At 36.7% G+C, this 1,032,820-nt stretch overlaps 3 protein-coding genes and 3 long non-coding RNA genes across 21 annotated transcripts; 5 read left to right on the plus strand and 1 right to left on the minus strand.

Moving 5' to 3' along the window:
* The first annotated feature begins 3,365 nt into the window (after positions 1 to 3,365).
* Positions 3,366 to 145,839, plus strand: RTTN (rotatin). Of its 11 annotated transcripts, none has more exons than XM_025422037.3 (49): positions 3,373 to 3,679; positions 4,013 to 4,200; positions 5,791 to 5,956; positions 6,785 to 6,874; positions 9,128 to 9,218; positions 10,808 to 10,922; positions 11,828 to 11,978; positions 15,923 to 16,088; positions 18,045 to 18,226; positions 20,928 to 21,043; positions 29,696 to 29,866; positions 35,629 to 35,841; positions 37,528 to 37,640; positions 40,003 to 40,129; positions 42,434 to 42,559; positions 43,082 to 43,198; positions 43,976 to 44,115; positions 46,660 to 46,831; positions 48,386 to 48,485; positions 51,190 to 51,278; positions 51,652 to 51,769; positions 57,759 to 57,855; positions 58,467 to 58,535; positions 61,181 to 61,369; positions 62,231 to 62,470; positions 63,870 to 64,014; positions 66,667 to 66,821; positions 70,844 to 71,063; positions 77,563 to 77,691; positions 78,451 to 78,558; positions 80,253 to 80,411; positions 81,603 to 81,674; positions 92,937 to 93,126; positions 95,462 to 95,553; positions 104,083 to 104,176; positions 108,190 to 108,385; positions 110,530 to 110,620; positions 113,334 to 113,487; positions 116,098 to 116,235; positions 118,638 to 118,855; positions 126,089 to 126,194; positions 127,153 to 127,250; positions 128,661 to 128,738; positions 132,390 to 132,516; positions 134,712 to 134,914; positions 138,041 to 138,308; positions 143,209 to 143,312; positions 144,424 to 144,493; positions 145,423 to 145,839. In XM_025422037.3, the coding sequence occupies exons 1-49, from the start codon at positions 3,634 to 3,636 to the stop codon at positions 145,506 to 145,508; spliced, it is 6,693 nt and encodes a 2,230-aa protein (XP_025277822.3). In that variant the 5' UTR covers positions 3,373 to 3,633; the 3' UTR covers positions 145,509 to 145,839. The 11 variants fall into 11 exon arrangements, 7 of the variants coding, with proteins under 7 accessions (XP_048967914.1, XP_048967916.1, XP_025277822.3 ...); XM_049111948.1 differs by having other exon boundaries at positions 3,377 to 3,679; positions 92,937 to 93,111; XM_049111949.1 differs by lacking the exon at positions 58,467 to 58,535 and having other exon boundaries at positions 3,377 to 3,679.
* Positions 145,840 to 173,004: 27,165 nt separating this feature from the next.
* CD226 (CD226 molecule) lies at positions 173,005 to 261,416 on the plus strand. 5 transcript variants are annotated; one of them, XM_035704793.2, is made up of 8 exons: positions 173,006 to 173,714; positions 181,699 to 181,913; positions 188,132 to 188,203; positions 188,511 to 188,849; positions 233,287 to 233,646; positions 250,567 to 250,669; positions 254,747 to 254,798; positions 257,726 to 261,416. In XM_035704793.2, the coding sequence occupies exons 3-8, from the start codon at positions 188,158 to 188,160 to the stop codon at positions 257,837 to 257,839; spliced, it is 1,014 nt and encodes a 337-aa protein (XP_035560686.2). In that variant the 5' UTR covers positions 173,006 to 173,714; positions 181,699 to 181,913; positions 188,132 to 188,157; the 3' UTR covers positions 257,840 to 261,416. The 5 variants fall into 5 exon arrangements, with proteins under 5 accessions (XP_025277831.3, XP_035560686.2, XP_025277832.3 ...); XM_025422046.3 differs by lacking the exon at positions 181,699 to 181,913 and having other exon boundaries at positions 173,005 to 173,714; XM_025422047.3 differs by lacking the exon at positions 181,699 to 181,913 and having other exon boundaries at positions 233,287 to 233,634.
* A 5,481-nt stretch (positions 261,417 to 266,897) lies between these two features.
* On the plus strand, positions 266,898 to 279,421 carry LOC112643995 (uncharacterized). Its single transcript, XR_003126040.3, has 4 exons — positions 266,898 to 267,183; positions 276,526 to 276,868; positions 277,741 to 277,852; positions 279,077 to 279,421. It is a non-coding gene; the product is annotated as an uncharacterized LOC112643995 (long non-coding RNA).
* On the minus strand, positions 269,429 to 639,024 carry DOK6 (docking protein 6). Of its 2 annotated transcripts, none has more exons than XM_035700481.2 (8): positions 638,830 to 639,009; positions 530,295 to 530,402; positions 503,081 to 503,195; positions 434,075 to 434,194; positions 413,708 to 413,897; positions 357,789 to 357,927; positions 344,652 to 344,769; positions 269,429 to 276,740 (listed from the first exon to the last, which is right to left on the minus strand). In XM_035700481.2, the coding sequence occupies exons 1-8, from the start codon at positions 638,893 to 638,895 to the stop codon at positions 276,601 to 276,603; spliced, it is 996 nt and encodes a 331-aa protein (XP_035556374.1). In that variant the 5' UTR covers positions 638,896 to 639,009; the 3' UTR covers positions 269,429 to 276,600. The 2 variants fall into 2 exon arrangements, with proteins under 2 accessions (XP_035556374.1, XP_025277834.3); XM_025422049.3 differs by lacking the exon at positions 269,429 to 276,740 and adding an exon at positions 294,603 to 294,942 and having other exon boundaries at positions 638,830 to 639,024.
* Positions 429,655 to 454,146, plus strand: LOC118351132 (uncharacterized). The gene is made up of 5 exons (XR_004805991.2): positions 429,655 to 429,915; positions 431,607 to 431,701; positions 433,523 to 433,621; positions 434,106 to 434,278; positions 453,878 to 454,146. It is a non-coding gene; the product is annotated as an uncharacterized LOC118351132 (long non-coding RNA).
* Positions 474,262 to 547,338, plus strand: LOC112643996 (uncharacterized). The gene is made up of 4 exons (XR_003126042.3): positions 474,262 to 474,761; positions 481,554 to 481,643; positions 545,130 to 545,311; positions 546,803 to 547,338. It is a non-coding gene; the product is annotated as an uncharacterized LOC112643996 (long non-coding RNA).
* Positions 639,025 to 1,032,820: the final 393,796 nt, after the last annotated feature.

The following is a 1,032,820-nucleotide window of genomic DNA, read 5'->3' on the forward strand; positions in this document are numbered from 1 at the left end:
ATGGCTGAAAGGTTGAGGAGTGGTTGATAATTAAGTTGAGCTCAAAAATTAGAATTTTATCTGTGCCTCTGGGGCCACATGTTTTTTTCTATAATGTTGCATGGTTTGTGATAAGCAGATTCCAACATACTATGTCTCTACTCTTCATTCCTTTCCCAATCCATGCACACACTGCCAGCTGAGTGCCTATCATTTACCATCAGGAAAAATTCAACATTTAAAAAAATTGTATTTATTTATTCATGAGAGACACACACACACACACACACACAGAGAGAGAGAGAGAGAGAGAGACAGACAGAGGCAGAGACATAGGCAGAGGGAGAAGCAGGCTCCATGCAGGGAGCCCGATGTGGGACTCGATCCCGGGACTCCAGGATTACCCTCTGAGCCAAAGGCAGACGCTCAACCGCTGAGCCACCCAGGCGTCCCAAATTCAACATGTTTTTATTATAAATTAGCATTTAAATAAATATTAAAAAAACTATTGTAAGTACAAGTAGAGAATTACAAATACACATAATACAGTTCTCTATACATCCACACAGATATCTATTGACCATTTTTTTCATTTAAAAAACTTAATGTCGAAGTTCAAAATTACAAAAGCCCTAGCTCTAGGCTGACTGGGATATAGTAACAGTAAAAATTAATAACTAAAGGACAGACTTGATGATTAAAAACCTCCTCCTAAGTAGATCTTGGGTGAAATTGAAAGTATCAAAACAGTAGTTTCAGAATAGTTGAGAGTTCTACCCATAGTTAGAAGATTATTAATTTAAATTCATGATATATAATCAAAGCTTTTCTTAGATGTGGATTCACGAAATTCTCTATAGCTAAATAAGAAAGAATGAAGACAAACAACAAAACCTTCAGCTCAAGAAGTGAGAAGTGACTGCAAAACAAACCTAAGAAAAGAATAAGAAAGTTACTGATAATAAATAAAAGTACAGTAAATACATTAGAGTGTGAGTATTCTTTCTTGCAGAATAAATTGAAGATTGATTTTTTGGAGAAAAATTGACAAATCAATACTTGGTCTAATAGAAAAATGAGCCATAATTGCTTTGAATGTAATAGCAGGATGTAGTGATTTTGTCTAATCATTAAAATAATACACACTCAACAACAATAAAAATTAGAAAATAAGGGATCCCTGGGTGGCGCAGCGGTTTGGCGCCTGCATTTGGCCCGGGGGCACGATCCTGGAGACCCGGGATCGAATCCCACGTCGGGCTCCCGGTGCATGAAGCCTGCTTCTCCCTCTGCCTGTGTTTCTGCCTCTCTCTCTCTGTCTGTGACTATCATAAATAAAAAAATAAATAAATAAAAAAAATAAAAAAAATTAGAAAATAAAAGCAACATAAACAAAACCATTTTTGATGGATGGCTGCCTACTAAACATACCATGGTCATGGTTGATCATTTCCAAAGTGTACACAGATGTCAAACCATGTTGTACACCTGAAACTGATATAATGTTAAATGTCCATCACACCTCATTAAAAAAAGAAACCGTTTGTTTCATTTTTGACCTCCTCCCTCTTACTTGTAACATGCCTGTTTTAAATTCTAGTTGATCCCTGAACAACACAGGGTTTTGTTGTTTGACTTTAGTGCCGTCAAAAATCCACATATAACTTTTGATTCTCCAGAAACTTAACTACCAACTACTGTTGACATGAAGCCTTACGGATGAGAAATTGTCGATGAACACATACATTGTATATTCTAGGTAGTATACAATGTTTTCTTATAATATAGGCTGCTACGGAAAAGAAAATGTTAAGAAAATCATAAGGAAGAGAAAATACACCTACAGTACTGTACTATATTTATTGAAAAAAAATTGTGCGTAAGTGGATCCGTGTGGTTCAAACCCATGTTGATCAAGAGTCAACTGTAATTTATTTTTCTCCCACGGTATTATCATCCCTTCCGCACTGACATCCTCAATTTCTCATCATGTCAGACTTTCGTCTTAGAAATATCTTTGAAAAGTTATTTCCATGATTTCTCTGAACTGTCATGTGTATTTTGACCTTGATACTTGAAATCCCCAACCACAGCCTTCATGCTTGGATAACTACAGAAACCTCTCAGCTGGTATAACTGTTTTCACTTCTTGGTCCATTTGGCACAGGATCCATCAAGAGCTCTTACCTGGGAGTTGAAGAATGCAGCCACTGTTAGCATCTTGGCCGTGGAGGCTTAGGTATGGGCCGGTGGGACACTGGTTAAATATCCACATCTCTTTTTCCTTCCACTCTCCAATGTCCTACTGCTGTCTTCCATTCACCAGAGAGGGACAATGGAGCGTAACCAGCCTGCTAGCAGCCCCTTTACTTCCCTATCTTCCTCCCAGAGGTCGTTTGTCCACATAGTGTCGCTCTTTCCTTGACCCTGACTGACCCATTCTGACTCTTGCTTTGCATGTACTGTTTCCTCTGGCAGGAATTCCCTTACCCCAGGTCTTTGCCTGGCAGACAAAGTCCTACTTATCCTTCAAGATCCAGCTCCAATATCCCCACTCTCTAGCCTACACACCTTGCAGAAGCAGCAAAGTCCTAATAATGTTACAAAGAAAATGAAGGTCAGGCCCTCAACCGGCCACTTACTAGTTGATGTGACGGTGGGTGAGGAACTTCTCTGATTTTAAGCTCCTTTTCTTTCTTTTTTTTTTTTTTTTTGCAAAATAGGAATGGATATTATGCCTGCCTTGACATCCCTGCCAAGGGAAATTAAAAACACCCGTCAGAGAAAATGCTCTCCAAAATGCAAATCCTTTTACACACTTAATTCTGTTGTTGTTGCTCTTACCATCGTTCAGAATCCCCCCCCCCATTTGTTCAGTGCAAAAGCCCAGCATGGTGGGGTTCAAATATAAATTCATACCCCTCCCCCATTTTGTTTTTCTACCACCTTTTTTCCTCTCTGTTCTTTTATTTCCTCCTGCCTGCCTTTCCTTTTGTGACTTGCTTGTTTATAATGCCCCTGGGTATCCAAGGACACTGCTTGCTTTTGCAGGGACATTTTACAGGTAAGGGGGGGGGGGAAGCCCCCCCACCCCAACTTTGCGTTGTAAGCTGTAAAGTTCTAGGAGCCGAGAATTCGGGTTTTTGGTCCAGGTGCGGGGGGTGTGCAGGCCCAGGGCGGGTGTGCAGGAGCGTGTGGGTGTGTGCGGGGCAGAGCAGGTGCGCGGGCCAGGGCGGGACGTGCCAGGACCCCGCAGCCCGCGCGTCGCAGCCCGCGCAGGGAGGCCGGAACCCCAGGAAGGGCGGGGTGCCGTGGCGGGCCCGGAATTCCGGGAGGGGAGCACCAATGGGCGAAGACCACAACTCCCGACGTGCACCGCGGCCGGGGCGGGTTCTACTGCCTGCTCGTCGCCCGGTTCTTTCCAGTTCTTACGACAAAGACGGCTGTCTGGGGATGGCGAAGTAGCGATTACAGAGAGACCGTAAGCTTCTGTTGGAGGCGCGGGGCCTCGCAGGCGCTTACGGGATGCGTCCCGTTCGTCTGGTGGTTGTGTGCGGTATTGCGGAACTCACAGCCGGACCGCCCGGGTTTCCATGGGGACAGTCATTGTAGACGGACGCTGTGGCGCGGCGGTTTAATTCTCCGGCGGCGGCGATGGAGCGGGACGACGCGGTCTTGACGGGGCTCATCAGGAAACTCGGTAACAGGCTGAGGTGGCCCTCGCCCCCGCCGCCCTCCTGTCGAGGCCACTCGCTGTGAATGGCCGCGTAACGTTTTGGAGGCCGGGCCGCCGCGAGCAGGCTCCCCCTGGTCCCCACCTGCCCGGGGCGTGCCCCCGCCCCCCCCCCCCCCCCCCGGGACCCCGGTCGGCCTCGGTGTGGAGTCAGCCCCGAGGCCCGGCGCCGGCCTGTGACAAGCGCGCGGCGGTTTGCTCGCCCCCCGCGCGCGGTGCCCGCGTCGGTGCCTGCCTGGGGGCTCGGGTGAGCCGGGCGGTCCCTGCCGCGGGCAATAGCCTTGCGCGGTCCTTCGGCAGGGCATCAGCTGGCGGAGATCCGCGAGCGCGCGCTGCGGAGCATCCTGTGCAAGCTGGAGCTCGGCCTGCTCGGCTGCGAGGACGTGGTGCAGGACCAGCCGCTCTTCCTGCGTCTGCTGGCCTGGTTCAACTTCCCGACCGTTCCCATGAAGGAGGAGGTTCTCAGCCTGTTGAACAGATTGGTGAAGGTGGGGTCGTCTTCAGACAACGTCGGGGGCCGCCTGGGAGGCGCAGGGCCTGATCCGGCCCGGATCGAGCCCCGCCATCGAGCCCCGCCTCGGAGTCCCTCTGCCTGTGTCTCTCTCTGGGTCTCGTGAATCAGTAAATAAAATCTAAAAAAAAAAGAAAAGAAATCGGAAGAGCGGGTGTTTGGTAGTCGTTTAACGGCAGCCTTTTTTGAAAGTTAAATAATTCGAACTTTTTTTTTTTTTTTTTAAAACAACTGGAGCTGTTGGATTTGAGTTCTCCTGAGTCTAATGCTCACCTTCCTCTTCTCTTATTTCTAATGTTGAAGCTCCCACATTGTCTCTACTGAAATAACTCCTGCGTGCTGGCGTGTTCTGATTTTTGGAATCCTTTTTGGAAGTTGGTATTTGTCATTGCGTTTTTCCTTGTGTTTTGTTTTGCATATTAAAAGTTACATGTGTCTGTATGAAAGAGGACGTGTTAACGTTACAGACCATGGTTAATGAATATGCAATTGCATTTTTTTTTCCTTTTCTTATTGTTTTAAAGATTTTATTTGTTTATTTGAGTCGGAGAGAGCGAGAGAGAGCGAGCGCACTAGCAGGGGGAGCAGCAGGCTCCATCCCAGGACTCTGAGATCATGACCTGAGCCCAAGGCAGATGCTTAACCCACTGAGCCTCCCAGGCGCCCCTGAAATTGTGTGTGTGTGTGTGTTTAAGATTTTATTTATTTATTTATTCATGAGAGAGTGAGAGAGAGAAAGAGAGAGAGAGAGAGGCAGAGACACAGGCAGAGGGAGAAGCAGGCCCCATGCAGGGAGCCCGACGTGGGACTTGATCCCAGGACCCTGGGACCACGCCCTGGGCTACAGGCAGGCTCTAAACCACTGAGCCACCCAGGGATCCCCTGAAATTGTATTTTTCCATACCTGTTTTTCAGATTTGTGTACCTCAGCCTGTCTTGAGAGTAGTTGTCAGGGTCAAATGTCAGAAGTGCAAGTGTGATCTTTCAAAACTGTAAGTCACTATGAGTCCTAAGATTTATGTGACTTGGGCATTCTTTGGCTGGAAATAGGAAAGGATAGGGTGAGAGTCCGAGGAGAGAGGTGATCCATTGAATAAGTAACATTTTACAGTGTGCATGTCTCGTGCTCAGCGTCTGGGCTTTTCTCTCCTAAATGTTACCACATGGTTTATGTATGTCTCTGAATCTATGTCTTGTACATGGAAGCTCTTTACTTTTGGGTATAGGAATGCAAGATTTATTTTTTAAATTTAGTTTTATTTTTTTAAAGGTTTTATTTATTAATCATGAGAGACATGGACAAAGGCAGAGACACAGGCAGAGGGAGAAGCAGGCTCCCTATAGGGAGCCTGACGTGGGACTCGATCCCAAGACCCCAGGATCACGCCCTGAGCCAAAGGCAGACAGATGCTCAACCGCTGAGCCACCCAGGTGTCCCAAGATTTATTTTTCATAAAAGGAGCATTTAGTATACTAAAAATAATTTCATGTTTTTCTTGCTGTAGAATAAAGTGTAGAAATTTTGATATATGGAGTTATTCTCAAGACTCTTCTCTTATTCTTTCAGTATCCCCCAGCAGTCCAGCACTTGATTGATCTTGGTGCTGTCGAATTCTTATCTAAACTTCGTTGTAATGTGGAGCCAAATCTACAGGCTGAAATTGATGGCATTCTGGATGGACTTTTTATTCTTCCTTCAGTAGATGCTGCATCTTACCAAACCAAACAAACTGGTAATTCATTGGAATCAATCTGTTGCATTCTGTTAAAATACAAATATATTGGTTCTAGTGGTTAATTCTAAGGAAAGGGATCTTAGGTTAAAATAAAAAAGATCCTCTCACTCAACTTATTTTTCTCTCATTAACTTACTTACTTGAGCTTGACCTTTTCCCCTTTTTCTACAGTTATTCAGGGGACGATACATACGTATTTATTGCTTTTTTTTTTTTTTTTTGGTAAAGGGGCCTAAAAGATGCCAGAGATTTTCTTTTCCTTAGGCTAGTTTGACAGATTATTCCTACGATAGTAACAAATCTTCAACAATAATAGTAATAACAATACTGTGTTCCCATTGTTATTGCAACTGAACTGGTGTTCATCAATCACATGTCACAATCCCATGTGACAGAGAGTCATCAAAGATATTGAAAGATAGTGCCTGACTGCTTTGTGTCTGACAACTTTTTCCTTAAAGGTGTTAATTAAAGTTGAAGTAGTCAGAAACTACCTAATAAGAGTAAGAGGGTGGAGGGGGATGGACTAAGATCCTCTTGAATAAATACTTTGTAGCAGGTTCTTTATGTACATTGTAGATGTTTTCATTCTAACAAATAGTTGTATTTGCTGAACCATAAAAGAGACAGGGAACCCCCTTTCCCCATTAAAAACGGACTCAGCATTTACATTTTTTTTCTCTGTAGGAAGACTCCTCAGAGAAAAAAAACTTATTTTTCTAGTTTTTAAAATGATTGAAAAGTAAGTTTAAAATTTGAAAAGAGTAAATTTCACTTTTAGCAAATAAGGAGCCATTAATATGGTGATATGTATTTTCTTATCAGAAATGCCACAACAACCTGAAATCTTAATAGGATATTTTCCTAAAGACAAAAGTAATCTCCAGCAGATGGAAGTGTCTCCACGACCAATGGGTGTGTATGTATAGAGAAGTAGATCCTGTTAATCTTGTAAATCAGAAATTAATGTACTTTTCCTTATTGTTCCTTATTGTGGTTAGACTGGAATATTTCAGCACTAAACTGAATGTTTGTTTCCTCAAATTAAAGATACAGAGTTTAAAGGGTAGAATTTTATGTTATTCTAACTGCATTTGAGCAACAGTATAGGAGGGTGGGAATGGTGGCAGTACTCAGGGCTTACCGAACACAGACTTGTGAGGAACTGTGCCATGCACTATATATATATCATGTTAATTATTCTCCAGCTCACTAAGTGATGCTCTTCTTCCAGTTACTCAAGCTGAAGTCTCAGGATTGTTTTGGTTTCTTCATTATTCATTCAGTCATTCATTCATTCATTCATTTATCTTTATCCCAGCATCTAGCTAATTGAAGTGTTCTGGTTTAGAGCCTCTCTTGCTCTCCCTGGAATCTCATCTAGGTCTTTTCATGTCTCTGCTCCCATGTCGCCTCCTCAGAGACCTTTTGAGAACTCTATCTAGCCAGGGATCACTTACTGCCTATGTTTAGTTTTCTTCCTGACGTATATCATGATCTGAAATTACATATTTATGTACCTCTTGTTTGTCTCTGTTGTTAAAAGCTTAATGATATGGGCAGCCCAGGTGGCTCAGCGGTTTAGCGCCGCCTTCAGCGCAGGGCCTGATCCTGGAGACCCAGGATCGAGTCCCACGTTAGGCTCCCTGCATGGAGCCTGCAGCTCCCTCTGCCTGTGCCTCTGCCTCTCTCTCTTTGTGTGTCTTCTCATGAATAAATAAATAAAATCTTAAAAAAAAAAAATGCTAAATGGTAGCTATGTACACTGCTTTATCCCCAATGCACAGAACAATGCCAAAAACATATTAGGCATTCAGTATGTATTCTTTGAATGAATGAATGAATCTTCATTGGAGTCCCAGTGAACTTGATAGTTACTATCCCATTTGACTGATGAAGGCACTGAGGCTTAGAAAGGATAAAATCTTCGTTCTGGGTGCTGCACTTAGGGAATGATGAAATAAGCATGTACCGAAACAGTTTATTACCTGCACAGTTGAAAATGTTGTGTCCATATCTGCTCATGTCAAGTATTCACTTTAACTCTGTTTGGAAGCTCTCTTACTAAAAAGTTTCATAGAAATTCTCTGGTTGAATAACTCTTTCTGTAAAAGTTCTGTTAGGCTTGTTAGGCAGCTTTGGTTTGGAAATGGTAGTTTCTTTGTGTTTCTGATTAAGAGGTTTCATTGAGTGACAGTAAGAGACACCGGAAGGGAGAGAGTATGTCCAGGGCTGGGGAGGTGGGCACTTGAGTACAGCTGTTGAAAACATTAGGGATCATTGAGATGGTAATATTTTGTCATGGGAATTGCAGTTTGTGGATTGATGATACACCTTATTTTGGATACATCTTTTTGTGTGCTGTATAAGTCTGTCCTTCCCTCCACCCTGCCCTTACTTTTCTGTTAGAGAGTAAATCCTGCTTGGATGTTAGCACTTTTGAAAGAAACAACTGTGCTATATTTGTGTGTTTAATAATGCTGTTATCTAAATGCAGAGATTTCGTGCTCTTTTCAAAGCATTTGGCAGAAAGAATATTTGCCACTTGGAAGAGATTATGTAGATACTAGATACTGTTTCTCAGCATTGCCACCTTGTACAATATAAGGGCTGTTAAAAAATAATTTGAATCGAGTAGTTTGAAATTGTTGGTTTCTCAGATTTCTTTTAATCTTGAGTGCTGAGATTTGATCTTCAACCTTATGGTCTTCAAGTCATTTTCAAAGAAGTTTTAACATCTAACACCACTTAGGATATTTGATCATGAGTAATTAAATATAGTATATGATTATGTTTATATCATATTTAATTTCTACGATTAACGATCTCCAAATGCCAGTTCCTTTTATGTTAAATTTAAGCTTTGTGTTCTGGTTAGCCACAGGGTAAAACAGAAAATGTAATAGAAACTTTAAATGTCATTCGATATTGTTTTGTGTTTAATGCCCTTCTAATAATACATGGATTCTCTGTAAATTATGAAAATAGAGCTCTCTTATTTATCCTGTTAGGGAACAGATTTGCAGCTGACCTTGTTTGGTATATTTGAGGTTACTGTAAGATGTAACTTTATTTGAGGGATTGTTTTCAGGGTAAAGCCTTACTTTTTGCATTGTGAGTCTGTCAACATTGTCTTTGATCCCATAAATTTTGCTGTTGCATTAACAGTGAATCAGACTGTGAGGTGTTTGAAGTTTTCTACGTTTCCTTGGCTACCCCTGACTACAACAGATAGACATGTTCTCTCCTCTAATGAAAGGTATGGTACCTAATGTGTGTCAGGTTATTTTGGTTCATTTATAGCCATTTTCACCAAGAAAAAAGTATTACTGTACATTTTCACCAAGAAAAAAAAATACTAAGTGGCTATGAAAGGTAGTAATGGGAATATATGAATGATTTTTCACTGTTTCAAAAAGCAGGCCAGAAAAATTCCTGTTTGCCCTTATCAGGCTACACATCCTTTTTTTTTTTTTTTTTTGTGGTTGGAATCTTGTATATTTTTTGGTGGCATGAGTCCTCTCTTATTGACCAGATTCTCTGATTACTTATGTTCTTGGCTAATAAAACTGGGAAAAAATTAAACATAAATGCAGTCTTTTAAAATGCAGTCTTTTTTAGTGGACAGCATATCCAGTGGACAATATAGAGACCAACTTGCTAGAGTTAGGACTAAGTAAACAGCTGGATGCTATTAAATGTATTTTGATGCTAGCACTTCCTTTTGAGTATCGAGTATTTTTTTTTTTTTTTTTAAGATTCTATTTATTTATTCATTAGAGACACAGGCAGAGGGAGGAGAAGCAGGCTCCATGCAAGGAGCGGGATGTGGGACTCTATCCTGGGAATCCGAGATCATGCCCTGAGCCAAAGGCAGATGCTCAACTGCTGAGCCACCCTGGCGTGCCATGGTGCTGGCACTTCCAAGGCATCAGTAAATTCTCTTGGATCAACATATTGAAGAAGTGTACAGTATACTTGGGCAGGGGGCAGAGGTGGTTTTGAGGTCAGCTCTGAATCAGGCCTCATGGAAGAGATTATGACTTCTAGGGCACACTTCTGGATGGTGTGGACTGGAGCTGGTCTGAGAGAGGCAGTGTGGATTCTTCAGGTGGGAGGTAAATGATTGCTGAATCCCTAGGTGGGCACATATTACCTGAGGGCTGTCCTCTGTTTGGGATAAGAGAAGAATCCCAGCTTGATTCACTCCACAAAGGAAGAGTGGTAAGGAATTTAATTTCTAGAATTTAACTATATATTTGCTATAATATTTTTTGTCTTACTTTCTAATTCATTTAGCAGATTTCATTGCATTCTGTGCCCTTTGACTTCCTTGATTTCATTTTGTAGCACTGTTGATAGTCTTTGCATACAATGGTGGATACCATGTAGTGCTTGCTCTTGAGGAAGGTCTAGTAGGGGATAGAAAGGCATCAACATGAAGTTGCCAGAGCACCAGTTATAAGCATGTGGAGGAAGGACCTATCCCAGAGTTCTTGATTAGGAAAAAGATCTAGTAGGAAGGCTTCCCGGGAGAAGTGAAGTCTCAGCTGAGGTCACCTGAAGAACTGTTAATAGAGTCATTATGCCACTAGGTTACTTAGACTCTGGTATAGATAATTCTTTTTAAAAATAAATAATGAGGGGTGCCTGAGTGGCTCAGTCAGTTAAGTGTCTGCCTTTGACTTGGCTTGGGTAGTGATCCCGGGGTCCTGGGATCGAGCCCCGTGTTGAGCTCTCTGCTCAGTGGGGAGCCTGCTTCTCCCTCTGCCTCTGCTTGCCACTCTCCTTATTCTCTGTCAAGTGAATAAATAAAATCTTAAAAAAAAATGGTATTTTTTTTTGTAGCTCTTTAAGAAGTAGTAACCATACTTTAATTTGGAACACCTGTGAGCTACTGAAGGACGTTATCATGCAAGACTTTCCTGCTGAAATTTTCCTTCAAAGGCCAAAAATTGTTCAGGTACGTATGCTCTGTAATTGTTTTAGATTTTGAAATAGAGAACTTTTTACAATGAAACAAATTTTGCAAAAGCAGAAGTCAGTCCTTAGGAAGTAATTTACTGTATTTAAAAAATGAAGTATTCAGTTTCTGAAACTTCTTTGAATGGTGGTAGTTCTTCTGATAGGAGGTAGTCTCATTTGACATATGCAGTTTGAGCACCTTGAATTTACCCTTTATGAGTCACCTAAATGGGAGAATGGACTTTGGAAATTGAGATTGGGCCATAGTAACCCTTCCTAACAGTGAGAATAGCATTGCTTTTTGAGTATCGAGGATAGGTCAGGCAGTGCTAGATGCTGTGGAAATAAGGTCATAGTGAGCAGTTCAGATGAATTCTTTGCAATCTAGTCTATTGTTTGTACAGTAGAGCTGGGGATCCTGCATCTGGGATCCTGGCATATCTATAGCCTCTAGTAATACCTTAGCACCTCACTCACCATCCCAGGGCTGGACTGCATGCTTCTGAATGGCAGCTATTACTACATACTATTGCCATTGTCAAAAGACAGCAGAGGAAAAGCTGTTCATTGCCAAAATGTGGCAAAAATGATTTAGAGTTGCAGAAGGCTTGCTGTGATTTTTAAAAAGTACTGTGTAACTTAATGGGGAATAATTCATGTGTTCTTTCAGAATAGCAACTCAACTAACAGATTTTAGATAAAACACTGACTTGTCTATTTAAATTTTATTTTCTTGCTTTGTCCCATCTTTTGCTTTATGCTAAGTCATTTTTGCCTGTTTCCATTTCTTGGTCTTAAAAATATTTTGCAAGTTACTTTATTTCCTTTGGTGGTTCATTTGACCTTACTTGAATTCCACATCCATCTTCCCTTGATGACTTTCATTGCTCTTCTTTATTTCAGAGCCTTTTATCTCTGTTGAAACTGGCCTTTGGTGGAGATGGAAGACATCGCCTGGCATTACAGTCAGTGTCCTGCTTGCAGCAGCTGTGCACATACTTAAGAAACAGACTTAACTTTCACCGAGATCCAGGTTTTTTCTCCAGTAAAGAAGGTATTTATGTTTGTTTGTTCATTAGTCATTGATGGTATTTGCAGATTTTTTGAGTATTATATTTACTGTATAGATTTTCACAATATAAACTCCTTATTCTTAAATGTAATCAAATGATCATCTTTGAAAACCAATTGTGTGAATGACAGAACCACTCATAATCCCATCCTCTTTTTTGGTAAGAGCCATTTGCAAGATGTTTTTCTTTTCTCTTAGGCATATAGTGCTGTTGGGAACTAAGAACTAGAATTTTGAGTTCAGCTATTCATTTGGGACCTTGAACATTTTGGAAAGTTATTTGTATTAATAGATTGTTTGGTTTGAAGAATAACAATTTGTATTTTGTTAATAGTTTTTAACCTTTGGTATATTTTACTTAATTTATTTTAAAATAATCTCTTCAGGGTAGCCCGGGTGGCTCAGTGGTTTAGCGCTGCCTTTGGCCCAGGGCGTGATTCTGGAGACCTGGGGATCGAGTCCCACGTCGGGCTCCCTGCATGGAGCCTGCTTCTCCCTCTGCTTGTGTCTCTGCCTCTTTCTCTGCATCTCTCTGTGTCTCTCATGAATAAATAAATAAAATCTTAAAAAAAAAAAAATCTCTTCACTCAACATGTGCTTGAGCTCACAACCCCAAGATCAAGAATTACATGCTGTAGTGACTGAGCCAGCCAGATGCCCCGGGTTTGTATTTTATGAAAACTATTTTTATGCAACTTGCGATGTAGTTCATTTATTATATGATAGCAGTGCCAGACTTTTAAGGAAGAAAGCACCACCTAATGGCCAAATAAAGCACTAGACTGGCTTTGTCGAAACAGTATTTATAATTTAGGAATTCTATGCACTTATTCATTGAAAGTTGAATATTAAGTTACAGTGATTTGTCATCATGCTTCACAATTAATCCCTATTCTGTTCAGAGTTTCCCTGATTCTATACCACTTGAATACTTATGCTGTACATTAACTTTATTATAGATCTCAGAGGGCATTGAGTTCTTCATTAACATTCTTGAAATAGAGCGTTTTCTGAATGACTGATAACAGAGAGCTGTAGGTACCCCATATTTCATCAGAATTAAGAGTTATACTGTTGATTAAAATAGTATCTTTGAAGATTTATTCATGTATTAATGTTTATCTATTACTAGCTATATGCCAACTGATGTTCTAGTCTCTAGGGGGGTTAACACTGAACAAAGCAGATAATGTGCCTGCCCTTCTGAGCTTATCCATGAGAAGGTTGGGAATAGGAAATAAATGAGTAAACAAGTTCGTTTCAGATGAGAAGTGCTTAAAGGAAATAGGAAGGGTGGTATGACCGAAGGTGACCAGGGAAACGTGGCTTACCTGGATAGGATGGGCGGAGAGAGTCTCTCAGAGGAGGTGACCTGAAGGGTGAGAAGGAACCATCTATTTGAAGAGCTGCAGGGACAGTATTCCTGGAGGATTGGGGGCCTCAGAAATGAGGTGACCTGCCTGAGGAACAGCAAACCAGGCTGGTGTGGTGAGTGGAGTAGAGTGAGCAGGGAATGGGGCACAGAGAGGGGATGGGGTGAGATCAGAGAGGTAACCAGGGGCCAGAGTGTGTTCAGATTTGTACATCTTAGTAAGCCTTTCTTCTCTTCTCTTCTCTTCTCTTCTCTTCTCTTCTCTTCTCTTCTCTTCTCTTCTCTTCTCTTCTCTTCTCTTCTCTTTCTTTTCTTTCTTTATGATAGACATAGAGAGAGAGGCAGAGACACAGGAGGAGGGAGAAGCAGGCTCCATGCCAGGAGCCCGATGCGGAACTCGATCCCGGGACTCCAGGATCGCGCCCTGGGCCAAAAGCAGGCGCTAAACCGCTGAGCCACCCAGGGATCCCCTTAGTAAGCATTTCATATTTTCTTTGTAGTGCAGTGAGACGCTCTTGGAGAACTTTTTTTCCTCTGCAGATACCTTTATTTTACTTAAGTCTTGAAAAAAATTATGGTAAAATATGTATTGCATAAAGTATGCCATCGTAACCATTTAGAACTATGCAGTTTTATTGGCATTAATTGCATTCATAGTCTTGTGCAACCATCACCATTATCTGTTCTCAAACAGTTTTCATCACCCTAAATAGAAGCTCTGTGACCATTTAGCCATGTTCCCCATGTCCCCTTCCCTCTGCAGCCACTGATAACCTCTCTTCTACAATCGGTCTCTAAATTTGTCTGTTCTTAGTACTTCTTACAAGTGGAATCATGCATTTGTCCTTTTGTGTCTGGCTGATTTCACTGAGCATCATGTTGTCAAGGTTCATCCATGCTTCAGCTGTGTCAGAACTTCATTCCTTTTTACGGATAATGTTCCACTGAATGGATAATGCCACATTTGGCTCATTCATTTACCTGTTGATGGGCATGTGAGTTGTTTTCGCCTTTTGGCTCTCATGAATAATGTTTTGGTGAACATCGGCACATCTGTTTGAGCTCCTGTTTTCAGTTCTGTTGGGTATACCTGAGAGTGGAATTGCTGGGTTATATGTTCATTCTACATATAGCCATCTGAGGAACCACCAACCTGTTGGCCACAGTGGCTGCCTCATTTTACTTCCCAGCTGGCAACCTATGATGCTTCCAGTTTCTTCACATGCCACCAACACTTGTTACTTTCCCTTTTAAAAATCACAGTCATCCTAGTAGGTGTGAGGTGGTATTTCACTATGGTTCTGATTTGTATTTCCCTACAGACTATTCATTAATGACTAGTGGGTGATTTCCTATTGACTTTTTACATGCATATTGGCCATTTGTGTATCTTCTTTGGAGAAATGTCTTTTAAAGTCCTTTGCCCTGGGTGCCTGGGTGCCTTAATGTGTTAAGTGTTTGCCTTTGGCTCAGTTCATGATCACAGGGTCCTGGGATCGAGCCCTGCGTCGGGCTCCCCACTTAGCAGGTGGAGTCTCCTCTCTCTGCCCCTCTTCCTGCTCGTCGTTCAGACTCCACTCAGCTCAGAGCCTGACAAGTGGCTAGATCTCCTGACCCTGAGATCATTACTTGAGCTGAAATCAAGAGTCGAAAGCTCAACTGAGCCACCCAGGCACCCATGGTGGTTTATTTATTTATTTATTGTTGAGTTTAGGAGTTCTTTATATATCCTGATTATAAAGTCTTTTTTAGATCTATGATCTGTAGGTATTTGTTCTCACTCTATAGGTTTTCAGTTTCTTCATAATGTCCTTTGATGCATAAAAGTTTTTTTTTTTTAATTTTTTTTTAAGATTTTATTCATGAGGGACATACAGAGAGGGTCAGAGATATAGAGGAAGAGGCGGGACTTGATCCCAGGAACCTGGGATCATGACCTGAGCCAAAGCAGACCTCAACCACTGAGCCATCCAGGTTCCCAAAGGTTTTTGATTTTGATGAAGTCCAATTTATCTTTGTTTTCTTTGGTTGTGCTTTTGGTTTCATGTTTAAGGATCTATTGCCAAATCCAAGATCGTGAAGATTTACCTCTATATTTTCTACTGAGAGTTTATGGTTTTTATTTAGTTATTTATCTTTAAATTTAAAAAATTTTAAAAATATTTATTTATTTATTTTGAGCTTATGGTTTTAACTCTTATATTTAGGTTGTTGATTCTTTTTGAGTTCATTTTTACATGTGGTTTGAGGTAGGGTTTCTCGTAGAGTTGTGAGCAGCGGAGTGCATGACCTGCTATTTTGCTTTGGCAGTCCTGAATGTTACAAGTCAATAGTGCTGGCTTGAAGGCTAGAGATAATCAGGTCACTTAGATATAAATCTAAATGTGCTAAGTGAATACTTCAAAAAGGTTGATCTTTACTTTTACCCCAATAGAAGTGTTTTTACAAAACATCTTAACTTTGTTAATGTTTTTTTGGAAGAATGACATAAAAATTCCGTAATCATAATTTGTTGCTATTGAGGGATAATTTTATTTTATTTTTTTCCTCTTAGATACAGTTTCCCAGAATTCTTCTTTGTCATACTGTCATGAAGTTAGAGTTATTCATCATTCTCAGAATCCTTCTCTGGGAAGCAGTAGCCCCCGGCCTTCTGTGGTTGGACGCACAGGCCAGCGACCCAGAGGAGATGGCCAGGATTGGGATGCTGTGTCTTCCAGGTGACCGTTGAAATGCCCAGTTAACTTGTGCATGTGTGTTTTGGTTTCAGAGGGAGATTAATATTTTTCTCTATCTTTTCTTTTGGAATATTACCACAGGTATTGGCCTTGTGTTGAACCAGTGGTTTTCATACTTTTTTTGACTGTGAGCCACAGTAAGAAATAATCTTAGTTTTAACTCAATACTCAGTACACAGATGTATGTTCTTATGTGTGTGTATAGGTATGTTTGTGTGTTTGTACGCTGTGTGTGTATTCCTGCCAAAATAAGGTGTTCACAAAATACTCCCTTGATTCCCTGTGCTACATAGTAAACTGTATTTTCTGTTTTTTTCCATTTGATTAAAAAAAAGATTGATGATTTTGACCTATTAAATTATTTTTATCAGCCACAAATGGAATGCAATCTAGTTTAAAAGCATAGGTTTAGATGATAGATAATATTTTGATAGTATTTCAAACCCGCATTTGTAAGTCTAAACATAGTTTAAATGCATCAGTATTTACTATTAAAGGGAATGATTGGAGGCTATAAAACAAAGGTTCATTTAAGATGCACAATTTATGGTCTTTTACTTATTTGTGTAAATATAGATTTTTATATATTAACTTTGTTTAACGGGATTGGCATGGGTGTTTGTGTGTTACCTCATCCCTAGGCTACCAGCATCTTATAAACATATTAGTCTCTTCTTTTGGTGTCATCTTAATAAATGCTCAGTGAGATGAATACTCCTCTGTTGGCTTGATTATTTACTCATGACTCTGCTGTTGCTACAAGCTGACACTGATTCATGCTGGCTGCATGGTTGGTGTTACACCAAGTGCTATACATGCTTTATCTCCTTTACTTGTCATCCTGACAATCCTGTAATAGCATTGGTATTATCATCGTCATCATTTTACAGGCAAACGTGGTTGGGAAAGGCAATGAGCCTTGCCCCAGTTTATATAGTTGGTGAAGAGGAAGGCTGGTGTTGAGACAGTATGAGCTGAGAGCCTGTGCTCCTAGTCCTTCTGTAGGAGTTACTTGGTCAGGCATGGTTTTTCTCTTTATTCTGGGAAAGCCTTTCTGTCTTGTTCTCTAAGTTGTATCTGGTGTGCTGCGTGCATATAAATTCTCACTCCTCTCTCAACACCATCCTCACGGGGCTTGTTAGAGTTTGAGAGAAGCCCACCTCATTTTCGTATTTTGGGATGTTGAAATTGAAGAAATGACAAAAGATATATTAAATTTGGGGAGTTTTACATGTTCAATAGCATTAGTATATCTGGGATTCAGCTTCAATTATGGATAACATTAAAAGTAAAAAATTTGAGGTCCTTTATAAATGTGAGTTTTAGGCCTTTCTATAGCACTTTATCCCCACCCCTTCACTTGACACCTAAGGTAAGAATTTTTTATGAAGAAAGCCATGAAATATGGGATGATCCACTTTTGGTACATTTTCAAAATCATGATGTGATGCTGAATGTACTAAATGAAGTAATCCATTTCTCCTCATGTTTTTCTGGCATTTTCTAGCATTCTTCAGTTGCTAACACTGGCTTATTTAGAACATTTGGTGAAAATCACTGAAAATCTAGGAAACTATAAACGATTTAGTTTTGCCTCTAAGTTGATTACAGAAGAACTTTGCTATGAATTGGCTTGCTTTTCTCTAGAAACAAATGGATTATTAGTGGTAATGTTGATTGCTCTTCTAGGAATTTTGAGAACATCATTTTGAAAAGCGATATATGAGTGCATTTTTGGTTTCATTTACAGTTTTGACCTATCTTTATGGAATTTAATCTTATAATTTGTCAAGGTTTCACAAATCTGACCACATTGTTGCATGAAACAATGTAGTTGTGTCTAACATGAGGCTTCTCATGTGCCAGACAGCAGAGATGCAGTAAACCTTTTTGTGAGCTGTTTCCATATTCAAGGATTATCATTTGTTTATTTTACAGTGGAAGTAGTAGTCATGCTCCTGTGAACTCTAGGATCTCTGTGCATTCGCCTTTGGATGTGGTACACATAGATCTGCCTGAGCTGGAGGCCGAAGACACTCTGGAACTACAATTCCAGCAGCTCAGTCTGCCCCAGTTCTGTGTCTCCGTTCTGCAATCAGCAGTTCCTCTCTTAAGAACAGGTTAGCTGTTTTTGAAGTCATAGTTCTTGTTATGTAATTTATCGCTGTTTTGTCCATTTTGTGGGACTCTTTTCTTCTTTTCACTTACCTGTGTTAGGAACTTGCTTTTTTTTTGTTAGGAGCTTTTTTATAAAGATTTTATTTATGTGAGAGAGGAGAGAGAGAGAGAGTAAGCTCAAGTGAGCACTATTTGGGGGAGGGGCAGAGGGAGAAGCAGACTTCTCTGCTGAGCAGAGCAAGGATCCTGGTGCGGGACTTGATTCTAGGACCCTCGGTTCATGACCTGAGCTGAAGGCAGATACTTCACTGTCTGAGCCACCCAGGCGCCCCTGGGATACAAATTCTTAGAATTTAATAAAGTCTTAATATTGTCCAAGTGAATGTGGATGACATGAGCATTGTTTGGATAGAGTATCCCCTTCCATTTATGGCTTTTTGTATATACTTCCACTTCTGTATGACTATTTTAAACATAAGCACTGAAAAAACAATGTGACCAGAATAATAAATTAAAGAAGGTGGGCCAGCATGAATAGACTGGGATAAGAAAATCTTTGGCTTTTGCTCTTTGGAAACTTTTTGAGTCTCTCACAGTTGTTCAGTTGTCCTACTCAGTTCGTGGTTAAGCTGTGAAACATGTGAAAAACAAACAAACCCCAAACTGGATTCTTACCTTTGCAGTAATTTCTTTTTCTGAAAAAAACCAAACTCAAAAAAACCTCCCAAACATTCTGGAGTTGCCTCTTCTCTCAGTATGCTGGGTAAATTCTCAAAGATGTACTAAAGTAGGGATCCCTGCGTGGTGCAGCGGTTTGGCGCCTGCCTTTGGCCCAGGGCGCGATCCTGGAGACCTGGGATCGAATCCCACGTCAGGCTCCCGGTGCATGGAGCCTGCTTCTCTCTCTGTCTCTGTGTGACTATCATAAATAAATAATAATAATAAAAAAAAAAACAAAAAAGCTACCTTAAAAAAAAAAAAAAAAAAGATGTACTAAAGTATATATGGTCGTGTAGTTGTAATTTTAGTCAAGCGTGATAGGAACAGTAACAATATGACCAATATCTGCCAGGCTCACTAGAACAGCAGTTAGCCTATGTGGAGTTCCCGTCCTGCTCATCTGGCTTTGTGTGCGTGGTTTCATGCATTCCTCACACCAACCCATTTTATCTTTCCATGAGTGGTAGTTAGTACTTTCATCCCCATTTTATAAATGAGAACACTGAGGTTCAGAGTGTTTTGGGAGCTTATCCAGAGTCATGCAGCTAAAACGGAGGCTTGAGCCAAGATTCTTCTGAAGCCAGTGACCATGCTCCTTAAGCACTTAGCAGTTTGTGAGATATAAAAAGGTTTGGGGGGCAGCCCCGGTGGCAGCAGCGGTGTGGCGTGGCCTGCAGCCTGGGGTGTGATCCTGGAGTCCCGGGATCGAGTCCCACGTCGGGCTCCCTGGCAATTATTCCATACCAGTTTATTGTAGGTATTGTGTTTCAAAAAATTTATAGCATAAATAAAAAAAAAAGAATAAAAAAATAAAAAGGTTTGGAAGTGATAACAATATTTTATTCTCTGACTCTCTACATTTTCAGTAGTTGATAAACTTGTCAAGATATAAGATAAATAAGATTTGTTTTTTTGGTTGATACTGGCTCAATAAAATCTATCCCATTTGAGTTGTTTTCTAAGTGTCGTAGTTTATTTTTGCCTGGTTGGAGATGATGGGGAGGGAAGCAGGATGGAGGTCTATGTTTGGGAAGTATTAAAAATGTTTTTATCCTAAGGAAAACCAAATACCCTAACTTATCACTGACTGAATAACTCTGCTGCCAGGAGTTAGACACACGTATTAATTAATTCATGTATTAGTAATGTGAAATAAAGAAAGAGCTGAACTTTGGCATCATGAAGTATATATGTTTGCCTGCATGGTATACTGAGAAGAACAGTTTTAGATTAAATGATTTCGCATTTAACCTTTTCTTAATTTGCTGTAAAAAGTCAGATTGATAATTATAAAGCTATATCTTGGTACATAAATTTTTCTAAATGTTCTCTTGCCCTTTTGTGATAAATTATTGCATAATTTGTAATTGTTCAATATCATAAGAGATTTCTAAGAGAACTTGCTCCAGCTGTTCTAATGGAACAATTAATCTAGGCCCTTATGATCTGGTGGTTTTACTTTTATTCATTGGAAATTGGCCTTTGGTATGTGGGACCAGAAAGTCTTGACTGAATGTTCGCCTTATGGATAGTAGAATTCCTTTGTTGTTCTGTCTCTGGAGAAAAGAGATTGCTTTGGTGGGTATGTAGCCTCCTAGCACTAAATAGGAGATTAATAGAATGCATTTTTAAACCTAACCTGGTGCTTTGTCACATACTACATGTGTAACACGAAAAGGTCTCTGAATTAGAAAAATTTAACCTATCTCATGGCATTGTTAGATTTTGCTACTTTCTTTTTGAATATCTCACTTCTGAGCGCATTGGACTTGTGGCTAAATTAGGATTGTGATTGGAACAAAAATGTTAATGGTGGTTGTAGATTGTGACTTCCCTATATGTCTCTTTCAGTGATTCTAAGGACATAAAAAAATAAAAAGAGAAAATAGGAGTTTGAGGGTATCACTAACTAGAAGATTGAGCAGTATGATATATAGCTGTTCATTTGAAAGTTAATTTTTTTTCTTCTATCTATATTCCTAGGTAGTAGACAAATGATAATAAGAGTTCTGGAATTGCTTGCAGAGGATATGATACTTATTGGTGAAGCAATTTCAGCCGATATCTGGGATGACAACAGCCTTTTTGCTGTAGATATGGTGAGAATCCGTATTTTCCTTGGGATATGGTAAATAATATTTAATTTTGTTTTGATCCTTTTAAGCCTGTTTCATTGTCTCATTAGTCTTTGAAAGCTTTCTTTCATACCAATATGTCTCAGGCTTATTTTGTTCATTCTGAAACAGGCCATTTCTCTAGAAATTCTGGTTACTTATTTTTTTGATTCTGGTTTCTCATAATGGGAGGAGGTATATTGGGATGAAAAACAGGCCAGTGTGGTCCTTATAACTACTGTCCTATCATTTTTCTTCTTTTAGTAATTAGGAAATAATGTATTTTTTAAGATTTTATTTTTTTTCATGAGACACAGAGACAGAGACATAGGCAGAAGGAGAAGCAGGCTCCATTCAGGGAGCCTGATGTGGGACTCGATCTCAACACTTGGAATCACACCCTGGGCCAAAGGCAGATGCTCAGCTGCTGAGCCACTCAGGTGTCCTAGGAAATACGTATTTTTAAAAAATGAGTCCAAATTGCTATTTTTCTGATTTTAAATTTCTTTGCTCATACTTACACTGTTGCTCATAGAAAGTCTTAGTTTTTAGCAATATCAACATAATTGCTTATTAGCTTTAACCTTCAGCACATGCTAAGCTAATTTCAGAATAGTAGTGTTTGTATCACTGTGGTCAATAACTGATAAAATCTAAGATTTCTTTGCAATTCTTTTTGACTTAGATTAAGTCTCACTATGAATATACGGTCAAGAGGTGCCTGTGTGGTTCAGTTGGTTGAGCATGTGACTCTTGATCTCTGTTCAGGTAATGATCCTCAGGTTCTGACATCAAGCCCCACATCAGGCTCTGTGCTGAGTGCAGAGGCTACTTGAGATTCTCTCCCTCTGCCCCTCATCCCACATGAGCTCTCTCTTTCTCTCTCTAAGTAAATACATAAAATCTTTTTAAAAATACAGGAAAAAAAACTGCCTCAGAGTCACTTGAAAGAACTCTTTTTTCTGTTACAATTTATTATACAGTTAGATTTGTTTTAATTTGTTTTTACTTTTGGGAATTGTTTTCTCCTTATAAACATGTAACTCAGAGATGTTCCCTTGTCATCCTGTTCTCTGGTTTGTATTTTCTATTTTTATTTTAGTTTCTGCAAATATAACCAAGTAAGCATGTAGATTCTCATTGCTCTTCTCACATCTCACATAAAAGGTCGTATGTTATATATGATTTTATACCTTGTTTTTTTTTAACTTAAAAATATATCCTGTTTGCACAGGATAATAGGTATGGAGATTTTCCCATGTCCATATGTGGAGGTGTTCATCATTCTGTTGGATAGGGTACAAGTGTTTCAGTGTCTGCTTATTCACCCAGTTTCCTATTATTAGACACAGTTGCTAATATAAATTATGTAATATGAATAATGCACATATATCATTTCATACATGTACAAGTGTGTCTCTAGGGTAGATTTCTTTAGGATTGCTATATCAAAAAAGGTCAGAGGGAGGGTGGATGTGGGGATGGGCAAAATGGATGAAGGGGAATGAGAGGTACAGGCTTCTAGTTATGGGATGTCTAAGTCATGGGAATGAAAGGTACAGCAGTACAGCATAGGGAGTATAATCAATGATATTATGGTAGCATTGCATGGTGACAGGTGGTAGCTACACTTATAAGAACAACATAAAGTACAGAGTTGTGGAATCACTATTGTATGGCTGAAAGTAAATGTAACCTTGTGTGTCAACTATACTTGAAGAAGTAAATGTATTTTAAATCCTCATATTGTCCCATTCTTCTATATGGCTGTACCATTTCACTCACTCACCAGCAGTTTATTAGAATGTGTTTTCTCCTACACACTCAGCAGTAGGGTTTATAGTCCAACTTCAGATTTTTGCCATTTGGATAAATAAGTGAGGATTGAGGTGCTATTTGTTCTTCTCTGAGTAAAGTTGAGGATCTTTTTGTAAGATCATTTTCATTTCTTTTTCTATAAGCAGTCCAGGCATTTATCCATTTATCTCTTGGGTCATTGGTCTTGTGTTCTGATTTCTATGAGCTTTTATATATTAAGGACCTTGACTTCCCAAGACAGGTTGTAATTTTTATTTCCTCAGATTTTTCTTTTCCTTCCTTCCTTCCTTCCTTCCTTCCTTCCTTCCTCCTCCCCCTCCCTCCTCCCTCCCTCCCTTTCTCTCTCCCTCCCTCCCTCTCTTTCTTTCTTTCTTTCTTTCTTTCTTTCTTTCTTTCTTTCTTTCTTTCTTTCTTTCTTTCTCTCTCTCTCTCTCTCTTTCTCTTCTTTCTTTCTTTCTTTCTTTCTTTCTTTCTTTCTTTCTTTCTTTCTTTCTTTCTTTCTTTCTTTCACTTTCCTAATGATGCTTTTGACTCTGCAAAATCTTTTATTCATTTGTTTATTTTTTAAAAAAGATTTGAGAGAGACAGTGCAAGAGCAAAGGTGGGAGGGGTGGAGGAAATGAAAGAGAATCTCCAGCAGACTCCCTGCTGAGTGGGATGTCATCTCATGACTGTGAGGTCACGATCTGAGCCAAAATCAAGAGTCGCCACTTAACCCACTGAGTCACCCAGGTGCTCCTATATTTGTTCATTTTTTTATATAGCTGCCTTAGTCAGTTTTTTAAAAAAGATTGGTTCTGGATTTTGAATTATAGATTTTCTTCACATCTTGGGAAAAACATGCTCTATTTCTTGAAGTCTACATGTTCGTCTTTTAAGAGTATTTTTCTCATATAGATTTTGCACATTTCTCATTGTTTAGTCATATCTGTGTGAATATATATTTATGTGGGTTTTTAACAGCTTTATTGAGGTATAATTGACATATAATAAGCTGCACATGTTTTAAAAAGTTTTTTGATACATTTTGACATGGATACACATGATGTAGATTAGTTTGCATTTTCTAGAATTTTGTATCTATGAACTCATGCTTTTTTGTCTGCTATCTTTGAGTGAGATTATTCTGAGATACAGTCATGTTGTGTGTATCAGAAATTCATTTTATTACTAGATGCTGTGTTCTTTGCTATTTGAATTTCAGTAGGGAAGATAATTTTTGAGAGTTACGGCTTTATTTTTTTGAAAGAAGTGTTTTGATAAGTAATATTTCAGATGAGTGACTAACGTGTATAGGAACCTCAGGAGTGTTAGATACTATTTCCTTAAATATGTATGTCTCCATGTATTTGGAAACCATATTCTTTTTTACATTTCAGTATATCATAAATTGTCATTTTATGTCTTCCGTTTTAAAATTATCATCCGATTTCTTTGAAGAACTGATAATCTGTCTTTTCTATTAATGTAAGCTGGTAACTTAAGTCTTTCTTTTTTTATTTATGCTTTCCTGTCAGAGAAGCAAAAGCAAAATTTATTAGTCACAAAAATATATTTTGATTCCCATCGTTGCCATTTTTTTTCTCTTTTTGTTATGTTGACCTAGGTCTACCTTTGTTTTATTTTATTTTTATTTTATTTTATTTTATTTTTTATTTTATTTTATTTTATTTTATTTTATTTTATTTTATTTTATTTTATTTATTTTATTTTATATTTTATTTTATATATTATATTTTACCTTTGTTTTATTAAACTTTGTTATAGACTGCCTGGTTCTTGTGAATAGACGTTAGAACCTAAAAAACAAAATACTGATGTGTACTTATTTTTTTTTTAAGATTTTATTTATTTACAAGAGACACAGAGAGACAGAGAGGCAGAGACACAGGCAGAGGGAGAAGCAGGCTCCAAGCAGGGAGTCCAACTCCTCGATCCTGGGTCTCCAGGATCAGGCCCTGGGCTAAAGGCGGAGCTAAACTGCTGGGCCACCCAGGCTGCCCCTGATGTTTACTTAATACCAATACCTGTGTGTGGGAAAACTCAAACCTTAAAATACACACACACACACACACACAGCTCTTGAAAATAGAAACACATATTTTATGATAGGTATAATATATTATTTCAAGTCTTTGATTTTTTTATCCATAAATTAGGGATAATAGTTCTTAATCTTAGTTTTTCTTTAGTCCTTAAGGTTATCATACTATTTGGTAGTACTTCTAGAAGATTTTCACATATTGAAGGTTTTCAACAAGTGATTTTTTTCTTAGAAGTGTGAAGAATGTTTTATCGGTTGCTTCTTAAATTAACTTAAATTTTCTTGGCCAGAACATTCATCTGTAAAAGTTAGTCATTCACTTTTAACTTTTGGCTGCTGATCTTTTATGATTCAATGAATTATTTTTACTTTAAAGGTTAAATCTGTTGTAGAAGTGCCAATTGGTATGATAGAAATGTTAAATAAAACCATACTGCTTAAAATTATATTTGATTTACTTGTTTAAAAGAATGAATGCCTACTAAGGAAAAAAAATCATTCCTTTGGGTATATATTAATAGAAGCAAACAATAGAATTTCTTAATGTTCCTACTTTTATTAAGTTTAAAAAGGAAGATAGAAGCAGTATTTTTGTTGAGGCATTAAAGGAACAAAATAATAAATATGTTGCTACCAATTCAGAAAGCAGAAACCTGAGTATATGTAATCAGATCTCTAGATTTTTCCCGATGGTGTTTAAAATAGTCCTGTCTGGAACTCCATACCTTAGTTGTGTAAGCATAGTCGAAAGTATTCTCCACGCCCATTCATTGAATGTTTTTATTTCCCTTGAAGTAAATAAGAGAAAAACATTTTTACTGAATGGTTATATTTTGTTAAGATAAATTTGTTAAGCACTTACAAAAGTTAGGTTGACCTAAAGTATTCCATCCCTTCTTTGCTTCCCTTTGAAATCAAGTCTGTTTTTATCTTCATTCACATCACATGGTAAGTAGTAGGTTCAAGGAATGAGGATCTTCACCTCATGCCTGATAACCCCAAGCTTGTGGGGGAGAGGAGGGACTGTCTTTCTTCATGTTTTACTTTCTCCTCTCTGTGGCTTCTGTCATTGCACTGTAGTGAAAAACAGTCTTTTCTCCTTCTGTGTGACTCCTTGCTTCCACATTCCCATCAGACCTGCTGGCAGTGAGTAACTTAGCTTTTCAGGTATGTCGAAGAATTGCTAGTTGGAGTTCAAGCGGGGCTGAGAGCGTTGTGAACGCTTCTGGAGAGAAAGGCTTTGTACCCAGTAAGGGTAAGTGAAGCCGACTGTGAATTTATAATTGGGTGAGTGGAATCTCTAATTAGCATATGCCTGCCCTGCTGCTGCCATCAGTCCAGAGACCGTTATTTCAGCTCACCAAACATTTCTTGATTGCCCCTTATATGCTAGGCCCTGGGGGCACAAGATAAGTAAGAGGCCATTCTTTTGACTCTTGTGGAAGATAGGTACTTTTGCTGTGTAAAACAGAGGTAAGCAGAGAGGAATGATAGTTTAAAAAGATAGTTTAAGGGTAGCACTTACTCCGTTGTAGTTCCTGTTTAAGCACTGTGTGTTTTTGAAGTCACATAATCATCATGATTATCCCATAAGGCAGATTAACACATGTTATAGATGAGGAAATGGAGGCTCATTTTCTTTTTCAGGGTCACTTAAGAATCACTTAAGAAGGTTTTCAATCATGTTTTATTTGCAAGGATGCCTTGACAACATTCTCAACTTAGAATCTTGGGGGTGGGGGGAGCCTTTTTGGAAATCATGACTGAAATGAATATTAAATTATCAGTATGATTTGGCTAAGCAGTAAAGGAAGGGTTTTTATCTGGCAGAGGGGAAAGGAAGGACAGGGAGGAGTGCGTAATCCTGACTGGTGTGTGAAGGGGATGCTGGTGGGGGCATGCAAGCCATACATGGTGGAAGATGTGGGAGAGACAATGGTGGGTCGTGTAGTTTAGCCTCCATTCTGAAGGCAAGGTGGGCTTGCTCTTCCACAGGATGCATGGCGAGGTTTGCACAGGCTGTAGTGGAAGGGAGTGGAGCGTGAGGCTGGAAGCATGGAAGGTGGAGAGCCTGATCCATTTGCTGTTTTCAGATGCTTCACAGTATCTACTGCCTATCTTGTCATGTGCACATAGTAGAGAAATTGTGTTTGCCCTATAAATTCTGTTTTATTGAGAATATTTGGAATATTCCCTGTAAATTCTGTTTTATTGAGAATATTTGGAATATTTTGCAATTCTTTGCCTTCTTTTGTAAAAGCTATGAATATCCTCTAAAAGGTAGCCTCCCTCACCCTCTCCAGCAACGACTCCACAGCCTTTTGAACATTTCTAGCTCAGTGAATTAAAACTGTGAACCATTTTATATAAAAGTATTTTTATGGAGAAATGTTGCATGTCAACATAGTATAAGACTGTCACTGTGTTTCTGGTTTGTTTTCTTTAGACTGGTAGTTATTAATATAATGGTTTCTGGTTTAAATTTAATTGATTTTTAGTTTTACTTTCTTGGGATTCTACTCTCAAGAAAATAAGTATATTTCATAGTTTTCTTTTTGGTTAAGTACATGTTTAGTTTTTGTCAGTGATTCTTGGATACTTGAGAAGTTGTGTTCTTTGAAATGTTCAGAGTTTATATCTACTTATTTATGAATTATGCTAAAAATGACTAGGTTAAAACTTGTAAAACTATCTTTGTTTCAATAACAGGATTTGCCTGATATTGTATGTTATTTAGACCACACAGACTCAATTCATATTGGGTCTGTACTCTTAATTCTGCATTTTATCAAAAGAAAATTACCCCTTTATCCAGGTTTTTCTTTTTTGCCCTGAATTATTCATTTTTCCTATTTAGTATATTTTTTTGATTCATATTTCATTAGACGTTTAATTTTTAACCTTTTATGCCCAAAGATAAAGGTATCTTTCTTTATATGTGTAAATTATTAATTTTGCTACCTTTTTTGTTTCCTATTTTTTTACTGTATAGAATATTTTGTCTTTTTACATCTTCAGTGATTAGGAAATATCATAGTTTTAATTTTGTGTTTGTTTAAAAACTTGACTTTATCAAGTGATCCATGTAAAATAATAAGAGTTTACTCATTTATGCAATTTGTGTATGTGTGGTAAAACATATATTAACATAAAATTTACCATTTTAGCCCTTTTTGAGTATATAATTCAGTGGTATTAAATGCATTCATACTGTACAATCACACTGTTTATCTCCACAACTTTTCCATCATCTCAAACAGGAACTCTGCGTCCACTAAATAGTAACTCTCCTTCCCCCTTGGGCACAGCCCCTGGCAACTGCTATCCTACGTTTTTATGAATTTGGTTGGTGTAGGTACCTCATAGTGCAATGAATTGAACAATAGCAGTGTTTCTGTATGTGGCTTATTTTATGCAAAATAATGTTTTTAAGACTCATCCATGTTGTGTCATATGTCAGAATTTTGTTCCTTTTTAAGGTTGAATAATATTTCACATTATGTAGGTATAGCATACCACATTTTATCTATCTGTTCATCTGTTGACAGGCACGTTTCTACCTTTTCACTGTTGTGAATAGTGTTTCTGTGAACAGTGATGTACAAGTATGTGTTTGAGTCCCTGTTTTTTTTCAATTCTCGTAGGTATATTACCCAAAAGTGAAATTGCTGGAGCATATAGTAATTTTACGTTTAATTTTTTGAGGAACTGACATACTGTTTCCATTGTGACCTCATCATTTTACAGACTCACCAGCAATGCACAAAGGTTCCATTCCAGTTTCTCTACATCTTTGCCAGCACTTGTTATTTTCCATTATTTTTGACAATAGCCATCCTAATAGATGAAGTAATATCTCATTGTGGTGTTGATCCTTTATATATTTTTTTAAGGCCTCATACCTTTTAGTTTTGATTCTAGTATATTCATCTTTGAATAAAAACATTCTTGGCATACATTTTTATCCTTAGTCTACAGGTTATTTCCTATTTTTATTTTCATATATTCTCAGTGGAAAGGTGAGAGTAAGATCTCCAGTGCTCCTTTGTTCTTCTGTCTTACTGTCTATGTCTACTATGATGCTGTCCTTTTATCAGCTAGTTTACAGGGGCATGTCAGTGTAATGTAAGATGTATTTTGGTCTATATTGTAATGATTTGCACGTTAGCCGACTATGTTGTAGCTTTTTCTTTGTATTTTATGTATGCCTTTCAATTTAAAGGATATAACTTCTATTTAAGTAGTAAATTATCTAGAAATTAGGATGGCAGGACATTTGCCTTGAAACAACCTTATTACATGGAGGATTCACACAATTTGATATTTAACTGTTTTTTTAGTTATCTGACTTTTTCTGTTTCATTTCTTTAGAAATTTTAGGATCAGTTTGAGGGCAAGGATGTCTCTTGTACTAATAATGCATTTTCCGCCATTATACCTGCCACTGTGTTAAGCATTCAGCAAGCCCAATAAATTGCATGCAGATTTTTAAGTTAGAACAATTAAACACTAGAAACTAGGAGGAATGTATGGTTTATTAAGCTTTTGTATTTTATTTTTATTCATTATTAAAAATATTGTTTGGAAAAACTTTAGGTGAGCTGATTATTCCTTTTTGCCTTTTTAAATCATCTCAGCATGTATAGGTTATTCTTGGAGGAATACATTTTTATTTTTGTTATTTAGTCATAATATTTTAAATTATTATTTGTGAAAGTCTCCATATTGGTTCCCTAAAATTGTTTTTTTCCTGTTTCGTGCTTCAATGTCTGCAGAAAGAAAAACTGCTTATGGTGTTGAGGTCCCTGGGAGATACCATATGCTACCATAAAAGTGGAGTGAGCCAGGACCAGCCAGAGTTAGTGCTGGTGCACCACCGAATGGCCTTTGTCAGCGTTTCACTGTTTGCAGTCCGAGTCCTGCAGATGCTTCTCCCTGTTGAAAAGGTAAGGCAGGCACTATTGCTTACAGTTTATGGGATATTATAAGTAAGTGCTCTGTTGTACATTTCTTGTAATCATTTCATGGTGTACAAAGATTATATTGGAAATGTAGTAATTGAGAAAGACTAACATTTCTGAACAGTTTTACAAATCATTTGATAGAAAAAAACATTAATTCTAAAAAAATTTTTTTAGGTAATTTCTTAAAATTATCGTGTAACATGGTTTAGAAAAGTACACAGTTCAAGTACATTTTTACAAAGTGAATATACCTGTGTTTAAAAAGTAACCACCATGCCGGGACATGAAATAGAATATTACCAGCATTTCAAAGGTTGCTTCCCCATCCATTACCTTTTTCTTCTAAGCTAAACTCTTTCCTTTCTGACAAGGTTTTTTTTATTTTTTTATTTTATTTATTTATTTATTATTTATTTATTTATTTATTTATTTATTTATTTATTTTTTTGAGATTCATCACTGTTGTTGCTTGTTGTAGTTAAGTTTTTATTGCAAATTACAATTCTATTATATAACTATGTTAAAGATGATTTTAGTATGTGTAGATATTTCTTTTAAATCGTCTTATGACTGTAGATGTCTCATCTCATAAATAGAGGTTATATTGCTGAATTTGAATGTTAGTGATAAAAACATCTCATTCATGCACAAGTGTCTTGTAATATACTTATTGCAAAAAGAAAGGTGTGGCATGTTTTAATGCAGGTATAGGAGAAATTACTGCAACTAATGAACTATTTCCTATGCCTTTTGTCCTTTGTCCTTTTGTTTTCTAGAATTTTGCAGAGCATATAGCCTAACCTCCCATTTTTTTTAAAAGATTTTATTTATTTATTCATGAGAGACACACACACAGAGAAGTAGAGACATAGGCAGAGGGAGAAGCAGGCTCCATGCAGGGAGGCCAATGTGGGACTCGATCTCAGGACTCCATGATCACTCCCTGAACCGAAGGCAGACGCTCAACTGCTGAGTCACCAGGTGTCCCTAACCTCCATTTTTTCATAACATTTTTATATGTACTATATTAGCTATTAGCACCTGGGAAAACAAGAACAAAATGTTAAATTTTAGAGAGAGCGAGAGGGGGCGGGGGAGGAGCAGAAGCAGAGGGAGAGAGAACCTCAAGCAGACTCCATGCTGAATGCAGAGCCTGATGTAGGGCTCCATCCCAGGACCCTGAGATCATGACCAGAACCCCAGTCAAGAGTTGGATGCTTAACTGACTGAGCCACCCAGGCACCCCCAAAACATTAAATTTTAAACTTAGTGTTTTGCTTTAGGGAAAAGCGTATCACTTCTGTTAATTTTAATTTTTAACTTCCATTCATTAATTACTTTGAAGAAGTGACTAATCTGAAGAAATTTTCTGTTTTGAGGAAATTTTCCAATGTAAAATTAGTATTACATTGGAAGTCTTGGACATTGGAGAATTCCAGTCATATAAGACTAATTGCATTTAAAATATGGATGCCTCACTATATAATAAGATATAACTGAAAAATTAAGAGTGCTTCATTAACTTATTACAAATGATCAGTCTATTTATACGTTGTATTACTGATGGAAGACTTTTCAACTATATAGTTTTATTTATTACCTTTTGATTATAGATTTTTTTTTCATCTATGTGCTTTTGGGGAAGTAATTAAAATAGAAATCAGTAATTTGTTTTATTTTGAGTTACTTCAGTGTTAGACTAAAATAAAGCTTCCATGCCTTTTTACTTTTGGAAGTTAGTTCTTTTTTATTTAATTGTCTTCGTTTTTGAAGGCAAATCAGTATTTGTGAATACCTGGTAGCTTTCCTAAAAATATAACTTGGCACTCCATTAGAACAGTAAATAAGGCTGTGGAGGAGATAGTAATTAAGATATTGGTTAATAGATATTGGTTAATTGGTTAATTGCTTTAAGAACTTTAGAATGAGATATAAACAAATCCTCTGCCATTGCTGTTAAATTTCTTCTTTCAGTTTATATGATTACAAGATTATGCTGCCCTCTGCCTGTTGCTGGCCCACTAAAAATTGAAGTGCAGTTTGTTCTAAAACTTCCAACCTGGAAAGTGGTTTTTAATATTTGGGTTGCCACTTGCCAAATGCATAATTTGGAAGTTGGAAAATGATAACGTGAATCTCTGTAGAGACTTCCTGGATTTGAAAGTTTTGACAAAATGACCTTGCAGGCCTATTTGAAATCAATAATTATTTGTTTGAAAAGATTTTGGGAGAATGTACAGGTTTAAACGATGTATTAGCAATCTTACGAAAAATAATCTGGTTGGATAAATCAAATTGGTATAAAATAAGAGCTACAAATATCTGCCCTGTGCTTAAGCAGGATCCAGAGCATCCTAGGAACCTCTGTGACTGTTTCTTAGCTAGCTGACTGAAGGTAAGGAAGAATTTATACCACAAGGCTTTGACTTTTTCTGTGAGATATATAGTCCAATAATTTGCTAAATCCGATAGAGTCAGAGCAGCACTTCTTAAAGTGTAACGTGCAAATGGATCATTTAGAGATCTTGTTAATCAGATCTTGCATATTCTCCTCCTTTAGTGCCGGAGTAAGACTTGAAAGTCTGCGTTCTCACTAGCCCTTTAGATAATGCCCTGCCTGCTGAGTCTGGAGGGTTTAGAGAAAGCAGTGTTATGCTTCTTTTTCCCTTAAGCACACAAAATGATGTTGTTGATTCTTTTTATCAAAGAGTGATGATAGATGTGCACTGATTAGTTCTGCAGTGATTAGTTTTGACATGTGGCTAATGCTTATGGACGTAGGACAGCTACCAGTCTGTGGACTGTGGTCAGTCTGTTGGACCATGCCACGATTAAACTCAACACTGTAGCATGGTGCTTTGAGTTGCTGAGATAATGAAGTTTCAAATGTAGGTGAAGAAGAGTGAAGATGTCAGGATTCCTTAGTGGGGCTGAAAAGAAGAAAGAAAAGAAGTTAATATTTATTAAGTGAGATATGTTAGACATCTCCTTGGTGCTTAATTCTCACATCAGCTTCTCTTTTTTGACTAGAGCCAGAGAAAGGTCATTGTAAACTAGAGCACGATGCCTTTGGCGTTAGATCCATGGGGATGTAATATCTTAGCATAGTGCCCAACTCACAAAATCGCCTTTGCTGATTCCCCTTTCTCTTCCTAACCTTTGAAAGGAGTAGAACCTCAGGATGGACTGAGGCCCTCATGAGACATCATCCCATTTGTGGTCTTAAACATCATCAGTTTGCTGACACCTCCTGGATTTATATTCGAGACCACATGTGTCACCTGGACTACAAACTCAGATTTATTCACCGTCCTCTTTGACATCTTCACTTGGGTGACAATTGATGTTTCCAGCAAAATGTGACTTAATCCCAGTTCTTCTCTTTTCTTCTGTTCTTTCTACGTCTTCCCTCTCTGGGTAGATAGCACCTTCACCCTTCTTTTTTTTTTTAAGATTTTATTTATTTATTCATGAGAGACAGAGAGAGAGAGAGAGAGAGAGAGAGAGAGAGAGAGACATAGGCAGAGGGAGAAGCAGACTCAGGAAGCCTGATGTGGAACTTGATCCTGGGACCTTAGGATCACGCCCTAGGCAAAGGCAGATGCTCACCGCTGAGCCACCCAGGCGTCCCCACCTTCACTCTTCTTATTGATTGTTGATCAGGAAGAAAGCTTAGAGTCTGATTCCTCTCTTTCATATACGCCTAGATCTAGTCCCTTTGCAGAATTTGTCATTTCTTCCTTGACATCTATCTGGAATCTGAACAGTTCTCGCCATTCCCACCATTGCTATCAGGGTTCAAGTCCCTTTCTTGCCTTGATTGTTCCTGTAACTTCCTCATTGATGACCCTCCTTCCATCCTTGCACTGTTTCATCTCTTCCCTACAGATTGCTCTTGATACTTGCTTGAAATTTTCCAGTGCTTCCTCCAAAGACAAGTCACCAAGCCTTACCTGATGTGGTCACTGCTGCCCCTGACCCATCCCTCAGCATTAGGTGTACTGGCCTCCTTGCTGCTAAATAAATCCTATCTCTGGGACTTTGTTCTTGCAGTTCCGTCTTCTACGGACGCTTTTCCCCCAGATATCCATATGGCTCCTCACTCCTCCATGTCTTTACTTAGCTGTCGCCTTATCAGAGAAGCCTTCCCCTGCTACTCTAGAGCAGTAGCACTTTCCTTGTTCTACTCTGCATTTTAGTTTTGTTCCTCTCCATCTTTCCCATCCGTTGGTGTGTTTTTTGCTTGTTTCTGTTTGTTTTTTTTTCTTAGCACTGCTGGTGACACCTGATGTCTTATGAAATATATTAATTTACTTTGCCTTCTCTGCTGGAATGTTCACCTCATGAGGGCAGAGGCTCAATTTTCTTCCTGCTATGTCCCCAGGATCTGGTCTGTAGTAAGGGAACACTATAGGGGCCCAATAAGTATTTACTGAGTGAGCAAATAATAGTTGATCAGGTAATTCAATTTGCCTCTCTTTTTTCTACTAAGAGACCTCTTCACAGGATCATGAAATTTTTCTTGACTTCCTAATAGCTATTAATAGCTGTTTTTTTCCTCACGTTTAGTAACCTAAAACCTATAGTTTTTTTTTTTTTTTAACATTTTATTTATTTATTTGAGAGAGAGAAAAAGTGCATGCGTAAGTAGAGGGAGGAAGGCAGGGGGAGAATTAAGCTCCCCTTTGAGGAGGATCCTGACATAGGGCTGGGTCCTAGGACCCCGAGATCATGACCTGAGCTGAAGGCAGATGCTTAACAACTGAGCCACCCAGGTTCCCTGATACCTATACTTTCTGATATTTATTTGGTAACTTTGTATCATTCCGAAAGATTGTTTAGCTGATTTAGTCCTTAATCTTAGATTTTCAGGCAGTTACTAGTTATCCTTAAGATAGGTTATCCATGAAATAAATGGTGACCAAACCTCATTTAATAAAGACATCATTTCAGCCAAAGTAGTGAGCTCTGTCAAGTGATTTTCTTTGAACATTGAATTTTTAATCTTTTTCATTTCCTTCACTGATTCATAGAATCCTATCACCAAATTAGAATCATTTCTTTCAATTTTAAATCTGTTGATTTCAGGCTAAAAAATGTGTAATATTTCATTTGGGCCTGTGGTTTTATACTAATTAAGGGTCAGTCTTCTCTGGGTGTTCTAGAACTATTTAAATATTGTTGAATTCCCCTTTAGCACTCTAAAATACAAGCTAAAATAATTTATGTTCAAATCAATCTATAGTTCTATTTAATGTAGTGTTACTTAATTCAGTATGTCATTAATAAGCCCTGGGTTAGGTGTTTGGCTTTGGTAGGAAAGTGCTCTTCTTGTCTTTAGGAGTTTATTGCATTATCCTGGAGATTTATGTGCACAGTACAAAATACTTAGATCAAAAAGCCTCCTGCCTTCAGTTCAGTAGCAGTTATAAACAAGGTAGAAGGCTCAGAGGGAGGGTAGTTCTGGTTTTTGGTTTGGGAAGAAGGAAGTATCCTGTGTCCCAGGCTTTGGGAAAGAGTTGAAATTTGGACTGGACTTAACTCTGGGCAGAAGAAAATTGTATTGAACAAGACACAGGAGTGAGTGGTGTGTTAGGGCATAGAGTTTTCTTTGGAGAAGCATAGAGTTTGTGATAGAGAATGATAAAAATAAAGTTGAGCTAGCTACATTAAGATCATAGTCTACTATGTTTTTCTTAAAAAATTTTTAACTTTTTTTTTTTTTTTTTTTGAATTCATTAAAGGCAAGCCACCTTTTACCGGAGCCTATGTCAGCAGCATTATTTCTAGTTTCTTTGGACATGCCTGTTTCTTTGGAATATCCAAATATTCATGAAGCTGTTGTGGCATATTTGGAACAGTTGAATTCTGAAAACTACAGTATTTATAAACAAACTGCAGAGGCTGTTTATTCAATTGAATGTACCTGTAACTTCCTGTCTGATGTTGGGAAGGAGGTAAACAGTTTCATTAATATCTTTTAACAACTCCTTTGCTAAAATATTTAGAAAATGTAACCTACATTTTCAAATTAGTGGACATACAATAACTAAATTGTTGGAGATGGGATACATTATTACCGAGTGGTCATTTATCAGATTAAAGTGAGGATGTAATTTGTGTAAAGGTACACGTGACTTTAGATGGATGAATGGTGTATATTCGTGAGACCAGTGGTTTTTAAAAAGGCAGTAATTATTATCAATGTCTTAATATTTAATAGTGAGTTCCTTTTTGAAGTGACTTACTGTATATGAACACAGTGACAGTTGACAAACACAACTATAAGGGCCATTTTAGTGCTTATCTATAGTCACATTTTTCCTTTAATATTTTATAGACACTTATTACATACTCACAGGAAGAGCCTGATTTTTTATTAGATAAAACTATGAACTAGATTGTTTGTAAAGTAGGATGACTTTAGGTGCAGTGTTATAGCAATAATTATGTATTGTTATTTATCCTTTTAGAGATATTGTTGGGATGTTTAGTATGTTATCAAAGAAGGGAGGTTAGTAAGTCTTAAAGTAGACAGTGACTATAGTAGTTGTTTACTGTTTGAAAGTACCAAAGCAGGTCCTGAAAATCTTAAGAAATTATGAACTAAATTCTTACTCCTTTTCTTCTTTACAGTGGAAGCTTTCTCAGCCTCTAATTTTCGTTTATTTACCCATTATTTTTTTTCTTTTTCTTTAGCCATATCTCAGTGCCACTGGCTTCTTGTTTCCTCTGTGATAGAAGTTCAAACTGTCTTTAAGTTGAATTATTTCTGTGGTATTCTGCATGGTCAGTTAATCATGCATATATTAGTCATCCTATATGTTTGTAGAAGCAGTCAGCATGTAGAAGAGGGGAGTGGATCATAAAATATGAGTCCTGCCTTTAGTCTGCAGTTAGTGGGGAGATAGGGCTACAAACAAATAGCTGATGAATGAGGCCATTCGATTGTAATCTTAAGCCTACTTAGAGGTGAAAAATAAAGTGTCTTACAGCATTGAGCTAAGAACTTTTCCCACATTTTCCCTCCTAGGCTGACATTTTTATTTTGCTTGTTGGAAAAGTGAATTTAAGGAAATATGAATAGTCTCAAGGTCTCTGAATGATCTAATTTGTTTTCTTTTTTTTTTTTTTAAGATTTTATTTATTTATTCACGAGAGACACAGGCAGAGACATAGGCAGAGGGAGAAGCAGGCTTCCCATGGGGAGCCTGATGCAGAACATGATCCCCGGATCACAACCTGAGCTGAATTGAAGGCAGCCGCTTAACTGCTGAGCCAGCGGGCATCCTTTTTTTTTTTTTTAAATTTAAATTTTACTTAGCTAACATACAGGGCAATGTTGGTTTCAGGAGTAGAATTCAGTGATTCATCCCTTACATACAACACCCAGTGCTCATCACCAGTGCCCTCCATAATGCCCTTCACCCATCTATTCCATTCCCCGCCCACCTGCATCAACCCTGTTTGCTGTCTCTCATTAGAGTATCTTATGGTTTATTTTCTCTCTCCATCCGCTTCAAATGTTCATCTGTTTTCTTTCTTAGCAAATGATCTAATTTCTTGAAGTTGCTTATTTAGCTGTTGAGAATTTTATTGTACATGAACTTGATGTTTACTGTTTCATTCTGCTGTTTTTTTAGGGCGAGAAGAATCTCTTGGAATTAGTAGAGCTGGCAGACCAAGCCTTGAGAAGCTTTTCTTATCATCAGCATTTCCCCCTAATAAAGGAAATGATCTGCATGTGTTCAAAGATGTAATACTCTCTTTCTTGATATGATTATATTATTATAGGATGTATTGTGTATGTGTGCAATTAAATGAAGGAGCAATGAAAATAGAACTAGTTTTAAATCTCGTTTCTGTTTTTTTTTAATTAAAATTATTTTTACATATGTCTAACCTCTAAACTATACATATATAGCTACATTAAGGCAGTCAGCTATTTTATTCAAGGGTAAACTAAAAATGTCATGCCTGTAATCAAGATTAATTATCCCTGGATTTTATACATTTGTTTGGCATCCATCCAAACTAAGTAGTCAAGCATATTTGTTTATTTATTTACCTTTAAGGTTTTATTTATTTATTTTAAAAAAAATATTTTTATTTATTCATGAGACACACACACACACAGAGGGGCAGAGACACAGGCAGAGGGAGAAGCAGGTTTCATGCAGGGAGCCTGATGTGGGACTCAATCCCGGGTCTCCAGGATCACTCCCTGGGCTGAAGGTAGCCTAAACCTCTGAGCCACCCAGGCTCCCTACCTTTAAGGTTTTAGTTAATAACTTAAATTGAGGATTTTTTTTTAATGTTTCATTGCTTCCTACCTTTTTCCCATATAGATTTTTAGAATGCATCATGCATCAGTTAATTTATTTTGAAGACATTGGGGACACCTGGGTTGCTCAGTTTGTTAAGCATCTGCCTTCGGTTAAGCATCTGCCTTCGGTTTAGGACATAATCCTGGGGTACTGGGACTGAACCCCATGTCGGACTCCCTGCTCACCAGGGAAGTCTAATTCCCTCCCTCCCTCCCCCTGCTTATGCTCACTTTCTCTCAAATAAATAAATAAATAAAATCTTTTTTTTAAAGGAAAGGAAATGTGTTCTTTTTTTTTTTTTTTTTTTTAAAGATTTTATTTATTCATGAGAGAGAGAGAGAAAAAGAGAGGCAGAGACACAGTCAAAGGGAAGCAGTCTCCATGCAGGGAGCCTGACGTGGGACTCGATCCCAGGTCTCCAGGATCACACCTGGGGCTGAAGGTGGGGCTAAACCGCTGAGCTACTGGGGCTGCTCATAAATAAAATCTTTAAAAAAATTTTAAAAATATTTTGAAGATATTGGAGCAGATTACCATTTAGAATTTAGTATCTTCATTGCTTTTGGAGAGAGTAGATGCCATGATGACAAATACTGATTAAATATGGGTTTTTATTGTTTATTTATTTATACCTCACATAGTTAATATCTCTGTGTGTGGGGGTGGAGTGGGGTGAGAACGTTTAAGATCTGTTCTCTTAACAAGTATCAAGAATATAATACAGTATTAACTGTAGTCATCCTAGAGTACATTAGATCTCCAGAATTTTTACATTCGGAATAACTGAAACCTGTGCGCTTTGACCAACATCTCCGCATTCCCTGTGTTCCTCACCACCTGGCTACCACCATTCTACTCTCTGCTTCTATGAGTTTGACTTTTTTAGATTTATATTTAGATAATAAATGAGATTATGCAGTATATTTGTCTTTCTGTACCTGGCTTATCTTACTTGGCTTAATGTCCTCCTTGCTTCATCTATGTTGTTACAAATGATAGGATTTTCTTCTTTTTAAGGCTGAATAGTACTCTATTGTATATTCCAAATGTATATACTACATTTTCTTTATTTGTTCATCCATTGATGGACACTTGGTTGTTTCCGTATTGTGTTAACCCTTAAACAATAGAGATTTGAATTGTGAGGATCCATTTATATTGTTTTTTTTTTTCAGTAAATATATATACAGTATTGTAAATGTATTTTCTTATCATTTTTAAAACTTTTTCCCCTCTAGCTTTATTGTACGAATACAATGTATGTGTAATGCATATAATATACAAATTATATGTTAATCGTCTATGTATGTTAGTGGGAGGGCTTCTGGTCAACAGTAGGCTATTAGTAGTTAACTTTTTGGGGCACCAAAAGTTATACATGGATTTTTAACTGTGTGGAGGTCACTGCCCCTAACCCTGTGTTGTTCAAAGGTCAGCTGTATTCACTAGTGTGAATAATACTGGGATGAACACGGGAGGGTACTTTATAACCAGAAGTGGGATTGCTGGATCATATGGTAGTTTTTATTTTGAGGAAACACCATTCTGTTTTCCATAATGGCTGTATCTGTTTGCATTCCAAATAGGGATTTTTAAAGACTTGTTTTGTACTTTTTAGGAGCATATTTTTTCCATTGAGACAAGTGCTTGGGGTAAATATTAATAGTGGATTAGTAAGTAAGATCCCAGTTGGAGGAATTAGAGTAGGAAGAAACCCCTTCCACTATGCTCCTAAGTTTCTTTAGTAACTCACTTAACTTAGATGCCTTGGATGTTTTACCTTCTTACCAGCTGCAAATCTGCGCAGGCCAGTCCATTACTTCAAGGAGAAAGTCAGAAGGTGTTTCTGCGCATGTTATCTCACCCATTACTGCAAGTGAAAATTGAAACTTATAACTGCTGTCTGGAAATTACTAAGGTGGGTTTTTGTTTTCTTTTGTTTGTTTGTTTGGGGGAGAGCTAATAGTGGATGCTCTTATTTAATTAAAGTAAATTAAATTAGTTAATTTATTTAAATAGCATTTTATTTTATTTTTCAAGTAGGTTTCATACCCAGCATGGGGCTTGAACTCCTGACCCTGAGAACAAGGATTCATGCTCTACCAACTGAACCAGCTCTACCAACTGGATTCTCTTATCAAAACTCTAAAATTAGTTGATATTTTACATGAGCTATAAGAATTATTACCATAAAAGTAAATGATAATTATTAGTGAACTTTAAGAAATTTTTGCTGTTAATTCCCTTAAGTAGCAAGTCTAGCTATTAAATTGCCTTACTAGAAGTTTTATTAAGAATTATATTTGTGTTGTGTTATTTAATGATAGAAGCACTATAAGAAAATGTTAGTTTCTGCCATGTATTCAAAAGTCATTTCTGGGGCGCCTGGGTGGCTCAGTTGGTTAAGCGTCTGCCTTCTGCTCAGGTCATGATCTCAGGGTCTTGGGATCGAGCCCCACTTTGGGCTCCCTGATCAACAGGGAGTCAGTCTACTTCCCCCTCTTCCCTCCCCTCCCTGCTCGTGCTTTCTCTCTCCCTCTCTAATAAAATCTTAAAAAAACAGAAGTCATTTCTATGCTCAGGAAAAGTTTTAGATTATTAGCCTTAAATTTTATAGTGTCAGATTTGTTTTCTTAGTAATATTTTTCTTTTGAAGAAAATATGTTTCTCTCTTTTTAAGTTATAAAATATTTCAGTGTAGAATAGTATATAAGATATTAACTTTAAATGTTAAAAAGAACATTGTACATAGGACAGTACTAAAAATATGTTTCTGTGTACTCTTGTATTTAACTTTCTTGTAAATGCTAACCAGATATAACAAATGTTTACATTTTTCCAGTTTTACTTCTGACCCTCTTTTTATCCCCAGAAATAAAAATATTAGTTGTAACTGAAGCTTCTTCCTTTTTCCCACTTCCTCCATCCACCAGGACAACCACTTTTATAAAGTTGATGTTTGTCCTTTCCATCTATGTGCTTTAAATATTTTTATTATATATGTATGTCTTTTTTTATGTATGTCTTTATATATAATATATACATTGTTTTTTCTGCTTAAAAAAGTATATAATTTCATACCATATGTATGTTTTTTCTGCCTTAGGCCTTTCATTTAATAGTTGGACTCCTACTGGTTCATTCATTAATGCTCTTTAGTTTGAAATACTTTATATTGATAGAAATTTAGGTTCAGTCTCCTTTTTGCTGAAATAAGTTCGTCAGTATTTTCATTGACAGTCTGTAACTAATAGTACATGTATCTGAAAGTGCCTTCATTTTACTTTCCTCCTGAATGATAGTTGAGCAGGATGTGGATGTAGAACTTGAGGTCTGCTGCGATTTCCCTTTAGTACTCTGCCAAAGGTGGTTTGTTGTTTTTAGGCTTCTATCATTGTTGGAAAATTCTGCTAGCAGTTAGATTATAATTTCCTTGAATTTTTTTCTCCAGTTGCTTTTAAGACAGGAAAGTCCTTGTCACTGTGTTCTGCAGTTTCACTACAGGGTCTTTGTGTACATTTTTTATTTATCTTGTTTAGTACTCTTCAGCCGAAAGAATCCTGTCTACCTTCATTTTTGGATAATTCTTATTCACTACTGTTTCTCTTATCCTTGCTGTTCCCTCTGAGTAGAGATCTGTTAGGCCTTATTTTATCCTTTGTGTCTTTTAAGTGCTCTTTCACATTTTCTGTATCTTTATTTGTTTGGATGGAATTCCTCAGTGCAGCCATTCAGTACACTAGTTCTTTCCTCATCTATTTCTGATTTGCTTTTAAAAATGTGGTAAAATACAAGTAACACAAAATTTTCAATTTAGTCATTTTTAAGTAAGTGTACAGTTAAGAGTCATTAAGTACGTTGACACTATTGTGCAACCATTATCATTATCTTTCTCAAACCTCAGTAAGCAAAATGTAAACACCCTAGGATAGGTTTATTAAATGTTATTTTTTAATACCTATCATTATGAATAACTTCAAGAGATTATGATTGTCTCAGAATTTTGGTTATTTAATTTATCAAAACTCCACTTGTTGGCAGAAAGAAACATAACACATATGTCATGTAAACTCAGAGGTAAGAGAAATGTTTTTCATCCTCTACCAGGTAAAAGAAAAGTTTCAGTGAAGTGGAAAGTTAAATTGGAATTGAATTGTAAACAGAAGAAAGAGGAATCCTTTGGAAAAATCAGCATCAATAATTTTTAAAAACTGTTTTACAGGAATGTTTAGGTGTCTATAACGTCACTAAACCTGTGTCTTCACTTTGTAACGGAATTCATTTTCTACTTCACCCGAAAGTTCTGTATGAAATCTCTGCATTTGGCATTCAAGAGCCCAAAAATGAGGTATGGCATGCTAAGAGTAAATGCAAAAGACAAGTGTAATTATTAGATACTCAGTTAAATCAAGATACTATTCTAATATAACTAGATCGTATGATGAGAAGCTAAAAAGAAACTTGCTTTGGATTTATGGTTTCAGTTGACATGTTATTTACATAAAAAGGAATGTTAAGGAAAATGTGAGAATCAAGATAAGAGCACATACTTGTTCTCCAAGAATTCAGAGGAAGTTGTTATGTTTTTCATGTAGGACATGAATTCTACAGTATTATAGAAATCAGGTTACTTCATCAAGGAAATTTTTATTTAATGAAAAATTACAGCTTAAAGGTTAGAAAAAAGGAATGATTAGGGAGGAAGACTAGCTGAGAACAGAATGTAAGATGAAGCTATGGAATACGAGCATTTGAAGAAAGAGTTGTTGGTTAGAGCACTTTTCCAGATTTTAGACAATGTTACAGATACATAGGTGACTTTAACAGGAGCCTCACTTTGTTGGATTGTGTGATCCATGTTGTTGAACAGGTGAATGCTGCTGCCAAGGCCATTTTGCTGTATCTGCTGCAGGGACGATTGATGATGACAGCAGTGACCTGGAACAAGTTTATTGAGTCTCTCTGTCCTGTCATTCCTGTGCTGCAGGTATGCTGGGCGAGTCCCCATTTCCCATACCATTTATCTTGGGTGAGTGTGATTGATTGAAACACATGCAGACAGCAGAGCTGTCATGTGAGAGAAATGAGGAGAAGCCGAGAAGTTTCTGTGGATAAGGGGGCAGGGAGTGGGTGGCTGTCTTGTTTCTGGCAGAAGGTTAAACCAGGAGAGCTAATTTGTCTGCACTTTATGGATTTGGGTGGGAGGTTAAGAAGTGGGGTGCAGGCATTTGGCACTGACTATGAAAAATAGAACTCAGCCTTATATAAAGGCATTTAGGAAAAGCTAACAGTGCTTTTTAAGCAGGTGTTATGTAACTAAGCTGCCTTTTGAATTCCATCCATGGATGTATGTGATCAGAGTGCTACTTTGATTAACAAGTTCTGGGAAACAGGCTTTTCCAGCCGTGATTCTTGGTGATAAGGAGGAGTGAGGGGAGTTCAGGGCACTGCCCTGCTTCCCTCTCTGTCATGTGGCCACAGTTCTGAAGATCTGTGAGCACCTCATTTAGGGGAGGTGCCACTACCAGAATTTTGGAAAATGGAAAAAATTAGCAAGGATCAAGAGAGTTGGCATATTTTTCTGAAGTCCAATATTATTTTTTTAATACAACTTTATGTATGTAGGATTCTTACCTCACATAGGATATTTTGACAAGTGACTATTCACCTGAATTGAAAGAAATTTAGGAATTCTTATTTTCAAGTTAAAAAGTTCAGCAATATGTATAAACAAAGTAATTTCTCTTTTTCTGGAATCTTTTAGGGCTATGCTGACACAGAAGATCCTTTGGGTAACTCCATTCTCCTTCTGACGAAAGGGAATCCTGAGGCGGGCGAAGGGGCTCTCCCCTGTACCACCCGACTGAAGTCCATGCTGCGGCTCCTGTTTGTCAGGAAGCCATTGTAAGTACAGCAGGATCTGTTCTTCTCCATGTTCAAGATTAATGGGAGCATTCCAAGTATAGTAATTCTGTCATTCTTAAGTAGGGTAGAACTAAAGAAGGTAAGAGAAAACGACTCTTTATTGTTAGGCAGAGAGGAGACCAGTGTGTGAAGCTGAACAGACATGAGGATGAATCTGAGGGTGCTTTCCTGAAACCTTCATTGGCGGCCAGCCTTCATGCCTTCGGTGGTGTTCGCTGGTGCTGTGGGCAGGTTATAGAGCCATGGGTATGAATTGAGTGGGTCTTCCCTCTTTAGAAATTGTTAGCCTCCTTTTCTAAACATTTATTCTGAAAATTAAATGTTCATAAAAGTGTAATGGACCAGCTGACCATATACCGGAGTAAGTAGGAATTTTAATCTATTTAGTTTGTTCTCTTATTTGGAAAATTAGAAAAGTGTTCTTTTCTTGACCACTAGTGTATCATTTAAACTAAAAGAAAAGAAGAAAAATATATTGCTTTTTTTTTTACCTCTCTATCATTGCGACATGGATCTTCTCTGCTCTCTTTAGGTAACAGTTGTTAGATTTTCCTTCCCTGGGAAGAGGAAAGCTTAGAGTCACGATGAGTAAGCAGTGTTGAAGAACAAGAATCGGTTGCAAAGGCTAGGAGGAACAGATGTCCTTTTGACAATGAATAGCTTTGCTTTACTCAAACCTTACATCAGGATGATACAGTGGCTTATTTATAAATACATGATCAGACTGAAAAATAAGGAAGTAGGTGGAAATAATCTAAAACATTAAGAGAATGGAGAGGAAGAAGACCCAAGAGAAGAGACTATAGCTGTAGTGTAGAGAGTAAAGTTTGATAGAGAGTAAAGTGATGCAGGAAGCAGGGGTAGGTGGAGTTAAAATGTCTGCATCTCAGGAGTGGCCTCCATACGGTGGGGCTGTGTCTATTAATGTGCTAGCGTAGTACTCTTCACCCCCAGATTTGGTGATGTTATATAATAGAAGTGCATTTCCTGTTCACAGTCTCCAGGTAAACAAAGACAAAAAATATGCTCACAACATTTTTTTGAAGGAAATAAATGGTGGGAATAACGGGACTCTGTTGCCTCATGCTAAAGCTAAAGAAGTGCTGAATTTATATAGGAGATGCATAAATGTATGCTTTACATACTCTACTCTGGCCATCTTTCTGGGGGCTACAGCCCCAGAGTTTAGTATAGCCTTGGCTTAGAATGAAAGGAGCAAAGGAAAAGCTTTATGTAGGTGTCTAGCTATTCTAACTAGAATAGGTAGAAGGAGTAAGTTTGTCTGACTTCTCACTCCATCTTGGAGTAAATATCAGTACTCTGAAGAATGATATCTATTACTAAAATCACTGTAAATTTCTGTTAGACTTGGCAAGTACTTACTGGATGTCATCTGTGTGCCTCAGAGCCACAGTAGGCTGTGGGAACATAACAGCACTCAGCGTGGGCATGGCACTGCCCATATAGAATTAGGCATGGAATTGGGAGGAGAAATTTTACCAGTTATCCTTTATTATTAATTATAGTAGAGCAAGATCAGTGTTGTGCTACTGGGACTTCAGGGTGACAGGACCACACAGAGCAAGTGACCCAGTCTTGGCTGTGGTAGGGAGGACTTCCTGAGTACACAGCTTTTAACTGTCATCTTGTAAGTAATACTTAAACCTGGAACTTGTATTATCACTTAAAATATTCCTAGTTTTTTTATAGTTTAAGAACCTGTCAGAGTAGTGATACATACCTAGTTGTCTCACTGTCTCCCAACTCTAAGGCCCTTTGTCCACTTGGTGGTTTTTTGTTTTTCCATTTCATTGTCTAATGGCATGCAATATTTAATCTTTCCTTGTAATCTCCTACTTCTCACTCAACTGACCTTAATCCTAATCCATTCCAGATAAAATAGAATTTTGATGGGAATCACAAGTATTTGCATTTTCTTATTTGAGAAGACTCTGTTTGACCCTTAATATAAGAACGTTCTTATACGTTGTGACATTACATTTTAGTTATTAATGTGATTACACTCCTGGAGGTTTGACCTAATGTTAGTTTGTGCCCTGTTTGTGAGTCCATGATAATTTTTGATTTTGAATTAGATCACTAGACTTTGAGTCAAGAGTTATGGATGTAATTTGCAGATTGTGTTAATTTATTGCCATTGACTGTGATACTGACCACAGACTATGAAGTTCATAGTCTCAGTGAGTCAGTCTCTTCATTTATAACTATTGATTATTCCTTATTTCTGATATTTATTTATAAATATAAAATTGAAAGAATAATTGTAGTTATACACTATTTTAATAGAAAAATAAAGTACCTTTGTTGTCAGTATAAGCATGGCAATTATCATGTTGATTTATGATAATGCTTTGTGATTATAGGCTTTTAAAATGTCTATATTTTAAATATAGTGTTGATATATTGTGTTAATATACAATAATGCTTTGTGATTATAGGCTTTTAAAATATGTCTATATTTGTATATTAAAAAATGTTGACTGAAACACTTTGTTTCTTTAGGGTCCGTTCACTAGCATTAAAGCTTTTAGCATGTCATCTCACAAGGGAAGAAGGGGCTGACACAAAGCGTCCTTTAATAGATGCCAGAATTCTCTCCAGAGTTACTAATTTATTTATTGTGAAAAAACCTATTGAACTCACGTTGGATGACAGAAGAGAACTGATTATTAGGGTGAGTATAACTTTTGGGTTTATCATTTCATGGTAACTTGATGCATTTGTATATCACCTATTTTATGTTACATTCTTCAGTTTGTATATGCATCTGAGAGGAAGAGAAGTTCTAGCTTCTAGTGTGATTATTCATGGCTAATTTGAAATTGTGTTCTGGCTTTGTCTAGCTTCTGGATACATTTATTTATTTAATAAGTATTTCTTGGGTGCCTACTGTATGCCAGGCATTATATCCCTTTCATTTAATGTATACACTGGAAATGCAAATTAATTGAAAAGCATCTTCACAACATAAGGTTAATGTAGTGGAAAGAAATTCTGTGGTGACTCTTAAAAACAAGTATTTGTTACTGGCATAAAAACAATTGGAAATTCACTTGTTCTTATGTTGGAAATAGCCTATGAGGAAAAAGGAGAAAGTTTCTAAGACAGAAGTTATCAGCCTCTGTATTATGAAAGGCAAAAAATAATATAGGTGGCAAAGGTGGTTTCTCTTAAATGTTATGGTGGTTCTGGGATTTTGTTGTTAATCTCTTTTCTATATCTTTGTCTCCTTATATATACCTCCAGAGCTTAGCATCCATTTGCTTATCTTTAGTCAGGGACGGTACCCAAATCATCTTGGGCCAATGCAGGATTAGATAAAGCTATTTATTATCTTTATTGATTTATTCCTATGCTTTATAGCTTCTACTGAGACTTCAAGTCTACAGTCTGTCAGTTTTCACTGAAGTTTAGACCAGACGGCCCCAGGTGATACCACGGATTTTTTAAATGGGGAAGCACATTCAGTGTTCTTCTAACCTAAGTGTTCAGGGCCATGTGATAGCCCTAGCAGCAGGATTGGAGAACCTTCCCCTGACTACACTCAGGTCCTGCTGGGGACTCCCTGAGTGCTGACCACTGCTAGTTGTTCCTGTGCCCATGTGTGATGTGGAGGAAGATGGGGAATATGGGGTCCTAGCACTGTCTTTGGGAGTCCGTGTTAGGGCCAGAAGATAGCAGTAGGCGGGGTAAAGGAGTGTCTGCCCTTTTCTATTTCCCCTTCACTATTAGGTTTGCCATCTCAGACCCTGCCATGGAATGAAGTGACAGGGAGTGGGAGTGGCTGTGTTGGAGTGCTGGGCAGCAAGTCCTAGATAGCCATGGGCTTGAAGGCCTCTAGAAGGGAAGAGAGTCAGAGGTCAGGGAATTCTGACTCGTGTCTTCTGGAGGCCATGGACAAATCTGGAGTCACACTTCTGGTGTCTCTATTCTCAAGTTACTACCTGCAGAGACGTTATACGGCTTAGATGTTTTCCGTTAAGTTCTTAAGGTGCTAATGGGTTATGAATGACTTCCTGGCAGAAATGTACCTTAAAAAGAAAGGCTCTTTGTTTTAGATTCTAAGTTTTCCCTGATATAGCACATTATTGCTGTAAATTTGCATGTATATATATCACTTAAGTAAGTGGGCTTTGGAGCTTTTGTATGGTATGAATCATAAAATTTTATTGGACAATTGGAAGTAGATGAAAACAATTTCTTTTTTTTTTTTCTTTCCGGTTTTCAGTTGGAGACTGTTGAAAAGGTTTATAAAATCTTTACCTCAGATGATATTGATCTTGTTTTGAGAAAGTCAGCCGCAGAACAGTTAGCTGTGATTATGCAAGGTAATGTCTCTTAAGGAAAATGATTGCTGTACTGCTGATAATTGAATTTTAGATAGCTATGTGCAGTGGTATTGAGGGTTGCAAATTGCAGTTTTAGGGGCCAGATACAGGCTATCCCTGGTTTGTTTTGTTTTTTGTGGCCCTTAAGAATGGTTTTAACATTTTTATTTTTTTAAGACTTTTTATTTATTTATTTGAGAGAGGAAGAGTACAAGTGGGGTGGCGGGGCAGAGAGAGAGGGAGAAGCAGACTCCCCACTGAGCATACAGACAGATGCAGGGCTCTATTCCCAGATCCTGGGATCATGACCTGAGCCAAAGGCAGATGCTTAGCCAATTAACTGAGCCACCCAGGTGCCCTGGTTTTAACATTTTTAAATAATTATTTAAAAAAAGAAACATAAAGAATATGTGTCAAAGGCAATTTTTACCAGCCAAATCTGCTGTATTTTCTATCTAGTTCTTTTCAGAAAAAGTTTGCTGACCCCTCTTGGCCAAGATTACCATTATTTAACCTGTAGAATATCATTTGATAGAATTATCTAGAATATTGATAGAATTCTAACAGTGAATTGGATGTTCTTTCTTAATTTACATAATACATGATGTTTTGTTTGTTGTCTTGGGTAGATAAATCAATCAAACACTACTTTGTGGGTAGATAAAATAAAAATAGTGCATTCTAACCATGTATTTTTTTTAAAGGTTTATTTAAAAAGCAACAACAAGTAAAATAGATTGTTAACTTTATTTGTAGTGTTGTTATTCCATAGGCTTCCATTCCTTGGATTAGTTTTTTTATTTTTCCCCATGTGTGCTGTATGTAACTTATCTTTAATGTTTGAGAGAAATGATAATTTTGCACTTACATGAAAAGATTCTAACTTGGAACATGGGATGTACTTAATGTTCCTTTCTGACATTAGTGGAATCTGAAATGAGAAGAGTAATGTGAAAAAGCATATCCAACATATTTGTGGCTTTAATAATGATACAAACTCAGAAAATAAGGCTCTAGAAAATGTGGATAGCTTTGTCTAAGAAGATCATAAAACGCTTTTAGGGAGTATTCTTCTAGTATTGTTAACATTACAAAAATAAAGCTTGTAATTTTGGTGTACACTTGTTGGCAGGTAGTGGAAACTTTTTTTTTTTTTTTTCAAACTGGCAACCAAAGGTAGTTCTAGTCATAGCTACTAATTTAGTATCAGTATGTGTATTGGTATGTTTTTTTCATTGTGTGTGTGTGTGTGTGTATATATATATATACATATATATATATATATATGGAGAGTTATAGGAGAGAATAAGTTAAGAAAATTGTGAGATATTAAATACTTGTGACTGGTCTATAAGCACCTAGAGATGTTATTGCTAGTAATATCTCTAGTGTGTGTGTGTGTGTGTGTGTGTGTGTGTATGTATGCACATATGTCTTACTATATTTGGGTGGCACTACTAGAATACCCCAGACTGTATAGCTTATAAAAACAGAAATTTACTTCTTATGGTTTGGAGGCTAGAAGTCCAAGATCAAGGTGCCCACAGATTCAGTGTCGAGTGAGAGCCTGCTTCCTGCTTCTTGGTTCATAGATAGCCATCTTTTCTGTGTATGTGTATTCTCATAGGGAGAAGAGGCCTCTTTTTTTTTTTTTTTTTTTAAAGATTTTATTTATTCATGAGAGACACACAGAGAGAGAAAGAGAGGCAGAGACACAGGCAGAGGGAGAAGCAGGCTCCATGCAGGGAGCCCGAATACGGGACTTGATCCGGGTCTCCAGGATCAGGCCCTGGACTGAAGGCAGTGCTACACCACTGGGCTACCAGGGCTGCCCGAGGCCTCTTTTATAAGGACACTAATCCCATTCTTCAGGGCTCCACCATCATGACCTAATTGCTTTTTAAAGGCTCCACCTCCTGATCTCACTGGAGATTAGGTTTCCCCATATCAATTTTGGGGGAACATAAACAGTCCATAACAGTGAATAAACACACACACACACAGTCACACATATATGCTTACTTTAAAAGCTCATACTTTTCAGAAAATATAGAGTATGTTATAATCCTTTACTTTCATATTTGCTATTGACAGTTTTGAGGTTAGAAATCTAAACTTTTTTTAATGTATGTATTTATGTATGCATGTATGTATGTGTATAAGCTCAGCGCTCAGTGTGTGGCTCAAACTTACAACCCCAAGATCAAGAGTCACATGCTCTACTACCTGAGCCAGCCAGCTGCCCCTGAGATCTGAGTTTCTGTTAATAGAAAAATGACCACGTTGCAAGCTATTAACATTACTTGTAGAGAATTTTAAACATTTTGAGGTGATGGATTTGGAAAAGAAAAGAATTGTCGATGAAACAATATAAAGAAAATAACTTATGTACAAATAAAAGGATTCATTTATATACTTAAAATTTTAGTAGTTTTCAGGGTCTGAACCAGTTGATTTAATTATTCTTTTTTAAATAGCTTTTGTGTTTTACATTGTAGAAATAATTAAGATGTGCTTGTTTCTTAAAAGTTTTCCGATAGTTTAGATGTGTATAAAGTAAAAGTTTAAAGTTTCTTCTCTAATTTCAACACCGGATGTAACTACTTAAAACTTTTTGAGTTGTGAATATCTGCTCTGAAATTTTAAAACTTCAGAAAATATTCTTTAAGTGACTTCTGTTTTTTGTTTTTTTTTTTGTCAACAGATATTAAAATGCATGCTGTGGTGAAAAAGTTACACTTAGTTGACACGATAATTGAGTATCTAAATGAATGTGTAGGTCAGGATGGTGAGGTAAGATTAATAGTGTACCTAGACATTTTTACATACTGGTATTTTTATTAATCAGATCTGAAACTGAATTCAGCTGAATTTAGGTAAGTGCTTGGAGATTAAAACCTGATTAATACCAAGTACATTGTTTATTTTTTTATTTCTAAGAGTAGGGTCTCTCTAAAGGAAAACTAATCTTAGATTTTTTTAGGATATGTAAGCAGAAGTATATACAAAGCTTATTTTCAGCGGAAAATAATTCTTAATTTGCATTTTTGTTTTACACAATTTTGATAAAAAACCATAACATTTAGAAAAAGTTACTATTATAGTTTATTTTGTTTCCCCTTAGAACTGATGATTGTACAATAACTGTGTTTTCCCTCCTGGCCAGCTCATAGAATGTTTGATTCTGCCAAGCCTCACACTCTTCAGGAAAGTTCTTTGTGCGGACCCGGTCATGCGCTTGGCCCTCTCACAGCAGGCTTCTCTTTTGACCCTGTTATTCAGAGGTGAATAAAATTCTGCTAATAATAATAAGTCAGCTTTAAGGGTTATGCTTTAACTGTAGGTAACATTTACTTTCCATTTGACTAACAGAATAACAAAGTTTTTTAGTGACTATGCTGCTAAAAATATGCATTACAATGGATAATGTTTCTTTTGTGGAAATTACCTTGTAATCCTGTTACTGAGGAGGCCTCAGAGCTGAGAAAGGCTGATCATTCTGTTCTTTGCACAGTTGATGTGGCTTTCATTTGGTGCTCAATTACCTATTATCTATGAAGAGAGCAGGCTGCAGCCGCTGCCATTGCTGCCTACTCTTTCAAATCCATTTCCGCAGTCTTAGTTGGCTTGTGTCTTTGCATCCTGACCTCTGGCATGGTGTGTGAGTATGTCATCAGACTGATAGTAGGAGGGTACACCCTGTTTATGTGGAGTGGGAACTAGACCATCCTGAATGAGCATTAGTTTATTATAAAGTGTGATTTTTTTTTAAACCCATTTCAATTTGGTTGTAGCTTACTAATGTGTTTATGTAGAAAAAATTCCATGTAGTTTTTTTCTCTTTTTCTTCCTTCTGACTGTTCTCAGTAGAGAGTTTGGTAACATTTTGTGCTATTTTCTTTCTTAGAAATTTAGGCCACTACTATTAAATAATCCTACAATATGCATCTTGATCAAATTCTCAATATACTAAACCTTGTTAATTATCTTAAGTGATATTTATGTTCAAAATATTATTAGAATATAAAGTAGAATATAGTAATTTTATTTTAGCATTTTCTTCTGATGTCTTCTGCTTGCTAAGTGAAGAGGACAGTGTATTTAATATAAGCATTGATACAAGTCCAAACCAGGTGAAGTTCTAAACAGACTCAGTGTGTCCAGGCTTGTGCATCTTGAATAGTGTATAACATTTTTACAGTTTTTAATAGATTGATCTAGAAGAGTAGTACCTGTGGATCTTACGTTTTCTTTAGTCCTGTTAATTATCTTCCTAATAACCTCATTCAGAAGTTAGTCCCTAGTTTGCCTTTTTTTTTAAAATTCTTATTTTTATAATTTTTTATTTTTATTATATTTTTTTATTTTTTATTTTTATAATTTTAAGTTATTTCTTGTTTTGATTTAAATTATTCAAGCATTCATGAGCATATTACTAGATTCAAAGGTACTTTCTAAGGCAGCATCATATGTACCCTGTTAGTATTAACAATTTTTCTATTTTGTTGATGTTTGTGAGAACTATTTCAGTGAGTCTGAAAGTAAATTATAACATTTTTTATTAATGGATTTAGTTTCAGGGTAAAGTTAGTGGGTTTTTTTTTTTAAGATTTACTTATTTTAGAGTGCATGCATGTGCAAGAGTGAGGTGGGGGCAGGTCAGAGGGAGAGAGAGACTCTTGAGCAAACTCCCTGCTGAGCACAGAGCCCCACTCAGGGCTCAATCCCACAACCCTGAGATCATGATCTGAGCCGATATCAAGAGTCAGTTACTTAACTGACTGAGTCACCCAGGCACCACAGCAAAATTAGTTTTTTTAAATCAGGTACTCAACTAGGAAATTCCTCAGCAAATGTTTATTTTTTTTAATTTATTTTTTATTCTTTTTAATTTTTTTAAAGATTTTATTTTTTAAATTTTTATTTATTTATGATAGTCACAGAGAGAGAGAGAGAGGCAGAGACACAGGCAGAGGGAGAAGCAGGCTCCATGCACTGGGAGCCCGATGTGGGACTCGATCCCGGGTCTCCAGGATCGCGCCCTGGGCCAAAGGCAGGCGCCAAACCGCTGCGCCACCCAGGGATCCCTCAGCAAATGTTTATTGAGTACATGCTAGGCCCTTGGGATACACCGATCAGTTTGGTAAATGACATCTTGAAGCTGACAGTATAGTTGGAGACTTTGACAAATACACAATACAGCATAAAACTCTCTAGAATAGTGGAATTCCTGGTGCCAGAGGGAAGTGTTCCTGAGCAGATTGGGTGGTGAGAAAACATCAGAGAATGCTTCCAGGACATTTGGATCCAAGCTGGAACTTCAGAAATGAATAGGAGTTCAGTGAGAGAGGGTTGATTTCTGGATGGAGCCGTGGTTATGTTGAGAGAGAATGTATCTTTGAAATGGTGGTTGGTTAGGAATGACTGGATTTTGGGGGCTTCTGGGGTGAGAGGAAGATGATGAGGTGACACATGGAGGGCAGTTCATTCAGGGCCTGGTAGATCCCCGGAAACAGCACTGAGAAGTCGTTTAAGATCCTTAAACTGAGGGGGTATCTGTTTCAGAAAGATTATTCTATCTACAGGAGAGTAGACCACAGGGGAATAATAACTAAATAATCCACCAGATACACTTCTTTTATTTATTTATTTTTAAAGACTTTATTTATTTATTCATGAGAGACACAGAGAGAGAGAGAGAGGCAGAGACACAGGCAGAGGGAGAAGCAGGCTCCATGCAGGGAGCCTGACGTGGGACTCGGTCCCGGGTCTCCGGGATCACGCCCTGGGCTGAAGGCGGCACTAAACCGCTGAGCCACCTGGGCTGCCCGATACACTGCTTTTAATTATAAATCTTATATCATGACAGAATCCAACCCATGACAGAATTGCATGGTGAGAACTTAACTTAAAATTACCTCACACCAGTGAGAATGGGGAAAATTACCAAGGCAGGAAACCACAAATGTTGGAGAGGATGTGGAGAAAGGGGGAACCCTCTTGCACTGTTGATGGGAATGTGAACTGGTGCAGCCACTCTGGAAAACTGTGTGGAGGTTCCTCAAAGAGTTAAAAATAGAGCTGCCCTACGACCCGGCAATTGCACTGCTGGGGATTTACCCCAAAGATACAGATGCAATGAAACGCCGGGACACCTGCACCCCGATGTTTCTAGCAGCAATGTCCACAATAGCCAAACTGGGGAAGGAGCCTCGGTGTCCATCGAAAGGTGACTGGATAAAGAAGATGTGGTTTATGTATACAATGGAATATTCCTCAGCCATTAGAAACGACAAATACCCACCATTTGCTTCGACATGGATGGAACTGGAGGGTATTATGCTGAGTGAAATAAGTCAATCAGAGAAGGACAAACATTATATGGTCTCATTCATTTGGGGAATATAAAAAATAGTGAAAGGGAATAAAGGGGAAAGGAGAAAAAAATGAGTGGAAAATATCAGAAAGGGAGACAACATGAGAGACTCCTAACTCTGGGAAAGGAACTAGGGGTGGTGGTGACTGGGTGATGGTCACTGAGGGGGGCACTTGATGGGATGAGCACTGGGTGTTATTCTATGTTGGCAAATTGAACACCAATAAAAAAATAAATTTAATATAAAAAAACTCACTACGCCATCTTACAGTGAGGAAATTGAGATCTAGAGAGATTTATCGACTTGGCCAAGGTCATAACCAGATAATGGTGGAGGCAAGAAAAGAACCCAAATTTTCTTACCTATGTTGATTTGTTTTTGTCTTAAATAATTACTGAATTTCTACATCCTTATTGTAAAAATTCAAACAGTATGGAATGATATAAAGTAAAACATCAGCAGTTTTTAAAATTTTCTTTCTCAGTTTCCCCAAAGAAGAATGTACTAGGTATATTTTGTCAAAAATCATTTGGAATGATCTTTTCTTTACACCTATGTTGTATTTTTTATGCTGTATATTTGTTGGTGTTGCTTTTTCCAACTGAAAATGTATTTTAAATATCTTTCCACGTTATTACATGTGAATCTGTTTTCTTAAAAAACACAAAACCAAGAAACCAAGAAACTATTACATAGTGTTTCAGAGTTTCAGTTTGTCATATTAATATTTCTTTCAGAATTTTAACTGTAATAGTAATCATGTTTTATGATCATCTTGTGCATGCTCTGTAATTAGAATTGCTGGGTCAAAGAAATTTTATAGGATATGGTTCAGTTCATCTCCGCATCATTCCCAACAGTGATTTTTTAAAATGCTTATTTTCCTCATAACCTTGCTAACACTGAATATGACTCATTCATTCATTCATTCATTCAAGATTTTATTTATTTATTTGAGAGACAGGGAGAGAGACAGAGATACTGAGAGAGTGCATAAGCAGGGGAAGAGAGGAAGAAGCAGACTCCCCACTGAGCAGGGAACCCCACATGAGGCTCCATTCCAGGACTCTAGGTCTGTGACCTGAGCCGAAGGCAGATGTTTAACTGACTGAGCCACCCAGGTGGCCCCGAATAAGTCTCATTTAAACAATTTCTTTAATATTATTGGTAAAAATAATATCTCACTATTATTTTCTATTTTTTAAACATTTTTAGTGGAGGTGATTATCTTTTCATGTATTTATTCAAATTTATAATTGCCTATTTTCTGTTGCATTTAATTTCTTTTTAGTGACTTGTAGAGTTTATATGCTCGATTTTATGTTAAGATTTTCTTCGCCTATCATTAGCCTTAAGTATTTTATGGAAGTATATAAAGCTTTTCTATTATAGCAGCTGAGCTTTTCATCATGCTCTAAAAGGAGGGCCTTCTCCAATTCTGAATTTAAAATTCTAAAAAGGCTTCTGTTCTTTCTCTTAACACATTTATAGTGTTTAAAAAATTTAGATCTTTATGTAGAATTGATTTTGATAGTGTAAGGTAGGTATCTAAATCTATTTTTTTTAATATTGTAGGCAATTATATTACAATAATTATGTATTTGGAAATGCGGTAGTTCATCCTATCCCCACTGATATAAAGTGTCTATAAAAATTAAATTCTTACATGTATTTCTGTTTGTTTTTAGTTCATTACTACTTTCAATCATGTCACTTATCAATTAGGTTGATATTATCCTTTTCTTATAGTTAGGAAAATTAACTTCTTTTGAAATTAATTTCTTGTTGCTGCTTTCCTGGACTTACTGACTCTGTATTATGTTAGTATTCCTGTGTGATTGGTACCACCACAATACCTGTTTGGTTAGAATTTCATAGTTGTCGAGCACTGAGAAGTCATGGCATTGGGAATGCTGCAGAGGTGGAAACTAAGGCTTATTAATGCTGCAGTATTTGATCAGGCCACTTCACTAGTAGTATGTGATGGTGCTAGCTTTAGTCTTGTTAGTTCAGAGCAGTTTCTTTTTCCATTATCTTGTAATAAATAAGATACACGAATTAAAACAGCACCAACAGGGGCGCCTGGGTGGCTCAGCGGTTGAGCACCTGCCTTGGGCCCAGGGCGTGATCCTGGGGTCCTGGGATTGAGTCCCACGTTGGGCTCCCTGCATGGAGCCTGCTTCTCCCTCTGCCTGTGTCTCTGTCTCTGTCTGTGTCTCTTATGAATAAATAAATAAAATCTTAAAAAAAACAAAACAAACAGCACCAACACAAACACAGTGTGTTGAAATCAAACCCGAGTTCTATGACTATATGTTTATAGGAAAGGGCAGATGATAACTAAGGTGATCTCTGAATGAATGAACTTTAGTTGGAGTAAAGGATTTGGCAAACCTACTAGAAGCTGCGTTAGTTTGCTTCTTTGAGAAACTGAAAGTACACAGTATCTAGTGAGTGGATGTGCAGGTGTGTTTCCTGGACCATCAGGCTGTGGGATTCACAGACTCCAGCCCAAACCTGCTAAAACCTCTGTTTTAACCTCTAGATCCACATATATCAGTATATGTGGGTTCATGTTGCAGTTTTCTTTTTTTTTTTTTTTAATTTTTTATTCATTTATGATAGTCACAGAGAGAGAGCGAGAGAGAGAGAGAGGCAGAGAGAGAAGCAGGCTCCATGATGCACCGGGAGCCTGATGTGGGATTCGATCCCGGATCTCCAGGATCGCGCCCTGGGCCAAAGGCAGGCGCCAAACCGCTGCGCCACCCAGGGATCCCATGTTGCAGTTTTCTGAGAATGACATCTCTTCCCTTTGAGTTAAGATACTTTAAATTTGAAGTTCATTTTTCTAGAGGTAAAGATATTTCATGAAGTTCTACTTCTTTTTATTTCTTAGTTTCCTTAATATTTCATGAAAATTGTGCTGTCGTGACTGAAGTCGGAGCATTATTTTGTCTTCTATTATTTGATGAAGTATCAAGAATGGATATGTGGTGAGCTATAAGAATTTTAAAACTTTTTTACTTTTAATTAAGGTTTCTGATGCAATCTTAGAGCAATGCATGGAAATTTCTGAATTATGAAGCCTATGTTTTCCATTTTGATTTAAGTCAAAAAGCCTATTGGCTCAAAAAGTCCCCTGAACTTTTAATTTGAACATTACTAAGCATAAAATTAAAAAGTTATTGCAGCAATTTTTGTCATTAATACTCTTTTTTAGTATATACTCTCAATTTCATGTTTTTTTTCTTTAATAGTTTATTAGAAAATTTGGGGAAGTTGTTTAGGTTGGTAATATGTGATTAGCACTCCACTTGAGCAGGATCGAGTGGGAGGAGGACAGATTCACCTGCCAGTACAGTGCCTACATTCTATGAATCATTATTATATGACTTTCCTAAGTGCTAATTTACTCTTTAGAAGTAAATCTAGGTAGTAGGAAACATGTTGTAACTATACAAATGATAGAGCCGATTGCAACTCTTGTTTGGAGATTCAGTCAAGGAGCAAATTGTATTTGTTAGATAAAACCATGGTTTACTCATTTTTTTCTTTCCTTGTGTGTGTGTGTGTGTTTTTTTTTTTTTTTTTTTTAATGAAATAGGTCTGTTAATCCTTCCAATAAACCTTCTTCACCATCAGTCTTCAGTTTGCCTGTTTCAGTTTTTAGAAGGTAAATGATTTATTGTTTTGATTTTTTTTTTTTTGAAGGGAAAATGTTACAGGAAGGGAAATCAAAATCTATAAGTTTCACAATTTTTATCTGGCATTTAAATCACATGACATGTAGTGCTTCAGTGTTTCCTCACGGTGGTGAGCTCACTAAGCGCATGTCCGCATTACTAACTTTCCATCTGAATGTGGTTCAGATGTACAGAAACTCTCCAGCCTAGATTAGCAGTTGTTAACATGTGGGCTTAATTGCTTTTTCTCTCTTTCTCTCAGTGTATTTATTTATCTGTATGTAATTTTTCTCTGATGCATTTGAAAATAAGTTTCAGACATAATTTTACTTACCTCCTAATTATTGTAGCATGTACCTCCTTAAACTAAGGACATTTTTCTGTATACCACTGTACCATGCATGATCACATCTAAGAAAATTAAAAATAATTCTGTAACATGATCTAATTTCTTCAATTATATCCAAAATAGTAATTACTTCTAGGAGCATCGCTTCTTGGCCCTTTGGCTAAGATCAAGTGTACTTCTAGGAGGAGAGCAAAAAAAATAGACAAGAAAAGGGAACAAAGAAATTTTCTGAAGGGATGGAAATGTTCTGTATTTTATTCTGAGTGATGGTCATACAAATGAATCCAAATGGAAAAATTCATCAGGCTGTATATATAAACTAAAAATCTCTGTATTCTAAAGATAAGTAAATTATGTCTTAATAAAACTATGATTAATTTAAAAATAACATTTCATAATTTGGTAAATCTTATTACATGTACTGTAATCATTTTCCTGGCTATATAATATTCTGTTGTTGAATTTATTTACCACAATTTATTTGTTCTACAGTCAAAAGGTATTGGTTTGATTCTGGGTTTTTGTTCCTGTATCCACCCCTGTAAACAAGCATATGCATGTTTCCTGGTATAGTGTATAAGAGTTCCTTTTAAATATATTGTTCAGAGTGAACTTCCTTGTTTGTAGATATCACCTACTCTTCACAGTCTCTAGATTTGGGTAAGTAAGCAAAGTCGCGCTTGCAGTAGGCCTTGCTTGGAATGAGATTGCACGTGAGGGTGCTGGGAGCTGTCTTGGCTTAGAAGACTCACGTGCTGATAGGAAATATCTTCTTTACTATGCCATAGGCATAGTTTCCAGGACCCCACAAGACATGGCGCTTGCAAGAGCCACAGCACTCAGGGTTGCTCAGAACTGTGGCTTCCTGATGTGCATTTACCATTTATTCCCAGATATGGGAGTCATTTTTACCATAAGCAAAAAAGACAGCTTAGTAATATTGTTGACATTCCATATCTATTGGTTGTCCTGGGGACGGGCCCAGAATTAGCTCAAGATAAAATTTGTCCATAGAGAAGAAGAAAGGTTTTGTTATTCCTTTACTCATAGTAATGTTGTCATTTTAAAAATCATCCATCTGGTGGACATATAGTGGTTTTTCAAACTGGTTGTGATGTATTGCCTTGTGCTTTTTATCCCTTTTTCCTTCTTTTTCTTCAGTCTTAATGTGCAGTTCATTTTCTAACTTACTAAAAAATCCCCATTGATTGCCTTGCCTTTTTTTTGTTGTTGTTCAGTCAAGTCCTTTCAAGTGGGCTCTGTGTCTTTTTGTCAAGGTGCCATGAGTCTATTACTATTTTCTTGTGTTCTAGCACAAAGAAACATCCAAGAATCACCTTTTGTTTCCCTCTCGAGACCTCGTGTTAGCCATTTATCTTGATTCTTGATAACTTTTGTAGAAAATTTCAATTTTAAAAAGTATTTTTTTAAAACTATTCAGCCTGATTTATATGTAGAACTCTCCCTTAGCTTATTGAGACACAAGAAATGAAAAAGCACAGTAAAGTTCCCCTGAGAAATCTTGCCCAGTTGTATTTATCTAATATTAGTCACAATATGTGAATTAGGGTTTTAGGTTTTTTTTTTAGCAAAATTATTTTTTAACATTTGAACATGCTAGACATTACTGTCCTGTTAAACACTATTAAATTAACTTGGAATGGTTTAAGAGCTGTTGCTATTGTATCTCTTCTCAGATCTAAAAATATTTCTGGGTCTTTGTGGTGACACATAGTGGTTGAATTTATTGATGATGCAATAAACTGTGCTCAAGTGACGATATTAAGTTGTGATTTTGACACTTAGTGATTCCTGTGAACCTAAGGCAGTTTATTTAGCCTCCTTAAGGCTCATTTTGATCATCTGTAAAATAGGTATCAGTGCCATGCATGTAACTGAACAAATGGTAGATAATACATGAGTGCCTACTTATGTTTAGCATAAAGTAGGCACTCATGTTCTACCTGAAACCTTTTATGTGTGGCTCACTGTCGCCACAGGCCTTGACTTGAAGGGGGCATTAGCCATCTCTGCTAACAACTCTAATACAACCCAGGTTAAGGAAGTCTTCAGGCAAGACTTTAAAAAGTGTTTTTGGGAGTTCAGAGGATGGCAAAAGAGTAAATGATATACTATATACAGCATGATAACTGTTCAAAATAGAGGCTGTGAGAGTGATCTCTATATTCTTGTGAGGAATAGAACTAGCCCTCATTTGTAGCTCATCCATTTTAGTAGTGTTTAAGAATTTTGAAGTTCATAATTACTTGTATGTATTTTCTTTAGGTATCATCTACCAGTGCGTGTAGTTGGCCACCATGCTGTGAGTCCTTACTCGATAGTTTTGCCATTATCCACTGATTGTTTGGCCTTGAAACCAGTCTCAGACATGCTGAGAATAGCTTGGAACTTGTCCTGGTATCATGGGAGTGAGAATCTGTTGAAGCAAATGAATTCCGAATCTAAAATCCAAGAGTAAGCTGTTATGTTTAATTGAAAAAGAGTTCATATTTAGTGAATTATAAGTAGCTAGCTAGGTTTTATTTTCCCTTTAGGTCAAATGGCTTTTTTACTTTTTATCATCTGATTTTGTTTTTCCATTGAAGATTATAATTTTTACTTTGTTTTAAAGATTACATGTGTTCATTACTTTTTAGGAACCATCACATAAGGAAATTTAAAAAGCATGTGCTCTGTGTTGTTTTAGAGATTGTATGAAGTTTGGTTAGTTATTTTTAAAATTTTTATTTATTTTTCAGAGAGAGGGAGAATGTGTGCACACACATGAGCTGGGGGAAGGGAGGCTGATGAGAGGTGGGGAGGCACAGAGGGAGAGGCAGAGAGAGAATCCACACCCAGCATAGAGCCTGACACTGGGCCTCAGTCTTCCCCACTCTGAGATCATGAACTGAGCTGAAACCAAGAGTCACTCAATCAACTAAGCCATCCAGGTGCCCCAAGTTTGGTTAGTTAATAGATATAAATCTCTAGGAATGTAGTCTGAATTAGAGTCAGAGTTCAGTAAGTATATGTATAAATGTTGTTTTCATTACTGTGGTGATGATGAAGATTACTTTGGAATATCCGAATATTCTGATCTGTCATCACTTTCTTGTTTAAATGAAAATTATATTTTTGTAAGCAGGAAAATGTCAATACAAACACTTAGGATGCTAATGTAAAAAACTCTAACATTGACAGATATATACCAGATTTTCTTTTGGCCCAGATTTAAAATGAGGATAAAATAGAATTTTTTTAGAGTTTATAATAAACATAAATGTGAGCTTTTATTTAAATAACTTTGTTGCTCTTCCTTTGTTTCTTTTTGTTTAGATTTTCAGATACATTGCAGTTAACCACAGAGGACACCCTCACTCTGAAGATGACACATACAGCTAGTGGACTGAAGGATTGTCTCCATTCCATTGTCGAGGCTGCAGCCCACAGGGAAGTGAGGGCTGCTGTCACAAGAATGAGTTTTTATCTTCTGAATGACAGACTGTCTTTAAAGGGTGGCTCTGGCCCATTTGGGGTTACCTTGAAGTCCTTGTCGTGGCATACCACACTAAACAGGTCAGTATATACAGCTCAAGACTGCCAGTTTCAAAGACCAGGATTGAATTGTATTTGGGTTTATCTCCACATCTTTGAAGATAAGAGCATGTATTCTTTATGTTGCTATCATTAGAGAAAGTTTTTTTTCAGTGTGGAAAACTGGAATTTTTTTTAACGTGTAGTAAGTAATAATGGCAAAAGAGAAAAATTTTCTTAATCCCTGCATTTTGGAATTAATAAATTATACAGTTTTTATATTATCATAGAAAATTTTATTTTGCTATCTCACAAAAGTAGATAATTAGGATATGATGTGGCTGAACAAAATGAGTGTTTTTTTCCTATCCACATTTTAAAGGAGCCCAGACATCAGTGGAGTGGCTGATGGGTTTGGTATACCTGCAGTGGGCTGTTTTATTTTGTTTTTACTTTTTTTTTTTTTTTAGATTTTATTTATTTATTCATGAGAGACAGAGAGAGGCGCAGAGACACAGGCAGAAGGAGAAGCAGGCTCCATGCAGGGAGCCCGACATGGGACTCCATCCCGAGTCTCCAGGATCACACCCTGAGCTGCAGGCGGTGCTAAACCACTGAGCCACTGGGGCTGCCTTGTTTTTACTTTTGTTTGTTCTTAAGAAAATTATCTCATTTTTCTTTTTACCCGGAATTCATGAAATTGATTGCCATGTGGAGATCCTTTAGTAGTTATTGAGAAAGCTCTAGTTTGTAAATTTAACATGTTTAACTGGTAGCAGATGGCTACATTTGAAACAAATAAGACTGACATGTAGCCATTGCCAGCAGTTTTACATTTTAATCTTCATGTGAATTTAGTCTAAGATGTATAACTTTCTATTAAACATAAAGTGTGTGGTTTTCAAAATGTAAGGTTAAATGAATTTCCAAGATGTGAACTCAAAATGTATCTTTCACAATTCGGATACCTAATCTGGCTTTTCCCGTGGTGTGCTGGAATCCTCCAGTACTTCCTTGTGAGAGAGCTGGCAGGTGAATATCAGGATTTGTCTAAGTTAGTTATTAAAACATAGCCATTATTAAAAATGAAATTGAATAAACTTAGAGAATTTAAATAAATTATGAGAAAAATGAAGGTAATCATGTAAATATCATCACTTCCAGCGTATTTTACAACATTTTACTAATACCTATATGTTCTTGAGGTTATGTATAGCTATTATATCTGTATTATAAAAATGCCATATAATGGTGTGCTGCTGTGCCATCTCTCCACAACTGTGTTATGTTGGTGGCTTACAGTCAGCCATGGGGATATATTTACACTATGGAAATTGGCAAATGCAAGAAATCATTCTACTGCTTACCTGGTTGTTAAATATTTATCAGCACACCACTTACTGTAAAGAGCTAGAAACCATAATTGTCTTTTTTATTATAGGTTTTTACAGGTACTTCCTGCTTGCACTGAAGATGAGAAACTGCTAATAGATATCATACATTTTTTAAATAAGTTACTGAAGGAACAAAGAAAAAACTCATCAGTGGAACTTCTAAACTGGCTTCTAGAATTACTTCTTAGACATGTAAGTGTTATTAAGGAATTGGATTTTAGGTCTGACAAATGATTTATTGGTAAAAATTAGTGATGCTATAATGAAAAAGTATAATTTTTATATAGCCCATGTTTAGTAAAGTAGTCTTCATGTTGTATGAAAGTGTTTACTTAAAACTTTGGAGTAGAGAAGGTTTTTCCAAGAAGATAAGGTAGGACCTATAAAGAAATCTATAATATGACTACATAAAAATAACATGGCAGTGAATGTACTCTGTGAGGAGTACATTCTGTGGGGTGGAGAGGACAGAGAACAAAGATTTTCTGCAGGTAGGAGCAATAAGTATGATGAGGAAACAAAATAAGAAGGCAGAGTTAGACAGTCATGGTGGGATGCTACTTTAAATACGATGGTCAGAGATAAGGCTCGCTGCTTTGACCAAGATTTGTCCAGCACACTGACTTAAGTGTGGGAGTCAGCCATATAGATAAGGGAAGAATGTTCTAGCCAGGGAAGGAAAAGAGTGCAGAGGCACTTAGCTGTCAGTGCCGTGTTTGGAAAACAACCAGAGGTCCATGTGGCAGCAACAGGATGAATTGAGTATAGTGGTAGGAGATGAGATCAGAAGGATATTCTCTATTCACATATATAGAGAGGCAGAGACACAGGCAGAGGGAGAAGCAGGCTCCATGCAGGGAGCTCGATATGGGACTTGATCCAAGATCATGCCCTGGGCTGAAGGCAGATGCTAAACCGCTGAGCCACCCAGGTGTCCCTCATCCCATATTTTAGAAGTGATGTTGCTGAGGCTCACTGAATCTTAAAATTAACATGGAAGCCTAAGATGTGTTATAAAGGGAAAAAGTCTTAGCAAGTACCACATAAACAAGTTAGTGACAATGAGATTTTTGGGAAGAATCTTAGTTTTAGGTATATACTTATCAGAACATATTAATCTGTCAATCAGGAGTTAATTTTTATGGGTATATCAGGATTAATAACTCATGATAGTAAAATTTTACCAAGGTGTTTACATTAAAAACAGCTTTATAATTTTGTCAGTATTTATGGGAGCTGGAGGGAAGGTGGGTGTAAGTCAGGTTTTCATTATTTGGGACTAAGAATACTATAGAGTATGTATATTTTATGATTTTTATTGTGTGTTTTGATTATTTTATTCCTATATAAAACAGAAGTTGTAGTTATGTTTCATGTAATTTTATTTGATCCAAATGAGGTATAGGATGAAAGGAAGGCTGAAAAAAAAAATGCTACCTAGGTGTGAAACATAGTAAAGTAAGTTAAAAGCAAACCATCTGTCCCCAACTTTCTAAAAGCTCTCAACTGTTTTCTTTATAATTGTATGCACCTGATTGAAGTATTCTGCATGTACTGCATAATTTAAATAACCTAGAATTTTCTTCCCATTTCTTTCATTTCTCCAAAAAGAATGCAGTTATTTTTAAATTGAGTTCTTTAGGGGAAGGATTTCATAACAATAATAATTATATTTTGATTTCATCTCTTTTTGTATGTTATAATATGCACAATTGATCTGACATAATACGGGGGACTGAATATTAACTAGCTTTGAAGAAAGATGATCTTCAGGTTGAATCCTTGCTTTGTTTTTTTGTAGGACTTTGGACAAGTTATTTAACCTCTTTACAAACCCATTTGCCCATCTGTAAAATTTGAAAATGTACATCGTCTAGTTTAGTCAAAAAGTGGAATCTTGTTTTCTTTCTCTTTTTAACACAGCACCTATGACATTATAGGTGATCAGTAACTATTCCATATATCTTCAATGCGGTTGGTTAATATAACATTTTCTACTCTTAGTAGTATTGAAAATAATGACATTATATTTCTTTGGCTATTTTTTTTTGAAGTTAGAAAACAAAAAATTTAAGTAGCACTAGTTTTATCAGACTATCAAATTGGTAAAGATTGAAGCAGTAATAATGCTCAGCATTGGCTTGGATGCTGTGGGTCTTCTCCCACCCTGCTTAGTTGTATGTGTTGGTACACGATTTGCAAAGAAAATTGGAAATATATGTTGAAAGCATTAAAACTATTTGATTTAATAATATCATTGCTTAGAATTCATACATATGGTATAGTCAGAATTGAACACCCTTCCCCACGACTCAGTAAAATTAGAAATCACTGATTCTTTAGTAGTTGGTGTGGTGAATATTATGGTTGAAAAATAATCAGATATTAAAATGAGTTTTTTGAAGAAATAATTATAATATTAAGTTAAAAAAGGGGTACCAATAATGATTTTTTTTCACTTGATCTCAGTTTTGTTAACAATACAGAATTATAATTCTGTTTCTGTTTATACGCACACAAAAAAGAATAGTGGGCACCAATATATTGATAGTGGCTATCTCTGTGAAGTGTGATCTTGGGGTTTTTTGTTTTTCTCATTGTGCTTCTCTATATTTTACTCAGTTTTCTATAATAGATGTACTGTTCTTTTGTTGAGGAAACATAGGAAGCACCTTTTGAGTTTAGAACATAACATCTCTATTAATGCACTAGAGACCCATACCTACTGGCGAGGTAATAGAACTCTTAGATAGTCCAGAGCATGATCTGCAATAAAAATCTTTATAGGAACAACACACAGCTCAACTAAAGAGTAAATGGTTTTTTACAAATACTGTTTTTTAGAGTCCAAACCCACTGTTAGACCTGCTGGTTCTGACGGAGTCACAGGCACGAGAGGAAACAGATGACATCCAGACTGCTGTCAGGCAACAGCTCCAGAAAGAACTGATTGCTCTTTTCAATACCTTGCTGCTTAGTTTCATGGCAGTTACTGACAGGTACCGTTTGTATCATTGAAAATTTGGGGACATTGATAGAGAACCTAGTTCGCTTTGATTTCCAAAGAGTCTTACTTTTTACTTGTTTCCAATCAAGGAGGAAGAATTCAGTAATTATCACTTGTAGTCTGTCTTTTACTTTATTGGAGTCTCTGGTATAGCCTAATTGTAATCTCTGTCTCTGTCTCTCTGTCTCTGTCTCTGTCTCTGTGTGTCTGTCTGTCTCTCTCTCTCTCACACACACACACACACACACACACACACACACACACACAGTAATTTGCTGTCTCTAGGTTTTAGGTCTTGGTCCACTCTTAATTTTCTGAGCAGTAATACCCATTTCTATGACTTTATGACTTTTTATGTAGATGATTTTCAAGTGTGTCTCCATAGTTGACTTAAATTTGTTTTATTTTTTTATTTTTTTATTTTAAATTTGTTTTAATTAGATAAAATTTACTGCTTCAGCCATTTTAAGTATATGATTGAATGGTTTTGATGTGTTCACAATGTCATTCAACTGTCACTATTTAATTCCAGAATATTTTCATTACTCTGAAAAGAAACTTTGTAACTATTAAGTGGTTCCTCCTCATTTACCCCTTACCAAACCTGTGGCAACCACTGTCTTTCTCTATGAATTTGCTTATTCTGGACATTTTATATAAATGGAATCAGACATATGTGATATTTTGTGTCTGATTTCACTTCGTGTTTTCAAGGTCCATCCGTATTGTAGCACATATCAGTACTTGTTTCTTCCTATAACTGATTAACATTTCATGTACAGATATACCACTTTTTGTTTATCCATTTTTCTTTTTTTTTTTTTTTTTCTTTTTTTTTTTTTTCTTTTTTTATTTTTTTTTTATCCATTTTTCTGTTGGTGGATATTTAAGTTGTTTCTACCTTTGATTATTGTGAGTAGTGCAGCTGTGAACACTTGTGTACATGTTTTGTGTGAACATGTTTTTAGTTCTCCAGTATATACTTTACAACTAGAATTGCCGGTTCCTGTGGTAACTCTGAGTACTTTTTTGAAGAAATGCCAAATTGTTTTCCACAGGAGCTATGCCATTTTACATTCGCACCAGCAATGTATGAGCATTCTAGTTTCTCAACATCCTCCCTAACACTTCTTATTATGGCCATCCTAGTAGTATAAACTGGAATCATTTTGGTTTTGATTCCATTTCCCTAATGAGAAATGATGTTGAGCATCTTTTCATGTGCTTAATGATTATTTGTATATTTTCTCTGGAGAAATGTTTATCCAAGTCCTTTGCCTGTTTTTGCATTGTTTGATTTTTTGTTATTGTTTAGTTGTCTTTACATATTCTGGACATCAGTCTTTATTAAATATGATTTACAAAATTTTCTCCCATTCTGTGGGTTGTGTTTTTGCTCTTTAGATAGTGTCCTTTGATGTACAAAAGTTTTTTCATCTGATGAGGTCTTCCTGTGCTCTGCTGGAAGGAAAGACCTGATCCCACATATACTATCTTTGAAAGAAACTAAAGTGTCAGAACAACCCTAATTCAGCTCAACACCTGACTAGATCTCAAAGCTCAGTCCCTAACCGAAATCTTGTGACCAAATTGCAAACCATTTCTATGAGAAACCATTATGTACTTTGCTTTTTTTTTTTTTTTTAAAGGATTTTATTTATTTATTCATGAAAGACACACACACACAGAGAGAGAGGCAGGGACAGAGGCAGAGAGAGAATCAGGCTCCATGCAAGGAACCCGATGCGGGAATTGATCCTGGGACTCTGGGATCATGCCCTTGGCCCAAGGCAGACGCTCAACCGCTGAGCCACTCAGGTGTCCCTGTACTTTGCTTTCAATAGCTCTTGTATACAAATGTTTGGCATATAATCACGAATGAAGAGACTTGTAAAGAAGTAGGAAAATGTCTCCTATAATTGAGAGAAAAAAGTCATTAGAAAAAGACCCAGAAATGTCAACCATTACAGGAACTTTAAAGCTATTATTATATGTAATATTTTCAATATACATACAATAGATATTAGATGAAAAGATGGACAAGATTAGTAAAAATATGTAGAATATCAATAGCAGAGAAATGGAGACTGCAAAAAAGAACTAAATACTAATTTACAAATGAGAAATAGAGTTTATAAGGTAAAGAATTCATAGCGTGGGCTTAACAGCCGACCTGACATGTTATAAAAGAGGATTTGTGAATTTAGAATAGAAGTCAATAAAAATTTCACTAGAGAGAGTCACCTATGAACCTTCTGAGGTGCTGAGAATGTTTTGTTTGTTGTTATGCTTGGTGGTTACATGATTATATTCATATGGAAACCATCCTGCTGGTGTATGTAAAACACTTGTGAATTTTACCGTATGCATTTATGCCTCTTTAAAGTATTGAAGACAAGAACAAAGTGAATCCATTGGTAGTAGACTGAAATGTGTATAGAATCTCCTGGGATGCTTATTAAATATTAAGACCAGTAACTCAGGAATCTACATAGTAAGTAAGTATCATAGGTAGTTCCTTGGGCTAGACTTTGAGAAATAGTGCTATGGACTGTTCTTTGGATGAATGTTCTTTGGATGTTGAGAGGAACTTGCGTAAGGAGGTTGAGACCAATTGGGTGTGGAGCTTGGGGAAGGTTCACAGGAACCAGGAACTGGTGGCAGATGTGCCAGGTTCAACTGGGGTTGGTTAGATATTTGCAGGGATATCATTCCCTTTGATAGTATAGTTTTTCTTTTGGAGTGGTTAAGGTAAAAGGAGCAGAAAATGAGAATTATTTGTATGTTAATTAAAAAAACCAGAAGAACATTTTAAAAACTGATAATTACATTACAGTGATTCTTGTACAACACATTTGAACTATGTGGGTCCACTTATGCACAGATTTTTTTGGGGATAAATACAGTATAGTACTGTATATGTGTTTTCTCTTATGATTTTCTTAATATTTCCTTTCTTGGGTTGCCTGGTTGGCTCAGTTGGTAGAGCATGTAACTTTTGACTTCAGGATTGTGAGTTCAGGCCCCATGTTGGGCATAGAGCTTACTTTAAAGAAAATTTTTTTTTCTTCTCTCTATTTTGCTTTATTGTAAGAATACAGTATTCAATAACATATACAGAATACAAGTTAATTGACTTTATGTTATCAGTAAGGCTTCTAGTCAACAGTAGGATATTTGTTGAATTTTCAGAGAGTCGAAAAGTATACGAGGATTGTATGTTGCACATGGGGGTCAGTACCCCTAACTGCCATGTTGTTCACCAGTTATAGTGGTTTGTTGTTGACTCATGAGAAATATACATTTATACAAATAACTTTCAGGCTTTGTGTTTCTAAAACTTTAAAAACATCCAGATGACAGGTATATAAAAATTATGATCTTTAAAAAACCATACAACTATATACCTATAATACTGTGATTAGATAGGTAAAAATATAGTCAGTAGTTGTCAATTTTGCAGTGTAAAAATCTGTAAAACAAGAAATTTCAGATTTTATTCAATGTTTGTTAAAAAGTGATGTACTTCTTCCAAGAATTTCATCTCATGCCTACGTATTGGTTTCAAGGATTTTGTTTTCTCATAAAGAGTGTTTTCTTGTTTGTTCTGTTCCTGACAGTTTCATTTAAATTATGTGTCGGACTTCAATTTCAGCTAATTAAAAATCAATTTTTAAATGATATCTAATGAATAAAAGTATAGATTTAATATATGTCAATTAAACTCATTTAAAGTACACATTTAATTTTCCATTCCAACTTTTATTTTTGGATGCTAATTACCAATATCTGTTTACATGTTTTCAATGTAATTGTTATTGGTCTTTTACATCATATGCCCTCGATGGTATTTTAATTATGTTTTCCAGTTTTAAGACTGCTACTTCTCCTGCTTCGTAATTTTCTCACATATTAAGTTATTAGTAACCCTCTACCATCAATAAGTTAACTCACTAGGCCCATCACATTTAATGCTCTTATTGATTTCTTTTTTTCCTTTCTTTACATACACAGAAAATGCTTGGAACTTTTTTATGTTTTCCAAACACAGCTGTCTCTGAAACTGCTCCAGTGCCTGAGAGTCACAGATGCTCCTCACTTCTATGGCCTGCCATCCCTTGAGAGGACCTTGCGAGGGATGGCTCATCTCACAGCATCTCCAGGATGGAGCTCACATTCTCCTCTCACAAAGCCATTTGAAATTTGTGTTAAGTACTTGTCAGGTCTACTTGAAGTAAGTAAAAATAACCAGTGACTATAACAACAATAGTAACAACCCCCAAAGAATAGCTATTTACTATTTATTGATCACTCCCTTTGTGTCAGGCATAATGTTAAGTGCATTATATGTATCACTATATTTATTTAGTGATAAATAAATTTAGTGATTATTAATTTTAAAATATTTAAGTTCAGTTTGCCAAATATAGTATAACACCCAGTGCTCATCCTATCAAGTGCCCTCCTTAATGCCCGTCACCCAGTTACCCCATCCTCTCTGCAACCTCCTTGTCCCCCTCCCCTCTGCAACCCTTTGTTTGTTTCCCAGAATTAGGAGTCTCTCATGGTTTGTCTCCTCTCTAATTTGTCCTCATTCAGTTTCCCTCCTTTCCCTTGTAGTCCCTTTCACTATTTCTTATATTCCACATATGAGTGAAGCCTGACGTTTGACTCGATCCCAGGTCTCCAGGATCACAACCTGGGCTGAAGGTGGTTCTAAACCACTGAGCCACCTAGGCTGCCCCTCTTCCAATTTTCTTATGCAGCAAATGCTTTTAGGATTATTGCATGTCTTCTTTCTCATAAAACTTTTGTCAGATTTTAATATCACAGTTAGCCCACCTTTTATGTATTTTTTTTTAATATGTGGAAAAATTTGGAACTTGGGATAGTTGATTTGAATTGGTAGTATTTCTTCCTTAAATGTTTAGTAGAATTTGATGATAAAGCAATCAGACCTGCGGTTTTCTTTTGGAGAAGATTGTAAGTAAATTGAATGAAATGAAATGAATTTAAATCTAGAATTTTGAGATTTAAATTTTTTTGCATAAGTTATGTTTTTCTAGAATTTCATCTAAACATTTGAATTCATAGCTCTAAAATGATCCATCAGTGCAGCTTATTCTTTAAATGTATATCAGCTCTACAGTGAGGTCCTGTTTCATTCCAGGTACTCATTATTCCTTCCCTCTAAGTTTTCTTGAATGGTCTTACTGCTGGTTTGTATGTTTTATTGTTATCATTCTTTTCAAAGAATGAAATTTGGCTTTGTTGATCCTCCCTTTAATGTTTTTTCCCCATTTAATTAATTGCTGCTTATGCTTATTTCTTTCTCCTTTGGCTTTAATATATGGCTCTTTTTCTGATATTTCTGAATTAAAAAAAATTTCTTTATTTACTATAGGGGTGGGGGTAGGGGAGGAGAGAGAGAAGGGAGAGAGAGAGAGTCCCCCAAGCCAGCTCCGCACTGAGGGTGGAGTCCAATGCAAAGCTCAATCCCACAACCCCCTGAGATCACGACCTGAGCTAAAACCAAACTGTGGTTGGTTAACCAACTGTGCCACCCAGGTGCCCTTCTTTTTTCTGAAATTTTTAGATGGAGTCTTATTTCATTTATTTTTTTAAAAGCTTTTTTTCAAGTATTTTTAGCTCTCATTACCTTCTAATGAGCATGGCCTTAACATGATATCACACATTATATGTCCCATTTTTATCATTTAGGTCAGTATAGTTTCTGCATAATGTAGTAAGTATAGCAATTATGTAGCTATACATAGTTCTGTAAGAGAAGAGCTTCATCAGGGTTCCCTGCCAGCCTTGCATTTATACATGTAGTCCACAGAGACAGGGCTTGCTCTGATCTAAGTCTTAAAAAAGTTCCTGTGATCCTTCTGGAACATGAGAACATGGGGGGCTTTCGAGGAACTGCTACAAGACTGTTTCTTACTGCTTTGCTCTCTGTAGGATGTCTGTCACGAGCCTGTCTCTTACTGCCTCCTGGGTTCTGATGAGTGAGGCTTTCTGCCTCAGTTCCCTTGGAGTATAGCTGTGGGCCATAAGCAGCTTAGCTGCAGCAGGGCATGAACTCTTCCACACCAGAGTGCCCTCCTATCCACATTGCTATCATCTGGCCCTCTGTTTCAGTGTCACCCTGCAAAGGACACTGGAAGCTGGCACCTTTGGCTACTATTGCTTTTGCTGTTTACGTAAGTAATGAACTGTCTGGATCTAAAAATGGCTCATTGGATTGACCAAATCCATCAGCATTGCTTGTCTTGAAAGGTTCAGTGATAGCCCAAGTTTGAATGATACTCAGAGGTTGGGATCTTTAACTGTATTAGGATGTTAAGAAAGACTCTTAGAGGAGGCAATGTAGAGGTAGGTTTTGAAACATGAATGAAATATTTGATAGTGATGGGCATTCTAGATATGGGGTGCTTTGACCAACTTGTATCCATGACTTCCTGTTCCTTTTCTTGCTGCATGTTTCTGTTTGTGGTCCAGCAGTCTACCTACCACCAGATTATCCTTTAAAAACAGAAATCCATCTATTTATTTATTTAAGATTTTATTTATTCATGAGAAACAGACACAGAGAGGGAGTAGCAGGCTCCTCTCTAGAGGAGCCTAATGTGGGACTCCATTCCCGGACCCTGGGACCACGCCCTGAGCTGAAGGCAGACGCTCAACCACTGGGCTACCGAGGCATCCCTAAAACAGAAATGTTTCAACCCAAAGCTCTTTTTTAAGTGCATATGGCTCTTTGTAATCTTGCATTTTGAGTCTCATATCTGTTTTAATTTTTCCCACTACCCTGAAGTTTCCATTTAATTTGGCTCTTTTCACTAAATAAAAAAGTTTATTTTAAAAGTCTGTTTCTTCATATAATTTCTTTTCTTTTTCGGATGGCCATCTGTACACAAAGTTTAAGATCTCACTTATTCATTTACCTTCCTTTTAAGGAAGTCTTTCCTTATCTTCCAGATATACACACTCAGTAGAGTGACTGGTTTCCTCTTAGGTTGTACGCCAGCAGCAGTTAGTATATGCCACTATTATGGTGCTTAAGACATTGTATTTCTGTTTTGTTTAATGGGTTGATCTGTTAGACTGTGAGCTTATGAGAATTATCTTTGTATTATTTCAATTTTCCCATAGCTCTCATTATCCTAACAGTAATTTGTACATATTGGAGAAATAGTAATTTAATTTATATATGTCTTATGTGTGATTTTTAAATTTAGAATACAGTTTGAGTAATATTTAAAATGTAACATGAATGTGATGATATGTGTTTAATTTTTGTGCTTTCATTATTAAATCCAGCTTAAGGTGATGTTTGTACATTTAGCTGTAAACCATGCCTCAGATGATGTTACATAGAATTTTTCCCAAAAGTATACTTTGTTTTGTTAAAAAGATTTCAGAATCCTAAATAGTATTAGCTGTACTATAAAATTTAATATGAATTTTAATGTAGCCATTTTAATCAAATAGATTTTTTTCTTGGATAATTATAATTACTAAAAAAGTGTACACTGTCAGTATATTAATTAGTTCTTCTAAGCTTCAGTGTGTCCATGGCCAGAAGTGTATGAAGTTTTAGAATAGTTATGTTAGCTTCAAGAACTTACCATAATATTTTTTAAAAAGTCAGATCCTCTAATGCATTTAAAATATAATTCAATATTTAAGTACCTAATTTACAGCATTATGTGTAATGTGATTTGTATATACTCCCTTTATAAACCTTTTGGAGCCCATCTCCTCTGTAAAGTGACTTCATTTGTTTCAGAGCAGGGATATGTGAGGGTCTGCTACAGTAGTGACTGAAGAACTTAAGTGTTAACATTGTTTATATTTGGAAACTGTCTGGATTGCTTTTATTTTTAAAATTGTGTAAGAAGAGAGATTTCAGATCACACCTTGTGTCTCAAATACCAGAACTTAAAGTGAGCTTTCGTATTGGAGAACAAAAAGGCTTCTTAGTTCTAGGTGAGAAGTCAAGGCAAAGAGGCAGTAATGTAATTCTATGTTCAGTTGTCTTTGAGGTAAGAAGAATCAGCACAATGTATTAGCAAAGGAATAGATAAAAAGTGCAATCCCTGTTTATAATGTTCCATAGTTAAGTAACACTTGATTAACAAATCTTGATTTGGTATAAACAGAAGAGCACCTTTCATGCTTTATATAATGTGTTGGAAAGACAATCTTTTTGTCTTCACATTAAGTGACAGGAAAATAATATGAAGATGTCTGTCACTTTTGTTAGGCATTGTGGCAGAGTCCCATTAGATCTAACTTGAAATCTTTTCATAGTTACATAATTAGTAAACATTTAGATTTATTTCCTACTGGTTAAGTGTACCTTTTTAAAGAATCAAGTAAGGCTTATGTGAGTACACATTGAAACAAAGTCATTGTCGGTCCAAATGACTTACTTTATAGTTTCTCACTAAAGCTGATTCCTTTTCAGAAGGGAGCTGTATTTCTAATACAGATATTTTGTTTTTACCCAGTAAAATTTGAATAGAAATATTTGCTTTTTGTAATTGAGAAATGAGGCTTTTATACTAAGCATGATGGGATGCCTGGGTGGCTCAGCAGTTGAGCGTCTGCCTCTGGCTCAGGACATGATCCTGGTCCGGGGATTGAGTTCCGCATCGGGCTCCCTGCAGGGAGCCTGCTTCTCCTCCCTCTGCATATGTCTCTGCCTTCTTCTCTGTGTCTCATGAATAAATTAATGAAGTCTTTAAAAAAATAATAAACTAAGCATGATATATTGTGACAGGTGAATAGACTGATAATTAAATCCTTAAAGCCAGACATATGGAATATAATTCCATGGATCTGACAAAAAGATCGAAAGGAGCTAGTACTTGGCTAGTACTTAGTTCTTGGCTTGTCCCTTTTCAACTAGTAATGAAACCACAATATAGTTCTCTCCAGTGACTTAGAGGAGAATAATAAGGACTTGGTCATTCAGGTATCTTATTACTAATATAGTCCCTTAAAGTTTCAAACTTTTAATTATGAAAAATTTCAAAAACACACATGAGGAAGGAATAGTAGAGCAGTGCCCATCATCTAGGAGTTTTTAACTCCTAGACAATCTCGTTTTATTTTTTAGACATAATACACACTTACTTGGTTTATGAAAATTCTAATTTGGCTCACAGATCCCAAATCATCTTCAAATAATTGCTTTTGTTAAATAAGCTGTACCTAACATTTGTGATTTATGCTATCTTTTAAAAATAATCTGTATGAGCTGAAAAAATCCAAACTAGAAATATAGTCTCTATCTTAAGACAAAATGGCTTACTTTAAAGGATGCTGTGGTGAATAAAAGTATTCAGAGGCCTTGGGTAAACTGAAATACTTTTTATTGTATTGGTCAGATAACAAGTAGTTTAAAAATTTTTTTAAAATTATTATAATTACTATTTTTTTTAGAGAGCCCATGAGTGGGGGAGGGGGGACAGAGGGAGAGGGAGAAAGGGAATCTTAAGCAGACTCCATGCCTAGCCGAGCTCAATCTCACAACTCTGAGATTATGACCCGAGTTGAAGTCAAGGGTCAGTCACTTAACCAGTTGAGCCACCCAGGCGCCCCAGATAACAAGGAGTTTTGATTGATTGGACTTAAAATGGATTTTTCTTTTATAATGTATGGCCACCTAAATATGGTTAGCATTCCTTTTTTACTAAAATTTTGTGACTTAAGTGATAGTTCATCACTTTGAATATTTTTATTTAAGAGTTGATAAGTGGGGCACTCAGGGTCATGAGATCAAGCTCTGCATTGGGCTCTGAGTCTGGTGTGGAGTCAGCTTGAGATTTTCTCTCCTCTGTCTGCCCCTCCCCTACTGCCAGTGCTTGCTGTCTCTCAGTCTCTCTTGCTATAAAATAAATTAATCTTTTTAAAAAAGAGTTAAAAAGTTATAAAGGTTCTTGTTCAATCTGAACAAGTACTGTCCAATTTGAAGGACAATGTATGTCCTTCAAACACAGAAATGTTTCAAAAGTGTTTGCCACATATTTTAAAAGATTTTCTAAATTAGATGGAAGAACTTTGCCTCAAATTGCTGTCATCTGACTCCCCTTGTCCATTCTGATTCAGTTCCTCAGTTAAGGACATATTTCTTCAGATAAGAAACATTTCTTTTGTTACTGATGGAAATGTATCAAACCCTTCAGATATGTGGGAAAGTTGAGAAAAAGTTGAGAGCCAATAATTTAAATAATGGACATATTCTTAAATATGGAATAGAAGTCTAAGATTGCTCAGAAGTGGAAAAAATGTTCATTTATATTTAAATCATTATTCTGAAAAATCTAGCTAACTCTGATAGTCAAAAGATTTTTGTAAAGGTAGCAATTTCTAAGTATATTTTTCAATAAGATATGTATAAGCTCTTTTAGTTCAAGGATAGTGTAACATTTGAAAAATGTATGAGCATATTCTACATCACAAAAGTCTCCTAGGAGGATACTACACATCTTTGCACAAGTTCCAAAGGTAGAAAATTTTAAACTAAGAATATTGAATTGTGGTAACACATAACCTATAATTTACCATCGTAACCATTTTGAGATGTATAAACTAAAAATGTTACATATACTTCATGTGGTTAGGATTCAGATCAGACAAGTTAGTAGAAAGTTACATATTTATTTTTATATACTGCTCAGAGTAAAGCCCCCATGATATTGTTTATCTTTGTTTTTCAGGTCATTACTTCTTTTTATGTGGAGCGAGGAGGAAATGCTATGTCCTTTATGGGAAAAGGGGTCACTAAGAACACAGTTCTTTGCTTGCTTCATTTATCCCACGAGATGATGGCCCAGGCCCAAAGTTCGGTGAGAGCATAGGCTGCCTTCTGAAGAGTTGCTGGCCAAGGAATGTGCTGTGGCTCACGCATTTCAAGTCTCTATGAAAGTGTATCTCTTGACTTTTCTTCTTACATTTTTTTTTTAAGATTTTATTTATTCATGAGAAACACAGAGAGAGAGAGAGAGAGAGAGGCAGAGACACAGGCAGAAGGAGAAGCAGGCTCCATGCAGGGAGCCTGATGTGGGACTCGATCCTGGATCTCAGGGTCTCAGAGAGAGAGAGAGAGAGAGAGAGAGAGAGAGAGAGAGAGGCATAGACACAGGCAGAGGGAGAAGCAGGCTCCATGCAGGGAGCCTGATGTGGGACTCAATCCCGGGTCTCCAGGATCAGGCCCTGGGCTGAAGGTGGTGCTAAACCGCTGAGCCCCCCGGGCTGCCCGACTTTTCTTCTTAGACAGACATGATTTTTGACTGAGAGATTTCTTAGAAGCTGTGAACCTGAATTTTATTTGAGATTTATTTTTATTGAAGTTTGTGTGCTTTAGAGAACTACATTTTGTCTAAATCATGGGGTGGATAGTTCTGAAGAAAAATTGTTTTATTTAGCTTTTTAAGAAGAAGCTGAGATTTTTATTGCCTTTATTTTGATTAAATACTGAATTTAAGCCAAGTCTTAAGGACATTTTAACACTTTGTTTTGATTTTTAAAAATTCAGTTATTTGAACTTCCTCTATTTTATTCTTTGAAACTTACCTCATGTGTCTCTTCCCTTTTTTTCACTCCAGGAGTGGATGTCACTTTGGTTTTTGCCTTTGGGCAGTCACAGTGAAGGACATGCTACCCCACAAGGATTGGCGTGGCTCATTCCATTATGGGTTGACCGAGACCCAGAGGTCAGTGTGAAGGAAAATTGAGTCCTAATCTATAGATTAGAACAAATGAAACAACAAATATATGTATGTACATAAATTCGTATTTTCCAGTATGAGATTATTTTAGTGACCATACCTTAAACTCTTTACTCCCTCTCTTAGTCAGTTTGGGATCCATAACACATAACATGGGTGACTTGAAAAACAGGAATTTATTTTCTCATTGTTCCAGAGGCTGGATATCTGAGATTAAGGTGTCAACATGATTGGGTTCTGGTGAGGGCTCTCCTTTTTGGCTTTCAGATAGCTGCCTTCTCACTGTATAGTCAGTGACCTTTCCTCTCTTCCTCCTTTTATAAAGCCACCAATCTTATCAGATGAGGACCCTACCCTTCTGACCTCATTTAACCTTAATTATCTCCTAAAATCTCTAACAACAGGGGAGTTAGGGCTTCAGCACAGCAATTTAAAGGAGACACAGTTCAGTTCAGAGCAGATCCTCTCCAGTCAAACTCATTACAGATTAAAAATAGAAAAAAAAATCTTAGGATTTTTCACTTTTAGAAAGAACAAGTGAAAAATTAATGGAGATGCTAGCCATTTTCAAAGATTTTAGAAGGATAGCTGCCTAATGACATTCGTGTGTCATTTAATAGAATAATACCATTGCAGTGCAAAATTTTATATTATTAATAAATTTTCCAGCTTTAGCCATTTGTCCACTTAATCGCTTTTTTAAAAAGCGATATGATTGACATACAAAAAGCTGTACGTATTTAATGTGTACAAATTCATGCATTTGGAGATAAGTGTAACCCCTGAAATCATTCAATGCTGTAAACCCATCTTTCGCCTACAAAGGTTTCCCCTTCTCCGCTGTGTTATTTTTATGATTAGAACACAACATAGGATTTACCCTCTTAGCAAATTTTTAAGTATACAATACTGTCAACTATGGGCACCATCCATTAGTTTTAAGCAAGAAATGATTATTTTCTATTATGCTATAAACCTTGATTTTTAGAAACACTATTTGAACCTAGAGGTTCCATTCTTTGTAATACTGACCTTGGACTTGTTGCATGACCATGTTATGACTACATTATTTTTGGTTACCCTGTAACTATCTATGAAACTATTTTAGAATCAGAATTCAGAAGTAAACCAAAATGCATAGCTTGAGCTGCAGTGGCACTGTGGTAAACACATCATACCACATAAATCTTATTTGAAACATTTTTCTTTTATAGTAATTTTGGAGAAAATACTAGATAATTTATAAAAAGATCGAGTTATTTCTTTTTGAGAAGAGGTTTCAAAAAATTAAAGCCATTTGGAGGAAACACTAGTAACTTAAGGATAGTAGAACAAAATAATAGATAACCTCCTTAAAAAGGAGGAATAAACAGGAATCATGTTCACAAAAGATATGTAAGCACCCAGTGCTTTCCTTAGAACAAGGTTTGTGAGATATAATTTTTATTCTTATTTATACCTGGTTTTGATTTTCTGTGATATTTGCTTATTTGAATTGTAGAATAGGATTTTTATTCATTCATAAATTTATAGGGCACTATTTTCTGTAAGTGCCTTTTATAATTTAGGATCGTCAAGACAATGTCATGAAAGTGTGATATCTCATGTGCCAGAAAAATTAAGAATTCATGTTAGGAAATTGGATTTTTTGGTTTGACAACTTTTTTAAATCTGAACAGGTGAGGTTCACTTCATTGGGATTAGGATCAGCACTGACCACCCTTGAAACTGGCTGTGTCGCGTTGGCAAATAGTTGTCAAAACATTTCTGGTGGGCTCTGGGGGACAGTGGTGAACATTCTGCTGGACCAGTCGGAATGTAGTATGGTGCGCCGGGAGGTATGCCTGTCCATTTAGTACTTTTTCCCTTTCATAAAGATCTAGAAATTCGTTGTGTTGGTCTTTATAAAGACTGGGGACTGATTACCCACCGTGATTTTTTCTGCCTGCAAAAAAAGCCCAAATAAAATGCTACCAGAGAATAAAAAAGATACTAATTCACAGTAAATACTGGATTCCTTTATTTTGGTAAGATCAGGGCAGAATTTGCTATGTTTTATATGAACTCTTCTATATTATTATATATTGGAAAGTAGTTCACAGAAAAAAAAACTACTTTTCTGTTACCTCAGTGTATATGAGAAATATCTGTAAAGCTTTACTTGAGATGAATGGCTGTCAGAGTACTCTAGTAATCATAAAATATGAGGAAAATTAAACCCTATTTTAATTCTTTCTAAATAATTGGTGGTTTTCTTTCATTACTGCTTTTACTGAAATGATGATTGATGCAACTATTTTTAAAAACAGCAATGAAATAGTGATTTGAGGCTTTATGGAGGAAACAGCAGATCCAGGCCCCCTGTTTGCAAGTTCTCAGTTCCACTATCCAAATGCTATAGTTTCTTGTTATTTGTTTTTTAATAGTAATGCTTAAACTTGTAGCTTATTGTTGATTTACGAATTTCAACATATCTGTTGACTTCGAATTAAGATGGTTGAAAATTTCACTCTCTTGGACCCCCTCTGTTACCCCGTTACTCATCTTCATATTGTAATCTTCACTATATATACAGTTATTTAATTTGACTATCTTTAGGACCTAGAAGGTAAAGTTGGACATTTGTGGTTTGTATTTCTAGTTAGAACTTTTTTATTGAAAGGAACTTGTGAGAGAGAGGGGGGTGAGAGAGAAGGGAGAGAGTCTGTGTGTGTGTGTGTGTGTGTGTAATAATAGAAACATGTAAGTATTTCTTAACTGTTACCAGAACAGTTTACATTTTATAGACCATTTTTTGGAAATATAAAATTCTGAAATAGGAAAAAGTATATTTTCTGATGAAATAATTCCACCCACTGTTAGGTCATCATATAATAAGCAATGAGCTTGGCAGTTTTCATAATGATGTTTCAGGATGTTCAGTTATCCAGTGAAATGTTCTTTATTATTAAATTTCAATATATAGGTTATTTCAGAGATGACAACAAGATGGCAGTATTGACATTTTCTTTCTTTCTTTTTTTTTTTAGGCTGCATTTATTCTTCAGAATCTTCTTGTAATTCCAATGCCTTCAGTAATTATAAAGGATTATACTTGGCAGGTGAGTGGCTTTTAAACAGTTATCAATTTAGATATTTGAGATTAATTGATAAAGTTTCAGCGTGTGTATGTATATTATATGTATATATCTCATTACTGATGAAACTATGGCAACAAGATCTCTTAAAAGAAATGTAGAAATTTTCTTACATTCTATCACATTTACGGATTTTTCTCCATGTACAGAAATAGAATAGCTAATACAGTATTCTGTGTACTCTTCTAGGAGCTTAACAATATTTAACTTAATATTTAACTTGTATAATTGTTTGAATTCTGAACCACTAAATTATTTTCATTTTGTAGATTAAGGAACTTTTGCATTAGAAGGTTTAAATAGTTTGCTCTAAATCACATCTTTGCTTTGAGTGTAGCTAGTCTCTCTTACCTACTCATTGTACTGTCTCTATAATTTAATCATAATACATAAATTTGTTTATGATTAAGTATGCATTAATGTTAATGCCCTTTTTCCTTTCCTTAGTACAGTTTAAGGTCATAATTTATCTTTCTTTGGTTTTTATTGGATTAAGTTTTTTTTCATGTTCTGAATATCAAGTCTAGTAGTACCTAACTTTTTTATAGCCTACTACTTTTTAGATGATTTGCAGGATAGAAAAGTGCAGTCACTGGGGACATAAAATATGTTCTTTCTCTGTGTTTATTAATCATACTGTTGCATCTCACTCCCTAGGATCCTCGACAAATCCAAAATTTCTTTTAAATTTTTCATTAGAATATACCTATGGAGGAATTGCTGAATCCACTTGAGCCTGCAGTGAGGGCAGCTTTTCAGACAGTGACTTGAATCCTGAATCCAGGTCAAGACCTACATCTCATTTAACTCTTGGAAGGCTCTATTTTCCACACCTGACACACCCAGCTTAACTGTTAGTTCTGGAAAAACCTAGGCCACTTTCCACCTGTTCCTCTAATTTGTTTAACATTCCTTCTGATAATGGTTGGCTATTCATAGTCTGCATTATAATAAAACTATAGGACACAAAACTGGAAAGAATACACAGGATTAATATTTATGTTAATGGTGGTGTAATTTTGATGCTTGTTATCCAACAACTAGATTTTAAAATGTGTTGTTTTTGGCTGAAATACAAATCATCTCTAGTCCCTTTGTTAAACTAGCAACACTTGTGTTTTATATGCTTGGTAATGTAATGTCAATGATTTTTTTATTATTTAAATTAATATAATATGAAAGCAAGAGTTAATGCTACTTCTGGGTTCTATTAGAGTTCTTGGGACATTTTATTATAGTATAGAAACATGCATAGATGTTCATGTTTTTCTTTTACAAGTTAAATAGTATACAGTTCCTTTTTGTTACTAGTGACATGTTTATTGTAGCTTTTGGTCTTATTCTCCAGTTCTTTATCAAAGAATAATTTTCTATTAAAAAGTTGAAAATAGTGCTTTAAATGAGCTTTTGCAGTCTTTTGCCTTGCTTATTTTGGCCAAAGTCAAAAATTTTGAGAGCTACTCTAATTCCAAATAGTATTTGATGATGAACCTTTTGCTAGTCTTAAGCAAAATTAGAAAAATAAGCTCTAATTGGTTTGTGTATGTGTGTTTAGTAAACTCAGATTTTTTTCCTCTTTTTTGATCTGTTTTTAGTCTTTCTTTTGATTTTTAAGCATCCTTATTTAGCACTATGAATAGTTGGTGGCCTCATATTTGTCCCCCTGTTTAACAGTTTAGTGGTACTTTAAATCCCAAAGTGAAAACAGCTGTTCCAAGAAGGGAGCAAAATAGCCTTCAGATACTTCAATGGAATTTTATAATCTCCAAAGGTTGTGACCTTTGCCAGTTTATTATATCTAGAAAGAAGGTGCTACACATCTATTATTCTACAACTAAAACTGGTAGAATGATAAATGATAATCTTATTCGAAAAAATGTTTCATTTGCTTGTCTATGTATTTCACAATATTTTGAGGATAGGGCAGGAAGTAGCACCAGTACCTAGAAGCACTGTAAATATTTTATTTTGGTTAAGGTAGATATTTCATTAATTACATTTTACAAAGAGAATTGTTTTTACTGCTTTGCACTTTGTTTTAATGCCTGAAGTCTAAGTGGATGTGCTCTGTACTGTCACTCCACTGGGCATTCTGCAGTGTCTTTCTGTGATTACTACCCCCACTCCAGATTCTTTCTCTACACACCCAAAAGAAATTCCTATTTCATGTCACTATCTGGAATTGTACTTCTGAGTGGTAATAATTTGCATCTATAAATTATGTAACTGGTTGGTTTTTCCTTTTATTGCTGAATGCTAGAAAGTTTAGAGCCTTCCTATCAACATGTGGCTTATCTAGTATATATGTTTTTTGGCTTTATTCCTGGGTCTGATATTTTCATACTTTTCTTTGTCTTTCTCTCATCCCTGCTATATTTTCACTATCATGTTATAATTTACCTTTCCTTGTAATAGGCCTTAAATCTTTTCTAGAACAGGTGGGTCATAAATCAGTTAAAACATTTTAATTCAAAAAGTATTAAAAAATGCTTTCAGTAAACCATATAATCCATTTTAACTTCCTTTACTCAGAAAGACAATAGCATTTGATATCAGTTATCTATAATTTAAGTTCTTTTTCATAAATTACCTTTACTGCCTTGCCTTATTTCTTGCCATTTAACTTAATCTTTCTGTGTAGAATATATGTGTTCATATTTTTCATATATTTTTTCAGTGTTTCTTTTAGTTCCCACCACAGACATGATAGCGCTTTATCAGTCTTTGCTAGTGCATTATGATATTGCTAAGTAAATAAAGTTAAAAAATCAGGTCTTAATTTTTGTAGTGTGATTCCCCACTTACTGTTGCATGGATACAGCAGTGTAGTGGACCTGGGCAGTCACTATGAGCAGGGGAGGATAAGGAGCCTGACTTCTGAGCAGCTTCCTTCAGCACCCAACACCTTCAGTAGGGACCTGAAACCATGGCTCCTGCTGCAATGAGAATCCAGTTTTTGGTTCATCAGGCTTGGTGTGCCACAGATCTTTTCTATTCAAAGCATTGTTTTTGGTTCTTTTTTTTTTTTCTTTTTTAAAGATTTATTTATTTTATTTATTTATTTGAAAGAGACAGAGAGAGCATGCACCCACACACAGGTGGGCAGAAGGGCAGAGGGAGAGGAAGAAAGAATCCTCAAGCTGACTCCCAGCTGAGTGCAAACTTGGACATGGGGCTCTATCCCAGGATCCTGTGATCATGAGCCAAGCTGAATTTAAGAGCTGGCCGCTCAGCCAGTTAGCCACGCAGGCATCCCTCAAGGCATTGTTTTTTAAGAGTGATGCTTATAAATATTGGTCTTCTCTTCCTTAAGGTTAATAGTCTTCTCTGGTAGAGAAAACAGAATCATTGTCCATGGGGCTCTAAACTGTCATGCTCCTAGCTCTCCAGTTGGTAAAGCAGTTCTCTGCAGTTTGACTTGAATTTAGTACTCTTGCACGTGGAGGATTATGTTGCTGGGTTTAGTTTGAGAACCTTTGTCACAGATCCATATCCCTGCAACTTTAATTACCAGAGTAGAATTTTAGAATTGATTATAACAAATGTATTGGTTAGATAGGGATTATCTGTGTAGTTTGTTTGAGTTCATTTCTGTAAACATTGGTTGAGTACCTAAATTTTAGGGATTCACAGGTAATCAGATTAAATTCTCTGGGGCTTATGGCCTGTGAGAGAAGAAAAACACGTATCCAGAGAACATTGCTATAATATTTTATGTAGAATTAGGGTAGCTTATGCATAATTTTTGTAATATTAAAGTTGGTCTTCCCACTTGAAAATGTTACACATTTAAGGGTAAATGTAATTTCATGCACTTAAATATAGTGAGTTGTCAGTTTGTGGTATGTTTATGCTTTAGTTCCTTTCCACATTTATGGTAGGACTTTGAATTGTCCACATAATTTATTTTTTTAAACTTTATTTTGAAAAAAATTAATCCTATGTAAAAGTTGCAGGAACAGTACAGTTTTTATATAACTTTTACCCAGATTCCCCATATGTTAACAATTATACCAAGTTTGCTTTAGCTCTGTCTGCAAGTATCTTTTCTCTGAACTGTTGAGAGTTGCAGGCATAATGCTGCTTTTTCCTCTAAACACTTAAGTGTGAATTTCCTAAAAATGAAGACCTTCTCATAAAATCATCATAAAAATTACCAAAATTAGGCAATTATTCAAATTATTCCAGTTGTCCCACTATTGTCCTTCATAGGAAAAGAAAAAAATAACACCACCCGGTCAGGATCTAGGATCAGGAATACATGTTGCAGATAGTTGTATCTTTCTCCTTTCTTTCATCTAAAATAGTTCCTGAATAGCATTAATGACCTTAACATTTTTGAAGAGTACAGGCTATTTAGTTTTTATAATATTCTTTAATTAGATTTATCTGTCCTTATAATTAGATTCAAGTTATACATTTTTTGATAGAAAAGCTGTAGAAGTGTTAGTACATTGTATCAGGAAACAAGATCATCTGTTTGTCCCCTTACTAGGTATACTGACTTTGCTAACTTGGTTAAGGTAGAGCCTGCATGTTTCCTTCATATGGAGTTTCAGTTTTTTCTGTTGCAAGAAGACACTCTGAGACTGCACTGATGCCTACTTCTCATCAACTTTCTTCCACTAGTTTTGACTTCCATTCTTGTCTGAAGCGATTATTATAGAATGGTTGCCAAATGGTGACTTTCTAATTATGTCATTCTTTCTACATTTATTACATTTTACTATAAGAAAGAGCTTTCATTTTTTCTTTCTTCTCTTTCTTTTCTTTTTTTTTTCTACATTTCAGTGTAGACTCAAAGGCTCTTTGTTTTATGAGTTGTAGCCTGTTTCTATCATTATTTTTAGATATTCAAATTGTTCCAGATTTGACTTAGAGGCGCCCCTTCATGAAGAATCTTTTGTCCTTTTAACTTATTTTCTTTAGTCTTTGAGCACTTCTGTATTTTCTGGTATAGCAAGATATTCCAGAATTTCCAGCCCCAGCTTAGAATCAGACATTTACTCAGAGAGCCCTGATTTCTTTTAATGGAGAATGGTATTTAGAAATGAGATCTGGCTTCTAGACGTTTTCATTATTCCTGGACAGAGGGAAAGAGTCATTGCTTCTGTGTACTAATGGTGGACATAAGTGGAAACTGCATATGTGTTTGCGTTTTAGGTAGATAGTCCACTCATTTATTGTTGCAGTATGCATCATTTTCATATTTGATGTGATAATCATCAGTGCATATTTTTCATCTTTAAAGGTGTTCATCATGAATCCTCCTAAGTATTGATTTCACAAAACAATAAATACTTGGTGTCAGAGAAGCAATATCATTTTATCTGTATTCATAATTTATATGTAATTAGGGATTTCTGCTTATGTAATTAGGATCATTTTTTTCCCAATCTCTGTATTATATTACAGCAGTTTTTTAATTTGTTACATATTAAAATAATTCTTTTTTCTTCTTGAAAATACTCTCTAGTCTTTTTTTTTTTTTTTTAAGATTTTAAGTAACATCTATGCCCAATGTGGGGCTTAAACCCACAACCCCGAGATTAAGTCATGTGCTCACTGACTGAGCCAGGTGCCTGTATTGTCTGCTTTTCTTAAATGTGATTTTTACTTTGCTTCTAGTTCCTTTTGAACCACAGGTAAATGAGTATGACACTAGGAGTAAAATATATGTTTTTAAATTAATATTGCAGTTTATTGCATCCTTGAAAACAATGATTTCAAATTAATTGGAGTGTTCTATGACATAATTTGTGATTTTCGTTGCAAACTTATTTGTAATGATACCTGGTGATTTGAAGAGTTTTCTTTCTTTGCATACTGTCCTTCTCAACTCTCCCTGGCAATTTTGTAGATGATCTGACAGCCCCAGCACATTCACCTGAGGGCAAGTCTGGTAAGGATATAGACATCCAAAGACAGAGCACTTAGACCATGCTGATTTCCCCACTATGCCAGAAGACAGCCCCATCAATTACTGATGGATCTGTGGAACGGAACCTTGTGTATGCATGAAAAGCTTCATTGTTTGGGACCTTGTACCATTAGTCATCTATGGAAAGCCTGAGTCAGACCATTTTTTGTGCATATGCTGGGTTTGGCTTTACTGCCCTGAGTAAAGCTCTGTTGCTAACATGCCATTGCCACTAGGAAGCTTTGGCACGTTGAGAATGGGGATTCAGGCTTAATATTAGTTAAAATAAATCGAATAAAAAATAATGGTGTAATATGTACATATGTACATATTCCAGATTTGATCTTCTTTAAGAACTTATACTCTGGATGAATTGTTTGTATTTTTAGAAGCATTTTTTTTAAGTAAAAATGTATGTGGTTAAAACAACCATTAGAGCTTATAATGAAATTTACTGCCTCTTTTCATTCACAGAGATAGCTTTACCTCCTACCGATTTTAATTCTTTAGGTAGTTACCTTCATATCTAAATAGTAGTTTGCTATAATGTTTGTTCCTTTATTGTGTTGATACACAGGATTTAGCTCATTTAAATAATGTCCTGCAAATTTAGTTCTATTACCAGACTTAGTTTCTCTACCTGCTGTTTCTTGTCTTCTTACCTGTGGATAATATCTCTGTCCCCTCATTAAGAAGGTAAGAAAGTTGTAGCTAAGATATTCCTGTTCTTTCACTTCTGCTAATCTTTGTCAGTTTTATCTTTACTTTTACTTTGTGAATGTTGATGACGTTCATATTCTCTTCAGTCTTGCTTTATATGTAAGTTGATTCTAAAAATTGAAAACTAGTGATTTACTATAGAGCCACTTACTGGGCTGTGGTTATATTTCTGTATCTATACTTACAGGGCTCAGAAGAAAAATTGTCTAATATTTATTGTATTAAAAGTTTTTAATATTTATATGTATATTTCTAATATATATGTGTATATACATGCATAAGTTTGTGTCTGTGTGTGTCTAATTAAGTGATTTGGGTGACTTATTTTTTTTTTCCCTTGGAGTTTCTGTCCCTGGCTATCTATCTATATAATTTTTTTTCTTTGAATTGTAAGTCTATATCGTATCACACTTTTTTCTAAACTCTTAGCCATCCTTTCTTTTTGATTGAGATACTTTTTCCTAGAAATCATCTTCAAAATAATCATATTTCTATCTTAAAAACAAGTACATGAGCAACAAACATAATGAGTTCTTACATATTTGAAAATGTATTTAAATTGCACTTGATAGTTTGGGTAGTTACAAGATAGGTTGAAATCATTCCTTATAAGAATTTTGCTCTACTATCTTCTGACATCCTATACTGCTGATGAGAAGTTGGATGCCCATCTGGCTCTTTTACCCCTTTATGGCCAACTTTTTTGTTTATCATTCTCTCTTTATCTTTGATGTCCTAGAATTTTATGGTTATATATCTTTTTCATTGCTCTTGCTTGACACTCATTAAACTCCTTAATTTGAAGACCTAGATGTTCTATTTTTTTTGACTCTGACACATTTTTTCTTATTATTTATTTATTTATTTATTTATTTTTAAGATTTATTTATTTTAGTGGGAAGGAGAGTGTGCATGTGCTTGCACACAAGCTAGGTAAGGGACGGGGGCGGGGAGAGATGGAGAGAGAAGTGGACTCCATGCTCAGCAGGATTCAATCCCAGGACCGTGAGATCATGAACCTGAGCAGAAATCAAAAGTTGGGTGCTTAACCAACTTAGCCACCCATGCATCCACCCATGCATCCCTCATGTTTATTTATTTTAAAAATAACTTTTCTTTGTTCTCTTTCCATATATCATATGAGTCCTATATTAGGTCTCTCGAATTGATTTTCTTTTTATCTCCTTATCTTTTATATTTTTATCTTAGTCTTTATTTTCTGAGATATCCTTTTGTTCATATTAGAATTTAATTTCTTCAATCTTGGTAGGCTGAAGCAATTTTCACTGTGATATATAGGGAAAGAAAAAAAAAGATTCTTTTTAGAGATTTTATTTATTTGTTTATCTGAGAGAGAGCAAGTGAGGATGTGAGTGGGGGAAGGAAAGAACAACCTTAAGCAGCCTCTGCATTGAGTATGAAGCCCAGCAAAGGGTTTGATCTCATCACCCAGAGATTATGACTTGAGCTGAAACCAAGAATCTGATGCTTAACTCTGTGAGCCACCCAGGTACCCTTTTTTTTTTTTTTTTTAAGTTTTTATTCAAGGAATCTCTACACCCAACATGGGGTTCGAACTCACAACCCCACAATCCGTAGTTTCATTTTCTCTCACTGAGCCAGCCAGGCACAAAAAATAAAATGAGTTCTGAAACCTTATTAAGTAGATGGAATTTTAAACTTGCATTTCTTATTATGATTTATATTGTTATCATTTTCTCAATCTTTTCTTTTTATATTCATAAGGACTAGAGAAAAAAATTTTTAAATATGAATCTTCCTTGACTTACAATGGGGTTATGTCCCAGTCAACTCATTATTGAATTCAAAATATCATAAGTTGAAAATACATTTAATACACGTAACCTATCAAACGTCATAGATTATCCATGCCTACCTTAAATGTGCTCAGAACACTTCTACCAACCTACAGTTGGACAAAATCATCTAATACAAAACTTGTTTTATAATTAAACAGTTGAATATCTCCTGTAATTTATTGAATATTGTACTGAAAATAAAAAGCATGTGATTGAATCAGCTATTTACCCTTGTGATCATTGGCTGACTAGGAGCTGCGGCTGGCTGTTGCTGCCCACCAAGCATTGTGAGAATATGTTATTGAATATCACCAGCCCAGGAAGAAATCAAAATTCAAAGTTTGAAGTGTGGATTTTACTGAATATGTATCACTTTGCTCCATTATAATTGAAAAATTATAGGTTGAACCATTGTAAGTCAGAGACTATTTGTATTTAATTGAAGGGTAAATGTGATTATGTTAATGATTATCACTATGATAATTATATATACTTAGGGAATAACTACTACAGTTCTATATATGTGTAATTTCTCATTTACTTTGGAAATACTTAAAACTAAAAAAAATGGTGGATTTTATTTTTATTATCATTTTAAAGATTTTATTTATTTATTTATTTATTTATTTATTTATTTATTTATTTATTTATTTATGAGGAGTATGAGTGAGTCTAGGGAGAGATACAAGCAGACTCCCTGCTGAGTGTAGAGCCCAACATAGGGTCCAATCTTAGGACCCTGAGATCATGACCTGAGCAAGTCAAACTGATTGAGCTACCCAGGCTCCCTGAAAAAGTGGATTTTACAAGACAGTGAGTTTGTATTACCTTTCCTTTTAGCAATTGGTATAACCATCAGCCTCAGGAAACGTTTAGAGAATAAAGAATCAATAGATTTAATGAGAGCTCTTGAAGAGCTTGTTTTTAAGATTTATATAGTTTATATTCCTTCACTTATTTTTGTTAAACATTTATGAATTTTGGACTGTGGTGTAACTTATCCAGGAAATAAGTATATAGGTATAATTTTGGAAAAGTAAAAATTTTATGTAATTTGTGTAATAAAATTTAAAAATTGTTCTGGGCATCATTATGAAATATATTTAGAAAAGGTAGTATCATCCTACTTTGTTTAATCATTTTATTTTATTGGTTTATTGAAGTTTGTTAAGTTGTTGGAGCTAAGCTAGTAAATTTAGCTGAATTATTTATAATTCTCATCTTGGTTGTTAATTCCTTCTCTGAATTATTGTAATGAGAGCTTTAATTCATGATTTTAAGCAATTCTTACAAATCTCCTCTGTATTTCACGTTTTGTACATTTAGAATGTTGTAAATTGCTTAAAAGATAGAGGAGTTTGAAGCTGTGGATATTAGGATTGGCTCTGTGGTTTGGGATGAATTATTTCATCCCAGATAATAAAATAAAGTAGTACATGAAAGGGCCACATTGTCTGAAACATATACCATGGTTAACAGACAGCCACATGACCCTGTTATTGTACTTTACTCTGTTTTGTCTGCTTCTTCCAGACCTCAAAATTTAAAGTTACACAGGGGCCATCATGTGCTGGTTGCTTATTATATATTCTTATTTCTTATTAAATATGTAAATTGCTTTATTATTAGAATACAGCAATAACAGATTTATAACCATAAAATTTATTTAATAATAAAGTAAGATATTTGATTATAATGATAATATCCTGAAAAAAAGATTAATTGAAATGATCATATTGATTTAATTAAATCTTTAACTTGTGAATTATTTTATCTTCCAGATAGTAAGTTTTAACATCCATTTTTCCTTGGTGATGAGGAGGCCTGAGAAAAGGGACCCATACACAAATCTCAGAGTTAATGATACATTTTGGATATATTTTGACCATACCTTTCCTGCTAGAACTTAGATTGCTGTTTTCTGTCTTTTATTTTTCTCTCTCTTATGGTCTTTTTTAAAAATCATAACTTTATTGTCATTTTCCAAAAATAGAATTATAAGCCAGGGACAGGCTTATTTGCAAACTTTAAACCAATCCTGGCTGCTTAACTTTTGCCATTGGATATTCCAGGAAAAGTAATAAGTGGCAGCACAAAAAGATTATTTGGAAAAAAGTACAATGAGATTAAAATCATAGAATGGCAGATTCTTCTCAGCTTCCTGATGGAAAGTGTGTGTGCGTGTGCGCGCCCTCGCACGCGTGTACCCGTGCGCATGCATGCCTGCCTACATGTTTCTGTTGTCACAGTTAATTCAGTGAGAAGTAATGTGGCAAACAGATTTTATCATGTGTAGTGATGAGTCTTTTCATTTTTATCTGGCATATTGATAGGTGCAAAAAATAATTTGGAACATAATTACTGGATCACATTATTTCAGATATTTGAATATTCTGTGTAGGTTGAAAAATACTGCTTTTATTGTATTCGTGGATCAAGAAATGTAATTACTTGGTTAAAACTGTACCATTTTATAGATGCATTGTAAACTAATGTTTATCTCTCAAGAGTAGATCAGCCTTCTGCCTTCAGAGGATTTTTAGGCAGCAAAAACTTAGAGTACTATGAAATATTTGCCCTAGGTCACACTGCTTTGAGTGTGGAAGGACAGAGTCAGGTATAAGTATCCTGGTAGCACCTGGGACCCGTTTGGTCCCTTGGGGGTGGGGGGGGAGGCGGGGGTTGAGAGGCAGACAGCAGGTCTTTTTGAAGAAATTACATTATAATCAGGGTGTCTTTCTTTTTCTCTCCCTCTTTTCCTTACAGGGTCCCTGTGTCCACGATGAGGATTCTGGCCTGTCGCTCATAGGAAAACCTGCCCTTCAGGCTCTTCTATATCATTGCCATTTCTATGAACATTTGAATCAGATGATAAAACACTGTTACCTGGGACGATATACATTTGATTTGAATTTTTCTGCTCTGGATGGAACTTCAGAAGGTAGTGATTTAAATGGTAGTATATTTTTATTTTTATGAAATCTAACTATTTAAAAACTATTGAAAACCTACGTAACCTATGTGTTTGTTACAAAATATTTTTAAAAAATTGAAAGTACCCAGGAGAGCATTTATCTCTGGGCCCCACTACACAGAGATGACCTTTGTTAACGTCAGGGTGAATTTTCTCGTCTTCTCTCATCCTATAGCTTTTGTTTGTTTTACATGATTGTGTTCATATCTATGTATATTTTTGTTCCTTCCTTTCACTAAACATTGCTTAAGCATTTTTCTATGTTATAAATTCTTCATGGAAAACATTTTGACATCTTATTAATTTTTTATAAGTTATTTCATGCCCTTCAGTAAAGTTTTACTGTTTTTTTTTTTTTTTCTCTTTTTGATGTTTTAAACTTTTTGGAAGGTTCTTTCTAGGTAATCAAGAATGAGACCTTTTCATTCTAAATTTTCTTTTTTAATTTTTAAAAAATTTTATCTAAATTCAATTTGCCAGCATGTAGTACAGTACCCAGTGCTCATCTGATCAAGTGCCCTTCTTGATGCCTGTCACCCAGTTACTCCATCCCCCCATCCTCCTCCCCTTCTGCAACCCTTTGTTTGTTTCCCCAGAGTTAGGAGTCTCTCCTGTTCATCTCCTACTACATTTTTTCTTTTTTTTTCCTTTCCTTTTCTTATAAGGTTTTATGTATTCATGAGAGACACACAGAGAGAGGCAGATACATAGGTAGAGGGAGAAGCATGTTCCCTGTGGGAAAGTTGATGTAGGACTCAATCCCAGGACCCAGGAATCACAACCTGAGCCAAAGGTAGACGCTCAATCACTGAGCCATCCAGGTGCCCCTTCTACTAAATTTTCTAATTTGTTTTGCTAATATATCAAAAAGCTATTTGCTTTTGGTATGGTACTCATTTATCAAAATATCTTACTGAGGGACACCTGGGTGGCTCAGTGGTTGAGCGTCTGCCTTCACAGAGCTTGATCCCGTAGTCCCGGGATCGAGTCCCACATTGGGCTCCTGGCATGGAGCCTGCTTCTCCCTCTGCCTCTGTCTCTGTCTCTCAATAAGAAATAAATAAAATCTTAAAAAAACAAAACAAAACAAAACAGAAAACAAAATATCTTGCTGAAACCTTTTTATTTCTATTTCTAGATTCTTTAGATTTCCTATGATCTTAGCACATATTAATATTGTGTCTCATAATAATAAATAATTTAATGATTTAAAAAATATGTTATATTTTAAGATTAGTCTTTGCTAGTATTTTTTGAAAATCTTGACATAATTTCTCACTCACAGAAAAGGTGCAAGAATAGTATAAGCATTCTCAAATGTTAACATTTTATGGTATTTGTTCCCCTACATGTATATGGGTATGTGTTTATAAATTTAAAAAATTTATTTATATGCATTTATTTATATGCAATATACATGTATATATATGTTTTTCTGAGCTATTTAAGAGTGAATTGCAGACATAATTCCTTTACCCTGAAATACTTAAGTGTGAACTTCTAGTTCACTTTTCTGCTCAATTCTTGGAGGAATTAAGAGGAAAATGACATTTGATGAAGTTTTTGAACTTAAAAAAAAAAAAAAACACAGATTGAGAGAGGGAGGGATATGGGGTGGGGGCAGAGGGTGAGGGAGAGAATCTTAAGCAGGTTCCATGCCCAGCTCGGAGCCTGATGTGGGCCTTGATCTCATAATCCTGGGATCATGACCTGAACTGAAATCAGAGTCAGATGCTTAACTGACTGAGCCATCCAGGTGCCCTAGAAGTGTCAAAAAAAAAAAAAAAAAAAAGAGAGAGAGAGAGAGAGGCAGAGACACAGGCAGAGGGAGAAGCAGGCTCCACGCAGGGAGCCCGATGTGGGACTCGATTCTGGATCTCTAGGACCATGCCCTGGGCTGAAGGTGGCGCTAAACTGCTGAGCTACCCGGGCTGCCCTGTCTGAACATTTTAAATAAGTGTTCAACATCATTGAAATCTTTTGTGAGCTTGTTAGACATGCAGAGTTATGGCTCCCATCCTGATTTAGGGGGGTGGAATCTCTGGCAGTAGGACCCAGGAAATAACTTTAACAAGTCCTTTATGATTCTTGTGCGCATTAAAGTTTGGGAGCTGGTGGTCTTGATAAATTAGATTAAGCAAGGTCCACTAATTGTCATTAAAATGTTTAACAAGTTTTATATATAAATTAATTAAGAATAATAAAAATTAAGCAAACTTTTTTCCTTAGTTCTTGATTGGTTTTCTGTAACAAGTGATCTTTCTATTCAATGTTATGGTACCCAGGAGACTATGTTGATGTTTTCCTGTTGTCGCAGGTTTAGATGACTCATTCAAGTTTTGGAGAGCTCCATCTAGGATGTCCAATCAAGATCAAGATCCAAGTTCTCTCTCCACCTTGGAAACAATGGTACTTCTAAAGAATGCATGAGTGCTTCATTTTGAATCTCTGAAAATACTTGAATTTACACAGTGGACAGATTAAGACTGTATACAGAGTATAAGGTTATGATTTAGGTAGCTGTGATTTACTTACTTTTAAAAATTTATTTATTTATTTTTTTAGTAATCTCTGTAGCCAACATAGGCTCAAACCCACAACCCTGAGATCAAGAGTCCCATGCTCCACTGATTGAGCCAGCCAGGTGTCCCAATAGCTGTGATTAATTTAAACTACTGTCTTTGTAGAACTAGGGTCCCATGTACTCATATAGCTATGCTGAATGTCCTTTTAGATGAATTTATAACCTTTTTTATACCTTATTTGATAGACCGAGAAGCATAAAAGTTCAAAAATGTTTATCAGTAGTAATAGAATAGATCCCATGTGATAATAATGCTTGATTACTGTGCGGTTTTGCTTAAGGACAAAGCAATTTGGAGAAAGTGGGCCCATTCAAGTGATTCCAGTTTGGTACTAGAGATTCTGAACATTATTTCTAAATATTTGTGTCAGAAGCTTGTTTTCATTGTTTGAAATACCTGAAATTTATGCCTGCCTGCCTTCCTTTTTCTTTTCATTCATAAGTTGCTTTGTTCTAAAAAGTTTGAGATACACCAAGTATTTCTAAATATGACTGATACTAGGTTTCACTTTTTTTATAAGCATAAGAAATGATTGGAACAGTTACTGTGTCATAGATCTATCAGGAAGGCAGAGGTGCACGGCACTCCTACTTCCAGGAGCAAAAATAATATGAGCATAATAGATAATTATAAGGCAGTAATAAAATTCACCTCCTATAGTTTCTCAACACTGGTACTTTTTTTTTTTTTTTTTTTTAAAGATTTTGTTTATTCATAAGAGACATGGCAGGGGGGTGGGGGCGTGGGGCAGAGACACAGGCAGAGGGAGAAGCAGGCTTCCTGCAAGAAGCCTGATATGGGACTCGATCCCTGATTCCGGGGTCACACCCTAAGCCGAAGGCAAATGCCCAACCGCTGAGCCACCCAGGAATCCCAACACTGGTACTTTTTGCTACAGTTTTAGGTGTCATGATTTTCTGTAGACTCAGAAGAGTTTGTGGTTACTGCTGCATTGAACCTTTATTTGGAAAAGTTGACTAATTACCTCATTTCCACTAGATGTCATGCTTTCCTTTCTGTGCTAGAAATAGTATGTATTTTTGTTTCAACAAGAGAAATCATATGATTAAATGCAAAAAGGAGCTGTATTAGTTATTTAATTCACAGAAGGGCAGCATTAATATATGCTTAAAAGTAATTCTTAGACTTCGCTGTCTATTAAAAGGGCTATCTATAGACTAAGCTTGAAATTTGTACATGCTTCAGTTGTTTGCTTTATAGTAGGAACTCAGTAAGTAGTAATTGCTCTAATTAACTTTGAGTCATCTTAGCTATTTTGTAAATACCAAATTGTATTTATCATACGTAAGAAGATTTGAGTACTTTTGCATTTCTCTGTTTTATAAGAGATAATAATATATAATAATAATAAACATATACAATATACCTAATAATAGATACTTTAGTAATAACAAATCTCAGAGATCAAGATACTAGATTTTCTGAGAAAAATTTTGGAAATATTTATTTTAGTCATTATTAAAATAGAAGTACTTAATAGAGCCTAAGATTCTTATAACTTGGTTGTGTTTGGATGTTACATATTCTTTTAGAAATATATACCAATGAAATCTGTTATTTTTTTTTAAGAATTCTTTTATAGTTCTTTGTGAGATTTTGTATAGTTTCTCAAAAGATAATTATCTATTAGAATTTTTATAGTCAACTCTTTGTTTTCTTCTTTTTTGATTCCAAAAAGAAGAGCTTTGGTATTGGTGACTCTTAGTCACCAGATTGGTGACTTATTCATAGAAGTAGTCTCATTACCCCAATTTTACTAATAATCATGTTTTTTTTTGTCATGTCAGAGATATTATCTGTCCTTGTTCACAGGAAAAAAAATTCGGGGAATTTATTCATCACACCAGTAAATATTTATTTATTTTCAAAGATTTATTTATTTTTTTGAGAGAGAGCATGCATGGGAGGGAGGGTCAGAGGGAGAGGGAGAGGGAGAAACCTCAGCAAACTCACCACTGAGTGCGGACCCAACTCAGGGCTGGATCCCAGGACTCTGAGATCATGATCTGAGCCAAAACCAAGAGTCAGACACTTAACCGACTGAGCGACCCAGGCATCCCATATACCAGTATTACTTTAAACCTAAGCTGTCATACTTACATCAGCTAATACTTTGTTAAGTATATGTTGAAGTTACAAATTGAGGTATCTGTTCAGTGGATTTAAATCTTGCCAATAAGTGTACCTGGTTATTTATATCATTATTTAGTGTATTTCCCAGATATGACAAAAGATACAGTTTATTTATTGATTTGTTTATTTTTCCATTTTGTCTTTCTAAGGAAAGCACTATCTTTTGATTTGGGTCATACCATCTAGTGTGCTGTTGCTAGGTCATTATCCATTCTGGGCAGTTAATGTTATTTTAGGGACTTTGATGGTGTTCCCTAATGAATATATTAGTTCAGTTGTTTGACAATCTTTATAGGGATTGGGACATGTTTGTTCATAAAGTATAGACAGGGTAAGGAGTGTCATTTTCACTTTGGGGCATTGCCCTTGTAAGTAGCTTTTCAGAGATGGCTTCCTTCCAGCTCAGTGTCTCCTTCTCATAGGTAGGAAGGGTCAGGCATTGGTTGTTTTTCCTCCTGAAGTCTCATTTCTACTTCTTAGAAATATCCACATTAGGTGGGTACCTAGGCCTAGTATACACCAGTATGCATCAACAATTTTCTGACCAAAATGTGGTCTTCTTTTTTTACTGCTGTTGAGCAGAATTATGTCTATGTTTTTTTAATCCGTTTTATCAATTGTCAAAATAAAGGAGTTGTGGTTTCTTTCCTTTTGAGCTTTTCTTTGTGAAATATGTGATTCTCTGAAACTTTTGGGAACACCAGTTTAAATAAAAATGATTTTATTTTAGTTTAAGTTTATTTAAACATTTAAAGAGAAATGACTCATGGGTCTTCATAAACTTAAAAGTATTGAAAGTCATTCTTACTTTTGCTATTTTACAAAAGAAGAGATTAAGGCATGCAGTGAATAAGTGTCTTGGTCAAGGTTCCAGTGCTGGCATTATTTGAATCCAGAAGTATGTTTGGTTCAAGTTGTTGGCCATGATGTTCCACTCCTTCACGACAAAGCAGATGTGATAGGTGCTATGATAGATGTTATGGTCAGGGTGCAGTGAGGTTACATTAGAGGGCATGTACGAGAAGTAGCAATTGAAATGAGCTTTAAAGATTAATCTTTCTTAAATATATGCACACATTTACAGGGAGTTGAAAAGATAGTCACATATGTCTGAGGATTCAGTACCGTCTTATAAGAGTTGAAAGTCTTGTCAAGAACTTAAAGCACAATGAGAAAATAACTGCATGCCAAGTTGTGTGGTACTACTGAAAGTATAGAAAACTCAGAAAATGCCTAGTTTGTTTGGAGTGTGGAACAAAGGCTAAAGTTTAATTACCAGATTAGGGGTTAGCTAAGAGAGCTAAGTCTGTTTTTGGATTCGAAGAGGTAAGCCATAATAGCTATAAAGATACAGCTCTAAAGATATTTCAGCAGAGTAAAATACATTAAATATTACAGTTGATGTTACAAAATATATATTGGCATTTGTGTGATGGTCGTTACAAGTTATTTTATAGAATGAAGAGTAGACCAAGGACAGTTAAACCAGGGATGAATCGAAGAGGCTTTAAAAAAAATAGTTTTGACATAGGAATTAGTGATAGAGTAGGTACATCCTTCCAGTGTGGTGACCCCAGGAAAACCTGGAAAGACAGCAATTTGCATGATGGTGGAGAGAAAGAAAATGATATACTTTGTTTAAATAAATTTCAACCAACTGTGGATTACCCAGGATCTAAGAACTTGTATATTATAGTTAGAAAGGAAATATAAGTAAGATTCTAATTCCTAAGTGTTGGGAATATAGGCCACAGGGCTGTAGTACAATGAAAATAAACAGGTGTGTTGGTTTTTTTGGTTTGTTTTGTTTTTTTAAAGATTTTAAATATTTATTTGACAGAGTGAGAGAAAACACAATCAGGGAGCTACAGAAGGAGAGGGAGAAGCAGGCTCCCCAATGAGCAGGGAACCTGATGTGGGGATTAATCCCAAGAACCTAGAGATCATGACCTGAGCCAAAATCAGGGGTCAGATGTTCAATCAGTTTAGCTACCCAGGCACCCTTAATATCAATTCTTTTAACAAAACTTAGATATTGATGGTTAGTAATGCCGCCATATTAGTTTTTTCTAATTTTTTTTTTTTTTGTATGTGACATTAGAATGACTGTAATAGCTAGTGAAAATAGAATATTCATTCCATCCTGTGCATGGTACTATTTTATAAATAATTTTTCTTTTAAAAATCATTAGAAAGAGAAAATAGTATTTATTTTGTGGGTCTTTTCCCCCCTGTATTTTGTATTCACTTTGGTGTGTTTGCAGTTATCCAAACTAAGTTACTATAGAAGGATAGCCATCAGTGTCAAGTGCAAGCATTTAAGGAAATTGGCAAAAGCATTTTGAGATAGATTTCAACAATTTTATTAAGCAGATAACTGTAACTAAAATGGGTATACTAAATATACTTAATTTTGGTAAACTGTATTTTATATAATTAGTTTTAACATATGTAGAGAGTCGACTTTTGGCCTTTACAATTTATATGTTAATAGCCTCTAGTTTGCTGTTTGCTGTAGTGTTACAGATGGGTTAAGGTGTTAAATCTACACCATTTGAATGTGGTACCCTCTTACAAGTGAAGAAGCGGTATATTCAAGAATTCAAGCATTTGGCCTAGGGTCACAAAGCTAATGTAGAGTGGAATAGGACAAGCTCTAGGAAACTTCTTCTCATAAATTATATACAGTAGGGCATTGGGACTGTGACTGTATCCTAGGGTTAAGTCTCTGCATGTGAGTGAGTGATCTTATTGTTAGGCAAGAATCTTATATATCATCCTACACTCACTCCTTTAGAGATATATAGATCTATATATATTTGTATTGTACACAATCTATTTGAATCATGGATCTATATATAGTCAAAGCAATTTAAAGTTCTTGTTATAATTTGGTGAGAATTAATAATTATAAATTGTGAACTGTGCCAGAGCTTTTCTGCTCTTGGGCATAGAACCAGGTATCATCTATAGTAATGAACATGTGAAACCTGGAGTTCCTTAGAAGCCTTCATACTTTTATTAAAAATGTGAGTAGATTTGTACCCTTTTTCATCTCACGGATCCTCATTTTCTTCCTTTGTTCTCTTTTAATTTTTTAAAAACCAAATAACTTATTTGGGAACCAATCTACTTTTGATGAAAGAGGATAGAAAATATTACAAAATTACTTGACAGATAAAATATTCAAGTCCTAAATTGGCTTTCAGAAACTTTGAAGCATCCAGTGAACTCTTCATTTCTGTAGGGCAGAATACAAAGAAAATAGTTTTGAACATTGATGCATTTTGTTTATATGATGGAAATGGCCCAAATTCTACTTTGATATGGTAAATGACTTTGCTATTTTCTGCTACTTCAAAGGGACTCTTAAAATTGTAACTGCCTCTTTTACAATAAGGCATGATTCAGAAAGCTTCTTTAGCTATCAAATCTGTTTATAAACACATTGAAGAAAAGGCTATTATCTTTTTTAGTTTTTATAAGCAAAATTTGATTCTGTTTTAGGACAGTGGCTTTAAGTAACACCAATCTATCTGCACTAACAGGCTTTTATTGCCTTTTATAATACTAGTAAGGTGATAAGGCTAGAAGTATATATACTTCAGTTCAAGGAAAACTCAGTTTTTTTGGTCTTAACAAGGGAATGTAAATTGAAAATCTCAGGCTGTGTTATGTGGCAAACAGGAAAGAGGAAAATGTCTAGATTTTGATTTTGTACTGAAGCCATCTTAATGAATAGAGCAAGTGATAAAAGAATTAGACTCACTGTTATGAGGACAGCCCTGGCTTCGCAGCTGGGGCTTTCTGGTTACTATGGGGTAGAGAGAGGAGATCGCAGGTGAGAATGTGTGTTCTCTGCTCTGGGGCAAGAGGTGACTTAGCCATACTCAGCTTGGCTGGCCAGCATTCTGGAGGTTTGTCTGAGGACTTCCTCTGACCTGAGCGTATTGGTGCTATCATGAATATATGTCATGTCCTCAACCGAGAATCCTAGTTAGAGTGTGACCTTGGACCCTTTCTTGTGGTCCTGATCCCAGGTGAGGACCTAGACTGGATCAGCCCTCTTCTACCTATGGCATAGGCTCATGTGAACCCCCTTCAACTTCCAGAAGCTAATACTTGAATTTCAAAGTGGACTAGTTATTACTTGGATTTTAAGATACACAAGTAACATATTTACATATGGATGTATATATTATTACATATAATAAAAAAATACCATTGGAGATTATTTTCAAACAAGTAAGGATTTGAGCATAGAACCGAAGCCATTCAGTTTAATACTTTTTATCTTTACTTGTTAAAATAATAATGTGGAAATATAGCAAATTTTAAAGGTATAGATAAGTTAGTAGAAATATAAGTCACCCATAATCAAATTTTAAAACACAATGTATATAAAGAAGTCCTTGTGTTTTCTCAACCATATAGAGTAAGTTGTAATACAACTATTAGGTAGGTGCTTTCTAAAATCATACTTTCTAAATTTGTGTATCACTTCCTTGGACTCTACTGAGGAAAATCACAACTTTTATTAATATCTGACCTTTTGGTCACACATTATGACTTTCCTTTCTTCTAATGAGCTCGGTAATCAGTGGGCCCTTAGAAGCCTTCCTGCGCTGAATGCTACCTGTGTTTTTTTTGTTAGTTTTTGTGTAGTGAGGATTGCTTGAGTGTCAGTTGAAAGGATGTTCAATGAAAAGGTAAAGGATTCTGGCATCGTTGTCCTCCTAAATTTTATTATACAAACAAAGGAGCTTGTGGTAGGCTCTGTATTTAATTGGTCAGCTCCTGTGTCTTGTGATAACCGTCTCAGTTATGATTGTCGTCTTCACAGACCATGAAAGCTATTTGGATGTCTGTTGACAGGAATTTTTTTTCACATATCTTAGACCCAGTTGTAGGTAAATGTCATTATCAGAAAAATAAACTTCAGGGTTTTTCCTATTACCTGGATCTAATATTATATAAAATAAGGTATTTAATATATTATTTATAAGTGTTTATTTAGACTGAAATTTATCCAGGTTTACTTTCTTAGATGACTTTATGGGCTTGGCTTATATTTATTGGCTACAACTTTCTGTTATTTATTTGTTATCGTGATGTCATACTTGAAGTGAGAGATGATTAAAGTCTTAAATTGAAAGGCGATTTTAAAAACTGTATATAAATTCCGTCAGCCATTTTCTTCAGATTTGTATTCTCTTTACTAACAGAAAGTGAAAACAAAAATAACCTTGGTTTTTGCTTTATTCTATCATATTAAGTCTAAGGTGCCCTACTTTATATGTTAAGATACATATACAATCAATATACAGGTACTGAGCTGTGTGGTATCTGGGTTCAAGGTAGGGTTGATTCATAAGTTCTAGTGACAACTCATACAGTATGCATGCACTGTATGGAGCTTATCCAGGTATGGGAAGTTCAGGCTATTTCAGAGAAAATAAATTGATGGTAAGAAAAAGAGTGATCTGACCTCTCTAGATATTTTTCATATAGAAGGTGCCAAACACATAAGTGTAAACTTTTCCTGTATTAGGAGACCACACAGTCTGCTCATCTGTAAACCTGTAGATGAAATTGTTTGCCTTCTACAGAATTTATATTATGCTTAATGTTTTAAAAAATACTGTATTCTGAAACACAGTGTCAACATACTGCCTGAAACAGTTCTTTTGTGATATGGGGAAAGGTAGAGAAAAATCTTTTAATATTTCTGTTGATTTTTTTCTTAGGCACTTTTAAAATTTGTGTGTGCTATTTGAAACTTATTTAAAAAAAACCCTCTTATTATGAATCAAATAGAGCAAACTATCTTAGGGAAACAGTGAATTATGCCAAAGTTAAAGGAGCATGTTTTAGGCTTTTAACATTTGGGCAATAAGAGGGGATAGGCCTTATCCAGACCTTAAAATCCTAAATGGGCTTTAAGTCAAAACTTTGCTCCTTTAAGTTACTGATTTATATAAAATCCAGCAGGTCCTATAAGAGGTAGGAAGTGCCATTCAAAAAACTTACAACTCTCAAGATATGGAATGTTTTCCAGTCATATTAACTAGTGTGGTTTTGTTAAAAACCTTCTGGTTTAAGGATATTTTCTGTACATGTTGTTTCTGTTTCACTTACTATGTGGGAACATGAATGAGTGAATGTTAGGAATAAAATAATTTCCTTTGCTCCTTGATAGGTGACACCTTCATCGGGGAGTACTGAATTCCCACCCTTTGGGCCCTCATCGGTGTCTCTCCCTGAGGCTTCACATGACCAGTTTGCGGCTCAAGGTACACTTTCAGGAAGACATTCTGCTTTCAAAAAGAAATGACAAGTTGGTCCAAATATTTTGAAACTAATTGTCTGTATGAGAACAAAATCAAATAAGTCATAAAACATAATGTCTGGATGATAACAAAATGAAGTGACCCAGAACATGATAGAATAAATATATCATAAATTAACAAAACAAATACCCTTAACTAATAAATGGAATTTAGTCATCAGATAAATAGTCTGGCTGCTATCTGGTTTCTCATTAATTATGTGTAAATATTTAGTGTTTGAACTAGGGAACTGATAGATATTAGTTACCTTCATTTTTTTCCCTCTTTAGGGAAAACACTTCAGTTTACTACAGTAGTCCATTTGAAAGTAGAGAGGATCCGGTCATAAGTATTTTTTAAGGGGACGCTTCCATTTTAAAGCCCACAAAATGTGTTGAGTCTTTATTTTATTAGAACTGCTTGATGAGTAGCCTGAGATTTATTTTTAGTAATGGTAATATATAACTTTGTATTAGGGACTGCTTCCAACTCTATTATGCTTCAAACTTTATATATTTGGAAGATTACAACTTAGCTTTTGGTTATTCTAGAGAATGTACAAGCCTTTATTCAGTAGCATTAAATTCATCACCTGTAAGGAATATGCTACCTAAAAAAGAAAGTAATCATAAACACTGAAATATAAGCATCCACAGGGAAAGGCTTTCTAAAACTTCAGAAATAATTGCTTAATTAAGACTTTACTCTGAATTTTTATTATATTTGTTCCCTAACTTCCTAAACAATGTCCCACTTCGTTTTTTTTTAGTAATTTATAGTAACAATATAAAAAAATATTTAATTGTAGGAAGTACTCATTTGATTCTCTTAATAAAAGGAGCAAACTCACATTGTTTAAATAGTTAAGGACACAGAATGAAATGAAATTTGATAATGAATTTCATGAAGATTTATCTCTAGAAGTATGTTGTGTTACTCTTTTTCAATAACTTCACTGAGAATAATTCACATACCATACAGTCACCCATTTAATAAGTGTCAATTCACTGGTTTGTGGTTTATTCACGGAGCTGTACAAGCATCACTACAATTAATTTCAGAACATTTTCATCACCCCAAAAAGAAATCTTGCCATTAGCAATAACTCCTCTTTTTCGATCCTTCCCAGTCCTAGGCCATCATTAATCTACTTTCCTTCTTTATAGATTTGCCTGTTATGGAAATTTCATAAAAACAGTCCTACAGTATGTGGTTTTTTGTGACTTTTATTTCACTTAACATTTTCAAGGTTGATGCATGTTGTATTTGTCAGTACTTAATTTGCTAAAAATATTCCACTGTATGGATATACCACATTTTATTTACCCATTCATCAGTTGATGAACATTTGGATTTTTCCACCTTTTGACTGTTATGAATAATAGTGCTATGAACATTCATGTACAGGTTTTTGTGTGGACATATAGTTGTGCGGGGTTTTTTTTGTTTTGTTTTGTTTGTTGCATTCTTGATTTAGATTTATTTTCAAGGATTGTGCTTAGAATATATGTTCATGTAAAGTTTTACTAGTTGCCAATCACTTAAGTGTATATTTGACAAAAAAGCTTTTTGTTGAATCTGCCAATGAACAGTGCTATAAAGCATTGAATATATATTGTCAATGAGCCATAAGACTAGAACAATTATTTTGTTGTTGTTAGATATCTTCCAGAATTCCATCTCTTTAAAATAGTATTAAGATAAAATGTGAATTTTTTTTATTATTATTGTTTTTTTAGTGGTAATGAGATTTTAGTTCCCTCAAATGGAACATCTAGCAGGATTTCCCAGTGAAGCTGGTTAGTCCTTTTATTTGTTGTTTTGCTGATTCTTAACCAGGGAATTAATATGCTCCAAAGTGATATAGGATAGGGCGAAAATAATTTTCTCTAACATTTACATTAGGGACACTTTTGACATCTAATTTTTGATTTTTAAATTTAGTTTCCAACTTTTGTAAAAGAAAAATTATTTTTTAAAAAATATTCTATTTGAGAGAAAGAGGGCAAGAGCACGAGCAGGGGAGAGGGAGAAGAAGCAGACACTCTGCCAAGCAAGGAGGCCAACGTGGGGCTTGATCTTAGGACCCTGAGATCATAACTTGATCTGAACTTAACCCACTGAGCCACCCAGATGCCCCGAAAAATTATTTTATAAAAAAAAAACTTAGCAGGGTCTCTTGTGATCTGTAAACTTACATTTGATATACAAAGGTAAAAGGAATCATTAAAAAAATAAAAATGTTACTGTATTTGAGTACTATTAACTTAAATAACTGGGATAATTTTCACTAGATAAAATATAAAAGTTTATTTAAATAAATTGGATGAGTTTGAATTTCTTAACTGCTGTGCCCTCCCCTTTTATTGATCCTTTCTGTACTTGGCCTAAAAATGCTGAAAACACGGAATATATATCTTGTGAATATTGAAATTTTTCCCTTAAAATCCATTGAACTGTTTCTGTGGAATTAACCTAAATTTAATTTTCCCAGTTTTGTTTAGTTTAAAATGTCAAATCTTCCTTGATGTTACATAGTCCCAAAGTTATATAGTCCTCTAATTCTTCCCTTAAGGAATTAGTTAATTACAAAGGAAAGTTGGAGAAACCTGGTAGACACTACCTCAATCAAGTGGCTAAAGTTAACACCAACAGTAGTGACATAGAAGGGAATCCTGTTTTTCCTGGGAGGATGCACTAAAAGATCTACTTATGAGGAAATCTCAAACATCAGAGGTTCCACAAAGTAATAGCCTATGCTCTTTACAGAATGTGAGGGCCCTGAAAGACAAAGCAAGTCTGAGGATATCTTCCAGTTTAGAACCCAGGGAGACATGACTGCTAAATCCAAAGTGTGACCCTGAATCGGACCCAAACAGGAACTGTGGCACTATAAAGGACATGAGTGGGACAACATGCAAAATTTGGAAAATGTCCTACCATTACCTCAGTATTAATTTCCTGGTTTTGATCATTGTACTGTGATTATAAAAGACAAAGCCTGTTTAGAAAATTAATTTAGGGGTGAAGGGGTATTTGGAACTTATAGGCAAGCAGTTCATAAGAAGATAGCTATGTAGGTAGATAAAAAGTAGAAATAAAATACTAGTATGTAAAAAAAAAATATACTAGTATATGGGGATTTGGGTGAAGGTATAAGGAAATTCTTTGTACTCTTGTACTTTCTATAAGTCTGAGTTTATTCAAAATAGAGAATGTTTCTTTAGAAAAGAAATAATAAGGGTCATGAGGAGAATCTTGAGGTAGATTAACAAAGGTAGCTTTCTTGTTAATCCCTTGCTGAGTTTTCTAGGAAAGGTCTATAGTCTCATGTCTTCAGTTCTAAAATCCAGAATCTCTGAAACTTTCAAAGATTTCTCAAAACTCACTTGGTGTAAAACTGCCTGGACCTGAATATAGCTGCTGCAGAACCTGAGCAGTCCTGGTTGAGGTGGCATTTCTTCTTTCTGCATCCTGTTTACTGTGATTATACATGTATCATAGTATAGAAATACTTACTTCATTGTGGGGTACTGCCCAATATCCCATTGGAGCTGTGAGTTAATGTACAGTATATGCATCTTTCTATTATTCTAAAATCTAAAAAATTTTGAATTCTAAAGTATTTCTGGCCTCTAGAGTTTTAGAAAAAGGGTTGTTGTAGACTATTTGTTCTTCAGTATCTGAATGTTTGAGGGCACAATATGTGCACTGCCCTTCTGGTCTTGGCTCTTACAAGGCACACACACGCACACACACACACATCTGTGTACAACTATACACACACACAGAGTGGAGGAGTTAGATGTCTGCTTCCTTGGCCTCAGGGTTCAGATGAATTAGGCATTAGGGAAATTCCCCAACCATCTCTCGTTAGCACTTTCAGGAACTTTTCTCTGATGATCAGAACTTATAAATATTGTACAGAAGCACAAAGTAAAGAAAAAAATAGTCATAATTTTAATGTTTATTTTCAGTAATAGGTCCACATGAAACTGCATCAGCACAGCTTCCTCGTGACACATCCCTTCCTGCCCCTCTGCCCAAGCAGTGTGTGGTCACCCCACCTCTCCTTTCAGCAGTGTGCAGCCTTCTGGACGGCCTCTTGGTAATTGCTCCAGGAGACACAGCACGTGCTTTTCGGCAGGCCCGTCTCATAGAGCTTCTCTGTAGGTAAGAGAGGAAGGGTGGTGGAGATGAATCAACACCACTCTATTCGTGACTTGGTGTAAGACTTCATGTGTACTGGGGATATATTTTTACTTTTTTTTTTTTTTTTTTTTTGGCTCATTAGACTGCAGGATTTTGCTTTTGCCAGAATTGTCTTTTGACAATTTTAGTTTGGATCTATGACAGCACTTATATTGGTTTGTTATGTTGGCTGCTACGCACTCCCACCATCCTGATTTTTTTTTTTAATAATTCAGACGTTTTAAGTCTTATTTGTCCTCCACCACACTCAAGAAATATGATGCATTCAACTTTGTAATTCTAACTGGAAGTGAAAGAGGTCAAGGATTCATCTCACTAGGGTTATATCAGAATAGTGGCCATGGGTTGCAAATCATTGTCAAATTCATTTGGGGTTCTTTTCATTATTGGATATTAAACTCTCTATTACAGAGTATTCTGATAAAATTTAGGAAATCATGATTTTATTCTTTCATTTCATTTTAGCTAATATTAATGAGTTTATGGCAGAACCTTTCGATTATCATATTGGCTATATAGTATAGTAAAAATGGCCATAGATCGTGAATTAGCCTGACTGATAGTCTGATTGTAGTTCATTCACTCCTTAGCATTGCAGTCTTGGGGAAGTTATTTTAATCTCTGGAGTGTCATTAGTAACATCTGTTGAATGGCTTTAGTGTCAGGATTAAGTGCTGATGTGTTAGGACACTTTTTATAGTAACTGTTCCTTTTCTATCTTCCCACATCAGATTACTATACCTACCTCCTGTGGACCACTTAGTTGTTTGCGTTCATCTGCCTGTGAACATTCATCATCTGAAATATCTTCTTCCTTTTTGTCAAATCACAGTGCTTTCTTTTTCTTTTTGAGATATTAAGAAAACTTTAAAAAGAAAGAAGTATCCCTTGTTTCAGCTCACTTGCCATTACTCTTTTACCATTTATATTAAGTTGTGGGATGTGGGTTTGTTCACAGTTACTTGTCATCTTTCTACTAGACCTACTAGAGTTGGAAAAGAAACCTGCTAGTTGGGCAGCTCTGGTGGCTCAGCGGGTTTAGCGCCACCTTCAGTCTGGGGCATGATCCCGGGGACCCAGGATCGAGTTCCGTAACAGGCTCCCTGCATGGAGCCTGCTTCTCCCTCTGCCTGTGTCTCTGCATCTCTCTCTCTCCGTGTCTCTATGAATAAATAAATAAAATGTTTAAAAAAAGAAAAAGAAACCTGCTAGTTGTTTGACTTTTTCTCCTGGATGTTTTCCTGCCTCAAGAACCATCAGAATGAGCTTTAGGAATCCTCTGACTTCTCGAGTCAGTTAGGAGTCTGCTGTGAAATTGAGGCAACAGAGCTATTAAAGGATCTTTTATGGCAAAGACTTATCATATTCTGAACATGTTCTTTATTCCTGGCTTAACAAAATTTTCCTATTTGTTTTGCATTATTTTGTCTTTTACTTTCTAAATCAGAACATATTTCCTAGCAAGTATTTTTCCTATTTTAAATAGGAAACTACCACCAAGGTTTTTCTTTTGTTTGCTTTCCTTCTAAAAGAGCTTCATTATATTTTATTCTGCTTTTCATTAGATGTTTTTTCTTCAGAATTCCTTGCTTCCCACATTTATTAGATAAGATCTTTTCCTGCATTCTAAAATATTATAGGATACCTGTTTGTATACATTTATTATATTTATGAAAATCTTTTCTCTTTATTTTTACTTTTTTTTTTATTTGAGTATAGTTGACACACAATGTTATATTATTTTCAGGTGTGCATTTTAATTAGTCCACAGATTTATGTATTATACTGTGTTCACCACAAGTGTAACTGTCATCTGTCCCGTTACATCAATGTTATAGTATCGCTGACTGTATTCCTTATGTGGTGCCTCTTATTCCTGTGACTTACTCCATAAACTAGAGGTCTATATCTCCCACTCCCCTTCATCCATTTTGCCCAACATGCCCACCCACGTTCTTTCTGGCAACCATTGATTTGTTCTCTGTAAAGATCCTTTCTCTTGAATTCTATTTAAGGTTATATTCAGACTTCAAATACTAATTTATTAATTTTTAATAAGCAACATGCTACTCATTTGGAGGGTTTTCTTTTTCTGCTCTTTGCAGTATTATGGATGCCACCCTCCTAGAGAGCTGTGTGCAGGAGCTGAAGGGTCCACTGCCTTTGTCATCTCCAGTTGAACACACTCAGGCTCAGGTAAGTGTCATGTTTCCCTCTCACCTCATGTCTTTTTGTGCATTTATTTGCTTTAAGTGCCGGGAACATAAATTCTGCTAAAAATATACTAAGCATAGAAGAGGGATGGGAATCTTTCAGAATATACATGGTGTGATTAGGTTATTTCAAAAAGGTTACTTAACATTTTAATTTGAGACATCTTTGCATGGTAGAAAACAGCAGCAGGGTATAAAGATCTAGATTCTTTTCCTGATTCCATTATTAACCAGCTTTTAAAAAAATTTAACCAGCTTTTAAAAAAAATTTTTTTTAATTAACCCACTTAAAATGTTTATCCACCGATCTGGATATCTTTTTTTTAATATTTTTTTATTCATGAGCGACAGAGAGAGAGAGAGAGAGGCAGAGACACAGACCGAGGGAGAAGCAGGCTCCATGCAGGGAGCCCGACGCGGACTCGATCTCAGGTCCCCAGGATCTGGGCTGAAGGCGGTGCTAAACCGCTAAACCGCTGAGCCACCCGAGCTGCCCAGATATGGATATCTTTGAGCACCATATTAAAAAAAAGAGGATATTGTATACACCACCTTCCCATTCTATGATTTTAGGCTATCTCTATCATTTTCACCAAATTGAAGTTGTTAAAATACATAGTGACTTCTATGCATTTTCAAAACCCAGTCTAATAAAAATAAATTTATTTTTGTTCCTTTACAGATACTACTTTTAAGTTCTTGCTTATAGCTAGTGTCTGTATCTAAAGTATGCTTCACAATTCCTTATTATTGCTAATAGGAATGTTGCCTCAAATCAGATTTTTAAGAAGGGCTACAAGATTTATGTAGTATGATAATTAAAGGTGGGCAAAACTAGTAGCTCTTGCTTTGTAGTGCTGTCTTTGAGGTTTCTGAATAGGATAGATACCCTTTTATAAGGTTATGCAACACAGTATGCATTTCCTTCAAAACACTTGTCACAGTGTAGTATTTTTACTTTTGAGTGCATTTATTTGCATTCACTGTCTATCCATCCAACAAATTTTCATTGAGGGCCTACCATGTACCAGGATCTTAGCTATGCAAATAAATATTCTTCCCCTCAAGTTGGGAGAGCAGTTCATGAGGAAATCCACATATAGCTGCTGATGATAGATATCTGAGAAGAAAAACTAAAACAGGAGACAGGGAATGATGTCAGAGCTGCAAGCATAGGGCTCTTCCACTTGGGGTGGTCAGGGAGGTTCTTTCAGATAGGGACATGTAAACTGAAGTATGTCCTGTGAGATGCAGGACCCTTGAGATTGGGTTATGTGTGCTCTATCCAAGAAATATCGAGGCCAGAGTGGCTAGAGTGAATCTGTGAGGGGGAGATGAGGTTGGAGGCTACAGTGAGCTCTGTGAAGGCAATGCTTTGCCCGTTCTTCTGTATCAGCTGTATTCTGAATGCTGAGCACAGTGCCTGTCCTGTGGAAGGTACTCATTCAGTGCTTGTGGAATGAATGAATAACAACAGTAGCAAACATTTACGGGGTGCTTGTTTGTCTAATTTATGTACAAACTCATATGAATCCTCCCAATATTCACATGAAGTATCCTTAGTAGCTTCATTTTAAAAGTAAATGACTGGAAATGTCCAAAGTTGCTCACATGGAAAGGAGTAGAGCTAAGATTCCAGTGTACATGGGTTGGTTCCAGAGCTCACACTTTTACCTACTTCCTCACCTGGCCTTGTGTAGGCTAACTGCTTCTTGGCTGTTTGTCCTCACACAAGATTATTCATTCATTCCAGAAAAGTTCTGGAACCTCTTCTCTGCCAGATTGTGCTCTAGATGCCAACTGACAGATGCATGAACAAAGCAAACACACACGCCTGCCCACATGAATTCTGTCTTTGGTGCAGAAGACAGACAGCAGTAAATAAAATGTGAAGTATTTTATCAGCTGGTGACAAATAGAATGGGAAGAAGAGGGTGGGTGAAAGAGTGTGTGGTAGGGGAAAGAGTGCGTTGTTTTGGCAGGGTGGTCAGAAAGAGGCCTCAGGAGGGAAGATGTGACCTGAGAGTGGAGGTGCTGAGGAAGCGGCGAGTGTAACTAGGTGGAGTGTGGGCTTGCGAGAGGCTTCAGTGACTCTGTGGTTCTCTCTCTGATGCTTCTCATTAGCTCTCACCTTCCATGCCTTCTCTGTTTATGGTAACACTTCCTACATCAGAGTCAGACTTGCTGTAACTGCAATCAATGGTATAGTGTACAAAGGCATCAAAAAAGACTTCATAGCAATAAAGAAACTGAATGTTACAAACTTGCATTTTTACCTGAAAGATGTGTTGAAAATATTTTGTAATCTCTCTTTCTTTATAAAATTATAGGATAAATGGCTTTGGAATCCCCCTTTCTACCTCTTTCAGAATATTGATTCCACAGCTTAGCTACTTAAAAACTTGCTTTCTTTCTCCAAATGGAATTTGAAATTTGACTTTGAAAATACTGCTTCATTTGGCATTACTATACTTGACAGTGTTATTGTGGTCATTAATGGCATATTTGTAATATGAGGAAAATAATGCTTTGTGTGCTCCATATTCATTTTAGATCTTTAAGAATTATGATTTTATTTTTATTAACTTACGTTACGAAGAAAGTGGCTTATAATGGCTTATAATGTATAGAAATATCACTGAGCTAGACTTTTCATATGATATGTCTTGTTTTCCTTTATCTCTTTTTTCAAATAGGTGTCCTTTCTCCTAGAATACCTGTCCTCTTTGTCTAGGCTTCTGCAGTCATGTTTACTGGTAGATCCTGACCTTGTGATTGAGGATGAGCTTCTGAAACCTCTGGTCACAAACATCATTGGGGTCCTCACCATATGCACCAAAGATGTGTTAGGTAAGCTTTATTTTGTAAGTTTAGGATGGAAGCAAATAATATTGAGGAAAAGAGTCTTACTCTGCACCAGATACTCCAAGTTTAAATTTTATGTCATGCTTTGCCAATATTTTGAAGGCTTTTATAATGTGTTTTATACTTTGGATGTTTTAAGTGGTTTCAGGAGACCATTCGAGGCAAATACGTAGTATAATGAAGGAGTATCCCCTGTGCTGTCAGTTTAAATGAAGGCAAAGTTCTGTATGTAGTATTAGCAAAATGCAGTGAGTTTAGGTAGTAATTATTCTTATAAGCTATGGGTACAGCCAAATGACCTACTACTAACTTATTTGCAATAACAAGTATACATAAGTGTAACAAATACCAGAATTTTGGGAAGGTCCTAAATTATTGAAAAAAATACTCTGATAAAAAGTTGAACATAGTACTTAGTAGAAGAGAAAAGTGAAACAATATAGGATCTTTAACAGAATTAAAATATGATAATAAAAAAAGATTTTATAATGCAGTAATTGATAATTTGGCTATTGCTAGGTGACTTTTTGCCTATTCATTCTTAGTTTTTTGAATTTCATGGATTTGCCTGGTTTCAGGTAAGTAAAATGTTTTATGATGCCAGCAAATCTAGTTCACAATGTCTCATTCATGTTAAAATATCCTGGTGCTAGAAGAATACTAATTCCTTACTAAGAAAGTTTACAAGTGATAGTGATATCCTAACTAAGCAAATCAGGATAGACCGATTTGTGAGGCCGATATCACCCCCGTGGGGGAAAAGTCTTAGCTAAACCAATTTGTGACCCTTTAGAGCTCAGTTCTACACAATAAAATCTTATTCCTTAGTATTTAATTTCTTGTATTGGGTTGTCTTGGCTGTCACTTGGGAGGCATTGATACTGAGCTCATCAAAGATAAACAGGAAATAAACAGTATCATTGCTAAAAACTGTAGTGCATGGTTTTGACCGGAGGACTTTTGATTCAACACTTAATCCCAAAGTCATTTGACAAGAGGTAGCCAAGTCATATGGCGAGATGTCCCAAAGTCGTATCATGTCTTGGTTGTCATTGGCTGCCCTGTGGATTTTTTTTTAATTGATTCTCTTGTTTTTGTGTGTGACTTAGGCTTTGAGAATTAAATAAAAATAATGTATGTTTTATTTTTATGTAGGTTATTTGTCACATTATGTCAAGTCCTGAAAATAAAAAATGTCCCTGATATCTGAATGTATATCCATTGGCTAGTTAAGTTAGAAATAATTTTCTCATTCTAATAAACGGTAAAAGTTGAGTAAAAAATTTTTAAGAAATGAATTTTTAAATTTTTTTTGGAAAAATAATAGTGAATAGTATAAAATACTGATTATCTTTCTAGTATATATTTATATTATTTGCTAATTCTCATACATAGTTTGATACATTTTATATGAGTAAATTACATTGAAAGTTATTGAGCAAAAGTAGTTACAAAGTTAAATGGTTTTTTTAAAAATTTTTATTTATTTATGATAGTCACACAGAGAGAGAGAGAGAGGCAGAGACATAGGCAGAGGGAGAAGCAGGCTCCAGGAGCCCAATGTGGGATTTGATCCCGGGTCTCCAGGTTGCGCCCTGGGCCAAAGGCAGGTGCCAAACCACTGCGCCACCCAGGGATCCCATAAAGTTAAATGTTAATTGTGTTTTAATTTTAGCTTTAAACTTAAAATTTTATTTGGTTATATTGAATAAAATCAGTAAGCTTTATTCTTAATTCTTTATATGTATAAAATACAGATATACTGATAGTACATAAACAAGATATACAGGATCTATGGAATTAAAGTTTCATGGGGTTGAGGAGGAGGAAACATTATATCTGAAAAGACTCCTTACAGAGCTGATAATGACAAAAACGTTGAGACACATACCAAGGATTGCTTTAATCCAAACTCCCTGGAATATGCCATTTCCAAAAGAACCCTGAGATGGAAATCCTTAGTTTTGCTTGGTAATGGAGTTTGGCAAAAGCTGGCAGATACTACTGGTGGCATGATCAGAGAAGACAGTCATCAGATTGCTACTGCTCTCCAGCCTCCATTTGCCAAGTAGAGAGAAAGGAAAGGCTGTCCTTACAATAGAAGGTTAATTGCTACATTCTCAGCTATAGGCAAAGCTGCAGAATCTTATTTCATGTCATATTTTCTTAGAGGGGCACATTTCTTGGTTGTTCAAAGAAATTCTCCTTTCTTTTCTGTCATAACCTTGGCACATTGTACTTCTTAACTTTTATGAAAGTAGCACAAACAATGCCATGCTTTTATAGTATACACAATATATGTTTCCTAAGTTATGGCTTAATATTCAGTTTGCCATACCTTCTGATTTGTTGTTGAATATGCATTAATAAGAGGAGGATATGTGAGTGTGTATTTGTCTCTATGTAGGGGGGTAGATGAAAGAGCTCTTTAAAAAGCAGTGGAAAAGTTCATTGAAATGAATTTTGGATCATGCTCAATTACGTTTGTCTTCATCTGACAGGTGTATGCCTCTTGTGTGTAATGAAGTATCCTGTGAGCTTTGTATTTTCTATTCTTTGTGTTAATAACTTGAAATGTTTTCATTAATTTTATAGATGTAGAATTGATATCTGCTTTTTATCATACATGGACACATTTATTTAACCTTTTGGCTACGCTCCTGAGGAAAGCTGCTACTGCCTCTCTCTCTTCTATTATGATGGGTCTGGCCAAGCACTGGGCAACAGTGATTGGTAAGAAGATACTTGCACTAGGCTGGGGGTCTTTCTGCTAATAAATGTTAAGATAATAATTGTTTACAATTTTTATATATGTATTGTTTTTCTAAAATTATGTAATTATGGCATGGCATTTGAAATAGAAACCAGGGATTTACTTTGAGAAATTTGCAGTGCTCTTGAGGAGCCTCAAAAATACATTTTTGAAAAATTGAAACCCAGTTCAAAAAACTGTAAAAACAAGTTAAGAAAGTCCTATGGTATTTATGAAGAGACATGTGATATGACATGATTATAAAACAATGAGATAGATTTTCATGTGTTGGCATAGAAGCCAGTCTCTTTCTTGACATATATGCACTATAAGTGGGTAAATCTGCAACTAAAATTCTGTATATATGATAACATGGAAACTTAGAGTAGAAATAGTGTGTCGAGACATAAGGATTTTCTTATAGTACAGAAATGCTAAAGCCATAAACATTATTTTTAAGAATGACTATCGTCTAATTTTTCATAAAGTCTCCTTTAAATTATAGCATAGCAGGAAGACCTTTTTTCAACATAAATGCTTATAAAATGTTACTTTTTAAAAATAACTAGTTTAAATGTATTAAAAATAGAGTTCTTTTAAGTTTCCCAGTTACCACTAATGTAGCTGGCTTGTTTTTTTCACATTTTACTATAAATTTAGATGGATGATACATCCACAACCAGAGTGGTAGTGTTGAAGTGAGTTTTATAGGGAAATACATGTTCAATAAGAAGTGGAATTGTTAATTCTGAGTTTACCCTAAGAAGAATAGCACCATTTAGAAATCATTATTTTGTTAGAAGATAGTAAAACTGAAAGAGATTGACTATATAATTGAGATTTTTTTTTACATCCATGGTGGGGATATTTAGTTTACCACCCAAATCACTACTAACATAAAGCAAGGTACTACTCATGTGGGCCATCCAAGCCAAGTGGTCAAATCTGGCCCATGCTCGTTTTGGTAACTAGGATTGTATTGATGATCGTATTGGAACACGGCCACCCTTACTCATTTACATGTTCCCTAGGGTTGCTTTCCTGCTGCAATGATAGAGTTGAATACTGTGACAAAGGCCGATGACCCGGAAAGTGTAGAATATTCATTTCCTCTCTGACCCTCTGCAGAAAAAGTTTGCTGGTCCCTGCTTTATGCCTGTTTACCTGACACTTTCCCTAGTGATAAAATAAGGACATAGTAAATTCACAATCTTTCTACAAAACATGCACACAGTTTATATAATACATGGTGCTAATCAGAAATAAGTTACTGCATAAACAGCTAGCTTTGATCATAGTAACGTTTATGAAAACATAACTAATAAAAATGATCATTGCTATTTCTTGCCATGGAGTTGCTTTTGTTTGTTTTTAGTTTTCAACCCATGTGTTCATACATATTTAAAACATCTTATCACTTTGTAACATGTTATCTCAGTCTTTTTCTCAGACTTGAGTAATATTTAGACATCATTTAAATGAACAGGATTTTCATGAAACACCACTCTCACTAAATTATTTTTCTTGTGTTACTTAAGAAAATAAGAATTTCTTTTAGTCTAAATCTAGGTAGAAATTCTTAGGGTTATAACTCTTATGCAAGTACAAATTCTAAATAATATAAAAGTAAAATATAACAAAATTATAAACCAGTGCTACTCAATAAAATTAGTATAATGCATCAAATGTTCCTTTGATCAAATCAGTGCTCACAACAGGAAATTAATAATGACTGATTCAGTGTAGTTTCTTTTGAATTGGCTTGCCTATTCTTTCTAATCTGTGTTATGTTTGCAAATCTGTGCAAAACCACTCTTGTTCTCTATTCTGAACTACTGTGAAACATTTGTTTCTGCACCATGCCAACACTGCATACTGACTCGTGCAAGTACCATTTAGCATCAACTTGTCTGAAAACAGAAACACAATTATACATGGGTGATCTAGATAGTTCAGAATACAGTTACATGAAATTTTTTTTAGATTAGCACTGAAATAAAAAATGAAAAGTCAAAAACTCCAGGGGCTTTGTCGATCCCAATGGGACCCCAGAGGGGTCAGTACTCATCTATATATAATCCTTTTATTTGGGGTCTTAGCAAATATAGTGTGTATGTGCATTTGTATACACACATACACTTTCATACAAAAAAGAACCTGTATAAAAAGAATGAAATGAAGATTAAATAGATTCCTTGATTCTGTTGTCTTAATGTTGACTGTTTAAATTACCTTTAAACACCAGAGTTTCTCATACTTATAAGTATTGATAGCTTTACTTCATTAGAAATAAAAAGGCTATTAACTTACTCAAATAGATCTGTTCACTTTTTTAATTTTGAAGAAGTTTTCAAACATTTACATAGAAATTATTCTCTCTTAGATATGTTGTGCACATGTGTGAGTTTGTCTACCACATGCCCTACCTTATCTACTGCCAGCCTGCAGTTCCTTTCTATTCTCTTGACTGAAGAAGCAAAAAGGCATCTCCAGGATAAGAATAAAACAAATTCATGCCACACTCCATCAATGGCTTCACTTCTCGATAAAACTCAAGAAAATCAGAAATCTCTAGAACGACTTAATGAAGTAATTCTTCAGGTATGTGATTTCTTGACCTTTCAGAAACTTTGTTTAGTTTTAAATAAATCAGTCTTGGTCTTATAAAAATTTTTTTTCAATCATTTGAATTAAAAAGTAATTAATGTTCATAATGGTCATTTAAATGGAACAAAAGCATGTAAACTTAAGGTAATCATCTCCTCTCCAGTGCTGATCCTCTGATGTTAGCTACTTTCTTTTAATGAATATGATATAAAAATTCAAAATGAAATATTAGAAAAATAAATCCAACAGCTTACTGAAATAGTGTGCCATGTCATGACCAAAGTTTTATATTTCAGGAATGCAAGTATAATTCATAATGTCCTCCCATTTTATTTTATTTTTTTTTTTTGTCCTCCCATTTTAAAGACATGTTTCTGTCTCTGAAAATATATTCATCTAAATGATATTTCATTTATTATATACATTAATTACATATATTTCAGGCGGTTTGTCTATAGAGGTGGGTGGACTTGGTTGGTACATTTGTGAGAAAATACCCCCTTTCTAAGCCACACTGCCTTAAAACTTACCTTGTAAACTTACTTTTTGCAGTCCTAAAATATGAACCAAGAATTTTGTTCATTGAAAAATATTCTGAAATCACTAAATATGATTTTATAAATAGATTAACAAAAAAAAAACCTTGAAGTGCTTCCTAAGTTATATAGTTATTTTTATATAAATAGGAAATTTGCTAGAGTTTTCTAATCATGGTTCTGTGATTTTTCACAACCTTCTCTTGCTAAAAAGTGGAAAAGAAGTAAACTTGTGCCTTGACAGATTTGCTTCCATTCTCCAGTCAGCCAGCCACATTTTATAAAGACAGAAGGTTTTTTCAGTCTTCCAATTTGTTGCTGTCTCTTTGCTGCTTAGAATTTGGGGATTTTTGCCCCATTCTGCCTAGGGGAGTTATGATCTTGCTGGCATGAGCACTTGGCATTGTATGCAGTGCCTCCGATTATGTTGGAATGCAGACGAGGCTAATAGAGGCCAGGGGCGGCTCCTGGTCCAGTGAAGGTGGGGCTCTGAGTTCTTCGGAGACTTTTGTCTCTGTCTCCTTTGCCCAACAGACTACCGTTATTTTCAGAGCACAGATAGGGAGACTGATAAATGGTCTCCGACATTTTCTTCTGTTTCCAGCAGCATCTTCAGAAGCTGGAACCCTAGGGGGAAAAGGTCCTCACAGCATTGCTGAAAGTCACTTACCTTGAGAGACCATGGCTTCTTCCCTGTAGCTACTGCCTCACTTGCTACACTCAGTTCTTAGTTTAAAACCAAAGCTGGATAGTATGTCAGTTACCTTTTTCCCCATCAGAACACCAGGCTTTATTCGATTAACTGAGTCTCATTTTGCACTTTAAAGAATATTCTAAGAGGAAACTCAAATTCACACCTTTACAGTGATCTTCCCCCAATTCAAAAGCATTATTAATCTGCTAATTTGGGCTTTAGTGGAATACTTTTTGACTAGGGAAGGGGCCTTCTCTCTTAACCAACATGCTTTCCCCTAAAGGGAATATAAATGATTCCTGGAGTCCCTGCATCCTTTTCTCTTCTTCTTCTTCTTTTTTTTTTTTTTTTTTTAAGGTTTTATTTATTCATGAGAGAGACAGAGAGAGAGAGAGAGAGAGAGAGAGAGAAAGGCAGAGACACAGGCAGAGGGAGAAGCAGGCTTTATGCAGGGAGCCTGAAGTGGGACTCCATCCCAGGTCTCCAGGATCACGCCCTGGGCTAAAGGCAGTGCTAAACCGCTGAGCCACCCAGGTTGCCCCTGCGTCCTTTTCTTCCCCTCTCCTTTGCCCAGGCCAGGAATGCCCACTAGCTCTGGGAGCCTTGACTCACATGACTGTGGGTCCTCCTGGACCAGGTGAAATTTAAAGACCTCTATCCAGGCCAAACGAAAGCTATTTTATTTCTTAGCTGTTTTCTTTCACTTTATGGTCATGCTGTTTCAAGGAATCATGATTAGGCTTGTGACAAATAAAAATTCATGTTGGTTGATGCATCAGATTAAAATAAACATATATAGGAAAAGTTCTGTGCTGCAAGAGTTTACTAAATTTACCCTGCTCCTTATTTTTCCTTAATATTTTGTAATATTATTCATTATAAAAGTTATATTATCTTTTGCTGTTACCTTCCTGGCCAAAGAAAATGAGGTATTCTAGAGCCACAGGGTATTTCAATGATTTTCCTAATGACTAGCCAATTTTCCTCTCCATTTCCTCCAAATTATAAAAGATACAAGGTATTGTGTGGATATGGCTATTTTAACCAATTATATAAACTGGTTTTCCTAATAATTCATACTCTTCTCATTCACATAAACAGTAGAATATAAATATATAATATTTGTTAGAAGGGCACAAGCAAGTTTAAGACAAAAATAAATAAATAAATAAATAAATAAATAAATAAATAAATAAATAAATAAATAAGGGAAGTATCCCTGTGACATACTTAGGAGAAAATGTATGCCTCACGTGAGATGGGACATTTATTAATGAGCTTTATTAAACTATAAACACTATGTTTTCTTTACTCTGCCCTATATAAATATGATATGTGAGTTAAAATGTTATTCAAATACATGAAACAGCAATATATAATAATAAATTACATACATTTCTTAATATACATGTGTGTAGGCTGTGCATTGTGCCAGATTTTATACAAAGGAAAGTAAAATATACAGTCTTTAAATGGTCAGAAGAAATAATATACTAAAATTGATGACCTTCAAAGATTTATTTCAATTCTCTGTAAAACCTTACTCAAAAATATTAGACGTGTGGCCTTAATTAAGCATGTCATTTAACCTCTTGTGTTTCAGTTCTTAAAATGCAAATGTAAAATGAGAGGGTTGTATTAAATTTATATAAGCTAGCTCTAAAACTCTCTATCCTCCTAATAGATTGTTATGTTGTAACTTCAATTAAAATGTCTTGACAGAGAATCTTTTAAGTGGCTGCTTTACCAAACTCTCTCCCATAGTGGGTACATGGTGAAAGTGTGCATTTGGTATTTATATCTTAAATTATGTGCAAGTTTATTTTTCATAATTCCATTTTGAGGAGGTTTGAGGGTTTGAATATTCTCTTAGAAACTATTCTGTCTTTTGACATATATGTCTTATGATATTTCTCTTTTGACCATAACATATTGAACACATTTGACTTAATGGAGATTTTGCCTTCCCTAGTGGGAAAATATATTTCATTTGCAAATACATGTAAGTAAGAGTAGTAAAAACTTTCAGTAATAATAAATTTTGCTCATAATTGAGATGTTGATTTAATTTTGCTCTTTATATTTAGTCTGATATTTAAGGATAGTAATGGAAGCAAACAACCTCTTATTTCACATTTTAGGAGATAGGTTTTGTACTAGAGATTAGTGAATGGTGAAGTTCAAGAGTAAATCTTTTGGAGAGAAGGCTTATCTATTTGAGATACTGCTGTGACAGTGAATGTTCACGGTAATTTAAAAAACTTATTCTTTATATCAGTGCCTTTTGGAAAGAAAGCAGAGTCTTGAACTAGAATACCTAGATCACTTAATGTATAGAAGGGAATAGATCTAAAAAGAGCATAAAATTTAAATAAATTACATTAAGTCCTGATTTTCTTTCTTCCTGTAGTTGATGAAAAAACATGATGTTTTTTGCTCTATATCCTCTTGATTTATTTTTCCTCTTTCGTGTATCTGCATCACCCAGTAGTAGCTTGTTGTCTGTCACGTCCAACTATCTGACATGGGATCTTAGCCTCTGCCTTCTTGCTCCCAGGCGTCTCACTCTGAGCCATATGCTCCTACTCTGTGCACAGATAGATGCTCAAAACAACTTCTCAGCCTGTAATAAGCACTATGTGGAAAATGGTAGAAATCAAATCCTCTACTCTGACCTGTGGTTGAAAAGTATGAAGATTTACTAGATGTTAATCCTGTTTATTTCTTTTTTGTTTGTTTTTAGTTTTTGGCTTTCATATCAGTTTTTCTATGTATTCATTTTAGAGCGCCAAACAGGTTTATAAGTTTTGTACCCAACTAGAAGATTTCTGCCTTTTTCCTTTATTTCCGTCTTAGAGACAACTACTCATACCTCTTTTAGCTGATTGTTTTATGCTTCCCTTCCATGTCTCTAAATAGCATGCTTGTATTTCTCTATCTTAAACATTATCTGTTGACTTGCTGCTTTGGAAAATGAGACTTCAGTTCCCTTTCCAGGCTCCACCCACCTACCTGGCCATAGTGGGCTTTCTTCTTGTTTCCTGCTTTCCTGTATCTTCACGGGGACTAGAGATAAGGCATGTATGGTGGTAAGTCTGAAAATACTGCACACTTTTGAACTGTGCTGCAGACAGTGTCCCTCTTTCTCTGCCTGCCCAACTTCCTTTTTCCTTAGAGGTAACTGTTGTATTATTTTTAAATTTGCTGATTTTCTATTATTACTAATAAGTTTCGTGCACTTTGCCAGCAATCAGATGTCCTCTCACTGTATTCAAACATGTCAGAACTTAATAAACTTAAGTTTTCTTCTTCTTACATAATTTCTCTTTTCTTTGTTTTTTCTACTCTTTATTTTGGTTTCTTTTTTCTGGTTAGAGCTTTTCTCACGTATCTGGTAATCTTGGTTGTCTGCTGCATTTGAAACTGGGAGACTTAAGTTAGATGGAAAGCCCTGCACATCTGAGTGGAGCCTGTCCACTACAAGTGGTATGGTGTAAGGGGATTTGGGCACAGCCCTTTGTACCCTGCCTTCTTGATCTTGTCAAAATCTCTAGAGAAGAATATTCTCATCTCCTGCCTGGAATGAAAATCCAACTGCCAAGTGTTTTGCCACAAAGTAGGAGGAAGAGAGCTGGGGTCTTAGAAGTCGATTTGCACATGTCACTTAATCCTTCCTGTTTTCAGTGTAATACCCCCACCACAAATATGCCTCATATTTGCCAATTTAGAACCTTTCTAATTTATCCTCTCCAGAGACTAAATTTCCAGGATCTTGCAAGGGGTAGGGGGAGGAAGAATGACTTGTCTGTGCAGAGATTTGTGGGTGGCAGGGAAAACTTGGTCCTCAAACTGCTTTTCAGAGACTTTTCAAACAATTCTCCTTTGTTCTCACTTCCAGGGGTACCTGGTGCTAAATTTCCTCAGCTCTTTGCAATTCATTGTATGGATAGGGGTGATATTCTGGGTTCTCAAGCCTGCTAATGCATTTGTTGTTCACCCATGTGCTTTCTAGTTTCCCAGACTTGTCATGTGAATCACTGAGTGAGTGTGTTTGTCTGTCTGTCTTGATGTTTAATCCCGTTTCTATCATTTCGGTGAGATTTCATGAGGGAATAAAAGACACATTTGTGTGTACAACTGTTTCCTTAGAACTCTGACCTCTTTTTTCTGCCTCATTGCTGCAGAGAATAGATGAGTAATATATTTTAGTGAGATCATTTTAGTTTTTCTCAAAACATTAATGCATGCAGTTTCAATAAGGGTATGTATATGAGAGTGATTTTCTTGTTAGTGGTGAAGATTAAGTTTATAGGCAAATTAGGATGCTCATAATTAACTATAATTATAGACTATGCTCCAAACATATTCATTATCCTAAATAATTTTCTGCCTTTTCCCCCCACCTTCTTCATGGTCACATTAGCATGATCTTTATCAAGCATCCCTGGGCCCAGACATGTAGTATCTAACTCATTGGCTAAATAGGTTACCTGCCTGGTTAGAGGCAGCAGCCCGAGTGAGATATTTAAGGTGAAATCACACTGCCCCTGGTGATGGGGCTGGAAGGGCCCCCAATTCTGCAGGCTCCTCCAGTGTTACACTGCCAAGTGTAGGCCAGTCAGGAATAGTGAAGTTGCATCTGTGTATGATATACTGTGTTTTATGTAAAATTTTATTATTTTGAACTTAATTTTAATGATGATATTATAAAACTGGATCATTGAGAATTACTAGTAGAAGGAAAAATTATAACTATGAATTATATCTAATATTTATAAGTCATATGAGGTGTTTCTAGTTCTTACACTGGAATTTATGAACCCTTTGAAATTGTAATTAAACTTCATATGTATATACACGTGAGAATCTTATCACAAAAGATTTCACCTGAATGTACTTAAGCCTTTAGAGCTACAGCACCCAGTAAATGAGAAATACAGAGCAGAGAATACACCTTCAAATCATCACAAGGAAGCAACCACACAAACCCAGGATGTGGGACATTCTGTAGGATGACTGATCTGGTTTATTCAACAACTCAACAGCATGAGGGAACAAAATGAAAAACTCTGTTGGGTGGGTTGAGAGGTGTGAGGGATGGCAAGTGCTCTAGATTTAGGAGATATATAGATACAGCTTTATTAAGTGCTGATTCCAATAAACCAACTGTGAGGAGACATTTTTGAGACAAAAGAGAAAATCTGAATTTGGACTGGATATTAGGTTGATACCAAGATAAATTATTAAATACGTTAAGCATGATAATGGCTTTATGGGCATATATATTAGAATATGATATTATATGATATCTAGTATTGAAATAGTTCAACCAAAAATTTTTAAAAAGAGAATGTTATTCTGTTTCCTTCACTCTTGCACATATTTGAAATTTTTGATTATGAAAATTTTTTTAACTTGTAAATATCAAATGTATAAAAGAAACATACCAAAATGTTAGTATTTTCAAAATTACAAGTGATTTTGTTAAAGTTAAGTAAGTCAACAAAATTAATAATATTTTTTTTGAAAAACGTAATATGACAGATATATGTTACTGTAGAAATGCAAGCTAGAAAGAACCACATCCCCTGAGAAATGGGTATATTGGTGGAAGTCAAGGGATGGGGATGTGTCTCAAGAAGAAGATAGAAGGAATTTGATGGCAGTTCTATTCAGTTCTCTGAGGGCCCTTTTTAGTAAGTTACGTAGATATATGTACATTCCCTGGTGAATTTGAGTAAGAGCACAGTTTTTGCTTTACATGATGAGCCTTTGAGAATGATTGTTGCCTTTTCCATACTGTAAATTTCTTCTACAGTCCTTTTCACACAGAGCATTCTCAATCTCAAATCTTAATGATTTATCAAGTTCCAGTGAATTTCAGTGGAGTAGTTGAAACCTAGCAATACCTTTTAAAAAGACTACATCTTTTATTCACAACGGTTTTGCTCCAGATTAAGTTTTTCTTCAAGGCAGTTTGATATATATTCTTTGCAGTGCTATGAAGGAAAATCCTCCAAAGATGTCCTGAAAAGAGTTGCTGCAAATACACTGATGTCACTTCTGGCTGTCAGTAGAAGAGCACAGAGACAGGCTTTGAAAGGTAACCATGTGACACATCAACTTTTATGGCATATTGTCAGGTCATATATTTTACTGCTTATTAATTTTAATTTTCTTTGGAATCAAAATGTAAAGAACTTATAATCTCAGTGATTAAAAAGTTTTTCTCATACAGAAACATAGTAAATATGCATAACTTTTAAAATAAAAAGATAACATATGTAGATTACTTTTTGAGTAATGATTCTTAATCTAGAGACTATATAAATATTAGGGAAGCTTTTTTTTTTTTAAAAAGATTTTACTTATTTATTTGAGAGACAAAGAGGGAGCGCATGACTGAGGGGAGGAGAAGAGGTAGAGGGAGAAGCAGATTTCCATGCTGAGCAGGGAGCCTGTCGCAGGGCTGGATCCTAGGACCCTGAGATCATGACCTGAGCCGAAATCAAGAGTAGAATGCTTAACTGACTGAGCCACCCAGGTACGCCTATTAGGAAAACTTTAAAAAGTATCACATCACTCAGTTTCATAATACTTAAATATTTGTAACCACAAGCACATATTGCATACTTGAAAAAAAAAACCACACAGTCTTGATAGTAGTAACAACGGTGTTAGATGATCCTATATTTTCACATAAATTTCCCTTCCAGAATGTTGTGACTTCTTGTCTGTAACTGGGGGAACACAGGTCTAAGAGTTAAAGAGAATAACATCAACATCAAGTCTGGTAATTTCAATTGTGATTTGCTATTAAAGCATATTATGCATGCCTCAGAACATAAAGTAGATTTGGGGAGTATCATACTAAATTGAAAACATTGAAATTGTTAAACATTTTAGTTCTCTTTTCTCTGATCTGTTAATCTCCCACTGAAAATAGCAAAATGAAGTTGGTCAGAAATACACACATTATTTTTTGGAGACTTTGTTATATATGGTTTCAACTTATTTGGGAATGGAATATCCTTTTGATTATTTTGGATTTTATCTTTCAGCTGATCTAATAGACAGCTGCATGGAGCAGATGAAGCACATTAATGCCCAGCTGAACCTAGATTCTCTTAGGCCTGGGAAAGCAACCCTAAAGAAACAGGTAACTGTGAATTCCAGATATCTGGATGGATGAAGGAGTGACATGGAGACCATCACTCCAGTTTCCTGTGCTTATACATGACATCATATTTGGTAGAAATGTGTATCTGATTTAGAAGGGAGATATAGTTAGATAAATTAATAGGATTTCTACATTAGCAGCTTTGGGCTTGGGCTTGTGTGTGTATATATGACTTAAGTTTCATTTAAAGATCTTAAAATGAGGTTTACGTATTACATGTTTTTGTTACTGTAAACATTTTGGAGTGTGTATATTTCACCAGATAAATTGTTTATACTACAAAAGAAGATATTTTCTCAAAGCAAGCATGGGTGCACTAGGAATGAGATATAACATACTAAGCTTTTCTATGTGCCAAGGAACTGTTCTAAGTATGTCATATTTGTTATCTCATGAACACGCAGGCCAACACAGTCATACAGCTAGGAACTGATAAAGCCAGTAGTTGCTCTGTATCTGGGTGGTTGTAGAGCTGGTATTCCTAATCTCTGTTTATTCCTTCTATGACTTTTGAATGTCTCTTTCTAGCATTGAGTTTACTGGACTCATGTTCAAAATGCATGCTTATGTAAGCTCAAGATAACACCATTTTTATATAGTACTGATGATAATAATGTTTAAAAAAATAGTCTGCCATACAGGCTTATTGAGAAGATGAATGCATATGTATATAAACTTATAAATATACGTAAATATGTATATAGCTAAGGCCATTATAGCAGTGACCTATGTAATAACTTTTGTTGTGTTTTATAAGAAACCAAGAAAACATCTTATTTAATAATTTTCTTGATGCAGGGGGTTACATGTTTGTTAGTTTCTTTTCTTCTTTTTCCTTTTCTTCTCTAGGCAAAGGTTCTTTACTTCATCATTGAGAAAGTCAGCCAACACCTGATATGATTGAAAACCAGTCAGTACCTGCTTCACTTTATTGAGATGAAACATGGAGCCTATTATATATCTCAGTTCCTCCATGCTTGATAGAACAGAAATAGCTTTTTCGTAGCGGATGTGCTTCTTGAGATATGGTCATCTTTTAGAGATCATTAGCTTGTCAGTCCCCTCAGAGTTATGGTGGTCAGGTGCCACGAGAGCATACCTGCATTGTAATGTGACTCAAAGGAGAAGGAATTACTTTATATAAAAAGTTGAATATGGGCAGCCCTGGTGGCTCGGCAATTTAGCACTGCCTTTGGCCCAGGATGTGGTCCTGGAGACCCAGGATCGAGTCCCGCGTCGGGCCCCCTGTGTGGACCCTGCTTCTCCCTCAGCCTGTGTCTCTGCCTCTCTCATTGTGTGTCTCTCATGAATAAATAAATAAAATCTTTTTTTTTTAAAGTTGAATATGCCATTGTGTTCAGATTTTTAAACTGCTTTTTGTTTAAACAGGAGGATGGTTTTATTAAAGAGTTAAGCATTGCCATGCAGCTTCTAAGAAACTGTCTTTATCAAAATGAAGAGTGTAAAGTAAGTAAAACGATGCTTCAAAATTTTGATAGTAATGCTGGCATTAAACTAATTTTTAGGGGATCCCTGGATGGCTCAGCGGTTTGGCAACCTGCCTTTGACCCAGGGCATGATCCTGGAGTCGCTGGATCAAGTCCCACATCGGGCTCTCTGCATGGAGCCTGCTTCTCCCTCTGCCTGTGTCTCTGCCTCTCTCTCTGTGTGTCTCTCATGAATAAATAAATGAAATCTTTAAAAAAAAAACAAAACAGTAATTTTTATATGAGATAATATAGAAGGAAGCATGAAAAACTCTTCAGATTTTTTTTGATGCATAGCTGATTGGTCCGTAAAGTCATTGTTAATTCATAGAAATGGATGCATCTTGTTATTCTTTAACATTGATGGCATTTCTTGTTTATATCAGCATTTTAACTTTATCCCTGAAACTTCAGGCAGCTAAAGCAAACTTGAGCTTCTTTCTCTATGGTTACACATTTTAGTTGTGTTTTTTACTAAGATGGAGTTAAGTGGTACATCTTATAAAGCAGAGTTCTTTCAAAGTCCGTTGTCAAGCAGCGTCTAGGAAATAAGTGTATCCATAAGGAAAAAAGAGTGTCTCCTGTTTGGGTAGAAAATGCTTACTGCTGTCACTGAGCATGGTCCTGTTCACCTTGGGAGGCTTTTCACCTCTTGCTGTGCCGGCTTATTCTGCCCCTTGACTCCGCCCCTTTGCCTGGGAAGTACTGAGGTGTTTTGTTGTGTCTGTGAGCATTGATGCTGTCATTCATTCATTCATTTACTTATAATTTTTAAAAAGATTTATTTATTCATTCTGGGAGAGAGGGAGAACGTACGTACGTGAGCAGGGGGAAGGGCATAGGGAAAGAATCTCAAGCAGACTCCCTGCTGAGCAGGGAGCCCGACATAGGGTGCTATCCCAGAACCCTGAGATCATGACCTGAGCCAAAATCAAGAGCTGGCTGTTCAACTGACTCAGCCACCAGGCGCCCCATTGATGCTGTTATTTAAAATACTGTGTTAGTAACTGTTATATAAGATACAGTGTCTTGAGCTCTTTGATTTGCTTTGTCATGGTGATACAACACTTTTGAAGCACTAGCTTTCACACAGAAATACTGTGGAAAATGAATAAGAGAAAGATAAATTATAGGAGCTTCCTTTTTAAAAAAGTTTTTTTTTGCTTTTACTTGTGATGAAATTGGAAAAAACATTTCTAGAAAATGAACATTTTGAACATACTCCTTAGGCTGTGTTAATTTGTTCATGATGTGTTACTAGCAATTTACATTTCAAAACAATTTGATGGGAATTAAATGTTTATCAATTTTACTAAAATTCCCAATGTATGAAGTTTTTACTCAAAATGGAGGTGTCATTTACTAAATTTGTGATCCCTTATGCTACATAGTGTGCTTGTGACTGGATGCAGTTGATATTAATCCATGACACCTTACACTGGGAATACCCTGGAACACTTTCCAGGTAGGATCTGCTCATAGAGATTTATGAGATGCTAGCTAGTACTGGTTATAAATACAGTGTTCACATTTGTGTCACATTAGCGATCTATGAAAGTGTAATTTCTCACTAAGGCAAAGCATTTTTACATTTCCAAGTTGTTTAATAAGGAATAAATTTGAAGAGTACTTAGATTACTCTTGAGTATAAATACAGTCCTATGGGGTAAAGATTCTTAATTTCTTTTCCTGTTCCAACTTACCTGTGGAGTATCAGATGCTCCCAGTACTAATCATTTGGTACTCTTATGGTAATTCAGCAAGTCATGCATGCCTCCCTTACACCAGCATACACGTGGGACATTAAAGAGTTTCCATACTGGGAAGATGGTGATAGCTGTGAGGTAAATAGAATTGGGCAAGGTTAGAGGTAAAGGATAGGTGGGAGATGATGAGACCGCAGCTGGGGCAGGTGGAGAAGCGAAGGAGGATAGGGAGATACTGAGGAGAAAAGAGAAATGTAGAATGATTTCCAGGCTCTACTTTAATGCAGGTGCACATGATAGAGCAGAGTGTAGGCTTGAGAGAGCGTAATGTTTAGGTTTACACACGTTAATGTGAAGGGTCTTTGGGACATCCCGAGGGGAAGATGGCTGGTAGTCAGTAGATTACAGGGCTCCGGGGTTCTGAGTGGTGATACAGTTTGAGGATATTAGGAATTACCAGTGTAAACTGTTGAAATTCCCCAAAAGGCTGTATATGAAAATATCTGTGGAAACTATAAGAGAAGGCAGATTCTAGCTGGGAAAGGAGTGCCGGAAAGGATTTGAAGATATCCTGGGGTCCAGATGGTATGTGGAAATAAAGAAAAAGCAGACCTTTAACAGGTGCCATGGTGGTCTTGTTAGCACCATTAGGACAGAAAATACATTGAAGTGAGTTGAAGATTCAAGAAGAGATGGGATGTGATGGTAGTAAGAGTACTCTTTCTAGAAGATTGATCATGAAAAGCAGCATTGATAATTTAGGACATATAGCATTATAAGAAGTTAGTCTGTATGTTTGTTTCTCCTCACTTATAAACTGCTTGAACATAAGTAGAAGTGAGCAACTTGGGGATTTGCTGTTAAAGAGACCGGAAGAACAGAACTAATTGATGGATGAAGCTCCCTGAGGAGGGGGTAGGCTGTGTTTCAGAACACAGTTGGACTTCCTGACCTCCAACAAAAGAGGAACACCTATTCCTTTTTCTGGGCAGGAACAATGAGTGGTTGGAGACACAGATAAACTAGGTGAACAGAACTGCAGAGTAGAGAAAGAGCTTAGACCTACTTGTTTCTGTTTTCTCAGTAATCATAGGGCTCTCTTCCAGGCTTATGGAAAGTGGGATGAATAACATTGGGAATGATGTCAAAGATAATGGAGAGGGTTGAACACTAGGAATAACATCTCACTGTCTTCTGCCATTGATGCTGCGTAAAATTGTATAGGATGCGTGTATTTATATAAATACCCATGTGTGTGCATATAGGTCTATAAGTTACCTAGTAATTCCTGTTCACTTAAACAATTGCTTCATTTACTGAAAACAGTTAGTATGTATAAATACATAGTCTTTGTAATAAAGACTATGAATTACTTAAGAATTTATTGGTTTAATATATTATTCTAAATAAATTTTACTATATTCAAATTATTTACAAACCGTAATCTACTTCTGATCTGTCCACACTTACCAGACACACACACACATATACACACAGAGAAGAGAGAAGGTGGAGGGCAAACTTGAAACTGTTCAGTATGTTTACTTAACCAGAAAATCCCATTTCTTAACCATACTGGAGTATTTATAAGAATTTATTCAGTATAGTGAGATATCACTGTCTTGCTTAATTTCCATGTTCAGAAGCTGTTTTTGTAGCATTTCTTACCTAAGTTGTATACTGTGGCCATGTGAGTGTTGAAGGGACTTCCTGAGACTGGCTGGACTCATGGTCCCAGCAGTCCTGGGCAAGGTGCTGAATCTGTCTGCAGAAATTGTAATGCCAGCTTGTACTAATCAGAACAAAGATGAATTCAGTTTCTGTCTCCTTATGTTGGTAACTTGATTTGTTTTTTTTTACTTGATTTTAATTTTATATTTTCATATATTCAGACTAATACTGTCCATATTTCCTTTTCACAACAGGAAGCGGCTCTTGAATCTCATCTTGTTCCTGTCTTGCACTCTCTCTGGCCTTGGCTTTTGATGGATGATTCATTGATGCAAATTGCTCTGCAGCTACTTTGTGTCTATACTGCAAATTTTCCAAATGGTAAATAGATCCCCAGCACTGCCTTTCAGTAATATCACTAAAATACTAATTTTATATAATGTTGTTTAAAGTGGACTGGAAAATCAAATATATATTTTGAATCATTTCTTCTACTTTGGAGTGTATGTTGGTTAGAGCGAAGCTTTCTCAAAGGTATTATAAGATACTTCAGCATGTGTTTGTTGAGATAGGAAGAGTCATTAGCTCAGGGAATAGAGAGGGAGAAACTTGCCTGCTTATATGGCAATAGGAAAATTTAATAGGAAAATTGAGAGAGTAAAAATTATGATATAAGACCTTAAAAACCTTATGATATAAGACCTTAAAGGTTAAAACTTTTATAGATTCTAGAGTAAGAGCTGGCATGATAAAAGGTAGCTCTGGATACAGTCTACCTTGTGATAACTGATGTCATTGGGACACCTCTTTCCATTCCTTTAACAGCGGTTTTATTGAGAAGCCACTAAGGGCCACACACATTGTTAGAGGCCAGCAGCTAAGAGTGAGCAAAGGCGAGGGTGGAGGTGATTTGAGAAGAGAAGAGGAGGTGTGTGAAGTAGCTGTTTGAACTGAGGGAAAGCGTGTCCACCTTGGAGGTAAAATAGAATTGCTGACAGTATTCACTTCCCCTTAAAAACTGAGTTATACATATAAGATCTTGTCAGCAAGTGTGCGTTCTTACTTCTAGCCACCATTCAGCAGCTCAGCAACTGGGTTCTCCAAATTTTGAATGATATGCAGAGAAAGGACTGGAACTCAAAACAATTCAGAGTCCTTCTAGTCATTACCATGATAGGCACCGATCGATTCCGCAATAGACATGGGCCTCCACCCCAGCTCTGGTCTGTCCATTCCTGGAGTCCACCCTGGTTGTCTCACCAGCAGAAACTGATGGTGTAGGCAGACCTTCAGGTTCTGAACTCCTGCACTTTCACTGTGGTGTATGGAGTATACACCACAGCACAGAATTTCCTTGTCTCCATTCTGTCACTAACTGTCTTGTTCTTCTGTTTGGATGGTCTCCTCTGGCTGCATCCTCCGGCTCACCACCTCCTGACGGCATGATCAGTGCAGTAGAGCTGTCTGTCCAGTGCTGCATCTGTGCTCTATGCTTCTGTCCCATCCTTCACTCCTTAGCTTAGGGTTAGGGAAGTCAGGAGGGACAAAATCAGCTGCTAAACATTGAGCAAAAGAAACATATTTTAAATCTCTTGAAGCTGTAGTCTGTGTTACTCTTATACTTCAAATTGATGTAAGTCTGAGATTGTGGTTAGGTAACTAAATCGAGGAAGAAACTTTATTTTCCTACCTGGTTTGTTTTCAAGCAAAACTGCACCATTTAGTAGATTTGATAGAAACCTTGCTATTTGGACACTGTATATAGTATGAATACAGGAAAGATCACTATATTTATTTGTGTTTCCTTGCCTTCTGTGACTTTATTTTACAGAATGTATTTGATTCTGATCTAGTTATACTTAGGCTGGCCTCCTCACATGGACTTTCACAAGTTAATTATATTTTAGATTTATGTTACAATACAGTAAAATGAATTTCTAATTCTTCTATGATTATTTTACTCCCATGATAAATCCCATATGGTTGTTTAATTTACTGAGAAAACACTGAATGCTGGAAAACCAATTTACGCCACTGCTGGTTCTTGCTGCTTATGAGCTGTGTCACTCTGAGCAAGTTGCTGGCTTTTCTGAGTTCTATGCCTTTATTTAGAGTACTTGGCTGGTACCATTTGTTCTGGGCCCACACCCTGGGATCATTTCATCCCTCTTTTTTTTCCCCTTCCATAAAATGAAGGCATTAGATCAAGTTACCTCCCATTTCCAAAATTCTGTTCTTCTACACAAGTCTTTATTTAGATGTCTTTTTAAGGAACTATTTAAAAACTTCTTATGCATATTCTAGTCTTTAAAAAAATAAACTTAGCATTTTAAAATGCCCTATTGAGATCATTAGACCCTTGGTGAAGATGGCAGATCCATGAAACTAAATGAGACTTCAGCACTAGCCTTTAGTGCTGATTTGCAGTTCATAGGTAGTGGATAAGTCATTGATGGACAGATATGCTTCATGGCTTAGATTTTGTTTTTCATTTTTTTTTTTTAACTAAATAATGAAACTAAGAAGACATTGTGAAAGGCTGGTTTTTTGTTTGTTTGCTTGTTTTGTTTTTTAAGGTTGCAGTTCTCTTTGTTGGTCAAGTTACGGACAATATCCAGCTCAAGCTGCGTATAGAGGAGCCCCCAGCACCTCTCTGATGGGGTGTATCCTGAAGTTGGCTTCCCAGATGCCTCTTGAGAACACTGCAGTTCAGCAGATGGTTTTTATGTTTCTTTCAAACCTGGCCTTATCTCATGACTGTAAAGGAGTAATTCAGAAAGTGAGTACTTAATCTCTCCTTCATAACTTTTTTTTTTTAAGATTTATTTATTTATCTTAGACAGTGGGTGTGAGAATTAGAGGAGGGGCAGGAGAGCAAGAGACTCTCAAGCAGACTCCGTGCTGAGTGCAGAGCCTGATGCTGGGCTGCATCTCAGGACCCTGAGATCATGCCATGAGCCAAAATCAAGAGTCAGACTCTTAACCCACTGAGCCACCCAGGAGTCACCTTTATAGCTTGAAAAAAAAAAAAAAAAAAGTAAAATAATACTTCTAATGGAGAACATGTGTAAAAAATCTAGAACTTAATTTCTAAAAATTAAATTATTATGATTTCAAGGCATTGTATTTTAAAAGATTGTAAAAGGATTAAGAAGTTCACTTTGTTTAAAGCCAGTTGATAGATAACACATGAAAAGTGACAAGCTAGAGAATGATCATTCCATTTCCTTTTCGTTTATCTTCTTAGCTTTTGGATTATATTTTATCTTCCTCAAAAATGAGGGATTTAGAAAGACAGCTGTCTTACATTTATTTGAGATCATAAAAGTAATGTATTAGTCTTTATGTAGACCAAATTGAACAGTAACCATTTCCATTCAATTTGCATTGTCAAAACGGTGTGTGAAATCACAGCTGCCTCTCCCCACTTAGGCCTAACTTCTTCTTCTTTTTTGTTTTTTTTTTTTTAAGATTTTATTTATTTATTTGAGACAGTGGGGGGCGGGCAGAGGAAGAAGGAAAAACAGACTCCCTGCTGAGCAGGGAGCCTGACTGGGGCTGGATCCCAGAATCCTGGGATCATGACCTGAGCCAAAGTCAGATGCTTAACCCACTGAGCTGCCCGGGTGCCCTGAGACGTAACTTCTTTATGACGTAAGAGGCAATGTTATCAGTCCTCTGGAACTCCAGTGCCAAAACTTGACTTCCTATCACTGATTTTAATCTAGGGTAGTTTACAAAGGATTGAATGAGTTAAATTCTAATACACATGTTCAGTGAGATTATATTTAGATATGTATGAACATAATCCATAATTTGGAAGATCCTTTAAGATGTAAATATGATCGCATTATCTGTTGTTTACTAGTACCTAGTACTTTGAGTGTTTCTGTTTCTCTTATATGGAGGCCAAGACAAATTATGAAAGTTGACAGTATTCATAAGAATTCAGTCTCCTTTTCCTCTATTGTGTCAGCTTCCCACCCACCCTACAAAACCCCACATCGATTGCAGTCTCTAGGTAAGAAACAGTCTTTTCAGTGGTGTGTTGGAGCTAAGTCAGGCTAGCTATGAGTGTCATTGCTGATTTTTAGGAATTTTGTGACCTAGTTGACATCACGGTGCCACCTTGAAATCAACCATGGTGGGAGTACTCACACTGTATACATTGGCAAAAGGTGCAAATCAGAGGTCCATTACTCCCAGCAGAATTGGCTGTTTATTTACTGGCATAGGATTGGAGTTCTGAAGTTCTACTGAACCGTCCTTGGAGGTGTGTGAGAGCACAGACTGGGGGTAGTGCTTCCTGCCCCTTCCCTGTAGAGCACATGGGTGAAGTAGAATGGGAACTCCCAGATGAGTGCTAATCCCAGGTCTGGCATGTGACTTTGAGCTGGAGGCCTTCTCTCCTTAAGCTTCATTTGTAAATTTCCCAGGTTGAACAACATAATCTTGAAGGTGTCTTCCACTCTCAGTCTGTGGTTCTGGTACTGTGTGTTCATGCATATTTTGATGTATATTTCACTGGACTCTGTTTCAGGTACAGCTAGCTCAGTCAAGTTGTTTTTACTCTGCTCTAATTAGGCAACCCCTGAGCTTCCCCTGCTGCTTTGTCCTAATGAGCCCTGGTCACTACAGTTGGACCTCTCCATTACTCATCCCTGAGCATTAGAAACTGTAGCCAGTACAAAGGTCTTGTTTCTCTCTACCATGTCCAGTATAGGAAATCATCTACAAACATCTTTAGCTCCAGCAAAAAGAAGGAATGCCCATAGCTTATTTATAATTGAAGGCACTGCCATGTATTTTATCACTAGCGTCAGCCCAAATCTCCAGTATCATGGCAGGATCTAGCTGAGTGGGAGAGGCACGGGACAAAGCTAGAAAGCATTAATTTGGACGGAACGATGAGAAGTAGATGTTAGTAATGGCAAGGACAGTGCAAACTGAGCATGTAGTTTTATAGTTTGCTTGTTGCTTGGGTTATATTGCTAATATTTCTATAGCTCATTTCATTCTTGTATTTTATTTTTTAAGTTCTTATTTAAATTCCAGTTAGTTAACATATACAAGTTAATATTAGTTTCAGGTGTATAAGATTGTGAGTTAGCACTTCCATATCATTTCATTTTTAGACTTAGAGTCGTTTCACATAAAAGTGTTAAATTTACCTTACAGATTCAAACCAACATCTTGATTTAGATGCAAGGAACCCAGGAAATAGGCCATAATAGATTACTAAGTAGGAAAGAGAGGAGAGAGAATCTGGACAGTTATGAAAGTTAAGTGATCACATTTCTATCTAACTGAAATGTTTGATATTCGTCTGTAAGTGTACTAGAATGGCATGTAGCCACGAGAAGTCATCTGCGAAGTTAAGCAGCTCGGGTAAAGTGAATATAAGATGTACACATAGATTGTGTTATTTTTAAGAACGCTTGTAGCTATAAAGATTCAGATCTTTTCAGTCGTACTAGCGTTGTTAACTGGTATCCAAGACTGATTTGGGTTTTGTTTCTTTTTCCTCCCCATAGGATAGCTTTTAATGAGGAGCAAAATTGCCAGAAGGCAGACAGAAAGAGAAAACTCAGGAGGCCTGAAATAATCCCCAAACTGAACTATCCACCCAAAAATAATTAAGAGTTGACTATATGTAGTTACTTTATCCATCATCAGGAAAGAATTAGTAAGAATTAAAATTGGAGCATGATTTTGTTCTTCTGAACTTTTTCACTTATACCTGGAAACAATATAGATGGAGTATTTGGAGGGTAGTTGTTAGGAGAAAGGATGAATTAAGGTTGCAGAAAAGAAGAGCAGAATGCTAGTTAATTGGTCTCCAAGGGACAAGGAAAATAATGAAAAGATTCAAGAAGAAAATAATATTCTCTCTATTTTCCCACAGAGTAACTTCTTACAGAACTTTCTATCTCTAACATTGCCAAAAGGAGGAAATAAACATCTCAGTAATCTGACCATTCTTTGGTTGAAGTTACTCCTGAATATATCATTTGGAGAAGACGGGCAACAAATGATCCTGAGGCTGGATGGCTGTCTAGACTTACTTACAGAGATGAGCAAATATAAGCATAAGAGCAGCCCTTATATACCTCTTCTTATCTTTCATAATATTTGCTTCAGTCCTGCCAATAAGCCCAAGATCCTGGCTAATGGTGAGTATACACCACACAGTATACACCACACACGTACACACACATCCACCTGTACATGTGGTCATTCCTAGAGTATTCCATTCAGATAAAAACCTAAAATTGTTTTATAAATAATTTGTCAGGTATTTATTAAATACCACTGTGTTCAAGGCACTGTTGGAAGCAGAGGCTGTTGGAATGAATTAGGTGGATCCTCTCCTCAGAGATGAACCAGATGTGGCTCCAGCCCTCCAGGGACCAGGAACCTTCTCAGGGTTCACAGATCTTGCCCCTGGTGGCTGCACAGGATCCAGGAGGTAGCAGGGAGGAGGAGCATGGCGGCGGTGCTGTGTGGCCTCACCCCGACTTCTCCTGTCTCTCTCCCCTTGCTCCTCTAGGTCTCTGAGCAGCTGCTGTGTCAATGAAGCCTTTCCAGACCAACCTGTCAGCATGAAAGTCCCCACATCCCCTTCCTGCCCCCTCTACTTCCTTCTCACTCACCAATCCATCTGCCTGTTTTATTTTTCTCCATATTGTTACCACCAGTTGAGATACTGTATGTTTTTGGCATGTATCTGTTTATTCCGAGTCTGTGCACACTAGGACATTAGCTCTTACAAGGTCAAGAGGTTTTCATCTCTTTTCTTCATGTTTATCTGTAGCGTCTGGAATTGTGCCTATCACTAGTGAGCATCCCATGAGTATTTGGTGACTGGGAGAGAGCTCCTAAGCAGGCAGGAGAATTCAGAACCCAAGACCACATGGTGAAATTAGCCTTACAGAGACGTCATTCTCTGAGATATAGGACAGATGGAGGTGAGGATTCGGAAAAATTTTGAAGCAGAAGGAGAGAAATGGAAAGCTCTGTTTTTGCAACCATGTGCCGTTTCTGTGAGGAGACTGTGAATTTTATAGGGAGCAAGTTTTATTATAAGGTTACATTGCATTGTTTTTTTTTGGAGGGAAAAAAAAAAGAGGTGGGATCTAGACCTCCATACACCTGGTGTTGGATGCTCACTCCAGTATCACCTGAGACAGCTTCCCCGGGTCCAGTTTCTTCGTCTGTAAAATAATCCCTTCCTTTCTTGGTTTTGGTAGACATCAGTTTATAAACACACATGAAATGCCTAGTACCACTTATGGTATGTGGTAGATGCTGCAGATAGATTAATTCTGTTTTCCTTTCATGTTCTTTACTTAATCTTTTCTTAGAGGTGTTTTTCTATGGCACATGGAGTTTTCTAAGTGAGTGACAATGATTCTGCATATGTCCTGCTATGTATGCAGTGGTGATTCTCTTTTCCTGGTAATTATGGAATTGTTGGAAATACTGGGAAAGATTTTAGAAGCTCAGTCAGCTTTTAACTTAGCAAAATGAACAGTGGATCTGAGCTCTGCTTTTCTATAGCTCCTCTACTGACGCTGTGCCAGCTGCCATGGGGTAGAGTGAGGATAATGATAGGCCCTGCCTTATAGGGCAATGAGATAGCATATGTGAGGTATCTGTTCCCAGACCTGCTATCACCTATTAGTTACTCATCTTTCTCAGAAGAAGTTTTTTCTTTGAGGACTACTCACTGCAACTTTATTATTGAGAGAGTTAGAGAAAGAATGGGCTTTAGGGAATGCAATGAAAAGTCTACGTTTTCCCTCTGGATTTATTTTTAGTGTTTCTTTGTAATAGCAGTGCTCTCTCTTCTTCCTGAGCTTAAAGCAGTTGGACAAATTTTTGGTAAAAAAGAGCTTTCTCAGCCCCAGAGACATGCGATTAGGGGCCATCAAGGCAGGATAAGAGGCAGCAACTGGGCAGTTTTTGTATGAACCTTTGAAGCACGTCATAGGCACTGCCCTCCCATTTTCACTTGGGGTCCAGAGGGAGGGCTTAGCAGAGTCAGCTAGTTTAAAATCTACCAGGTAAGACTGCAAAACTGATCATTAGTGCCCAAACCTCTGGTTTTGATGGTCAGAGATGGGGTGGGTTGTGGGGTTTGACCTTACTGTTAGGAATAGAGCTAGAGTATTCCTGGTAATGTAATGTCAGGCAAGGTCTTCTCTGAGAACAACAAAAATATGCTAAAAAATATAAATTTATTTATATTATTATTTATATTATTTATGCTATAAATATATCAGAAATCACCTTTAAAAAAAAAAAAAACAAAGAACTGAGAAAATAGTGGGAAACTCCCAGGCCCAATTGTGACTGGAAGTTCATGCCTAGAGAAACACAAAATATGTATATGAAATATGTATTTTTTGTTTCAAGGACATTTGCCAACATTGTACACTTGGCTTTTGTTTAGACATGCTGAGGAGTCAGGAAACAACAGTCAGGAGTGTCCAAGATGGGGAGTTTATAGGCCATGTTGTCTGTATTTATAGGGAACTCCAAAGAACTAGCCTTAGGAGAAGGATGAATCAAAATTATATTGGTTCCCCAACCCTTATTCAGGTGATTATAAAGAAAAGAAAAACAAATGTGAGGAATGGGCACCACCTACTGCCCCTCACAGCACTGTAGCCCAGAGATGTATGGCCCAAGTGACTTATGACCTTGGTTTGAGCAGAACCTCGATTGACAGTGCCCCTGGGTGCTTAGCAGAGCCAGGCTGCCCCTGATGGGTAGAGGACAAGTGCATACTAAGCCTCAGAGAACCTTCACGATTTTTCAAAAGTATTAATGTATTGTTAAATGTGACCAAGCTCATCAGGAAGGAAACATGGCAACATGAGTAAGAACCAGCAGGGGGAAATACATCAACTTATCTGCCCAGGCTTAGATATTAGAATTATAAAAAACAGATTTAAAGATAAATTTAATATACCATATTTAGATAAGTAAGTGACAAGCTTGGAAATGTTTGCAGGAGACAGGAAAGTGAAAAATTGAAAGATTTAAAATAACCAAACAAATTCTATAAATATATAGGTACCAAACATGGGAGAACTTTGCTGAACTCTTGTATCTCTAGACAGTCTGTATTTGCAGTTCAATCATGATTTGACAGATGAAATTACATCCCCGTCAGCTCTTTTTCCCAATAAATTTATTGTCATTAAATCTAATTTGTTAAATCTAATACTGTTAAAACTAGTTCTCACCTTTATGCAAAATGTAGTCGTAAAACAAACCTCTTTCAGCTTTACCATTAATTCAGCTCTGGTTTGTAGCATTTGTTGATTTTCATGGTGTAAATTACTCTTAGGATAGCTGATTTCAGGCTAGCAATATGATATTCCTAAATTTGTAACTAAATCAATTCTATTAAGAAGAAAGGTAATAAGTATTTAAAACTCATCATTTCCTACTTACTAGTTACATTTTACTGTTACCCATTCTCTTGAGGTTATATATATGTGGGGGGGGGGTGTGTTTATTTTATACCTATAATTTAAACTTAAAAATGTTTAATGTGCCTTTTTTGTATGCATGTTATATTTCACAATGAAATGTATTTTTTTTAAATTCGTTGCATCATTGGGGACACCACATTAATTGATCTGTATATGTACTTTATTAAATATGCTTAAGAAATAGTAACTGGTAGAAGGAGTTATTATAAACTTACTTAGAATATGGGTTTTATGTTCTCATATATATAAAAACATCACTTGATGATACTCAGGGATACAAAGGAAACTACCCTCTCATTTCATGATGTACCCTAAGAGTACCAGGTGCCACCTATAACTTCACATAGTGAATTTCATCAGATAAGTCTTGGTATGGACTAGTTATGGCACAGGGAAAGCAAGGGAGGCTAGGAAATACAGAGAAGGTGGTAAGGAGTAGGGCCCAGTTGGCAGGGAAGTTCAGAACCCATATGTACCTTCTACACTTGTCCCTCACTATACAGAAGATACTTTGTGGAGCAGCTTTTTTTCTTCTCTATAAAAGATGTAAAATTCCTTAAGATTTCTTTGACAACTAAGTAGAATTACCTAAACAGCATTTTTGTTGCTTTAATTATGGAATCTTTCATAAACTAGTATTAATTGAGCCCCTAAAATAAATTGGCCTGATGGTTGGAATATTCACCAGTGAGTAGACACACACTTTGCCCTCAACTGGGTTACAGTTTATTTAGATGCATCCACAGTAGAGTGGAGAGTGGTTATTCAGAGTTCCCAATAACAACCCTTCAGAATGCTACATGTTTTTAAACATACATTTTAGAGGAAAAATGATTTGATGCAATTTAATGGTATATAAAAATAAGTAATAAGATAGGTTCATATGTTGGTCTGAAATACCCTGACAGTTTCCTTAGGACTGGACTTCTCTGCATCTTCACTTAAAATGAGTAGGCTGCTGCAGGTAATTTATAAGTCTTGATTTCATACTCTGGCTAGCTTTGCAAAAAGGGGACGTACCTTGAGTGTTGAATATGCCTTTAAATCACTTTTTCCTCTGACGTATATACATACACAGAAACATTTCTCTAAAATGTTTACTCCTTTTTTAAAGGGCTTAACTAATTTCATATTTCTTGATTACTGTTTTATATAGTAACCCATGCAGTTGATGTTCTTTTAATAGTCTTTATAATTTATCATAAGAACAAATCTGTTTGCCTGCACACCAAAATGTGAGCTATAATTGAACAGCTCATTTATACAACTCTTTGTATAATTATTTACTTCTGCACTATCGTTGTTTAAATGAATGTGCCTTTGTTGAATTAGGGCCAAAAAAATTATACTGCCACAGCTTTCCTGAGTATTCTATGCTTGTCATGAAAATAATTTGTTTTGAGGTTGTCCTCCCACACATGCTATACAAGATTGTTTTTGCCATAGTCTACTGATACCAACTTTGTATGTATTCTGATAGGGAGAAGGGAGTATCTGATTAGCCCAAGAACAGAATACATTGTAATATCTGGGACTGAACTTTTTTTTCTAATGTGTTTATTATTAGAAAAAGTCATTAGTGTGCTAGCTGCCTGTCTGGAAAGCGAGAATCAAAACGTTCAGAGGATTGGAGCAGCTGCACTTTGGGCTCTGATTCACAATTATCAAAAGGTCAGTTTTTAAAGTTGTTATAGCCGGGGGCAAACACCAAGCCTCTGAGAATGTAGCCAGGGACGACAGAAGAGTATCAGCAAGAGAAAAACAACAACAACAACAAAAAAAACCATGAACTCAAAGACCTTGTTGCCTTATGCATTTATACAATTAGTGAGCCATCAGTAGAAATACTTTTCATTTAATTAACAGGATCTCTCATTTCAGAAGTGTGTCTCTTTTGGGCGAATTTTCCCTGTTGATATAAATTGATTTGACATTGGTTTAATGTTTGTATAGATTGTTTCTGCTAAAAGATGTATTAAGGAAAAATGCATCCTGAAATAAAACCAGATAGTGAGGTTTTATCCAGCTGTGTGATTCCTCTTTCTCTAGTGTGCGCCATTTCTGAGTTTTGAGAAACCTTGGTTCTTGTAAGGCTGCAGCCCAGGGCCAGTCCCAAGGGGACGATTGACAGGTGCGGACGTGCACTTGCTCTCTCTGACCTTTAGGCTTTTCTTTCTTTGCAGACACCTCATTCCTGAGAGAAATGCCCTTGTGTACCTAGCAATTAAATAGTGACCCAAATGTTAGACACTATTAGGATAGACACCATCCCTGAATGCCGAAAAAAATGCCAAATACTCTCGGCATTTTGTCCCTTGTCTGTGCGGCTTATTCTCTCTGCTAGCTGGCGACAGTGCACACGAGGAAAGAGTCAGTGCTGTCACTTTCACCTCGTATCCCTAGGGCTTAGCACAGGATTTGACACTTTGCAGCCACTTAGTGAATATTTATTAACCAATTGTACGTTTGATATAATTCATCTGAAATTGGGGGTTTGAGAGAATATTAAATATTGAAACCAAGACTGAGTCTTCCTTTAAGGCTTGAGTTTGGGGAGAAGGGTTAAAGGGAAGGGCAGAGAAAGAAATGAGTTGGAGAGGGAAGGATGTCGGCGACAGTTCAGTGGGGTGCACTCATAGATAGTTCCCAGGCTCCATTATTGTACTTTATAAATGTTGTGCTTAGTGCTGTGGTCAGCAGTGGCAGCATTAGTATCGTAGTATCCTGAGCCTTAGCATATGGGAATAAATCTAATTAATGGATTGTTTTATGTTACCTGCAGGCAAAAATGACTTTGAAAAACCCATCCATAAAAAGAAGAGTGGATGAAGCATATTCCTTAGCAAAGAAAAGTAAGTTTTATTATGAAAGAGATTATAGTTCAACTTGGAAGCTGTTAAGTGAATTCTCTGATTAATGAATTGTTTGGATAGTTCACAGCAAGATGACAGTTTTCTACGCTGATGTTTGAGGAGCATTTTTATCGAAGCATTATAAAATGTACTGATACCGGTCCATGCTTTTCATTATGTCATCTATTTAATAATAAATTGTTTTGATAGATGAAGGCTTGAGATACAATTTCTTAAAACATGTCTTTGATCTTTCTCCAATTCATTTTCCTTTTCTTTCACTAAACTTCCTTTGCCAGTGGCTATACCACCGTGCTATAATGTGTTCTGAGGTGATAAGAACTGGGCCCAATTAGAATTGACCTTGAACAGAAAACTTTGATCTAACATCAGGGAGTTGAATTATAGTCCTCCGAGAATAGATCCCATTGCCCCTCTATCCTCTCAGCCCTGTGATGTGATTGTGATACAAGGCAGGGTTTTCTTTGACAGTTCGTTTTTCATTTTAAGTGAAACCGGTTTTCAATGAGCATTATTCTTTGAACATTTTTTATGCTAAGGCACTGTATTGTGTCTTTCTTGAACTGTACTAAGTCTGTTGGTTATTAGTTTGTGCTTTCCTGGTCTGATTCTTTATAAGTGGTTTGTGGATTTTTTGGTTTGTTTCTCACTGTGACCATGAGTTTCTAGAGGTTGTGAATAATTGAGTTATGTTAGAATTTATGCATTAGGAGAGATGGTTTAATACATGAAAAGAGCAAGGCATTCTTTTGGGGTTGTAGGTAACAGCTGCCATTATGGAGATGTATTGTTTTTTGTTTATACTTTTTGATTAAATTACAAATAAAAAGTAAGTATGAATTCTGTTCTTAAGTGCAACATGAAATTTAGTAAACTTATTCTTCCATACTCTTATTTTTCTCTCTCAGCTTTCTCAAACTCAGAAGAAACCCCTCTAAATGCCTATTACTTGAAATGTCTTGAAAATCTCGTTCAGCTTCTTAACTCTTACTGAGCAATGTGAGATTCTCCTCCCTGAAACTGATGGCTGCCAGACAGGTGAGCCAAGCTTGAAGCAAACTCTGTGTAGCAACCGTTACCTGGAGACATGCTAAATTTCTGCAAGGTGTTGTGCCCTTCCTGCCTGATGAGACATAAAACTGGTGACATCTCTTCTCTATCCCTTTGTACCAACTCTTTAAAGAGAGAGCAGCTGACAAGAAGATGATGGACAAAAGGCGTAGAAAGTTTTGGGAACACAAACATTTTTACATTTTTCTATGCAATTTGCTTTGTAAAAATAATATTTAACAGTTATTTAATAAAATATTTTTAGATACTGAAAATCGACTAATAATTCCTGCTTACAGACTTTTATCAGTCTCATGAATGTAAATTGTAGTAATTGGAAGAAGACAGGATGTTCTCATTTCCTTCTTTTCCTTAATTTTTTTAGATGGAATTTGGCTCTTGTCTCAGTACAAATCCTATTTCTCAAACCTTCATATTGCCCAAAACATACATATTGGTAAAGACATATTTGTTTGTAAATGTCCCTAATTTTGTCAGTAGCTTCTTTATGCAATTTTTAGTGATATTAAGTCATTTCTATATGATTTATAAACCTGTTACACTTTATTACTTTTGCCTTTTCTTTTTCACCTATATTTTTAGTATTTTCACCTTTTAACTTCTGAAATGTAATAAAGAAGAATTAGAGTTTATGATCAGGTAGGCCTGGGTTCAAATTCTAGCTCAGCCTAAAACATCACCAAGAATAAGACTTATAAACAATCTAGCAGAAAGAAGTTGTGTCAAGTACTCATGATGTAACTCTTAGCAAACATTAGTTTTAAACTGAGAACTTATACCAATATCATTCAAGTACTGATCACCTTCAGCAGTTTTCCCAACACTTTTGAAAGTAAGAAAATTCTATGTAAGAGAAGAAAAATGCATCACTGTACACACTCATTATTTACACACATACACCTGTACACGCTTATTTACACACACACCTGTACATGCTCATTATTTAGGGAAAATTTTTCTAGTCAAATTAATAGGTTAATTAAAAAATGACATTTTTAAAGTGCTTTAGCAAATTGCTATCATCACTAAAACAAGCCAGGTAATTTTATTTACGCTAGAGGCATGAGGACAGAACAAATGTTAAATATTGAAATAGAAGCACATAAATCTGTGGTGTCTGAAAATTATTGATTAGAGGTCTTAACGATGGATCTAGGAAGCTCAGGAGTTTCTGGGCCACCTAAGTTAATTCAAAGAAATGGACATGCCAATACTCTGAAAAATTTACCAATTCTGAGAGCAGGAATCAGGAATTATTTCTACCTTTTTTCTTCGTTTCTTATATTCTGTACCATTTTCTTGGTATTATCATATAAACTCTCACTGATGAGTAATGACATGGATTTCTTTGTAACTTCCACTTAAAAGAGCTCTCTATATATCACAGGCACTATTCTCAGAATGTTTATTATTTAGTCTGTCTTTCTCTAAAATACTGTTATCCCTGTGTTAGAGGTGAATAAATGGAGGCTGAGTGTGGTCTGTGGCTGCTTACCTGTCTGTGCTATGCTGCCTCCTTTTTTTCCTTCATTGGAATTCCTGTCTTTGTATTTAGATCTTATATATAACTACCATTTTTCCTATAAAAATCAAATCTCTCCAGGGAAATGATAATTTCTTTTATGGTTCATTGATTCATTAATTGACGTATCAGGGTTATCTTTGCCTCATATCTTTGAAACCAGAAAGAGTTGTAATTGATTCCTTTCCCTAGAAGTTCCAGGTAATACTATGGGGGGAATTATAATGCAGTATCTTGAGCTACTCCAGGGATGTTACCTGCTGAAGCCCAGAAGGACTACCACTCCTGGAAGAAGAACAGAGGTCATGGCCTCAGGAGCAGCTGCACTGTCATCTGTTGGCGTCCAAGGACCTAGTCCTTTGACGGCAGCCCTTCCTATCTGTGTCTCTTCAGATTATGTCCAGCCAACCAATGAGGAAACTGGTAAGTAGGAGATTTCTGAGGTCACCAGCCCACTATTTCAGCTTTGACACTAACGTAGGACCAGCATCAAAATCCCCTAGGATGTTTGTTGATATACAGATTCCTGGACCCACTGAAAGGGAGTCTTAGGCCTATGTCCAGGAGAATTATTAGTGAGTTCCCCAAGTGATCTCTGCACTCACCACAATTTGAGAACCAATGATTAATCAATCTCTTGATTTTACAGAAAACTGCCTAGAACATGAAAATGATTTAACATCACTCAACTACTTATGAAATCTGACTTAAATCTGGGTGTCTTGAATGTTAGTCAAGTGACTAGTCAATGGTAGCTTACACATTCCTAGTTTAGGCAGAGATTCAGAACATAGTTGTAGGGGACTAGTTCATGCCTAGTGGTCTCCAAATTTCCCATCCCCTGGCCTTTTTGGTTGTTTGGTTAGTATTGCCTGTGTGCTATGAATGTGCACAAAGCCTTACCATTTTAAACAGAATGTGCAGACATTGATAGAGAGGCTTCAGAATTTAAGACCTTGAGCAGTTTACAGGAGGAGGCAGCCTTTGGTTTCAAAAACAGAGGAAAAAGTAGAATACTTAGACCTACCTGGAACCTTTTTCTCCTCTTCCTAAAATCACTTTCTAATATGAATAGCTGGGTGTATTTTTCTTTGGTGCTCTGTAAAGAATGGAGTGAAAATGACAATTTGCCTTTTTAAATGAAGGTCATCAATTTTCCTTTGTAGTATTAAACATACTCAGCATCTGTAGTTACCTTACATCATTAGTCTTTGTGGCTGCATCTTGCCTACCCCCATTTCCTGAGATCCACTTCTTGACTCAAGGTGTTCCACAAATTTGGCAGATTGATGGATAGGAATATGAATGATTAGCATCCCTGCTCTTGCCATAGCCAGGTATGCCTATGGTTCTCTTGGGGAATGAGAGAGCATAACGGAGTGGTTAAAGGGTGTTGGGCTCTGGAGCCATAGGCACCTGCACAGCAGTGGCAACCCAGGGGCAGCCTTGAGGCCATTTCTTGAGCTGTAACTGGGATAAGGATACCTGCCATGTAAAGTTGGGGAGAGATTGGAGTGCCCAGCAAGTACCTAGTACATAGTTGATTATCCCTTGGATGTCATCAGTGATGAATTATTCTTACATAGTTCTCAAAAATGTATCTCTCCCTCATTAAAACATTAAATCCTTTGTGTCCTTGCAGCGCTTCTATGTGGTGAGGAGGATAGGCTGGGAAGTGAGTTATGTTGTCACAGCTAAGGTTTCAACATTCCAAAAGGATTGTATTCACCGTCCTGAGGTCCTGAGCTCACGGACACTCACCAAGTCATCGTGGAGAGCTTAAATCTTGCAAAGCACTGTGTGGGTGTGTGAAATGCAGCTGGGTGAATGTGGTACATTTTATTCTGCTTGTCAGATTTTCTGGATTGACTGTGAGTTGCTGAAATATTGCTCTTCCCCAACCTGACTTGAAAAATACAGGAAATATAAACTTAGCATCCAAAAGAAAACCTTAGCTTAAAGAGTCCATGTGTTTGGGGATAGCCCTTTTCGTCTGTCTGCCTGTTGTTGACTTGTGATTCAGTCAGTCAAAGGGATTAGATAATTAAATGCTATTGTTTCTGTGAATGGGCAACTTAGAGTTTATTCTTCCTAAGTTAAAAAATGTTTCTCTTGGGAAATTACTTATAAAATTCAAATAGTCAGCTGGGACTGACTCAGAGTATGCTGGACCTCAAGGCTCAGGATGAAGACTATGCCAAAACCCCAGGATTCTGAGATTTGGCAGCAAGACATGACGAGCTCAGCGTGATCCTGTTTTAAATCTTCCCAACAATGTTCATCTTTGCATTTCATTTGCTTCTTCTGCATTTGAGAAATCTGCTTCAGAAAAAAAAAAAAAAAAAGGTCTTTTAAAATAATGTCTCACAAAAGATCCACAAGGTAACATTCAATAAATTTATCTTTAATTAATTTGGCATGAAAACCAAGAGAAAAATACATGTTTTAATGTAATCTTCAAGGAATGAATTCTTTCATGCAAGCGATTCTCCTTTTTCAATAATGTCTTTCCCCCTGTGGTTTCACCTCTTCCAATGACTGCCTTTGGAGTGTCTGTGTCCCATTTGGTTCATCTGGGCAGCAATACTCAGCATTCTGGTAGCAAGCAGATTGCTTGCAGTTCTGGACAAGTTCTGAAAACATGATTTCCTCAGATATTCTATTAGAACATTCTTCCCTAGCTTGCCACGGAGAGAGATGATAAAAAGTCAGATTATAAAATGGAGAACTACTTTTAATCATTTCTGATGAAACTCATAAAGATTGGATTGCAAAGAATCAGTTTATGGATATGGTACCTGGTTTACAGTTTATATCTGTTAAGGAAGGCCGGGATTGCACAAAGTAAAAAATCTAAAATAATAATGACTTCAGGGATGCCTGGGGGGTGCAACCAGTTAAGTGGCTGAATCTTGGTTTCAGCTCAGGTCGTGATCTCAGGGTCATGAGATGGGGCCCCTGCATTGGCTATGTGCCCAGTACTGAGTCTGCTTGCTTCTCTCCCCCTCTCTCTGCCCCTCCTCCCCCACATGCAGTCTCTCTCTAAATAAATAAATTAAAAAAAAAAAATAATGGCTTTAGCAAAAGAGGATTTTCTTTCTCTTTTTCCTGTTATGTTGGTTTTTTCCCCACATGTAGGCAGCCCCCCCGGGGGGCCATTCCTTGGCTGACAGTGTCCTCAGCGACTCAAGCACATATCCTTCTGCTCTCCTGACTTGGTAGTATGCTTCCTTCAGCAAGTTACCTCATGAATGTCAGGAAAAGGACAGAAAAAGATGTCTCCAGCTGAGCACTCCAACAACTTGCCCTCACATCATCTTGGACAGAGCACAATCACATTCGTGGTCACTCCCAGCTGCAAGAGTGGTGAAGGAGCGTAGTCCTTGAGCCAGGCTCACTGCCATATCTAGTGACTCAGGCCTCTGCTGGTCAGGACGGAATGAGGGGCTTGGTTAGGCGACCACCACTCCACAGGCCAATGTTCTGGTTAATTTAAGAGAAAAATGTGATAGAATGAGAGGTAAAAATATTAGCATCCCAAATAAAAAATTAGATTAGATGCTGGTTGAATTTATTAAATCTGCATTTAGACTTTGTGATTAATTCTAGTTGCATTTAGAACCAGAAATACTAATGTCAGAGAACAAAGTAAGATAACTTTCCAGTGTGAAGCCAGATGTCCTGTGTAGAGTTTATTCCCCTGACATGGATAGCCTTAGCTATCCAATTTTAGTTTCTAGAAATGCAGCAAGAACTAACACACTTATAAACAGTCTAAACCCCAGCCTCTTCCTGTTTGTTTGTTTGTTTTTACTTTCTTACCCAGGAATTCTAATGGATTTTTACTACTTTATCTAATTATTACTATCGACTTTTCTTTTTTTTCCCTGCAGTTACGTCACCACACCAGATTCAGTAGCCCTTTGTAAGGTACCACTTGTTAGCAATTTTTTGCAAAACATTTTATTTTGTTCTTAAAGAAATAAAAATTTTTCACCTCACTCTGTCATTACTATTTAACCAAGTTCTGTAATTTCATTAATAAGTCTGAGTGGTTCATATTGCTTAGGAACAAGTACAGCTGGATCTAGGTCACCATGAGAGTTGCTTAATGGAAGCCAGAGGCCTGTGCTGGAGGGGTCCACTGGCCCCTGAGCACATGGGCTCCACTGTCGCTGCTGCACTTATCGGGAGAATGGAGGGAATTGTTAAGTCTTAGCAAATCTGTGGGGGCCAATTAAGAGTTTCCGTTACACTATAAGCTTATAAGATTTCTTGGAACTTAGCACTTCCTCTTGTTTCTTTACTGGTTAATTCTTGCCTGGCCCTATGTTCAGAAAAAGAGTGCCGGAGGTTAGAGGTTATGGGTACTTTCTCGACCTCCATCAGGAGCCTCCACCCACCCTCACATTTCCATTTCTGCTTTATTAAAAGGTCAAGATCAAATGTTACCTCTCCCTCTAAGCTGCATCAGATTCCCTACCTGGGAGGAAATTCTTTAGTTTTTGATTTTCCACACCTGTTTTAGTTTAGGTTTTTGGTTTTTTTTTTTTTTTTTTTAAAGCTTTTATATCACTTATTTTTTTTCTCCTTGTATTCTGATTTGCATACAGTCCCCACCATCTGCTTAGATATGGTTTCTAGATTGAGCTTTAATTTTAATTTTCTGCCTCTCACAATATCTTGCACAAAGGAGATGCACAATTTATATTTATTTGAATGAATGAATGAATGAATGTGGAAAATATTAGTAAAAGCTGTAGAATTTCACAGTGTAAATTAAGGTAAAAATTCTGTTGACTGTCAAAATATGCATGTTTCTTTTATGAGAATAGATTAAGTTCTAAATATAAAGAGTGAAAGAAAAAACACTGTTTATGAATATTGTAACCTTAGGATATTTTTTAGTCCAGTAGAGAAAAAAAACTCCAATATTTTATATATACTTAAAAATATAACCAGCACCAACATGAAACAAAGACACCAAACTTTCAAGATCCGTTGGTTCCTAGGAATCTTACTTGGGATATTCTTTTTTGGGCGCTAGATTATAGATTTCAGCTTTTTGAAGATAGAACCGTGAATTCTGAGGATTATATAAGCTGCAGCTCCAGCAGTGTGGAAGAACCAGAAGAAGCCAGTTTGTATCACCCATGCTGTGTGAGAAGCACAAATCAACAGGTAACCTGTCAGCTTCCTTCCACTTCTTGTTTCTTATAGCCCACATTTGGCAGCAGCAGGCACTGAAGACTCCGACTTCAACTGAGATAAACATGACACTGCTTTGCACAGAAAGAGCACAGGGGGCAATGGAAAAGCCTGAAAGGAAACTTTTAATAGTTTGACTTAATGAAAATTGGGGAAAATGGTTATTCTTCTGGCACAATTGCAGTAGGGAGTGAAGCCTATAATTGCATCACTTTCAATCTCTTATGCATATTTCTTAATCTGCAGTTGATAATGGACAGCTCCATCTGCAGGGTGAGGGCACCAGAGCTCCTGTGTGGTGATTTTGAGTTTTGACCCAAATGGGGATGCTTTAAGTGTACAGAGTCTGAATCAAAACTGGTAGATCCCATATGTATAGCATTTGCTCTGTATGATTTAAAGATTTGAAATTGTTAAGAATGTGGGGGCTGAGACTAACCAACATGCTAAACTGTCAGGGCTGCTGATCCTCCTCCCAGATTCACTCCTAGGAGGAAAGAGAGAGTGGTGAGAGAGCCCTGGTTTCATGGGTTGCTGGAACCGTTGTGTGTCATCCTGGGTGTACTTCCAGTCAGTAGCAGGAGGCAGCTCAGCAAGGCTTGTGCAGATCTTGGGGATTTGCTCTCCTTTCTCCCATCTGTTGCCTTGGGAAAAACAGTTCCTTTCCTTGCCTGTTCAGATTTCTGACCCTGGTGTGCTCACTTGCAGACTCCAGGCAGCCACACAGAATCCCTGTATTCATGAGGGGCTGAGAAAATAGGTGGAGTGCACTGATCCCCCAGTCAGGTCCTTCTGCTTGCTGCCACTTCAGACCCCTATGCCAAGGCACTACAGTCTTAAAAGTGTCTCTTCCTAATGCTGTGTCTCACTCATGAGGGCTTGTTTTTGCAGTGAGGAGTATGTGACTACAATCATTTGTTGTCCTGGACTCTCTACCACTCCTTACTACAAAATTTAATAATATAAAAGGAAAAGAAAAAAAAAAAAAAGTACCCAAAAGAAATGGTGACATAGTACCCCAAGCTGGAAACAAACCTGAATGGCCAACATAAGAGAATAGGTTTTAAAAATTGTGGTTTAGGGGCACCTGAGTGGCAAGGGTCTGACTCTTGGTTTTAGCTCAGGCCATGATCTCAGGGTAATGAGACCAGGCCCCACATTGGACCCCACGCTCAGCACAGAATTGGCTTGAGACCCTCTCTCTCCCTTTCCCAGTACCCCTCCCCTCTTTGCGGTCTCTCTAAAATGAATGAATAAATTTTTAAAAATTGTGGTTTATTTAGGAAATGAAATATTGCTAAGCAATAAAAAAATAACAAAATGCCAATAAGCATATCATGAATTAATGTCAAAAATACTAAATTGGGAAAAGAAGCCTGATGCAAAGAGAAAACATACTGGATGATTCTACTTATGTGAAGTTCAATACCAGGCAAAACTCATTTCTCATTGACAAATTCATAATGTTAATCTTTTAGAATGAATGTGTTGACTGGCTAGTATATCTTGATCTAGGTTATGGTGACAGGTGTATGCATATGTAAAAAATCTTAAAAATTATACATGTTACTATATATTATACGTAAATAAGACATGTTAAGTTTAGATAATATCAATATGAGGAAGAACAAAGGATATAAAATGATATATTGTTATTAGAGTGGGGAATATGGATGAATATGGATACTTTTTTTGGGGGTAAGAAAGGATGAAAAAGGAAAAGGCAGACAAACTGAAAGAAGAAATTAAAATGACAGAAATGATCAATAAAAGTAAATGAACTAAACTCAGAAGTGAAGGATAAACTTGAAAGATTGAATTTCAAAAATTTAATATATGTAGTTTAAAAGGTTTAAATGAGAGGATGAAAAAATGAATATAATCAAAATAAAATGGATTAAAGTAGAATAAAATTGACTTTAAGAAAAAAAATTTAGGGCTGAGAAAGGTCACCATAATGACAAAATTAAACTCCTCAAGATGTGGCAATTTTAAACATACATACGTCTTGTAAAATACCTTCAAAATGTATGAAGCCCAAAGTGACGGAAATACAAGGATAAATTGATAAAACTGACATCACAGAAGTAGTTTTCAAGACATGCTCTTGATTTTTGATAGGTTAAACAGTCAACAATTCAAAAAAAGATATAGAAAATCTGAATAACAAGTACCTTAATCTAATGAATATATACAGAATTCTCCAATCAAGAATTAAAGAAAACACATTTCCCCCCTCAATTCACGTGAAGCATTTACAGTTGATCCAAGTATTAGGCAACAAGGAAAGCCTTAAATTTCAAGGATCAGTCCATATATATAGACCAAGAACTCTTACCACTATGTAATTAAGTTAAAATTTAATAACAGAAATGTAAGTATCTTTGCACATTTGGAAGTTAAAAGAGACTTCTAAAAAACCCACAAGTTAAAGTGGGAACCACAATGGAAATTTACTGAATGATAATGAAAACTCTATACCAAAAGACCTGTGGGATGCAGCAAAAGTGAAAGTTCTCTCGCTTTTTTTTATCCTTGAGAGAAATTTTTCACTTTAAATCTGTCCCAAAGAAGAAGGCTTCAAATAATGAGTCAAATGTCTATTTTTTATAAAGTTAAAAATATAATGACAGAATAAACCTAAATCAAGTTGAAGAGAAAATAAAAAACAAGAGAAGTCAATGAAATAGAATCAAACGTATTATAATAACAGAACATCAAAAAAACAAAAAACAAAACAAAACAAACAAACAAAAAAACAAATCTCTGCCAAAACTGACCAACTGAAAAAGCAAAAGGACACAAATGCTATAGTGAATGTAAAGGGGGACATAAATAGAAATGAAGTAGAAATTAAAGATATACTACTAGACTATTAAGAACAATTCTAGACTAGCAAATTTGAAAGCATAAATGAAATGGGCAATTCTTGGACTAATATAATTTATTATAATTGATCTCAAAAGTAATAAACTTCAATAGTCTTGTAGCAATTAAAGAAACTGAAGTGATGATTATAATCTTCCCACAAAGAAAACACAAGGCAGTTGGTTTTATAAGGCAAGTTCTCACAAACATTCCCAGGGCAACCCCAATTTTATTCAAACTCTTGTAATTATGTCAAAAGAGGGAAAAATGCCAACCAGTTCACTCTATGAGACAAGTATAACCATGGTACCAAAAACAAACCAAGACAGTATGAGAATGGAAAAGTATAGATCCATTTCTCTCCTGAATGTAGACAAAAGTTCTAAATGATGTTATAAACAAATCAGTGTATTAAAAAAAATCTATATTAGTAGGTATAGAAAAAGTACTTAAAGTATTCTATTATAATTAGTGATAAAATCTCTTGGTGAATTAGAAGTAGAAGGTAATTCCTTAACCAGTAAGGAACATGTTAAAAAAAAAAAAAGAAAGCAGCGCTATCATTCTAAATGGAAAAACAGTAGAAGTATATATTCCCTTACAATTAAGGAATGCCACAAGGAAGCCTGCTATTACCACTTCTATATCAGTTTTATTAAAGATCATGTGTAGTGCAATAAGATACGAAAAATATCCTAAATCATAGAGATTAGAAAGGAGAAATAAAAGTATCATTATTTGCAGCATTTAGTAAGGTGGCTGGATTCAAAATCAGTTGCATTTCTTTACAAGCAAGTAAAAACATGTAAAGAGAAGATCTAAAAAAAAAAAAAAAGAGAAGATCTAGTTGACAATAGTAATGAAGAATATAGTATACTGAGCAGTAAATTTACCTAAAAACAATCTCCACAGGGAAAATTAAAAATGTTTAAGTCATATATTTTTTTAAAGATTTTATTTATTTATTCATGAGAGACACAGAGGCACAGAGACACAGGCAGAGGGAGAAGCAGACTCCATGCAGGGAGCCTGATGTGGGACTCCATCCCGGGACTCCCGGATCACAACCTGAGCCGAAGGCAGATGCTTAATCACTGAGCCACCGAGGCATTCCATAAGAATGTCTTTAAAAGGAGACAAGGAGACACATGTGGCAAATTATATTTTCCAAAGACAGCCACAGCAGTATTTCCTATTTTTTTTTTTTTTTCTTAAAAAGTGACTTTGATATTTTTCCCCGAGGGATGTTGGTCTCTGATTCTTTGGTAGAAGTAATACATTGTAACTTCCAAGATTAGCATCAATTCTTTTCAAATTGATGGACAAATTTAATAAACAATTCCAGTCAAATTTCAACAAGGTAATTCTGGTAGAATTTGATGAAGTTACTCTGAAGTCTCTATGAAAGAATAAATATCTGTATTAGCCAGGACATTTTTGAAGAGGAATACCAGGAAGAGAGGATTTTTCTTAATGAACTCTATCAGAACTTTAAAATGAAATTATGGTAATTAAAACTGTCTGATAGAGGCTTAGAGATAAAGCAAAGCATATCTATGGAAGTTTGATATATGACTAAGGTGGCACAAGTCATAATAGAGAAGGGTGGGACAGTTTGATTAATAGTGTTAAAAGAAAGTTATCCATATGGGAAAAAATAAAGTTGGATTCCTTCTTCACAACATATGTAGAAATAAGTTCCAAATTATTAGAGACTGATATACCAAAGACAAAATGTTAACACTCTTAGTAGAAGATATTGCTGTGTCTTAAACCTTGGACTAGGAAAGATTTCTTCAACAAGATTTTAAAAAAAGCATTGAATATAATAAGATTAATAAATTTTAGTATATAAAAAATAAGACATTTGTAAACTAAGCACCATAAAGAAATTGAAAAGATAAGTTATAAATTAGGAGGAAATATTTGCATCATATGATATTGATAATGGATTAATATTAGTAGTATATATAGAGAGAGCTTTTACAAATCAATAAGTAAAACAACCCTTTGGAAAAATAGGCAAGATTCATGAGCAGCCATTTCAAAGAAAAGGAAACTCATACTGGCCAATACACATATAAAAATGTTTTCAACATCATTTTCATTTAGGGAAATAGAAATCAAGACTGGAGTCAGAGTTGGCAAAGATTAAAAAGTCTGACAAAAACAAATGTTGGAGAAGATATCCACCCGAGTATCCTATACATTGTTGGGGGAGTGTAAATAGTCACAATCATTTTGCAAAAACAATTTGGCATTGCTCCCTTGAGTCGAATATTAACAAAAACCTAGCAGCTTTACGCCTAAGTATGTCCCCAAGAAATACTCTTGAATATGAACATCAAGGGATACATGAAAATTGTTAATAGCAGTGTTTGCATGAATAAAAACCTGGGAGCCTTCCAGTGCCAATCAATGGGACAGTCGATGAACAAGCAGTTTTTAAAATTCCATTTACACAATGGAATATTCTGCAGCAGTGGAAGTGAATAAACAATAATATCCAGCAATCTGGATGGATCTAAATAGTAGATTTTTTTTTAATTGTAAAAAAGCACATGAGATCAATCCTCCTAACAAATTTTCAAGTATAAAATACTGTTTTGTGGAATATAAGTACAATTTTGTACAGCAGATCCTTGGAGCTATTTCATCTTCAAACTTCATACCCATTAAACAGCGATTCCCCATTTCCCTTTTTCCTGAGCCCCTGGCAGCCACCATTCCACTTTCTGACTCTACGTGTTTAAGTGTTTGTTCTATGACTGGCTTATTTTACTCTCAATAATGCCCTCAAGCTCATCCATGTTGTTTCATGCTGCAGGATTTCTTTTCTTTTTAAGACTGAATAATACTCCATTGTGTGGGGGATTAATATATTTATATATGTTACGATAAACATAACATATGCACACATTGTCTTTATCCATTCATCCATCAATGAACATTTAGTTGGTTTCCATATCTGGGCTATGTATAATAATGCTGCAGTGCAGATATCTCTTCAAGATAGTGGTTTTATTTTTGGATATATATCTGGAAGTGGAATTGTGGGATCATATGGTAGTTCTATTCTTAATTTTTTTGAGAACCTCCGTAGTATTTTCCACTGTGGCTGTACCAGTTTATCACCAGTAATATACCAGGGCCCTCTTTTCTCTCCAACCTCACCAGCACTTGCTATCACTTGTCTTTTTGGTAATAGCCATTCTGTGAGGTATGAGGTGATCTCATTGTGGTTTTCATTTGCATTTTCCTGGTAATGACTGATGTTGAGCACATTTTCATGCGTTGCCTGTCTGTCTTCTTTAGGAAAATATCTACTCATGTCCTTTGCTTAGTTTTTTTTTTTTTTTTTTTTTAAGATTTTATTTATTTATTCAAGAGAGACACAGAGAGAGGCAGAGACACAGACAGAGGGAGAAGCAGGCTTCATGCAGGGAGCCCGATGCGGGGCTTGATCCCAGGACTCCAGGGTCACACCCTGGGCCAAAGGCAGGCGCCAAACCACTGAGCCACCCAAGGATCCCCCTCTGCTTAGTTTTTAATTCGAATTTTTTTTTGCTATTGAGTTGTGTGAGTTCCTTGGATGTCCTGGAAATAGACAGGTATATGTTTGCAAATATTTTCTCCTACTAGGTAAGGTGTGTTTTCATCTTGTTCATTATTTATTTTGCTGCGCAGAAGCTTTTTACTGTGATGTAGTCATGGTCACTTATTGAAATTTGCTTTTGTTACTTGTGCTTGTGGCATCATTTCCAAAAAATTGCCAGGACCAAAGTCAAGGAGTTTTTTCCCTATGTTTTCTTCTAGGAGCTTTATGGTTTCAGGTCTTACATTGAAGTCCTTAATTCATTTTGAGTTAATTTTTGTGAGCAGTATAAAGAAGGAGTGCAACTTAATTCTTTTACATGTGGATATCCAGTTTTTCTGTCACCATTTATTGAAATCATATTGGTTCTAGTGGCTAAAGCAGGCATGACCCAAACTTTGCTCATCATGTACCCTTGTCCACAGGAGCTGACCAGGGTTTTTGGGTGAGATTTGATATATGCACCAAGAGTGGAAGTTTTCTTCTCCTTTTGATTTGTAAACTACAAACGTAGTCACTTGGAGCTTTTTATTTCATTGATTCTGTACAACCAATTCTTTTAGTTTACCTTTCAAGGTGAATAATGTTGTGTGATGGGTCTCAAGTTCACATGTTAACAAACACACAGAATGAACCATATATTCATATGGTTTGCAAGTCTCTGATATACTGTTCAATTTAAGCTCTAGTCTCATATGAATAGCATAGGAGAAAAGCATTATTTAATGCACGAATTGGAAACAAATTGAGAAATAATTTGATAGAATAAGAAAGATGGAAATTGTATGTTTCTGAAAAAAAAAAAGGCTCCCACTGCCAAAATTTTCTTAGTAGAAAAAAAAATAAATTTTTAAGCCTTTAATCTACTGTCATAACTTAGAAGGAACTGCTTAGATTTCATTGTTATTTAAGCATAACTGGAATCTGAGCATCATTGTTTCAAATCTCAGAAAAAAAAAATTGCCACGTGCCAGGCTGCGGTGCTTTTTCCCAGGCTTAGCCATGTATCAGCACAACACACATAACACACATTTGTTGAACACTTACTGTGTTCTGGGCCTGGCCACCAAGCTGTGAGACACTGAGCTCCTGATTAAGCAGCCTACAGCTCAACCCCTCAGAGCAGAGACGAACATGAACACACATTAATTGCTAGTTGGCATGGCAAATATAATAGCTATGTGCTCTTAGGATCCAATGGATGAGGTGGTTCACCTGCCCCTACGTCTCTAATGCTGAAAATGTCACTTACTGTAGAGTTAATATTGACTTCAGTGGGCATTTTAAGACTAGCTCAGCTCACTATTGCATTTGGGTTATTTCTGAATTTAGAAAAGTAGTACTATTTGAACTTATATTTAGACAAAACCACAGGAGGTATAAAAGTGCCTGAATTTCAAAGGAGAAGAATAGATAAGAAAGAGGTTTGGTCTAGATGGACTTGGAATTATGTGGATTTGAAACCCCAGTATCCTCTACAGTAGGAGAAAGTGGACCCCTCCCTCACACAAAATACACACACACACACACATATCATGGGTATATATAGCTATATATATCAGAGTTTAGAGAAGAGACTAGAGACAAAAGGATTGATACCAAGCAACATATACCTTCAGATTGATCACTTACCACTTTTCATGGTCCATCATTGCTTGGGCTCTAATATCTTGAGCTGGGCTGGACCATGCTGTTGTGCAGAAGCTCCTCCACATGACTCAGGCTGCAGAGCTGTATGCAGGGCTGCCCTCACCTGCAAATGCCCTTACGTGGACCCCATCACCTTGCCCTGGGCCATGGCACCCACTCTAGACTAAATGTCCAGTGGCTCTCACAAGTAGGATATTTCTGATTATATAGGGATCTTCAAACTAGTTTTACAGTTGGACGCCAGACATTCAATCACTACCTCACTCTCTGAGAAGTCTGAATTGTGCATTATCGTTCTATGGCCCAATGAAAGTTAAAGATCTGTCTCCCCTCTGCTTAAGAGCTGATAAAAGCACAGATCAAGTTAATGTGGTTATTAAATTGAAAAGAAAATGACTGCTAATCTGTTTCTATTCCATATTCAGAGAGCTGTAGATCTCAAGTACTCAGACAACAGTCACTAATTTCCTTCTTTTTGCCTGATTTATTGGGTGAGACGTTTCATATAGTTGAATTCAGTATGAGTTTGTGTGTGTGTGTGTATGTGTGTGTGTCTCATCATGGAGCCTTAATATTATTATTCTAGCATTTTAGGACTGCTAAATGTTTATTATTTAGTCTCCAGATCTTTTTTTAGCATACTTTGTTAGTACTTTGTAGAAGAGAAGAAATATTTCTCCTCCAGATGCCATTCTAGCATGGTAGCTAAGTTGAAAATACTTGTGACAAGGGTTTCACTTTTACTTCCACTCAATTATGAGCTGGTTCTCATTTCTGAGAATTTGAACCCACCTTAAGATCTGCCTTCTGAACTTTCAAGGACCCTTTAGAATTTGGGGTTTATGTTTTGGTTTGGTGTCACATTTGGTTTAGTGTTGCTATAAACATTTCTTCACCTCTTTTTCTTTTGTGTACTTTCCCCAAGATGTCAAATCACCTCCTACAGACTTACTGCCTGTAATGGGAAGACCTGGGTCTACTTGTAAACCGGGGTCTCATTCCGACTGTTCCTTCCCACTATCCATCAGCCTCTCTCGAGACCTGATTTCTCACATCCTTTTAAAGCTAAGTAGCGGCCTCTTCCAGAGGCATTAATGTTTCCTCCACATCCATCCCATCCCCATAACCTGTGGTTTGCTCAAGCTGACAAGGCAGGAATCCTACAACCTCAGTCACTGACAAGCAGTCACAGCATGATGAGCAGACTGCAGAGAATTGCTAAATGTAATTTGGAGAATTTTGGGGGTCATCCTGTCCATAGATTTTTATGGAGAGTTATGAGAATGGAGAAATAATGAACAGAAAAAGATTGAGTTGGAAAAGGAATAAAATATGCTACTAGAGGTTCATATCTGTCTCCAATTCTAAAATGTTTCCACATCTTCAGGAGGCAAATAATTGTGTGCTCTCCTCTCCGCTGACCTTGTCAAAATTGCAGCATTACTGAGTGTGTTTTGTAATGGCTAGCTCCCAGAACACCCTCAGGAATGGGCCGTTCTTCACTGTCTACCCTCACTTCCTCTTCAAGGACCTCAGAACATTAGATTCAGAAAACTAACCTGACCTCATCCTGTGGGTCATTAAATGGTATCTGAGTATCTGGTTATATAATTAAATATATAATGATGCTAATATATTTTGAGCTCTCCAAAATAAAGATAAAACTGTATCCACATAGCTCACATAAAAATGGTGTAAACCCTTTTCTTTTATCCAGCAATAAAAAGGAGGGAAGAGGGAAGGAATTAATGTTCTGTCCAATGCCAGGTTTACTTTAAACAGTGAGGCTGGATCGTCTAACCCCAGCTCCTCCTCAACTAATCCACTCAACACAGATGAGAGGGTGAGATGAGCATTTCAACCAGACCACGATGGTCCCTGGTCATCAGCAGAGGCTCCTCCCATCCCTGCTTTTGAACTTGACCTCAAAAGCACGTTGGGATATGCTCAGGGGGAGTCAGGAACTTGGTGCTTCATAGAGAAGACACCGTAGCCCAGAAAATGGGGTTTTCCACATTTGAGAGAGGGGTAGGTTGGCACTTGGCAAAAGAAATCATTCATGAAAGCAATGATCAGTATTTGCTAGTCATAATGATGCAGTACTGTGATCAGTTTTTAAAACTCGTAAGTCGGGAAGATAGGAGGTGAAAGTGAATATGGATGTGTGTGAAGGGAAACCTCTTCATCAACTGAATTATTAATCAAATATCTTGTGAACAAAGTAAAGTTACATTTCCCAAGAGTGTCAGATGAGGGTCAAACAGGTTTATGAGAAAATGCTTTAGCATTTCATAAAAATCAAGCAATTATCATTTTGTTTTCCTGTGAATTTGAATAAATTTTTTCTTCACATGTACAAGAGAGATAATATTGCTGCAGTAAGGTAAGAAATAATGCTTCAAACAGGTAAATCAAGACGTAACAGAGAGGCATGTTATTTAGGGATATAGCTTAAGAAGACCAGCCAAAAGATTTGAGAACAATTGTTTCCAGGGACCAGCAAAGCCAGATGAGGCATAGGGTAGAGCAAGTTCCTGAAGTGCCATTCTGGCTGTGTGTCGCAGAATTATGAAAAAAAGGTTCTAGCAATGTGTTCCAGCTCCGTCGTTGGCATATACTTATATGTGCCTTACCTTGTGGGTGGATGGGAGGTGTTGACAGTCCTCATACAAGAGAGAAGCGCAGCCTGTAGTGAACAGGCTCAGCCTTCCTGCTGCGTGCAGCCACAGAGACCACACAGCATGATGACCAGCAGGGTGCTGCAGCAAGAGATGCTAACATGGCCTGGCTGTAGGAACTTAACTCGTGTTATGAGATGGGGAGATATCTGTGTTGGGTGCTGGGGACTTGATGACAGGAGGAGGGAAGTGGAGAGAAGCTGAAGCTCTACTTGGTGTGGAAGCAGCTCTCTTGGGCTGCCTGGAAGAGGGGTTTGGTGATTGTTGTGGTTTGTGCAGGGACTTGGCTCTGTCTGTGCCCAGAGAGGATGAGAGTGTGGCCTTGTGTTTCCCAACCCGGGGCTAATTAGGAGTCCTGGTGTCTTTACAGTGAATGAGATCTAGAAAGCAAGTCCTGGGGGTGGGGAGCTTTGCACAGAGCTGTTGGCCCATCACTGCTTCCAGAACAACATCACTGTTGTCCCCCTCTCAGGGGACAGAGCCAGGACACATGTGTTTTAAGTTCATGAGTTTACGCTGATAACTTTCCTATTGGCTTAGGAACACAGAGTTCTTTCCTGATTCCTTCTCATGTGTTTCTCTTCCCCATAGTGAGAACTCTGGTTCCCTACCACATCGGGTAAATAGATCTCCTTATTTCCTCTGTCCTATAATGTGAACAAAGTTTCAGAATCACTCAAGTGCTACCTCCAACAGCAAGTTGGATCTGCTTTACAACTAAGTTTGATTTTTTTTTGCAATTATTGTGGGGTTTATAATAATAGCCCTAGTACCAAAGTTTACAGTCAGGTTATATATTTACTGTAACTCAGGTCAGTTTTTTCATATCTAGTAGTTTTAGTTTTATTATTTTACCTTTTCATGTAATGATTTCTTTTGAATATGTAAAAATACACATAATTCAAAAGTCAAGATGATATAAGTAGGTAAATTCAGAGAAGTCTCCTTCCTATCCATACACCCCCATCTGCTGCTTACCAACCCTACATATAAATACTGTCATTGGTTTACGATTTATTTTTTCTGTGTTTCTCTCTGCAAAAAAAAGGAAATGTATGTACACGTTTATGTATGTACAGGTTTATGTTTATAAACCTACATATATTTAAATAATCCCTTCTTTCTTAACAGAAAGGACAGCATGTTGTACATACTCTTTTGTACTTTTTTTCATTTAAAATATATCCTGGGTGTGCCTGGGTGGCTCAGTCAGGTAAGCATCTGACTTCAGCTCAGGTCATGATCTCGAGGTCCCGGGATGGAGACTTGTGTCAGGCTCCATCATAATCTGTTATATGGATGTACCATAATTCATTCAGTCAGTTTCTCCTGACCTTATTCAGTGTTTTGCTGTCACAAATAATGCCACAATTATTCAAAACCTGTTCCTGTGTTGATTTGTACTTGCAGAGGTATATATTCAGAGCCGGTTTCTAGAAGTATAGTTAGTGGGTCAAAGACTAAATGCTTATGTAGTTAGCTCCTTCCAAATTCCTTTGTTGGGGCATTGCCTCACCCTTCCCTCTATCCCACCCACCCTGAGAGTATAGGGGAAGCCTGTCTCCTCATAGATGTTGTAGGAGAGGCTGGTAGGCTATGGCCTACCTACCTTCTCCCAGCCTCCCTGAATTCTCCTGCAGCTGTATGACAGTTCCTGCATGGTGGCTGACAGCTGCCCGTCTCCAGCCCCTCTGTCTCTCTTCTCTCAGGGTTATAAGCAGGAGTTCCCCAGGACCAGAGGGACTTTAATGTGAAATCACAGAGGTTAAAAGAGAATGGTTTGAGAACAACTTGAAATTCTCTGCTATGCATATTTCTGGAGTATATACTTTGGGGACTCAGAAGGATCCACTGTGAACAAATTGTGAAGGTCCTCTATGCCATTTGCAAAACACAAACTCAAGTTAGAATGTCTGCTTGGTGTGGGACCTGTGTTCAGAGTCACATGGTCTAAATGAACTGCTTTGAATCACACACATTGTAATCTCTCTGAAATTGACTTTAGCAATGACTATCTTGCTGAGAGTCAAGCACATTCACATACTTTTAATGCTCACCTACCTTCCTTCAGAAACTGATCAGGTCAATCATTACTTAGGGCAGAGTTTGTATTTTCATGGATTGTGCTGCACAGTGGGCTCTACAAGATTTGACCACAACATTTACGAACCCATATAATAAATAATTATTCATTTCCTTTTTAATTTAAAACTTTCTCGTCTGATCATAAAAATAATACTTATTTTTACATGGAATTTGTAAAATAAAGAGATTCATGGATAGAAATATAAAGATTGCCTTTATAAGGCAATTAAGGGCCAACCCCATAGAGTACCATCTTGGTATCATTTTCATTTCTTTAATCCCTCTGAGAAAGTAATTCTCTAGTAGCAGGAAAAATGTCAGACGCATTTTTTTTAATTTCTCTTTTATCAAATGAAAGCATACTTGTTATAGAGAAAAAATACCACTCATGTTCTTCCACCTGAAGACAATGCCATATATTTCTTCCTGGTCTTTCTATGTATATATTTACACTTTTATGTTGTAATCCACTGTTAATATTGTTTTAGTAACTGCATAATATTTCATCAAGTATTTGTAGAATGAATTGATAAGTCACAGTCTCAAAATCTACAACTTTAAATTCTGGACAGATAAAGTATTACAAAGTAATACCTCGTCGCATTGGTTGTGCACAGTACACGTTGTTAACAGAACACCCCCAGCGTAAAGAATGGTGGTGTGAGAGGTGTCAGACTGGAGTAGGAGGACTCCCTGAGCAGAATCAGCAGCAATGCTAACACAGCAGGAGAGGAAAGAATTCTTAGACTACACGTATCGGAAGAAATTCATGCAGGAAATTATTTCTGGGATCCTTTCTGATTAATGGGGCCAACAATGAATCAGAGTAGTTTTATATTTGCATGTCTCCAAAAATTGTTCACAAGAAGAAAAAGCAAACATATACATTTGAGTGTGTTGTCCTCTACCTGAAAAAGCAGAATTTTGCAATGATTGTTAGTTACGTGTGTTTTAAATTTGGTTCAAGAAGCAGGACACCTCCAGTATGTAGCAGGTGTCACTTTGTGAAGATTAGTATATCTGTGGCATGAGATTGAGCAAGACTTAAGTCAAACCTCACACCCTAACCTCCTGGATGCAGCCTGGGCAATTCCCCAGCTTTCCTTAAAGTTGGGGAGAAGAGGGAATGGCAATGTTTCATAAATGCTCTGCTACTTATACCACAGTGTCTTTTCCATGGCAGAATAATGGGCACTGCAGGAAATGCCAAAGCCCAAAGCCCAGTGGCACACCCTTCTTGACGGTGCCCAGAAGGTGAGCGAGTCCCCCATTCTGACACCTGGCAGGCAGGAGATTCCTGGCAAAGCAGCACCTAAGCACTGAGAAAGTTATGATACATTGTTGCCTTCTCTCTCTCTTTTTAAGATTTATTTGTGAGAAAGAGCGCCAGCTTGCAGTAAAAGGGGCAAAGAGAGAGGGAGAGAGAGTATCTCAGACCCATGGAACCTGACATGGGGCTCAATTCCATGACCTTGAGATCATGGCCTGAGCTGAAATCAAGAGTTGGATGCTTAACCAACCGAGCCACCCAGCACCCTTCTCTCTTCTTTTTAATTGATATTTTTATTGAGATAGTTAGATTCACATGCAATCATAAGAAATAACACAGAGATTTCATGTTTCCTTTACTCAGTTTTTTCTAAAGGTAACATCTTACACAGTATAGGACAATATCACAACCAGGATATCAACATTGATATAACCTACTACATTATTCAGCTATTCCTAGTTTTTTTTTTTTTTTAAGATTTTATTTATTTATTCATGAGAGGCACAGAGAGAGAGAGAGAGAGAGAGAGGCAAAGACCTAGGAGGGAGAAGCAGGCTCCATGCAGGGAGCCTGACGTGGGACTTGATCCTGGATCTCCGGGATGAGGCCCTGGGCTGAAGGTGGTGCTAAACCGCTGAGCCGCCGGGCTGCCCAGCTTTTCCTAGTTTTACGTGTACTCACTGGTATGAGGGTGCACATATGTATTATTATATTGTATTAAGCTGCATAGGATGCATAGAATAATACAAAAATATTGCATTAAGTTCTATACACTTTTATCATCTATGTAGGTTTTCATATGTACCATGACAGTCAAGATACTATGCAGTTCGAACATGAGGAGGATCCTTCCTATTGCCCGTTAAAACCTACAGAGACATTTCTCTCCCACATTGCTTTCTATTTTTTAACCCCTGGCAAACTCTAACCTGTTCTAAAGTTTCTGAATTTCTTAAATTTTGTCATTTCAAGAATATTATGTAAATAAATACATTCATTATGTAACTTTTGGGATTGGAATTTATTTATTTATTTATTTATTTATTTATTTATTTATTTATTTATTTATTTTTTAAACTCAGCATGATTCCCTGGAGATCCATCCAGTTATTTTTGTGTATCAATAATTTGATCCTTTTTGTTGCTGAGTAATGTTCCGTGGTATGGATGCACCAGATACCCAGGTCCTTTATTTTATTTAGACTGATTTTAAATGGTATTATGTTTTAAATTTTGGTTTTCCTCTTTTATTGTTTTTTTTTTTTTAAAGATTTTATTTATTCATTCATGAGAGACACACAAAGAGAGAGGCAGAGACACAGGCAGAGGGAGAAGCAGGCTCCATGCACCGGGAGCCCGACGTGGGATTCAATCCCAGGTCTCCAGGATCGTGCCCTGGGCCAAAGGCAGGCGCCAAACCGCTGTGCCACCCAGGGATCCCAGTGCTGTTAGTTTTTAAGTGTTGATTTTGTTTGCTGCAAACTTGTTGAACTCACTTATTCTAGAAAATTTTGTAGATTTCTTGGGTTTGCTATATAGACAATCCTGTCATCTGCAGTTAGTAAGGTTTTATTTCTTCTTTTCTAATCTGTATATCTTTTCTTCTTTATCTTGCCATATATTACAATGGCTAGAACATCTAATATTATGTTGCATAGCAGTGTGGAAAGCAGACTTTCTTTTATTTTCCTAAATTTTAGGGGAAAGCATTCAGTCCTTTGGCTACAGATTTTTAACAGATGTTTATTATTATGTTGAGGTGATTCCCTTTTATCCCCTAACTTGCTAAAGGTTTTTATTGTGGGTGGATGTTGAATTTTGTCAGATGCTTTTTCCATGTAAGTCAATACAATCCCATGATATTTCTTCTTTAACTTGTTGATATATTGAACTGTATTGATTTGGTTTCAAATGAGATGTGACCTTGGACAGGTGAAGAAGGAAGTAGACTGTGACTTACAAATGAAAGCCAAGGTGTTTAGATTTGAGTCTAGTGCATAGCACTTTCCAAAGTACGTTCTATGACATATGGTAATAGAGGAGACATAAAAATGTAATTTCATTGTCCCTCCTAGTTTGAGAAACTGGGTCAAACTAGGTTTTATAGGCTTTTTTACTGTTGGACTTGTCTGAGCTTTTAATATGATGCATTGAATGATTTATATTTCCAAAAGGGGAATAAAGTGTATAACGTTTCCCAATCCAGTTTATCTACAATATCTACATTTTCCATAATGTCTGTAGTAAGGGAAAGATGCACTTTGGGGAACATTGCATAGGAAATAATTTTTCCAATGAAAATTTCTAGTCTGAGGAGTATTATAGAAGAAAGATAGTATGCTATGATGGCTCTTACACATGAAACTTTAGGCAGGTTTCCTAACAGCTAAACGATCATTTCATTGTCTATTGAGTGGAGAATAAATCTGACTCCCATGTGTGGCAGTGAGCTATGAAGATGAAGAGTGTGGGTTTTGTAGTCAAATATCTTGGTTCAAATGGTTTTGTTCACCTAGAAGGTGTGGGGAACATTGGAGAAGTTGCTTAATCACTGTGTGCCTCAGTTTTCTCAACTGTAATGTGAGGATAGTAACAATTCTCATTCTCTAGGATTTTAGAAAGGTTTAATGAATGAAACATGTAAAGTTTTAGAGACATATCAGACATATAGAAACCATCCAATAGCCCTTAACTCATGGTGTTTGTAGTTGGAAGGATGAAGTGAGATAGTAAAGCACCATTATGCAGAAAGTCATTGTTAGGAACATGGACTCACAGGCATTTGTAGGATGAGTTAGGGGCAGGTGAATCTGTGGTCCCACATTGGATGCTTTGAGGACCAACCTAGTGAGAGTTGACAGTGGAGAGGTTGCTTTTAAAAATATTTTCTTGGGATCCCTGGGTGGCGCAGTGGTTTGGCGCCTGCCTTTGGCCCAGGGCGCGATCCTGGAGACCCGGGATCGAATCCCACATCGGGCTTCCGGTGCATGGAGCCTGCTTCTCCCTCTGCCTATGTCTCTGCCTCTCTCTCTTTCTCTCTCTGTGACTATCATAAATAAATAAAAATTAAAAAAAAATAAAAATAAAAATAAAAATATTTTCTTGAACTCTTCAGTATTCGGTGATTGAATATGAGGGGTTAAAAAGAACTCAAAGGTGACATCAAGGTTGAGCCTTGGCATTAGGGAAATGGATTTTGTAGCTGCCAGGAATAAAGTATGTCCTAGATATTAATGGGTAAGCCAGATGATTTTGGCATTCTAGTTAAAAAATAATAGATATTTTAATTTCTGCCTTTAACAAGTATAGGAAAATACAGCGTTGCGATCTGTTTATGCAAAAAACTGAAATCTGATCAGTATTGTTAAAGAAGCAATCTGATTACATAGTTACACTACAAAGGGAATTATGCCCATGATGCAACTTTGAACTTTGAGAACATCTCAGCTTTTTTGGGGGGGGCACTGAAGTAGTAGAATGGCTCCTCAGAGGAAATTAAGAGAAAGGCATGCTGGTGCGCAGAACGAAGGAAACCATACAAGAAGGAAGGTCCTTTGAGAAATCAATGAGCATAACTTAAGGAATGGGAGAAGGGAATATGTGGTTGGAATAGCAGAGAAAATTTAAGCAAGAGGGCAGCTTGGCAAAATGACACAGTAAGCCAAATGTATATGATTTTTTAAAGAGATTTGATTGATTGATTGATTGATTGATTGATTGACTTAGAGAGCCAGCTCATGAGGGTGGGGGAGGGTCAGAAGGTGAGGGAGAAAGAACCTCCAGCGGGCTCCGCACTGAGCACAGGGCCAGATGAGGGGCTCGATCCCACAACCCTGAGGTCATGACCTGAGCCAAAACCTGAATCGGACCCTTAACCAACTCAACACCCAGGACCCCAAGATTTAACATAATGTGCATAATTTTGGACTTCCTTTTGACTTAGAATATAGCCCAGGGCAGCCTTGGTGGCTCAGCAGTTTAGCGCTGTCTTCAGCCCAGGGCATGTTCCTGCAGACCTGGGATCGAGTCCCATGGGGCGGGGCTCCCTGGGGGGCTCCCTGCATGGAGCCTGCTTCTCCCTCTGCCTGTGTCTCTGCCCCTCTCTGTCTCTGTCTCTCTCTCTCTGTCTCTCATGAATAAACAAAATCTTATATATATATATATATATATATATAGCCCAATTTTGTTTTCATCTTATTTCTCATTTTTTTGGCGCAGTGTGTTTGGATCCTAATCTTTGGGAACCCACTAAAGCCCAAAATACCATTACCAGAAGGTAGCAAGTCTAAAAACATTTGAACGGGAAGTATTTTAATGAATAGCATTTTAGTTAATAAATTAAAATGTGTGTGTATGCATTTGTGCATTGCTTAACTTTAGTTTAAAATTTTTCCTCTTTCTATATATCTGCTTTTTTTAAATTATCTTTTCCTAAGAATCATCTTTTCCAGTAGCCCTCAGGTTATTATGGTGCTGAACACCATGAGAGAATTTTCCCAGATAATCCTATTTATTTCTGTACCGAGTATGAAGGCTTTGAATAAACCATAGTCAATGCTTTTGGGAAGGAAAAAAAGGTCAATCTGTATTTGGCTGCCATGGTTAACAGAATAACGGCCCCTCAAAGATGTCCCCATCCCAACCCCTGGAACCTGTGAGCATGTTACCTTTCATGGCAAAACAAACCTGGAAGATATGATTCAAGTCGAAGACTTGAGTTATGGAAATTATCCTGAATTATCCAGGGAGGCTCAGTACAATCACAGGCTCCTTAAAAATGGAAGAGGGGGGTTGGAGAGATGAGTCAGGGGAGGTGAGGGTAGGCAAGAAGGGTCAGGGATGTGACTCTGAGGACAGAGCAAGGTCGTTCATGGCTGCCTCCAGCACAGATGCAGGGGACTTCCAGACAGATCCTGGCCGAGGGGGTGCTTCACACGTCCCCCCTGTTTCTCTTTTGATTTCTAGATCTCACGCAAGTACCTTTCATTGGCAAAATTTAACTTAGAATCCTGCTGGCAGGAGTCTGGTGGATGCAGTGCCTAGAGTTTCAGCCCCAGGAAAACAGGGTGGAAGGAGGGTACCATGGAGAAGAAAGTAGTACTGCTTGGCCAGGAGATGAGCTGGCACATGTGGTCAACCACAGCATCCTGCCTCCTCCCAGGACAGACCGAGAGCCCAGCAGGAGAGAGGCTTCAACTCACCCTGTGAGCTGACACCCATATGTTATCAAGGTCCTGCTGCACATTTTGGCACCTTTTCGCACCTTTTCTCCCTCTTTTAATTCTGAAAACAAACTTGCAAAGTAAGTGTTGATCTGATTATAGTTACACGACTGTTGTTTATTGAACGCCTGCTGCAGGCTCAGTGCTGCTGTTAGACTGGGGATACAGCTGAGGTGACAAATGTCCAGGTTCGCCTGGGACCATTCTAGTTTTGTGTCCTGGGAAACTGCTTGCCTCTGGGCAAACCAGGAGGGCTTTGACACAACAGTGAACAAGGCACTCTGCACTCCAGGAACTCACATTTAAAGTGGGAGCTCCAGAGACAGACACAAAATAGAAAAAAATATAAGGCACAATTTTACATATAGTATGGCATCAGTTTAAATACAATAAAGTATTTATTTATATATTGGTTCATTCATTCATTTTGAAAAAGGAAATGGCTCCTTCTTTACCTAGTGGACAAAAGAGAGGGCCTCCCCAGGACATAATTTTGTATCCAGAAGGATCACTGCTTACCTCCTCACAGTGGGTACACATCAAGTGGGTGGGTTCCCATTGCCCTGAGGTCAGAGAATAGAAAGAATGTTGTCCTGGCTTACCTAGCCTGCCCTTCACAGGGTCTGTAACTTTCACAGAGGCCACATGTGCTGGCAAAAGGAGAGCAGACTCTAGCCCTGCCTCTTTGAGACTCGGCACTGTTGGTAGCCTTCTGATGGATAAGGGTAATCCTGGTTGAGGGCTGGGTGGGAAAGACAGCACACCCTCCCAAGAGAGCTGCTGGGAGCAAAGGTGGCTAGACCTAGCATAAGGACCTAGGGGGCTCTTGCACCCAGGTGGTCTTGGTCACTGCTGTATCACCGGTGACCAACTTGTCCTCATTTTTCCAGAACTGAAGGGTGTCCTGAGACACAGGACTTTAAACCCACAACTCACTAAGGTGGCCTTTAGGGTGAACGTGGAGTCCATCCAAACCATGACACTCCAGAGTGAGATGGGAGGCTTTTGATAAATATACCAGTTCAACCAGGTGTGTGTTGGGGCCATCCCAGGGAGCCTGAGGAGATATAACCCTATTCACATTAAACTACATTTATTTCTGGTGCATTGTGCCCCTGAGGCAGGAGACCTTCTTTTATCCAGGACCCTGCTATAGTGATTGTGGTGTAAATGTTAACTAAACAGCTCAAATATGAGCTAATTACCCAACTACGGACAGAACTGTCCTCAGGGCATCAGCAAAGGAGGAGAACAACCATTCTGGCAACAAGGAAAGTTTAGAAATTTGTAATAAAAATTTCTAGCAGGTATCCATTTTAAAGGAAGCATATATATGTTCTGTGCTATTTCAGAAAGTAAAAAATCCCTTTAAATTACTGGTGATGCAATGGTATTGACAGTACAAGAGTCCAAATCAACTTCTCAGCACTTTATGTCTTCAAGCGGCCTGGCTGGGTCCTCCCAAGGATGGGGCGCACTCGGCCCTGTGACCCAAGGTTGGAGTTTGCCTACCTGGGTCTTCCACCGGAGTTTGGCCATCTGTGCTGCCACCAAAGTGGATGTGACCGGAGGCCACACAGCTCTTCCAAGATAGACTGGAATTTGAAGCAAGTCCTCTGTAAAACCCATACTCTTTTGTTTATGGGAGTAGCTCTTCATGCTGTCTCACTAACCCTAATGTAGAGGGAATGTTATCAACTAGCAGCACAAAGTAATAGCGGATATAGAGGAGAAAGGACTGAGTTCTGTCCGGATGGCTGTGGGGGAAGAGATAGCAAATGTGTACAAGTCCCAGTCCATCCACAGAGTGTGGTTGTCTGCAGCTTCCTGGGGTCACTTAGATTCCCAGAGAGGAACTTAGTTTTTCCCAGGGTCTGATGCTTGGGATTCAGGAGTCCTGAAAATGTTAAAGTGTTTATTTCCTTGAAACCTTCAGACCATCAGGAGAAGAGAGGATATAAACAGAGCAGGAAGATAGAGGACAGGAGTCGTGAGTACAGCCTGCTGAGCCCCCGCCGATGCTAAAGCCAGGTGAGAAGGACGGTGTGACTGACACTGAGGAGGGCATTTGATGGGATGAGCACTACGTGTTATACTATATGTTGGCAAATTGAATATGAATTTTAAAAATGTTTTAAAAAAAAGCATGGTGTGGGCTCTTACTCTAGCTACTGCTTTTTAGAATGCTCTTTCATGGTCTTATTTTTATGGGCATGTGGGTGTTGAAAAAAGTTCTTCACTCAGTGTATTATAGGTATTTCACATGTCTAAATATAGATGTGCATAACCATAACTGCTGAAGAGCAGCAGAGTATCCCGTCCTGCGAGTTTACCACAGCAAATGAACCAAACCTGTCCACCAGATACGGGAGTACAGATAATTCCAAATTTTATTAATGAAAATAATGCTGTGATAAACATTTACACATTTAAAAACCATATCTTTGTGGGGCATCTGGATGGCTCAGTTGGTTGAGCATCCAACTCTTGATCTCAGCTCAGGTCTTGATCTCAGGGTCGTGAGTTCAAGCCCTGTATCAGGCTCTGTGCTGGGCATGGAGCCTGCTTAACACAGGCAAACAAACAAAAAAAACCCAGATTTCTGCTGACTTGGCTAAATTTATTCATCTTAAGATAAATATCTTGAGGTAGCCTGGCTGGGTCAGACAATATAGCAAGTCACATTTTTCATACACCATCACTTAACATATGCTAACCTGTTGACTCTTCCACAGTAGCACTCAGCTGTCCACATTTCCTCCTACTCTTGTTAACAACACTCACTATCATTCTCTTCATTTATATATTATTTACATATTCGATGTGCAAAAGTTAGTATGCCATTGTTTTTTCATTTATCATAACTGGAGAGAGTAAGTACCTTTTCATATTTTTCTGTTTGTACTTATGTGAATTGTTTAATGTCCATTGCCTATTTTTCTGTTGGGATATTGGTGGGAATTTTTTTTTTTTTTTTTTTTTGGTCACCGATATTTAAGCACTTTACACTTAGAAAATATTACACTGTGTCTCATACCTTTCACATATCCCTCTCCTGATTGTCCTACCTTTTTACTTTGTTAGTGTGTAATGTTTGCTATGCCAAAGTTTGAGTTTTGTTTTGTTTTGTTTTGATGATTTATTTATTTATTTTAGAGAAAGAGGAGCATAGGGACATAGGGAGAAGCTTGTTCAGTGCACCTGGGCCTTACCACAGGTCCCCCAGGGTTACCCACTGGGCCTGGCAGACATGTCCCTGCAGCCGTTGCTTGGGCACAGACAGGCACTGTCATCTGCTATTACACATGCCAGGACGCCCTCTCCACTGCTGCTGGCACAGCTTGTGCACTGCAAACCTGCACATCTCGAGCCGGAATGGGCCTGGTAGCCTGCTGCTTCCCTGCCGCACTCCCAAGCCTCAGATTTAAATTCTTAGAGTATAAATATACTCGGCAGGGCCTAGGTCTTACCCCCAGATGCAAGTGGCAAGAATCCTGCAGTGGGTGTGTAGAGGTTGTACTGCCCGGGGAATGGCCAATGTCCACATGGAACTGACTTCAGCTTTTCTCACTGGTAAGTCAGGTTTCGTGATAACCATGTGGTAGACAAGCCATCTTCTCTCTGCTGAACTGTTGCCATTATCATATGCTGAAAATCTGTAATTCTGTTTTTAACCCCAAATTAATTCTGGGTCTATAAAAAAATAGGCTGACAACCTGACTTGCAGAGCAACCACTCACTCTCTATTCATTACTGAGAAATCTTTTTCCATGTGACCTAATTTTTTCCATGTGACCACTGCATTTAATGCAACTTTAATGACGAGAAAACATTTTATACATATGTGAAACATCTTTACAGTCCTTATCAACCAAAACACTGGGTGACACAGAAAATTGGATGTTAATGTTGAAAAGATAAAACACTCACCGTGAGACAAAGCCATTTTAATGAAGAGACTATTTTATTCTGTAACTATTTGAGGCATCCAGAAGAGCTAGGCTTCTTTTTCCTGTGAGTATGTACAAGCCCCTTCCTTGGTGTGGCAATGTTCTTGATATTCTTTCTGAATGAGGCTTACTCTGGCTTCTTGGACAAGATGAGCTTTTGCCATGGATCTAATTACTTCTTTCACTAACTCGTTCTTCAGCAGGAAGGAACTCCTTGCAAAAGTTCTGTATTTGGTATATATGCATGGTTTGGTGTTCATTATTTCAAGCCTGATTATATCAGAATGGCAACATGCTGCCTGCGCAGATATTCTTACTGTTATGTGGCCAAACAAAGGAACATGACAGATTCCCTCCTGTCCTAGTGGAGGTAACTCTGTTTTGAAATCATTGAAGGAAAAAAAAAAAAAAGAAATCATTGAAGGAAAAAAAAAAAAAGAAATCATTGAAGGGATCCTGGTTTCCATTCAGAATGGCCAACTGGCCATATAAGGTCACTAAACCATCTTTATTTTTTAGGTAAGCAGCACCTCTAATGCCTAAGCTTTTATAAATATAAGCACACCATTATTCTAATTGAATAAATAACATTTTTCAGTGGTAGGGCCTTTGGCTAAAGGAGCCCAGTGGGCTGCCTCAAAACGTGTTGTGTTTCTGGGTTTCTGTGGTTGCTATCTGCATAACTAACTCCCTAAGATCCCTGTTGGTGAACACATTTTTCTTATTTTCCGTTTTCTTACGGTTTGCTCTGGCTGCTTACAGTCAGTATACTGTAAATCTGAATGTCTTCTTACTGGAGAAATGAAATGGGTATATTTTTTGAATGTACAGACCACAGTGATGGAACTCTCAGCCCACATGAGATCCACTGGAGAAATACAGGGGCGTTTGATGCAACGTGGAGGAGGGTGTTGGCCTGACAAGGCCCTGAGGGAGTTCTGTCAGACCTTTCTGGTTGCCCAGCCTTTGTCCAGGACCATTCATTCAACCACCGTTTCATGGCGTGAATGCTCTTCTTTCATCTAGCTGCATTTGAATCACTACCCCTGAACATCTGTAATTCTTTCGGTTTGCTTTTGAACTCTCAATTCTTACAGAATAAAACACCTTAATATTGTAAGCTTCATCCCATTTAATATCTGGTACTGCAAGGTGCCTTACTTCATATTCCTTATTATTAAAAATGTAGTTTGCGGTAATGCTTGGGTGGCTCAGTCTGTTAAGCATATGAACTCTTGATCTCGGTTTCGGTATTGATCTCAGAGTCTTGAGTTCAGGTCTTGCCTTGGGCTCCATGCTGAGCAGTTTGCTGTTATGCATTTAAATGAAGCTTCTGTTCATCAAGAACATCTTTATTCTGTGAACATTCATACACACAAACCATGCTAAGTGCTGAGGAAAAGTACCCTGCTGCCTCCCATGGCCTTCACCATCTCTTGTAGACTGTGGTCAATGAGAACCTCATGAAGTCTTTCACAGCCTGACCTATTCGAAGATGTAATAGATTATAAAATTTCAGATAAATTAAAAAATTATTTGGATGTGTTTTCCCCAAATTGGATCTTGTCACAGGGGAAAAAAAAATGTCACCTCTTATTCAAGACTTATGTTGATACAATGTATAGATTCTGTGTAATTGCTATAAATTCTTGAGGTACATTCTTGCATATTCATACGTGTGTGTGTGTGTGTGTGTATACATATATGTGTTCTTTCCACTACTCATTTGGATTTGGCAAAATAAAGCTGTTTAGTCTTATAAAACTATTTGGCTAGGGATCCCTGGGTGGCGCAGCGGTTTGGCGCCTGCCTTTGGCCCAGGGCGCGATCCTGGAGACTCGGGATCAAATCCCACGTCAGGCTCCCAGTGCATGGAGCCTGCTTCTCTCTCTGCCTGTGTCTCTGCCTCTCTCTCTCTCTCTCTCTCTGTGACTATCATAAATTAAAAAAAATAAAAAATTAAAATTAAAAAAAAACTATTTGGCTAGACTGTTATTTGGCTGTTATTTTATCGGATCTTTTTTATTTGATTCTTTGTTCTCTAGGTTGATCATCTACAAATAATAATAAAGTCAAAATAATTCTTCAATATTTAAATTCTTATTTATTTATTTATTTGCCTATAATATCCATTAAAACTTCCAGGGCAAGGCTAAATATTGGCAGTGATAGTGGTCATTCTTATCTTACTTTCAAATTTTTCAAATTTAACCAAGATTGTTCTGGGGTTTTACCATCAAGTGTGCCGTTGGTTTCCAACGAGTTTTCTTTATTATGCTAGTTAAATTCCAAAAATTATTCTGAGTTTTTATCAGGAAAGGATATTTAAAGTTGTCTAGTGCCTTTTGGCATTTACTGGGCTGGTTATATTTTCTTATGTGAATCATAATTGTCATTTACTTATTGAGAACCCAAGACATGTGTTCTGTAGTATCTCTGCTTCCTCATGGGGCTTGTAACTTCTTTCTTTTCCCTGGATCTCCCAGATACTAGCTCCTTCCAGAGGCTGGTCTGCGTTCAGGTTCAGTTACTTTGGTAGGAGATCTTCCTGAGCGGTGCTGTTTTCTTCCTGCTGTATCACCAAATCCCCTGCCATCTGGTTGTGCCATTTTAGTGTGAGATTAGGGTTGATTGGGGGGGCTCACGTATTGTCAATCAGCACTATATTTCATTATAAAGCTCCTGTTAACCTTCCACTGAATGGCTTGAGCATCTAGTAACAAGGGTCTCCATCTATTATTTTAATAGGAGTTACAAAATAGCAATTAAAAATAATATCAATTATTGTTTTTCCACTTAGTAGCTGAGTTTTTCTATAAAAAGAAACTTAAGTCACCCTGAAATGCAATTTGTACAGGGAAGGCAGGATAAATGCTTGTTTTTCCCTTTACTTACTATGTGTTAAAATAACAAGTTGGCACCCTGGTGACCCCAGAGAGGCGGGAGGTAGCTAATGTAACACTCCATCCAGTAATGTGATGACTTTAGCTGCGTTTCCTATTTCTGTCAACAAATGGTAATGTTAAAGACTATTTTTTTACTTTTAAACTGTTGAAAAGGCCCTTAATAAGGGTCACTTAAGAGCAGTGGAGTGAGGAAATCTGTTCATCTCTGTGAGTGGTAGATAATCTTCAATTTGCCCCACTAATTTTCCTTGTCTTCACCTCCATTTGTTCTGGTTGGAACACAGGACGACCGTTCTCTGGATGTGTAAGGCAGTTTCATGTGTCTCAGGATGTTTTTATTGTTTGTTTGGGGATTCATTATTGATCATGTGATCTTTTAACATCTCCCCTAATTGCTAGTAAGATTGTGTAGCTTTATGTTGGGGAGAACAATGTTGCATTCCTGGTGCCAAGATACTGGGTTGCCTGTATTCCTCAGTAACAGATACAAAGCTAATTCTTAGGTTCTTTATATTGCAAGATTTCAAGAGCTCCAAGAAGAGAAAAGAAAGAAGTGATGGGGGTATCCCTGGGTGGCTCAGTGGTTTAGCGCCTGCCTTTGGCCCAGGGTGTGATCCTGGAGTCCCGGGATCGAGTCCCATATCAGGCTCTCAGCATGGAGCCTGCTTCTCCCTCCTCCTGTGTCTCTGCCACTCTCTCTCTCTCTATGTCTATCATAAATAATAAATAAATAAATATTTAAAAAAAAAAGAAAGAAGTGATGGACCCTACAGAGAAACAAAAAAGCTATCTCCATTCTTCTGCTCTTCATAATAGCAATAACTTTATAATGGGATATGGGTGACAGCAAGGATGATGATTGTGATAATGATGTTGATGATGATGACATGTATGTGTTTGCATGTGGATGATGAATTAGGAAATGATGATAAAAGAGAATTTAGGGAAAGTACTTAGCCTATATAAATCTGGATTTATAAGTCAGGGAGTAAGCAAAACCAGTTTTTAAGTCTAGACCTCATAGATGTTAGTAGCATCTACTGTTGAAATATGCTCTGATGTTCATTGGGATGTGAATCATTTGGGTAGACAGTGACTGTTTCAGCCAGTGTTTGAGGTTCAGTTCAGTACCCACTGAATCATTTTGAGTAAGAGTTGGCCCCAATCAGAAACGTTTATCTTCGAGTTTGACCCGCAAAAATTTATGTGCTTTTTGGATCAAGGCTTCTCTTTGTCTTACTCATTGGAGAAATAGAAAGAAGAGGCAAAAGAAAAAAAAAAAAAAAAACGTTGGAAACAGAATGGCCTCTGGGTTGTGATGAGCAAATGGCCATGTACGGCAAACCTTACAGGTAGAAGCCATCCCTTCACCTGCTTTCAACAAGTATTGATCTAACAGACACTCAGCACATGCCAGGCACCAAGCAAGGCTCTGTGGATACAGCAGTCAACAAGACCTTATCCTGAACTTGAAAGGGTTAATTAGGCTATCATAGGAAATACAGCAAATAAAGGATCGGTTACAAAGGCTGCGGTGGGGGTTTCAGTAAGGATTATCTGGGATTCTTTTTTTTTTTTTATGATTATGATAGTCACAGAGAGAGAGAGAGAGAGGCAGAGACACAGGCAGAGGGAGAAGCAGGCTCCATGCACCGGGAGCCCGACGTGGGATTCGATCCCGGGTCTCCAGGATCACGCCCTGGGCCAAAGGCAGGTGCTAAACCACTGCGCCACCCAGAGATCCCTATCTGGGATTCTTAAGGAACTCACAGGAGGAACACCTACCCCAGGTGTGGGGGGCTCAAGGAGGGTACCTGATAAGGGAAGTCTGTGCCAGGGCTTTCCTATGGGAGGGGATAAGAGAAGTCGAAGCAAAGGACCTCTACGTACAAAGCCTGTGCCCCATCAGAAGGTGTTCTCCAAATTGTAAGATACTAGGTGGGTCTGGAGGGGAAGGTGGGGGTGAGCACAGTGTAAGACATGAGGCTGGAAGAATGAGAGATATCAATATTGTCCAGTCTTGTAAGTAAGAGATTTGGATATTCTTTTGAGGATGGTGAAGTATCAAAGAGAGTGACACGAGTCAGGTGTCTTAGAGGGCTTCCTCTGCCGCACAGTAAGTGCTCAAAAATCCTTTGTGCAATAAAAGCTGTGTTTGTTTGTTTGTTTCTTTCTTTCTTTCTTCCCTCCCTCCCTCCCTCCCTCCCTCCCTCCCTCCCTCCCTTCCTTCCTTCCTTCCTTCCTTCCTTCTTTTTTGAGAGTGAGAGTAGGGGAGAGGGGCAAAGGGATAAAGAGAATCTTAAGCAGGCTCCACCCCCAGCATGGGCTCATGACCTATCTCGTGATCCCTGAGATCATGACCTGAGCCCAAATCAAGAGTCAGACACTAAACCAACTGAGCCACCTGGGCACCCCTGTATTTTCCTCTTTTGTGCTTTCAGCCATGATGTGGTCACAGAAGAGGCCAGCCCTGCACACATGATGCTTAGGGAAATGTGTGGGACTGGCTGGCCTCCAGAACTGCCTTCTCCTCTACAGGCCCTGCGAATTGCACAAACTCCACCCCCCCAGCCACAATCCTTCATGGTGGTTTGACCAATGGGAAAATCTTCACTCTCCAGTAGATAAAAAGAACAAGTAAAACGAGCCCTGTTGTCCTCTGGAACAAGGTAGAAACAATTGTGTTTTGAAGACACAGAAGCTGCTAAGTTTGCAGGGACAGTTCTTAGCAAATGTCAACTTTTCGTGTGCTTTCTGTGTCAGAGCAGGTGATTAAAACACAAAACGAAAGAGAGTCTCTAGAAGGTGGGATGGAAACATGCTCAGATATGGGCAGAGATAAGAAGCCTGCACCTCAGAGGCTGCCAAATACCAACTGCTTTGACTGGCAGGGAAACGAATGGGGAAGAAAAGGCAAAATAACCAACTGAAAATTTCAAGTTAGAACAGAGAATGAGAAGTACATCCTTTCCAACAGTAGCATTTTACAGGGGTGGGGAAGAGAGGGGCAGAACTAGATCTGAGTGTGGGATGGGTCTGGGTGGCTGCAGTGGTTAAGAGGCTTCCAGAAGCAGGTACACTCCCTGACTGGTTTTAATTCTTCAAAAAAATAAATAAATAAAAGGCACTGCTTAGTGAAATATTAGTGCTTTACTGCAGCCCTTGTCCGGAGGGACTCTAGAGAGAAGATCCCAACAGCCTGGGGCCCTGGGGCCAAAGGCCCAGCCGTTCCTGAAGTGCCGCCAACCGAGGGAGGACAGCAGCGAGATTGCCAGGGACGGGACGGGCCGAGCTAAGGAGGCCACGCCAAACAGGAAGCCCACACCCAGACACACATCTGGAAAGGAGAGAGAGCGAGCAGAACTAACGTCAAGGTTAGTAACCAGTCTAGAAAAGAGTGGATGTGACTGGTTCACACTTTTAAGGTAAACCAGGGGCCGCTGAGTGGAGGCTGTCGATGAAATGGTGTTGCGCAGATTCAGCAAAGAAGAGCTGTAATTGTCTGCATGGCTGATGAACCTGTAAGTTCAAGGACGGGCCCAGTTACAGCGGCAGGGCATCATTTAGGTCATTTCTCTCATCTGTTTCTAGAGGAAACATACTTGTGGTAGGTCTGGTGGCATGGTTCTTGTGAAGAAAATTGAGCTAATTTTACCAGTGTCTGCCCTTTGAGTCTTAGCCTTCCTTCCTCTGAGCAAGACCAAGCAAGCAGATGCACTTAAATAATAAATGCTGGGTATCTAAGTATTTATTACCCTACGCAGGGGCTGGTGACCTTTTTCTGTCAAGGATCACATAGTTACTATTTTCGGCTTTGTAGGCCACGTGGTCTCTTTGCAGCTATTCATCAGAGCACAAAACAGGCGTGGACAGTGTGTCAGCAAGTAAGCAGCATGGCCGAGTCCAAACAGACCATTTATAAAGGGTCAGACAGTAGGCCGGATTTGGCCCCTGAGCCATAGTTTGCAGAACCCTGTCCTGGAGGATCTCTACTGAAACCAAACTGAGATCTCTACTGAAGCCAAACTGAACTCTCTGCTTTGAATGGAAGTGAGCCTGTTACGGATGGCCCCCCACCAGTATCTAGCTCCCAGGGCAGCTCTGTGACCTGCTAAAGTTATAAGGGCCTGGTGGTCTGAGGGAAACCCCACGTCCCTCATTGGAAACATTCTCTTGAGGAGACACTTGGACGCAGGGAGCTGAACCCCAGAGTCAAACACTCATTGAAGTCTTCTGAAAGTATGAGCCTCAAACTCTCACATCTGGGAAAAAAGGGAGAACACCCCAATTCTTCCCAGCCTCAGTCCCTTGTGCTAAGAGCATATAGCACACGCTTTGTGTTTTGCTGCCCTCAGCATGTCAGTAGTTGTCTGGGCAAGGGCAGAATGGAAGCAGAGTAGGAGCGCCTTCTCCACCCTGCACGTCTGGTGTGCCCACATGACACAGGGAAGGTGACCTACTTGGGTAACTGAGTAGAGACTCGAATCCTCCCAATGTTCAGAAGAAGCAGACATCTGGGAAAGCAGAACACCTTATAGATAGCAGAAGCAACAAAGCTGAGGGCAGAGAGTAGGGCCTGGGCAGGGGGGTGCCTATGAGAAGGAAACCGCAGATCTGAAGGCTGTCACACAGCCCAGATCACCCAGGAGCATGTGGTGTGAGGCAAACCCGTGAGACGAATTTCATACTTACGGGGTTAGCTGAGCTGTGTTTGATAGGGAAGAAGTCCAGTAATATTTTGATTAATGACTTCCTTGAGGATGAAGCTCTTTTATACAGACAGCTCTATTAGAAAAAACCTCAAGCCAAAATTCCTTCATAAATCATGCAAAAAATGGCTCTCTACACAACAGAAATAGCTCAAGTACAGTCTCTATTTGTCTTTGGTTAGATGCTGATAAATAGGGCTCGTCCTCAGCAAAGTTGTAACAGCTGAACTTTATCTTCAGCTGCATGTCTTTCTGCACCTTTTGTTTGGATATGTAGCCTCCAGGGCCCCTGATTTCAGCCCATGTAGAGAGTCTACTGTCTTTATCTCTCCACTCACTTCGCTTTGGACGTCTTGGGGATGAAGGGGGCACTGCACACTATGACCAGTTCATTCCCTTTTTCTCATAATCCTCCCCCAGCCCTGATTCTCTGCTGCCAGGGGTGGAAGCTCACTGAGGGCTGCAGGAGCCCCAGAGAGTGGATGATGCTATGTTGCATCCAATTCTTGTAGGATCCGCCGCCAGGATGCTGTTACAGACGTCTGCTGAGCCCCTTTGTCCCTCTTACCTCTCTCCCTGCACCTCTACCAACCTTACCCAGCCCTGACCACACACACACACCATATATATAAACATTAATATAAATACATATAATGTGTCCACATGTGTTTAATAAGCACTCAGTGATTCTTTACATCATGAGTCATTTATCTGATAACCTGGACTATGTTCTTCTGCATTATCTATTTCCAGCTGACATAAAGTGGCACAGATGTGTGACGGGACTCCATTCTCTGTGGGTACCATGAGGCTCAATGGCCATTGCAGACCACGTGATATCAATAAATGCAAGGCCAATAACAAACTGCGGTGGCTTCTGCAGTTGGAAAGACCTGAGGTGAATTCGGACTCCTGCTATTCACTAGCAGTAATTTTTGTTGTTGAGGTGAAATTCATACAACATAAAATTGAAGTATACAGTTGAGTAGCATTTTGTACATTCATGGTGTTTGCAAGTATCATCTTTATCAAGATCTAAAACATTTTCTTCATCCTAAAACACAACCTCATACTTTAGGCAGTCACTCCTGGTTTCCTCTCTGTTAAGCCCCTGACAGCAAACTATCTGGTTTCCGTCTCTACAGGTTTACCTATTCTGGGTATTTCATGTAAATGGAATCTTAAAAATACATGGCCCTCTGTGTCTGCCTTCTTTCACTTAGCATAATGTTTTCAAGGTTCATTCATGTAGTAGCATGAATTAGTATTTCATTCCTTTTTATGACTATGTAATATGTGGTGTGGACACATCACAGTTTATCTGTTCTTCTGTCGATGGACATTTGGGTTGTTTCCAACTTCTGACTCTTCTAAATAGAGTTGCTATGAACATTGGTATGTTAAGTGTTTGATTATCTGTTTTCAATTTTGAGGAACGTAAACCCATGAGTTGAATCGCTAGGTCATATATAGTTATTCTGTTTAATGTTTGAGGAACAACCAAACTGTTAGTAAACCAAACCATTGTAGCTGCACCCAGTACACACCCAGCAGCTGTGTACAAGGGTTTCAACTTCACTACATCCTTGTCAACACTGCTATTTCCTCATTTTTTATTATAACTATCATAGTGGACATGAAGTAGTATCTCTTTGTGGTTTTGATTTGCATTTTTCTAGTGACTAATGATGCTGAGCAACTTCTCATGTGTTTGTTGGCCATTTGTATATCTTTTTTTGGAGAAACGTCTATTCAAGTTTTTTGCCCATTTTTAAATTGGGTTGTTCATCTTTTTGTTGTTGAGTTGTAAGAGTTTTTTTTTTTTACGTTCTGGATTCTAGATCCTTTTAAGATGTATGATTTGCAGATTTTTCTCCCATTCTTTAGGTTGTCTTTTAATTTTATTGATAGTGAAAAATATTAAGTATTTTGAACTGTGTAGGTCATATGGTATCTGTCACAAGATTGCCCCAGATACAGTGTGTGTTGGGGAGGGGGGGTGACACAGGTCTGAGGCAGAGATCAGTGCAAAGGGGGCTACTTAGGAGAATACTTTCCTGAGGGCTTCAGGAATTCTTGGGACTGGGTCTAACTCTGGTTCTATAGTTTTTTGTTGTTGTTGTTGTTTCTGTCTGTCAGTACCTATCAAGAGGAAGTCCTGTAGTTAAGATTTGATGGATGGAATTAATTTTTCTGATTCAGATATAAATCCTCAATGCCCTTGCCACCTCAGTCCATTCTCCACAGACATACAGGTTATCTTTCAAAAATGCAAAACTGGGGATCCCCAGGTGGATCAGCAGTTTAGCGCCGCCTTCAGCCCAGGATGTGATCCTGGAGTCCCTGGATCGAGTCCCACATCGGGGTCCCTGCATGGAGCCTGCTTCTCCCTCTGCCTGTCTCTGCCTCTCTCTCTCTCTCTCTCTCTCTCTCTGTCTCTCATGAATAAATAAATAAAATCTTTTAAAAAAATGACAAACTTCCACATCACTTGCATCCATAAGATATTTAGTGGCTCTGTATTGCTGTCAGAGTTGTGTTTATTGATGCCACAGACACATGTCCCAGGGACTGTGTTTGATAGTTACAGATGTAAGCAGGATGCTGTGGTTTCTGATGGCCAGGTTTGAACTTCTCTATGGTTGTCATTTAAGATACTTTCCATCCGGACCCAACATCATAGTTGTCTCTCCCATTCCCTGGAGCATAGTCACATCATTTCCCAAAAATGTCCTCTGTTTTCATGCCTTTATCTCCTTCTCTTTCTCTACTGGGAAAGTCTTAGTTAGATTGTAAAGTGCAAAATCTGGTGCATTTTTTTCTATGAAACCTTTCCCAATTAGAATGAATTTTCCCCTTTCTGGGATGTCCCAGTATTTACTCAAATTTGACTTCTATATTTTCATGTTTTATTATAATAAAATGGCTCTGTAATCTGTCTAACCCAATATATTATCACATGGCATGAGGACAGAGACCACGTCTTTCTCATGCTTCCATTTCCAGGGCCTAAGCAGGGTGCCTGGTACAGCTCACTAAAATTTTGGACAGATTGTTTTTTTTAATTACTTGCAAAACAGAGATACCTCATCTGACTATATCGTGTGGCTATTACAAGTACAAATAATACCACTCCTGTGAAAGCATTTGGAAAATAGAATGCTGTGTAAGCATCGGGTGGCACTATACAGCACCATATGTATACATTATAATTTCATACTACTGATTTCTTGCTTCCTGAAAAAGTTCCCAGGTTAGATACTGCATTGAACAGCAGACACCTACCAATAAACTTTGGGATTGAGTCCAGAGGACCTTCAGAGTTGGCCATAGGCAACATTGTCTTTGGTGGCTCATGCTCCCCTACCCTTCCCATTTCTTACCTACCTTTTATTTCAACCCTCAGGGGATAAAGGTATTCATACAATTCCTCTCATTATAGAGGCAATAATGTATTTTTATACTGACATGGTAATATGTTCCTAACAAGTTCTTAAGAAATGGAATGATTTTATTTTATTTAAAGATTTTATTTATTTGAGAGAGAGCGTGTGCATGAGCAGAAGAGGCACAGAGTCCCTCTCTGCTCCTTTGCAGGGAGCAAGACATGGGATTTGATCCCAGGACCTCGGGATCATGACCTGAGCCAAAGGCAGATGCTTAACAAACTGAGCCACAGGTGCCCTTGAACTATTATTTTACATGAAGGAAGGGAACAGTGACAAACCTACAAAATCAGTTATTTTGATTTTGATATTGTACTATAATTACATAAGATGTAACCTTTAGGGGAACTTGGGTTGAAGAGTACACGGGTGCTCTCCTACTATCTTTGCAAATGACTGTGACTCTGTAACTATTTAAAAATAAAAGATTAAAAAAAAAACATCCATGAGGATAGCTTAGTATACATCCTGGGCCACAATAATTTTGTGTTGGGAGGTCCTTCCATGTGTGGTCCCTTCATCACCTCCAAAGCAAATGCCTGAGGTCAATGAAAAGGTAGAAAAGTAAAAGGGGGATCCCTGGGTGGCGCAGCTGTTTGGCGCCTGCCTTTGGCCCCGGGGCGCGATCCTGGAGACCCGGGATCGAATCCCACGTCGGGCTCCCGGTGCATGGAGCCTGCTTCTCCCTCTGCCTGTGTCTCTGCCTCTCTCTCTCTCTCTCTCTCTCTCTCTCTCTCTCTTTCTCTGTGTGACTATCATAAATAAATAAAAATTTAAAAAAAATTAAAAAAAAAAAAGAAAAGAAAAGTAAAAGGAAGGCCATGCCCAACCACGGTCCACACTGGTGGAGCCTCTAAACCCTGGCACCCCAGGCCCCTCCTGCTGCCCTTCCATGTCTGCTCCAATGTCAAGTTCTCAGTGAAGACTTCCTGCACATTCCTGTCTAAAAGGGGAACGCTATCACCCGCCCTGCCCTATCTCCACTTTCCTGTTTTGTGCTTTCCTCATGCACTTACCATAAATAATTTACTATATTGTTTTACTTTTTAATTTCAATGTCTGTCTCCTCCCACTAGAATGTAAATTCCATGATAGCAAAGATTTTTTTCTTTTTCTTTTTTTCTTTTTTTAATTTACTGTTGTATCCTAATGGCCTAGAGTAGAGTCTGGTATAGAGAATGCACTCAGCTCTTCACTGACTTGTTCAATGAATGGCTCTTTGTAGAAAATAAAATCTTGAAAATAAGCTAGTTCCCCGAGAGAGAAGTGATTCAAATCTGTTCATCCTTATGCAAGAGCAAACCTGACTTTGAAGCTCAGACGTTTTTCCTGTTCATACTTTAAGACATTGCTGATAATATCTGAGAGGAAGGAAGTAGTGCATTGTGCTGGGCCTCTGCATGTAACATTATAAAAATTGTCTTTTTTTTTTAATAGATCAGCCTTCCAAACGGTTTCCAGAGATGGATTATCTTACTTTCTTCTTGGCTATTCTTCACGTATACAGAGGTAAAGATAATGTCTTCATTAAAAAAAATTTACTTCTATCTTGGTCTTATAGTGTGACATGTTTAGAATTTATAATGCTCTTTAGTTGAGTCCGATAATTTCTCATTTGTTCAGGACATCAACAAGTTGCAAATGCTCTTATCAGCAGCAGAAACCTTTTTAGACTAAGGGAGAAACTGTTAGCCTTTAGTGTGATCTCCATTTACTATCTTGCTGGGTCTTAGAAAGCTTAGAATAAGCTTAAGGTTTCCATGTGGTGTCTCAATCATCAAACCTAAGTGAATAAATGTGTTGTTGTGTATTTCAGCTCTATGCGAAGAGATGTTTTGGGACACAACTGTTAAACTTGCTGAAAATATGAGTCTACAGTGTATATACTCATCACTGGACACCTTAACCCAGATGGAGTGGTTCAAGATCAATACAACAAGCAGAGAGCTTATAGCCATTTTCAGCCCTATTTATGGTGGGGTTGTAAAACAACCCTATACTTACAGGGTTTACCTTTTAAATTCTACTGCGGCTCCTAATGATATGACCCTGTACTTTCATAATGCCTCTGAGGCTGATATTGGCTTCTATTCTTGCTTTCTTCATACTTTCCCACATGGACATTGGGAAAAAGTAATCCAGGTGGTTGCATCAGGTGAGTGAACATTTTATGTGCCTTATTCCCACCTATGGCATTTGATTCTTCAAGCCCCAGTAGAACCTACAAAATGCTTTATCATGTTTTTGTGGTATTTTCCAACTTCACTTCTAGATCTTATGATATTATTGTTTTAAAGAAATAATTCTATGAATCAGTTTCATTTTTCTTGACGTGTTGTCGCTTCTGAGTAGAATATGCATCTCAGAAATTTGAATGTAGTAGGAGAAAAGCCCAGGTCTTGTATCATCTAAATAATGACTACAGCCTCGACTAAATTCATGTTGGCAGCATTTGGGTTCAGGACCAGATGCCCCCCTTCTGAGCGTCCTCCCAGCGATGGAGTGCTGCTTCCTCCCACCAGGCAGTCATGCTGGCTTCAACCTCTGTGTGTTCAGTCCTTTCAGTAACACCAAATCTAGGCTTATTAGGGAATCTGGACAGAGTTCGAGCACTGGCTCCATTTTTTTGCTTCATCCAAGTTCCTTAAGAGAGGACCCTGCAGAAACTGCAAGGTGTCATTTCAGGCAGGATCGAATGACCTCCTGGATATTTTCTGTGATGCCTACTAGGGCCTATGGTATGGTACTTAGTGAGTTAGTCCTTTGAGTAATAGCCACATGGATTGGGTATACGGCATACTGGAAAAACGCGACTTTTATAGGCTTTGCTTTTTGTAAAACCTTATGTTAGCTGTTCAGTTCCTCTGCATCTCAGGTTTCTGAATAGTAAACTGAGTTAATAATACCATTCTCTGTGTTAGATGGCTTAGGGGTCGTATGGTTAAAGACCTGTAGTCAGGGAGTGATAGATAGTATTATTGTCACTATCATTATTCCCTATGTTTTGATGCAAAATGACTAATGATGAAATTTTCAGATGTCAGCAATAGTCTAGGGAAGGAAATAGTTTGGAACTGTATGTTTCTTGTCTGGAGTCTCTAAAATTATATTCCAAATGGACATTCAGCAGAACACCTTATGTGACATGTGCTAGAGTGCCTTCTTTTCAAAGGATGCATATCATACATAAAAGAACAATTTACTGTAGTACATAAGGAAAGCAAATGGTCAGGAGGTAAGAAAATTTCCCGTGTGTTAGTTTTCTTTTTCTCTGTAGATGCAGCTAAGCTCCAAGATGGTTTTGTGTATATGACTGAGGCTTACAAAGGGTCTATTACCAAAATCTTTTTAGTGAAATATTTATTGTAGAGTCCGTTTTGCCCCTGACCTCCTCATTCGCTGTTGTGTATAGTCACCTATTGAGTGCTGTTTCAAGTTTTTCATGTCTGGATGACTTTTCATTAGCCACGCAGGTGAAGGAGAGAATTGGCAAGGGCCTTGAAGCAGAGTGAGCTATTCGACACCTGGCCTGAGCCACGAAGGCCAGAGCAAGATGGGATCCCTGGCCCCACCACCCTTCATGTGGCAAGCTCTTGCAGTTTGGATCCCAGATCAGGAATTCTGATTTCTGTCAAAGAACAACCTATTGAAAATAGGTAGAACAATGGTCACCAGGCACAAGGAGGTGGGGAAATGGAGAGCTGTTGTCAAATGGTCCAAATTTGCAGTTAGGTAGGATGACTCCCCCTAGAGATCTAATGTACTGCTTGAGGACCACAGTTAATACTGTATTGAATACTGGACCTTTCCTAAGAAAGTAGATTTCAGGTGGTCTCACCACAAAAAAAAAAAAAAAAAAAGTATATGAGAAGATAAGTAAATTAGCTTGATAATAGTAATCATTTCACTATGTACATATATATTTACCAAATTATTCTATTGTATGCATGCCTTAACTACATACAATTTTAGTTGGGAAAAAAAGAAAAAAGCCAACAAGCAGTTTGAACTCTTCTGAAAATTTGACCTCTGTAGAGGGTAGAGCTAAACTGTTGGGAACTAAAGTGTGATTGTCATACTAAGGTAGGATTTTTAGAATCGTATATGAACGATTTTGGCAATATTTCCTACTTTTATCATCCAGATTTATTGCTCCTGTTAAATTCTTGGAGTTGGGCTTTTTCAAACACAACAGTAGGCGTTTCAGTCAGTCACAGTTCAAATACAGGAGCACCCGCCTCTCCACATAGATGAATTCTTCATGGTAGTATTCTCAAGTGTACCTTGTCACTGTTGTTTTTTGTTGTTGTTGTTGTTGTTTTTGATCATTTATATTTTTAAAGAACCGATTGCGGTAATGGGCCAGTGCGAGTATTCCACTCATTTTCCAGATGTGGAGGATTCCCTTTTTGTTTTTTAAATGAAAAATGATAGTGAATTTAAAAAATATAATAGCTGTATTTCAAAGTTAACCTTAAATTACTTAAAGTTTTCTGTGTGTGCTTTATTAGCATCATATCAGGACCTAGAAGTATTGCACTCACATGTAATATAAAGGGAGAGTCGGTGATCTGTTTAACAACACATGACTGGAGTTGGAATCCAGAAATCCTAATTTGCATATTAGGTTGTAAGAACCTCAAAAGGATGAAGAAGTTGAACCACATGCTCTCTAAATATACTTATGTCTCCTCTTTGCTGATAGCTTACTATACATGAGGAACCTGGTCAGTTATCTTCTCATTTAGCCCACTGCCCACTTGGATATGAACATAATCTTGATTTTACAGGCGAGGACCAGAAGTGTGGTGAGGTCTAATTATCTGTCCAAGTTCTCAGCCTTTGTATGTGTCCCATTGGATAAAGCTGCTGTAGCAAAATGACATCTTGGGGGACACGGAGCTGCAGGGGCCCTCAAATGAGGAGACATCAACCTTTGTACATCCTTGACATGCCACCGCCCACCTGGGGCTTTTAGCTGAGAGCTGAAGAGCAAATTGGACATCTTATTCTGGATAAATGGTGCTGTTAATGCAAATTTATGTTAAAATGTGTGTTGACTCCACACAAGCATTTGTCAATTGGTAACTGATTTGGAGAATTTTAAAAATAAGAGGGACTGCATTTATTTTACTGCTTCAGGGTTGAAAAGCCACTGAGGTGGCTTGGGAGGTAACCTTTCAAAGGCAGTCCTCTCATAGCAGAGTTCATGGTGGAAGTGAGATCCTGCCAAATACTATGCAACCTGTGTGCCTCTGTCCTTCCTGGCCAGTTAAAGAGGATGTAGTTACACTGATAGAGAGGTTCCCCCGGATGGGTGGCCCACCCACACTACTCTACTACCCATTTTCCTGAGCACCTCCTGTGTGTGATACAAATGTCATCTTCTCCTCTAATGCTTATGAAACACCATGGCACAGGTAATATTTTCTCATCATGCAGCTGAAGAAAGTGTTCACAGTCATCAACCACCTTGAGGTTCTGAGCTGCCCAGTCTCTGCACTGGGGTGAAACTAGTCGATGCTCATGAAGTGCCAGAAATGAGATGAAGAGGAGCTTGATTTCAGCAGAGTGAACAAGGAGGCTCAAGGATCAAGTTGCACTAGACCTTGACACTTGGAAGGATTTTTTTCTAAGATAGGCAAGTGAGGGAAGGAGAGAGAGTGGGCAGGGAGGCATCTTAGGGGCACCAGCAGCATGGAGAGGGCTCAAGGAAAGTTTAATGTCCACACAGAAATAGAGCATGGAGCTGTTTGCCTTGGGCCAGAGCTCCAGCACCATGTGATTCTTGCCCTAGGCCCTGTGGCCCCTCACTGCCATGAGATGGAGCCTGAGAGGAAGAAACAGGGGTTCCCGCACCAGCAAAGGAGCTCAGCATGTGATGTGCTGGGGTTGCAAGTAAGGTGTTATACAGCAGATTCCATATTGAAAAAGAGAAATTGAAGCCCCCTGGTGCAGCCGAATGTCAGGAAGAGCCTGACAAGTTGGCTCAAATCTTGATGTGCCTCATGGAGTCTGGACTTCACTCTGGGAAGACCATGGGAAGCTCCTGAACATTCTTCAGAGGGAGACACATTAATAAACCAATTTTTTTTCACCACCTACAAGATTAAAGTAGTTGTAGCTTATGGGAGGGGAAGAGTTTAAGGTCGGGGCGAACAAATAAAATTTTATGGATTGGAACACTTGTTCACTGCTGGTAGGAATGCTCATTAGTATATCCATTGTGTTATTGGTATTGGTAATATTCAGGAAAGAACAGAACAAGAAGCAGAACCAATAGGATATATATGTATATAGAAAGAGATTTATTACAGGAATTGGCTCATGTGATTATGGAGACTGGCAAGTGTGGGCCAACAGGCTGGAGTCCCAGGAAAGGCAATGAAGTCAGAAGGCGGTCTGCTGATTTCCCTCTTGTATGGGGAAGCGAGTCTTTTTGCTCTATTCAAAATAATGAGTTTGTACTTTCAACTCATTAGATGAGGCCCACCCCCTCACTGTAGAAGGCAATCTGCTTACTCACAATTTACCAATTTAAATGTTAACGTCACCCAAAACCACCCTACAAATTAACACATGAAATTTACTATTATGTCTATTTCAGAAAATGATATAGCATTAGCCAGTTAAGTAATCTCATATCCTATGACCTAATAATTTCACTCTGTTAAATATCCTAGGGTTTGCCCACATGTAGTAGAAATGCCCTGGAATGTTTATTGCAGCAGTGGTTGTAAGAGCCAAGAATGATGAATGAACGATCACTATTCTCACCAACAGGGACGAATCTTGGGAATATCTTATTGAAAGAAAAAAAGCATGTTATAGAAAAACACGTAAGATATTATTTCCTTACTTTAAAATTCAGAAACTTGCAAAATGAATAAAATGTGACTTATAGATATAAACGTGTATGGTAAAACTATAAGGAAAAGCAGAGTTCTAAAACATGGACAGAAATTAGGAAGGGTCTTCAAAATTCACAGTTACAGGGTTATTCTTTTACAGGTGTTTTACTTGCCACTTCTCTCAAAACTTATGAAATTTCTTTCAAATCTATTGAATTTCTTATAAAAAACAATGGAAAGGGGCACTATTGTAATTTTTGGAGAGTTCAAAGATGATTATCTAAGTTAGAGATGAGATCCTCATTCTGATTTGGCGTGGAGGTCAAGAAAAGGGGAAAATAATGTCTTCCCATTTTTGTGATCCAGGGACTGAAAAATAATAGCTTAATTTTAAAAGATGGGATATGAGGAGACTGGGTTGGCTTGGGGGAGGTGGGGAAAAGTCCAATTTCAGATGCACTGAGTTGTAAAGTAGCTTTGACCCACCTACAGTTGAAATTATGGAATGACCGATGAGAAGAAAGTTCAGCATTGAAAATACCAATTCTGGAGTCACGTGGAGAAAAATGTGAACGAAGCAAGTACTAAAGTGGAACAGGAGCAGAAGGCTAAGGCCGTGGCTTAAAGGACTGGTGGCATGGAAGTAGAGAGGAGCATGAATGCTGAGAACAGAGCAGCTGGAGGGAGAAAATGGGTGGGGGGAGTTGCAGGATGCATGGTGCGAGCACGAGATGTGTGTTACTGCCTCAGTTCACGTGCGTAGTACAGGGCAGTCTCCTGCCTGCACACACTGGGGTGCTCTGTGTTGGCCGTGTTGCAGTTTTCTCACTCGTGATCTTCCACCCTCCAACCCCCTTCTCTCGACCTGGGAACAGAGATGTTCCTTACTGTTTCCGTTTAAGGATCTCATTCTCCCCTGGGTTATGGAGGCTCCTTGGGTGTCACCTCCAAGCTGTCTTCAAAGACTCTGCTTTTATTATTCCCTACAAGGCCGGGCATTCCATGCTCAGGGCCTGGCAGTTGACAGCTCAGCTGCGATCACCTTGCACTTTCACATCAATGTTTCAGTGAATGACACTAGAGAGCAAAAGAGGTTCCTTTAATATTGGGGACCCCAGAATTCATGGCAGTGCCAAGAAATCCCATAATGGGAGAGATGCTACAGACCATGCTGGCCTATGTCCTGCTTGGGGCCGTTGGCCAACCTAGAATCGTCATCAATATGGGCTTTCCTCTGGCTACTTGTTTGTTTTCTAATGTTGGGGTGTTGTCAGGATTTTACCTAAAGCTGGAAAAGGGGAAGTGTCCCAGATCTGGCTTGTGTAAAGGTGTGTGCTGATGTGTGGGAGCTGAACCCACTTGTCCTTACTCACTCATCAAGTCTTTATTGAGAACATACTATATTCAAGATAATGTCTGTGGTTGGAAACTAGAAAGACGTGGATCTCAGCTCTAAGTGGTATGCAGAGTATTAGAGGAGAGAAAAGCTGTGTCCTACAAATTATATTTGAAGAGTAAATGCTGGGACTCCTGGGTGGCTCAGCAGTTGAGCACCTGCCTTCAGCTCAGGGTGTGATCCCAGGGTCCTAGGATGGAGTCCCGCATTGGACTCCCTGCATGGAGCCTGCTTCTCCCTCTTCCTGTGTCTCTGCTTCTCTCTGTGTGTCTCTCTTGAATAAATAAATAAAATCTTTAAAAAAAAGTGATTGCTATTGTAGTTCAGAAAAAGACAGTATTTACTTTTAACCAGGAGATTCAGGGAAGATTCCCTCCCTGAAAAGGGGGAACTTGAAGTTAACTTTGAAGAAGGTAAGTCAGAATATTTAGACATGGAGATGGGTGGAGTGGATGTCAGAAAAATCGCTCTATTTGTTTATTTATTTGCTTTTTTAAAAAAAAAAAAAGATTTATTTATTTCAAAGAAAAAAAGAGAGAAAGTGGGAGGAGAGACAGAGGGAGAGGGAGAGAAAGATCCTCCAGCAGACTTCCCACTGAGCATGGAGCCTAACGCAGGGCTTGATCTAATGACCCTGAGATCATGACCTGAACCCAAAGAAAGAGTTGGAGGCTCAACCAACTGAGCCCCCCAGGTGCCCCAGAATTGCTTTAAATATTATCCAGAAAATTTTCTAAAAATGACTCCAACAACAACACCAGTAACAATAGCAATAACAGGCAGACCTTTCAAACTGAGCCAAAACAATTGGCTCTGATCAAGAATTAATGTGGTTTATTCTGGTTCAGTCCATGGCTTAGTTTATCTCCACATGTTGACTTCATGCTTCAAAAGGCATAGGGCTCTAGATAGATTATGTGATTATATTTTATAGTCTATCCTAAGATATTTGCACATTTTGATTTCAGCATTTCTACCTCCCAAATTCAGAAGGCAGGAAGAAAACGTATGAAAATGGCACTCACTCGCTTGTCTATTAGTGACAGGTGCAAAGTGATGGAGGGAAGGCTTGGTCTGAAGGATGCTTTTGCCTGTCAGGAGATTCCAGACAGGGCTGAGAAGGCCACGGGAGGAGAGGCTTTATTGCTTTCTTGTGACAAGGGTCACCAATGCATCCCAGCATGTTTTGTCCTAGTGTGGACTGTGGGTTCTTTCCGCTTTGTCCATGATACTGCATCTCTATCACTTTGAAGTTGTTTGTTTTTTAAGTGGGGTGGAGAAACAAACAAACAAAAAAGTCTCAAATCTACTCTTTAAAGAATTAAGACATAAACTCTCTCTCAAGGTCCAATCTTACCATCTCAGAAAGAAGTCACCAAGTTTTTCTTGTATACATGTACACACACACACACACACACACACACACCATATATAAGAATAAAAAATGTTTCTGTAAAAATGTTACATTTCAGCAGTTTTTCATTTAAGAAAGAAAAAAAATAGATTAAATAGTCCCTATAGGAAATAGTCAACTGATGAAACAAGTATTTTAGAGGCTTAGAGATCCCCCTCCTTAATAAAATAAAACAGAATATAGAGAAGCAGATGATAAAGAACGTTTTTAAGACTCTCGAAAGCAAGGTTATGGTCACTGAATTTCTCAAGGGTGAAATTAATGGGAATCTCGAAGTGGCATAGTTACCAGAACCCACACCAAGGTTGTTTTTACTGACTTGCTCTCCATTTGCTAAGCCGGGGAACAGCATGCTTGAGGGCACAAATCACCATGAGATTCAACTCTCAGGCTTTGGAGGAAGAGCTCTGTAATCAAAAATTTAAAAAGAGACAAAAAACAGGCCAGGTGGGGGAAACCCAACCTCAAAAACAAGACAACACTGGATTGATATACATAATTAAATTCCACAGGGTAATAGCTGCTAACATTTAACACTCAGGCCCAGGTACATGTTTGGGTTTTGTGAGAGCAGTGTCCTGTTTGTACGTCTCAGTGCACAGAGGGCTGCACGTTAGCTACCCGTGTGCCCAGTACTTGAACACGTGTCCACCGGAGCAACATCCAGAAGAAGACTTTAACTTAGACTTAATCAAAAATGTGCTCAGGCAATCCAGAGCAGCGGATGAAGCTGGTTGTGATCCTGGCAACTTACACAAACTCTACCCAATCTTGAGTAGATGTTTTCATTTCTAAGATGACCCTAGGGTTAGGGGTGGGTATTTGGCTGAATTTCCTGAAGGGAAGGAATGAGCTACAAGCTGAAGTTTATGAACAACTTTGCCCTGTGGCTCTTGAAGATTATTGTTCTTATTATTTTGAGAAAGAGAGAGAGAGGAGAAAGAGCATGCAAGTAGGGGTGAGGGAGGGGAAGGGAAGAGGGAGAGGGAGAGAGATTAAAAGAGAGATAAAATGTCAAGCAGGTGAGCCCTCCCCCCCCCATATGAGGCTTGATTTCATGACCCTGAGATCATGACTGAAGCGGAAATCAAGAGTCTGACACTTAACACCTGAGCCACCAAAAGTGTCCCATGGAGGATTTTATTAGTGTAGGCAGAGGCATCCTGTGCTCAGGTTTTCCTTTCTTTAACTTTCAGTGGTCAGGACAACTCACAACTCTTTCATCACTCTCCACTGCCACTACCGTGTCCCCAGCATGCAAGGCAGTGCTGACCGCAGCATCTGGAACATGTTTCCCCTTTGGGGTGGGTGCTGGCGGTGTGTGGGTGCTAGTGCAGGGTGGGGACTGTGGCTTCATGTGTGAGTTAGAGCTGTCCAAGTGACTGGAACATGCTCAGCCCATGCAGGGCAGTCGAGATTCCTTCCCTGGACCATCTCAGCATCTGTATTTTTTTTTTTTTAATTCATCTTGTCGAAGGTTGAAAGCCTATGAAAGAAATCAAACCTCATTCTCTAGCACTTGCCCTCCGAAACTTCTCTAGGATTAGCAGGTAGGTGTCAGTGAGCCTTCAGAGACTTTAGGGGAATTTGACCATTGATGAATCAGGGTATTTACTGACTGAGAGTACAATGATATTTTTACATCTTCTAAGATAAAAACATTGGGTTTTTAGATGTTTAAAAACAAACACAAACGAAAATCAGTACAGGAAGAGAGGAAGAAAAGTAAAGCTCTGAGCTGGTTGCAGACTTGGGCTCCTGTCTTTCCCTTTGAACTAATGCCGTCCTGTGCCCGTTTATTTAGCGTTGATAAAAGAAGACTTGGTTTCTAAGCTATGCTTTTTGTTGCTGGTTTTGGTTTTGTTTGGTTTTATAGGAACTAGAGGTTGCAAGCAGGATGGCTTTCCCTCTCCTCTAAGAAAATTTGTGAAGACATTTAAGATTTTGAAACCATTAAGAATTTGAAGACTATCAAGTCAATCCGTCAGGGATCAATGGGAAATTATTCCCCCAGGCAACATCTCTTCTACGTATTCCACCATAGTTTTAATTAAATAACTCCGCTGATGGGGCTTCTGGCACTTCCCTTGAGAGATTATTCACAATCCAATAAATCTCAATGTGAGAAAATTTTCCCTGACTTCAGCTATTTAACCACAACTCACATTTAAAAAAGTCTTCGCCACAGTCTGCCCAGAAGGAAAGGCCCCAGTTCCACTGAAGATTCATACAAAAAGCTTTCTGAGAACAGAGCTCCGATATGCAATATTCACATTTAATAGCACTGTAAATAGCTTACAGGCGTCATACCTGCCGATTGTAGTGGGGTGATGATTGTGGCCAATAGGAATGAAGTCTGGGCATGAATTCTGTGAGCATTTATGTGCGCCATTTAACTAGCAGAATACTTAAGAAACGTAACATTCTCATTTCACAGACCAGCTCTTAAGAACATACTTGTCCCCTTTCTTGGCAGGCGACATGAAATGCTATATGCTACCAAAATTGACATTTCCAGAATAGTTTAGCGAAGGAGCGTGTGTGTGTGTGTGTGTGTGTGTGTGCGTATTCTCTGCATATAGGATAGCTTCCTTCCTGACATAGAAAGAACCCAAACCTTCAGAAAGTTTTAGGTCATCCACCTAATTAATTCCACTAATGGATAGAGTACAGTTATTTCTCTTTATAAACTGGATGCTACAATTGGAAGTATACCACTTTTCATCTGAGAAATAATCAAGGAATTCAGCTACTGTCTCTGAGACAGAGCTTGGTAACATTAGAGTATGTCCCCACATAAGACAATTATGTCTGTCCCATTGGCTTATGATGTCATGTCTCAAAATATCTCTTTTTGATCTATAAGAAACACAGTTACTCATTTAAGTAAGTGACTAATTATAAATAAAGAACATTTATTTAACGGTTAAATTATGTCCCTTCTTCCTTCTATTTTTCTCAAATCCTAGAAATGGTTCCTAAAAGAATAAACATCAAATAAGATGGAAAAATTTGTAGTTACTGGCATTGTGTTTGTTTGAGCTAATACGGTTTTTGAATTTTTATTCTTAACACCAGTCTGATTATTATGTTTTCAGTGAAAATAACAGAATTGAACCAAAGGGCATATTATTAAAATGTGTTGCTCAAATGACACTGTGAGGTTTTAAAAAAATGGAAGACTGGGCAGCCCAGGTAGCTCAGTGGTTTAGCGCTGCCTTCAGCCCAGGGCGTGATCCTGGAGACCCAGGATCAAATCCCCCGTCGGGCTCCCAGCACGGAGCTTGCTTCTCCCTCTACCTGTGTCTCTGCCTTTCTTCTCTCCGTGCCTCTCATGAATAAATAAATAATTTTTTTTTTAAATGGAAGGCTAAGAAATAGACAAGTGAAAGGACCCTGCCATTCTGACATCCAGCAGGGACGCCGCAAGTGGTGTGCAATCAACCAATGAAATCTTCCCCAAATCTCTGTTCCTAAGTTACAAATAAATCCCGCCCCCACCTCAAGTTTCTTCCCACTGCCTTTCTTTTTCATTCAATAAATATTTATTGAATGTCTACTGTATGCTAGGGGCTGTGTGCAACTGAGGGTACAGAGGGAAAATGTTCCAGTTCTGATCTCAAGCTCGAGTCTCATTTAGAATGCCATTCAGTGCTTCCTATAATGCAGGTGTATAGGGCAGGTGTTGGTGGTGATGGATGCTGGTGGTGGTGGAATGTGTGTTGGAAAAATGGTAGCTGAGAGGAGAGGGGGGTCATTCAGGGAGCTTCAGAGAGCAAAAGATGCCGGGCTTACTCATGAGGGAAGATTAGAAACTTCTCGGTTGAAGAATGGTTGTGCCGTTGGCAGGATAGCATCCCTGCTTAGGGGAAATCGTGCTAATGGCTCCATGCAAAAGTGAGGCTGGCGTGCTAGGGAACGGCAGGATGCTTAGTAAAGTGGGAGTGTAAATTAGTTGAAATGGGTAGTGGAGCCAGGTGATGCATTAGGAGGGGTAGATCGCAGAGACAGAATTTGATGTGCTATCAGCAGGAGCTCCAGATTGTTGCTCTGAAGGGGTGGGGGCAGTTTTCAGAACACTTGATTTGGAATTACATTTGCCTAACAAGACCACATTGTTACTTAGGTTGCATTTTCTTTGCAGTGGGATGGGGTGGGAGCTCAAGTCCCCTAGTTGCATCTTTGTGGCACTGCCGACACCATTTTCAGGTGTTTTGACTTTATTCTTTAGGTAATGGGGAACCCTTAGGAATTTTGAATAGGTGAATGGTTTGCAATTTAGCAAGAGTACTCAGATGGAGTCCACAAAGGAGCCTGGAAGAAGGTAGAAGAGGGACTAGTAAGGAGGCTGTTAAGGGCTGAGTTGTGTCCCCCCGGATTCTTATGTTGAAGTCTGGACTCCAGAGCCTCAGAATGTGGCTATGTTTGGAAATAAGGTCTTCAAAGAGGTTAAAATGAGTTAAAATGAAGTCATTTGAGTGGGCCCTAATCCAACATGACCAATATCCTTGGAAGAAGAAGAAATTAGGATACAGACACAAACAGGGGCAAGAACACATGAAGACACAGGAAGAAGACAGCCAATGCAGGCCGAGGAGAGGGGCTGCACCGAATCAAGCCTGCTGCCGTCTTGGTGTTGGGCTTCCAGATGTATGCTGCTGAAGCCCCCCAGTCTGTGGTCTGTGGTTATGGCAGCCTGATCAAACTGATGCAGAGGCTGTAGTAATAGGCCAGAGAAAACAGGAAGTAGAGTTAAACTAATGCAGGGTAATTGGGGATGAAGCAGAGGGAGGGTATTCTTCCTATGTTGTCATTATTCTTGTTCCTTCCCTACCAGAGATTCAGAATTTATATTAAAAAACTACTATGGTTGCCAGGACTTGGGCTCAGAAATTGCTGGAGCATTGTTCCCCTTGCTTACTTGGTTTATTAGGATTCTGTTCATTAGCCATTCCTGGTTCTTACTGTCATTCTACATTAATTCGTTCTTTTCGGCACACCCTTCTCATCCCCAGAATTGGTACACATAGTTGTTTTATCATGTGTCTGATACTCTGATGTCTAAGTGGCTCTATGTCTATGATCTGTTTTTTCTCCTGCTGCCTATTATCCATCTCATTTCTTTACATCCTTATGCTCTTGGTTAGTTTTGCAGGTGTGCCTGCTCATTAGCTCTTTATAAAGCATTTCTAGGAGTTCTCTGAGACTAGAATGAAGAGCCTTCATTCATAGAAGAGTAAAGTCCTGGTGTCAGAGTAGCAGTTGGTTAGGTTCTAACAGGGTATGTGCAGGTCAGCAATGAGGAAGTCGTGGCCAGCTATCGGGAGGGTTAGAGGCCTGTCCTGGCAGCAAACTAGACACGCCCAAATGGGGATCACACCAGACAGGCCCAAATGGGGCAGATGTCATGATATGAGCCCTCTGACCAAATTAGAAAGAAAAAGTGAAATACCCTGCTTCAGTAATGAATATACTGCCCTCTAGTTAGCAACTCAATAAAAGATAGAAACCCAGCCCCCAGGGCACACAGCTCCCTCTCTCTCCTACGCTCACCTACTCTCATATCTTGAGAATATACTTTTTGCTTTAGTGAACTTTCCTGCTTGTGATCCTCATCTGCTAGCTGTGTGTCTATCGTTGAATTCTCTTTCATGACAGGACCAAGAACTTCTGGCGATTCCTTTGAGTCTGGCTGGGTTAAGGCTCCAGGGCCCAGGCTCTCCCCAGGTCACCTGACAACACTGGGCTACTTTAAATATAGGTTTTTGGAGCACTCATGCTATAGGAATTAGGACTGTAGATCCACATGAGAACTGACTTGCGTGTACAGCTCTACTCTAGGATTTTTCCTTCTCTCTCTCTCTCTCTCTCTCTCTCTCTCTCTTCTCTCTCGTCTCCTAGAGATTCCGGCAAGGTCAGGTTTACTTTCAGTCCTTTTGTACCATGAAGTTATACCCCTCGCACATCTCAACAGGAGGAGGCTCTTCTCTTTAGTTCCCGACCTCAGGTAGACCCTACACGTCAACATCCATTTAATTGTGTCATGTGAGGCTCAAACAAGAGTTCAGGTTTGCTTAGGTTGGTACAGTATGCCTAGGGCAAAGTGGCTTGCTTCCATGTTCTTATTTCTCACTTAGATTTTCCCTCTTGATTTCTATATTGTCAGGTAACTGATGCTTTTAATTTTTTTTAAGGTTTATTTATTTATTTATTCATGAGACAGAGAGAGAGGGGGTCAGAGACATAGGCAGAGGGAGAAGCAGACTCCTCACAGGGAACCTGATGCAGGACTTGATCTCCAGACCCCAGGATCACGCCTGGAGCTGAAGGCAGATGCTCAATCACTGAGCCACCCAGGCATCCCGATGCTTTTAATATTCTTAAAATAGTTTATCCTACATATTTAGTTGTTTTGAAGAGGAATTTTAGTGCTAATAACAGAACCTGATATTTTACTAGAAATGTTAGTGTCCACATTTCTAAAGTATAAATGCAATCCCTCCCATCACCAAATCTGTTCTACTCTCAGTCTCCCATTTGAGTCAATACTCTCACTTCTCCAAAACGTTAAGAGTCATCCTTTATAGCTTATTTTCTCTCATCTTCACATCTAAGTCGCTAGACTCTCAAAATAAATGTCTCATCTATGTATATCAGCCTGTACTATAAACTACTATCTTTCACCTCTGTGTACTTTTTTTTTTTGAAAAATGATTCATCATCTAGATGCTTTTACCTGAAAGTCTGATCTGAGTAACATAGCCCATCATGTTCCCAGAAATACGGCATCTGATACCCTAGTTTTTGGACTCTCTTCTGGACCTGGTAGGACTATGTTTTCAGTTGTTTGGTGCTCTAAGTATGGATAAGAGATGCCTGACCTCCTTCATTCTTGATTACCTCCAGAAGAGACATGCAGTTCTTCTCAGACTCCACAGGTTTCTGGGAATTAGCTCAGACAATAGATTATAGAGCAGAAGAGTTGAGAAATGATAGGATTTCATGATAGTCTTAGTGTTGGGTATCAAGTAGAAGGAAGATTCAAGAATGGTACCAGGTTTTTACTTGGGATCCTGGGTAGAGAGTGGCATCATTCACTGAATGGGGTAGTATGAGGTGAGAAAATGGTCTGGAGTAGGGTGGAGAGGTTTGGTTCCAGACATCAAGAAGGTAGTAGGCAGGAGGGTTTTTGAGTCAGAACCCAAGAGAGCAATTGGGTTGGAGATGTAAATATGGTGAAGGCATGGGCATGCATGAGCCTATACAGTGACCTCTGGCTAATGATCTTTTACATAAATGACTAGTGATTACTGAATGTTTGTTCCTTGGCAGCTCGGGGCAGAGTTCGAAAGGCTTTACATGAATTATTCCATTTAATCCTCACAATACCCCTAACAAGTACGTAGTGATATTAAGATAGAATTATAAAAATAAGTTAAAACAGAAAGTGAAGGACAAACTCTGGTGAGTGTAAGAAGACAAAGCTCTTAGCACATAAGGGTGACCTGCTAAAACAATGTGACATGTACATAGACAGATGAAAGGGATGATCTTAGACGCAGAGATGCTTCACCATCCACACTCGAGACCCATCCCATTTGACCAGTTTTTCTGGAAATTGAAAATGCTCATTAATGTCTGGAGGGACTGTCAATTTGACCTGAATTCTCTGCTCAGCAGCATTTTCTAGGCTGGGTAGCAGTTGCCTTTTGGGATGAATGCATTCCTGAGTTTCTTGTAGTCCTTGCTATTCCCTATTATTATACCTACTGGGTTCAGAAATTTCTGTTACCTTGCTGGGCCCTGCAAATTTGCAACCCTCATCTACTCAATTACTCCCTAGTTCTGTTAAAATTTGATTCAGAGCCTTCTAAGATTGGTCCTTGCATACATTCTGAACTTGTCAAGATTGCGAATCCGAGAAACCACTGAGGAGCCGACACCCATGCAAACACACAAGGGTTTATTTACAGGCTTGAGCTTGGGTCCAAGTATACCCGACACAGCAGAGCAGGGACTTGGACCCCGAAGTGGGTTCCAGCTTAGTTTTAAGGGCTGCTCTAGGGGACCTCCAGAAGGGGGGAGGGGAGGGATTTCTCAAGTTCTGTTCTCATTCTGATATGAGACTTTCTGCCACGGGCATTGAGCTCTGTTCTTATTCTAATATGGGACTTTCTGCCCCTGGCTTGGGCTCTGTTCTCCTTCTAATGGGGCTTTCTAGGACCTTAAGCTGTAAGCGGTTTTCTTCCTGTAACTGAAGTAATATAAATTTCAGCTCTTATTTACAGGGGCCTGAGATGGCTGTACTTGTGCTGAACTTAAGGTGGGATGGCCTTAATTTTCTTGGCCCCCACATTTCCCCCTCTCAGAGGAGCCTAAGGAAGGACCCCATCATGGGTCCAGGTTGCTCTCAGAGTGAGCCGGGGGGAATGATTAAACCAGGATTCAAACCAACCTTGTTGCTGTTCTCGCTCCCATTTACATTCCAGCGTAGAAGCAACATCCTATGTTTAAGGCAGCACATAACCCCCCCCCCCCTTTGTTGTAAGAAGACTAAGTCTAATTCCCTTCTATTTTGAAGGACAACCTCAGACTAGGGAGTCTTGGAGGTGGGAAATAAGTGAGAACAGCGCAGTCTTAGCTTTAGGGGATTGTCCTTGTCTGGTTGGCTTTTCCATTCTGGAACAAAGTCCTTGAGAACGGCGTATGGGTCAGCTGGCCAGACGTGGGTGTAGTGGATCCAGGGAGTAATCCCGTCGACCTTGAGAGCGGTGGGAGTGGTCAGGATCACAATGTAGGGTCCCTTCCAATGAGGTTGAAGTGTCTGGTGTTGGTATTTCCACACGTACACCCAGTCACCTGGCCGATATTGATGGGGGTCCGGGGGTGGCCCAGTCTCATAGAGGGCCCTCAGCTTAGGCCACACCTGTTCATGGATTCGTTGTAACATTTGAAGGGAGAAAAGAAGTTGGTTATCATCAAATTCAGCAAGCACCTCAGGTTTTAAATTGGGGATAACAGGTGGAGGAAGACTGAACATGATCTCGTAGGGGGTCAGTCCCATCTTATATGCAGAGTTCCTCACTCTATATAGGGCGACAGGGAGGAGAGTCACCCAGGCCCCGCCAGTCTTCAGGGCTAATTTAGTTAAGGTCTCCTTTAATGTTCTGTTCATCCTCTCTACCTGTCCTGAGCTTTGGGGCCTCTATGCACAATGTAATTTCCAATCTGCCCCAAGTACTAGTGCCACTCCCTGTGTTACCTTAGAGACGAATCCTGGGCCTTTGTCTGATCCAATCTTTTTTTTTTTTTTTTTTTTGTTGTTGTTGTTGTTGTTGTTGTTTTTTTTAATTTATTTTTTATTGGTGTTCAATTTACTAACATACAGAATAACCCCCAGTGCCCGTCACCCATTCACTCCCACCCCCTGCCCTCCTCCCCTTCTACCACCCCTAGTTCGTTTCCCAGAGTTAGCAGTCTTTACGTTCTGTCTCCCTTTCTGATATTTCCCACACATTTCTTCTCCCTTCCCTTATATTCCCTTTCACTATTATTTATATTCCCCAAATGAATGAGAACATATAATGTTTGTCCTTCTCCGACTGACTTACTTCACTCAGCATAATACCCTCCAGTTCCATCCACGTTGAAGCAAATGGTGGGTATTTGTCATTTCTAATAGCTGAGTAATATTCCATTGTATACATAAACCAATCTTAACAGGAAAATCATACCTCGGTAAGATGTCTTCCAGCAGTTTCTTGGTCACGGTCTATGCTGTTTCATGTTTTGTGGGAAATGCCTCTGTCCATCCTGAAAAAGTACTACAAACACTCGTAAATACCTGTATCCATATTTTCCAGGTTTTACCTTGATGAAGTCCACGTCCCAGTAGGCTCCTGGGCAGTCCCCTCAGAGCCGGGCACGCAGGTTAGATCCATGGGCGGTGGCATTAGTTAACTGGCATGCATGGCAGCTTGCCACAATCTGCTCGATTTTTGCTTGAGAGTCTTTAATAGCTATCTTTGCATGTCATATGAGGTCTTCCATCTTCCTTGTTCCCATATGAATACTCTGATGCATTTTGGATAGGACTCGCCATCCTAGTTCCTCTGGCAGGATGATGCTGGAGTCTGCGGCCCTCCACCAGCCACACAAGCACTGGGTCATAGGCAAGTGTTTGATCCAGTGCAAATCAGCATCAGTATAGTTGGGGGTGTCCGGCAGGGTCGGTGCCCCCGATCGGGTCTCTGTTTCCATGGTTATGGCTGCCCCCACGTATCTGATTCCTTCTCAGACGAAACTGCTGCTGTCCGTATACCAGGTGGCGTCTGCGTTCTGCAGTGGCTGGTCCTGGAGATCTCTGATTCCATGCACCTGTCCCTGAGGCCAGCTTCTTGAGGTGCCTCCGTCTTTCCTGTGGGTTGTCCATGGTTGTGGCCAGCAGGATCTTGGCCATGTTTCAGGTCTGCTGGTCACTTAGTTTGGTTTGTTGTTCTTCTGGACTTTTTTTTTTTTATTATTATAGACTCTTTGTGCTACTATTAGTAAGTCCTGCAAGCTCTTCTCTCCTAGTCTCTCTACTCTTTGCGATTTCTTTTTAATGTCCAGAGCGGCCTCGTTAACAAAAGCCATGATAATTGTGGCCTTTGTTTCCGGGGCTTCTGGGTTCATAGGGGTGTACTGCCTAAAAGCCTCTATGACTCTAAGAAGGCTGCTGGACTCTCATCCTTACCCTGTCTTACATCATACACCTTGGCCAGATTTGGGAGGCTTGCGTGGCCGCCTGGAGACCTGCCATTAGAGTCTGACGGTGGACCCGGAGTCTCTTCTTACCTTCAGCCGAGTTGTGCGCTTTGGGGGTAAAAAGGGTTTTAGCCAAGGAGGGGAATTCTCGATCATGTCCTGCCAGGCCAGGAGGTTGGGCACCTGGTCAGGGTGGCCGTCCGGTTCATCCCTGAAGATCAGGGCCTTTACCTGTAAGATAGTAGGTAGGTGGAAAGTTCCTTCTTGGGGTCATCCCACATCAAAGGGTGGCCATTCTGATATGCAATAAATTTTTTTTTTTAATTTTTATTTATTCATGATAGGCACACAGTGAGAGAGAGAGAGGCAGAGACACAGGCAGAGAGAGAAGCAGGCTCCATGCACCGGGAGCCTGACGTGGGATTCGATCCCGGATCTCCAGGATCGCGCCCTGGGCCAAAGGCAGGCGCCAAACCGCTGCGCCACCCAGGGATCCCTGATATGCAATAAATTTGAAATCTCCCTCTCCTTATGTAAACAGTTATGACAGTTAACAAAGACACGGTAACACAGACAAATGCACAAACAGTTAACAAGGACATAGTAACACAGACAAACGTTCCAATGCGGCCGCAGAGACAAAACAGAAAGTAACCCGAAGGGCTGGCAGCCGGCCCTCCTTACAGACGAGGACCCCCGTCCTCCTTACAGATGAGGACCCTGTCCTCCAGGTGGGGGCAAGGGACGTCTCCTCAAGACCCCTGGTCGATGGCCCGCCAGCACGTCCACCTAAGCCAACGCCGACCCAATACAGATTGGCATTCTTACAGGTAAAAGTACAGTTTAGAGCTCTCAGAAAATATGCGCGCAAGAGGTGGAAAAAGTTGAGTGCACTCACCACGCGTGGGACCCTCCGGATGGGGTCCTGGGGGTCTCTCGGATCCCGGGCGAGCCCCCAAATGTTGTGCCGAGATTGCGAATCCCAGAAACCACCAAGGAGCGGACGCCAATGCAAACACACGAGGGTTTATTAACAAGCTCGAGCTTGGGTCCAAGTTTACCTGACACAGCGGAGCAGGGACTTGGACCCCGAGGTGGGTTTCAGCTTAGTTTTAAGGGGTCGTCTAGGGGACCTCCAGAAGGGGGAGGGATTTCTCAAGTTCTGTTCTCATTCTGATATGGGGCTTTCAAAGGCATTGAGCTCTGTTCTCACTCTGATATGGGACTTTCTACCCCAGGCTTGGATTCTGTTCTCATTCTAATATGGGGCTTTCTAGGACCTTGAGTGTAAGCTGTTTTCTTCCTGTAACTGAAGTAAGGTAAAGTTCAGCTCTTATTCACAGGGGCCTGGGATGGCTGTACTTGTGCTAACGCTGAACTTAAAGTGGAATGGCCTTAATTTTCTCAGCCTCCACAGTCCCTTTATGTATTCTTCTTCCAGCCAAACTGGGTTAAGTCTTAATTCCTTGAGCATCTGCCATAATCCTGAATTCAGTGTCTTTTCTTGTGCCTTTTCCTCCCTTAAATACTCTTTTCACTCCACATACTACTTAACCTTCATTCAAGGGGAGCTGAAGAAACCTTGCTGGGTTTCTAAAACGAAAAACAATGTCTTTTTTCCTGTCGCCCACATGTTGTTAGTGGCTACTTTTAATTAAACATATGTTGTTTTTCTTACATTTCACCTGGTGGTTACCATTTCAGTTTCTTCCTGACAATCCCTCCCGCCCCGCCTCCAGAGCCTTCACTTGAAGGCAGGTCATATCCCATTACCCTCTCCATGATCTCAACAATACTCTGTATTTAGGAGACTTGGCTCAATAAAACAACCAAAGAAGAGTGGTGAAGAGAGGAAAGTGATATTTTCATAGAAAATCACCAGCATTAACTAATCAGTGCTTAGAAAGCTGCTAATTCCAGATACAATTAAGTGGAACAGAACAACGTCTTATGGAGTACCTTCTAGGACGTGTAAAGTACTTTCCTGAGTGGTAACAGATTTATAGCCCATAATATGTAAAACATTGCTTGAAGCATTATTCAGTGTAGATTTATTTCTCTAGATAGCTTAATTATTTGTACTTAACTTTATTCTAAAAAATAAATGTATTGGGATTTTTTTTTTCTCCTCCTAACTATACTCTTCCATGGGGTATTCATTGAACTATACCTATCACTTTTCCTCTTATTTTGTAGCTTACTGAGATACCTTGGGAATTGATCCTGCTAGTTTGTTATTCTGTCACCCAGAATGGTGTCTAGTCATTTGCACGATTTTGTTGTGAATATCTATTAGCCCATTGCTTGTGAATATATTGAATTTACTGAATCCGTGTTCATGGAAGCATTATTCACAATAGCCCAAAGGTGGATACAACTCAGGCTTGAGGAATAAATGGATAAACAAGATGTATATGCACACACTGGAACAGTATCCAGCCTGCAAAAGTAAGGAAACTCTTACACTTTACAACATGGGTGAACCTTGAGGATAGTATTCTAAAGTGAAATAAGCCAGTCAGAGAAGTACAAACACTGCACAGTTCCTTTTATATGAGGTACTGAGAGTCATCAAGGTCATTTTTCAAAAAAAAAAGTAGGGATCCTCGGGTGGCTCAGCAGTTTGGTGCCCGCCTTCAGCCCAGGGCGTGATCCTGGAGTCTCGGGATCAATTCCTGCATCGAGCTCCCTGCATGGAGCCTGCTTCTCCCTCTGCCTGTGTCTCTGCCTCTCTCTCTCTCTCTCTCTCTCTCTCTCTGTGTGTGTGTATCTCTCATGAATGAATAAATAAAATCTTAAAAAAAAAAAGAGAAAGTAGAATGATAGTTGTTGGGGTGGGGGGAGGAATGGAGAATTACTTGAAGGGGATGGAGTTTTGGTTTTGCAAGATGATAAGAATTTGGAGACTGGTTGCACAATTATACACACGGGCTTAATATTACCAAAGTGCACACTTGAATATGGTGAAGACGGTAAATATAACATTATGTATGTTTTGCCAAATTAAAGATTTTACATTTATATAAATATATATATAACTTATATATATATATATATATATATATATATATATATAACAGTGAGTTTAGTAACAGGATTAATTCAAGAGAGATTTCACTGTAAACAGTTTTCTATTTAGAGAAATTCCTATCAATATATCTCCATGGCAGTAAGTATAGGGATGGATTTGTTGACAGAGAAGTTTGAGTCCTGGTTCTGTCCTTCTAAGCAGTCTTGTGCTGTGTGGAAAGTCTCTTCATCTTTTTGAGTTTCAGTTTACTCATATATGGAGTGGGAATAATAGTAAGCAACTTATGGGATGGCTTGAGACTAAATGAGGTAATGCATACAAGGGCCTACATGGGTTCCTAGCACATGGCAGGTACTCAGGACATAGTGGTTCCACTGAGTCCCCTTTTCACCTTCCCTAAGGGATTGGATATTTTCATTCAGTGTACACCTTTAGGAGTATTTCCATAAACACATATTAAGCAGTTACCACTTGCCTGGCCCCCAATTAGCAACTGATGGGTGAGGTGATGTAGCTCCTGCCCACATCTCTGTAGATGGTATATCACTGTATGAAAAATGCTCTGATGGGCATAACTGCCCAATGGGAGGCTATTGGAGCCCATAGGATGACCATTGTCATTCCTCATTGTTTGCCTTGGGGAGGTGGGGGGTTGGAGGAGGACCGGGAGTTGGTCCCAGGAATAGGGTAGGTGTGTCCTCTGCAGCAGGAACAGCATGTGCAAAGGTCCAGAGTAAAGAGTGCATGGGGATATCCAGAATGGGAGCCCATTTTCCTGACATGTAGGATACAACAGATAAAAGTGGGGAAAAAAAGGCAAGCAGGGGCCAAACTTGAACTAGTTTTTCTTCAGGGACTGAGACGATATTGGCAAGTTTGGTAAGAGGGAAAGATGAGATTGATTGCTCAAGGAGAGGCTGGAGGGAGGGGGCTGGCTTGGAGGCTATTTTGCTAATTAACAGAGGTGAACTGTCACTGGACTAGGAGGGGGCAGTGGGGAGAGGGAGCACGGGTTCGAGAAGGGAGGACTGACAAGATCTGGCAACTGATTGGGTGAGTGGGTAAGGGAGGAAAAATCAAGAATGACACTGGTTTCTGAAGAGTGGGGAGAACGAGGAGCCACTTTGGAGAAGGGAGCATGTCTTTGGGTATCTGACTAGGAAGTGAAGAAAGGAGTATTGAACATCTAAATAAGTTGTGTGCATTTGTTCTCGTTCGCCACAAGATGCATCCACTCAGGAAACTCTAGGGGGTGAGTGAAGTGTTGCTTTTCTTTGCAGAGATGAGGTGGTAAGTGCCCATCCTCCGTTACGCTTGGCTCTGCAGCAGGTGCTATGTCAGCACACGCTCCCAGTTTTCTATCCAGGAGTGAGTCTCAGTGGCTTTAATTGCTTGACCACAACTAGGGGTTGCACAGTGTCGCAGCCTTTTGCAAACACCAGAGGCACATGTTGTTGCAGAGCAGCTTGTGTACAGGTTCCCTGTACTTGATGACGTCACTCTGTCCACCAACCCTGGGTTACGTACTCATCGTTTCTTTACAGTCACATTTTACCTATCTGTTCTAATAGAAATATTTGGAAATTCCCTCACAGTTTCATAAAGATAGAGCCAAATAATTCGTTAAGTGTCCTTGTCATTCCATTTTTATTCTAACGCTTTTGTTGTGTGTGCGGTTGTCAAATGCCATAAGTTTCTCTCTCACTTTCTTCTCTGATGGTGTTAAAAACTTTTCAGTTATTTATTTTGGAGTCTCTTGCAAGGTGTTTTTCAAATACTCTTTTGGCCTAGTTACTTATTTGTACCTCTGGGCTTTCTCATTCTCCCCAGCTGAATGGTCCTTTGTTTTTTGGCAATACCTTCATCCTACTCTGGCCCTTTGACTTTGCCACTGTAGCCATGAGGGCTTTTATTTCAAGCACCTAGCTCCTTAGATCTGCAGCATATATTTTCCCTGGACTTTTCAAAAAGGTGTTTTTCAGGGATCCCTGGGTGGCGCAGCGGTTTGGCGCCTGCCTTTGGCCCAGGGCGCGATCCTGGAGACCCAGGATCGAATCCCACATCAGGCTCCCGGTGCATGGAGCCTGCTTCTCCCTCTGCCTATGTCTCTGCCTCTCTCTCTCTCTCTGTGACTATCATAAATAAATAAAAATTAAAAAAAAAAAAAAGGTGTTTTTCAGATGGGGCTTCTTTTGGGACTTTTACCTTTTCAACTCTATCTTTTATTTTTTTTAACCAGAATATTTGCATTTCATTATCGTTTTCCATTTGTAATTATGCAAGATTTCCAATGATTTTTTTTGACTTTGCCTTTCTAGTTAGAATCGCCTTTAGTCATTTTGATCATGAAAGGTGCCTCAGAGTACATAACATACATATCTGTGCCATTCCATGATCGATAATTTCAATGTATTTTTATTTCTTGTGGATTCAAAGAAACAGTTGCATGTGCAATCCAAATGTAGTAGGTCCACAGCTTTCTCAGAGAGTGAGGCGAGATTGAGTACAGACATATCTAAGGAGTCCACTGGTGTGATTTTTCATTCTGCTCTATTTTGCGTGATGTTTCCCTCTTAGCTTTATAGCATTTGCTAGAAGGTCTGCAGAATAACCCAAAAAGCTTGTGTCCACCTTGTAAAGATTTGAAGTGTCTATATCAGTTGTGTATTTAGACATGATTTCTGTGTATGCCATCCTTCCTAAATGATAACATATCTATCCTCTAGCAACATTGTTTTTTTGGTCTGAAGGCACAATACTCCATTGATTTTTATTGATCAGTCTCTTTCCACCCCGACTCAGATGTGTCACTTATATCAAGCTTGTCACCTTCCTGCAAGTTTTCCATCAGTCTATTTAATTTCTTCGGCCTCCGGGGTTTGTGGAGGTAGCACTTACAGATTTGTATTGGTCAGTTCCCAGATAAGGAGTGTGATGGAGACTTCACTAACAGCACATTTTGAAAAGGGCCATAGCTGATAGGGCAAGGTGGACAAAACAGAGAGGCACTTTGAGCAGCTGCTGCAGAAAGGCTTGAGCCCTCGTGTCGGGCGGGGTTCTAATCAGTCAGAACTGCAGTCCTCCTGGGCTTACCTGTCCTGTTTCCTCCAGCCTCATCTTCTGCAGCCAGACCCCCTCTCTCCACTATGCAGCATCTTGCTCTCTCATTACCATTTCCTCTTCAGGGCCTCTATGTCTAACGCTTGCTCTCATCACTTTAAATCTAGGGGGTGCAGGGAGGGTTCTGGGTGGCTCAGTGGTTGAGCATCTGCCTTTGGCTCAGGTTGTGATCCCGGGGTCCTGGGTCAAGTCCTACATCAGGCTCCCCGCAGGGCCCCTGCTTCTCCCTCTGCTTGTGTCTCTGCCTCTCTCTCTGTGTATCTCATGAATAAAAAATAAAATCTTTAAAAAAAAAAACCTGTGTGGGGATGGATTGGGTGGGCTGTGAGGGACTCTGTTCCCAGGAGTTTGTCTTCAGCACTGCATGTCCTCAAGCACTGCAGACCCCTCCTGGGTCTGTTTCCTGGCTTTCTGAGATTAGTTGGAGAGATGAGCGTCGGATTCTGTTGAAGTCCAGCATTTATAAATCAGATCTTGGGCACTTTAACATGAATTGTTCCTTTTACCCTAGTCTGGGTTTAGTAAGGCCCTTCTTGGCACTGAGATTATTTCTCAGCCCTTGTTACATCTGTACTCTGTGTTGAAAAATAAAATGTATCCTCCTTACTGAGAACAGACTAACCATTTTACAATAATAGCTTTGCTGTATTTCCAGTGCTCTTATAAAAACCTCTGGAAAAAAAAAACTCTGAACATTTATTTTTCCAGCTTTGTATATACCTTAGTGCTCCAGTTGGTAAGTAATAACCGGTCATTTATTATGGGGGAATTTCTTATGTTTGATATAATTGGTAGTAATGGGTAATAAAAACTGAGGATTCTCAGTACTCCCTTAGGTATAGTTATGCAAAGATAGAAATAGGATCTTGTTTTTAATCTCACATGCACACGTACACACTGACACACACGCCACCCAAACCATATTAAAACAAAAAAACCTGGAGAAAAGAAGTCTCCTGGGTAATGAGAGAATAATTGAGAATATCATGGAAGCAAATTATGCCAAATAGCACTGGATAAGGTTTGGAGTGTGTAAGCCATATGACATTTGTGTCTTTAACTTTGATTGACAGTTACTTAAGTTTATTGCTGAGCAGCCAAGTCATGTAAGGTCATAGTCAAAAGATGAGGGAAAGTGAGGAAGGCTTCACAAGTCTCCCCACCAGGCACATGTTATATCTGATGAGCACATGGTGGCTCAGCCTGGAGGAGGGGCTGCTGGCTTATTGATGACATGGGCTTGAGAAGGTAAAAGGATTGGTGTTCTCTTATATGATATAATGAGAAGCCACTCCTGTCCTGGAAATGCTCACAATCTAATGGCACAACAAGATGTGTTGACTCCTCACAGAGATGTCCAGCGAGGAGAATGACAAGGCGAAAACTAGCTTTGCGGCCAAGTTGGAGAAGGCTTCACAGACAGCCTGGCTTCACAGGCTACCATCACCTTCATGGAGGCCTTCAGGGTGCATATGAGTCTAGGGATTCCAGCAGACAGAACAGCCTGCGTGAAGACATGGAGGAGTGGCCTTTAGTGGGGAACGCATGGACCTCAGGTGGCTTGGTGAGGAGGGGGACTACAGGTCATGGACAGACATGATGATGGGGTGATGAGGGCAGAGGGAGAAGTTGCAGCAGTGGTGTTGGCACAGGGCACTCTGGAGTGCCAGCTCTGGAGCTGGAGGGGTTGAAACTGTAGATCTGTGAGCACAGAGGGTCATGACCGGATTTACAACTGGGAAAGATTGCTCTCCCCGAGGAGAGATGGACGTAAATTCCCATAGTCTCAGCCTGAAAAACAAATGCATTTGAAGACGGTGTTGACTGAGTGTATGTAGATGGAGGAAGCACAAGTGCACACGGCTGATTCACACTGTGCAAGCTGGATTACATTTTTATTTAAAGGGTTCCAGAATTAGTAGCTTGGAGTTGTTGACATAGCAGCAGTAAGGTGCTCTCTGGTGCATAGTGGGCCTTTGGTTCTTTGGTTCAAAAACTGAATCAAATTTCTGGGTTCAAATACTGACTCTACTTCCACTAGCTATGACCTTTGTTACCATAGCTTTAAAATGAGAACACTGACAGTATAGGGTAGTTTTGAGATTCAGTGACATGTTCTCTGGAATGTGTTTGTCACATCTCATGTCAAACCCTAAGCAACCCATATGTATTAAATATTATCATTATTGATTGGCCAAAATAACCATATAAAGAAAAATGTACTAAAGTTGTTTTCTTTTGAAGAATGATGAGTGGTTGAGCAGCCCGGGTGGCTCAGCGGTTTAGCACTTGCCTTCAGCCCAGGGTGTGATCCTGGAGACCCGGGATGGAGTCCCACGTCGGGCTCCCTGCATGGAGCCTCCTTCTCCTTTGACCTGTGTCTCTGCCTCTCTCTCTCTCTGTGTCTCTCATGAATATATAAATAAAATCTTAAAAAAAATGATGAGTGGTACTATACATATATGTGTGTATATATATACACACACACACACACACACACAGAGACATATACACAAAGAAATACAGAGGATATATCTTTCAAGAAAGTAAAAAAGGAGAACAGTGAAGATTTCTCAGATATGAAAATGAAAAAAGGAAACATTGGTGGGATGAGAAACGATTCTGTTGTAAACTGCCCACGGCTTTCTTTTATCTTGCATCCGAATGGACAACCAAGAGGTAACCAGAGGTCTATTTTCTATGAAAGAGCTCTGAGTTTCAAAACACATGAAGTGGAAGTTCATAAATGTGAAGAACAAGGAGACCACTAGGTAGGCCACTTTTTATCAGAACCAGGGGAGGGAGACCAATGGGTTCACTTGTAGTGGCTTTCCAAAGGGAAGTAAAACCGTTAGGATCCCCTCTGTCCTGTCCAGTTCCCGTTACTGGCTTGAGTCTATGTGGAAGGACCGAGAACAAAAGTAGATGAAGGCGAGGGAGTGGTTCCTGTTCCTGAAGGAAACAAATTGACTCTTTTTTGAAAGAACTTAATTTTTTAAATCCTCAGGCAGTGTCTAGTACTATTCCGCAGACTACCTCTCCTATCACCAGTACTTCTGTATCAGTCACGGTAAACAATTCTTTTTGTTAGACTTAATAATCCTGCCCCGAATTGTTCAGTAAAATAAGATGAAAATATGCTTTGCTGAGTGCCATTAATTTCACACAGAGATAATAAGTTTTGTCTCTTCAGTGTTTATTCTTAAACCTTAGATAATCTTCTTGCTTTCCCTTCTTTCAAACAGTAGTCATTAGGTTTCCTTTGCTATCAGACATTGTTTGAAGGGTTTTACCAACCTTTCAGATGATCCTTTAAATATTGTGGTAAAAATGAAGTGTTTTGTCTTACATGATAAAATTCCCTGGCTCAAGGCTTCTTTCCCAATATTTTAGATATTCTTTGTAGCCACATAAAAGAGTCTATTTTTTTCTCCTATGTTTGAAAAATACTCCCCGACAGCTTTTCTGGAATGTTCGAACTTCTCAGGTTTCTCTGATACTCTTCCTCACCTTGAGCATAATAGAAGCAGAGGCCACAGCTAGTTTTTGGTTTGGCCTTGAGAAACGAAGCCGCAAATCAGCTGAGATAACATCCAGTACTCATCTGAGGCAGTGGCTGAAGCCTCTACAGCCAGAACAACATTCACCTTTTAAAGTTGTAACCTTTTTCTACGTTTGACACTTCTCTCCCTTTTGCTCTTTTTTTTTAATAGAAAATTTATTTTTCTTTAATTAATTAATTTATTTATTTATGATAGTCAGAGAGAGAGAGAGAGAGAGAGAGGCAGAGACACAGGCAGAGGGAGAAGCAGGCTCCATGCACCGGGAGCCCGATGTGGGATTTGATCCCGAGTCTCCAGGATCGCGCCCTGGGCCAAAGGCAGGCGCTAAACCGCTGTGCCACCCAGGGATCCCCCCTTTCGCTCTTTCTCTCTGGTTTTGGATCCTCCAGCAGCTACGTGATTTCTCAAATGCTCCTTCATTTTCCCATATCCAGGCTTGGGGCAGATGCCCCATGCCCTCTTCCCTCCCCTGATGGCTTCCATGGCCCTGCAGAGCCAGCACCCAGGGCGCCTCACCCTCCTGCCCCCAACGCTCAATCTACAAAATGGAGTATAAGCGTATGGGTCCACCGTCCAGGCCTTCCACTTTCCATCTGTACTTTCAGTGACTTCCCTGCTCCCATCCCATGTACTAGCTGGTTGTCTACCTCTGTGGCTTTGCTCCAAGTCCAGTTGAGACCTTGCTTCTCGCCTCGATGAGGCCCCTCATGCAGCATCCTGTCTCTTGGAGCTCATAGCACAAGTGTGTGTTGTAATGATCTGCTCCCTCACGTGATGCCCTTGCGAGTTCATAAGCTCTGGGAGGAGAGGGTCATGTCTGACTTATTTTCCACTGTGTCCCTAACATCTTTTTCGGTCCTTCTCATAGGATTAGGTTCTGGTTAACTATTTTTATGCTGAATTAGTGATCAGAGCAAGTGACTTCTTTTGTAAGTTCCTTCAGGACCAGGATAGGTCTTGCTCACATTTATATCCCATAAATATTGCTTCATATCTTTTTACAATAGATTCTTGAGGGTTGATTTGCTTGATTCACTCACCTCAGTGTTTAAAACTATCTTGGAAAGTTGTTTAAGCATTATTGCTAATGAAAACAATGTAGTTTGGGAAAGAGATGGATACCACCTTAGTAAGCCACCTTAGTAAGAAAAAGAAAATGCCATTGTGGTATGACTGGGTGGTCAATGTCATATACTTTTCCCTAGGGCTAGAGGATGCTTAAAATCTACTTAAAATTGGTTTTGTTTTATAATCTTATATGATTTTATTTTTCTTTAAATACTTACTTATTAAGAAGACAGAGAGAGAATCCCAAACAGACTCTCTGCTGAACATGGGGCCCAACGTGGGGCTCAATCTCATGACCCTTAACCCAAGTCAAAGATCATGACCTGAGCCAAAACCGAGAATCTGATACTCAACCAACTGAGCCACCCAGGCACTCCTATCTTATATGATTTGCTAAGTAACTATGTACTAAGTTAATCCTTTCCTGAAATACACAGTGAGGTTTTTGGTTTAATTTGTGGTGCATAGTAAAAAACTCATAAATCACCGTTTTGATGGTATCTGTGGTTGCTTAAGCCACCAGTGGTCTATTTACATGCATCACTCAGATGCCTAATTTAAGCCTGTGAGTAAATTATTTTTGCTGTTGAAGACAATTGAATCTATTGGCAGGCAAAAGAAAAAAAAAGCTATATTTTCCTGTTACTCTACACAATATACTTCTGAAATGAAATAGTTTAAGTGTGATAAACCTCACCTGGATTGAAGCACATTAGGGTATATTAGTAATCACCACTACTGGCTCTGACACATCCTGTGATTAGACTCTGATGCCCAAATTTTATGGCTTTTTGTTTTGTTTTGCTTTTAAAAGGCAAACCCATAAATGTGATAAATGTAACTCCAAGATAATGGAGTTAGGAAGCCATTACTGAGGGCAATTTTAGAAGAAAATGGTGAGTGTAAAATGATGACTTTAAAATATTTAAAATTATGGGGGTGGAAATTAAATTGCAGACTTTGGAGAGAAGTGTGTACCGTGCAGGGGAAATGGAAGTCATCCCTAATTTAGAGAAAGAATTTACAGCCAGATAAAAAGCCAGAGAGAATGGCAAATGTGGAGTTTAAATATTTTAAAAGTAACCATTTCAATTAGTTTCTGCATTTAAAACACGGCACGTAGCAAGAGGACATACAAATTCATAAGTGGCATATTTATCTAAGCTCTTTCTGACCTTGCTTCAGTGTATTTGAGAACTAAGTATAATCTGAAAAAGAATTTTCTTTTTTCTATTTCATCTTTGTTTCGGTGTTTACATGCTCAATGCTGTTCTTAGATGAATTCTAGCAAATGGAGATCTACAGCACAATAGAAAGCACCCAGGGGGTCCTTGGTTAGCGACATTACCATTGGATTCATCTATTAGATTAAAATACATAACTTAGGCTCTGTGGCCATTTACTAAGATGTCTGCTCATTTCTGTATATTTACACTTATTCTACTACTAAGAAATGAAAGCAAGTAGCAATGATTCCGAGCCCCATCAGATCCTGTGTTCTCTTTCATTGCAAGTACTTTGTAAATCTTGGACTATTTTGAAATCATATGCATAGATACAGAAAACCACCTACACAGACAATTTCAAAAAATAAATCTAATGCTGTTTCACTTAAAGATAGCAAGTAAGCAGTTTACAATAAGGTACTCTGCGTTTTTCATTCATACGTGTTCACACACTGTTCTGTGACAGGATAAAATGAAGTGTCCACCTCCATTTAGAGTCACCATGAAGCATAAGTGCATGTCCCCTGAAAACTCAGTCACTCAGAGTGGCACTGTCCACAATGATGCTGTATTCAGAATGAACAAGTCCTGAGAAAGTTCTAATACCTCAAAGTGAAAATTTTCCCCCACTTAAAAGGAACAGAAATAGAATTCCTTAAAAAAAAAAAAAAAAAAAGTCAAGGTAAGCTAAAACAGTTCAGAAATATTTTGCGTACGTTTTCTTATACCAGTTTACTTTCGGGTGAGTCAGAAACTTCTTGAATTGTTAATTGTAATTTCTTTGAAGGTAATTAGGTTTTGGCACAGGACTCAGAACATTGTCTTAAATACAGTTGGTTCTCAATGGATGGCTATTTGTGTGTTAGTTTCTTCAGAGCATGAACATTTCTGTTTTATTGAGAGTAACAGAATGACAGCTGAATACATCTGAAATGGTCTGGGTTGTCATTCTCAATTAGAAGAAGGGCCCAAAGTTGGGTCTGTCTCGCCCTTCTTTCCCGTTCCAATTTCTTTCAGTAGAAATGCTTTTCTAAAAGAGCAATATACTTGGACCTGGCACAGATACTGAAATCTGGAGTTGTTCAGTGAGAAAATTGGAGACTAAAAGAGCCATGTACAAGGAATTGCCAACCACAGGTTCAAATCAAAATTAGAGAAGAAATATTTTGCCCTGGGTCCCTGAACCCAAATATATTGATATAGGGTGTACATTATGAGTTTCATTTCGTGCAGGGATAATGAACTTGAAATAAGCTCCTCTGGTCCTTCCTCTTATTGCCAATGGCATTAATATGAGGTAGTTGAGTAGAATCGAAGAAGAGCTCATCACATTCCTCAGGTTGGCCAAGGAATGCAGTTGCTCTCAAGGCTTTTTAGCAGGTTTCACCTGGCACAGCAAGAGCCATAGAGCTGTTTTGCATATGTTGGGTGGAATATTGTTAAAGACAGGTAGACCTTCAGAGCCAGAGGACTCTCACCTCTTGATCTATTTACAAACCAAACTCTTGGACAGCATTATAAATACGGGACACTTTTGATTGTTTTTCTAAAATAATGCCAAGAAAATATAATCATAACTATACTGCTTTTCCAATTTTGAAAGTGTCTGTAATAACAGTGATATATTTCCCCCAACTCACTGTGTTTCCAAAAAACTTCCTTAAGAACAATAGGGATTCCTAGAGAAGGCATGGGGTGCAATTTCTTCTTCCCACACTTTGGTAAGAGGCATCTTCTTTCTTCCTCTTCTATTCCTACGTATAAACCTCCAGTGCTCTGATCCTGTCTGAGATTTTCTCCTCTTTTCCTTGAGCCAGTCCCTAGTTTGGTGACTTATAGGCTGAGCATATGACTAGGACACCTGAGCCCTCACAGCAGCTCCTCCGGCCCATGAGATCTGTGCTGGCAAAGGCGCCAGGATCGTGTCCTTCTCAGCTGCTGTTGGCACTTATCCCATGCTTGGAAGCTCATGGTCAATGACAGAAGTTGTCAATAAAGAGCTAGGTACTGGTTTACCAGTTTTGCTCTAACGTGTTCTTTTTTTTTTTTTTTTAATGTTTACACTATAATGCATAAACATAAATTAATGAAATTTTCTGTTAATTGCTTCAGGCAGTTTTCCATTTTAGAAGAGAAAAGGTTTGTTTTCTAGTTGTGGCCAAGCCAGTCCTTTCCTATTTTTTTTTAAAGATAGATTTATTTATTTATTTATTTATGATAGACAGAAAGAGAGAGGCAGAGACACAGGAGGAGGGAGAAGCAGGCTCCATGCCAGGAGCCTGACGTGGGACTCGATCTCCGGACTCCAGGATCGTGTCCTGGGCCAAAGGCAGGCGCTAAACCGCTGAGCCACCCAGGGATCCCCCCTTTTCCTATTTTGAGAAGTGAGAAATTTAAATAGCCAAATAATCTGAGACCTATGACGATAATAAATCCCTTAAGGATGTTTATCTCCTCAATCAAGGACTGTTGTTTTAAAGCTCTGACGATCTATTCTCTAAAAACATTACAAGTTCCTTTTTATTTCTACAATATCCTTGATATTCTCCAGATCTCTCCTCCCTCCCCCATGGAGGATTTGGGTGGAGGGGCCAGTTCCCCCATCATAGGGTGCCAGCAGTGGGGCTTGGTCCAGAACAGAGAACAATGCCCTGGGGGCTGGTTTCCAGGGAAATTCTCCTGGGTGAGGTCTAGACAATTTGCAGCTGCTGGGAGGAACAACTAAGGATGTGCAGTGGAGCTGTGTGTTCAGGTTGCTGACATCCACTGGGGCCTCAGTTTCCTTGCCAGAAGTGCATATCACTGCCCCAGGGCCCTGAGGTGCCACCATACAGGGACCCTGAGTGGTGGGGTGTTTGAGGCGTCATGAGTAGATTTGTTTAATAGGTAGCTTGTGGCCTGAAGCAGACTGCTTGCTGATGAGTGTGGGACGAGGGACTTCCAGGACTCAGACAGCCAGTTGTTTCTCATCCCAGAGCTCTCCATGCCGCATAGAATTCCCAAGATCAGGGTAGTAGCAGCAGCAGCAGTAGTGCCTGGGGCCTGAATCAGCTGTTGTTCTCTGAGTGGACCTAAGGTACTCATTGGATCCCAGCTCATACTCTCCCTGCCCCTCCATCAGGCTGCACCCATACTCCCCACACACTGGAAGCCACCCAGCGCACCCTGTGGGCACAACTGCACCCTGCCGTTTTCCTGGTAAACCTCACACTCCACACCTACACACACACACACTCACGCACACACATGCATACAAAAGTTGCTTTGGAAAGGTCATGGGGTAGAGGCAGGGAAGACTTAGGGCTAACAGACCCAAGTAAAATGTTGCCGATGACGCTGGACCAGTCAGGATGGCACATCTCCAGTGGCAACATGTGCTACCACCTAGTTACTAGTGCCAGGGTTCTCTGCCCGTCAGAGGGCAGTGTCACTTAGGTCTAGGAAGTCTTTTTTTTTTTTTTTAAGATTTTATTTATGGATTCATGAGAGACAGAGAGGGGCAGAGACTTAGGCAGAGGGAGAAGCAGGCTTCCTGTGGGGAGCCAGATGCAGGACTTGATCCCAGGATCATGACCTGAGCCAAAGATAGACACTCAACCACTGAGCCACTCAGGTGCCCCCAGGTCTCGGATATTTTATTCTAGATATAAGAAACCAGTGAATTTAACTGTTTAAAAATTACAGTTTTCTAGGAGTGGTCTGTAGACATGTTCTCTTAGATGCAGCACGCATTGAATGCTGAATAAATACACTGTTGTCTCCTTCCACTGCCATACCTATTTCATTTACTGATACATCCAAAATATCCTTTTAAATCCCAATGAATGGACACGAGAATACTTGTTTCCCTCATTCTACCGGTTCTTTGTGTCTATTTTCTGGACTACTCGCTGTTCCTGCCGACCCCACGGTTATAGCCAAGCCTGTCAACAGCCACATGCTCGCGCTGGCTTTTCAATACTGTTCTATTTTTCACCCTAACGTCATTATAGTTTGAACTAGATAATTTCAACCTCTCCTACCTTAGAGGGTTGTGAGAAATATTGTTGATCCTGCTATGGTTTGAAAAGCACCTAGAGCTTTTCAGAGAGAAGGTATTAAAGCCATAAATACTGCAGTGCTGGCTGGTGCTTAGGGGATCTGCCAAGAGGTACAGCTCCTGTGGGTGTGTGAAGTTGGCAAACTTGGGAATGAAGACCCAAACTCACTGGACCTGGACTGGAAAATATTACTTTAGGCTCTTGGGATCATCCACTGAATTTATAACACGGTGTCATCTTCAGAGATGGCTTCTCATCCATTTACTCTACAATATTTATGGAGCAACTTAAGGCACCTGGCATTGCGCTGAGATCCGATATATTGAAGACATGCCACCTTGAAGGCATCGAGAGTTTCCCAGGGTGGGGAGAAATGACAACAAATAAGAGACCACACAATAGAAAGTATAGAAGAGGGAGTGATTAGCCCATCTTAGGGTGAGTAAGAAAATACTTCCCCCAAGGAGGTGGTGTCACAGTTGAGTTTTATGGGATACGTAGTGATTTTCCTGGACCGGGATGGATGGAGTATATGAGGCCATCCAGAAGAAGGCATGACCGATGCATGATCATACGTGTGAGTGCTGTTCTTGGGGACAGCAGAGTTTATGGTAGATTCTAGTAGGAGATGAGACTGGAGACAGAGACAGGGGTAAAACCATGAAGGATTTTATAGCAGCAATGAGAAACCTCTGAACCTTTTAAAGCAGAGATGTGATAGGATCAGATTTGAATTGTGGCCACGTAGTTTTGGGTGCAGGGTGAATTGGTGGGAAAAAGAGCTAGAATTAGGGAGTTCACTTATGTATTTCAATGGTCCTGTTGAAGAAACACGGGGAAATTGAAAGGAATAGACTCTTATATCTGCATCCTATCTGGTTTCAAAGTTATTTTGCTGTGCGGCTTTCTCTGCCACCATGCTTAACCCCCTACAGATGAAACAAATGAATTTAGCAAATATTTATTGATCATCAAATATGTGCAAGATATAATACAAGGTATTCCTAGAGATCAAAACAAAGACAATTCACAACGTGCTACAATTACCTTGAGAACTCTTGGAACATGGTAGAGTAACAAGCAACAAATGAATATTTTAAAAATTATTTCTGCCTCCAAGGAGCTTGGCATCATCGAGAGAAGCAAGGTAGAAAGCACAGCGGTTCATATCTTGCGAGTGTAGCGATTTGTTATGCACAATTAGACATATGAAAAGAGTAAGGACTCCGTGGCCTTGGGCTACTATGGACAGATACTGTGGGACGAGGCAGGCAGGCTGGGCCTTGAAAGAACGAGCTAATAAGAGAAAGCCCCTGTTAGCAAAGAATTATTTCTGGAGGCCTCCTGCGGGCGCTCTGGTGTAAGTTCAAATTCTGGGTTCCAAGTAACATTGGTCAGGTTCCAGAACTGGGTCTGCCTTTGGTTGGTGTGTCTCAGGGGTCCCAGAGAGGAGGATAAAGGTGAAAGGGCCGTGTTAGGAAGTGTTCCCTGGGAAATCCATGAGGGTGGCCACGACTGAACAGGAAGGAGGCAGGGCAACGTCCAGGGAGGTTACCTGGAGCTCACCTGGGCTGAGGCACCTGAGGACCCCCGCCCCTGTCAGTCACCAGGCAAGGGTCCCTCTGAGTGTGTGGATCCCAGGAAAAGCAGGTTCCAGGCTCCCCGAGCATAGCAGCAAGTGCTGGCGGTTCGGGAGAAAGCACAGGGTGGGTGTGCCCCCGAAGCAGAGGGACCCCAGGGGGCGCACATGGAGTCCCGAAAGCCTTTGCTCTGCACCCATGCCAAGTGCCATCCTTGGCACTTCACCTTCACAGAGTTCCCTGCATGAGGGGGCTGTTTGCAACTTGGTGCTCAGGGGGAACCCAAGCAGAGGATCTGGTCTTCAGGTCTCCCCACTCATCTCTTGCCTTCATCCCTTGCAGGGAACACAAATGTTGCCTGAAAGTCTCAGCCCTCAAGATATCCTTTCTTAACCATGGTCAGTACAGTGTGAGATATTGTATCAAAATAGGGCTCCTATTCGGATTTCCAAAAGAGAACTGTAGGAGGGAATTTTGAGCTCGCTGTCTTTGAATGCTGTCGTCCTCACCGAGGAGAGATTTCTGCGGTGCTGAGATGCGAGGGCTGCACCTTCCCCTTCCCTCTTCGAGAATGCCTTCCGTTTCTGAGCTCACGTCTTTGCCTGTGGCATAGACAGACATTGCTTTTCAGTTGTGCAGAGTAAATTTAATTGGGAAGGAATCACAGCGGCAAAAACTGCGAGCCCCAACCTCCCGTGCAGTGGGTTTAAGGGCTTGCTTTTGCAGTGCGGTTCATTTTATGACATCTTCTCTTTCTATGGACGTTGAAGTAGGTGTGTCCCTCCTGTGTGTGCTTCTGGAACGTGTGTGTGATGCGTGCTGGGGATTTCCCCCATTTCTAGCATTTTTAGCATTGCATCGAGTTGCTTCTTAGTCATTTTTCATATGTCACGCATCGGAAATTCTACTTACTTGTTCTCCACGAAACTCACTGGAACCGTAAATGAAAACAGGGACACGGGCAGGAAATGTAGAAGGAAGGAGCTTGAACAAGGAAGAGGTGCTGTGAGGGCGTGAAGCTCATTTAGCCAATCGAGTGTCTTGTGTTTGGTGCCCTCAGCAGATTTTCTTCGGGCAAATAGCTGTATTTGGTGGAGACCTTTGACTGACCTTGCAGAGCCAGTCAGCCAACAGCAAGCCAGGGTCACCCCCTTTCCATCCCAGGGTTTCTGTAGGTACAATGTCTCTCCACGAGCTCACACCTGTGCTATCTTTTGTCTTCACATCAATACAGTTTTTATTGAAGGAGTGAACGCATGAGTGAGCGAATGAACGAATGGATGGATGAATGAATAGTGAAAGAGCTAACGTTATGTCATGTCCTGTTTGTGTTCTGTCTTCCTGTCAAGTCTCCCCACTGCCCACCCTGCCCTTGCAGATGCTCCCCAGGATGCGGGGTGGCCTGGGCCGCACCAGGCCGTGGTCTCAGCTTCCTTTTCCCCAGGCCTGTGTGTCCCTGGCCCCTGGCCTATGAGAAACTACTTTCTTCCCTTTCACTTGGAAAGCAATCTAATGGACGATTTCACACTACAGTGTTGGCGTCTGCTGGGGGCTGAGGTGGTTATGTGCATTTTAATGAGGTCGAGTGAAGACATTGATTTCTCATTATAGGATTTAAGGCATCATAAAGTAAAACATTTAGGAACAGGGGGTTCCTGGGACCTGCCAGTTGCAGATGGGAAGGAAAACTATGCTGTGCAGTGCCTGACAGGCTGGGGCTGGGATGGAACCTGGGCCTGGGGCAGCTCCCTGAGCTTCCCCCCTCACGGGGACTCCCTCCTCGGCCACCCTCCAGCCGTGTGACTCGTCTCGGGGTTGTTGGCAGTGGGGACTAAACGACAGAGCACATGTGATGCCTTTAGTGCTGGCACGCGGTAGAGGCCCATTTGACGTGTATTATTACTTTGCCTTTAAATATGTGGAAAATGTTGAAAGTAACTGAAACGAAATGCTTACTGTAGTCTGCAGTGACAAGCCACTGACACCATCTATCCTCTAGCAGGAGGCGATTAGGGTTCATGTTAAGCGTTAGATTCCTTTTCCTTAAAACTCCAGGCAGAAAGTCTGCGTTAAATTTCCACGTCAGTGAGGCCACTGGCTAACCTTTTAGCAGAAAACACGCCAATGCTCTTGGGCTATGTTGTCTCATCTTTCAGTTTTACAAGACCTCAGAACTATACTATTTAAAATTCATATGTCCCATGAGTCATTTACTTTTCTGGTTGGGAGGAACTGTAGAGATGCTCAAAAGTCAGACTTTTTCACATACTTTCAATGAAGCCCATGGTAGCAACTTTAAAAAAAAAACAAAACAAAGCACAAGTCTCATTGTCCTCATTGTATGGTGACAGAGAGATTGAAATGTGCTTTTTACCAATTAAAACCTGTGAGCAAAATTTGTATATGAGGATCCAGGGTGGTCCTTCAGACAGCCTTTCCCAAGCTTTGGGGTCTGGGGGACTCTGGCCACAGTGGTTCCTTGAATCACAAGGTGGGGATCTGAACCACCAGTGTGTTGGGGCCTGAGCTGTGTTTTTCATGTTCTCTGGTGCTCAGATGGGGCATTGCAGCTGCGTCGTGCCACAAACCTTCCCCTTACGTGGATCTTCGGGACTGAGTCTCTGATTTGCCATCCAGGATGTGTTCGCCTGATTCTAGTTACTCCTTTCCCTTTGGTTGAGACAAGTGGCCTTGCTTGGCCTGCAGCCACGACAGGTTTGGCAGGTTGTGTTTTTATCTCTGAACGAAGCTCTCATTCTTCCCACTTTATCTGTGCTTTTCAGTCAAGCAATCTTTGAGCTTATTTTTTTTTTATCTTGTTTGGCTTCTTTACCTTTATCTTCACTTTACATGAAGGACAGGAAATGACAGTCATGGGGAGGGAGCTGGTGAAGACCGCTGATTTCCCTAACTGGGTGGCTGGCCCTGCTGCTTCTGGTAGGTTCTGGTAAGATCCAGACTGTACGAGAAATGAAAGCCCGATGAAGTCTTCACCCCACCTCCTCCCATCCCTGTGGTGGTGTGGTGTGTGAGGCCTGTCTCGACAAGATACCATAGCCTTGGAGGGGAGGTATTGTCTCCTTGTCGTCTCTCCTCTGGAGCTGGACATCTCAGACTGAGTGTCCACTAGGGTCAGCACCAGGCCTCTCTCCTCACTTCTGGTAGTTTCTGGCAACCTTTGGCATTCCTTGGTTTGTGGACACTTTACTGTGGCCTCCGCCTTCACCTTCACAGGACATTCTCCCCGGGTGTATGACTGTGTCCCCTCATCATGGTCATGTTGGATTCAGGATGGCCCCACCCACACTGTGACCTCATCCTCACTAATGACCTCTGCCATGACCCTCCCTCCACATAAGGTCACATGCTGAGGCACTAGGCATTAGGAATTCTGGGGTGGGGGTGGGGGGGATACAATTCAACCCATGACCACCCCCTGCCCCAAGCATCATCTGGGAACATTCCAGCTGTTGGGAGAAATGCCAACCCCACCTCTTAAATTGCCTTCTGCATTTGAAATGATGGCAGCACAGGGTTTTACAGGGTGGCCAGGGGTGTGTGGTATACAGCTTGCAGGACCACTGCCCTGTTCTCAGGCTAATGGCTACTGTTTGCTCCAGTTTCTGTTCTTTTTTTCTTTTTTTTTTTAATTTTAAAATTTATTTGAGAGAGAGAGAGAGCAAGCGCACCAGCAGGGGGAGAGGCAGAGGGAGAAGGAGAAAAAGAAGGAGAAGCAGGCTCCCCACTACTTTTTCTTTATTTTTAAAAATGAAAGTATTCACTATTCAGGTGAAATATACCCTGACATTAGTTTCAGGTGTACCACATAATGACTTGATATGTATATTGGGAAATGATGACCCTCTATAAGTCTAGTTAACAACTGTCTCCATACATCGTCATGAAATTTTATATTTTCTTTGGTGAGCACTTTGAGGGTGTGTAATCTCTTAGCAAGTGCTTATTTTTGAAATCTTTATCTCAGGTGACTTTGAATATTTCCTTAGTCATTACACAGTCAACATTTTATTTTGCATTTAAATGGGATGCTTTATATTTGAGAATTTTTAGAAAAGCTCTCTATCGAGCACGTACATAGTCTAGGCACAGTTGGGAATATGCAAAGCTACTACTATTATGGCTTCTAATTAGCTGGAGTAATAGTAGTGCTCCTGCAGATAGCTTAGGGCAGTGCTGGCTGTTTAATTTTTAGCCTATTTTAAACATAAGAGCAAGTTATTGTCTTGTGCTTTGGAAACCCTGGGGAGAGGCCCAACTACACAGGGCCTGTGCATTTGGACATCACATAAGAGATGGTTGAAAATTGCAAGGAGGGGGGATGACCCAGGGATGGCAAGTGGAGGGGGACGGGCATCGGAACCCTGGCGGAGACAACAACATTTTAAAAGACCAGCAGAGGGAAAAGGGCCACTGAGGAAGACTGGGGAGGAAGGTCAGAAAGGAGGGAGGATGAGCAGAGGCATGCAAGGCCAGGAAGTTCCCAGGAGGGCAGAGCATCCAGGAATCAAGGTCAAGAACGTGCATGACTTGCAATGCTGGAGAATGGGAGGACTGGTTCCTCAGTGCATTGAAGCACACATGAGAAATGAGGCAGCGTCGGGAGCAGTGGGATTCCTTCAAGAATTCTGAATGAATACAGAAGAAGAGAAAGGGAACAGACAGCACCACAGAGTCCAAAACTGGTTTTCAGGGGTGAGAGAGATTCCACGTGGAGCCGAGGAGTTTTGTGTCTTCCATACTCTCAGGGACTGCTCCCAGAGTGTCCCTCGACATGTTTCTCTGCTCTTTGTAGTTCTGTAAATTGGTAGTTAGATTTAGAGGCTTGAGCAGGGTCAGACTGGGTTGGGTTATTTGGGGAAGGCTACTATTTTCAAAGTGGCATCGTAGAAACATGAATTTTTTTTTTTTGTGAATTTGCAGACATTGATGATCATTGCCTGGAATGATGAACTCATCTGGGCATTACGCATAATATTTCAAACACATTTCTCAATATGAGAGGTTTTATGGAGGTGCATATCCCCCTCCCCCAACTCAGTGGGTACACACCACATATTGACTGCAACATGAAACTACAAATCAATTTTTTTATTCAAGAATTATTTCTTGACATCTCTGGTATATGCCAAGCACTATATAGAATGATGTATAAAGGTCTATACAAAGGTCTGGGCCTATGAAGCTTCTAGTAAATGGACTCAGGGTTTTGGAAGTTGCTGAGCGATATTGCAGAGCTGCTCATACTGCATGCAGAGCCACTGTCTGGTGAGGATGGTGAAGGAGGATGGACTAGCAGCTGGAGATGTGATGGTGGCCTGGGGCATATGGCATGATGCACAATGTGGGGTACCTAGGCATTAAGTGGTGCTTGGAAGCACTGAGATAATTTTTAAAAAACATCTCTTATTGTGTCAGAAAACTCCTATACAAAGTATAGAGAATTTCATCGTATTATCCTATAATAAAATCATGTAAAAACGAGCAAATTTATCAGAACAAAATCCTGCATGCAGATAGCACCCAGTGTTGGTGAGGATGTGAAGTAACAGGAAGTCTCTTTCATTGCTGGTGGGCATGTAAAATGCTGTGGCTTGCCAGTTTCTTACACAATTAAATATACTCTTGCCCCACAATGCAGCAATCATACTTCTTGATCTATGCCCAAAGGAACTAAGAACTCTTGTCCACACAAAACCTTGCACGTGGCTTGTTCATAATTGCCAACACTTGGAAGCAACTAGCACATCCTTCAGTAGGTGAATGGGTAAATAAACTGTGGTCTGTTCAGACAATGGAATATTATTCGACACTAAAAAGGTATGAGCTACCAGATGGGGAAAACACATGGGGGAAACTTAAGTGCTCGTTACCGTGTGAAAGAAGCCATTCTGAAAAGGCTGCATACCATATGATTCCAATGGTATGACATTCTGGGAAAGGCGCAAGTATGGAGGCAGTGAGAAGATCAGTGGTTGCCAAGGGTTGAGGGGAGGGAGGGATGAATAGGAGGACCACGGAGGATTTTTAGGGCAGCATGTGACACAACGGTGGATATGTGTCCTTACATATTTGTCCACACTCTTAGAATGTACATGGAAAGTGGACTCTAATGTAAACTATGGGCTTTGGGTGATTGCAACATGACAATATAGGTCCTACTTGGTAAAAAAAATATATTGTGTGATGGAGGATGTTGATAGCGAGGAGGGTCTGTGTAGGAGGAAGGAGGAAATATGTGGGAAATCTCTGTACCTTCCTCTCAATTTTGTTGTCAACCAAGATTGCTCTAAAAAATAGTCTTTTAAACAAAACGCAACACAGTCTACTCTATGTTTATGCTGAGAATTAATATATCACTAAATAGAAACACAAACTTAACTGGTGCTTATTATTTTCATTTCTATTTTTAGGGTTCTCATCGAACTTTTTCTTCCCTATCGACCACAGCACTTTGATCCCTATTTATGAAGATGCACTTTCCAACTCTAAGGACTCCAAGGGTCCTGTCATGTGTGGGGTTTTCAGGTGGATGTTTGCAGGGTCATTTCCTGTCGCCTTACATGTGCCAGGTGACATGAACAAGCAGCAAGCAACGCACGAAGCCAGGCAGGCTCTGTAGAACTCCTCTGGGTCTCGGTTTTTATCTGACGCCAAGCAGCTCTTCTGTTCACCTGGGAAGGTTAACTGGGGACTGCTCTGGGCCTCAGAACCACCTGCCTCTGAGGGGGGGGCGCTGCTTCGTTCAGTCCAGTCCCATGTCTACTGACGGGTGGGTCTGGGTCCTTACCTAGAGGCTGGCTGTGCAAACTCCCCAGCTGGCTCGGGGGCCTCCCCCTGAGGCCCAGAGACCTGGCTGGTCAGCACTGGATACTGCCTTCATTGCTTTGTGGGCTAATGCAGACGTTCCTAAGAGAGGCCCTTCCTGTGCAGTCAAGTCAACATTACACGGGGTCACTTCCTGAGAACAGGTGTTGGTGACATGGGCAGATAAAGCTCCTGAGGTGGGTGGAGGGTTGCATCACAGAGGAAGACAACAAAACAGCAGGTGTGTCAGGCTGAAGACAAACATCGGAACCGTTCAGGGCCAGCCAGCCTCCCTGTGATTTCTGATGGTCCAGCACATCTTACACAAACATTTGTTTTGTTTTTGTTTTTGTCTTTTTCCTTTCTTTTATTTCCTTCTATTTTCCCAGCATGGTGTACTTGTATCTGATTTAGCCTTTCATTTATATTGTCTCTCATTTCTTTCTCTTGTATCTTCCCTTCCCTGTCTTAATTTTAATTTCTTATTTGTTTTTTGTAAACTTTTATTGTCTTATTTTTTCCATTTCTTAAGAATTTTCCCCTTTTTCTTTTCCCCTCCCTCTCCCCGTTCTTCTTTTGGCTTTTTTTTTTTTTTTTAAGATTTTATTTATTTGAGAGAGTGAGCACAGAGCACAGGAGTAGGGGGAGGGACAGAGGGAGAAACATACTCCCTGCTGAGCAGGGAGCCTGATGCGGGGCTCCATCCCAGGACCCCGAGATCATGACCTGAGTTGATGGCAGCTGCTTAATTCACTGAGCCACCCAGGCGCACCGTTGGCTTTTTTTTTAAGAGGTAAAATGCTTCCTGTGTGCTTGTTAAGTGGGTAAAGTGTTAACTTCGATAATAGTAGTATGATTACAAATTGAAAAACCAGAGTGCTGTGGTTTTTTTCTCTTTTCAACAACATTTTGACACATGAAATCACTTGTCAAAGAAAAGAAGCTAGTTTTTGGTGGAGATGAAACTATTATAGACTTAGTTTTCCAGATTAATATAGACAGCAAACCTGTGTTTGTTCTTCTTTCAAGTGTGGTTTCTCCTCTCTTCTCCTGTCCCCTCTACTCTTGTTTTTTCTTTTTTAATTTGAAGTTAGGAAAATGGCCCAGAACGATGTGGTGCTTATTTACAGTGTGCTCTGTGCTGGGTATTTCAGCTATGGTGGTAGGAAGGTGGGAAGATATTGAACGACTTTCTTGGTACCTCGGGATTTAAATCTCATGTGAACCCCTACTCTATGTATGCATCAGACAACCTGTATATCTGGAAAATAAGTTTATGTATGCATTTATTCAAATGAAAATGATTTGATATCTCTTCAATAATCATTAAAATTTTAGCATGATCACAATCTGGATACAATCTTTGAGTCATCAGCCCAACATTACTACAGAATAGTCTTGTGAAAAAAAAAAAAGAATAGTCTTGTGAAATTCAGCCTCTTGATAAGATCATTACCAAGAAGAGTACCAGGAGTTTTGATTACATTTCTTGTTATATGGTTAACCATGTCAAAAAACCTCAAGGAAATATGTGTGAACAAGTATATCGTCTTTTCTATTTATTCATTAGCCTTTTCCAAAGGTCCTTTCCTTACAAAAATGTGTCATAAAGGTGGCATTTACAGTTGATGCAACTATGTTAAATAGGATCACCAATACTTTATGGGTAGCTTCCACCTTTGCACCCCAAAATTTGAGCCCCTACATGTAATCATTTGCTTCTTGTTTTCAGATAGTTTTGAGATAGCTGCACCATCAAATAGGCACATAGTCTCCGAACCTGGAAAAAATGTCACGCTCACCTGTCAGCCTGCCGGGAAGTGGCCAGTACAACAAGTTACATGGGAAAAGATCCAGCCCCATCAGATCGACATCTTGACTATCTGTAACTTGTCCCAAGGGAAGAGTTATGCTTCAAAGTACCAAAGAGAGATATGGAGCAGCTGTAGTCAGGACATGAGGAGCACCTTCATCATCATGCCCCATGTTACGGCCTCTGACTCGGGACTTTACCGCTGTTGTTTCAAGGCCAGCACAGGAGACAGCGAAACATTTGTGATGAGGTTGACTGTTACCAATGGTGAGTACAATGGTGAGTATGAGTATGTTATGGATGTCTTCAAGTGTTCAAAATGGATAAGGCCAACCACATGGGTTGGTTTCTGTTGTCTTTTTCATGACTCTGGTATTCAAAATAGTTTTTAACAATGGAGTTTAGGTAAGTTGTTGGTTATTGACTGTTACTATTTGGTTTTTCTTTATCTTGTTAATCCATCAGTCACAGATTTAACAGTTATAGAACTTTCCAGTTTCTTGATCTGCCACATTCCTGAAATAAAAAAAAAAAAATCCGTAAGTCTAAAAATACATAGTATCAATAGCCTGTAAGTTTCAGTTGCATAACTTCTATTTGTTCTCCACTACTTTGCAGCTTCTTGAGGGTAGTGACTCTGTTTTATGATCCTCAAGTATCCTCAGCAATAATAAAACGGTGCTGGATTGGTATTTGCTGAGTTAGTGTTGAGCAGAGTGGAAGTTTAGAAATATTTGATAATGTTGCTCCTTTGTCACCTCAGAGCTTTGATCCCTTCAATTGTTTTTGGCCCTGGGAGCAGAAACAGATTGGCCTTCCCGACCTCTCAACCTGAGCAGGCTCCCCCCAAAGCCCAGTACTAATTTTGTATTAGTAATTTGTTTCCTGCGTCATAATGAAGCCCTGATTGCGTGAGCTGCAGGACCCACAGAACGTGTGTGAGGATAAGAAAAAGTGACTTTTCACCTCCTGAAATGCAAGTGTGAAGAAGCCTAGATAGTGTGTGCAGGGGTCTCCAGTAGGACCAAGTGAGAGGAAGGCCATCTAAGGCTCTCCCACTTCTGCCTCTGGGCAAGTTTTCTCATAGCAGAATAACATGTCAGAAGAATAATTTTTGCTGGTGACAGAAATTATATTAATTTTTTCCTTCCTTCCTTCCTTCCTTCCATCCACTTCTCTCTCTCACCCTTTCTTTCACCTGCCTCCAGCCAGCAATGGGCCTTGGCCTGTGTGTAGACTTCTAGAACTAAGGTTTCTTGGCATTTGGTTGTCCCTCTATAGACTCTGCTTGTATTGGAGGCTGATGTCTATTCCTGCATTGGAAAGGAAGAAGAACAGGGTTTGTGTCTGGGGCAGCTGTGTGTGCTAAGGAGGACATTTGGCAAAGGGCAGCACTTTCTTATACATCATCTCCTTGGACCACATCGAGCCTTCTTTGCTTCTTGTATGGCAGTGTGGGCTGTGGGGGAGACCAAAATTGTTCTGAGAACTTGATGTGAAGGAGGGGTAATGGAATATGTGGGGGAGAAAAATTCATAAAGTTTCTTCATTTTAAGTGTTGACTCCATTCCTTCAGATGTTTATACAAAATATTTTGTACCTTAAAAACAAAACCTTTGCATTACAGAAATGTTTTTTTAAAACTGGCCAGGAAAAAAAAGTCATTAATCTTCTCTCAGAGACAAAGGCAAAGTAAATTTCTCTTCAGAAAAGAGAGAACCTTTTCAAACACATATGAAATATGTTCTTTTCTATTATATGTTGAAAAATTAATTATAAATGTCTTAAATCATAAAAAGGAGGTAATAGGTTTTTAAGAGGTATAGTTATTTGACTCTTACTAATTAATAAAAATGTCTTTCACTTTAGACATGACTAAATTTCCTGCAAAAAACTATAGCATAAGCTGCAAACAATGTGAAGGTGATTGAATGTAATAGTCAATATTATTAGTGTCCACTTGTTTGAACACTTGCAAAATGGCTTTTTGACATTCAATTGGCAGGTTAAGAGAATATCAACAGAGCTTATTAGTAAAAAGTTATAATTGATGGAAAATGCCCAGCTGTTGGTTCTGTGTTCTGTTCTGGTTCAATTCCTCTTAAAAATAAATGTAAGTAAAGATTGAAAATAAAAAAGTCAGATGGAAAGCAGAAATAGATTACTTGCGTTTGCTCTGATGTGATTTGATTATTTCAAGTCTTGAAGCTGTTTGGTCAAAAATCAATGTAGGGATTAAAGCAGAGAGACAGGTATAAGATGTGGAGCAGATTTAATTTATTTCAACTGTCAAGGGAAAGGTGATTGTGACACAAATTTTATAAACTGCTGTACGTCCTTTTGTTGGCTCTCATCAACTTCTTGTATAGGATCCAAAGGAGAGATTTTCATGACTGTCATATTCTACACACACACAGGGCTCTTCCCTGTGCTTGTGTTCATTTCCAGACAAGTACCAGGTCCTCAGAGGTTACCCAAAAGATGACACAATGCCAACCAGCATGCCGTATATCCAGTTCCTGACATATTTTGAACAGAGTGAGAAAGGTGGCAAAAGCGTGGGTTGAAACCGAATTTCCTATGAACTATCTTGGCTGAGGGAAAGACATTTGTCTCTTATCCTATGCACTCAGGACCTGGGAAATAGTTTGAAATAGCTCCAGACTGACTTCTCTGAATTTGAAATTTGTCTAGACCACAGAGTCAAGAAACAGCGAGGGGGGAAATGTGTGTATATTGACAGTGACCAAGATTATTCTTTGGCCCTTCACATCCTCTAGATTGTCATCAGTCGTGAGGAAAGCATTTTAGTTTCCACCAAAAGACTTTGTGAAGCCTTTTAGTATTAACTAAATTATGTTGAGACTACTATTGTTTCAACTGAGCTTATTGATTATGAAAAGGATGAGGATCAAAGAAATAAAATTAGCTCTCTCAGAAAGTTTCCAGGGGAGACTAGTTGTGAGCAAACTTCTGTCTGCCACCGTGAACAGTATTGGTCCTCATGTCCTATCTCACCTTCTGCCACTGATGAGGCCACTCAGCTGAACCGCCGAATTCTGACTGATGTTTGGAGCAGAGGAAAGAGACAGAGCATGAGAAGTAGTACAAAAAATGCACGGGGTCGGGGGAGGAGAGAGAAGGAAGTTGTGTGTGGGTGACTGCAATCAAATGACTAGGTTGGTACAGAGATTTTTGAGTTATGGCTTAATATAAAGGAAGGGAGGTTCGGTTAGGCAATGACTTGGTAGCAATTCTGGATCTCACGCAAGAGCATGAAAGCCACTATTGATTCTTGACCAAAATGGCAAAATGGTATTTGAGGAAGTGTCAGGGAAATTGTTGGGTGCAGAAGCAAAAAGAGAAATTTGAGACACAGGAAACTAGCCACGAGTCATTTGTAATAGTGCATGAATGCTTGAGCGCTCCTACTAGGCTGTCGCTATCACATACTAGATTTTTGGGCACAAACAGAGCCCACTCCAGACAGACAGATTTCAAATAGTGCCTCCACCAGGCAGGCAAAACAGAAAAAGATGCCCCTTCCTCTGGGATGCTGCAGACTCCAAAGCTTGTGTGCAGGCTTGGTGGGGGGTGGTGCCCAGGCTCCTCACCCACTTTGGCTGGCACCAAGGTGGCCTGGCCAAGGGCGGAGAGAGGTTAATGTGATTGGAACGTCAGCTTGTGCTTGCATTGGCCTCGTCAGTCACTCACACTTTCTTACTTTCTCCTCTTCCCAACCAACCTAATAATTTTCATGCCATTTACCTTCTTTCCTTTAGAGTTTCCATCAGATCTCCTCCATCTTCATGATTTTTCCTTAGCCCAAACTGCTTGCCTGCCATGAAGCTACCAAACATTTTGAATTTCTCAAACTTTTGTAACTTGAAATACATACCCTTGCATCACTGAATAATTGCATCTGTTTGCAATGGTCCAGACACTTATGTTAGAAATTTCTTGGGGTGACTGGGTGGCTCAGTTGGTTAAGTGTCTGCCTTCAGCTCAGGTCATGATCTCAGGGTTCTGGGATAGAGCCTCACATAGGGTTTCCTGCTCAGCAGGGGAGCTTGCTTCTCCCTCTGTTCCTCACCCTGCTTGTGCTTGCTCTCTCTCTCAAATACATACATAAATACATACATACATACATAAATAAATAAATAAATAAAATTTTTAAGAAGTTTCTTGTGATTGGTGATTATGGCATCTTTGCTTAGGGTTGTCAAAATATCTTTCCAGAATGTTCTCAATATGTGTTTCTTGACTGATTCTTTGTATTTTTATATTTTTATATGCTCTGGTATATTTCTATGTTTTACTTATATTCTAGAATGTGTCCATTTTATTTTCATGTTTTCTAGCTAGATTATTTCTAGATTTTCTTCATCAACATTTAACATTTGAGGTTTAAGGATTGCTGATCAAAGAAACCTAAACTCCGAGGAGATCAGTTGGAACGTTTTGGGAGAAAACTTTCATGAATTTTGTTTACATGTATAGCTTTCAAGAAGGCCTATTTCTTTTCTTAACTTTATTTTTCTTGTTTTGCATGTTTTGTATAAATGGTGATAATTGCAAGTCACTGGACCTGGCGGATGGGGTTTGTAAGTGAGAATTACAGAAGTATTCACTAGGAGATCATAGGGCTCCAGTGAAGGGAGTCAGCCCAGATGTTTCTTCTGTGAGGTATAGGGTTAACAAACAAGTAGGAGCATAAAGGAATAGTGTGCTATAGGTTGCAAATCTTGTCTTTACATGGCTTGTTAGAGGTTGACTTTGGGACTCTGTTCCTGAGTTGAACTAGAAGACCATGGAAGTAGAGAAATGAACTTTGTTTATTTCTTTGGTGTTCAGTTTCCACTAAAATGCAACTAGTTTGCTCCCAGGTGATTTGAATCCCCAAACAGTTTTGGATATAGACAAGATAATTTTTTTCTTTTAGGGATCCACTTATCTAGAACCTTCTGTCCCAGCCTTATGAATTTATGATAGATGTGAATATTGAAGGCATGGGGGTTGTCTGAGCTGGTATCTGCTGCAATGTCAGATATGTCTATTTCCACGGTGTAGCACGATGAACTTCTACTTTTTAATATCTTCATCTACAGAGAAAAGTAATGTTCCTGACAGTTTCTTTACATAATTAGAACCAGAGCACCAGAATCCAAGAGCACTGGTGTCACTGCTCACAAGTTAAAATAGCCTCTACTGAAGTGGATCAACTGCAATTTTCAGCTCAGTTAAGTTTTTAAAATTCTGGGTGATAACTGGATATCCAGATGAAACATACCGTTTCCAACATCACAAGTGAGTTGATTACTCAATCATGGCCCATTATGTCTCTGTGTCTTTACAGTTGCCTCTGCCCAAATCAGTTCTTCCAGGAGACATTGCATTTAAAAAAAAATTAAAAAAAAAAAAAGGCAGCTAACTAGTTTGTTTTGTAAGCCCCACGTATTGATTTATTCATCTTTCCTAATGCACAAAATCCTGGAATGTTTGCCTGCAGTCATTTTTGTATACATACCATATTTGTGTAGATAAACAAGGTAGTGAATGGAATAATAATAATGAGAGAAGGAAATGCTGAAAGACCTCGTGCTAAGTTGATTTGATGATGCTGTTTCAAAGGAGCATTGTTGGTGTGTGTTACTACCTTACACATGCAAAGGGAGTACAAGTTGTACTTGTTTTCCACCATTGTACACAATGTAAATTAGTAACCTCCTAAGCCTAGAAACTGCTTTTCTTTAAGCAGATCTTTATCCTCACCTGAATTTCAAACAATTTTCATGAAGTCTTCCTCACCCGAGGATCTTAGAGTACAGCTAGGGATTCAAGTTCAAGTTCAGATAAGTGTACTGAATTTCTTCCCACTTAAAATCCAAAGACCTGCCTAATGACTCCAACTGTAAAACAGCCATTTATACTCTTTGTCATGCATGGGATTTTTTTTTTTTTATGTAAAACATCTGAGAATTGTGAACAGCTTGGGGTTATCTCCAGAGCCTTACTAGGTACTGAGCATAGATGATTGCATGAAGTTTTCCCTAAAAGCAAGTAGAAAATTACTTAAAATTTAAAAAAAAAATAGTCTTCATGTACGATTAATGGCCTTTCATTCTTAATAGCAATTCTAGTTTGAAGTGTTATGATTCAATTAATCAGACAGCTACTATCAACTTCAACTTCAATATTTCAAGCATTGCGGATCTGACTCTGACAAATATTGACAAATGCAGGTGACAAAGTAGGTTTACAGAGGACTATGCTATTTAAAAAGACAGGGAATGGAGAATAAACATAGATCCATCATTTGTAGAGACACATCTTTGAACTTCAATTGGTATTTTAAAGTTCTTTATGCTGAAATGATTCAGAGATTTTTTTAAATTGAAATATAGTTGACATACAATATTATATTAGTTTCAGGCACACAACATAGTGATCCAACAATTATATACATTATGAAATGCTTACCACAGTAAACGTAGGTATCCTCAGTCACTGCACAAAGTTATTGTAATATTATTGGCTATACTCACTATGCTGTACTTTTATCGCATGACTTATTTATTTTATAATTGGAAGTTTGTGCCTCTTAATCCCCTTCACCTATTTCACCCTCCCATCCGAGTCTGTTTTTGTCATTTGTTTTGTTTTCTAGCTTCCACATGTAAGTGAAATCATAGGGTGTTTATCTTTTACTGATTTGGGGATTTTCAAAAGGCATGTATTCAACAGAGATATTTTTGGATATCTTTCTAAAAATAAATATATTGCAGTACTCATTGGCCACTCTCAAATTTATTTCTGGAATTAATTCAAAGTATTTCACTTTCAGTAGAACTCACAAGTAACTGTGATATTCATAATCTTTTAAATGTAAGAGTTGCATTTTACTTGATTAACCCACAAGAAGAGATTCGTTCTTCCACAGATAGAAGATTGAAATGTTAATGCTCTCAATTGGATTGATGGGGACTTGAGAATGGCTAACTAAGGTGAGTAGCAAGTGAACTGAAGATCGTTATTATCACTACGATGAACATGGAAAATACAGAGTAGATACTGAGATGAGGAGACCATATTAACAAAAGATAGGATGATTTCTGTGGCTTCCAACCAAAGAAGCTCAAGGACACAATTGATGTATGTGCAGATGACCCCATGCCAAGTGGGTACCACATAGGAGCCAAGTTCACAAATATAGAAAAATATAGGTTTGCAAAGTATAATTATTGATTATTATCAACAATAACAATGATATTAATGTTCCTTCAGTTTTTCATGCCTTATACAGGGCACTGGATAAATTCTGCACTTTTTAATTTGTGTGTGTATGTTTGCAAATGAAGGTACCTATATGCACATTTGGTAGGAGGAGCAATGAGCAATCTACCATATTTAAACACTCAGTAAGCACATGTGATGTATGGGCAACTTTAAACTCATGAAACACATACACATATGCCAAGTCCCAAATACTTTAGTCCACACAGGTTGTTTTGCTTTTATGTCAGCTACTTTCTTTTCTTCCTGATTCAATAAAGGTGTCAGTTGTGAACTTCAGGCTTTCTTTCAATTCCTACTTTAATCATTGGCTATTTTTAAAAAAGGGGAAATCAGATAGGTAATTAAACTAAGGCACAAAGCTGCAGATTTTGAAATTATTACTGAATCTTTGTTTCTGACACCTAGGCATTAACTGACTTGTAGAGTGTTTTGAGAGTGTTTGTAGAGAACTTAGTAAGCATTTTTATTTTAAATAAAGTGAATTAAAATTAAATAGAATATTTGGAGTTAAATAGTCCAAAGCTTGCTATTTTATATTCTGAAAAGATCTATATGACATTTATAACACATTTATATATAGGCCTTTATAAATGCCATGTGGTTAGAATTTTGAAGATTTCTGAGGACCCAGGGGAAAAGTTATAAGTAGACGTTATAAGAATTAAGTGTCACAAGCCGTCATCTCAGCCACTATATGACAAACTCATTATGATGCTTATATGTGTACCCGTCACTCTAAGAATTTACTGATAATTATTATTCATTGAGTTGTCACAACATTATTATCTACATTTTTTGAATGAGCAAAGTGGGGCATGGCAAGGTTGAGTAAATTATTCAAGCTTCATGGCTAAGAATGAGAGGGACTAACACCCAAAGTAGGGCAGGAGGGCTTCAGAGTTCTTGTTCTGAACTATGGCACCATATTGCTGCTCCAAGTGAAAGATACAAGTCCTTACTATTATCAACAGATGCGTCACAGGAGAAGCTGGCCATGGAGAGCTCCATAGCCTTGCCCCCCCCCTTCCCCCCGCCCCCCCCCCCGCTTTTAGGTTTTAGGTCCAATTAACTTCAAACTGATCCAACGCATAGAACAAGTAGTAGGCAAAGGATTGGGGGATTGGGGGATCTCCCACTTGGTCAGCTTTGCACTCTTAGGCTTGTTCAGATCATCACAGGTGCTGTGGGGGGAGGAGGGGTGTCCTCCATTGACTTTTCTGCTTTTCTGGGGCTTGTGGGTATTCTGAAATGGTGTGAGAGTTTCTATATAGCCATATTAGGGACAAGCAAAGTCAGGTAGCAGGTATTTGGGTCTGGAGGAAAGTGCTGGTGGCTGATGAAGTCAAGTCCACACCAGGAACAGATGACGGGAACTTCTAGAGTAGGCTCTGGACAAAGGGGAGTCAAGTTTCTCGCTGGAGTCAAGGTTCTTATTTGTTCTCCACTCTCCCATGGCTTCTTGGCTTTGCAAACCACCTGCTCACAAGTTCTGTATCAGATCTGCCCACTAGACTCTCCCCTTGTGGGGAAGACCACTCCCTTGAGCAACTCCCTGGGAATTTGCTCTAAGATTTCAAGCACAACTTTCTTCCATCCTATATTCCTCCTTCCTTCTCCTTTCTCAAATCCTGCTCTCACTCTAGTTCTTGTAGATGTAGCTTCTCTTCCTTTTGTTCTTGTAAAGACCAGTGAACCCAGAAATCGAGTTATAAGCCATGAGAATTCTAGTTCTTCCCCCTCAAGGACAGAGAGGGCTTAACCTTTAGAACCTCCTAAGAAGAAGGAAGGTTTATTTTTTATATTAAATATTCTGAATAGTTCTTTTCTCTCATATTTATGGACTTTAATACTGAACAGCCAGATACATAAAATTGTTAAATGGTATGGTATGTGTTGTATTTCACAATAAAAACTGTGTTTTAGTGCATGGCAGAAATGTTTATCTCGCTTTTTGTAGACCCATTTGAAAAATTTCCTGTTCTGTCCTTGTGGATACACATAATAGTGACACTGTAGTGTAGAGTTACACTTGGTTAAACAACAGTAATAACAACAATGTATTGGGGAATTATAATTAGAAACAAAATCGCCTCCCTCCCCAGAAAACTGCTCTGCAAAGGTAAAAGAGAGAAAGAAAACAATTCTATTATTAAATAAGCATTAAACCAGAATTGTGATACGCATCACAGGCAATCTGCCAAGAGAGTGCAAAGACAGAAATCTCACCTTTTATGGGTCCCAGGAGATACGACCCATTATAAACATGTTCTCAAGGTAAACAACAACTAGTCCTCAAATAAGAGGACTTGACAGCACCATTTGTCACACAGAGTTCAACCTACATTCACCTGGTAATTGGGATGACCATCTGCTTTAGCTAATTGGCTTTATCTAAAGGAAAAATGAACTTTTTACACCATTACGCCAGGAGGTACTTTTGCACCTTGGAGCAAGGTGCCTGTGGAGCTTAGGCTCCTACCCTCCCACAAAATTAGGTCTCTTGCTCCACGATTGCATTCCAAAGGGATAGCTTTGACTTATTCCAGCAGAAGAATGCAGAGCAAGATCAGCAAATGTAAAAGACATTGTGGGACAAAGTCATCAGGCCTGACTGATTTCCCAGGAAGAAAACAGGTGTTTAGCATAAGCCACATTGTTTGTATAAACAATTTAGACACAGTAAACCACCCTAGCAGTTAGAGAACGGTGGAAACGCTCCAAAAATCCAAGTCCCCACACACTAGCCAATGGACAACCTTCCATTCAGGCCTTTCTAAGGGTAGTTGTCTCTGGCTCGCTCCATCAACTCTTTTCTGCGTGCTTAATTCACTAAGAAAGTAAGCAAGATTTGTGCAGTTCTTGACATTTTGACTTATGATGTGTAAAAGAGTCTCCTTTAAATGATAGGTGTTCATGAAAATTGAAGTTCATAAAAATACAAGAAATGTAGCATAAGACTAAGAAGTATTTGGGTGAAAAGATGAGACATCTACCACGACAGAGTCAGCCATGAAAGTTTTCTCCACAGATGTTCACCATCTGTATGCCTAATATGCTGACTTAGATACCCTGGCCATACACCAATCATTGTAGACCACCATGGCCCACAGTATGACATGATGCACATAAAGACACCAGAAAGTGCAGCTAACGCAGTCATCCTATATTGAGTAGGTAAACTTTCTGGCCTTAGACTATGTGTATCTCAACTGATACAAAATTTTTAAGTGCTTAAGTCAGTTGGGAAATACCTCCCATCAAATAGAGGCAAAATCAGTATAGCAAAAGTTATACATTGGGTTGGAAACTTGCTTCTCTTATTGGTTTGCTCCAGGAAAATGATTTAGATTCTCTTACCTTTCTGTGTTGTCTTATGTTTCTGTTTCTTACGTTTAGGTTTTAGATACTCTTAGGTGCTCTAGGTTTTTCAGTTAAAATCTGATAATACTTTTATTTTGAGGAAGAGTAGTTATTCTTCACTCAGAAGAAGGATTAGAGGCTGATGTCATGGTCTTTAAGTCTCTGAAAATAATTTATTCGCTAAGATCTTCTTGCTATAAAACAGGGGAAAGTTTCTGAAATACAGAGAGTATAAAATTGATTTGCACAAAGAAAGTTGACCTTTGAAAACTTGGACTAATATCAATATCCACTTGATGTATATTTCAGGCGTATAGGAAAGTTCAATAGACTTTGTGCTACCGTTATATCCAGTGGTCCTATAAAGCTACAATTATCTTACACATGCTTTTCAATGGTACCTCTGCCTTTCCCCAGACGTCTGTATCTAGCTGTGGAAGCAAGCATTCTGCTATACATGACTAGTTCAACATCATGAAAAGAACACAAAGGCTATTACTTTTTTAACTCTAATTTGAATGTGTGTGTACAAAATATAATTATACTATTAATAATTTACACATTACACAGTGCTTAAAATACTAGGCACCTCTGTATATTTTATCTAAGCCCCTTAGCCCCCCTTGGGGCTGATTTTATCATCATTTTGCAGTTGCCAAAAAAGTGTCTGCAAGATCAAGTGTCTCATACGAGGTCTTCCAGGGAAAAGAATTAGAAGGTAGGATGAGGCCCCAAGTTTCCCCCCTCGATCTCTGTTTTTTTTTTTAGCAAATCAATGTCTGATGTGGGATGATGGTTGGATATTTATGTTATATAGTGATCACAAATTAGAATCGACCTGGTAATAGTGTTTCAACTCACATATATCTACCCTGCGGGAACTCACACATTATATGTATTCTGTCTACATAGAATGGAGTCTAATATTTCTGCTTGTCTTTTTAATGAGGTAAGGAAGTGAGAATAATTTTAACTGGTATCTACCATGACCTATCCAGGGCTGGCTAGAGGCTCAGGATCTGTGAGTTTTTCCTAGGGTGTTGTTTGGTCCAGATATTTAGGTTCTGAGTCACTTAGGCCACCTCCAACTGTAATAAAGGATAAACAATAGATGTTAATACCTGCTCTTGCCCACCTGGTTCCAAGGGAAGGACCTGGCATCATTTCTATCATGAGCCTTTCTAAAGGTTTATAACTCAGCCATAAATACTTGTCATTGGCAGGAACGTAGCCTGGAGGGTTGCAGTCCTGCAGTAAATTATTCATTTATATATCTCACTGACATGCTTTAAATTGTTTTAACTGTATTTATCTCTTTTGATGGGAGGGAAAATAATGGCTTTATGGTTCACGACACTTTTGTCCTCCTATGAATCAAGACAGCATTGGGATGAAAATGAAAAAAAAAATCAGCAAAAAAAGTGGCTGCTGAGAATACACAATAATTCTTTCTTTAAGAGAGGGGCCTGAGGGCTAACATTACTCAACCTAACATCTATTAGCAGAATTTAGGCAAAAGTGAGTGTTATGAACTATTGACTGACTCCCTGAAGCATGCACACACCCCCTTTGCTTTTCCTTGTTGTTTTTGGCCGTGCATGGCCTAGCAAGTTGTGTGGCTGCACCAGCCTGGTTCCAAGTACTGACGGTTCATGTGAACGCAGCGGTGGGACAGGGAAGGAATACAGGGCAGCCTTGGCTGTAGGCGGGAGGCTCTAGGTTGCAACGTCTCTGGAGTGTGACTGAATCTCCCCTGACTCCCATGCCTTTTACTCTTAGTTCTTATGGGAAAATGCTCATTCTTCGTGGGGTTTTTAAATGTCCAGGGCCTTCTAAAACATTATAAACTCCATAAATCAAGTACTGTGTGGTATAACAAAAAATGTCATCTCTGCCCCTGGTTCCTTTCACAGAAGTCTTAAACCCTTGTCATTTCCTAAGTGATCATGGTGCTAGGAGCTTCTTTTGCTATTATATTTGGTCTCAGTCCCGAGTCCCTGACACCAGAGCTTTTAGAATCCTTGGAATCTCCAGAGCAAGGAGGGTCTTTTTGCAAGTTAATGAGGCAGCTGGTGGCTGGAAGTACCTAGAGAGCTTCAGGATTCCTAGAGGAATCAGCCCCATGACTGGAGGATTGTTTAAACCCCAACCCCCTGAAAAAGGGAAGAGGGAGTGGGGTTGAATTAATTACCCGTATTCAATGATTGAATTAATCGTGCCTATGTAATGGAACCTCCATAAAACCCCTAAATGTCAGAGAGCTTCTGGCTTGGTGACCACATGGAGATGCTGGGAGGGTGGCCCATCCCTAGACAGCATGGAAGCTGCACCTGTACTCCCTGTCCTCATGAACTTGCTTTATCCATCTCTTCCATTTGTCTCTTCCCGAGATTTATCTTTTCTAATAAACCAGTAATAGCAAGTAAAGCACCTGTCTGAGTTCTGTGAGCTGTTGTAGCAAAGTATTGAACCTGAGGAGGAGGTCATGGGAACCTTGAATTTATAGCTGGTTGGTCCGTCTGGAGTAGGGAGGCCTGGATTTGTGATTGGAGTCTGAAGGGGGAGGCAGGGGACAGTGTGGACTGAGCCCTTATCTGTGGAGTCTGCCAGCTTGGGGGAAGTTAGTGTCAGTAGTATTGTGAGTACAGAAGCAGCTTTCTTCTAGTCGATGTTTTTCCTTTAGGAACCCAAATCATTTTTGCACATCATTTCATCTGTAATGCCGTAGTATGGCTGTGTTAAAAGGTGAATCAATAAGCAGATCTGACTCTAACAGGTCAAACATCACTAGAAGTGGTGAAAAGGAGGTAACCAATTTCGTATTGAAGGCTGCATTTAAAGTTTGGACTTAGAATTGAACAGTGTGAACCAGATGACTAGTACATGTCAATGGTTTCTACTTAATTCTACCTAATTGAGAGTTTAATAAGGAATGCCATCTTAATTCTTAAGGATTCTGAATATACTTCTACAAAAAAAAAGTTCTCTACATCTTGTACTTTAAATATCATGACTAAAATGTGTCAGATTATTCTAAGCATGCAGACCTTTACAGTTTTATTCTGTTTTTTTTTTTTTTCCTGATTAATAAAAGAACAGTACATCCTTTAGAAAGTTTGGAAAATACCAAAAAACCTAAGGAAATAATTGCTTTTAATGCCACTCTCTGGAGATCATCATTTTAAAATTTTGGCCTTTGCCCCCTTGAAGGCTTTTCTTCGTGGAGATATTACAGCATGCACAATTGTCAATGCTGGTTTTGAAGCTTTCCTTAAGTATACAGTCTGCAGTCTGTAGTCTTCCATGTTATTGGAATTCCTTACACACATCATCCAAATGTCTCTAGCCCAGGTTTTCAAAGAATGGGCCTTAGGTCAGCAACATAGACATTGCATGGGACCTGCAAATGCAGACCCACCCAGACACTCCTGGATCAAAGGTTTGGAGGTCGGTGGAGGGTGCCCTGCAACCTGTGGTTTAATAAGCCCCCAGGTGAAGCTGATGCAAAGTAAGTTTGAGAACCACAGCCCTGGAATCCTGCTCTGAGTCTACTCTTGGGAAATACAGACTTTTTTTTTTTTTTTGCAGTTGTGTTTTACAGAATCCTTTGTTCACATTTCTGAGTATTTCTTTAGAATAGAGTCATTAATCAAATGTGCAAGCAGTTAGTGAACGGGTGTGACACACACAGACCGAATCCTTCCCAGATGCAGACTGTAGCAGTTCCTACTCCTTCAAATAAAGCTTGAGAGGCTCCGTCTCACCACTGTGGCCCTTTTACATGGGCTTGTTCTTTACGTGCTTTTTCATAATACGTTATTTATATCTTTCATGTTGTCCTCTAGAGCTTTTTCTTTTCTTTTTTTCTTTTTCTTTTTTTTTTTTTTTTGAGAGAAAGAGTACCTGCGAGTCGGGGACAGGGTGCAGAGGGAGAGAGAGAAAGAGAATCCTAAGTAGGCTCCGTGCTGGAGGGAGGGTGAAGCTGGATCTCACGACCCTGAGATCATGATCTGAGCTGAAATCAAGGGTCGGTGGTGCCACCCATGGAGCCCCAGCCCCGGTCACCCCTATAGCTTTATCTGATAGCAAGGCTGTGTTAAGGATACCATTTTTTGGTCTTTACATATTCTTTGTGATAATTTTAACTACAGATATTTTTCATTTGACCTGGTCAAGCCTATATATTTACTATTTATTTATTTATTTATTTATTTATTCATTTTTACTATAACAGAGGTCTAAATAGCATTTTCAAAAGTGGTTAAACAATTTTCCCAGAATACTGTCAATGAATATTTTAATTGTAACTTTCATTTTCTCACCATGATTGCCTGTTTGATTTAACCGTAGCATCTGTGGTATTCAAATTATTTCAGTATAGCAGGTGTGGTCCTTTTTAGTCCTGTTACAATGCAAAATAATTTCAGGGATTTTGTTCATTTTTTTTTTTATAATGTAACAAGAGCTTAAAAAGCTTAATTTCCTATTTGATGGGGAGAAAATTTCATTGTTCCTTTTGTAGGAGTGGTTCAATATATTTTTGTTCTGAATAAATTTAGCTTTTCCTTTCTCCATCATATTTGGACAAAAGCCTTTCTTAAAGCCTCTAAAGTTCACACACTGTTCTACTTTAATTCACCTTATAGGTTCAACAAGTTTGAAAAATGAAAATAATGTTTATTACTTGACTTAATTTCACTGTATACAAAAGAATGAGTGGATGTAGACTTTGAGTTATCACGGAAAAAAATTGCAGGTTAATAGTAGGTCAGGAAGGAAGAAATAATCCAAGGGAAAGATCATGAAGAACCCAATGAAAAGTATGATTTTTAGGTTGCTGTAGGATTGCAGGCAGCATCATGGGAATCACCAAACAAGCATTGGGCTTTAATTTCAGCATTAGAGGGAAATCATGCTGTTCATCTGCCTTCTCCTGGCCCCTCCCTGCAGGAGAGAAGACCAGCAACCTTGCTGCCCCAGAGAGAGGGGGTGATGAGGACAGCTCCCAGGTTCTAATTTACTCCCGTTCCTGGCAACAGCACATAAATATTTAAAGATATATTTATTTATTTTGGAGAGAAAGAGAGTGGCCTGGAGGGATGGGGAGGAAAAGGAGAAGAGGGAGGGAGAGAACCTCCAGCAAACTCCCTGCTGAGCCTGGGAACTCAAGTCAGGGCTCCATCTCACGACCTTGAGATCATGACCTGAGCCAAGGTTGAGAGTCAGCTGCTTAACCGACTGAGCCACTGGGCTGCCCCTGGGAATACTGATGGGATTTTTTTTTTCCCCTGGGAAGGAGATCTGTGGGAGGCAGTGGGTGATGCATCTCATGGACAGGAGGACATTTTAAAGATAAAATGCTTTCAGAACTCCTTGAGATCTCGCTTCAGAGGTGATGTTGCTCTAGTAGTTTATTGCTTATTTGAATATTACCTCATTGGAATCTCACCAATGTTCTGTGATGTAATTAGAGCTGTCGACATTGTCATCACTTGACAGATGAAGAAAGGCATGGAGAGGAGGGTAAGGAACTGGCTGGAGGTCACACAGCTAAGGGGTGACAGAGCCAGGAAGAGAACTGCATATTCCTGGATCATTGCTCTTCCTGCCTGAGCGCTGAGTCGGAGTAACAGATTTTTTTCTGATCACTTCTTATCATTAACTCAGGTTGAGTAGAAAATATTTCTTAAATTATGCTGTTGTATGAATATACTTAATATACCAGTCTTAAGAAGTAATCTTTATTTATGTACTCTTTTGAGAGTTGCTTTTTTTCTACAAAAGATTTTATGTATGTGATTGGGAGCTCCTTAACGTGAAGGGATATCTGTCTCAAACAAGTAACTCTTTCTATTCTTGTTCTTTTTTTAAATTTTTAACTGAAGTATAGTTGACATATAATATTAAATGAGTTTCAGGTATACAGTATAGTGATTCAACAATTATATCCATTATGAAAGGTCACACAGTAAGTCTAGTTACCATCTGTCACCACAGAAAGTTATTATAATATCGTTGACTATATTCCATATGCTGTACTTTTCATCATTGTGGCTTATTTATTTTATAATTGGAAGCTTGTACCTCTTAATCCCCTTCACCTATTTATTTTTTTTAGAGGAAGGGGGAGGGACCAAGGGAGAAGGAGAATCTTAAGCAGGCTCCATGCTCAGAGCCAAGTGTGACATGTGACATGAGGCTCGATCTCATGACCCTGAGATCAGAACCTGAGCCCAAATCAAGAGTTGGATGCTTAACTGATTGAGCCACCCAGGCACCCTTCCCTTCACCTATTTACTCTTGTTCTTCATAAGGTGTTAAACCTAGCTGAATCAAGAATTAATAAAAATCTATGAGGAGTCACAAATATTTAGAAGACTCTAAAGTAAAAATTATCTTTTTCCCTTAATTTCATCCAGTTTTTTTCATTGGGTTGTTTTGAATTGTTACTGTATTTGATTAATGTTCCCTTTCCTCATTTTCCCACTTTTTTTCTGGCTTTAGCTGAATTCCTAATTCCTACTATATATTTTTTCCTCCTAGGTAAAACTGATAACCAATACATTCTCTTTGTGGCTGGAGGGGCAGTTTTATTGTTGCTGCTTGTTATCCTAATTACCACCATCATTGTCATTTCTTATAAAAGGTGAGTATTGCAATTCATCCTGACTCTTGCATTCTGATATGAGGGGCTCTCTATTAATAACCCAATAGTTGGCCAAGCTGTATTAGCACTCACATACAGCATTTGGAGTGTTTTTCTTACACAAAAGAAGAGAAGTAGTTGTGGTAATATCGAAGGAGAAAGCTAGAGTCATTTGTTTAAGAATTAATAGGAGCTGCTCTCAAGTTAGCACAGCTTTCATATTCTGGGCAGTCAACCGCCTGGTGCCTCTGCTCTGTCTGCAGTGCCATCTATCTTCCTCCTCCTGCATGGAAAAGAGGCGGTTGGGCAAGGGGCAGTGTGTGTGTGTGTGTGTATGTGATGAGAGGCAAGAGGGAGAGAGGGAGGGCTTCTGAAAAGGGGAAAAAAAGCAGTAAGCAGTAATAATGCCTTCATGCATTCCTTCATCAAATATCTCTGGTGACAGTAGTGAATAAGACAGGATATGAGCGCCCATTCTAGTAAACAAATACTGTTAAATGGTTATTGTCTCTGAAACAAGCAGTGTTGGTGCTCTTCCTAAAAAATGATTGAGGAAGAAAGGTGTCGGAAGGGGCCACCTTAGAGAGAGTAGGTGGCCATTGACCTCTGCTAAAGTTTCCTACCTTCTACTGTCTTGTGGCCGACTTGGGAACTTTCTGGGATATTCTTGGTTTACTCTGCCCTTTCTTACTGTCCCATATTCATCAACTCACTTTAATTACTCTTTATTCTTGTGTTCCAACTAACATGTTCTCTTCTCAGGAAAGGGAAGGAGTACATCCATCTCCTCTTCTCTTCTGCCTCAGCAATAGTACCAAACACACATGCACACACACACACTGGCAAGTACATGCATCTTAGTAGGCTATCAGGTAGGTTTCTCTGTCTCATCTCCATATCCTGACCTCTCCTCTTTAGAGGCTTGTATTACCACTCACTTGATACTAGTGAATGCTTCCAACCCACCCCCGGCTCTAGGTGTCTCCTCTTTTCCTAACACATCTGACTTTTCCTGGTTGCTCTTCTAAAAGCTAGACTGACCATGTCCTTCCCCTGTAAAAACCTTTTATTGTCTTCCTATTGCCACCAGAATAATGTTAAAATTCATTAACCTTGTATCAGAGGCACCCATTGTTCTGACTTCCATCTAATTAGTGGGACCCCAATCTAATATTCATTTATATTTTCTACTTTGCCGCCCCCATATCGACAACTTTTGTTAGAATTGCAAGCCTTATTCTGTGAACATACCCAACTCTCTTCCTACTTGGGTAGCCAACAAAGAGTGGTTTCCCCCATGTTTGACTTTCCTCCTGAGGCTCAAAGCGTGGGACACATGTCTCCCCTGGGAAGTGTCCTCCCAGTTCTCCCTCCCTGCAAAGAGACATGATGTCACCATCTGGAACCACATTGTACTTCTGCTCCGCTGCACCTTGCAGTTTGCTTTGTCGCTTAATCATTTCTCTGCTTGTCCTCCCTTCTGTTCAAAATGACAGGGATTGTGTTCTACTCATTTCTTAGTGCTTGATAGCATTTAGCGCTAATCTTTCCAAATAATGGATGGTCAATAAGTATTTGTCTAATTAAATTGAAACACAAAACTCTCGCTTTCCCTTTCTTCCCATCACGGGCTGCCCTAGAAGCCTTTCCCTGGTCAGAAATTGAGCAAATTAGCAAAATGAGGTAAGGAACCCAGGATGTTAGTGACACTGAGGATTTTTTGACTGCTTTGCCCTGGTTGATGAGCAATACACTGAGGGCAGCTGTGACAGCAGGAGTACCTGGGGCCGCAGGCTACATGATAGGAGGGCATGAGTGACAGTACGTATCTCTGGGGGGTCACATGAGCTTGGACATGATGGATTCAGCTTCATGAAAATGCATCACTTTTACATGAATAGCTAAATTGAACTGTAGGATAGATTGTCCCACTTGGTTAGATGTGATAAAAAGATTTGTGGACTTGAATGCATAATCATGGGCAAACATCACAAAGAAAGAAGCCTTGCTCTGTCTACCTGGTTGCCCGTATCAGTTTGTGGTTGTTACTTAGAGTGGAAACATTTTGAAAAGTGACCCAAGGGCTTAAACAATGGCCTTCAGAACTCTGTCTTTTTGTGACCACTTAAAATAATATTGCCGCTTCAGATGTGTGAACTTGGGGAGAAGCCAGAGGAGATGACAGTGGGCCTGAATGAGACTGAGACCTTGCTTCACACCTAGTACTTCATTGTCTGTGTGCACAGGGGCATTTCCTGCACCTTCTCTGCTCTCAGGTTGTGGTGCTTCCAGTGAAAGATCAAGATGGTGGCACTGTTAAGAGAACGTGGCTGGTGGATGTGGCTAGCCCTGGTGAGGCATGGCAGGAGCCAAAAGATAGTCTATACGCTGATGCCTGGGTCTGTAGGGAAAAATGAAATGTTTAGTGTGCAAAATGTTAGATGCTTATTTTTGCCTTTTGTTGTCAACTTTGATGCTCATGACAAATAGGCTGTTTTTCTCTGCCTGGGACTCCCAGGTTCAGCACTGAAAATCCCTCAACTCTGGGGGAAACTCCTTAGAATCCAGCAAACCAGAATGGTCAGTCAACCTAGAACAAACCACAGTGTTTACTCTCTTTATTTAATAGACTAGAGGACTGAACTGTATAGATGCAAATAACTGGTAAATTGCCAAGCATGAGTTAAACACAGATCATCTGACTCTGTTTCTTGTTCTCTTTTCTTCATAATATTGAGTATTTTAGGCTGATGTAAACAGTGTATATATTTGGACCTCTTTGGGAAAGTTAATCTGTATTATGATATAGCCAGCCTTGTGAACCATGATTTAACAAACAATCCAAGGTCATAGGTTTGTTTCTTCATTTGTGAAAAGAGGATGGTAATAACATCTAGGTCACAGATTTCTTTGAAAGAGTAAATAATTTATATGAATGACCTGGAAGCATAACTTTCGCATAATAAACTTACACGTCAAAAAATCAAATAAATTAACCACATAAAAGCTTCTTCATAAGTAAACACACACACATAGAATAAGACCAGTTTGTGATCATGTCGACACAGTAGGAGGATTCCATAGTGAACAACATCCATCATTTGAACAACCTTTCCATGGAGAGAGACTAGCTTGGCTGGTTTTTAAACTTTCCGTGAAGGAATTACAACTTCATTCTTTTACATAAAGGAAAATAACCCTATATTTTTGCATCTAACCTGTCTCTTCTGTGGTCTGATAAAAATCTTTTCCTTAGGGAGATGGAAAAAAAAACAGTCATCATCTCCCATAATAACTATTTTCATGCATTTGGGTAGAGTCATTTCATCCATGGCATTCAATTATAGTAGCCTCTTTTCTTTGTCTCTTGAATTTTCTTTTCAAAGATTCCTCCTGATGTTAGCTTTTTGTAGTTTTCATTCAAATGGTGGAGGGTTTACAAAATAGCATGGCTCCAGAGGGCCCACTGAGCTGCGGCCACGTGGCCCCTGAAGCAGTGAGCCTAGTAGTCACAAGGGAAGGCTGTGGATTCAAATCTCAATACTATCACTAACCAACCATGCGATGTAGGGCCTTGTCTCAGGTTCCCAATCTGAGTTAAATATAGAGTTTTTGATGAAAGCTAAATAAAATAATCTATTTAGGAGGTTTAGTCAAACACCCAGAAGTTTCTTTAAAGCTTAACTATATTTCCACTGTCATCTGAGAACTTACACAGTTGGCATTTAAAAGGAAGTTTTTGATTGTGGGAAATCTTGAAGCTCGAGGTTATTTGGAGAAGGTAGTAAGTCATCTATGCAATAACCCACCATGAACCATTCTTTAGTAAGCTTGCCGAAATTAATTACTAATGTACACTAGCTGGATATCCATTTCGATGCCTTCACCATCTGTGGAAAATGAATATTTAGGTCCAGGGAATTTTGAGTAGGTATGTATGAGGCAACTGTGGATGCTACTTCAACATAGTTAATGAGGGCATTTGGGCTGGGCTACAGGTATGGTATATTACTCAGTGCAATAGTACTAGTGCTGGAGTGTAAGACCTTAATGCCTCTATTGAATATGTATTCTCAGGAGAAGGAGACAGAAAGAATTATTTAAAGAGTCCTGGGGTGCACAGAATAAGGTAAGTTTTCTCAGAGCTGTCATTTGTCCCCTTTTCTGCATTATAATATCCTGTAATGTTGGTCCATTTTGCAGTCAACAACCTTACTGTTCTCCTTTCAATTACCTGGCCATGTAGTGTATCAGCTATTTGAGGAAACACCTGTTTTCTGACCTTTTCTCTTATTATTGATGCCCTTTGAAACAATTTGTTTTATATGAATACAAATAAAGCTCCAACTGCCGGGACATCATAATAGCCCTGTGGATTACCACTATGTGTATAAGTTTCTTAGGGCTGCCACAACAAACCTACTACCAAGTAGGCTACTTAGACAGCAAGAATCTATTCTCTTGCAGTTCTGGAGGGTTGGAATCCAAAATCAAAGTCTCAGCAAGATATGTTCCCTCTTGGGATGAGAATCTGTCCTATGCTTCCCTCCTATCTTCTGGTGGTGGTTGGCAGTCCTTGGCATTCCTTGGCTTCTGGACTCATCACTCCAATCTCTGCCTCTGTCTTCTCGTGACATTCCTCAGTGTGTGTAGACACATGCATATCTGTATCTCTTCTCTTTTTAGGAGGGCAGCTGTGCTGTTAGACTAAGGGCCCGCTTACTCCAATATGACCTCATCTTAACTAATTATATCTGCAACAACCCTACTTCCAAATAAGGTCATATTCTGAAGGTCTAGGAAGGACATAAATTTTGGGAGGACACCACCTGACCTAGTAGAGGGCATAGTAATGTTTTAGGTCATAAGGCATAGCAAGCATATTAGAGAAACACAATGCTATGATATTCATTATCATTATTATGTTTCTATTGGCTTATTAATTAAAGAATGCTCGAATTTCTGTTGGGCTACAGGAGTCTCATGAATTGTAACATTTTCTTCCTCACTCCACCTTCCCCTGCTCCTCGTTTAATTGAAAGAATAGAAAATCTCTTCTGGACTTGCAGATAAGAGGGTTGCTTATTTTCATGCTCATTGTCTCCACTATTAGTCAGATTATCTCTTTAACATATATTATTCTGTTTGCAATGTTTTGAAAAGATATTTTATTTTTTAAAGATTTTATTTATTTTTTTGAGAGAGAAGGAGAGTGAGTGAGATCATGAGCAGGGGGAAGTGTAGAGGGAGAAGCAGACTCCAGAGGGATCCCAATTCAGGACTCGATCCCAGGACCCTAAGACCATGACCTCAACCGAAGGCAGATGCTTAACTGACTAAGCCACCCAGGTGCCCTATTTATTTTATTTTAGACAGACAGAGACGGAGAGAGGGAGTGGGGGAAGGGGTAGAGGGAGAGAGCCTTCAAGCGACTTCCCACTGAGCATGGAGCCCTACACGAGACTTGATCCCACAACTGGGAGATCACAGCCTGAGCTGAAACCAAGAGTTAGATGCATAACTGACTGAGCCACCTGACCGAGCCACTGCCCCTGTTTACAAAATTTTACACAAAACATTTCCCCAAGTGTTATCTAAAATTACATCCATTTCTCTTGAATTTAATTATTTGCAATTGAATTCTGCATGGTCAAAACATCAAATAATAAAAAGCTTCTAACAATCTAATATGTGTGCTTCAGATTTCTCTGTTACCTATTTATCTATTGGTTTAACTTTTTTCTTCTGATACTTTTTACACAACAATTTTTTTTTTTTCTAAAGAATTCATGGCTGGCTTTTTGATAGTAACTGGAAAGACTAAAGAAGTCTTGCCTTTTTTCATCTGCTGGTCCAGCAAGCAATAAAACGGTCCTCTGTCGTACACAATTTTGGGCTCCCTTCTTTGTCCTTAGCTGTTGTCCACTCACACCAATCTAAAGCCACATTTACTGCTGTGAATGTCAGAGGAAGAAAGGAGCTTTGCAACTTCCCACATTAAGTATTCAAGTTTTACAGACTTTTGTAGAATAATGATATTTTGAATGATGATTACAAAGTTAGATAATAAGTTGGATGTGAAAGAGAAAGAAGCTAGACCTGCTTGATTGTTTTGGGGTTTTAGACAGGCTATGGAAGTACCAGTGACATTGCAACTTTGCTTGTGCTTTATCCCTGCAAAACCACTCTCAATTTCCAAACTACTCGCCAAAAGACCCCTCTCTCTTCTTTTCCTCTCAATTTCTCTCTCTCTCTCTTAACTGCCTACAGATTTTCTGCCACATGCATATATAAGTGGTCAAAATGACTTGACTAGTGTAGAGAATGTTAATGATTATATAACATCATCTTGAAAGTAATGCCAGTTTATTTTAATTTCTCTTATTGTGTTTAGTTGTTTACTGTCAAGACAAGATTGTGTACTTTAAAAGTATTGTTTAGGGAATCCCTGGGTGGCGCAGCTGTTTAGCGCCTGCCTTTGGCCCAGGGCGCGATCCTGGCGACCTGGGATCGAATCCCACATTGGGCTCCTGGTGCATGGAGCCTGCTTCTCCCTCTGCCTATGTCTCTGCCTCTTTCTCTGTCTCTGTGACTATCATAAATAAAAAATAAAAATAAAAAATAAAAAAAAACAAAGGCAACTCTAAAAAAAATAAAATAAATAAAAGTATTGTTTATTAAAGCATTCATTCAACAGAAATTATTGAGTACCTACTATGGGAAGTGCTATACTAGACTTCCATATAAAAATGAAAATAATGGTTCTTATCAAAACAGCCTGGGGCATTGGGGGAGAGTTTTAAGACTAAGTGTTTCATAATCTAATATAGCAAGTGACAATCTAGAGTAGTCTTTTGTTGCATTGCACTCTGAGCCCTGCAAGTCAAAAATGTGATTTCTCATAGAAGTTCAATACGATGAAGAGAATCTTTTATGACATTAATTATAATAGAAATCTGACTTACATTGTGGTTAATTTAAGGAGAGATTTGTTTTGAGTATATTTACTGGCTGCTGAAATGCAGTGAATCATTGACATTCTGTCTGTCTTTCTAGGCAGGCAACAACTATAGAAATCCCAACCCTACCAATCAATCATCGGATGGTGCCACAGAGGATGTTTATGTCAACTACCCAGCCTTCTCTCATAGGCCAAAGACCAGAATCTAAGCTTTTTTCTTGATCTAAGCAAATTTATGATGACTGTTATGTATGTGAATCTTTATATAATCTTTTCCCACTATTCAGTGCCTACCCTGGATACCAGTTGACTAAATGTATTTAATTTGAAAGGAAGAATACTTTATAACCTAGAGAACTTTCTTAGCAGAAATGTTTCAGAAAATATGACTCTAATTAGCTTACAATAAAGGGAAACTTACGGAATCACATAACGGAACAATCCAGGGGAGATCAAACTTCAGGCAAATGTTATTTACCAAGGTCTAAATGTCATCTCTAGAATTAAGTATGGGTATAAACCTGTTTCTGGATCCCCTTTCATGGTGTTGGTTACACTTTATTGGTGTTAGCCTAACTCTTATACACATGTTTCCGTTGTGTTTTGAACAACAACTGGCCATTCATAATTCTTGTTTTTGCCTTGTTAATTCTCTGATAGAATAAGTACATTTGGTTATTTGTCCATCATTAAACAGGCATCATGGCTGGAAAGAATGAAATGGTTTAAGTCAATGAAGGGTCTACCTCTAGAACCAGGAGTTAGGCCAAAGCACATTACTGGGAGATTCAGAGTATCCTTAGAGGAGGGAGATGGGGCCTGGAAGCTGGGCTGATGACCAACAAACGTGGACTGCAATGACATTCCAGAACATCTCTTGTTAACCAATTAAAAAGAGAATATGTAGATGGATCTGGGTTAGCTCTCTCCCTCCTCACTTTAAAATCTGCTATATCAGCAGAGTCCAGAAGAGTAGCTGGCAGCAAATAAATGAATGGTCAAGAGGAAGATAAATGTGATAGGGAAGTCTCATCCCTTTTTATTATCACATGAAGTAATTTCTGATTTTACATAGAATTCTTGCACTCTCCCTGGCCTAGCTTCATGAGCAAGTATGATAGATGATGGTCCAATAATAAGGTTTTTGATATTTAAATTTTCCACTTTTGAGAATTATTTTTGTTATGTAAATCCTCTCAAAAGAGGCATCTAAGCATTATTAGTTGTTTTTTTCTTAAATAATTGTGGAAAAAAATAATTGTGGAAAATCTGAATATAGGAAAAAGAATATTAGTTGGAAGTGTGGTTTCGGTTGTGGTAGAAACATGATGGGGAGGAACATTGGGAAGCTAAAGGGAAGGGGAACAGGGAACAAAGAATGGGAAGATACAGAGAGAAACTTGTCTTGCTCCACAGTTTAGCCAAAGACAACCCTAGTGATATCACTACAGAGCAATTAGTGGCCATCCTGCCATTGTCCAAATTCTAGATGGAGTCAAACAATGAAAAGTATTTCTGAAGCTAAATAATGGTCATGATCACTTTGAAACTCGAATGGTCATTACTAAAGACAGCGATCATTCATGTCTCAAATATTTGTTACTCATCACTAAAACACTCACCACAGAAATTGCATGTAAGTATCCAACTTGTAGATTTTTTTGATAATTTTAAGTGAACCAAAACCAAATTCTCATGTTATCTAGGAAGATTCTAAGCTGTAATTTACAGTTTTAAGTGAGTCAGTGGATGCTTTATGACTATAGCTTTAACTACATGCCTGCCCAATAGCAGTTATTCTGTGAGTTACAGAAATTATGAGTGCTCCTGCTTTCTTCAACAGAAAGGAAAAAGTAAAAATGTCTACTTCTCATGAGGTATTTCCAGATTCTCAGTGACTAATCTGGGTGAGAAGGAAAACATGTCTCCCAACGCAATATGGGGAAATGTAAATCCCACTTGAACAGAGAAGATGTTGGGGGATGGGGGAGTGCACAGTACAACCCGATGCAACTGTCCTGGTGGTTTCACTCATGGAAGACTTTGGCAGCAGAGCCTCCAGAACATTGGAACCCTGCCTCTTTTTCCATGGATGTTTTAATTTTTCTTTAATCTGTCTCTCACAATATTTACGAGAATTATATACTCTGTCTTCTTTCTGTATTGTTCCTCTGCAAAGTTTAGGATTATTCAGGCATTTGGGACTTTTAAATCCTGCTGGAATTTCTTTGAAACCCCCCACCCCCACCCCTAGCTACTGGTCTTATTTCACTCTCAGGTGTTCATGCTGATGAAGTTCTGCTCACTAATTTTCTTTGGACATCTTTACCTATTAGCAAAGCACTTTCATTGTTGTCTGTTTAATATTATTCTTAATTTGCTAGAGTTTTGTAACTCTATACACACATATATATCTACTATATAGATACTACGTGGTATATATAATATATTGTATGTATATGTGTTACACTCACACATAAATATGTACATATATATATATTTCCCCCTAATCTGTTGTACCCACTATTCTGGTTGTTACTAAGAAAACAGTTCCACAGAATAAAAAGTCAGAATTGAATTAAATTATGTTTTAAATCTTGTTTGAAAGGTGCTACTTGGGGGACAAGATGCTTCCTAAGATTGTTTTTTATGTACATAATTTATGATGATATATATTACATTAAAAATCTGTGTTTCCTTTGAATGCCATAACTGTAAATTTGAATATTTACAGTAAGGTAACTAATTAAAGGGAATTGGTAAGTGATGTCAAGTTAGGTAAGTTTGTTAAATGTCATTATAGAGTGTACAGTTTTGTCAGGGAAAGGATATATGCCATTAACCTATGATGATTAGATATTGATTATATTATCATCAGAGAAACCTTGAGATATTACTTAAAGGCCTTTATGTACACTGAAAAAATAGAATTGAAATTTCACTAGCTTGTGATTATGCTTATAGGTGCCAGACAGTAAATGAGGCTATATTCTTTAGTTAGTAAATACTAAATTTATAGGATTTTTAAGTAAGTCAGTTTATTACTAAAGTATTATACATATAAATTTAAAATACATTGGTTATCAATTTACAAGACAAAGGAAGATAAAAGTAACTTTAGTAAGTTTACTTTCATTGTAAATATTCAAGTTATGTTGGCTTATATAGAACTATCTTAAATTACACCTACATTACAGTACTTTCCAAATTGGTAGAGTCCACTTTGTAATTAGAAATTGCTGTAATCAAAATGCTTCTCCTTGATTTATAATAATGTACTATATTCTGTACTGCTTGTATGAGATTTCAGCAAGATTGGAGGTATTGTATGCTTATAAAGTTTAGGTGGAGGCACCAAATTGTGAGTGCAATGTTTAACTTCTTTCCACAATAGTGAAAAAAAATCTATGAAAAGTAAAAAGTGATGCAACCCTATCACACAATTAAGTATCACCATTAGTTTCACTACAATTAGAACATAGTGTCTATAAAGTGTCGACATTCACATTCAGGCTTTTGCATAAATTAATATATTTTTCAACTGGCCTTTTCACTGGAATTATTCTAAGTCAAGTCTCTAGGCTCTAACATATTTATCCGAAACATATAAACAAGTATTTTAAGAGACGTTTCTATTGCTGGTGATGCATATGTAGAACTGTGGCTTCTGGAATTCACTGCAAAGATTTCTAAGGGAATTTTACAAATCTTCAAGGTTGGTTTAGATATTATTTCAGATTCAAAGCACCAACTGTGTTGTAAGGTATAATAAAAGACGTAATCTGAGGATATGTGTGATAAATGTCTGCAATAATTCCCATTTATTGCCTACTGTCCCTGTTGAGTTATAGGAATGATGAGTTATATAGTCACCTTGTTTAGAACATTTTTTTCCAATTTTATGTGTAATTTCAGACACTCTGGCTTTGTAGGGCATGCAACGTACTCGACATACTGTATTCTGCTGTTTGAATGAATAAAGTGCAATGTTTCACTATCATTAGTTTTACTTGCCAGCAAAGAATATTAGAGGAAAAAGCCCTCTAGAATCATATTAACATAAAGAGTTAAATGCAGGAAAATTCAAACCACTGATGCTTTGTTACTTCTATCTCAATGCAACATTCAGTGTGTTTTCTAGGTGCATGTAGCTCAAAGTCAAAGTGCTATACAAGGGTTTTTGTTAAAAAAAAAAAAAAAGGAAGAAGAAGAAGAAAGTTTTTTCCTGCCCTTTTCATTTTCCCTCCATTGAGATGACAAATATCACTTCCTCCAATTGTTTTACTTCTCTACTTTTCTGAATAGCATGCTTATATTACTACTGGATTAAAAAAAATAGACATTGATGCAGAAGCTTTCCTCTCCACAAATTCACCACATATGCATACATTTCTCATGTGCCCATCCTTCCAAAGTATTTGTATTAAAATTTGATTATTTCAATGTTTGGTGTTTATGTCTTTATGACTTTGCCAACACTCTTCTCAGTTAAATCAAATTGTAAAACTGAGCTTTGTGCAGTGGCAGTATCATAGCCAATGAAGTTTATCCGAGGAACGAATATTGCTATTGAAACAAATGGTAAAAATGATCTTGCTTTCTCTCCTACAGAACTTGGGTTTTCACCTAGAGCTAATAATTGTCTCTTTTTATATTAATAGTTTTGTATTTACCATAAATTTATCTTAAACTCTTCCCCAGTGACCTAGGTAATCTCTCTAGATTCTCAGTGATGAAGCAGAAGTTTCCAGCCATCTTCATATCCTGAAAAAGTTACCCTAGAACCTTGACTTGGGTCATTAAGCCCTGGTTCTTCCTGCATAGCTGTCATCCTCTGTCTCCCTTCAGGAAAAATAAAGAAAAAGGAGCATAAAACCTGGAATCAATTCTAGAAAATGTCCTAGTACCAAAGGATATGAGGTTCCAGATGGCGAATGTTTACCCAATGCCCTGAGCAAGGAACAATAAGAAGCCTATGTAATATTTAGACTTGTGTCTGAAAGAGTTGGAGCTCTTGGTTCTTATCTTTGGAAGCTGATGTTGACTGTTAAAGAAAACCAGTTAATTTATTTGAGTGATGTGATATGGGTGACTTATAACAGCTCTAGGGCACAATCCTTGGAAAACAGGTAGAAAATGTAGCAACTCCAGGAGTCCACCAGCAGGAAGACACTTGGAGCTCAATACTTTGGCGAGAACACTGCAAACACACGTACTGCATATGTGGACAAGTTCTGAACACCACTTTTTTAAAAAGATTTATTTATTTATTTATTTATTTATTTATTTATTTATTTATTTATTTGAGAGAGAGAGAACAAGCAGGGGGGAGAAGCAGGCTCCCCACTCAGCGGGGAGCCCGATGTAGGACTCAATCCCAGGACCCCGGGATCATCACCTGAGCCAAAGGCAGATGCTTAGCCAACCGAGCCATCCAGGAGTCCCTCTGAATACCACTTTTATATTTGCCTCACTTGTTCCAGAAACAGTGCCCCTTGTATATATATCAGTGAGGAGGTATCCTTTAGCTTTCAGAGTGGCACAGGCAGGATATAACTTCTTTTCAAATGATATAAAAATATCATATTCTTCCCAGGGTTGGCTGCTAAAGAACTTTTACCACTGACAGATGTCTCTACTTACTAGGTGGTAGTTTCTTAATGGCACGTTTTAGATAGACTATAATATAAATTCAGGACCTTCTAGATTACCTGAATATATTACAGGTATGTCCAAATATATCCAAGATTACTTATGAATGAGTTGGTGAACAAACAAATACAAGTTACAATCCATATCAACACTCCCAGCTAGTAGTACCGGAATCGCGGCCAACAGTTCATTTTTAATAATGTTACTGAGATTGGATATGGGTGTTAGGGTTCACTCACCTCCCCAAGAACAGAGCTATCACATATTTTTCTTGACTTTAATTTTAGTGGAGTCTACTGATTTTTAAAACTAGACAGGTTTGTCTTTACACAAAATATCAATTTCTTTGTAACATATAACCTCCAAAATCCCAAGTAAGAAGTTGGCCTTTGTTTATTTTTTAATGGAAAACTGTTAATTAAAATATTTAAATACCATAAAATTATACTAAGTACCACTTGACCTGCAGAAACAAACACTGAAGAAAGAAAACAATCCGTAAACAGTGTCAATCTTATAATGTGGCCAAAGAAGTGGAGGTCCTTTCTGGATTATGAGTTTAAAATATACCCGAGTCTAAAATGTCAAGCAAAATTCTCCAAATCCTGGGAGAGGGATGCCAAATTATATTTGTAAGACAAAAATTTAAGAAGCTCTGATAGCTTTTTGCACTCTTTAAAATTTAACTGATTTTTAATTTTTCTAGAAATTTATTCTTAAGACAATCTTCTTATTCAGTCACCTATTCATTGGAACCTTTATCCCAGGTATTCAAAAGTATTTCTAGAGAATAACACCATTTTTCTTTAATCAGATGATTGGGTAAGATTTTGAGTGCTCCAATTTACTCTCAATGTTATTAAAATTTGTTATTACAGCCTTTGGTGTGTCTTTGGTCTGTGACATTCACAAATGTTTCTCCAGTGGAATTCCTTCCCTCTTCTGCCCCCTACTCCTATCCCTGGTTGTTAAGCCTTCAAATCCATTTCCATGAAGGCCTGGCCCCTGTTGATTATGTTATTATTACTACTTTTTAATTTCTTAGGTGAGACAGGAAGATCATAGGAGGCCAGACTAAGTCTGAGACATGAGTTCTGGCAAAGTCCTTTCCTCTGGAGGGTAGGTAGGTCTTTATTAATGAGGAGGCTCTTGGCATATTTCACGATGGTGATCTTGCCCTTCCCTTGCCAGAGCCATGAGGGGACCTTTATCAGGTCCTCATGGTGAGAATCTGGTGGGTTTCCTGGAGGGAAAGCTCAAGGAAGTGTGGGGTCCTTCCCAGGCCACAGCCGCCATGAGTTTCTCACAGTCGTATTACCCACAATTATATGCCAACAATTCATCCAGCTCACCACTTAAGTGTTCCTCATAGTTTGTGGCTCCAGTGCTTCAGATCTGGGTAAGGAGATATTGGTTGCTGTATCTCTCTAGATGTGTCCGTTTCTGCAGATTTGGGGGTTTGCCTTGAAATCTCAGTTCTCTGATAGATACAAGAGAAGTCACCAATTTTTAATCTGATCAGTTTTTTCTTGTTGTAATCAAGGCAGTGACATCTTCCAAGCCCTTTATATGTTAGCATTGAACCTGGAAGTCCTTCCCCCATGTGCTTTTAATACATGTGTTTTCTGGTGCCTTGGTTTCTGACCTGTTTCTTTGTTCTGACATTATGAAGCTGGTCTGACACTAGACTCGTATCCATCTGACTTTGCTCTGTGTTGCTCTTTGGTCCATTTTCATAAACCATAGATCCATCTGACAAAATATGGCAATAAAAACTTGGCACGAATGTGAATATAATCTGAAAACTAGTATGAGATTATGCTCAGTTTCTCTATGTCCAGATCAACACCAGTCCTCACAAAATTTTTAGTCCAAAAAGAAGCAAAAGATAGTAAAGAGAAACTCCATCTCAAACCCTAAGACAGTAATGGGTTAAATCTACTCCATCGGCAAAAATTAAATTAGAGGAGCTGTCAGTAACACCCATCCATCACAGGATGTAGTCTGTAGCACCAGACTGAATGAGCTTTTTTGGGATTCTGCTAAAATGGATTGAAATGCAAGTCACAAAGAAGTGTTTCCCTGGTCACATGTATTCAATGTTAAATTATTTTAAGGATTAGTCACATAAAAGGTAAATGAGTATTAGAAAAATTGGTGGATAAGAGAAGCCAAGGGAGGCATTAACAGTATGATCAAAAAATATGTACACATATTTACATTTTAGGTGTTACATTTATGGATTTAATTACTTACTGTTTGGTTTCTGCAGAAGAAAACACATGATAAAAAGAAAAATAAAAACAGAAAGGCAGGGATCCCTGGGTTGCTCAGTGGTTTGGCGCCTGCCTTTGGCCCAGGGCATGATCCTGGAGTCCCGGGATTGATTCCTGCATTGGGCTCCCTGCACAGAGCCTACTTCTCCCTCTGCCTGTGTCTCTGCCTCTCTCTCTCTCTCATTCTCTCTCTGTGTCTCTCATGAATAAATAAAATCTTAAAAAACAAAAACAGAAAGGCGACTCAAGAAGGAATGTCCACATGTCCTGTGGGAATGTTACTCAATTGTCGCTATTGGAGCACTCTCGTCAATGTGTGACTCACTTTACCACAAGAGACAGAACCAAGGCAGAGCTGCCCCACCAATTTCTTTGCTACATATGACCATAAATTAAATACTGCAAAACTTTTCAAAGAGATCATTCAGCAATTTCTTCCCAAACTCAACCCTGTTTCTCTTCACATGTTAATGGGAGTAGCGTTGAACATTTGTATTGTTCAACTAATATCAAGCAAACAACCCCAAACCTGTTGCCATCTCCTTCAGGTTAGGGTAAAACATTCGTAATAACCATTGGTTACCATTGTTCGAATCATATGTTATTTAAGGTTCAGGGAGAAGACAGTATCTAGATAGGAACCAAAAAGGACAAAAGTGATCTCTTTACTCAAGAATCATCAGCAATGACCTGAAATATTTAAGAGAGCATAATGCTCCAAATCCCACTCGTAAATTTAACTTAAACACTCGGTTAAGTAAAACATATCAATGTTATTGTTTAAAATGTCAAGCACCATAATATAACATCTCTGGGGGAGTAATGCCTCTTAGATCTCTGTACGTTTTACATCTCCATTGGAGAACTAAGAAGGACAGATGTCACACGAAGGGTGGAATTATATTTCTACATACTATGTTGACTTTCGGATATCAAATAGTATCCGCATCAGTCTAGTGTGCATGATATTAAGAGTAGCACTGGGCATTCTTTCTTACTGAATGCCTAGCCCTCCCATTTAAAAATTCTAAACTCATAATGACTCATTTCAGTTGTTTCCTAGTCAGAACTCTCAATGGTTCCTGCAATCTCGATGGTTCAAATGCCATCGCCTCTCAGTATTGAGAAAGAGGATCGGATGTGGTGCAGAAGGAGGGAGAGGAGCTAAGTAGAATATCTATCATATACCTTGGTAGCATTTTTTCTTTAGATTATATTGCTGAGAGTGAGGGTTATTTCTGGTCAGTGGCTTTAGTATTTATTGTTTTGAACATTTATCTCTATATTTAGTTCTCTGAAATATAATTACTGAAAAACCATAAACCTTAAAAACATCAGGCTAACTAAAACAAATGTTTTTAATGGATACTGGAACAAGAAAGGGTTTACTACATCGAACGATATTGGCTAAAATCCCACTAGACTGATCATACTAGCTTCATGACTTGAAGTGCATACTTCTTCCCTAAATGGTGAGTTCCTCAGAGGAGGGCTCAACTCTTGCTCATTTTGAATCCTAGCTCTTTGAAGATTCAGTGGATGTTTTTTAAATTAAATTCCAAAAAAGCATTTTCTCTTTTGGCTACCTTGTATCCAAAGTTTGCAAATATCCAGAAGAGTATAAGGTATGTAGATCTCTGTAATTCACGCATGCAGAGAAAGTAGGCGACTGCATGTTTGTCTTATGCTCAACTTTGTGTCAAGAGAGGAGTTGGGAATTTTAGAGAACGTGCTTTAAAATATTTATACAGTTTGAATAATGGGAGCTAATTTTGTTTCTGTGATTAAAAAATGCAGGGTCTTAACTATTGAGAGAGACAAAGAGAAAGAGAAAGGAGAAGGAGGTGGTGAAGGAAGAGGAATAGGAGGAGCAAGAGGCAGAGGAGGCTGAGGGAGAAATCCAGAGACCACTTTGAGAAAGGGATTTAGGAAGCTGGGGAAGCTGGCCTCTCTTGCCTTCTGTAACTCCTTTGTTTCAAGCCATCTCATGTCTTCCGCACAAAGCCAAGGACCCATTTGCTGTCACAACTCCTGCCTGACACTGATGTGCATCCAAAGTAATTAAAAGTAGGCAAAAACCAGGAGCCAGGAGATGTTCTGTGCCCTTTTCTCATGTTTTATAAGGAGCAAGCTCTAAGGAAATATTTACTGATTGACTGGCCTTGGAGCATATATAAAGCAGCAACCTGAGACACCTAGATATTCTGATAATTCATATTCCCATGAATGTTTAGATATTCTATCTAGATCTTGCTCAAACATTTATTTTTAAAATTCACCATATGGATATAAAAATTAGGTAAATTTGTCTAATGTTTTTCTTGACTAACTTAGAAATAAGGATGCGTTTTTGCCATTTGGGAGGTTATTGGATTTTGTTTTTCTTTGTATGTTACAAAAATAGCAGAGTAATTGCTCTGGGGCTGTGCCCTGTGACATACATTTATTAAATATCTTCTTGATGTCAGCTGCAAACTTATACAAACCTTCGCACTTTTGATAAAGACTTTCCCCAGCAAATATAGTTCTCATGGTTTTAATAATGAGAAAAAAGGGAAGAAAAATCCATCAGGTTCACATCACAACATGTTATGAAAGTGGCACCAAACATTCATATCATATACCAGGAGAAGCTGTGTTTCGTTCAGCATTTGCAAAGAAGGGCCCCTCTACTGTCCCTCCGTAACATGTTCCAAACTTCCACTGGGTGTGTAGAACTGAAAGCTCTCATATAGTTTTCATTGCTTTCTTCAAAAATTCATGACTTTGGCCAGTCCTACCCTAACTGGACATTTTAGCACTATGACTGCTCAATCCAGGCTTCCTCACCCACTCTTGATGTCTCTGACCATCAAAGAGAGATGGAGACTTCGTACTCTCTTTAAAGACACAACTCTACAAAAGGAATACTCCTAACAAATTAGTGAATTAACAACAAATGCCCAACTAATATTTAAAGATTAAGTTTGAGAAACAGATTCTGTAAGTTCATTTGCAAGCAGGTCTAAATCCAAGTGACCAAAGAGGTCAATATCACAGAATGGAAAATAGTAAAGTCATCAAAATATAGTGTGGTCATGACTGTACACATTTCATCTTTGATATGAAATCTTTGTCTACCTAATGTTCATTCTGAGTAATTTTCTTTAGTTGTGAAAGGGTGAGCACAGTGCTGGAGGGAAAACCGTTTTCCAGTTTTGTGATACTGTGAAAGCCACTTAGAAAGTCTGGATGTCACTTCACTACAAAATAAAAGTATTGATCACCAATGCCATTGTCAACATTAATATTTTATGATTCCACCAAGCCACAGTCACCCTAATAAGAATGATTTAACATTGGATTAGGAAAATACTGGGAATACATAATAAATTCTCAGTTATTTTACATTTAACAAAGAGCCTTCTTTTACTTGATTTTGAAAATAGCAGCCAATGAATGAATAAATGACATTTAAAGGTTAGCAGATTATGATTGTCAGAATTGTTTAATTACATAGTTACAGTTCATTACATGATGATAAAAATATAAGGAAATCATATAATATCATAGTGCTAACAATATTAAATAACTCAGGGGTAAAAACCAGCAATTTAGATGTTCAAAATCTCAATCATGCAAAATTGTGTGAAGTAGTATTTTTGAACTGCCTTTTTTAAGTAATGGAAACTTACTTAAATTACTATAAATTAACCTCCTTGTAGCCATATCAATTGTAAATTTTTTAGAATTATGAGTAAGATATTAATAACAATTGATTAGGTGTATTTACTAAGGATTGAGATATAGAAACTATGAATTCAGAAGAAGGTAATTCTTACACTGTGTATTTCGTGTGTTTTTACCGAGGGGAAAAATCACACAGACAGATTTAAAATAATTTAATTTCCTAATTTTATTATTGCCTCATTATTATAATATTTTCTGTTCTGCCAGAAATTCACATTTAGGTTCCAGGGACAGCTATTCCTTTGCATTCCATTCCAAACGTGGCTCAACTAGGGTTTAAGTACAGATGTCCCCAAACTATTATTTATCTGGAATAGATTGTGATTAAAAATAAAGTATGTCAAATCATATAATTTCCAATAGAAGCAAATTTGTCATGGAAATTTTATTTCTTAACAAGAGCCTAGCATCCGAAGTTATTTTTACCAAAATAATCATAAACATTACATTTAATCAATGACAACGGACATCCCTTTACAGTAGACTTCACAAAGTATATATAAATTAATTTTAAAGAATTTATAGAAAGCAAACATATAACACATAATTTAACATATTTTGAAGATTCATAGGGATAAGGATTCGGAAAGATGGGATAATTCTGGGTGGACCTAGGAAAAAGATAACAAATGTAGCATGTACAGAGTAGGTTAAAAGTAAAAAAGTGTGTGTGTATGTGTGTGTGTGTGTGTGTGTGTGTGTTTTAGGGTTTGTGCAGAGAAGGTAATAGGGGGCCTTTGCAGATCCTGGGAGTTCAGTCATCTGCGTAAAGATGATTTTACTTTTATGCTCATTTATTGTCAGGGAGTAGACGGATTTGTTGTGATTTATATACTGCCTGCTATTACCAAAATAATATAGAGTGCCTTATAACTGGAAGGAATCTCTATTCTCTATTTAGGTTTTCACAAAAATTTAGAGCTTCCTTTCTCCCAATGAACCCACTATATATGTAGATAGATAAGAAAAAGCATTGTTCTTTGAATTTGCAATAGATATGTAAATCTGAATTTGATTAGTCAAATGATTTCATATTGACCTATACCATGCTAATTTTTTATTTATATATAACATCAAGATGCTATTGTCATTTTATTCTTCATTTTCCCGGCTTTCAGCCCATCTGTCTCATATAGTTAACAATACTGGAACACCATAGAAACCCTCTCACTTTGTTTTTCTTCGAGAGAAAATCTGTAGTGAATTTTGAAAAAAATTCAGTCATCATCTCAAACTTCCTTTCCTTTCCTTCCTTTCCCGAATTTAGGTTTTTAAATTTCAGATTTCCAAAAATAAGCTTATGAGGCTGTGGATCACTTGGGTGAATTAAGGTAATAACCAGATTCCAGTATGAACACCACTGCAGGGTCAGGGTCGATCCTTGCTCTACTCAACGCACGATTCCTTATCTACAAAAAGGGCTGATTTTCTGCTCTAAGTCTAACATCAACTTAAAAGTAGAGAACAGATGGAGAAAGTTAATTGTATCAACAATTAAAAATGGCTCCAAATAACTATTAAAAAATTTAAATTTGTTCATTCTTCTTAAAATTGGAATATGGAATATAGGGTAGGAGAAGATGAGGTAAAATAAAAACCTATTAAACAGAATTATTAGAAGGAAATTGTAATATTTCTATTACAAATGTATTCTTTCTCTCCTTGAAATGTTTACAAGATATAAAAATCTTAAACTAGGGAAAAGTGTATGAAAATCATGAGTAAAATATAGTTTTCGTATTACTTGGTAATTTTAACTTATTTCCTATCTATCCAGACTTGAGTTAATTTAAATAATTGCCTACTAAAGTGTATTAAAAACACTTGATATGGAAGCTATTTTATTATAAAAAAAGTCATTTTCCAATTTCAACTGAAAACAGATTTTTGAAGTTCACATGAAACAAAATGTAACCCCGATGTTATTATCTAATTACATTGTGACAAATGCCGTAAATAATTATGCCAAAGTGTTACATAGTGATAAAAGTCCCCAAAATAATAACCACAATTACAGTATGATGAATAAGTAGGAATACATTTAATTTTTTTTAGTTTGACTATCACTTTAGAATAAAGAAGTTTGAATTTCAATGAAAACTGGGTGTCCGTGTAAGAGTAATAAAATTTATCCCAATCATTCATGACCTACAAGTCTAATGAATTGCCTCATAAAGCCTCTCTAGACACAGTTAGTGATGAGTCCAGGAAGGGTTAGGACCATCCAAAAAATCTGAGGAGACACTTAAATGTTATTCCAGGGCCTATTTATTTAGAATCTCTGTGGCATTTCTCAACTCCCACTGCATCTAAATGGGGGAAAAGATAGACAAAACTATCTCTGTTTCTTTGCCTTTTCAACAAATGACAACACCATGGGTTTGGGTTTCCTCCTGAGTAGGATGTAAAGTGGTATCTTTATTCTACATGATTGCTTCCAGAGCTAGCTAGCATCCTGCCCATCCAGAAAATATGCCCAACATCTCATGATACTTCCTCTAGAGTCTGTAAACTAGCTACCGCCCCAACGAGTTGTAATAATTGTAGAAATGATACAACAAAGATTCACATTCTTGAGTAAAAAAGTAAGGATTTGGGGTAGTTTCAGGGAGGAAAAAGGCAGAAAAATTTTGCAAATACGTTCATAGAGAATGTACGCATGAGGCTATTGGTCTCTTCTGACATACTTCTAGCCCCCAGCCAAGGGTCATGGATGATATACCTTCATTTTGAAACTCAAATGAAGTTGACATGTACAAAAACGATAAGAAGAGACATTTTACCAGGGGGATTTTATTACACATTCTTTCATGTTCAATACTTTTCACTAAACCCAAGGAGGCACACTTATTGGCTATGTGCTGTCTTTCTGTGGTCACTTCAAAACATGATGCAACTGCTGTCTTCTTTCAATTGCATGCTTGGTACTCAGTGAAGCTGGTCAAGAAGGTCAAGTCTGTGATAGGGAACTGGGATTGGAATGTTAACAAAGTAGAGTCTTAGTGCAACTTTGGACATTTCATTGGAATCTTTATAACTTTATCTAAGTTGCTGCCCTCCTGAGTTAGGTCCCATTCTTCTTCTCTGCCCCTTCCATATGGAAAATTGTCCTCCATACATTTCATAGGCTAGAAATTCATCTGTGTGGCACATCACCTAGTGTTATGGTTATTAATAGAAATATAGTGGCCATTTCTTATTTGGAGAAGGCCAAGATTGGGGAATTGTGAAGTATAGTTAATGATTGAGAAAGTAATTTGAAATTGCAAGATACTAATCAACATGATATGTTGGTAGAATTGGAGAAAAGTGTATCATTTTCACTCTAAGCAGTTTTTAGTATAATATTTAAGACACAACGTGTTAAAGGCCTAAAGCTCAGCCCCACTGAATGTACATTGCCTATTTATTGTGCTGTTATAATCATCAGAACTGGACTATGATTTTTTTATAAGACTTATAATTTGCTTAAGCTTGTTTTCACTGTAGCATTAATGGTTGATTTGAGTAAGTGGCTCAAATAATCTAGGGAGTAGGGTAATCATGCTTTTTTTTTTTTAACAAGTTTTCTGAGATACTGACAAAAGAATGAGGGGCAGACATCAATTTTTATGATGTGTTTTTAAATATCTACTCTAAAGACACCACATGCAATAAATAAATTGGATCCGTAAAAACTATTAACAGTGTAATGTTATTTATCAGTCCATTGTTTCTATACTGGACAGAAAGTATTAGTGGCTGACCATTTTATAGGTGATAAATGATTTTCAAACATAATTGCCCAGTGAAGACAGAGAAAAATTGTACAAGATACTAGGACTAGTACTCGAGTTGCTACTTGGTGAAAAAAAGTGAGGTTTACTTTTAATAAATAGGTTTCACTTTATTTCACATGCTCCATCCAACAGCATCTTCCCTAATCTATAAGTAAATATACATTTCTTATTTCATGAAGTTCATATTGTGGCAGCGGCCAGAACCCATTGATTCATACGTATCTGCAACTTGTGTAAATAAATTAGTTCCAAGTGCCTATTATTCAGTCAACGAGTAAGTGAAAGATGTGTTTTCTTTTTCTCCCACCAGTATGGTAAACGATTGGGTTGAGGTTATTTTATACTTTTCCATACTTTAAATGTGTCAGGGATTGGTCATGAGTGCAACGATTAATATTTCCAGAAGAAAACTTGAGGACATAAGACATAACACCCCCGCCCGTGTCATCTTTGTGGGAACTGTGTACACCCTCCAGTTTTCCTCTGCTCTCAGAAGTGCCTCCATTACTTATGTCAAGTTCTTCACCACTGTGTCTTCCAACCGGATACCCCAATATGGAAACTGTGACCATCTTCACTCACTTGCCTAAATCTGGTTGGGATCCCAACTGAGTCACTTTCAGAAGGAGCCAAAGGTTGTCTTTGGTTCACAGCAACCCTAACTGCAGGAAAGCTGTAATAAAGCGTCTGAGGGAGAAAAATGACTTGCAAAGTGTAGAGGCATCTTCAGTCAAAAACCTGTGAGCTCAAGGGAGTTGAATACATGCCTACGACCATTCTAATTGCTCCAGTGAAGTTGGTTTTATGAAGTTCCAGGAGAATGGTATGGAAACTTTTCTTTCATCTTTGGTTTCTGTAGAAGATTTATTTGCTTGTCATTTTTATTACAATGCACACTGCCTTATGTCAAGTATATTAGGCTAATATAAATTCTCCTATATGTTCGGTTAGCAATTTTTAACTCAGCTACAATTTTAAGTATAGATGGAAAAGTATGCTAGAATTGATCTCCAAAAATGTACCACGAGAGACGTTAAAGCATTATTCTCATTGTAATGAGATTGGGTTAAAAGACTTGGGAGGGACATTTCTCTCACACACTCTTAATGACATTATTTTCGGAGTGAACCGGCCCAAGGCTAGCCTGATCTTTGGTATCTCCTCAGTAAACGCTCACTGGTAATGATCACAAGCAAATGGTGTTCTGGAAGCAACTGCATGCAGGTATTGTGTCTTCCACCAAATAGACACAAGAGCAGACTCATCTAATTAGCAGAATCGCCCCTGGACTTGCTGTCTGTGTTTCTCGCACATTAGTGCAGCTGAGACATGAACCAGGACCCCTGAGGGCTTTTCCCCACAAGTCCCATGTAGAAACTGTGGTCTCTAAGCAACAGCTCGACTGAGTGAGCGGGCGAGAGCCTGGCTCAGAACGTGGCACCACTAGGAGCTGTGCTCAAATGGTCTCAGCGGGGAGTTGCTCTGGTGGGTTTTACAAAAGGCATTTCAGAAACAAATGCCATGTGCTGAGTGATTCAGAGGTGTGTAACCCCGAAAGCTGGGATTTTAGGGGAGGCTGTGTCCTCGTCAGGAACCAGTCGTCTGCTTTTCTGCTATGTCAGCAAAATTCACAGTGCAGAGAGTTTGAGTAATTTTCTTTTTATCCCTGAAAGCTTAAGATAATTATTTTTCACAGCCACATTGACTCTTATGATTAGCATCTTGATGGGGTTTTCATTCTTAATCTGAGAGATTCAGAGAGTCTAGGTAGTTGCTCTAAAGTGTAAATTCATCTAGGAGGGACCCAGAACTGCTTCTATGCTGTAGTTATTCTCTGAAATAAGTTTGCAATCTGCATTCAAGCTATGGATAGAGATAAAAAAAAGAAGAGTCTTATTAGAGATCAACAAAACAAGTACTCCTTCCACAGACTAACATTAATAGTTTAAATAATTTTGCTATTAAGAAAAAAAAATCAGGCTTTTATCTTACATGATCTGGGCTCACTATTCTTTGGATTCCCCGTGGAGTATTTACAAGCTGACCATTTTAGGTGTGTGGCATCAGATAATCCAGGCAGAATGATTTTTATTTTTACTTGAGTAAACTTCAAAATGAAGGACAAAAATATCTTTGTTGACACTAAATAAATTGGCCAAATTTTTTAGTTCACACGGAAGCCACCACTTCCTTTTAAACTTGGTAGGTTTGTCAACTACTGTCAGAGATGAAAAAATTATATCTGATCCGTTTTCACTTATAATCCCAGCCAATGTTCATTAAAGAGGAAGTAAAGCCTAGCAAATTCTGGTTACACAGGAAATCACAAGTGCCCAATGGCTCGTTGAGAGCAGCATCTATAAAACTTTAAATAATTAATATCTACAATCCTGTGTGCATTGTTCTTCTGACTGCAAAATAGCTGAGTTCTTTTTAGGTACATATATATATATATATTTTTTTTTTAATTTCTTTCCTGAAAAACAGTTTCTCATTTAAAGTTTTCTGTTTCTTGAGGTTAAATGGAAGCTGGTGGGTGATCACACCCGATTTTCCTCATGGAGCTCAGAGGGATGGCCAAAGAGACAGACATTGCCAACAAGGAAGTACTAACCCAAAAGACAGGGTGGCGACAGGACACATGGGACAGCTAGACCAGGTCTTTTGTTTTCATTTTCAAGTGAACCTCCTTCTCAAATATTCGTTTATACTTGTCAGAGGAGCAGACTTGACTACGTAAATACTTTTGCTAATAAAAAGCCTTTTTTTTTTACAGCACTATTTTAAAAGTAGCTATTCAACATAACAATCTTAATTTTAATGCACCAAATTACAGTTTTCAACAATGTAAGTGAGCATATCCTGTCACCCTCAGCACACAGTTGATATATACGTGTTAGATATAGATGGATATAGCAATATCCAAATCTGTATTTGTCTACAGGTGCACACACACGCACACACACACAGTGGAGCTACAGGGCCTGCTCAACAGTGTGTTCTAATTCTTGTGTTCCCTTAATTGTCACTGGGCTTATTTCTATGGAGACTTATAATGCCATTTGTAGACCTTACTGGATTTGTCCCCGTTAAAACCTTCCAAGCCACAGAGCTTGTGGTGGGTGACCTTATGTCCAAGGACAGACCCTGTCACCAGGCGGGAGGGCCGAGCCATGAGGACAGAGTTAATGTCCCCCGCCCAGGTCCAACCCAGTGTGGGCAACTTCTCATGGTGCCCAGACTTCTGCTACTGTCCGTACCAAAGAATTTTATTTAAATGACTGTTCATACGATTTGGATTCTATTTTTGTAAAACATAGATTCCCCTCCCCCCAAGAAATTCAATAAATAAAGGACTTAGCCACAGAGTCAAGGAAGCAGAACTCCAGGTTTTAACCTTCCACTGGGACTGGGGCTACACCCGACCCATTTCAATTTTTACTGCAATTGGTCTTCCAGGAGGCAGAGGGTGCAGTGACCCTACAAGCAGGTCCGGACAGACTGTCTCTCTGGTCAGCAGCGGCTCTCTGAGTGTCATTGAATGAGGCTGGAGCTGTAGCTGAATCCGTAACTGCTCGACCGGGACAGAGCCTGCTGGGCCTCCTCACTCTGCTCCGAGGCGTAGCTGGGAAATGTCTGTGCACGTGACATCTTCGAGGAACCAAACCCGTGACCTGAGAGGAGGGAAGGAGGAAGAGGTGTGCTAAGAAATAGACTCAGAAAAGCAAGGGGATATATATAAACAAGCAAACAACCATGCAAACAAAGCAGAAGGCTGCAAATCCTCAAAAGAGAGCTCCAGGTAAGCACAGAGGTGTGAAAAATGGAGAAATTTGGTGCTTTATTCCTTTCTGGGTTAAAAATGTATTCAGGGATCAATATTTTCCTCAAGCGTGTCTGGTCAAAAATTCAGATGCCAGAGTGCAAGGTAAACTTTTGAGAGATCTCAAACTTCTAGTATGTCCTTCAGCTATTGGAACAAAAGCAGAAAAGTTTTTCTGAAAAAAAAAAAAAAAAAAAAAAAAGCTGGTTTTGATGGAGGGCCCGTAAGCTGCATTCTTTTCTTTTATACTTGCTTTCAGCATACAAGAGCAAATTAGACATTTTCTTAAAACCTTTCTGGAGCAGGCAAATTATACTGTATCCCAACCAGTAACCATCAATTAGCAGGAAAAGCTTTCACCAGTATAGCCTTCAAGGCCCTGACTTATCCTGTCAGGTTTGTGAGTAACTGAACCCACCCCATGATATGATGAGCCTAAACAATAAACTTTTATGGTTACTCAAGTGGCTGAAAAGTTGAATCTTCTAGAAAATATATTTAAGGAAAAATTCCATCTATGCTTTTGATGGTTCAGATGCATCCCCGAAACTCAAAATTTGTCTAATGTAAACCCACACAGACGTGACCACGGGAAAGCTTGTCAGAATGCTGACAACAGAGGGTGAGACTGTCATCGTATGGCTTCAGATGGACTTTCCAGGGGCCTTCCCATTCTTTTTCTTAACTGAAAATTAATTATTCTTCAATCTGGAGAATGTTATTTATGGAAGGGATGAGCTTAGTGAGCAAAGAAAGCTAGACCCAATGTGCTTGGCCTCTCCAGAGTTTATGTTTCATCCAAAAGAAAAGATGCATCCAGTTTGATTTGTAATGTTTCTATTCTCTACCAGGAGGAACCCAGTCGAGACAGTCGGCTATCACAGAAACGTGGAACATGTCGTCCTGTTTCTCAGGTGGCGCTGTCCTTCCTGAGGTCACGCACCTAAAGCCACTCATCAGCAGGTGTGTAAAACATCCTTGCAATTTCTGAAGCTTGGGGTCCAGGGAGAAATGCAAATGACTTGGGTAATAAAAGGCTGATTAAACTGGTAGAGGCTCTCAATGTTTAAAAATCGTGAGAGTGAAATCTTGCTTTCTATATAAAAATCACTTTAGATTCACTGTTGGCCTAATTCTCTTGTAGATTAAATCTCCCCAGGAGCAAATCAGGGGAGTTGGGGGATGTGGGCACGTGCTCTCTACCTGGCCCTCCAGCAGCCGCTGTTGTGGTTGTGCCAGCACAGCCCCTTTCTGAGCCTCGGAACCTTCCTGCCCCCTTCCCTGCCTCTCCCAGGGCCCCCATCCACATTTCCTCTCTTTGCCCCTTTACACGGAGGTGGGTAATGCTGCATGCTGTTTGCCCATCCTTCACAATTCCTTGTTGGTTCTATAACTTCCCTCCTAGCACTGTCAATAGTCCTTTAGATTGTCTCAAAATCCCATGTGGTCGTGTCTTCTCTTTCTGGGAAGGGGCAGAAAAAGGGAGAAGTTAGGGGGACCTGGGGTGAGTTCAGAGTGAGAAGACCGGCTATGCACGCTCCTTCTACTACTTATATGGGTCACCAACCTTGTGAGACTCACTTTTCTCTTGGGTTCTCAGTTTCCTTATCTGCAAATTCTGGAATGTTGACATTAATGGTGTTGTATGACTCATCTGATTATGAAATCAATGTGTCGTCATTGAATTCAAGCATGATAAGTGCTGTCACCCCAGTGAAAAGATAACCTGTCACCACGTACTCCAGCAGGGTCACCTATATGGGATGGTCAGAGAGGGCCTCCTGCAGAAAGTGGCATTTTGACATGTTATTTATGTGACAAGATTATGGGAGAGTAATCTGATACGGAAAAAAAATCACTTAAAACATTTAACAACGTTGCCTCCTTATTGTGCCATTGACTCACTAGATGATCATTCAAAGTTCTCACAAGTGGAGATACTGGCATTTATCAGCATAAACCAGCTGGAAATTCTAATATTAAGAGAGTTGTTCCTGGTCTTGGCTTTATCTTATTTAAAGAACAAAGTAGAAATATCTGAAAGAGAGCAGCGCTGGGAAACACCTTTAGTTCGCATTACTTGTGGGCTAAAAGTGAAGGCTGAAGTTGTGGATTTGGGACAGTCTGGCACACACAGATTTTTACCCTAGAATCTTTTTTTTTTTTTTACTTTTTTTTTTACCCTAGAATCTTGAGTGTGGAAATTCAATCATGCAACTACTATTCGTCAAACACCTGCTGAAACAGTTCAAAAGACCACAGGGGAGACACATGAATGGAAAGTACAGTCCCTGACTTCACAAGCCATCCACAGGCTGCTTTGGGAATGAGGGTCGGACAAGGATAGACAACGAGGAGCAGGAAAGAAGGGTGCATGCAGGGGCCTCTGGGTGGCTCAGCGGTTGAGCGTCTGCCTTCAGCTCAGGATGTGATCCCGGGGTCCTGGGATCGAGTCCCACATCAGGCTCCCTGCAGGGAGCCTGCTTCTCCCTCTGCCTATGGCTCTGACTCTCTGTGTGTCTCTCTCATGAATAAACAAATAAAATCTTTGAAAAAAAAAAAAAAAAAGGAGTGTGCATGCAGTCAGAGCTTTCCAGAATCAGTGCAGGATCCCAACAGAGCTCAGAAGAGCTGTGTTGCAGAGCTGCGCACATCATTCCAAGAACCACAACTTCCCTCTGCTCCTGTGCCTGGAGGACTGGGGGACACGCCACACGGGAACACGCCTGGGACTCGAGGGCCCCAGCAGATGCTGGCTTTGCCCCTCCTGTCCGTGCCCCATGGGTCCATATTCTTTCTGGTGTTCTCGCTCAATGTCTAGCTTTCTCTTCCAGGTCAGCGAGCTGCTCCTCGCTGGGCTGGGTTTTGAATATTATTCTCCATCACGGTCAACACTGTTTTCTTCTTCACCTCTATGAACAATTTCTAGTCTAACTGGAAATTAAATTATGACATTTTTACGTCACCCATTTCTTTATAGACAATTCACAAACGATGCCATTTACCGCTTATCACAAAAATAACACACCTCAATCAGAACTGTACAGAGGAGGGCTTACTAAGTGCTCTGTGATTATGGCAACAATGAGCATGAGAACAAAAGAGAGAAATAATTAAGCATTTTCTCAACGTTTATTTGAATTATGCCCTTTGGTGAAAACAAAACAGAAATCAACTTTGTGGCTTCAATTAAACACTTGCTAGAATAGACTGTTCACACCATGACACAGAGACTCTATTTAAACGCTTCGTACACTTTCCCTCCAAATCAACCCCTGAAGACAAATGAGGTGAATGCATACCCTGGGGGTGTGGAGAATTCTATATTTTAAAAGCAACAAATTTGCTCATGAAAAGACTTTTCACATTTTTCTTTCTATTCTACTGTATATTCCTGTCTGTTTGAATAGAGAATAATATTTTCTACCCATATTTTCAGAGAATATTGACTAGCTGGGAAAAAAATCCATATTTCCCTGGCAGTTTGAAGAATAATCTGGGGTGACACTTCATGACATCTCTCTATGCCCTCTTCCCATGGTATGTGGGCAACCTCCCAGACTGAAGGACACATTTCCATTCCATACGGAAAGGAATATACTGGATCTCGAGACGTGGAGATTTGCTTATTCCAACAAAATCATACGACTCTTCCCCATTCCAGAAATGTGGGTGCCCCAGGACAAGGCAGGCGATGTCACCCTGGCCACCAAAGGAAATCTTGCCTGCCGCATCCTGAAAGTCAGATGGGTCAAGAGCTGGAGGGAAGACAGGTGCAGTGGAGAGTGACAACCAGATCCAGAGGCCCGACCAGAGTCCCGTCACAGCTGGCAGAACAACAGGACGGCGCCTCATCCATGCCCTCCCCCTCCTGAGGAATTAAGAAGCTCACCAGGGTCTGGACACTTTGCACTGCTTGTTCCCTTTCTGCCACCTGAGGGTTTCTGTGTTCACAAACACACGTGCATTCTTTACATAAAATATAAAGAAAATTGTTTCTCTAGGAACTCAGAGGGCCTCAAAGAATAACACACCTGCTTAGTAATTCGTAAGAAATAATGGGCACTTGATGTGAATGTATGTTTTATTAGTTTGTTGGGATCTGGAGGAGGGAAGAGTGTTGTCTGTTTAAATCATATATATATATATATATATATATATATATATATATATATATATATATTTGTTTTTTTTTTTTTTTTAAGGCAAGAAAAAACCCCAGGTAAGGCAGCCTGGAGCAAAGGCATCAATGAGCATCAGGCCCGAGTGGACACAGAGGAGATGCTGTCGTCCTGTACAAGGGTTTCAACTCATGGTGGAAGGGGGCCCCGGGGGCGTCTAATACTTGCACGCTTATGTGGCCTGCAGCAGAAGTGGAGACAGCCTAGAGGTGCAAGTGGCCCGGAGCTGTCCACAGTGTCTCAGTAAGGACTTACCACATGCTAGTTATGCTTAGAAAGGCCAGGGACTCATTGGCAACATCTCTTCTGTAATCTGCATTTGAATTTTACTCAATTTATTCTAATTACAGTGCAAACCGGACTATGTTTTCGTTTAATCTGTATGCTCTCCTAGCAGGTGCTTCTGAAACTCCTATGGAGACTCCAGAGTTCCAGTAGCTTCATGACTTTTTTTTTTTTTTTTTTTAGGTTTTATTCATTTATTTGAGAGAGAGTGCACAAGTAGGGGGGAGCAGCAAAGGGAGAGGGAGAGGCAGGCTCCCCATGGAGCCTGGGATCAAGACCTGAGCAGGAGGCAGACGCTTAACTGACTGAGCCACCGAGGCGCCTCTTCATGACCCTTGAATAGATCTGCTGGGGATACTGAGGCTCAGGCTCAGGACATTTGAATCAAGGGGGAATAAAGATCATGGGTTCCAACCCATAAAGAAAGTGATTTGCAAAAGCCATGAGTATAATAACCACTGATCACTGAGCGCATATTTCATGTGGACCCTATGCTAAATAGAGTAGAAATATAATTTCAAAAAGTCCTATCAGTTCTATAAGGTGAAATTGCATATCCTCATTCTCTCTGTGGGAAAAACAAAATTGAAGCCTAGAGGTGTTTAACAACTTGGAAGCTGACAGGTGGAGGAGCAGAGTCAGATCTAAATCTGGAAACTGAAGCCAAAGCCTTGCCAACATCTTGCTACATTTCCTCACAGAACTCTCTCGATCTCTCTCTCTCTCATATTTTGTTGTCTCTAATTTTTTTATTTGGACACATGGATTTTTCTGCTTTTATTAATTTTTTTACCTTTTCTTTTTAAAAATTGAGGTATATTTGAGAAATGTAATTGTACATATTCCAAGGGGATGAGGTGATGATTTGCTGTACACGTGCATTGTGGAGTGACCATTAGGCTATGTAACACATCCCTCACCTTCTAGAGTTTGCTCCTTGGTTGTGCGTGCGGTGAGAATGCTCAAGATCTACTCTCAGCCCCTTTCAGGTATACAAACCATATTATCAACTGTAGTCACCAAGCTGTCCATTGGACCCTCAGAACGTATTCTTCTTCTAAGTAGAAGTGTGTATGCGTGACTCACATCTGTCCATCACCCCTAGCCCCCAGGCCCTGGACGCCACCGCTGGCCTCTGTGCTTCCTCACAGATTTATTTATTTATTTATTTATTTATTTATTTATTTATTTATTTATATTTTTTATTGGAGTTCAATTTGCCAACATATAGCATAACACCCAGTACTCATCCCATCAAGTGTCCCCATCAGTGCCCATCACCCAGTCACCCCTTCCCCCCCACCTCCCTTTCTACCCCCCCCTTGTTTGTTTCCCAGAGTTAGGAGTCTCTCATGTTCTGTCTCCCTCTCTGATATTTCCCACTCATTTTTTTTTCTCCTTTCCTCTTTATTCCCTTTCACTATTTTTTATATTCCCCAAATGAATGAGACCATATAATGTTTGTTCTTCTCCGATTGACTTATTTCACTCAGCATAATACCCTCCAGGTCCATCCACGTCGAAGCAAATGGTGGGTATTTGTCATTTCTAATGGCTGAGTAATATTCCATTGTATACATAAACCACATCTTCCTTATCCATTCATCTTTCACTGGACACCGAGGCTCCTTCCAGTTTGGCTATTGTGGACATTGCTGCTAGAAACATCGGGGTGCAGGTGTCCTGGCGTTTCACTGAAACCTCTGTTTAGTTGAGGATACAGCAAAGCTTCAGAGAAGAAATATCAGTGTTCACGTGATTGAAGTACCTCAAAAGGCTGCCGTCAAAGAACAAAACAACTAAAGCCCTATCTTCACCACCTCAGGCTGATGTAACACAGGACCCCCGCCTGGGGGGCTTACACAACAGAAATTTAAGTGTTCACAGTTCTGGAGGCCGGAAGTCCTAGATCAGGGTGCCAGCGGGGTTGATTTCTGGGGAGGACTCTCCCCTTGGCCTGCAGGTGGCTGCTCTCTCCCCGTGTCCCGACATGGGCTCTTCTCTTACCAGGGGGTGTCTTCCTCTTCTCCTGAGGAAACCAATCCAGTTGGATCAGGGTCCCATGCTTATGACCTCATTGAACCTTAATGACCACCTGAGAAGCCCTATTTCCAAATACACTCACATCTGGGGGCATGGCTCCAATCTGTAAATTTTGGGGGAACACTGTTCAGTGCAGAGCAAAGTATCCGAAGTAAAATGGATCAGGAGATGTTAAGATGAGGGATGTGACACTTTCGCCTTTCCTGGGAATATTATATCTTTACTTCTTCTCTAGGAGGTATTTGTACTTGTTAGTAAAGTTATGTAATTTGGTTTAAGATTACATAAAATGATTCAGTATCACATGTAATTTCTCACCCTTCACATTGCCAAAAAAAGAATTTAAATATTTAATAGTTGGTTTATGCCATTAAATTTCTGAAATAAACTGTCAATTTGCATTGCACTCATTTACATTTCCACACAGAGGGTAGAAAAGTATTTTCTTAACATGAGATAGATCTGGATATTATTAGACTTTTACTTTTTTTTTTCAAGTTGAAGGATGTTTCCAAGTTGAAAAATTGCACCTTGTTGTTTAGTTAATTTCCTTTTGCAACATGAAGGATTTTTTTTTTTTTTGAATGTTTCATTTTTTTGAAGCCAAATCTGGCTTTGTGCTTTCTGAGTTTTGTGTCTTGGTAATATGTCTTCCCTTGTCACAGAATTATTAAAATATTTTCTTATAAGTTGTTTTATATATATTTTCATAAATTTTTTATGTTGTCTTCAGCTCTTTGATTTATTGGGAATCTCTCTTTGTTCACACCCTAAATTAAAGAGGCTTGTATTATGTGATAGTTTGTAGTGTTAGCTTTGCTCTGGTTCGGGTCCCAGCTCCATTCCTCATTAGCAAGGTGACAACTGCAAAGATATTACTGCTCTGTCCCATTGATTCCTCAAGTGTATAATGGCAATCAAAATAGTTTCTATGAATAGAATCATGTTTTAGATTAATTAATAGTAATAACTTAGTATAAGAGTGTACGGCATTGGTGTTAGTATCCGACCCTAATATTACGCTGAATGAAATAAGTCAGTTGCAGAAAGACAATCATCATATGGTTTCACTCACATGTGGAATATAAGAAATAGTGAAAGGGATCATAAGGGAAGTGGGAGAAACTGAGTGGGGAATAATTAGAGAGGAAGATAAACCATGAAAGACTTCAACTCTGGGAAATAAAGGGTCACTGGAAGGGAAGGAGGTGGGAGGATGGAGTGACTGGGTGACAGGCATGAAGGAGGGCACATGATGAGATGAGCACTGGGTGTTATATTGTGTGTTGGCAAACTGAATCTAATAAAAAAAATAAAATTGCAAAAAAGAAAAAAACTATACTACCCTAAGAGTGCACTTTCTTTTCTTTTCTTTTCTTTTCTTTTCTTTTCTTTTCTTTTCTTTTCTTTTCTTTTCTTTTCTTTTCTTTTCTTTTCTTTCTTTTCTTTTCCTTTTTTTTTTCTTTTCTTTTCTTCTTTTCTTTTCTTTTCTTTCTTTTCTTTTCTTTTTTAAGATTTTATTTATTTATTCATGAGAGACACAGAGAGAGACAGAGACACAGGCAGAGGGAGAAGCAGGCTTCATGCAGGAAGCCCAATGCGAGGCTAGTTCCCAGGACTCCAGGGTCACACCCTGGGCGAAAGGCAGGCGCCAAACTGCTGAGCCATCGGAGCTGCCCAAGAGTGCACTTTCTCTCCTACCACCTGTGCTCTTTCCCAAATCATCTTTCTTTATGTGTTCCAGTGCTGGAAAGATCTTATAATTCTCCAATCTGTTCTATTTCCACTCTTTTTTGTTGCTTCACCTTGTGGAGATTTGAGATTGGCTACATCTTATCTTCCAGGTTTACTAAGTAATAAAAAATTCTACTACTCTAATTTGCAAAAGTTTTTCTACTCCTTTTACTTTCCTTCCTTTTTAAAATGTACATTTGTACATTTATTGTTATTAATAATGGCACTGTCAGTCCCCAAAATATGGGTCTTTTTTGCTTACTTCATAAGTGGACGTCTAAATATTTTTTATGCATATCTTTAAAAATCAGAAGTTTTTGAGTGGGGAAATGCATATTATTTAATGTTATATAGTACCCAGCCTGTTGGGTTAGCAGCAACATTCTAACAGTAAAAAAATCAGACATAATATAGTTTATAATACTTTAATTTGCCTTAAAGATGGTCTGACCTGATTCATACAGAATTACATTTTTATTACCTATTTCTAGAATTAAAATAGTCTTAGATCTATTATTCTGGTTGATGTAGGATCCATTTATTCCCTTGCATTTCATTTCTCTTGTGTTCTACTTATCTACTGGAATGTTAATTTTCTACAATTGTGATCTCTTTGCAAAACTTAGCTGAACTCTTCACTGTTAGCAGAATTCACCTGAGTAATGGTGGGGTTTAGAAGTACTCTATGGCAACCAATAAAACAGTAAATATCAAAATGTAATAATCTAAGTTGAAATATAGTATGAGGTGTAGAGAATCCCTAGAATGAAAATTCATTAATGTTGATCAATGAGGAATGGGGAAATATTATGTAATGAAAAATTCAATTATTTAGTTATTCAATTGTAAATATTTCATTGTTATTTTTAAAGATTCAGTTATAACATTTTAAATATGATGTTAATAAAAACGATATATAGATATATCTTTGTTTTCATTTTGAACATATGATTTGCAGACAGTTTAAACAATCAAGGGACTATTTAAGATCATGAAGTAGAATACTCCAGTTCAGGTAGAGATCTCCAGAACTACAGTCTGAGGTATGTTAACAAATTTACTGAAAAGTCACATTAATCTACAGATCAATAACAAGAATATGTATCGGCTGACTGTCCCTCAGATGATGTCTTAGGGAAAGAGTGGAAAATTTTATTTGCTATAATTCTTCCCTAAAAAATTTAAACTAATGCAAAAAAAAACCCACTTTGTCATAGCAATGAGACTTCCCTATACAATATATACTTAGAGATTTGAGTTACAACAGATACGTTACAGAGAAATTTACTGAATGTCACATGAGTTTACCTAGGAGGAAGTTTGCAACATGCTTAGACTAAATATGAGGAATGTTAATGAAGCTGTTTCAAATTTCCTATCAGGTTTTCATATAGTGTAGCACAGCTTTATTCTGCCATAGATACAAGGTTAAGCTTGCATTTGCTCTGAGGACTTCTGAAATGAGTTGGGGCATACGTGTCAAAAATTTTGTCGGATGCCTGGGTGGCTCTGTGATTGAGTGCCTCCCTTGGGCCCAGGTCCTGATCCTGGAGTCCTGGGATCGAGTCCTACGTTGGGCTTCCGACTTCTCTCTGCCTCTCTCTGTGTCTCTCATGAATAAACAAATAAAATATTAAAAATTAAATTTGCTTAGTGCCTGACAAATACTCGGTTTTTATTTATATTTTTAAAGTTTTTACTTAAATTCTAAATAGCACACAATATATCAGTTGTACAATACAGTGATTCCACCCTTCCCTACAACATCACAAGTGCCCTCTTTAATCCCCATCCCCTATTTAACCTGTGTCCCCCACCCACCTCCCTTCTGGTAACTGTAGGTTTGTTCTCTACGGCTAAGATTCTGTTTCTTGTTTGGTCTCTCTCTTTTTTCCTCCTTTGTTCATTTATTTGTTTCTTAAATTCCACATATGTGTGAAATCCTATAGTATTTGTTTTTGACTTTTTTTTGTTTTGCATCATACTCTCTAGCTCCATCCATGTCATTGCAAATGGTGACATTTCATCCTTTTTTATGGCTGAGTAATGTACCATTACATCATCTTCTTTATTTATAAGTTGATGGACATTTGGGCTGTTTCCATAATTTGGCTATTGTGGATAATGCTGCTATAAACAGAGTGCACTCCCTTTGAATGAGTATTTTTGTACACTTCGGGTAAATTTCCAGGAGTGCAATTGCTGGATTATAGAATAACTCTATTTTTAACTTGCTGAGGAAACTCCATAGTGTTTTACATAGTAGGTGTACTGATTTGCCTTCCCATCAATAGTGCAAGAGGGTTCCTTTTTCTCCATATTTTCACCAACACCTGTTGTTCCTTGTGTTGTTGATTTTAGCCATTCTGACAGGTGTGAGGTGATATCTCATCGTGGTTTTGACTTACATTTCTCTGATGATGAGTGATGTTGAACATCTTTTCATGTGTCTGTTGGCCATCTGTATGTATAAAGATCTGATTTTTAATCTCATTCTCTGTAGAAGTTTGCCTAAAGCTTTTCTTTCTAATGACTGATTGGGCTGATTTTTCAGAGATCTGGGCAACATTCCAATAATCACAAATGGAATTTTTGTCTTCTTATATTTGTAAATATCTCCTTTGTGAGTATAAGAACACAATGCCAAATTATCATGGCTTTCAAACTCCTTACATCTTACCATTACGAATTATGACCCTCATTGTGCCAATAGTGAATATAAAAAATCCAAATGGCGAGTGGTAGCAGATGAGACTGAGAGGTGGAGAGGGGACACGTCATGGACAGTTATATCCTGATCAACAGACTGGATATTTTTTCTACAGGTGACAGGAAGCTTTTGAACGATTTTAATAAGTGATTGGATGAGAAGTGTGTTTCAAAATCTCATTGAACGGGATGGTGGAGTAGCTATTCTCAACCCTTTTTGCATCCTAACACATTCGGTGGATAAAATGTAGCCCTGATAGAAAAAAAAAATTCTCATGGAAGTCTACTACAAAGATAAAAAGATGCCTCTGGTTTTATGCACACTACCTAGGATTTTGTTATAATTCTTCTCCATTTTCTCCAACTAATCAGTATTCCTCCAGGTCCAATAGGAAAGTTGAAAACTGCTGCTACTGATGTATATATAAGACTGAGACCAGACTAGCCGGTTTGCTGGGGAGTTGAGAGGTTCATTCTCATTGAGAAAGTTCTACAGAAATACTTGTTAGCATTTAATTAAATTCAATATTCTAAATTCTGAATTACACAATGAATAAAGTATGCACAGCAATTTCAGAACCTAGAAATCTGCAACCTAGACAACTGTCTTGTTAGTAGCACTTCCTGGAGAGTAGTTATTGCAACATGTCTGTATTAGAACATAGTATTAGTAGTGTAAATATCCAGATAAATAGAGAATAAGAGATCCAAGGTTTATGAAAATGGAGTCAAGGAGTATAGGACAAAGGAATAATTCTGTTGACATCTTTTACGTTTTATGAGAAACTGCTGCAAAAACTCCAAGTTACTTTTCTAGGCAGATTGAGCAATCCTTATTAGGCATAGTGTTATCATTGTACCCAATGAGCAGCAACAAAAGTCATCATCTTAACCTCTTGTAGTTTCAGTTAATGAATTATTTTTATTTTACTCTCATTGTATGGGAGATTAAAATATATTTTTATCAATTGTTTTTCATATTAAGTTCTAATGTCAAAGACCAAATAATTTCTATTTAGAACACTCACCGTTTTATAGTGTCGTGTTGCCTGCACTAATTTCACTCAAAACAGGCAAAGCAGGGCAGTGATGGAGAGTACAGTTTTTAAGGCCGGTCCTCACACTCACCAAATGACTTTGGGTTGGGCATAATCACACACCAAGTAGCAGAGTGCCAGGCTCTGGGTGATTCTGATCATTAAAATTTATTGAGCACTAACAATGTGCCAGGAAGCGTGAGACACTTCACTTAATGCTGATTTATTTAATCCACCTGGTAGCCCTGTAGGATCAGTGCTCTCAGGGACACGGACAGGGACCCTGGAACTCAAGCTGCCTGGCTCAAAACTCTTCACTGACCCCAGAAGGTTAATTCTACCTATGGGTATCAAAATGGTCAAAGAAAAGGGCATGGTTTTGCAAACAACAAAAACAAATCTTAGAGGCAAGGGTCCAAGCAAGGCTCATAATTTTTTTCCCTTTAATTCCACAGTTATCTTGGTTTTCAGAAGAGCACAGGATAATCTGCTTTGTGCTTCATAATACTTAACTGTAAGAATTGGATACTCACTATTTTTTTCTAAGGGTCTGTATCTCTTTATATGTTTGACTTACATTTCATAATTGTGAAAATCAGAAACATTAGTTTTTATCATTTGTTTGCTTTTATATTTAACAATCACTTAATTGGACAGGATGGTAACTCTTTGAAAGTTATGATCAATAAACCATCTGGATTGTTCTTGGATTACATCATGACAATGAGTTGGTTAGTGTTAGTTAGTTGGTTAGTGGGAACATAAATTCCCTTTATGTTCACTGCTGCCATAGTGTAAGGATATTTTGAGGCAAACCATTTATGTTTACATAAATAATAACACTAACAATGTAAATTGGTAAATCGTATAAAAATTAAATTTTTCTAAATCTTAGCTAAGTCAAAGACAGAAAAGGTTTATGTTTGCCTCTTTATGCCTCTCTACCTGCAAGTCTCTACAATTCTATCAAGTTAAAAAAAAAATCTGGTACTGGGAAATTGGGCTAGTTCTTTGAAGAAATGTATTAGTTTATGTTCTTATCTACACTACACATGAAAATAAAGACTTTGAAGAGTCAGTAAAAAAATAAGTATAAAAAAACACTTTCTAGAAAGATATTTAGAAAATAGTTTGAGTTGGGAGATTTTTCTAAGTACAAAAGCAGTTGAAGTTAAAGGGTCATTTGTCATTTCTTGACACCAAGATGAAAAGAATTAAATCCTGAGTTTAACTCTTTCAAAACATGACATCATTCAGTCCTTGTGGAGCTTTAATTTAATTTTATTTTTTTTAAGATTTTTTAAATTTATTCATGAGAGAGAGAGAGAGAGAGAGAGGCAGAGACACAGGCAGAGGGAGAAGCAGGCTCCACGCAGGGAGCCCAATGTGGAACTCGATCCAGGGACTCCAGGATCATGCCCTGGGCTGAAGGCAGGTGTTAAACCGCCAAGCCACCCAGGGATCCCCAGGAGCTTTAATCTTAATGTGACTCTGCCAAAAATAAAAAATAAAAAAAAGGTGGCACTAGTCTCTTTCATTAGCTATCAATTATGTGTTAGCTAACAGATCGGCCTGGATTCACAGTGGGGGCACGGCCTGAAGGGGTCAGAAATTGTTCCTGCTAAAAATTTTAAAAGACAATTTTATTGTTACTTAAGACAAGTCTGGCCAAAGGGAGAACATTTCCTATTTGCTTTGCTTCGGTTGGATGCAGATGTGAGTAGCTCAGGTCGGTAGCACTGTTGTCCAAAGATTGCAACTTTGGATCTTCAGGCATATATGATCTGACTTAAAGACATCTTTTTCCTTTTTCAGACAGCTTATTCCAAACATAAGTCCAATGAAATGATGATGAAAGAATCTCTTAGGGGAGGAGAGCGTGGCAGTGGAGACAAGCAGCCAGTGTCATGCAGGAGTTCTATGGAGTTATGCAGGGCAGGTACCCGGAGCATGCTGACATTAGAGAAAGTAGAATCCTCTTGTTTCCAATGAATTCCTTCCTTTCCCTTTTCTCCTTTTACTTTCTTTTATAGCATTTTTCACACAGATTGAAGAGAACCAGCTGTTGGCACCAAAGATGAAAAGGGTTTGTTTTGCCATTATTACATTTTTAAGTTTTCAATACTCCTGTTTCTTTATTATATTTTCAAGTATATGTGTAGTTTTTTTGATTTTTTAAAATTTAAATTCAATTTAATTAACACATAGTGTATTATTAGTGTCAGGGGTAGAATTTAGTGATTGATCAGTTGCATATAACACTCAGTGCTCATCACATCACGTGCCCATCACCCAATTACCCCATCCCTCCACCCACCTCCCCTCCAGCGACCATCAGTTTGTTTCCTCAAGTTGAGTCTCTTATGGTTTGTCTCTTGTTTTCATCTTATTTTTCCTTCTCTTTCTCTGTGTTCATCTGTTTTGTTTATTAAATTCCACACGAGTGAGGTCATATGATAATTGTCTTTCTCTGACGGACTTATTTCACTTAGCATAATACCCTCTAGCTCCATCCAGGTCATTGCAAATGGCAAGATTTCATTCTTTTTGATGGTTGAGTAATATATATATATACACACATATATATATATATACTCATATATCACAGATTCTTTATCCATTCATCTGTCTAGGCTCTTTCCATATTTTAGCTATTATGGACATTGCTGCTATAAACATTGGGATGCACGTGCCCCTTTGAATCACTATGTTTGTGTCCTTTGGATAAATACCTAATAGTGCAATTGCTGGGACATAGGGTAGTTCTATTTTTAATTTTTTGAGGAACCTTCATACTGTCTTCCAGAGTGGCTGCCCCAGTTTGCATTCCCACCAACAGTGTAAGAATATTTCCCTTTAAGTATTTGTGTAATTTTTGAGAAAATTATGCTGAATTGTAAGTCATTATGAGTAGCCCTCATGAGTGGCTATGGAGTCAGGTAAGTTTAGTTTGAACACAGGCTCAGTCAGCTCTCAGCTGTGGGCACCATGGCAGGTCCTTAGCCACTCCAAACTTTAGTATCATCACCTATAAAATGAGCTCGTGACACCTGACAGCATTTAATGAGATGGTGTATCTAAGGTGACCAGCATGGGATATCACATTTAGCAGGTACCCCATAAACAGGGTGTTAGCATTACATAAATTTGGCCCTATGAAGTTATTAGTACTAGGCCCTTTTACTTCCTTGAATCAGGAGAGAATTAGAAGTTAGTAATTCTTTGAAAGAAAATTGAAGAGATAAATTTGGATGCATAGGAAATATTTTCCTCCCAGTTGTGAAAGAAACATCTGGCGGTCCAGGGATGGGACACAGTACTGCTGATACTGCCAGACCTACAGACTTCACATGATCCTGGAGACCCGGGATCGAGTCCCATATTGGGCTCCCTGCATGGAGCTTGCTTCTTCCTCTGCCTGTATCTTTACCTCTCTCTCTCTCTCTATCTCTGTGTCTCTAATAAATAAATAAATAAAATCTTAAAAAAAAAAAAAGACTTGAACAGACTTCCAACAAAGAAAATGTAAGCAGTTCTGGCAGCTGTAGGAATGGGACCGAGATGGCAAATGGGACCATCCCTTTTAGAAATTTGGTAGCGAGATGGTATGGGGAACCCAGGACAATGTTGAAGAACACGATGTGGGGCCTGATAGACCTGACTTTGAGTTCTGACCCTGTAACTTCAACTTTAGTTCCTCTTTATCTGTAAAATGAGAATAATCCTAGTGACCACCCCAGGGTTGTGAAGATAATGTAATTACACCAATGGATAGACTCAATCCCAATACACTATGTTCACTTTCAGTTTGTTTGCCTTTTATTTAGATGCATTTCTGGATATTGTTTAATTTGCTAAACAATTAAGTTCTGATAAATGGAAGAGATTGCCCCCCCCCCCAAAAAAATGGAGCGAGGTTGTGGGGGGAGGTGAGTTTCTCTGGGATTCTTGGTGGAGTGAGCCCAAAAGCCTGAAACCTGAGAGCAGCATCTTATCACCCAGAGACAGAGAACCAGAGGCTTTTAGAACGAAGAAAACCTTTGTGCCTCTCCAGCTCGGCATGTCACCCATTGAATAGGAGAGCATGATTGAGAAGCAAAAACTTGTCTATTACTGAGAAGCAATATTTCTTTTTACTTATTTATTTTATTTATCTATGTATTTATTCATGAGAGACACACACAGAGAGAGAAGCAGGCTCCATGCCGGGAGCCCAATGTGGGGCTCGATCCCGGGTCTGCAGGATCACGCCCTGGGCCGAAGGCAGCGCTAAACTGCTGAGCCACCCGGGCTGCCCGAGAAGCAATATTTCAAAGCTGAGCCAATCCTTCTTCTCCACCCTGTTTCCCTTCCCTTCTGTACTCAGTGAATGGCACCCATCAACCTAACAGCCCATGTCGAAGCACTGGGGGCCACTGTGGTCTCCTTACTTTTCCATCATCTCCCCTCCATCAGTCAGCAAGTCCTGTTGCTTCTACCTCCTTCAATCCTCTTAGCTCCACTTAACTCCTTCATGCTCACTACCTCTACCTTGAATTTGTCATCAGGTTTATGGCTCTAGCCACCCAACTGGGCTTCCTGACAATGCTGTCACCTAATAGTTGCCAAAATGATTATGAAGGTGTGGTGATCTCTCCCCTACATACTTTTTTTTGATGGTGGTGGGGGATAAATGCAAACTTCCTAGCCTAGTACTTAAGATTCCCAATGGGGATGACAAGGGTATGATTTTGGGGGCTCTTCTTTAATTAACTGCCATGTATAAAATTCATCAGTTCCACTCTTCTCCTATAAAAATCTATGTAAAAACATGGTTTCTGCATACCAACATGGCTTCAAGACAAATCCTCCAGGGCTTCCTTTTAACCAAATTGTTACCCTTACACTCTTTTTCTCTATGTGTGTAAATATATCGGAATACCCCCCAGGGACTGTTTGTGATGTGAGCTGCCCTTCCCTCTCCAGCACCATTTCCCTAGTCTCTCCCTCACACCCTCGGCTCTAACATTCTAATAGAAAATTCACAAAGAGAGCAGGCTTTCTAAACCACAGGCTTCTTCCTCTACTAGAATGCCCACCCTTCTGGTCATTTGTACTCATCTCTTATTGGGTTAATTCCTATTTTTAGGTTAAGAATCCACCGAGGAAGGCTTACCCATTCCTGCTCAACATGTCAGCTGCCTGAGTCAGAAGCCACTCTACTGTGCTTCCTTAGCACCACCTGTATATGTCTGTCTCATCTCTTACTCTATTTTTGTGTCTCCTCTACGAGCTTATACTAAACTTGAGGAAAGGAAGCTTATTTACCTTTGTGTCTTTGGAGTCATGTAAAATGCCAGCTCACAGCAGGTACTCAGTGAATATTAATGAGTAAAACTATGAAAAATGCATGCAGCAGCTCACTCCTTGTGCAGAGTAGAACACAGAAGTATAGATGTCCCACATACTGCCTTGCACATCCTAGATAGTCAATAATTATCTGTTGAATCACAATAATATAATTATATAGCCTCGTCCTGTCTAATGGAGGAAATTACAATCCTTTTTGAGATGAAAATGTAAATAATAATAAAGTGAAATGTGATTCTCAAATGTATTCTTTATTTTTTTAAAAAAATTTTTAAAGATTTTTCTTATCTCTTTGAGAGAGAGACAGCAAGAGCATGGGGGAGAGGGAGAGGGAAAGAGAACCTGAAGCAGACTCTGCACTGAGCACAGAGCCCGACGCAGAGCTCGATCCCACAACAGGGCAATCATGCCCTGACCTGAAACCCAGAGTCAGACGTTTAACTGACTGAGCCACCCACGTGCCCCCAAAATGTATAACTATGAGAATAAGAAAATCATTATTTCTGGCTCATTGTAATGCATTGACCCTAACAAGTGGACTAATTGATGAAGAAAGAAGACCCATGCAGTGAAAGTTTGTTGGTAGACAATTCTCCATGAGCTCTTGCATCTTTGAGTGTTTTGCAGCAGAGACATTGACGGCCTTTATTCTGGATTATCTTTTCAAGGATATTTGTACAGCAAACAGCTATACAAATGGAGATACTGTCTGTTTCTGAAAGAAAGAAGAGGTTTATTTATCTACAGTGCCAAAAAGATGTCTCTCTCTGAGACAAAGTTCAGGCTGTATTATTTATTGCCCATTATAAAACACTGGGGTTCCCTAAACTTCTGTGGTTCGTCTCCAGTAACACAACCTCTTTCATGTGTAGGTGTCTCCTGACCCTCTTTACATCTCCCTGTGAGATTTGGGACTCAGGAAACCAACATAAATGCTGGTACTCTGGCTAATACTGTTTCTGTGAGTCATAAAACACCCTTAGTCTCTGATTCAGGAGTCTTCCATCTTCTGCCATGATCTGTGATGCTACGGCAGGCTGACTTGCTAGCTTGCAGGTAGGTAAAATCTCTGACACTCCATGCTCTTGGCAATGCTAATAAATAGTGATATGTAATGATTCCCATGCTAAGGTAGTGCCTTTGAATTTTTGTTGGATTTTATACTGACTCATTATTTAGTAAGACTCTGCTAAGTTTCAGTGAAATCTTCCCTTATCTGAAGGACACATCATGCCTGAATGACATAATTTATATGATAGTGACCAAAAAGGACAGTTTCTTAGAGTGAGCTGAAAAAATTCCATCACACATGAGAAAGAAAGAGTGAATATGACAATGTTGTTTTCGCTAGAGAATAGAAAATTAGATAAGTGGCCCTCTTATCACTCAAATTCTTAGGATTGAAATAATTGTTAATGAAAATTAATTTCCAATAAAGACAATCCAGTCATCTGAGAACTGTCCGAGTTATTTCTTAATAAGGTACACACATTTTTGTTGCTGCTATTGTTTTGATGGGGAGGGTCTTTGCTTCTGATGATTTTTTTTTTTAAAGCAATAGCATGCTGTCAAATATAAAGATGGAATGTGAAAAAAAATCAGAGAGCTCATTTGGTTTTCACAAGGAAGAAAGAAACATTTATTTTAGGACAAACACAAAGCAGAGAAAATGAATGATTCCTGTGGTTTTCAAATGAAGCTTTTATCCTGTTAGAGCCTTTGTTAAAAACAGTGAAGCATGTTTTAATTCTGAATATGGAAAATTGTTCTCAAAGATTTGCTGCCCCTTAAAATTGCTCTAAAAGACTACTACCATACCACAATAGGATACTTTAAAGACAGAAAATAAAGAGATTACAGGGTAAATAGCTTACAAGCTGTGATGGTTAACATTTGGGAGATGATTCATTGGTGACTATATCTTTTATCAGAGTTCTTTTGTTAAGATAGTTTTTTTTTTTTTTTTCCTCTCCTCTGTGACAGCCAGTTGAACTGAACCAAGAAGATGCAGTCACAGTGTATTTTAGAACATCCCACTGCTGACTGCTGGAATGTGTGACGGAAAGCACAGAAATGTGGCCCACACGGGCAGTATGGCGCAGGGGTGTTGAGAAGCAAGGTGAGAATTTTACATGCTCTGTCCTATTGATAACATTCAATTATGGCCTTGCTTCATGATTCTAGAACATTTTAACTAGTAGGTGTAATTTTCACAGGACGGTTGACAGGCTTCTATTGATTAAAATGTGAAAATGTAACAAAGACAATGCCAGTGATTATGTTATTCTGATCTTTATAAACTTTTGAATGATTTGCCCTTTTAGTATAATAATAGTTTCCACTGATGTTTACATATTGCATCTGTATGTTTAAATATACAACTTAGCACAATTTTAAATATCTGCATGGAGAGAAATATGATATAAAAACACTAAACTCAAGTTTAAACATCCCTCCTAATCTTCATTCTTTGTGTTAATCTATGCAGCTAATCCATGCAGAGGCAGCTCGATTCTTGCTTGGTGTGCATTGAGGTGTGCATTTTTGGGAAAAATTCGTCAATGTCTTGCATAATTATGCATTCTATCCTACCTTCTGCTTTCTATCAACAATCTCTACCTTAGAAATACTCATTAGGTCTGCATATATCCAAAATATATATTATATTTAAATGTTTTAAATTATATGTATTTTCCTATGAGCAGAAACTACAAAGTATAATAACTTGTGTTCATTTAGATACTTGAGATTTGAGGTGTCAGTGTGGAGATTAGTGTAGGCTCCTAGCTGGTGGTGAATATCATTCCCAGAAATCCCATCCGGTCTCTGCAGTTATATGTGCTGGAATAAATATGGATCTTGGGCAAGTTGCAGTGAGTCCTGAGGAAGAAGCAATTCATACTTTTTCACAGTCAGGATCACAGAATATAAGGGTCTGCTTGCTTGTTTGATGAGAAGCAGTAACATTTAAATGCTTTGGATATCCATATCTATGAAATACTTTTGTCCAGGCCTTTTTCATTTCATGAATACTCTTCACCCATTGAGAAATACACTTGCTGAAACAGATGGTCATAATCCTAAAACTAAGATAACTGTTGGCTAGATTGAGTGACACAGGTTAAAATTAAGAAATGTGTGGAAACCAACAAAAGGAGCAGAGACTGGAGGGTTTACTCCTGGTGAAATGCTGTTGCCTAATGCCCTATTTCTAACATTACTTGCTTCCAAAATAACATACATTCTCTGATACCAACACCAACAATGTAAAACCAGAAACTCCCTTATAGGTGTGTAAAACTTTTGTTTTTAGTGTATTTTTATACACACTTTCATTGAGCTCTTCCATTAGTCTTCTGCAGGGAAGCCAGATAGGAATTAGCACTTGGATTTCATTGGTGACACTGGAGGCTTGTGTAACTCCTAGTGATTACTCCAGATGCCAGGGTTATGACTTTTTCAGTGTTTCCTTAGGAGGTGACTATGGAGCTTTTAATAGTTTGGCCTCACGTAGCTTGTTTTTGCAGTGGCACCTGGTAGCCCTCTCAAAGCACAGAGAATGCTTGTAGGCTGGGATTGTTCTTCCAGGTGGAAATCTGGCAAAGCTACAGCCCTGTTATTCAATAAAAAACTCTAATCAAGTGTTGCTCTGTGGTATTTTGTAGGTATGTTTACAGTCCATAGATAGGAAGATTATTCTAGATAACCTGGGTGGGTCTGGTTAAATCAGTTGAAAGCCCTTAACAGCAGTATTGCGAATTTCCTGGTGAGGGAGTTCTGCTCATGGACTGTGGTTTCCAGTTCCATCCTAGATCTCCAGCTGGTCTTATCCACGGCCTGGCCTTGAATTTTGGACTTGTCGAGCCCCGCCCCCCCGCCCCAATCACATAAACCAGTTCTTTGCAATGTCTCTTAATATATCTCTCCTCCTGGCTCTGCCTCTCTGCCTGAGTCCTATCTGATACAGAAGGCTATCCAAGTCTATCTACTACTAACAAGATCACTCATCTCAGGCATATCCCCCCACCTTCCTCCCACTTAAGGGTCTCAGGACACCCTACAACGGCATTGGAAGTAGTCCCGCCAACTGCAGGGATTCTGGGAAAGCTACAGCTGCAAAACGGCCAGTTCGCGGGCTCAGAATGCATGCATTATGGTGGAATCTCATGATTCAGGAGGTTCTGAGGTCTTCACAGTTCACAAGTCCTCAGCTTGAAGTGGGGGTCCTCAGTAGGTACTTGTGGGGGACGGGTGTGTATGGTGCTTGTTTGGTTTGGGGTCTCCTCTGAGGACTCTGAGTTCTCAGTTCTGGAAAAAATGCTCCAGACTTCAGAATTCTCATTTTGGCAAGCTTTCTTAGCTTACATACGCCTTTGTTTTAGTCTAGATTTAGAACTCATGACTGACTTCAGGGCACCTAGTGCGTTTCCCCCGGATGCTGACATTGGCATCCTGTGATGGAAGCTTCTCTTGCATTCAGCATGTGATGTCTCGGGTCCTGGGCTGAATGCAGCTGTTAGAGGGCTGCTGTGGCCTGATATGCAGCCCCCAAATTCACTTGCTGAAACCCAAACCCTCAGTGTGGTTGATTTGGAAGAAAGGCTCTTAGGATGTAATTGAGATTGAATAAAATCATAAGGATTAGGTCTTAATCAGATGGGATTGGTGGCTTTAGAAGGGGAAGAGATGTCTCTCTCTCTCCCTCTGTCTCCCCACAGACTTGAGGAGAGGCCATGATGCACACAGCAAGAAGGGGGCCATTTACAAGGCAGGAAAACACCCAAATCTGACCATGCTGACTCCAGCCTCCAGAACTGTGGGGAAATGGATTTCTCCTGTTTCAGCCATTGAGTCTATGGTATTTTTGTTATGGCAACCTGAGTTAACTGAGATGGCACTGACTGTGGTAAGTTCTGGAGCCATTGGTTTTAGGGCCAAAGAGCCTAAAGGATCATTTTAAAAATTATTATTACTTTTTCCTATTTAAGTAAACGATGAGTTTTTTTACAAAGTAAGATGGATCACACTCAAAATGAATAGACATTTGAAACGTTCACTGAATGGCTACCCCAGCTGTATAACGTCTTTCATGAGAGAAGGAGGAATAAATGGACTAGACTCTATAATCACAGAAATAAAAACCAACTTAAATTATGCAAGAATAGTTAAAACATCACACCATTAAATTTAATTTGAACACCCTCTGGTGTGTATTGAAGTTGCAAGTCTACTTACTACTTCCTGGGCAGAAAGGAACGTGTGAGAATCTGTTCTCTGTAAAGAAAGCCCTGAAGGCCGAAGATTTTCCCTTTGGGGTTTTCTTCATGTTCCTACTGGTAGACACTGCTGTAACTTTATTTTTTTTACTTTATTATTTATTTATCTATTCATGAGAGATACACATAGAGAGGCAGAGACACAGGCAGAGGGAGAAGCAAGCTCTGTGTGGGCATCCTGATGTGGGACTCAATCCCAGGACCCTGGGATCACGCCCTGAGTCAAAGGCAGACACTCAACCACTGAGCCACCCAGGTGTCCCAACATTGCTATAACTTTTGATGAGATACCACCCTGCTGCTGTCTCGCTGCTGGACCATGTAGCTCTGGCCTTCTCATCTTCTTTGTCTTGTCTGGCATTCAGTGCTCAGGGACAGGTCCCACAGCAACAGCTCCAAAGGTGACCTCCTCTAGAGTTAGCAAATTCTAAGCTCAAGCATAAAGTCTGCACACAGACAGATCTGGGTTTAACTGGCGGTCATTCGAAGGCCACCAGGTTTTGCATTTTTCAAACAGGGAGAATGACATTTGCCTTAGGGCTGACGCTAAGTGGTAAGTATTTTCCAAAGGGCAATGCATGGGGAGTTCTTGGCATGACACTTACTCCTGTAGATTTCCCATACACATGAGTTGCTTATGTTTATTATCATGGAGGAAGATGCCCCAACATAACAAATCTCCAACCTGTCTGGTCACAAACCAGAATCCATCCCCTGCAAATCTGCTTAAGGCTGAGTAGTAAATCCACTAGTTTGCTCATGGGGAATGGGTTTATTTATAATGATATGTGTGGTCACGACTTTCATTATGCACAGTTCCTATTTTTTGGAAGAGGAACACATTGCACATGAGATATAAAGGGTAAATTCTACTGGCAGAGAGAGATATAGGAGCAGCTGCTGTCATTCTGATGTCCATACATCAGATTTGGAAAGGGCCCTGGCAATGCCATGTGCCTTTAACGTCTGGAATTTGATTCTTCAGCAGCACAAACAAGGAGCAATGGGGTTGGGGAATGTCTCCTAATGGATTCAGGAGCTTGTTTCATGTTTTATTTTATTTTATTTTATTTTTTTAAATCACTGAATGGAGGATTTAAGATGTATGATCTGTTTCTAAAACTGGTATTAAAATTAATATATTCGGATTTATTCTTTTTCTCTTCTATTTTTTTAAAAGATCTATTTATTTGTGAGACAGAGACAGATAGAGAGAGAGAGAGCATGAGGGGGAGAGGTAGAAGGAATCTCAAGCAAAGTCCCCAAAGAGCGTGGAGCCAGGGTCAGGGGCTCAATCCCAGGACCCTGAGATCATGACCTGAGTGGAAACCGAGTTCGATGCTTAACCGATTACACTACCCAGGCCCCCCTCTTTGTCTCTTCCTAAGTTACAGTGTCTTATTTTCGGATGACAATCATATTCACAGAAATGAGTATTTCTGATGGATCCTAGAGGATATAAAATGTAGCCTAGAAAATACAATTGGATAAATTTTCAGCTGTGAAGATTATATTTAATCAATGAAACAGATAATGAGAACAAAACAAATTTTAACCAAATAACGAAAAGTCTCAAATTATATCTTTTTCTACATGGATGTGCTTATCTGTCTGTCTAGGTAAAAAGACTGAACCCTATGAAATTTCAGTTTTTAGGTCACTAACTGTAAAATATCAGAAATCTCAGAGTTGCTCCTAAATTATATCTATATAGAATAAAGAAAAATGTGATTATTGTAAGGTTTTCAGTCGCCTGTTACTTCATTTGCTTTTATTTTATATTTTATTTTATTTATTTTATTTTATTTTTTTTATATTTGCTTTTATTTAAACAATTAATTCCTGCAACTTAATTCTTGAGTCCAAGAATGACCTTAGTATAAAAACAGAGTTGCAGGGGGCACCTGGATGGCTTAGTAGCTTGAGTGTCTGGCTTTTGGTTTCACTCAGGTCATGATCTCAGGGTCATGGGATTGAGCCCCTCCATCAGGCTCTACACTCAACCAGGAGTCTGCCAGAGATTCTCTCTCCCTCTCCTTCTGCTCTTCCCCATCCATCCCTCTCTCTCCCTCCAAAATAAATAATCTTAACAAAACAAAACAAAACACAAAACCAACAGTTGAAGCACTAATCACATTAACATTGCAGATGTGTCAGACTTTATTCCTAGCCCCAGTTAATTGCTTCAGCACTAATTTTAGCACTTATCTCTATCAAGCATTATTATTATTTTTAATTTAAATCTTTTTCTTTGATGAGTTTCAGATCCTAGATGGAATGCATGAGGGTGAATAGAGGCAAGGCTTGTCCTCTCTCCTTGTCCCCACTTGTAATTCTGTGTGACCGTGACCATGACCAGTGGTGTTCCTCCCTTCCTTTTATCTTCTGGTTGCCTTGCTTTCGGGGGTGCCAAGACACCTGTGGTTTGCTGCAGAGCAAAGCTGGTCCAGCTCCTTTCCCCCCTTTCAGTCTTGCATGTCAGACTTGATTGCCATGTTTGCAGCAGCTTCAGTAGAGGAGAGAAATTACACCCGCCTCCCATCCCCATGTTTCTCTTCCCCCCCTACCCCCAGATCTGGCCACTCTGTCTCTGACTTCACCGTCCAATAATTGTGTCTTCTTGTCACTCACAAAACCGGACACAATGAGGCCAAATTGCCTGGAATTCAACCATTCCTCAGAATGACCCAAGGGCTTGCTGAACACTCACTCCTGGGTCCCACCCCTAGATTTTCTGATTCAGTAGGTCTTGGGAGGGTGGGGAATGCCCAAGAATTTGTCTTTCTAACAAGCTCCCTGGTGATGCTGATGTGTCTCATTCGGGGACCACTATAGGTCTACATAATTTCTAAATTTCCTTAGGTTTTGACCATTTGTGATTGAGATTAACAATAGTGATCACTGTCAACTGCCCATAAAACTGTAGTTTGGCATTCCTGCCAAGGACTGACCAAGGAGCTCAGGATCTATCCACCAGCACCTCCTGACCTCGAGCTTGGTGTGACTCCAGCATTGGTTCTAATTTCCATTTAAGTATATGATGAATGGCTAGTGTTTACATTTTAGAAATTTGTAGAGACATAAAAGCCAATTTGCATGCAATCCGGTTCCTGAATGAGCTTGTCATTTAACATAATAATCGTATGTAATAACCTGCCTAGTGGTGTGAATCTCCAATTACCTACCCTGCCTTGTAAAATATTGATCCTTAAGGTTGACGATAATGGGACTACAGTGATTGATACAGGGATTTATACTCTAATTTTGGATCCCAGAAAATTAAACCAAAAAGGAATTTATTTGGGCTTGTGTAGCTTGTTTTCAGTCAGGGCAGCAGCCGCAAAATTTATGTTTCTTATCTATTATTCCGCTAGGTTCATGGGTTCTGAGGGAAATAATCCTATTTTCTTGCTTAATAAATACAGGGTAAGCCCATTAATTACACTAAGATTAATGTGGCATTTAGTGCAGACACGAAAAAGTGCACTGCATTGAGTATTTGACCTTTTACATTATTAAAACTTAAAATGGGCTAAAATTTAACATGCAGCACAAATCCAAAAATAGAATTAGCATGCTTCTGAAAGTTTTTATATTTTATTCAGCTGCCTTCCAATAAGAATTTACCGGCAGCAAAATCATCTAAGAAAATACAAATAAAACCAATTTTTAAAATTGTATGAACACCATACATCTTTTATTATACTAATTGGATACAATACAATTGTAATTGTAATAGAACAAGTAATTCTCTTTGCCTGGGGCTCTACGGTGTTAGAGGACTAAAACAGCCCAGATAAGAAACATGTTTAAATGAGATGACAGATTTTAGCTTAAAACTTTGAAATACACCCAATAAATCTTGAAGGAAAAATAAACAGTAAAGCACACAACCTATTTTTCCTTTTTAGTATATACAGGCATACACAACTTGGTTTCAAAAACCAAATAATTAACACATCAGGGAAATTATTATGGAATCTTTTCCCTTAATAATACAATGAAAAGGCCTGTTTGAAAGGACAGATACAATTGAGATTACATTTCTTAATAGTTTCTCATATGTTTGTACCCTAAGACGTTTCAAGTAAGCCTGCAAACCCTTAGTCAAAGTTTCAAGAAAATGTGTATTGCTTGTAAACTGACAATTTGCAAACATTATCATTTACATGCTTATGTTAAATCATGATTTATTTGGGAGAAAACCTACAAGGAAATCCTATGGCCTGCTTGGCATTTTTCTTTGGCTTCCCTACATGTGTATGAGAAGTCTCTTAACAGTGTTAATGGTTTTATGTAGTATTGAGCAAAGCCTACTGAGCTGTAGAAACAAATTCAATCAAAATTATGGCACCACCTACTTTGCACGTGGCTATCTGTATTTTTAAAAGGGCTACATCTATTTTATATTGCATGCATCATTCCGTCAATATTATCTCTTAGATCATTACTTCTGATCCTTTGCTTCTTTCATGGAAACCCCTCAATAACTTTGAAGGCACCTTCTCCCCTGGTCTTCTTAGCTCCATCTTCCAGAATAGGACAAGCAGGTGATATAAAACCACCCGTGTAGGTGCTCATGAACTCTTGCCCTCTGAGAGGAAAATACTTTCTTCAGTGATGAGTTTGATCTCTTACCAGTATGTAACCCTCCGTTAGATCATAAACTGCAAGGGCAGGAACTGTGTCTCCTTACGTGCTCTAGAAGTTCTGATTTATTTATTGACAGCACTTCATCATAATAACCATGAAATGAGTGGGATTCAAACCACTCCTCCCGGCGCCGCCATTTGGACAACAAAAGGCCACTAAGTAGGGTCTGCTCTGGAATGATGCTCTTGTTTCAACCTTAATTTTGGGGCAGAAATTTATTATGACCTTTCCTCTGTTGTTAAACTTCCCCATTCTTTATTTTTATCCAACCCTGCAGATACTCCCTCTGGTAGATACCCTTCACTAAAGTCAAGCTTACAGAAAATTCATGACTCACACATAACACCAATACCTACTGGGGGTCCGTGTTACTATTTGAGACGGTAGAGCAAACATATATGTGAATATGAAAAATCTTGGCTCAAGGTTTCCTGAGGAAGCTTCAGAAGCAGCTTGGCTGGGATGCCTGGGTGGCTCAGTGGCTGAGTGTCTGCCTTTGGCTCAGGTCATGACCCTGAGGTCCTGGGATTGAGTCCCATATCAGGCTCTCCATAGGGAGCCTGCTTCTCCCTTTGCCTATGTCTCTGCCTCTTTCTCTGTGTCTCTCTGGAGTAAATAAATACAATCTTTTTTTTTTTTTTTTTTTTAAGAAGCAGCTTGGCTTCTGGTTATAAGTAAGTCCTAAGGATGTACGTTACAGCAGGATGCCCATAGTGAATAATACTGTACCGTATGCTGGGAAGTTGCTAAAGCAGTAGATCTTACCCACCAAAAAATGTGCTTAATAGCAAGACAAACAAAACAAACAAACACAAACAGGAAATAATCCAAATGTGTGACAATGGAAGATGATTATATCAATTATGCTGCGGACAGTGCCTAGAACATTATATAGACATTATAAATGATTGTACAAGGATATTAGTGTTGTGGGAGAGTACCCATGACATATTGCTAAGGAAAGGTTGTTTAAAAAGGTAGTATTAGGGACGCCTGAGTGGCTCAGTGGTTGAGCATCTCTCTTTGGCTCAGGGCGTGATCCTGGGCTCCTGGGATCAAGTCGGGCTCCCTGTGAGGAGCCTGCTTCTCTCTCTGCCTGTGTCTCTACCTCTCTCTCTGTGTCTTTTATGAATAAATAAGTAAAATCTTTTATTTTATTTTATTTTTTAATAAGCAAAATCTTTTTTTTTAAATTTTTATTTATTTATGATAGCCACACAGGGAGAGAGAGACAGAGGCAGAGACACAGGCAGAGGGAGAAGCAGGCTCCATGCACTGGGAGCCCGATGTGGGACTCGATCCCGGGTCTCCAGGATCGCGCCCTGGGCCAAAGGCAGGCGCCAAACCGCTGCACCACCCAGGGATCCCAATAAGTAAAATCTTTTAAAAAAAGATAGTATTAAAGGTATGATTTACAGAGACAAGAAAAAAAAATCAAGCTAAACAAAACTAAACAAAAAGGCTTGCTATCTAAATACCAACACAATTGTCTCTGAGAGATGAAAAATTCTATTTTATTACTCATTTCTCATTTTATTCTTAGTCCTCTTTTCTTTTTCTAAATTTCCTCCAATCCATACATTATTTTAATCAGAGGTATATGCAAATTTAAAATGTAGGTTGCTTGAGTAGATATTCTTGGAGAATTTATAATATTCCAATTCTTCAGTCTGAAAATGTTCCAGATTCAGTTTATTGCTTTAAGCAACTTCCCATTTGCTCTTTAGTCCTTGTGATAAGAATTCATAACGGGAATCTTTTGATCACAAGGAAGTTAGGATTTCCCCATAACCCGGGAGATAAATGATGATAATAGCAAATCATAGCAGTTTCCTTTCTCTTTGCCACGTACTCATTTTTCTAGCCTCTCTTGCAGAGAGGGATGCCCATATGCCAAAGTTCTGACCCATAAAATAGAAGAAATCTATATGGAAGTTCTGGAAAGTTTTCCTTCACTGATTAAAAAATTAATAAGCCTCACAATGAAAAAAAAAATTTTTGTCTGGTCCTCTGGGTACATGTCTTGAAAGGGAATGGGATGCCTGGAGCTGTAGCAGTCATATTGTGAGCGTGAGGTATAAACATGAAGGTAGAAAGGAAACATGCCAAGAACAGTAGAATAGAGGAGGCTTTCTTCCTTTTCTGTAGCCAAATCCTCTTCTACCTCCTTATTATAAGTACACTGTGATAACATTTAGGGCTCGCCTGGAGAAACCGGGATGGTCTCACCATGCCAAGGTCCCTAACTTTAATCACACCCACAGGGTCCCTTTTGCCATGGAAGGTAACTCATTCATAGGTTCTGGGGATTTGCATGTGATACAGACATCTTTGGGGAGCCTCTAGTCAGCCTCTCACAGTTGCCTTAAACAATTAAGTGAACGCAGTACTGGTACTATCCAGTTTGTGTTCCAGGCACTATTCTAAGACATTGAAAGCAAGGAATAAAAGTGAGTATTTAGGTGAAAATATATTTACTCACTTAATATTTGTATCCTTACATGACCAACAGCATAAATATTATTCTCATCTGACAGATGATGATAACAGAGTACAGAGGAGTTAAAAAGCTTATGGAAGATCATAGTGCTTGTAACTAGCAGAAGCAGTATTTGATCCCAAGCAGAGGCCCCTACTTTTCATCGATGCGACATCCACATCAACTTTTTGGGACTGCAGTTTCATGGGCGGCTGGGAGGATAGAATTGAACGGGAGGCTCTCTGCATTTCAAATTCTAAAGTGTGGGGTTCTTTCCAACTCAAGTACGTAAACGTTTTGCCCAATGAGAACAATTCCAAAGGCATGTATGTCTGTTGCATCAACAAAATCATCAAAGCAAACATTTCAGAAGTCACTGATCATGTTCTTTGGAAAGAGTGTAGTGTAGGAAAGTCACAAAGTTGAACAATGAACTTCAAGATATGAAGAAGGACCTTTCTAAACTGTCCAGAATGAATGAACTGTTCAGATGTTACGTCCAAGAGGCCAGGTCAAGTGACAGAGTCATGATAATGAGCTACTGTAAAAAAGAAGCACCATGGCTTTCAGAGGCCGTTTACATAGATACATTTTAAAAACTTAGTATTCTGAAGCTGTGATGGGCCTCAAATAGAAATAGTCTGGAGGAGAAAAAAATACTCACATGAACCTTTTCCCCCCCAAATCATCAGTTCTGACAAAATAAAGAAACAAAGCTTTTTGTGTTACAGCAAGCCTATTAGACATGTGTACAGATAAAGTACATTGGCTGAGGCATGTTTAATAATAGCTCTTAATTTCTTTCCCAGAAACAATGGGTAATTTCTGAAGCAGAAGTGATTTCTGAAAAGAAGAGAAATAAATGTAGAAATGATTTAGTTTCTTTGTTATAAGCAATTTGAAAATATAATGGGGGAAGAGCAGAAACTAAATGTAATATAGAATAAATTTTAAAATCTCATTTAATGAGAAGCCACTTGCTAAGTACCTAAAGAAAAAGGTTAAAGTGCTTTGAAATTAAGGAAATTCATAGATTAGTGGCTTTAGATTTCATTTACTGTTTCAGTGCCATAGAGAGAGAAAGCCGCATTGAATGGCTCCAATCTTTGTGTTTTTACAGCACATACAGGAACAAAGAAAAACTAAAAATAGTAAAAACTCCACGAAGATAAGCTGAAGTGCCAATGTTTCCTTCCTGCTGATTTCAATTTGTTGCCTTAAAATTGTACGTACTGGGAATGGACTCTCGCCCCTTGAAAGACAGCTATTATAATTACTTTTATTTGCTTTTATATCATAGTCAAATGGCTTGGAGAATCAGGTTGTGCGGTTAAGTTTCGAGGGTTTTCCAGCTGATGGTGGCTGAGCCTGGAAGCGGTGATGGGTGCGGGAACTGGGACGGGAGGGCTTGGTCGTCAAGGGTGCTATGGAAATGACTGACTCTCAGGATAGAACCAGGCCTCAGATCTATTATCCTGCATCTTCCACAAATGACTGAAGCAGCCTGATTATTCAAGACACTGATTCTGCAGGATGAAACCGTTCCAGTTAAATCTCACGGCCAAAGCTTGTTGCTAAAACCGTTGCACTGATGGAGCCAACTGACTTGTTGGGGGCAATTCCTGATCTTGGATGCCAGTAAGGAGAACATCTGACACAGTCAAGCAGTGCCAAAAAAGTATGTGTCTTTCTTTTTATCTGGAGGTCCCTGGAGAAACACTTCACACCCTTTTTTGCTCTTTTTCTGAAATGGACAATTTGAGCGTTTTTCAGAAAGAGAGGTGCTTCTCAAAGCCCACTCATGGCCTATTGGGTCACGGGCCAAGTCAGTGTTAATGACTTCATTTATTTACCAAACAAGGTTAGGTGTTTTCTGATTTAAGATACGTGATCTTCTTTCTCAGTTTGTGTTCAGCATATTGCTGCTGACAAAAAAAAAAAAAAAAAAAAATCTCTCAAAAAAATTAGAATTTCTAATTTTGTGACAACTGCATGGATTCCAGAAAAACAAGATAAATGTGTAAAATGTCAAGTGAAGAAGTGTCTCCTTTTAGCTTATAACTCCACTCAGTCTCTTGTGTATAGGTCAGCATATTAGTAATAATAACAAGAGTAATAATTATTGTAACTATGGACTAGGGTTCATGATTTTTTTTAAAGATATTATTTGTTTATTTTAGAGAGAAAGATTGAGCATGTGGCAGGGGTTGGGGGGCAGAACAGAGGAGACAGAGAATCTCAAGCAGACTCCATACTAAGCATGGAGCCTGACACAGGGCTCGATCTCAGGACCCTGAGATCATGACCTGAGCTGAAACCAAGAGCCAGATGTTCAACCAGCTGAGCCACCCAGGTGTCCCTAGAGTTCACGGTTATAATCATATTCAATTCTGTGTACAAGCCAATGACTTGAGGGGCGCAGGGGTGGCTCAGTGGTTCAGCATCTGTGTTCGGCTCAGATCGTGATCCTAGGGTCCTGGGATCAAGTCCCACATAGTACTCCCTGCAGGGAGCCTGCTTCTCCCTCTGCCTATGTCTCTGCCTCCCTTCCTCAGTGTCTCTTATGAATGGATAAATAAAATCTTAAAAGAAACCCCAAAAAGCCAAGCCAATGACTTGATAAAACTGTTTTTAGTTCTATATTGTACATTAGAAAACAGGGACAATTGGTATTAAGTTCTCTGCCCACGACTGTGTAGGTAGCACTCCAAGGTGGTCTGGCCTGAAAACTCATGCTCTCATCCCCTCTGCTGTGAAGAATAGCAGCAGGAATGAATAGAAGCTAAATGACATCAAGTGAAAATGCTTGTCTCTCTAACATAAAAATTTAGAAATGGAAATAAGCAGAATGTGTCTTTCTAAATGTTATAATCTTAATAATAACAATATCAATGAAGTAATGTATGATACTCTTGTTTTAATTTATTTAAAGATTCCAAAAGTATATACAACAGAAAACAAAAAAAAAATCCTTTCTTGTAAAATCTGTAAGATAAACCTCTGGCATTTCAGACAACCCAAATTTTCAGAGATTTGTGCAATGCTATATAATTAGTACAGCTAATTTTTCATAAAGACCTAGTTTTTTTAGAGGACTTTTAATTTCCTAGCAAAATTGAGGGGAAGATTCCGCATATATTCTCTGCTCCTACACAACCACAGCCTCCCCCACAATCAGCATCACTCACTTTTGTTACATTTGTTACAACAGATTAACCTACAGTGATGCGTCTTTATCACCCTGAGTCCCTAGTTTACATTATGGTTGACTCGATGTGTACATTCCATGGGTCTGAACGTATGTATAAAGATAAATACCCACTACTATAGTATTGTACAGAATATTATCAATGCCCTAAGAATCCTCCTTGCTCTTCCTATTCATTTCTCATCCTCCCAATGCCTGGAAACCATTGAGCTTTTTACTCACTGCCTTTCCCATGATGTCACATAGTTGGACTAGTAAGCATGTAGTCTTTTCAGATTGGCTTCTTTCATCTAGTAATATGCATTTTGAGGTTCATCTATTTCATGGTTTCAGAGCTCATTTCTAATTAACGTTGAATACTACTCCATTTTCTGGACATACCATCATTTACTTATCCTTCCATTGACTCACTGAAGCACGTTGGTTGCTTCAAGTTTTGCCAATTATAAATAAACTTGCTATAAGCGTCTGTGTGCAGATTTTCATGTGGACATAAGTTTTCAATTCTTTTAGGTAAATATCAAGAAGCATAGTTGCCGGATCATGTGGTATGAGTGTGTTTAGTTTTGAAAGAAATTGCCAAACTGTCTTCCAAATGGCCATACCATTTTGTATTCCCACCAGCAATGAATGAAAGTTCTTGTTGCCTCATGTTCGCACCAGAATTTGCCGTTGTCATAATTTTGGATTTTGGCATCCTAACAGGTGAGTAGTAGTATCTCACTGTTTTTTTTAAATTTGCATTTCTCTCATGACACCAGATGGGGCATCTTTTCCCATGCTTATTTGCCATATGTACGTCTTCTTTAGTGAAGGGTCTGCTAAGATGTTTGGACCATTTCTTAATCTAGTTTTTTTTTCTTATTGTTGAGTTATAAGAGTTCTTTTTTTTTTTAATTTAGATAACAGTCCTTTATCTGATGTGTCTTTTTAATATATTTTCTCTTGACTGTCTTTCACAAAACAGAAAATTTTAATTTAACTTGATTAATTTTTTTCTTTTTTTTCATTTTATTTAAATACAAGTTAGTTAACATGTAATGTATTATTAAATTCAGGGTAGAATTCAGTGATTCATTAGTTGCACATAACACCCAATGCTCATTATATCAAGTGACCTTCTTAATGCCCATCACACAATTACCTCATCCTCCACCTATCTCCCCGCTAGCAACACTCAGTTTGTTCTCTTTTGTTAACAGTCTCTTATGATTTGTCTCCTGTTTTTTTTTAAAGATTTTATTTATTTGTTTGAAATAGAGAGAGAGAGAGGAGAGAGAGAGAGAGAGAGCATGAGGAGGGGGAAGGGCAGGAGAAGCAGGCACCCCTGGAAGTCATGATCTGAGCAGAAGGCAGATGCTTTACCAGCTGAGCTACCCAGGTGCCCTTCCTTCTCTGTTTTTAATCCTATTTTATTTTTCCTTTCCTTCCCCTATGTTCATCAGTTTTGTTCATAAAATTTTTAATTTTAATAAGTCCAGCATATCAGTTATTTTCTTAATGGATCATGGCTTTGGTGTTGGGTCTAAGAAGTCATTGCCACATCCAAGGTCATCTAGATTTTCTCCTATGTAATTGTGTAGGTGTTTTATAGTGTTGTGTCTTACACATTCATTTTGAGTTAATTTTTGTGAAAGATGTTAGATCTGTGTCTAGATTCCTTTTTTTTTTTTTGCCTGTGCATAGTCAGTTGTTCTAGAAGCATTTGTTGAAAAGACTATCTTTGCTTCTTTGTCAAAGATCAGTAGATAGTATTTATATAGGTCTATTTCTGACATCTCTATTATATTATATTGATCTATTTTTCTGTTCTTTTGCTAATACCAAACTGTCTTGATTACTGTAGCTTTATAATAAGTCTTGAAGTTGGAGAGTGTCATCACTCAATCTTGTTATTTTCCCTCAATATTATGTTATCTATTCTGTATGTTGGCCTCTTTATATAAACTTTAGGATCAGTTTGTCAATATCCACAAAATAACTTTCTAGCATTTTGATTGGGATTGCATCGGGTCTATACATTAAGTTGGGAAGAACTGGCATCTTGACAATACTGAGTCTTCCTACCATGAACATGGAATATTTTTTCACTTATTTAGTTCTTTGATTTCATTTATCAGAATTTTGTAATTTTCCTCACACAGATTTTGTACATATTTTGTGAGATTTATACCTAAGTACTTAATATTTTTGGGTGCTAATGTCAATGGTATTGTCTTTTTTTTTTTTTTTCACAATGGTATTGTCTTTAATTTAAAATTCCACTGTTCATTGCCGGTGTAGAAAACTGTGATCAACTTTTCAATACAACCTGTATCCTGCAACCTTGCCATAATTGCTTATTAATTCCAAAAGGGTTTTTTTGGTCAATTTTTTTTACATAGATAATCACCTCATCTGAACACAAAGAGAATTTTATTTCTTCCTTCCAAATCTGAATACCTTTTATTTCCTTTTCTTGTTTTATTGCATTAGGCAGCACATCCAGAATAATGCTGAAAAGGAGTGGTGACAGTGACACGTCTTTGTATTATACCAGCGCTTAGTGGAAAAGCCTTCAGTTTCTCACTATTCAGTGAGATGTGAGCTGTAGGTATTTATGTAGATTTTTTTTTATGTAGATTTTTTAAAAAAATCAAGTTGAACAAGTTCCCCTCTTGTTCTAGTTTACTGAAAATTTTTGTCATAAATGGGCTTGGATTTTGTTAAATGCTATTTCTGTATCTATTAATATCATGTGGCTTTTCTCTTTTTAGCTTGTTGATATGAAGTTACATTCATTGACTTTCTTTCTTTCTTTCTTTCTTTCTTTCTTTCTTTCTTTCTTTCACCTCAAATACATTTTTAAGAACTTGCTTCCCCTCATATACTACTTGGTGTCCCAGTAACAAAGTTAACATAGGAAAATCAGGAGAATTGATTTACTCTGTTTTTAAGATAATAAATTGTTCCCCTCTTCTCTTTGGAAAGTCACCAATTTAAAAAAATATATTATGAACTCTTTGATTTAAGTGTCTTTGATGACTTTCAATCTATTATAATCTTATCCTGATTGTATTTCAAACTGCCAAACTTTAGCCAGTGGGTGCTTCTTCAATCGATCCTTTAACATGATCTTAAGAATTTTGGTGATTTCCTTGCCAGTTGCTGTGTCAAGAGGTTCTAGGCTAATACTGTAGATAGCAAGCATTTACCATTGCTTTGGGTTCTTTCATCAGGAGAATATAACGTCTGGTTTTCACTAAAAAATCTCTGATTTCTTCTAATGAAAAATGAAATAAAATGTGAGTACAAACTGATCTATCAATCTTAAAGAAAAATTCCTCAGAACATTATATAGATATTTCCAATCCAAATTTGGGAATAAACTCCTCTCTATTTAATCTATATCTTCCTTTCTCCATAACATGAATCTTGGTTCTCAAGGGCACAGGGTATGCTAGACTAAGAATATCCCATAATTATTCACTATTCTATACTACACACACAATGGTCTAAGTATAATGATACTGATGGTAACACCACCAGTTTTGCTTAATGAAAATAAGTATACAAATTTTTTGCACATCTTTATTTCCACCCACTAAAAGTTTGTACTGTATATTTACATTGTCAAATCATACTCCACTATATACTCTATTTTAACTCTCATTTAGTTGTTTTTCTACAAGCAATTATACATTTGCTACTCATGACCAGCCATTATGTTACGGTCTCTCTGGCCATTTTGATCGTCTGACTCTTGTTTAGTAGGTTCCTTAGTAAGTAGGGGCTTACAAAAACCACATTCCCTAAGTTTTTAACATGTTTCCTGTGCCACTTATAAACAAATGTCAATTTTTCTGGGTATGAAATATTTGGCTTATAATTTATTATTTGGAGTATCTCAGCAGTGCTAATTTATTTTTTTCTAGAATAACATATTGCTATCTAAAAGTTAATCTATTTTTACACTTAACAACTTTTTATATGCAAGTCATATGCTTTTTATCTGCCTAGGTGTCTAAAGGATTCTTTTCTTCTTTGAAGTTTAGTAATTAAAAAAAATAAAATTTAGTAATTTTAAAAGAATGTGGCATTATGGATTGGTTTCTTTTTATTATTTCAAATTTAATTTCAAACAAATAAAAGAAAATTATTATTGCTGTTTCAAAATATTTGTTTCAGTTTTTGGAGTCTGGCCAGTTACAAAATAACATAAAGTGTCTGACTGCATTTGCAGAATTCCAAGAACAAGTCAAACATTTAGATTTTGTGATAACAGAGATCTGGAAGTGATTGCTGGAGGGTGGGGGAATTTGAATGGAAAGATACACAACTGAGCTTTATGAGGTGATGGCAATGTTCTATATCTTGTTTTAGGTGGTGGTTATATGAGTGTAATTTTAAACCTCAAAGATCTGAACTTACTATCTACGCATTTTATTGTACCTAAATTATAACTCAATAAAAAATAAATTGGGAAAATAAAAATAATTAAGCCAATCAAGTTGGTTGATTACATGAATCTATATAAAGCTTCAGAGTATAAACTGTGATGAAAATCTAAGTCAAGAATCATCATATTTGAAAAGGAAAATTTCATGGGGGCAACAATTGTCTTATTCTAGTTCACTACTGCCTGTTTTAATAAATAGTCAATGAAGAAATGAACAAAAAGAAGAAATGAATATGAGACAGTGATAGGTCGGGTGAGAAAGTGAAAAGATACTTCACCTTAGCTACTAGAGAATAGACTTAAAGTAATATTATTTATTTTTAAGATGTTTTAGTTTTTTAAAAATATTTTATTTATCTTATTTACTTATTCATGAGACACGAGAGACAGAGACATAGGCAGAGGGAGAAGCAGGCTCCTTGTGGGGAGCCCGATTCCAGGACCCCAGGATCAACGACCTGAGCCAAAGGCAGATGCTCCACCACTGAGCCACCCAGGCATCCCTATTTATTTTTTTTTAAGATTTAATTTATTTATTTAAGAAAGAGAGAGAAGGAGCGGTGGGGAGGGACAGAGGGAGAGAGAGAGAGAGAGAGAGAGAGAGAGAGAGAGAGAGAAGCAGACTCCCTGCAAAGCAGAAAGCCCAATGATGCGAGGCTGTATCCCAGGACCCTGGGATCATGACCTGAGCTAAAGGCTTAACCAACTGAGCCATTCAGTCACCCCATATTATTTGTAATAAAACTAGAAAACAATGTCATATAAGAAAAGAAAGGGGGGGTGCCTGGGTGGCTTTGTTGATTGAGCAACTGCCTTTGGCTCTGGTTATGATCTCAGGGTCTTGGGATCGAGTCCTAACTTGAGCAGCCTGCTCAGCAAGGAGTCTCCTTCTCCTTATGCCCTCTCCACCACTCATTCTCTCTCTCTCAAATATATAAATAAAACCTTAAAAGAAAAAAAAAGAAAGGAAAGAAATGTTATGGTAGTTCAAAAAGGAGGAAATGACATGGAGCTGGGGACTGGTGATACAGATAGTCTTAGTAGGGGTAGATAACCCATTTACAGAGATTTGCACTAACAGTGAACCCTGGTGTACTGTGAGGAATGTGAATTGGTGCAGCCACTAAAGAAAACAGTATGGGAATTACTCAAAATATTTAAAAATAAAACTATCATATGATCCAGCAATTCCCCTTCTGAGTCTTGATCTAAAGGAAACAAAAACACTAGCTCAAAAAGATATCTGCATCCCCACGTTGATCATGACCATATTTATAACAGCCAAGATATGGAAGCAATCAAGTGTCCATTGATAAATGAATAAAGAAATGGAGTCTGTATATACACAGTGAAATATTATCCAGCCATCAAACAAAGGAAATCTTGCCATTTGCAGCAACACGGATGGACTGTGAGGAGTCCCACTGAGTAAAATAAGAAAAAGACAAATACCACATGGTCCTGCTTCTATGTGGAATCTAATCTTAAAAGCTGGCCTCACAGATTCAAAGAAGTGATTGGTGGTTGGAAATTGGGCAAAATGATTGAAGGGGGTCAAAACACACCAAATTCCAGTTATAAAACAAGTAAGTCATGGGAGATAATGCACAGCATGGTGACTATAGTTACTAAGACTATATTGTATATTTGAAAGTTGTTGGGAGAGTTTATCTTAAAAGTTCTCATCACAAAGAACACAAATTAGGAACTATGTGTGATGATGGTTGTTAACTAGACTTACTGTGGTGATCATTACACAATACATCCCAATATCAAATCATTTTGTTGTCATAATGTTATATATCAATCATTATCTCAATAAATAAATAAATAAATAAGTTTGCTCATTATAATCTTTTAAAAATTAGTATATTAAAAAAAATAAAAATTAGTATATTTTAAAAATTTGAGCCATTTTTTCCCTTGCACTAACAAACTAGAAGATTCCTGCCGCTTTTTGTTGTTTGTTTACATTCTGCCTTAATGTATAAGGTATTTTTTTAAAGATTTTGTTTATTTATTCGTGAGACACACACACACACACACACACACACACACACACAGGCAGAGGGAGAAGCAGGCTCCATGCAGGGAGCCCGATGTGGGACTCGATCTCAGGACCCCAGGATCACACCTTGGGCTGAAGACAGTGCTAAACTGCTGAGCCACCCAGGCTGCCCTGTATAAGGTATTTTTAAAGGGTAATATCATTTTGAGATGTTAACATCCTGAAGATGCATTCTGACAGCTTTGTAGTTGAATGAATGAAATGAAAATTAAAAAGCTTCATTTAAGAAGCAGAGTAAAAATTAAAAAGCTTCGTTTAAGAGGCAAGTCATGACATATTACAAAAGTAGTTGTCAGGTATATAGAACAAAAACATAAAACAAGTGATGGTACACACTTTCCTGGTTGTGGGTTTTATTTTTCTCTTAGTCAGTATGGGTTCAGTGGGTAACGTTACCCACTGCAGTGATGGGGCGTGGGGTTCATTCTCATAAAAAGGTTACAATTCTTTTCTCAAAAGATCTTAGAAGAATTAGAACAGGACAATGCCGACAGGTAACTATTGTTTAAATCGTGTGTCTTCTTCCTTTCAACAGGTGAGAAGACCTGTCACTTAGGGTAGGTTTCATGCAGTTGTAAATCATTGGCTCCTAATTCTTTTCTGATAAACACAGGCAATTATGTCCATTAGGAGGTAAATTAAGAACTGGAAATACTAGATTAATCTCTATGAAATTACTGAATCAACAGGTGCAATTTCCAGGAAGGGTAATTACCATAGCCCAGCAGAGTCAGGTCGTCAGGTAAGAGCTGTTTCCAAGAATTTTACTAAAAAAAAAAACATCCACAGATGCTCTTCATCTGACTGTACTCTCTTCTCGGGACATCACCCTCAGGAGCACTCATGCGACATCAAACAGCTTCAATATTCTAGGCTGCCGTGGAACAAGGTAGTGAGGGTACAAGCCATCATGACCCAGAGTCTTCTCGCTGGCCTCATGGTCTGGGGTTCTGACTGTACCTTCCTCCTCTGGAAGAGTGTCTAGTCCTTACTCTGACATGCACACTTGCTAAATTCATTCATGATGGGGACTTTCAACAGGTTGCCAGTGACTTTATTCTTTCTAGAAACTTTATTTTGGGGGCAAGATGGGCCTCTTTTGAAATCGATCCATGTCACCTACCGTACAGAGTACTCTCTACTTTTAAGGACACTTTCCAGAGCCTCTCAGAATGACAACGTTCCAGCAGAGGTGGTGCAGCCTTATGTTCTCAGAAGGCTGGTTTAGAGGTGAGGGTCCTGACAGGAGTTACTGTCATTTTCACCACATCCACGTGTTGGACTTACAAATATTAAAAGAAATTAATTAGAATTAAGGGGGAAGGGCAAGGAGGGCATTCGGGGAATGGCCTCACAGGCCAGTTCACAGCAAGATTTTCCTCACATCCGGTGGCAGAATTTGGATGACAGAAACCAGGCATGTGGATCCCAACACTCCTAGCGAGTAAGCCAAGCTCCCCCGTGTGTTTCCAGGACCTTTCTCTGGACCCTTTCCAGCCCCCCATCACCCTGTTCCGAGGCTCCCCTCGAAGTGAGTTGAGCGGTTGGCATCCGTCTCTGCGTAATCTGGTAATTGGGACTCTGGCCACGGCCAGCTCTCCCTACACCGTCCACTGCCCACATAATTGCTGTGACATTTCATTTCTCTTCTCTCTGAAAGAAATACTCAGGCAGCAAGCTCATTCTTCTAGAAAGCACCCCAGGCCCTCAGTTACAGGATGATTGCGGTTCACAGTTGGGCGGCTAGCTCTTCCCGCCTCCACGGTCGAGGCCGGCCTTCCAGTTTGATGGCTCAGAGGAAAAATAAGCCGGAGCAGGTACCTCCAGTTGTTTCTCTCTTCTTTCCCACTTGTTAGGAGGTGGTTAAAAGCAGATAAAGCTTCTCATTAAAGACCTTTGCTTTGAGTGCAACAAGACGTTCTATTTATCCTGCCTGCCAAATGGGTAAAATTCCCAAACGTGCTGTCATGAAGTGACTCCGTCTGTATAATGAACGGACTGCGTTGTGCAGAAGACCTGGCCCTTTGCCTAGCACACAGTCGGTGCTCTGCAAACATTTGCTAAATGAATACGAGCGTTAGAGAATTGGACCCTTGTTCTTGCATTGAGCAATGCTGTTTCCAGGTTTTTTGTCCTTTATTTCCACTTCCTCTGGCAATCGGGTCATGCTATCTTTCAGTGTATCACCATTAAATTTTGCAAGATGTGAGTCCACACTGCTTCATAGTTGAAAATAAATATTTATCTCTATAGAAATATCCTGATATCCTTCCGCACATGTTTTGGGAGACTGAAGGATCTCTCTGATCACTGTAAAGTGTCTTCCTCAGGAGCTGAATTGAAGGGCTAGGCCTTTTTAAGCTTAGCTGACCTTGGCTATCATCTGGTATGTATTTTACAAGAAAAATCTACAATCCAAAGGAGGGGGTGGGAAGCAACCTGTCCAAGGTTACAAAAGCAGTTAATGACAGAACTGGAATGAAAACCCAGGTTGCTCGACACCTGGAATAACCTGCTTTGACACCTCATCTACCAATATGATGAATGCAGTGAGGAAGAGTAAAATGTTACTCCAGTAATTTAGCGTATCTGTTCTGAAATTCAGAATGTAAGTTACCATTTGTAAGGTATGATGTCACTACTTCTGTTCATAATCCTAAGCCAGAGCAGCACTTCATCTGAAGACATAGTAACGCTGGATTTTAGAACCGAAAAATCACAACGATGAAAAAAGCCATCTTGTGCTGGATTTGAGGACACTCGTTTCCCACAGAATGACTTTCTTCTTGGCTTGATGACATTTGTGCGTGCCTACGCTACGGTGATAGTGCTTAGCCAGAACGCCACAGAAAAATGGATACTTTCGCAGAAACCAAGCTAAAATGTCCTTGGATATTTGACAGAACTATTTACCATGGAAGAGCACTGGCCACATTTGGTGGCCACTTGAAAACGAGACCCAGTTAAAATGAAAAGTGGGTAGGATCCCAAACCTAGAGTGTCTTATTTTTTAAAAATAGATCATACTGAATTTCAATGGAGACTATTAGGTCTTATTTTTCTATAATTTGTATCATTTTTGAATTATTTCCTGAAGGGCTATTTACCAACATGATCGAGGACGACCAAACCTAGATGAACATGTGACGCGCTGTAATTATAAGGCTCAAAGGACTGGGTGTTCTTGTTCTGGATGGGTGAGAGTCTCTTGCATACCAGGATCTGGTTCACAAAAGCAATGCAAGACTGCATTGCTGCACATATTGCCAAATACAGACAACTAAGATCCAAATGTCTTCCATATATGGGATCCCTGGGTGGCGCAGCGGTTTGGCGCCTGCCTTTGGCCCAGGGCGCGATCCTGGAGACCCAGGATCGAATCCCACATCAGGCTCCCGGTGCATGGAGCCTGCTTCTCCCTCTGCCTGTGTCTCTGCCTCTCTCTCTCTCTCTCTGTGACTATCATAAATAAATAAAAATTAAAAAAAAAAATTTTCAAATGTCTTCCATATCAATTTTTTTTCTTAAAGATTTTATTTATTTATTTATTTTAAAGTGAGAGAGAGCAGGGGTAGGGGAAGGGGTGGGGGGCAAAGGGAGAAGCAGGCTCCCTGCTGAGCAGGGAGCCCGAGGTGGGGCTTGATCCCAGGACCCTGAGATCATGACTGGATGCTTAACTGACTGAGCCACCTAGGCATCCCTCCTCCATATCTTTTTTAAAGGAATTTAAAACATTCTTAAACACAGCGCACTTCAGTGAGGTGGCACAATCAATTAGAAGAACTTTATAAATTTTTTAATGTAGTTCTCAACAAACACAGTAAATTTTTAAATTGCAGAGGTGCCTGGTATTTCCTCAAGTGGATTAGGATACATCATCTCCTTTGAGACCACCCCTTGTCACGGACAGCAGAGCACTCTGGGTATAACCTGCACTCTGTTCAACTCTGAGGATACCCATCTGGTTACTCCGCTGTAGTAACAAAAGAAAGTCATGGGGCTCTTACAATAATGTGCATATGAAGTCACAGGAGATGAGGCGTGTCTCTGCATCTTAAAGACGGTGAGCACTGACTCGGACTCCCATTGCAGCCTCTCCTGATGTGCTCTCAATTGTGTAGGGACCTTAGTGCCAGAAGGCCTACTGGATTCGAGTTAAGAAGAAAAAAATATTTTAACATTTATTCTGCACTTGAGACAGATAGACTCAGTTGAAATGTTTGGGATTAGCCACAGACAGATTTTGAAAAAAACAGTTGTAATGTATTTAGTCTGGTTAAACGGGACTAGTAAATTGACATAAATTTTGTTAAAAGACATATTGCAAAGTAGGTTCGAATGAAGTTTTCTTGAAATGTTACTTTGGAAACCCTGTCAAGGTGTGTTCCATTGTTTCCAAGGTGTGTTTCCATCGCTACCAGTACTACCATACTGAACAGATGTACAGTTAAATGTTATTATAAAAGGATAAATTTGGCAGATCTAATATACAGCATGGTGACTGTAGCTACAAGAATACTGTATTATATACTTGAAAGCTACTAAGAGAATAGTCTTAATTAAATGTTCTCACCACAAAAAAGGGGACTTGAGTGAGCTGGTGAAAGTGTTAGCTAATGCTATGGTGGTAGTCATTTCTCAATGCACATGTGTACACACGGACATTGTTTATTATATACACAATGTTATATCTCAATACAAATTTAAAAAAAATAAAATAAAATGAAAACAGGTGTACAGTTAAACTTGTGGTTTCTTACTTTTTGTTGGGTCATTACAAAATATATGGTAATTTCTTTTTCTTTTTTTATTGAAGAATAATTAACATGTTATAGTGTAGTAGTTTCAGGTGTACAACACAATGATTTGATATTTATGTACATTATGAAATCGTTACCACAGTAAATCTACTCACTATCTGTCACAACACAAAATTATAACTGTTATAATACTATTGACTATATTCCCTATATATTCCCTATGCTATATGTTATAGCCTCACATATTATTTATTTTATAACTGGAGGATGGTACCTTTTAAGCCCTTTCATCTATTTCATCCATTCCCCCGCCCCTAGTAATCATCAGTTTGGTAATCTTCAGTATTTATGAATCTATTTCCATTTTGTTTATTTATTTTGCTTTTTAGATTCCCCATATAAGTGAAGTCATAGAGTATTTGTCTTTCCCTGACTTATTTCATTTAGTATAATACCCTCTTGGTCCATCCAGTTTGTCACAGATTTCAAAATGCTATCCTTCCTGGATGAATAATATTTCATTACATCTATATAGATCTCACATCTTCTTTATCCATTCATCTACCGATGGATATTTAGGTTGTTCCATATCGTGGTTGTTGAAAATAATGCTGTAATGAACATAGGGGTATGTATGTTTTTCCAAACTAGTATTTTGTTTTCTCCAGGTGAATACTTAGAAGTGGAATTGCTGGATCATATTGTATTTCTATTTTTAGTTAATTGAGGAATGACCGTACTGTTCTCCATCGTGGCTGCACCAATTTACCATTTCCATCAACAGTTCTTAAAAGTTCCCTTTTCAGGGTGCTTGGATGGCTCAGTTGGTTAAGTGTCCGACTTTTTTTTTTTTTTTTTAAAGATTTATTTATTTATTTATGATAGTCACAGAGAGAGAGAGAGAGAGAGAGGCAGAGACACAGGCAGAGGGAGAAGCAGGCTCCATGCACGGGGAGCCCGACGTGGGACTCGATCCTGGGTCTCCAGGATCGCGCCCTGGGCCAAAGGCAGGCGCCAAACCGCTGCGCCACCCAGGGATCCCAGTGTCCAACTTTTGATTTCGGCTCAGGTCATGAACTCACGGTTGTGAGATTTAGCCCTGTGTCAGGCTCTGTGCTGGGTATGGAGCCTGCTTAAAATTCTATCTGTCCCTCTTTCTCTGCCCCTCTCCCAAAAGTTCCCTTTCCTCTACATCCTCACCAATACTTGTTATTTCTTGTCTTTTTGGTAATAGCCGTTCTGACAGGTGTGAGCTGATGTATCATTGTGGTTTTGATTTGCATTTCTCTGATGGTTAGTGATACAGCACACTTTTCATGTGGTTTTGGCCATCTGTATATCTTCTTTGGAAAAATGTCTATTCAGGTCCTCTACTCATTTTAAATTGAACTGTTTGGGGTTTTTTGGACATTGAGTTGTATGTGTTCTTTATATATTTTTGGATGTTAACCCTTATTAGACATTATCATTTGCAAATGTTTTTTTCCCATTCAGTGGGTTACTTTTTCTTTTTGTTGATTTCCTTCACTTACAAAAGCTTTTTAGTTTGTTGTAGTCCCATTTGTTTATTTTTGCTTTTTTTGTTCTTGCCTGAGGAGACAGCTCCAAAAAAAATATGGGTAAGACTAACATCCAAGAAGTTACCACTTATGTTTTCTTCTTGGAGTTTTATGGTTTTCGGTCTTATATTTTAACTTTTTAATCCATTTTGAGTTTATTTTTGTATATGGTATAAATAAAGTGGTCTAGTTTCATTCCTTTACATGTAACTGTCCAATTTTCCCAACATGATTTATTGTAGAAACTGTCTTCCCCATTGTATATTTTTGCCTCCTTTGTTGTGGATTAATTAACTGTATAAGCATGAGTTTATTTCCAGGCACTATTTTGTTCTATTGTCTAGAATTTGTGGCAGTTTTGATGCCAGTTATTTGTCTATTTTTTTTGGTGCTATATCACACTGCTGTATAGTAGAGTTTGAAGTCTAGGAGTGTGCTACCTTCAGCTTTATCCTTTGTCAAGACTGCTATGGCTCTTTTTGATCATCTGTGGCTCCACACAAATTTTAGGATTATAGGCTCCTAGTCCTATAAAAAATGCCATTTGTATTTTAATAGGGATTACATTGACTCTATAGATTGCTTTCGGTATTTTTATAACATTAATTCTTCCCAATCCATGAACATGGTATGTCTTTCTATTTATTTATGTCATCACAAAACAAATGGAGAATGAAATAAAATGAAATGAAAACTGGTGTACAATTAAAACTGGCAACAAGCTAAAACTTATCTTACATTTGGTTATTATAAGATATAGAGATAATAATTTAGTTTTTCTTTGTTTTGATTCATCATACTACACACACAGACACACACACACACACACACACACACACACACACCTGAGCAAATATAATGGTCATCTAACCAGTGTTTAGAATGTGATCTGTAAAAATTTATGAAGCTGTACCAATGTAATGTGTATATATTTCTAGGATGGAAAGATTAAAAAGGAACGAAAGAAAATGAAAAGAAAGGTCCTATAAGATACACAGTTTTCTTGTAAAACCAGATTTCATATATGTATGCTATGTGTTTTTGGACAAATATTTACAAAGTTACATAAAGCCTATAGATAAGTATGAATCACTCTAGTGAAAGAAAATATTCAAAATATAAAATAAAAATTATACCACCTTCATTGTTCACAATTGTCATACATACTTGGACTTTAATTTCTAAAGCTTTTATTTATTTATTTGAGAGAGAGTGAGAGCACATGAGTGAGAGAGAGGGCATGAGCAAGGGTAGAAGGAGGGGGAGAAGCAGCCTCCCACTGAGCAGGGAGCTCAATATGGGGCTCAATTCCAGGAACCTGAGATTATGATCTGAGCTGAAGGCAGATGCTTAACTGACTGAACCACCTAGATGTCCCTATATTTGAACTTTAATGATCATGGTTGTAAACCAAATATATGGCCTTGGTTTTTATTTGACAGAAATTACAAAAAATAGGAACACATTATTTATCTTTAAAGAATTACAGTATATGTCACTACTCTCAACGTTTTAAGAAAATGTTTATTGGAAATGCTTGTTAAAAGCATCTTATCCTTGTTGAAATGAGTTGAAGTAATGCACTGTATTGTATTATAATGAGTCACATTATTTCTGAACTTTAGTTATTCATAGGAAAACATTTCCATTATTTCATGAGATAGCCTTGGTAAACGTGAAAACACAGGGAAGCAGAACCATTTTTTTATGCTAATTTACAAATTGGGACATATTACCGAAGAAAATGAGATAGCTACTTCTGATCAAGTAGTCTGCTTTCATTACCTGGTAGTGATTCAGTTACTGACATGGGTATGTTTAAGAGGCATTATGATCACAGTTTACACATTCTGATTTCACTACTGCATATTGTTTTATGCCAACCACTTTTGCCAATGTTCCAAATGATCATTAGGACCCCTTGGATAGCTTTACTCACTGTTTAAGTGCCAAGTTTAAATGGATCATATGCTTAACATTACTTTAATGTTGGAATCTCCACCTCTCCTTAATTTTTATTTGTTACATGATAGTGGAAACTTCCATTTTATCCCTCTATTCCTCTACATAGTGTAAATGAAACAGAATCCTCCACTTTCTTCTCATTCCAAGGGTCCTGTTTGTGCTTATAAGTTGTGACCTCACTTGGTAGATAATCAGTTATTACTGTGTGTCTGAGCTATAGTATTGTTTGGGTGAGTGAAGGGAGAGTTTAGGAGATTTCTGGATTTCTGCTGACACTCGCATAAGCACTGGTAGTGTGCAGTTCTGCTGCCTTCCTGGGGGCTTCACCTGTTTTGTGAAGAGAGTTTCAGGGCACTCACTTCAACCCAGGAGAGATCCAGATTACCTTAACTGATTCTAAAAGACTGTTAGCATTTTGAAGTGGAAAAAATAGGAAAGGAGACACAAATATAGATTTTTTTTTTAAATTTGAGGGTTCCAAGCTTAACCCACGTTCCCTAGTGGTTCCAGGAGGGCTGTGTCACTGGAGGATTTAAAAATATCTAAGAGGTGTCTCAGCAATTTCTTCAAAAATACTCTTGTGGATGCTATGCACATTAACTCAAAAAATAAACTAGAACAAGGGTAATGGATACCCTAAGAAGCAAGTTTAGCATTGAGGTTGAATGTATTTAGTCTAAAATGTACATGCATAGAGCATGGAGGAGAATAGGGATTAATTATAACTTTTTAAGATAAGATTTTAAAGATATTTTGCTTTTTTGGAGGGCTGATTTGATTTTTCTCTCAGACTCTTCAGGGACACATATTCCTTCACTTCTCATATGGCTGCCTTATGCCAAAAAGTTTGAAAACAGGTAGTACTGAATCATTAAATACATAACCCAGGGTGTGTGTATATATATATATATATATATATATATATATATATATTCTTTTTTTCAAGAAATCTAAGGAAATGTCACAGGAGAAAACATCAAATAGTCAAGTTTATCAACTAAAAGTTCTATGTGCTCACTTTGTGAAAAAAAACAAACAAACGTATTTTTATAGCATTAAAGAAAAAAGTCTCTCATATAAGAGTGCAAATTATTTGTCAAGGACTTGTGAACCTTCTGACTTCTTTGAACAGTCTCAGGAGGAAAAACAGATGATCAGTTGGAATTTGGAAACTATTTTCAAAGTATTTTCTCTTGGTAGCTGAAAAGTGTTTGCAGGTATTGCAAAGACATTATAGTGGACACCATAATCTTTCTAACAAATGGCCACCTGTCATTCAGTGAACAGAGAAGTCAGTGGAGACCTCGCTAGGCTAAGAAATCCCATAGCTACCACATGTGGATCTATAGTAGACAGCCCCAAAATATCCACATCTTTGTGTCCACTGAAAAATAAGTAGACTGGAAACACAGAACTTTCCCCATCCTGCACACTTTTGGAAATCTAAAACATGATCATGTGGTTTTCACTTAAAATCTCAGCTCTATATAATCTGCCCCTAACATGGATTCTATTGCATAGTAAATAAGTTCTCATGTGTAGCATAAGATATCAATTGTTTGATGTTCTGAAAAAATATGTCAAATGTAAATTCACAAGACAGAAAAATTAAGTCCAGATATAAAGATTCCTGCAGGACTTAGTATCATTTACCAAGAAGAAAACCAATGAAGAGCCTCCTAACCACTCCTGTTCCTCACACCCGTCCCTGCCACCCTCCTCTCAGAGCGGTCACTTGCATTTTGGGAGCAGCATTTGCTGTATGCACCAGAGTCACTGATCCAATTACTCCCCAGGTTAGCCACGTGATTTACAATAACTAACTGCAGGTCTGTTTTCAGATTTCTGACTTAGCGTTTATTCCCCTGTTTGTGAGTTTGCTTGTCTGCCCAGTTTTTAGTATGTTCTCTACACTGTCTCTCTTTCTTCCACGATCCTTTTCTTGTAATATATTTGCTGTGGTCTCTGTTGTTGTTTCATGCTTTTCTCTGACATCTGGGAATCACCGTGTAGTTAACTCTCATATATGTCAACCCATCCTGGCAGCAAACCTGAGCTAAGACCTACGTCTTTCTTCATTTCAGCAAAAAAATTTTTTTACATACATCCTGTCTTTATTTGCCATTTTAGGACGATCTGTCTGTTCAATTCTGTACGTGGCATATATACTGTGCATACTATTATTTATGTATTGGTAAATATGTCAAATATATATGTCATACACATATTTGATTATTTTCCCTTTCTAATTGCATCCATTTCTTTGTTACTTTATCCATGTCTATTATGCCCTGAAGTTGTTATAAGCTTTTCCAACTACAAATACTGGACTCCTAAGTGCTTTTAAGAGGTTCATTTGTGAGAAGGACTTTTCGTTATTTTTAATTTACTTTGTGGAGGGCTCTAACCCACTTTATATCTTTTCTATTGTCTTATCTATTCTGTTATTTCTTGCAACTCTTTTCAACTATTCTCCAAAGATTGCATATTTTCATTACTTTCTTGAATGAAGCATTTTTAATATTTTTTCTTCATTTTTCCCTTTGTAAATTTTCTTTTTCCTTTAAACTGTCTGCATTGTCTACTCACAGATGCTATGTTGAAGCTTTTCTGCTTTGGCTTGTTGGTAAATGAGACAGCTGTCTCTAGAGCTTATCCTTCTTCTGAAGTGTGGGGAGAGACGACAGATGAAGGGCAGGAGGTTCTTTTGTTTGGATTTATCATCTCAGACTCTCTCTGACCAAATTGGGTGGTCCTCGGTGCTAGGTCTAGGTCTTGCTTTTGAGTGGAAAGCTGGCCAAGTCTGGAGGTTGGGGTGGTCTGTAAGGCCTCCCAGACCTTTGGGTTTTAGCGATGGCTGCCATTCACTTATCTCTGGTGGAACACTGCAAAACCCTCTATCTTTGTTTCTCTTTTTACTCACCCCAGTGGCTTCTGCTGGCTAGTAATCTGAGACTCCAAGAAAATCAGGATGGTGTGTAAATGCATTTACCCAGTAGCCCTACTGGATGCACCACCTGGTTTATCAGACTGCACCCCATGAGGGGGTGAGGGGACATCTCTCACTTTTTCTTTTTTCTTTTGGCCCAGAGGGAATCATTTGAGGATGCACTTCCTCTCAGGATATGTACATACAGGGTCATACTTGTTACTGAGCACGTCCTTCAAAAAAAACCAAAAAATTCCAGTAGAGTTAACATACAGCGTTACAAAAGTCTCAGGTGTGCAATGTAGTGATTCCACACTTCCAGGAATTACTCAGTGCTCATTGTGATAACTATACTCTTAACCTCTTCACCAATTTCTCCCTCTCACTTCTTAAAATATTTTTATTTATTCATGAGAGAGGGAGGCAGGACATAGGCAAAGGGAGAAGCAGGCTCCTTGTGGGGAGCCCAATGCGGGACTTGATCCCATGACCCCAGGATCCCAACCTGAGCCAAAGGTAGATGCTCAACCACTGAGCCACCCAGGTGCGCCCCCCCAACTTCCTGAAGAGAGAGGAACACAGGCCAGTGGTGCTCGGGGCCACCGTGTCCTGCTAGTGATTGCATGGTTTTTGCTGCCTGAATCTCACAGCTTCCTCAGTCTTCTCTTTCCCAAAGTCTGGTTGTTCAGGATTTCCTTCTCCTGTGTGAGCTCTCCCATTTCCTTAAAAGAAAATCGCACTGCTGAGCATCTTTAGGTGCATTTCAGGGAACCCAGGCCATGCTGAAAGGCTGGAAAGGTCTGTTCCAGGTTTTTAGTATCCTTCACTAATATTTGGTATAAGTGTTACTGCTTTTAGCTGACATTTTTAATAGTCTGAGAATTAAGGTTCTGTTTCCCATTCTTATGGAAGAGAAAATTTTCTTGTTTTAATGTTGGTTCTTCATTTTAGTAGGTTTGGGGCTGGGGAAATGGTCAAGGTTTTAGCACCTTCTCCCCTTTTCTTTGCTGGGAATCTCCGACTGAAGTTTTTTAGCAGGAGAATGACAGGGTCAGAACTGGCCTTTACAAAGGTCACTGTGACTCTGGAGTGAAGGCTATGGAGCAGGGGAGGATACTGGAATAGAGCAGATGGGAGAGAGATCAAGAGATGACAGGAGGGGGCTGGGATTGGCTGTGCTGAATTCAGATGATTGCAAATGGCCAGCAGAAGTTAGAATCAAAAGAAATGTAGAGATCAATAGTGTACCAGGCAAATGCACATGGTTGTGAGCTATTCTTCTAGGGCAGGAAAAGCATCTGACTTGTCTTTGTACCTCCACAGCCTACCTAGGTCTGGCATTCCGTTGGCACTTAATGCTCATTGAAGAGTACTGGATCCACTGGTTGTTGGTAAGAAAGAACTGAACATGACCGATGGTTTGCAAGCTTGGATAAAAGAGAGGGTGGTGATGTCAGAAACTTTACTAAGGAATCATAGCTGAAAAAGTGCTTTGCTAAGTACTTTATGTACATAGAAATCAAAAGGTAACTTCAGCATAAGTAATAGGACCTAGGGAGAATATTATATTTCTAGTTAATATAATGAATAAAAATTTTACATCTATGAAATAAATCTGAGAATTTAAGAATGCATAATTTATTAAACGTCGCTAATTTCAGAATTATCCTCTGGAAGACATTTTCCTTAATATTTATAAAAATAAATGTGTTAAGGAAAAGTCATTTAGGAATACTGATTAATATATAAGATTACTGGGGATCCCTGGATGGCTCAGTGGTTTAGTGCCTGCCTTTGGCCCAGGGCGTGATCCTGGGGTCCCGGGATCGAGTCCCACATCAGGTTCCCTACATGGAGCCTGCTTCTCCTTCTGCTGTGTTTCTGCCTCTCTCTCTCTCTCTCTCTGTGTCTCTCTCTGTGTCTCTCTCTCTGTGTTTAGATTACTGCTAAAATCTCTCCCTTCTTTTTAAAGGACCATGATAATTATAGTAGGAGTGAAGGAAATTGACATCATGTCTTACATAGATTTTATGTGAGCACATTTCTTCTGAATGGTTTGTTCACATACCTTTCTGGATCATCCCATCCCCCTAATACTGGCACCTACAAATACTGTAACTGTAGTATTGTCTTTTCTAGAATTTCCCTTAGAATAATGCGTTTGAAATTCCTGTGTTGTGTTTATCTGTGTTGTGTTTATATATTTGTGTTTATCTCTCTCTTTCGTTCCTCCAGTAAAAATAGTGTACAGTGTTCTTTTGGTGGAGATGCCATGATTTGTGGTTCATCTTGTTTTTTCTTTGACAAAAGATATTATCTTCAAATAACTTATTTCTTCCTATCCAATATTCATGTTTTTAAAATCTATATTTCTGTTCTGATCAGATAGAGTGCCTTTCTGACTTGTTCTTAAATTTCAGGAAATAGTATTTATAGTAGATATTTGGTAAAGACCATTTTTCAGGATCCCTGGGTGGCGCAGCGGTTTGGCGCCTGCCTTTGGCCCAGGGCGCGATCCTGGAGACCCGGGATCGAGTCCCACATCGGGCTCCCGGTGCATGGAGCCTGCTTCTCCCTCTGCCTGTGTCTCTGCCTCTCTCTCTCTCTCTCTCTGTGTGACTATCATAAATAAATAAAAATTAAAAAAAAAAGATTTAAGACCATTTTTCAGGTGAAAAAAGATTACCTGTAGCCCTAGATAATCTTTTCTTTTTTTTTTTTAATGAAAAGGTACTGAATTTTACCAAACATTTTTATATACCCATTGAGGATATCACATAGATTTTAGCTTCAATTTCTTAATATGAGATCATTTATTAATATTTTCTTGTCAAATCCCATTTACACTTCTAGGATAAATTTAATTAGACCATGCTAATGCGTTTTGTATCCATGTTTATACGTGAGATTGAATTTTTTTCTTTTTGGTATTGTCTTCATCAAACCTATCCTGTTGAGTGCTTAGCTTGTTAATTTTCTATCCCTAGTCTCTTCTAAATATTTAAGACCATTTAGGATATTTAAGGCTATAACATAGGCTATAACATTTCTTCTACCAGTTTAGCTCTCCTAAGTTTTGATGTGGTGTTTATAATGTCTTGAAGTTCTAATATTTTCTATGTTCTCTTATTGTGTCTTTTTTTTTTTCTAAATTTATTTATGATAGTCAGAGAGAGAGAGAGAGAGCGAGAGAGAGGCAGAGACATAGGCAGAGGGAGAAGCAGGCTCCTTGCACCAGGAGCCCGACGTGGGATCCGATCCCGGGTCTCCAGGATCGCGCCCTGGGCCAAAGGCAGGCGCCAAACCGCTGCGCCACCCAGGGATCCCTTATTGTGTCTTTTTTGAATCAAGAACATACAGATGCATTTTTGAAGCCCAAAAGTATAGGCCTTTTTGGCTTTTAATTATTGAGTTCTATTTTAAGTGCATTAAGATGGGGAAATATAAGCATATGCTATTTATTTGGGCTTATGATTATTTTAGACACATTTTGATGTGTTTGTGATCTCACACATTTTTCATTACTGTTCCATGGATGTTTAAGAGTGATATGCTTTCTCTGATTTTTGTTTTTGCTCAAGCTTGTTTTAAATTGTTCATTTTTCTATTTCTTCAGAAACTTTTTTCACATTATCTAACAATTTTTATCAAATGTGTTTTCTCCAGAATCTCATTATGACTGTCAAATTTTCAGTTTATTTTGTTTTTTAGATTGAGCCGCATGAAATTACTATTATTTACAAGGATAGCCTCTAATAGTGGCGGTTCCAACTGGTTCAACCTCATCAACAACATGAAACTACTCTGGGGGAGTATTTTCACTCCTGAGCAACTAGATTCTTACAGAAATGCAATTCTTACTGAGGATGAGTTTATAATCAGATATTAAAACGTGCCCAGTGGAATGTTTCTTCAAGTCAGGGGCACCTGGCTGGCTCAGTGGTTGAGCATCTGCCTTTGGCTCAGGTTGTGATCCCAGGGTCCTGGAGTTGAGTCCCACATCGGGCACTCCATAGCCCCATAGAGAGCCTGCTTCTCCCTCTGCCTATGTCTCTGCCTCTCTCTGTGTCTGTCATGAATAAATTAATTTAAAAAATATTTTTTTTCAAAAAGACTCTGAGTCAGCAGTCATGATAACAGGATGAACATGGGCACTAGAGCAATTCCAAAGGGATTAAAGTATGAATCTACTAGAGACTGAAGAGACTTTTGGGGTACAAAATGTAAAAAAAAATAAGAGAAATTTAAATCAACAAGAAAGAACAAGCCATTGCAAAAGAATAGTAGATGCAATTCACAGAATTACAGCATCTAGATTATTAAAAGTATCAATGAATGGTGGAGGTGCTAATGTAGACGCAGCTGCAGAGTGAATCTAGAGTGAATCCAGAGTGAACTGTATGATGGAGGAAATCACTCAGATGCAGCACAAAGATATCATAGGGATGAAAAGTGTAGAATATTGTTAATTACACAGAACAGAACATGAATATCAAAAATAAATTTAATAATCATTCCTAAAGGAGATGATAGAGCAAATGAGGATGAGACAATATTTAAATAAATAGTGATAATTATCCAGAACAAATGAACGGCAGAATGGCAGGACTTGTCCAGTTGAAGAAATATATTACTTTCCAACAAGAAAATTAAAAGAAATTCAGAGTTTGAGGCATGAGGGTAAGATTGTCTGATTCCAAACGCAAGAAGAAATTTCTAAAAGTGGAGAGAAAAGACAGTTAACCTATGAAAGAACAGCTAGACTGACAGACTTCTCGGCAGTAATAAAACAGCATAGAAAGTGATGGGATGGAAGACTCTCCAGGTGGCTGAGAATTCCACAACTGGCTAAAATGTCATTCAGGAAATGAAGCCAGATGCAGTAAATGAAGCAAGAAAATAGTAAAACTATCCTCAAATGGCTAAGGACTCCATAACCAGCTGAAATATCATGCAAGAATAAAGATGAAATTAATTTGTCTTTGCAAAACATGGAGTTTGCTAAACATAAAACGCTCATGGAAGAAAACAAATAATGTATTGATTTAAAAAAAAAGAATTAAAAAAATAAAATAAAATAAAAGAATTTGAACTCAGAAATAAGGACTGAAGTATGGGAGCAAAGAAACAGTGAAACAAATGGGTAGATCTAATATCTAATTTCAATAATAATAGTATTCAAGATTATATTTGGAGTGCTTACAATAGAAAAGAAATAAAAAAAATAGTGGTATGGGGCTCCTGGGTGGCTTGGCTGGTTAAGGTCTGACTCTTGATCTCAGCTCAGGTCTTGTTCTCAGGGCCATGAGTTCAAGCCCCACTGTGGGCTCCATGCTGGGCATGGAGCTTATTTACACAAACAAATAAAAAATATAGAGAATATACATAATATACATAATTCCAAACAAGTTGATAAGAAGGAAAGTAAAAATAAATGTGTTTAAAAGAAACTAAAATAAGGAAGGGGAAAGAAGTAAACAGATAGTATTACAAACCAAAATAATAAAATAAGAGAACAGAAAAGCATAATATGTAGAATCGAAAGAAAGACGACTGAATTTTCCTGTTATAAAAGAACACAAGCATACTTTAATTTGAGTTTTAAAAGTCCAGTTGTGATCATAACACATCTCCAAGGGCACAGAAATGCTGAAAGTAAGTGGGGGCAAGGCAAAACAGAGTCTGGAAAAGGAGCTGCATTGTGTTGTATAATTATAAAAGAGAATGATCCAGCAGGAAGGTGTCACACCCCAAACCCTTGATGAAACATTCCTTTGGGAAATTTTGAGATTATACACATATAAAACTAGAATGATCAGGTTGAGCTAATAACTGTCATTGTAGATCACCATGGGATCCTTCATCATCTAGTCCTGCTTACTCACCTTGGCCAGTGGGTGCCTTTCTCCCTGGGCTCTACTCACTCTGGATGTGCCTGTCTTCCTTCTGGTTTACCAGACTTGCTTCTGCCTGATGTTGTTGTCTACGCCTACAATTTCTCTTTCAAAATTTTGCAGGCTATCGGCGTTTGACATTTGAGCCTGAATTCAAATATCACTTCTTAAAGGACATTTAGTGGCTAATTCCTTTTCTTTGTCATGATTCTGATAGACCTTCCTCATTTCCTCATAAGGCTCATGAATGTCTGAATTTAACCTGCATTATTTTCCTTACTTGGTTATTATTGGTGTATGCTTTCATGTGAATGTGTCTTATTTCTCCTCTTCATCTTTGTGTCCCCAACCACAGGGAAATAGCATAGAAATGCAATTTGATGCATAATCGTTGAATCAATGAACAAATTAATATGTCTGCTAGATGAGCTGAGCGCTTGTATTTCTTATGAGACTGGATCTGGATGAGGGATGGAAACCACATCTGTATTGTTCTCTGTAAATGAGATATATCCCCTAAGCCTAGGCACAGTATGGCAAATGTTGATTGAAAAAATAAATATATAAATTCCACTTCTGGAAATATTCTTGTAATCAAAAATTATATGCAAATGTGTTTACTGTGGCATTTTTAGTAGAAAGCATACAATGTACATACCAAACAAGAGAGCAATGGTTAAATAAATTAGGATTTTGCAGTAGAATATTATATGGTCCTTAAATGTCACATAATTAGACTTTGTTCTCAAGATAATATATGACTTAAAAATATAACAAATGACTTCACATAAAGTATGATCTTCATTTTATAAATATATATTAATTTAATTTTAATTTCTAGTTTTATCTATATTCCTATACTTATATTCTAAAAGGTGAACAATACATGTAGAGTGGTGATTTTTAACTTTTCATCCATGTATTTCTTCATGTCTTGAGTTTTTTCTGATGAGGATGTGTTCATTTTGTAATAAAAAATTTTGAATATTAATTTCAGTTAAATTTCAAGTACTCATTCCTTGGAACTTGGGCAGATTTTCAGAAGTAATTAAAAGAAAGTCACATTTCAATGGAAGACACAAAATTTGCTTATTTAAGGGGAATGAAGCTTGATTAAGAAGACCTTTACACTTTTGTGATGGAAACCACATGAACTAACAACATAACATGGCCTTTCTGCGCATCAGCATTAATGCCTGGAGAAAAGAGAAGGAAATATTCAGGAGAGAGGAGAGTACATGAAATAAAAGGGATCTATTACTTGGAAAGTGATTTTAAAATCTCCAAAATAAGACATTTCTAAAGAAATTGGAATCGAGGGAGGCACATTTGAACTTGCTGTAAAACTTAGTTAAAAAGCTTGAAAAGTAATAATGAAAAGTAATGGCAACTCTCAGGAGTTAAACCAACTAATTTACATATACAATGTGCTTTAAATTGTTCCACAAAAGAAGCAAAGCTGTTATATGAAAATTTTAAAAGCAGTGCCCCAGCCGTATAGAACCTGACTTTGAATACAGTGGATTTTCCACAAATGGCTTCGATGGCTTCCATCTGGGTCGTCTCATTTAAAGCACATTTGAGAATAGATGTTGCCTCCTTTTCAGAGGAATAAATCTTGTAAACCTTGATTATGGTTCAGAGAGAATGTAACTGCGCAGAAGGGTAGAGTTTTCAAATGTTATATTCCATCTTGCCTTCAATCCTGTTACCCTAGGGCAGTTATAGAATGTTCCTATCCCGGTGGCAGTCTAGCTAGAAAAATAAGACGGTGTGGGTTGAAATTACTACTTGTGGCCCTTAGGCAAGTTATTTTTTGCATTTCAGATTCATTCATTGTAAGATGGGACAATATTAGTACCTACTTCAGACAGTTGTTGGGAAGGTCATCTATCATGACATGGTATGAAGCGCTCAATAAATAAGTTGACAATGATACTGCCTTTCCTCCAGCTATAAAAACTACATCCATAACAATCTACCTTCTCAAGAGTGTGTGGTTTATACAAGGTTATATTTGTTAAATTATGCAGCATAATATGTTGTTGGTGGCAGACTGCCACGATATTAAATATCCCTCTCTGTCCTATAAAGAATTTTCAAACATGTTACACTTCTCCACTTGTGCTTCAGACCATGCACTTCTCTGCTAACCCCAGTGAAGTGGTCTACCCCTGCCCCTTTGTCGGATGGGGGATAGCGTGTGATTAAACACAGGTAGGTGCCTGTGAATTACTCAGCTCGGATGAGATCTCTGATTTTGGACTCAGAGTGTCTCACTGACTTTAGAAGGATAGAGTCAATGCCGAGACTGGGAAATCACTAGTAGATTAGGCATGAATGGAATATTGTGATTTTCATTTGTACACATTTCAGTTGATTTGACGTGTCCCTAAAGAAGTTGTAACATAAATGTAGAGGCATGCTGGAGAATAAAACAGATCATACTCTGGGATTTCCTTTATCTGTCTGTTTGGAAAAATGTAATGGTTTGTGTGCGTGTGTATGTGTGTGTGTGTGTGCGCATTTAAGAACAATACTTTTACTATCAAGAACCTAGACAACCTCAAAATATTTACAAATTAACTCAGGAAGGATAAACTATTCTCAAAGCAAAGTTTCTACTAATCAGGATGATGCTGATTAGAGTTACAGATACAAGCACAGGGTGTTCTGAGCCAACATCTTTTTTGAACACAGATGGAATTCTATAGCGGGTGTGATAGGGCCCCAGACAATGGCTATCCCTCAACTGTATACCAGAGAAACAACTTCCCCAACTCATCTGGAGGAATGGCATTTTCTGATGAATGAAACATTAAGAACAATTTCTGTCACAGAGTTGTGCTGTCAGTAAGAAATTTGGTTTTTGTTGTAAAGTCATATATATACCTTTTATCTTTGAGCATATCTGTTAAGGACATGTCACTTAACGTTCGGCAATGAACTCCTTCTTGTATTATGAATTTGAACAAAAATAAAATGAAGGTTCTAAAATTCTTACCAGACCACTATAGTATAGCAATGGTAACCAAAAATTGTTAAGAATACTCCCAAACTATACTATTCTTCCTGTGTTAAATATAGGCATTAACACATATGCACATGGTTTCAATTTTTAATATGAATTTCTCTTATATAAACTTATATAACCATGCTCTTAGGTTTTAAATATTGGATGTTTAAAGTTTGTAGCAGCAAACCTTCAATCCACATCTATTATTTGTAGGGCAGTAGGATAAGTCTTAGAACTTCATTGAAGGTCACGTGCAGGATTAAATCTACATTAACTCTGCAATCTATCCTCTGGCAAGTACCACGTCAATTATGCTGATCCCTGAGGTTACTTATCTTTTCTTATCCTCCAATCATTATTAAGTCTCAAGATGCTGCATTCTCTGTTTGGCAGACAAAGGACAATAAAAGGAAAAAAAAAGCAAAAGAGAGAAAATCCAATTATTAAGCCAATGACCAGGGATAGGGTCCATTTAGTTGTAGGGGCAGAGATAGAGCTGAGGTTAAAATAAAAACAACAAGAAACAGAGGTCGGGGAAAATTTAATTGAACATTTTCCCCCTGTAGATTCTTTTATGTATTTTACATTTTGTGATGTGTACCCTAATATGTACAATATATAGTGAGACAATGATGAGCCTTATGATTCTGTGTGTGTATATGTGTGTGCATATGATTATCTGGGTATATGTGTACACGTGTGCACATGGACATACATACATGACAAAGAGAGCCAAGCTTCAGTGATGGGTGTATTAACCTTTCTCTGAATTAATATTATGTACTAGGTTTATTTCCTAGGGAATAAAATGGAATATGTATTTTTCAGCAGAATAGTTTGATTAATATTGAACTTAATATGTTTACCTACTATATTTAAAAAAACTGGCTGGGGGGAGGCTTGAGGGAAAAAAAAATCAAGTACAGAGACCAGGTTTCAGATTTACTTCAAATTTCAATTTCATGTTTGAATTAAGGAGAGTGAAGCAATTTATTTTAATAGGACCGTTGGCAGATGATGCTAATCCTATATAACATCTGGCAAGTCTTGAATCCTTTACTTAGTCTATGTTTATCGACTACTTTTACATATCTGGTAAACAGTGATTAAATGGCCAACTTGTTAAATTTCACACTGTGCGCTGCCTTTAGACTCTGTGTTGTGCTATGTCAGGAGAACCTAATTAACAATCTAAATTTTGCCTTTCACCTTTAGTCCAGCAGTAGAATGCATCCCGAGAGGGAGTAAATTGAGGAGTAACTGGCTCAAGCAAAACTAGGCTCCCTTAGTGGAGGAAGGAAGAGATTTCTCAGAAGGGCTCCTCCCCAGTCAGGGTGGGCAGATCAACAAGAATAGATCTTGGGTGAGTGGGGTGGAGTGAGGGCACCTCCTCTGCTCCGAGCTCAATAAAGTCCTTCCAGGATTTTACAATTCTTTGGCCTGAAAAACAGGCTCTAATTTCCCTTGGCCTTCCGGGACTGGGCCTCATCAGGCCTAAGAGAAGGGGTGCATCTATCTGAGGCGCAAATGTCTTGTTTAAACTCACTGATGGGAGGAAAACAAATAACTGAAGACTTAAGCCTGACATTTTTTTTTTTTAAATCTTGCATTAAAATCTTAAGGCTAGGTTTAGAGTTTGATTTAGTTTTTCTGGAACTGTGAAAACTAGAAGCTTAAAGCTAGACTTCTAGAAAGTCTTAAGAACAAGACAAAATTCCTCATGTACAGTAGAAACTCTGTAATATTTTAAAATAAATACTAGAATAAGCTGGAATAGGATGCACACTTCCCTTTGTCAGAGAAACTTCTTGGAAATTTAATTTACTTCAATATGTTGACAATGGTTAATAATTGGTGAATGTCTAACCTAATGTGGATGATCTCATTGAAGTGCCATGATCAGTACTATTATCCTCATTGTAGACATGAGGAAAATGAGGCTTAGACAGATGAAGGAAATTGCCCAAAGTGGGCAACTCAGCAGTGGGCAAGTTGATATTCAAACTCAGGTTTATTTAACTCCCAAACCCAATATTTTAACCTACCGATGGTGCTTCTTCACAATGACGGAACCCCGAATTTGGCTAAGCCCTGAGGATAAATATCTTTTGAAGTTGCTCCCTCACAAACAAATGGAAGAAGAGGGTTTATAAGCAAACACACTGATACGTTAAAGTTATGCAAAAACGTCTGGAAGGAGTGATTATTGATGCCTGGCATGTGAAGAACATGTCACAGTGAGAACATTCGGAGCATTTTTATGATGTGTATTTTGAGGAGCAATCAATTCACTTATCTCTAAAAACCGAAATCCAGGGAGGCATTTGTTGCCTTTGGCTTACCCTTCCAAGGTGAGGACATGTAGTAACTGTTCATAAAGAAGGTTTACTAGAAAGCATTGCTCCTGGCGAATGGCTCATGTTTTGGGGGTTGCTGCCACACTGCCGCCAGCGGGCTGGGACCTCACAGAGGATGTGCAGGGCATTTGGCTCTTACCCCTTGCTGTGACCGACTCACCTGCCAGTGTAGACATCAGACATGGAACCTTTGCAGCTTCCTTTTTACCATTGGTGCAATTTTCTTTTCTCTTTCCTTTTTTTGTTTGTTTGTTTGTTTCCCTCATGTGCTATACAAGGCTTTTATTAACTTTGCAATTCAGAAAACATCACACGAGGAAAATGTAAGCAGAAGGTCTTGATGGAAATGATTTACAAGCAGTGTGAACTTGCCACTGAGTGGGCAGGGAAGGACAGAGGGTCAGAGTTGAGCGAAGAGCCAGTGAATCCTCTGATTTACTTCCCTGCTCGGTGTCAGAATTCTATTTACTGTTTTCTGAAGGTTATCTCTAATTCTAATTGCCTGTTTGCATCCTGTCCTTCTGAGAAATTGGAGCCACCGATGCCTTTTCGGTGAGCACGAAAGGCCTTCCGTGTAATCAGGTGCAGCGCCGCGACGACTCGGGGTCTGCAGCTTAATTGCAGACGCAGAGAGGGCAGAGGGACGCAGACGATTCAGAGCTGGCAGGCGAATATTAATCCGTGTTAATGAAAGCACAACTCCAAAAGTTACCACTTTTACAAGTGGCATCCCGCCCCATCTCCTTGATCCAAACGGTGAGGTTGTTCAAGCTGCTTACAAATGAGTCAAAGTATATCCCATATACCTTCATGTAAATATAAGTGATGAAGTGTGTCAGGGAGAATTTAAAGACGGCACATGGTCCGAAGGCCCCCTCGCTCGGGGACCATTTACAGCCCACCTACTTGTCCCCTCCACCTTGACATCAGTGTAGCTCGTGGAAGAATTTGTCCAGAGGGAAAGCAGCAGGTGGAGAGAGAAAAATGAGGCCACCAGGTTATGGGGGTGGAGCCACAGCATCTCATAGGCCTCCTGTGCTAGCAGCAGTAGCAAGTTTCTGCGACTCCAAGCGATCCAGAGTGAGAGGCAGACGAGCCAAAGGGTGAAGGGGAAGGGGGTGCGCAGGATGGGCTGCATGCGGGACCCCATGTGATGACTCCTTCTGCAGCAGGAGTGAGGAATTTCCTCAGGGAGGAGATGTGGCCGCACGGTGTCCCCTCCGTATATCTTCTCTAACGCATTCATAAATTCATTTTTGCATTCAACAGAGACTCAGGGAGCACCTGCAATGAGCCTGGGGACCCTCAGTGGTTTTTACTAGATTGATCCATCATTTTCAATAAATGCTTTGCTATCTTCACAAATCCCGATTTAAAGACCCTGCTACACAATCTGTCACATAAATACAAGAACGGTGACAACAAGTCAAGGGGATGACCTTTCAAAGGGAGAAGACCTCTGTCCTCCTTATGGGGTTTCATTTCTTTCTATTTCCTTTTTCTTTTTCTCCCCCACTCCGTCTCACCTTTTTAATCTTTTTGAGTGTTCCTTGTGCTCTCACCACATCTGCTGAAGGCCTTAGAGCCCAAATTGCACTTCTAGCAATATTAAACAAGTGGCATTTCCTTTTGAGTCAAGAGTTCAAAATCATATCTCCTTCCCTTGAAGTGTATGGTTTCCCTAAGTCTACAGAAAGCATCTCTACAACATATTGTGGACCAAACATTTTTCATAAATACATAAGTCACAAAATTAATCATCCTTATTATCTGGCAAAAATTGGAAAGAGGAAAAGTCTTTACTTACACCTGCAAGAAGTGATGTGATGCAGCCACTAAGAAGCCATCAGGAGTAGGGATTTTACAGAGAAACTGCCTAAATCCTTAGCTAACTTGTACCTGACCTGCTAAAGCCAATTATTTTTTTTGTCAATCTTTTGACTCCAGAGAGCTGGGGTACCACAGAGAAACCATAAAAACTTATACTTTCAGAGCACCATTCTGGGAGTAGCATGGAGAGATATTGCACTTCTTTTCCAACCATTAAAATGAACGCAGGATGTCAGTATCGATACGTTCGTCTTTTAGAGAGGATATCTTGCTTCTAGAGTTATAGAATGGATGACAGAAATGAATCCAATAAAACTGAACAAGTACAGTTTTGTGGGTGACAGGCAATCGAAGTTATAGGTACGTCTTAATGTAGAATAGATTTGTTTTCACACCATGAATATTTTTTCAGTTCTAGTACATGTGCTGTTTATTAATGAATCCCAATCTATCAAGCTTTAGATCTACAGAGTTTTTCCCCCTTTACCTTATGAATGAAAGCTTGCTGAATGTAATTCATATTGATCTCAGCTTCAGAGTTAGAATGTAGAAAATATGATGAAAAATTCTAAGGATACATTTCTATTCTTCAATGTTACCTGCAGTTTACTTGACGATGTAACACCCACCATCACCCAATGTTTCCTTTGACTTGGGAAAAATCACACTATATTCTCCTCTTTGTGAAGAAGTGATGCCTCTTCAAGGCATCTAAGGAAGTGGGATGCAAAACAGCTACACTTTAAAATGTGGTTCATTGAAAAAAAATGTAGGTGTGTATGAAGAAGGGGTGCTAAGGTTCCTATTTTCTCTTTCTTTCTTTCTTTCTTTCTTTCTTTCTTTCTTTCTTTCTTTCTTTCTTTCTTTCTTTCTTTCTTCTTCTTCCTTCCTTCCTTCCTTCCTTCCTTCCTTCCTTCCTTCCTTCCTTCCTTCCTTCCTTCCTTCCTTCTCTCTTTCTTTCTTTCGTTTTTTTCTTTCTATTTTTATTTCCTGTTTTGGTAGTTTTATCCTGCCCAGATTCCTGTGTAGACTACACACCAATAAAAACAAAACAAAACAAAAAACAAAAAAACAAACTATAGTCAAAAGACTCTTATCCTCCGCTACCTTGACTGCCTCAACACAGCAAAAGGAGAGGAAAATATATCAGCTTTGTCGAAGCATCACTAACAAGTTTACATCTGTCTCTTATCTATTATATATTATCTACTTACCTGTAATCTAGCTATCCATCTGGATGGTTATATCTCTCTCTATATGATGTAACCATAAAATGAGGGGTATGTAAAATGGTAAAACATATTGCTCTAGGAAGCATATGATACAAAAATAAAGCCACAGTGTAGTAAAATGTAATTTAGATAAAAAAACCTTTCATATTTATTGGACTTGCAGTACTTACTTTAGTTGACGCGTATTTCTTTGTTACACAGAAACAACAAACAACCAAGGAAGAATGTGTTTTTGAGACTAGACAGGCAAACTGTTCATCATAATTGATAAAGCATTTGAATCCTCACCTTTACTGGAAATTATTATCAGTGCGATAGATTCTAGAGTGTTCTAATCAGTTGATTCTATTGAATTGTAAGTCAACTCTGCCCTCCTGCAAGTCTTCATTAATATTTTGAGGAATTTAAATGTGCCCTGGCATTCTTCTGTTGGATGTGTACAAAATTATTTCTGATGCTATATACCAGCCTAATTGTCCACTGTCCCTTCAGAGAAAAGTTCCCCACACACTACCATGATAACAACAATCCTTCATTTGCTGGAATTATAACCAAGCTCCTGTCAAAACCCAAAGTTACTACTACATTTGTTCCAATCTTTTCCAACTTATTTGTATTATCATCTCACTTTCTTTATATATATATATATATATAATTTATTTTTTATTCAAGTTCAGTTTGCCAACATATGGTATAACACCCAGTGCTCATCCCGTCAAGTGCCCTGCCCTCCTCAGTGCCTGTCACCCAGTCACCCCATCCCCCCGCCCGCCTCCCTTTTCACTACCCTTTGTTCATTTCCCAGTCAGGAGTCTCTCATGTTTTGTCACCCTCTCTAATTTTTTCCACTTTCTTTTTGCTTAGAAATTTGCTCATTTGTGTTTTCTCATGAAAATGTTCCATGGTTTTATTTTTACTTTATTAAACATCAATATCATTAAAAACAAGGAGTCACTTAGACTAAGCCTCATAACGCCTACCTGAGACTTAGGACAGTTTCAGCTCTTCTAGAAATAGTATCTTAAAAGCCAGTGGGGGAACTAACTGATCAGTACTAGTGAGGTAATCTGACATCTGACATCCCCTCAAGGAAAGTGACCTTGCGACACCCAATCCATTCTTGGCCAGTATAACTTCCTTATCCCTGTTCCCTTTGCCTATAAAAGTCTTTCATTATATATAGCTCCTCTGACTTCCTTTCTCTCTGCAGGCTGGCATGCTGTCCATTCATGAATCATTGAATAAAGCCAACATGGTATGTACAATTTACTCAGTTTAATTTTGGTTTTTAACAATAATTTCATATATAGGTTTATGTTGAAATAAAAATAGCCTTACATTAAAAGCATATTTCCTAATGAAATCTAATCACAGGAACAAGCAAGATTAATTTCCTAAGATCATGACTCAGGCAGTTTCAGTGTGTGGTTGCTGACATTCATGGTGGGAAGGGAAAGAGGGAAATATGAGTTTCTTCTTTCTGGTCCACAAAATTGTCAAGGGTTCCTTCAATCCTCTACTCCTTTTCCTATTAAAGATTTTCTCATGTAAAGAAATAATGCAAAAAAGATAACAACTACCATAAGAGGTTTCATTTAAGATATAAAATGCAAGTGTCATCACCAAACGACTAAAATTGTTCCGACTCCTTTTCCTGTCAGAATGTATCTTTAATCACTAATTCCCACTGACCAAATTCCATCAGTCTGGGTTTGAAATCCTGGCGAGCAAATACTGCCTTAAAAATACATCATTTCAGTTTCCTTATCACCAAAACATTTTGTTGTTGTTGAAACACTTAGTGCCGTTAATATGAGCAACAGTTAAAGTGTGAATGGAAAAACATTCTGCATTCTAATGGAATGGAAAACATTCTAACTGTGCCAAAGGTCATATTGGTCATTCCTTCAACAGATACTGACTGGGTGCCTATTACATTCAAATCTTCTATGCTTAAAAAAAAAATCTGTGTTGGATGAATTTTTTCAGCTGTGCTTTGTTAGCTTTATTTTTCTAAATTCCCATTTCCCTCAGTCTTGGGCGACTGTTAGTCAAATATTCACTTGCAGCTGAGTATTTTATCTGAAGTATAAGATTATTCATTCTAAGACAATAGGGAGAGAATAGGAGGAAAAAAATGCTAAAGCTAAGTTTTTGTGCTGTTCTTGATCAAATACTTGCTATCTACGAATCTGATTCATCGGGTAAACCATTCCCATTTTAGTTAATTAAACACTCATCATCAGGAAAAACACAGAAGCAAAGTATTCACACTTGTCCTCTGCCTGGCACCCTCCAGAATTATTTCTGTGTCAAAGCTTTGGCTAAACCTTAAGACTTCTGTGAGTACATTTATGTAGCATTTTATTACACAGCCTGAAATCAGCCTCCTGAACTGATAGTCAATCCTATTAAGAAAAGAAGGATGCTAAGAAAGACTCCTTTGTAAAATGGCATGAAACATGTTACCCCAATATCTGCTGCTTTTGTCTCCTGATGATATGTCTTGTATAATGTTCTAGTCAAGTTCCTGTGCCAAATAGGGCCCTTAGCCCTCAGTGACTTTCGGAATAATTTCTACCATGAGTCTATGAAATGATAGCTTTAGAAAAGCCACTGTAAATCTCAGAGCTCCCACTGTGGCCAGTGACAGCTGATAAATGAAAATGGAGGAAAAGCAAGCAAAGCAATTTGCATGACTCCTGGCCCACCTGTAGGAGGCTAATGGAGGTGCTGCTTGATTATTTTCAAGTTACTTGCCTTGCAAACTGTAGATTTCTCCAACACTGTTCTGACGAGTGATGTGATGCCAGTACGCGCTGCGAGGAAGAGATATCGATTTGGATAACGTCATTGGCTCAGTCAAGCTTGTCTGAAGCTAAAAGAAAAAAAAAAGGAAACGTGTCAGGCTTTATGCAAAACATTACACTGATATTTGTTCTTTCAGAAGTTGAGGGTTGAATGTGGGGGAACCTATGATAGAATCTGTTACAGATGCCCGCCTCATCTGCTAAGGTTAACTTTTTTTTAAAAAAAGGAAAATCATGACTCCAAACATATGGAATGAACACTTGTAGACAATTTAATCTCATTCGTTAATTTAGAAAGAACAAAAAGGTGGTACAACTGATGCCAAGGAGAATTCAAAGGGCATACGGCCAATCAGGAATGCTGGCAAGTAGCCAGAACAATAACTGGTTGTACCCCATCAGACAAGCTTATTTGCATTTCTATGCACAAGAATTATTTGCATTACTATCAGCTTTCTGCAATTTATTGAATTATAAAATAACTCAGATTGGAGATGCAAGCCCTTTCAGAAACAAATATTCCCAAATGGCCCCCAACACTGGATCCCATTAATCCCTTTCACCCATTTCAGTGTCTTACACTTTTTCTGGACATCTCCTCCCACCCTCACCCAATGGATCTTTTCTTGAGTGGACCTTCTCCTGGCTCCTGCAAAAGGATCTTTTAGCTATTAAACACGTGTTTTCCCTGAGAAGCTCTGTGATGAAAGTGTGCCAGATGTTCTTACTTGAAACATAAATTTTAAGGTTAGCTGCAGAGATCAACACAATGTCGCTCAGGTGCTCAAGCATATGATTAGTTCAAGGAGAACAATACTTCACACTGCATTTTCGAGAGAGAAATGTATTTTTATTGATTCACACCAGGTTTTTAAAAACATCCGGAAGGAGTTTTACTTGGTCTAAGCACACATTTCTCTGATGCAATCTGAGCAAATGTTCACTTTCTGACAGGCCATGGGCAATCCTCTAATCAATGAAAGCTCACATTTCCTCCTCTTTTAATCCCTGACTCTTGGCAGAAGTGGGAGCCATGAGGATCATGTCTGTCAAGTCTAACCTTAGAGACCCGTCTGCTCCCTGTGATGTGCCCTTTCCCCCTGCATTGTCCCGCCTCCCACGCTTGCCATACTCTGCGTCGTGTTAACACCCTTCATGGAAGATGCTGTCAGGTAAGCACCTGATATGTTGGAACAGGCCCGCTGGAGCCATAGGAAACTAAGAGGTTTTTACATTTTAATGGAACGATGAAGCCAAAGGGTGGGAACATATTTATTTGCTTTCACATTATTAGCAGGGAGACATTTCCAGATCTGCTATGTCTTGCCACAAAAGTGCCCTACTCAGTGAATTTATTTTTATTTTATTTTAATTAATTAATTAATTAATTAATTAATTTATTTATTTTTTCTACTCAGTGAATTTAAAAGTCCGGTCCTGTTGAAGGTATTTTTTCAGAAGATTCCACCAAGTAGCAAACATTGTAAACTAATTTTTATATTTTTTCAAAATTTGATATATTTCAAAGTTTTCCTTCTTGTGAAAATAGATGTATTAACCATACCTACATCCCATGGTTGGTAGGTAGGAGGCCTGGGGTTATAATAGGGCAGTGCTTTCCAGAATCCTTGGTGTGTTTGTTAACCATACACACTTCTGGTTTTAGCCCAGACCTAACCGTTGGGAGAATCTCTGTGGGTGGGGCTCTGTCTGCTAAAAGTGTCTGGTACACACTGTTTATCCACGACTGTGAGGGACAGGGGTAAGGTTCATTTTACAAAATTATCACTGGGACAAGAGGGCTTTCACCTTGAAAGCCAATTTCTCAGGTGAGGCATAAGCTGAGTTCAACATACAACGTCTTTATTTAGCATGAGCAATGCCTATTAATAAATATTAATTAACCATAAATCAAATCTCGTATGAACCATACTTCTGTCTACCCTTGTTTTTTTCCTAATACATTGCTATTTATTAGCATACAGTGAGTCTTTGGTGGTTAATTCTTCTTCCCCAAATTACTTTTCCTTCTATTTTTTTTTTTTTTTTTTTAATTCTGGGAAACACATTTCTTCCCAAATGGTCAGTCTTAAGCATCATGGAAACACGTAGACATTTTTTTTTTCTGGAAATAAATAAGTTGGAAATTTCCACCCTAAAAAAATTCACCTGAATTGCCTTCTATTGTTTCTCGGCCTCGTGTCCCTATGTCTTGGTCTTCAAGGATTTCAGATTACAGGGGCCCATTAACCTTCTGTCTTCCCTTGTGTCTTTAGTTCCCTTTTATTCTACTTCAATACTTAATTCGGAAAAATGAAGTGTCTGTATTTGAAAACATGTCTATAATCTCCCCACCTCTGTCCATGGTACAAATCTTGTCCGCCCACACCTCAGATGTTTAAATCTTCCTCTACACATCACAGAATCCATTCCTCAGTCATTGTTCAAAACCAGGTATTGAGTATGATCACGGACCATCAAGCCATTCTGCTTTGTGCCTTTCAATAAAGTTGTGTCACTGGGAGTACCAAATATGCATTACTTTTGTGGAGCACTGAAGATAGCTGCATTCAGACACAGGGTGTCTGGGCTCCCCCCTAAATCTGTGCTGACTGATGACTGCTTTGAGGAATCATGCAATGTAGAGATGACATTATGTCTGTTTTGGCCATGTCTCTGATGACCTCTAAGGGTGATTCTCCTTCCCTCCACTGTCCTGAATTACTGGGACCGCCATGGCTGGAGGAAGCCCAAGCTTACTGTGTGCATGGGTCATGTAATTTGAGGTTTGAACTCTTCTTAGAGAGCCCAGTACTTCTCATTGTATGGATGAAAATCACAACCCCCCAAATTCAGGGATTTGCTCAAGATAAAATCCCAACTGTAGAACCACTAATAGAAATCAGTTCTCTTGATTTCTGAATTCACTGCTCTTTGGACTTTGAGGTCGATCTCTCTAGGGAAAAATGAGCTTCCTCTCCAACTCGTTACAATATGTGAGAATATAGCTCTGTACTTTGAAAGCACTCACACTGCCAAGAAAAAGCGGTAGATCCTGAAAACTGGTGTAATTTTTGTCAAGTTACTGGCCACCAGAGCCTTTTCCTGTTTTTACCAAAATAATTATCCAGGTTACCTTATTACCTTTTGCAATTTTCCTTTGCTGTTTTGAGACTCTGCTTCCACCTGTGATAAACACTAATGCTAATTTGTGTTCCTCTGTATAAATTCATCTGTATATTAAAAGAAATCCCTGCTAACCAATTAATTTTACTTTTCCTCTGTATCTCCCCAATCATTGATTAGACAATTTAAAGTCCTATTAGCACTAAAGACACAAATCTCAATAACTGGGAGAGTTATTGGGAGAGGAAGAAGTTAGCATTGATATATTAGCATTTTATGAGTCATTCTTACGTGCCTGGCAATGTGCAAACTGGTTTCATATGTTGTTCCATTCGATATCCATATAAATTATCAATAATTATGCCATATGAACTTTACAGACAAGGAAAATGAGACCCAGAGGGATAATATAATTTGTTCACAGTGACATTGTGAGTGATGTCTCGGAGGCACTAAAGACTATGATGTTTAAGACAAGGAAAAATTCTATCCCTACCTTTCAAGGTCTTCTAGCAGGACTAAGAATTACATTTACCCAAGACAGACTCACAGGGAAAAATCCCCAAAGTTTTATTATGTGTGTATGGAGGCCCAGTAATGAAATTGAGGCCCAGGGAAATGATGAAGGCAGGATGTTTTTGTACTTTTAGACAAATAGACAATAAATCTATGGGGAACTGCCATGACAAAGAAAACTGAACTTTGGGAGTTTCAGTTAATAAGGATCTCAAAATAGAATTTGGGCTATGGTAGTAAATTAGTAAAAAGTAACAAGAAGTGCCAACACAGCCTTCTCAGCTCTGAATTCCTTGTCTCTGGTGGTAAGAATGTCTCACTTTCTCCTGGAACAGGGAGAGTGGCTTTCATGGGGGAGATTTATTTCCTGCTTTCAGAGGGACAGAGAGGGAACTGACTGTCCTTCTTGCACATGGTGTTTTTTAAATTGCTTTAATTCAAAATAACCAATATGCCAAAGTGGCACATTTTGGGGCAGCCTGCTCTTGGTCCCTACCTTGTCATTTCCTCTTCATCACAGCTAACTGTAAAATAAACTACTGGACCTCTCTTCTTCAGGGAGCAGATAAGAGGAGAATTGCACCAACTGGGTCAGTTCCTTTGGGCCAAGGCAGGAATGCACATGATTCTCCCCTCTGTTGAGAGGAGAACACACAGTAGGGGTGGCCCAGCCCTGGAGTCATCACACATGCACGGCTAAGCATCAGCACAACTGTTAGCAAACACCAACTCTATCATTGCTTTGTCATTTGACCTCAGGCAATGTCCTTACTTTTTTTTTTTTAAAGAATCTTTTTTTCCTTATCTCTAAATTGGAATTAATATAATCCACCTTAAGTGTTGTTATAAATATTTCATAAGATGATGCTTTTACAGTGAAGAGCACTATGTTTGTCCCATCTGAAATGCTCAGTAGAAACTGCTGGCTTGCTGTTGCCACATGGGACAGGCGGCTCACACCAGAGGTATCTATGCATACATGTGGTCAAGACCTGGAAATGTGTCCAAACCGAGCTATGGAAGAAATGGCAATGAAGGTGGTCACATTCTTAGATCTAAATCTAAGAGCTTAATAGAAGTACAAAACCCAGGGGCGCCTGGATGGCTCAGTGGTTGAGCATCTGCCTTCAGCTCAGGGCATGATCCCAGGGTACTGGGATCAAGTCCCACATCAGGTTTCCTGCAGGGAGCCTCCCTCTGCCTGTGTGTCTGCCTCTCTGTGTGTCTCTCATGAATAAATAAAATCTTAAAAAAATAGAAGTATATAAAATCCAATAAATATGAATATGAGGGATAGATGGTCAGTATGGGCAGGTGGGACAGGTAGGACACAGGTGGGAGACTAGTGAGCAATGCTCGTAGCAGGGTGTGTGTGTGTGTGTGTGTGTGTGTGTGTGTGTATGTATGTGTGTGTGTGTTTAGACACACAAATAACATAAGCCAGGAAAGGACAGTCTCAGCTTTTTTGGTACAACAAAGAGTTAAGAGATGTGAGTGGATATGTCAACATGTTTGCTATTGTGTCTGAAATAAGAGGAACGGGGGAGATGGGGAATATGCCATAGAGAAGCGCTGAAAAACACAAGTGGTCAGGGTACATGCTAAGGTAACATGTGACATGTACGTTAGAGGTAAAAAAAAAAAAAAGTCATGTTGCTTAATAAGGAAATGGTGAATACAAATGCAGTCCCCATTGAGAACATTGAGTTTATTTGTTCTTGGAAAAAAGCTCATGAAACTTGAAAACTATATAGAAATAGAAACTCCAGAGACCTTCAGGCAGCCAAGCTCGGCACTGTTTGGATTTATTCAAACAGTCCTCTGAAGTTGAAGGTTTACAGGCAATTGGGTTTTCACAGACTTGACTTAATTTTCAATAGGGGACAACTCACACTTAATCTTCCATTTTATTCAAGATAAATGAAAAGGAATTAGAAGACACCTTGGTGAGTTGGTACAAACACAGCATCATTTATAGAATCATTTAATGGAAGTTGTTGGATGTCATTTAGAATTGGACTTTGCAGAGTATTATTCTCTTTATACTTGAACCAAAATGGAGGTTATTCTTATATGTTTTCAAGCATGTATTGGCCACAATAGTTTCATGGAGGGTAAAAAAGCTGAGCTGTAGAATAACATCAGAAATTATTACAAACATACGCATAAATACTTTGAACGCCATTCTTACCTGTAATCAGTAATGCCTTTAAGAATATGTATATTCTTTCCTCCTCTATCAATCATCTATCTATTGTTTGTAAGCAGATGCATTCACAGAGCTACTCTCTGAATATAGGAAACATGATGAATACATACTGAAACATTCAATTTCATAGATATTGTAAATAAAATGTTCATTGTCTTTTGATTTTGAAATGTGTAAATATCTAGAGGCTGTATTAAAGTTTATATAATTAATTTCCAATATCTGCACATCGTGAGAGCTGGGATGAACTTTTAACAGTGGCTATAAAATTTAATCCACTTAAAAACAAAGCTAAATTTTATTCTTTCGCCATTCATTTTATGACTTAGCTAATAACTGGGCTTTTACCAAAGACCGGCTGGTACTCTGACACTGAGCAGATATTACTATTGCTCTTTCTTTTCCCCCTTTAATAAAAGGTAACTAAGGCATAGCAAAGGTAAGTGCCTTGCACAAGGTCACACGGTTCTTTCTTTTTCTAGAGTCTACCTGGTTTAGCCACTATGGTGCAGTGCTTCAACTAATACATATGCATTCACTGAATACATTCCAGAAATTGATAATTCTTATTTTGCTCATGTTTTTTGAAAGTAAGCTTAATTAACTCCCTATGTGATTCTCACAATTTTATAGTGGGTTTGCCCACTACTGGCCTACATTTTTTCTTCTATTTTACAGCATTGTCCCAAAGAGAAGATGGCCTGATTCTTTGGGTTGTATGTGTAAATGCCATAATTATATGTTTGTATGCTGAATTATCTTGATTGACCTTTGAAACTTATTGTTTTTCTTTAAGGAAATCATTCTCATAATTGCCATGAGCAGATTGTATGCCCATGAATAAATAAGACCATCATATTAAAAAAAGAGAGAAAATCATTTGTAGAGTTTCCTCATTATTCTTTGATTCTAGTAATACAAATAAAAGAACAAAACTGTATTTTTTTCACAGAAAATTGTACTCTTTTATGTCAGGCAGTCATTTTTCTTATACATTATCAACTCTAATCAAGTTGATTAAATATAAAAAATAAATGCATTTTCTTTTTTTAAAAAAGATTTTATCTATTTGGGAGAGTGAGTGAGTGAGAGAGAGAGAAAGAGTACAAGCTGGCAAAGGGAGAGAACCAGACTCCCTGCTTAACTTAGGCACCCCTAAAATGCATTTTCTTAAGTGACATCCAGAGGATATACAGCAAATTTTGAGAAAAAAGAATATGATATAAATAAAATTTGCACTATTATATTGTGTTACAGTACCACTTGCTACAAAAATTGCACATTGAACTCTCCCCATTTCCATATCATTTGTGCATTTATGCAGAAATCAGTATTTTTTCTTCATGTCTGTGTGTTTGTTTAGAGACTACATTTCTTTATTGTTCTGGACCAGTAAGTAAATGGATTAATTAGGATCACAGGTCCACTTTAGTTATCAACTATAATAATTTGTTCTAATTGGGCTTGTGTTGGCTCATTACAATCAGTGTCTACCAATCAGTAAAATAAAATTTCACAAATATGCAAATGGCATTTCCCAGCAGGGAACCAACCGGCCATTGTCAGTAGTAATGAAGGTTCTTGTCTTATGATTAATAATTGATAATATTGAGCAACAGAATCATGAATAGAACTTTGAAGAATGAATTTATTAGCAGATATTCCTATATATTAGATATTACACACCACTTGCAATCACAAATCACACATATAAACCTTTCTTAGAATTTCTTAAGGTTCTATATGTATAAACCTAGAAAAGAAATTGCAAAAAGTGTTAAAATTTTTCTGTGTACTATTCATCATGGTATTATGAGTCCATATTTTTCAGATTTTCAGTGTAGGAAAACTAGTTATAATTTTTTTTTGTAGCAGATAGAGATTCCTGTAAAATGTGGGTATGAAGAGTGACTGCACTAGAAAGGGAGCCAAACTGCCTAGGAGAGAGCCCATTCTGGAAGGCTTTCTCATTTCTTCACCAAATTTTAAATAAGTCCATGGTACTCATGGTCTCAAAAGATAAATGTACATGACATGAATTGAATGATATTATTTGGCTATACTTGGGACTAACAGTTGAGTGTCTTTACAATACTTCCTAAAAGAAGTATTGTGGTATTTTTTAAGATGCCATCAGTTGAAAGACAAAACACTGTTTTATGTAGCACTACAAAAGAATACAGCTATCGATTAAACTGTAACTCATATTCGACTTGAGAGATGTTAAAATGTGAAAAAAAGGATCGATGGGATGTAATAATATTTCCCTATTCATGAAACTATTTAGACACACCCACACACAAAAATCGTTTCAAGGGTTTACTTGGGTAAGTTCTGCAATAAACCATAACTCCAGGAGGGTAAATTCCCTTAATTTCTCATCGCTATTTGAATTCGTTTTCCACAAAGCCAGCTTCATTCTTTCTGTCTTCTGTACTCTTCTCACTTTGCCTTTCCTTGAGACGTTTTCATCATTGTAAGATGATGCCATCACAGTTTCCATCAAAGACGCTAAAACCACCCCTTTGGGCTTGTTCGTATGGGTAGTGTAAGACAATGCTGCTTCTTCAGAAATTTCTTTTCATCTGACATTATAAAAGGAAATAAGAGAATTTGTTTTTTAAACTTCTATTGTTCAAAAGGTTTATTATTCTTGGAACAGTGTGGTTTTTTAGTTAAGTGTCTGAGGTTAACTTGCTTTTATTCCATATACTGCTAGTAACAAGAGCATGTAAAATGACAGGTAATAGAGAATGAAAACACTCTTATTTTCTAAGCAAGAAGTTTTACATGAAACTCTGTTATTCTTTTTTTTTTCCATCCACCAGACCTAACCATAGAATTGATAGCCTTGGACAGCAGTGCATGTGGGCAGCCCTGCTGGTGGTGTTCAGGGCGTTAGAGCCATCTTGCTGGTATTTTAATAACACTGTTGCTATTTGTCCTTAAACTACACAGAGTTCTTCTGGTTACCAGGTGGCCAAAATTATTGGAAATAGGAGTATTCCAAATCCTGTTTTTAAAAAGATACACTGTAATTCTTATTATGGGAGGCTGTCCATATGCATACGAGCTTTTAAATTACTTGCAATGTTATAATAAGGTTCAAAGTTACTAATGACCATGCCCCTTTTCTTTCACTTGCTTATTTTTGATATCAGGAAAATTCATTAAAAAATTAATTCATGTCTTCTCAGTTACTTCTTACCTAAGGACATTTTATTACATATGTAAAGGTTACAAACCTAAAAACGAAATTTAGAAAAGGACTCCTTTTCACATTTGTGTGTGTGTAACAGATCCATGAAAATCAAATTATTTCAGGGCACGTGAGGCCTTGTTATCTCCGATAATTCCAGCCTCACCAGGCAGAAGCACAAGGGACATTTGTGATGTGGTTTCTGATGAATGGCTTCGATCACAAGGACAAGAAAAATTTCCTTGATAATGTTGCAGATGTGTGCCAGAGGACCTATAAATGCTTTTAGTAATAGCATTAAAAGAACTCCAATGGTTCTAAGAACAAGAATGCTCTGGAAACAAATTCTAGAGGGGCCACTTGCTTACATATCCAGCTTTAATCATCTCTTCAATGACTGGAATCTTAGTGAATCTCTTAGAAATAGTTCTAGTTCAAAATTTAACACGGTGGCTGAAGTCTCCCACACTCCCCCAAAGCCAAAACTGTCTTCTGAAATAAGATCATTCTTTATGGAGGTTTAAGGAACTTCCAATAAGCTGGTGATTTAAGGAATCAGTCAGGGTCCATTGTCATAACCATAGAACGAGCCCAAGTGGTGTTTTCAGTAATGCTCACCCAAATTTTGTGATGGCATCATCTTACCAATCTGATTAAGGCATGGAGAATGTTTGATATTTCAAGGAGTAAAAGCAAAGATGAATTACTAGATCCAACAAAGGGGATCACACTCAGTAGAGTAAGCAGTTTACAAGCCTGTGAATGGTTAATCAATGGCTAAGCTCTATTTCAAAACTTCTTGAGTGGGTTAATAGTAATTAACTCTTTTGTTATCTTTCTCAGTGAGGGAAATAAAATATTTTTTAATAGTCTTACCGATTTAATGATTCTTGTTATCCAGTACTTTACAGTGCAAATGTACTATTTTATCCACAATGCGGTGAACTTTTTCTAGACATCAAATTCTTCAAACAAGAAGAGAAATATTGCCTACCTTAGATGATGGAGATATATCAAAATATGCTTATTCTTGTGCCCTCCTCCCCTTAAGAAGGAAGGTAATTAAAAGGGCAAATCAAGGTTTTAATCACACATGTGATGTTAAAAGATTATACTGAATTCTCTGTTACAGTTCAGAAATGGTTGTTGAGATATTATTTCTCATTCAGATTTGTTTATCTGCAAGACAGTGATACTGTTAAATCATTTCTCTTTAAAAAGATGAAAGTAAATGCTTCAGGAGCCTGAACAACAATGTTTGGGGCATGTATTGCTTATATAGTTTGTTACTGATTTGATCTTGTAATGTTATAAATGTAAATATAATAAAAAACATGTACATATTTTCTATGTGCTCAATAATAATCTCACACGGCCCATTTTTTAAAACTGGAAAGCCAGGGAGCAGTGTCATCTTCTTATTTTGTAGGATATACATAATAAATAAAATGCATCATTTTTATATCTGAGGTCTGGGGGTAGCTTTCTGACTCCCAAGTTATACTTTTGCCTAGTTTATAGCACAGGCCTCCATTTTATTTAAATAAGCAAATAAAGAGTTAGATAGTGCCTAAGTACTGTTTTCATAGTTGTTGGAACTTGTTCTTTCAAAGAAATTTGTGCATGCAGAGGCAGTTTCTTAAAAGAAAAAGTAAAAATTATGTCTGAGAGACCTGGGGATCTTTACTGAAGGTTCCAGAATTTGAGGAATCTGGGCAGTTGTCAAGTTGTGGTAGCATGCCCTCTGAAAAACATCAGCTTGGCTTAGTCTGAAGAATCCACTAGATATGAAATAATCTTATTAGTATTAACCTTCAGAGAAAAGCATAGTTGTGTAATTGTGTTTGAAAATAAACCAAATGCTCCATTTGCATGTATTCACCAAACTGATGGAGCCTCTGATTTTGTAATTTTTAGAAACATTTGGTTTGTTTGGTGAACCTGCTATTTAAACACCTGCCCCACTTTTCCGTCTCTGAGCACTCAGATCCATGGGGCACCCACTATCTCCCCCCAGCTGTAGACTGCCTGAGATCTTAGTCAATGGACTGCTGGTCTCTAACCCCTAACAGCAATTGTTTGGCTCTGCTCTGGGGACAAGCTTCTCAGCCTCACAGTACATTATCATGTTTACCACACAAGGCAGCATCAATAGCAAATGTGAATTAAATTTTGTTTTGCAAATTTTTTGGCACAAGACTGTTAGACATACTTGAAAGGGATTGAAAGATATTATTTCACTACAGTTGGGAATAACAATTTAGAGTCTTCACAAACATTGTAGGTCCTATAATTATTCAAAATCACTCCTACAGATGGATCGCTATCATAATAATGAACCTTTTCATGGTACTTGCCATGTGCCAGGTCTGTTCACAGTACTTTACAGATTTTAATGCACAAATACCTCATAACAACCAAATAAGTAGGACTATTATATCCTCATTTTACAGATAAAGGAAAATGAGACATTTAGAAGGTAGTAACCCAAGATGCCCAAGATGATACAGCCAGTAAGTGGTGGAATTGGGATGTGAAGCCAGGACACACCCTAAGTGCTCTCCTTTATAGTAGACAATATGGTTTTGTCAAAGAGCTCTTGGAATTGCCTTTAAGACAATACAATTCAATGACTGTATTGCTGAGCATTTTGTCTGTTCAGAACAACTACAAGTAAAGCTACAACTGTTAAGTGTAGTTAACTAATAGCAAGTGACATCACGACTGTTAATTTTGGTTGCAGACATCAGTAGATACTGAAATCATTTGAAATTTGGTAGTTATATTTTCTCACTGATTTAAGCCCCTGGAAGCATTTCATATTAATTAGATAATTGTTACAATGTGTGATATTTAACCAAAATCTTTCTAAAAGACTGTTATGCCAACGTCTTATTAATGCTTCTTCAATTAACCACACAATCATATTAATAATCCTAAAGCCACTCATTCATCCCTATGAAAGGCCAAACATCCCATATAAAGTCTGGCTTTCACTTGTCACACTTAGGCATTAGGAAAGCTCTTTAAAGCACTTCCCAAGTAGATGAAAATGTGTATGTAGTATTCACAAAACTAGAAATCTGTTAAGAATAACATATGATCATTTGTTAAATTACTTTTTGTTTTCTTAAAAGATAATTTTGTGTCAAAATATTGTGTATTGGAGAATTTTAAAAATGAAAACAAATATAATACTACGTATAGAACTCTGTAGTCTTTAAACTAGAACAGAATTGTGTCATCCAGTGAGTTGCCCACTTATTTCCCAAAACTCCACCTGTCCCTTCATAATATGAAATCTAACACATCTCTATAAATCTTGAAGGATGGTCACCTCTTAAGATTATGGCCAATAATCATTCCATTATTTGCTTTTCAAAGAAGTTAGTAGTAGAGCTTATAATTTTTTCTCAGCTACTTGTAAAAATTGACTATTTCAGATTCTTTACTGAATTATTTCTTAGCTTGACCTCAAAACTGTAGTAGAGTTCCAGAACAGGATAACAAACAAATCATTCTGTTGGTAAACAGTATACGCTTCTTCTGCAAATATTTTATTATTGGCTCTGAAACACAGAAAGAGCTAGAATTCTCAGAGAATCTAGGACAAATAGAAAGACAAAAAGAAAGCGGAAACCTTTTCAGTAGTAGCTTAATTTTCCTGGTTATTTCGGGTCCACAGTTGAATCTCTGATGGTCCAACCGTATGTGGTGATTGCAGAGAGCACTGCTTTGTATTTCATTCTCTATGCACCCCACCCCTCATTGGGAAACTGTGCCAACAGGTCATGAGGAGATACATGGAGTACATGGTACCCTACCAGCGGCCACAAAGAACTTCTTTTGGCATTTGCAGAAGAGGACATGAGAGGCATGGGATTCAGTAACTGGGGCGAGTTCTCGGGGCTGGAGGGCGGGGCGGGTCAGGTGGACATGAGGGTGCTGATGTGAATGGGCCCACATATACATGGTGTGCATCAGACCTCAGCGACATTCATTTCCAAGCTGTTAGGTTACCGAGGGAGGAGCCTTACCCGGGCCTTCTGCTCCATTTCTAGCATTAATCTTTCATGTTGCTCAGCTATGGCCAGTGTCGCAGAATGGACCTTCTGATAGATCATTTCTCCTTCCCTTGTTTGAAAAGTGAATAGTCCTTCTCCTGTGTCACACATTCTGTGAGAATAGAGATAGGGAAAGATATGGGTCTTCATGTGTTCAAGTGCGTAACAGTTCTCCACGCAAAAGATGCCCTCGCCCTGTTGTCACCCTCCTCCTTGACTTTCATGGGAGTTAGTGAAGCAGATTCACCCTTGAGCAAGCCAACCAATCAACAAGCACATGTCTAAATGGTACATGAGATGGAACAAAGGGTAGAAACCCATGTCTATTTAGAGTTTGAGAAGTGTGCACAACAGTGTACAGAAGCAGACACAAGCGGGTTCAGTCACTGTCGTGCATCTTTTACACGTTTCTTACTAATAAAAACAAACATTTGTTTTCCTTAAGGATTTTCACATTTGTTATTGTAACTCTACTTCCTATGATTTGATAGCTCTTGAAATTTAAAGAATTTAAGAAGAATCTGCAGAATCTGAGAATTTTATACTCACTGTGGTAAGAACTAAGGAGACCGCACACTTTTTAGTTTATGGATTTGCAGACACAAGCTACAGCTGATGCTGTTATTTAAACCGAGAGATCCTTAAGCAGATCTTGTGCATCGTAGGAAATGCTGCACCATTAAGACCCTATCTGGGTGTGAGGATACTTGCTTTGAATTTTGGCTTTGCCACTTACCAGCAGTGTGAACTTGGACAAGTTAAATAACTTGCCTATGCCTCCTTTTCACATCTCTAATGTAGGAACAATAATAACACTCATCTCATAAGATCCTTATGATAGTTGAAAGACTAATCTGAATATCCACTGCAGAGAAATGAGTGACTTGATTTTAGTATTTTTATCTTATGGGCTATTCCACAGTGATTACTATGTCATTTCTGAGAGCATATAATAACATTAAAAGTTCTTATTATGTACATTCAAGAGGAAAAATCAGAATAGAAATTCTTTTTCAATTATTTAGTTATAATTACCTTTTTAAAACATATCTTTATTGGAATAAAACCACTGACACCTTGTTAAGGCAAGAGGTTTATAGGTAGATTTTATTAACAAAGACTAATTCTAAGATGAAAAATATCTCTAATTAATACCTGAAGCCAGCTTTTAAAAATAATTAAATAATTGGAGGCCGTCAGAGAGACCCACTCAATATCGTTATGATGTTAACCACTCAGATACTGGATAGCTGGATGGCTGTGTCTTCGGTTTTCAGATTATAACATCAAAAAATTGCACAAGATGCTCATGAGGCCAAACTATGTCTTCTGGCACCAAAAGGATTTTGGATTCTTCTCTAGGATTCTCTAAGGAGTTTTCAGGAGAAAAGAAATGTCTCAAGAGGCTTCAGACATCACAGAGGCTGCGAATGCCATCCCGTAGGGCCCCATAGAGCCAGCACTTAGCTTCTGTGAAAAAGATCTTAATAAAATTCACACAGCGTGAAATGGAAAGTCTGGGGGGAAAATGAAGCGTTTTCACAAAGTGAAACAAATGAGCTTTCTTTGTTGATTCAGAAGAGTAAAGAAGTCCAACAGCCAGAGCAGGGCAGGGATTGACAAGTAGTGAGTGGGGCTTGTTCCAGGGTGAGTATTGTTCACTGTCATCTGAAAAGCACTGCTTATTAGCCCTCGGAAATGAGATAATGAAGACACCAGCTGTCACTCCTTAGTCGCTGAGATGCAAAGGTCTAACACTTGCCCACCTTCTGGGGATGAACTGCCCTGAGAGGGTCTGAAAGCTTACAGAAGGCTTTCTCCAGCCTCTGAAAGGCAGCCTCCTGTAAACTTCAGCCTTTGATCAGCAAACTAGGAATGCAAACATGCTAGCTTTAAAAAGTGAAGACATTTTAGGCTAAGGGTGTTCTTTCTTCAATGTATCTAAAACTTCAATGCATCTAAATCCTAAAGGAATGTCAAACTTCTTCGGTGAGATTAGTTCATACTTAACGACTTTTGTCTGCTGTATTGGAATCAGTCATTTGGGTCTCCCTGCTTTTTGTTTAAAACATGGTCTGCTGAAAAAAAAAAAAAAAAAAAAAAAAAAAACAAAAAAAACATGGTCTGCTGGGACTCATAAGAAACAGATACAGAAATTTCTTTTTTCTTATATGTCTGAATAGTTTTTGTGGGAGTAAGCCAGTATTAGAGAAGATGGGGGAAGAGAGGAAGTCATTTTGATGGTCATTGCCCAGCTACTCAATGTGTGGTCCACAGACCAGCAGCACTGGCATCACTGGGAGCCTGTCCAGACTACTGGATTGGAACCCGCAGTTAACAATATTCCAGGTGACTCCTGTGCACATTAGAGTTGGAGAAGCACTGGCCTACAGAACTCTTTCACCATTTCATGAAAGGGAGCCAGAGATGACACCTGGGACCCAAATGAGGACCAATCAGAAGCTGTGTCTGTGCAGCTTCAGACAGTGACATATGAGACCAAAGGGCAGAGAGGATGTACCATGACCAAAAGGGCAAAAAACAAACAAACAAACAAACAAAACCAAAAAAACCAACAAACAAACCCTAAAAGAATCCTTTCCTTAACTTGGGAAGAGCTAAGATACATGTGCTACCTACATGTGAGTACCCTAACCCCCTTGCTGCTAACATGCACATTCCTCAGTTGCATTTATTTGAAGAAAAGTCGAAAATATGGGGTCTGTCATGACTCTAAACTGAATTCGATTGAAATTTATTTACTACTGTTAGCTCTCTTTATACTTAAGGTATTTTCACAAAATTAATACTTTTTCTTATCAAATTTGGATGTTAAAGAATATCATCTCTAAGGTACCGTTAGCTGTAAGGAACAAATGAGGGTAGAACTGATAAAATTCCAAGTAGAACTGATACACTAATTTCCAGGATGGTTTTGTTTTTTGTTTTTTGTTTTTGACACTGTGATCAAGGGGTCATTATAACAGTATGGGATCCAAAAGACAAAGGGCAGAGATTTTAGCCATCAAGTCACCATCTGTCATGTTCGTTTATCACAGATTTATCAAGGAGATCCTGTCAACCAGGCATTGCCCCGAGCCGAGCCTGAGGATGGAAAGGATGGAAACATACACACGACTCCTTTTCTCTGAGTACAGGGGGGATAAGCCTTGTGCTGAGAATGATACATGTGACTGCAGAAGTGCTGGCAGGGAGGGGGGTTGGGGCCAACAGGAGGTAATGGGGGAGTGACCTGAACACATTATCTTCCCAGTTCAGTCCCTGATCGATAGAATGAGAGCAACAAAGCTTGTCCACAGGATTGTTTTCATTTGCCTTTTAATTAAATCAAGTGACAGTGGTCAGGAAGGGATGAATTCAGCAGACCGGGGTTGCCTGACCCCTGCACCTTCCAGGGAAAGGCCTGTATTTGGTGGTGGTGGATGGGGGAGGTACCTTGGCTGGTTACTGGACTGTAACCTCCAATCCTTTGGAATGTTCAGCCTGTTAAGAGTGAATTTTTGTGTGCCTGAGGCCTTGAGCCATGCTGTACCCATGTGGCCAGATGAATTTATCTTTTTTTTTCTTAAAGCGAGAGAGTCATGAGAGGTGGGGAGGCCCAGAGGGAGAGGGAGAAGCAGACTCCCTGCTTAGCAGAGAGGACCCCAAGTTCATGACCTGAGTCACCTGAGCAGTTAAGGCAAAAACTCACCTGATTAAGCCACCCAAGCACCCCGAGTTTATCCTTATATAATGCCTGTTTTGCTCCAGTGGAGACTGGGGTCTGAGTGACTCACATTGATCCCGTAGCCTCTGCCTGCTGATATGACTGATCCTTAGTAGAAATTTTGATGCTGAGGCTTGCTATAGCTTCCCTGGTTAATGAGGCTTCAGCTCTTTCACACATCATCGTGGGGGGAACAAGTACATCCTATGTGACTGACCTGGGAGCAGGGGTGGGGGTGAGTCCTGGAAGCCTGAGCCTCGACCCTCCTGGCCTTCTTCCCTTTGCTGGCCTTACTCTGCACTTGCACTATAGTAACCAGACCCATGAGTAGTATTGCCTTTTCTGAGTCCCATGTCTTTTTAGAAGGGCACCCAATCTGAAGGTGGTGTAGGGGACTCCTCCACTCAAGGCAGCCAGCATGTGTTTGGTGGCTAGTAGGGTCTGATTCAGTAGGAGTCTAAGAAAATTCTAGTATTTTCCCTCAATGGCTCTTTTTCAAATTCCACTTATTCTTTCCTTGTCTCTCCCCCCTTGACACTCACTTCCACAGTCATTTGAAGTAATGACTCCCAGTCTCATCTCCACTGTGTTCTAATAAGTAAGGACCAACCAGGATTTCTGTGAATGTCCGTGGTCACAGGAAACAGAACTCCCAATGAGGGGTTCTGCTATGCAGGCTTCTCCCACTTCTCAAAGAGGAGAAACAGCTTCTGAAACAGGGTGACCTGGAGGTGACTTCACTTGAGGCTGTGCCTGCATCCTGCAAGCTATTAGTGGTCGCCCTCCTTCTCCTGCCTTGAAGTCTCAAACTTAACTCTTTACAAAGGGGTGATTTCAAAATTCCAGTCTTCTTCCAAATGGCAAACAAAAGAAATTCACCAAAAGTTCTGCACTTTATTTTTAAAAAATGAACTTCAAAATACTTATCTGTGGGTCTTTCTTTCTTTCTTTCTTTCTTTCTTTCTTTCTCTTTCTTTTTTTAAGATTTTATTTATTTATGCATGAGAGACACACAGAGAGAGGCAGAGACATAGGCAGAGGGAGAAGCAGGCTCCCTGCAGGAAGGCCGATTCAGGACTCAATCCCAGGACCCCAGGATCACAACCTGAGCCGAAGACAGATGCTCAACCACTGAGCCATCCAGGTGTCCCTTTGTGGGTCTTTCAATACAATTTGACCACAGACGAATCTGTGCACCTCTGGCAATGTTGTCCACGTTCATGGTTGTATGGCTTTGTTCTCTATGTAAGTTTTGCAATATTATAGATATGTTTCATGACCAAATATTTGTCCTCTGTGCGCACAAAAGTTTTAAACTCTCAGCAATGGAGAAGAGCAGGAGCACTTTCCTGAAAACCCTGTGGTGTATCTATTCAGTATTTAAAATTTAATGTTTAATTATAGAAAGTAATGAAATTCTTCAAAGTGCAGCCTTTCTGCAGAGCGAGTAAAACCAATTAACACTTTTATTCCATTAACAGTTTAATCTTTATTGTCATTTAACAATGCAGGCATTCTACTTTTCTGTTAGCAGCTATGAAAAGGCTGAAGTTTCTATCAGCTCTGATGAGTCAAGACTTGGATCTGTGGTAAGAAACTGCCAGCAAAATGGACAAATAGACAAAACCAATAGCACAGCAAGACTGGAAATAGACTCAATTGGCAGGAGAGCTAAAAACGTGATGGGAGTGTCATCCCCAGTCTGTGAGGGAAGCTGGATTCTCCAATAAAGCGTGTTGGACATGAGTTTCTCTAAAGCAAGTGAAAAAAAAAAAAGTAGTAGAAGAAAACAGAAGAATTCCTATATAAACTCAGAAGGAAGAAGGAGTTTCAAGCTATGATCCAAGCCAAAAGGTGACCAAAGGAAAAAAATGAATCTGCTTGAAAACAACCTCTAAAAAAAAACAAAAACAAAACAAAAACAAAACTAAAAACTAGGAAAAATATTTGGAACTCACAACACATGATGCGTTCTCATCTATAAAGTAGGTTTATTATGTCAGTACTTTCTTCAGAGGGCTGTTCGAACATTAAATGAATTAATATATGTAAATCTTAAAATACTATCTGTATAATTATTATTCATTAAATAGTAGTATTTTTATCACTACTACTGTCAAAATATCTAAAGCATAGTGCTAGATGAAAAAAGGGGTGACAGTAATATGTGTAGTATACTAACATGTTTGTAAAAAAAGTATGTCTTTGCATGTATATGAAACTCTGGACAAATGCACAAAAAAGTAACTGTGCTATTTATTGGGGGTGAAGTGGACGTGATAAAAGAGGTTGTAAGTTTAGGAGGAATATTTATATTTTTCACTGATACTTCTTTATGTAAATGGTCAAACTAAAAAAAAAGAAGTGCTACTAATGTATTAATTGGATTTAATTAATTAAAATTAAATTAATGTTAAATTTTATTATTTATTTATTTATTTATTTTTAATGTTAAATTTTAAAGCAAGGGTCAGAGTACTCTCACAGGGTTTTTGTGAAGATGTGGTGTTTATAATGTGTCTAGCTCAGTCTCTTATGACTTAGCAAATACACTTTTACTGTTAAACTTATAAAATATTATACTGATCATGTGGATCCTCCCTTCCATATGAAAACACACACACATAATCTCTGGCCAGTGTAGCACAAACATCTGATCTAATTTTCAAGACAACCAGGTTTGCAGAGTTCTGGTGTGTAATGAATTGAAGTAACAGCAACAATTGTAGCAACAGTGAAAATAATAGCTAACACCCATGGGGTACCGATAGGCCAACCTTGGTGTTGACACAGTATGTGCATTACCTCACTGAGCCTCAAACATCTACAAGGTCCTCACTGCTTCCCATTACAGAAAACACCATCCTAAGGAGGCAAAGAAATCTGCCCAAGGTCATTGAAATTTAAGTGGCTGAGCTGTGGTCTGAACCCAGACCTGTGATTTTCAAGCACACCTTATTATCACAGAGCTAGATTTTGTTCATTCAAGATGAGAAGCAGAAACACATGCATAATTCTTTAATTATGAAAATTTCTGTAGAGGAGAGAAAGAGCTGAGAACAGGGCTTGAGATAAAATGTTTTGAAGGTGGTCACTCCTTCTTTGCTGCTGTTCCTTTTCTGTCAAATCAAGTTTCCAAGAATATTTCTCAATGGCATGCCCGTAAAATGCATGTTAAGGTAAATCAGGCAATTAATCAATAAAACAGGTGAATTGCAATCAAACCCTCCCTGCACTCCCAAATTCATCTCAAGACCTTTGTAAGGAGGAACATTTGTCATCCTCTCTGCCTCTTGACTTTATTATTGTATGACTCCAAATATTTAATGCATATGGTGGCTGTTGGTTGATTTTACCGTTGGTACCTTAGGGATACAACGCTTTCCCTCAAACAAGTTAAGAAACCTGATCCTGCAAGGAGATCTTGATTTCAGTCCAGCATCTGCTGAAAATCAATTTTGTGAAATACTTTTTTTTTTGAAATACCTTTTTGATCCTTTATAAAACTTTTTTTAATCAAAGCGTTGATCTAAATGATCTCTAGTGTACAAATGTGTTTGAAGATTCTCTAAGTCTTCCACTTGTGATGGCCAAATCACAATCAAATTAATTAAAATATTTCCATCTTTTCAAAATATTTTCAATGTTTCAATTTTATTCCATTTTATTTACTTTTTCTTACTTTTGAATTAATTCCTTTGGTTTTTCGACTCAATGCAAAAAAAAAAATCAATCGAGTGTCCCTAAAATTTTGGCTTTAGTAAATTTTTAAAAAGAGATACATAAAAGATGCTCTTCTACTTAACCTTCCTTTCTGCCTCAAAAATTTAGAACTGAAAAATCCACCATGTAAAGATCTAAAGTCATAGCACTTTCTTGCTATTTAATTATGTCAATAAATGATCACAAATAACTACCATTGTCATTATTAAATTGGTATATTATAGGTTTTTGAAGGTTTAGGGCAAGAATTTTTTTAAAGGTTTACAGCTAATTGTATATTCATCCTGTATACATCTCCTGGTGGCTTTATTGGAAAAATAAATTCTCCTGGAGTAGGAGTTTAACAACCTTAACGCTCAGTGTCAATCACAAAAAGCACCTCATGCACTCCATACACTTATTGATTGAAATGACTTGAAAATTATCAGTATGATGGCTACCTGACAGGTATTGATTTTGTAGTCCCTCATAGTGAAAAATAAAGCAAAATAAAATGTAAAAGAGAAAAAAAAATTTTTGAAGAATGATCCTACAGCCTAAGTGTATTCTTCCGAATGGAGTTGGCCAAACTGCCAAAAAGAGAACAGAGAACTGATCCATCTTATGCTCCTGGCTGACGTACACTTGTTCCATTTTAAAACTGTTTGGGGGAGGCTGGGCATATATCATATGAAACAGCTACCAACATCTACTCAAACCTATTTGGCTGGGAAAGAGCTAATAACAAAATCAAGTCAAGTGAAAACTTAAATTCTGTTCATTTAGAAATTATACTTCCCTTTTAAAGTGAATTTGACTGTCAAGATATGGTTGGGGAATTTTTACAGTTTAACAGACGAGTTACTAGTATTTACTCACTGAATTAAAAGAGTTATGTTTCTCTTCAGTTTTGAGAGGAACCTAAAAATGAGATCATTCTATTCCCTCAGAGCAAAAGAGCCTATAATCAGGGCTTCCAAATTATGTTTTTATTCTCTTTTTGCTCCGAATATAACTAATGAAGGTAATTTTTAAATTAAAGATAACTTCAGTATCTCAAGTGACTAGAGAGGAAAATGTTTAAACTGTATCCACATAGAAAAGAAATGCAAGACTATACTTGATTTTATATTAATTTACATTTTCATATTACAATCTTGCCTTTTCTTTTTAGGGTATTTTTATGCATTCATTGACATTTTCTTTTTTTTTTTTTTTTTTTTTTTTTTTTTTAAAACCTAAGCCCCACACCCAAAGTGGGTCTTTTTTTTTTTTTTTTTTTAATTTTTTTATTTATTTATGATAGTCACAGAGAGAGAGAGAGAGGGGCAGAGACATAGGCAGAGGGAGAAGCAGGCTCCATGCACCGGGAGCCCGACGTGGGATTCGATCCCGGGTCTCCAGGATCGCGCCCTGGGCCAAAGGCAGGCGCCAAACCGCTGCGCCACCCAGGGATCCCTCATTGACATTTTCTTTTGGACATCAACCAATCACATGTCAGGCACTGTATTAGCTTCTGGAAAATATTTTTAAAAATCATATTAAAAAAGAGATAAGCAAATAATAAACATTAACGTATGTTGCCTTTACTCTCATTACATATATTTATCTTTTCCTTTAAAAAACTCAGCAAATGAGTAGGTGATTATATGAAATACATAATATAATAACACTTTTTTTTTAATAACACATTTTGGAGATTAAGAGCTAGTGAATTGGTTATCTTTATTGTGTTAAAATTTTCTCTAGAGGTTTTTGGTTGACAGATCACTGATAGAGTATAACTTTTAGTCTCTCTGTCATTATCAAAACCAGCCACCCAGTAAAATGACACAATCATTCTGATATACTGAGGGCAAATACTGATGGGTATTTCAAAAGATGTGAACGTATGTTTAAGTTACAGCCTTTTCATTAGTTTTGTAACAGAAATGAAAATTTAATGCCATGGTGAAAACATGAATTTACTTAAATTTTAAAAATTGAAGAATTTCAAATGCAACTAGATTTTTTAAAATAATGCCAAATGTCATCATTCCAACTTAATAGATGTTATTTTTTATTTTAATTTTTAAACATTTAATTTATTTATTTATGAGAGAAGAAAGCAGAGACATAGGCAGAGGGAGAAGCAGGACTTAATCCCAGGACTCTGGGATCACAACCAGAGACGAAGGCAGACACTTAACCACTGAGCCACTCAGGTTTCCCAGGTTAATAGATTTTAAACCTTAAATTTTAAACTCCATTTAAATTTTAAATTATATTCCTTCAAAAATCAAAATTGGGAGTATAGTCAATGCTATTGTAATGATATTGCACGGTGACAGGCTCCAGTTGTGGTGAGCACAGCATAACATATAGAGATGTTGAATCACGAAGCTGTACACTAGAAACTAATGTAACATAGTGTGTCAATTATACTAAAATAAAAAAAACTGAATTGAAGATATGGTGAATAGATCATCTGAATCACCTTCAAAGTAGAAGCTAAGAAATGGAGCAAATATTTTCCCATCATAAATAAAAGTGTCAACCCTCTTATGCTATCCCTTGGTTATCTTAGACTTTCTTAGGTGTTAGAGTTTGGGGCTCATCAAGGTTTATCCTGATGTGTCCTAGTTAAGAACTGAGCAACCATCTCTCTTTCCCCTCATGAATTAGGTATAAATTTATATTATGGCACCTGTAATATCTCACACTTTCAATTTTACATGCCTTTTTCCCAACTAGACTTTTAATACAAGACATGAAAGGAATGAAAATCACACGGGCTCAAAAATCTAAAAAATCTAGAGACAAAGCAGCAACGATTCAGGAGTTCTTAGGGGAGCTGACTTCTGAGAATATAATTCCTTTTACCCTTTGAGCAAGTTTTCCATCCCTAACCCCCCACCCATCCACCTTCACCTCCAACCTACATGAAATAGTTTCCAGATTCCTACATATACCAAGTCATGTAGAAAAGAGGTACAGAAATGGACACTGCAAAAGTGAAAAAAAATATTACTCATCCTACTCTTACCAAATTTTGGCTTTCAGTATTGCTGTTCTTAAAGTTAGAAGGTTTGGCTACCTGATTAATAAGGTCTTTCAAATACAGAATTATCTAACTAAGCTACGACTTAGTTCCATTTAAAGGGGGTAGTTTTCTTTAAACTCCATCTAGTAATACTGTGTTTCAAGAGGTGGTCCAGACTATTAAAACATGATTTACTATGTTGTGTTTCTTCAGTCTTGACTTGGGTACTTTTTCTTTAGTAACTTCCATGTAAAGGTTAAGAAGGTGGAGGCACATGAAGTCATCTTACTGCTGCCCAGGTGTTCAAGGAAGAAAGGGCATGGGCTCCAGCATGAACCTGCAGGTCATATCATGGTTCATTTATGTCCATCTCAGATCAGCGCAGTTTATCATTTATTGAGCTTCAATAGTCACATGACTACTATTGGAAATTCTCACTCAAACTGTCTGCCTCACATCCTGAAATCACCTTTATAGAACCAAGAGCCCATCTTCATAGCAGGTATGTTGGGTCACTTTATGTGGCAACTTGACTAGACCACAGGGTGCCTAGACATTAAATTAAACAATGTCCTGTGTGTGTGTGTGTGTGCGTGTGTGTGTGTGCGTGTGTGTGTGTTTATAGATGTGACTAACATTTGAATCAGAATACTAAGTGAAGCAGATTGTCCTCCCCATTGTGGGTGGGTCTCATCCAATCCGCTGAAGCCAGAACAGAAGAAAAGGGGTCAAGGGACAATTCACTCTTTCTGCCTACTATTTTTGAGCTGGGGCATTAGTCTTCTCCTGCACTTGGATGAGAATTTACACCAGCAGCCCTCCTGGGTCTCTGGCTTGCTCACTGCGGATGGCAAGACTTCCCAGTTTGACTAACACTGCAGCCACATCTTAGTCTTCTAACCCTGCCAGTACTCCCCTGGGCCAGTGGATATCTGACTTCCTGTCTCTAGGCATTTGTGAATGGTGAGTGGGATCCATGTTCCTGATGTGACAAAAAGTATGTGGGTGGTGCAGAGAGCAAAGAATGGAGAAGACTAGACTTTACAAGAGGAATGTATCTCTGTTTTCATTTTTGCCTCACTGTGGATGTGGCTCTTGCAGTTCTTCCTGCTGAGATGCGCACCGACTTTTGCTTTCTGAGTCAGTGTGTAGTGGAAAAGGAAGAAAACTCCTGCCCACTAGAGCCAAGGTGGCACTTTCTATTCTCCAAACACAGCCCTTGACTCAGCACGACTTGCATAACCAGGGCACCTTCTCCCTAATCTGCTAAGGGTTTTTATTTGCTTTGAGTACTATTATTACAGCAAAAGAAATATGAGGTCAATGTTCTGCTTCTGAAATCTAGAGTAAGATTTGCATCTCTCTAGCAGGTTTTTGTAAATTTTCAAAAAAGTTAGGTCTAGGGGACTAAGTCAGAGTTTTATTATATATCCTGGCTAGAGAGAAGCTGAGACATGACTTAAGAGAGGACTCTCTTCCTTCCAGGCCTGGGTGATGATGGGACAGAAAAAAAAAAAAAAAAAAAAAAAGGAGGTAGAGAAAGCACTGGGTGAGGCTTACATATCCTGATGCCTCTTATCTGAGTGGAAATTCTGGAGAAGGCAGGAATTAACAAGTGAGTATCTAGATTGAGCCAATGTCCCTACCCTTGTGACTCTCCATGGGCCTCAGTTCAGAGGTAGAGCATCTAGAAAGTTCTGTGCAGAAGACTGGGGTTGAAGAAGAGGATATACACATTCTAAGATTAAAGAAAATGCTTTGATCAGTGGATCCAGTGAAAAGTGCCAGCATATTCCCCCTAAAGGCCAAATGGATTGGGCTATACTTCAGCAGATGCCAGTGTGGGGCAGACCAGACCAGATGGTGCTTGATCCGAGGTTCCTCTACTACCTAAGGCCATGTAAGTGCTGTGTGTTCAAAGAACATACTACATAAAACAGAAGAAAGAGGAGGAAACCAGTATATAACCAAGATGACACACCCCAAAATGACAATTTAAAATGGCAAGTTAAAATGACCTCCTTCTCTTCAGGAGGGGGCTTATGAAAAATATTAGATGGAAAATAAAGAATCTCCACTATCTCTGCCCAACTGAGTTGTATTAAATTCTAGAGCCAGCTATAGTTGGGAAAGAGATGCAGTTTTAAATAGCAACATCCTCACTTCCTTGCTGTGAAACTAATTGGCAAAGGTTTTCACTTCCTGTCATCTCACATTTACATAGTCCTCAGGTCAGAGCTACAGGCTTTCCAGACATTTGTGGGGGAACGTCTTTCCAAGTTTCTGCCCACGCTCTTTCCAATTCCTCTCCCATATCACTCCCAGCTTCCACAGTCATTTGTGGGTATGGAGTAAGATGACTGGTGTGATTACCGGAGAGAGACTTGCCATTGACAGAAAAACCACAGAAAGAGCCAAAATCAAAAAGAAAAAAAATGTATGCTTAGATGTTGATCCTCGAGGATGATTTGTGCCAGAACAGGCTCTAATGGTCTGGATGTCAGAAGAGGCCAACTGAAGAAGGTGTCACCAGGGAAGGCACGTATGAGCACCGGAATCCTTTCTGTTATGACTGTTCACACCTGGAATTGGAGAATGTGAGTTAGTGAGCCAGAGACCACTTTCTGATGCTGCTCAGCAAGTGGAGAAAGAGTACGGTGTGTGAGAGAGAAGCTGCAAATCAACAACAAAAAGACGCCTGGAAAAGGTCAGCGAGTCAGATGGTGATAAAAATCAACAAAGATCGAGTGAAGAAAATGATTATTCAAACAAGAGTAGCTTTCAGTGAATGAGCTGGCTGCAGCTGAAGGACAGAAAAGGCCTCAGGAGCCAGGGAGGAGAGAGTGAGGATCAGAACAAGCAGGGAAAAGTCAACTCTGCAATCTAAAAATTATTTGCAGAGTCCCATCCTCAGAGAATATTCTAGATGGAACTCTCCTTGCTCGTTCTGCCCACAGCCCTAGCTGAGTGGACTGACTGCATGTTCCTGACAACTTAACAGGCGGGCAAGATTCTCAAATTCTCCCAGGCAGTGACTTAAGCTAGGACATGTGCTCCAGGCCTCAGTGTTGGGTGCTTGGCATCGAGACAGGGACTCAGGAGAAGGTGAACAGGTCCCGGCGAGGGTGTGTGGCCCCTTCCTGAATTTTCAGCTCTCTGTTCCATTCTGTCTAATGTTAGATAAAATTTATTTCATGTGATGGAGGCCATCAGGCCTCAGACAATGGGGACCCCTTCTATATTTTGGACAAACATTTGAGGCTGTCACTTCTGCTCGCCTATGTTTAAAACTAGAGTTTTCGGAGCAAGCCAGGGATGGTTTCCTGCTCATCTGACGTAGGAGAGAACTAAAAGCCACAAGGACCCCTCTCTCAGGATGAAATTCTCATTAGCTCTTTCACTCATTCCCCATTCTCCCATCATTGTTTCCTGTGTGCAACCAATGGGCCCAGCGTAGGGCAGGCAGCGCAGGGACAGGTGGTGACACGAAGAGCTCCAGGAGCGAGGAGATTCTGGTGCTTCCTGCGAGGGGTTCTGACTCTCCCCACAGTCAGAGGGGCCTCTGACTCACCACACCTCCATGCCTGGGCCCAAACCCATTCCTTTCATATTCCCAGAAATCTCTCCAATGGTTAATCAAACACCTTCAGGACAGTCGAGGCGGGCTGGTGGTAGGAACGACATTCATTACTGATGCAACTGAGAGGTATTTACAGAAACAGAGCTCTGATTTTCCAGAGGGGCCAACTTCTAGTCTATAGGAGTGAAAGCCATGACCACGTTCATGCCGCTAACCAGAGGGCTGCCTGGAGATCCTACTTTCCTGGGGGTCATCAGGAGGAGAGGGAGAGGTAAGAAAACCCCAACTTACAGACCTGCCAAGCTAACATCCCTTACAACTGTGGCAAGAGCTGGTCAAGGCACCTGATGCAGCTAATTTAAGAACTTGCCCCCAAGCCCACAGAGGCCCCTCAGCTTCTCTGCATGAGTGGCCGGACAGAGATGGGGAGAAGACAGATGAGCCAGCTGCTCTGCATCCTTTCCCGCCGCCTCCTCAGCTCAGGATGACATACTGTGGAAGCCCCAAGGAGGTGCGGCTTTCTGGGAATCTTTCCTACCACTCTCAGCCTGGCACTGACTGTTGTAAAGAATGGAATAAGAATGCCATAAGGAAAGTAGTTGAGAGAAATTTACTCTTTTACCCTTGAGACCTAATGGAGATTCAAGCAGTATGCATTTTATTTTATTTTTCTTAATGGTCAAAGCCCTTGGCTGCATACTGTAAATACCTATCATGGATCAAAGCAATCCTAGTGAAAAATCTTCCTTTCAGCTTCGCTAGTTGTTAAAGCTCCATGAAGTGCTCATTTTAAATGCTATCTTCTCGATGAACAAAAAGATCATTTGTTGCTAAGTTATATCTGTATGATTTCATTTTTTTCTTATTGCATATCAGGATGTTTATAGAATCTCAATTATGTAACGTTTTGTATTGCTCCGTTATCTACAATTCTAAATGCTTGTGCTATAAAGTTATCTTATGTTTATATAATTCGTACTATTTTTTTTCCATCTAGGGATTGATTACTCATTTCAGTTCCCAACAGTTACTGCTCTTGCTACTTTAATTAGGTTTTCCTACCAATTGAGGGAGAGAAGGAATAGGCAAGGTAGAGAACAAGAGAATTGAAAACCAAATCTCTTTTTTCTTCTCAATTTATGTCAAAGGCAGTGGTAAAGGTTTTGAGACCGGGGTTAAGAGATGAAGTGGCACCAGGATGGCATCTAACAGCGGGAAGGAGAATGTGCCAGGCTAAGACGATGCCCTGGAAGGGACCTACTACCCTGGGAAACACACGGAGGAGGAGTCCCAGGGTTTGGGCTCAGCTCCCACACTCTGGAAAAGTCACCTGACCCATAAGTCTCAGCTGCTCATCTATAAGACGGTTCGCCTTATGCACTTTATAGGATTGCTACGAGGACCAAAATGTGAAAGCATTTTGGCAACTGTCAACCACTTTGAAATGAAAGATATTATTAGCGTGTGATTATGAAAGATGATTTCACAAGAGCCCTACAGTATCTGGAAACTAACACTAAAACATCCTCCTTAGAAAATGTCCTCTTGCTGTGCTTCTGAATATCCTTGGCCCCTGCTCCATCCCCAGATGATGCTGCATTTGCTGTGTTTGGAGATGGTGCTTCCTGGCCTCAAACTGTGACCCACAAGGCCTCTGACAGGCCAGTCACACCCTGGCGTGTGTTCTGTCAAACCAGCAACTGTCCCTGTAAGAGAATTTGCCCATGAAAAACTGCTTCCCCTGGTAAAGTGGCAGCTTTCCACAGGGGAAATCTGCCTTCTGCTTCCACCAACACAGAGGGTATTCGAGAAGGGAACAAAAACCACTCTGCTATTTCACCAGCTCATGTAAAGGTCATTTTTCACCGTGTTTCTCCTGCAGTGGAAGGTTGTGCTTGTATAGCACTGGTAATGTTGCCTTTTTGGAAATTCACTTTTGTTCTCAGGGGCTGTGCTATCTTCCCGCTATACGAGTTTCATTATATTTAGTGCAGCAGAGCATGTAGATGATGTAGTTAGAATGGCAGGCAAAATAGCCCATTACTATACCTATTGTCAGCTTTCTGCATATTTAGTAGGAAATGCAAAAAATATTTATAGTTGATCAAGATTGGAATAAATGGCCAGGCTTAGTTTCTGATTTTTGATTTGGGTGACCTTAGGTATTTTTCTCTGGGGTTCTATTTAAAACATGGCAATTTACCTTGGTGCAAAGAGTAAGAAAACAATTTATTTTAGTGAAAATTTCTTAGTCCTTTAGAGTTTCTATGTTATTGCAGGGTTCACTTGAATCAGTTTTACTAGTAAAGAGAGCAATGATATATAGTTTGTCAGAATCCTATGCTGTCGTTTTAGCTGTTTTTGCTGAATATTTGTTTTTAACATTTTAAATTCACATAAATACGATTGAATTTAACTTCAGAGACATGAAGTATTTTGCCGTTAATGCAAACCCATGCCAAAGAAAATAATCTAATATTTTACTACTTAAATCTTCTAGTTGAAGAGTTCTGGATTCAGGGAGACATTCCTTTTCTGGATGTGCTCACAGTGACTTGCGTGACCTTCAATGTATTCATTGCTCTCTATCTGGACCAGTATCTATTCTCTGTCCTTTTCTGATGTATTTGCCTGGCATGGTGCCCTGGAAAGCTGACTCCTACACCCCGGCCTTGCTTGCCTTCTGGTTTGGCCAAAAGGGGGGTTCTCCCAGAAGAGTGTGGGAGTGAGCAGGAGGTATTATTTCCCACCCATTCCTTCCCACCTCAGCACTGTGGTTTTGTCAAGCTTCCATCCTCCAAGGATCCAAGCTCTCTCTGGGTTCTGGTTTCCTTGTTCCCTCAGGCACAGAGTAGATAAAAGCTTCTCTCAGCTGCTAGTCTGGGGGTGCCCAACACCCTATGTTTGTTCCATAATCATACCCACACCTCTTTAAAAGAGTTCCTGCACTGAATTCTCCCCAAATTCGTTGAGTAGGTAATTTCTGTATTGCTGGGCCTAAACTTAATTTATAACATGTAATTTAATCTTTCAGACTCTCTGTTTTCTCCTTTATAAAATAAGGAAAATAATAGCGGTGCAGCTAGGTTGCTGCGATGAACAATAATAAAGACGGTGACACTGATAATAATAATAATGATAATAATAATAAGCACAGTACTGGGCATACATGATGTACCTAATCCAAAGCTCAGCTTCTATCCATAGTATCAATACTTGTAGAATGCAAAGGTGGTCACAAACTACTTGCCATCCTATATTCACACTCTTGCTGCGTGCCTTTGCAGGTCCTCCCACCAACACCTGAGCATTGGACATTAAGCAGGGGGATATTTTTTAACATATGAGTCTCCAAAGCTGTGTTGGCCAGGTGTGTCAACAGATGATCTTGGGTATCGCATATTAGTTAAAATTAGAAATTAAACAATATTGTACAGTACGAACCCAAAGAGAAGGAACTAGATAGCAGAAGAAAAATGTTTTGTGGACTATAATCTTAAGAGAAAGATAACACAAAACTTAAACACACCAGGACTTTGGCTTAGAAGACTTCTCAAGTTAGATCATGGAGTTTATCTAGATGAAAGCTAGCACCATATGATCTTGAGTTTGGGGCAGGAGGGCTAGCTCTTAGCTAAATCAAACCGAATATGACAACAAAGACTACCCAAATATTTTCTACCCTGAGCCATGAATACCACAGGAGAATGAGCTTCTCCTGAAGGAATGTGCAGTCCTGAAGGATTCTCCAGAAAATTGCGATACTGACTAGCCAGAGGAATTCAAGAGCCATGCCTTTTCAATTAGATGTTGGGTACTTTCAAAACATCGGGCTGGTCCAGTCCATGTCAAGTCTCTGAGAGAAGTACTAGGAGATGGGCATTTTGGGGAGAAGACATCATAGTTGGTCACTAATGTCCTCCTCACTTTATATCAAAAGGAAAATAAGTTTAAGACGAGACATCAGGCTTATCCTCAGTGCTGCTGTGCTCTATGTCAATGAGGTATTGCTAGGCTCTTCGAAGGCACTCACGTTAAGATAAGGATAATAACTTACTTGGAAGATACCTTCTTTTCTAAATATGGACCCAAAGTTCAAAGGCGTAAGTGTGAATAGGGTAAAGCATCATTTTTTTCCCTGAAGAACATATTAATAATCTCAATGCTCTTCAACAGTGACCCAAAGTGATACACTGACCCAAACATTATCTCATTTTATGAGGTGGAATTAAATTAAAATCTTCTTTTAAAAGAGGTTTGAAATAACACCTAATCTTGCTTGAGGAAGCTTTCCATTTCCCCCATGTTTACCAGAATATTCCAAAATCATACACACCCTTGACCTGACCCTTCGCAGTCTAAAAATTCTCTCATAAATTAAGCTTTTCTGTTTAAAGACAAATCAAACAGGTTTTATACACGGTACACATAGCTCTTACTACTGAGTATAAACTTTTATTGATCCTTTCACTTCCTTCTATATAAAAAGACAGGGCTGTTTACATTATTTTTAATACATATATTAGGTTGTCTTTTCAAACACAAGAAAAATAAATTCTTTGGTGGGTATTTTTTCTGTTTTTTTGTTCTCATCAATAAATGTATGAAATTCATACTTTAACTAAATTCATAATAATGCTTCCACTGCATTTTAAAAATCCTTTCCAAGGGAGCCAGCTTAGGAAAGAGCTAATATAATTAGCATTTTTTGATGGATGACTAGTGTCAAGACAGAGAGATGAAAATGCTTATTGCAGTTTGAGAATACACATGGCACGTGCCCTGCATACAACAGTGTAGTGTGATTGGAGAAAGTGACTTACACTAGCTGTTTTGTTTTCAATAACCAAAGCATGATATTTTCTAGTTTTATAATTTATATTGTCATACACATATTTTTTATTGAAAACCTTATGTTTACTTCTATCTTAAGTTTTGGCCAGATCTAGCTAGCTACCCTGGAATCTTTGGTAAATACTTCCTCAAGCCTCCTGCCATTTGCAGAGAAGGTAAGCCAAAATTTAAAAAATTGTCATTCTTCAAGTAAATATTTGATTTAGGCTACAAACATCTTCAAACAATTAAGCAAGTTTTTTTGTGTGTGCCTACTATGTGCCAGAATTACATATATGCTTGTTGGAGAAAGGAACTTCCAGACAAGGACTTTAGGTATATATGTATTTTTTAAAGAAGATTTATTTATTTCTTTTAGAGAGAGAGTACATGATCAGGGGGAGGGGCAGAGGGACATGGAGAAGAGCAGCCTCTCAATGTAGGGCTCAATCCCAGAACCCTGAGATCATGACCTGAGTTGAAATCAAGAGTCAGATGCTTAACTGACTGAGCCACCCAGGCACCCCAGGTATATATTACACAACACTTATTAAAGTGATTTGACAATAACACAGGAGGGAACATTTTAACCTAAACATCGTATAATACCCTGAGTACATGAGGCTCTTTTTATGTATGGTGTGATAAAGGAAAGTTTTGGGATTTATGTCCAATCTTTGTGCTAGTGAACAAAAGCATATCAAGGACAAAAATTATAAGGAACTCAGGGTTGAATCTACGAATACACTTTTGGGGCAGGTTGAATACAGGGCATTTCTTAGAACAAAAGAAAAACCCCTCTTTTCTGGTTGTTTTAGTCCTTTATGTAAGAATTCACTTATTCCACCTCTTCAGATTTTAAAGTGGTGCATTTGATCAAAATTGTTACTCTTGATGAACCACTTTACAGGAAATCTTTTGAAGCTTTGATTTTGATTTCAAGAAATCGTGTTTTAAGGGACCATAATAATAAAATCACCATGCTCATTTATTTCAAAAAACAGAACTCAACAACTGTGAAATCTTCTGACTCTGTGAAGAAATAAATGAATTGATGAGCATTATGTCCATGTAAATTATGGTAAAAGATGGAAGACTTTCAACTATAAAACTCATTCTGCCTATCCTTTGGGAAATCAATCAACTTTGATATTCTGGGCCAGTAGTAACCTAGATTTAAATGATATGCATTTTGTAGTAAGATTTTCTATTTTTCAGACACATTTAAATTTAGAATTAACATGTAGGATCAAAAGGGAAATGTAAACTCAAACTGTTCCTGATTTAGCCACTTGTCATAATCTTATTACCTAGCAAATTGTTCTTTCAGTTAAAAAATTGAGAGGTAAAGATAATAAGTTCAAAGTTGATCTGATATCATAATAACAAAATATTTTAACAGATCTGCACTCTTATAATTATCATGTGTTCTAGCTTTCAATCTTCTGAAACGGGATTCAGAATAGTTTGATGCCTGAAAATAATACATTTGTTAGAAAAAATGGTTTTAATATTTTCATATTTTTATTTCACAACTTTTAGTTGTAAGAAACATGTATAGAAAAAAATGAGATAAAATATAAACATGGAGCTCAATGATGTATTAGAAAGTAAACACAAGTATAACTACCACTTAATCAAAACTTAGAACATAGGTAGCATCCTAGGATTCTGTGTTCCCCATTTTCTACCAACTCCCATTCTACACCCATTTAGCCAGATGTTTATGGCAATAACTTCCTGGAGGTTTTTTTTTTTTTTTTTAGTTTTTTCATCTAAATATGCATTCATAAATACTATAATTTAGTCTTGTTGATTTTCTAATTTTATTCTTTTGTGTTTGGCTTCTTTCCTCCCTCAAAATGATATTTATTTATACATATAGCTGTGTATAGTGTAGGCCATTCATTGCTATTGAAGTATTCTATTATTTGATTATGCTAAATTGTTTTTCCATTTTACTGCTAAATCACATTCAGATTATTTCCATTTGGGGCTCTTACCAAATATATAAATACTTGAGTCCCTGTCTCTTGCAGGGAGATGTGTGCAGCTTCTCCATAAAGCATATATCTAAAGCTGGAATTGCTTAGTTATGGAGTATACAAATGTCCCAATTTACTAGGTAATGACAGGCTAGTGATTTTACAAATTCCCACTCCTACTATAATGGCTGGAGAGTTTCAATTGATTCACATCTTTACTAATACTTGGCATTGTCAGTCTTTTAAATTTTAGCTATAATTGAATGTGGACTACCTTATTTCGTTGAAACTTGAATTTGTAAATTTCCTGAGTAAAAGCAAGATTGAATGATTTTACTATTTGTATTGATTATTTGGATATCCTCTTTTGTCCAATGTCCGTCCAAGTTACTTATTCATTTTTGTATTGGGTTATCTTTTCCTTATTGCTTCTTTTTAGGAGTTCATTACACAGTCTGGATATGAGCCCTTTATCAATTGTATATGTTGCAAATATTTTTTCATACTATGCCTAATTTTCATACGCTCTATGGTCTTTTGATGAACAGAATTCCTCAGTATTTCTTTTCTTTCAGGTTTATTTGTTTACTTTAGAAAGAGAGAGAGAGACAATGAGAGAGAGCACACATGAGTGTGGGGAAGGGGTAGAGGAAAAGAATCTTCAAGTAGATTCTCCACTGAGCAGGGAGCTTGAGGTAGGGCTCAATCTCAGGACCCTGAGATTATGACTTAGCCAAAACCAAGCATTGGACACATAACCCACTGAGCCACTCAAGCATCCCAGAATTTCTTAATATTCTTAATGTTAATGTAGCCCAATATATTTACTTTTTAATTAGTGTTTTAGGAGTTCTATCTAAAAGGAAATTCTCCTTTGAAATCATGGAGATATTCTCCTCTGTTTGAATCCAAAAATTATATTATTTTAATCTTGTACTTTGAATCTATAATCTATCCATAATTAATATTACTAGTGAAGGTTGAATCAGTTACTATTTTTTACTACTGAAGTATAATTCACATACAGAATTATAGTAGTTTCAGGTATATCACATTGCTCTGACAGTTCTGTACATTACTCAATGTCAACATGGTAAATGCGGTCACCATCTGTCACCATATCACCTTACTACAATATTATTGTGAGACAGTTACTTTTTACTCCCTGTGGTTATCCAGCTGACTTAGCACCATTTATTAAAACGACTGACTAAACTCCACGCTCAGTGGGGAGTGTGCTTGAGATTTTCCCCCTCTTCCTTTCCCTTGGCCCCTCCCCCCCTCACATGCATATGATCTCTCTTTCTCTAAAGTAAACAAATAAAATCTTCTAGAAAAAAAAATAAAAAGACCCATTATTTCCCAAATGCTCTTCACCACCACCTTTGACATAAAACAAATATCTAATATAAAAAGTCTGTGTTTAAAAAAAAAAGTCTGTGTTTCTTCTAATGGCCAGATATCATTCTTGTGCCAATGTTACACTGTCTTAAATAGCTTAGCTTTATAATATATCTAAATATCTGGAAGGGCATGTCTTCTCAGCCTGCTCTTCAACAAAGAATTGGTTAATTCATATGAGTCTTTCTATGTTAATTTCCATATAACTTTTGTAATTAGATTTCTAAGTTTCACATCTTTACTCTTTGCATTTATCTTTACTGAGTATTGCATTTCTAATCTATCTGAGAACAGTCTTTTTTCATGACAGAGATCTTTTAGCATGTCTATATTTCCTTTAATGAAGGTCCTCTGGGGAATAATTGTATCAGAGGTTTCTATACAACATTCCTATATCACACTTAATATTAAAGAATATATTCACCAAGTTTGGAATTTTAAGTATACAGTTATTTCCCTTTAGCACTTCATAGGTATTCCATTTTTTCTATCATAATTTCTACTGAAATATTAGCTATAAGTTACACTGTATCTTCTGAAAATAGCCTGTTTCTTTCCAGAGCATCTTTCTATTTACTTATCATCCTTAGGTTTAGTAGAAGTTCCTGACTGTATGTCATGATGCTTTTTGTTATTTTTGAAAATCCTCAGGGAATATCTTGAAGTTTTGCCTTTGTCCACTTTTCTCTTTTCTCTTCTTCTAGGATTCCAATAAAACATAAGAATCCTTTATGTTTCTTATATTCTCTTCCAGCCTTTTGTCTGTTTGTGCTTTTTAAAAATTTTCTGAATATCTTCTTTTGATCTTCCCCCTATTAATTACTAATATAAAAAATGTCTAATCTGCAGTTACATACAATTAATTAGTCCATAATGTTTGTTGTATGTTATATGGACCTGCAATTTTTTTGACACTGCTTCTGCCAAAAGTAACACGCTATGGCCTCTCATTGTAGGTCATACAAGCCAGCTTTTAACTGATTCCCTCTTTTTTGAGATGCTTGCTCTTGGAGTTTAGGCATCATGCTTTGAGGAAGCACAGGTCACACGGAGAAGGCTACTTGTCAGTATACCAGCTTATTTTCCAGGGAAGATCAAGATCCAAATGACATCAACTTCTAAAGAAGCCTCTGAGATGGCTCCACCCCTGACGTCCATCAGATTGCAAAGATTTGAGAGAGTTGAACGAGCAAGAACTACTTAGCTGAACCCAGTCAACACAGAATTGTGAGATGTAGTGATGATGACAATAATATTATTAATACTAATGATGATAATAACAGTGATTTTTGTTGTTTTACCCTGCTGTTTCAGATAGAAGGAGAGTAACTGGAACTTGGTGTTTATTAGATTTGAAATTCTTATTTGTTCACTTTTAAAACAACTTCCACTTTTCTGATTAAATTCTCAACCTTGTCATTTATCTTTTTAAGCACTGTTAGTGTCTTCATATTGAAGTTTGTCTAGGGTAAGAGACTCCAGGATTTGAGGTCTCTTTGAGTTAGTTATTATTGCCCATTGTCTCTTCGAGTTTTTCTTCATCTCTAGTTATTGTCTCCTTTCAGTCTTGTTCTTTTTATTTTTTATTGTGCTATAGACATTTTATTCAAATAATTTGAGCCTAAAATGCATGTTATCTTCTTCCTGAGATGATTTATGTTTGTCTTCTCCAAGATCCTACCTTCGTAAATTCTGTGCTTTGAATTAGAATTGTTGACAGAATGACTCAGTAGATGAAGGATATCTTAATGAATTATAGCATTAGAACTTGAGCCTAAAATAAAAATAGTTACTTAAATCTTTTGAGAATTAAATGTAATATACATTAAGGCTTAGTTCTTTGCAATTAAAAAATCATTGTACTTTAAAAGTCCATTAATTCTAAAATCAATTTATATATATAATGCACTGAAGACACAGAGACAAATTGTAGTATCAGCATTCTAGAGCTTCATCAGTATGAGAGGCAGCAAATAAGAAACTATAAAAATAATCTGAAATATTATTAAGTGCTATAATAGAAGTAGTATGTTGCACTAGGACAGTGCTAGAAATTGCCAAGCAAAGCTAGGGCCACAAAATTAGGTTTGCTATCAAAGGAATTACCTGTATAAGGTGTGGTCCCTGCCACAGCTTTACAAACAAAAACAAATACTATATATATATATATATATAGAGAGAGAGAGAGAGAGAGAGAGACAAAGAGAGAGACAAAGAGACAGAGAGACAGAGACAGAGAGGGAGAGAGACAGAGACAGAGAGAGAGATCGCTCAAAAGTATAATCATAACACTCTATCATCTTGGGGAGCCAATAGCTATTATTATGCTTAATCATGTAAATCAGGTTTAAAAATATACAAAGACCATCAGTATAAGTCTTGTGCCTCCTAAATCATGGTTCCATGCTTGTTGTTGGGGAGAATTAATGCTAACCTAACCACGCATTAAGGGCATGGGGCCTAGGCCTTTAGGTGTTGATTACATTTTGCTTTCAACAACTTAATTATAGTCTTTCCTCTTCTAAGATTATAGAATTATTAAGACCTAGAATATATTAAACCATTACTGTGTACTTCCAATGTCTTAGCTATTTAGATTTTGAGCAGTCTCCAGTGTTCTTTTTCTTCTTCTTTTTTTTTTTTTTTTGTCAGAGGCTAAAAATTGATATTCATGTATCAGTTTGGGTGGTCATCTTGGTTCTCTTCCATATTCACTCAGATCAAAGCTGTCTCAGGTCACACTAAACAAGGAGGGGCAAATAGAGGACCAGAATATTGGAGATGACGTAAGCGTTCACAGTGAGTACTACTGGGCTTATTTGAGCGGTAGAATTCATGACCAGCACAAAAACACCAGGCAAGTTCTCCTCTATTTATGGGAGGTAAAGCTATTAACACAATAGAAATTGATTACTCACTCTTGATGGCCTGGCATAAAATATGCCTCCTTTTTAAAACTAAATAGGGGCCTCGTCACAATTGTAGAGAAACAATTTTTCTAACAATTTTACTACCTTGTTATTTCCAAACCCTGTCTCAGGGTTATTTTTTTGATAAAATGTGCTCCATTGTTACTTGCAACTCACATAAGAGTTTCTGCTTTCTGAATAGAGGATTAAACTACTCAGTGCTTCTTGCTGTATGGAAATTGCCTGTTTCTCTCAGCTTTCAATCAGCCGCCGTGTACTCTTACTCCAACTCTTTCCTTCCACCCACCCCCAAACTACTTCAAATGCACAGAAGCACACTACTCTTCAGCGTCTTTAAGAATCAGTGTGGACACCACAGATTCCTCTGCCCTTATTCCTATCAGCTGTCGTCCCATGGAATTCTGCTACATTAGGTTAGACAAGGCAACTTCCTACTGATTTTAAAGAGCACTGAAAATTATATTTCTTAAAAATATATACTTAGGAAACATATGACGGTATAGACTGTGTCTTTAATTTTCTGTGTCTGTCTCTTTGACAGCTAGTGCCTTGCTGAACCCAGTTAGCCACTTCCTAGAGATAATAAGTAACTCACCTGCAAGCATGCTTTTCAAATGCAAACCAGCCAATCAGAGCTCACATCTCCAACCACGTCCTTTACTGGGCTCTCATACTTTGGACTACTATACTAATCATTCCAGGGCCTGGTTCTAGACACTGAGGGTAGACCCTATGTCTCACAGCCTACTAAAATTATTCAAACTAGCCACTCCTTGTCCTGCTTACTCAGTATTATTCATTCCACAAAGGTGCTTGGCTGCAGGTCCCTGCCTCCCTCTGCCTACTGATCAACCCTGGGCTTGGCTATGTGGCCTCCGTGCCATGACATGCCTTCTCCTCCTGGGAACTGTGAGTGACAAACTTTCTTTTCAATGGCAATCATCCCCTGATCTGTGAGATTTACCATGCCTAATAATAATAAAACCTATCAAAACAATTACTATGTACACTTTCTTGTTTATAAGCATTGATTAGGTACAACAGGAAATATACTTCCCACTTTTTCTATTGCTCTGATAACATACATTTTTTATTTCTCAAAGCTTATGTTTTATTCACAGAGAAATATATTTTAAATGGGGCTTGATGAATACTTCTACATGTTCATTTTTGTATGGCAAAAGCTTTTTTGTCATGCAATATTACATTGTGTAGGGATTAAAATTCAGAAATATATCCACACTGGATTTCAGAAATTCTTGGAAGAAAATGCCTGTGGTGCAGAAAGAATAAGAGAGAATTCTTCCTGAAAACCAGAACTCACAAGTTTATGTGAAGCAAGAAACTAAAGTATGTTTAAAATTCTCAACTGGGGAATGGATGAAGGAGTTCTAGTATATTCACACTGCAATAAAAAGGAATGAACTCCTGAATATGAAACACCACAGAAGAATCTAAAAGACACTATGCTAAGTAAAAGTAGCCAGACATGCATTTAAATGACATTTTGGAGAAAAGTAAAAACTATAGGGATAGAAATAAGAATAGTGTTTTTCAGGGGCTGGCGGTGAGGTTGATGGTTTTGCTCACTTGGTATACATTTGGAAACTAGAAATAATTCACAGATTATTCTTGGAAAAGGAGCAAAATTCCAAACACCACTCTAGGGCAGGAATTATAAGTAACCAGGGAGACCCATTTTTGTCAATTTTTCAGGGTCTGTGATAGAGAGCAACTTTGAGCCACTGAAGGCACAATCTGAAAATTTTCTTTAAGGGTCATGAGACAACGTAGGGACATTCTAAGGTGAACGAGTACAAGGAAAGAACAGCATGGACACAGTAGAGTCAGCAGAACAAATAAAGACACTAAACAAAATAAACCCCAGCTCCTTGGGGTTAAGGTTCTATTTGCATAGTGAAGAGGATGTAGAGACACCGAGTGAAAACTTCAATGGCGAAACACTTACATTTGTCATTTATAGTTATAATTAATGTTATTTTCAAATTATTGGCTCCATAGTGCTTATCATATGGTGCCATTCTCAGCTAAAATTTTCTAGTTAACTCCTCAAGGTGGAGCTTTACAGGTGATATGGCTTAAAAATGGACTTCAAACAACAAATTCCCTCAATGATCGGCTAGGTAGGAAAGTCCTTCCTCCAGGAGGCACAGTTTTGCCGGGTGGGGGTAGGAGGGTTCTGGGTTAAACTCTGACCTCCCTAGAAGAGAGAAATCCAGTTTTCAGCTGGCTCAGCAAGGTTGGAGGGAACAGAAATGGATCATTTGAATAGAAATGGTTGAATAGAAATGGGATTCGGCAGCTAACATGATGTTGCTGAAGCATTCCTCTTTCTCTTGATTAGACTTTATATTTACAAATAAATTAGTTAATTCCAGCAGAATTACTGATGTTTTTGTTTTCTGGCTCTCCGCTGAATGAACTAGTTGCTGCCAATTGTCCCAAAAGTAATACAATGAATGCAAATCTAGTAGCCTCAAAAATCACTGTGCACAAGTAGAATGGGTTCAGAGTGGGAACGGAAAAGCAAATAGAGGAAAGTCAATGGGGGATTTCAATGCCTACATGACCGATTCAAACATTGATTTGACTTGTTTCAAATACAATCCCTTTATAGAGCATTGGAGCATGCGTCTTTCAAATGTAACTGTAGAGAAAGTCCTGTATTTCAAAGACTGTAAGTCTGGAAGAATTCATTGATCTGCAAAGCCAAATATCAAAGTTGTGTTTCCCAGCCCTATCAGGCCTGAGGTTGACCAGGCACCCGATGGACAATTCTCCCACAGGAAACAGAGCGTGAGAGAGAGGGATCTGATGCCTGCAGTTTGAAAAGGTGTCAGACCCTGTGCTGCCTTGTATAGCAGCACCCTGGGATCTGATTTCTCATTTCTCTTTTAAAATAGAAAATTCAAGTTCAGATACTGTCTTAAATTAAAACAAAAACAAAAACAAAACCCACACTAAAAAACCAACCTAATTGAGTCCAATGAATAACCATGGCTCCTATCCAGCATGTGCTCCCTTCATTTCAGGTACTGTGATAATGCCTTCATATATGCATCATCTCATTTAATTCCAAAAACAACCCAATGGACTGGGCAACATTAATTTCCAGTTTTCCAATAAGGAAATGAGTACTCAAAAGAGGTAATTATAATTATCTTGCTCAACAGAATTTTAACACAGAATTGATTGCCTGTGATTTCATATTCTAGTCCAAACCACTTCATTACATGACCCTAATATGAGAAATATATAAGTCATAATGCCAAATTTGGTCAGATAAAAAAGCTTTTTTATTCTAGTGCCTTTCCCTAGGAAATAACTCGTTTCTCTCAAATTACATTTATTACAACAAAAATAACAAATAAAAATAAATATACAAGATGAATTTGTGTGGCATGATCTGATTAATGCACACATATATTATTCATATTAAATCCTTCTTGATTCATGTACTCTTGGAGTTATTCTGTAAGCCAACGAAAGCGTAATTCAACTTACCTAAGTTCTTTTTATATTGACAAATACACTTATCACATTTTGGGGAATGTCACTGCATACATAAAATATTTATCACATAAAAATATTCCTAAATATTTAATGACCAGGATGAATGGTGCTGCAAAATCTCCTTCTCAGCTCTTTTTATCCAATTAAGTGGTATATTGCTGTTAATAAACATTTTTGAAACATCTATTTTATTTATTATTTTTCATCTGACCCATATGTATGGCTAAAAAATTTTATATTTAGGAATTATGCATTTATGAGAAACATTAATAAACCATAACCTCTGTTCTAAATTTCTTTTACTTAGTTACTATGAAACATTTTGAGCCTATTGGGGGTGAGGCAACCCAAAGGGTGAGGTTGTCAAGAGATTTTGCTAGGTATCGGATTATATCACAATCATGAAACACACACAAAGCAGGAAGAAGTCTGAGACATCCGGGGCAGCTCCTCAGAATCTTCCTCTGGTGCACCATTTGCCCCAGGTCTCTGAGTGAAGAATGCGGCAAACACACCAAGCAGAGAGTATTGAGTTCAGAAAGATCTTTATATCTCAAATACTTAGTTTCTAAAGTGGAATTCTCTAGGGAGCTCTGTTTACTAAATCCATAGGTTGTAGGTTTGTTTATCAATGGCAATCTTAAAGTAGGATCACATAGTTGATTAGATGGAATCTCTTACCAGCAATATAATTAGTCTGTTTACAAAGAGGTCATTCAACATATTTGCAAGATTAGACTAGATCACTTCCTTCTGTTCCCCTTGTGTTACTCAAGAAAGACATGGATCATAGACCAGCTACTTTAACTCCTTTCTCCATTTGGGATACATTGTTGAGTCTACAAATTATTTTTGTTGCTTTGCTTGGAGTACTGATAAAGTTTAGGGCCAAGATCAGCGATGTAATTCCTATGTGATCCACACAGCAACATTTCATGGCAGGTAGGGACCATGACACTAATGCAGGCCACCATCTTGGGGGTGAGTTTTATTGATTCTATTTGGAAGGGTCGGGGTCTGAAAAAGGTAAATCTATTTATACAAATCCAGCACCGCTATTGGGGGAGTAATTCAACAGATATGTTAAATATGTACAAATCCAGGTTTTCATGGGGTCCAAAGTTTATATAATTTTGGAGAGCCCTTTAATAAGAACAGAAAAATATTTTACATGTGCAAAGTGACAAAAATGTTAATTACATATATGAACATATGCTGTGTATACTCTCTTTTGAGAGGTCCTGAAGCCATAGCTCATTCTGTCTCATAAAACCCGCCTGGAGGTGAATATACTTGTGCCAAAAGAATGGTCTTCATTAGTTGTGAAGTTTTAGAAAATACATAAAATAAACAGAAGAAATTGTGCCTCCAAACTTTTTTAGTTAGAAGTAAAACAGAAATAAAAATATGTCAAAAAATGTAGAGAATAAAACAAAACATTCGTACAAGGTCTATTACTGGCTACTAATTATGAAAATACCTTATCATACATCTGGAGTTTTTAATTATCACAATGACACAAAATTAAATATTATACCTTCTGTCTCACACTTATAGGAATTCAAGAATAAAACAGTAACATGCCCTTGAGTTACAAACCTAGTATGTGATAGGAACAAAGTTTCAGTTCACACCCCTTTTATTCCAATTCCCTGAACACTATCTTCTGTAGTTTTATGCTACCTTCATTAGTTTTCTAATGTTTTTAATGTGTTATAATGATGAAAGAAATAAACAACTTCTGGCTTCTTAGTTGCCTGCATGCTTTTCTTTCTTGACTCGGCAAAACTATTTATGAATTTTAATCTTCTTATATTATAGTCATAGTGAATGGTTTTTTATTTCTTTGTCACGCTTCTCCCAAAACCAGATGAATCATGCTAGATTGTGTGAGCTGGGTATACCAGATATCCGTCAAATAGAGTCAGTAATTGCTTGTGAAAGACTGACTGACACATTTCACTGTATGTAACCTGGCAGGCAAAGTGTTTCTATATTTCTAAATTATAGTTTCAATTTCAAGGTGAATCAGGTGTCTTTTGAAAGCAGTATTTCTTAGTGTCTCTTCAATGTGTGTAATTGAATCACAAAAATATGGTGCTATACTTCACACTTCACGTGTCCTGGTTTGTGGAGAAATAATTGGCATGCCCAAAGACTTTGGTAGAATACAAATATTTAATAAAATATATAACCTTTAGTTCAATGTTAATACTATTCATATTATACTATCACATACTGGTAGTGTTATGTTAGTAAACTATAAAATTGAGCTCAATACATTTTTATTTTTTATTTGTTTTTTTAAACTTTATTTATTCATGAAAGACATGGGGGGTGGGCAGAGACACAGGCAGAGGGAGAAGCAGGGTCCATGCAGGGAGCCTGACACGGGACTCGATCCCAGGACTCCAGGATCACACCCTGAACCAAAGGCAGGTGCTAAACCGCCGAGGGATCCCCTCAATACATTTTTAAATTAAGCAGCAAAACTAAATGAAGAATGGCACAGCCATTTGGGAAGACAGTTTTGCAGTGTCCTACAAAATTCAATATGCTTTTACAGTATGACCTAGTGATTATGCTCCTTGGTATTTAACCAAAGGAGGTGAAAACTTACGTTCATGAAAAAATCTGCAGAAGGATATTTATGGCTGATTTATTCATAATTGCTCAAACTGGGAATCAATCAAGATGTTCTCAGTAAGTGAAGAGGTAAACTGGTACATCCAGACAATGCATCATTATTCAGCACTAAAAAGAAATGAACTATCAAGCCATGAAAATACATGAAGGAACCTTAATTGTATATTACCAAGTGAAAGAAGCCAATCTGAAAAGGCTCCATACTGTATATTTCCAATTATATGATATTCTGGAAAAGGTACAATTGTGGAGACAGTACAGAGATCAATGGTTGCTAGGGGCTGGGTATTGAAAAAGATGCATAAGCTGAGCACAGAGCATTTCTGGGGTGATAAACATACTCTGGTATCTGGTGATAAACATACCCTATAATGATGGGTACATGTCATTATCTATTTGAACCCACAGAATGTACAATAGTAAGCATGAACATTGGCGTGAACTATGGACTTTGGGTGATTATGTGGTGTCACTGTAGATGCATCAGTTGTGACAAATGTCCCACCGCTCTGGTGCTGGCTGCACTAATAGGGGAGGCTGTACACCTGTGGAGGAAGAGCATACATGGGAAATCTCTGGTTTTCTAAGAACCTAAAATTTCTCCCCAAATTAATATCTTTTAAAAAAATGGTTAAGATAGTAAATTTTATGTAATGTGTTCTGTACCACAATATAAAATAATTGGGAAAAAAAAGAAAAGTGACTTTTTTTCCCTGAGATTCTTTTTTCTTAAATGTAAATGTAGGGCCCTGTGGCTTCATACTTAAATAGATGTTATAAATTTTTCTGCCTCAGGGTTCTAAGAGACTGGATATTTAGGGACATCACTTTACATGAAATTTTAAGAAGTTTTAGAAAGAAAGCTTTCAGAAAGTTTGACGTTTTAGAGGGACTGGATGAAGCTTTGCCTGGTGGAAGGAAACAAGAAAGGCAAGACAGATCCCCAAGTAGATATCATCTATTAAAAAGAAGGAAAAAAGAGGAGTGGAAGTAGAGGGGAGGGAGAGAGTGGGGAGGAGGAAGTGAAGAGAGGAAAGTAGAGGAATGGGGAAGAGGAGGGGGGAGGAAAGGAGTGGGGGTGTGGGGAGGAGGGAAGTGAGGGGAGTAGAGCAGAGGAATGGGGAAGGGGTGGGGAGGAAGGGGCAGGGGCAGGGAGGGCGGGGAAGGGAGCTTCTGGTAACATTCTGTTCTGCGTAGGCACAATCTCACACAGTGTGGAATATAATTATGAAAGGATGACACTAGGAACATGTTTCATTTCTGCCAAGTTCACCCTCACTTAAGGAAACAGAATTATGTTTTGATTGTATTCATAGACTAATACATGTGTTTTTTAAGTCTATAGACAAAAAAAAAAAGAAATGAAAATAATACCATTTCTTCATCTTTTTAATGTTTCCTGTGACTTATTATGCTGCTTCATTTTCAGATTTTGTTGTAAGATGATCCTGAACTGAGGCCCTTTGTTCCTACTAAGGGAAGGAAGTATGTGACAGTTGAAAATAATATCTGATGTTTTTGTTCTCACTTCTCTGCTTCATAAAGTGGCATAATTGTTGGTATTATCTACCCTGTCTCATTAGAGCAGAAATAGTGTGATTAAGAGACTCTTTATTTTCTGCCTTGTCTGGGCACAAAGGGGATTTCACAACCCGAGTTCCACCTGCCACAGTCAGGGTTCCCCCATCTTGGCCCTCCTACCCTCACATGTCCTTTCACCCAGTTCCCAGCTGGTGAGAGCAGACACCAGGGCTTTGCTGCAAAAATGTCTCTTCCTGAGGACTGGCAAATGGTGTGGAGTATAGGTGACAGGGCTTGGTGATCAGCATGTGTGGGGCTCTGGCACAGAGCCTTTCCAGGGAACACCTTCAAGGACCACTGCAGGTGTGTGGTCCTAGTACTGGGGTAAGGGGAGAGGATTCCAGGGAGATGAGGGGGCCTGGACAGATGTGAAGGTGAGAGGACCAAGCAAGCATACAATGACTGGGACAACGATGTGTTTGGGCAGGAGGCACTTTAGAGATGTTCAGATATTTGGGGGCCCCTGAGAATGCTATTAATGGGAGCACACAGGAGGGGGGCTGCAGTCTGCCGGGAGACCCCTCACAATCCACACAAACAGCACTGGGTGTGCAATGGGAAGACTGATGGAAGTGTGCCTAGATATGAGCCTGAGCACTGCCTGGATGCCTGAAGCAGGGGTTCCTGAACCCGGCCTATATTCATAACAGCAGACCCAGAGGGCAGAAGCAAAGGCCAGTTTGAACCCAAGACCAGAGGAAAACAAGTAAGACCCCACAGTCTCCTGGTGGCTCCAAGAACTCTGTTTTGGTGCTAACTGGCCTTCTTACTCCATTTCCTTGGTGGATCTACTCAATCTCTTAACCAACCACATCATGCCTTCTCTTGTATCAAATCTTGAATATCTCTCTTCTCTAGCCTCATGGTCAGTTACCCTACTTCCTATGTCACCAAGAAAAAGGAAACTATCAGGAGACAGCTTCCACATGCCTCTATCATGACCCCCCATTGCCTGCCTCCATTTATGCCTCCAATTATACCTCTATTACACTTTCTTTTTCCTTTCCTCTGTGGCCTCCTGACTTGTTCGATAGATACCATTTCTTCTCATGAACTCAAAAGATACTAATTTAGAGACATTTCTCTCATCCTTTTGCCTTATTGTTCTTTTCTCCATATAGTATGATTCTCACCAGCATGCAAATGCTTTTAATATATTGCATCTTTGAAAAAGATTAACCACACATTCTCTCTACCTACTAGTACTCTCTTATCTTCAGAGCAAAACATCTTGAGTCACCTGTCCTTGCTGACTCCAATTTCTCTCCTCCTGGTCTCTCTTGAACCTATTCCAATCTTTTGTCCTCACTCCTCCATGGAAACAGCTATTTCGAAGGCCATCAGTGACTTCTGATTTGCAAAAACAACATGTTACTTCTCAAGCTTCATTTTACTCATTCTCTTGCAGCATTTAACATGGTTAATATCGGGGATCCCTGGGCGGCACAGCGGTTTGGCGCCTGCCTTTGGCCCAGGGCGCGATCCTGGAGACCCAGGATCGAATCCCCCACCAGGTTCCCGGTGCATGGAGCCTGCTTCTCCCTCTGCCTATGTCTCTGCCTCTCTCTCTCTCTCTCTCTGTGACTATCATAAATAAATAAAAATTAAAAAAAAAAAAACATGGTTAATATCATCTACTTCTTGAAGAACTTTTGCTCCAGGAGTAAGTAATGGATATTTGTATGTTCTCTTCTTTATCTGTATGTGCTCCCTAAGTGTGGCACCTGGGTACATGATGCTGGTGACTCCCAAATTTTTATCTTTGATCTAGGACTCTATCCCCACATCCAGAAATATATATGCAGCCACCTTCTGAAATTCCACTTGGATGTCATATGGTATCTCAAACTTTCCATGCCAGAAAACAAACTCCTGATTTTCAACCCAATCTTTCACCCCCCAATATTTTTTTCTGTGTTATGATAAGTAGCAATTTGTTATTTTTTTCATTGCTTAGACTAATTCTTCAAGTCATATATGATTAATATAAATATATTTTTCTCATTTTTCACATCTATTGAGACTCTAACTTTAAATATGGCAGCTTCCCCTCTTCTCCCTTGCTAAACCTCTGGGCTATCATCTTTTGCCTGGATTTGTGTTATAGAACCCTAATAGTTCTCCTTGCTTCCACCCTTACCTCCCTGGTCTAGTCTCCAATCAACTTTGGGAGCAATCTCTTTCATAATATAGGTGAGACTGTATCATGCTTGACCTAAGTACCTCAGTGCTTCCCATTCCATTCAAAGTAAAACCCAAAGTCCTTAATATAATCCAAAAGGTAGTAAGAGATAGTGATATGTAGCCTGGCCCATAGTATTTGTTTGATATCATCTCCTAAACTCCCTCACTCTGCTCTGGTGACACTTACTGCCCCTTAAACATGCAAGTATAATATTGTCCCTAGCCAAACTTTAAGACCCTTAGCCAAGAATCTTATTTCTCAAATAACTACCTACAAAGCTTCTTACTCACTTCTTTTGGCTATTTCCTGGAATATCACCTTATATGAGAGACCTTGTTTGACCACTTTATCAAACAGCACCCATTCACAACATGCCTCTCCCTTTACCATGTTTTTTTCCTGCATAAAACTTCTCAATAAGTTTATACTAATTTGTTTATAATGTTACTGTCCTGCCTAAATAACCTATAAACATCATGAAGGCAGGGACCTTTGCTTCCTGAGTTATCCCAAGCACCTTGAACAATGCCTGGCATATAATGTGGGCTCAGTAATAACCATATTCTGTCAAACATAGAACACTAAAGATTATAAGACCCTTCCTCATTTTATTTAACACTATGGGGAAAATATGCCAATTATAATCTCATATAAAGGATTTTCTGTCACTTAAGTTTTTTTGTATGTGTTGAAAGACCTGGGCTCACTTGTGATGGATTATCGTACATTACTCTTAACACATGCATAAAAAGAAAATATAAGTAAAATGTTAGCTAAGGGATTGCTAAAACTTTTATACATACTGAGTTGAACAGTTATGAATCAACCTACAATTATCAATGGTCTTTGTTTTTCTTTTTTCATAAAAGATAATTTAATTTGCCACCAAGAGTGGTAGTGATTAAACATTTCTTCAATGAAGGGTATACTGTTTTTGACTTGAAGATTTTCTTCTAAACCACTGACACCTATTCTACAAGTTTTTTTTTTTTTTTATTCTACAAGTTTTATGCTGGTTGATACATACTTTATCTACCAGAAGGTGTTCATAGTAAGCTTTTAGACAGCACAAGGACCCATGTTCTTTTTTCAAATGGTCCTAAAAGGTTTCTTGACTGATACCTTGAAGATTTGCAATTAAACTCAAGGAATGAACCACCAACAATGCATATAACTTCAGTAGAAGTGAAGAAAATATGGGCATCCAACACCAGGGCTATGCACATGCAGGCAATGGCAATGACATCACTACCATCATTTGGTGGGAATAAGTGAATTCATTCATTCATTCACTCACTCATTTATTCACTTACTCATTCATTCACTGTAACATGTCATAACAGTAACAAAATATACCTCAACTTCAGAAGTGAAAATGTGTGCATTTTTTGAAATGAATGGATCAATAATTAATAAGTGAATTGTCCAATCTTTCTAATAAATCCAGGTGGAAGTAGTCTCCTGTGAAATGCAAGTCTCACTGGTGGCAACCTGCCACCAATTGAGGAGATCAAACCAAAGCTTCACATCTCTCTCCACTGATTTTTATCCCTTTGATTCCAGCAATAATTCCTTGATTTAATGACTATTACTAAAGTTTAGGAACTTTCTGAAGGAGAATAAAAAAACCTAAAAGGAAGGCCAAAACTGTCATTGGGATCCCGATAGACCAATTAATGAAAAGCAATTCACACTAAGTGTGTGTGGGTTCAATAAAAATGTATTGAACTTTAAAGTTAATGGAGCAAAAATTAAGATCAGAGCCTCCATTTCTTGATAAGAACAGTTTCCTAAGTCATTTAATTAATGCTTTCTCCTAGGGGAAAAAATGAGTCCCGGTGTTATAGTAGCAAGAGATTTACTAAATTAGACACAGGAAAAAAAAAAAGGCAGTAAGTTCCTAAAAGGCTTTGTCTTAGCTTTACTTCTTTGGAATTATAGGAAGAATTTAGATAGATACATGATTTTTAAGTATCACATATATCCCTGATGCAAATTTGTAAGGAGGAGGCCTTCCCTATTTCCTATACCTTGTAACTGAAACTCAATTGAACATTATGATTTAAATATTTTCATGACATTAAAAATGCCTCATTTATTCCCTGGGATTCCTTCAATCATTCTTCAAATACCTGATAAGAAATATAGAAACCGATGGCTAAAACATAATCTCTGGCCTTAATGAGCTCATAGGATACTTGGAGAGACAGATCAACCAATGATTATAACATAATGTAGAAATTCTTAAATATTTTTTTTTTATTTTTTTTATTTTTTTATTTATGATAGGCACACAGTGAGAGAGACAGGCAGAGACACAGGCAGAGGAAGAAGCAGGCTCCGTGCACCGGGAGCCTGATGTGGGATTTGATCCTGGGTCTCCAGGATCACACCCTGGGCCAAAGGCAGGCGCTAAACCGCTGCGCCACCCAGGGATCCCATAATGTAGAAATTCTAATAAAAGATTTAGTGAGTGGGTCCTGAATTCACAGAAGGATTTTGTATTAGGAAAATAGATTGATTCATGCTGTTTACTTTAAAAAATAATAATGCTAACTTCAAGTCTCATTGGCTTAACACAGCAAAGACAGATAGATTTCTCACTCAAGCTATGTCCTGTAGCTCAGACATCTCAACAGTAGACCACTGCAGTCGCCACAGTACTTAAAAAGGTAGGAAAATTCTCTAGCAGTCATGCTCTGGACTGAAATGTGTCCACCATAAATTCATATGTGGAAACCTCAACCCCTAATGTGGATGTATTTGAGCTAGGACCTTTCTGGAGGTACTTAGGTTAAATGAAGTCAAAAGAGTGGGGCTCTGATCCAATAGGATTACTGTGTCCCTATATAAGAACACCAGAGAACTTGTTTCTTCTTCCTACCTCTGCACAAGGTGAGGACACAGTGAGAAGGCAGCCACTTGCAAGCCAGGAATAGAGCCCTCACAAAGCACCAAATCAGCTGTCACTTTGATCTTGGGTTTCTCTGCCTCTAGAACTGTGAGAAAGAAATTTCTATTGTTTCAGCCACCCAGTCTATGGCATTTTGGTACTGCAGCCCTAATTGACTAATACAAGACATCTAAATACTTTGGCATAGAGGCAATTCATGCTACTTCCATTAGCAGCCCATGGTGGAGAATACTGTCTCTTACGGCCTCCCCTAACTGCAAAGGGACAGGTAAATTGAGGAGGGTAGGTAGATATTTGGTAAGCACGACTGTCTGCCACAATCATCTCTTCTGGTCAGCACAGATCCCCTTTCTCCCTTCTTCCTACACATTCAATCCTTCCCTAAGAGAAACAAAACCAAAAAAAACCCAACAAACCAAAAAGCACCCCACTCAGCCATTGATTCTAGTTCAAAATCCAGAATCCGCAGGTGACGATGTGCCACAGTAGCTGCATCAGTAGGACTTTTAGTTCCAAAAGAATGACCTAAAGAGAATTTTTCTCCTTCTACCCACTCTGACCCAATGAACAGTGGTTCTAGAGGACCAGGAAGCCTCCCACTGCAAACACTCCCCATAAACAGAAAGAAGATGAGACAGAGGCAAGGCAGACCTGGTGGGGATTTCTGAAATGCCACTTACCAGGGATCCGGAGGATCCTTATTCTAAGGGCTCATAGGGATCCTCGACCCTCATTCTGCTCTTTGAGAATCACTGGCTTATGCTTCCTTCTCCTTGGCGCTGTCCTCTGCCTGGGACAACTCTCCTTTTCCATTACCCTCCTTGGCCCTATCTGAATTAAACACTGGGGAAATATTCCCCTCGAGGCTTTGCATGTTTGTCAGTGTCCTTTCTGCCTTGCAAAGCTTATGGGAGACAGCTGATTATTGTCAAATCTTTTTAAAAAAAGTCATAAATATCTTTAGTTCAGGGTTTTTTTTTTTTTTTTCTGTCCTGTAAAACTCTCAAAAATATGCCTAGGTTTCTTATATATTTAATTCTAGTTGATCACATTTACCAAAGGCAAAATCCACTATTCTTGGAGTGTTGTCTGAGACACACTTCTCAGATTGGCTCTAATATTTTGTTTCTGCTTTCCCAAAAGTCTTTCTATGTAAAGGTGGTACCTTGGGGCGCCTGGGTGGCTTAGTGGTTGAATGTCTGCCTTCAGCTCAGAATGTGATCCCAGAGTCCTGAGTTTGAGTCTCACGTTGGGCTCCCTGCATGGAGCCTGATTCTCCCTTTGCCTGTGTCTCTGCCTCTCTCTCTCTATATATATATCTCTCATGAATAAATAAATAAAATCTTAAAAAAAAAAAAAACCACAAAGGTGCTACCTTGACCATATCAAGTTAAGAGTAACACATACTTAATTCTTTGCCCTGGGCCATTCTCTTCTTTTTTCTTTTCTTTTTTTTTTTTTTAAGATTTTATTTATTTATTGATGAGAGACAGAGACAGGCAGAGACACAGGCAGAGGGAGAAGCAGGCTCCATGCAGGGAACCTGATGCAGGACTGGATCCCAACACTCTGGGATCAGGACCTGAGACAAAGGCAGACACTCAACCACTAAGCCATCCAGGAGCCCCTGGTCATTCTTTTTTTCTAATTAAAAGATTATACTAGGCAATGTCCCCTTAAGCTGGTTTTTTTTTACCCTGACACACCATAGTCAATTGAGAGGTTTTAGCAAATGGGGTGGAGACCACACACTTAATCTGCTTTTCCTTGAGGCTGTCTCAACTTGCTGTTGTCACGCAAACAGACTTTCTTAATTTTTATCTCCTCTTCCCTGGTGACTCACCATAATTATCTTTTCCAATTCTGCAAGGTTTTGAATTTTTCAAATCTTTTTCAATTTTGCTTGCAAGTTCTCAACTTTTTTTTTCCTGAGATCCTTTCTTTACAGTACCTCGCCAGCCAACAAACACTATTAACATTTTGTTTTCCAGTTTCTCCCCCTAGGTGTTGAGAAAGAGAATGAAAAACAAAATCTTCTCCCAATCCAGAAATCCTCTCCACAAGCATAGTAGAGAAAGAAAAACACTTCTTATTTATATACATATTAAACCAGAATGTGATGCACATCACAGGCAGTTGGCTGAGAACCTTTAAAGATGGAAAAACATCTGATCGCTTTTATAATTCAAGCAGATAAAACCCACTACCTACATGTTCTCAAGATAATAACTCATTTTAAAGGAGAGGACCCGATAGCACCATTTGTCATACACAGCTCATCCTAGATTCACTTGGTAGAGTGACCAGGTATGTCAGCTACTTGGCTTCATCCAGAGGAAAAACAAGCTTCTCCCAGCTTTATGACAAAGTAGTTCTGCAATGAGGTGCCCATCGACATTAGGGCCCTACCCCCTCTCATACAACCTGGGAGCTAGGGGCACTCTCTCCTTTGGTATTTATATTTCAAAGACTCGGTTTCTGAGTTCTTAGGAAAGGTACTCCAGGGTCTTCAAAGCTGACAAAAGACCTATTTAGTTTTCAACAGAATTTATATAGATATTTCAAAGAGAGAAAGAAGTACCTACAATGATGAGTTTTCTAAAGTCAATACTCTAGGAAAAAGGCAGGCAGGTAAAGCTTCTCCTCACTTTCAACAGAGAGAATGAAGTCTCTTATTTTTTTATTTGAATTTGTCCTTACAAATCTGTCCTTATCTAGTAGCTCATTAGACAGGCAATCAGCCTAGCAAGTTATCACAAATTATACCAAGAGGCAAGAATTCCACCAAATGTCTAGCCCTGCATGGTATCCTTCTCCCAGTGGCCATAACATTTCCCTTCCACCCCTGTTCAACCACTGTTTTAGTGCTACATATTTTAAGGCTTTTTATTACTGCAGCACTTCTCCTGCTATCCATTTCTGTTAGGATCAAATAGATTTATCCTTAAATAACAAACAAAATCTCAGTGGTTTTAATGCAACAGGAACTTCTCACTCCTGCTAATCCACTTTGGTTCTGAACAACTCTCTGGGGTAACTAAGACAGCACCCTCATCAAAAAGTAAAGCCTATATTATCTGTCCATAGCCCCTTGTTGGAACTGGTCATAAGGTTCCCCAGACAGCACTGAATGTTGGAAAATGTAGGGGAGCAGGAAATATGTGGAGGGCAGTACCATCCAAGCAAAAGGGTAGGGGATCTAATTTTAGGAACTTAGGACAGGTTCAGTGAAGAAACATTGGCAGGTGGCTGGCATTCAGGGAGGATGGATGGCATGAGCAAAGCATAGAGGTTCTTTATTAACCAGTTTTTGGGGCTGGAGTTCAGAGTAAGAAGCAGGAAGTAGGCAGAGACTGCTGGGAAGGCAGATAAAGGTCAAAACCAGGAGTGATTTTTAGGCCATGCCAAAAATATCTTAAAATGAATCCTTTAACTTGCCTAATAACTTCAAATAAATAGAGTAGCTAGGGGTCTTAATCCATTTGGGTTGCTGTAGCAGCACAGCATCTACTGGGTGACTTATAAGCAAAAGAATTTTTTTTTTCTCCCTCACAGTACTGGTGACTGTAAGTCTATGATTATGGCACAGGTAGATGTGATGTCTGGTAAGACTTAATGGTTCATAGACGGCTGTCTTCTCACTGTGTCCTCATATGGTGGATGGGAGCTGTCTTGGGTCTCTTTTATAAGGGCAGTAAATCCCATTCATGAAGGGTTCCTTTAGGCTTTTGACCTGATCATCTCTCAATGGCCCCTCGTCCTAATATCACCTTGGAGGTTAGGTTTCAACACATGAATTTTGGGGGCACACAGACATTCAGATCATAGCACTAGATCATTGTTCCCTGAGCAATCATGGTGTGATAAAACATGGGAGCATGAATCAGACAACTCAGGCTAGACTTCTGCATCTGCCAGCCACTTACTTTCCAAGTGACCTCAGTTACACTTTATTAACTTTTCTGAGACTTGATTTCCTCATCCATGAAAACTTGATAAAAATGTTTTCTGTTATGCCCACCTTCTATGCTGATATGGGCATAAAATGAAATAATATACTTTGAAATAAGGGCTTTGAAAGCTATCAGATGAAACACGTATATAAGGATGATTAAATTCAGCAGACACCTATTTTTACATTCACAGCACCGTCCAAGGCAATATAGGGAGAATCAGAAAAGGTCTCTTCCTTTGAAGAAATCAACATTCTTCCATGAAGAAAGCTAAGACAACAGACTGTGATTTTGCAGTTTCAGCTGCAGAGTGTAATTACAAAACAGAGATTGTATTTTAACAAATGTGCTGAATATAAACATACAAAGCGATTCTATCTGGAAAAGTGGTCTCCTCTGGAAGTGATGCACGCACATATCACTGTTTTATCCATGGTACTTTGACCGATTTCTGAAACCTTCAAGAGGAATTTTCAAAGTGAATTAAGGCATCACTCAAGATCAATCTTGCAATTTGGTGTTCATTTATTTTCATGATGGTGATAACCACACTCATAGCCCCACAACACTGGGAGGCTGGTGGACTGGAAGAAGGAAGGGCTAAAATGGTTTTTCTTTTTTCTCCTTTAAAAATTTTTTTAATTACTATTTTTTTTTGGTTATTTTTCAATTAAACAGCTACAGTCCTGTCAAAACCCTATACAAATGAAGATATTTTAGTCCTTCATTAGTCAAAAGAATGAACTTACCACTGACTTGAATGTTAAATTTTTCACATTTTTGAAATTGCAATAGTTTGTTCTTTAAAAAAAAAAAAAAAAACAGCAGATTGATACATGTGCACTCAAGTCATCTAGTTTTTAGACAAATGTTAAGCCTCCCACAACAAAAATCTGGAAAGAGAATTAAAATTGTAGCTCCACTTACATATACAAAAAAGCGCTACAGAATAGGTATGCCTTTCCTTATTGTCACAAATGAGGGGTATAAAAACCAAGGATGAAAATCAGTTTGCCTAATACATAGAAGGATCAATATTTTACCCAAATCTAATAGTGCTGCAAAACACATGTTCTTCCATTATAATATAACTTTACTAATACATCTCAGGTTTCATGATGCAAGTCAAAAGAAATACTTGGGCAGTGAATGTTTTTTGTTTCCAGCAGCAATTACCAATAGATGTTGGTACCAATGAGGTATTAGATTACTATAGAATACAGAACAAAAATATATTTCAACACTTCCAGATACTAGATTTCTTTTTTCCTCCCAGCTTTAGTGAGGTATAACAGACAAGTAAAAATTGTATATATTTAATGTGTACAATGTAATTTTTCTTATTAAGACAATTTTTTAGAGCAATTGTAGACTCACAGCAAAAATGAGGGGAAGCTACAGAGATTCCCCATCATCCTTCCTGCATCCACACAGTCTCTCCCATTAGCAACATCTCCCACTAGAGTGGGACACTTGTTATAATTGATGAACCTACACTGACACATCAAAATCACCCAAAGCCTATATTTTACATTGGGGTTCACTCTGGGTGTTGTACATTCTGTGGGTTTGGGCAAATATACAATAACATGATTCCAACAATATGGTATCACCAAGAGCATTTTTAACACCCTAAAAATGCTTTGTGCTTAGCTTGTCCATCATCCTAACCACTAGCAACCACTGCTGTTTTCTACTGTGTCATTTTGTTTTTACTTTTCCACAGTGCCATACAGTTGGGATCATATAGTCAGCAGTGTGAAATTTCACTTACTACTATGCCATTTAAGGTCTCTCCATGTCTTTTTATTGCTTGATAGTTCATTTCTCTTCAGTGCTGAAAAACAGTCTGCTGTCTGAATATACCACATATTTTTTAATCCACTCACCTACTGAAGGACATCCTGGTTGCTTCCAACTTTTGGAAGTTATGTGAATAAAGCTGCTACCAATATCATGTGCAAGGTTGTGTATAGACATAGCATTTTCATCTCTTTTGGGTAGATACCAAGGAATGTGCTTGCTGGATTGGATGGTAAGAGTATGTTTAATTTTATAAGATATTGCCAAATTGTTCTCTAAGTGGTTGTACCATTTTGCATTCCCACCAGCAATGAAAGAGGTGTCCTGTTGCTCCACATCCTGTCAGCATTTGGTATTGTCAGTGTTCAGAATTTTGGCCATTTTAATAGATGTATAGTGATATCTAATTGTTGTTTTAATCTGCATGTTCTAGATGACATATAATGTGGAGTACCTTTTCATATGCTTATCTGCATATCTTCTTTAATGAAGTGTCTGTTAAGGTCTTTTGGTCTATTTTTCAATTGGGTTTTGTTTTCTTATTGTTGACCTTTAAGAGTTCTTTGTATAATAATCCTTTATCAGATGTATCTTTTGAAAAAGCATTCTCCCAGTTGGTGGCTTGTCTTCTCATTCTCTTGACATTGTCTCTTGAAGAATATTAAGTTTTTAATTTTAAAGAGGTGCAGTTTATCATTATTTCTTTCATAGATCCTGTGTTTGGTGTGACTAAAATGTCGTCGCCATACCCAAGGTCACTGAGGTATTCTCTGATGTTATCTCCTAGGAGTTTTACAGTTTTGCAGTTTACATTTAAGTCTATGACCCATTTTTGAGTTAATGTTTGTGGAGTGTGTAAATTCCTTGTCCATTGTCTTGCCTTTGCTCCTTTGTCATAGATTAGTTGATTGTACTTATATGGTTTTATTTCTGGGCTATCTATTCTAATCCATTGATTTATTTATGTATTCTTTCATTAAGACCACACTGTCTTAATTATTTTAGTTTTATAGTAAGTCTTGAAGCTGGGTACTGTCAGTCTTTCAACTTTGTTCTTTTTCTTCAATATGTGTTGGCTATTGTAATCATTTTTATGTATATAGTTACTGGTGTTAAACATTCATAATATTGTATAACCATCACCACCATCCATCCTCATCACTCTTTTCATTTTGTAATTTCAAACCCTGTATTACTGAAACAGTAACTCCTCATTGCTTCTCACCTAGCTCCTGGAAACCACCATTTTGTTTTCTTTCTCTAAGATTTTGGCTACTCTAAATATCTCATATAAATGGAATCAGTTAGCATTCATCTTTTAATGATTGGCTTATTCCACTTAGCATAATTTACTCAAGATTCGTCCATGTTGGAATAGATATCAGCATTTTCTTTTTTTAAAAGCTGAATTATTATTCATGTCTTTAAAACCCATTTATCCATCAATGGACAGTGCTTGCTTCCACATTTTAGCTGTTGTGAATAATGCCACTATGAATATGAGTGTACACATATCTCTTTAAGACCCTACTATCAATTCTTTTGAGTATACTCAGAAGTATAATTGCTGGATCATATGGCAATCATATTTATAATATTTTGAAGAACCTCTATACTGTTCTCCACAGTGGCTCTACCATTTTACATTCCCATCAAGAACGCAGGGTTCCAATTTTTTTTTTTAATTACAACACTTCTGATGGTTGTGAATCTTACTGCAGTTTTAATTTGCAATTCCCAAAAGATTAGTGATTGTGAGTATTTTTTCATGTAGTTGTTGGTCATCTGTATATATTCTTTGGGGAACTATGGAGTCCTTTGCTCATTTAAAATATTGTTTTGTTTTGTTGTTGTTGAGTTTTATAAGTTCCCCATAGATCTTGGATATTAATTTGTTATTGGAGGTATTATTTGTAATTATGTTCTCTCATTCTGTGAGTTGACTTTTTATTCTATTTATTGTTTATATTATCTTTTGATACACAGATGCTTTAAATTTTCATTAAGTCCAATTGGTCTTTTTTGTTGTTGTTGTTGCCTATGCCTTTGGTGTTATATCCAAGAAATCAATGCCAAATCCAAAGCTGTGATTTTTCTGTTTTTTTTCTAAAAGTTTTAAGTTTTTAGGTTTACACTTATGTCTTTGATTCATTGTGAGTTAATTTTTTTGTATATGGTGATAGGTAAGGGGTCAACTTTATTTTTTTCACATTTGGATATCTAGTTTTTCTAGCACAATTTATGAGAAGACAGACTATCCTTTCCCTATTGAAAAGTCTTGGCACCCTTGTAAAACATCATTTGACCATACATGAGAAACTCCTTCTTTTTTAAAATTAAATTTAAAATTTACATACAGTGACATTTATTCTTTATACTACAGAGTTCTATGGGTTTTGACAAATGTATAGAGTACAGATCCACCACTAGAATCAAGATGAAGAACAGTTTCATCATCCCCCAAATTTCCCTTATGTTGTTGCTTTGAAGTCAACCCCTCTCTGCACTCCACCTGCTGGCAATCACTGGTCTATTTTCTACCACTATAGTTTTGCTTTTTCTAGAATATTATATAAATACAATAACAGAGTATGCTGTCTTTTGGATCTGGTTTCTTTCCCTTAGAATAATACATTTGTGATACACCTATCTTGTTTTGTGTATCTGTGGATTTATCACTCTATTTATCGGTTTACCACAGCCTACCCATTCAGTAAAGGGCATTTGGTTTTTGACTTTTGGGCAATAATGAATAAAATGGCTATTCATATGCAGGTTTTTTTTTTAATGAACATATATTTTTATTTTTCTTGAGGAAATAACTTCGGAGCAGGATTGTTTGTCATATGAGATGTATATGTTTAATTTTACATAAAAATATGCCAACTTGTTTTCCTAAATGGCTATATCATTTTGCATTTCCACTAACAGAAATATGAGAGTTCTACCTGCTGTGCATTCTTGTCAGTACTTGGTATTGTCAGATTTTTCCTTTTATTTTAGCCATAATAATAAGTCAAGAGTTATATTTCATAATGGTTTTAATTTGTATTTCCCTAATGCTAATTAGGTTTGCCATCTTTTAGTGTGATTATTGGTCAACCATATATCTTCTTTGATGAAATGTCTGCTCAAATCTTTTGCCTGTTCTTTAAATTGTAAGTTGTGGTTTGTTTCTTATTAAATTTTGAAGTTTTTTTTACAAATTCTGGATACAAGTTCTGTGTCAAATATGTGACTTCCAAATCTTTTCTCCAGAACTGTCTTATCTCTTAAAAGTGTCTTTTATGGAGCTAAGTTTTAAATTTCGATACAGTTTAATTTATATCTATATTTTTTAGATCATGGTTTGATGTTTTTTTAAGAGCTCTCTGTCCTACTTTTCCCTTTCACTAATTGGTGATGCATTAGACAAAGAGTGATTTCTCTCTGCATTTGTGAACAAAAAGGTTTAGGAATAAATTATGTCTACCTGTGACATCACAGAATCCTTGATTATAGCACAAGGAACTGCTTCCATTGACCATCTTCCCAAAGAAATGGTATTGTAGTAAGCACTGTTTTACATTTCCAATTGTTAAAATCTGTAATCAGATTTCTTCCTAAGCTTCTAAATAAAGATGTTTTTATCAAAGTTAGTAAGACAAATTTTGAGCACCTATTTTGTTATATTAAGCATTGTGCTGAATAGGGAGGTTAAGTTTTGAACAATAACTTTATAAAAAAGGATTTAGGGCTCACTTGAATTTTGTTATGCAGCCATTTGAACCCATTCTGATGTTTGCTTACAATATTTATGAGGTTGTATGAACTGAAGATACCACATCAGCAGTTAAAAACATAATTCTGTCTTCCACAGGATAAAATTGCACGTAATCATGAATCCTATGACTTCCTCAGCAGGTCTGGATATCTTTTCTGATTTTTTGAGAAAAAAATTAGCTGCATAGCAGATTGGTTGTCTTTTACTCTAAAAATGCAAACTTACAATCATTATGGTAAAAGAGCGATTGCTCTAAGCTGGCATGAGACTATGAATTCATCTCCCAGACACCATGCTTCTCCAGGGACAATTCCCATTGAAAGCTTCCTGGTCCTTATTTTCTTTCTCTTCTCATACCTGCCATGTGCTCCCTGAAGTTTATGGTGTATGATTATAATTATGAGGATGTGTGAGATATTTTCCTCCAGAAAGAATGATCTAGGTCCTCTCCTACTGTTTATTTTTATGTTTTGTCGGTATAGTGGAATTTAACAATACATTTGAAAAAAGCCTGTCAGTGACAAAAGGAGTATTTGACATATCCAATTTATTACTTTTCAGTACATGCAGTAGTATAAACAAATGGCTAAAAATTGCTTACCAAATAATATGCTTTCTGCAAAAAGCTAATGTAATAAAACCCAGAAAATGCAGATCTTCAAGGTTGACTAGAATGACTGGCTGGGTCTCACCTGCCAATCTGTCCTTTAAGTTGTCTTCATCATCTGTGCCCTCCCCTCTCTCCCTGACTCCCAGTCCTGACCCAGGGAATAAAATGTGTTTTTTTTTTTTTAATCTTGGATCAAGCATAGGCAAAACTTCTGCCTTTGACTCTCTTTAACAAGAGCAGGATTGTCTGGAATTTACCAAATAGATGCATAGAATAATGGTCAGTAGTCCAATTATTAAAGGGCAAAGGACACCCAAATTGAGAAAAGGAAAAAAATAAAAATGAACAGTATATACAAGGACAGACCTCCAATTTTAAAGATAAAGACACAAACAAAAAGAGAAAAGAAAAAAAAAGAGATATCAAAGTCCTTGATCAAAATAGAAACATCTTAAATCATCATCTTAAAGCTTGTGGTTATAGGGTTAAGAAGAGCTCTTTCTGTACCATTAGAAGATGTATGAATTGATATTACTTCCCTTGAAGCAATTTGCTATATCGTGAAGAATCTTGAAAACATTCGCATCCTTTGACCCATTAAGCCTTTACAAAGGCTTTGCTAAGGAAATAATCAGAGATTTGCACAACTTTTCACAGATGGTCAGCGTGGTTTTATTTATAATAGTTTATTTTGGAAACTTCTTAATGTTAAATTAATGATGGCAAAGCCATATGTTCAGATGCCATACAGCCATTAGAATCTTGATTTTAAAGGACTCAGAGATTACTTCTCAGTATAATAAGTGAAAACAAAGGATAAATATCTTTATTTGCATTGATTTTAAAATGCACTGGAAAGAAGTCCATCAGAATATTAAAAGCAGTAATCTTAAAATGAAGAAATTATGAGTGATTTTAAGCTTTTCTTTCCAACATCTCTTTCAAAAGCTTGTATTGACTTTTTAATCAGACAAGATAGGTATCCAAACAAATTCTCAATACTAAGGGTTAAAAATAGAGATTTACATAGAGAATATAGAAAGTATAACACCTGGCCAGGTTACCAAAACAGATTTTTGACCTTGTAGTATCTCTACAACAAAAGTCTAGTTGTAGGGGTGCCCCGGTGGCTCAGTGGTTGAGCGTCTGTCTGCCTTTGGCCCAGGGTGTGATCCTGGGTCCAGGGATTGAGTTCTGCATTGGGCTCCCCACAGGGAGCCTGCTTCTCCCTCTGCCTGTGTCTCTGCCTCTCTCTCTGTGTCTTTCATGAATAAACAAAGAAAATCTTAAAAAAAAAAAAAAAAGCAAAAAAAAAAAAAGCCTAGTTATATCTCACAGTTTCAAGAGTCCCTGTCCAGACAATGCTTGAGGCTCTCTCTCCTTCCTTGGCTCCATTCCTTCCAGAAGAAGTATTTTTATTATAAAAGTAACAATGGTCATTGCCAAACATCCAAATGGTATGAAAGCATATAAAACAGAAGACCTATTAATGTTCTATTTTTTCCCCACAATTTTTTTTCACATTGAAAACATTGGAGTATAATTTGCATATAATATTACTAACATTTGGTAAGCAGTTCCATGTTTTTTTGATGAACATCAGAATACCCAACATTTTTCTTCATTCTCCAAACTTCCTTACTGTCCCTTTACAGTCCATTCTTTCCAATCCCAACCTCAACCCCAGGCAACCACTGATTGGCTTGCTGTCACTAAAAATTATGTTTTGTTCATCATAGGATTTTCTGCAAATGAAATCATACATACCGCTTAGAATAATTTTTTTGAGGTTTACCTATGTTGTGAGTCACCAGTAGGTAGTATTCATTGTATAACTACATTATAATTTGTCTTTCCATTTACGGATTGATGGCCATTTTCCAATTTTTCCCCCTTTTTTTAAAAAAAGATTTTATTATTTATTAGAGAGAGAGAGAGAGCATGAGAGGGGTGAGGGGTAGAGGGAGAAGCAGACTCCCCACTGAGCAGGGAGCCCAACTCCCAGAACCCTGGGATCATGACTCAGCCAAAGGCAGATGCTTAACCAATGGAGCCACCCAAGTGCCCCTGATTTTTCCAGTGTTTGTTATGAATAAAGCTGCTCTGACCCTCCCAACGCAAGTATTTGTATATTGTTTGGGGGACAGTTGGTAGGTAAATATCTAGGAGTAAAATTGCTCTGTCATGTGGCACACACACAAAAATGCCAAACTATTACTGTAAGTGGTGTTCTTTTTTCCAGTCACATTAGCAATGAGACAGAGTAAGAGTGATTCCTTCTCACCTGACAGGGTCAGTGTTTTGTTTGTCTTTTGATAGAGGGGAGAGAATAAACTGATATCTCTGTGTGTGTGTGTGTGTGTGTGTGTTGTGTGTGTGTTTAAGATTTTATTTATTTATTTGAGATAGTGCACACAAGCAGCGGGGTGGGGGGGGTGGTGGGTGGATGGGGCAGGGAGGACAGAGAGGGAGAAGCAGACTCCCCACTGAATAGGGAGCCTGATTTGGGGCTCCATCCCAGGACCCTGGGATCATGACCTGAGACTAAGGCAGATGCTTAACCACTTAACCAACTGAGCCACCCAGGCACACCCTTTCCAATCTATATTTCCTCAAGACTAATGATGATAATAAGCATCTTTTCTTGTTTGTATTGTCTATGAGCGTATCTTCCTTTATAACCTGTCCACATTTTTTTTTATTATTTTATTAAAGGATCATTTGTCTTATTTTGGGCTGTAAGAGTTCTTTAAGAATTATTAATATAAATTCTTCATCAGATACGGATTTGTGAATTTTTTTCCTGGTCTATGGCTTGACTTTTTCTTTTCTTTGTTTCCCCCTTCATTTTCTATAGAATGTCTTTTGAAGAGCAGATGTTATTAATGTTGATGAAACCCAAATTATCAATATTTTTTTCTTTGGATTGTGCTTTTAGTCTAGTATTTAAGAAACATCTGCCTATTTCAAGGTTAGAGTTTTTTTTAATGTTTTCTTCTATAAATTTTATAATTTTAGCTTTTACATTTAAGTTTATATCCATTTGGAGATTTTTTTTTTTTTTTTTTTTTTTGCGGGAGGGTATGGTGAAGTATATTAGCTTGAGCTGCCATAAAAAATACCATGGACAAGGGGTTTAAGGAGCTGAAATTTATTTTCTCATAGTTCTGGAGGCTGTCTAAGATCAAGATTCCAGCATGATCAATGTCTGGTGAGGACTCTGTGTCGTGTAGATGGCCACCTTTTCCTCACATGGCAAGAGAGAGATCAAGCTTTCTGCTGTTTATTCTTATTAAGACTTTAATCCTCCCATGATGGCCCCACCCTCATGATCTCCTTTAAACTGAATTGTCTTCCAAAGGCCCCAAGGCCCCACCTCCAAATACCTTCACACTTGGGATTAAGACTTCAACATATGAATACTGCTGGAGAGGAACTGGGCACAATTGAGTCCAGGGCCCTGAGGTAAGAGCTGTTTGTTTTTCTCTTTAATGGGTATCCAGTCATTCCAGCACCATTTTTTTTTCTTTTCCACATTGAATTATCATAGTATATTAATAAATAAATAAATTGGTCATATAAGTAGGTGTCTATTTTGAACTTTTCATTCTTTTCCAATGATTGTTAGGTCTATCCTTATGTCAATACCACACTGTCTTGATTATTATAGCTTTATAACAAGTATTAAAATCAGGTAGTGGAAGTCCATCAAAAATGTTTTTTCCAAATTGTTTTAGATACTCTAGGTCTTTTGCAATTCCAAATACATTTTAAAATCAACTAGTCCTTTAATTTAGGTAAGTCATTTGGGATTGTTATTGAGATTACAATGAATCTATACATTGATTCCAAGAGGACTGTTATGAATATAGCGTGTTTCATTTCCCAAACATGGTATATATAGCTCCATTTATTTTGGTGTTCTTTAATTTCTCTCAGCCATATTGTGTGGTTTTCAGTGTACAGCTCTCACATATATTTTGTTAAAACAATATATATTTCATATTTTTACACTATAAGAAATATTAAAAATATTTTCCTTTTCAATTATGCATTGCTTGTATATAAAATAAAACTGATTTTTGTCTATTGACTTTATATGCTGTGACCTCTCTAAATTCACTTCTTAGTTCTTGTAGCTTTTTACTGAGATTCTTTTAGATTTTTCCCTAATATACTTAAGGATAAGGAAGTTTGATTTTCATTGCCCTACACTCTGATTTTCCCACAGGCAAAACTATTGAAGTGTAACTTATTCCAATGAATTACACATGGTAAATTAGAGAGTTCTTGTATGTTTGCTGATTCTTCAATGAAATAGGCACCTAGTAACCCATAAAATTACATCCAAACACCAGTTAGCATAAAGACAGTCATTCAGTATTTTCCCCTTATTTCCCCCCAAAGTCTTGCTGCACCAGGTCCCATTTTTGCCTCAAATTCATGACTCTTGACAGGTAACACTGATTTTTAGTCTTTGACATCAAGTTTCTAATAATTGCTCCAGCATTTGAACACTGGCTTCTCCCAAGCTTTTTGCTTGACTTATCTCTCAGTATTTGGCTAAGGATATACCTTCACAGAATTCTCTAATAGAGCTCTTTAGAGGTAAGTAGAAACTTCACTCAGAAAGTGGAAATAAACAAATTATATAATTTCTGAGGAAGAGTACATAATCATGATTTCTTAAATGCCCATTATGTGACAATACTGTGCTGTATGCTGCTTTATATTCACAAACTTTGCTCAATCTCTCCAAATTTATGTAGGAAGTGGAGATTAAAATTCTTCTAACACAAAAAAAGAAAACTAGAAGACAGAGGGGTTGAATGGCCCATGCTAAGTTATTAACAAGTGACAAAGCTATGATCTAAATCTAGTTCTCTCTGATTCCTAGGGTATGTAGGAGTATGTGTGTCAAGATGATTTTTAGATATTATTAACCATTTTTTAAGAAGTTATTCTGACAAACAAAAAAAGTGTAGAAAAAATTATCTCCTAAACCCAGAAAACTAAACAAATACCAAAACAAAAATAAAACAGAAAAACCTTGAGGATTATGGGCCTTACCTACTCTGAGATATTTTATTTTTTAATGTACCTTAAAATTATTAAAAATTACCAAAATCATAGAAGACCAATTAATATTGACAGTCAGATAAGCCAAGGTGCACGTCAGGTAGTTTGATGTTTTGGTCAAGAATGTCATTTTAAACACCTGTGTAGAGCTAGTATGTTCCTGATAAAGACTTTGGAGGAACAAGAAATTGGCAAAAACTGATGGACAGGTACAAATGGGAGTGAAAATTGTACATAACCACTATAAAGGAAGATGAAAAAACTTTGTTATTTAAAATCCTGAGTAGATGCCTTCTGATATGAGGGAATAGACAGGTAACAGTATGGAGATTCCTCAAAAATTAAAAGTGGAAATACCATATGATCCAGTAATGCCACCACTGGATATTTATCCAAAGAACATGAAAACACTAATTCAAAAAGATGCACGCATCCTTATATTTAATATACCATTACTTATAATAACTAAGATATAGAAGCAACCCAAAGGTCCATTCATAGATGAGTGGAAACAGAAGATGTGGTACACACACACACACACACACACACACACACACACCCTGCATTGGAATTCAGCCCTAAAAAAAAAAAGAAATCTTGCCATTTGCACAACATGGATGGGCTTAGAGGGTATTATGCTAAGTGAAATAAGTCAGACAGAGAAAAATAAATACCATATCATTTTCTTTATATGTGGAATATAAAAAACAAAACAAATAAACAAACAAAAAACCCAAACATGCATAAATACAGAGAACAAAGTGGTGGCTGCCAGAAAGGAGAGGGTAACAGGATGTGAGAAACAGGTGAAGGGGATCAACAGGTACAAACTTCTAGTTATAAAATAAAATAAAATAAATGAATCATGGGGCTGAAAAGTACAGCACAGAGAATATAGTCAATAATATCATAATAACATTGTATGATGACAGAGGGTGACGCATTTATCATGGTGAGCATTGAGTCATGCATAGAAGTGTCAAATCATTATGTTGAGAAAATAGAAAAATAGGAATACCTAGGAGAAAAATCCAGAGGAGAGAATGTTGGAGGTAATATTATTACACAATGAAAATAAAATATAACTTTTTCTATACACACACTAACTTTTACATCCAGAAAAAAAAAAAAAAAAGTATCATAAGCCTTATGTTAGGGAATAAGTTATAATCCCTTTTTCATAACCACATAATTTTTAAATAGTGTATATGTCTAAAAATATTCATTTTCTTAAGAGAATCTTTATTTCCTAATAGTTATCTAGAATGTGATTGCTATTATTGGTGTCAGTATCTATGCAGACTGAAAATAGACAGCTGAGTGAACTCAGAGCCACTGAGTAAATATAAGATTGGAGACTCGGGGGCACCTGGGTGGCTCAGTGGTTGAGCATCTGCCTTTGGCTCAGGTTGTGATCCCAGAGTCCTGGGATCAAGTCCCTCATCTGCCTATGTCTCTGCCTCTCTCTCTCTGTGTCTCGTGAATAAATAAATAAAATCTTAAAAAAAAAGATTGGAGGGTCTTTGAGTAATCAATGTTAGAAAGGGTTTAATATGACCTAGTGCAAAAGGATCCAGACTGGTAAAATTAGCTTCAGCTCAGCTCAGGGTTTTTTTCCTTTCCTTAAAATTTTAAAAGACATATGGCCTTGGCCTAACCTAGATGGATATTATTAGAACATGACCTTGAGTAAGTATTTATTAGTTTTGTAAGAACAAAGTTATGAAATTAAAATTGCTATATCAAGTACAACAAAACTGCACTATCACTGTCTTCTAATATCACAGATTCATTTCCAGAATGTATAAATCATGTCCCCAGTGTGAAGACTGATACATTAAACATCTCTTCTATAGAATCCCCAAATCTAAGTAGGCCTTGTTTTGGATGCGTGACAACAACATCACGAACGGGTCATTGCATAGAAACATTCATTTAGCTGGTTGAAGCTCATGTCTAAACTCGTGTCTATAAATAATGATTATGAGACAGGCATTCGTTTAAGACATTTATGGATTCCAACCAGATGCTATGACCAAGAAACCAGTGTATTTGCTTTGACATACTCTATTTAAAATCTGGGTTATACATTTCATGTGTTACAGATTTGCCAACATTTCTTCAGTCACCCCGAATTAACATTTACACTTAACTAATGTTATTAACATAGAAATCTGGATAAATGAATACTGAATTAACATATCTTAAACCTAAAAAGTAATATATAAGTAATTTAATATAAAACTCCTTTCAAAATTTTTTGCTTATAAAAAACTCAAAAAAAATAATGCCAGTCAGGACATGTTAAATTTCATGAGAATCCTATTGCACCAAAAATATTATAGGATACACCAAAAATATAGCATTGTATTATATTATGAGATATGGCATGGTTAAAATAATTATGAAATTAGTTTGAGACAAGTGTAAAAGACTGACATGTTTTGAATGGGGTAATTAACCTGTTGGGGAATTAACACATTTTCTTCAGATTATCAAAAAAAATCAGAAGAAATTATATATTTGATGATTTCTACCCTTTCTGAAAACAGTGATCATCCCAGGCACTAGTGAACAGAACTTGTCTTTCAGGAGTCTATTTGTTACCCACCTCTTGCAGTTGGTTATGGCACTTAGAGCTTACCTTCCTGATTCAAAGGTGAACCACGTGGAGTCCCGTCCATATCTCCTCAGCGAGCTGAGAGGCCACATCACCAGTTTGACCTTGGCATTGTGGATATCCCAGAGATAGATATTCTCATGAGTGATCTGCATTGTGCATTCACCATAGATATCCAGATTTGGTGTAGGCATAAGATACACATTGAATCTCTCTGCAAAGAAACAAAGAATGGAACAAGTTAAGTGAAAAGAGATACGCCTCTTTATGGTAGCAAAGTATTAATTTATATACCTACCTACAGCCTTCAAAAAGCTTTACCATGTCCCTTGGGAACATCACACACCGTGTAAAACACTACCCTTTCCCATTTGATGTATGGGAAAATGGGTTAATTAAAATACTAGTTCATTCTCTCACTTACTCATTCTATACTTTGTGTTGCATGTATTCTCTATGGTGAGGGTGAAATGGTTAATTGTACAATGGAAACATAAGGGTAAAAGCTAAGCGAGGTCTCTGTCAAAATGACACTGTCTCCTTCACACAATCTTAAATGCATATCATATACATAACTCTGGTAAGGAATGTCTTATTTAATTTAAGCAAGAATTTAACCAATTTTTCTTTTGTGTTATGAAGTATTTAATGCACACTTAGACTGACTCACAAAATATTCTGTATTCACAGTCAAATTCAGCATATGATAATCACAGATATTCATTACTGTCTTCTCCAGGATTTGATAGTGTTTTAGTAAGCGAAATAAAAATACACAGCCACTCCCATTTGTTGGATATTCTATAGTTGAAAATCTGATTATTAGGCAATGATTCCAAACCTTGCTTTATAATTTTTTGTGTATCTCAAAAACTACTGCAAAATTCTGCAGGCTTTGATCCCCATTTAAACACATTAGATGCACTTTATAAAAAATAAGGTTAGTTCATAATTTCCAGGAAGGAAAAAACTTGGTACAACCTATAAAGTGTCCTAGAAAATAGGACTAATTCATAGCACCATATTCTTGCTTTATAGTAGTAAGTAATCAATAAATACTGGTTAACTCTATGAACGAAATACATATATCCCATGATGAATATGCACGACAAGAATTGAGGAATTATTAAGAAAATGTCATGATAACAAAGAGTTTAAGAATTACTGGCAGATACATCTTTGTGAGTTTGAATTTAATTGTGAATCATGCTCTAAAGGCAGTGCTGTTGAATTAATGATTTTGAGAGGCATAAGGGTGCAGCTGCAGTTGAAAGAGGATTGATATGTTTTGGAATGTGCCATCATCCATCATAATGTCATGATCTTAAACACTGTATGTTTTCTGGTACTAAGCTGGAATTGTCTGTATAATAGAATTTTTTCTGTGGCAGGTACCTTGCAGAGTATTGCTTTGCTGATGCCAATAACAACAACAACAATAACAACAACAACAACAACAATCAGATTCTAAATGTGTTAAACATGATAGCTTGAAATTTAGTCACCATATGGACAATACTTATATTCAAGGGTCTAGATATTTTTATCAAAATAATATAGTGATTCAATTTTTTAGATTATTGACCCATATAACTGATATGTGTATGGATTCTACATTCATTTCCTATAGAAAGGAAAAAAGATAAGTTAATAGCTGAAGAAATGCAGAAAGATCACTGCCCCATTAATTATCTGCAATAAAAAGTATATATATCTTCTATAAATCTTAAAATTCTTATGTGCAATCAAGTAAAATCTCAATATTTTGCACTTAATACAGCACTCACATTGCTACCACAATTCCCACTTCAAGGGGATTACAAGCAGTAAATCAAACGGGCTTGACCTCATGTAAGAATATAAATGAAAGTTGGCCCCAACAGAATGACTCCTGCATATAGATAATGCCCGTATAGAAATCCTCTTTTCTTTGGTCAAGACCCTTTTGATGAAGTTCAGCTTTTGTATTTAGAAGTCATCATATGTCAGTGGCATCTGTTGTGCAGAGGTAAAACACTGTTGTTATAAAGTGGAATGTAAAACATTCCTCTACATTCCTTCCTCTCCATCAATTACAGGGTCTGAAGATAGCTACCAAAGAATCAATGCCAAAATGTCAAGAAATAACACTTCTTCTAAAATATTGAAATAAACATCATTAACCAATTTTGGTGTTGCATAAGGCTGCACTGGCCCTTGATATTCACACTCATAGTTTGATGTTGAAAAAAGAGAACATGAGAAAAAAACACCTGACATCGAGTGTCCTCCACATGGGTGATATACATGGAAAATCACCTATAGCCTACGGAGTATTACAGAGGACCCAAAAGAACTATTACATTTTCACTGAAATATCTGTGTGCTCTAATGCTGGTAGGTAAAACTTAGAAAAAATAAACAAAGAGTACAATAATTGCAATGGACATTGGAGAAATGTGGAACTGGAAAACACAAAAATAATGAATTTAGTAAGATTCACATGATGGAGGACTCTCAATGTCAAAATCAGTAAGGTACATTACAAACAAATACAAAGAGATTGGATAACCTGCCCCAAAGGAGTCCTTCCAAGGGCCAGCCGTAGGCTACGTAAAACAGATGAAATGTGTCTTCCACATCCTTCTTGCCTAACTTCTACTTTCCTAGTCTTAACCAGCAATTCACATTAACTGTTACAGTTTGGAATGCTCTAACCCTCCTTTTGATACTATTTCTTTCATCCTACAAAAGGAATTATTCTAAGAAATTTTATTTTCGATTTTTAAGTATTCAAAGGCCATCTTATCCTAATGACTAATTTCCAAGGATTTGAGATTCAATTAAAATGTAGACTAATTTAATCCAGGAGAGGAGGAAGGCAGCTCAACTTATCTAGTAAATTATTCTTCTTTGATTCCATTGTCAAGGAAAAAAATGTTTCTGCATCTGCTGTGAGTAAATTATCTTATGGCCTTAATAATATAAAATATGTTGCTGCTTCACTAAAACTTGTTATTTTCCATTAGAAAGACCATTTCAATATGAAATAGCTAAAATTGGCTCCCCTGAAATGACTTTTTAAAATGTTTAACTTTGAGACTCCTGGGTGGCTCAGCGGTTGAGCGTCTGCCTTTGACTCAGGGTGTGATCAAGTCCCACATCAGGCTCCCTGAGGTGCCTGCTTCTCCCTCTGCCTGTGTCTTTGCCTCTCTCTCTGGTCTCTCATGAATAAATAAATAAAATCTTTTAAAAAAATGTTTAACTTTGTGAAATAATTGTTTGAAGCAGGTCTCTAATCATGTCACTTTTTTTTTAGGTTAAATATTTTTAAAGGATTTTATTTATTTGATAAGGAAAGCATGAACAATAGAGCACACAAGCAGGGGGGAGAGGGAGAAGAAGGCTCTTTGCTGAGCAGGGAGCTCGACATGAGGCTCAATCCCAGAACCCCAGGATCATGATCTGAGCAGAGGGCAGACACCTAATGATTGAGCCACCCTGGCACCCCTGTCACTTTCTTATTTAAAAGCCTACCTTTGGTTTTTACTGCTGAGAGCATTAGTGTGCATCAAAGTTATCTGGAGGGCTTGTTTAAACACAGACTGCTGAGTAGTCCTCTAATTATTGTTTCTGATCCAATAGGTCTGGGCTGGGGCCGGACACTTTATATTTCTACTTGTTCCCAGAAGACGTTGATGCTCTGCTCTTTGAGACTGTTGATTTGCAAAGGTCATTTTAGAGTATTGCCAAGGAAGTAGTGGCATGAGAGGAACTGTGAGGGATGCTTTTGAAAGTGATGCAGTGTTCTAGTAGAACAAACCAGCACATTTAATTCAAAACTGTCCTTTAATCTTTGTTCAAATAAAGTAATCCCATCTCAACTGACTCATGACTGATTTGGCAGGAAAGAGTTCTTATGCGAATTGGAACAAAAGAAGTAAGAGGCTTAGAAAGAAAGGTCTATGAAAAAGAATTTTCAATTCATCAAATATTCGAATAATTTTCCTTTAAGGTAATCAACAATAACGATAAGAACACTGTTAAGGAGCACTAAACACACTTCTAAGTACCCAAAAGAATTAGAAAAGAAACTAGCTGTTTAGTATGTATGTTGCCAAAGCTGCATAATGGCTGATATATGAGAAAGCATAATTTTATTTTAAATGGCTAAAAACAATAGCAAGATGAAGTATTTACAAAACAAACTTATATCCAACAAAGATATTTACGATTTTTTAAAAGATTTTATTTATTTGAGAGAAAGAGCAAGAAAGTGCGAACATGAACAGGGTGAAAGGCAGAGGGAGAAGCAAACTCCCCACTGAGGAGGAAACCTGATGCGGGGCTGGGTCTCCAGGATTATGACCTGAGCTGAAGGCAGACACTTAACCGACTGAGCCACCCAAGTGCCCCAAGATGCGTGCTCTTATTGAATCTGCAGTTGTGTTTACAGGGGCATTTCTACTCTAGGGTTGGATTAGGAGATCCAAAGGACTAGACCATGCCCCAAAAGGCCTGAGACCAGAGTTAAGGTGACAACCACAAGAACAGTCTCTAGGGGACTATAAAACAAGATTTAGTCAAATTGAATTGGACAAGGTGTGGCAAGAAAGGGGAGCTACACTCAGAAGAAATGTCTTGGAAAAGGCACGGTGTGATTCCAAGTGATGTGTGGGTACTGACTGGTCATCAGCTCTGAGAAGGAAAGGACCAAAACTTTCCTTTCTCAGCCAATGAGGTTTAAAATAGATCTGGTTTAGGGCAGGAACAATCCAAATATAGCTATGAGTTTGAGCCTGACAAGTGGAGACAAGTGGAGCATGGAGGGGTTTCGGGCAGCAGAGGATCGGAGATGTGGTTTCTAACATGAAGCAAAACATCATTTCGTGAGTAGAAATAAATAAACAGAACACAAAAGGATGATAAGCTTTTTGACCAGTTTCATGATAATTTCCATTTTGTAACAGTGCAGTTGGAAAACTGGGTTTAAAACAAGAGCCATACTAAAAACAAATATATTTTTACTCCCTTGTAATTAATTAAAGAATTTGAGTATTTTTTAAAATACAGGCTTTTGGAATTTATGTATTAAATAATTTTGTGCATCTAGCACATACTGAACATTCAGTGCATTGTGACTGCATTAACATAGAATGCCTCTTTTGTATATTAGTTACTTAGAATAAATTTGGGGAATGTCTATTAAATGCCAATTCATGCTTTTTCTTAAATTTAATTTTAAATTTTTAAAAGATTTTACTTATTTATTCATGAGAGACACAGAGAGAGAGGCAGAGAGATAGTCAGAAGGAGAGGCAGGCTCCCTACGGGGACCCTGATGTGGCACTTGATCCCAGGACCCCAGCATCATGACCTGAGCCAAAGGTGGACCCTCAACCACTGAGCCACGTGGGTGCCCCCATTCCTTTTTTTTAAAAATTTTTTTAAAGACGGATTCTGGTAAGATTTAATCGTTCACTCATATCTCCTCTACTCATTCCATTTCTCTTACTACTTCAGAAGTTATGGACTTGAAGGTTGAGTAAAAAAAAAAGGATGGAACATGGAACTAAGTATTATGCCTAAATATTTAGAAAGCAAGAGATCCATAAATATTACAGCTCATCAGGTATACCACAGAAAGAGGTTACAAATTTTGTAGTAGGCTTTAATTTTTAGTAACTTCAGGTAAGCGGGTGTGAGCTTCTATACTTTTTCCTCTTCTTTTAAAATCCAAGTGTAGCTCAAAAGGAGAAAAAGGTATTCTTTTAGCTTGTTGGTTACATCCCCAGTGATCTGAATTTCAATTCCAGGGTTTTCCAGAGGGTACAGGCTTAAATATTTGAAGTGCATTAATGAAAATGTGTAGATATTTTAAATTAAATAACAGAAAATTAATAATTACATATAGTATACATGTAAAATAATTACATATATATACACACACATTGGTTTCATAATGATTAGTAATAGTGATCAATAATTGGTTAATTTATCTATAATTTTACATTTCATCTAGTTGTTTCTATCAACCAGTGACTCCATAAGTAAAACTCTATATGCAACCTACTGTTCAAAATAACTTTATTTATTATTATTATTTTACAAAATAACTTTAAATATTTAACTGAGATTTTCTTATGGCAAGGGAATTCAATTGTTTTTTCTTTTTTCCAAAATGTCACGTGATCAGGAAACTCACTATTTATAGAAAAAAATTTGTTTAAATTAAATTTATCACTGCAGCTGGTTCATTAAAAGACCCAGATTTTGTTGTCTCATCAAATGTGGAAATGCTGTCGAGTTGGTGACCTTTATTTTCTTATTTGGCTATCATGAACAGCTGTAGCCTGTTTCTTGCATCCTGCCCTCAGATTTACCATGGTGGAAACAGAAACCATTCAATCTCCAAACTCAAGCTGTCCCCTCAACTCTCTTGCACACTGTTCTGGTACCAGCCTGGGCATGATGACGTGTTCTACACAGCTCCATCAGCGTGGACAGGTTGAGGGGTCATTCTCCCCATCTGGCAAACTATCCAAATCCTGTGACTAGTTCTCTAGCCTCTCCTCTTTCATCATGCTTGGAAGGGGATGTGTCCCTTCTTTCTGCTCTTCTCCTATGAAAGACCTTCAAAGCCTTCTCTTCAATCAGTCTTCCAGCCTGACCTTTAGAATTTCATGGTCCATCCATGAAATGGTCCACCCATCATCCACCGCTCTGGGGCCACAGTACATTTCTGAGACAGCAAGAAAGTCCCATTCTCTGCTCTATACTTAACAATTATTACATATCAATTTGAAACATGAAATTTTAATATTAACACTAAATTAATAAACAGTTTACTAATTATTTAGTCCCAGGACCAGAGCCATTGGTCTAATATTAAGCATTAATGAGTATATCCACAAGGATCTGGTATTTGAGAAACTGACTCATACTTTGGAGTATGGAATTTATTCCTGATTATTCATCTCAGTTTGGATTCTAAGTTCACCTCACTGTTTGATACAACCTGCCTTGATTTTAAGTTATATGAAGTGCTAAGGAATTGAACAGAACCAGGTATTACTCAGAAAATAATGAGATGTTTCAAGATCATTCTGAACTTCATATTCTTATCTCTAAATTTCCACAGTGTTAGGATATTGCCGTGGTCAGCCTTCAATTTCAGCAGCTTTAGAGACAGAGCCACAGTGAGGAAGCAGATATTTGCACATTTAGACACATCCTGATATCTGGATAATGCAGTTATGCCGGCAATGAAACAAAGCATGATTTATACTCATCAGAATGTGTGGAACTCTTGTTGGAATTGTGTGTTTTGTGGAATTGTGACTTCATTTGTATCACGGTACTGAAATTTGTCAAAATGTATTTTATTATAATGTGGCAACAGCAATAAATTCAGTTGCCAGATGCCATCTGTTCAACAGCTATTATGAACTGGAACCCCTGCATTTCTTCAACCAACCAGCAGGACTTAAAAAAAATTACAAAGTCATATTTTTAACACCCCGAGCAATTAATTAATTAATCTCTTTTCTCTTTTTCTTTCTTTTTAACAAAAAATGATGACTAAATTTTATCTGCATTTCTGCATAAGTCATGTTCACTCTAGTAAATACAGGAAATCATTTTAAGAAATAAAATAAATTCAACTGCTATTATACCTTAGAGAGATAATCTCTGTTAAAGTAACAGTATATCTTAAGATGCAAATATATTCATACACGGTTGTGATTATATTAAATATAAAGTATTGAACCATCTATATTTACTTACTGCAGTATAAGAATTTGCAGATCTTCTTAAATATTCTTTGGGGGTATATTATTTATTTATTTATTTATTTATTTATTTATTTATTTTGGGGGATATATATTTTAATGAATACGTAATATTCTACTCTATAGCTATACCATATTTTATTTAATAATTATCTACTTGATGACTATAAAGTTAAGCCAATTTTAGTCTAAAATAAATTAGGCTTCAGTAAAATAATCAACTTTTAGCTGAATTGTTGAATATTCAATCATTTCATATTGAGTCATAGAATTTATTTTTATATATAAATTTTGGGTCCCTGTAATATCCTTAATTATTAACTTAGGCTGGGCACTAAAATCTGAATCATTGGGATCATTGGATTAAATGCCATAAGCTCTTTTAAGAATCTGTGCCAAACTGAGTTCCAGAAATTCCTTACCAATACATATTCCAATTAAAATATCTATTTTATGTGTTCATTTATATGTCCTTTGCCAGAATTTTTAAAAATTGAGTTTACTGTATATAGGCTGTGAGAATTCTATATACTAGAAAATTTTCCTACCATGTTTATGACAAAGACTTCATCTTAGATTTTTATTAATTTAGTTTAAAAATGTGTATGCAAGTCTAGAAAGTGGAAGATAGTCTTCTTTAATTTTTTTCTACTAAGTACTATTTATTGAAAGAAAGTTAAGGGGAGCCGGGGTGGCTCAATTGGTTAAGTGGCTGCCTTTGGCTTAGGTCATGATCTCCAGGTCCTGGGATCCAGCCTCACGTCAGGCTCCCTGCTCAGGGGGAGTCTGCTTCTTCCTCTGCCTCTCTCCCCAGTTTGTGCTCTTTCTCTCAAATAAATAAATAAATAAATAAATAAATAAATAAATAAATAAAATCTTAAAAAAAAAGAAGAAAGAAATTTATATTCTCCTACACTTTTCATAGCAGTTTTAGCATTTTATTTTTTACATTAACTGGTATACAGAACTATACTGAAACATAATTAAATGTTCATATGTTGCTTGTAATGTTCTTTCAGTTCTGACAAAGACACATTAGGATACACAACTTTTCTGCTCCCCAGAAAGTTCTTTTATGCCATTCTCCAGCTGCCCATGCCTCAGAAGCAACCACTGATATGATTTCTAATGCTGTATGTTATTTTTGCCTGTTCTAGTAGGTTCTTGTGAGCTAGGAATATCCGGCTTCAGGATATCACTAATTTATTCGCAGTTTGTTGCTTTCTATTGTATTTTTTATTTGCTTTATAATTTTTTTTAGATTTATTTTTATTTATTTATGATAGACATAGAGAGAGGCAGAGACACAGGCAGAGGGAGAAGCAGGCTCCATGCCGGGAACCCGACGCGGGACTCCAGGATCGAGCCCTGGGCCAAAGGCAGGCACCAAACCCCTGTGCCACCCAGGGATTCCCTGTTTTATAATTTTTTGATGGTGCTTTTTGGATTAGCAAAGGTTTAAATTTGGATGAAGTCTAAGTTATTTCTTGTTATAGTTTGCTTACAGTGCTTTAAAAAAGAAATCTTGGCCTATCTCAAAGTCCCATCCATCTTAAGTTGATAATGGAGTATAGTGTGAGGTAGGAGTTGAGGTTCATTGTTTCCCATATATATATCTCATCACTTTAAAACTATTCATTAAAGGAATTTTCTTTTTCTTATTGAAATTACCAATGAGCTTGTGAAAGAGGACTTGGGTGTCCTTATCAAAAATTACTAATCCATATATGTATGGATCATTTTCTTTCTATTCTGTTCCATAGACTTTATCTATTGTCTGTCTTGATTGCTGTCAGCTTTAATAAATCCCCGAATTAGAAAAGGTATCCATTCCAACTTGGTTCTGTATTTTCAAGATAGTTTGGCTAGTCTTAGGCCTTTTTGTTCCAAATGCATTTTGAAATTGCCTCATCAAGTTCTAGAAAAAATGTGACTTCTAGGATTTTTATTGGGATGTGTCAAATCCATAGGTTAATGTAAGAAGACCTGACATCTTAACAGTATTGACTATCACAATCATAAACATAGTTTATCATTCCATTTACTTTGATATCTTTTAATTTCTCTCAGCAACATTTAATTTTCAGTGTAGAGGTCTGGTTATATACTTTGCCAGTTTTATCCCTGAGTATGGGATGGTTTTTGATGGTACTGTAAGGGATACTTTTGTATTTCATTTTATAGTTGCTCATTCCTTATATGGATATGTGTGTAAAATATATGTGTGTATATATATATACTCTCTAAACTGTTTATACACACATATCTATATACAGAATTTTTTGCATATTAAATTTTTATACTGAAATATCACTGAGTTCACTTCTATTTCTCACAGATTCCTTAGGATTTTCTAGGTACATAATCTTAGCTTCTTATTCTTTACCAATTTTTATGATTTTACTTTGTTTTCTTGTCATGTTACACAAATCAGAACCTAAAGTAGAATAATTAGAATCCTGAATAAAATTTGTGAGAAAAGATCTTTGTCTTATTCTCAATCTAATGAGGAAAGCATTCAATATCTTAACCTTCAAAAATTGTATTTTCTGAATGATTTTCATTGATGTCCTTCATCAGTTTGAGATAGTCCTCTTTTATTCCTAAATTTTTAAGAGTAGTTTTCATAAATGAATATTGTGTTTTATCAAATGCTTTTTATGGGTCAACCACAATAATCATATGATTTCTCCCTCTTTCTATTAACATAGCAAAAGATATTGATTGATTTCAGGAAATGTTTGCATTTCTGGTACATACCAATATTGATCACAGTGTATTATCTTTTCATGTAATACTTCTAATTTTTAAAATGATTTTGTACTTATATGCATAAAAGATATTTGTCTATAATTTTCTTTTCTTATATTGGCTTTGCCTGGTTTTAGTATCTGGGTTATAGTGGCCTCATAAAATGAGTTGTAGAGTAATTCCTTCTCTGAAAAAGTTTGCATACGATTGGTATTGTTTCTTTAACTGTTTGATAGAGTTCAGCATTGCAATTATGTGAGACTAGGGTTTGTGTATGGGAAGTTGTATAATAATAATTTTAATTTCTTTTCTTTCTTTTCTTTTCTTTCTTTTCTTTTCTTCTTTTCTTTTCTTTTCTTTTCTTTTCTTTCTTTTCTTTTCTTTTCTTTCTTTTCTTTTCTTTCTTTCTCTTTCTTTTAGAGAGGAAATGGGAAAGGGCAGAGGGAGAGGGAGAGAAAGAATCTTAAGTGGGCTCCACACCCAGCATGGAGCCTGATATAGTGCTTGATCTCATGATCTCACAACCCTGAGATCATGACCTGAGACAAAATCAAGGGTTGGATACTGAGCCACCCAGGCACTCCAATAATTTTAATTTCTTTAATGGACACGGGCTCTTTAGCTGAGCCACCCAGGCACTCCAATAATTTTAATTTCTTTAATGGGCATGGGCTCTTAGATTTTCTATTTTTCCTTGAGTCAGTTTGGGTAATTTAAATCTCTATTAAGTGGTATACAATTAAATTATTTTTTTAAATTAGATTATTTTTAACCCAACATGAGAAAGGCTATATTTTTTTTTAAATTTTTTTATTTATTTGTGATAGTCACAGAGAGAGAGAGAGAATAAGGCAGAGACACAGGCAGAGGGAGAAGCAGGCTCCATGCACCGGGAGCCCGACGTGGGATTCGATCCCGGGTCTCCAGGATCGCGCCCTGGGCCAAAGGCAGGCGCCAAACCGCTGCGCCACCAGGGATCCCAGAAAGGCTATATTTTAATAAAAAAACAACTTGTTAAAAATTTATTATCAATTTATTGTCAAATTATTAATGCTTTACTTTTAATATTGTTTTATTTTGTATGGTTCCTAACCATTTCCTTTATATTTTTAAAAATATCTTTATCCAGTGAAGTTCAAAGATTTTAATTATGTATCAGATTTTATTTCTGAATCCTATAATCAGAGATAATATTAAAAAAAAATTCCTTATGGCAGATGGAAATTAAAAACATATCCCACACTTTCCCCTCCAAGTTTAATATCTATTATAACCTGAACACTGGGAAAGGATACCGTTACTACTGGAATTTTAAATTGTGCTCAAAGAAAAATATAGAGCTTTTCAAAATATATTAGAAAAATGAAAAGCTGAAAATTAATGATCAAACATCCATTTCAAGAGATTTGAAAAAGAACCTGCAATTAAACCCCAAACTGTGAAGCAATTCAAATGGAATAAGAGCAGAAATTAATACAATTTAAAACATAATGAAAAAAAAGTCTACCAAATAGGTAAATCTCTGACAATGCTGATTAAGAAAAAAAGGCCACACATAACCCCTATGAAGTAAAAAGGGGCTATCATTATAATGTAAACAGGTATTAAGAAGATAACACAAGGATGCTGTGATTCAATTTATGTCAGTAATTCTGAAACTATGCAAGAAATGACTAAATCCTAAAATCACTGCTAGATTTTTTGAAGCAAATTATAATTGAGTTTATTACCTGAAGCTTTCACATTTTAATGTACATTAGGGTCACTGAGGTTGTTAAAATATAGACATCTGGTCCTGAATCCTTTGTGGGTATGGGTGAGGGCCCAGAATTTTCTTGCTTAGCAACAATCCTATAAGGTACTATCATGATCATTTTCAAGAGTAGGAAACTGAGATTTAGAGAATTTCTGTCACTTGATCATGACTCTAGAGCTTAGAAGTGGAATAGAACTTGATGATACACTGAATTTGGCAACTTCTGTTGATCAGGTCCCATGCTGGAATTTTATGCTCTATGTTACTTTGCTTTACTGTGGTTTAAAAAAATAGTTCATCAAAACTTGGCTATTTCAAAGGGTAAAATCCCATTATTATATATTGAATTCATTTAAGATTTCTTTTCTTTTTTGTGTGTAAGTGTGTATTAGTTTCTGTCAAAGGAAGACTCATTTAACCTAATCTGTGGTCAAGTTCAATTTTTGGAGCTTCCTCTCCTTTTCATATAGGCTGAATTGATATGGTCACAGGAGTCAACAGAGGAAATGGGAGTCCTCTTATCTGGCTTGTATGTCTCCACATCCCTGTGAAGTTACTTCACTCTGCTCTCCGTGATAGGGCAACTTCCACCTCCAGATAGTGTCTGAATCCAGTGTGGGCCCCCAGAAACTGGGCACCCCCTTCTAGGTCCCATTGGATTTTGAGACAGTTGAGGTTCTCTGACTTCTTACAGCTCTCTCTGGGCATTCCTGATGTCTCCCCACTATTCTTCCCATGTTTGTCATCGAATCCAATTTGGAGATAAAGAATTCTAGTATTTGATCTTGAAGAAATCTCCAGTTTATATGAGGAGATATAAATGTGTGTCTGTCCGCTTGAATTCCCATTTTGGAAAAGGGAAAGGCAAGGTATTTACTTCTTACTCTCCATAAAACTTATTTTCAGTCTCTTTTTTCTTCTTGCCTGAGGCTGGGAGATACCAGTAATTCTGGATTCAACATTTTCCCCTCAAAAGCTTTTTCTTTCCCATAAGTAGGAATGCTTTTGAAATTTACATCTTTGCTCTCATTGTGTTTGTACAGGGAATCTTTCCAGGGCAAAGGAAACAGGATAAGGTCCTTTGTTTGGTATTTCAAGATAGTTCTTCCAGTATGCATCTCACTTTGCAATGCCATGGTTACAGTCTGACAAATGGATCAATTCAATTTGGCCATGTGCTAAGATAAGCACTATAAAGCATCTTTGGTTTCCCTGACCCATTTATTGCAAAAAGAGTCAGAAATCTATATGGTATTGATCTTTATTCCATCATAGTGCATGTTGAAGACCACCAAATGAAGAAAGTGGTAATTTTAACCAAGTTTTGTTAATCATATACAATGTCAATCTCCATCTGATAGTGAAAATTAAAGCAATGCAACACAAGACTAGGCAAATAGTGTGTCCCATTCAAGATTTTGTGTTGCATTCATGAATATCATCTTATTCCTGATGGGGTAGCTGTTCCCATCACCTTCACCTTTCAGTATTCCCTATAGATAATCACCTTCATTGGCCATAGTGGCATTTTCAATTGTGTTTCATGGAAGGTAAGTTACATGGGGTGTGAATAAGTGTTATGTGCAGAAAGAGACACATAGAAAACTGAGTTTGGAAAATGTTACTTTATACAAAATTAAACCAGATCTTTACTATAGAGCATCTCAATAACTTTACTCTGTTAAGGCATGTTGTGACCATCATACAGAATTGGTATTAGTTTCCTAGATCTGCTGTAACAAAGTACCAGAAACTAGGTGGCTTAAAACAACATAAACTTGGGGTGTCAGAGTGGCTCAGTTGGTTGGTTAAACATCTGCCTTCAGCTCAGGTCATGATCCCATGGCCCTGGGATTGAGCCTCATGCTGGGCTCCCTGCTCAGTGGAGAGTCTGCTTCTCCCTCTCCTTCTGGCCCACCCCCTGCTTGTGCTCAGGCTCTCATTCTCATAAATAAATAAATCTTTTGAAAAAGCCCCATAAATTTAAGATCACATAGTTCTAGAGGTTAAAAATCTGAAATTAAGGTGTTGGCTGGGCCATGACCTCTCTGAATGCTCTAGGAGGAGAATCCATCTAGCTTCTTCTAGCTCCAGGTGTTTTCTGGCAATCTTTGACCTTCCTTGGCTTCTGGATGTGTTACTGCAGTCACATGACCATCTTCTTATCATGTGTCTTTACATCCTCTTCCCACTGTGCACATCTGTCTGTGTGTCCAAATTTCCCCTTTTCATAAGGATATACTGTAGGTCATATTGGATTAGGGTCCATTCTAATGACTTCATTTAAACTCAGTTATCTTTGTAAAGACCCTGTTCCCAATAAGGTCATATTCTGAAGCATTGAGGGCTTAGGACTTCAAAATATCTTATTTTGGGGAAGGGACAATTGAGCCCACAACACTGGTATATAGTAGTAATTCACTCCACGATAAACTCATTTCCAAGAGCATGTAGTAGTAGGAGTGGTGGTAGTAGTAGAATTTCCGGGAACTCACTTTAGGAAATACTAGAGTATGTGTATGGCATTTTAGAAATTCAAACACAGGCATAAGTAGGTTCTTTTCCCCATGCAAAACTTGGTTTTGCTCAGGTTTATTCTATGGACAAAGAAATAAACTTGGAAAACTTTTCATTACTGGTTATAAAGAATGTGTATTAGAATATGTGTATATGAGTATGATTTACCTGAGGTCATTTTTGAAAAATTGGGGAAAAGAACCTTAAAGTAGGGAGACATTTATTGTTACTGTTGTCCTTGTTTTGTCATTAGTTGGTCATTTTCCACGTGAGTAAGGTCCTGCAAATACTGGCTTTAACGATTGATGGGCATTAAGGATTCCAGACTTGCCTGATTGAAAAGGCTTGTTTGGAGGAATAAAAAATAATTTTAAAAAAGAAGAAAGTAGTCTGTTCTGTTTAGAATTGATCTACCTATACCACAGCATTTCCCTTTTGTTTTTATTTTAGCATGCGCTTATTATACCTCAGATGGTAGATTACATAATTTTTTCCTCAATTCTTCATTTCCTCTTCATAGTAGAAAATAAGTTCTAATTCATGTCACGGCCTCGCTGGTGGAGAGTCCTGCTGGCCTCCTGACTTTGGGTTTGGCCATAGGGTTTGTTTTGGCCAATGGAGTATCAGTGAGCATGACACATGCAGAGGCTTATTTTGTGTTGCAAGTTTGGGCTTGCTTGCTTGGACTACTGTTTTTTGTTTTGAGAACATGCCTTGGGTAGCCATTAGTGTAAGGAGGATAAAAGACATCAAGGAAAAGACATGGATACCAACCACATGCAGCTTGGGGCTGAATCTCAGCAGTCCCCAGCCTGAGTCAGCAGAATCCTGGCCAACCCATCTGTGCATGAATAATAAAGATACACTTCCAGGTCTGTGCTATTGAGATTTTGTGTGTCAAGTAACGCAGCACAGCATTATTTTAAAACACAATGATCTATGCACCTTGTTTACAAGGTTTATCTCCCTCACTACTCCATGAGCTTCTTAAAAGTAATGACCATGTTTTATAGAATTCTACATTTCTTCAGCTTAGTTCTTGCATATCATAACCTCAAAATGTTTGATGGGTGAATACTGAATCAGTGAATGACATACGAGAGTGTCTGAGTGGAATGTAAGAAGCATGGTTACTATGGCAACCCAGGTAAATAATTTAGAAAAAACACTGGAATACTGTGGAGCATTGGTTCTGGAGGAAGGTATACACATTCTTAGGCTAACAGTAAAATCTGTACCAGTTCTAGTCCTTTCTTAAACAGGGACACCAGTTCCTAGATAAAATCAAGCCTTCAGATCTGACTCTGTTTTAACCGGATGGCAAAGTCTGAGGTTACTTTTCCATTTTGTTCCAAATGGCGATCTCTTGCATCAACAGCAAACTGGACAAACCCTCGGAGTCCACTTCTAACAATAACTGCAGGTATTTCCTACAGGTGAGTTCCTTCTTGGTTATGATGCTTCTGCTATTACTGATTGACATGTAATATTTGTTTTCTAAAATTGCTATTATGTAGAGTGAATCTTTTATAAAGGACCATTATTGTAACACTGTACATTCTAACGTCAGTGTAGGCTATCTTAAATATTACAGAAAGATGTGAAGATTCTAGAAGTTGTAAGAATTTAAAGTTAAGAGGCATCTGGGTGGCTCAGTCAGTTAAGTACCTGTCTTTGGCTCAGGTCATGTTCTCAGGATCCTGGGATGAAGCCTCGTGTCAGGCTCCCTGCTCAGTGGGGAGTCTGTTTCTTTCTCTGTCCCTCCCCTCATGCTCAAGCTCTCTCTCTCAAATAGATAAATAAAATCTTTTAAAAAAAGAATTTAAAGTTCAATTTGACCTAATATGCACTTTCTTGTTGCAGTGTTATTTAAAGTCTAAGAATAAGTTTGTATGTGTGTGTGTGCACTTGTGTGTGTTTACTTTCCCCTAAACCATGTGGGTTCTGGGTCAATACGAAAGCAGCTGACAGCTCTAGATAAAGATGATTATAGCGAAGAATTTAATCGATAACCACTTTTATCTCAGCAACACACATTACACCTTTAAAAATTATTTGCACAAATGTTTATTCTTAGCTAGTCTCAGAGTAAATAAGACCAAGTGGCGTGAAGAGCCAGAAAAATATTAGAGGAGAAGAAGCAATTCTGAATGTCAAAAAAAAAAAAAAAAAAATGCTGTGGTCAAGTGTGAGTAGTGAGTCCTTCCTTGATGATAGGATACCACAAGATTACCTCAAGCCACAATGATGTAATTTCTGACATCAGTTCTGCTGGCAAACCTATCTTATCTCTTAAGAGAAATTTCAGATTAAATCCAAGCACATCATTGATAAAATAGTAACATAATGTTTCTGATGAAGAATATATTATATAATTTAATATTAAAATGCCTTAAGGAAAAAAACTGAATCTGTAATGACGAATCTTTCAAATCTGTACATATTAATGACTTCAAACATGTATTTGGAAGTGAAGGTTTATGTTTAGGAAGTGTTATGCCTGAAGAATCTGGAATAGTGATTGAAAGACAAGAAAAGACACCTTTAAAGGATAATATTATTTTGAAAGACTTTAATTAGCTAGCCACAACAATAAATACTTTCCCTCCCCATAGTAAAATGAACAGGAGTACTGTCTTTAGGAATAGGTGAGTCCTTAAAGCAATCATAGGGCCCCCAGGGCTCAGACTGAAGTTGTTTGAAGAGCATTCTTAGTCTTCACCATGAGAAATACTGATATTTATTTCAAGAGGGATCCTAAAATGGAATTATCATATTTATAGGGGAAGTTCGTTGATTAGCAAGTGAGAAAATCAAGGTATGCAAGTAACAAATTGTGTCTATCTGTGTGTGTTTCTCTCTCAGGCAGCAAGGATGTAGATATATACATAAATACTGAAATTTTTGAGCTAACAATAGTAAAACCTATAATCTTAATATTCTGACAAGATTTATGCTTTTCATGTTCTCCTATACTATGAGTGACTATTTTTAAAAGTTTCAGCAAGCCCAGTGGGCCAAGAAGAAAGAAAAGGTGTTATTACCTGGACTCGAGGCATTTTATTTTATTTATTTATTTATTTATTTATTTATTTATTTATTTATTTATTTATTTATTTGACTCGAGGCATTTTAAAGGAAGTGTACACAGACCTGCAGAGCCTGGAGTGATGGCCATGCCGATGGCATTGGGACCCGAAGAGAAATACTCCCATGTGAAAGGTGATTTCTAGGGAAAGGAGATCCTCCATCTACAAAGTTTCCTTTTAATGCTGAACACTAAACATGTTCAGTGACTAAAAGTCTCAGCGATCATTAGTGTGTCTGTGTGCTTAAGTAAGTTTGCTCATCTCCTTATAGGGTACCATGTACTTTTAGGGGGTTGCTTAAGAGAATCAAACACTACCTTCTCCAACTAAATCACTGCTCATAACTTTCTAAAATTTATTTTTAAAAAGCACATATATCCCTTTGTATGAAGTTAGGAATATTAAACAAAATAAATCTAAGAAAGCCATTTATGGCATTGAATGTTATTATAATTTCAGATCTCTTGTATACACAGGAATTATTTTGAATTTGTTCATTTTCACTTGTACTTAAAAATACTTATGCCTTTTTTTTTTTTAACTGAATTAAGCATGAGGGTTAGTCTTTATTTTGCATCACCTCACTAAACCATCATGAGTTAATTTTCACTCAGCAGAAAACTAAAATCAGAAGAGAGTTAGTCACTTTTCTGAGCTAAGTAAGGGGTGTAGCACACATTCAGACCAGCCAGAAAAGTTGCCTTGGCAGGCCATGTCTGCTCCTGCTATATATCTCAGCAAATTATTCTGACATTATTATGAAATTAAAAATACACCCATAATAAACCAGAGGAGTACACTATCCATTGGTCCTGTTGGAAACCATATACAACCCCAAATCTTTAAAAGCATATAGTTCACACTAAATGAGTCACACAATGATGTTCCCACCCACAGGCCTGATTTATTCCCTTTCTTCCTATTTCCTTGATGTGGTACTTGAAGAATGTTTATTGGTAAGAGTTTCTTTCCTTCTTAAACGGTGGATGAGCAGCATGCTTTGAGCAGCACGATTGTGGATGTCCTGCATGTGGCACAGCTCTTAGGAAACAGATCAGAGAGATGAAATAAATTCCAGAGAGTATGGGCAAGAATGGAATATGAAATGGAAGCTGGAAGACGAGCTAGAGAAATGCCTCTGTGACTTTCTGAAAACTGCCAGCATAACGAAAGTGTCGTGCTCACATGTGTTTATAGCCAATTAACAGGGAAAACTTGTTGTTGTTGTTGTTTTTGTTTTTTTTTTTTCAGGTAGCAACAAGCAAAAAAATAATGCTTTTTTTTAATGGGCCACAAAGACCATGATAAGTTATTAGCACATTATTAGTCATAACAAGATCATGATCTCCAAGTGCTATCCTGGTACACTTTTACAAACTGTGTTGTCTGATTTATAACCACAGATAATTCCAGAATTTCTTCTTAATAATTAGTGTCAGGCTTCACTGATGCCTCTCAACCTTTTCAAAAACACTGGCCATCAAAAATTTGCAACATTGAAAAGTTTCTATTTTCACACGATTAGGTCATCTAGTGATGATTATAATTATTTTTAAAAATGAAGAAAAAGGAGCTCATCACATTGCTCTGATTTCATGATTTAGAGATGCTAGTCAAGACCATGCAGATTTTCAGAAATGCCTCTTATGCTAGAGAACAGTATATAGTAAGTCAACAATGTATATCACATAAGCCTCAATTTTATTATACCCTGATATTTCATCGTTGCATAGTTATAGTATGCTATGGACTGAACTGTGCCTTCGTAAAATTCATTTGAAGCTCTAACCTCTAAGGTGACAGTATTTAAGAGATGGAATCTCTGGGAGTAATTAAGTTTAGATGAGGTTATGAGGGTGGACCCCCCAATAATGGAATTAGTGCCCTTACAAGAAGAGACATAAGAGAGCTTTCTCTCTCTCTCTCTCTCTCTCTCTCTCTCTCTCTCTCTCAGCCATGTGGGGACACAGTGAGAAGATGGCTGTCTGCAAGTCAAAAGGAGGATCCTCACTGGAAACCGACCCTTAATCTTGGGTTTCTAGCCTCCAGAATTGTAAGAAATTAATTCCTGTTGTTGAAGACATGCAGTCTAGGGTACTTTGTTCCAGCAGCCCGAGCTAAGACCTAATATTAGCCAAAGTCCCTAAAAATCTATTTACAAGTAACAGGACAGACCAATTTGTGGATTAAGATTCTAATTCTACAGCAACTCTCAAAGAAGAAAATGTAGAAATCTACATTCAAAACTTAATATCTATTGAGTTACCTTATTCAGTAATTTATTTAGATATACTGCAATGTCACAGAGCAAGGTCAGGACACCTGCATTGTACCTTTGTATTTTCTCCCAGTTGCTATGCAACCTGGGGAAAGCCTCTTCACAGTTACTGATCAGTTTACTTTCTTTCCAAAATGATTGGTCTGAAACATTCCTATGGCCCTTTCTGGTCTCAAAGTTCTACAACTCTTAGTGCACTTTATGTAACAGAAGGCAACTTCCACTCACCATTTTGTTCTCGCTGTACTCCTGCGGCCAGAAGATCGGGCTCACCAAGGCTGATGTCGTTCAGCCGGGTCCCCAGACACTCCATGCAGAGGTGCTTGCACCACTCCTCGGCCTCCAGCTCTGGAAACGAACACACACCATCCAAGTTAGGCAGTGCTGTGCAGATATGCCAGAGGAAGATCACTTCCTGAACCTTCTTTCAAGGTAGGTGGTAAGAGTTAAAAAAAATCTTAACCTTAAGAGAACAACAACAAAAAACAAACCTATATTCAAGAAATGAAAAAAATCCCCACAATTATTTCCCATGGGCTGACATTATAAAATTATATTTTAAAGTGATTTCAAGTTACACCAATGTACTTTATCTTATTTACAAATAATAGTCTGTGAATGTTGTTTCCCATCCAGTATATTTTGGATTGATTTAATTTTTAGAGGGCAAGTACTTAGAAAAATTATTATTTTAGATATTAGTTATATTATAATATTTAGATATTAAAATATTAAATATTAATTATATCATATCATACTAAAATATAGGTTTTTAAATTTTAGATATTGTCTTTAGAAAATTTCTTATTTTTAGAAAAATTAATTAAATAGAAAATAAAAATATATAAACAAATACTTGAAAAATGTCAGACTAAAATAAATGAGTGAAACCTTTCCTAATGTGACTTAGATTTGTGTGGGTTGAAAATCTGATCCTTCATTCTGAACCGCAACGTATCAAAGATTGGCACAAGAACGTGATAGCTTTTCTTCCGTAAACATAAAAAATGGTTCATCCTTACTTTGAAAAAAAATTCAGAGAGGATATTCAAAGTAACTTTCTCTTTTAGAAAACTCTAATTATCTAAGATTTTGGTTATCTTCCAACTTCTTTATATTCACAAGTTTATTCTTTGCTTGAAACTTCAGAACATCTTACACCTACACAGAATCTTGTAGTATCTAACACTTTCTGAAATGTAAGTGAATTTGATTCTTATGTTAGCCCATGTGGGTGAGGTGGATAAGCAGTGTCACCCTTGGGTCCCCTATCACTGGTCAGCACCAGGAAAGAACTGCAGCCCAGCTCTTGTAGATATTACAAATATGAAGGATCTGAAAAAAGGTTTGGGCCAGGCCCTAAAACTGCTGCACAGAAATTGGATGAGAACTTTCCACTGACACCTGCCCAGAGAAATTTCTGACTTTTCCATGTGGCATAAATCTCTACTAGAACAGTTTAATATAGATTTCCTTCAAATCTCTTGTTGCGCTCTGTGGATGACATTCCAACCTTTGCGTTGGCATTTTAAGCTCCCCATAAAAAAGTTATCTGTGACAGGTTTTCTTGACTCTAGGGATTTGAATACCAACTGCTCTGCTCAACGGTCAACACCATCAAACGTGGGTAATGGTTCTTCCTGTGCTTAGTCACATTGCCTTTGCCTCAAAAATAGGTTTGATCAATGAGATGTCAAGCCAAATTTGTCATTTATTTTTAGTTTTGTCAAGACCATAAAATACTGTTAGAAAATAAAGAAAAAGAGCGTGTGGTCCTCCACAGGGGACTATTCTAATGAAAATAATAGTTCCCATGCTCTAGGCATGAAAGGTGTTTCTTTACATAAGGTACAGTTTGCACGTATCAGGGGCCATCCTCTCAGTAGTTCTAGATGCATCATCGACCTAGGTTAGGGAGGAAGTAGATTCTCATGTGAGCCTGGCCTTTTGCTCAGGTGGAATCAGAGCCTGGGTCTGGCTGCTGAGGCCTTTCTCGGAAATCTAGACAATAATCCTTTTCAATCACAAGGCCAATCATATACAAAAGAGGCATGGGCTGAGGCTCACAGCTTTCCATGAGGAATCCTTTCTAGTGAGGAAAGGCCAGCCTTCCTGAAAAGAATTTTACAGGAGCAGCAGCAGCATGTATTGAAAATCCTTTTCATCAGATAGAGGAGTTTTGATTTATAAGATTTATAAAAGTTTTGAAAGCTTTTCTAACAACAAATCAAAATCTTTTTAAAAAGATTTTATTTATTTATTCACGAGAGACACAGAGAGACAGGCAGAGACACAGGCAGAGGGAGAAGCAGGTTCAATGCAGGGAGCCCGATGTGGGACTTGATCCCGGATCCCGGGGTCACAACTTCGGTCAAAGCCAGACACTCAACAACTGAGCCACCCAGACGTCCCCAAATCAAAATCTTAAGCCAATTTCCATGCCACATCTTTAGAAATCCTCAACATTTCTGTTAAGGCAGACAATATGATTATATTTTTCCTCTTTATATTTTCATATCTTGACTATTTCTCAGGACTCCACAATTCTAAATCATCAGTAAAATCACATGCAATGAACGTCTCATCTGCATGTCTCTACCTGATAGTATTTCTGGTACTCCATAGACGGAGCTGAGAATACCTAGGATGCTCTTTGGGATAAAAATAAAAAATGTTAAATATGACAAACACTTTTGTGCCAGCATTCTCTCTAAATGTTAAATCAGTGCGTGCCCAGTGGTTAAAGCAATATGTCGCTCATTTCTATTAATTCTTTTGTCCTGGGATTCAGTAAGACAAAGAAAACAACCCTATGGTAAAAGGGCTTCTATGAAGCTGGAGCTCATCCTCTGGGGCAGAACTCAATGGGGGCATTTCTGTAAGAACCAGGGAGGTCTCCCAGCACAGAGATGACAGGGGTTCCTGAGCTTGCACAGGCAGCTAAAGATGTCTTTTGGGTCAAATCCCAAGAATCACAGTATTTCAGCATTTTAATAGTGCAGTAGTACAGAGGACTAGAAACAGAGGAAGTAATAAACATAGGATACATATAGTCACATTAAAGACAACTGTAAACAATTTCAGAAACAGAAAAATAGGGGGAGGGAGGGAGAGACAGAAGAAGGGAGGAACAGAGGGAGGGAGATGTTCTTATAATTCAGGAATCAGCAAAAGTTCATTTCTTTCTAATAAAAATGTACTGCAGACTCACTGTGAGGTACTGTTGTGTGCTAGAAGGTTATATGAAAACCAGTTTCTGTTGTCTGTAGGTTAGTTTAGTGGGGCGGGTGGGGGGGTTAGTTTAGGATGTGGTACCCTGCAGGGCTGCTGGCTTGACCCGTCGGAACTGGGAAGTGTGGCAAAGGCTGAGCAACGTGGAAGAAATGTGATCAGGGCCCGGAAAGAAGGGAGGGCATGTGTGCATGTGAGTGTATGGGCCAGTGTGTGTGTCTGTGTGTGTGTGTGTGTGTATGAGTGCAGCAGTATATGTGTGAATGTGTGTTAGCTAGCGTGAGGGTATTTGTGAGTGTGTATCTGAATGTGTGTGTGCCCGTGAGTCTGCGACAGTGTGCACGAGTGTGTGCGTTTCAGTGTGTGCGTGCATTTGTGACAGTCTGTGTGAGTGTGAATGGGTGTCAGTGTATGAGTGAGGGTATGTGCCTGCCCGTGAGAATGCATGAGGGTGTGTGTCAGTGTGTGTGTGTGTGTGTGTGTGTGTGTGTGAGGGTCTGTGTGGGTGTGTGTGAATGTGTCTGTGTGGGGATGGTGGCCAGGGGCCAAGATGGAAAGGCGTCTCTGGGGATCTTGTGAGCAGCTAGGGACAGCCCTGAGTTCATGCAGGCAGCATCGGTTCTGCAGTTCAGGGGTGCCCCCAGGTCCACGGGCTCAGTTACCCCATGCATGGCTGGGAGCAGATGATCGTCCTCTGTCTGCCACAGGAGCCTACCACCACGTCACAATGTGCACATCACTCACCTCCCTTCCTCTCACCACGGGCATTTCATCTCCTCACATCCTCACATCCTCACAAGGGGCGGCGGGTACAGCACAAGCTCGACACAGACCACATCCACAGAACTTTCATTACGGAACATTATCATTGTTCTAGTTTATTATTGGTTATTGCTGTTGACCTCTTATTGTGCCTAATCTGTGAGTAAAACTTTATCAGGAGTGTGTGTGTGTAGGAGAAAAAACAGTCTAATAAGGCTGGGTTCTACCCCTGGTTTCAGGCATCCACTGGTGTCTTGGAATGTCCCCCGCCACGTGGAAAAGGGGGGCTGTTGTACCATTTAGTTCAATAAGATCAGCCCCAAGCCTTTATCTCAAGAGTATTAAGCTCTGTAGTCTGCATACTTAATCTAACAGTTTTGCTGTAGATAAGCTGAATTTACTTAAGTATTATACAATGCTTTGTTTTGTTTTTTTTTAAACCTGTTTTTGATTGTCACCTTTCAAATAATTAGACCCATGCTTTTTATTTGTTCTTTCTTTGGAAAATTCTATGTATTGAGGTCCTTTAATTTTTTATGGCGTGTTAATTTATTTTGTCCCAGCATTATTTAGTGTTTTCGCTGAATTACCTTCCATTTTTTACTTTATTTTATTTTTGCAGAGGAGAGGAGATTAAAGGCAAATGCAATCATCTAGCCCACTGCATTTTAAAATGTTTATTTTCCCACAGACTTGGTGCCTTTCGTCTTTCATTTTATCTTTCAAACTTCTACCTACATATATGCGTAAATAATTAAATTTCTTGAGGGGCGCCTGCATGGCTCAGTGGGTGTAACATCGGACTCTTGATTTTGGTTCAGGGCCTGATCTTGGGATCCTGGGATCTAGCTCCCTGTAGGTTTCTGCACTCAGTGGGGAGTCTGCTTGTCTCTCTCTCTCCCCCATCTGCATGCTCACTCTCTCTTTCTCTCTCTTTCAAGTAAAATAAAAAATAATAAATTTCTTTAAGGAGGAATACAGGCATAAAAATGTTCTATGATGCTTCCTACATTTTCTCTTTGTGATGGATGTGCTTTTTCATTAAGATGTCTTTTTCGGGTAGCTTGCAGCTATGCTCAAATTTTTAATTCAGGTAAATAGCTTTTTCCCTAGAACTGACACCCAAATAATGTTTCCATTATGTATAAAATTTGTTGATTGAAGAAATTTAGTAACTCCCAAAAGAAAAAATTGGAAGATGTTTGGCGATAACCAGTCAAATGGAGAAAGGAGATTGAGCTAAATGAGTGAACTATGAGACGAATGGGTTTATTGATTGTAGAGAAAAAGATCAGGGGAAGTGCAAAATAGAAATTCAGTGAAGGTGAATGGCTTCTCCCAGAGTGTCTTTCCCTCCCTCCTTTGCAGAATTCTGGGGAGAGAAGAGCTGTATCCCTTTGAATCAGAGGAGGTCTTTACGTAGCAGATCTTTAATTAATGCCTGCTGAATAAATGATTAAATTCGAGCTTTATTACTTTCACTAAATTTAGGCCTTAGGATAATGACATGAAAGTTAAATGATCCAAAATAGACTATATTTGAAAAAAGTGAAAAAAATTTCATCACATGTACAGAAAATAGGCTATCCACCCAAATCATAAAGCACTAGCTAAAATAAAACTTTAAAATAACACCAAATCACTTTCATGTCAATTTATTGAAAGATGCAGGGCTAGTTTTGTGTGGAAATAATGATTATTGCACTTAGTCTTCACGAGGTCTAGCTTTTGTTAATAATCTTGGGATAATGTAGGTAAAATAATCCTCATGTCTTCACCAAAACCAGTAATCTTTAAGTATTATATCCAATTCTTATCTCCTGTGCAGATTTGCTATGATTTGGTGATAATATTGTTTTCATATTTGTTAAAGTCTTTTTAAACACACGCTTCGCTGGGAAATGAAGAAAAATGTCTCCTTCTGCAGAATCCTGCTGTAAGAACACAAAAATCTCTTGTATCATTATGGGAAATTTATAGAGCTGTTAAAATATATGATGTTTTGATGATGACTTTCATTCTTGAAAATTAGTACCTACTTGTTACTTAACTGGCCTTGCTGATATTTTATGAACTTTTTTTTTTCTCTTATTTTTTTCTGTATTAGAAGACAAGAAATCAGTTAAAACCTAAGGACGTGTTTCAGCAAATAGGTTTCTGTTTTGAGGTCACAGGAAGGAGCTTGATTCATTGAAGTCAGATCAGTAGAACTGATCAGTTGCAACACTGAAGAACTTTTAGTTTTCTTTTCTGAGTAGCAAGCGCATTTATTCCTTTGAAGTGCCCTGTTTTGCCCCTTCCACATTTGCTCACACCCAATAATCCTTTGGTTGAGCTCCTCAGACCCATGTTTAAATTGCACACCTTTCCTTTATATTTCCACAGTGCTCCGCATATACTTCTCACATACCCTCTACGTTTCATGAGTTATCGTTCTGCCTTCCTATCAACATATTTAAGATATTGGAGTGTGACATACACTGATTCCGTCGCTCTAGATCCCAGCACGGCACCTCAATACAGAAACTAATCAATAAATGTGGAATAAGTAAACAGATGGGATTTGCAGTTAATTGCCAGAAATTTAAGACAAGTTCTAGAACCAAATGCAGATAATTTGGGCAGTAGTCACTTGGTGGTTGTTTTGAAGTCTCTATTCATGACCATTTAAGTGAATATTTTAAGTTTGTTATTCACAGCTGGCTTATCTAGACAAAACACATCTTTGATTAGGCAGGGAAGGGAGAAATAGCAAATATGGTTCTCTACTGAACTTCAGTAATTCTGAAGTGTCTCCCACTCAAAATGTTTCTGATTTTATTAAGCTGTATGTTTCACTCACCTTATTAGTCGTATTTATGGCAGGATGACAGTCTTATGTAAATCCCTCTGATTCTATATGTGATAAACACTTGATCAAATTTTTAGATAAGGGAATGGAGTCTTAGTAAAAGGTCAGCTTAGTACCAGGGAATTGAATTATTACCTCAGTTTATTCCATCTTTCATGCACACAATCATAACTCCTTTTCCTTTCCTTCATAGCAGTTTGATACATCAAATTTTTGAATCCGGAATAGCACACCTTATTCTGCTATTCTTCTCCTTTTGTGATTTGGAGGAGTAAGATTAGGCTTTCAGATGTGGCCAAAGAGAAAATTGTCCTGTCTATCCTTCAAAGTAACAAATGACAAATAGCAGCAAATGACAGAATCATCGAATGTGCTGCTCTTTAGCCTGGCAGGAATTTGTTGCAAAATGCTTTAATGTGGAGGTTAGCAAATGACAGAAGGGCTTAAAACAATTCAGAGAAAATAAGGAAGGACACAAATCAACACTTACAAATAGTCCAAAAATGATGGTATACTTTGTGTGTGTGTGTGTGTGTGTGTTGCAATGCTGGAAACAGGAAACTACACAGTACAAGGGAGCAAGATTAAAAACAATCCTTTGCGACAACACTGAAGCCCAGCTTGAGAATAAGTGCATTTCTGTGATGGAAAGCCAGCATCAGGATGAAATACTTTCCGATCTGTGCAATTCTTAATAGATACCAACAGAATATTTGACGCACACATTTTAAGCTTCTCACAAGAACAATTACCAAGCAGGGAACTTTTTGAAGAAGAGATGCTGTCAAGAGATTTCATCTTAGTGATGTTCTCAGAAGGCCTAAAAGCAATTTCTTTCCATGTAACAATCACGTGGGGCTTGGGAGTGGTGGGGAAGACAAGAAAGAGAAAAGCTGTGTGCTGGAATATGAAAATGTTGCCAGTGCTGTGGTTTTTTTAAGACTATAGTCTAAAATCATATAAGGATCTAAAAACTTTCTATCTACACAGCCAAATCTATTATAAAAGCATTTGGCACTAACTCATACTGAATATGGAATTGAACTTGGCCAATAATCCCAATGAGCCTAAAAGTGTCTGCATCCCCAGAATTTCTAGAAAGAAACACAGCCTTGCTAACACCTTACTTTTTGTAGAGTGGTGTTGCACGTCTGTTCTTCAAAAATGTGAGTACATTTGTATTGTTGAAATCTGCCATGTGTGATTTGTTGTGTTAGCCACTGAAGACCAAAACCAAGACAAAAGCCAAACAGTCTGTTCTTCTCTCTAGGAAAACCTCCAAGCAAGCATATTAATTTAATGGGATTTGATCCATAAAAAATTAGAAATACACACAAATAAGCAGAACACAATTTGATGAAATCTTCTTGAAGTTGAAGAAACTAAGGACTTCCTAATTATCACAATTGGAGTAAAGAAGTCTCAAGACAGGGAACACAGATTCTACAAAAGCTAAGTGAGAAAAACAGCAGGGCAAATAGAGGAGGGTCTGAGAGAGAGTTGGAACCACTGCCAGAAAGATGAGATCCACTGTGGGTCTACAGACACTAAGAGAGGACAGGCTAGATGGGAACATAACCTACAGGGCAGGGATGGAAGGGGTATGTGAGGTAAGGGACCAAATGCCATTCGGAAGGGATATGTGATTTAAAGGCACACAGTGGGTTGAGAGGGGCCAGAATCATTTCAAAGACAGCCTTCATATGTCTGAGGGTGAATCAAGGCAAAAGGAGAGAAGAAGAACCCTGCAGCAACTGAGTAGTAAACAGAAAAAGAAATAGAAAATGTAGGGTCTTATCAGACAAAAAATTGCCACAATATCAGAGAACTCACACTTCCTCCTCCATCACCAGAGCAAACAAAATCCTTGAAACACTCCTGGACATTGTTACATTAACAGAAAAGGGTTGAATTAAACTAGGACTGTTAAAAACACCCAATCATGAGAACCAGCAAAGGGAATAAGTCCATGGAGAACTACTGCAGACACCCAAGACAGGAGAATTCATACAAGTTCAGATCACTGTAGGAAAACCACCTCTCACCTCACCCGTTCCTCGCAAATAGTAACATGAAGCAGAAGAACACTCTAAGTGTACACTCCAAAAAGGATTGAACATATTCAAACAAACATCTGTGGATGTAAAAAATCAGCTTGAATTAGAAACTCAAAAACTAAGAATGGAAGTGAATAAAAAATAGGAAAAACAAAGAGTAGAATGAACCTAGAAAAGAAGTAGAAGAAAGGACAAAAATAACTCAGAAGTGAAAAACAAATTGCAAAGTGCTGAAGGCAGAATAGGCTCAAAGAAGAATTTAAGAGGTGTTGATCGAAGAAAGAAAATATGACTATCATAAAGAAAGAGGTATGGGATTGAGTTCTGCATCGGCCTCCCTGCATGGAGCCTGCTTCTCCCTCTGCCTATGTCTCTGGCTCTCTTTGTGTGAGTCTCTCATTAAAGAATAATTAATCAATCAATCAATCAATTAATTAACTAATTAATCTTTAAAAAAAAGAAAGGTAAAAAGAGTGAGAGAGAGGCAGTGGCCATGGATAACAAGCAAAGGAATAATGGCGGCTTGGACCACTGTAGGAAAGTGGGCATGGAGGGGATAACCGTGTAGATTTAGAATTTACTCAAGAGAACCTATGATGTTTGGAAGTTTGCAACAGTTAGAGTGTGAGAAAAAGCCAGAAGTTAAAGATGAACACAGTATTTGTTTTCCTGTGCATTGGGGAGAATGGAGCTGTATTCTAATAACACAGTGAAGGTTGTGGGAGAGGCACAGTTGGAAGAAAATAAGAGCTCAATTTTAGAAATAAATTTTAGATGCCTGTTAGATATAGAAGTAGATAGATGAGTGGGCAGTTGGATAGATGACCCTGGCATTCGGGATGGAGCTTCAGATTGGATGTATCAATGTGGGGAGAACAGAATGTAGGTTTTACTTAAAGCCATGTGTCCATGTGAGGCCATCAACTAGTTTGTACAGACAGAAAAAAGAAGACATTTAGGGACTAAGACTTTGGTTGTCCCACAATTAGAGATCTAGGATAAGAGGACGAAAGGAGGCGTAGAGTACCAGACACTTGAGGATGAGGAAACAAGAAAGAGTATATTACATACTGGAAGCAAGAACCAAAAGTGTTTCAAGAAGCCAAGGGCTGTTTATTGTCTTGTTTTTTGTCAGTTTCACTTAAGTACAACTGACGAATAAAATTGTAATATATACAAAGTGTGCAATGCGATCTTTTGATATGTGTATACGTTGTGAGAGGATCCCCTCAATCAAAGTAATTAATGTAGCCATAATCTTTACTTAATATGCTTCATCTTGTGTGTATGAGAATACTGAAGTTCTACTCCTTAGTGGATTTCAAATATACAATGTGGTATCATCGACTATAGTCACCATGCTGTACGGTAGATCTCCAGAACTCCTTCATCTTGCAGCTGAAAAGTTTGTACCTTTTTACCGACTTCTCATTTCTCACACTCCCCAACTCCTAGCAACCACCATTCTGCTCTGTTTCTAGAAGAGCTTACCTTCTTTTTTTTTTGTAATTCCTCAAGTCAAATGAGGTTTAAAAACTGCCTACAAGATTTATCGATATGGAGGGCATTAATTACCTTAGTAAGGAGAGTTTTTGTTAGACTGATTGAAACAAAAGTCCAACACTTGGACTATGTGCAAGGAAAAATAGGAGAGAGGAGACATGAATTGCAGTCAGAACATGGGTGAATGTAGAACTCTATTTGCAAGGTTTTGGTATATGTTTTGTAAACGGAAGAAGAGTGATAGGGACGCCTGGGTGGCTCAGCAGGTAAGCTTCTGCCTTCAGCCCAGGGCATGTTCCTGAAGTCCTGGGATCGAGACCCACATCGGGCTCCCTGCATGGAGCCTGCTTCTTCCTCTGCCTATATCTCTGCCCCCACCTCCCCGTCTCTGTGTCTCTCATGAATAAATAAATAAATTCTTTTAAAAAAAGGAGATAGATGGCACAGTAGCTGGAAGGAGACATGAGATCAAGAATTTAGTGGTATAAGGAAAGTAGAAATTTCTTGTGATACTTCTGCATGGAAGTTGTAAGAGCTAGGTGCACAATTCTTTCTATTCTCTTCCCACTGATGCAGTGATATAAAAGCAAGTAACAAAACAGCGCTTGTGTAAGTCTAGATTCCTGATGTCCATGATTAACACAGCCATTCTACAGACCCATGGGATAAGTGAAAAAAAGTTTGATGGGTGATGACACTGAGATTTGGGAATTGTTATGGCTACATACCTAGTGTTTCTTAATTTAAAAAAATGGAAGATGAAATAAAAGTGAGGTCATGCTTATCACAAAAGAAAATTAAATTGTCTCGTTGTCCTGGTGGTCAGTCAGCAAGGGATAAGGAAACTATCAAGGAACATGGGAAAGATGCTGATCCATCATGTAGTAGAAAACTATATGGCTAAAATACCACCTGCAATAACTTGGTGGTGGCATTAGAAAATTCAGTGAAGCATGGAGAGGGGTTGGAAATAGAATATTGACAGTAAGTGTTAGTGGCTGTAGCTGCATTTGGCAAGGTATTAAGGAAATGAATTGGTCAGTTTGCACATAAAATGACTAAAAAGAAACAGACCATATCCAAAAAGTTGGAGCCTTTCCAGATTGAAAAGGCAATTGCTTCTCAACTCCAAGTCAACTCCAATAAAAATTAAAATGATATGACTGAGTTACATATTCTTTCTTGAAACCTGTGAAAAGCTGAAAATTCCTTGGAGTAAAGGTCCAGCCAAGAGTTTGATGCCCAGTGCATCTGTTCATTTGGATAAATGGTTTTGGGAGAAGATACCAAGAGGCTGGTTCTCCAACCAAACCCGACTGCTCAAGGTCTGAACAGGAAACAGCACAAGGCCTAGAATTCAAGGGAAGCATTTCTAGAAAAGAAATGCAGACATATTGGCACATGGAACTAAGTAAAATAAAAAAAATGAAAAATCTGCTATGCTTTTAAAAAGAGTTAGAAATCAGTTAGAAATCACTCCCAGGAAGTGAGATCATGGGTTTCCAGGTTACAACATACTGGTGACTCCCCTCAGGGAGAAACACTGGTACTAATCAAGTAAAAGACCCCATCCACATAGCAGGGGGCCTCTACACCAGAGTTCATCCTGTCTCATGCCATAGTATGCACTGGTATGGGGCCATAGGTTTCTTCCATAAAGAGCCATGTCTGGTCCTGCTGTAGGGACAACTGTGCATCCAACTGGATGTTGGGAAGGAATGGAAGCACCAGAATTGTCCTTTGAGGAGGAGTGAATGCAGTTTGTGTTCAGGAAGAAAACTCAATGGATATTTGGTAACCAGAAGCACGGTTGGTGGGATTCCTTTGTGCTATTTGGCAAGCTTCTTTTAGGTATATGGTAAAATGACATGTTCTCCCTTTGGAGTTAGTTGTTAAGGAAATTAGAATAAAATATTTCTGGGGGCATCTAGGTGGATCAGTTAAGTGTCTGACTCTTGATTTCCACTCAGGTCATGATTTCGGGTCTGAGATCAAGCCCCATGTGGGGGCCTGCACTCAACTGGGAGTCTGCTTCTCTTCCACTCTCTCTCCCTCTCTCTCTGCCCCTCCCTATACACTCTCTTTCTGTAAAATAAATAAAATATCTTTTTAGAAAAGAATAAAATATTTTCCATAATGTTTCTTCTAAATACACACAATGTGAGCCACCGAGAGCACTTAGGACAAGCATTGTCTGCCATTAGGGATGAGATGAATGTGGTGAGTACCTTTGCTTATCTCTAAAAAGAACATGTTAGTAGTTTTCACCATTACATAAACTGGAATTCTTATTTCATTCTAATCTTACATTCATAAAAGAAGAAAGCAAGAGGACCACTCATGTTGAAATTCAAATAATTAATGAGGAACATAAAAGTGGTAATTATTCTGATAATTTGCAGCAAGACGATCATTAAGATTTATATGTACTATTCATATGATCATAAGTATTGTACAGCATGTAAAGATAGCTTTTCAAAAGCCTGTATCAAAAAAGATAACATATAATAAATATTATATTGAAATTAATTTTACATTCATTGGGAATAAAGATAATGTATTAGTCACAGGAAAGTACTTACATAGGTGTGAAAAATCCTTTCGTAGTAAATATTTAAAAACAAAATACAGAAATCATGAAAGAACCCAACTAATAGCTGTAATCAAAAAAAGCACTATAAGAGGGGTGCCTGGGTGGCTCAGTTAGTTAAGCGTCTGTGTTCAGCTCAGGTCATGATCTCAGGGTCCTGGGATCCAGCCCAAGGCTGAGGGGTGGGGTGGGAGGTTGGGGGGGCGGTCAGGCTCCTTTCTCAGCAGGGAGTCTGCTTATTCCTTTCCCTCTGTTCCTTCCTCTTACTGGTATGTGCTCTCTCTCTCAAATAAATAAATAAAAGCTTTAAAAAAACTACAAGAATTTTAAATAGTATATCCTGAAATTAATTAATAAACTTTGTGATGCACAGATTTAAAATTTCAATCTTTATTTTTATCACCTTTGTGACCTGATCCAAACATTACATAATAATTTATTGAAAAACATATTTGTTGATGAATTACCCTTTAAATTAATGGCTTCTGAAATGATCGAAGTTGGAAATAATTTTCATTTATTACAGGAAAAAATATTATTAAACTTTAATATAGTTGAATAGGATAGGTCCTCTTATGTTTGGATCCAGCTAAAGCTACTACCTGAAAACAACTAAATATTCCACATTCTAAAAACATTCTAAAGAGAGCTGCCATACGCATTCACACAGTGCCTAAAATTATGAGAACAGGCCACTTTCCTTCCCTTGCTGCAATCTCTTCCCATGTATGTGCTGAGTGAAAAATAATAAGCAAAAAATGATTTGAGCACAGATTTGGCTGCCCAGGAGAGAACTATGGCAATTTCTTACCTCTCCATCTCTCAAGTCAAGGAGAGGGTGTTTTGTGCACCTCTAGTGTATGTATGTATGTGGGGGGAGGGGTGTAAGAGAACTTCTCCCTAGGGACTGGGAGCATCTTGATGCATAAGAAATCACAGATTGGAAATCTGCTTATGCAGTACATTTGCTTTTTTGCATTATTACCAATTTGATGAGGGGTAAAGGGAAGCTGGAAAGAGATCCCCAGTTAGCACTGGTGGGAGGCCTGCATTCTCCTGCACTGGATGGCAGACATGAAATAATTTAGTGTTTCCCAATTGGTCCCTGAAGATGCCCAAGAGGGTTGTCTGCTGGCTGAGGGCTGGAGAAGAGACGCCAGCAAAAGAAAGTTCGGAATAGATTAAGGTGGCACATGCCAGGCAGGAATCAGTAAAGTAAGAGGGTAGGCTGGGTTGCTGAAGCCCATCTGCACTCACACCAGGGTCTGTACACTGAGGAGCCTATCTCAGGACTTCCCCAAACCTCACAATTCCCAAGTGAAGAGAACCTGCCACACAGACACTATGGGCATTCAAGACAAAACGGCAGCCACGCCAGCTGACGAAAGAGGTGTTGGCACGTTTTTTTCTACCCTCTTTCTCAGGACTCAACACAATGGTGAAGCCAGAATTTGGCAGGGTGAGAAGACTGTAAAACAGTTATGTTCCCATTTCTCCTGAGGCTTCAGAGAGGGAGAAGGAAAAAAAATAACTGGATCTGTGCCTAAGTCTGATAGGTTTGGATTTTAAGACCAGAAAGTGAGTAAGGAACCATGATTTGGTTAAGGAGCAGAAAAGGGCAGTATGACCAGTTATTACTGAGGGTGACACTGATAGAGAAAATACTAAACCCCAGAATAAGACTCTGTACTATTTCTGGCTCCATACTTTTGTTTTGTTTTACCACATTTTTATCAGAAAAAAAAAATCTTACTTAAAAGGATTTAAAATATAGCATACAGGGATCCCTGGGTGGCGCAGCGGTTTGGCGCCTGCCTTTGGCCCAGGGCGTGATCCTGGAGACCCGGGATCGAATCCCACGTCAGGCTCCTGGTGCATGGAGCCTGCTTCTCCCTCTGCATATGTCTCTGCCTCTCTCTCTCTCTCTCTCTGTATGACTATCATAAATAAAATTAAAAAAATTATAAAAAAATAAAAATAAAATAAAATATAGCATACAAAGATGAGGTCTTAAATTACTAAGAAGTTTTAAGAGATTATATGACAAAAAATGACATTTATCAGACAAAATAGTTAGGGAAATATTGTCTAATATTAAGGTATGATTTTATTAAAAGCTCCACTGTGGTCAATACAAAACATATTACTGTTCCTGGGGAAAAGGGCAGCAAAATCCCCCAATTCTTTTTAGAATTATACATCTCCAAAATTTCTCAAGTTAAAGTATTTTCCTATTAGCATTGATCCACAATGTATTTTTGCCATCTTAAACAACCTGAGGATGATATGTGGACCGTTTGATTATTATCTATCACTGGGACCCATTTTCCTATTCCAGGTGGATTTTAGGCTGGATTTTTTGTCCTTAAAGACTTCCTGTGCTTAACTGACCTGTGACTTTTAACTTCTTTTGTGGGATCTTAAAATAACCTGTAGAAGTCATAGACTTTCTTGCAGAACTTGCAGGATGGGATGAATATGAAATAACTTCAGAGCACAGCAAGATTTAGTAGGCATTTCCCTGGGACCAAAGGAATCGGCCAATCCATCCAGGTTCTTAACTATGTCCCTAAGGATAAGGTGTTGTCTTGTTGAATCTTCCAGTAGAAGATGGCTTTCAGGGATCCCTGGGTGGCGCAGCGGTTTAGCGCCTGCCTTTGGCCCAGGGCGCGATCCTGGAGACCCGGGATTGAATCCCAGGTTGGGCTCCCGGTGCATGGAGCCTGCTTCTCCCTCTGCCTATGTCTCTGCCTCTCTCACTCTCTCTGTGTGTGACTATCATAAAAAAAAAAAAAGAAGAAGATGGCTTTCACCTCTGTTCCTCTGTTTCCCTGTTGTTGTTAATGACTGCAGTATCATCTAAGGACCTTTAGAATCAAAACACTGTTTCAAGGAGATAGCATGAAATCACTCTGAATGGCTTTATTTCTTAAAGAAAAAAGCATCCTTTGGTTTTCTTCATTGGCTTTGGTGCTAAGATGAAGATATCACCTTGAAGGATGGCTCCATCCCACTACTTAAATCATTTATCTTTAGTAAGCATTTCCATGAAAGCAACTGTTTTTAACTTGAAGATCAGTTTTGTACCAATAAGTTTAGTATGACTGTTAGATCAGTGTAGAGTCGGCATAGGACAGTGTTGCATAGGCCCGGCACAAGAGATTAATCCTCAAATAATTACCATTTTGCTTACTCATGGATCACAATAATTTTTTCTCTAAAGTACAGGTTTTCAAACTGATTATAGAAAGTTTCATTGGAACTCTACTGCTGCACACTCATGCAAAATTTAGTTTGACTAACATGGATCAATGTGAAACTCTGTTCAACTATTTTCTATTCATTCAAAGGCAAAATCCATCTCACAACAAAGACATTAAGAGCCCCAAATAAACAAGAAGGAAAGAGCCTAGAATTTGGAGAATATTATAGTTTAGGGTAGGAGAAAATATTTTCAAGCAAAGAGCCCTCTTGATAAGAAATGGTGGCAGATAAAGCAGTATATTACAAATAGAAGCAAGCTTTCTAATATCTAAGATAAATGTATATTCTCATTAAAATGTGAGAATCTCAAGACAGAACCATGGGAGAAATAAGAGAGGAGAGAGAGAGAGAGGACAATAAGCTCCTAGAATTCTGAGCTAAAATACTGATGATGAGATTAAATTCTGTGTTTATTTACAAGAGCTAAGGTGGAGAATAGGTTTGCTGTTCCTCTTTTGATTACTATTTCTGTTCCAAGTTCAAAAGTGCACCTTCTCAGAGTGAGTATAATTCAGATTTCTGATTTGGGCAGAGAAGTAAAAAAAAAAAAAAAAAAATGTCTGTAATGTGTATTTATAATGAGGAGTGATTGGTAACAGCCCATGTCACATATCTCATGTAAGCTTTCAATTTTTCCTTTATATTGTATCTCTGCTTGCATTCACTTAAAAAATTAATTCAGTAAATTAAACTTAAATTTTCATAAGCATTTTTTAGAAAGGAAAAATTAACTAGATGATCATTAATCACAGACATTCTGATATTCTCTGCTAAGGGTGAGCTAAATTTTAGAGTTATCATCCCAACAACAGCACATAAGTAACCTTAAATTGTTATTACAGAGGGTAATGGGAAGAGACATCACTATTTTCCACATGTGCTTCTGAGCAATTACTTGGGATTTCTGAACTTTCATTTCTTATTTAGGAGATGCCAACAAGCTTCTTCTTTGTTGCTCTTAATTAAGTGCTTATCCATATTACTGAATCAATTTTCAAGTGCCATTCTAACTCTTAGGACTTTCTGCATCAACTTTGTCCTCAGTTGAATTTATAACTCAAACATAAGAAATATCAGGTATCGATTAATGTCTCCATGATAAGTAGGAAAAATAATGTATTGCTTCTTGGGGTCACTGTGATAACTCCAAAATTTGCTCAATTTAGATTATGGTGGCTGGGGATCCTTCATAAAAGTTTAGTCCTGATGAATGTGTCATTTGAGAGAAAAACATGAAATCATTAAGATCAATCTCAAAAAAAGGTCAATATCCCCCAAAAGTACACACCATCATAATACAAACAATGAGAGAAAATGGTCAGCCCCTTTGAGATTTATATGTGAGTCAAAGTTTACAAGTTAGCAGAAATTTTACATTTGTTAATTTCTATGTAAATAAATATACAAAGAGAACTTCAATTGGACTCCCCTTCATATAAAAGATAGCAATTGATCAAAGTCTATGTCCCCAAATATGAACAATTTAGACACGGCGTTTGCTTCAGAAACACAGAAACCATGTGCGAGGGTTCAAAGTGGCCTCCAGATGGAGGTGCCCCTTCCTGCACCTGACCCACATACTAGCACCAATGTTCTATCATCATTGTTTTACAAGGATACACCAGGTTTCTGAACGCTCATCTAACAATATTTAAAATCTAGCATTTATGTTCCCTTAGATTAAAGATCCACTAGGATTAAGGTTCCCTTAGATTAAAGATCCACTAGGATCTTATGTTCCCTCAGATTAAAGATCCACTAGGATTAAGGTCCTTTTTTAGCCATTCTGAGACACTCCAAAATGCATCCTGGCTGTAAAACACTAGCAATGCACAAGGTCACTGTCAGGATCCTCCGCCAGTTGTGGTATCTAAGGACCTGCCAGCCCACATGCAGAGTGCCCTTGACTTTACCCCAGACCGTCCAATTGTGACAAAATTCCATGGTAAATGTGAGTAATGTCCAATTTCTCAGGGAATTACTTTGTAAATAAAACACAAAGAGAGGCGCCCAGGTGGCTCAGTTGGCTGAGCATATAACTCTTAGTTTTGGCTCAGATCATGATCTCAGTGTTGTGAGAGCAAGCCCCACATTGGTTCTCCGATGAGCAGGGTGTCTGCTTGAGATTCTCCCTCGCTCTTCCCCTGCTCTCTCTCTCTCTCTCTCTCTCTCTCTCACACACACACACACTCTCTCTCTCTCTCTCAAATAAATAATTTTTAAAAATTACAAAAAATACATCTCACATTAATATATTATTAGGTGATTTTCTTCTTTTGTAAAATGAGAGCATGAAGCCTTTTTAATGTGTTCTTGATCACTTTATCTCTTTCTTATGGACACTTTTCAGTTAATGCTTTGTGCCTCTTTAGAAGATCACATGCATGTAGATGTGGAGAATGATGACTTTTTTTTTTGTAAATCACCTTATAGAACAGGAAAGACAGGGATCCAGCTGGTTTTTTCTCTGAAGGAACAGATCAGAGAGCAGAGACTATGTGTGGGCCAAGGCAGTGGAGGTGCAGCAACAGGAGCTCAGGCTGATCGGCTGCCTTTCACCTCTGGGATCAGGGGCAGCAGAAGCAGGCTCAGTGATTGAATGTTTATATGGTTCCATTATTCTCTTGCAGAGTGAAGAAAGTTTTCAAACTGTGCATATTTAGCTGTAATGTGTTTTCAAATGTTCACTGTAGAAAAAATATCTTCCTTAAGAAAAAGAGTTAGGACCATGTTGTAACTCTTTGGGAACTTGTCTTTGCCATGCATCGTGAGTTGAGAGGTAGTGTTTAATGATCGCACGCAGGCTTATTTTTGTAGCTGCCATGAGCACCAGATCAGGAATATTGAGAAGAATGAATTATTGGGAACCCAGTTGCCAATATTTTTTTTCTTATTGGAAAAAGAAAGTTATGTGTGCAAAAGCGAAGCGTTTTGAATCTCTCTAAAGAAGCTTGTGTTGTATTCTGGAATATTGAAGAAAAGACACCAGAAAAATATTTTGTTTCCATTTGTATTCAGAGAGCTGCTCCTGGGACATCTAAGGAGCAAAGCCAAGGAAGCAGAGGGATTCCTTTATTCTGATCAGGAAAATTAGTAAATAAAGGGCAACTCTTGGCCGCGGTGTCTTTTCTGCAGTGGAAGGAGTGTAAGCTATCATCCTAATAGCAATAATCACTAGTAGCATGTTGTCAGCCTTCCAACCATGAAAATAATAGTCATTTGTAAAATATTTACTAAAAAAAAATATTTACTGCATGACAGATACTATCCTAGGAACACGTGTATTAAAAACTCATGTAAGCATCCCTCTAATGCTGTGGGTTAGTCACTACTAGTTTCCCAAATGTAGAGATGATATGACTGAGGCCAAAGGGTCTCCCGGTCATACATCTAGCCCAGGAAGTCCCGGAGACCCACCCAGCATGATGAGACCTTTTCACGTACATCTCAGTCCCAGATAATGCTCTTATCCATAGGACAGTTCAGTTGATTTTTATTTGAGGTCTAACACAAGTCCACAGCTCATTCCAGAATGATGAGATGTAGGCGAAAATCTCTCATCATGCTGGATTTATCATTTCCCTCCTGGATTGGGTCAGTTTCACCCTTGTAATGTAATCAACACACAGCTCCTATTCTGAGACTATTTTGTTAGGTGCCTAAAGGCTAAGGACTCTCAGATTCTACTTCTAATAAATATTTTAAGTTCAAAAACCTCATTACATGACACCAGCTTTCTTTGGTTTGCATTTTTCTGTTATATTTTTCTGCAGCACTCAACTTTCGCTTACATCATGCTGTGGTAAGAAACAGCCTGCCATCTCAGAAGATTTCTGGAACAGAAACATTTACTTCTTGGTCCTGCCCCTGTATGCAGGTCAGCTTCAGCTCTGCTCCAGGTCTTCTCCTTCTGGGACCAGGAAGAAGGGGCAGCCTTTATCCCAGTCTCAAGGTAGAGAGGATAAAATTGAAGACAGAATCACGCAATGCTGTTAAAATTCAAATGTGGCCTATGTCACTGCTCCCACGTTCCACCGACGGGAGAAAGTTAATGGGAAAGGTTTAATATTCTAACAGAGAAAGGCAGGCAGTAATTGGAAACAGTAACACAATCTATGGCATGCTATTCAGTTTTCCCAACCCTTTACTTGCTGTCACTCTGGGTCCTTACTCTTGGGGCATTTATCTTGTAAGAAGTACATAGCTAAATTTTAAAATCCAGTATGAGATCTCTTAAAAAAAACAAACAAACAAACAACAAACCAGGGAGGTACTTATGTTTATTTTGGAGTTTTATTGACCATTTTGTTTTCTATTTGTCATGACATTTTCTCACCTCTTTCTTTGTTCTCTTCTCTTGTAGAGGTTCTCAGACTTTACTGTGCTTTAGAATCACCTGGAGAGCTTGTTAAAGTGGATTCCTGAAGTTCCATCCTGAGTTTCTGATTTAGCAGGTCTGTGGTGGGACCTGAGAATTTGCATTTCTTATAGGTTCCCAGATACCCGGGTGCTGCTGGTCCAGAGACCACACTGTTCTATGATATTCATTATTCTCTTTATTTTCCCCTTTTCCCAAGTGTATAAAGAAACATAATGATCTTGAAATACTTAAAAAAATTATTCTCATCTTTGTACGTTGTTTTTCAACATTCTATTTGCAACTTATTTAGGTTTATTTTTCAGGGCTTAAAAATAGTTACTACTCTTAGCATTGTATATCAATGCTACCTCAAATTTATCAACTTATTTATTTTTTGGTCAACATTTATTGAATTTGCATTATGTGCCAAGGCTTTGGAAGTGTTGACTTGTTTACCTCCCATAAAAAGCCTATGGTGTAATTGCTATTGTTATTTTTTTTAATTTTCATTTTACACATGGAAACAGGCACAAAGAGGTGTAGTAATTTACTCTTGGTTACGCAGCATGGCTGACTCCAGCGTCAACATCTTCAACCACTCTACCATATTGCCTCATCATGGCGATTTGCATTCCCTCTTTCTGTTTTCAGTTTCCTTCTTCCTAAAGAATATATTTTTATACTTCTGTGAAGACTGAGGCTAGTAAATTTCCTTAGTTTTTTATTCCTGAAAATATCTTTCTGTCTTCACTCTTGAATAATAATTTATCTTGACAGTTATTTTTCTTCAGAATTTTATTTTTTTAAGACTGTATTTATTTATTCATGAGAGACATACCGAGAGAGGCAGAGACATAGGAGAAGCAGGAGACAGAAGGAGAAGCAGGCTCCCTGCGGGGAGCCCAATGTGGGACTCGATCCTGGGACTATAGAATCACGCCCTGAGTTAAAGGCAGATGCCCAATTCCTGAGCCACCCAGGCATCCCTCTCCAGAATTTAAAAAATATTTTTCTAGTGTCTTTTGACTATTGTTGCTAATACTGAGTCATCTATTCATCTGTCATTTCTTTCTAAAAGGAGCCTGATTTTCTTTGGGCTTCCTATTTTTGTGTGGAGCCCCAGGTGGGACTTGAACTCATGACCCTGAGATCAAGACCTGAGCTGAGATCAAGAGAAGATGGACACTTAACTGACTGAGCCACCCAGGTGCTTCTCTTTGGGCTTGCTATGAAGATTTTTTTTTTACTTTATATTTAATTTTGCATATTTGTCATGATGTGTCTATCGGGTGGCTTGATGGAACTCTAAAAGACACGTCTTTCTTCATTTCTGGGATTTTTTTCAGATATTATTATTTTGAGTTTACATCTCTCTTGTTCACTTGTCCTATTCACTTGGACATCCTTTTGGATATATGTCGGGCATATTTTGGACATTCTCATTCTACCTTTCATATCTTAGTATCATATCTTAATAGTTTTCTCTCTTCATATTTTGTGCTGCATGCTTGATTTCTTCAGATTCATCTTCTAGTTAACTAGGAATCTCCTCAGATAGCCTAATTTTATTCAGTTCCTTCCATTTCAATAGTTTAAAAATAACCCACTAGAAGTACTAGTGGTTTGTTTTGCATATATTGTTTTTTTATTTTGATGCCTTGCTAATATATCTAAATTTCTTGTATTTATTTATTTTAAATATAATTATTTTTATATTTTAAAACTTTTTCCTGTTTGCAGTTCTGGGGTGCTAATGTGCCTTTTTAAAAATCAGCTGATTTTCCTCTCAGAGTGATTCATTTATGTGTTTTGTACAGCTTTATTATAAGCTCATCCTCAGAAAGCTTTTTCTCCCCTCTGAAATCTCATAAGCCTGAAATTCTTAAATCTTCTCAACAAAACTACTTCAACTTTGCCTCCTGCAAAGCCCTAGAGCAGTGAGCAATTCTGGATGAATTCTGAGTTTAATATCAACTTGGAATTCTTTCCTTAATGCAAGTAGTTTACACTCATTCAATAAATGTTGACTAAAAAATCTGTAAATAACTCTGCATTATGTTTGTGTTGGGTGAGCCTTTGTTTGGATGACCCTTTTCCACTCTAACTTTGTGAGAGATGTCAGCCTTCTCATTCACTGCTTTCTTAGGGCACAGAGTCATGGTGCGCTATTCCTTCCTCAAGAAAGGGAGAGCAGTGGGGAAGCCAGATTTAATTAAAGGAATTCAAATCCCTAGCACCTACTTCATGTTGATGCAACGTCAATGTCTTATTTCCTATTTACAACTCGTGTGTGTATATGTATGTGTGTGTGTCTCCTTCGTTTAAGTGTGTAACTCTTGAATCTTTTGTCAGATTTGAACAATTCTCAGCCATTTTTCACTTCAAACATTTCTTCTGCACATTTTTCTTGTCTCTTCAACTTCCGAAATTCTAATGACATGCATCTTATTAAGATTTTTTTCTCTGATGTTATCCATATTTTAATCTTATTTCTGTTTTCTTATTGTTTTGCTCTGTATTTAGTCTGGATATTTCCAGTGACCTACTTTTCAGTTTACTAATATACTCTTCAGCTATTTTTAACAGATATTAAATCCATTTATCAAATGCTTATATTCATTTGTAACGTGTTCCAGAATTTCCATTCGATTCCTTTTTTAGGTTTCAGTTCTCTGCTGAAGTTTTCCACCTTGTCATTCATATTTTGAGCATATCAACTGCCATTATTTTAACACCCATATTGGTATGTTGGGTAACTCCAATGTTGGATAACTTATAGTCCTGCTTCTATTGATTACTTTTTTGCCCCTTGGCTTCTTTGTTTGGTATGATTGATAATATCTGATTGAATGCTGAAAAGTATATTGGAAATATGATAGAGATGATGTTATCTTTGTCCAGACAGGGTTAGAGACATAGCAAATTCATTCAGTCCGGGACTCAGCTGATTCAGATCTAGGTTTCTGTCTCTTGTCAGGACTGGTTTATATTCACTTTGCCCTTATCCATGGGGTAAAGCACTTCAGGATCCTATCAGAATGCTTACAAGGGCTCATCTTCCTTGGTGGACCTTGACATCCAAATTTGACTCCCAGCATCATGAGGCTATCGAAAACTCCTAGCCACCATTTTCAGCCTGGCTTCTTGGCCACTAGTGGTTACTTCCCCATCAGTAGGTACCTTGTGAAGCAAGGCAGAGTCAAATGTCAGGCTCACTCCCCTGTACTTTCTTCTATTCAAGGGCCCATCAAGGAATATCCAGGCATTTCCTGCATCATTCCTTCCTATTTAGGACCCCAGGTATGGCAGGACTCACCCTATTATAGGGGAGATGACTGGAGTGTTGCCAACTCTCCATGACAGATTTTGTATAAACAGAACCTGGGCTGAGGGCAAGAGGCATCCTGATCTCTTTTATCACTTCTTCTAGCTCAGAAATTAGAACTCTCATTTACAAGTATATTAAGGTCTCTGACCTATCCAGAAGTAATATTCCTTATATTTTCTTGACATATATGTCAATTTCTGTACACAAAGAAATCAACCAACTCTATATATTTTTTTAACAAGAAGGAAATTTTAAAAGACATTTTCAGAAATCCTTGTCTAACATGCTACTTGTCACATTGGCCTACCTGGCCTAAGAACAACAGATAATAGGCACAGAGATGCTAATCCTCTATTCTTATTCTCAGAAAGGAAATCCATTACATTATAATTTCTGGACATCTAAACTTCATGTAAGGGTCTCTCTAAAGATGTGTCCCATGAAAGAATTCTTTTAAGATTAACATGAAGTTTGATTATTTTTTAAATTCTAATTATTGGAACTGCACTGCACAAATAGATGAACATGGGAAGATATGACATCTTCCATATTTTATAAAGCTTCATATGTTTGTTATTTAGGTCCTGCACATTTCTCAGATTGTCCACTCTTAGCAATTTTATGGGAATTTTTGTCACTGGAAATAAAGTAATTTGTTTTCATTTCCTTTTTGAGACATGCAGTGCTTCTTTATAAGTCCTTAACTTCTGTGTATTGATCTTTTATCAAGCCATTTTACTGAACTCATTAATTCAAATTCATTTTCAATTGATTTATTTTTGCACTTTCTAATTATACAATCATAGAGTTATGACTCAACTATTTAACAAAACGGTTAGGCAGAAAAATTTCCTCACGGCAATACAAATTAATTGGCAAGCTCTGAGAATATCTAGGGAGGCTGATAACTTAAGTTTCTTTGTCCTAAGAGAAGTGGGCTAAACTCTGGCAGTGGGAGAGTATGTAACCACAGAATATGGTTGAGAGTATGCATCCCTACCTAACAGACTCTTCATTATTTCCGTGAATTTGTAGGAATTGAGTCCATATAATGAAAGGTGTCATTTTCTAGACCTCTGACAAGGAGACTTGGTTTATATACTCATGAATTACTCTTCTTTGATAGGACATTTTTATTGTAGAAAAAAAGGCTTTGAGAAAAGACTTGTAACTATTTTTTAAATGAATAGAGATTTACTATTTTTCTTCTCTATAATTAGATGAGCCTTTTAAGTTTCATGAGTGAGAGGTATTGAAAGAAATATTGGTGTCCTTCTTGTGTCTAGGGTTTGCACAGATTTTTAGATAGGGATATAGTGATCGACTTCTCAAGTCGTAAGTTGTGTAGATAGGAAGAAATTCAGGAAATGATGAAGTCTCAAGAATATGCCATCTGGATGGTCTGCTCTAACAGTATCATATCTGGTGGCATTATGTGCTTAATAGTACAAACTATGACTCTCTCTCTCTCTCTCTCTGGCAAAACTCAGCTCATGTTCTCTCCCTTAATTTATAGATTTTTACAATAATGTACATCTCAAATTGGCCAGGGATTTGATCTCTGTTTAGGAAACAAGAAATTAAAAAAAAAAAAAAGTTTACTACTGTTCCCAACTGCACGAATAGCTATTTTACTGCACATGGGAACAGAAGTTGTTCTGATTATTTTTGACAAACTATGTCTAGGCACACACAGAACATGTATTGGTCCTTAGCCAAAGGCAACTTGAGTACTCAGGACTATTGAATCCCAGGCACTGATATTCTAATTACCAGTGGGCAAGGGATACTCAGAGTATTTTCATACTCTCATCTCTTTCAATTCTAATCCTTATTCTAGAGATACAAACAAGCCATTTATCTTGTTGACGGCCATTTACGTAAACTCTCAATAATGGATGATGAATACATCCTTTCATTCCTTCACTTGAAAAGGGAAAGGAATTGTACCCTTGTTTTATAAAGAGCAAATACACTGTAACCCAGGTTTGCACCTCACTTACAAATATTCTGATATTCAGCACAGTAACATTGCAAATTTATTTCTTTTTCATAGTCACTTTGGCTATTCCAGTAAGTACCTGTAAGAACTAAAATGCTTACAAAGACGTGAATGTGACCATGGTTGACCTTTCTAGGTGTGCTGAGTAAAAAGTAAAAGGTAAATTTTGAAAAGTACTTTTCAACAAGAAAAAGGGAAAAAAAGGAAGTACCAAGCTTCATGATGACTTTAAATCTAAGGAAGTATTTGATCGCCTTAGTCACTATATATCAGTCCCAAACAAGACAGTAGATAAACAAATGAATAAAGATAAATTTCCCCTGATTCAAAGTGCAGCCTTCACCAGCAGAGTCCTTTTGACCTGTCCCTTCCTGTGGTCAGATAAAGAAGTTTCTCACCCAATTTCTCCCTCATCCATCTACTGTCATCTCTTCTCACCCTGATGACATGGATTGCTCTACAGGACTTCAATTTTCAGATCACTTTTTAAACATAGTTGAAACCATATCACTAAGGATTCTCTAATGCTTTTCACTTCTTCTTTCCATGCATTCACTGCTCAAAAGTTTATGGAAGTGGGAGGTGCTTGAGCAGAGGGGGAGTAGGGGAACCATGTTGAAGAAACAAAGGCACAGTATGCCTGCTGCACACACAATAATCTCTCTTACAAGTCTAAGGAGTCTTACTCAGCCTGGTGGCATCCACCTACTTTCAGATCTCATGGCTTTCTCTGCTTGTATTATCAGGTTATTATGTAGTCATCTACAGGAATGATGTTTTTTGGGACTTCCAGTTTCCTGCAGGATAATGATGGCTGCCTTATTTCTCCACATATCTGCAACATCACACCCCTCAACCAGGACAGCAAATAAAACCACATGTTTATAACATAGCCAGGAGACAGCTAAAACTATAAACTTCACTTTACAAGTACATAAAAAAAAAAGAACAACATGAAAATCGGGGAAACATCAGGAAAGGGGCTGAGAGGCTGTAGGACTGTAGGGGCCAGCCCCAGGAAAATCCTGTTGCAGGGAGAGAGAACCAGCTCTCTGAGTTTTGAGTAAAGAAACAAAAGCAAGAAAGTGGTGAAGAACAATGTTCCTAAAGAAGCAAAGGGAGTTAAAATTAGCAGAATACCAGCCTCAGCCCACCCCTACCAAGTTCATGACTACAGAAGAGTCCCTGAAGAACCAAACCAAAAGCCAGTCCATTCCCTTATCCTTCCTTTCACCTGTAATTTTTTGGAAAATGAAGTATTTAAAAATAAATGCAAAGCAAAGCAACATCCATACAGAGCTACTAAAAGAAGAAGATAGGAAAAAATATGAAATGTACTAGCTGGTAAAAATAATTTTCTTAAAAAAACTGAAAACATAGGAAAATGAACATAGTACCCATATCTGCATTAAGTACCCCCAAAGCAGGTGATTGAAGACATACGAAAAACAACCAGCTAGTATCTGAATGTCAAAGCTTTGAATAAATATGGAAAAAATAGACATACACATGTACAAAAAGTAAAATACGCATAACTGGAATCCCTGAAAAATAAAAAACAAAACAAAACAGTGGAACGGGACTAATATTTATCAACAAAAACTTGTTCACCATTAAGGAAATCAGAACCTATATATTGAAAGAACCTATTGTGTACTTGGGGAATTTGAAGAAATAATCACTCTCTAGATGTACTCCAGTAAAACTATGGATTTTAAGGATAACTAGAAATTTCCTTCAGCTCTCAGGTAAGACTGAATCACTTAAGTAGGAAAGAAAGACAGCTTGGGATCAGATTACTCAGCCACAAAATAGAAAATAAGACAATAATAGAACATTCCCAGAAGAATCAAGAAAAGAAAATGCGAGAGGGTCTTTAAACTTTCAAGGCTATAGAAATACATTTTAACATTAAAAAAAAATCCTCATGAAATACTGTCTTCAGGAATTTCCTAGAGGAGAAGCTTTATTTGATAAAAATAAATATCAGCAAAGAAATATTGAGAATTTAGAATACTTTTAGTTGCATATTATAACTATAATACAAATTCAAACCTTTCTAATTACTCCCCAAAAGACACCCCCAGAGTCCCCCTCAGAAAAGAAAAGGACTAGTATCACATGGAGAAAGAAACACAGTCAATATATACACACAGTGAACAAAATATAAGATAATATGATAAAGTAGAGACTAATTGTATCAGACATAGCAATGATTTTAGAGAATTTATTTAATATATTAAAAGAAAAATATTTTCAGATTGATTTACAAAGCAAAATACATGCTGATGGGAATGTAAAACTTTACAGAATCTCTGGAAACACTGAAAGTTTCTTATTCCTGAAAAACCAAACTCATACTTACCACATGACTCACACATGGAATTCTGAGCCTTTATCCCAGAGAACTGAAAATCTATGTCCTCATAAAACCTGTACATCATTGCTTATAGCAGCTTTAGTTCTAATACCTCAGAATTAAAAATAATCAGGTTGTCCTTAATAAATATATGATAAAAAACCAAAACCAAACAAATCCTGGTATACCCATGCTATGGAATACTACTCAGCAATGAAAACGAATAAATTAACGATACACCCAACAGCTTGAATAAATATCCAGAGAATTAAATTTTGATACATGTGGATAATTTGGATATGAATCTCTTCAGCATTGTGCTAAATGTGATCATTTACAGAACTGTGCTACACTCAAAAGGTGATGTGATTCCATTCATATAATATTCTTGAAATGACATAATTGTAAGCTGGAAAACAGATGAGTGACTGGCAGTAGTTGGAAATGAACAGGGGATAGTGGTGAGTGTGACTATCCAGGAGTAGCATAGAGAGGTCTTGTGGTGAGGGGTAGTTCTTTATCTAGACTGCAAGGCTGACTAAAAAAATCTACACATGTGATAAAATGACAAAGATTTATATTCACACATTATATCCATATATTGAATTCTGGCTTTGATGTTGTACTGTACTCATGTAAAATGTAACCATTGGAGGAAATTGGGTGACCACTACACAGAAGCTCTCTGTATGATGTTTATAACTTTCTATAAATCTGTCATTATTTATAAATAAAAAGCTTAAAAGACTATTTTAACATTAGTCCTCCCAAAGCATCCACTTCATGTTTTATGAGAAGAGGAAATATGTGTCAAGAATTGTGAAGGAACTAAGGTTTTCCTTTACTGTGAAGCTCACGATTCTACATGCTATTCTTACATGGATCCTGGCAGATGACAAGAGACTCCTGGGTCAGAGAAAAAAAGATTTTTACTCAAGACACAGCAATCAACATGAAGTTTAGCAGGTTTTGACTAGCTAGAAAATCTTGACAAAGAATAACACCATAAGAGGAATCACACTGCCCAATATTAAAGCTTATGATACAGCTGCAGTGATCAATGGTGTGGTCTTCACAGGGGATAGATACATAGATGGAAGGAACAGAACAGGGAATATTGAAATAAATGCATATAAATATGCCACAGTGATTTTTGACAGACACGCCCAAGGAATTCAATGGAGGAAGGATAACCTTTTCATTAAATGGTACTGGGGCAATTGAACATCCATAGGCAATAAAACCTCATCTTAAGCCCCACACCTCATACAAAAGTTAGTCCAAAATGGTTCATGGACTTAAGTATAGAAAATATGAACTATAAAACTTAGTAAAAAGTATGAGAAAAGTCATCAGGAATGAAGACTAAATAGAGTTCTTAGATCTGACACCAAAAGAATGATTCATAAAAGGAAAAATTTATAAATTGAACCTCATCAAAATTAAAAATTTTTGTTCTGTAAAAGTCCATGTAAAGAAGATGAAAATACAAGCCATCGTCTGGGAAGATATCTTGTAACCTTGCAAACCTTATATCTTGTATCAACAAAGGACTAATATCTAACTCTCAGAACTCAACTGAAAAAAAGATCTTGAAAAATTCCTATCAGAAGGTGGGCAAAAGACATTTGAATAAAGAGAATACATAGATGACAAAGAAGCCCAAGGAGGTATGTTCAATATCTACTTGCCATTATGAAAACGCAAATTAAGACCATGATGAGACACACCTATCAGAACAGCTATAATCAAATAAATGTCATGACAATAGTAGATGATGACAAAGATGTGAAAAAAACTTCACTACTTATAAGTTCTGGTGGGAATGTAAAATGATATAAAACTCTGGAAAAGCTTTGGCACTTCTTATAAAACTAAACACAAATCTACCACATGAACCAGCAATTGGCCTCTTGAGCATTTACCTACAATACATAAAAATTTATGTTCACACAAAAAACTGTACATGAATATCTATAGCAACTTTGTTTGTGAAGGCCCCAAACTGGACACAACCCATAAGTCCTTCAGTGGATGAATGGCTAAACATATTATGATGATGAAAACACCAAAGAATACTCAGTAATAAAAAGGAACAAACTATTGATGTATCAATATCGATGAACAAACATGGATGTATTATTCCACCCCTTTCATGAATGTATCAAGATATATTCAAGGGAATCATACTGAATGAAGAAAGACAATTCCTAAAGACTACAGACTGGATGGTTCCATTTATGTAACAATTTGAAAGGGAAAAAATTGAGAAATGGAGGACAGATGCTAAAATTTAGGAATAGGAGTGGGGAGGTGTGGGACAGAGTTGGGTGCAGATATATAAGAGAAGCAGGAGAAGTCCTTGTGGTATTGGAGCTGTTCAGTATCTTGACTGTGGTGGTTTAAACACATGCACAATCACATGCATGTGTGCACACAGGAGTGGAAACAAGATTAGGAAACTGGTGAAATTCTGAAGACTGGTGAATTGTAATAGTGCGAATATGCTGGTGGCCATATTATATTATCATTTTGCAAACTGTTACTATTGAGATCTCTTTGTTATTTCTTACAACTTCAGATGATGTACTTCAATAAAAATTTTCAATTAAAAAAGGATAACATTGGGGTACCTGGGTGGCTCAGTGGTTGAGCATCTGTCTTTGGCTCAGTTCATGATCCTGGGGTCCTGGGATCGAGTCCCACATCAGGTTCCCTGGAAGGAGCCTGCTTCTCCCTCTGCCTATGTCTCTGCCTCTTTCTGTGTGTCTCTCATGAATAAATAAAAATAAAATCTTAAAAAAATAAAAATAACATTAATAGTTTATAACACATTGACTGTAAAAAGAATGCACGAGTCTATAGTGACACCAGAATCAGAAGATAATCAAAGGAAATATACATAAACAATGAGGAAAACTCTTGTTTAAATACTAATGCCACCGAAAAAATGCAAGAAAGATACAATCTCTGTATTTTAGATATCAGTGTGATATGTGATTCAGGCAATGATCATCCATGGATTCTTAATTTACTGGGTTAATGTATGTGAGGAAAAGAATATTAATTATGAACGAAAACTTTTACAACAGGGACATCTGGCAAAATCTATCACCTATCCAAGTGACTGAAGTTATCAACACCCACAAGGGGACAAACCCACATTGTGTTCCTCATAATGTTAGGCTGTGAGAAGCACATAACATCACTTATGCAGCTGTTTAGCTGGAAAAAGTTTAGCCTGAGGAAACAATATGGCAAATCCAGGTTGGGGGATACTGTAAAAGACAAGTTCCTGTACTTTTCCAAAATGTTGTTATCTTGGAAGACAAAAAAAACAAAACAAAACAAAACAAAAAAGCAAAAAGAAAAAGAGAGAGAATGACAAAAGGTAGGTAAAGTAATCTGAATTAAAGGGGACTAAAGATGACAACCAAATGCAGTAATTCTTGAGTGAAATCCAGAGCCAAAAGTAAAAATCGCTCTATATCCATCTGGGGAGAAGGGAACATGAAACGTGGATTGTATCATTTCATCAGTATTGAGTCTTGGATGTTATCATGCACTGTATTTACAGAAAAGAAGACTCTTTAATGAGGAGATAAATATCACAACATATAGGTATTATGATGTCTGCAAAGTTACTTTCAAAAATTTAGTTGAAAGTACAAAGAGGTAAATAGAGACAAAGAGCAAAAGAAAAATAAGGTAAATATCACATAATATTAGCCGCTGAGTTCAATTACAAATGGGTCCTTCTATTTCTACTCCTTCAACTTTTCTGAGGCTTGTAATTTTCAAAATAAAAAAAAAATAGGGGTTATTATATGCCCCGAAGTAATTTTTTAAAAGCTTTTAAGATTTCATTTATCTATTCATGAGAGACCCACAGAGAGAGGCAGAGACACAGGCAGAGGGAGAAGCAGGCTCCCCATGGGAAGCTTGATGCAGAACTTGATCCCAGGACCCCAGGATCACTACCTGAGCCCTTGAGCTGTGATCATGTCCTGAACCCCTGAGCTGAAGGCAGATGCTCAACCTTTGAGCCACCCAAGCATCCCGCCCCCAAGTGATTAAAAATAGGCTGGCATCTTTGCTTTCAACAACCTGAGGGTGGTGGGAAGGGAGGAGAAAGAGAACACAGTTTCCCACCTCAGATAACTTTTCTGCAGATGGCTCATGTTTTCCATCTGTTGCTTGCACACAGCAAGATGGCAGTGGTGGCAGTTGGTTGTTTGGGAATTTATGATCCTATGTCATTCAACACTCTTATCTTTAAGGAGCTAGTTGAAAATTCAAGTCCAGAGCTCACGTCTTAATGGAATAGTCATTTGAAGGCAGCATTCTCATGGCAGAGATTCACAAGCACTGTAAATAGCAGGGGCAGCGGAAATCCAGCTCACAAGTCAAATAATGATTATGTTAGGTGTGAAAAAAAATAATCAAAAAAAGCCTGAATGATTGTCATGGTTTAAGCATCTGCCTCTTTGAAAATGTGAATCCCTAGGCCTTGTTCCAGACTTAATGAATTAGAAACTCTGCGGGTGGCTCCAGACTAAATTTTTATCTAATTCTCACAGTAACATTAATCAACTGAGGTCTGTGGACAACTGCCATAAGGTGTCATTGCTATTGTTGAAATGTAAAAATAAGTCCAATTAAGTTTTTCCATTTAAATATTTTCATAATCAGTCAACGATTACGTGGAAATTGTAGAACAGCATTAGCATAACTTCCTATGTGTTTTGTCATTAAGGTAGAGCTCAGTTTTTGTGAAGATAAGCAGAAAACCTATTCGAAAGCAAGTGGCTAGCATACAATTATAAATTTGCTCCTGGGATGCTGGCATTGATAAAAACAGGCGAAGAGTCCATTGTTAAGAGAAAAAGAATAATGAAAAGCATCCTGAAAGGGATGTCTGATTGTTAAATGGTTCTATTTCTTTGTACGTTCTTGGAATATGGAAACAATTGGTCGTGTCTTGTTAGCTGTAACATCAAATAAAGATACGCTGTCATGTCTTTTAATGAAGTTTAAATGTCCTGATTCTCCAGGAGCAGAAGCCCCCCTATGCCCCAGTTGTCCCCTCCATCACACTCCTCAGCCCCTGCATCTCTGCTCCCAATCTGATGTCATTGCTTCTGTCACCACTTAGGCAGTGGTTAAGCTTCTGCTCCAAGCAGGGCAGTTTTTCAGTTGCTGCTGGCCATGCAAAAGTGAACTGAGATGCTTTGCAGATTTGGAAAGAGAGAGGGAAGGCTAGGCAGCCTGTCCAATGTCATTAAGCTGAATGTAGCAAAGAGTTCACAGGTGTCTGACTCCAAAGTGCTCTTCTTACACAACTGTGCCTCTCATGAGCTAAGGATGAGATCAAAATTGTTTCACGGGGAAATACAAACTGGTAAGAAAGCTTAAAGGCAGTGGGATTCTCCTTGAGAGAGCATCTGAGAACCCATTCTGAAAAGAGATAGAGGCCTGACAAGGAAAAGAGTGGGCATGCCACATTGAGGGAATATTTCAGGCATGTGTATGAAAAGCAATTTCTCAGTCAGTTGGCAACGAGAGAACAGCCCTGAGTAAGGCTAGAAAGTGTGTCTAGAAAAGTATTCAGGGCCACATGGGTGGCTCAGCTGCCTTTGGCTCAGGTCATGATCCCAGGGTCCTGGGATCCACTCCCGTATCAGCTCCCTGCTCGGCGGGGAGCCTGCCCTCTGCCTTGCTCAAGCTCTCTCTCTCTCTCTGAAATAAATACAAAATCCTTAAAAAGAAAAGAAAAGTATCTGGATTTTATTAGGCAACACAGAGACATTGAAATTTTTTAAAATTTATTTGTTAGAACTGTGACGTGGGCTAATCCAGTGTTTGTCTATGCAACAAACTGAGGAGAGAGGCTGGAGTCAGGAGGATTAGAAGGTGCTCATGGTTACCTGGGAAACAGACCCTCATCATCAGCTAATAGGGCCTTGAGCCAGTCACAAGAATCAGAAGAGGACAAGAGACATGGGGAGAAGGAATTCTACTCTCTGTTAGTGGAAGGACAGGAAAGAAATAGGAATATCATGGGGAGAAATACTCAGATCCTTTTTGGCCAGTTAAGAATGCAGATTTGTCTCTTGTGCCTTGTTGGCATCACCTTTTTTCCTTCTCTCTCTCTCTTCCCCCTCTCCTTTCTTCCTCTCTTTCTTCCTTCTTTCACTCTATAACAGCAAAGCTGAATAGTTTCGACAGAGACTATGACCCGCAAACTCTGAAATATTTACTATCTGGCTTTTACAGAAAAAGTTTGCTAACCTCTGGTCTAGAGAAACATCAAAAGCAATAGGATGATTATTGATCAGGGAATTGGAAACTCTGAGTTCCTGTTCTACCAAACAGTAGTGGGCCTCAGGTAAAACACTCAGGCTTTTGAGGAAACCAAAGCATGTTGTCAGTAAGTAACTCAGCATGAGCAAAATCCAGGTCTCCTATCCTTAGAAGATCATGGAATAAAAAGTCATTAAAAAAAAAAAAAACTTAAAAATTTCCTGAATAGGGTGCCTGGGTGGTTCAGTAGGTTAAGTGTTTGCCTTTGGCTCAGGTCATGATCCTGGAGTCCTGGGATCCAGCCCCGAATTGGGCTCCTTGCTCAGTGGGGGGCCTGCTTCTCCCTCTTACTCTCTCTAGCTCTCTATCTCAAATAAATAAAATCTTTTAAAAACATTTGCCAAATGAAATATCAAGATCCTTTGATATTTTGCTGAATGTTTTATTAACCCACCAAAATAAGTATGCAACTTACACGATCAAAGCCTTTTGCAAGGTGGATACATTTTCTTTTGCTAAATAAAAAAGGAGAAACCAGTATCATTGACCAAATGATTGAGGGAGCTCTTCTTTCAAAACTTGTGGATGTGGGGAGAAGTTAAAAAGTAAAAAAAAAAAAAAAAAAAAAAAAAAAAAATTGTGGTAAAATACGAACCACTAGATAGTCTCTATGGTCTCCTTCAATTCCAGAATCCTGTGAACACAGATGTACCACATGGATACTTCTGAGATACTGTGATCATGTCTCTCCCTCCTTTTCCCTGAATGATGAGACAATGAGAAAACACCCCGGGGCAGGGAAAGGGGGATGAGTGGTTCATACACATATAAAATGGAGTCACGTAGACTCATAAGTTGGTAATTGCTGAACTGAATAAGGATTAAGTGTCTTTTCATTGCTTTTTAACTCTCTTTTTAAAGCCTTTAATATGTAAATGCTCCTGATGAATTTTCAAAAGGGGAGACATATTACATTGTATTTCCCAAACTCATATGACCATGAAAATTCATTTTCCTGAATATCTCTTGTGCCCCCTTTTCCATAGAAAACACTGCTTTGAATAATGATGATCTGCAAGGTAGATTTACGACAGCATCCCAGTGAACGGCAAGAGTAACTCGGTCATAAGACAGATCAGAAGGGTGCATGGGAGGCATGTTTGGGGGTACTCTCTCCTGAAGGCTCCAGGCCACGATCTGGCTACCAGATGCTGGGCACAGGGATTGCAGGTGAGGAGGGAACTTTGCCATTTAAGACTGAAAAAAAACAAGTTTTTAAGACACACTCATGCGAACTCACACACACACACACACACACACACACACACACACATCCTAGAACAGTTCTAGTTACTACACCAAAGCCAAGTCGTTCATCTACTTACACCTTTACTTCCTAGGCTTGTGTTTTTGCCTTTCCAACCCTATTTTGCCTTTAAGATGACTTTGAACTTCATTTAGCCAGACTTCACTTGCATCATGTCCATTTTGTAATATCTGGAGCACAAAATGTGACTTGGAAGTATAGGATCCAGCAGCCCTAATCCTGAGTTTAGGAAGGTACCGACACCTGCAGAGTGGTTGGGAACCTTGAGTGTGTAGCAGTCACCAGGAGGGATGGCAAAGGTAGGAAACTCCTGGAAGGTGGAAAAGAAGTGTCTTAATCTGCATTACCCCAGAAAGCAAAGCCTGAGCCAAACAATTTTGGGTCACTGAGAAGGCTCCTCTTGATCTCATCCCTCAGGGGCACCATGGGTGAGGCTGAGGCTGTCCTGGGCAGAAGGACACTCTAACCAGCATGGATATATCTTGCTAGCGAATTTGTGAACGAGGCCTGGATTGTTTCCTTCTCCTTTAGCTGGTCTTAGGGAATGTTCCATAAAGCCACAGGTATGGGATAAAAGACACAGGTGCCAGGGCAAGAAAGATACATGACATGTGGGTCTGCGTTACCTGTTCTTTTGTATCTGGTGTTGTCAGTACCTATTAGGGCTTGTTCCTGAATATTTCCATTGGAAAAATGCATCGCTGCTGTGTCCACCTCACCTTAAGATCTGGTCGACTTACTAATATCCAGCTCACAGAAGATGGCTACTGTCACAAAGGTGCTGGGTGCCCTGTGGTCCAATAATTATTCCCTACCAAGACCAGGATCATTCATGCAAGGAACATTTTTTTTTTAAGATTTACTTATTTATTTGAGAGAGAGAGAGAGAGTGAGTGGGACAAGGAGCAGAGGGAGAGGGAGAGAATCCTCAAGCAGACTCCCCACTGGGCGCAGAGCCTGACAGGGGGCTTGACCTCAGGACCCTGAGAGCATGACCTGAGCTAAAGTCAAGAGTCAGCCACTTAACCAACTGAGCCACTCAGGAGCCCCTATGGCAATTTTAAAATGAAGACCAGTTCTCCATAAAGGCCATCAACAGATTCTACATACTAGGTCTCAGCACTGCAAAATTCCTCCCGGGCCTTGCCAGGCCCCAGTCAGTGTTCCCACTGACTGACAGGTCTGCCTGTGTTATGGCCAGGCCCCAGTCAGTGTTCCCACTGCTTAATACAGGTTTGACCTGTGTTATGGCCAGGTCTATGGGGTCACACAGCTCTGTGGCCAGGAATGCCTAGAACACAGGGGTCCTTTCTGCTCTGCCCTCCACTGAAAACTGGCAGCCTTCTAAGCAAATCAAGAAAGTAGCTCAGTGGTTTGGCACCTGTCTTTGGCCCAGGGTATGATCCTGGAGTTCCAGGATCAAGTCCCACATTGGGCTCCCTGCATGGAGCCCTGCTTCTCCCTCTGCTTTTGTCTCTGCGCCCCGCCCCCCGTCTCTCATGAATAAATAAATAAAATTAAAAAAAAAGAAATGGCTTGGAAAAATATTCTGAAATATGATAAACATTATTTCCAAAATCCAAAGAAAGTTCCAAACACTGAATGTCTTTCTTAGTGGCAGGAATGCTAAGGGTAACATCATGTCCTCTGCCTGGGACTCTCTGTGGCCCGCAAGCCTCTACTTCATCTACACCTCACCCTAGCTGACCACAAGGGAAAGCCAAAGCCCAGGTAACCATGATGCTACTGTCTGCCAAGGGTCATCCCCCCATGGGTACAACCAGGAATCCGATCCCCCTTACGCTCAGCCAGGGGAGTAACCCAACTCTCAAAATCCATCTGAGGGTGTGCTGGCTAAAGCCTTTCTTGCTTCTTCTGCAGCCTGAAAAAGCAAGGCCTGAAGCAAAGGCAGCTGTGGTCCTCCTCTATTAGCAATTACCATCATGAGGTAGCAGTAAAGGGCAAGGGCAAGAAGAAAGCCAATAGGACTACTGAGCTGACCACAGCTATGTGCAAGGAAGTTCTCCATCTGGTAGATGTCTTCTGAAGTATCTAAAGCCTATCTTGAGCCAATCCATATGGAGACAAAAAGAGCAACACATCCCTGGTTCCCACCTCTCACTGGGGGAAAATGGTTTACCCCATAGGCTTTTAGCACCTGCTACCATTTCCAGAGCCATTCAGGACCCCACAGTATTTAAAGCCTTGATGTCAACAGGAAAGCCACGGGGAGTGAGAGGCACACATGTGTGCACTGTAGGTTTGCACCAGGGGGATGCCGCCTGGGGACATCCCCAGTACTGGCAGCTGCACCCATAACTAGAACAAGAGGGGCTAACCCCGAGCTGTTAGACACAGGAGAAAGCCAGTGAACATGGGGAAAACAGATAGGATAACGGAGGAACACAACGAAGCACTAGGTGGAGGGAGGTGACTTAGAGGGGAAGAAATTTTAAGGAAATAAAAGATTAACAAAGGATACATAATGGCATTAGGTATGCACGGGGCAGAGTAATCTATTAAGAATTGGGTAAGAATAAATAAAATCTTTAAAAAGAAAAAAAAGGGGGGATGCCTAGGTGGCTCAGTGGTTGAGCGTCTGTCTTCGGCTCAGGGTATGATCCCAGAGTCCCAGGATCGAGTCCCACGTCGGGCTCCCTGCATGGAGCCTGCTTCTCCCTCTGCCTGTGTCTCTGCCTCTCTCTCTCTCTCTCTCTGGGTCTCCCATGAATAAATAAATAAAATCTTAAAAAAAATACCAAAGAATTGGGAAGAATGGTTAGTGTAAGCATTAAACGCATTTCAGCTCTGGATAACCGGACGTGGGGAGAACGATGCCAGGAAATCAATAGGACAGGAATCAAAAGAATGCAATACAGCAAGGAGGATCTGGTTAAAGTTAGAGGCTCTTTAGCACTGCTCCTTCACTCTGTGGCATCGGGCCCTCGGAAGAGAAGTCGGACGGTGGCAGCCGCGGCAGTTAGCTTTGCCTGCTGCCACAGCGTGTACCGTGCAAGGAAGGCCCCAGGGAGCACACAGCTCGCAGAGCACGCACCTTTCACCCTGGTGGTTAGGGAAGATTAAGGGGAGCCAAAGCGATTTTGAAAAGAAGGATGTTGGGGGGCTTACCCCACCCAATTTCAAGACTTAACTGTAAATAAAGCTCTAAGTCACTAGGACAGAGTGGTTTTGGCATATAGAGACCCAGAGATCAAGGACGCAGAATAGAGTCTATATAGGGAGCTACACATGGATGACTGATTTTTTTTAAGCACTGATTTATTTCAGAGTAGGACAGACTATTAAAATGTGGTGTTAGAACAACTGCTTATCTTTATGGAAGAAGTGAACCTCGATTTCCTCCTCACTTCATACACAAAAGGCTACTTGAAATGGATCCTCTCCCTACAAATGAAAGCCACCCATCCATACCTCCAACTACTGTTGCCTCACCCCCCGTGAGCCACACCAGTCAGTTAGATCTGCAGCTCTCTCTGCCTGAATCTCCATAATTTAATTCAGTTATTCAGTTATTCAGTTTAATTCAGCTTAATTCAGTTATTTTCCCAATTGCCGCTGTAGGGAAGTCTTCCTTGAACACCTCACTGGAAAATGTCTGTAACCCTACTGTCTTTCCAATCCTTATCCTGCCTTATTTTTTTTCATTGCATTTATTACTATCTGAAATTACATGTTCATTTGCTTCCTTGTTTATTGTCTGGCACCCCATCTAGAATGTCCTCTAGGGGTCTGGGTCTTGTCTGTCTTGTCATTTTTCCAACCTTAAACAAAAGAGTAGGCAGTCGATGCATATTTATTAAATGACTAAATACCAGCAAATACATCAGTTCTGGTGAATAACATTCTCTCCTCATTACATAATATCTAATTCATAGAAAAGGACTATATATCAGAGGTCACCTTATGTGATTCACTTATGTGATAGAAGAGGAAATTGAGAACCGGAAAATCTAACTGACATGCTAAGTTCAGCTCGGGTCGTAAAGAACTCAGACTACAATCCAAGTATCTTGACAACCACTCTGCCAAATCTGCTTGCACGTGGCAAGGAGCATCATCAGTTCTTTGACTTTCTGTTTTCTTGGAGAAGGCGACAGGGTAATTTTGTAACAGTATACAAAATTGCCTTAAAATCTTAGAGTGTCTGAGAGTTGTCAAGAGAAAATTTCAGTGGGTCCTCCTGACCACCATGATATATAGGTGAAAGAGGCTTTTTAAAATATTTTATTTATTTATTCATGAGAGACACCCAGAGAGAGGCAGAGACACAGGCAGAGGGAGAAGCAGGCTCCATGCAGGGAGCCTGATGTGGGACTAGATCTCAGGACCCCAGGATCACGACCGAGCCAAAGGCAGACGCTCAACCACTGAGCCACCCGGGTGTCTCAGAAGAGACTTATTATCCATTTAGAGACAAGCTTAAATGTCTAACCAGCTTATGGAAAGCCATACTATTATTTTGTGCTGAACATCTGAATTCAAGTTATGTAAGTGCATTTTCAGAGATTTTATATTTGGGCTTGTTTTTCAGGAGGAGAGGATGTGGAACCATATTATACTTTTTCTTTCGGCTGGGAGAGAACTTTCTTCTGCTCCTCTTGTCATGATTAGATCGAAGTCACTGCTAAATTAATAGCCTATTTTTCTGTCTTCTCATGAAAGGCCGTTAATATTATCATCTCATGTTTATTCTTTTATTTTTTCTTCTAAAGCCTATAGCCACTGGCGAGCCGATGACAGCCGTTTTAAAATTCTCATCCCCTTATTCAACATGCAGTACAGGACATTTTTATTTTGAGTTAAAATACTTGTGAGAGGATCTCACAATCGTCTCTCCACCAACAACTACTCATTGTGACATGTTTCCACTTAGCATGTTTTGCCATAATTTCAGAGTGGGAATGGCACCCTGGATGTCATTGAGCGACTAGCTGGATGGCTTTCTCTAGTCCAGTAGGTAGGTGACTGTGTTTTATTAGTTAGAACACAGTAAGTAGGTTCTGCTTATGTAAAATAGGTTTGAAAGGGAAAAAAATGATTTTTTTGATTACTTTTACTGTTTAAAATCCACATTCAATAAAAAATTGGTATGTAATTCTGAATTGTAGCCAGAATTAATTCACAAGCTACAACTTAGTTGTATGGTTTATAATTTGGGGGAGACAAAGAAACCTACAGGGAAAAATATATTCTGCAAGATAGAAAAAGCTGTATTTTCAGGAAGTTTAGCTTCATGGTTAACAGCACAGGCTTTGCATGGGAGTCTGGGTTTTAACCCCAGCTCTAAAAATAAATAAATAAGTAAAAACTTAATCAGTTGTAGCTCTGACACTAGATGTATGAGCTTGGGCAATTTCTTACACTTTCTTACTATCATTTTCTCATCGATAAAATGGGAGTGTTCATGCATATTTTTGTTGTGAGAGAAACCAGGTTAATTCAAGCCAAAGCCTTATAGGCATAATGACAAATAGCACATACTCAATAGTTGTTAGCTATTATTATTCTTTTCTTGTGAGAGTGTTACACCTACACTGAGAAGAAAACCATTGATTAAAACATTAGTTCTGAACAAATCAATGAAAGCCACAGAAATAAGAACTAGAAAGAAAGGTCAGGGATTCATGGATTCTTTAAATTTCATACATGCACCAGAAATGGAGAATCTCTGCCTTCAATCCGTAGGCTTAGTAACTGCTGTTGGATGAAAGACAGACACAGCTGAAATCAATGTAAATGGTGATGCTCCCAGGACTTCCAAACTGGGGACTTGGCAGTAGCTAGAGAGGATGGTATCTGACACAACTTCTATAGTAATTGATGTCTTATAAGTAGTACTAGAAGAAAGAAAATATTAGATTACTATTGTTTCTGGAATTAGCTGGATTCTAATATTTATATTTTTTTTTGCTCCAAATGATGCTTCTTTTTATATGTGTTGTATGGAAATTTGTAGAATGCATGTACTTATACATTTACTGACAAATATTATTTTTAAATAAGATAATAAAAGGATGCTTACTGAAATTATACATTTGTAAATACTGAGAAAATGTTTAGGGAGATTTTACTTTCAAGTATCGTGCTACCACGTAAGAGGATGATGCCTTCTACAGGTAGAATCATTTTAATTGTCAGAAGCCACCTAATGACACACCTATGAGAGAATGTGGCCCCAGGTTCCATCCCATATAGAGTATTATGGCACAAAGGATTTTCAACAAGACCACAGAATACCCTAATCCTAGAATTTAGAAGATGATTTTGTTAATATTTTAAAGGTAATAAAACACTGAACATAAGGCTTTTGGAAATTTTTAAATAATCACTTTTCTAGATCTTAAACAGGAAATTCAGAACACAAAATGACTTTTCTTAAAAGACTAGAAAATATATGAATGTATTCCCCAACCCCATACACCAAAACACCTAATCTGTTGATTACATTACACATCACAGACAGTTCCCCACTGTCATAGGCTCACCATCATTAGCTGAGACAATATGTTCTCTTAAGACAAATGAACTGAATCTGGTTTGTAGTGATAATGTGTACAAGTTTTTATACTTTATTGCAAGATCATCAAGGGAAATAAGCATTCATTTATTTTTTTAAAAGATCTTATTTATGTATTTGACAGGGAGAAAGAAAGAGAGAGGCAGGCACAGAGAGAGAGGGAGATGTAGGCTCCTCATGGAGCAGGGAACCCCTATGTGGGACTTGATCCCAGGACCCTGGGATCATGACCTGAGCTGAAGGCAGACAGATACTTAACTGACTGAGCTACCCAGGCATTCCTCATTTATTAAATTACCAAATAAAGGTAAAGATGTATTTAACTTCAAGGTACATATGAAAGATATACAATAATTTTTATTATTTTTTCTTTTTAAAATAATTTTAATGTATATAAGTATATATAATATATTTGTATTTAATATAGAGTTACATACAACATATAGCATAGAGCATAATATATTTATGCAAATATATATTATTTATTTATATTATTATTTATTTATAGTTATAGTTATGTATGATATATTTTATATATTATATATAAATGACATATTCACACCATTACATATAAAACTATACATAATTTATATATAATTTATAATTGTAAAAAACAGTATGTCATTTATATATAACTCATAATAATAAAAATAATTTAATATATAAACATATATTAAATATATCAACTATATTCATTAACTATATTAAATAATTTAATATATAAATACATAGTAAATATATAAACATATATACTTATATTAAAATAAATATTTATGTAGTGGACAATAGCATTTACTCAGTAATCATGTAGTCAAGAAAACATGTAATATTCAAACAAATCAACCAACCAACATAACGATTTAGTCATGCAACCAACATAATGATTTTCAAGTTGAGTAGACATTAGTGGGTTGTGATAACAAGAATTAGCTCTGAGACTGAGAAGTGACACAAAATGATGGAAGCTGGCGTTTCCAGTTAGGTGCAGAAAGTTACTGTGTTATCCACCTGAAAGTTTCCTGGGCTTAACCAGTGGGACACAGTCCATCAACGTATCAAATTCTACTTACAAATTATCCCCAGGATTTTGTTGGCTGACATTTCTTTAGGGAATCCAGCAGCCTCATAAGCAGCTGGGTTAACTTATTAACAATTGTATCTTTTCCAAACCCCCACTGATCCAACTTCCTCATACAAAGAGACAATCAGCAAGTATTTTTTCTCAGATAGTCTTTGTTTTCTGTATATTTTCTTAGTGGGTGCTTAATTTAGGAGGGACACTGTGAAATGTGCTTAAAGCACCACCTTATTAGAACAGGAATAATTTCCTGGCAAAGAAATTCATCCTAATTGGACAATAGATATATTATCTTAAATATCAAATACTTAACTGTTTGAGTTGATTACTCCAGGCTACCAAGCTACTCCACAGTTACTTACATTTCTAAATGTTGAAAGTTACTTGGGAATATCTACCTTTTTTTTTATATCTACTTTTTATGGTCTTAAGAAAGTATCTTAAGGAAAGGCCTATAAATTTATATTTTTCCAAATAACACAAAAGTGTTCAGCAATACCAATACCCAAAGCATTTTACAGAAGCAGTTCATGGAAATTCAATAAAGATTTGTAATATACAGTGCAATACAGGCAGTCAGAGTATAAGCTGACCACTCAACAGAGAACAAAGAAATCCAAAATAATGCCTAGAGCTTTGAAAACAGAAATGAATATGATGATTAATGCTTTGTGAAACTTGAGGGACATTTTCTTGGACGAACTATATATCTACCCCCCCATTACTATAATTTCAATTTCTTATAGCACTTTATATGGTAACAGCAAGCCCCTTCCTTAGTCTAAATTCAGCCCTTTGGCTATATTCTGACAGTCTATTTGTGTTCTGATTTCATGAATAATAAATGACTAAATGTGAAGAAATATATAGCTTTCTTTACTCATGCAAAAAGTTTTAAAGTGAAATACGTTTTAACATAAATGCTACTAAATATTTAAATAAAAAGTCCAAAGGAGTTAAAATTTGAAAAGGAGAAGCCATTCCTTTCATTGTTGTTCCTTCATTCCAAAGAAGCATGATGCAATAGAAGGAGCAATGGGGTCAAGAAACCCAGGATCCATTTTCCAGTTGTTTTAAAAACATCTCCTTTTAAAATGGTCAGGGTTTGATTGAATTTTTCCAGCCTCTCCTGAGTCTTCACTGGTTGCCTGTGGGTCTATGCCAGGCAGATAGTGTGCAGGGTAAATGTGCATTGCCTAATAGGTTTTCGTTAGGAATTAAGACATTGTTAAAAATTACCACAAAATGCAGAGTGAAATGTATATTATGGTTTCTCCTGGAAATGTGCTTAAGAGCTGGAGGTATATTGAAGATCCAGTGCCGATGGAGGGTATGAACTGGGATGCAGAGTCCTGAGACTGGCATACCACCTGGGATCAGTCCTTGAAGATGGAAATGATGGACACCAACGCCTAGTTCTACAAGGATAGGATACCAACGATCACTTTTTAAATGCATCACTTTCTCTTCTTACTGCCATGTGGACATATCTCTAGTTTCATAGCAGGTCTCAATTCCAGTCCCCCAAGTGACAGGAAGACTGCTGTCACTATGGGGCCGTCCCAAACGGAAACTCGTGTAGGACGATGGGTCTGTTACACTTGGTGACATGAAAGAGAAATGCTAACTGTGCCTCAATGCCAAGTCCCGATAATGTGTTTTTTTTTATTCCACTTCTAAATAAATCAATATTAAATTAAATTTCTATTACAAATTCTTTTTTTCAAAAAGTATGACAGATGCAAGAAGCAAGAATGAGGCAGGAAAAGCACCTGTCAGACTGCCATTCTTTTAATTGGATAGAGTATATGGGATGTGAAATATGTCAAAAACAAGTTTAATATATGACCGTCTAGTATGATAGAAAAATAGCAACAATCATTTTTGATATCTTATTCTAAACCTCAGCAAACCATCTGAGCTCTTGTACACTGAGCAAATTACAGAAATATTGCCACTTGCTGTGTCTCTGAAGACCACAACAGTCTTCTGTATTGCTCCAGGGGAGCCAAGCTATAAAAACCATAAAAGTGAAGCTACTGCATGGATTTGGAGCTCCCTGAATACTTTCAGAACAGCTGCTGGATTAATTTGGCAGGAACCAGGATCCTCAAAACTGGCAGAGCCCCAAAATTCCCTCTGATTGGCGAGGAGACCTTCAAACATTTTAGCCTTCATGAATAAATCGGAGCAGTTTTACTACCAGAGGCTCATCCCTCCAGCCAAGGGCTCGGTGCCCTCTCGTAGCACTTAACCTTGATGTCTGTGGCTTGACTATTACTCCATGTCAGCCTTCGATTAACTCATGGCACACAGATCCTACTCCAGTCCACCGAAGACATTGTCTGCATGAAGGTGCGAATTACTCTCAGACCAACATCTAAGACACTCTCAAACCAACAGATGTAGTCATTGTTCCTATGTCTCTACAGAACTCCAATTCAGAGATATGGTCAGAGGTTTAAGAATAAAAGGGAACCATAGTCAAAGACATGTTTAGGAAAGTTTCATTTCATAACCCTCTCTTCGGAAGCCACAACTTAACATGTTAAATGTGCTGAGGAGCTCTACAGTAAATAAAACTGTTCAACTCTGTTTAATCCAGCATTCCTCAGACATTTGATCACTCAACCATCCTCTCATCATTTAATTATTAACCTTGCAAAGGTTAATATTAACCTTGCAAAAAAAATTAATGGTCTACAGAAGATACTTTGGGGAAATGCTAATTAAAATTAATTTCTTCAAGTATTATTTACAAAGGGATGAGAGTTAAAAAATGGAACCTGAAGGAATCATTTCAGGAAACAGCTTCTTTTTTTTTTTTTTGTACATTATGTATAAAGTTCTTTTAAGGGGCAAAAATGATCATCTTAAATTTTTCTATTTTACACAGTTTAAGGAGTGACAGCTCTATATTTTGCAAACACATGAAAAGTTGTGGATAATTACACTGGAGAGTGCTGTCCCAAGAGTAAATTCCATGAAGTTACCAAGATCGCTGCTTTTGCAGCTAAGTCTCTTTATCCTGTGTATCCATACATGATTGATTGGACACCCTCAATATTTGTGCTTGAAGACCATGGAAGAATTTAGGAAGCTTAATTATTTATGAAACATCTCATAAGTATCTGGCTGGGCAGTGGAGCACTCCCTCTGAGCACCATGCATACTGTGTTCCAGGTTCTGGTTGAGCTGTGTCTGCAGCATTTTTCTGCAACTCTATCCACCTCTCTGGGCTATCAGGGCTGGGCCCATTTGCAGTCTGGCTTGCTGTTCACTGAGGCTGCCTCCCATGTCTGCCCATAGCAATCTTTCCTTCTCCATCTCCCATCATTTTTTTCCTTATGCCCTTTCTCTGCTGCTGGAATGTGAATCAGATCATGACGCTGTGGGGCTGGACACCCTCTAGTGCCTGCCCATCTCACTGCCCATGGTCTGCAGGGCTGCAAGGCGACCAAGCCTCATGCTTTTTTGTCAGCTTGACTCTAGGCCTCTGACCTCCTACTCACCCCTGGAGTTGCTACAGAAACTAGAAGGCCCGAACCACAGAAGTGCCTTCCCTGACTCTTCTTGGAGCATTTACCTTGCCTCTGCAGGCCATAAGCCTTTTTAAGAGCTCTAGGGTCGTCCAGGTGGCTCAGTGGTTTAGCGCCACCTTCAGCCAGGGTGTGATCCTGGAGACCCTGGATCGAGTCCTGCGTCGGGCTCCCTGCACGGAGCCTGCTTCTCCCTCTGCCTGTGTCTCTACCTCTCTCTCTCTCTCTCTCTCTCTCTCATGAATAAATAAATAAAATCTTTTAAAAAAAGAGCTCTACTGCCAGTTTTTACCCTGTAATAACTTGGGAGCCATCCCTTTGAAATGCAGCCATCAAGGAAGATAGATAAAGCCTCAATGTCCCAGTCTGTGGGAGGACAAAGCCTAACGTCCATGGATGCCTTGCTCCAAGTCGTACAATTATCTCTTGCCATGAAGAAATGATGAGCAAGTTAGCTTTTCCTTTGGTTAAGGCCAACTTTTCCTGCCTCCTGTTCATTTTCTTGGTAGCACTTTCACCAGGTTGTTGAGCATTTTACTTATTTGTTGTGCTTATTTTTACTCTTCTCCCACTAGATTGTAAGTTCTTTGTGGATTTTTCTCTGCTTATTCACAGCTGTATCCTTGTTTTACACCAAGCTGTTACATGGTTAACATTGAACATTTTAAAAAATTAATGAATAAAGAAAGGAAGAAATGCAAAAAAGTGAGTATATTCTTTTCTCAGGTAATTATCATCAACAAAAGTAAATGTGTTGGATGCGTTGAGTGGGAGTTTTAAGAGGACAGGGAAAAGGATACAGGTAATACCAATGTGTCTTTCTACTCAGTAGTGAGCAGTGGGGATCAGGTATTATTGCAAGTCAAGTGTTCTAAATGCATCCTTGATGTGAATCTTAACATTGGGTTGATTTTCACTTTGTCCAAGAATGTAGGGATTTGCCTACTCCAGAACATTTCCCTACTCCGTATCTCAGAATTCACTTAGTTCTGCCCATGAAAACACTGCTTTATCGCTGCTCTTTTGGTGACTTCATTTCAGAGAGATAATAGTTAGTTATAAAATAAAGTCTTGAAACAAAAACAGGTTTCAAAATAACAGGCTGAGTCTAGGAACTTTTTCTCATAGTGTTTCAATATTGTATGTGAATACCGAGTTCTAGACCTGGTCCAAAGAAAGCACAGAACAGAGTGTAACAATGATGCTAACATAGTTAACAGATGTGCATCTCTTCTGAAGCAAGTAAGATATCTGCTTAAAAAAAAATACTTGAGAGGCAACGGAGTGGCTCAGTGTTTGAGCGTCTGCCTTCAGTTCAGGTGTGATCCCAGGGTCCTGGGATCGAATCCTGAATCAGGTTCCCTGCAGGGATCCTGCTTCTCCCTCTGCCTATGTCTCTGCCCCTCTCTGTGTGTCTCTCTTGAATAAATAAATAAAATCTTTTAAAAAAATACTTGAGAAGTCTTGCACACCTTTTTCTATATGCAGGATTTGAACTACACATGCCCATTTGACCTTACACCTATGGATAAATATTTATTATTAATAATGGGTACAATGAATCTGGCTGCAGGGTTGGTGGGGTATAGATGGGCCCTCATTATCTGCATGTGCTACTGTGGAATTTACTCTGAAAAGCAGAAATATCAACCAAAGCCATTTCAAGTGAGTTACCCTTCCAAGATGTATTACATGAGAACTTGATCAAGCCATAGATTTTGTTTTCCTGACAAATTATAAAACAAACTTACTCTCTGGCTGTAAAACATGTTCCTCTTAGGATTTTGACTCATGAAAAATGTAATAAAATAACTCCAACTTGTGACCTTAAAGTGAATTCAAGTTTGGTCTTTACACTATTAAAGAGTTTATTGCATTCTTAGGTCACCTACTTTACAGCTTTATAGCCTTTTCAATGGCATTTTGGGCATTTACCAGTATGATAAGGACACAGAAAAATGCTAGAAAAAATTAAAGAACACTGGTTTTCAGATATTCTCTAGACTTGCCTAGTCAAGTTGTAAAATTTATCTCAGCCTTCAGTATATTTTAATAATGACTAAAAGAGGCAGTTAAATAAAACTTTATAAGTGATACAAAGTAGAGTAGGATATATAGGAGATTTAAATAATATTGATCTTCAAAAATGTTCAGCAAAGCAGATGGGGGAAAACCATATTTAATAAGATTAGGTATAATCTGTGCAGCATAAAGTAAAAGAAAGCACAAAACACTATTTTATATACCAAAGTTGGAAGGAACTAGCCTCTAGTATGTATGATAAAGTGATTTAGAAGCCAGGTTTCTTATAAGCTGAAAGACTAATAAAATGACATTGTTAAAGGAGAAAAAGACACAGTTAGGAATCAGTTAATTAAATTGAGAATATAGTCCCTAAAAAGAATCCGAGAGTAATTCTTTCATGAAAGTCATCCCTGGCTAAGCTTTCATTTGGTTAATTGCATGTGGTTTAGAAATCTAACAGGATGGTCCAATGATTAAAGGGACAGATCTCGTATTCATGAAAATTGAGACCAAACAACTTTTTGCAAAAAGGATTATGATTACTTTGATATTTTCTCTGATTGCAGAAAAGCACCTGATTTTTTAAATCTGATTTTAGATTACAAAGGCCCAAAACTTGAAAGTTTTTATTATGCTAGTATTTGATATAAAAATGGTTGCAAAAGATTGTTATGTTTAAAAAATGTATGAAGGGCAGCCCGGTTGGCTCAGTGGTTTGGCGCCGCCTTCGGCCCAGGGCGTGATCCTGGAAACCTGGGATCGAGTCCCATGTTGGGCTCCCTGCATGGAGCCTGCTTCTCCCTCTGCCTGTGTCTCTGCCTCTCTCTCTCTCTCTCTGTGTGTGTCTCTCATTAATAAAATAAATAAAATCTTAAAAAAATGTATGAAGCAGTTGCCTTTCTCAAGTAATAGAAAATCAAAGTTAAAATTATGATGATTTATGGGATGCCTGGGTGGCTCAGTGGTTGAGCATTGCCTTCAGCTCAGGGCATAGTCCCGGGGTCCTGGGATCGAGTTCCAATCAGGTTCCCCATGAGGAGCCTGCTTCTCCCTCTGCCTATGTCTCTGCCTCTCTCTCTCCCTCATGAATAAATATGTAAAATCTTTTAAAAACATAATGATGATTTAATATATCTCTGGGTACCATGACAGGATTTCTATGATTGATAGTTTTGATGGCAGGTGATGAATATCTTTAAGCTAATCTCTTTAAGTAAGCCTAGGTTCAGGAAAGGGGGATAGACTTTTCCAATAAATAAAACAAACTCATTTCTGAACTGTTTCCGGCGAATTCAACATAAAAACTTCCCAAACAATGAAATGTGATCATTCCCTCTCTACCCTATATCAAGAATTGATAAAAGAGGGGTGCCTAGGTGGGTCATTTGGTTAGGTACCTTCCTCAGGCTCAGGTTGTGATCTCAGGGTCCTGGGATTGAACCCCTGCTCAGTGGGGAGTCTGCTTCTCCCTCTGCTCCCCATCAACCCCCACTCTTTCTTGCGTGTGTGCATGCAGCATGCTCTCTCTCTCAAATAAATAAAATCTTAAAAAAAAAAGAATTTATAAAAGAGGTAGCTACCTAAGGCCAAAATAATGGCAGTTAGCATTCACAAAGGGTTTACTCTGTGCCATAGTATTCACCACAATCTCAGTCAATGGCACTGTAAATTATTCCTTTTTGCAGATGAAAATGGTCAGACTAAAATACATGGGGGTAGAGTAGCTGGGAGTGGAGGTTCTGGACTTACATCCTGGCTCTTGCACTTATCAACGATGGGTATCACCTCTTTGCACCTTCATTTCATCCCTTCCTACGATGGGAATATGATCCTTCTAAGAGCTTTATGTGAACTGTGAAATTTAAGTGAGCTCATTCTGTAAAGCACAGTGAGCTTTACAGTGAAATTTAAGTGAGCTCATTTCAGAAGCACAACAGTATTTGCTAAATATCAGTAGCCATCACTTAGAGGGATTGAGTATCTTGTCTAGTGGCAGAGCTAATAATGGGCTGAATTTTGGATCTATTTAATTCCATTGGCCTGCGTTTCTTTACTTTCTTAGAAGACAAAGACCTTTTCTTGGGAATATGATTATGCACATTTGAGTCAATGTCATCTAGGCAACACAGGTGTTCAATAAATTATTTAGACCAAAGGTGAATTTTACTTTCACAGTTATGTTTTCGGTAGATTTTATCACCTTCTCCACACACTAAAACCCCTCCCTGAATATAACACATGGAGAATCTGCAATAATCATCTGAGTGTATGAACAAAGCATTGTGGGAACAGGGAAAGGGCAGTTCTAGCTCATATGATCCAGGAGTGCTTGGGGTGGACACAAGCAATGACTGTTTTTTCTTTCCAGTCAGAAACACTCCTTTAAGTTCTTACCTTCCTGAAATTTCCTTTTTTAAAAAAGATTTTATTTATTTATTCAGGAGAGACACAGAAAGAAAGGCAGACATAGGCAGAGGGAGAAGCAGGCTCCCTGTGGGGAACCTGATGTAGGACTTGATCCCAGGACCCCGGGATCACACCCTGAGCCAAAGGCAGATGCTCAGCCACTGAGCCACCCAGGTGTCCTATCTTCCTGAAATTCCTAAGTGGGAACTGGTCTCAAGGTTAAATTTTTTTAAAAATGTCTTATGTTTATATCCCTTAAACAATATAACTGTTGCACCTACCAGTTGTTCGAATCTCTGAATCTCAATTTTCTTTGTGTCATTCCGCAATTTCCACTCAATGCCTGCAAGCTCCTTATCTAAGGAGGCCTTGGTGACCTGCATTAAATCTAATTTGTTGCTGACATCTGCCTTGCTGTTTATAAACAAATTCACTACAATTGAGTGAACCACAGCTATGTTGTTAGAGGTAGTACATTTAAAGACAGCTTGAAGCAAATGGCAACAGGGTACTTAAACACAAAATCCTATTGCTTATTTCATAACACTTTTAGTGACACACTAAAGAAAAGTGCTTTTGGCTGCAGACATTAAGAGGCAGCTTGGTGATATATTGTGTCCAAGAAATTATAGTTATCAAAACAAATCCTGCAGATGTCAATGTGATGTGCTTTCATAACACAAAGCTCGAATTCACAAGAGACGAAGGTTATCAAGCTGTAGACTTAAATATAATTCTCTAGTCTCTATTTTCTCTCCTTATAGACCCGGAGAAAGGGTCTATAAAAATAAGGTGTGGGTTTATAAGCTAATAAGAAGGTGCGTGCATGGAAAACACAATAAATGGAAGGGACTTATTTAAAAAATTAAATGAGATTTCCTATGTGATCCTTCTCAGATGCAGGTGCGAGTGTTACATGTATCTGGCATCTAAATCTGTTGAAGCTGAAAGATTCAAAAGGGAGATTAACACAAAGTCTGTTGCTGTATTTTGAGTATTTGTAAGTCATAAAATTAGATGAATATATTTCTTTGCAAAAGTGAAATCCTCCTAAGAAGCCAGCCCAGGAAGTATAACAGCATGCACTTTTAATTATATTATTTTAGATATACTTTAAGGCCATGCTCTCCTCTTCATAATACATGATTGGCAGCACCTTACCTTACATACCCTGTGCAAAGCATCATCTTTTATTGTTGAGTAATTAACTATTTCCCATAAGGAAAATTTCCAAATAATCACAGTTCTCATCCTTCACTGAAACTAGCTTCACACATTTCAACCTTGGACTGGCATCACTTATGTTTCTAATTTACTCCAGTGACTATCTCAGTTCGAACACTCTTTGAACTCCATCAGGACCACCAGTCCACTGTCGCTCCTCCATGTTTTCAAACCCAATCACCACCCTGAGGCCCTCGATCCTCTCCACATCCAGCTCAACCACTACAACTCCTAGCCCCACAAGGTGTGCCTCCTTGACTCGCTCCCTCTCCTCACATTCATCTGCCAAAACAAGACAAGAAAATACATACATGCCTGACACTCTAGATAAAAAGAAAAAGAGAAAAGAGAAGAACACACAAGTCTACAATTTTACAAATGGGAAGTGTAGACAAATGAAACCAAAACACTAAGTTATACAGTAATAATAGTTAATACTGACAGCATTTACCAAGTTCCAGTCACCCTGCTAGGTGATTAACAATTTCAGTACTTTCTATAATTATGCTTTTAAAGATGCCATGGCCAAGGTTCATGAGAAGAAAGGCACTTTCTCCCCACTGGAAAGTGGGGAGCCGACATTTGAACCCAGGCACTAGATGCCAGAGGCTGTGGTCTCGCCTGGTCAGATACAAAGGAATCTAAGAATCAGGAGAAAAGGGACAGGACTCCAGGAAAACGTAATTACCAGAATGCATTCAGATAGATATAGAAAGCCTGGGTGGCCATGAAGTTTTAAACAAAGTACTCCTCAAAAATGTACTAACCTCAGAAGCTTTAAAAAGCAACATGGACATAATATTTCATTTGTTATTTAAATTGCTCTAAAGCTTAAAAGCAGAAACACTTAAAAACAAGACATTCTTTTTATGAACACTGACAACATCCTGATGCCAAACTCTGTCTAGGAAAGAACAAGGAATTCACAGACCCATTTCAAGTTGTGAAAATCCTGTGTGTTACAGAAAACTGAATTTAAAAGTCTATGAAGATGATGCTTCAATATGTCCAATTGGGATTGACCTTTAAAACATAAAGATGATGATTATTAACTATAATTTGCCAAATGTTTAATATGTTTCAGGTAATGTTCTTTTGATATTAAATCTTTATTACAAATCCATGATGTAAAATTGCCATTGGCCCCATTTATCAAGGAGGAATCAGAGCCCTGGGAGCACCTGAACTCAGTATGGCCCCAGAGTAGGCTCTTGACCATGACTTAGCAGGAAACACACTGATATATTTTGTCCTATTAATTGTTTTTTTTAATATTTATTTGAGAGAGAGAGAGCAAGCAGGTGGTTAGGAGTGGAGTGGGGGGAAGGAGAGAATCTCAAGCAGAATTCCCGTGAGCACAGAGCCCAACACGGGGCTAGATCTCAGAACCCCAAGATCATGCCCTGAACCAAAATCAAGATTTGGAAGTTGGACACTTAACCAACTAAGACACCCAGGGCTTAGTTGTTAATTGTTTAAGGGAAAAGAGTCATGTAATTACATTGATGGATGCAAACTTTGAATGAATGGACATATTTTAAGTATATAACTCAGCTATCAGAAAAACAGACTGCAATGAAATAAAATGAACAAACTAGGGCCATATGTATCAAAGTAAAAGTTCACAAATATAACAGACAAAAAATGGCAATTTGCCAAAGAATATAGAATTTATATAAATTTCAAAAATATGTGAAATAACAAATTATGATTTCTAGAAATAAATTTAAATATGAAAAAGTATAAATCACAAATGTCTAGTAAATAAAACATGTAAATCGTTATAATAAAATTTTAGGGATTATATAATTGTAACAAAGGCACACGTCACATAGTTATACTGAGTTTTATTCATTTATTTCTTTTTTAAAGATTTTATTTATTTATTTGGGAGAGAGAGGGAGAGAGAGAGAGCACGAGTAGTGGGGAGAAAGAAAAGCAGGCTTCCCACTGAGCAGGCAATGCTTGATGCGGGGCTGGATCTCAGGACCCTGGGATCGTGACCTGAGCTAAAGGCAAATGTTCAACCAAATGAACCACCCGGGCACCCCTGATTCATTTATTTCTAAGTTGGTTGACAAGTTCACAGATGTTTGTAATACTATTATTTATATTATTGTATATTATATATGATATATATCATATCTAGTATGATATTTTAATAATACATAAAATAACAAAATCAATGTCTACTAATTAGACAACTTTCAGAGTACAAATATAAAAAGAACATCTTTGATATTCCCTCATTAAGGCAAAGTCACTGATATGAATTTTCAGTACTGGTTGCTTTTCCATATAGATAAATTTGTATGTATGTGTGCATGCATGTGTTTGTGTGTGTGTGTGTGTGTGTGTGTGTGTTTACACATGTTCAAAATATTGGGCTCACTCTATGGTATATTTTGTGAACTGCACTTTTCACTTAATAATCTGCATCTTTTCAAATGAATGAACAGAAATGTACACCATCAGTTTTAATTGCTGCAAGTTATTTTGTTTTTGTAAATCAACGACAACTTGATGAAAAATTAGTTTGTGATTTTTTTCTATTGTATAAAAAACACCACAGTGATCATTTTTGTACATTAAGTTTGTTTTCCAACTTTACCCACAGTGCTTGTTTGCTTATGATTTGATCTTCTTTGTCAGTGCATTCCTACCTTAGAAACTGCACATGGGAATCCAGAGAGGCATGTGTTGCTGAAGGAATATTCCCAATTCTAGGTCATTTTGGTAAATTCCTGGGCTGGTGGTGTCCAGGATCACGAAGGTAGTATAATGTATAATGGTACAAAATGGCCAGCAAGGTCAGCTGTGGATTGACATGTTCACAAGGGCCACACTTAGAAGTCATTTTTCTTTGCTGGCACTGGAATTTTGTTTTCTTACTCACTTCTTATGGAGAGCTTTCAACTGTGCTTCCCCAACTCGTAGAAGTCAAGGCGCCGTCTCTTGCCCTGCAGTCACAGCTGTGAAGATGCTTGCATGTTCCATGTTCATTCCAAGATGAACAAAGGCTCCCGGTCCAATTTACTCCTCTTGAAAGCTTTCTCTTCATTTTAGCTTTTTGTGGCACCTCTTTTCTTTCTTATAAGCTGAGCTATGCATTTAAATGTGTTATATTTTACTTAGTCCTTATTTCTAAGCATTTTCAATACATAAAGTCAGCCTTATTTTTCAGATAGAGAACTTGTATCACTTCGATAATGGGAAAGAAAAACGATTTGTAGTTTAAATTTGTAGTTTAAAAAGAAAGAACTTTAATTTGCCCCATTTATGTTCTAAAAAAAAGTCCAAACTCATAAACCCTTCTCAGCTATTTCCACTCATCTGCTCCCAAAGCCACTTTAAAAACATGGACGAATTTCATCATTTCTTGTTTGCATTTATATACAGAATTCTTTTTTTTTTCTCCACCTACCTGTTGAAACCCATACAAAGCCCTCCACAAATGACGTATTTTTTTAAAGCCTGATTTGTAAATGGGATTGACTCCTTAATTTCTCTTTCTTCAGTCTCATTGTTAGTGTATAGAAATGCCATTGATTTCTGGGCATTGATTTTGTATCCTGCCACGCTACCGAATTGCTGTATGAGTTCTAGCAATCTTGGGGTGGAGACTTTTGGGTTTTCTATGTAGAGTATCATGTCATCGGCGAAGAGGGAGAGTTTGACTTCTTCTTTGCCAATTTGAATGCCTTTAATGTCTTTTTGTTGTCTGATTGCTGAGGCTAGGACTTCCAGTACTATGTTGAACAGCAGTGGTGAGAGTGGACATCCCTGTCTCGTTCCTGATCTTAGGGGAAAGGCTCCCAGTGCTTCCCCATTGAGAATGATATTTGCTGTGGGCTTTTCATAGATGGCTTTTAAGATGTCGAGGAATGTTCCCTCTATCCCTACACTCTGAAGAGTTTTGATCAGGAATGGATGCTGTATTTTGTCAAATGCTTTCTCTGCATCTAATGAGAGGATCATATGGTTCTTGGTTTTTCTCTTGCTGATATGATGAATCACATTGATTGTTTTATGGGTGTTGAACCAGCCTTGTGTCCCAGGGATAAATCCTACTTGGTCATGGTGAATAATTTTCTTAATGTACTGTTGGATCCTATTGGCCAGTATCTTGTTGAGAATTTTTGCATCCATGTTCATCAGGGATATTGGTCTGTAATTCTCCTTTTTGGTGGGGTCTTTGTCTGGTTAAGGAGTCAATCCCATTTACAACTGCACGCAAAAGCATAAGATACCTAGGAATAAACCTCACCAAAGATGTAAAGGATCTATACCCTCAAAACTATAGAACACTTCTGAAAGAAATTGAGGAAGACACAAAGAGATGGAAAAATATTCCATGCTCATGGATTGGCAGAATTAATATTGTGAAAATGTCAATGTTACCCAGGGCAATATACACGTTTAATGCAATCCCTATCAAAATACCATGGACTTTCTTCAGAGAGTTAGAACAAATTATTTTAAGATTTGTATGGAATCAGAAAAGACCCTGAATAGCCAGGGGAATTTTAAAAAAGAAAACCATATCTGGGGGCATCACAATGCCAGATTTCAGGTTGTACTACAAAGCTGTGATCATCAAGACAGTGTGGTACTGGCACAAAAACAGACGCATAGATCAGTGGAACAGAATAGAGAATCCAGAAGTGGACCCTGAACTTTATGGTCAACTAATATTCGATAAAGGAGGAAAGACTATCCATTGGAAGAAAGACAGTCTCTTCAATAAATGGTGCTGGGAAAATTGGACATCCACATGCAGAAGAATGAAACTAGACCACTCTCTTGCACCATACACAAAGATAAACTCAAAATGGATGAAAGATCTAAATGTGAGACAAGATTCCAACAAAATCCTAGAGAAGAACACAGGCAACACCCTTTTTGAACTCGGCCATAGTAACTTCTTGCAAGATACATCCACGAAGGCAAAAGAAACAAAAGCAAAAATGAACTATTGGGACTTCATCAAGATAAGAAGCTTTTGCACAGCAAAGGATACGGTCAACAAAACTCAAAGACAACCTACAGAATGGGAGAAGATATTTGCAAATAACATATCAGATAAAGGGCTAGTTTCCAAGGTCTATAAAGAACTTCTTAAACTCAACACCAAAGAAACAAACAATCCAATCATGAAATGGGCAAAAGACATGAAGAGAAATCTCACAGAGGAAGACATAGACATGGCCAACATGCATATGAGAAAATGCTCTGCATCACTTGCCATCAGGGAAATACAAATCAAAACCACAATGAGATACCACCTCACACCAGTGAGAATGGGGAAAATTAACAAGGCAGGAAACAACAAATGTTGGAGAGGATGCGGAGAAAAGGGAACCCTCATTACACTGTTGGTGGGAATGTGAACTGGTGCAGCCACTCTGGAAAACTGTGTGGAGGTTCCTCAAAGAGTTAAAAATAGACCTGCCCTACGACCCAGCAATTGCACTGCTGGGGATTTACCCCAAAGATACAGATGCAATGAAACGCCGGGACACCTGCACCCCGATGTTTATAGCAGCTATGGCCACGATAGCCAAACTGTGGAAGGAGCCTCGGTGTCCAACGAAAGATGAATGGATAAAGAAGATGTGGTCTATGTATACAATGGAATATTACTCAGCTATTAGAAATGACAAATACCCACCATTTGCTTCAACGTGGATGGAACTGGAGGGTATTATGCTGAGTGAAGTAAGTCAGTCGGTGAAGGACAAACATTATATGTTCTCATTCATTTGGGGAATATAAATAATAGTGAAAGGGAATATAAGGGAAGGGAGAAGAAATGTGTGGGAAATATCAGAAAGGGAGACTGAACGTAAAGACTGCTAACTCTGGGAAACGAACTAGGGGTGGTGGAAGGGGAGAAGGGCGGGGGGTGGAAGTGAATGGGTGACGGGCACAGGGGGTTATTCTGTATGTTAGTAAATTGAACACCAATAAAAAATAAATTAAAAAAAAATAAAGCCTGATTTGAAAGAGCTATGTGCTAGTACTAAGACTGGCATCATAAATGATCACAGAATGGCTGGTTTAAGACAACAGCAATTTATTCTCAACAGTTGGATAGGCTGGACATCATGGTGCCAGCCAACCTGGTTTCATCCAGAGGCTCTGAGGGAGAACCTGGGTCATTCCTATCTCTTGGTTTCTTGTCCTGTTGGCAACCCCCGGCATTCCTTGGTGGCCGCTGTGTCTTTCTGATCTCTGCCTTCATCTTCACATGGCCTGCTGCTCTCTGTTTCCTCTGATTGTAGCCAATTTCACCCTCTTTTCTCTAATAAAAACACGAGTCCTTTGGATGTAGAGTCAAGTCTAATCAACTATGACCTCATTTTGACATGATCATGTCTGCAAACACCCTATTTCCAAGTAAAGGGTGTTGAACATATTTTTCTAGGGGACTCAATTCAACTGTCATGAGCTCTTTTTATTATATCACCCTGGTTTTATGCTACCAGGGCATTTTGTATTAATACCTCTTCCTAATCTGTTTGTAGCGAATCTTTTACAAATATATGAGTTTATAAGGGACAAGCCTGGTAAAAATAAATTCAGCCTTGAGGCCTATCTCACTATCGAATATTAATCATTTAAAACATTTTCTGGAAAGCTTAAATAAGAAAATCCTACATATTTTTGTTAGTTTACTGAGTGAGTTGCCATTTTAAGACACATACTCAATTTTTAAATCCTTATTCAACATTTCAAATTAAGGGGTATTTTTTTTCCCACATAAAAATATTCAAACTGCTTTTCTGCTTTAAAGATTTCAAAAAGTCTGGCATCCAATTATAGATGGTTTGATTTCTTAGAAAAGAACAGTTCTGTATAACAGACTGGCATATGGTACAATTTCAGAGTGACACATCAAAGGTAATATTCTTTATGTAAATCCTGAAAATAAAGCAAGAGTGCATTTTCTTAACGTATGGGAATAAGGAATGACAATGACACCTCCCTATCTATTTTCCAGCTGACAATCTATGTTAATTGTTCATAAGACTTGAAAAGTATTTTAAATTCTTGCATAGATAGTAGCTAGTTCTAAAGGTACCTTCTGGAGCTTGACTGACTTTGGGGGGAAAACTTTGATTAGCTCATAAAAAGGGCACATGAGTTAGCTAGTGCTCCACTGTTTGAAATGAGGGGCAGCAAGTCACACAGAAGCCATAGGCAGGAAGTGCAGCGTGCTGGACGAGAGGACGATGTGACCCTAGACAGGGCGCTGACACAGCAGATGGCTGATAAACCATTCTACCACTGTTCACAAAGTTCAAAGGTAGGGATCTAAAGGAGGACCAGGTGAAACTGAAAAAGCAAACCATTGGAATTGGGGCTTAAAGCAATACTCCTGGAATGAGTACTAGATTTTATTCTCCAGACAATAATCTCCAGAGTTTATCAGTTTTTAGTGAGTAAATCAGGATACTTCATTGAATGATGAACAACTAAATTAACTGTTCATTAGCTTATTCATTTTTCTTTCACAGTGAATCAATTGTTCTTTGTTTCCAATGCCCCAAATCAGAGAACCTCTTTCAGGTTTGGTGCATGGGCCACATTCATCCTAAGTGGTGTCAACTCACCTCAGCCATTATTTTGATGCCCTGGTAGGGACTGCTCTCAACTAAATCTACAGACCATTTCACTCACCTGCATTATACATTAGCGCCTCACAGTACAAGGGAATGAAGTCATAAAACATTGCTCAAATTGCTTCTGTCCCTGATTTGTTTATCATGCCAACTTTATAAAACCAGGACCAAATTTTACCGAATTAACCTAGTCCTTTTGTGACAGGGTGCAACGTAAGGTTTGGTAGTTTTATTCAATGTGAGTCTACAGAGAACGTTAAAAATTTAGTTTCATTACAGTGTCAGCGCTACATGCATTTTGCTTTCTCTAAAGAAAAACTTCAAAATCCCAACACATTTCAGATTACACAAGGTCACTAGATGCTGGTTTTTTTTAAATGATTTCTTCCAAATCTCTTAGCAGGATAGCTAAGAACCAGATGGTTATAAACCAGCCATTCTATTCCACAGTGACTGAGTCAGCTAGAAATAGAAGTTGTTTCAACTTCATTCAAGTTGTCTTTTGTATTGAACAATCAGTAAACAGAAATGTCGCCCATTATCCCCAAAGTAAATGGACTGCTCATAAAAAGTGCTGGGCTGACATCACTTGAAACCAAAGTATTATGTTTATCCACAGACCATGTAATCTGAGCAGCAGCAGTGAATATCTTTTGATATCACATACCCAAATTTGACTCCTTAAATGCAATAAAATTGATTTTGTCCTTTGTAGTGGATATGTGCCAGCTGTTATCTTGGATTCTAGAAACTATACTTTAACAATTTAAAGTCATATTTGACTATATAACTGAATAATTATCAGAATCTGCTAGTTGTTTAACTGGCTCACTTCTATTAAATTAGCTTTATTACCACAAATATGAAAATTTCTACAGTCAGGGGTGAGTACCTCCAATAATAGAACCTTTAGGTGCCTGGGTGGCTCAGTCAGTTAAGTGTTGGCCTTTGGCTCAGGTGGTGATCCCAGGGTTCTGGGATAGAGCTCTGCGGGGTGTCTGATCCTCCCTCTCCCTCTGCCCCTCCCTCCCTTGTGTGCACACAAGCATGCACTCTCTCAAATCAATCAATCAATTAATCAATCAATCAATCAATCTTTTAAAAAGATAGAGCCCTTATATGAAGAACTTTCCTTTCATTCATAAGTTGAACACTTCCAAAATCAAATAATCTACGTGAGTCAAAGGATTTCATAATTGGGAAATAGAAATGCTTTAAAAAAACATTTTTGGTGAAATTATACATGTGCATTTTCTTCATTGTAATATTCATGGTGATTAGGCTTCATAGTGGGTTCCATTCACCTAAGTCCAAGAACAGGCTTTTTGTCTAGTGTCTAAATCTTTACCACAGAGGCATAGGTTCATTTCTGTTTATAGGTTCTGTGTCAGAAGTGAGAGCCAACACAGGTTTTGTAATTGCCTATATTATAAAGTATTAATCAAAATAAAGACTTCAATGCATTCCTATTACCTTTCATTTTGAATGAAATGAATGATTTTTTACTGTATCTCTTTTGAATTTATTTGTGGTAGGAAAGATCATGTGAAGCATGAGAAGCAGAAAACCACAGAAAATCCTCCAGGAAAAAAATGTTTTATTAAAACAATCAGCAATAATAATGTAAGATACAAATATATCTTATTGACTAAGAAAGAGTTATGGGGAAAAGATGTTAGTTTTAGAAAATAATGTTCTCTTAGAAATAATGATATAGAATCTGGGAACATAATGTGAACAAATGATATCCCGGTATTTTGGGTACAAAGTAATACTTATACAAAAATTTTAAAAATTTAATTATAAAAATGTGGATATATATTAGGACTTGGGATTTACTCAAATACTTTTCATTTTTAATATGGGGGAATTTATCCAATTCATGAATATTCCATTACATATTTTGGATGGAAGAAACTATATAAATAACTTCATTATATTATGGAATACATTCAATGCTTCAAATAATTATTTCAGAAATTAATCAGGTTGTTCAGACTTTAAATACAACTGACCTTCAATTATTTGGAGATAAATTTTCAGATTTCATATACAGGCATACCATGTTTTAGTATACTTCACTTTATTGTGTTGAGCCAATGTCAAGTTCTTTACAAACTGAAGGTTCATTGGCAACGCTGCATCAGTCTATCGACATCGTTTTCCCAACAGCATTTGCTCACTTTGTATCTCTGGGTCACATTTTGGTAATTCTGGCAGTTTTTCAAATTTTTTTGTTATGGTGATCTTTGATGATACTATTGTAATTGTTCTGGGATGGCACAAACTGTGTCTATACATGATGGTGAACTTTAACTGATAAATGATGTGCATGTTCTGAATCTCCACTGGCTGGCTATCTCCCTGTCTCCTCCTCAGGCCTCCCTATTCCTTGAGACACAACAATATTAAAATTAGGCCTATTAATAATAAAATAAGCCATATTTGATGACAATGCCCTCTTGGTGTTCAAGTGAAAGCAAGAGTCACATATGTCTCATCTTAAATCAAAAGCTAGAAATGATTAAACTTAGTGAGGAAGGCATGTCAAAAGCTGGGATAGGTAGAAGCTAGGCCTCTGCCTCTTGTGCCAGTCAACCATGCTGTGACTGCAAAGGAGAAATTCTTGAAAGAACTCCTGTGATGACATGAATAATAGGAAAGCTAAACAGCTTTCTTGCTGATACAGAGGAAGTCGTAGTGACCTGGAGAACAGATCAAACCAGTTGTGACATTCCTTCAACCCGAAGCCTAATCCAGAGCAAGGTCCAAACTTTCTTCAGTGCATGAAGGCTTCGAGGTGAAGAAGCTGCAGAAGAAAAGTCTGAAGCTAGAAGAGGATGATACATAAGGTTTAAAGGAAAGAAGCCATCTCTATAACATAAAAGTGCAAGGTGAAGTAGAAAGAGCTGATGTTGAAGCTGCAACAAGTTATTTAGAAGATCTGGCTAAGATATTTCAAGAAGGTGGCTACACTAAACAACAGATTTTTAGTACAGATAGAAATAACCTTAAATTGGAAGATGTCATCTAGGACTTTCTCAGCTAGAGAGGAGAAGTCAATGCTTGGCTATAAAACTTCAAGGGACAGGCTGACTTCTTAGGATGTCATGCAGTGTGACTTAAGTTGAAGCCAGAGTTCATTTGCCATTCTGAAAGTCCTAGGGCCCTTAAGAATTGTGCTGGATCTACTCTGTGCTCTGTAAATGGAACAACAAAGTCTCAATGATGGCACATCTGTTTACAACACAGCTTACTGAATATTTTAAGCCCACTGTTGAGGTCTACTGCTAAGAAAATAAGATTTCTTTCAAAATATTACTGCTATTGGATTGGCAATACATCTGGTCACTCAAGAGCTGTGATTGGAGATGTACAATGAGATCAATGTTGTTTCCATGTCCAGCTCACACAACATCCATTCTGCAGCTCATGAATCAAGGAGTAATTCTGGCTATAGTTGACATAGATAGTGATTCCTCTGATGGATCTGGGCAAGGTCAATTGAAAACCTTCTGGAAAGAATCTACTGTTTTAGGTGCCCATAAGAGCATTCATAATTCATGGGAAGGGGTCAATGTATAACCACAGGAGTTTGGAAGAATTGATTCCAACCCTTATGAGTGGCCCACAGATGTGGTGGAAACATTAAGAGAACTAGAACAAGAAGTGGAGCTTGAAGATGTGACTGGATTGCTACAATCTCCTAGTAAAAGTTTAACGGGTGATGAGTGATGTCTATGGATGAACAAGGAAAGTGGTTTATTGATATGGAATCTACTCCCGCTGAAGATGCTATGAAGATAAATGAAATGACAACAAAAGATTTAGAATATCTTCCATAAACTTAGTGATAAAGCAGAGGCACGTTTTGAGAAGAACTGACTCCAAATTTGAAAGAAGTTCTACTGTGGGTAAAATGCTATCAAACAGCACTGCATGCTGCAGAGAAATTGTTCATGAAAGCAGGAGTCCATCGATGTGGCAAATTTCATTGTCTTATTTCAAGAAACTTGCCACAGGCACTCCAAACTTCATCAGCCACCACCGTCACCCTGATCAGCTGATGCTGAGGCTAGATGCTCCAACAGCAAAAAGATTATGACTCGCTGAAAGTTCAGATGGTGGTCAGCATTTTTTGGCAATACAGTATTTTTAAATGAAGCCATATACATTTTTTTTAGCCATAATGCTATCGCACAATTAATAGACTACAGTGTGGTATAAACATAACTTTTATTTACACTGGGAACCTGAAAAATTTATTTGACTCACTTTATTATAATACTCACTTTATTGTGGTGGTCTGGAACCAGACCTGCAATATTTCTAAGGTATTCTTAGACAGACATAGTTGAACTTTTTCCTTTTTTCTCTTTTCCTTAATGAAGGTAAACAGAATCTATTAACTAGATTCTAGGTTTCCAACATCTAAACCATCTGCTCCTTCATTTTCTAGGCCTCAACTTGAGATTAGAACATATTCAAAAAGAAGGATCAGCAGATCTCTTTTCAAGTAATAGGCAAACTCCAGAAATTCTTATTTGCAGTCCATCATATCCTACTCATAGGGTTATTGCAGCTGACCTGGCCATGGCAATTTACACACACACATACACATACACACACACAGCACAATGATCATTTACTCCCCTGCACACCATCACACACAACAATCTGTTATTTGGCAATTGAAACAGTTTTCCCCATGGAACTGCCAAATTAGCCTCTAAAACTTGTTTTTAAAAAATTATCTCTTAGAAAAAGCTGAAATGATAAATATGTCATTATAACAAAACTCAAATACAAATTTTTACTCATTTATTACTCCATTAATTCAACAAATTTTATCAGCACTGTGTTGCTGGATATACTGAGATGAGAAAGAAAATATGGTCATGTCTTCACAGAGAGATTGTGAAGGGAGTATGTGAAGTCCGAAATCAGGGCGCTGTGGATGTGGAGAGCAGAGGTATTAAGTAAGACGAGGGGGCAAGAAGCATGACATACTGGTGCCAAAGTGGAAGCCAGTGTGGAGGTGGCTGGGAGATGAGTGTGTGCAGGGGGCAGAGCGGGGCGGGGGGGAGGCCCTCATGCAAGGAGTACATGTTAGAAGGAACAGCACACACATATGTACCCTTGCCTATGTTTCTTTGTGCTCATAAAACATATACCAGCTACCGAGGCACACATCTAGGATTATTTTTGTCATCTGTCCTTACTGTTCTCTGTTTCTTTTTACCATATTAGACTATACTAAATGCTTTTTTTACCTTGCAAGTCCCTCCGTACTCTCTTTAAAAAAAAAAAAAACATCACCAGTGACCTTAGAGATAGTATAGATACATTTGTCATTGTGAAGTTTTTTGAGATTATTGTAGATTCACACGTAGTAATAAAAAATATTACAGAGAGATTGTGTAAACTTTGCCCACTTTCCTCCAATAGTGATATTTTGCAAAATTATTGTATAATATCACAACCAAGATATTGACATTGGTAGTGTATTGATTTTATTCAGATTTCCCTGGTTTTGCTTGTACTTACTTGTACCTGTAAGTTCTATACAGTTTGCTGCCCGTGTAGGCCTGTTTATGCCCTGTTAAAATCAAGATAACCGCTCAGTGCCTATGCAAGTTCATGTAACTTTTATGACATACATCCCTCTGGGGCTCCATACCCCCAATCTCATTCCTAACCTCTGACAACTAACCTGTCCTCCATTTCTAAAATTTGTCATTTCACAGATCTTACATAAATGGAATCACAAAATACATAACCTTTTGGGATCGACTTGTTCTCCCTTGGCGTAATTCAGTCAAGATTCATCCAGGTTGCTGCTTTTATATCAGAGTTTGTTCCTTTTTATTGCTGAGGAGTATTTCATGGTGTGAGGGGATGACCACGGTTTGTCAAAAGACATCTGGGTTCTTTTCAGTTTTCGGCTATTTCGAGCAAAGCTATTGTGAATACACATGTATATGTGTGTATGGACATAAATTTCCATTTTTTTCCTGAGATAAATGTCCAAGAATGCAATTGCTGGATCATGTAATAATGACGTTTAATTTTATAAGAAGCTGCTAACCACTTTCCAAAGTGTCTGTACCATTTTACGTTCCTGCCAGCAAAGTATGAATAATCTAGTTTCTCTGCAACCTCACAAACATTTGGCGGTGTTATGTTTTAAACATTTTTAGCCATTCTGATAGGTGCACCATGATATCTTACTATGGTTTTAATCTGCACTTCTCTGATGACTAACTTTAAAAAATTGTATACATTCATTCACATGGTCACATATACATAATTTCATATAAGTGGGGTAGTTTATATGCTGGGTATTTTCTTCTGTTCATTTTATTTTCTATTCCTTTTTCGCGATTGCACCTTTTTCCCAGCTTTCTTTTCCATCCACTTCATTATTACTCCCTCTCACCCCAGGTAACTCTTGGTAAAACACACACTATCTCGTTACTTTTATAAAGGTGACTCTTCAGTATATACTTCTCTGCTGGTTGGTTTTGCTTGAAGTACTAAAATTCATAGAAATGTCTTCCAGTTAATTGGCTTAGAGTTCTTTCTAGTGATTATGTGACATTTCATGATAAGGATATACAATAATTTGTTCAAATATTTTCTTGACAGCCATTTATTTGTTGCCAATTGTGCTGTCATTACACATAATTTGCTTAAACCCATGACCTCATGTGCTGGTATGTATGTTTCTACAGGATATGTTCCCAAAGATGCTCACTGAGTCAAGGGTATGTATACTTATTTCATACCAGTTGCCTGTTTTCTTGAAACAAAAATTGAAGCAATTCACCTTCTCACTAGCCCTCATAAGAATCTCTGTTTACCTGCATTCATATTAGAAATAAAATGTGAGAGCTCCTTTTAATTTTGGCTTTAACCGTATTGCTGTTTTGATTTTCACATCTGTGACTGCTTTACAGCTGGAGTCTTTTTTCCAAATGATTTTGCCATTTTATCAGGAGACATGGACTATTGATCTTAACAACGATCCAAAAAAAATATAATTTGCTAGAAAAAGTACTCAAATTCCCTGTTTATGTGATTTTTTTCTTCCTTTCTTTTTTCCATTGTCATGTGTCATGAAGTTAAGAAAATTTAATAAAACCATGCCATAGTTTCTTAAACACGTTTATACTAGTTTCAAGTAGACTGCTATATCTACACACAAAAGTGATTTAAAAAACAAATAATTTAAATAAGCCATAAATTTAAATGAGTTGAAAACTCTTTGCCAGCAATTCAAATAAAAATGTTCTTTTATTTTTACATTTGGTTCTAGTTTCAGCCTCACTGTCTGGAAATTCTTCTCTTGGAAATTAAGCCCATTTTGTTTTAAGCAAGAGTCTTTGTCTCTCAAAAATGCACAACCCATGAAACAACCACCATCACAAAGGAAATAAAAATAATCTTAAAGAGCTTCCAACATTAGACTTGTGGGTGACAACTCTGCATCTGAATTTCAGAAACATAATTCAGTATCATTCTTATCTGAAATAACAGACTCCAGTATTGCCTATGTACCTACAACATGGCTCAGTGTAATTTCGAAACTGTAAGGCAGTAGTGAAAATTGAAGCACACAAACAATAGTGAAAATTATCTTTTATCTTTTTTGGAAAACCAATTTTATGGTTGTTAATTTTAATAGGAGACATTATCTAAGAGCTCAGAGAAGAGTGAAGTGGTGAGACAGCTTTAAGACGGTGAACAAGATGACACAAATACTTTTGGATGTTATAGGATGCCAGCAAGGTTGGGACAGGCTCTATTGCAAAATGGAATTGATATCACAAGTTAACAGACTACTATGCAATGCCAAAAGTCAATTTTAAACAATGAAATGAGGCCAGATGATGATGGAAGAGAAGTATGGCGAAAGGGATTATGGGGATCCGAGGAATAACACATTGATAAATTCCCATTCAGTTTAGCAAAACTAAGAAAAGCATAGGTGAGGAGATGTGAACAATTTTGTTTGGGCAAGTTGACATGATCAATTTTAGAATAATAGAACCTGATATTAATTACACCTGTAAACTTTAACTCTAAATCCAGAAGCTTTATTTCCTCTTTTTTTTAAAAAAAAAAAATACTCAGCAAGGCTTCTACTAAAGACTTCACTATTATTTTAAATTCCCATCTTTCGATCCCTTAGTGCTTTTTGCTTCCATCCATTATAAGACGAATGCACCATTTCATTGAGAAAAATCTTTAAAAAGCTATAATAAGCCAACTAATACATTACATAGCAGAGGGATTTCAAAATGAAAAATACTGCAGGTTCAAACTATAAACTGCTGTGCATCTCAACGATGTCAGCGTGCTTTATGAGCTGGGATGCTAAAATTCAATCTGAACTGTATTTACTTGTAGTACTGAGAATCCATGAAAGCAGCCAATTGCTCAAAGTTCCGTTCTGGAATGTCTGGGGACTTCAGCTGTGCTCTGCCACACTGTCGCATGGCAGTGTTATTATTTTCCCACCAAATGCCTACAGCTGCACCAGGCAAGAATCAGAAGACAAGTCACAAGCTTGCCCTAACAACATCTCCCAGGCACTGTTTACTTAATTCTTCAAGCTTGAATAGAAACCTCAAGAGTCCTCAGACCACCTGGGAGCAAAATCCAGACACAGACAGATAATAAACAAGCACCCAAAACATCTGTAGGAATCAATAGGTTGAGCTTCTCCCTAAAGTCTTCTACATCACAGTCTTATCACAATAAGCCTTCCTATTCAGTGGTATAACTTAATCCATCTGGGCCATTGTCTCTGAAGCAGTTCAATTTCCAGAAGCTGTAGACGAGGCTATAATTGCTTACCTGACTCACAGGCAAATGTCTTTGACGTTTCATCATGAAAGATAATTGCCACTGCATGCTTCTTTGTCTCTCGAGGCAGTCTGGTTATATTTTTGATGTTGTGCAGTTCAGTTACCTTGAAAGAAAAACATTTTTCACTTAGTGTACAGTATATGCTGGATACTGTAGAGTGCTGAAGCAAAATGATCAGTTATTACTCTCCTAAACCACTTCCCACTGAATATTTGTATGATTTTCCAATTAACTGTAGCCAGAAACAATACAGACCGAAATAAACACATCTTCTCTTCTGCCCTCAGTTTTTGGTCCTTGTTTGCTGGATTTTGAAATAGTCTAAAAATTATGTAGAATAACTCCAGGGAAGCAAGGCCTCTGTGTTTTTATGAAAATTGTATTTTCTGCCAATGGTAGCAGGTGTGGCACACAGAAGATTCTCAATAAATCATTGTTAAATACTCATTGGATTTCATCTCTCTCTTCCCTCCTAACTCCCACCCATTGAGCAAGGTCCTGGCGGGGACCATAGTCACAACACAACTGACACTGGCAGAAAAAGTGACTCAAAAATTTGAGGTCATAAATATAAGCAATGGACCTGCTTCCCACATAGTGTTCATAAACCCATGTACCCGTGCCGACCTCACCCCGCTCCCTCACCAAGGCCCATCCCTGATTCATGTGCCCAGGTCAGCAACTCTTTATTCATTTGGCAATTAATAAATATTTAATAAACTTACTTATTCTAGCCCTAAATTGTCTATGGGCGCAAGTTGTTCTGCTACCATTTATCACCTTTTCATTTTTTCCACAGTCCGGAGAAACGGGCAAATGCCTATTCTCTCAACTACTCTGTAAACACACTGCAATAGCAACATTCAAGAGTAAATTTTTAAAAATCTACTTCTCAACATGCTGAATGTGATTTCTTCTAACATAAAAGATCTGACAGGTTCGTTCTCATTTTAACTTACTACAACTATTTAAAAATCTCTCTTGAGGAATGCCTGGGTGGTTCAGTGGTTGAGTGTCTGCCTTTGGCTCAGGGCATGATCCTGCAGTCCCGGGATCGAGTCCCACATCAGGCTCCCTTTGTGGAGCCTGCTTCTCCCTCTGCCTGTGTCTCTGCCTCTCTCTGTGTCTCTCATGAATAAATAAAATATTTAAAAAAATAAATAAAAATCTCTATTGAGGCTTCTCTGATCCATGAGCTGATTAAAAGTGTGTTGTCTAATTTGCACACATTTGGGGATTTTCCAGCTATGTTGCCATCATTAAGTTCCAGTTTAATTCCATTGTGGTCTGACTGCAGATGTTGTACTATTTCTATTCTTCTGAATTTGTGTAGGTATATTTCGTGGCCTAGAATGTGGTGTATCTTGGAGAACGTTCCCCGTGAGTTGGAAGAATGTGTTCTATTGTTTGTTGACATTATCTACAGATGTCCATTATATCCAGTCAACTGATGGTGCTATTGAGTTCAACAATGTCCTTACTGATTTTCAGCCCGCTGGATCTGTCCATTTGTGAAGGAGGGCTATTGAAAACTCCAGCGATGATAGTGGATACATCTATTTCTCTTTGTAGTTCTATCAATTCTTGTTTCACATCTTTTGATGTTCTGTTGTTCAGTGTACACACACTATAGATTGTTATGCCTTCTTGTAGGATTGACCAAGTTATCAATATGTAATGACATTCTTTATCAACCTGATAAACCTGGCAACCTGATAAACCTGATATCAACCTGATAAACCTGACAACCTTCCTTGCTTTGAAGTCTTCTTTGTCTGAAATAAAAATAGCTACCCCCCTTTTAAAATTAATGTTAGTGTGGTATATTTTTAATGAGTTTTTAAATTATATTTTTTGATTCATGTTAGCATGGTATATTTTTCTATATCCATATACTGTTAATCTTTGTATTTATATTTGAGGTGGGTTTCTTTCTGAAAATATGTAGTTGGATCTTGTTTTTGGATCCACTCTGACAATCTCTGTCTTTTTAGACCATTGATGTTCAAAGTGATCACTGATATAGTTATATTAATATTTACCATATTTCTAACAGTTTTGTTTGTTCTTTGTTTCTATTTTGTCTTCTCTTTTTCTGCATTTTATTATTTTAATTGTGCATTTTATATGGTTCTATTTTCTTCTCCTTTCTTGTGATTTTTTGTTTAGCCAGACATGATGTGTTGGCTAAAAGGAACTGCTATAACAAGGCCCTTAGTGGCACGGTGATGAGGGGTGGGGGAGAAGTGTTGTCTAGTCCTCTGGTAGGGTCTCAGTTTTGGACTTAACAGGTGGACTTCACATGTGCTTGTCAGTCCTCTCCACCTTAGGTGGGAGAGGATGGCCAGAGTGGGCAGGAACTGGATATTTCCCTTGCTTTTGACCAGGGTACAATTTTGATTTGCTTGATCTATGTTCAGTGCTTGCTATGTTATGGCACATGCTTTAACTGCAAATGAAGGATTTTGCTGAAGGGAAGTCTTAATTCATTCATGACTTGCAATGCCATCCTAGAAGCACTATCAGTCACTGACCAGTATTCTAGGTGGAGAAAAACGTACAGAAGTATTTCATGTATTTTAAACATTTTAGTCCTCCATTTTTGAAGATAACATTGGTGTTGACGAGGACACGACAGCATCAAAATAGTTAAAAGTATCAATTCATGACCAAAAACTGTACCCATGTCATGTAAAATAAGGTCTGTAAAGTAGAACAATGTGGCTACTTTTAAAAGAGCCTGGTGTTATCTGTCACAGTCCCTTCTAAAATCTGTGGTGACCTAGACATTCAGCCTCATAAAATAACAAACCCATTACTCGGGATTACTGTATAAGCTGTCCAGAGGAGCTCTTTTACTCTCTGTCATAAGGAATTTAGAGTTCTGTCACAATGCTGAGAAGCTAATTCTAATATGTCCTTTATGGATATTTGTTTTTCTCTTACATGTAATTATCTCATTAAGATTAACATGAAAAATTAAAATCAGTAAGACAAACATTTTAAGCAAAATAACCTACAAAAGGTTTGCTTCATATTTATGCATATATACAAATACATATGCACATACATATACTGTATGTGCTTTTTTGTATCTATGTATATATCTATGTATCTGAAAATACTCATCTCCTCTTCCAGGAAAGAAAAATTAGACACCAATATCTTACAGTTTCTGAGGATTAATACCTTGGAGAGAAAGATGAGAACGCTTTTTTTGGAACAATGATTCACATATTATATTTAAAGTACCTAAAGCGTATTCTCAAATAAAGTTAAACTCTTGAATTTTTAAATGACTTGATAAGTGACTCACATAATATTTAAGCTGAATTTTATTCTAACATAGCACATTGAAGTTATATTTGAAAAAGAGATATTATTCTCAAGTGTTATTAATTTTAGCTAAACAAAGGATCTTACCAGAATTCAGTAGAGTCTAAAAGCAATAAAGATCATGTGTTGTCCAAGAATTCATGCAATTTATGGCAGGTGAGCATAAAAGTGGTAAGCTGCTATCTAAGCTATATCATGTGTGACACCTAGTTGTACAAAACAGTATCATAAAAGCATTTATTATTCTGTTCAAGGGCCATTCCCAAACATTTTATTTACAAATATAAAAGAACATTAGAGCAGATACTGTGGGTCCCATCTTTCTTGTCCTCTCATAGCAAAAATCAACAAAACAAATTAATGGACAGCTTAGCAAGATGCAGCAAGCACTGGCGTTTTCTAACTGCTGTGCCATAGGCAACGTGTCAGATGATATAGTGTGAATACCGTGTTTGCTCTTCTGTAAAATTTACATTTGGAAATGTGGACAGGTTCTTCAGACAGATGTTCTTACACTGGTTTCCAGAATAGTGCAAGGCTGTTGTTGCTGATCAATAGTGTGATGTCATGCACTTCAGTCTGTGCTCTAAGACATTCAAGAGATGCCAAGAAAGCAAAATACTAATGAGGGAGGGAGAATTCTGCTTCTCAGCCTGTCTTGGTTAGGGTGATCAAGTGTTATACTAAATTATAAAATGGGGATCCCTGGGTGGCGCAGCGGTTTAGTGCCTGCCTTTGGCCCGGGGCACGATCCTGGAGACCCGGGATCGGATCCCACCTCGGGCTCCCAGTGCATGGAGCCTGCTTCTCTCTCTGTCTCTCTCTATCTCTCTGTGTGACTATCATAAATAAATAAAAAAAAAATTAAAACTAAATTATAAAATGTTATAAAATCCTACCAGAAGTTTTTTAAAGAAGTTTGTATATCTCCAGAACTACTCTTTTTTAATTCAAAATATATTTTAGGGATGCCTGGGTGGCTCAGTGGTTAAGTCTCTGCCTTTGGCTCCAGATTATGATCCTGAGGTCCTGGGATTGAGTCCCACATCAGGCTCCCTGCAGGGAGCCTGCTTCTCTCTGCCTATGTCTCTGTCTCTGTCTCTCTCTCTGGGTCTTTCAGGAATAAATAAGTAAGATCTTTAAAAATATAGATATATTTTTACAAGTATTCTGAATTATAACAATTTCTGTCAAGATCTAATATATCTGAATCTCCTACCCTCACTTTTCCTTCTCAGTAGTGTGTGGGGATTTACCACCCAGTAAGGAACTTTGTATTTTCTTAGATGAGAAGACCTTTTAAAGTATTTTTAATTCTCAAAATAAAAATGTTTTTATTAGTCTAAAATCTGTCAATGTGATGTAAAATAATTAACATTTTTAAAGTGATGAAATCTGAGAGCATTTTACAAATATGTATCAATCAATTACTGAATCACTTAACAATGTATATTTCTAAACCCTGATTATTCACATGGTTATAAATGCACAAAATACAATTAAAGTTTAATAAAAGAGCCAATTACTTTAGACACATATGAAATGAGCAGATTTTAACTGAAGGGAAATTACTTCCAAAGGATTCAGGCTGTTTAGGTCTAAGTTAATAAATTTAAAGGTTTTATTAAGTGATACAATGAAAACCCAAATCTAAGCACACCTAAGTGATGACTTTGCTAACTGGTGCTGTTTAATTTTCATTTCAAGGAGTAATCCCTAAGGAATTCATAGTGATAAAGTCAGAGTTCAAAGATGAAACACATAACCTTTTCCTGTAGGACTTCATAATGTAGTTGAAGTGATAAGATTACAAATAACAGTGATGAATCCTATGATAGAATTAAAAACAGAGCTAAAGAATCATAGGGGAACAATATCTACTTTTCCAACCAGTTTTGGACATGGCACCTGGATTTCAAAGTTGTCTCTCTCTATATAGACACCTCCCAACCTCACTCTTCTGTTCTACTTTACTCATAAGGGTTATATCTTTTTTTCTTTTTAAGATTTTATCTATTTATTCATGAGAGACAGAGAGAGACAGAGAGAGGCAGAAACATAGGCAGAGGGAGAAACAGGCTTCCTGCGGGGAGCCTGATATAGGACTCAATCCCAGGACCTCCAGATCACGACCCCAGCCAAAGGTTGGCTCAACCACTGAGCCACCCAGGTGCTTCTCATGTGGGTTATGTCTATTAACAAACGCCATGAGAGAAATTAAAACATAAACTGTTAAATGTTTTTTACATGTTTAAAAATCCTATTACATTCATTACATGATAACATGAATAACATTTTAAAGTAAAGAATTTCCCAAATAGGTAAAGAGTGTCATGTTTTCACATTTTTGCAAAACTCTTAGTGTCTGACTCAACAGAAGACAGTTTGAAACTCATATCTGTTTCTGAATTCAGTCTGTTGTAATACATTGTTTTGATTAAGCATATACAGAAAACAAGGCCTCACACAGACAGGAGGTCATAAAAGGGAAGAATAATTTAAGAGCAGTTTAACAATTATGGATATTCTTCTTTGATTCTATCTCCAAACTTGATAAAATGCTTTCTTAAAGGTTATTGTCAGATGGGGTCATGTCATACACTTTTACATTCTGTTGTATTAAAATCCATAGAACTATTTTCAACTTTCATCGTTGACAAAATATTGGTTTGCTGATTTATGAAGATCCTACATTGCCATATTTCATTATTAATTTAAAAATATTCATTAATATCAACCTTGATTTCCATTGAAAAATCCATAAATTCTGAGAAGTTGTCAAGCTCAAAAATGCAATTCCCCAATTCTCACTTGAAAACTTAGATTTTAGCATGATTAATAAAAACTGTCAGTCATTTTCCTAAAAGACAGGTTCATTTGCTCATTTTTGAGAAAATGTCTGACACTTAAATCTGAATGACCATAGTTTGTCAATGACCATCATTATATCAGGTGTTCTTTGAAAAGAAATGAACTATTTTGCTTATAACTTCAACAATCACACCAGTGCTCCTACTGGGGATAACCACTGTACATCACTACGTAGCATATGTTTTTTAGGAGTTCTCACCATTTTTTTTCCAACAGAATATTGAAAAGATGTACTTAAGGATCTAGATTTCATAAAAGTAATTTTTACTTTCATCAAGGTCACTCTTAAGTAAAACAGACACAAAATTAGCATATGTAATTGTTTATTTACTTATATGGGCTAGTCCAGGGTGGTAAAAAATACAACGATTCTAGTCCCACTTTTTAATTTTTGTTTTCATTGCCTGACGTTTTGGTGTCATTTTAAAACAAAACAAAACAAAAAACAACAAAACAAGAAAAAGTCATTTCCCAGAACAATGTCAGGTAGCTTTTCCTCTATGTTTTCTTCTAGGAATTTTATGGTTTCAGCTCTTACCTTTAAGTTTTTAATTCATTTTGAGTTGATTTTTGCATATTGTGTAAGAGACGGATTCAGTTTTATCCCTTTGATATACATATACAGCTTTCCCAACATTTATTATTATTATTATTATTATTATAAATATTTTATTCATTTATTCATGAAAGACACAGAGAGAGGCAGAGACATAGGCAGATGGAGAAGCAGGCTCATTGTAGTAGCCTGATGTGGGACTCAATCCCGGAATCATGGGATCACACCCTGAGTCAAAGGCAGACACCACTGAGCCATCCAGGTGTACCCCAACATTTATTAAAGACACTGTCCTTTTCCCTGCTGGTGTTCTTGGAATTCTTGTTGAAAATTAGTTGACCATATATACTTTGTTTCATATAAATACATATATATAGATATATATATAGATATATATATATTTCACGTATATAAAAGTATTTACTGTACTTCTGGGCTCTCTATTCTGTTCTATTGTTCTATGTCATTGCCATACTGTTTTAATTACTATAGCTTTTAATTACTATATTTTACAAAAATAATTGGAAATGAGTAAGTATGGTGTCTAAAGCTTTGTTCTTTCTCAAGACTGCTTTGGCTATGCAGGATTTTTGTGATTCTATATAAATTTTAAAATTGTTTCTTTCCTGTTTCTGTGGAAAACATCACTGAAATTTTGATAGGGATTGCATCGAATCTATATATCACTTTGGGTAGTATGGGCAATACTACAATATGAATTCCTCCAATCCATGAACACAGGACCTTTCCATTCATATCTTCTTCGATTTCTTTCATCAGTGATTTACAGTTTTCAGTGACAGATCTTTCACCTCCTGGGTTAAACTTATTTCTAAGGGTTTTTATTCTTTTTGATGCAATTATAAATGGGATTGTTTTCTTGATTTCAGTTTTTGGAGATATCGCTGTGGTATAAAGAAATGCAACTGATTTTTGTATATTAATCTTGTACTCTGCAACTTTACTCAATTCATTTATTAGTTCTAAGAGTTTTTTTTTAATACAGTCTTCAGGATTTTCTACATTTAAGATCATGTCATCTGCAATCAGAAATAATTTTCTTTCTTTCTTTCTTTTTTCTTTCTTTCTTTCTTTCTTTCTTTCTTTCTTTCTTTCTTTCTTCTTTCTTTCTTTCTTTTCTTTCTTTTTCTTTCTTTCTTCTTTCTTTTCTTTTCTTTTCTTTCTTTTTCTTTCTGACTTTGATGCCTTTCATTTTTTTTTCTTATTTAATTGCTCTTTTTAGTACTTAGTAGTATGTTGAATAGAAGTGGTGAGAGTGGGCATCTCAGCCTTGTACTAAATCTTAGTAAAAGCTTTCAGTTTCCCCCCTCTGATTATGATGTTAGCTGTGAGCTTTACATAAACATCTTTATTTTGTTAAAGAAATTTTCTTCTATACATATTTAGTTGAGAGGTTTTTTTTAAAAATCATGATTAAAAAAATCATGATTAGATGTTAAACTTTGTCAGATGCTTTTTCTGCATCTACTGAGACAACTATATTTTTTTATCTTTCATCCTGTTAATGCGATGTATCACACTGATTGACTTTCATATATTAAACCTAATCTGCATCCCAGGAATAAATCCTACCTGGACATGGTATGTAGTCTTTCGGGCATGTTGTTGAATTTGGTTTGCTAGTATTTTATGGAGGATTTTTGCATCTATGTTCATCAGAGATATTAGCCTGTAGGTTTCTTTCCTTGTGGTGTCTTCATCTGTTTTTAGTATCATGGTGATGTTGAACTTAAAAAGTGAGTTTGGAAGCATTTTTTTAAACTTCATTTTTATTTTTTATTTTTATTTATTTTTTAATTTGAGTATAGTTGACATACAATGTTACATTAGTTTTAGGTATCCAACAATGGTGACTCAATAACTCTATACATATACTATGCTCACCAGAAGTATAGCTACCATTTGTCATGCAACACTATTACAGTACCATGGACTATATTTCCTGTGCTATACCTTTATTCCTGTGACTTATTCATTCTATAACAGGAAGTCTGTATCTCCCACTCTCTTTCACCCATTTTGCCCTCCCCAATCCCTGTCCCCTATAACAACCATCAATTTTTTCTCTGTATTTATAAGTCTGATTTTACTTTTTGATTGTTTATTCATTTGTTTTGTTTTTTAGATTCCACATGTAAGTGAAATTATATGATACTCATAAAAAAGCTTCTGCACAGAAAAAGAAATAATCAACAAAATGAAAAAGCAATTTATAGATTGGGAGAAAATATCTGCAAACCAATTAAGAGATTAATATGCAAAATGTACAAGGAATTCATGTAACTCAATAGCAAAAAACAAACAAACAAAACAAACAAACAAAACCCCCAAATAATCCAATTAAAATGTGAGTAAAGAATCAAGGATCAATGGGATCCCTGGGTGGCACAGCGGTTTAGTGCCTGCCTTTGGCCCAGGGCGCCATCCTGGAGACCCGGGATCGAATCCCACGTCGGGCTCCCGGTGCATGGAGCCTGCTTCTCCCTCTGCCTATGTCTCTGCCTCTCTCTCTCTCTCTCTCTGTGACTATCATAAATAAAAATAAATAAATAAATAAAATAAAATAAATAAAATTATATTATTAAAAAAAGAATCAAGGTGAAAAAGGCATATACACTGAAATTATTTTGAGTTTTAAAGTACCTTTTATCAATTTACTGTCATGACAATTAAGATTAGATACTTGTCTTTTTAAATGCTCAATTTCTTTCTATAAATCTAACTATATTTTGAAAAGTGAAAGAAAGTTAACATTCAGACTTTTTAAAAGTAGATTCAAATGAATTAAAAATAAATTGCATTCTCCTTTATTAAGTTACTAATAATTATTATTAATCCAGGTATTTTACTAACCCATGGCTATTTAATTAAGTCAAAGTTTTTGTTTTGAGACTAAAATTGTACATTATAGATATTGGCTTAAAAATGCTTATTTTATTAACTTTATTACTTATTATTTATTTAACTTTATTCACTGTCACTTTATTAGAATAGGGAACTTTTATTTTTCTAGTAAGAAAAGAAGATGGGTATTTTATTAAATTTTAAAATTATTACAATTAATAAATCTCAATCTCTCCATGCTTAAGTCCTAAGCTTTCATAATAAGAATTTAAATATTGGTATTACCCTATACATTGTACACACCAATACTTGGGTGACAATATTTGCAAAGGAATTTTATAATTGTCTCTCTCTAGTAGAATTTACTTCAATTTTCCAAGAGCTGCTTCTTTATATTTGTCTATCACTGAAAAATATGAATGTGTAACACTAAAAAAATCAATATAATTCATTCTTTGAGCTCTCATGTCTCTGTGATCTGATATTATGTGCTGTGATATACTCCTCCAACGTTTACAATTTGACTATCACAGCATGTGTGTTAACAATAATTATAAGCTTTGTTTTTTATGTCTTTGAAAAATTTAAAGTCTCTCATATTAAACCACATTATGAAATATCAAACCACATTATGAAATGCATCATCTAGAAAAGAGTGGTTATAGATAAAATTATAGTAGAACTGGAATTAACTAGAATAGTCACCATTGGCTGTGTACACAGCATCCAGTTCCAGCTCTTTCCTTCTTACTAGAACCTGATTTTGTCCAGCTATCTGCCTTTGCAACATGCAGCTCAAGTGCCCTGGTGGGAATCTCTCACCCAAAGTACCATGGTAGAACTTGTTATTCTTGGGCTGATGGTTTCCTTGCCCATGATCAGTTTAGGAAAGAGGATATGACCTAAACACGACTAATGATGTGTGCACAGAACTTTTCTGGTGGTTTCTGTTGAATGTTTTCTGATAGGGATGTAGCCTCAGGCAAAAAGAGAGGCATCCCTCCTCTCCAGTGGATGTTGCCTGGATGTCATAATTCAGGAATGCTATACCTGTCATTCTACTAGTTAAAGATGAAGGTGATCCTAAGGTGGCAAAGTAGAGATAAAAGGGAAAACAGATCTTTAATTTTCATTCTTGAGCAAGAGTTACTGAATCAATCAGTCCTAAAGCCAGTGTCTTTTCCTAGACCTGCTGTCATACGTAATAATACTCTTCTGTAAGTTGTTTGATGTGGGTTTTCTGTTACTTGCAGCCAAAAACATTCTAACTGATAAAGCAAACCTACTGTTGAGCTTTCCTCATCTAATGGTGGAAATGGCCATCCCTCTCTGGGCAGCCATCGCAGTTAGTTAAGGTGATGACCAGAATCCAGGCCATGCCTCCTGTTTCCCTGACTAGTGCTCTTTTCACCAATGTGTGCAATTGTTATTGCTTTGAGTGTTATGCAGTTTGTTAATGGCAAATAATTGCTAATCAAGAAGTTACTACAGGAAGGTGAATTCAACTACAAAAGAGACTCAAACTGTAAGGATGACAAGGAATAACAGGAAACTCACTACCTTATGACCTCTAAATTATTTTCAAGTGGTCTATTTTAAACATAAAGATAATCTATTTTCAGATCTAAGAAGTGCAAAAAGTGAATACATAAGAAAATATGCCCTAAAATAGGAAGTCTATGTACTTGTTTCTGTCCTTTGTCCCTCTTCCTCTTCTCCTCCCTCTCTTCTTCCCCTTTCAACCTCTCCCCTCTCTCCCCAGTCTAAATTTAGCATGTCTAACAATATGTTTCACTGACTCGAAGAACAGAAAGGCATGAAACAGCTCAGTTGGCTATAATACCATTCGTATTTTGAGAGCCACAGTTTTACTACACAGACATAATAGCAACTAGGCAGTTACTATGACTTTTCTTAGCAAATGAACAAAATTAAATCTCTTCTTTATTCTATGGGGTTGAATAGTGGCCTCCAAAAGATATATCAAAGTCCTAACCCCCAGAACCTTTGAATGTTACTTATTTGAGACAAGATTTTTTTATAATTTTTTTTTTTTTATTTATTTATGATAGTCACAGAGAGAGAGAGAGCAAGAGAGAGGCAGAGACACAGGCAGAGGGAGAAGCAGGCTCCATGCACCGGGAGCCCGACGTGGGATTCGATCCCGGGTCTCCAGGATCGCGCCCTGGGCCAAAGGCAGGCGCCAAACCGCTGCACCACCCAGGGATCCCGAGACAAGATTTTTTGCAGATGTAATTGAATTAGGATTTTGGAGGAGATTGTCCTGGAGTCAGAGCCAGCCCTAAATCCAATGACAAGTGTTCTCACATGAGAAGAGAAGAGGGAGCTTTGAGTCCAGGGCACAGTGGACATGAACATGTGAAGGTGGAGGCAGAGACTGAAGTGATACTGCCACAGCCAAGGAGCACTTGGAGCCATCAGAGGCCAGAAGAGGCTTGCTCCCATCATAATTTGGTAGGAGTGCAGCCCTTCTGACACTTAGATTTCTGACTTCTGGCATCCAGGACTGTGAGAAAATAACTTCCTGTCATTTTAAGTACCAACTTTGTGGTAGTTTGTTAGGCCAGTCCTAGGAAACTAATAAAATTAAATGGAATTATTTGAACATAAATGGCTCCATTTGTTATAAAGTTAGTAGTCTTAATTGAAGTTACAAATGACCCCAAAATCACAAAAGTTTGTATATGACCCAATTTCTCTAATAAGAATAGTTTCTTAAAAATCAAGGATACCCCTCTGTTTATCATGACCCACCTAAAGGTATTAAAAATGTTTTTCTTTTTTTAATTCGTGATTAATCAAAAGGTCACACAGCTCCATGATGTGGCTCCCCTAGAGGCCAAGCAAATGGGAGACAGACTTCCACTCAGGCAGGAACACTTTGCCAATGAGCTCTGTCAGTGTTGGCAACCTGGAGCAAATGCAGCGATAAGGTAACAGAACATGAAAAAGCATTGTTTTTTAGAAAAATCATTTGCTGATATTTGATGGGGGCTACCAGTGAGGCTGACCTGATAATGAGTTGGTGAGCTCCTCTGCTTTGGGATTTTTATTCCCTTTAAGTTAGGGTCTTAGTAAGTAGGCATGGAGAAAATCATGCCAAAAGGGCACTTAAAAGGTCCAAATGAAAGGCTCTGACTGATCCAGAGATTTGGGCCTTATTCTGTCCTTATTTATGGTCTCTATGTATCCAGTAATAACCTGATTTCATGGGTTTGGACACAGTAACAGGAAACACCATGCAGAATCTGCCATCAGCCTGAAATGTCCAGGTGAAAGGCACTGGAGAAGATGGTAGGTGATGCCCACTCTCTTTCTTAAAGCAGAATTAGAAGGAATCTCCTGTCCGACCTCTTCGAACAAACCAAACAGGTCTCTGCCAAAACTTCCTCTAGGTTCTATAATCTTAGACTTGTTGGTAATTTTCACCGGGATCAGAAAATTCACTAATATTTAAGCAAGTAATTATACTAATTGAGATTTTTGAAAATCTGCCTTTTGTTGGTGTTTTCGAAATCAAAACATAGGAAAAGTTACCTGTGGAACAAAGATGTTCACTGTTAGCTGTATACAACTGACAGCTGGGAAGAATTACCATGAGTTGACCAGGATTGCTGATTTGCCATTAGATATGAGATGGAAAGTAGTATAGATAGAAGGCCAAGGGATCCCTGGGTGGCGCAGCGGTTTAGCGCCTGCCTTTGGCCCGGGGCGCGATCCTGGAGATCCGGGATCGGATCCCACGTCGGGCTCCCGGTGCATGGAGCCTGCTTCTCCCTCTGCCTATGTCTTTGCCTCTCTCTCTGTGTGTGACTATCATAAATAAATAAAAATTAAAAAAAAAAAAAGAAGGTCAAATGCTGGTGGCATGAAAAAACAACTGACAACAGCCCTAGGGACCTTTGCTATAAAAATTCCATTGTGGCTGTTCAAGGACACAAAGCTATCTATAAGTAGGTACAAACCCTATCAGCACACATCAACCTTCAGAAGTGTCATAAGCAGGGCTCCTACTGGAAACAAGATAGAAAAGGTCAAGAAAAACTACCTGAATGTTAAGACCCTGTGTGAATAGTTCAAATTATGGCTGCATGGGCATCTCAACAAATTGGGGTCTCAGGCAAGGTAACAGTTGCTAAAAGTAGTGCACTGCATTCTTGTATCCAGTCCTAAGTGGTTCTGGAACACTGATACACATACATATATAATATATATTTTTTATATATGTACAGTAGATATATAAACCAATTTTAAAAAGAATAAGTTATAATCACAGGTGACAAAATCATCTGATAGTTCATGAGGAAGTTAAATAGTAAATCACTCATAAGCAAAGATATGGAAGTTCTGCCAAATAAAATTAATAGAGTCAAATCACATTGTGTGTACAGACCTACACACTCACACCTACTATCAATGACAAAATAAATACATGCTTTTTTCTAGCACATTTGGGTTATTTATAAAAATCAATAGGTATTGGAATGCCTGGGTGGCTCAGTAGTTTGGCGCCTGCCTTTAGCCCAGGGTGTGATCCTGGAGTCCGGAATCGAGTCCTGCATTGGGCTCCCTGCATGGAGTCTGTGTCTCCCTCTACCTGTGTCTCTCCTCTCTCTTTCTCTCTCTCTCTCTCTCTCTCTGGGTCTCTCATGAATAAATAAAATAAAATCTTAAAAAAAATCAACAGGTTCATATAATAAAATAGTATTAGTAAACTCAAATGATCCAAACTATACAAATTACATTATACACCTGTAATACAATATAACTAAAATTTATAATAGATGATTAAATATTCCATACACATAAAAAGTAAATAACATATTTCTAGGACTATCTGAGTTAAAAAGGAAATTACCAGTTAAATTACACAATACATTTTAATGAAACAATACATGCTAAGATTTGAGAGACATACAAATCTTAGTATGTATTGTTTCATATAAGTGTTTCAGTGCTTTAGACACTGAAAAAGAAGTGCATAAAAAACATGTTTTAAAAATATTTTTATGAATAAAAAAGGTTGAAAACAAAGAACTCAGGCATTCAATAGATGAAGTTAAAAAAAAGCAACAGCATTTCAATAAATAAAGACATAATAAAGACAATGGCAGAAATTATGAAGAAAAAAATGAGAAGTTTCACATAAGAAAAGGTCCATATGAAAGGATTAATAAAAGAGACTTGTGGCAAGTTAGATGAAAGAAAAAAGAGAAAAGGTGGAGATGAATTAAGTACAAGATAGAAAGGGAAAAAATGAACACACAAAATCTAAATATTAATAAATATAATAAAAACCTTGCAAACAAATGAATACTAATTAATTTGAAAACATAGATAAAAGGATATATATTTAGAAAAACATAAAATGCCAAAATGGTTGCAGGAAAAAAGTTAGAAAACTTGAACAAAACAATATACTCATCTCCTAACAGCCCATATCTAGACTTGAGTCTAGAACTGAGTTTTACCGAACTTGCAAGGTAGGCTTAATTAATATCCTCTGCAAGATATTCTAGGAGAAAAGAAAAGGACAAAAACCTGCTTTCACTTTCTGAGTCTGGGCTAATGTTGATTCCAAAATAAGATATGAAAAATACAAAAAAGTCATATGGCTACATTTTACTTATTAATGAATAACAAATCCCAACATGCAAGTAAGGTTTATTTCAGGAGTAACAGTATGGGTCACATCAGAAAGTGTCCAAATGTATCTCTCAAAATTGACAGACTATATGAGAGAAATCCCATGATTACCCCAGCCAATAAAAAATTACATCATTGATAAAGTTCAGTATTTTTTATGAGAAAATAACTCTTACTTTATCAAGAATGGAAAAGAATTTTCTTCATTTGAAAGGTTAAATACCAAAAAAATATTTTATTTCATGCACAAGTATTAGATACATTTCATTTATTAGTGGAAACATGGGAGCTATGCTTTCCTATCACAGTCTTAATGTAAACAGGTCAGGAGAATAAGGAAAGGAAAAAAAAGAAAGGAAATGACCATGAAAGAAATAAATGAAACTATCAATATCTGCAGGCAATGATTACTGGCATATAAACACAACCAGAGTCAACAGAAAAATAAACTATTAGAAACAACCAAAGCATTCCGCAATATTGTCAATTATAGTAAACACACACAAAAAAAACAGGATTTCTCTACACTAATAATCATTAATTAGAAAATAAAACCATACCTTCCCAAGAACAAGAAAAACTGTAAAGTATCGAGGGATTTTGTTGCAGAAAAATTTAACATTTAAAAGAGAAGCTGAGTAAAAAGAGGGCATTACATGTTCCGAGATAAGTTGCTAAACTAACTTCAGAAAACAAGAGCCAAGTGTGTGGGGGAACAAATGCCGCACCAAATGTCCCAGCATAGTGTGACACCATGGTAATTTAAAACAGGAAGCGGGCAGCCCCGGTGGCGCAGCCGTTTAGCACTGCCTGCAGCCCAGGGCCTGATCCTGGAGACCCGGGATCGAGTCCCACATCAGGCTCCCCGTGCATGGAGCCTGCTTCTCCCTCTGCCTGTGTCTCTGCTTCTCTCTCTAGCTGTGTGTCTATGAATAAATAAATAAAATCTTTAAATAAATAAATAAATAAAACAGGAAGCATGTTAGTGAGAGAACAAGTAGACGGCACAGAATAGAGAAACCAGAGAAAGGTGTGTGTGTGTGTGTGTGTGTGTGTGTGTGTGTGTAATGTATGCACCATAATGACTGAAAGGATAGAAAGTTCAATGAATGGACAAGTGAAAACTGACCCCCTACGTATTTTTTAAAAAAATAGAATTCTTAATTCCATATACAAATCTGGATACCGGATAGATGAAAGGCAAAAATATTAAAGGCAAAATTATAATGCTAACTGAATAAAATAGAAGATAGGATCTTCATGATCTATGGGGTAAGTAAGTATTTTGTAAGAAAGGGACTGAATGAAGCCCAAGTCATGAAAAATTTGAAAACATCCACATTTGCAAATCTGTGTTTAATGCAGGACTCCATAAAGTGACAGATGACAGGGGTGAGAAATTATTTACAATGTCTACTAGTAAAGTAATCTCATATTTAGAATAGACAAAGAAACCTTACAAAATAGCAAGAAAAATGCAGGAACTCTGGAAGGAAAGTAGACAAATGATATAATTGGGGAATTCCTCTAAGAACAAACCCCCAAAGCAAACAGAGATAGGGAGAAATTTTCAATTACTTGGGAATAGAAAAATGTACATTAAAACACAACTGCATACCACATTACACTTGTCAGATTTGGAGAGGTCAATAAACAATGGAAAGTATCAATAAGAATGTGAGAACAGAACCCTCACACATCCAATAGATGTGAACAATGGAGATGCATTCTGGAAAGTCACCTGGCAGTACATATTTAAGGATTCATATATCCTTAACCCAGTGATCTCATTCTTTTTATAGACCCCAGAAAAATTTTCACATTGAATCATAAAAACACAGTAAAAAATGTAATTACAGTATTGTTTGGGATAATGAGAAGTTCTAGCAATCTAGTTTCCTGTCACTAGGAAAATGGAAAAGTAAAATATAATGGATGCAAACTATGGGGTATCATGTAGCAGTTAGAAGCAACTAGCAAAATGGACATACAGAAATGCAAATGGGTCTTAAAAGCCATAATGCAACATGAATAAAAATAAGAAACACAATACGTTATAATACAACAGTACTTAAGTGAATTAACAATGCAGTACATGTTCAAGGAATCAACAGTACACATTTATAAGAATCCTACAGTTTCCCATCAAACTTATTATAATGATTATCTATAGAGAAGGGGAGATAGACGAGGTTAAGGATGGGAAGGAAATAGACTGATCAAATATTCCAGAAAGGGATGATGATAGCAGCCATCAAGTAATACAATTAACTCAATCTGCAGCTGAAACAGAAAGAGAGAGGGGTGAAGGAGAGAAGCGAGGAGGGAAGGACACCTCCCCAAAACAAGTCAGCTGAAAGAAGTGTGAAATTCTAACAAGTCAACCATTATTAACAGTCATATGCCTATTGTAATTTACCCATGCTCTGAATTAGTTTTCAGCCTGGCTGTCTATGGTTTGGTATATGATACCACTTAACATAACTAATAGGTCCAATTACGCTCCTTGAGTACCTGACACAGAGGGAAAAGAGTATTGGTATGATCATTAATACACATCCATTCCAAAGAATATAGAAAAGCTGAAGGAGATTATGGTTACTTCCCTAAACTTATGAGACCAATTCTAGGCACGATCCATTAGTTAACTACCAATCATGTTGAGCTGGAGGTTTATCTACACACTTACAGCACCTAGCCATAATACCCAGCATTATTATCTTTTGTTTAAAAGAAAACAAAAATATATACAGGTAATAGAAGAATCCAATTTCCAGTGATTAAAATCTGGAAATGCAAACTGTGGCCTCCGGGCCAAATCTGGTCTACCACCTGCGTCTGTAAGTAGTTTTATGAGAGCTCAGCCACAGCCATTTGTTTACACAACGTCTCTGGTGCAGAGCTGAAGAATTACAAAAGAGACCTTAGGATTTGTAGAGCCTAAAATTTTTACTATCTGGTCCTTTACAGATGAAAGGTTGCTAGACACTGATCTGAACAAACAGGACCTATTTTTTTCATATAAGAACTCTGAAGGAGGCAGTTATTACTGTTGGTCCAGTGGTTTGATGAGAAAGCATCTCAAGCTCAAATATTTGTTCTTCTTCCCATTTCTCTTATGCCCATCTCCTCATGGGCACAGAATGGCTGCTGCATTTCCAACCATCATGCTTTTCATGTAGGAAACAAGGAATACGGGACATTGCTGGCCATATCAGCACACAAAATCCTTTCTATACCTTCTAACAGGTTTAAATTTCTATTTCATTGGCCAGCAACATACCTTTCTAACTGCGGGAAGTGTAAACAAGGGGTAATCTGGGTTTTTTCCCCCATCTCTATGGTGGCAATGGGAAAGGAAGAAGTGAGTTACAAATGGATGCTGAATTAGCAGAAAATTAAATTAAATCAAGCCTCAAGCTTAAAATGTCAGTCTCATCAGGCTTCGCATAATAGAATGCCTTTCATGTACATACCTCCCATACATTGTGAGGGAAAAGTAGTTCTCTCATTCTTCCAACCTAAAAAGCTCCCTCCTAAATTAAAAATAATATGAAAATTAAAAACAAAAACAAAAACAAACAAAACAAAACAAAAAGAACCCCAAATTTAAATGGTAAACCATTCAAGTTAGATCACAACACAGCTACTCCAGGTGTACCTGACCTAGTCATGGGAACTTTCTCAAAGCAGAATTTTTTTTTCTCCAGCTGGTCATGGAAGACAAGGCAGAGCCAAAGCTTGAAAAAAACCTGTTGTGCCATCTCTGTGCTGGAGAGGGAAAGAACCCCGTATATCAAGGATTTCAGGTAGCCCCTAGCTCTGAGAGCAGTCCCTCCTTGCTAGTAAGGAAACAGGGGTGTCGAGTCGTGGGGCTCTAAGGAACTAAAGTCAACAACTATATTAGAAGCTTTGAAGCAGATTTTTCTTTAGAGCCACCAGATAACTCAGTCCAACTAAATTCAGGGCTGTGAAACCCCAGGCAGAGAAACCAGCCATACTACACCTTTTGCCCTACAGAGCGGTGAGCTCATAAACAGGTGTTTTTTGAACCTCTGAATTTGTGGTGATTTGTTACACAACAGTAGAAAATGAAAACTGCACTATAATTACTGTTAGTGATGGGGAACTGCAACCCTTGGAAATAATGATGGTCCAACTACATTGGTTTATTTGCAAAAATTTGGAACTGGAATTAAACACAGAAAAGTTGACTTTTTGGACTGCTGTCAGAGTTGGCTGAACCAGCTCGAAAACCAGGAGGGTATTATGGCAGCCCCAAGCTTCCGAGGACCATCTCCACTACACCAAGACAATCCTTTCACAAAAGGATAGAAGGGATTAATGGAAACTTCCAGGCCACTGCAAATCAGGTTAAAATTTAATTTTCTAGTACACTGGATTTGTAATATGATTAACTCGATTAAAAGATAGATTATAGGGATCCCTGGGTGGCGCAGCGGTTTGGCGCCTGCCTTTGGCCCAGGGCGCGATCCTGGAGACCCGGGATCGAATCCCACATCGGGCTCCCGGTGCATGGAGCCTGCTTCTCCCTCTGCCTCTCTCTCTCTCTCTCTCTCTGTGTGACTATCATAAATAAATAAAGAAAAAAAAAAAAGATAGATTATAGAAGAGGAGAAGTAGGAGAAAATAGTTGCATTTTTAAGCAAACACAAGCTCTCTTTCTCAAGTCTCTCTGTCTCAATACAAAACAAAACAAAACAAAATAAAACAAACAAAAAATCTTATTTCCCTGAACACTAGATAGCAAGAATTCCATCATTTCTTCAGGAGGTCAAATTATGTGTGACAATGACACTGAGTAGAAGCAATGCACCAGCTATCACCAAAACAAGCGATTTCACCGAATCTCAAAGCCCACAGTTCCCTACATTAAGAACCTGTTCTCTAACCAATAAAATCAGTTTAGTGGCTGCTACTGATCTGTAATCTTGGAACTTCAATGGCATATTCAAATTTTATTTTTGTTTTTTGTAGAAGTATTAGCAGTATAAAGGCTTTGATTTTTTCAATATTACATAAATTAAGTAAATATGAAAAACAGCACTGCTATTTATAAAAGTTTTTAGATAGATATCTATAGTGAGGTAAAAGTATTAATTCAAGAGTAAATTCTCACTGAAATATTTTTCAAGTCGTAAGTTGTAAATGAATATGCATTCATTACTTGTGGAATAATATGTGATTTTCCACAAATGGCAGAAAAACAATTTATCCTCAGTGAACATGATGCAATAAGCATGTCTCCTGTTGCATCTGTCAGATACTGAATGATGAGCCAGACGGGGTGAAAGAGAGATTTTTTAAAAAAAACCAGAAATGTATTCTGAAATAATAAAGAGCACTGGATCTAAATCCATTAAATACATGTAAAAATGCTTCAGAAATGATGGAAATAGTCATAACAGGGTTGTGCGATTGAATATTTTTTCTCAAAATACTATCTGATTTACCACGTACAATGACATGTTTGAAGTTACAAGTTACTTTATCATGCAGATTGGTCTCAAAACTTTTCTGAAGTTGGTATGAATTATTTCCCTGGTTTCAGAGATGCAAAATCTGAGGCAGAAGCGACTTGTACAACCATAGTTGTTTTACATGTTACCTATTATCTTACAAGAAATTATCATCTCACTTTGTGAGCTATGGTATTATTTGCATTTTACAGATAGTAGAATGAGAGAAAGATATTAAGTCATATTACATTTTTTTTCTGATGTAATACCATTATGGATGATTGCCTCACACACAATTGGATAGTTTTTAAAAGTCGAATAAAGACAATAATTTTGCTAACATAAATCATACTTTTATATACTCTAAGTCAGTCTAATGGATATTTTCTAAAAGTCTGATTTCTTTTTTCTCAGTGAACAGATATTTGTTATGGAGCAACAGGCGATAAACAAAAATTCTGATTGCTGAGTGATCTACTTTCCGTGCATCCTTAAACTGCACAGAGTGATTCTTATTGGAGATATCTTAGATGTTGTAAAATTTTAATGGACCTGATTCAAATATTACAAAGGTCAAGTTTAACTCCGGGAGTTCCCTATTATTATGAAATCACAACTTCTGATGCCCTCCATGTGAGGAGAGTCTGAACACCTGATCTCTCTTGCTCATCGTGGCTTTAGAGTTGCCCATTCTCATGACCCACCTATCTCTGTTCAGAGACACCACATAGGTGATGCATCCTGCCATGGGCATTTTACCTCTTCTTTTCATCCTACATAAAAAAAACTACTTTTCATATTCCATTTTTTGAATCTCCTCTGAATCATTAGCATGTGATCAGATAATATGAATAAAGCAATAAATAAATGATCATGGGGGACGCCTGGGTGGCTCAATGGTTGAGCATCTGCCTTCTTTGGCTCAGGGCATGATCCTGGAGTCCTGGAATCGAGTCCCACATCCGGGTCCCTGCATGGAGCCTGTTTCTCCCTCTGCCTATGTCTCTGCCTCTCTCTCTCTGCATGTTTCATGAATAAATAAATAAATATAATCTTTTAAAAGTTATAAATAAATGATCATGGGTTAACATGTCCCTGTCTCAGGAGCCAATGTGTATATTAACAGGAGCTTATGTTAAAACAACAACAACTGAGATCTCTTCAAGATAAGAGATAAAAGATGGATGAACAAATGAATGAATATTATACCCTAATGTAAATGATTATTATTCTGGGACCTTCCAGCAGATACTTTAAGAGAAACCAAACCTTTGAACACCCTTCACATCACACCAAGTGTGTGCTGATCCAAGCAGATAGCCAGCCACTGGAATCAAATGAAGGCTTTCAACATAGCACACTATATGCACGTGCTGCTTACACACTAACCTATGGTTTTGCTCCTAATTTTAAGGATATGTTATATTTCCAGGCGGCTATTTTTCATAAGGATGTCTTCATCTTTTCCCCAAGTTTCTCAGATGTTTGCTTTACATAAAGATAAATACTGACAAAGAGGTAAAGCAGAGAGAACAAAATGATGTTTTCAATGTCAGGTTGTAAGGGAGTTAGAAATAAGATTGGTCCCAATACAGGCATTGCTTTTCTGGCATCATGTAGTCCTCATCACAGAAAATTCACATAGTTCTATCTTCATTCATCCTTCTCAGGGATTTTATTTATACTTTCCTCCCTACAGACAGCACTCATATTTATTTTATTAAAATTTCTATGAACTGTTTCTTTTTCATCTGCTTAGAAAATTAAGGAAAATTTATTAGCTGATTCTATGTAAATTGCTTTAGTTCAGTTTTCATTGAGGATAAATTTGTTTTGAATATCTGTTATGACAATTATATACAGCTACATTTTCAACCCTAATGCATTTTTAATAACTTCCTTCAGCAGCTAGTGATTTGAATTTCAAATTCCTTTCTACCAAGAAGTAAAAAAAAAAAAGTATATACCATTTTATAGCAGTTTCATATAAAAATTGATTTATGCGGCAAGATCTCTCTCACAGTAAACATATCAAATGTCTAAATGGGACCATTAATACTCATAAGCTTTACAATATGTATGTTCCGATAGAGCACAGCACAAAGTTAAAGTTGGCCAAGAAATAATTCCATCCTTAGTCCCTCACTAAGGGATATATTTCATTCATTTGATTGATTTAGTCCCTCACTAAAGCTGGACATATTTCATTCACTTGATTGATTATTTTGATTGATTGCTATTGAGCGCTAGAGCAGATGTTAGTGCATATCAAAATAACTGACTCATCATAATTTTAATATACTTAATAATAAATAGAACAATTGGAGAAATTCACACAAGTCTCTTTTAAGCTATCTTGAAAAATGAAATTTTTTTTCCAATTCTGGGGATCCAATATCTGAACTGAAAATTAATTGCTCAAAGGAGAAGAAAGATTTTTAAATATGTTAACCTTTTTCATAAAGAGATCTCCCTTTATTTACCTGACCATCAGAGGGAGCTAAGATATTTATAGATTTCCAAAAAAAAAAAAAAAAAAGGATTCAAGATTCTACAGATGGAAGAAGACATAGGAAGTGATAGTTCACTCTTGATTTTGCAGAAGCAAAAGTACATATATGTCAGGATAAAAATCACAAACATTTGTGATTGCTATTTTGCCTCAGTGGCTGGTTGTTTAGGGCTTGGACGAATTAAGGCCATCTGACCTCTGGAGTGGTGTCCCATAGAGAGGGGAAGCCTCAGGGAAAAGCGGGACACACAGCCTCTGATATTGTCTTCTTTTCTCTTTCCTATTTTCAAATGTCAGTATTCTTCAGAGTTTTCTTTTTGGTAACATAAATAATTCTCTCTTTAGAATTGTTAAAACTTTCAATTGGAAGTTCCAGTTAAACATTCTTGATAATTACTATAAATTTTACTGTTTTAACATTTATTATACATGGCATTTCCTTTCAAGTGCCACTTTTCATAATTTTCTATCATTTTTTGGATTAGCTGTTTTTTTGTTGTTGTTGTTTGTTTTGTTTGTTTGTTTTTTTTGGTCAAGTGTCAACTTTTTTGTTTTGGAATTCTTGTTAAACTTAGAATTGAAATACTTGTAAAACACCCTGAATGTGACCATAAGGCTGGTACCAAAGCCCACATCTTTTAGAGGAAAGAGTTTTACTTTGCATTGATTAAGCCTTCACAGAGAGGCATTAATAATACACCCACGTTAACATCACCTGGGCATCTGCACCACAGTCTGGCTGCTGCTCTGTTTAATGAAAACATCTATCTGAATGTACCATAAAGATACCTAATCTAACATGCCAAGGATGCCTTCTCTTCACCACTGACAACACCTCCTCCGCACAGGATCCCTGTCTCTGTAACAGCATGACCTCTCATCTGTCACCCAGTCTGGAAGAGACGGCAACACATCCTCCTCTCTCTTCCATTTCTCCCACATCCAATCGGTGAAGGCTCGTGAATTTTACTCAAAGCTTGCTCTTCTAGTCTTTCCTGGGTTCATGAATCACACCATCCTCTTCTCTCTTGCTCAAGCCCAAACTCAGGAATCTCCATAAGTCCTACCTACCTTTCACTCACACTCCACATCTACTCCTGACGTACATCAATGTTCACCAACCATATCCAAAATGCTTTCTACCAACCCCAGCTCCAGCACTAACATCTGCACCCAAGTCACCATCCCATCTAGCCTAAACTAATAATGGCTAACGTTTACCACAATTTACTATCTGCCAAGTGAGTAGTTACATACTTAGCTATAAAATGGAATTCATTAATAGAATCTTGTTATATTTAATCTCATTAAATGCTTATAGCACCATTTTATTCCCTACCATAACCCTTTTTGCATTATAATCTGTTAAAGTATCATAATCTTAATCTGTCAGAGGAGAAAAGTTAAGTACATGGAAGTTAAATAGCGTACGCAAGTACACACAGCTCTTAAATATGGAAGCTAGATTCCAGAACCTACAATCTTACCCACTGTGTAGTGTTGTTAAAATGTTTTTATTCCAGCTCTATTATTGAGATACAACTGGCATATAACATTATGTAAGTTTAAGGCATACTATGTGATCTTTTGATACATGTGTAAATTATGAAATGATTATTAAAACAAGGTTAGTCAGCATCTCCATCATGACTGGTTAGAGGGTAAGATGAGTAAGTTCTGGACACTTACTGTACAGCATGGTAACTATAGTTAATGATATTGTATTATACACTTGAAAGTCGATAAGAGAATCAATCTTAAAATGTTCTTATCACACACACACACACACACACACACATACACACAAGTGATTAAGATTTTTGATCTTTCTCAACAATCTATTTTCCAGGATGATCTGTCTCCTTCTTGAGGATTGTACCCCAGTCATGAGTGCATAGACTATAGATATATTGTCTGGACAGCATCCAGCCAGCATTCACTGCCATTGACCAGTGGGCAATTCCTCTGACAAGGAATCCAGAGTATCCAGTATGCTCAGTCTCTCAAAATTTTACTCAAAAACTAAAGTTCACAGACTCATATCTCACAACTTTGCAGTTTTTCAATACATAGTTAAACATTTATTAACTATTTAATTATTTAAATAAATAAATATTTATTAAATAATACAACAAAATAAAAAGTTTTTAAATATTGCCATGATCATAACCATAATACAAAATACCAGTATAACTTGGGACTTCATATAATTTTTCATATAATTAGAATAGGTACCACTGTGCTGGTTGCTCCTTGATATCCTATCTCAAATGGTCTTCAAAAGAGACATAATACGTACTCATGAGAAAATCAAACTCTCATGAGCTAGTAAGTGGCTGGACAGGAACTTGAACTTAGATTCTCTGCCAGTAAGTCGACATTAATATATAGAATATCTCATAGAGAGTTAAATTCAAATGTTAAGCCCTCTGACATAGTTTCAAATATGATATAAATGGTTGTCAAAAAAAATGGTTGTCAAGTATTGATGTAATAGAACTGGTTAGTACATTACTGTAGAAAAATCTATTTTTTTAATAAATTTTATTTTTGGGATCCCTGGGTGGCGCAGCGGTTTGGCGCCTGCCTTTGGCCCAGGGCGCGATCCTGGAGACCCGGGATCGAATCCCACGTCGGGCTCCCTGTGCATGGAGCCTGCTTCTCCCTCTGCCTCTGTCTCTGCCTCTCTCTCTCTCTCTCCCTCTGTATGACTATCGTAAATAAATAAAAAAATTTAAAAAAAAAAAAAATAAATAAATAAATAAATTTTATTTTTTAGAGCAGTTTTAGGTTCACAATACTGAGGAAAAGGTACAGAGATTTCCCTACAACCCCTGCCTCTACACATGCACAGCCACCCCCATCCTCCACATCCCACACCAGAGTGGGATATTTACTTTCAACTGACAAATCTCCTTTGATACAACATAATCACCCAAAGTCCATATTTTATAGTAAGTTTCACTCTCAGTGTTGTACATTTTATGAGTTTGGACAAATTTCTAATGACATACATCCACCATTAGGGTGTCATAAAGTATAGTTTCACAGTCCTGAAAGTCCTCTCTGCTATATCTATTTATCACTCCCACCCCCAAACCCTGGCAAGCACTCTATTTTAATAAAAGGAGGAACTGGACTACTTATCACATAAAATAAAGTCCACAAAATCCTTACATTATTCAGGGTGACTTACTCAGTGTTACCGACCATGAGAAAATAAATTGTTTATTGGGCTTATTGAGGCATTTTATCAACAAAAAATACCACTTCACAATTCAGAGTTCTGGCCATGAATTCTCCAGGTAGTTATCAAATACTTCGCTGCATTTTGATGTTATCACCAAAGACAACTTTAGATGGCATATTTTAATGTCTTTCTAGGGTTATATCCTACATAGTTTTAATTCTTTGTAAATTGATATTTCATTCATAGAATGTACGGCCACATCCTACACATCAGCATAGTTGATGAGCCTTTCTTAGCAAAGCTATAAACAGCAACTACTACCCACATTAGCGGAGTCATTAGTGCGGTTAACACCAGCCTCCAAAGCTTTATCTCCTAAATATTGCCCACAGCTTAAATCAAAGTAACAAATGCACAATTAACCTGAACAGAGAGAAAATGTCTACTCAGCATGTTGGGAAATGATGTAGTTGAATTATGAGTCATCTCATTTCGCAAAGTAGCCATAAAAATGAGTCTTTCATTTTGCAAACGTACCACTGGCATTTACAGCAGATGATTAAAATAAAGCAGAAAAATAACTTTTGCATTTTATCAGAACAGGGGCATTTTATCCTGGTCATGCATTTTTGCCTCTGCGGATTTCATCTATCAAAAGAAATGTCTCTATGAGTTGATGCCAAGGGTCCACTTATTCCCTAGCGATTCCGAACACTGTGACTTACCTTATGAAAGTTTCTGAAATACGCTGCCTTTTCATCTGGAAATTTTTCTAGCCTTCTGGGTCCTTTACTGGAAGCCTTCTTGAAAACCAACCAGCATCGTCTGAAAATCTGAAAGCAAATGAAGGAATCTGATCATCTATCTTTTTACATGAGTTTTGTAACGCCAGGAATTTATCTATTCAATTAATCCATTGAAAGTAAAAATTCTTTTATGTACTTACACAGAGAACCGTTCTTGAGTCCTAACCAGGTTATTCATTAAAATTATGGCAAACTTTTAATAACACGATATTTAATATAAAAACGACTTTTGTGAAAAGATTTTATGGTACGAAGTTCTCAATGTGCTGGCTTCACTGGTCTTTAATCTAATTAAATCATCTGAGGTCAATACATATGAAATATTTATCTCAGTATAGCAGTGATGGAAAAATTCTGTTTTCCATGATAATGCAGTCACTATTTAAAAGATCAAGCACTTGTATAATGCTCAATTTTCTCTTTCACAAATCACCACGTTTTACAATTTACTCATCTTAGAGGATTAATATACTCCAAAAGAACAAATGCTCATATATTAATTTAGAAAACAGAAAGATATGTGTTTTTATAATGGAAAAATCTGCCTTCCCTTTTATACTTTCTAGTAACTAGCACTTGTTAAATGCTTATTACACATAATACACCTAAAATTTTATATACACATTTAATCCCCCTACCTACTACATGAGGTAGTTTATCTCCATTTTAAGATAAAGACAGTGACAGTGTCAGGATTTGAACACACCTCTGTCTGATTCCAGCTTTAGTAAAAAAATAAATAAATAAAAAGCAGAACCATTAATTCTACACACACAAACCATTATTCCTGGACTTTGCCCTTATTTCAAAGGACTAATTAATAAAGGACCTTGAGTTGATGTCCCCTCTGTCAGCCACCCACCGCAGGTATGTTTAAGACAAAAATAATAAAATGAATCTCCTTTCGGTAACTGGAAAGGTCTAGAAATGCAAACTGGCCACAATTTTAAATTTCAATATTTAGCACAGTTTTGTTGGAGTATACACGCTCTGTAGCCATAAACAAATGCACCGAAGGAAAACTCACAGACCTTGATCATTGTATTTCTCTCTTCCATTTCTTTATTCAAACTGCAAAGTTGCTATACTATGGCTTTTTCTTTTTTCCGTCTTTCCTTCCTTTCTCTCTCTCTCTCTCTCTCTCTCTCTCTCTCTCTCTTTCTTTCTTTTTCACTAATACTGGCCAGATAATATAACTTCTTTGGAGCATTCATTGTTCATTACTCACTAGAAGACAGTGTTTCCCATGTTAAAAAGCACTCTAAGAGTAATTATATAGAGGACTTCTCCTTGGGGTACCTGGGTGGCTCAGTGGTTGAGTGTCTGCCTTCTGCTCAGGGTGTGATCCTGGGGCCCTGGGATCGAGTTTCACATCAGGTTCCCTGCAGGGAGGCTGTTTCTCCCTCTGCCTATGTCTCTGCCTCTCTCTCTGTGTCTCTCATACACAAATAAATTAAATTAAAAAAAAAGACTTCCCATAAAATCAGTAAACAGAGTAACAATGCACACACTTTCACTTTACTCCTGCTACCTTTCTTAGCTTCTCCCCATTAGCTTTGAAAAGCATCTGAAGGATGACCCTGAGCTTTGGCTCACATCTGTGTGTCTCTTCTTCTCTACCTGGTTTGAGATCCGACTCCTCTGCCATGATTCCTACCCACATACACTTGGAAGTAAAGGGTTAAATTATTCCCTCAGATGTCCTGGCGTTCTTCCTCCACACTTGTGTTTATTTATTTTTTTAAGATTTCATTTATTTTTTAAAGATTTTTAAAACCCAGGCATCCTCACACTTGGGTTTAGCACACTGTGTTCTAATTAGTGATTTACCAGTTGGTCCCTTACTGAGCTCCACCCCCACAGTAAAATACGATAAAAAAATTGTGAATACTAATTATGATATAACATCAGCATACGGTTTAACTTTAACTCAATTCTACATGATTTTTTTAGCATTATACATTCCCCTTTTTAAGCTTTATAAAGATATTTATATTTTAAGTAAATTTAAGGTAATAAATTTAGAAAATGCAAATATATAAGAAAAGGCAGCTCGGTACAATGAAAAATTAATAAAGCTTGGTGTTGGTTTGCAAATTTAGGAGTTCGCTGAGTGAAATGTGAAACTGGCCTATTTACATAGAGGGCAAGGAAATACCCAAGAATGAGGCAGGCCTCCATCCCCCCAGATTGGTAAGTAGTAAGTTTAATGAGCAAGGGAACTCACATACAGGACTTGTCTTGGGTGGCCACAAGACAAGCACATCTCAGCACCCTCCCATCAAATCTTAAAAGTTGAGAAGCCTTAATAGGGTTCAGTCACACATTTAGTCCAGATGATCTCAACAACACATTGCTCTCTTAAGATTATGTGCTTGAAACGTCTCTATCTACAAGTAGGGTGGGTGGAAGGTACCTTGCAAGAATGAGAGAGAGTGAGGTCCAGCTCTCAGGTCAAATGGTGATAATGTCCTCAAAATGACCTTACCCAACATTTTGGAACCTAACAGGTAGATTTACATTACGGCTTTGCCATTTTATAGCTGTGCAACCTTAGACAGATTATTTGATGTCTCATAAAAAAGGATACCTCCTAGGACAGAGGGAAGAGTCAACAAGATGGGTCCACATCCTTGTGCACAGTAGGTTCTTCCTAAGGTCAGCTCCTCTTTCAGGCTCCTTTAACTTACATAGTAGGTGCAATTTGCCATGCATGACAAAGTCATTTGTAAAGATACATTTTACTAATGACACATAATTCTAACAAAATTCAGATCCATAATTCTAACAAAATTCAGATCCAAAATTCAGATCCAACATTCTACAGCCAGAACAATTAGAACCACAATATAAATTTTTTAAAAAATAAATAAAAATAAAAATAAATATATTGATGATCTCTGAAACTCAGACTGTGGAACCAGAAAGACTGGACTTGGAATTCCAGCTCAGCCCCTTGTGAGAGCCATGTGACTCTGGGCAAGTCACTGAACCCTCTGAGCATGCCTCCTTCTCTTAGCTTGCATAAAGTAAAATAATGCCTATATCATAGCATTACCATGACAGTGAATAGAACCAAAATATACAAGGCTCATGCCTCTGTAAGGCTACAGAGGAGTCATGAACTAACAGAAGGTAGTACAACGCAAAACAGATAAAACACTTTTAGCGGCAAACTTTGTTCAGCACATCCATAGCCATTATGGAATTTACATACATTGTAAAGAATCATTGCTTGTACCAATATATTTTTAAAGGTTTCAAATAATTCTGATAATTATGACAATTATATTATATATACTATTAACAGACAAACTTTTCTAAATACTCTGTTGAATGTGAGTTCCTGTTAATTCCTCAATGGTTTGGATATTCTTAACCAATACAGCTATTTACATGTATTAATACACAGCTGAAAAAGAAAAGTAAAAAAAAAATGCATAAGTTTACTCTCTTCCTAAAATTACTCTTTCTACATACAGTGTGAATCAATTTTTGCCCAGGGTGAATCATTTCAACTCAGTCATTAGGATAAATCCCACACATTTGTATCAATTGAGGGTATTCTAATGCCTAAGAATATAGAATATAGTTTTTTAGCCAGAAAAACTTGATTTTCAGTGCACATTCTGCTATGTTGTAAATGCCTTGTCTTGCAGAAGTTATTTTAACTTCTCCAAGACCTAACTTCCTTCTCTATAAATTCAGATCAGATATAAATTCTATATCTCATGAAGTTGCTATTTGAGGACTTAATAAGACAGCACACAGAAAATATCTAATGTATATGTTTGAAGCATAGTCCTCACACTCATCTAAAACTCCTGGGTTTTGAGCACTGCAATGGATTAAGTCGTGTTCCTCCTAAACTCTCATGTTGGATTCCTCACCCCCAATGTGATGATATTTGGAGATGGGGTTAGAGATGGAAGGTTTAGATGAGGTCATAAGAGTGGGTGCCTCAGGATGGGATAAGTGCCCTTGTAAAAAGAAACCCCAGAGAGCTTGCTTGATCTTTCCCTGTGCTCCTACACACATACAAAAGAAGTCACGGGAGCATACAGATGAGCTGGTGGCCATCAGCAAGTCAAGAAGAGGGTTCTCCCAAAAAACTGACCATGCTGGCACCTTGATTTTGGACTTCTAACCTCTAGAACTGTGAGAAAATAAATGTCTTTTGTTTAAGCCACTTAGTCGATGGTATTTTGTCATGGTAGCCCAAGCTAACCAAGACACATACTTTTGATCTTGTTATTATTAGCAGAAATAGTGGTGGTTGATAGTGGATATAGTTGTGATAGTAGTAATAGTATTGTAAAGGAGTGAAAAAAGTTACATGAATCTGAGTAGAAATGTGAGGAACTGGGACATATAAATAAAAATATAATTTGCAAAGTAGAATGTGTATAGATTTTCAATACTTATCTCCTATTTATTAATGGATTTAGAATCCTAGTTGAGGTAGGAAGACTCTCTTTGAATGGAATTGAGACCAGATCCCTGATAAAAAGGTTTAAGTTCATTCCTACAGAAGAATGCTTTCCCCTATGTTTTTGCACTTTATTGCTCATAGCTCAGGAACCATAATCATGTCAAATGAAAACTTATAATAATCATGGAACTACAGAAACACACTCACTGACTGTAATGACCATCCTGTGTGACTACAGTTATTTTCTATTAAAATGTCAAAATGAGTTAAATATAAGTTGGAAAGCATAAGTGTTTCCACTTTGGCACTCAGTATTACTATGAAATAAATCTGATAATGGATAATAAGAAAAAGAGTGGGTATTTTCATTAATATATTATCTATTTGCTATTACATTAAGAGAGGTAACCACATAAAGAAAAGAATTGTTGTTGAAGATTTGATTTAATAGCCTATTTACCAAGCAGAGGCCCTCAAATTATTAGTTTCTTATTTTGAAATAATTTTAGATTTATAAAACAGTTGCAAAATGGTGCAGAGAGTTTCTAAATAGGCTTTACCCGGCTACTGCTAATATTAATATTCTAAATAACCATGGTACATTTTTCAAAGCTAAGAAAGTAACATTGGTAAAATATTATTACCTAAACTAAAGAGTCTATTAAAAAATCACTAGTGTTTCCACCAATATCTTATTCTGTTTCGGGATCCAATCCAGGGCACCACATTGCATTTAGTTGTCTTGTCTCCCTGGACCCCTCTGATTTTTTTTATAGTTTTAGTCTTTTGTTTTGTTTTGTTTTGTTTTGCTATTCATGATCTCAACAGTTTTGAAGACTGCTAACCAGGTATTTTTCATTGTGAAAATTAATACACAAAAATCTCACTTGAAATGGGAGTTAAGAGGCCAGAACAGAGAGCCCTCACTCACCACCGCTCTTGGTCAGTTACAGACCTCCACAGGAAGAGATTCTCACCTGGCAAGTCCAACATGACTTTGCCACTCCAACAGGAAGACGGAACATTTCCTTCCTTGCCTGGCAACTAAGTCTATGAAAAACTGTCATCACCTTGGACTCTCACCTTCCTCTGGTAGACTTTTGTTCAAAACAATCCGTTCCAATTTCCTCCTTTTTCTCTATAATGTCCCTCTCCTTTGCTTTTAGACTTGCCTATGGCTTTCACTATAGCTGGCTTATCCTGACTTTCAAATCTTCTGCTATTCCCAAATAAACTCATTTGCTGGTAAAATAATGGGCTGTCTTACTTCTAAAGTGGGCAAGGGCATATCCGCAGATCTTTACCTGTTGTGAAACTGAATAAAACTTCTTTTAAAATGAAGTCAAAGGGGGCAACTAGGTGTCTCAGATGGTTAAGAGGCTGCCTTCAGCTCAGGTCATGATCCCAGGGTCCTGGGATGGAGTCCCACTTTGGGCTTCCTACTCAGTGGGGAGTCTGCTTATCCCTCTGCCTCTCCCAACTGCTCGTGCTCTCTCTCTCTCTCTCAAATAAATAAATAAAATCTTAAAAATAATAATAAAAAAATGAAACCAAAGGCCAAAAGAGGGATCTCTCACACCCTACCACTCAACAAGAAGAAACACTTGTATTCCCAACGGGAAGATGCCTATACTCTACTGGCCCAGCAAAGGGAAGGAAGATTTTCTCTTTGCCTGGCAACAACCCAATCGGTGAGAGATGTCACAACTCAGCCAATGAAGAGCCACCATACTCTGAACTCTCAATTTACTCCAATGGACTTTTGTTAATTTTAACAGCTCCTCCCAACAGCCCTCATTTCCTGAATGAGGTGTTCCTCTCCTTTGTTCTCTGGACTTGCCTGTGGTTCACTACAGCTTGCTTGACTCAAACTGCATTTCCTCTGTTATTCCTGAATAAACCCATTTTGGTGGTAAAATAACTGGGTGTTCAAGGTCAACGGTACAAATGTCCTCAATTTATCTCAATAAGTTATTTTTGATATTTCAAAAGTCTAATGAAAATCTCATAGTAAAGTGATGAAAACAAATAGTTTATTAGGAAAAATAATGTAAGTGCATCATAGCTATTTGGACTATTTATTTTGATTAGAGATCTAGTTGAATTTTTAAACTTAAAATAGTAAAAGAATAATTTAATAAATGCAGAGGTTTTTCATTTTATTTTCTTGTTTGATGCAGATTTTCAAAAGGTTTTGCTTTATCATCAGAGTAAATAATAAAAAGGGCCCTGGTGCCGAGACTTTGCAAGTATCATTCTGTGTCAATGTGAAGTCAAATCCAGCATGAGTCAGCAATCCAAAAACAACCTTCATACTAGCAGCATAAAGAAGTAGAAGCATAAGGAAATCACTTCTTTGTAACTGTTCATCAAACAGGATTTTAATACTGTCCTATGTTCTGCTGTAGGCCTTAGAAGCGATGCCTTATATAATAAATATGTTGGAGAAATTCCAGGGAAGAGTAGCAAAAATGACTGCTTGAGCCCAGGAAATCACTCCTCTGAGGGGGGAAAAATTGAGTAGGCTTTATTTTGCTTATAAACAGAAAATATGAATTCTTCTTCAACTACATGAAAAAGAATCACATAAGTGGAATTAGGTACCTTATTTTTGTTTTTGTCCTATGAGACAAAATAACAAAGGGCTCTTCGTTAGTGCTATGTGGGAGGGGATGGTGCGATCTCTTCTTCTTGGCTATTCAAGGGCATCTAAAGATGCAGGGACCATTTGGCTGGTCAGCAACAGAACTTATTGCTCACAAGAAGATGCACTTTCCTCCTCTGTCCTGTCCCTTAGCTGATGACACTCTTGCCTGCCCCCATCATGGCTCAGGGAGCTGCTTCACTCTCTCCTGAGGGATTGATTGATTTTGCCTCCTCTTTCACAGTTATCTCCCAAACATACCAGTCGTCTCACCAAACAGGCTATGGGTATGCTTCAGGCTTTTCCTTATAGAAAATTTCACACTGTTACTAGGACTCCAGAAATCCCCACAATCCCCAGATGTTCCACAGCCTCAGTTTTCCACTGCATTAGCCAGCCAGCCAGCTGGCCATAATTAAATACCCTCTTAATTCCTTTCTATCTGATGGAAACTCTTTTACCTCATAGCAATCTCTTTTCCAGAGTGTTTTCTCTTTTCAAGGTGATTTTACACAAAGGACATCCTTTTTCCACTTAGGACTCACAGTGAAGGAAATGGGGATATCTTGGCTTTAGCTCATAGCCATGATTATGTTACGTAGCTAGGACTCAATCACAAGCTTCACCTTAACCAAAAGTCGGACTGAATGGACCTTTTCCATCATGTTGACCTAATGGACTCTTCACTTCAAATAGGACTTGGCTAGAAACTTGGCAGGATTTATGGTTGTAGGAAGTGCCAAAGCTGAGGGTCCACTGCACTAGAGGAAATCACAGAAACTTTATCTCTAGAGAATTTAAAGCATATAGCAGTATGTGGCATATCTGGGAGCAGCTTATATTTGTATTCCCTTCTCAAAGTCAAATACCATAGCAATGATGACTTGGAATACAGAATTCAATTATTTGTTTATAACTTGTATCAGATGAACTAATAAGCAAAGCCCACCCAGGAATGGTTACTGCAGGCCAATGTTAGGAGCGACTGCAAATGCACAGCGCTGAGTCCCCTGTCCTGGGTCTTCGTTTTCCCATAAAATGTCTATGGTCCTAGTGAAACACACAGTCTGTTTCTGTAAAAAGTAGTTAATACACAGCCTGATGCCATGATGCACTGATGAATTCAGCTTTAGTTATCCTTTCAATATAGATATGAACTTCGATAACTTTCACTACTGGCTTATACTTAATTGCTGATAAATATCTACCAAGACCAGAATCAGTCCCATCCATTCATTCAAAAAATATTGGAGAGGAGATCTCTGGGTGGCTCAGTAGTTCAGTGCCTGCCTTCGGCCCAGGGTGTGATCTTGGAGTCCTGAGATCGAGTCCTGGGATCCAGTCCCATATCAAGCTCCCTGCATGGGGCCTGCTTCTCCCTCTGCCTGTGTCTCTGCCTCTCTCTCTCTATGTCTCTCATGAATAAACAGATAAAATATTTTTTTAAATATTGGAGAGCTTTATGTTCTCTGGATACAGTAGTAAAAATAAAGAAATACATAAATAAATAAAGTAATGATAACAACAACCGCCAAGTTTCTATCCTTATGGAGACAAAGTTCGTGCTTCATGGAACGGCCCATTCCAGTGGAGAGACAAGTGATAGCAGATAAATTAAGTGCATTTGTAAGTAGTCTTTTCAACAGTGCTGAGTGCTGTGAAGGGAATCATGATGCAAGGATGGAGGGTTGGAGGAAGAGGAGTGACAGGGACATCTGAGGACAGAGATCCTGGATGTGGGACTTGCCTGAAGGACTCCAGGAACTGCAAGAATTCTGGCCGGTATGGAGGGCAGTGAACCAGAGTGAGGACAGCAGGAGATGAGAGCAGAAAGAAAGGGGAGAGTCAGGCCAGGTAAGCATCTTGGCTTTGAGACTACAATCATATTCAGAACTCCAAGCAGTATCAACTCTTTAATGGGTTAGAGTAGACATTCTAAAGTAAACTGAAACCTAAGCAATTTAGGATTCTTAGATGAAGCAGAAGTTACAAATGAAATCAATATTTAAATAAACTATATAGCACCAAGAATATGCCAGACCAGTTGGGTGACTGGGTATTTCAGGTTGACTTCTACTAAAGTATGTCTTCTCTGTATGGTAAGACTTGCAGCTGTCACTTGCAATGTTATATTCTGTGGCTCTGTTTGCCCAAATTGGGGGTGCAGGCTGCTGGAAGTCCATACAACCATTGTGGGTTCTCCTCTGTACACACCTGCGACCCTGCAATACTTCAGTCTGCTTTGTTCTCTGACATAAATGCAATGGCTCTCTGATTAATGTAAAACCCAGGGCAGCCCTGGCGGTGCAGCGGTTTAGCGCCGCCTGCAGCCCGGGGCGTGATCCTGGAGACTTGGGATCGAGTCCCGCGTCGGGCTCCTGCATGGAGCCTGCTTCTCCCTCCTCCTGTGTCTCTGCCTCTCTCTCTCTCTCTCTCTCTGTCTATCATGAATAAATAAATTAATTAATTAAAAAAAAAACAAACAAAATGTTTTTCTCTTCGTGGGAATTTACTAGAAATACTTAAGAGTATATAAGAAGTAAGGGGGAAAACATGAAACAAGCCAAAGGGAATGATAAAGGTGCTACAAGGGGCACCAAGCAGTCCACAGTGTAAAAAGGCAGAAAGGTGGAGGACATTGCTGGGGAAGTGAAATATATGTGGATTTTCTTTCATATTCCACAAGTCTAAATACATTTTTTAAAAATCTAGTAACTCAATTTAGCAGAAAACTGTGAATACCTCTTAAAGTATAAGAATCTCTGTCACTAATTCAAGGGTTTTAAGGGTTCTAAAAATATTTTTACTGTCTATTTCTTAGGTAATCTGTAACTAAAAAAAAAACAGAGGCAAAAGTGAGATATTAAGCACGAGAGGATGCAGAGGCGCGCTGTCATTTTGTACACGCCTAGCCATTTATATTTATGCATACATGCACATGTACACATTACTATTTGATTTTTAAAATTTCAGTTTATGTGTGCATATAAATAACACATAATATATATGCATCGATCACTGTGTAAACACAGCTATTTATAAATCAAAGGACTAAAAAATTAAAAACTTTTCCTCTCTCATTCGAGCATCATGTCAGCTCACCTTTACGAGAAAGTTCTCACCAACTCTGTCAGGGAAGGGCTCTCCATCCCTGGCGTTGTCTAATGCAATATATAAACACAGCTGTAGGCTAACATTGAGACGATGCTTAAAGAGCGATCTTGATTTTTCTCATTTCATGTGGTGGGATGACCAAAATGAATGCGTTAGTCTCTTCCATTTCTATTATATCGCTTCCACTTTATTGTAATTATCCCTAAAAACAATCATGAAATTCACAAGAGTGAACGATGATTCCCAGTTCTCCCTAGTGGCAATCTGTGAGGAGGCCAAGTGTTTTTTGTTTCTCCCCTGAATGCATATAGTTCTCTCCACTGCATTTGTCTACCGGGCCATTGATGAAATACCAGGAGAGAAGAAACACAGGCTTCAGAGTCACAGCCAGACAGGAAATGCTTCACTGCAATCTCAAGTTTTAGGTTGAGAGTGTGAAATTGTCATCATTATCATGAGAATGAAAGCGGGTTGTAGAGCAGATCTGCTGAGCACTACCCCCAGCAGGTGGCAGTTTTTGGAAACAATCACAGCACTGGAAGGATTCTCACAATGGTACTCCTTCAGCATCCCACTTTCAGACAAGGACAGGACAGGGAACAAAAATCCTTTCCCTTTGCTCAAGCTCACCAGGAAAGAACCACGTCTTCTGAGTTTTAGTTCCTCCAAAATCAGAATATTCTTTGGCTCTCTATCAATGTGTGCTTTTGGAAATTCATGGTACTTTCATCAGTCTGTTGTACAAGTGGAACTCAATAATCAGTGCCAATGGTACTCCATGAACAACCAGTTTGTTTTTATTTTATGGGCCCAGTTAATATAGGGTTCAATCTTGCCGAGAGTTTTGGAATCACAGTTTGAAACTGAACAGTGACCAGTAAGTAGGAGTCAAATATCCAAATCAAAGCTGAAAATATTTCCTCTTGATTTTACTTTTCCTCCTGGGTTTCTTATTTCCTCCGTTTGTGAAGCATATTTTTAGTCATACAAGTTTCAGATCTTGTTTTGCCTTGACTTCCCTTCCTTTATCTAAACCATCCCCAAATCTACGGCCAAAACCCAGAGAAGTGATGCCCCTTTAAGAATGACTTGAATTGAGGGAAAAAAAAGAAACACATCTAGGAATGACATAAAGAATTAAAAATAAAAATAGTAGTGGTCCTTAAAAATCAGTAGCTTTCTCTCACTTTTTAAAAAGTTTTTATTTAAATTCAATTTACTTAACTTATACTGTATTGCTAGTTTCAGGGGTAGAATTTAGTGATTCATCAGGTGCTCTGACCTAGGAAAGCTCCATGACAGAAGTAAGACAAAATAGGATTCAAAAGGTAGCTAGGGTTCTAAAACGTGAATTGAAAAATAAGGGTATTTCAAATAAGGAATATGAAGCAAACAAAGAAATGAAAGCAAATATATTCAAGAGTAAACCAATGCAGTTTAAGGAGAGGATTTAATGGGAGAATTGATAAATGTTTCATTAGACTTTGTGATTAGTTTATGAAGGTTCTTGGATGGCAAGCTTCAGAATTCAAGATTTCTTTTATAAGCAATGGGCAGTGGTGAAGCATGAAAGGTTTGATGTTGTATGCTTATTTTTTGGTCCAAAGGGATATATGGCCAGAGCTGTGCTTTAAGACATTTACTGTGCAGTAGTCTATAAGTTATAGTGGAATAAAACAATGTGAGGGCAGGGATCAGACCGGAGGCCACTAGAACAGTACTTCTTAAAGTGAGACCCCATTAGTCTTTAATAGAGAAGATGAAAAGTAAGGGAGAGATACATGCATAAGTGATTAAATGTATTTGTCAACTAAATGGATATTTGTATAGTGGGGGATAGAAAGAGTTTCCAAGGCTGATAAGGGAAAAAGGGGGAGGCACTCTAAGAAATTTTACTAATTCATCACAAATTAGGAAAAGAGTAAAATATTAAAATGGAAAACAAATAATGAGATGGTGGAAAATTCAAATGTATCCATAACTACATAAATGTAAGTGGATTATGCATTTCTATTAATAAATAAAGTCATAAACACACTGCTGTAAAAGAAATAATTGACAAATTTGACTATGTTGAAATTAAAAACTTTTGGATGAAAAATTAAACCTTAAAAAATGAAAAGTCAAGCTACAAAATGTGTTTCCAACACATCTAGCTGATAAAGGACTTAAAATTGAAATATATTTTTAAATTCCTACAAATCAACAAGCAAAAAAGGAAAAAAAATACAGCATATTAAGATGGATAAAGCTCAATCATATAATTGGAAATGAAAATTAGGTTTTGTAAGGTGTTATATATGATGTTTTATGCCACTGATGCAAAATTTAAAATTGAAAATTAACTGATATTGCTAATACAGGCATTAAAACATATTACAAAATGTTAGTCCTTGATGGATGCACATTAACTTTAAGGTATGGTATGCAATACATATATTAAAAAAGAATTTAATTTTAGTGACTGCAGACCATATAAGCTCTATAATTTCTTTTATATTATGAAAAACTTTACTTATAAGTGATATTTTTAGTAATTCCTTAAAATCATTATCAAATCTCTCATCTTTTTATGGCCCACTGAAATAAGACCAGTAACTTCAGTTATAATCAGGTTTATTACCAGAAAACTCACATCAGTCAGAACCATAGTATAAGTTCCCTATTGGAGACCAACACCTGAATATTATCATTACATTTAAAGAGCAGTGGATTACTAGTGGCATTGAATAATTCTATTTTAGGTTGATAGATTTCATTCAAGAAAATTCAGAAGGTACATAGACTTAAGCCAACTTGATAAACCAGTTTGAAATAGAAGTATTGGAAACATGTTTGCTCGTTTGGTATTTTAAATAGAGTAAACTTTATAGTTTCTAAGAGAAAACATTAAATGTTGAGTAGCAGGAGAGGAATCAACATTGGAGGAGTCTGCAAATTTACATCAAGAAACTGAAGTTAAATAGTATTTTCATGAGGAGGATATAGTTAATAAGAGATAGACTGGAAAGCATCTATTTTACAGGGAGGCTACAGTTTATAATATTGTCAAGAGCAATTTTCATAACGCAAATGTTTAAATGTCCCATCAAATCCGTAAACCTACAACTAAAGTAATTTCTCAGGTTTTCCGACAATTGAGTAAATGCCATCATTCATTTAGTCATGAAGGTATGAAAATTTAGATGTAGTTTTAATCCATGCCTGGCATGCTCATGTTTCACTGATTGTGAAGCTGTAAATTTCCTCTGTAAAGGTTTTCGTAAGGGACTCATTGTCTTTGTCACCACTGTCTTCAACCTTGGGTGAGTCCTAGACTCTTTCTCTGGTGTGAATGAATGTACCAATGACCTGAGGACATTTTTGTACTGTCATAGTCATCGTTAACCCTGATGTTGGTCTAGTATTCTTTAAATATTATTTCCATAATAGTGCTCCCTATCTATCTTGGGTCAACATAGATAGCTTTTGTAGCAGGGGTTATATTATAATTTAATGTACAATATTGCAAATGGTGAGTTCTGATTATTAAATATTCTCTGTAAATCATTAAACATAAATAAAGTGTAATGTTTGGGCCTTTTCTATTTATGAGAGAACAAAAATACAGTATTTCACAATGAGGAAAACTATTATCCAAGGTTAAATTTCTTGATTGTGGTTGTCCAATAATATTGATTATAATGGTGTAAATATATGAGGCATTTAACTTAAGATGTTAGGCAAGTTCTGAATACAGTTTTGGGAGCTAGTTCTTCTGGAAAAGCTGTTATATTTTAATTTTTAAATGGAACCTAATTTAATTTTGTCACTGGGATCAACAGAATTACACCATGAGACCTTACAGCTGCACTTAAAGGTCATTCAGTCCAGCTATTGGGAATTCATGAAGAATTAGCATACGCCAGAAAGGCTGCTAACCTTGACCTCTGAGGGTACTAACACATTTAATCTGCTATATTCTTGTATTTTGAAATAAAGATTTTTCACATAAAAAAAAATTTACAAAACCAAGATAGGATTCAAAAGGTAGCTAGATGAAAATAGAGAGGGAGGTAAACCATAAAAGACTCTTAACTCTAGGAAGCAAACTGAGGGTTGTTGGAGGGGAGGGGGGTGGGGAAATGGGGTAACTGGGTGTCCGGCATTAAGGGGGACACATGATGGAATGAGCACTGGGTGTTATGTGCACCTGACTACATTATTTCCTCATGCATCATGTCTTTTGAATCTTAAACAAGCAAGGTGTTAAAGTACTGATTTTTAAATTAAAAAAAAATTATTTAAATCCAATTTGTCAACATATAGTATAAAGATGGGAAAACTTATACCAAGATAGGAAGACAGGTTGAATTCCTCCAAGGATGAAAGCCTGGGCCTGGTGGGGTGGGGGTGGGAGGCAGGCTGGGTAGGTGGAGGCTAAAAACAAAGAAAGAGCTAAAAGAGAGATTCTATACGTTTGTCTGCTATTTTTTTTTAAGTCACCTATGTGTGGGAAATGCCTCTTTCTCAGTCTTCACTCAGACACCCTTTCCCATTTGTTTTCTGTTTATCTAAATCATAGAGAAACATATCCTAAATATCTACAAGAAAGTCTTGGTTCTCAAGAACTGGAAGCCAGACAGTGAACCAGAATCATCCGTTTATTCTGATACAGTGAAAACTTCAACACAGTTGCAACACTGCAAGTCTGAAAACTCAGCAAACAGGAGAGCAAAATAGAAAAGAAAAACACAAAATGAGAAGGTTTGCAGCTTTCCTTCCCTCCTTCTAAAGCCTCAGGAACCTAAGGCCAATGCTGGGTTTTGTTGGTGATTAAACCCATGAAGAGATCTCTCATCCATGTGCTTGGTTACAAATAAATTCTTGCCCCCAAACAGGTCAAAAACAGGGCCTCAAAGTACCCTTTCGAACAAGTTTTGTAGCCTTTCCTTTTAAGTACACAAATCTTATACAGTAACAAGTGATTTAAAAAAAATCAGGAGTAAAAGAAAATGTCAAGATCCAAACTAAACGGTATTGTGAGCATAGGCACCTGCAAGCCTGAGGCCCTAATCCCCACTCAGCAGCAAAGCAGAAGCATCTTACCTCCTAGCATGAAAAAGACTTGAGAGCTCCAGGAGTTCCAAAGGCAGAGAAGAACTAGCTTCTAGGATGACTGCTTTCTACCGTCTAAAGCTCCCATAAAAAGCACTGTCTTCGGCAAGGGTTTTTACTCAGAAAGAAAGTTAGTTTCTTTGGAAAAAGTACACAGTGTTTCTTATTCACTTTACATTTTTTTCTATCATTTCCCCCAATTTAATTTTGGCTGCTGTTTAAAAAAATGTACTGGCTTTCTCTGTCGAGCTACATAATTCAATTTGGGTGCTTCGTTGTAGTATTATTTGAATTTTATGGTTTAACCTGACCTTTTCTCTTGGGTCAACACTTTGGGCATTGTTTCTATCAAGTAGCTGCAGCAATCTTGACTTTCAATAAGAATAAATAGCATCTTAAGTTCTTATTAGGGTGTCCACTGTTCTGAGGCATTTATAAATGTTAACATAGTTTAAACCACACAAAAACCCAATGAGGTAGGCAATATAATCATCTCTCCTTACAGAATGTGACTCACAGAAAAATTAAGTAACTTAGGAAAGTTTGGCACAATACTAAACTGTGGCTATAGTTTGCTAAATTGGCTTCCTACCTCTGCTGTTGCCCTAAACTACTGTGTACACTGCCATCAAAATAATCATACTAACAATTTCATGACACATTTGATGGATTCTGTTTGCATACAGGTAAATTCTAACTGCATCAGGCTAGCATACAAAGCCTTCCACACAGTCCCTACCCAGCTTCTCCACCTCTCCCCACTTCCTTATATTCAAACCAAACCCTCTAGGGACTCACAACGACTTGCCAACATTCTTTTTTTTATTATTATTATTAAAAAAACAGCTTCATTAAGGAGGCACGAACAAAAATTGTGCATGTTGATGGTGTACAACTTGATGTTTTGATATAGATGTGTAAATTGTGAAATGATCACTGTAATCCAGATAATGAATCTATCCATCACCTCAGAGTGTTCATTTTCCTCTTCTATTTTGTGGTGGTTGTTGTGGAAACACCTAAGATCTACTGTATTAGCAAATTTCAAGTATACAATACAGTATCCTTAACTATAGTCACTATTCTGTACATTCAAAATTTTTCTTTGAAAAAAAATTTTTTTTTCTTTGTTCTTTCCAGATGTCCTGGCATCTGAACAACGTGATAACTTTCTCCTGTCAACGGCATACTTAGTTTTCAAGGAAAGAAATTTTGGGTAGATCAAGCTTATCTGCTCAGCATAAAGCCTTGGCTTCTAATTATACATATATGATCCATCATTCCCTCATTCCCACATTCTAAAATTTGCACCATAGGTATATCTGCATTCATACTAATGTTATGTACAAGTATTATATATTGCAGAATCGTGCTACTAGCAAAATATTGGAAGTAATACCAATACCTGTTGATGAGGAAACTGTTAAACTATGACACAACTACACAATGGAATAAGAAAGTTTTCTAGGTACTGATATGAAAATATGTGTAGGTATACAGTCTGTGTGAGAAGAAAAAATAAAAAATATATAGTCATATTTCTTGGATCTCTGTAAGAAATACTAGAACTAAAAGGAAGGACTTTAAAAATTGGCTTCTGATACAGGATTGAGGATTAGGGTCTATCAAGATGAGGGGAGAAGACAAGCTTCTCGATTTATAAATTGTGTGCCAGTAATACTCCTTCCTTTTCTGGCAAGGAATATTAAAATGTGACCAACATGTGGTTTATATTTCACAGAGATATTTTTGCTTTTAGAGAAAATTTAGGGCAGCCCGGGTGGCTCGGCAGTGTAGCGCCGCCTTCAGCCCAGGGCATGATCGTGGAGACCCTGGATCGAGACCCAAGTCAGGCTCCCTACATGGAGCTTGCTTCTCCCTCTGCCTGTGTCTTTGCCTCTCTCTCTCTCTCTCTCTCTGTCTCTCATGAATAAATAAATAGAATCCTTAAAAAAGAAAGAAAGAAAAGAAAATTTAGGGGCACCTGGGTGATTCAGTTGGTTAAGGTCTGCTTCGGGTTCACTGCTCAGCAAGGAGTCTTCTCTGTCTCCCTTTTCCTCTCCCTCTCCCTTTCCCTGCGCCCCCCCCATCTCAAATAAATAAATAAAATCCTTTTTTTAAAATAAAGAAAATTTATATGGACAGCAGTTAAAGATTCATGGTCACATCTGTTTAGAATGGTTAACTCTGGCAGTGGAGTGTAGAGTAATCTGATGAGGAAAAGACTGAGGCAGGGTGATCCCTTAGCTGTCTTCCCTCTAATTAACAGTTGATACACATTAAACAACTTTGAATGACAAGCACTCTCTCACTTAATCCTCGCATCAACACCGTGTGGTGGCTCTTCTTATTATTTCCATTTTACAGATGATGGAACTGAGGCTCAGGGAAACTGTCTACTAGCCTAGCAGAACCATGGACAGCATCTGCATGAGGAAGGGGCAGGTGTGGGAGCAGGAGGAAGGAGGGGGAAGGGTTGACACTTAAAAGAAATGGAGAGACTGGATTCTGAAGAAGACAATCAGAAAGGGAATGAGGTAGAGACTGAAGCATCCCAGTGACTAAGAGTATTGGAATGGCCTAGAAAGGGACAAACAAATCGTGTAGGATTTAGATTTTAACTATTCCTGAGGGAAAAAATTAAAGACAATGTGTAGCAGGCTGAATTAAAATATCCCTAAAAATGAGACACCAGGTCCTTGGTGGTCTCTGTTGCAATCTAGATGCCATAGGATTTGCTATAAGGCTTCTGTTTCTCCTCACTCTTTCCATATTTATCTGTCACGTAGGTTCTCATATATCAAAATAACATTTCTATTCTGGAAATACATTTTTTCTGACTAAGAAGATACATGGGAAAAGAGACGACTCACCTAGTATTTCAATGAAATAATGATAGCCTTGTAACTTTACAGTATTTTTCATATGTCACAATCATAAACCATCAAATTGAACATGACAGTTTTATTTTAAAATCTCTGCTTAGATACAAGTCCTTCTTTAAAATCCTTCAACATGCCTTCGGAAAAAAATAATAATATAGAAAGCTTTCTAAGGAGCTTATTTTTACTAGAAGCCATATCTCTGATTCATCTTGGACACATTGGACTATAGTGTCAATACACTTTTAAGACATACTGCTGTAAAAATCATATAAAAGGGGATAGAATCCTCCCTGCAAAAGAGATTTTTATCGGCATCTCAGCCAGGTAATATTGATGATATCTTTGAAATGTATTTACCAGATAGAGGTCACAAATTATTCCTTGTTCAAAAACATAAAACCAGAGCTTTCCATAGTTGTGTACAATTCACACTCTTTTGGACATGAAGGAATAATCCAGTTCTTCTCAATATGTGTTACGATAGCAAGTGCTCAATAATTAGTTGACTGCATAGAGTCCTAACTGCAGTTCCATCAGCAGAGCACTTAATAGGTGCTAGACACTGGAAAGTACAACGATGAGTAAATCCTGACTTAAAGGAACTTGCAGCCTAGTGGGGCAGACCAGCACGCAAAAAAATAGATTTCTCAGTGGAAAGCACTATGATGTTGATATTCTCAGGGAGGTCTGTGACAAAGAGGGACATCTGACATAGCCTGGGGAGGAAAGGCTGAACACAGGAAGAGAGATGGAGTCAACAAGGCAATATCAGAGTCAAAAAAGCAGAGCAATGTCCAATATTCCTCAGCATTCCATACACTCAAAGTGCAATACTCCTTATCAGTCATGTTATCTGTCACTACTGGAATAGGATTTAAATGCTTCATTCTTGTATGTTAAGTGTGTATATTCTTTTGTCTGCATCGTATTTTTGATGGATTGAGGACCTGTGAAATTAATCCCTTGTTTATTCAATCACTAACCAGCTGAGTGATACTGGACAGCTTTCTGAGCCACTCGGGCTTTCTTATACTCTCCTGTAAAATATAAATGGAATTTAACTAAATCGCTATTAAGAGTCCTTTTTAAATTTTTTTAATACATCCTTTTAAGACAAAAAAACATTGTGATGTATTGTGGATACATCTGAAATCACAGGCCGCATTTCTACCTTTTATTGTTCAAATTTAAGAATAAGTAAGAAAAATGATATAATAATTTTTATAAGAATTTTTCCTATATTTTTCCTATAATCTATTTTAACTATAAAAACTTAAAATGCTGTAAACGTGCAAAGAAGAAAGTCTTCCACCAACTGGAAATAACTATAATTATTAAAATAACCAACATTCTATATAGATTATTTCTTCAGGTACATGGATAGAAGGATAGGTAGTCAGAGTTAATTTTATAAAAATGAGACATATTCAGTGAATCTATGTTTAATAAGCACAAAATATTCATTTCACTCTTCCATTTTAACAATATAGAAATAGCAGTTTGTACCAGATTAGTCATATTTGAACATATCAACTGCTATGGCATATAATTTGCATTCTGCTCCTAACTGACTAAATTATCTAAAGATCAATGGATTTGGGCAGCCCAGGTGGCTCAGCGGTTTTAGCGCCGCCTTCAGCCCAGGGCCTGATCCTGGAGACCTTGGATCGGGCTCTCTGCATGGAGCCTGCTTCTCCCTCTGCCTGTGTCTCTGTCTCTGTCTGTCTGTCTCTCTCTCTGTGTCTCTCATAAATAAATAAATAAATAAATAAATAAATAAATAAATAAATAAATAAAATCTTTAAAAGAAAAAGATCAAAAGATTCAATATTTACTTACCAAGTCCTTTTAGCATAGATTCTCTATTCCTGAGGTTATAAGACCCTCCACATGTTTCAGTGGACCAGATTTTATTGCCAAGTTACTTAAGAAGCATTTGCAATGTATTCCTTGAGTTCTTACATCCTTGGATACAGCCACATGTCTTTATATTCATTGACTATTTGGCTGAAATAAATTTCTTGGTAAATGCTTGATTCTGTGAGACCTTCTGGACACTGTGCTAATTATGCAGATATTGAGTCTGGCACTGATCCTTTCCCTGTCATCTCCATTTATTTTTTGGCAGGATTTTGTATTTCATTATTATTTTTCAAGAATTCTTTCTAGGTGTTACAATTCCTAAGATCCTTCATGTTTCAGAAGGTGTGTCTGTTGCCCTGACAGTTGGATAATGATTTGGTCAAGCATGGTATTTTTGGGGTAGCATTTCCTATCACTCAGAACTCTGTAGGTATCAATAAATATTTTTCTGGGGCCCAAAGTTTTATTAAAATATTTGAGACTCATCTGAATGATCACATTCTAAATAATTTTCTTTTCTGTTTGGAAATCTGAAGCATAATAACTGAACATAGAAGTAATATTCTTAAAATCAGGAACATGATGAGTTTATTATATATGTAATATATATATATATGTACATATACATAAAATTCCTAGCAAGTTCGTTAATCGAGAAGAAAAGAAAGACCAAATAAGGGTTTGAAAGATGTAACAAAAATCAAAACTGCCATTATTTATGGAAATTTAATTACCTATATTTAAAAAGCCAAATGAATCATAGCAAATTATTATAATATAGAGATTTCAGCAGGTCACCCAACCATAAAATGAATACATGGCAATCAACTGCTTTCCAATTCACCAGCAACAAGATGGAGAAAATGTGAGAGTAAAATATATGTTTTATAGTAGCACTGAAAATATAAAACCAGAATAAATCTAAGAAAAGAAATTAAGACTATTAAGACTATTATGGAGAAAATATCTAGCTTTTGGAAAGACACTGAAGTCCTAAGGAAATGAGATATATGAGCAATATAATGATTCACATTGATTCACCTCACACTAATCTATAAATGTAATTTCAACCTAACCACGAGATATTTTGTGCAACTCTGCTATTCTAAAATTGTCGCAGATGCTAAAGAAGAACAAGGTAAAGGGGTTTTTCCCTTTCTGATATGAAGACTTGTAATAATTAGGACTGGTATTGGTGCAGTAATAAGCAAAGGGACAAGTAGAAATTATTATGAGCTCATAAACTGGAACACACACATGTGGAATACTGATATATGACCGATCTGGATTTCAGAACAAAGGAATAATAGCTACTCATAAATGGTATTGGGAAAATTGGTTATTCATATGGAAAAAAAAAAAAAAAACAAAGAACAAGTTTTATTCCAAAACTCCCCAGGGTCCCCTCATCTTCTGGTCTCCAAGCATCTGCTGGTAATCAAACTTTCCCATCAAAGCATAAAAATAATTGATTTAGGAATTATAAAAGGAAGATAATTTCCTTGACTTTCAAACTGAGGAAAAAATAAAGAATGGAAATAAAGCAGTTTATTTCATAAGAATCTAAGCTATAAGTTTAGAAGGTTAGAAGGAGGTTAGAATTCACTATGACTTAAATTTAAGTACTTGTCCAATGGATACTAAAAACAAAATAGTTATCTTGTCCATATGCAACGTATTCTAATATGGACTTCTCATATTCATCATTTAAATAAAACAATTACTGAAGTTTTTTCCCTGTGGTTATCAGGTTAATGATGATATTTGCATGAAATGAACCTATTCCATTTTTATTCTTTTGTATAAAAGTGACATAATATTTAGTAACTTAGTTTTATTCAATTTGACCAAAGAGAAAAATCCATATTAGCCATGCCTTACTCTGTATGTAGAAGAAAGGATAAGCCACAAATTAAGATGAAGGAAAATTGTCAGAACACCTTTTGAGTTAATACTGAAACTATGTTAGTAATGAAGAATATCATAAATAAATTCATTTAAATATAGGTATTTGAAAATTTACAATAAATCTGAAACACCCTCCTCATAATGTAGAGGAATGTTTTGTTTCAGTAATTGCTTATTTTTCTCTGGAGGAGGATAAATTTGAGTTAATATAACTAAACATATGATATCTCTCTCTTTTTATTTTTAAAGAACAGACTTTTGCTGTTATTTTTCCTAATTTCCTTCAGTGTCACAAATGTCACCTTTCAAAATAACTGTTCATTTGATCTCCAAAGAACATTAAAATTGATGGTTTCTCATAAAGCTGTTTGCTGAGCTTGGTGGGGAAAATTTTTATTTTTACTTTTTGAAAAAATGCTCTTTTTTGGTTAACAGATATCATAGAATGCAGAATAATGAAAGTATTGCTATGTAGACTGAAATGATATTAAGTACTCTGCCAATACGTCTTGATAAATGCTCTTCTTCCACCATAGCATTGACTGTAAAACTGGAAGAAAGGCTGACATACAAAAGTGTGTTCTCAAGTATTAACAAATTTTAATAAAAATCTAGGAGATGTACGTTTAAAAGAAACATCTAAATGTGTTCAACATAATGACAAACAAAAAAAGAAAAAAAAAACAAAAAAAAAAACATAATGACAGCATTTGATTGAGAATGAAAATACTATGATATGAGCAAAGAAGAGAGGGGAAAAAATACAGATGGGTGGTAAATTACCCCCTGATAAATCCAGGGGTTTAAATTGTGAAATAGTGGAGAGATCCCATGAGAACAAAAGGAATGAGAATAACATTGGGAAAAGAGGGGCAGATGGAGAACCAAAATGATCTGAATGTGCTGGATGTCATGAGGTCTATTTGCTATTGAAAGCATATGTAATACGAGAAGCAAAATATGGACTGAGACACATGCTGAACTCATTATCTTGATGAGAAATTAGCTCCTCTTCTACCAACGAGAGAAGTGACTAGCATAAGCAGAGGCAAAATTAAGTTCTATAATACTCTCCATTTCTATTTTATTATACGCCAAAACTCTGAATTGGAAATGACTGCATGATTAATCTCAAACCATCTAAGATAAGTTTCCATGTAATTTCTATTGACTAAATGTACTTGGTAGATGACACTGCAGTTTAACCTATTTAAGTCTGGGACAAATAGTATGGCCTAAATAAAAACCACAAAGAAAATTAACAAATTGCTGGGGCATCTGGGTGGCACAGTCGGTTAAGCATCCGAATCTTGGATGGTCTGGTCATGATCTCCTGGTTGTGGGGTCAAGCCCCACACTGGGCTCCATGCTCAGTGTGGAGTCTACTTGAAATCCTCTCTCCTTTGCCCTCTTCCCCTCCAGCTTGTGTTCTATCTCTGAAATAAATACATTTTGGAAAAAATTAACAAATTTTCATGTGTTTATATCTCAAACAAAAAAAAAAAAACTTTGTTTCTTTACCAAATTATCATAACAAAAGTATTGAGTTTATTAGTGGCAAACTAAGAAACTAAATTTGGCAAACATTTCAATGGTCTCAGCTTAAATTAATATTAAACTATAAAATCAGTAGGTTACTCCATTTGTTGAAGCATGTGTTTCAACAAGTCCTCCAGCTGATTCTGAATCAGATGGAATGCACTGGTTTAAGGAAGTGTTTTAGACTTGGGTTGACTTCTAGCCAATATGGCCTTAACATTCCCCTCTGCTTGACTAAACATCACCCAGTTTTCTGACTATAGGCCCCTGATCTCCTCTTTCTTAGAGTATTTGCTTTAGAAAACTTTCAGTTGCACTTTCTCTCTCAATCTCTTTGAATTGTAGATCTCCTCCCAGCCTCTTGAGAGTGGAATTCCTCAACCAGGAATCTTTTCTCAAGGATGTGGGAGCCATCCATTTGAAACATGATCTTTAAGAAAGGTAGGGTCCCTATCGCCAATCTCCATGGGAGGATAGGGGTGGAACTCCATAAGCACTAATTAGCAAACACAGGTCTAATCACACTGACCAATGGTCTGCCTCTCTAACACCCTGAGTGTTTTTTTTTCCTAGCCCAGTGCTTAAAAATCCTTCCATTTCTGTACCAGAGGAGAGTGCAATCTCTTTCCCCTATTGCAATAATCTCTTTCTTTGCTGTTTAACTCTATCCAGTGCAATTTTTCTTCAATGCTTTTCATCCTTCCCGGTTCTCCAATCCTTGGTGACTCACTTAGAGCAGCATCTGCTGCCCAGGTTATTCTGCTGACAACCATACTTGACCTGTTCAAAGCCTAAGCACAGCCTCAGATTCACATAGATTCAGATGTCACTGGGGCATGTAGTACTACTCAAAACAAAGCCTACTGGTCCCACAAAATGTTATTCCTGCTAAAGTAGAGCTAGTGCCTGCCCAACTCTTGCAACAGAAAAAATAGCTCCTCAATCACAGGAAAACATACCACAATACTTAGAAGCAGAGTGCTTTGGAATCAGAGATCAGAACTCTGCTGTTTATTCATGGGGTGATCTTGTTCAGCTTACCACACGGTTTGTGCATCAATTTAGTGTTCTGTGAAGTGGTAATCATATTAATAACAACAATCAAAATGTTGAGTGCCTTTTATATGGTCACATGCATAACCTTATATTATCCCAAAATAACATTATGAGGCACCATAATATTTCTAATTTGATAAATGAGTAATGGTTAACAGAGTTACCCAAAGGTACTCAGCCAGAAAATACCAGAGACAAAACACAGACTTAAGCCTCCCCAGTTACAAATCTGATATACTGAAGCTGCAAAAATAATTTTTAAAAATGAGATAATAGAACTGAAATGTCTAGCATATTTGTTACTATACAAAATTTTAGAGAATTATGATATGTAAAACATAGGAGTACCAAAACTAAATAGTACTGAAGTTTAAGAATAAGAGCTTTGGTTTGGATTGTCACTGAAGATTCCACAGGATAGAGAAACATTAAGACTAAACCTGAAAGGGTGGATATGTTGGACTTAATAAACTAAATAGGAAAAGAGGTCTCTCCTGCTTAGTAAGAATAACTTGAGTAAAGATTTAATGGAAGAAAATATAAGGGACAATTGGGGCAGGGAAGGTACTCACTATGTCACGGAGCATTCATCAGGATCCCTTGCAATTACTGCTTTATGTAGCAGGAGCTAAGACTCAGCAAATACTTGCTCTCCTTTCCAAGTCGATGTCAAATGCCTTAAACTAAGGTCAGTTGCATAAATAAATGAAGATTGCAGAGGCTACAGAGAGGGAACTTCCTCTGGAGGACATAGTTTGGAGTTCATTGAGACATGAAAACCAAGGCCTGAGATGAAGGTATAAAATAGTGCTGACTATGGGAATTGACGAGAAGTAGCCAGACCCCCAAAATTACAAAGCAATGAAAACAATCAATACTTATTTGGATAGAGGAGTGAAGGAGAAAGAAACCAACGAGGAATTCCAATCATTAAATAAAGGCTAGCATGGGATTTTTGGGGCTTTCAATAATGCCTGGTGTGTTACTACGATTCAGTATAGGCAAACAGTACTCTAATTGACTATATAGTTTTCTTTCATTGCAGATGGCAAGCAGAGTGTGCACACTGTGCACACACACACACACACACAAAGAAAAGAAGAGAGACAAATAGGATCTGACTACGAAAGAGTCAAAACCACAGAAATGCAGGTGATTCCTGTCAGGTGATCGACACAGCTCTTGATCCCTTTATGCTACTGGATTCATACTATTCTGCTGTTTGGACCTATAAGGGCAATGAAAATTCACTTCTGTCTTCTCCTTTCCTGGAAAGAGGTGATAGCGAATAGCATAATGCAGGCACTGCCAGTTGCTTTAAAGTGATGCTATTTTAATAACTTCCAACAAAGAGCTATGTTGAGTAATGTTACATATGTCATGGTTGTGCAGAAGATTAATTAAATGAAAACCCAGGTAGAGCTACGGCATGAATGATGGGCACTTAGATTACAGAGATTCAGTTTTGTCACACTTTACATTTAAATGGAAATTGAAACAAATAAATGCTGGCAAGGAGAACTATTTAGAGTTCCTTAGCATTGCAAACACAGGCAAGATTAGAACTTTCCTTAGGAGAAGTATTGTTACCAACAGTGAGAGTCAGACTGTCCTCCAGAGAATCTTCTGAACAAATGCCAAACGCAGAAATCAAAATTCTCCTTGCACTAATTCACCTTGGTTCAGAAGTCTAAGATGTTATCTAAACCTACTGGGGAGTTAAGTGCCTGTTTACTTCAAAGTTATTTCCTCCTTATATTAATACTTAATATCTTAGGAAATTTTGAATTCTGAAAAGAGTATGTTGAGAGAATATTAATGTTTATAATAATTGTATCTGAGAGAATCTGGAAGAATGGTAAAAAGAATACCTTTCCTAGACTAGTCTGAATGCTAGTCTGTGATAGTAATAGTTTCATTTATGTATCTCAGTTTATGCATTTATAAGATGAAGCACTTCTCCTGAAGGGACTTTTATGATTATCCTTATAACCAAGTATAAAGTTCACTAATGATGATTGTTATTTAGGGATATAAAATAAAATCACTAGTTTTGATGAATATGAAGTCAAATCAACAAAAGCTCAGCATTTGCCTTTTTACTTTTTTATTATTTTTCAAAAGGTTTTATTTATTTATTTATTTATTTATTTATTTATTTATTTATTTATTTAAGAGAGAGGGAGAGAGAGAGAGCATGAGTGGGGTAAGGAGCAGGGGGGAGAAGGGGGAATCCCTGCTGAGTAAGAAGCCCAATTTAGGGTTTGATCCCAGGATTCTGGGATCATGTATGACCTGAGCTGAAAGCAGACGGTTAACCAACTAAGCCACCCAGGTGACCCAGCATTTGCCTTTTTAAAGTAGACCCATTTTTTATACAAACAGTAGCCAAATGACTTTCAGTCAAAAGTGTATCTATCCAAGATGCAATTTGGATTATGACTAAGTAATGTAACTGTATGACAAATGCATGAAACAACCTCTCTGAAATGGGTAAGGGAACAGGTGTTGAATTAAGTAACTCTGGAAATGAGTGGAGAGTGTAAAACTAACAACAAAAATAACTATGCGTATTTCCCATAAGAGCACAGGTTAATTCTGAAACCACTCTACATGGATACTGGAAACAAACAATGAAATAATAGACGGTGGATGGCAGGAGCCAGGTTTTTAATTATCATAGGAGAAGGTTACAGATATGCAAAGATAGGAGGCTAAATACCCATGTCATGATGGATGATATATGGAGATATCGGTAGGAACTCAATTTTAGCTCAAGACAGATATAAATAGTTACATATAGAAATATTTATAGATAGGCATATATATGTGGGTTAGTATACATATCTATATATCCTTGCTCTGTTAGCAATTTATTATACACATTCTTCTCAATCGCACATAAGACATTCCCAGGACAGACCATATACAGACTCATAAAATAAACCATCATAAGTTTAAAAGAACTAAAATCATACAAAGTATGTTCTAAGACTACAGTAGAATGAAATAAGAAATCACTACCAAAAGATATCTGGCAGATTTTTATATGACTCAGCAATTCCACTCTTAAGGATGTACCCAAGAAAAATCAAAACATATATCCACACAAAAACTTGTACATGGATGTTGATAGTGGCATTACTTATAGTTGCCAAAAACATGGAACAATCCAAATGCCCATAATCTGATGAATGGATAATTAAAATGTGGGATACCCATAAATGGAGTATCATTTGGCAACACAGAGGAATGGGATACAGACACATGCTACAGGATTGATGAACCTTGGAAACACTATTGTAAGTGAAGGACAAGATCACATGAAAGGAGAATGTTTAAGAAAACTTTCTGTTAAGGGGTCATGACAACTTCAATAGTTGGAAAGTATGGTTTATTCCATTTTTTTTTGGTTATGTTTAGTTTGTTTAATCTCACAGAATTTTCAAGTTCTTAATTTTCAATAATTAATTTATTCCATCACTTCAGTTCTTATGCAGACTTGTCCAATTTGATCAAAATATAACAAAGTCACAAAACGAGTATGTTTCTGAAACACAAAGCATCTCCTACATCCCAGAACACACAAGTCACTCTGAAGGCACACAGGCATGGATAAAATTTGTTGTAATAGGACTAGGCTTCTGCTCTTATACATTTGTAGGTATCAGCTCTTCACTATCCCAATTGCTGAAAAACCGAGATGGATGTTGGGAAAACACTGGGGATAGTAAGCATAAGCAGTGGGAATAACATGAGATCAATTTTCCTGTCAATATTTTGCTTTTAGGTCATGTTCATTTAATGCAGCTTGCAGATTATGTTTGTATGTTTCTTATAGGTCAGATGACTATAACCAATACTGCAAGAAAAAGAGATTTTATGGAGTTATCAACAGCACAAATGTTATTGGTGCTGACAAAGCAATATTTTCTTGGCTCAGTTACAAAAACACATAAATGAAACAAATAAAACCAAAGAGATGGGGGAAAACAACTTTATGTAGAGAAAAAAAAATGTTTTTCTTTGGTGGCAGATCAATATCTATAGTGTGTGAAAAAACCAGTAAAGTAAAAATATTTTTAGCCATCAAATAAAGCATTTGTTTTGAAATCAAAATAGAAAGGTTTGGATAAACCCAATAGATCATTTCTATGACATGTATTATCACACTACACCATTTTTTTTTAATTTTTATTTATTTATGATAGTCACAGAGAGAGAGAGAGAGAGAGGCAGAGACATAGGCAGAGGGAGAAGCAGGCTCCATGCACCGGGAGCCTGACGTGGGATTTGATCCTGGGTCTCCAGGATCACGCCCTGGGCCAAAGCAGGCGCCAAACCTCTGCGCCACCCAGGGATCCCCACTGCGCCACCCAGGGATCCCTACACCATTTTTAAAGAGTTTAAATTTAGAATTATTTCTTCAGATGATAAGGCAATACATGACTCAAATGAGGTCTATGTTTTGCTGATTGTTTTGTTTTCTAAAAAATAACTGAGAACCACTCACGGAACATAAACATTAAAATATATCAATATAAAATTTTCAATCAAATATTTCAATTATTGTGACTTTATCTAATTTCTTATCCATATTTCATAAAATAATCCTTTTAGATCAAGATGCTGCCTCTCTCCCTACTGCTTCCATTGTTTACTCTGTGTCATCTGTGGAAGATGCAGAACTTTATTGAACAAATACTCAGGATTTTATTTGTACCTGTTTATATACCACTAATTTTTTAAGTGATACAGTTATGTGTTTATATTTCTATTTTATTCTTAGACCAAGTCTTTTTTTAAAGATTTTATTTATTTATTTATTTATTTATTTATTCATTCATGAATGACAGAGATAATGAGAGAGGGAGAGAGGAAGAAGCAGGCTCCCTATGAGGAGCCTGACACGGAACTCAATTCCAGGACCCAGGGATCACAACCTGAGCCAAAGGCAGATGCTCAGGCACACAGGTGCCTCAAACAGGTCTTATTTTAAATTCAGAAAAGGTAACTTCTTTATCCCCTGCATGTTGTACGATGCCCAGGATATAAAAACTTTCTCCAGTGAAGTGCACTTTGTAAAATATTATGGACACACCAAATTGTAGAAGACATAGCCCCTGCTCTCACTACATTTCCAAATTCCCTGTGTACGTCTCTAGAATAGAAATTTAAATCATTTTAAGAACTACAAAACTACAGAAAAGTAAGACTTGATCAGTATTTTCTAAATAAATAAACCAAAACAGTATGCTAAAGTGAGTATTGGTAAAAATTAATCAGTGGACTAAAGAGTTTATAAATGCAGGTTCTGTGTGCAAACTTTATAATTTGTATTAGTATGCTTGAAGACCCTGAGAAGGTTTACAGTAATGAAACATCCCTTCCATCGGACGTCTTCCTGAACTTGATCATAGATTGAAAAGAGGAGAGAGAGAATCTGTTCTTATTCTATGAAACTAGTCTTATACAAAGACTTTTATTCCCCTTAAAATGCCAACATAAGGTAAAATTACTCAATCAGGGTGAGAATGGAAAGAATGACATTTGTATATGCCTCATTTCAGTTATTTCTCTAAAGATTTCTCTGGTTTCTGTGTCTCTTTTTAGATATGTGTTTATTTTTTCAAATCCATTCTATTTTTGTTTCATCTGAGCTGTAGCAGAAACAAAGAATATTAAAAATAGCTTTTGTGTTTTTTAGCTCATGCCTGGATCCCTCATTTATTCAGTGTCACTGGCTTTGTAGTAATGACACCGTCAGATGGCTCAGAAACAAAGGGAAACAAGACAAATGATTGACCAAAGCAATAACAAAAACGGAGTTTATCTAGTGCTATCAGAAAGCATTGAGAGCTGACAGGCTGCTGAATTTATTATCAAGTTCACTTCAGAATCAGAAAAAAAAAGTTTATCATTCCTTTTGTACGCATTTGAAAGGTTATCTGACGACAAACATATGGGAAATTTCTCTTTAGTTACACATATTTACACAATGCCTCCATTCTTGCCTCTGTGGTCTAAAAGAAGTCTAGGAAGAAATGACAGACACAATAAATTGTACACGATTAAGCATGCTGGGTGAAATAACTCTGATGTAAAAATATCTGTCTCATCTCATGTGTTTCAAATATTATAATGAAAATAGGGTAAGCACTTTGAAAAAAATAGAAGCCTGGCATCATCCTAACCTAACAAGAGCATCCACATACGGATAGCTGATGTGAGGGCATTAATGATTCACTGTAAGTCATTTTAGCAATTTTCCACCACGTCATCTTATTAACTGAGCAGAACTTCTAATTAGTCGGAGATTATGGACAGAAGACAAAGCTGTGTGTTGAGTTGAATGGCCTTGCTTACAAAGCCCAAAGGCAAGCATTGATGATCTGCTTCTTCCAAGAAAATGGGAACTCTGGCCATGAATGGTTCACAGAGGGGCAGGAAACCCACTGCATAATCACACAGAGCTGGGGTGCCTTTCCTGCCAGCAAGGGCTATGACCTGATTTTGAAATAGAAATGAACTCCAAAAAACTCTATCTTAATTTTTTTTAGATGAAGGACGTGTGATAAATTTATACAACTTGCTGGTCAAATGATGTCAATCATGATTTTGTTTACAACATAAATTAATTAACTGAACTCTATTATCAGCAAAGGCATCTCTGTGTTATATGGATTCTGTGTTTTCATTTTAAAGTTTCTGCATATGTTGCATGGCTTATTCAGTCAACTAATTTGGCTAGTAAACAATTTTACAACACAATAACCTACTAAATTTTTTCAGAAAGGCCATTTTCTCCCACATTGGAAATTTAGCATGCAGCTATATGAAAATAGATGCAGCACATAAGACAATTATTATTAATTTTTCAAGATGATAGCAAAGGAAGAAGCTGCTTTAAAATAGCCCTTTTTTAAGATGTGGTCTATATAGACAATGGAATATTGCTCAACCATCAGAAAAGACGAATACCCACCATTTGCTTTGATGTGGATAGAACTGGAGGGTATTATGCTGAGAGAAATAAGTCAATCAGTGAAGGACAATAATCATATGGTTTCACTCATACACAGAATATAAGAAAGAGTGAAAGAGATTGTAAGGGAAAGGAGGGGAACTGAGCGGGAAAAATTAGAGAGGAAGACAAACCATAAGAGACTTCCAGCTCCGGGAAACAAACAAAAGGCTGCAGAAGAGGAGGCTGGTGGGGGGATGGGGTGACTGGGTGATGGACACTAAGGAGGGCACTTGATGGAATGAGCACTGGGTGTTATACTATATGTTGGCAAATTGAATTTAAATTTTAAAAATTTTAAAGGAAAATAAATAAAATATTCCCTTTATTTCTTTCTTCCCTCCTTCTCTCCTGTTTTCTTGTTCTTTTTACTCTTTTATATTCTTTCTTTAAAAAAGATTTATTTATTTTCAGGGAGAAAGAGAGAATGCACACATGTGTGCAAGTGGAAAGAGGGGTAGAGGGAGAAAATCTTCAAACAGATTCCCTCCTGAGTGGGGAGCCTGACTTGGGGCTCAATCTCATGACTCTGAGATCATGGCCAGACTGGAAAACCAAGAGTTAGCTGCTCAACCAACAGAGCCATCCAGGTGCCCCATTTACCCTTTTGTATTCTTACCACGTATCAGAATCAATATTTTGATCTCAAAGTGATTCGTAGAAAGTACACAGATAAATCAGTACCAAAATAATACACACATACTTCCTTCAACTATTTACATGGGGGAAATAATCAGATAATTGCTAAAAAGATTTCAACAGGAAAAATCTAAATTAAAAAGGATCTTACACTTCATCCTTTTTGCATATATTGACATGACTTTTACATATCTTTAAATATATATTCAGTAAGTTATATGCACTGACAGAGTTCAAATAAAATCTAACCAGAGATAATATGTATTTTAAATCTTAAAATGGACTTAGCATTTATGAAATTTAAATCAGTCAAATATTGATATGAAATGAGAAATAGATTTTATTAAAGAGAGCTTAGTTTTTAGGAAATAACACATTAACATTTTAATTATACACTGTATTTTCACTGATTTAGTTTTTTTTTTATAAAACCATAATATTGGAGTTTCAGGATATCAAGAAATATGCAATCTTTTGGCAAGTAAGAACCATTTATTCATTGCATTTATTCATTGCTAAACAATTTATCCCAACTAAAATCTCATTATAATGAACTCTATGCTAACTTCACATTGCTTTGCTGCCTCAGAATTTTACCATAAAACACAAATTGCCAAAAATCTCTCCTGTTGCGGCAAGATTTTGAATTGTAGAAAGGTCTCTATGTATTTTATCAAAGAGTGAAATGTAGTTTGGAACTCAAAAGGAAATAATTATTCTTCACCAATGATAGGTTGGTTGGGAAAGAAAGGGTTTTCTCTATAGAGACTACTTATTACCGAAAATTCCCATTGTCTGGGGCGTCTGGAACTTCCCATAAAGCACAGTATGGCAAAATGTACTGGGATAGATTGTACATGAGTGTTGGTGTATGTGTGTGGGGGGTGTGTGTGTGTCCACGTGTATACAAATGTACACATCTGACAGAGTTACATACTAGCAGTCAGGCTAGGAGCTGATAATAAGTTCAAACTTTTGATAGAGGGATAGAAATACAGTTGCTGCCTAAAACAAGGCAACAATCATAAAATCTTAAGAATTTATTCCTGTTCTTTCTTTTAGACAAATCCAAAAATATTTTCTGCCATTGTTTTTCAATATAGACAAAAGAAATGAGTACATCTGTTGTTCGAATATAAAATATTTATGCTGAAACACACATTAAATTTTGTGAAGAACTTTTATTGTTGTATTTTAATTATGGTTATAAAAATGAAAAAAAAAATGAAAAAAATAGATCTCAAAACTAAGTTCAATATATTATACTATTTTACCTCACATATTTAACAAAATCAGTTATTTGTGATGTATAATGAAAATAAGGTTAAAAATATACCTAGCATTACCTCCAGGGACACATATTCACACTAGAAATAATAAGAGATTAAGACTCCTAAAATATGAGACACAGCAAAAAGTAATTGAGGAAGTTGGGATACATAAACCAGTTCTCTTTTTAAAAAAACATAGCCATTTTTTAAAAATATTTATTTGTTTACTTTAGACATAGAGAATGAGGGGAGGAAAAGAGAGAGGAGGGAGAGAGAGAGAGAGAGAGAGAATCCCAAGCAGATTCCCCACTGAGTGCAGAGCCCCACATGGGGTTCAATCCCAGGACCCCAAGATCATGACCTGAGCTGAAATCAAGAGTTGGATACTTAACCAACTAAGCCACCTGGGAGCCCCCCAAACAGCCATTTTAAGGATAATAATCATTGAAACCATTGACATAGATCAAATTCTCAATTTCCTAGATGAGTGCTGCATCACAGAAATTGGTTGACTTCTCAAAGATGATATCCATTGTTAACACAAGGCTCAGTTTTATATTCATTTCATTACAGTTTTCTAGTTTCCCCCGACTATCAAGACAAACTCTTCCTTGATGGCTTAAGGAGCAAAGCCCAAGGGGAGACTAACAGGTGGGCTAGGACTAAAGGCTCACAGGAGAGTAAAATACTATTCCAACAAAGGAATACCCTGATCAGCAAGGCAGACTTATCTAAAAATATGGAATGTCGTTTCCATAAAAAGGAAAGCTTTTTAAACCAGAAGACTGTGAGTCCTGTGTTGCAGGCTGGGGGTGGGGACAGATACAATTCCTATGTAGTAAAAGTGGCATTATCCTGATTATCAGGATCAACCCAAATACACGTCCAAACAAAATCCAACTGCTATTATCAAACAAAACTCTCTTCCACTATACACCCATGCCGTGCCAACACAGCATATTTCTCAGGTTTACCTAACATTTTGGTATGTGTTATTATAGGTCCAGTATTGTAGTCTACTGGATTAAAGTCAATTAGAATTAAAGTTAAATGAACCAGATTCCATTAGAGCTTTAGAATAAAAAAGCTATAGTTTCATTGGTGATATTAAGGTAATGGTGATATTAAGGTACTTACTTGTATGTTACAATTAACACAAAAAATAGTTTAATATTTTGCAAAGTATATTGCTAATTGTAATGTTAAATTTGATGAGATCGGTCTGTGGGAACTATTAATGAGATCAGTAAATGAAAAACTTTAATATGCCAATAATATTACCATGCACCTTATCCACCTATTACTACTACTTGCTGTGTTATTAAGAACAATAATGGATTCAAACAATGACAACGTAACTATGTGTAGAAGACTCCATCTCGCTTAACGAGTATCTGCACAAAGCCGGTAAAATTGAGTTTTTTTTGTGGATTTTGAAGATCTCATATTGCTTCCACCTTGGGGATTACCTGAATCCTTCAAATGTTTGCCCCCTAATTCAAATGAAAGTAAGGTTGAGAGAGAGTAGAAAAGAAATAGACATATGATCACAATATTACAAATCTGTACCTTGTTCTTGATTTGATATAATGCCTTCCAAAAAGAAAAAAAAAAAAAAAGAAATATCATTATGTGTGAGAGCAACTTGCCAAGATATAAACAGCAAATGATATGGGAGAAAGGTGGTTCAAGGTTACAGAGAGTTATATAACTATAAACAGATAACAGTATAATAATAGGATGTGGAAGATAAGAGGGAAGTAATTTTAATATAAAGAAAGTAACAAAGATAGAGCCATCTGTTTGCTCAAATCATCTCTCAAAATACATTTCTTTGATAACAAGTTTAGTTTTAATTTTACTTTTTACCTTTTTTCTTTGTAAATAAGATAATATTGCCAGAATCATTTGGATTCTTCCTCAACTCACCTACTTCTATATTTTAGTAACATTTATAATTTTGCCAAAATAATACACAATAATTTAGCCAGAGAGAAAGGGGTAGCGAGGGAAGGAGAGAAGATGAGGACAAAGGAAAAGGAGAGAAATGTTGGAGAAGAAAAAGCAAAAATAAACAGTCTAAAACTAAAATAATCCTTCAGTTTTTTATTTTTTATTAAAGATTTTATTTATTTATTCCCGAGAGATACAGAGAGAGGCAGAGACACAGGCAGAGGGAGAAGCAGGTTCCCTGTGGGGAGCCTGATGTAGGACTCGATCCCAGGACCTTGGGATCACGACCTGAGCGGAAGGTAGACCCTCAACCACTGAGCCACCCAGGCGCCCCAAAATAATCTTTTAAATTACTAAAATAATATAACTCCTTGAGTCAGAATTAGCTGTTAAGTACATTTTTCCAAAATGATAGAGCATGTGGACTAAATTAATCTGATTTCCTTTTTCTTTTCTGCCAACTTAGAAGCATAACACTTTTTATATGGTACAGTAAAGACAACACCAAACATGCTAATGTCTTGTATTGTGGCCAATGTACAGATACACTGATCACTTTGGGTAGAATACAAATAGTGACATTCACTTTGGTAATTTCCACTCAGAAAGCCACAGAAAAATGTAAGAACAATTGACTGAGGTTTGGCATTGAAATGTAATAGGCTAAACTGCAAAACTCCAGCTCACTTCATTCACTTAAAACAAATATTTGATGTGAATGTTTTAAAAGCAATTAGTGAAGAAGTTAATATAAAAACAATAGCCCATATTCACAAAAGCAAAATTGATGGTATGATCAGTGAGAGGTAAGGTATTCTGTTAAGTGATTGAAGATGTTTTCATTATTTAATGGTTGATATTACCTAAAAGCAATATTGTACAATTCCAACAACACCAAAAAGAAATACACAAGTAATAAAGAAATAGACAATACCCAGCAGCTCCAATTCAGCATAATAAACTTACATTTTATTGCTTTCTGTGCTTAATAAGAAGTCTGGGATTCATTTGTTTCAGAGGATTTTCAAATTTTAGCCAAAATGATTCTAAAATAATAATAAGCTCATGAAACACAAATTAAAGTCTTAATCTCCTAGGAGAATAATCGTAGGGTAAAATTTATATGGAACCACCATTCTTCATTAGAATTGTGTGCCGCAACATTGATTTAATAAAACTACCATCCAGACAGAGCAGTTCGATCAAATTGAACACTGTGAGCAAAAAAACTGCTGTGTTGCTATTTCTGTTTTGAAGATTGGATATAATGCCAGCATTTCACATCCATTTGCTGTTGCATAAATACACAGCACCCTGAGAATCTCAACAATGGCATAATTGCAATTTGGATGTGTTCACCCATGAATAGAATTCTGTAGAGACTGCTTTATTCAATATGAGTAGTCATATTTTATTTAAATATGAGTTTACATATTAAGTGAACGATTTGTTTTGGAATGTGTTATTGGGGACAAGAATTAAAATATGCTTTGATCAGACACTTCTATGTGAAAATATGGAAACATTTTGTTTCAGTCTTTATTATGTAATTTTATATTCAAAGTCTTCAACTTTTTATTGTAATAAAATTGAGATATTGGTGGGAAAATGGGGAAAAGATTTAATTATTTCTCAGGTGGAATCTCAAAAGCCCTAGATGACAAGACTTACAAAATTTATCTTAATTACTTCTGTGTCCTGATAGCATGTGGTAGATAAACCATAATATTAAATATACGTTTAAAAAGATAAGTCACTGTGGGGGCACCTGGGTGGCTCAGTCGGTTAAGCATTTAACTCTTGATCTCAATTCAGGTCTTGATCTCAGGGTTGTGAGTTCCAGCTCATATTAAGTTACTTTAAGAAAGGGAAAATACATTTCTTCTTGAATAGACCATTAAAGAATATTCACTTCCATCTATATAAACATTTTTTATATTTTAATATTATTTATTATATCCTCTTTCCATTTATAATACTCATTGAGTGCAAAATGTTTACTAGTCTGTCTAGTAAGTACTTTCCTCAAGGTATAGAAATATAATAGCAAACACTAAAATAAGCACTAACCAGAAGCTATGATCAGATAAGTATCTGGCACAAATTTCAATATGAAACTACTGATAAACTTTATATTAATTTCATGAAAACTTGTGTTTGTTAGGAAAGAGTTGGTGTATTTGTTTTAAGCAATTGTGATGTCATCACCATGTTCATGATGCGGCAAATAAAATAGGGTAGTTTGGACAGTTTCCATTAAGACTTAGAGAGTTGAACTTAATAATCTTTTGGACCTCCTGTATTTCTGAAAGACTTTTTTCGGGGAGTACCTCCTCATCCATCTCCTTAGATGAAATGACAGTTCTCTGTATTACACTTACCCTATGAACTCTCAGAGTAGACAAGTGACTATCACCTAGATTGGTAATTAGCTTAATATTTGACATGGAAACCTATTGTATTATAATTTCCCATTTTGAATGCATGTGGAGGATATGACTAAAGATGCTATTATAAAAAATTATCTGAGTCACTGAGAACCTTTAGTAGTTCTTTAGCTTTCAAAAGATCTTTCTCTTGAAACAATGTTTTAGACATATGAATACAGCATTTCTTCCATTGTTCTGGAAGAATAATGACTCTATTATTCCCTCTTTTTTCATCCCTTGAATAAAAAATACATTGGTTTAAAAATGTTATTCAATACAAAATGACACTTGTCAAATGATATTTTAACATTATTTTTTGTAACTGGAATTAAAATGTTATATACATATTTTTAAAATGTTATATTTTTGGTTAAAGCGATAACATTTTTATTTGGACAGAGAACATAAACCAAGAGAAAATGAATTCTCATTTTTAAAGGTACTGTATCTATTGAACTGAAAAACAAATAGTTGTGCCATTTTAAGACACAGTATAACAATTTTTCTGTTTTAAAGTCTATGATTCTAAATATTGTTGCCTTCTTCAACCTTAAAATGAAGGAAAATGCAAACATACTTAAATTTATCAAAATAGAAAAATACACTAGGCCATGGAAAAGGAAACTTTTTCACTTTAAGTGTTTTCAACCCTTTCTGACTACTCATTTTCTCCCCAGTTAATTCCAAGTAGATTGATGCTTCCACAAAACACTGAAACTTCCCTGGCACAGATCAACAACAGCCTCCACACTGAAAAGTCCAATGATCAATTCTGTCCTCATCTCACTGGGTCTCTATGGAGAACTGGGAATCCTTTTGCTATGCACAACTCTTAGTTTCTTTGCAGAAGATAATACCTCTGCCCTTATGCTCAATGTCCCTATAACCATGCTTTTGGGTTAAACAAAAGAAAATATCTCGATCAAAATCTCTCCCACACATAGCTATGTATCATGCAGATATTTTTAGCAAGCAGACACATGAAAAATCATACAGATTATCTTGCAGATTCAAGGGAATTCCAGTAATCCGGAAACTTTAGTTTTCTTGAATGGCTCACTTAAGAAAAGGGTGACAATATCCTTTAGTTAAGACTGGGTTTAGACAACTAGCGAGCCAAATCCTTGAAACTCACAGCTAGAAACAGGGCAATCTTAGAGATCAAGTCATTGGTTCAACCCACAACACTGCATACTGCCAAATCTTCTATATTCTTTTCTCTATAAAGGAGTATCTTTAAAATATTTCAACCAGTCTCACTCACATCTCTTGAAAGCCACTACATTCACTAATGAAACTAATTTATAACATTACTTATAGGACTTTATAAAGTCTACATTTTGACAGATAAATGGTCAGGTCAACCACATGTAGCTGCTGTCTTCAGAGTGTGGGGTTCATCTTTCCACACTAAATAATGTGGAATTTGAGGTTGTGATAGGACCACTGCTTCACTCTTAGGATTGTAGTTTAAAGTGACCACTGCAACACATCACATGTCGGTGCTTTTGTAGCAAATTAAATATACGATAACAGCCTCTCCTTTGCATTTGACACTGCTGACCATTTACTTCTTGAAACCCTATGCCAATGGAATGCTTGCATATATGCTCTTCTGAGAATCTTTGTATTTCTTTACTATTTTATCTCTGTCTTTCTGAATCACTCTTCCATTCTCAACCTTTTAAATGCTAGTGACTCATTCATTCTGTCTTTGGCCCACAGTTTTTCTCTCAATAATCTTTCCTTGGATTATCTCCTCCCCCTCATAATTTTCTTGGGTTGAGTCCAGAGCCTTCATCTGCTGGATATATTCCACTAAATTTCCCAAAGGCATTCAAATTCAACATCTTTGAGAATGGAATAATCTTCTCCCCCAAAACAGCTAAGACAAATGACAATGCTATGACTTCAGAGAAGTCAACCAATAACACAGCTTTTTACTTAGCACTTCTCCAATCCATCTTAAGCACAACTTACCACTATAAAAGTCAATCTAATGACATTATTTAATTTTAGTAAAACAAATTATTTTAATACTAAACAAGAATACTAAACAAGAAGCAATTGCTTCTGAAATAATAGCCCTCTTGATTCTTTTGAAGGTATCAAGGGAAAAAATCTTATCCCATTGTTTTAGCTAATTGTTTCAAGTCTGTATTTTTCTTGTTCCCCTCACAATAAATACAATGGGGATCTGATTATATTAACAAAGAATCCAGAATTTCATAATTCTTGTATTTATTAGAATCTGGATTGCAGTTCTAATATTCTAATGTTTATAAAAATTTATAAGTATAAGTATATATAATATATAAGTATAAAGTATAAGTATAAAGCATCCTGTGTTTCCATTGGAAATTTAAAAAAAAATTAAAATTAGTTATAACATCAACTGACATAAATTTCTTTTTCATCTAATGATGATGTGCATGCTTACAAACTTGTTAGAAAAGCTAAAGAGGTACTATGTGTCCTAACTGTAATCAGGTATTTTGCAGCAAATTGCTACATATGAGTTATGCAAATTCAAGAAGGTGCCATTAAACTACCATCCATCTAATAATATGGTGAGTACTGACTCCCAGTAGGTACCATTCATGAGAGGAAACAATGTTGACTTGGTCTTGAGGTGGGTGCTGGTTTAGGCAACTCACACAGATTATACACATTAGGTACATTTTGAAAACTGCAAGTTTCTCTTCTAAACTTAAGTGTCTAGTGAAGAATTTTCACAGATTAGATCACTAACCAGGTACAGCAGTAGAGTAACATTAGCATGAAATACTCGTTTTTCAAAATCACTGCAGAGTGATAAATTTGAAGATTTTCAAATTCTACTCTGAAGTTAGTTCTATAAAATTGAGTGACACAAGTTGAAAGAATTGTTTGATTTTGTTCCTAGTAAATATTACATTTTGGATATTATGTATTAGTGCTATTGACCACAATTATGTCAACTTTTTTATTTTCATCTTGGTGGAATATCTCATTTTTTGAAGCTATTTTTCCTCTCTTGAGGATCTTTATCATAAAAATACAGGGAATGCAACACTCGTGCATTATTTTTTTATTTTTTAAAGATTTTATTTATTTATTGACACAGAGAGAGAGGCAGAGACACAGGCAGAGGGAGAAGCAGGCTCCATGCAGGGAGCCCGATGTGGGACTTGATCCCGGTCTCCAGGATCACACCAGGCTGCAGGCGGGGCCAAACCGCTGCGCCATCGGGGCTGCCCTCGTGCATTATTTTAACATATACCCTGCAAACCAAAAGTTTCATAAATTTTAAATTTTACAAACTAATCCCTAAATGCATGCATTAAAATAATCACATCACATGTGTTGAGGGTGATTGGTGAATTTATTAACAAGATGGTTTCCCATTACACAGATTTTTGATATTAAATTATGTTTTATTCTACTTGTCAAAATACATTTGCTAAAATTAATTTACATTCCAGAGTGGTATAAGATTTCACATATTATTAATATAAGAGAATGCATCTATCTCTATAACAATATCTTAAAAATTAATTGATGTTAATATCATCCAGTATCATATTTTAGTGTTTAGTTAAATTACCGAACTCTCAGCAATTTATACATCCAATAAATATGTATTAAATTACCTTCTATGTACCAGGCACTGACTTGAGTGTTGGGGTAACAAGCAGTAAACAGAGAAGACAGAGTTCTTGCTCTCTTCTAAAGTATATTCTAGAGGAGATCGTCATCACATGGTGATTATGGCTTTCTCAGGGTGAGAAAGCTAAGAGCCAGTAAAAGTGATCTGTATCATGCATTTAACAAAACTGATCATTATCAACAGGTTGATGCTCATATTTTAATAATTATCCTTGGCTGCTTTGTCTAAAGCAGTGGCTCTCAAATTTTAGCATGCGTTAAAATCACCTAAAGGGCTTACTGAAAAACACTTTTTAGTGCTTCATTCCCAGAGTTTCTGATTCAATAGGTCTGGGTGGGGCTGGAAATTTGCATTTCTAACAAGTTCCCATTTGGGATGCTAATGCAGCTATTCTGGCCTCATTACCGCTCTCAGCGTTAAGGAAGTAAAATAACAATATTTTCCATTGTGTGTGATGTAAGTTTAAAAACAATTGTTGTATGTCACTACACTCTCCTGTAAACAATATTGTGATTTTTATAGTTCCTATTGTGTATTTGCAATAAAGGAAATATTATTCTTTATACATGCTGTATTTTTCTCCAAATAAGAAAATTAGAATCAGATGCACACCATTCCTCTCTTCAGTTTTCTATCTGCTGGTGGCATATGTGATGTCTGCAAAAAAGACAGATCTGGGAGTGAACAGTTTCTAACATATACAGCCATAATCAATCTATCTGAGCTCTCAATTTGGAGATGCTCATACTTAATATCCCCTTGGTTCTCTGTGCCTTGATTGCTATTTACTGAGTGGTAATGCCTGGGCAGTGGGCAAAAAAAGAATGATTTATATATTTATATAGCCTGGATAAATTTCTGAATCATGCTTGAGCAACCTATTCTATACAAACTCAAACTTAAGAGACACAAGAAACAACCTCAAAGTCCAAAGTCTCATGCAAAATAATAGTCTGCTAAATGATGACTACAGCTTAGAAAATCCTCAGTCATGGCTAGAATTAACATTCAAGCACACATCCTTAGTTTTTCTTTAGAAAAACTGATAACAAGTGAGACATTTGGCCAATTCATAGTTATATAATACAAAGGACATACAATAACGTGGTCATTGACATGAGTTTCAGAATCTGAACTATGTAGTTTACTATGTAAACTATGTAGTTTACTATCCCTCTATGTAGTTTTATTGAATTTTTAGAAAACGCTTTCTATGCCCACAGCTATTTTTTCAAGGATATAACATGACATATATAAAACAATATTGTATAATGGATGCAAAACATGTATTTGTTAGGTTAGAAAACAATGAGAAATACAGTTATTCCATAGTTGGCATTCCCTCTGCTGTGAAGGGCATTTGAACCAATCAAGAGGGCAAAATACAAAAATTATGCATTTTCTCTAGAAATCAGTCAAGAAAAATATTTACTAATGATCTTAACAAGCTTCATAGATGTTCTTCACTAATAACATTCTTTAGCTACTCTAAATAATTTCTATTTCATTGTGTTTATAGTTACTATTATGAGCTAACATTTACAGAGAGCTTAATGTACGCCATGACTTGGTGAATATAATTTATGTTAATCAATTATAACAGTTCACAGCACCATGGACATAGGTTTTATCAATTGATAAATTGTTTCACTTTCTAGTTGAGTTTATCTAACAAACCATTCCCAACTTTCTTCAAAACCCTAATGTTGTGATCCCTTTCACTCATATTAGAAATGCTGACAATAAGTTAATAGCAAACCCCTTTGCATTTCCAAAACTCTCTGAATCATCCACTCCAATCTCCATCCACTCCTCTTTCACTCGACTTCAGCCTTCAAGGAGAAATATTTGGTTTTCTTGCCAAGAATGTTCACTCCAGGTCTTGTTTCATATAACTTTCTAGAATCTTTAAACATATTTTTTCTTGATTATTTCCAATCTGCCTATAGGATGTAACAAGTTTTCTTATCCCTCCTCAAAACTGATCCTCTTTGACCTTCAAATTTCCATCCTATCTCATTTTTAATGTCGTTAAGTTTCAGGAAAAAGGAATCTACCTCAGCTGTTTCCACTCACTTCTAACCATCAGTAGCCATTCTTCATCCCACTGTCCTGATCATTCTGCTGTCCATCATGTCCAGTCCACTGATCTCATGATTTCCAAACCCTATGGTCCTCATACTCCACTCCTATTTCACCTCTGTTAGTGGTCATTAGTGAGTTAAATTAAATTTTGCATTTTACAGAAGAAAATTTTAGTCCATTTTGTCACAGATGGGCTGTGGCATAAGTTTATACTTAATCACCAACAATTAAGAACAGCCCGTTAATTATAAACTAAAGAATAGTATGAAATGTGCTGACTACATTTTCAGCCACATTAAATTTGTTGGTTGTGTTTCTATCCTGCAAGCCTAGACACAAATTCCCGAGCTTCAAACACATCCAAACATCTGCCTATTAAACAATAATGCCCAAGAAAACTGTGTTATCAACCAGGCTTTTGCTGTTCATCTTCTGAGGAGAACAGAAGTGGGATGCTGCACCAGTGGATTAGCTGTTTGTTAAATTCTTAGGAATGTTGTCAAATTCCTATGTCAGTTAAAACACTGAAAGGTCGAAACTGGTCTTGATAAAAGTATTGGTATTCCCGCTTTCTGGGGAAAAAAAAATATATATATATATATACCCAGATTTGTAGCATTTGTCAATTTCCATGGTTGTAAATACCTCCACCACCATGGCTGATTTTGGTAATGGAGGTTGAACAGTGAGAGGAGGCAGTAAGTTAGGTTACAAAAGGAAATCCAAGGGGCAGTAACGAGGAAGTCCTGGCAGGTTACTGGGGAAGTCACAGGTCCATCCTGGCAGCACTCCTCCAGAAGTCGGATCAAACCACACAGCCCAAGATGGCAGGTGCCATGACAGGAACCCCCTGACCAAATTAGTTAGAAAAAGTGAGAAATCCTGCTTCCCACTCCAAGCAATGAATATTCCGCCTGCTAGTTAACAATTGTCAATAAAAGAAACCCAGACCCCAGGGCTCACAGTTCTCTCTCCCTCCTGAGCTCACCCACTCTCATATGTAGAGTATACTTTTCTCTTTAATAATTATTACTTTCCCGTTTGTGTAACTCACCCACTGTGCTGTGTGTCTGCTCTTGCATCCTTCCTGTGACAAGACCAAGGACGTTAGTTGACTCCTTCAGGTCTGGCTAGACTGAGGGCCATGGGCTCAGGGATTCCCCAATTCACTGGGCAACAGAATCACTGAAAATTCATAGCACCATGGACATAGGTGGAGCTGATCCTCCCTCTTCTGTCCAAAGACCATTGAGCATCAAGTTACTAGAAGTGGATCACCTATCCCTTATGTGAGCAAGGTGGGGATGAGCTGATGGACCCTCAGGATCTATACTGACCAATTTCTACAGAATCTGAGAAGCTTTCCAAATAAGATTTTGAAAAACTATGTAAATATTTAAGCTGCACTGGGTAGATGGTGCACAAACAAATAATGGAAGGCATTGTAATGATTTTAGAGACAATCTGACCTAATTAATTTGTATTTCTAGGTTCAGTGGTGGTTCTTTATTGAACCACTTTCAATGCACTCACCTTGTCAGTCTGTGTTCTGTTTGGTAGAAAAGTTGTATGTGTAACAAACTTAAAAAGTTTTAGCACCTTGGACTGCTTGGACCTCATGGATAGCAGCTCACCAAAGACCTACAAAGACCAATTCTCTACTACTTTTGCTATAGATCAATCAGCAGCTGTCTGGCTATGATGGTACAGGTGGCAGTGACATTGGCATTAAGGGAGGTGATACAGAAGAGCACAAGTGAATCACAGCCAGGAAGACTGAGACCTAAATGACTGGAAGCTTTGGTGGTGAAGTCTAAAGAGAGGAAGCAGAAATATGGTGATTGCACGGAGTGTTTGTGCATCTTTACCAATTGATAGGTTTAAAGCCCTAACTCCTGAGATGGTATTTGGAGATGGGACCTTTGGGAGGGAATTAAGGGAATTAGATGAGATCATGAGGGTGAGGCTAGTGCTCTTTTAAGACAAGACACCACAGTATCTTGCCAGCACGGTGATGTTGGACTTCCCAGTCACCATAACTGTAAGAAATAAATTTAGGTTGTGGAAACCCCCACAGTCTGTGGTGTTCAATATGGCAGCCCAAGCAGACTAAGACATAGGGGCTCCATATGAGTAGAACATGACGCTGTTTCTGGACCTACAGAGGCAGAGAATGTACCTCACACAGAAGGAAGGAGTTCTGGTGAAAGAATCTGGGAAGTAGCCTAGGAGGTGGGAAGCAGTGGTCAGGGCGTCCTACCTGGCCCGTCTTCATAGAGCAGAGCCAAGAAAATACACAGGCAGTAGGCCCCTGAGGTGAGTTAAGGCAACACCTTTGCCAGTGAAGTAAGAAATGGTTGGGACATGTAAATGCTTCCTGAAACTCTCTAAGTTGGCAGTCAGGGCAGAGACCTTTCAAGTAGGGAGAGACAGAGATCTTCTCACTCCACAGCTGATAAAGTTTTGAAGGCCCAGGGATATTCCAGCCAATGAGATAGAAATCCTATTATCCCCTCAAGGTTTTTTTCCTGACTCCATCCATCTAGAATTTCTCTTGCATAAATCCTGTACACATTTATTGATGTTCCCCAGCAGAAGGGGTAATTATCTAAAATCACTACAAGTCAGGAACAAGAACTATCCCATACTCTGCAAAATCACTCTTTACTTAGTATCACAACTCAAATCTTCTTTATGAGATATCCTATTGTCTCCGCCTCACATTCCTTTTTCATCCAACGTGTAACATTTAAAAATCAACAGAGGATGGGTAAGTAATATTTACAGATGTGGCATTTTTTAATTAAAGAGAATATATATTAATAAGGAAAGCTTAAATAGGTTTAGGGGATACTGGTATGTTTATGTGAGTTTAAAATGTCTGAAGTCTGCAAGAGACAGATAACTATATCCAAATGTTTGATGACTTCTATTTCTATTAGGGAGAACTGTCTATACTAAAGGAAGTCTCTATGCTAAAAATTCTTCCTAGAAAACCTGTTCTCACAATTTCCTACTAATGTGCATTTCATTCTAGAGTCTATTAGACCTAAATATCATCTTTCCTCAAACTGAGATGCATTTGAGTGTTTTAAGCCCATTTTCTAATCTTAATTTCAAGCCTATTTCTTGAATGCCTATATTTTTAATGATGAGCACACATTTCTTCAATAATACATTGAAAAGTGCATATGGTAGTTAGTCAAGTTTCATTAAAAATATTAATAGTTGTTTGCTTCTTTGCTTCTCAGTCGATATGATTTGACATGGCATGCTGGATAATTTCGATTTCTAAGATATTTGTTTTCTCCAATTAAGAATTGTGGCAGATTCTATTTTACAGTGTTGGTGGCAGTAACATTCCCCCATCCCATATGCTCTTCTGCAGTGTGACCTTCTCTCAGGGTGAAAAATTCACTCAGGGGTGAAATCTATTTCTTCACTTCTCTGAATCTGGGCAGACCCTCATACTGCTGTGATTAACAGCGTAGGACAGAATGAAGTGGTCCCAGTCCCAGGCACAGCAATTGCTGGCCTGAGAACCACTCCTGCTCCTGTAACTTGAAAGCCAGCTGGCATATGAAGCTGTGACCATACCAGGAAACTAGGCTTTGAGGAGCCCAAGTCACAGGGAGAAGTCCTAGAGACTGAAGCCACACCAGGATAATACAAGAGATCAAGGAGCCAGGAGGACCCTGAATTGTGAGCCAAGAGACCAAACATCTTAGAAATAGATCCTCAGCCTCAGCCACTCCCACACACATCCCACTGATCAGGGACAGGCCACCCAGGAAAACCCTATACACTCTTGGGAAAAATCTGAATAAAATAAAATTGCTGTTTATAGCCAGTAAGCTGTGGGATAATTTATGTCACTGTGATAAATAAGCAAAGCAAATGTTAACATTTTTGTCTTTATTTCTAATGATCTCATGTTATTTGAGGCTATTTTAATTTTCAGAGCCTTGATTGATTTGTCTGGGCATGAAATTCTTATATTTTTTTAGAAGATTTTATTTATTTATTCGAGAGAGAGCAGGAGTGAGGGAGGGGTAGAGGGCGAAGCAGACTCCCCCCTGCCCCTGAGCAGGGAGCCAGAAGTGGGGATCCATCCCAGGACCCTGGGATCATGACCCTGAACAGAAGGCAGACGCCTCACTGCTTAACCAACTGAGCCACCCAGGAGCCCCTGGGCATGAAATTCTTATAAATGGCTCCATGTGGGTTAATTTTCCGGGGCACATGGCCTAGCAGCTATACACCTTGTCAAAAAAAGTTGTTGTCGGAGGCTCAAAAGATCCTGGTAGGGTAAATAAAGGCAGTGGGCAATTTCTTATTAGCCACTATGCAAAAGAAAAATATTTAAGATTCTGAATATTTATTTTACCTTCTTACACATGATTTCCATTTATAATAATGTATTTTGAGTTTATTTGTAAATATTTTTGTGGTTCAACATATTCAATGCATCCTTGGGAAAAATAAAAGAATTCTAATAGATATTGAAAATAGAATTTTCCTCAAAGGCCAGAGGCAGTTTTATTTACCAATTGATTTTCATCCATCTTTAGACTTTTAATCTGCAGCATATCTTAAATATTAAAGAATGGAAACAAATATGTTTCACAAGGGAAATAAATGTCAAAGGCTCAAACCATGCAGTAATTTGTGTCAATGATTTGGCTTTCACTGTCAAAAATTTACATAAACACAGTTTAATGAAAGTAAAAATCATGCATTTGGAATGAATGAAGTGGCATTTTCCAAAGGGTAATTCTCTTTAAGAGCTTGTCCAAGATCTATTACAGATGCTTTAAGAAGATTTCATTATTTCAACTCTTTGATCCGTGCTACTGAAAGGCATTTCCACAGTTTTATAATTCCTGTATTAACTATGATGTTTTATATGATAAAATTTTACATTTTCCATATTCATTATGGTAATATATTACTATGAAATTGTTAATCTATCATAATTTAGGCTCTGTCAGTGATTAAGACTTGTCACTATTGATATATCATGAAAAATCCAACTCATAAATACATACAAGTATAAGACATTATAAATTAACAAACTTACTTTAAGACTAGAATTATATGATTAAAATACTCAAACCTCAAGTAAACAAAAAGATATCTATAATAAGTGGATTTAATTGCCAAGAACAGCCTTTCAAATCTATATGTTCTTAATGCTGTTGAAATTTCTAAGAGGCTGTCAAGCATCTCAAATTCCATCTTTTTATACTACAGACCTTAAAATCAATTTAGTGATAAATATGAAATGGTTTTCTATAAAATATCATTGGTTTCTAAGTGATTCTGCCAAAGAAATTTTTTTTTCTTTTTTGTAACAAAACCTTCCTCACACTTGTAATGGATAAAATGGATGAAAATATCTCTTTTTTAGGGGATTGAGGCTGTGGATTGACCATAATCCTCCCCACCTGAGCACTCCCTTTCCTGCCAAAAATCACATCTGAAGCACTTCTGTAGACATTTAGGGATCCAAGCACACTATTTGAAAACTATGGAATCAGTATCACTGACAAAAATAAATGTATTTCATGGAGTAAATGATGGGTTTAAGGAAAAAGTCATCCCCCAAAACGCACCATACTTGCCGACTGCCTGCAAGCAAGTCACAGGGACACACACTGACCTATGTACTAATTGTGAAACATTTTTACGTTACAAACAGTGTCTAATCCTCATCACCTCTCCTTTGACATGGGAGAGGTAGTTCACCAAGCATTCCATTCTGCTTACCATATTTCCCCTGGCACTTAAGAGGGGTCACATCATGACTAATCAGCAAGAGCAACTTATGTCACCTTCAGCTCAGTTAGTGAAAAGCCCATGGAAGACCCTGCAGTTTCTTAGTATTCTGTGATGACAACCAAGGAGACAATTTTCTTTGGACGATATGTTCACAACATGGTGGCACTTTCATCAGCTGTCTCCCAAACAGACATAGGGAGCAGGACTCATTACCAACCAGATGTTTACGTTACATATGTACTTCAATTCTTCACGCAGCGGAATGATTTTCTCTCCTAATTACATTCTCCTATTACTTAACAACTTTTTGACAACATGTCATGCAGATTGATAATCAGCCATTTATCTAGCAGAAATTTTCAAGAATGTGCATTATCTAGTCATTTTTGGAGTCATTCTATCTCCTCTTCCAGGTACTGCACAAATTCTCTATTTTTTGATATTTATATATTGATAGATATGTATGTTTTGACTATAGTCCTTAATGGAAATTGATCTTTTAAAATTTAAAAAGCATCTTTGGAGAATCATTGATTAACAAAATCATTCAACAAATATGTATTGAACAATTCCTGAAATATAGAAGGTGGTCATTAATGTAAATAATATGTAATAATGCTGGTGAGATGGTCTTGGGCTTATGAACCTACACACATATATATACACACATACACACACACACATATATATAAAACATTTGTAATTATTTCATGCTAGATGTCAAGAATAAGTACAAGTCTGGGAATATTTCCCAAAGTTATATTATTAGAATTATTTTTTCTTTTGTGCTAGAAAAGGTGGAGAATGAAAACAATTATATTTCCTATGTTTAGGGCAAGATATGTTTTGATCGAAAATTTTCAGTAGAATCAGACTATGCTGATTACTTTTTTCTAATCTGGTCACTTAACCAGATCAGAAAAATATTCTCATTCCCACAGCATTACCAATTCTACCTTCTTAAGAAGGATAAAGCAGATGAACGAGTAGCCAAGTAGGCCTTTCTTCACTCTTCTGAAGGTTCTTAGTCTGCAAATGATGCCAAAGGCCCAGACTTGGCAGAGGGACCACCAGGGGCTGCCAGACAATGAGGGAATTAGACCACAAGATGCCTACTGCCCTATCTGCTCCACAGTCCAACCCACGGGACAGCGTTAACCACAAAGCCATACCTCTCCAACTGTCTGGGGAAAGGGTTATTTTTTTCCTTTCTTTTTTATTGCTTATCCAGTATAAAGCACATTAAAAATGGATCTCTTAAAAATACACACACACAATATAGAAACCCATTTTTTAAAAGTCATTAAATTCAACAGATCAAAAATCACATCAAATCATCACAAGGCCTTCAAGCCTGAATTCTTATTTTTGGCCCTAGCTCATCATGACTGGGAATCTGGGTAGTCCCGCTGGACATCATGTGCTAAACAGCCGATTCAAATGGTCCCAAATCAAATCTCAAAAGGATGTGTAAATGATATGTGTGACATACAGTCCATCCTCGTTATTCATGGATTCTGTATTTGTGAAGTCATCTACTCGTTAAGACCTTTATTTAAACCCCAAGATCATTTGGAGTCACCCAATGTACACACTTTCAGCTGAGGCCCTGCAAGGCAATCTTCCACCTTCATGATTCAGCTCTCTTACTTATGGTCTATTTATTAGTCTCATTTTCCACATTTTTGTGCTTTTTGTTGGTAGTTTCACTGGTTAAAATGACTGCAAGTGTAGTGCTGAATTGCTGTCCAGCTCTCCTAAGTACAAAAAGGCTGCAATGGGTATTAGGAAGGTGATGGCCATGCTAGGTAAGCTTAGTTCAATCGTGAGATAGAGGGATGTAGGTCTTAAGTTTGATGTTAATAAATTGACGATATATGTTAAAAAGAACAGTGACCAGAGGCTGCCAGGACCCAACTCTGTATTGCTAGGAGCAGTGGTTCCACATTAGCTAATACAATATTCTTGATGACATCACAGAATATAATTCCCACAAATAATGAGAATTCATTACACATACTACTTTTTCCTCATGTGAGTGTGATAATTTCTTTTCAAGTAATTTTAGAAACTGTTTTAAAATTTTATTTTAAAAATATGCTTCTTATGTATTTTTAGTTTTTAATGGGTCAGGAAAAAACAAAAATATTTTAAAATATATTACCTGATAACAGACAAAGCTTAAAATCCTTCAAGATTTGTCTATATTAATTCTTTGATTCATAGAACAAAAACAAAATACAAAACCCGAAAATGTCTGGAAGTATTTTAGGGCTGTACTGTAAAAGAAAGATAGCTTCTAAATTTAGGCTTTGTTCCCGTCACCAAAAATAAACCAACCGAGTATCTCTATGCATACTTATGAAGCTGAGACATTTATTTGGATTCCTTCTATAAAATAAATATTTCAGTTGCTTACAGCAGAGATTGAATTTTTTTAAAAAAAAGCATACACAGATGACATAGAAATCAGTTCATCAGAGTGGTTTACAAAAACAATATTTTAGCCAGTCCTGGTTTTAGGGACCCACTGGACATTTAACTTACCTTTAGAGGTAAGGTTCATGTCTTAGGATTTATAAATTAAGCAAACAGCAATTCCATATATATTAAGGTCACAGGATGTCAGCAAACAGCAGAAGCCAAGAGGTTTCTCATATTGTAGATAAAGAAAACATTAGGATTAATTCTTGAGTATTAAATATGCTTGTTTATTTGAAAAATAAAAAATAGGGGGCACCTGGGTGGCTCAGCTGTTGAGCGTCTGCCTTTGGCTTAGGTTCTGATCCCACATCGAGCTCCCCTCAGGGAACCTGCTTCTCCCTCTGCCTATGTCTCTGCCTCTCTTTCTGTGTCTCTCATGAATAAATAAATAAAATCTTTTAAAAAAGGAAAATAAAAATAAAAAATAGTTAAATACTTAAGTAAATAAGCCCAATTTGGCATGGAAATTAATGGACAGAAAAACTATTTTCATCAGTATAGGAAAGCAATCAACTTTGGAAAGGAGGTTCTAGGAGTACAAATATAATATGAAGGCTGGTATCTTTCTAATGTCTTTGTTTCCAAATTTTTTTGTTCAGTGAAGTATGAGTAAAGCCTACAATCCTGCTAAGGCATTATTTTCATTATGCAAGTCTATCCTGCACAAGTTGTGATTGCAATCTGGAGGGAAGAATTTCTTGAGATTTGAATGTCACCTGCAGTCACTGAGGAGAAAGGACCTGTCAGGACTCTCATGGTACAAGGTTCACAAGACAATAGCAGCCAAAAGAAACAAAGATCAGAAGAAATCAGCAGGAAAGTGACTACTCCATAGTCTGCTAAAATTCTGTGGAAAGATGGAGCTACTTTTCACCTGAGCTGCTGAGGTTCCTCCCCAAGATCCTCCCCTTGTAAACAGGAGTCCTTCAGATACAGGTGGCCTCAGGCCTCCTTGACTGTGTTTTATCAGTAAAGGACAGCACTTAGTAGACAGATGTTAAGAGTTTCTTTTAAATTATTCATATTTCTTATGCAATTCTTTGATTTCATCCTTTCTCATAATGTTCCTCATCTTCTAGAATAATTTTTAAAACAGAAGGATCCTAGCTAGCAGAGATATGCATATGCTAAGCAAGCCAAAACTTTTCAAATGGATTCTTTTCATACTATATTCTGTCATTTTCAGGTTTCCCGTGTGTCCCCCAGTAGCAGCAGGGAACGCTCTTCCGCAGTCTTTGAACCCAAGAAAGGGATCCTCCTCTCTATCATGAACATGTGTACATATGTACATGGAATGTTTGTATGTATGCCTGCATGTGAAGAGTGGATTGAATGCTCTCAATCCCATGGCATACAAACATAAATGAATTTAATTTTCCTTCAATCTCCTCCCCCAACTGTGGTATATTAAAATTTTCATATCCCATTCCACTTAGGACACTTGGGTGGACAACCAAGTTTCAGAAAGTTTTCAGTCGTGAAAACTTGACTCCAGTACCATTTAAAATCTTCATCTCACTTCTCCTTTCTCAAGCAGGATCTTGGAGGTAAGTGAAGGAGGAGGGCCACCTCCTTTCTTCTCTTTCAAGCCTGGTGGGTGAAGGTGTGTTCCAGGGAGCGCAGGGCCCTCCCAGTTATCTTCCACAGCCTCACTCTGCAGTGCCTGAACATAGGAGGGGATGGAGACGAAGGATGAGTGTCGCTTCCCTCCACTTTCCACTTTGGAGGCACAGAAGTTGTGCTTTTTTGGCTGAGATTGACTGGCCATCCAACTACCTGGGGCCCATGAGTGTGTCCTTTCCAGGGTCCTGCAGGCTTCCCCATGCACAGTCTTTCCCAACTCAACCGCCTGAAAATTACAAACCTACCCAAACCTATATCACCTACCTAAGCTATTATTGTCTTCCAGTCTATAATCCTGTGCCTATTTTAGAATCCTCACCCTGCACCATAACCTTCATTACATCAAAGTTGCATCTCCCCTGCACGTGTTTTGTGTGAAACACATTTCTTACAACAGGATGCTCTCAAACAGAACAATACAAAAGTGTTGTCTAGTCCAACACCAACATGTTTGAGGGCAAACGTCCAAAGAAAGAGGAGCACTTATGTATGTATGAAATTGCTTATTGAGCTCTTCATTTACTTTGATGTCCTTTGCCTATGTAAAGCACCAATATTTTTCACCCGAGATATTAAAGCAAACCCTTTGAAGTCAAAGATCATATCTCTTTACCCTGATATGTGTACCTAGTATCATGCATTTGTAAATAAAACTGATGAATATATTTTAATTAACTCAAACATATTAGATATGTTACTAGCTTTAGTTTGATGATATAAACCAGAGAATTATATTAATTACAGAACAGGCTATGGAAATATTTTAGATGAGCTATCTCATTTCCATAAAATAATTTAGTCTAGAATGTGTAATTAACAAAGAAAAATGTGTTAGATTCTTGTCACTATTGTAGTCTATTAATATCCATATATTTGACACTCATTCTACCATTTCAAAAGTTAGATAAAACTTCGGGTGGAAAAAGGGAGTTTCCCATGAGTAATATTTATTAGGTTTAACCTTATAAATTTCACATCAATAAGCATATTTTAAATGGTAGTATAGTCCATAAACTATTATTTAAAAACTGAACTATACGATTTATTTTCAAATTAGTTAAAATTATTTTGAGTAAGTTATCACTACTATTAAAATATATTTTTCCATTCCAGGTGTTACATATTTGATTAATAGCAAAACATATAGCTATATTAATACATCAACAAATAGACTGTAACATCTCATTAGTTTAGATGCTAAAGAATTAAATGAGTTTGGAGTGTGCCAATTTATTAATAACTCTTGAAATTGACCTGTTCCTTCTTGATTTATGTCTAAATTTATTAGTGGTTTTGACAATTAAATTAAAATCAGGTTACTACCAGGTACCCACAAGAGACTGAACAGATGCAAAAGAAATGTTTAATCACATTAGCATCCTCTTTCATTCAAAATGCTTTATGAATTATAAGTATTTCTTTATATTATTTTTATATCTCTACTTAAGAGTGTTAAATGCTTTTTTTCTCCTCAAGGGAATAAATTATAATTCCATTCTAACTGAGACCATATGTGACATAGGGTATTTCTTTTTTCTGTAAAAATATGCCAAAGTTAATGAATAAATTAGCTGGCAAAAGACATTTTAACTTACATATATTAACTTGTATTAATGGACCATTTTTATTTCAAAAAACTCACAATTAAATCTCCCAAAATTTATTATGGTAGCCATATAACAGAAAACATCTGGAGCAAAATATAAGTGGGAAAAAAATATGTACTCCTATTATCCCATAACCCTTCAAAACTTGCTTCTCTATTTATTGCCATCTATCAACTGGCTCAACGCCCCTTCTTTATTGAGAGTAAGGTGTGGGAGTCACATTCTATACTTACTCCAGCGCATTCTATTAATGTACTATATTGCTAAATTGGATATGTACTTATCCCTTCCTCTCTGGGTTTTTCCAGAACTCTTATTGAATTTTATTCTCAGATGTTTAGCTTCTAACCAGAACCCTTCTGAACCAAAGTGGTCCAGATAAAATTTTAGAACTGGATGAAACTTAGGGACCACTAAACCCATAACATCTTGAGAAATTATCTCCAGGTTCTTTGCTTGCTGGTAAAGCCTACAGCAAGAGGAACTTCCAAAAGATGAAAGTTCTTCTAAACTTTATTTTCAAACTTTCAATTTATATTTCAAACAGCAATGTCATTGTAGGGTTATCGCAAACTCTATGAAACATACAATAATACAAAGTTGTCACTATACTGAACCCAACTTTAAATGTGATACTATTCTCATGTGACAAGTAGCCAATTTATGAAGCCTGCGATGCCAATACATTCAGTGATAGGGTCTTTAATGGAATTTGCATAATCACAATCTGAACTGGTAAATCCAAGTAATCTATTATTATGTTCATAAAAAGTGAGAATTATGATACATGTTCCACCAGCCCTTCCGGATTCCTTCACGAACTCACTGTCCTCTGCCCCAGAGGCTGGACTGTAAAGACCTCCAGCTGGTTCCAGTTGGGTTCTGACAAAGCAAAGAGAACTATGGGAGGGGTGAGAAGTGGATTGCAATGCTTGGTCCCTCTCTCCCCCTCCCTGGCCTCTGCAGGCACTGCTACTCCTTTCTTCGAGGCCAACTCCACCAGTCCTTCAGGCCTAGGGCTGGGGAGAGTATGACTCTCATTTTCTCCTGTCTCTTGTTGGTTTCCCTAAACCCATCCATAAACTGCTTTGTCTGCAGGCAGATTTCTCTAAACATTCTTTTGAAAGTGCCATCTGTTTCCTCCCGAAACCCTGACTGACAAAGGGGCAGTTCATGTGTGCCTTCCAAGAATTCCACTGATTGCTGTCCCGCTCTTGAGAAAATAAAAACAAAAACCATGAGTTCTCAGGTACTTATGTTCATTATGAGATAGTTTAGGAGTATCTAGAAAACCTCTTACTCATATATATAATTCATATTTGAAAAACTCGCCCATGTGTGGATATCTAGAAGAAAAACTCTTCTTATGTGTTAAAGGAAAAAAGTTGAAAAGAGAACAGTTTTTTATAATTGACAAATGGATCAAATCCATAATACTAAAGCCTCAAATAACTGCCTGTGGAGAATTGCATTTACAATGTTAGGTAACTATGATAGGGTAGCTCTTTTTTAATGTGTATGTAGTAGGATGAGAAGATCGGTATTTATAAAAGAGAATGGAGAAAAATAAGCAAGATAGGAATAGCTGTTACATATTTACTAGAAGACCTGATAAGTTTAAAGGAAAACAATGAATTTTCAAGCAGATAGACAGCTCAGCACAAAGCCAGTAAGAATCAAGCATCCTTATTTTCAGGAACACAATTTCAGGTAAACCTGGGACGATTGAGATGAGGGCTCTCTTAGAGAAGTGTCTAGGCAATGTTCAACAGTGCAGAAAATGCTGAATTTCTCTTTTCAAAATATAAAAACGATTTGCCAATTCTGTGATAAATGTCTCCCTTTCCTTCTTTGTTTTATACTTCTAACTTCAAAGTACTTTATTTTTTATCATCTCATTATGGGCAAATCACGAAATACTGAGTAGGTATTTGTGATCAATATAAGAGCATTTCCACAGGGCATGATCTTAATGCTTAGTTTTATTTTATGCCTTATAAACCACTCACTCTTGGTAAGATCAATACTTTTGTTTTTCTACCTTCCCCAGTGAAATTAAGATTCCAATATTATCTTCTACTTAACCAGTTTCTTTCTTTTTTCTAAAATGATGGGATATGTTATACAAATAATTTTCCTGTTGTACTAAAGTAGATTACCATAATACAGTATACTATTGCTATTTATTAACCACATTATTTATTCAGTTGTGATATACTGAACTTTTCCTAACATGTAAAAATCAATAGAAATGTTCCCATCTGGAACTCAAAGGTGAAATATCTACTTGGTGCTGGTTTTATTTGGGAACTTTATGATACTTACATTTTACCTAAGAGAAACATTTTTAAAAAAAAATACTGGAAATGAATACATCGGTTTTGATAAAACATTGATTTGCTTTGATTTGATTCAAGTTTTTTATTTGATTCAAGTTTTTACTTATAGATAACTAATATCATTAGCAGTGGTATTTCTGTGAAGATTATTTTAGTTTGGTTATTAACAAGAATTACAAGACTATTAGCTTTTGTTTTGGACAAAAGTTACCCATTCTTACAAAAACAATGACCGTAAAATAATATTGCAATAGGAGACCTTTGGAACTACTTTAGTTATGCCATGACTAGAGGTTTTCTTGCCAAAAAGGCATAGACGGTTCCCCAGGAGTTGCATATACGTTGGTACCAAGTTGAAAAATATCATTAAAGAGTTTCAACACATTTTCTAATGAATAGAATAATATCCAATAATATCTTGGAATATATTATATCCTACAGTAGAGTCAAATTCAAATTCCTCATAGGTACAAATTTTAAACATCTAAGCACGTATTTTCTGAGGAGCCTAAATAAAATGAACGTTTCTTATCCATATCAGAATAAAACAGCCTGAATTTACCTTGGATCTCAAAATTCAGCATCAGGGTTGTTCACTCTTTCAGAGGACTATCTGCTTCTCCAATATTCAGGGGGCCATGTTGCTTTTATAATTATACACACACAATTATATAATTTCAAAAAAGAGAAAGATGAGAGAGAAGGCACATGTACACACATGAGAGAGAAAGAAAAAGAGAGAGAGAGGGGGATGGAGAAGGAGATGAAAGGACACCCCGCCCAACCCACACTCACATCATAAAGGCTGTATTATGGAGGGTTTTAAAAATAAATCTGCGATATGCTTTCAATTCCTGAAAATCCTATTGTAATGAAGCTTTTTCCATGGTTTTCATCCTTTCAACAGGAAGAATAATACTAGCTGAAATAAAGGGGTCATTGAGTCTGAAAGCTGGCTTTTCTTGAATCTTTACTGAGTCTTAAAAGCCTGCGTATGTTGGAGAAGAAAAAATATTCCTCATTTTTAGAAGCCCATTTTACACTCAAGAGCAAAGCACGCAGCCCGTGTCAGAGAACAGGGAAGCTAAAGTGGAAGGACTACATCACTACTGACAGGAAGCTGCCCTGGGTGCTGGCAGGAAGAGAGCCAATGCATGGAGAGAAAAACAGGAGCAGGACTCCAGAAGTCTGCTGTCTTGTTTTCCCCCATCCTCCATTAGGTGTTTACTTGAAGGCGGGGGGTATAGAAAAACCCAGAAAGGTTGAGCAGGAGCTAAAAGCAAGATGGACAGGCACATACCCTACATCCATTTGTAACTGTGGGAGGCAGTACCCCTCCAGGGGACCGCACAGCAAGCCAGGTGGCCAAAGCGAATTAAAGTAGTTCCAGCAAATATGCAGGTGAAGAAAGGGCATAGAAAGGTAGTGTTAAGGCTGTTTCCCTCAGCCAGCTGGACCCAGGGAAGGAACCCCAAATCCCTGTATGTTACCCAGCAAGGACATGAGGGTGGGGGTCCTGTCACAGAGACTTAGGTCTCTAAGCAGAGACTTACAGCCGTGAGTGGAGGCCAGAGGCCCAGATACAAAACAGGGTGATAGGGAGGGGTCCTCAGTGGTGGCCAGGACTTAGGTGGGTCTGTGTAAACGGGGACCAGGAAATGGCCAGGACAGGAATCATTCTACCTACTGGGACTATAACAGGAAGCATCATTCCACTCTTGTGATTCTGTAAATTAATATGGAACATTTTAGCACCTTTTTGTCATTTGGCCTTTTAACTTTTAACTAAAAATAGTTTTATAATTGAGGTTATAATTTGGGTTGCCAGCTTCAGCAAATAAAAAAATACGAAATATTACATGGGACTACTCATATAAAAAAATTCACTGTTTATCTGAAATTCAAATTTGACTCTGTGCCCTGTATTGGATCTGACAAGCCTCACTGTAATTAAGTGGTTAAGTTTGAACTTTTTCTCAAATTTAGGAAGCATGATTATATTAGTTACATAAAATAAGGAATATAAATTTTTCCCCACCCTAGTCTGTACTTGTTAAATTTTTCTTCTACATGAGGTAAACATAAAATATGCTTTTCCCTCTGATTTAAATGTTAACATTGCTGTGAAACAAAAGAAGTAAATGCCAGCACTTCTCTTTGAAGAGGTTTCAAATACTATGTGATTCTTCAACACAGATAAGAATAGGCTGAAAACAACACGGTATGAGTAACCTGTGCTTAAAATTCTTTGCTTCTTAGGAAGAAGACATTCTCAGATTGGATAATTTGTCTGCCTCTAGGCCAGACTTTGTGACTGTGGACAAATGGGGAAAAAAAAAAAAAAAGTTTCTTTGAAGAAATAATGGGATGAGACATGTGTGGTTTTTTCCCAAAATATTTTTCTTGATGAGGAACTGGGAAAGAAGGTGAAGAAAAAGAGGTTCTAGAAATAATTGGAAAAATCTTTCTCCTCCTGGGCATGTGTGAGTACTGGGGATGAGCAGAAGGACCAGGTGCCAACAATGAACAAATGTAAATTCCAAACCAATGTAATCTAGGGTTGCTTAAGGGCAGAAACCTTATCCCCAAAGGAAGGAATATTATCCACCCCCTTTTCTTCTAATGACTCGAGGTCTCTGGGAATATTCTCAGTATGGGACACCAGGTTAGTGCAACACAAGTGGAATGAGGGAAGAGCATCTTGTAGGCATGTTGCTTCTCTGGGCTGGGGGTATAACCACCATAACTTCATAAGCTCCAACTGCGTGTGCTCTGTCTCCTTGGCCCCAAATGAAGGGGGTTTTTGTTATTGACTTTGGACTTTTCCTAAAGAAAAACTGGAGGAACCACTTCCTATTGGTTTTCTGTTATTGACTTCAGGCTTTTCCTAAAGAAAAACTGTAGGAACCACTTCTTAGATGAGGTTCTATTTCAGTTTCCTTATATGTAAAATGCAGGAATTTATGTTACCTAACTGATAAGAAAATGATATAATACATAGTGAAACACAAATCACAGTCCCTACTCAGTAAATAAATGTAAATTAGTAACCCTATTACTATTATTGTTATTATTATTATTATCTCATAATCAACACTGTTTAATATAAGGTCTGTGATGAAATGCAAGCACTAGGGGGTCAGAAGCCAGATGGCATGAAACTTGCCATGAAAAATGGGGTAAAACTGAATTCATCAGTAAGAGCACAGGTAAATTGAAAATTTCTATTTCCTGCTCTGCCAAGAACTATTCTCTATTTGAGTCACCAGATGCAAAAGCCCATTAATTCATCCAGTATTTATCAATTAGAATTCTCTTTCACATAGGATAATATTGCAGAAACATCTTCAATGGTCTTTCTTAATTTCTTTCTCTCTTGTTCCCTCGATCCACCATCCACCTTTAACGTAACAGCCAGAGTGATCTTTAAAATATATAAACCAGGAAGGGACAAATTCCTGCTTAAAACTGTCCACTGTCTTTTCAGAGAACATCAGGTAAAATCCCAACAGTGTCCCATGGCCTACAAGCCCTACCAGGTAACTCTCCTGCCAATCACTCCCATTATCCACCATAGTGATGTTTCTCAAATATACCAATTCTGTTCCCTAAGTTCCAAATGCTCTTCTTGCATTACAAGAAAAGAAAGAAAGAAAGAAAGAAAGAAAGAAAGAAAGAAAGAAAGAAAGAAAGAAAGAAAGAAAGAAAGAAAGAAAGAAAGGAGATAATCCTTAGCATTTATCTTCATCTGTTTCTTTCTTCATCCATTAAATATTTATTTGCTGTCTCCATCCTCAAAAATGAAAGCTCTTCCATGAGAACAGAACTCAAATATTCCAGCCCTATTGCCTACATCAAAATCAACAACTATCAGGTAAATGAATGAAAAATATCTTACACTTTGTTTTCTACTCCTTCACTAACATCTTATGCAACTTTCTGGAGTAGCTCATAAATTACATGTAGTTTTTTTAAAAAATATTCCCTCCCCCAAAATTAGATCACCATTTCTACTAATTTCTTAATTATCCTTCCCCATCCTTCAAAGCAAACACAAATTAAAATGATTTGATTTTAAAATACCATATTACTTAAACTGAGGGCAATGACAAAATGCTTTATAATTTGGACTTACATAAAACTAAGAATAACAGTAGCAAACTAATAAGAAAGCAAATAAAGTAAAATCTACTTGCTTTATGAAATAATCAGTACTCAGCAGATACTGTATTTATACATCTGTATTTTTAGCTCTGACTCATTGGGCTCTTTTCCCACAATTTCTGGGTGCCACTCTACACCGCTTTTCTTTTTTCAGTTGAAGTCAGTATAAACAGTTCCCAAATCATTAAGTTCTACACAAACCCGTGTTTCCCTCAGTAGCCTCTCATTATCCTCAGATCACATCAAACATAAAAGATGTCATCTTCAAAAACAACTGCTCACTCACCTTGCTTTGTCCCAAATGTCTATAGTTACAAAATGCCAATGTAGCCTGCTCTGATGGATACCACTGGTTCTTCCTTGGCTTTTGTTTCAAAAAACAAGCTCCCATTCTTATCCAGAACTGCATTTGTCTCACTGCATTCACCCTCGTGTCTATTCTCCACCTTCTTCCTCATCTGTCATTCCTGCACCACTCCATAAAGCGCTTCAGTCCACCTCGTAAGCAGTAGCAATTAAATCATTCAACCCATGGTGATAGCATACCATTATCTAAGCCTGAAACGTAAGGACCCCAGATCTCATTATGCATTGGGTTAAACATGAGACATTCCACTATTAATTCTCTCTCCAGCTTCATCTCTGCGTCTCAGATCTCAGAAAATGGAGGGCAAAGTGATGGAAATATGTGGATATTCTGTGCTTCTTTATGAGATGGTCAGGTGTGGCACCAGAGGAGACAGAGGAGAGGCTCAGGAGAATAAATTCATTATACTGCTAGGTCTGGAGGCAGCAGGCATGGCCCATATACAGCTCCATGGGAGAGCACTGGGGTGGTAAGGAGTCAGAAGACAGGAGTGAGGGGATGCCTTGGGCCAGAGGCTTCACCGAGGTTTTGCAGGGAAGGCCAGGCCAGGCAGGGTGAACTATCTAAGATTGGCTGGTTTGAATAACTGTGGTGTGCTCTGGGCTCTAAGGGTAGTCCCTATTTGCCTGGCACCTGGCCCTGAGATAAATGAAGCATAGAAATACTGCCTTCTGGGGGGCCCAGTCAGATAGAGGAGGTAAGACATGCCCCAGGCTAGTCCTTTGCTATCTCTGAAACCTGATTAGCCAGGTGGTACAGTATCTCCGAAACAAAAAGGTTTTTTATATATCAAAACAGCACAGAATACAGAAAAAATACATATATATATAGATATTTGCACCTACAATTCATACAAAATAATCATATACTATATATAGTATATACATATATAATTATACCTACAAAATAATATAATGTGTACGCAGTATATAGTTTCTGTTGCATTCAACTACACACACACACACACACACACAGGAAATACAGTAGAAACTCCATCTATTGAGCCAAACGTTCCTTAAGGGCATAGACAGTGCCTATCACCTCCAAAGGAAAGCACCTGGTGCATATGAGGCAATGAAATTTATTGCATGTGTTATCAACATGTTGAGCTTAACTGAGTTTCACATTCTAATTGGAGCAGAATTTAATAGGAGAATATGCTCAGTGACACATTTCTATTTGTTAAATAAGTATTCATAATTTGCCTCCTGAAGTACAGACACCTCTTTTACTGTATACAAGGAAAGTAATTCCACTGTAATGAGAAATATCAAATTGCCACCTTCATATAATGGCAACTGTGTATATAATGCGAACCAAGGTATGAAACATGAATCATGATAATCACCTAAAGAGGATAAATTATGAATTAATAATGAGACACACAGTAAGAAACAAGGGGAATTTTCATTTCATTTGAAAATGTAATAAAATAACTGCAAAATTAAGTCATTGCCTATTGCATGGCACAGTGCTTCTCAGAACCACAAGCCGTTTTTCCAAGACGTTACTCACAGTGCAATTAGGGAACTATCACACTGTCTTTAAATCCTTTAAAGGATTTATGTGGCCCATCACTTCTGATACAGATGCCACAACAAAAATAATAGTTGTAAATACCAGGACTGATGGTAATGTGTAACTCATAAAACAACACAAATAATACAGAAAACTGCCTACTTACAAAAACTTTGGGGGTATTTCTGGTATAGTAATGTTTGATTACCTGATGACACGCAGAAGAATTTTTTTTGTGTGTGTGAAAAGCACCGATTTTGCCATTACGTAAGAGATGCAAGAAATCAGCTGATTTGATAATATCCAGCTTTATAGAAAACACATGCAAGATTATTCATCTATACACTATTATTAGTCAAATACAAACTTGTTGAATATAGGCTCAGGAAAGAAAACTCTGCATTTCTTTGAAAAACAATGAAATACTGTTTTAAAAAAACACTCATGTTTTTAATGTATTTTACCTCTTATAGACCAGGATCACTTCACAGTCCTGATTCAAAATAAATTCTTTGTTAGCTTATTAGCAATTTTTTACTCATTTTAAAATAAATATTTCCTTTCTAATTACACTCAATTCATCTTTTGAATATGATCCTTCAATCTTATTTATGTATGAATTATCAATAACGGTAGGAATTACTCTGATTGCCACATGACCTCTTCTCTTTTAGTGGCTATAAGAGAATATGGTGAAAATTAACCATTTAAAACACATATAAATCTCATCGTCTTCTTTATTTATAACATTATTAAATAAGATACCAGGCTGGCTAACATTTTGTCTGTGTTACAGTCTACAAACAGGATGGGTCCTTGCCCCCCTCCTCCAAAAATCAGAAGGTTAAAATTAGTCACAAGCTCTTTGATGTTGTCAGCTATTCTAGCCACTGAATGCCTTCACAGTATTTCCTTCTTCCTACTTAAGAACAAAAGCGAAGGAAATCCATATTTCCCTGGTACCAACATAAAAGTAACTTGGATCAATACCTTACTCATTAGAAAGGGATATTTTATTATGGACAGAAGAGAAAGGGCCTGCCTTTCTTCCTCCTCGTCCCCTTTTCTTTTTTTCTCTCTCCCTTCCTCCCTAACCCCCATCCTTCCATCTGTCAGTGCTTCCACCCTACCTTGGATCTTTCAGATCTTCGTTCTTTTGAGATTATATGATTACATTACATATGCTCTTTCATAATATATTTTAATTTTTATTTTTTTTAATTCATGAGAAACACAGACAGAGAGGCAGAGACAGAGGCAGAGGGAGAAACAGGCTCCATGCAGAGAATCCGATGTGGGACTTGATCCCGGGACCCCGGGATCACAACCTGAGCCAAAGGCAAACGTTCAACCACTGAGCCACCTAGGTGCCCACATTACGTATGTTCTTAACTAATCATTGATTCATTGGAGGAGTTTTTCTTCTTCGTCCTGCTTTCTTTTTTGTTTCTTTGCTTTCAAAAACTTTTCAAGACAGGAAAAATGTGTATAATTTTGTATTAAATTTAAGAGCCATTAGAATAATTTTATTAAGAATTTCATTTATTCTTTTTCAAAATATTTTATTTATTTATTTGAGAGAGTGAGAGAGCACAAGCAGGGGAGGGGCAGTGGGAGAGGGAGAAGCAGATTCCCCGCGGAGCAAGCAGCCTGATGTAGGGCTGGACCCCAGGATCCTAAGATCATGACCTGAGTCAGAGGCAGGCACTTAACCAACTCAGCTGCCCAGATGCCCCAACTTTGTTTATTCTTTTATAGTTACATCACAAAAATATAAAAAGTAAATTCATTTTCTTCTGTCTTAAATGAAGATATAAATCCATCAATATCTGCTTTCCACTATTTGAATATTAGAAAATTGAGGTCCTCTGATCCAGAATAGAAATAAGACATGCCAAGCAATAGAGCATGAATTGGTTTTCTTATGAATGTGTGTTTATTTTTCCCATATTTGAGTTTAACAAATTTTAGATTTCAGTAACATGGAACCACACTGACTATAGTCAAGCTTAACTTCTTTAGTGAGCAAAAGTTATTTAAGACCCAATTAAGTTACATAAAGATGCTACAAAGAAACAAGTAATTTTATTTTATTATTATTTTTTTAATTTATTATTTTTTTTTAAAGATTTTATTTATTTATTCATGATAGTTACACAGAGAGAGAAAGAGAGGCAGAGACACAGGCAGAGGGAGAAACAGGCTCCATGCAGGGAGCCTGACGTGGGATTCGATCCTGGGTCCCCAGGATCATGCCCCGGGCCAAAGGCAGGCGCCAAACCGCTGCGCCACCCAGGGATCCAGAAACAAGTAATTTTAAATAAAAGTTAGTTTGAAGTACATCTGAAAAGGATTTACTTAACTAGTGAGATCTGAGATTTAAAAATCGAGCTTTTTTTTTTTTTTTTTTTTTTTTTTGCTATTGTTCTTAAAAGCAGATCCCTCAGGCCCTGATTAATTTTGTGTAATAATATTATACACCTTTAAAGGCATTCCATAGTTTACCTTGTTTATTGATTCACGGCTCATGAGAAGCCCAGATTGTAAAAATTTTGACAAATATAAGACATCTGGTGTGTTCTAGCTACAGGATTGTGTAGATTATGTATCTACGCTATCTCACATGTCATTTTCCATCATTAATTTGTTGTAGCAAAATTCTTCACTAAACATCTTTGAGACTGGACAGGATGAGATAAAAACGTCCTCTATTAGCTTCAAGCTCCCAATCTAATATAAAGCCCCAGTTAAAAACAAAATATCGAATTGTTGTCACCCAACGGACAGCGGCACAAATAAAGCTGAAGGTGCAGGTAACTCTGGGAACAGGTTTGCCTTAAAGAAAAGGAAAGTGGACCACAATAACTAAAACATCATCAGCAAAACTAAACACCCCTCCACTGTATGCACATCTTGTTTACAATCTCCTGAGACAGCTTTCAACTAAACAGATTTTTAGGGAATGTCAATCTCACATCAGGATCTGCGACAAATTACTGGAATTCACATTGATTAGATGATTTCTTTTCAGATGTGAGTCTATCATTATGCAAACGTGTTTATGGAAACAACACTCACGCTGTTAGGTTATTATACTCATTAAGTGTGCTACAATTTACAATTACATGTGAAGCCTAGGACTCACTGCACACTTTAAAAACTGACAAATCTTTAGATGGCCCAGATCGTGGAGCTTTTTAGGTCCAGAGTTCAGAAGGTTAGAAATACAGGAGGAAACAATCTAAATAACAAAACATTGACAAAAGTCTATAGTAAATATTATTTTGAAACAAAAGAAGATGTAATTACAATGATTACAGTTTAAGCTTTATTTAGTGCCAATAGGTTGCTAAGCACTAGCCTGCTGACACCGACACAGAAGCATGAAATCTAAATGAGAGGGCACAGCTAAGATTAAAACACACACACACCAGCGCACGTGTGTGCACACAATGATGAGGGGGTGAAAGGCAACTTCTTGTATCACACAGAACTGCAAAGTGCTCTGTGGACTTCCTTCCCCAGTGTCTTATTCAAGAATAAGTTAGTCAAATGTTTCCATTGTTTTGATGACAGAACTTTAGGGGTTCAGTAACAGAACATGATCCTGAGGGGCAGAGGGAACAGGAGTGGCCAACAGGAAGCAGCCCTGGCACAGATCCCACTGTCCATCTCCGAATGCCAAGCACTGCTGTAATCCTGTGAGAGGCAAAGCCGGCGACAGTGGCCATGGCCACAAGGATTCCACAGTATTTAGCCACACACTAACTTCCAAGAATCAGGCTAAAAATAAATCACTGATGAAGGTAATGAAAAACAGACAGAGCTGCCAGTCTTCCCTTCTGGCTCAGAGAATTTAAAAGGCAGGACAATTCTTAATGGCTTGGGTTACTTGGGCATAAAGTTAAAATAATTGCTCAAGTTCCCAGGAGAAACCACCTTTCCAATGCTTAAATGCTATTAATCTGGATTTGTTGAATTGTGCACAGATTTGAGGGTTTTGTAATCTTCTAGGAGAAGGATTAATCAGTTAATACCCTACATGAATGCTCTATAAAAACATTTTTTAAAGCCAAAGCAATTCACTGAAGCTTCTAATAAAAATAAAGACCAAAAAATCAAGCACAAAAAGGACAGGGTCTTTCTATGTGTTGAATAAATATACCTTTAAATACCCATGACATTTAGAATTTTTAATACTGAAATGGAAAGAAGCAATAAGGTAATAAAAATATTCATGGAAAGCTGATTTCTGAGGATACATTTTGTAAATACTTTTAATCATCACAGCCCAAGGGAAGATTTGAGGACACACACACACCATGCACACACACATGCATACGCACAAATACACACAACAACCTATAAAGACGACCAATAGCTAGCATTTCATTTACAGATAGTGAACGACTTCTATCTGCAAGAATTTTTGCTAGAGCTTGAGAACACATGGTTGAAAAATACACATGATACTTGCTTTCACAGACCTTATGGTTAGTAGAAAATACCAACAAATATGTAATGTAATAATTAATATAATATGCACTTTCATATATTATAACACATAGTAGATTATAATATCAACCACATAGGAGCAAACAGGAGACATGACACATCTTGGAATCCCAAGGAAGACAATCTAGAAGAAGAGGTATCCTACCTACATGAAAAATGATTAGCAGGGTAAACATGACTAGCAGCTAACCAGACAAGAGAAGGACAAGGTGCAGAGAGAAGTTGTCTAGATGGAAGGAGGAGCATGTATAGGTGTCTAGAGATGATGGAGAGGAGCCATGAACCACTGGGACACTGAGCTATGTGGGAGGCAAATCAGAAGAGACCTTATAGGCCACAGTAAGGATTAAGATATTTGAACTGTTCCTAAAGGATTTAAGAGGACGACACACCTGTGTTTAACAGAATGACTTAGTCTGTCAGATGGAAGACAGAGAGGACTACAGGAGATAATGATGAATTACTTGGTCATTTCTGCCTCAAATTCTTAGGACATAGATACACATGCACAGACAAATGTGAAATCCTTTGAAAAATCTGCTCATAGTGCTACAACTGGAGAGAATGTGTTCAAAAGTGTTTTAAATTTTGTTTAAAAGAAGTTTTGAAAAGAGGTTTATAGCTGTGGGAATACAAATGAGGATGGAGATAATTTATTGTATTTTTTGAGAGGGGGAAGGAGCAAAGGGAGAAGGTGAGAGAGAATCTTAAGCAGATTTCCTGCTGAGCACGAAGCCTGGGATGGGGCTTGATCTCAAAACCCTGAGATCATGACCTGAGCTGAAATCAAGAGTCAGGTGCTTAATCCACTGAGCCAACTCAGGCAACCTTGGGGCCAGAGATAATTTAAAGACTGGAGAGGAAAATGATTGTGGGAAAGCATAACAATTGATTAAATAGGATCCCCCAAAGTGGATGTTTTTCAGAGAAAAGCTGGGAAGAATTTAGACCAGAGCTGGGATATGTGTTCTACTGTAATCAAATGGAATGAGTAAAGAGGTATTTGGACATCAGTAAGAGTGTCAGGCATTTATCAGGATGCTGAGGAGCCCCTGCCAAATGTTCTCACGATGGAGTGGGAAGTGAGGTTATTCGCTCTGGGTGATGAGAAACATAGTAGGTGAGAAGACAAAAAGCATAAAACTGAAAACAAACTAGTAAAATATAAAAGTAATTCTGGGAAGCATTTCTGGGGAGATGAGATTGAAAATCTTTCCAATAGAATATTTATAAATGGATAGTGCGTTTGTGAGAGAGTGTGAGAGAGGGATGGAGAGAGAGAGAGAAAGAGAGAGAGAGAGAGAGAGAGAGAGAGAGAGATAATGTTTATTATTCATCAAAGCCAAGAAAGTGCTTGCGCCTACAATACGACACCATCACTATTACTAGTAATGGTAGTAATAATTACAGCAAAGCTTTGAGGAAGGCACTTTGGGAAGTGTAAGTCAATTTAAGACTTTCCCTTGCTTCCCTCAAACATATTATTATTTCTTTTTGTGCATGTGCGTGCATAAACACACACACACACGCACACACAAGCTAAAAGAACCAGGTGTGAAGCAGAAGTTTTATGCACTCTGGGAATTCGAGAGTGAGCATGATCTGGCTTGAGATGAGACTTCAAGACAAACAGAAGTGGGCTTTTAAAACAAATTTTTATGAAAAACAAAAAGAAATAAAATAATAAATTCACAAAAGTGTCGGTTAATATAAATTTCTCATACCAATGAGTTTGCCAGATATTTATGAGTTTGCTACAATTTATTTGCTGCTCATGAAGAGGTATAAATGACTTCATATTTAATTACTGTTTCAAAATATGCAATATGTATATGGAAACTATATTTATGTACATATACACTGATTCTGCTCATCCACTACTTTATATCAAGCACAAATGATACATGCATAAGAACATCTTGGTATCTTTTTAATGTTGCTTATATATAATATATACACCTATTATGTCAATATGTTTATTATACTAATATATTATTGATATATTAGTATCATCATTTATATCTCCTTGTAACTGCATCATATCAGGATATAACAATATCATTTGACTTATTGTTCATGATTTTCTTACCATCTAAGTTGTGACTATCTGCTTTCCTGTTGATTGATGATGCCTGAGTTGTTCGATTATTACTTTAGTGACTGTAAAAGAATACTTTTTTCAAAAAAAAAAAAAAGAAAGAAAAAAAAGAAAGAATACTTTTTTCTATCACTCATTTCACATTTTTTTATTGGTCATTTTTTAGTAAAGATGAGTCTTCTCTCCTCCCCAACAAACCTTAAATCTTGTACCAGAAGGTAAGGAAGTGCTTCAGAGTTGATTGGGGTACTGTTAAAAGGACACATGGAGGGCAGCCCTGGTGGCTCAGCGGTTTAGTGCCGCCTTCAGCCCAGGGTGTGATCCTGGAGACCCAGGATGGAGTCCCACATCAGGCTCCCTGCATGGAGCCTGTGTCTCCCTCTGCCTGTGTCTCTGCTTCTCTCTCCTCTCTGTGTATTCTCATGAATAAGTAAATAATATTTTTTTTAAAAAAAGGACACATGGAAAGTGGTTGAAAGAGGCTCTCAAGAGCAACACTAGCAAAAATTTCAACATCAAAATAAATAATAAGAGGAATTCATTGTAAATTATTTTTTTAAAAGAGTCCAGAAGTGATATTGAAGAATTAAGCAAAATTCATTGGAACCACAAATAACATATGAAGAGGAAACCACCTTCTTTATTTAGTGATTTTTACCCATAGATACCTCAAAACAGTGTTACAATCTTTAGTAAACATTCATATCAATTATATATATTTCAGCTAAGTATCAGACATAATGGATATATTGCTTTCATATTTCTTGTCGAGATATTTTTCTCTGAATGTGAATTATGAAATATCATTCATTGTGCTCAATGACAGGAGAGTTCTAGCACCAGTGGCAGAAGCTTAGCCATGGAGAATATACAGAAATGGAGTCATGGAGAATATACAGAAGACAACACCTCTGAAAGAATGCTCATCAGAGACAGTAAATAGAATGGTTCTGAGCATAGGTTCTGGAGACAAGTCTGACAGGGCTTTAATCTTGTTTCAGAATTTTCTAGTTGCTAACCAGATGCCTCACTCTCCTCAAATGTAAGAAGAGGTGAGTATTAAATTATTTATAAAGTAAAATGCCAAGAACAATAGTACATGCTCAGTATTCAATAAAAGTTGCCCATTAATTTTTATTGGTGTTATAAACTGGATAACATGAGGACCAGCTGAGAGGGCAAGAAGAAATTTGGAGAGTAGATATAAAATAAGAAAAAGTGCAAACAATTCAGAAAAACTGATGAGCCCTAGAAAGTATGAAAAGCAAATTTTAGTTGTTACTGAAATTACATTTAATGAGTTTGGAATTTAATCAATTTAGTGGTATTGTATTTAATAAATAAATAAATGGTACTTTAATAAATAAACTATAAATTAAATGGTTCTTTAATAAAGGAATTTATTTTTGAAATGTATTCCTGAATAAAAACAATGTTTCAGTTTCATTTTGCAAAAACCATGTTTGATATGGTTGATATGGTTCATGGCATAATGCTTGAGTGACAAATGCTTATTTTTATATGGTAGAAATCTTGTGTCTCTTCTATTTCAAACAAATTCGAAGTTCTTAATCCCTCCTTTAAATTCTGGTTTTTAATCTGGATAACTATAATGGGTGGCAATCTCTTTAGAGAATTGGCATTTCAAACTAGTTGTTCATTCTTTTGGGGAAAAGAAAGATTAATGTTGTCATTATTTTCATGGATTTTAAAAAGATAAATGAGTTCAAATTGCCCATAATTTAGCTTTTTGAATATAAATGACAAGTCATTTGCCAATACAGCTGCAGGTAATTTTACTGAAGAGAAGGATTGCCAATATTTTACATTTTATGCTGTGGCATTTACCCCCAAAATGTTCTATTCTTCTCATCTGCTATCAATTAAAATTTCAAGTCTCAGTGGATGTTATTTCACATTGCCATGTAAAAACAAACTGTCACATTGATCAAGTACCTCCCAACATACAGTTTTGACTCCACACAGTTTTAATGTATGTTCCACATATGCATTTAATGCATATTTCACACTAAAAGAGAGAGAAAGCACCTAGAAAAGAACCCATTGAGATATTTTACAGTATTTTTTCATTTATAAAAATAATAGATTCATGTATATAATATGTAATATGTGTGAGTATATATGTATATTAAAATAGTTTAAGATATGTTCACTTTATATATTAAAACACACGATTATTTTACAGACCCTTGATGTAGCAAAGGTTTTCTGCTAACTTATGGGAGAAAGTAGATCAAGTTACTTTTGACTCAACAAGAGTGAAATTCAAGGATCTACTGGAATCCTGTGAAGCATTACAATTATTGTTAGAAGCATAAATACTAGTTTTCCCAACATTATTTTTAGGGACTGTCTTTTCTCCTTTGTGTATTCCTTACATCACTGTTGAAAAAGAATTGACCACATACATGTGGATTTACTTCTGGACCCTCTATTCTGTTCCATTTGGTCAATATTTCAGTTTCCATCTTGGTACCATGTTGTTCTGATTACTGCAGCTTCATAAAATATTTTGAAATCAGAACATATTATGCCTTCAACTTTGTTCTTTCTAAGGACTGATTTGGCTATTTGTGGTCTTTTTTGGTTCCATGTGAATTGTATTGTTTTCTATTTATGTAAAAAATGTCTTTGGGATTTTGATAGGAATTGCAATGAATCTGTAGATTGCTTGGAGTAGGTAGTATAAACATTTTAATAATCCATAAATATGGGGTGTGTGTATATTTACATGCATTTCTGTACACTAGCAATGAACAATCTAACAATGAAATTAAGAAAACAATTCCATTTAGGGGCACCTTAGTGGCTCAGCTGGTTTAATGTCCCACTCTTGGTTTGGGCTCAGGTCATGATGTCAGGGTCATGAGATGGAGCCCCATGTTGGGCTCTATGCTCAGTGTGGAGTCTGCTAAGAATCTCTCTCTCCCTTTGCCCTTTGTTTTCTCTCTCTCTCTTAAAAATCTTAAAAAATATATATTTATTTATTCATGAGAGACACACACAGAAAGAGAGAGAGAGAGAGGCAGAGACACAGGCAGAGGGAGAAGCAGGCTCCATGTAGGGAGCCCAATGTGGGACTCGATCTCGGGACTCCAGAATCACACCCTGGGCCAAAGGCAGGCGTCAAACCGCTGAGGCACCCAGGCATTCCAAAATAAATGAATCTTAAAAAGCAAAACATTCCATTTATGATAGCATAAAAAATGTAATACTTAAGAAGAAAAGGAAGTACAAGACTTGTACACTGAAACTATAATAAATCACAAAAATAAAGAATATAAATAAATGAAAAAACATCCCATGTTCATCAAGCAGAAGACATAATAGTGTGAAAATGGCAATATCCCACCCCTGCAAGTGATCAACATAATTAATGCAATTCCTATTGAAATTGTATTGGCCTCCTACAAACATTCATATGATTCAAAATTCATACGTAATTGCAATTATCCTCAAATAGCCAAAGAAAAACAAAGTTGAAGGACTCGCTTCCCAATTTTAAAACGTACTAGAAAGATACAATAATCTTAACAGTGCAATGCTGTCATAAGAATAGTCACGTGGATCAACAGAGCAGAACAAAGAGCCTAGAAGTAAACCCATATATCTGTGGCCACCTCGTGTTCAACAAGGGTGCCAAGATGATTCAACGAAAAAAAAAATAGTTTCTTCAATAAATAGTACTGTGACAACTGGAAATCAACTGGAAATTAACTTAAGATGAATTAAAGACTTAAATGTAAGAATGAAAGCTATAAAACTATTAAAGGAAAAAGATACAGATAAATCTCTATAACACTGGATTTGGCAATGGGTTCTTGGATATGACACTGAAAGCACAAGCAACAAAAGAAAAGACAGATAAAATTGGATTTCAGTAGAATTAAATTATTTGTGCATCAAAACATATTATTAAGAAAGTGCAGACAACATACAGAAGAGAGGAAAATACTGAAAGTCATATAAATGACAAGGGTCTAGTGTTCAGAACATATAAAGAGATTTCATAAGTCAACAACAACAAAAATAAACAACTAATTCTCCCTAAATGGGTAAAGGACTTAAGTAGGCATTTCTCTAAAGATATACGAATGGCTAATATGCCCGTGAAATGATGTTAAACATATTAGTCTTCAAAGAAATGAAATCAAAACCACAATGAGATGCCATTTTATGCCCATTACGATGGCCATCATCATCATCATCATAACACAGAAAATATCAAGTGTTGTGAGGGTATGGATAAACTGGAATCTTTTCACCTTGGTGGTGGAATATAAAATGCAGCAACCATGATGCAAACAGTTTGCAGTTTCCTCCAGGTGTGAAACAGAAAATAACTATTTAAGACAATGATTCCACTCATTCATATGTATTTAAAAGAATTTTAAAAGGTATAATTGGGGCACCTGAGTGGTTCAGTCAGTTGAGTATCTGACTCTTGGTTTTGGTTCAGGTCATGATCTCAGGGTCCTGGGTTGAGCTCCATGTCAGGCTCTGCACTGGGCATGGAGTCTGCTCGAGATGTTTTCCTCCCCCTCTGCCCCTTCCCCTAGTCATGCATGAACTCGCTTGCTCTCTCTCCCTCTAAAATAAGTAAATTTTTTTTTAAAAAAGGTATCACTTAAAACTTTTATAAGAATATTCATAGAAGCAGGATTCACTACCACCAAAAAGTAAAAATAAATCAAATGCCCATCAGCTGATAAACGGGAAAACAAGGTGTGGCATATTTATACATGAAATATTATTCAGCCAGAAATGAAATACTGATACATGCTTCAACATGAGCAAACATCAAGAATATTATGCTAAGTGAAAGGGCCAGACACAAAGGTCACATATTATATGATTCCATTTATAAATCCAGAATAGTTAAGCAATAGAGATAAAAACCAAATTGGTGATTGCCAAGGGCTAGGGAAGTGTACAGTGGGTAGTGACTGAGTATGGGTTGCATAACATTGTGAATATACTAAATTTCACTGAAGCAGACACTGTAAATGGTTAATTTTACACTACATGTATTTTGTCTCAGTAACACAGGGCAGCCTGGGTGGCTCAGCATTTTAGTGCCGCCTTCTGCCCAGGGCCTTATCCTGGAGACCTGGGATCGAGTCCCACATCGGGCTCCCTACATGGAGCCTGCTTCTCCGTCTCCCTCTGCCTGTGTCTCTGCCCCTCTCTCTCTTTCTCTCTATCTCATGAATAAATAAAATTATATATATATATAATTTATATCTTATAAATTTATATATTATATATATAATATATAAATTATAAATTTATATATTTAATACATATACAATATAATACATATACAATACATAGACTATATATATAATATATAATACATATACAATATATAATATATATATTGTATACAATATATAATACATATACAATATATGTATATGTATTATACATATATATAATACATATTATATATATGTACATATATATACAATATATATATAATATATATAGTATATAATACATAAACATATAGGTAATAATATATATATAATTATATATATATAATACATATACAATAGGTAATAATATTCTTTCAGGAATAAAAAGGAAGCAATAGGCACACAGCACTGAAGAGGAGATAGTGATAAAGATGACAAATGCTTCCCTCTGAGGTTTTTAATCAAACAAACCTCATAGGCACAATCATAAAACAGGCATAATTTATGTGGGGTTGGGCAGTTGAAAAATGCATTCTTAGAAAATAACTTCAAATTGAATTAATTCCATGTGATGTCCTTTTTGCATAGTTGCTAAGGTAATGGGGTCCTGGCATTACATAGTCACAACTGCTCTGTGGTTCTCTTCAAATATCCAGCCATCATGATACATCTCCAATGATCATTTCTTGAGCTGCGGTAATGAGTACATGCTCCCCAAAACATCAAAGTTCTTTAACAATTCCAAATTGTCTACAGAACCCGATTCTCCATTAGCTCAGCCATTTCCTTGAAGTCATCTAAAACCATCTCAACACTTATATTTTTAGTATGCTGCTTGATATTCTTTCTTCATTGCTTTGTAAGTAGAGATTATATATACTTATATTTTAATGTAAATATAAACATTATAAAATTTGTGTGTATGTGCATATGTATGCATGTGTGTGCATATGTATGTGTGTGTTCATTAAGAATACAGGTACGTGGGGAGAGAGAGAAAGAGGGTGGAACTAAACCATCTGTATGTAGCATCGTAAAGAAAGATTATATGTAGAATACACTAAGCACAAACACCGGATGTATGCAAGAAGTTATGGGAGTACCTGGACTTGGGATTACCACAGGTAGAGGAGGTGATATATGTGAATTTTAAGCTGGCAAAATACAGTACTAAGAATGCTGAGTGTCTACGTCTAGAGAGCAGTACCAGCACTCCTTGAAGAGTCAACAGTGTGCTGAGAGGAAATAGTACAAGGGATAGATAGTAAAATGTTGGAGAGCAAAGCAAGGAACAGGTCCTGAATGATCCTGAAGTTATACTAAGGAGTATAGACTATCTCCAGCAGAGTCAGGTCAGATAATAGAATTTGGAAACAAATGGAACAAATAGGGGCCCTCCAATGGTCACTTTCTTGCCAGATGCAAAAAAGCAGGTATGGATTCAGATTTCTCCAGCTTAACCTCTGTCCTAACCTGCCATGACCAAAAGAATGGGGTCCCTGTTACCTATAATCATATAATAAGTACACTTTTATAGGACTTGTACCATTTTTCTAAATGATTTAACTGATTTAATCATCCCCGACACCATTTTGCTGAGGAGAATGTGGAGAACAAAGATGAGATACATGCCCTCAGGCTTCTCTGCGAGTAAGTGCTGTGCTGGCTCTGGGTTTCCACCTGAGACAAATCTTGCTCTAGAATCCATACAATTAACCACCAAGCTGCGGTTTTCTCCCAAGGTCTCTTAGGGCTTCTGTCGCTAGTTGTCTGCTGAGAAAAGAGGTATACATTCAGCAGGTAGCCAGATTTCATGTTTAGACACCAAAATCTTCCTATAAATACAGAAATCTTCTAAAATCAACATGTTAAAATTAAGTTCAGAACACTATAGGTCCAATATGAATACATTTTTTACTTCATAATAAATTGATTTGGGGTCTGAATCTACTGATGCATTTATTGTGAGATAGACTACCCTATATGTATCCTCTTTATATCAAATTAAAGTCACCTTCATTATTTTTAGATAAAATGAGTGTGAAGCAACATTCATCTCCCCTCATTTATGTGTATTAATTCAATGATTATTTATTGAGCACTTGCTACGGGTCAGACTTGTGCTATGATAATATAGTGAGAAAAAATGGAACTGGTCCCTGACCTCATGCAACTCCCAGTTAGTGGGAAAGAAAAAGACTGATATAATAATAACATGATACACAATTTAAAGTTGTGATACTGGGCAGCCCGGGTGGCTCGGTGGTTTGGCACCGCCTTCAGCCCAGGGCCTGATCCTGGAGACCCGGAATCGAGTCCCACGTCGGGCTCCCTGAGTGGAGCCTGCTTCTCCCTCTGCCTGTGTCTCTGCCTCTCTCTCTCTCTCTCTCTCTGTGTGTGTGTGTGTTTCTCATGAATAAATAAATAAAATCTTAAAAAAAAATAAAAATAAATACATAAAATTGTGATACTTGTTATGAGGGGAAAGTACAAGTGGCTTCAAAACAATAATCAGCATGTACAAAAGTATCAAGCAAAAGTTAGACTTCTATTGCTAAAAAAAAATAACTTTGGAAGCACATTAAGAATTCTTAAAGATACTTAAAAATAAAAAGCACACAAAAGATAATTCCAAATAATTTCGTTAACATTTGTAAGACGAGCAAGTTTACCCTATTTTAAGGAGAAAGAGTAAATCAAGTCAAAAGTAACATAAATGGTGAAATTAAAAAAAATACAACCCAAAGCAGAAGAAAGACTGATTAATTATGCAGGGTTTGTACACAATTTAGGATTATCCAAATCCTCAGGATTCTTATTTTGTTCTCCCACTCCATCTCAGCATATCCCAGGGTAACCATATTTTAATCCCCAGCTTACATGTTATCTTTTTTTTCTAAAGTATTTTTCTGAACTCTGCCCTCCTTCCAGCCAGGACAATTTGTTCTTTTCTCTCAATATCCAAAATATTTTATTGTGTCTTTCTAAAGGCACTCGAAACACTCGGTGTTACATTATGCATATTGGTATTTTATTTCTACCTGGGCCATCTCTTTATATCACAGAACACCTGCGGTACTTTTCACATGCAACAGCTGTTGAATGAACAATTATTCTGTGCATCCCTTGGCTGCTGATATTTCTATTATTAAAAAAAAGAATAGTAGATTTGTATCTACATTTATTGCTACCTTGTCCAACGCATGTTCTGCTGGGCCAAAGAATAGAATTCTCTGATTCAGAAATAACTTGTAAATTTAAGTTATCTATGCTAGTCATGTTTGAATGAGTCATTGGGGGTAGGTTTGATATGATTTTGAAAATTTGAACAGAGTTCAAAACAATTCATATTAAGTTATACAGCCACAGAAGTTATGTACAAAGATGTCCTATTACATTTATTTTTTTCTTGTCTTCCAATGTCTTCAGTTTTAAAAATGTTTCAAAAAGCAGAAAAAAAAGTGAGATCCTGAAACGGAAGTACTTACCATAAAACAGAAGAACAGAAAAGGAACAACATAATTATTGAATTTCAAAAGTTAAACACCCTTATAAGAGAATCTTTGTCATCCTTTTACATTATTTTTGACAGTAACACAGTATTATAATAACTACAGTGAAATATTACTGTAACTTCATCCATTATTGATATAAAGGTGCTTTTTTGTTGGTGATTAGGACTGATTTAATATGAATTTAAAAACACACAAAACATACCCAGAACAAGGGTATAGAGAATTAATTTGATAAGTTTAATTTTAGTATTTTTTGTCTTCTATTGTAATATCAAAGCTTAAAGTAGTCAAGTAATTTTTTAATTAGCTTACTGAGAATTCAAAAGTATGATTTGAAATACTTTAAGAAACTGCTGAATTTCTCTACCCACTCAGTACACGTACTCAAGTTTCAATTAGCCAATGTACAATTTTCTTCTCCTCAAGAACTGCAGTCTTACATAAAGTCCATCTTTTTTGTTTCATGTTCAATGTTTTTAAGAGTCAAGGCAAAAGAAATCTACTTTTTTAAAGATTTATTTATTTAAGAGAGTGAGAGCAGAAGAAGGGTAGGCACAGAGAGAGAGAGAGAGAGAGAGAATCCCAAGCAGACACCTTGCTGAGCACAGAGCCCAACCTAGGGCTCCATTTCATAACCCTAAGATCATAAACTGAGCCAAAAGTAAGAGTCTGATGCTTAACAGACAGACACTCAGGTACCCCAAAATACATATTTTTAGGAAGAGTGGAAATCCAAGATGAAAAAGTCATTTGTGAAGAAAAAGTTAGATAACCTAAAGACCAAAATTCAGGCAGCTCGGGTGGCTCAGCAGTTTAGCGCCACCTTCAGCCCAGGGTGTGATCCCGGAGATCCGGGATCGAGTCCCGCATGGGGCTTCCTCCCTCTGCCTGTGTCTCTCCCTCTCTCTGTCTGTCTCTCTGTCTCTCTCATAAATAAATAAATAAAATAGTTTTTTAAAAAAGACCAAATCCTCCACCGAAATGATCAGTGCTGGAGGACGAGGGACACAATCAACAAGGGTCTCAGTGAAGACTGTAACCCAAGAAATATATTTGGGGTCAAGTTATCTTGCAAGTAGTAAGGGTGCCAGGCATACATTTGTAGGTATGCAGTAAGTCAGAAAACATGTCACAACTATTTTTTTAAAGATTTATTTATTTATTTATTTATTTATTTATTTATTTATTTGAGAGAGAGAGAGAAAAAAGCCAGCAGGGGGAGGAGCAGAGAGACACGGGAGAGAATCCCAACCAGACTCTCTGCTACTGGGCACTACCCTGAGATCATGAACTGAGCTGAAACCAAGAGCTGGATGCTTAGACCAGTGAGCCACTCAGGCACCCCATGTCATCTCTATTCTTAATAGCTTCCCGAAAACAACTATTTAATGACGAAAGCTAGCTAATCCAGATATGTATCCAAATAAAGCATTCAAGAACTGAGCACCCATGGTGGTGAATATCACACATATTTAAAAATGTAGAACTAAGGTTTCAAAAGATATAAGATCCTTAAGTATAAGACATGATGTAAATGTTAAATACTCTAACAAGTAGAGTAGTATTGCAAAAGCTAGGAAGAAGGCAATTTATCAATTTTCATAGCAGAAAAAAATATATGATCTTAAATTCTCTTAAATAGTATCCCTATGTAAAGAAAAACACATATAAAAAAAGGAGAGAGTAGATATACCTCAGGGGAAAATACTCATGTAAAAATGTATCTACCGGGACACCTGGGTGGCTCAGTGATTGAGCATCTGCCTTTGGCCCAGGATATGATCCTGGAGTGCCAGGATCGAGTCCTGCATCGGGCTCCCTGAATGGAGACTGCTTCTCCCTCTGCCTGTGTCTCTGCCTTTCTCTATCTCTGTGTCTGTCATGAGTAAATAAATAACATCTTTTAAAAAATTAAAATAAAATAAAAATATCTCTATCTAGCTTTCTTTGTGTGCAAATGACATGTGTTCTTTGAAAATTTAAAAAAAAAGATAGATTGGAAATATTGTAGGGGAAAATGAGCAAATAAAATATTTTAAATACATTCATAAAAGTACAAAGATAATATTTAATACTCTTCTACAACTTGAACTCCTGACCATTCATCACTAATCCAGACATAAACCCCACAGTGCAAGAGCCACATCTTCAAGGAATCTTTTCACACTCCCTGTCCACAATCTATCAGAAACACTCTTTTCTACACCCCCAAGAACAGAAATTATTATTATTATCATGAGTTCTACAAGATCCCCTAAAAATTGTTTTACTAGACTATCTCTATCAGTTAAATGTAATCTTCTTAATGGAAGGGTCCATATCTTGTTTGTCTATCTCCCAGAAAGTGCAAATAAATAAATATTTGATAAATGCTTGACTACATGGACTTAAAAATCACTGGCTACTGGGAGACAGACAACCTGAGGCCAGTGACAGACTGATGCAGGATGGGAAGGCTGGTTCCTCTGCATGAATTTGCAGTAGCAGATTGCTCTCTGGAGCGATCCTAGTGCCAGAGTCCACTGGGATCTGCTTCTCTTCTACCACTCCTACCTTCTTCACTGCTTTACACATGCATCTCCCAAGAGCATCCCCAGTAAACCCTCCACACATGAGCCTTAGTGCCTATCCTACTTGTGAGGTGCATATGATTTCTCTTCATTTTACCTGAGCCTCACCACCATTGCAAGAGGAAGCATTTTTTTTTTCCCATGAGGAATTTAAAGTGCAGTGTTTAATAGTTTGCCCAAGCTCACACAGGGAGTACTTGGCAGAAACATTCATGAAGAAGAACGCTGAGAGGGTCAGAAGTCAGAAGTATTTGTGGAATTAATGAAAAACTGGAAAACCTATATCAAACACAGGCTATGAACGTGTTTTTACTCTTTCCCAGAAGACTCTCAGATCCTTCAAAGTTTCCATATCAACTGGATCCAGCCTCTCTCATGCTTCTGCTCAGAAAAAGAAGTTCAAAAGTTGGAACAAAACACTTACAAGGCACAATGAAAAGTGAGACTGACTATACCCAATGGAAAAACCACATACGAACAGAAAATGTGGCTATACTGGAGGCTATGAAACTAGTGCCCATAGTATTCTTCTGACGTTGGTCATGCTCTGGCAAAACCTCACAGTATATAGGAAACCAGAGGTGAGAAAGTACATAGGACTCCATGTGACAAAATCCCCAAATGCGAAATTCCTGTGGTCCTTTCCCACTATGTGTTCTTTCGAGTTATTTTCATGTCATAGAAGCAACTATATATTTAACTAGTTCCTGAAAAGAAACATTCCACATTTCTTCCCAAACTTGTTATATCCAAGTCTTTAAAAAGGAAATAATATCTGGTTTTCTTCTCTCCCGTGCATACAGAGGATACAGACAGAGCAAATCCTCAAAAGCTGTGAGCACACTGAGCTTTGCCCAGTCCTACTCGCAGAGTAAGAAACCAGCATGGGAACTCTTCCCAGTTACCGTGACTCACTGCATTACATTTGCAAGTACAGCATGAGACTTGCATGTATATGAGATTGATCTCTATCTGGGGTAGCTTTTTGGCTGCTATTTTGGTTAAAATATATTTTTATTACATTCTAATTAACTTACAAAATCTAATGCATAAAAAAACAAAAGTTGCTCACTTGAAAGGCATCTTTAACTTTCCCTGACATTTCTATTTACAGTGAGCTGATGTTCTGGCAAAATATCTGAGTGAGAGCTCAGATGTCAAACCTATTATGTTCTTGCCATTCAATGACACAATAAAATATTTAAAAATACCTTACTGAATCTCAAAAAAAAAAATCAAGGAGGCAAACTGAAACCTGCTTTCAAAGAGTGTTTTACTACTTGTTTGTCAAGCAGAAGCAGTATTCAATTAGTATCAAATATAGTGCTAGCAAATCCTAGAAGCCCTGGATGCACTCTATTTCAATTTAAAAAGGTATCCGAATTTTACTAACATATCGACAAACTAGATCCAAGCCCATTGGGGCACACAGCATCAAGCTTTTTAAATAAATAAAACTCAGCGAGGTAGAGGACAGCAGCTATGTTTTTACTTAACACCACAGTTTCACAAGCTGGCACATCTATGACTTTGCAATAATCAGAACCATTAAACAAGTAAAGCACTGTGTTTTGAGGTCAGACAGACATGTCCACAGCCTTAAAACCTTGACTTAATAGCACTTATTTGCCCAGGAAACATAATGCCCACTCACTTTATCTTTAATTATGAAATCCTAAAGAACTACTCTTTAGCTTGATTAATTCACTTTCTACACTGCAAGCACAACACAAATAAGTGTTTCATAATTAAATATTTTACTATTTATATACATTGTATTGATTTATGTTTCAAATAGAATCTTAAGGTCTTCCATTAGTGACTTTTCTTTGTCTTTCTTTTCCTTTTTCTTTCTTTTGGAGGAGAGGGTCCAAACTTGTAAACTTTGAGCACTAATATGTAGGCATTAACACCAACAAATGCATGGCTGTTGCCAGTTGTCAGTAGTTAATTAAATCAGCTAAGCTGTGAATACAATTAATTTTACACATTGAAACCTTGTTGAAATCAGAAATATGCATATCTGTCCCTTCTCTTCTTTTAAAAATAGTATTATGTGTGAACAATCAGCTTAAACTAGTTTTTGCTTTTCATTCAGTTTATCTATGGGTTTGGTATCTTTTAATCCATTTTAGAAGAATTATAATTATAAACTTGGTTAGTTTAATAATTTTTATTTTTTTATTTTTTCTTAAGATTTTATTTATTTATTCATGAGAGACACACAGAGAGAGAGAGAGAGAGAGAGAGGCAGAGACACAGGCAGAGGGAGAAGCAGGCTCCATGCAGAGAGCCTGATGTGGGACTCGATCCCAGGTCTCCAGGATCACACCCTGGGCCGCAGGCAGCGCTAAACCACTGCGCCACCGGGGCTGCCCAATTTAATAATTTTTAGAGAAAATTTTCACTAATTACATATTATGGAATACCTCAGTGATTAATTGTAATATACTTTCAAGTTCTCTCTTTTTGTTTCCTTTTCTTTGTTATCATTTATATAGATTCTTATGTAAATGGCTTGGGCTTTAAAGAAATAGAATGTTTAACATAGGCTGCCATTTTTAATATATGTAGTGAAACAAAAAAGATTAAGAGAGAATTATTCTATGCTATGTAAGGTGTTGACATAAGAGAAAGGTGGATGAAGGCTAAACAGAATTCTCTGCATTATTTTTGTAACTTTTATATTAGTTATGTAAAGTTATCTCAAATTTTAAAATTACAAATTATAGAACTTTAACCCAACGATTCCATTTCTAAGACATTAAGGGGCAAGGGGAATCAAACAGTAGGAGATTCATTAAACAAATCATATTATAGCCATAAATCATGACCATTGAAAATGGTGAAAATGGTCTAAACTCTGACCCTACCCTGGCAGACATAACACAATACTGTATGAAAGTAAAAATTATCTTGGAGTGTAAATATCAATCTTACCATTTACTGGATTGGAACAAAAGTCTGTTCTACATTTTATAATATATATTCCTTTCTATATATATAAGTGGTGGTTTCTAATTTTATATAATCTAGTTATATTAGTACCATACCAAGTAGACTAAGCTGGGGCCACAAAGAGTTATGAACAAAGTGAAAATAGGTTTAAAAGTAGGGTAAATACATTAGACTAGAAGGATTAAGAATAATTGGATACAGAAAAGAGAATTAAATCATCAAAATGTGAAATCTATTGTCATTTACAAAGTGAATCAACTGGTATAAAATGTCTATTGAAATAATAATCTTTGATGTTTTTAACAATTCATTGTTTTCATAGATTTTCCTGTGTTTTCCATTTTATTATTGTTTAATAGTATTATCATTGTCCACGGTGTTTAGGAACACGGTCCAAATTTTAGTCATTTAATCTTTCCAAGAAATTTAGACTCAAAATGCTTTCTATAGGTGATCTGAATTTATTCCTTTGGGTTTCCATTTCCCTATTTGTAACAAGACACTGAGCTATCTAATGTCTAAAACTCATTTATAATTATTTTTAATTTAAAAGCTCAATGAAACTTGAATTAAAATTTCAGCGAAGTTTTTGATGCAACTAAGAACAGATCCTAAAATGCCAATGACAAACTTAAGGGTTAAAAGATCCTAGACAATTTTGTAGAGGAAAGATAAAGTCTTGGGGAGGGGGGTAAATAACAAGGTTCATTATATGCAGAGGAACAACAGGACAGATTAGAGAGCCTCAATACAATCCATACATATATAGGAACTTGATATATGAAGTAAGTAGATTTGAATATGAGTGGAAAAGGACAGAGTATTTAACAAATACTATGAGAAAATCAGCTAAAGATAATCAGAAAATTAATCTGATCATTATCTCACACTAACAAAGAAAAAGAATTATTTCAGGTAAACTGAAAACCTATGTAAGAAAATTAAAATTTGAACTATTAGAATAAAAGGTAGGAGAATATATTCATGGTATTAGGTCAGGAAAAATTTCATCAGAAATTAAAAAAAAACATAAATACATATATCTACCTATAATATGGTACAGTTAAAATAATCATAGATAGTCTTGCCCAGTTCCTTAATATATGGAGAGAGAAATAAAGTCAAGGAGGACAAAGAATCTTAAAATTAAGTATATGGTTAATAGTTATATGATTTCTTTAATTTTAAGGCATAAATGTTTTTTCAACATTTTAAATCAGAATCATTTTGATTCAAAACTGCAAATATCTGATTAGAGATTGCTTGAAATATTGCATTTAAAAATATTTTTCTAGGCACCTGGGTGGCTCAGTCGGTTAAGTGACTGCCTTTGGGCTCAGGTAATGATCCCAGGGTCCTGGGATCCAGCCCCAAATTAGGGTCCCTGCTCAGTGGAGAGTCTGCTTCTCCCCTGACGTGCTCTCTCTCGCTGGCTCCCTCTAGCTCTCTCTTTCAAATAAATAAATAAATAAATATCATTTAAAAATTATTTTAATAAAAAAATAAAAATAAAGATTCTCTTCTTTGAGTGCCTGAGTGACTCAGTTGGTTAAGTATCCAATTCCTGGTTTCAGCTCAGGTCATGATCTCAGGGTCATGAGATTGAGCCCCACTTTGTCAGGCTCCACACTCAGCACCACAATCGACTTGAGGATGCTCTCTCCCTCTCCCTCTGTCCCTTTCCTGCTCTTGCTCTCTTGTCTCAAATAAATAAATAAATCTTTTAAATATATATTAACTTAAAATTTGAATTTACATTAAAACAAGTATTCATTGCATCATTAATGAAATTTTTCATTTTTAAAGAAGAATTTTTAAAAAGATGTATTTATGTATTTTTAGAGAGAGCAAGTGAGGGGAGAGGCAGAGGGAGAGAATCTTCAAGCAAACTCCCTGTTCATGCAGTGCCTGAAAGGGGGCTTGACCCTATGACCCATGAGATCATGGCCTGAGCAGAAACCAAAGAATTGGACACTTAACCTACTAAGCCACCCAGGTCCCCCTTAAGTTAATATATTTTAGTGAGACCTTATAAAATAAATATGATTGTGGGATAATTTTAAAAATTAATTTCATGAACAAATAAATGAAATGTAGGAATAAACGTAAATAAAGAGTACAAGCAAAGCAATATAAATCATTGAAAGGGAGAGAGCCACATCTTTTTTTAGAAATACTAGAAAAAGCTTTGAATGTGAGGTTTTTAATGGTCTTAAATGAAATGCAGCACTGGAACAAATCATGATAGTGGGAGCAGAAAAAAAATAGTAAGTATATATATCCAAAGGACCAGAAGTGAGAAAATTATCCATTTTTATATAATGGTACAATACACAAAAGACACTACTCGGAATATGACAGTAAAGCTCTTTTCCAATTCTGCTGTCCATGTTGACTCTTTGGTGCACTTCTGGATGAACTTCTGCACAGCATCCCTGTCTCCAATCCCACCGTGCCAATCCAGATGTCACGTACACCACTGTTACTGTATTACTACCCTGTCTGAAACTCCTCTTCGACACATGAAGGGTGTAACTTCATGTAACTTTAAATGTCTTCTAAACTCTGACCCTACCCTGGCAGACATAACACAAGAGCGGTACTGGCATACATACTTCTGGTTCACAGCCACAGATATCCCATAACCCCTCTGCCCTGCCCAGGTCACTCCTTTTATCCACCCAACCCCTCCTGGTTGGTGCACACCCTGCACACCCTGCACATCCACCTCCTGAGTTCTGACTCCTCCATCAGAATGGTGTCAAACACCTCCACCTTTCTGGAGACTTCTTGGTTCTCAGTGTCACAATTCCCTTGTTTTTTCTCATCATCTTCCCTTGCAAAAGGCATGCATACCTCTGCATTGCAACTGTGTGTTTATCTTTTTGACCTCTTATTAGATGTGTTCCTTGAAGGCAGGTTTCAGGCTTTTTGTTTGATCTTTCCTGGGCACCTATATAGTGCCTACACAGAACAAGCCCTCCATATATTCAATATTCAATGAGTAAATCAATGTTAGATACAAGATATAGAAAAATAACAGCTTTCTTATAAACAAATAGCAACCAATTAGAAAATCTAATTGAAATAACAAAATGTCATTCAAAACAACAGCAAAAATGCTAAAGTACATAAGAGTAAACATAACAAAATATTGGAAATAGATACATGAAACATGAAAAGTTGACTTTAACTAGCTCATGGATAACAATATTTAATAAATGGAGATGAAATTTGGCTATCCATATGGAAACAAAGATTCCAAACTTCAATCCCAGAAAAAGGGTTAGTTACAGGTTGATTAAAGATCTAAGCATATACAGAAATACATGAAAACAACAGAATAAAATAGAAAATGCAGTTTTATGTTACAGTATGGAGTGACTTCTTAAATAAGATACAAAAGGTACAAGCCATAAAAAAATAGATAAATTTAATTTCATTAAAATTTAAAATATCAGTAAAACACAGGAGACCACAAGCAAATTTAGAAGCAAACCATAACACGAGAGAAGATAGTTGTATAATTTATAACTACAAAGGATTAGTATTCGAAATATAGATGGAATTCTTATAAATAATTAAAAAAATACATCCCATAGAAAAATGAGCAGTGGAACTGAAAAGATAATTCACAAACCAGGAAAATCAGCTGGTCAATAAACATGAAAACGTGTTCAAACTGCTGAGAAACACAATTTAAACGCCCATTTGCCCAAAGGAGAAAAAAGTCTCACCTGAAAATATCAGGAAGCAGAGCAAAGGGTACTCAAATTCAGTGGAGGGCGCATTTGAATACACCATCCTGGAAACATGGGGGCAACTTCTAAGTATGTGCCAACCTACACCCAGCAAATACCTTTAAGCATGTAACCTAAACAAACAAACACACCAACCAAGAAGCCTCTTGCATATCTGCACTGGGAAATACAAACTGTGGAGTATTCCTACAAAGGAATGGTACACAGAAGTAAAATCAGTAAACGGTAATTCTACCAAAATGCTTAAATCTCGAAATGCTTAAATGCGCAAAACCAAGTGTGTTTCAGGAAGTCACAAAGTATATGATTCTAATTATATAAAGTTGAAAGTCAGCAAAGCAACAGTAAACATTATTGGAATATAAATATGTAATAAATGCAGAAAAATATGCATAGAATTACAGAGACAGGTTTACCTCTGAAGTTGGAATGTTAGGCTACACAAAAGTTTCAACTTCATCCATTTTATATCTTTTCTAAAACTGGAGGAAATGTTATTTTTGAAGAAGTTGCATGTTGCTCTGTGTGCTTGAAATATTTTATAATTCAAAGAAATGTGGCAATATCAGTTGCTGCTGAGGATGTGATAAAAGAAGTTCTCTATGTCATTGGTCCAGGCTTAATGCATTGAAACAATTTATTAAAGTGAGCAACCTGAAAACAACTAGTAAAGGGAAGACGTACATGTTAAAAAGCAGCAACTCCACGTCTAGCCACAAACCCTAGAGAAACTTGGATTCATGTGATCAGGGAGGATCATATACATGTATTTGCTGAAGCATGGTTTATAATAGCAAAACCAGAAAAACCTCATAATTGTTCAGTAACAGAGGGAGAGGACCTTATTTGTGCAAAAGCAAACAATACAAGCATTGAAAGGAACAAACTAAATCTATGTAGTACATAGTTAAGTACTGAATAGGACCGCTGAGTGTGTTAACGTCAAGAGGTTCAAATGGGTCTTCAAACTCTCAACATTTTCCTATCCTAGAATAAAATAGAAAGAAAAAGTACTGTGATAACATTGGTTAAATATGTTTAGTTCATAGATCTAGTTCATAGATGGTGGTTTGTAATACGATTCTATGTAATTTCCAGTACGCTTGAAATATTACTTAGTAAAAAACACCTAAATGAAACAATGGTAGGTATTGTGGATAACTTTGAATTACAAGTTTAAATTTAATTATTACTCTAGGTAATGAGAAACCCTGGGAAAATTTAAGAAGGGAAATTATACGTTTCTAGCTGAAATTCAGAAAATCGATCTGGCAGGAGTACAAGGATAATTGAGCCTGCAGTTAAAAGAACCGTTGGAGAGTCTCACCAACACTTTAAAATAAAGTTATAGAAGCAGCATTTCAAGTAGAAAAAGACCCAGACAGTCCTAGGCAGCACCAATAAGACTTGGCATTTGGTTGTTTATAGTCAATCAGTGACGGGGAGGAGCCAGTATTGTCTCTCAGATCTGATACTGAATTATTTTCAAATAAGCAGTGGTGCCAATAGAAAGATCTACTTATACGTATTTACACGTGGCAAAGGGGCTGGTTTGGGAAGAAAAAATAGTACATTCTATATAGACTCATTGGTTTGGGGTGCCCTGCAGATATCAAGCAGGAAACGTTTTGTAAAAATCTGGGCATGTAGGGGCACCTGGGTGGCTCAGGTCATGGTCTCAGGGTTGGCATCCGCCTTTGCACTCATCAGGAAGTCTGCTGGAGATTCTCTCCCTCTTCCTCTGCCCCTCTCCCCCTTTTAAAAATAAGTAAATAAACCTTTTAAAAACATTTTTTTTTTGAATGACAGAGACGAGCTAGTCAGGCAAAGACCAAAAGGCCCAGCCCAGCACCGGAAGTAAGGAAGCATGGCAGCCCCAGTGCAGGTGCAGCCAAAATATGATCACCCTAGCAACCTCCACATTGGTGCCTGTGCCTTCACTGACATGAGTCCATGCATGTAATTTTGCAGGAGAATATGTCTAAAACACCTTTAATCAAGTCTTTGCACTGGATTAAAGTCCTTCCATGACTCCTCACTTTGTATCAAATATAAAACCCAGCGAAGTGTTTGGCCCAAGGCAGAGGAGTGTCCCAAAGAGGTGATATTAAATATAAAATATTCAAAATTGATGATACTCCTTAATTTGGCAAGTCAAATCAGTGCTTGTTGTTTAGAAATAACAATGCCAATCGGTAAAAGAGTGTGGGCATATGCCAGGCATGTGTCGTTATTTCATCCTATTACCATAATCCTACAGGATAGCCTTTTGGCACTGAATAACCAATTTACAGATGAGGCACAGGGCTGAAAACTCAATGGACTCAACCAAAGGTGGTTCTCTCCACTATACTCTGCTGATGCTCAGAGGTTGGAACCTTTGAGTTGAGTCTTAAATCATGTTGATTATCTGAAATACTGGGTTTTCCTGAGGCAGAGGTCTGCGGAGAGTTCTTTCAAAGACAAAAGCAATGTAATCGCAAGTAGAGGTAGGGCATCCATCAACCCCTTATACATTATAAAACCACATGTCAGGGATCCCTGGGTGGTGTAGCGGTTTAGCGCCTGCTTTCGGCCTAGGGCGTGGCCCTGGGGTCCCGGGATCGAGTCCCACTTCAGGCTCCCTGCATGGAGCCTGCTTCTCCCTCTCCCTCTCCCTCTGCCTGTATCTCTGTCTCTCTCTTTCTATCTCTCATGAATAAATAGATAAAACTTTTAAAAAATAAATAATAAGTAAACCCACATGTCATAAAAATCAACATCAATGGAAGAAAACCTATTACAGAGTGTATACACTTTGCATAGAGGACTACTTCTATAATGGTCTTTTATGTTAAAAGAATAAAGGAAGGTGAGAACATTTCTTAATTCTCAAAAGCATTTAAAGTCATGCATATATCTTAGGGTTTCAAGGCTGGCAGATTGCACACATCACAGGGAAAGTGATAAAGAGATCTAAGGAACCATTCATGCATTTCCTCTGAGATTAGGAATCGCAACACTCAGCAGAAAGTAAGCACTGGAACAGGGATATTACATTGGGGGAATCGGGGCTTCATAATTATTATAGCTTATTAAGAAAAAGTATGGCATGTCCTAGTCAAGGGTGCCATAGCAGAGGAATACATTGTCATCAAAATGTGTGCAGTGGTTAGAACAGAAATTCTGAGAAGGCACTCGACATCTGTACAAAAGAATTGAGCCTTCAGACTTAGAGCGTGTTATCCCTTTAAATCACAGCCTTCCTATATAAAATGAAGATGACATCTGACCTTCACACTGAGGAGTGTGCTCTTTCTATGGAGAATTACCTGTAAAAGCAAGTTTTAAACTGTAGAATACCATAAAAACACAAGCTGTTGGTATGATTGATTGTTCGTGGAAACTGGAAAACAGGTTCTAACTCTGAACAATTTGAAATTTCACAACCAACATTAAAAATAAATGCATACATAGAAAATCGTCAAAATAGCAACTGAAATAAAATATCACAATACGAGACATACATTTAAAGATAATGTTGCAGGGACGCCTGGGTGGCTCAGGGATTGAGCACTTGCCTTCAGTCCAGGGCGTGATCTTGGAGTCCCAGGATTAAGTCCCACATTGGGCTCCCTGCATGGAGCCTGCTTCTCTTTCTGCCTGTCTCTCTCTCTCTCTCTCTCTCGATCTGTGTGTGTGTGTGTGTGTCTCTCATGAATAAATAAATAAAATCTTAAAAAAAATAAAGATAATGTTGCAGAGATTTTTTTTTTAATTTAGGTGACCTTTAAACCAGAACTTATTTCCCCTAAAGATCTACTGTACCATGGAGTTTGTTGCTGTTATATAAATTCTTCCTTAAGAGGCAACTAAATTTTAGTGCTTTCTTGCCCTCTTAAAGGATTTTCAGAAAATATTTTTAGGTGAAGAGAAGAAATATATTTTTTAAAAAGGAAGCACTGTATGTTATGTAATTTCAAACATACAGTAGGTAGGATACAAGACATCTTTTGGGTGATCTATTTCCAATGACAGCCTTTGCACCGCAATTCAATTGGTTGCTAAGGCTAATTACAAAGGTGGAAATTACGAAGTGCCTAGGAAGGCAGTGCCAATGCTCCTGTACATGCCAATCAAAACCATGGTAGAAGAGTTCTGAATGTGAGCTTATTTAACGATTTAGCAAAGATTTATTGATTGTCCTCTTTCTTGCCAGGCTGGACTAGTCTGGCACAGGCCTTTATTTATCATTGTATCCTCTGTGTATGGCACATACCAATTTTTCTTTTGGTTCTTTTTACCACCTCATCCTTGATAAATTTCATATTAATATATCCTTAGTTAATGCATATTATATATAAACACATCTTCTATGTTCTTAATTGGAAAAAGGTATCAAATTGGTTAAAGATTCAAACTGCATAGCAAAATAATTATGTCTTTCACCACTGATTCTGAATCCTAGATGACTCACAGATGTCCAAATACTTCAGGTGTTGTTATGCTTACCTTTTTTTTTTTTTTTTAAGGCCATTGTATTGCTCCCACTTCACATCCTATTCAGGTATTGAAATTAACCTATCAGCAGAGAGCATAGTATCTGAAACTTCTTAGATGCTTCATTTGGAACTTTATTTACTTTGCATCCTGCGCAGTTTTATCATCATTTCAAAAGGAGTTGCAACTAGATATCACCTTGAGCATCAAAATAGCTAATGACACTTTTTGGATGGGAATGGAGCCAAGTGATCTTTTTCAGGAGACACAAAGTGAAATTTCACTGAAATACTGCTGAATGTTATCTTCTTCAAAGTAATGATGTTTTTAAAATTTTGGATAAGGTGGCTCATTTAGAGATCAAAATCAAAGGCAGAGAAGTTTTTGCACTGCTGTTTGTTTCTGGAGTCAATGGAGTGTTCAAGCCACTTGGCTCCCAGTAATTAAGGTGTCCTGTGGGCAAATGTAGCTTATATAAACCTCATTTCACAGAGAACACTAAATTGCAACTGCAAAATGATCAACATTTATATTCTTCACGATTCAGAGAGAGAGGAGGACCACATCAAACTAATGCTTCTTTACAGCAAAAGAAACCACCAACAAAATTAAAAGGCAACCTGCGGAGCTGAAGAAAATAAGTAACTGCAAAACGTGTATCTAATAAGGGGTTAATATCCAAACTACATAAAGAACTCATACAGCTCAATAGCAAAAAACCTAACAACACAGTTAAAAAATGGGCAGAGAACTTAAATAGCCAGTTTTCCAAAAACATACAAATGGCAAAAGGTACATAAAGAGGCCCCCTAATCATCAGGGAAATAGAAATCAAAACTATAATAAGATATCACTGCACATTTCAAACCTGTTAAATGGCTCTCATCAAAAAGCCAAGATAACAAGCACTGGCACAGATGTGGAGAAAAAGAAACCTTTGGGCACTGATGGCTAGAAAACAAATTGGTGCAGCCACTATGGCAAACAATATGGAGGTTCCTCAAAAAATTAAAAATAGAAATAGTGTATGATCCAGAAATCCCTTTCTGTGGATATAGATCCAAAGAAATTAAAATCAAGATCTCATAGAGATACCTGTGCTCCTATGTTCCTTGCAACATTTCTCACAATAAGCTTTCTTTGCTCAGGGAGCCCCAGTTCAGGAGAGCTGGAAGGACCTGTGTTCCTTTCCAAAGAACTGTCCCAAGAAGCTTGGGGCATCCGTTTAAAAGCTCTTTCAAGAAATACCTGGGTGGCTCAGCGGTTGAGAGTCTGCCTTTGGCTCAGGTAGTGATCCTGGGGACCTGGGATGGAGTCCAGGCTCCCTGCATGGAGCCTGCTTCTCCCTCTGCCTGTGTCTCTGCCTCTCTCTCTCTCTCTCTCTCTCTCTCATGAATAAATAAATAAATATCTTTTAAAAAATAAAATAAAAAGCTCTTTCAAGGATTTTGTACATCCTAGACCAAGCACGGTTTTAGATCTTGTAAAACATCATCTACTTAATGTTGACAAAATACAATGAGGTTTGCAACCCATTTTACAAATAAGAAAGGTAAGTAAGGCTCAATGGTATGTGAGAGTTCCCACAGGCAGAGCTGGTAATTAAATCTAAACTGATTAATGCCAAAGACTGTGCTCTTTCAATTTTTATAAACTACTCCCATAATAACTGGGACCCAAAGGATCACTTCTCGTGCTTGTAAAATAGGGCTACATTTTGATGCCCCTCTTACATTTTTTTTAATGACACCTTTTTATTTTGAGATAATTGTAGCTCCACATGCAGGTATGATAAGTAATACAGAGTGACCCTGTGCCTTTACTCAGTTTTCCCCTATGGGAACATCTGATAAAACTATAATCCAATATTACTGCCAGGATCCCGAATTGAACACAGTCCAGATACAGAACGTTCCCATCAGCACAGGGATCCCTCACGCTGTGCTTTTATCAGCACAGCCACAGCCACACACAAACTCCACGCCTGCTTCCCTGTCCATAACCTCTGGCTACTACTAACCTGTTCTTCATTTCCAGAATTTTGTATCTCAAAAATATTACATAAAGGAAATCACACAGTTTATAACCTTTTGGGATTGTTCTTTTTTTTTTCCCCACACACTCAATATAATCCTCTGAAGATTCATGGTTGTGCGTTAATAGTTTAGTCCTTTTTATCACTGAATGGTGTCACATGATATGCATACATTATAGTTAATACTTAACCATTCACCCAGTGATGGACATCTGGTTTCTTTTCAGTTTCAAGGTGTTTCCAATAAAGCTGCTATGAACATTCGTGTATAGCTTTGTCCGTTGACAGAAAGTTCTCATGTCTCTGGGACAAATGTCCAAGACTGCAATGGGTGGGTTGTACGGCAGTTATATAATTCATTTAAGAAACTGCCAAATTGCTTTCAAGAAGAGTATCTGAACCATCGTTTCACATTCCCATGGCAATGTACAAGTGATCCAGTTTTTCTGCCTTCTTGCCAGCATTTGGGGTTGTCACTGTTTTTTATTTTAGCCTTTCCAGTAGGTGTGTATTGAGAGCTCAGGGTGGTTTTAATTTGCATCTCCCTAATGGCTAATAATACTGAACATCTGTTCATGTGCTTATTTGCCATCTGTAGAGCAACTTTTGTGAAGTGTCAGTTCATGTCTTTTGCCCATTTTCTAATTGTTGTTTTTTAAGTTTTACCATAGAATTTTAAGAGTTTTTTTAAAATACTAATACTAGCTCGTTGTTAGAGATATGTAGATTGTAAATATTTTCCCTGGTTCTATAGCAATTTTTTTTTCATCCTCTTAACAGGCTCTTTCCCAGAGCAAACATTTTTTTTAATTTTGATGAGGTTAATTGCTCAATTTTTCCTTTTACAGCTTATGCTTTTGATGTCAAGTCCAAGAACTCTTTGCCCAGATCCAGTTTCCAAAGATTTTCTTATATGTTTTGTCAAAGATTTTATAGTTTTACTTTTTACACGTAAGTCCATGATCTATTTTGAGTTACAAAGTCTGAGGTTTATGTTGAGGTTCATTTATTTTGCCTCGGGATGTCCAACTACTCCAGCAACATTTGCTGAACATTTCCTTCACTGGTTTGCTTTTGCACTTCTGTAAAAAATTCATTGGGTATATTTGTGTGGGTCCCTCTTTTGAAACAAACATTCTCTTAATTATATGGACTGAAAGTATGCTCTCTTCAAAGATCCTACTCATCTCCATGGGTGAACAGAGTAATTCACTAATGGTGTGCTTACTGTACAAACTCGCAGTGACTACAATAGAAAATGAATTCTAGTGTCTACATATTGGTATGGAAAGATATTTAATACCCATTACTTTAAAAATTAATTATTCTAGTGTATTCTAAAATTTAATTGGGTCACTTCCAGTAATGCCATTTTATCTGTCAGAGGTATTAGTTGCTCTTCATCGGAAGAGAAGTTGACAGTGGCTGATTTAGATTGAAGGAAATTTATTAAATATTTCATTACTTCAAATTAGGAAGAGAGGGCTGGAGAGCCAGGTTCAAGCCTGAAGAACCATAAGTGATCTCTTAAATCATTAAGTTTCTTGGTGACACTACTGCCTTTGGACAGTAGGTACAACAGTTTACACTGCTTATACTTTTGCATCAATAAATCAATCCAGTAGAAACAATTACTCTGTTGTTCTCTGTGAAGATCCCTATCCTGGTTGCCTTTTATCACTACCTCAAAGTCTGGCCATGTAATTGGTAATACCTAGCTCATTTCTCACGCCCAAGCAGCAAAAGATAGGAGGAAAGACTATTTTTGACATTTCATCTTCTATAATGTGAGGTATTATTTCTTATCTTCAACACCCATAATATTGATGATGGAGGGCACTTTCCAAATATGTAGAAAAAGATTGAAATCCTGGGTGACAAATAAAATGATGACTACTGTTAATTAATCTAACTACTTACAGAGGCATATTATACCTATTTATTCTAGGTCAGTAGGGTTCTGTGGTGATATATAGTGATAACTTGTTTTGAATTCCTTTTCTGGGGAAATGCATGTCATTTATTGTAGAATTGCTTGGGTAGATTAATACCAAATGAAACAATCACAAATGAACAAACAATTCTATTGCCCAGAGATCAACTAAATACGAATCTCTAGAAGCAGAACTTGTCATTAGTATTTACTAAAACAAAACAAAAAACCCAACAAAACTCAAAAATCATCTCCTATGATTGTAATATGCCTCCAGCATTAAGAACCACTGTGGAAAGGGACAGAAATATTTGGCCTTGTTCATTAAGTCAAATGCTAGAGCAGGCTAAAAAACTGCTTTTCTCATTTCCCTCCATTTTTATGCAGAGGCAGGATACACACACACGCTACCTGTGACAGTCATAACATTCAAATACCTTCATTTTTGTTTCCAATTTCACTATCACAAACCCTAATTGTCCTACACAGAGAGAGAATCTGTCTGAAAATATCCAAGATAAAAATTACCACAAGAAGAGAGGCTCACCACTAAGGATGAGCTACAGTCAACTCTCTTGGCTCTCAGTGGCATTCTGGAGGACCACGTGGCTCTCTGTTTCCCCACATGGAAATAACCACAAAATTGAACCACTGAGAATGTTCCATCCCTGTTAGTGGTGTACTAACACGAGGTAACTCAGACCAGCCTGCATGCTGACAATCAAAAAAGCTGGACAAATACAATACTGGGATCAGTCTGATAGGTATCAAGTCTACCACAGAAAAAATGAGAATTTATTTCTACAGGATATTTTAAAAAGCAAGACCAACTGAAAATTGTAGACCCAAAAAATAACTTAAACTGATTACGAGCAGTAAATTTAATAGTAGATTATTCACAATTGAGTAGAAAATTAGTGAAATGGAAGGTATGTCTGAAGAAAATATCCATCCTGAAGCTTGGAGTGACAAAAAAAATGAAAAAGAAGAAAAGCAGAGTAGCACAGAAAAATATGGTACAAATGATCTAGCATATGAGTAAGGAAGAAGAGAAAAGAATGGACAGAATTGATATGATGGAAGGGGAAATAGCAAGTAGTTTTTCAGAACTGAAGAAACATACTAAGTTATAAAAATCCAGAAGCACTTTAAACCCAAGAATAATAAATAGAATTAAAACTACATTTTACACATAGCATAGCAAAATTCCTGAAAACCAGAAAATGTGAGCATTAAATGCAGGTAGAGGGGAAAAATCTAATGATTTCAAAAGGTGAAAATAAGACAGCTAATTTCTCAATGCAAATAATTATAGAAGACCTCCTTCTCAGTGCTAGGGAAAAAAAAAAAAAAAAAAACTTCTATGTCAGTGATTCACCAGAAGTGAAACAGAAGTAAAACAAACAAGAGGAAAATTCACCCTTCATTGGTCTTCTTGCCCAACTACTACTCTACTACAATGAATTCTATACCCTCACGATTCAGGGATGTTGCTAGGTTGAGAATTAGCATTAACCCTTCTCATAAAATGCATCAGTGACTTAGGTCCTTAGAACATTATAAGCCGTGTATTCTGGGCCTTTACCTCAATGCTCCTCACCCATACAGACACATATTATGAATTAGGTATGCAGTTCCTTCTTCATGGAACTCACAACAAAGCCTTCTTTACTCATAATTTCTCATCTTGGTGTTATTTTCTCTGCAAACCACAAAGCACATACTGTCTCTGTGTACTCAGTAGGTATTTGCCATATATTGCCCCAATTCTCTCTCCTCACACATCCATTCATGCTTTGTCTCCTTAAGTAGGCAACAAAGACACAACAACAACAACAATAACAACAAAACCTCTGAGATACCAAGAATGAGGTGCTATGCTGCAGTGACTGCCTTGCATAGCCAAAAACCCAGACCTACGAAGGTATAAAATTGACTTTAAACTATTGGGTTTTTTTCTTTAATAAGGTTTAAACCATTGAATCTCCAATAAGGAAAACCATCACAGCATCATTCAGAACTTACTGAGTTTTTAATTAAGTACGATTTAAACAGCCATGGTATTGTAATTACATAGACTAGAACACAAAGTAGAAGGAAGTCTTTTGTGAGTAGCCATATTGCTGGCAGAAGTGTCAGCTGTGAATCAAGAAAGAATGACCATAAGTCTCTAGAAAATTTTGAGTTATGCCTACTACATTGTTTCAGAAGTGAATTTCTGTCCCTCAAAGAAATTTCTACTTAACATTTTTGTATTCACATTATAAAGTCTTATATTAGCATTTTGTGACTGATTTGTTGCATAACTGACTTTATTTTTTGGGATGCCAATTCATAAGGTCTCAGGACTAATAACAGCGGTTTTGGTAGCGTGCAGTGGTCTAACAAATCTCACATTTTCTTTACTTTTTCCCCAAATCCTCACTGTATGATAATGATTATCGATCATAGTACCACATTAAAAACCCCCAAAAGCATATCCATGAGCAAGACCCAGGGAGACCGAATGTGTGTTAAGTAGCCATCAGAGTTCTACATAGCTGTCATTTTCAATGTACAGAAAACATATTTCACACTTATAATTTGGTAGCTTCCAGTTAAACTCAGCATCACGATTTGGCACTAGATGCACTTTTGTTTAGAAGACTTACAGAGCTAATACTTAAAGATTCCAAAACGTAATGAAGTCTATAAAAGCATCAGGAAAATGATGACAGGGCTGCTTTCCATAGCACAGCCTCAGGGTCCTTAAAACATCCAGGGAGATGCATGCCTGTTTCCTAGTAAGTTAAATGAAAAGGCATACTTTCAAAGCAAGTTCAAATATGTAAAAAGTAGACTTTCATTCTTTTTCTTGAATAATATATCAGAAATTTCACAAGGGTTATGTAAACAGAGATCAAAAATTTTCTCTTACTGGTTGCAAACCTTTAAAAGCTATAGCTTTCAAAAGATACGCTAAATTTCAATTTTAGACTGATATCAGTATTTTTTTCCAAAGAATAATGTGAATATGTAATAATTATTTTAATAAAAACTCAGCTAGTATGCCATTAAGACTTTTTTTTAATTTTTAAATTTATTTATGACAGTCACACAGAGAGGGAGAGAGAGAGAGAGAGAGGCAGAGACACAGGCAGAGGGAAAAGCAGGCTCCATGCAGGGAGCCCGACGTGGGATTCAATCCCGGGTCTCCAGGATCGCGTCCTGGGCCAAAGGCAGGCGCTAAACCACTGTGCCACCCAGGGATCCCCCATTAAGACATTTTATGTACATTTTCTTCTCCTGTTATCCTTCCTATTATATTTGTATGTAATTCAGCGTGTAAGGACTCATATGACATCTGAAAATATAAATCATTATATTTAATATATAACACATATATGTGTGTGCATGTATATATGTATGTACATATATACACACATGTAAACACATATAAAACGTACATACAACATATTTTAAAGGATACTGAATGGTCAGAGAAAATCAATTTCATATTTACAAAGAAAAAATCATGAGGAGAAAAATAATTGTACATGTTTATATATACAAATGTTATAAAAATACCTACACATAAGTAACAGAAAAGCATATAGACATTTTTTAAAATAAGAACTAAAAAAAAAGGAACATCATTTAAGTATATCTAGTTCAATTCCTTCCCCTTAAAAGTAGCAAGCAACACAACAGATAAATAACCAAGCCTCACAGGTAGAGGTCATGGTATGGTTTAGTACTGCCCAATGTGTAGGGATTTGGGTAACACTGTCACACTATTTGCCAGATCCCAGTAAATATGTACTACTTTTAAACTATGTTTTTTTAAATGAACTCATTTTTCATTGTTAAACATAATCCTTTCTATAATTTTCTTAAAAGATCCTTCTTCATAAATACAGGTAATGCTAAAATAAAGAGATCTCAACCTTTTTAAAATATTTTAAATTCTACATAGACCCTATAAGCTGCATTTTGGAGCCTGTTCTCCATTCTTAAAAGGAGAAAATAGCTATTTTAGATGGTACAATGAAAACGAAATCACATCCATTCAAAGTGGTCTGGAAAAATATCTGCATAGTATCTCCTTATTGCAGTATAAATTCTCTCACAAAATAGCACTTTTTTTCCCAGTTTTATTGAACTGTCATTGATATATTACATTGTATAAGTTTAAGGTGTACATCATAACTATTTGATATATGTATACTCTGTGAAATGATCGCCACACTAGGTTAACATCCATCACCTCACCTAGGCACAACTTTTTCTCTTGTGATGAGAACTTTTATGATCCACTCTCCTAGGAACTTTAAAAAATACAATATTGTATGGCTAGCCATAGTCACCATGCTATACATTACATCTCCAGAACTTACTTCGCTTACAATTGGAAGTCTTGTCTTTGATCATCTTCAGCCATTTCCACCACCTTCCACCCTCAAGGAGCACTTTTATCTGCAATGTAAGTGACTTAAAGCGGAGTCAAGGGAATGATAATATTAGCTTTACACTAAGAAACCAACTGAAGAAAGCACATTACTTTGAATAGTACACATAGCTGTGTTGCTACCTGTCTACATACGTTGCAAAGCAGGAACTGCTGCCTTTAGATAGAACAGTGCATCTGCAGTCATGATACCTAGATTTGAGTATACACATTCACGCACAAACCCAATCTGTGTTTCTGTAACTCTGGTTGATTCACTTTACTTCTTTGGGATTTGAGTTTATGTATAAAAGGTAAAATTAAATGACGGTAAAATCAAATATGCTTTCAAAAGCATGCTGGGAAAATTATGTAAGAAAATACACATGGAAATTCTTTATAAGCTGTAAAATGCACGGTACACCAAAACGTAAAACGAGTATGTTACTTTAATGAAGCCTTAAATCAAACTTCAAAGTGTTTGTCCTCTCAGTCATTTTACTATTAAGCCAAAATATCAGCCAAGCTTTTTAAAATGAATTTAGTATAATAACAGGAGACGCACTTTTCACATGTTCACATATTACAAATCTCATTTATTTCAAACAACATGAGAGCATTTCTTTATTAAATGAGTTTCTGTTCTCTGCTAATAACAAAATATCATTTCTTATTGCATTCAATTTGACTGACAGGTGCAATACTCTCATTCAGGAATAGCGTTTCAATGTAAAAAGGAAGTAAGTACTCAAAGGATAATCCTGTTCTGTATCTTAAATTAAAACTAATGGAGATTTATGCAGAAAGTTAATGAAAATGTTCTCTACCTACATTCTTGAGCTCTTTGGACAAAGCTACCAGAGTTTGAAGAAAAAAAAGATCCTGTGAGTCACGTGAGACAAAAGCAATGAAACTGAAGTAAAGAAGTTAGAGTATTCTCTTTCAACACAGTTTGTCCCATTTGATAGAAATTATTTTTTCCTTAAAGCTAAAACTTCAAAATTTATGAAATTTAGAGAAGATCACGGTGGAAAAACAGGTAATTTTTATTTTGTTTGTATTGCTTGCTTTCTATCTTTGCATAGTCTCTGAAATGAAGTGAATGTGAATAGAAACAAACCAAACAGGCAGCCCGGTTTAGCGCCGCCTTTGGCTGGGGCCTGATCCTGGGGACCCGGGATCGAGTCCCTTGTCGGGCTCCCTGCATGGAGCCTGCTTCTCCCTCTGCCTGTGTCTCTGCCTCTCTCTCTCTCTCTCTCTCTCTCTCGAATAGATGAAATCTTAAAAAAAAAAGAAAGAAACAGACCAAAGATATGAATACTTAATAGTCCTATTCAATGGTATTCACATGGGTTATTATGATCGAAACAGAACAACATATTACAACAAAAATACTTCAACAAAAATGGATCACATCTATTTCAAATACATAAGCTTCAAATTAAACTATTTTTGTGTGTTATTTCAGACTGCTCCTAAATATCAACCATTATTGAGCACTTTTGAAAGACATTTAAGGAAACTGGCAATGTAAATCTTACAAGATATTTGACCTCCGTATAATTACCCTACTCACAATTTAGTTCAGTCATTTGAAAGATTTCCCTAAGTACTGACTATAATCTTTGTTATCTGAGATAATGCCAATTTTTAAGATTCACTTTGCCAGCAGTCATGTGTAAATATATTAAGATAAAAACTGAGATGTGAACTTTTATATTTCACTCCTGATTTAATGGTTTGCCCCAGGTAGTGCACAGACATAATCATTTAATATCAAAATCCAGCAAAGCATTTTTACAGTTATGCTTACTTTTATTTCCTTGTTTCTGGCTTTAAGTCTTGAAAGTTCAAAAAATATTAGGCACGCTCACGTGCGCAGCATAGGATTTTTTAAAAAGACAAATGTCTCACTAGTTTCTGAAAATACCTGAAATGTCATACACACATACAATTGCAAACAGATTAATATATAGGGATTCTACAGCAGGTATACAAGACTTTTTTCAAGTCTGAAAGTCTAAGATCCAGTAATTCTTGTAGAGGTATATAGATAGATAAATATAGACATAGATACAGAAATTAAGTGGAATGCATATAGTGTTAAACACATGCATAATAGTCACCATGAACAAAAATCTAAAATAAAAATAACTAAAATAGTTAGAATGTTCATACTTTATTAATTCCATACTTAATGAGAAAGAGATAAATGATAAATAACCATGGATATAATGGATCATTTTCAGAAAGCAATGTCCAGGATACGGTATATTCTAGAATGAGTAAAGATTAAGTACATCCAATGCAATTTCCTTGTCTTAAATCAATAGATTGAGAATTCATATCTGAAGTAATGATCCTGAGAGTTCTTTTGAGCTTTAATGAATGGTCAAAGTCATTAAGTTATCTGTACATTTTATCTTAAATATATTTAATGCATCTAATTCTTGGCAAATTGATAATGCATGTCATACAAGATAAAAATAGCTCTTCATCAAATATTTTCTAGATATTTGGAAAACCAAAGAAATCTTTACTTGCTCTAATCAGAAAAAAAAAATAAGGAAACGCACACATGAAAATTCCCATTTATATTAATGAATGAGCTTCTGTAGGGTGTGTAAATTTTCATAAACATCTTCCATGAAAAACTACTCTCCTCTATCATCAGAAGAAAGCTGTTTGTGGAAGGACGGGAAAACCCCAAGAATTTATAAGAAGAAGATCAATAACCATCAAGCCAGGAATGGAAGTGTCTCGAGGTTTTAATCAAGGAGGAAGAGAGGGCAAGATGTGGATGAAGTCACAATAAGTTGTTGAAAAAAAAAATTAAAAAAAAAAAAAAGAAACAAATGGAGACTATGCAAAAGAGAAAATCCTGAATAGATAAAGTTGGGGCTCCTCACACACTCCAGATGTTCCTTTACATTTCCCTGCTTCCCTTACAGCCAGACTTGGGGAAAAGTGACTATTAACTGGCCTCATGTACTATGAGTAGTAGTGATGTAGGAGGTGTTTGCTGTTCATGACCCTGATCAATACAACATGACTTTGGGACTTTCACAGTCTCTCTCTCTCTCTCTCTCTCTCTAACACACGCGCACGCGTGCACACACAGACACACACACGCACACATACATGCCACCTAATAAAAGTAGATGCTCCATAATTATTTGATCATTTGTTGAATGTGCAAATGCCAACTCTATCTTGAGACATTCCTTTGATGCCCACACAAGCCAGTACAAATCTTTCGTCTGACTTTGAGAAATAGAAAACAATTTGTGTAAAATACTATTTGTCTGTGTACAAGATGCCTGTGTACATGAAAACAATTTGTGTAAAATACTATTTGTCTGTGTACAAGATGCCTGTGTACATGAATATTCACATTGATGTATTTGCACAGAATTCCTTGAAAACATGGATGTGAGGGCTGAGTCCAGAATTAGTCAAACTATGGCAGTCTGGAATTTGCACAGTGATGTTAATGATGGTCATGATGGTGCCCCTCCATAATGGTGCATTTACCTTTGCTACATTATAGAATCAATAAGCCATGTATAAAGTTATATTAATGGTTTCAGTGATTGAGTTCCTAATCTGCAAACCAAGAATACGTTGGATATGTTATGATCTATGCCTTGCTCACTAAATTTAACCTATCAGTGGTCAGAAGGAAACAAATAATAAAGGCTAAGAGATAAACAATTTTGACCAACATACTTTAGCTTTGTTTTAGTTTTATTAGTGCTTTTAAATAACCTTTCCTTAAAAAGAAGACTGACCACCATGGTACCTTGTGAATTATAATACCAATCATGCAACATGTAAGGGGGCAAAAGGAACTGCACTATTGCAAGGGCTTTTAAATCATGCAAAAGGAAAACAATATATTCATAGAAACAGTCATAGGTTATAACGAAAATTTAACAGACTATAAAAAATGACTATTAAAGTCATGTCATTATATGCTTAATGATTTAATACCTTTAAAAATGTAATGACTGAATAAACATATTTTTAAAGGACGAGGGTAAAAATCCAAGATAATACTATTTTTTTTCAAAATAACTTTCCTGAGTGGAAGATAGGTTGATTAATGAGTTAAGATAAATTTCAAAGCAAACATTCCAAATATTAGTTTAACACTTACTACTTCACCCAAATAACTGGCCAAAGAAGTGTCCTCAACAGGTAGCACTAGATTCTGGAAGAAGACCCATGGCAAGAGTTCTTTCACCCACTTCAACCTGGAAGCACCTCTATCAGGGTTGTCCCCAAGCCTAAGAGGGCAAGTAGCACTTTTCTTCTCACCTCCAGCACAACAGGAGACACTAACATGTAAGGAGTAAAGACTTTGGTAGAACATTTCATCTCAAAATATATTTTCATATCATAATAATATCTGATACCACTAGCCTCATGCCCAGGGTTTTTTATTCCCCTTAAATATTATAAAATCTGTTTTTTGAAAGCATGAGTTATGTACTTCATAAATAAAATATCTGTGCATATTTCATTAGAATTTTTATGTTGATATTTAGTTCTGAACATAAACCATAAAGGAATCATGATGTATCCTTTAGTTAAAAATATCATTTTATTTGGAAAAATCCATAGTTCTGAGTCCATAAAATTTGCATTATGTATTATTAACTATGAAAATGAAATTTTAATATTTAGATAAATCCTATTTTATGACATAGGATATGATTTTTCATATTTAAGGCACCCGGTACTTGCTTAGAGTGTACTATCTTCTGAGACCCACTTAACTTATTAAGTTTCACAGAAACATGTACGGGAGGTTTTGTCATGTGAAGTCACCCTTCTGAACACTAGAATATTCTGAATAGAAAGTCTCTAATGGGACGCCTGGGTGGCTCAGTGGTTAAGTGTCTGCCTGTGGCCCTGGGTGGCTCAGTGGTTAAGCCTCTGCCTTTGGTTCAAGGCATCACCCCAGGGTCCTGGGATTGAGTCCCACATTGGGCTCCCCACAGAGAGCTTGTTTCTTCCTCTGCCTGTGTCTCTGCCTGTCACTCATGAATAAATAAATAAAATCTTTTTTTTTTTTGAAAAAAGAAAGTCTCTAAAGTTTTTCTTAAAGAAATCATATTCTTCAAAATAAGCAGTTAATTTAGCTTAATATTTCGATTTAATATTAAAACAAAACTGTTTGGACACCAAACTCTGAAGTTCACATTTCTCAAGTAGTAATAGAAGACAAAAATTCATCTATATTTATGATTAATCTACATACAGACATGCTTTTATTGTTTTTCCTGAAGGGTGTCCTTTACAAAGGCATATCTCCAAGCAGTCTGTATGGAAAGAGATGCTTTGGGATTGCAAATACGTTTGCACACATCTTTAGGAGGAATGGTGTTTTAAAAGGACATTTCAAAGGCTGTTAACACCATGGTTACCCAAGAAGCAGTCAGTGCTCTTTCCTTGGAGCTTATATTTTAATTAGGCGGCATAATCAGTTTTTGTCGTCTGAAATCCTGGAAAGCGGGGGATGGGAGAAGAATCCTACAGCCCCCCTCCCCCCACCCCATCCCCGGGGCCAAGAGCACAAGGAGCGAGGGTTCTCGGGGTTATAGTCCTTAGTCTCATTCTCACGTACACAGTGACTCGGTGGAAGCAGATCCACTTGTCCCCGGGGGACTTGAATCTTCCATTAGCTTATAATGTCTGAGGTGTCAGACACAATTGAGATCCCAAGAAGACGGAAAGAGCGAGAAGGATGAGCAAGCACCCTGTGGGAGAGCAAAGGGCTCCAGAGGTCAAGTTCCTGAAGCGGTCCTCCCCTCCAGCTCTCTCCTGCTGGGCCCGTGCGGGGGGCAGGGTTGTGCACTGCGCCCCGGCTCCGAGAAGCCCTCAGCCTCCTGGACAACCGCAGTTTCCCACGTGGGTGCCTCCTTAGCTGCCTGGGAAAGAACGAGGCGCGGTTTTCTGCCCACGGGCCGCGCTGGAGACCGGGCCGGGCGGCCGCACCCGGCGCGTGCCCTCGGGCCCTGCTGGGGCGCAGCCGCGCTCCGAGGAGGCGCCGGGCGGCAGGTGCGCGGCTTTGCGGTCACCCGGTTGGGTCCGCCCCGCTCCTACAGACCTGCTGAAGTTCCGGAGTGCGTCCCCCGTCTCCTCGGGGTGCGGGCTGCATCTTCGAAGCGACACCCAGCAGGGGCGGCACGAAAACCCGAGTCCGCCCTTCCCCTTCCTCCTGCGCCCCACACCTGCGTCCACCGAGCCCTCCGGGTGCGCGGCGCTCCTTCCTCTTGGGGGGGCGGTCTGGGGCCTGCCCTACCTTGGTGCGATCCTCGAATGATACGGTCAGCGTTATTTTCCTGTCTTTCTTCCTTTTGCTGAGCGAGGAAATAAACGAACTTGTCCCTCCTCTTCTTGCCTTCCCCGAGTTGGAGGATTCATCGGGCCAGCACGGAGGGCGGGGAATGTTCTCGTTCAAGGCCGCGCTGCCCCAGGATTCCCGAGCTTCGCAGAACTGGAACTTTGCGAGCCGGGCGGTGGAGGGACATCCAGGGAATCCGGCTGATGCGGCTCTCGGGCCCGCACCCGCGCGTCCCTTCCTGGCTCCGGACCTGCCCACCTCCCGCGGCGCGCCCCCCCGCGCCCCCCTGCGCCCCCCGGGTCGGCGGAGCCCCCGAGCCCTGCGCCCGGCTGCCCGGCCTCCTCTCCCCTCCCGGCCTCTCCGCTCCCACCCGGGCCTCCGAGGCCGTGGGCGCGTCCTCTTACCTCCTCGGCCGGTCCCTAGAGAACTTCCGAACCCCCGGGGGTCTACACTGCCCGCCCCCCCCCGAGTCGGGCGGAACATCTCTCGCGAAAGAACTACGGCGAGGTGTCCATAAACTTTGCTGTCGCGGGCGCCGCCGAGCCAGCGGCCGCCAGCACACACCTGCCTGCACGCGGACGCAGGTACACCTGTCCGGGCGCGCACACGGCCAGGGAGCTGCCCCCCGGCGGCTGCTCGGGGCGCGGAGAGTCGCGGGCGGGGTCGCGCGGGGCTGGGGCGCAGCGAGGGAGAAATTCTAAACGGGCTTGGGAAGCGGGGTCTCGGAGATGGTGATTCTGAACACACACACCCCGGACGTCGGTGCGCCTCCCGCACGCCGAGCAATTCTCCCCGGAGGGCGCACACTTTGGAGAAACACCCCACTCGGGGTTGCACCGTGGACATACCCCCCCCCCCGGCTCATTCATCTTCAACCCGACAAGCCCTTCGGTCTGCGCGACTTCTCAGTCCGGCCCAAACCAGCCCCGCGCACACGAGGATGGGGACCCGGGGCTCCCCGAGCCCTCGCCCCCGCCCCGGCGTGCGGAGCCCCGCGGCAGGTGCGGCTGTCGGCGGAGGGGCCGGGTCCCCCTCGCCCCGGCCCCGCGCGGTCACCCCCCCCCCCCCCGCCGGCCGCGCCGAACGCGAGCAGGGGAAGCCGGAGCCCCGCGAGCCACTCACCCCCAGCTTCCTGCTGCGGATTTTCACGTAGCCCTGCTTGACTATGTCGTTAAAGTTGGAGGCCATGGCCGGCGCGCCGGGGCTCGTCCCCCCCGCGAGCGGCTGCCCGGAGTCGAGAGCCGCCGTCCGCCGCCGGGTCCGCGCAGGGCTCGCATCCAGCCAGCCGCCGCCCGGTCCCCCGAGCTCCGGCCGGCGGGGACGCGGGCGGGTGGCAGGGCGGCCGCGGACGGGGAAGGCGGCCCGGCGCCGCGAGCAGCGCCCGCCCCGCTCGTTCCGGGCTCACCTCCGCCCCCCGCCGCCCGCCGCCCGCCGCCCCCGGCAGACCCACGGGCTGGCGCCTCGCTCGGCGGCGCACAGCTGGCCGGAGCGCACCGCGCGGCTCCCCGGCGCGGGGGAGGGGAGGGAGGGGAGGGGAGGGAGGGAGGGAGGGAGGGAGGGAGGGGACGGAGGGGAGGGGCGGGCCGAGGCGCCCGCCGGCTCCCTCCCCCGGCCCGCGGGGGGGCTGCGCTCCGAGCTGCCCGCCAGACGCGCTCCAGCCCCCGCGGCTCGGCCGCGAGCTCCCCCCGCCCCCCGCGCCCCGGGGTCGCGCCCCCATCCCAGCCCTCGGGCTCCCCTCTGCCCGCAGCGCCCCCCCGGGTGCGGGATTCCTGCGGACGCGGCTCCTCGTTCCGGGGCTGTCAGCGCCCGCCCCGCAGCTGGGCCCCGGGGCAGGGGCGGCGGGGACGCTCCGGCCGGAGGAGCCACCGGGAGCGACACGATGGTTTATTGCAGTGGCCGCGTGTACGTGCATTTCTGTCCCCGAGCTCCGCTCGCGGTCCAGGTCTCTGCCCCCTTAGGAAGTGTAAACCGACGCCGAGCCCTTCCCGGCGCACACAAAGAGACCAACCGTGCGCATGTGTCTCATCCCTCTGCTGCTCGGGAGCCCGGAGCACCCGGGCGAGGCGGCCCTTCGCCGGCGTCCTCCCGCCCAGCCGCGGCGACCAGGACCCGAGTGGGCCGATTGATGCACGCCTGTCACTTAACCACGATTCAAAGTGGCTCGTGGCATTCCAGCTTCTAGGGGGAAATGGAGACCATAACTATTTGCAACCATGCAAAGGACTGATTCAGATGCTCAACTTGTAAAATCAAAACAATGGAGAACTCCCCCCCACACCCCCGCTTCACGTAGGAACGCCTGACATGCAAAAGTAGGCTCTTCCCTAAGTGCAAAGAAATTTTAATTCAAAAATGATATCAGTTTTATAACATGTAGGGAAAAATAGGGACGACGGAATTCTAGCCGGAGGCAGTGCAGGGGGGTTTGCTATAGGCAAGACTATTTAGTACCTGGCAAACTCACGATATTTTTTTCTTTAAGGCGGAAAAAAAAAAAAATGGATAAAGATTGAAAATTTTCTAAGTGACTCATTCACTTATAGAGACTCCATATTTGATAAAAGTTCAAAAGATTATGCTTATTTCTCGCTTACCAGACCAGGCAGTTATCTTGCCATGTTTTCATTTAAAATTTCTTAGCCCTATTGGGAACATAATCATTTGAAGAGAGAAAGGAAACTACTTGATTGACGGGAGGACCCTTCACCCCAACCCATAGACACCTCAAAGGTGATTTTTTGTACCATCATTAGCAAAAGTCTTCATCTAGAGCCCATATAACGCAGTGGAAATTCCTACTTTAGCATACTATTATTCCTCTTCTTTCAGTGTTTGTAACAAACCTAGGTTTGGACTGTCCACAATGCACAGGACCAGATGTTGAGCAGATATTCAGAATCACAGGGTAAGATCCCTCAGGCGGTTCCTCTGGAAAAAGCTCAAGCTCTGACCTTCCCAGAAAATTTCCATAAACTCCCTATTGCCTTAGTATGATTCTGCCCCCCCCCCCCACTCCACCCAATAGCTAGGTATGTTGTGTGTTCCATTCACTTGTTGCTATTACCTGTCCTACATGGTTATGATTTCTTTGTGTGAAGACTGATTTAGATTTGCAGACGCTTTACATTATTTCATTCAGTCCTCTTGCAATGGCAAGTGTTAAGCAAAAAATACTTGCCATTTAATAGATTAGGAAACAGAGGCTCTGAGACAGACATTCAGTTTTAGAGACACCATTTCCAGATTGGTTTTGGGTCTACAATAGTTCCATGACCACATACTTTCTCCATCATTTATAGAAGAATCTGTTTCTATAAATCAATTGTGAGGTGTTTGAAGTCAGAGATTAATTTTCTCAATAGTAAGTTCAGGGTCAGAGAGGTTTCATAAATCCGGCTTTTAATAATTATGTAATGATTATGCCTTTGCTTATATACTTAGGTAGGTCTTTATGACACCCTAATATGATTTAAATATTCTCTTACGATTACTTTAGATTCTTAAATTTCTGATAGAGCAGCGTGTGTGTGTGTGTGTGTGTGTGTGTGTATACAGTTGATTGTATCCTCATGGCATCATTTACTGTAGTCCCCTGAGCCTTAAACTTCCTATTAACTAGTAACATGACTTAGAAATTTGAGTACATTCTTCTCTTTTTCTCCCCAGAGTAATTTGTAAGAAGTGCTGTATATATTCAACTAAATCACATCAAAAAGAACAAAATGTCTGACTGCTCCATTGATTAGAGAGTTCAAGTGTTGTCAACCTGATGATAATCCATTATAATATTCTCTACCAAACTCCTACCTAATGGTTTTTCAGCCTTGGATGATCATTGCACTGATGCATTATTTCATTAGGGATTGTAGATCTATCATTTTCTCATTTAATTTTATTCCTGAATTTACAAACTAGTATCTTAGAAAACTACAGGATTGTCCTAAAATAGATTCTTTATAGGAAAGGTAGGGAATATGCCTGATTCTTAACCCTTACCAGCCATTTTTCAGAAGTATTCAATGTGTCCTAACAAACACAAAAGAACACACTCCTCCCTTATAAATATCATTAAAAAATGGAGTTTTGTATTTGTGATGCATTTCAATTCATCAGAATCATTATTCTTTTTGGAATTTTAATTGCCCCACCTTTGACCAGAAGGAGCTGCTTCAGTTGACATTTTTGTGTTGTTATCAGGTACCCATGGACCTTAATAGCTTTGTTGTGATCAATCACAAGATATCCGATTCATCTTGTACATTTCCAGCTCTCGACCTGGAATCCATTATTTCCCCTAGGAACCTTTGTTTGTTTTAATGGGAAATGAAATTCAGTTCCCATAATCTGGTTACTAGGATGTTATTTTTGCTACTGATTCTAAGCTTTTCAGTTACAAGGACATGAAATACTTTTATTTTAGAAGGATATTTCAAAAGAGAAAAATTCTGCATTTTAATGGGTACCTCCAATTCAATTACCATCAATAGATCCCATATTTAAGGATTGCTTCTTTTCTTTTGAGATTTTCATTATCATTATGTAAAATAGTTACATGTTTCCAACAACCAAACCTACCAAACAAGTCACCAAAATAGTTCTGACTTTTGTCCCTTCCTCTGTTTTCTGCCTCTCTTTCTTAGGAAACTATTCTTATTAGTGTTGGGGCTATCCTTGCATTGTTTCATTTTGATGATATAAGGAAGATATATATGCATTCCTTTTTCTGTTTTCTTTCTACATACACAAAAATAGCGTGCTATTCATTCTCTAATTACTATAGCAGATAGCCTCTAAACTGGGCCCCCAAGGATCCCTAGCTTTTGGTATAATGTCATAAAATTTCTCCTTCTGAGTGTGGGCTGAGCTTTTTGACTAACTTCTAGTTAATAGAATGGCAGAGGTGATGGAGTGCCTTTTCTAAATTAGGTTATAAAAAGACTGTAACTTCAATTCGGGTGATCTTTATTGGATTGCTTGCTCTGAGGGAAGCTAGCTGCCACAATATGAAGCAATACAGCAGAAACACCTATGTGAGGGAACCTAGAGAAAGATCATCCGAGGCTTTCCAACAAACCTGTGAGGAAGCCCAGGAAGGGATCCTCCCCAATGAAGGCTTTAGGTGACCACAGCCCATCCAACACTGAGAGACCCTGAGCAGGAACCAAGTCATCTAAGCTGCTACTGGTTGCTCCTAAAGAATGGAAGCTGTAAGATAACACAAGTTTGTTTTCATCTTTCCATATGCTAACTTTTGAGGTATTTTTTTATGCACGAATGGGTAGCCAAAATCCATTTTGGCACGTGGAAATAGGGTGTTGCCATACAAAACCTGTAAAATTGGGGCATGGCTTTGGAATCCATCAGTGGCCATGAGAAGGGCGTAAGAGAGGGCTTCACGGCTTGCAACCTTGAAGACAAATTGCAAAACTTTGGACGTTGAGGATATTGTGCATGAGACCTTACCATAAAGTGGGAGGAAAATATTGGAAATTAAAGGAAGAAGCATTGTGATTATGTAGAAGCAGAAAACTTGGATGAACTGTTCCTGCAGCTATGTGGAAATATGTACTCACTAAACTGTGTCATCTAGATAAGATTTCCAAACAAAGTGTTGGTAATGCAGCTTTCTTCTTGTTGCTTGGTGAAATGAGAATAGAGAGGGATAAATTGAGGGGAGGATCATTAAACAAGAAGGAACCAAGAATTGATGGTTTTTTAAAGTATTTATTTATTTATTTATTTATTTGGGAGTGGACATGCCCAGGGGGAGGGGCAGAGGGAGAGGGAGAGAGAGAATCTCAAGCCAACTCCACATTGAGTGCAGAACCCAACACAGGGCTCCATCTCCCGACCCTGATATCATGACCTGAGCCGAACAAAATGAAGAGTCAGACATTTAATCTTCCGAGCCACCCAGGGAACCCAAGAACCGAAGGTTTTAAATAACCTCGCCTTGTGCTCACTTTAGTAGCACATGTGCTAAATGTCCTCAGCCCCTCCAAACTGTAACAATGCCAGGATGCAAAAAGACTTCTGAACAAAGATGAATCCTGGCATGGCTATGAAAATTTGATCTAAAGATAAAAGTCAAGGGTGTGACTATATGTTTTGGGGTTTTGGGGTTTTTTTTTGTAGGATTTTAGGAAATCAGTTATTTTATGGTCACATCTTTGGCTGTCTCTTTAGACCACATTTTCATGGCAATGCTCTGTATTTGATCTAATAAAAAGATTCACAGGAAACCCACAAAATTCTCAGAAGATTCATAGATGAGAAACATTATCAAGCAAAGACTGAGAATGAGGAGATGCGCTTGGACTTCCAGTCTTCTACTGACAGGAAGTAGGCTAAGAGAACAGCCCAGTTGCAAGAAAATGTGCTACTTTTAAAAGGAAAGGTGACTCTGTTCCTCAGGGAGGAACCAAGATCCTGGAAAGAAGAACCAAGAATCATAAAGAAGCATTCTTTGACCTTGACAACTAATCCAGGAACTCTCAAAATTTCCCATTTGGATTTCAGAATTAAGGACTCCTGAATTTGTGTGTCTTTTTGAGTCCATTTTTGAACCAAAATGTGTCTAGTGGTTGTGCTTGGTTCTCCATTGCATGTTGGAATTGTGGTGGGCAGATGACTTGTCTCTTTAGATTCAAAGGTCTACTGTTTGAGAACAAGACTCACAGTTGAAAAACTATACCTAAAACACTGCACTTGAGGGCTCTCATTAACACCACCACTCCTAGTACTTAGATATTTTTTTCTGTTCCTGGTCTCTTATTCCTATTTTTGGATAGAATCTGTTCTTAAATATTTTTCTGAGGTAGGTATGTGGATGATACAATCTGTGCTGATTATACCATGGATTCTTGGGTTTCACTCCTATATCTCTGTGGTCTGTATATGCCATTCTCTAGTCCTCAATTTACATCGTGCAGTTAAGAAATGTGAGGCCAGGGCAGCCCGAGTGACTCAGCGGTTTAGAGCTGCCTTCAGCCCAGGGCCTGACCCTGGAGACCCAGGATAGCATCTCACGTCAGGCTCCCTGCATGGAGCCTGCTTCTCCCTCTGCCTGTGTCTTGGCCTCTCTCTTTCTCTCTCTGTGTCTCTCATGAATAAGTAAATAAGATCTTTAAAAAAATGACCTGGAATTTGTTAATACTGTTATTTTATTATTAATATTTCCATTATTATATCCATCATTTGTTTAATTTTTGCTACTTATATGTTATATTGTCTCTCCTTCTGGAATTTCTGTTATATCCTGGACCTAGGCTCTGGTTCTCCCCTCCGCCACCCCTGCCCCTTATTTTTTTCTATTTCTTCATTTTTTGGCTCTCTCCTCTGAGATGTTCCTTGAGCTTGATCTTTCAGACTATAATCTCATATATAATCAGTATTTTGCTCTCTTTAAGTCATCTTCTAAATATTAAATGGGGAAATCAGGTTTATATCTCTTGAAAGTCTTTTTTCTGAGTTCAGATGGTTGTCATTTGGATATTCTCACGTGCTCATTGTCTTATTTTATTCACATCCATGTGTCTCCTCTAGTAGTCATGCTTCATTTGTTTTGTTCTCATTGCTTTGCCTAATCTCACTGACTTCCAGGCACTTCCACTTTTTTTGAGTGACTCCTCTCTCAATGTTGGTGATTGATAAATGGTAAGACTCTTGTTCTAGCAGAAAGCAAAGTGTTCTCTTCCTTATAGTCTAGCTATACGGAAGTAGATTATTATTTCAAATATTTCAAAAGCATGTTGGTATGTATTTTAATAATAAAGGAGATAGACTAAAACACTACCTTATGATTTTCTCCTACTTAACATTAGAGTTTGACTAACTTTTTACTAATTTCTGCCCTCTCCTGAATAGGGCTTGATATCATTTGGGATGAATTGGTTATTTCTAACACATTTTTTTCTATTTCAAATACATGTTTGTCATTTTGTTCAAATTTATTATCTGATATATTATTTAAGCTTAAATAAAGTAATTCATTCTTCTTAAAAGATAAAAGAAAATATTTGGAAATCTCATTTCTAGTTCTCATTAAAAGAAGTAAATAGGTTCAAGGTATTAAATGGTGATATTTAATTATTAAATTTAATTTGGAAGTTTAAAATCTCAATTAATTGACACCCTCATTAAATACAGTAATGACTGACATAAGACACGCAATTCAAGAAAGATAAAATTATTTAGTCGGCTGAAATTGCAGAGACTGCTCCCTAGATTTTAGTGAGATGTGTTTGATTTCACAAAGCCAGTAGTTTATTGTCAACTCTCAAGGAACTTTAATTTTAATCCAAAGATTTTTCTATAATGGAATGATATTTTCAAGAGTAGCAAATATACTGGAACCAAAATCAGGGAAAGTTATTTCTCAGGAAGTAGGATAGAACAGAAAATATGGATGGGAAGCTCTTATGTTGGAGTCCCACAACCCCTAAGAACTGACTTCCCATTAGGACTTGGTAGACCTTGTATTTACAGATCTGGCTTGTCCACTATAAACATTTTTGCACTCTTGTTCTGTCTCTAGTAGCTTCTTTTAAAAATCTCTGATGCTGACATCTTACATATGATGATCAGCTTCTTTTCCGTTTCTCAAAATCATCATTAATCTCTGCCATTCACATTTTATCTCTGAAACCGTATTTGTTGTAGAAATAGCATGAACACTAGGCAGGACAAATGTAACTTCCATGAGCCTCAGTGTCTCCCAGTCTACAAAGGTGAATGTCGAGAGCTCAGAGATATCTACTAATATTAGGTGACAGGACATCTCTGACATAGTGCCCATCACATTATTTTTATAGAATGAATATCAATTATCCTCTGTTTTAAAGAATCATTTTGGCATAAGGGTTTACATTCTCCACATTTATAGGAACATTATATCTTGAATCACAATCAGTGCCATCTACATGTATTCCTGCTGTAGTAATTATTTAACTCAAAGAATAACTCAAGACTGTTTAACTTAAGCATCTTATTTCCTTCAATCTAATGACTGCTCTAAATATAATTGAATAGGCAAAGTATATAACTTACTAATTGCAGTCAAATGATGTTTTAGCTGATTCATAGATATCCTATACTCAGGTGTTTTAAGATCATATATACAATGTTTACCAACAGTAGTATAACAAATAAGACTTTAAATATCATAGTTTACTATAGAGCTACATTATGCTTAAAATGACAATGTATTCAACAGAGAAGCAACTTGAAACTGAGTAAAGACTATAGGACTTGAAGTCAATGCCCTCATTTAGGGTCTTGTTTCTGCATAGAGTTTTAAAATAAAGAGAATATTGATTCTAAATAAAAAGGAGATCTATTGTATTAAAATTGAACTGGATAAATTAAGGAAAAATATAGGAACAAGATAAGAGCATAAGCTTTCTTCTGAAAGAATAGTCAGTATCATCAAAAAAGTAATTCAAATCAGTGATAAATTTATACCCATGGAGCCCTCGAAGAATGAATAGGAGGAAGACAATGGTAAGAGGTTTTTTCCCCCCTCTGAGGATCTCCCAACGTTACCTAAGGCTGAATGACAGGTGATCTGGTTGGCTTTATGAGTCACAGATTTTATAGACCACACATGGGGACCAGACAAGCCTCTGGGTCGGTCATGACTCAGAGAGGCAATTTCTCACCACAGTTTCACAAACCCCAGTGATTCATCAGTGTCTTCCTCCTTCAGTCCCTTCTCATTACCACGGCAATTCAAAACTAAAAGAGAGTCAGAAAAGGTGTCAGAGCTTATCTTGCTCCTATTCCCTGAATTTTAAATATCAGTTCAAGCAGGTTTCTGTCAGAACACAGGTAAATATCAGGTGCATTATGTGATATTTAATTTAGGCAACATAAAGGACAACAGTGTAAATGGGAAATGTCTAAGGAATAATCTGACCATTCAAAAATACTCTCCATTTGGGCCATAATATCCGATCAATGGCAGATAGTTAGGTAACGAACAAACTCAAAATTTTCTGCTTTCTTGAATTCGCTTCACTGCAATTTAAATATTAGATATCCTTAAGATTAATTTTAGGTCTTCATCTGATCAATTCTCTGAACGTGATAAGAGGATAAAACTAGTCTCTGCAGGGAGGTCCTGGGTGCCTCAGTAGGTTGAGTATCAGACTCTTAGTTTCACTTAGGTCATGATCTCAGGGGCCTCCAGATAGATTCAATCAAGGGGCCTCCTGTCCAACTGCACATTCAGCCCTGTGCATCAGACTCCACACTCAGCAAGGAGTCTGCTTGGGATTCTCTCTCCCTCTCCTTCTGCCCTACCCCTTGCTCACATGTATGCTTATTCTCTCTCTCTCTCTCAAAATAAATAAAATCTTTAAAAAAAGATTACTTTATATAGCAAAGATAGGAGATAGAAAAAATGATAAGGAATCACTAAAAGAAGAAACTTTTTTTAAAGATGGAGTATTAATGCCAAAAATGATGGCTTTAAAGGTGAAATTGTGGACTGTTTCACTAAATAAAATGTACTTATTTATAATTAAAGGAAAACTCATAGTGAGTCATATTTTATCTGGCAAATTGGCTAAGTTCAGGAGTTCATCTTCTGAATCACTGATGTAATCATCGAAAGGAGATAAATCATAAATAAAATTGGAAATGAAAAAAGGCAAAATACATAATTTTTTGTTGAAAAGGAAATAGTATTATATAGACAGTTGTGCTGAACAATCTAATGAATGGAAATATTTCCTTAAAGATAAGTGATTAAAACTGCCTCAAGGCTATTCATACACTCAAATTGTTAATTAACACAGCAATTATACCTTGGCTACTCTCTAGGCATTAGGACTACAGCTATAAATAAGACAGACATGGTTCCAGCTCTCATTTTTCTAACATGCAATCTGAGGGAATAAACCAACCAACATGGGTGAAATTGAGAAGTTACCCTGACTGGAATTACTTCCTAGTAATTTGTTGATGAGACCAACAGATTTCTAAGACCAGATAATGTGTTGATAAGTTCTTTCATACTAAATAACAAATTATTTGCATATTATATAATGTACTAGATAAAATAAATATAGGAAGTGTTCAAATTAATTTTATATAGCTAACATAACTTTTATGCCAATCTGGAAAAAAAATAATGAGAAAGATAATTAAACAGAAACCCATAGCAAGAATGGATACCCTGCCTCCAACTATGTCCCTTTAGGGAAATTCCTCAGTGTAGCTAGTTTTAATAAACTTGATATTCCCAAGGGATGCCTCTCAATGAAAAATCAAGGTTCCTAGACTCACCTACCAGTCTATTTGATCATCAAAGAGACAGCCATATGCTAAATCTGAGCTAGTAAGATATTCTCTACAGGGATTTTGAATCTTGAGGGAGTATCCTGAAGAACAGAGCTCTTTGACTAAAAGACAAGATTGCAGCTTTGTGTGCTATTGGCTATGACTTGCTATCTCACCCTTAGAATTCCTTTGGTTTCTGTTTATGGTCTGATTTCAGCCTCCTGAGCATTCTATATGTCCTCAATATTTTCCTGACAGGTTCCCCATAACTTCTCTAGAGTTGGATTCTGTTACTTGCAAATAAGAATACCAACTAATGAAATATAAATGTAAAATTCCTAGATAAACTGTTAACAATTAAATTAAAATTGAATTCCAAGTATAAGATATTGAATATACTTCTTTTCATCCAAGAATTTCAAGCATAGGTTATTAAGATATTCTTTTTAATCAGTCAAAATAGAATATGTACATAGACATTTCAATAGATCATGAGATCTATTTGGTAAAATTCAATGTCTGTATGTTTAATAAAAAATCCTTTATAAAGGAGGGTTCTTTTTTTTTTTTTACACAACAAAGTCTTTTTCTTGTGAATTGTTTGCAGTTTTTGCCTATTTTTTTATGATAAATGCAATCCATACTTATTGTAGAAAATCCAGAAAACAAACAAAATTATCAGAAGGCTAATTTACTTAAACCTTTATAAACAGTTGGAAAATATTTACAATAATGTCTGCTTAAAGGATAATCCCTAAATGTATGAAGGTCACTAAAGCATCACAGTGCAAGTCCCAAAATCCTAAATCCGTCTGAGCTCAGAACTCCTGATTGTAGCGCAGACAACCTCTGTTGCACTTCCCGACTGCACTTTTAATTTTAGCTGCATTCAAAATAATATACGAGAGGTCCTTTTATTGATACAATGGACTATGTAATTGATATCTCATTCCCTGTAGTGTTCATGCTAACTTTTTTGTATACTCCCTTAGTCTTGCTGGCCCACCCCATATCACTTGCTCATTATTTTCTTCGGTCACTCATTTATTCATTCAACAAATAGTTATGGAGTACTTTTAATGGGGCAGGCTATTCTTGATACTTGGAGAAACAGTAGTGAACAAGACGGATAAAAATTTCTACTCCCATGGAACTTGGTATTTTAGTGAGAAAACAGAAAACAAGCGCATTCAAATATGTAGTGTTTTAAACTGTGAAAACTCTAAATTTAACTCTAAACAGAAGGAAGCAAAGCATTCAAAATATTTCTTCCAATATCTTTACAGCACGTGCAAGGTGGTTCTTGCTGGAGATGTGAAGTAGGTACTGTTATTATGTAGCAGATGAGAGAGTAGACTCAGAGGTTAAATAGCGAATGGAGGACATCCTGCTTGTTAGAGAGTAAGTGGTGATGCAGGATTTAATACTCAGTATCTGAGAAAAAGCCTAACGTATATGTATTTGCACTATAACAACTCAGTGTCTCCTCATACAGGAAAGATGTGACCTTTCTCAGGGAACTGGTTCTGCTGCAAGAAGGAGCAGCAGGTCTTAGGAATTATGAAGACATTGTACTCATGTCCTTAGGATCATGAAAGACTGTACATTGTGATGGTTGGAGAATCATTGTTGAAGATATGAAAAGTAGTTGTATATCAACATGACCTAACCAATTCAAATATATGCTTTCTTTCCAGATGGCATATCTATAATATTATTAAAAAATCTAGCCACTGCTTCTTCCTGGGATCTCAATTAAAATGATGTATCTTCTTCAGGCTGTTCCTAATTTCTCTATGCCTTCAGACAAAAATCAGTAATTTCTTTATCCTTTAGAATAAAAGCAAATGATATTCTTAAAAAATGCAGATTGAATATTTTCTAATGTAATCATTGGCTTACATGTCCAATGTAATAAACTGAGCTCTCCAGTAGAATAATGACAATCCCTTATTTGCCTTTTCATATATAAATGTAGCATAGTAACTTGAATATGATAAATACTCAATAAAAATGTATGGAACAAATCGATGTAGTAACAAGTTTTATAGTCAAGAGATTAAGCAATAAAAAAGAAATATCAAATATGACTATGAAATCCTTATAAGAACCAGAATGTTCTGAGGATAAACATTGGGCTTTAATTTCTTGTTTTCATGTGAAGTTGAGATTTGACAAAGTTTTAAAAGTAAAGTGAACGATAGAAGTTGGCTTTCTAGCACACAGTTTAGTGTAGAATACATGGATTCTGCTCCTGGGCCAGATGAGTCCTGCGAAGATTATAAAAAAGATATATTTTCCTTGAGTTTCATTGATTTCATGACAAGGAATTTAAGCTTAAAAGGAGAGGAAGAAAAAAGGGTGTGATATATATGTAATATTGGTAGAATGCAGGAAATCTTGTCCATCAAGGGATAAAGAAAATCAATAGAAGGAAGTCTCAGCAGTTCCTGGGAGAAATTATTGTAAAGTGTATCAGAAATCATGTTCATGACTTTGGACGGCATAACGTATGGATCAGAGACAACATGAACTTGAGATTCAAATCCAAGCAGAAAAACAGAATTGCAAAGGTACCACTAAGTCTGGAAACCTAAAATATAGGCATCTAAAAATGTACATTGTTCAAAAGGAACATTTCTGGTGGAAAATGTGTCGTTATCAACTGCCCATGTCTAGGAAGGCAACTAACAAGGCACACATTCATGTACTTGAGAACATAAGCATAGTAGAGTACATGTGAATGGAGAAGAGAGGAATGAAGAGACGTAAAGAAATAAAGATTTGGAAAGAGCAGGAGAAAGAGAGATCACAGATCTGAAAGAGAAAAGGAGAGAAAGAAGGGAGAGGGAGGAAAAGAGAAAGACTGGGAAGAGAAAAAGCAGAGAGGAGAGGGAGAGAGCGGGAGAGGAAGGGAGGGAGGCAGGGAGGAGGTGGAGGGAGGATGAAAGACTAAAGCTATTCCAGTCAGACGGAAAAATGGAAAAGAATAAATGTTATGAACAGATGATGTGTCTCTGATAACAGATTGTGATAGGGAAGGATATATTTTTAAAGATCTGTGTGGATGAGTTCCTCTACTAAAGTAAGAATTATAATTATCCTGAAGGAAGTATTTGAAGTGAGTGTTTGAAAAGAGATTGGAATTTTTGTGGTCTTAGAGGATAAAACTGGCATAGATAGATGAAAGGTATAAGAAAGGGTTTTTCTTCTCAATTTACTACAGTCATTTACAGTTTGAGCTCTTGAGAAACAGCCTATAATATCTCATGAGATAGTATTTTCCAAACCATGAGAAGTCTCAAGAAGAAATTGTCTGACTCTTTCTTGTGAATTTTGAAGAAGAAATGCATGCATTTATCAGGAGGTTGTTTTAGATGCTTCTAAGAACACTCACAATCTGTGAATTTATGAAACATTTTCCTAAAATCCAAGATATTTCACCAGAATTTCTCAAATCTCTTTGATTATCTTGTATCTTCAGCCATCATCTCCATCATTATTCCCTCCTGAACAAAGGTCCCTTCTGCTTATCAGAGCTTCTTCTCCATCTGTACTCCTCAGTGACCCTCATCATCCCTCCCACTTGCTTTTCCTCAATTTATCCCATCAACTCCTGCTAATTCACCTAAAAAATTTGGCTCCCACTACCTTTCTCTGAGATTGGTCATTGCTTCAGGCTAGCATTTTGCTCCTCCACTGATCCCCTTCACTTGCTTCCAAATACACACCACTCACACCAATTCTTTGCAATTTGACTCCTGTCTCAGAAGTTCAATAAAATGTACATTAAGTCACAAATGACCTGTTAATTTCAGTCATATAATCTTTCACTGATTAAGATGTGACAAAGCAGAAGATTCCGTGTAATACTGGGAAGAGATTTTTAAAAATTAGATAAATCCAGTCATAGAATTAGTGACATTATAAGGCAGTGCTTTTCCAGACACTGGTGTTTCTGGTAATGTATGTAAGCTCCCTTCTCTAATTTATCTGCTTCTGGTAAGGGTTCTCCCCACTGTGTGTTCTGGATGATGCATCATATAAGGTGTGCTGAAGGCAAGCAGCGTGAACTCTTTCTTGCTAACTCAGGCATGATATAATTTATTGGCAAGATCTTGAGGGCTCATGGAATTCTGGGTATCCTGATAATGGTTAGGAACCAAGGTGACTGGGGAGTATGAAGCATAGAACTGTTCTAGTAAGAACAGCCTCCTTGGACTCTTCTCACATTAGTACCTTTCCTTTGGTTTTAACAACACAATTTCAAGATCCATTATTTGGTCTGACATGGGGATAGCACGCAGCCTGACTCCTTCCCTTCCTCTACTTTAAGGAAGATCTGACCATTCATTTTTTATAAAGAGAAGCACTAGGATTTGCATATAATAGGGGAGAGTTTTTAAAAAACCCTCCCGAATTACTGGCATGTTCTTATAAAAAGGGAGTGAATTGTAAGTAGGACAAACTGACAAAAACCTAAAATGTACCTTATAATTTCTCCCAGTTAAAACCTCACCTGAGTAAAGGTCACGTGCCACAGAAAAATGGTTTTTAAGTGATTTCTGATGACTTTAAATCTCTTTGTTAGTCTCCTCAGACAGGTTAAAGATACAAAACTCTTGTCAATTCCAGAGGTTTGGGGAACCCCCATGCCATCACATCTGGTCTTTTCGAGAAACTGCACCACAAATAACATTTATTGCTGCTGTATATGATGCGGTTAAGGCCCTTGTCTGTGTGCTTCAGTTATGTTTTCCCTGTACTGATACTCACTTTACATCTTTATTAATGTGAGCTTGCTACATCACTGACTCCATGCCCCAGGGTATCCCTAACACTGCTAACGCTCGGCGGATGGCACACATTTCTAATCCATAGTATGTTGCTCCGTGGTGGGTGCACTACCTGCTTTTTGACATGTTGGTTCACATACAGTTAACTGGAGGCTCAGATATCTAACCAACAGCCTTTCCTGTTGCCTCAAGCTGTTCTTTTTGTCTCAGGGATTTTACTCCTCTTTTTCCTTTCATTGTTTTTGCTGTAAACTCAGTCCATTCCCATAGAGCAAGAAATGGATTTAACATTACTTCCCTAAGGAAGTGAGAAAGAGAAAGAAACCTTTGGTCACTGACTGCCTACTTTTTCCAGATACTGCACATATATCTTCTTATGAAATCTCATAAGAAAAGTGGTATTATTCCAAGCTAATTGATAGGAAACCTGAATTTGGGTAACCTAAATTGGCTAAGGTCTCAACTTGTCTACCTTACTGCACACTGATACAATTTCCTTCATATCACTGTGCCTTTTTAAGCCAACATATTAGAATCTATCATATCCTTTATATTTTCTGAGAAATCATGAAGTTCATTGCCTTTTTCATAATTCTTATTGAATATGACCTCCCAGAACACTTAATTGTTTCAAACAAGTTTAATTTTTAATTATCAAGGCAATGTAAGTATAGCATGGATATTTGAAACCAGACAAAGGAAAGAAAATGCATTAACATTTGCACATTTGGGAAAACTTCCCAGAAATGGATATGACATTGACTGTGGCACAGGGACCAACTCACAGGTCAAGGTTGTATGATCAGAGCAGAGCCTGGAAAATGGTGTTTCTGGATTCTCAGATATGAAGATTAGAGAATCCAAGATGTTGATGGAGAGTAGTAATGAGCTAAGGCAAGAAGTGGAGAATTTGGAGATAATGATGCTGAAGGAGAGTTGACTTACCTTCCTCCTCCTAATTTTCATTCTTTTAAAAATGTTGGTATTTACAAATGTAAATTCTATGCATTTTAATTATCACCTAGAATATTCTGTCCCCTATTAGGGATTCCATAAACATTTGTTTAATTGAACCTTTATTCAATGACTAATATAGAGATACTCAACATTTATGCATTTGTGAGTGGATAATTCTTACACTAGAGGCATTAAATTATAGTGGAAAAAACAGAGTGCTTTAATGTTGCTAAATATTTAAGTGCGCTCTGAAGGTTGTTTCTGAAGGCCTATTACTGCTTTCTTTAAGAGAGCAGTAAATTGTGGATGCATTTAGCCTTGTTGTTCTTTCAAATGAGAATATGATAAAAAGGAGTAAGACATTTCATCTTTTGGTTTATGATGAAGATCAGGATTTGTCCTTTGGTTAGAGTCAATGTGGAAAATAAATTCTAAATGCCACCTCACTTTTTAAAACTAAAGTTGTTTCCACAATATGCTTTCTCATGCAACTCTTGCCTACAATAATTGCAAGAATGATGTTAAGATAAAGAACGCTGGAATATGGGTGAGGGGATGAATTATTGAACTAACCTCAGTAGAGGCCCTAAACCAAAGGTAGACTGTTTCAGATTAGGGTAAATTGTGAAATAGGTGCTTGTATTCACAATATTAAAATTATGTGCCATTTCAATTTATATTTTCAACTGTCCCTGAATCCATGTTCTTCCTATATAAGGCTTCTTATATCAGGGAACAAAAGCTCCACCTCTTCCTCAAAGGCAATGTAATAACAATTTTTTTAGAGATTTTATTTATTTATTCATAATAAACACAGAGAGAGGCAGAGATATAGGCAGAGGGAGAAGCAGGCTCCCTGTGGAGAGTCTGATGTGGGGCTTGATCCCAGGAACCTGGGATCACGACCTGAGCCAAAGGCAGACATTCAACCACTAAGCCAGCCAGGTGTCCCCAAAGTAAAGATATTTATTATGGGGTTATTATTTGGGTACAGAAAACTTCTCATAATCACCTTTAGATTATGCATCTGCTTATATTGGATTACAAACATTATTCTTATAAACATTAATTTTACTCATCTTTATATAGTATAAATTCATAAAAAAGTATTTTTATACAGGAGGTATATGTGTTGAATAAAAGTCCTGGGTTCAAGATTTAAGAGGAAATTGAACTCACTTTGGGTTTTATATCACCTTGAGCCTGTGAGAAGCATTTTGTGGGGAAAGCAACAGAAAAGACATGTATTATCAAGCAAATAATGTATTTTTTAGGACAAGCTATTTTTAGTGTTCTCTAAAGAATCAAGGAAAAACTCATGTACGAGAGTGAAGAAAATATGGAGTTATTTTGAATGGAAAGTACATACAAACAAATAAAGCAATCCCATAATTTAAATTCACTGGACAAATAATTAATAAAAAGAGAAGGAAATGTTATTTTAACATCATTCTAGCAGAAAACATCTGTAGTTTTGTAAAGACCAAGATATTAGAACTAAGAAATGGAAACCAATGGGTATAGGAAGGGGTCAGGTGTTAGAAATCAGAAGAATGAGAAATAATCCATAGTCATGGTAGTTATCAAACACTGCTTCCTTGGTTAGTCCTTCTGGCTTCCTGTACTTTTGGTGTGAAAAACTTGCTTGTGCAGTGTCTTTCTTAGACTCTGGGAGATTCTTGCTTATCTGTAATTTTTCAGTGGTCTAATCTGAAGCCCATGACAGAGAGACAACTCATAGAGCTGGTGCAGGCATGGAGCAGAAGGTAACTTTAAGAATTAAACAATTACAGTCTTTGTAGAGGTATGCAGTCTCTGTGGCAATACAACTTCCTCAAGCTTTAGCAGGCTTCATGTCTATTTGCTTTCAGTAAGCTCTACATGAAGTTAATCATACATATGGTTCTCAAACCAGATGATCTCTTCTTTTGGTTACTGTTTGTGTTTGCACATCTTTCTCCCCCTCAATTTAATGGCAATTGCCTTGAGGCCATGTGAAATAATAGACTTGGGGAAGAAGGAGACAGCTTTAATTAGACTGGCACAATTGGGCTGGCTCTTAGAAAATCATCTCTGTTGTTTGGTGGGTTACACATACATTTGGCTTTTCCAATCCTGTAAAGCTGCAAGTTGCTGGACTTGAAGTCAATGTAAATGGCAGCCCATAGCAGAGACAGCTTCTTTCAGTAAAATTCCATTCCCTTTCATTTTTCTCAGTATCTGAAAGCATCAAAAAGCAGCCAAGGCATATCAATATTGTGAACTCTTCCAAACTGTTACCTACAGACTTATTAGGCAAAGTTTCTACTACAAAATTCTCTGTTGAACTTTGTTTATCAGAAATTTATTTGAGCTCATTGCTCACCCTCATATTCTATTGTGTGCTACATCCAACATATTTTAATTTCTAATTATTCTCAAACACAATAATAATTTCCTATCTGCCTATTACCATTTGGACAAGCTGTTTAGAAGAATGTGACAGAAGACAGAAGTCATTTAGAAAATAAATTATTTTTTGATAGACAAACTATATTCAAATAATAATCAAGGAATGACTCTATACGATAAATATGTTGTCAGTTTAAGAGACATCTGTATTCATGAGAGCTTGGGAAGATGGTAGAGTAGAGGGACTCTGCGCTCTCCTCATCTTATGTTTACAAGTAGATATCATCTACATTAAGTCAGTAAACTGGAGAGTGATCTGAAGATTGGCAGGACAAACCACACAACTAAATATAGAGAAGGATCTGTATCTGAAAGGCTAGGAAGGTCAGGAAGGCAGAGGGAAGCTGTGCGTGGGAGGGAGGAAGATGTGCATACAGAGAGAGCAGAGAAACAGGTCCTCGCACCAGGGAACTCACACCAGGAAGACTAATCCCCATAACATTTGGCTTTAAAAACTAGAGGGGCTGAATTCTGTGAGTTTTTAAAACCAGTGGGACTTGGGAACTGGAATTTTAAGTCATCTGACTCAGCACTGAGTGAGCTGGAGAGTGAGTGATACAGCTGGGTCACTGCCCTTGAAGAGATAGGAGCCCTGCATAGAGAGGCAACATTAAAAAAGCAGTTAAAAAAAAAAAAAAAAGCAGTTAACACAACTCAGGGCAAAAAGGAGACATGTCTGTTCATACTGATTATGGAGCATGTTGGGGAACTTCGAAAACAAGGGGGCTGGCAGGTGGCATTTTCCTCTCCTACCCCCAGCACAAGCACAGGGACACCTATAGAAGGTAGCACTGCACAGATACTTGCTACCTAACCTACTACCAGTGTGTTATGCCCAATAATTCCCTGGAGGACTTGCCCATTCCAGCCCCTTTTCCCTGAGCTCAGGGCAAATTTGCTACAGCTTCCTGTACACTGTGCCCAGTCACTGGGGGCATAGCTGCCACTGTGCACTGCATCCATTTGATGCACTTCACCTAGCCATACAACCCCAGCCACCTGGACCCCACCCCCTAGCACCTGCAGCATTTCAGGGGTTCCCATATAAGACTAGTGCCCTGTGCAAATTTTGCTAACACTCTCACTCCACTCCCAATTTCCCTGTCAGAAAAGCCCCCTGAGAGCTGGCCTGCCTGGGCCCCCTAACACCACAGAGAGTAAGCATAGCCCACAGAAGGCAAAGAGTCAGTGCAGACGACTGCACTGAAAGGAAAAGTGACTCAGATGCAACAGCAGGGCATAAGCAATACACATAGGATACTCTCTTGAAGTGCCAGGTTCTGGTGACCAGGGGGCACAGCATTGTAGGGAACTCCAAGACCTCTTATTCATAAAGTCACTACTTTCAAGAGCAGAAGACATACCTAACTTTCTTAACATACAAACAGACACAAAGAGGCAGACAAAAAGAGGAGGAGACAGAGAAATTTATGCCAAACTGAAAGACCAGGACAAGGCCATGGCCATTGGTCTAAGTGAAACGGATATAAGTAACATGACTGATAGAAAATTTAAAACAATGATAATAAAATTTCTCACTGGACTTAAGAAAAGAGTGAAAAGACATGAGTGAGTCCCTTAACACAGGGTTAAGAAATAACATAGCAGAGATAAAGGGCTCAATAAACAAATGAGAAATATGCCTGATAGTATAAACTGCAAGACAGAAGAAGCAGAGAAATGAATTAGTGACCTAAAAGACAGAATGATGGAAAGTAAGCAATCTGAACAAAGGAGAAAAAAGAATTATGGAAAGTGAGGATAGGCTTAGGGAACTCAGTGACTCCTTCAAATTTAACAACATTTGTATTACAGGAGTCCCAGTAGAAAAAGAGGGAGAAAATGTGGCAGAAATTTTATTTAAAGAAATAATATCTGAAAAGTTCGCTAATCTGGGAAGGAAACAGATATCCGGATCCAGGATGCACAGAGAACCCCCATCAAAACCAATAAAAGCAGATCCACACCAAGATGTTTTGTAATCAAATTGGCAAAACATAGTGATAAAGAAGAAATCTTAAAGCACCAAGACAACTGGATGTTATATTATATGTTGGCAAATTGAATTTAAATAAAAAAAAATTTTTAAAGGCAGCAAGACAAAAGAAGTCTCTCACCTACAAAGGAAAACTCGTAAGGCTAACAGGAGATTTTTTCAACAGAAACTCTGTAAGCCAGAAGACAATGGCATGATACATTCAAAGTGCTGAATGGGAAAAAAGGGTGGCCAAGAACATTCTATGTAGCAAGGCTTTCATTCAGAATAGAAGAAGAGACAAAGAGTTTCCCAGACAAACAAAAATTATCATTATTTTTTAAATTTTATTTATCTATTCACGAGAGACAGAAAGAAAGAGGCAGAAACACAGGTAGAGGAGAGAAGCAGACTCCATGCAGGGAGCGCAACGTGGGGACTCGATCCTGGGTCTCCAGGATCAAGCCCTGGGCTGAAGGCAGCACTAAACCGCTGAGCCACCCAGGCTGCCTGACAAACAAAAATTAAAGGAGTTCAAGACCACCAAGCCATCCCTGCAATAAATATTAAAAGGGACTCCCTGAGTGAAAAGGAGAGACCAAAAGTGATAGTGTAAAGGCAGGAAATTATGAAAGAGAGAAAGATAAGAAGGGATCAGAGAAAATCTTCAGAAACAACCACAAAACAAGTAATAAAATGGCAATAAATACAAACTGATCAGTAATTACTTTGAATGTAAATGGACTGAATACTCCAAACATAAGGCATAGGGTGACAGGATCTATAAGAAAACAACTCATCTATATGCTGCCTACAAGAGACACCTACTGATTGTGAGGAGATGGAGAAATATCCATGATGCAAATGAACATAAAAAGAAAGCCCAAATAGCAATACTTAGATTGACAAAATAGACTTTAAAAAAAAAAGACTGTAATAAGAGACAAAGAAAGACATGATATAATAGTGAAGGGGATATTCCAGTAAGAAGATATAACAAGTGTAAATATATACGAACCTAACATAAGAGAACCCAAATACACAAAACAGTTAATAACAACCATAAAGGAACTAATAGAAAGTAATAAAATAATAGTCAGGGACTTTAACACCCACTTACAATCAATCAATAAGTCATGAAACAGAAAACCAACAAGGAAACAATAGCTTTGAATGACTTACTGGGCCAGATGGATTTAACAGATATACTATGACATTCTATCCTAAAACAAAAGAATACACATTTTTTTCAAGGACACATGGAACTATCTCCAGATCACATAGTAGCCCAAAGCAAACCTCAACAGATTTAAGAAGATCAAAGTTATAATATGCATCTTTTCTGACCACAGTGTTATGAAACTGGAAGGTCGACTACAAGGAAAGTCTAGAAAGACCACAAATACATGGAGATTAAATAACAGCTGCTAAATAATGAATGGATCAACCAGGAAATAAAAGAAGAAATTAAAAAGTATATGGAAAAAAAGTGAAAATTAAAACACAATGGTCCAAAAATTTTGAGATGCAGCAAAAATCTTTCTAAGAAAGAAATTTGTACCAATACAGACCTACCTCAAGAAGCAAGAAAAATCTCAAATAAACAACCTAACCTTACACCTAAATGGTCTTGAAAAACAACAAAGAAAACCTAAAACCACCAGAAGGAGGGAAACAATAAAGATTAGAGAAGAAATAAATGATAGAGAAACTAAACAAATAACACAAAACATAAAACCCCAAGAAATCTAATAGGAAAGATTAATGAAACCAGGAGCCGATTCTTTGAGAAAAATCAGTAAAATTGATAAACCCCTAGCCATACTTTTCAAGAAAAAAAGATAAAGGACTCAAATAAATAAAATCATAAATGAGAGAGGAGAAAGAACAACCAACATCACAGAAACACAACCAATAAAAAGAAAATATTATGAAAAAAAACATACGCCAACACATTGGACTACTTAGAAGAAATGAATAAATCCCTGGAAACATATAAGCTACCAAAGCTGAAATAGGAAGAAAGAGGAAATTTGAATAGGATGATAATGAACAAAGAAATTGAATCAGTAATAAACAAACACCTCTGAGCAAACAAAAGTCCAGGACCAGATGACTTCACAGGGAAATTCTAACAAACATTTAAAGAGTTAACACCTATTCTTTTCAAATGATTCCAAAATATAGCAAAGGAAGGAAAACTTCCAATTATTTCTATGAGGCCAACATTATCTTGATACCAAAACCAGATAAAGACACCACTAAAAAAGACAACTATAGGCTAATATCCTTGATGAACATAGATGCATAAATCCTCAATAAAATACTAGGAAACCAAATGCAGCAATACATTTAAAAAATCATTCACCATGATCAAGTAGAATTTATTCCTGGGTTGAAAGGATGGTTCAGTATTTGCAAATCAATCAAAATGATACAGCATATCAATAAGAGAAAGGATAAGAACAATATGATCATGTAAATAGATGCATAAAGAGCATCTGACACAGTACAACATCCATTCATAATAAAAATCCTCAACAAAGTAGGTTTAGAGGGAACATACTTCAATGTGCTAAAGGTCATATAGGAAAAACTCAAAGCTAACATCATACTCAATGAGGAAAATCTGACAGCTTTTTCTCTAAGGTCAGGAATAAGACAAGGATGTCCACTCTCACTACTTGTATTTAACATATTACTGGAAGTTCTAGCTAGAGCAATCAGACAACAACAACAACAACAACAACAACAACAACAACAAAAATAAGAGGCATTCAAATCAGCATGGAAAAAAAAATCAAATTTTCACTATTTGCAGATGAAATATATACAGAAATATATAGAGAAAACCCTGAAAGCCACCATAAGACAGCTAGAACCAATAAACAAATCAGTAAGGTTGCAAGATACAAAATCAATTACAGAAATGTAATGCATTTCTATACACCAATAATGACACAGCAGAAAGAGAAATTAAGGAACCAATCCCATTTACAACTGCACCAAAACCATTTAGATACCTAGGAATAAACCTAACCAAAGAAGTGAAAGACCTGTACTCTGAAAACTGTAAAATATTGATGAAAGAAATTAAAGATGATACAAAAAATGGAAAGACATTCCATGCTCATGGATTGGAGGAACAGATATTTTTATATGTCTGTATTATCCAAAGCGATCTACACATTTAATGCAAACTCTATCAAAATACCAACAGTATTTTTCACAGAACTAGAACAAACAATACTAAAATTTGTATAGAACCACTAAAGAGCCCAAATAGCTAAAGCATTCTTGAAAAAGAAAAGCAAAGCTGGAAGCATCACAATTCTGGACTTCAAATTATATTACAAGTCTGTAACAATCACAATAGTATGGTACTGGCACAAAAACAGACACATGCATCAGTAGAACAGAATAGAAAAACAGAAATGCATCCACAAATATATGGTCCGTTAGTCTTTAACCAAGCAGGAAAGAATATCTAATGGGAAAGGACTGTCTCTTCAACAAATGGTGTTGGGAAAACTGGACAGCAACGTGCAAAAGAAAGAAACTGGACCACTTTCTTACACTATATACAAAAATAAGTTCAAAATGGATGAAAGACCTAAATGTGGAACCTGAAACCACAAAGATCTTAGAAGAGAACATAGGCAGTAGCCTCTTTGACATTGGCCATAGCAACTTCTCTCTAGGTATGTCTCCAGAGGCAAGGGAAACAAAATAAAAAAATAAACTATTGGGTCTACATCAAAATAAAAAGCTTCTGCACAGTGAAAGAAAAAAATCAAGAGAACTAAAAGGCAATCTATAGAATGGGAGAAGATATTTGCAAATGACCAATCTGATAGAGTTAGTAGCAAATGCAAATCAAACCGCAATGAGATACCACCTCATACCTGTCAGAATGGCTAAATCAACAACACAAGAAACAACAGGTGTTGGCAAGGATATGGGGAAAAGGGAACAGTCTCTCACTGTTGGTGCGAATGTGAACTGGGGCAGCCACTCTGGGAGACAATATGGAGGTTCCTCAAAAGGTTAAAAATGGAACTACCCTACAATCCACTAATCACACAACTGGGTATTTACATAAAGAATACAAAAACACTAATTCAAAAAGATTTATGGATCCCTATTTTAATAGCAGCATTATTTACAATAGCCAAGATACAGAAGCAGGCCAAGTGTCCATTAGTTGATAAATGGATAAAGAATTGGTACTATATATTATTCAGCCATAAAAAAGGATGAAATCTTGCCATTTGCAACAGCATGCATGGAACTAGAAAATATAATGAAGCAAAATAGTCAAAGACTATTATTTATTATTATTATTATTATTATTATTATTATTATTATTTCAGTGGTATGTGGAATTTAAGAAACAAAACAAAAAAGCAAAGGGGAAAAAAAAAAGAGAGGGAGAGATTGACAAACCAAGAAACAGACTCCTAACTATAGAGAACAAATTGATGGTTCCTAACCAGAGGTGATTAAAATGGGGGTTTGGGTGAAATAGGAGATGGGGATTAAGAAGTGCACTTGTCATGATGAGCACCACGTGATGTATGAAATTGTTGAATCACTATATTGTACACCTGAAACTAATATATAACACTATGTTAATTAACTAGAATTAAAATTAAAAAATAAATAAAATAAAATAATAATAAAATAAAATAAAATTAAATTAAATTAAATAAATAAAATAAAATAAAATAAAATATATATGCATTCCTAATGTCCCAGGGCTGGTATCAAGCTGTATGAAATAGAGGAATGACATTAAATTGCATAAAATATATTCCTAAACTGATTTTTTAATTTAGGTCCTCCAAATGGGAGGGCGGGGCAAGATGGCTGAAGAGTAGGGTCCCCAAGTCACCTCCAAATGTCTAGTAATGTCTTCCCTTTTTTAAAAAAAATATTTATTTATTCATTAGAGACACAGAGAGAAAGAGAGACAGGCAGAGACACAGGCAGAGGGAGAAGCAGGCTCCATGCAGGGAGCCCAATGTGGGGACTCCATCCGGGGACTCAGGAATCATGCCCTGAGTCAAAGGCAGACGTTCAACCGCTGAGCCACCCAGGTGTCCCTGATTTGTTAATTTGACATTTGTCTTCATGTACTGTTTGTCCTACACCAGTACTGTGCTTCATCCTGTGAATACATCAGGGAAGACAGACATAGAGGCTGGTCTCAAAGAAAGATGGACTCTGCACTGAAAACAACATAAATGAATGTATAATTACAAAATCTAGTGAAGTAGTTTAATAAAAAAAATAAAAACAGGCTGCTTGACTTGAAAGCATAGCAGAGAGGAATAATTATTTCAAATTGGATTATCAGAGCAGTCTTCTCCAAGAAAATGCTGTTTAATGCATTATTTCTTTGTTCATTTATTTTAACTTAACATTTTTATATTTTATGGCGATATATTTTGGAATCCATTATTAAAAACAAGTATAGGGGCTGTGTTCTACGCAGATTAAATGGAACTTTTAGTGTAACTGCTTCAAAGAAAAATTTCAATGTTATGAACTCATTTCAAAATGTTTTTATAATCCAAATAACTTTTTAAAAATCTTCCATTATTTTTCATTTTACTTTTCTCTCTGCTTCTACCCTTCTTCCTAAAGCCATTCCTCATGAGTCAAATCACAGAATTTTTTGGTCATATTTTTAAAAATCATGTCACTTCTCTGCTTAAAGTCCTTGAACACTTTACTGTGAACTTAGAATAAGCCCACATTCCTTCTTGAGGACTACAGAATCCCTTGTATGATTTGGTCCCTCTCACTCCAACCATACTGCCCCATTTTCTCTCATACACTGTTAGTGTAAATATGATTAACTAACATGTGGAGAGAGCCATTTGGCTGCATACGTTAAAATTAAAATTACAGAATCGTTTTGACCAAGCATTTCATTTATGAAAATGTAGAAATGATGGATCTGGTAATAAATGCCATGTACATGGATTTTTAATGCAAAAATGCTTTGTTGTAGTAAAAATCAATACTCAAACCAAAATAAATCCTTAAAACAATCTTAATGTTTATCAGTTTGTGAAAAACCCTGAAACATTGTTTTAAGGAAACCATTGTTGCCAACTATTAAAATGCATTTGGCATTGATGTTAGAATGCATTTTTACAGATATCTGAGATGAGCTTGTGAGGGCAAAGATCTGATTCTGTATGGTAGACTGGAATCGTCACAGTGGAGATGAGAAACTGTCTTTCTGGCTGATTCATATCAACTAGAATCATGGTTTGCCTCCACTGTTTCCTAAGAGTTTCCCTCCTAACCAAGCTGAATGTGAGCTTGTGGGGAGGGTGAAATTCATTCAAGCTTGAGCACACTCTAGATTCATTATGAATAATTAGTGCTAGTTGCAATCGAGGTCTTGAGATAAGGAATAAAGAGCAAAAGAAATGAAAAGGCATGGAAAGGAAAAAGAGAAAAGGAGGATAAAAATCATAAAAAATAACCTTAGTCAGAAAAGGGACGTCAGTTGAGTAAGAGAGACACGTGTTAGAGTACCTTAAAGATGTATTTCTTATTAAGAAACTCAAAAGGAATGGGACCCCTGGGTGGCTCAGTGCTGCCTTCACCTCAGGGTGTGATCCCAGGGTCCTGGGATTGAGTTCTGCATCAGGTTCCTCGCAGGTAGCCTGCTTCTCCCTCTGCCTATGTCTCTGCCTCTCTCTGTGTGTCTCTCATGAATAAATAAGTAAAATCTTAAAATAGAAAGTAAAATATGGCTTAAAATTCTCTATGTGATAACTCATGGGTAAATAAATGAAACCAGGATTATAGTTTAGATCAAATATAAGGGGGATAGATTATGCACAAGTGTCAAGTTAACTCAGATTGTAAATGTCTTACCAGGAAACTTGCTCTTCTCTTCATAAATTTGAATATGTGTCATGAAGTTCCATTTGGGCATTCAGCCAATGATTCTGGCTAAGGACTGTACAGCTTCAAATTTGATAATTTGTATAATGATACATATACTAAGATTAAAATGAGAGTTTATAAGGTTACCGGAGGAATTCCAAAGATAAAGGACAGGGGTATATGGAGGGTCTTATTACACAGTGTATAACATAGTGTCTAGAAAGTCCTGTCAGGGTTGTGGCTCAGATGGCCTGCTTTCTGTCTACTTGTTTGGAGGCTACCGGAGGCCTCTGACTGTATTTGTTCTGACAATTTTCTAAGGCTTCTGCTGATTTTTAGACTGGAAAAATTCAACTCTCTCTAGAATTTTCAAAAGTCAGCCTCATCCATGCTTGCAAATCTCCCTCTGCATTCCACAATCGAGGTTTCAATGCAGTTCAGAGAAAATAAAAACAAAAACAAACTCTACACATGGCTGTTTTTCAGAATTTCAAGATGAAGGATGACATTTCCTTTTAATTAGAAATGTTGAATGCATTAGTAGCATTTTAGCACTGAATTCTATGCACATAATAAAAAAATGATTGGGTAGCTAATTCTGGCAAGTACTAAATTCCTTTGGAGCTAGCTTTTTTGACTTCTAAATTTCATTTAAGACTTATGGTTTAAAAAATATGTAGAAGACAATTGCAAAATGGGGTGAAACCATCTCTAGTTGCAGTTGACATAATCTTATAGGTTGGAAATCTTAAAAGATTCCACAAAACAAAATAAAACATAAAACGAAACTATTAAAACTAATGAAAGAATTCAGTAATGTTGCAAGATTCAAATTCAACATTCGAAACTCAATTGAATTTCTATATACAGATTATCTGAAAGGAAAATTAAGAATTAATTCTTTTTACAATAACATAAAAAAAAACAAATGACATTAACCAAGGACATAAAAGACTTGTACACTGAAAACTGTAAAACATTGATAAAAGAAAATTTTAAAAGATACAAATGAATGGAAATATATCCCATGTTCATGAATTAGAATAATCAATACTGTTGAAATATTCATGCTACCCAAAGTTATGTACAGATTCAATGCATTCCCATCAAAATCACAGTGGCACTTATTACAGAAACAGAAAAAAAAATCCTAAAATCCACATGAAACCACAAAAGACCCCAAATAGAGCAATTATGAGGTAAAAAAAAAAAAGCTGGAGGCATCACACTTCCTGATTTCAAAATACATTACCAGGCTACAGTAATTCAAATGGTATTGTATTGGAATAAAGACCAACGAATAAATCAATGAAACAGAAGAGAGAGTCCAGAAATAAATCCACACATATGTATGGTTAACTAATTTTTGACAGTGGTTCCAGAAATACACAATGGGGAACGGACGTTCTATTAAATAGTGTTGGGAAAACTGGATACCCATATGCAAAAGAATGAAATTGAACCTCTGTATTACACCTTACACAAAATCAACTCAAAGGGATTAAAGACCTAAACTTGAAACTAGAAAACTCCTAGGAGGAAACACTACCTAACATTGGTATTGGTGATGATTTCTTGGATATGACACCAAAAGCATACTCAACAAAAACAAAAATAAATAAGTGGGACTTGTTAAACTAAAATTTTTCTTACAGTGAAGGAAATAATCAAATAAAAAAGCAACTACACAATCAGAAAATATTTGCAAATCATTTGCCTAAGCGGTTAGCATCTGAAATATATAAGTTCATACAACTCAATGGCAGATAAGAACCAATAAACCAAAAACCTTACCTTACTGAAAAATGGGCAAAGGACTCAAATAGACATTTCTCCAAAGGAGACTTACAATAGTAAAGTATATGAAAAGGCACTCAATTTCACTAATTGGCAGGGGAATGCAAATCAAAACTGTAATAAGATATCACCTCCCAGCTGTTAGGATGGCTATTGTCAAAAAACAAAGGGCAACAAGTGCTGGCAAAGATGTGGAGAAAACAGAATCCTTGTGGGGATGCAGACTGGTGCAGTCACTGTGGAAAACAGATGGAGCTTCCTCAAAAACTTTAAAATAGATAAAATCAACAACAGAAGAAACAACAGTTGATGGTGAGTACGTGGAGAAAAAAAAGAACCCTTGTGCACTGTTGGTGAGAATGCAAACTGGTGTCACTACTGGGGAAAAGTTTGCAGATTCCTTAAAAAAGATAAAAATAGAACTACTCTAGGATCCAGCAATCACAGTACTGGGTTTTTATCCAAAGAATATGAAACTATGAAATATCCAAGAATATGAAAATAACTGACTAAAGGAATACATACACTCCTACATTTATTTTTTTTTTCACTCCTACATTTAAATAGCACTATTAAAAAAATAAAATGAATTAAAAAAACAAAGCAGCACTATTTACAATAGCCAAATTATAGAAACATCCCAAGTATCCGTTGATTGATGAATGGGTAAAGAAGATGTGGCATCTATATCCCTGGGATATTACTTAGTCATAAAAAGAAACGAAATCTTGCCTTTTGCAAGAGCTAGACAGTATTATGCTAAGCAAAGTAATTCAGGGAAAGACAAATATCATATGATTTCACTCCTATGTAGAATTTAGGAAACAAAACAAATGAGCAAAGGGGAAAAAGAGAGAGAGAGAGACAAACTGATTCTCTTAACTATAGGGAACTGGTGGTTACCAGAGGTGAGTGGGGAGATGAGTGAAATAGGTGTTGAGGACTAAGGAGTATACTTATTGTGATGAGCACTGGGTGATTTATAGAACTATTGAATTTCTGTATTGTACTCCTGGGACTAATATACCTGTTTGTTCATTAACTAGAATTAGGATAAAAACTTTAATAAATTACAACAGAACTACCATGTGACCTAGCAATTCTACTTCTGGAATGGATGATGGATAAAGAAAATGTAATATATATCCATACAATTGAGTATTATTCAGCCTTAAAAAAGGCCAACATCTGTGATGACATGGATGGACCTGCAGGACTTTCTCAAAAGGGCAAATGCTGTGTAGCTCCACTTACACGAGGTATATAAGGCAGTCCAACTTACAGAAGCAGATAATAGAATGATGGTTTGTGTGGGCTGTAGGAAGGGGGATATTGGGAGTTGTGGTTCCACAGCTATAAAGTTTCAGCAAGATGAATAAATTATACAGATTGGGTGTACAACAGAGTGCCAATAGTTAACACAGCATCGTGCATTTAAATTTTTGTTCAGAGGGTCGATCTCATAAGAAATGTTTTTACCATAAAAAAAGAGTCACTTTTGGGAGGAAATACTTATTACCTTATTGTAGTGATAATATCATAGCCTTTGTGTATGTCCAAATGCATCAAAACACTAAAATTAGGAAATTGGGCTGTTGCTTTGTGTATCAATTACACCTCAATATAGTTATTTTTAAATTTTTTTAAAAAAGATTTTATTCACTTATTCATGAGAGATACAGAGAGGCAGAGACACAGGCAGAGAGAGAAGCAGGCTCCATGCTGGAAGTTCGATGTAGGATTCGATCCTGGGACTCCAGGATCACACCCTGAGCCGAAGACAGATGCTCACCTGCTGAGCTACCCAGGGGTCCCCCAATAAAGTTATTTTTTAAGGGGATCCCTGGGTGGCGCAGCGGTTTGGCGCCTGCCTTTGGCCCAGGGCGCAATCCTGGAGACTCGGGATCGAATCCCACGTCGGGCTCCCGGTGCATGGAGCCTGCTTCTCCCTCTGCCTGTGTCTTTGCCTCTCTCTCTCTCTCTGTGACTATCATAAATTAAAATAAATAAAAAAAATTAAAAAAAAAAAAGTTATTTTTTAAAAAGTCAAAGTATTGATGGGTAATTTCAAGGCGATATGATTGTTGAAGTTGGAACTATAGCCTTGTCTTCAGAAAGCTGGCCAATAAACTAATGGGAGTAATCCTCTAAAATACATACCAGATGAGACATCTTAAAGGGAAAAAGGCAGGTAAAGTCAGATCGAGTCCAGGCATGAATAGAAGATCATGTGAAGAGATCATCTCACTCAGGGAAACAAAAGAAGACAGAATTTGTTTGAACAGAGGTTCACCACCCACAGACTTTTGGAAGACACACAGCCATTTCACCGTAAGGGCAAAATATGAAGAAATAGGTTGAGAAAACAAATTTCTGGGGTATAAAATATAGAAAACACCAAGGGATTGAAAGTACTCAATTTTAGCAATACAAACAAATATAAAAATATCCTCAATGCATTAGGGAAGGGGTTAAAACACAAGTTAAAAATAAGGTTGTGGGATCCCTGGGTGGCGCAGTGGTTTGGCGCCTGCCTTTGGCCCAGGGCGCGATCCTGGGGACCCGGGATAGAATCCCACATCGGGCTCCCGGTGCATGGAGCCGCTTCTCCCTCTGCCTGTGTCTCTGCCTCTCTCTCTCTCTCTCTCTCTCTCTCTGTGACTATCATAAATAAATAAAAATTTTTAAAAAAAATTAAAAAAAAATAAGGTTGAATTCTTGGGAATCCAGCTGAAAACCCTTGGAAGGGATAAGACAATGGCAGAGGGAATTAAGCATGAGAGGCACATTCCATAGCTGCAGGAAAAAAGCTGCGTGAAGTAATTATTGCTTCAGTGCTTGGAACATTCAAAAAGTAGATAAAAGGAACACATATTACAGAGAACATGCAGAAATATCAGTTCTTATTAGGTTCCTTTCAGCAGAAGTTTCGAAAGCATCAATTAGCCGTTCTTGATCATGAATCTGAAGGTGATTTTTACCAACTAAGGTAGAGGAATGATATGGTGTAAACTATTCCATTATAAGAAGCAACAGAATTAGCCTCTATGCTCCGGGAATTCAAAAGTTTGCTCAGAAAATTAACAGATCCCGACTCAGGTAGATGTGACACTCGGTGCAACAATTGGGTGAAAGATAGGGCATCGAGGTAAGTAGCAGTGATTATTTTTGGTCTTAAAAGGAAGACACGTCACATAACCTACGGACTGCCTTTTTTCACTGGAATTTTCTAGACATCCAAGATGCTAGCAGTATTTCAATGCCGGTGTATGTGATAGAGTATAGATGCATAAGTGAAGCTTTCCCTCAGATTTAACAATTGCTCAGTAGCCAGTAGCAAAAAAAAAAAAAAAAAAAATACTTTGCAAAGTTATTGCTTCCCCGCAAACTGCAAGTATATAGGGCATGGATTCTGAATAACAGAAATGGACTGATTGTCATTCTGGTCAGGGTAACTCCACGAAGATTATCTATGCACACCCTCCTTGATTTGTGTTTTTTTTTTTTTTCCTATGTATTTTAATAAGACTATATACTGAGTTCTGGGAATATAATTTTACCTAGGGTCACTGTTACAAGGTCTAATGGTTGTTCCATTTTTTTATGGGAATGGAGATAGAAAATTGATAATATTTGGTGTTTTTTTTTAAATATTCGATGTTTTGTGAATGCTTTTAAACCAATAAAAGTGAAACTCTTGAGAGATTTTCTCAGGCCCTAAAATCACCACACCCATTAGAGAGATAGCATAAGCTGTCCCAGGCTGCTGTCAGGAACACATTTCTAGGGAGTCATCAAGAATGTCTCTGAATGAATAAAATAAGTAATTTAGAAGGACAGGTGTTTTTCCCCTTAAATTTAACCTAAGAATTTTGGATTTTAGATTTTAACTTATACAAGTAAAATAATTGATTCTAATTGCTTTGGATTTTAATTTGAGAAGGTTTACATGTTTGAGCTTTAATTTCTTACTGGAAATTTTTAATTCCATAGGATTATAATCAGGAGCCCATTTCAGTTGACGTGTTTAATTGGAGTTTATATATCGTTCTTTTGCATTTCACGTTACTGTTGGTGTTTAATCTCACAGTACTTTGTGGCTGGACATGATTTTGGATAAGAAAAGGAATAGAATAGAAATGTGACAACTGAGGAATTATTTTTCTCAGCATGTTAATGACCTAAGAAGGACTGAATACCCAGGGACCTGCATTTGGCATCAGAAGAACCAGCCTTCTGATGGTGAAGGCAGGGCTGTCTTGATAAACAGCTCACCCCTAACCTCAGGGAGATGCAGATGCCTCTTTACGGCAGGAATAATGATAAGGCACAAAGAATTCTCAGAACAAAAACTGTCTCGGATAGATGCCAACCTCAGTGTGACAGGGAAGACACCTCTTCCATGACAAGGGATGTTCAGTAGGCAAATTAAAGCCACGGCACCCTTGTTCTCTCCTCCCATAGACAGGTAGACAAACTTAGCCATTTGGTAACCTTGGGAAAAATAACTGGGTGCGCATAGCTCAGCTCTGTCCTCATTTTTCCTTTTGGGAATCAGCTGTCCACAATGAGGACATGTTTGTTTTGCTGCCAAATGGGTGGTGAGTGTTCATAATTCTGAGGTTTAGTTGACACCTGTCTTTTATCAAGCTGTACACTTCAATTTACCTTCAGCAATAAATTGATGTTTTGACATACACGGTTGTGATTTATTCTGAAACTGTTTAGAATCTGGTGATTTTATTGTATGATCTTCCTGGGGAGACTCTAAACAGTAAGCATATTTTAAGAAGGAGCATATTTTAAAGAAGGAGCAGAAGCACGGAGTAGTTGAAATTATGATGTATAGATCACACAGATGAGTAGATAAGGAACGACTCAAAGCCATGGAGTCCTAATCCTAGAGACTGCACTTTTATTTTATTTTTTTAAGATTTTATTTATTTATTCATGAGAGACAGAAAGAAGCAGAGACATAGGCAGAGAGAGAAGCAGACTCCTCACAGGGAGCCTGACGTGGGACTCGATCCTCAGACCTGGATCACGCCCTGAGCCAAAGACAGATGCTCAACTGCTGAGCCACCCAGGCGTCCTGAGACTGCACTTTTAACAACTATGTTATATGGCCCTAGTGAAAAGTTTAGTCTGAAACTGTTGCCAAAAACAAATTTAGAAGAGATAATGGAATAAGAGCCTAGGATATTCCAGAGTGCCTGTCGGCTCTCTGCTCATCGGGAGTCTGCTTCCCCCATCTCTCCCCCTGCTTGCCCAGGCTGTCCCTGTCTCTCTCTCTCAAATAAATAAATCTTAAAAACAAAAACAAAACAAAACAAAACAAAAAACCTTGGTCACCTTTATTTTTTTTCAGTAAGAGCCTATTTATAACACTCGTTATGCTAAAAAAAATCCCAGTAATTTTTCCAATGAAAATACGTTTGTAATATATACCTTGTATTCAGCCATTGTTTTGGAAAGACTTTTATTTTATTTTATTTTATTTTATTTTATTTTATTTTATTATTTTATTTTATTTTATTGTCTGATGCAGTAAATCCAACTTTTTGAATGTCACTGTGTTTCCTTCATGTAAGTCATTCACAAAATGTTCAGTTCAATTTATTCAATTAAAGCTCATAAATATTTTCTGAGCACCCACTATGTTCCAGGGACACAAAATAATAGGAAATATTCATAATCATAATTAATGTCTTATGAAGTTAAAGAGTCTGTTTTAGGGAACACCAATATTAAACAAAACAAATAAATATATAAAAATTATTGCAAATGTGACAGGAATATTATTTTTAAACCACTGTGATTTAGATCCCAGGTGTCTTATGCAGCATTATACTGTGTGGGCGAGGGCATCCAGACTCACTGGCAACTGCCCACACTGTTAGCCACTAAGACGCACATGATATATTATCCTTGTTGGGGTTTTGGTTTTCAAAATCACTGTATACTGAAGTCCTTTCAGAAATTCGGATGAAATATGAGTTGGTGGGAATGTGTATATGTATTAGAATGAAAGTACAGCTTGAGACAGGCTGTAGCAGGGTTGCACATTAGCTCAAATTCACAAAATCAATATTTCCTCAATATTCAATACATATACTTCCTATTCTTTTGGTAAAACAGGATATTAGAAGAAAAAAGAGGAAAATATTGTTGTACTGAAAGCAAATAATGTAGACTTTAACATCTTGTTTCTAAATAAGCATTAGAGAAGATCACTTATTCATATACACAAGATCAAGAAATTTATCATCATGTAGTATTTCTGGAAAAAAGTGACAGGGCTTATATCATTAACACACAAAATGAATCCAAGAAAAAGGAAGCTTTGGGATATATATATATATATATATATATATATATATGATTGGAAAAACATATCATTAAATTTAAATTATTGTAGAAAAGTAGCTTTTTTAAATTAATGAAAATAAAAAATAGAAATCTTAAGCAAGAAACAAAAACAATTACGTCACAATTAAAGTAGGAATCCAAAATGTGCAAGCTTTTTTTTTTTTTTTGGTAAGAGGACAAAAGATCTTACCAGCTTTGTTTAAAAATGCAAAACAAGAAAAATAACAACTCGGTACTGTTTAAAATGACATGGGACATCCATTTATCCATCAATATGTCAATATCCAATCTTTCAAGAAGTTACTGCTGAACAAAGAATACACATTTTTCTAACATCCATAAACATTTAAAAGAAAACTGACCGTTTACTAGACATGGAAAAAAGAAAACAGAATAAAGTCTAAAGAGCTGAAATTGTACAGATCCATTCTCTCAATAGGAGATAAAATTTATCAAAAAGTTGAATAGAATAACTTGCCTCCTAGTTTAAAGTTGTGAGTTAAAATAAGATCTAAATATTTTGAATGATCAGTTCTATTATAAATAAAGGTAAATGAAAGCATTAAATATCTACAGACCCTAAAGCTATAGAGGCTAATTTAAAAAGATGATAATTAAGAAAACAAAAAGATGAATGATAAGTAAAAACACCTTTAAATGGAAGATTTAGGAGAAGAATAATAAAATAATTTTATAATACCTAATAGGAAGGAATTAATATAAAATAGAAACTAAAAATAAAAATAAGTATACTTCAGTATACAACTACAAAAATGTTCTTTGAAGGGACCAGTTATAGGGGAGGAGCATAGGGGATGAGGGAAATAGATAAAGAGGATTAAGAAGTACGCACTTGCAGTTACGAAGTAAGTAATGGAGATGAAAAGTACAACATAAGGAATGTAGTCAATAAGATTGTAATAATTTTGTTTGGTGACAGATGGTGCCTACGCTTATTGTGGTGAGTACTGAGTAATGTATAATTGAATTGTTGAATCGTTATATTGTACACCTGAAACTAATGTAACTCTGTATGTTAATCATGCTTCAATTTTAAATAAATAAACAAACAAATAAATAAATAAATTGATAATTTAAAAAAATGGAAAAGAACCAATTTCATCAGGTTTGATGGGGAGAACTAAGAGACCAAAACATAAGCAAATATGAGAAATTAAAAAGAAGACAAACTACAGATAAAAATAATTCTAAGCAATCACTTTGAACTGATTCATACCAATTCAATTGGAAATTACAGATGAAAGGGATGACTAACGAGGACATGTAAAGCTTGGCAAAGAGTTTCCAGAAGAGGCAGAAAACTTATTGGAACAAAAGAAATAAAAAGTAAAGACAAATTTGGAAAGGTAAGATAAGTTCTGTCCTCCAAAAGGACATCAGATCAATCATTTTAACAGGTTGAATTCTGACACATTGTCAAGAGTGTTGTAACTTCATTAAATAGATGTAGAGCATGGAGAAAATAGAAATCTTCCTAGGTCGTTTTATGAGGCTATTCACCTTGATAAGAACTGAATAGGATTATTCCTATCCATAGGTTTCTCAAATCCCTTCTCTTTCTCTTTGCTCCTTACCAGTCTTAGAGTTCACGCTTTATGATTATTAGCACAGTATTCTAGAAAACCTCAACTCTCTTGCCCTCTGTGTACTTAGCTGATACCTTTTCAACTGTTAACCTAAATATTGTCCTGTATTTTTAGAGATATAATCAAGATATAACATGTGTGAATTTAAGGGGTTCAGGGTGCTGATTTGATACACTTATATTGAAATATGATTGTCATTGTACTGTTGGCATACGCCTCCAGTGAGCATAAAAGAGTTAAAACCATTGGCTTGGGATCCTTATCTCACCTGATTACTAGGGATTGATTACTCAGGGCAAGAGAGAAGGCAGGTAAATCTTTCCAATTTCCTTGTGAATCCACTGATAACAGGACATCCTTAAAATAATCTAAGGATATCCACTGGGAGAAAATCTCCTACCTCTGTAAGGATTCTATCAAGGTGTCCCTGGTTTAAGATTGCTTCTGGTAAACAAAACTACAATATATGGATATACGAGGCATAGCACCCTGGAAAATGCGACATAAGCTAAGTATGTTTCTGGGTATAAAATGAACATGTTTGATCATCTAAATGTATCCTGGTTTAAGAGATAGAGTCTCTCTTAAAGATTTCATCTCTTATTCTGGGCTAACGAGTAAGTACCCTTTACTTCTCAGATCCCTCCCTGCTTCACCCCTGTGTCTTGATTGTATTCTTGGATTATTAGAAAAGCTTGATGCTGAGTAAAATCACTAATATTTTGCTTTTTTTTTTGCACTAGTTTAGCTAGTAAATGATGTAATTAGATTCTTTGCTCTCAAAGACAGCAGCACAGAATGATTCTCTGGCTCTTATGATAAGTTTTTTATTTTTGGTCTGAGTAATCATTTCACTATAACACAATAAGACTATTGAAGACCACTCTTCTACTATGATTCTGAAGAGAATTTATATTCTTTATTTTTCTATCTTCATAAAGATCTAGTCTATATTTTGTAATATTCATTACAACAGAAATCCTTTTTTCCAGTGAAGATATTCTAGAAATTGTGTTTAAATATAATACAAGATTTTCTCATTAACATTTAAAATATATTCACCTTTAAAAAAATATAGATTTTTTTTTTAGATTTACAAAGTTCTCTTTTCTAGTATCCTCAAAACAAAATAATTAACATTTGTATAGTACTTTATAATTTACAAACAACATATACAAACAGTCCCAGTAATAACAGGAGATACTGAATAAAGTTTCTACAAATCAATGAATATGATATATTAGGGATTTTATCAACTGATTTAATGTCATTTTAAAAATCTTATTTATAGTAGGATTTACCTATGTTATGACTTAAATATTATTTCCAGATCAAATATTTATTTAATCATAAAACATTAAACATAAAAAGTTTAAAAATAGTTTTTCTTACTCTAAAATGCCTGCCTATTTAAAGGCTGCTTTGTCCAATACTCATGAAGAAACTAGAAAGATGTCAACAAAGAAATCCAGCCTTTAATAATAATTCACATAAAGAAAAAATAAAAGCATTTTGAAAGGTACTAGAGAAAAAGACTATAAGAGAAATTTTCTGCTTGCTTCAATTAAATTTATGAACTCTTTTACCTGGAGGACTTATGACAGGCTTTCTTTCATTAGTTTAGAAGAGCTAATTGGAAAATGTAAATGATGAATTACTTAATTCCCATGCTAAAAAGGAGACACCAGGGCTGGTGGAAGAAGAAAAATGGAAAAAACATTTTCGTTGCTAAGGTTCTCGACTTTTACCTTAATCTGTCACAAAAAGCATGCCAAATATGTCTAAAATGAGGATGAGTATAATTGTATGACACATTCAAATACATTCATTCTGGGGCACCTGGGTGGCTCAGTGGTTGAACATCTTCCTTCGGCTCAGGTCATGAACAACTCCCACGTTGGGCTCCCTGCAGGGAGCCTGCTTCTCCCTCTGTCCGGGTCTCTGCCTCTCTCTCTCTGTGTCCCTCATGAATAAATAAATATAATCTTTAAAAAATACATTCATTCTGGTTTTAATTATACATAATAAAATATAAATGAAATAAAAATTTGAGAAGCAAAAAGCTATGTTACATAGGTCTTGTGAAAAGGCAGTGAACACTTCAATGATGATCATATAAAGGTTGGAGTGTGATAAGAGTCCTTCCTTTTATTGCAACTGGAAGCCACAATTCCAGCATAGCCTTTTTAGGCTACTGGTTCTACGTCTGTTCTGAGAAATATGAATGCTCCCAGTACATCTGCAAATTCTGGGTAGGAAATTGGCAATCTTACAGTGAACCATTGCCCAGGCATTTATAACCTGTGAAATAACAGAACAATAGCAACAAGGAAGATAGTTGGTATAGAATAAAATGTAGTTTCTTAGAGTATTAATTATTTAGTGAGGCTGCTGGGTGGCTCAGTCAGTTAAACATCTGCCTTTACCTCAGGTCAGGATCTCAGGGTCCTGGGATGGAGCCTTGCATCAGGCTTCTTGCTTAGTGAGAAGTTTGCTTCTCCCTCTCCCCCTGCCTCTCCCTCTTCCTCTTCCCCTCCCTCCACTCACTCTCTCATAAATAAATAAATAAATAAATAAATAAATAAATAAATAAATTTTAAAAGTATCTAATAATTATGTAAAAAGCAAGTCATTTGACCAAGTTCATGGAGAAACTATGAGTCATTACCAAAGTGATGGAAAAGCCAATTCAAAAAGAGCAACCTGAAAATGGAATGCCCTGGGAATATATGTGGGGTTTGGGAGGTTTAAGGATAGAGATTTCTGGTTGTAGGTGGACCATAAAAAGCACCATTAGGATTAACTAACACAGTTAGGACCATAAAAAGCACAGTTACTTTTCTGCTCGAAAGCCTCCTATTGTTCCTAATTTCACTTGAGTGAAATTTAGATTCCTTATTGTGATCTAAAAGATCCTATAGGATCTGGGCCCATAGTACCCCACTGACTTATTTCTATTCTTTTCCCTGTCCTCACCCTTCTCCAGTCACATGTTAGCTCCCATTTCACTGAGTGGGCATAGAATACTGGGTTTGAAGCTTAAAAATGCTAACTAAATGGGCAGTGTACATTCTTATAGCTATTTAGCATCTCACACATCTCCATACATATCTGAACTTTCATGAAACAACAAAAACATCTCTATGCCTGCATCCAACAATATGATACCACCTTTTTAAATATTTTATTTATTGATTGATAAAGAGCACAGGCACAAGCAGAGGGAGGAGCAGAGGGAGAGAAAGAGAATCTCAAGGAGACTCCTTGTAGAGTGCTGGAGTCCCTTGCAGGGCTCTGTCTCGTGACCTTGAGATCATGACCTGAATTGAATCAAGAGTTGGACGCTTAACAAACTGAGCTCCCCATGTGCCCCAATATGATATCCTATTTTGTACAAATCAAGATGTTCTCTACCTGAACTGAGGAGTTTCAAAGTACAAATAGTCATTCCACCCATCTTTGGGACAGGGTTGCATTGTATTTCCAGGTTATGTTAATTACTCTTAAAACTCAGTTACAGTCCCAGCTTAAAAATCAGTTACCTAAAATCTGAACTGTTAACAACAACATTATAAAAGAAACTAACAGGAAGAAAAAAAGAGAAAAAATAGTGATGGTCACATGTGTATCAATTGAAGAAAAAATATGCTATCATATTCTGTATTTCTATAACTTGTGATGAGATGGCAGTAGATATTTAACTTATTTTTCCCCCTCTTCACTTTCACATATCCTTTGCCTTAGTTCAGTAGATCTCTGGTAGAACAAACCAAATTTACATTTCAATTCAGTATTTTTAATATTGTACTTCTGGATTAAAATAGATAATACATCTGGACTACAAAGCTAGGAATTGAGGTGATATTGTTGTATATCATCTGACTAATATTTTCTTCATCTCATTTGCAAAAATATCACAAAAATGCATTTGAAAAAAGGCTTCTGGGTAGCCGAGGACAATAGTGTCAGCATAGCTACACATTTCCAAAAATATCTTTCCCAAACCATAAATAAAACCAAGGGGAAAGTAAATTCTATACAAAACTACACCCTCAGCATAGCATGAAGACAAAGAATGCTGAAACTACAAAATAACTTTGAGCAAAACAAACAAACAAAAAATCACCACATCCCATCATGCTTTTTCTCACATTGCAAAGCTACCTTCTTCCATTCCCCAGGCTTTGTGGTGAACTAAGACAAACTGAGAAGAACTGAGGATGACAGAAGGAGGCTAATGAGGGGATCTCATTGTGATTTGGAAACTAAAACACTGAAAAGATGGAACCTATCAAAAAAGAAAAAACTACCAAAAAGCAAAAACTGAGAAAGTGTTCAGGAAGATCTAGGCATAAAACAGAGGGAAATAATTCTAAGTGTGCTCAATTTAAAAGTACAGACATAAAAAAAATAAAAAAATAAAAAATAAAAGTACAGACATTTAAAGGGCCAGGCACAACTTTTAAAAATACACGATTTTAAAGGGCAAGAATAATGAAATAAGGAGTATTTCAAATGCATAACTTCTAGGGAAGAAACAGGGCAAAGGGAAAAAAAGATATACCCTCTGGTAATTGGGTGGTGAAGGAAAAACATTTTTAAGGAAAATTTAGAGTTCTGCAAGACAAATAAAATAGCAAAGTAAAACTGAAAGACTCTTAGGCAGGACTCTTTAATACCAAAAGCATAAATGACAAAAGAAAACAGAGGTAAAATTGAATTTCCTCAAAATTAGAAACTTGTACACAAATGAACATTTTTAAGAATTTGAAAAGGTCATCTATAGAATGGGGAAAATATTTGCAAATCTCATATTTGATGAGTCTAGTATCCAGAATATGGAAAGAACTCTTATTACAACTCAACAAAGGAAGGAAGAAAGGAAGGAAGGAAGGAAGGAAGGAAGGAAGGAAGGAAGGAAGGAAGGAAGGAAGGAAGGAAGACAAACAACTCAAATAATAAGTAAAGTCCTCCAACAGATATTTCTAGAAGATATACAAATGACCAACACATACATAAAAGATACTCATCATGAGTAGTCATTAGGGTAATGCAAGTGTAAATCAAAACCTCAAAGAGATATCATTCCTTATGGTACTAGTACAACTAAAAATAATACCAAGAAAATTTCAAGTGTTGGAAATGATGTGGAGAAATTAGAACACTCCTACATTTCTGGTTGTGGCTGAAAATTGTTCAGCTACGGTGGAAATCAGTTTGGCAGTTTCTAAAAGAAAATAATGTAGAAGCACCTGGGTGGCTCAATCTGTTAAGCATCTGCCTTCGGCTCAGGTCATGATCCCAGGGTCCTAGGGTTGAGCCCCGCATCCAGCTCTCTGCTAGGTGGGGAGCCTGCTTCTCCTTCTCTCTCTGCTTACTTGTGCTCTGTCTCTAGCTGTCAAATAAATAAATAAAATATTAGAAAAATATAAATGTAGAATTGCCCTGTGGCCCTTTATCTCACTTTTAGATACATTTTCAAAAAAACCTAAAATAAGTACTCAATATAGTACAAGTGCATGGGAACAGCCCAAATGTCCATCAGTTAGATGAATGGACAAAGCAATTTTGGTGTAAACATACAATGCAATCCAACTAATGCCAGTCTTGTTGGAATTGGGACAAGCAATATATTTGTGTTCTACATATGCTATCCTGACTTAAACAAGTAAATTAACAATAAGTAGGAATAAATGTAGAATACATTATTACCCAGCTATAGTCTCTGAAGACTCATGGCCAGCCAGCATAGATCAGAAAATCAGGCATAGGCTTTCTTGCATGAAAACCGTATACAAATTATAGGGATATGCTTAAAGGAAGTACTAGGCCAGCATTACAAATAAAGATTTATAGGGCACATCTGTTTTTCTAGCAATGTTAGAAAACGCTGCAATTCAAACAAAGGAAATCTCAAACTAGTTCAGCACAGATGGATTTTACTTTAGATGAGATTTGAAAGTCTAGATCTAAAGAATGATTTGCAAAATCTTGATAATAAGAAGGAGGTGTCTTATGTTTATTTAGTGTTAAGGAAAAAGCTACAGTGGCTTTAAATATAGTCTGTGAGGGACAATCAAGGAAAACTGTAAATATAACAATGTATAATCTAATAAATGCAGGACAAAAGAAAGTAAGAAATAAGCATTATAATAGACCTAAAATCATAGAATGTTTTAAAATATTGGCATTTTTAATAAAATGCATGTAAAAAAACAACCCATGATACATGGAAACTTGAGCTGTCACTCTCTCTTGAGATGTGACTAAGAGACACATAGTCTATAAAGGCTGCATGTGGAGTCAAATGGTATCAGATTAATTAAAATATAGACCAAAAAATAACATTAAAAATTCAAGTGTAAATGAACTAAATAATCCAACAGAAGGCAGAAATTGACAGAACTGATAAAAAAAATGTGATCCAGCTACATGCTATCCACAAGAGACACAATTTATATTCAGAGGCACAAATAGATTGAGAATAAAAGAATGGGAAACAATGCTTCATCCAAACAGAACCCAAATGAGAACTAGAGTAGCTATACTAATATAAGCAAAATAGATTGTAAGACTGAAATTGGTACTACAAAAAATTGTTACTGGAGAAGAATATTTTATAATGATTAAAGTGTCAGTATATCTGAAAGATGTGAAATTTATAAACATGTATGCACCTGACAACATGGCATCAAAATACATTAAGAAAACTGACAGTATTGAACAGATCAGTAGATGATTCAACAATAATAAAGATTTCAATACCCATTTTTCAATGGCTGTTAGAACAACCAGGTAAAAGAGGAACAGGAAATATAAGTATTGAATAAGAACATGAGTCAACTAAAACTAATAGAATTCCGTGAAACATTCCAACAAAATACTGCCTTTCTCAAAGGCAAATGGAATGTTGTCCAGGATGTACCATACATTAGGCTATAAAACACGCCTTAATAAATTTAAAATAATTGAAATACAAAGCATGTTTTATGACCACAGCTGAATGAAATCAATAATGGAAATAAATTTGAGAAAATCACAAATATTTGGAAATCAAAAAACAGGCACTCTTAAATAACCAAATCAATGGATCAAAGAAAAAATAACAGAGGAAATATATATATATATTCATAAAGAAGAAGGGATTCTGGATGGATTAGAAATTTTTACAAATTTCTGGAAAGCAGAGAAGAAAGTTGACTTTAGATTAGGAAATTACAGTCCTATATTTATTTTATGTTTATTTTCTTTCTTTTTTTTTTAAATGTATTTATTTGGCAGAGAGAGAGAGAGCATAAGCAGAGGGTGCAGCAGAGGGAGAGGGAGAGCTGAGCAGGGAGCCCAATGCAGGGGTGGATCCCAGGAACCTGGGATCATGACCGGACCTGAAAGCAGATCTTTGACTAAGCACCGTTTTCGTGGTCTGTGTAACCAATTACCAGCTTAAACCTTACCAGCTTAAAATGACATGATTTCATCATCCCAAGGCTTCCCTAGGTAAGAGGAAGTCCAGGCCCAGATTAGCTGGGTGCTGCACTCTGGTCTCAGGAGTGTGAAATAAAGGATTCTGCTGGGACTATGACCCCATCTGATCCTCATCTTGGTCCTTTTCCAAGCTCACTCAGTTGGCAGAGCTCAGGTCCTGGCAATTGCAGTTCCGAGGTCCTCAGCAACTAGCACTGGCTTGATGTGTCCTGCCATGTGTTTCTCTCCATACGTCTGCAATTTGCTTCTTTAAGGCCCCGAAGAAGGCTTTTCTCTGGCTTTGAATCTCTTCTTTCAGGAAGGGACTGATTAGCTCAGACTCATCCAAGACAATTTCCCTTTTGATTAATTCAAGTTCAACAGATCCCAGTAGTAAAATCCCGATTTTCTTGATTCCCTCATACTCAAAGGGAGGAGATGATACAGAGCATGCATACCAGGGTGCCGAAGTCTTGGGTGCCATGTTAAAATTCTGTCATCACAAGTTCCAACTGCAAAAGCAGAATGGGGGATCTAGGAATAACCAATAGAGTCATAAATGAACTAAAACAAAGAGTGGGTATTTGTTTAATATGTGTGCACTTAACATGTTTCATTCTTTAATTTTTTTGTAAGACGAGGTCAACTGAATTTATCTCCTAAGTACAACAATAATTAAGCAACTCTCATTCTGATTTGAAATGATTTATATATAATATACAAACTATCCTATGTAACAAATGCTAATTTTTACTTTTATGCACCTATTATCAATGTGTAAAATGGCTATTTATCTGTGTTTATAATATTTTATAATATCTGCTAGATCTAACCATATCACATATCCCTAATTGTATATCTTTCCTAATTGTTTTTTCTTTTTTTTTTTCGCCCTGATTCTTTCAGAAAAAATCTTATGATAAAAGAATATATTGTAATATATTGCAAAATTTCCTCCACGTGACATTGGTTTTGTTTGTTTTTATGTAATAAACAATGAACTTGATTGTTCAAAATCTGATACATTTATAATGCAAATAATTGCCTTCTTATGTCTATTTTAAAAATCTTCCTTTGGAGTTTTTTTTCATATACTTTCCATGGATATCTTATTACTGATTTTTTTTATTAAGATAACTGGCAATAGTCCTAGTTTCAGTGATCTCAGAGAAGGGAGAATATTTTCACAGTCGAGCATTTTGAATTCAGATATATTAAGAAGCAAAGATTGTTTAATAAAGTTCCCATTCATACAGAATTGGTAAGATAACCATGCTAATCAGTTTACTACTGGCCTGGTGCCTATAAGATTTAAACCTGGAAAAGGTATCTTCCAAGACAGCAAATGGCAGCCAAATGGCACGGTTCTTGTCCACTCTGCCTAAAACTTACATACCTAGTGCTACCCAGCCATGAGACTTAGAATGACAGGCATTATTAGCAGTGATACACTACTATTGTTGCCACCTCCTTCACCATTACTGGGTCTGGGGAAGGAGAATATAATACAGTTCTGTCTTGAATTCCATCTCAAGATGGATGGTTGGACTTGTCATTTCATCCACACTCTTGATTGTTTACTTGAACCACAATTGCCAACTGGACTAATTAGAAGTTATTTATAGTTATTTATAGTATATTGATAACGCCTTTAAAAATCTGTTGAAATCAACTTCATATGTAAAATTAATAACCTAATTTTTACACTTAATTTTCTGCAGGCTAAAGACTACTACCTTGGTAATTTATTGAGGCATCAGACATTTTTAAATTATTTTGATAAATGTGTAATTGCTAGCTTATCTCTTGCTAATGGTACTAAATTTAGAAGCTGGAGTTAAAAACTAAGTAATAGGCATTGAAATGAAGCATTAATTTGGAATTATTTATCACCAAATCTTGGGCATATTCATGATTATACACCGTATTTTTCCATAGTCTGTTGAGCCTATTAAAAGCTTAAAAAATAATTCATGTTGTTTGAAAATCATGAAGCTTACTAAAACTCTTAATGTGATATTTTATCACAACTGAAAGGTATCCTATACTGTTAATAAAAGAGCTCTATCATTGACCTGCTTAATTGGCACTAGCCAACAAACTTATTTTGATTGAGATTAATAGTCACTAATGTTAAAACTTATAAATAGGTTAAATTTCAATGCTAATGCTAATGAATTTTTAATTCCTAATTAAAATGATTTCATCAGTGATATGTAAATTCGTACTGTCACGTTTGGGTTCAAACAAAATGGGAGTAAATGTGATGGCTGAGTACTTCTACGTTTATTGAAATAATTATTAATTACTTCTTTAATGATTTTAGCTTAATCTGTAAATTGAACATTAAAAAGTAATTTCAAGGTGATTTGGAATTGATATACATATTCAACAGTTTCACATTACATTGTTGTATGTTTTACAATTATAAAGTTTTGTATCCAATTTCAAGACTTTTGAATCTATATTACATAAGGATAGAGTGTATTATAAATATATATTATGGACGACTGAGCCAAGTTTTTAGTAAAGCCTTTTGAATTTCTTAAAATTTTAAAGAAATATAACAACATTTTAGACAGGCTCTGTTGGTTAAGTGGCTGCCTTTAGCTCAGGTCATGATCTCTGGGTCGCTGCTCCCTCTGCCCCTCCCTCACACTCATGGTCTCTTTCTCACTCTCTCTCCTTTTTTTAAAGCTTTTATTTATTTATTCTTGAGAGACACACCGGGGAGGGGAGGGGGGAGGGCGAGAGACAGAGAGAGAGAGAGAGAGAGAGAGAGAGACAGAGAGAGAGAAAGGCAGAGACATAGGCAGAGAAGAAGCAGGCTCCATTGCAGGGAGCCTGATGTGGGACTTGATCCCAGGTCTCCAGGATCATGCCCTGGGCTGAAGGTGGCGCTAAACTGCTGAGCCACCAGGGCTGCCCCCTCTCTCTCTCTCTTTCAAATAAATAAATAAAATCTTAAAAAATCATAATAACATTTTTTATTATTCTTCCTTGCCTGGAAAATCCACTAAATTTATTAGAATATGAAAAATCTTTTAAAATCCTGATCCTCAGTTAGTAGGTCTACAACTGACTTCAAAGAAAAGATAGGAAATTTTAAAACATTATATTACTTCTTAAGGTAAATTTTACATATTTTAAAAATGAACAGATTATAAATGTAAAATTCAATTACTTTACAAAATATTTACCTGAATAATGAATACCTCATCAATTTATGCAATATTTCCATCTTCTCAGAAAATTCCCTTGGATTCCCTAGAAATCAATTTTCACCTTTCCAGTTTTTCACTGCTCTGACTTTTATTGCAATAAATTTGTTTAAGCTGTTCTAAAACAAAAAAAAGGAAGAAAAAGAAAAAAGGAATTATATAATATTGTTTTCAACATCTCTGTTCCTTCACTCAACATAATGTTTTGAGATTTACCAATATCCTGTATATCAAGAGTCACTGTTTTGATTTATATCATTTTAGAAATATATCAGTGTTTATTTATTCCCATGTTAATGGACATTTTGGTCACTTACAAATTTGGGGTATCATATACAGGTGCTTCCAGTAAGATCATCAGAGATATAAGTGGATAATCTTTTTATACCCCTTAATAAAAGAATAAAAATTCCCGTTGCTTCAACATTGCAGCCAATACTTGGTGGTGTCAGGCTTTTAAATTTTAATAATTCAAGTGGTTTTGAACTTGTATCTTATCTTGATTTTATTTTGAATTTCTCTAAGTTCTAATGACTTTCAGAAATATTTTATGTGCCTGCTGTCCATTCATATATTAGTTTTTGAATTATCTATTCACATATTCCCCTCTTTGTTGCTTTATCTTTTTTATTTTTTGCAAACTAAAAAACCTTATGTATTCTAGATACATGTCTATCATCATATATATGTGTTTTAGATATTTTCTCCCAGTCTCTGGTTGTGTTTTCATTTCTTTGTCTTTTGATAAGCAGAAATGTTAAATTCTAAAGAAGTCTAAATTATTTTTTTATTATTTTTTTGTAGTCATCAGTTATGTATCCTCTGAAATAACCTTTTGCCTTCCCCAGTTTGATGAAGATAATTATCTATGTTGTCTTCTAGAAGCATTATAGATTTATCTTTAATATTTAGCTTTATATTTTCTAATTACTTTGTTATATGTTATGAGGAATGAGTCCAGAATCATTTTTTTTTTTCCCATGGGTTTATAGAGTTGTTCCAGCCCCATTTATGGAGAGGTGGTTCTTTCTCTCATTAAATTGTCTTGCTTTCACAAATCATGTCTTGATCATAAATCAAATGGCTTTATATGGGAGTCTATTTTTCAAGTTTTTACTATGATAGATTGAACAATATAGCTATATGCAAACACAACAAACAATTTTCAATGTTGCTTTATGTAAGGTCTCAAAATCACACAGTGGAGTCCTTCAACTTTGTTCTAATTTTTAGAGATGAATTATTCAGGTCTTTGCTACAATCAACTTATAAAGTTCTACAAAAAAAAAAAGTCCGTTCATTTAACAATTAGAATTTAGATAAATTTATAAAACATTTGGGAGAAAATTAACATCTTAAAAATAATGTCTTCCAATCTATTAATATGGTATATATCTCCACCTATTTGGATTTTCCTTAATTTCACTCATTGGTAACTAATTTTTATTGTTTTTTTTTAAGATTTTATTTATTTATTAATGAGAAACAAGAGAGAATGGCAGAGACATAGGCAGAGGGAGAAGTAGGCTCCCTGTGGAGCATCCAATGCAGGACTTGACCCAGGACCCTGGGATCATGACCTGAGCCAAGGCAGACATTCAACCACTGAGCCACCCAGGTGCCCCTGGTAACAATTTTAAATGCAGTGTAGTTTCATGTACAAATTTTTAAATTTCATACATTTTTTGTTAAGTTTATTTATCAGTGTTGTATGTGCTTTGATATTGTTGTAAATAGCATGGGTTTTTAAATGATTTTTCACTTGTTTGCTTGTGGTTTATAAAAATATAAATGATTTTGGTATACTTGTTACTGACCTTAGAATTCCAGAATTCAGCAAAGAGCAAGATGGCCAAAGGCCAAAGGATGGCATTTTTTGATCACTTACAGTACACTGACTTGCAAGACTCCCTGGGATTCTAAATTTTAAGGATAAGCTGTTTTATATAGTATTTTTTAGGTTATCACAGTTAACTTCCCAATAATATGTCAGTTGTATTTCCACTTACCATTTCTTTTCCTTTATCTATTTTTAATGCATTTTCTTCATATGTTATAAACCCCATAATACATTGATACTATTTTTGAGCAATTAATCAATGGTCTTTAAAGTGATTTAAAAAATCAAAAAGCCCCATCATATGTATTTAGTGATACTTTGTCTTTTTCCCTTGCTCTTCTATTCTAGATGCGAGTTTGCATGTAGTATCGTGTTCTGTTGGCCAAAATAAATTTCTTTATTATTGCTCCAAGTTTAAAATTTAAATATGCTAGTGATAAATTCTCTCAGCTATTGTTTTTTTTTTCCTGAAACTGAGCCATTTTGCCATTCACTTTTGAAATATATTTTCAGAGAGTAGAATTCTGAGTTGATTGCTTCACGTGTGTGTTTCCTTGCATCACTTAAAGCGTTATTTCTCCGTGTTTTCAGATTTGCAAAGACTTTGTATATCTGAAAAAGTTATTTCATCCATGTCTTTGAGAGATACTGCCTCCAGGTAAAGAATTCTAAGTTAACAATTCCTGCTCAGCTGGGAGCCTGCTTCTCCTTCTCCCTGTGCCCCTCTCCCCTGCCTATGCTATCTCACTAGTTTTTCCTTCTCTAAATAAATAAATAAATAAATAAATAAATAAATAAATAAATAATAAATAAAATTTTGCCTATATACATGAATTTCGGTTACTGGAGTTTAGTTAGATAACATTTCTCTCAGCAATACACTTGAAATTTCAGTTACCATAGTATACTAACTGAGTAATTTCATCAAGTGCAAATATTGCTTCTAGCTCTTATGTACACATATAACTATGTAAATAACAGACACCCATCGTGATTGGTGTTCAATCATGTCACTTATTTCAAATTCTGCTGGTGACTGATACTGTGCATTTGTTATTCAGTTCAAACACAGAAAAAAAATGTATGTATCTGTGGAAAAAAAGTATGTATCTGTGTTCCCAGTATTTCCCAGATACACCTATCTGAAATTGTAAAATAATAATCAAAAGAGGAAATTGGGCAACAAGGATGGAAGTGCAGCAAAGAAATGAAAAGTGATATAATGTTGGTAGTGAAATTCAAATTAAACATACAATGAGTCATGGCAAAAATAGCTGATTTGGGGATGTTGACACTGATATTATTTTAAAAAACTCTAGATATGCAGCTAGAGGAATTCAGCCAAAGCCAATTTACTGACGTAATGAAGAAACTGTTTTTGACAAAAAGGATGAAGATGTCCCACAGGAAGTGGTGTCAGCACTGCCTTCCATTTGTTTCATTCTTATTTTTAGTGGATTCTAACTAAATATCATCTAACAATTGTAATAAAAATTTTATCACTCTGTCACGGTGTAGAAGAATGTAATTTCTTTTATTTCTCAAATATGATCATTTAGAGGAAAATTTAAATACATCAAGCCAGATATACAATTTTTCGTGTGGACTAAGATGGTGTTTATGTGCACAAAATAATTTTTATATGGCAAAAACAACTTTTCTGTGACCCTCCAAGCAGAATCAGCTATCATTTTTCCTTCACGGTCATTTTGGTAAGTGCTATCCCTCCTTCATAAATCTTTTTGTAATAATGGCTTATCAAATCACTCGTTCATCTATGCATGTTAAATATGTCTTTCTCAGTCAGGGGCTCCTACTCTAAGTTATCAAACTGTCTTTGATTTACATTTTTTTTCTGATAGCTTGCTTGTGAAATAAATTTTTCCCTGTATTTTACTGTACATTTTGTTAATTTTACTTAGAATTAAATATTACTGAGTTTGCATGTTTCATTAGTATAGAAGAAAAAAGCAGAAAAACATAAAAGAAAAAAATAAGTGTGTTATTTCTTCTTTCACAGAATCTTCTGAAGGAAAAATTTAGATAACATTTTGAAGGAAATTCTTATTCATATAATATAGTGGTAAAGGCATACATTGTATTTATTTATTTATTTATTTATTTATTTACTTATTTGAGAGATCATGAGAGAACAATTGTAGGGTGGGAGGGGCAAGGGAGAGGGAGAGAGAAAATCCTAAGCAGGCTCCACACTGGGCACTGGATCTTACAACCCCAAGATCATGACCTGAGCTGAAATCAAGAGTCTGACCCTTAACCATCCAGGTGCCCCAGAAAGACATACTTTAATTAGAAGATACCCAATTATAAATTGGAAGTCATAGTCAGATGGCACATTTTCATAATTAAGATTTATTTCTAAGCTAAAAATTCTTTAAGAATTATGGCTTTGAAAAAAAAAAGAATTATGGCTTTGTCATTTATGTTTTTGTAGAGGGGGTCAATTTTTCTTATTCATATGAAATTTGCATTTTTTCCCAGTACATCCTCTTATTAAACATTTCTGGTGTCCAGAAATATTTATTTCTTTTAATTTCTTTTTATTTTTTTTATTTATTTATGATAGTCACACACACACACACACACACACACACACACAGAGAGAGAGAGAGAGAGAGAGGCAGAGACACAGGCAGAGGGAGAAGCAGGCTCCATGCACCCGGAGCCCGACGTGGGATTCGATCCTGGGTCTCCAGTATCGCGCCCTGGGCCAAAGGCAGGCGCTAAACTGCTGTGCCACCCAGGGATCCCGAAATATTTATCTTTAAATGATTCCCGAGGCCATAGGGAACCAACTAATGAGTATTGAAAGTTCCCTTCAAAGGCTTTCGGTGCAAACTTCATACGAGATATGCAATGGAACATGGTAATGATTGTTCTCAATAAAAATACTTTAGATGACTTGGTTTAATCAAACCTAGGAAAATCCAAATCATATTACAATAGGGAATGTTGTACTTAACTACAGGGTATGAAATAAAAAATAACAATTTCCTGTGTGCATGCTTTGAAGACTGACAACTGAGAGGTCACAGCCAGATTTCCCAACATTTCTTTATTTAGTTTATTCTGTTTGCCGTGCTGGCTGATGGAGAATATATTTAGGAAAACAGATGTGGATTCTGTTCTCATTAAGGGTTTTGATTATATTATGCTGTAAGTATATTATAAAGTATATTATAAAGTAATATGTGTTATGAGAGTCGTATTAATAAGGTAGTATGTAAAATTAGAAAAAAAAAGTAAATGAAGTCTGATGGTAAGTAAATAAAAAAGGCTTTGTAGAGATGTTTGAACTTTTTCAAGATGGTAAGGAGGAAGTATGCTAAGACAGAAACCTGATCCAAGACCAATGTGAAATGGGGAAAATAGAAAATAAACCAAGGTATGAATAGGTACGAGACAATAGATAACTTTAACCTGCCACCCCTGCCACCAGGGAAAACACATAATAAAGGGAATAAAGAATATAACTGAAAACTTAGGTAGGAATCAGATTGTGGAAGAATGTAATCTTCTATATATCCTAGGGACTTGATTCAGAAAACGCTAGATCAGGGGCCACTGGCCGGCTCTATCAGTACTGAATGTGAATCTTGATCTCAGGGTTGTGAGCTCAAATCCCATGTTGGGTGTAGAGATTACTTTAAAAAAATAAAATGAAAAAAAAAAAAAGGATAGGTCAGCTGACTTTTGAGCTGGGAAGTGCTATAATCAGAACTGTGCTTTAGAAGACAGAATCAAAACCATCATAGACGACACTGTAAAAAGTGCCAACTTGGATAGACTGATATCGCATTCATCTACATGGCCTTTACATTATCATTCATTTTCTAACATTTTTTATCTTAATTGGCTCAAACTCCGTTAGAAAAGAAGTTGGCAGTTCATAATTAAACTACTGGGGTTTTCTCCTAATTACTTATTTGATTAAAGAAAAGAAATGCAGACCTATAGAGCTGCTGTATTGCTCTGATAGGAGAATAAATCAAATGCAAGACATCCAAGAAGATCCCCCAAATTTCCCCTCAGCCATGCCATCCTGGCTTTTGAACACAATTGAATTCTGGGTGGATAGCCTCAAGCAGTTCCTTCAGAACATCACAGTAGGAGAGGGAAGAGAGGAGAATATGAATCCTGGAATCAGAGCACACACATTTCACGTCCATTCTAGTAACCTGGAATACTTTTGTCCAGTTTCAGCACCCCAGAAGACTCTTCGTGCTGTCACAATGATAAATAAACCCTGATGTTCCACATATTTATCATATCTAGACTCAGCCATTATAACGTGCTTTATCTGAACATTAACACAGCAGGCAAATAAAACTGCAGTAAGCATAAAATGGATCAGCTCACCCACTGGTAGGAGCAAATTTCTTATAAGCACAAAGGCACACACTCACCACGGCCACAGCACCACATACAAATCTTGTATTTTCAGGGGGCCTGGATGAGTCTTTCTCCTCAAGTTCATCTTCTTCCTTCCCATAATGAATCAGATTTTATCAAGTGCAGGATCATTTACCCCAACATCTTTTTAATTAGACTGTTGTATTAAGAAGTGATAATCTTCAAAAGTAAGTCATTTTAACCTGAAATTGATGCATGGCAAATTAGATAAAGTTAAACAAACACATGAGAGTAATTTCCCCATTCTTTCACAGGATACTCATTCTAAGCTATTCCTGCTTTGTTATTTGCACCATTTTAAAAAGCGTGTTTCAAAACCAACTGGTATTTCTTCCTCATTGTAAATCATGCACATTGGATTTAGGAGTCAAATTTCTCCATGAATAACATCATTTGCCAACCTGTAAATCAAGAGGTTTTTTTTTTTTTTTTTTTTTTTTTTTTTCATGGGGAAAGTTACACTGAACTGTACAGATTAGAAATTAAGATTCATCAAAGTCTTCAAGGGGTATGTGCTTAATAATTTTAAGCTATTCTTTACCTTCGAATCTCATTCTCTGGCTCACAAGAGAGCAGGTTATTGCACATTTCATCTTTCTGTGGTAATGTCAGGATATATTTGAAGGCTGTGTGAGAGCAACATCTGGTATCTCGGAGGCTACGGTGATGGAAAAGCTGTATCTGATCTTCTGGGAAATACACGTTCTCACACCACAAGTTACCTGAGAAACATGAGGAAATTTAAAATTTTTTGCACTGTCTTATCATGCGATACTGAGAAATAAGACTATGAACTAATGTCTAGTGGAGTTTGAGTGTGGGCTCAGTCTTGAGTGGAACCAGAGTGAGACTGTTTCTTAATAGTGAGGAAAATAATGCAGTGCTTCATTAGGTATTATATTAACAAATATGTTATTAAATATATATACCTAGTATATAGCAAGTAGTTTTTAACCATGAGTTAGGGCTTTGTGAAATATCTTTATATAAAAAAACCCCATCAGCTTTTGATGTGTATGGAATATTTATCTCATTCTTTCTTATGACATCTTTATGCCAAAAAAAGAATATTCATACCATTCTTAACAATTTCACAGTACAAATATTTTCCACGAGAATGTATGTTATTCACATTTTAATGATATAAAAACACAAAGGCTTTCATAATGTCTCACTGAATATTATTATTATTTTTGTCTCACTGAATATTAATCACAGAGCCAGATATACAATGTTTCTTTGCAAAAATAAGTTATTATTCTTTACATTTTTCTTAAATAAGAAATGCACTTATAAATAGCTTATTCAATTTTGGTAATATTTGATTATAGTTTTTTAAAGTTTGCCAAGCTTATCCTTCAATATCCTACAATGTAGTTTTTAACAAAAATTAATTTTACTTCCACTTCTGGCTGCGATAGGATCAGGGACGTGATGAACTATCCCACACAAGCACCTAGATCCTGGACAAAATGGATTAAACAGTTTCTCACTCCACCCTCCAGATATCAGGTAACAAGCTCTTTAGGATTGTAACCACGGAGAATGAGAAATAAAATGATACCACTTTACTGTTGCCTTGAAATTCTGCCTGGAGGCAGGGACTTTCACACACATGCACACATTCGTAAATTTATTTATTTATTTATTTGTTTGTTTGTCTATTTTACGATGAGATTATTTTACGAATTACATCATTTCTTTTACTTTACAGCAAAACTTTGCCAAATACATGAAATCTCAGTATATAAAAGTAATTAAACAATAGTATTGCTTTTACTGGAAAAAGAAGGGAAGCGATTTCTGTTTTTAGCTGCAGCACATTCTGTATGGTAGCTGATAATGGAACTCTAGAACACACAGGTGGAAACTGTAGGAGGGTAAATTTGTCAACAACGTATTTAGGTTGCAAAGTCTTGGTTGCAAGCACTGTTTACAGATTCTTTCTACAGAATATTCCATATTAAGTTATGAAATTTGAGGGATCCCTGGGTGGCGCAGTGGTTTAGCGCCTGCCTTTGGCCCAGGGCGTGATCCTGGAGACCCGGGATCGAATCCCACGTCGGGCTCCCGGTGCATGGAGCCTGCTTCTCCCTCTGCCTGTGTCTCTGCCTCTCTCTCTCTCTCTCTCTCTCTCTCTCTGTGTGACTATCATAAATAAATAAAATTTTAAAAAAAGACATAAAAAAAGTTATGAAATTTGATTATGCAATAGCAAATTGAAACACATACATACATGTTATATGATCTAGGCTCTGTCCATCATCAAGATTTGAATGAGTCTTTATATTTGACTGATGTTAATCAGTCTGTTTTAACAAAGCTAACCCTAATGTTGGAGCAATATGACTCCTTGAATATGTGTGCTTTGCACTGAATATGATTATGTCTGATAAACTAGGTTTACCATTTCGGGGCAAAGGGTAGTTCCTATATCTAACTAGTGCTGTCCTGCAAATGCAGCCCACATTGTTGATGTTTATTTTTGGTCTGAATTATCATAATAAATTATGATTACTTGAGCATTCAGATTTAAGTAGATGATTAATGTAGAATCTATTTAAAATGATGGATTAGGGTGCTCTGTAATGATAGTCTTTTATCATCATGATTTATCACATCTTTCCACTAATATAGTCAACCTTTTAAAAATTTATGACTTTTAGACAAAAAGTGTGCATTTTTATAATTTTCAATGAGAAAAGCATCTTTTTAAAATTAAGTACACAATTTTGGCATCCAAAACTACAGTGGCTTGCTTTGAATAGAGTTATCATTCATTGAATCATTCCACTGTTTTCCTTTTAATATTCTTACTTATCTTGAGATTTCAGTAAGAAATGAAAGGGCTTATAATAATTAATTTTATTGTATACATATAGGAAGCAATTTTTACTTTAAAATTATTGTTGTGGTCCTTACTATTTTGTCTAAAATATCTTTTAAAACCAGAATGAGCATTCTATATTTATTCTAATAGTGAATTATGTAATAATGTAACATTTTAAAGAGAATTTTTAGCTTCTATGAATGATATCCAGTGTTCTGTCTGGATGCTCTTGGTAGGAAAATAGGAAAAAATTTAGATAGATTGAGTTGCATTCATTCAGACCCACATCTCTTCTTATTTTATAATTATATTTATTGGGAAGTATTTCACATCTTGTGAGTTATTGGTGCCTATTCATTAATGTGGATCTCAAAGTGCCTAACTTCCTTTAAAAAGAATATATATTAGATAATAATGGAACATTAACCTAACATCCTGGACTAACTGATGTTAGTCCCCTTAAAAATGTTTCCCCTGAAAAAAAAAAAAAAAAAAAAAAAAAAAAAAAAAATGTTTCCCCTGTTTCCCCTTAAAAAACTAACTTATTTTTGGAGTTAGACCTGAGGAGGAAGAAAAAAAAAAAAGGCATATTCAAAACTGTCTTCATTACTTTACCTTTTCCTAGATAATATTTAATAATAATGGTAATCAGCCAATGCCTATTTATTTCAAATAGGTCTTTTATTTCTTTTTCTGTATTCTTCTACTTTTCCTTTACACATTTTTCTATCACTTGAGGCATTTTTTCACTCAATATTCTAAGCTTCCTTTTTTACCCTCCTCTCCTATACTCCAAAAAACCTGATGGATAAAACTGTATGATTTTTTTTTTTAATTCCAAAAGCAAATTATCCTGTTCCTCCTTTATCTGTCTTAACAAGTAGCCTGACATAAGAGTTCATCTTGTATTCTCTTGTGATGGGCCCATAGATAGGTTATTTCCCTTGGTTTGCTCCTTGGGACTGAGCTCTACCTTCGGGACCCATAATGAGGAATCAGGCCGATGACTGGGGCTAGGTTGTGGTTTCCCCTGTGTGCTGGTAGTTTCACAGATGGCAGGTTGGAACAATATGAGGATATCTCTATGCTGATCAGGAACACTTGAGAGGCAGGACTTTTTGACTCCCCTGAAGTAGACAGAGGACAGAAAAAAACAAGCAATGCCAGATTCCTCTTAGGAATTGTGGTGGTCAGGGCATTTGCTATAGATCTCTCCGAGCCAATATTATTACCAAGTTTCTCATTTCATTTCTTTCCCTCAAATGCTGCTTCCTAGACGCTTACCCAGGCTAAACATGGCAGTTGTTCTTTCAAAAGTAGCCAGAGCTTGTTTTGCTATTTTTTTTTTAAAGAGAGAGAGAGATTGAGAGAGTGCATGCACATGAACAGGCAGGGGGAGGGGCAGAGGGAGAGGAAGAGAGAGAAATTCAAGCTGACTCCATGTTCAGCATGGAGCCTGATATGAGGTTTCATCTCATGACTCTGAGATCATGACCTGAGCTGAAATCAAGAGTCAGAAGCTTACCCGCCTGAACCACCCTGGCACCCCACAGAGATAGCCAGAGTTTTATTCACCTAACCCTGTTTGCCTAGTGACCCCACCAAGATCCTGATCAGACTCCACCAAGATCCTGATTGGACAATGGTAGATGGATTCCAGATTCTCTTGAAGGCAGTCCTTTCTCTTTTATTATTTTAAAATATATGAAATTGCATAAAGCTTTCAGGAGCATATACAATTAAAAATAAGATATTTAGGGTTAAGTTTATGTAGAATTACATTATTTGACAGAACGTCAAATGTAATATTCCAAATGCCCTTATTTTCACCTTAGATGCATGATTTTTGTTCAAGTTTAAATTCAATGGTGATTTAATAAATGTTAAGTGCAGTACTTATAGTACTAGATATCAAGAAAATCTGCTAAACTATCATTTTTATATATGAATAACTGATTTATAGTTTAATTTTTTAAGAAAAAAAACTGTATTTATATTCCTAAGGTATTGAATTATCAGAATAATGAAAAAAAAACTTCAAAAATCTTCCAGTCCCCAATAAGTTTTAAGATGTAGCTATAACCAAGCTACCAGATGGCACGATTACAAGAAGTAATCAAAATTTTATGAGCATGTAGTTGGAACTTTAGGAGCTGTTCTATTGCTATAATGGTGCTGGAGATTTTAGTGAACTGTTAATTATGGTTTTGAAAATAAATTAATTTTAGAGAATCATGGAATTTATCCCTGAGGGCTGAAGCTTAATCTCATAGTAGAATACAACCTTAAAATATCATTCTATATGATATCAATAATGTCTTTATTTAAGAAAAAAGAGTAATACAAAGAATTTAATGCCTCAGTATGAGTTAAGAGATCATCTCTCTTTAAAATGGTGTGCAAGTCCCTAGATGCTTGTTGTATCATGATATATGATGGTCTCACCGTTAATTACTAAGGCATTTAAAGGATATGGGAGTAGAGAAATGAGTCATGTCTTATGTAGGGACTCGTTGTCCCCAGGCTGTCCTTTCCTGCTCAGGAGCCCTATTATTTTATCCAGTTCCATGTGTGGCCTCAGGCAGTTTGGCAGATGCTGAGCTTAGGTCAAAGTTAAATATCTTCACTTGTGCCCTGCAACTACCATCAGTTGACATGAGTAGCACAATTAGTTAATTTTATACTAAAATAAATAAATAAATAAATAAATAAATAAATAAATAAATGTTAATTTTATACTCATTTAGTGCCTCATTTTGGAATAAAGTCCTTATATATGAGTTAATTACAGCAAAATCTTTTCTGTCTTTAACAAATTAGTAGATAAGACTAAAGTTCACATCAACATAGTGACTCTTTGGACTACTATGATTTTTGCATTAGTATATTCACTGGAAGTTTCCTCTTTCATAATTTCTATAACTGTTCCTATCACAAAATACCTTCACTGAAGGTTAACTGAGAAAATCTCTGGGAATCTAATGTTAAAGATCATTTTTCAGGTATGGTAGATATTAACAACTTAGTTTTGTGAATACTTCATATTTTGTGTTAAATATTTTTTCTCCCTAGAAACTATAAAAACAATGAGAAAAAAAAAAAGAGAGAGAGAGAGGAAAGGAGGGAGGTAGGGGAAGTGCATACACACCTATGTGTGCAAAAACACACAAACATTCAAAATGACAATGTAGACCTAGCTTCTTGGTTTCTTTACTTGCAGACTTCTGACCATATTCTCTCTCCTCAACTTTATGACAACTCTGAAACTCTTACCTCAGCCTTTACTTTGAATAGTAACTAACCCACTTACCACCACCACCACCACTTGTTTCAGTCACTTCATTCTCTGGCTCTTTCTTTACTTTCCTGATCACTTATCCTGGAACTGATCCACAGCAACAAATATTATGTGTTGATCTGAATGAACTGTGGCTACCTAGATGTGTCTGAGCTGAGAAACATCCAGAATGGTGGATGTTGAATAGGTGGACTTCTTAGGTGGCTTGCTCTCCCTAATGTGAGTGGGCATCATGCAATCAGTTGAAGGAGTGAATAGGACAAGAGGTAAAGGAAAGAGGAATTCAGCCCCCTTTTCCTCTCTCACTGTTTTAGCTGGGACATCTCGTTACATCTCCTGCTCTTGGACTGGGGTTTACATCATCAGTTCCCTTAGTCCTCAGGGCATTTTCTCTTAAGATTTCCCCTCTTTTCTCCTATGTTATCAACTCTATCTATCTATCTATTATCTATCTATCATCTATCTATCTATCTATCTATCTATCTATCTATCTATCTATCATCTATCTATCATCTATCAAAGTTATAGGTATTAGGCCAGGTATAGAAACATAAAAATACACATAAATATATGTTCTCTTAAATCTTAAAGATTTAAGTATAGATATATCAAGTTATATATCAGATTATAATATAATTCCATATTTTTTATAAAAAAAGAAAATCAAAATCAAAATTATGCAGATCCTATGCCCCTCCACTACCGACTCTTTCTTCTCCTTTATAACAAAACTCATTTTTCCATTTTTTTCTCTGAAAAAAAGCCATCAAAACCTCAATGTAGTCAAAACCATAACCTTTCTTAGTACTGCTTTTTTTTTTTAAGATTTTATTTATTTGAGAGAGAAAAAGAGAGAGCGAGCACAAGCAGACAGAGGGGCAGAGGAAGAGGGAGAAACAGACTCCCCACTGAGCAGGGAGCCTGCTGTGAGGCTCCATCCCAAGACCCTGAGATCATGACCTGAGCTGAAGGTAATGCTTAATCAAATGAGCCATCCAGTGCTTCTTTTCTTAATATTCTTATTTGAGCATTTCATAAATTGAAATCTTTTTCACTCTATTGTTGCTCTTTCCTCACAAAAATGCTCCTTCTGTCTTCCGTGCTCCTTTTCTTCCTGATTTGAAGAAATGGCCTGAAGCAAGTACTGATTCTTGTAACTTTTCTCTTCTCTATTTACACATACTTTCTAAATTATTTCATCCGGTGCCATCACTTTAAATATAGCTGTGGTGCTTGACAGCTCCCAAGTAGGTATTCCAGGCTTCATCTTTTCCCTCTGAAGATGTGATGTAATATTCAACCCTCACAGAGGCATTAAGGTATAGTCAGGCCAGAGTATTACCATCCAGTTTTAGGTGAAAAGACAAAGAGTGAGAAATTGAAGTTATTGACATGTACCAAATGAAAGAAACCGACCTGAAGCCCAGGTCTTAAAACTGCTGGTTTTTTATATTACACTATTTTGCTCACATTTGGTGCTGTTCAAGTATATATTTTTTAAATTTTATAAGTACCACTGAATACTATACTCTGAATTAGTGCATGTGAAATTCATAAATGTCTATCACTATTACTTACCTTCTATACTTAGTGAAATTCAGATAAGGAAGATACTGTTTACAAAAGTAAACAAGACTTTTCATGTGATTAAAGAAATTAAGGCTGTCCATTTCCAAGAAATCATCTGTGTTCTTGTGCTGCTATATTTGCTAGTGCATTTCTTACAACTAGAATTATGGTGCTAGAATCAGTTGCTGATGTTGCTGGGTAGACTACAAGATAACCTTTGGTAAAGTGTCACAGATAAGGGGGTTACTGTTTACTTCTCCTGACTTCTCTCCATGTATTCAGGTTACCTTACGAAAGTGCATTTGCTATCTTCCGTTTTTGATATATATCCTTACTCAGTGTTGGTCTCACAACTTGTTGGAAGACATGAGGCAATTACTCAAGCCATCTCACTTTGTCAAGAAGGAAGCCAATGAGCAATGCACTTTCCATGACAAGAGCAGATGTGATTCGGAGACTACACCTATTGATAAAAGAGTGGGAAAATGAAGAAGTAATAACTAAGATTACTCTCGCCCAGTCTTCAAAAATCATGAAGTCCAAGCAATTTCAGACAAGTTGGAAAAAAATGTTAGTAAAGGAGATATTTCAGAGCCTATTCCCCCTATAAATGTCAAGGAATACAGTATCTATTAATAACATATTTATCTCTAAAGGAAATATTGCTGCTCCTATCTAAAGGGCTAAGTGATTTTAAAAATAATTAAACCTTTAATTTCAGAATAGCTTTAGAAAAGTTGTAAAGATAGTATAGAAAGTCCCTGTGTACCCCTCACCAAGTATCCTTACTATTAATGCATTCTATTACTATGACACATTTTTTCAAGACAAAGAAACCAACTTTGGTGCATTACTATTAACTTAATTCAGATTTCCTCAGTTTGTCCCCAAAGTCCCTTTTCTGTTCCAGGATATCACATTTGAGTTCGTTATCATGTTTCCTTCAGTTTTTTTTTTTTTTTTTCCAGTCTATGAAAGCTTCTTGGATTTTCTTTATTTTTGATGGCCCTGGCTATTTGGAGGAGCACACCCAGATATTTTGTAGACTGTCCCTCTGTTCGGTTTTGTCTAATGTCTTTCTCATGATCAGACAGGGGTTATATGTTTGAGGACGGAAAGTCACAAGAGGTAATGTGCCAGTCTCATCTCATTATATCGAGAGCTCGCCATCACCATGATTTATCTCCACTGATGCGCACTTTGATCACCTGACTGTGGCAGTTGTTGTCAGGCATTTTTTTTTTTCTATTTCTCTATTGTCTGGAAATAGACTATTTCGTTCTATTATTTGTCATGTATTAAAGGCACAAAAGTATCCCAGAATATAGTGGACATCCACATAACACAGCAGAGTAAGATTCCAGTGTATTGAATGTACCTGAGATGGCTTCCCTGACAGTACCAGTTACAACCAGTTTCTAGAGTGGTGAATTACACTCATTTCTCCTGGGAGGTAGATGCCACTAATATCTATGGTTAAAACTGTTCTTTATTGTAAAAAGATAGCTTTTCTCCTGGAAGAACTAGGAAATCTCCTCAATTTCCTTACTATAACCAGCACAAAACAATCTATTTTCTATATTTGCTTGTCTTTTTTAGGCTCTTTAGAACAGCTCTATCTAAACTGTGGCCTCATGGAACACTAAGCTGCAAGAAGCAGGTGTTCCAGGAGAATAGTTTTCATGCTTTTTTTTTAATTAATTAATTAATTAATTTATTTATTTATTTATTTATGACAGTCACACAAAGAGAGAGAGAGAGAGAGGCAGAGACACAGGCAGAGGGAGAAGCAGGCTCCATGGACCGGGAGCCCAACATGGGACTCGATCCCGGGTCTCCAGGATCGCGCCCTGGGCCAAAAGGCAGGCGCCAAACCGCTGCGCCACCCAGGGATCCCAGTTTTCATGTTTAAGTAAATTTGGGAAAGGCGTGGTTAGAAGGGTTAAAGAAGATTCTTTACCACAAACCTTTCACAGTTTTTAAAATAATTTTTTAAATGGTGATAGACATTGTTCATACACAATGGTGTTACATTATTGTTGCATTTCCCAATCTTGCGGTTACAACATTAAAACTTCTATAAAGTACCACCTTCAGAAAGCTCAGTTTTTGTGAAAATGTTTTATGAGGATAAATTGGTTAACTCAAAGAACCAAAAACATTGTGAAACAGCAATGCAGTTTCAGCTGGAAGCTGTGTAACATATGCTCAAGAGTCTGAATGATCCTTATATAATTTCTTTCCAACTCTATAATTGAAATGTATAAATTATTTTTAATACATCTGGCCAAATGCCACTGCATTTTTTAGAAGTAGAAAAATTTTTAATAAGGCTTTATTTTTTAGAGTGGTTTTTGGTTCACAGCAAAATTCAACAGAAAGTCCAGAGTTCCCATATCACCTCTGCCACTACTCCCCGCTATTCTGCACACAAGCTTCTCCAATATTAACATCTCATTCCAGAATAGTATATTTCTTAAAACTGATGAACCTACATTGTCAGGTTACTCTACCCTCAAATCCATAGTTTATATTATGGCTTACTCTTGGTGTCGGATTCTATTTTTTTGACAAATGTATAATGTTATGTATCCACCTAATTATGGTGTCATACAGAATGGTTTCACTTCCTAAAAATCTTCTGAGCTCTATTTTTTCCCTCTTTCCCTCCAAATCACAACAAATACTAGTTTTGTTTGTTTGTTTTTTACTGTCTCCATAGAGTTGTCTTTTCAAAAAATGTCATAAACTAGAATCCTAAGTGTGGATCTCTTTAAGAATGGGTTCTTTCACTTAGTAAGATGCATTTAAGTTTCCCCAATGTCTTTTTATGGCATGATAGTTAATTTCCTTTCAGCTCTGAATAATATACTATTGTACAGATGTACTATAGTTTATTTATTCATGTATTAAAGAATACCTTGGTTGTTTCCAAGTTTTGGCAATTATGAATAAAGCTGCTATAAACATTTATTTTCAGGTGGTTTTAATTTTCTTTTTTTTGGTGAATGTAAATTTGTACCTCATTTGAGTAAATACCAAAGAGTGTAATTGCAGAATCATATGGTAGGTGTATATTCAGTTTTGTTAGAAACCTCCAACTGCTTCTTAAAGTGGTTGTAGAATTTTCCATTCCTACCAGCAACAAACAAGTGTACCCATTGTTTAGTATCCTTGTCAGCATTTGGTGTTGTCAGTGTTTTGGATTTTGGACATTTAATAGGTGTATAGTGGTATCTCATTGTTTTAGTCTGCAATTTCTCCAACAACATATGATATCGAGCCTCTTCTCACACGCTTGTTTGCCATCTGTCTATCTTCTTTGTGCAGCGTGTGTTCAGATTTTTGTCAATTTTTAAATCAGGTGGTCCGTTTTCATATCATTGAGTTTTAAGTGTTCTTTGTATATTTTGGATAACAGTCCTTTATAATATATGCCTTTGGTAAAATCATTCCCCCAGTATGTGGCTTGTCTTCTAACTCTTGTTATTGTCTTTGCAGAGCAGGGTTTTTAGTTTAGTTTCAATTTTTTGAAGATTTATTTATTTGTTTATTTCAGAGAGAGACAAAGAGAGTATGAACAGGGGGAGGAGGGCGGGGAGAGAGGAAATCCTCAAGCAGGTTCTGCACTGAGAGCAAAGACCCTGAGGCGGTTGGGCCCAGGACCCTAAAATCATCACCAAAATCAAGAGCTGGCTGCCCAACAGACTGAGCCACCCAGGCACCCCAGAGATTTAAATTTTAACTAAGCTTAGCGGAAACTAAAGTGATTTATCTCTTCTTGCAAAGATCTAAGTAGCTTCTTTATTTGTTTTGTAATTCTGACAACTTTAACTTACAAATACTATTTGTACAGTATGAATACTATCCATACACGTTTTCTGTAGCAATTTTTCTGGAATAACTTGCTAAAATGTTCTTACCTGCCTTATTATAGCAGTAGCAGTGGTGTGTGATTTGCAGGAATATGGTAGATGGATGGAGTTATATTTTTGATTCCATGATTTTGATTGAAAGAAAAGTCTTTCTTTTCTTTTTTCCTCCCTTCCTTCCTTCCTTCCTTCCTTCCTTCCTTCCTTCCTTCCTTCCTTCCTTCCTTCCTTCCTTCCTTCCTTCCTTCTTCTTTTCTTTTTTTTCAAATATTTTACTTATTTATTTGAGAGAGCAAGAGAGAACAGAGCACAAACCAAGGGAGAAGCCAAGGGAGAGGGAGAAGCAGACTCCCCACTGAGCAGGGAGCCTGATGCAGGGCTTGATCCAGGGATCCCAGAATCATGATTTGAGCCAAGGGCAGAAACTTAACCAACTGAGTCACCAGGCACCCCAAGAGTTTTTCTAATTAAGAAGAAAAACACGCGCGCGCACACACACTGCCCCATTCACTATCAATAGTGCTGCTGGCTCTTGGTCCAGATAATTCCAAGTGCAGTGAAATCCTGTTTTTCTTTCTCTTTGGATTCTATGCGTCAAAGTAAATAATCACAATACTCATGGCCTTTGTGTGTTGTGAAAGTACTGTTCATGTTTGTTTCCCACTGATCTTGACTTCAACTCAGCTTTAACACTTTCTCTCAATAAATTATAGAACAAATATTTATTTATTCATTTCCTCCATGTTTCAGCTCATAGGTTTCAATTTATTACATTTCAAATTTGAAAAGTTTAGCATAATTGATCATAAAAACTGGTATTAAATTTTCTTTTCATTCTCTTTTCTCCCAAGAAATAAATCCTATGGTTTTAAGTGTATGTTTGTTATAACATGTTTAAATATCGTCACCTTAGCTGTAGCTGAAAACTCAGTTCTAAAAGCATAACAAAGATTTGTTGTAGTTGTTATATTAACTTGTAGAGTGTGTTTAGGGAAGTGAAAGCATTATTTCAGAGTATAGGACTTCTTTTCTCGAGCCTAAGGGATATTTCAAGGGTTTTTCATTTTAGGGATAGCTGGCAGAGAAGAAATTCAATTCACTCCTCAGGATTAAAGCCAAATTAATAATTTAATGAGGGAAATGAGGACACGACATAATTGCTGAATGTGCATTTATGAGTAGGTATCTCCACTCTATCACTTAGAGGGATCATCCTGAAACACAAATCTGGTAGACAGCAAGTCCCCTCAGATGCTATTTAAATATCCTTAACAAGAATCCTATACTCTGAACATATTGAACCTCTAATGCCACCATCCAAACAGCTGCCAACACCATAAACATGTACTGATACTGTAACAAGTACAATAAATGCTTTGAGAACCTATTATGTGCCAGAGACTGGGCTTCCTCTACATTTTTATCAGTTATCATTTCAATGGTCAATTATGGATGATAACAATTCACATCTCCATTTTACAAATGATAAAAACGGAGTTTCAAAAAGTCTAAATATCAAGCCCCCAAAACACTCATTATCTTTGCAAAAACCAGCTGATGCTCCCTTCTTTATGCCATCAGATCATGACATGCTGCATGCCTCTGTGTGATTTATACCCCAGTTGACATCTTTTCTTTTCTCTCATATATCTGCTGAATTTATACTTTCTTTAAGATTGATTTAGGACATCTCACTCAGCTCATGTACTTTCTTCTTCCTAAAGTTCTTCCTGAGTTAAATGCTTAATGGTTTCCTTTTATTTATTTGGACACATTATATTTCACAGTAGCTTTGACATATCTGAACCTCATGAAAAAAAAAAAAAACAAGATGATAAAATCCTTCAGAGCCAGTGTTGTGTATTGTTTGTCTTTATTTCCATAATCTAGCATGACATTGGCACATCCATCCTAACTGCACAATAGAACTTTTAAACCAAAATGATTATCTATGATGTCCGGCTATGATAAGGTAAAAATCTGAAGGAAAAATTCTACATGTACGTTTAAGAAATATTTTCACTGTTATGTGAGATGATACATCCAAACAAAAGTTAATATACAGTAAATGAAAGAGATGGGGGGAAAGAGTCAATACAGCGTAAGTGGAATCAGTTTTAAACATGTGACCCTGTGATAGTAGCCCATAAACATTCCCTTAGATCCTGTGACATCTTCAGGGTCAAATATCCATAATAAAAGAAAAAAAGACATTGTAAATGACTCTTGCAGCTAGAGCATAAGCTGTATGGAGTATATGTTAAGTGTTTAATAATCAAAAGGAGAACCTTGGTGATGGTTGTGACATTTCCAATGCACCATGTCTGATGTACCTTTGTCCCACTCATTTGAGAACCCTGGTAAATAATACCATAATATACTTTGGCCCTTCAATTGTCATAACTGACTCAAAACAAGAGTTTTATTAACTTAAAATTATTTTTTTCTAGATGAGCTTTAGAAGCTGAATTTCATTACTCTGAAGTAATCTCTGATAAGTATGAAAACTCATGCACATAAAAGCCCCTTGAAGTAAGGCAAATATTTTATTTCACATCTCTTCAAAATAATGAGGATTTCATGAGACCAAATGATTTGCATTCCCTTTAATACTGCTGCTACATTTTGAAACAGGGTATTATATAAGATCTTCAGTTTTTTTCTTTTTCATTTTTATTGGTTTCTGAACAAAGAATGATCTTTGTAATGGATTCCTTAAAAATGTTTTAAGTGACAGGAAACGTCAAATGCTTGGGTGCTAATGTGAATTTCATCATATATAAATGATTAATGCTTTTATGCCATATTGGAGAAGCACTTATTGAGCATGTTTGTCACACTTTGTGCTATGTGCAGACATGTGCGCGTTATAATCATTTCTTCCTTATAAAGCTCAAAATCTAACAATTTATATCTATAAGCAAAGGAATTACCATTTGTCCTTCCAAAGCAATATGAATAAAGGACTCAATGTTTTAAACATTGGCGAAAATATTTTAATGAGGAAAAATGAAAATTTTATTTATTGGAAATGGTCTACTCCGCCATTGAAAATTGACAAATTATTACTCTGCCATTGAAAATTGACAAATTATTGACTGAGAGACTTCTCAGTTACATAATTCTGCTATATTTATTTAGAATATAAAATCAATATTGTCACAGATGCTTCACGATTTTGAAGGACTTTATTATTTTCAATGGGAAAAATAACAATTCTCAATGAGTAAGGAGGAAAAGCAAAGTTTAATTTGATTAAATGAGAGAAAAAAGATGCAAGGAGGCTTGAAAAATAGAAGAGAATATGTATCCAAAACACTGGTAAAGTTTTATTCCTTATGAAGTGAAAGCAGAAAGAAATAAGTTTAGGTTCTAAGATGAGAATTTAGGGAGAATATTGTAATAATTGTGACATAATATGATAAAAGCAAAAGGAAACAAAATAATAGAATCCATGTAGAAATTTTCTTGCAGTAGGTTGTATTTGAAATTGTCAGCCCTCAGATATTTCCACATAGTCGACCCACATTCATCATGTAGTTGTCGTATGGAGTTGGGAAGAAAATAATACAGATTACAAGTTTCAAATTGTTTTATTATTCACATAACATATTCTGGAGCAATTTCACATGCCAGGTAACATGTTAACTTTTGGGAAATAACCTTCCATCAGAGAATATGTGATCCGTAAATATAGAAAAACAGGTAAATGGATATTCTATAACAATTTGATAAATGTTGTAAGAGTAGTAATGACTAAATGGATATTATGACAAGGAAAATTACATGTGGTTTTAGGAGAGGGTCAGGAAACACTTGCAGAGAAAAGGTGACCACTTAAATTTAGGATGACATGCCGGGGTCAGACAAGGGCCAGAGGAAACTGAGAGAACAGGTAAGGATAAAGGCCAAGATGTAGAAAAGCTTGTTACATTTTGGAAACAGCAAATTGCTCAGCGTGTCTAGAAAAGTATAAGGGTGTATGCTATTTCTAGAAAGGCCTTCATGCAGTGTTAAGAAGTTTGAATGTTATCATGGACAAGTGGTTATTCATTATAGCAAGCAAGTAGCCTGAAAGTTTTGTAGAAACATCATGACACAAAATGCAAGGAGATTAGACACAGAGAAACATACAGACACCTATGTAATACTTTTGTCAATGAAGAATGGAAGGCTTAATTAAATGCTGTTGGAAGTGGAGAAAAGAAAGACACTGTTTTAATGCACACTTGCATTTATAATGCATGTAGGCAAATGCATATACCTACACAATCTCTGCCTGGTAGGACCCTGGTAAGTAAAATTGAAGCAAGATAACTGCCCTTTCTTCAATCAAAATTCTCATCCACTTGAAAATAATACTTAAAAACGCATAAAGGAACTGGACATTTCATATACAAAATCATATGCCCTCATCACTGGCTACAGAATGAAGTTCATACATTAGGTTTTTTTTTTTTTCCAATACTGTTCCAGTTCTAATTTCTAAAGAGACATATTAGCCTCTTATTTGTTTCTGAATAAGTCTTTCTAAAGGGTAGAAACATGTTGATCTCATTTCCTTTATGGAATTTGCAGTAAAATCATGTGTATATTTATGTTGCTTGCCATATGTATATTACAAAGCTATGGGGCTGCAGAATCCCCAGTAAAATAACAGAAGCTGGAGTCACTAGGGGGCCATATTAGGGCACCAGAGATGATACTGTAGTGTCAGTAAGCAGGATCCAAGTAGTAGAGACAGTTAGGTGCTGGCACCTGTTCCTGGCAGGTCACTGGCAGCCACCTGTGAGGGACTGTCATGAGAGATGACATGTATATTGGACCAGCAGTAGAAATGTATGAAAATAATTGTGAGCTTGGGTTCACTCACAGCACCCCCAACAGTGAAAGGGTTTATGATCAACCATAAGGAGTCCCATGAGTATATGGTGACTGAGTGCTTGTGTCAGTGGCTGGGTAAGATAGACATGGATGGGGGTGGGGTGCAAGGGCTGCAATTTTAAGTCAGTGAGATCTTATGCACTAGATACTCATTAGCCTAGAAAAATTCTTCTTTCTTTCTTTCTGTTTTTTTTTTTTTTTTCAGTTTTTATCTTTATAATCTTTTTCAAAGATCATACTGGGTCTACTCTTTAGTTTGGAAGTCATACAATGACCTTAGTTCAAAACCAATAAAATTCTTACTTGCCTAAGAATTGTTAAACACTGGAATAGGTCACTAAGAAATCCTGAGCAATGTCTTTGAAGGGGAGCTTTTCTTTTTCTCTGGTCTTTTGACAAAATTAAATAAGGTCCTGGGCATTCTTAGTTGAAAGTAAGGGAATGAACTAAATGTCCTTTTCAATTTTCTCTTCACCTTATTTAATATAAAATTGTATAATACTAGTCCATCTTGAATTTCATGGAAATAAATGATTCCTTTTAAGCAGTCTTCTCAAATATTGGATCTTGGACTTGACTCAGGCTGTTAAGAAATTCAAAATTTTGGCAGATAGGTGCTTACTGTTGTATCGTCAGTCACTTTTTTGTTCAACTTCATTGCCATTACTTTGGCTGATCATTTGCAAAGGAAGAAGCAGTAAGTACAGATGTGCCATTTCATCAAACTGGTGCTAGGTATTTACAAAGTGAGTTTTGTCAAACTCAATTTGCTTGTATGCTTCATAAACCATTCTTAAAAATTCCATTTTCCTTGAACAACTGTATAACTCAGGACAAGCAATTTAGCATTGTACTTTGTAAATGCTAGGCTTGCATCTGTGAAAAAGGTTGAGGAGTCCAGAAATCAAGCCTGTTTCATACGCTCGAAGGTCACATAAGGCCAGTGTGCTGGTTCCATGAATTTGAGGGTGAACATTAAGTCTGTTGAATTGTCAGCACAAAATATCCATCATGAAATGGGCTAACTTGTGGAATTTCTATGTAGAGGAAAGTTGGAGAAAAGGTTTGAAATCAACTTAACAGATGGAAAAAAGTGCTAAACACTGAAAGTTGAATCCCTTTTTACAGAGCTGCACTGAATGTTAAATCAGACATTTGACCAATGGGATCAGGCAAAAAGAGAAATGCATTTGCGCTCATAATAATCCATATATACATAATATATTCAAAATACCCCTGAACTGGGAAGTGAACCCTGGATGTCACCTTAGTAAGAGTAATTTTATTTCATACCATTTGAATCCTGCAAAATATGCCTACAGAGAATTTTGAGTTCTGAAAGTAATTATACTGTTATTATTTGTTCTCAATATCTTGTATTTTAGTTCAAATATGAAGAACACTTCTCTAGTTAAATCCACTTAGTCAATTCGCCTGTCAAATAATAAAAGACATGGAAAGAAATAGGCTTATTATTATTCAAATAGGTGGCCCCGAATAAAATATGCTGTCTATGCTATTATTGGGGAAATGCGTTTCTCTGTGCTTTTAAAACAGTAAATTTATAATCATAAATGCTATAATTATGGGCCTGGAAAAATTTGTACGCCCAGAACATCTAATCCAATTTATCTACTTAAAAATTATTTTATACATTTGATTGGAACAGATGTAGCTTTTGTATTCTTGATAGTTATAATACTGCAAGTAGAGTTATCTTCTAGTCAAAATTTATTGGAACAATTGGAGCAACAAACTAAATAAAATAGTATTGGATTACAACCCAAAGTATTAAAAATACAGATCCATAAGTGCATTCTGATATCAATAAATGATTGACTATATAAATAAATGGGGGGAAGGAAGGTACAAATTTCCCACACAGAAGAATTTCAAATAATTTATGTAAATATCCTGACCTTGAGGAAGGTAAGCATAACTCTCTGTTTCTTAAATATGGGCTGTACAGCCAGATAATCAAGGTCAACAACAATACTTATGTCATGTTAATAGTACACATCCTTGATACAGTTTGCTGAAAATAGTGCTTTCCCTCTGTGATTGCCCTTTCAAAATATAACCCCGGTCAAATGATGAAAAAAAGAAAAAATCAGACAAATTCCAATAAAAGGACATATTACAAAATCCTTGACCTGTACTCTTAATGACTGTCAAGATCATCAAAAACCAAAGAAATCTAACATACTACAAGCCAACAGGAGCCCAGGAAGACACAATGACTAAATATAATATAGAATCCTGGATAAAATCCTAGAGCAGAAAAAGAACATTAAGTAAAAATTAAGGAAATCTGATTAACATAGGGACCTTGGATAGTAGTAATGTATCAATATTAGTCCATCAACTATAATAAACCCCCCTCACTAATGCAAGATGTTAATAACAAAGAAACCTGAGTGTGGGGTGTAAGTACTACCTACTTAATTTTTCTGTAAATCTAAAACTATTTAAAATAATATTTTAAAACATTATATATAATGAATATGTACATATAATACATCTTTATAATTTTAAAAATTCATTTGAACACATGACTTAGTGTGACCAATAAGATTTCTACAGAAAAATAATTGCTAGTAATCCAACCTAAACTTACAGCATCATGTTTTCCTTCTTTTCCCATTGATAATCGTGAACCTCTCGATTGAGGAGATTAAAACACTAAGTGTAATGCATAAATTACAAAATGAAGGAAGGTTTTAATTTTATCTGCTGACAAGTTGCTAAGAAACATTCTTCCATTTCTCAAATTTGTGTGTTAGATGGCTTCTTGCTCAATTTAAAGGTTTGTTAAAGGCAAAATAGTTTATCTTCAAATTATTTTCTAGCTTTTTCATTGTCAGGTCATGAACATTTTCTGCTTTGCCCAGCCTTTGAGAGTTGAAGGGACATATATATTTTCACCCTTGGGGAGGGCTTGTCAGCTGCAACATATTTATGGTTCCATCATATCAATAACACAAGTCTTTCCCACTTCTGCACCCCCACAGCACTTTGGTCCTAATCATATTTTGGGAGTAATCATTGTTGACCTTTTTTTTTTTTTTTTTAAGGGATTTTATTTATTTATTTATTCATGAGAGACACAGAGAGAGAGGCAGAGACACAGGCAGAGGGAGAAGCAGGCTCCATGCAGGGAGCTCCATGTGGGACTCGATCCCAGGATCCCGGGATCATGTCCTGAGCTGAAGGCAGACGCTCAACCACTGAGCCACCCAGGCATCCCAATTGTTGACCTTTTCATAAGCAATTTTATCTTCTCCACTTCCTTCTTTGCACCTGTGATAAGAAGAGAAATGGTCCCCCAGAGATGTTCATGTCCTAATCCCCACAAGCCAGAAATAGACAATTAAGGTTGCACATGGAATTAAGTTACTAACTCCACCTTTAAGATAGGGATATAATCTTATATTATCTAAGTAGGCCCAGCATAATCACAAAGGTCCTTGAAAGTGGAAGAAGGAGGCAAAAGAGGAGAGTCAGAGTGAGATGTGGCTAAAGAAGCAAGGTCCAGAGCACCTGGTTGACTCAGTCAGTTAAGTGTCTGACTCTTGATTTCAGGTGAAGTCATGATCTCAGGGTTGTGAGACTGAGCCCTGGGTAGGCTCCCACTTGGTGTGTGTAGAGTCTCCTTAAGATTCTCTCTCTCCCTCTGAACCCCTCCCCCCCCACTATTGTATGTGCTGTCTCTCTCCAAAAAATAAAGGTACTTAAAAAAAAAGAAAAAAAAGCAACGTCAGAGAGATTCAATGCCACTTGCTTTGAAGATGAGGAAAGGAGTCATGAGCCAAAGAATGTGGATAACCTCCAAAAGTCAGAAAAAGATAGGAAATAGATTCCTACCTTGAGCCTATGGAAAAGAATGCACTCTGCTGACATCTATTGTAGCCCCAGTGAGACCCGTTTTGAACTTTTGAACTACAAAACTGATAGATAATAAATTTGTGTTGTTCAGGGCGGTGCCTGAGATGGGTAAGCATCTGACTAATGGCTTAGGTCATAGTGTCAAGGTCCTGGGATGGAGCCCCACCTGGCTCCCTGCTCAGTGCTCAGTGGGGAGTCTGCTTATTCCTTCCCTCTTCCTCTCCCCTGATCATGCTCTCTCTTTCTCTAATAAATAAATAAAGTTTGTACTAATATGTTATGGCAGCCATGGAAAACTATACAATGCCCCAAATGTATGTTAAGCCATGTATACATTTAATCTAGAATTCCTTCATGTTATAGTGCCCTGATTTGTTCATTCATATTTTCCCCAATGATCGTGAATCCTATCAGGCCAGGAAGTATTATTGTTTGCAATTCTAAGTTAGCAATATTATAATTTTGGCTACCGAGCAGTCGGTAAATAATTACTGATCAAGTGAAGACTGCTTTTAGCACATAAGACAAATTCCCTGAGCTTTAAGATAGAAGAAATTCTTAGCTTCTCTGATTTTCAGTTTTCTCATTGATAAAGATTGTGTTCTTTATGGTTATGAATTTGAATATTACAGTGCAGTTGGATAGGAAGCTGAAAACACTGTACAGATATAAAATGTTGTAGTTAATCTAGTTTATAAGGCTGTTAACTGTCATAGCTTTTCCCAACTAGTCTGGTAAATACTTGAAAATACAGACCAGTTCCACCTCAGTCATCTGCCTCTCTTCTGCAGTATGCATTATTGTTATCATTTATTATTTATTGTTCAAAAATAGCTGCATATTTAAAACATTTTGATTAAACATAGTAAGGGTGGATTGGGGCAAAGAAAGTGCAATGACTTAAAGCATGAATGGAAGTTTCATTGTTATTCAAAATGCCACTTCCTTCACTGCTATCTCTGAGATTATTCTAAAAATGTGGTTCCTTTCTTGTTTTCAGTTTCTCTAATATCATTCTTACTACTTGCTAAGAGACAGGTAAGTGGTAGATGGTGACAATGATATAATGAGAGAATTGCATGATTTATTCAACCTCTATAAGTAAGAAAATAGGTTTGTCCTTGAATTAGCCACATCTACAATCTGTGCTGATAAGCCATGTGGTCCCATAGTCCATTCCTACCTTGTGCTTTAGCTGAGTTCTTATTTAGTATCCTTCCATCAAGGTTATGGTAACAGAAAGCAAAGTTCTTCTGATGCCGATATGCAAAATGTTCAAGATGTGGACCTTCTATGAGCACCCCAGGGTGTCTTTCTGAATTCTTTTCCTCTACTGGGAAAATTTCAACTTCCATCAAGGTGCCTAGAATTCTCTGTTCTCACTGATTTCCTCCAGTGCTGAAATCCAGACCAGAGAAAATGTCACTCCTTTAAGCCTACCAGGTTACTTGCAATTTTAGATTTTCAATTAACTCTGGGATAAAAGGATTTGGCCATGTTAGAAGGAATTTCAGCCATCATTGAGCAAGCTAGAAAAGCACATTTTGGAACCAGTCATCTAATTTTCTAAAATCTCATCACCTAGGCAGCAGTATACTTTTCGCCCTTCTGAAACTGGCTCTGCTCTTCCTATTACTCAGCACATCAGTTTCAAGACTTGAAATGTCTTTGACTGTCAGAAAAGAAGGCAAGTTCCAACATATCATACCTTCGCAAATATGAATTTTAGAATGGAATTCCCTATTGCAGTACTTTAATATCAGTGTTATCATGTGGTTTAATCAGTATGTTTTGAAAACATGTTGAGATCTTTTAAGGATGATGGTTAACCACTAAAAAATGTTTTCTGTTACCTGTCATATTCTATCATAATTTACTCTAGAGAAAGATACCTTTTGACATATTTGAAAGGAAGAAGTATATGTGTGGGGTGGTGGTGAGGGGATTTGCTAAAGACTTTATGATAGAATAATGCAGATATATGAAATTAATTCAAAAACGCAAGCAGTTTTAGATGCAGGTCATAAAAGCTACTTGATGAACAGTACTTGTTCAGAATTAATGTTCACATTTTCTCAAATTTGTGTCTGTCATTTAGATTGAAGCGATTTCACTCTAGATTTGCCAGTTCACTTAACCTCTTGATTCTCTTCTATAATGTCTTGTCATTTTTCAAATTTTTAATCTCTATACTGCTCTTTGGCAGCAGTAATTCACTGCCTAGGAAAAGTGCTGGAATATGTTATAGAATAAACAAAATCCTCATGTTACTTAAGATTTTGCTTGTTAATTTTATATTGCCTAGAAACCTTAATAGAAACTTCATATTTTGGATCATTTCTAAATTTAGCTGTTAAATTAGAAGTTATGCCTATTTAGTATTAATTACGTCTCCCAAAATGTGAAAAATAATCTATAGGCTATTTAAAGTAAACATGCTAAAACTGATTCCAAAAGTCAAATTAGTCATTTATAGTCTTGAGACTGAAAAAGGAGAGGAAACAGAGCTGTTTAAAAGCTACTTATATCCAAATGTTTCACTAATTATAGTTGGCTAGTGTGAGTCATAATGGTCAATACTTCATCATCAGTTTAGAACATATAGACAAATAGAAAATCTTGTAACATTTGGCTTTATCAGCTACTATATTTCCTTTTGCTTTTAAGATTTATTTTTAAGTAATCTCTACATGCAATGCAGGGCTGGATCTCACAATCCCGAGATCAAGAGTCACGTGCTCCACCTACTGAGCCAGCCAGGCAGCCCACCCCACCCTTGCCCACTACCATATTGTTTTACTGATTTTGATGGTAAAGCCAATTTTTGCCTGATGTATTACCTTTATGAATTCCACTAATCAATACACAGTCCCTTTCTTTCAACCAGATAGGATAGAAAGGCTAAGAAGAGAGTTGCAGATTTGGGAAAGATTGAGCAAGTTGTTTCTGTATTGGGTGTTCTTTCCCCCAGCCCAAAGCCCAGAAGAAGGGGCTTCAGTTTCAAATACCTAGAGAACTAGTGTTCAATTCACATCTTAAAACCAAACACATAAGAGGTTGGTTGTCTAGCTTGTGATGGCAGGAAAAGGAAGAATGTTAGAGGTGTGTCCTTTCTAACTGGGAAGTCAAAAGTCATGCAAGTGCTTCCCATGGGTCATGAATGGAAGGAAATCAGCTTAGAGTTGCCTTGGATCTTGTCCAGGGTGGCATCTTGAGGATCAGTGGAAACTACGATAGATGGAGAAAGGATAAGAAGAGGAGGAAGAGAAGGAGAAGAAACGGCAGCTAAAAACATTGTACTATATGCTCAGATGCTCCCTGTAGAGGGGTGATAGAGGCAAGTGTGCTAATCACCAAGTAACCTGAATAAATTGGCTCAGTGGAGAAAGTAGCAGCTGTAAAGAACTGCCAACTACAAGACTAGAATATGCAAGGGTGCCTCTCTTATTCTCCTCACAAATTAAAATCTAAGGATTCCAGAAATCAGAGTCTGCAAAGCAGAGTGGAAACACCAAGGGAGGGAGGGAGAAGGTAACAACCTTGGCCCTTTCCCAATGTGCTGCCAGCAGGCCAGAGTGGGGTGGAGTACCCTCTGAATGCAGTTTGAAGACTTATTTAAAACTGGAATCAGAAATATTATTCATCTGAGACTGGCTTTGTTACTAGAAGTAACTAAAGGCCTTTTTATCTTCTGAAAAGAGCTAGATGAATCATGAGCAACGATTATATTTATTGTCCAACAGCAGGAAAGAGCGAGCCTTCTAAGATGAGTTACTGCGGACCATGGCAAGGGAGGGGGGAGACAAAATGCAGTAATTTTAAAAGTAAGCCGCACTCTTTTTAAACCTAACAGAGAAAATTCAGGGTTAAAATGAATGGATAAGTGAATGAACAGATGAATGAATAAGTAAATAAACAAAAGCAGATAATAAGCACTTTTTCTGAGTCCAGTTTCCTTTACTGCTAAGACTCTTAGCTCTTTATGTTAACCTCTCTCTTGTTCTTCTTACATGAGACATATAAATGACTTAAACTCATAGATGAAATTGAAGTTGTGCTAAATTCTGCGATGAATTCCATTTTCAGTTGGGGGCAGCATTCTGCACTTACACTGAGTGTGATGGTTACCCATCCTCTCCTACATTCACATTGGCACAGGAAGTGCTGGGGCTCATTCAATTCATTATCCAATTGTCATGTCTGATAGTCACACAGAGCTGGGGAATACATGCATGTGTGCTACCACATGCATGTACACATCTGTCTACATATGTACATCTGTCTACCAATCTATCTATAAACTCATACAGATATCTCTAATTTCAATGCAATACCACAGGTACTTTGGTCTTCTTTCTTTGCTTACTTGTAGCTTCTTTCTCCCACAGAGAAAGTATTTTCATATACACATAAAATACATTTACTAATTAGATCACAGCATCTAGGTACAGCTGTTGTTTTTAGTCTTACGGTATCCAGTTGAGAGACTGTTTTAAAAATTACTTAGCTCAGTTCTTTTCTTGCCCACCACTAGCAGTATGCTTATGTTATCAATTTGGAATAAAATTAGGCTTACTTGTTAGTGTTTATATCTTTTTTGTGTTCCTGCCAAATCCTGCTTGCTTTCTATATATATATATATATATATATATATATATATATATTTAATTAAATGCTCTTTCTTTCTCAGACTCACTTTCTCTCTCACATACAAAGCCTATGTGGTCATTATGAAAGGATACAGATATTTTTAAAATTCAAGTTGGTCACCAAAGCAAAATTGATCTGGGTTGGAAAGGACCAAAAGGATGTGTTTAGCTGTCTGGCTAACCTGCCACATGGATACTGAGTAAGCACCATGATTGAAAATGTATGTTTAAAGTAAAGATGAATAGGGCACCTGGGGGTGCAGTAGGTTAAACACCCAACTCTTGGTTACAGCTCAGGTTGTGATCTCAGGGTCGATCATGGGATCAAACCACCTATGAGGTTCTGCTATCGGATTCTCTCTCCATCTCTCTCTGCCTGTCCCACTCATGCCTTATGTCTCTCTCTCTAAAATAAACAAATAAATCTTTTTTAAAAAGGATGACTGATAGTAGTGATCCCCAATGTTTAAAAGATAACTAAGAGAATCTTAAGAGATAAATGAATCATTATTTTATCTTGGCTTATAAATCTTTCTTATATCATAAATACTTGGTTCCTATACAATGTTTTTTATTTTCAGATGATGTTGCTTTGTGTTAAGAACTGCATTTTTGCCCCCATTAATATGTTGGAACCATAAATTCCAGTTGGTATTTGGAGGTAAGGGCTCTAAGAGGTAATTAGGTCATGAAGGTGGAGGTTTTATGATGTGATTAGTGCCCTGAGAAGAATAGACACAAGACAGCTTGCTTCCTCTCTCTGCTCTCCATCAAGTGAAGTTGCAAAGAGAAAACAGTCATCTGTAAATCAGGGAGAGGGCACTCACCCTGAACCTACGTATGCTGGCACCCTAATCCCAAGTTCCCAAGCATGTTGGCACACTGATTTAAGGCTTCAAAGTTCCAGATCCATAAGAAATAAAACTGGGTTTGTGTAAGCCACTGAGCCTTGGTATTTTTTTTTAAAGAATTTATTTATTTATTCATGAGAGACACAGAGAGAGAGAGAGAGAGACAGAGACATAGGCAGAGGGAGAAGCAGGCTCCATGCAGGGAACCCGACAGGGGACTTGATCCCGGGTCTCCAGGATCACACGCTGGGCTGAAGTCAGCGCTAAACTGCTGAGCCACCAGGGCTGCCCGGTATTTTTGTTACAGCAACCCAAACTGAATTACATACATCATCAAATGTTGCCATTGCAGATCATTGTTGGGAAATGCAGGCAAACAGTCATGCCCTGATGAAGTGCTGGAGGTGAGAAACACAAAATCAAGGACTTACTCAGATTCTACCAAACTGCTTTGGAAGACTTGAGAGTTGAGAATTATTATATTGTTAGAAAATTATAAAGTGCAAAAGACATTGGGCATGCTGTAGAAAGATCGTGTCTGTCAGTCAATAATGAAATAGAAAAAAAGAGAATAAGAAAACAACTTACAGGACATTTTAATGACAGCCAATCACAGAAACTCCAGGCTGAATAGGGGTCAAGCTTAGCCAGCCTAATAGAAGCTTTTGGAGATATTACTGTCATGATCAATAAAGGAAGTTCATGTGATAGAGCTGTATTTTGATTTTTCTAGAATGAATTCAACTGTGTTCCACATCAGAGAGTTTAATTGCGAAGGTGAAATGCCACTGGATAGGTATGGACGTGAAATAGGTAGAAAAATAGAATTCTGACCTAGTGACAAGAAATTGAAAAATTGGATAATGTGTTCTTTACTCCCAAAAATGATCTGAAGGTTTTTACTGGGGAAGAATAGCTCTAGATTTTTGTATGTGTTATTTTTATGTAAGTCTTATTGCGAAAGGTTGGCCAAGTGTGATAAGGCTAATGAATAGCAATGTTTTGGGAACTTCTTGAGAATTAGGATCAGAAATTGCTTAATTCAGGGGTTATATATAATATTCTGAAATTCAACCCTTTGAAAATTAAATAGTGAGTTAATTGTCCTTTTGAAAAATGCTGATTTTTATGTGTACATACCATATTTTCTTTATCCATTCATCCATTCATGGACATTAGGTTGCTTCCATATCTTGGCTATTATTTTCAATTATATTATATATATATATATATATATATATATATATATATATATATCCACTATTGAGATTGCAGGATCATATGGTAGTTCTATTTTTACTTTTTTGGAGGAACTTTGAATACTGTTTTCATAGTGGTTGTACCACTGACATTCCCACTAATAATGCATAACAGTTCTAATATCTCAACATCTTTACCAATTCTTCTCTTTAAAAAAATCCACCCTGATAGGTGTGAAGTGATATTTTATTGTTATTTTGATGGGCATTTCCTTGATAACTAGTGATATTGAATATTTTTTCATGTATCTGTTGACTATTTGCATGCCGTTCTTAGAAAAATTTTAATGCCATGAAGCAATTTAAAAGATACCAAATGAGTGGCAAGGTTTTCATGTTTAACTTACTAGATTAATTTTTAATTCACCTGGAATTTATTTTAGGTGAAGTTAGATTATCTTGAATATACTTTTCCAGAAGGATAAGCATTTATATCTGTTCCATTCTTGACTACTCTATCTCTTTTCAATTAATCTATGCTTCATTTTACACCTACTATGCCATATTAACTTGAGAAAAGGAAATATCCCGGTGATTCTGTGGAGGAACAGTTACTTCTCGAATCAGCTCTGAGTAACACTGCCAACTATCACCATAAATTCCATCTCAACAGAATAGTGGCAGTCATTCTAATAGATCCATTTGGTGGGATGGTGGTGGTGGTGGTGGTGGTGATTACCTTCTTTTTACTTAAATAGCTTTGAAAGCTCACCTTTTAATAGATCTCTGACTCCATGTATTCTAAGGAAGGAAAGAGATCAGAGTGACTGAAAAGTGCTAGACACTCACTTAATTCTTCCTGAAAGCATCCTTTCAATCTCTTTCTTAAATTGACCTCAATAAACAACACAAAGACATATGACATACAAATATGGCGATTTCTCCGAATTCCTCATTAAGCTCCCCAGATTGATCTTTGAAAAATATATGCATATGACCCAAAAGCTAACCAAGAGCGCTGTACTTAACAGCTACTCTGAATGTTATCTCGTTATTGAAACCTATCCCCTCGGTATTGGTACAGGGCTATTGGATATAGTTAAGCCACTTCTTTTCTGTTATTTTTTACTTGAATGGCCAAGTGTTTTATTTTCATCCGAAATAACAGCAACACACTTTCAGAATTCTGCCTCAAGGTCATGTAAAATTCCTAGTCCTGTACTCCAAAGTTGTCCACCGACAACTTGATGGATTTACTCTCTTCTAGGACATCATCCTTGTCTGTTAAATTTATAACATCAAGTATGAAGTGACAAGTCCTTTATGCATGGGATAGGAAGAGAGTTAAACCTTATGAAGATCCATTACATTTTAAAAGTTTCTGTGTATCTAGTGACTTAGGGCACAGAGGGAATGCCTTGGGAAAGTGAAGGGCAAGGAGATGCATCTTGAGCATTACATCACTAAGAAGGTGGTAGAAGGATCACTGTAACAATTTAGATTTTAAATACATATGACCCCTAAATAGGTGACCTTCTCCAACTCATTCATAATATGACCAGAAAAGCAGTTTACTTCAGTAAAAGGAGATCTTTACAAGTTCAACAGTGCTTTGAGTGTCTAAAACAGAGGGAATGCAACTTGAGACCTGCGCCAAGATTAATAGAACTGCAAGAAAAACCTCAGGGATTTGGAGCAAAGCCATATTTACATATGTATAAATAATTCTCACTTAGGAAAAGAGAATTTGGCTTGGTGTGGGATTCGACTAGAATCTAAACAGTTGACCATGGGTTACTAGGTAATTTTTCAACTGAAGTTATATATTAAACTGCAGATAAATTACATATCTTGCAGCAAAGTTGATTTATCCCAACAGAGTGACATATGGCTTCAAAATATCTCCTTATTAAATGGAAGCTGTATAAAAACATTTGGTGCCTGAGGTCACTGAAAACACATTTCTTAAATTAGAGAATTCCTCAAACACCCCATGTAAAAAACCTGTGGCTCTAAAAATCTGAGTTCATCAAATAGACACATTCAGGAGCTTCAAAATAAGTCTGTTATGATTATAAGACTTGACATAAAATAACAATACTTTTCTCTTGTTCATAGGCATCTTTACAAAGGATTATTTTAGTATACCAGTCATTTCACAGGCATGACCTCAGAAGAGACATCCTGGACATGAACTCGAGGAGAATGTTGATTGTTCAGTTTGTCTGGAAGGTGAGTTAGCATACAGTCAGGAACTCTACCTACCACTGGGAAGGTCCATAATTATGGTGGAAGAGAGGTTGGGAAGGACAGAAAGAGGCTCGGTGCTTGGCACACAATGGATGCCTGCCTCCAATGCAGCCATGATTACTATCTCCTGGTAACTGATGAGCTATTTTATAACCCAGTCTGGGGTGATTTATAAACAATGAGTTGATTATGAAAGGCATTTTTCCACCTAAGTGCTCAGAAAAAAGATAACTTCCCAATGACAGTGCATGATTATTCCACTCATTTTGAACTCCGCTCATTTTGGTTGGCTTGTGAATTTTATAGGTCATGAGATGGTGTCTTATGATTTCATACTTTAAAAAATATCTTTATTATAAATAAATAATCTTATTGCAGCTAAGATAATATGAATATGTCTTTCTCTTTCAACACAAAATAAGCTTGCATAGTTGAAGTAGAAACGTGCATCACTTTCTCAGACCCTGCTAACATAAGTGTTACATCTGCAAAGGAGGGGCTGTCATTAGCTCTGGGGAAGTTGTCACGCATATCAGCAATTACTGTGACACATTTCTAGCAACTAAATGCATAATCATAATTTTAAGAAAGATGTCAGGTTTCCATTTTCTCGATTTTTCGGGTAAATCTTGCAAAACAGAGGGAGAAGGATTTCATCTTGATGCAAAGATGTTTCTGTTGTTTTACCCTGTACCTAACCCCCTGAGCTGAGTCTTGAAGAGACATAGTAATATAAATCTTGAAGTATTGAGGAATCTGAGAGGAACAGGGATAGCTCTATGTGTCCCATGGTATATATAAACAATGGTAGATGGGTTTCAGAGAGAAATCTCTATCATGATGAAGCGGTATGGAATGGAAATGTCAATGTGGTGTCTGCAGTGCATTATTCCAGATGAAGAGGAGTCTCAAATGGAGTACAATACATAGATATGTCAGAGACTAGAAGATGCCAGTTGTTTTGGCCCTCTGTAGCTGAGAGGTCTGGAGCACGGAACCTTGAGAAGAACCCAGAGCATTTAGGTCAATGACAAAGTAGATGTGCAGTGCATTATTCAGTAATGCCTGCTGTGGAGTTAGAATTAAGAGCAGGTTCTGGGAGGAATCAAACTTTTCATCAGGCCTGGAATTGATGTCATCACTACTTAAACCTCTTACGAAAAGTGTTCCCACTTTAAATTTAGAATCTATAGCAATGACATTAGTTTCAGGTGTGCAAAATAGTGATTTGACAATTCTAAACATTACTTAGTGCTTCCTATAAGTGCAGTCACCATCTCTCACCATGCAATATTATTACAGTATTATTGACTATATTCCCTATGCTGTGTTTTCCATCTTTGCGATTCACTTATTTTATAGCTAGAAATTTATGCTTCTTAATCTTGTTTATCTGTTTTGCTCATTGCCCTATCCACTTCTTCTCTGGTAATCCCCACTTTGTTCACTGTATTTGAGTCTGGTTTTTTGTTTGTTCATTTGTTTTGTTATATTGTAGTTGAACTTCAAAGCTGTGCTAGATAAATTTATTCATGGTTATCCCTCTCAGCAACCATTGGTACATATTCACACTTTAATAACAAAATAAATAAAACAAATCAAACTTCTGTGAGTCATATTAAAAAAACAAATTAATAATTAGATCTCAGCCTCAGCCAGGACCATGCCAGGGGAAGGATAGCTTAGGTAGACACCTGGAGAGCATGGGAACTAAGATGTGTCCTTGCAGTCATGATCCACTCTTAATCCACTCTACAACAGAGCTTCACATGTTGGGAATTAAAAATAGCACAATTAATAGTGTCTTCCTTGTAATGCTACATCCTAAAATTTTAACCTTGGGAAAGTGGTGTACATGTACCTTTGTTATCATGAATATGCTGTGTTTTACATCATATCGTGAATATCGTGAATATGCTGTGTTTACATCCAAAGGTGGTCCCTTTGCATTTTGGGCTTCCAGTACTTACTATAAAGTGTTCATTTAGGCCTGAGAAGTCTTAGCAAAGAATCATTTCACAGTGTTGTCTCTTCCCACACATGCAGAAATGAGATCATGGGTTTCAAGTTGTCTAGATGCTAGAAGGAAGAGTAAGCTAAGAAAGGGGGATTGGTCAATGTTGGTCACCAATGAAAAGTGTCATCCAGAGGAGCATTAAGTAGCAATGTCCATGTGTTCAGCTTGAATAATAGCATGGATGCCATTTAGAAAAGAGGAAGGAGGCAACAGGAAAAAAAGGTGGTAAGGGAAAACTTTTGCTTTAGACATAATGTGGACATGTGAATTGGATATGTCTCTTAAATAATTATATGGAAATGTTAAGAGTTGAATATGACTCTGGAGGTTAATGGTTTCTTAACCTTTAGCACAACATGAATCACATGTATAGATTTCAAAAGTGTGATAACAAATATTTCTCCAAAGAAGACAAACAGATGGCTAACATGTACCTGAAAACTGCTCAACATTATTCATCATCAGAGAAATGCACACCAGAACTACAATGAGATATTACCTCACACTTGTCAGAATAGCTAAAATAAAAATATAAGAAGCAGGGGATCCTTGGGTGGCTCAGTGGTTTAGCACCTGCCTTCTTTCCAGGGCATGATCCTGGAGACCCCGGATCAAGTCCCACATTAGGCTCCCTGCATGGAGTCTGCTTCTCCCTCTGCCTGTGTCTCTATCTCTCTCTCTCTCTTTCTCTCAATAGGAGAATTGAGAATAGGAGAATTTATTTATTCTCTCATGAATAAATAAATAAAATCTTTTAAAAAATACAAGAAACAACAAGCACTGACAAAGATGTGGAGATAATGGAATCCTTATGCGCCATTGGTAGGAATGTACACTGGTTCAGTCACTGTGGAAAACAGTATGAAGGTTCCTCAAAAAATTAAAAATAGAGATACCATACGATCCAGTAATTCCACTACTGGGTATTTATTCAAAGAATACAAAAACACTAACTTGAAGGATTATATGCACCCCTATGTTTATTGCAGCATTATGTACAATAGCCAAAATATGGAAGCCACACAGGTAGATGAGTGGATAAAGCAGATGCAAGATACACACACACACACACACACACACACACACACACACATACAAATATATATTGGAATGCTATTCAGCCATAAAAACTGTAGAAATATTGCCTTTTTCAAGAATAAGGATAGATCTAGAGAGTACAAGGCTAAGTGAAATTAAGTCAGTCACAGGCTATTACTGTATGATTTCACTCATATGCAGAATTTAAGAAACAAAACAAGTGAACAAAGAAAAAATTGACAAACCAAAAAAACAGACTCTTACCTTTAGAGAACAAACCGTTGGTTACCACAGGGGAGGTGGGTGGGGGCATGGGTGAAATAGATGAAAGGGATTAAGAATTCACTTATCTTGATGAGCACTGGTTAATATATAGAATTGTTTTATCTTGTATTGTACATCCAAGACTAATACAGCACTGTATCTTAACTATACTGGATTTAAAATTAAATAAATAAGTAAAAACTTAAAAACCAAATAAATGAAATAAGTAAATAACCAAATAGATATATAACATAAAATATCTCAACAATTTTTTAAATTGACCATGTGTTGAAATCATAATATTTTAAATATATTGAGTTCAATAAAATATATAAATAAAAAAGAGTGTGACAATTTTTTTTAAGATTTAATTTATTCATGAGAGACACAGGGGCAGAGACATAGGCAGAGGGAGAAGCATGTTCCCTGTGGGGAGCCTGATGTAGGACTCTATCCCAGGACCTCAGATTCAGGACCTGAGCCAAAGGCTCAACCACTGAACAACCTAGGTGCCCAAGTGTGATAACTTCTAAGATCTACTCTTCTCATTTAGTTCAAATCTTATTTTCTAATATAGGAAGGAAGTCAAAGAAAGAGAAAGAAAAGGAGAGGAAAGAAGAAGTGATATTGGGAAGAATGTATCTGAATAAAATGTTGGATTACAATTTTCATAGAAGAATTATTTTGGAATTATTTTTGGTAATGAAATGAAATGTTTAAACATGTTTAGATTATGACTGGATAAAAGGTAAAATTTTAAAATTATAAATAATGCACTTTGAAAATGATTAGTGACAGTATGCACATTCTATCATATACATATCTTTTTTTATTTTTTTTATTTATTTATGATAGTCACAAGAGAGAGAGAGAGAGAGAGAGAGAGAGGCAGAGGCACAGGCAGAGGGAGAAGCAGGCTCCATACACCGGGAGCCCGACGTGGGATTCGATCCCGGGTCTTCGGGATCGCGCCCTGGGCCAAAGGCAGGCGCCAAACCGCTGCGCCACCCAGGATCCCTATCATATACATATCTATCATGTAAGTTGATATATAAAACTTTTTCACATATTTTATATGAAATACATTCTAATAGGAGATAAAATAAATACATATAAAATAGCTAGAGACAAATAAAATCTAAAAGGGGCTATTTTATGAATTATACATATTTTTTCCAACGGGCATACAAACACAGTCTTCTGGTGAATAACAACTTTTTAATCAGTTGAGATGATATATTATATTGAGCCATAGAAATGAGACAGTTATGCTTATTCTACTCATCCTAAATCTGACTGAAAAACAATATTAAAAATCTCACAAAATTCTCATAGTATCTTTTCCTCTTGCCAGTATTTTAATTTTAAGTATTATTGTTTTTCATTCCCATAGAATGTGTGTATTTTGCAAATCTTTATTCTTTTATGTTTTTCCCATTGAAAATAAATCCTTTGATAAATCATTCTAATCTTGAACTTTTCTGTTTTCTCATTCCTGGTTGCAGTCCACAGTTATTTGAAAAGAATAGGTGAAATGACAATGAAGGAAAAGTAATTACTAAATTCATATTTGAAACTTATTTCGTATTTAAGCTCAGAGGAAATGCCTTGATATTTAATTAAAATTATAAGTCAATAATGATCAAATATTAAAACACTCCAGATGGTCTTTAGTATGTTTATATATACTATATGAAAAAGTACAAATAATTATCACTCTCCATTGAACTATTTGATGGATCTTCTGAAGTTTGTGCCCAGTGGTCTAATTTCTTGCTGCTTTATGATATTCCTCTTTCATCGTCTAGAATGTCTCAACTTATTCAAGCATTAAAGGTGAATATAACATTACATTTGATTATTGAATATCTTCAGTCATTTTTTCACATATTGACATTAAGAAAGCATATAATATGTTCAAGACATCAGAGCTAGGCTGGGGAGTAAGTCTGGAGGTGGCCTCAAGATATTTAAAGAACAGTAAGGTAGTCAATTATAATCATATAAACTATATTAAATTTTGAAAAAGCAGACGTACTCAATGTCCTAGAGAAGTTAAGAAAAAAATTAATTTTGATATGGAATGTAGAAATTATAGAAGGTAGAATTTTATTTGAGTGCTGTAAGCTTTGGATAATTGAAGATAGATAAAATGTATGCCAAGAATTTAAGAATGAAGAAATAGTTTAAGCCAAGTTATAGAAAATGGAAAGAATATAGTGCATTCAGTATAAATTGTAATTGAGTAAGACTAGAATATAAAATATATTGATAGGTTGAAGAACTGGATGGAAGGTTTTCAGACACAGTTTGGGAATTTTTAAAGAATTAGCATTTTAGAGCAGCATGGGTGGCTCAGCAGTTTAAGCACCTGCCTTCAGCCCAGGGCATGACGCTGGGGTCCCGGGATCAAGTCCCATGTCAGGCTCCGTGCATGGAGCCTGCTTCTCCCTCTGCCTGTGTCTCTGCCTATCTATCTCTCTCTCTCTCTCTCTCTATCATGAATAAATAAGTAAAATCTTAAAAAAAAAAAGAATTAGCATTTTATTGTGTTTGCAGTGGTGAATATTTTTTTAACAATGGACCAACATTGTCCAAGTCGGTATCATACTCAGTGAAAAGTCTATCTCTACAGTGCCACACATTTGTAGAATGAGGTCCAAATGTCACTTTCTGAATTATGTTATCGTCTTTATCCTTCTCTGTTCCTTCACAGAACACAGTGCTCGTATTGAACAGTAGGCATGAGGTTAAATGACCCTTTGTATTGTAATGGGAGAAGTTTATGGCATATAAATTACATCTTAATAAAGTTATGTAAAAAGACAAACCAAACAAATAAAAACCTTAATGATTCCCCACACTTTTCAATTTGCTAAAGCCCAACATACAAAACCAGTTTTACACACACAAAGTTGACTTTTCAAATAATTGACCTCCAAATAATTAAAGCTCTTCCTTTTTTTTTTCAGCTCTTCCAATTGCAAAATAAGTTCTCTTATTCTATTACTAAAAATGACTAAATGAGTATAAAGCACTAATCACTGGGTCTGAATGTATTTGCAATTATTACTTTCACCTGTGCAAAAAAACATTTTTTAGGTCTTTCTTCTGGGGGGGGGGGGACAAATAAATGAGAGAAATTAGAAATTATTCTTTGTAAGTGTCATCATTGGCCAAAGTCTAAATAAGGCAGAAGCTTCTGAAAGTAGTAATTTCATCAGGGACTGGGAGAATGACAGACTTGGTATGTTTTCATCATTTCAAAAAAGATTTCCAACTGGATAAAAAAATTAAATGTTGTATTTCTTCTTGTATCATAGTTAACTCCATAGTAATTAAAATGTTTGACATGTTTTAAAAGCTTATGTACCAGTAGGCTAAAAATTTGGTAAGTGATATTCATAAAGTTTTACCTTAAAGAGATCTGTCTCTTGAATTGGCCCACAGATTTGTGTTATTAAATGTTAAGAATGGGAATTTTTCTGTGAAACTCCTTGGCTTACTATTTAAAAAATAAATAACATACTAATGCCTATGTTATGACAGGTTTTTAATATTATCACAATATATGCAGAAACATCATTTAAGAAAATTGTGTTAACAACCCAGAATGGTAGTTTTAGATCCTTGAATGTTAAATGAATGACTTAAATATTTATTTAATCTTGCCTTTTGCACCAAGAAGAAAGCAAAAAGAGTCTAGAGAATAAGTGTAATATAATGCTAAGTCCTCATTTTTTTGATCACTGTTTCTCCTTCAAAATTAGTACTAACAAGTTACATTTCCTCTAGAAAGAAACACCCAGATTGCATATATTTTTCTTCCTCCTAGCATTTAAAATCCCTTGTTTTTATTTGTTTTGGCTTGTTCTGCTTTCTTTCTCTCCAAATCATCTATAATGCAAAGCCTGTCATAATGGCATGGAATTCATTTCTTAGAACATAAACCATTTTAGAAATATCTTTGTAGCCAAAGATAAAATGAAGCATAAAAAGCATGTAAATTGATTTAACATCCCCCCTCCCCCCCCAGTAATAGCATTTTAAAATTCTGAATCTACTATTGTGCATGTTTTAGGCTTCAAGGATTCAAAGGTAAATGAGAAAATACCATTGCTTAAATTTATTCTTCACCTTTTAAATTCATTTTTGGAAAATGTGATTGTTCCCATTGTGCATAAAGAACCTCAAACAGGAAGATCTTTATAGAATCAAATGTATTTGGACAAATGTCACCTTCATCTTAAAAAGAAGAAAATGGAAAAGAGAAACATTTTTCTAGAATTATATATGTAGGTATGTAATCATGCTAGGATTAAATAAAAACACTTATAAACATGTGAGATAACTTGATCTAAGAACATATTAATCTGAAATTCTTAGCTAGTCCAGGCTCAAGGTGGGGTTGAGATATATTTGCAAATTTCAAACAAATTTTACTATAAAGAGATCTATGATGTAAGGCCTTTTGCTGTAATAAGGTATTATTAAAATTCACATGTCAAGTAAATTTTCCTCAATGATTAAGCCAGTTGAGATGGAGCTTGGATTATAATTTTTATATAGCAAATGTGCAGAAATAACTCTAGTTTAATTTTGACTTTATGCTACAACTGCATTTATTTGCTCACTGATACTGGTATCTGTATTGGACTCAGTTGACAATGGGATGAACTAAGTGTTCTTTGAAAACCAACACTCTGGATACTGAAAAAAAGTCAATTGTAAGGTATTTACAGGGGGAAAGAACAGGTTGAAGGCGATTGCTCTTAATAAATTCCTAAACAAATCAAAATCAAGGTCTGGGGACGCTTATGTAGCTCAGTAGGTTAAGATCTGCCTTCAGCTCTGGTCATTATCCCAGGGTCCTGGGATGGAGCTCCTTGCTCAGTGGGGGGTCTGCTTCTCTCCCTGCCTCTGCCCCTTCCCCCTACTTGGGCTCTCTCTCTCACTTTTGCTCTCTCAAATAAAATCTTAAAACAAACAAACAAAAACAAAAAACAAACCCCAAATCCAGGTCTGTTCAGGTAGATAATGGAGACTGCAATTAATGCAAGTCAAAAAAGTAATAGAAAAACCCTAAAGCTTTAACTCCATTTAGTGGACATTTATTTCCTGCCTACTAGTATTTTGCTAGGTGACTGGAAGACCAGAATTGGTCAAGAGAAGTAAGGTCTACTTTCTCATAAAGTTTGCTTAGCCAGGTGAAAAAAATTCATCGTGTAGAATACAGAGCACCAGAAAGAGAAGTGCTGTTTACCTCTGGAAAGCCTGGGGAATCAAATCAGCAGTATTTCAGATGAGCAAGGGCGGGGGGCGGGGGGGGGGATAAACCAAATGTTGAATCTCAGTAGATTGCTGGAAAAAGTGAGTCTATGAATATTAAAGCAAAATATGGTCATTAAATGAGAAAATTATTGATCTAGGGTTCTGTTTATGTATCCTGTAATATAAGAATAATGAAAGCAATTGATGTTTAATGTAGAATGGGATTGAATCTACAGGTATGCATTAAGTGGATTAGAGGGAAAGAATAAAGTAAGCATAATAGCCCAGATGACAAAAACAAAGCTTGTATTGGCATGTATGCAAACAATAACCATGAATGAATAAGTGAAAGAAATTAGCAAGTATTGATTAAGTATCTACTATGTGATCAATAATGTGTTAGATGCTATGGCAACCTTATTCTCCATAAGGTGAGATGATAAACATTCAAAATAATATAAAGTACAATAGTGGTTGTGTAGTGTGTGGTACAGACCAAAATAGAAATATTCAGAAAGAAAGAATCCAGTACTTTATAGAATATTAGAGAAGGATTTAAAGGATATTTGGAAAAAATGGCCATAGGAGAGTCCTTATACTTGAAGAATTTGAAATAAGTCGTACTTGAAAAAAGGGATGGAGGGAAGGAACCATATAAGCCAAAGATTGAAAGTATATGCAAGGCCATTTGAAACAGTGTAAGTCAATTAGAAATTAGATTTGGGGCATGTGGGTGGCTCAGTTGGTTAAACATCTGCCCTTGACACAGGTCATGATCTCGGGGTCCTGGGATTGAGCCCCAGTTGGGCTCTCCATTCATGGGACTTCTGCTTCTCCCTCTGTGCTCACTCTGTCTCTATCTCTGTCTGTGTTTCTGTCTCTCTCTCTCTCTCTCAAATAAGTAAAATCTTAAAAAAAAAAAAAAAAAGGAAATTAGATTTTGAGTTGTGTAGAATTAAACAGGAAGTTGAATGAGGGACCATGGGGCATCACATGGTGGGATGAAGGATCTGGATCTGATTTATAACAGAAAAGAAAGAATAGAAGTAAATTAGATATACAGAAAAAATGAAACAGAACAAAGATTAGTCTGAAAGGCAGACTCAAGTTAGGGAGAAGATTTAGACAGATATTTAGTTGAGGTAGATTAAAACAAAACAATACAAAACCACCTTAGAAATAAAATTCAAATTGGTGTTTGTTATTATAGCAATATATAGATTAAGGTAATAAAGACCTGCCCTTGGTATATTTCAAAATGTACATACTAGTATTCCAGCAAAAGTGAACCTAAAAAGATATAAAACAATTTCCGATATAAATACATTAAGAAAATTAAGAAATTATGAATGTATCTTAAGACACACATTAAATGGGTCAGTAAGATGAGATGACTAAGCAAAGACTCAATAGTTATACATCCTATAATTTAGAATACTTTGTATTACCTTTCTTGTGTATATCATGAACTCATAGATTTGATGTTTTCACAAGTAATTGACATCTTTATTCATCTTTGGATGCTGAAATTGTCAACACTTTGTTCAATGGGAGCCCCTTTATATATCATTTTGATGTGATTCCATTAATGTTGGAAATATATTTTGCTTTTTGGCACCGGAACATGTTACAGTTTCACCTTGTTCTTTTTAGTGAACAATAGTAGAGCCTTAAGATGACATTGTCCCTAGGCCATTTCAGTAGATGGAAGAGTCATAAGAATTGTATTCTTTTATTTATTTTTTATTTAATTTATCTTTGAGAGAGAGAATGTGTGAGTGCAAGTGAGGGAGGGGCAGAAGAAGAGGGGGGAAAGAGAACCCCAAGCATACTCCACACCCAGTCTGAAGCCTGACATGGGGCTTGACCTCATGACCCTGAGATCATGACCTGGCCAAAACCAATAGTTGAATGCCTAATCCATTGAGCTACCCAGGTGCCCTGAGAATTGTATTCTTTTAAAGACATGAGTTCATATAAGTAATTTCAATTCAGTTTCAATATGATAATGTTCCTTTTAAAATGTTTTGATTCTGTAAGTGAGCTTCATTTTTTAATTAAAAATATTCCTGAAAAGTTTCAAAATAATAATTTGAGAAAATAATCTATTTAATGGAGTTTGTAATTTTCTCTGAGGTTCTTTTTGTCCTTAGGAATTAGCATTTAAATTACTTTTTTCTACTGACAGTCAACAATATCTAATGATGGCTAGTTTTGTTCAGTTTGTCTGTTCTTTATCAGTTTCAGTTAGTTGACCTTCTGGAAGAGTCCAGCTCTAAACACTTATAACACTTCATATACTTGTTTTTTTTATTATTTTTTCTTTTGTTTTAGCATTTTGTAAGTTATTAAACTATTAGAGGAGGGAGGTGAGTCTCTCTGTGAGTCATCTTTGAGACAACTGGAAGAAAAAAAAAGTTCTAAGCCAGATTTTCATTTTGTTGCTAGAATTCATCTACAATTTTTAAAAATACAGTTGTCTTAAATATTCATGTATAAGAGTTCTGACCAAAAAAGACACTTGACCTCAAATTCTGTAATTCCTACTAATACTAGGTTTTACAAGTTTTTGCATATTGAGTTAAATTTTTTCTTCACTAAATTCTGCCTACATTAAAGCTTTTATTTATTTCTTTTAAAAGATTTTATTTATTTATTCATGAGAGATATACACAGAGAGACAGAGACACAGACAGAGGGAGAAGCAGACTCTCCATGGGGTGCCTGATGTGGGACTCGATCCCAGGACCCTGGGATCACACCCTGAGTCAAAGGCAGATGCTCAACCACTGAACCACCCAGGTGCCCCTATATTAAAGATTTTCAATCAATTATATTGGAACCACCAGCTTTTCCTTATATTATAATGTAAAACATCCCTTTACTATCACATTTATTGTATTATGCTATTTATTATTATACTATATATATTATTCCAATATTTGCTATGTATCACCCCAAATGATTTTCTCAGGTGATATTATTTAAACCCAATAACAAAGTCTTTAAATTTCCTATAGAGAAATTAAGATGACTCTTCTGAAATTTTCCATGACTAGCAATAATAGTACCTATAAATCTATGCTGTGGTGGTTTTGTCAAAAATCTCCTTTTTTATAACCTGACAAAATCCAACATTATTTCCATACGTCTTTCTTTAAAAAACATTCTTACTTTAACTACCAGAATCCCTAGTGTAAAATCCCAAATATCAGAGGACACTGGACAAATATACAATATCCATTTCTGTGATAAAATCTTATATCCACAAATGTATTCATAATGTTAGGAAAATTCAACAAAGTATGTACATAAATACAATAAAAATTAATTATTATTTTCTGATTTCTATATAGAGTCTGCTTACAGATTGACATTTTTAAACTATTATCAGTTTCAAAATTTTCAGTCAGTTAAACTCTAAAACATTTTAAGGACAACGCTATTACATTAATGTAAGAATTTATATACTTTGTTTTAGTCAAGAAATAGAAATTCTTGAAAGACAGTAATGTATGTTTTGTCCCAAATTCCCAGTTTTGTATTATTAGCGACTGTACTCATTTCCACAAAGAAACACAAAATGTTCTTCTAAAACAAGTGAGACAAAACATTAAGCTTTTTGGTTTTGTCATACAATATGTACCTTTAAATTACATTTTCAAATTTAAGCAGAATTTGTTATTTACCTTCAAAATTAGAAAATGTGCTATTGAAAAACAAGAGATGCATAAATAACTTTTCGACCAAAAGATGGAAGTTGGAGATTTGATCCCTTTCTAAAATCTGGGCTTTTTGCTATTAGAAGATGTAAAACTGGCTCTTGAAAAAAATGAAGACCTTTTAGCCTTAGTTAATCCTTTTATCACTTTCTTGGATTGCAGCCTGCTCTTATCACCCCATTAGTTAAATTTCTTTCTGAATATAAAACTCTGCTTTTATAAAGGGAGAGCACTTTTAGTTAACTTTAATTCCTATCATTTTTAGCTTCATAAAAATGATTCACAGCCATTCTGTCTTTTTAGCTAGAAACACATACATTTAAGCAAAGAACATAAACACAAGTTTCATATTTCTACCAACAGAATGTCTTGTTTTCCATTTGTTAAAAACTGTTTGCGGAAGCAGCTGTGCTGATATCTTCAGTTTGGCATTCCATATCTAGTCTGTCCTTCTCCACCTTGTCTCGCCTCAGGACTCTGACTTCTGTGAGCTCCTTCGACAGGGATCCTCTCACTTCCTATTGGCCAATGGAAACTCCAGCAGATGGTCGGGAAAGGAAGGAGCAGGAGATGAGGGCGTTCATCTCCCCCATCCTATCAAAGTCACCTCAGGCTAGAAGCATCCCTCAAGACCTTCTCTCTGTGACATTCTTCTTCTTGTTCTGGTAACTGCTGAACAGTGCTCCCCCACTGCTGGCTCAGGGTCCCCGTTCATCCCTCTGCTCACTGATCATAACTTTGTAAATATCTTTATTTTGCTAGTTTGATTGCAGCACCACCACTGTTAAGTCTGACTACTCCCAGAGTCTTTTTAAAGATTCCTTCTTGAAACATGAGCTCTCTGAATATGTTTTTTCTTTAATATAATAAACTTATATTTGTATGAATCACAAGTCTTCTAAGTTCTTTTTGGAGGCAATAAATTCCTAAAATGTAAGATAAACGAGCACTTCAGATATTAAAACATAGCTGCTTACGGTTATACATCTTTTAGTTTGGTTTCTAGCCAATGCTTCTTGATTGGTATACATTATTTCAGATACCAAGTTTCCCTAACCTTTCATTTTAATAATCTGGGCTTTTTTTTAAAGGAAAGTTTCTCCATTTCTGCTGTTTCCAAGTTCTCAGATACAATGATCAATATCTTAAGGATTTAATTTAAATGTAAATAGCTTTAGGAGGAGGATTATCCAGTTCTTAAATTTTTATTTATTTATTTATTTAAGAGAGCGCACACGCATATGTGGGGGGAGGAGCGGAAGAAGAGGGGAGAATATTATGCAGACTGCACAACTGAGCATGGAGCTCAATCCCACCACCCTGAGTGGAAACCAAGAGTTGGACACTTAACCGACTGTACCACCCAGGTGTCCTGTACTGTCCATTTTTTAAAACGAGCTAGGGTGGCCTTCTTCGGATTATAGGGCTTCTTTTATTTGGTGAGTTTTGCTGAATTTAAGGTCCACCCCTCCCACCCTCACTCCCTCTCCCCCAATATCTCCTACCAGTTTGAGAACTTTTATTATAATGCCTCCATGGCTTAATCTTTTTTTTTTTTTTTTAAGATTTTATTTATCTATCCATGAGAGACACACAGAGAGAGGCAAAGACATAGGCAGAGGGAGAAGCAGGCTCCCTACTGGGAACCCAATATGAGACTCAATCCCAGGACCCCAGGATCAAGACTTGAGCCAAAAGCAGATGCTCAAACACTGAGTCACACAGGTGCCCCAGGGCTTAATCTTATACTGAGAAAATAATGTTGGAAGAATTCCTGTCACCCAGGAAGTTATTTTAGGTGATCTTGGGGCAGAGAATGAGTTAGAAATCAGTAGGTCTTGCCAGTGTTGGGGGAAGAAAGTACAAGTTAACCTTGTTTTATGTCTAGCAGCAACCTATGGGATCCCATGAGCTTGGTGTTTTCCCTTTTAATTTTTCAAAGTTAGTAACATTATTATTATTTATATTAGTGTCGATTTTTACAGTTGGCATGAAAAGGATAGGGCTTGCGCTTCTAAATTGGGAAGGACTGACCTTTTGCTTTTGTTAGTATTTTTTTTTTTTTTTTTAGCAGATTTATTTTGTGAGTCTCACTTTCAACTGAAACCATGGGACAATAAGAGAGGACCTAACACTACGTATCAGAGAATGTCTTCTATTTTAACAAGATTTCTAATATATTCAGCTTGACTCACACATCATAAATCTTAAATAACCAGTGTTATTTTTCTCATCTCTTGTTTAGAATTAAAATACAAAGTTACTTAGTCAAGGTTTGCACTGAGGCTACAGAATCTATTATGCTCCACTCTCTCCCCCAGATATTTCAGGATATTATACTAAAAAAAAAAATAAAATAAATAAAAAAAATTCATGGATAACTGAAATTTCTGATCATTTCTGGCATTTTGATTCTAGATTTTATAGACTATGGACCATGATGGTCTAATCTGATCTGAGTAGACTTGGATTTCTTTCTTGACTGTTGGACTGGGCACCATCCATAGCTCATCATAACAGTCCAGGGAACTGCAGATATTTTTATGAGGCCATAGAGCAAATATTTGAGATTTGGGAAGAGGTAGCAGATGAGAAGGGAGTAGAAGGCTAGCTGAGGACAAAGCACAAGCTGACACCCTGCAACACAGCCACCTCCCCCAACTCCTGGGTGGGATATTTGTGACATACCTCCAGGAAACTTCCTACTAAATGACAAGGCTTTGTTATAGGGAAAAACAGTCTTATCTTGATAATAGCAAGGCCTCCAGTATCCTGAGGGTTTTCTTTAGCATATGAAAGTCCTTTTGGATGCCTCCCTTTTTCCTTACCTCCCAACCCCATAGTATATAATCAATTGCTCCTCATAAATCCAGTGTAGCTTTCTCTGCCTCCTTAGGAGGCACCCTCCCTTCACCCTGCTTTACTAAAATCACCTTTTTGCCCCAAAGACATCTCAAGAATTCTTTCTTGGCGAACTGCTCAGAACTACACAAAACCTCACCTGTATTCCAAAACTACAACACAGAGAAACAGACGTACTGGCACAGAGGCTCAGTCTTTAAGCTTTACCAACAATTAAGCTTCCTGAATATAAAACAGCTTCAAGGATGGAGGATTTCTTTGTTATTTGAGCTCAACCACACTGAACAGAGAAAGGACTATCAGATGGGGATTGTGAAGGGGAGGGTGTGGAGATTCTGTGGTCATTAGAAGTTCAAATGCTACATTATTGATACTGGGTACATACATTTGCAAAGTGTTAAGATGTTTAACAATCTTTAATTGTATGGAGTCTCCGACTTTCTAGGTTTAACAGCACCTGTTGAGTCAAGAGAGGTATCTTTGGAGAGCAGGTACTTGGGGTGTCTCTTGTTGGATGATGTGTTGCTGTAAACTGGGTCTGGGAAGAAGCTTACACATCTGGTCATGACTTTGTCAGAGATAATTACTGATACTGAGGCTCTCTCAGCCTTTAATTCTATTTTCAAGTCTACTTCCTGGGAAGACAAATTTATCTTTGAGGATGATTTCCACGTAGCTTTTGTTAAAGGTGATATTAACAATAGAGACTTGTTTTCGTTATATATACATACATATATATATATATATATATATATATATATATATACCTTTTAAAAAATAAATATATTTATTTCAGAGAGATCCAAATAAATAAATCTTTAATATATAGATACATATATATTTCTTTTTTTTTTTTTTTAAGATTTATTTCAGAAATCCAGGGTTCTGGGATTGAGCCCCACGTTGGGCTCTGTGCTCAATGAGGAGTCTTGCTTGAGATTCTCTCTTGCCCTCTCCAGCTGTCCCTCACCCTGCCTGACCCTGAGATCATGACCTGAGCCAAAATCAGTAGTTGGCTGCTTAACCAACTGAGCCACCGGGTACTCCTATTGAATTATATTCTTAAGAGTATTTTTTTAGAAGAGACTGTAGATATCAGAGCAGCTTTCTTTCATCATGTTTCAATGGTATTAATAACTAAAGACCAGAAACCAACTTAAATTAATTCACCATTGTGAAGCTTATATTTTACTAGGATCAGCAGTAGTTTCTCCAGGGTTCCCCACACACCACTTTCCCATTTGGGAGGGGTGATTTCTCATTCCAATGGCTTCATTTTATTGAAATTTATTTGAAATTTTTACTGGTATTCACTTACTATGAATACATTATTTTGCTTGTTTTGTGCATCTTATTTTCTCTATAGCTGTGGTAATTAATGTAGTACTACTTGGAGATTTTTGTTATTTTAATCAAAATCCTGGTTGTAACTGCTGAAATTATAAGTCAGTCCCTGGGAATTAGGTAGTCATCAAAATGATGCCGAGTATATAATCAAAACTAAAACTACTGGGACACCTGGGTGGTTCAGCAGTTGAGGATCTGCCTTTGGCTCAGGGCGTGATCTCGGGGTCCTGGGATAAAGTCTCGCATTGGGCTTCCTGCATGGAGCCTGCTTCTCCCTCTGCCTGTCTCTGCCTCTCTTTCTCTCTCTCTGTGTCTCTCATGAATAAACAGAGGAAATATTTTTAAAAATAAAAAATAAAAAAATAAAAGTAAACCAAAACTATAAATTATATATGTGAAACTTCTGAAGACCCCTGATAATTTTTGTTCTCAGACCATGTTCTTGATAATCCTTGAACAGATTATTATTACTGCCTCTTATATCATAAAATCTGCTCTTGTTCCTCTGAAATTCATTCTCTGTACTAAAATCTATCCTCCTTATCTGACTAATTTCTTACCATTCACAACTTTGACTTTTATGTTTTAAGTAAATGATGATTTCCCAAAAATGCTTCAATCACTGTAGATGAACCTCTGTGCAGAACACTTTTCTCACATTTATCAACCAGGCTCATAAATACTTATAATTCTTACTTATCCTTCAAATATCAGATTAGGTATTATTTTCTCCCTCAAGTTTTCCCTGATTAGGCCATACTTGTTTTCTCTTCCATACTTTTTTTCATACAGTTTTCCCCCATATTTTTAACACTATTCTTTTAGAGCAGTCTTAGGTTCACAGCAAAATTAAGGCGAAAGTACAAAGATTTCCCATAGACCCTTTGCCCTCACACATGCACAGCCCTCCTTATTATCATCATGTACCCACCAGAGAGGCACATTTGTTACAATTGTTGTACCAGTATTAATACATTATGATCACTCCTAAGTCAATAATTTACATTAGGATTCACTTGGTACCACATATCCTATGGGTTTTGACAAATGCATAATGACATCTATCCATTATTATGGTATCTTATAGAATATTTTAACTGCCTTAAAAAAATTCTCGATTCTCTGCCTATTTATCACTCTCTCAAATCCTAAAAACCACTGACTTATTCAGCCTCCATAGTTTTGCCCTTTCCAGAATGCCACATATGTAGGAGCATACAGTATGTAGCCTTTTCAGTTTGGCTTCCTTCACTTAGTAATGCGCATTTAAGGTTCCTCCATGTTTTTTCATGGCTTAATAGCTCATTTCTTCTTAATGCTGAGCAATATATTCCATTGTCTGGATCTATCACAGTTTATTCACTCATTTACCTATGAAAAGACATCTTGGTTGCTCCCAAATTTTGGCAAATATAAATGAAGATCTGTGTGCAGGTTTTGGTGTGGACATATGTTTTCAACTCTTTAGGTAAATACTACAAAGTACAATTGCTAGATCACATAGTAAAATTATATTGTTTTGTAAGAAATTGCCAAACTATTTTCCAAAGTGGCTATAGCACCTTGCATTTCCACCAGCAATCAATGACAGTCCTTGTTGCTTCACATCCTTGTCAGCATTTGGTGGTGTCCATGTTCTGGGTTTTGGCCATTCTAGTAGGTTTGTAGTGGCATCTACCTGCTCTTTTGATTTGCATTTCCCTGATGACATATGATGAGGTTGGAAACATCTTTTCATATGCATATTTGCCATCCGTATATTTAATCAGGTTGCTTATTCTCTTATTGTTGAGTTTTAAGACTTTTTTTTTTTGTATGTTTGGAAATAGACTTTTTCAGAAGTGTCATTTGCAAATATTTTCTCCCAGGCTATAGCTTGTTTTCTCATTCTATTGACATTGTCTTTCACAGACAAGTTTTTAATTTTAATGAAGTCCAGCTTATCAGTTATTTCTTTTGTGAATTGTGCCCTTGGTGTTATATCCAAAAAGTCATCATCATATCCTAGGTCACCTAGGTTTTTTTTTATGCTGTTTTCTAGAGTCTTAAAGTTTCTTGTTTCACATTTAAATGTATGAACTATTTTGAGTTAATTTTTGTGAAGAGTGTAAGATTTATGTCTAGAATCATTTTTTTTTCATGTAGATGTTCAATTGTCCCACCACTATTTGTGAAGTCTATCTTTTCTCCATTTGATTGCTTTTGCTTCTTTGTCAAAATTCAGTTGGCTGTTTTTATGTAGGTCTATTTCTGGGCTCTGTATTCTGTTTTATTGACCTATTTGTTTTATTTACAATAACTTCACAGTGTTGAAGTCAGAGAGTATCAATTCTCCAACTTTGTTCTTCTCCTTCAATATTGTTTTGGCTAGTCTGGATTTTTTCCTTTCCTTATAAATTTTAGAATCAGTTTGTTGATATCTATAAAATAGCTTGCTGGGATTTTTATTGTAATTGCACTGACTATAGATCAAACCAGGAAGAACTAACATTTTGATAACATTGAGTCTTCCCATGCATAATGTGGAATATCTCACCATTTATTTAGTTCTTTTTTGATTTCATTCATTAGAGCCTTATAATTTTCCTCAAATAGATCTTGTATTTTTTAGATGTATAGCTAAGCATTTCATTTTGGGGGGTGCTAATATAAATGGTTTTATGTTTTTAATTTCAAATTTCATTTGTTCATTGCTTATAAAAAAAAAGTGCCTTTTATACATCAACACTGTATCCTATAACCTTGCTGTAATCACTTATTTTTTCTAGGGTATTTTTTTGTCAATTCTTTCAGATTTTCTACATGTCATTTGTGAACAAAGACAATTGTATATCTTCCTTCCCAATCTGTACTTTATTTCCTTTTCTTGCCTTATTGCATTAGCTAGAACTCCTAGTATGAGGTTGAGAAGGAGTGGTGAGTGGGAACATATTTGTCTTTTACCTGATATTACTGGGAAAGCATTGAGGTTTTTCACCATTAAGTTATCTGCAGTTGTTGTTTGAAATAGTCTATATAGGTATCAGTTGTATTCAGTTTGATTGATTGATGTTATTTGAGTTTATCTGTGTTTATACAGATTTTCTGCCTGCTGGAATTGTTCATGTCTAATAGAGGGATGTTGAAGTCTTCAACTGTGATGATGGATAGACTTATTCCCTTTGTATTTCTTGTTTTTACCTCATGTAGTTTGATGCTGTTGCTAGGTACATACATTAAGGGTTGTTATGTCTTCTTAGAGAATTGAGTCCTCTATCATTATATAATGTCTTTCTCATCCCTGATAACTTTTGTTGCTTTGAAATTTGCTCTATCTGAATCTAACAGAGCTAATTGTGCTCTCTTTTGACTAGTATTAGCACGGTATAGGTTCCTCTTTCTTTACTTTTAATCTATATGGATCTTTATATTTAAAGTGGGTTTCTTGTAGACAACATATAGTAGGGCTGTGCTTTTTGATCCACTCTGACGATTTCTGTCTTTAATTAGTAAATGTAGACCATTGACATTCAAAGTGATTATTGATATAATTGTATTAATATCGGCCATAATTTTTACTGTTTTCTATTTGCTGCCTTTGTTTTTGTTCCTATTTTTTCTTCCACTCTTTTACTGATTTTTGTGGTTTAATAGAACATTTTATACCATTTAACTTTTCTCCTTTTTTAACAAAGCAGTTATACTTCTTTTTTTTTTTTTTTTTGCCATTTTTAATGGTTGCCATAGAGTTTGTAATATGTATTTACAACTAATCTAAGTTTATTTTCAAATAACACTGTACTGCTTCATGGATACTTTAAATACCTTTTAATAACAAAATAATTTTAATTCCTCCTTATCACCCCTTATATCACCTGGCCATTCATTTTATTTACATATAAACTTCATAAGCATATATATGTACATAAATTTAGACATAGACATGAGCATACATAATCAAATACATTGTTGGTATTTTATTTTGAACAAATTATTATGTTAGATCAATTAATAATAAAATTAGAAGTTTTAAGTTTACTTTCACTTATTCCTTGTTTGATGTTCTTGCTTTCCCTATTATATCTGAGTTTCTGATCTATACCATTTTCTGTCTCTCTGAAGAATTTCTTTTAGCATTTCTTACAAGGCTAGCAGCATATTTCCTCAATTTTTGTTTGGCTGACAAAGTCTTTATTTCTCTTTCACTTTTGATGGATAACTTCACAGGGTACAGAATTACAGATTTGTGTTTTTTTCTCTAAACATTTTAAATTTCACTCCACTCTCTTCTTGTTTGCATGGCTTTTAAAAAGGAGTCAGATCTAATTCTTATCTTTATAGTTAAAGATTTTTTCTGCTCTGGCTTCAGGATCCTTGATTTTCTGTAGTTTGGGATGTTATGACTATCATTTTTTTTTTTTTTTCTTTTCTTTTCATTTACCCTGCTTCATGTTCTCTCAGCTTCCTGGATCTATGATTTGGTGTCTGATATTAAATTGGGGAAATTCTTAGTTATTATTTTTTCTAACATTTCTTCTGTTTGTTTCACTCTTTCTTCTCCTGGTTCTCATTTCTTGTATTCTATACCTTTCATAGTGTTCCACAGTCTTTCGATATTCTGTTCTGTTTTTTGGCTTTGGTACTTTGGATTTTCAGTTTTCAAAAATTTGGTTGATATACCCTTGAACTCCGAGATTTTTCCCTCAGGTAATTGTCCTTTAAAGACATTCTTACTTCTGTTACAGTGTGTTTTATCTCTAGCATTTCTTTTTGGTTCATTTCTTAGGATGCCCATCTGCTTATATTGTCCACCTGCTCATACATGCTATTTACTTTATCCATTAGAGCCCTAAGCATATTCATTTTAGTTGTTTTAGGTTTCTGGTCTGATAAGTCCGATATCCCTGCCATGTCTAGTTTTAATGCTTCCTCTGTCTCTTCAAATTATGCTTTTTGCCTTTTGGTATGCCTTGTAATTTTTTCTTGATAGCCAGTCTCAATGTCCTGGGTAAAAAGAACTGCTGTAACTAGGCTTTTAGTGATGTGATGGTGAGGGGTGTGTGTGGGTGGAGGGTGGACATCTTCTATGCTCCTAAGATTAGCTCTTAATCTTTCTGTGAGTCTGTGATTCTGGGCTGTGAAGTTCACAACAGTGTTGTTGTTTTTCCCTCCTCCTTGAGTGGGAGAGGTAGAATGGGCTGGAGTTGAGTATTTCCCCGCCTCTAGTTTGGAAGACTAGAGCCAGCTGGATTTGGGTATTTCCACTCCCTCAGGTCATTTAGGCCCTAGTATCCTAGCAAGGTAGGCTCTGGTTAACTAGTTTCTCTTGTGGGCAGTCCTGGTTAAGAAAAACAGAGTGCCATTTGCTTCAACGTGGATGGAACTGGAGGGTATTATGCTGAGTGAAATAAGTCAATCGGAGAAGGACAAACATTATATGGTCTCATTCATTTTGGGAATATAAATAATAGTGAAAGGGAATAGAAGGGATGGGAGAAGAAATGGGTAGGAAATATCAGAAAGGGAGACAGAACATGAAGACTCCTAACTCTGGGAAACGAACTAGGGGTGGTGGAAGGGGAGGGGGGCGCGGGGTGGGGGTGAATGGGTGACGGTCACTGAGGGGGGCGCTTGACGGGATGAGCACTGGGTGTTATTCTGTATGTTGGCAAATTGAACACCAATAAAAAATAAATTTATTATTAAAAAAAAAGAAAATCAGAGTGCTCTTGAGTATTTCAAATTGTTCCTTTGTCCCTCTCCTAACAATTAGAAGAAGGAGATTCTTCTCAGATATTTAGTGTGAACCTGGTCTAGCTCCTGGAGGCAAATCTCACAAAATTGTGGGAGTCTCCTATGAACTGGGTTCCCATGGAGTTTTTAACTAATAGAGTTGTCCACACTGAACCTCGAGCAATTCATCAATTACAGTTCTGGCTGTCCTACCCTCCTGCCTGTTTCTGTGCTGGTTTCAACTTGTTAGGCTCTGCTTGGCTAAGTTGTTATATTTTAATACTTGCCTCTTGGGCTCTCCAATCTTGGAAGCAACAGTTTGCTTGGTATCCATATCCATCTTGTAGGTCCTAGAAAAGTTGTTGATTTTCAGTCTGTTTAGCTTTTTCCAGTAGGATGAAGTGGTGGCTTCCAAGCTGCTTATGTGCATAACTGAAACCTGTAAGTTCTCCGTTTATTAAATTTTAAAGTATCTTTGTTGCTTTGGTTCAATAGGTAGCCAAATTGTTTCTCAATATCTCATGATCCTATCTTAAACAAGTGTGCAAGTATCTTTACATCATTCCATATTCCCTCTGCCCCAAAATGTATTCCCGCAGGGGATATCTTTTCCAACTGAAACTATCTTGAAGGGTCCTTGGAAAATCACGAAGGATTTACTCTTTCAACCTGTAAAGAGAGAAGTGTTATAAATAATGAAGTTTATCTGACACAGTACTGTTCATAATTGGCATGGAAAAATGACATGTCAAAAGATATGGTAACATAACACTTTTTAGGTTAAATTCATGCAGATAGAATATTATTAATATAAATATTTCAGAAATTGTAGGCTGTATGGAAAGATCTGAAAAATCATCACTCCTTTTGTTGTCTATAATATATCTCTCTTTGTCAGAAGGCTGGTGTTGCTTTGCTTAAAATTAGATAATGGTACAGTGCCATCAGTTATAAATTCAGTTATTTTTAAAATGTTCCATTGGTTACAACTTTTCTTCTTTCATTTAAATCTAACATCTAGGCCAGCACTTCTTGGTTGGGGATATACATCACCTATCTATAAAGTTTTATTAAATATACAGGTAAATACCTGTATACCTTCATCTTTGATAATAGAAGCTAAATTTTGTTCATGTATTTGGTGGAAATATACAACTTCAGATCATTAATTATGATTGAGAAAACTAGTTGTGGTAACATAATTACCTTTTGATCATAAATGATTTAAGATGAGCATCGACTCAATTCTGGCTGATGATATATAAGAAGTCTGCTATTTGGCTGTTGGTAAAGATTTTCCCTGTGATAAAAATAAGCCCATGAGGAAAATTTGCCTTCCTGCCTGCCTTTGTATGAACTCCAAGAGGTGATAATAGCTGAGTTGTTTTGATTCCTGCGGGAAGAAATTTTGGGACAAAAGTCAGATCCTAGAGTTTGAGGAAAAATGGGAAGCACCTCTGTACAGCACGAACTTTTAGAGTCTCCTGAAACCACTTTGTCAGTGAAAATTTTAGTTGATATTTTTAAAAAAGTTTTAACCAGTTTCAATCAATTATCTTCTTATCATGGTCAAAAGCCCCCATGCATACAGACCTTGGCATGCAGTAAAGCCATAGAGATATCCTTTAGATTCACTATTGGAACATGCTATTATTAATGGCTCACCCAAACTTGCAACATTTATAGAGTGTAATCCTCTCATGTTTATTCCAGAACATCATATTTTGACTGATAGACATCTTGGAGACTGGCTTCTGCCTTGCACTCATCATTTGGAAGAAAAGACTTTACCTACACCAACTTCAGAAAAGACTGAATGTGAAACAGGGACATATTGACTAATAAATAAAAGTGTTATTTGACTTCTTTTACTGACTGTCAATCGGAACGGAGAAAACTTGGTTTCCGGAGCCTTTTTAATTCTCCAGAACTTCCAGCTTAGCCCAGGAGGAGTTAATAGATAGGGTACACTGTGTCACTTGAGGGGCCACCTATCATTTCCTGAAATTTCACCTTTGGTAATTCATCACTTGGTATCTTGAAGGCTTTTCTGTTTTCAGGCTCATCTTACAAATGCTTAGCTCTGAAGGAAGTGGTAATTTAAAACAGTTAGAGAAAAATCACTAACAGCTCTGTAAAACCAAGATAGGGTCTGTGAAAGTAGAGAGAAAACTTTGACAGAGGAAAAGTTACCTTTCTTAACCAAATTCAAATGTGTGCTTGGGCTCTGACCCCTTTGCTTGAACAGGGGATATTTAATTAAATTACAAAATTATATTATTATGGCATTTTAATTCTGGAAGGGACCTTAAATTTGAGCTAGTCCAACTCTATTTTAAAAATGAGGAAGAAGTTTCATAAAAGTCAAATATATTGCAATCCAATTTATAGGAAAGAATCTTCCTGTGTTTATTGCTGCTCAAGCATACCCAAAAATGCTCCTTAGAAAGTAAATTTGTGAATCTAAGTAGTGATCTAAATTGCTTTTCATAGAATAGCAACTGGGGACCAGGGTAAAACTGAAAATCTTTCAGTAAAATGGCATTTCACTTATTAGGATAGCAGTTTTTGACAGTACAGAGAGGCTGGATTTGGTTGGTTCCTAGGACAGAATATTAGTTGTATGATATGCCTGCTTTAGGATTTAATTATTCAATCAACTTTCTTAAAAAGGAATAATGCATCACTTTCCCTTTGGGAATTGAACTTGAGATGAAAGAGAGAAGGAAAAAAACTTTAGCTCTTGTAATTTTGCAGTATTTTATCCTACTTATTTATTTTATGCTTAAACTCCTGGTTTTTGGTATACTAAGAAAAGTAAGGCAGCACTAGCAGAGCTTCAAAGGGCCGTCAAAGGGCATACTTTCAACTGTGGGGAGTCAGTATGACAGCAAAGAAGTAGAGCATTGGACTCAGCTACGATTCCTTGATTGACATAAAATTTTACAAAATAAGCTCGGAGCTCATATCCAACAAGTGGAACCCGCTAATCTATTAGAAATTGCTATACCTGCAACTAGGTGCTTCATGATAGCATTTAGCAATCAGCAAAGAGTGCACTCATGATGGTAGACGGTCACATCGCATCTACACAGATCTAGCAAAGCTGCAGAACCTTTCAAAATGGTATAGTTAGAAAATACAGGATGATAAAAATTAATCTAGCCTATGAATGGTTTCAAACATTAAACCCCTCTCATAAATACACCCTTGCAAATTTTAATAGGGTTAAGCTAACAAGCATGCACGTGAGAAAGTACAATCCACCAGATTTATTTTAAGGTAACTTCCCTTGTCTGCCATGTCCTTGCACATGGCCTTTTCCATCTTGCCACCATGATGCACACAACACAGTGCACTCTTGACAAAGGCAATAACCAATGACTTCTGGTCTCTGTACAAGGATAGTTTGGGCCAATGTAATAGTCTTTGGGGAATCAGAATTTGGAAAACTGAAAAGTTGACTATTTGTTGGTGGTCAGTTGAACTCATAAAAACATGCAAACTTATGTGACAAGGACGTGATTGGTATGGAAAAGTAATGGGGTCAATAAACAGAAAGAAACAGTACCATCATGAAGGAGAGAGGGTTTTCAGCATTCAAAAGTGTAGAGTTCCTACCGGATTTCCAAATATAGGTAGCTAAAGTCTGCCAATCCTGGGATCTGTGTTCTCAAATTTCTTGACTCACCTCTTCCCTTAAATCCTTGCCCTTTCCCTCCTATGCTAAGGTGATTGAGTGAATCTGCTTTAAAACTGAACCCCTGGGCAGTTCAAATACAAAAGAAAACAAGATAATAAAAGAAGGAAGATAAATCACCTAAGCTCATGATTTCATTAAATATAAGTGATGCCTTTCAGTTTTACTAGGTAGTTTCATATACTGGCTCTATCATGAGGGACAGGATGGCATAGTCTGGTAAGAGAGTCTAGAGACAGATTACCTGGGTATGAATCCAACACTAACACACATTAGATAGATAATGTTATTACCAAATATTTAGAGCCTTTCCTTAGTCACCTTAGCTATAAAATAAACTCAATATTAACATCTACCTCATAGGGACAATATGAGATTTAACGAGATAATACTTGTAAAGCACTATTAAAGCACTCTTTGGTACTCACTTGTAAATGTTGACTCTTACATATGTTATTCTCTAAGATATGTTATTGTGCATTTTCATTAATGAATGTTCTTAAAAATGATAAAAATCTGCTAATAGTAGGTGATCCATACAGAGATACTCTACATACTAAAATAATTTAGTTTATTGGCTAATATACCATTTATATCATTAAGCATTCTTTGCTAAAGGATGTTTACCTATTTATTAATTTTCCCCCTTAATCCTTGTTGTTATAAATAAGCCACTCAACTGTTTTTCTCAACTGACAGAAGGATTTTCATTCCTGAAGAACACAGGTTTTGCATATTGGGCATCCTCTCTCTTTTCAAAAAGCCTTCCCTGGTATTTTTCAAGCTTGACAAAATATTCTATTCTCCTCCCATATTTTCCTAGGCAAATTTCATCATGCCACTTTTAACATCATACTGAAATGATCTGTTTGGCAGGTTGTGAGTAGACTGAAAGACTCTCCAGGGAAAGGTGATCTCATTTGTAGCCTCAACAGCTTTCACAGTGTCTAACATATAAGGGACTCTTTAATCTATGCTTGCCAAATTGAACTTGACCTTTGTTATGTTCCCCAAAATTGCAAAGGGCATTAAAAGAACTTGCAAGATCAAGGTCTGCACATACTAAGACATATTCATTACTACAGAGAATCTTTCTAAAGAAATCAATGAAGAGGCCCAGCAAAAGAATAGAGCCAGGCACAGAATAACTAAGTTTTGATTTTAATATAAAATTACAGTCCTTCTATAATGAGGAGTGGGACAAATTTCTTCTAAAATTGCTTCAGGAATATTTAGCCCTCCATTACAAATTATCCTAGCAAGAGCTTATATCTTTTCAGCAATGCTGGTTTCTGTACTTGAGATTATGTGTCTTTTCCTCAGTGTTAATTATGACATAAAATAACTCCCTTGCACAACCACATCATAAAATGTCTGGTCTTCTTGTTCAAGTACTCATTTATGCTAATCATAGTCATCAGGATTGAAATTGATGAGAAAAAATATACACAAAGATAACATCTGAATATTTTAATAGTATGTGTTAAACAGATAAAATTAATAAGAACATTAAAAGATAGGTTTAATAATGTAATTAGATGGCAAGAACATTCTAATTATCTTCAAGAAAGTGCATATCTTTTAACAACTTGGAATACATGGAGAAGAAGAGAAACAGTTTAGTGAAGGTACACTTCAAATAATCAAAAGACCATCACCAAGCTTTAAGTGACCACCATGGTTTGGATTAGATATGAAAGCAGGGATAACATTTCCTGTGTAAATATTTTCAAAGAAGCAAAATAACTCAAAGGCAAAAAATCTTGCATGGTCACTCAAAACTCATTTGTCTAGATTATAAATTATAAATCTGATATAAAATCTTCTGTTACTTTTTATGATTTCTCTAAGATCTTACTTTTCCAGATTAATTAGTTTTACTTAACATGTCATAAGAATTACCTAAAATTCCTTATAAAATTGTTAAATTTTATAATCAGACCTTATACTTTAAACACTATGGTTATAATTACACTTAGTTTTTTAAAATTGTGGCTAGCTTTAGTTTATAAATTTTGTGCTCAATTTTCATAAAAGTTTTCAGTAATTGGTCTGTCCCAGTGTTCACAAAGAGAAAAATCACCAAAGGGTGATTAAAAAAAAAAATCACCAAAGGGTGATTAAAAAAAAAAATCACCAAAGGGGAACTATAAATTAAGAAATTTTTACATTTTTATTACTTCCTATTATACATCTTCTGAGGTCAGACTAAATTGCTTTCCATAAAATTTTGGGGTTCTAGCTAACAGAGTTACATGGGAATTGGATTTGTTAGATTTGGAATTTGCCTAGTTTTAATTTTATTTAGTGTCAGTTTATGAAATTTCCTTGAGGTAATTACATCAGACCAAGTTGTTCAATCATACACCCTAAATAGTGTTTGGTTGTTTGACCCTTCAGAGGGACTGAGGCTTTGCTGGGAGTTGTTAACCAGAGGTCCAAGGAGATCTAGATAGACGCTGGAGCCCATATTCTAGACAGGGGTTCACTTCTGGGGATTTTGTTTCAGTAGCTACTGGGGATTCTGATCTCTCCAAAGTTCCAGAGGTATTTTGAAAAATAAACCATCAAAATAGTAATCTCCTGGGTGTCACTCCTAGGAACACAGCTGTCTGGGGTCACACACAATTCCCCGGGTGAGAAGGACTTTAGTAGGCACCACCAGCACTTGGTTATGAACCCCTGCGGCTCAGGGAGAAATGGGCTAGGATTCTAAAGCTGCAAGGTGATCATAATTTAGTGCACCTCGTTTAGCTCCACTGTCATCAGAGTGTGTCCTGATTCATCCCCTTTGGCTGAGAGCGAGCGTCCGGATGATGCATTGGGGCAGTGGTAGGTGGATGAGGAGGAGGCTTTGTTCTCTTTCCTGCTATCTAGCTTCTCATCTGTCATGCGACCACTTGGGAGGCTGTGGACTAATATAACATTTATTATAGTCAGCAAAACAGGAGTGGGAATAAGATTTCCGTCCTGCTGGCCAAAGAGCTGTCTCTTTGAGAGCAACCTGTTCTTTTCTTTGCTCTTTGGTCAAATTGAAGGCCAGATGTCACAATGAGTATTTTATAACTTGCTGAGTCTGTGAGCATTCTAGAAAACCAAATGCTTTGAAACTTTAGAAAAAAAACTTAGAAAAAAAGCCTTTTCACATGTGAGGGTTGAACTTTTTAAATTTTATTTTATATTTTTATTTTTTTACAATCATGTTGAGGGTTCAACCATAGAATCCCTGTTAGGAAAGTGTTTGGACTTCCCTCTGGTACTGAGACATGGCCATGCAGGAGGCTTTGCAAAAGGGACATTTTTTTAAAGAGTTTATTTATTTGAGAGAGAGAGAGAGAGAGAGAACAAGCAGAGGAGAGGGGCAGAGAGAGGGAGAAGCAGACTACCAGCTGAGCAGGGAAACCTGGGACTCCAGTCCCAGGGCCCCAGGATCATGACCTGAGCTGAAGGCAGGTGGTTAACTGACTGAGCCACCCAGGTGCCCCTTGTGAAAGGAACATTAATGACATCATAGAAATTGCTGTTCCCTGCACAGCTGCCTCCAGGCTGTACAGTCATCAGTCAGTAGTTACTGGGAATAAATTAGCCTCCAAGGATCAGAGGATATGTAGCCCCAATCTGAAGTAGCTCCTAAAGCCTCCTGAAGCTGGCACATGACATAAAGTATGGACATCCTTCTGAAGTGGGCTGAATCTGGGCAGTGCACGGAGGTGGATAGGTAAGAAACACCTCCCATCTGCTTTTTCTCCTAGAGACTGGCCTGGATTCCCCATTGGGCCAAATCCCTGTTTAATAATTCCTGATAAAAACATATCCTCTCCAAAACAAGTTGATGAGCTGTGTGGCCTCATCCCAGATTAAAAGACTGGAAGTACCTGTGCTAGAGAATCAATAGAGAATTTTCAGTATATTCTGAAGTAAGATAGAGCTAATAAATCAGTACTGTGAATTCCTGGAAAGGATGATTGCAACGAAATGTCAGTAGGCACAGATCCTGAAAGAAGAATATTAAAAGCAAAAAAAAAATTAATAATAATAATAATAAAAGTAATAAAATAAAAGAGAGAGAAAGGAGAATAAAAAGAAAGTCTAGACAGAAGCTGCAGGAGGAAGAAAGTGTGTGTGGGGGGGACGCACAGTTAGACACCCCTGAGAGGAGAACCAAAGATGGATGGGGAGAGAGAAGTGGCCAAAGAAACAGACAAAAAGAAAACATGCTGCCTATTTATATCCTAGGCCAGAAGGAGCACTTTTATCATTAAGGCAAGAAAATTAAATTCTATCAGTCCACTGAGGATTAGAAATAGTTCAAGGCAGAGGCAGACGGTGGAATCACGGTGGATGGCTTAGAAGGCACACAGCCAGATCCTCTCCAGACTCCAGGGAGAGAAGGTAGTTGAGTCATACCAAGTACCTGGTCTCGTGGCACAGGGCAGAGCAGGAGCGCAGTGAGTCCCTGGACAATCCCAGAGCTGCTGCACGTGGGGGGCAGGTGCTGTGTTAACTGCTGTGATGGAGGAAGTGGCCAGCTGGCCACGTTGCTGTGTAATAAGGAAATCTGGTTTTAGATGGTACTGTCAATAAGAAGCCACCCTTCCCCCAGCCAAATTCTACCCCAGCCAGAATCTAAGTCTCCCTACATCTGCAGCCAAGAAGAGGCCAGTTAAGTAAGGATAAATAGGAAGCTACGGGTCCAGCAGGAGGAGAGAAGAGTCACCCCTCAGCAATCAGGATGGAAGGAAATGAGCGGTTAGTGCAGATTACTTACAGGAAAGTGTCCTTAGCTCCCTGGGATCCCATCAAAGCAGAAGAATAGGAACACCAGGGGACTCGGGTGTCAGCCTGTCTCGGGGGAGAAAACTGAAGATCAGCCAAGCCTAGGAGAAAGGAAATCTTGACTGCCGCAGAAGAAGAGAGCCCAGCTGAGGGATTCGATGTGGTGGGGAAGAACTTGACATTGCTATGAGATCTCCACGGTGCAGCCCACGGGCTTGGGGGGGGCAGCTGATAGCCACCAGGAGGGCTGTATTGGTTGTTAAGATATTTACTGATTATATAAAGCTGCTGAGCCATTCAGTGCTGTTTGCTCCACTTTCCACTCCATCCAACTCTTCCCCTCGCCCCAACTAGAACCAACTCCTAGCTGGCTGCTGTTCTGTTTGGTCATTGCCTATGTCAGTCAGTCCCGGGAACCCCCACCCCCCCACCCCGGCACCCCTGCCATTGGCTTTCCTCAAGGATGTTGGAGGGACACCTGCCTGTTGCCCTCTTACCTCCTCTAGGCAGCCCTGGAAGCCCCCAGAAGGCACTGCCATGATCTACGATAAAAGTCATCGAGATACTACCCCGAGCTTTTTCCTTTTGGAACAGAACCCCTCACTGCCTGCGCCCAGGCTCCTTGTAGTCCTGGAGGGACTTCCCTGGGGAGACAAGGCCTCCAGCAGGATTGATGAGGTCTGATTGAGCGAAAGGTCATCCTTACCTGTTGTTGAACCTTTTCCATATGATTCCTGCTCTGTCTGCTGTATCAGCAATTTAAATGTCTTTGTTAATTCAAGTTGTACAAAAGCATGTGAGAGTTATGATTAAGAGTGTGAATGTGAGCTCTGGGGTCAGGTTTCCTGTTTTTAAGTTAGCTATATTAATCGTAGCTGTATATCCTCAGCCTGGTTACTTTGCTCCTTGAATAATCACTTTCTTGCACTCATTTATGGGAATAAGGTTACCTGTTGACTCAAGGCTGCTAGGAGTGAGTGTGACAGCACACGGAATGAGGAACAGTCTATTGCACAAATCAAGTCATTGCCATTGTTGTGATTGGCAGCATCACTACTGCTCTGTTATACAGACTTCCGTGCCACGTGACAGGGCTCAGGTGCGATCCTGCCTGCGCCCAGGATTTTGGCTAGGATGGGATGCAGAGGCAAGGCCAGGAAGCCTTACAGCAAGTTTCAATACCAGTAGAAATCCTTTCCACATGCCCAAATGTTTTATTTCTGGGGTTCTTCAAAGAGGAGTTCTTGATCTGTGTCTTTAGCTTCTCTGTGACACAGGTTGTTGCTATTTTCCAAGCCACAAAGCTGCCTGGAATTGGTAAAATTTCCTGGAAATTAACCTGTCCATTATGTCAGGGACCAATCTTTCCCCTAAAGTATTTTTGGAAAATTCCCTCTCGGGAAAAGCTTGTCGTTACAGACATCTTTTGGTTTTATTCTGTCTCGTGCTATAGATTATTCCTGATTTTTCTTACCCTCTTTAGGGCTGAACACATTGTGCCTTTGTAAAGATTAAACATGTCCTCTCTCCTCCCCTTTCTGTCCTGTGTTTGACCATCATCATCCACAGAACCAGGTCACCGTAGGACTGACCACGAATCTAGTGTCATGCCAGACCCCATGGTTTTACTGGAATGGCAGGAAGGCCTTGTCTCGGTGGAATTGGTACCCAGGGACAGAAGGGTATTCTTAGGGTATTCTTAGAAATATACATCTTAAGGGACCTGCTCTCAACTCTTAGATTCTTTACAGAATATTTTTGAGCTAGAAGAGTATATTAGAGGTAATATAATCTAGCTCTTTTATACACGTTAAACAAATGACTTAAGTGAGGAGCTGGCTTAGAGTGAGAGACACCAAAATGCACAGACACAGAATATAAGGGACATATCCTCTCTTCTACCCTCTAGCCCTCACCCCAACACCTTCCACCTCCCCACATACCTAGCTGCCTGAAAACTTTGGTTTTCTAGAGACTCTGCTGTAATTCTTTCAGTGAGATTGGTTGGGAATGAAATCAAACCAGTTTTTCCTTGAAAAAAAAAGTAATGAACTACTCTCTTCCTCTGTGACAACTGATCACTAAGCATCTCCCTAAATATATCTGAAAATATTCCACTTGACTATGATGAATGTATCTATATCCATACAGATACATGTATGTGCATGATTATATGTATAATCATATGCTATATATATAATATATATATATTGACATCCTTAATGTCAATATATATTTTTTCTTACGTGAATTGAAGTCTGCTTTTTAGTGATGTAAAGTCATACGATTAGGGATCTTAGTCTAGCCTCTGTCATAAATCATGTAAGTCATCTTTACAACATAGTTAACTTGGTTTCATCTTTTCTTTCAAGAGAAGTTTACTTGAACCCTACCAGATCCTGCAAACAGACTCGTTCTGGAGCATCACAAGTACCCAGGGCAGAGTTTCTGCCCTAGAGAAATGCAGGAAAACCAAACTGATTCTGGGTGGGCAAAGTCAGTGGTCAACAAAGGGGCAAAGTATAATGACTGCATAGAATGGGAGCACTGCCCAGCCTGAGTCATCGTGGGAACTTCACGAAGAAGTGACATAAAGAAGCAAAGCCTCTCATGAGTCACAAAGGAGTGAAAGAGCTAGGTGGGGATCAGCTATAGGGAGTGAGAAATGTGAAATATGAACAAATGGCACAACCAGATAACATCAAAAACAAGAATTTTGGTGCTGCTGGGATATGAAATCTTATTGTCTGCTTCCTCCTACACGTGGCCATGGCCTGGTCCTATGGTGCTGAAACCCTCTAACTCCCTTCAGTAGAAGGCATCTCTGTCTGTGAAGATGCTGTGTATTTTCACCTTAATTGATGTCACCACCAACATGATTGAAACAGAGGCTGGAAAGCGAGACCGATGGGTCAGATACTCCTACTCGATGGGTTATTTAACTTCTCTGAGCTTGAGAACCTTTTTTTGAAAAAATGGGTATAAGTGAAAGTACCCACCTGAGTTACTCAAGTGTGAAGTAGGAAGTAACCACTGAATTACTAGAGGTATGAAGTGAGCATTCTATAACTAGAGTAGACCATGTCTTGCCCGTAACAAGCGTTCAATAATGAAGCTCTTGGTATTATTTATATTAATGATAATAATGTTAACATTAATACAGATTATTAACATTAATACCCTGCTATTTAGCCATTCATTCTAGTGAAGAACCAGGGCCTAGGCAGGAACTCTATGTCTCAGGCATTGATTTTCTGTTTCCCTCACAGCAATGTGCCAGGGTGCAAATGCCCCTACTCCTGAAATCTCTCTTCTTTATTGATTTTCCTAAAAACAAATACCACAAGTTTTGGGGCACTCGTGGGATGCTGAATTTTCCTTAAAGTAAAGCTTTCCCTTGACAAAAATGTTTTTTTTAAGATTTTATTTATTTATTCATGACAGACACAGAAAGAGAGAGAGGCAGAGACACAGGCAGAGGGAGAAGCAGGCTCCATGCAGGGAGCCTGACGTGGGACTCGATTCCGGGTCTCCAGGATCACAACCCAGGCTGAAGGCGACATTAAACCACTGGGCCACTGGGGCTGCCCCTTTGACAAAATTTTAACACGGTTTTTAAACACAAACTTAAGCAGCATACTTTTTCCTCACATGTTTTTTTCTGCATTCTTACCCATTTCAAAGCACATACTTCTTAGAGTCATCAACGTATGAAATCTGATTTGTTACAGTCTGTTTAAATTTTGTCCATGGCTCCCCATTGCCTGTTGGATGGAGTGAAAGTTCCAGGGCACAGGGTAAAGGTATTTCGTGACTTCTCAACCATGACCCTCCTGCATTCCCAACTTCATCTCCTGACATTCTTCACTGGACACTTTTGTGTTCCTACACTGCTACTTGACACACTCTGCCCTCCCCCCTCTCCACTCTGCTCTCCACTGTCCCTGCAGGGATGTGATAGCCTTCACTCATGGCCATCCCATGGCCAGCCCACCCAATGAGACTAATTGAGGACATTATGGGAAACTTGTTTCTCTCCAATCATGTTAAAGCTGCTTTCTTTAGATTTCATGATGTGTCTGGTACTATGTCCATCTCTCCTACTGTGTTATAGAGAGAACTACTGCAATGACGTTGTCCCATTGTTCCTACGGGTTCCATTTCACTAAACAGCTATTTTTCTAATTTAGTCATTGGCTCTTTTGTTGAATAAATTTTAACACTTTTGTCTCTGTCAGTATTCCAATTCTGTCTAAGAAGTGTCTTTCCAATGGGCCCAGAAAATAGACACTGTAGGCCTTTCCTACCATCCTTCTTAAAGAGAATTAGCCTTTTCATTTTCTTAACAATTTTGTTATTTTGCAGACAATTCAGCACATTATTGGTTTAAAATTATATATTTTCATGTCCATTATTCCTTCTTTTTTTTTAAAAAAAAGATTTTATTTATTTATTCATAAAAGACATAGGTGGAGGAAGAAATAGGCTTCCTTTGGGGAGCCTGATGTGGGACTTGATCCTGGATCCCAGGATCATGCCCTGAGCCTAAGGCAGATGCTCAACCATGGAGCCACCCAGGTGTCCCTCCATTATTCCTTCTGGAATGTAAGGCTATTCAAGGGCAGAGGCCCTTTTATTTATGTTTATCCTTTCATCCCCTTGTACAAGGCCTGTCTGAATGAATGTTGGTTAAAATTAAAATACAATATAATCATTATCATAATTCAAAGGTAACACTTTGCATGTAGGGCCATGCATTTATTGAGCACTTCACTCAGGAGGAAGAGCTTAACACAAGCTCTTCAAGTCAAGGTAACAATTCCACGCATGACCAATGCCCATATGAATTAAGAGAACTATGAATGCTCACGTTTTACCCGGAAAACTGCCTCCATTTATATCTAGCCTAAAATCTACGTGCACAAGCTAAGCTTTTCAAAATGCCACTGCCATGAGATAAGTATCCTGTTATCTTTAAACTGTGCTTAAAAATCTGGATGAAAGAATGCTGACTATTGACTAAAACATACATAATTAAAGTTCTGCTCGGCAAATAGAAAATCTAATTTAAGGAAACCACTATCATTTTTCCCTGGAAATCATTCCCTTGGTTTAACAAGTAATTCTTTTCAGTTCTCACTAAAGTAAATGTATTATTGCGCCATCTTACATGATTTAACACTAAATAAACAATCATTGCATGCAGAATGAAGAGCAGGATGTAATTCTTCTAGAAGGTAATTTCCCCTTCGATGCTATGGGTTAGAAAAAAAATGATGAAGTTCTATGTGTATAAGAAGTGTTGGCCTGTATGCTCTTAAAAGGTGATCTTACACTTGCTCAGCATTTCCTCTGCTTTCCTCTGCACACCCCGTATCTGCTGATGTAGGGACATCCAGCTCTATCCAGTGGTAGAGCTTCCCATTGACATATACAGGTGATATCTGTAAAATAATGTGGCTAGGTTCAAGGCAGGGGAACGCAGAAAGTATTTAAGGTCTCCTCATTTTAAGCACATATGACAATCATCTTCCTTCTTCCAAGAAGCACAGGATGTGGTAGCGACAGTAGTATTCACTTGCCTCTTTTTTTTAAAAAAGAGACAAAACCCTGAGCTATCACTCGATGACTGACCACCCAACCCTCTCCATAAATTCATCCGTCTCTCATAAATACTTCCAATTTCACTTTCTTACCTAAACGTTTCCCCTGGTGAGTAATTAGAACATTTTCCTTGTCCGATAAAGTTCAGTATTCTTGGAAACCTCCTATCTTCTTCTATCATCTAAACTATCTTGTTATTTATCTGGTTTCTCCGAGGATCTTCTGCAGATTGTAGCAATAAATAAATGGATAAACTGATCTCAGCTACTTTGAGAGAAAATTCATTATCCTTTTAAATTTAGATGATGTCTTAAGCTAGCTAAGGAGTACTTAAGGTCACTAAAAGGGACAATGGTGTTGGAATTTGTAGAAACAAAGCAGGATTCTGATAGTTATTTTTGGTAGAGGACCTTTTGACTCCCTTCACCTTATACCATGTTGACAGTGGCTGTCTGTTCCTATTCATAACGAGGCCAGCAGAGAAGAAGCCAGTTCGTTCCCTTCTCAATTAGCTCACAATAATGTCTGCTTGTGGGTCCTGCTGCTCCTCCCAGGTCTGCATGTCAGGGATAACCCAGAGGTTAAATGCATTTGGACAGAACACTCAGAAGGCTTGTGCCTTTAATAGGTGCAGTTTTCCTCTCTCTCATAAATCAGAGAGGCTCCCACTATGGTTTCATAAAGTCCATTTCACCCCTGTATGAGAGAGAAGTGGTAGGTTCATTAATCCTTTCCTGCCTAAAAACTTTAAAAGGTAAGAGAAATACAGGCACCTCACATGGGCACTTCATAGATAAATACACAGAGATAGAATTTGGAATTATAGTCCTAGGTTTAGCGTGAACATCAGAATTCACTGAAACACTGTAGACATCTCTTGATATTAATACTTTACTTCATTTTAGAAAGGAGGACAAAGAGGAAGAAAATATCCATACGTGTAAGACCCTGCCAGGATGTAGGAAAAGGGCACTCCCTGCTCTCATGGAGTCTACGTTCTACTGAATATATAATTCTAAAATATTTTAGTAGATATCTAATCCTTTTAGGGAATTTGTATATTTCAAAAGAAGAGGATATTATGAAAATCATTGAACACCTTTAAAATGATCAATGGTGAGAAGCAATATTGTGTTAGTTTCGGTTGTACAACCTAGTGATTTCATATTTATATACATTATGAGGTGGTCACCACAATAGGTCTAGTCACCATTCGTCACCATACAAAATCGTTACAATGCTGTTGGCTAAATTCCCCATGCTGTCCATTACATCCCTGTGTCTTATTTATTTTATAACTGGACAATTGAACCTCTTAATCCCCTTTACTATTTCACCCATCCCCCCACTCCCTTCCTTTCTGGCACCTACTAGTTTGTTTTTATGAGTTTGTTTCTGTTTTGTTAGTTTGTCTTGTTTTGTTTTTTAGATTCCACACATAAGTGTAATCATACAGTACTTGTCTTTGAATTTTCAATGATATCTAGGTCCATCCATGTTGTTTCAAGTGACAAGATTTTGTTTTTGTTTTTTTTAAGACTGAATAAATACTCTGTGTGTGTGTGTGTGTGTGTGTATGTGTTTGTGTGTGTGACATTTTCTTTTTCTGTTTGATGGACACTTAGGTTGCTTCCATATCTTGGCTCTTGTAAATATGCTGTGCCTTTTTGAGTTAGTGTTTTTGTTTTCTTTGGATGAATATGTTGAAGTGTATTTGCTAAATTATATGATAGTCCTATTTTTACTTTTGTGAGGAAAATCCATAAAGTTTTCCAGAGCGGCTGCCCTAACTTACATTCCCATCAACAGTGTATGAATGTTCCCTTTTCTCCACATCCCTGTCAACACTTATTTTTTGTCTTTTTGGTGCTAGCCATTCTAACAGGTGTGAGGTGATAGCTTATTTTGATTTGATTTGCATTTCCCGGATGATTAGTGATGTTGAACACCTTTTTGTGTGTCTGTTAGCTATCTGCCTGCTTTCTTTGGAAAAATGTCTGTTCAGGTCCTTTGCCCACTTTTTCTCATCCTGATTTTCAGCAGTGCATGGATTGGCCAAGTACAGCTTCCATTTATCTGGAAATTGTCAGCATAGTAGATGAGCTTTGCCATCTGCTTTTTGGTTGTGCCTTTTGGAAGGACTGTATCACTTTGATGATGGCAGCTGCTGGTCCAAAAGGAAGAAGAACCCTGTACACTTGTCTGATTTCCACATCCATGACAGGCGGGAACCAAACCTAGGATTGCCGTGCAAACCTGTAGCATGATAAGATGTAGCAACTAATTGTCCATTCCCTCACTGAAGCACATTTTGCAGAATTATAAAGGGAGAGAAAAATTACATTTAAAATGATTTCATCTTCAGACTTTTCATTTATGCAGGTAAAATCTTAACAATAAAAATAAAAAGGTCAAGCAGAAAATACCACTTAACTTCAAGTGATTCTGTTATCCTCTAAATCCAGTCAACTTCCTTTATTCTACCTATAACTTTCTAATTGGCTACATGATTTTTAAGCAACTGCTTTTTCAACTCTCTATGCCGAGTCATCCATCTTCCCCTCTACCAGCCTCTAACTGAATGCTTTACACATTAATTAATAGGTGTTTGATAAACATCAGTATCTGATGAATAGATACAAAATAGTAAAGTGGTTGGCTATGTTGATAGAACAGGAAAAGGGGAATACATGGTGTGCACACATTTAGATAAGAAGAAAGATGGCTTGAAGAAGCAAATTGAATATGTTACATAGGGAGGGCACTCTTCCCTCTGTGAAGATAAATTTGTATATGGAAGATTTGCTTTTAGAATGGCTTTAATTACTTTATACATACATATAAAATACATTTACATACATACATAAACTGTAAGAGTTCATTTCTCAAAAAAGAGTTTTTTTGACCACTTATCAAGGGCCAGAACCACTTGAATGAGTCCTAACGTCACATTAGTTGTAAACGGAGTTAGAGTGGATTTATAATTTTTTCTTACATCATGTTGGGGGAAATAAAAGCAAAGGCAGTGTATTATGTCATTGCAATAGATTAATTTAAACCCTCTCTCATCCTAAATCCCAATTACCCTGGATGAGATGCTAGAAGAGAAAGTTATGTTTTCAGATTGCCATCTTATTTTTAGATTGCCTTTTGCATTGTCATTTGAATTCCTTTGCTATGGCATCTGGTAGAAAGCCCTCATATCCTACTAGTGCTTATACTACGCTGGAATGTTTCTACTTTTCGTCCAGTTGACAATATGTGCTCTTTAGGTATCAATTCCTTTGCCAGGTCCTCCACCCAAGCCATACCCATTCTGCAATGTGCCTCTTCCCTTCCTCATGATACGTTGTCCAGACATTTAAGATTATATTCATAAATTACACTGCTTTCTTTTCCATTTCTTTCCAAGATAGACTGAGATATGCCCAAAGGCAAGAGTTTAGTGATTTCCATGCCCATGCTCCTGTTGCCTACCATAGTGGCTGACATATAACGAACATAAGCATTTGGAAGTTGAATGAAATAATAAAATCAGTCATTATCCTATAATTCCTGAACAGACTATTTTGGTTTATCACTTCTACATAAAATTTCAATATGCTAAATCAGCATAAAGTGCACTTAATTTAGAAGGGTATAATTTGCAGAATATAAAGTTTGAAATACCACAATGTTAAAGACCTTCAGAGATCAAATTGACATGTTGATGATTTAGATTTAGTCATGGATATTGGATAAGAGGAAAAATTATATGGTATATAATATTTGGCATCATAAAACAGAGGTGTAAATTAATATATTTATTCTCAAAAGATAATGTGAACACTATTAATAATTCCCATTTGGTAAATGTCTCTTATAAAACAAGACCCTGCCAGGTGTTTTTATACCTTATCTTTGGTCTCACAACCATGCTAGCTGGTTTTACTTACAATTTCCAGATGAAGAGATAGAGATTTAGATGGTTTATTAAACTTAAGTAGCAGCATTAGAATTTGAAACTATCACTCTTTTTTTTCTGATCCTAAGAACGTCTCCCTAAACCTCTCAGTCATAACTAAATCATGTGAGGATAAAGTGATTTATAGAGAGGATAATAGATATATTACGAAAATTTTGAGTCCCGCTTTAGTTACAGAACACATTGTCCTTGCCTTGGGCAGCAGTGATATCATCATTGTAACCAACTTAAACCTTAGACGAAAGATAAGTAGAAAATAATAATAACCAATATTTTATAGTGCTTTAGAGTTTAAAATGGTATTATATGTCTTATTCTAGTTAAGTTTGTTTGGATTTTTGTTTTGTTTTAAGGTATTTCAAGGAGCTTAAGTTGAGATTCAGAAGAGAACAAAACATATTCCTACCAGTTTGAAATCCTCACCAAATATTGGTCCAAGTCCATTTCCCACCTAAAGTGTTTATTTACACACATACAGCATCTCTGTCCCTTCTCCTTTATAGAGGGATCTATGGATATAGATGTATATCGTATTATATATAGATGTACATGTCTATATATCTATAGATACAGATACTTTTGTATTATATATATGTTAGTAGTATATTATGTCTCAATTAACAGATCATCATTTTATAGAATTAATCATCTTTTTTTGAAATTGGTTATGGAGAATAAGATCAACATTTCCTTGAACAGTTCACTGGAATATAACTTGGGTGCCCAATTTTCCAAGGACAATCTCAGGAACATTGTGTTTGCAGGTAACATAGAAAAGGTAACCAGCTAAAAAAAAAAAAAAAAAAAAAAAAAGAAAAGGCAACCAGCTCTCTCTATATGTAATGACTCTGACATGTAGGTAGGGAAATAAACACTTAACTATAATTGGAACAATAAAACTATTCACTGAAATTTAGATCCAGCAATTAAGTAACATCATTTTACCTTGTAAGCATTATATCATGGGTGGTGGACAGAAGACAGTGGTAGACCTAACTCCTCTGTTCTAGGACATATAGTCAGGTCAATAACAGCTACTTCCAACTATAACAAACAGAAAAACAATTCCCAAATGAACAGTAGAGACAAAAAGAGCTGGATTCAAAGAGGAGAAAGATTATTGAAGGGAAAATAGCATGGAAAATACATTATCAAAGAGAAATGGCTTGAAATAGGTTTAAATGGGTGCACAGTCTTTTGGGAAAAAAGGGAGAGCATTCCACGTCTGAAAGAAAAGTGTACATAGGGAAGCACAGAAATATAAAAATGGTGAATAGGCTAGTCAGCCCATAATTGAAGGTAGGGAAGGTTGAATAATAATGATATGGCACAAAAGTCAGTTTTAAATCTATGAACCTATTTTGATTGGCTGGCCATAAAATAGTACTTTTTAGTAACTGAGCAATGTTCAGGTTTCAGGTATTCAGGCAATGAAAGTAGAGTGATGATTTTAGAAAAGTGTTCTAGAAAAGAAGAGTAGGCATTTTCTCTAAATTCAGAAATTGTAATATCTCCCCTGTACATTAAAACATGCAATTTTAGATTAAAAAAAAAAAATAGAGACAATGCATCCAAAGGGAGTTCCCTACTCAAGTTTCCATAATTGATTCATTTAAAGTAAACAATCCTAAAATCATGAAAATATAAAATTCTGACTTTGTGTTTTATAAAGTAAATATTTTCATATGCTCATTAAAACATTTCCCATTTATTTTGTAAATGCTGTTCATGATCATTTTCTCTAGCGTAAATGAATTATGCATGATTTTAGTGTATGAAAGCATTTTTCTTCCCATGGTGTGAAGATATTAAAGATCCAGAGTTCTTTTAAAATATAATTTTGTGAAAAGATGAAAATATTTTCAAATACTTAAGAGAATAAAACAAAGAAAATCATTCATTTGTAATTAATAATGCATTTGCCTTTCATGGCCAAAGGTTATTTTTATTTATTTACTTTCTAAAGGTTTTATTTATTTATTTTAGAGAGAGAGAGAGAGCATAAGCAGGGGAAGAAGGAGCAGAGGAAGAGCAAGAGAGAATATCAAGCAGACTCTGTGCTAAGTGTGGAGACTGATGTGAGGCTTGATCTCATGACCCCAAGATCATGACCTGAGCCTAAATCAAGAGTTGGTCACTTAACCTACTGTGTCACCCAGATGCCCTCAAAGGTTATTTATATATTTATATAGAGTTTATCCTCAAAAAAATCATTTTGCTTTAGCATCCAAGTAACATCCACACTAATTTATTAGGCAGAATAAAATATATTAGGCAAAGTAATATTTTATTAAAAGACTAATATTGAAAAACAAAGAAGTATAAGGGTAGGAGTTATGAAACATGTAAATTCAATAACATGGAGCTAAGGAGGTTGAGATATTTAAAGCAATTTTTGGCAAGCATTGCAATATTTAGCTCAACATTTTTATATGTAATTAAATTATGAAATAAAGCCAGCTGGCTTTGTAAAGTTTTAAATACTGTGTGAACACAAAGGCATATGGTCTTTTGCCTGTGTCAGCGGATTTTGGTCTAGGTAGTGTACTTACATGTTCCCAATAGTTTCAGATTTTTGAAGCCTTTTTCACTAGGTAAAAATAATTATTAAAATAATTATTCATCTGACCCAGGCCAAATCACTTAGTCACCTCTGTATGTGTCATGTAAGACAAAAATGCCCCCTCCTAGACTTCTGTAACTCATCTAATAAGTTAGTAAATTGCATTTGGTTTAAGCTTTTTGAACGATTAAGAAAAATTAAACATAAATCTGAAATTAGAACTTGCCAAGCAAGTAACTTTAATTTTGGAAGATATATTAAAACAAACATGCTCTAGTTTCAGAGTTGATAACAAAGTTGATGCTGTCAAAACCTATCATTTTTGTACCGATTTCCATTTTCAAACTGAACAAATTACTAAGTTTTTAGAAACATGCCTAAGCTAATACCTGTCAAAAGTTTCTCCCATTAAAATTAATCTATAGGCAAATTAATTAATTAAAATAAAATTGAAAGTATAATATTATTTAGATTGCACATATTCTCTTAAATTGAAGAATCATAATCTGTTAGGGTTAATTTAAACATACTTTTTGTCTTTACTGAGACTGATTACTGAGACCATTTCCAGTTTCTCAATAGCTTCATTGGAATAAGATGATTATAGAAAGTCTGAATCCATTCAGAATGCACAGCCTCCTTTTGCTTATTAGTTTTGTATATGAAAAAAGCACAGGTTTAAAGTTTGTATGAAAAAAACACAAATTTAAAGTTAAAGTTTGTTTAAAGTATTAATAAGTGACATCGATTTTTATAATACTCTACATTCGAAGACTATGGCTGTTACTGTACTTCCTTCATCCTTTCTGTTACCTGCAGTATGAAATCTGGAGCCATCCTTTCAAAGGGAAAACATTTGGAAACCAGATAACCACTTAATTTTCAAACTACCTTCTACATAACTTTTCCTGAGCAGGCTTCTTCGTTCTTTTTTTTTTTTTTTTTTTTTTTTTTAGATTTTATTTATTCATGAGAGAGAGAGAGAGACACCCAGGGCTCCACGCAGGGAGCCTGATGTGGGACTCCATCCCGGGACTCCAGGATCATGCACTGGGCTGAAGGCAGGCGCTAAACCGCGGGCCACCCAGGGATCCCTCTTCCATTCTAATCTTCCTCCATTTCAACCCACTTAATACTCTGCTGCCACGTGAATATTCTCACTTGAAAATCTCTTCAAGTATCCCCGAGAGAGAGAGAGAGTGTGTGTGTCTGTTTGAAAAAAAGTACAAACTTTTTAACGTGATAGCTAGTTTAGCATTCCATATTTTGTGTTGAATGCTCAATTTCTTAACTTGAGCATGATAGTTTATTATTCCTCTTTGAAGACCATCTATTTGAGGTCAGTTGTATTGTTTGCTTCAACAAACCCATGTTGGGATCATCTTGCACGGCTGAATAGGCCCCTTCTATTTTTGCACACTTGATCGTTCCCTCATCCAAGGCCATTTATACTTGCTTTCCTTGGTTATCCCTTTCTGGCTTCCAGCTCCTATAATGTCCCAGCTCTCCTATCAAGGTACTTCGTAGCCATCTCTTAACCTATTTGTTTGTAATTATATGTGTCCAATTACATCTTGTAGATTGTTTTTATTGGATTAGAAGTGTCTTGAAAAGTTTCCCTTTCTCAGCCTTTTGGAAATATTTATCACTCAATATTTTTTGATAAATGATTTTCCCCTTGTCAAGTTTTTTATCCACCTGTCATATCTTCTAGGCACCAAAGCCCCAGGAAACAAAAGAAAACACATCTTAGGTGGTTCACTTTGGTAGCATTAGAGAATGGTAACTAAATATTCCATTACTGGTTATATCTACAAATAAGAAAGATTTACATTTATTTTCTAATTCACAGAAATATTATAGTTTGATGTAAAACCTTGCAAGTATTTTCTCTCAATTTTTATCCAGTAAAGGCAATTTGGTGCTAAACTTTCTAGACAATGCCTATAACCTTCCTAACTCTTTTTGCATTTGAGATTCTGAATCATCTTGCTTTTTTTCCCTTTCTATTATATATTGGATATTTGCTTTTTTATCACCATGTTTGCAAAGGAAAGTTTCAGCATTAATTCGCACTTTCATATAGCTATGTTATCTCTTAGTAAAAGTTATCTAGTTTCTTATCAGCGGATATTAATATGAAGTTGAAGGTGCAAAATAAACATCGCATCCTCTCTAACATAGTATTGAATATAGGAGTCACTCAAATTGTTGTTTGTTCAAACTCAATAAAATACATGAAATTGTCATCAAATAATTGCTCTAAGTTGTTCAAGCTATTTCAATGAAGTCTACTTCTTTATTAAAATCAAAATCAAATCTTTGCAGCTTCTTTTTAAAAAAGGAATGGTATATGGAAATAAGATAATCTTATTTTAAGAACAGCAATTTACTCTGGAGGACTCTTTTAACCTTTTTCACACACTAAACCATAACACCATTAGATTTAGCCATACACAGAGCTTCTGGAGAAAAGATTAATAATAAAATGACAGGTGTGCTTCTTAAATTAATTTGAGTGTCAGCCAACATTTGCAAATGTAACATTGCAGCATAAATATAAAGGAAAAGTTTGAATTGTGTGGGTCAACAAATGGAAATATTTTATAGAGAAATACAGCAAGAAAAAATTCAGAATAAATATATTGTTACTGAGTGCCTTGACATATTTAGAGAAAATATTATGAAACTCTTTCTGAGATTTGTCAGGCAAATACACAAAGAAGAAATTGAATACAGAGTCTCCTCCCTAGGGGTCCATAAGAAAGAAAGAAAAAACAAAAAGAAAAAAAGATAGCAGAGAAAAGTCAATTAATAGAGGAAGAATGATTACATGGAATATTTGGTTAACCCTAGAGTGCAATCCTTTAAAAACACTGATAGAGACATGAATTTTCTATTACGTCTTTTTTTTTCTTTTTGGAGTTCTTAAAAATATTTGCCAAAGATTCAGAAGAGAAATTTTGTTCTCCTTCTTTGAATCCAAAGATACAAGTACTCATGTTCATCATCTCAGGTGTGAATTTGGAATACACTGGTCTAATTCCGTAGTTTAAATTTTTGGTTTGCCCACAGTTAAGATCTTTCTTCAATCTCTGTGTTATGTTGCCCAAGTATCTAGACAATGCTGCTCCAAAAATTCTGCTCCCAGAGGAATGTTTCATTATTACCAGGCTAGACGTGAGTGAGGGCAGTGGTTTTGCTGTTTCCTTATTGCAGTGTCCTCATGGTATGAAATTGGTTGTGAACACTGGGTGTGAATGAAGGCATTGTCACATCAAGACAGGAATTGTGGAAATGTGCCACGCAAAATACCTGTTATCAGTTCAGTGTCAGTTCAGTGAAGAAAGGACTCTTCCTTTGAAAAAAGCAAATTCCATAAGCTCTCTCCAGCACTTTGTGCAAGAGAAAACAATACAAAACAACAGAGAAAGACACAGCAAAGAACATAGGCATATTTCTGTGAAAAAAACAATAGTGGACCTGAGGCAGAGCACTTGGGAGAGAAGGAAAGCCTTAAGCAGGAAACAAAAGATATCGTATTAATGACTGTACTCTTAATAAATCTATTGCCAAATGAAGTATTATTACAATAAAATAATAGTAAAGGACGTGGAGTAAAAATAAACATTTTAGTGCAACATATATAGGGGTTTACAGACCAGGAAAAATTGAACAGTTCAGCTAGGAACATAAGGCAACAATTGTCTTGATCACAAAAAACAGTAGTGACACTAGCTCTGTAGGGATAATTAATTGGATGTGTTTACCAGAATTCTTCTGTTCTAGTATTAATTGTTTATTTCTTCTTCTTCTTCTTTTTTTTTTTTTTAAGATTTTGTTTATTCGAGAAAGAAAAGGAGAGAGAGCACAGGGGAAGAAAGTGAGGGAGAAGCAGTATCCCTGCTGAGCAGAGTCCAGTGCAGGGCTCCATCCCAGGACCCTGGGATCATGAACTTAGCCAAAGGCAGTTGCTTCACCGACTGAGCCACCCCAGTGCCCCAATTATGTTTACTTCTATTTAAGCTTAATGTAGGATGAATTAAATTGTACATAGGACTCTCTCCAAAATTTGGCTTCACTTACTGGAAATCATGTCACCATCATCATGATACATCACAGATTGAGTAAATCCTACCTCTAGTTTTGAACATGGACATGGAGGCATAGTAGAGGAAGAATTTGTTTTAATATTTCCTGTATCAGTCATGAGTAAAAATAGACAAGCAGGGCCTTTTACAAGATTCTGTTCAAATACAAATAAATTCTAGCTAGGTGTATTATTCATTATACTTCCATTATCCAGCCTTTAACTCATTATTCTACTGTGTTGAAATACAAATTTAGTATAATGATTGGTATAACATTTCATATAATTTAAATTCAAATGTTATGCAATCCCGTTAGCTGTCTATACCTGATATTTTTTAAAGAATGGTTTAAAGACTCCCACAATGTAGAATATGTAAATATAAACTCATTTGCAAGGGCATTAACCTCAATATACAAACCAACCTGATAAAGCCTCTGGAGGCTATATTGTTATTGCTAAATTAATACAGCTAAAATCCTAGTGCTGACAAAGCAGATGTTTTACACGCAAATATTTGTCTTCTGGTTTTATTTTATGCTTATGCTTGCCCCAAATCAAAATTTGATGAATATCTACATAAGAATGCTAATTAATTCACGAGTAGAAACAGGAGGGAATTGTAGGTAATGATGCCATAAAACAGCTCTGAACCAGGTTTAAGTATGTACTGTGCATTTTCTTTGTTGGTTTGTTTGGAATCATTGCTGAAAATATTTTGGACTAATGAGTGATTTGCTCCTATAATCACCTAAGGATAAAAATTTAAATTTGTCTGTTCTGGGAATTTAAAGGCTTCTAAATAAGTCTCTTAAATTATAATTTCAAGGCACTTAAAATTTAATTAGTAATTCTTTCTGCATGACCTGAAGTTGTATCATTTTAACAGCTTTCTTAAGTCCACTGAGTTTTCTTTTAACATCTCTAAAACCCAAAGGAAGTTGCTTGTTTTCCAAACAACCTCTTGTCTCAACTTATCTGTCAATGAGGATCAATTACCCCACCTGTTATCCAAAATACTATAATTACAATGCACAGAATAAAAAAAATGCAGTGCTGATACAGTAGAGCTTGGTTCTTATCTCATGGAGTCAAAGAATAAATCTGGCGGACAATTGAGAGTGAGTAAAGTGACAGAAGATTATAAAAAAAGTGAGCAAAGATACAGAGAAAGCTCTGAGTGAGAGGGGTCCCAACAGGGTTGCCACTGAGGGCTTGTAGCATCAGTATTTTATCGAGAACTAACTGGGAAGCTTGAGGCCTTGAGATTCTTGTGCTACCCTGGTTTGAGTTAGGATTGCTGATAACATATTTAATGGCTGACTTCTTCTTTGGGGTCTGGTTAGTCTTTGTTGGTCACAGGTGACTGTCATAAAAAAGATACCCTCCGCACCCACACCTAGGGCAGTGCGGTCTGGCCTGCTCCCTTATCTCTGGTTTCCTTAAACCTCAGCATTTTGGGGATTTCTGTGAGCCTGCTTCCGTGGCCCCCTTCCTAGCCCTGTCTGCCCCTAACTCAGTGCCTGCATGAGAATGGAGAGATAGAGCATTATGGAACAGAAAACAGATTCCAGAAAGAGAAGGCATCCCAAATCATTATGGAAAGATGGACTGTTCACTCAGTGGGGGCAACCGGATATGAACATGGAAATGATAAATCTACACAGTGCTTTTGAAGTATAGCATTTCTTTTTTTGGTCCTTTTCTCAGATTTCCTTCTCTTGCCCCACCTTGCCCATTAGTTCTTGTATGCTGTCTACTTTATCCCTTAGAGAGTTCATCATATTCATCATAGTTAACTTTAAATTTTTGAGCTGATGATTCTAACATCTCTGCTGCCTCTCAGTCTGGTTCTGGTGCTTGGTCTATTTAAACTGTGTTCTGTTTACCTTTTACTGTGTCTCTTAATTTTTCTTGATTGCTGGCTATGATGTGGTCTGTAAATGGAAGTGCTGGAAATAGGTCTTTAGCAATGGGGTTGTGAGGTTTGGGGGGATGGAAGCGTTCTGTAGTCCTGTGATTGGGTCTGAGTGTTTTAGTGAGCCTGTGCCATGGGGACTGTGACCTTCCCAATGCCCCTCACTCCCAAACCCTCCTCCATTCTTTTGGATGGAAGGATAGGCTGGCTACAGTGGACTGCAGGGGAATATTTCCCTCCCCCTGGGTCAGTTAGGCTGTTTCTCTGAAGGCAGGCCTTGTCAAGGACAGAATGGCATATTGCAAAAACAGTGCATTTTCCTCTACCCTTGCCAGAAGCACAAAGGGAGTACTCTTCACTGTATACGGGGAGAACCTGGTGGAACTGGGGGAGATAAAACTCTCCAAAGTGCTAAGCTCCCCAGTTGACTAGGGCCCCACGGAGGTTTTAACTCAGACTTGTCCACACTGAGCCTCATGAATGATATTGATTCACCAATTACCATTCAGGTTTTCCCAGCGAGGCACTGGTTTGCCTGGCATTTTCTGCCTGGTGTGTAGTGATTCTCTGAATCTGCCTTGTCCAGTTCTGGGGGCAGCAGGTGCCCTGTGACCTCACTTCTACGGAGCCCAGAAACTTAATTTTTTTGAGGTTTCAGTGTTTTGACTTGTTAGGACAGAGTGGCACCTTCTGAACTTCTTCCCTTTTTATATAGTTTAGAAAATCTTCACATTAGGATTGCCCCCTGCTGCCCCACAACCTGTGGATTTTTATCTCTTTTGAGGCTGAAGCCCCCTCCTTTTTTTTTTTTCTTGAGGAGGAATGCTCTATATTTTGACTGACTTCCATTTTTACTACGATGATGAGTTTGTATAGTTTCACTACTTCTTTCTGAAACAATTTTGGTTGTGGACATTTTTACCAAAAGGAACGGACATTTTATGCATTCTTGCCTTTTAATTTTTAGATTTCACTTCCTATTTTTTCACATTCAACTTTCACTCCTAATGTTGTATATGTCAATCTCTCTCCCCCACCTTTTTTTTTTTTTCAAGATTTTATTTGTTTATTCATGAGAGACACACAGAGAGAGGCAGAGACACAGGCAGAGGGAGAAGCAGGCTCCCTGTGGGGGGCCTGATGTGGGACTCGATCCCTGGACCCCAGGATCATGACCTGAGCCAAAGGCAGATACTCAACTGCTGAGCCACCCAGGTGCCCCTCTCTCTCCTTTTTTTTTTTTTTTTTATATTCAGACTTGACAAAGACTCTTGGTCTTTTCTAGGATCCAAGTTTCATTTTCCCACATTTTTGTGTTTCATTGATTTCTCCTTTCATCTGTATTGAGTTTTTGAAAGTTTTAGGATATTATTTAATTATACTTCTTGACTTTTAGGTTGTATTTATCTTTCATTTGTTTCAACTATTTATTATGTTCTAAGAAAGGCATTAATTCAAAGAAACGTTTTTACCCTCATTGTGTTCATTTCCAAGTAACTGCAATTTTAGTTTTGCTTTCCTTATTTAATGAATGTTCAAAGAATACTATCATTTTTATGATTTAAAACAAAGATGGATATTTCTTGGGGTTGGCGGGGCAAGATGGGAAAGACATTTTGTGATTAGCATTTGTTTTGGATGCATTTGGGGGCAAAACAAATGCACCATATTGACCATATGGTTTCCTTTGTGTAATTTTTTGTTTTTATCTTTGTGGCCTAATGCTTGGTCCATTTTTTAAGATGTTCCATTAGTGTTTGAGAACAATAAGTATTATTTGTGAATTGATTACAGCATATGGTGTTTTGGTTATTCAAGTCTTCCTAAATTGTAGTTATTACTAATTTTCTTTGTGTATATCTGAGCAAGGTGTCATAAATTCTATCAGGATGATTGGATTAATCATGTTTCTTTATTTATAAAAGTTTTTACTTTATGTATTTCCACCTGTGCTTGGTATATGAAATGAGGTGCTTGTATCTTTTCACCTCTTTTTAAATTACAAAGAATTTTCCTTTTGTCTTTAAGAATATAACAGGATTTATTCTTTGACCATTATAAAGTATTCCATTGCATCTTAAAAATTTTTATCTTTAGTATTTTTACTTTAAATTTTATATTATCCTATATTAATGTTGCCATTATTCTTTTTTTGGCACTTGTTTGTTATATTCTTGTTCATTCTTTATATTCTTTTCTTAGAAATTATTTTTAAAACGATTCTTGTAAAAAGGATGTGGCTATATTTTATTTTTAAAAATAATCTTTAAATGTCTATAGTTCAATAAAATTTCAACTCAGCCATATTTAATGATTTCTATGTTTTATGTTACTCCAATATTATATGTTTCTGATTTTATGCTCTATTGTGTTTTCTCTTTTGCTATAGCTTAAAATATTTTACCTTATATTAATAATTTGGAAGATCTTCTGGCCAAGATCTCAATTGTAACCTCTTGAGAGACCCTAAAGCACAACCATCTCTCTAACCTGTCTCCCATATCCTGACCCACAGAAAGTATGAGTTAATAAGGGTTTGTTGCTTTAATCTCTAAAATTTGGGGGATAGCTTTTTATGTATAAATAGATGAGTGAGTATGACTAATTTATCCAATTTCTTGCTTGACTTTTTGTTATATCTATACATAGATACAGACTTGTTCTATGCAGGGTAAAGTGAAACACACACGTACACATATAAATGGCCAATAAGTTATAATTGTATAAATGTATAATAAAAATTATCTCAAAAGCCATTTGAATGAAAATTTTAAGTTTCAAAAATATCTTGTAGAATAATAGAATTTATGTAAACTTTTAAAAACACATTAAAAACAGTAATACTTTTAAAAATACAATAAAAACAGTAATACAATGAGTGCAATGATTATAAGAGGGAAAATGGGGGGAAATTGATTGATTCAAGGGGAGATTCGCTTATTATGCAATGATTTAGTTTTTCTAAAATTTCTAGAAGCAATACAATAAAATGTAATCCTGGGTAATAGAATTTAGTGATCGTCACAATACTTTGTTAAGGCCTCCTGAGTTTAAAACAGTTTTTCTTAAATTGACTTACAAAGCAATAAATTGTTTTTAAATACATTATTCATTTGAATCACTTCCCAACTAAAATCATGTTAGTAAATATTGACCATGATGGATTTATTCTGGAAATTGTGGAGGAGAAATCAGTTAAAGGTAACTGAGATTTCTTACCTGTGTTTACTGGAAGAATAGCAATGTTATTTATGGGAATAGCAAAAATTTAGACAAGGGAAGTTATATATGATGACAGATTGTTGAATTGATTAAACCTGAGAGTCATTTGGAATTCAGGATAAATGTCAAATTAGATTATCAACATTAGGGAAACAATGTTTGAAAACTACATACACATTATTCAAGTCATATTTATAGTTTAAATATATATATGCATACATATACATGCAAACATATATAGTTTAAAAAGTACATGTAAAGTTTACATATATTTAAACATAAATGTATGTATGATTTTAAAACATATGTCATTCATATGTCATATTAGCACTGAGAATGACTAATAATAACAGAATTGTAAGAAGGCCTGCTCGATAGGCATTGGGATTGCTATTCATCAGGGTGCTGTCTGGGAACTATCTTAAGGCTCCATAGGAGGGTAGAAAATCCTACTCAATGGCAGTTGCAATAAGCCATGTCCTTTATTGGGAAATGTCTAAATCCTATCTTGGAAAACTAGAGATCATCTGGGGCTGCCTCTTTTTAGTTATGATACTAAAAATCAGGATTGTATCCTTCTTTTAAAAAGCCCAATTTATTATGTGCTTAGTTGGTTAAGAGAAGTAGAGCAAATGAAGATTACCTGTTGATTAATCTCAGGAATTGTTAATCTTATGACCATTTGAAGTTTAAGATATTCATAGCAAAAAAAAAGTTTGTATTACAAAGAATACTCTTTGAATGGAATTATCACCATATGAAAAATATTTGAGAGGATACTATTTATATGTATTATTATTAATACCTTAACATGATTTAGTATTGGATCTAATAACTACTATAATTGTGAAGAAAGAATAAAAGCAACCAGTAGAACAAGCAGAGAGAAAAATTGTTAAACATGTAGAATCTAAAAAAACATTATCAGCAAACTTTATTTTTTTTATAGGAAACTCCATCCAACATTAACAAAACATCAATTTGTTTCAAATATACACGGAATGTTTTATAGTTAGACCACGTTCTGGACTATAAAGTTAGCCTAAACAAAATTTAAAGGAATTGAAATTATACAAGATATGTCCTCTAACCATAACGAAATTAAACTTAGAAATCAATAATAGAAAGATATCTTAAAAATCTCTAAATATTTAAAAATTAAACAACACACTACTAAATAGCTTATGGGTTTAAAAAAGTTAAAAGATAAATTGGAAAATCTTTTGAATTGAGCAAAAGTAAAAACACAACATAATTTGTAAGATGCAGCTAAAACAGTGTTTTAAATGAAAATTAAGGAATTAAATGCTTCTTTTAGAAGAGAAAGAACTCAACTCAACCATCTAAATTTTCAATTAGGAAAACTTTGAAATGAACAAATTAAACTCACATCAAGTAAAAGGACAGAAATAATAAAGATAAGAGCGAAAATTCATACAATTGAAAACAGAAAACAGTAGAAATAGACAGGTAATAAGGTTCTGATTTTTTAAATGATCATGAAAATTGATAAACTTCCAGCCAAATCAATAAAAGAATTCACATATTATCAATATCAAGAATGAAAGAACATCCCTCATACAGACATTGAAATTGTAATAAAGACTTATAAAAAATTACATGTCGTTAAATGTGACAATTTACATGAAATAGGTAAGTTATTTGAAAGATACAAAGAGCCAAAGCAAGTTAAGAAGAAATACATATATACCATGATTGATACTACATATTGTTTGGTTATATCTTATAAAGTTAAAAATACATTATCATGTGACCAGTGAACCCACTTCTGGGCATTTCCAGGGAAAACTGAACGCTTATGCAAATTTATGCAAAAACCTGCACATGGCAGTGTATGGAGGCTTTACTTGCAATGCCTCAAGCTAGAATCAATTCAAATGTACTTCAACTACGGGGAGAAAATGTCTACCAGATATCCAGGTGTCAGTGTTTTTTCAGTTGTACTATCAAAGAATAATGGAGTCTCATAAAAAGAGTGACTCCTCCTGATTGCAATGTAAACAATTTCGAAACTTTGAATCATTGAGACAAGTGGTGATATTTGGTGTGCTGCAGAAATATTTTACTTGTACTTCACATTTTGCCACAGAATATTCAAAAGATGTGTACACAATGGATTAGCCTTAATAAAAATATTACTTTTTTTTCTGCTTCATCAGAGACATTCTTACATAAAACTAGCATTTTCTTTACCAGTGACTGCATGGCATTGAAGACTGTAATTACTACTTGAAATTGGTGCTACTGCCTTCATTCATGCTAGGGCACTAGCAGTTTTGCCCATCATTGCTTTTCAATCTTAGAATCTTAGAATTGATGTCAACTTAATTGTTCCAAGATAAACGCTGAGACTCACACAGTTATTTAACGTTTTTAATATTTCATCACTATTGTGCCCGTGGCTTAGCAGTCACATAAAAGAAGACTTCCTTCATTGGAAAGTTGGTACAGAACTCAAAAATACAAGGAAATTCATGACTATCGATTTGACCATTTGTAAAGCAAAAGTGCAATTCTACATGTAGGATGTTAACCCAGCCTTTGCATATATCTAAATCTTTAATACAGTGAACTACTTCATAGTGGAAGGTATTAGTGTCATGATTTATTTTACTTACTTTTTTTTTTTTTTTTTTTTGTTTAAGATTTATTTATTTACTGGGCCGGGGGAGAGGGAGCAAGACAGAAAGGGAGAGCGAATCTCAAGCCAACTCTGTACTGAGCATGGAGCCTGACACGGATCTTGATCTCTCCAACCTGACCTGAGATGACCTGAGCCAAAACCAAGAGTCAGAGGCTCAATGGACTGTGCCACCCAGGCACTTCTTATTTTACTTACTGTTTATCCTTCAAGCATTCACCCATGCCAACTGTACATGGCTTTATTATTTTCTGAGCTCTTGTATGTGCTTCTCCAGCCAATATAACTTACCTGTAAGATGCTTCAGTGGCTTTTTTATTTCTAGCTTGAAAGCTTTAACAAATAATTTTTGGATCTTAAAGAGCTTATCATGTTTATGTTTGAAAAATTCAGTTCTTTTTCTTTAATGATTGATCTCAAAATGATGTCATAGCTGTACTAGGACAATAATACCACTCAAAAGTGTTCTGTAATGTATGGTTACACATTGTAAATTAAACTTTAACATATGCAAAGCTTGGAGGATAGATTTCATTACACTTTTGTTTCTTATTTAGAGTTTTGTTCATTTTCTTTGGAGTCGATTCTTCACTTCCATGGGTCAGAGAACTCTGTTATCCCAATTTTTTTTTTTTTTTTTTTTAGCATTTCTAGATGCTAAACCGTGACATTTTGGTTGAGAAAAGCAAGTCTTCTACTCAACCTTTTAAAGTCTACAAAGCATTTATAAAAATAAAGAAATAAATAAAATTTTAATTTTATAATGAAATAGTACATGTTAATTTATTCATTCTGTAAGTTTATAAGATAATATGATACATAATAGATATAAGTTTTATTTAGGAAATCTTTGAAAAAACAATATTGTGAAACAAAACAGAGTGTATGTACATTTTGTAAGATTAATTACTGTAGGGTTCTATACTGGCTCAGGAATCTGTAATAAATTTCAGACTCCACAATTGTGAATACAATTTTTAATGTGTTGATAATATAAGTATCAGATGAGCTTTAATTCTGTGTTTTGAACTTCTAGCTTCCTTGCAGTGTTTTCTGATTTTACCCTGTTGTCTTTTCATCTCAATCTGTGCTCACTTGACTTTCTTCACTAATGCTAAAGGGAATACATCCTTGTATGCTTTTTCAAAGATTCCAAACAAATTCCTAAAATTTTCTTCTTGATCTTTCAGAACACTGTTTTTGGAGAAACTTTCCTTTAATTCTTAGAGAAAATCATTTGCCTTCACTTATACACAGTGTTGTTTTATCCAGAGTCCAATGTTAATATATTTCCTTATTTCTAATTCTTGAGAAGTTGAGATCTGCTAAGACTATTGTTTGTTAACAGACAATAACCTTCTTTCATTTATACTACTGAAAGAAAGGTCTTGAACTTTAAAAAACTCAATTTACAGTCTAATATCAAGTTATTTGTAAGCTTAACCAAGGACACTTCTCTTTCACAGTGATTTTATCTGTTCTTGGCCTTATTCCCTAAATACTTTAAATGTCACTTTTCATTGTAGTATAACAAACCCTTAAAAATTTTGCAAATAGGTGTAAAGCTTAAAGACTTTTCAGAGTAAAAAAACCGCAAACATAACAGGGGAATACAAATATAGCATTAATAAACCCTAGAAGCCTTTCTTTGTGACTTTTTGGTCACTAACCCCTCAATGGAAAATACCTGACTTGTAATGTCATAGATAATTCTTGCCTATTTTTCAACTTTATTCAAATGTAATATTATAAGATATTCTTATATCTGGCTTTATTTGCTCAAAATTACAGCTGTGAGATGTTGCATGCAGGTGCACTTCATTATTTTCATTTTGATGTAGTATGCATGTATTTGCTACGGAGTGAATGTTTGTGTCCCTCAAAATTGATATGCTGAAGCTCTAGTTTCTAATGTGATGACATTTGGAAGTGAGGCTTTTGGGAAGTAATTGGGTTTAGAGGAAGACATGGGAATGGAGCCCATATACCATGATAGGCATCATACTACTGGTATTCTTCCCCCTGACCCTGCTCCACATTCTCAATCTTCCAGAGTGTGATAGCAACTGGAAGAAACTTCCAAAGTAGTCAGTGTACCACTTGTGCTCATTCTGCCTTTTGTTTTTGGCTTAGTTGTGTTTTAAGGAGCTGTTTATTATAATTAACGCTGTCACGTTGTAGGGAACAATGGATACAAGAGTGTGAAAGAAGTTTGATGTTATTGTTGGCTTTGCAGATAAGTTCTTGCAGGGTAGACAGATGATTATTTGGTTTTTTAGTAGTTAAAGATTCCAGGTCTCTAAGTCAAGAATTGGAAAGAAATTTAATATTGTGCTGTAAACTGCCTGAGTCCTATGAAACAAAATTCTAAATATGCTGTTATATAAGTTCTGAGTAAAGTATTTAAGTCATGTGCCTTCTTTTCAGTGTGAATTTCTTACAGATATTGGAATTATATGCTGGTATTACTCTTTACTATATATGAGCTGTATCTTGGGAGCACTGCTTTTGCTTGTTTATGTTTTTTAAGATTTTATTTTTAAGTAATCTCTACACTCAACATGGGGCTCAAACTCACTACTCAGGGATCAAGAGTCACATGCTCTACCGACTGAGCCAGCCAGGCGCTACTGCTTGTTTATTTTTTAAATGCCCTTAGTTATTTTAGTGGGAAATATCTCCCCCATTCTCCTTAATGCCATCTATTTCTGTCTCTAAGGATCTCTACATGAAATATTGCAAAGCCTGAGGCACTTTGTGTGTGTGTAAGTATGTGCATGTATTTGCTAGAACAGTTTCTCAAGAAATAGTCTGACAGATGATGATGTGAGCCTGAATGAAAATCAGTCTCATAACTTTAGGAAGTACTAAAGAGAAATTTAAGCATCACTTCATCAAAGTAATTTAGTAATAAAAATTTCAGGAGAGGCTAGTGACCTGGAAAGGAATATAATTGATAAATGCAGTGAAGATATAGAATTTAATGTAGCTTTTGATTGAATAAACTGCATTAATGTCAACAAGGAAATACTCAGGTTAGAGCCAATGCTCACTGGAAAACATAAAAAGGTATTTAACCCATTTCCATACGTTTTCACTATGTCATTGAATTAAAATGTTAAGCCAAGAAGGTTGTTAAAATAGAAGTTTCTTATTTTTTAAAGGGTAGAGGAGGGTAAATGAAGATTAAAATGAATTATGTTTCATTTATGGTCTTTCACAGAAGACTGAATTAATTAAGACTAACCTTATGGCTGATTCATTATAAGATTGATTTTTAAGATTCTAATCTATGTAATAATATTAAGCCAAGCAAAGATCAATTTGTTATTTGTCAATTTTCTTTTTATTTTCTAATCCTTAGTATTCTATTCAGATTATAGCTGCAGTGTATCTGATAGCATTACCCTTAAAGAAAGTGAGAAATACAAAATCTAACTACTGCATATGTCTAAGGGTGTTTTTACAATTTTCTCTAAATATATTTATATTTGATCTTTAAATCAAGGTTATAATGTATTTTATAAAGGTTTATTTCATTGAAGATTTTATTTATTCATGAAAGGCACAGAGAGATTGGCAGAGCCATAGGCAGAGGGAGAAGCAGGTTCCCTGTGGGGAGCCTGAAGTGGTCCTCCATCCCAGGAGCCCTTGACCACGTCCTGAGCCAAAGGCAGACGCTCAACCACTGAGCCACCCAGGCTTCCCTCTAAGGGTTTAAAATAAGCTTTAGTTTAATTATGAATTATGAAATTTTGAAAATATTTGCATTTGAAAGTTAGTTGAAATAAAAATTAGCATACATCTAAGAAAAAATCACAGCACGGTCAATACTTGCTTGAAATATTCCACAGCTAAGCGTTTGCTTCTTTTAAGTTGATTTTTAGAGTAAAGTGTTACTAACTGAGCACCTGAGCCCATGCAGTGATAACCGCAGATCCATTATGTCTAAGTGACAAAAAAAGGCTTCTTGACAACCAAACACAATCACCACTTCCCAAACACTGCTGTTCTTTTTTTTTTTTTTTTTAAGATTTTATTTATTTATTCATGACAGACAGACACACACAGAGGCAGAGACACAGGCAGAGGGAGAAGCAGGCCCCATGCTGGAGCCCTACATGGGACTCCATCCCACATCTCCAGGATCACACCCCTGCAGAAGGCGGCGCTAAACCGCTGGGTCACCAGGGCTGCCCAACACTGCGGTTCTTAACAAAGTATCTGACGCATGCGATGAACAATTTGATTTTCCTGCTTCCTTGGTCCTTTGAAGATTGACCAAGTCAAAAGACAACCAGAGTCTCCGCCAGAAAATTCCTCTATGAGCCTGCTTAGGCTTATTCCTTAGGACACTGTGAAGCCAGCAAAGCTATGTGTTTTCAACAATTCTAGGATTTTCACCTGAATTGACTCAAGATCACTTTGGTATATGATTCACTTGAACCATTTTAAGGATAAAATATATTAGTGTTGAATCCTTTAGATCTAAACACTCAAAACAAAATGGATAATCAGAGTTAGAACAAAGAGCAAAATTTTTTTTTTAATATTTTATTTATTTATGAGAGACACACACAGAGAGAGACAGAGACAGAAACAGAGACACAGGCAGAGAGAGAAGCAGGCTCCATGCAGGGAACCTGATGTGGGACTTGATCTTGGGTCTCCAGGATCACACCCTGGGCTGAAGGCGGCGCTAAACCGCTGAGCCACCAGGGTTGCCCACAAAGAGCAAAATTAATTGAAAAATAAAATAACTCATAGCCCAAGCACATGGAGTTGTCATCATCATTGCTCTTGTTCTTCTGTTTATCCTCCTCCTCTTTCTCCCCTCCTTCATTTATTCTTCTTATCTATTAACACAATTAAAATTTTATACTGAAAAATATTCACTTAATGCAAAAGAAAGCAGCTAATGATAGAGGAAAATAAAGGACAGGAAATTTATATAAAACACAAAGTAAACTACAAGCCATTAATTCCAAACACACACACACACACACACACACACACACACACACACTAAATGTGAATGAATCAAATAATCCAATTGAAAGGCAGTTTTTGTCAATATGGTTAAAATAAACAATATCTTATTATATGTTGTCTACAGGAGACACACTGGATTTAAAGTAAAATGACAGAAAAAATATAGAAACAGAAGCCACAGAAAGCTAGAGTGACTATACTGATATCAGGTAAAACGGACTATAAAACAACAAAAAAGTGTTATTAGAGATGAAAAAAAAAAAGCCAAATTAAAAAGGATTCATCTGAATATCCATGGAACAAGAGGAGCAAAAGTCCTACCTAGGCATGCATTGAAATCTTGTTAATACTCTTAGAATTTTGGTTGGGGATGATTTGTCTAAAGACAGGCATAATAGAAATAAACATAGTACAAAGACTTAAGTCCAACTTAGAATTCTAATAGTTGTGTAGATTAAGCTGATTTCAGTGTTGCCAGAGTCTCTGGCCTCTAATGTGAAATGCAAAATTATTTAGGGCCTGACTTTTTTTTTCCCCAATTTTTCTTCAGGAATGCCAGCAACTCAGTTAAAAAAAAAAAATCATGCATACAAGAAAACAAGGCAGCATGAACAGACCCAAGAGAAACAATAGAGCAAGAGAAATGACATAATAGACAAATTTGTAAGAGCATATTTTGAGCCACTTTATAGCAATATATAGGAAAATTTAGATACAAATCTAAAAATCACTGGTAAAATATTAGTAAAACTTGCCAAGACAATGAAAAAAGAAATCTGAATTATAACTAAAGCCAGATTCAATTAATAGTCAACAATCTTTCTACATAGAAAACTCCACACAAAGTTGGATTTGCTGATGAATTTTATTGGACATCTGCATACAAGTAATCCCCAACATATACAAGCTTTCTCAGATTTAAAACAAAAATGACTGTATTTCCTCTATTTTATGAGGCTAGTAAGGACCTTACTACTTAAGAAAAGCAAACTAAAGGAAAATCTCAAGACCAATAACTTTTAAGAATATTCATACAAAAATCCTAAGCAAAATATTAGATAGTAAAGTGAAAAATGTACAAAGGATAACTCATCATGGGTCAGTTGGCCTTCAACAGGAATGCACTAAAATTAAGGCAATTTGCCATGTTGCAAATTTTTTTTTTCAGAGTAGTCTTTCCTATGAATTTATTTATTTATTTATTTTGATTTTTTTCATTGGAGTTCAATTTGCCAACGTCACATTGCAAATTAAAGCAAAAATAAATCATTATCATTTTTATGTAGTTTTAATTGCTTGCTGCTCAGCCTGTTGTTAAGAAAGTAGTAATTCCTACCTAGAATTGTGGGGATGGCCAAAAACATTTTTGGGGAGAGGGGCAGAAAATCTGTAGATTTTCCACAGGATCAGCCAAGAGGGTCTTTGGCTTCACGCAGGATGGAAATCAAATGTGAGCCAGCAACGGGTGAAAGCAGAGTTTATTGAAAGTATAGGGGGAGATACAGATGGAGCATCTGGAGACTCCAAAAGGAAAAGAGAGACTCTCATCTTTGTTTGGACTCTGGAGTTTTGTCCTCTTGGGCATCCAGAAACTGCTCAGAATGAGTACAAGGTCCAGGTGTCCATCATAAGTCACTTATTCCCTGAAGCCAGGGGTTCCTGGGCAAGATATCTAGCCCCTGTGGTCTGGCCTAGGTGTGTGATGGCTTCCTCAGATCATTGTCCCCTGGTCCTCTCTTAGATGTTATCTATTCTAGAGAAAGCATTAACTCCTTGTCCCTTACAAGGAGGACATGTGCCATTTGCATTGTTAGGCTTGTGTAGAATGGGGTGGGGGTGCAGGTCCTAGCAAGAATAGAAGCTGGAAAAGAAGCAAAAGAGAAAAAAAAATAGCTCTTTCTCTCTTGGAGTCCTGTTGGTTTCCTTGTCTCAAAGTTCCAGCTTGTGACTTTTCTTTCCACTTCTCCATCTCCATTTTATTCTCCATCAAGAGTTTCCAGCTTTATTAGGGATTTCTGTAAAAACTCATCTTATGAAATGTATAGCTCATGTAATCTAAAGTGCATGCAAATGAAAACAAGTGAGGTAAGTTGATTTTGGTAATTTTGTTTCTCTGACCTATGGGTTAGGTAAAATATGACATTACAACAACACATTTAATGCAGACAAAACTGCAACTGGATTTAAGCAAAATATTGAAGATCACATTTAATTTTCCCAATTCTTGCTAAAATGATATCTTCTGGGTATTCACTGCTGTCTCCTCACATCTGGGCCTGTTCTCCTTACTACTGATATGCCTAATATATGAGGTGATCTGGTTTTCCCAACTCCATGTTGATTAATAAATTTGGGAGATACAGTTTGCAGAGCCAAGCACTGGCATTTTCAAGAAATTTTAATGATTAATAGGAGCATGAATAAGACTACTTGAAGTTTTGGGGCATCTGGATGGTTATGATCCCAGGGTCTTGGGATTGAGCCCTGCATTGGGCTTTCTGCTTAGTGGGGAGTGTGCTTCTCTCTCTCCCTCTGCATCTCTTCCCCCCGCTCACCCCTACTCATGCTCCTCTCTCTCAAATAAATAAAATCTTAAAGAAAAAGAAAAATACTACTTGAAATTTCTATTATTCCAGAAATATTGTACATTTATTAGCATCCCCACATCCCAAATATTTTGCCTCTTTACTTATCCCTATCAAAAGTTAGCTGGCCTGAGACAGCCTGGGTGGCTCACTCGGTTAGGTGTCTCTACTTTTAGCTCAGTCATGATCCCGGAGTCCTGGGATGGAGCCCCACATTGGAGTTCTTGCTCAGTGGGGAGTGTGCTTTTCCCTCTCCCTCTGCCTGCTGCTCCCCCTGCTTGTGTTCTCTCTCTCTCTCTGTGAAACAAATAAATAAAATCTTTTTAAAAAGTTAGCTGGACTGAGATTATGAAGCAGGATGAATATGAGTAGACAACTCTTACTAATACTGGTATCAGGCTTTTCAGAAAGATTAAAATATTTTACATATTAACTCTGAATTGTCTGGTGAAACTTATAACAGAGGGAAGTTACAAAGCTGTGTTTTCCTGTAATTAAAGGTTGAAATATGGGGTGCCTCAGTGGTTCAGTGGTTGAGCATCTGCCTTTGGCCCAGGGCATGATCCCGGAGTCCTGGGATGGAGTTCCGCATTGGGTTCTCCACAGGGAGCCTGCTCTCCCTCTGCCTGTGTTTCTGCCTCTCTGGGTCTCTCATGAATAAATAAAATCTAAAAAAAAAAAAAAAAAAAAGCTGAAATGTTTCCAAAGTTAACATGTTTTATCTGACATACACTGATACACTGTCCCATTTAAGGGATGACTATTCTGTGACCCACAATTTAAAAAATCATCAAAGTATTAATCCATTAGAGTTTGCAATTATTTTATATGTAAACTCCTTTAATTTGAGCCCTTTAACAATCATAACCAGACATAACTTTAATGACAATCTAATTCTGCAGAAGCAGCCTAGACAGTTTTTCTTCCACTTAATGCATGTTTTATATGTTCATTTGGAAAATAATTAGATCAGTAATTAAATATTAATATTTAAAATGTTAAGAGGACTAACCACTAAGGGCTAGAACATGGTTTAATTTTTAAACAAGGACTTTCATATCTACTCTTGAGAAAAGTATTTTTCAACTTATTTTTACTATCTATGAGGAAACTGAAATCACTTTGAATAATCACCACACGCTGTTGATGAAATGTTCTTTACCATGAGTTGTTATCACGACTGGAAAAGACATACTCAAATATATTGTGGATTATTAGTCTTCAAAATTGCCTTGAATTGGGTGCAAAATGCCAGATGTGGTTCATATAACGTGTCACCATTAATTAGGTGGAAAGTTCCTGCTGAGCAGCTTATTGTAGGCAAAATAAATGGTTTTCATTAACTAGTAATTAACCTGGATACATTATGAAGGTCAAAAATTAGTCTATGGTATACAACAACTTACCTACATATTTCAAAAGATAAATTTATCAATCTGAATAGTCTCTGGACAATACAAATAATGACAGAGGAAGAATCACATAGGTCAATAAACAATGGCAAAATTCCAAATAGAATAGAGTTACATATAGTCAGAAGAAAAGAAACTTTTACCATGTATCTTGTATTATCACTTATGTCACTATCTTTTTTCATTTTCTATAGAAATGTATTATGTTCAAGTTTTATCCAAGGAAATAGAGGTCCAGAGATGTCATTTCTCCTATTTATATATAATATAAGAAGTATTAGGGAAGTGATCCCTTTTGGTAGTCTACTAGCTGCCAAATTTGTACTGTCCTATTAGCAGTGAAAAAATAATTTAAGAAGAAATAGATGCAAAGACAGGCATATGAGTACTTAAATAATTGACTAAACAATGGATTTATGACCAAAATAATTAATATATATATATATATATATATGTTAATGTATAATAGGGGTGCCTGAGTGGCTTCGTTGGTTAAGCATCCAACTCTTGATTTTGGCTCTAGTCATGATCTTAGGGTCTTGATATGGAGCCCTGCGTCTCGCTCCACACTCAGTGGGGAGTCTGCTTAAGATTCTTTCTCTCCCTCTGCCCCTCTAAAATAAATATATAGATCTTTTAAAAAACTAAAAGATAAATAAGTGGACAAGCATAGTTTTTCACAAACATTTTGATAATTCTATACATATAAAATGTGAAATAGTGGAAGGTATAGTGGTGGAAAATGTAGCAAATAGTGGAATAGATGGAATACGAGTTAATGCCATAGTATTGCAACTAATATTAGAAAAGTGAACATTTAGGCATTGTTTTTAAGATTTAACTAAAAAAGTGATGACTATATGTTGACTCGATACATTTATTTATCGCAATTTGATCACCACCTTGGCGTTAGCTAACACCTCTATCATTGCCACATGATCTCATTTCTTTTTTGTGGTCGGAATAATCAAGACCTAGTCTCTTGTCAACTTTGAAGTTTATAATACAGTAATTTGACTGTAATCACTATGCTGTATATGTTATACACTTTAAACTTGCACAATGTTATATGTTAATTGCATCTCACTAAAGTTGAAAAAAAAAGTCCCACCAAGTCCAATTAAAAAGCAATTCTATTTTTGTAAATAAAACAACAATTCCTGGAAAAAATGATGAAATTCTAATTTTGGCGAGAGGGGAGGCCAAGAGGCAGAATATAGTTTCTATCACTCTCATTTGGAGAAAGTCTCTCAGCTTAATACTTTCAGATGAATTAAAATTTTTAAATAAAAAAAAGATGACTATAAATAACTTTACTGTTTATTGATTTATTTGTTGAGAACAGAAAGTATGTATATCTATTAGTTTGGAGTAGAGTTTTTCCATGATGTCAATTAAAAATGCCATTTAAAATTTTTTTAACTTGTTATTTTGAGGAAAGAAATTAGAATGGAGGGATTGTTTTTCTATAAGGCTAAGAAGAGCACAGAGTATATCTACTGACAAGGAGATAAACAATTCTGGTACCATGTATGAAGTAGCTGTTCCTTTAGTCTGTAGAGAAGTGATAGCATCTTTATGACTTTATTTTTATGTGTGTCTGTGCCTATAATAGAAGCTGAGGGAGTGGCAGCTGCAGAAATAATAAGCTGACAGAGTTGCAGCCCTTATTTGGAACATTCATCCTCTGAGGTCATGATATTGAGGTCATTTAACATCAACAGGACCAACTGGACAGGACATTATTAATGTTTGTCCATAGTGGCACAAAGCAATAACTACCAGGCTGGAAACGGACACCTTCTCCTTTCTGAGAACCAATGAGACTAATGGGGAGGCAAATGAAATACTTGTGTTGGGTGTAAAGTGTAAGGGAGTGTCAATGATTTCAGCAGTCAAGACAAATAATGTTTTATTTAATTAATTTATTTATTTTAGTTTTATTTAAAATCAATTATGGAGACAAATAATGTTTTAATGCATAATTTAAAAAATAAAAATCAATGCAAAAATCTTAAATAATCAAAATATGAAGAATTTTAACATTGAAGGTAATGAAAGTTTTAATAAAACTAAAGAAAATGTTAAAAGTTAATTTCAGGCTAATATTTAAAAAATCGTTTGAAAAATATTTCCTTTAGAAGAAAATAACATTATCCAAAGTCTCTTCAATGCATGATTCAGAATGTCTTTGGTACAGTCTGTATTAGGGTTCTCCAGAGATACAAATTGAGAGGATACATACAGATAAATAAGGGGCTATTTATTATGGGCATTGACTCAGCCCATTATGGAGGCTGAGAGGTTCTATGCCATTTGCAAACTGGAGAATTAGGAAAACCAGTGGGTATAAATCAATCTGAGTCCCAAAAGGGCCTGAAAACCAGGTGAGCTGATGATTGTTTTTTTTTTTCAAATTATAATGGATTACTTTTATGTATAATTTGGAGTACAATTACATGTGAACAAGTTATCTGACCTAAGTATATGCATTAAATCTAATCACAGAATTTTAAAGCTGAAAAGAATTTAAAGGGATTCAAAACCCTCACCTTTCAAATGTGGTACAAGATGTCAAAAAAGTTAAGTGATTTACACAAGATCATATAACTAGTACATTAACAGAGCCAGACATAGAGCTTTGATCTTTTCCCTTCTAGATCTTTTTTCTTTCAACTAGCTTACTATCTTCTTTTTACTATTTCACATTACTTCTGCAACTCTCCTATTTAAGTAATGGTTTATAGTTTACTGGTCTTATATATATTAACAATATTATTCTTCTTAAAAACAGAAGGTTGATCAAATAGGGACAGTCATCCATTTTGATAATGTTGTTATGGCTCAATGTTTCCTTCATAAATGAAATTACCTTGACATTCTAGTTAAAACTATATAACTGCTAATCAAGCAGTAGATATAGGGGATTTTGCTTTATAGAAATATTACAGCTATATAAAGGATCACAGATTTAGGGTATCAAGATTTTGCAACCCTTAATGAATTAATAATCGCAGTTCAAGGTTGAAGGCATAAGAGCCAGGGGGATCTGCTGGTGTAAGTCCTTGGCTTGAGGACCAAGAGCTCTAATGCCCAAGGGCAGTAGAAAATGAATGTCCTAGCTTAAGAAGAAAGAAAGAATACACCCTTTCTCTACCTTTCTGTTCTATTTGGGCCTTCAGTGGACTGATATGATGCTCATTCATGTAGGTGAGGGCAGATCTTCTTTACTCAGATTATTGACTTAAATGCCCCATTCCCTAAACACCTTCAGTCACACCCATAAAGTTTTTTTTTTTTAAGATTTTATTTATTTATTCATGAGAGACACACACAGAGAGAGGCAGAGACACAGGCAGAGACACAGACAGAAGGAGAAGCAGGCTCCATGCAGGGAGCCCAACGTGGGACTCAATCCCGGGTCTCCAGGATCACACCCTGGGCTGAAGGTGGCACTAAACCACTGAGCAACTCGGGCTGCTTGAAAAAATGTTTATCAGCTATCTGGGCATACCTAGCCCAGTCAAGTTGACATACAAAATTAGCCATCACATACACACACACACACACACACACACACACACACACACAAAACCCAACCCAAATAGCCATCACATTATCCAAAATCACTAGTCACATGAGCACTAGGAATAGATGATTCATACTGTAGAGAACAAGCAATCAATGGAGACCACCCATGAGATGACCCAGATGTTGGAACAAGCAGATTTTCACAACAGACATAATTATGCTAAAGAGTGTAAAGAAAAATATAAAGTACATGAAAATAGAGGAAAACTCAGGTGTGAAATGGAAACGAGAGAAAGAGAGAGAGATTCACCTTAAGGAGTTGTCTCACATGTTGTGGGGTTAGCAAGTCCAAATCTAGAGCAAGCTGACTGACAGGCTGGAAATTCAGGGAATAGTTGATGCTGCAGTCTTGAGTCAGAAATCTCCAGGCTGGAAACTCAGGCAGGGTTTCTTTCTTTCTTTATTTTTTTCTTTTAAAGATTTATTTATTTGAAAGAAGAGGGAGAGAGAGAGAGAGAGCAAGCAAGCACGTGTGCAGAGGGGAAGGGCAGAGGAAGAGAGAGAGAAAATCCAGCAGACTCCCCTCTGAGCATGGAGCCTGATGCTGGGCTTGATCTCACGACCCTGAGATGATGACCTGATCTGAAATCAAGAGTCAGCCACTTAACCGACTGAGCCACACAGGTGCCCCAGGCAGGGTTTCTGTGTTACATATAGTCAATCACATCTAAAAAATACCTTTACAGCATCAAGAATGTGTTTGGCCGAACAATAGGCTCCATGGCCTGCCAAATTGACACATAAAATTAGTCATCACAGATGGTTGTTCTTTTATTTTTTTAAGTATAAATATAAGCAGTATGCACCAATGGAATGGGTAAAGAAACAACTGCCTGTTACAGAGACTGCTCTGGTATTCTTTATCAGTATGATATTTATTGATAGAAAACCAAGAGACACAGGAACTGTAATAGGATAAAAGTGATATTTCTAATTGATCATTGTTCAGTATATGTTAAAGATTTTAATTGCCAAATACATTTAATTGCCAAATCACATCTTACAATTTTAAATTTTATCATTTAAAACACCCATTTTTGCAGGTTTCATACATACCTCAAATGGCATCTGCTGTCAGGTATCCATCTTTCTGACATGTTCAGGCTGAAGGTCCTAAAGAGTTTCTCATTAGCGAGTATGCTAACCTTAGAAAAAGTTATGTCCTTTTCTTCCTCTCTACATGTTTTTTTATCTCCTACACTGGTAGTATAGTGAGGCACCTGCTTGTAAGGGTCACGTGTTAGGAAGAGGCATGAGGAACTTTGTGGTTCTAAAAAGCAGTGAAGAAATTCTCATTAACTAGAGTGCAGGTTGGGTCCGTTACACTTCAAAAACCTCACTGCTCTTTAGTCACTTATGAGGCAAGAGGAAAGGACATTATTAAAAGAGAAATAAACTTTACTACAACCACAGAGTGGGATGCTTTACAATTTGCCTCAGAAAAGTTTACTATCTCCCTACTAGTAGTCATTCAAAATTAATTATTCATTCATTTATTTGACAGTGACAAGGAAGAGAATATATTGTGAGGGTAAAATGTACATGCCCCTTTTTGTCTCTCATACACATTTACAAGCTTTAGAAGCAGAAAGTAATGATCCTTTGACCCAGGAATCCACAAATAGAGAAAGCATGCACTGGAGAGAATCATGTTTACCTTTTTTTAGGAGAACTACAATGAAGATTTCCAATCACCATTATTTTTAGTCATAAAATTCTGGAAGCAATGGAAACATTTATCCATTGAAGAGTGGATAAATAAATTTAGCATTGTCAAACAATGGATTAGGGCAGCCCCAGTGGCCCAGCGGTTTAGCACCACCTTCCACCCAGGGTGTGATCCTAGAGTCCTGGGATCAAGTCCCACGTCGGGCTCCCTGCACGGAGCCTGCTTCTCCCCCTGCCTGTGTCTCTGCCTCTCTCTCTCCCTCTCTCTGTGTCTCTCATGAATAAATAAATAAAATCTTAAAAAAAAAAACAATGGATTAAACAAAAATAAAGAGTACATTTATTAAAATCAATAAATTTCAAATACATATTTTTAAGTGAATTAAAAGCATTTTGGAAAATGATCTGACAGTGCTATATTATTCCTGTAAATATCAATGATAATATATGTTTATAATGACAATATATATTATATATATGTTACGTATAAAACCATGAATGGAGAAAAACATTCCCTCAGCTTCTCTGGCCAAAGATAGGAAGGAACACATGTGGGAGAGAATTTCTGCAGTACTTCTATAAAGCTTTTTTATAATAGATGGAAAATATATGAAAATACACATTATAATAGTTAAATCTGGGTGACTATTACATGGATCCCTGCTATATTAGTATCTATATGTTTTTATCTTTGCAGAAAATTGCAATTTAAAAAACCACAGAAAAAGATGATATTAAGTTGAAATATGCAGAAACAACAGAAGGCTCTTTTGGGAAGGAGAATCATAGCTGCTAATTAGAGACATTTGCATCCAGTTGGATCTTTCACTAAGGAAAACAGCAACAAGGAGTTCTATTTTATTTAAAATTAACTCTGCCTTCCTCCATGAAAAATATGTATTTTGTTATCTATTGAGACTCTTTAAGCTTTTAAAGAGAAGAGCTATGAATGCTACTGAGTAAATAAGATCCTTGGAAAATCTGAAAGTCTAACTGGTATACTTTATGACACAAACTGAATATGTTATGCTGGATAATAATGACAAATTAGTGATCAGTGTGCATCTGCAATTCAATGATACATTCAGGTGCATGATAATATTTAATCCAATGTTTATTCTTATTTAAAACTGCAATAATCACAAGTATATTCAAAAACTGTAATGTTATTTCAAAAACACTATAGTGGAAGATACAGGCCTCCAGAAGAAAAAAAACAAAAACGAGATCATTGTATTTTTCAAAAATGGCACCGCTCACAGATAGAAAAGGGACTTTCTAATCTTGAGAAAAAGAAGTCAGAATCCAAAGAAAGTGTTCCTAATAAAGCAGAGCTATTTAGAGCCCTGTGCGTACCTAGGAGATGGTGAAGTTTTATCAATTGGAAGAAAAAATCTACAGTGATGACACTGATGAAATCTTGCAGCTTGCCTCTACAGGGTTGCCTATAGAGAATGAGAAGTGAAGTCTTATTTCTCTTGCAAACATATACTTTAAAAATGGGATGACTTAATAGCTCCCTGCTGCTTTTATTGGAAAGCAGTTAGAAATCATACAAGTTCCACTTCGTATTTCATCTCTCATGCCACATTTAATAATATAATCTCAAATAAGGCCACATGGTGAGGCATAATTCTGCTGCTCATAATAAAAAAAAGTGCCATTTTCAGAAGATATTTAGAACACGCAGCAAATTGTTCACAAATACCCAAAGCTGGCTTTGTGTTTTTCACTAGCATATAGAGTAGGCAAAGCTCAAACTATCATGAAAAGGTACAATCACTTGGGGGAGGGGAGGATAAGGCATTTTACGGGTAGATGAGAAATGACTTAGAAATGCTATCAATGTAAGTATTCTATTAATAGAAAGTAACTTAATTGTCACAATCTATTTGTGTTTTCTGTGTAAACAAAATGATTCACTGGATTAGAGCAATAGAATGTAGAAATGGAGAGAGAGAGAACCAACAATAAACTAATAATTGGAACTTCCAGCTGCTTTGGCACATTTCTCCAGAATATTTTTGTAGTCCTAGAATATTCAGTAAAAAGCCACTGCGAAATTATGCATGAGTTCACGATCACACATGGCTTCTATAACATATGTACAATGTATGCTACCTTAATTTTCAGACTAGAGTGTCACTTTTAGATACCATCCACCCATGTCTTTGATTTGTAGATGAGGAAACTATGGTCCACATTCAAGTCTATCGTCACAGCTATTGGAAGGAGCACAAGATTAGAAAGATGCCAGGTTTGTATTCGTTCTGGAACACCGTTCTGGAACACATGAACAATTTTTCTTCTTAAGCAACGTAAAAGAGAAACAAGCCAATGGATAAACCAACTATAAAGCACCATTAAAAAAAAAAAAAACAGTAGCTATATTATTAATGAAGGTAGTTGTTACATAACAAGAAAATGAAGGTTTCTTGTCAAATTATCAACTTAGAAGAGGATTAAGGAAGGATTTTGGCAGTCAGAAACAATAACAGGAAGAATCCTGAAAAGATTTTTCTCTTCTGTTGTGTTTAATAACAATTTATAAAAGCTTTTATGTAAAGAAGAGTTTTATGCCAAGAATTGCACTAGTCTTTGAGCATATAGAGATGAATAACACATCCCCCACTTTTAAGACTGTCAAAAGCTTTTGTGGGAGAGAACGGTATGTGAAAATATTTTAAGGGCAATGAGGAAAGTGTGTAGAAATTGCTATGGGATATTTTATCACATGTGGACACCAAGGAGAATTTCACAGAGTAAACAATCCTCAGTAGTCTTGAAAAGTGGGTCCAGTTAGCAGAGTGTGAAAATACTGCTGAGGAGGGTAGGGAGAAGTCTAGAGATGGAAACCAAGTAGGGGTCAGAGGAAGAGAGAGGGCAGAGAAGGGGCAGGAGAGGCTGGAAGAGATGATGAGCAGCCTCGGATGTGGAATGTGGCACAGGGACGGAAAGGATGATGGAAGTAAGGTTGAAAGCTGGCAGGGCCATCACATCATTAGCTGGGCCCCCCCTTTTTCTTCTTCTTCTTTTTTTAAGATTGTATTTATTTCTTCATAAGAGACACAGAGAGAGAGAGAGAGAGAGGCAGAGACACAGGCAGAGGGAGAAGCAGGCTCCCTGCAGGAACCTGATGCAGGACTCAATCCCAGGACCCAGGATCACAACCTGGGCCAAAGGTAGATGCTCAAGCACTGAGCCACCCAGATGCCCCTGAGAATTTCTTTTTCAAAATAGTTTCAAAGTCCAGGAAGTCTGATCATGTCTGGAGTACAGGAGGGACAGGCTGTTTGCATTAGAGGCGACGACCCACAACCGCACTACCTCCCCACCCGCACAAAAATCCCTCCAGTGTTGAAGGAGAAACCTTTCTGATCATTCCCTGAGAAGGGGTTGGAGAGACAGAAAATAGTTTCCTAAATGGCAGAAAGATGCTTCATACAGGAAAAGAGATAAACAGAGCTACTGCCTCTATCAGCTCTGGCTGGCTCTAAGAAATGTCGTGTTGATCGCAAGAGTCTTTGGAAATGTCACTGCCTCGTCCTCCCAAATCATCAATGTCTCCTGCAGCCTTCAGGGAAGGATTTCATCCTCCTGTCTGCTCTCACAGAATTGGATTATTTAAGCTCCTGTCTCTGAATTTTAACTTGCCCAGGATGCCTTTCCTTTTCCTTCTCTGACTTCTCTGCTGTTCACTGAAAAACCAGTTCTACCATTTTTAACTTTTCCTAACATCCTTAGTCCTTTCTCCTAACTTACTATCCAGATCTCTCTCTTTCTTTTCTTTTCTTTTTTTTTTTAAGGATTTTATTTATTTATTCATTAGAGACACACACAGAGAGGCAGAGACACAGGCAGAGGGAGAAGCAGGCTCCATGCAGGAACCAATGCAGGACTTGATCCTGGACCCCAGGATCATGACCTGAGCCAAAAGCAGGGAGCTCAATCACTGAGCCACCCAGGTGCCCTTCTCCAAATGTTTTCATGTTCTTTTTCCTTTATCTATCACTTCCTAATCCTAGATTGTACTACAGTGACTCAAATATAATAATTACTTAGTAATATTTGTGGAAAACAAAGGGTATGAAAATTTCAAAATATTAAATAGTCCTGAGGTTTGGTCCAATTGTTGGGCAAAGGCTCAATTTAATGTAGAATTTGTTTATGAAGATATGAAAATCTCAAGAAGATTTTCTTGAGTCAACTATGAGAAGGTATGTCTTTTTTTTTTTTTTTAGATTTTTATTTATTATTCATGAGAGACACAGAAAGAGAGAGGCAGAGACATAGGTAGAGGGAGAAGCAGGCTCCCTGTGGGGACCCTGATGTGAGACTCGATCTTAGGACCCAGGGATCATAACCTTAATCAAAGGCAGATGCTCAACCACTGAGCCACTTAGGCGCCCCCAAGAATGTTTGTCTTAACAAGAGGATCTCAATACTAAGTACATGACTATACATTCAATAACTTCTAGTATTACAATTAGAGACTATCTTGTTCAAACCTGGAGACTAAATTTACGTAGTATGCCAAATTAATTAAATTTAAACTGAGAATATCTTAATTTTGAAAAATATAAGAGAAATCTGATTTCTTCATTTCAGAAAAAAAATTGTGTTGTTCATAAATACATTTGATAATGTTTAAGTGTGCCTGCTATTTATTTTGAAGATATAAATTTAGAACTATCAAAAAAAATTTTTAAAGGAACTTTTATTTTAAGTAACTCATTAATAAGTACAGATGTTTCCTTTCAACGTGTACATACGTCCAAGGCATTGAGATCAGGAAACTTTTAAAAAGGCTCCATCTCTGCTGTTTCTCCACCACGCCCCATTCTGTATTTCACCTTGCATCTGAGTAAACCAAAGAAGCTATGTTCCCACGTCAAGAGGGAGCCAAGAAAGTTAATCATTCTCTGAGGCTCATTCTTGATCTCCATATACCTGATAGCATCTTAGAACCAACCTCCATCGACACTGGTGCCAATACTCCCACCTTCAGTGACTTATGGAGTAATACCTATTGTTCACCTGACACTTACCTTTGATCAAACCCTACCCTGGATTCCTGAGGAAACAAACACCCTCAACTCCTTTCCAATGTAAACCTCTGACCCCAAGCGATGGAGAGACTCACTTCTTTTCTGAGTCTCCTGGACACTCTGTCTGCTAGACTCCATTGCTTACGTTACTCAATAAACTCTGTTCTCATTTCCTCCTGGCTCCCGTTTGATTTGTAACCTGCTCAGAGCCAAGGAGCCTCTTGGCTGGTCCCTCAGGACCCCCTCGGGGTTCTCAAAGCTGGCCTGCCTACATCAGCACTTACAGGAAAGATTATACACATTTGGATAACTGAAAGGAAGCCAGTGAGACTGGACCACAGAGACACAGAGCTAAAAATGTAGGCAGAGATGTAATCATGTTTGATCTCCAAGGCTCTGTGAAATATTTTTATGTTCATCCTCTTGGTGATATGAGTTTTTTCTGATGTCTAACATTTAATATCTGTGCGATCTTACAAGAGCTAATTAGCCTACATAAACCTCAGTGTAATCAGAGCATTGTTGGGAAGAGTAAATGAGATCACGTATATTACTTAAGTCAAATGCTTAGCACATAGCATTCAATGAGTGTCAACTACTAATCTTATGAATATATTGCATGATGCCCCATTCAGACAGACAATGGGAGAACATTGATGATAAAGGATATAGTATCCTCCACACATTGTGATTTAATACGCATTGTGATTAGTTGAGAATATTCTTTTGCCTAGAATATTCTCTCTCTAGCCAGATTTGCTCATCCTTTCTGACTTAACGTAGGTGAGGCAATGCACAGTTGCAATACCACTAGCCCAGGCAACTCCAACCTGTTTTCTGAGGCAGTAGTGGTCTTTTTTCTTATAGGCCACACCACATTCCTCGTAATCTCTGAGATTCTTGCACAAAGGATGGATCCTTACTTACTCTTTTTGCATGAAACTTAGTGGGTAAGTTTTGTTCGCAGGCCTGATGGGAGCTCCATTACAAAATCCTGCCTTCATTTTCCTCTTTTATGCAGTGGCCATTGGAAAAACAGACTAAACAGCATCCTCCAAATAGTACTTGCATTCATTGTCCCCCAGGGAGCAAGGAGTTCCCAGAACTTGGACATTCTACTTACTGAGTGTGTCCTCCTCTGCCACTTACTGGGTAAGTGTCTCACTTGAGGGTTTAGCTGACTGTCCTTCTGCTATCCCACTAAACCACAATCTCCAACAGAGCCTTTACAAGTACATAGCTGATGTTTTAGCCACAATGTCATGCACTTCTTTATTTCTTAATTTGTTTGGAATGAAGGAAGAAGAATGCTATTTCCTGGCCTGCTGGAGGCCGCAGCACTTAGTGAAGAATACGTACTCACTAGATTTTTTGCTGAATGAATGGAGATAGCGCTTAATCAAACTCAGTAAGTGAGAGGAAAATTTAATTAGCCTTAAAGTCACATAAGTGCAGCTATACTTTAAAAAAAAAATCCTGTGCTTGCAAAAGCTGTTGATTTAATAAATTGTTTGCCAAGGAATGAGCTTTGTGAATATTTATCTCTTCAATATTATGTCTCAGGCATACTAGTTGGTAAAAAAAAAAATGGACCACACAGCTTCAGTGGCAAAAAGGATAGTTAATCTAGAGATGTAAAATGATTATAATCATAAGTGTAGGCAACTAGGAAAATCTATACGTTGAATAGGAAAGGAGGAGAAAAATGATGCTTATTTCAGTGTAAGCCAGTTGTAGGATAATTTATTGTCTATACTATCACAAAATCTTTCATGCCTCACCATCCCAAAAGATCACTTTTAACCACATTTGGCATTGCTTACATTCATTTTTAGGATAACCTAAAAGTTCATTTTATTTTCATGGTTGAACAAGCTTGGAGTGTATTTCTATTCACCCATAACTGTCATTTGCTGTTAGGATATGCATGAGTATAGTAGATGCTTTTAGAGTCAAATTTGTGTCATATGAACAATTTGAAGAAGGTTAAAAGCACACTGAAATGTTGCTTTTACCTTAGGGACAAGTTAGAATGTTCAGTTAATTCCCCTTTTAAGTAACACACTTAATTCTTAGAACTTTTGATTTTGAGAAAATAAAAGAAGGGTGTTAAGCTGAAATTAAGATTTAAGAAAATAATATCTGCATGAACTGTATTTCACACTTGGGTCAAATTCAAGCTTATATAGACAACTAAGCATGAAAATTCCTTGTGAATTTTGCAAGAATTAACTTTTTTTAATCATCAGCCTAACTGAGTGTACTTCATTAACTGCGTGTTGCACTTCTCAGATACTCATGTGGGTTTCTCTTCATCTATAGCCATACACATACACGCTTCCACAGATGTCCTATAGAATGATCTTCTATAACTCTTCCTCTTCATTATCTGCTTTTTTGGAAATCTTCACACATACACTTAAAAAAAATATTTTATTTATTTATTTACTTGGGTTGGGGGGGAGGCAGGGGAAAAGGGAGGGTGGAGGCCTAGAATCTTAAATAGACTCCCCACTGACCATGGAGCCCGTGAAGTGGAACTTGATCCCACGACCCTGAGATCATATACTGAGCCAAAACCAAGAGTTTGATGCTTAAGCCACTGAGCCCCCTGGGTGCCTCTTCATGTGTACTCTTGGTACTTAGCTTCAGACAGAGCTCTCTGTAGCTCTTCTAGACCGAAAGGAGGGAAAGACTATACTTAAATCTAGAATGAAACCAAAAGCTCTAAAGTAATCCAAAGAGCTAAGAACACCTTGCACTTCAAGAAGTAAATACTATTTGAGTGAGAATTATGTTTCAGGCAAATGCTTCCAACAATGTACATGATTGGATTATCTGACCTTTGGAAAATTTCCTCCTGCTGAGAAGGTTTAAATTACTGTCTGTACAATCAAAAATAGTACATGGCTTCCATTCTTCTCGGCTGATTGGGTGTCATTTTATCGCTCCCACACTTACACATTTTCCTCACCAGCCTCATTTCATGGAAGTGGCAGGTCACCAAAGATAATCATATTAAATTCCTCAGAGAGTTTTGTGGTTTATTTATTTATTTTTTCTTTCATTTTTTTTTTTTTATTTATTTATGATAGGCACACAGTGAGAGAGAGAGAGGCAGAGACACAGGCAGAGGGAGAAGCAGGCTCCATGCACCGGGAGCCCGATGTGGGACTCGATCCCGGGTCTCCAGGATCGCGCCCTGGGCCAAAGGCAGGCGCCAAACCGCTGCGCCACCCAGGGATCCCGAGTTTTGTGGTTTAAAGTTATTTAAATTCTCCTGAATTATTGTACAACCAACTTCTCATTTTTTTTTCCCGAATGGCTAGGGCTCTGAATGCTTTTCAAGGAAAGTTCTCCCCTTACAACTCTTGAGTGCAGATTCTTAGGGTACCGTGGGAAAGATCAACATGTTAGTCTCTGAAAGTCTTCCTATCAACACAGCAACCCAACCAACTCCCAAGATTGTCCATGACACACAAGCAGAGTCAAGCACAAAGGCGACAGGCCTCAACTCATGTTTTTTTGTTGAGCGACAGGCCTCAACTCATGTTTTTTTGTTGAGCTTGCTGCTGGCGTCATTCATTCATTCTTTCAACAAATAGTGTGTTCAGAATGTTCTGTGGTCCAGGTGCTCTGTGAACCACTGGATGGTTTTCTCATGGAGCACAGGTGAATTCTAAAATGAAGCCTTGTTTATTCTATCGTGCCAGCGCATACATGTTAAACATTGGAAAACCACAAACTACATTTGTCTCCAAAGCTGTCAGTCTGGTAACACCTCACCTCCTCTTCTACAATGTCATTGTGTGTGTGTGTGTGTGTGTGTGTGTGTGTGTGCATACATATAGGCAAAAGATATGTACCTACTCTTCATAAATTTATCTTTCCTTCTAGGCTGTGAGCTATTCCAGAGCATGTACTTTTTATAACCGACATTTAGTCAGTGACTAACATGTAATAGTTGCCCAGAAAATGTCTAGGACAAGAATGAATAACCTCATTTGGTTAATAATTTAAATATATAAACTGACTTTAATTTTAAAGATAGATAGAATGTTACCCTCAAACTATTTTAAAAATCCTTTAGATTTATTAGAATTTGCACGTTTTTCAGTAATACATTTTAAAAAATGAGTAGAGCTGATTTTTAGAGAAAATTATACACTATCTGTCCCTCAAGGACTGGACTCCATGTTTTCTATAATTCAATACAAATCATAATTAATAATGTTTAATTAAAACATCTAGCAGAGTCATCAAATAGTGTCCTAGAGAACTTTATGAATGCTTTAATTTGCATTCTATTAATATTTTAACTGGTACAAATCAATTGCAGGTGCTGGCATGGAAATTTATTTCAAGGCATCAGAGTTCAGCTTTCAAGGCAACAAACCCCCAAACACACACCAATCATCCTTTTCCTCTATGTCCCAAGAGATGCAGAAAATTAAGGAATTAAAAGGAAAACAGCCAAATGGAAATTCTGCATAAAAATGATATACCCCAATTTATGACTGCCCTTCATGAAGTATATATAAGCTGTGTATTTCAAAACAATTTCCATGTTTTTTCTCTCTTTCTAAGAATTCTGATTTAATGGTAATACACAGCATTTTAAACAATAGTTATGACTTTGTTTTAAATTCTCAGCTGTTATAGTTAATGGGCCCTCACTTTGAATGAGGGCCGGGGGGCAGAGAAGAGATAAAAATACATTTAGTGTCTGATTAATAGAGACAGAAATTAATTTAGTCAATTATCAGTCTGGGACTCTTAAATTTATGAAAATGGCATATGTTGCATTTCAAAAACAATTATTCTTAAAATTCTTTAAATGGGTAGCAGTTCTAGGTTACTAAACTTTTAAATTCAGTTAAATGAAAACAATAATTAGGAAATATAATGGAAAAGAGGTCTCAGAGCAATCCTTTTTTTTTTTTTTCTTTTCTGAGGGAGAGTTAAGTGTCATGAACTGAAGATGCAAGAGTCAGATTTCTGTCCCTTTTAAAATTAGGAAACAGAACCATTATCTTAAAAAATACTCATCATAAAAACATCCACACCTTTTCCAGAGAGATGCTGACATGCAGACACATACACATACTCACAGAGTATACATAATTCACCTACTTATTTAGTCATTCAAAAAATATTTGTTGAATGCTGACTCTCGGTCAGTGATGGTTACGTGGCACAAACAGACATGTTCTCTGCTTTTATGGAGTGTACAATCTGGTGAGCAAGGCTGTGGGAAGGATATAAGTCACGACTTCTTTTTTTTTTTTTTTTTTCCCTGAAACTCCAAAACAAAATGCTTCTAGATACCAGGCACCTTTCCTCATGTCATCATTCTGGGCCAGGCTACAGATATACACATTAATTAGCCTTTTTAAAAATATCTTTTAATATACGTGTATTTAATTTTTAACTTCCTTCTTTTATATGCAGCCTAAAATTCAAATTTCATTTTTCTGATGTCTAACACCTTTCTGAATCTCATGAACCTACCTGCTCTCTATCTTCCTTCCTAACTTGTTCTCGATTGGAACTTCAGTACAGTACTTAACATCATGAAAAATTATTTTATTTACTAGGATGAGGCTCTTAAGGGCATAGACTTAATTTATCTTTTTCACCCACCACTTCCCAGCATCTAGGACAGTTTCAGGCAGATGAGTAAGGCTCTATAAATATGCTGACCAACATTCTAGTTTCCAAAATCTCTTCTCTGAGTGGCTAATTGTTCTTGAGAATACCTTACATTTTATTAATGTGATGGGGTGGCTCTGCATCATTGACGATTATGGGCTTTGGGTTTAGTGTGCTCTGTTTTAGGAGCATGGGATTTAGAATAGGTTTTTAAGGTATTTCATTCAATAAAATTTAATATAGAAAGAAATGGGCAGTAAAGGCTTAAGGGATTATAAAGTACTACATTGGTAAAACAAAAAGAAATAAGGGACAACAAAATATTCTAACAGTACGGATACCAAATATAAGATGCAACAGGAATAAAACGGTTCTGTCAAGTAGAACAACTCATTTCTGGAGATCCTTGATTTGCCAGTTATTTATCACTTCTTAGCTCTAAATACCCCCTTCTTGGTCCTATTTTGTGATACAAGACCTGGATTCAGCCTTCTGGCTCCTTCTAAATGTCTGGCTGAGGGAGTTCCTCTGGGGAAATCACAGAGCTGGAGGAGGAAGGGAAGGCTTTCTCTTCCTCCTCCATTGGTTTTGTTTTTGCTTTACACTATGGTGGTGGAAGGCTGTTGAGAGGTGTGGTCTCTTAGTGTACCCATGGCATGTCCCCAGCCATTGCTTCAATACCCAGCAGTGGGTGCTGTGTTCTTGCTGCAGCCACACCACGTCCCACTGCAGGACATTCAAGCATCAAAATCTCTAGCTCGTGGGTCCTCCTTTAGGTTTCTCAGTCTTCCTTGTTCACATTTGCAACTGGTGTGAACTAGGATCCCTTGCTAGTATTATTCCCAGAAGCAATTCTTAGTTAGAACCAGTGTTTTGTTTGTTAGACTAATCCCACTGGCATTAGACTCCAAGCTAAATGTTGGAAATAGCACGTTTTACCCAGGCAGTAAATTAAGAAAGATGCAGCATTTGTCACTTGTTATTCCTGTGACCGCAGAAGCAACATGGCGTCTCTGCTTTCCCTTCTCCTCACAGCCTGCTTCTAATGAGGTGAGGGCTGAGGTTCAAGCAAAGTCTGACCTTGTCTAAAATTTCCTCAGGGTTCTTTTTTCAAGTAAGAGGACAGTAATTTTTTTGATTCCCATTAATTTATGCACTCTGGAAAATTTGTCAAAGAATATTTGTTCACATTTGTTCAACTTCAGCACTTCTTTTAATCCAAAGACTCGGGAGAGAGCTTTGTATTATAAGGTAGCACGGACAGAAACTAAGGAACTAAATATCTTTCTTCTTTTTATTTCAATTGCATTCATACCAAAAGACTCTATTTTTAATTAGAAGGAGATACAAAGCACAAGTATGGGATTTCTGACACAAATTGATGCCCATCAAGCCAGAGCCTGTAAAATGCCCAAGAGTAAGAGTTCTTCTGTAGAGAAAAGTTTTCTATTTACATCTTCATATTTACAGCTGGTGGAAGATTAATAGTAAATAACTGTCAACTGAGTGTAGGGTGGAAAAGCACCACTAAGGAGAGAAAATACCATATGTCTTCCAATACTCGGGTACTATGAGGACATTAAGAGCGTGATTAAGGGGCAGCCACACAGCGTCCAGGTGTACATGGCATATGGCACATTTCCTGCCGAACTGTGCATCTCAATGCTCTTGTCAGCTAAAATCACTAATGCAGTTTTACTGCCACTTCTGAACGTACAAATATGGATTTGTTCTTTAAGGAAACTCTCAGTATGAATCCTTTATTACTTATTGTAATGAATCCTTTATTACTTATTTCATTACAGATCATCATAATAAAATCATTTTAAGGGATATGAATATAAAGGCATTCATACATTTAAAAAGCTTTAAATGTAGTAGCTAATATTTATCGAAGTTTTTCTGTTAGTCACCATTTTAATTTCTTTACATACATAAACATACTTAATTTTCATGAGTGTTACTATTGCCTTGGATTCACAGAAGTAAAAAACTGAAGTAGGTAGTTTGCCCATGGTTCTATTTAATAAGTGGAAGTGTTGATATCCAGTTCCAGATATTCTTAATTAAAAAGGCCATGTACTTTCTACTGTATCATCCTCAATTTAAATATTATAGATATTTTTATGAATTAGAACATTTATGAAACCAAACTATGTACACTAATAGTGCACTTTTTATTTCTGGTGCTTAAAATAAAAGTGGGTTGAGGATGAGGTGGTTTGATAATTGGAGGTGGTTTTTAAGATAAATTCTTTTATACTTTTCTCTTTAAGAGATGGAGCTTCATTTCTCCATCCTTAAGTGTGCAGTGTACTTAGTGACTTATTTTTATTAAGTAGGAATGGCAGAAATAATAGAATGCTACATCTGAGATCAGGTTATAAATAGAGAGTGGCTTCCCTCTTCAGTGCAGACCCTCTCCTTCTCTTCCTCAGAACACAACTCAGGAGAGATCCCCATGGCAAGGAGATGAAGCATCTGGCTCGCAGTCACGTGACTGAGCTTGGAAGCAAAGCTCTGAAGTGTTGGGACCACAGCTCAGACCTACTGTTTGACAACAACCTTGTGAGAGTTCTTGAGTCAGCCCCTCACATAATCTCCATCTTGATGCCTCAGCCTCATAAACTGAGTCAAATAATGGATGCTTCATTTCTTTAGGATGCTAAATTTTGAGGCGATTCTTACACGTTAGTGTCCAGTGTAATCTTACTCTATGTAAGATTTAAGACTTACATAAATATGGATGTTGTATGTATATTTGTGAATTTGAATACATTATATGCACATTTATTTTAATCATTTTCACTATGTGTATACAAAATATGTGTCAGATTATCCCAAAGTTCTAAGCAATGCTCCTTAGCATGGTTTATGTATCATATATACTTGAAAATAATAAAATTGAATTTATTTATAGATGATCATTTAATTCTGTTAAAAGAAAATAGCATCTGTTGATTTGTCACAGATGCTAGTTATATTTTTACATCTCAGAAGATGCAAGAAGGAATTTGGAATTTGGAAAAGTCTTGTTCTGTATTTGATTTTAACTAAGAGGATGACTACCTAACTCAATGATGTAACTCAATTATGTAACTTAGTTGATTACTTTATTGATGATGTCAACTAGTAAATAAGTTAATCTGTGTAAAGTTCTATGCTATGGACTGAATTGCATCCTCTCAAAATTCATATGTTGAAGCCTTACCACCAGTGTGATGGTATTTAGAGATGGGGCCTTTGGCAAAATGTTAGGTTTAAATAAAGTCTGGAGGGAAGGACCTTCAGGATAGACGGTACTAGTGCCCATATAAGAAGAGAAGCTAGAGGTCCTGTGCATGCTCTCTCTCTGTCTCTCCAACTCTCTCTTTCTCTCCTCCTCCCTCACCTTCCTCCCCAAGCCATTAGAGGGAAAAATAAGAAGTTGGCCATCCACACAAGCCAGGAAAAGAGCTCTCAGCAGAACCCAGCCACTCTGGCACCCTGTTCTCAGACTTCCAGACTCTCAAACCATGAAAGAAAAATTCCTGCTGCCTAAGTCACCCAGTCTGTGGCATTTTGTTATGACAGCCTGAGCTAAGATACTCTAAACACGATTGATTGACACGTGATCATTTAAGCAATGTTAACCATTGTTTCTAATAATAGTATTCATGTTAGTAGAATTAGTAATAATAATATCCTTCTTATTTTTATGTATCATTCCTTCACTAGTGGAGCAAAGTCCAGGAGAAAAATAGTTTTCAAATAAATTATATCCCCAATCTCTCTCTCAGGTTTTTTCCTCAAGTTTCACACTCTGCTGATATGTACAGTTCTATAACACCACATACCTATACGACTTGCTCCCTCCCTTCCTTTGAATCTCTGCTTATATACAATATTATCAGAGAAGACTCCGGAAAGGCAACACCCACTGCTGCCCCTACACCATCATGTATACCATGTAACCTTTATTTTGTTTTGTTTTCCTCTCTATATAGAAGTGATGACCATTTGAAATATTATATGTGTGTATTTTATGTCATCCCTCATAGTACATAAGGCTGGGAGAATCCAGCCTGTATCTGTTCATTGCCTCAAAGCTTACAATGTACTTTGCATGCATTATAATTTTTTGAATTAATAACATATCTGGAGTATCTTTAAATTCAGAACCTAGATGTACTTCATTCATTTTAATGGCTTTGCATTTTATGGATGTATATTCATTTTTTTACCTATTTCCACTTGGTGGTATTTCCTTTCATTCTTAACTTTAACTGAATTTCAAATTTGATTTTAATTCATGTTTTCATATTTAAGCTGTTCCCACCTGTGGGGTGCCTGGGTAGCTTAGTCAGTTAAGCATCCAACTCTTTATTTCTGCTCAGGTCATGATCTCAGGGTCCTGGGATTGAGCCCCATATCAGGCTCCATGCTGTGGTGACTCTGCTTGAGGATTTTCCCTCTCCCTATACCTGCTTATGTGCTCTCTCTCTCTCGCTTAAATAAATAATCTTTAAAAAAAAAAAAAAAAGCTGTTCCCTCCCCATTTCCAATTCTCACTTTCCAGAAACAATTATTTTAATTTCTTAGTTTTTCATTTGGTATTTTTTTTAGATTTTTATTTATTTATTTCAGAGAGAGAGAGAGAGTGTGTGTGTGTGTGTGTGAGAGAGAGAGAGAGAGAATGCACAAGAAGTGAGGGAGAGGGAGAGGGAAAAGCAGACTTCCCTTTGAGCAGGAAGCCCAAAGTGGGGTTCAGTCTCAGGACTATGGGATCATGACCTGAGCTGAAGGCAGATGCTTAACTGACTGAACCACCCAGATGTCCCATCGTTTGATATTTATGTCCATTTTCCTCCAATAATTTGCTGTTATTGATATTTTTATTTTATTTTCAACACTTAATATTATTATGAACAATTGTGCCCACAAACACAACAACACACATATGATTCTATTCATTTTGTAGATGGTCCTCTGAATTCATGGTTATGGGCAAGCAGAATTCTTACACTTTTCCCTCACATGAGCATGTACATTGATACATATACACATGTAGACATATTTGGGATGATGAAACATTTTCCCTTCTTTCTATTAATTTTTTATAAGAGGTCAAGGAGAAGTAAATCCTTCTAAATCTATCATAGAAGGAACATTCAAAATCAACCTTATAGAAAGTATGTCCATTTATAGAATACAAGCTGTGAAGATATGACTTGTGTTTCAGGATACATGGTCCTGGGTCTAACTTAAATGAGTAACTATCAAACTTTCTATCCACGTCACGTAATAAGATTCAAAGAGGCATTATCTTTAAGAACATGAGGTAAAGATGATGTAATGATACTGCTGTGTCCAGCCACTCAATCCAATGAGTATGCCTTTGTGAAATATAAGAAAAACCCATGTGCCTCCTAGTTTTATAATGTGTGTACAGTCCCTGAGAGTGCAGGTGTGTGTTTCCATGCACATTTTTCTTGTACATACCTTCCTGATTTAAATATTCATGGAACTACAAATACACTATTGTCTTTTATTTGTCATCATTGGGTAGTGAAGAAAGCTCAGATGCTACCCAACAAAAGGAGAAAGGACTTCCAAGGATAGCATCTGTTTCATTGGCAAAGCCTGCCCTGTTTGTGAATGTAGACGTGGAATTACCATTGGGTTTGGCACTTCTGAGATGGACTGACTTGGTGAAATTTTTTCTTTTAATTAAAAAAACAAAACAAAACAAAACACTGGATTTCTGGTCAGGTTCACCTTCTGACAAATGTAATCGTATTTTGAAAAAGGTAAGCAGGCCTTCTTTACATTCTTCTGCATCTCACCATAGAGTCAAGCCCTTTATTTGATATATGGTAATTGGAACAAGACAGACAACAGTTGCCATATTCTTTGCATAGAAATGTGCTGTGTGGGCTTGATGCCACTCACACTCCCACCTGGCTTAGCTAGCTCTCCAGCTCCAGGCTTCCTTTCTTAATTAGAACTCAAATATGCCGACAGTTTTCCTTGCTGTGAGATTGCCTCTTTCTCTCTCCTTAGCGTGGGCATTTGCATGTTATTTTATTATAAATAAAATCTTGGATCTCTTACTAAGATAGGGTCTTTCTGACAAGGAAATTGCATGCCTATTTAGCAATATATTATCTCACTATTGCAGGTATCAATTAAAAATTGGGACATTTCTTTTCCTAATGTTAAAATCAAACTCAGAGATCTTTGTATTCATCTTAGTTTGCCTAAATAGAGATTTCATCAACTTGGAGTGAATTAGATATTAGGGTAGAAAAACAACAAGATCATGTAGCATCAGTGTTTTGAAGTCCTTTCATTTGGGGCATATAGAGTTAAAAAAGAAATAGAGAACAATGGTTAAAAACAAAAGCATACCAGCACCTTTCAGCTCGTCAATATCTAGTAAAATACTCAAGGAATGGTGACATAATAAAAAATCCGAATTCTGGTTTAGCCAGGCAATAATAAAAGGGCAGTGTGTAACCCAAAAAGTCCAAATAATGTAGCTGAATGGCTTGGTTAGGAATAAAGGTTCTTTTATTTACAGGCATTTGTGTCACAATGGGGGTATCGAGGTGATAAGTCACATGTAAGCTTGTATGTGGATCATAGGTTCATTTTGATGATTTTTTAGTCATTAGGTACTTTAACACTGAATTACATATTTTCAGGAAATCAGAGTGTACACCCTTCCACTGAGGTGAAACCTCAAGAAAAGTGATCCTACACCTAATTGGAAGTCTACAAGCTTAAGAATAAAGAATCACTTTTGGAAAGTATACCTTTGCTCCACTTTTTAAGTACACCGAACTCCAACAGAGTGCATTGTCTTGACTTATTTTGAGAAGAGTCAAATGCTGTCTTATGAATTGTTGTGCAAAAAGACATGGAGGAGAAGCCTGGACACACTTTTCAGAACTGGTTTTTTTTTTTTTTTTTAAGATTTTTATTTTTTTATTTTTTATTAATGATAGTCACAGAGAGAGAGAGAGAGGCAGAGACACAGGCAGAGGGAGAAGCAGGCTCCATGCACCGGGAGCCCGACTTGGACTCGATCCCGGGTCTCCAGGATCACGCCCTGGGCCAAAGGCAGGCGCCAAACCGCTGCGCCACCCAGGGATCCCTCAGAACTGGTTTTAAGGGGCACAGATCTATAGGGAGCGACTCAATCCATAAGCAGAGGAAAGTATTGGACCCAGTCACATTTCCATCAAAGTCTCACCTGATATGCAGTCAAGAGCAGCTTTAAGTCATTATCTCCATAGCCATGATAACCTAGCAATATTGGTATGGAATTCACTGATGGAATCTTTCAGTACTAAAAAGAAATTGAGTAACATCTTTAAAAAGAAAGACAACTAAGTCTAGCCCTACTAAAACGCTAGTCATCAATAACTATTTGAGGTGGTTATGGATGCAAGCATACTAAAATATCATTGTTCCTAACAGAAGAAAGACATAAATAATTGTTTTCATTAGACATAGAAACTAGGCACCAAACTGATCCATTTTTGTTGGTTCTTTAAGAAGAAACTTGGGGGCATTCTGAGTTTTCAGAGACTTTACAGAGATGATGTCTCTGAGAGGTACTGCTGTGTCATTAAACTTATATAATTATATAGGCAAAACTATTTTTTTAAAGCCAGGTTATGGGATCCCTGGGTGGCGCAGCGGTTTGGCGCCTGCCTTTGGCCCAGGGCGCGATCCTGGAGACCTGGGATCGAATCCCACATCAGGCTCCTGGTGCATGGAGCCTGCTTCTCCCTCTGCCTATGTCTCTGCCTCTCTCTCTCTCCGTAACTATCATAAATAAATAAAAAATAAAAAAAAATCTTTATAAAGCCAGGTTACCCTTCTCATTCTGTATTTCAATTCAGACTATCAACTGTCTGGTTGGATATCTGGTCTAATGAAACTTGCTTTCCATTAAGTGGCCTGGTGACAGCTTGAAAGCCATTGTACTGTGATGTAGAAAATGACCCCCTTTTAAATGGGTTAATGATCAAACATTAATAGCAATACCCATTGAAAACAAGCCAACTTCTATTCATACTATTGACCACACAGTGGTCAATTGCCTCCTTCCCACCTTTTAAATAGAATGCTCCTTTAAACATTTAATTCTCAAGTCTGTGCTTTTCAGATTATTGTCCATTCCATCTCTGTTTAAATATTAATTCCTCCCCCATTTTAAAACAAACCCCCTTGTGCTCTCTGCTCTCACATAGGCACCTGTCCTTGCTGGAGCTCCGGTGTGCCACCGCATTGAACAGATAACCCTCTCCGTCCTTCTAATTTGACTCCTCTCCACCCTTGCACGTCTGTTCCCTTCCAGCACTTCATTTGTTGGCATACCCACACAGCAGAACTGCATTTTGACTCACAGTCTGTTATTCTGTCATTTGGCTCCAACCATTTGGCTCCACATCGAAAAGCCTGGAGGAGAAACTTGCAACTGCGTTGGTTTGACCAGTGCTGACGGCTCTAACTCAAGATGTGCTTCTCATTTGCATAAACAACGTAAACACAAAAATGAAGTTTCTTTTCCCACACTCGCTATATTTTATAGTTCCAAACATGGTGTTTTACCCCACCCCCGCCCCCTTTCTCACCATTTTGCTTCAAAGCACCTTATTTTAGAGCGAGAGGCCTGGTGCAACCGGGAATCAGAGTCCTTAGTTGGGGTGGTGGTGAGTATGGGTTCAGATAGTCAGCTATGTGGAAACATTTAAGAGGAATGAGGTGGGGGGAGTAAAAAAAAAAAAAGCCTTTCTCAGAGCAAGTGAACAAAAGGAGCACCCTTCTATGATGTCTTTCTAGAATATTTAAAATTCTATTGTGTGAATGTAGTCCCTCACCAAGTGAATTTCTTATGCAGTACTGTGCTGAGAAAATCTGATTATCAGTGACTCCATTCTTCTGGCTGCCTCAAATATAGCAATCTGACTTTCAGATGTAGGTAATTCATTAATAGATATGAAAGTGAAACCAGCACACATACTTTCCTTTAATTAAATTCACCACTATGCAAGGTGTTTTAATATATACACTTTTGGTTTTGTCTTTTTAAAAATCATGTTTACATGACCTCAAAATCCTAGTTATTTTTCAGTTCTCATTCTGTACTATAGAAAATTTCCTTACCGGATTTTTGGTTATTTACATCATAGAATATATATTCGAGATCAGCAAAAGCATGTCAGTGGATCCAAGTCTTTTTTTTTTTTTTCCCCCAATAGGTAATTTATTTCCTTGGATTTCAAAGTGATAAATAGACTCAGCTAGGCATTCTTGGTTGTAAATATCAGATCCCTATTTTGGCTATTGTAAGCAGAGGTGGAATTTATGTTAAGGATATCAGGATGCTCACGGAATCAACATAAAAGCTAGACACCCTGTTCAGAGAATGCAGACAAAGCAAGCAAACAAGGGGCAGTGGGCTACAGAAACCATGTTGAACTCATGCTTCGGGAAACAGCTGAGGGCATTAATGTTGGCACATGGGCCTAGTGGCACTGCTGGTGAACACAGTCAACGGGCACCAGGCATGACTGCATCTGACTGACAGAGTGTAGATTATATGGACCCAGGCTGGCTGCCAGGGTAGAGAGAGGGAGTTACAGTCCATAATAGTAAGTGCAAAACCCTTCTGTCAGAAGTCTGCCTGTTGTGAAATACCCACATGTATGAAAGAGCTTAGATCATGGGAAACAAACAAACAAATCACAACCAGTAAATGTATACGAAACAATGGAGACTCTCAGGGTCTCCCCTCCTACCAAATAATAATACAAATCATGTTGCTCTGTTGTTTATTGTACACCAAGTAAAGAAAGGACTGGTCATCACCTGAGACACTTCCAGTGTGATTCCCTAGATACTGTTTTCATTGAGTATTTTTAAATATTTGCATAATGATTTTGTTCATTCATCTTCAAAAAGACTCGACCTAAAAATAACACATTAGAATGTTTTCTTGCTGTAGTAGGCAAAGGAATACTCATAGAATGGTCCTAATTTTTGTCACCAGTGGCTCTTTTACCTTATCTGAAAAAAGGGATTTTATAGATGGGATTAATGTTGAAAACATCGATATGGGGAGATGGCCCTGGGTGGGTCAAGTCTAATCAGATGAATCAGAGAGCCTTTCCCAGCTGTGGTCAGAGAGTAATTGTGACGACACAAATGGGATCAGATGACTACAAAATTACTTGGAAGACAGAGGAAGGAAGCCCACAAGGCAAGGAATAGGAGGCAGTCACCAGAAGTCAAACAACAACAACAAACAAGAAAAAAGGATTCTTCCTAGAACTTCCAGGAAAGAATGTAGCTTTGCCAAACACCTTGATTTAAATCCAGTGAGACCCATCCAACTTCCGCTCTCCAGAGCTGTGAGATGAATTTTTGTTTTAGGATGCTAAGTTTGTGGTCATTTGTTATGTGGTGATTTGTTGCGGCAGTGATAGAGAACAGCCCAGTTGTTCTCCTGCGAGTCAGCAGGTAGCCGGGCCTTCTTCCCCTTGCTTTACATATGGATCATGTACACTCTGGAAGACTAAAAACAGACACAGTAACAAAATGAAATCCAAGCCTTCAGCAGCTAAATCAACCTGGTTCTACTTTCCAGTAACAGCTTTGCAAGGGCTCCATAGAAACACTCATACTGCACGTGCCGTTATTGTGAAATTGTCAGTTTTGAGGATTATGCATTGCCCATCAATAAGAAGATTGCCAGAAACACACATTTTTGAAGTTGCTTATTAAAAATCCAAAATTTCTAGGGATTAATGCAAATGTTAAGACCAAGAGGAAGGCATCGCTAATATGCCTAGTGTGCTTTTGGTTTCTACTTGAAAACAAAACATGCAGACAAAAGACTTACCTGTAATTGAGGCTAGATTCTCAATGTTTCAGTTACTAACCATGTAAAACTTACATCATCCCTTATGTGAGGACTTTCAAGCATATGAAATTGAGGGGAAATCTCTACCTCAGTGCAAATGCTGCATTGCAGGTTATACACTCTGTAAGACGGGCTCTCAGCGTAGAAGTAATTCTCTAAAGGTTAAAAGGAAGTATTAGTGCACATTGCATTTATCAAATCCTAGGGTTGATAGGAAGTTTAACAACAATTTCTTTTCAGTACTTCCCCATGTTAAATGATATAAATTGGCAGCCTCTCATTCAAGGGAAATAAAATACAATTATTCCTCATTGATTATCAGTCCCTGATAATGTAAACTATTGTGGAACAGTTCAAGCTAATGTGACCATACATGCTGGTGTTGTTAACATTTGAGCCCTTGAATTTTTGTTCTGTTTTATGGTAGTTTTTATGAATTCATAGTGCTCATTTCTCTACCACGGAGAGAATACAAGTGAGAAATACACATGCTGGAGTTGTGGACTTTGCTTCATCAAGAAAGGTAAACATGCAGATGAAATATTGTCAGGTCAACTCCATCCTTAATGTAACAAACTAGTGCTTTAAAAAATTGAATTCCATCTAACAATAGCTCACTTCATCATAACTGAGTGTAATCTATGGAAATTTAGTGAAATATACCAAAAGAATACTACCTACATGTTTTTCCACTGTAATAACTCTGCTGTTTGATGTTGCAAACTGACTTCTACAACTTTGAAATAAATAATAGTTCGGAACACAAAGAGGCCACCATACAGCAGCTACTCATTTTTCCCCTCTGTGCTATTTGACTTATCTATACCATTAGGGTGATTGTCTTTTCCAGTTACTTGATTTAAAAGAATTTTAAAAAAGCTCTTATATATAAATCCTGGAGGCCAATTCTATATTCCTCTGGGATACAGAATGCCAAGCACTTTATAGCTTCATATTTTAATAGTCTTTTTTTGGAAGTGTGATATATATAGACAGAGCAGACATCATAGCTGTATAGCTCAAGAATTTTAACCACAAAAACACCATCTGGATCAAGGAATGGAGTATTTTCAGCACTGTAGACCATCCCCCAGACCTTCACCCAGTCTTTACTTTCCTCTTTCTCATCTCCACAAAGCTACCCACTATCCTAATTTCTAATGCCCAAGATGGATTTTGCTGATTTTTAAATTTTGTGTATATGTCATATACGTGTGCTCTCTCCTACCTGCCATCCTCAACAGAATACTACTCAAGAAATCATGTTGTGGTTTACAGCAGAAGTTTTTAATTCCATTATTATTATTATTATTATTATTTCATCTTCTGAATATACCATCATGTATTCACCCATTCTACCTCTACAGGCCTTTGGTAGTCTGGTCTATTCTTAGCTCTTGCTTTATAATCTCCTCACTCATGTGTGTCTTTGCTACATACACTGTATTTCTCTGTGCATGTATACCCAGGAGCACGATTGCCAGGTCACAGGGTATGTGTTGGTTTGGATTTAGTAGATATTGCTGATGCCTTCTGAAAATGAGTATAACAATTTGCATTTCAACAGCAGTGCATAAAATTTCCAGCTACTTCAAGCCTTAGTTGACACACATATTTTTTTTTAATATAGTCATTCTCTTGGTTGCAGAGTGGTATTCTGTTATTAATTCAACTTACCTCATGGCTGAGTTTGAACATGTTTCTTTATAAGTACTGAGCAAGCAGTATGTAATTTAAGAAGAAGACTGGGGCCATGGACCTTTGAAGAAGGTGCTTCAAGAAAGACTGCATTTTTGAGCTGGACGTGGAAGAACAAATATAATAATTTGTCTGGTAGACAAAAATGGTATTGAGGTAGAGAAAGGAGGAGGGATTTCGATATAAGGTGGTTCAGAGCAGTGATTGCTGCCACAAAAAGAAACAAAGGCCTAACAGCATGTTAATCCTCAAGGACTCCTGATGAGTCCAGCATATGTAGAGCACAAAATAACTGGAGGGGAGGAATGGAAGAGAAAATTATGAAGGAAAACTCAGGCTCAATTGGGAAAGGGGCTTGAATGTTCTTAGGAAGAAGATGGGGTTCTATTATTTAGGAAATAAATAAATACATAAACTTCTGTGCAGTTGTAATTAGCATTGATTATAAAAATAATCATAATAATTAAAACCTGATATAATTTCTAAAGAATAAAGAACACATTTTCCTGAAATATTAGATTTATTTTGTTTATTTTTGCTTCTTGTGACATTTTTATCTTGTACAAATCTGTGCATGCCCATAAAGTAGACAGATTTAGATCCCATTAATGATTAATATTGTTTCAAAATTGAAATCCATGATTCATTGTTTGTACAGAAGTGAGCTCTAATATCATGAATGAATAATACAAAATATTACACAAAGGAATTCATGCTCATTCTATGAATAAAGTGGTAGATAGCTTTTGGATAAGCTACACAAATTATTTTACTAAGAATGCAGTCTGTATACAACAAGGAAAACTGAGTTTAGGGCAATACATTAAAATTATGAAAGCAATGGAGTTTTATATTTTAAGAACATTTGGGCCAGTCCTGCTTCCAGAAACATTATCTCATTGTAATTTGTGATGAATTTATAGTTAGATCACCATGGATTCCATTCTAAGTTGTCTCGTGTAGGTCTATGACCTTCAGAAAGGTATCGAAGCCACATGAGCCTCGTTGGTCACAACTGTAATATGGGAATAAACTCATATGCAGAGAGTTTTGTATTTTTCAAGCAGGAATGTCTGGCACAAAATAATATACATTAGTTGGGGGTTCAGATTGCTAACTGCCACTTATTTTCTCTGGTTCTTCAGGCTACCTCCGTTTTGCTTTCAAATATTTGTGGATTCTTGTTTGAAAGAAAAATGACTGTGACTATCCTGCTTATTCTTCCACAATGTCAGCGACAGACTAGGTACGCTCAAATTGTGGGCTTTCTGTAAAATTCTATAATTTAAGAAAAATGTGCCAGTAAATACCGTAAAGTTAAACGTATCTGTTGATACTTGTCGGAACTGAAAGATTCATAAAAGTTCTATGCAATTAATGTTTTCTCATTTCCTTAAAATTCTTGACTAGTAAATAAGTAGCAGATGCTTAGTTTTATACATTGTTGAAAAAATTATAGATTTTCACTTTAGATTGTAGTGACAGCATTCTTTATTTAAAAAAAAATGCGAAGAGCTTTTTTTTTTTAAGCCATTGACTTCTATCAGCTGTAGGATCACACAGGTTTTAGTTTTTTAAAATCAACTTAGTAAAAGCGACTTCTGCTGATACATGGCAGTACTTTTTGTTTCCCCCACCATCAGAACACCTCATTGTGTCATTTCAGTTTTCAGGCATATTTTGTCAGTGCCTTGCCCAGACCATCTATACCTGCCTCCTCAGAATGTCTTCTCACTTTATATTTTCCTATGAAATCTCTTTTTTAGCCATAAATACATGCAAGATCTATATAGTGATGAGCCTCAAAAATGCATCTAAGTGCTTCTCCTGAGACCCAGCCTTTATATCCATCCTGTTCACACCTCCAACTTGGTGGAGGAGTCCAGGCTAACTGTACTTGTCCACGGGAGCATGACCTTCTCATTCATTGGTGAAGATCTTTCTCTATCTGCATGCTTTCCTGCCTTAATAAATGACAATTGTGTCCATCATGTGGCTCAATATAAAAACCTGTGAGGTTCCTCTGACCTTCTACTCTTACTCCCTATCCTGCCCATTGTGATCTGCTTCATTTTCTGAATCACTAAATCCTGAGGTCTCCCTTATCCATCTATGACTTAGACCTCACTGCAGTTGCATACTCTTAACTCTACAACCCTTTATCAAGACCTTTGCCACAGTACTCTATTATTTGTATTCACACTTGACATTCCACCTGTATACTCTCCTCTCAATAGCCTGAGTGATGGTTACTACATGATTCATCTATTATCCACTCTTCTGTACAAAATCTCCACAATAATTTATTTTAAAATTATTATGAAAATAACTAGTGCATAAAAGTGTATTAAACATTAAATAGAGGTAAAGAACAATAAACTGCTGCATACCAACAACTGAATCAAGGCATACAACATTAAGTGCAGCTTCCAGGATCTATTTCCTGCTCATTTTTTATTTCACTTCCTCCTCAAATCAACCATCTTGAAATCTATACCCATTACTCCCTACTTTTTTTTATCTTCTTCATTATCCAATTATGCATCTCTAATTAAAACACTATCAAGTGTTGTGTATTACAGACATCATATATCTGAGTAATATTTATCTTCTGAGACATACTTCCTTCCCTCAATATTAGGCTTCTTAGAATCAATGCTATTAATGTCCACCGTTTTATTTTTTTCTGTTTTATTCAGAACAGAATATTATTATTATTATAATGGGCCAGTCCTGTTGGCCACTTATTCCACTATGATTTATTCACTCTAGATTGATGTGCATTCTGATTGTTTTAATTATACTGCTATCATGACAGTTGCTACTTTTAACTTTCTTATAATCATCGTGGTACACATGTGTAAGAGATTCTCTAAGTCACGTACTCTGTGGTGCAGGTTGTGAATTATAGAGACTGGTCAAGGTTCCCAAACATTATTGCACTTTAGAATCACCTGGTGAGGTTCTAAAACTCTCAACACTCCATATCAAATCAGACTGGCTGGAGGTAGAGCCAGGCTGCAGTAGTCGCTTTAAATATCAACACGTGATTCTTACATGCACCACTTAGACAACCACTACATTGAAAGTTTGTTCAACGCTGCTAAGTGATGCCAAAAATGTTTTTCACAGTGGTTATGTTCCATTTTCCATCTCCAGCTGCAGTGGGTGAGTGTTTCGGTTGTTTAACATCTTCTCTGAAATTTTATATTATCCAATTTTTAAAATTTTGTCAGCTGGTAGATGAAAAATACCATTTACTTTGGGTTTGAGTTTGTATTTAGTTTGTATTTCCTTGTATTTCGATTTGGTAGAAAATATTTCTATTTCTCGAAAATCCTTTGATAGATATATGTAATGGAGAGAGTTATGCCCTATTCCTATGTTGTTAAATGTCCTCCCTCCCCAAAATATGAACTTCATTAGTTTTGTGGGGACAGAGCATCTTTTGAATTGTTTTTTTCCCCCTTAACTCTCAATTTTTTAACTGAGCTCTGCATTTGCCCCTTAAATAAGCCTTCTATGTCTGAGCCATATTATTTCAATGTATAGCTAGATTTGATTTGCTAATATTTAGTAAATTTACATCCGTTATTTTGAAATTTGTCAGTACTTTTCTTTTTTTTTTAAGATTTATTTATTTATGATAGAGAGAGAGAGAGAGAATGGCAGAGACACAGGAGGAAGGAGAAGCAGGCTCCATGCCGGGAGGCCGACGCAGGACTCGATCCAGGGACTCCAGGATCGCACCCTGGGCCAAAGGCAGGCGCTAAACCTCTGAGCCACCCAGGGATCCCTGTCAGTACTTTTCTATGTGTTTATGTGTTGTACTGCTTTTGCTCAGATTCATTTTGACATATATTTAAAATCTTTTACACTAGATGGCTTTTCTATTTTAAGAAAGTAATTTATTTTCTCATGTGGAATATTTTTGTTTTTAAGGCAATGAAATCAGTTAAGTCTGCATTATAAAAAACAACCTAACTCACTAGATACAAATCCTAGATTTATCATATTTTCTAACTGTGTAAACTCCTGCCGTTAATCTACTAGCTGTGTGTGGGTCTGGGTGTCTTCTGATAACAAAGCAAGAAGAGTTATTTAAAATAATTCTCCATTAGCTTTTCATTTCTTTATTTTTTTTTAATCTTTATTTATTCATTGAGAGACACAGAGAGAGGCAGAGACATAGGCAGAGAGAGAAGCCGACTCCCTGCAAGGAGTCCAATGTGGGACTTGATCCCAGGACCCCAGGGTTACACCCTGAGTCAAAGGCAGACACTCAACTGCTGAGCCTCCCAGGTGCCCCTCATTTCTTTATTCTTTTTTTCTTTTTAAGATTATTTATTTATTCATGAGAGACAGAGAGGCAGAGACACAGGCAGAGGGAGAATCAGGCTCCATGCAAGGAGTCTCCAGGATTGCGCCCTAGGCTTGAAGGCAGCTCTAAACCGCTGAGCCACCAGGGCTGCCCCCATTTCTTATTCTTAAAGGAACAAGCAAAGCTATTCTGGCACATTTTATCAAGTAACTCGGTAGAAATGGCACGTCAGGAAAGACCATGAACAATGAAGCCACAGTGTCTAATTTCAAATTTTGTCTGTGCTGCTCACTAGCTTGTGATCTTGTAGAGCTTGATATATCTCTGGGTCTCTGTTTCCTCACCTGTAAAATATGCAAGATAATGGTAGCCCACTCATAGGTTTGCCATTTTTATATTAAATGAGTTCATATTTGCAAAGCACTTAAAGTAGTTCTTGGTACATAGTAAGTACTACATATGGGATTACTAAATAAATGATAAATGGGACGCATGGTCCCTTGCCTCCCACCTGATAATGCCAGCACCACCTTCTCAAATCCTAACTGGAAGCTAAGTTCCAAATGTATGGCTTTTATCTACATGGCAGTTTTAACAGGAATATGCATAGCACACTTTTTTCTTTTTGGCACTGAGATGACTTGCTTTCTGATTTTGTTGTTGTTTGGCTTTCTAAGAATTTTACAGGTAAAATAATTTCCTTCTTAAATGATGCCTTTCCCTTCTTTTTTTTTTCCCCCATTATTTGTTCCTGATGCCATTGGGTCTGGGTGACTATTCTCCCCTACACTTTCACATTTTCCCCTGAGAGACACAGTGAGCATTCTGACCCTTCCTGTGACTTCCGGGTATTCATAAGTAATCTTTGGTGCTGATGAGAGTGGCTAGTTTGGAGAAAGCCCCTACATCTTTCAATCTAGGCTGCATGTTTGCCCTTTGTTTTCTTCCAAATTTGGGGAGGGCATCATGCATTACATAACAATTCCCCATCTTAGTATATAGCTCTGATTGGGGATTAGGGAAGCTGCTTGTCATCTGTCAGTTTGATCCTAGGATAAAACTTGTGTAAATCACTTTTACCATAAATAATGTATAGGAGGTGCATGAATATATACACCCAAGCTGGTTAAAAGTAGTTAAAAGTGTGTAAAATATTTTTATATCCATTTCTCATTAAAAATGACTAAGTCTAATGATGTGTGCAGATGAAATTCTTTATGTGGAAAGAGGATCTTTTTTTTCCCTACTAACTTATTATCATGGTGAGATTAAATATGGATACATGTAAGTTTGTTGTCAGTTGTGATAATGCTATTGTTATCTGATATCATGCCTCTTAATAGAGAAATGTCTCCATGATCTGGAGTTTTGGCTCCCAGTATATGTCTCTGTAACTCACATTTTTATAAACTCATCCAAAGGCTCATCCTACATGTATCTCATCCTAGGAATAGAAATGTACTCATAAAAAATACCTTGCCTGCATTAGCCATTTTCATAGTAAGGTATAATTATCTTTCATTGTCTCTTTTCTGAACTAAAAAGAGTTCCAGTTCTTCTGTAAGAACTCCAGAAATTTCAACTTAACGGTAAAGATCAGTGATACAACTAAGAGAGGAATACTTAGGTTTTTTTGTTTTGTTTTTATTCTTTCACATAAAAAAAAATAAATTCCTTTGATATGACAATGTTTCAGAAAAAAATCTATTCTGAAAATGAAAAAAGTTTCATCATTTTTGTTCTTACGTGGTACATTATATTATCAAGTCTTTTACAAAGTGTTTCACCAAGATTTATTTGAATCTATAGTCAAATTTCAGCATTATTTCCATAGTTCTTGAAAATTGGGACTCTGTATTCATTCGCAGTCTTAAAAGTAGAGTTGTGAGAACAGCAAGGAACATAGAATCTGACAAGAAAGTATGAGCCAAAGTCCTTTCATTAGCCTAAAAAGCTTTTTAAATGATAAAATTATGCATTGGAATCCCCTTGAGTACAACTCTTTTCAGACTAGACAAGGAATGTGGTAGCTTTGGAGCTCCCCTTGGTCTTTAAGATACAGTTGATATTTAGATGTCCATTTGAACCAAATAAATGATTTTTTTCTTTTTTTTTAAGATTTATTTTATTTATTTAGAGACAGGGAAAGAGTGTGAGCAGAGGGAGGGACAGAGAGAATCTCAAGCAGACTCTGTGCTGAGTGTAGATCCCAAAGCAGGGGCTCAACCCCACCACCTCAACATTGCAACCAGAGCCGAAGATCCCCATGCTTTACCGACTGAGCCACTCAGGTGCCAGAAAACATATAAGTGACTTTCTTTAAGACTCTCTCAAACTTTAAAAATCACTGGTACCTTTTTCAGTTCATGGGCTACATAATTTGTTCTCTTTCTAGATACACAAATAGCTTTTGTTTCCAGTGCTCCAAGGACTAGACATAATGACATTAATTGGGCACCTCCTAGCCTCTTAATTTTAGAAATCCGAAAGGCTCTTGATGAGCCTAAATAAAGGTTCAGCGCAGTCCTATAGTTTACCCCCTAGTCACACAGCTGCAGGTTCTTTCAATCAAGCTGATGTGGGAATGCACACCCCAGGGCTGCTGGAAATACTGACAGGTGAGCAGCATTGATCTGGACTTCCAGAAAACTATGGGTATTCTCTTATTTCAAATCACCATACTTGAAGAAAGTTGTGTTGCTTGTTTGTTTTTTTTACCACTATCTGCACCTTTTAGATTTTTGCTTAAAATTTATTAAGAGCTTCATGTAAGTGGGTCTTTATACCAAACCTAATGGTCACATTTTCCTTTAAATATCAGGGAGGGACTGTTGTTTTTGTTGTTGTTTTAGGCCATATTTCTTTTTTTTTTTTTTTAGGCCATATTTCTAATTAGGTAAATCTTGGCTTTTATTCTTGCTAACTTCCTTTCTGTATCTCTTTTTCAGTGGGCTTTCTCTCCTGAAGGTCTTGCAGTTCTACCCCCCATGGCCTCCTGTACCCATCTGCCCCTCTCTTTCTTCTTGCTGCTCTTTACCCACAACCAAAATCTCCAGTGATCCACCAGCTGATTTCATTTGGTTTTAAAAATGAAGTCATGATATTAAGACATCTTATTATGTGACTATCATTTAAAAGAGAATTATTAATCCAAAGAAGTTATAATTGGTAAACTTTGGGCTACACAGAGCTTCCTGATGCCCCTAAATCCTGCTGCTGGCAGCTGCCTTTGCTGAATGAGATGGTGCGCCCATGAATAAAGGGAAGCCCTGCACTTCTATTTTATGAGGTACCCCTGGAAATGGAGTCCTTTTCTCCATCTCTCTGTACTGCTATTCATTTTTTTCTCCCACTCTGATTCTTGATGCTTTAATTTTGAACTATGCCAGACAGGAGGAGCAGACTGTGGGTCTTTAAGAAACTTTGAGCTTTGCTGAAGGACCATGACTATGGATTGAGCTGGCAAGTTTGGTGGAAGAGCTGTCCTTCGATCCTACTATGATCCCAAAGGAGCACACCTGAATATAGATCTGAAATACAAGACTCAAATGCTTTGTTTTTACATGGTCAGATTAGAACATATTCCAATCCTTTGAGGGGGGGGGTGGGGGACAAAATCTAAGGATGAATTGGAGATGATGAAATCAGCACAGACACTAACTTACTTCCTGATACTATAAGCTGAGGAGGAAGTGACCAAAAAGAAAAATCTTCACAAAATTCTAAAGTTAGAAATTCAGCCCAATAAAAAATTAATGCCCTGGGTGAACATGAAACTGTTACCTACTGCCTTTCATTGGTTCTGTCTTTTGATTAAATCAGACTCAAATAAAATGTGTTCCTTCCACCAAATGTTTTGAAATGGATTTGTATCAGACCCTATGTGGTATTCTATTAAATCACAGTATTTCCAATAATAACAGTGCACCTAGACAAAAACTGATTAGTACTGTCCCCTCCACTTTTTTTAAATTGAGGTATAATTGACATGACATTTCCTGTGTACAGAATAATGATTTAATATTTGTATACGCTGGGGAATGATTACCACAGTAAACCTATTTAACATCTATCACCATACATAGTTACAAAATATCTTTTTCTTGTGATAAGAACTTTGAACATCTGTTCTGCTAACAACTTTCAAATATACAATACAGCATTATTAGCTGTAGTTTCCATGACACTCCCATGACTTATTTTATACTTGAGAGTTTGTACCTCTTGACTTTTTTTTTTCTCTCTACCCTTACCTCTGATAACCACCAAACTGTTCTCTGTATCTATGAACTTGGCATTTTATTTTGTTTTTAGGCTCTATGCATAAATGAGGTTAAACCATATTTGTCTTTTTCTGACTGACTGATTTCACTAAGCACACCCCCAATTCCATCCATGTTGTTGCAAATGGCAAGACTTCATTCTTCTTTATGGCTAAGTGATATTCTACTGTGTATATATACCACATTTTCTTTATCCATTTATCCATTGATGGTCACTTAGTTATTGCCGTACCTTGGCTTTAGTAATGCTGCAGTGAATATGGGAGTGTATACATCTTTTCAAATTAGTGCTTTCATTTTCTTTGGATAAATACCCAGAAATGGAATTGCTGGATCATATGGTAGTTAGTGCTACTTTTAAATTTTTAAGGAAGCTCCACACTGTTTTTCATAGTGGCTGTACCAATTTACATTCCCTGCAACAGTGTACAAGAGTTTCCTTTTCTCCATATCTTTACCAATACTTATTTCTTGTCTTTGTGATGATAGCCATTCTAACTAGTGTGAGTTATCTCATTGTGGTTTTGATTTGCGTTTGCCTGATAATTAATGATGTTGAGCATCTTTTCACATACCTGTTGGGCATCTGTAGATCTTCTTTGGAAAAATGTCTGTTTGGGTCCTCTGCCCATTTTTTTAATCATACTATTCTATTTTGTTTTTGTTATTGAGTTGTAGGAGTCCTTTATGTAATTGGATATTAGCCCCTCATTAGATAAATGATTGATATTTTCATTTTGTTGCCTTTTATTTTTTTTTAATTTTTTTAATTTTATTTATTTATTTATGATAGTCACAGAGAGAGAGAGAGAGAGGGGCAGAGACACAGGCAGAGGGAGAAGCAGGCTCCATGCACCGGGAGCCTGATGTGGGATTCGATCCCAGGTCTCCAGGATCGCGCCCAGGGCCAAAGGCAGGCGCCAAACCGCTGCGCCACCCAGGGATCCCCATTTTGTTGCCTTTTAATTTTATTTTAGTTTCCTTTGCTGTGCAGAAGGCTTTAAGGTTCTACCTAAAGTTCCACTTGCTTATTTTTGTTGCTTTCCCATTTGGTGTCAAATTTAAAGTCATCCCCAAGACCAATGTCAAGATGCTTACCACCCACCTATATTTTCTTCTGGAAATTTCATGATTTCAGGTCTTACATTCAAGCCCTTAATCCGTTTTGAGTTATTTTTTTGTGTGTGGTATAAAAAAGCAGTCCAGTTTCATTCTTTTTTATATGGCTATTCAGTTTTTCCCAGAACCATTTATTGAAGGGGTTTTCCTTTCTCCATAGTATACTCTTGGCTCATTTGTCATAAATTGATTGACCATGTGTGGGGGTTTTTTTCTGGGCTATTCTGTTCCATAGATCGGTGTGTCTGTTTTTATGACAACTGTTTTGATTATGATAGCTTTGTATACTTTTCTTAAAAGTGTAAATAGAACCAAATAAAATCTTACATCTTCAAGAAAATAGTTTAATAGAAATTCTGAAATAGGAAAAAAAACTGACCTTAAGCCTCAGATGGTCTCAAAATTTTTCTCTTATGTATTATCCATCATAAAAGAAAATGCACATCAACAACACTCTGAGGAAACAGAATCAAAAGGATCCAGAACAGTGGAATTTCCTCCTACCATATGATAACTAAACTACTTGTTCTCCTGGATGATAATAGACCTCAAAGTTTAAAATTTCAGCAGAAATCTGGAAACCATTGAGATATTGAACAATGGCATGAAAACTAAAACAAAGTATTACAATAAAAATTGCGATGTTCGTGATTAACAAATCAATAGATAAGTATAATGGCAAACATACATAGCTGATGAAATATCACTTTCAACCACTTTCTGAAAGGGCTAAAATGAAAAAAAAATTAAAACATCAAATTTGGTAAGAATCTGCAGCAACTGCAGCTGTCACACATTACCAGAGGAAGTACAAAATGGTCCAATCATTTGTAAAAATAACTTTTCAGTATTTGAGAGAATTTAAAATATACCTACCTTATGACCAGTGAGGAAAGGGGGGAAGGAAAAACCAACTTCTTAGAGTAGAATTCAACTACTATAGATGGAAGGATGGAATAAATGATAAATAGAATAAATGATTAAAAAAGTAAAATATTGATGAGAAACAGCATACTTATATAGGCTCAAATATCTTCCCAGATACTAGTTTTTAATTAAAATTTTAAAATGATAAGAATAAAGAAAACTGGTAGGCAGCCCCCTAACAAATGATAAAAACCTATCCTCACCAATACTGGGACAAATTGCCATCATGTAACTCTAGATATAATGCATTAAGAAGGATGCAGTATAATTTCAGGTGAATTTCTGTCAAAAATACAGAATCCTGATTTAAATTTTGGGACACTTTGTACATAACTCTCCTGTAATTTGAAAAAAAAAAAAATCAACAAGCACACAAAATTACTTAGGAAGTGTTCCACAGTGAAAGAAAACCATAGAGACATATCAACTAAATGCAATTTTGGATGTGAGTTAGATCCTCAGACTGGGAGGAAAAAAAAGAACTGTGGTCATAGCTGACCAGAAGAACATTCTCTGCCATGACCACAATGCAGTTATCAATTTCAGGAAACATAACACTGATACAATGATTATGTAATCCATGTTCATATTTAAATTCTGTCAACTGTTCCAATGTTATCCTTCATTGTCACTTTTTAGTCATTTTGAATTCAGTCTATATATAAATGAATAAAAAGGCATGATGCCTCCAATTTATTCATTTGATATCAAGACACATTTAGTATTATGTTTGTATTTCTGTATATTTACAGTGTATATGTATATATTAGAGAGATTGAACATGTGTATGAGAGAATGAACAAAATAGAAACCATTGATAACATCTGTTAATTTAGGAATAGTAAAAGAAACTCTCATATATGTAAGTAACCTGTAAGTTTGAAATGAGAGCAAGATAAAAATTACCATTTAAAAAATTTTAACATGTAAAAAGAATAATCATAACAAGTGGAGTTTTTTCCCCACATAAACAAGGTTAGATTATCATTTTAATGGTAATTAAATCAATATCATTCTAATGGTAATTAAGGAGAAAAAAACATAAACACCTTAATATACATAGAGAGGCATTTGATCAAATCCAATGGTCATTCCTTTTTTTTTTTAAGATTTTTATTTATTCATGAGACACACACACACACACACACACACACACACACACACAGCACACACACAGGGAGAGGGAGAAGCAGGCTCCATGCAGGAAGCCTAATGTGGGACTCAATCCCAGGACTCCAGGATCACGCCCTGGGCCGAAGGCGCTAAACCGCTGAGCCACCCAGGGATCCCCCCAGTGGTCATTCCTAACAGAGCAAACTAGAGCAAATTAGGATTAGAATGTAACTTCCTAAAGGAGATCTACAAGTCTTTAGCAAATCTATTTCCCATAAAATGGGAGGAAGAACCAATCAACCACTAAAAGATCCTAGAAAGTCTTGGGAGTGGGGGGCATTTGTGTGTGTTTGTGACAAAGAAGCACTTCAGGGCAGTGGTGAAAACATAGTCTTCTCAATATATTGTGCTGTTATAGTTGCTTATTTTTCTGGGAGGGGGGGAAAAATAAACTTCATTTCCTACCATACACATGTTTAAATTCCAATTGAATTGTGGACCTAAATTTGAATAAGAAATGCTGAATCTCTTAAAAGATAATATGAGAAAATACTTTCAGGTTCTTTAGATTATGAAAGTAATTCTTAAAAGAACAAAAGAGCACTAATCATAACAAAAAAGGTGATGACTTTTATGATACCCAGATTAAAACCTTCCTTATGAAAAATCACAACTAACAGGGGCAAAAGTCAAGCTATAGAGTGGGAGAAAATGTGTGCAATTGGTAATATATTAAAAAAATCTACATATCAATAAAAAAGTAATATGGGACATTAGAAAAATAGGCAGAAACCTCAATTACATTTCAAAAAATAATGAAATGCCCAATAAATATCTAAAATATATAAGAATGTGGTCAACTCTGTTAGCAAACCAGGAAATAAAAATAAACCATAATGAGGGGCAACTGGTTAGCTCAGCCAGTTAAGCTTTGGACTCTTGATTTCAGCTAAGTCCCCATCTCAGGGTTGTGGCATTGAGCCCCATGTTCAGCGGGCAATCCACTCCCACTCCCTCTGCCCACTCCCACACCCCCACCATCCTGCTTGTGCATGCATGCATGCGCCCTTTCTCTCAAGTAAATCTTTAAAAACGCAGACATAATGAAAGAGCCCCACAAACCCAGAATGCCTAATGTTAAAGTGGTTGCTAGACTTTGAGCAGACGCAGAGTCACAGGGACTCCTAATTCATGATGAGAAAACTATTTGACCTTATTTACCAGTGTTAAATATCCATACTACTGGCTCCTACCATTTCCTTCCTTCATGTATAAACAACAGAAACTTGGACATCTATGTACCAAGGGACCTGCACAAGAACTCTCCTAGCACAATTATTTCCAGAAGCTCCAAACAGAGCAAATCAAATGGGATCAACCATAGAATACATAAATAGTGATATAGTCATATACTGGGATGCTATATAGCAAAATAAATAAAAGAATTACAGCCACATGCCACCCTGGATAAATCTCACAGAAATATTGAGCAGAAGAAATACTCAGAGGAATATATACAGTTTCATTCATGTTTATATAAAGTTCAAAGCAGACAAAAATGAATGGTTGGGGATGCATACTTATGTGATGAAAATATAAGAAAAAGCAAAACAGCAATTTATATAAAGGTTAGGAGAGTGATTGTAATTTAAAGGTTGTATTCTGTGGGGACAGGCTGCAATCCAGGATGAGAGTTGTATCTACTTCTTGACTCAGGTCCTGTGATAATGGTGTTCTCTGTGTATTAATTTGTTAAATTGCACACTTTCATTTGTTTTCCTCTGCTTATGGTATCTGCCTAATTAAAATTTTAATAGTAATGAAAGATTACCTTCGTGGAAAAATTCTAATAAATGGAGAAGCTAAAGTAAGATGAATTTTTGATAAAAATCTTAAGTATTTATTGATTTTTTAAAAAGCCAAGCTCATAAATATCGAGAACAGATTTGGTAGGTGCAAGAGAAAAGGGTTGGGGGATGGGAGAAATTGGTGAACTGCTTTTGTTTTGTTTCTTAGTTTAAATAAATTGAATAAAAATAATAATTCAAAAATACCCCAGCCAGCCTTGGCAGAGCCCACCTTGGTAAAGCAGTCCTGCAACCTTGAGCTCTGTAGTCAGTATCAATAGGGGGAATATTGCCCTTTGGGTAGGTTAGTGCTTGTGAGTTGGCATATGCCTTGTACCCCACACCCAAAAAATTAAATAGAAAATAACACAACAATACTGAAATAAAATTTCCAGTCATATTTAATTCTAAAGAACAGGAAAAGCAATCTAATGCTTTTCTTTCTCTAGTCTGGTTGACCCTTACAATAAATTTGAAAAGTCAGAATTATAGATAAGGAATTGATAGCAAACAGAATCATTATTGTTAAATCTCAACTCTACGTGTATATATGAGACTCATGTGCCCAGGCTGGAATCATAGGCAATAGTAGAAATGATTTTTATGAGATAAGCATCTCACTATAGTTTAAACCCAAAGTTAAAATAAACAAGCTTAAATTTAGACAAACCTTGATCAATATTTATAAAAGCTTGTTGATTTAATGTTATGTTGCTAGGAGTTAAACTGGAATTTGTCAAACTTTTTTATATTGGCCTTCAATTTTATTCATAACTATAACCTTTTTTTTTAAAGATTTTATCTTTTTCATAAGATCCACAGAGAGAGAAGCAGAGGGAGAAGCAGGTTCCCTACAGGGAGCCTGATGGGGGACTCAATCCCAGGACCCCGGGATATGCCCTGAGCGGAAGGCAGACACTCAACCAACTGAGCCACACAGGCACCCCCACAACTATAACTTTTAACAGAATATCAGAGATCATGTGATTGATTAATAAAGAACACTGTAGCCAGCATTTCTAGATATATACATATTTTATACCTGGAATTTAGAGTGGAAGTTTTTGATTTATCTGAATTAATTCTTTGGATTAATGTTAATATTACAAATGTTATGATGAAATATTACTGATATCAAAATAGCACATTTTAAAAGGAAAATGTAACATCAATAATTTGTGACAATTTAGACAGCAAATATTTTAAAAGTTAATGATTACCTAATGCTTAGGTTTGAAGAGTAGGACACATTTTCCTTGGCTGACTCTCATTCATGTAATTGCTCTGGGATTGAAAGCCATAATTAGCCCCTGTAGGACTTGTAAAAGACAGTGAGGTAAAATACAGGGTTTATTCCTCAGCATTTTGTATTTGTTGCTCCAGGCTGTATATTTCACTTGGTATTCATTTAGGTGGGGTCTTAGTGAATTAAAGACTTTGAATTCAAAATATTAATTCATTTTAAAAGTATCTACTTATGTCATTGGGTCTGGACATTAACACAAGTAAATTGTGAGATAAAACAATTCTGTTGTTCTAAGCATTTAAGTTTTGGTACTTTGACTTTTCCCTTCATCTGTATCATATGAAACTGACCTAGAGGGATGCTCAGCAGTTGACTGCCTTCAGCTCAGGGCATGATCCCAGATCCAGGGATCTAGTCTCACATCAGGCTTCTTGTGAGGAGCCTACTTCTCCCTCTGTGTCTCTGTCTCTCCCCGTGTCTCTCATGAATAAATAAAGTCAAAAGAAAGAAAGGAAGGAAGAAAGGAAGAAAGAAAGAAAAGAAAGAAAGAAAGAAAGAAAGAAAGAAAAGAAAGAAGGAAAAGAAAGAAAGAAGAAAGAAAGAAAGAAAGAAAGAAAGAAAGAAAGAAAGAAAGAAAGAAAGAAAGAAAGAAAGAAACTGACCTAGAACTGGCACAGCAGCCCCAAGAAACTAGGACAACATTCATGAGAAGCTTGAGTGGAAAAGCTTCAATAGGATAGTAGTGGGTGTATCCTGTCCCTTTAGTGTCTTGACTGGACAATAATTATGCATAAGAAATCATCCTTGCTCTTTCAGCCCCAACTTGAGTTCTTATGATGATTCTGAGTTCACCACAGTTGGAGCGACGCTACGAGAACGTCTTGTATTAAATAGATTTTCTGGTATTTGCACTGATTTGTTTTCATTCTGAGTTTTGGAACTACGGAATATGACTTTAGTACACACTAACATTACGATTCTTAACATATTGGAAGGAACACGTTCTCTAGGTCTTAAATCTCCTCTTTTTCTCAGAATGCTTAGAATGCAAAGGAGTGAAATGTTCATAGTTATGTATTAAGGGATATAACCTCCTTGATCATTATTGCATGTGGTGCACACACACACAAAAACACACACATCCCATCTACCTGCTTTGCAGAGGAGATTTCAAAAGAAACCCATTCAGTCTCAACAAGTGATAGAATAAAAACTGAAAGGACAGCATAAAGAGGCTTAAGTCATAAAATAAATTCTTAAAAGATGTTTCCAGAAGCATCAGTTACAAGAAGCTGCTGCTAGACTGGGAACAAGGTGGAGTCGAGATTAAGACAAGCCTTTAAATAGCTCTTGGTGGGTGTAATGGCTTAAAATAAGCAAGTCGTCTATAGAGACTAGTTCAAACTGATCTATACTTTGGTTCCTAGTAAGAAGAAAAATGCAAGGTAGTACTTACTTTTGCATGATTATTTATTAGATTCTATAATGAATAAAAAAATCATTGCACTCCTTCTAAGCATGGGTATAGAAGTGCTATCAGAGCAAATCAAAGCCACACTAGTCTGCATTGTCCTTGGTACAAGCAGCTGGTTCTCCGCTGCGTGGCATGTCCAGATGCAGAGACATAAAGTGTGAATGTGCATCTCTATTAACTGCCAGATGGTGTTCCTTCACATTTTTTTTTCATTTTTCTGTTTGAGATTCATGATATGTTTTCTTACTACATTAATCTCTTATAAAAGTTCTTCAAATTAAAAAAGAAAGGCAAACTGTATTGGTGTGTGGGTGTGGATGGATGGATGTGTCTGTGTTTATGTAATAAATAGTCGGATAGTCTTTGTTGCAAGCATTTCCCCGTAGGCTTGTTTTAGGACCGTCTGACTTGCGATCCACCCCCAGCATGAATGTGTAGTTTAATGTCACTTGCTCTGATAGTCTGTCCTGCCTCGCCTTCTTATGGTCTTCTACCTCGTTCTGACTCTGGGCATTCTGACACTCTATCTGGTGTTAAAAGCCTTCATGGCACTCACAACAGAACAGTCTGTCATTTTGGTAGCTGGAAGTTCTGAATCTGTGTCTTCCCTTCTTCAACCATTTGGATATTTGTTCCCCATTCTCAATAATGATAGTAAGGTATCAATAGCAGTGAGTTAGAATAGATCATTATTTCTCGCACATCCCATATTTCACAGTGGTAAACACCAGTTACCAACCTACTTGGGAATTTGTGAGGAAGCATAAAATCCACATGCCTTAAAGAAGGCAATCAACTAAGCTTACACATTTAAAATTCTCCTTTATAGCCATGGCATAATGGAAATTATTCAGAAGTGCCAGGTATTTACTTCTCAAAACATTTGTTTCAAAATTCATCTTTACTTCTGAGTTGGGATTATCCAGATCTTAGTTTAGATAGTTGATGCATATAAATGGTAAGCTCAAGTCTTTGTGGTTATTTTATTTTATCAAAATATATGGGATGCCTAATGTTCAGAATATTCACAATATCTTAATTCTTGGTTTATTTTTCAGTCTTTAAACATACTAATCAGCTATTCAATTTCATAATTTGCAGCTTGGGGTTTTTAATAATATAATAGAGGATTTATTTTTCCTCATTTCCCCTTTTCCCCTGACTTGACTATCCCATCAGGCCATCGTTACAATATTTTTGCCAAAACTTTGTTAGGATTTTAAAAACTAAATTGTTTATAAAAATGTTGCATGTGCCTTGTTTCCCATTTTAAAATGTTTTAAAATTGATGAAGATATTCAAATTTAGATAAATAAAATCAGACTTATGATCTTATGATCTTATGAATCTTATGAATCTTATGAATTTTGTACGTTAGCCATTTATAAAATGTGGTTTGAGTTTTCTTAGATTTTAGATATTTCATTATATGCATATATATAAAATATAAAATCAAGAATCAAATGTATGTTTCAAAAGTTAGTTTTTTTATTTTTACTTTATTTAGTTGCAATGTTTTTTCTGATGTAACTTTAAGAATGCAGATGGCGGGATCCCTGGGTGGCGCAGCAGTTTGGCGCCTGCCTTTGGCCTAGGGCGCAATCCTGGAGACCCGGGATCGAATCCCACGTCGGGCTCCTGGTGCGTGGAGCCTGCTTCTCCCTCTGCCTGTCTCTGCCTCTCTCTCTCTCACTGTGTGCCTATCATAAATAAATAAAAATTAAAAAAATAAATAAAAAACATTATTAAAAAAAAAGAATGCAGATGGCATAAGAACAGTAATCTCAAACAGTACCACTCACTGTTAACCTCTTCATGTTTTAGAAAGTGTTTATTTTCATTGTAAGCACAGTTTGTCTGTGTATCTCTGTCTATATATAAACCAGGACTCTTCTGATTGCTTTAAAAACAAACTGCAGAAGTTAGTCAACAAGACTAGAAATTTTGGGCACATCAACCATCAATTATGTGTCTTTAGAGGTCATTTATTTTGTTTCATTCCTTGGAATATTCATTTTGATTTTTAAAAATTAATTTTTGAGTTCAAGATTTTTAATGGTTGGATTACATACACATACATATGTACTCATACACAATGATGATCATTTTCCTATTTGAAATTTATATGTTCATTCTTATTACATTAATCTCTCTCTCTCTTTAAAAGATTTTATTTATTTATTCATGAGAGACAGAGAGGCAGAGACATAGGCAGAGGGAGGAGCAGGCTTCCTGTGGGAAGCCCGATGTGGGACTCGATCCTAGAACCCCAGGATCACACACACCCTGAGCCAAAGGCAGAGGCTTAACAACTGAGCCACCCAGGTGTCCCTCTACATTAATCTCTTAAAATTAATTTGCTAGTGTTTATTTAATGGTTAATTTTATGGAAGACCGGCATCTCTATAGTCACAGAAATCACACCTGTTATGAAACTGAAGCAAGTACTAGAGCCTTGCTTCCAAAACATTAATTGAGCACGTGAATCATCTGGTGATTTTTGTTAATGTATCAATTTTGTTTCAGTAGGTCCAGGGTGGGAGATCAGGTCTAATGAGCTCCCAAGTGCTACTGATACTGCTGATTTGAGGACCACATTTTTTTTTTCAAGTTTTAAATTACAGTTAGTTAACATACGGTGTGATATTAGTTTCAGATGTAGAATTTAGTGATCCATCATTTCTATGTAACACTAAGTGCTCATCACAAGTGCCCTCCTTAATACTCATCATCCATTTAACTCATCACTCTGTCCACCTCCCCTCCAGCAACCCTCAGTTTGTTCTCTATACTTGAGTCTGTTTTCTGGTTTGCCACATTTTTTTTTCCTCTATGTTCATCTTTCTTGTTTCTGAAATTCCACACATGAGGGAAATCATGTGGTATTTGTCTTTCTCTGACTTATTTTGCCTAGCATTATGTCCTCTACCTCCATAGTTGTCATTCTAAATGGCAAGATTTCATTTTCGATGGCTGAGTAATATTCCACTGTGTGTGTATATGTGTGTATGCATGTATGTGTGTGTGTGTGTATATATACATATATATATAGTTTTGCTTATTTCCCTGATTATGAATGATGTTGAGCATCTTTTCATGTGTCTGTTGGTCATCTGTATGTCATCTTTGAAAAAAATGTCTGTTCATGTCTTTTGCCCATTTTTTAACTGAATTATTTGTTTTTGGATATTGAGTCGGGTAAGATCTTGATAGATTTTGGATGATAAAGGGTTGTCTTTATTAGATATGTCATTTGCAAATGACTTCCCTCATTCATTAGGGAATTACCTTTTAGTTTTGTTGATTGTTTCTTTCAAAGTACAGAAGATTTTCATCTTGATGAAGTCCCAGTAGCCCATTTTTGTTTTTGTTTCCCTGCCTCCAGAGATATATCTAGTGAGAGGTTGCTATGACTAATGTCAAAGATGTTACTGCCTGTGTTCTCATTTGGGACTTTGAATGTTTTCTGTTTAATATTTAGGTCTTTCATCTATTTGGAATCTATTTTTGTGGATGTTTTAAGAAAGTGGTCCAATTTCCTTCTTTTGCATGTTACTGTAGAGTTTTCCCAACACCACTTGCTGAGGAGACTATCTGTTTTTCCATTAAATATTCTTCCTGTTTTGTTGAAGATTGGTTGACCACAGAGTTGTGGGTCCATCTCTGGGTTTCCTATTCTGTTCCATTGATCTATATGTCTGTTTTTGTGCCAGTACTGTTACCATCTTGATCACTACAACTTTGTAATAAAACTTGAAGTCTGGAATTGTGATGCCTCTAGGTTTTCTTTCTTTTTCAAGATGGCTTTGACTATTTGCGGGGGCTTTTGTAGTTCCATACAAATTTTAGTACTTTTTGTTCTAACTCTGTGAAAAATGATGATGGTATTTTGATAGGGATTGCATTAAATGTGTAGATTGCTCTGGATGGTATGGACATTTGAATAATATTTGCTCTTCCAATCCATGAAAGAATGGAATGTTTTTCCATTTCTTGTGTCATTTTCAATTCTTTCATCAGTGTTTTATACTTTTCAGAGTAGAGATTTTGTATCTCTTTGGGTAAGTTTATTCCTAGGTATCTTACTGTTTTTGGTGCATTTGTAAATGCTGATTGATTCCTTGATTTCTCTTTCTTCTGCTTCATTATTGGTGAATAGAAATGCACCCAGTTTTCTGTACATTAATTTTTGCATCCTGTGACTTTACTGACTTTGTGTATCAGTTTCAGCAAATTTTGGATAGAGACTACTGGGTTTTCTATACAGAGTATTAACTCATCTGCAAATAGTGAAAGTGACTTCTTCCTTGCAGATTTGGGTGCCTTTTATTTCTCTTTGTTGTCTGACTGCTGAGGCTAGGACTGCCAGTACTAGGTTGAACATCAGTGGTGAGAGTGGACATCCCTGTCTCATTTCTGATGGTAGAGGAAAAGCTTCAGCTTTTGCCCATTGAGGATGATATTAGTTGTGGGTTTTTTTGTATATGGCATTTATTACATTGAGGTATGTTTCCTCTATCCCTTTATCATGAATGGAAGTGTACTTTGTCAAATACTTTTTCTGCATCTATCGGGAGTATAATATGGTTCTTACCCTTTTTTATTAATGTGGTATACACATTGATTGATTTGCAAATAATGAACTACCTTGCAACCCAGGAATAAATCCCCCTTGATTGTGGTGAATGAGTCTTTCAATGTACAGTTAGACTTGATTTGCTAGTATTTTGTTGAGAATTTTTGTATTCATGTTCATCAGGTATATTGGCCTATATATAGTTCTCTTTTTTTAGTGGGATCTTTGTCTGGTTTTGAAATCAGAATAATGTTGGACCATAGAATGAATTTGGAAGGGGTGCCTGGGTGGCTCAGTAGGTTAAGTGTTGCCTTTGGCTAAGGTCATGGTCCCAGGTCCTGGGACTCGAGTTCCACCTCTGGCTCCCTGCTCAGTGGGGAGCATGCTTCTCCATTAGCCTCTGCCCCTCCCCTCTGTTCATTCTCTCTCAAATAAATAAATAAATAAATAAATAAATAAATAAATAAATAAAAATATTTGAAATGATTTTATAAGTTGTCTTTCCATTTCCGTTTTTTTTTTTTTTTTTTTGGAATAGTTTGAGATGGATAGGTATTAGCTCTTCTTTAATATTTGGTGGAATTCCCCTGGGAAATCATCTGGCCCTGGACTTATGTTTGTTGGGAGATTTTTTTTTAAGGTTTTTTTTTTTTATTTGAAAGAGTGGGAGGGAGCTTATGGGAGCAGGAGGAGGGGCAGAAGGAGAGCATCTTTAAGCAGGCTCCATTATGAGTGTGGAGCCAGACATGGAACTCGATCCCACGGCCCATGAGATCATTACCTGAGCCAAAATCAAGAGTCAGATACTTAACTGACTGAGCCACCCAGGTGCCCCTGTTGGGTATTTTTGATTATTGCTTCAATTTCTTTGCTGGTTATCAGTCTTCTGGTTTTTTTTTTTTCTCCTTTCAGTTTTGGTAGTGCATAGGTTTCTAGGGAATTATCCATTCCTTCCAGATTGTCTAATTTGTTGGCATATAACTTTTAATAATATTCTCTTATAATTGTTTGTATTTTTGTGGTGTTATTTCTCCTTTTTCATTTGTGATTTTATTTATTTGGGTCTTTTCTATTTTTTCATATATATATATATATATAAATCTGGCTAAGGATATATCAATTTTATTCTTTCAAAGAACTGGCTCCTGGTTTCATTGATTTGTTCTGGTATTTTGTTTGTTTCTATATCATTTGTTTCTTCTCTAAATATTTTTTTCCCTTCATCTTCTGACTTTAGGCTTCAATTTGTTGTTCTTTTTCTAGCTCCTTTTGGTGTAATGTTGGGTTGTGTATTTCAGATTTTTCTTGGTTCTTGATGTAGACCTGAAATACTACATATTTCCCTCTTAGAAGGAGGAAATTCTTTGCTACATCCCAAAGGTTATGGACTGCTGTGTTTTCATTTTCATTTGTTTCCATGTATTTTGTGTGTGTGTGTGTGTTCTTTAATTTTCTCTTTAACCCTGTCATTCATTAGTAGGATGTTCTTTAGTCTTTATGTATTTGTGGTATTTCCAATTTTTTTCTTGTGGTTGACTTCAAGTTTCATAGCATTGTGATCAGAAAATATATATGGTATTATTTCAGTCTTTTTGTACTTATTGAGGTCTGATTTGTGACCCAGTATGTGATCTATTCTGGAAAATGTCTCAAGTATCCTTTGATAGGAATGTGTATTCTGCTGCATTAGAATGAAATGTTCTGAATATATCTGTTATGTCCATTTAGTCCAGTGTGTCATTCAAAGCCATTGTTTCCTGTTGATTTTCTGCTTAGATGATCTGTCCATTGATATAAGTGGAGAGGTAAGTTCCCCTACTATTTCCTTACATTTGTTGTGGCAAGTTCTTTATGTTTGCTATTAATTTTTTTATATATTTGAATGCTCCCAAGTTGGTGGCATAAATATTTACAATGTTAGATCTTCTCATTGGATTGTCCCTTTAATTATGGCAGAGTACCCTTTTTTTTTTCTTGTTATCGTCTTTGGTTTAAAATGTAGTTTGTCTAAGTATTGCTAGCCCAGCTTTCCTTTGATCTCCACTTGCATCAGAGATTTTTTTCCAACCCCTCACTTTGTTTTTTAAAGATTTGATTTATTCATTCATGAGAGACACAGAGAGGCAGAGACATAGGCAGCAGGAGCCTGATGTGGGACTCAATCCCAGGACCCCAGGATCACACCCTGAGCCAGAGGCAGATGCTCAACCACTGAGCCACCCAGGCATCCCCACATCTCCTCACTTTCTAACTGCAGGTGTTTTTGGGTCTAAAATGAGTCTCTTATGGGCAGCATATAGATGGGTATATATTTTTTATTCTGACACTCTGTCTTTTGTTTGGAGTGTTTAATCCATTTACATGCAGAGTGATTATTATTTTTAATTTTTTTTTATGATTATAGATAGTTATGTATTTAGTGCCATTTTATTACTTATTCCATCATTATTTCGGGAGATTTTCTGTTCCTTTCTGGTTTTTGTTGTTTTGGTCTTTCTTTCCCACTTAAAGAGTCCCTTTTACTATTTCTTGTAGGGCTGGTTTAGTAGTCATGAACTCCTCTGGTATTTGTCTGGGAAACTTTTGATCTCTCCTTCTATTGTGAATGATAGCCTTGCTGGATAGAATATGCCTAACTACAGTTTTTTTTTTTTCCCATTCAGCACATTGAATATGTCATGCCACTATCTTCTGGGTTGCCAAGTTTCTGTGGATAGGTCTGCTGCTAACTTTATTGGGCTTATCTTGTAAGTTAGGGACTACTTTTGTCTGGTACTTTAGGAATTTTTTCTTTACATTTTGCAAATTTAACTATGATATATCTTGGTGTTGGCCTGCTTTTGTTGATTTTGATAGAGGTTCTCTGTGCCTCCTGGATTTGGATGTTTGTTTACTTCCCCACTTAGGGAAGTTTTCAGTTATAATTTCCTCAAATTAACCTTCTGCCCCTTTTTCCTCTTTTCTTAAGATTCCTATGCAATGAATGTTATTACACTTGATAGAGTCACCAAGTTCCCTAAGTCTACTTTTGTGATCCAAGATTTTTCTTTCTCTCTTTTGTTTAGCTTCATTATTTTCCATAATTCTATCTTCTAGATCACTTATTTTTCCTCTGCTTCTTCTATCCTTGTGGTCATTATATCCAGTCAGTTTTTAATTTTTCATTTCAGGCTGATTTGTTTTTAGCTCTTTTATCTTTGTGGTTGGGGTCTCCCTGGTGTCTCCTATGCTTTTCTAAAACCCAACTTGTGTCCTTATGATTGTTGCTTTAATTCTGGTTCAAGAATATTACTTCTATCTGTTTTGATTAGAGCCCTGGGTGTGACTTTTTGTTGTTGTTGTTGTTCTTTATTTTGGGATGAGTTCCTCCATCTTGGCATTTTGTCTGGGTCTCTGTCTTCCGTGTTAGGAAAGCCTGTTATGCTTTTTGCTCCTGAAAATAATGGCTCTATGAGGAAGAAATCATAAATTATCCAGGCCCTCGCACTTTAGGAAGTGTCTCTGTTGTGTGCCGCATGCACTCTGCTGCTGTCTTATAGCTACTCTGCCCCAGAAGTCAGCCCTCTGCAGAGTTTCTTCTTGCTTGCAGTGGGGAGTATGTGGACGTTGGCCAGAATGTGACAAGTATTACCAGGTGTGTTCTGGTCTGCTTCTTAAGAGACCCGATGCTCTTTCCATTAGAGCTGAAGCTTTGCAGAACTCTTTGGTCCATGCATGTGGGGTGTGTGTGTGTGTGTGTGCGCGTGCGTGGTAGTCTTGTGGGTAAGAGTGCCCACTGCCCTGGTCATTAGGTATACTTGCTCAAGAAAAGCAGCACCAGCAGAGTACAGGAGGGTGGGATTTGGTATAAGCAGGTTAGGAAGCCAATTGCTGTGCTGCTTACTGAAGTTAGATTATGCTGAGGGGCAGGGGAGGGAAATTTCACTCCTGGGTTCTTTTGGAAGACCACATTTTAAATAAGGTATAAGAGCAAAGAGAAGTCCTGTTGAGTGGACCCTGACTAGGCCTGCCATGCTCAGCAATTCTTAGGTTAATAGGTAATAATTTTTAAGAAGTATACAGTCAGTTTTATAGATGCAATATGAACACAAAAGGAAATGCCAAAGTATAATGATTTTCTCATTTTTATTATAAGCCATATACAATATAGTAAGTTGGTACAGATGGCATAGTATAAAACATACAAGTTATATCTAGATTTTATGGCTTACAAAGGGAAGATTGTGTACTCACAGAGCTAATTTTGCTGAATTTTCACAGTGACACAGTTGGGATTCTAGTAAGTCTAGTAAATGTCCCATTGTGGTTTTTGCTTATCTGGTAGGACTTTATGCTGCATAGATAGAACACCACCAGTGATATCAATATCAGCCTGTTTCTTGGGGAGAAGTAGGTATGCCTGGGTCATCAGACTTTAGCAGCATTCTCCATCTTAATGGTGTTTGGAAGAATGCAGTCTTAGAGCATATCATAGTCAAGCATCCCTTCTTTAGGTTTGTATAGCAGATGCTCAGTTTGGGGAAGACTCAAGTCCAGTTATTCATGACACTTCTTTGTTAGAAAATCAAAAATAATCTCCTGGTTTAAGCATTAACAGGCTAAATATAAGGAGATAGCCTTCCAATTTTTGGAATGAACATCAGTCTGGGATCCCTGAAAGCTCAAGATCTTAGTGCTATTGGTATCATGTAGTGTGGAACAAAGTGTATATGGATTATTTATGTTAGAGATCCAGTGTGATACCTTTACCATGGATGTTCCCATGTGATACCCATAACAGACATATGGATGTGGTTCCTTTTTTTTCCTTATGAGGAGCCCATAAAAGTCAGTGAGATTAAGTTATTCATCCAAACAGGATCCTGGGAATTAAGAGAGCTAGAACTTGATTCTCTACGTTTCACATTACACATTCTAGTGCTTCTATAAATGAAGCATTCAGTCATTTGTTTACTTGGTCATTATACATTTGCTTACTTATTTATTGGTTTATATTAAGGTTTCCAAATATGACAACGGAATAATCTTTTTTTAAATATTTTATTGATTTACTTATTTGAGAGATAGAGAGAGAGAGAGAGGCAGAGACACAGGCAGAGGGAGAAGCAGGCTCCATGCAGGGAGCCCAATGTGGGACCTGATCCCAGGTCTCCAGGATCACACCCTGGGCTGAAGGCGGCACTAAACCATGAGCCACCCGGACTGCCCAGACAATTGAATAATCTTGATAAGAGTTTTTATCAGGGTAATGGTATGGTGATTGGGTTCATTTAGAGGGAAATCACAGTCTGCAATCCTAAAAGGATGTTCATCCCAAAATATACACATATTATAGATACATTTTCTCTAAATAGACTGTGTATGCTGTTTGGTTAAAGATTTTCAGATGAACCTGTTGAGAGATTCCATCCATGCCTACAATCTCTGGAATAGGTATTTAGGGAGAAATCATCATGAAGCTTGTCCAGCTTCCTTGAGCACCCAGCTGTTGGTAAGAGAAATCAGGGAGCTGTCCTCAGAAAGCCACTTCTGGAGCTCTCACTCAGATCCTAAGATGTAAGGTAGGAACAATGCAGCTGTGCTTCCAGCAGCGGCTGTGTGTGGGTACCCTGCCATCAGTGCACCATACTGGTCTCAGACCAAACTTGCCCTACTTTTACTGGTTTCTCTACAACATTAAATGGTGCTGTAACTAGAATATGTTGAGTGAAACTCTTACTAATGGCTGTATGCACAAAACAAAAAAGATAATAGGAAAGAATATATTTGGATAATATGTAAGAACAAAACTAAACTCAATTTTTTATAAATGGCTAAAATATTCATGTATCATATCTTTTATCTTCAAATGCTGTAACTCCATTTCTTCCACAATATTTAATATGCAAACATTTGAAAAATGGGAATATGTGAGAGGCCCTAAGTTTTAAAGGCAACCTTTGGAGGGAACTGAAATAACTATATTAGCTGTACGATGTTGAAGCCAAGAAAAATGATCTTATATCAATGATAATCTTGGTGTTTCAATGGAATTACAGAATCAAATAAATGGAACTAACTTGTGAAGTAAAACTCTTAATTAGGGAAAGGTCATCAAACACAAAAAAAAAAATCCTGTGTATAGGCTACTTTGTTTCTTATTCATAATAAATTTTGTGTTTGGAATGATCAAAACCTTAATTTCTGGGAGGTTAATGATCTGCTTCATCTGTATGCAAGGATTTCTTTCCTCTTGGATTTGCTCTTGTTGACCACTTTTTGCTGCCCTCCACACCCATTATAGGATTGCAGGAGACTGGCCAGCACATTTTAGAGATTTTATTTTTTTAATTTTTATTTATTTATGATAGTCACAGAGAGAGAGAGAGAGAGGCAGAGGGAGAAGCAGGCTCCATGCACCGGGAGCCCGATGTGGGATTCGATCCCGAGTCTCCAGGATCGCACCCTGGGCCAAAGGCAGGCGCCAAACCGCTGTGCCACCCAGGGATCCCGCCAGCACATTTTAGAAGCAAATACCCCGAAGAAAGAGGAGATAAAACTCCAATTCATTCATTTTGGTATCTATTGTTATTTTTGGTGAAATATCTAGTAATGCAGATGACTGACAAAGTGAATTTTCAGACATTTTTAGGACTACCAATTTGAAATTAGTGGAAGAGTAATTTCTTTTAATTCAATTAAGGAAAGAACGTTGTATAATACAGTATACAAAATATCCTTTACATTTTTCATTAGTGGTGATAAGAATTCAACTAAAATAACTGTTTCTACCTGTGGTTTGTGTCTGCACACAGGAATGGAAGCATCTGTTGTTTACAACCAAGATATTTATACTCAGATAATATTAACAAAGTTAGTACCCCTTAAAAATAGTACAAGTTGCAAACATTTTATTTTATACAGCCATATCATCTTTATACTTCTCAATACCAAAAAAAAACCTGTCATAAATGATTTCCAAAAAATTTTATTGTTTTTCATACTTCAAGGAAGCACTGCCTAAGCAATGAAAACTTTCAATTTTTAGTATTAATTCTAATGAGCCAGTGAATATATTTGGGCACAAGTTCAAAACATAATATGTTAGGAAGCACTGTGTTTAAAGAAGGGACTGCAAGATCTCCTAAAACATCAAGCAGCATTCTATATGCATGAAAGTTATAGATATATCCATTGGGATGCTAAGAGTGCCTGGGAACCCTGTGTGGTTAGCTGCATAGCAGATGACGCTCCTTGTCACATGATCACTTGTCCTTCATCTAGAAAAAAACGGGTTTATTCATTTAAAAAATGTTTTCAAGCTTTATTGTAATATATTTGACATATAACATTGTGCAAGCCTAAGGTGTACAGCATGATGATTTGATCTGTGTATAAATCATTAAATGATCACCACAATAAGATTGGTTAACGTGTCCTGATGGACTTAGTAACTGTCACTGAAACATGGTATGATGACTTGAGCTAGTCTATTGTTCCAGTGGATATAAAACAAATTAGTGCCATAAAACAACCATTTATTCTCAGAGTCATTGATTAGAAATTCAAGAAGAACACAAAAGGATGAATTTTTTCTGCTCCATGATTTCTCAGGCCTCTTGGAAGGCATAAAGATTAACATATGGAATATTCTGAAAGCTCACTCATGTTTGATGCTGGCAGTTGCTGCTGGGAAGCCTCTAACAGCTGGAAGCTGTGCTGTTTGGTGTAATTGTTTGGTGTAGTTGTTTGGTATAGTTTCATGATGGCTTCTACGATGGCTTCAGAGAAGCCGGATATCTTACTTAATGACTCAGGGTATGTCTTAAGAGAGGTCAAGTCCAGTGGAAACTGTATCCTCCTTTCTTACTTAGGTTTACAAGCCATACAAATCACTTCCAACGGTTTATCTTTGCTAGAAGCCAGGCATAGAAGCTGGCTCATATTTAAGGAGAGAAAAAGTGGGCTCTATCCCTTTATGAAAGGTGGGTCAGAGTTTGTGGAATGTTTTCAAGCTACCTTATATTGCTAAGAGAAAATTCATATGTAATTACAAAAAAAAAAAAAAAAAAAAAAACACCAACAGGAACAAAGACATAAGATGTTTTTTTTAGTCTTTATAACATGCTCTTTTCCACTCCACTGAAAAAGCAAAAGTAATTGCATGACATCACTGACAATCTTAAGATAAAAAAGAGAGCAAGTTATTTTGAGAGCAGAAAGCTGTGATTAGATCATGCACAGACTGAAGGATGCATTTCTATCACTCCTTTGTAGGACTTGGGTGGAAGGATGGGAATCTCCAAATTCTGCTAGTAAATTAAAAATAAAAACATTTCAAGAAAAGCAAAGGCCTTAGAAGTCAGGAGAAGTAATATCTGATCCTCATTTTCTGTTGCCCTGAACAGAAAATAAAGGCTGTTTATTCAAAATCCTTCTGGCAGATAGAACTCCTTATTTTCTGACTTTTTTTTTAATCTGTTGCCTTTGAAAAATATGCCTATCAATTAATTTATGCCCTGCAAACTGGACTAGAGTTTCTCCTGATCTTTGGTGATAAATTCCCATAAAACCTGAGGGAGATTGGTTAGCATGTGTATAAATAATTTGTCTGCAAAGTCACACATGGCTGTCATTTTTAAATGTCTCAGACTTCACCTTTGTGTCCTAGGCAATAAAGTAGATGATTATAACTATATGTGACTTTCCGAAAAATATGATATAGATCTATATAGTCACTTTAAAGTGTGTATATGCTAAAATTGTTTGGGTAATTTGTATTTCAAACCAAATAACAGAAATATATCAGAAGGGCTACAAGAACATGGAAGCTTAAAAAATCAAAAATTGCAAAGACATTGCAAATGAAAAAATGTAGATAAATATGCATCTACAAAATTGAAAAGGTAATGTCAATAATATGCCCTGATAGTACAATACGAGCTGAGATTAGTACCTTTAAGAACTTGTTAAGATAACATCACATCCTTTAAAGTGAAACTCTATTACATAAATAGAAGAAAGGGTATGTGGATGCTTAAAGTACTGTTATTTTTATTTTTTTGTTCAAGTTTTTATTTAAATTCTAGTTAACATATAGGTTATTTATTGGTTTCAGGGGTAGAATTTAATGATCATCACTTACATACAATACCCACTGCTTATCACAAGTGTCGTACTTAATGACCTAGCCCATCCCCCACCCACCCCTTCCAATAACCCTCCATTTGTTCTCTAAGCAAACCATGAAACTCTTAACTATGAAGTATTTTTTTTAAGATTCTATTTATTTATTCATGAGAGACACAGAGAGAGAGGCAGAGACACAGGCAGAGGGAGAAGCAGGCTCCCTTCCAGGAGCCCGAGGCTGGACCAATCCCAAGACCTCAGGATCATGCCCTGAACCAAAGGCAGACGCTCAAACCACTGAGCCACCCAGGCGTCCCCTTATGAAGTATTTGAATACAAATTTATCCAGGAAGTGTCAGAGCTGTTACATAGTTTTGTGTTTTTAAAATTTCTGTATATATATATTATTTCTAATGTGTTATATGACCTGACGTTCTAAGTTAAATACCTAACCTACCTAACCTAAGTTAACTTAGGTAACTTGAGTCAGTTTTGTTAACAGAATATTTGTGCCCATATACAGTGGCCAAATACACACTTGAATGTCAATTTATTTTAAATTGCATATGTTTAACTGAGTTTTAGGTTTATAAACAATTCTCTATTGTTTTGTTGAAATATATGACATCTAACATTGTGTAAATTTAATATATACAACACATTAATTTGATACATTTATATATTGTAAAATGATTACATAATTAGCAATAATTAGCACCTTCATAACATTACATAATTATAATTTCTTTTTAATAGTTAGAATAAAGTTCTGGACTCTTAGCAGGGTTGATGATTATAATATTCCTTATTACGTGCATTAGAATTCTAGGACTTAACTAATTGTAAGTTTGTCCTCTTAAATGACATCTTTTCTTCCACCACCCCTGTCTCCTGGTAACTACCATTTGCTCTGTGTTTATGATTTGGCTTTTTTTAGATTCCATATCTGAGTGATATCAGATAGTATTTGTCTTTGTCTGACTTACCTCAGCACAATGTGCTCAAATTCAACCTGTTTTGCTTCAGACGGCAGGATGTCCTTCTTGTGCTGAATAATAATCCATTGTGTGTGTGTGTGTGTGTGTGTGTGTGTGTATAAAGTCACTTTTTTTTTTAAGATCTTTTTTTTTTTTTTGAGCCAGAGATAGTGACTGAGATAGCACAAGCAGGGTGGGGAGAGAGAAGCAGATTCCCTGCTGAACAGGGATCATTGACCTGAGCCTACAGCAGAGGCTCAACCCACTGAGCCACCCAGGCCCCCTAAAGTTACATTTTTAACCATTCATCTGCTGATGGGCACTTAGGTTGTTTCCCTTATCTTGGCTATTGTGACTAATACTGCGACAGACAGGGGAGTGCAGCTTCCACTTCAGTATCCTGCGGGTGTACACTTAGAAGTGGAGTTGCTGAGTCATGGTAGATCTATTTTCTAGTGTCTATGGCTCAGCAGATTGTTTCATAACTATCAACTCTTTATCGTTGATATTAATAATTACCAAATCATTTTAGAATTATTGCTGACTATATGAGCATTTGAAAACTTCACAAGTGAATATACTTAAAATTTAATGTTAAATTCTAGTTTTCTAAACAGTTTGGTTTGAAATGCGGGCCAGGGGTCAAGGGGATTTACCCTAATCCATCCTATCCCCATATGACCAGCATGTGAGTGGTTCCTTGTTAGCCTCGGGGTGTGCTTGGAGCTGCAGAATTTGGCAGACTCCATGCACTGTCCCAGTTTGCTGCCACTTGTCGAAAGGCCTGATGGCTTCGGATTTTGCTGGGAGCCCTGAGCCACCTTGGAAGACGTTGGAATGTTATTTGAAGCCACAAGGTCTAGTTCGGGGCAGGTTCTTCAGCAGCGGTAACACACCCATAAAGATGTACTAGGTGTATTAGCGCTACAGAATGTCCGAAAGTCTCAGTATAACGCATTTAGGGTTTTTTGCATTCACACAAGATCATAAAAAGGGCAGCGTTGCTCAATTTGTATCTGACGTCGCTACCGAAGTTCCTTCAAGCAAAATTTCCCGCGACTGTTGCACGTGGCCCGTGGAGGGCTCCAGGCTCCAGGCCACAGCTTTCTGTGGGTTTTCCGCCTGCAGTTGCCTCCCTTCCCAGGGTCCTCGCGTGGTCCCCCCATCGCCTGGTTGGATCGCCCAGGGCGGCCCCCGGGCTTGCACGTCGTGCCCAGGTGTGCGGCGCCCTCTCGGCGCCCCTCGCCCCGGCCTCGCACCTGCCACGCAGCCGGACGTTTCCAGCCTTGGAAACTGGAGCGGTTCTACCCCTGAGCTAAACGTGAGCATTCTTTGGTATTTTTGTTTTCGCTTATATTTTCACCTCTCCCAACATTTCTGAAATTAGAGGAACATTGCAAGGGAAATTGCTTAACAGGAAAGCCTTAGCTGGGGAATAAACTCTGGATGCCCGTGTGTGAGCTGGGGCTGCTAAGCATTAGCCGGTCTTTAGGGTTATGGAGATTGAAACCGTGAATTTTTCTTTTTCCTTTTTGGTTTCAAGTTTTTTTTTTTTTTTCAAAGATTTTTTAAATTTATTTGTTCATGAGAGACACACAGAGAGAGACAGAGACACAGGCAGAGGGAGAAGCAGAGAAGCAGGCCCCATGTAGGAAGCCTGATGCAGGACTCGATCCCGGGTCTCCAGGATCACACCCTGGGCCGAAGGTAGGCGCCAAACTGTTGAGCCACCCAGGGATCTCTCAAAGTTTTCATTTAAATTCCAGTTAGTTAGCATATACTGTAATCTTGGTTTCAGAATACGAACTTATTCACCTGATAACTAAAAATTTGTACTTTTTGACCATGTATTCCCATTTTTTTTTTACCTTCCCCCCCCTCCCCCAAACTCTGGTAACCACCAATCTGTAAGAGACTTCTGAAAGTAGGGCTTGGTGTTATTTCTTCTTTAAATGTTTTATAAAATTTACCAGTGAACCCATCTGGGCCTGGAGTTATCTTCATGGGCATTAAATTAAGAATTAAATTTATATAGCATATTCAGATTTTCTATTTCTTTTTTTTAAGTTTAAATTCAGTTACCTAACATATAATACATACTTAGTTTCAGATGTAGAGTTCAAGAATTCATCAGTTGTGTATAACACCCAGTGCTCACCACATCAAGTTCCCTCCTTAATGCTCATCACCCAATTACCCCAACCCCCCAATACCCTTCCCTCCAGCAACCCTCAGTTTGTTTCCTATGATTGAGACTCTCACGTGGTTTGTCTCCTCTTTGATGACTTCCCATTCACCTTTCCCTCCCTTCCCCTATGATCCTCTGAGCTGAAATAGTAAATTTTTCAAATGACCAAAACTCGTGCTGTCATTGAAATTTACCGAATGAATATTTTCCTTAAGCCTAACCCTTTTGCCTTTACAGAATATGGGATCAATTATTCCTAATTAGATCCTTAATAGAAATGAAGGGCAGGGTCCTAGTGCCTTGTGGGCTCCAGCATCAGGCAACTCTGTGCAGGCAAAGCCTTCATACCTGGGGATCCCAGGGGACTGGTTCCAAGATCAGAATTAAAAAAAAAAAAATCTTTTAAACTATTGAATAAATTGGATGACTATAGGTAAAAAAAATGATATGTATGATCATAATATGCATTTTTATGGAGCTTTAGACTCTGACATTCATTTTACCAAAATTAACAACATAGATGTTTAGGAAAAACTGTCTTTTGTATGTTATCTCCCATATGTTCATGAAGAAATGACTAAAAACTGCTTCTTCATATATGGGGAGAGATGTTCTCATGTAATTGAAAGACAGAGATGTTTCCTGGCAATAAAATGTTTGAGTAGTTAAATTTTTGGTTTAAGCATTAATGAATTCATCTTGCATTTTTATTAATTTTTCTAATTAATTTTCCTTGTCACATTTTAAATCCATTGTGGAAGTATTTGCTTTAGATACAGGCAATTCTTTACATATATCACTATATATATTTTACCAAGTTATGAAGCAGGATGCTGAATGACTAGAAATCTAGATAGAAAATAATGCTGAAGATCAAGTACATTTGTGTACTCTTTACAGATATTAACTGATATTTAGTAAGGAAAACATTTCAAATTCATCTAATCATATTTACAGTATAAAAGGTGAGAGTATTAAAGGACATGTTTTAGGTCCTTCTGATAGCTATCCTAAATTACATGACTGGATTTAATATCATTTTATATCATTTTACTTTCATGATATCATGTTAACCTTCTCAGATGAAAAATCCCATCTCTGTTGCCTATTGAAAAAAATTTCCTTCAAAGGAAAGAAAGTGGTACATTTCTTGATTACAGGGAAGACTGGACAAATAGACACCAAAGAAAATTTGCACGTTATAAAAACACATTTCACTCACAGTAAAAATTCCATGAGTGCTCTGTTGTCATGGAAATTAAGTCATCATGGGGTCAACAAAGGCTGTGAAGGGAAAATAAGATCAAAAATGCTGATGGATTAAAATGATGGTCCAGTGTTCAATACATACAGATCTGTGCAAATGTTTTCTTTTTCAACATCTGTCTATATCTTGGAACACACACACATACACACACACCTGGAGTGGTATTCACCTGATTTTTTATAAAGATTATTTCTCATTAGTAGAATTTGGGTTTTAATTTGGTTTTGGTAGATCTCATTGTCTAAAAATATATTATTATGATTTTAATACTGCTCAGAGCTGTGTTGTAAAAAACACATATTACTTTAAAATTGTATCATTTTATTACTCTTAAAATTTATTTATTTATTTACTTACTTATTTATTTATTTATTTTTACTCTTAAAATTTATTTTAAAAGTTTATTAATACAAGTTTACTAGTACATTGATATGTAATAATTTGCCAGGCTACTATTCTCAAAATTTTTTCATAAAACTAAGAAAAAATTCGTAAGCAAGTACAGTTGATATGAAACAGGACAGCAATAATAGTTTCATAAATTTGTGGAACTTTTAAGTGTGCTTGGTTTTCAATAAATAGACATTTTCCAATGTTTCTGGGAAATAGAAATCTTATAAAAGCAACTATACTTATTTTTAACCATTGTATTAAGATATTTAATACTATAAGTATTTAAGTTGTAAAACTTACTATGTTTTGTCATATAAATACTTGTAAAATCATGCTATCAATTTAATGAGCATATGTCATCATCCGTAAAAGCATCCTCATGCCCCTTGCTCCCAAACTTCCCTAGCCTTCCACCACCAGGCAACCGCTCACCTGCTTTTTTGCACTATAGATTAGTTTGTATATCTAGTATTTTATAGAAATAGAATAATATAGTATGAACTCTAATTTGCCTGGCTTAATTCATTCGCCAGTACATAAAATAGATTAGTGACACGTTTTTTCAAAGCAGGCCTTCCGTATTTTTGAAATAGCATAATGGTAACTTTATTCCCTGTTACATATTAGTTTTGTGTAGGGCAAGAAATGGGCAGGAAAATGTCATGAAATGTTATTCACCTGGACAGAACAAAGTGTTGAAATAAAAGTTTTGTAGCTATATAACAGGCTATTATATTATGAACAATTATATTAAGAACAGCATCAAAGGTAACCAGGTAATGAAAGATTGGTTCACTTTACAGCAGTGCTACTTTTTTCTTTCTTTCTTTTTTTCTTTTTTGTAATTTAAAGCCATAAAGTATTTCAGAATAATGTATGCACTTGGAATTCTGTAATTAATTTTGCCAGAAGGTCAGCATATATAATGTAAAATGAGAGTTATTGATCATAAAACTCACAAATGTCTTAGAAATAATGGTGCTGCCTATAATCTATAATTTCTGCTTATTTATAATCCTATTACACATTATATAGAAGTATATATAATGTATATAAATTAGCATTATATCACATTATATCACATCTTGGTCTCTGCATGACCACCACATGTTCTCGTTCCTGCATAGCCCTAGCACCTCCCCACCAGCACCCCATATGCTTCTGCATTTCTCTTCCACCTCTGTTCTCCGATGTCCTGGTCCCCCCAAAATATATTGGGTCATGCCTCTACCACAGTAGCTCTTTATTTCCGTCTAAATACAAGTCAACTTTTGGCACCATCTTTGCTTGCACCCATGTTAATTTTGCCAATAATATAGCTAGGTTTGACAGACTGATTTTTATCAAAAATGGGTGGATCTCAGGCAAGATGGAAGAACTAGTATTCTTTCCACCAGTGAGATTCATCATTTTATATTTTTCAAGTGCACTGAAACCAAGCAGAAAGATAATTTAACCGCTTTCAGAGAATTCTTTTTCCTTGTGCAAGGAAGGGAAGAAAAGTTCATTATGCAAATCAATTCACTTTTGATTCATATTAAGTATTTTTCCTGATTGTAGAATTTGAAGGCTAGTTTAGAGGCATTAATGGTGACTTGGTTCTGATAACTTTCCCAAGAAATGATGCCTTATCAGTGATTTATTAACCGAACACAAGAATGTGAGCAATCCTCATTAGAATTAATGTAGCTTTTACTTATGCTGTCCTTTGTCTTGCAAGGAGCTTGGGGATAGGTAGCTGCATGTGCATTCAGGTTGTTAGCACAGTCACATGGAGGTAAAAATGAATCACCAAGGGAAAAATATTAAAATAAGATGGAAAACCTTAATAAAGAAATCTAGTGTGACTTCTAGAGTTGTTTACCCCTTGTATTATAAATCTATATCTAGAGTAAGAAAAACATCAATTCATTAGTGAAAAATTGAGTCTATCTTCCCCCCTTTTCTTTTATCTCTTACCATATACACATAGGTGTGTGCACATACATGTTCATATTTATTGAAACTGAACAGATTGGAATTTTCTTCAAGAAGCTTGATTTCATAGCATCATTTTAAGGATTGATGCATCCAAGCACATGAAAAAGCTCAACTTTGTGTTTTTAATTTTTGATTCACCCTCTTTTCAAAATTCTTCCTTCCTGTAATTCAAATTTTTTAAATAGAGCAACAGAACATAGATCCACAGGAGAAACACTGAATAGTTTTTAAAAATGCAGTTGTACTCTGGGCACTGTGATTTCAGTAAGACATGGGTTTTTAAAGGGCAAATGATGGTGACCTCTGACACCTGAGATTGTGGGGAGGGATTTTGCTTTTGGGTTCATGCGGTATTTTTGTAAACCTGCGGAACTGTGGGATGACTTTACACCCTATTTTTGCTTCTCTGTGCTTCTCAAATACAATTTTAAACCTAATACCATTATTGGCTTATCACATGTTCTGTGATGTTTGGCTTTCTGTCTTGGTAGGTGAGCTATTTTCTTTATCCAGGCTATTATCTATCTGTCAAACTCCAGCTATAACTATGGGTAATGCCAAAAAGGTCTTTTAGACAAAAGTCCTCGGTGCTCTTTTGTTTTCATTGAAAAGTTAGATGACTCCTCAGTCGGATAATTAAGAGAGAGTAGAAGGGCACTGGAAGTCCAATTTAAGCAAAATGGCAATTTCTGCAAAATGGTTAAATCCTGCACTAGTCATTTAACTTACCTGTGCCTTTCTTTTCTTACCCATACACCTTAAATGACGAGGAACAGATGGTCTCTAAGGTCTCTTTCAGCTAGGATGCTTAGAAGTCCCTGATGGTGCTGTAAATGACCCTGCCATTAATACCAGCTATGAACTCTCTCCCCTAAACCTCCACTAGAGTCCACTGTGAAAGTTCTCTGAATTCTTTATGTCCTCTTCTTTCCTTGTGATTCTTCTGATGAGGGTCAGAACATCTCCGGGATGATGCCTAAAGACCTCCACGCCTTCTTTTTATTGCTTTTGAAGAGACTGCTTGTTAATATGGGAAATGAGGACATGCAGTTGATAGAATTCTCTCTGCATTCCTATGTCTGCGTAAGCCTACTTTATAAATCTTCACATTTGAACGCATAATTCTCAGATAATCCACATTCTATAATGGGTCAAATTCATGGAAAAAAAATCGTATTATCAGCTTGTCATTTTTAAGGGCCTATTATAGGCAAGATTGAAAAAAGTATAAAGCTGATGTTCCAAAAAAGGATGTGTAATTTAAATTTTAAAAAATTTATATATGAGTGCAGCGTATCTACTGGAATAAAATCACAAGAATGACTTTTTTGTTTAATTAAAATGACAAAGAATTTTGGAGTCAACACCTCCTAAGCAGAGTAGCTGCTGAAGGCATGCTTAATTCCATTTAATTACAAAGGTAATGTTGCAAAGGAAATTGACTTAAGTCTGAGTCCAGTATGTATTGTGAAGTTTAGTATGTATAAAGTCCATATGTACTTTACACACAATTACAGCAGATCCCTAATAATAATCCTAGTTGGTACTCAGAGTTAAAATAGCTTTATTTATGGGTGAATAATAGGTCCAGAAACTTATTCAGAAATGATATATTTCCGAGTTTTTGTTTTCATATAGTTATGTTCTTTCTTAAAGATCATAGACATCTCGAAAAAGAGCATTTAGATATCATTCAGAATCAGCTAATCCACCTTATTTTGCAACCGAGGATCCAAGACTTAATTTAGTAGCTCTCTTATACACTTGGTTACTGGAGTATGAGCTGGAGCCCAACCCCGTCCAGAGATCTTGCTAGCACATGTGTGTGCATATATACACAAATACTCTTATGCATGTAATAGTCTTCTTGGGTACTTTTTCATATGTTTTATCTGCTTATACATATTTTATCTATAATTATCAAATGTAATATATAGTCTTCTATAAGAATATAATACCTATATTAAATGTATCTATGTTTACATATATTTTTATATACATCTAAATATTCACCAACTTATCTGTTTTCTAAAAGTTACACTTCCATATATGTTTAATTTTTCCATAAGAAGCATCTTTGGCAGAAACCAATAAGCCATCTGCAAATATAAGCTGAAATAATATACCCTTACAATTAATATACATTAGGGCAGCCCGGGTGGCTCAGGGTTTTAGCGCTGCCTTCAGCCCAGGGTGTGATCCTGGAGACCCAGGATGGAGTCCCGCATGAGACTCCTGCATGGAGCCTGCTTGTCCCCCTCCCTGTGTCTCTGCCTCTGTCTCTCTCTGTGTCTCTCATGAATAAATAAAGAAAATCTTAGAAAAAATCAATATACATGTATATTACGTAGATACTATGGTGTAGGCACATGTATGTTACACATATACATGTAAATATATTCACAATTATGAGCCAGCTATCAAGAAGAGTGATAAAAATGCTTAATGATAACCAATAAGTCTCTATACCCAGGTATTTAAATTCTTAAATTTAATTCACACAGATATTTTTAGAATCTATTTTCTGCCAATTTACACTCTAGCAGCACTGTAGAGCTACACTAGATCTTTTGTTTTACTTGGCTTACTTTGGTTTACTCTGCCTGCATTGACGTTATGCAGACCATGAGTGCCATCTTATCCACACAAGAAAAGCCACAGATCGGATTCAGTGGACTTTAGGACTATGGAATGACTGACTGTGCGATGAAATAAGGGCCAACTCTGTTCATTCTTTCCATTTTGTGCCATTAAGACTGAACACAACAATGCAAAATACACTCTATTACTAAGCTAACGGCAAACAGAGCAGAATCAGCTCGAAGAAATCAGGATACCCATTCCTTGCCATGCTGACAGATGGGCAGGATGCTTCAGAATACATTAATTCTCAGAGGAAAGGGCAAGAAAATCACAGCCTTTGGGATTGGAAATTGTAGGCTTTGATATTTGCCCCAAATAAATTGCACTGTCAAAAATATAGATCACACTCTCAAGACATCCGAGAGAAGAATCAAGAAAAGCATATTCCAATTGGTAGAGAAAGCTATTCGCAGAGATGGTGGGAAAGAGATGGCACCCCTGCTGAGTAGGGGGGTGGAGAAGTTATTATGTAAGTGGGGTACTGAAATTCTCTGGTAATAACAAAATGCAGGGCAGCCCTGGTGGCACAGAGGTTTGGCGCTGCCTGCAGCCTGGGGTCTGATCTGGGGACCCGGGATCAAGTCCCACATTGGGCTCCCTGCATGGAGCCTGCTTCTCTCTCTGCCTGTGTCTCTGCCTCTCTCTCTCTCTCTCTCTATGAATCAATAAATAAAAATCTTCAAAAAAAATAAAAATGCAGGTTTTTTATATGGCAAAATTAGGAACCATTGGAAATGATAATTGTGTTTATTGCATTTTCATATTAACTTTGTGCTGAACTGAACAAAAATTCCTCTGGGAGACTCAAAAAAGATTAATGCTATATAATGAAAGGACATATTTTTGGTTGTTTCAGAGACTGTTGCTGCCTCTCAATATCCATTTTCACTTTCTTCTTTAGTCATGACATCTCAGTTGTTCCTGTACGTTGTCACCTGTAACGTAGACTACTTTGCCGCTCTCTGTGGCTCTGTGACTTACATCTGGCAGGTGGGAAGTCTGCGATGTTGTTAGATGGCACTTCGAGGACTTTGCCTTAGCATGGGGCACATTCTTTTACGCTTGCATCCTCTTCCTTTGTGAAATGGCACATGACCGCCCAGTGTCTAGCAGTTATCAAAGATTATAGAGATGCAGAAATTTAGAAGGCAGGGTTCCTGCCAACAACAGGAAACTACTTTACCAGGATTACACTGCCTCTCTAGAAATTCATCTTCATCGTGAAATGAATTACAATGCTTTCTTGTCGGAGGAGCTTTTTTCTTTTTCCTTGCAAGCATACCTATCCTAATTAGGTGTTTTTATTGACATCTCAAAGGATATAACACAACTTACTCAGATAATAGAAATCCTTTAACAACTTCATAGAAGCATAATGATAACATGATAATTTATATTTTTATGGAACTTAAGAATTTTATAGTTAGGATGTATCTCCTATCTTCAAACTCCAAATTCAGTCGCTATGGGGAATTGGCAAGTACATAAATTTATGAAAATGCAATAAAATTTTACAGATTCTGTTTTTCTGGCAAAAACCTCTCAGAAGGGAAATTCAAACCTGAGTAATTACCTCTTTATACTGTCAAGTGGATTCACTTCAGCAGATAAACCCCAGTTATCATTACTAGGACTTCTCTTTCTTAAATGTGCTAAAAATGCCAATTTCTATGCTGCTAATAATGCCATTTAATTGTCAGTATAGCTTCAAATCTCTATAGGTAGAGGGAATTGTCATTCCCTATAGATGCAGATCAAGTTTCTTGGGATCATCATATAGAACAAAATACTCTGTATTTACATAAAAGGTGTTAACAAAACAGATGCTGAATCTTGTCACAAAACTCTAGGCCAGTTTGTTAGCTTTGGTACTAATGGTATTGAAAGAGTGCTTCACACGGTTGTCCAAGGTGCAATTTACTTCCTCCTGTTAGAGATTTTACTTGAGGTTTATTAGAACTCAATGCAAAAGATAAAAGGGAATTTTGGATTTGATTAGTGCTAAATCTTATAGTACATTCACCATCATCATTAAGGTTGCTTTTAATAACTAAGCAGAAAATTTCCATATTTGCTTCTACAAAGGGTATCAATATTCGGGGTACATATTTACATTTAAATTGATACTGGAATGCAGACCCTATCACCACTCACGTATTACTTTTACTGAAAACGCTTGTTATCTCCTTTCAATTACCATGGTTCTTGTGCTATTAGGAAAGTAGTACAGTGAATTAATCATTTTAATAAAATGTGACTTTCTTAAAAGGTAATTATTAAATGGAAAATCATGGCTTATCAGCAAAATATTAGGCTCTCCTCTTGACATTAATTTCAAAGTTGACTTATCTTAAAGATGGTTGAATACTTTTCATGTTCTTATGTGTTAGTTTCATTGTCATTTCCAGTCTAAAATTAGATTAACTTTTTATCCCTCTCTAATACCAATTCAAAGGATGTAAAACTACTTAAAAACATACAGTTTCCTTTATCTTTATTTTATTGGACAATTATGTTTATTAGTCATATTAAAGCTTTCCAGAAAAACCAATGATGGGTTAATAGGCATGAAATTTGTTCTGTGGCTCTTGAAAAAAATGTTAAGTTTTCCATTTTCTCAAGTAAAAATCTCAATTTCTTAACACTCAAAGATTTATTTCTGGTCATTCCAGTGATGACTAATGCATATCCACATTTAGGAAAAAAAAATAGTTATTATATAAAATTAAACACTGATTTTCCAAACCAGTGAAGCATAATATTTGAAGAGCATAAAAAAATATCCACTGATTGTATATCCAACTAAATTTGTCTGGTTCTTTACTTTCTTAAACAATTTTACTGAGGTATAATCTATATACCACAAATTCTCCCACTTACAGGAAAACAAGTGAGTGTATAGAAAATAAGTAAGTGTATTGAAATACAACTATTTCTACAAATTCAGCTTTATCTACAAACCTAAAAAATAGAAGTAATAAGCCACTAAAGGGATCAGATGGTTGAAAGCCTTGTTAAAACAAAGTATAGCCTAGAGAGATGGGAAATAATTTTCATTTGATAAATCAAGATATCTAAATAATCAGAAGTTTTACTTCTTTTACTTCAGTTAAATGTTTTCATTATAAACAGTTAGTGACCAGGTCTCATTTAAAGATTAAAATGTATGAGTTCATATGCAAGTGGTGGCCTTCTGGTTTCGAGTTCCTCAAGTAATGAACTTGAAAGCTGCCACTCCATTCTAGCAAGGAAAATCTGGAGAGTCTGAAAAATCATCAACTATTTTGAATCTGAGAGATTCCAGAGACAAGACATAGATCAAACCATTGCCCCCAAGATTGAGGAAACAGATGAATGGTGTAAGTCAATGCAGAATGTAGAAAATCCATGAGAATCGATCCTGTTCTGAGTTTCCTGGATCTGTGGTTTTGTGCCTGACATTCATTTGGAGAAGTTCTCATCGTTGTTTCATGTTTCTTCTGTTTCTTCTTCTCTTCTGAGGAAGAAATCTGAACTAAATTGATGAATTGCTGGGGGCTCAGAGTAGACAGACAGCTGTGATTCACAACTCCAGGGAGACCCAGTCCCAGGAGGGGCCTGACATATTGTGAAATTTACCTCCAGGACTTTGACCAGATTCCCATAATAAATACCATAATAATAATAAATACCAGATTCCCATAATAAATACCAGAGGAAGACCATCTCAAGCTTCTGGCAGGAAAGGAAGAAAGGAACCATTTGAAATAGAGAGCAGTTGGTTCTTCCTAGCAAGACTTGTTTTCAGGGCAAACTAATTAACCAGAACCTAACTGACCTTAAGAAGGAACATACCCAACCGCAGCCCATCCTGGTCATCCTGTTCCAGTTAGGTGGGGAGGAAAAACACTAAGAAATCCTTATGATGTTCCAAGTCCAGGACACATAGTCTCACTAAAAGCCTGAGTCCTAATCCCAGGATTATAGAATGTTCCCCTCCTGTCACATATCCTTATCACATCATTAAAGGCGTGTGTGCAACAGTTCCTTTTACCCAGTACACCATGTCCAGCTATTGAGAAAAAAATCAAAGGCCTGTCAAAAGTCAAGAAATTCTATTTGAAAAGACAGACCATGCATCAGAAACAGACATCACAAGGGTGTTGGAATTATCAGATTGCAAATTTTAAACAACTGTGAATACTATAGAGCTTTACCTAATGGATAAAATGGCTAGTGTGTAAGAACCAAGTGACCAATGAGAGCAGGGAGCTCTGAATCCTAAGAAAGAAAAAAAAATTCTAGAGATTTAAAATAAAAGAGTAACAGAAATAAATAATGCCACTGGGTTTATAAGTAGACTAGACACAGCTATATCAGAAGACCCCTTAAAAGGTAAAGAGAACAGAAACCCAGAACAGAATATCTAAGGACTGCAGGACAACTATAAAAGGTATAACATCAAAGTAATGGGAATACCAGAAGGAGAAGAGAAGAAACAGAAGAAACATGAAACAACAATAAGAATTTCTCCAAATGAATGTCAGGCACAAAACCACAGATCCAGGAAGCTCAGAACAGTAAGCAGGATAAATGTCCACAAAACAAAACACCCCAAGCCCTGCACATAACTTATAAAGCACAATGAACTCACGCGGACAAAAATAAGAAAATACAGATTTTCTGTGTATTTAATCATATTCCCATTTTATAAATATAAATTTAATTTTATATTCAAGTTTTAAAAATGTGAAACTATTTCATTATAATACTTTGACCACATTATAATGGGGTGAACAAGTATCTTTACTGAAGAGCAACTTTTCTGCTTTCAGTAAGACTCCTTGGGTGTTGATAAATTAAATGGCATTCATGTACTTTTAATTGATTATACTTGAGAGGGTTTTGTGCACCTGGTGAAATTCCAGACAACATTTACATGGTGTGAATCTTCAAGAATATAAATTGACAAGCAGCTGCCTCCAAATAGTAGTTATTAAACAAGCTGATTCACAGAATTCTAACATCTCCATTGCTGCCCAACCTTTCTGCTTCTCGTTTATTCTCTTTATAATAAAGTAGGTAGAAATAAATTAGCACTCCATTCTTCTAGATTTGAATTTATAGACTCTGTCCATGTGTATCATATATTATTTAGATACATCTATTTTAACATCTTGAATAAAACATAAACTGAATAAACACATAAGAAATTTAAATAGGACATTATGAATAGCCTCTTCCTTAATTGCACATGGACATTTTTTGCTATGGGTGTTCTTAAACATAATGAATGTATCTGTTTATCTGAATGTGATTCATAAATGGAATCAGAAGATATTTATGTGTCATCTTGGCCAAAGTGGACAGGGAAATCACAAAGAGAATTAGAAGTGTAGGTAATTATAGGGAAAACAAAGCAAACTGCTTTGATAGAGGTTGAGTAATAGAGAAAATTCCCAAGATGCAAGACTGGGCGTAATGGGAAAAAAATAGACATCAGACAATTGACCTTGACCATATATCAAGGAGAAAAGACGTGAAGGCAGAAGAAAAAGGTACACAAAGAAACAGCATTTTGATTGGGCCCTTGTCTGAACACAGTCATAGCACAAAAGACTATCAATTCCTAAGAATGTAACAATGGAATAATTTGAAAGTTAAGGTGGGGAACAAATTCCAAAGAAACTATCTTTGCCAGCTGAATCTAACTAAGCAAGTTTCTATGACCAAAACGTGTATTTTTATCATTCATAGTGCAGTTTTTACACCAAGAATATGGTTTCAGTGTATAGTAAATAACTGCAAGAAAAATAAAAAAGAAATACTACATTTTCAAGTTTCAAATTTATAAATTTCTGTCAATATGTATCATAGATTGTTTAGATACCCTTATGTTAAAAAGTGTAGGCAAATAAACAGAAGACCTCATTTATTCTCTTTATAATAAAGTAGGTAGAAATAAATTAGCATTCCATTCTTCTAGATTTGAATTTATAGACTCTGTCCATGTGTATCATATATTATTTAGATACATCTATTGGAGATTGTAGTTCTTAAGCTTTCAGTTTTCTGTTGGTAAGTGTAGACAGAACTCTGTATGGAAGAAGTCTCATGTTTCCTAACAGGGAAATCATTCCTACTTGACAGTTTATGGGGGCTCACATTGTTTACAGACTTCAAGCATTTTAGCACTTAACTAGGTAGGTATACAAATGAGGAAAATGTAGGTATATTGCTTGATGATTATTATTGGATATTCTTATACACCATTCAGGGAAATGATAGAAAAGCAGTTAAATTTCAGAAACTGATCTTTTATGACCCTATGAAAGGAACAGATGGCAGGTACTGTGTGAATTCATATTGATGCTTCTGAAGGTTGACAATGACTGCTCAGTATCAGGTTTTGAAGTAAACAATAATCTAATTACCAAAAATGCCTGCCCATTACAATAGGAGGATAAAGTGCAATGGGACAGAGCAACTTCATTTTCAGTAACAGCTGCAGACACTAATCAAACCAAACAGTGCTAATTAAAATTGGGAAGGAATAGAGCAGTGACAAAAAAAAAAAAAAAAAGAAGAATTTTATAGGATGGCGACAACTGAAAAATGGACTCCATCTGACAAGGAGGTAGCCAAAGATAGCATACATGATAGAAGTCTGGAGATAAAACTGCACCTTCATGATAACAAATGAAAAGGGATTAACAGGTAGTCTACAAGTAGAAATTCTTTGAAAGAAAAGAATATACTCCTTTCAGAAGAAATTTCAAAGATTAAAACATAACTCAAACTCAAAGCTAGAATTCTATAAGCATTAAGTGATGTCATCAGAAGGCTTTTATAAAAGTAGTAAGAGGAGGGAGCCTTCAGAAGAATCACACAAGGAAGCCTGAAGTCTTCAATAAACTTTGGTGCAATTCTCAGATTCTCAGACACTGTGCTTCTCAAATCATGGTTCACAGATTGATTCTGGTCCTTTAACAAGACAAGGAATTTATGCCAGAATATAGAGCAACCACAGATGACGCAACTATAGTGTTGACTTCAGCCTTTCAAAATATATATGTAATCTCAAGACTTTATTGATGAAGAAATGAGTGTGTTGATTTACATTTTTAGAAGATTTATATCTTGCTGCAGACAAGTTTCAGGCAGTTACCTTAGTAGTACTTCTAGAATTCATTCTGCTGAGAAATGACAATAATGAGTACCGTTAACATGTAATGCTCACACTAAAAACATTCTTTATTTTTAAATAGGCCTGTTAATACTTCAGATATTATAGCTTTTTTTACTAGGAAAAATTTTCTCAAGAGCTCTGCTATATGTTGTAAATAAACAAGATTAGTAGTTAGAGATAAAATTTATTACATTAGTAGTGAGAGATAACAAGATTATTATATATAACAAATGTTACATATAACATTTATTGTACATATACAACCACACACACACACACACACACACACACACACACGTAATCAAGTACAGTAAAGAGACAAAAACCACACCAGTATCCAGTATAGTATCTGAACAGGGAATTAGAAATTCTAAACTTTTATGCAGAATAAAAATAATAACTGTTTAGGCAATTAACATTATTATACTGGATGACTTTAATAAGAAACTCACCCTAAAGTTTCATAATTACTTATGCATCTGTTACTTTTAACCCAAAAGTAAGCATCATTGTAAATATTAAAATTCTCAGAGAAAAACAAGGTGACATCATTTTCAGTACTGCTTCCAGGGTAAGACTTGCTAGTTATTTGGTTTTTATTTTTATTTTATTTTTTTTTTATGTTACTCATTGTCTGTCTTTCATATGCTGTACATTGAGCTTCTATGTGCTGTATATGGAGTTTACATGTAATGTGTGATATTTCCCAACCTTGTAATTATTTTTCCATGTATACTGTGCTTCAGTTGGAAAATCTTAGTAAGTAAAGCAGTGACAGCAGATGAGGCAGATCATTCTAGATCCAACAATGACGTTCATTATATGAACTCAACTCATCTATTCGGAAGCCTATCATGACATTCTCAATACTTATACTTTTTAATAATCTCATATTTTGTACTAGAGCAGATAATTTATTCATAAGCAGACAACCTCCTATATATATTGTAATAAAACCATCATTAAGCCATACAAAATGAATTTTCTATGACAAGATTTTTTTGACAGAAATATCCATCATGTTTAATGGATCCTTTTAGGTTAGAAATTACCAAGTAAAACTTATGCATATCAAATGAAGGAGAAAACTATCATTTTTATTATGCAACCATTAATTATCACCACATATAGATAATACCTAGGCCTTAACTGAGGCATGTGTAGAATTAGATCACTAAGCTCTCTTTTAAAATTAGTTATGGAATTAATATACAAATACACAACTTATTCTCATGGTCTCCTCTAAACCACAAATAAAAATGGTGCCCAAAGCATCATAATAAAAATAGTAATACATGGAATATTTTCCTTGATCCAGTCCACTTGCCTAAAGCTTATTCTTTGGTCAAGCCCCAGTTAAAATACTATTGATCCATGCCTGAAACATCAATTGTTGAGAATTTACCATTGTCTGATACCTTTTGAGAACTTCCTAAAATATTCTACGCTTTTTTTCCTCATCAGTCTAAATCATAAGTATTTTAAAGCTGGGTAGGGATAACATTCTGGGTCACATTGTCCCCCAAGGACCTGTGGCCTATTTAGTGCATATTTAGTAACTATTACTGAGCAAAGCCTTGAGCAGACTATTTTCCAACTAAGTGGCAAACTCAATACCAATGGGCCTTTTGATTTCCATACTGACATTGAGCGACATTATATGATCAGAGATACCATACCCATTGTAGGCAATCGGTTATTTTGGTCCACACACAGTGATCTATATGTAGCCACTGCCCCAAAGTACATTCATTGTAAAGAGAACTGGTTGTGTGTCCCTTCTTGTTGTTATATTACATGCATTTGAAGAACAGCAGTAGGAAAAGACAATAAATAGAAGTAATTATCTCTGTGTAATCAAGGCAAAGAGCTTCTGTGTTAAGTAATGAACTCAGAGCATTAAACAATTCCCAGAACATTCTCAGAGCATAGAGACTCTCTTAAGCAACACTTTATAGAAAAATCTATTATCCTTCCTAAACACAATAGAACTTAGAAAAATATTTTGAACTGTTTTGAGACATGTTGTTAGATGCTATAGAAACAAGAAGACCAGAGCAATGTAATTCTATTTACTTTTTTACAAAAATGCATAAAAGCAAATATACTTATGTTAGATATTGGAAATCTAAACTGATGAACAAACAAAACCCAAAATATTTACTGGTACCCATCATGGTGTGGATACCCATTTACAAAGTTCCGATGTCCAAAAAGTTTCAAAGTTCCATGGTTCTACTGTAGCCATGGCAGTAACTGAATTACCTGGCATATCTCAAGCCCTTGTTATGTTTGGAAACTTGGAAAAGACCCTAAACCTTTGGTCTCTTTTTCATTAAATAATGATTTTAGGATCAGAAAACAGTGATCTCCAGCTGAAAATTTTAGCTTCAGTTCATGCAGTCTTATTTATAGTGACAGAAATTCATCACTTTTTAATTTATTTGTTTAAAGTAGGTTCCATGCCGAGTGTGGAGCTCAATACAGCATCAGCTGATAACCCTGAGATCAAGATCTAAGCAGAGATCAAGAGTCAGATACTTAAGTGACTGAGTCACCCAGGTGCCCCTCTCATTTTATAGTGTGACCTTATAAAAATAATTTAAAATAATAATTTTTAAAAACCCTTCATATCTGCAGGCGCACCTACATAAGGTACATAGTTCAAAAAATGAACCATATATCTCACCCCTAAATATATATCTCCCCTCTGCTCTTGGGTCCTATGCTTTCAGCTACATGCGGTCCATCTTCACAGATAGTACAAATTGATATTCTAATATAAAGTCATTATTTGTCCATTCTTGGCACAAAACATGCTATACTTCCTGTTTCCCTTTATATATTTATCTATAAATGTGAAATATATTTATAAATGTATTATGTGCAGATATATACACAGTGTAATTGTGAAATGAGTGAATTTATCCTAATGCAGGTTTTCCCTCATTGTGTTCTCCACTCTCTCCCAATTCAATGGTAGAATTCAGGGCATTTCTAGACCTAAATATTTTCTGAATCCAATTCCCAAACACTAACCACATCTCACCTAGAGACCTGTGACTGTCTTATATGTGGCATCCCTGCTTAAAGTACCCCTTCACCCCGCCCCTGCCATGACTGAACCCTCACTGATGCTAAACTTTTCAATCCTAGACCTTGGTACAACCTAGACCATAGATCCTATGTTTCCAGGTTTCTAGAGTACAAGAGAAAGCTAAAATGAAAAAAGTGCCTCAGTTTTTAAGTGGCCTAAAATATAGGTTAATAAAGTGAATTGATATCTTGCCAAATTTGTCAAGCTGAAGTTTTTTGAAATAATTCGAATCAGATTTATTTATTAGAATCATTAAACCAGCTAAATTAATTATAGCAAGGAAGATTTCTAGCCACACAAAAATTATCATATTTTCCTTCTATAATCTTTATCTTGTACTCCTGGGATCAAAGCCTCGAGACTAGACAACTTTTTAAAATGAAATCACATCAATTATGTGAGGATAAATTGTCATTATTAAAGATAGAACAGAGCCATGTGGGAAAATGTTGATTTAGGAAAATGACGTATATTTAAAATCAGAGGCACATATGTGTACTTAATGTGCATTGCAATATAAAGTTGGATTTGGAGGTTGGTCAGATATATCTGAAAACTATGAAGAGCTGGGGAAAATGTTTATCATGAGAACATGATAAAATGTGGAAGTGATGGAAATACTACAGTATCCCTCCATTCCTTTATGTATATTTTTTCAAGATTTATTTATTTTAGAGAGTATTAGCAGAGAGAGGGGCAGAGAGAGAGAGACAGGGAGAGGGAGAGAGAGAATCCTCAAGTAGACTCCCTTGTGAACACAGAGTCCGACATGGGGCTTGATCCCAGGACCTGAGCTGAAATCGGGAGTCAGTGCTTAACTGACAGATGTCCCTATATATAAATAATTTTATTTCTAAAAGAATATAAGATGAATTCATAAGGTTCATTTCTAGATATAAAATCAGATTCTATTTTATTCAACATGTTTTGTTTGTTAAAAATGTTATATTAAATGTTAATATGGTTTAAGCTATGATTATAATTTGAGCCATATGATTTCATATGAGTTTAAATATTGCAACACATGTTGCAACACAGCAATGAACTTTAAAAGATCAAATATAAGAAAAATAAGGAAATGCTGAAAAATCACCCTTAGTATTGCAATTATTAATGTGCACTTATCATTAAAAAAGGAAATACAAACCTAACGACAATAACCCCTAAGTCATTCATTACATTTTCTGCACATGCACCCATATGTGTTACATTTCATGAACCCTACTCTTCCTGGGTTCTCTTCCTTATTTGATTTATTTTTATCCTATTTATATAAGATACAAGACATTTAAAAACAAAGGATAAAATAAAATTTCTTAATATTATACTTTGTTAATTCAACTTATGTCCAACTATATGGTGATTCTTATAACATGATAATGATTTTTGTTTAATTGAATCTATGGGACAGGAAGTTGTCTGTAGAGAAGCAGTTCGTTCAGACCTGGGCATGCAGAAAGGGAGGGTGTACTAATCACAGAGCTATGGTTGTGTGGACCCCAAACACCCAGCTTCATGCACACAGTGTTCAGTGCAAATTTCTATCACCTTTTACTGAAATTTAAGTTTATGTATCTTCTTCCTTTACTAGAATATAAGTTCCAACAGTGTCTAAATTTGTCATTATTTATTCACTGTTCATTCCCTACTGTCTAGAAAAATTCTTGGCGTATTGTCTCAAAATGGTTATAGAAGCATGAATGAATGGGATGTTTTATGGTTTACTCATAATGCAGATATTTCTCACACAGTAAGTGTCCAATAAGTGTCTGTTTAGTGGACTCCCACTGCACCTCTATTCAAGCTGCAGAATCTCAGGTTGATTATAAAAATGTTGACTAAGACATCAAAACATGGCTTTAATTTAGTTTACTCGCTCAGTTGTTAACTTTTATTTCTTGGGAAAATATGGCTGCATATACTGTGTATTTTTAAATACATGTGTATTATTGTAAGAGTCGCTATATAGTGAGACATCTATTGCTTATTTTCTTAGTGGCATCAATTCATCCGTTTTAATCTCTAAATTGGAATGAATGATTGACTATTATAATCGATATTTCACAAATGTGCTTTTAAGGATTTTAGTTGTTAAAAGAATAGATGTGTTTTTTAAATTTAGCTTTGTCAATTTTCCTTTGTTTTCATTATCATTTACCCCATTTGAGAGAATAGATAATATATACTTGGGAAATTATGAAAAGATATAGAAAAAGCGCTGACAATATTTTGTTTCAAATATTAGGAGATAAGAATAAGGAATGGAGGGAAGTTGTACAAGTTGTTTTTTTTTTTTTAATCTTATTTATTTATTAATGAGAGAGACAGAGAGAGAGAGCAAGTGGCAGAGACACAGGCAGAGGGAGAAGCAGGCTCCATTCAGGGATCCTGACGTGTGGGACTCGATCCCGGGTCTCCAGGATCAGGCCCTGGGCTGAAGGTGGCGCTAAACCACTGAGCCACCAGGCTGTCCAAAATTGTACAAGTTTTACTGCATATATACAAAAATTGGATTTCCTGCTCGTTTCCAGCTCCATATATTTTAAACAATATATTTGTAGCCAAATTATGATTCTAAACCAAGCAAATACTGTAGTGGAAAGGTCATTCTGCAGAAATAATAGTATTTTAACTTTCTCATCTTTGGGTGAGTTAATGCCATGATGCAGATGCCTTCCCCATTTAGATAAGAGAAGATAAAGGAAATTGTATTGCAATTTTAATATTTCCTTTGTCAGTGTGAATAAATTCCATTAATGCTAGGGCTTTTACAAAGCCATCCTATGTGAACAGAAAATACAACCAGGTTATTAACCAAATGTAATTGCTTGGTGATAACAGACTCTTTGAGTCTCTATTTGAAGCATATTTAACTTCAAAAAGGCTATCAATTAGGACACTGCATTTAAAGCAAGTGGAAAAATTATGTGTGGACACTTTTAACAAAAAGATGACACATTCCATAAGATAGTACATATCATTTTAGAATACCAAACTCATTCTTTAAATATTGTTTAAAAATAAAATAACTTGGGATCCCTGGGTGGCGCAGCGGTTTGGCGCCTGTCTTTGGCCCAGGGCACGATCCTGGAGACCCGGGATCGAATCCTACGTCAGGCTCCCGGTGCATGGATCCTGCTTCTCCCTCTGCCTGTGTCTCTGCCTCTCTCTCTCTGTGACTATCATAAATAAATGAAAATTAAAAAAAAAAAGGATATACTTTCTAAAAAAAAATAAAAAAATAATAATAAAAATAAAATAACTTAATACATTTTTTTGGTCCCTGATGCTGAAGGCATGATCTATATATGGAATATAGATCCATGGTCGTGTTGCTCCTGATTATGTGAATATGTCAAAACAGTTCAGATGCGAACTACAAAATGCAGTGTGCATCTGTGTGGGTGTGTTTTAAGTATCCCTAGCAATGAAACAGGTTAACTAGAGCATCAAAAGGTGAAAATACTGTTCATTGTGTTTATAACTTTGATGTCTAATTTTGAAGCCATAAATCCAGAGCATTTTATGTTCAGCGGTGTCATTCATATTTGCATTACAGGGGGGATGGAGTTACCCTTGAGGGGCAGTGGTGATTAACGGAAAAACACTGACTTGGATAGAAACCTGAGCCCAACCCTGGTTCTACAGAAAGACTATTTAAGATCCCAGTTTTAAGGGATTCCTTTGTGGCAGGCATTCTTCAAAACACATAATAAATATCATATCCTGAATTTGGACAAAGTAGGAGTTTTCTCCTTTTATAAACACATTAGTTTAGGGGAGACATAGGGAAGAAGTTCTCATGAGCTCTACTCAACATGGTTCTTACTCTGCGCATTTTTCCCCCATATAGAAGGCATTTAATCTAATTGGTCCAATGGGCAAACCCCATATTCAGTAGAGATGCTATGCTTTCAGAGATCAGTCTGAGCTTATGACTCTCTTTCACTTACACCCATCTCCTCCAATCATTATCGCTGGGCCAGGCATCATGCTTATCATTGGATGAGCTGTCATGAACAAGATGATGTGGTCCATGTCTTCATGTGTCTTGGAGCTTCCCTCTCTCTTTCCCTCTAACAATGAGACTAGCAAATGGACTCCTGAACTGTTTCTTTGGGACAGACCTGGCAGTGATTGTTCTCTCCACCCCCCCTAAAAAAGGGATGAAGTTCACTGCTCCATCACATAATCTTTTACTATCCATGAGCCAGACCACAAAAACCAAATCTGAGAATCCTTATCTTTGGCGGGGTTAACAAAAGTGTAGGAATATTTTACACTTGAGATAATTTAAAATATCGTTTTATGTTATGCTTTCCTTCTGGAATCAGATTCAGATTAGCATAATATTTTCATTTTCTAAGAGAGATAATAGGGGCTGCATTTTACAACTGAACAAGTTAGATTTGAACAAACAGGAGAGTGGCTTCTGGTAATGTCTGGAAGCTAACCCATGAATCTTGTGCAGAAAAGCTTCAAATCCAAAAGGAGTTTGTTTGCAGCTCCTGGAACATTCTAATATTCTAGGACAAGGGTGGATCAGAACTGCGAACCATTTCAGCCTGCTTATTTTGGGAGGAGGCACCCCCCTTCCCTTCCCACAAGCCTCTGGAAGGATGTCCAACCCAAACTTAGAAGCAGAATAGCCTATGACCTCTCCCATCTGCCTTCAAGTTCCTATCCATCCAATCACATGCCCTGCTATTTCCCCAATACCACATTGAAACTATCTTTTATCCCCTTGCCATGCACGCCCTTTGCATGCTTTCCTCATGTCTTTGCTGATGGTCCATCTTTTCATTTATCCAAAACCTTTTGAGACTTATGTGCACAGCCCACACTAACCTCCTCCATGTATCCTTTCTGAAACTGTCCATGCCACATGGATTATCCTGTGTCTGAATTCCTACAAACTCATTCCATATATTTGGCACACAATAACCTCTGTGATGTGTCCTCTTGTGGCAAAGCTGATGAATTCTGAAACATATGCATCTACATCTGCTCTCTTATCAGACTCCTTAAATACCCCAAATGAGTGTCTTAAATACAGCCTGATGCTCTTGATAGTAATTTTGAATTACTAAGTCCAGATAAATTTTTTCCAAGTATTTTGATAAGTGACCCTCATTATTTATGCCATGCACGTGGCAGTCAAGCACAAACTCTCCCAGTTAATACAGGGACAGAATTGGTACATGTCTGTTAGTTACATGCTAAGTTAATACAATTCTTTGAATATTAACAATAAGATCTCACATTTATTTAAAAGGGACAAGGAGCCAAGCTATTACCTATTTTTAGGGTAAGAAATATGGAGCTTAATAAAGTTTATGTCTTTTCTCTAAGTTATGCTTCAAAGCCAAGTCAGTACTTAAACCCAGGTCAGACTTTCTCCAAAATGTTTGTTTCTTCTTAAAAAGTTATCTAGGGAATAAATATGCCAATTGGCAGAACATAGGGTACCAAACTTCCCGTAAATACTTTGATTCACTAAATCTGTCTAAAACCCAGGAGAACTTCTACAATATTGACTATTAGTAGCAACATGTACAACTATTAGCTCAATTTTGTATATGAGGAAATGACACGATCACATAGTCAAAGGACACACTGTGACTTCTCAGCTTGAAGTTTTTTCATGATTCTAGGTAATCTTCCAATAAATGTGATGCAATTCCTGTATCTCCACAGCCCCTTCTTTACTTGGTTAGTGATTGCCTCCTCATCTCAAAGGGACTAAGCAAACATCACTTACATGATGTAGTTTTTCTCAAACACTGACTCCACACAAAATATGTTTTACTTATTTGCGTATTTTTGGCATATAGTAATTCTATGATAAGCTGTTTAGGTTAAAAATGATTCCGTAATTTCAATGTTGTGTATTTAAAGTTCACATTTCTTTTTTCTTGTTTTTATTTATTTTGTGGCAAAATCTTTCTTAGTCACAGCTTTCAAAATCAGATTAAGGCTGTTATTTCCCTTTAAACATTGCTAACATTTTATTCAGGGATATTTTCCCTTAGTGAGAAACAGTAGAAATTGGCATCATACCAAGTAGGCTGATTCAGCAAGAATGCACCTGGCAAACAACCGATTTTGTTTTATACTTTTGGGTTTTCTGTTATAAAAAGCTATAATGGGTCACAGTAACTGGGGACAAAATGCCCATGCAAATTAGGTTTTATTTCCTTACTGTCTTTACCACCTATGTTGATTCTTTTGTTCATAGAGAAGCCTTACATATTTCTTGGCCATGTATGTCATGTAAGTAAGACTTCTATTTTATTTTAATTATTCCCTTGTATAAGTCTCTCCATTTGTAGAAATAAGAATTGAACCTGCACCTATGAGTAAATGCTTTGGACAGATCCTTATAGGTAGTAGATTTTAAAAGTAGAAACACTGCTTCATAAATATAGGATTAAATTCAGTAAGAGACAATGAATGCTTTAAAATACATTTATATAGGTACCTTCTAAAAGCCAAAACCTTGGAAACCATTATCTATCATAACTACAGAAAATGTTTAAAATATTTTCCTAGCTCTTGGCTGAGATATATGAGCAGTTCATGTCCTCCAAATAATCAATAGTAAACTAAAATTTATATGGTTCCTACACTGTCCTAGCAATTATGCTGAATTCTATGTATTTGTATGCATTGCACAATCAAAATAATTTGATGTAATAGGGATGATATCCATGTTATAGATATGGGAGCAGCAGCTAAGATAAAACTCTCAAGTCATACATCTTGTAAGTAATAAACCAGGTGTGGGACTTCCAAATCTATATTGACTGTTTGTCCTCAGTTCCTCAGAGGACTGTGGTACAGTTATGAGACTATCAGAATAATCTTTAGTTTAAAATTTTACTTAGGTTTTGTAAGCATAAAGACTGTGACTCTATGCAATTTATGTTTTGGAAATACAATCTTTAGTTTGGTCACATGTGATACAAATAAAACACAGTCTCTCAAATCTACATTATTTCTTTGCTGGAGGAAGAATTAATGTGATTAAGTCTTGTCTAAGTATCCTTAGACAAGGATACTCACTAGGAGTATGTCATGGAACAGGATGCTTGATGAAATCCTAGTCTGAATTACACAAATAACTCTTAATAGCTTCAACATTTCTAAACAGAAGTGAGTGTGAAACGGTGGCTTCAAAATTAAAATTCTCAAAGTTATAGTATTTTCGTTTTAATGTGTATGAGGGTGTTAATTCCATTAAGGAGGGCCTCATGTTGGGATCGAAAATACCAGATTACTGCCAAAGGGAAGAGAAGATTTATATCTTGCCTATGGAAAAGAATATTAATATATATTTTACTAGCATAGTACTGAGGAAAAAAAGAACCTGGCTGGTCAAATTTTGCATAAGCCAGCTAGTCTTTGGTTAGAAAATTCCAAATAATGCTGTAAATAATAAGTTATTCATAATTTTTATCAATAGCCATCTTAAACTTCTCTGGACAAAAATACATTGATTCCCAAAATTCCTTCTGTAAGAAAACATGCTGAATGTGAACTAAATGGTTTAATACTTTCTGCTAAGTTCTATTAAAACTCCTTTTTCAGACGTAACTTCTTTTGTCAAAACCCTAAGCTTTTAAACTGATTACATATAAAGTTAAATGTGAAATTTCAAACATAGAATGAAACATGATATAAATTAGTATAAAACACCAAGGACCAACAATGTAGAGGATATAGTAGAATGCATTTGTTAAAACGACAAATCACAAACATGAAGTCTATGCCGTTTATATTGTAAAATTTCAAGCCAGAAAATTAGAATGCAATGTTAATGTTAAAAGGATATATGAATTCTGTATGTTTAAATATTAAATGAAAATTTTATAGGATTCAAAGGAAAATAAAATCATAGGTAAGAACCCAGGTCTAATTCTAATTGAGGGCCAGGTCAATGGCAAGATGTTCACCCTATTTACAAGATATTCTGAATCAAAAGTTGACTTTTTTTAATTCAATGGTTACAGTTTCACAGGGCACCTCTCACGAAAATAAAATTGGGCTTTGGAATTCCCTCTATTCTCCTTGGAATATGGCAGAGTCTTTATACCAGCACCCAGATTTATGGTGTCACAATTGGATAGAAAATGGGCAATGGGATCTGTAGACATGGATTTGCAAGTCAGTCTCACAATGTTCCACCCATCTGCAAATGGACAAGTCCCAGAACATGTGTGACCTCTATTTGTCTAGACCACATCAATAGTAGCCTGTCTCCCCATGAGACCCATTAAGTACAGTGCACTGTACACCAACAAAATTAGATAGAAGTCGCTATTTTTTTTAAAGATTTTATTTATTTACGAGAGAGAGAGAGAGAGAGAGAGAGAGAGAGAGAGGCAGAGACACAGGCAGAGGGAGAAGCAGGCATCATACAGAGAGCCTGACGTGGGACTCAATCCAGGGTCTCCAGGATCGCGCCCTAGGCTGTAGGCGGCGCTAAACCGCTGCGCCACCAGGGCTGCCCGAGGTGGCTATTTTTTAAAAAAGATTTTACTTATTTGAGAGAGAGAGAAGAGAAAGAGAAAGCAAGAAAGCATGAACAGTGGGGAGAGACAGAGGGAGATGCTCAGCAGGGAGCCTGTCAGGTGCTTGATCCCAGGACCCCTGGATCATGACCTGAGCCAAAGGTAGATGCTTAACCAACTGAGCCCTCTAGGTGCCCCAAGGGTGGCTATTTTTTTAAAAAATCTATTGCAGAGTCTTAGGTAGAGAGAGCAAACTAATGGTTGCCAAAGGGGTGGTGGGTGGGGCGATAGGTTTAATAGGTGATGGGGTTAAAGAGTACACTTGTTGATGATGGTGAGCACCAGGTGATGTATGGAAGTGTTGAGTCGCTATATTGCACACCATAATCTAATATTGCACTGTATGTTAGGTAACTGGACTTTAAGTAAAAAATTGGAAAAAAAATAAATTTAAAAAAGTAAATACATGCATTTTATAAATAAAGACCAATATTTTACATAAACGAGAAAAATTCACTGCAAAGTGATACTGTTACGTGATGAGGTCACTTTGCTGCATGGGCATATTAGTGACATTGTAACATCTGCATTTTAGAGAAGCATACAGAGGACTAACGGTTAGTAGGCAGATTCTTAATAGGAAACTCTGTTTCTAAGACTGCCATAAATAAAATTATTGTGAGTCTTTCTAGTAGACTATTATAAGTATATAGTGAGCTGTATGCCTATATTTGGCATATGTAGCTGGAGATAATTTCCATAAACACCTCTAGGTCAGCTCAACTCGGTATCCTCATCTACTAGGAAGGCAGGGAAATGGAAACTGTAATTATCCATTGATTAAACAACATACATATCTCCAATCACACACAGAGTTAACTCTATTCCACTTTTAAAGCAATATAATAACAGATTTAAAATCATTTACATATAAATGGTATATGTCACTTGAAGTAGGACAGGATATCTGATTTTCCAAGCAATAGAAGATGATTAAAATAATGAAATATGATAGGTTCATGGTACCCTACACAAAATAGGATAGAAAAATGAGAGAAAAATATCAATAAAGCTCATTACTGAGACACTAATATACATCATTAAACACACAGTTGGATGTTGGGAAAGTAGAGCAGAAGCAGTGGAGACAGGATAACAATTACAAAATAGTATTTAAGCTTTTCTCTTCTACTGTTTAAGTTTGTAGGGTGATAGTTTTATACCTGAAGGCATCATCTAAGAGAAAAATAAGCATCAATGCACATAGGAAGCTAAAATATTAGTAATAAGCTAGACAGAAATATTTCTTTCCATTACTGCTTACATAACTCAGAGTAAAACTGGGCTTTAGCATATATGTGCTCAGAGAAACAACTCTTATCCCTCCACCCAGAAAATGTCCTCTGACAGGGAATCTTGCACAAACACCTAAAAGACGTTGCTGAATATATTAATTCATAATTCTATATTGTGTAGATAAATGTATCTAACTTTGGACTTTATGTTTTGTTCTGATGTTTGATTTTAGAGAAAGCTAACCTTATATGTATATACGAACAGAATACTAGAACTTTTGAATGCATCAGAAAGATAGGAGGCAAGCTCTTAGAATTGGGACTAAAGCCCTCTGACAAAGTTGCAGTGGACACAAGCTGTATTGCTAGAAGAAATGCATAAATGCAGAGATTGTAGTGTCTGAACATGGCAGGAACTTGCTCAACTCCTCTTTGGGCATCTCTATTTTGGACCTCAAATGATTGTTGTATTTAACTTTAATCTTAAGTGACAGCATGCAGCCTTTTTGATACCACTCTGTTTAATGCTGATGCTGCAGAGCGAGAGAGCAGAAGAACAAGGAAGACAGGGAGGGAGGTGGGGAGGATAATGCTATGGTCTGACTGTCCCCACGACTCATATATGAGAATCCTTAGGCCTATTGTGAAAATATTTGAAGGCCAGGACTTTGGGAGGTGATTAGGTCATGAAGTGGAGGTATCATGAATGGGATTAAGTGTTCTAGCAAAAGAAACCCTACAGAGCTCCCTAGCCCCTTTTACCATGTGAGGATACTTTTTGAACTCGGCCATAGTAACTTCTTGCAAGATACATCCACAAAGGCAAAAGAAACAAAAGCAAAAATGAACTATTGGGACTTCATCAAGATAAGAAGCTTTTGCACAGCAAAGGATACAGTCAACAAAACTCAAAGACAACCTACAGAATGGGAGAAGATATTTGCAAATGACATATCAGATAAAGGGCTAGTTTCCAAGATCTATAAAGAACTTATTAAACTCAACACCAAAGAAACAAACAATCCAATCATGAAATGGGCAAAAGACATGAACAGAAATCTCACAGAGGAAGACATAGACATGGCCAACATGCATATGAGAAAATGCTCTGCATCACTTGCCATCAGGGAAATACAAATCAAAACTACAATGAGATACCACCTCACACCAGTGAGAATGGGGAAAATTAACAAGGCAGGAAACAACAAATGTTGGAGAGGATGCGGAGAAAAGGGAACCCTCCTACACTGTTGGTGGGAATGTGAACTGGTGCAGCCACTCTGGAAAACTGTGTGGAGGTTCCTCAAACAGTTAAAAATATACCTGCCCTACGACCCAGCAATTGCACTGTTGGGGATTTACCCCAAAGATACAAATGCAATGAAACGCCGGGACACCTGCACCCCGATGTTTATAGCAGCAATGGCCATGATAGCCAAACTGTGGAAGGAGCCTCGGTGTCCAACGAAAGATGAATGGATAAAGAAGATGTGGTTTATGTATACAATGGAATATTACTTAGCTATTAGAAATGACAAATACCCACCATTTGCTTCAACGTGGATGGAACTGGAGGGTATTATGCTGAGTGAAGTAAGTCAGTCGGAGAAGGACAAACATTATATGTTCTCATTCATTTGGGGAATATAAATAATAGTGAAAGGGAAAATGAGAAGTCTTACCATCAAAAGGGAGTCCTCTCCAGACCATGTCAGCACCATCATCTCAGACATCCAGCCTGCAGAACTGTGATAAGTAAGTGTGTGTGTGTGTGTGTGTGTGTGTTTGTGTGTGTGTGTGTGTGTTTATAAGCCACCTAGTCTGTGGCCATTTCTTATGGAAGCCTGAGCAGACTAAAATAGATGTAGAGGTAGGACTGTATATATTTTCAGGAACAAAGCAGAAGGAAAATGGAATGGAACATAATTCATGCTAATTGGTCCCCCTCCCCTATCCCAGGATAGAAACAAAATCAAAGAACAGGAAAACGGTACATTTGTAGTGATAATAATGACCTTTACTCCAGATTGAAGAAAAATCTATTCATACTGTTACTAGGGTTTTTAAAAAATGCTTTAAATAGTATCTTTTGATACAAGAAATGTTAAACTGTTTAAGTATTTTTGATGGTAAGACTATATATTCTAGACAAAGAGAACTAGGAAAAGGGAGAGTTGACTGCTACAACAGATTCTGGAAGGCTGAGCAAGTGAGTTTGTGAAAATTAACAATGAGATCCTATGTGCTAATGGGATATCCAAAGCTATCCCTCCCTTTGGTTTGATCAGAAGACTGGTATTCTTTGCCTTTTTGCAGTTCTGTAGTTCGTTCTCTCTCTCTCTCTCTCTCTCTCTCTCTCTCTCTCTCTCTCTCTCCCTGCCTTCCTGCCTCTCTGAAAAATAATTTTTGTATGATCAGTCATGACACAATGTACCTTTCTTGATGGGAGCTTGTCTTCTGAAGAAATTTAATCCGATTCTCACCCAGAGTAAAAGGCCACCAGAATGTCTAACTGAAATAATATATTTCAGGAGAAAAAGCATATATATCCTTTCCCAGCTTAGTATGTAAATATTAGGAAGTCTCTTGCTTCATAATTTTGAGCAAAAACACCACTTTCCCTTTACAGAAGAAGCATATTAAGAAAAATTAAACATCACTCTTCAAAAAAAAATTTGTACTGGATGTTTTACTAGTCCTGCAATGAATGTTTTACTTCCCCTGAATTATGTAATCACTTTCAAGGGATTTGAAAATAATTATTTCAGTAAAAGGGTGTAGAGCTCCTGAACTTGCATAATTTCCCATTGGAAAAATTAAATCAGAATTATATCAGTATATCACTACAAATCCAGTTGGCCCTGGGGCAATGCCTGGGAGAAATAAGAATGTAGTAAGCCACAAAAATCAGGTTAGCCTCAAGCTCTACTTGTCTTCAGCAATCTTACTTCAGTGATCATTTGGTGAAAGACCACAGCACATAAACTACCCATGGCGTTGACAAGATTGAAAACTGAAAAGCAGTAGTAGAATTGTTTAGCAAGAACCCAAGCCAACTAAAAGACATGAAGTGGAAGAAATACCTTATACCAAGAGCAAGGAGGTTGGATAGTATCTAACTAATTTAGGCGTGGTCTCTAGGAAAACGGCAATATGTGGGAGAAAACAAAATTAGAAATGAGACTAGGATTATCTGAGTGGACAGTCTACATTTACCAAATTATTTCAATGAATGGAAATTTCTCCTTTCCAAACAAAGAAACTTGGAAGTGCTTTAGTTTTTTTGTTTTGTTTTGATCAAATTGCTGTTCTCAGCCATGTTTATTATTACAAATAATATAAAGCATATAGTAGCCTCAGCTATCCCTCTATTGTCCATATAGTATCCGTGACATTTCCTGTTAAGCACTCAAAATAGTATGTAATTTTAATCCTATTTGCATCAATTCTTTGCCACCCTGCCCCTTCTCCATACACACACACTCGTTCTCACACCCAAACATTCATGACTATGTCTTCCTGTCTACTCTGTCCCCCGAGTATAGTATCTGCAACAGGGTAGGTGCCAATTACGTATCTGTTTATTTCATGAATGCCGTATGATAAATTTAGGATTAATGCCCTAATAGCAGTAGAAATTAAAATCTTCTTGAGAGATTATCAGTGACATAACTTTCACTCTTTAATGCAGGAGTTTCCAGGAGTTTCACTGAGGTTAATAATAAGAAATTAGAACAGAAACTTACATGCATGGATGTTGATTGCTGTAGTACTTATAATATTTAAAGACTTGAAAGTAGGAGAAAATATTTAGTAATAGAATAACTTCAAATAATTGTATATTCATAACAGAATATTAGAAATCCATTAAAATAGCATGTTAAGAATAGTTTTAAATTGCAAGATAGTCAAAATAGAATTCTGGTGAAAAAGCAAGCTTAAATCTACACAGACATCACAATTGTGGTTATAATATATAGGTATGCAATAGCATTGCTATTTATTTTGCATATGTATGAATCTGTGAGTGTGTGTGTGTATGTGTCCAAGGGGAGGTTGTGTAGGACAGACATAAACATTAACATGAACTCTAAATGTGAATCCCAGTTTTCCCACTTAATTAGCAAGTTAGTAATAGAGTATATTTTTTAACAAGCAAATGTACTTAATGCAAATGTATTTTACGTTTAATCCCTGTCTATGTTTCTCCAATATATGACAAATTGGTAAAGACTTTCAGAAATTAAGTAGAAGCCTCAACCGACCATCCACAAGTTTCAATATCCTAATGTGATAGTCTCTTAATATCCTAACCAATGTTTTTTTTTTTTTTAAATTTTTTAAACTTTTATTTATTTATGATAGGCACACAGTGAGAGAGAGAGAGAGGCAGAGACACAGGCAGAGGGAGAAGCAGGCTCCATGCACCGGGAGCCCGACGTGGGATTCGATCCCGGGTCTCCAGGACCGCGCCCTGGGCCAAAGGCAGGCGCCAAACCGCTGCGCCACCCAGGGATCCCTATCCTAACCAATGTTAATGAGATCTGTAATATAGTACTAATAAACCTGCCAGACATGCATTGACCACTCACTGAAAATACCTGTGGGAATTCTTAGGGCTGTAAAATTACATATGCAAATTTTATTAATGCTGAGTCAACATTTAAGTCATTTTTTTTAAAATTTATTTTTAGTTAAAAGTATATACTAAACTTTAAATTCTATGGAAAAATTCTAAATTTTACATTCTGCAGCTAAAATTAATCTTTGGGTATATGGTTTAAATAGGTGAGGACATTTATTTTTATGTACCCAGAGGTAATAGATTTATTTTAATAAATCTAATGAAGCTAATACTGCTAAAATGTATCTTTAAAAGAGTAGAGTTCAGGTACATTTAATGGGATGAGGTATAACGTAAGCAGAAGATTTAATAATGTAGGTTTATTTTATTTTATTTTATTTATTTTATTTTTTTATTTTTTATTGGTGTTCAATTTACTAACATACAGAATAACCCCCAGTGCCCGTCACCCATTCACTCCCACCCCCCGCCCTCCTCCCCTTCTACCACCCCTAGTTCGTTTCCCAGAGTTAGCAGTCTTTACGTTCTGTCTCCCTTTCTGATATTTCCCACACATTTCTTCCCCCTTCCCTTATATTCCCTTTCACTATTATTTATATTCCCCAAATGAATGAGAACATATAATGTTTGTCCTTCTCCGACTGGCTTACTTCACTCAGCATAATACCCTCCAGTTCCATCCACGTTGAAGCAAATGGTGGGTATTTGTCATTTCTAATAGCTGAGTAATATTCCATTGTATACATAAACCACATCTTCTTTATCCATTCATCTTTCGTTGGACACCGAGGCTCCTTCCACAGTTTGGCTATCGTGGCCATTGCTGCTATAAACATCGGGGTGCAGGTGTCCCGGCGTTTCATTGCATTTGTATCTTTGGGGTAAATCCCCAACTAGTGCAATTGCTGGGTCGTAGGGCAGGTCTATTTTTAACTGTTTGAGGAACCTCCACACAGTTTTCCAGAGTGGCTGCACCAGTTCACATTCCCACCAACAGTGTATGAGGGTTCCCTTTTCTCCGCATCCTCTCCAACATTTGTTGTTTCCTGCCTTGTTAATTTTCCCCATTCTCACTGGTGTGAGGTGGTATCTCATTGTGGTTTTGATTTGTATTTCCCTGATGGCAAGTGATGCAGAGCATTTTCTCATGTGCATGTTGGCCATGTCTATGTCTTCCTCTGTGAGATTTCTCTTCATGTCTTTTGCCCATTTCATGATTGGATTGTTTGTTTCTTTGGTGTTGAGTTTGATAAGTTCTTTATAGATCTTGGAAACTAGCCCTTTATCTGATATGTCATTTGCAAATATCTTCTCCCATTCTGTAGGTTGTCTTTGAGTTTTGTTGACTGTATCCTTTGCTGTGCAAAAGCTTCTTATCTTGATGAAGTCCCAATAGTTCATTTTTGCTTTTGTTTCTTTTGCCTTCGTGGATGTATCTTGCAAGAAGTTACTGTGGCCGAGCTCAAAAAGGGTGTTGCCTGTGTTCTTCTCTAGGATTTTGATGGATAGGTTTATTTTAATTCTTTGTTTTACTATCTTCAAGAAGTTAAAGGCAACTTAACTTTTCCTTCCTCCCTGCCTCCTTCTTTCTCTCACTCATTATCACATTGTTTTCTTGTTTCAGCACCAGCAGTTCTATAATACATAAATAAGGCACAAATATCGCTGACTTTATTTCCCATAAAGAGATAAAAAGTGGTATATAGAATAAAATAAAATTTTTGTGGAAATTATATTACAAATTACTTGCATTTATGAGCTTGTCACTATTTTCCATTAAAGAGGAAATTCCAGTTTTGTATAGGCCACTGAGATTTTTCTTTTTTGCTTACTGCTAAAAAATACAAACTCTGTCAACTTCCTGCTTTTACCCATGGACATTTACCTATGTAATTTATACCACTTTGTTTTTACCTGATATTGACATTTATCAAAATGGGAATTTCTAAAAATGGAATATACAGTCTTAAAATTTGAATGCTACATCATCATGAATTTTTACAACTTGAGGCCATCAGTTGCACAATGCCATAGAAATAATTGTCAAAATTTAATAACCAGAAGTAAACATGGAGCATCAACTGTGTTACTAGAAAATCACCTGTGATTGAATCAATATTTTTGTCCTCACATCTGACTGTGTAAGCAAGTTTTACAGTCAGAGTTCTATAGTGTTCTTGACAGACGTGGCAATAAGATAATATTGCAAATCTTTAAAGAGGGATATGACTGTTCTACTCAGAGGTTTCTTTTTTTTTTTTTTTTTAAAGATTTTATTTATGAGAGAGAGAGAAAAAAATATGCTAGGGGGAGAAGCAGAGGGAGAGGGACAAGCAGATTCCATACTGAGTGTAGAACCCAGTGTGGAGCTCAATGTCACCACCCTGAGATCATGACCTGAGCTGAAACCAAGAGTCACATGCTTAACCAACTGAGACACCCAGGCACCTCTACTCAGTTTTCTTAAGTACCACCTTCCATGTGCCTACTGACAAAGTAAAAGTCAGAAATTTGTGTAGTGTAAATGCTAAAGTTAAATATTCATGAAAATATACCAACATTGGACATCACCAAGCATGTAAAAAGCACCAGCAGCAATATTTTAGTTAATTGACATGGTCTGCATTTACTCCTCATCAGAACAGTTTCAATAGAAATACTTACATTGTAATTTCAAGTTATTGAACAGTCCTAGATATGGTAGGAGGAATATATTGTTTATAAAATGCTTAAATAAGGTAAGACGAAATGGAAATCTACATGTAAGGGCATTTTCAAAGTGAAGAGAATGTGTGAAATTTAATGAGGAAATAAAAAATTATAGAATTTCTGTCTAAGAAGACAATTAAAATGCAATGAAAAAATGTTCACATAAATACATATGAGAGAGTACAATGTAATAATTCATATTCTAGATTCCTTAGAGAATGATGGATATATTTGGGTATAAACAGTTTTTTTAAATATCAGAATTGAAAAACGATATGGAATCTCAATGTTCTAATACCCTGCATAATTTTTAGTTAGCTTAATCTGGTTACTGTGAAGAGCTAGACACTTACCCTTGAATTCAAGGCCATTTTCTCCAGAAATCACTGTGGCTACAACAGGGAGATATTCCTTTAAATAGATCAAACTCCCTGCTCTCACATTCTGAAGCATTTTTCTACGTAAAAATCTAGCAATGAACTCAGACATAATAAAAAATAATAAAAATAATAAGACTGGCATTTACAGGACATAGGCAAATAGAAATACCATGTAATATGAAACAATAATCTGATAAATTATATTAATTCCTCTATAGAAATATAGAGAAATCACATAAAGATCTTTAGTTAGGTCTGTACCTTTAACTTGCCTCCTATTTCTCAGTTCTTTTCACCAAGTTATATTTAACTTATGTATGTTAAAAAAATAGAAGTAATGACTATAAGTGTGTGTTTATTTCTGTATGTCTAAAAATAGAACCATTAGAAATGTTCCTGGGAGCTTCATTAAGGATACTATTTTAAAGTATAGCTCATGGTAACTGTGATTGTGAGTTATTTGGCTATATTATAAAGGAAAATTTAGGTAAGATTTAATATATGATGTGTTTGTCCATCCATGAGATTAATTAGATTTGATTTTGATTTCCTTCCCCCCATGCCATGAAGAGCTAAACAGTCGTAGAATGATTTTATATTTTATAATCTTATTCATGGAAATAGGGAAGGATTCAGAAATGCATAGACTACATAGGAAAGAGATTTGCTTATTCACATTGAAATTTGTCTTCTCTAAACAAAAATTCTAAAAAAAAAGCCTGAAGAAGCCTAGTGAAAAAAATTATAAATCAAAATATTAAATGCAAATATGTGAGAACTGATCACCAGATCATTTCCTAAAAAATAATGCAAAGATACACACACACACACACACACACACACACCCACCAAGAAAAAAATAGGTTGTTTGCTCTCTTGGAATTGCACCTTTTAACATGTCAAAGCTTTCTCATTAAAATATTCTTGCCCCCAAAGTTAAATATAAGGCTATACAAAAATCAATATTTTGATTCTTGACTCAGAAACAAAAGGGATTTATTAACAAGTCTAGAAAAATTGGCTGACACTTGTTTCTACTGTATAAAGTGTCTTAGTTATACAGCTTCCCTCTAGAAAATTATCTCCAAAAATTGGAAATAGAAAAATGACTTTTTTTTACATATATCCGACAGCAAAATTTTCTAATCTAGTTGCCATGATAACGTGTTTTTAAATACATGAAATGAAGTTAAGAGAATCTACCTTACTTAAAGGATAACTAATATTTTTCACTCAAGGAAATATTTCTGATACATGTGGCATGTCACAGATATTGTTCTAGGTGTTGGTTATAAAGCTGTCAACAGACAAACAATATTCTTAACATCATGGAGCTTACAATCCAGACATAGATATCCTATCTGTACCTATACCATATATGTTTATATAATTATTATTTTACCTGAACAGTGAAAACAATGTCTCCACAAAAAATAGGAAAAATGTCATTAATATTTGGTATTTGGTTATATTGACTTCTGTTCATTTTTAAGGTAATATAAATTGTCAGAAAACACAAAGCTGACTTTAAGTATACAAACTATAAAATGGCTAAAAGACAAGTTTTTAGAAAAATATTAGGGGCATTCTTATAATGTATTTGCTTTTATTTAATAGAAAACACTATGCAAAATATATTTCTCTACAAATCAAGTTGAGCATACTTGCTGTAAAGTTTTACAGCATATCTGTAAATGTGACATAATATCAATGAAACTTAAACATCATCTTAATTATTGTAAATAACTGTTTACATCTGATGGTGATCGAAATAACCTCTTTTTTTAAATTTGTTTTCAGAAATGGCATATTCTTGAAACTTTACTCTTTACTTTCTTTTATGTGAATTTCAGTACAACTTGTCAAGTCCCCTGCAGATTTCCATTGATATATTGATTGGAAATGCATAAATTTAAAGATTACTCCAGAGAAACGTGACATTGCATTTATACGTTATCCATGAATGAAAGATAGCTCTGAATATTGAGGAACCCTTTCATGACTCACACACATTTTTGTAAACCTTTCCAAAGGAGCTTTTCATATACATTCGATTGCTTCAAAGGCATCTTTTTAAAAAATATTGTTTATAGATTTCAAATTATTGGAATTTTTCTTATGTTTTAAAATTGGTTTGAACTTTTGCCAAGAAAATTCATTCATATGCCTTTATATGAATGGCCTGTATGTTGTCTTGGATAGATATTTTGTCAGTATATAATAGCAAAATTGCCTTTTTTACCAATATTTACTTCTTCCCTTGTATTCTTATTATACAATCTTGCTTTACTGAGGTAGAACCCTGAATAGTAGATTTACTGGCCAACTTGCTGAACTTTATGAGAGTTTTGATGCCTCAGTATGAAGAACAGTATTCTTATTTTTGTGGTTTTTTTTAATTCAGTCATAATTAACATACACTGTTGGTAGTTTCAGGTGTGTGTTATGATAAATTCAATTCTATACATTTCTCAGCGCTCATGTGAAGAACAACATTTGATATAAGCCTCAAGTTAGAGATTCTAACTAGGTAAAAAAATCCATTTATGCTCCTAGATTTCATTATGAATAGGGTTAAAATTTTTAAGTTGTTTCATCTTTTTTTTTCTGTAATAATAACTGTACAGTTTTTTCTCAGTGGAAGTGATGAAATAAATTAATACATTTCTGATAGAGAACTTTCCTTGAATTCTGGGAATAAACATCATATGGTCATGGTGAATGTTTTATAACACTTCTAAATTCCATTTGCCAAGATCATCACAGAGATTTTTGCACTCATAATCCTAGATTAATCTGTAATTCTCATACTACTTTCGAGTTCATTTGAATAATTTACTTTCTCATAAAATGTGCTAGGAAATGTGTTCTTTTGAACTTCTGTAAAGCAATTTAAAAATCTGTATCTGACGATTTTGCTAAAACTCATCTGTAAAGCTCAGCTATAAAACTTGGTTTGTTTTAAGAAGGAATAAAGAATTTGATACATGAGTGAACTATTTAATGATAATTATATATCAGATTTCCTTTTGACTTTTTTATGGAGCACTGGAAATTATATTCAAGAAAATTTCAAATATCTAGATTTATAACTTTAATGGATTAAATTTTTTCAGATTTGCAACTTATACTTACTGTCAACTATAGCTGTAGTTATATTCTGTTTTTAAATTTTTAAGTTACTTGGGTGTGTTCTCTCTTTTTTCTTCATTGACTTTGTAACAGTCCTTTGATGATAAATCTGAGGAATTCGGTGTATCTTGAATGTCTTTTTCTTTTCCACCAACTTTGCTTTGTAAGGGATGACTTTGGACATTGTCACTCTCAGGGTCATGCTTCAGGCTCCATGGTCCATATTTGGATCCAGTGACAGATAAAGCCCTAATTGTAACTAGACTACTATACTGGTCAGTGGAGAGTTTTGCCTGTACACTGAACATGCCTGTGTTTCTTAATGACTTATTAGAAATATGTCTTATTTCTTACTGCTATGTTCAGAACAGAGAGACGACAATGAATGCATGATCTTAGAATATCATCCTGACAAATACTGCTCATATATTCTATGTCAGCAGTCATTTTACACATGAATGTAAAAATGATTTGTCTTATTAGATTTTAGTCTAATAATGTCTAAAACAGCATTTTGTCACATTTGGTTTATATTTTTATTCAGCCAGAATCATAAAAGGATCGGATATGTAATTAGACGACCACCAAACACTTCTATTTTCCTAGATAAATGATAGTCCATGGGCAGCAATTTGGAAAATATAATTTATTGTGCTGAAACAATAACCACATATAGTGGTATCCAAGTGACCTATAAAAGTTAATGCAATTTTAGAGGTGTCTAATGTAGTCCCAAAGAAGAGCTAGGAGAAAGTGGGTCATTCTGTAAGCAAACCTCTACATCCTAAAGAATAGTGGTGATAAAATGATTCAGAAACAGGGACCAAAGAACTATAATAACAAATAATTCAATTTTCCAAATTGCTTCATGCACATAAAAATCAAGCAATTGTGTCTATGAGTGATGTTTCATTTTATTTAAATGTGTAAAAATTTTTAAATATTTATGATTACAATGTGCAATATTAGAGCAATTCACTTAAAATTTCTTTTAAATGCTTTAAAATATTTTCCCATTTGATCACCATTACAATTCTGTAAGAGAGATTTTTCCAAATAACATACATACACACCTGCATACACACACACATCCTAAGCTAAAGTGGGCAAGTGCATTTTCCACATTGTATATGAGTCTTCTCAGTTTCAAACAGTGTCTTAAACAGTTAATCTATTTATTCCAATGCATACATACACATTCAAAGGCCTTCATTTCTTATGTGTTAATGGACAAATGGGAAAACCATAAAGATTTGGAATTGTTTGACATTTCTTAATGTTAGCTAACAGGAGATTTTCTTTCTATAAATTTGGTTTTTATAAATCTATGTTATTTTAATTTTGAGTGAAATTCAAAATTCCTGTTTGTAGTGCATGTAAATATGGACTAAAGAAAGAGACCCTATATATAACTTAAAAAATTTCAATGGCGACAAAGCATCCAAAATGGAATGTCATTCTTTATCATTCCATGAACTGTAAGAGTTTTTAATTGTTTCCTTTAGTAGTATAATTCAGAAGAAATCACAAAAGGAAAGAAATTGTATGTATCATTGTTTTCAGAATTCTTTTGAAAAGTGAGAGAACTATTGCTATAATAAGTAAAACAATTCAATGTGAGGCTTAAATTACATTATGTGTAATGAGAAATACATTTTTTAAATAATGAGAACTGTCTGAAAAAGAATATAATTCCTTGTGAAATAGTGAGTTCCCAAGTAGTAGATGAACATAAGTGCAGGTAATGTTGTCAGAGGGATTATTACATCAACATGATGGTTGGCTAAGTAATCCTGGTGGTTACTTCCAATTCCAATTCTCTAAGATTTTTTGAAAATTTTGATTCTTTCTTAAACCTTCAAGTGTTGATATTGAAAATTTTCCCTCTGAAGTTAAATATATTTCTTCATTAATTCATTGACCATTTGTATAGCTTCTATCATATACCATAGAGAAGCACTGGACATACAGTAGTAAATAAAACAGATATCTTTGTCCTTATGATGCTTATACCTGGCAGAAAATATAGAGGATAAACAAAAGCATACACCTATATGCAAGTAGGAAATCACAATTTGTATGTGGCTGGGATTAAAAGATCAAGTTGCTGTAAGGGTAAAGTCCTATGTGATCAGAAAATGCCTCACCAGGGAAGTGACACATAAGCTGTCACCTAAAACAAGAGAAAGAAGTCAGAGAAAGAATGATGAGTGTAATGTCATGGTCATAAAAAAGAGACTGCGCTAAAGTCCAGCTATGGATAGAGCTTCACAGGTTCAGGAAATTAAAAAAAAAAAAAAAAAGAATGCTTTTTTAAACATAAAGGGGAAACAGAAGCACATAGAAAACAATTTCAGAGGCTACATCATCCCAAGGTCATTATTAGGAGTTCAAATATTTATTCTAAGTTTAATGAGAAGCTATTGAAAAATTTTCACCTGGAAAATGACATAATATAAATTGTGTTTCTAGAATCCCATTCTTTAACGTAGAAGATGTACTGGAACTAGAAATGTAAGTTGCAAGCCAGTGTAGGAATCCAGGGAAGAGAGAATAATGATCTCGACCAGAGTAGTAGCAAAGTGCCAGAGAGAAGGTTTATAGTTCAATGAAGACTTAATTGGATTTTCTGATTTATTAGGGGAGGGGCTAAAGTGACTGCAAAAACTTACTACTTTCTGAACAAGACAAAATAGCTGGCATCAGATTGATTCATCTGTTGTAAACAATTATAAAAATGGGGCAAAAATGTCTAACAACACATTTGAAAGCAATGGACTATACTATGAATTTTAAGAGGATAGGCCATGGAGGGAAACCCACATTAATCCAGGATTTCTGACTATGGGGATTTTTCAAAATGCAGCACAGACCCTTAGACCAAGAGCATGTGTCTGTCTGAATGGAGAAAATATAATCAGACTCCCATGGGGGCTGTGGAAGTGGCTGAGAGCTGAATGGCAGAGAGTAGAAAAGGGTGGAGAAGTGCCCTAAACATCTGCACAGATTAGCTGGCCCCGTGAAGTTTCCTAAGCAGAATGTATGCAAGGCAAGATTCTAGAAGGTCAAGCAGGGATGCAAGCTAAGAGTTTCAGAGGTCTCATAGTACTGGCAAATGTTCCTTCCCAGGCATGCTGGAGAGATCCTGATGCATAGTTTCAGTACCAGAGACACTATTCCCTACAAGTAAAATCATGCCTTAGTAGTAAAAGCTCTGCTCTAACATGGGGGTAAATGGAAATACATCTGACTAAAATGGGCTAAAACCAAGCATCAACAGTGTCTTAGTCTGTTCAGGCTTGCTATAACAAATTTATTGTATGGAAGAACCGAACTTACCGACATGGCTTAGAATGTATGAACATTATAAAACTTGAGGTATATATGAAATACACTAAATTTGAGTCATAATTTAAATGATAATTTTACATTTAACTATTTGTAAGCAATGTACTGTAAGATGCTATTGACATGCATAATTTCCTTTCCATAAAATACGTTTTTTTTTTCAAAAATAGACATCCCAGAAAAGTCACTGATAGTAATTAAAACAACTGATAATATTTATCAATACCAATAAAAACAATCACAGAATTCATTATGTGCTCAAATTTTAGAGGGATGGCACTAGAGCCAGAGCTTTAAAGAGAGTAGCACATGGGTAACATGTGGCTTGGGACAGAAAATGATCATGGTAAGTAGTCCAGATGGACGCCAAAGATAATGATAAAGGAACATAAAATTGTAAAGATAATCAACTAACTTTCCCAACATGCACTCATGTTGTCAAATTTGACACTCATGTGATCAAATTGTCACTTTGTGGTCCTTCATCTCTTCCCACTTCAATCCTTGAATGAGACAAAGATCGGTGGAATCGTAGGATAGCTTAACAGGGAAGATCTATTTTCATTCTATATCTTGGCAATATCCATTTAGTATTGGTGAAAATACATCACTGACAAGAAATAAGGGGAAAACCTATAATAACGTGATATCCAAAGTCATATTCCAATTATTTTCATTAATTATTGACCCAGAGAATTCTATTACCTATAATAAAACATAAACAGCATAGACAATATCTTTCATAAACTCATTAAGCAGATTATTTTTTTAAAAAAATATTGTGAAGATTATTATTATATGTGAAGACGTTGCTTTGCTGGCTTAGTGCAGAGTCAACAACAGTGGTTACTATTCCTTTAAAATATTTCCCCAGAAATTCTCTCATGTCCACAGGCTCCTTGTCAAGTTTCATCCTGATGCGGTCTATTCTTAATTTATTAAAGGTTTTGTGATATAAGAGGGGGTCTTTATTATTATAAAGTAACTTCCAGAGAATATGCCTGTTTTTATTTTATTTCCAATCTCCACAACAACCACAAAATCAGTAGTATTATATTTTTAAAAAGAATTTGTCCAGTATCAAATAACAATAACTTCTAGAATTAAAAATGAAATCAAACTGAAATCTCAGAGTCTGCCATAAATAAAGTAAAATAAAGCTATTTTAAGGGGCACCTGGTGCTCAGTGATTGAGCGTCTGCCTTTGGCTCAGGTCGTGAGCCCAGGGTCCTGAGATTTAGTCCAGCATCCCTCCCCACAAGGAGCTTGCTTCTCCCTCTGCCTCTCTCTCTGTGTCTCTCATGAATAAATGAATAAAATCTTTTTTAAAAAAAGTTATTTAAAGGGTCATAGATAATTATATAGGAAATTTTAAAACATGTGTGTTCTCCTACTAAAAATGCATAGAAGTATTACAGTATGTCAAAAAACCATCGAATTAACTTAGTTTATTTGGAATAGATATTGACTATTTTTTGCTTTTCTCCTTTTAAAATTATTGTCTGTTGAGGTAGCTTTATACGGAATTGAGTTTATACAAAAGTAAATCTTGCTTTTTCCAAATGTTTATTACTATTTGTAGAAGGAAAGAATTTAAATATCTGTGACTCAAAGGCTAATTCTGCATGTGCAAATATAGTAGCCCTTAGCCACATATGGTTATTGAGCAACAGTGATGTGGCTGTTAGATACACTGCTCAAAGTGTCAAATAAATTTTAAAAATTATGAATACCTCTTTTTAAAATTGAGGTATAATAAACATGTTACTTATTAGTTTCAGGTGTACAACACAAAGATTCAATAATTTGTACATACTACAAAGTGATCACAATAAATCTAGTATCTGTCACCACAGTTACAATTTTTTTCTTGTGATATGTTAAATCTACTCTCAAATCAAAAAGCAAGATAGTATTATTGACTATAGTCACCATGTAGAACATTGTATCCCGTGAGTTATTTATTTTATAACTGGAAATTTGTACCTTTTGATCGTCTTCACCCATTTTGCAGACCTCCCATCCCCAGTCTGTGGTAATCATGAGTCTGTTTTCTGTTATCTATAAGCACAGTTTGTTTGTTTAGAGACCACATGTAAGTGACATAATAGTTCCTGCTTCTCCACATCCTTGCCAATACCTGTTATTTCTTGTCTTTTTAAATAGATTTTTTATCTTTATTTTTTAAATATTTTATTTACTTGAGAGAGAGTGTGTGTACCAGTGGAAGAGAGAGCATGAGGGGGTGGAGGGGCAGGGGGAGAGGGAGAAGCAGGCTCCCCACTGAACAGGGAGCCCAATATTGCACTGGGCTAAATCCCAGGATGCTGAGATCATGATCTGAGCAGAAGGCAGACGTCTAACCAAGTCACTCAGGCATACCTTGACTTTTTTTTATGATATCCATTCTACTCACATGAGGGGATTCTCATTGTGGTTTTGATTTGTATTTCTGTGATAACTAGTGATCTTAAGCATCTTTTGATGTACCTGTTGGCCATTTATATGTCATCTCTGGAAAAATGTCTATTCACGTTCTTTGCCTATTTTTTAATTGCGTTATTTGTTGAGTTGTGTAAGTTCTTTATACAATTTGGATATTAACCATTTATCAGATATGTCATTTGTAAATACCTTCTCCCATTCAAGAAAGTTGCTTTGTCATTTTGTTGGTTTCCTTCACTGTGCAAAAGCTTTTTCATTTTGTGTAGTCCCAATAGTTTATTTTTGCTTTTGTTTCCCTTGCCTGAGGAGACCTATCTAGAAAAATATTTCTATGGCAAATGTCAGAAAAATTACTTCCTGTGCTCTCTCCTAGGATTTTTATAGTGTCGGTTCTCACACTTAGGTCTTTAATCCATTTTGAGCTTATTTTTATGTATGGTATAGGCAAGTGGTCCAGTTTCATTCTTTTGCATGTGGCTGTCCAGTTTTTAACTTTTGTTTTACTTTTGAGTCCTATGAGAGTTTTTAAAAATTATGTATTTTAGATGTTGACCTCTTATCAGATACATGACTTGCAAATATCTTCCTCCCATTCCATAGGTTGACTTTTCATTTTGTTGATGGTTTCCTTTGGTGTGCAGGAGCTTTTTAGTTTGATGTAGTTCCACTTGCTTGTTTTTGCTTTTGTTGCCTTTGCTTTTGGCATCAGCTACCAAAAAAATCATTGCCAAAAAAATGGTTCTAGGAGCTTTATGGTTTCAAGCAGATCTTACATTCAAGTCTTTAATCCATTTTGAATTGATTTTTGTATATGGTGTAAGATAGTGGGCCAGTTTCATTCTTTTGTATGTGGCTGTCCAGTTTTCCCAACACCATTTATTTAAGAGATTATATATACTCGTGCTTCCTTTGTCATATATTAACTGACCATTTATGTGTGGTTTTATTTCTGAGCTGTTCATTCTGTTCCATTGATCTATATGTCTGTTATTATGCTAGTACCACACCATTTTGATTACTATTGTTCTGTAATATAATTTGAAATCAGGTAATATCATGTCTCTAGTTCTGTTATTGTTTCTCAATATAGCTTTGGTTATCTGAGATCTTTTGTGGTTCTACACAAATTTTAGAATTTTTTTTTCTATTTCTGGGAAAAATGCCATTGAAATTTTGATAGGGGTTGCATTGAAGATTGTAGATTACATTGAGTAGTATGGACATCTTAATAATAGTTCTTCTAATCCATGAGCAATGAGCGTAGAATGTTTTTCCATTTTTCTCATTTTTTATATTTATTGCATGCTAATAATGGTGATATGTTGGGTAGGTTAAATAAAATATATTACAGTTAATTTCATCAGCTTCTTTTCTCTTTTTTTTAATGTGGCTCATATCTGGCTTAAATTGTATTTCTGTTGCCCAGTGCTGTTTGAAACTTTACTTTTCAATGGTAGAAATAGAGTAGGAGAGAATGGATATTTTTCTGATCAGCTTCTTTTCAGAGAACTTTATTTTTTAAATTTATTTCCAGAAAACTTTAAATATGCTTTAGTAACACAAATCTGTTGATCTAATCTGCTGTGGAAACCATAGGGAAAGTCCTAGAAATAAAAGATTATTCTGTACATTGAACATTTTTTCTGTATTTTAAGATAATTTATTACACCATTTTATTATCAACTATCCTGTTTTGATAATGCACTGTATTAAATCCCAAGTAACATTTAATTGACGAATAGCCGCCACAGCACAATTCTAGACCACAAGCTGCTGAAAAAACATGTTAGTTGACTGTCTTTGCATAACATTTACACATTTATGGCTATAAAAGACTCAAAGTACAGAACTTGGATGATTATAAGATAGTGTAGAAATTTTGATACAAAGCACATCATAATCAGAGCCAAGTAGGAAACCTTTAACACGTAGGGTCTGAAGTCAACTACGTGTGTATGCCATATATCCTGAAGTAGTTCATATTCTTTTTCTTCCTTGCCAAGAGTTCCTGTTAGAACAGGAGGAGAGAATTACTTTGGCAGAAAAGGATAGAGAGCAAAGGTAGAAAGTGGAAATCATTCATTTGACAATATAAGAGTTGCCAAATAAAATGCGACACACTCTTCTGAGATGGAGGGTGAAGAAAAATTGCAAGTAGGAGAGAAAGCAGACACAGTAAGTAGGGGTTTATATGGTACAGAACCACAGAAGGAAACAGAAAACTCAGATCATGCTTGAATTGGGCACCCTAGCTCTGCCACTTCCTGACACTCTATTATCTCTCCATACCAAAAAATATTACAGTATATTCTTTTTCCAGCACTACTGAAACATTTTAAGATGGTGCAATGTTTAATAGGTATTTTAATAGGAAGGTGTCAGAGCATTTCAAATATGACTAACATAGTGCTGCAAAATTGCTACAGATCCCATTGCTTGAAAATCAACAGCTGGAACAAATTTTATTCTTATCCCTAGCCCCTGTGAGTCACCGTCTCAATTGTCAAGGTAACTGTCATTTTTATTAGAAGTTTGCAACAGTCATGTTTCCTCTATTCCATTTGGTTCACATATTCTGAATGCTACAAAATTTTTAGAAAATGAATTCATAATAATGTAGGTAACTCTACTTGAATAAATATCTCCTCATATAAGAAAAATTAAATAGGGCAGCCCAGGTGGCTCAGCGGTTTAGCACTGCCTTCAGCCTAGGTTGTGATCCTGGAGTCCCAGAATCGAGTCCCATGTCAGGCTCCCAGCATGGAGCCTGCTTCTCCCTCTGCCTGTGTCTCTGCCTCTCTCTGTGTCTCCCATGAATAAATAAATAAAATCTTTAAAAAAAATTAAATAGACAAGACAAAAAATAAACAGTGAGGCCATGTAATGAAAGAACAATATTTATCAGGAAAGGAGATAGTATTGTTAGAAGTCAGAAAGAATAAAGAAAACCTAAATTTTGAGATTGTGTGCATGTGAGAGAGAGAATGAGAAAGAGAGAGAGTTTAATTCTGTTAGGTGTCTCCTACAAGATATGATGTAAAGGGGCCTTTATGATGAAGCCATGAGACATTATAAGGAAAGGCTGTGTGTAGTTTATGACTAAAATGAAAATAGAGAAATACAAAAGGAAATCTGTAACGCTGTTTTAAACTTATTTTGAATGCAGAGTACAGAAGCCATGAAAATGTAACAAACTTGAAAAGTTTTCCCAGAACTCAGGGGGAAAAAGATCTAAGATCTTAAAATCTGGGTGAGAATATTACTGACAAAGTGAGCAAAACAGAGAGGGCAGACGTCTACTGGCATTGCTGAAGGAATAATCGACAATCAAGAGGTGGAAAGAAAACACAGAAAAATGAAAGCACAGAAGAAAAACATTGCATTAAAAGCTTGCACTCTTCTGTTAAATGTATTAACTCATGTTTAAAACAGGATATAGTCTGGTCACATTTTAATTAATTTAGTAGTTTGGCAGGAAAAAATAATAGTATGCTTTCAAAGGGCAAACATTAAACCTATGGTGGTATCACTTCGGTAACACCAAGATAGAAGAATTGTGTTTATCGATGGCAAAATGTTGTGAACTTAGAAGTCTATGCAATCCAAGTTGTTTTTCATGTGTGAAAGGATGGTACCTGCTTATTATTCTTGGAGAAAAAAAACTGTAATATTAAGAGTTCAAATAAAAATATCATATATATTTTTTTAAATTCAAAAACTGAAAACACTTTAAAAATATATATGATCAATAAATAAAAATAGTGACTCTGGTTCCCACTAAAAATAATAATAATAAACATGATTTGGGAGTATAAACCTTATGAGAAGTTTAAAATTATATGACATCATAATTTTATTTAACTGGAGGAAAGGATTTAAAAAGTACTTAAAAACTATAACATACACACAAAAAGACTTCAAAAGTGACATAAATTTGAGGATTCATGTAAACTGTTACATAGGTTGACAATTTGTGAACATCACAAATGATTAGTCATCAATTTAAATCTAAAGCATGACAGTTATAAACTGAAAGGGTACAATAAAATTTAACACTCTAAATTTATGTCTCCTGTTAACATATTTTTATTCATGTAATTTCTGGAAGGGCAGGAAGAACAAAGGCAGACATTAAGATAAGTCTTCATATAGGGGGATATTTAAAATGTAATTTTATTCTTAACCTTAATTACAGAGATGTAATTAAGAGATTCGAGATTTTAAAAATAACTTAAACGACTCTTAGTAGAAACAAAATCAAGATCTATAACTCTTAAACCAAGGGCAGGGGACAAAACATAAAAGCGGCGCACAGCGTAATCCCTACAGGAAAACAGAATGCATAGAGAACATCAAGCATGCAAAAGCAATAAAGAAAAGAAAGCATACTAATTTTTTATTTATGACACTGTTGTTAATATTTTAAACCCTTTTATAAAAGATACAACTCTCAGATTAAGTTAAAGTAATACCCATTTACAATCCGTGTAAAAGAGGCACAGGACTGAATCTGGAAAAAATGGAAGATGCCAATTTGAGCCAGACCCAGTGCTGCTGCTTATCTCTGCCTTGCATCCCGACTCTTCTTCCTCCAGACTTCCCCTCCCATCTCTGTATTAACAAAAATTGTGGCCACAAATGTGCAACAACTAGAGGTCAGATTTCAATTTCTACCAAACTATGGGAGTGCAAACCAGTGTGAGATCCCATGGTCAACAAACTGGGTAGTGCAGTGGAAACAAAATGCAGACGTGCCTGCCTGGCTGTGGGAGCGTGGGGGGCGGAGGTGGGGGCGGGTGGTGATGTGAGGGGTTGGGGTAGGAGGTTGGATGGTCTGGTTCCCTGTAGTAGCTCCTGACTCAGCCACTTTTGATCCTAAATGGAATCTGTGTGTGCCTCCCTGTGGCTTTCATTCCTAAGCAGCCTTTTCATTCCTGAGGGTTCTGGTGAATTCAAGGGGAATAGTATTTGTTGTTTGTCTGTCTCAAAGTCTCCATGGTTGGGAGAGACGTACAACTTGAATGTATAGGTACCTGAGAGCAGAAGAGCTCTCTTCTCACAGCTCATCAGTCTCAGAGTTTTTTGAGATCTCAACACACTGTTAGTGCAGAACCTGTTGGGCATTCTATGAGCATCTGGTTTGCTACAGTTGAATGGCTTCAGTACCCTTAAATGAAAGGCTGGTGAGGGGTAAATAAAAACCATACCCTAAAAGTGGTCAAAAATAGTATTTTAATTAGTAAAAAGAATCACGCTATGGGGATGAAATCAGAGAAAGAGAATGGTATTTTGTTAACTAAAAAGAAAAGTCACAGTATAGTTTTAAATTTGCTGGGACTCCTCTTCAAAATATGAGATAATACATCAACCCAAGCCAATGCTACTGCCAACAATAACTAGGAGAAAAAAATGGCCAAGTTGCAAAAGCCATATTTTTAAAGGCCTCTGAACTGTGTAGGTACAACAGAGGTAGGTGCACTACATCTTCAGAGAGAAGAGAACAATTGTGACAAGCACCAGTCACTCTTTATTTTCTATTTCCTGGGAGAATCAGCTCATTCTGGGGGTGGTTGGCTCAGACAGAGAACCACTACTGGTTCTGAGATGACTATATATATATACATATACATACATACATACATACATACATACACACACACACACAGGTAAGTAAACATGAAAGATAAAAACAAGGAATTTAGGAATGTTGGGAAATGGACATTCTAAACTGAGGAAGCTGTCCCTAATCAGGGATCTCCTGTTGGTTTGGTGGATATCATTGTTTCTTTGGAATTCAGCGGTTGAACGATTAAAGGTACTCTGAAGAAGAAAAAAGAGGTCTATACAAAAATATACAAATCAATAAAAATAAGCAACGATTAAGTTAAAAACAACCAACATAGCAGACATGTAATTATAGACCACCCTTAGGCTCTGCAGGAAACAAGTTGAACATTTTTCTGAAAGTATAACTTCATTTCACCCTGCATTTGCTATACACTCAGTTGGCATGAGGAGATAGAAGAGGGGTAGACTCTGGGGGCATTTAAGAGTTCAAGCTAGATCTTTACTGTAGTAAGTTCTCAAGAGATATTATAAAAGAGTCAAAAACATATGCTATAGAAAACATGAAGATAAGTAGCAGGAAAAGCACTAACCTATTTAAAAGCAGTTGCCATTGGGAAATGAGCCTTTGATTAAAATTAAATATATTAGAAAATTTCATAAAATCAAATGTAATATGATATGTTTACAACTGGAATGAAAGTAAAAAGTTTTTAAAAAGTCTAAAAGTCAAATATGTTATAATTTATAGCTTCTGAGATTTGTGTTTGCTTAAAAAAGCTTTCCCCAATGGCAACCCAAAAAATCTGTTTTCTTATAAAACTTTCAGAGTTTACTTTTTTGTTTTTTAATACTATCTCTTTTATCTACTTGCAGTATAATTCTGTATGGTTTGGCACTAATGGTTTTTTTAAAAATTTCTTTTAAAATTTATTTATCCTTAGAGTACATGTGAGTGGGGGAAGGGGCAGAAGGAAGGAACCTCAAGCTGATTCTCCCACTGAGTGCAGAGCCCCCACGTGGGGCTTAATCTCAAGACCCTGAAATCATGATCTGAGTCAAAACCAAGAATTGAACATTTAACCAACTGAGTGCTTATATTCAGCACTCCTAAAATTTTTAGGCACTTCTAATTTTTTTTTTTTTATCTAACTCTATACTTTGACAGACTTATTTTTAATGTTCCTAATTTAAATAAACTTAGGGTGATGACTAACAGACCTATGTACTCTGTTCAAAATCTTAATTCCATTGTGTTGTAATGAAATCATATAAAATTTTAATGTTTTAGACATCCTTTTATAGATGTCTTAAATATCACAAATGCCATTGTTCTCCTCAGATAGAATTTAAATTAACACAATTATCTACTTTCTCTTCTGCTTTTTGTAATCATTACAAACTTGGAATTTTAAACATTTTTTCTTTTTTTTTTTTAAGTTTTTATTGAAATACCAGTTAACACTGTAAGGTTAGTTTCAGGTGTCCAATAAAGTGATTCAACACTTCCATACAACACCCAGTGCTCATCACAAGTGCCCTCCTTCATCCCTATCAGCTGTTTAATCCATCCTCCCCTGCCCCCCACCTCCCCTCTGATAATCATTAGTTCTCTGTAGTTAAGAGTCTGTTTCTTGGTCTGTCTCATTCTCTCTCTCTCTTTATATATAAAAGGAATTTCATGCTAGAGGAATTAGTAATCCTTACATTAAAGATTTCATTATGGTTCTCAGGGGACTACTATAGTCGTTTCTCACATTGATCAAGTATCAGAGGAATAATAAAATCCAACTGAAATGAGTATTATTCCTAATTCTTCTCTAGACCTGTTCAGTCTCTGAGGCTGGGGCATTTGACAGCATTGCCACATCACCATGTCACAAGCACTGAGAATACTTAATCCACTCCTTGGGGAATCTTGGCAACAGGAAACGTATCCTGCTATTGTGAAGTATTTATGCTTTTTGATTCTGAAATTTCTGTTGTGAAATATTGCTTTACACTTTTTGTAATGCTCTGATGCATTTCTGGAATAAAAAAAAAAAAAGCCAAGTTACCTCAGTGTTAGTCAAGACATTTGTTGGCCTATCTTCCAGTTTCCAAATATTTATAATAACTGCTGCTGCTTTTGGTGGTGTCCCTTAGAGAAAGCACCAGCTTATAATTAGAATCACTGATTTACAAATCCTCTGAAACTTTATCATTCCTACCCTTGATTTTAAATAAGTACTGCCTTTCTTATATTTCCAGAAATTATCTCATCCTCCATCACTAATGTCTATACAGTATCTAGGCTCAAAGTAGGGGGACTGTGATGTGTGTATATGTGTACTTTGTGGTCTCTAAATATATATATATATATATTTTTTTTTTCCCCTTTTTAAATCATGAATCAGATCCTGGAAACACTAGCCTCACCATTGCACTGCAGGAATCGCTATTTAAAGGTCTACTCAACAGTTCAACTAGAGATGTCAATTCCTAAATGTCACATTTAAGATGAGAGCATTTAATCCAAAATATATTTCATACTTAGAGAAATTAAGTTAATTAAAGATTTATTTAAAAAGCATTTCCATTAAACCATAATATCCTCTGAGCTGTATTATCTAATCATTCACAGGAAATAAAAATAGAGTTCAAAGCAAGCTAAAAAGAACTGATATATTCTGATTTTATTTAACCGAATGACGATATCTAAAAGTATAGTAACACATTCATCCACAAGATTATAATTTACAGATCTGAATACTATTTTCTTACTCTTTATCCCAAGTTTCAGCTTAATGCTAAATATCATTTTAGTTTTAAGTTCATATTATTCTTTTTGTCCTCTCTTGGTACAAAGGATCCACCTAGCATCTTTCTCTGAACAAAATTTGACTTGTTTGATGATAACAGTCCAACTGGAGTGGCTGTTGAGAGAACAGAACCTTAATTCTTTCCATTGTCCCTTCATGGAAAATATTCTGAAACCTATTCATCAATATTGTTCTTCTTGAGATCCTTTTATTTTCAGTTATGATCACCAAACCTGAAAAGTGTGGTCAAGTTTAAATATAATAAAATACATATGAAGTGAATAAATAAAAAATGATTAGTAAAATCCGGCCAATGAAAAACATTTCATTGGTATATTTCTCATCTACAGTTGATCTATCCTGAATTTAAGCCTCATAAAATAATTATAAAAATGTTGGCCTTCTTCAAAATGGCAGGATTTTCATACAATCCGTGATGGTCACAAGCTCATAATTAGCTACTGTCCTCTCTATTTTATAGGTGAGAAAACAGACACCAGACAAGACACCAGGTGATTTGCTGCAATGTCTTGTGCGTGTTTGATGGTTTCCATACCCTCCCCTCTATAATTCTGGCAGGTCAATAAAGCAGAGGGTCTCTCCAATCCACAGACATGCATATGCCACGTAAGCAAATCATATATTCATTGAAACCACTGTTTCTCCCCTGTAGAGTGCAGATACCAATGTCTACAGCACAAGGCAGGTAGAGTAGGGCCTGCTGCATGGTGGGGTGGGAATGAGAGCCATTGTTCATATTACGTTTGTGTTTCAGCAGTTCTTCTATCTGCTGCCATCAATCAGTAACACTCTCCCATAATTATGGTTCAACTTGGACTCAGGAGTATTTTTTTCCCCAACGGGATATACTCAAATATGTGTTTCTCTTGTGAATTGAATTTTAAAGGTCCAAATAAGAACACTCTTGCATTCAATATAAAATTGTTTTCCTATTTAAACTTCTCAAGCTATTATTGCAGAAAATAATTATACTGGACTGGTAGAGCTTGCTTTTGAATACATCTCTTTCCTGTTTATTAGTTTCTTTGGTGAATACAGTGGATATCAATGCAGAGAGCACATCCCTAAAAATTACTCTTTTTATTTTTATTTAAAATTTTTATTTTATTCATGAGACAGAGAGAGAAAGAGAGAGAGAGAGAGAGAGGCAGAGACATAGGCAGGGAGCCTGATGTGGGACTGGATCCCAGGACCCCAGGATCACAACCTGAGCAAAAAGCAGATGCTCAACCATGAGCCACCTAGGCACCCCTACTCTTTTTTAACCAGAAGAATCATCCTCCATGAGAGTAGAACCTTTCAAATGCATCTTCATTAGGATGTCCCCAGATGAATATGAAATTTAGTCTTCATTTGAAGATACAGAAACCCAATTTCGGGAGTTTATTTTTAAAAATATTACTGTCTTGACAATAATATATAATGTCAGCAAACTTTTTGTGTGTTCTCACTTAGAAATGGATCATGTCAACAAAATAAAAATGTATTAAAATTAGAAATCATCATTCTCATGCTTGCCACTCCATCTGGGTGATATACACCAAGTTCAGCCACAGTGAGGAGAGCTGTATGCCAACCAAGGCAAGAAGGCTTTGGAGATTATTTCATTTCCCACACTGATCACAGTCTACATTTTTATTCCTAATAATCAGCAAGGGTCAGGCCAGGGCACAGAAGTCCTTTGAATTTTGGAGGAAAATGTGCACAATGTACATGTTCACTCTACACTAATATTTGAAGTCTATGTAGCAGCTCCTATTGGGATGTGGAGACAATACTGTATTGTCAACATTCGATTTAAAGTCAACTAACAGTTCCTTTCTTCCATATGTTTTTGTTAACCTCTGTAATGGCAGCATCATAAGATAGGCATTACTGGAAACATGAGAATAAAAAAGGCTGTTTTCTGTATAGATCACTTCACATTTTACATAAATGTATGCACTTCATGAAAAAAATTTCAATTTCCTTTATCACAATATCTCTTTCTTCAGGTTGTTCAATATAAAGCATGCTTAATTTATTATAGTTCTGTTTTAAAATATTTATATCTGAAGTTGATTGACATAAGAACAATATGCAAAAGCATATTTTCAAAACAATATTGTTCTTGTGGCCCCTGAGGGGCTCAGTCCATTAAGCATCTTACTCTTGGTTTTGGCTCAGGTTGTGATTTCAAGGCCTGGGATCCAGCCCCCTGTTGGACTCAGCGGGGAGTCTGCTTGATGATTCTCTTTTCCTCTCCATCTGCCCTTCCCCATGCTCATGTTCTTTCTCTCTTTCTAAAATAAATAAATGCATAAACAAATAAATTTTTAAAAAACATGTTTTCTTAAATTAATGTGGCTATCTGTATTCTAACTTAAGGAAAACATTTAGATTACAGTTTTACTCTCAGTGTTTTCTGGTATTTACAATTCTAACATTTTCCTTAAAATTACAAATAATAACATTTAGTTAGAATGTTTAATTAAATTTTTGTTAAATGGCTGAAATTTTGTTAAACATTTTATTTTGTTGGTTAATGCCTCTGTTTTCATATCACAGTATTGTGTCCCTGACATTTTTTAGTCAGATATACAGGAGCTCCAGGTGTTGTCAAGATTTTAATTACAAAATGTTGTTTAGTAGAGACGTAAATAATTTTATCAATATATTTCATAAGAGGTAAGACCATATAGCCAATAAAAGGACACAGGTTTAGGTATTTAAAATCGACAACAAGCATTATTGCAGTTTTAACATTTTCTGTGAGGCGTTTCCAAGATTTCTTAAAAAGTGCGCTTTCCTTTTTGCACAGAAAATTTGCTTTCTAAATATAATTGTTCTGAAGGAAATTATCTTTTAAAAAGTACGGGGAGATGAATAAACTACTATTTGCTAAATATTTATTAACGTCAGGGTTGAGGTCAGATCGTTCCCATACACTATTTCAGTCTTTGAGCGAGTGTTATATAGTTCTATTATAAGTAACACTCTCAAGGTTACAGAGATAATAAATAGCAAAGTCTATCTTCTGATTTAGTTGGAAGATATGGGCACAAGCAAAACAAATCAGAAATTATTGTGTTTGTGGTGAATTGTCTGCAAAGATGAATGACAATGACTTCTAGGATGTCCCTGTGTGTGCATATGGCTCTTTCCATAAACCTGTGGGGCCAAGTCCCTCTTCTCTTGAATAAATCCACATCCTCTGGGATGGCCTTTTGACCTGCTTTGACCAGTAGAATCTGAAGGAAAGTACATTGTGTGACTCCTCAGTAATCTTCCTGAAAGCCAACATCCACATGAAGAAACTCAAGCCCGACTGCTTGCAGCCAAGCGGAGGCTTAGCCAACACCTGCCATCCTTCAACCCTTCTAAGTCATCGATACAGGAGTGAGGTCATCTTGGACACTCTGGCCCCAGTGATCTCTCCATGGAATGTGCTGCTGGAGTAACCACAGCCACCTCCATTTAAGATAGAAATACCATCCAGCTGAACCCACAAACCCCACAGAACTATGATAAACAATTTATAGATTTCCTAGGCAATTAAATATTTGGATAATTCATTTTGCAGCAATAGATATCTCAAACATACATCAGTACTTGGAAATGAGGTGCTGCCATAACAAAAACCTAAAATAGGTGGTGTTGGATTAGGGACCATGGACAAGTAAATGCTGGGAGAATGAAGAGATCGTCAGTGATGGCTATAAGATCAGGGGGGATTGTTACTGTAGGTGGGAGAAAAGGAGACTCATGTAATGCACTGGTGCTACCATTAGCAGTCATGTTACTTGTGAGAACATGGAAAATATAACAGTGCGCGATGAACTTGTAAGCCTCACTAACAAGATTTCCAGGAAGAATGTTCAAATGCCAATTGTCTTTTAGCCATATATAACAAGCAGTTGTATGAGAAAAACAAGCTAAAAGATGATTTAGTTCATGCAGATTTTACAGGAAATAGAGAAGGGAATCTCAAAGTAAGATTGTCTCCAGGTAAAGATAAAATCAGATTGGCAATAACACCTTTTATTAAGAACTAAAAAAGACTTAAGGCAGGGCTTAATAGCAGTTCATAGGTAGACAGAGAATATAAAAATCTGAAGAGTGTGATGCATAAAGCAGCCTGACAAGTACCAAGAAAGAGAAGTCTGTCTCAAAAGGACTATAGCTATAGTTTGTGGTACAGAGATGTAGTAAGTCCTGATAAGATTCATATGAAACTGTTAAAAGTATAAAGGAGGTATTACCAGGAAAATCACTGCCAGATTGAACCAAAATAGTTAAAAATGAAAAGAGGCCTCTACTTTCCCAATATTCTATGGTGAGGCTGTTTGAGAAGAGGTAATTGACAGCAAACTTGACACCCCCTCCTTTTTTTTTTTTTTTCTTTTGAAAGGGCAAACAGAGTCTAGAGGATAAAGTTGTAATCACGTTACCTCCTGGGAACCAGGTACTATTTAAAAAGCACAGGCTGTGCTACTCTGAGCGGTGAGAAACGAACTAGATGGAGGAAAAGCCTGGGCCACACACACCCAGCCCATCCAGGGATCTGAGTGAAGCCATCTTGGACACCCCCACCACGGTTGGAATCCCAGTGGAATGTAACCTCAGGCCAATACCACACAGGGAAAACCAACCTTCAGCACCTTCAACCCTCACCCACCAAAACCTGAATCATGAAAAATCATTTCTGCTTCAGCCCCTGAGTTTTGCCATACTTTGTTGCATGGCAAACTAGAACTAAAACAAAATTTTTTCCCAACGTTTAGTAAGGAAATCGCTGAGGCAACTGACAGTCTTAAACAATTACCTGGACAAACCAAGTGTCCACTATGCAAATCCCATTCCTGATGAGGATTAATTCCCTTCCCACGCTTTCTTCTACAATCTTGTTCACTGAACCCACTGTACCTTTTCTACATTTGGTCTATGAGGATAATAACAGGACCCATCACATTACTCTTAGGGAGATTAAATGAGTTGATCTCTGTGAAGCATCTAGAATAATGCTGTGCATACAGTAGTCCCGTAAGTGATATCTGTCAGTAAGAGTCTGTATTGAGATCCTGGAGAGCTGCCTCACCTGCCTCTCACAATAGTTGAACTCTAGAGTAGAAAAAGGACATGATACAATAAGAGTAGGAAAGCCCACTTCTTTTTAGCTCTAGGAGCCAAATTTTAAGGAAACTTTTTTTCAATTCTCCTTTATGTGCTTTGGTGTGGAGATGGATTGTGTGCAAGGAACCGCTACAGAAAGTAAGTCAGGCGTTGAGGGATGGGGGTGGAGACTCTTGTTTTTTATAAGCATCTGGGATCTCAGGAGGAAGATAGCTCATGTCATCCCATACTCACCTGGGACACAACCACAGAAAAACTGAGAAATGTAGTCGGGCAAAGGGAGATGCTAATATTTAACTCCTCAAAACTGCATTCAGTTCCATATGAGTCATGGCTGAAATGAGAGCCCTTCTGGAGGCCACATTGAAGGTTCTGTTGGATGAATGCCTCGGTGGGTCCATAGCGATATGCTGGGATACAACTGAAGCTGTACCAGAAAGAGCCACGATGAGGCCAGTTTAGCAAGATGAATGTTGAGCAAAAAGAAGTGTGTTCACATTCTAGCATCACAATGCAGCAGAGCACCCAGTGACAAAATGGACTGGACCCCACCACACAGGCCAACAAACACCTCCCAGTACATACTTAAGGGCCAGCAGAAGGCTGCCCATCACCTCCTCGCCCCAGATCTCAGAGTCTCCTTTAGTCAAACCTTCCCCACTGTTAGAGAAAGAAACAGAGACAAAAGGGAAGGCTGGGTGAACACTGACACCTTTCACACAGAGACAGTTAATTCATCAGACAAAAGTAACCTTTATTCACTAATCAACTAGTAAGTTTCATTTTTTTCCCACTAAATGAAAGATAAAAAAAAAAAACCCACCATATCTATTATTGACTACTAGAGTTTATGAGTCTGCTTCATTTGGAAGTAGCTACCTAGGATTACAGTGTTTTTTTTTTTTAAAAGTACATTTCTTTATCTTAAAAATGAAACTTAAATATAAAGCAGTAAACTATACTACATAAAAACATTTTAAAGACATTTTCCTCTAAGTATGATTTCCTACTTTGTTCATGCCACTCAAAGGGAAAAGGGCACTCAAAGGGCTGTAATTTTACAGCTTTATTTCAGCCTGATTTACACCTAGATGAAATACTTTTCAACACGGGTGGGATTTTTCTATGATTTTACTACAAAATGACTATCCAGATAAAAGTCAGAAGACTTCTTAGTTTCTCAGAGGCGCTTATAGTTTTTCCATAGCTTCAATCATAGGTGATCTGTCTTTTCTGAGAGTATTTGTATCAATACAGGCATAAATCTTAGCTTGCTCTGTCAGTCTCCTTATAACACAAATCATGTTATTCAACAACCCTGCCCACTTTTGCCCTGAAGATCCTTTTGCCTTTCAGAAATTTTACACCTTGTTTTTAAATGACATTTAATTTGTGTTTGCCATAACATGCAACATCTATTGGGCAAAAAATAATAAAGGCTTAGAAGTCCATCAACTCATGTATTAAGTGACTTTGAGTTTCCTTCATTAATATTTCTAATGAAAATGTTATTGAAAAATAAGGAAATATGAAAAAAGGATATCAGTATTTTCTTATCAAAGGGTTCATTCTTGAAATTAACATATTTTGTGAAAAAATTTGTAAGTGCCTGAATTCGATTTCCAAATCTTCATTTATCTCTGTTCATCTAGAGATCCCTGGAGTTTCTAGAACAGATTCAGGAAATCATCAAAATGAAAGCAAATCAGAAAATGTTTGACTTACAATGACTGAAATGAGAAAATTAAAAACAAGTTCACTTTTCATGTGACTTTTCTTTAACATTGAGTATAGTTGACACACAACGCTTCATTAGTTTCAGGTATACAACATTGTGATTCTAGGACTATATGCTATGCTGTGCTCACCACAAGCGGAGCTACTATCTGTCACCATGCAACACTATTACAACACAATTAACTATATTCCCTACCCTGTATCTTTTATATCTGTAACTTACTCGTTGCATAACTGGGAGCCTGTATCTCCAATTCCTCTTCATCCGTTTTGCCCATCCCCTGATCTGCCTCTCCTCTGGCAACCAATCCTTTCTTTAGTTACACGTCTGATTCTGCTTCTTGTTTGTTTATTCATTTAGATTCCACATATAAGTGAAATCATATGGTATTTGCCTTCGACTTAGTTCAGTTAGCACAAATACCCTCTTGGTCCATTCATGTTGTTGCAAGTGACAAATCTTAGCCATTTACGGCTGAATAACATCCCATTATGTATATACTACCACTTGTTTATCTTTTCACTTATGGACACATATGGAATTGCTTCCATATCTTAGAAATTATAAGTAATGCTATAAAAAAACATAGGGGTGCGTGTCTTTTTAAATTAGTGTTTTCATATTTTTGGGTGAATATTCAGTAATGGAATTAATAGATCCTATGGTAATTTTCTGAATTTTTTGAGGAATCCCCATACTGTTTTACACAGTGGTTGTACCAGTTTTTATTTCCACCAGTAGAGTAGCAGGGCTCCTTTTTCTCCACATACTCACCAATATTTTATTTCTTGTCTTTTTGAGTTTGGCCATATTGATGGGCATGAGAGGATATCTCATTGTGATTTTGATTTGCATTTCCCTGATGATATGTGATATTGAGCATCTTTTCATGTGTCTGTTGGCCACCTGTATGTCTTCTTTGGAGAAATGTCTATATATGTCTTCTGCCCATTTCTCAATTGGATTATTGTTTTGGTGATTGAGTTGTATAAGTTCTTTATATATTGTATACTAACCCCTTATCAAATATATCATTTGTAAAAACCTCCTCCCATTCAGTATGTTACCTTTTTTGTTTTGTTGGTTGTTTCCTTTGCTGTGCAGAAGCTTTTTATTTTGATATTATCCTAGTAGTTTATTTTTACTTTCATTTTCCTTTGTTATAGGAGGCACCTAGAAAAATACTGCTATAGCTAATGCCATAGAAATTCCTGCCTATGTTTCCTTTTAGGAGTTTATGGTTTCAGGTCTCACATTTGGGTTTTTCATCCATTTCGGGTTAAATTTTGTGTATAGTGTAAGAAAGTCTAATTTCATTATTTTGCACATAGCTGCCAGTTTTTATAGCACTGTTTACAATGGGGGAAAGAGTCTCTTTAGTATATTCTAGCTTCCTTTGTCATGGATTAATTGATCAAAAGTGTAGGTTTCCTTAGGGGCTTTTTATTCTGTTCCATTGATATACATATCTATTTCATGCCAGTACCATACTGTTTTGATTACTACAGCTTTGTAGTAAATCCTAAAATCTGGGATTGTGATTTATACCTTGTGATTACACTCCAGTTTTGTTCTTAAGATTGCTTTGGCTATTCGGGGTCTTTTGTGGTTCTATACAAATTTTAGGATTATCTGTTTTCTGTGAAAAAAAAAATGCTGTTGATATTTTAATAGAGATTATATTGAATCTGGAGATTGCTTTGAGTAGTTCAGACATTTTAACAATTTTCTTCCAATCCATGAGCATGGAATATCTTCCCATTTGTTTACATCATCTTTAATTCCTTTCAATATTTTAGGTCTTTCATTTCCTTGGTTAAGTTTATTCCTAGATATTTTATTCTTTTTGGTACAATTGTAAATGAAATTGTTTTCTTAATTTCTCTTTCTACTGCTTAATTTTTAGTGTTTATAAATGAAAATGCTTTATGGATATTAATTTTGCATCCTGCAACTTTACTGAATTCATGTATTACTTCTACTAGATTTTGGTGGAGTCTTCAGGGTTTTCTGTATAATATAAAGTTATCTGCTAATAGTGATAGTTTAACTTCTTTCTTTCTGATATAGATGCCTTTTATTTATTTTTCTTATATAATTGCTAGGGCTAGGACTTCTGGTACAATGTTGAATAAAAGTGGAGAGTGGACATCCCTGTCTTGTTCCTGATCTTAGAAAGAAGCTCTGTTATTCACCTTTGAGTATAATGTTAGCTGTGGGTTTTTTCACATAGAGCTGAGTTATGTTCCCTCTAACCCACTGTGTTGATTTTTGTTTTTATCATGAACAGATGTTGACTTTTGTCAAATGCTTTTTCTGCATCGATTGAGATGATATGGTTTTTAACCTTTGTTTTGTAGATGTGGTATATCCTGTTAATTGATTTGCAATTGAATCATCCTTGTATCCCTGGAATAAATCCCATTTGATCATGATAAATGATCCTTTTAATGTAGTGTTGTATTTGACTTGCTAATATTTTGTTGGAGATTTTTATATTTATGTTCATCAGGATGTTGGCCTGTAGTTTTTCTTTCTAGTGTCTTTGTCTGGTTTTGATACCAGGGTAATGTTGGCCTTGTAGAATGTATTTGGAAGCTTTCCTTCTTTTCCTGCTTTTTTAATAATAATTTGAGAAGAATAGGTATTAACTCTTTAAATTGGTAGAATTCACATATGAATCTATCTGACCCTGGACTTTTATTTTTTGGTAGTTTTCTGATTGCTGATTCAATTTTGTTACTAGTAATAAGTCTGTTTGCTCAGATTTTTTATTTCTTTTTGATTCAGTTTTAGAAGATTATATATTTCTAGAACTTTATCCATTTCTTCTAGGTTGTCTAATTTGTTGGCATATGATTTTCATAATAGTCTCTTATAGTCCTTTGTATTTCTGTGGGGTCAGTTTTTATTTGAGTCTTCTTTTCTATTTGAGTCTGTCTGAAGGTTTATTAATGTTATCTTTTCAAAGAACTAGCTCTTGGTATCATTGATCTAAGTTTTTTTAAAAAGTTTTTGTGTAATTTATTTCTACTCTGATCCTTATTGTCTTCCTCTACTCAATTTGGGGCTTTCTCTTTTTTTCTTTCTTTTTTTTTTTTCTACTTTAAGTGTAAGTTTATATTATCTGAGCTTTTTCCTATTTTTTGAGGTAGGCCTATATTGCTATATATTTCCCTCTTAAAATTGATTTTGCCACATCCCAAAGATTTTGGACTATGTGTTCTCATTTTCATTTGCTTCCATCGATTTTTTACATTGTTGTTTGATGACCCATTGGTTGTTTAGCAGCATGTTCTTTAGCCTCCACGTGTTCATACTTTTCCAGTTTTGATTTCCTGTGATTGATTTCTCATTTCATACCATTGTATTTAGAAAAGATGCATGATATGATTTCAGCTTCCTTAAATATGTGGAGACCTGTTTTGTGGCCTAACATGATCTATCCTGGAGAATGTTCCATGTGTACTTGAATAGAGTGTATGTTCTCGTTTTGGGATGGAAACTTCTGTATCTGCTATGTCCATGTAATCTAAAGGGCTGTTTGAAGACATTATTGTATGACATGCTCTTATCATGAATAAGGTTTTTTTGATATATATCCATGAATAATATATAGGAATATTAATTTATTTTCAATAACAGAATGCAAGTATTCAACAATAAAATAAACATACACATGGAGTACAGAATATATGAATAAGTCTTCTCTATTTAGGCTCTTTTTCCTTTTCTACACTTTTGTCCCCTAAGTCAGTCACTGTACTGAAACTTGTACTTATTATTTCCAAGATTTTGGAAATATAGTTTTAACATGTGTAAATACATATTTACATGTGTATATTTATATATAGTTAGTGTATGTGTATGTATGTACATCACGTTATGTTTAAGTGTATGTATATATGGGCAAATATATAATGTTTAAAATGTATTGTTTCCTTTAGTTTTTAACTTAAATATACAAAAAATCGGTTATCATGCTGTATGCAATCTTCTCATATTTTCTCTTTAATTCAGTTGCTAAAACTTATTTATATTCTTATATCACTATTGTCTTTTGGTTGTATCTATTCTGCATTATAGTATTGCATAAATATGCCATGCTGTTAAACCCCACTCCTGTCCATCAGCGTTAGTTTGTAGCCTTATACTGCTCTGAATATTCTTGTATCTGTCTCCTGATGCATATGGGCAAAGTTTACTTTTGAGACAACTAGTAGGAGAATTACCAAGTTATAACTTTATAATATTTAATTTGGCAAGATAATGCCAATGTATCTGCCAAAATGGTTTAGTAATTTACTTCCCAATGGCAATTACAAGTTGTGAGATATTAAAATTTTACCAATCTCTGATTAATAATGTGTTTGATACATCTTTAATGTTTTTCTTCTTTTATGATTGTTCAAATTTATGCTTATTCTATATAGAGCTTTTCCTTTTTTTATTTGTACATTATTATATTACAATCTCAGAACACTTATAATAAAGGATGAATATAAAGTATCTCCACCTAGTATCCTAGTATATATCAAGTTTATAACTTATTTTCCCATTTTATTTATCTTTGAGTAATATTTTGTTAAATAAAATTTGTCAATATTTTCTTACATTGGAATGTATGTATGTATGTATTTATTTATTTATTTTGGAATGTACTTAATAATGCTAAAAATACTTCCCTACTCAGTTTAGAGAAGTATTAATCTACATTTTGGGCTAAAATTTGTTAAAGTTTTGCATTTGTCATTTAAGTCTTTGATCGTGCTGGGTTAATTTTTTTCAAAGATTTCTTTATTTGAGAGAGAGAGTGTAGAGGGGAGGGGCAGAGGGAGAGAGAGGGAGAGTCTTAAACAGACTACATCAGCCCAGAGTGCAACATGGGGCTCAAATTCAAAATCCTCAGATCACAACCTGAGCCAAAACTGAGAGTCAGACACTTAATTTGACTGTACCACCTAGGTGTCCCTGGATTAATTCTTACATGTGATGCAATATAGATATCCAGTTCTATTTTTCTATATAGAAGAAATATTTTGAGATGTATATATTGAAAAAACTATTTTTCCTATTGATCTGACATATCAAACCTGTCAGATATAAAAATTCTAAATATTCTATGCATCAAATATCTTTTATGAAATATGACTATGGATCTGGTTTCGGGGGTTACTTTATTTGTTCCTTTATCCTATGAATTGCTAGGGCCTTCATTACAAACCTTTATATATAATAGGGTAAGCTCTCTTCTCCCAGCTTTTTTTCCCTCAGAAGTATTAAGAGTATTTTTGATTCTTAATTTTGGAAACAACAGAATTGTTCATGGAAAGAACTTGTTTTTTAATTCAGACTATAATAATTCTATCCATTTTGAGTTTATCTTTGTGTTGGTGAAAGAGAGTGGTCTAGTTTCATTCTTTTGCATGTGGATGTCCAATTTTCCCAGCACCATTTATTGAAGAGACTGCCTTTCTTCCAATGGATAGTCTTTCCTCCTTTATCGAATATTAGTTGACCATAAAGTTCAGGGTCCACTTCTGGGTTCTCTATTCTGTTCCATTGATCTATGTGTCTGTTTTTGTGCCAGTACCACACTGTCTTGATGACCACAGCTTTGTAGTACAACCTGAAATCTGGCATTGTGATGCCCCCAGATATGGTTTTCTTTTTTAAAATTCCCCTGGCTATTCGGGGTCTTTTCTGATTCCTCACAAACCTTAAAATAATTTGTTCTAACTCTCTGAAGAAAGTCCATGGTATTTTGATAGGGATTGCATTAAACGTGTAAATTGCCCTGGGTAACATTGACATTTTCACAGTATTAATTCTTCCAATCCATGAGCATGGAATATTTTTCCATCTCTTTGTGTCTTCCTCAATTTCTTTCAGAAGTATTCTATAGTTTTTAGGGTAGAGATCCTGTATCTCTTTGGTTAGGTTTATTCCTAGGTATCTTATGCTTTTGGGTGCAATTGTAAATGGGATTGACTCCTTAATTTCCCTTTCTTCAGTCTCATTGTTAGTATATAGAAATGCCACTGATTTCTGGGGATTGATTTTGTATCCTGCCACGCTACCAAATTGCTGTATGAGTTCTAGCAATCTTGGAGTGGAGACTTTTGGGTTTTCTATGTAGAGTATCATGTCATCGGCGAAGAGGGAGAATTTGACTTCTTCTTTGCCAATTTGAATGCCTTTAATGTCTTTTTGTTGTCTGATTGCTGAGGCTAGGACTTCCAGTACTATGTTGAATAGCAGTGGTGAGAGTGGACATCCCTGTCTTGTTCCTGATCTTAGGGGAAAGGCTCCCAGTGCTTCCCCATTGAGAATGATATTTGCTGTCGGCTTTTCATAGATGGCTTTTAAGATGTTGAGGAATGTTCCCTCTATCCCTACACTCTGAAGAGTTTTGATCAGGAATGGATGCTGTACTTTGTCAAATGCTTTCTCTGCATCTAATGAGAGGATCATATGGTTCTTGGTTTTTCTCTTGCTGATATGATGAATCACATTGATTGTTTTACGAGTGTTGAACCAGCCTTGTGTCCCGGGGATAAATCCTACTTGGTCATGGTGAATAATTTTCTTAATGTACTGTTGGATCCTATTGGCTAGTATCTTGTTGAGAATTTTTGCATCCATGTTCATCAGGGATATTGGTCTGTAATTCTCCTTTTTGGTGGGGTCTTTGTCCGGTTTTGGAATTAAGGTGGTGCTGGCCTCATAGAACGAATTTGGAAGTACTCTATCTCTTTCTATCTTTCCAAACAGCTTTAGTAGAATAGGTATGATTTCTTCTTTAAACGTTTGATAGAATTCCCCTGGGAAGCCATCTGGGCCTGGACTTTTGTGTCTTGGGAGGTTTTTGATGACTGCTTCAATTTCCTCCCTGGTTATTGGCCTGTTCAGGTTTTCTATTTCTTCCTGTTCCAGTTTTGGTAGTTTGTGGCTATCCAGGAATGCGTCCATTTCTTCTAGATTGCCTAATTTATTGGCGTATAGCTGTTCATAATATGTTTTTAAAATCGTTTGTATTTCCTTGGTGTTGGTAGTGATCTCTCCTTTCTCATTCATGATTTTATTAATTTGAGTCTTCTCTCTCTTCTTTTTAATAAGGCTGGCTAATGGTTTATCTATCTTATTAATTCTTTCAAAGAAGCAATAGAATAATTTGTATTTAGCCCAGAATTATATTAATTCTATAGTATATAGCCCAGAATTATGTTCTATAGGATAATTTGACATTCTTTCAATACTTAATGTTTTAATGTCCATGGACATAGTCTGTTTAAAAATTTTTAGATCATCCTTAAATTCTCTCAATTAAGTATTATAAATTATTCATTAAAGTTACATACTACATTTTATTTATTTCTAGGAATTTTATATTTATGGTATTAAATGGGATATTTAAAAATTTTTCTAAATTTTGTTGATGTATAGAAATTGTCTTAATTGAATTATTTTACAAAAGTACATCTTGCTAAACATTTCTTATATTACTAAAAGTTATTTTTAAATAATTACCTTATATCAATCAGAAAAAAAAATAAAAAAAGAAAAATCAACTGATTTTTATTTGGAATGTGACTTTAAGTTTTGAAATCAAATAATTAGACTTCATATTACAGGTTTTTTAAAATTTGTGTCATGCATCATGTGTTATCCACAGAGTCTCAAATTCCTGTTGTTTGAAAAGGTTATAATACTAGCATTTATTTTACAGACTTGTTAAGATGAAGTCAGATATTACATATAAAGCACATTGTGTGGTACTGGGGATGCAGTAAGAAATATATGTTAACTTATTTAAACTTGTTTTATTAGAAGTATAATCAGTATTAAAATCTAGAGTAATTCTTGAGGCACCTGGATGGCACAGTCAGTTAAGCATCTGACTCTTGGTTTCTGCTCAGGTCATGAGATCATGCCTTGCATCAGGCTCTGTGCTCAGTGAGGAATCTGCTTAAGACTCTCTCTCCCTCTGCCTCCCCACCCCCCATCAAATAAATAAATAAATCTTTGGAGTAATTTTGAGTACTGCAATTGTGAGTAGTGCTTAGCTATCCTGTGGCATCATCATGACCACGGATGCTAAGGCAGTAAATGAGCACATAAAACTAAAATGTGGAAATCACTTTAAAGGCAGAATATTCAACAAGGTAAAAGTAGAAAGAGCAAGATTTACTCTAAGGTGATGCCTAGAGTGTAACAGAAATGATAGAGTCAGGAATTGGACATTTTCAAGAAGTATAACACACATGAGGATCTAATCCTACTAAAATTATATTTTCTCTCTATATTTGAAAGTTGAAATGCTTAAGCCTTGTGAGTTTAAGAAGGACAAGCCTGTGTGAAGATGCTCCTTCAACTCTTGACTCATAGACAATATAAGTTTCTGGAAATGCAAGCTTAAGCAATAGACCCTGGTACACTCTGAACAAGATGAGTTCTTGGCTTTGAACTGTCCTTCTTAGGCAAAAACAAAAAAACAAAAAACAAAACAAAAAAACAAACAAAAAAAAACCTTCTTCAAATATTGAGATTATCCAACTTAAGCATCAAATATCTTTGGTTTTACCATCCTTTTCCTCACAATTTCTAGCAACCATATTCTCTCAATGGAATATTTCAAAATCTTATGGAAATTTCCATGCATGTGCAACTTCAAGACAAAAATCTTTTCACAAAAAAAAAAACTTGTCTGTCCAAGCAGATTTCTGCTCTATTGTACTACAGTAAAATAAAATTAATAATTTTAGTATTTAATAAAATTGTAAGGATAATCAAATCTTCCTTATGTACAAAGTCAAACTATTGCTAAGAACCTAGTCCCAATTCCCTAATCCCTTAGGCCAGTATTATTCAAGTTAAGTCACTTAAGACATTAGAAAGAATTATGTATAGTTAAGTTGGTATTATTATTTTCCAGGGAGAATAAAAAAGCTATTTTCTTCTTGCCCTCCCTCGTGGAGTAATACAATTCTATAAGCTCTTTTTATCAATTATTTGTGCCCATGGAATGAACATTTTCTTAAAATATATAAAAATTCACACCCAAATATCATTTCAAAATTTTAAACATTCATTTTTAGTAATACCCATATTATTGATATCCACAATTTTTAAGTTCATATACACCGAATATAACTACTTTTATATAATCTGTTTACCATGAAGTTTCTCCATTAAACTTGCAGAGATCTTTGCAGACCTCACTTTTTTTTAGTTTCCACTTTATATAGATAAATGTTGAATAAGAAAATGTTTATACAACTATTACACTTCTGCAGTTCTAATTTTGTCTGCATTTTTTAATATGTATTTTTTAATATGTTAGGCTTATGTTGCACTTTAATCATATTTCACCTAAAGTTATTCAAATTAATAGACCATGTTGTCAATTTAATAGTTAAATCATAAAAATATTTAAGTGCAATTATATACTATATATTACCTCAATGTTTTTGTAAAATTCCAGTATGGAAACATATGATCAAAAGAAAAATTAGAATAATTTTTCTAATTATTATAATAATTAGAAGCTAATAATATTTTATTAATATTCTGGAAGCTCAAATTACTTCACATTTTATCTTCTTTACAAAACATCTATTTGTTGTTTTGGGTTTTTTTTAAAGATCTATTTGGAAAAACAACACTTACTTGGTATTACAGTGCTGGTTCCAAGGTTCATTAATAACTTAGTTATGAATGAGAAATGTTATCTTTGAAATTTTTCCTTTAATGTATAAATTTTAAGCTTGTAAGCTTTAATTTTAGATTTTAATATATGGATAGTAATATGGGATATAGGATAACTACTTAGCTTAATCACAGACTAGTATTATTAGTTGTTTAAGGAGTATTTTGGTTCAACCATATAAAAAGCAGTTTGAGTACAGTATGATACTATAATTCATAAAAGTTCTATTCAAAATTAAAATAACTGGAATAAATAAGTTTTGTGATACGTTTTGGAAATGTATACCAAAAGCTTTAACATTCATGATTTTTTATATTTCATTTAGTGAAATATCTAAAAAAAAAAATCAGAAAAACATAAAAGCTCTTAATACAAATATTTTTCAATATGATCATGAAAAAGATGGACCTGGTTACTAAAAGTATTACATTTAATTATAGTTCTTCACTCTGATAGAACATTCCGTAGACTTTAAAATGTTTGTTTAGGTTTTCTATATCCTTATAATATTGTGAGGAGTGCATGACATTTTTAAGATTTTATTTATTTATTCATGAGAGAGACAGAGAGAGAGAGGCAGAGACACAGGCAGAGGGAGAAGCAGGCTCCATGCAAGGAGCCCAACGTGGGACTAGATCCTGTGACTCCAGGATCATGCCGGGGGCCGAAGGCAGGCATTAAACCGCTGAGCCACCTAGGGATCCCCTGCATGACATTTTTCATGTTAAATTATACACATACACAGACACCAAAATACTCGTGGAAGTGTTTAATACTGGAGGAGGTATTTAGAAGTTCTGATATTTTTTAAATCTGTGCCAGACTTTCATAAGATTTACAGTACAAAAAAAAAAAAAAAAAAGGTTTTAACTTCAAGAAAGTTTTAAGTGCAATGGAAAGTATCCAAGGTGTGTAATCCAGGGCTTCACAGTCCTCATCTGGTACCCCAAAGTTAAATTGCAGACCGTAACAGCCTAGACAAATCCCTTAATAGCCTCCAGTAGCTACAGAATTTCAGTGCACAGGTTAGCCTGTAAACCCTCTTATTTTCCTCTTTCACATTACCTCCTCCTTTTGTTTTTTTCTCCAGCACCCCTGAACTTTCTGTAGTTCTCAGGATACAACAGAGAGGGTTTGGTGGTAGTGATGGTGGGCATGTTATTTTTTCTTTTCCCAGGCCTTTAGTTATTTTCTGTCTTCTCTCTGTAATGAGCCACCCCCTTCTAAAATCCTTTAAACAGGGATCCCTGGGTGGCGCAGCAGTTTAGCGCCTGCCTTTGGCCCAGGGCGTGATCCTGGAGACCCAGGATCGAATCCCACGTCAGGCTCCCGGTGCATGGAGCCTGCTTCTCCCTCTGCCTATGTCTCTGCCTCTCTCTCTCTCTCTCTATGACTCATAAATAAATAAAAATTAAAAAAATAAAATAAAAAATAAAATCCTTTAAACAGGCTTCTTAAAGTTTAACATTTTAATGAATTACCTTAGGGGCCTGTTAACATGCAAATAATTCAGTTAGTCTCAGGTAAGCCTTAAGATTTTTGCATTTTGCCAAGTTCCCAGGTGATACTGATACTGCTGGTCCTTGGGATATTCTGTTAGTAGGAGTCAATACAATTACCCGTGCCTGAATGCTGTAGATTTCTTTACATACTCAAATATACCTGTTGTTTACCTTTATCCTTGAACTTATCAAACTAAAGTGGGTCATTTTCTGTCTCTTTCTCTCATAGACTGAGAGCTTGATAATGTTGTAGTCATATGTGCATGTGTGTGTCTATATATGCACAACATACACACACACACACACACACACACACACACATACACTTTAACTTGGCCTGCCCTTGGCTGTGCGTTAGATCCCATTTTCTTTCACCTACTTAAGAACATGTAGTTGCATCAATATGTAGTGCTTACTCATCTATCATCTGGTTTCTTACTCTATTTGATCATTTGATCATTCCCATGAAGGGCTTTCTACTGACTCTTCCTTCTACCTTGAGTCTTCTGTCAGCAGATATTTGAATGATTAACATCTTTCATGTATTTACTCAAATCTGAGACCAGACTCCGTATTTAATTCTGCAACCTGTTCCCAAAGCAAGGACACTGATTTTTTTCTGATGTTATATGATTTATATGTTAGCTTAGTCTCTCTTCACTGGAATGAAAATTCCACGCAGAAAAAATATTCATTTTATTCATGTATATATTTCTAGCTTAGAATAGTATTTACACATTAAAAATAAGAAAGAATAAATGGATGATGGATGGGTTCAAGCAACAGATGCCCTTCCACTTTTGTTAAAAGTCTTTGCCAAGAAAGTAGGCTGTAATTTAAAAAATTCTTTGTCAATAGTATCTTAGAACTTTTATTTATTTATTTTTATTTATTTATTTTTTAATATATTCATGAGAGACACAGAAGGGAGAGGGAGGCAGAAACGCAAGCAGGGGGAGAAGCAGGCTCCATGCAGGGAGCCCGATGTGGGACTCGATCCTGGGTCCAGGATCACGCCCTGGGCCGAAAGCAGGGCTAAACCACTGAGCCACCCGGGCTGTCCTATCTTAGAACTCTTATATGCCGGATAAATGCAATTTAACATATACTGTGAGTACAGAATAATTTCTTTGTTCCTACTGCTACTCTGTTAGAGAGAATAGAGCTCCAGGCAGTCTGTCTAAAACCTGGGTAGATTCCCAAAAATTTATGATTCAAGAAAAATGTGTTCAAACCGTATCTTTCTAATCTGATCAAACTGGCAATTTAACAAGGTCCAAGCTATAGTCCAAGTCTTGATGATATGGAGACAATGATTACAGCTAAAAAACAAAACAAATCCAAAGAACTACATGCAATTCCTGGAAAATACTCATTTCTACCATTGCAAAGAGAGGAAAATAAAATGAGAGAAGGAAAGCTTGTTAGATGTTGCACAAAGCAGCACATAAAAATTTATAATACAAATAAAAATGGGATTTATCTAAATCTAACTGAAAACAGTTGATAATCAGTTTTGAAACATCCTTCCATTAGCAACTGAATAGTGCTGATTTCTGTCACAGAAATTTAACTGACATCTTGAAAATGAAGCAACCTGGCAAGTCCTCTTGGCCAATCTGGCCCAACTCTGCTCCAGGGCATCCACTGTGGGGTGTCTTTTATAATCTTTCCACCCTGGAATTTGATTAAGGTAAAAAGAAATTATGGCACAAATTCAAGTAAATATCCTATTCATAAATTCCCTAATTCCAACTCATGTAATACAGAGCCTTTGTAAAGAATGAGTGGGTGTGACAACTTGCCAACTTCAAATAATTAACAGACTAAATCTTGTACAGATATTTATAATTGGAACTGAAGTATTCCGAACCATTTTATTAAGAAATATACCACAATATGCTCATCTCCTTAACAAAAAAGGCAAAATCAATAGGAATATTTTACTAAAACTTGTTGGTGATCTCTAATGGAAAGTGGTTGCATTTTGAGAAGTTTATAGCTTGTGTTACATGATTCCACCTATTTGTCAATGTCAAAATTAACTTCAAGTCTTTGTACATAATGTAATAATGCATTCCTACCTTATAGAAATTACTGATGATTTAAATTCAGTGACTTCAAGTTAGTACTAAGTTTTAAAAAGTTGAGATCTCATTTTATTTAAATAAATGTGATCAAATGTGATCTCATTTTAACAGAGTATAAAATGCTATGTGATATTATAACCTATAAGTGTGATTTGCCAGAATTATTTGATTCCTTACTGACCTTTTTATCCATATGTCATTGAATTTCATACGACTTTCAAACTTCATGAAACTGGTTGCTAAATTTCTACCAAGTTTTTTCCATTTAAAGTAAGTAGCTTCATGGTCTCCTGGACAGTTATTAAGATGCTTGAGAAATGTTAAGCTAGCACTGGATAAATGCACGGTTGAAATAATTTATTGACCTTTGAGCTACTATAAACTATAACTTTTCTAATGAACTAAGGTGACAGTGCAATTGTCAATATAAGGTTGATGAAACTAATATGAGTATATCTCAGCTAAATAATTCAATCCGTGAATTAAGATTTTAGAGAAAAGGTATAATTTCTGCTTATAAGTGCATTGGTTTAATCCCCACAAGGTTCAGATCTGAGATATTCTCATTTTAAGGAAACTTTATTTTTGTAAACTGGAGAAAATTTTCTCTACATGCGCCTTCTAGTGAATGCAATGATGAGAATAACATTGCGAATGATTTGAAACAATCATTTCTCCAGAGACACTTTTATCTCAGGAACAAAAGCCAGAATAACTTTCCAAGTGGTTGTGCCTTAGTGCCAGTGCTTCTTTCTCTTTGGAGGCACATGAGCATAAATCTGTAATAAACCTCAACATTCTTAATAAAAAAAATGTGTGAAAACAATAAAAGCATTAGAAAAGAATAATAAATTTGGAAAGCTGACCATTCCTGGATTCAACTCTTACTCAAAAGCTACAGTAATCACAATTTTTAACTGGCAGGGTAGACATTTAGGTCAGTGGAATAAAATTTGTATCCACAGACCAGAAAGAAACTTACAGTCATAGAGGATCCCTGGGTGGCTCGGTGGTTTAGCGCCTGCCTTCGGCCCTGGGCATGAAACTGGAGTCCTGGGATCGAGTCCCATATTGGGCTCCCTGTGTGGAGCCCGCTTCTCCATCTGCCTGTGTCTCTGCCTCTCTCTCTCTCTCTCTTTGTGTGTCTCTCATGAATAAATAAATAAAATCTTAGGAAAAAAAGAAATAAAAAAAAAAGGAACTTACATTCGTGGTCAACTGGATACTGGTTATATTAATAAGAAGGAATAATCTTTTCAACAAATAGCTCTGGGACAACTAGATATCCATAGGCAAAAGGTTGAAGTTGAACCCCTACCTCACCTCACCTCATTTATAAAAATTAATTCAGAAGAGACTATAGATCTAAGTATAAGAACTAAAACTACAAAACTCTTAGGACAAAATATGGTAGTATATCAGTCTCATTGAATTAGATTTTTATATGTATTTTTTAAAACAACAACAACAAAAAATTTTGATGAAGCCAATTTGTTTTATGCTTTAAATAAAACTGCCAAGAATTTGAAAAGACAATCTACATAATAAGAGAAAATACTTGCAAATCCTGTATCTGAGAAGGGACTTGTGTCCAGAATATACAAAAACAAACAATATAAACAAATAACCTAATTAAAAATGGGCAAAATATCTGGATATATATTTTTCCCAAGAAAATATGCAAATGACCCCTACATGATCAGGATTATTAATGATTAGGGAAATTCAAATCAAAGCCACAATAAGATACCATGTCACCTCCACAAGGATAGCTCTAATGAAAAAGATGGACTCTAAAAAGTGGTGGTGAGAATGTGGAGAAATTCCACAAACCTTGCTTGTAAAAGCATAAAGTATTGCAGCCACTTTTGGAAGTAGTTTGATGGTTCTTAAAAATGTAAACATAAGAATTGTCATGATTCAGCAACTCCAAGGGCAATAAAAACATCTACACAAAAATTATATATATTCATAGCATCATATTCATAATAGTAAAAAAATGAAAACAACCCAAATACTCATCAGTTGAAGAATGAAAAGAATAGGTAGTTTATCTACATAATGGAATATTATCTGGCCATAAAAAGAAGTATTTATCCATACACAATGTGGATAAACCTTGAAAACATTATACTAAATGAAAGAAATAAGTCACAAAAGGTCATATGTTGTATGACTCCATTTATATGAAATGTCCAAATGGTAGATCCATAGGAGACAGAATGCAGGTTAGTGGTTAGTAAGGGAGAATGGGCAATGGCTTTTAGTGGGTAGGTAATTTCCTTTTGGGATGATGAGTTGCACAGCTCTGATTGTACTTAAAGTGCTTAATTCAACATTTTTTTAAAGTGGATAAATTAGATATCAGTTAGTTCTTGAAGCAAACAACCAAAAGTCAATATTAAGCCAAATAAAAATTAGTTTTAGGGTATCTACAAAAGAAGTCAATTGAATATAACTAGTGACTCCAAAATTCTTAAGAACTGTATCAACTGAATCTAGAATGTCTCATTGCTTTATTTCTACATAATGAATTTTAAAAATAGGCCTTAAGAATTGGGAGTTTAAATGGACATTGGTGCCTTAATCTAAAAAGTATTGACATTGCTTTAAAATGTTTCAACCTAGATACTCTTATATGATTATTAATATTTATATACTAAGAGTTCTATTAAACTGTTTATTCCAGCTCAGAGCTAGTTTTCTTTTCAATAAATTAAACCAGCATTACAACCAGTGGGAGCTAAGCACTTGACATCTTACAATGCTGGTGTTTCTTAATTTATGCCCTGAGGGACTAATACTGAGAATATGTTCAGGGTACCATAGCAACTGCAGAATCAAAGCAATGATATCATATGGCAAGTTTGTAGCCTGAAAGAACACTTCAGGATTCTCTGGGATCACCTGGGGCAGCAATATTACAAGTGTTTATAGTGTGGCATCTTGATAAGGGACACTTAATTGGTGTTAATTTTATCCAAATTAAAGTCAACTCTAGAGCATCTTTCCATTGACTAGAATTGTCTCATAAAGATGTGCTACAAAATGTTGAGGGTGTTTAATTTGTAACAGCCTTTCACAAGGGTTTTGATATAGATCTTTATTAAAACTGACTACAAGTTGCTTTAACCTTAGTAATATGCTAAAATGTTTGTGTAGGGAATAACAATATCTTGTCTAACATCAAAAAAGACAAAACATTGTCAAATAATATCAATATTAATAGACATGATCTATACCTTCTCTATTTTTCTCTTTGAGAATCTAAATAGTGAGAAAACTAATAAAGTACTCCGGGAACAAACAATCCCTCCTTTCCTATTTCATTTTGCTCAATTAACATACAACAGATGTCAGCTCTCAGAAGAATTTTTTAAGAGCACTGGGCTACATGCCTCTTTGCCTTTAGATATTGGAATGAATTCCAGCATCATGAAACTCAATGAAAGATGTAAAATTACCCTTTCCCCCCTCAAGCTTCAATCTGTTATCACATATCATGAGCCACCAGGCTTAATCAACTAATATTGAATACAGCTATAAAAACTCAGTTATTTCTCAGTATTTTAACCAAAAAAATAAACAAACAAAAAAAAAAGGAAATTGCAAAAACAGTCATAGAAATACAAAGGTGAAATGGGATTAAAATTATGAAGCTCTCTAAAGGAATTCAGACGTTAAAGACAAGAGGATTCAGTACAAATCTCTCCAATATACTTATTAAAACATGATTTAGGGGGTGCCCTCAATCAGATAAGCATCTGACTCTTGATCTCAGCTCAGGTTTTGATCTCAGGGTCAGGAGTTCAAGTCTTGTGTGGGGTTCCATGCTGGGCATGGAGTCCACTTAAAAATAACCAACAACATGTTTTGGAAAGTCTTTCTCATGGCTTGTACTCCAGCAATGCAGCATAGTTATTACAACTGTCCTCGGTGTAGATGGCTTATCATATGGTAAACACTATCTGATAAAAATATTTCCACAAAGATATAGAAATATTATAAAACACAAGAAATGGTAATTCTATTAGAGCCTCCTGAGCTGCATCCAAAAAAAAAAAGAAGAAGAAGGAAAAATAAGTTAGGAACTAATGGAATATTTAAAAAGCAGTAAGTACTCTTTTAATTGATTACCACTAATGCTCATGCTATTATTAAAACAAAAATTAGATATCCAAAATTAGAAAGAGAAATCATGTTTTTTCAAAGTGAAATTCATGAAAAGAGAAAGTCTTCCAAAAGATGTTTTATAAATAAACAGACTAAAAAATGTAATACAGAAATGAATATTTTTATGATGGGCTTATAAATCAAAGGACTAATCCTTAAGTTCCCACATAGGAAAGAAAAGAGATTGTAGTGTAATATTCATTTTTTAAAATTAAAAAGTGAACCCCTAAATTTTTAAAAGGAACTATAATGAAGGATGGGTAATGCATGGTAAGAGAAAGAAACATTTTCCTCTACAACACATATATTTGTCCTGATTACAATTTCCAAAATGGCAGAAGCATATAGGTGAAGTTACTTATCCTGCAACTTCTTGAATGAATACCCTTAGATAAGAGGTACCTAAAAGTCTTTGTATGAGATAGAGATATCTCTTTCCTGAGATAGAAAATAAGATAGGAAAAACTAAACCTTTCTTCTCTGAATAAGATTCAGATACAAAACCTTGTGTATGAACTTCTGAACGTATAACCTGTAAGCATGGTTATTGGATACATTCCCATGAAACTTTTGAAGAACCAGATAATATTCCAAAACTGTAATGTTTCTAAAATAGAAATGGATACCTCATTATTGTTGAATTATATTTAAGCTTCAGAGCTCAGATTCCTGCATTTGTCTACTATAATTTTGATTATTTCATAACTGGACCTATAGCCACATCTTTCCAGATAAATCCCCAGGAAACTTCCACTAATTTTCTCTGAATAATGTTTATGACTACTATCTGGAATAATCAGCATTTACAACAGTGACTAAATTGCTTAGTACAAGAGAAAGGAGGGGTTAACTGGCACATTAGGTTAAGTGTTTAAGTGTAAAAAATGTGTATTTTATTTTACATACTCCTAGTAAAAATAAGTTTATGATCAACTTAGATTTTCCCTATTGTCACAGGTAAGCTATTTTAAATGACAACGAGAAACAGTAAATGGAAAATGTAGTCATGTTTTACAAACTTTTCCCAATCTTGAAACATAAAGAAAACATTTCTTCCACTAAATAATAAGTAGAATAAAGCAGGCACATTTGAATTTCAACACACTACTTCCAGTCATAGCATTAGTGATATTATAAAAGTCAAAGGAAACTCATTAGTGCTGATAGAATAAAGACAAATGACCAGTACCTTAAAGCACATTCCTTAAAATGGAAATCCAATTCTGACATATGAAAACTAATGATAAAATAGTAAGTCTTCTTTCAGTACAGTAATACACATTCTAAAATTTCAAAATATTTCTTTGCACATTTCTTCGAGCATAATCTCTGCCTACCACCTGAATCACTGGAACCAACTGCTCTATTTATTTTGATTAATTCAAAGTCAATATAATGAAAAGTAAATATAATGAAAAGAGTGAAAAACATCTTTGAATTATTATAAACGTAGTTTTGGACTCACAGAACCTCCTGTAAGATTCTTTAAGGACCACCAGGGTTGAGAACTGCTAGTTTGAAGGCTGTCTTCTCAACACAAAACATCCAAATTGGATGAGCTCTTACTATATTTAGCTTGCTTTGCATTTGACTAGAAGTTACTAGAGACAGTATGAAAAAAATCCTCATGTATCTGACACAAACTTCCTTGCATATAGGTCACATACAAATGGAGAAGCACGTCATCCAACCTGGTAGAGAATGAAAACTTCTCAAATTAAGATTTACCCCAAAGATACAGAAGCAATGAAACGCCGGGACACCTGCACCCTGATGTTTATAGCAGCAATGGCCACGATAGCCAAACTGTGGAAGGAGCCTCGGTGTCCATCGAAAGATGAATGGATAAGGAAGATGTGGTCTATGTATACAATGGAATATTCCTCAGCCATTAGAAACGACATACACCCACCATTTGCTTTGATGTGGATGGAACTGGAGGGTATTATGCTGAGTGAAGTAAGTCAATCGGAGAAGGACAAACATTATATGTTCTCATTCATTTGGGGAATATAAATAACAGTTAAAGGGAATATAAGGAAAGGGAGAAGAAATGTGCGGGAAATATCAGAAAGGGAGACAGAGAACATAAAGACTCCTAACTCTGGGAAATGAACTAGTGGTGGTGGAAGGGGAGGAGGGCAGGGGGTGGGGGTGAATGAGTGACGGGCACTGAGGGGGGCACTTGACGGATGAGCACTGGGTGTTATTCTGTATGTTGGCAAATCGAACACCAATAAAAAATAAATTTATTATAAAAAAAAAAGAATGCCACACAACATTATCTGCTTTAAAAGACACCAGGTGCTGAATAACTGTATTGTAGACTTGAAACTGTTATTACAGTGTATGTTAACTTACTGGAATTTAATTAAAAACTTAAAAAGAAAAAAGAATATTAAAAGACCCCAGCTTGGAACGCTGCTGTTCAATTCTTCCAAGACTACCTATATAATGTTTTGGAGGATTTCTTCCATTAATAATGTGCAGGTCCTACCACATTTAGCCTCTTGATTAAGAATTAAAGACAAATGAGTAGATGAAAGCAAGCAAACACGCCTTAAGTGCATATATATGAAGTAGGATACGGAGTGAAAAAATTCTTGAGTGCTATTGGTGACCCAACAGGGTATTTACTTCTTGTTTACACATGTTCACTTTGCCCTCCACACCTAGACCACTGAGTAAACACATTCTATGTAGAGAGGCCATTTTAAGACTTTCTACATTTGTATGGTAATATAAAAATCATGCAACTCTTTGGAATTCTAATTTTTCCTAAATTTGGGTAAAGATAAACTGATAAAACTATTAATATATTTATATATTTTATGTTAAGATTGCCATGAATATTTTATGTAATAGAAACTGTAAATATCAAGGAAATGTTACATTAGCTAAGAACCATAATGTGAATGTCCTAGGCTACTTGTTGACTATTATTCAAGGAATTTTGTGAAAAATAGCCATCACTATAGAACACCAGTTATTATACTTACATAAGACAACACTACTTCTTATGTATCTTATATATCTAAATTTAGTAATGTGGTTATATTTCTCTTTTTGAAGATTATTCATTAAAATAGGGTTCCCCCTTCCCAAAGACCATATTCTTCTATAGGGCAATATGCCATGCAGTATTTAATTTTGTTTACTTAGTACTTAAAATGCAGTTTGAAAGTATAGAAACTGGTTAAGTGCCATAACACTACTGATGCTTAATTGACTACAAATATAATAGACTTTTAGCATATAATAGTTATAGGGACTTATAGCAGATTTTATTTTCTAACACAGTTTTAGGTTTACATAAAAATTGAAGGACAAGTAAAGAGTTCTCATGTAGCTCCTGTGCTCCCCACCTCCCCTATCCCACTTTCTCCTATTAGCATCTCCTGTTAGAGTAGAACAGACAAAAAGGTAACGGTGTCTTGAGCAATGTTGGCAGCTGTGAGGTTGGCGATAAGTGATCACATTTGTGATATATTAGGAATATGAGACTTCAAGAATTTTTGAATTGATATCACATGGAGTAGGGGGGAAAGAGAAGAGTTAAAAATGACTCAACTATTGCCTGAGCACTGGAATAGCTAGAGAAGATATCGATTGAAGGTTTGAAGATATCAATTTGAGACCTATCAACATAAATATGGATTCTGAAGCCATAAGGGTTAAAGATAACATCGTGGCAGTGAGTGTAGCAAAAACAGAGTAAGCTAGATAATTTTGGAGACCCTCACGCATGCGAAATTGGAGACGAAGAGAAATCAACAAGATGGATATTAAATACAGCAGAAGGTGAAACTCAAGAAACACTACTTTTTCTAGAATTCAAGTGAGCAACTTAAGAAACTGAGTGTGTCAAATAGTGATATTTCAGAAAGATGAAGACTGAGAAGGACTGTTGGCTTTAGAAGTATGGGAGACATTTGTGATCTTGACATCTTTTCTTTTGGTAAAGAGGAAGTAGAATATCACTGCTGGGATTTAGAAAGAGAATGAAGTAAGGATAAATATATTTCTTTCAAGGATTTTGTTGTGAAGGGAGGGAGTAAAGTTTTTAGTAGCACCAATGGAATGTGTGCTTAAAGGAAGCTGGTTTATTTTAAACAATATATATATATAAAATCTTTAAATATGCATGTATGTGTACAAATATATATGTTTATGTACATATGTGCATATGTACATATAAATATATCTCAGATATATACTTATATTTATATATATATATCTCTATTACTGAGATATGTAATCAGACATATGTATAGATATCACTTGTTGCATTTTTATGTCATCATTCTATTAGTGCTACTTCATTAGAACCTGGCACTTGATAAGAACCCAGAATACAGTATACTTTCATGCAAAAATTCAGATGTAGGATGGATCACAATTCACTTATTGGTATTTTATGTCATAGCTTCTGGTTATCTGTCAATCATAGCAATATTGCATATATGAACGGCTTAAGGAAGAAGAAATTCTATCTCTGAATATGGAATACTTTTACTATGAAGTAGTTTTAATTTGCCTAAAACTTAAAGGATACCTTCTTCATCAATCTGTCACTAGTGTAAAATTTTGCTGATGTCATAAAGTGTAAAGTTGAACATTGAAAAACATTTTAAACTGCCAGAGCTTTAAAGTTAAAAAGTCAATGTTCCAAATGACTTACATCTGGACATAGCATGCAAAACCATCAAAATGAGTCTTGCCTGTTGCCTATAGAAAATTCCACTTCTAAAAGTATAATATTGATATAATAGAAATTGGGTGCCTGAAAAGGGTATGTGCTTATCTTATGGCAATCAAGAAAGTTTAAAAACATGCTTTATATTGTTTCATTATTTATTAGGGTTGGATAACCATTTTAATAAAGAAGCAAACTGTTTCCATAGGATCATGGATATGAAAAACACCTGCTAAAGTCATCTAACACATCATATGTTGCCTCAAACAGTGGGTCCTTTAGTCCACCTCTAGTGAAGGAACTCTTTTCATAAAGATCTTGTGAGCTCTGTTTAACACCTCTGAGAGGACATTACAAAACAGACAGCTGTGGAAAACATGATGACTTAAAACTTTTGAATGGTATGAGTTCAAATGATATTAGCTGTGAATAAAAGTTCCACAGAATAATGCTGGAAGTTGAACCTCATTTAATACTATTCTGTCGATTCATGATTGACATCCTTGAGGAACAGAAAGACAATCATTTTTCCAAGACCTAGCATGGTGAGTGGGACCTCCCAGACCACTTTCTGATAACATCCCACTCCACCTTATGCTTATTATTATTGTATATTTGGATGCTATTTCCTAATTCTCCTTTTCAAGAACATAAATTCTTAGAGCATTGGATTACAGAGATAGTTCTATGTATAAAGTGGAAAAAATAACAGTAAGATACACAACAGAAAAAAATATGGCCTAATGTTTTGGGGTCCACAGGTGTCACCAGAGACCTTAACAAATTTTCAGTTTCTGCCTCCTCTTCTCCCACCTCCAGAACTAATATATTTCCTTATTTGTTTTCTATAGCTTTTCCTGGCTTTAGTGAGGAGGATTTTAAGGAGCCCAGGATCACCATTCTAAAACTTTTCTTGATCATTTGTCTTTACACTGAGACTCTAAAATGTTCTGCTTCATTCTGAGATCAAGATATCACCTGTCTCTCAGCTTTGAGACTAGATCCCCTCTTGATAAACTGCTGAGTATTTCAGTTCCTTTTCACCTGATATCCTGATTAAATCATAACTGTCTTCTCCCTCAGAACAAGAGTTCTCTGCATTATAAACCCATGCAAAAAGTTTTTACGAGGAGGCACCTGGGTGACAGTCAATTAACCATCTGCCTTCAGCTCAGGTCACTATCTCAGGGTCCTGGGATAGAGTTGGGCTCTCTGCTTGGTGGGGAGTCTGCTTCTCCCTCTCACTCTCCCTCTTTCAAATGAATAAATAAAATCTTCTAAAAGAAAAGATGGTTTTATGAGGAATGGTGATAATTGTATGCCAACTCCAAGGGCTCCCTGCTCCTAATTCTTTAGAATCATGATTAGAACACCCATTTTGGAATTATCTTATGTGGATTGCCTACAAAAATAATTTGAATCTAGGCTTAACAGTCTAGCTTGACTTATCTCCATCCTGGTATGTACTTGGTTATGGATCTCAATTCTCTTACTCAGCTCTATTCTTTGACTCTTCTAGAGTTATATCCAATTTTATCCTGAAATATGATAATTGGCCCTGGAACATATAATTTGGAATTCAATGCACTACTTTAACTCTGAAAAAGTGATTTTGATTTATGGAGAGTGACATAAGCAGGATGGCAACATAAGTCATTATTGACTTTGTTCCCCCCTTACAAGAAGAATAACAACTATTTATGGACAAAAGACCACAGAGAGAATTCTGGAACATGGAAATAAGCCTGAAGCACCATCCTGCAGCACAGAGACCAAAACAGGATTTAAAAAATAAGAATAGCTACTAGAAACTAGCAAAGATCTAATAACTGATCATAAAGATATGGAGACATATGAACTGTCAGACAAAAATTCAGAATAATCCTCTTAAAGAATTGTAGTGAACTCCAAGAACAATAGACAATTAAATAGAAACCATAAAAGAATGAGAAATCCTAGAGTTGAAAAAATGTAACTGACTGAAGAATTCAATAGAGAACTTCAGAAGAAGACTTGACCATGCAGAAGAATAAATTACCTGAAACATAAGGTGTTTGAAATTATCCACAGGCGCAAAAAGAAGAAAGTCTTGGGACACAATGAGAAAAAAAAAAAAACACACAACCAATATTCACATTATGGGAATTCCATAAGGAAAAGAGAAAAGGAGGAGACATGATATTTAAAGCAAAACAATGGTTGAAAACTTTGCAAACCTGGAGGAGAGAAAAAGACATTCAGATCTAAGAGGCCTAAAGGATTCCAAACAGGTTGAACCCAAATAGGGCTACACCAGGATGCAAAATTGTCAGATCAAAAATAACTAATTTTAAAAGCAGCAAAAGAGAAGTTACATACAAGGGAACCCTAGAAGATGATTGGTAGATTTCTCGACAGAAATTTCAGTCCAGAAGAGAATGGGATGACATATTCAAAATATTGAAAGAAAATAACTGTCAATCAAGAATTCTCTAACTGGCAAAGATGTCCTTCAGAAATGATGGGGATATAAGGGCTTTCATGGACAAATAAATGCTGAGATAATGCATCACCATTGATCTGCCTTAATAAATGCTAAAGGGAGTTCCTTGAGTGGAAATAAAAGGATGTTAGTTAACATCATAAAAACTGAAGAAGGCAGTATAAAACTAACTGGTAATGGTAAATATATAGTCAAAGTTGGATTCTGTAATATGGTAATAGTGGTACATTAAGCATTTAACAGCTCTAGTTTAAAGGTTAAAAGACAAGAGTAAAAATAACCATAACAACTTGTTCTTATGCAATATAAAAAAATATGTCAACTGTAACATTGATGACCTAAAATGAGAGGAAGAGGAGAAGCAAAAATATAAAACTTAGGTATTAGTTTTTTTTTTTAACTTAGGTATAAGTTTAAAATAGGATGTTATAATTTAAAAATATTTTAGATTAGCCTCATGTGGCCACAAGGGAAAAGAACCTGGAGTATTCACATATAAAAACATGATAAAAAAATAAAAAAAAAAATAAAAACATGATAAAGAAGACAATACATATTGATCTCACATGGCATGAACATACACACACAGAGAGATAGCAGGATAAGAAACAAGAATAATGGATCAGCAAAATAACCAGAAAACAATTAACCAAAGATCAAAAGTTCTTATCAATAATTACCTTAAATAAAAACATATTAATTTCTATAATAAAAAACATAAAATGGCTAAATGGGTTTTAAAAAAACAAGATTAAATGATATGTTGCCTACAAGACACTGACTTTATCTTTAAATACATGCATAGAGTAAAAAAATAAAAAGCAGAGATAGCTATTCAAATATCAGGCAAAATAGACTAAAAATAATAAAAAGAGACAAGGAAGGGTATTACATAATGATAAAGGGTCAAGTCAATATATCATAAAGACGTAATAATTGTAAATATTTATGTACCTAACATCAGAGAACCTAAATGCATAAAGCAAACCCAGAAATAAATAGCACTATCTATCTTATAACACTTACATAAATTAACTGGAAATGGATAAAAGACCTGAACCATGAAACTCCTTAAAAAAAACATAGGAATTAAAGCTCCTTGACATGGTCTTGGCAGTGATTTTTTGATATGATACCCAAAACATAAGCAACAAAATAAAAATAAACAAATAGGACTACATAAAACTAAAGAGCTTCTACATAGCAAAAGAAGCAATGTGAAAGGCAATGAGAATGGGAAAAAATACTTGCAAATCATATCTGATAAGGTGTTAATAACCCAAACATACAAAAACACATAGAACTCAATATATACTATTTAAAAATATTTATATGAATCTCTATAAAAAATTATATGATGCTTATTCAGTACTTCAAAAATATTTACTGAGCTTTCCCTAAAATTCTCAGTATTTGTAATGCAAGGAGAAACTGAATATTCATAAATTTTCTACTGTAGGAAACATCGTAAGCTTATAATTATTATTCATATATCTTTATTCAAATATAATTAACCCAATTTATACATATTTTAAAGTATAAACTCAGATGTAATTATCCATCTTGAATTAAAAAAAAACTACTTATAAAAACCCCACTTATCCATTTTTCTCCTACAAAAAGGAAAAACAAACTTGTTTGTTCAATATTTGTTGATAATTTGTGCCAATATAAATTTTTGTCTTATGTTTATAGTCATTGTGAAACACATCAAATTGTAAAGTCTTAGATATATAACTGTATGCGGTTTGTATTTTATCATCTGATTTTTTAATGTTAGCAAAGCCACACAAATGAGTAGTCACAGCTCTGGTATATTATCTTTTCAATTTCAAAAGCATTCAATTTATTATAGCATGATGTAGAAATGGCTCATTGAGATATCATAGCCCTAAAGGGTTAGTATCAAAACTATATAAAGAACTTACACAAATCATCACCAAAAAAAAAAAAAAAAACAACCCAAATAATACAATTAAAAAAATGGACAGAAGACAATAATAGACATTTCTCCAAAGAAGATATACAGGTGGTCGACAGGTACATGAAAAGATATTCAACATCACTAATCAGGGAAATTCAAATCAAAACTACATGAGTTATCACCTTACACCTGTCAGAATGACTAAAAACAAACAAACAAACACAAAAAAACCAGCAACAAGTGTAGGTGAAGATGTGGGAAATAAAGGAACTGTGGTACACTGTCGGTGGGAATGCAAATTGGAGCAACCACTATGGAAATAGTATGGAGGTTTCTCAAAAATTCAAACATAGTACTATAGATCTGTGAATGACATACTGGGTGTTTACCCAAAGAATACAAAAACACTAATTCGAAAGGATATATACACCCCTATGTCTTGCAGCATTATTTACAATAGCCAAATTATGGAAGCAGCCCAAGTGTCTTTTAATAGATGAATGGATAAAGAAGTGGTGGTACACAAGCACACACACACACACACTGGAAACTAGCCATAAAAAAGAATGAATTCTTGCCACTTGCAACAACATGAATGGATCTAGATCATATAATACTAAAGTAAAATGAGCCAGTCAGAAAAAGACGAATACCATATAATTTTACTCATATGTTGAATTTAAGAAATAAAAAAAGAAAAAGGAAAAGAGAGACAAAAACAAGAAAAGTATCAACTATTGAGAACTGATTGTCACCAGAAGCTACCTGGTGTGGGTGATGGGTGAAATAGATGAAGGGAATTGAGAGTACACTTATCATGTGAGCACTGTGTAATTTATAGAATCGTAGAATCACTGTATTGTACACCTGAAACTAATATACCAGTGTATGTTAACTATGCAAGAATGAAAATTTTTAAAAAATTTATAGGGTTACAGCTCTGAGCTTTTAATACAAGTAGTCATTCCTTTTAAAAATAGGTCTATACTGAGCAACCCTAAAAATAAATAATTCAACTTTCTATATTAGTTAGATAACCAAAATGACTTATAAAATGCCCTGAAAAGATCTTTGGAAAAGATGCAGTTTGAAATATGACTGGTGAAAACGAATATGATTTTTTTTTAGAAAGTTAGAAAACATTTAAATCTAAGTCTACCTTTGACATTTGTTTTCTTTTGAACTTTATTTTTTTTTTTAAAGATTTTATTCATGAGAGACACACAGAGAGAAGCAGAGACACAGGCAGAGGGAGAAGCAGGCTCCGTGCAGGGAGCCCAATGTGAGACTTCCGGGATCATGCCCTGAGCTGAAGGCAGATGCTCAACCCAGGTGTCCTATGAACATAACTTTAATGCCTTAAAGATGTCACTGTTTCCCATTATGTATTGTATATATAAGAAAACTTAGAATTTTGCCTCCTGCAACATGATAAGCTGTCCCTTGTTTTATTTTCATCTTGCTGGAACAGTACTTGAAATATTTTTCTATTGAACTCAATTCTGATTTTTGCATGAAGGGAACGTCTTGATTAGAACTGGAAAAAAAAAATGTCCCTGAGTCTTCCCTTTGAACCGCTTGCCAAGAATGTGGAACACCAATCTTTTATCAAAATGCTTGATAATCGAACATGGAAGCCAAGATACTGAATAATATTTTCTCTTTAAAGTTTCATTTGCAGGGAAAAATAGCTGAACCCACATAATATTGTCACCATTTAAATAATATGATAATATGTAAAAACAGAATATGTTTTTACATATTTTAACAATACCCAAGTTAGTATCTTAACTCTCCTTACCCATCTGTGACTATGGTCTTGTCATTTACTTGCTTAAATCTCAAGTTTTTGTAATTACAGTACCTAATTTCAGGGTTGTAGTAAAACTTACATGAGATCATTATATTAATTTTTATATTGATAAATTATAATGATCATAGCCATTATAAGTTTATAATAAAGAGTACATTAAATATTATATGTCAAATACTAGAACATTCTATTAAACACAATTAGATACTGTAATATTAAATGCTGAACATTTGACCCAAGACTTAGTTAGCTCAATTATGCATATTTGTTTCATATTTTAAGATATAGTTTTTCTTTACTCTCCTCCAAGGTTTTATTTTAAAAACTACACATATTTCAATGGTTAAATTTAGGTAATCTCATACATTATTTATTTCATAGATACAGAAAATATATACCATAGAGACTGAATGATTAGCCCAAGATCACACCATTAGTAATTGCATATATCAGTTTATTTCCAGATCCAACTCCATTCCTTTATCTTGCCAACTACACCATACATTGTGTCAAAATTGCAGAAGCTAGATGGAATTTACAAATTTCGCCTGCTTTTTTAAACATTATTCAATCATAGTCACAGATCTGGAAAAATACTTTTTAAGAAAAATCTCCTTCTCTATTTTCACTAAGCATGTTTTTTAAAATCCCTCAGCATTATATTGTGTTTGTATACTCCACTGTGAAGTAGAGCACATGTCCATAGATTTCCTCTCTCTGCTCTCCCAGTGAGCAGGGCCCAGCTGCACCCGTCCCTCAGCTCCTAGAAACAATCCTGCAACAAATACTCTGGTCCTGGCCTCTCTTGGCTCTGTGTGGGAATTTCCCTGGGATATGTCCAGGATAAGGGTTGGCATAAATTCAAATACATACACACAAAACAAAGGACATAGTGTGAAACAAGATACTTAAAAAGATACACAAAAACCTCATTCAAATGGCTGAGCATGTGGAAGGGGAGAGGGATGGAATGTGAGTATAAAAGGGAATATATAAATAAAGAGAATGGACTTGCATGGAAGAATGAATGCTCCAGGAAATAAATGAGATTGATTAAACCTTCAGCACCAGAGCCCCAAAGGAAAAAAAAAAAAAAGAAAAAAAAAAGATGCTCTCTGCTGAGTTGCCTTTTCATAGAATGAGGCCCATTACTTCCACCATTTTTCATAGCAAATGTGAGTAGACAGCAATAGAGCTGAATGAGAGGGAATGAACTAACAAATGGGAGTAGAGAGCAGTAGAGCTGAATGAACCATCAAATGTTCAAAAAAAATTTATATATATATATAAATTTAAATTTATATATATATAAAAGGTTAAAGGATGGTAGTCTAACGAATGCTGTGCCTAGATTTAAGAGGAGAGGAAAAATAGAAGCTCATGGCCTAAACATTTCCATAAAATCCAGAGAACATTTAGCAGAGGATACAGTGTGTGTGCCAGGTTTGGTTTGTTATCACATTCTGAAAGGGGAGTAGAAGAGCTATCACCATGGAGGTGGCTAGTAAAGTAAAAGGGGAATAAGGTCATGATAAATGATTGTAAGAAATAGTAACCTTTTCAAATTATTCAGGGAAAGTAGAATGAAATGATTAGAGGGACTTAATTAGAAATCTATAAAGAGCTGGACTTCTGTTTGTGTTGTAGGGCCTATGATGTCTTCATTTTAGAGAACTCTGGACAGCTCTACTGAATGTTGGCATTATTTGAGGGACAGACTGTGCTGTCCTTGCCCATATACTACAGTTGGGGTGTCAGACAAGAAATAATTAAAACAAACACATAATTACAAATAGCCCTTAAGCAGTGGAAGGAAAGGAAACATGGCGAATTATTTCTGATATAACCTGTGAATGAATGTCACCGTCTTGACATTTATTTTATCTTAGTTAACTTTCTATATTTATGTTTGAATATCCCTGCCATGCTAAAACCTGTTCTTGGGGAGAAAACTATATCCTAACATCTAACATAGAGGTTAGGAAGTTATAAATATTAAATGAACAGGTTGGGTTGTTCCATTTGATTCAGATCCTGGGTCTGTGGTCTCTTTCTGTGTCCCCTTGTGAACCTGCAGATTGGCCCCTTTATTATTTTAACTCATGTTACCTGAAACACTTACAACATCTTTTTTCATAGATAATGTGAATTTCAGTCTACCGCTGTTCTCACAATCTTAAAATTAGTGAGGTGCAAATTAATGAGATTTTAGGGCTGGGAAAGGATTTCTGTGTCCTTCTGGATAAAGACTCGTTTAAAAATTAGCTGTTAATTTAGATAATTACTGTTTTGTAAGTTTAAGCAAAGTGTCTCTCACATTCATCATCACTGATGATATCAGACTTTTGACAAGATTCACCTTTTGACACCAGAAGGCATTAAAATATGAGGCCAGAATTAGCTAAATTGTAATACTGTGATAATTGCTAAGTGTGAAGCCACTTCAACAATGTATTTAGCAAAACACTAACACTTTTCATGTGAACTTACAATGCTCTGTGCTTATTCTTTCCATCCGTTGAAGTGATTTTTTTCATCTGTTGATTTTTCTCAAGCTACAAGACATTACATTAATTTTGCATATTATAATGCTAATGGATACAAACTACACTGGAATAAGAACTTCTTCAGCTGTAAGCCATTGTATTTATGCTTTCCTGGTAAAATCTGTTTATCACGAATATGTATGTTCAATAGGAACCAAAGTTATGAATTTGCATCTCACTGACGGCAGCTTTTTTTCATTAGACCAGTGGTTCTGACAGCTGGCTACACATTAGACTCATTTGAGAGGCTTTTAAATATATGCACGCACAACACCCCGTACCCTTAACAATTGGCTCAGATTCTGTAGAGGAGACTTGAATATTAGTATCAAGTGTTTCTATTGTGCAGATGGATTAGAAAATGAATGTGTTAGAGATCAAACCTTATGCTGGCAATATATTTTGTCTCTATATTCTTTCTACCAGAATTGTACTGAGCACCTAGCTTAATGAATGTTAGTTTGATAAATCCATGACTTAAGCATGAATATCATCTTAAAGATAGGCAATTCTTCTTCCCCTTTCCATCAGAAATGTATTTTTCAATTACTATATGCTAACTCTTATTCCCTGCCCCTTGGCTTGTGAGTGATAAATATCTAGAGGCTAGGCACTACTTGACCCCTGAATGTACATCTCTTTAACATACAATATTCAGTGAGTATTTTGAAAGTCCTTTTATATAGAGAAGCTATTACTAAAAAATAAATAGAGAAAATAAATCGAGAGTGACTATTGAATTACACTAGGGGAACAGAGCTCAACAAAAGGAAAAAACTGAAATTAAAAGTATATCTGATTAGCACAGCAAATTGAGTGATTAAACACTTAATTCTGTAAGTAAATCATTTGAGGTTTAGTTTACTTTTGCAGCAGTTAGCATGCAGTTAAGATTTTGCATTAGATAATAAACATTTCCACAATTTGACCATCACTGAGAAGCACAGAAAATTAGGAATGCTATGTATATGAAGAACCGTATTATATTCATATCCTTTAACCAGATAATTATACATGGAAAACTTTCTTCATCTATGGGAAAAGAAGACCAATAGAAAAAACTCCAAATGACCTTTAATAAGGGAGGATTGGTTAATCAAAAAAGCTATATTCAATGAGATATTACACATTCCCTTAAAATACCAGCTATTAAAAATACATAGCAACATGAAAACCAGTCTTGGTAATTGATAAGCAGAGTATATTATCTGTAAACAATAACTGCAATTATGCAGAAAATTGCATAAATGTTTGAAATCAAAGCACTGAAGGATATCACAGTGCAGTGGATAATTGACATTTTCCCTTTATTTTTCCTTATGTGATATGATATTGCTTTACAAATTTTAAAATATTATTTGCCAACCTTATCTCATTCATCCTTTAGCCTTCCTGATACTAGTTCTGCAGTGTGAGTACCCATGTGTCTTTGTAATTATTTACTTTATACTCCTTGCTTCTTAGGTACTAGAAGCATAATCTTGTAAATTCAGTTTACAACCTGTTTTGTCTCTAATAGCTTGCTTATTTTATTACTATATTATTCATTAGACTTTTCTTCCATTGTATTTATTAAAGTGGTCAGTTATTTTGGTATTTTAATGTGGCTCTAGTGGCTCTAGATGTTATTGGTCCTGTACTATGGGAATGAAGTCTTGATTAAATTCCACAAATTACATATTTTGAAATCATATATTCACAGATGTCAATGAAATGTTGACACAGGAATGTTTACCTCCTAACAAATATACATCAAATTGTTTTGTTTTTTTTGTAAGTATGCCTTAAGAAAAGCAACTCATCCAAAACAATTTTTTATTTTGCTCATTTAATTATGCCCTAGGTTTTCTCTTATGAGCCTCCAAATATCTATTCTCTCTACGATATAGAGGATTAATATTTCATTTTCATTTATTTAAAATCTGTTGACTTGGGGGAGTTGGAAATTTCATATTTGACAGTTTCAATTAAACATTAATTTCAACTAATTATATTTTGAAGAATTTGCTACTATAAAATTAACAATCTGAGCAGTAAAACTGACAGAATTTTCTTTGCTCTCAATGAAAAGTCAAATTGTGGAAGTATTGATTGTTATTGCAGAATCTTATTTCTGTGAGGAGTATTTTCATTCCCATCTACCAGAAACAGTAATGACCTTTCATCAGAAAAAAACTGAAGATTTGACAACTGCAATCAAATCTTCCAAATTACAATATTCATACCAGTTGATAGTGCTTTAGGTCAATCTTCTCTGGTGCTCAACTGCTTGGATGTAGAGGTTCAGAACACTGAAATATTTTTTGTGTTGAACACATATTTCAATATATCTATTTCTAGGCTTCAAATATGACATGTTCCCAAATAGTTTTCCATATGGAATATGGTTCCTAAAGTTTCTGTTGGAAAGCAGCACAAATTCCCTTTGCCAAATCACAGGATCATGCTCACCATGTGTGCTTGAGATTATATTCTTCCCACAGAAAAGAGAAGCACGGATTAAAACATGACCATACTCATTCTCATACAATATAACACAGCCCATCCTCTTGGTCACAAAGTATTTGTTTGCCTCCCTTCTTCATTCAAAAGTTTTTACTCTCCTCCTGAGGCAAATTACTCAAGCAACCTTCCTCAAGGTCAAAGATCTTATGATAATGTGTGCATCAGATCTCAGGAGGTCTACTCTTGCTCCAGAAGTCTATGTATGCAAAAGGCAAGTGAGTTACACCTCTAGCACTACAGCCAATATACTATAGTGAAACCAGGACATTAAACACTTCCATATAGAAAGGAGATGGAGATACAGAAAATATTTATGAAATTTAACTTATGAAATCTAACTCTATAATCCCTTTGGAAATGTTCTTTTATTTGCCCCCCCAGGTTCCACCTCCTGAAAATAGTTTGTTAGGCTGTAATTTTCTATGGTCTCTGGTTTTTTACTTTCTAGGAGATCCGTATATGACCTGGAATCATAAAACTAACAGAAAACAGAGGCAGTAATCTCTTGGATGTCAGCCTTAGCAACATATTAATGGAACTGTTTCCTCAAGCAAAGGAAACAAAAGCAAAAATAAGCTATTGGGACTACACAAAAATATTATTTACAAATAATATGGATGATAAGGAGTTAGTATCCAAAATATATGAAGAACTCATACAACTTAAAGCAGAAAAACAATCCGATTGAAAAATGGGCAGAAGACCTAAATAGACATTTTTCCAAAGATGACATAGAGATGGCCAGCAGACACATGAAGAGATGTTCAACACCACTCATCACCAGGGAAATACACATCAAAGTCACAATGAAATATCACTTTATATCAGTCAAAATGACTAAAATCAAAAAGAGAAGAAATAACGAGTTGGTGAGGATGTGGAGAAGAGAGAATCTCTGCACATGGTTGGTGAGAATGCAAACTGGTGCAGTGTCTATGGACAACAGTTCCTCAAAATATTGAAAATAGAAATATTGTATGATTCAGTAATTCTGCATATTTACCAAAATAAAACAAAAACAATTTGAAAAGATATATGCACTCCTTGTATTGCAGCATATTTACAATAGCCAGGATATGGAAGCAACCTAATAGTCCATCAATAGATGAATGGATAAAGAAGATATGTATATACATACATATGTAGCACACACACACACACACACACACACACACACGCAAATGTTATTCAGCCATTAGAAAGAATGAAATCTTTCCATTTGCAACAACATGGATGAAGCTAGAGTGTGTAATGCTAAGGGAACCAAGCCAATTGGAGAAAGACACATACCATATGATCTCATTCATACGTAGAATTTAAGAAACAAAACGAACAAAGGAAAAAAAAAAGACAAACCAAGAAATAGACTCTTAACTATAGAGAACAAACTGATTGTTACTAGAGGAGAGGTGGGGGCGGGGGAAGAGTGAAATAGGTGATGGGGATTAAAGAGTACAGTTATCATGATGAGCACTGGGTAATGTATGGAATTGTTGAATCACTATTTTGTACATCTGAAATTAATATAACACTATATGGTAACTACACTGGAATTAAAAAAAATATTTAAAAAGATATGCACACACACACACATACACACTGGACTGTTACTCAGCCATAAAAAAGAACGGGATTTTGGTATTTATAAATGGATCCTGGAGGTATTATGCTTAGTGAAATCCAGACAGAGCAAAATATCATATATTTTTACTCACATGTGGAATCTAAAAAAATAAAAAAAAAAAAAAAGAACCAACAAACAAAAAGCAAAAACAGACTTAAATACAGAAAACAAATTGGTGGTAGCCAAAGGGACAGGATAGGGAATGGCAAAATAGATGAAGGAGATTAAGGAGAAAACAAAGGGATCAAAGATACAATGTCCATCAAAAAAGTCATGCCTAATAAGAGCAGGAGACGATGTATGAACCTTGCTGGCCAATGATTCTGTTTTCATGTGCTTTATTAGAGAAGAATATCTAGTTTGCTTGACTAGAATATATTGATCAAAAATAAAATCTCAAAATGTGGAATATGTTCTGTTACGGAATTACTACTTGGAAAAATAATTCAGTTTTTTTTTTTTTTAATTTCCAACTGTTGGCATTATCAGGAAACAGTCTTACTAACCTCATAAGTTGTCCAACAGGAGCAGATGCAGTGACTGGAACTCCATCTGAGGTAGCTGCTGCCATGTGGTGACAGTCTCACAATCACATTAACATTTGAGACGGTTTCCTTCCAAAAAAAAAAAAAAATCTTTGTGGTTTGTAATTGCAACTGAAATCACCTTTTCTTTGCAGGCGTGCTATCAGGACATCACACCAAAGCCTCTACAGTCCAGAAATCTCTTAAATACTCCATAAGCCATTAACAAGTTGACCTTACACAACAAAACAGGATGTGTACATTCTTTTAAACATCGGAGAACACTGGGGAGAATACGTATCATAATAGATAATCATAACATATATTCTATTTCTCTGATATAAAAGCTTAAAGCTTAAAACTGAAAATATCAAGCTTTAGTGATATTGTGCCTGAATGTAAGCACACACACACACACACACACACACAGACCCATGCTCAACCATATTTGGAGTTACAGAGCACACAGATAAAAATATGCTATTAGAATCACAAAGATGAGCATGTTATCTATAGTATTTTTCTTTCCTTACACTGAATTTTTAAAATTGATTCTAGTTTTTAACATGAAGATTTTTATCTCAATGAAGCCACACATTAATACAGGAGAAAACGCTTTATATAAACTATAAAAAATGCTACTTTGTCTCTATCCAACAGGTGCTCATGTGTAAAGTACCTCCTCTTCCTTTTGGCCGAGTTCCTGTTTGAGTTCTTCTACTGGAAGTCTGTTTCTTTACTTGAGCTTTGTTTTGATCCACATAGTTGTTTGCATGTGTCAGCCTGCTACTATTTTTGCCTGGTATTGTCTGCTTTGTTTATAGTGGGCATGTTGAAAGCCCAACAATTCCTTTTAAAACAAAACAGAAATTCCATTATTTATAATTCGCTCTGATGAGGTCAGAAGAATGGCAACTTCTTTTGACAAAGAAGAGAAACATTTTAGGAAGAATTCAGATGAGGCATCTCTTCATCTGGGACTCTTTATATCTGTAATTAAATATGATTAGCATATAACCATAAATGGAAGATGTATTTTTGTGTGGCTAGAATGGTTAAAACACAATGCAACTCTATGTTCTTGAATGAATGATCCATTTTCTGTTATGCAAATTTGGTTTTTATGTATGCTTTCCAAAAGAGGAAATCATATATCCATAAATGAAGAATAGAATACAATAAAAATAAATGCAAGAAGAACTATTCATTTGCTAAATCGGGTAAGAATTAAAAGTTAGCTATCTGCTTTTAATTATTTTTCTAACAATAAAAGTTTTGTGTTGCTGCAGTCAGGCTGTGAACAGTACCCTTCTAAAACCACATTGTTTTGGCTCAGAGACCTGGGGTAAGGGGCCCATCCTGTAAAGAAACAGAATATACCTATCATGGAATGATTGGCTTTCCAACCAATCTGGTTATAAATATCATACAAGATGTAAATTAACAAATTACATTAATTGGTCTCAGATTGTTACTAATGTAACTTCTCATAAAATGTGCTGTGCCAAGTTACCAGTACTGTAACTGCAGAAAACATCTAGTTTTTCATAATGTACTATTTTAAGAAAATCTAACGGTATTTCCTTAAATTTCAGAAAAATATTGCCATAATACTTTATGAAAACCACACAAAATGACACTAGTTAAAGATTTATAGTTATATTATTTTCTAAAAATTAGGTGGATAACTGAAAATGGGATTCGTTCCCACATCTATCGCCACCACCAATACTAATACCACTAAAGAGTCAGATCTTCAATACTAAAAAATAAAGCCATAAAATATTGGAAAATATCAGAAAAAAATCTGGACACTTTATTCCCAAAAAAGAAAGTTTAAGTATGATTTTAAGTATGATCTCAAATCATGAGATCACAGAATTATATATTTATAATTATAAATATATAATTTCATATATATAATTTTATATAATTATAATTTTATATAATTTTAATTTTAATTTTATTTAATAAATAAATATACAGTTTATGTATAGCAAATAAAAAATGTCCCACACAGAAGATATTGTAACAAGAAACAAGACTCTTATATGAAAAGTTATATCAATTCTATGCAAATTGATAAAAAATGTGGAAGGACTATTCACAAGAAAGAAAAGAGAATATCTCTTAAACATTGAAAGCTATTTGGCTTCACTCAGAATTAGGGAAAAACCTTTCCAATTTATGTAACATTTAATATATATTCCCATTTCTTTATCAATTCATCTATAGATGGACACTTGGGTTACTTCCATACCTTGGCTATTGTAAATGACACTGAAATAAACAGAGGGGTGCATATATCCTTTCAAATTAGTGTTTTTGTTTCTGGGGGTAAATGCTCAGTGGTGGAATTAATGGATTATAGCGTAGTTCTACTTTTAACTATTTGACAAACCATTTTCCATACTGTTTTCCACAGTAACTATACTGGTTTGCATCCCCACCAACTATGCACCAGGGTTCCATTTTCTCCACATCCTCATCAACACTTGTTTCTTGTGTTTTTGAGTTTGGCCATTCTCACAGTGTGAGCTTATACCTCATTCTGGTTTTGATTTGCAGTCCTCTGATGATGAGTGATGTTGAACAACAGCTTTTAGGGTATCTCTTGGCCACCTCTATACACTTTGCCAATTATATCACAAATTACATTTAATGCAAACAGATTTCTTGTTTATTCTCTGTAGAATATAATTTTTAGATGCCAAATTACAAACCTTATTCTTTTACAGAGAGATATATATAATAGGGAACACAATTCTATTATTAGGAATGTAGGAAACATTTTATTGATCTGTCAAAGAATTTGCCACAGAAATAATGCAGAGCTTAAAGAAAAGTTATATTTGTAAAATGATGGCTTTTTTCAGGAATTATGGACCTACTTAAAATTACTTAGATACCTTTGTGATTTATCAAAAATTTTCATGGGGAATAAATGTTTTGTCATTAGACTTGTACAATTCACTTGGTTTGCTTAGTTGTTGTAAATTCTAGTGTAGTTAATGTACAGCGTTATATAAGTTTCAGGTGTACAATATACTGATTCGACAATTCTGTTATTACATGTCTTTGGAGAAATATCTGTTCATGTCTTCTGGCCTTTTTTATATTTTTTTGGTATTGAGTTATATGAGTCCTTTAAATATTTTGGATACTAACCCTTTGTCAGATATTTTATTTGATATTTTTTTATTTGGTATTTTATCAAATGTCTTCTCCCATTCAGTAGGTTTTAGTTTTGTTGATTGTCTCCTGTACAGAAGCTTTTAATTTCAATGTGGTTCTAATAGTTTATTTTTACTTTTGCTTCCTTTGCCTCAGAAGAGCTATTTAGAAAGACATTGTTACAGCCAATGTCAGAGAGACTATTGCCTGTGCCTTTTTCTAGAATTTTTATGGTTTCATATCTCACATTTCAGTCCTTAATCCATTTTGAGTTTATTTTTTGCAGATGGTGTAGGAAAATGATCATTTCACTATTGTATAACTAATTGTTCAGTTTTCCACCACCATTTGTTGAAAAGATTATCTTTTTACCAATGTGTATTTTTGCCTTTGTCAAAGATTAATTAGCCATATAATCATGGGTTTATATTTGGGCTCTCTATACTATTATATTGATATATATGCCTGTTTTTGTGCCCACACCACAGTGTTTTGATTACCACAGCTTTGTAGTACATCTTGCAGATTTGTTTTTTCTTTTTTTAAAGATTGTTACACCTATTTGGGGTCTTTTGTAGTTCCATGGAAATTCTAGGATTATTTGTTCTAGTTCTGTGAAAAGTGCTGTTGGTATTTTGATAGGGTTGCATTAATGTATAGATTCCTTTGGGTAGTATGGACATTTTGACAATATTTTTTCCTTCCAATCCATGAGCATGGGGTATATCTTCCTTAGTTTGTGTGATCTTCAATTTCTTCATCAATGTTATAGTTTTCAGAGTACAGGTCTTTCACCTCCTTGCTTAAGTTTATTCCTAGGGATTTTATTCTTCTTGGTGCAGTTGTAAATAGAATTGTTTTCTTAATTTCTCTTTCTGCTACTTCATTATTAGTGTATAGATAGATATGCAGTGGATTTCTGCATATTGGTTTTGCATCCTGTGATCTTAGTGAATTCATTTATCAGTTCTAGTAATTTTTTGGTGGAGTCCTTATCATGCCATCTGCAAATAGCAGGTTTTACTTCTTGATCAATTTGAATGCCTTTTATTTCTTTTTCTTGTCTGATTGCTATGGCTAGGACTTCCAATAGATATTGAATAAAATTGGTTGAAATGGATAACCTTGTCTTATTACTGATCATAGGGGGAAAGCTCTAAATTTTTCACTATTGAGTATATGTTAGCTTTGGGTTTTTCACTTCATATATGAACTTTATTATATTGAAGTATGTTCTCTCTAAACCTACTTTGTTGAGTTTTTTTTTTTATCATGAATGGATATTGTACTTTGTCATATACTTTTTTCTGCAACTACTGAAACGATTGTATGGTTTTTAATTCTTGCTCTTGTGGATGTGATGAATCACATCACTTGATTTGCAAATGTTGAATCACCCTTGCATTCCAGGAATAAATCACACTTGATCATGGTGAATGATTTTTTTTAATGATTTTTTTAATGTATTGTTGGATTTTGTTTGCAAATATTTTGTTGAGGACTATTGTATCTATGTTCATCAGAGATACTGGTCTGTAGTTTTGTTTTTGTGTGTGTGTGTGTTTCTTAATCTGGTTTTGGAATCAGGGTATTGCTGGCCTTGTAGAATGAATTTGAAAGCTTCCTTCCTCCTCTATTCTTTGGAATAGTTTGAGAGAAATAGTTAATTATTTAACTGGTAGAATTCACCTGTGAGGCCATCCGGTCTTGAACTTTAGTTTTTTTTGGGGGGGGGAGCAGTTTTTTTTTTTTTTTTTTATGGATTTGGTTTCTTTACTGGTAATAGGTCTATTCAAATATTCTCTTTCTTCCTGATTCAGCTTTGGAGGTTATATGTTTCTAGGAATTTATCCATTTCCTCTAAGTTGCCCAATTTATTGGCATAAAATTTTTCATAATATTATCTTACAATCACTTGTATTTCTGTGGTGTCACTTATTCTTCTCCTTTCAGTTCTGATTTTAGTTGAGGGTTGTCGTTTTTTGATGAGTTGGCTGAAAGTTTATCAATTTTGTTGAATTTTTCATAGAACCAGTTCCTGATTTCATTGGTCTTTAAATTGTCTTTTTTAGTTTGTATTTGTTTATGTCTGCTCTAGTCTTTATTATTTTCCTCTTTCTACTGGCTTAGGATTTTATTTGTTCTTATCTGCTAGCTCCTTCAGGTGTAAGGTTAGATAGCTTGAGATTTTTCTTGCTTCTTGAGGTAGGACTGAATTGCTATAATCTTTCCTCTTCAAATAGCTTCTGCTGCATCTCAAAGATTTGGGGCCACTGTATTTTCATTTTCATTTGTCTCCATGTATTTTTTTTACTTCCTCTTTGATTTCTTGGTTGACCCATTCATTGTTTAGTAGCATGTCATTTAACCTCCATGTATTTGTGTTCTTTCTAGATTTTTTACTTGTGGTCAAGTTCCAGTTTCATAGCATTGCAGCCAGAAAAAATGCATCATAGGACTTCAATCTTCTTCAATTTGTTGAGACTTGTCTTGTGGCCTAATATGTGATCTACTCTGGAGAATGTTCCATATATACTTGAAAATAATGTGTATTATGCTGTTCTAGGGTAGAATGCTTTTAATATCTGTGAAATCCATCCGGTCCAATGTGTCATTCAAAGCTACCTTTTCTTTGCTGATTTTCTGTTTGGATGATCTATCCATTGATGTAAGTAGAGTGTGAAAGTCCTCTATTATTGTATTATTTTCATTTCTTTTATGTTTGTTATTAACTGTTTTATGTCTTTGGGTGCTCTCTTGTTGGACGCATATTTACAGTTCCTATATCTTTCTGTTGGATTGTTCCTTTTATGATTATGTAGTGTCCTTGTCTATTATTACAGTCTTTAAGTCTACTTTGATGTCAGTATTGCTACCCTCGCTTTCTTTTCACTTCTATTTGGATAACGTTTTTTCATCACTTCACTTTTAGTCTGTATGTTTCTTAGGTTCAAAATGAGTCTCTTGTAGACTGTATAGAGAGGGTAATGGAATGGATAAAAATGCAAGACCTAGGTCTTTTGATTGGAGCATTTAATCAATTTAAATTCAAAGTAATTATTGATAGGCATGTACTAATTGTCCTTTTGTTACTTTTTAAATGGTTTCTGTAATTCGTCTCTGTTCCTTTCTCTTATTGTTTTCTGTCATAGATTGCTGGCTTTCTTTAGTGATATACTTGGATTCCTTTCTCTTTATTTATTTATTTATTTTGGATCTCTATTACTGCATTTTGACTTGTAGTTACCATTTAGGTTTACATATAACATCTTTTACATAATTCTATAGTAAGTTTAAGATTAAGTTTAATCTCATTCTAACAACACTGAATAATTATCCCCTCCCCTCACACACACACACATTTTAAGCATATGACATTATACTTAATAAAATTTTTATTTCATAAATCCCTTGATTAATTTTTATAGATATAGCACTTTTGCTGCTTTTGTGCTTCCTACTTTTTTTTTTTTTACTTTTGCTTATGGTCTTTCCTTTCCATTCAAAGAATCCCCTTTTAACACTTCTTGTAAGGCTGATTTAGTGGTGATGAATTCTATTCAGTTTTGTATGTCTAGGGAAACTCTATCTCTCCTTCCATTCTGAATGATAGAATTGCTGGCTAGAGTATTCTTGGGGAAAGTTTTTTTCTTTCAGCACTTTGATATATCATGCTACTCCCTTGTGGCCTGCAAAGTTTTTGCTGAAAAATCAGTTGATAACTTTATAGGGTTTCCCTGTATATGACTGTTTTGTTTTCTCTGGTTGCTTTTAAAATTATCTCCTTATCAATACTTTTTACCATCTTAATTACTATGTCTCCCGGTGTTGGGTCTCCTTGTGTTGCTTCTCCTGGGGGCTCCTTGTGCCTTCTGGATTTGAATTTGTTTTATTCCCCAGATTTGGGAAGTTTTTAGCTATGATCTCTTCAAATACATTTTATGCCACCTTTGTTCTCTCCTTCTGGGATCCCTATAATGTGACTGTTGTTATGTTTGATGATGTCCTAGAGTTCCCTTAATCTATTCTCATTTTTTATTAATCGTTTTTTTTTTTTTTTTCTTCTTTTCAGCTTGATTGCTTTCCTTTACTCTGGACTTGATGTCCCTGCTACGTTCTTCTGCTTCCTCTATTTATTCCATGTAGTATATTTTTAAATTTCAGTTATTGAATTCTTCATCTCCGGTTGGTTCCTTTCATGTTTTTTTCTCTCTTTTTTTTTTTGAGGATCTCACTGAGATCTTCCCCTCTTTGCTCAAGTCCAATAAGTAATTTTATGACTAGTACTTTAAATCTTCTATCAGGTATTTCATTTATCTCCATTTCATGTGACCCTCTTGCTATGATTTTGTCCTACTCTTTCATTTTGGGATATATTTCTTTGACCTCATTTTTCTCTGTTTCTGTTTTTATGTGTTAGGATAGTTAGCTACATCTCCTGTTCTTGAAAGTAGTTGCCTTATAAAGAAGAGGTCCTGTAGTGCCCTGCAGTGCAATGTGCCCTGTTCACCCAAACCTTGTGTTCCATGGATGTGGGTGAGCTGTATTTGCCTCTAGTCCAGTCATCTGCACTGGCTCTCTCTGCCTATTGTGGGCAGGGTTTGGTCCCTGTGTTGTTAATGGGCCAGTCTGGGGTCACCTTTGTCTTGAGTTGAGTCAGACCAGATATTTGCCAGATCTAGGATAGCACCAAACTGCAGGGTGCTCTTCCTGTGTTGTCCCCTGAGAAGCTTTCATTGGTGAGTAGGCCTGTAGTCAGACCAGATGTCCACCTTCATCTCACTTCTAGGGCCACAGTTGAACTGGTTTGTGCCCCTCTCCCTAGGGCAGAAGTCACTTTGGAGTGATGCTGGCCCCTGCTGGGACTGCTTGCACACTGCCATGCTCGTGGTGTTGCTTTGGATGAACTCCTGCTAAAGGCCTGTTGGAGTTGGCTTGGTCTGCAGGAGAATGTGGGGAGAAGGGGCATGGTGTTAGCAAGGTTTACACTGGTCTACTGTGGGAGAGGACCTGTAGCTGCTTAAGAAAACTTTTTCCCAGTACTGGTTGGAGGGGGAGGTTGCAGGAGAATGCAGAGATGAGGTATCTTTTAGCAAGCTAGATGAAAAGTGTTTGCTCTATGCTGGTTCCAGCAGATGTCCATGTATCTAGGCTGGGGGGTGGGCAGGGGAGGGAAATGGCACTCCCCCTACCCCCAGCGCTTTTGTTCTCAGAGAAGTCTCTTAAAGATTTCTGCTCCTAAAACACACATTCTGAGACTATCAATAAACCTTCCCATATATACCAGGTGTTTTTCAAACTGCTGCTTCCATACTGTATCTCAGTGGGGCTGTTGTGCTTTCTCTTTAAAGGTGGGGGACTCCATTTTTATTGCCCTCTGGCTTTCAGAGCCAAGCTGCTGATTTTTAATGTTCCAAGTGTTAAGCCTCACCTATTATAAGAACTGAAAAAGTTAACCCATCTGGTTTTCAAAGCCAAATTTTATGGGGATTCATCTTCCCAGTGCAGGTTCCCCATGCCTGGGATGCCTGGTATAGGTTCTGCTCCTCTCCCCTCTCTGCTCCTGCGGTGTCCCTCCCTTCTGTGGATAGTCCCATGGGTCTAACATGTCTCTGCCCTTCCTCTTTTCTACATTTAGCTGTAGACACTGTTCTATCAGTCTTCCAATCATTTTCTAGATTATTTACACCGATGTGGGTTTTATCTAGCTATATCCATAAGATACTCCTACTCTGCCATGTTCCCTGGAAATCTCACTTGTTTACTTAACTCTAATTAAGGAAAACTAACAAAAACAAGTTTGAGATGTGCATATAGAAAGAAAGAAAAAAAAACATTTAAAAAGGAAGAAGGGAAGAAAAGGGGAAGGAGAGGGAGGGGAAGATGGAAGAGAAGAAGGCAGGGAGGTAGGAAAAAAGAAGAGAAAAAAATGCTATAATTTGTCAATCCAAATTGTATTGACCACGTGTCATCCCTGCAGGCAACCATGTGTCATCCTTGTAGGCAGAGCCCTAGTGTTCACATTCTACTGCTTGGACTTTTGCTTAGGGAAGCTTAACCTATTCTCAGGAGCAGAAGGAGGCTATGTATTATTGGCCATAATCTATTCTCGATCATGGTCTTCAAGCCTGCAGCATTAGCATCATCTAGGAATTCCATCCAAGACCAACTGAATCAGAAACTCAAGGATTGAGGCCGAGCAACCTTGTCTTTAACAAGCTCTCTATGTGTTTCTGATTCAGCTTAGAGTTTGGGGACCATTTAGTTTATGCCAGTTATAGTAAGGTTTACTCTTGCCAGTGACTTTTTTAGGAAAGTAGGTGCAACCTAGCTGAGCAATGAAGTATTGGGTGATAAGAGATGATCTAGAATCTTTAGCATTTAAATATGTAAATGGAAGATATATGCTTGTAGGCACCTCAACAATCTAGGCCAAATGGGAATACTGCTTACAGTTGAGTTTGGCAAACCTGGCCTGGCCTAGGCATGTTTTGTTACATGAGAAAATATATCAAATTTTATCTACAAACATATTTTAATTATGTTTATTGCATATTTTTACTTCCTATTCTAAAAAAGATGAAAACTGGATTTCCTTTAGGAGAAAAAGATTTCATTAATACAAAGTTGTTGTTTTTTTTAATCAGTTTAGAGTGAAAGGAATTAGTACATACTATATGCCAAATTCTTCACATAGCCTTGTCTCTCTCTCTCTCTCTCTCTCTCTCTCTCTCTTTAGGATTTTATTTATTTATTTGAGAGAGAAAACAAGTTGGGAGGGAAGGGCAGAGGCAGAGGGAGAAGCTGACTCTGCAGGGAGCCTGACAAAGGCCTTGAAAACAAAGGACTAGATCCCAGGACCCTAATAAGATCATAACCTAAGCCAATGGCAGATGATTAACCTACTGACCAGACATCCAACATACCTTCTCTTTTTTACCATTTTCTTTATTTAGTCTTAGGCTATGCAAATTGCTTATAGTCAACCTAGTTGTAAATTACTCCTGCACTTTTCATTGTATCAAAACACTGTCTCATAGCTGGCTTTAATCTTGTTATCAGGCCTTATCTTTCAAGACTTCACAAGTTCTTTGACATTTTAAGCCATTAATTCTCCACAATCCTCATTTGGCTTTCTGGAGAGAGATGGAGTTCTTTTTTAATTTTCAAAGCTCTGGCCTTTGCAACTATATACTTATTTTTTGTTATTCTTATAATGACACCTCCCTCAGTCCAGTTCCTTCTTTGAATACACATTACTGTAAAGAATGAAGGCTCTTAGGATCACAAATCATAGTCCCATGCATTTGTTTGATGCCTTTATTTGAAATATCTATTTCCCTGTAAATTGCTTATAAACATTTAATTGGAAGACATCCAAATAAATCTTTTTTTAAAGAGTTAATGGTTTGTCTTTGAAAAGAGAATTAAGTGAATAATATTCTTATGGATTTTTAGAGCAAACTTATGCTAATATATTTAAAAGGTAAAAATACATAAAACCATAATGTAGTATATTTATATTCTATTTTGGAAGAAAAAATATCTAAATAGAAATCAAACATATGTAAAGAACTACAGTACTACAGATTTTTCTCAGTGTGTAATGCTTTATAAATCTAAAGCTATAAAACTGAACAGTAACTATAATTCATAATCCCTTTATAAGTGGATATGAACAATGATATTGGGTCTTGATGTAGAAAATAAATATATATAATGTGTTTATATGCAGCTCTATATATATAGGATAATACTAGTTTCTCAAATAAATTGACTTTCTAGTGATGTAAAGGATTTGATTTAAATTTTGTGTATAGTTTTTGAACTCATGCATTAGTTTATGCTCTCGTAAATGAGAATATTGCTTTCTACCTAGAATTAATCTTGTATCTGATACATCAAGTATCGAAGCTTACATGCTCTTGCTTGTGGCAAGCTGACAGAACTGAAATACGTTTCTTATAACTTGAAATGACATGAGAGGCTGGTAAAAATTAATCACATACATTTACAGGCATCTCTTTGAAGGAAAAATAAAATAGCATGCAGGAAATTTGGAAGTATTTCTGTACATGTTATTTCTTTTTGTTCTGTTTTTTAAATCTACAGAAAATTAGAAATGTTTGCATCACTGATGTCAAATATTTATAACAATAGTGTATTGACGTAGGTAAATCTGAAACTCACAATGTAATATGTAGTTAAACCATAATAGAGAGAAGCACTTTGAAATAACTTGCTCAGGGTCTGTTAATAGCCTTCTTAGCAGTATTACACACTGCTGGAGTCTCTTAACAAGAAGATATTTTCTCAAAGTTGACTCCAATAGATTAGATTGTTATTAGATCAAATATATTTACTTAAATACATTAAAGAACTCACAATCTCATCAAAATTAAGCATATTCTAAAAATCTTTTACCACTTGCCTATTTCTTATAATAAATGTCAATAACCCAAGCTACATAGAGGAAAATTCTTACATCAAGAAATATAGAAATCAAAGCAACATATATTTCAACAGAAAAAAAGTCCAATGTTATTCATAAACATATTTGTAATACTTGTTGACAGATTGTTACAAGAATATTACGGTTGTAAGTAGCATCTTTAGGGGGTTCACTTATTTTTATTATTTTTTTATTAAAGAACAATTTATTTATTCGTTAGAGACAGAGAGAGAGGCAGAGAGAAAAGCAGGGTCCTCTCAGGGAACCCGATGCAGGACTCGACCCCAGGACCCCTAGATCATGCCCTCAGTCAAAGGCAGACGCTCAAACTCCTGAGCACCCAGGCATTCCTAGAGGGTGCATTTAATATCTTATATGTTAAATATAAATAGAGTGATTTTAGTGCTGTAGAGTTGACACGTTATCAGTCAGTCATTCAGCAAGCATTCACTGAGTATCTACTATATACCAATTACTGCTTTCTACATATAATAGTAAACAAGCAGCACACAATATCTAACCTTACAGAGCCCAGAAATCAGTACAGGTAATGGATTAAAGACAGTCTAATAAGACAGTTTTCCAATTGTGACAAGTACTGAGAAATAATCAAATGAATTGTTAAGATAGAGAATTGGAAATAAATCATGAGGGATTGGCAAGAAGCATGAAAGATCTGGTGCCAGAGAATGCTGTCCTCTGCCCTTCAGAGCCACCTTTAGATGGGAGAATGTATTCCACTAGCATCTGGAAATGTAAGACTCCTCTTTCCCCTTGGGGTCAAAGAGCCTTCTCCCTAGGTACACATCCCCTTCCTGAGGCAGCCTAGCCATTTTAGAAATAAAAATAACTGCTTTTCTCACTTTGATTGGGCATACTCCATAGGTCCATGCTGGCTTCAGAACTGCCCAGAGGCCAGCAGAAGTACTGTTATCTCCCTCCTGTCCTACTTTTCCCTCTGCCCTACACCTCCTGTTCCCTTTCCCCATAGAGATTATACCCCCTAATAAATCTCCTGCATATTGTTATCTGTCTCAGAATCTGCCTTCTGGGTAACTTCAACATCCAGTGCCCCATGGCTGTGACTTGGAGAGATCTACCACGGAGAATAAATATAGGAAAAAGTACATGGATGGAAAAATAAAAGATGGAAACTTTGCTGAAAAAATAAGGTAGAAATGGTGTAAAGCATATTCACTAAGATTGTATGTATGTATATATTAATGTATATATGTATGTATGTATTAATGAACCTAAGTAATTGAGGAATAGACTTGAGTTTATTTGGAAAGGAATATTGGAACACAAATTATGAGTTCATTAAATCTCGCACTAAGGCACTTGAGACTTACACCATAAGCAAAAGACTCCATAAGTCTGTTTTTTTGAGGAAGAGCAAAAATATTCACACCAGAGTTTCAAAGACAGACATACTAAAGAGTGGAGGAAATGAGTCAGTTAAAAATACATTGCAGTGGTCAAGGTGAGAAATTATGAAACTATGAACTGGAGTAGGGAATGTAGATAAATAGCAGTAGAAAAATATTACAGATGTTTTCGGAGGCAGGTCTTACAAATATGTCATTAGTTCAGGGTAAAGAAAAAGTCAAAATTAAATTTGTTTTCTATAAGATTAGAAATGCTTAAATTGGCTCAGGCAAAAACAGTGGTCAAAGAGACAAGTTTGAGAAATGAGAGAAGGTAATGAGGTCAACTTTGTCATGTTGTTTTGAGGTGATAGTGGGCCATCCTTGTGTGTATTTATGTCAAAATAGGAATTCCCAGCTGCAATTGTGAAGAGAGAGTTTCTGGAACCATCTATACAGAGACCATGCTTGAATATGTGTGATTATGATGAGGTAAAGCCCACACAATGAAAATCAAATGTTGGAGTATGAGTTTGTGTTTATTCAATGCTATAGATAACTAAGCAGTTCACTAAAAATGTTTGTTGAGCATCCCCTAAGGTCTTACATAGTTGCTTAGGTCAATATTCTCAATAATATTCAAGTTGGAGAAAATATAGAAAAGCTTCACTAATTTTAACTTCTAAGTCCGTGCTTCCTCATCTATAAAAATGCAAATAATGGCAACTTCACAGAATTGTAACTTTAAATGATACTATATGTGTAAGTCATTTCTGATACATTTAATTAAACATGAAGAAATAAATAGGCTTACTGAAATAGATGGGTTAGTATTTATCGAATGCGATAATAAGGCTAGGTGTTAGTAATCTGGAGCAGATAGAGCAAACACTGTCAAAGGCTGGGCCATTTTCATCTTTCTGTATTGCCACCCTTAGCTCATCCTTAAAGGCTTTTTCCTTAAGCTTGTTGTATTATAATCACAGAATATCTGCTGAATCTTGCTGAGCAGGAAGTAGGAGGGAAGGATCAATGATAAAGAATGATTTTCCCCTAGTAAGGTTCAGAAACAACAAAGGCTAAGAGAGATTATTAAAGCAAAACAGATCAGAAGAAACCAAAAACATGCAAAGAAATGAACTAATATTTAGAATCTGCAACAGTAAGAAACCTTAAGAAATAAACAAATGTCTTCAGTTTCTGAATATCAACCTAGAATTCTAAACCCAGATAAACTAATATGTGAGAGGCAGGGCAAAATCAACTGTAGTTTTGGGCAAAGGCAGGATTTTTCCATTCTTGAAGAAGGAATTCAGGATATTATTTAGGAATTTACCTTTTTACAGTTTTAATTAATCCTTTCCTGCCTCAGAGTGCTCAGACATGCTTTTGCTTTGCCCTGCAAAGAGCTTTTTAACCTGACTCCTAATATCACGTGGGGCCTCGTTTAAATATTATTTGTTTTGAGATGCTTTCTTAATTACCTAAATCTGAATAATGTTTCACAGTATTATTTTTAATAATCTTTTCCATGATCTGTTTGACCTGTTCATTTCTCATCATAGTCTTGATCACATGTTGAAATGTATACCTGTTTATACATCAAAAGAGGGACAGTGGACAAGGAGATGGACACTGAGGAACCAAAAATTCCTGTTATCCATGCATGATTTCTCTGTATTTCTTCCCTTCCTTTCTCCCTCCTTCCTCCTTTTCCTCTCTTCCTCATTCCATCCATTCAATCATTCACAAATATTTATTGACAGCCAGCTATGTACTTGACACTACAATAAGCACCAAGGATAGAGATATCAAGTCAACCCACAGACTGGTTTGCAGAGAAAAATAAAAACAGAAAAATTAAATACTCATCTTGGAAAGAACTATGTTGGGGTATGCTCAAAGAGATATAAAAGTAGCTAACAGTATGGGGGAAAGGAGGCATTATTTCCTAGAGAAAGGGACATTGAATCTAAAATTTGAGAGTTCATTAAAAATCACTATATGAGGAGGAATTATTGAGGAGTCTCTCCAAGCAAAAAGACTTTTTCTACTATAATAAATGTAATAAACACATACCTCATAGCATATTCTGCATAGTAAGTTATATGCATACATGTATATATGTTGTACATACTTCTATATAAAATATGATGAAACCAGAGAGGGAGACAAACCACAAGAGACAAACTCTAGGAAACAAACTGAGGATTGCTGGAGGAGAGGTGGGTGGAGGGATGGGGATAACAGGGTGATGGGCATTAGGAGGGCATGCAATGTGATGAGCACTGGGTATTATATACAACTGGTGATTACTAAACTATACCTCTGAAACTAATGAAATAGATAACAAATACAGATTTGTCTTATATATAGCTAGTTATTGTTATTACCAAGAATAAACTATCTTCACTATGCTCTAATCATTAGCTATGCATATCCAATAACTGGGAGAACTCAAAAATATTAAAATTCAATATGTATAAATTCTGTTTGAAGTAAATAGAACTTTACTCCACGTATCTCTGTTTTACAATTCCCAAAGGGCATGTACTAGATCTTAGGGAAACAATATGTACTTTTTGTCTTCAATCTTAAGTCTTCCTGCTGAAGTGATTTTAAGACACAAATACACTTATCCTGCATAATGACGCACTGCTAGAAGCTCATGGTAAGCGTGAACTGAAGTCATTGTTTCTACCCGCATAGATGAGCCCTACAGGCTATCAACAAGTAATAGAAGCAGAGTTCAGTGAGTGCAAGGAAATATGTTACCTTCAAATGTACCCCTATTACACAAGACAAACACGAAGAATTTGGTAAGACTTAGATATTTATTAATCATGAAACATACCTTGCATCAAAACAAAAACCTCTTTTGATTCTATGCCCAGTGCAATCCACATAGTCCATATCTCTATGCCCCTTCAAAGTAAAACTTTCTAAAATAATTTTCTGTATTTGTTTTATCCACTTCTCCATCAGAAATTTAACTCGTCTCCTTATTACTTACTCACATGATTCCAGAAAAAGTGTTCTTATCAAGGTCACTAATGGCTTCTAGGTAGCCAAATGCATTGCTTACCTTCAGTCTTTAACTTGGACTCTCAACAATGTTCTTTATTTGGTGAATATTTTATACACACACCCAACCAATTCAATTGAATACTGAGCTCTAGACTTGTATACCCAACTATCTACTTGGTATCTACATTTGGATGTCTAATAGACATTTTAAATATAACAAGATTTATTCTAATAATTCCAAAGATATGGGAAATTTAACTAATACCCTTTTTACTACAAAAACACAGAAATGTCACTACAATCTAAGGAAATAAGGAATAGGATCAAGATATAAGCCCTAACATCTAATGATTGGGTTTTAATGCTCATGCTAGCACAGGAGATGTGATATTAAGCTCAAGTGAAAAATCAAGCTTGCTTCTGCCTACAACAGAGTATAAACAAATTACTCTCCTAGGAAAGAAAACAAAAAAAGAAAGAAAGAAAGAAATGAAAACTTAGACTCAGGCAGGCACTGACAGAGAGGAGCTAAAGTAATCACCAAGTTGGAAAATCAGCCTAATCGCTAGAGAAACGTTTGGAATACATAGAAGAAACAAATCAAATGACTCAAGAGCCCAGAGGGCATAGACCTCTAGAAAAGTCAATCTAATGGGAAAATGAGCTCAAAACCAAAATTTCAAACCATTAAAAAGTAATGATTCAGCGTGAGGGGGAGTAAACAGACACAACAGGAAAATTGGCAACCCAAGAACCTGAGCTATAGCAATCTGAAAGTGCTACAAAATAATCATAATATCTTTAAAAGATAAAAGGACTATCAATTGTAATAAACTGTAAGAAGGGAAAGTGCAGCTTTGAAAAAGAAGTAAAACTTCTTGAAAATCTCAATAAAGTTCTAAAAATTCAAAGTCAGTGGGTGGTATCTAAATAGAAATTTAGTGGTATCTGAATAGAAGTTTATATATCATTGAAGAGGAAATTAACTATCCTAACAGACCAGAATTAAGTTGTATAGAATATAGCAAAGAATTATGAAGTAACGACTACTATAATGGAAGGGTCAAAAGATACTAAGGTCCACATTTGGATATCTAACTACCTACTAGATATATAAACCTTATACAAGCCCCCAGTGACCACCCTTGAAGTGCATCCATCACATTTTACCCCCATCTCTTTGGCCACAACAGAGGCACATGGTTACCTATAGATGAAGGGTGCCCAGAAAGAGGAGGGAATAGGTTTTCTGTGCATATGCCATCTCTACCAAAAGAGCAACAAATAAAAATAGTAAACATATAGAATATTTGAATGGCAAAATTGAAAGTTTGATCTAAAATATATGGGTGGGAGTGAGGGATGTGTCCATATAATCCCAAAAAAGAACCAATAAAAAGGATACACATCCTTGTCCAAGTATATTTTACTTAATATTTACAAAATTGCTGATGTACTTCCTCACAAAGAAGTCTTAGCAAATCCCAACAAACTTCCATCTCAACAAATCTCAATAAGTTATAAATGACCTTTTGCAGTCATAAAGTGATTAAGGTAGAAATATATTTTTATAAATAGTTTAAAATTATTTGGACATTTTTGCGAGTTAAGGGAAATTACAAAACTATAAAAAAAAGTTCTATATATTCACTGTGCATGATTCAGCTAACCCAGTGTTTAGAGGCCAGTTTATAGCATTGGATATATTTAGTGAATGACATAAAGATTGAAAACAAATTAGCTAAATTAGAAGTTGTGAAACTTGAGACAGTAAAACAATAGGTTTTTGAAAATTAGAAGCACAAAAACAAGAGTTAACAAAAATAATGAAAATAAAGAGAGGACATTTCCTTTAAAAATTACATATAGAGCATCTGGTTGGCTCAGTTGGCTAAGCCTCTGCTTCTTGGTTTCAGCTCAGGTCATAATCTCACAGTGGTGAGATTGAGCCCCACGTGGAGCTCTGTGCTCTGCATGGAGTCTGCTGGAGACTATCTCCCTCCCCCTTTCCCTCTCTCTACTCCTTCCTCTGCTCATGTACACACTCTTGTGTGCTCTCTTGCTCTCTCAAATAAAATCATTTTTAAAAAATTACATATAAGTTGAGCAAAACACAGATTGACTTGAAAAAAGGATAATGGAAAAAATATCAAGATGGTTGCAGATAGAGTATATATTTATAAATGATTTGAGAACACTTATACCAACACATGTGAAGACATAAAAAATAAAATATATGGACAACTTTTTAGAAAAATAAACTTTATCAAAAATTGAATCGAGAACTCAAAAATTAGAGTGAATTAATGGCCATTAAAAAATTGAACAATCAAGAAACAGAAAACTGGGCAGCCCTGGTGGCTCAGCGGTTTGGCACCTGCCTTCAGCCCAGGGCATGATCCTGGAGACCCGGGATTGAGTCCTGGGTTGGGCTCCCTGCATGGAGCCTGCTTCTCCCTCTGCCTGTGTCTCTGCCTCTCTCTCTCTCTGTGTCTCTCATGAATAAATAAACAAAATCTTTAAAAAAACAAATATTTGGGGTAGATTTTACCAAATTTTAGAGGAATAGATAATCTTACTCCATATTGTTTCAGAGAATTCCCAAAGATCTACAAAAATTACGTTAAAATATTTATATGGATATAAAATATTTATAAAATTATATTTAAAAATGTAATAACCAGTATAGATACACATCAGAGGAATGTAAGTTGGCTAACCACTTGGGATAACAGTTTGTTGATACCTATCAAGTCTGAGGATGCACATAAATAGCAGTTCCCTGGACCAAGTGAAATGAAATGGAAGAAAAAGAAATGGACAGGTGGAGTCCAGCCAGAAGGCTTCTAAGCAAATCTCCAAGATGACTCTGACCTTCTCTCTGAATTCATTGTCAATATATTTCTTATTTAGAATGGCATGAGGATAGTGGCTGCTAATTGTTAATTATCTGTATGAATGAAACAATGAATGAACATAATGAAAATGTGCAGGGCCCTATTCAATATGTAGAAGGAAGTCCAAGTGGGAAGGAAGTCTATGCTCCTTTACCAAGCAATAATCTGGATTATTTAGATGTCAGTAAACAGTAACTGCTGGTTATTTCCTATTAGTCAAAAATACCATATTAAGGGGAAAACAAAACAAACAAAACAAAACAATAAAAACCAATCAGGATATTCTAACACGCAAAAGTAAGGCTAGATCAATTGAGATGGGGTCAATAAAAATATCTCCTTAGACTCATTTTCTTTTAATTGCATGCATTAATCATTAATTACATCTCTACACAATAAAATTCTATAACAGTAGGCAATTTCATCTATTGGAATTCATATCCTGACCGTGTGATATTTAAAGATTTCTAAAGAATTGTGAATATGGCTATTAACCCCACAGTTAAACCATAACTGTGAGTTACAAATGTAATTTAGTATTTATGCAGCATTCTGTCTCTAAAGAAGATACAAATATTACGTTAAATCCTTAATGGTTAGCCACCAAAATTGTAGATGGAATCATAAGTTCTTTTTCTATTTTACCAGCCTCCACGGGGAATAGAAAGAGCAATACTGACTCATTCTCAGTGGGAGAATGCATTACTCCTACATAGTTTTCCTCTTAAAGCCATGCACACTTAGCTAAGTAATGCCATCTAACTAAAGTTTCTCTCTACCCACACTCAGCACTCTGTATTTGCACAAAGCTACAAATATTCAGAGGAGTACTTTTTTGTTGAAAATGTTTAATTTCATTTAATAAATCAGGCTTTTCCAAGTCCCCCGGGCAGCCCTTTTATATGAAGGTGATTCTACACACTGCAAACTGCCGATAGCTAAGGCTATCACTTTTGGTCATAATTCTAGGGAAATAAATAACTTAAATAAATAGGCTTGCTTATTGAGTTTTACAGGCTCAATATACAAACAATTCCTACTTTTTTTTATGTAAAAAGAACAGAGGAGCCAGTAAAAGACGGAATAAGGAAGTGACCAGAAAGGCAAATAAAGACTGTAATAAGTGTCGCTAAAAATTAATAGGAAATAATCCAGAGGCTAAGACAAAGATAAACAAAGGAAAGAAAATTCACCAGAAAAGGTATCCCAAAAAATGAAAAAAATATTAATAAGAATATTGATACAGAAATGGTAAGAAGTACACTCTTATACAGTGCTGAAGGAAAATGTAAATTTTCATGACATTTTTAGGAGAGAAGATAATTTACTAAAATATGTCAACAGTTCTTAAATTTGTACTATATATTTTTAAAAGATTTTATTTACTTATTCATGGGAGACATACAGAAAGAGGCAGAGACATAGGCAGAGGGAGAAGCAGGCTCCCTGCAGGCAGCCTGATGCAGGACTCAATCCCAGGACCTTGCGATCACAACCTGAGCCAAAGGCAGATGCTCAACCACTGAACCACCCAGGTGCCCCTGTACTATATTTTTTGACAAGATAACTATTCTAGGAAAATACCAAGATATATATGAAAGCTTCATGTTAAAAACATTCATTCTGCATTATTTATAATAACAATAATAATAAAAATAGAAAATCTATAAAACTGGGCCTTTGCTGAATAGATTTTAATGATCCTTACAGTGTAATATGTCCCTTTAAGTTATATGGAAAGAGTTTTGGCAACACAAAAATGAGGCTAACATAATGAGGAATAAAAAAAAAAACACAATGCACAATTTGATATCATAATGACTCCAATTATGAATGTATTCACCACATAAACATATGGTAGCAAGATACTCAAAATATGTTAAGAAATGGAGCTTTACCATTTGTCCAGTTTCACCTAAGCCTTCAACATGGAAAGCAAAGGATTCTTAGGTACTCACCTGAAACAGGTAGAATGATGACCAGGAAGAAAAACAAAAGGATGGGAGGAGAGAGATCTGGTCCTGCATCCATTAGGTCCTCCCTCATCTGGAGAGAGGTTATATAAAGGGGGGGCGCATTTTACATGAACAAGGAGACTTTGGGGAGTTCTGTTATCCGAGCCCCAGGTACTTTCTCTCCTCTTTTTCTGAGAAACAGAGGCAGGTTATTTACAACCACATGAAACCAAATCAAAGAGACTCCAGAAAAGAATCTTAACATATGTCATTTGGGGATCCCTGGGTGGCGCAGTGGTTTGGCGCCTGCCTTTGGCCCAGGGCGCGATCCTGGAGACCCGGGATCGAATCCTACATCGGGCTCCCGGTGCATGGAGCCTGCTTCTCCCTCTGCCTGTGTCTCTGCCTCTCCCTCTTTCTCTCTGTGTGACTATCATAAATAAATAAAAATTTAAAAAAATTAAAAAAAAAACACATGTCATTTGGAGTTGGGAATGGGGGTGGGAGATTGGTAACTCAATCACTAGAAAAATAAAAAGCAGCCTGTTGCTGCTACACAGCAGGGAGATGGTGCTCCACTAGTAATTGCCTGTACTTTCAGGCAATTTGTTGGAACAAGAATGCCTGAATGTTTGTGATGAATCATGAGTGGACCCAGGAAGGGTACTGGATTTGCAGTACCCTTCCTTCTCTAAGGAAGGGATTGGGAGAACCCAAGGGCTGATGACAGGTGACTAGTGGCCACATGGGAGAGGAGCCCATGACAGAGCTGGACCTGACTATCTAAAGACCAGAGAATCATGCATGGCCAAAGCAATGTACCTGTCCATACGATCTTCCCTCCGTCTCTCCTCTCTCCCAGCCATCTACTCTAGCCATGAAAAATAGGAGGCAGTCTAGTGAGTCCAGGAGATAGAACACTGTGAAAAGGAGAGAAGCAGGCATTGCACATCCTCCCTGCAGGCTTCCCAGCCCAAGGCCAGACTGAAGAAATGCAACAGCTTTGAACCAGCTGAGAGACTGAAACTTTGATAACTGATGGGTTTGGATTCCTTAGCCAATGACACCATAGACCATTTGTAAACATCCGATAATAATGCACAAAAGCTCCACTAGTCCTTGATTTTAATAAGGAATGAAGAACAAAACTTGTCCTAGGTCGCAGTACAAAAAATATGTATATATAATTGCTTCCCTTCCCATTTGCAACTTGGTCAATTAACCAAACCCTCCAAAAGGTAGAGATTTTTTCCTATAAAGTCTAGAATGAAGATGATTTTCATTTTACTTTGTATATTGATCTTCACCTTCAAAGCATTACAGGACAGGAAACTCAACGTATTTTTCTCCAAGGATGTCAGTCTTTCAAAGGGCATCAATTATTTCAAATGATCCAGAAATGTACATAAGTGTCAACATTGAAAATGTGGGTTGCATATGACACATAGGTATTCGCTAGTGACTTGTGAGAGAATAATTTCAGAGGAATGGGATAAGATATAGATTTCCAAGAATTAAATAGTGCTGATGTTATGGAGTAGTGTCAAAAGAGTCAAAAATGGTCATGAGAGGAAGCGAGATGAATAATGCCTGATCATGGAGAAAGAAGTGATTAAACTGCTAGATTCGAGTACCTAACTTCATAAAATATGTACAAGAGTCTTAAAGCACAGGAGTGATCCATCAAATGAAGCACCTAACTTGTGGTATGTGTTATCTTTTGACACACGTCCGCATGGATGTCCTATCACTGTTTGTCACTCAACAGGCCCCAAACCAACACAATTCTAATCTTCCTAAATGAGACGTCTATATTCCCCAAGATAAAATGGTACAGTTGTTCTTCCAAGGGAATGATGCTGACACACGTTAGTGGATATTGGTACTTAAACTGTAAAATATCTTCAATGACATAGTCATACAGATTTTACTCTCTATATCATTGACTCTAGTATTGTCTTTCTCAAGTATCATATATATATTTTTTCTTTTAGTTTATGCCTGTTGTCTTAGAGTACTCATTAAAAGTCCCCCCAAATATTCTTTTTGTTTTTAAAGGTGAAGTTTATTTAGATTGACTTGGAGCTCGATCTCATGACCCTGAGACCCTGATTGAGCTGAAACCAAGAGTAAGATGCTTAACTAACTGAGCCACCCAGGCGCCCACCCCCACCCCATACAGTCTTTAACATTTTGGGGATTAAAGGATAAGCAATATATCTACTTTAATCCTGACCCAATGGAATGCCATCTTCTCTATAAGTTTATGTTTTTCCTTCAGCTTATCACCCAAGCAATTATTTTACACTTTTCTCATGGCCCTTTCCCATGCTCCACTTGAATATACCTCTGCACTATTTGGCCACTTGCTGACCTGTTCTCAGATATATACCTCCCTCCTCCCTGTTCTGGTTTGTACTGAAAGTAAGCCCCTTTCTCGGGCCCCTGCCAGTGGGCTTCTAGCCAGCTTCCAATGGGGGATCCTGATACCAAAGGGTAGATGGAGAGGAGAATCCGGAGCTCTTCCCACGCCCTGTCTAGAGTTGCATCTCTCATGCAGTAGCTTATCCACTGTGGCTCTAACTCCTATGGGATGGCCCTTCCCTGGAAGAAGGGAAGTATCAACAGTCCTTTGAGTTCTTACCAGACAGCTTCAGTTCTAGCATTGGCAACACTTTTTCATACTGTTTTTCTCTCTCCCCCAGCAGCCTCTGCCTCCTGTTGCCTGTCTGTGGGTTCCTGTAGAGTCTACTTAGCTTCTCAGCTCTTCAATTACTTTGTAACCAATTTCCTGTATTTAATCTCCTCCTTGTGTAGACCTAGAGTATTTTCTTTTTTTTTTTTTTTTTTAAATTTATTTATGATAGGCAGAGAGAGAGAGGGAGAGAGAGAGACGGAGGGAGAAGCGGGCTCCATGCACCAGGAGCCCAACGTGGGATTCGATCCTGGGTCTCCAGGATCGCGCCCTGGGCCAAAGACAGGCGCCAAACCGCTGTGCCACCCAGGGATCCCGACCTAGAGTATTTTCTATTCACTTGGCTGGGCCTTCATGGATATGCAGTGTATGTTTTATGAGGGAAGTGGTTTCATATGGCTCATTTTGAATCTTTTTCAACACCTACAATGTATTACATGTGTATGATATTTCAAAAGGTGTTTATCAAATTGAAATAGGAATTGCTGATGTAGAAAAGATTGAAAAGCTGAAAAGCGTTTCTTGCTAGTTACAGTGAATCCAATCATTCTTTAAAATGTTGTGCAATTAAATATATATTCTCCTCTAGAGTTTCACTTTTCCGTGGAATACCAAATGTGCCATAATTTTTAACAAACATTTGCTTTGGAGCAAGGAGAGGTATTGCAGGTATACAAATCCAGGGGGCCTCTCAGCCTTTTAACTTTCTATTGAAATAAACAAACTTTGATATACAACCACGAAGCTAACTCAGTTTTTCAACCTAAGAAGAGTAATGCATATTTTATCCACAAAAGCCTGATTATCTCAGGCTACAGGAATTAGGCACCTGCTCAGAGCATTTATTAATGTTTAATTCTCCAGAAGGCTCCATTTCCAGAAATCAATATCTATTACCTAATGGAATTATCAAACATCCTATAGGCTAACACTAATTGGTACTCTAAGGTGCTCTCATAGGGAGTCTAGAAATATAAAAAGTTTCTATGTAAATTAAGAAAAATAAACCCTTCAATGTAGACCACTTGGGTTTCATCCCTCTTCTCTGTGTTGGTTGTTTCTAAAGGAGCATCACTGGAGGCAAAAATTTAGGCAAAACCTTAAAATAAAGTCAGGAAAACAAGTTTCTCTAAAACTAAACCTATCCCCATACCTGATTTACAAGGGTTGCCTGTTGTGCAAAGTAGGTCCCTATGTGGATGCTGTCGTCAGTTCTGCTCCAGGGCTGGTAAGTAATTCAATAATGTGGTATTGCGTGCATGAAGCAATAGAGTTTCTTGGGGGGAAAGAAGAGTTAGGAAAGCTTAGGTCAGCAAAACACGAAAGGCATAGGTTCCACATGTTTCAAGGGAAACTGCTAGAGCTGGATGCTCTGCTGGAAACATTGTGTGGACCTGTCCTCCTGTAAATCAACACCCAGTCCCACTGCCCTGCTCAGCAGCGCTTGGTGACTGGAATCTGTGTACGAGGCCTTCATACAAACAGTCCCCAAATGTCAGTTGTTCATAATCTGGGGAGTTTAGGGCCTGTCAGAACAGAAGGGTGTTGGAGACAGCTTGGAGTGACTCAGAGAGAGAGAGCCCCCGTTGTTTACTTTTTAAAAAATTTTGCAAGCGCCTGTGATACAAAAGTAACAGTCCTGGCCTTAGGGAACTCATGTTCAATAAGATGAAATGAGTTAACGTACTGGGTGGCGCAGTGGTTTGGCGCCTGCCTTTGGCCCAGGGCGCGATCCTGGAGACCTGGGATCGAATCCCACATCGGGCTCCCGGTGCATGGAGCCTGCTTCTCCCTCTGCCTGTGTCTCTGCCTCTCTCTCTCTCTCTGTGACTATCATAAATAAATAAAAAAAATTAAAAAAAAAAAAGAATGACATATATTAAAAATAGAACATGATGAGTGCTACAGTAGGTCTGGGAATGCTCCTACAGATAAACAGTAGAGAAAACCTTAATAGCTTTCCTATGCAGGGAATATACTCTCGCTCCTGTTATTCATATTAATTTTACCTGTGTGAGTGGTAGCTATAATTTCTTCTATCTTCTTTCTTTTTGATGGCAAAAACAGGAATTGAAGTCATTTCAATATCCATCATTATGCAATAAATGCCATTTATACACATTCTTCCTGTCTTTGCAACATGAAAAGGCCTAAAGAAGACTCTGGGGGGTTGGGGGAGGGAAATGAATTCAGAAATATGTTCTTGATCTTTTATTGGCAGCTGTAAATATCCTCCCCAGTCCATAATTGAAAATAGGACCACAGATCCTGGCTTCTCATTCTTTTTATATTTCAGTACTATAACTATAAAGTAAAGATTAAGCATGTAAAACCTTTCAATAAAACACTTTACATACAAAATTGAACAGGGTTAAATAACCTCACCCCAAACATAACACAGAGCATTCTGGACACTAAATATTGCTTTCTCTGCACTATTTATATGGCATATCTTAAGTATATTTTCTCTTAAAATACTTTAGCAAATTAGAAATGCTGTCAGTAGACTCAATACAAATAATTCGTGTATTGAGGATCAAGCAATTTTTAATGGAATTCTGTCCAGAATCTTGTATATCAGTGGTATGAAGTATGGTTATTTCAGTCTGTTTAAGCCCAAATGTTACATAAACAGATACTATCTAACATAGTCTAACACAATTTCAAGAAAAAATTTTTTCATTGTGAAAACAGTATATTTCTACCAAAGCCATAAATACATTTACAAATTCAAGAGAAAAGCAATGATAAAGGCAATTCTGGTATACAAAAAGCAATTCCTTCTAAATTTCTTTCTATGAAATTTTTTTCTTTAAAATGCTATAAAAATTGTTGGAATTACTTTTGTTATTTTAGTTATGATTTTCGTGTTATTCTCCAAGGTAATTTTTTCATCCTTAAAACATGAAGCTATAATTATTCCCCAGTAAATAATTGTACAAGATCAGTTTCATATCATCCAAAGATCAGACAAGACTAACATTTTATTAAATTCAACCTGTAAGTATGAGATAACGTTCATAATAAGCCGAAAAAAAAATCAGTGAAAAGGTCTCCTCTGAATTTATTCATCAATAATAAATGTTAGCTCCTCGTAAACACCTTCTGAGGTGTATTTTACTTGATACTACATTAAATAGATTTTTTTCCAACTTTCACTTCAAATCATGAAAGTAGAGGACTTTGCCTAAGCGGTTGCACATGTAGTTGAGAAGAAATACGCATTTTGCTTCATATGTAGTTCAGATGGATCCAATCTAGTTGAACATGGATTTGTAAAATAAAAATTGGAGACATTTGCCTGAGTTCTTGTATCCATCTACTCTTGTTTCTGTGAATTGTGTGGGTCAGTTCATACAAGGTGAATGAACTATCCCTGTGGTTGCATCAAGCCTTTGATCCATTAAGGCCTTAGTAAAGTTGCCAAGTGACATTTTTTTTTCCTGCATAATACTGTCTGGTGTCTGCTTTGATCAAATTAACTGGTCACTTGCCAAATGTCCACTTCACTTTTGGCATACAGATAAGATTATGGGAGTGAGAGAATGATTTACTAAATGACTGAAAGAGTTCATATATTCACTCAAATTACATAAATTATACTCAAAAAATAACTTAATCACTCCTTAGGATTCCTCTCAAATTAATGAATATTTCCAATTATAAGGGGGAAAAAGCATGCTACTAAAAATGGAAATTGAATAAAATAGACACAAATAACCATATGATAAAAGCACTTATTTAAAAAACTATATTTTATCTATAGTGCAAATATTTGTGGTTTGTACAAATATTTGTGGTTTGTGCAAACATTTGTGGTTTGTGATGTTAACTATAAAAAGTATGAATACACTTTAAAATTTCTATCTACAGAATAATTATGTACAATTTTGGAAGCAAATAGGTACACTATACATTTGAAGATTAAGAAATAGGTTTTAAAATGCTGCTGTCATATTTTACTAGGTTTGAAGTCATTTAACAAATATTTTTCATTGGATACTACTCTCCAGACATTTTATTTCTTATGGGAGAAAAGTATAGTGTAGAAGGAGAGGGAACATATTCTAGCAACTAAAATGCAATGGAGAGGAAAGCAAATTAGCTTTGTAACAAAAAATTAAAATTGTTTTTCATTCTCATCCATATAAAATTAAAATACAATCACCTATTTTATTAAACATCAAGTTTTTGAAAATGTACTAGAAAATAAAATCTCCATTGATATGTTGAAGAAGAGAATTAGATATATCTGTACTCTTTTAAGAGGGATGTACATTGTAAATGAGTGTGCTAAGTTAAAGACTGGAGGAAGAAAATATAACAACTCATGTTTGGACGTACATGGGTATGTGTGTGCAACCTGTAAAATTATCATACACATACATATTCACACATGTGTATACATATAAATATATGTGTTAAATATGTGTAATCCATAAATTCTAATACCTGATAAAATATCCACACATTGGACTTTTTTTTTAACACTGTTAGGGAATAAATGAAGGCGACATTTTTGAGAGTATTCCACTATAGTATTTAATGTCCTGTATTTTAATCAGAGAAAAATCTGTGCAGACAGATTTTTTTCTCTAGGAGAGGATATAATCTTATCATCGAAGACAATGTCGACCTCTCACACCACATCGCCTCCGAGTCACTGGCTTTGTTTCTCATCCTCAAAAGAATCTTATTCCTGTTTGAAAAGTTCTTCTCTGATCACCCTACTTATTCCTAAGTGACTCAAGATCCTACTCACTTTAGAGCTTCAGCTCAAATGTCATTTTGTTATCCCTTCAGCAGGCACAATAGGTTATGATATCATCTCAGAAATCTCTGTATTTGTTCTTTAATACAATGATGAAATGCCAAACTTTATTAGGCCTAGAACCTTGTGTGTTTTTAACCTGCCATGTTTCTAGGAACCTACCATGAGAGCAGAATAGGCACGATAAGATGCATATTTAATTAATGAGTTAATGACTTAGTCATAATAAATCTTGATTTTAATTATTTCTGGTCAGCAGATCCTAACCATTGAGTTCACCTTTTCTCATATTCCCATGTCACCTGTTCTCTGACTATATCAAGACCTCCAAATCATCTACTCTGTCAATCATCAGTAATTTTTTTCTTTACCTTTCTGTTGCCTCTACATCTTTTCTTCACAAGCATAAGTGAAAAGTGTTCCAGTAGAACATCTCCTCTACAAACAGGACATATTCCCAAGTCTTCCTCTCTGTTGGTCTGGCATTTTGCACTTGCTGCTCACTACATATTACTAGTAAATCCACTTCTTCATTTCTAAGATAATTCTCCTCTTTGATCTCACTAGTCACCTAGGTGGATACATTGCAGATGGATAGAAATAGACAGGCACCACATACTTTTGCCCTCAATTTCAACACCCAACACGTACCTGTAGCTTCATTTTCTGTCTTCTTTCTTGAGACCAAGGAAAATACATATCTTTTCCTATTTAAGACCAACATCTCGCTTCTTCCCTCATGGATTTCCTAAGGACTTCACTCTTCAGCAGAGCCCTGTTCTCACCTGCAACATCCATTTTTTCATATCTTGGTGGACCGATCCCTTTGATACACAGAATATCTTTAATACCTTAAAATATTTTAAGGCTATTTAAGTATACTTGATACCTTTAAGTATCCTAAGATCTTGACATCATTAAATATATAAAAATATCAAAACAGCCCTGCAAGCACCACTCTGGTTTTCCATTTATATTATAACTAAACTTCCAGGTTTGGGTCTAGCCATCCCCTCTGTCCCCAGATATCCATTGGCTTGCTATTGGACTCCTATGAATCTTTGTTCATGTGTCATCTTCTCAATACAATCTGCTCTAATCACTCTGTTTAATACTTCAAACTATGTCACTCATGCCTTCCTGGATCTATTTCATTTCTTTTTACAAAGCAAAACAAAACAGCAACCTTTCTCGGGTAGTACACAATTCTAGATCATGTTTGTTTTTCCTTGGCTGACATCTTTGGGTAAAATATAAACTGTTCAAGGGCAAAGATCTCTGTCTGTTTTGTTCGTGATATATCCCAAGTAGCTAAAACAGTGCCCAGGAAATTCCAAGCCCTAAGTAAATATGTGCAAAATAAATGACCTTTTTTAAAGATCATTATAGCATCCTGTGATGAATGAAGGAAGCTGTAAATAACTTAGGAAGAAAGGAATTTAATATATGGGAATGGGTTTTTATAAAATGTTGAAGATTCTAGTGGAGAAAATTCCATCCCGGATCTCCAGAATGGCATGACCATTGGTAAACTCACTGACAAAGGGCTGTATCTGGAAGGTCGGAGAATCTCAGGACAACTAGGAATAGAGAGCCAGATCCTACAAAAAGTGGTCACCGTGTCAACTGCCCTTGATACCTTGGAGTACAGTGGCTACAATGAACTACCACCTCAGCCCACAGCTTCTTCTTGCCCAACAAGCTTGTCTGCCCAACCCCAACAACAGAAAAACAACCGGACAATCAATGGCTTCTGCTTTACTTTGGCCTTCCAAGTCTCAGAAAAGTGTAGAACCTAACTAACATCCAGAACTCATGTGGTACAGGATCTTAATAAGTGATTTTTTTGGCTTTTTAGCCTCTACAGTAATAAAGGAAAGCACTGGAAGAGCGCCATCTACAGTATCTACCACAATCCATTCCACCAACTGGTTATTCATTTAAATAAGTATGTTTCGATGAACGTGAACATAAGTCTTTTCAACTGTCTTTTTGAAAATTGCATGACAGTTCATCATAAATCTGAACAATTTACTATTCCTCGGCTAAAGAGAATTGCATTTTATTCTATTCAGTCTTGACTTTCTATATTAAACTGAATCCAGCATTCTCCCAAAGAAGAAATCTAGTAAATATTATTTTCTTCAAACTGCCCCCCTCCCCTCACTTTAGTGGTCCTTTAGTTCCCCATAAAGTTGGGCTAAAGGCACAAGCTTAAGTAGCTTGTTTTTTATTCTTTTTTCTTTATCTTTGACTTTAGTTTTATACTATTAAATGAACTAGAGAGCATATCATTTTATTCTAGAGTCCACAGTTTCCTGAAAGTATAAGACTAAAGAAAAAGAATACTTACTTTAAAAAAAGAATACTTTTAAGTCTATACATATTGCTATGATTTTTCTCTTCAGAAATATATCAATTTGCATGCCTACCTCATTATAGAATCACCACTATTGCATAATATCATGAACATATTCTAAGCTGTTTTGAGTTATTTAGGACACATAACTTATATGGGATGAAGAGAGCACATACTAGTTACCCTGCTGGGTAAACTTTTCAGAAGACAACATGTCTGTGAACCAACACTCAGCTCAAGATATATAGTTTATCTTGAAATATATATATTTCCACCATAAGCATCTTTGCCACAAACATTTTCTGCATCACTAACTGGCCACAGGGCAATTTTGCCATAAAAGATAAAAAAAAAATAACTAGTTGACCATTTAGTTTCATTTCTCCATTGACTCAGTTCTCCTATTTTGATATCATATAAATTTAGCCCTCCTATGGTCTGTATAGCGGCACAGAGGTTTTTTTCTTTTTATGGTGAGAAAATTTATATTTATAGCCAGCTGGACTCAGTTTAGATGATCCCAATTTTGTTGGCAACATCCAAAGCATCATAGTCAGGAGCCAGTTGAACATATGCTTTCTTGTCTCCATCAGGCCTGATCAAGGTGTTGACCTTGGCCACATCAATGTCATAGAGCTTCTTCACAGCCTGTTTGATCTGGTGCTTATTGGCCTTGACATCCACAATGAACACAAGCGTGTTGTTGTCTTCTATTTTCTTCATGGCTGGCTCAGTAGTCAGGGGGAACTTGATGATGGCATAGTGATCAAGCTTGTTTCTCCTGGGGGTGCTCTTTCGGGGATATTTGGGCTGCCTTCTGAGACGCAGGGTCTTGGGTCGTCGGAATGTAGGTGACATACGGATCCTCTTTTTTGTGACTGTGCACTCCTCTCAGCACTTCTTTCTTAGCTTTCAAAGCCTTTGCTTTGGCTTTGGCTTTGGGAGGGGCAGGGGCTTCCTTCTTCACCTTCGGTACCATCTTCGTGAAAGGCATGGCACAGAGTTTTAAGCCCACATGAATCATTGAACTTTTGAATGTCCATCAATAGACATGCGTCAATCTGCTTAGAAGAAACGCCAGTGCTGAAGGCTTTCACAATGCAATACAGAGCTCAATTGACAAATATATGTTCTAGTATTTGGAAACCAATATCCCTCTTGAAAGAATAAATTTTAGCAAAAAATAGAAAAGGTACAATGCTAACTAAGGAGATGAATCAACAAGCAAGACAGAATGTGTAACACTATGAACAAAACACTTTGTAGACAGTGCTTAGGTACAGTCCACAAAACAAAATCAGTTACTTGTACAGTATTGCTATGAATCTATGCTCATTTTAAATGCATTTAAGTATTTTGTATGTTGCAATAAAATCTTTACAAATGTTTCTCATTTTTTGTGTGTCACTAAGTCCTTTTTAATGGACTTTTAATGGAAGTCCTTCTTTTCTTTTTTATGATTTTTATCTTCTATAACAAAATTGCCTTATGGCCAATTAGTTATGGTTTGAAAATGTTTGTAGCAAATGTACTTTACAGCAAAACTACTTAGAATCATCTGTGAAATGCACCCATGTTCTTCTGTTTTTCTTTTTCATTCCCATGTAGTTTTCTACCCTAGAAATACAACACAATTGATTTAACATTATTGTTGTTTATGAAATGTGTATCATTTCTAGACTGGCCATTATGAAAAATGCTAACTTCTCTATCTTTTGGAGTAATCATTTGATGAAGAACTAGTTTTCTTTTCCCATGGTGTTATTTAGGAGAATTATACATAAATATCTGCTGTCAAATTCACCATTTCATGGCCTATATGATTTCTGAATGGAAAATTTTTGAGATTTTTAGTAAGTGTTTATGTTTATGATTGTTCCCTTTTATACACAAAGGCTTCATCCTTAGTTTGAAGTTATAAACACTTTGAAACATGGCTGTAGCTACCAATTTAAGCATAACCAATATTTTCTAACGCTATAAAGACATAGCCCATTTTTATGCTCCATTCTTTCATCTGTTTCTGAACTTCATTAACTTAATCTAGGATTAGCTCTAAATCATCTTACTTTTACAAAATAGCTTAAAATTTAGCTTTTACTTCTGTTTCAATGTTTAGCATATCTTATTCTTTGTTGGGAACAGCATAATTATTTTTCCAGACAATATGGTGACAAGATATTATTAACTATTGGCCTAATGCCATATTAAAATAAATTACAAAGAGAATTTGTTTAACCACCAGAAAAGCTTACTACCTCTCTGGGAGTTCAAAAGGCTATCTGGTGCCCATGGCTCATGCCAGGAAAATGAGTTTAATAACAAAAGTATTATTACCATTAACCACTTATTAAGCATTTGATTCCGTGTTGGTGTCACATTATTGTGTCCCTTATAGTCCGACTCCAAGACCTGGATTGTTAACTCCACACCATGCTTTTGGAAGTGAAAAAGTAAGACATTTCTACAGGTAGAGAATGGACTCAACAGCTCACATTTGCATATATCTGTACATGCAGGTTGATGGCTTTCACTGTTTCCATTTGAGCTGATCTAGACAAAAGAAAGATGGGCAGACTGCAGGACACTATGCTTCCTCTACATACACAAATGACAAGACCCCCTTTATTCCCTTGTTGAATTTATATCATTTCAAAGAGTGTAACTGCATTTATATTTTCACCTAAATTGATTGTGAGTTCCAAAGGCCTGTCACTAATCATAATAGAGTATAAAGAAAGCTGTATTAATTCACTAATTTATATAAAATGAAATCATAACTCCTTTTCAAAAAGTCATCAAGTGCATTAAGGTGTTAGTATAGTGTCCAATATATTCCCACATTCAGATAAGTTTGGCTGCTACTGTGAAGATGAATACATTTTCTAAGCTATTCAATGAATATTTCAAATAAAAATATAAGCTATTTAAACTGAATATGAAAGCAGATATAAGTATAAATTGATAAATTCTATCTATATAAAATAGTAGCAAATTGAATTTGGCAATAAATTAAAGTGAATAATAAAACATGAAGGAAGTATTTATTCTAGGCTGGCAGAAATATTATTACTATTAGAAGGTTATTTATAAAACTCTTTTTATAGAATACTGAATGGAAGGGGGAAAAAAACCCAAATCTTGTCAATATAAGCCCAAAGGACATTTGAATAACATTTTAAAATATACTCAAAAAATTAAAATTCATAAATTAGGATGAGCAAGATGATATTCATACTCATACTGTCTCCATAATTCATAACCATCATCATCATATTTAATGTTAAAACATCATGCCATGCCTATAAAGATCAGGAGAAAGCCCAGGATGCATGTTTCCAACCCTATTTTTAGTGCTGCCCTTTAAATTATGGCCAAGCCAATGCTATATAATATTTTTTAAAAGTTACAATATTCAAAATGGGAATAAGATCATCATTCCTAGCAGGAGTATACACAAGCAAACCCCAAGATTATAAATTGAATAATATGAAACACATTGGGGTCAATCTGGTTATATTCTGCAAAATACATACAAACCATAACCTTTCTTACAGTTCAGAATTGACCTAAGAGGAACTGTAATAAAAAGGAGAGCCAATTAATATTATCCAGAAAGTATAAAATAGCTAAGAATAAACTGAATGGGACATTCACAAGAAGGATATGAAGAAAATAAAGAAACTTTTCTGAAGGGAAAGAAAGACCAGATGACCTTAAAGAGTTATGAATGACGTAAGAGCCAATATCTAATTCACAAATTTAATGCCATCCATATTGACAGGATCATAATGGCCTTTCTTTAGGAACACAGAACAATAATCCGGAAAGTTATCTGCCGTATGAGTGTAAGAAATGCACCAAGCAAACTTGAACAAGAAATATACTGATAACCTCACTCAATGAGTAAAATACAGAATTACAATATTTAAAACCAGCAGTCTTCTGACAGAAATAAACAAATAGGAGAGGTCAAAGAACGCTCAGAAGTATGTCTAAATAGTCATAGGATTTATAAGTTAGTTGTGCATTGCTAATGAAAATAAATTGATACTATTTTTAGAGACAAGGTTTGCAGTCCAAATTTATTAGTTAAAATGGGTCCAACTTTTGGCTCAATACTGCAAAAGTAATAATTGAGTGTGTGCTAAAGAGAACCTAGGTACTACTTATTGGTCTTCAGTTAAATTCATTACTCTCTACACATAAGGTTTCCATTTAGAATCATTTTCAAAGGATAATTTAATGCTTTTATAAAATATCTCCAATGTTTGTGATATTTTCTGTATTTTCCAAAATTTCTACGTGAATTCCCATCATTCTTTTCTAAAAATAAGACCACTAAGATTTGTTTTTACATAGTTAATTACTATTCTGGGCATGCTTAACTATTTTTTAATATTGACAGTTTTAAGATTTGTTAGGATGTGTTAGATCTTTAGTGGAATTTTAGGTTTTGTTAGTCAAATGGTTGTTTTTGTACAGATTACCTACAAATAAACAGAAATTGAAATATCAAATACTTGAAAACAAAACCAAACCTTAGAGAATATTTTATATTTTTTAAGCTTTGTATAATTGTAGCAACAAAGAGAAAATGTTATTTAACTGAGAAAAGGAGATTTTTCCATTCTGTCTCTTCATAGCAAACTTCTCTGAATTTCTATTGAATCCTATGAACATAAAACTTCAATTAGCACTGAATATGTAAATAACAGCTAAATATTCTAGAGGAAAGAGGGAAAACTAGTGATTGTGATGGAGTGTGGTGAGCCTAAAGTCCCATGGGGCTAATCTATACAAATTTCATGTAGGGAATTTTTTTTTTTTTTTAATGAGCCACTCTAGGAGATGGAATGTGCTTTCCCTCTGCACATAAAAGGTAAGGTGTTTGTCAAGAGAATTAATAAATGAAAGAAATCACTTACAGAATGGCCTCAGACAAGAGAGTGCAAAATCTCTAGGCAACTACTTATGAAATCACATCATTAGGCAGCAATCATGGTACACAGAAGTCAGATCGACCTCGGAAAATATTACCAAACCACACACTTCAACTTGGAAATAGACCTGGAGCTCACAGCCTTAACTTATCATTTGTTAGTATCTTCTCAATAGAGCAAACATCCAAAAGGATTTCCTCAAAGGACTCAGAATCAGTTTGATTTTATGCTTGATAACAACTGTTAGAAGTAATGTCAGAAAAAATAATTCACACAGAATTCTCAAACGTTATTATAGACTGCACAGATAGGTATCAGCCTCCTTCCTCAAATATTTGGGGAGAGTTTACATATACAGTGGATTGCTCTATAATCTTATTGCTTTCTTAAGTTAAAAATAATGAGTTAAATTTTTAATGCTTGAACTTCTACTGTCTTTTGACCTATGAAGTGCTCGTGAGAAAATAAGGATGAGAAATTTTATCCATAAGGAGAAGAATAAGGCATACAAAATTCCAAGAATAATCAATCCTGAAGAATTAATTTCATATATTATGTAAATGTGGATAGAGTTGGCACAATGGTTAGCAACATAGTATAAGATTGAAGGAGATAATTTTGATAGACTATTATGCTTTTCATCTATAAAAAAAATCTATCTAAATGTTTTAAATGAGTTTTGGTAAATTTTACTTTTAATCACAGGGAGAAGAGCCACATATGTATAGGTGGGTTCTCTTACAAATCATATAATCTTTTTTCCTACATTCCTGCATCATAATTCCAGTTCTCTTTTTCCTGAGTCTACTTTAAAATTTTTAGGATGCATTTGAATGCATAGTCTTAGAGTTGTAAGAGGACATTATGGTATACCTCAGTTAAAAAGCATTCAAGAAAGTTAGCTGTTGCATGTGTAAGGGTTCTGCCATATATAAATTAACTCTACCCCAGCAACATGATCTTTTCTATGCCAATAAAATAAATGGGAAAAATGCCATAGGAAAAAAAAATGTTCTCAAAAGCTGGACTATAACATAATTTTTGTTAAAAAAAAAAAGACTAAGAAAAAAGTCTTCAGTATTTGAATTTTATTTTAAACCTTACTCATAAAATAGGTAAATTTACATTAAATTACCAAAATAACTGCTGGCAAAAGTTTATAAAATCACCAAGGATTCATAGTTGAGTCTCTTATATTGAATATTTTTTAATATTTATATATAGAGAAGCTTGATCCTTGCAGAGATTTGGTGCTGCAGCAGTTAAAGATGCAAGGGATCCAATTTTTGCAGATCTTGCAAAACAGTGAAAAGCAGACTTGTGACTATTTTGTGTTAGAAAAAAGAATTAGCATTTAAAAATCTAGTTCTAAAACAATAGCATTTTTGCCATAATTTTGAAGGTTTTTTTTTTCCTGAAAGAAAATGCTCTTCGTGAAAATATGCTATATATGCAAAAAGGGCTGAATCATAAATATTGTATATTTGTGAGAGCTAGCAACTTAATCTTTTTAAATAATAGTAAATGCGCTTATAAATGATGCCGTATGTTAAAAAATATATCCAGTTTTAAGCATCCTAGACCACATCAGATACAATGCCTTTGGTTGCTAAGTTTGATGTGATTTTCCTCTTAGGTCTAAATCAGAGACACTTTGAAAACCCAGCTTTGGGATACGTCAGCTTTGGGAGTGGCATGTTTATCCCCCAGTCAGCAATATCCTACAATATCATAATTATTGCAAAGAAAACAAAAGTGATTTACTGTCCTGTGGTTGAGTAACCATGTATATGTTTTCCTGAATCATATCTTGATCTAGTTTGCTTCATATCCAGAATTAGACATGGCCTCAATAAAGGGTAGGTTTGTTTTCAATTATATGGCTGTTATATAGAAAACAGTAGGAGAGAGCAGTCCGTCAAAAAACTAAACAAAATGTAATACTTAAACTAGTAAGACATTCCATATTTATGTGGCCAGGCTATTTATGGATTAGGAACTCCTTGTACACTGCGACAATATGCAAGTCAGTAAGTAGACTCAATGATTTGAGTGTTTTACCATTAGACTACCCACTATCCACATCTCACTAAAAGAGCATTAGAAATCTACTGCCTGTATATGTAATACTTTCTAAATGGAAGCCTCCCGTGACTAAAAAATTCATGAGTATTTTATATGAAATGCAAATGTATGTTCATTTTCCTTTACTATTGTGAATCTTTAGAAGTCATTCATTAAGTTTAAACAAAGAAAATATCTTTGCTTAAAGAGCTAAGAAAACTACACAAAGTAGAAAGATATTGATTTAAAAAGACCAAACTGCACCAACTCATTGCTTTTTAATTAAATTTGAATATGATCATTAAGAAATCTCTGCAATTTTCATCACTATTAACATTCAGTTACACTTACAGTAATGTGTACTATGATATTAATATCTAATATCTTTTCATGCATATTTCTGAAACCAAAGGTCAATATACTGAAATCGATTAATTTGAAAATATGTACTGGAGTGCCTGGGTGGAACAGTCAGTTAAGCATCAGACTCTTGCTTTCAGCTCAGGTCTTACTCTCTTGGTCATGAGTTAGGGCCCAGTATTGAGCTCCACGCTGGGTGTGGAGCCTACTTAAAAAACAAGCAAGCGAAAACAAAACAAGAACATTAAAAATCGATACTGAGCATCTATTATGTCCACTTCCTGTTGGGATTTTAAGGAGCCTCATAAATAATCAACCCTTTTTCCAATAATTCAGAGCCAGCTGAGTTCAACAAATAAGAATAGACAGAAATCAGAATGTTAGTGAGGCTCTGAGAGACTGGTTCAGTTTCAGGACAGTAACAGAATTCCTACAAAGTGTGAAAACACAGAAGCATGGGTGTCCCTTGCACTCTGAAGTGTGTAGGTGTACCCCTTTAGCAGCATGACTGAGATCACAGGAGACAGATGTCCTGCAGGCAAATCAGAAGGGACAGGCAAGCAGGGACTGTGTGTGCCTGCTACCTGCTGTCAATGCTCATTGGGTAACTCTCCTCTTCTGCAGAGGAAGAGACTTACATGGAAATATGAAGCAAGTCTAAAGAGTAGTCCAGACCCAGAATTCCAATGTTGTCTTTGAAGGAAAGAATTCAGGATACAATTCCAAAATCTAGTACTTGGGTTTTTTAAAACATCTACCTTTCTATTATTCTAATATTTCTAGTGATATTCTTGTAACCAAAGACGTGCTTTCCATGGTGTTGTCTTGCCTTGGCTTCAGGTGCTGGGCATTAATTTTATCAGGTATTTTTACAAGAGATAATTTAGAGATACATTGAAAGGGATGGAAAAGGGGGAGTGAGAAATCTTTATAGCAAGTGATCATGTCTCTTAATAATTGGAGAAAATTTCAAATATTGACTTTTTTCTGTAGAAGTATTTATGTACATGTATCTGGTTGTTACTTCACTAGATAATTGCTGGGGGGTATGAATGAATTTGTGAAACAGAGAAATTGGACAGAAGTATAACTGAATATAGATCTGCAAATTAACAATGATAACCAGGTCCAGAAAGCCATAGTAAAACAGAGAAGTAATTCTAATCATATACAATTTGAAAATACTTTTGCAAACACACTCTTAGGTCATACAAGTAACAAAGAGAAGTATGGCAAAAATAGAGCTAATCAAAATGAATTGATTAAAAGCTCATTATAAACAAATTTTGATAAGAGATTTTTTAAATATGATTTATAACTATTCCTAAGGACAGAGTTCTTTTTCAAAATTTTTTTGTTTCCAGATACTTATTTCACATTGTTCTTCTTGAATATCTCCACCTTGACAAAAACCAAATATTTCTTGCTTTTATGTGTATATCCAACATATATATATTATTACACGATAAATCACCTTTATTTATCCCTTGAATCAAATTATGAGACATATGTTAATAGCAAAGCATTTTTCAATATAGCATCATAATCTAGGATGCAAGCATTACCCTAGTTACTACTACCAAAATTATTACAGATTCCACATCTGTATTGTATTTAACTTATTGAAGTGCTTCAGGTTAGACAATTTTACTTTAAAAAGTATGCCGGGGTGTCGGGGTGGCTCAGTCAGTTAAGCATCTGCCTTCAGCTCAGGTCATGATCCCAGAGTCCTGGGACCAAGCCCTGTGTCCGGCTCCCTGCTTGGAGAGAAATCTGCTTCTCCCTTTCCCCTGCTCATGCTTTCTCTCATTCTCTCACTCTCTAATAAATAAATAAGATCTTCTTAAAAATGATAAAGCATATTGCACTCAGAAAATAATATCAATATATTATTAATTACTTATGTGCTAGCGGCTGATCCATGTTATTAACAGATGTGAAACCATCTAATTTTCTAAACATCCTGGTATCCCCATTTTACAGATAAGAACACGGAGGTTAAAAACAGGTTAAATGCTCCCAAGGGCAAATTGAAGTATTTGGGAAAGATGACATTAGAAACCAGGCTGAAGAAATAAAAGTAAATAATACAATTGTAATGTTGAAATCCATACATATTTTTAAAGAATCACACAAGAATAATAATTCTCTAAGCAGATCACTGCTCCAAGTTTGGCATGAAATAGGAGTGTCAGTCGTTTTTCTAACAAGATATGGACAAACATTTTTAAAAGAAGAATTATGTATGATAAAAAAGTCATGAATATTTATACTACTTCTAATTTATAGTAGAAGTTCTTGTTCTTTATATTTTGATTTATTTCATCTAAAAATAAAGTCCTAGCTATATTCTTCCTGTAGGCAATAAGGGTTATCCAAAGAGCTTGAAAGATAAAGAAATAAGTGCTCTTTAAAGATTTACTACTAATATTGTATCTCTGTTTACTATTGAAATACAGTCAGTCTATGATTACCATAGCAATAAATATGCTAAATATTTCTCATTTGCTAATATATTTTATGAAACTCTCTCATTCTGACAGCTTAAAAGGGACCTAAATTTCTCATTTTCAAATTCAATAAGGAAAATAGCCATGGCTGATGGATTTACATGATGTAAGATTTGCTGAAAAGTAATGAAATTATATTTCAAGGCTATATAATTTGCTCTTACCAGAATAAATATGCAGAAGGAGGGGGAGGAGCAAGATGGCGGAAGAGTAGGGTCCCCAAATCACCTGTCTCCACCAAACTACCTAGAAAACCTTCAAATTATCCTGAAAATCTATGAATTCGGCCTGAGATTTAAAGAGAGACCAGCTGGAATGCTACAGTGAGAAGAATTCGCGCTTCTATCAAGGTAGGAAGACGGGGAAAAAGAAATAAAGGAACAAAGGCCTCCAAGGGGGAGGGGCCCCGCGAGGAGCCGGGCTGAGGCCGGGGCGAGTGTCCCCAGGACAGGAGAGCCCCGTCCCGGAGGAGCAGGAGCTGCACCGACCTTCCCGGGCGGAAAGGGGCTCGTGGGGAGTGGGAACAGGAACCAGGAGGGCGAGGATGCCCTCCGGCTCCCTGGGACAGTAACAGCAACTGCGCGCCCAGGAGAGTGCGCCGAGCTCCCTAAGGGCTGCAGCGCGCACGGCGGGACCCGGCGGGACCCGGAGCAGCTCGGGGGGCTCGGGCGGCGGCTCCGCGGAGGGGGCTGCGCGGCCCCGGGAGCAGCTCGGAGGGGCTCGGGCAGAGGAAGAGGCTCCGTGCGGAGGGGGCTGCGCGGTTCCAGGAGCAGCTCGGAGGGGCTCGGGCGGCGGCTCCGCGGAGGGGGTTGCGCGGCCCGGGAGCGCGAATCCAACAGCGCAGGCCCCGGAGCACAGGGCGCCGGGACACAGCCCAGGATCCGGCCTCCCCCGGGACAGGCAGACGCCGGGAGGGCCCAGGACAGCGAGGACGCTCCTGCCCCAGCTGAGCAGATCAGCGGCCCCGCCCCGGAGCCTCCAGGCCCTGCAGACGGAGTTCCTGCGGGGGCTGAACCCAGGTTTCCAGAGCTGCCCCGCCACTGGGGCTGTTCCTCCTGCGGCCTCACGGGGTGAACAACCCCCACTGAGCCCTGCACCAGGAGGGGGCACAGCAGCTCCCCCAACTGCTCACACCTGAAAATCAGCACAACAGGCCCCTCCCCCAGAAGACCAGCTAGACGGACAACTTCCAGGAGAAGCCAAGGGACTTAAAGTACACAGAATCAGAAGATACTCCCCGGTGGTTCTTTTTTTGTTTGTTTTTGTTTTTGTTTTTGTTTTATTTTGCTTTTTGATTTGTATCCTTCCCCCACCCCCTTTTTTCTCCTTTCTTTTTCTTTCTCTTTTTCTTCCCTTTTTTTTTTTTTTCGTTTTTTTTTTTTTCTTTTTCTTCCCTTTTTTTTCTCTTTCTCTTTTCTTTCCTTCTTTCTCTCCTCTCTTTTTCTCTTTTTCCCAATACAACTTGCTTTTGGCCACTCTGCACTGAGCAAAATGACTAGAAGGAAAACCTCACCTCAAAAGAAAGAATCAGAAACAGTCCTCTCTCCCACAGAGTTACAAAATCTGGATTACAATTCAATGTCAGAAAGCCAATTCAGAAGCACTATTATACAGCTACTGGTGGCTCTAGAAAAAAGCATAAAGGACTCAAGAGACTTCATGACTGCAGAATTTAGAGCTAATCAGGCAGAAATTAAAAATCAATTGAATGAGATGCAATCCAAACTAGAAGTCCTAACGACGAGGGTTAACGAGGTGGAAGAACGAGTGAGTGACCTAGAAGACAAGTTGATAGCAAAGAGGGAAACTGAGGAAAAAAGAGACAAACAATTAAAGGACCATGAAGATAGATTAAGGGAAATAAACGACAGCCTGAGAAAGAAAAACCTACGTTTAATTGGGGTTCCCGAGGGCGCCGAAAGGGACAGAGGGCCAGAATATGTATTTGAACAAATTCTAGCTGAAAACTTTCCTAATCTGGGAAGGGAAACAGGCATTCAGATCCAGGAAATAGAGAGATCCCCCCCTAAAATCAATAAAAACCGTTCAACACCTCGACATTTAATTGTGAAGCTTGCAAATTCCAAAGATAAAGAGAAGATCCTTAAAGCAGCAAGAGACAAGAAATCCCTGACTTTTATGGGGAGGAGTATTAGGGTAACAGCAGACCTCTCCACAGAGACCTGGCAGGCCAGAAAGGGCTGGCAGGATATATTCAGGGTCCTAAATGAGAAGAACATGCAACCAAGAATACTTTATCCAGCAAGGCTCTCATTCAAAATGGAAGGAGAGATAAAGAGCTTCCAAGACAGGCAGCAACTAAAAGAATATGTGACCTCCAAACCAGCTCTGCAAGAAATTTTAAGGGGGCCTCTTAAAATTCCCCTTTAAGAAGAAGTTCAGTGGAACAGTCCACAAATACAAAGACTGAATAGATATCATGATGACACTAAACTCATATCTCTCAATAGTAACTCTGAATGTGAACGGGCTTAATGACCCCATCAAAAGGCGCAGGGTTTCAGACTGGATAAAAAAGCAGGACCCATCTATTTGCTGTCTACAAGAGACTCATTTTAGACAGAAGGACACCTACAGCCTGAAAATAAAAGGTTGGAGAACCATTTACCATTCGAATGGTCCTCAAAAGAAAGCAGGGGTAGCCATCCTTATATCAGATAAACTAAAATTTACCCCAAAGACTGTAGTGAGAGATGAAGAGGGACACTATATCATACTTAAAGGATCTATTCAACAAGAGGACTTAACAATCCTCAATATATATGCTCCGAATGTGGGAGCTGCCAAATATATAAATCAATTATTAACCAAAGTGAAGAAATACTTAGATAATAATACACTTATACTTGGTGACTTCAATCTAGCTCTTTCTATACTCGATAGGTCTTCTAAGCAAAACATCTCCAAAGAAACGAGAGCTTTAAATGATACACTGGACCAGATGGATTTCACAGATATCTACAGAACTTTACATCCAAATTCAACTGAATACACATTCTTCTCAAGCGCACATGGAACTTTCTCCAGAATAGACCACATACTGGGTCACAAATCGGGTCTGAACCGATACCAAAAGATTGGGATTGTCCCCTGCATATTCTCGGACCATAATGCCTTGAAATTAGAACTAAATCACAACAAGAAGTTTGGAAGGACCTCAAACACATGGAGGTTAAGGACCATCCTGCTAAAAGATAAAAGGGTCAACCAAGAAATTAAGGAAGAATTAAAAAGATTCATGGAAACTAATGAGAATGAAGATACAACCGTTCAAAATCTTTGGGATGCAGCAAAAGCAGTCCTAAGGGGGAAATACATCGCAATACAAGCATCCATTCAAAAACTGGAAAGAACTCAAATACAAAAGCTAACCTTACACATAAAGGAGCTAGAGAAAAAACAGCAAATAGATCCTACACCCAAGAGAAGAAGGGAGTTAATAAAGATTCGAGCAGAACTCAACGAAATCGAGACCAGAAGAACTGTGGAACAGATCAACAGAACCAGGAGTTGGTTCTTTGAAAGAATTAATAAGATAGATAAACCATTAGCCAGCCTTATTAAAAAGAAGAGAGAGAAGACTCAAATTAATAAAATCATGAATGAGAAAGGAGAGATCACTACCAACACCAAGGAAATACAAACGATTTTAAAAACATATTATGAACAGCTATACGCCAATAAATTAGGCAATCTAGAAGAAATGGACGCATTCCTGGAAAGCCACAAACTACCAAAACTGGAACAGGAAGAAATAGAAAACCTGAACAGGCCAATAACCAGGGAGGAAATTGAAGCAGTCATCAAAAACCTCCCAAGACACAAGAGTCCAGGGCCAGATGGCTTCCCAGGAGAATTTTATCAAACGTTTAAAGAAGAAATCATACCTATTCTCCTAAAGCTGTTTGGAAAGATAGAAAGAGATGGAGTACTTCCAAATTCGTTCTATGAAGCCAGCATCACCTTAATTCCAAAGCCAGACAAAGACCCCGCCAAAAAGGAGAATTACAGACCAATATCCCTGATGAACATGGATGCAAAAATTCTCAACAAGATACTGGCCAATAGGATCCAACAGTACATTAAGAAAATTATTCACCATGACCAAGTAGGATTTATCCCTGGGACACAAGGCTGGTTCAACACCCGTAAAACAATCAATGTGATTCATCATATCAGCAAGAGAAAAACCAAGAACCATATGATCCTCTCATTAGATGCAGAGAAAGCATTTGACAAAATACAGCATCCATTCCTGATCAAAACTCTTCAGAGTGTAGGGATAGAGGGAACATTCCTCGACATCTTAAAAGCCATCTATGAAAAGCCCACAGCAAATATCATTCTCAATGGGGAAGCACTAGGAGCCTTTCCCCTAAGATCAGGAACAAGACAGGGATGTCCACTCTCACCACTGCTATTCAACATAGTACTGGAAGTCCTAGCCTCAGCAATCAGACAACAAAAAGACATTAAAGGCATTCAAATTGGCAAAGAAGAAGTCAAACTCTCCCTCTTCGCCGATGACATGATACTCTACATAGAAAACCCAAAAGTCTCCACCCCAAGATTGCTAGAACTCATACAGCAATTCGGTAGCGTGGCAGGATACAAAATCAATGCCCAGAAGTCAGTGGCATTTCTATACACTAACAATGAGACTGAAGAAAGAGAAATTAAGGAGTCAATCCCATTTACAATTGCACCCAAAAGCATAAGATACCTAGGAATAAACCTAACCAAAGATGTAAAGGATCTATACCCTCAAAACTATAGAACACTTCTGAAAGAAATTGAGGAAGACACAAAGAGATGGAAAAATATTCCATGCTCATGGATTGGCAGAATTAATATTGTGAAAATGTCAATGTTACCCAGGGCAATATACACGTTTAATGCAATCCCTATCAAAATACCATGGACTTTCTTCAGAGAGTTAGAACAAATTATTTTAAGATTTGTGTGGAATCAGAAAAGACCCCGAATAGCCAGGGGAATTTTAAAAAAGAAAACCATATCTGGGGGCATCACAATGCCAGATTTCAGGTTGTATTACAAAGCTGTGGTCATCAAGACAGTGTGGTACTGGCACAAAAACAGACACATAGATCAGTGGAACAGAATAGAGAATCCAGAAGTGGACCCTGAACTTTATGGGCAACTAATATTCGATAAAGGAGGAAAGACTATCCATTGGAAGAAAGACAGTCTCTTCAATAAATGGTGCTGGGAAAATTGGACATCCACATGCAGAAGAATGAAACTAGACCACTCTCTTTCACCATACACAAAGATAAACTCAAAATGGATGAAAGATCTAAATGTGAGACAAGATTCCATCAAAATCCTAGAGAAGAACACAGGCAACACCCTTTTTGAACTCGGCCATAGTAACTTCTTGCAAGATACATCCACGAAGGCAAAAGAAACAAAAGCAGAAATGAACTATTGGGACTTCATCAAGATAAGAAGCTTTTGCACAGCAAAGGATACAGTCAACAAAACTCAAAGACAACCTACAGAATGGGAGAAGATATTTGCAAATGACATATCAGATAAAGGGCTAGTTTCCAAGATCTATAAAGAACTTATTAAACTCAACACCAAAGAAACAAACAATCCAATCATGAAATGGGCAAAAGACATGAACAGAAATCTCACAGAGGAAGACATAGACATGGCCAACATGCATATGAGAAAATGCTCTGCATCACTTGCCATCAGGGAAATACAAATCAAAACTACAATGAGATACCACCTCACACCAGTGAGAATGGGGAAAATTAACAAGGCAGGAAACCACAAATGTTGGAGAGGATGCGGAGAAAAGGGAACCCTCTTACACTGTTGGTGGGAATGTGAACTGGTGCAGCCACTCTGGAAAACTGTGTGGAGGTTCCTCAAACAGTTAAAAATATACCTGCCCTACGACCCAGCAATTGCACTGTTGGGGATTTACCCCAAAGATACAAATGCAATGAAACGCCGGGACACCTGCACTCCGATGTTTCTAGCAGCAATGGCCACGATAGCCAAACTGTGGAAGGAGCCTCGGTGTCCAACGAAAGATGAATGGATAAAGAAGATGTGGTTTATGTATACAATGGAATATTACTCAGCTATTAGAAATGACAAATACCCACCATTTGCTTCAACGTGGATGGAACTGGAGGGTATTATGCTGAGTGAAGTAAGTCAGTCGGAGAAGGACAAACATTATATGTTCTCATTCATTTGGGGAATATAAATAATAGTGAAAGGGAAAAGAAGGGAAGGGGGAAGAAATGTGTGGGAAATATCAGAAAGGGAGACAGAACGTAAAGACTGCTAACTCTGGGAAACGAACTAGGGGTGGTAGAAGGGGAGGAGGGCGGGGGGTGGGAGTGAATGGGTGACGGGCACTGGGTGTTATTCTGTATGTTAGTAATTTGAACACCAATAAAAAAAAAAAAAAAAAAAAAAAAAAAAAAAGAAAATAGGTCAAAGAAAGAAGTATTTGGCAATGTAAAACTAGTCATTTTGACCCATAGCTATATTATTGCAGGTGTTCAAAAAAGGTTACTTCCTGGAGTTTGGTGCACAGGAACTTGATTATCAAAAAACTGGCTGGATGAGATTACTCTAAATGACTAAAACTCTGTAATGCTGTATTTGGTAATGGTAAAATTCCAGATAGATATTTATCACTCTTCTGAAATAAAAAATGTGCATAAGAAGTTAAAAAAAAAAAAAAAAAAAAAAAAAGAGTAAGCAAAGAGAAGAACTGAGGCTACAGATATTTGAATGAGTGATGTGGGTAACAAATAACAAATGTGAAACACATTTTTAGAATGCAGGTAATGAGGATAAATATAGGTAAATAATCAGAGAGAGAATCATATGGGAGAAGAGAACAGAAAAAGAATATTTGGACATTTAGTAATACCTAGTGATTTTAGAAGAGATACCAAGACAAATTGAACTTCATGAAAAAGACATCAGAATAAATTGAAAAAGAAGATATAATCAAAAAAAAAAAAAAAAAAAAAAAAAAAAAAAAAAAAAGAATAAATATGCATATGTAAGTTCCAAAACTCTTGGCCAATTAAATAATTTTATAAACACTGATAATAGGGGCTCTAATATTTTTCATGATTATGTACTGCTTAGATTAAAATTTAGAAGGAAATGTCATTCATCAAAAAAGTCTTACAGACTTTACAAGACTGCAACAAAAAATTGTAGTTTACTAAGAATCGTTTTTGTCAATCTCTAAGTTGGAAAAAAAAATAAGACCCTGAACAATAATGCTAAAAAAGTGAATTTTGTGACTCATATTTTATCACTGTCTATGTTATGGTAATCACAATACATTATTTATTGGGTTAACAAATCTCATTTGGGTATTGTGTACTTAACTATATCATTACGAACAAATACAGAAATTGACCTTCTAGTGCTAATGGTTGTTGATAGGGAATCAGGTTGTTGATAGAGAAGGATTTTAAAAACACCATCATAATCAGAAACACAAAACTCTACTGCTATGGGAGAGGCAGGAATATATGGTAAACCCAGCACTGTATCTTGAGAACAGGCAAGGACACCTGAGCAGATATTTCTCCAATACCAAGTTCACAATGTTTGCATAAGACTGAGACTGAATCAGAATGTCAGGAATAGTTTATTCTCCCACCCCCTCAACACAACATTAACAACATAACCATCAAGCACAGCTGGGAGAGCCATAAGGCAAGGTCCTCTTGTGAGCAGTGCAAAGGGATAAACCAAAGTCAAAGGATGATCGGGTTTTGAGATGAACCTCTGACATGTTAACCCGCACCCAAACCATCGAAATGTGATTAGCTGAACACTAGCTCATACTCTCAATGCCTAACAAGAGAAAAGGCTTGTTCATCTACAGATGTGAAAAATAATTTATGTATTTATTGTGATATATAATTTTTTCAGCTTTCACCAATCAGAAAGTGTATAAAATGACAAGAAAACAGGGTGGAGAGATAAGCAATTATCAGCATGAGACTGAGTGAAGATGGAGTTGTTGGAACTACCAGGCCGGGGTCACCAGTAGACTCAACACATTCACAAAATGAATCATGAATTTATAGGTTATTAGAAACTAACCAAACTGAAACAGTAAGATGGAAAAGAAAGTGGGAAAACAAAGAATACACAAGAGCTGTGACGAAGTTTCAAAGAGCATAACACCACACCAGAGTGTCAATCAAGAGAACATGGTGGTAGTAACAACAAACCCCTCCACCTCTCAGTGGTTTAATACCAGAAGAGACTTTAGTGGGGAGCGTGAACTCCAGAAGTAATGAGGAGCCTCTCCCCCTGTGTATAACAGAAGCTGATTAGGGAAACCGGACTTTTACCAAAACCTGTAAGTACCAATGTGGTTGTACCCCTTCACCTACTTGGGTAATGTCAGAGAAAGCCAGATAAAATAAAAGCTTTAAATGAGATCCAGAGTATCATAATACCCCAAATGTTTGGATTTCAATAGAAAAATCACTCATCATAACAAGAACATGGAAAATCTCAACCTGAATGAGAAAACATAAACAGACATCAGTACTGGGATGACATGGGTGTTGGAATGATCTGAGAAGGATTTTAAAAACACCATCATAAAAATACTTCAACAAGCAATCACAAATATACTGGAAACATAAAACAAGAAACTCTTGGGCAGCCCAGGTGGCTCAGGGGTTCAGCCCAGGGCATGATCCTGGAGACCCGGGATCAAGTCCCACGTCAGACTTCCTGCAGGGAGCCTGCTTCTCCCTTTGCCTGTGTCTCTGCCTCTCTTTCTCTCTCTGTTTCTCTCATGAATAAATAAATAAAATCTTAAAAAAATACTCTCAGTAAGAAGTATAAATTCCCGAAAAAGAAATAGAGTATATAAAAAACCCAATAGAAATTTTATTTTATTTTTTTCTGATAGAAATTTTAGAAATAAAAAGTACAATAGCCAAAATTTAAAAAAAAAATGGATAGGAACAGAATAGAGGGAACAGAAAAGAAAAAAAAAATAATCTCACTGGAACATAGGAAGAAATAGAAATTATCCAATGAACAAAAGAGAAAACAGAATTAAAAGAAATGAATGGGGTCTCTGGGACTTGCAGGCCTGGTACAAAAGTCTAGCAGTAGGATCATTAGAGACCTGGGAAGAAGAGGACACACAGGTCAAGGCTGGAAAAGCAGTAGGATGAATAATAACAGCTCTAAACCTACAGATTCAAAGGTGAGCAAACAGCAAACAAGATAAATTCAAAGCAATTCTGACAAAGACACATCATAGTGAAACTTCTGATAGTTTGATACAAAGAAAAAAATCTTAAGAACAGTCAGAGTAAATATCCCCCTACCTATAGGGGAAGGACATTCAAAAGGCAGATTTCTCATAAGAAACCATCAAAACTCCTAGACTGTGGCTCATTTTTTTAAGTGCTGAGAAAAAGAATCATCAATCCAGATTCTTTATCAAACAAAAAGAGCTTTAGGAATGAAGAATTTATGAAGACATTCTCAGATGAAAGGAAACTATGAATCTGTCACCAGCAAATCTATGCTAAATCTTAGAACAATCAAGAAAGAAGAAAACAAAGAAGGTGAAAAAGTGTGGGTAAATAGCAGAGAGATCCCTTCTCTTGAGTTGTTTTTTAAAATGGTTTCACATTAAAGCAAAAATTTAATACCATCTGAGACTCTCAAGATCTATAGAAGAAATACAATAGATTTTTAAGTAGCATTAAGGGAGGTCACTATACCACTTAAATAGGTGACTCTGATGCACAATGGATTTTCCCATATGGTACCAAATTGTTCTTTAAATTAACTAGTTCTCATTTTTCTACATTTCATTCGTGCTTGTACTATAAGACTTTCAATTTTTGCTATTCTCGTAAGTCTGAAAAAGTACTGAATAATTAATCTAAGATGTGCATCTCAGATGACCACTAAAGTTGGGCATCTTGTCATGTGTTGGTTAGAGTTTCCTCTCATGCAGATGCCTGTTAAATCATTACACTTTACAAAATTGGTATTTATTACCTGGGTGATATGCATGCTTGGTTGCTCTAGGATATCAAAAGATAAGTCTGGGATTTCTAAGAATTTGCACAAAGTCCATGTATCTCTGAATTACCAGAGATATCTGTACCAGATTTTTGGTTCCTCGGGCTGCAGTTCACAGCAGCATCAAAATTTCCCTGATGAAACCAATGCTTATCTCAGGTTAAATGCTTTTCTATTGGCTAATGGATTATTTTTAAGACTTCAGTCTTTTTTTTTTTAAGATTTTATGTATTTATTTATGAGAGACACAGAGAGAGGCAGAGACATAGGCAGAGAAGCAGGCTTTCAGGGGAGCCCAATGTGGGACTCGATCCCAGGACCTTGGGATCACCACCTGAGCCAAAGGCAGATGCTCAACCACTGAGCCACCCAGGTGCCCCTAATGGATTATTTTTAATTCTGTGGAACTTACATTATAATCTGTGATTAATGATCCTGAAGAAAATGAATTAATGATCCTGGAGCCCTAAATTGGTACTACCACTTAAGAAAAGAACAGCCACGATAAAAGCTGTAAGCTTATCAATTAAAACACAACTATTGTTAGAATGGTTATAGAAGCATGCCTCAAATATACGCTGTCTACAAGAAATTCACTTTAAATAGGCTTAAAAAAAAGATGGAAAATGAATGTCACAAAATAACTGAGCAAAAGAAAATTAGGGTTAGCTGTATTAATTTCATCCATATAGGGGGATCCCTGGATGGCGCAGCGGTTTGGCGCCTGCCTTTGGCCCAGGGCGCAATCCTGGAGACCCGGGATCAAATCCCACGTCGGGCTCCCGGTGCATGGAGCCTGCTTCTCCCTCTGCCTGTGTCTCTGCCTCTCTCTCTCTCTCTCTCTCTCTCTGTGACTATCATAAATAAATTAAAAAAATTAATTTCATCCATATATGATTGCCATGGACTGAATGTTTCTGCCTCTCTTCACACCAAATTTATATGTTGGTGCCCTAACCCCTAATCCCTAATGTGATGGTATTTGGAGATGAGACCCTAGGGAAGTGATTAGGATTAGATTAGGTCATGCCAGTGAAGCCATCACGGTGAAATTAGCAGCTTTATAATAAGAGAGATATGTCTTTCTCTATCCCCCCTTTTTTCATCTATCCCTCCATCCCACTGTCCCTCTGTCCCTCCCATACTAGGACAGAGGAAAAGCTACGTGAGTCTATGGGATTTTGCTATGAAAGCCTGAACTGATTAAGACAATCATATAACTACAAATCCTAAACACTAAATTCAAAGCCAAGATTCAATTAAAAATTGCGAAAAGCCAAACCATATAGAAGCAACAAATTAAACAAAGTGTTCTACTGAGAGAGTTAAAAGAACAAAGTATCAAACTTTAGATATTATTAACCTCTAATAACCTCGGAGAGATGTAAGAGAATTTTGTATCAATGGAAAGTTAAACTGAGATATTAGAAATTAGGATTTGGTCATTGACATTAAAATGGTAGAATGGGTGAGCAGAACAAGAAAAATGGTTTTAATTGAAGAATAAATTTGTTAGCTCAAAAATGCAGTCAACGAATTACCCTACAATGTACTGCAAATAACTTATGGAATGCATAAAGTAAAAAAAAAAAAAATTAAAGCAGAAGGCATATCAAGAACTTTAAATATTTGCCTAAACAGATTTTCTAAAGAAGAAACATTCATGGTCATATAATATGCAAAGCAATACAGATGGACATTTTTCAGAACTGCAGACATCATCCGTTCTGAAAGAATCCCCTCAGATACCGAACTTGATATCTTTCTCACAACATATTTGAAGAAAGTAGTCTTTCTTCAAATGCCCGAGGTCATTAGCGATTCCTGAAACTTTTGGGAGCGATCATTCAGTTTTGAAGTAGGAAGGTGAAGACCTTTCTAGATACACACATGGTATGACTTAGGATCATAGCACCTACGGAGATTATGTAGAAAAAGTAACAAGATTTACTAAAGTAAGCACGTGCATACATACCCAGTTGACTCTTAAACCGCCCTACTTATTTTTTTTTGGATTTTTTTTTTTTTTTTTACCAGTACAGGACTATAAATGTATTTCCTCTTCCTTAATGACACTTTCTTTATCTTGTTTTATTAAGAATGCAGTGTATAACACATATAACATACAAAATATGTGCTCATTAACTCTCATATTGGTAAGGCTTCTTATGTTGTTAGGCTATTGGTAGTTAAGTTCTTGGGGGGTCAAAAGTTATACATAGATTTTTGACTATGTGGGGCGTTGGTACTCCTATCCCCATGTTGTGTAAGGGTTGTCTGTATACACACATACCACAAAGAATTTAAGAGTAAACCACTGAATACAACACTGTAGTCAATAGCAAGGAGCCCATGAAAACCTGCAGCAATTTCTAAAGTTGTAAGATGTTACTAAAATGTCTGCTAGTCATTGACTACAAAAATAAACATATTCTCCAAGTAGAATCCCAGATTATATGAATATGGGAAGTAGCCCTGAACAGATGGAGACAGGGAAGGGGTAGAGGTGGAAGTTATCTTGATGGGTGGGGAATATACTTATTCATTAATATGGGGTAAAATGCATACCTTTTATATTAATATTTAAAAGTAATTGCTGGTAGAAGAGATATAGGATATATAATTTGCCCTTTTTTGAGGGGGGGTTCTATTTTTCTTATCTTTTTATGTAACTAATTTACAAGAGTACCTTATGTAATCTAAAGGGACTTTTCCCTCACTGATGTTAAATTTGCAAATACCCTCTCCCAATCTCTGATTTGCCTTTTATTTCACCGATATAGTCTTCATTCAACAGAAATCTTTCATTTTTATTCAAATAAGCCACTTTTTAAAAAATTTTTGCTTTTAAGAAGTTCTTCCTTACAGCACAATCATGAACATATTTTTCTCCTAGATTTTTATAACACTGTGGTCCTGCTATTCATAACAGGTCCATGATAAATTTAAATTTTATCTTTACATATTGTGTGACTTATATTTTTCTCTACACCACCGACTAAGAATCCTTTCTTCCCCTATGTGAATTACCACCTTTATAATGTACCAGATTTCGACATATACATGGTCTCTCTCTTATCTTACTGACATTTGTTGTTCTTCTCCAGTCATGCGCCAGTAGCCAGTACCATGCTATATGTCAAAGAACAAAAAGTCAATTCTCAAAGAAGAGGAACAATAAACGTTAACACATACCTGGCGAAAACTCAAATTTACGAGTGAATAGAGACGAAAACTTACATACTAATTAGAGAAATCTAAGTAAACAATGAGTTGCAAATTCTATTCACATAAAGATCTGAAAAGATGCAGAAAAAAAATGAAAATAGTGATCAATACTGAAAATGAGAATAGACTGTGAGGTATTATCAAGGGTAACTTTTGATTTTCTTAACACAAAATATGTGTTAATGTTTGACTTACTTGGATAAACGTAAATGAGATTAAGTTGGCCAGTATCTCCACCCATGCTCTCTACAATCCTTTTTTCTCTAAACCACTCTATATGAGACTCATACTTATTTTCTCTCTACTTACAACAGCCTGTCTCCTGGAGACTCTCCATAACCTCTTGACTTTGTAAGTGATGAATCACTTTCTCAACATTTTTCAAATATGGACAATCTCCCACTAGATTGGGACTATGGGTTCACAAACCCTTTCTCAGCTAGGTTGCAAGTTCCCTGAGGATAAGATAGAGTCTCATCCATTGCCAATCCCTCAAATGCTAAAGGGTAGAGCCTGATTATATATGTACCCAAAAATGTAACAAATTAATATACAAACACACAAATAAGAGTGAATCAATGAAGCAATGTTTTAGAAGACAAGAAAAATAGTTTAGATTCTTCAGTATAATAGGAAACAGGAAGTCACAAAAAGTCTTTGATTAGGGGAAAAACAAAACTGCTGAGGCCAGTATGCAGGAATCATTGGAAGCAAGCCTAGAGACTTTATCATACATGGGCTTGAATTACTGATAGGAAAACAATGGAAATTTATTTAGGTGATGATATCAGACAAGACATATTTATAAGGAAAATAAAGCGGATTTGAATTGTATTTCCCTATTTACTCAATTCAAGCTCCATGAAGGCAATGACTTCATTAGATTTACTACTGTATATATAGTACCTAACCTAGGACATAAACACAAGTGGTCCCTACATAACTATTGAACGTTGACAGGAAGAATGGATGATGTATGAAATAATAATTGTCAGTTAAAAATTCAATCAATTTCTGAAGATAGGCTGTGATAGATAAATGAAGATCTGGGCAGCCTTTAGTCCAGAGCGTGATCCTGGAGACCCCAGATGGAGTCGAACGTCGGGCTCCCTGCATGGAGCCTGCTCCTCCCTCTGCCTGTGTCTCTGCCTCTCCCTATCTCTGTGTCTCTCATGATTAATAAATAAATTCTTTAAAAAAAAAAGAAAAGAAAAGAAAAATGAAGATCTAGTAATAACTACAATGTTTTAAGTATAAAGAAAAATATTATTGCAGCTGAAAAGCATGATTGGTCTGGGTACAGAAGTAAAAAGTAGATGTCATATTAAGGTGTTAATGAGTCACCCAAGGGCATTTGATTCTTGGATAATTGGAGGTAAAAGGCTGGAGTGAGCAGAGGAGAACCAGACCAAATACACAGATTTAGAAGTTGCCCAAGTGGAGTGCAGAACTCAACCCAAGGAGACTCCAAAGAGTAAATGGAGCAAAGCCTTATTTGCTTTTGAAAACTGCATCACAAAGCTAATGGAACATATTGCCTCAATATAATTAAAAGAAAATAAAGTAAAACAAAAGGATAGAATATATTCTGGAATATATTAGAAAACATTACGATTCTTAGGATGACGTTTCTAAATGCCAATTTGGTTGCTCTTTGGAAAAGCAAGAACTAATTCTCCAGGATACATTAGTAAAAACATGTAGTGAAAGAAATGCTTATTTTATAAGACATATATTCAATATACAAAAATAATATCTGCAGTAAAATGTTCAGAGATTCTACATCTTATGAAATTTAAAAATAAATTTACAGAGTCCCACAGAGAATGAATATACAAAAGCAGGTAAATTTCTATTAAAATCCGTAGAGTGGTATGTTAGCTGGTATCAAATTATACCCTTTTGGAGAATTTAAATTACCATAATATTTCTATAGAAATGTTATTTTTATATGCGCATACACACAACACCACAGGCATAGAATATTCAATATGAAAAAAGTTACTATGTAATTTGTAGAATGAGAAAGTAGAAGATAAATTTCAAAGCCTCCTTATCCATTTCAAATAATAATTTTGTTGGCAGAAAACTTGATTATTTTATAGGCACATTCTCACTTTTTACAATAAATGATATCCTAAAATTTCTTATAAATTTGATCATATATTAAGAAAGCACTGCTCCATAAAATAATATTATTGTAAATTTATTTTAGGAAAATGTAATGGTTATCTTGTTACCAAAGGGAAGTGTGAACATTTTATGCTATCTAAGCTAGAAAATTCTCATGATCCCACATTTGAGTTTTTAAAAACCTAAGACCAAATGATACAAACGTTTTTTGTCACCTTTGTTTCCATGGTAATGTGAATGATTTCTTTTATAAAATAATACCATATGAGAAATAATCACTTCTTTTATACTTTAAAATTTGAGAAAACACTAATTTGCATTTATCATGTATGTCTGTGTGGCAGCTTAACACATCCCTTAAATTAACAAAATACATTTCTTTTAAAACATTAATAAAGTAGTAAAATATTTCCTTTCTAATATGTCAGACCCAGATTAAAACTTAGACATCTTCAAAGGCACTGGAATATTTGTGTTATTGGAACTTAATTCAGTGAAATGAAGTTTGCAAAAGGAAAATGGTATGTCATCACGTTTTCCTACTAATGGAAAACATGCTCTTGTGCGCTACGATAAGAGGCGGGTGACAGTCAGTGTTGAGAACATCCAAAGTCAGGACAATTCAGCCAAGATCCAGGGCAGTCACAATATTCATTATTAAAGGACCCAACAACGTGATTAATATTTCATTCTGAAGAGGTTTCAGGAATTCAGTGAAATTCATGAGCACATTTTTTATTTAAATAAAAACTTAAAAATTACCTCCAAGCCCCCTAAATAATTGAATAATATTTCTTTTTTTTCCCACTATATTAAAATATAAAATGTTGGAGGTGGAGACATGGAAGGAGTCATTTCCTACACAAGCAGCAACTGGGATCCATATAGCCTTCACAGGAAACTTATATATTTGAACCTCTTATTTGAAATGATTCGGTAATGGATAATATGTAATACAAAGGTACACATAAATATTATTATCTTAGTATATAAAAGGCTGACTTATATTGAGTCCAAACTTTCAAAAGATTTCTCATCAAGTTTAAACATGTTGCCTTCCATTACCCTTCACATGTATATGACATCTTCTCAAGTAGTTAGGAAAGCATTACAGATACAGACTTCACATTTCTGGAATAGTATAGTGGTATGGGAAATGCTAACTGTGCTTAACTCCATGACATAATAATTCACATTTACTGAGTATTATTTTTCCAAAGAAAGACATTTGTTTTCAAATAAGAGACAATAATTCTAACAATAGAAGGAGATGTGTAAGGTAGTTGATTGCAATGCGTGAAGAGGAAGCAGGATTTCTCAGAGACTAAGAATTACAAACATATTGAGAGATTCAGCAGCAAGAAAAACTCTCCTGCATCTGCATTTGTTATATATCATATAAAAGAAATTGATACTGCTCCTCCCAGCATACAAGGGCAGAATAAATAGAGAGAACACCGGTAGAAATGAAGAGGCAGAAATAGAGGGAAATACTCTTGACTACCAGAAAAATAATGAATGCATTTTAAGAACACCAACTTACTTAAATACCCTACAGTGACTTTCCCATTTGTGATTTAAAATGGGAATTAACCACTTCTCTGTCACCCTATGCATTTTTCTGAATATGTACACAAATTTTCATGTATTATGTTTTCTTAAATTGAGGTATATCTGTGTGGCTATCTTTCTACAGTACCCCAATTAATTAAATTCATTTAAAAATAATATTGATTTTTTATCAAGTGTTTTAATTCCAGTGTAGTTAGCAGACAGTGTCATATTAGTTTCAGGTGTATAATATAGTGATCCAACAATTGTGTACATTGCTCAGTGCTCATTGTGACAAGTGTATTCTTAATTCCTTTTACCTATTTCACCCATCCCTCTACTTGCCTGCCCTCTGGTAACAAGGGACTTTCCTAATTCTGAATTCAAGGCTCTTTATTATAGACACGGTTATACTGATGAAAAAGAAGCAAGAGATATATTGGATGCATTTATTTTTTTAAAGATTTTATTTATTTATTTATTTATTTATTTATTTATTTATTTATTTATTTTTATTTATGATAGCCACACAGAGAGAGAGAGAGAGAGAGGCAGAGACACAGGCAGAGGGAGAAGCAGGCTCCATGCACCGGGAGCGCGACGTGGGATTCGATCCCGGGTCTCCAAGATCGCGCCCTGGGCCAAAGGCAGGCGCCAAACCCCTGCGCCACCCAGGGATCCCAAGACTTTATTTATTTATTCATGAAAGATACAGAGAGACAGAGCGAAGAGAGAGGCAGAGACACAGGCAGAGGGAGAAGCAGGCTCCATGCAGGGAGCCCAATGTGGGACTCGATCCTGGGATACGATTCTGGGACTCGATTCTGGGACTCCAGGACCATGCCCTGGGCCGAAGGCAGGTCCTAAACCACTGAGCCACCCAGGGATCCCTATTGGATGCGTTTAAAAGTTTGTTCTTTTAGGAGGAGTCTCGCCTTATGTAAACATAAGCCGATCTCAGGTAGAGATTCTGGAAAGTATCCTATGAGGCAACAAAAGACATTCTCACAATATTTAAGAAGAAGATATAAAAATTTGGGACACAAATATGAAAATCTTCATAGATAAGTTATAAAGGCTTTCTTTCATCAGCAACATTTGGAAACGCTGAGCTTTAACAAATGGTTAAATGGTAAGGGCAGATGGTAACTGACGCATACAAGAAAAATGAAGACATTTAAATTTGAATTCCTTAATTAGAAACGAATTCCAACGACTTATATGTATACTTATGAAAACAGCCCAGATTGTTATCTGTGCCCGATCTCTCTTCACAGTGGCATGGTGAGCAGAATCCTAATTGGTTTCAGTAGGAAAGATTTCATTCAAATTATTATTTTCCCATTGTGTAAATGTTGTTGGTACAGATTAATATGTCTGATGCTCATGTTTCCTTTGTAGGTCAGACTGTTAATCATAGTACTACAGGGTTATTGGAGATTCATAAATATTAAATTATATAATATACACAAAATGCTTTGCCACAAAATATGAAACATAATAGATGTCTGAAAATGTGGCCCTAAATTTTACTTCTTCCATGTTAATATCATTTTTGTATTATTGAAATACAAATTTGACATTGTTCTAGTCCTCATGCTTACATGCTTACATGTTATAGTCCTCATGTAAGCATGAGGACTATAATAAATACAATTAAAATTGTACTTTTAATAATTTTTTGAACTACATACTTTTCATTGGTATATGCATTCATATTTAATCATATTTGATGTTTAGTGCTATAGATACGTAGTGCATTTTCATTAGAGAGTTTTCAGACAAGTGAAAAAAGTGAAATAAGGCTTTTAGAGAAGGTCTAGTCTTTGCCTGAACAGGTGACAAAATATTTCCACAGATCAGCTTTTCCTAAGGATGTTGTATCATTGCTGTCAAGCAGTGTATCGTGTCAACGCTGTCACTGACTGTGGTTGTACTTAATGATTATGTTGTTTTCATATTGAAAAAGTACATGAATATCACTGCAAATATTCAAGAATGTCAAAGATAAGGCAATGCAATCGTAAGTCAGACATTAAAAGCAGCAGCAATTCAATGAAAATCATTTGAGCATTTTAATGCCATGTACAGATTCAAATAACACTCCAGAAGTTATGAAATTACCCTAAAAGTCAGTTTGCTATTTAAAGCTTCATGAAATCTCCTAGGACAATGGTGGGAGATAGTTGCATGAAAGAAGATTTCTTTAGGTGTTATCTGCTATTTTTATACTTTATGTGTAAAAATTGTTTTTCCTGAGGAAGCATTTTTATGTTCACTTCACATATTACATGAGAGCAAATAAATGAATATAAAATAATGTAGACAAAAATAATGTATCTACTTGGTCTAAGTAGAGCATAAAGGAAATCTCAGAATAAGCTTCCTAATTAGTTCTTTCTTAGGACAAGAAAATTGGTCATTGAAACAGAAATCAGTTCCTGAATTTAAACATGATTCCCTTTAGTGAAGGCTATTACCCAATGAGTGTACAACTCTTTGGTGGAGTTTAAGATTTTATATATTTAATGTCTTGCTAAGCACCTATCATTTTACTAGTTATCAGTTAAAACATTCTGGCAAGGGTGAGCAGAGTACATTATTGAATAGATATCTGTCAGGGATAAATGAACCAAGAGAGAAGAAGTAAAATTCTTAGAATGATCTGTTAAGGGGAAGATGATGGACTTTAGTGCTGGATCAAACCAGGTGACAAGCCAAAGTTTAGGGCCTGTACTTTAGAGAAGCTGGAATAAAATTTGCTCAAGTCAAAGTTCAGTGGATAACTAATGGGCAATTGTAAGCCTTTGGTCAGTCCCAATGAGATACAGTAGGATTATCACTACTTGGCAAAAATTATAAAGCTTAATAATGCCAATTGCTATCAGGGTTTTGTGTCAACAAAGCTGTTAAACATTGTTGGGAAGCTAACTTGAGGCAACCACTTTGGAAGAAATTTGTATTATCTTGTTTGAATGAATAACAATTACACCATTAGACATCAGGCCATACCAGTACTCTTGTACATATAGACTTAAAACATGGAAGTACTGTATGAAATGGCAAAATATATAAATAACCCAAGTACTTATAGAAAACATAATGGGAAAAATAATAATACAGGCACAAAATGGAATATTTTAGAGGAATTTAAAAAAAAAAAACTGGACCTGCATGTAACATAAATGAATCTTAGAAACATAATACTAAGTGACAAAACAAGTCTCAAAGTATCGTGTCCAGGACAATTCTATTTTTGTAACTATCAAAGATAAATGAAAATCAAAACAATATATGTTGTTAGTAATATGTAATTTATACATGGAATCAACTTCTAAAAACCTTAAGGATGATAAATGTAAGTCAGGATTGTTTATACTGGGGAGGAGGCAGACAGATGGAATATGGGGTAGCCATAACAGAAATGATAATGTTCTAGTTCTTAAGTCTGTTGTTGGTTGCATCTTAAAACCTTGATTTCATATTTAAGAAATGTCAGCCATCACTATTTCAATTAAATGTGTTTTGTTTCAGAGCAATTTCTTGGTGGTTCTACATGAGTAGAAAAACATCTGCCCATATTGTACACTTGAAACTAATATGACACTGTATATTAGCTATACTGGAATTAAAAAAAGAAAAAGACCAACTAAAAAAGAGAGAGAAAAAGAACAAGTAATATTAGATTTAGTCCATTTACTAATTAAATTAATTTTAAATAATTAAAATGTGAATGTAATATAAAATACCTGTCCATTTTATGGGGGAAAAAAGAAAATAAATATTTTGTTTTAGAATTAAACTGTTTTACAATCATCCCAATTTTAAAATATTTTACCCTTTATTAGTGAGATATATATCTTGAGTGATGTATTCATTAAGTGGATAAATGAAAATCTCAGGTCTTTTTACCAATCAAATTTCATTTCCCAAGATGGACTTTGAGAACACTCAACTAGGACCAAATCCTTAGTTGTTACCTGATTCCAAACTCTCTATCTGAATTTTCATTTCTGCTATTTTCTGATACTGTATTTTTTCCCTGGGACCCCCTCTTCCCATAATCTGTGTTTATTTAAATTTTATCTGTCCCCTGGTAACAGCTAAAGTGGCCTCTTGAACAGAGTCTTGTAGCTAACACTCTAGGTGCATATTCCTCCCTGCAATGTCTGAACGCTAAACAGTCTCTCTCCATCTGATTAATAATTCCTTGAGAACGTTATCCATGTTCCACATTTATTTACATTTCCAGTACAAGAGCACCTTTACTTAGCTGAAGATGTTTTCCCCATAATACATTTTATTATGTGAAAGTATATAAACAACTTGAATTAGCTTACATCTTATGTCTATAATTTATCATTAGCATGTTTAATTTTCACATAAAAATGATTAAAAATAAATTTGTTCTTTTAGGTTATTAACATATCAATTCTACCATAAATCAATTTAGAATTTGTTACTGTATTTAAAAATATATGAGGTTCATGCAGAACGTTTTTAAGAAATTGAAAAGGCTTCAAGTTGGGATATTTCTTCCTTCACTTTCCCCATACTTAAAAAAAAGTACTTATTAATCTTCTAAGAGAAGACTCAAAATCACATATGAAAAAAGAAGACACAACAACTGGCATTACAGAAATACTGACAATTGTAAGAATATTATGAAAAACTATATGTTAACAAATTGGACAACTTAGAAAAATGGATAAATTCCTAGAAACATAACCTACCAAAACTGAAGAAAAAAAAAAAAAACAGAAAATTTGAACAGACTATCAGCAAGGAAATTGAATCAATAATAAAAAAAACTCCCCTAAAAACTAAGACCAGTTGGCTTCTCAGGTGAATTCTACCAAACATTGAAAGAAGAATTAATATCTATTCTCCTCAAACTTTTCCAAAAAAATAGAAGGAAAACTTCCAAATTTATTCTATGAGGCCAGCATTCCCAATACCAAAACCATATAAAAACATTAAAAAGATAAAACTACAGGCTAATATCTCTGATGAACAAAGACACAAAAATCCTCAACAAAATATTAGCAAACCAAATCCAACAATACATTTAAAAAATTCATTCACCATGATCAAGGATTTATTCCTGGGATACAAGGGTGATTAGATATTTGCAAATCAATCAACATGAAGAATCACATCAATAAGAGAGACTATAAAAATTATATAATCACTTCAATAGATGCAGAAAAAGCATTTGACAAAGTACAACATCTATTCATGATAAAAACCCTCAAAAAAAGTAGGTCTAGAGGGAACATACCTCAGAATAATAAAGGCTATATATGAAAAACTTGCAGCTAACATACTCAGTGGGGAAAAACTGAGCACATTTTCTCTATGATGAGGAACAAGACAAGAGGTTCACTCTCACCACTTTTATTCAACATAGTACTGGAAGTCCTAACCATAGCAATCAGACAACAAAAAGAAATAATAGACATCCCAATTGGTAAGGAAGCAGTAAAACTCACTATTTGAAGATGACATAATACTATATAGAGAAATCCCTAAAGACTCCACAAAAATACTACTAGAACTGATAAATGAATTCAGTAAAGTTGTAAGATAAAAAATCAATGTACAGAAACCCATTGTATTTTCATACACTATTAATGAATTAGCAGAAAGGAAAAATTAAGAAAACAATCCCATTTATAATTGCACAAAACATAACAAAATACCTAGGAATAAACTTAACCAGAGGTGAAAGACCTGTACTCTGAAAATTATAAAACAATGTTAAAAGAAATTGAAAATACAAACAAATGGAAAGATAGTCCATGGTCATGGATTGGGAGAATATTATTAAAATGTCTATACTACCCATACCAATCTAAAGGCTTAATGCAATCCCTTCAAAATACTAATAGCATTTTTCATAGAACTAGAACATATAATCCTCAAAATTTGTATGGAACCACAAAAGATCCTGAATAGCCAAAACAATCTTGAGAAAGAAAACCACGCTGGAGGTATAAAAATTTTAGACTTTAAGTCATACTACAAAGCTGTAGTAATCAAAGCAGTATGGTGCAAGCACAAAAATAGGTATGTGTATCAATAGAACAGAATAGAAAGCCCAGGAAGAAACTTACAATTATATAGTCAATTAATCTTTGACAAAAGGGGTAAGAATATGCAATGGGAAAAAAGAATCTCTTCATGCAAAAGAATGAAACTAGACCACTTCCTTGATTGTACCCAAAATAAACTCAAAATAGATTAAAGACCTATCTGAAAAAAAAAAAAAAAAAAAAAAAAAGACCTATCTGTGAGACCCAAAACCATGAAAATTCCGGAAGAGAGCACAGGAAGTAATTTCTCTAACATTGTTTGTAGAAAATTCTTTCTAGATATGTCTCCAGAGGCAAGGAAAATAAATGCAAAACTAAACTATTGGGACTTCATCAAAATAAAAAGCTTATACACATGAAAGAAACAGTTAACTAAACTAAAAAACGACCTACTGAATGGGAGAAGATATTTGTAAATATTTGCAAATGATGTATCTGGTGAAGTGTTAGTATCCAAAATATATAAAGAACTCTCACAACTCAACTCTCCAAAGTAAATAATCCATTCAAAAAATGGGGAGAAGATAAACAGACATTTTTCCAAAAAAGACATACAAATGGCCAACAGTGGCTCAACACCACTCATCATCGGGGGAATGCAAATCAAAACCACAATGAGGTATCACCTCACACCTGGGGTACCTGGGTGGCTCTGTGGTTGAGCATTTGCCTTCAGCTCAAGACATGATCCCAGAGTCCAGGGATCAAGTCCCATATCAGGCTCCCTGCAAGGAACTTGCTTCTCCCTTTGCCTATGTCTCTGCCTCCCTTCGTGTGTCTCTCATGAATAAACACATAAAATCTTTTTTAAAAAAATTATCACCTCACACCTGTCAGAATGGCTAATATCAAAACCTCAAGAAACAACAAGTGTTGGCAAGGATGTGGAAAACAAGAAACCCTCATACACTGTTGGTGGGAATGTGAACTGGTACAGCCACTGTGGAAGATAGGATGGAGGTTCCTCAAAAGTTTAAAAATAGAACTACTCTATGATCCAGTAATGACACTGTTGGGTACTTACCCAAAGAATATGAAAACAATAATTTGTAAAGATATATGAATAATTATTTACAATAGTCAAAATATGGAAGCAGTCCACGTGTCTATCAATAGAGTGGATAAAGAAGTGGCAGTAAATATATACATTGGAATACTATTCATCCCTAAAAAGAATGAAATCTTGTCATTTGCAGTAACCTGGATAGATCTACCGAGTATAATGATAAGCAAAATAAGCCAGTCAGAGAAAGCAAATACCATGTTTCACTCATATGTTGAACTTAAGAAACAAAACAAATGAATTAAAAAATATGTGTTATAAGTATGTAAGTTATATGTGTTATAAATATGTAATGGAGGATTACAGATGGGGGACATGGGTGAAATAGGTAAGAGGAATTAAGATTACACTTACCATAATGAGCACTGAAGAACGTAGAATTTTGAAGCACTATGTTGTACACCTAAAATAATAACATTGTAGGGATCCCTGGGTGGCGCAGCGGTTTGGCGCCTGCCTTTGGCCCAGGGCGCGATCCTGGAGACCCGGGATCGAATCCCACGTCGGGCTCCCGGTGCATGGAGCCTGCTTCTCCCTCTGCCTGTGTCTGTGCCTCTCTCTCTCTCTCTTTGTGACTATCATAAATAAATAAAAATTAAAAAAAATAATAATAATAATAACATTGTATGTTAACTACAGTGGAACTAAAATTTTAAAAATTTAAAAAATAAAGTATATATTATAAACCACTATTAGTATGTGCATTATATATTTTATAGTTTTATATTATTGCAGTATGAATATTTATATTTCCATTATCATGAATGTCCTCATAACCTAATGAGCCAAGAGGACACAATTTTTGAATAAATAGCAAAAATACCATTTGTAAAAATATAACAGATATTCCAGAAAAGACAAAATTAAAGAGCAAAAATTTAATGTTATTTCAAATACATTTTTATAAAGTCTGACTTATCTAATAGCATATATAATATTATACTTTCTTTAGCCTATATTTGTAATATTTACATAAGTTATACTACTAATCGTCCTAGGTATAGTGTAGAAGTTTTGCAGCTTTTTAAATGCTATGAAAATATACAGAAACCCAAGTATAAAGGCCTTGTAGGACTTTATAAACTAAAGCTATAACTAAAGCTTTTAGCCTTTGGTATTTTGCAATTTACTATTGCTCACCTCTTAACATTTCTGCAGATTCAGATCCTAACATTTTTATTATTTTATTTTATTTTAATTTAATTTTATTTTATTTTATTATTTTATTTTATTTTATTTTATTATTTTTAGAACAAGAGAGCATGTTAATTAGAAATATAGAAAAGAGGAAGAAGATAAAATACATAAGAAAAGGAATAACAAGGGGCAAGATTTCTCAGGAGATGGTAATGGTAAACTTGCAGGGAGGGGACTGACTTCCAATAGAAGGGTGCCTCATTATGGCAGGAGGCAAAGATGAGAGAATGGATGGGATCACATCGTGGATTGGGAGGTATTGTACCTTCAGATGATTAAATCCCTAAAAGATTCTGTTTCCCCTATGAGACATAAAACAATATCTTATGAGAGAATGGATGGGATCACATCGTGGATTGGGAGGCATTGTGCCTTCAGATGATTAAATCCCTAAAGGATTCTGTTTCCCCTATGAGACATAAAACAATATCTTATGTTTGTTGCTCAAGTAAACTAAGGATGAACCCATCGTAAGGTGTTACTGTTTGCTGCTTCTTCCAGGTGAAACTCCCATACCTGGGTATCTGAAAGAATCACGCTTGCTTTTCCCAACCATCAGTGTTTCCCCTGCCATTCTATCCAAAAGGCATGATAGTCATTTTCTATTTCTCATAATGCATTTTCAGCTTCATTGACTTATCACCACTTAGCATACTGAACACTTCTTTATTTTTTTGAATATTTCTTTATTTATGGATCATAATCTGCAGGACAAAACAAATTCTGCATGTTTTGTTCCCAGTTATATGTAGCACCGAGAACCATCAGGACCTGGCCGCTAAGTGCTCAGTAAATATGTATGAAAAGAAATACGTTGATTCTGTGGGTGGCAGTGGGAAAATAGAGAAGGGACGAGAGGGTAGGCATAGCTGAAGTTTCTATGGGTTGCAAAGGTCTGAAGTGGAAAGTTATACAGAATGCCAAAATAACGACCAGAGATGCAGGGTCAGTTTCCCAGGCAATTTGGGAACCTATCTGAGGCCCTCGAGGTGATGCAATGATCATGGATTTATGGTGGTACCATATTCCATGTTTCATTAATTTCTCCAGCTATACTTCAATTATTTGGCCCAGCATGGAAAAGGCCATAAATTGAAGAGAATAACATAAAAATGATAATATAAGAAAGTATATGTTAGATAGCAAGTAAAAGAAAAAGGCAATGCCATTGAGCAAGAAGGCTTCAGGAAAGTCAGCAGAGTGGGTACTATTTAAATAGTGCCTGAAAGTCTATTTTAGTTACTACAGAAAGGAGATTGGTATTTTGGGTTTAAGGTAGGGAAAAAAGAAAACAATAAACAGGTGCAAAACAATTACTCTGTATATCAACAATGTGCTATTATTGTAATTTCTAATTTATTATCATTATTGTTACCATGAAAACAAATGTGCTAACTGCTTTCAGACTGTTGTGTAACATTTCAGAGGCCATAAATTTGTAATTAGTGCATGCACGCATGCGCACATGCACACACACACTCAACTCTAATTAATAAAAAATAAGTTAAAATATGTCTGGTTATCCTTCTTGCCCAATGAGAAATATTTATGGAGTTGTAGGATGGAGCTGAGGAGGGAGAGGAAAAGGCAAAAGACAGAACTTATCTATCTTAAGAGGAAACCACTTAAGTAATAGATAATTTCTGGTACCATTCTAAACTAAGCAGACATGACCATCTCCTTTTGTTTCCTTATTTTTAAGCCCCTAAGGTGACTCTAATGCATGTGCAGTCATTTTATTTTGAGCTCTATACTTAAGTAGTGGTTATACTGCAAATATGTGCTGCAAATTCCTTTCAAAGTCTCTAACTTTAAATCTAGTTATTACAATTATTTTACAATTTGACCAATGAGATCAAGAAATGTATGCTAAAAAAAAAAAAGAAATGTATGCTAATGATAGATAACTAATTAGATGAGACAGCTGTTTCAGAAACTGTTGGTCACTGACGCTCTCCTTTCTTTAGCAGAATGCAAAAAACAGATTACCCCAAGGTCATGGAGAAATAAATGCTTTAGTCAAATAAAAATGTCATGCTCATAGTCTCTCCTTATCTCAAATTATTTTGAAAAATCAATACTAAGCCATTGTTCAATCTACGGTGATTTTTGTCCTGCAAAATACATTAACCTAGTTCTCCATTTCCCTTAAATGTAGTATAAGATTATACGAGACCTTTGCTGGTCTATGATGCATCCACTGGGGATTATTATTATAATAATTAAATATATGGACACAAAATTACTGAAGCCTAATTTCAGTCACAGAATACAATTTCCATGTAAGTAGTGTCTGATTAGGTGATCCAATTTGGAATGAAAACATTTACCCTAGTAGTTAAATTAGTTTTTAAAAACCATATTCAAATAAAACTTAACAACTATTGTACCTTCAGAGCTCTTAAGTTCAGCCAAATAACAACTCATCAGATGGAACATCTTCCCACAAGGATACCTAGAATGTAATTTTTGCAGGCTTCAAATAATCAGCAATATCCAGTTTTAGTCAATTATATGAAAAACTGATAAATTTTTCTAAAGTGCTATATGCTATCTGTATTTTATAGCTTGAGAGGATTTTTAAAATAATAAGGATGTAGATCAATTGATGTTTATATGTGTGTGCATATGTGTGTGCATGTGTGTAAAGTACGATGAAGTGGTGCACAGTCATTAATATGAATATGTATTCTAAGTGGAAAGCAGAAGCTACACTCTACAGGCCTTTTTGAATATGTGCATATGTACAGAAGAGATCATTTATATGCAGACACACAGAAAAGACCTAAAAGCATTTTTAACAAAGTAGAGGCTTAGACTAGATAGTAGGACTGTGGATGAGCTTCAGTTTTGTTTCAATATATTCTGATTTTTCTTTAGCTATAATTTTGGAATATAAAAAAATAATGAAGCTACAGAGTGCTTAGCAGAAAAAGATATTTGAGAACAACTAAGCCCTAAACCAAAACTTCAATGAAATATTTCAGAAAAGGACAAAAGAGAAAACGAATACACACAATGTATGCCAGAGAAGCAGAAAATAGAGTGATCATTCTAGGAAAGCCTGCATTTAAAAATGTTTTTCCCCACAAGCCAATAGTGTCCAAGGTCAATTGTTTTAATATCTATGAATTAGATCGGAAAATGTAGTGGCTTCAGCAATAACAGGCCATTACAATATCAACATAATAAAGGATAGTTCTTAAAGGATCCTATCGTAGGAACAAAGTGTATGGATATGCTCTCCTGGGAATAGACAAGGACAAATTACTTTACTGCTGTTTTACAGGAGATTTTCCACAACATTTATGAGGGATACCTTGAGGTTACATTGTAACAGCATGCTTCAGTAACCAACACTATTAAAAGCAGTTTCAATCCATTATCTACTGGAAATCAACAAACTATAAAATCCGGTGCCAACCAGTAAAACAAAGTCAGGTCAAATAAACCAACGTTTATGTCAGTGTTTGTTAATTGTGGGGAATAAAATTGTTGTTAAGAAATTATTTGTTCTATATCATAGATGTGGGTAGTTAAATGAAGATTGCTTTGAAAACTTTTACTAGCTCACAATAAACACATCATATATACTATATGACCTTGAAAATATAATTTTGCAATTTGGTTATTTAAGTTGATCATTAGGTTTATTTTAATAAAAATTAGAGCTTACAGTGCAGACTATCCACTGAGTATCTTTTTTTCAGAAAGAAAGTAAAAATTTCCCCCCACAGTAAATAAAAAAGAAGTGACCATCATTTATTTGTCTATTTATCCAAAGCGTATAAATGAATGAACAAGCAAATAAACTTATTTGGGGGTAGGGGTAGGTGGAGGTAGCTGAGCAAGTGAGTGTGTGTGTGTGAGAGAGAGAGAGAGAGGGAAGAGAGAAAGAGAGAGGAAAAGAAGCAGCAGGGAAGAATGGAAGAAAAGGAACAGAGGGAGGGAGAAAGAGGAAAAAGGAAAGAGGGAAGAGAATATTAGTGATTATGGCAAGTGTGAAGCCAAGGCTGTTGATAGCCAAGCCAATGTCTAGCTCCATCAAACATGTTTGGTGAAACATGAATCACTAGGGATTACTGGTAATGACTTTCATGTATCAGGATGGAGGAGAAAGGGAGAATTCTCTTCTATCTGAGGGCAGCATCATGGGGAAATGGTGAGGACTATAGGATTTGAAGTCAGACATGGCTGAAACCCTCAGTCGGGAACTTGCCAGCTCTGTGACTATGGGTAATTTTCCTAACCTTGCTGCAATCACATTTCATACCTGGGGAATGTGATACTAATACTGATCTCATGGTTAGTATCAATATGATTAAAATTGATGATTGAATCTATAATATAGGAATTCAATGACTCAGTAAACTGCTCAGTAAACTGATAGAATGGCAGCTTTCATTGCTGTGCATGACTCAAAATCTCGATTTTGTTCCAATTTTTAAATAAATCTATTTTAAAAAGACACAGTTCTGCCAATATTGTTAAGTATTTATTTACAATTGCTGTAGAGGAAGTGAGGATATGTGCTTTGACATTATAGAAATAGTCTGGAGCCTAGAGAAGTAGCACATAATAGGTATTCAATTAAAAAAGTTGTGAAGTGAAAAGACAAAGGAAAAAAGGATTGTAAAACGAGAAAACAATTAACAAAATGGCAATAATTACATACCTAATGATGATTACTATAAATGCAATTGGGCTACATGTTCCAATCAAAACTGGATAGGGTTGACTGGATAAAAAATATAGTCCATCTGTATGTTGCCTATAAGAGACTCACTTCAGACCTAAAGACGCATACAGAATGAAAGCGAAGGGATAGAAAAAATTTCCATGAAAATGAAAACAGAAGGAAACCTAGGGCAGCAATACTTATATCACATAAAATAAACTTTAAAACAAAGACTGAAACAAGAGACAATGGACATCACATAATGATAAAGGGATTAATCCAACAAGAGTATATAACACCTATAAATATCTATGCATCACACATAGTTGCATCTAGGTATAAAAAGCACCTTTAATAGACATAAAAAGAGAAATTAACAGTAATTCAATAATACTAGGGGAATTTAACATCTCACATTAATGGATAGAACATCCAGACAGATAACTAATGAGGAAACAGTGGCCTTAAATGACACAGTAGACCAGATGGGCTTAACAGATATTTATAGACACTCCAACCAAAACCAGAAGGATACACATTCTTTTCAAAAACACATGGAACATTCCCTAGGGTAGACCACATGTTAGGTCACAAAGCAAGTTTTAACAAATTTAAGAAAATTGAAATCATATCAAGCATCTTTTCTGATCCAAATGGTATGAAACAGAAATCAATTACAATAAAAAAGTGAAAAAACACAAATACATGAAGGCTAAACAATGTGCTACTAAACAACCATGGATGAATGAAAAATTAAAGAGTAAATTAAAAAATACTTTGAAACAAATTAAAATGGAATTACTTAAAAAATCTATGAGATACAGCAAAAGTAGTTCTAAGAGGAAAATTTATAGTAATACAGGCTTATTTCCAGAAACAGAAAAATCTCAAACAATCTAACCTTACAGCTAAAGGAAATAGAAAAAGAAGATACAAAGCCCAAAGTTAGTAGAAAGAAATAATAATGATCAGAGTGGAAGTAAATAAAATCAAGAGGAAGAAAATAGAAAAGATAAATAAAACTAAGCTGGTTCTTTGAAAAGATAACCAAAAGAATAAAACTTTGGCTAGACTTACCATGGGAGGGGAGGAGAGAACCTAAATAAATAATATCAGAATTGAAAGACAAGTTACAACCGATAGAGAAACACAAAAAATTATGACGCTACTATAAAAAATTATAAGCCAACAAATGGACAGTTAAAACAAAATCTCCCAAAACTGAACCAGGAGGAAATGGAAAATCCAATAGCTTGATTACAAGCAAACAAACTGAATCAGTAATAAAAAATAAAACTTCCCAGAATAAGTTCAGGTCCAGATAGCTACATAGATGAATTCTACCAAATATTTAAAGAAGAGTTAATAATAATTAACAGTCTTATTTACAACTGTATCAAGAAGAATAAAATACCTAAAAATAAATTTAGCCAAGGATGAAAGACTTGTACTTTGTTAAGTATTAACTCTTCTTCTCAAACTATTTTTAAAAATTGAAGAGGAAGAAATTCTTCTTAATTCAATCTATATGAATCCAGTGTTACTCTGATACCAAAACCAAAAAAGACATCACAAAAGAAGAAAATTACAGGCTAGTCTCTCTGAGGACTATAGATGCAAAAATCTACAAAAAAAAATTAGCAAACCAAATTCAGTAATACATTAAAAGAATCACATGCTATTATCAAGTGGAAATTATTCTGGGGATGCAAGAATGGTTTATTAACTGCAAAATCGATCAATAAAATACACCACATTAACAAAATGAGAGAAAAGTCATATCTCAATAGGTGCAGAAAAATCATTTGAGAAAATTCAACATTCATTTAGGATAAAAACTCTCAACAGAGTGGTTATAGATGGAACTATCTTGACATATTTAAAGCCATATATGATAATACCACACCTAAAATCATACTTACTGATGAAACACTGGAAGCTTTTTCTCTAACATCAGTAAGTAGGATACTCTTGTGCTTTTATTGAGAAGCTTCATTACAGCAATCAGACAAGAAATAGAAATAAAATATAGCCAAATTGGTAAAGAAGAAGTAAAACTGTCACTATTTGCAGATGACATGATATTATGTGTAGAAAAAAAAGAAAACCCTAAAAACTCCACCAAAAACAGAATATATGAATTCAGTAAAGTTGCAGAGTACAAAATTAGTCTACCAAAATCTGTTGCATTTCTTTCTACATATAACAAAGGAGAAGAAATGGAAATTAACAGTCTTATTTACAACTGTATCAAGAAGAATAAAATACCTAAAAATAAATTTAGCCAAGGATGAAAGACTTGTACTTTGTTGTTTTTTTTTAAAAAGATTTTTTATTTATTCATGAGAGACACAGAGAGAGAGAGAGAGAGAGAGAGAGAGAGGCAGAGACATAGGCAGAGGGAGAAGTGGGGTCCCCTCAGAGAACCCGATGCAGGACTCGATCCCCAGACAGGGATCACACCCTGAACTGAAGGCAGGCGCCCAACCTCTGAGCCACCCAGGTGTCCCAAGACTTGTACTTTGAAAATGATAAGATTTTGTGAAAGAAGTTAAAGACAATACAAACAAATAGAAAGATATTCCATGCTTGTGGATTAGAAGAATATTGTTAAAATGTCTATACTACCCAAAGCAATCTACAGTCAGTGCAATTCCTATCAATATACAAATGGCATTTTTTCACATAACTAGAATAAAATTAAAATTTGGATGGAACCACAAGACATCCCTAATAGCCAAAGCAATCTGAGCAAGAAGAACAAAGTTGTAGATATTACATTCTCAGATTTCAAACTATACTACAAAGATACAGTAATCGACATGGTATGGTACTGGCACAAAAACAAACACATAGATCAATGGAACAAAATAGCCAACAAATAAACCCATATTTATATGGTCCATTAATCTATGACAAAGGAGGGGAGAATATACAATGGAGAAAAGTCCCTTCAATAAATAATGTTGGAAAAACTGGACAGCTACATGAAAATAATGAAAATGGACCACTTTCTTACACCCTATACAAAATTAACTCAAAATGGATCAAAGACCTAAATATAAGATCTGAACCTATAAAACTCTGAAAAGAAAACACAGGCAGTAAATGCTTGGGCATTAGTCTTAGCAATATTTTAGGGGGACTCTGTCTCCACAGGCAAGGGCAACAAAAGAAAAAACAATTAGAACTAAATCAAACTGAAAAGCTTTTGTACAGAAAAGGAAACTATCAACAAAACGAAGAAACCTACTGAGTGGAAGAAGATATTTGCCAACGATATACCCAATGAGGGGCTAACACAAAAATATATAAAGAACCCATAAAACTCAAAACATTTTAAAAAAATCCAATTTAAAAATGGGCAAAGGACAAAGAGGACATACAGGTGTCCAAAAAACACATGAAAAGATGCTCAGTGTCACTAGTCATCAGGTAATGCAAAACAAAACCACAAGGAGGTGTCACCCAACGCCTGTCAGACTAGCTAGCATCAAAAAGACAAGATCTAGTAATTGTTGGCAAGGATGTGGAGAAAAGGACCCCTCATACACTGTTTGTGGAATGTAAATTGGTACAGTCACTGTGGAAAACAATACAGAGGCTCCTCAAAAAAATTAAAATAAAAATGTCATATGATCCAGCAATTCTATTACTAGTATTCGTCCAAAGATAAACATTAATTTGAAAAGACATATGCACCTCCTTGTTCATTGTAGTATTATTTACAATAGCCAAAATATGGAAGCAACCAAAGTGTCCATCAATAGATGAATGGATAAAGACACTACACACACACACACACACACACACACACACACACACTCTGGAATGTTATTCAGCCATAAAGAATGAAATGTGTTCTTTGCTATAATATGGATGTACCAGAGGATATTATGCTAAGTAAAATGAGTCAGACAGAGAAAGACAAATACTGTATGCTTTCACTTGTCTGTAGATTCTAAAAAACAAAAACAAAACAGAAATAGACAAATAGAACAAAGTGGTGGTTGCTAAAAAAGAGGGGGTGGGGAGGATGGTGAAAATAGGTGAAAAGAATTAAAAATGATAAATTCTCAGGTGTAGGGCAGCCCCTGTGGTGCAGCGGTTTAGCGCCGCCTGCAGCCCGGGGTGTGATCCCAGAGATCCGGGATCGAGTCCCACATTGGGCTCCCTGCATGGAGTCTGCTTCTCCCTCTGCCTGTGTCTTGCCTCTCTCTCTCTCTCTCTCTCTCTGAATAAATACATTTTAAAAAATCTTTAAAAAAATAAATAAATTCTCAGGTGTAAAATAATTAAGTCATGACAATGTAAAAGTACAGTGTAAGGAACAGTGCTAAACTATGTATGGTGACATGATAACTAGATTTATTGTGGTGATCATTGTAATCATTTTGTAATATATATATATATTGAATCATGATGTTATACACTTGAAACTAATATTGTATTTCAACTACACTTCAATGTAAAATAATTTTTGATAAAAAAAAGATTGAATGTTGACAACAAAACTGCACAAGCAATATCTGCCCAACAATACAACACTTAGCACACTTAAATAAAAAAACCAACTTAATAATATGTATTTTGGTTCTGTCAAAAACTTATGTCATTAAGAACTAAATGGACACTTAAAGTTTAAGTACCAGTGAATTTTATCTTATTTGGTACAAAAATACCTATAAAATCAAGACATCTCCAGAGAAAATTGAAATTGCTTTTTGGCTTTTATATTTTATGTCTACAAAACCATTTCATGCCTGCATAGTTCACTCCACTATGACTGTATAGTTATTTTAAGAAATAGTAAGTCACCTTTTTCAGTATGAGCTGGCAAAGTTTAGGGGTCTTCCTTCTGTTAAGATGCAGAACAATAAATAGCAAGCACATTACCTTTGCCTTAAGCAGCCCACACACCAGGGAAAGAAGAAAATACACAAACTGTTTAATGTCTAATATAGTTAAAATAAAGACATTATATAAAGGAAATATGAAAGCTTTTCTTCCATGAATCATCTATTAAATATAAAATGCTGTTATGTCTGTTATACTAGATTCTGGGAAAATGAGACATTTCCTCTATTTTTCATTTACATTATACCATTGCATTGTATTTTGATGTTCTTGTATCTGACCCATGATTTCTCAGAAATATTCAGGCTTCCTCCTAAGTAGTAAAGAAGTAAGTATATCAATACCGAGCATCTATCTAAATGAAAACTAATTTATGACAGTGGTGTCTTAAATATCAACTAGACCTCCATTCACTGTTAGACACTATCATGGTCAATGCTAGGGTCGGGCACTGTAACCAGTGTTATGATTTTATGTGGAAGAGGATAGCAGATACTTTCTATTTCAACCTAAGTTTCAGAATCAGTTTGTTAAATATGATTATAACACTCGCTGGTCAGGAGAATAAACTCTAATACTTTTATAACCTGGATGAACCATAAATCCCTTGAAAATAAGGTTCATACTGGTGAAATGCACTCACCTCTGACATGAGTTCACTTCCCTTAAATTCAGTCTCCAGCGCTATTTTCTGTAAAGGTAGTTCATTAACTACCATATGCCAAATATGTAACTCGATTCATAATATAATGTAATAAATGTGATAAAACTGCATTGTAAACTCTGATTCCAGCCTCTACTTTTTTAAAAGTGTCCTATATATAGTCACTATATATAGACTCTCTCTATATATAGCCATTTAAAGGTCAGTACACACCCTGCTTTAAATGTTGACTTACCTATAAAACTTCCAAATGCCTCAATGAGTAGTTAAGCTTTTCTCCAAGTTTATAAAGACAGAATTCTTATGTAATGAGAAATACAATTGTTCTTAATGAGAATTCATTAACTCCTATATCACAACTTTCTCTGAGATTTTTCAGAGCAAATTTATATATAATTAAAAGTTAGTAAACATTCCATATAATTGACTATAAAATATTAGCTTTCATAACAGCATTTTTCCTGCATGCAATGTGATTCATTAACATAAAGAAACAGACTGTACATAAAGACTATGGGATACTTTTTGGCTATTATCAAAACATACAAAACAAATGAAAAAAACACATATGACAACAATGTGTTCTTTATTTACCTGCAATACCTTTAAAAATTTCAAGCGTTTCACAAATACACATTTGCAAGTCACAAGTACTTATAATAACAAGGGCTTAATATCAAAAACTGTTTCAGATACCAATATTCAATAAATTAAGATTAAATGTACTGAAAACTTCATGCCTCTTTGTACAATTCTTATTTTGCTAACTAAAAAAATATTTCTAAATCTCTTTACTTTGTATCGCTAATATTTCTTGTATTTCTGTCTTCTGGAAAGATCATGATATCTAAAAAATGGAATACTGAAAAAATAGTGTTGGAATTTTGATCTGGGGAAAAATGGAACCCAAACCAACCAGATTATATTAGAAATAATGTTGTCAATATGATCACTGAATAAATATATTTTGTAATAGGCAAAAAATGCATCAGAATTGGCAAGCCCACATGTTCAACAGATACATTATTACTCATGGGTTTATGTACCTTAATGAAGTGAATCATCTAATACTGCCACTTAATCATAGGATATTAAGAGCCTGCATGTTGAGTGCATTGGGTTAATTTCATTAGAGTTTAATCTGTTGAAAGGAAACATAAAAAATAAGATGAGGAGACATATCATTTAAATGTAAAATGAAAATGAAAAAAATTCATCATTTGTGACCTCTATTATCTGTTCTAACCTTCTAAAATTTATTTTAATCTAGCAGTAGCTTCTGGCATACAATATGTGTCTTCTATAGTAAAAACAGCATTTCTCTCCACAAAAAAAAAAAAAAAAATAGCCTTTATTTCACCCGTCAACTGGCAACCATGAGTAAAGATGGCCAATTCTTTGGGTTATAGATAAAGCTTGATATTTAGACCTATCAGAATCAACAGGGTATCATCATCAAAAACAGTAGATAGCAGAATAGAAACATTGTTCCCCCTAAATTTATAATAAACCAAGTGTAAAAAGTACACTTGAGAAAAGTAAAGAAATATAAATTGCATATGAAAATATGTAGAAGGATACCTCACATGCTATCTTTCCCTTTTTAAAAAGAAATTAACAGAAATAAAGCCCCTGAAATAAGAATAACCACAGGCAACAACATTTAGAGGGCAGAAACATTTATTTCCTATCTCAGAACTACAATCTCAGAAGAATCCATTATTTACTGGGATGATTTACATTGGTTAATATCCATATATAATAAGCTGACTCAAGTCACTTATAAATGTGAAATATAAATGAAAAAATATCATTTGTTCTTTTTGCAATTCCCACATATCACATTATCATGAAAGTTTAATCATTAAAAAAACTAGAATAATTTTAAACTGAAAGTATACTTATCTATTTCATATGTTTACTATAAAATAAAGAATTTAATTTATAACCAGTTACTTTAGGAGAAAGAAGGAAAAGATACAATCTTTAATTAGTATTTAATTGAATTCAACAGACTTTTTAAATTTAAATTCAATTTGCTAACTCAGCGCTCATCACATCGCATGCCCTCCTTAAATGCCCATCACCCGGTTACCCTATCCCCCCATCCATCTCTCCCTCAGCAATCCTCCTTGTGTTTCCCAGAGTCAAGAGCCTCTCATGGTTTGTCTTCCTCTCTGATTTTTCACTACTGTTTCCCTCCTTTTCCCCTATGGTCCCTTTCATTATTTTTTTATATTCCACATATGAGTGAAACCATATGATAATTGTCCTTCTTCAATTGACTTATTTCACTCAGCATCATACCCTCCAGTTCTGTCCACATTGATGTAAATGGTAAGTATTCATCCTACTGATGTCTGAGTAATATCCCATTGTATATATAGACCACATCTTCTTTATCCATTCAACTGTGAAAGGACATCATGGCTCCTTCCACAGTTTTGGCTATTGTGGACATGGCTGCTATGAACATCGGGGTGGAGGTGCCCTTTCATTTCACTACATCTGTATCTTTGGGGTAAATCCCCAGTAGTACAGTTGCTGGGTCATAGGGTAACTCTATTTTTAACTTCTTGAGGAACCTCCATACTATTTTCCAGAGTGGCTGCACCAGCTTCCATTTCCACCAACAGTGCATGAGGGTTCCCCTTTCTCCACATCCTCACCAACATTTGTTGTTTCCTGTCTTGTTAATTTTAGCCATTCTGACTGGAGTAAAGTGGTATTTCATTGTGGTTTTGATTTGTATTTCCCTGATGACAAGTGATGTGGAGCATTTTTTTATGTGCCTGTTGGCCATGTGTATATCTTCTTTTGAGAAATGTCCGTTCATGTCTTCTGCCCATTTCTTGACTGGATTGTTGGGATTTTTTGGGTGTTGAGTTTGATTAAGTTCTTTATAGATCTTGGATACTAGCCCTTTATTGGATAGACCATTTGCAAATATCTTCCTCCATTCTGTAGGTTGCCTTTTAGTTTTGTTGACTATTTCCTTTGCTGTGCAGAAGCTTTTAATCTTGATGAAGTCCCAATAATTCATTTTGCTTTTGTTTCCCTTGCCTTTAGAGATGTATCTTGCAAGAAGTTGCTGCAGCTGAGGTCAAAAAGATTGCTACTTGTCTTCTCTAGGATTTTGATGGATTTCTTCTGTCTCACATCTAGGTCTTTCATCCATTTTGAGTTTGTCTTTGTATATAGTGTGAGAGAATGGGCTAGTTTCATTCTTCTGCATGTGGCTGTCCAATGTTCCCAGCACCATTTATTGAAGAGACTGTCTTTTCTTTTTTTCATTGAATATTCTTTCCTGCTTTGTTGAAGATTAGTTGACCGTAGGTTGAGGATCCATTTCTGGGTTCTCTATTCTGTTCCACTGATCTAAGTGTCTGTTTTTGTGCCAGTACCATTCTTTCTTGATGATCACAATTTTGTAATACAGCTTGAAGTCAAGCATTGTGACTCCCCTAGCTTTGGTTTCCTTTTTCAACATTTCTCTACCTATTTGGGTCTCTTCTGGTTCCATACATATTTTAGGATTATTTGTTCCAACTCTGTGGAAAATGTCCAAGGTATTTTGATAGGGATTGCACTGAATGTGTAGAATGTGTAGGCTTTGGGTTCAATAGCCTTTCTAAAAGTTTTAATTTTAATTCCAGTTAGTTAACATACAATGTTATATTAGTTTCAGGAGTGCAATATAGTAATTCAACACTTCCATACATCACCCTATTCTCATCATGATAAGTGCACTTCTTAATCCCCATTACAGATTTAACTCATTCCCACCCACCTTCCCTCTGGTAACCATCAGTTTGTTCTCCATAATTAGGAGTCTTTTTCTTGATCTGTCATTTTTTGCCCTTTGCTTGTTTCTTAAATTCAACCTTTGAGTGAAATTATATGGGGTTCTTTCTCTGACTTATTTTGCTTAGCATTATACTCCCTAGCTCCATCCATGTCAATGCATATGGCAAGATTTCATTCTCTTTATGGCTGAATAGTAGGCCACTTTATATACACCACATCATTACCCATTCATCAAAATAGACAATTGCTGCTTCTGTATCTTGGCTATTGTATATAATGCTGCAATCAATACAGGGGTGCATGGATCCCTTTGAATTAGTGTTCTTGCATTCTTTGGGTAAATACCTACTAGTGCTAGATAAGGTAGTTCATTTATACATTTTTAAATAACCTCCATAGTATTTTCCAAAGTGGCTGCACATGTTTACAATCCCATCAACAGTGTACAAGGGTTCCTTTTTCCTCACATCCCCACCAATTCCTGTTTCTTATGTTGTTGATTTTAGCCATTCTGATAGGTGTGAGGAATAGCTCTCATTTGATTTGCATTTCCCTGTTAATGAGTGATGTCGAACACTTTCATGTCAGTCAGTCTTATTTTTTTTAAGATTTTATTTATTTATTCATAAGAGACACAGAGAGAGAGGCAGAGACACAGGCAGAGGGAGGAGCAGGCTCTATGCAAGGAGCCCAACGTGGGACTAGATCCCATGACTCCAGGATCATGCCCTGGACCGAAGGCAGGCACTAAACCGCTGAGCCACCCGGGCTGCCCATTAGTCAGTCTTCTTTGGAGAAGTGTCTGTTCATGTCTTCTGCCCACTTTTTGATTATTTGTTTTTTGGGTGTTTTATACGTTCTTTTAGACTGTGGGTACTAACTCTTTATCAGATATGTCATTTACAAATATCTAGTAGGTTGTTTAAGTTTTGTTGCTTCTTAGCTGTGCAGAAGACTTTTATTTTGATGTAGTTCCAATAGTTTATTTTTGCTTTTGTTTCCCTTGCCTCAGGTGCTATTCTAGAAAGAATTTGCTATGGCTGATGTCAGATTATTGCTTGTGTTCTCTTTTAGGATTTATATGATTTCAGGTCTTACATTTAGTTCTTTAATTGATTTTGAGTGTATTTTTGCATATGGTATAAGGAAGTAGTCCAGTTGTATTCTTTTATATATTGCCATCCAGTTTTCCCAACACCATTTTTTTGAGGAGGCTATCTTTTTCCCATTGGATAAGCTTTCCTGCTTTGTCAAAGATTACCTGACCATATAATTGTGGGTTTATTTCTGGATTTTCTTTTTTTTCCCATTGATTTTCAATAGCCTTTTTGAGTATGCTTTATTAGTGTGACATACATTTTATACACACACACACACACACACACATAGTTTTTGGCAGTGAAAGTGGTATAAAGTGATTAGATTCTGAATATATTTTGGAGGTAAAGTTGACAAAGTATGGTAATGGATTGGATGTGTGTAGGAGAGAAAGCAAAGAGTAAAGATTGACTTCAAAGATTAGAGAATAATGAATATACACTTTTGTCTGTTTTTGGTCATTCTCCACCCTCCATTAAATTGTATGTATATCTCAAAACATTATAGCACAGGAGACATTAAATAAATATTCATTGAATGAACAAAATATGAAATGCATTTAAAACTTCATCCAAATACAATTTATAATATACTGACGATTTTTGTATAGAGTATTTGCTGAAAAAAAATCAGAGGAGACATTGCCATTTTCCTATTAATTACCATCTGACTTCTGGTTACTGCATATTTTTATAGATTTTTCATATATGTATAAAATTATTAACTTCCACAGATATAGGATAAGATCTTCCCTTAATTAAATGCCTAGGTCAAACAAATCTATCTTCTCAGAAGCTGAAAATATTGAGGGTTCTCAGAAACCATCATGAGAAGGAATACTAATTTGTGATAATCCATTTCAAATACAGCTTCCTGATATAAAGTGATCATACCCATGTAAAAGATTACTTTTGAAAATAAAGTTTAAAAAAATTGAATATTGGTATTCATTATTTAAGAGAGCTATCCAGTTAGTTCAAAGAAATCAAGAAAGTTGAATTAATTTTCTAATGATCTAAAAACAAAACAAAACAAAACTTAGCTTCTTTAAAGAGAGTTTGCCAACAATTCTCTTAATATGCAAGTTATCTTAAAATTTACAACTTAGTCTACGGCCGTACCACCCTGAACACGCCCAATCTCCTCTAAAATTTACAACTTAAATTGTCTTCCAAATTTTTCACTACTCTAAGACATTTAAATTACTTCTCTACTCTAAGGATAGATCTTTATAGTTGGTTGTCTGCTGAAGAATGTGGACATAGTAGAAATCAGATGCTTTGGTTATATAATTTTGTCAGTAGTAACTAATAATAGGTGAAAGGAAATTTATCTAGTGGCACCTGAGAAAAGATTACTGCCTCTTTTAAAAAGAAGCCTAATTTCAGTTATTGTAATACATAAACAGCTCTCTCTGGCTGTCAAATGGTCCTTTAGGTAGAAATTACATTCTTTTGGATTTTTTTTTTTTTTGGCTTGTTTCTACTTTTGTTCTTTGGTTAATTTTTTAAAATTCAAATTAAGTAGGTTATGAGTTTCAATTAAAGACAATTATCCTAATCACATTTATATTATCATGTCATAAGAATTACAACACATGAACTTCTACCATTTGATTGCAATAATGCCTGGCATCATTATACAAGGTTTTTTTAAAAAAATATTTTACTTCAGAGAAAAAGAGGAGAGTGAGAACACCAGCAAAGGGAAGAACAGAGGGAGAAGGAGAAGCAGACTCCCAACTGACTGGGGGAGTCCTCGCCAGGCTGGGTCCCAGGGTCCTGACACCATGACCTGAGCCAAAGTCAGTTGCTCAACCAATTGAGCCACTCAGGTGCCCCTACAACAAGTTTTAAAACTGCTACTCAGCTCCACTAATCCATCACATAATATTATTTTAAGAATATTAAAAGCCTAAGGAAATTAGAGCTCCATAATTAACTATATACATAACTCATCGAGTATTTTGCCCAGACTGCTTCAAACTCATGAATGACTGCCCCATTATCAGGCCCTGTGGATTTGGTTACATATCCCATCAAGATTATCTACTTTCCCAAGAAAGTCAAATGATTCCAATCAAAATGATGTTAAGATCTCTAGAAATGTTTTAGAAAGAAAATGAAAATTATAATTATGCTTAAAATTAAGAGTATCTGGAAAAATTATAAATGACAGGTAAAAATAAATTTATCTCCTTAAAATTCAACTTCAAATTGTGGACAGATTAACCAGAAACTGGAGATTTTCCTCTGTTAAATGCTTGTGGCCAGGTTATGGACAATTCCCAGTTGCGGCGAGGTGACCTTCAGAGTCAGCCAGCCTTGAATCCAGATCTGGCTCTCTACTGACAAGCTTTGTCATTCATTCTTCCACCTCAATTTTCTCCCTTATAAAATGTGAACAGTAAAATAATCTCTTCCTAAGTTTTTGAGTAAATAATAATTTTTAAATTCTTAACAGAGTGGAGGAGATTGTAATCACCCAACATAGATGAGTCAGAAATACAAAATAAAAAGTGAATATGCACTGTAATTACGGCTGAAAATACTGACATGAATACTTATTTAACAAGCAAGGCTCTGTGTCCGTTCTCAAGATGCCTAGTGGACATTAAGCTAAATTGTGTTATGACTCAAGAGCAGAAAGGAGATTTTTCTAAATAGGAGAAAAAGAGGAGTCTTTCTGTATCCTCTAAAGAGGAGCCTTTCTGTCATTTGACAAAAAAGCAGAAAAAAATGAGAAAGTTTACCTAAGGAAGGCTGTTTGGGGTTTTTGTTTTGTTTGGCTTTTGATAAAATTAAGATATAGAGTGATGCAATGATCTGTGTGTTTCATGGTGAGGTATGGAACCAAGATTTCTTTCTTGTCATAACAGTATTTTTTCTCCCCAAACCCTATTACCTCAAATCTAATCCTGAACTAAGTATTTTTTGGAAATCGATAGGTTAGTCTCTAGGAATTTTTTCAGAAGATTGTGTTATATAAAATGGAATAAAGGAGAAATTCTAATTCAAAGAATTCACTAAAATTGTAAGCACCCAGTTTGCATTTTAAGGTAGATTTTATCCACAGTCCTCTCCAACATAAGCAATCCCAAACTGTATTGTAGTATAAACAATTCTCTCACTTGGCGATTGTAAAGTACTGCTTCTTCATTCAAGATAACTCACCATAGGTCTCTACAAATAATTGCTCAAAAGCATTTTTTAGGGGCACTTGGATGGTTCAGTCCACTAAGCACCCAGCTTGATTTTGTCTCAGGTCATGATCTCAGGGTCCTGAGACTGAGCCCCACCTGGGGCTCCACACTCAGAGAGAGTCTGCTTGAGGATTCCCTCTCTCTCCTCCCTTCACTCTCACTTTCCAAATAAATCTTTTTTAAAAAGTTTTTTTAATCAAGATATTTATAGATTATAATAAGAGCCATTTTTTATAAATTAATATTTAAATGTCAAAATACTGTACAAAAAAAAAAAAAAAAGAAGAGGAGATAGAGAAAAAGCCTAGACTAAAATCACAGAAATACTGCTTGACTATATACTATCAACACTGAATAGTGAAGAATCCCATAAACTGAAAGGGACTCAATTCTCCATAATTGGCCAACAATCCACTGACAAGATCTACAGAGCTGGAATCTGAGAATCAGAAGAAGCTGACAGGGAGACCCATATATCAGCTCAGCAAACAGTTCAGGAAATGTTCACTGAATGTCCATTTGATGATAGGTACACACCTATGAACTGGAATTTAAAGGTCAGTTGCTATTCACTAAAATGTGTTTGTAGTGTTTCTGAACACACAGCTAGACTACATTTCCCAGGTCCCTTGAAGTTAGCTGCAGTCATGTGACTGCATTTTAGCCAATCACTGTGGGCGTGAGTGCTTCCTACCACTGTCCTACTTGGTCATAAAGCCCTTTTATGCACCCTCAGGCTATCATCTTCTGTCAAATGGCAGCAAAAAACAAGAGTAAAGCCTTAGAATAGTTTCTCAACCCTCCTTCCCATTATTACCTTCACCAAGGGATAGTTTGAGAATTTTTCTTTTCATAATCCTTCCTTACTATAAAATGGTAATACTATGAATATATTGTGCTATAAATCATTTTTTATACTGTGGCCCTTTGGAGGAACATAGACTATAGTAATGCTAAAATTGTTGTCACCTGTACCCATTTCACCTCCCCAGAAACACACACACACGCACACATACCAATTTTTACTCCCTTTCATGATTTGGCCATATTGAGAATGTGTTCCCTGGAAAATTAGAAACAACAAATGGAAAGTGTCAGGGTCCAATTTAGATGGCTTTATGATCACAACGTAAATTGCAAATGCTAAGCCATTGTAGATTTTGGGTCCAAGCTGTTATAACAACTTAGCCCATCCTAAGTAATATGAAGGTTTTAAAATGTATCTGTAAAAAATGTAATAATATATCTTGCCCACTTAGTGAAAGAATCCAACAGTTGGCAAAAATTAATAGCAAGCAGTAAAATCCCTGCTATACAAAACAAAAAATAGAGAATTCCACTAGATAGTAGTGACTTAAAGATTATGTTTCCCTTTGAAAGAGAAGTCCGGCCACAATATCAAGCAGACTATTATTAGTACATCCATTCAATCACAGAACTCCCTTCAAAACAAACATAAGAGGGGGGTAATGAGGGACTTAATGACTGCCCAACATCCTCCTTAAGCTCACTGTCCTCAGAGCTCCCTCTAGAGAGCCATTTATTTCACGAGGTATGCAAAGACTAAGTATTTCTTACTTTATATACACTCTATAAAAGGTAGTAGAGAAAATATTCCTCAGTCTGAATAGTCTACATTTCTATTTCCAAAAAAAAATTACTGAAGCCTATCAAAATGAGACAAGCTTAGAATCCTTAAGTTTGCAGTTATTTTAGTTTTGAAATTAAAAAGTAAATGCAACATTTTATGTAGATTATATAAATGCAAAATAACAATTATTTTAAAATTTTAAATTAAGCTGTATGTTATAGACACAATGAATGCTGGCTGAATACAAATTGCCCTCTGTTATATTTAATTATGTAATGAAATAGCACATAATTCTTATTACTTTGGACAATTAGATTTTTGTTATTAATGTTTTCTTCCAATTGTTTTAATTTTTCAAATATATAGGTACCTGAAGTTTCAGCTGAAATTTTATCAACTGATGATAATTTATGGTGTTTTCTTAATTGGAAAAGAAAGGTGGCAGATTTCCCAATTCATCCATTATGGCTTCTGAGTGTGAAAAATATTCAGCTTAATAGTATGCCTCACTTAAGGGACCAGGTTTATTATATATAAGTGATTCTTTGATTTCCTGAGTATACATACAAAAGTGGCAGCTAAAATAAGCATAAGAAAAATCTGTACCAAAAATTTACATTATGTCTAAGAAAATGGATACTCTCGAAAACAAACTGTAAAAGCTACTTTAAATTTTAAGGTGGCCAGATTATTGAAATGTAAAACAAAACCCTAAATTTATTGATCATGCCTTTAAATGAAAGATGTGGTATAAAGTAAAAAAAAAAATCAGAATAATTGAAGAATTCTCTAGCAGTTTAAATAAGCTTTTCAAATAAATCACATCACTGGGAAAAAATATATGCATCTAATGTGTGTGTATAGTTGCTATTGTGTTTTCTATAGATTTCTTGACATTTCACCCTATTAATATTTGCCTTTTATTTTTATTTTCTTTAGTATTTGCTTTTTAAACCAGATTTTACTAATAGAATGTCCCTGAATTTAACCAAAGAGCCATTTGTGAGATGGAGAAAATTAAGATAACCATCCAAAACTCTCCATCAATGTCTATATTTTTGAGCCTTACATTTACATAATTTGCCAGTTTGGGAGGGTAGCTTATATGCTGCCTTCATGTGGATTTATTTATTTTTTCTTTTTTTTTTTTTTTTTCATGTGTATTTAAAAAGTTATTCCTCAGGAGACACAGAGCCAACCTGGGCCCATGACATGAGGAACTCCACACATTTTTAATTTCAGCCCTATCACGCCCTATTTCAAGTGTCCAGTCTTCATGACCACATCACTGGTGTGCAACAATGCCATTCACTGATTTTTGTTTGTGATATCTACAGTTAATGATTTATTGTAAATTAAACTGTAAGGAGAATAGGTTAGTGAGATCTGCTTTTACTAGTTTCCTGACAACAGCTGTAATAAATGGCCTATAAAAAGATCTACATGGACCTTGTATACATATATATCACATAGACGTTAAAGTATCTGGATTCTTTACAGACCACACTGCCCTATGTTGACTTGTAGATCTTTCCAGCAAAGTCCATGTGATTATCAAATTCATCCTAGGAAACTTCAGATGTTAGAGAACTGAAAGATGAACAAAATGAAAAATACAAACCCAAACAAAAAATTTCATGTTGGTGTAGAAAAAACACGAACATCGTTTTGACTCATAGAGTTTTATAATTATAGTAATAAATTTTATCATAAAAATATTAAACATGTGCTAGATATGGTGATTTTAGGTATCACACACACACACAATTTGTTCACTTTTAGTAGCCCTATTATGCCCCATATACTCTACTCTAACAAAGGTGGGACCCCTCAAAAATTTTATCAAATTATCAGAAATTCACTCTCCAAAATTTTAAGCCAAATCAAGTCACTGAAATAAACCCTAGAAATTCACTTCTAGAAATTTCTAGGCAAGATGGAAAGTAGAATTTAAAGTTGAAATACCAACTGTTTTTAATGCTTAACAAGCTCAGGCGCCCTGGTGCTTCTCCCTCACAGGAAAACTGAAGCTTTGGCCAGCCCACCAGCAGGGGCTTCAATAAAAGCTACTTTCTTTCCTCAGTAAAACCAACGCAAAGGCAGTCTGTCGGAAAACCGATGCTTTTGTAAAGTGGAAAACTCAGCAGAAGGATGAAATTGTTCCGTTTCAGGTAGAAAACTCTTTACACAGCCTTTCCATCCATTTGGTCAAAATTGAAGTTTTTAGTCTTATGAGACACTGAAGGGTGAAATTAAGGCTCTCCTAGCTTTGACACCCCTGCTGGGTGGAATTTGAGAGAAAAGGCCTCTGTTAGGTCACATTTTCTACTGAAATTATTAGACCTCTGCTCCAATCCCACAGACCTGACTGAATTTTCAAGTGTCTTTTGTTCCTTTATAGTCCTGAAAAATATATAACCTTTAACTACTAATCTTTAGTTGTGATGATTTAAAATATATTTGATCCAACCCAAATAACTCATTGAGCACAAATTCCTCATCTTCCAGTTGATCTGCTTCATTGCTCCAATTGCCTCTACTGACACATACACTGTTCTGCTCATTCATCGTGACCTCCAGCCGTCACCCAGAAATCTCTGCAATGTCTCTTACTATTGAGTTCAAATCCCAACATCCGTCATTTCACCTTTCTTGCTCTATAATAATCCATCGTTCCTCCCTATCCAAAGTCCACCTGCCCAAAAAAGAATCAGTCTTACTCTTCACAGAGATTCCTGCTCCAGCATACATCTGACCCTCCTCTCATCTCACTGCAGAACAGGTGACCCATCCTATTGTATCCAACTCAAACATCTATTCAGAAAACCTGAATCATTGGTGGTCTCCTTTCCAATTCTCTCTACATTCAGAAGCCTCATGGTTCTAAAAATAAAATAAATAAAAATTACTACACAATATAACTCTTATTCCATTTTTTTTATTTTTTATTTAAGATTTTATTTATTTATTCATGAGAGAGAGAGAGAGAGAGAGAGGCAGAGACAGGCAGAGGGAGAAGCAGGCTCCATGCAGGGAGCCCGACGGGGGACTTGATTCTGGGTCTCCAGGATCAGGCCCTGGGCTGAAGGCGGCGCTAAACCACTGAACCATTCGGGCTGCCCTCTTCTTCTGTTTTTTAAATTTCACAATCAAATATCTCAAAATAGTAATCTATAATAGTTTCTTCCATTTCTTCACCCTCCACTCTAATTCTCATCCCATTCCAATCTGGCTTCTGCCTGTTGCTTCTCGGAGATATTCTCAACCAAGATCACTGTCAACTCCTAGGTCCTAAATCCCTCGAGTATAGTTTATATTCCCCAGGTGACTCTCAGGAGCACTTGACAGAGGTACCCACTTCTTCCTCCTGAAATCAGTATTTCCCAAGCAACATCACTCCAACTAATTCTGATGCTCCTGGTTAGCCTTCTTCGCCAACTCTTTCCCAAACTGCTTATCACATTTATATGGGATCAATACCGATCTCTTATTTGTTTTCTCCTCCACTGTCAATTAACCTTTTCACCTCCCCATAGAATGGCCTATCACCTGTGGGTCCAAGATCCTGAACTCCATGCTTATAATCTGGGCAAACTGCTGGTGTCTAGGCCCATGTGATACTCATAATCTTGATTTAATGACTGAAATTTTTTGAGCCCTTACTATGTATTAATCTTTAAGGATAAGCACTAATAACTGAATTACCTCATTAAATCCTCTGAATGCCCCCTAGGTAAGTACTATTATTATCACCACTTCACAAATGAGAAAAGGGAGTCTTGGATCAAAGAGGTGCTCAAAGTCACAGAGTTAGTGGGTGGGCAAGCCAGAATTCAAACCAAGTTACCTAACTACCCACTCAGTGTCTGCAGATGAGATGTTTGGTGTGCTCCACCTCAAATACCTGAAAGAGATTTCATGAAGGACATGATTGATTCTCCCCTCCCTCTACTCCCTCTGAAAAATCCACTGCATGCCCACCTCTCTCCTCAACACTTCTAATCCTCCAGTTACCAGCAATTATGTAAGGCCCCTCTTCTCCAGCAGGTTTCTACAAACCATTAGGGCATTTTCTGTATTGGTCACCATTGTATCCCCAGAAACAGAGGACATATTTGGTATCATTTCACTTAAAAAAAAAAAATCTAGTTAACTGGTGGATTAACTATTAACTACTGAGGCTGAATCATGAGTAATTACTGAGATTTAGGACTACACATCTCTTGTCACTGTCCTTTCTGAGAACTATTAAGCTACTTCCCAGGTAGAGAAAATGCTACTTAATGTGTTATCATAAGCAGGATAGAATAGATCGGTTATATGAACACAGGAAACAGGGGAGGTAAAAACTATTGAGCATTAAGGTCTAAACTCCATTAGACAGAGACTAAGTCTCTCTTACTAACACAGTACCTTTGGTGCCGACCAGAGATCTCTTGCATTATAGGTGTTCACAGATATTTGTTGAATAAATTAGTAAATGCTTAAATAGAATGGAAAAACGTTCATGCTTCACACATTATCAATTTGTTGTATAAATTTTTTAATGCTTACAGTATTTCTAAGATGACTTTTAATTGGGAATCTGGGGCTTGACAAAGTTTAAAAATCTCTCCAGACTTTGGAACCAATTTAAGCCTGACTCTGAAGTCCACACTTTTTTATTTTTCTTGCACCATACTGTCATCCATTATACATGCTGACTTCTTTATCTTGGGTTCAAATATTTCTAGGTAGTCCAAACAATTGAAGTTGCAACAAACTCTAACCTTTGACTCCTTTATTGTATGAGCTTTGAATAAGCCATCAGCAGGAGAATATTGTTTGACATGTGAAAAGCTTAAAGAACAAGCTAAAATTTAATATTGTTCTGATTCATTTATACTTGATTTTTCAAATTTTGCTTAAGGTAATGATTTGTAATTTTTAATTTAGAAGGAATTGTCCATGCTGTACTTTAATTAATAAATACACTCCATAAAGAAAAGTGATGAATACAAATGAAGCTTGAATAAACCTTGGAAGGAAAATCATCACAAAAGAGAATTGCATCTTAAAACAGATATGTGAAAAAGCAGTGCCACAAAATTATTCATTACATAATGAAGTTTAATAATAATAATAGTCATTTATAGAAATTATGACAATCATAGTCATTATGGAAATATTTTAATAATACCTTTGGTATTCATGACTTCATTTGCATGAAATACCACTCAATTACTAACTTTAGATCAATTGAACAATTATGTCTATTGGAGTTGTTCTAAAAGAGAATTATATTCATTCTAGCTCCTATCTCCTTTAAAATTACACTGCTTTATTTATATCACTAGATACCCAGAGCAAGTCAAAGAAATAATTAAAATAGAAAATTTCAAATCTTGCCTTAATGCGTGTTTTATAAATAATTACAGGTTTTTGATCTCATAATCTGATTCACTACTGCTGAGCTAAAGAAATAATAGACGTTTTAAAAGCCAGAAGTCCTGATTAACATAAAATTGTAAATATTGGTACCATAGTTGATTAAACAGTTTAAACATTTTTTAAAATGTTTACATTTCTTCTTAGTTTCCTTTTCATGCTACATTTTTAAAAATGTCATAGCCCTTACAGA

The sequence above is a fragment of the Canis lupus genome, chromosome 1 (assembly GCF_003254725.2).
Source record: "Canis lupus dingo isolate Sandy chromosome 1, ASM325472v2, whole genome shotgun sequence".
NCBI lineage: Eukaryota > Metazoa > Chordata > Mammalia > Carnivora > Canidae > Canis > Canis lupus.

Coding starts and splice junctions, on each gene's coding strand:
- DOK6 (XM_025422049.3), bottom strand. CDS start 638,895: ATGGCCTCCAACTTTAACGACATAGTCAAGCAGGGCTACGTGAAAATC. Junction 413,898..434,074: donor AGTACAGCGAGAACAAAATG/GTGAGTGGAAGT, acceptor GTTTCTTTGCAG/AGAGATTCAATGTGTATCTT. Junction 344,770..357,788: donor AAATGGAGCAGAAGGCCCGG/GTAAGGCTCCTC, acceptor TTTTTCTTTTAG/CTTCAGACAAGCTTGACTGA.
- RTTN (XM_025422037.3), top strand. CDS start 3,634: ATGGAGCGGGACGACGCGGTCTTGACGGGGCTCATCAGGAAACTCG. Junction 61,370..62,230: donor TCCGAATCTAAAATCCAAGA/GTAAGCTGTTAT, acceptor CTTTTTGTTTAG/ATTTTCAGATACATTGCAGT. Junction 64,015..66,666: donor TAGAATTACTTCTTAGACAT/GTAAGTGTTATT, acceptor ACTGTTTTTTAG/AGTCCAAACCCACTGTTAGA.
- CD226 (XM_025422046.3), top strand. Junction 188,204..188,510: donor TATTCTTCACGTATACAGAG/GTAAAGATAATG, acceptor TGTGTATTTCAG/CTCTATGCGAAGAGATGTTT. Junction 254,799..257,725: donor CCTGGGGTGCACAGAATAAG/GTAAGTTTTCTC, acceptor CTGTCTTTCTAG/GCAGGCAACAACTATAGAAA.